The sequence below is a fragment of the Saccopteryx bilineata genome, chromosome 10, assembly GCF_036850765.1.
Source record: "Saccopteryx bilineata isolate mSacBil1 chromosome 10, mSacBil1_pri_phased_curated, whole genome shotgun sequence".
In the NCBI taxonomy this organism is placed as follows: Eukaryota; Metazoa; Chordata; class Mammalia; order Chiroptera; family Emballonuridae; genus Saccopteryx; species Saccopteryx bilineata.
The window spans coordinates 48549968-49655250 of NC_089499.1; the positions used below are offsets into that span (position 1 = coordinate 48549968).

The window sequence follows — 1105283 nt, forward strand, 5'->3', positions numbered from 1 at the left end:
TTTTTTTAACTTTTATTTATTCATTTTAGAAAGGGGAGAGAGAGAGAGAAGGAGAGAGGAGCAAAAAGCATCAACTCCCATATGTGCCTTGACCGGGCAAGCCCAGGGTTTTGAACCAGTGACCTCAGCATTCCAGGTGGATGCTTTATATTTCACTAAGTAATTCCCCTAACCATTAAGCATATAATGTATGTATAAAAAGTTAAAAAATCAGCCTGACCAGGCGGTGGTGCAATGGATAGAGCTTCGGACTGGGATGCAGAGGACCCAGGTTCGAGACTCTGAGGTCGCCAGCTTGAGCGCGGGCTCATCTGGTTTGAGCAAAAGCCCACCAGCTCGAACCCAAGGTCGCTGGCTCCAGCAAGGGGTTACTCGGTCTGCTGAAGGCCCGCGGTCAAGGCACATATGAGAAAGCAATCAATGAACAACTAAGGTGTTGCAACGTGCAATGGAAAACTAATGATTGATGCTTCTCATCTCTCTCCATTCCTGTCTGTCTGTCCCTGTCTATCCCTCTCTCTGACTCACTCTCTGTCTCTGTAAAAAAATAAATAAATAAAAATTTTTAAAAAAGTTAAAAAATCAAACAATTAGCAAACATGTTTTAAGTACCTAATACATGCAAGGCATTATGCTAGCCACTGGAGGATGAAAGAAATTCAGGATGAAGATAACCCAGTTCTGCCCTTAAGAAGACAACTCATAAACATGTGAACACATAGCCAGCAATAGCAGAGCAGTCTGTGAGTCATCAGAAAATGGAGCAGGCAGTGAGTGTTAAAGGAGTCAGAGGAGAAGGATCTTTGGTGTAGGAAAAGACTTCACAGCTGAGGGAGCACCCAGGCCTATAAAATGGGTGGAATTCAGATAACCAGAACAAGGTGGAGAAGGTGACCAAGACAGAGGCAATAGCAATCAAAGTCAGGGCAGCTGGACAGGATAAGTTATGAGAATGTATAGATCTACTCCTTGAAGGCAAAGTCCTTCCCTGTATTATGACTGTATTCCTTGAGCCTGGGAATAGTACCTGAATGTAGTATACACCTAAATATTTGTACCTGCAGCTCTGAGAAGCTTGTGTGTGTGTTTATGTGTTAGTATTTATCCAGCTTTCTTTGTAGCTGGCAAGCACCTTAGTGTGAGGAATTCTGTCTTCTGCTTCCCTCAGAATGATCTACAAAGCCTAATATAAACATCTAACACATAGTAAGTTGTCCCAATCTTGGGTGCTAGAATATTCCCAGAGAACTGCTTAGCTATAAATTCCTTCATTGATACAATGGAAGCCCATAAGACCATTAAAAATAATTTATCAAATATTCCATTAATGTATTGTTATTTTCTGGTAGGTCTTAATAAGAATATTACTCATGAAAAAACAGACTATTTTCTTATAATTGGGCATGGTGGTCATTAATCAGTTGTATATGATCAGAAAATTTTCATTAGTTGGCACAACTGTAAATCACATTCGCTTAAACCAGTATTTTACATGTTCCACTGAGTCCTTGCCAAGAAGTGTCTTTGTGGCATTCAGAGATACTTTATTATAAATGGGCTTGGGTTTTTAATGAGCTGTAATCTAAGTCCCTTATCCTTACCTGTGGATCTAGGTACCAGATACAGGGAGAATATAGCACTATTAGTCTATTAGTCTATTTTATGTCCTGTTTTTTCCCCGGAATTAAGGGAGAGCAGGACTTGGAAATGCTTTAAAATATAAAATCCTATTGCAGCTAGAACTTTTTTTTTTTTTTTTTTTTTTTTTGCCTGTTTCCCTCTGAGACCAAATCAGTCATTTCCCATCTCTAGGTGGAAGGCATTTCTCTCAGAGCAATGAGTGGAGGGGTCTCCCCCACCTCTTTTAATAATTCAGGGACCAACTAACTAATTCAGCTGTCAGAATCTCAGAAGTCTCTCCCAATTCTAGAAGCCCAGGACTCTTCGAGATCCTTTCTTGTGTAATCTTTATCTTCCCACTGAATTGTAAATACAAATAAACATCTGGCAACTGCAAATGAAAGTATCGTGTTAAAATCAAGAACCAATTTAAATGCTTTATTGCCTCTCTCATTTCTCCCTTCCCTTGAGCAACAATGCAGCAGAGAAAGCTTACAGGGAAGAAGACTGGATACAAGACTGAGGAGCGATTGAAGTGTTTTTTGCAGGCAGAGCTCAAATAAAGGGCTTAAGAAAATCGGGCACACGAAGCCACCTGGCAAAACACTTATTGACTAGGTGTCCTCCCAATCTAGGAAGTTTGTTAGAACAGGCCACTCTTGGCTCTTGCTCACTTCTCAGGATCAGGGACCCCATTCAGACCCACCAGCCCTAAAGATAAGTAGAAAAAGATTGGGATTCAGAAACTGTGGTTTTGAAGGCCTGGCTCTATCACTAACTGGCTTTGCAATTTTCAACAAATTCCTGAGTTCTCTGGGCCTCTTATGTAAATAGGAAGGGATAGGTCTGCCTTGGGCCTCTCATGAGAAATATGGGAACTCTTTGAAAGTGACAAAGCTTTATTATTTTTTCCTTTTATACACCTTGTTACTGGTCATGTGGAGAACCCAAATGAATGAAAAGTTTGCCATCTCCTTTCAGGTGGGCCTTCTTGACAACTGGCCCTGTGGATGTTTTCCTTCTCCACGTCTGTATGGAAGACAGCTATATCCTCAACCTGGAATTCTCCAAAGGTATTGGCTTCAGTTGAGCCAGGTTTCTTTATTTTTTTATTTTTTTTATTTTTTACTGAGACAGAGAGAGAGTCAGAGAGAGGGACAGACAGGGACAGACAGGAACAGAGAGATGAGAAGCATCAATCATTAGTTTTTCGTTCCGCATTGCAACACCTTAGTTGTTCATTGATTGCCGTCTCATATGTGCCTTGACCATGGGCCTTCAGCAGACCGAGTAACCCCTTGCTCGAGCCAGCGACCTTGGGTCCAAGCTGGTGAGCCTTGCTCAAACCAGATGAGCCCGCGCTCAAGCTGGCAACCTCAGGGGTCTCGAACCTGGGTCCTCCGCATCCCAGTCCGACGCTCCATCCACTGCGCCACCGCCTGGTCAGGGGCCAGGTTTCTATAATTAGAAGTCACACACATGTAAATTCAACTTCTACATCTGCCTCAGGGTAACTGAACAAATCACTTTCAGCCTCAGTTTCCTCATCTGTAAAAGAATGTTGATAAATATTATAACAACCTTAAAGGACTAGTTTGAGGACTAAATAAGATTAATTATATGAGTATATTTTATAAGCTGTAAAGCACTGTGCAAATGCTAGCTCTTTATATATTTTATAAGCTGTAAAGCACTGTGCAAATGCTAGCTCTTAATATATCTGATGCCAGGGGAATCACAGAACTCGCCAGTAGCACAACTAAAATACAAAAAAAAAAAAAGAGGCTTCTCTCACATATCTTTATCCCAATGTGACACATGCCAGAGAATTCATAGAAGGCACGAGGTCGACTCTCTACTGCTACTCCCAGGCTTAGTCATACCTGCTAAAATAAATGCAACATCCACTTCAACTAATGTCTTCTACCTTGCTGGATGACCTTGAACAAGACACTTATCTTCCCTCTCCAGGGTTCCATTTTCTAGCCTGGAAAATGAGGGAGAGGGAGCTGAGCTGGGTAATCCCCAAGGTCTAGTGTTGTGAGATTCTCTAGGCAGAGCCACATTGGGGAAATAAGCACCTGATGTTATCAGGCTGAACCAGGAAAGACAAGGGCTGAGTCTGGGGAGCAAACACTGTGTACTGACAGATGCTTTTAGAAGAGGAAAGAAAAGCAGGGGTGCTCAGAAGAAACACAGGTGACATGAATTCTAATTCTAAGTCAGCCCCTGACCTAAGGGAGTCCAAGATGATCCCCTTGCCAAGTCTCCATTTCTCTGACAGTATTGGGGACACATAAAAAACTGCAACTGATTAGATGCTGACTATAGGCCAGAAACTGCTCATGTGTTATCTTATATAATCTCCCATAAGGGAGGCATTAAATATCTCCTTTTTACCAATGAAGCAATTAGACTTCAGAGAGGATACACCAACTAGCAAGTAATCTTAGAACTAAAAAGTTACAGAGCTGGAAAGTCTTTGGTTGTCTGCAAAGCCCATGAGATTCCCTATTAGATTATACAGTAGGCCCCTTAGAAAGATGCCATCCATTAGCAACTTGCCTAATAAACACATTTATCAGAAACTGTAGAAGAAATAATATGCCCTCCTGGACTCTCCACAGTATCCCTGCCATCTCCCTTTGCCCAAAATCCCACAGACACAGGAGGTTTGGCACCCTGTATAAATATTCCTGCCCCGGGAACAACCTAGCCTCAAGCCAGAAAACGATAGCTGACGAGACACCTCTCCCTCCATACACCCAACTCCTACTCCCACCCAGCTTGGACCACAGCTTCCCACAGAGCAGCTCTGGCCTCTTCAGGATGCTCACGTATTGGCTGTTGCCATGGTGATAGAAGAATGTTTCTGTCATGCACACATAAACAGCACAGAGTGGGTTTCCTCCACCTGGGAAACTCAGAAGATTTCATTAGAGATTGTTTTCCAGCAGCGTCCAAACACTGCTTCACTGAAAAACAAAAAGCATTCCTTCTATTTAGCATTCAACCCAATCCAGGGACAGGGCTGAGCTTTCTGCACCAAGTTGGTGCAGAAGGCAACCTGCTCCCTCTACCTCTGGTACAGTTCCTCTTCAAGGAGGTGCCTCCCAGATGGTAGGAAGAGATATTTGCAAGATGCTAGTGAATGAACTGCTGTGTTTACAGAAAGAGTGGGCAGCCCCTGACTCCCCTGTCCTTCTCAACTACTCCCAGATTGTGGACCAATTAGATCTTTAGCATCAGACCAATATGGGTTAATCCTCTGCCTCAGCCACTTATTAGCAAGGCAATTTCATGCAATTTCTTTTATGAGACTCCGTTTACATATCTGTAAAGTAGGGTTAATCCTCCTTTTGCAGAATTGTTGAGAAAACTAAATGAGAACATGTATAAATAGTGCCCAGCAGTGTCTGGCACATGGTAGGTACATATTCATGATAGCAATCATTTTAAAGAAAAATATAATTAAACATATGTTCTGATTTGGAGACAAATACTTGAATCCCTGGGTTACCACATAATAGCTTAAGAGCTATGTAATATTCTGAAGTCAGTTTTATTTTGAGTCTCATTTTTTCATAGGTAAAGTGAAGAGGTCAGGATGAGATTAACAGGTTCCAGACCTATGAGATTCCATGTAAAGATTTTATTTTGACAACATAATTATAATATCTCTGTTGGGAATCTGAGGATTTGGGCTAAAAATAAAAAAGATATCCTATTTATTAGTGAAATAGCATATGGCATTAATGTCATTACTCCTTAATGTAAATAAATATCTATACATTGAGAAGTATCTTTTCCCAAACCCCACCCTTACCCCAACACCACATTATATGAATTCCTGCATAATTGTCCCCAGGGGAAGATTCCTTGGTGTTAGGGCCATCTCCGAGCAGATGGCCCCATTTCTTCTCTTGAAAATAGCCAGCTCCAGAGATGGGAGAAAAACAGAGTCATAGTTCAAGGTCAAATACTTGACTGTTGTTTTAAGGAGTGTGATTCAGCTTGAAAGCCCATTAGCACTCTCTCCATTCCCTCCTCTTCACCCTGCACATCTGTAGAACTCTGCCAGGGCTAGAGAACCTCCGGAGGGCTAAAGACATCTAGCTGGCTTGCCTGTCTTCTGTTCCTGATCACGAGTGAGTCAGTATTCTTAGTTCTTGGTTTTTATTTTCTCCCTCCCTACACTGACAGTGTCAAAAGAATGTCTTTTCTCATCTCCAAAATAGCATCTGGTCCATTTGAAGCAGGCTAACAGTAGGTTCTCTAGCAGCATCCTCATTTCTTGGAAGTTAGAAGGCATCCCCTATCCAATTATCTAAAAGTCCCCTTGTCAGATGATTCATCCAATCTCTCCATCATGAGCCAGTCCAGGGTACCTAAAGTCACCTTGAACAGATTGATAATAATGATTGCTTAACACATTGCCTTGAATTCTTACAACAACTCCACAAGATAGGGATCACACTTTCACTGAAACAAATGATGAAACAGAGAATCAAAGAGGGAAAGAGACTTCCCCAAGGTCACACAGTCAGTCATTAGAAGAGCTGAGATTCAAACTTTACTTCTCAATTTTAGGATGAAGAATTGAACCATCACTGGCCACTTGCTTTTCTACATGTCATAGTGAATACTTTGGAAAGTGCTGGGGCTCAGAGAGCATGGCAGCCAAGGGTTCCAGAAAATCAGCCCTGTGTCATCTTTCATATGCCTCCAAGCCCTTGCTCAAACTATTTCCTCTGCTTGAGATAACCCTTCCCCATGCTTTGCAGAACGATTCAGTAGAACAACCACAGGCTTTGTAGTTTAGATAGAACTGTTTTGGAATCCTGACTGTATGTACTGTTTGCAGCTTTATAATCTCAGACAACTTATCAAATCTCCATATGAGGTTTTCTTCCTCTGTAGAGTAGGGCTATCTACCTCATACCATTGTCATGAGGATTCAAGCTAAAAGAGTCTAACAGGTGCTAGTGATTATAACCAGTTTTCCTAAGGCAGCTCAGGCACCACTGCCTCCATGAAGCTGCCTCCCTGCTCATGCTCTAACATTCATCCAATTTTTCCTTTCTTCATTCATCAAATATTTAAAATAATAAATAACTCAATCATAGTACTTAACACGCAATGCTATGATTATTAGGTCATATTCTGTTTTCTTCATTAGACAGAATCTTTCTGAGGGCAGAGATTGTGATGGAATCATTTCTGAAGAATATTTAGTCCAGGGACTGGAAGGGGGTGGGGAGGGAGGGAGGGAATGAAAAAGGAAGGAAGGAAGGAAGGAAGGGAGGGAGGGAGGGAAGAAAGAAAAAGAAAAGAAGGCACAGACCTGCTTATAAAAACCTGATCCAAAAAAAATAACATATTTCTGTATCCAGGCAGAGAGGAAAAGCACTTGGTCCTTCCCCAGCCCCCTCTGCAAATGCCTCTTAATTCCCTTATTTATAGGAGCAAACAACAGCATGAGAATATCAATGATCTCCTGAAAAGGAAGCTTCAAATGAGCCCTGCACTGAGAGTGCAGACAGGCGAGTGGCGAATGATAAGACACAGCTGCTGCAGTAAGGAAAATTCCGTCCATGCAGCCGCTGGGCAGACAGCTGTCCTAGGCCTGGTAACAGAGTGCATGGGCTGTTGACCGAGCTCCACCCACCTCCACAACTGCTGCTACAGCCCAGGCAATAAGCGTCACAGGTGATGAAAACTCAGCAGCTATTAACTCAGCAGGGAAATAGGAGGCTCACCCAGGTAGAGGAGGCCTGATCCCCAGAGCTGTACAAAGCTAGAGCTTGGAGCCCTGAGCCTTGGGCAGAAGTACCAAGAAGAGACAAAAGATTTTTTTCCTCCCTGTTCCCCAGATAGTGCCCCTGCCCACCTCTGAATCATCTGAGGGATTTTTTGAAATTCCATTCTAAATCCACTATCTGTTCTCTACAGAGGGTAGCCAGACATTCATTATTCTCTATACTACCTTATAGTGCATCTTCTAGTGTTCCTTAACCTGCTCTGCAGCCATACTCAGCTTCTTTCTGGTCCCCAAACAAAGCATTCTTTGTCGTACCTCTGTGCCTTTGCTGATGTTCCTTCTTCTGAGAATGTACTCTGCCCATGCTTTGCTGTGTTGGGGTCAGTTTCCAAGTAGCAGAGTACAAATGGCTTGCTTAAGAGGTGACCCCAGGAAGCATCAGTGGGGAAGAGGATAAGTGATACTGGGGAGGCAAGGAAGCCAAGAAAAGGTGCATCAGTGAGTACATTACCACTTTGGGCTGGTGGGGTCAAATCCCACTAAGAAACATTAGTGGCTAGATATTGTGGAACACATCTTGAGAATGCTAACGAACATTGATGAATTTCAGCACCAGCCCACGATTCCAATTTTCTAGGAGAACACCTGATAGCCTATTGCATTTTGTAATTTAAGGAGAAAATAGTGTCATGTCTTTAGAAAGTATAATATTAAATGCTGCCTCAATTTCCTCAAAGTGATCAATTGTCAGGACACCAAAAATCAGCCTATATAAAGATCTCAGGCTGAAGCATCATAAGCTCTATGTTTTCATCCTCTGCCCTGGTGTGGACAGATAGCACACAGTGGATGAAAGGCATTGGATTCATACAGTGTTATAGTTGTTTATAACATCCATAACCTCATCGATCTGTCTTAGTATCCATGGCACCCATCATAGAGGAGCTTAGTTGTATGGACAGAGCATACTCTCTACCAGACACTCCGATGTCATCCCTGTCACAAGGGTCTTACCTGAAAGCTGGTGGCAGAAACTAGAACCCAAGTCAAGTCAGATGTGATATTTCCCAAGAGAGCCTACGGTAATTCTGCCAGAGTGGAGATTTAAAACTGTTGCCAAAACAACATCCAGTTAGGAAATATGAGGGAAAAGAAAAAAAATCTTTATAAAAGGAAAAAGATAGATTAGGCATTAGTAAACTTAACAAGATGTATGCAAATTTTACTTGAAAAAAATTAACTTACTAAGGGACACCAAATCAATAAAGGAAAAAACAATAATTCTTTAACAAAATAGGTAATAGATATGAAAGAACAAAAATATTAATGACTTCTAAACCTCATGCATCGTAAGATAATTGAGTGATGAGGAAATGCCCATATGCTCTTTTGTATTTCTAAATTTTGTACAATCTGCTTATAATACCTGTTTTTTTTCTTTTTTATTTTTTTTTAATTTTTTTAATTTTTTTTTTTTTGTGGAGGATGCGGGCATCTGGTTTTTAAAAAAATCCAAGCTTAAAAAAATTTTTTTAAATAATAATAAGACTCTGAGTACTAGCTGGAAGGACAACTGTGGGCATCAAAGGCATACATGGAGAACAAGTTATAAAGTTGGTAACTGAGGGAGTTAAAAACAGTGTGGGGAAGTATAGTGGGGTGATCAATCACATAAGCTTTAGTGTTCAAGTCCTGTGCTAGCTGTGTGACTTTGGTAATTGGTGTCATTCTATGACCCTCAATTTCCTCCTAGGAACAGTCACAGTCATTACCTCAGGGTGTTTTTGAAGTTCAAAGATGTGATGCACAAAAAATGCTTAGGACAATGCCTGGCATTGTAAATGCATGAAGGGCACCTTACATGAGCTTGGAAGAGAGTGGGCATGACTGCTTCATGGCTGTGCAGGATAGGTACAGAGTCCTAAACCTCTGACTTCCCCAATTTGACACCTTCCCCACCTTGACTCCCTGTGGGCAGTCATAAAGTCACTTCATCTAATCTCGGAAGATCCATAAGAAACAAATAACCCAAATCCTCTTTTGTAGTTATTCTTATTTCCCAATAAGGATGCCTCAAACTTCTGATAACCAAGTATTACAGATTTCTGTTGACCTGCTCAGTGCTTTCCATCCCTGAATTCTCCTGGAAATTTTTATTAAGGCTCCAAATACGCTAATCTATAAATGTGGTTTAATTCAGCTCATAGTTAGAGTTCAATATGTCCATCTTGCACTGTGCTGTAGCTGTTCTACCCCAGAACCTTTCAATAAGACCATCCCACTCACTCATCATATTCTTGCCAGACCTTAAAAGCAAGCTATAAATGATAGCTGATACCCTAGGCAATCCCACAAGGCTAGTCCATCCCCACTACTACCTGATCCCAGCCCACTCCAACCAATCTGTCTCCCAGGTCTGAACTACTGGCTTCATTCCCAGACATTGATCCCTGCTTCTGGCCTCTTCTAAATTTTTATATCTTGTCTCTCCTCTGGCCTTTGACTCCATGCCTCCTGTGTAATTTTTTATTTGCATAAGCATTAAAGTAGTTACGGGGTGTACCTTTGTTCCCCCATTAAAGGGGACTCAGATTAGGCTGGCCCCCAACAGAATTGGGAAGAACATACAAGTTGGTCTCTACTGCCTTTCCATTCCCATTTCAGGGCCCCCGGCCCTGAAAAAGATTTGACACTGTTCTTCCCCCCTGGGCATTATTCATAATGCTTTACTCTGTGTTGACAATTATCTGTACCCTTAAGACAGCACCTGATATGGTTTAAAAATGATTGCCCTGTCCCCTTTTGCCATGAATTTTCTAAGGAGTTCTGAAGACCTGCAATGCCTGCAAGACCCCGTGGAAAAGTTTTTATTGCATTATCTGTCTAGTTCCTCTTCCTTAATATTTTCTTGGCCACTTTTTTTCCACGCTCCATCCACATAGCTGCCATGTTTTCACACAAGTCACTCTCTTGACTACAGTTAATTGATTCAGTCAGACCAAGCCAATCACAATCTTTTCCTGGGAGTTTTTAAATTTTTTAACTAAAGAATAATTACTAGCCTTTATGGTGGTGGAAACTGTAAGGCAAAATGCAAGACTTGTTCAAAGCCCTTTTTACCACCTGTTCAAGTGTTCTGAAAAGCACATACCAAGGTGGATTAGACATGGAAGAGATTTCTTAGGGTAACACCTGTGAAAAAGGACAGAAGCAGGAGCAGGAGTGGCACAAGAGGAGCATCAGATTCAAATGAACATCTGACACCTGTGAAAGGAAAGAGGCTTGGTTAGGAAGAGTCTCTGACTTCAACATAATTCTAAGAATGTTTGGGCCAGGCCTATGGGAAGTCGTCAAGCTAAAGTTACCCATTAGAGGAATGGACCAGCATCAGACTCTCACCTGCTTAGTGTTGGATGGAAACAGTCTGGAAAAAGTGTGGCCTCAGCAAAATGCTACTGTGGGTCCAGGAGGGTACAGATAGGCCTTTCAGTAAACTCTGCTACCCACAGTAGGTTCTCTAGAAGGAATCTACATATTAGTCCAGTACTATGAAAAGCAGAAACTAAATAGACTTCAATGTGCAAGGATTTTATTAGGCAAATTACCAGTGAGAGAAAATGGAAAGGAAGCCAGGGAAGGCTGGGAGAATGACTGGCCTGCAATGCAAGTTTGACTGCAGGTGAAAGAGAGAGGAAGGTAGCATCCTAGACTACCATGCAGTTCAAGGAGGGGTTGGCAAGCTGTTGGGAAGTCCCCATGCCAAAATCAGTCATCCATAGGTTCTGGTCTTCATAACAAAGGCCTGCCTTAGTATTCCTGACACACTCAGTCCCTATCTGGGAGCAGCTCATGGAAAGTATAGCTTCAGGGCAAACACAGGTAATAAATTTCAGCAGCTGGAACTCTTGGTCAATGAAACTCTCTGCAGCTGCCGATCTCTCAGGCATATTTTCATGGCCACCTCAGGGAGATCTAAATGGTGCATTTACATAGCCTCCAACATCACCATACAAGAGAAAGATGGTTGGCAGTAAGAATGACATCAACATATGGAGAAAAAGGATACAGAGAGAATTCTGGCACCACAGCCCCTGATGTCTTCTGCGTAAAATCCAGATTTCCCTACCTTTTCATATAATTTGGCTGTTCAAACTTTTCTTGCTGTGCCAATAAATTTCCCTTTTGCTTACACTAGTTTGGCTTGGGTTTCTGTCAGATGCAACCAAAAGAATCCTAATTAATACAGACCTAAAGAAAAGAAATTTGAATGATGCAATTTTGGCATTGTGACTAGTAATTAGGGGAAATATTTTTGGTCAGGGAATTCAAATCAAGCCAACTTACAGGGTCTAGATACAAGGAATGCACTGACAAATAAGACTGATGTGGGTACTCCCTATAAAAATTGTCAATTTGAATGAACTTGGTGAATAAATGGCTTGCTTTGTTAAACTATAAATTATTTGAAGAGCAGAAATCATGTATTATATCTTTGATAGTTCCAGCATGTGTAGTGGTACTTACCACATAAGATTCAGTAAATAGTTGTTGGATGAATAAGACCATTTCTGTCCTCAATAAGCTCCGAGCCTAGTAGCAGAAACAGACATGTAAAAACCATGATACAGCCCTGGCTGGATAGCTCAGTTGGTTAGAGCATCAGCCCAAAGCACAGAGGTTGCTGGTTTGATCCCTGGACAGGGCACATACAAGAACAGATCTATATTCCTGTCTCTCTCTCTCTCCCCCTTTCTCTCTCACTAAAATCAATAAATAAAATACATAAAAAAATAAAAATAAATAAAAACCATAATACAGTAAGTGCTATAAATTATATGCAATGTGTTATGGAATCCAAAGCAAAAAGCATTCAGTTCTGCCTCAAGGGATCAAGAGATATTTCACAACTGACCTAGACTTTAAGGGGTAAATGAGACTACACCAACAAGAAAAGGACGAAAAGTCTGGCTAGGCAACAGGGAGAGCATCTACAAAGATACATAAAAGTATGAGGAAGCTTCAGAAAGAGCAAATAAAGTTTAACTAGACCATAAGCTCCTGTGTCTTATAAACTATGTCTTGTATTTGAGTGGGTATCTAACACTCAGCAATAGCCTGAGATATAGTAGGTGCTCAATGCATTTTTCGTTCTAGGTTTTTTTTTTTTTTCAGTTTTATTGCAATATAATTGACATTCAACATCAAGTAAGTTTAATATGTGCAATGTGTTGATATGATACATTTACATATTGCAAATGAGAGCTAACACCTGAATGATGGCACATGACTACTATTTCTTTATTGTGGTGAGTACAATAAGATCTCCTCTCTTAGCAGCTTTCAAGTAATAATGCAATATTATTAACTATAATCACTACCGTATACTGAACAATGCATTTTTTTGGTAAAATTTTAAAGTGGCTAAAGCATGGTTTTGTGTGAAGAGGGTAGAGAGTAATAGTGCTGAACAGACAAGTTGAAACCAGGTGGTAATAAAAAATACAAAAATAAAATAAATTAATAATATAATTATAATAATCTTATCATTTTAATTAATAATAGTATATAGTGACAATAGCAAACATAAATTATGTGCTTGATGCCTGCTGGAACTTTGCTGAAAACTTTACAGGCATTTTTTCATATAATTTTGTCAACAACCTTATGAAATAGGCACTATTATAATCCCTTTTTTTTATAAGCTGAAACTACTGATGCTCGGAAAGTATAGTGGCCTCACCAAGGTCAAACAGGAAGGATGGAACAGAGCTGGGATTCACATTCAGGTTTGGCTAATTCCAGAGACTGGGTGCCTCACCACAATACTGCCTCCTTTGCTAAAGAGGATTAACTTGATTCTGAGGTAGTTGAGCGCCATTGAAACCATGCTAAAATCTGTGTGATGCCCTCAAGTTACACTGCATCAGTGACCTCTGTCCCTATTTCTCTGGCATGCAGAGTCTAAGAAGTGGGCTAAGGTATCACCAGTGACATGAAAACATTGGATGGAAGAAGCCAACCCTACATTAGGAATGAGGTTGAGAGTATATGACAGGAAATGATCCTAAAAGTATTCTCAGTCCAAGTATTAAAGACTGTTGTATGCTTAGCACTTCCATTGCATCCTGTTGCCCACTCCTCCTATGTACGAGCCCACCATGCGCATGAGGATTCTGAAGCTCAGAGAAGTGTAGTGTCTTGCTTAAGGCTACTTAGCTAGTTGCCCACAACTAATCCAGAAGCATCAAATACTTCTTCCTTATAGACTATTAACCTATCCCAGAACTTTCGCTGCTTTACCCTTTCCCAGCCCCACCCCTTTATTTATAGCTAATATAAATTCTTTCAAAGCAACTTACTACATCTTTCTTATCCAAATTCATTGTGTAAAAGAGCCCCCTCAATGCCAGGATGGAGGATGTGTTTTTCTTCTCCATCTAGCCCTGCTGCTGGTGGTCTAGACTGCATGCCCTATGACCTGCTCCTTTTTCTGGCTAGCATATGGATCAATAAACCCTGTCTTTTAGAACAACTTTCAGGCTCAGAATGTTTTGTTTAACATGGTGTAAAGCTGGTGGCCAAGGCCAGGCAGGTTTGCATTGGATTCGGGTGAATGGTAGAAAAGTTGTGGAGCCAGAAAGGGTTGGGCCATTCCATTTAATAAAGTCTCACAATGGCGGACAAGCACACAGGCAGGGGAAAACCTCTTCTCTGGCACACAAACAGCAAGAATGGCCCCTCACAGTGGCAAGCAGGTAACAGTCATCCACAGTGACCCTGAGCACAAGCACCTATAGCCTTATATAAGCCATACACACGTGCACAGCCACACACTCAAGTGTCAATCAGGCAAAGTGCTTGCAGCTGGTAACCTTGTGAGCAAGCCTAACACAGCTGCCCCACACATGGGTATTTTTGACTCTTAAATTCATGTTTTTTTCACAGTAGAATGCTTTTCTACAGCTTTCATCTTAATCAACTCATTCTTCTTTCCCATCATGACGGTATAGCAACAGGAGGTAACTATCTACAAGGTTTGTGTCAAATCCTTGGTTTCACCTACTATGCAAATGTCTGTTAATGGTCAGGGCCCTGCCTGTTTTGTCAGGTTTTTCTCTTTTTCCAGCTGGTTGTTTGTTGTTGTTGTTTTGTGATAGAGACAGAGAGAGGGACAGATAGGAACAGACAAACCAGGAAGGAGAGAGATGAGGAGCATCAATTCTTTGTTGTGGCACCTAAGTTCCCATTGATTGCTTTCTCATATGTGCCTTGACTGCGGGGGGGGGGGGGTATAGCAGATCTAGTGACCCCTTGCTCAAGACAGCGACATTGGGCTCAAGCTGGTGAGCCTTGCTCAAACCAGATAAACCCACGCTCAAGCTGGCAACCTCAGGAACTCAAACCTGGGTCCTCCACGTCTCAGTCCAAGGCTCTATCCACTGTGCCACCGCCTGGTCAGGCTTTCCAGCTGTATTGATAGGGTTATCGCACAGATTGGTCTTTGCCAAGCTTAGACAAAATCTATGGTAAGCTGCCTTAAGAAGAATTTTACCCATTAGATTAATTGGGGAAATTCTCAAACATTAACTAACATCTTTTATTGAGGTTCCTTGGAGGAGGAATCACCATTTTCCCAATCTGTGTCACTGGTGAAAATCACTTGTTATCTGTTTTAAAATCTGAAGTTCTGTTTAAATATGCTTTGTGTGTGTGTATTTATTGATGGTAGTCTTTCTTACTGATATTAGGTGGTATCTCATAATTTTAATTTGCATTTCTCTAATAATTAGTGATGTTGAACATCTTTTCATATATCTATTGGCCTTCTGTATGTCATCTTTGGAGAAGATTTTCAGCCCATTTTTTAATTGGATTGTTTATTAATTTTTTCACTTTATAATTGATCTTTATTATGTTATTAAATTTATTGGGGTGACATTGGTAAATAAGATCACATAAGTTTCAGGTGTACATTTCTATGATACATGATCTGTATATTGCGTTGTATGCCCATCACCCACAGTCAGATCATCTTCCATCACCATATATATTTGGTCTCCTTAACCCTTTACTACCCTCCACCCTTTCCCTCTGGTAACTTCCATACTGTTGTTTGTATCTATGAGTTTCAGTTTTATATCCCACATATTAGTGAAATCATATGGTTCTTAGCTTTTTCTTACAGACTTATTTTACTTAGCATAATATTCTCAAGGACCATTCATGTTGTCGCAAATGGCAGTATTTCATCTTTTCTTATGGCTGAACAGTATTCCATTGTATATATGTACCACATTTTCTTTTTTTTATTTTTTTGTTTTTCTGAAGTTGGAAACGGGGAAGCAGTCAGACAGACTCCCACATGCGCCCGAGTAGGATCCACCCGGCATGCCCACCAGGGGGCGACGCTCTGCCCATCTGGGGCCTTGCTCTGTTGCAACCAGAGCCATTCTAGCGCCTGAGGCAGAGGCCATAGAGCCATCCTCTATGCCCGGGCCAATTTTGCTCCAGTGGAGCCTTGGCTGAGGGAGGGGAAGAGAGAGACAGAGAGGAGGGAGAGGGGGAGGGGTGGAGAAGCAGATGGGTGCTTCTCCTGTGTGCCCTGGCCAAGAATCGAACCCTGGACTCCTGCACGCCAGGCAGATGTTCTACCACTGAGCCAACTGGCCAGGGCCCACATTTTCTTTATGTAATCTTCTATTGACAGGCACAGGTTGTCTCCATGTCTTGACCACTAATCCAAGAAAATAATTATTTTTGTGGTTTGCTCCGAAATATGTTCTTTAAAGTTATGCTCTGATAAACTTGGATCTAACTAAAAGCTCTCTGGCTGAAAAAAAAAATTGGTAACAACTTTTAAACTAGCTGTCAGAAAATGTGGTAATTGGAGGAAAAATGAGTTTGAGGCATCAGTGTGATCACACCATTACGTAAAGTGTTTCTTTTTCCTTCTGCTTCACTCAGAGATGAGAAAGAACCCTTCTAGGAAAAGGTACATGACCAAGACTTTGCTGACTTAACAAAAAGCTGAGGACACCTGAGGCTGCTCCAGTAATGATCACTAACAGAAGAGGAATATGAGACAGAGAAAGCACTGGGAATTAGGAAGTCTCTGGAAGGATGTTTAGTGTCAACCTTGTTCAAAGCATATCTATTATGGATAAGCTCTAAAAGTATTTAACACTAGGAGAGATTCAGAACATTTAAAAAACATTACCTACCCAGCGTCTAAATCCTCAGTTCTAGCCCTTCCTGTCTTACCTCACCTGACAGCAACTTTGGTTAAAAGCTAAAACTGGGTGTAAGGGCGAGGCGATTTGCTTCAAGGTCAGAGAACAAGTAAGTGTCAAATTTGAGACTTTTTCTCCAAGGTCTTTGTAGCTATGCTCTACGTTTATGTCGTAGTTTTAGGTGATCTTAGAGAAATCAGGTCTGCTTAATGCTATATTTATCCGAACTCAAAACAAAAAATTATCCTTGGTTCTAAGAGTCTCCCTCCAGTCTAAATCAGTTTTTCAACAAAGTAATTAGACAGGAGATTTGTCATTCAGGTCCTCAGACTCCCCATTTTTCACCTTTTTCCTTATTCTTCTTACTCTTGCCCCAAGACCCATTTCAGTCTGCCCTGTTCTCCCTCTTGGTTCCCTCTCCTCAATTAAAACCCACTCTCAGGAAAGAGTGCACATAGCACATAGTAATGTTTAAGCAACTGTATTTTAATAAGGATGTAATAATGGCCTAAGTAAGAGGTGACTATTTAATGGTAGAGACCATCCAATGAAGGGAAAATATATCTTGGGGAAAACAAAGTTTTTCCAGCCATTTGAATAGTGTGGGACAGCTGTGTTAGGCTTACTCGCGTGTTTACCAGCTGCAAGCACTTTGCTTGATTAGTCCGCGAGCACGTGGCAGAGGCATGTAAGCATAGCCTATATAAGGCTACGGGTGCTTCCCCTGGCCTAGGATTCTCTGAGATTATTCTCCCACCACCACTATGAGGTGCGGTTTTCCCTGCTCCTTTGCCCTTACTGCAAATAGTAAATTTTCCTTTGTTTATTCGCTGTTTCCCTTTTGTTTATTTGCTCGCCTGTCCTTGCGAGCCTGTAATAAACGGGTATGGCCCGACGCTTTCTGGCTCTGCAGTTTCTCTACATTCTGCTTGAATTCAGTGGGAATCTACCTGGCCTCCAGCATTACAAATAGGGACCACTGTATTATATAAATAGGGGCCACCAGCATTACAAATAGGGACCACTGTAATGCTGGTGGCTGAGGCCAGGCAGGTTCCCATTGAATTCGGGCAGACCATAGAGAAACTGTGGAGCCAGAAAGTGTTGGACCATACCTGTTTATTGGAGGCTCGCAAGGACAGGCGAGCAAATAAACAACAAAAGGGAAAGAGCGAATAAACAAAGGAAAATCTGCTATTCACAGTAAGGGCAAGGGAGCAAGGAAAACCACACTTCACGATGGAGGGAGAGAGTTTTCTGGGAGAATTGCCAACCAGGGAAAGCACCTGCAGCCTTTTTTTTTTTTTTTACAGAGACAGAGAGAGAGAGTCAGAGAGAGGGAGAGATAGGGACAGACAGAAAGGGAGAGAGATGAGAAGCATCAATTCTTTATTGCAGCTCCTTAGTTGTTCAGTGATTGCTTTCTCATATGTGCCTTGACCCGGGGGGAGGGGGCACCACTACAGCCGAACCAGTGACCCCTTGTTCAAACCAAGGACCTTGGGCTCAAGCCAGCAACCCCATGCTCAAGCTGGTGAGCTCACATTCAAGCTGGCAACCTCAGGGATTCAAACCTGGGTGCTCCCGAGTCCCAAGCTGATGCTCTTATCCACTGCCCCACTGCCTGGTTAGGCTCCATCCCCTTTCTTTTAAAAAAATGTTTCCATTGATTTGAGAGAAAGGGACAGAGGGGTGGGAAGAAGGAGAGAGAGAGGCACCAATTCATTGTTCCACTAAGCTGTTCCACTTAGTTGTGCACTCATTGACTGCTTCTCTTATGTGCCCCGACCAGGGATCAAACCTGCAATCTTAGCATGCTCAGACAACGTTCTATCCACTTAGTCACCAGACTTACCCTCTTTTTAATGCACAAGTAAACAGTTTCTTTGTAAGAAATATAGACCACAAGAGGAAAAGAAAATCCCCCAAACTCTACCCAAACCCGAAACCTAGAATTCATCCTTGATTTCTCCACACATCAGAACAATCACCTAATCTTGTCAATTCTACCTCCTTAATAGCTGTGGAATCTGGTGTCTCTCCAACACACTGCCACTAACCTAAGCCACGCCCTCATCCTGTCTCACCTAGTGCTACTCTAAACATGATCCATGGACTAGCAGCATTGGTACCACCTGAGAACCTATTAGAAATGCAGAATTACAGGCCCCATCCCAGATCTAGTGAATTAGGATCTGCACTTTAACAAGATCCCTAGGTAACTCATAGGTACCTTTAAAGTTCAAAGAGCACTGCACTAGACTGGGTCAAGAATGGGACCAAATTCTGCATTTCTAACAAGCTCCCACGTGATGTCAGATGTGGCTTTTGCACAGACACACTTTGAGTGGCTTCTCATTTGTGTCCCTGCCCCCAGCCTGGCTTTCTTCCAATTCAATCTACAGATAGCCAACAAAATATATTTAATGATGTCACTTCCCTGCTCAAAACCCTTTAATGGTTCCTGGAATGGACACTTGTTTTATTAGTAGCAGTATAATAGCAATAGTTGTTGCTGCTGTTGATTTGGGTTTTCATTGGTTTAGAGGGGCTGTTTGTTGATCGCCTTCCTGATTTGGAAAATCCCCCACTCTTTAACTCTTGATGGAAGTCAGAGGTGATGTCCCCATGTAGAAACTGAAAAGCCCAGATACACTTTCTTTCTTTCTTTCTTTCTTTCTTTCTTTCTTTCTTTCTTTCTTTCTTTCTTTTTTTTAAGATTTTATTTATTGGCTTTAGAGAGGAGAGAGAGAGAGAGAGAAGGGTGGGGAGCAGAAGTATCAACTCATAGTAGTTGCTTCTTGTATGTGCCTTGACCTGGCAAGCCCAGGGTTTTGAACCAGCAACCTCCAGGTCAACTTTCCAGGTCAATGTTTTATCCACTGCACCATAGATCAGGCCAGACACACTTTCTGTCTCAGAAATTCTGGCAACCAGAAAACTGGACATATAGCCTAGGTATGGCCAAGCTGATGCTTCCTTGGGATTTAAAATCTAGAGTTGGTGGGGAAAAGAAACAAACAGAAGAACAGCTCCAACAGCTATTTTCTGTGGGTGGGAGTGGTAGAGGTGTCCAGGGCTGGAGCTATAGGCCATGTAAACTGGAATGTTCAGTATTCAGCAGTGAGAATGGCAGTGTTCCTAGAACTGTTGGGAAAGAGACACCTTCTGCTGGATATGAAAGTGTAAGACTCTATGCCTGGGATTTCCAACAGCCATCTTTATTATTTATTTATTTAAGATTTTAATTATTGGTTTTAGACAGGGTAGAGAAAGAGAGGTGGGAAGGGAGCAAGATGTATCAATTCATAGTTGCTCCACTTTAGTTATTCATTGATTGCTTGTCGTATGTGCCTTGACTAGGTGTATACCTTGACCAGGCAAGCCTAGGGTTTCGAACCAGTGACCTCAGCATTTGAGGTTGATGCTTTATCCACCTATCTTTATTTTGAGTGACCACCCCATCTCAAATCAAAATCCAAATTTCTGGGAGAATCTGAATGCACCTTGTTCAGTTGTACAGTCCTGAACCAATCAGTTAAAGTAGAGGGGGCTTTGATAATTTACATAAATTTCTTGGGTCTGTTTCTTCATCAGTAAAATGAGAGTAATAGCAATACCTACCTCTTAAGTTTATTGGGAAGACTAAATGAAATCATGCATGTAAAGTTTGAGCACAGTACTGGGTATGTAGTCAATACACAATAAATATAAGCCCTGAAATTCATTGGTAATGAAGAGGCTCCTGCTCTGTCCTTGGTTTCCTTAGATTCTGCATAAAGTCAGGGTGGTGTTGAGGCCTCAGGGGGCAATGGGAATATTAGCTGTGAATCAGAGAAGGATTTGAGGCAGGAAGCCAGACACAGATGATTACAGTGACACTTCCACCCAGGAGGCAGCCTCTGAGAGTGCTAAGAAAGAGAGAATGCTTGAAACTTGGCCAGAACACTCCTCCCTCCAGCTAAGAGAAAGCCAGTAAAGTAAACGCTTCTCCCCCAAACTATGCTGCCTTCAGAGAAATTCTGTCAGTTCACCTTATCATCTGGTTTTTCTCAGGCTTGTCTACACCAATAAGCAGAATGAAGAATTCAGGAAGATTCACAGTGGTAGTGCTTGAAGCATTCTCTTACTGAATCCTCACAACAACCCCATGAGATAGGCATTATTATTATCCCTTTTTCATAATGAGAACATTGAGGCTCAAAGGGGTTAAGTAGCTTGCTTTGTCAAGGTCTCAGAACAAGTGGCAGAGCTACTCTATGAACCCAGACCTGTTGGATCCCAGCTTCCTCTTTTCTTTTTTCTTATTTATTGATTTTAAAGAGAGAGAGAGAGAGAGAGAGAGAGAGAGAGAGAGAGAAACATTATTTGTTTTTACCACTTATTCATACATCATTGGTTGATCCTTGTATGTTTAACTGAGGATCGAAACCGCAATCTTGGTGTATCAGGACAATGCTCTAACCAACTAAGCTACCTGGCTAAGGCCAAGACCCTGTTTTCTGTTGGGCCATGCCTGATCCTACAGTCTCAAGATTTACTTATCAGTCTCACTGACTAAACAAAGTCTATTACTTTTGTGACCTTAGCCATTAGTATTGCTTCTTAAATAACTGACTTAGATTTGTGCCAGCCACATATAGCCTGATGGAGCAGAGGGTAATTGAAAGGGAACTGAACATAGGAGATAAATTCTGGAAAGTAGGCAGGGGCTAAATATTAGGAGTTGGCTATGGTCAGAGGGAGCTACTGATGCTTGAAGGAAAGTCATACTAAATGACAGCCCTCTGCCTTCTTATACTGCTATGGACTGGGTTGTGTTTCCTCCAAATTTATATGTTTAAGCCCTAACTTCCAATGTGATGGTATTTGGAGGTGAAGCCTTTGGGAGATAATTAGATTTGGGTGAAGTTATAAAGGTGGCACCCTCATGATGGGATTAGTGCCCTTTTAGAAAGAGTCACTAGCGAGCTTGCTATCTATATGCCATATAAGGACACAGTGAGAAAGCAGCCATCTACAAGCCAGGAAGAAAGTTCTTATTAGAAGCTAACCATTCGGGCACCCTGATCTGGGACTTCTAGCTTCCAAAACTGTGCAAATATAAATTTTGTTTAAGCAATCTAGTCTGTGACACTTTGTTATGACAGCCTGAACTGACTAAGATAGATTTTGACTTGAGATAAGTCAATATTTTTTTATACAGAAGTAGAGAGAGAGAGAGAGAGAGAGAGAGACAGAAGGATAGACAGACAGGAAGGGAGAGAGATGAGAAGCATCAATTCTTCATTGTGGCACTTTAGTTCACTGTTTTCTCATATGTGCCTTGACCAGGGGGCTACAGCAGAGCGAGTGACCCCTTGCTTAAGCTAGTGACTTTGGGCTCAAGTCAGTGATCATGGAGTCATGTCTATGATCCTACACTCAAACCAGCGACCCCACGCTCAAGCTGGTAAGCCTACTCTCAAGCCAGATGAGCCTGTGTTCAAGCCGATGACCTTGGGGTTTCAAACCTGGGTCCTCTGCATCCCAGTCCAATGCTCTATCCACTGTGCCACTGCCTGGTCAGGCAAGAGATAAATAAGTCAATTTTATGTGCCAGCTTGAGTGGGCCATGGGGTACCCAGATATTTGATTAAATATTATTTCTGGGTATGTCTGTGAGGACATTTCTGGATAAGATTTATATCTGAATGAGTAGACTGAGTAAAGATTGCCCTCCCCAATGTGGGTCTCATCCAATCCATTGAAGACCTTAATAGAATAAATGTTTGAGTAAAAGAACAAAATCTTTCTCTCTGTCTATCTTTGAAATGGGACTTTGGTCTTTTCCTGCCTTTATCCTTGAACATGGACTAGAACTTATACCCTCAGCTTCTTTGGTTCTTAGACTATAAGATTCAGTCAGATTGGAACTTTACCATCAGTTCTCCTGGGACTCTAGCTTGACAACTGCAAATCTTGAACTTCTAATCTCCAGAACTGTGAGAAATAAATTTATATTATGTCAGCTCCCCAGTCTGTAGTATTTTGTTATGGCAAAAGCTGATATGCATACCCAAGTCCAGACACGTACCTAAGCCACATACCCAAGCTAAGACATATACTCAAGCCCAGACACATACTGTAAAGCCAGTAGCCAGAGCCACCATCACAGCCACCTGGCCAATGCAGGTTCGCATATGATTTGGACAGACGGTAATGAAACAACGGAGCCAAGAACTGGTGGGCCATTAGCTTTAATCCTAGCTTGCACCCGGCGGGCAAGAAATACACACAGTGGGAAAACACTTCCCTTTCCATTCAGGGTTCCCAAAGCCACTGACTTATCCGAGTTTTCCTAGGATCAAAGGTTTGTACCTCATCAGCCTTATTCACCTCTGTTCCCTATCTCCTTCTCTCTGCACGAACTCTACACAAACTGGCTTCTCCTTCAGCGCTCCGCCATCTTGGCTGCTCCTCATCTCCTCCATGTGGCCTTTCTCTGCTCTCCTCTCTTATACTAATCTCAGGAACCGAGAGAGCAAGCTCCTGGTCTGCCCCACTTTATAATGTAGAAATCAAAACCTTTAGTCCAATATACAAACAAGAAAGTCTCTGATACAAAGTCACTTATCTGAGGCATAATGGGATTCCTCATGGGAGTGCACCATCCCACATCATGCAATCAGTCAAGGGTGTGGGGAAAAGCTTAGTCTTAAAACTAAGCCTTAGGCTATAACCACCCTTTCTGCTTACAACCTGTTTCCCCCCCCAATACAAACTGTAAACGAGCAAACATATATATTATATTTACAAACTTATTTGACCAACACCCAGTGAGTCCTAAATCCAATGACATGTGTCAGAGGTAATTGACCATAAAAATAAGGGTTTATTTCTGTATTCCCAATTTTGTTTTATTGATCTAAATGTCTATACTTATGGGAAATGTTTTTTTATTAAGATATATCTTACATACCATAGAATTTACTCTTTTAAAGTATGCAATACAATAGTTTTTACTATATTCAAAAAATTGTGAAACTATCACTATTATTGTTTTGGAACATTATTTATCATCAGTAAATCCTTTTTTGACCCTTTCTTTCCAGACAGTAGCTTTGGGTGATGGATGGGCTTTAGTTCATCATTTTGTTTTGCCCCTGTAGCTACTGTGACCACTTCATTCAGGTTTGTCTGGAACTTTCCTGGTTTTAAAACTGGAAGTCCCACATCTCAGAACACCCTTGTTTCTGGGCAAACTGAAACAGTTGTTTACCTTACCTGCAGGATACATTATCAATGCCCTGTTCATGTCCCTTACTACTAGGGAGTGTACCAGCTGCCTTCCCACTGCCAGTTCCTGCCTCTTTTTATCTAAAGCCTTTCTCCAAAGCCTTGGAAGCGTAATTTGTCCAGAACAGCAGAATAGAATTAAACCCTGCCCTACAGGAACAGCCTTGATGGTAATGAGAATACCAGTACCCCAGCTCTGTCACCTCTCAGGTAGGATAACTCTGAAGGCTGAGAGTTTTACACTGGCTGCCATGGTTTCCCCAGCAAGCTCCATTCACATACAATGATAGCTGGCTTGATAAGATGCCCCTTATTGCCTGCCTTCCCTTGCTTGTCTTCTCACTTCTCCATTGGAAATCTTTATCTCAGGATCTCCTTCTGGTCAAATCCAAACTAAGCCCCCATCCCAAATCTTTGAAATAGACAATTAATGCTTTCTAACATATAAAGTGTTATGTAAATGAAACTTCCTATTCATTCTTCCAACCAGATTACTGCTCATAATACCCCCCATGTAGAAATCCTGAAACTGCCACCATTTTGCTGAACAGATCTTGATACCCCATAACCCCCAATACACACTCCCTTAACCACAGCTTAACCTGCCTTCAGTCTTTTTTTTTTCCTTAAGTGAGAAGTTGGGGAGGCAGAGAGACAGAATCCTGCATGCGCCCAGACCTGGGATCCACTCAGCAAGCCCCCTACTGGGCAATGGATGCTCTGCCCATCTGGGGCCATTGCTCCATTGCGTAGCAACTGAGCTATTTTAGCTCCTGAGATGAGGCCACGGAGCCATACTCAATGCCCAGGGCCAACTTGCTCCAACCAAGCCATGGCTTCAGGAGTGGAAGAGAGAGATAGAAAGAGAGAAGAGGGAGGGAGAGAGTGAAAAAGCAGACGGTCACTTCTCCTGTGTGCCCTGACTGGGAATCAAACCCAGGACTTCTACGTACCAGGCTGACGTTCTGCCACTGAACCAACCAGCCAGGGCCCACTGTCAGTCTTTAAGCTTTTCCTTGGGACCAGGGAAGGTCTACTACAAAGCAAGAAACTTTCTGATCATTTCTGGCTGGGCTTCCTCTGATGCCACAGAAGCAGATCACACTTTTTATTTCTATTTATTGTCAATGTCAGGTCCTCTTGGCAGGTAGGATCATGCCCCTGCCTGTCAGTGGTGAGTGCTGTCTGAGGCCTCTGAGAAAAAGAGATTACAAACTAACTGCAGCATAAATGCAGAGCACAGAAAAGCAGAATTATGAATGCAAGAAGCTGGAGCAAAACATCCCCAGGGACAATGGGTTCTGTTTGGAGCTACACCAAGAAGGCCCTCCATTGCCTAAAATCTATTCCACAGACCAGACATGTACCTGAAATCCCACCATTGAAGAGTTGTGCCAGATTGTATTTTCCAAAGACAGCTACACCAATACATATTCATCCCACATGTTCTTTTTATATTACGACATTAGTATTCTTCCATTGAGAAGTAGGGTGCATGTTACCTCCCCTTGAAACTGAGTGGACTTTTGGTATATGGACAAAACATAGAGTTCAATGGAAAGAAACTTCACAGGGTGATCTGATCATAACTGGGCAGGCCATGGTGAGTAGTCATGCCTCAGGCCTTTATCTTCTTTAGTGAAAGGTTTCATTCCAGTCCTGTCCATTGTTCTTGTGCATCTAGGTTAAGACATCTTTGAAATGCCAGAGGTAATATTCCACAGAAGAGGTATTAACCCTCAAGAAAACACATAACCTTAACTATTCTGTTATCCAATCCCTGCCTTGCTTTCTCCCACCTCCATGTAATCTTCCTCAGGTTCCCTCCTTAATTTTAAATGCATAAAAGAAGCTGCAAACTGTTATTCTCTGGAGCATTTGAGATCATGTTTCCTAGCATATGTCATCAATTTGACTCAAATAAACTTTTGTAAAAATTTTTCTACTGGTTTGGACATTTCTTATTTCAACATGTACTCCTTCAACCAATGAGATGAGGCAGAAACAACACTGCACTGAATTCCGATTAGATCATACAAGTCAATATGAGTTCTGTCTGGCTCTCTCTTGGGATTCTTGTCCATGGAAGCCAGTTTCCATATTAAGAGGAAGTTCAGTCCTAGCCGGATAGCTCAGTTGGTTAGAGCATTAGCCTGTAGTCCAGAAGTTTCTATCTAGTTTGACCCCTCCCTGGTCAGGGCACATATTGAATGTATTATAGTTCTTCTCTCTCTCTCTCTCTCTCTCTCTCTCTCTCTCTCTCTTCCTTCCTCTCTTTCTAAAATCAATCAATAAAAAAATTTTTAAATAATAATTTTATTTTGAAAAAGGGGCCTGACCAGGTGGTGGCGCAGTGGATGGAGTGTTGGCCTGGGACACTGAGGACCCAGGTTCAAAACCCTGAGGCTGCTGGCTTGAGCATGGGGTCATCCTGCTTGAGCACACGGTTACCAGCTTGAACCTAAACATCACTGGCTTGAGGCCCAAGGTCACTGGTTTGAGCAAGGGGTCTCTGGCTAGCCCAGAGCACCCCAGTCAAGGCACATATGGGAAAACACTCTATGAGCAACTGAGGTGGTACAATTATGAGTTGATGCTTCTCATCTTTCACCCTTCCTGTCTGTTTGTTCCTGTCTCTCTCTCTCACTAAAAAAACAAGAAGGAAAAGAGAAAGTTCAGGCCAGTTGGAGAGGCTGCAAATGAGTGTTCCAGCTGACAGCCAACACCAACCAACATGTGTGAGTGAATGAGTTTTCAGATGATTTCTGCCTTTGAGTCTTGTAGCTGAGGATGAAGACACCATGAAACAGAGTCAAGACTCCCCTCTTTGCCCTGAGTTCATAACTCACATAAATTATGAGATAATAAATGATTACTGTTGCATCAAGCAACTAAGTTCTAGGCTTATTTGTTATGTAGCAATAGATTACAAATACAATAGTGAATTCCTTAGTTGCATTAGAGAGCATCCTCTCTAAATACAGACACACCCACCAGATGGGAAAACATATGAAGCTAGATAGTCATTCACACTTTAGCATGAATCATTCATACTTGGCACCATTTACCATCCCTTAGAAAAGAGATAAAATTAAAAGTCTCAGGAAATGATAGCTATAAAATATGTAGGAAACCGAAGAGAGTGAAATGGATATGGGGAATTTTGTAGAATATCTGGACTTAAAAGCCAGACAAGACTATCTTTTTCTGACATAATACCCTCTAATGTATTCAATAGGCTCTCCTACTTATTAGCTACATGACCTTGACACAGCCTCAGTTTCTTCATTTATAAAGCACTCATAATAAAACCATACTGCTCTCCCAAGGTTGCTAGGAAAAGCAAATAAGACAATTGTTGTGAAGGTAAATTGTTTATGTAACTTTAAAAAGGTATAGGATATGGCAGATCCAAGTAGGATTCAGTAGATCTGGATTCTAGTCCAGGATTTGACAGTAACTCACTTTGCAGCCCTTGGCACTTGCCTCCCCGTATAGCCCCCAGAAAGCTTATGCAAGTATAATACTCTCCTCTTGACCTAAGAATCCCTAATGCAAGAAGGTCTTCAGCCATCAGTGCCAGCAGAGGGTTTCAGAGTCTCCAAGTTATTGATGTGGTTATGACTCCGTGATGACAAAGCAAAATGCTTCACTTTGATATAGCTGTTACTGATTTTTTTTTTGTAACAGAGACAGAGAGAGAGAGAAAGAGAGACAAAGAGAGGGACAGAGAAGGATAGACAGGAAGGGAGAGATGAGAAGCACCTATTCTTCATTGCAGCTCTTTGTGGCAGCTCCTTAGTTGTTCATGGATTGCTTTCTCATATGTGCCTTCACGGGAGCAGGGGCTCAAGCCAGCAACCCTGCACTCAAGCCGGATGAACCCATGCTCAAGCTGATGAGCTCAGGGTTTTGAACCTGGGTCATCTGCATCCCAGTCTGATGCTCTATCCACTGTACCACCACCTGGTCAGGCTGTTACAGCTTCTTTGTGCTGCTCTTACTAATTCCACCTTTTTAGCTTCTATAAACCTGCTTCCACATTCCACATACCTTGTAACCCCGCCCAACCATGTGACCTTAAAACCCCAAAGACCCTGACATTTGAGACTCAGATGTCAGAGAATTAATTCCTCTGAGCCCACCACAATAATAAACTGGTTCTTCAACTCTCCAGGTATCGCTTGGCTTCTTGGACATTCCAGTCTGCTGCAACATTACCAATCCACGTAACAAGGAATGGTCAAGGTCAAACCAAGGTTAAAGCAGGGTCAAAGTAGCAAGGTGAGAACCAGTTATCTGATAAGATTAAGGGGCTGCTAAGTGAGTTCCATTGTCTAAATATACCTTTATAGCTATAAAACCAGGGGACCAACTCGCAATTGGTAATGGAACAATCCCGTGCCAGTATAATATTTAGAAGCTTATACTCTGGAACAAGAACACCTGTGTTCCCACATAACTCTCACACCAATTAGCTATGGCAGTTAGTTTCTATCCTTCAGTTTCTCATCTGTAAAAATGGATATTCACAGCAATTTTTTTGTGTGTTTGTGTGACAGAGACAGGAAGACAGAGAGAAGGACTGATAGGGACAGACAGAATAAGGAAGGAAGCCCCCCCTGAACCAAGAAGCTTCAAGGACATTTTATGTTTTAGGCAAAGTGTTCAGAGAGATTTTGTAAAGGACACCTTTATAATTGTTAAAATTGTTTGACTTGTACTGTTACTGTAATTTGTTTGTATAATGTGTAAGGTATTTTTCCCCGCCGAGAAGGAAGGAAGAGGGCCGGAGCCGCAAAGTGTGGAATAATAAACAGCTTTATTGAGTACAGAGCGCACACCCTGCCCGGCAAGGTTCCCTGGCCCCAAGGAAAGAAAGATGGAGAAAATACAGGTGCAAAATGGAGGCTAGGGAAGTTGCCCGGATTAAATCACGTGGGAGATATTTAAAGGGTCCCTCTTGGGAAGTGGAGCTACTATGACGTGGTAAAATTTCATTGGCTGGCAGATGATCGCTTCTTTCCAAATGGTTCCTGGGAAGCTTCCTTTGGTGGGCTTGATTGTGGGCGGTCCTAGCCAAAGTGGGCAGGTCTGAGTTCCTACGTCACCATCCCTCCATCCACCAACCTTACATTCTGACCTTTTGTGTTAAATAGAAAAAGGGGCGCCGTTTATTCGTCTGGCTACTTCCTGCTGAATAGGGGTGTCGTGGGGAGGGGGAGATCAGAAGGTGGTGGCTGTGACTGGAGAAACTTTGCAGATGTGGTCCTGTAAGGATTTAAAAAAAAGAGAGGAGTAATAGGGGAATTTGCAGGGTCCAGCCTTTTGGTGAGCTGGAGATGGATGGAGTCCAGTGGTTCTGACTGCCAGAGGTCCTATAAGGAGGCAAGCTTGAGGCAAAACTGCATGTCAGGAGTGGCGTAAAAACAGGAAAGGAAGAGGGTCCCATCCATTTCCATAACTGAAACCTGTGAGGGAACTAGAGGTCCAGAGTATGAAGGCAAAAACAGAGAAGGCAGCCCCCATGTCCACAAGAAATGAGGTGGACTGAGTTACCCACTTGTTGCACAACCCTGGGTTCTCCGAGTTCAGGTCGTGTCCTAGGAGTTCGAGTGATGCACCCACCTGGCTGGATTGGCCTTCCATTTGGGCGGCTTGTCCTCCACGTAGAGGCGCTGAGGACAAAACCTGTTGCCCAAAGGGGCAATCACTCCGCCAGTGACCGGGCTGCTTGCAGTCAGGGCAGGGCTCAGTGGGCAGCCACTGGCAAGGGCCCTGCCGGGACCAGTGGTCCTGCTTGCCACACTTAAAGCAAGCTGCTGGTGGCTCTGCTGGTCTCAGGGTTGCCACAAGAGTTTGGGTTTGGAGCGTTACCTTCTGCTGCATGGGGGCCTGGCGAACAGGGTTGTTTTTACTAGTTGGGACCGTTAAAAACTTTAAATGCTGTGTTCACAGGTTCCGGATAGGGGTTTGGGAATAAGAGGAGGGGGGGCTTGTGTGGAGCCCGGCATCCAGATTCCGCAGGAAAAACGCTGGAGCCAAAGGCAGGACAGGGCAGGAACTTCCTGTAAGAAAATTGGGGTTGGACGTCCTGAAAACCAGTGTAAGAGCCAATGCCAGGCTGAGAAAGGTCTGACGGAGGCGGGACTAGAGAACACAGTGAAGGAGGGGGGCCCTGGCCAGCAGGGGAGGAGAAAGAGAGATGGTAGTAGATGGCGAATAAGAAACAGGTTTTTGCAAAAGGAGGGGAGAGAGAGTTTGGAGTCCACGGAGAAGGAAAGATTAGGAATGGAGGTTTTAGGTGAGGTTTCTCTGGCCAGAAAAAGGCCTGCGCAGTGGAACAGGCAGCACAGAGATTAAGGACGGTTGCGCAAATAATTACAAGCCGTGAATGTAAGAGATCTCCAATCAGTTCCCAACTTTTTTGGCAATAGTTAAATTGGTGAGGGTGCTAACACCGAAAGTCCCTTCAGGAGGCTAATTGAGTGGGTTCTGTGGCCTGGCCACAGCGGAGAAGAAGAACAGTTTCTTCTTCCTTAGGGAGGGAAATTCCTGTGCCCCAACAGCCGCACTCAGTTCTTGGAGTGGTCAGACCTGAGCATTAGCGTCCTAAAAACTCAATGTCCAGCCACAGATGAAAGTGGATGTGCTTGGGGAGGTCTCCACAAGCATACAGTCACTCGGGACGGATGGATGGACGGACGGAAAAAACTTCCCTGATGTAGCTACGGTTTCAAACAGGGAGTCTCGGAGGAAAGAACTGAGAGGAAAGCTGGAGGCAGGGGACTTACTGCACCGTGTGCTGAAGTGGGTGGAAGGTCGGAGATCCTGGTTCTTTCTCCTGGTTCTTTCTCGGAGGGAAGGTGAAAGGAGCGGTCCTTGAGGACTTCTAACTCCTCCCGGGTTTCGGCACCAAAAATGTAAGGTATTTTTCCCCCGCTGAGAAGGAAGGAAGAGGGCCGGAGCCGCAAAGTGTGGAATAATAAACAGCTTTATTGAGTACAGAGCGTACACCCTGCCCGGCAAGGTTCCCTGGCCCCAAGGAAAGAAAGATGGAGAAAATACAGGTGCAAAATGGAGGCTAGGGAAGTTGCCCGGATTAAATCACGTGGGAGATATTTAAAGGGTCCCTCTTGGGAAGTGGAGCTACTATGACATGGTAAAATTTCACTGGCTGGCAGATGATCGCTTCTTTCCAAATGGTTCCTGGGAAGCTTCCTTTGGCGGGCTTGATTGTGGGCGGTCCTAGCCAAAGTGGGCAGGTCTGAGTTCCTACGTCACCATCCCTCCATCCACCGACCTTACATAATGTACTTTATTCCCTGCATTGGAATGCCTGTGGTGTAGATAGCAAGCAAGCAAAAGGGGTAGAATGGTGGCCAAATAAGTTTGTAAAATATGATTTTTTACTTGTGTGTGATTTACAAAGAGGGTTAGGCAACACCAGCTAAAAATGGTCAGTGAAGTTACAGATTGCCTGCCTGCTTGGGAAGGATTATTATTTTGCTAATGGAGAGGTTTTCATACTAGAAAGTTTGAAAGAAAGAAGGAAGGAGAAATCAGACCCTACCCCTCCTCCACTGAGGAGAAAGAGAAGCAAGAGGAATGCAGGGGGAAGGGAGCCCACAGGAGATTATCTGAATAACCCCTTCCTCTCTCCTTTTCTTAAAAAATTTTAAGACCTTAATGGGCGATTTCCAATGTTTATTCTCTGACTTCACCTAAACCTCCTCCCATCCTGAAGTCATGTGATTGACATGTGTACCTCTAGACAAAGGGATCATGAGACTCTTGCATGTAAAACTGTGTTACATAAAGGGTATATAAGATATAAAAAATCTAACTTTGAGGAGCACGTGTTTTACTTGCCTCTTTTGGGGTCACGCTGCTCCACCAGCTAAATAAATCCTACTTTCTTCATCAAGTTGTCTGGGTGTTTTGGTCCTCCTTTGATTCCTGCAATAAGACAGGAAGAGAGAGAGATGAGAAGCATCAGTTCTTTGTTGTAGCTCCTTAGTTATTCATTGATTATTTTTCATATGTGCCTTGACGGCAGGGGGGGCTACAGCAGAGCAAGTGACCCCTTGCTAAAGCCAGTGAACTTGGGCTCATGCCAGGACCTTGGGCTTTAAGCCAGCAAATTTGGGCTTAAGCCAGCAACCCTGTGCTCAATCTGATGAGCCCACTCTCAACCAGATGAGTCAACGCTCAAGCAGGCGACCTCGGGGTTTCGAACCTGGGTCCTCCACATCCCAGTCCCATGCTCTATCCACTGCACCACTGCCTGGTCAGGTTCATAGCACTCTCTTGATAAGGGTTATTGAGAAGATTATATAGTGTGTGCAGTAAGAATTTTTTCACATCTAGAAAGCTGTCCCATAGTGAGGCAATTCTGGATGGTGTTTCCCCAAATGAGGAAAATGATGATTATAGAGACAATTTTAGAAGATGAATTCACAGGTCCTTCCACCTAAAATAATATGTATCTCCTCTGGAAAAAAGAAAAGAAAAGAAAATCCCTTTTAATGAACTTTTGATCTTTCTGACTATACCAGGAAGAAAGTGTCAGCTTGATACCAGGAAATCGTTAACACTTCTCTCTAGCACATGCTAATTCACAAGCCTCCTCCCTCCTTTAACAATGCAAAGTTCAGGGCCTGGAGCTCAGACCATTCCCAGGCAACAGTGCCTAGCTACAATTTAATAACATTTGCTTTGTTATATTTTTTACATTACTCTCTTTTTATAGGAGTGATTTAAAGTTTTCTTTGAAAGTAAATACATTTTTAAGTAAATCTATTTTTTTTTTCTGAAGTTGGAAACGAGGAGGCAGTCAGACAGACTCCCACATGTGCCCGACCAGGATCCACCCGGCATGCCCACCAGGGGGTGATGCTCTGCCCATCTGGGGCATTGTTCTACTGCAACCAGGGCCATTCTAGCACCTGAGGCAGAGGCCATGGAGCCATCCTCAGTGCCCGGGCCAACTCTGCTCCAATGGAGCCTTGGCTGTGGGAGGGGAAGAGAGGGACAGAGAGAAAGGAGAGGGGGAGGGGTGGAGAAGCAGATGGGTGCTTCTCCTGTGTACCCTGGCTAGGGAATTGAACCTGGGACTCCTGCATGCCAGGCCGACGCTCTACCACTGAGCCAACCAACCAGGGCCTAAATCTATTTTTAAATATTAAATACATTATGATATAGATGGGTTTTGGAGATGGAAAAATCATGAATGTGTTACTTAAATGATTGAAGTTTGGAAAACATGGTATTAGATTGCAAAGGGAAGACATGGGTAATATCTCTAGGGAACTACATGGATCTAACTACTAAAATACATTTCCTGGTCCCAAATTGTGTCCTTATACAGTCCCCTGTTCTGTTTTCCAGAACTCCACAGACTCATGCTGCTCTCTGGTCATTTTAAATGCTGTCAGAATGTAAATTGGTACAAACCTTTGGTAACTTGGCAAACACATCCTCTATAAATTAGCAATTCCATTTTTAGGAATTTAATGAAATAATCATAGATATGCTCAAAGATAGATGGTGGAGAAAAATTGTGGTCACAGTATTTATGCTAGAAAAAAATGATAACCATCTAAAGGGCAAACAATAGGGGTCCATCTAGGGAAATTATAGTATATTCAAAAAAACAGTAATATTGCACTCTGTACCAAGTACTTTTCTAAGGACTTTAGATATATTAACTCATTTAATCTCCACAACAAATCTATGAAGTGGAAGCTATTATTATTGGCCATACTTTATAAGTAAAGAAACTAAAGCACAGAGAGGTTAAGATTAATTACCTTGTCCAAGCTCACCAAATAGGAAGTGGTAGAGTTGACATTTGGACCCCGGCCACCTAGATCCAGAGTCCATGTTCTTAACCACTATGCTGTCGTTCTCTCATTGAAGCTGATGTTATAGATGAACATTTATTGACATGGGAAAATATTCCCAATGTACTGGTAAGTGAAAAAGCAGGCAGGGGGAAAAAGTCTGTAAAAGCATATACCATAAATCCAAAGAGGTTATTTCTGGTTGGTGAGATTATATTACTTTTTTTTTTAATATATATTTTACAGGTTTTCTTTACTGAATACTTATCTTTACAATAGAAATAAAACTGATTAAAAGATGACTTTTCTCCTCAGTTCTCCCATTCCTTGCTGCTTATAAAGATAAAATAATCGATTCTTCATGATGACAGTAAAAATGATGATGATGATGGTAGCCAACATTTAATGAGCTCCATGCAACATAGCCACTCTGAACAACCCTAAGAAGTATGTAAGCTTTCTTGCCTGACCTGTGGTGGTGCAGTGCCTAAAGTGTCAACTTGGAACACTAAGGTCACCATTCTGAAACCCTGGGCATGCCTGGTCAAGGCACATATGGGAGTTGATATTTTCTGCTTTTCTCCCCCCCCCCCTCTCTCTCTCTCCTCTAAAATGAATAAATAGTCTTTTTTAAAAAAAGAAGTATGTAATCTTTGTTTTATAGAAGAGGAAATTAAGGTACTAAAAGGCTAATTAACTTGCCCCAAACCACCTGACTGGTGAATGGAACCAATACTGAAATCCAGGCAGTCTGGATTTCAGGATCTATTCATTTATTTTTAATTGCAGAGGGGAAATATAAAGAGTGTGACAAAGAAGACAAAGTAAAATCAGAACATTCAGAAAAAGACTACAAAAGCAACAGCAGCATTGTGATAACCTGAAAAGAATGTTAGCCTGAGAGGCCAGACATTCACGTTGTAGTCCCTGCTGTCCCCAGTTAGGTAGGTGACCTGAGATAAAATCCTTTTTTTCCCCCTCTGAGGTCAGCTTCCCCATCTGTAAAATGAAGGAATTAGACAAGATGATCTTTAAGATCTCTTGCAGCTCTGAGAGTCTACAATTACAGATGGCATCCCAATATGGGCCCAGAATCGTGCCCTCCCACTCAGCATGGACCATTCTCCCTCCTGCTTGCTCAAGGCTGTGTCTCTCCAGCTGACCTACTTTGTGTGTGTGTTGGGGTGGTTGGGAGGGGGAGATTGGGGAGAAATGGGCAGAGAAGAGAGTGAATGAATGAATAACCAAAGGTTTGCCCTCCTGAGAGAGACAGGCTCTTCTCCAGTGTGCTAATGGTTCAGACAATACCCAGCTCACCTGCTTGTGATGCCTCTCTTCCCTGCTCCGAAGAATGCAGGAGGCTTAAAATATCTGATGGGGTGGCAGTGCTGTTTTAATGAATTGCTTTTAGCTTTTAATTATTTTGGTGATTCACTCTGACTTTCCAAACATGCTTTGTTTAAGTCATTCTTGTGGGGATCTTCAGGATGATTTATTAAACAGAAAAGCAAGGTGCAAAACAGTGTGTATAGGGTGAGAGAAATAATTTAAATATACATTTATGTTTATTTGTGAAGAGAGAAAGAATGCATAACAGGTGGGGTGGGGGTGAGGCAGAAGCAGGAAGGAGATTTTATGCTTTTTGAATGTGCATGGGTTATTACCCAGGCAATTTTTTAAAAAAAGCCACAGAAGGCATTATTCTTCCATTTCAACACTGTTTAATTCTGACTGTTTAATTCTAAGATATTCCTGGCTGTATTAGTTTGCTAGGCGGCCACAACAAAGCACCACAGATTGGGTGCCTCAAATAACAGAAATTTATTTTCTGAAAATTCTGGAGGCTACAAGTTTAAGACAGAAGTGCCTGCAGGGTTTGTATCTTTTGAAGCTTCTCTATTTGGCTTGTAGATAGCTATCGTCCTTTACCAGGACTATCAGGAAAGAAGTGCTTGCTCTCTTTCACCAGGGTTGCTAAACTAGAATTGCTAGCAGCCATTTTGCCAGGGCAAGGAGAGAGCCCACCTGAGATCCTGGTTACATTGTTTGAGCTCCTGGATCCAGCGTTGGCTGAAGTGAACCTGGAACATCTTGCCTGTATGAACCAGTAAACTTTCCTTATTATTTCTTACTTTAGTTTAAGCTGGGTTTCTGTCACTGACCAACCAAATGGATAGCACATACAGGATTAGTTCTCAATACTTCTCTCCACTTGAAACTCTAATCCTTTCTTTGTAGGCCTAGAACTATTCACTGCTAGAAATTAATTCATCAAACAACTTGCATGAGTGTGGTCTCTTGGACTTTACAAACCCTTTCACAAATCTGAGAGTGTGTGTATAAAAATAGATATTGGAGAAGGGGAGGATAAAATAAGAGATGACTAATAACTATACTTGTTAGGTGTATCCAAATGTCTATTCTGGCCCAGCCAGGACATTTTATTACAAGGTAGCTGATACCGTGCTCTGAACCAGTGGTATCCTGGAGTTGGCTTGTGCCAGCTAACAAGATTTGTTAAACATTTGGAAATTTTGCAGCTTTTGTTAAACTGTTGGTATCTTGAAATTGGCCTTGGTGAGAGTATTTATTCCATGGATATCACCAAACTCCACAAATCAAGTTTTGGGGGATTTTCCCCTTGGAGAGTCAGTTTACCAGCAAACTATAGGCTCTGGCCTTGATTCAACAGTTTTCAAAATGACAAGAATGCTTGCTAAACAATAGCTACCAGTATCTCTATTCTACTTCATAGCACTTTCTCATCTTGTCCCTCTGGCAATACTATAAAGTAGAAATTATTTTTCACATTCTACAGGTGAGGAACCCAAGACCTGGACACTATACTCCTTGTGGTCAGGTGGCAGAGCTAAGAAATAAACTCAGGTCTTTGGACCCCATGCCTAATGCTGTTTCTCTGACACCCAGTGGTAGGTGACTCAAAACAGGGTATAAACAAGTAATTTGGTCACTGGGTATAAAAATGCTATTTCTAAAAACAAATCTTTTTAATAATGTCTTTCTGAACAAAGGTGGCCAATTAGCAAAGCATTTGCCTAGTGATTAGCAATAGATCTACATATCTGATCTGCTGAGAAACACAGCATTGCTTCTAATAAATTATATACTTCAAGTGTGTACAGAGTGTTTTGATTTACAAAGCCCTTTAAGATATGTTACCTCTGTAGATCAACTCTTTTAAAATGCTCAGAAACTTGGCTCCTATGTGGCAGACTGATTAACCCAAAACCCAGCACCAACATTCTTCTTCCTTAACTTCCCCTGCTAGAAAAGTCTGAAAAAAACTGAATATTTACTTTTTCAGTTTCCTTTAGAGACCTACAAACGTGTGATCTAGTTCTGGCTATTGAAACTTAATCAGAAGTCTGCTCTACTGATAAAAATGTATCGCCTTTACCTTCTTTATCCTGCTTTAAACAAGGCTATTTCCTGTTCCATCCCTGCTTCTCTAGTGCCTTCATGAACAAATGTATTGTCCTGGAATCCAAAGGAGTGGTATTTGGTTCTGTGCTACCTTCTGGTAGCACAGTTCATCTTATCTGGTTCCCATTATTGACTCTGACATCTGCTGCTAACGTCTGTGGTCTTGTCCTGGCTGTCAGTTTAGAAGTCTATGCAACTCCTGGTCTCCCTTGTCTTAATTTATTCTCAGCCCATTTGATATCCATCACAGGGATACATTGGGGAATTCTTAGATGCTTTTCCATATCTAAAAGAATGCTCTCTGCTCCACCCATGCAATGACTACTTCCCCCTCAAGCCTCAAGGTAACAAGTTTGACATGGAGCAACTTGAATGAATTTAATGTCACAGGAAGAGACCTCAAGTGCCTTCTGTTTTTGTAGTCACACTAAACCTATTTATGATTCCTAATATCCATTCCCAGTCTCAGTGGTGGGGCATAGCTCTGAGCCCCTTCTCAGTCTATGTAATATATCAATCCTGGTCTCATACCTTCAATGCTCCCTTTTCTCTCCAGATATTCCAACTCTAATTTCTTTTTTTACTTGCATTTTTCTTTCTTCTGGGTTTTTTTTATCTTCCAGACACTGTGTCCTGAGGCTTCCAGGTTTGCTCTTTTACATAAAAAGTCAGGCTATTGCAAATCTGTAGATAAACACTTCTTTTTCTGCTGTCGGTTTTCAAGTCACCTTAGGAGTAGCCTTGGCTTTTTTTTTTCTTTTTTTTTTTTCTCTCCCTTTTTTTTATTTTTCTGAAGTGAGAAGCGGGGGAGGGGGCAGAGAGACAGACTCCCGTATGTGCCCAACCAGGATCCACCCAGCATGCCCACTAGGGGGTGATGCTCTGCCCATCTGGGGCATTGCTCTGTTGCAACCAGAGCCATTCTAGTGCCTGAGGTGGTGGTCATGAAGCCATCCTCAGCGCCTGGGGCCAACTTTGCTCCAATGGAGTCTTGGCTGCAGGAGAGAAAGAAAGAGAGATAGAGAAAAAGGAGAGGAGGAAGGGTGGAGAAGCAGATGGGCACTTCTCCTGTGTGCCCTGACCAGGAATTGAACCCAGGAAATCCACACGCTGGGCTGATACTCTACCACTGACCCAACTGGCCAGGGCCTTGGCTTTTTGTTTTTCTACAGTATTTATTGTCCCTCATGAACAGTGCCTCGAAAATGCCCAAAAAGTGGGCATAGAACATAAAAGGTATAAGGTAGCAAGCTCTTAATAATTCAAAATATTCTTCTGCTATATAGGCCTTGGAAAATATCTGAAAAGATGCACACTGAGGTGTTACCAGTTACGATCTCTGGATGATAGAAGTGTATTATTATAATAATTATGTTGATAATTATAGAAAACCCAACTACCAATGGCTTAAAATAACAAGGGTTTACTCTTCTCACAAAATAAGAAGTCTGGAGGTAGGCAGCTGCTGGGATGGCTCAGTAAGGCAACATTGTCAGGGTCAGCCATCTGCACAGTTCCCTTGGCCTTTCCCTGTAGTCTCAAGATAGTTGCAACTCCACACTGCATCCCACATTCAAGGGACAAGAGATGGCATGAGCCCTACTTGCTCATTGGAAACAGAAAAGCAAAAGCCTTACACTTCCATCTCATTGGCTAGAATTGGGTCACATGGCCACTCCAGCTGCAAGGGAGGCTGGGAAAAGGAGAGGAAGGTGGAGGGGGAGAGAAAGGGGGAGGACAGAGAGGGGAAGAGAGGGAGTAGGCGGAGGGGGTGTGTGGGATGGGGAGGGTTAATTTTGGTTTAGCTAACCAATGGTGCCAACCACAAAAGATAGTTACATTCTTTTTGTTCTTGCTTCTCTTTGGCTTCTAATTTTTCCACTATTGACAAATATGGAGTTAATAACAAGTGCTGTATTTAATTAAATACAAATAAACCATGCTTAGAAATCAACTACACTGCCTCATTTGACCTTCCCAATGACTTGTCCCAGATAATCTTAACCTTGGTTTAAGAAAAAATAAAATTCAGACATAAATGTTTTTTTCTAGGAACACGTGGCAAATTATTGACAACACTGAATAAAGAATGCAGGTATCCAAATTCTCTGATTTTTCTACTCTACCAACTTGCTTTTAGAAATCAGGAAGCTTATAAATAAAACTTCATAGTTATGCTGGCAGAGAGGCTAGTGAAGGTTAGTTAAGCACAGGCATAATAGCCCTAATTCCCACATTTTGAGCAACATTGTGTTGACCCTTTAGGCCTATGTTGACTGTTCATACCTCTCTACGTTCTCCTGTCTCTTCTTTACTTTGCCCTCCCTCCTCACACTTTTTACCCAGCTTTCTCCACCTGCCACCCCCCACAAAGTGTCACTGAATAAAAAGAGCTCCAGCTTTACCTTCCACTACATCTGATTTCACCTGGGTAGACAGCTAGCTTTTGCTACCATACTATCCTTAGAAAGAAGAAAAGGACAATGAATGTTGTGCAGAAGTTAGCTGTCTCTATTACCCTCGTTTATGGAATTCCTTCTGATGAGGGTACTGTGCATGGTTGAGAAGGACTCTATGATGAACCACCTAGGCAGATGATAAGACACCCAAAAAGCATCGTCCAATAATTATGAATCCCTAACTCATCTCATCTCTCTCTTTTTATTCTTCTTCTCCTCCTCCTCCTCCTCCTCCTTCTTCTCCTTCTCCTTCTTCTTCTTCTCTTCTTTTTTTCCCCAGATTAATGGCAATCCTTTTCTTTTGCTGAATGGAGATGTAAGTTTGATGCCAGAGCTGTTTTTCTTGGACAACAGAAAGACTAAATACTGCCAAGAGGAGTCCTATTTATTTTCATTCTTAACACTCAACAACATTCAGCCTCTTGTCTAAATACCCTTTTAACAAATATTTGAACAATAATGGTTTAAATGGATGCCAAGTTATTAGCCCACTTGGGATAGCCATCACTTGTGCTCACCAGTATCTGATTCTTCTTTTCTATGAGCCCACAGGAGGAGTACACTACTGAGACCCCTTGCAACTATACAGGGCTATGTGCCTAGATCTGCTCAGCACACTAAAAGTAAAAGTGACATATGTCACTTCCAGGCCTAACCACTCAAGAGCAGATGTGAGTTCTTGTTGCTTCTCTCTTCCCCTTACTATGGTGAATGTAGAGGTCCTGTGTTGAGACAGTGGAGCCACAGAACTGAAGCTACCAAAATCACTAAGTGTCAACACATGCAGTACCCTGACCTGAGGGTTGGATAGGGTCTCAATAAACTGTGACTAATCAGGAAATAAATTTTTCCATATAGCTCAAAAGTAAAACAGCCCAAATATCCATCAACTGATAAATAGATAAATAAAATATGGTACATAATACAATGGAATATTATTCAGCAATAAAAAGGAAAGGTTTAATGACACATGATATAGCATGGACAAAACTTGACAACATTATGCTAAGCGGGAAAAAAAACATCAGACACAGAAAGCCCTATATTGTATGACTCCTTTTATATGAGATGTCCAGAGTAGGTAAATCCTCGGAGACAGAAAGTAGATTAGTGGTTTCCTAGGGCTGGATTGGGAGAAGGAATAGGGAGAGACTATTAATGGGTATATATTTTCTTTTTGAGGAGATAAAAATACTTTAAAATTAGTGGTGATGTTTGCACAGCTCTGTGAATATATATATTAAAAGCCACTTGCCCTGGCCGGTTGGCTCAGCGGTAGAGCGTCGGCCTAGCGTGCGGAGGACCCGGGTTCGATTCCCGGCCAGGGCACATAGGAGAAGCGCCCATTTGCTTCTCCACCCCTCCGCCGTGCTTTCCTCTCTGTCTCTCTTCCCCTCCCACAGCCAAGGCTCCATTGGAGCAAAGATGGCCCGGGCGCTGGGCATGGCTCTGTGGCCTCTGCCTCAGGCGCTAGAGTGGCTCTGGTCGCAATATGGCGACGCCCAGGATGGGCAGAGCATCGCCCCCTGGGGGGCAGAGCACCGCCCCTGGTGGGCGTGCCGGGTGGATCCCGGTCGGGCGCATGCGGGAGTCTGTCTGACTGTCTCTCCCTGTTTCCAGCTTCAGAAAAATTAAAAAAAAAAAAAAAAAAAAAGCCACTTGCTGTATCTAGTGAAATTATATAAATGCATGTTGAAATCCATTTTTATGTATGTATTTATTTAAATTTTTCCAAAGTGAGAAGCGGGGGGGGGGGGTTATGGCAGACAGACTCCCACATGCGCCCTACCAAGATTCACCCAGCATGCCCACAAGGGGGCAATGCTCGGCCCCTCTGGGGCGTTGCTCTGCTGCAACCTGAGCCATTTTAGTGCCTGAGGCAGGGGCCATGGAGCCATCCTCAGCACCTGGGCCAACTTTGCTCCAGTGGAGCCTTGGCTGCAGGAGGGGAGGAGAGAGATAGAGAGAAAGGAGAGGGTGAAGGGTGGAGAAGCAGATGGGCACTTCTCCTGTGTGCCCTGACCGGGAATCAAACCAGAGACTTCCACACTCTGGGCTGACATGCTAGCCCTGAGTCAACCAGCCAGGGGCAATACCCATCTTAACCAATAATGCCCTTGCTCCTAGATGCCAAACAAGCCAAAAGTGAATCTTTCCACAGTTTATAAAAAATAAAACAAAAATGAAAGCACCACTACTACAAAAAATACTGAATTGTACATTTAATTTAAATGGGTGAATTTTATGGCATGTAAGTTTTTGGGTTTTTTTTGTATTTTTCTGAAGTTGGAAATGGGGAGGCAGTCAGACTCCCACATGTGCCCAACCGGGATCCACCTGGCATGCCCACCAGGGGGCGATGCTCTGCCCATCTGGGGCGTTGCTCCGTTGTGACCAGATCCATTCTAGTGCCTGAGGCAGAGGCCATAGAGCCATCCTCAGCGCCCGGGCCAACTTTGCTCCAATGGAGCCTTGGCTGTGGGAGGGGAAGAGAGAGACAGAGAGGAAGGAGAGGGGGAGGGGTGGAGAAGCAGATGGGTGCTTCTCCTATGTGCCCTGGCCGGGAATCGAACCCAGGACTCCTGCATGCCAGGCCGACGCTCTACCACTGAGCCAACCGGCCAGGGCTATGGCATGTAAGTTTTATCTCAATATAGCTGTTTAAAAAGAAGAAATAGATTTTTATTAAATTCAACCACTGAGATTTCAGGGCTAATTTGTTACTATTAAAGCATAGTCTGGACTATTCTAGATAAAACACTGTCCAAGGTAACCATGCATCTATAGTTAACCTTGACTATAATAAAGTATGAATAAAGTACCATGGCTCAAATAACTTCACCAAAGGCCCTGGCTGGGTAGCTCAGTTGGTTAGAGTGTCATCCCAAAATGCCGAAGTTGCAGGTTTGATACCCAGTCGGGACACATACAAGAATCAACCAAATGCCCGACCAATGGTGGCACAGTGGATAGAGCATCGAAACCCCAAGGTCACCAGCTTGAGTGCCAGCTCATCCAGCTTGAGCATAGGCTCACTAGCTTGAGTGCAGGGTCTCTGGCTTGGCTGGAGCCCCCTGATTAAGGTATGTTTGAGAAACAATCAATGAACAACTAAAGTGCTACAACTATGAGTTGATGCTTCTCATCTCCCTCCCTTTCTCTCTCTCAAAAAAGAAAATCAACCAATGATGACATGAATAAGAGAAACAGCAAAGTCAACATTTCCCTCTCTCTTTCTCTTCCTCTCTCTTTGAAGATCAATAAATTAAAAAAAAATTTAAAAGTAACTCCAGCCAAGAAGTGGTTAAAAAAAAAAAAAGGAACATTTCAGCTCTGTATTGAATAGTTCTCTCCTCCCAAAATGGAAGGAAGGAAGGAAGGAAGGAAGGAAGGAAGGAAGGAAGGAAGGAAGGGAGGGAGGGAGGGAGGGAGGGAGGGAGGGAGGGAGGAAGGAAGGAAGGAAGGAAGGAAGGAAATTTAGAGTGTTAGATAGATCATGATTCACTTTTAATAAGACATGGACTCATTGAAGAAAGATACTGAGAAAACTGTATTTAGTTTGACATGACCAGAGTATGAGATATTTATTAAGATGGCAGTGATAAGACAACCAAGGGCCTTAAATTCCTAGCCAAGGTGTTGAGACTTGATCTAGTCATAGAAAGAGACATTTTGAGGGTTTTGCTGGTTTTTTTAAACAGTGGGTTGGAGTGAGAATATCTGTATTTCAGATCACTCTGGCACCAGGGCAGATACTGCATTCATGTGAGTAAAACCCTGGGTCAGAACTGAGTCTGTCAGTCCTACAGTCACATCCTGCTGTCAGGCCTTCACACATGCTGGTCTCTCTGCCTGCTACACTCTTCTCTCACCTCTTCACTCAGTAACTCTTATCATCCTTCAAGCTGCAACATCAAAGTGGCTTCCTTCAAGAAACCTGCCCTGGCTCCACAGACTAGGTTAGGTTCCCTTATTTTGTGCTTTTAGAGTAGTTGCCCTTCTGGCACTTGTCCCAATTGGAATTAATTAACCACTGTAGGATGACTTGTGTATTGTCTGTCTCCCTTACTGACCTCTATGCTACAGTGAGTCATGCTGGTCTTGTTTATAGCTGCATCCTCACTGCCTAGTATGGTGTCTTGCCCACAGTAGCTGCTCAATAAATATTTGTTGAGTCAACTTGGTGGGTGGGTTTGTAAATTGGTAAATGAATCTGGAATTCTATAGCTAACTTGAAGGTGAAATTTCTTCTGAAAGAAAAGAAAAGCTTGCACTGAAAATCCATAATAGCAGAGAATGAAGAGTTCAGGCTTTGGAGTCAGCCTGGCTTAGTCATGCCCCAGCCATGGGACCTAGAGTAAGTCTTCTCTGAAACTCAGTTTCTTTCTCTATAAAATGGAGAAAATAATATTTATCTCATTCAATCAAAGTGAACACAAAGCACCTGACATTGTAATCATCAATGTGTGACAGTAAAAATAATAATGAAAAGAGAGTTTTATTTTCTCATGTAATCCTAACAATAATTCTTTAATAATTATAACTCAGTGTTTTCCAAACTTGTCTGGTGATAAGAATGACCTGGGAGAACATGACATAAATACAGGTTCCTAAACTCTCATTCTGGACATTCTGATTCAGTGGGACTGGCCTGAGGCTTGAGGTCCAGGAGTTCTAGCAAGCTCCCAGGTAATATCAATGCAGCTGGTCCAAGGACCACACTGAGCACAGTGGGCTGGCCGGCCAAAGGTTAGCTCACTAGTCCTCAGCTGCACATGGATGTCAGCTAAAAAAGCTGATGCCTGGGTCCTGCCCCACAGATTCTGGTGCAATTACTGTATGGGGGGTGGGGTGGGGGGAAGAACTGGGCATTAGAATGTTTAAAACCTCCCCAGACAATTCACTGTATAGCAAGTTTTGAGAACCACTGGTGTAGGTAAAAGTCATATACAGTTGACCCTTGAACAATACTGGTTTGAACCACAAACCTGTCCACTTATACTTGTTTTCTTTTTTTAATAAATAAATATACAGTCAATAAATATACAGTCAGCCCTCCATATCCTGAAGTTCCCATCTATGCATTCAACCAACCATGGATCAAAAGCAGTATGTGGTTGGGAGTCTGTAGAAATGGAGGGTCAGTCACATGCATTGTTCTTCACCATCATATATAAAGGGACTTGAGCATCCACAGATTTTGGTATCCCCTGGAGGTCCTAGAACCAATGCCCTACAGATACCAAGGGACTGATAACTGTTAAATTTTGGAGGAGTCAAAACTTTTACACAGATTTTCAACTATGTGGCTGTCAGTAACCCTAACCCTAATCCCTACCTTGTTTAAGGGTCAACTATAGTTGGGATTGATAGAGCTAATAAATGGCCACGCCAGGGTGTGACCCCATAGCCAAGTATCTTGTGAGAAGAGCATACAAAATGCTAACTAATATTATTAATATTATCATTATTTGAGGTGGGGATTCCAGAAATAAGGCACAAAGAATAACATAAAACTGGGGTCAAAATCTGGAACTTGCAAGCGTGAATTGTCCGGTCCAACATTCTAAGCAGGGTGTAGTCTGAGAGAGCGCTCCCTGCTCTTTTTCTCCCAACTGTGGGCACACTGAAGCAGACAAACATGGGAGTGCATTACTTCCCTCTCTCCCTGGCACCCCTCCAAATGGCATGAGCAGCTGCTGAGGCCTGAACTCACCTCACACCCACGCTTACAGCTTTTTGGAGACAAAAGCCAGACTGCCAGGCCCGATCTGAGAGAGGCACAATTGGACAACCTTGAGAAAACTGTAGCAGCCCCTAACTCAATTTCTTACCAATTATCCAGGGGAAATGTCTCCAAAGGGATAGATGTTCATGGCCTGATTAACTAGAATGCCAGACCACCGGAGACAGACAAACATTCTAACCACAAAATTCATTTGGAAGACTCAAAGCAGAGAAGGGCTGTCAAAGAAGACTGGCTGTAATTTCAGAAGTCATGAGAGGCACCACTTGATATGAATAATAACAATAAAACCAATCATTCGGGGAGGACTAGCTGTGTGTCAGATTTTATGCTAAGTACTCTTTATGCATTGTCTCATTTAATCCTCACTCACCATCACCCTGTGAAGTAGGTACTCTTGACCCCACTGAATAGGTGAGGGGATTCAAGTTTATAAACCCCAAGGTCACACAGCTATTAAGTGGCGGTACTGGGTTTGAATCCCACTCTGGCCTTAACCAGTTTTCATTTTCCTTCTAACTCTGTGCAGCTGAGCCTCATAGATCACTGCCTACTTTGGCCTTTAAACAAAGAGAGAGATTCCTCCTCCGACTATGCAGTGTAATAATTATCCCTGCTGAGCCCAGCTGTTCCTCCATACCCATATTCATCTCTCCAAGGGCTGCTCTCCAGCAAGGAAAGGGACTGACTTTGAGATGGCTGCACAGTCCCAAAGAAACAAATGAATGTACTGAGCTTTGAAGGATGCCAGCTCCAGAGAAAGTGACATTATTCTGAGCAGCTTGTCTTTGGTTTTCCATCAGAGGTTTCTGCTGTTTTAATTTGCCCCAGGGATCTGGAAAGACAAGCCCTCTGTTCCAAAGGCTTCATGCAGAAACAACTATAGGTGTGGTCATTTAATTTCCTATCTTGAAAAAAAAAGATAGAGCAGGTGATATTTGAACCAGCTGGCAGACTTTTGTTCCAAAGAGCAGGATTGTTACTAGTTCTTATTTTGTCCCTCCACCGCAGGGTATCCATAGTTCTTTGTCCTCCACCAAGGTGATTCCCAGGATACAACATTCTCTACCTTCCCCAGCTGATCTCTGAAGCCTGAAAACCCTTTCACAGGGCAAAAGCTTTCCTTTCATAATTAGAGATGAGTTTAAAGGCAGATAGCCAGGAAAAAGGCAAGGTGAGGTCTTTCCAGCCAGCAGTGACCTAGAATCATCACAAATTCTGAGTCTGCCCTTTAGCGATTTATAACTAAGAATATCTTGACAAGGGTAACTGTAAGCAAAAAGGTGGGAGTAGTCCTCAGTTTTAGGTTTTTACCTAGCTAACAAATTAGCAAGCAGAGAAATGTAATTGCCTTTTTGTTTTTTTTTAACTTTGCAAGCAAATGAGGAAACCTCTTCCCTCAAATTCAGAGCTAGATATCAAGCTGGTGAATAACTGAACTGTATGGTGGATTTCAAGCTCTTTTATTGGCTCAGATTTATCTTCGTTTAGAAACTTTTTAGCTAGCAAGCATACAAGGAAATAGTTTGGGAGACCATTTTGATTTTTTTTTTCTTGTGGGAGAGACAGAGTCAGAGAGAGGGACAGATAGGAACAGACAGACGGGAAGGGAGAGAGATGAGAAACATCAGTTCTTCATTGCGGTTCCCTAGTTGTTCATTGATTGATTTCTCATATGTGCCTTGACTGAGGGGCTACAGCAGACCGAGTGACCCCCTGCCCGAACCAGCGACCTTGGGCTCAAGCTGGTGAGCCTTGCTCAAACCAGATGAGCTCGCGCTCAAGCTGGTTTACTCGGGGTCTCGAACCTGGGTCCTCCGCATCCCGGTCCGACGCTTTATCCACTGCGCCACCGCCTGGTCAGGCCATTTTGATTTTTTAATCATCTGACTACAAAACCCAGACATTAAGCTCTTCCCAGTTCTTCCTTGAGCTATGAAATGTAACCTTCGTTACCAGGCTTCTGTTGCAAATTGGTCACATAAAAGGAATAATAGCCAATTTTTAAAAAATGTTTACTGTATTGATTTTAGGGAGAGAGAAAGCAAGGGAGGGAGGAGGAGAGAGTCAGAAACATTGTCAATCTGCTCCTGTATGTGCCCCTACCGAGGATTGAACAAGCAACCCCTGTGCCTTGGGACAATACTCTAACCAACCAAGCAGGGCAATAATAGCCAATCTTTTTTTTTTGTAACAGAAGCAGAGACAGACAGACAGACAGGGACAGACAGATGGGAAAGGAAAGAGACAAGAAGCATTAACTCTTCATTGTGGCACCCCAGTTCCTCATTTGATTAATTTTTCATATGTGCCTTGACCAGGGGGCTACAGCAGACTGAGTGACCCCTTGCTCAAGCCAGTGACCTTGGCTTCAAGCTGGTAAGGCCTGCTCAAACCAGATGAGCCCACGCTCAAGCTGGTGACCTCAGAGTTTCAAACCTGGGTCCTCTGCATCCCAGTCTGACACTCTATCCACTGTGCCACCGCCTGGTCAAGCAATGATAGCAAATCTTGATAAGAGTGCTGTGGGGCAGCTGTGTTAGGCTTGCTCACTGGTTTACCAGCTGCAAGCCCTTTGCCTGATTAGTGTGTGAGCATGTGGCAGCACCACAAGTGTATGGCCTATATAAAGCTATAGGCTCTTGTGCTCAGGGGGATTGTGGATGTGCAGATTGCCTGCCCGCCACTGTGAGGGGCCACTTTGCTGTTTGTTTGCCTGAGAGGTGGTTTCCCCTGTCTGTGTGCTTGTTCACAGTTGTGAGGCTTTATTAAATGGAATGGCCCAACCCTTCTGGCTCCACAATTCTTCTACTGTCTGCCCAAATCCAACGTGAACCTGCCTGGCCTCAGCCACCGGCTTTACATCTGGCGTAGTGGGCAGGGTTCAAAGCAGATTGGTATGGAGCCACTGACATCCTTGAGGGGTGGAATAGAGGAGTGGCTGTTCCTGGTGGCTTGCCTGGTGGGACTGTGGGCTGGGTGTTTTTTACAATCCTGCAACAAGAAACCAAGAGTTCTGTGTGAGAAGCTGAGCGAGGTAAAAAACTCCAGGATGAGCTGCATACTGAGCACCAATGATGGTGTGAACTGAAGTGAGCACTGGAGAAGGAGGCCGACTGGTCCTCACGAGAGCTGCAGTGTGAGGTGCAGGCTGAGCGCCAACAGTGCCTGGAACTGGAGTGGTCTCTAGACAGAGAGTTATGGGTTCGTGAGGTGCAGTTTGCCCTGGAAGCTGAACATTGGCAGTGATGGCTGTTGGAGAAATAACAGTGGGTTCAGGAGCTTGAGAGTCATCTTCAGGCTGGGAGCTGGCAGCCACAGGAGCTGAAGGGGGTGTGGAAGATGGAGCTGCATTCCTGCCAGTGGAGTGGCTCTGAGTGGGTGGGAACAGGTGTTTCCAACTCCTCCTCTTCTGAGGGGGAGGCTCGGGCTGCAACTGCCATTTGCAGACTTGAAACCCGGCTAGTGGTTGCCAAGAAGGTAAAGACCCAGCAGCCAAGAGTCCCTCAGGGGCATCCACAGCCTCCTCTCCAGGTATTGGAGCACTCTGTGGTCCAGCCCTATACCCAGGCAGAGCTGATGGAGTTGGGGGTGAAATTCAGGCAGAAATCCACTGAGCCCCTGGCAGTCTACTTGGCGCAGCTGCGGGACATAGGAGTGAATGACATTATGGTCTCTGGAACAGAGATGGACCGTAAGGCTGTAAGGGCTGCTGCCCATGCTGCCCCTCCCCCCTCCCCCTGACTAACAGGAGAAATGGGCTGTGAAAGTTACCCAAACACAGATGTGGGTAGATTTGATTGCAGCTGAGGCAGATAGAAATTACATGGCAACCCTAATAAAGTCTTGTTAGAGTTTTGGCAGCAGCTTGAGCCAGAACAGAAGTTCCAGCCACTGAAAAAGCAAGAGCAGTGGGTGGCCTTGGCATCTGCCAGGAAAATGGCTGATGTTCAGGTTACAGGATCCCAAGACCCATTGTCCTAGTTTGAATAGAGGGAAGGGCGAGGGACCTGTTTGACAGGGACAGGTGGAGCCAGGGGCCCCATTTGAAATTGGCAATCCACTGGTTCCCCTTTAATGTACAGAAGGTATTGGAATTAGGAGATAATAGGTGGTTTGTGTTTTTGTTTTGTTTTTTGTTTTGTGTTTTTCACAGCAGCGGCAGCAGCTAAGAGAACTGTTCAGACAACACAGGCCTTGAATGTATTTGACCCCACCAGGCCCTGTGAGCTTGTTGAGGGGTTTGGATGGGGTCTGTGGCAATGGAAAGCACACTATGGAAAGGTGCTGAGGTCTGTTAATAAAAAGCTGTATGGCTAGTTGCCTGTAATGAACCTTTACCTTGGTGATTTGCACAGACAGCTGTGCTGTCTATTGTGAACTGACTCTTGGACTGTGACCAGAGGGGGGCACCAGCTCCCTTGATGGATGGACACATCAGTTGTGGATAGTACCATGAGAGACCCTGATGGAGGGGCATGGCACCTGTGGAGGCCCTACTACACTGGGAAGCTGCTCTCATCCAGTTGTAGAGGTGCACCAAGGACACTTTACAGTTTTAGCGGACACAGTCCTGGACTATACAGGCCCTCCTACCTACCATGGGGTAGGGAGTTAGAGGTGGGCCTCTACATGACACCCTGGGCAAAGTGCTCAGGGAGACATTGTGAAGGGCACCTTTGTAATTATTATATGACCTTTGCTGTTGCTGTAGTCTCTGTTTCCTGTCATGTAGATTGTGAAGCGAGCAAGCCTGAAGAGGTGGAATATGGGGCAGCTGTGTTAGGCTTGCTTGCTGGTTCACCAGCTGTAAGCCCTTTGCCTGATTAGTACGTGAGAATGTATGGCCTATATAAGGTTATGGATGCTTGCACTCAGGGGGATTGCAGATGTGCGGATTGCCTGCCCACCACTGTGAGGGGCCATTTTGCTCTGTTTGCTGGAGAAGAGGTTTTCCCCTTCCTGTGTGCTTGTCCGCCATTGTGAGACTTTATTAAACAGATGGTCCAATCCTTTCCGGCTCCACGGTTTTTCTATCATCTGCCCGAATCCAGTGTGAACCTGCCTGGCCTTGGCCACTGGCATTAAAAGTGCTTACTAATAGCCAGACACAGCTTTAAGAGTTTTATATGTATAACCTCATTTAATCCTTGTGACAGTTCTATGAAGCAGGTACTATTTTTATCTCCAATTTACCTATAAGAAACTGAGACAGAGACATTAGATAGCTTGTCCAAGGACATAGACAATAATAGGCCAAATCAGGATTTGAACCCAACCACTCTGATTCCAGAGCCCACAGACTTTTAAATTTTTAATCATTAACATTTTATAGAAGGAGAACATACATACAGGAAAATGCATAAGTCATAAGTGTATAGCTCAAAGAATTTTCACAAAGTGAACGTAACTCAGTCCTAATAAATTGGGTCAAGAAACAGAACATGACCAGACCCCAGAAGTGCCCTTCTGCTCAATTCTAGTCCCTACTTCTACCCCAGTGTTACCAAGTCGCCTAATTTCCTACTATCTAAGATCAATATCTACTTTTGAACTTTATATAAATCTAGTCATATAATATATAACCTTTTGTGTCTAGCTTCTTTTATTCCTCATGTTTGTTATTCATCCATGCAGTTGCCTCTCTATCCCATTCTGTCAGTCTGTCTATCCTTGAACCAATACCACCACACTGTCTTAATTATTATAGCTTAAATTACAACTTCCTATCTGATAGTAACAATACTACAGTAATTAGCACAGCCTTATTCTTTTTCGGGATTGCTTTGGTTCTTAAGTTTTTAAAAAACTTGTTAATCTCCATCAAAATACCTGTTGGGATTTTTTTTTAAATTAGGATTACACTAAAATTATAGGCAAATTTGCTGAGATTGTCATTTACAATTTTTAAGATAGATTTTTAAATTTGAAATCTATTAGCTTTCATTGTAAAGAAATGTATGTTTATATTTAAAAACTTAAAAATACAAATAAGTAAAAATAGAGAATTGTCATTTTTACAATAGGGAGTCTTTCAAATGAAATATCCTTCTATTTTTTGGATCTTCTTTATCCAAATATCCTTTTTTTTTGGATTTCTCTCAATAATGTTTTATAGGGTTGTTTTCTTAGGTGTTATTTTTGTTTGTTTGTTTGTTTTTTTCTTTTTCTTTTGTATTTTTCCGAAGCTGGAAACGGGGAGAGACAGTCAGACAGACTCCTCATGCGCCCGACCGGGATCCACCGGCACGCCCACCAGGGGCGATGCTCTGCCCCTCCGGGGCGTCGCTCTGTTGCGACCAGAGCCACTCTAGCGCCTGGGGCAGAGGCCAAGGAGCCATCCCCAGTGCCCGGGCTATCTTTGCTCCAATGGAGCCTCGGCTGCGGGAGGGGAAGAGAGAGACAGAGAGGAAGGAGAGGGGGAGGGGCGGAGAAGCAGATTGGCGCCTCTCCTGTGTGCCCTGGCCGGGAATCTAACCCGGGACTTCTGCACGCCAGGCCGACGCTCTACCACTGAGCCAACCGGCCAGGGCCTGTTTGTTTTTTAACAGAGACAGAGAAAGGGATAGATAGGGACAAACAGGAATGGAGAGAGATGAGAAGCATCAATCATCAGTTTTTCGTTGCAACACCTTAGTTGTTCATTGATTGCTTTCTCATATGTGCCTTTGACCATGGGCCTTCAGCAGACCGAGTAACCCCTTGCTCGAACCAGTGACCTTGGGTCAGAGCTGATGAGCTTTGCTCAAACAAGATGATCCTGTGCTCAAGCTGGCAACCTCGAGGTCTCGAACCTGGGTCCTCCACATCCCAGTCCGATGTTCTATCCACTGAGCCACCTCCTGGTCAGGCTGTTTTCACTGTCAGGTCTTATACACTGTTTATTCAATTTATCCCTAGATATTTGATGTCTTTTATGCCATTATATAGACATTTTTAAATTTAATTTTTGATTTATTTGTTATTTAGGAATAAAATGATTCTTGTATATTGACATTGCATTAAGTGACCTTGGTAAATTCACTTAATTTAATCATTTTGAGCTGGACCAGGTGGTGGTGCAGTGGATAGAGCATCGGCCTGGGATGCGGAGGATCCAGGTTCGAAACCCCGAAGTCACCAGCTTGAGCGCAGGCTCATCTGGTTTGAGCAATGCTCACTAGCTTGAGCCCAAGGTCACTGGCTTGAGCAAGGGGTCACTCAGTCTGCTGTAGCCCCCCCCCCCCAGTCAAGGCACATATGAGAAATCCATCAATGAACAACTAAGATGCCACAACAAAGAATTGATTCTTCTCATCTCTCTCTCTTCTTGTCTGTCTGTCCCTATCTGTCCCTCTCTCTGTCACAAAAAAATTTTAAAAAATTAAAAAAAATTTAATCATTTTGAGTAGATTTGTTTGGATTTTTTATACACACAGTCGTATCTATAAACGGTGACATTTTTTGCTTCCTTTCCAATAACTATACCTCTTATTAATCTTTCTTTCTTTGGCGCTCATTCTGAAAGCACTATGTTATAATCCAATTGCTATACAGAACACCAGAGCTATCTGTGTAAAATTTACTTCCCTCCCCAAATCTGACATTCCTGGGATCCCCCAACACAGTCTTTACTTGTGTTCATTCATTCATTGAATTACGAATGGTGTCTGCCCCAAAGAACAAAAACCTGACATTTGTGGCATAAACAAATAGGTTATTTTATTTTGTTTTGCCTGAGTCACCTAAAGATATTCTAAATAAATGGCTGGTGCAGCTCCAGTTGTCAAATCCATATTCAAGACAGAAAGTAAAGGGGCCAGGGCTCTCATGTTTGTACCCTGAATACTTTCCTGGAAGTCCCCAGAGTACATTTCCCTTAGCATGCATTGACCAGAACTAGATCATGTGGTCACTCCTAATTAACTTCAAGGGACCCTGGGAATAGAATTGTTATAATTGACTTATACCACATCCATAATCTGGGCCAGACACATTGTCTCTGAACAAAGTGGTATTTCCGTTAGCAAAGAAGAGGAAATAGTATTTGGGTAGGCAACTAGTAGTGTCTACTGCAACTCAAATAGACTTACCTCTACCACGAATGGCATCTGCGTGTGCTCTCTTACACCCACTGGGTGTGCCCTATGTCTCCTCTGGACAGCAATATCAGCTGAAGCCTTCAGGTGGTCAGGCGACCTGTGATATAGCGGTCAAGTGGAGTGAATGCCTCTCACTTCCTTTTGTGCTACCCTCTGTCAGAATTGTCACACAGTAGTGTCATTCACACTCAATATTTTAGAATTTTTAGTAAAACATATCACTGACAATCCTCTTCTTTGCAAGGACCTCAACACAAGTGCCTGGAACTGAGCCCAGAGCCAAGTGAGAACCACCACACTATGTCCACAGTCCCCTTTAAGGACCAGAATTTACTGCTGAGTCAAACTGATTATGCTGGGTGGCCCAGCAGAGGATAAGTTCTTTCCTGGGAGACACTGGTGTTCTGGTGAGCCAGATTCTGATCTGAATCCCCACTCACGCTCAGCTGAGACCCTGAATTCACACATTAAGTAAGCTAAAAACTAGGAAATCATTTTGGCTTAAACTTGGATGACAGCTGTTTTGATTTTTTTCTTTTCTTTTTTTAGCTAGCTGGCAAGTCAAGAAACTTGGGCTCTAGACCCAAATCCTGGCACTGATTGGCTAATTAATCTTAGGTAATTTTACTCCCCTTTTTGGGCTTTGGTTTTTCCAACTGAAAACAAAAGAGAGCTGGACCAGATGGCTTCTCATGTTCAACCCAGCTCAATTCTCTTTAGAGATCATCCCGTGAAAAGGGAATACCCCCATGGGCCCTCAGTATTTGTCAGCTTAGATTCTGAATGCCCTAGAAGGGGAGTGGGGTCCTAATATTATCTCCATACTAAAAATGAGGAAACTGTGACTCACAAAGTTAAGACAACTTGCCCAAGATGGAACAGCAGTGAGTCCGTATTTGAACATGTCTGTCTCACTCCACCCCAGGCTTTGGACCACTGTGTCATGCAGCCTCTACTAGTACTGGTCCCACATCCCTGAGAATGGAGCCTCTGAAACCACTGTGTAACACCTCAGCTACAAAGAAGGTAGTTTTCCTTCTTGTAGGAGATGGGCAAGCTCCCAGGTGAGAGGCAGGGCTGTCATCCACTTGCCCATCCTTTTTGTGCATTGTTTGCCCATATGATTTTAACTTTCTGCTAAGTCTTCAGCTTTTCTCTTCCATAGGCTTCTTATTTTATGATTTCAATATAAACAATTTACTGGAAATGTCATTCCCAAGACTGCTCATCCTGCTATAGAAATCAGATTGCCCAAATCTACAACTAAGCTGAATGGGGGGAAGTAAATGTACCATTATCTCTAAGAGTCCAGAACTGAGATAGCAGGCTGTCCACCACACCTGCCTCCTGTGTCATTTACTTCAGTGGTGCAACTCAGTCCTGTCACACAGGAGGCTGCACCCCCCCACACACGTGTGTGCATTCTCTTCCCATAATCTCCATAGGTTATATACATGCCAAAAATTCCACCTCAGAAATTTGGTGAGAACTTATGCTGTATTTGTTGAGCTGCCTCAGTTTCCCCCAAAGCAATCAACCTTTGGAAGGACAAAAGGCAAAAAAAAACCCAAAAACATATGGCAGTGTTCAGTTTATTGACCCATCTCTGAGGCAAAGGCAGCCAAGATTCCAAATTTCTGAACTCTCTACCAGTCACCTCTGCCTGTTTGTGAGAAAGATTTGCAGAAATCTAAGCAATACCCATTCCCTATTACTTTGTTGCTCCTAATAAGTGTGGTGGTCCATTGAGGAGCAAAAAGGGCTCCTTTGCCCTTTGCCTGAAGCTCTCAGTCAGTGCTTCTTAAGTCTCTTTGGTGAAGTACTATTTATTTTTCTAATCTGTCATTGATTGACAATTTTATAAAACATGATAAAATTACTAGAAAAAATAAGAAAAAGACATAATAATAATAATAATAAAAGCTTGAATGTTTTATTATTAGATTCAGTAAATTTGACTGAATCAATTAGATTAAATAGATTCAATAAAATTACTCTGTCAAATTGCTACACAAATTTCTAAACATTCAATTTCAATTTTAATTCTTATCTTGTTGTAGACCAGTTCATACAGCTTACAGAACAGCACTGGTCCATGGACCACAATTGAGTAGTACTTTGCCAGACCACAGAAGGGCAAATATGTAACAAATGCATCACCAGTTCCCTATAGCACAACCACAGCAGACATTGGTAATTGATCACAATAGTCATTTAAAAAAACTTTTTTTAAAATTTTATTTATTAAATTTATTGGGGTCACGCTGCTTAACAGCATTATATAAAATTCAGTATACTTGTACAACTTTATAATAAAACATCTATATACTCCATTGACAGCACTCAGTCTTGAATGTGCCCCCAGGTTCCTTTTCAGCACATTCATTCACTCCCAAATCACATTGAGGATGCAAGACAAAAGCTATTTGCTGTCCCTGGTTCCTTTCTTCCAGCCCCACATTCTGATCCTGGCTTTTTTGACTCTGTGTAGAGCTGCTCTGCTGAGCCTTCTGCTCCCCTCTCTCTTCCACTCTCTCCAACATAGATAGGTCTTCTCGGGGGCCAGAGCCTGCCTATCGGGGAGGCAGCCTCAGCATGGAATTCACCAGAGGGAAGAGAGAGAAGTGCAATCATGAAATTTTAAAGAAAGAAGAGACCAAGAGAGTTTTCTACCCTAGCCAGTTCTATTTATGATTTCTTTAAACCGCCACCCACAAGTGGCCTAATCATGTGCTTTGAATCTTTTACTAGAGTTACCATCTGTGTAACACCTGCAGTGTATCAGACCTTATTTTAGGTGATTATTTTTGCTATCTCAATTCATCATATAGCACCCTGATGATATGACCATTATTATATGACCATTTTAACAAAGGATGAAACTCAGAGAAAGGGACTAGTCCAGGTCATGCAGCTTTAAGTGATAGAGCTTCAAACTTGATTTATCTTCATCCAGACCCAGTTGTAGAGCTGGAGAAGACAAACGAGCTCCCTCTAAAGGTGACAATAAGTGTAATTCATGGTCTTCTCCAAATAGCATTACCAGGAAGGAGAGGCAGCATTTCTCCCTCCCCGCACCCCAGATGGCAGTGGAGGGCAGACCAAGGCTCAGCCCCTAAAATCAGCCTTTTATTTTAAACATCATTTATCAATATGTGTAGAGGAATTAGAATGACCACTCCCACAGTCTATGGGTGTTGATAGGGCAGTCAATTGAGTATTATTTGTTTGCTTCTCTGGGTCCTGGAATCTTGACATTTTAAAGGTGGGAGGCTATAGAATGTCCACCCAAAAATACTGATGGAATGAGTCAGAATTTTATCAAAACCATTGGCTGGAGAATTCACCCATCTGGCCTCAGCAATCTGGCCTCCTAGACAACTGCAGGAATAAAACCAAATAAGAAAATGAGAGTAACAATTGCTACTATTTATTGAGCTCCATATGTCGAGCACCATAATAAGCATATACATATATATATGTATGTATGTATGTAATGTATGTATATGTATTCCTATATAAACAGTCCTAAAATCCAAACAAGAGCCCTTTGCATTTCTTCAGTGAAGGAGAATTTTTCATACTTTATGAGAGTAATTTTTCACAGGACCCTAAAGTCATTTGGTACAGAGGCAGATGAGTACGGTAGGCAATGGAACTGAATCACAGCTGTATTTGATCCAAATGAAATAATGACTATAGAGTAATAAGATCAATTTCCTATGTGGCTCAGAAATTAGTTCTTAAGAATGTTAAAAAGGGGCCCTGGAAGATTTTGAATAGTGATAGGCCACCAAAAGGATATTTGTAGTCAAGTTGACATATTTTTCCCTTTGCCCCCCCCCAAAGGCATCTATTTGTTTTCTGATTTTGCAAAGGCCATCATTTATCTTTATTGTAGAGAGTAGAAAATACAAAAGGTCAAAAATGTATATTAGTCTGACCTCTGGTGGCGCAGTGGATAAAGTGTCAACCTGGAACTCTGAGGTCATCAGTTCAAAACCCTGGGCTTGCCCCGTCAAGGCACATATGAGAGTTGATGCTTCCTGTTCCTCCCCACTTCTCTCTCTCTCTCTCTCCTCTCTATAATAAATAAAATTTTAAAAACCATAAATTATTTGTAATTTTCTGTTATTGTTAGTTTTTAAAAATTTGTTGCCATTAAAATTATGATGCATTATTTTTATATTTATATATTTTTTGCACATCCTTTATTATTTCTCTAATATAAATTTCTAGAAGTAGAATTTCTGACAAAAAGTATGCATAGTAAAAATATTATATTGGGTTCTAGCCAGTTAGCTTAGTCAGTTAATCATCATGAAACACCACGGTTGCAGGTTCGATCCCCAGTCAAGACACATACAAAAGTGACCAATGAATGCACAACTAAATGGAACAAAAAATGAATACGTCTCTCTCTCTCTCTCTGTCTCTTTCCCTTCTTCTCTCTGCCTCTCTAAAATCAATAAGTAATAAAAAAGAACATTTTAAGATAAATAAAAATACTTAAAAATATTATTTTAAGGTGAATGTTTTGATTGTTAATAAGATATAACTTTTTATAGATTTGTTATTTGCATTTGTTCTTTTATCGATCGCCTACTCATGACTTTGGCTTATTTTTATACTTGTTTTTTATTATTTTTTCTTCTTTTTTTAAACAGTTTTTTTGTTTTTTACTTTTTATTCATTTTAGAGAGGAGAGAGAGTGAGAGACAGAGAGAGAGAGAGAGAGAGAGAGAGAGAGAGAGAGAGAGAACGTGGGAGGGGAGAGCAGGAAGCATCAACTCCCATATGTGCCTTGACCAGGCAAGTGCAGGGTTTCAAACCGGTGACCTCAGTGTTCCAGGTGGACGCTTTATCCACTGCACCACCATAGGTTAGGGCCCAGGGGTCTCAAATTCGGGCTGGCGGGCCGTATGTGGCCCGCCCACCAATTTTGTGCTGCCGCAGACTGGCCCGCAGACTAATCAAACTTCGTGGATTAGTCTGCGGGCCACACAAAATGTGACTTACTCTGCTTACCTTCGTATGTTATTTACCTTTCAATTTTTAATGATTTTTTAATTACAGTTTTTACTTTTATGTAGTCAGATATATAGATCTTTCCCCATATGTTGTTTGTCTTCGCTTGTGTACTTTAAAAAGCCTTTCCTACATAGAGATAATATTCACTAAGGCAACTGCTTTGCAGAGAGCAACATATTTTTGGATGTTTAAATACAGGTATATATTTTTAATGTCTTGTGCTTTATAGTCACACTTTTAATTTATTCATGCAATCATTTTTTCAACCAACATCTAATGAGTTCCTCTATTTGCTAGGCTCCCTGTCGGTCGTTGGGAGTGCAGTGATAAATATTTTAAGAGCTCAGAGATCACCCTGACTCCACTGTACTTTGGCCAAAGCCAAACTTGGAAATCCAGAAAGCAGCAAGAAGAGGAAAAAAATGGTGTTGCTTCCCTCTGTCTACTTTCCTTGACTTCAGACTCCCAACCATGTTGGCACTTTCAGGAGTTCTTGTCTAACACTTCCTTTCCTCTCACTCTTCACAGGGTCACCTCCAATGACTGTGGGAGTATGAGGACCCCCATATCACCCTTCTGATCATCAGAGCTATATATACTACCTTCATCTCCACTTGTGGATTTCACGGGAACCTCAAACTCAGCATATCTCAAATGGAGCTCATCACCATATTCATAAACCTCTTCTCCCTTATTCAGCTCAGAAAGTGGCCCCATTATCTACTCAAGGGTCAAGCTAGCAACCTACGGGTCACCCTTCATTCCTAGACTCTCTTTTTTCTCTGGCATCTAACCAATCACCACATTCTGATGTTATACATCCTCACACGTTTTATCTTCATTTCTCCTTCCCAAACCCACCTCACTCTGGGCCCTCTCATCTTGCACCTGGATTACTGCCTAAGCCTGCTAACTCAAGTCCACGATTCCCAGCTAGTCCTCTTCCAGCTCATCTTCCACACAGCACCCACTAGAGTGATCATTCTAAAGAGCAACTCTGACCATGTCCCGTCCCTCCTTCAGCTGGCTCTCACTGGACTCAGGAAGAAGTCTGGTGCTCCTTAGCCTGGCCTAAAATCCTCTGGCCTCTGTAAACGTTTCTAAACTCATCTGTCATATTCCTTGCCCATCCCTCCCTCCTCATTATTCCAACCACATAAACTGTTTGCAAATCCCTGAATCCAGTAAGTTTTCTCTTGCTTCCAGGGCTTTTCAAAAGCTGTTTTTCAAAAGCTATTTGGAACTTTTCCTCCGGCATATTCGCCTGGCTAACTCCCATTTATCCACAGAGCTCAGTGTAAATATCATTTCCTCCAGGAAGCCTTACTGAAACCCACTCGCATGTCCAATTATTTGATTAATTGTTTCTTCTCTCTGCTCCCACAGTCTCCCTTCTTACATATCTTAAGTACTGTACCTCAGTTGCCTGCTTACTTGTTGGCTTCCTCTTTAGACTGTGGCACAGCTGCCTGGGTTATACATTGCACAACTCACAAGAGAAATGATGTAAAGAGTGCCATCTGACGTTTTGCAGTATAAACCTTACACACCTGTATCTGGAAGCCTACCTGTAATTTCCTTGAGGAGCAGGACTTACCTTGTTCATTCTCATGTAACACGTGCTCAGAAAATAACTGTTGAATAGATGGATGGATAGATGGATAAAGAATGATTTGATGAATGAATAGATGGATACAAAACTTGCTCTGGGGTCTCCATGTCAGCTGGCCAATGAAGGTCCACACCCTTCATTATCCTTGTCATCTCCTGTCTGCACTGCTCATCTGTAACCAATTCATTATATCACCTGGCTTCTAAGCAAGTACCTTGTTTATAGGGGTTCATCTTTATATTGGTTAAAATCAAGATTTATTTCTTTTGTTGCTGCCCTAATTCCTAGGAGTCTCCTGGAGGTTTAATCAGGAATGACTGATGATCTAGGATTATATGGGTTTTCACTTCTGACATTATGATATTTGCCAAACTCTCTGCTGTGTTTCCTAGGGCATAGAAGAAGATTTGAAGAGAAAAACAACAGAAATCTTCCTTGTTTCCCTCCACACCCCCCCCCCATTGTTTAAAGAAAAATTGCCTTTGGAAAATTACAGTCCCCCACCCCCCACTAGCATCTTAAAAAAGAAAAGAGAGTTTATGAGAATTATAACCAAAGACTTAAGCCTAGGAAATGTTTGAAGATATACTATGCTGCTATGCCAGGTATATGTCAGACTCAACAGGCCAAATATCATATAATTCCATTTAATGGCATTCTTACAAAGGCACAACTGTAAGGTCTAAAAACAGATTAGTAGTTGCCAGGGGGTAAAGGATTGGTAAATTTGGGGGAGATGAGGGAAGAATAGAACTATTCTTTATCTTAATTGTATTAGTGATTACACAAAACTATATACATTTGTTAAAACTTGAGAACTGTACAATAAAAGGGTGAATTTTACTGTATGTAAATATACTTTAATTTTTAAAATTAAAAAAGTTGTACTATGCAGAAATCATTAACAATAATGTAAATGTGAAGAATGCAGAAGGTAATGTATGGTAAATTTAGTTCTTTTAGTTTCTATTCATTTTCTACTTTTGAAAATCCACTGAGAACATTATTGTTTTTTCTCACACTTTTGATTGTCCTTTCTTTAACCTTCCCTTTTCTCAAACTAAAACAAATTTGAGTTTGAAATTTGCTACTTCCCAGCAGATGAATCCTGGACAAATCACTCAAACTCACTGAGCTTTGGTTTCTGGGTTTTCTTGATCTGTAGACCAAGGAAAATCATATCCATCTCCCAGGAGCTTTCTACACGTGTTAAAAATATGTAAGTAAGGAAGGCACAGTGTACTGGGAAAACCTGTAGAGTAGGTAGAGTGCGCTTTTATTCATTCATGCATGCATTCTATCCATCCATGAATGCATGCATCATCTATTGATCATTTAGGGATTAAAATGGAAGAAACAGGAAATTCACTTTGTTAAATGTCTACTGGTACTGTAGCAAACATTTTCATTTAAAATTTCCTATTTAATACTTCAAAACCCACAAAGAAACTCAGATTCAGAAATATCAGGTTGCATAGCCAAGAAAAGAAATCAGTAAGATGCATCTTTTTCTGAGTCTACCCACTCCTTCCCCTGGTATCAGAAATTCTGTTTTTCAAGTGTTATTTCCTTTGGCCCTCTCAGCAATTCTATGAGGCACATAGTCTTAGACCCATTTTATAGTTGTAGAAACTTAGGGATTGTCTTTTGCCCAAGAACACATGAGCTAGTAATTTATTTCTACAGCTCCAGTCAAGCTCTTGTCACTGCTACCTAGGCCAGGTCAAATTGCTAAGATAGGCATGCACCATTCTTTGCCAAGTAAAGACTGGGCAGGTGTGTAATATAGTACATGGTCAGCACATACAGGAGGAGATGTTATAACTGCCCTGAGGGATAGGAAATGCCTAGGATTTAAAGTATCCTGGCAGGGGTCCTGGCTGATTGGCTCAGTGGTAGAGCATTGGCCTGGCGTGCAAGAGTCTCGGGTTCGATTCCCGGCCAGGGCACACAGGAGAAGCGCCCATCTGCTTCTCCCCCCTCCCCCCTCTCCTTCCTCTCTCTCTCTCTCTTCCCCTCCCGCAATCAAGACTCCATTGGAGCAAAGTTGGCCTGGGCACTGAGAATGGCTCCATGACCTCTGCCTCAGGCGCTAGAATGGCTCTGGCTGCAAGAGAGCAATGGCCCAGATGGGTGGAGCATCGCCCCCTGGTGGGCGTGCCGGGTGGATCCCGGTCGGGCACATGCGGGAGTCTGTCTGACTGCCTCCCTGTTTCCAACTTCAGAAAAATATAAATAAATAAATAAAGTATCTTGGCAGGTAAATAATCTTCATAGTATCTGGGCTGTTCTATTAGAGTGTGACCTTGAACCTGCTACTTCCATCTTCCATTAAATGAGGTTTATTACATATACCTATTGAAGTTGTGGTAGGGATTTATGAGATACATATGTAAAAGCACCAGGCACAAGAATGGTCCATAGTAGATGCTCAATGAAATGTAACCTTTTTCACTCTTCCTGGTCTCGGTACTTGCCCTCCCATGACTCAATCCACCTGTGAGCAGATGGTAATGATGATATTTATGGTTTATGTGCAATGGGGGGCTCAAACAGCAGCACTCATTGAGGTGATTGGAATGAAATGGCATCATCTTAGCACCTGCCTGTGTTCAGGTCAGAGGCTTGGGAGAAGAAATCTAAGGGACAAGTTTATGGAGTTACCTGTAATGTGGATTTGGGCACTCAGATCAAGGCCCAAACCCTCCATCTCAGAAGAATTTGGAATGTCCTTGGATGTGGAAGAAAGAGGAGTTGTTCATGTAGTTACCCTATACCCCAGACAAAGCAACTGGACAGGGACCAAGCCAAGCCCTGGGGCATAGGTGGGCGTTATTCCCACAAGACCCTGCCAGGTGCTATTGAAGGAGATCCTCACTCCTCACCAGCAAGAGGACAACAGAGCTCCTAAGACAGAGGTGAGAAATCCTCAGACACGGACTCATTCTCCAAATGCTGCTGTTGCTGGTAAGAGAGCATTCACGCAGTAGAAGCTGGGTGGGAGCAGTTGTTCTGTCACTGTTCATGCTGTCTTTTCAGGCCTTCATACACAAACACCCTGCCTTCTGATGTCCCCGATGTCCCCTCTGCCTCTCTTATTCTCCCCTCTAGTGTGAAGAATCACTCTGCAGTTTTGAGGTCAAGAGGACTTGAGTCCTCAAATTTATTTCCCAAATGCATTGAATATGCTCTGAGTTCTTTATTCCTTTAAAAATCTAGGCTTTGGGAACTCAAAAGCCAGAAGTAGCACCTTTTCCTCTGTCGATGCATTCCTTACTGACATAATTTGCCCCAGAATAATCTAGCCCAGTGATTTTCAAAGTGACTAGCAGCAACCACGTCACCTGAATACCTGTTACACAAGTGCAAACTCTCAAATGCCCCATCCCAGACCTACTGCATCAGAAACTCCAGGAGGGGGTTCAGCAACCTGTTTTACCTTGCCCTCTGGGTGATTCTGACACAAGGTTCAGTTTGAAAATTTGATTGGCTAAGGACTGAATGGTGAGGTGGGGTGGGTTGAGAAGGGTCAAGAAGAAATTGAAAATACTAAAGGGGCCTGATCAGGTGGTGTTTCAGTGGATAGAGTGTCAGCTTGGGACGCTGAGGACCCAGGTTTGAAACCCCAAGGTTGCCAGCTTGAGTGCAGGATCATCTGGCTTGAGAACAGGCTCACCAGCTTGAGCACAGGATTGCCAGCTTAAGCAAGGGATCACTGGCTCAGCTGGAGCCCCCTGGTAAAGGCACATATGAGAAAGCAATCAATGAACAACTAAGGTGCCGCAATGAAGAATTGATTCTTCTCATCACTCTCTCTTCCTGTCTGTCTGTCCCTTTCTGTCTCTCTCTCTCTAAAAAAATACTAAGGGTAACCAAAGCAGTTATTTTAAAAACACTCTTAAAATAATGATTAATAATTATAGCTATGTATATGCATTTGACTTTTTACTTTGTACCATATACTAAATGAAGCATTATTACCTGCATTGTTCACAACCACCTTGTGAGGTAAGCACTCATAATTTCCATTTCCCACATGAGGAAACTAAGGCTTGGAGAAAAAGTAGGAATTTGCCTTGGGTTATGCAGATAACAGTAGGGCCAAGATTGGGTTCACAAAAATCTGATTCAAGAGCTCCATTTTAGCATAACTTCTTAAAAATCAGGTTACAAAATAGTCAATAGTAAGGAAAGTTACATGACAGATAATTCATTTTCTTCCTGTTTTTCTGTATTTTGCACAGCTCTTCACAAACGTGTTGCTTTTTAATCAGAAAAATAAGTTGCTATTTAAAAAAACCAATCTGTACATTATGGTCTCATATTGGTATAAATAAAATCTATAAAACATATAATTATATATAAATGCACATACACATTTTGCATAAATATGTTAGATATACAGCAACAGTAGTTAATTATTCACAAGAGAAAAGGCTGGAAGTATCAGCATCAAAATGTTAGGTATGATTATTTCTGTGCAGCAGGCATCAAAACAGTTGTAATTTCCTTCTATTTGCTGCTCAGTGTTCTTGTATAATAAATACAAATTACTTTTGTAATCAGAAAAAAATATTTTAAAAATCCAAGGCTCTCTGACTCCTACACACAGGACTCTCTCATAGCAAACTGTCAGTGCCTTTTTTTAAAGCCCTTTTTATCCTGGCTTTTTCCAGTAAGCCAGTCTTGCTTTTCTGTCACATGTTGTGACTAAGCCCTCATCCCATTCCACATCATCCAAGAAGGAACCAAACCATCCAGTGAGGAGCCTCCTGCAAAGCTGCCAGATGATAGCTCTGATTCAGATTTTGCCTGCAATCGTGTTCTAAATACAGACTAGAAACAGTTTGCCATTCTCGAGATAATAGTTGAGCTCTAGCTAATTATGGCATGCTGCTCTCTGGATTCTTGACTATAAGTACATGTGAGGCAATGTCCCCTCTTGGCTTCTTAAAGGACTATGGAATCACACAGACCGAGGTTTAAATTCTGACTATTTTCATTTACCCACTCTATTAGCTTTGAGCAAAATAAAAATACTTAAATCCTCTGGACTTTAGTTTCCTTATCTCTAAAATTAGAGAAAGTAACGGATGCCTCTCTAGGTTGTTATGAGGAACCAACAAGAAAATACATGTAAAATTTCCCAAGTGCCTGGCATACAGTCACTTTGAATCATAATTTCCTTCTTTCTTAAAGAATCAGCTTGATTCTACTAGTTACTAACAGTGAGCTAATTAACTAGTCTTTTCCAACCTGTTTCCTTGTCTGTTGATGAAAATAATACTTCCTTTCATCTTTGCGCTGAAGTAGTGAACACAAAATGAGCTGCTCAGATGCCTCTTCAAGGATGCCCTAGCTGTCAGCTCCTGCAAGGCATGCCCTCACCCAAAGACTATTGCAACGGGAATCGAAGGGCGTGCCCATTTTAGCCCACTGCACATAGGTCTAATGGGGCTGGCCAAGGCTCTGTCATGTCTGCATCACAGTTCAACTTCTCTCCCTGCCCAATTCACCTTTCTCTCTCCCTTCCACAGCTAATGACCCCTAAGAAATATACTGCATGCCCAATCCCACCTCAGTGACTGCTACCTCAGATGGTTCCTAGAAGGGTAGGAAAAGCTATGGCCCATGCTAAGTGGAGTTGCAGTTGCCATGACTGACCATGGGAGAAAGTATCAAATGCTCAGGAAAGTGGATAGACTATGACAGACCAAAAGACCCACCAGGGATTATGTTCCATGGGAAGGCCCAGAGGCCACACTTTCTACCAAGACTGTAAAGAATAGGTTGGTAAGGACACTTAACATCACTGTAATGCTGGTGGTTGAGGCCAGGCTGGTTCATATTGAATTCGGGCAGGTGGTCAACAGCAGAGGAACTGTGGAGCTGGAAAGTGTAGGGCCATACCCATTTATTGGAGGCTCGCAGACAGGTGAGTGAATAAATAAAAAAGGGAAAGAGCTAATAAACAAAGGAAAACCTGCTTTTTTCAGTAAAGGGCAAAGGAGCAGGAAAACCATACCTCACAGTGGCAGGAGAGTGATCTGGGAGAATCACCCCTGAGGGAAAGCACCTGTAGCCTTACACAGACCACACACATGTGGCACTGCCCCATGCTCACGCACTAGTCAGGCAAAATACTTGCAGCCGCTAAACCAGCAAGCAAGCCTCACATGGCTATTTTCCCCACATTCCACCCCTTTAGGGTTGCTGTCTCATAATCTATGACAGGTATCTTCCACGATGGTCCCTGTGCGAGGAGTGAGGTACATTACTGTGGGGAGCCCTTCATAATGCTGTCTTCCTGAGCACTCAAGGGATAATACACTTCTATCTTAGGCATGCTGATTACCCAGGGAGTTAACTGGAGGTCCACCTCTATCCCCTTACCCCACAGTGCCAAGGCAACCCATTGTTGGTGGGGGGCCTGTACAGTCCAGGGTCATGTTCCTTGAAGCCATTGGCCTTTTACGAGGGCTGTTGGGGCAGACAGGAGCACGTTGCCCTGCCGTCCAATGCTCGGCTAGAATAAAGTGTCCTTGGTGCATATCTGCAACTGAATGGGAGCAGCGGCCCAGTGTAGGAGGGCCTCCACCAGAGCTGGGTGCCACTGTCAAGGTGTCTCATTCCAAACCAGGAGTACTATCCACAAGCAACGTGTCCATCCAGTAAGGGAGCTGATGCCCCCCTCCTGTCCTAGTAACCTGCGTTGAGTCCATTATACCATTCACTGATCCCACCAGCCTATGGGTGGTAGAGAACAGGGTACTTACAGTTCACCCTCAGGTCTTGAGCCCATTGTTTCACCATAGAACCAGTGGAATGGGTGCTGTTGTCACTTTCTAGGACCAATGGACACCCGTACACAGCACTCAGGTGGTCCAGAGCCTGTTATGACTGCCCTCAGGTCAGGGTTACAAGGGGGGAGAGCAGCAGATCGGTGGCAGTATCTACATAGGTAACTGCATACTGGTACCCGCTGACCCTGGTAAGGGTCTGATGATGTCTATCTGCCACTGTGTTAGTGGAACACGACCACTCTGGATCTGTTCAGGTGACACCAGTTGTCTCTGTGAGTGCTCCTTGGAACACTGCACACTGATCGCAAGCTGCAAGTACCTCTGCATAGGACACAGGCCAGTTCCACATCTTAACCATAACCCACAGTTTTTTGTTCCACAAAAAGCAGATGCCAGTGGAGCCACTTGCAGGCGCAGTCTCCAACCATCGTACCCTTGCCAAGATGTCTGCCTCATCATTCCCAGGATGGGCTCTTGGAGCATGCCCTATGATATAATATACTGTTACCTGCTTCTGGTGTCCTATTTCCCATTAAGTCCTGCCACATGGCCTGACCCCATAGCGGACGGTGCATTACCATCCACTGGTTAATATGCCAAGTAGCAATCCAAAGGGTCAGTCCACAATAGACAACCCAGCTGTCAGTACAGATCACCAGAAGTAAAGGTTCATTATGGGCAACTAGCCATACAGCTCTTAATTCTGCCCACTGGCTGCTTTGTCTTGTACCTGCGTCCATCCAAATAGACTCAGTGGCCGGATGGAAGGCTATGGCCATCCACTTGGCCGGTTGGTCCCTATTAGAACTATCAGTACACCAGACATCCTTAGGGATAGGCATCTGCCCCTCCTGGTAGAGACTTACTTCAGGTTCTGCCTCCTGAGTCCCCACTGTAACTGACTCTAAGGTCACAGAGGTGACTGGACCCAAGACTTCCTGCAGTTCTGCCCTCAACAGGCTGGTGTTAAGAGCACAGTGTTGTTGTAAGTATGCACCCCACTTGGCCAGGGTGAAGGTTTGGGCCGTACCACTACAAGATTTGGTTGCCCAATCTCTCACCCATCCTGAAACAGGGTATGTGGACTTGACCATACTGGAGTTGTGGTCGTAATACTCTCAGTGGCTAGAAGGGCAGCATACACAGCTGCCAACTGTTTCTCCACTAATGAGTAATGGACTTCAGCGCCTTTCCACAATTGGGACCAAACCCCAATAGGTTGCCATAGGCGCTCTGTCCATTGCCACAAGCCCCATCCAAACCCCTCAGAAGTTACATGAACATCAAGCTCACAGAGCCTGGCAGGATCAAACACATTGAAGTCCTGTGCTGTCTTGACAGCTCTCCTAGCTGCTGCAAATGCACATTGTGCCTGTTCAGTCCAATCCAAGTGAACCCCCTTATGAATAAGGGGCACAGTAACTGAGCCAAATGGGGTATGAAAGCTTGCCAATATCCCAACAGACCTAGGAATTCATGTAACTGCTTTACCATAATGGGTATGGGGAATGCTTGGATCTTATCTATAACTGCTTCAGGGATAACTTGTCTTACCTGACCAGACAACCTCCAAGAATCTAACAGATAATCCGGGTACTTGTAATTTGCCCTCATTGACTGCCCAGCCACACGCTTTCAAATGGGATAGCTGGGTAGGGACTGCTTGCTCCAATTCTGGAAGAGTCACTAGTTAGCATAATATCATCAATATAATGGTACATATGAACTGCCTCTGGTTGTTTCCATTTAGCCAGGTCAGCAGCCACCAGCCCATGACACAAGGTGTCCGGGACTATGCAAATAGTTCTGTGGCAATATTGTAAAGGTCCCTTGCCGCCCTTCTCAAGTGAAGGCAATTTGGTCTTTATTTGCTGCAGCTACATCAATAGAGGAAAAGGTGTAAGCCAAATCTGCTACAACATGGTATGTTCCCAACTCATGGCTTATTCGATCCATCAGGTTACCTATTGAGGAAACAGCTGCATGAAAAGGGGGAATAACTTTATGAAGTTCTCCGTAATCTACTGTCATTTGCCAAGTTCTGTCTAGTTTGTGCACAGGTCACACCAGGGAGTCGTGAGGGCTGTCCACCAGATAGATGATCCCCACCTTTTCTAGTTTAAGGATTGTGCCTGTGATTTCTTCATAACCGCCTGGCAGACAGAACTTCTTTGTGCTAGTCACACGACAGGGATCGGGTAATTGCAAGGGGGGTTGTGCTGCATGTCCCCACAATACTGCTTTCATGACCTGGACCTGCAGGCGGAACTCCCTGGCTGTAGTTTTATATTACAGTCCTTGTAAGACATCTACCCCCAAAATATATTCAGGAATAGGACATACATATACCTTGTATGGTTTAGGAGGCAGTCTTCCTATTCCCAGTGGAATAATTATTGGTTTCACTCAAACAGTTTGGCCCCCATTAAAGTCAATGGCCACTGGGGTCCCAACAAACCGCTCTGGGTTCCCATAGAGGAGGGAACATTTTCCACCTGTATCCACCAAGGCTAATACCCATGGTAATGAGAAGGGGACCATTGGATTGTCAGTTCCACGTGAGGCCTCTGCTCCCCACCTGTCCCTGTGAGATGGGTCCCTTGGCCTTCCCCCTATTCAAACTGGAACATTGCATCTTGGGGGTCCTCCTCTCCCTCGGCTGTCTTCATCATATAATCTTGTAACTATGCCACCTGTGCCCCAACTGTTTTATTGGTAACTGCTGGGGCCGTTCATCTCAGTGTCTGGAACCTCTGTTCTGGTTTAAGTTGCTGCCAAAGCTCTAAAAAAACTTTATTAGCTTTAAGAAGATGCTTCTTGAGAGACAAGATGGTGCTGGAGTAGGCGGACGTACCAGCATCTACCTCCCAGAACCAAAGTGGATTACAAACTAATTTTATGAACTATCATCTGGAAAAACCAACTTTGGACTAAACTAAAAGGACTCTTCAACCAAGGAACGCTGAAGAAGCCACACAGAGATTGGTAGGAAAAGCGGAAACGCGGAGAGGGCTGCCCAGCTCCTCAGAGCAAACGGCAGCAGGGAGAGACTCGCGTGGCGGGAAGTGAGTTTAGCAGAGGGGAAAGGGTCCTGAGCCCCAGGAACAAAGCCCCAGCCTGCAGCCCCAGAGCCCAGAAGAGGCGTAAGGACAGTATTTAGCTGGAAACAAGTCAGGATACTGTTTGTGAGAGAGTCTGATTTCTCAGACCCAGGATCCTTCTTAAAGGGACCACGCAGAACATCTCTCTCACAAACACTCACCCGGGGCTCCTGGGGATGGAGGGAGAGGGGAGAGAACCACAGTAACAGGAAGAGAGTGCAATCTAGGAGGCATAGGGAGAAACATTTTGGGAGATAGCCACCCTAACCCCTGGGACGAGTCACTCCCCAAAGCTGAAGTGAATATTTCCCCCGGAAACAGCAATACCAGCAAAGGGAAACAGGAGAGCAGCCAAACAAGCTCCCCCAAAGCATTCAGAGCAGAGTCGCATATAAGGAGGGAGCTTTCGGGTCTACAGTAGTGAGTCTTAGGGTCCGAGCTGCAACGCCCCCACCCACGCGGCTGAGGGCGCACCGGAGAGCGGGCGGCAGCAGGAGACAAAAGTGCGGTTCTGCTGGCAGGGGCGGAAGCCGGCTGGCCACCACAGGGCTCAGGTGTGAGCTCAATCTTGCCTGGCTGGGGAGAAGGGGGCGTGCAAAAGCGGTCAAGCTCAGCTGCCGGCAGCCTGTAATCCAGCCTCCGGGAGAAGGGTGGGAACCCCGGAAAGGGTAGAAACCAGCCCTGGAGCAAGGGCAGAGGAGCACAGCCTTGCCCCGCCCGTGCAACCCAGGCTTGCGGTCTGACTTGGTAGCCGGCTCCTCCCACGGGGGTCGAGCCAAAAGCCCAGGAGAGGCGGAGTTCCGCTACAGAGCTGAGCTTGGTCAAGCAGCCCTGCCTGGCGGTAGAGCCAAGGCTAGCAGCTGTTCCTTGAGTGGGATCATCCCGCAAAGGCAGGGTGAAAGCTTGGAAACAGGCGGAGACCCGCAGCTGAGCAAAGGTGCTCGCCAGTGCCCTCAGGACCGAGCATAACGTCACCCACGGGGGCGGGGCAAAGGCCAAGGCCACCAACCCTTGTGCACCCGAGCACGTGATCACAGCCACTCCCGTGAAGAGAAAATGCGGAGGCAGAGAACTACAGCACAAATAAACCAAGAGAAATCCCCAGAAAAGGACCTAAGTGAATCAGATATAACCAAATTACCAGATGCAGAGTTTAAAATAACGATTGTTAGGATGCTCAAAGATATTAGAACCACCATAGATGGCCATTACGAAAACCTAAATAAAGAGATAACAAATATAAAAAAGGACATTGAAATAATAAAAAAGAGGCCTGACCTGTGGTGGCACAGTGGATAAAGCGTCGACCTGGAAATGCTGAGGTCGCCGGTTCAAAACCCTGGGCTACCCTGGTCAAGACACATATGGGAGTTGATGCTTCCTGCTCCTCCCTCCTTCGCTCTCTCCCTCCCTCTCTCCTTTCTAAAATGAATAAAAAATAAAAAAAACAAAAACAAAAAAGAATAAGATAGAAATGACAAATACAATATCTGAAATAAAGAATACAATGGAAGGAATTAAAAGTAGGATGGATGAAGCAGAGAATCGAATCAGTGAGTTAGAGGACACAATAAATAAAGACATGGAAGCAGAGCAGAAAAAAGAAAAGAGACTCAAAAAGTCTGAGGAAACTCTAAGAGAGCTCTGTGGCAACATGAAGAGAAATAACATCCGCATTATAGGGGTTCCTGAAGAAGAAGAGAAAGAACAAGGGATAGAGACTTTGTTCAAATATATTATAGCAGAAAACTTCCCCCAATTAAGGCAGGAAAACATTTCACATGTTCAGGAAGCACAGAGAACTCCAATAAGGAGAAACCCAAAGAAACCAACACCAAGACATATCATAATTAAATTACCAAAGCTAAATGATAAAGAAAAAATATTAAAAGCTGCTAGAGAAAAAAAGACTATCACCTACAAAGGAGCCCCCATAAGGATGACTTCTGACTTCTCAACAGAAACACTTGAGGCCAGAAGGGAATGGCAAGAAATATTCAAAGTAATGCAGAACAAGAACCTACAACCAAGACTACTTTATCCAGCAAGGCTATCATTTAAAATTGAAGGAGAAATAAAAACCTTTACAGACAAAAAAAAACCTCAAGGATTTCACTGCAACCAAATCAAGGCTGCAAGAAATGCTAAGGGACCTGTTGTAAACAGATCAAAGGAAAAAAAAAGAATATAGCAAAAGAGAAAAACAGTTTTAAAGAAAAAAAATGGCAATAAACAATTACATATCAGTAATAACCTTAAATGTAAATGGATTAAATGATCTGATCAAGAGACATAGGGTAGCTGCGTGGATAAGAAAACAGAACCCATACATATGCTGTCTACAAGAGACACATCTTAAATCAAAAGATGCACACAGACTGAAGATAAAAGGATGGAAAAAAATATTTCACGCAAATGGAAATGAAAAAAAGCTGGGGTAGCAATACTTATATCAGACAAAATGGACTTTAGAACAAAGACCATAGTTAGAGATAAAGAAGGTCACTACATAATGATAAAGGGAGCAATCCAAAAGGAAAATATAACCATTATAAATATCTACGCACCTAATATAGGAGCACCTAAATAAATAAAGCAGACTTTGATAGACTTAAAGGGCGAGATCAACAGCAATACTATAATAGTAGGGGATTTCAATACCCCATTAACATCATTAGATAGATCCTCAAGAAAGAAAATTAACAAAGAAACAGCAGACTTAAAGGACATATTAGATCAACTTGATTTAATAGATATCTTCAGAACCTTTCACCCTAAAACAGCAGAATATACATTCTTTTCAAGCGCTCATGGTACATTCTCTAGAATAGACCACATGTTAGGGCACAAAAGCAGGCTCAACAAATTTAAGAAGATTGAAATCATATCGAGCACTTTCTCTGATCACAATGGCATTAAACTAGAAATCAACCACAATAGAAAAATTGAAAAACATTTAAACACTTGGAAACTAAATAGCACATTATTAAACAATGAATGGGTTAACATTGAGATCAAAGAAGAAATTAAAAAATTCCTAGAAACAAACGATAATGAGCATATATCAACTCAAAATTTATGGGACACAGCAAAAGCAGTCCTGAGAGGGAAGTTTATAGCATTACAGGCATACCTCAAGAAGCTAGAAAAAGCTCAAATAAACAACTTAACCCTGCATCTAAAAGAACTAGAAAAAGAAAGTAAAGCCCAGAGCTAGTAGAAGGAAGGAAATAATAAAGATCAGAGGAGAAATAAATGACATAGAAGCTAAAGAAATAATACAGAGGATCAATGAAACCAGGAGCTGGTTCTTTGAAAAGGTAAACAAGATCGATGAACCTTTAACAAGACTCACCAAGAAAAAAAGAGAGAGGACTCAAATAAATAAAATTAGAAACGAGAGTGGAGAAATAACTGACACAACAGAAATACAAAACATTGTAAGAAAATACTATGAAGAACTGTATGCCAGAAAACTAGACAACTTAGATGAAGTGGACAAATTCCTTGAATCATATAATTTTCCAAAAATCAATCTGGAAGAATCAGAAAACCTAAACAGACCAATTACAACAAATGAGATTGAAACAGCTATAAAAAAACTCCCAAAAAAGAAAAGTCCTGGGCCTGATGGCTTCACAAGTGAATTCTACCAAATATTCAAAGAAGAACTAACTCCTATCCTTCTCAAGCTATTTCAAAAAATTCAAGAGGAAGGAAGACTTCCAAACTCCTTTTATGAGGCGAGCATAATTCTGATTCCAAAACCAGGCAAAGACAACACAAAAAAAGAAAATTATAGGCCAATATCCCTGATGAACTTAGATGCAAAAATCCTCAATAAAATATTAGCAAATGGGATCCAGCAATATATGGAAAAAATCACACACCATGATCAAGTAGGATTTATTCTTGGGAGGCAAGGCTGGTACAATATTCGCAAATCAGTCAATGTGATTCATCACATAAACAAAAGAAAGGAGAAAAACCACATGATAACTTCAATAGATGCAGAAAAAGCATTTGATAAAGTCCAGCACCCATTCATGATCAAAACTCTCAGCAAAGTGGGAATACAGGGAACATACCTCAACATGATAAAAGCCATCTATGACAAACCCACAGCCAACATCATACTCAATGGGCAAAAATTAAAAGCAATCCCCTTAAGATCAGGAACAAGGCAGGGGTGCCCCCTTTCACCACTCTTATTCAACATAGTTCTGGAAGTCCTCGCTACAGCAATCAGACAAGAAAAAGAAATAAAAGGCATCCAAATTGGAAAAGAAGAAGTAAAACTATCATTATTTGCAGATGACATGATATTGTATATAGAAAACCCTAAAGTCTCAGTCAAAAAACTACTAGACCTGATAAATGAATTTGGCAAGGTGGCAGGATATAAAATCAATACTCAGAAATCAGAGGCATTTTTATACACTAATAATGAACTGTCAGAAAGAGAAATCAGGGAATCAATCCCCTTTATCATTGCAACCAAAAAAATAAAGTACCTAGGAATAAATCTAACCAAGGAGATTAAAGACTTGTACTCGGAAAATTATAAAATATTGATAAAAGAAATCAGGGAAGATACTAATAAGTGGAGGCATATACCGTGTTCATGGTTAGGAAGAATAAACATCATTAAAATGTCTATATTACCCAAAGCAATTTATAAATTCAATGCAATACCAATGAAAATACCAATGACTTACTTCAAAGACATAGAACACATATTCCAAAAATTTATATGGAACCAAAAAAGAACACGAATAGCCTCAGCAATCCTGAAAAGGAAGAAAAAAGCGGGAGGTATCACACTTCCAGATATCAAGTTATATTAAAAGGCCATTGTACTCAAAACAGCATGGTACTGGCATAAGAACAGGCACATAGATCAATGGAACAGAACAGAGAACTCAGAAATAAACCCACAGCTCTATGGACGACTGATATTTGACAAAGGAGGTAAGACAATACAATGGAGTAAAGATAGCCTCTTCAACAAATGGTGTTGGGAAAACTGGACAGCTACCTGCAAAAAAATGAAACTAGACCACCAACTTACACCATTCACAAAAATAAACTCAAAATGGATAAAAGACTTGAATGTAAGCCGTGAAACCATAAGCATCTTAGAAGAAAACATAGGCAGTAAGCTCTCTGACATCTCTCGCAGCAATATATTTGCTGATTTGTCTCCACAGGCAAGTGAAATAAAAGACAGGATAAACAAATGGGACTTTATCAAACTAAAAAGCTTCTGCACAGCTAAAGACAATAAGAACAGAATAAAAAGACAAACTACACAATGGGAGAATTTATTTGACATAGCGTCTGATAAGGGGTTAATAACCAAAATTTATAAAGAACTTGTAAAACTTAATACCAGGAAGACAGACAATCCAATCCAAAAATGGGCAAAAGAAATGAAGAGACACTTCTCCAAAGAGGACACACAGATGGCCAATAGACATATGAAAAAATGTTCAACATCACTAATGATTAGAGAAATGCAAATTAAAACCACAATGAGATATCACCTCACACCAGTCAGAATGGTGCTCATCAATAAAACAACACAGAATAAGTGCTGGCGAGGATGTGGAGAAAAGGGAACCCTCCTGCACTGCTGGTGGGAATGCAGACTGGTGCAGCCACTGTGGAAAACAGTATGGAGATTCTTCAAGAAATTAAAAATCGAACTGCCTTTTGACCCAGCTATACCACTGTTAGGAATATACCCCAAGAACACCATAGCACTGTTTGAAAAGAAGAAATGCACCCCCATGTTTATGGCAGCATTGTTCACAATAGCAAAGATTTGGAAACAGCCCAAGTGTCCATCAGAGGACGAGTGGATTAAAAAGTTTTGGTATATATATATACTATGGAATACTACTCAGCCATAAGAAATGATGACATAGGATCTTTTACAACAACATGGATGGGCCTTGATAACATTATACTGAGTGAAAGAAGTAAATCAGAAAAAACTAAGAACTATATGTTTCCATACATAGGTGGGACATAAAGATGAGACTCAGAGACATGAACAACAGTGTTGGGGTTACAGGGTGGGGGGAGGAGAGGGAGGGTGTTGGGGGAGGGGAGGGGCACAAAGATCATGGCTTTTCAGCATCTGCCATATTCCCCCCTTAATCTATAGACAGACAGCAAATATTTACATATGGTGTTCCCACTATAAAGACTGCTGTCTTAGGGACAAATGCTGATAAACTATTTCAGCAGTTCCTCCTTCTTCAAAGACTTGTATGTCAACATAGAGCTCCATGTTTCATAGGACATACTCAAGCTCACTCCATGCTCCCTGGAGCTTTAGCACAAGGGAATGCCCCCCCTCCTTTTTTTTTTTTTTATTATTTTTTCTTTTATTTATTTATTTTTTGTATATGGCTGAGGATGGAGATGGGGAGGCAGTCAGACAGACTCCTGCATGCGCCTGACTGGGATCCACCTGGCATGCCTACCGGGGGGAATGCTCTGCCCATCTGGGGTGTTGCTCTGTTACAACTGGAGCCATTCTGGCGACTGGGGCAGAGGCCATGGGGCCATCCTTAGTGCCCAGGGTGGCTATGCTCTGGTGGAGCCTTGGCAGAGGGTGGGAGAAGAGAGACGAAGAGGAAGGAGAGGGGGAGGGGTAGAGAGGTAGATGGGCGCTTCTCCTGTGTGCTCTGGCCAGGAATGAACCCAGGAATCCTGCACACCAGGCCAATGACTCTGACGAGTCTACCATATCATGCTTTTTACTTAAAAAAAAAATTACATTTCTTTTGAATGCTGATGAACAGGAGACACCAAATCTTTTTAAATACTACCTTCTTTATTAGATCTAGCTAATAACACTGTTCTGTCTTTTTTCCAAATAGCTCCAGATATATGGAAAAGATTTATATAGGCAGATGGGGATCCTCAAACCCCTCAGCGAGATCTTCTGAGAATGGCTTTTAAGATACCTAGAGGCAGAAAAAGCCCAATAGAGATCAGGGGAACTACCAGCTTTTAGGATACACCCTTAAAGGCTCCAACAGCCCAAAGGGGTCTCATAGGATGCCATCTGGGTCCTGCTTCAATAGTGGAAAGGAAGGTCATTGAGCTAAAGCCTGCCAGGCTTACACACTTCTGCTGTGAGGAAACAGGAACACTGGAAGGTGGGCTTCCCCCTCGCTCCTCTAAGGGAGGGTTCAGTCTCTTCCAGCCCTGCTCCAGCCACCTATGACCTAACCTTGCCCAGAAAGCTGGAGTTTGCCACTGAAGGCTGAAGGTGCCCAGGGCCGTCGGCCCCATCTACGACACTGTGGACGAGCCTAGGGTATTTCTTCCAAGAAGCAGGTAAACTGATCTCATTCACACAAGGGCCACTTAACTATATTTTGCCTGAATAGTCAGGTTTTTTATTCTTCCCTCAAAGATCTCTGTTGTGGGTGTTGATAGTCCTATTTTCTGCTGCTTTGCTTAATATATAGTGTTTCCTTTATCCCTCCTACCTCAATGCCCCACTCACATTTCAGGCTGGGACCTACTCCTAATTTAGAGCTCTCTTTCCTCCTTTTGCCAACTTGTATTATGAATTTACCTTTGCCACCCAGCTTAGTGTATCCCAAGGTTCTCTTTACCAGGCCACAGTCACAGAGCTCCAGGGAAAAGTAACCTGGTCTCAACTCTCCAGGCAGAGGAGAACAGAAGCTCCATATCCACACATGCTGCAGATGGCTTTTCCAGTCTACCTGAATCATTACCAGCTAGAAGCAGCGGTCACTGGGACCTGGACATGAGCTGCAAAGTATAGAATGGTGACAACTCCAGTGCCATGCGGACTTTTCCTGTGGGGAACTTTCCTGGACTCCTGCTCCCTGTGACAGCTCCTAACAGACTGAACTTTGGTTGGGTTACATTTTTCAGGGATTTGGCATGGTGATGGTGCCAACTTGGACTTGGGGAACATGTTAAGGTCACTACTCTTTTAGGGATTCTTGCTGTATTGGCCAAGAGTTTGCTTAAAGGCTTTTAATCACTGTAAAAAAAAAAATAGAGGACTGGATGAAGAAGATGGGGCACCTATACACCATGGTATACTATTTGGCTAGGAGAAATGGTGACATCGGATCACTTATAGCGGAATGGTGGAGTCTTGGTAGCATTGTGCGGGGTGAAATAAGCGAATCAGAAAAAAACAGGAACTGCAGGATTCCATACATTGGTGGGACATAAAGGTGAGACTAAGAGGCATGGACAGGAGTGTGGTGGCTACGGGGGGTGGGGGGAGGGAAGGAGGGAGAGGGGGAGGGAGAGGGGTACAGAGAGAACTGGATGGAGGGTGGCCGAGGATGATCTCTCTTCGGGTGATGGGTATGCAACAGAACTAAATGACAAGATGACCTGGAAATGTTTTCTTTGAATGTATGTACCCTGATTTATTGATGTCACCCCATTAAAATAAAAATTTATTTATAAAAAAAACAACAACACTTTATTAGGCTTGCCATCTAATTTCTCCCTATCTGCCCAGCCGCAATCGAATCTATCCACACCTGTATTCAGGTAACCTTTACAGGCTTGTTTCTCTTAGTGGGGGAGCAGCATGGGCAGCAGCCTTCACAGCTTTATGGTTTTGTGCTACCCCCAGTTTCTCCAAATCTACCATCTGTGTAACTGCATAGATGGGCTACCCCACACAGAGGCTCAAGATAGCCACTAGTGACCCAAAAAGGGCTGATGGGGCACTACAGAGAATAAGATCCCTCATCTCTGCCATAAATACTTCCTCATCTGGCCCATGGGACCTCAGGTTGAAAGCAGTATTCTTTTTTTTTTTTTTAATTTTTATTTATTTATTTATTTATTTTTTACAGAGACAGTGAGTGAATCAGAGAGAGGGATAGACAGGAACAGACAGACAGGAACGGAGAGAGATGAGAAGCATCAATCATTAGTTTTTCATTGCGTGTTGCAACACCTTAGTTGTTCATTGATTGCTTTCTCATATGTGCCTTGACCGCGGGCCTTCAGCAGACCGAGTAACCCCTTGCTTGAGCTAGCGACCTTGGGTCCAAGCTGGTGAGCTTTGCTCAAACCAGATGAGTCTGCACTCAAGCTGGCGACCTCGGGGTCTCGAACCTGGGTCCTTCCACATCCCAGTCCGACGCTCTATCCACTGCGCCACCTCCTGGTCAGGCGAAAGCAGTATTCTTCATACCTAGTTCCCAAAGGGCCTGGGACAGCTCACTATAGCACTGCCACCGACTCACTGCTCCCAGCAAGTCCCCAGCATTCTTCCCGACTGTACAAATGGCAGCCATCACCCATTCTAATAGGGTATGGTTTCCTGGGTTGTCATGGCAGTTCTGAAGACACTCAAGGAGGAGTGTGTGGTAATGGTGGCCAATTTCTCCATCTCCACTCTGGAGAGCTTGATGCCATCCACCCCTTTGTCCCACAACCACAACAAGCAGGCCACCAGGGGCTCAGTGGTTTTCTGTCTGAACTGTGCCCTCAACTCTATCAGCTCTGCCTGGGTGTAGGGCCAGACCAAAAAATGCTACACTACCTGCAGAGGGGGATGTGCCTGCCCCTGAGGGACTCTTGGCTGCTGGGTTTTTACCTTCTGGGTGACCACTGGCCAGGCTGAGTCTGACCACTTAGCCTGAACCTCCTCCTCAGAAGAGGAGGAGTTGGAAACTCCTGCTCCCACCGACTTAGAGCCACCCCATCGACATGGATGCTGCTCCTCTTCTGTGCCTGCTTTGGCTCCTGCAGCTGATGGCTCTCAGCATGAAGCTGAGACTCAGGCTCTTGAACTTACAGTTGTTTCTCCAACAACTGTCATTGCCAACGTTCAGCTTCAAGGGCAAACTGCAACTCGCAAACCCGTAGTTCCTTTTCCAGAGACTGTTTCAGTTCCAGGTGGCGCTGGTGCTCAGCCTGCAACTCACACTGCAGCTCTTGAACCCGATGGGCCTCCTTCTCCAGTGCTCATTCCAGTTCATGCTGTCGCTGATTCTCAGCCTATAGCCTGACCTGCAGTTCTCAAATCTGCAACTCTTTCTCCAGTGACCATTCCAGCTCATGCTGCTGTCAGCGTTAGGTCTGCAGCTCATCCTGGAGCTTCTGACCTCAGGCAGCCTCTCGCACAGTGCTCTTGGCTTCTTCTTACAGTGCTATTAAAAACACCCACTCCACAACCCTCGACAGGAGAGCCACCAGAAATAGCCACTCGTTTATCCCACCCTTCAAGGGTGTCAGCGGCTCCATACCAATCTTCTCTGAATCTTGCCCACTATGCCAGATGTAATGCCAATGGCTGAGGCCAGGCAGGTTCACCTTGGATTCGGGCAGACAGTAGAGGAACTGTGGAGCCAGAAAGCCTTGGGCTATTTCCATTTAATAGAGTCTCACAATAGCAGACAAGCAAACAGGCAGGGAAAACCAGTTCTCAGACAAACCGTAAAAATGGCCCCTCACAGTGGTGGGCAGGGAACTCGCCATCTGCAATCTCCCATCCCCCACTGAGCACAAGCACCCATAACCTTACATAGACCACACAAGTGCCAATCAAGCAAAGGTCTTGTGGCCAGTTAACCAGAGAGCAAACCTAAACAGCTATTTTCCCAACAAGGTGGAACTGTCCTTGCCTGAGACCTGTTAGCTCTTCCTTTTGTCCTTCCACACACCCTGCAACCTTTCCTCTTCTTATGCCTTTTCTCTTCAAACAGAGGACACTGTTCTCCCTTCTCTCGGTGCCTGACAATCACATGCACCTCATTCCTAATTCAGAAATCAGGGAATCATGCTTATCTCTTCTCTCCTTACCCCTCATGTACAAGCTATGCTAATTCAGCTTCTCCAGGAAGCAGACACCAGGAAGAAATTAACTGCAAGGATTTTATTAGGGGAAATGCCTGTGTGAGAGGAAACAGGGAGGGGGCTGTATGAGGCCGGGGCAGCCGTCAATCACAGGGCAAGTCTGACAGAACCTTGGGTGGAAGTGTCCTAGGCTGCCTTGCCTAAGGCATCCTTGTCTAAGGAAGGTTCAGCAGCCAACAGGGAGTCCTCAACTGACAGTCAGCCACTGGAGGAGTCCTGTGTCTCCCAGGAGCGGGCCTACCTCAGTTCCTTGCTACACAGTCATTGCTGGGAGAAGCCAATGGGGAGAGTGGCCTTGGCACCACTCAGTGATGGATTTCCTAGTGCAGCAGACGGGGCCTCTGGTCAGCTCTGCTCCCCGCAGCCGAAGGTCCACGAGGCACATTCTAATGGCTGCCACGGTGCAGCCCTTGGCTATGCAAATCTACTCCATGTAGATTTGGGGATCAGTGTATCCGTGTTTACCACCATCTAGTACTCAAAGTAATCAATTTCCTGAAATCTTATCTACCACATTCATTTTCAATTATATTTGACTGACATTAAGAGCTGACCAGGGAAGAATATTTATAATAAATGAAAAGAAACCATATCTAATTACATATATGTACAATAATGGCTTAACTTTGAAAAATAAGTAAATACCTGAAAATTTAATATCTTTGTATCTGAAATATACAAAAGCCTAAAGGCAAAGTCAATTCTCTACATAACTTCATCATTACAAAGTTAAGCCTTGAGTCAAAAAACCCAACTTTAAAAATATGGCCTTAGAAAGCACATACCTACACAGACACTAAGACCTGTACTGTCCTATGCCACATCATCATCATCCACTGCAGCATAGATGGCTTGATTTCTCCTCGTAATTTTCTTTCTTCGTTCAGGTTCATGTTCATCACTCTGCCTCTTCAATAGCCCTTTGGGTGAGTCCTTCCCATCTCCAGACTCCCCAGCCTCACCAGGTTTCTCCTCTCTGCTCACCGGGGAACCCAGTGTATCATCAGAAGACACAAACATGGAACCTGGCAAGATCCTGACATCAGAGAAGCTTGCAGAAAAGTCAGAAGCTTGATCAGAAGAAGGTTATATGGATGTTGTATTCATGTCACTATGTGTAGTTACAAAACTATCTTCCTCGCCTTGGCCGGTTGGCTCAGCGGTAGAGCGTCGGCCTAGCGTGCAGAGGACCCGGGTTCGATTCCCAGCCAGGGCACACAGAAGCGCCATTTGCTTCTCCACCCCTCCGCCGCGCCTTCCTCTCTGTCTCTCTCTTCCCCTCCCGCAGCTAAGGCTCCATTGGAGCAAAGATGGCCCGGGTGCTGGGGATGGCTCTGTGGCCTCTGCCTCAGGCGCTAGAGTGGCTCTGGTCGCAACATGGCGACGCCCAGGATGGGCAGAGCATCGCCCCCTGGTGGGCAGAGCGTCGCCCCATGGTGGGCGTGCCGGGTGGATCCCGGTCGGGCGCATGTGGGAGTCTGTCTGACTGTCTCTCCCTGTTTCCAGCTTCAGAAAAATGCAAAAACAAACAAACAAAAAAACTATCTTCCTCTTCCTCGTCTTCATCCAGCATTATTTCATCTGGATTCACAGAAGACAGGGCCGAAGTGTCTGTGTTATGGTCACTAGGATCTCCCCTGGAGTCATTACTATCCCCTTCATCCTGCTTTTCATATTCACCACACAAAGGATGCTCCTCCTTGGCCTTCTGAAGACTGACATTTATGTCTGTGATGCCAAGTGTGGCACAAAACTCAGTAGTCTGAGGATGGATCCTATGAACCAACTGCATTTGTGTCTGTGGCTTGCTTGGGTCACGTAACAAGTAGCCGTCATGCTAAAGTTCAATGGAACTTTGAGGTCCTGATTCAATTTTTCCAATACTTCATTCATAGCTTCTTCTGTTGTACTATAATTCCACCTATAAAAGTCCAAAGCGGCCCTGGCTGGTTGGCTCAGCGGTGGAGCGTCGGCCTGGCGTGTGGAAGTCCCGGGTTCGATTCCTGGCCAGGGCACACAGGAGAGGCGCCCATTTGCCTCTCCACCCCTCCCCCTCTCCTTCCTCTCTGTCTCTCTCTTCCCCTCCCACAGCGAGGCTCCATTGGAGCAAAGATGGCCCGGGTGCTGGGGATGGCTCTATGGCCTCTGCCTCAGGCGCTAGAGTGGCTCTGGATGCAATAGAGCTACACCTCAGAGGGGCAGAGCATCGCCCCCTGGTGGGCATGCTGGGTGGATCCCGGTGGGGCGCATGCGGGAGTCTGTCTGACTGCCTCCCCGTTTCCAGCTTTGGAAAAATGAAAAAGAAAAAAAAAAAAAGTCCAAAGCAATGATCTTTTATATTTTATTAGCCTCAGATAATAAACAATGAAATCTAACTTTGAACTCAGGAGCAAGGATAAAAAATCAAATCATATATCTAAATTACATCTAGTAAAATTATAGTTAACTTAGCAAAGGAACATATTGAAATAAAAACAACTCATAGAAAAAGCTATCCTTATACCATAAAGCAACTTTAAATTATTTTAATGTGTCAATCACATAATCTTCACCATAGTATAGTTTTGTACACACTTAATAACTTATAAAATTATTTGTGTTGGTGGTAAATTATTCATTTTATTGTAAACCTTGAATTGTTCTTACACTCAGTTAAAAGTTATTTCCTTAAAAAAAGTAACAAAAGGAAGGGAGGACAAAAACCTTTAGTGCATGGAGAGAGCAAGCCCTAAATAAGGTCAGACTTACCTTGTATGCAGGCCATTATTTTCAGGCATGTTCCATAGGCGCCCAGTCACATTAATAAGACTGTTCGTAGCCCTGAGAACAGTGGGCCATTCAATATCATACTCTAAGTAATCAGAAGCACTGGGGTCATGATCTATTTCTATTACCTACAGGAAGAATTGGGTAGCTTTAAGACATACATATCTATTTTTAATATTCTAAGGACTTCAACATAACAATGAAAGTTAAAAGGACTTTAATTTGGTAGCCTAAAATTATTAACATAATGTAAATATTTCCAAAGAATTCACAGAATACATATATTATAAAAAGCACAAATTAATAACTTAGGAAACATGCTTAAAATTTTTTTTCTTATCATTGGAAGAGTAAAACTATATTGGAAAGTTATTCCGTTTTCTTTTTACTTGAAGAAAGTCTCTGTGGTAAGCATTTGTCCAAGGCTAAAAATTTGGTTGTTTTGGCGGTCTCTCCTTTATCCTTGGTCTAAAAAATATGAACCATGATTTTAAAAAAAGTTAAGGCCCTGGCCAGTTGGCTCAGTGGTAGAGCATCAGTCTGGCATGTAAATATCCTGGGTTCAATGACCAGTCAGAGTGCACAGGAGAAGCAATCACCTGCTTCTACTTCTCCCCCTCATATCTCTCTCTCTCTCTCTCTCTCTCTCTCTCTCTCTCTCTCTCTCTGTCTCTTCCCCTTTCACAGCCATGGCTTGATTGATTCTAGCGTTTCGGCACCAAGGCAATGAGGATGGCTCTGTGGGGCCTCTGCCTCATATGCTAAAATAGCTTGGTTGTAAGCATGGCCCCAGATGGGGGGTGGCCAGATGGGTCCTGGTCAGGGCACATGTGGGAGTCTGTCTCACTATCTCACCTCCTCTCACTTGGAAAAAGGGGGAAAAAAGGAATGTTAATACATCACAGATAATTCATACATTGAAGAGGATGGAAATAATCTTTGTAACACAAAGTTGTGTGTCCAAGGAACAACTGTTACTCTTCCAAAGCAAGTCAGTTCTACACTCACTTGTGCAACAATGGCCGCTTAACCTTTCTGGGCTTCAATTTCCTTTAAAAAACTAACAATGATGATGATAATGTTAAATCAAAGCATTTAACACACATAAATCAAAGCATATAACAAAAGCATTAAAGATAACACAAGAGCTTAAAAGTAAATTGGCAGACCTAAAATTACACAACTTCTGTCTAATCAGGCAGTGGCGTAGTGGATAGAGCATTGGACTGGGATGCGGAGCACCCAGGTTTGAAACCCCAAGGTCGCCAGCTTGAATGCAGACTCACCAGCTTGAGGGTAGGATTATAGATATGACCCCATGGTCACTGGCTTGAGCCCAAAGGTTGCTGTCTTGAGCCCAAAGGTTGCTGGCTTGAGCAAGAGGTCATTTGCTCTGCTGTAGCCCCCCTGTCAAGGCACATATGAGAAAGCAATTGGTGAATAACTAAGGAGCTGCAACAAAGAATTGATGCTTATCTCTCTCCCTTCCTGTCTGCCTTTCCCTATCTGTCCCTCTCTCTGTCTCAAAATAAATAAATAAATAAATAAGAAATATTCTAAACCTGGATTATGTGATGATAGCACACAAAATAGAAATCACTGAATTATACACTTGGGTAAATTTTATGTAAATGATACACCAATAAAGCTATTTCTTTTGAAAAGAGAATTATGAAGAAATATGGGGGGATCACAAATACAAAGATCATGTTGGAAGCAATAAAAAAATGTACACATGTCCTAAATAATAAAAATTTAAAGTTTTGGATAGGCTATCAGGAACATTTTTTTATTTGTGACAGAGAGAGAGAGACAGAGAGAGGGACAGATAGAGACTGACAGACAGGAAGGGAGAGAGATGAGAAACATCAATTCTTTGTTGCAGCACCTTAGTTGTTCTCAATTGTTTTCTCATATGTGCCTTGACCAGGGGGCTACTGCAGAGCAAGTGACCCCTTGTTCAAGCCAGTGACCTTGGGCTCAAGCCAGTGACCATGGGGCCACATCTATGATCCCACACTCAAACTGGATGGGCCTGAGCTCAAGATGCTGACCTTGGGATGATGAACTGGGGTCCTCTGCATCCCAGTCCAATACTTTATCCACCGCCTGGTCAGGCTCAGGAACATTTTAAAATAAGGTTTCATGCACATATTCTGGTAACAGGAAGGAGAAGAAAAATATGAAACTGTCAGATCAGTTTAAATATTTTATTTGGAAAATATTTCTCTTGCATGGCCTATTTTAATTGAGAATAAAGTTATACAGTATATATATATTTTTTCTTCTTCTCTTAAATTTCATTTTTCTAAGTAAAAGTTGAATTAAAGGTATTCAAATTTTAGCCTGACCTGTGGTGGCGCAGTGGATAAAGCATCGACCTGGAATGCTGAGGTTGCTGGTTCAAAACCCTGGGCCTGCCTGGTTAAGGCACATATGGGAGTTGATGCGTCCTGCTCCTCCCCCCCTTCTCTCTCTCTCTCTCTTCTCTAAAATTAATAAAAAAAAAAAAAAAAAAAAAGATATTCAAATTTTATTTTAAAGGTAATATGCACCAGACTCAATATTCTGGTCATATCCTTAATTTAATAATTTTTTACTTTTAAATTTAAATCTTTATAGTAGATAAATGTATGTACAACAATATTAGGTATCTTTTTTTAGATTCTTGTTTATTCATTTTAGAGGGGGAAGCATCAACTTTCATGTGTGCCTTGACTAGGTGAGCCCAGGGTTTCAAACCGGCGACCTCAGCATTATTCCAAGTCAACACTTTAACCACTGTGCCATCGCTGGTCAGGCAACAACAATATACGGGTTTATTAGTGAAAAACCACTAATTAGTCAAACCAACAAAATAGTCTATATTACTCACAATGGTTTTAATTATTCTATGGAAAAAATTTTAAATGTTTTATTAAAATTTGAAAGGCTAAAAAGAGGGAATTCTTATATTAAACTAAAAACAAAAAATACCAAAAACCCACAGCCTGTCTAGGTAAAAATCTCATTCAACTTATTATACTTTATTTTAAAAAAGAGATAAGCACCAAAATATTTTAAAAATACTTATGTTCTAATTCTAAAAATATAAACTTAGTTCCCAAACCTTAAGTCTTCCAAATAACAGAATTCCTCAGTTAGAGGCTAAAAAAACTCCAGATATGTAAAATTTAAAATATTACAATAAATATTTATATTAAAATTTAAAATACCCATAAATTATAATTTTAATTATTCTCTGTGCATATTAAACAATGAGAGGAAGCAAACAACAGGTATTTCTCAACTAAAATTCATTTCCAGACAAAAATTAAGCTATGGCACAGAACACATTAAAACTTAGGTGAGGAAATGTTGTCACCAAGTCCCGATATAACGTTATTATCAGTGATCTGTGCTGACTACAACTGCTTTGGGTCAGTTCTCCCAGTAGGTTAGCTCTTAATAAAGACACCAGCCTAACTGACAGCAGACTATTCGGTTAAAGAATTGACATAATTCGAGATCCTGCTGAGGCTGGTGTGCGGCTCGGGTCTGTGCAGCGTCTCGGCCACGCAGGGCCCCGACTCGGTGACCTCGGGTGGTGCCCACCCCCACGGACTGGGCAGAGCTTCTAGCCCCTACGGTTCGGTTTTCCAGGGCCGCAGCTGCAGCTCAGGAGCCGTAGGCGCCTCACTTAGTCTTTTCGCGGGAGCATCGCCTGTGGACGCCGGGCCAGAGACCCGCCGATGGAGCTGGGCCTTCTCTCCAGCACCTTCGAGGCCCCGCGCCTCCGACACCTCGACAGTGGGCACGAGCAAAGCACTCGGCTCGGACGGAGGGGATGCTTCTCTCTTTGCGGTGGGAAATTCTGCAACAGCCGTGGAAGCGGCGCGTGGACCGAGGCTGGAAGTGCTGACTGGGCGTGGCTCCACTGATCCCGTGCACCGCTGGCTGCTGGCACTACGTCCCGCGGCCCCCTTTCCTGTGCTGTGAACCATCCTGGGAGGGAGAAAGGAAAGGATTGAGAGAGACAGAGAAACATCGATGTGTTCCTGTATGTGTCCTGACTGGGGTTCAAACCTGCAACCTTTGTACATGGGGACAACACTCTAACCAACTGAGGATGAATGATTCAAAAACTGATTTGGGAGACCTGAAGATGGCAGCGGAGTAGGTAGATGCACAGACTCCCAGCTCACACCACCGAACTGTGTTATAAACTAATTTATGAACAATCAGCATGAAGAACCAAATCTGGACTACAAGAACAGCTTGCAAAAACCAAGGAACAAAGAAGAAGCCACAACAAACCTGGTAGGGAGTGCCTGAATCTCCCCTGCTTACAGGAACAGAGGGGGTGGGGGTGAGGCTGGGCTCACACTCCAAGGAAAAGAGCAGTAAATACTGCTCACAACCACTTGCCTGGTGACCAGGGAACGATGTGTGTTGAAAGGGCCCGCTTGTCTTCCAAAAAGAAAGGAGAGAGAGAGAGACAGATGGTGACGGGGAGAGGAATGCAGGGGAAGACCTGAAAAGCTGACTCATTCAGTGCTGGAGGTGGCCATAACTGGGGGAGGGGCTGATCCTTCCACAAAGGAAAATATAATACAAAAGTACTTCCAGGTCACAGAGATACAGACATCCCTCCAGCTCCAATCAGCGCAACAAGACACAGCTGAAAATAAGAAGTGGGGAGGAGGGGAAGTAACTAAAGACTCCATGGAGATCTGAGATATACCTCCCTCTATTGAAGCTGAGAAAGCAACCCGCCCCCAGAGAGATTAACTGGCAGAAGAGGACTTCAGAGCCTCAGGTCACACCCACCACATTCCTGGATACAGTTTGAAATAAGCCCCCTGTTGAGATCAGTAAACAAGACAATCACCTGTTAAAAAAACAAACAAATCAAGTCTTCAAAGCAGCCCAAATCCGAAAGTGAATTACAAATAATAGCTGATGCCAACCCAAGAAGACCTAGAAACAACACAAATGAAAACTAGAGGCAGACAACACCAAGCCTAGACTCAACCAGCTCTACAAACAAAACACCCAAACACACAGACATAATGAGAAGACAAAGAAGTGCAATCCAAATGAAACCACAAGAGAAACCTTCAGGAGATGAACTGAGTGATATGGAAATAATCAAACTTCTGGATGCGGAGTTCAAAATAATGATTGTAAGGATGCTTAGGGATCTTAGAACAACAATGCATGGTCATCACGAACACCTAGAGAAATAACAGGTATAAAAAAGGATACTGAAATATTAAAAAAGAATCAGTTGGAGATGACAAATACAATATCAGAAATGAAGACCACAATGGAAGGAATTAAAAACAGGATGGATAGAAGTCTGAGGAAACTCTTAGAGAGCTCTGTGACAACATAAAGAGAAATAACATCCGCATTATAGGGGTTCCTGAAGAAGAAGAGAAAGAATAAGAGATAGAGACTTTGATCAATCATATCATAGCTGAAAAATTCCTTAAATTAATGCTGGAGAAACTCTCACAAGTTCAAGAAGCACAGAGAACCCCACTAAAGAGAAACCCAAAGAAACGTACACCAAGACACATCATAATTAAAATACCAAAGCTAAGTGATAAAGAGAAAATATTAAAAGCAGCTAGAGAGAAAAAGACTATCATCTATAAAGGAGCCCCCATAAGGATGACATCAGACTTTTCAACAGAAACACTTGAGGCCAGAAGGGAATGGCAAGAAATATTCAAAGTAATGCAGAACAAGAACATACAACCAAGACTACTTTATCCAACAAGGCTATCATTTAAAATTGAAGGAGAAATAAAAAGTTTCCCAGACAAAAAAAACTTGAGGAATTCATTACAACCAAACCAATGTTGCAGGAAATGTTAAGGGGCATGGTATAAACAGATCAATGTGGGAAAAGAATATAGCAAAAGAGGAATACAGCTTTAAAGAATAAAATTGCAATAAACAACTACATATCAATAATAACCTTAAATGTAAATGGATTAAATAGCTGCATGAATAAGAAAACAGGACCCGTACATATGCTCTCTACAAGAGACACACCTTAAAACAAAAGATGCACATAGACTGAAGGTAAAAGGATGGAAAAAAACATTTCATGCAAATGGAAATGAAAAAAAAGCTGGGGTAGCAATACTTATATCAAACAAAATGGACTTTAAAATAAAGGATATAGTAAGAGATAAAGAAGGCCACTACATAATGATAAAGGGAGCAATCCAACAGGAAGATATAAGATATAACTATTATAAATATCTACGCACCTAATATAGGAGCACCTAAATATATAAAGCAGACTTTGATGGATATAAAGGACAAGATCAACAGCAATACTATAATAGTAGGGGATTTTATTACCCACTAACATCACTAGATAGATCCTCAAGAAAGAAAATTAACAAAGAAACAGCAGACTTAAAGAACACACTAGATCAACTCAATTTAATAGATATTTTCAGAACCTTTCACCTAAAGCAGCAGAATATACATTCTTTTCAAGTGCTCATGGTACATTCTCTAGGATAAACCACATGTTAGGGCACAAAAGTGGTCTCAACAAATTTAAGAAGATTGAAATCATATCAAGCACTTTCTCTAATCACAATGGCATGAAACTAGAAATGAACCACAACAGAAAAGCTCAAAAATTCTCAAACACATGAAAACTAAATAGCATGTTGTTAAATAACGAATGGATTAAGAATGAGATCAAATAAGAAATAAAAAAATTCCTAGAAATGAATGATAATGAGCATACAACAACTTAAAATTTATGGGACACAGCAAAAGCAGTACTGAGAAGAAAGTTCATAGCACTATAGGCACACTGTAAGAAGCTAGAAAAAGGTCAAATAAACAACTTAACCCTGCATCTAAAAGAACTAGAAAAAAAACAGCAAGTAAAGCCCAAATATAGTAGAAGGAAGGAAATAATAAAGATCAGAGCAGAAATAAATGACATAGAGACTAAAGAAACAATACAGAGGATCAATGAAACTAGGATCTGGTTCTTTGATAAGGTAAACAAGATCGATGAACCTTTAACTAGACTCACCAAGAGAAAAAGAGAGAGGACTCAAATAAATAAAATTAGAAATGAGAGTAAAGAAATAACAACTGACACAACAGAAATACAAAATATTGTAAGAAAATACTATGAAGAACTGTATGCCAAAAAACTAGACAACTTAGATGAAATGGACAAATTCCTTAAAACATACAATCTTCCAAAAATCAATCTGGAAGAATCAGAAAACCTAAACAGACTGATTACACCAAATCAGATAGAAACAGTTATCAAAAAACTCCCAACAAAGAGAAGTCCTGGGCCAGATGGCTTCACAAGTGAATTCAACCAAATATTCAAAGAAGAACTTACTCTACCCTTCTCAAGCTTTTTCAAAAAATTCAAGAGGAAGGAAGACTTCTAAGCTTCTTTTATGAGGCGAGCATAATTCTGATTCCAAAACCAGGCAAAGACAACACAAAGAAAGAAAACTATAGGCCAATATCCCTAATGAATATAGATGCTAAAACCCTCAGCAAAATAATAGCAAACCAGATCCAACAATATATGGAAAAAATCATGATCAAGTGGGATTTATTCTGGGGAGGCAAGGCTGGTACAATATTCGCAAATCAATCAATGTGATTCATCACATAAACAAAAGGAAGGACAAAAACCACATGATAATTTCAATAGATGCAGAAAAAGCATTTGATAAAATCCAGCACCCATTCATGATCAAAACTCTCAACAAAGTGGGAATACAGGGAACATACCTCAACATGATAAAAGTCATCTATGACAAACCCACAGCCAACATCATACTCAATTGGCAAAAATTAAAAGCAATCCCCTTAAGATCAGGAACAAGGCAGGGGTGCCCCCTTTCACCACTCTTATTTAATATAGTCTTGGAAGTCTTAGCCACAGCAATCAGATAAGAAGAAGAAATAAAAGGCATTCAAGTTGGAAAAGAAGAAGTAAAGCTATCATTATTTGCAGATGATATGATATTGTATATAGAAAACCCTAAAGTCTCAGTCAAAAAACTACTGGACCTGATAAATGAATTCAGCAAAGTGGCAGGATATAAAATTAATACTCAGAAATCAGAGGCATTTTTATACGCCAACAATGAACAGTCAGAAAAAGAAATTAAGGAAACAATCCCCTTCACTATTACAACCAAAAAAATAAAGTACCTAGGAGTACATTTAACCAAGGAGACTAAAGACTTATATTCAGAAAATTATGAAACATTGATAAAAGAAATCAAGGAAGATACAAACAAGTGGAAGCATATACTGTGCTCATGGTTAGGAAGAATAAACATCATTAAAATGTCTATATTACCCACAGCAATTTATAAATTCAATGCAATACCAATTATAATACCAATGACATACTTTAAAGATATAGATCACATATTCCAAAAATTTATATGGAACCAAAAGAGAACATGAATAGCCTCAGCAATCTTAAAAAAGAAGAATAAAAGGGCAGGTATCACACTTCCTGATATCAAGCTATACTACAAGGCCATTGTACTCAAAACAGCCTGGTACTGGCATAAGAACAGGCACATAGATCAATGGAACAGAACTGAGAACCCAAAAATAAACCCACAGCTCTATGGACAACTGATATTTGACAAAGGAGGTAAGAGCATCAATGGAGTAAAGACAGTCTCTTCAACAAATGGTGTTGGACAAATTGGACAGCAACCTGCAAAAAAATGAAACTAGACCACCAACTTACACCATTCACAAAAAAAACCTCAAAATGGATAAAAGACTTAAATGTAAGGCGTGAAACCATAAGCATCTTAGAAGAAAACATAGACAGTAAGCTCTCTGACATCTCTCGCAAATGATATATTTGCTGATTTACCTCCATGGGCAAGTGAAATAAAAGATAAGATAAACAAATGGGACTATATCAAACTAAAAAGCTTTTGCACAGCCAAAGACAATAAGAACAGAATAAAAAGATAAACTACACAATGGGAGAACATATTTGACAATACATCTGATAAGGGGTTAATAACCAAAATTTATAAAGAATTTGTAAATCTTAACACCAGAAAGACAAACAATCCAATCAAAAAATGGGAAAAGAAATGAACAGACACTTCTCCAAAGATGGCCAATTGGCATATGAAAAAATGCTCAACATCACTAATGATTAGAGAAATGCAAATTAAAACCACAATGAGTTATCACCTCACACCAGTCAGAATGGCGCTCATCAACAAAACAACACAGATTAAGTGCTGGCAAGGATTTGGAGAAAAGGGAACCTTCCTGCACTCAAAAAATTGAAAATTGAACTGTCTTTTGACCCAGCTATCCCACTTTTAGGAATATACCCCAAGAACACCATAGACCTGATCCAAAAGGAGAAATGCATCCCCATGTTTATGGTAGCATTGTTCACAATAGCAAAGATCTGGAAACAGCCCAAGAGTCTGTCAGAGGATGAGTGGATTAAAAAACTTTGGTACATATATACTATGGAATACTACTCAGCCATAAGAAATGATGACATCGGATCATTTACAATAACATGGATGGACCTTGATAACATTATACAGGGTGAAATAAGTAAATCAGAAAAAACTAAGAACTACATGAACCCATACATAGATGGGACATAAAAATGAAACTCAGAGACATGGACAAGAATGTGATGGTAACAGGGGGTTGGGTGGAGGGGTGGGGAGGAGGCAAGGAAGGAGAAGGAGGGGTTAGGGGGAGGGGAGGGGCACAAAGAAAACCAGATAGAAGGTGAAGGAAGACAATTTGACTTTTGGTGAGGGGTATGCAGCATAAGCAAATGTCAAAATAATCTGGAGATGTTTTCTCTCAACATATATACCCTGATTTATCAATGTCACTGCATTAAAATTAATAAAAATAAGAATAAAAAAACAAAAAAAAAAGCCAAACAAACAAACAAAAAAAGAACTGACATAATTCACAAGCTACTGGTCTTTATTTTACCAAAGATGCTCCAATAAACTAAGTGGACATTATGAGGGTAATTAAATCTAGGAAAGTATAATCCTTTTTTTTTTTTTACAGAGACAGAGAAAGAGCCAGATAGGGACAAACAGACAGACAGGAAGGGAGAGAGATGATAAGCATCAATTCTTCGTTGCAGCTTCTTAGTTGTTCAGTGATTGCTTTCTCATATGTGCCTTGATGGGGTTGTGGACTACAGCAGTGGGCTACCCCTTGCTCAAGCCAGTGACCTTGGGTTTAAAGCCAGCTACCATGCGGTCAATGTCTATGATTCCACACTCAAGCCAGTGACCACGTGCACTCAAGCTGGTGAGCTCATGCTAAAGCCGGATGAGTCCACACTCAAGCCAGCGACCTCAGGGTTTCAAACCAGGGTCCTCCACATCCCAGTCCAATGCTCTATCCACTGCGTCACTGCCTGGTCAGGCAGAAAGTATAAATATAATCTATTAATTCAAAAAATGAAAAAAGTGGGAAGAAACAAAAATCTATCACCAATTTAGAATTACATATGGTAAGGCAATTTGAAGTAGACACTCAAAGCAAAACAATCTTCCTATTTTCCTAAGGTAAATATACACAAAGATATTGGAAATGGTGCCCCTGAAATTCAGAAATTTCTAATTACTTTTTATTTTGGCATTTGAATTTTGTGACATTTTGCAATGTATTATTCATAGTAATACTGTGAGTACTTTGTTAAACATGAAAACTGACTTAGAGGTATATGAAGGATCTATTTGAGGTTAAGAATTAATTTTGCTTCATAGTCAGTTAAAGTAAAGTGGCATTACAATGGCCATATTGTTATTAGTGTGGTTAGTATTTTAGTAGAAAGTTTTTTAAGACCACAATTTTAAATGTTTTGCATCATCTAAGACTCCATTTGATGACATAAACCAATGATTTTCAACCTTTTTCATCTCAAGGCACACATAAACTAATTACTAAAATCCTGTGGCACACTAAAATATGTATTTTTGCCAATTTGACCAAAAAATAGGTATAATTTTTATTCATTCACTCTGGACAGCTACTGCTGTGTTGGCTCTTGTCATTTTTTTATTCAACAATATGAGAGAAAAGAGGCCAGGTAATATATGTTTTAAAAATTCTTATGGCACATACATTGAAAATCACTGACATAAACCCATTAAAAAACAGATTAACAGAAATCCTACTTGTAGTAAACTAGCTAAAAATGTCTATTTCATTGAGTGATATCTGTAGTATTGCATTTTTATTATTTTTATTTCAATTAACTTCTTTGTAAAAACAAAGCCTACCTAACTTTCTAAGGAAAATGTATAAACACTACTAAAAAAAATAATTAAAACTAAAACAGGTAAAATCTTATTCTTATCCTGCATTTATTTGGAAAGTAATGGTAAAAATTTAGATCAATGTTTTCACAAGAGAGTTGGGGAAAAAAGCCAAGTATCAATAGATAGGAGACTAGAAAGCACTGTATTAGACTTCTCAAATGTTAGGCTAAGCAAATAGAACTATTTTTTCTAAAAGTTGTAGAATGCTATGATACCCATTACAACTATGTATATATATATTACATAAATACTGTTTTCAAATTCTTTAGTGGTCACAACTATTAGAGTCAAGCTGAGGACCTCAGGCTTTTATAACATGATGATTGAAAAGTTACCCCATTTGCCCTTCTAGGAATATTTAAAAAGGATCAGAATTAAAGTATTATAATGTATTCAGATAATGCACACACAAATTCCAGAAATACAAGTTCATTTCCCGCCTTCTATTAATTCCACAGCTACTATAAATTTCCAGGGGGTATATCTTATAACTAGAGGCTGCAAGAGATGCTCAGATCAGTACTCACGAGGTTTATGCTAGTCCATATTTCTACAGGAAGTGACCTGCGGATGGGGAGCATGAGACAACATGATCTCACTCTTTTCTCGGGAGAAATGTACAGTAAATGCCTAAAATAGACACAGGCTTTTCTGTATCATAACAAGCCATGACCTCACCAGAAACATGTGTACAAAATTAATCCTACTGGAAGGATTTGAGAAATATTTATGGTGAGATCTAACTTTTTTTTGAAGATTTTAAATTTTAAAAAAAGGGGAAAATATTAGAATGGGCCATAAATTAAAAAAAAATGAATCAAGTACTGAAAAATTCTGCCATCGGCAGTTTCAGAGTCCAATTACTTACTTAAAAGACCAATTCTGCCTTAAAGGAAAAAATACTAACCTTGTCAAAGGGAATCTAAGAAAATATTTGCAGGAAATCATCATATGCCATTTTGCTACCATTATCAAAATTGAAATCACAACAATTAGCCTATTTAGTAAATCTTAAAAAAAAAAACCCAAAACAATAAAAAACCCAGAATATTCAAGTAACTTCATCTTGTAGCTATATATAATTTTTTAAAATGAAATAAAGTTCAGTATAGGTTGCTACAGTAGTACCTTTGACTTTTTGCAGTATGGACAGTAATAGTGCGCATTCATTTTTATGGACTATTTTAGGTTATTTTGTATTTAATTTCTTTTGTTCTACAAAACAAAAGGCAGGGAGAATGTTTACCTACAAATATACAAATCATCTGTTCAACCATCAATCTGGCTAAATGAACTGTCATGAACAAATAAAGTATTCTAAAAAATATTTTATATTTGCAAGACAAAATCATTAAATTTTTACCCCCAAACTTAACCTTTTAATAATAAACTAAGTCAAACAGAAAAATTATCTTGAAAAATAACAGTGAATACTATAAGCAAATAAAAACATAATGTGTATGTCATAAATGTTAAACAATTATAAGTATTTTAAAAATCGGGGGAAAAAATCAAGCAGTAACTGTTTGAATATATATATAATACAAAAAAGTTAAGTCATTTCCTTTAAATCTGTAATGCTGTGTGCGTGTATATATATATATATATATATATATATATTTTTTTTTTTTTTTTTCTTCCAGATAAAAACTTTTAAAAATTAGGAATTATTTTAAACTGCCATCGGCAGTTTCAGAGTCCAAATACATGGCTGTATGAAGGTGTATAGATAGGGATATGCAAGTTCATTTATATAAAAACACAAAAATCCTCAACAGAACAAATATCCTCTTAGATGAGCTATGTTTCACTTAGTCTGACAAAGGTCAAAAGTAGGGGGTAAAAAGGCCAGGTAAAGCACAAAGTGTCAACATTACTTAATTTGATTAAACAGCCTCATAATTAAAAAATTTTTTTAAGTGCATGTAAATTTAGAGCTCAAATTTAGAGGTTCACAAATTTTTTTGTATTCCCTCGAAATACTAAAACAAATGAAAATAAGATCCACTTCAAACTGTTTTAAAAGGATTTAGTATCGCAACACGATAGTTTATATGGATAAAATGCAATTGAAAGAGAGGTTACTTGAAATAAAAATTATGTACAAGGTATATTATTAAAAGTCCTTAATGTCTGCTGCTTGATGTGGCAAAATATAGCAAGCAATATCAGACTACTTTTAGTGTGTTTGTTATATTAAAGTGACAAGGTTAGCATTTTTTTTTCTTTTTAAAAAATTTTTTACAGGGACAGAGAGAAAGTCAGAGAGAGGGACAGATAGGGCCAGACAGACAGGAACGGAGAGAAATGAGAAGCATCAATCATCAGTTTTTCGTTGCAACACCTTAGTTGTTCATTGATTGCTTTCTCATATGTGCCTTGACTGCGTGCCTTCAGCAGACCAAGTAACCCCTTGCTCGAGCCAGCGACCTTGGGTCCAAGCTGGTGAGCTTTTTGCTCAAGCCAGATGAGCCCGTGTTCAAGCTGGCGACCTCGGGGTCTCAAACCTGGGTCCTCCTCATCCCAGTCCGAGGCTCTATCCACTGCACCACTGCTTGGTCAGGCAGCATTTTTCTTAATTGCTAGTTAAAAAACAATTTTTCACATGACTGCCTCTAAGCACTTTGCACCCCAATTCATATTTATAAGACCTCTAAAAATGATCCTGAGGAGAAACCAGAGAGATCTAGATTATTTCAAGAATAAGGAGGCAAAAGGCTACCCCAATGAGTCTGCATAGGACCATTCAGTTTCTCCATTTAGTTATGTATTAAAACTGCAAAGCTAAATGTTAGTGCTCATAAACAGTGCAAGAAAGCTCTGAAAGCACAAGTCTTAGAAAAAATGTAACTGCAAATAAACTGAAGTATTTTCAAATTATATAGCAAGTGTATAGTGCAGTGATCTCTGAACAAGTACAAGATAATCAACTAACCAAAATTCAAATCGCTCAAGTTGGGAAATAGTAACAATGTTTAGACAAAAACAAAGCTAACACTGGTACACATTTGAAAAAAAAAGTGCAAAATAACAATTCTACTGAAATTCTTTGCAGTGATATAAATATAATAAATTCGGATATGTTAATAAAAAAATGTGCCAGAGAAAATTAAGATATTCTGAAACTCTCAATTTGTAATACTGAATATATAACAACTATTCTATCCTCCACTAAAAATGATTGCTCATCTGCTTTTTGATTTTAATTTTTGAAAAATAAAAAACAAAAAAAGATTAACATTTCTTTATAATTTTCTGAGGTCAAAAACCAAAAATGTGTAAATACTGGTAATCTAGAAATATATTCTTAATAGATCTTAAAGATCATATAGTTTGAAATTAGCTACTAACTTTTACTTTTTACCTTATACCTACTGAATATGCAAAGGGAAAACCGTATCTATTCACATTTAACATCTGTAAAAAGCACATTAAAAATAATTTTAGTTATAACTAAGATGACATTTAAGGTAATTCAAGATCCAAAACTATGTAGAGCAACCTACTTAGTCTAAGGATAAGGTAATGCAGGTTCACTTAAATAACGTGCCCAAAATCTCTCCACATTGGTAGAGAATTTTCTAATGAGAACTAAAGGTCATGGCTTTGTCTAACATGCATAGCAAAAAATGATTCCAGAACCAGAATGGTCAAACCAGTCTACCAGTTTATCTTTAAGGCAGGACAGAGAGCAGCCCAGGATTGGTTGTTACCATTCAGAATCATATATACTCAGTGATGAAAGAATTCCTGGAAACATTTCTATAGCAAGCATGTACAACACAGCCAGTGCCTAAATTTCAACACAAGTGCCATCCAGTGTGATTTACATAAAGTGCTAAACATATTTTTCAAAATACATACATTACAGAAACTGAGTTACCAGTAATACATCACTCACAAAAATTTCAGCATTTGAGCACAGGACAAAATGAATACTTTACCAAGAACTGCCAGCACATTTCAGACAGAAGCCAAAACATGCAGCAAAAAAGGAAAAGGCACTAACAGAAACTGAGGAGAGAAGAATAAATTACAGCTCCATAACTTACTGATTATAGCTAGATTCTTAAAACTGTTTAAAGTGATCACTAACCAGTAAACTACACAAGGCAATGTAAATATTGTTACTGCTTGCTATCACAAATTCCTAATTACAAAATGCCAGTTGGCAACAGCTCTTACATATACCTCCTGATCAAATTTATTGCATACTAGCAAGTGTAAAAATCATGTTTGTGGATGCCAATTAATAAAAAGCACATCGTCTTAACTTTACAATTTCAATATTAAGTCTCTAGGTTTCAGAAAGCTTTTTATTTTTTATTATATATTCATACCTGCCATTGCAGCTGAAATCATGTGTACCTGGGTAGAATCAGGGTCAAATATAACATTCAACTTTTCTTTGCAGTTTGAATAAGCAGCAAAATATATTGCTCTAAAATAAATATTTAAATTTTATCAATAAGCATGTTGCTAAATTCATAAGATTTAAATGACATGTAAACTAATCTTTATAATTTTAGAGTAGAGACATTTAAACACATAAACAAAGTCTTAGCTACATGCTCATGTAACATCAGGTTAATTTACAGTTTCCCATGAAGACCTACTGTATCTTTGTATTGACTCATTAAGAAAAAGACAAACTCAAATGTAAAGTTCCTTTAGGAGAGCCTGACCAGGCGATGGCGCAGTAGATAGAGCATCGGACTGGGATGCGGAGGACCCAGTTCGAGACCCCGAGGTCTCCAGCTTGAGCGCAGGCTCATCTAGTTTGAGCAAAGCTCACCAGCTTGGACCCAAGGTTGCTGGCTCAAGCAAGGGGTTACTCAGTCTGCTGCAGGCCCACGGTCAAGGCACATATGAGAAAGCAATCTATGAACAACTAAGATGTCGCAACGAAAAACTGATGATTGATGCTTCTCATCTCTCTCCGTTCCTGTCTGTCTGTCCCTATGTATCCCTCTCTCTGTCTCTCTCTGGAAGAAAAAAAAAAAAGTTCCTTTAGGAGACATCCCCCTCACACCCACCCCAACACTTTGAGATCAACTAATTATAACTGAAAACATTTGTGTAAAAATTTGAAAACACATGAATGAGGCTAGAAGGCTTATGTAACACTAAGACTAAATTAAGTACACTTGAATTAAGGAAATATGCTATGAGCACTTACAAATATATACATATATATTTTGGGGAGGTGGGTGTGGAGAGAAAGATTACAACTGACCCAACTGATCAAACTATATGTTAAACAATTTTGAGATACTGTGGTATAGTCTAATCTATACTATTTACAGATAAGTTCAACAATCCTTAGACACAATTTCAAATTAAATCAGCACTATTGGGTCAGATGATGTTTCCAACATTTGTGAACATTCCATTAAATTTGCAAATTTGACTTTTTGATTGTGACTTTACTCACCCCAACTACCTCCTCATTGCTTAGCTTTCTAGGCACTCAATTAGCTGCTTACTGTATCAAATATCCTGTTATCTCCCACAATCCTATCTGTCTAATGAGGGACAAAGTAGACAAACAAGTACACATGGGGAGTCTCACTGTTGTGTTTAAAATGTGCTTATTTTAAAAAAAGGAAGAAGCTAATAAATTTAAAATAAAACATTGTTTTACAAAAAAGGAAAAAAAAAACAGGATACATTTATTGATGCCAAATTGTGAAGAGGAATACACAGTGCATTCCCAGAAGTCAATAAGACAAAAGACATCCTAATAAGAAAACAAGCAAGGAATAAAATATGAAATTCACAAAAGAGAGAAATAGTTGCAAGAAGGGTGTGACTGCACCCAAAATTACACAAATATGTATTAAAACACGGAAACAGTAGACAACATTGGTAATACATGTATAAAAAGCAACACACTATTTGAGAATAAAAAGACTAAATGCCTTTTCAGAGGTAGATAAGTAATATTAATTTTAAATGTGTATATATCTTTTTATTCAGAAATTCTACTTTTAGGTAAATATCCTAAAAAATATGCTAATTTAAGTACTCAAAGATAAAGGTCCAGGGAAGTTCACAAAATCCTTGTTTTTAACAGCGAAAATCTGGAAATAAATCTAAAGGTTTAACAATAAAAAATGCTTACTAATGATGGGATAAGTCATACTGTGCAGTTTTAAAAAAATACACATTTTCATGGAAAAAGGCTTCAAATCACAAATTTGGCAAAATATTTTTAATGTGATTCAATTTATGTAAATGACAAGTCTACAGATTATACATTTAATGTACATGACAGAACAGAAAAATTAATAAAAGACTATACAGCAAACTGTTTATCAATAATGGTTTCATGTAAGAAGCGTGAACGTGCAGGAAAGTGCATGGGGTGAGAAAGGGGAGGTGTTGAAGGTGACATGCCACGCTTACACTCTACATTTTTTGTCTTTATAATAATAAAAAAAAATAATACATTTTTTATTATTTTGGATAATTTTTTTTATTTATTCATTTTTAGAGAGAGAGAAGAGAGAGAAGGGGGAAGGAGCAGGAAGCATCAACTCTCATGTGTGCCTTGACCAGGCAAGCCCAGGGTTTTGAACCGGCAACCTCAGCGTTCCAGGTCAATACTTTATCCACTGCGCCACCACAGGTCAGGTTTGGGTAATAGCCCATAAAAAGTTGAAAACCAATAAATAATGAGACATGGATCTGATACGCTGTTTGGACACAGAAGGCTGGGCATGGATTTTCACTCTGAATGTGAAATTTGCAGCGTCCTATCATGGAAGAAGTCAATCTAAGACAAAAATGTATTAGAGAAAAATGTCAAATTAATGTATTAAGGCCTTTTTGGTTTCTTTAATGAAACCATTCTGTTTAGCTTGTCCCCTAGACCAAAAAACAGGGTTAGTTTAGAGATTCAGGTGTTCCCCTTTCTTTCTGCTAGCTACTTGAGTTTGTTCTTTGCCTTTTAAACCTGGTGCAAAAATGACATCACAAAGATCTCACTAGGAGTTCCTTTGCACCTCCACATGGTACAACTTGCCCATCCTTTTGAGGCTTACTGACACCTGTTTGTTACACCAGTTCTTTATCCTAACCACCTTGACTTCAGCATCTCCCCTTAGTAAGCATGAAAAAAGAAATAACTGAGACAATTTTGCTTAAAATTTTTTTTTACCTGGAAGGAGCCACCCCCACTAAATGGGGCCTAATCCTCTAAACAAGGAACAAGAAGGCCCTTCTTTTTCCAAGATCACCCTGAAAAAGAAAGTATTATTTAGTAGGAATATCTTTCAAAGTCTGGTACTTTATTGTATAGCAAACTTACAGTCTAAATCCCATGATTGTACTATAACATATTATATGCCTCTGGTCAGTGTTCCTCCCTTAAGAATATCTGTGGGTTGTTTTCTTTTTACCTGACCAGTGGTGGTGCAGCAAATAGAATGTCAACCTGGGATGTTGAGGACCCAGGTTCAAGACACCAAGGTCACTGCCTTGAGCATGGGGTAGCTGGCTTGAGTGCAGGATCATCAACATGATTCCAAGGTTGCTGGCTTGAAGCCCAAAGTTGCTGGCTTGATCAAGGGGTCACTGAATCAGCTTGAGCATCCAACCCCAAGGTTTGTTAATTGAGAAGCAATCAGTGAACTACTAAAATGACAAAACTAGAAGTTGATGCTTATCTCTCTCCCTTCCTGTCTCTCTCTCTCAGCAAAAAAGCAAAGAATATCTGTTTTGTTGACACAACATAAGTTACAGAAGACTGATGATAGATTTACTAGTGATAATAAAAAGAACTTCATTTAGATTATTGCCTAAAAGTTTTAAAGATATAATATATTTTTCACATTTATTTTCATGTTGTTATGCTACTTCTATCTTCAAACTCCTCCATTTTACTATCTTTACCAGCAAATTCAATCTCCAATTAGAAATGTAGCTCCCACCTGGTATTTAAGGTCCTTTTCTCAATAATGGACAACCTCTGAGTAGGGCAGCATTATCCCATCCAACCATTCCAGTGAAATGCATGGCAGAATCTAACATAGTTCTGTATCAGGGCCTTGTCAGTCCTGGATGCATGGCAAAAAAAAGCTAGTTTTGAAAAAGCTAAATTAGACAGAGGCAGAGTTAACATCCTCAAGGGTACTAAATGTTTGGCCTGCTACCATTTCTCCTCTACTCATTTAACATTTACTATACAGAATACTTTACATTTACTATATTGAATGTAAGGACTCAGCAGAGAAAAAAGAAAAGAAAAGCTGAGGCCCCTGGTATTGAGAAATCTGCTGATTGTGGAAAAAAGAATTACAGTGAAACAAATAATTTAACAGACCATATTAATAAGCAAATACTATACAAGCTAGATACATATGCCCAGTAGGGAAAGGAACAGATGCATGTCTAAGTCAAGGAAGGCTTTCTGAGGGTGAGATCAGTTTTTGAGGTGAGAAGAAGCAGAGATGAGGAAGAGTGGGTATTTTAGTTTAGAGTTTACAGACTGGGCCAGCGGTTCCCAAACAACTATATGCTTAAGAATGATGTCTTGCCCTTGCCAGATGGCTCCATTGATTGGAGTATCGTCCCAATATGCAGAGATTTGCAGGTTTGGTCCCTAGTTAGGGCACATACAAGAACAAATCAATGTGTTTTTGTCTGTCTCCCTTCCTTTCTCTCGAAAATCAATAAAAAACAAACCACCACCACCACCACAACAACAAAATGAATGATGTCTTGAAAGGCAATTGTATATAATGGTTAATTAAGAATTTGAGTTATGGGGCAACACTTCTCAATATGAAGCCCAATTTTGGTAACTGAATAGCTGTGAAAACATAAAATAATAACTTTTCTCTTATCCTTATTTTCATCAGCAGTAAACAGAAAAAAACAGTACGCTCTTTTTCTGGGATACTGTGAGAAATAAATTAATTAATAATAAAAGAGCGCCTAGCTCACAGTAAGCACTTGTTTAAAATGCAGATTTCTCTGATCCCAACATAAAGGTATTTGGATTCAATAGGTATAAGAGAATACTCAACAATTTGCATTTTTGCCATGCATCCAGGACTGACAAGGCCGTGATACAGAACCAGTTTTGAAAAAGCTAGATTAGACAGAGGCAGAGTTAAGAACGACAAATTATAGAGCATATTTTGAAGATTCAGTGTTTGTTAGCTCTTTAACCCTTTCTATATCACAAGTACGCTTTAGAAATTAAGGAATGTACATTTAAGGGCAGTAGCAACAGCCACCATCACAGCTGCCTGGCCCATGCAGGTTCACATTTCATTCAGACAGATGGTAATGAAACAAGAGAACCAAGAACTGGTGGGCCATTATCTTTAATCCTAGCTTGCACTCGCTGGCAAGAAATACACACAGTGGGAAAACACTTCCCTTTCCGTTCAGGGCTCCCAAAGCCACTGACTTATCCGAGTTTCCTAGGATCAAAGGTTTCTAGCTCACCGGCCTTATTCACCTCTGTTCCCCATCTCCTTCTCTCTGCACAAACTGGCTTCTCCTTCAGCATTCCGCTATCTTGGCTGCTTATCCTCTCCTGCACGTGGCCTTTCTCTGCTCTCCTTTATAGTGTAGAAATCAAAACCTTTAGTCCAATATACAAACAAGGAAGTCTCTGATACAAAGTCACTTATCTGAGGCATAATGGGATTCCTCATGAGAGTGCACCAACCCACATCATGCAACAGTCAAGGGTGTGGAGAAAAGATTAGTCTTAAAACTAAGCCTCAGGCTATAACAACCCTGCCTGCTTACAGCCTGTCTCCCATATCCAATGCAAACTATAAGCAGAGCAAACATATATATCAATTTATAAACTTATTTGACCAACAGTACATGTCCTTTTAAAAAAAAACACATTTGCAAATACAATTTTGCATACAATTTCATCTAATTTAGAACTCGTGCAGCACATCTATGAGCCACGTAAGAAACTAAAAAGAGCCCAAGGAGATTCTTAAAGTTCCTGGTTAAGAAGCCAAGGAACACTTCATACTCAGTAGGATGGCTATACTATAACAGACAGACAAACAAGAGTTGACTGAGGATTTGCAGAAATTGGAAATCTCATTCATTAGCCTTGGGAATGCAAAATAATGTAGCCACTTTGGGCAACAGCTTTGTAGTCTCTCAAAACAGTTAAACAAAAAGTTCGCATACAACTCAGCAATTCCATTCCTAGTATATCCCCAAGAGAAATGAAAACCTATGTCCCTAGGTGGCATTATTCATACCCCAAAACTGGAAACAACCCAAATATCTACCTTGTTACAACATGGATGAGCCTTGAAAACTTACGTAAAGTGAAAGAAAACGGTCACAAAAATCTACATATTATATAATTTCTCTTATATAGGCAAATCTGCAGTGAAAAGAGTAGATTAGTAGTTGCCTAAGGCTGGGCAGAGTCTAAGAAGGAAGAGAGAAAATAAGGAGTGACTGATAATAGGTAAGGGTTTCTTTTTGTAGTGATAATGAAAATGTTCTAAATTTAGAACGTAGTGATGGTTACAACTGAGAATATACTAAGAAAAATTAAATTATACACTTTCTTTATTTATTTAAATTCAGTGAGAGGAGAGGAGGCAGAGACAGACTCCCGCATGCACCCCGACAGGGATCCACCAGGCAAGCCCACTAGGGGGCGCTGCTCGCTCAGCCCATCTGGGGCATTGCTCCATTGCTCAGCAACAAGTTCTTAGTGCCTAAGGCAGAGGCCATGGAGCTATAATCAGCACCCAAGGGCAATGTGCTCCTATCAAGCTTTGGATATAGGAGAGGGAGAGAGGGAAAGAGAGGAGAGAGAGAGAAATGAGAGGGGGAGGAGTGGAAAGCAGATGGGTGCTTCTCCTGTGTGTCCTGACCTGGAATTGAGCACGGGACTTCCACATGTTGGGCCAATGCTCTACCACTGAGCAAACCGGCCAGGGCCAAATTATACACTTTAAATGACTCAATTTTGAGGCATATGAATTATAGCTCAATAAAAATGGGGCAAGGGAGAGAGTAGCAGCAGTAGCCATGAAACAGAGTCTGTAAGAAGAGAACAATGGAAATGAGAGTGAAGACTGGAAAGTCACCTGTATACTAATGACAGGTGAGACATGTTAAACTGACTTATAAGGGCCTGTAAAAGTAAGAAAGTAAAACAGAGGCCAGAGGGTCCTACAGTTCCTTTGAGGAAAGTTAGAGAAGGCCAAGCCACTGAAAAATAGAACAAGAGAATGAAAAATAGATTATTGTTTCAAAGATCAAAGGGACTTTTAAGAAGAGGTAATTGGCAGTAATAAATGTCAAAATCACATTAAAATACTCTATCATTAACTGGATAGAAGTATTTGTATATAACTATGGCATTTTAATCCGAAATTGTTAACAATTAATTCTACCTATTCATGTACTTAGTTAAGTTAAAAAAAAAAAAAAGATAGATGAAATATTTTGATAGAGAAGGTAGACATACACTATGAGTTTATTTGCTACTACAAAATAAACACTACCATACTAAGTTCAAATAGATTATGTCCCCAGTGAGCTGATAAGGCAGACACACAGGCATTCAGTTACATACTGAAGTTTAAACATGTGGCCCAGGCCGGTTGGCTCAGCGGTAGAGTGTCGGCCTAGCGTGCAGAGGACCCGGGTTCGATTCCCGGCCAGGGCACACAGGAGAAGCGCCCATTTGCTTCTCCACCCCTCCGCTGCGCTTTCCCTCTCTGTCTCTCTCTTCCCCTCCTGTAGCCAAGGCTCCATTGGAGCAAAGATGGCCCGGGCGCTGGGGATGGCTCTGTGGCCTCTGCCCCAGGCGCTAGAGTGGCTCTGGTTGCAACATGGTGACGCCCAGGATGGGCAGAGCATCGCCCCCTGGTGGGCAGAGCGTCGCCCCTGGTGGGTGTGCCGGGTGGATCCCGGTCGGGCGCATGCGGGAGTCTGTCTGACTGTCTCTTCTTGTTTCCAGCTTCAGAAAAATGAAAAAAAAAAATTAAAAAATTAAATAAAAATAAAAAAAATAAAAAAATAAACATGTAAAACCTAATTTCAGTAGTTTTGAAATTTCAAATCAAATTTGTAACAAAATGAAGTATAGTTAAATGTAAAAACAAGTCTTTTTTAAAGAATAAATAAATGGATGACGTCAGAGTAATGGCGGAGTAGGAAGCGATACCGATAAATCTCCCCCAAAATTCAACAAGATCTCCAACCAGAAACAGAAAAACCTATACTTGGAGCCTCCAGATGCTTCGCAATACACCCGAAGGTATGGTTGAGTGAAAAATTGGCTAAATATATAACCAAACCCTGAAGGAAATAGGGAGTAAGAAATTCTCCGCCTTCCTTACTAACCTAAACAGGTCAGCTTTCTCTGGGAACTGTGAATATAGAAACTGAGGCGGGCAAAGGGGGTGAATAGATCCAGGCCGCGGCACAAACGGCCGAACCAGGCTGTGGCACGGAGATCCTAGCCGAGGAAAAACTGATCCTGTGGCAACCCAGGCAATACAAGCTAACACTTGTGCGAAACCCAAACAAAGAAAGACAAGCGGAACGGCCAATTTACCCGTTCTCCTGGTTGGTGCGCAGTTAGTGGGCAAGAGATTTCTTCCTAAGCCCTGGAAGTGGGTGTCCGTGTTACCCCACAGAGAGGCAGAGTCAGAGGCCTTTCTGTGGGCCGAAAGCAGAATCTCTGGGCAGCCCCAGCGCCCTGGGAAAGCCGCACACGGGAGGGAGCGAGAACTAATTCCAACGGTGGAAATTTTCCATGCTGGTGAGGGTTTCACTCAGAGGGAAACGCGGCCGGCCTCATATCCTGCTGTGCGCACGCAGATAGGAAGTGAGCGATTCCTCCGAGTGCCTCGGCAGTGCGCACCCGTGTTATCGCACAGAGGGGCAGAGTCAGGGGCCTTTGTGTGGGCAAAAGCGGAATCTCGGGCTGCCCCAGCGCCTTGCAAAAGCCGCGCACGGGGACGGAGCGAGACTCAATTCCAACACTGCAACTTTTCCCTGCGGATGGGGGTTTCACTCAGAGCGTGAGACTGCTGGCCGGATATCCTGGTCTGCGCACGCAGATAGTGAATGAGAGTTTCCTCCAAGCGCCCCGGAAGTGGGCGCCCACCTGTGTTACCGGACAGAGTGGAAGAGCCAGAGGTCTTTAAGTGGGCGGAAAGCCCGCCTGATTATGCTAGCAGCTCTGACTGACTGAGCCTTACCCAGAGCCCTGTGCTAAGTAGGAATAGAGTGGGGAGTTGCCAGCTCTTTGAGCCTCTTACTATCCAGGCAGAGGCAGCAGCAACCCCATAGCTGGATTATCAGGCTACTAATTGAGGAAGGAAAGACTAGGAGAAAGGCTCCAGGAACACGGACTCTCTCACTGGAGGAGCCTATAAATGCTAATGAGCCTCGACTGCCAACAAGACTAAAGCACAATACATGACATTGCCATAGAGACTTATCAATTGCAAACCTCTACCTGAGCGTGCCAAAGGGGCAGAACCTGGGGTACAGAGTCACCGACCAGGAAGAGGGAGAGAAAAGAAAAAGCAAGAAGATAACCTCTCAAAATCAAGAATAATCTGCAGACTTTATAACCTATCCCATTTTATTATATTTGTTCATTTGTTTCTCTTATCTTCATTCTTGATACTTTTTTTCCTCCTCCAATTTGGCCGATTAACTCTCTGCCAGTCTTACTCTCTCCTCTCCTTGAACTACACTACCCATAAGTGTTACATCTCCCATTATCTTTTTTCTCCTCTTCCTTTCTCTCTATGAGGGTTGCACTCCAAAACCCTTAACTCACTCTCTCTCTCTCTCTCTCTCTCCCCTTTCTTTTTTCTTCTTTTAGTGGTTCCCTCTTTTTTCTTTCTCTCTCTTTCTTTTCTCCCTCTATATTAGTTTATTCCTTTCTCCTTTACATCTCCTCTCATTCAAACCTCAATAACAAACAAATTCTCTTATCTGGGACTCAAACTTATGTTTGTGGCATTTTGGGGGGTTTTTACTTCACCTTTTTAACTCACTAGCAGTGCTCCCATCCCTGGCTCTCCATTTTATCTAGTTCTTGTTCCACTAAATACAATAGTAATTTTTTAATTTGTCCCCCCATTTTTCTGTTTTCCTCTCATTCCTCTCATCATAACTCTTAGACAACCAACACCTAAAAGCAAATCATTTTATTCTTGACACAAATTTTTTCCTAATTTGCTTTTTGTGGGTCCATACCCCCCCCTTTTTTTTTCTTTCTTTTTTTTCTTTTTTTTTTGCCCCTTTATTACTTTTCCCCAATTCAGGCCCTCCATCACAGGCATTGTTTGTTATAATTCACAGTTCACCACAAGATTTTCTCAAGAAAGAGGGGAGAGGAGAGGAGAGGAAAAAAGGAGGGGAGAATAATTTCCTTTTTTTAAAATTTTTATTTTATTTTATTTTTATTATTTTCATTATTAATTTTTTTTTAAAAAAAACAACTCTGATTTTTTATTTTTTTAACTTTTTATTCTTTATTAAATATCATTAATACTATCAACAAAACCACCCTCAGATGCCATTAAGGAAGAGAAAATCGAATATCATGGATACAAAAGAAAGAGAGGTAACACAGCTAGATGAGGAAAAATCTATGGAGAAAAAATTTAATATATTGGAAACCTTGGAGCTAAATGACAGAGAATTCAAGATAGAAATTCTAAAAATCCTCCGAGATATACAAGAAAACACAGAAAGGCAATTTAGGGAGCTCAGAAAACAACTCAATGAACACAAAGAATATATGTCCAAAGAAATTGAAACTATAAAAACAAATCAAACAGAGATGAAAAACTCAATTCACGAGCTGAAAAACGAAGTAACAAGCTTAGCTAATAGAACAGGCCAGATAGAAGAGAGGATTAGTGAAATAGAAGACAAGCAACTTGAGGCACAACAGAGAGAAGAAGAAAGAAACTCAAAAATTTAAAAAAATGAGATAGCCCAACAAGAATTATCTGACTTCATCAAAAAGAATAACATAAGAATAATAGGTATATCAGAGGGAGAAGACAGAGAAAATGGAATGGAGAACATACTCAAACAAATAATAGATGAGAACTTCCCAAGCCTGTGGAAAGAACTAAACCCTCAAATTCAAGAAGCAAACAGAACACCGAGATTTTTTAACCCCAACAAACCTACTCCAAGGCATATCATAATGAAATTGACACAAACCAACGGCAAAGAAAAAATTCTCAAGGCAGCCAGGGAAAAGAAGAATACAACATATAAAGGAAGGCCCATTAGATTATCATCAGATTTCTCAGCAGAAACTCTACAAGCTAGAAGAGAGTGGACCCCAATATTTAAAGTCCTGAAAGAGAGGAACTTTCAGCCACGAATACTATACCCATCAAAGCTATCCTTCAAATATGAAGGAGAAATAAAAACATTCACAGATACAGAAAAGATGAGGGAATTTATCATCAGAAAACCCCCACTCCAGGAATTACTAAAGGGGGTTCTCCAATCAGATACAAAGAACAAAAAAAAAAACAGAGCCACAAGTAAAAGCTCCAAGAAGAACACAATAAAACCAAATTTAAACTGTGACAAAAACAAAAAGAAAGAGGGGGAGAAGATGGAGATTAACAGTAGCAAAGGACGATGGAGTGCAAAAGTACTCACAAAATAGTTCGCTACAATGAACAGGGTAGGGACCCTTTTCATTACTCAAAGGTAACCACCATTGAAAAAACCACCACAGAAGTACATGAGATAAAAAAGATAGCAACAGAGGAAAGATGTATGGAATACAACCAAATAAAAACAAAAAATAGAAAAACGAAAGAGAAGGATCAAACAAGACACAAAACTAACAGAAAGCGAGATATAAAATGGCAATAGGGAACACACAAGTATCAATAATTACACTAAATGTAAACGAATTAAACTCACCAATAAAAAGACATAGAGTAGCAGAATGGATTAAAAAAGAAAATCCAACTATATGCTGCCTACAGGAAACTCATCTAAGTAACAAGGATAAAAACAAAATCAAAGTGAAAGGCTGGAAAACAATACTCCAAGCAAATAACATCCAAAAAAAAGCAGGTGTAGCAATACTCATATCGGATAATGCTGACTACAGGAAAGGAAAAGTACTCAGAGATAAAAATGGCCATTTCATAATGGCTAAGGGGACACTGAATCAAGAAGACATAACAATTCTTAATATATATGCACCAAACCGAGGAGCACCAAAATATATAAGACAGCTACTTATTGATCTTAAAACAAAAACTGACAAAAATACAATCATACTTGGAGACCTCAATACACCGCTGACGGCTCTAGATCGGTCATCCAAACAGAGAATCAACAAAGACATAGTGGCCTTAAACAAAACACTAGAGCACCTGGATATGATAGACATCTACAGGACATTCCATCCCAAAGTGACTGAGTATACATTTTTCTCCAGTGTACATGGATCATTCTCAAGAATTGATCATATGTTGGGCCACAAAAACAACATCAGCAAATTCAGAAAAATTGAAGTTGTACCAAGCATATTTTCTGATCATAAAGCCTTGAAACTAGAATTCAACTGCAAAAAAGAGGAAAAAATCCCACAAAAATGTGGAAACTAAACAACATACTTATAAAAAATGAATGGGTCAAAGAAGAAATAAGTGCAGAGATCAAAAGATATATACAGACTAATGAAAATGACAATACAACATATCAGAATCTATGGGATGCAGCAAAAGCAGTGATAAGAGGGAAGTTCATATCACTTCAGGCATATATGAACAAACAAGAGAGAGCCCAAGTGAACCACTTAACTTCACACCTTAAGGAACTAGAAAAAGAAGAACAAAGAAAACCCAAAACTAGCCGAAGAAAGGAGATAATAAAAATCAGAGCAGAAATAAATGAATTAGAGAACAGAAAAACTATAGAAAAAATTAATAGAACAAGGAGCTGGTTCTTTGAAAAGATCAACAAAATTGACAAACCCTTGGCAAGACTTACCAAGGAAAAAAGAGAAAGAACTCATATAAACAAAATCCAAAATGAAAGAGGAGAAATCACCATGGACACCGTAGATATACAAAGAATTATTGTAGAATACTATGAAAAACTTTATGCCACTAAATTCAACAACCTAGAAGAAATGGATAAATTCCTAAAAAATACAACCTTCCTAAACTGAGTCAAGAAGAAGCAGAAAGCCTAAACAGACCTATCAGTAGAGAAGAAATAGAAAAAACCATTAAAAACCTCCCCAAAAATAAAAGTCCAGGCCCTGATGGCTATACCAGCAAATTTTATCAAACATTCAAAGAAGACTTGGTTCCTATTCTACTCAAAGTCTTCCAAAAAATTGAAGAAGAAGCAATACTTCCAAACACATTTTATGAGGCCAACATAACCCTCATACCAAAACCAGGCAAGGATGGCACAAAGAAAGAAAACTACAGACCAATATCTCTAATGAATACAGATGCTAAAATACTAAACAAAATACTAGCAAATCAAATACAACAACATATTAAAAAAATAATACATCATGATCAAGTGGGATTTATCCCAGAATCTCAAGGATGGTTCAACATACGTAAAACGGTTAACGTAATACACCATATCAACAAAACAAAGAACAAAAACCACACGATCTTATCAATAGACGCAGAAAAGGCTTTCGATAAAATACAACACAATTTTATGTTTAAGACTCTCAACAAAATGGGTATAGAAGGAAAATATCTCAACATGATAAAGGCCATATATGATAAACCATCAGCTAACATCATATTAAATAGCACTAAACTGAAGGCTTTCCCCCTTAAATCAGGAACAAGACAGGGTTGTCCACTCTCTCCACTCTTATTTAATGTGGTACTAGAGGTTCTCGCCACAGCAGTCAGACAAGACAAAGAAATAAAAGGCATCCATATCGGAAAAGAAGAAGTAAAGGTATCACTTTTTGCAGATGATATGATCCTATACATCGAAAACCCCAAAGAATCCACAAAAAGACTACTAGAAACAATAAGCCAATACAGTAAGGTCGCAGGATACAAAATTAACATACAGAAGTCAATAGCCTTTCTATATGCCAACAATGAAACAATTGAGAACGAACTCAAAAGAATAATCCCCTTCACGATTGCAACAAAAAAAATAAAATACTTAGGAATAAACATAACAAAGAATGTAAAGGACTTATATAATGAAAACTATAAACCATTGTTAAGGGAAATTGAAAAAGATATAATGAGATGGAAGAATATACCTTGTTCTTGGCTAGGAAGAATAAATATAATCAAGATGGCTATATTACCCAAAGCAATATACAAATTTAATGCAATTCCCATCAAACTTCCAATGACGTTTTTTAAAGAAATAGAGCAAAAAATCATCAGATTTATATGGAACTATAAAAACCCCGAATAGCCAAAGCAATCCTAAAGAAAAAGAATGAAGCTGGGGGCATTACAATACCTGACTTCAAACTATATTATAGGGCCACGACAATCAAAACAGCATAGTATTGGCAGAAAAATAGACACTCAGACCAATGGAACAGAATAGAAAGTCCAGAAATAAAACCACATATATATAGTCAAATAATTTTTGATAAAGGGGCCAACAACACACAATGGAGAAAAGAAAGCCTCTTCAATAAATGGTGCTGGGAAAACTGGAAAGCCACATGCAAAAGAATGAAACTGGACTACAGTCTCTCCCCCTGTACAAAAATTAACTCAAAATGGATCAAAGATCTAAACATAAGACCTGAAACAATTAAGTACATAGAAGAAGACATAGGTACTCAACTCATGGACCTGGGTTTTAAAGAGCATTTTATGAATTTGACTCCACAGGCAAGAGAAGTGAAAGAAAAAATTAATGAAAGGGACTACATCAGACTAAGAAGTTTTTGCTCAGCAAGAGAAACTGATAACAAAATAAACAGAAAGCCAACTAAATGGGAAATGATATTTTCAAACAACAGCTCAGATAAGGGCCTAATATCCAAAATATACAAAGAACTCATAAAACTCAACAACAAACAAACAAACAATCCCATAAAAAAATGGGAAGAGGACATGAACAGACACTTCTCCCAGGAAGAAATACAAATGGCCAACAGATATATGAAAAGATGCTCAGCTTCTTTAGTTATTAGAGAAATGCAAATCAAAACTGCAATGAGATACCACCTCACACCTGTTCGATTAGCTATTATTAGCAAGACAGGTAATAGCAAATGTTGGAGAGGCTGTGGAGAAAAAGGAACCCTCATACACTGTTGGTGGGAATGTAAAGTAGTACAACCATTATGGAAGAAAGTATGGTGGTTCCTCAAAAAACTGAAAATAGAACTACCTTATGACCCAGCAATACCTCTACTGGGTATATACCCCCAAAACTCAGAAACATTGATACGTAAAGACACATGCAGCCCCATGTTTATTGCAGCATTGTTCACAGTGGCCAGGACATGGAAACAACCAAAAAGCCCGTCAATAGATGACTGGATAAAGAAGATGTGGCACATATACACTATGGAATACTACTCAGCCATAAGAAATGATGACATCGGAACATTTACAGCAAAATGGTGGGATCTTGATAACATGATACGAAGCGAAATAAGTAAATCAGAAAAAACCAGGAACTGCATTATTCCATACGTAGGTGGGACATAAAAGTGAAACTAAGAGACATTGATAAGAGTGTGGTGGTTACGGGGGGGAGGGGGGAATGGGAGAGGGAAAGGGGGAGGTGGAGGGGCACAAAGAAAACAAGATAGAAGGTGACAGAGGACAATCTGACTTTGGGTGATGGGTATGCAACATAATTGAACGACAAGATACCCTGGACTTGTTATCTTTGAATATATGTATCCTGATTTATTGATGTCACCCCATTAAAAAAAAATTATTTAATAAAAAAAAAAAACAAAAAATAAATAAATAAATAAATGTCAAATACTGAATCACATTTTAAAACCAGTAGTCAGCTTTAAATCTCAATTATTATTTAGGTTATATAAAAGTCACAAATTTCCATTAACTGGATGTACTTACTTAATTCAAAATAAAATATCTACAATAGTTTTAGAAAATATGTCAAGTGGATAAATGGAAAAATATTCCGAATACACATATGATTCAGAAATAATACATTTTATGTTATCCAACTAACGGTTCCTCTCCATCAGGGATGATCATTTTTACTGAACATAGTTCAGAGTAACACTGTCATTAAGTTTGTAAAACACCTTTAAAATATGATGGAATATAAATAAACAAATATATGAACATCATTAAGGTAAACAGACTGAAACAGATACTCATGAGTACTGTGCTCTCACTTCAGGCAATGGAGAGGTCCAGGAGACACAACCTGGTTGACACTGGCTCCAGCCATGGTGTTCAGCTGAACCTCAGAGATATAAAGCATTAGAAAAGACTGTAGCCGTGTTTCTTTTTTATTTTTTAAATTTTATTATTATTATTATTATTATTATTAAATTTAGTGCAGTGACATTGATAAATCAGGGTAAATATGTTGAGAGAAAACATCTCCAGATTATTCTGACATTTGATTATGCTGTAAACCCCTCACCCAAAGTCAAATTGTCTTCCGTCACCTTCTATCTGGTTTTCTTTGTGCCCCTTCCCTCCCTCCACCCCCTCTCTCTCCTTCCTCACCCCCCCAACACCTCTCCCTCACCCCCATTACCATCACATTCTTGTCCATGTCTCTGAGTCTCATTTTTATGTCCCATCTATATATGGATTCATATAGTTCTTAGTTTTTTCTGATTTACTTATTTCACTCCGTATAACGTTATCAAGGTTCATCCATGTTATTGTAAATGATCCGATGTCATAATTTCTTATGGCTGAGTAGTATTCTATAGTATATATGTACCAAAGCTTTTTAATCCACTCATCCTCTGACGGACACTTGGGCTGTTTCCAGTTCTTCGCTATTGTGAACAATGCTGCCACAAACATGGGGGTGCATTTCTCCTTTTGGAGCAGGTCTATGGTGTTCTTGGGGTATATTCCTAAAAGTAGGATAGCTGTGTCAAAAGGCAGTTCGATTTTCAATTTTTTGAGAAATCTCCATACCGTTTTCCACAGAGGCTGCACCAGTCTGCATTCCCACCAGCAGTGCAGGAGGGTTCCCTTTTTTCCACATCCTCACCAGCACTTATTCTGTGTTGTTTTGTTGATGAGCGCCATACTGGCTGGTGTGAGATGATATCTCATTGTGGTTTTAATTTGCATTTCTCTAATCATTAGTGATGTTGAGCATTTTTTCATATGCCTATTGACGATCTGTATGTCCTCTTTGGAGAAGAGTCTGTTCATTTTTTTTCCCCATTTTTTATTGGATTGTTTGTCTTCCTGGTGTTGAGATTTACAAGTTCTTTATAAATTTTGGTTATTAACCCCTTATCACATGTATTGTCAAATATGTTCTCCATTGTGTAATTTGTCTTTTTATTCTGTTCTTATTGTCTTTAGCTGTGCAAAAGCTATTCAGTTTGATATAGTCCCATTTGTTTATCCTGTCTTTTATTTCACTTTCCTGTGGAGATAAATCAGCAAATATATTGTTCCGAGAGATGTTGGAGAGCTTACTGCCTATGTTTTCTTCTAAGATGCTTATGGTTTCACACCTTACATTTAAGTCTTTTATCCATTTTGAGTTTATTTTTGTGAATGGTGTCAGTTGGTGGTCTAGTTTCATTTTTTTGCAGGTAGCTGTCCAATTTTCCCACACCATTTGTTGAAGAGGCTGTCTTTACTCCATTGATGCTCTTACCTCCTTTGTCAAATATAAGTTGCCCATAGAGCTGTGGGTTTATTTCTGGGTTCTCTGTTCTGTTTCATTTATCTATATGCCTGTTCTTATGCCAGTACCAAGCTGTTTTGAGTACAATGGCCTTGTAGTATAACTTGATATCAGGAAGTGTGATACCTCCCACTTTATTCTTCTTTTTCAAGATTGCAGAGGCTATTTGTGTTCTTTTTGGTTCCATATAAATATTTGGAATATGTGATCTATATCTTTGAAGTATGTCATTGGTATTTTAATCGGTATTGCATTGAATTTATGGATTGCTTTGGGTAATATAGACATTTTAATGATGTTTATTCTTCCTAACCGTGAACACGGTATATGCTTCCACTTGTTTGTATCTTCCATGATTTCTTTTATCAATGTTTTATAATTTTCCAAATACAAATCTTTAGTCTCCTAGGTTAAATTTACTCCTAGGTACTTTATTTTTTTGGTTGTAATAGTGAAGGGGATTGTTTCCTTAATTTCTCTTTCTGACTGTTCATTGTTGGCCTATAAAAATGCCTCTGATTTCTGAGTATTAATTTGATATCCTGCCACTTTGCTGAATTCATTTATCAGGTCTAGTAGTTTTTTGACTGAGACTAGGGTTTTCTCTACACAGTATCATATCATCTGCAAATAATGATACTTTTACTTCTTCTTTTCCAACTTGAATGCCTTTTATTTCTTCTTGTTGTCTGATTGCTGTGGCTAGGACTTTCAGGACTATGTTGAATAAGAGTGGTGAAAGGGGGCACCCCTGCCTTCTTTCTGATCTTAAGGGGATTGCTTTTAATTTTTGCCCATTGAGTATGATGTTGGCTGTGGGTTTGTCATAGATGGCTTTTATCATGTTGAGGTATGTTCCCTGTATTCCCACTTTGCTGAGAGTTTTGATCATGAACGAGTGCTTGATTTTATCAAATGCTTTTTCTGCATCTATTGAAATTATCATGTGGTTTTTGTCCTTCCTTTTGTTTATGTGATGAATCACATTGATTAATTTGTGAATATTGTACCAGCCTTGCCTTCCCAGAATAAATCCCACTTGATCATGGTGTATGATTTATTTTTTCATATATTGTTGGATCCAGTTTGCTAATATTTTGTTGAGGATTTTAGTATCTATATTCATCAGGAATATTGGCCTACAGTTTTCTTTCTTTGTGTTGTCTTTGCCTGGTTTTGAAATCAGAAGTATGCTCGCCTCATAAAAGGAGCTTGGAAGTCTTCCTTCCTCTTGAATTTTTTGAAATAGCTTGAGAAAGATAGGAGTTAGTTTTTCTTTGAATATTTGGTAGAATTCACTTGTGAAGCCATTAGGACCTGGACTTTTCTTTGTTGGGAGGTTTTTGATAACTGTTTTGATCTCATTTGGTGTAATCAGTCTGTTTCGGTTTTCTGATTCTTCCAGATTGATTTTTGGAAGACTGTATGTTTCAAGGAATTTGTCCATTTCATCTAGGTTGTCTGGTTTTTTGGCATACAGTTCTTTATAGTATTTTCTTACAATATTTTCTATTTGTTGTGTCAGTTGTTATTTCTCCACTCTCATTTCTAATTTTATTTATTTGAGTCCTCTCTCTTTTTTTCTTGGTGAGTCTAGTTAAAGGTTCATCGATCTTGTTTATCTTTTCAAAGAACCAGCTCCTGGTTTCATTGATCCTCTGTATTGTTTCTTTAGCCTCTATGTCATTTATTCTTGCTCTGATTTTTATTATTTCCTTCCTTCTACTACATTTGGGCTTTACTTGCTGTTCTTTTTCTAGTTCTTTTAGATGCAGGGTTGTTTATTTGACCTTTTTCTAGTTTCTTAAAGTGTGCCTGAAGTGCTATGAAATTCCCTCTCAGTACTGCTTTTGCTGTGTCACATAAATTTTGAGTTGTTGTATGCTCATTATCATTCATTTCTAGGAATTGTTTTATTTCTTATTTGATCTCATTCTTAATCCATTCATTATTTAACAACCTGCTATTTAGTTTTCATGTGTTTGAGAATTTTTGAGCTTTTCTGTTGTGGTTGATTTCTAGTTTCATGCCATTGTGATCAGAGAAAGTGCTCGATATGATTTCAATCTTCTTAAATTTGTTGAGACCACTTTTGTGTCCTAACATGTGGTTTATCCTAGAGAATGTACCATGAGCACTTGAAAAGAATGTATATTCTGCTGCTTTAGGTGAAAGGTTCTGAAGATATCTACTAAATTGAGTTGATCTAGTGTGTCCTTTAAGTCTGCTGTGTCTTTGTTAATTTTCTTTCTTGAGGATCTATCTAGTGATGTTAGGGGGGTAATAAAATCCCCTACTATTATAGTATTGCTGTTGATCTTGTCCTTTATATCCATCAAAGTCTACTTTATATATTTAGGTGCTCCTATATTAGGTGTGTAGATATTTATAATAGTTATATCTTATATCTTCCTGATGGATTACTCCCTTTATCATTATGTAGTGGCCTTCTTTATCTCTTACTATATCCTTTGTTTTAAAGTCCATTTTTCTGATATAAGTATTGCTACCCCAGCTTTTTTTTCATTTCCATTTGCATGAAATGGTTTTTTTCCATCCTTTTACCTTCAGTCTATGTGCATCTTTTGTTTTAAGGTGTGTCTCTTGTAGACAGCATATGTACGGGTCCTCTTTTCTTATCCATGCAGCTACCCTATGTCTTTTGATTGAATCATTTAATCCATTTACATTTAAGGTTATTATTGATATGTAGTTGTTTATTGCCATTTTATTCTTTAAAGCTGTATTCCTGTTTTGCTATATTCTTTTCCCACCTTGATCTGTTTATAATAGGCCCCTTAACATTTCCTGAAGCATTGGTTAGTTGTAATGAATTCCTTGAGGTTTTTTTTGTCTGGGAAGCTTTTTTTTCTCCTTCGATTTTAAATGATAGCCTTGCTGGATAAAGTAGTCTTGGTTGTAGGTTTTTGTTCTGGATTACTTTGAATATTTCTTGCCATTCCCTTCTGGCCTCAAGTGTTTCTGTTGAGAAGTCAGATGTCATTCTTATGGGGGCTCCTTTGTAGGTGATAACTTTTTTTTCTCTTGCAGCTTTTAATATTTTCTCTTTACCACTTAGCTTTCATATTTTAATTATGATGTGTCTTGGTGTACGTTTCTTTGGGTTTCTCTTTAATGGAGTTCTCTATGCTTCTTGAACTTGTGAGAGTTTCTCTGGCATTAATTTAAGGAATTTTTCAGCTATGATATGATTGAACAAAGTCTCTATCCCTTGTTCTTTTTCTTCTTTTTCAGAAACCCCTATAATGCAGATGTTATTTCTCTTCATGTTGTCACAGAGCTCTCTAAGAGTTTCCTCAGACTTTTTGAGTCTCTTTTCTTTTTTCTTCTTTGCTTTCTTGCCTTCATTCAAGTTGTTCTCCAACTCACTGATTTGATCCTCAGCTCTATCCATCTTGTTTTTAATTCCTTCCATTGTGGTCTTCATTTCTGATATTGTATTTGTCATCTCTGACTGATTCTTTTTTAATATTTCAATATCCTTTTTTATACTTGCTATTTCTTTATTTAGCTGTTTGTAATGATCATCCATTGTTTTTCTAAGATCCCTAAGCATACTTACAATCATTATTTTGAACTCCGCATCCGGAAGTTTGGTTATTTCCATATCACTCAGTTCATCTCCTGAAGGTTTCTCTTGTGGTTTCATTTGGATTGCACTTCTTTGTCTTCTCATTATGTCTGTGTTTGGGTGTTGTGTTTGTAGAGCTGGTTGAGTCTAGGCTTGGTGTTGTCTGCCTCCAGTTTTCACTTGTGTTGTTTCTAGGTCTTCTTGGGTTGGCATCAGCTATTATTTGTAATCCACTTTTGGATTTGGGTCACTTTGATGTCTTGATTTGTTTGTTTTCTTAACAGATGATAGTCTTGTTTACTGATCTCAGTAGGGGGCTTCCTTGAAATTGTATCCAGGAATGCGGTGGGTGTAACCTGAGACTCTGAAGGCCTCTTCTACCAATTAATCTCTCTGGAGGCAGGGTTTTTTCTCAGCTTCAGTAGGGGGAGATGTATCTCAGATCTCCATGGAGACCTGAGTTACTGCCTCTCCTCCCCACTTCTTATTTTCAGCTGTGTCTTGTTTGTGCTGATTGGAACTGGAGAGATATCTGGAGATCTGTAATCCGGAAGCAATTTAGTCTTTTGTTTTGTGGAAGGATCAGTCCCTCCCCCAGCTATGTCTGTCTCCAGCAATGGATGAGTCAACTTTTTAGGTGTTCTCCTGCATTCCTCTGCCCCTCACTGTTTGTCCCTCTCTCTCCCCTTTCCACTTGGAAGATAAGCTGGTCTTTTCAACACACCTCCCTCTCTGGTTGCCAGGCAAGTGGCTGTGAGCAGTATTTTCTTTTTTTTTCCTTGGAGTGAGAGCCCCTCTGGGCTCTCAGCCTCACCCACCCTCTGTTTCTGTAAGCAGGGGAGATTCAGGGGCTCCCTACCAGGTTTGTTGTGGCTTGTTTTTTGCTCCTTGGTTTTTGAGAGCTGTTCTTGTAGTCCAGAGTTGGTTTTTCATGCTAATTGTTCCTAAATTGATTTGTATTCCAGTTTGGTGGTGAGAGCTGGGAGTCTGTGCATCTGCCTATTCCGCTGCCATCTTCCTTTAGCTGGGTTTTTACAACTTCCTGTGGACATGTCAGAATAGCTCCCATGGTACCACCACATCTACAAAAGTGAAAAACAAAACAAAAATAAAATCCCTCACCTACTTAGTTCAGAGGTTAGTTACACATGCAGGCAACTGGGGCTTTGGCCAAGGAACTAAAATGTAACTTTTATTTTAGAATACTAAATACTATATTTTAAATATATTATTTATTTGACTGCAAACAGACACCTTTGATAACTAGAAAGAATTGAGCTTAACACACTGCTAGCATGGATCACAAGAATTCTCGTGTTTTCTGTTCTAAGGCTTGTGGCCAATCACGAGAATTCTTGGCTTGACATCTGCCAGCTTTGTATAGTTCCACTTTATATTACACAGTGTCTTACCAAGTGTCATTCTTTAAAAAGATATTACCTTGTAAGAACATGTAATAAACAAATAACTTCAAAGAGCAATGGGTATTTAATAAAGTGTGCCTTTAACATTTATGTAAAACATTTTTTTGTACTCATTCAATAGAAACTTATCTGGCTACTGGGTAAAGTTAGCAATAAAACTACTGGCCCCAAATGTAATAACTATCTCAAGAATTAGTCAAAGAAGGCAATGAAATATTCAAGAAATCCCTATCTTGTACCCTTCCTTATACAGTTACTAAAGGATGTGTTCCACAAGGGAGTAAACTAAAAAAAGAGGGAATATATCAAATTATTACACTGTACAATGAAGACTCACACAGTGTTATATGTCAATGATATTTAAAAAGGGGGGGACTGAATTCAGAAATGGAATAACACAGGAAAGGGTGGAGAGAGCCAAGATGACAGTGAAATGCCAAGAAAAATAAACAGGCCAGATAGGATTAGGATGAGAGTTCCAGGCCAGAGGAATAAAGGATCTCCAGGGGGAAAAAAAGGCTAACAGACATAGAGCTTTCACCATATGAAAACAAATATTCAAGTATAAGTACTCACATAACGAAGCAAACATTCTTAAATGTGTGGAAATAATTAACACCAGTATGCTGGGGGAAGATGAAGTTATTCAAAATGAAGTTGTCAATATACAACTTAGCTGTGCTATCAACAATATTTATATTGTCATAATAAGGTAAGCATGGACTACTGACTTAACAAAAAACTGATGTAAATATATATTGAGAGGAGAAAAAGAAGAGGAAACTAGGGAGTATCATACTACAACTAAATCCTCACCTATCAAGAAAGTAAGTATGAATTCCAAAGGAAACAGCTAAGACTTTCAGCAAGCTCCTACTAGGAAGGTGTGAGGGAGAACTGGGGAATGCTGGTTTTTATTATTTTTCAGCAGCATTTTTATTAACCCTTTGAATTTTTATTTTTAATTAATTTAAATAATTTTTATTGAATTTATTGAGGTACCACCAGTTAATAAAATTATATAGCTTTCAGCTTTTTCTGATACACATCATCTGTATATTGTGTGATCACCACCCCAAGCTTAATTAATTTATCAACATTTTAGCAGTAAGTGGTTTTCAAAAAAAGCAGGATTTTTTTTTTTTTTTTAACAGAGAGAGAGTCAGAGAGAGGGATAGATAGGGACAGACAGACAGGAATGGAGAGAGATGAGAAGCATCAATCATTAGTTTTTTGTTGCGACACCTTAGTTGTTCATTGATTGCTTTCTCATATGTGCCTTGACCGTGGGCCACAACAGACTGAGTAACCCCTTGCTCAAGCCAGTGCTTGATCCAAGCTGGTGAGCTTTTGCTCAAACCAGATGAGCCCATGCTCAAGCTGGTGATCTCAGGGTCTCGAACCTGGGTCCTCCTCATCCCAGGCCAATGCTCTATCCACTGCACTACCACCTGGTCAGGTCAACAGCAGGGATTTTTAAAATTATTATTATTAATTTTAATGGGGTGACATTGATAAATCAGGGTACATATGTTCAGAGAAAACATCTCCAAGTTATTTTGACATTTGATTATGCTGCAACAGCAGGGATTTTTAACTGGATAATGTAGTTGATGTTTCTGGGACTCAACGGATCCCATGTAAAAATGATGGAGGCCTGACCTGTGGTGGTACAGTGGATAAAGCGTTGACCTGGGAATGCTGAGGTCACTGGTTTAAAACCCTGGACTTGCCTGTTCAAAGCACATATGGGAGCTGATGCTTTCTGCTCCTACCCCTTCTCTCTCACTTTCTTCTCTCTCTAAAAAAACTAAATAACATTAAAAATATATATATATTAAAAAAGATGCAGATAGTGTGCAAGTGTCTGACTCTGCTCTGAAATAAATCTAGAATCTGGACCACTTTCACCATTCCCACCCTTGTCTAAGCCACTATGTCCTTACTATGATATTAAATTTACTACAGTAACAATGGTTAATTACATTATATAATTTTCAGTTGTATAAGACTATATATAATTCTAGTCTGTGAACTCTAACATGTGTAAGCCACTGTATCTTACTGAGCTTTCTGCAGTAACCTCCTAATTAGTGTTTTCCTTCTGCTACCCGTGTCCCAGCCCCTCTCATTTATCTTTGATACAGAAGTCAGTGGTATGTAAAACTTAAGTCAGATCAGTCTTGCTCAGAACTTTCCAGACTTCCTAGTCACTCATAATAAAATCCAAGTCCTCACAATGGCCTACAAAATTTTATACAATCTGCTCTTCACTGATCCCTGTGACCTTATCTCCTATATCCCACTTTCTTCTTACTGGCCTCTGCAACAACTAATTACAGTTGACCCTTTAATAATGTGGAGGTTAAAGGCACCAACTCTACCATCCCCATATAGCTTTTGACTCCCCAAACTTAACTACTACAATATATCAGAGTTTAACATACCAAGCATGGTCCTGCCTCAGAATGTTTATTCTTGCTGTTCCCTAGATCCATAATATTCTTGCGTGCAATATGGGAATGGGTTACTACCACACCTCCTTATCTTTGCCCAGTTGTCACTCTCAGCGATGCCCTCTCTGATTACTATATATAAAATCACCCCAACTCTTCCCACCTTCCTTGCACTATTCTTCTCCACAGCATATACTGCCACTTAACATACTAAATGTTTTACACACTTAATTCTTCTGTGTCCCCTTATGCTATAATGCAGTGTTTTTCAACTTCCAGTTTGCTAGAAATTTCACGTCAGTCCACAAATTAACCACCGATGTTGTAAGATTATAGACTCAATGATATTAGCCAAATTCACTTATGCTTTGTGTGACCTCTAGTTATCAGCCTGTGTCATCAATAGAAATACTATTGAGGTTGTCTTTGATATCTTTGGAACTTGTAAGGTTGTTCAAACAACCTTTTGCACTGTGCAGAGCAATTACAAATCATGCACCATAGACAAAAAGCATTTGGGCAAACTTATGTAGTATTCAGTTCATTGTACATGTGGAGTTTGGAAATCAAGCACCAGCTTGTACCCTGTTGCACTGTTATGCATGGTAACATACAACTTTATAAGTTGTGTGTTTCCATTCCTGACTAGCTAGGTCACTGGTCCCCAAGTGTAAAAAGGTTGAAAATCACTACTATAATGTAATCATCAAGAAGGCACCAATTTGGCCCTGGCCAGTTGGCTTAGTGGTAGAGAGTTGGCTGGTGTGTGGAGTCTGGGTTTGATTCCTGATCAGGGCACACAGGAGAAGCAACCATCTGCTTCTCCCTCCCATCTTTCTCTCCCTCTCTCTCTTCTTCTCCCGCAGTCACGGCTGAAATGGTTCAAGGAAAGTTGGCCCCAGGTGCTAAGGAGAGCTCCATGGCCTTGCCTCAGAAGCTGAACTAGCCTGGTTGCCAAGCAATAAAGCAGCAACCCAGACAGGCAGGGCATTGCCTGGTAGGGGGCTTACCAGGTGGGTCCCAGTCTGGGCTCATGCAGGAGTCTGTCTCTGCCTCCCCAGGGTCACACTTAATAAAAAAAAAGGGGGGGAGGGGTGGCACCAATTTCTATCCTTTACTATGAACTAGATCCTCTGAGAGTGCCCCTGACACAGCAAACACTCATGTGTTGAATAAATGAGTGAACACTCTATCATTTTATATCCTAGGATTTAAGAAGTAGGACATAGTGTATCCAGTCCACTTCCCCACAGGAAACTTTCTTAGCAATAAATACTGATTTAAATATTTTTTCTTATTTATATTCTTCATGACCATTAATTTGTATAGCCAACATAATGCTTTAAAGAATTAGCAAGATAGAAATGTAGAATGTACTGAGGCTGTGAAGAATCCAGGGTCAAGAAGGGGAGGAATTTGGAACCTATAAGGCCACATGGAAGACCACGCCATTTGCAACAATAAACACATTATGCTAAGTGAAATAAGCCAGACACTAAAAGACAAAAACACGCACGATCGCACTTTTCTTGAGAATACACAAAAAAGCTGAATAGATAGAAACTGAGAGTAGACAGGTGGTTACCTCAGGTGAGGAGGTGAAGAAAATGGGGAGGTGCTGGCCAAAAGGTACAAACTTGCAGTTATGTAAGATAAGGAAGTCTAAAGTTCTAATGTATAGCATAACGACTATAACTCATTATATAATTATGGAATACTGAAAATTTGCTAAAAGTAGATTTCAGGTACTCTCATCACAAAAATGTTAACTATGTGAGATAATATGCTATATAGTAATCACTCCACTATGTATATCTTCATGTTGTACACCTTCTATACATACAATTTTTAAAAAGATCAAGTGAAGAAGCTCCTATAATTATCTAAGTATGAGGTATTGAAGGCTAACAATCATCAGCTGCAACTGAGATAAAAAGATAGAGACTTTTTGATACCCAACTATCCTCAAGTCTCATTGGTTCTATCTTCAAAACCTCCTTTCACATTTCCCCTCACAGTCCTTACTGCAAGTGCCTTAAAGCAAGCCCTCATTTTACTGTTTGCCTTCTAACTGGCCCTGAGTCCCAGTGATGTGGCCAATGAATTCCAATCAGGTGTAAGGTGTCACCAATATAATTTGCTACTAATAAAGACTAAGATGGATGCTTTACTATTAAAGAAAAAGTTATAGTTAAAACTTGTTCACTCCTTTGCTTTAAATGCTTTGATTAGCAAAGAATTCCAAGGAGAGAATAGCCAAGAATGACGGAAAAGCATAGTAGCTCATTATCCTGTAACATCAAAATCTAGATGGGACAGTTTCTAAGGTTAAGGATCTAATAAAACTATTAAATGTCACCATACCCTCAGTATATCCAGGTTAGAGCACCTAACAATATATTCTTAGGGAGACTACTTGGGCCAATGGTCACTTTTAAGTTTCATAGACAAATGAGATACATTTTAAAGATATAGGAAGGTCAAGGTTACTTGGTGAGTCAGGTAATCATACAGTTATGCATTGATTTTAGAGAATATTTAAGAATTATTTAAAAATTCTGGCATGCCAGGTGTTCTAACTCCTTAAGGATCTATGATCCCTAGAGTAAAGCAGTGAGTAAAAGCTACTTAGAATGGAGACTTTTTTTTAAGCCAGGGGCAATGTAACCAAGAGACTGGTTTTAAGAAAAAATTCTGTGCAAATGCATCTTATTAGAAAGAAAAGGCCTCTGGAGGCCCCATGTGCTCTCCCCCAGCAAGCAACAGGAATAACAAGTTTGGAGGAGGTGGGGGTGAAGAGGACAGGAAAGAGGGAAGATAAACTGTTCACTAAGTATGAATAGCAGGCAGATCAGTTCCAGCCACACTGCCGCCAAGAGTCATCAGTCCCTAGGTCAGGTGCACAAACATGGGACTCCATCGGTTGGATAGCCTCAAGCTGCAAAACAACACTGAGTCTTCAGTTTTCCTGGCTTTAAGGGACTTTTACCAGCCACAACGGAGGAGGAACCCAAGGCACCCAGGATTCTGCTCAGGATGGGTCATGGAAAAGAATTGGGATTTTAAGACTGTGGTTGTTAGACACAGTTCCTTGGTTTTAACCTTCTGAGCATGCATAGAGCAGGACACTTGTCTTCAATATGCAAGGTAATTTATAAGTGGACAAAACCTATTCTGATCGGGTTCACAGTACTTCTGTGTGTACATGTGTATATATATGTATGTACATGTATGTAATAAGTACTCTGGAAATACATTTGTGTTAATTTTAAGCAAATAGATTTTGTCATACAACTGCAGTGTTAGCTTTGTGAACCAAAATGAATAGGTTAAAATATTTTGTCATTTTTTTGCCTGAGGGTAACACTCCATGGTAATTTTATAATTAGGGTATTAGTCAAATTAAGAACTAACACTAAAGGAAGAGATTCATTAAAATGTAGGCCAAGGAGTTTTTAATCTCAAAACATGTAACCTGTTTCTGAAATCCTATAAAAACCATTCAGGAAGTCTTACCAAAATTGTTTCTCTGGTAGTATATTTGTAGTTTCTCTGAAGCTTTAATGTTTAGGTAAAAAACAACAGAAGTTCTTGAAACGATGAATGAAGGACAAACTCTATATACTTGACAGACTAACTTTTGGAAAATCAGAGATACAAAAGTGATTGAAAATAACAGTACTGCCTGATCATGCTGTGGCACAGTAGATAGAGCCTTGGACTGGAATGCAGAGGACCCAGGTTCGAAACCCCAAGGTTGCTGGCTTGAGCACAAACTGACTCATCTGGCTTTAACACAGCTCACCGGCTTGAGCATTGGGTCACTGACTTGAGCATGGTATCACAGACATGATCCTATGGTCACTGGCTTGAGTTCAAGGTCACTGGCTTGAGCAAGGGGTCACTCGCTCTGCTGTAGCTGCCCAGTCAAGGCACATATGAGAAAGCAATCAATGAACAACTAAGGAGCCACAATGAAGAACTGATGCTTCTCATCTCTCTCCCTTCCTGTCTGTCTGTCCTTATTTGTCCCTCTCTCTATCACACACATACAAAAATGTATTTTGGGGAGTACAAGTAGTGTTTCTGATGCAGAAAAAAAAATTAACAGGCCAAACTTATTTGAATGATTATCAAAACATCAATAGCATTGGAAAAAAGGAAACTATTATCCAACAACTTAGAGAAACATGAAAACACAGAGGAAATCAAATCCTACAGCCAATATAGCTGCATGGTCTTCATTTTCAGAAAAATAAGATATCAGACTGAGGACTAAAATTCACTATACAAATAAAGTATGCCGATAAAATATGTGGATTTCCCCCACAAACTACAGCTTTGTTTCTTTGCTCTCCCTATGCAGTAAACCTCAAAATTCTATTTGTCATCCCTAATTTCTTTCCCACTCCAATCAGACCTTTACTCCCTGCTTTTCCTTGGAAACTGCTAATCAAGGTCAACAAAGGTCTCCAATTGTTAAATTTAACATCTCTCAGATCTCATCTTAATTGACATTAACACACTGACAGCTGATCAACTGCTCCTCCTCAATACTGTGTATTTCCTTAATTTGACTTTCAGAACACATTTGCTTGTTCACTCTTTCTAAGTCTACTTTGCAGGTTCCTCCTTTTTCCTGATCTCCTTTGTTGAAGTCTCTGAAGGCCAACCTTGAGACCTCTCCTCCATATTCACTCACTTAATGATCTCACCTAGGCTCGTGGCATCCTTTATATTCTGGTAACTGCTAGATGTACATACATCTCAAGTCCACACCTCTTTCTTGAATGCTAGACTAATATATTCAACCAACTACCTAAACAACTGGCTTCTTGATCTCTACTTCTCAAACTTCCCATGCCTAAAATGGAACCACTGATCTTCCTCTACCCCAACGCTGTTCCATCTGCAACCTTGCCCATCTTGTTAAAGCAATTCCCTCCTTCCAGGTGCCCCAACTAAAATCCTTGGAGTTATTCTTGACTCTGATTAACACTTTATATTCAATACATCAAAATGTGTTATGAACAACTGCTGTAACTCATTTAGACTACTGCAGTAGCCAAATCATCCCCCTACTTCTGCCCTTATCCTATGTATAGTTTTAAAAATGGGGTCACAGTTATCCTTTAAAACTCCTGGAACAATTCCTCCCATTTCAGGAAAAGCTAAAGTCCTCTTATGGACTAAGAACGCTCTAGTACTCTGTCTATATGCCTCATTACTGTGCTCCTAGCTAGGATCTTTCCACTGCCTGTTCCCTCTGCAGAGATAACTCTCTCTCATCTAGTTCTTTGCTCAAAAATCACCATTCTCAAGAAGACTCGTCACCATCACTGTACTGTATGTAGAAATATAATGCACTGAAATATGCACTATTCCTTTATCCTGCTCCATTTTTCATTTCCTCCATAGCAATGAACACCGAATTAATGATAATTCAATCCCTTCTTTCAGATTATTTTGTATATTCTTTAATGCTCCATTAAAACTGACAAGTGACAGGTCCTAAAAGTTTAGTTGCAATTGGAATCTGAACTACACCAAGAAACTTTTCACATTGTTACATTAAAACCACTGGTCTATCTTACATTCTGAATTTTTTACCCATGCACAACTCTGTAACATCATGAACCCTTCATCTGAACAATGTTGGTTCACTGGGTTATATAGGTCTTCCAAGTGATGATACATTTTATTATGCTATATAAAAATATTACACTTTCTATAAATTCAAAATTTCAAAAAATGGATTTTTGCTTGAAAACACAAATTTTATCATATGGCAAAAATGGCATCAGTTGTTTTCCTTGAAGCAACAGCCCCACTTTCTTCATTGTTTTTAAGAAAACGTCTGCCAAATAGTCAAGTCTAAATAGTCAATCAACTGTTCCTTCAAGAGAATAGTTCTCATAAAAAAAGAGGTTAGTTCAGTTTGAAACTGAAGTAACTACAGAACTATTTTGGTATGTAGAAGTAGTTTATTCATATTTCCAATTTTGTCATATAAAAATAAAGATGAGCACTCAAGATTTAATAAAATTAATTTTTCTGCTTTGAGAATATTCATGGCCCTGGCCAGTTGGCTCAGCGATGGAGAGTCAGCCAGGCATGTGAATGTCCAGGCTTCAAATACTGGCCAGGGCACACAGGAGATGCACCCTGTCTGCTTCTCCACCCCTCCCCTCTCACTTTTCTCCTTCCTCTTCCTCTCCCTCCCTCTCCCTCCTGCAGCCATGGCTCAACTGGAGCGAGTAGGCCCTGGGCACTGAGGATGGCTCCACAGCCTCAGCCTTAGATGCTAAGAGCTTGGTTGCTGAACAACGAAGCAATGCCTCAGATGGGCAGAGCATTGCCCCCTGGTGAGCTTACCTGGTGGATCCTGGTCGTGCACATGCAGGAGTCTGTCTCTGCCTCCCCTCCTCTCACTGAATAATTTAAAAAAAGGAACATTTGTAAGTGAAACTGGTTTTTTAAATTACAAGTGTTGGCCCTGGCCAGGTAGCTCAGCTGGATGGAGCATTGTCCCAATATGCCAAGGTTGAGGGTTTAATTTCCAGGTAGGGCTTATGCAGGAATCAATGAATGCATAGATGGTGTAGCAACAAATCAATGTTTCTCTCTCTCTCTCAAATTAATAAATTAAAAAGTAATAAATTGCAAGTGTCAACAACTACTAGCACAATTTGGTAACACTGCCTTGACGCATGCTAAGGCAGTAGCAGTGCTACGCATCACTACTTTTCAACAATCAGTACAAATGCCTACACAGTGAAAAAAACAAATGATGTCTTAGTATTTTCATGATAATAGCTTCAAACTCTTAGACCACTGAACAGGTCTTGGGAGTTCCCAGGGTTCCATGATTCACATGGCTGTAGGATACTAATACACTAACAGGAAAATAGTTATGAGAATATTCTATATCAGGATAAACAATGTTCCTTAGTCTTGTAACCTACTGCTAAGAATGAAAGAATGCAATTTTACAAAGAAAAGAAAAAAAGGAAAAGGTGGTGAAAATTAAGAAAATAAGGCTAATAAAAAAAGCAAAGTGAAAATAAATCACATTAATTATACTTTTAATATTCTACTTCTGCCCTAATTTTAAAAGCAGGTAATTTAACAAATTTCTGTGGAATCAACATATTTGACACCCAAGTGGGAGTTTCTTATTGAATACATATACGAATGAGCAAATGCATTAATCATTCTCTAACAACAGGTTTTTAAATAAGCTGAGATATTACTCATTACATGTATTATACTCAGTCAGAGAAGCGACAAAAAACCAAAATTCATCCACTTAACTGAAGGTTTAGTCAATCCCATTAGAGCCAATCTCTCTCAAACAGAAAAGCAAAAAGCAAAAAGACTCTTGGAGGAAATATGCAGCTGACAATACTAGACAATGTGTAGTCTATTTAAAAATATATTTCATATTGTTTATCAATTCATTTGCAGACATATGTTATTAAACTACAGCTACAATTAAACCTAACTGACATATTTTTACTAGCTTCTGTGACTTGCCTCCACAACTCAATTAACATAATCAATAACCTTACAAACTCTAAATATTAACTACAGCAAAACATAATGGGACCAAAGGGTGTCTTTAAAAAAAGCACGAGTTACACATGTGAATATGTCACTCAGACCCAAGGTCCAGTGTTAGTCTGTTTCAAATACATTGTGTCCATAAAGTCATGGTGCACTTTTGACCGGTCACAGGAAAGCAACAAAAGACAAGAGAAAGGTGAAGTCTGCACCAAATAAAAGGAAAACCCTCCCAGTTTCTTGAGGATGATGTGGCAGCATGTGCGCATGCACAGATGATGACATAACACCGTGTATAAAGCTGAGAAGACCACGGCCCTGCCTATCAAGATGTGAATGGTACAGAGGAAAGTTCAGTGAGTTCTGTGGCTCGCTAAATTTGAATCTGTGACCAAAGTGCAACGTGAATATCGGTGTGCTTATAATGAAGCGCCAGCCCATAGGAACAACATTACTCGGTGGGATAAGCAGTTGAAGGAAACCGGCAGTTTGGTGGAGAAACCCCGTCCTGGTAGGCCATCAGTCAGTGATGAGTCTGTAGACGCTATACGGGATAGCTACATAAAAAACCCTAAAAAATCTGTGTGAGCCCATATCGAGTTGCACTGAATAGAAATGAAACTGGGAGATTTTTCCATTTATTTGGTGCAGATTTCACATTTCTATCATCTTTTGTTACTTTACTGTACTTTCCGCTCAAAAGTGCACCATAAATTTATAGACACACTGTACATAGAAATCTGTGTGTTGGAAAAAGTGCAGTACATAAGTGAAGCACTATTAGGTTAAAAGAAGACTTTCTATAACCTAAGCTTTGAGGATCTCCCTGAGCAGGAAATACAGACTATGTAATCATGAAAGCCTGAAGATAATTTTCCAGTAAAAAATAACGTGCACATGAGCAAAGCTAACTCAGAACACTTGAAACTGGATTTAGCAAAAACCTGGATACAACGAACAGGTAAACCTGACATATAATAAAGCATTATCCATTGTCCTGGAAGAATAGAATATCTTCAGAAGTATGAACTGATCTTTGTACAAGTTCTTACAAAAAGTACAGTAACAGTTATTTGAAACCACACGGTTTCAAACAGTTTGAGAGTCTAAGCACAATTGGTGTATGCACATTACTGTGTAACAACACTGGGTACTATCACAACTCCTAATGAATATCAAAACATTGCCAAGCACTGCTTCTCCTGAAAAACAGACAGACAACTGGGTAACTCTATTAAATAGTACAGAAATTTTAACTACAAATTCCGGTGGTGTTTATAAAAAGTGGAAAGAAAGGGTTGATATCAAGGGTCACTTTTGAACGTTTGTATGCTGTGGTTCTTATAGGTAGTTCTAAAGTCTATAGAAGGCTTTAAAGATATTTTATGTTTGCTGTCTGCTTTAAAGAAGAAGGTACACTGATGAATTGTTTCTTCTAGTACTAATACAGATGCATGTCTTACCTGCAGTGTTTTTTTCCAAATGATGTTTCTTTACTAAGGAGCAAAATCTAGTATAGGTTTTACATTTCAATTGGATCCAAATGCGATCATGACACTACTTCTAATAGGACAGGAGCTGAACGTTTTGAATTGTGTCTGTAAACGTGAAAAAAACAATGTGATGAATATGGACAATGCATTTCAACAATTCATTATACATGTCACTGAACACATACTTGTTTACAGTGTAATATTTTTCAGGAAATTGCTGGGCTTCTGGCAAAGTATGTTTAGTAATGGACACAGTGAAAACGTAATGCTTTCCAAATGTCTGAAATGGAATTCCGACACTTCTGATAGGGAAAGAGAGAGAAAGGCTAACTAGTTCAAATTAATGTTAGAATATCTTCTGGAGCTCAGTATGATATACAGATTGATAGGAAGAGCAGAATAACAGAAAGTACAGAGAAACATTTCATTTCAGTTCCAGGATACTTCTGGGTTCATCTATATGAATTAGCTATCTGGTTTTTGTAAAGGTTGAAGATAACATGACAGAATATATACTGGTTGTTTAACAATGGCTCTTTGATTATGCACGTATCTGGAGCCAAGTACTCTGTGTAATGTAGAAAATAGCTCTAGTTTTAACTTTAGTGCCCTTGTATCGTTTCCTGTAATGTGCAGTTAAGATGACTTGCTAGATGATTGAAGTTATCTTTAAATTTGGGGTTAACAGCTGTTTTCCTCAGAATTTTGTGACTCTATTGACACAAGGAGGTTACTGTTTAACTTGAGGTATCTGATATTATATACAGTGTGTTCATAAAGTCATGGTGCACTTTGAGCGGTCACAGAAAAGCAACAAAAGATGATGGAAATGTGAAATATGCACCAAATAAAAGAAAAACTCTCCCAGCTTTATTCCTATTCAGTGCAGTTTGATGCGAGCTCACGCACAGATATTTTAGGGCTCCTTAGGTAGCTATCCCGTATAGCCTCTACAGACTCATCACTGACTGATGGCCTACCAGAACGGGGTTTCTACACCAAACTGCCGGTATCTTTCAACTGATTATCCCACCGAGTAATGTTATTCCTATGGGGTGGCACTTCGTTTTAAACACACAGATATTCACGTTGCACTTTGGTTACAGATTTGAATTTAGCGAGCCACAGAACACACTGAACTTTCCTCTGTACAGTCCACATCTTGACTGCAGGGCCGTGGGCTGCTTCGCTGTATACACGGTGTTATGTCATCATCTGTGCATGCGCAAATGCTGCCACATTACCCTATAGGAAATGGGAGGGTTTCCCTTTTATTTGGTGCAGATTTTACATCACATTTCTAACGTCTTTTGTTGCTTTCCTGTGACCGTTAAAAAGTACACCATGACTTTACGGACACACTGTATTCCTGATTTAATAACACAGCCACCAAGCTATTAGAAATCTCTCTTGAGATTCTGATAAACACATACTTGAACAAATGCTATTATAATAATCAGGAAAACAATCCAAAGGCTGCAGATTCAGACAATTTTTACCTATGATTAAATGTCATTGTGAAAGGTTAATTCTCTTAAAATATTGTTTTCATAATTTAATGCAAATGATATCTGTGTCTGCCTAGGCAAGCAGCTTTAAAATAGAAAGCTCTCTCTCCTTTTTTCTATCTAGCTATTCTTAAAGTAAAAAACTAAAATTTCTAACTCCTAATTTACTTGGTTTTATTAGGATTTTAAAAATTAGGATATCTGGCCTTGGCTAGTTGGCTCAGTGGTAGTGTCACATGGCGTGTGGCATTCTGGGGTTCGATTCCTGGCCAGGACACACAGGAGAAGTGCCCATTTGCTTCTGTACTGCTCCCCCTTTCATTCTATCCCCCTCCTCCTCCCTGCAGTCATAGCCCAAAAGTTTCCAGCAAGTTGGCCCCCCAGGCACTGAGGATGGCTCTATGTTCTCACCTCAGGTGCTAAAATAGTTCAGTAGCCAAGCAACTAAGCAATGGCCCAGATGAGCAGAGCATTGCCCTGTAGGTAGCTTGCCTGTGGATCCCGGTTGTGGAGCATGTACTTGTCTGTTTGCCTCCCTGCCTCTCACTTAAAAAAAAATTATGCAGTCTAGTTTTCTATGAAGAACATTATAAAATTGATTGTTTAAATAAGCCACTGTGGCCTGACCAGGCAGTGGCGCAGTGGATAGAGCATCAGACTGGGATGTGGAAGACCCAGGTTCAAGACTCCGAGGTCGTCAGCTTGAGTGCGGGCTCAACTGGTTTGAGCAAAGCTCACCAGCTTGGACCCAAGGTTGCTGGCTCGAGCAAGGGGTTACTTAGTCTGCTGAAGGCCCACGGTCAAGGCACATATGAGAAAGCAATCAATGAACGACTAAGGCATCACAATGAAAAACTAATGATTGATGCTTCTCATCTCTCTCCATTCCTGTCTGTCCCTATCTATCCCTCTATCTGACTCTTTCTCTGTAGCTGTAAAAATAAAAAAAAATAAGCCACTGTGAGTTGAGAATTGGAGATCTTCAGTTAAGAACAATGTCACCAAAACAACCCAATTGTATTTCTACAATGCTTAGCACAAAAACTTCCAGAATACTCTACAGAACTGATTTTATATAATATAGAGATGGAAGAATCATTAGAGATTATTTACTTCTCATTTTACATGTATGAAAAATTGTCAGACCTTGGCTAAGACAATTTCTCACACCTCAGTAGATTTTCAGTAATTTAAAGTGAATGAAACATGTTCATTCACTACAGAACTGATTTTATATAATATAGAGCTGGAAGAATCATTAGAGATTATTTACTTCTCATTTTACATGTATGAAAAATTGTCAGACCTTGGCTAAGACAATTTCTCACACCTCAGTAGATTTTCAGTAATTTAAAGTGAATGAAACATGTTCCTTATCCTTCCTAGTTCTAATGTTGCTCTCAAACAGATAAGCCAGGTTTTTATACTAAGTAACTTCTACAACCACATACTGTATAAGCGTAAAATCAAGATGAAATGCAAAGGAAAGAAATTTACAAGGCTCAGCACCTGTCCTGTGTCAGGCATACTGTGTCTACATACTAGTATCTCTTCTTTTTGTTTGTTTGTTTTTGTTTGGGTTTTTTTGTGACAGAGACAGAGAGAGATAGAGGGAGACAGAGGGAGGAACAGATAGACTGGAAGGGAGAGAGATAAGAAGCATCAATTCTTTGTTGTGGCATCTTAGTTTCTCAGTGATTGCTTTCTCATATGTGCCTTGATGGAAGGGAGGGGGCTACAGCAGACCAAGTGACTCCTTCCTTGAGCCAGTGATCTTGGGTTTAAGCTGGTGCGGCTTGCTCAAACCAGATGAGCCCGTGCTCAAACTGGCAACCTTGGGGTTTCGAACCTGGGTCCTCTGCATCCCAGTCCAACTCTCTATCCACTGCGTCACTGCCTGGTCAGGCTAGTATCTCATTTAATAGTCCAAATAACCTGCACAGGCTATTTCTTTCAGAAAAGAGAAACTCCCTACATTTATTTATGTTTAGATGCTGCAAAAACTCTCCACTCCTGTTTTTTAAAAGAAAAAGCTATCCAGATGGGCCTTTGTATGTATCAATTACAACAAAGTGACTTAAAACTTGATTATCCTGCCCTGGCCGGTTGGCTCAGAGGTAGAGCGTCGGCCTGGCGTGCGGGGGACCTGGGTTCAATTCCCAGCCAGGGCACATAGGAGAAGCGCCCATTTGCTTCTCCACCCCCTCCTCCTTCCTCTCTGTCTCTCTCTTCCCCTCCCGCAGCCAAGGCTCCATTGGAGCAAGGATGGCCCGGGCGCTGGGGATGGCTCCTTGGCCTCTGCCCCAGGCACTAGAGTGGCTCTGGTCGAGGCAGAGTGAAGCCCCGGAGGGGCAGAGCATCGCCCTCTGGTGGGCAGAGCGTCGCCCCTGGTGGGCGTGCCGGGTGGATCCCGGTCGGGCGCATGCGGGAGTCTGTCTGACTGTCTCTCCCCGTTTCCAGCTTCAGAAAAATACAAAAAAAAACCAAAACAAAAAAACCTTGATTATCCTAATCCAAACTGGGAAGTTACAGCAATCAAGCTAACATTTCAAATAAATATACACTACTTTTGTTTTTTTGACAGAGACAGAGAGAGGGACAGACAGACAGTAAGGGAGAGAGATGAGAAGCATCCATTCTTCATTACAGCACCTTAGTTGTTCATCTATTGCTTTCTCATATCTGCATTGACCAGGGGGCTATAGCAGAGCGAGTGAGCCCTTGCTCAAGCCAATGACCTTGGGCTCAAGTCAGCAACTTTGGGGCTCCAGCCAGTGACCCTGTGCTCAAGCAGGCGACCTTGGGTCCTCTGCATGCCAGATCAACGCTCTATCCACTGCGCCACCGCCTGGTCAGGCAAATGTACCATATTTTTAAGAAAACTTGATATATGACTCTCAAATGCAGAGTAACAGAATGCTAGGACCCAGAGAAGGGCCTTAGAGATCACAAAGTACAACTTTATTTTACAGATGAAGCAATAAAAATCAATATTTTCATTTTTCACTCAACATAGCAGTCAGAACTAGTGCAGTCTCCTTTCAGGGAATCCAATTATTTGGATAACAAGGCATCTTTACAACATCTATGTGGCTAAGTTTTTTAAAAAGGATTTAGCCTGACCTGTGGTGGCACAGTGGATAAAGCATCGACCTGGAAATGCTGAGGTCGCCGGTTCGAAACCCTGGGCTTACTTGGTCACGGCACATATAGGAGTTGATGCTTCCACCTCCTCCCCCCCTTCCCTCTCTCAGTCTCTCCCTCTTCTCTCTAAAATGAATTTTAAACAAAGGATTTAATTTGTTAAGATTATTGGTAAATGGGAGAAGACAAGATGGCAGAGTGGGCAGATGTACCAACTTCCACCTCCCAGAACCAAAGTGGATTACAAACTAATTTTAAGAACCATCATCTGGAAAAAACAACTTTGGACTAAACTAAGAGGACTCTTCAACCAAGGGACACTGAAGAAGGCACACTAAGACTGGTAGGAAAAGCAAAAACGTGGAGAGGGCTGCCCAGCTCTTTGGAGCGAACAGCAGAAGGGAGAGACTCGCATGGCGGGAAGTGAGTTTAGCAGAGAGGGGAGGGTCCTGAGTCCCAGGAACAAAGCCCCAGCCTGCAGCCCCAGAGCCTAGAAGAGGCATATGGACAGTATTTAGCTGGAAACAAGACAGGATACTGTTTGTGAGAAAAAGACTGATTTCTCAGACCCAGGATTCTTCTTAAAGGGACCGTGCAGAAAACCTCTCTCACAACCACTCACCCAGGGCACCGGGGGATGGAGAGAGTGGAGAGGACTGGAGTAGCAGGAAGAGAATGTAATCTAGGAGGCACAGGGAGAAACCTTTTGGGATACAGCCACCCTAACCCCTGGGACGAGTCACTCTCCAAATCTGAAGTGAATATTTCCCCTGGAGACAGCAAAACCAGGAAAGGGAAGCAGGCCACCAGCCAAACAAGCTCTCCCATGGCACTCAGAGCAGAGTCACTTAGAAGGAGGGAGCTTTTGGGACTACAAGTAGTGAGTGTTAGGGTCTGAGCTGCAGCGCCCCCACCCACATGGATGAGGGCTCGCCCAAGGGCGGGCGGAAGCAGGACACGGAAGCGCGGTTCTGTCAGCAAGGGTGGAAGCCAGCTGGCCACCACTGAGGCCCAGGTGTGAGCTCAGTCTTGCCCGGCTGGGGAGGAGGGGACATGTAAAAGTGGTCAAGCCCAGCTGCGGGCCACCTGCAATCTAGCCTGCAGGGGAAGGGTAGAAGCCCCAGAAGGGTCAGAAACCTGCCCTTAAGGAAGGGCACAAGAGCACAGCCTTGCCCCGCCCAAGGAACCGAGGCTTGTGTCCTGACTTGGGAGCCAGTTCCTCCCGCGGTGTGGAGCCAAAAGGCCAGAACAGGTGGAGTTCTGCTACTGAGCGTGGGCATGCAGTCCTGCCTGGCCTGTGGAGCCAAGGCTTGCAGCCATCCCATGAGTGGGCTCCTCCTGCAAGGGCAGGGCCAAAGCCCAGAATCCGGCGGAGACCCGCAGCTGAGCAAAAGTGCTCACACCTGCACTCAGGGCCGAGCATAATGCCACCCGTGGCAGCGGAGCGAAGGCCAAGGCCACTGACGCATGTACACCCGAGCACGTGATCACAGCCACTCCCATGAAGGAGAGGTGGAAACCACAGCAACATCCCCAGTGGGTAGGCAACGGCAATGCCCATACCCAAACGCCCTAGGCAGCAACAGCAAAGGGGGTGGCGGAACTGCAGAGAGACCACAACCAGGGAACACAGAGGACACACCCAGTGGAATCGAGTGGCCAAAACCTTCTTTTACACAGAAAAATGAGAAGGCAGAGAAATGTAACACAAATGAATCAAGAGAAATACCCAGAAAAGGACCTGAATGAGTCACATGAAACCAAATTACCAGATGCAGAGTTTAAAATAATGATTGTGGCATGACGTCAGAGTAATGGCGGGGTAGGAAGTGATACCGATAAATCTCCCCCAAAACTCAACAAGATCTTCAACCAGAAACAGAAAAACCTATACTTGGAGCCTCCAGATGCTTTGCAATACACTCAAAGGTATGGTCGAGTGAAAAATTGGCTAAATATATAACGAAATCCCGAAGGAAATAGGGAGTAAGAAATGCTCCGCCTTCCTCACTAACATAAACAGGGCGGCTTTCTCTGGTAACTGTGAATATAGAAACTGAGGCGGGCAAAGGGGGTGAATAGATCAGACCGCGGTACAAACGGCCGAACCAGGCTGTAGCACGGAGATCCTAGCCGAGGAAAAACTGATCCTGTGGCAACCCAGGCAATACAAGCTAACACTCGCGCCAAACCCAAACAAAGAAAGAGAAGCGGGGCAGCCATTTTACCCGATCTCCTGGTCGGTGCACAGTTAGTGGGCGAGAGATTTCTTCCTAAGCCCCAGAAGTGGGTGCCCATGTTACCCCACAGAGAGGCAGAGTCAGAGGCCTTTCTGTGGGCCGAAAGCAGAATCTCTGGGCAGCCCCAGCGCCCTGGGAAAGCCGTGCACGGGAGGGAGCGAGAACTAATTCCAACGGTGGAAATTTTCCGTGCTGGTGGGGGTTTAACTCAGAGGGAAACGCGGCCGGCCTCATATCCTGGTCTGCGTGCACAGACAGTGAATGAGAGATTCCCCTGAGTGCCTCGGCAGGGCGCGCCCGTGTTATCGCACAAAGGGGCAGAGTCAGGGGCCTTTGTGTGGGCCAAAGCGGAATCTCGGGCCGCCCCAGCGCCTTGCAAAAGCCGCACACGGGGACGGAGTGAGACTCAATTCCAACGCTGCAACTTTTCCATGCGGTTGGGGGTTTCACTCAGAGCGTGAGACTGCTGGCCGGATATCCTGGTCTGTGCACTCAGATAGTGAATGAGAGTTTCCTCCAAGCGCCCCGGAAGTGGGCGCCCGCCTGTGTTACCGGACAGAGTGGCAGAGCCAGAGGTCTTTGAGTGGGTGGAAAGCCCGCCTGATTATGCTAGCAGCTCTGACTGACTGAGCCTTACCCAGAGCCCTGTGCTGAGTGGAAATAGAGTGGGGAGTTGCCAGCTCTTTGAGCCTCTTACTATCCAGGCAGAGGCAGCAGCAACCCCATAGCTGGATTATCAGGCTACTAATTGAGGAAGGAAAGACTAGGAGAAAGGCTCCAGGAACACGGACTCTCTCACTGGAGGAGCCTATAAATGCTAATGAGCCTCACCTGCCAACGAGACTAAAGCACAATACATGACATTGCCATAGAGACTTATCAACTGCAAACCTCTACCTGAGCGTGCCAAAGGGGCAGAACCTGGGGTACAGAGTCACCGACCAGGAAGAGGGAGAGAAAAGAAAAAGCAAGAAGATAACCTCTCAAAATCAAGAATAATCTGCAGACTTTATAACCTATCCCATTTTATTATATTTGTTCGTTTGTTTCTCTTATCTTCATTCTTGATACTCTTTTTCCTCCTCCAATTTGGCAGATTAACTCTCTGCCAGTCTTACTCTCTCTTCTCCTTGAACTACACTACCCATAAGTGTTACATCTCCCATTATCTTTTCTCTCCTCTTCCTTTCTCTCTATGAGGGTTGCACTCCAAAACCCTTAACTCTCTCTCTCTCTCTCTCTCTCCTTTCCTTTTTCTTTTTTAGTGGTTCCCTCTTTTTTCTCTCTCTCTCTTTCTTTTCTCCCTCTATATTAGTTTATTCCTTTCTCCTTTACATCTCCTCTCATTCGAACCTCAATAACAAACAAATTCTCTTATCTGGGACTCAAACTTATGTTTGTGGCATTTTGGGGGGTTTTTACTTCACCTTTTTAACTCACTAGCAGTGCTCCCATCCCTGGCTCTCCATTTTATCTAGTTCTTGTTCCACTAAATACAATAGTAATTTCTTAATTTGTCCCATTTTTCTGTTTTCCTCTTATTCCTCTCATCATAACTCTTAGACAACCAACACCTAAAAGCAAATCATTTTATTCTTGACACAAATTTTTTCCTTATTTGCTTTTTGGGGGCCATACCCTCTTTTTTTTTCTTTTTTCTTTTTTTTTCTTTTTTTTTTTTGCCCCTTTATTACTTTTCCCCAATTCAGGCCCTCCATCACAGGCATTGTTTGTTATAATTCACAGTTCACCACAAGATTTTCTCAAGAAAGAGGGGAGAGGAGAGGAGAGGAAAAGGGGAGGGGGGAATAATTTCCTTTTTTTAAAATTTTTATTTTATTTTATTTTTCTTTATTTCATTATTAATTTTTTTTAAAAAAAACAACTCTGATTTTTTATTTTTTTTAACTTTTTATTCTTTATTAAATCTCATTAATACTATCAACAAAACCACCCTCAGATGCCATTAAGGAAGAGAAAATCGAATATCATGGATACAAAAGAAAGAGAGGTAACACAGCTAGATGAGGAAAAATCTATGGAGAAAAAATTTAATATATTGGAAACCTTGGAGCTAAATGACAGAGAATTCAAGATAGAAATCCTAAAAATCCTCCGAGATATACAAGAAAACACAGAAAGGCAATTTAGGGAGCTCAGAAAACAACTCAATGAACACAAAGAATATATGTCCAAGGAAATTGAAACTATAAAAATAAATCAAACAGAGATGAAAAACTCAATTCACGAGCTGAAAAACGAAGTAACAAGCTTAGCTAATGGAACAGGTCAGATAGAAGAGAGGATTAGTGAAATAGAAGACAAGCAACTTGAGGCACAACAGAGAGAAGAAGAAAGAGACTCAAAAATTTAAAAAATGAGATAGCCCTACAAGAATTATCTGACTCCATCAAAAGGAATAACATAAGAATAATAGGTATATCAGAGGGAGAAGAGAGAGAAAATGGAATGGAGAACATACTCAAACAAATAATAGATGAGAACTTCCCAAGCCTGTGGAAAGAACTAAACCCTCAAATTCAAGAAGCAAACAGAACTCTGAGTTTTCTTAACCCCAACAAACCTACTCCAAGGCATATTATAATGAAATTGACACAAACCAACAGCAAAGAAAAAATTCTCAAGGCAGCCAGGGAAAAGAAGAATACAACATATAAAGGAAGGCCCATTAGATTATCATCAGATTTCTCAGAAGAAACTCTACAAGCTAGAAGAGAGTGGACCCCAATATTTAAAGTCCTGAAAGAGAGGAACTTTCAGCCACGAATACTATACCCATCAAAGCTATCCTTCAAATATGAAGGAGAAATAAAAACATTCACAGATACAAAAAAGATGAGGGAATTTATCATCAGAAAACCCCCACTCCAGGAATTACTAAAGGGGGTTCTCCAATCAGATACAAAGAACAAAAAAAAACAGAGCCACAAGTAAAAGCTCCAAGAAGAACACAATAAAATCAAATTTAAACTGTGACAACAACAAAAAGAAAAAGGGGGAGAAGGTGGAGATTAACAGTAGCAAAGGACGATGGAGTGCAAAAGTACTCACAAAATAGTTCGCTACAATGAACAGAGTAGGGACCCTTTTCATTACTCAAAGGTAACCACCATTGAGAAAACCACCACAGAAGCACATGAGATAAAAAAGATAGCAACAGAGGAAAGATGTATGGAATACAACCAAATAAAAACAAAAGATAGAAAAACGAAAGAGAAGGATCAAACAAGACACAAAACTAACAGAAAGCAAGATATAAAATGGCAATAGGGAAGTCACAAATATCAATAATTACACTAAATGTAAATGGATTAAACTCACCAATAAAAAGGCACAGAGTAGCAGAATGGATTAAAAAAGAAAATCCAACTGTATGCTGCCTACAGGAAACTCATCTAAGTAACAAGGATAAAAACAAATTCAAAGTGAAAGGCTGGAAAACAATACTCCAAGCAAATAACATCCAAAAAAAAGCGGGTGTAGCAATACTCATATCGGATAATGCTGACTACAAGACAGGAAAAGTACTCAGAGACAAAAATGGCCATTTCATAATGGCTAAGGGGACACTGAATCAAGAATACATAACAATTTTTAATATATATGCACCAAACCAAGGAGCACCAAAATATATAAGACAGCTACTTATTGACCTTAAAACAAAAACTGACAAAAATACAATCATACTTGGAGACCTCAATACACCGCTGACGGCTCTAGAGCGGTCATCCAAAGAGAGAATCAACAAAGACATAGTGGCCTTAAACAAAACACTAGAACACCTGGATATGATAGACATCTACAGGACATTTCATTCCAAAGTGACTGAGTATACATTTTTCTCCAGTGTACATGGATCATTCTCAAGAATTGACCATATGTTGGGCCACAAAAACAACATCAGCAAATTCAGAAAAATTGAAGTTGTACCAAGCATATTTTCTGATCATAAAGCCTTGAAACTAGAATTCAACTGCAAAAAAGAGGAAAAAAAAATCCCACAAAAATGTGGAAACTAAACAACATACTTATAAAAAATGAATGGGTCAAAGAAGAAATAAGTGCAGAGATCAAAAGATATATACAGACTAATGAAAATGACAATACGACATATCAGAATCTATGGGATGCAGCAAAAGCAGTGATAAGAGGGAAGTTCATATCACTTCAGGCATATATGAACAAACAAGAGAGAGCCCAAGTGAACCACTTAACTTCCCACCTTAAGGAACTAGAAAAAGAAGAACAAAGACAACCCAAAAACAGCCGAAGAAAGGAGATAATAAAAATCAGAGCAGAAATAAATGAATTAGAGAACAGAAAAACTATAGGAAAAATTAATAGAACAAGGAGCTGGTTCTTTGAAAATTGACAAACCCTTGGCAAGACTTACCAAGGAAAAAAGAGAAAGAACTCATATAAACAAAATCCAAAATGAAAGAGGAGAAATCACCACAGTCACCTTATATATACAAAGAATTATTGTGGAATACTATGAAAAACTTGATGCCACTAAATTCAACAACCTAGAAGAAATGGATAAATTCCTAGAACAATATAACCTTCCTAGACTGAGTCAAGAAGAAGCAGAAAGCCTAAACAGACCTATCTATCAGTAGAGAAGAAATAGAAAAAACCATTAAAAACCTCCCCAAAAATAAAAGTCCAGGCTCTGACGGTTATACCACCGAATTTTATCAAACATTCAAAGAAGACTTGGTTGCTATTCTACTCAAAGTCTTCCAAAAAACTGAAGAAGAAGCAATACTTCCAAACACATTTTATGAGGCCAACATAACCCTCATACCAAAACCAGGCAAGGACTGCACAAAAAAAGAAAACTACAGACCAATATCTCTAATGAATACAGATGCTAAAATACTAAACAAAATACTAGCAAATCGAATACAACAACATATTAAAAAAATAATACATCATGATCAAGTGGGATTCATCCCAGAATCTCAAGGATGGTTCAACATACGTAAAAACGGTTAACGAAATACACCATATCAACAAAACAAAGAACAAAAACCACATGATCTTATCAATAGACGCAGAAAAGGCTTTCAATAAAATACAACACAATTTTATGTTTAAGACTCTCAACAAAATGGGTATAGAAGGAAAATATCTCAACATGATAAAGGCCATATATGATAAACCATCAGCTAACATCATATTAAATGGCACTAAACTGAAGGCTTTCCCCCTTAAATCGGGAATAAGACAGGGTTGTCCACTCTCTCCACTCTTATTTAATGTGGTACTAGAGGTTCTCGCCAGAGCAATCAGACAAGACAAAGAAATAAAAGGCATCCATCCATATCGGAAAAGAAGAAGTAAAGGTATCACTTTTTGCAGATGATATGATCTTATACATCAAAAACCCCAAAGAATCCACAAAAAGACTACTAGACACAAGAAGCCAATATAGTAAGGTCGCAGGATACAAAATTAACATACAAAAGTCAATAGCCTTTCTATATGCCAACAATGAAACAATTGAGAACGAACTCAAAAGAATAATCCCCTTCACGATTGCAACAAAAAAAATAAAATACTTAGGAATAAACATAACAAAGAATGTAAAGGACTTATATAATGAAAACTATAAACCATTGTTAAGGGAAATTGAAAAAGATATAATGAGATGGAAGAATATACCTTGTTCTTGGCTAGGAAGAATAAATATAATCAAGATGGCTATATTACCCAAAGCAATATACAAATTTAACGCAATTCCCATCAAACTTCCAATGACGTTTTTTAAAGAAATAGAGCAAAAAATCATCAGATTTATATGGAACTATAAAAACCCCGAATAGCCAAAGCAATCCTAAAGAAAAAGAATGAAGCTGGGGGCATTACAATACCTGACTTCAAACTATATTATAGGGCCACGACAATCAAAACAGCATAGTATTGGCAGAAAAATAGACACTCAGACCAATGGAACAGAATAGAAAGTCCAGAAATAAAACCACATATATATAGTCAAATAATTTTTGATAAAGGGGCCAACAACACACAATGGAGAAAAGAAAGCCTCTTCAATAAATGGTGTTGGGAAAACTGGAAAGCCACATGCAAAAGAATGAAACTGGACTACAGTCTCTCCCCCTGTACAATAATTAACTCAAAATGGATCAAAGATCTAAACATAAGACCTGAAACAATTAAGTACATAGAAGAAGAAATAGGTACTCAACACATGGACCTGGGTTTTAAAGAGCATTTTATGAATTTGACTCCACAGGCAAGAGAAGTGAAGGAAAAAATTAATGAATGGGACTACATCAGACTAAGAAGTTTTTGCTCAGCAAGAGAAACTGATAACAAAATAAACAGGAAGCCAACTAAATAGGAAATGATATTTTCAAACAACAGCTTAGATAAGGGCCTAATATCCAAAATATCCAAAGAACTCATAAAACGCAACAACAAACAAACAAACAATCCAATAAAAAAATGAGAAGAGGATATGAATAGACACTTCTCCCAGGAAGAAATACAAATGGCCAACAGATATATGAAAAGATGCTCATCTTCTTTAGCTATTAGAGAAATGCAAATCAAAACTGCAATGAGCGGCCCTGGCCGGTTGGCTCAGCGGTAGAGCGTCGGCCTAGCGTGCGGAGGACCCGGGTTCGATTCCCGGCCAGGGCACACAGGAGAAGCGCCCATTTGCTTCTCCACCCCTCCGCCGCGCTTTCCTCTCTGTCTCTCTCTTCCCCTCCCGCAGCCAAGGCTCCATTGGAGCAAAGATGGTCCCGGCGCTGGGGATGGCTCTGTGGCCTCTGCCTCAGGCACTAGAGTGGCTCTGGTCGCAACATGGCGATGCCCAGGATGGGCAGAGCATCGCCCCCTGGTGGGCAGAGCCTCGCCCCTGGTGGGCGTGCCGGGTGGATCCCGGTCGGGCGCATGCGGGAGTCTGTCTGACTGTCTCTCCCTGTTTCCAGCTTCAGAAAAATGAAAAAAAAAAAAAAAAAAAAAACTGCAATGAGATACCACCTCACACCTGTTCGATTAGCTATTATTAGCAATACAGGTAATAGCAAATGTTGGAGAGGCTGTGGAGAAAAAGGAACCCTCATCCACTGTTGGTGGGAATGTAAAGTAGTACAACCATTATGGAAGAATGTGGCCTCTGCCTCAGGCGCTAGAATGGCTCTGATTGTGACAGAGTGACGCCCCGGAGGGGTGAAGCATTGCCCCCTGGTGGGCATGCCGGGTGGATCCCAGTCGGGCGCATGCGGGAGTCTGTCTGACTATGTCTCCATTTCCAACCTCAGAAAAAAAAAAAAAGAAATGACAAATACAATATCAGAAATGAAGAACAAAATGGAAGGAATTAAAAGCAGGATGGATAAAGCTGAGTATCAAATCAGCGAGTTAGAGGACAAGATAAATGAAGGTATGGAAGCAGAGCAGGAAAAAGAAAAGAGACTCAAAAAGTCTGAGGAAACTCTAAGAGAGCTCTGTGACAACATGAAGAGAAATAACATCTGCATCATACGGGTTCCTGAAGAAGAAGAGAAAGAACAAGGGATAGAGACTTTATCAAGAACAAGGGATAGAGACATATCATAGCTGAAAACTTCCCTCAATTAAGGCAGGAAAACATCTCACAAGTTCAGGAAGCACAGAGAACTCCATTAAAGAGAAACCCAAAGAAATCTACACGAAGACACATCATAATTGAAATACCAGAGCTAGGTGATAAAAAGAAAATATTAAAATCTGCTAGAGAAAAAAAGACTATCACCTACAAAGGAGCTCCCATAGAAATGACTTCTGAATTCTTAACAGGAACACTTGAGGCCAGAAGGGAATGACAAGAAATATTCAAAGTAATCCAGAACAAGAGCCTACAACCAAGACTACTTTACCCAGCAAGGCTATCGTTAAAATTGAAGGAGAAATATAAAGCTTTCCAGACTTAAAAAAAACCTTAAGGAATTCACTACAACTAAACCAAGGCTGCAAGAAATGCTAAGGGGCCTATTGTGAACAGATCAAAGGAGAAAAAGAATATAGCAAAAGAGGAATACAGCTTTAAAGAATAAAATGGCAATAAACAATTACATATCAATAATAACCTTAAATGTAAATGGATTAAATGATCCAATCAAAAGACATAGGGTAGCTGCATGGATAAGGAAACAGGACCCATACATATGCTGTCTACAAAAGACACACTTTAGAACAAAAGACACACACAGACTGCAGATAAAAGGATGGAAAAAAATATTTCACGCAAATGGAAATGAAAAAAAAGCTGGGGTAGCAATACTTATATCAGACAAAATGGATTAAAACAAAGACTATGGTAAGAGATAAAGAAGGTCACTACATAATGAAAAAGGGAGCAATCCAAAAGGAAGATATAACCGTTATAAATATCTATGCACATAATATAGGAGCACCTAAATATATAAAGCAGACTTTGATGGATTTAAAAGGCGAGATCAACAGCAATACTATAATAGAAGGGAATTTCAATACCCTACTAACATCACTAGATAGATCCTCAAGAAAAAAAATTAACAAGGAAACAGCAGACTTAAAGGACATACTAGATCAACTCGATTTAATAGATATCTTCAGAACATTTCACCCTAAAACAGCAGAATATACATTCTTTTCAAATGCTCATGGTACATTCTCTAGGATAGACCACATGTTAGGGCACAAAAGCAGGCTCAACAAATTTAAGAAGATTGAAATCATATCGAGCACTTTCTCTGATCACAATGGCATGAAACTAGAAATCAACCACAACAGAAAAACTGAAAAATACTCAAACACTTGAAAACTACATAGCATGTTATTATATAATAAATGGGTTGAAATGAGATCAAAGAAAAATTTTAAAAATTCCTAGAAACAAACAATAATGAGCATAGATCAACTCAAAATTTATGGGACACAGCAAAAGCAGTCCTGAGAGGGAAGTTCATAGCATTACAGGCATACCTTAGGAAGCTAGAAAAAGCTCAAATAGGAGTGACGTCACGGAAATGGCGCCGTGAGCAGCGCGTCCGACAGCTCTCCCCTAAATCACAACAAATTTATCAACTAGAAACAGAAAAATTTATCCTCGGAGCATTCCGGAGTTCCACACAAACTGAAAGCAAAAGGACTGTTATCACTTGAATCTGAGAGACGAGGATGTGGAGGAATCTACCACAGGGACGTTCTTTCAAACCGCAAGGAAGTGCGCCTATGGTGAGTCAGTCCATATACTTGGGAACTGCGAGCCGCCACGAGCTGCCGCGCACGCAGCCGGTCCGGTTGAGCACCGCTGACGTTCCCAGCGGCCCGCACACTGCGAGTGGGGGTCGCCGGCCACCGGTGCCCGGAGCGCCCCATTCGCGCGTGTGCCTTGGGCATTCCACGTGCCCAGGGCGCCCTGCTGGCCCGCACACCCAGGGGGCTCCATTATCCTGCGCCTGGTGCGGTCCAGCCGCCAGCGGCAGGGCGAGCGGGAGAGGCTTGGGAGATTCTCTCCGTGGGCGGGGCACCTCACCCAGCCATTCAAGCTAACAATCAAGCGTTGGGGGAGGGGCGCGCGCAGGCAGCCTAAAATACCTTCGGAAGCACAGCTGCGACCCAATCACTGAAATTAGCTTAACCCATAAAATCTGCGCACCCTCGGTTCTAATTGATAAGATCTCTCTCAGTTCAGCGATCCAAGACAAGAGGCGTGATATTTTTTAGTGCCTCTCGCTAAAGGGGCGGGGGCAACTTCTGATTGATAGAGCCTCCATATTCAGGGATAAACGCTAACAAGAAGGACTTGGCAGATAATAAGGTCTATACTACACTAGTCGTAAGCAGAGACTAGTGCCTCTTCTTCCCTGCAAAAACAGGCTACAAAGTGTGGAAAGCCTGGGTTGAGAGGTCCAACTGAATGCTAGGCGCTGAACAGTCACCTTGACAACAATTGACTCCCACCCCCGCCTGATTACACTGGAGGCCCTGACTCTCAGAGCCTTTCCCAAAGCCTTGCACTGAGTGGGGATAGAGTGGGGATTTCCCAGCTCTTTGAGCCTCTTACTCCCCAGGCAGAAGCAGTTGCAGCCTTATAGCTGGATCACCAGGCTGCTAATTCAGAAAGGGGGGACTAGGAGAGAGAATCCAGGAAAGCAAACTCTCTCATCGTTGGACCCTGCAAACGCCAACAAGCCTTTACTTCCAGCAAGACTAAAGCCAATTATATGACATTGCCATAGAATCCCATCAACTGCAAATCCCTACCTAAGAGTGACACAGGGGCAGAGCCTGGGGTACAGAGTCACCGACCAGGAAGAGGGAGAGAAAAGAAAAAGGAAGAAGTTAACCTCTCAAAATCAAGAAAAACCCACAGACTTTACAACTTGATCCACTAATTTTTTTGTTGTTGTTGTTGTTTGTTTCTTCTATCTTTTTGCCTTTATTTCCTCCACCTCGGTCCTTCTATTCTCTGCCCATCTTATGCTTCCCCTTTCTTGAACTACACTACCCATGAGTGTTGCATTTTATTTTTCTTCTTCATCCTCACCCTCCTTTAAGGTAAACTCCAAAACACTTAACTCTCACTCTCTCCTCTTTTGTTTTTTTTTTTGTTTTTTTTTTTGTCTTGCTTTTTTTTTTCTCTTCCTATTTTATTTCTTCCTTCGTTTTTCTTTTATTTATTTTTTCCTTTCTATTCGTTTTTTCTTTTCTCATTTTACTTTCCTCCCATATAATCCTCAATCACGAACAAATTAGTTAATTTGAAACTCAAGGCTTTTTTTTGGCTTTATTTCTCTTTTTTGCTTTTGTTTTTATTTTTTTTCTTGTTTGTTTATTTTTGTGGCATTTTGGGTCCTCCCAACCCAAGGTCTCCATTGTATTTAGTCTTCGCTCCACTTAATACAACAGATTTTTACTTATTATTTTTATTTTTTCTTCTTTATTATTCTTTTTTGGTCCTTTTTTCTGGTTCCCTCTTATCCCTCTCATTATATCTCTTAGTTGACCATCACTTACAAGCAAATCATCTTATGCTTGTCTAAGATTTTCTTCCTTTTTTTTTTTTTTTTTTTTTTTTGCATTTAGTAGGTCCCTACTCCCTTTTTTTTGCCCCTTGAACTTTTCACCCCAAATCAGGCCCTCCATTATAGGCACGATATTTCCCTGAGGAGGGGAGAGGAGGGAAAGAGAAGAGAGAAAAAAAGGGGGAAATAATAAATTATTACTGTTTTTTTTTGTGGGGTGTTTTACCTTTTTTTTTTTTTTTTTTTTTTTTTTTTTTTTACTTTTTACTCTTTATTAATTCTAATTAGTGCTATCAATAAGACCACCCTCAGATGCCGATAAGAAAGAGGAAATAGAATATTATGGATACAAAAGAAAGAGAGGTAACACAAATAGATGTGGAAAAATCTATGGAGAAAAGACTTAACATATTGGAAGCCTTGGAGCTAAATGACAGAGAATTTAAAATAGAAATCTTAAAAATACTCAGAGATATACAAGAAAACACAGAAAGGCAATATAGGGAGATCAGAAAACAACTCAATGAACACAAAGAATATATTACCAAGGAAATTGAAACTATAAAAACAAATCAAACAGAAATGAAAAACTCAATTCACGAGCTGAAAAACGAGGTAACAAGCTTAGCTAACAGAACAGCCCAGATTGAAGATAGGATTAGTGAAATAGAAGACAAACAACTTGAGGCACAACAGAGAGAAGAAGAAAGAAAATGGAATGGAGAATATACTCAAACAAATAATAGACGAGAACTTCCCAAGCCTGTGGAAGGAACTAAAGCCTCAAATTCAAGAAGCAAACAGAACACCAAGTTTTCTTAACCCCAACAAACCCACTCCAAGGCACATCATAATAAAGATGACACAAACCAATGACAAAGAAAAAATTCTCAAGGCAGCCAGGGAAAAGAAGAGTACAACATATAAAGGAAGGCCTATTAGATTATCATCAGATTTCTCAGCAGAAACTCTACAAGCTAGAAGAGAGTGGACCCCAATATTTAAAGCCCTGAAAGAGAGGAACTTTCAGCCAAGAATACTATACCCATCAAAGCTATCCTTCAAGTATGAAGGAGATATAAAAACATTCACAAATACAGAAAAGATGAGAAAATTTATCAACAGAAAGCCCCCACTCCAGGAAATACTAAAGAAGGTTTTCCAGCCAGATTCAAAGAACAAAAGAAAACAACACCACAAGTAACAGCTCCACCAAGAACACAATAAAACCAAACTTAAACTGTGACAACAAAGGAAAAAAAGGGGGGAGAGGATGGAGATTAACAGTAGCAAAGGATGATGAAGTGCAGAAATACTTATAAGATAGGTTACTACAATGAATATGGTAGGTACCCTTTTCATTACTTAATGGTAACCGCCCTTAAAAAAACCACCACAAAAACACTTGACTTAAAAAAGGTAGCAACAGAGGAAAGAAGTATGGAACACAAACAAACAAAAACAAATGATAGAAAAACAAAAGAGAAGAATCAAACTAGATACAAAACTAACAGAAAGCAATTTATAAAATGGCAGTAGGGAACCCACAAGTGTCAATAATTACACTAAATGTAAATGGATTAAACTTACCAATAAAAAGACACAGAGTAGCAGAATGGATTAAAAAAGAAAATCCAACTATATGCTGCCTACAAGAAACACATCTAAGCAACAAGGATAAAAACAAATTCAAAGGGAAAGGCTGGAAAACAATACTCCAAGCAAACAACACCCAAAAAAAAGCAGGCGTAGCAATACTCATATCTAATAATGCTGACTACAAGACAGAAAAAGTACTCAGAGACAAAAATGGTCATTTCATAATGATTAAGGGGAAGTTGAATCAAGAAGACATAACAATCCTTAATATATATGCACCAAACCAAGGAGCACCAAAATATATAAGACAGCTACTTATTGACCTTAAAACAAAAACTAACAAAAATACAATCATACTTGGAGACCTCAATACACCGCTGATGGCTCTAGATCGGTCATCCAAACAGAGAATCAATAAAGATATAGTGGCCTTAAACGAAATACTAGAACACCTGGATATGATAGACATCTACAGGACACTTCATCCCAAAGCGACAGAGTATACATTTTTCTCTAGTGTACATGGAACATTTTCAAGAATTGACCATATGTTGGACCACAAAGACAATATCAGCAAATTTAGAAAAATTGAAATTGTACCAAGCATATTTTCTGATCATAAAGCCTTGAAACTAGAATTCAACTGCAAAAAAGAGGGGGAAAAACCCACAAAAATGTGGAAACTAAACAACATACTTCTAAAAAGGAATGGGTCAAAGAAGAAATAAGCGCAGAAATCAAAAGATATATACAGACAAATGAAAATGAAAATACGACATATCAGAATCTCTGGGATGCAGCAAAAGCAGTAATAAGAGGAAAGTTCATATCACTTTAGGCATATATGAACAAACAAGAGAGAGTCGAAGTAAACCACTTAACTTCACACCTTAAGGAACTAGAAAAAGAAGAACAAAGACAACCCAAAACCAGCCGAAGAAAGGAGATAATAAAAATCAGAGCAGAAATAAATGAAATAGAGAACAGAAAAACTATAGAAAAAATCAATAAAACAAGGAGCTGGTTCTTTGAAAAGATCAACAAAATTGACAAACCCTTGGCAAGACTCACGAAGGAAAAAAGACACAGGACTCAAATAAATAAAATCCAAAATGAAAGAGGAGAGATCACCACAGACATCATAGATATACAAAGAATTATTGTAGAATACTATGAAAAATTATATGCCACCAAATACAACAATCTAGAAGAAATGGATAAATTCCTAGAACAATACAACCTTCCTAGACTGAGTCATGAAGAAGCAGAAAGCCTAAACAGACCAATCAGCAGGGAGGAAATAGAAAAAACTATTAAAAATCTCCCCCAAAATAAAAGTCCAGGCCCAGACGGTTATACTAGTGAATTCTATCAAACATTCAAAGAAGACTTGGTTCCTATTCTACTCAAAGTCTTCCAAAAAATTGAAGAAGAAGCAATACTTCCAAACACATTTTATGAGGCCAACATAACCCTCATACCAAAACCTGGCAAGGATGGCACAAAGAAAGAAAACTACAGACCAATATCTCTAATGAATACAGATGCTAAAATACTAAACAAAATACTGGCAAACCGAATACAACAACATATTAAAAAAATAATACATCATGATCAAGTGGGATTCATCCCAGAATCTCAAGGATGGTTCAACATACGCAAAACGGTTAACGTAATACACCATATCAACAAAACAAAGAACAAAAACCACATGATCTTATCAATAGACGCAGAAAAGGCTTTCAATAAAATACAACACAATTTTATGTTTAAGACTCTCAACAAAATGGGTATAGAAGGAAAATATCTCAACATGATAAAGGCCATATATGATAAACCATCAGCCAACATCATATTAAACGGCATAAAACTGAGGACTTTCTACCTTAAATCAGGAACAAGACAGGGTTGTCCACTCTCTCCACTCTTATTCAACGTGGTGCTAGAAGTTCTGGCCAGAGCAATCAGACAAGACAAAGAAATAAAAGGCATCCATATCGGAAAAGAAGAAGTAAAGCTATCACTTTTTGCTGATGATATGATCCTATACATCGAAAACCCGAAGGACTCCACAAAAAGATTATTAGAAACAATAAACCAATACAGTAAGGTCGCAGGATACAAAATTAACATACAAAAGTCCATAGCCTTTCTATATGCCAACAATGAAATATTAGAAAACGAACTCAAAAAAATAATCCCCTTCACGATTGCAACAAAAAAAATAAAATACCTAGGAATAAACATAACAAAGAACGTAAAGGACCTATATAATGAAAATTACAAAGCATTGTTAAGGGAAATCGAAAAAGATACAATGAGATGGAAAAATATTCCTTGTTCTTGGATAGGAAGAATAAATATAATCAAAATGGCCATATTACCCAAAGCAATATACAAATTTAATGCAATTCCCATCAAAATCCCTATGAGATTTTTTAAAGAAATGGAACAAAAAATCATCAGATTTATATGGAACTATAAAAAACCCCGAATAGCCAAAACAATCCTAAGGAAAAAGAATGAAGCAGGGGGCATTACAATACCTGACTTTAAACTATATTATAGGGCCACGATAGTCAAAACAGCATGGTATTAGCAGAAAAATACACTCAGACCAATGGAACAGAATAGAAAGCCCAGAAATAAAACCACATATATATGGTCAAATAATCTTTGATAAAGGGGCCAACAACACACAATGGAGAAAAGAAAGCCTCTTCAACAAATGGTGTTGGGAAAACTGGAAAGCCACATGCAAAAGAATGAAACTCGACTACAGCCTGTCCCCGTGTACTAAAATTAATTCAAAATGGATCAAAGACCTAAATATAAGACCTGAAACAATAAAGTACATAGAAGAAGACATAGGTACTAAAATCATGGACCTGGGTTTTAAAGAACATTTTATGAACTTGACTCCAATGGCAAGAGAAGTGAAGGCAAAGATAAATGAATGGGACTACATCAGAATTAAAAGTTTTTGCTCAGCAAGAGAAACTGATATCAAAATAAACAGACAGCCAACTATATGGGAACTGATATTTTCAAACGACAGCTCAGATAAGGGCCTAATATCCAAAATTTACAAAGAACTCATAAAACTCAACAACAAACAAACAAACAATCCAATAAAAAAATGGGAAGAGGACATGAACAGACACTTCTCCCAGGAAGAGATACAAATGGCCAACAGATATATGAAAAGATGCTCAGCTTCATTAGTTATTAGAGAAATGCAAATCAAAACTACAATGAGATACCACCTCACTCCTGTTAGATTAGCTATTATCAACAAGACGGGTAATAGCAAATGTTGGAGAGGCTGTGGAGAAAAAGGAACCCTCATTCACTGTTGGTGGGAATGTAAAGTAGTACAACCATTATGGAGGAAAATATGGTGGTTCCTCAAAAAACTGCAAATAGAACTACCTTATGACCCAGCAATACCTCTACTGGGTATATACCCCAAAAACTCAGAAACATTGATACGTGAAGACACATGTAGCCCCATGTTCATTGCAGCACTGTTCACAGTGGCCAAGACATGGAAACAACCAAAAAGCCCTTCAATAGAAGACTGGATAAAGAAGATGTGGCACATATACACTATGGAATACTACTCAGCCATAAGAAATGATGACATCAGATCATTTACAGCAAAATGGTGGGATCTTGATAACATTATAAGGAGTGAAATAAGTAAATCAGAAAAAAACAAGAACTACATGATTCCATACATTGGTGGAACATAAAAATGAGACTAAGAGACATGGACAAGAGTGTGGTGGTTACCAAGGGTGGGAGTGGAGGGAGGACATGGGAGGGAGGGAGGGAGAGAGTTAGGGGGAGGGGGAGGGGCACAGAGAACTAGATAGAGGGTGACGGAGGACAATCTGACTTTGGGTGTGGGGTTTGCAACATAATTTGATGACAAAATAACCTAGACATGTTTTCTTTGAATATATGTACCCTGATTTATTAATGTCATCCCATTACCATTAATAAAAATTTATTAAAAAAAAAAGAAAAAAAAAAAGAAAAAGCTCAAATAAACAACTTAACCCTGCATCTAAAAGAACTAGAAAAAGAACAGCAAGTAAAGCCCAGAGCTAGTAGAAGAAAGGAAATAATAAAGATCAGAGCAGAAATAAATGACATAGAGGCTAAAGAAACAATACAGAGGATCAATGAAACCAGGAGCTGGTTCTTTGAAAAGGTAAACAAGATCGATGAACCTTTAACCAGATTCACCAAGAAAAAGAGAGAGAGGACTCAAATAAATAAAATTAGAAATGATAGTGGAGAAATAACTACTGACACAACAGAAATACAAAATATTGTAAGAAAATACTATGAAGAACTGTATGCCAAAAAACTAGACAACTTAGATGAAATAGACACATTCCTTGAAACATATAATCTTCCAAAAATTAATTTGGAAGAATCAGAAAACCTAAACAGACCAATTACAACAAATGAGATTGAAACAGCTATCAAAAAACTCCCAAAAAAGAAAAGTCCTGGGCCTGATGGCTTCACAAGTGAATTCTACCAAATATTCAAAGAACTAACTCTTATCCTTCTCAAGCTATTTCAAAAAATTCAAGAGGAAGGAAGACTTCCAAGCTCCTTTTATGAGGCGAGTATAATTCTGATTCCAAAACCAGGCAAAGACAACACAAAGAAAAAAATTATAGGCCAATATTCCTGATGAATTTAGATGCTAAAATCCTCAACAAAATATTAGCAAACCGGATCCAGCAATATATAAAAAAAATCATACACCATGATCAAGTGGGATTTATTCTTGGGAGGCAAGGCTGGTACAATATTTGCAAATCAATCAATGTGATTCATCACATAAACAAAAGGAAGGAGAAAAACCACATGATAATTTCAATAGATGCAGAAAAAGCACTTGATAAAATCCAGCACCCATTCATGATTAAAACTCTCAGCAAAGTGGGAATGAGGGAACATACCTCAACATGAGAAAGGCCATCTATGACAAACCCACAGCCAACATCATACTCAATGTGCAAAAATTAAAAGTAATCCCCTTAAGATCAGGAACAAGGCAGGGTGCCCCTTTCACCACTCTTATTCAACATAGTTCTGGAAGTTCTAGGCGCAGCAATCAGACAAGGAAAAGAAATAAAGGCATCCAAATTGGAAAAGAAGAAGTAAAACTATCATTATTTGCCCTGGCTGGTTGGCTCAGCGGTAGAGCGTCAGCCTGGAGTGCGGGGGGACCCGGGTTCAATTCCCAGCCAGGGCACATAGGAGAAGCGCCCATTTGCTTCTCCCCCTCGCCCCCCTCCTTCCTCTCTGTCTTTCTCTTCCCCTCCCGCAGCCGAGGCTCCATTGGAGCAAAGATGGCCCGGACGCTGGGGATGGCTCCTTGGCCTCTGCCCCAGGCGCTAGAGTGGCTCTGTTCGTGGCAGGGCGACGCCCCGGAGGGGCAGAGCATCGCCCCCTGGTGGGCAGAGCCGGGTGGATCCCGGTCGGGAGCGTGTGGGAGTCTGTCTGACTGTCTCTCCCCGTTTCCAGCTTCAGAAAAGAAGAAGAAGAAAAAAAAACTATCATTATTTGCAGATGATATGATATTGTATATAGAAAACCCTAAAATCTCAGTCAAAAAACTACTAGACCTGATAAATGAATTCAGCAAAGTGGCAGGATGTAACATTAATACTCAGAAATCAGAGGCATTTTTATACACTAACAATGAACTGTCAGAAAAAAATTAAGGAAGCAATCCCCTTTACCACTGCAGCCAAAAAATAAAATACCTAGGAATAAATTTTACCAGGGAGATGAAAGACTTGTACTTGGAAAATTATAAAACATTGATAAAAGAAATCAGGGAAGATACAAACAAGTGGAAGCATATACCATGCTCATGGTTAGGAAGAATAAACATCATTAAAATGTCTATATTATCCAAAGCGATTTATAAATTCAATGCAATACCAATTAAAATACCAATGACTTACTTCAAAGATATAGAACACATATTCCAAAAATTTATATGGAACCAAAAGAGAACACAAATAGCCTCAGCAATCTTGAAAAGGAAGAATAAAGTGGGAGGTATCACACTTCCAATATGAAGTCATACTACAAAGGCCATTGTACTCAAAACAGCCTGGTACTGGCATAAGAACAGGCATATAGATCAATGGAACAGAACTGAGAACCCAGAAATAAACCCACAGCTCTATGGGCAACTGATATTTGACAAAGGAGGAGAGCATACATTGGAGTAAAGACAGCCTCTTTAACAAATGGTGTTGGAAAAATTGGACAGCTACCTGCAAAACAATGAAACTAGACCACCAACTTACACCATGCACAAAAATAAACTCAAAATGGATAAAAGACTTAAATGTAAGGTGTGAAACCATAAGCATCTTAGAAGAAAACATAGGCAGTAAGCTCTCTAACATCTCTCACAGCAATATATGATATTTGGCGATTTATCTCCATGGGCAAGTGAAATAAAAGACAGGATAAACAAACAAATGGTACTATATCAAACTAAAAAGCTTCTGCACAGCTAAAGACAATAAGAACAGAATAAAAAGACAATGGGAGAACATATTTGACAATATGTCTGATAAGGAGTTAATAACCAAAATTTACAAAGAACTTGTAAAACTCAATACCAGGAAGACAAAGTATCCAATCAAAAAATGGGCAAAAGAAATGAATACACTTCTCCAAAGAGGACATACAAATGGCCAATAGGCATATGAAAAAAGCTCAACATCACTAATCATTAGAGAAATGCAAATTAAAACCAGAATGAGATATCACCTCACACCAGTCAGAATGGCGCTCATTAACAAAACAACACAATAAGTGCTGGCGAGGATGTGGAGAAAAGGGAACCCTCCTGCACTGCTGGTGGGAGTGCAGACTGGTGCAGCCACTGTGGAAAACAGTGTGGAGATTCCTCAAGGAATTAAAAATCGAACTGCCTTTGACCTAGCTATCCTACTTTTAGGAATATACCCCAAGAACACCATAGCACTGTTTGAAAAGAAGAAATGCACCCCCATGTTTATGGCAGCATTGTTCACAATAGCGAAGATCTGGAAACAGCCCAAGTGTCCGTCAGTGGACGAGTGTATTAAAAAGGTATGGTATATATATACTATGTGTAAGGTCGGTGGATGGGGGCATGGTGACGTAGGAACTAAGACCCGCCCACTTTGGCTAGGACCACCCACAATCAAGCCCGCCAAGGGAAGCTTCCCAGGAACCATTTAGAAAGAAGCAATCATCTGCCAGCCAGTGAAATTTCACCACGTCATAGTAGCTCCACCTCCCTAGAGGGACCCTTTAAATATCTGCCACTTGCAACTTTCCTAGCCTCCATTTTCTCCATCTTTCTTTCCTTGAGGCCAGGGAACCTTGCCGGGCGGGGTGTGCGCTCTGTACTCAATAAAGCCGTTTATTATTTCACACTTTGCGGCTCTGAGCCCTCTTCCTTCCTTCTCAGCGGGGAAAAATACCTTACACTATGGGAATACTACTCAGCCATAAGAAATGATGACATCAGATCATTTACCTTGATAACAGTATACTGAGTGAAAGAAGTAAATCAGAAAAAACTAAGAACTATATGATTCCATACAGAGGTGGGACATAAAAATGAGACTCTGAGACATGGACAAGAGTGTGGGGGTTACCATGTGGGGGGGAGGAGAGGGAGAGGCTTGGGGAGGGGAGGGGCACAAAGAAAACCAGTTAGAAGGTGAAGGAAGACAATTGGACTTTGGGTGATGGGAATGCAGCATAATCAAATGTTAAAATAACCTAGAGATATTTTCTCTGACCATATGTACCCTGATTTATCAATGTCACCCCATTAAAATTAAATTTAAAAAAAAGATTGGTAAATGAATCAGCAATGTGGAAAGCAAATTTTGCCTAAACTGAGTCTCATGGGTTTAAAAAGATATTTTTTTATGTCAGAACAGTGATTGGCTCATAATTGGTGTGCAGTAAATGTTTGTTGAATGAATATGCCAACCCAAGGAAAGTAATTCCATCATTAGCAAGATTCCATACATCCAACTGAAGTAAAGACATTGTAAACAGATTTAAAAACAAACTAAGGGGATAAGACTTTATATGGCCATATAGCAGAATAATGCCTCAGCATTATTCACTGTAGCCATTTTTGATAATTCTTTATGATCCTACAGATAGTTCCTTAACTTAAAATTGCTACGATTCTCCAAATAATTTGGCAGGAATAAACCTAAAAGGAGAGTAAACAAACTGGCTCAATATATCCGTTAACAGTCAGACTGTCAATCTATGACTTCAGGCTCAGTCTCATCTCATACACACTACCGCCAAAGCGTCTCATCTCGCCCTTCCCCTCAAACAAAGGAAAAGCAGCGGTGCAGCAGAGGGCAGGTTTGCAGGAAAAGGATCTGACCTCAGAGGCACTGCGGCTTTGCACCGCGTCTCCCAACCTGGAGAAGCTAGGGAAGGTAACTTTCCAAGAGCTAGAAACTTACAGCTGCCCCGCAGAGAGGATACCAAAGCCTACCTGGTGCCAGAAGCTCCCCCTTCCCCAGGACCCAACCCTGCAGAGTGGCCCGAAAATCCGCTGCTCGAGTCCGTGGTGGGGCCCGAGCGACTTGAGGAGCCCTCGTAGCCCCTACGGCCAGAAGGGAAGGAGGAGGAGGTCCCACCGCCCATCTTGTCCTGGGCCCCCGCCCCAACACTTTCCCAGCCAAGCAACCTACGGGAGAGCCGCAACCACCCTCCTCCCGCGGGCCCACCCGGACACTCGCTAGGCCACGGCGCGCGGCGTGGAAGCGCGCTAGCCCCAGGGACCCACGTTGACCCCAGCCCGGCCCGCCGCTCCCCAGGTCCGCAGATCGGGCCCCAGCCTCGCTCCGCCCCCGCAGGCCCAAAGCTTCACGTCCTTCCTCGGCTTCGTCCTCCCACCCTCCCCGCCTGGGCCGCTCTGCCTCATCCTGCGGACCCGGCGCCCTCCGCCCTCTCGCCCGACTCAGGCCACGGCCCTCGGCCTCTGCCCAGCCCCTCGGCCCCGACGAGCCCACGCGCCCCGCGTGGACCGTACCCCCCGGCAAACAGATGCACCAGCGTGTCCCTCTGGCTCATTCTCTCTCCCGCATGTCCTCCGGGCGCTGAGGCAGGACGCGGATCCGGCCGCCCGCGACGGCCCGGGCTTCCGTCCGAGACGAGCCGCACTGCGCCCCGAGGGCGGCGGAGAAGCTGCCAGAGACGCGGCTGCAGAGAGTCACGGGCGCGGCCGTGCCAGCAGCGTGGAGCCCCGAGGCCTCCGGCTCCCGCTCAGCGCTCACGACCCCAGCGGGAGAGCGGTGCCAAGGCGTTGGGAGGGGAGGCCGGGTAGGGGGGTGTGAATATTTAGACGACCCCCACCCTCTTTCCCCAATATAAACAGAAGCTCCTATTGGTTCGCCCTGCTTGACGTGATCGCTAAGGGGTTCCTCAATGAAAGGGGCCTGTAGGCAGGGCCAGAGCGAGTGCCCGAGGGTAGTAGGTCAGGATGCCGGCGCACCTGGTCCTTGGCCAGGACCGCTGCCCAGTATGCCGCTTGGGCCCAGGTGGGTGCCCAGATCCGGGGCCCAGGTGGGTGCCCAGATCCGGTGCCCAGACTTCGTGAGAAACCGCCTGGATTTTTGGTACGCCAGCTGAGTGGGGATGAGAGCCTGCCAAGTCTCTAAATTACATATTTTTTAAAGTTATATTCTAGAGCCGTTTTATGTTTACAACAAAATTGAGCTTTCCCAGTGATGTGTTTAATTACCTTTTTAAAAATTGAAATTATGACCCACAATTCTGCTTCTTGGTATCTGCCTCAGAGTAACAATACATGAAAAGACTCGTACAAGGATATGCATACAGGATCAGAAACAGCAGTACAGTGTTTACAAACAATGCTTGTAATAGTGGAAGATTGGCATCAATAGGCAAATGGAGAATTAATTAAATCATGAAACATTCCTATTGTGAATATTATACAATTATGATGGGGGTGAGGTAGAGCTGTGAGGGCAAAAAATCACCAAAGCCTACTAAGTAAAACAGGCCAAAAGAATTAAAACACAAATGTTTGTTTTAGAAGGAATAAAGACATCTACTCATTCTTCTAATGAGTAAATGTTTCATGTATGTGTATATGTGTGTATGCACAAATATGAAGGTTAAAGACTAAGAGAAAGAAAATGTTTTATTTTTCCAAAACAAAGCAATTACTAAATATTTAAAATGTTTGCTAACTAGTGATTATTACCAAGGTGCAGAATAGTACAGAGAATAATATAACACAATCTGCACTCATCACCCACACCGAATAAATTTTAACTTTTTTTTTGCCTCTGTTTGGTAACTTCCATTCCATTTAAAAACCCTTTATCACCCTTTCCTACTCACATTGATTATCCAGGGGTCACCTTTCTATACTTCCTGGGCTACTTTTTCCATGAAGGCCTCCCTGATTGCCTCAGCTTTCTATGCTTGTTACCTTTCCTAAATGCCTACAGATGTGCAGACTGCATGCCACTGGCAAGTGTTCATCCACTCCACAGTAAATGTTCATTTGTATAAAAGGCATGAGTATCCACCTCATAAGGTAGTTGTTAGGCCTAAATGTGTCAAAATACGTGAAGCTTCTCCAGAAGAGCTGTATATGGCCTACACAGAATAATTAGTAGTAGTATTTTACTGCCTTGTATTCTTATTTATTTATTTATTTATTTATTTATTTATTTTCATTTTTCTGAAGCTGGAAACAGGGAGAGACAGTCAGACAGACTCCCGCATGCGCCCGACCGGGATCCACCCGGCACGCCCACCAGGAGCGACACTCTGTCCACCAGGGGGCGATGCTCTGCCCATCCTGGGCATCGCCATGTTGCGACCAGAGCCACTCTAGCGCCTGAGGCAGAGGCCACAGAGCCATCCCCAGCACCCGGGCCATCTTTGCTCCGATGGAGCCTTGGCTGTGGGAGGGGAAGAGAGACAGAGAGGAAAGCGCGGCGGAGGGGTGGAGAAGCAAATGGGCGCTTCTCCTGTGTGCCCTGGCTGGGAATCAAACCCGGGTCCTCCGCACGCTAGGCCGACGCTCTACCGCTGAGCCAACCGGCCAGGGCCTGCCTTGTATTCTTAATAACAAAAATGGCAGCCTGACCAGGCGGTGGCACAGTGGATAGAGCGTCGGACTGGGATGTGGAAGACACAGGTTCGAGACCCCGAGGTTGCCAGCTTGAGCGCAGGCTCACCTGGTTTGAGCAAAGCTCACCAGCGTGGACCCAAGGTCACTGGCTTGAGCAAGGGCTTACTCGGTCTGCTGAAGGCCCACGGTCAAGGCTCATATGAGAAAGCAATCAATGAACAACTAAGGTGTCGCAAGAAAAACTGATGATTGATGCTTCTCATCTCCGTTGCTGTCTGTCTGTTTCTACCTATCCCCCTCTCTCTGACTCTCTCTATCTCTGTTAAAAAAAAAAAAAAAAAAAAAAAAAAAAGGGCCCTGGCCGGTTGGCTTAGAGGTAGAGCGTCGGCCTGGCGTGCAGGGGACCCAGGTTCGATTCCTGGCCAGGGCACATAGGAGAAGCGCCCATTTGCTTCTCCACCCCCGCTCCCTCCTTCCTCTCTGTCTCTCTCTTCCCCTCCCGCAGCCAAGGCTCCATTGGAGCAAAGATGGCCGGGGCACTGGGAATGGCTCCTTGGCCTCTGCCCCAGGCGCTAGAGTGGCTCTGGTCGTGGCAGAGCGACGCCCCGGAGGGCATGCCGGGTGGATCCCAGTCCGGCGCATGCGGGAGTCTGTCTGACTGTCTCTCCCTGTTTCCAGCTTCAGAAAAATACAAAAAAAAAAAAAAAAAAAAAAGGCAGCTGATATTTCTTGAGCATGTACCAATGAGCTAGGCTCTGACCTAAACACTAGCATTCTCCTATTAGATTCTCACAACTACTATTTGAGGTAAGTGATATTATACCCCCACTTTTTCATGAGGAGATTGAAGTATAAAAATAATTAACTGACTTGCCCAGTATATCCAGTTCATCCAGAAGGAGCTTGAATTTGAATCCAGTAGAATCCAGAGCTTTAGCTGGTGAAGTAATAGTTGCCCATTAGAGGGGGGAAATTTGAAAAACAAACCCCCCACCCAGAAAAGTAGAATTAAAACTTAGCACCCCAGCCCTATTTTCCCCAAACTGTTGCATTAACATTTGATGGGATATTTCTTTTTTATAGCAGCTTTATTGAGGTATCATTCACATGCCATAAAATTCACCTATTTAAAGTGTACAATTTAGTGGATTTTACTATATTCTTATGGTTGTACAGCCATCACCACAGCTTAATTCCAGAACATTTTTCTCACCAAAAAAGCAACTTCACTTCTTCACCATCCCCTGACACCACTAATCTACTCTTTATCTCTCTGCATTTGCATAATTTAGACTTTTCGTGTAGATGGAATCATACAATATGTGGCTTTTTTAAACTAAGCATAATGTTTCAAGGTTTATTCATGTTGTAGCATGTATCAGTACTTCATTCTGTTTTATGACTAAATCAGTTTTCATTAAGTATATACAGTGTGTCCATAAAGTCATGGTGCACTTTTGACCACAGGAAAGCAACAGAAGACAATAGAACTGTGAAATCTGCACCAAATAAAAGGAAAACACTCCCAGTTTCTGTAGGATGATGACATAACACCATGTATACAGCGGAGCAGCCCATGGCCATGCCAGTGGAGATATGGACGGTACAGAGGAAAATTCAGTGTGTTCTGTGGCTCGCTAAATTAGAATCCGTGACCAAAGTGCAACGTGAATATCGGCGCGTTTATAACAAAGCGCCACCACATAGGAATAACGTTACTCAGTGGGATAAGCAGTTGAAGGAAACCGGCAGTTTGATGGAGAAACCCCGTTCTGGTAGGCCATCAGTCAGTGACCAATCTGTAGAGGTTATATGGGATAGCTACCTAAGAAGCCCTAAAAAAAATTGTGCTTGAGCCCACATCGAACTGCACTGAATAGGTATGAAACTGGGAGAGTTTTCCTTTTATTTGGTGCAGATTTCACATTTCTATCGTCTTTTGTTGCTTTCCTGTGACCTGTCAAAAGTGCACCATGACTTTACAGACACATTGTAGATATGCCACATTTTATTTCTGAATTAATAGCCATTTGGATTGTTTTCACTTCTGGGCTATCATGAATCATGATGCCATGAACATTTGTATACAAGTTTTAGCCTAGACGTATGTTTTCAATTCTCTTGGGAATATACCAGGGTATGGAATAGCTGAATCATATAAATCTATGTTTAAACCTTTGAGTAATTGCCATACTGTTTTCCAAAGTGAGTGCACCATTTTAGATGTGTTTCTTTTAAGACAATAGCTTTATGGCCTGACCTGTGGTGGCACAGTGGATAAAGCGTCGACCTGGAATGCTGAGGTCGCCAGTTCAAAACCCTGCACTTGTCTGGTCAAGGCACATTTGGGAGTTGATGCTTCCTGCTCCTCCTCCCTTTTTCTCTCTCTCTAAAATGAATAAATAAAATAAAGTTAAAAAAATAACTTTAAAAAAAACAATAGCTTTAGCTCCATGTTTTTGACATAGTGAATGCCAAAGTTACTATATTTAATGAAGCTTCTGAAACTGTTAAGGAGGAAGCCAGACTTCTCATGTGCAGGACCAGTTATTCCCATAATGAGCAATAACAATTATAATATGACCATTTCCTTTTGAACCGCCTTCATATGCCATCGTGAAAGGAGCCTCTGTCCCAGGTGGAGTCATGAGGGCAGTTGCTCCCAAATGCCTGTTTGATGTCTCATTGAGCCATCACTCCCATCAGCTACTCTGTGTAATATCTTAGGTTTATGATGGTTTAAGGTTCATCTGATACACGGGTGACAAGCAGAACTAGCACTGGAAATAGATAATGAGTTTGTAGAAGTGGATTTCCCCCACAATGAATTAACATTTTGCTTGTAGGAAACACTATCTCTCAGGGACCAATTCATGAGTATGTCTTGGGAGGCTTGGGAAAAAAACCTACTAAACAACTTTTTCTACCCTCTAGGACAGAAGTATTAGAAGGGTGGGGAGACCTTGCAAAGAAATGCATAAATTTTGTTGAGGTAAAAGGGTAATACACGTTTTTATTTTATGTGGATAATGCCTGGGACCTCAGCAGTCTGTGGTAATACAGAAGTAGTACCCTCCTCCTATTCAAGGGCCCTGCCCAAAGTCCCTGATTTAAAATCCAATTTGTCTGTTGGCATTTGGTTCTTGGTTTTAACATTAATTCTATGTTTTTATTACAAAGTGATAAAGACAAACAAACCAATTCAAAAAAACAGGCAAAAGATTTGAACAGATATTTCTCCAAAGATTTACAAATGGCCAATAAGTACATTAGAAGATGTTCAACATCTCTAATCATTAGGGAAATGCAAATCAAAATCACATGACATACTACTTAACACAATTAGGGTGGCTATTATCAAAACAAAACAAAACAAAACCAGAAAATGGTGTTGGTCAGGATATGGAGAAATAGGAATCCTGTGCATCGCTGGTGGGAATGTAAAATGGTACAGCTGCAGTGAAAAATGAATGGCAATTTCTCAAAATCTTAAAACAGAATATGATACAGCAATTCCACATCTAGCTGTATAAGGAAAAGAATCAAAAGCAGACACTCAAATAGATACAATCACACCAATGTTCATTGTAGCACTATTCTAAATAGCCAATAGGTGGAAACAACCCACTGCCCATCCTCAGATGAATGGATAAACAAACCATGGTGTGAATATATATACAATGTTGTATATTTATTCAGCCTTAAAATGAAGGAAAATCTGACACATGCTGCAATATGGATGAACCTTGAAGACATTATGTGAAGTGAAATAAGTCATCACAAAAGGAGAAATATTGTATTATTTCAATTATATGAGATACTTAAAATAGTCTAATTCATAAAGAAATAAAATAAAATTGTGGTTGCCAGGGGCGGGGGTAAGTTGGAAGAGGAGAGTTAGCATTTAGTGGATATGAAGTTTCAGTTTGGGATGATGGAAATTTTCAGGAGATGGATGGTGGTGATGGTTGCACAACAATGTGAATGTACTTAATGCTATAGAATTGTACACTCAAAAATAGTTAAAATGGCAAGTTTTATGTAGTGGATATTTTAGCACAACACAAAAATAATGAAAGTTATGTGTGTGGTTGTCAAAAAGTATATATAGTACTAGAAAAAAGGAATATATTGTATTAGAAAAGTTATAATGAGAACTAAGAGACTCCCTACCCCATTGTTCCCTGTTTCCTCATTTTTGTTCCTAGGTGTAGCCATTCTCAACTTTTCACTTTTTCTCACTTTTCACCCTATTTCTCAGTAATAGCAGTTCATGTTGTTTTTCTTTTCTTTTGTGTGTGTGTGTGTGTGTGTGTGTGAGAGAGAGAGAGAGAGAGAGAGAGAGAGAGAGAGAGAGAGAGACAGGAAGGGAGAGAGATGAGAAGCATCAATTCTTCATTGTGGCTCCTTAGTTGTTCATTGATTGCTTTCTCATATGTGGCTTAATGGGGGGGGGGGTTCCGGCAGAGCAAGTGACCCCTTGCTCAAGCCAGCAACTTTGGGTCAAGCCAGTGACCTTTGAGCTCAAACTAGTGACCATGGAGTCATATCTACTATCCCATGTTCAAGCTGGTGACCCCACGCTTATGCTGGTGAGCCCGCACTCAAGCCAGCAACCTCGGGGTTTTGAACCTGGGTCCTCTGCATCCCAGTTCAATACTCTATCCAGTGTGCCACTGCCTTGTCAGGCCATGCTGTTTTTCTTGATTTATTAATTTCAGACATCATCTATTACACTTCTGGTTATAATAAATGCAGATTTGACTTAATTTTTTTAAATTTATTGATTTTAGAAAAAAGGGCAGGGACAGAGTGAGACACAGAAACAGAAACATCAATCTGTTTCTATATGTGCCCCAACTGGGTATAGAACCCACAACCCTTGCACATTGGGATGACATTCTAACCAACTGAACCCTCCAGCCAGGGCCAGATTGAGCTTTTTTACCTCATTACTCTATTCCCTATTTTTGCTGCTCCAACATCCCAGTAGTCATCACAAATTTTTAGTTAAATCGACAACTATTTAATCTTATTATGACTATGTAAATTTTGTCCCTTGAAAAGCCACGTTTTATACATATTTTTCTTGTACAAGTTTTTTACTTTTCTTAATTGAGAATTGCAGCTTTTTTCTTATTTGCTTAATTTTCTATACCTATCTTTAATTTTTTCCACATATTACATCATATCTAGCAATGACCTAAAAATATAATTTTATTAATGTTTAGCTATTCGTCTATCAATTCCATTTTCCCCTCCCTCTGGAGAGGTCCCTGCTGGATTCTTTCATCTTCCTGCTTCAACATGAAGTAGTTGTTTTCTTGGCCACACACTTGTCATTCTGGGGTTCACCTCTCTACTCGCTTTCTGGATCTCCTGTTTCTTCTTTTTGTTTGTTTGTTTGTTTGTTTTTGTTTTTCCTGCATCCTTCTGAAGTTGGAAACCGGGAAGCAGCCAGACAGACTCCCGCATGCGCCCGACCAGGATCCACCCGGGATGCCCACCAGGGGGCGATGCTCTGCCCATCCGGAGCATTGCTCTGCTGCAACCAGAGCCATTCTAGCGCCTGAGGCAGAGGCCACAGAGCCATCCTCAGCGCCCAGGCCAACCTCACTCCAATGGAGCCCCGGCTGCGGGAGGGGAAGAGAGAGACAGAGGGGAAGGAGAGGGGGAGGGGTAGAGAAGCAGATGGGCATTTCTCCTGTGTGCTCTGGCCTGGAATCAAACCCGGGACCCCTGCACACCAGGCCGATGCTTTACCACTGAGCCAACCGGCCAGGGCCTCTTCTGTTTTTATTTGCTACTTCATGTTGCTGTAGTGCATCCTTCAGCACCTGCCAAGGAAAAGTGCATATTATTGTTGTCATTATTAGATCTCACATGCTTTCCTTGTATCCTCACATTTGATAATTGGGCTAAGTATAGGATTCTGGATTGAAAAACATTTTCCCTCTGACTTTTGAAGCCAATGTCCTATGGTTTCTAGTTTCCAGAGATGATATTGAGAAATTTAAGTCTATTTTTACTTCTAGTCTTTATATATAACATGTTTACTGCTCTTTTAACCTTTTAGGGTCTTTCTTTAATCCCTGGTTGGAGAAATTTCATGACAAAGTGCCATGTTGGTGATGAGGTCTCTTTGTTGGGTGCTCAGTGGGCCTTTTCAGTCTGAAAATGAAAATCTAGGATATATCTTGGAGTGTTCTTTAATGGTTTCACGTGTGCTACTGTATTCCCCATGTGTAAGACGTACCCTTTTTTGAAAAATTTGGGGTCTAAAAACTGGGTGTGTCTTGTACAGTGGTTGTGGCATTTCAAAGCCATAGATGGAACTGAGGACAAGGCAATACATAAAGACAGTGATTCATCATCAGACACAGATGAGGAAAAGCTAATAGATGGGAGTTTTGACAGTGATGAGGAGTTGTATGAATTTTATGATGAATAAAACTTGAGTTCAATAACTTTATGTAATACATCTTTTCTTCAAATTTTGGGCCACAAAATTAAGGTGTGTATTATACATGGGAGCATCTTATACATGGAGAAATACAGTAATTTGGATCTTTGAGCATCCAAAGCCAAAAGTGCAGTTGATATTTTCTGTCCTCCATGGTACCTGGCAAGAAGTTAGCACTGGGTTAGCACCCACAGTCAGGGGCCAGTGGTTAAAAGGACAGGTTTCTGGTTTGGCAGCAATGTGATGAAAAGCAGCACTTGACAAATATTTGGTGGAGAAGAGAGTGATAACAGGTTCATTTCACAAGTGGCCGGGTCCTTTCAACCTGAGTGAGGAGAACCAGGTCAGCAGCTTTCCACCTTTTCCAGCCTCCACTCCAGGCCATGCCCTCAAAGACTGCTTAGTAGTCCAGTGAACCGATGGGGAATGGAAAACAGGACTGGGAGTCTCACTGTACTTGTGGTTAGGGTAAAAAATCAGCGCTGGAAGGGAAAGCCCCACACCCTTGTCAGAATTACCATGGAAAGCCCTTAAATCTCCCAGAAATACAGGATACTGAGAACTTTTTGTACTAAATGTTTCTCTTTGCTCCTCAGTTGATCCTTAAATGTCTTCCCCCAGGATGTCAGTGAAACTGTCTCCATCCAATTCCCTGGTCACAGTTAAACAATTTGTTTTTCTTTTGTCATTGTATGGCCAGTAGCCATGGCCATGGTCGCTGCCAGGCACGTGCAGGTTCCCATTAGATTCAGATGGTAAAGATACTGCGGAGCCAAAAACTGGTAGCCATTCCTTTATTCTAGCCTCGCACCCGGCAGGCAAATAAAAACCACCAAACAGGGCTTCAAAACTCACTCATTCAGAGCTCACAAAGCTACTGACACATTTGGGTTTTCCTAGAATCAAAAGCCCCCACCAGCTCAGTCACCTCTGGTTCTCCACCTGCACCCCTTCTCCCTTCTCATCTCTGTACAAAGTGGCTGCTTTCTCTTTCAGCACCCTGCCATCTTGACCATCGTCTTCCTCCTCCTCCTCCTCCTCCTCCTCCTCTTCTTCTTCTTCTTCTTCTTCTTCTTCCTTCTTCCTTCTTCTTTTCCCTCTTCCTCCTCCTCCTCCTTCTTCTTCTTCTCCTTCTCCTTCTCCTTCTCTTTCTCCTTCTCCTTCCTTCTTCCTTCTTCTTTCTTCCTTCTTCCTTCTTCCTTCTTCTTCCTTCCTTCTTCTTCTCCTTCCTTCTCCTTCTTCACAAACTTTTCTTAGTGCAACATTTTTTTTTCTTTTTCGCTCCCATATTTTTCAAAACCTCTCTACCCCACAAATTAACTGGCCATCCAGGGAGCACATAAGGCTTAAAAAATCCAGAATGACCTTCTTAATCTTCCTGATGTAGAAAACTAGAACTTTATTGAGGGGATTTACTCTGCCCTATACCTTGTAATTCTGTGGCTGCTGCAAGAGTGGGCCAGGAAGGTGGCCAATGTAGCTTAGCAATAACATACATCAACTCCAGTATCTAAAAGTCCTTTAAATTTAAGCTCATGTATTGTTAGTTCCATTTCAGGGTGTTCCTGACCTATTTTTTTTTTAATCCAATTGGCAAAATTAGAGGAGCCAAACCACCGATTTGCTTGGGGACCCTTTTGCAGAATGTGGCCTGAGAAGCAGAATTAGCATCCTTATACTATTCTTCTAACTGTCTGAATTAGCCGTGAGACACATTCTTTTTTTTTTTTTTTTTTGATTAATTTTGATGGGGTGACATTGATAAAATTGTCTTCTGTCACCTTCTAACTGGTTTTCTTTGTGCCCCTCCCCTCACCCAACTCCCTCCCTCTCCTCCCCCCCACCTTGTAACCTCAACACTATTGTCCATGTTTCTGAGTCTCATTTTTATGTCCCACCTATGTATGGAATCATATAGTTCTTAGTTCTTTCTAATTTACTTATTTCGCTCAGTATAATGTTATCAAGGCCCATCCATGTTGTTGTAAAAGATCCGATGTCATCATGTCTTATGGCTGAGTAGTATTCCATAGTATATATATACCAAAGCTTTTTAATCCACTTGTCCTCTGATGGACACTTGGGCTGTTTCCAGATCTTTGCTATTGTGAACAATGCTGCCATAAACATGGGGGTGCATTTCTCCTTTTGGAGCAGGTCTATGGTATTCTTGGGGTATATTCCTAACAGTAGTATAGCTGGGTCAAAAGGCAGTTCGATTTTTAATTTCTTGAGGAATCTACATACTGTTTTTCCACAGTGGCTGCACCAGTCTGCATTCCCACCAGCAGTGCAGGAGGGTTCCCTTTTCTCCACATCCTCGCCAGCACTTATTCTGTGTTGTTTTATTGATGAGCACCATTCTGACTGGTGTGAGGTGATATCTCATTGTGGTTTTAATTTGCATTTCTCTAATCATTAGTGATGTTGAGCATTTTTTCATATGCCTATTGGCCATCTGTGTGTCCTCTTTGAAGAAGTGTCTATTCATTTCTTTTGGCCATTTTTTGATTGGATAGCTTGTCTTCCTGGTATTTAGTTTTACAAGTTCTTTGTAAATTTTGGTTATTAACCCTTTATCAGACGCATTGTCAAATATATTCTCCCATTGTGTAGTTTGTCTTTTTATTCTGTTCTTATTGTCTTTAGCTGTGCAGAAGCTTTTTAGTTTGATAAAGTCCCATTTGTTTATCCTGTGTTTTATTTCACTTGCCTGTGGAGACAAATCAGCAAATATATTGCTGTGAGAGATGTCAGAGAGCTTACTACCTATGTTTTCTTTTAAGATACTTATGATTTTATGGCTTACATTTAAGTCTTTTATCCATTTTGAGTTTATTTTTGTGAATGGTGTCAGTTGGTAGTCTAGTTTCATTTTTTTGCAGGTAGCTGTCCAATTTTCCCAACACCATTTGTTGAAGAGGCTGTCTTTACTCCAATGTATGCTCTTATCTCCTTTGTCAAATATCAGTTGTCAATGAAAGTGTGGGTTTATTTCTGGGTTCTCAATTCTGTTCCATTGATCTATATGCCTGTTCTTATGCCAGTACCAGGCTGTTTTGAGTACAATGGCCTTTGTAGTATGACTTCATATCAGAAGTGTGATATCTCCCGCTTTATTCTTCCTTTTCAAGATTGCTGAGGCTATTTGTGTTCTCTTTTGGTTCCATATAAATTTTTGGAATATGTGTTCTATATCTTTGAAGTAAGTCATTGGTATTTTAATCGGTATTGCATTGAATTTATATATTGCTTTGGGTAATATAGACATTTTAATTATGTTTATTTTAATTAACCATGAGCACGGTATATGCCTCCACTTGTTCGTATCTTCCCTGATTTCTTTTATCAATGTTTTATAATTTTCCGAGTACAAGTCTTTAATCTCCCTGGTTAAATTTATTCCTAGGTACTTTATTTTTTTGGTTGCAATGGTAAAGGGGATTGATTCCTTGATTTCTCTTTCTGACAGTTCATTGTTAGTGTATAAAAATGCCTCTGATTTCTGAGTATTGATTTTATATCCTGCCACCTTGCCGAATTCATTCATCAGGTCTAGTAGTATTTTGACTGAGACTTTAGGGTTTTCTATATACAATATCATATCATCTGCAAATAATGATAGTTTTACTTCTTCTTTTCCAATTTGGATGCCTTTAATTTCTTTTCCTTGTGTGATTGCTGCGGCTAGAACTTCCAGAACTATGTTGAATAAGAGTGGTGAAAGGGGGCACCCCTGCCTTGTTCCTGATCTTAAGGGGATTGCTTTTAATTTTTGCCCATTGAGTATGATATTGGCTGTGGGTTTGTCATAGATGGCTTTTCTCATGTTGAGGTATGTTCCCTGTATTCCCACTTTGCTGAGAGTTTTAATCATGAATGGGTGCTGGATTTTATCAAATGCTTTTTCTGCATCTATTGACATTATCATGTGGTTTTTCTCTCTCTTTTTGTTTATGTGGTAAATCACATTGATTTGTGAATATTGTACCAGCCTTGCCTACCAAAAATAAATCCCACTTGATCATGGTGTATGATTTTTTTTTTCATATATTGCTGGATCCAGTTTGCTAATATTTTGTTGAGGATTTTAGCATCTAAATTCATCAGGGAGCCCTGGCCGGTTGGATCAGCGGTAGAGCGTCGGCCTAGTGTGCGGAGGACCTGGGTTCGATTCCCGGCCAGGGCACACAGGAGAAGCGCCCGTTTGCTTCTCCACCCCTCCGCCGCGCTTTCCTCTCTGTCTCTCTTTTCCCCTCCCGCAGCCAAGGCTCCATTGGAGCAAAGATGGCCCAGGCGCTGGGGATGGCTCTGTGGCCTCTGCCCCAGGCGCTAGAGTGGCTCTGGTCGCAACATGGCGACGCCCAGGATGGGCAGAACATCGCCCCCTGGTGGACAGAGCATCGCCCCTGGTGGGCGTGTCGGGTGGATCCTGGTCGGGCGCATGCGGGAGTCTGTCTGACTGTCTCTCCCCGTTTCCAGCTTCAGAAAAATGAAAAAAAAAAATTCATCAGGGATATTGGCCTATAATTTTCTTTTTTTGTGTTGTCTTTGCCTGGTTTTGGAATCAGAATTATGCTCGCCTCATAAAAGGAGCTTGGAAGTCTTTCTTCCTCTTGAATTTTTTGAAATAGCTTGAGAAGGATAGGATGCCGGGGTCCAGCCCCGGCGGTGATCCAGGGGTCCCACAGGAGGAGACGGCGTCGGCGAAAACGTAGTGAGAGAGCCGAATTCCTTTCTTTCTCTTTATTCTCCGGTTAGCATTTACTGCCAGGCATCTCTACCAAATGCTAGTATAGCTCCCTTTTTATACACACACACCGAGTTACAATCACATGGTGTTAATTATTACTTTTGTTTCACTTTGTTTTCATGTTTCCGGATAACAGTTAATTTACATCTATGAGTCACAAATCAGGTAGCAAATCATTCAAAATACAAGATAACTTGAATAGTGATAACAACATCAATAAAAGCTTTTAGAGTATTAGTTCTAAAGGTTAACTAACTTTTTAAGGGGCAGAGAGAGATTAGCAGACGACAACAATGGACCACCGCTTGCTCAGGTAAATGGCCTTGGGTTTATGCAGTGTCCTACTTTTTCTCAAGATTCTAAAAGGCTTGCCTGTAAAGAAATTAACATAACATCAAGAATAGCTTTCATCCAAAGATATGCAGAGTGCACTTGCAAGATAGCCCAACAGCAACACAAGACATTCCATGGATTTCCCTACATGTTTAAATCTCATGAAAACATCTCATTGAGAAAGCCTAGCAATTGCCTTTAGTCAAAAGACAATTCTCTTAGTAAAGCATTCTTATCTTGCTGACTAGCTCTCATCCTAGGCCACACAATGGGCCATTCTACTATACCTTACCTAAGATACTATTGTCTAATCAAATATTACTTATTTATTATATTTAAACACTAGTTAAGTTCTGACTCTATTCTTCTCAGAATATACCACTATTTGCAGGTCAAAGAAGAAAGGAATGTTTCTCTACTTATCACATGAAAAGGCTAGGGAGGAAAATGTTAAGTGAAGGCCTAAGGGTGCTCTGTGCACAGCCACTGCCTCCTAACCATTCACAAGTCACAATTTATTCTTTTTATCATGATTAAGAAGGAATTCTCCTACAAACTTAACCCTTTACGAGGGATATCATAGCCAGCCTCTTATGTCTATGAGCCCAGTTCAAGGGGCTTACAGGCTTTTCTGTGGAACTCACACCCTCTGTCTCATTTCCAAAGAAATCACTACGAATCTACAGGGAAAGCACGGTACTATTATCCCTGTGCTACAAATAATAGCACACACCCAGAAAAGGGGGGATATAAGGCCAGATTAATTCAAAAAGTCAAAGGGGGGAGTATCGTTGTGCCTATCCTTTGTGGTGACTTTGTCACCCCACAGCCATTGGTCTTCACTGCAGTGACTTTGTCACTCCGCAGCCATTGGTCTTCTCTGCTGTGACTTTGTCAATCAGCAGTTTTTGGTCTTCTTCTGCTGTGACCTTGTCAGCCAGCAGTTGTGGGTCTTCTCCTGCTGTGACCTTGTCAGCCAGCAGTTGTGGGTCTTCTCCTGCTGTGACCTTGTCAGCCAGCAGTTGTGGATCGGCTCCCGACAATAGGAATTAGTTCTTCTTTGAATATTTGGTAGAATTCACTTGTGAAGCCATCAGGCCCAGGACTTTTCTTTGTTGGGAGCTTTTTTATAGCTGTTTCAATCTCATTTGTTGTAATTGGTCTGTTTAGGTTTTCTGGTTCTTCCAGATTGATTTTTGGAAGATTATATGTTTCAAAAAATGTGTCCATTTCATCTAGGTTGTCTAGTTTTTTGGCATACAGTTCTTCATAGTATTTTCTTACAATATTTTGTATTTCTGTTGTGTCAGTTGTTATTTCTCCACTCACGTTTCTAATTTTATTTATTTGAGTCTTCTCTCTTTTTTTCTTGGTGAGTCTAGTTAAAGGTTCATCGATCTTGTTTACCTTTTCAAAGAACCAGCTCCTGGTTTCATTGATCCTCTGTATTGTTTCTTTAGCCTCTATGTCATTTATTTCTGCTCTGATCTTTATTATTTCCTTCCTTCTACTAGCTCTGGGCTTTACTTGCTGTTCTTTTTCTAGTTCTTTTAGATGCAGGGTTAAGTTGTTTATTTGAGCTTTTTCTAGCTTCTTGAGGTATGCCTGTAATGCTATAAACTTCCCTCTCAGTACTGCTTTTGCTGTGTCCCATAAATTTTGAGTTGATGTATGCTCATTATCATTTGTTTCTAGGAATTTTTAAATTTCTTCCTTGATCTCATTGTTTACCCATTCGTTATTTAATAACATGCTATTTAGTTTCCAAGTGTTTGAATGTTTTTCAGTTTTTCTGTTGTGGTTGATTTCTAGTTTTATGCCATTGTGATCAGAAAAAGTGCTCAATGTGATTTCAATCTTCTTAAATTTGTTGAGACCGCTTTTGTGCCCTAACATGTGGTCTATTCTAGAGAATATACCATGAGGGCTTGAAAAGAATGTATATTCTGCTATTTTAGGGTGAAATGTTCTGAAGATATCTATTAAATCGAGTTGATCTAGTATGTCCTTTAAGTCTGCTGTTTCTTTGTTAATTTTCTTTCTTGAGGATCTATCTAATGATGTTAATGGGGTATTGAAATCCCCTACTATTATAGTATTGCTTTTGATCTTGCCCTTTAAGTCCATCAAAGTCTGTTTTATATATTTAGGTGCTCCTATATTAGGTGCGTAGATATTTATAACGGTTATATCTTCCTTTTAGATTGCTCCCTTTATCATTATGTAGTGACCTTCTTTATCTCTAACTATGGTCTTTGTTTTAAAGTCCATTTTGTCTGATATAAGTATTACTACCCCAGCTTTTTTTTCATTTCCATTTGCGTGAAATATTTTTTCCATCCATTTATCTTCAGTCTGTGTGCATCTTGTGATTTAAGGTGTGTCTCTTGTAGACAGCATATGTATGGGTCCTGTTTTCTTATCCACGCAGCTACCCTATGTCTTTTGAACAGACCATTTAATCCATTTACATTTAAGGTTATTATTGATATGTAATTGTTTATTGCCATTTTATTCTTTTTTTTTTAAGGTATTATGCATCATTTTTTATTTAGAACCAGTTTTTTTTTTCATTCTTTTTTTTTCATTTTTTAATTTTTTATTTTTATTTATTCATTTTAGAGAGGAGAGAGAAAGAGAGATAGAGAGAGAGAGGAGAGAGAGATGAGAGGAGGAGCTGGAAGCATCAACTCCCATATGTGCCTTAACCAGGCAAGCCCAGGGTTTCGAACCGGCAACCTCAGCATTTCCAGGTCGACGCTTTATCCACTGCGCCACCACAGGTCAGGCCCATTTTATTCTTTAAAGCTGTATTTCTCTTTTGCTCTATTCTTTTTCTCCTTTGATCTGTTTACAACAGGTCCCTTAGCATTTCTTGCAGCCTTGGTTTGGTTGCAGTGAATTCCTTGAATTTTTTTTTTGTCTGTAAAGCTTTTTATTTCTCCTTCAATTTTAAATGATAGCCTTGCTGGATAAAGTAGTCTTGGTTGATGGCTCTTGTTCTGCATTACTCTGAATATTTCTTGCCATTCCCTTCTGGCCTCAAATGTTTCTGTTGAGAAGTCAGAAGTCATTCTTATGGGGGCTCCTTTGTAAATAATAGTCTTTTTTTCTCTAGCAGCTTTTAATATTTTCTCTTTATCACTTAGCTTTCGTATTTTAATTATGATGTGTCTTGGTGTTGATTTCTTTGCATTTCTCCTTAATGGAGTTCTCTGTGCTTCCTGAACATGTGAGATGTTTTCCTGCCTTAATTGAGGGAAGTTTTCAGCTATGATATGTTTGAATAAAGTCTCTATCCCTTGTTCTTTCTCTTCTTCTTCAGGAACCCCTATGATGCAGATGTTATTTCTCTTCATGTTGTCACAGAGCTCTCTTAGAGTTTCCTCAGACTTTTTGAGTCTCTTTTCTTTTTTCTGCTCTGCTTTCATGCCTTTATTTATCGTGTCCTCTAACTCGCTGATTTGAATCTCCGCTTCATCCATCCTGCTTTTAATTCCTCCCATTGTGTTCTTTATTTCAGATATTGTATTTGTCATTTCTGACTGATTCTTTATTATTTCAATGTCCTTTTTTATATTTGCTATCTCTTTATTTAGGTGTTCGTAATTACCATCTATTGTTGTTCTAATATCTTTGAGCATCCTAACAATCGTTATTTTAAACTCTGCATCTGGTAATTTGGTTATATCTGATTCATTTAGGTCCTTTTCTGGGGATTTCTCTTGGTTTATTTGTGTTGCATTTCTCTGCCTCTGCATTTTCTCTTCACGGGAGTAGCTGTGATCACATGCTCGGGTGCACAAGCCTTGGTGGCTTTGGCCTTTGCCCCGCCCCCATGTGTGACGTTATGCTCGGTCCTGAGGGCACTCGCGAGCACCTTTGCTCAGCTGCGGGTCTCTGCCTGTTTCTGGGCTTTCGCCCCACCATTGCAGGAGGAGCCCACTCATGGAACGGCTGCTAGCCTTGGCTCTACCGGCTGGGCAGGACTGCGTTCCCAAGCTCAGCTCAGTAGCGGAACTCCGCCTGTTCTGGACTTTTGGCTCCACCCCTGCGGGAGGAGCTGGCTCCCAAGTCAGGCCACAAGCCTCAGTTCCACCAGCGGGTCAGGGCTGTGCTCCTGCGCACTTGCTCAAGGGCTGGTCTTCACCCTTTCCAGGGTTCCCGCCCTTCTCCCACAGGCTGAATTACAGGCTGCTGGCAGCTGGGCTTGACTGCTTTTGCACGCCCCTCCTCCCCAGCCAGGCAAGACTGAGTTCGCACCTGAGCCCAGTGGTGGCCAGCCAGCTTCCGCCCCTGCCGACAGAACCGTGCTTCCGTCTTCTGCTGCCGCCCGCCCTCCGGGGAACCCTCAGCCGCGTGGGTGCAGGCACTGCGGCTCAGACCCTAACACTCACTACTTGTAGTTTCAACAGCTCCCTCCTTCTAAGTGACTCTGCTCTGAGTGCCATGGGAGAGCTTGTTTGGCTGGTGGCCTGCTTCCCTTTCCTGGTTTTGCTCTCTCCAGGGGAAATATTCACTTCAGATTTGGGGAGTGACTTGTCCCCGGGGTTAGGGTGGCTATCTCCCAAAATGTTTCTCCCTGTGCCTCCTAGATTACACTCTCTTCCTGCTACTCAGGTCCTCTTCTCTCTCCCCATTCTCTGGAGCCCTGGGTGAGTGGTTGTGAGAGAGGTTTTCTGCATGGTCCCTTTAAGAAGAATCCTGGGTCTGAGAAATCAGACTCTTTCTCACAAACAGTATCCTCACTTGTTTCCAGCTAAATACTGTCCTTACGCTCTTCTGGGCTCTGGGGCTGCAGGCTGGGGTTTTGTTCCTGGGGCTCAGGACCCTCCCCTCTCTGCAAAACTCACTTCCCACCACGCGAGTCTCTCCCGGCTGCCGTTCGCTCCGGGGAGCTGGGCAGCCCTCTCCGCATTTCCGCTTTTCCTACCAGTCTCGGTGTGGCTTCTTCAGTGTTCCTTGGTTGAAGAGTCCTCTTAGTTTAGTCCAAAGTTGTTTTTTCCAGATGATAGTTCTTAAAATTAGTTTGTAATCCACTTTGGTTATGGGAGGTAGATGTTGGTACATCTGCCTACTCCAGCGCCATCTTGTCTTCTCTCCTCTGGCAACATTATCATAACAATGGCCCTTTCCAAGCAGGAAGGTAATCACAGATCACATACCTGGGCAGCAGCCATTTTTAACAAAGTGAGCAAACATACAAATCACATTTTACAAACTTATTTGCCCAATATAAGTTATTTCCACCCCTTTTGTTCACTTTGCAATTCACAATCCACACCATAGGCATTCCTATGCAAGAAATTAGGCACATCACACAAACAAATTATAGCAACAGCACAAGTCATACAATTTCAGCAATTACAAAGGTGCCCTTCACCAGAGCTGTCCCCACTAATAGGGTCTCTCACATTGTCCAAAAGCCACAAGTCCATCCAACAAGGAGCCAATACCTCCTCTGGTTGCAGTCCAAGAGTCAGTCCACGCACATGGGGCTTCAGGCCTACCCCTTCATCCCTGCCATCCTGGCAGCTCTTAAGACACTGATCCAAGGAGGAGCACATGGCAACACAGCCAACATTTCCACCTCTGCTCTAGAGCCATCCACCCATATGTCCCACAATTGTAGCAAACCTACCATGGGCTAGAGGGCACTCCCCACCTCTGGGCCCCTACCCTCTGGAGTCTGCAGATGGCAACTTCAGTCAGATTCTCCTCATCCTCAGAAGAGGACCTGGAAATGCCTGTTCCTGCCAACCCAGAGCCACTCCTCTGGCACAGCTCCATCTCAGGCTCCTGCAGCTGCTGGCTCTCATCAACTTCCAGGGCAAATTGCAACTCATGAACTCATGCAGCCTCCTTCTCTAGTGCTTACTCCAGGTCCAGGATCTACATCTCTTTCTTCCATGGCCATTCCACCTCCTTCCACTGCTCGATTTGTAGGCCTTGAGCAGCCTCTTCCACAGCTCTCTCGGTTTCCTCACATAGGGCTGTAAATATCAGCCATCCCATGGTCCCCAGAAAAACAACCATGGGGAACCATAACAGCAACCAGTCCCCTACCCCACCCATCAAGGGTGGAGGCAGCTTCTACCAATCTGATCTGAATCCTGGCACAAACTACACCAAATGTATGGCCAGTAACTGTGGCCATGCAGGTGCCAGTTCACATTGAATTCAGGCAGACAGTCAAGAACTGCAGAGCCAAAAAATAGTGGACCATTCCTTTATTCTAGCCTCGCACCTGGCCAGCAAGTAAAACACACACAGAAGGAAAACATTTCCCTTTCCATTCAGGGCTCCCAAAGCCACTGACTCATCTGGGTTTTCCTAGAATCAAAGGCCCCCACCAGTCTTAATCACCTCCAGTTCCCCATCTGCACACCTTCTCCTTTCTCCTCTCTGCACAAACTGGGTTCTCCTTCAGTACCCTGCTATCTTGGCTCCCTCTTCCTCCTCCTCTTCTAAAAAACTACCTGGGCCCAGGCCCTGGCCGGTTGGCTCAGCGGTAGAGCGTCGGCCTAGCGTGCGGAGGACCCGGGTTCGATTCCCGGCCAGGGCACATAGGAGAAGCTCCCATTTGCTTCTCCACCCCTCCACCGCGCTTTCCTCTCTGTCTCTCTCTTCCCCTCCTGCAGCCAAGGCTCCATTGGAGCAAAGATGGCCCAGGCGCTGGGCATGGCTCTGTGGCCTCTGCCTCAGGCGCTGGAGTGGCTCTGGTCGCGATATGGCGACGCCCAGGATGGGCAGAGCATCGCCCCCTGGGGGGCAGAACACTGCCCCTGGTGGGCGTGCCGGGTGGATCCCGGTCGGGCGCATGCGGGAGTCTGTCTGGCTGTCTCTCCCTGTTTCCAGCTTCAGAAAAATACAAAAAAAAACCCCAAAAAATACAACAAAAAAAATCACATTTTACAAACTTATTTGCCCAACAGTCATTGACTGGGAAATACCTACAGTTGTTTCCATGGCTTTTTCATAATTTTGCTTCTGTCATATTTTTACTTCCAAACATGATGGGGGTAACAGGGCTCAGAAATATCATTAAGCGCCCTGGCCGGTTGGCTCAGAGGTAGAGCGTCGGCCTAGCGTGCGGAGGACCCGGGGTTCGATTCCCGGCCAGGGCACACAGGAGAAGCGCCCATTTGCTTCTCCTGTCGGGCGCATGCGGGAGTCTGTCTGACTCTCCCTGTTTCCAGCTTCAGAAAAATGAAAGAAAAAAAAAAAAAAAAAGAAATATCATTAAAACCAGGCAAAATATATAAACCTGTCACTTTAAAGACACTTGATAGGCCGTGAAAGACGATTCCTTAGAGATGGGAAACAAAGCCATAAATTGCCCCAGCTTAGCGCCTGGAGAGAGTTTCAGGCCACAGCACTGGAATGTGCAACGGGCAGAGCCTGGCAGACTCTCTGGGTTGAGGACACGCAGCTGAAAGTCCAGGGACCCAAGGCAGCTATGGTTTGTGGGTCAGAATGCCGGGAACCCTACATATCTACAGAGGGTCCTCCTTAAGTTTAGCATGAGAACTGATCATCAGTACTTGCACAGGAGGAAACTATCTGAGGAAAGTATGGGGGAGGGACTCCTCATAGAATTAGAGAGAACAGTACTTGGCATTCACATGAGGCCAGGAATATTCCCATCAGTCAGAATGGGAAATCTCACCAGTCATGGAGCATTGGGTACAGTATTCAGAAAGGCCTCACCAGTGGGGAACAATTAGCCCCAGACTAAACAGTGTTCTTGTCCTACCTAATACATCTTAAAAGTGGGATGTGTGGAATTAAATGATCCAGAAGAAAGGTAAAAAATATTTATAGGAATACAAAAATATCCAGTGCCCAACAAGGTAAAATTCACAGTGTCTGGCATCAGGCAAAGATTAACAGGCATTCAAAAGAGCAGGAAAATATGATCCAAAATAGGCTATTATAAGTTTCATATATATATTTGTTTTTTTACTTTTAGGGAGAGGGAGAGAGAAAAACATTGATTTATTGTTTCACTTATTTATACATTTATTGGTTACTTCTTGTATGTGCTCTGACTGGGAATTGAACCCATAACCTTGGTGTATAGGACAATGCTCCAAGTGAGCTACCGAGCTAGGGCAAACGAGGTAGAGTTGAATCATAAAAAATGCACAATCAAATAAAAGATAGGAGAAGGGCACAAAGAGCACATGGGACAAACAGAAAACAAATATTAAGATAATAGATTTAAACCTAATTATAGCAACAATCATATTACATATAAATGGCCCTAATTAAGAAGAGGAGATAGTCAAATTGGACAAAAAGCCAGATCCAACTTCCTATTGCTGAAATATTAAGACACAAATACATTGAAGTAAAGAGATGGAAAAAGATAGCCATGCTAACTTTAGTCAAAAGAAAGTTCATAGAACAAGTGGACAATCAGCAAGGATATACTGGCTTTGAACAACACTATCAACTAACTTGTCCTAATTGACATTTATAGAAAAATCCTCTCAGCAACAGCAGAACACACATTTTTATTTCGAGTGCATAAGGAACATTTAGCAGGTAGAAAAGATTCTGGGCCAACAGAATATATCTGAAAAAATTTCAGAGGGCTCATGCTATGTAAGTTATGTTCCCTGATCACAATGGAATTAAATTAGAAACCATAATTTCAGCTGACTACAGGATTGTTTCAAACTTTAGTGCATCCACTGCTCATATAATTTGAGTTCCTTAAATTGCTTGCATGATTCCACTCTTACATAGGTAAAGAAAGGATCTGTAGACAGAATGTAGTAAAACACTAGATGTGTATAGAATGGGTAGGTGATTGAAGAAGTAATAAGTTGGTAAAATTGTGGGTATGGATGAGAAAGTGCACCATTCATTCAAGTCCAAGAAATGTAACATTTATTACAATTATGCAACTAACTTTTATTCAACTGCTTTTTATCAATTAGGAATCTGACACATTGGTGGATGTTTTCATGTATATTATCTCATTCTGTTTTCACAACACAGCCATGAGGCTAGATTTTTTTCCCCTACTTATAATAGGGTTGAGAGGAATCTGACACATTGGTGGATGCTTTTACATATATTATCTCATTCTATTCTCACAACACAACTACGAGGTTGGATTTTTTTCCCCCTACTTATAACAAGGTTGAGGGAGAGAGACAGAGAGAGGATAAAGATAAAGAGAGAGGAGGTGGGAGGGAGGGAGAGACACCGAGAGAATGAGAGAAAAGGAAGTTCAGCTCCCTTCACTTGGCACTTCGTGGGGAAGCTCGTCTACCCCTTCCTCCCATCCTCTCACCCCTTTTTACAAGCATAGGTCGCTCTGTGCCAACTGAAATGCTAGTGTTGCCCACACTCACACAGTTGTTTCACTCCTCTGGGCTTTCAGACACGGCAGAGCACCTCCACCCCTCCTCTGTCCTCCCACAGCTCTGTGCTGGCCTCTCCAGACCACGCCGCGTTCACTCCCAGGATTCCTGCGTGCAGGAGGCCCATGCTTCCCCAGGTTAGACAAATCACTTTGCATTTGTCTTTGTAGCCTCTTGGGCACTTGGCATCATGGACATTCGATAAATATTTTCCATGTCTCTCCCAGTGCCAGGTTCTGTCCTAGCAGAGCAACAAGACAGACAAGAGCAACAAGAAAATCTGTACCACAGAAAATATAGTAGTCAACAAATAAAATAATGTCAGACTGTGAAACTGTTTTACTTCGAAGAAAAACAAACAATGGGGGGGATGTAGTTTAGACTGAGTGGTTATGAACATACTTTTTGGGGACATTTATATTCAGAGCTGAGAGTGACAGGAAACCAGCCATGTGGAGATGGGGGTCGTATTGGTTTGCTGGGACTGTGATAACAAAAATTCCACAGATTGGGTGGCTTAACCAACAGAAATTTATTTTCTCACAATCCTGGAATCTAGAAGGCCAAGATCAAGGTGATAGCAAGCGTGGTTTCTTCTGAGGCCTCTCTCCTTGGCTTGCAGATGGCTGCTTTCTCAGTGTCCTTACAGAGTCTGTGTGTGTGTCTGTGTCTTAATCTCCTTTTATAAAGATACCAGTCATACTAGATTAGTACCCATCCATATTACTTCCCTCTTACTTAAATTTCCTCTCTAAAGGCCCTATCTCTAAATACAGTCACATTCTGAGGTGCTGGAAGTTCGGGCTTCAACAGGGGAGGCACGATTCAGCCCCTAATGGGGAGGAGCCTTTCCAGGAACAGCAAGTGCAAAGGCTGTGAGTGAGTTTAACGGAAAAGGATGGCATGGTGATGAGACAGAGTTGGCCAGATGGCCAGGGGGCGTCTCCTGTCACACTTGTAGGTCATGGCAAGGATTTTAACCTAAGTGAGGTGGGTAGTCACTGGAAGGTTTTAAGCGTGATAATGTAAGACTCAGTTTCCAAATGCAAAAGACCACTCTGGTAATATATGGAAACTTGATGGAAGGGGGCAAGAAAGGAACCAGAAATCCATTAGGGGCTACTGCAGGTGGTGGCTTGGACAGCGTGTGTCGGGAGCCGATCCACAACTGCTGGCTGACAAGGTCACAGCAGAAGAAGACCCACAACTGCTGGCTGACAAGGTCACAGCAGAAGAAGACCAAAAACTGCTGATTGACAAAGTCACAGCAGAGAAGACCAATGGCTGCGGGGTGACAAAGTCACTGCAGTGAAGACCAATGGCTGTGGGGTGACAAAGTCACCACAAAGGATAGGCACAACGATACTCCCCCCTTTGACTTTTTAAATTAATCTGGCCTTATATCCCCCCTTTTCTGGGTGTGTGCTATTATTTGTGGCACAGGGATAATAATACCGTGCTTTCCCTGTAGATTCGTAGTGATTTCTTTGGAAATGAGACAGAGGGTGTGAATTCCACAGAAAAGTCTGTAAGCCCCTTGAACTGGGCTCATAGACATAAGAGGCTGGCTATGATATCCCTCGTAAAGGGTTAAGTCTGTAGGAGAATTTCTTCTTAATCATGTTAAAAAGAATAAATTGTGACTTAGGAGGCAGTGGCTGTGCACAGCACCCTTCGGACTTCACTTAACATTTTTTCCTCCTTAGCCTTTTCTTGTGATAAGTAGAGAAACCTTCCTTTCTTCCTGCTTATTTGATCTGCAAATAGTGGTATATTCTGAGAAGAATAGAGTCAGAACTTAACTAGTGTTTAAATAAAATGTAGGAAGTAATAACAGTTAATGTCTTGTGTTGCTGCTGAGTTATCTTGCAGGTGTATTCTGCATATCTTTGGGTGAAAGCTATCCTTAATGTTATGTTAATTTCTTTAGAGGCAAGCCTTTCAGAATCTTGTAGGACACTGCATAAACTCAAGGCCATTTACCTGAGCAAGCAGTGGTCCATTGTTAGTCGTCTGCTAAATCTCTCTCTGCCCCTTAACTCACAACAGACTAATACTTTAAAAGCTTTTACTGATGTTGTTATTCAAGTTATTTTGAATGATTTGCTACCTGATTTGTGACTCATAGATGTAAATTAACTGTTATCTGGAAACATGCAAACATAGTGAAACAAAAGCAATAATTAACACCATGTGATTGTAACTCGGGTGTGTGTGTATAAAAAGGGAGCTATACTAGCATTGAGCAGAGATGCCTGGCAGTAAATGCTAACCGGAGAATAAAGAGAAAGAAAAGAATTCGGCTCTCTCACTTCATTTTCGCCGACGCCGTCTCCTCCTGTGGGACCCCTGGATCCCCCCGCCAGGGCTGGACCGCGGCAAGCGTGCTCTCAGGGGAGTGATGAGGAGGTCAGGTGAGGGGAAGAGTAAATGGACGGGGAGGAGGAAGAAAGCATCTGGTACCTTTTTTTTTTTTTTTAATTTATAAATAAATTTTTATTTTAATGGGCTGACATCAATAAATCAGGGTACATACATTCAAAGAAAACATTTCCAGGTTATCTTGTCATTTAGTTCTGTTGCATACCCATCACCCGAAGAGAGATCATCCTCAGCCACCCTCCATCCAGTTCTCTCTGTACCCATCCCCCTCCTCCTCTCCCTCCTTCCCTCCCCCCACCCCCATAGCCACCACACTCCTATCCATGCCTCTTAGTCTCGATTTTATGTCCCACCAATGTATGGAATCCTGCAGTTCCTGTTTTTTTCTGATTCTCTTATTTCACCCTGCACAATGCTACCAAGACTCCACCATTCCTCTATAAGAGATCTGATGTCACCATTTCTCCTAGCTGAATAATATACCATGGTGTATATGTGCCCCATCTTCTTCATCCAGTTCTCTACTTTTTTACAGTGATTAAAAGCCTTTAAGCAAACTCTTGGCCAATACAGCAAGAATCCCTAAAAGAGTAGTGTCCTTAACATGTTCCCCAAGTCCAAGTTGGCCCCATCACCATGCCAAATCCCTGAAAAATGCAACCCAACCACAGTTCAGTCTGTTAGGAGCTGTCACAGGGAGCAGGAGTCCAGGAAATTTCCCCACAGGAAAAGTCTGCATGGCACTGGAATTGTTGTCACCATTCTATACTTTGCAGCTCATGTCCAAGTCCCAATGACCGCTGCTTCTAGCTGGTAATGATTCAGGTAGACTGGAAAAAGCCATTTGCAGCATGCGTGGATATGGAGCTTCTGTTCTCCTCTGCCTGGAGAGTTGAGACCAGGTTGCTTTTATCTGGAGCTCTGCGACTGTGGCCTGGTAAAGAGAACCTTGGGATACACTAAGCTGGGTGGCAAAGGTAAATTCATAATACAAGTTGGCAAAAAGAGGAAAGAGAGCTCTAAATTAGGAGTAGGTCCCAGCCTGAAATATGAGTGGGGCATTGAGGTAGGAGGGATAAAGGAAACACTATATATTAAGCAAAGCAGCAGAAAATAGGACTATCAACACCCACAACAGAGATCTTTGAGGGAAGAATAAAAAACCTGACTATTCAGGCAACACATAGTTAAGTGGCCCTTGTGCGAATGAGATCAGTTTACCTGCTTCTTTGAATAAATACCCTAGGCTCGTCCACATTGTCGTAGATGGGGCCGACGTCCCTGGGCACCTTCAGCCTTCAGTGGCAAACCCCAGCTTTCTGGGCAAGGTTAGGTCATAGGTGGCTGGAGCAGGGCTGGAAGAGACTGAACTCTCCCTTAGGGGAGTGAGGGGGAAGCCTACCTTCCAGTGTCCCTGTTTCCTCACAGCAGAGGCGTGTAAGCCTGGCAGGCTTTAGCTCAATGACCTTCCTTTCCACTATTGAAGCAGGACCCAGATGGCATCCTATGAGACCCCTTTGGGGCGTTGGAGCCTTTAAGGGTTTATCCTAAAAGCTGGTAGTTCCCCTGATCTCTATTGGGCTTTTTCTGCCTCTAGGTATCTTAAAAGCCATTCTCAGAAGATCTCGCTGAGGGGTTTCAGGATCCCCATCCACCTATATAAATCTTTTCCATATATCTGGAGCTATTTGGAAAAGAGACAGAACAGTGTTATTAGCTAGATCTAATAAAAAAGGTAGTAGTTCGCAGGCGAAAAAGATTTGGTGTCTCCTGTTCATCAGCATTCAAAAGAAATGTTTTTTGTTTTGTTTTTTAAGTAAAAAGCATGATATGGTAGACCTGTCAGAGTCATTGGCCTGGTGTGCAGGATTCCCGGGTTCAATTCCTGGCCAGAGCACACAGGAGAAGTGCCCATCTACCTCTCCACTCCTCCCCCTCTCCTTCCTCTTCGTCTCTCTCCACCCACCCGCAGCCAAGGCTCCACCAGAGCAAATCCACCCTGGGCACTAAGGATGGCCCCATGGCCTCCGCCCCAGTCGCCAGAATGGCTCCGGTTGCAACAGAGCAACATCCCAGATGGGCAGAGCATTCCCCCCAGTAGGCATGCCAGGTGGATCCCAGTCAGGCGCATGCAGGAGTCTGTCTGACTGCCTCCCCATCCCCATCCTCAGAAATATACAAAAAGTAAATAAATAAAAGAAAAATACTAAAAAAAAAAAAAGGGGGGGGCCTTCCCTTGTGCTAAAGCTCCAGGGAGCACGGAGTGAGCTTGAGTATGTCCTATGAAACATGGAGCTCTATGTTTACATATAAGTCTTTGAAGAAGGAGGAACTGCTGAAATAGTTTATCAGCATTTGTCCCTAAGACAGCAGTCTTTATAGTGGGAACACCATACGTAAATATTTGCTGTCTGTCTATAGATTGAGGGGGGAATATGGCAAATGCTGAAAAGCCATGATCTTTGTGCCCCTCCCCTCCCCCAACACCCTCCCTCTCCTCCCCCCACCCTGTAACCCCAACACTGTTGTTCATGTCTCTGAGTCTCATCTTTATGTCCCACCTATGTATGGAAACATATAGTTCTTAGTTTTTTCTGATTTACTTCTTTCACTCAATATAATGTTATCAAGGCCCATCCATGTTGTTGTAAAAGATCCTATGTCATCATTTCTTATGGCTGAGTAGTATTCCATAGTATATATATACCAAAGCTTTTTAATCCACTCGTCCTCTGACGGACACTTGGGCTGTTTCCAAATCTTTGCTATTGTGAACAATGCTGCCATAAACATGGGGGTGCATTTCTTCTTTTCAAACAGTGCTATGTTGTTCTTGGGGTATATTCCTAACAGTGGTATAGCTGGGTCAAAGGGCAGTTCGATTTTTAATTTCTTGAGGAATCTCCATACTGTTTTCCACAGTGGCTGCACCAGTCTGCATTCCCACCAGCAGTGCAGGAGGGTTCCCTTTTCTCCACATCCTCGCCAGCACTTATTCTGTGTTGTTTTATTGATGAGCGCCATTCTGACTGGTGTGAGGTGATATCTAATTGTGGTTTTAATTTCCATTTCTCTAATCATTAGTGATGTTGAGCATTTTTTTCATATGCCTATTGGCCATCTGTGTGTCCTCTTTGGAGAAGTGTCTATTCATTTCTTTTGCCCATTTTTGGATTGGATTGTTTGTCTTCCTGGTATTAAGTTTTACAAGTTCTTTATAAATTTTGGTTATTAACCCCTTATCAGATGCTATGTCAAATATATTCTCCCATTGTGTAGTTTGTCTTTTTATTCTGTTCTTATTGTCTTTAGCTGTGCAGAAGCTTTTTAGTTTGATAAAGTCCCATTTGTTTATCCGGTCTTTTATTTCACTTGCCTGTGGAGACAAATCAGCAAATATATTGCTGCGAGAGATGTCAGAGAGCTTACTGCCTATGTTTTCTTCTAAGATGCTTATGGTTTCACGGCTTACATTTAAGTCTTTTATCCATTTTGAGTTTATTTTTGTGAGTGGTGTAAGTTGGTGGTCTAGTTTCATTTTTTTGCAGGTAGCTGTCCAGTTTTCCCAACACCATTTGTTGAAGAGGCTGTCTTTACACCATTGTATTGTCTTACCTCCTTTGTCAAATATCAGTTGTCCATAGAGCTGTGGGTTTATTTCTGAGTTCTCTGTTCTGTTCCATTGATCTATGTGCCTGTTCTTATGCCAGTACCATGCTGTTTTGAGTACAATGGCCTTTTAATATAACTTGATATCTGGAAGTGTGATACCTCCCGCTTTTTTCTTCCTTTTCAGGATTGCTGAGGATATTTGTGTTCTTTTTTGGTTCCATATAAATTTTTGGAATATGTGTTCTATGTCTTTGAAGTAAGTCATTGGTATTTTAATTGGTATTGCATTGAATTTATAAATTGCTTTGGGTAATATAGACATTTTAATGATGTTTATTCTTCCTAACCATGAGCACGGTATATGCCTCCACTTATTCGTATCTTCCCTGATTTCTTTTATCAATGTTTTATAATTTTCCGAGTACAAGTCTTTAATCTCCTTGGTTAGATTTATTCCTAGGTACTTTATTTTTTTGGTTGCAATGGTAAAGGGGATTGATTCCCTGATTTCTCTTTCTAACAGTTCATTATTAGTGTATAAAAATGCCTCTGATTTCTGAGTATTGATTTTATATCCTGCCACCTTGCCAAATTCTTTGATCAGGTCTAGTAGTTTTTTGACTGAGAATTTAGGGTTTTCTATATACAATATCATGTCATCTGCAAATAATGATAGTTTTACTTCTTCTTTTCCAATTTGGATGCCTTTTATTTCTTTTTCTTGTCTGATTGCTGTGGCGAGGACTTCCAGAACTATGTTGAATAAGAGTGGTGAAAGGGGGCACCCCTGCCTTGTTCCTGATCTTAAGGGGATTGCTTTTAATTTTTGCCCATTGAGTATGATGTTGGCTGTGGGTTTGTCATAGATGGCCTTTATCATGTTGAGGTATGTTCCCTGTATTCCCACTTTGCTGAGAGTTTTGATCATGAATGGGTGCTGGACTTTATCAAATGCTTTTTCTGCATCTATTGAAATTATCATGTGGTTTTTCTCCTTTCTTTTGTTTATGTGATGAATCACATTGACTGATTTGCGAATATTGTACCAGCCTTGCCTCCCAAGAATAAATCCTACTTGATCATGGTGTATGATTTTTTCCATATATTGCTGGATCCGGTTTCCTAATATTTTATTGAGGATTTTTGCATCTAAGTTCATCAGGGATATTGGCCTATAATTTTCTTTTTTTGTGTTGTCTTTGCCTGGTTTTGGAATCAGAATTATGCTCGCCTCATAAAAGGAGTTTGGAAGTCTTCCTTCCTCTTGAATTTTTTGAAATAGCTTGAGAAGGATAGGAGTTAGTTCTTCTTTGAATATTTGGTAGAATTCACTTGTGAAGCCATCAGGCCCAGGACTTTTCTTTTTTGGGAGTTTTTTGATAGCTGTTTCAATCTCATTTGTTGTAATTGGTCTGTTTAGGTTTTCTGGTTCTTCCAGATTAATTTTTGGAAGATTATATGATTCAAGGAATTTGTCCATTTCATCTAGGTTGTCTAGTTTTTTGGCATACAGTTCTTCATAGTATTTTCTTACAATATTTTGTATTTCTGTTGTGTCAGTTCTTATTTCTCCACTCTCGTTTCTAATTTTATTTATTTGAGTCCTCTCTCTTTTTTTCTTGGTGAGTCTTGTTAAAGGTTCATCGATCTTGTTTACCTTTTCAAAGAACCAGCTCCTGGTTTCATTGATCCTCTGTATTGTTTCTTTAGCCTCTATGTCATTTATTTCTGCTCTGATCTTTATTATTTCCTTCCTTCTACTAGCTCTGGGCTTTACTTGCTGTTCTTTTTCTAGTTCTTTTAGATGCAGGGTTAAGTTGTTTATTTGAGCTTTTTCTAGCTTCTTGAGGTATGCCTGTAATGCTATAAACTTCCCTCTCAGGACTGCTTTTGCTGTGTCCCATAAATTTTGAGTTGATGTATGCTCATTATCGTTTGTTTCTAGGAATTTTTTAATTTCTTCTTTGATCTCAATGTTAACCCATTCATTGTTTAATAACGTGCTATTTAGTTTCCAAGTGTTTGAATGTTTTTCAATTTTTCTATTGTGGTTGATTTCTAGTTTGATGCCATTGTGATCAGAGAAAGTGCTCGATGATTTCAATCTTCTTAAATTTGTTGAGCCCGCTTTTGTGCCCTAACATGTGGTCTATTCTAGAGAATATACCATGAGCGCTTGAAAAGAATGTATATTCTGCTATTTTAGGGTGAAATGTTCTGAAGATATCTATTAAATCGAGTTGATCTAATATGTCCTTTAAGTCTGCTGTTTCTTTGTTAATTTTCTTTCTTGAGGATCTATCTAATGATGTTAATGGGGTATTGAAATCTCCTACTATTATAGTATTGCTGTTGATCTCGCCCTTTAAGTCTATCAAAGTCTGCTTTATATATTTAGGTGCTCCTATATTAGGTGCGTAGATATTATAATGGTTATATCTTCCTTTTGGATTGCTCCCTTTATCATTATGTAGTGACCTTCTTTATCTCTAACTATGGTCTTTGTTCTAAAGTCCATTTTGTCTGATATAGGTATTGCTACCCCAGCTTTTTTTTCATTTCCATTTGCGTGAAATATTTTTTTCCATCCTTTTATCTTCAGTCTGTGTGCATCTTTTGATTTAAGGTGTGTCTCTTGTAGACAGCATATGTATGGGTCCTGTTTTCTTATCCACGCAGCTACCCTATTTCTCTTGATTGGATCATTTAATCCATTAACATTTAAGGTTATTACTGATATGTAATTGTTTATTGCCATTTTTTTTTCTTTAAAACTGTTTTTCTCTTTTGCTATATATATTTTTTCCTTTGATCTGTTTACAACAGGTCCCTTAGCATTTCTTGCAGCCTTGGTTTGGTTGCAGTGAAATCCTTGAGTTTTTTTTTCTCTGTAAAGCTTTTTATTTCTCCTTCAATTTTAAATGATAGCCTTGCTGGATAAAGTAGTCTTGGTTGTAGGTTCTTGTTCTGCATTACTTTGAATATTTCTTGCCATTCCCTTCTGGCCTCAAGTGTTTCTGTTTGGAAGTCAGAAGTCATCCTTATGGGGGCTCCTTTGTAAGTGATAGTCTTTTTTTCTCTAGCAGCTTTTAATATTTTCTCTTTATCATTTAGCTTTGGTAATTTAATTATGATGTGTCTTGGTGTTGGTTTCTTTGGGTTTCTCCTTAATGGAGTTCTCTGTGCTTCCTGAACATGTGAAATGTTTTCCTGCCTTAATTGGGGGAAGTTTTCCTCTATAATATGTTTGAACAAAGTCTCTATCCCTTGTTCTTTCTCTTCTTCTTCAGGAACCCCTATGATGTGGATGTTATTTCTCTTCGTGTTGTCACAGAGCTCTCTTAGAGTTTCCTCAGATTTTTTGAGTCTCTTTTCTTTTTTCTGCTCTGTTTCCATGCCTTTATTTATTGTGTCCTCTAACTCACTGATTCGATTCTCCGCTTCATCCATCCTGCTTTTAATTCCTTCCATTGTATTCTTTATTTCAGATATTGTATTTGTCATTTCTGTCTGATTCTTTTTATTATTTCAATGTCCTTTTTTATATTTGTTATCTCTTTATTTAGGTTTTCATAATGGCCATCTATGGTGGTTCTAATATCTTTGAGCATCCTAACAATCGTTATTTTAAACTCTGCATCTGGTAATTTGATTATATCTGATTCACTTAGGTCCTTTTCTGGGGATTTCTCTTGGTTTATTTGTGCTGTAGTTCTCTGCCTCCGCATTTTCTCTTCACGGGAGTGGCTGTGATCATGTGCTCGGGTGCACAAGGTTTGGTGGCCTTGATCTTTGCCCCGCCCCCGTGGGTGACGTTATGCTCAGTCCTGAGGGCACTGGCGAGCACCTTTGCTCAGCTGCAGGTCTCTGCCTGTTTCCGAGCTTTTGCCCTGCCTTTGCAGGATGATCCCACTCAAGGGACAGCTGCTAGCCTTGGCTCTACCACCAGGAAAGGCTGCGTGCCCAAGCTCAGCTTCGTAGCGGAACTCCGCCTCTTCTGGGCTTTTGGCTCCACCCCCGCGGGAGGAGCCTGCTACCAAGTCAGACCGCAAGCCTGGGTTGCACAGGCGGGGCAGGGATGTGCTCCTCTGCCCTTGCTCCGGGGCTGGTTTCTACCCTTTCTGGCTGCCGGCAGCTGAGCTTGGCCGCTTTTGCATGCCCCCTTCTCCCTAGCCGGGCAAGATTGAGCTCACACCTGAGCCCAGTGGTGGCCAGCCGGCTTCCAACCCTGCCAGCAGAACCGCGCTTTTGTCTCCCGCTGCCGCCCCGCTCTCCGGTGTGCCCTCAGCCGTGTGTGGGTGGGGGCGTTGCAGCTCGGACCCTAAGACTCACTACTGTAGACTCGAAAGCTCCCTCCTTCTATGTGACTCTGCTCTGAATGCTGCGGGGGAGCTTGTTTGGCTGCTCTCCTGCTTCCCTTTGCTGGTATTGCTGTTTCCGGGGGAAATATTCACTTCAGCTTTGGGGAGTGACTCGTCCCAGGGGTTAGGGTGGCTATCTCCCAAAATGTTTCTCCCTATGCCTCCTAGATTGCACTCTCTTCCTGTTACTGTGGTTCTCTCCCCTCTCCCTCCGTCCCCAGGAGCCCCGGGTGAGTGTTTGTGAGAGAGATGTTCTGCGTGGTCCCTTTAAGAAGGATCCTGGGTCTGAGAAATCAGACTCTCTCACAAACAGTATCCTGACTTGTTTCCAGCTAAATACTGTCCTTACGCTTCTTCTGGGCTCTGGGGATGCAGGCTGGGGCTTTGTTCCTGGGGCTCAGGACCCTTTCCCCTCTGCTAAACTCACATCCCGCCACGCGAGTCTCTCCCTGCTGCCGTTCGCTCCGAGAAGCTGGGCAGCCCTCTCCGCGTTTCCGCGTTTCCGTTTTTCCTACCAGTCTCTGTGTGGCTTCTTCAGCGTTCCTGGGTTGAGGAGTCCTTTTAGTTTAGTCCAAAGTTGGTTTTTCCAGCTGATAGTTCATAAAATTAGTTTGTAATCCACTTTGGTTCTGGGAGGTAGATGCTGGTACGTCTGCCTACTCCAGCGCCATCTTGTCTCTCCCCCATCTGGTACCTTTTATAGAGTGTGATTTTAGCTGAGATTCTTCATCATTGACATGTGGAAGGTGCTAATTTAGGAACACTTTCCATGAATAGCACAGGGTCATTCTAATGAGTCTGGATGATTTGACCGGATAGTAAGACTCATTCATTGAGCCTCTACTATGTGACTCGTACTTGTTTTATATGCAGCTCCAGCTCATCCTCAGGACAATCCCCTGAGAGGGAACTGCCACCATCATGTAGAGATGAGCAACGGAGCCTCTAGTGAAACCACTGGTGAGCTTCAGAGCCAGAAATGCCTCTCTGCCCCCAGCCCCCCGACTGACACCCCTCAGTACCCTGCTTTTCTCTTGCCTTGGGCCTCCCGAGGCTCCCCATTCGGGGCTCACAAGAGGGCGGTGGCTCCTTCTCCCCCAAGCAGCGACCGCATCTCAGATCCGCCAACAGTGTGAGCCCCACACTGGAGACCGGAGGCTGCAGGCCTTTATTAATAAGATGGAGTTGCTAAAAGGGAGCATTTAATTGCATGTTAATTAAAACTTGTTCTCTGTGAAATGGTAATCACAAACTCTTGCGAGCACAGCGTCTGGGGAGCAGTGAGTAACTCGGGGTCACGGCCATCCTGAAAGTGCTGAAACTCACCCACCGGTTTCGCAGCTGAGTTCTGTCTCGCGGTCTCCACTGCGTCTCACCGGGGAGAAGCTCTGTGCCCGGGACTCTGCTCAACTCCGTCCTCCGGCCCTCCTGAGGAAAGCTGCAAGCTTATCTCTATGAACAGGAAAACAAAACATTCGAAGGGAAAGAAAGGGAAGGAGAAGGCCAGGGTGGGAAGCACGGCAGCTGGCAATGCTGAAAGCAGAAGCAGTCCAGGGGGAGGCGGCATGGGGAGGGGGCGGGGGTGGGGGCGGGAGAGAGGTCCAGCTGAAGACCTTCTTTCCTGCCCGGACCCCTGCACAGAGGAAAGGGAGCCTGACCTGAGCTGCCCACTGTGGGGACGGGGAGGCCACCCTCCAGCCCCAGGTGGTTTTCGGCTGGCCTGGAGGAATGTCAGCAATGAAACCATACAGAAGTGCTCTTCATTTTACTGGGGCCACAGTCCTCATTGCCACCCTCTCTTCAGAGAGCCCCCTGAACAGCTTTAAGAAATAGTCAACAAGGAGGAGAGAGTGGCCAGTGTGTGGGATAAGTGTCCAGTGATTTTCAGAGATGGCATAGCTTCTGTCCCAACGCATTGCATTTCTGTCTTAATAGGAGCAAAGGGCTGACGAGGGAAGCTATATCTGATCAGACAAAGACACGCTGGTGTAGGAGGGAAGTGGATCGCTGCCCTTAGGGAATGGCTGCTTTGAGGGAGTAGACAAGTATAAGGGGGTCCCAGACTAATGGCCTCTGTTCTCAGCAGAACCTCAAAATTACCTTTGGGGAAAATCTCAGCAATGTAGTTCACACAACCACTATTTTCAATGAACTCTAGAATATGGTGAACACATGCATGAAAATGACCAGGGTACCTTGTCATATAGAAGTGTTAGTAGTGTATAGGCAGCTCTCATTTTAAGTAAACAGTAGATACAGACTTTAAAAAACATTCTGTTTTATAGACCCAGATACATATTTCAAATTAGTGGGTGAAAATGAATTATTCAATACATCATGTTTGGATTACTACTAGATTGTTGCATTTGCAAAAAACAAACAAAACCTGGATTCCCAATGTCACTACAAATTCCAGATAGATCAAAGATTTAAATATAAAAAATTAAGACAAGATAAGAGAATGAGAATATAAGCCACAGAGTGGGAGAAAATATTTTCAAAAACACATGTCTTATAAAGAACTGTTTTCCAAATATAAAAAAAAAACTCTTAAAACTCAACAATAAGATAACAACCAAATAAAAACATGGACAAAAGACCTAAACAGACACTTCACCAAAGAAGATATAGAGATGGCAAGTAAACATATAAGATGTTCAGCATTATACGTGATCAGGGATATACAAATTAAAACAGAGAGCTACCATTACACACCTAGTAGAATGGCCAAAATCCCAAACACTGACACCACCCAATGCTGACGGGGATGTGGAGAAACAGGAACTCTTGTTCACCGCTGGTAGCAATACAGACACGTGGAGGACAGTTTGGCAGTTTTTTACAAAACCAAAATTTTCTTCCCATACAATTCAGTAATTGCACTCTTGGTATTTACCCAGAGAAGTTGAAAATGCATGTTCATACAAACACCAGCACACAATGTTTATAGCAGTTTTATTCACAATTGCCAAAACTTGGAAACATCCAAGATGTCCTTCAGTAGGTGAATACATAGATAAATTCTGTTACATCCAGACAATGGAATAGTATTTAGCACTAAAAGAAAATGAGCCTGACCAGACAGTGGTGCAGTAGATAGAGGTTTGAAACCTCCATGTCACCGGCTTGAGCATGGGCTCATCTGGTTTGAGCACAGCTCACCAGCTTGAACCCAAGGACACTGGCTTGAGCAAGGGGTCATTCAGTCTGCTGTAGCCCCCCCCATCAAGGCATATATGAGAAAACAATCAATGAAGGTGCCGCAGCGAAGAATTGATGCTTCTCGTCTCTCTCCCTTCCTGTCTGTCTGTTCCTATGTGTCCCTCTCTCTGTCTCTGTCACACACAAAAAAAAACAACCAAAAAAACCATCAAGGGTTCCATTGATTGCTTACAAGAGTCAATGGATCCTAAGTTAAAAAACTCTAAAATCAAGTTAACCAGGAAGCTTGGAATCTTAAGAAGAGACTGGGAAGTCAGCGATGGCCTGGAGAGTAGGCTGTGTCTCATTGGCTCCCTAGAAGCCAGCATGGGGTGCTCAGGTAATGTCTGGATGAATGAATACATGAATGAATGGCTAAAGACATGACTAGAGCTGATGTCTCCAAGTTCACGACGGAGTAGGACAGGCCAGTGTCATTAGGGAAGAACACCAGTGTAAGGTGACAACTTCACACAAGGGTGGGCAAAAGTAGGTGCACAGTTGTGAGTACACAAAACAGTTTATTCTTATCATTATTTTTTATTATTATTAACCTACTTATGCCCACCCCTGTATATAATCTCTTTCGTCCTTTCTCATGTTTGTCCTTCTGATGAGCACAGTTGACCTTGGTGAATGTAGCCAGAGAAGTCAAGCCTCCACCTGACGTCTGGCCCTGTTTGGGGGAGAGAATCCAGACACAGCCAAAAGGCAAACCTGGTTCTGCTCTAAGAATCCCATGCCCTCAGTTGCTCAGCCCCCCACGAGGACCCACCTTTCGAGTCTCCCCTATCACATGGCACTTGGCAGCCTGCCTGCACCTTCCTTTTCTTTCTGGCAATGTGCCCATCGTTGGTGCTGTGATCTCAGGCAGCAATCTGATAAATGAATTTACACCAGCCACAGTGTAACAACTCAGCTCTGTTACTCAAAGGGACGACTCTCTTAAGTGCTCATTTGAGGGCGGGGTGTCGGTGTGTGAATGGAGTTGCCTTGCTCAGGGTGGTGACATTCTCCCTGCCAGTGAGTATCACAGGAGATCTTGGCACACAGGTCCAGCTGTGGGTCCTGGCTCCCCCACTCACCAGCTGTGGGATCTCAGTCAGGTCATGTTAATTTCACTGAGCTTTAATTTCCTCTTCTCTAAAGTGGGGAGATGACTCTTCCAGCCCTCAGAGGTGGTTGGAAAGAACAGGTGAGTGTGTAAATGTAAAAGAAACTGTTGGACACTTGGAAAATATTGAATGAATATTATGCACAGACTAGTCTCGACAAGACTGGGGCAGGGGAAGGCAGGTAAAGGTTGGGGTGTTGTGGGAATGAATCCAAATAGTCCCACTGAAATCCTGGTATCCAAAGGCCAGGTTTGGAGATAAATTTCAGAAATGATTGAATTCTGTGGGATTCCCTACCCTCAAGCTTTGCCTCCATTGCCCCAAATGGGCTCCCAGGCTTGCCAATCACACACTGGAGGCCACTCAGAGAACCTCTTCAGGAATTCTTGAATGACTCCTCTAACCTGGGCACCACAAAAGCAGGAGTCCACGTGGCAGCAAAGGGCAAGAAGTGAGCGGTGTGACCGTGCTTTGTTTTTTTTCTTGTCTGAGAAGTGGCTGAGGAAAGCATCCAGCCTGTGTGTCTTGGACATTTGTGAAAGAGATTTGTGAATAAACAATGTCAGTCAGGTCACATCCAGTCAGCCCCGTGGGAGGTACAGCACAGCGCAGTTTGAGAGAGACCCTCGCTGACTTGCCTTAAAGATTAGGGACACAGTCTCATGCATTCCTGATAACTTGTTACATAGAGGCATCTTCTGAGGTGTGAAGCCCAGGGGGAGAAGCAAGGTGGGGTTCATTATCAGACATAGTGGGGTATTTAAGTGGAAATGTCCTTCCTTCAGGCAGCTGGTGATGCCACCAAAGGAGGAAGCTACTTGGAAACCACGCAGCCAGGAGGTGGTGGGTGAAGCTGTGGAAGTTGTCTGGCTCTTAGTGTGCTGAGTGAGAGGGGGACTCCTGCAACTACTGGTGTGTCAGGGTCAGAGAGGGGGAGCCATTGTCCTGGGTGCCGGAATTAAGGGGAGTACTGTCTGTAGATAATTTTACAATAGTAATAAATATTAACTACATGTCAGTGAGCTTTTTATCATGAATGATTGTAAACAATATCAGGGATAGAATTCTTCTTTCCACGGGGACAGTGGCTCCCTCCCCGTCCCTGGCATGTCACCACCTATGTTCCCGTGCATTTGTTCACGCCTTGCTTGGACAATGACTTCCTGACTGGTACACACTCTCCAAATGTGCTCTGACCAAGTGCCGGGCCTGTGTTTGCTGAGATGCTGACACAGAAGTACAACACGGTAACCTTAGTGACCAGGAAGACACGGGCTCCTAGAGATGGAAAGACATTCCTGCCTTTGGATCCAACACGCCTGAGGATTTCCCTAACAGGATCGTTACAGAAGCCAACAGGTTCCCTTTCATGCCTACTTTGATTTGGGTTTTTGTCACCTGCAACAGAAAGATTCCTGTTATAATATCACATTTATAGCTATAGGCACAGGAAACTCCAAAAACATTGTCTGTACACAAGGTGTTTTAATTTTCACCTAGTGACTGGGTGGGGTAGAGGCTTGGTTTCTAAGTTTTTCCTGGCTTTGGTGACCCTTGTCATCACTAGGCAAACAAACACAGTGGCAAATCAGAGATACCTTTCTGTACACACTAGAACTCAACAGGAAGTTGCTTGGACCCCATCCAAGGCAATTATTTACAGAAGTTCTCAAAGTACATGATTAGAGGGCCACAGTGCAGGGGCCCGCACCATGAGCGCAGCTCCTGAGTGTAACTCGAGAGAAGCGATTTTCAACCTTTTACATCTCATGGCACAATTATTGAAATTCTGCAACACACCAAAAAATATATTTTTTGCCAATCTGACAAAAAAAGTATAATTTTGATTTATTCACATCAGACAGCTACTGTTGTGTTGGTTATCACTTTTTTATTTGATAATCTACAGCAGTGTTTCCCAACCTTTTTTGTGCCATGCCCCACCTTAACCTTTCTAAAATTTTTATGTCACTCCCTATATAACATACATAATTTTTAACATTAAAAAATTGATTTGTTCACTTAATAAACATAAATGATAGATTCTAGGAAGAAATCACTATAAAATTGTTAACAAAAAACAGTAAGTAAAATTTCAAAATATATAATGAAAAACAGAAATTTAAATTCCAAATAATTTTAATACAGATTTTTCTATATTAATTTATTATTTTAATTTAGTGTGATCCTTGTGCTTGATGCTGGCTGCACAGAGATTTTATATTAGGTTCCAATTTGGTTAGCTTTAGTCTCAAGTCTCCACGTTGTGTTATATCCAGCCGATTTCTTTTTTTTACCAGTAAATCATTTACAGCACTAAATCCACATTCAGCTAAAAATGAAGATGGAAAAGGTAGCAATAGTTTTCTTGCACATTTGGTTGAATTTGGGTATTTGATTTCTGTTTCCTCACAAAGCCATGCCATTGCTCCTTTGATATTAAATAAAGCTTTAACTGATTCATCATTTTGCAATTCTGCGAGTTCTTCTTGATACTGCATATTTGATATATCAGACAAATCCACTAACATTGGCTGCATCACCCATGTTGGGAAATCAATTTGTTTTAAATCAGAAAATCTTTCTTTTAAATCAGCCGATAGAATATTCAAATGATTGACAATAACAAGTAAAGCGGTATCAGTTACTCCACATTTTTGGAGCCAATGAAACTGTTTAAAGTTTTTGTTGTTAATATGTTTCTGACATAACTTAATATTGGTAATGAAACCAAATATCTTTGCTTTTGCATCGACAAGAGTTTTATTTGTTCCTTGAAGTTGCTTATTTAATATATTTAGTTTTTCAAAGATATCGGCTAACTAACTCACAAATGCTTTACCATCTATTGTTAACAGATACTTCATTTCAGGTTTGTCGCTTAAAAAATCACTAAGAGTATCAAACAGTTCCATAAATCTTATCAAACAGTTTCCTTTAGATAGCCATCTTACTTCAGTATGAAGTAAAAGTCTCACATGGTCTTCATTTTGTTCTTCACAAAATAGCTTGAAAAGACGCTCACATTTGGCACTAGCTTTAGTATATGTGCTGCCGAAGCGAGCACTGGCACTAGCTTTAATAGCATTAACACACTTTATTACTGTATGTATACTTCATTCAGAACAGGCGAGATGTTTTTAGCTACCAAGTTTTCCCTATGAATAACACAATGCAAAAGAATCATTTCTGGATTCGCATCTTTCATCAATTTTAAGCAGCCATTTTTCTTGCCCATCATATTGGGAGCACCATCTGCAGCACAAGATGTTATATTTTTCATTGGTATATCATTGACAGCTAAGTAGTTTTTTAGCTTATTATATATATCTTTGGAGGTAGTGGTGCTTTCTAATCTTTTACAGAACTACATTTCTTCAGCAAAATGTCCTTTATCAATATATCTTATGTAAGTTATCAATACTGCCTCACTGACCCTCAAAGTTGATTCATCCATTTGCAAGGAGAATTTTCTTGTTTTCAGCTTTTCAATAAGTTGTTTTTCAATATCCTCACTCATTTCGTCTATTCTTCTGCTAACAGAATTGTTACTGAGTGGCATAGCTTTTACACCTTTGTCATCTTTTTCAAGAACCGTTTTAAGAAATGCTGATATTGACGGTTTTATTGAATTCTCTCCTATAGTGTGATTTTCTCCAGTTTTAGCGATGAATAAAGAAATTTGATAACTAGCCTCAAGACACGATTATTAGTTGAAGTATGAGCAGTAAATAGAGACTTTAATGTTGTTTTTTTTTCAAAATTTTTCTTTAAAGTTTTAAAGTAACTCAAATCTGAATTAATATGAGCACTATGTTTTGCCTTCAAATGCGCCTCAAGACGACCTCGTTTCATTGATTCGTTGGTCAAGCATTGCTGGCATAAAAGACAAAAAGGAATCCACTCATCGTGAACAGCGGGTATGAACCCAAATTTTAAATATTCCTCCGAATATTGACAAGTTTTTTTCTTGTTTGCACCACTCATTTTACTATGGGCTATAATAAAAATAAGATCAATTAAAAACTAATGTTAAAATATATTCAATGTGACATAGAGTAAACGTATACTAAAAATTCATATTTATTTAAATGTATATAACACATTTACTACACTACCACTGCAAATCAAAATGTATCTATATTTTTTCCACTTGACAAAATTTTCTGGAAAGTTATGCTTCTAAAATTAAAATTGTCGTGCATTCACTATTATAGCCCCAATAATATTTATAAAAGATTAGTGCTTTCTAGCCCCGATGCAAGAAGTACTTAATAAAGAGTTTAATATTGATAAAAATAAAATCAAATACTTACCAATTATATCTATACAATATATATATGTATATTTATTAAATCAACGAGCTTTTACAACAGTTTTGACTGACACTTATTTCAAATTAACACCAACTGAATGATGTGAAACACTACAGAAGTTGCGATGGGCCAATTAGGTGAGAATAACTGCGTTGTTTAGCGAGTTTTTAAAACGTCCAGGGTTCCCTGCGGCAGACGGCACGCTCCATGGTGAACCCAGGACGAAGTTTACTTGACGACGCCAATCACCCAGTTGATATTTTGGTCTCGTCAAACAAAATTATACTTAATAATTATTTACCACAATTATTTAAGAATTGCATTTTTTGTTAAATTTGGCACCAATATCTAGCATTGCATTTAAATGGCCCGGGGTGAAAGAGTTAAAGTCCTGTCGAGTCCATTTTCAAATTGCCCCCCTTAACTATCGAATTGCCCCCCTGTGGGGCGTGGGCCCCACATTGGGAAATACCGATCTACAGGAAAAGAGGTCAATGCCCTTGACTAAATGGTCAGGTATTTCATGTTTTAAAAGGTTTTGGGGCACACCAATTGAAAACTGATGCTAGAATATTATACAAAAAAGTCACTGAACTAGTTGAACCTGCATGTTGGGTAAAAAAAATAAATTCCATTGCATAAGCTTAGTATGAGGAGACCTGAATCAATAGCATTTTACATGAGGAAGCTTTGAAGATAAAACTTTTCAAGGCCCTGGCCGGTTGGCTCAGCGGTAGAGCATCGGCCTGGCGTGTGGGGGACCCCGGTTCGATTCTCGGCCAGGGCACATAGGAGAAGCGCCCATTTGCTTCTCCACCACCCCCCCTCCTTCCTCTTTGTCTCTCTCTTCCCCTCCCGCAGCCAAGGCTCCATTGGAGCAAAGATGGCCCGGGCGCTGGGGATGGCTCCTTGGCCTCTGCCCCAGGCACTAGAGTGGCTCTGGTCGCGACAGAGCGATGCCCCGGAGGGGCAGAGCATCGCCCCCAGTGGGCAGAGCGTCGCCCCCTGGTGGGCATGCCGGGTGGATCCTGGTCGGGCGCATGCGGGAGTCTGTCTGTCTCTCCCCATTTCCAGCTTCAGAAAAATACAAATAAATAAATAAATAAATAAAATAAAATAAAATAAAACTTTTCAAGAAGCAGAAACATGTTTTAGGGTTTTTAACTTATTCCAGGTCCAACACTAACCAGCAGTTGACACAGTGGGTGAAAAAGCTGACATTACAATTCCAGGCAGGTCCTCTCTCCTTAGTAAGCTGATGATTCCAGCACCTTTGAGCTTACAGGGTTCTTAAATGCCATGATATCTTTATTATTATTATTAAAGTGAGAGGCGGGGAGGCAGAGAGACAAACTCCTGCATATGCAACTGACTGAATCTACCCAGCAAGCCCCCCTATGGGGATGTGCTCTGCCCATCTGGGGCCTGTTGCTCTGTTGCTTAGCAACGAAGCTATTTTTGCACCAGAGGCAAGGCCATGGTGCCATCCTCAGTGCCCAGGCCTAACTTGCTAGAATGAGCCATGGCTGTGGGAAGGGGGAGAGAGAGAAAAAAGAGAAAAAGAGAAGGGGGAGGGGTGGAGAAGCAGATGGTCACTTCTCCTGTGTGCCCTGACCGGAATCAAACCTGGGACTTCTACATGCAGGGCTAATGCTCTACCACTGAGCCAACCCACCAGGGCCCCATGATATGTTAAAGTGAGAGATTTATTATTTTTTTTTTGTATTTTTCTGAAGTGAGAAGCAGGGAGTCAGAGAGACAGACTCCCACATACACCTGACCGGGATCCACCTGGCAAGCCCACTAGGTGGCGATGCTCTGCCCATCTGGGCCCTTGCTCTGTTGCAACCAAAGCCGTTCTAGCACCTGAGGCAGAGGCCATGGAGTCATCCTTAGCACGGCAGGGGTGGGGGGGGGCTTGCTCCAATGGAGCCTTGGCTGCAGGAGGGGAAGAGAGAGATAGAAAGCAAGGAGAGGGGGAAGGGTGGAGAAGCAGATGGGAGCTTCTTCTGTGTGCCCTCATCAGGAATCGAATCCAGGACATCCACATGCTGGGCTGACACTCTACCACTGAGCAAACCAGCCAGGACCTTAAAGTGGAAGATTTTTTTAACACCCAGTATGTACCCCAGTTGCTTGTTAATAGGCTGGATTGGATCCTGTAGCTATCCCTGAACTAATCACTGCCCACAGGCATAGAGGTATTGATTGACTTGTTTGGGTCTCTTTCCCACCCCACCCACCTAGTAGGAGGGGACATCCTCCCTGATTGACAGCCCCCATGTTATCTCATAAATTAGCAATAGGCAGTTCCAGAAAAACTGAAGGTGGGTTCCTAGGAGGTAATAAGTGTCCACAGGAGTTCTGTGAGTTTCAAAACTTTATTTACTTTCATATTGCTGCTCCCTTCTTTCCAGTCACTTTGTTTAAAGACCTATCAATTTGTCCCTGGCCAGGTAGGTCAGTTGGTTAGAGTGTCACCCATATACCCCAAGGTTGCAAGTTCGATTTCTTGCTGGGGCACATATAAAAATCAACCAATTAAATGCATAAATAAGCGGAAGAACAAATCAATGTTTCTCTCTCTCTCTCTCTCTCTCTCTCTCTCTCTCCATTCCTCTTTATCTCTAAAATCAATCAATAAAAATTTTTAAGAAAAATGATCTGTGAGTTGGGTAGAGTCTGTCATCAACTAGCTTGCCCCTCTCTATTCCCCTCGGCTGGAAACCTGCAAACTACATTTCCAGAATCTCTTTTCCGTGTCCTTCTGTTAGGCATTTCCAATAGGAGGCACTGGCCAGAGATTGGAAGGTGAGACAGAAGAAGAAACCATTTTCCCCTCCAGTTTCTGATCATGCTTCTGGAGTCATAGGGCAGAAGCTGTGGCCAGAAAAAGCAGGCTCCTGGGTACAGTGGCCTCAAAGGTGCAATGTTCCTGAGCTCTGGGTGACACCATCATTTTCTTGTTTACTTCTTCCAAGTTAGTAGTGGCTTGCTACAGTCACTAATCTTTTGGTAATTTCCCTTTTGCTCCTTCCAATGCCTTATAATCAATTCCTGGTATTAACCTTTTTTTTTTTTTTGACAGAGACAGAGAGAGAGTCAGAGAGAGGGACAGATAGGGATAGATAAGAAGTGAGAGAGATGAGAAGCATCAATTCTTCACTGAGGCACCTTAGCTGTTCATTGATTGCTTTCTCATATATGCCTTAATGGGGCAGCTACAGCAAAGCAAATGACCCTTTGCTCAAGCCAGCAACCTTGAGCTTCAAGCCAGTGACACTTGGGCTCAAGCCAGTGACCCTAGTTTCATGTCTATGATCCCATGTTCAAGCCAGTGACGCCATTCTAAAGCTGGATAAGCCCATGCTCAAGCTGGCAACTTTGGGGTTTCAAATGTGGGTCCTCTTTGTCCCAGTTTGATGCTCTATCCATTGCACCACTGCCTGCTCAGGCATTAACTTTTGTTTGTTTAAAGCAGGGGTAGTCAACCTTTTTATACCTACTGCCCACTTTTGTATCTCTGTTAGTAGTAAACTTTTCTAACCGCCCACCAGTTCCACAGTAATGGTGATTTATAAAGTAGAGAAGTAACTTTACTTTATAAAATTTATAAAGCAGAGTTACAGCAAGTTAAAGCATATAATAGTAATTACTTACCAAGTACTTTATGTCGGATTTTCGCTAAGTTTGGCAGAATAAATCTTTATAAAACAACTTACTATAGTTAAATATATCTTTTTATTTATACTTTGGTTGCTCCACTACTGCCCACCATGAAAGCTGGAACGCCCACTAGTGGGGGGTAGGGACTAGTTTGACTACCACTGGTTTAAAGTATTCAGAATAGCTCCAGAAAAACTTTCTGCATCAGAGCATGATGAGCTGCAATGGTTTCAGATGGCAGCTGGAAGCATGGTCATAATGACATTTTTAACTGTTTCACTTAACTGATTTAAAAAATTATACCTGTCCTGTGGTGGTGTAGTGGATAGAGCATCAACGTGGAATGCTGAGGTTGACGGTTTGAAACCCTGGCTTGCCTGGTCAAAGCACATGCAAGAAGTAAGCAATGAAAAACTAAAGTGAAGCAACTATGAGTTGATACTTTTTACTCCCCCACCCCTCCTCTCTGCAAAATCAATCAATAAATTTTTTTTAAAAAGTTAATGGTGAGGGAATAAAATAAGCAAACATTCTCATGAAAAAAAAACCCCCGATTGGTTTCTGTTTTCCTAATTGTACTAATATGGTTTTCATTTGGGGTCTCATTGTTTTTATTTTTTGAGAGGGAGAGAGAGAGGGGCATGCAGGGAGAGAGAGGGAGGAAAGAGAGCGAGAAATATTAACTTGTAGTTGCTTCACTTTAGTTATTGATTGCTTCTCTTATGTGCCTTGACTGGGCCAGTGACCCCTCCTTGCCCAAGCCAGCGACCTTGGGTTTGAGCTAGAAACCTTGGGCTTCAAGCCAGTGACCTTTGGGCTCATGCCAGCAACCATGGGTCATGTCTATGATCCCACGCTCAAGCTGGAGACCTCGGGGTTTCAAACCAGGGACCTCAAATTCCCAAGTCCACACTGTATCCACTGTGCCACCACCAGTCAGGCTAGTTTTCATTTATATTTTTATTTATTTACTTTTAATTGAATTTATTGGGGTGATACTGGTTAACAAAATTATACAGGTTTCAGGTGCATAATTCTATAGCACATCTCTGTACACGGTATTGTGTGTTCACCAAGTCTCTGTCCATCATCTTTTATTCCCCCCATACCTTCCTCTGCCTCCCACCCCACTGTTGTTTGCATCCATGAGTTTTTTCGCACACTCTCTCTTTCCCTCCACTTCCCTCAGTTTTCTTTTTGTTTTGTTATTAGAAATTCTTGTTTTATTAATTAAAATACTTGAAACTGTAACAAAACATAGTTAACAAAATTTAATTGGTAAATTTGTAAGTCTAATTGGCTTTATTAAGTGACTCATGAATTGTGCACCTAGAGGGGCACTCCCAGAGTTTGCACAAAACAGAAGGCTTTTTGAGGAAGCAGGATGGTGCAAGGGAGCTAGTAACAAAGGAAAAGAAAGGGTTTTTTTTAGAGGGGGTGGAGAAGAGTTTTTATCATGCAGATTGGATTGCCTCTTCTTTTTATTGTATGTGTGTGGCAAGGGTAGGGTGGGTGGATGAAGAGGGCCCATGTATCAGATTCCCTCACTGGTGTTGACCAGACGATTTCAGACTGTTTGATTAAGATTGTGTTTCTGGGAGAGGTTGAAACAGCAGTTAGGTCAGACATTAAATCTTGGTTCAAGCCTGACCAGGCGCAGAGGACCCAGATTCGAGACCTCGAGGTCACCAGCTTGAGCATGAGCTCATCTGGTTTGAGCAAAGCTCACCAGCTTGAGCCCAAGGTCGCTGGCTTGAGCAAGAGATCACTCACTCTGCTGCAGTCCCCCGGTCAAGGCACACACGGGAAAGCAATCAATGAACAACTAAGGTGCTGCAATGAAGAATTGATGCTTCTCATCTCTCTCCCTTCCTGTCTGTCTGTCCCTATCTATCCCTCTCTCTTACTCTTTCTGTCTCTGTCACAAAAAATAAAATAAAATAAAATAATCTTGGGTCAGGATTAAGGGCTTCAGCACAAGTGATGCCATGTTGGCCCAATGGCTTTCTCTTTAACAAAATATAACATAAAATGTATCATTAAAATTTTTTTAATTGCCCTAGCCAGGGAACAGATTGATGTTCTTATCTCTCTCTCTCTCAAAATTAATAAATAAAAATTTAAATGTAAATGACACTGTGCAACCATCACCACCATCCATATCCAAAACTTTTCCATTATCTCAAACTGAAACTCTGTATCCATTAAACACTAACTGCCCATTTGCCCCTTCACCCAGGCTCTAGCGATCACTATTTTATTTTTATTTTTTTATTATTATTTTTTTACAGAGGCAGAGATAGACAGGGACAGACAGACAGGAACGGAGAGAGATGAGAAGCATCAATCATCAGTTTCTCATTGCGCGTTGCGACTTCTTAGTTGTTCATTGATTGCTTTCTCACATGTGCCTTGACCGTGGGCCTTCAGCAGACTGAGTAACCCCCTGCTGGAGCCAGCAACCGTGGGTCCAAGCTGGTGAGCTCTTTGCTCAAGCCAGATGAGCCCACGCTCAAGCTGGTGACCTCGGGGTCTCGAACCTGGGTCCTTTCGTATCCCAGTCCAACGCTCTATCCACTGCGCCACCACCTGGTCAGGCGCAATCACTATTTTATTTCCTTTGCTAGGCACTTTTTTTTTTTTTTTTTTTTGTATTTTTCCGAAGCTGGAAATGGGGAGAGACAGTCAGACAGACTCCCACATGCGCCCGACCGGGATCCACCTGGCACGCCCACCAGGGGGCAATGCTCTGCCCCTCTGGGGCATCGCTCTGTTGCGACCAGAGCCACTCTAGCGCCTGGGGCAGAGGCCAAGGAGCCATCCCCAGCACCTGGGCCATCTTTGCTCCAATGGAGCCTTGCTGCAGGAGGGGAAGAGAGAGACAGAGAGGAAGGAGAGGGGGAGGGGTGGAGAAGCAGATGGGCGCTTCTCCTGTGTGCCCTGGCCGGGAATTGAACCCGGGACCCCTTGCACGCCAGGCCAATGCTCTACCACTGAGCCAACCGGCCAGGGCCAAGGCACTTTTTTTATTTAAGATTTTATTTATTCATTTTAGAGAAGAGCGAGAAGGGGAGATGGAACAGGAAGCATCAACTCCCATATGTGCCTTAACCAGGCAAGCCCAGGGTTTCGAACCAATGACCTCAGCATTTCAGGTCAATGCTTTACCCACTGTGCCACCACAGGTCAGGCTGCAGGGTACTTTATATATAAGGAATCATACAATTTTTGTCTTTCTGAGACAATCTTCTTTCAATTAGTATAATGTCTTTAAGATTCATTCATGTTGTAGCATGTGTCAAAAGGCTAAATAATATTTCATTGTTTGTACACATCAGATTTTGATTATTTACTCATCTGTTGATGAGTATTCTGTTTTGTGTTAGCTTGCTAGGACTGCCATAACAAAGTACCACAGATGGGGTGGCTTAGACAAGAGAAATTTATTTCCTCAAATTACTGGAGGCAAGAAGTTCAAGATCAAGGTGCCAACAGTACTGATTTCTTCTGGAGCCTCTTTCCTTGGCTTTTAGATGGCTATCTTTTCCTTTTCTCTTCATGTGGTCTGTCCTAATCAACTCTTTGTATAAGGACACCAGTCATATTGAATTAGGGCTGATACTAGTGACTTTATTTAACATTAATTACCTCTTAAATGCCCTATCTTTAAATACAGTCATATTATGAGGTACTGGTTCTTAAGACTTCAATATATGAATTGGAGAGTGGGTGGATACAATTCAGCCCATAACGCGTTGCTTCCACCTTTTGGTTATTCTGAATAATGCTACTATGGCCATGTATAGATATTTATTCAAGTCTCTGCTGTCAATTCTTTATTTATTTTTATTTTTTTGTGGAAGAGAGGGACAGACAGACAGGAAGGGAGAGAGATGAGAAGCATCAATTCTTCATTGCAGCACCTTAGTTGTTCACTGATTGCTTTCCCATATGTGCCTTGACCAGGAGGACTACAGCAGACTGAGTGGCCCCTTGCTCAAGCCAGCCACCTTGGGCTCAAGCTGGCATGTTGCTCAAACCAGATGAGCCCGTGCTCAAGCCAGTGAACTTGCTGTTTCAAACCTGGGTCCTCTGCATCCCAGTCCAATGCTCCATCCACTGCACCACCACCTGGTCAGGATCTGCTGTCAATTCTTTTGGGTATATATCCAGAAGTGGAATTGCTAGAGTATATGGTAAATCTATTTAATTTTTTGAGGAACTGCCATGCTGTTTTTCATGGCAGCTGTATCATTTTACATTCCTAACAGCAATGCACAGGGTTCCATTTTCTCCACAGTTTTGCCAACATTTGTTATTTTCTATTTGTTTATAGTAGCCATCCTTAGGGGTATAAAGTAGTTTTTCACTGTGGTTTTAATTTCCATTTCCCTAGTGATTAGTGATATCTTCTTTGGAGAAATGTCTATCAAGTACTTTGTGCGCTTTTAAACATTTTTATTTTTGGAAGACATTATATAAACACTATAGCAACAGTAATTGAACTTCCAATGAAATGAAGAAAATATTCACTAGATCTGAAATGACCACATCATGAGGCAAACATTTGGCACGATCTTTCAGATTCAGCTAAGCAAGGTGGCAAAGCAGGTGGGCTGGATATCCAATATTATTTGGGGTTTAATTTCTGGTTCCTCCACTTATAAACTATGTGATGATAGGTGAGTTTCTTAATCTCTCTTTTTCTTAGTTTCTTTACTTATAAAACAGGAATAGCCAACAGGGGATTACAAACAACAACTGATGCCAACCCAAGAAGACCTAGAAATAACACAACTGAAAATTGGAGGCAGACAACACCAACCCTCGACTTAGCCAGCTCTACAAACAACACACCCAAATGAGGAGGGTATACACAGACAAAATGGGAAGACAGAGAAGTGCAATCCAAATGAACCAACAAGAGAAACCTCCAGAAAATGAACTGAATGAGATGAAAAAACCAAACTATCAGATGCAGAGTTTAAAATAATGATTATTAGAATGCTGAAAGATCTTAGAACAACAATGAAAGAACACAATGAACACATAAATAAATAACAAGTATCAAAAAGAAAATTGAAATAATAAAGAATAAACAGTCAGAAATGACATGCAATATCAGAAATAAAAACTACACTAGAAGCAATTAAAAGCAGGCTGGATGAAGCAGAGAATTGAATCAGCGATTTAGAAGACAAGATAAACAAAAATACGGAAGCGGAACAGCAAAAAGAGTCTGAAAAAATCTGGGGAAACCCTAAGAGAGCTCTGTGGCAGCCTAAAGAGAAACAATATCTGCATCATAGGGATACCTGAAGAAGAAGAGAAAGAATAAAGGATAGAGACTTTGTTCAATGAAATCGTAACTGAAAACTTCCCTAAATTGATGCAGGAAAAAGTCATACAAATTCAAGAAGCACAGAGAACTCCATTAAAGAAAAACCCAAAAAAATCTAAACTAAGACACATATTAAAATACCAAAGCTAAGAGATAAAGAGAAAATATTAAAAGCTGCTAGAGAAAAAAAGGCTATCACCTACAAAGGAGCCTCCATAAGGATGACATCCAACTTCTCAACAGAAAAACTTGAGGCCAGAAGGGAATGGCAAGAAATATTCAAAGTAATGCAGAACAAGAGCCTACAACCAAAATTTCTTTATCCAGCAAGGCTATCATTTAAAATTGAAGGAGAAATAAAAAGCTTCCCAGACAAAAAAAAAAAAAAAAACTGAAGGAATTCATTACAACCAAACCAATGCTGCAAGAAATGTTAAGGTGCCTGTTGTAAACATCAAAGGGGAAAAAGAATATAGCAAAAGAAGAATACAACTTTAAAGAATAAAATGGCAATAAACAATTACATATCAATAATAACCTTAAATGTTAATGGATTAAATGATCCAATCAAAAGACATAGGGTAGCTGCATGGATAAGAAAACAGGACCCATACATATGCTATCTACAAGAGACACACCTCAATACAAAAGATACACGTAGACTGAAGGTAAAAGGATGGAAAAAATATTTCATGCAAATGGGAATGCAAAAAAGCTAGGGTAGCAATACTTTAACAGACAAAATGGACTTTAAAACAAGGGCTATAGGAAGGGATAAAGAGGTCACTACATACTGATAAAAGGAGCAATCCAACAGGAAGATATAACCATTATAAACATCTACACACCTAACATAGGAGCATCTAAATATATAAAGCAGACTTTGTTAGATATAAAGGGTGAGATCAACAGCAATACTGTGATAGTAGGGGATTTTATTACCCCACTAACATCACTAGATAGATCCTCAAGAAAGAAAATTAACAAGGAAACAGCAGACTTAAAGGACACACTAGATCAACTGAATTTAACAGATATATTAAGAACCTTTCACCCTAAAGCAGGAGAATATACATTCTTTTCAAGTGCTCATGGTATATTCTCTAGGATACACCACATGTTAGAGCACAAAAGTGGTCTCGACAAATTTAAGAAGATTGAAATCACATCGAGCACTTTCTCTGATCACAATGGGATGAAACTAGAAATCAACCACAACAGAAAAACTGAAAAATACTCAAACACATGGAAACTAAATAGCACGTTATTAAATAATGAATGGGTTAACAATGAGATCAAAGAAGAAATAAAAAAAAATTCCTAGAAATGAATGATAATGAGCATACAGCAAATCAAAATTTATTGGACATAGCAAAACCAGTACTAAGAGGGAAGTTTATAGCATTACAGGCATACCTTAAGAAGCTAGAAAAAGGCCCTGGCCAGTTGGCTCAGCGGTAGAGCATCGGCCTGGCCTGCGGGGGACCCAGGTTCGATTCACAGCCAGAGCACATAGGAGAAATGCCCATTTGCTTCTCCATCCCCCCTCCTTCCTCTCTGTCTCTCTCTTCCCCTCCCACAGCCAAGGCTCCATTAGAGCAAAGATGGCCCAGGTGCTGGGGATGGCTCTGGTAGTGGCAGAGCAATGCCCCGGAGGGGCAGAGCTTCGCCCCTGGTGGGCACAGCGTCGCCCCTGGTGGGCGTGCCGGGTGGATCCCGGTTGGGCGCATGCAAGAGTCTGTCTGACTGTCTCTCCTCGTTTCCAGCTTCAGAAAAAAATACAAAAAAAAGAAAAAGAAGCTAGAAAAAGCTCAAATAAACAACTTAACCCTGCATCTAAAAGAACTAAAAAAAGAACAGCAAGTAAAGCCCAGAGCTAGTAAAAGGAAGGAAATAATAAAGATCAGAGCAAAAATAAATGACATAGAGGCTAAAGAAACAATACAGAGGATCAATGAAACCAAGAGCTGGTTCTCTGAAAGGGTAAAAATGTTTGATGAACCTTTCACTAGCCTCACCAAGAAAAAAAGAGAGAGGACTCAAATAAATAAATTAAAAATGACAGTGGAGATATTACAACTGACACACAGAAATACAAAATATTGTAAGAAAATACTATGAAGAACTGTATGCCAAAAAATTAGACAACCTAGGTGAAATGGACAAATTCCTTGAAACATATAATCTTTCAAAAATCAATCTGGAATAATCAGAAAATCTGAACAGACTGATTACAACAAATGAGATAAAATCAGTTATCAAAAAACTCCCAACAAACAAAAGCCCTGGGCCAGATGGCTTCACAGGAGAATTCTACCAAATAGTCAAAGAAGAACTACCTCTTATCCTTCTCAAGCTATTTCAAAAAATTCAAGAGGAAGGAAGACTTCCAAGATCCTTTAATGAGGCGAGCATAATTCTGATTCCAAAACCAGGCAAAGACAACACAAAGAAAAAAAATTATAGGCCAATATTTCTGATGAATTTAGATGCTAAAATCCTCAACAAAATATTAGCAAACCAGATCCAGCAATACATGAAAAAAATAATACATCATGATCAAGTGGGATTTATTCTGGGGAGGCAAGGATGATACAATATTCATAAATCAATCAATATGATTCATCACATAAACAAAAAGAAGGAGAAAAACCACATGATAATTTCAATAGATGCAGAAAAAGCATTTGATAAAATCCAGCACCCACTTATGATCAAAACTCTTAGCAAAGTGGGAATACAGGGTTCATACCTCAACATGATAAAGGCCCTCTATGACAAACCCAAAGCCAACATCATGATTAACAGGCAAAAGTTAAAAGCAATCCCCTTAAGATCAGGAACAAGGCAGAGGTACCCCCTTTTACCACTCTTATTCAGCATAGTACTGGAAGTCCTAGCCACAGCAATCAGACAAGAAGAAGAAATAAAAGGCATCTAAATTGGAAAAGAAAAAGTAAAACTATCATTATTTGCAGATAATATGATACTGTATATGGAATACCCTAAAGTCTCAGTAAAAAAACTGCTAGACCTGATAAATGAATTCAGCAAGGTGTTAGGATATAAAATTAATACACAGAAATCAGAGGCATTTTTATACACCAACAATAAACCATCAGAAAGAGAAATTAAGGAAACAATCCCTTTTACTATTGCAACCAAAAAAATAAAGTTCCTAGGAGTAAATTTAACCAAGGAGATTCAAAACTTGTACCTGGAAAATTATAAAACATTGATAAAAGAAATCAGAGAAGATACAAACAAGTGGAAGCATATACCGTGTTTATGGATAGGAAGAATAAACATCATTAAAATGTCTATATTACCCAAAGCAATTTATAAATTCAATGCAGTATTTATTAAAATACCAATGACATACTTCAAAGATATAGAACACATATTCTAAAAATTTATATGGAACCAAAAAGAACTCAAATAGCCTCAGCAATCTTAAAAAAGAAGAATAAAGTGGGAGGTATCACACTTCCTGATATCAAGTTATACTACAAGGCCATTGTACTCAAAACAGCTTGGTACTGGCATAAGAACAGGCATATAGATAAATGAAACAGAATAGAAAACCCAGAAATAAACCCACAGCGTTATGGACGATTGATATTTGACAAAGGAGGTAAGAGCATACAGTGGAGTAAAGACAGTCTCTTTAACAAATGGTGTTGGGAAAATTGGATAGCTACCTGCAAAAAAATGAGACTAGGCCACCAACTTATACTATTCACAAAAATAAACTCAAAGTGGATAAAAGATTAAAATGTAAGCCATAAAACCATAAGCATCTTAGAAGAAAACATAGGAAGTAAGCTCACCGACATCTCTCGCAAATGATATATTTGCTGATTTATCTCCATGGGAAAGTGAAATAAAAGACAGGATAAACAAATGGGACTATATCAAACTAAAGAGCTTTTGCACAGCTAAAGACAATATGAACAGAATTAAAAGACAAACCACACAATGAGAGAACATATTCAACAATATGTCTGATAAGGGGTTAATAACCAAAATTTATGAAGAACTTGTAAAACTCAACACCAGGAAGACAAACAATCCAATCAAAAAATGGGCAAAAGAAATGAATAGACACTTCTCCAAAGAGGACATACAGATGGCCAATAGACAGATGAAAAAAATGTTCAACATCACTAATCATTAGAGAAACACAAATTAAAACCACAATGAGATACCACCTCACACCAGTCAGAATGGCACTCATTAACAAAACAACACATGATAAGTGCTGGTGAGGATGTGGAGAAAAGGGAACTCTCCTGCACTGCTGGTGGGAATGAAGACTGGTGCTGCCACTATGGAAAACAGTATGGAGATTCCTCAAAAACTTAAAAATGGAACTGCCTTCAGACCCAGCCATCCCACTTTTTGGAATGTGAAGTGTAGTCCTTCTAACTCACTGAAGTGGCAGGTGCTCTCAAACTGTATGTGCATTTTCATGGGCTAAACAAGCAGATCTTAGGTCTGATGGAAAAGAAATTCCCTGATTCTATCAGAGCAAATACAGTATGTAGATAAAGGCACCCCAAATTGGGCAAGATGAAGAAACACACCACACGTCAATATGGAAACATGCTAAAAAGAGCAGAGTCTGGGTGGTGGTGGAGTGGAACTGTTATTTATGATTCTTTCAGTACAACCAGACCTTGGTTTGTAAGTGATGTTCTCCTCTGAAAGAAATCAAGTCTGCTTATAGGAGTGGGTGATTCCAGGGCAGAGAAATTACAAAATAAGCCTGGATTGTCTTGTGCCAGGAAGCAGGAAGTGTTCAAAGAATCTGGAGTGTCAAAGGATGACATTGAAGGTTTTCTACTTGTCACAACTTAAACAATTCTGACATCAAAATTAATAATTAAGGTGACAGACTATAGCCTGTTGAATAAAGTAGGAATCAATTATTTCAGACCGATATAAGTAAATAAAAATAAATAAATAATAAATAAATGGAAAAAGGGAGAGCTCTTATTACACAAGAATGCTGTGTATGGGCGTAACAATTCTGCTACTATTCCCAGAGGTGGATTAAGGTTGGTTGAGGCTCTGGGCGCAGAAGAAAATATTGGGCCCCTTAAAAAAAAAGAGAGACAATCTTCCCCTCCCACAGCCAAGGCTCCATTGGAGCATGGTTGGCCTGGACGCTGAAAATGGCTCCATGGCCTCTGCCTCAGGCGCTAGAATGGCCCTGGTTGCAACAGAGCAATGCCCCAGATGGGCAGAGCATTGCCCCCTGGTGGGCATGCCAGGTGGATCCCAGTCGGGCACATGTGGGAGTCTGTCTGACTGCCTCCCCATTTCCAACTTCAGAAAAATACAAAAAAAAAAAAAAGACAAGAAAAATAAAAATACATGTTAACCATATTTTTAAATAAATAAAAAATATATGTACTATTAATGTTAAAATTGCACATATGAAACCAAACTTGGTGTCATTAGAAAAAAATGTAAAGTTGGGGTTTTGTGGGGCCCTTCAGAAGTTGGGGCCCAGGGCGCGTGCCCAGTGAGCCCGCTGTTAAATCCGCCTCTGCTGTTCCTCCAACATTTAAGTTCTTCTAGCTGGGCTGGTAATCAAATTAATACGGATTAACAAGAAAAGGCAGATTTTAATACGTGCACATGGAAAACCCACAGAAGCATGAGAATTGCATGGACAATGAGGTCCAGTTGGGTGTAAATGTCATTTTGGACAAAAGAGAAAGGAAGGAGGAGAGAAGGGGCCTGAGACTTCAAAGGAAGTAAGCAGTTTACAGGTAGTTGATGAGCCTGGAACATACATGGCACACAGGACACAGGAAATGATCTTGCTTCCATGGGACACAGGAAATGATCGAGCAACCAGGCCCCTGCCAGGACCCCTCTCATCTATCATGGTCAAATTAGGCGAAGGGGAATATCCTAAAATTTCCTCCCTGGAGCAGGCTTTTCCATCTGAATCTCTTAGGCATGTAAAGGAGGAGAGCCAAAGGTTCTTTCTTTCCAAGTCCTTTGTTTCCTAATAATCAATTAAAATCAAAATACCAAAAAGGCAGCTTTGGTATGGTAAAACTTCAGTCCCCCTCCAGCTGATTGATATAGAAACAAAGCTAGAGGTAGAAATCACCATTTGACCACTACAATAATTATCATCTTGTTGTGTTTCAAACAAGAATATTTTATGAATGCTAACACTACTGGGTAAAACTTTGAAGAGTAATAGGATACTTACATAGTCTCAATGAATCTATAATTTGAGACTACTTATATAGTCTTGAAGTATCTTTCCAAAAGGTACATGTGATAACGAAGATGATAGGATTTTACACTACAGATACCAGGCTGACACCACTTTATTTTTTAATGAGTTTATTGGGATGACATGGGTTCACAAAACCACACCGTTTGAAAGTACACAATTCAATCAAGTATCATCTGCCCACCACATCATGCACCCTCTATCCCTAGCAACATCCTTTTCTGTCCCTATTTTCTCTGCCTCTGCCTGTCTCACCCTATCCCCCACCCCTTTTCCCCCTGGCCATCAGCACACTGTTGCCTATGTCTGTATTTCCCCCTTTTTGACATGCACCCCTTTTTGAAAAATTTGAGGTCTAAAAACTGGATGTGTTTTATACAGTGGTTGTAGATATTTTTTCAAGATTTGTAGTAAATTTTATTTTATTTTTATTTTAGATTTTATTTATTTGTTTTTATTAGAGAGAGAAAGGAAAGAGATAGAACAGGGTGAGGAGCAGAAAACATCAACTCCCATATGTGCCTTGACCAGGCAAGCCTGGGGCTTCGAATCTGCGACCTCAGCATTCCAGGTCGATGCTTTATCCTCTGTACCACAACAGGTCAGGCTGTAGATTTTTTTTTTTAACTTGCATTTCCTACTTTTTTGCACGAAGGAGTAGTTGTATGAATTTTATGATGAATAAAACTTGAGTTCAATAACTATGTAGCCCTGGCTGGTTGGCTCAGTGGTAGAGCATTGGCCTGGTTTATGGAGGTCCCAGGTTCAATTCTCAATCAGGGCAAACAGGAGAAGTGCCCATCTGCTTCTCCATCCTTCCCCCTCTCCTTTCTCTCTGTCTCTCTCTTCCCCTCCCGCAGCCAAGGCTCCATTGGAGCAAAGTTGGCCCAGGTGCTGAGGATGGCTCCAGGGCCTCCACCTCAGGTGCTAGAATGGCTCCAACTGCAATGGAGCAACACCCCAGATGAGCAGAGCATCACCCTCTGGTGGGCATGCCAGGTGGATTCTGGTCAGATGCATGTGGGGGTCTGATTGCCTCCTCGTTTCTAACTTCAGAAAAATACACACACAAAACAATAACTATGTAATACATTTTTTTCCAAATTTTGGACCCCAAAATTAAGGTGCGTCTTATACATGGGAGCATTTTATACATAGAGAAATATGGTATATGTTTTTTGACTAATCCTTTCACCTTCTTTCATCTAGTTCCCTCACCCCACCTGACAGCTGTCAGTGTGTTCCCTGTGTTCATGCCTCTGTATCTGTTTTCTTCCGGTTTATTTTGTTCATTAGATTCCACATATGTATAAGTGCGATCATATTGTATTTGTCTTTTTCTGACTGGCCTAATTCACTGAGTGTAATAATACAGGTTCATCCATGCTGTCCCAAAAGAAAAGATTTCCTTCTTTCTTTATTTTTTTGTACTTTTCTGAAGTTAGAAGTGGAGAGGCAGTCAGACAGACTCCCACATCTGCCTGACTGGAATCCACCTGGCATGCCTACCAGGGGGCGATGCTTGGCCCTTTTGGGGCATTGTTCCTTTGCTGCCAGAGCCATTCTAGCACCTGAGGCGGAGGCCATGGAGCCATTCTCAGGGCCCAGGCCAACTTTTGCTTCAATGGAGCTTTGGCTGTGGGAAGGAAAGAGAGAGATACAGAGAAAGGAGAGAGGGAAGGGTGGAGAAGCAGATGGTCGCTTCTCCTGTGCGCCCTGATCCGGAATCGAACCCAGGACTTTCACACACCAGGCCGACACTCTACCGCTGTGCCAACTGGCCAGGGCCTTTACTTCTTTTCTATAGGCCGATACCACTTTGACAAAGTGATCAAAGGAAATCTCACCAGGAATGGACAAACCACACTATGTGCCTTCTGATCTAACATATATTACTTCAGTGGTATTTCTGCCAAAAATATATAACCTGAATCTTATCTTGAAAAACAGCACAAAATTGCCTGACCTGTGGTGGTACAGTGGATAAAGCATTGACCTGGAATACTGAGGTCACCGGTTCAAAACCCTGAGCTTGCCCGGTCATGGCACATATGGAAGTTGATGCTTCCTGCTCCTCCCCCCTTCTCTCTCTCTCTCTAAAGTGAATAAATAAATTCTTAAAAGTATATTTAAAAAAAAAAAGAAAAACAGCACAAAATTAAAATTAAGAAAGATTGTGAAAAATAGCTGGCCTGTCTTTTTAAAAGTATGATGGTTATGAACTATAAGGACAGACTGAGAAATATTAAAAATTAAAGGAGATTGAAGATGCATGATAACTGAATGCAATGTAGTGCTATAAGAGACATTATTAGGTCAACTGGAAAAATCTGGAAAAGTTCTGTAATTACAAAATATTGTATCAGTGTTAATTTTCTGATCTTAATAGTTTTACTCTGTTTATAGTAAGAAATGCAATTTTTAAGGAACACACTGAAATTGTACATATAAATATATTTCACATGTATAGTTCTCTGCCCATCTATGTATTTCAGGGGTTAGAAGCTAAAAGGAGCTACATTTCCTACATTCCCTTTCCCAGCTGAGGTCTGGATCAGGTTTTGCAAATAAGAAACAATTCTGTGAGATGTTAAACAAAAAATAAATAAAAAAAATAACATCTGAGGCTAAAAGAAATGGTTTAAAAGGCCATTGTTAATAGAATAAATAAATAGATAGATGCATACATACATACATAAAACTTCTTATTTCCCTTGAAATTTTAGGTCCTTCTCCCAACCAACAACCTTTGCTCTTTTCCAAAATAACATACATACACAGCAGTCTCTTCTGTTGGGTGGGACCCCAGCTGGCCCAAGCCCAGTAACAAGGCAGGTCTTCTGGTCATCAGGGCTCTGGGGCAGAATCACCAGTTCTAGTACTTGGGTTTTCGAAAGATCCAAAATAGTATCTTTCTATGTCCCAGGACCAAAGGGACATCTCTCAAATCAATATTATACAAATCACGAATCTGCAGGGAGGTAAAGGGGAGAAGAGAATACATCTGACAAGGGAAAATGCAAATGCAAGGGGGACATGGGGACAAAATGCAGATTGGGAAGAAAGTAGGGAGATGCTGCTGCTCCCACTTTCTCAGGCCTCCCTGTCTTAGGGAACCTGCGTCAGAGACATGGTGTCAAGTGATTTCCAACACTCTTCAAATCCACTGGCCAAATCAGGCACACTCCTTCGGATAATGGCAGCTTAGGTTGCTCTTGTCATTTAAATTTGTTTTAAATTAAAATTTCGGGGTGACTTTAGTTAATAAGGTTATATAGGTTTCAAGTGTCCAGATTTTTTTTTTCTTTTTGTATTTTTCTGAAGCTGGAAATGAGGAGAGACAGTCAGACAGACTCCCGCATGAGCCCGACCGGGATCCATCCAGCCCGCCCACCAGGGGCGACGCTCTGCCCACCAGGGGGCGATGCTCTGCCCCTCTGGGGCATTGCTCTGCCGCGACCAGAGCCAATCTAACGCCGGGGGCAGAGGCCAAGGAGCCATCCCCAGCGCCCGGGCCATCTTTGCTCCAATGGAGCCTTGGCTGTGGGAGGGGAAGAGAGAGACAGAGAGGAAGGGGGGGTGGGGGTGGAGAAGCAGATGGGCGCTTCTCCTATGTGCCCTGGCCGTGAATCGAACCCAGGTCCCCCGCATACCAGGCCGACGCTCTACCGCTGAGCCAACCGGCCAGGGCCTCAAGTGTCCAGATTTTTAACACTCCCTTTGATGGTGCTGGATGGAAGTCCAAAGCCATGACTTCTGAATCTGAGCTGAAAGCACCAGGGGTGCGTGCCCACTAGACCACTCCCCCGGGGCCTGGGACCCCGCCCGAAGGAGCACGAGGACAGCTGCAGAGCGCCAGGAGCCCATCAGCCTGGAAAGGGTCTGGGTGCGGCCAGCCAGCAGGACAGCTCCTCCCAGACTGCAGCCCACCCTTCAGGGCTCTCAGTGCCCCTGCTGACGACACCAGGCCCAGGCTATCCCCTTTGGTATAAGCATCCTACGTGCTTCTCCTGGGACACAAGGCTAACCAACGAAACCCACCCAGGGCCCAGGGCAGGGAGCACGCTCTGAGCTGCACCCCGGCCTGCTTTGGGCTGTTGCTGCTCTGTCACAACATGGGGAAAGGAGAAATATCTTTTTAATCATTGGATTCATTAGTTACAAACACACATGAGATGCATAATAAACCAAACACATTATATTGTAAAAATGGGGTGGCGGGGGCAATGTATGCTATTGAGAACCAAAGACTGCACACAACTTCTGAATTGAGAGCAACAGCATTGGTCATTCCAGGGTGCACCTTTTCTGATTGAGAGAGGAGAGAAAGGAGTGGGAAGTAACAACAGCTGTCAATGTTGGTGCCTAGGAAAGTGACAAGAATGTGGAAACTTCACTGACAGGGAGAGGAGGGTCTAGTCATGGGGAGGGGGCTGAGCGACTGAGTCCCCTAAACCTGGTGGCAGCTGGAGCCTGAGAGAGACATTCTTCATGATGAAGGGCGACCGTGAATATTTAGAACAAAGTATCTGAACACTCCCATTGTATGTTGTCAGTTACTCTGATGTTCTGTGTGATGTCAAAAAATACCTTGAACTTGGGGAGAGATCTGCCCTGCACGTGGCCTTGAGAGGGGTCTGCAGGGGTGAAGGAGGGGAGGTTCGCTGCGGGATGAACGGAGGCAGAGAGCGGAGCTGCAGGAAGGCGGATGCAGAGGCAGGAGAGGGGACGAGCCACCCACTGACTAATGGCTTGTATAATGACCAAAACGCCTTTCATTGTTAACATGGCCACAACAAGCATTTGAAAGTGGCCCTCTCTCCATGGTAAGGTCACTTTCAATATCCCACTAGGGCCAAGGTTTGACACTCTCTGGGCCGTCCCAAAGGACCCATCCCAAGCCCTTGGAGCTGGTTCTTTAAGGAATTTCAGGGCAACCTCTGAGAGTCCTCCACCAACCTGAAGCTTCCTTTCTATCCTGGCTGCCTTTTGTGGCCTGGCGGATGCTGCAAACACATTGACCCCTTCAGCAGACTCCTCTTGATCCTCCAGCTGCTCCAAGGCATGGCTGCCTGTTACCTGCTTTTGTGTTTCTGGAAGGCAATCAGAGGTAAAATACCATAAATGAATACTACGACCTTGTGTCAGGTATAGGCTCCAGTGTGGACACAGATAATATGGACAAGGGTCAAGCAGAAGAGGGAGGGTAACTGAAAAGAGGAGGGGAAGAAGAAAGAGATGGCCCGGGCTGACGTGGGCCACGGAAAAGAGCCTTTGAACATCCTGAAACTGTAGCTGTGCCTCTTACACCATGGCTGTGCCTCATACAACAACAGGCTTAGGAAGCTGTTCTTTTCTCTCTCTCTCTCTCTCTTTTTATTTATTTATTTATTTATTTATTTATTTATTTATTTATTTTACAGAGACAGAGAGAGAGTCAGAGAGAGAGATAGACAGGGACAGACAGATGGGAATGGAGATAGATGAGAAGCATCAATCCTCAGTTTTCCATTGCAATACCTTAGTTGTTCATTGATTGCTTTCTCATATGTGCCTTGACCGTGGGGCTACAGCAGACTGAGTAACCCCTTACTCAAGCCAGCGACCTTGGGTCCAAGCTGGTGAGCTTTTGCTCAAACCAGATGAACCCGCGCTCAAGCTGGCGACCTCGGGGTCTCGAACCTGGGTCTTCCTAATCCCAGTCCGATGCTCTATCCACTGCGCCATCACCTGGTCAGGCTGTTCTTCCTTCTTGACAGCTCTTTAGGTGGTACCTGAACTGCAAGACTGACATACAGACACATCCTCCTTCAGCATCTTCACCAAGACAAGAAGAAATATCATAAATACAAATCAGCACAAGAGGACTGCAGGTCAGACACACTTTCTGCAAAGTCTAAGCACTAAGGGAGCTGAGCAAGGACATACACTATCTATGGGCTCCTAGTGACATGGGAAACAAGGTATATGTCTAGACCCTAATAATGACCAAGAAAGCTGAGCTAGGATTCAAATGTCTGAAAGCATGAACAGATGTCGAGCTACAGAAGTCCTTGGCTCACTGATTTACTCATTCAGGAAATATTTAAGGGCCTTCTATGTACCTGGCACTGCTCCTCAACCCTCACTCATCATCTTGAAAGGAACCAAAACCCTTCATACAGCACAAGCAGGTAGATAGCAAGTGGCAGAGACTGAACCGGATCTGAGGACTCCTGACTCCCGGTTCCTAGATATTTCCACGCTTCCACCAACCATGCAGGCCGTCAGCACTTCTCAAAAGATCCAGATCTGGTGGGTTCGGATGGACTAGCAGGCTTGGGATATGCTGTGGACTAGACGAAGTTCTGCAGACTCCACTGATAGTGTGGACTTGTAGATTGCACAGACTGGGCTCACATCCCAGACCAGCCTCGGACTGACTTTGTGAAGACAGAGATGTATAAGTTTCACGTTCTCTAATTAAGCTTGAGGTAGAGAATGTAACTGAAGCCAAAAGCCATGGGCCTTTCTGCTAATAGTTTTGTAAGAAATCTTGAAAACTTTGGGAGTGGACTTAGTTGTTTTGAGAAGAAAACTGTTCAATTAGTCAGATAGAAAGTGACAAGTTCGATAGATGCATTGCATTTATTCCAATTTACCATAGCACTTAGCTTAAACTTCTGTGATGCCCTTTAAGTCAGTGAGCTGAAATTCTGTCTAAGCCTCTTTGCTGAAAAGGGCAAAGAACTTTCCAGTAAAATGAAAGGGCTGAGGTGGCCCAAACACCACTCAGGAGATGGGAGGCAGTCTGCTGGGTAAAGGGTCACTGCCACGTTCCCAGGCTGTCAGCCTCAATCAGCATTAGCTGGAAACCATACTTTTCACTATTCTTTTGTTACAAAAACCTATGTATGTTAGACTGTGTGTTACAGGCAACTAGATTTGTCAAAATATTCATTGTAGTTGAGCCTAGTGATAACTACAATGATCATTAACCAGGTGACCACCCTTGATCTGGCGCCTATGAACTCAAGAGCATAAAACACTCTGTGAATATTCTTAATATTTGGAAAATGGCTTAAGTCAGTTTTTTTTTGGGGGGGGGAATACTTTACAAACAAACAAGCAATAACTCCAGCACATTAACTTAAAAAAAACACAGAATCAATCTTCCATGACACTGGTTCTGTGATCCTGAACAAGTAACCTAAGGTCTCACAGGCTTAGTTTCACATCCATAACGATGTATGGAGTTATGCAGATGTCTACCCTTGTGGCTGGTGGGAGGGAATTCCTGCTCTGGCCCTCGGTTGGCCAAGCTCAAGGGAGACATGCTCTCAGGGTCTCCCTACACGTCCTTCACATCCTTACCTTACCGATCCTCCCCACAGAACTAGCCAAGCGGAGGGACTGCACATCCCCTGGGCAGCACATCCCCTGGGCCTGTTTCAGTGGCAGAGGGTCAGGAATGCTGACACCTTTTCTCTCTGCCTCTCCACTACAGGGACTGGGTATAGGAGCGGCAGGATTGTCCCTGCAGCGCCTGTTTAAGCCTGCTCAGGGTCCTCTTTGCTGACCCAGCACCATGCTAAATGTGGTCAGGATCTGAATTTGGGAAGCTGCAGAGGTCCCCACTTTGGCCCTGGGATTCAATCCAGCCCTGACAGGAAGTTTATGCCTGAGACATCACTGGGCCCTGGTGCCATTAACAGAGCAGGACTTTGATCTCAGCGTGTCTGGCCACTGTGTTTACACCTTACCAGTAAGAGCCTGGGAGAAGAAAGGTGGGAATGGGCTCCCCCCAACCACCAGCAGGTAAACAAGTCTATGAATTCACTCAAATGCTATCTTGCTCCTGACATCCCTGCCATTATAGCAGTGTATCAGATGTGAGGGAAGAAACATCGTCCCCAAATCACAGTTATGAGATGTCAGATCAGAAAACCCAAAGAAAGTCAAAGGGCATTTCATACCTAGAGAAATCTGGGCTGGAGAAGGGCTACCCATTTGAACTGTACCACTCACCTGTGTAAGCCACCCTCACTGAGCTCTGGTCACGGGTCTGGGCACTTGCATCCAGAACCACAGTGTCTAACTGGGCCAACTCATCCTCTGTCAGGGATGCACTGATGGAAAAGACTCCCGACGGCTGGGGAGGTGCACACTGTCTAGAATCTTCCCCCGAGTCTTCCTCAGAACTATCGGGGTACATTCTGATATGGAGGAGAAGAGAGAAAGAATGGAAAGGGAAACTTTAAAAGCCACACTTCAGTACTTGCAAGCACATCTGCTTTTCCCAGCGTTGACCCTGCTCCCTCCCTTGCTCCCAGGAAACGTCCAGAAGTCACCCTGGGGTGTTGGCCATGCCAGCTCATCCCTTTGGAGACGAGGACACAGCCTTCCCAACGTGGCAGCTGGGGCTTGGAAAAAAGATGAATGGGAGCAGTACAGGTTTGTCTTGCTGGGAGCAAAAGACCCCAGTCTCTTAGTGGGAGCTCTGGTGGGACCTGATCAAAGGCCCCTTTTATTCACGGCCTCTCATCTGTCTGTGCCCCACATCTGTCTGCAGAAGCCTGTGAGGAGAAGGAACAGGGCTGCTTGAGGCCTGGGGCCATGCCACAAACCAAATGGGAGTGGATGGTCTGGTGCTTACCTTAGCCCATGCCCTGGGGAAAAAGGTCTGGTGAAAGTTTCATTCACGGTAGAGGATGTGGAAGGGGTGGGCACCTGGGCTGGGCCAGGGCCATGGCTGCTGCAGCTCTCAGGAACTGGCATGGGTGGCTCTAGCTCTGCTGGCTTGATTGGCAAATCTATATGCAGGATCCCATCCTTTGACCAGACCATTACCGATTTTACACGAACATTTTCTGGGCGTTTCACTAGAAACATAGACATGAGGGCTGAGGTTCAGAGAAACCAATCTGGGCCATCAAGCCTGAGAGGACACAGAAAGAGGCTCTACATACTGGAAATGGACAAGTCACTCTGTTGCAATACACCATAATAACCAATTTAATGAGGTGTTCTATTGCTGCCCAAGTCAGAACTGGGACCCAAAGTTTTATCCGAGACCAGGAGAGTGGCTGGTGTTCTAGTCGTGCCCTCATACCAGGAGATGCATAGGAGGCAACAGGCCTAACTGAAGAGGAGCCCAGCATGTCTGCGGCTCACCGCCTCCCCAAACCAAACACTCGTGCCTCACACCCTATGGCCAGCCTTGCAGGAAGACCTTGCTGCCACCAGTGTCACCACAAGACCACACGGATCATCAGGATCCACACACGGCCTTCTCTTCCTGTGGCACAGAGCTAAAGGCAGGCAATTAGACACAGTCCCCATTTTACAAATTACATCAAGAACCTTTGAAGGGAGTCCTGGCCAGTGGCTCAGTGGATGGAGGGTCAGTCAGGTGTATAGACATCTTAAATTCAATTTTTGGTCAGAGCACACAGGAAAAGCAACCATCTGCTTCTCTCTCCTTCCTCTCCCCCTTCTCTCGCTCTTCCCCTCTCGCAGAGAGTGGCTTGATTGGTTCAAGCATCAGCCCCAGGCACTGAGGATACAGAGTAGCTCTGTTTGCCCGAGCGAGCCAGCCTCAGGTACTAAAGATAGTTCAGTACTCAAACATCAGCCACAAATGGGGTTATTGGGTGGATCCTGGTTGGGGCACATGCTGGAATCTATCTCATTATGTCCCCTACTCACAGCAAGAAAAAAACAAAACAAAACACAAACTTTTGGAAACTCAGAAATACTGACTCTTTTTCTCTCTGACTCTTCCCACTACAGTGACTGGGTTTGGGAGTGGCTGGATTGTCCCCACACCTGCCTGGTTAAGTCTGCTTAGGGTCTTCTTTGTTGACCCAGGCCCATGCACAAGTATGGTCAGTATCTGGACTTGGGAGGAGTCCCCAGGGTGGCCTCAGGATCCAATCTAGCCCACCCAAGAAGCTTATGCCTGAGGCATCACTGGGCCTTGTTTCCATTAACAGAACAATGGTTGGATCTCAGCGTGTCTGGCCACCATGTTTATTCCTGACCAGTAAAAACCTGGGAGAGGCAAGGTGGGAATGGGTTCCCCCCAACCTCCAGCAGGTAAACAAGTCTATACATTCATTCAAATGCTATCTTGTTTCAATATCTCTTCCATCTTAGCAAAGTATCTGATGGGAGGGGAGAAGCATTTTCCCAAGTTACCATGTGAGTTGTCAAATCAGAAAACCAAAGAAAGTCAAAGGGCATTTTCATACCTAGAGAAATCTGGGCTGGAGAAGGGCTACCACTTGTCCTGTACCACTCACCTCTGTAAGTCACACTTATTAAGCCCTGCTCACGGGTCTGGCAAGTCTCATCCAGAGGCACAGAGCCTATCAAGGCAAACTCTTCCTCTGTCAGGGGTGCACCCACGGAAGAGTCTTCTGACGGGTGGAAAGGTGCATACCGTCCAGAATCTTCCCCCGAGTCTTCCTCAGAACTATTGGCGTACATTCTGACATGGAGGAGAAAAGAGGAAGGATGAAAAGGGAAACTTAAAAGCCACACTTCAGTACTTGCAAGCACATTTCCTTTTCCCAGAGCTGGCCCTGCTCCCATCCCAGGGCCTAGGAGACACCTAGGAGTCACCCTAGAGTGGAGTAGCCATGCCAGCTCCTCCATTTAAAGATGAGGACACACTCCTCCCAGTGTGGCAACAGCAGCTCAGGGAAGAGGTGAGTCAGAGAAACTTAGGTTTGCCTTGCTGGGGGCAAAGGACCCCAGTTTCTCGTGGGAGCTTGGGTTGGACCAGATCTGAGGCCCCTCCTATTCATTGTTTATCATCTGTCCGTGCCAATCACCTGTCTGCAGAAGCCTGTGGGGTGAAGGAACAAGCTTGAGGTCTGGGCCACACCACAAACCAAATGGGAGTGGACAGTTTGGTGCTCACCTCAGCCCAGGCCCAGGGGAAAAAGGTCTGGTGAAAGCTTCATTCACGGTAGAGGATGTTGAAGGGGTGGGCACCTGGGCCGGGCCAGGGCTATGGCTGCTGCAGCTCTCCAGATCTGGCATGGGTGGCTCTGGCTCTGCTGGTTTGCTTGGCAATTCCACATGCCGGCTCCTGTTCTTTGACCGGACCATTATTGATTTTGCATGAATGTTTTCTGGGTGTTTCACTAGAAACATAGACATGAGGGCTGAGGTTCAGAGAAACCAATCTGGGCCATCAAGCCTGAGAGGACACAGAAAGAGGCTCTACACACTGGAAATGGACAAGTCACTCTGTTGCAATACACCGTAATAACCAATTTAATGAGGTGTTCCACTGCTGCCCAAGTCAGAACTGGGACCCAAAGTTTTATCCGAGACCAGGAGAGTGGCTGGTGTTCTAGTCGTGCCCTCATACCAGGAGATGCATAGGAGGCAACAGGCCTAACTGAAGAGGAGCCCAGCATGTCTGCGGCTCACCGCCTCCCCAAACCAAACACTCGTGCCTCACACCCTATGGCCAGCCTTGCAGGAAGACCTTGCTGCCACCAGTGTCACCACAAGACCACACGGATCATCAGGATCCACACACGGCCTTCTCTTCCTGTGGCACAGAGCTAAAGGCAGGCAATTAGACACAGTCCCCATTTTACAAATTACATCAAGAACCTTTGAAGGGATTCCCGGCCAGTGGCTCAGTGGATAGAGGGTCAGTTAGGTGTATATACATCTTAAATTCAATTTTTGGTCAGAGCACACAGGAAAAGCAACCATCTGCTTCTCTCTCCTTCCTCTCCCCCCTCTCTGGCTTTTCCCCTCTCGCAGAGAGTGGCTTGATTGGTTCAAGCATCAGCCCCAGGCACTGAGGATACAGTAGCTTGTCCAAGCCAGCCAGCCTCAGGTACTAAAGATAGCTCAGTACTCAAACATCAGTCACAAATGGGGTTATTGGGTGGATCCTGGTTGGGGCACATGCAGGAATCTATCTCATTATGTCCCCTACTCAGAGCGAAGGAAAAAAAACCCCAAAACACAAACCTTTGGAAACTCAAGAATGCTGACTCTTTTTCTCTCTGACTCTTCCCACTACAGTGACTGGGTTTGGGAGTGGCTGGATTGTCCCCACACCTGCCTGGTTAAGTCTGCTTAGGGTCTTCTTTGTTGACCCAGGCCCATGCACAAGTATGGTCAGTATCTGGACTTGGGAGGAGTCCCCAGGGTGGCCTCAGGATCCAATCTAGCCCACCCAAGAAGCTTATGCCTGAGGCATCACTGGGCCCTGTTTCCATTAACAGAACAATGTTGGATCTCAGTGTGTCTGGCCACCATGTTTATTCCTGACCAGCAAAAACCTGGGAGAGGCAAGGTGGGAATGGGTTTCCCCAAACATCCAGCAGGTAAATAAATCTATAAATTCACTCAAAAGTTATCTTATTATTGATATCTCCTCCATCCTAGCAAAGTATCTGATGGGAGGGGAGAAGCATTGTCTCCAAGTCACCATGTGAGTTGTCAAATCAGAAAACCAAAGAAAGTTAAACCTGCCAGGCTAGAGGGGACCTCACCTGTCACTACCGCGTGTGCCCTGTGTGGACTCCTATGAGGTACCTGACCTCTCCAGCCTGTTTTATTATCTGTGAAGTCACAATTAGGAGAAGGAAGTGTTGAGCTTAAAGGTCATTCTTGATGCTTAAATGAAGTAACCAGCCAAGATTCATTGGTGCCAGCACTTTAAATGGTCTCTGCTACTGGGTAAGCTCATCTGCCCACAACCCCAAGGACACTAGGCATATGTTCAGCCTGGATAGAGGCAGATAGTACCCTCATCACTTTTTGCCCCTCCAGCCCAAAGATTCCTTTCTCCTTAAAGGACCTGAATAATGAGACAAACAGCAGTTAGCCCAGGAGAATCTAAGAAGATCCTCATAGAAAAGAGGCTAGGGGCACCAGAGGCTGGCGGGCAGAAGAAACAGACCGGTATTTTCTAGAAGCCAATGACCTTGGCTTTTTAGATCTGAGTTTTGTTTTTTTTTAATATACTTTTTTTTTTTAAGGTTTTTTTAAATTTATTTATTCATTATAGAGAGGGCAGAGAGAGAGAGAGAAGGGGGGAGGAGCAGAGAGCATCAACTCCCATATGTGCCTTGACCAGGCAAGCCCAGGGTTTTGAACCGGCAACCTCAGCGTTTCCAGGTTGACACTTCATCCACTGCGCCACCACAGGTCAGTCCAACCTTGGCTTTTTAAAACTGGATGAAGGGCATATATATATATGCTTAATATATATATATATATTTTTCTTTTTTTTGTATTTTTCTGAAGCTGGAAACGGGGAGAGACAGACAGACTCCCGCATGCGCCCGACCAGGATCCACCTGGCACGCCCACCAGGGGGCGATGCTCTGCCCCTCTGGGGCGTCGCTCTGTTGCGACCAGAGCCACTCTAGTGCCTGGGGCAGAGGCCAAGGAGCCATCCTCAGCACCCGGGCCATCTTTGCTCCAATGGATCCTCGGCTGTGGGAGGGGAAGAGAGAGACAGAGAGGAAGGAGAGGGGGAGGGGTGGAGAAGCAAATGGGCGCTTCTCCTGTGTGCCCTGGCCGGGAATCGAACCCAGGACTTCTGCATGCCAGGCCGACGCTCTACCACTGAGCCAACCGGCCAGGGCCTAAGCATATATTTTAAGAAGACAGTGACCACAGTTTGTCTAAAATATTTTATAGTTTTACTTTGAAAGAATCTTAAATTAAAAATGGTGGTACAGTCCTAGATGGATAGCTCAATTGGTTAGAGCTTTGTCCAGAAGCACGGAGGTGTGCGGTTTGATCACTGGTCAGGGCACAGAGGAACAGATTGATGTTCTGCTCTCTTGCTCTCGCTCTCGCTCTCTCTCTTTCTCTCTCCCTTTTTTTCTCACCAGAGTCAATAAATACAAATTTTTTAAAAATTGGAGGTACAGACTTGAATGACATCATTCAAGAGTATTTCAGCAAAAAGACTACACACTGATATAACCTATCTTCCCAGGTACAGGATAGTTGAGAACCAACAGTGGTTTTCACATTGAGAAGAAAAGTAGTTTACACTACAATAGAAGTATTTTCTTTCTCAGGGAGAAGTCGCTGCTGCTTGGTAGACTTTCTCCATCTTCAGTGCCTGGGCCATCAGACCCCACAGAATCTACCCAGGAGGCAGGAGGCTTTGTGACAGGTGTCATTATGAGTGGTTCACCTTGCTGGCAGAAGTGGCCCACCCTTCAAGGGCCTATGAGGAAGTTCAAGACAGCCCACCAAGTTGTCCCGTCCCCTGCTCCTGTCAGTTTCATGTATACAACAAGCATTTCTACAAAACTCCAGCTTTGTGGCAGAACCCAGTCGTGATTCACAAATGAATTTAGTTTTCTGTTCCCATGCAGAAGCATATACCTTCATGGACCATTTTACCAAGTGATGATGTCCAAAAATATTTCCCCATGAGGGTGATGTCTGCAGAGCCTTCGTGTTCACAGACACAGACAAAAGGCCACTCATCAGCCACTTGCCTGAAAGACCAGCCTCCTCTAGATGGATTGTTCTCACTGGCTAGTCCTCAGCCCAGTGGGAGGAGTTAGGGACTGTGTGACCAAGACCACCCACCCTGTCTGCAGATGGGGGCGTGAAAGGCCACAGTGAGAGCACCTCACACTCCCCAGGCCTCCCTTCGAGTCCAGTTAGAAATCAGATTCCAGGAGACAATGCAGGAGCAGGCAGCCCTGGGCCCTAAGGAGTGCTGGGTGAATGGGGCCCCGCCCAGGCCCCCAGAGCTGTCACCGGCCAGGCCTCCGGACCCTTGTCCTGTAGTAAGAACGTCTTCCCTGGACTTTGCCTGCAGCCCCTCAGAGTGGAAACACCGTTGCTGCCTCCCTCTCAGCTGCAGCCCCGAGTGCAGGGGGAGGAACTAGAGGATTAACGTGTTTGTTTTTCGTTTCTCTCCTTACTAAGTATCCCCTTAACCTACAGAAATCAAGGCAGTAAGCTCCCAAAGTCACTGCTTTTATCAAAAATCCAAGGCTCCTCCCCCAGGAAGCCTAGTCTTGGGGGTGCGGTCCTTCCTGCTCCCGCTTGGGTGCCTCAGTCCAGAGCAGACCTAAGGAGGTGAGGGTAAGGGCCCAGCTGGGCCCAGCCCAGGTTCAGTTCCCCAGCTCTGGGGTGGGGCCCTGGGGGTGTCTGGAGGGACTAATGTTTACCTCCTGCTGCCCATGTCACAGGTCACTGTGACTGCAAGGACACTCCCTACCTGTGCTGGACCCGGCCTAATTCCTGACAATTTCCCAGGAGGCCTGGCTCACCTAGGTGTCCCCAGAACCAGATGCGCAGAGTTTCAAGAGGTACCTGCTCCACTTCTCAGCCTGGCCCCGTGTCGTTTCGCTCAACAGCCATCAAACGCCACCAACAACCATCAACAGCCCCAGGCAGTTCCCAGAATCCTCCAGGACAGTGGAACCAGGATTCTTTTTCAGCTTTGGAACCTGGCCTCCAACTGCCACTGAATACCATCAACCACCACCAACTGCTCCAGGCAGTTCCCAGAATCCTCCGGGACAGTGGAACCAGGATTCATTCCCAGCCTCAGAACCCTGGCATTCTTAGGGGCGGGAAAAGAGCCACATGGACACCTCAGTGATATCAACCTGCCAGTCTAGGGACAAAAAACCACTGAGAGCCAGAATCTAGTGGCCTAGGGTCTGCAAGAGTTCCCACTGCCAAACCAAAGTGCCACCCAAGTCTAAAGAGCTGTGGAGTCTCCCCAAGTCCCCTGGGACCAGATATTTGTAGGTATTATGGAGAGGAAAGAAGAAATGCCACTTTAATCCTCTAAGAAAATCCAGGTTCCATATGAGTGGCATCTAGGCCTTGATGAAAGGCTGCTGCCCTGAGCCCAGGGAGTCTGGAAGTGTTCTTATACACCCACTAACCCCACCACAAATACACACACATACACACACACACACACACACACACACACACACACTAAGCAGGGGCAGCTACATCCATCTGGTAAGATTGCTCAGCCCACCCGCCATTAACTAAAGGGACATTTCCATGCTGATCCTTTGGGTTAGTTGTCAGGCTGGGTCAGATGTCAATAACCCCAACATCACCACCCCTCAACCTGCTCGCTTATCCTGTGAAGCCCAGGACCAAAGAACTCTCTCTTCAGGCTTTCCTGAGACTCAAATTTCTGGGAATTTTTTAAGACCTTTCTCCCACCCCAGCCCCCATCTGCCAACCTCTGTATCTTGGTGCAGCCAAAGCAAAAGCCTGTGGGAACGTGACAGGTGTGTTCCTAATTTATTTTTTATTTTTATGTTTATTTTTATTTGTTTGTTTTAGCAGCAAGTAAAAAAATAATTTATTGGCCAAACAGGAAGAAAGTTAGAAGGAGGGGACTTTGGAGACAGATTCAGGGATTAGCCCGGGATCAGCTGCCACTGCCTATGGCTTCCCTAGTTGCAAGTCTTGTGGTGTCCCTTAGAGTTTAGGATAAAGAGAAGGGCAAGGAGAACGCACCTGGGGGTGGGGGGAGGAGTCGGAAGAGGGGGGAGGAAAGGCAGTGGCATGCTCCTGAAAGAGCGCAGGTGGTTTCCTTTTTTTTATATAACTGTTGTAGGCTGAATAGTGGTCTCACAAAGGTATTGGGTCCTAAGCCCTAGAACCTATGACTGTTACCTCATGGAAAGGGGTCTTTGTAGATGTGATTAAACTGAGGATCTTGAGATGGGGATTACCCTGGATTATGCTGATGGGTCCTAAATGTAATGACAGAGTCCTTTAGGTAGAGGGAAAGTTCACACACACACATAGGAAAAGGGGATATGAAGATGGAGGCCGAGGCTGGAGTATGGGCCTCTACAGGAAGGATTCTTTTAGAGCCTCCAATTCCGCCCCCCCTCCTCCCCTCAACTCCAAGGGAATGGAACATTGCCTGACATTAATCTCCACCCAGTGAAACTGATTTGGGACTTCTGCCCTCCATAACTGTGAGGGAATACATCTCTCTTAAGTCACCAATTTTTTTTTAACATTTTTATTTTATTTTTTTTTAATTCATTTTAGAGAGGAGAGGGAGAGACAGAGAGAGAGAGAGAGAGAGAGAGGAGAGAAAGAGAGAGAGAAGGGGGGAGGAGCTGGAAGCATCAACTCCCATATGTGCCTTGACCAGGCAAGCCCAGGGTTTCGAACCGGCGACCTCAGCATTTCCAGGTCAATGCTTTATCCACTGCGCCACCACAGGTCAGGCTTAAGTCACCAATTTTGTGGTACTGTATTTTCCCATGTATAAGATGCATCTTTTTTCTAAAAATTTGGGATCTAAAAACTGGGTGCGTCTTATACAGTGATTGTAGAGTTTTTACTTGCATGTCCCGCTTTTTTGCACTTATTGAGGAGTTGTATGAATTTTATGATGAATAAAACTTGAGTTTAATAACTTTATGTAATACTCTTTTTTTTTCTCAAATTTTAGGCCTCAAAATTAAGGTGCATCTTATACATGGGATCATCTTATACATGAAGAAATAGGGTATTTTGTTACACAGCCATAGGAAACTAATACAAGTACCTTCATAAATGGCCTCAATTTTGCCTCTTGACCTACAAACCTAACATACTGATTTTCTGGCCCTTTGCAGAAGAAAAGCTTTCTGACATTTACGATTAAAACTTAGATAGGGGCCCTGGCCGGTTGGCTCAGTGGTAGAGCGTTGGCCTGGCATGCAGAAGTCCCAGGTTCGATTCCGGCCAGGGCACCCAGGAGAAGCGCCCATCTGCTTCTCCACCCCTCCCCCTCTCCTTCCTCTCTGTCTCTCTTCTCCTCCCGCAGCCAAGGCTCCACTGGAGCAAAGATGGCCCAGGCTCTGGGGATGGCTCCTCGGCCTCTGCCCCAGGCGCTAGAGTGGCTCTGGTCGCAACAGAGTGACGCCCCGGAGGGGCAGAGCATCGCCCCCTGGTGGGCAAATCGTCGCCCCCCTGGTGGGCGTGCCGGGTGGATCCCGGTCGGGTGCATGCGGGAGTCTGTCTGACTGTCTCTCCCTGTTTCCAGCTTCAGAAAAATACAGAAGAAAAAAAAAAAACTTAGATAGGCCTTTATATGGCAAACAAATTATTTTGATGTTAATTTCTAGTTACCCTTTTAAAAATAATTTTTAAGAAAATTAACATATTCTCATTACTAAATTCACTCCTAATTCATACTAAAATAACTACTAGTACTATGTGTTATATAGTTTCTTCTTCAGGTCTTTTTCTTCCAAAAATATCAGGGAAGGGGGAATTGCATAGCTAAAATAATTGTAATTACATTATAGTGTAAGAGTATTTGATTTCATACTGTAGTCTTCATAAGACGGCACAGTTAAAACCTGCACAATGGAATTATTGAGTGGTTATACTATAAGTTTCTTAAACATTACCTGGTTGTGGGTAATGTTGTGGGTAAAAGAAACATTTAATTGAGAGATGATTTCCTTAGTATGCTATGTTCCTATGATGAAGATTACAAAATGACTGAGAGTTCCAGGAGCTTCTTGATCACATCTTCATATAACCTAATTTCATCAAGCAGTACTCTACCTGATCCTTTATAAAATTTCTGTAATTCTCAAGTTAAATATTTCCTAGTTTCCCTTTCAGGGGAAAAACAGTTTAATATGGATGGGTTTAAAACTGTCAGTGAAAAATAAGCAGTACATACACGTAGACAAGATATAGAAACCCACTGAGTTAAGAATAGTCTCACCCAGAAGGGTGGCTCAGTGAATAAAACATCAAGCTGGTATGCCAGAGGTCACAGTTTTGACCCCCTGTCAGGGCACGTATAAGAAGCAATCGATGAGCGTACAACTAAATAGAACAAATAAGTGAAATAATGATTTAATGTTTCTTTCTCTCTCTCTTTCCCTGTCTCTTTCTCTCCCTCATTCCTGTCTCACTATCTCTTTCTTTCAAATAAATTGAAAACAGTAAACTAGATATAGAAAGCTGGAAGCAAATGACAGCAAGCTAATGACAAATCTAACTTAAGTCTCTCCAGATTGCTTAAATCAGGGCTGAACACTATAAAAGGAAGGCCAGGCAAGAGTTAAAGGACCTGGGTTCTAGTCCCATTTCTGATACTGAGTCCTTAACCTCAATTTACTCATCTACAAAATGAGTGGGTTGGACTCGTTTTCTGTGGTCCCTCCCAACATGAGCATTCTAAGATTCTCTGAACACTTACTTGAGTATACCATGAAAACAATGGTGTGTCTTCAAACAGCCTTTTCATATCCAAAGGGAAGATGAAAATGTTGTCTATTGCTGAGAGGAGGGAAAAGGCTGGGTAGGTGGAGTTCGAGGGCAGCTGCGTGGAATTGCTGAGACCCTTCATGAAGAACACCACCGGCTGCTTTGCATAAACCTTGGCAGCTGACTCCACAGCGCAGGAGACCAGCGGGGTTGGCTCCATTCTCTCAGAGGTCTCTAGGAATACAATGCTGCGTCCCTGGCCCAGGAGGGCTTCAGGGTCCTGCTGAGACTTGTGGGGAGGCAGGCAGGAGAAGAGGCAGCTGGACTTCCAGGTGAGCTGGTAGAAGAAGCCATAGGAAAGCAGCAGGAGGAGCGACAGGAAGAGCTGGAGCTCCTTCAGCATGTCCACTTCTGTCCTGGCCTGCTCCTTTAAGTCAAAACAATTAAAGATTGCATCCACAAAATTGGATAACACACAAGATAGCACACAAGAATATTACATCTAAGCTTAGATTTTTGAAATCCCAAATAGAATATGATCAAATCAAGTCCTGCAATATTAAAATGCATTAACTAGGGTTTAATGGAAGAATTTAAGGGTGATTTAGAATAGGAAATGATTAATTCATTAACAGGAAAACTAATAATCACAAGCATAATCTTATAGATTAAAGAAAAAAGCTGTATGATCATTTTGGTGAACAGATGGCAAGAACGGATACCGTTTGATATCCATTCATAATTTTTTTAAAAATAATTTTATTTTTTTAATGGGGTGACGTCAATAAATCAGGATACATATATTCAAAGATAACAAGTCCAGGTTATCTTGTCATTCAATTATGTTGCATATCCATCACCCAAAGTCAGATTGTCCTCTGTCACCTTCTATCTAGTTTTCTTTGTGTCTCTCCCCCTCCCCCTTTCCCTCTCCCTTTCCCCCCTCCCCCCGTAACCACCACACTTTTATCAATGTCTCTTAGTTTCACTTTTATGTCCCACCTACGTATGGAATAATGCAGTTCCTGGTTTTTTCTGATTTACTTATTTCACTTCGTATCGTGTTATCAAGATCCCACCATTTTGCTGTAAATGATCCGATGTCATCATTTCTTATGGCTGAGTAGTATTCCATAGTGTATATGTGCCACATCTTCTTTATCCAGTCATCTATTGACGGGCTTTTTGGTTGTTTCCATGTCCTGGCCACTGTGAACAATGCTGTAATGAACATGGGGCTGCATGTGTCTTTATGTATCAATGTTTCTGAGTTTTGGGGGTATATACCCAGTAGAGGGATTGCTGGGTCATAAGGTAGTTCTATTTGCAGTTTTTTGAGGAACCACCATACTTTCTTCCATAATGGTTGTACTACTTTACATTCCCACCAACAGTGAATGAGGGTTCCTTTTACTCCACAGCCTCTCCAACATTTGCTATTACCTGTCTTGTTAATAATAGCTAATCTAACAGGTGTGAGGTGGTATCTCATTGCAGTTTTGATTTGTATTTCTCTAATAACTAAAGAAGATGAGCATCTTTTCATATATCTGTTGGCCATTTGTATTTCTTCCTGGGAGAATTGTCTGTTCATGTCCTCTTCCCATTTTTTTATGGGATTGTTTGTTTGTTTGTTGTTGAGTTTTATGAGTTCTTTGTATATTTTGGATATTAGGCCCTTATCTGAGCTGTTGTTTGAAAATATCATTTCCCATTTAGTTGGCTTTCTGTTTATTTTGTTATCAGTTTCTCTTGCTGAGCAAAAACTTTTTAGTCTGATGAAGTCCCATTCATTAATTTTTGCCTTCACTTCTCTTGCCTTTGGAGTCAAATTCATAAAATGCTCTTTAAAATCCAGGTCCATGAGTTGAGTACCTATGTCTTCTTCTATGTACTTAATTGTTTCAGGTCTTATGTTTAGATCTTTGATCCATTTTGAGTTAATTTTAGTACAGGAGGACAAACTGTAGTCCAGCTTCATTCTTTTGCATGTGGCTTTCCAGTTTTCCCAGCACCATTTATTGAAGAGGCTTTCTTTTCTCCATTGTGTGTTGTTGGCCCCTTTATCAAAAATTATTTGACTATATATATGTGGTTTTATTTCTGGACTTTCTATTCTGTTCCATTGGTCTGAGTGTCTATTTTTCTGCCAATACCATGCTGTTTTGATTGTCGTGGCCCTATAATATAGTTTGAAGTCAGGTATTGTAATGCTCCCAGCTTCATTCTTTTTCTTTAGGATTACTTTGGCTATTAGGGGTTTTTTATAGTTCCATATAAATCTGATGATTTTTTGCTCTATTTCTTTAAAAAATGTCATTGGAATTTTGATGGGAATTGCATTAAATTTGTATATTGCTTTGGGTAATATGGCCATCTTGATTATATTTATTCTTCCTAACCAAGAACAAGGTATATTCTTCCATCTCATTATATCTTTTTCAATTTCCCTTAACAATGGTTTATAGTTTTCATTATATAAGTCCTTTACATTATTTGTTATGTTTATTCCTAAGTATTTTGTTGTTGTTGTTGTTGCAATCGTGAAGGGGATTATTCTTTTGAGTTCGTTCTCAATTGTTTTGTTGTTGGCATATAAAAGGCTATTGACTTCTGTATGTTAATTTTGTATCCTGCTACCTTACTGTATTGGCTTATTGTGTCTAGTAGTCTTTTTGTGGATTCTTTGGGGTTTTCGATGTATAGGATCATATCATCTGCAAAAAGTGATACCTTTACTTCTTCTTTTCCGATATGGATGCCTTTTATTTCTTTGTCTTGTCTGATTGCTGTGTCAAGAACCTCTAGTACCACATTAAATAAGAGTGGAGAGAGTGGACAACCCTGTCTTGTTCCTGATTTAAGGGGGAAAGCCTTCAGTTTAGTGCCATTTAATATGATGTTAGCTGATGGTTTATCATATATGGCCTTTATCATGTTGAGATATTTTCCTTCTATACCCATTTTGTTGAGAGTCTTAAACATAAAATTGTGTTGTATTTTATCGAAAGCCTTTTCTGTGTCTATTGATAAGATCATGTGGTTTTTGTTGTTTGTTTTGTTGATATGGTGTATTACGTTAACCGTTTTACATATGTTGAACCATCCTTGAGATTCTGGGATGAATCCCACTTGATCATGATGTATTATTTTTTTAATATGTTGTATTCAATTTGCTAGTATTTTGTTTAGTATTTTAGCATCTGTATTCATTAGAGATATTGGTCTGTAGTTTTCTTTTTTTGTGCCATCCTTGCCTGGTTTTGGTATGAGGGTTATGTTGGCCTCATAAAATGTGTTTGGAAGTATTGCTTCTTCTTCAATTTTTTGGAAGACTTTCAGTAGAATAGGAACCAAGTTTTCTTTGAATGTTTGATAAAATTCGCTGCTATAGCCATCAGGGCCTGGACTTTTATTTTTGGGGAGGTTTTTAATGGTTTTTTCTATTTCTTCTCTACTAATAGGTCTGTTTAGGCTTTCTGCTTCTTCTTGACTCAGTCTAGGAAGGTTGTATTGTTCTAGGAATTTATCCATTTCTTCTAGGTTGCTGAATTTAGTGGCATAAAGTTTTTCATAGTATTCTACAATAATTCTTTGTATATCTACGATCTACGGTGTCTGTGGTGATTTCTCCTCTTTCATTTTGGATTTTGTTTATATGAGTTCTTTCTCTTTTTTCCTTGGTAAGTCTTGCCAAGGGTTTGTCAATTTTGTTGATCTTTTCAAAGAACCAGCTCCTTGTTCTATTAATTTTTTTCTATAGTTTTTCTGTTCTCTATTTCATTTATTTCTGCTCGGATTTTTATTATCTCCTTTCTTCGGCTGGTTTTGGGTTGTCTTTGTTCTTCTTTTTCTAGTTCCTTAAGGTGTGAAGTTAAGTGGTTCACTTGGGCTCTCTCTTGTTTGTTCATATATGCCTGAAGCGATATGAACTTCCCTCTTATCACTGCTTTTGCTGCATCCCATAGATTCTGATATGTTGTATTGTCATTTTCATTAGTCTGTATATATCTTTTGATCTCTGCACTTATTTCTTCTTTGACTCATCATTTTTTAAAAGTATGTTGTTTAGTTTCCACATTTTTGTGGGATTTTTTTTCTCTTTTTTGCAGTTGAATTCTAGTTTCAAGGCTTTATGATCAGAAAATATGCTTGGTACAACTTCGATTTTTCTGAATTTGTTGTTGTTGTTTTTGTGGCCCAACATATGGTCAATTCTTGAGACTGATCCATGTACACTGGAGAAAAAAGTATATTCAGTCACTTTGGGATGAAATGTCCTGTAGATGTCTATCATATCCTGGTGCTCTAGTGTTTTGTTTAAGGCCAATATATCTTTGTTGATTCTCTGTTTGGATGACCGATCTAGAGCCGTCAGCAGTGTATTGAGGTCTCCAAGTATGATTGTATTTTTGTCAGTTTTTGTTTTAAGATCAATAAGTAGCTGTCTTATATATTTTGGTGCTCTTTGGTTTGGTGCATATATATTAAGAATTGTTATGTCTTCTTGATTCAGTGTCCCCTTAGCCATTATGAAATGGCCATTTTTGTCTCTGAGTACTTTTCCTGTCTTGTAGCCAGCATTATCAGATATGAGTATTGCTACGCCTGCTTTTTTTTGGATGTTATTTGCTTGGAGTATTGTTTTCCAGCCTTTCACTTTGAATTTGTTTTTATCCTTGTTACTTAGATGAGTTTCCTGTAGGCAGCATACAATTGGATTTTCTTTTTTAATCCATTCTGCTACTCTATGACTTTTTATTGGTGAGTTTAATTCGTTTACATTTAGTGTAATTATTGACACTTGTGAGTTCCCTATTGCCATTTTATATATTGCTTTCTGTTAGTTTTGTGTCTTGTTTGATCCTTCTCTTTCGTTTTTCTATCTTTTGTTTTTATTTGGTTGTATTCCATACATCTTTCCTCTGTTGCTATCTTTTTTATCTCATGTGCTTCTGTGGTGGTTTTTTCAATGGTGGTTACCTTTAAGTAATGAAAAGGGTTCCTACCCTGTTCATTGTAGTGCACTATTTTGTGAGTACTCTTATACTCCATCATCCTTTGTTACTGTTACTGACCATTCTCTCCTCACCTTTCTTTTTGTTGATGTCACAGTTTAAATTTGATTTTATTGTGTTCTTCTTGGAGCTTTTACTTGTGGCTTTGTTTTTTTTGTTGTTGTTGTTCTTTGTATCTGATTGGAGAACCCCCTTTAGTAATTCCTGGAGTGGAGGTTTTCAGATGATAAATTCCTTCATCTTTTCTGTATCTGTGAATGTTTTTATTTCTCCTTCATATTTGAAGGATAGCTTTGATGGGTATAGTATTCATGGTTGAAAGTTCCTCTCTTTCAAAACTTTAAATATTGGGGACCACTCTCTTCTATGTTGTAGAGTTTCTGCTGAGAAATATGATGATAATCTAATGGGCCTTCCTTTATATGTTGTATTCTTCTTTTCCCTGGCTGCCTTGAGAATTTTTCCTTTGCCGTTGGTTTGTGCCAATTTCATTATGATGTGCCTTGGAGTAGGTTTCTTGGGGTTAAGAAAACTCGGAGTTCTGTTTGCTTCTTGAACTTGAGGCTTTAGTTCTTTCCACAGGCTTGGGAAGTTCTCATCTATTATTTGTTTGAGTATGTTCTCCATTCCATTTTCTCTCTCTTCTCCCTCTGATATACCTATTATTCTTATGTTATTATTTTTGATGGAGTCAGATAATTCTTGTAGAGCTATCTCATTTTTTTTAATTTTTGAGTCTCTTTCTTCTTCTCTCTGTTGTGCCTCAAGTTGCTTGTCTTCTATTTCACTAATCCTCTCTTCTATCTAGCCTGTTCTATTAGCTAAGCTTGTTACCTTGTTTTTCAGCTCGTGAATTGAGTTTTTCATCTCTGTTTGATTTGTTTTTATAGTTTTAATTTCCTTGGAAATATATTCTTTGTGTTCATTGAGTTGTTTTCTGAGCTCCCTAAATTGCCTTTCTGTGTTTTCTTGTATATCTTGGAGGATTTTTAGGATTTCTATCTTGAATTCTCTGTCATTTAGCTCCAAGGTTTCCAATATATTAAATTTTTTCTCCATAGATTTTTCCTCATCTAGCTGTGTTACCTCTCTTTCTTTTGTATCCATGATATTTGATTTTCTCTTCCTTAATGGCATCTGAGGGTGGTTTTGTTGATAGTATTAATGAGATTTAATAAAGAATAAAAAGTTAAAAAAAATAAAAAATCGAAAAGAGTTGTTTTTTTAAAAAAAAATTAATAATGAAATAAAGAAAAATAAAATAAAATAAAAATTTTAATAAAAAGGAAATTTCCCCCCCCCCCTCCTTTTTTCCTCTCCTCTCCTCTCCCTTCTTTCTTGAGAAAATCTTGTGGTGAACTGTGAATTATATTGTATTAAATAGAACAAACAATGCCTGTAATGGAGGGCCTGAATTGGGGAAAAGTAATAAAGGGGCAAAAAAAGAAAAAAGAAAAAAGAAGCGGGTATGGACCCACAAAAAGCAAATAAGGAAAAAATTTGGGTCAAGAATAAAATGATTTGCTTTTAGGTGTTGGTTGACTAAGAGTTATGATGAGAGGAATAAGAGGGAAACAGGAAAATGGGGGGACACATTAAAAAATTACTATTGTATTTAGTGAAACAAGAACTAGATAAAATGGAGAGCCATTTTAGGGATGGGAGCACTGCTAGTGAGTTAAAAAGGTGAAGTAGAAACCCCCCAAAATGCCACAAACATAAGTTTGAGCCCCAGATAAGATAATTTGTTCGTTATTGAGGTTTGATTGAGAGGAGACATAAAGGAGAAAGGAAGAAACTAATATAGTGGGAGAAAAGAGAGAGAGAGGAAAAAAAGAGGGAACCACTAAAAGAGAAAAAAGAAAAAAGAGGAGAGAGAGAGAGAGAGTTAAGGTTTTGGAGTGCAACTCTCATAGAGAGAAAGGAAGAGGAAAGAAAAGATAATGGGAGATGTAACACTTATGGGTAGTGTAGTTCAAGGAGAGGAGAAAGTAAGACTGGCAGAGAGTTAATCAACCAAATTGGAGGAGGAAAAAAAATAATATCAAGAATGAAGATAAGAGAAACAAACAAACAAATATAATAAAATGGAATAGGTTATAAAGTCTGTGGATTATTCTTGATTTTGAGAGGTTATCTTCTTGCTTTTTCTTTTCTCTCCCTCTTCCTGGTTGGTGACTCTGTACCCCGGGTTCTGCCCCTTTGGCACGCTCAGGTAGAGGTTTGCAGTTGATAAGTCTCTATGACGATGTCATGTATTGTGCTTTAGTCTTGTTGGCAGTCGAGGCTCATTAGCATTTATAGGCTCTGCCAGTGAGAGAGTCCGTGTTCCTGGGGCCTTTCTCCTAGTCTTTCCTTCCTCAATTAGTAGCCTGATAATCCAGCTATGGGGTTGCTGCTGCCTCTGCCTGGATAGTAAGAGGCTCAAAGAGCTGGCAACTCCCCACTCTATTCCCACTCAGCACAGGGCTCTGGGTAAGGCTCAGTCAGTCAGACCTGCTAGCATAATCAGGCGGGGCTTCTGCCCACTCAAAGACCTCTGGCTCTGCCACTCTGTCTGGTAACATGGGCGGGCGCCCACTCCCGGGGCGCTTGGAGGAAACTCTCACTCACTATCTGCACACACATACCAGGATATCAGGCCAGCAGTCTCACACTCTGAGTGAAACCCCCACCCGCATGGAAAAGTTCCAGCGTTGGAATTGGCTCTCGCTCCGTCCCCATGCACGGCTTTTTCAAGACGTTGGGGTGGCCTGAGATTTTGCTTTTGGCCCCTGACTCTGCCCCTCTGTGGGATAACACGGTGCACGCTGCCAAGGCACTCGGAGGAATCTCTCACTCACTATCTGCGCGCGCAGACCAGAATATCAGGCTGGCCGCCTCACCCTCTGATTGAAACCCCCACCCGCACAGAAAAGTTCCAGCGTTGGAATTAGTTCTCGCTCCCTCCCCATGCGCAGCTTTTTAAGGGCGCTGGGGCGGTCCGGAGATTCTGCTTTCGGCCCACACAAAGGCCTCTGATTCTGCCTCTCTGTGGGATAACACAGGCGCCCACTCCCGGGGCTTTGGAAGGAATCTCTCGCCCACTATCTCCACGCACCGACCAGGGGATCGGGGAAAATGGCTGCCCCACTTGTCTTTCTTTGCCTGGGTTTGGTGCGAGTGTTAGCTTGTATTGCCCAGGTTGCTACAGGAACAGTTTTTCCTTGGCTTGGATCTCCATGCCACAGCCTGGTTCGGCCATTTGTGCCACGGCATGGATCTATTCACCCCCTTTGCCCACCTTAGTTTCTATATTCTCAGTTCCCAGTGAAAGCCGCCCTGTTTAGGTTAGTGAGGAAGGCGGAGCATTTCTTACTCCCTATTTCCTTCGGGGTTTGATTATATATTTAGCCAATTTTTCGCTCGACCATACCTTCAGGTGTATTGCAAAACATCTGGAGGCTCCAAGGATAGGATTTTCTGTTTCTGGTTGAAGATCTTGTTGAGTTTTGGGGGAGATTTATTGGTACTGCTTCCTACCCCGCCATTACTCTGACGTCATCTCCCCCCATTCATAATTTTTTTAAAAACACAAGGAAACTTTCTTAAGCTGACAAACGATGTCTACCTGACCATACAGCAATCATCGTTCTTAATATGAAGCATTTAAAACATCCCCCTCAAGACTATCAATATAATATGGGCAAGTCTATCATCACTGTTACCATTCAACATTATTGTGCTAAGTCCAACCACGGCAATGAAATGAGGAAAGAATGTCTAATATGAACAGTAGGAAGGAACAGGCATAATCATCACTAGTTGTAGAAAATATCATTGCCCACCTAAAAATCCAAGATCACTTATTTTTTTTTCTTGTATTTTTCTGAAGCTGGAAAAGGGGAGAGACAGTCAGACAGACTCCCGCATGCGCCCAACCGGGATCCACCTGGCACGCCCACCAGGGGCGATGCTCTGCCCTCCGGGGCATCGCTCTGCCACGACCAGAGCCACTCTAGCGCCTAGGGCAGAGGCCAAGGAGCCATCCCCAGTGCCCGGGCCATCCTTGCTCCAATGGAGCCCCAGCTGTGGGAGGGGAAGAGAGAGACAGAGAAGAAGGGGAGGTGGAGAAGCAAATGGGCACTTCTCCTATGTGCCCTGGCCAGGAATCGAACCCGGGTTCCCCGCATGCCAGGCCGACGCTCTACCGCTGAGCCAACCGGCCAGGGCTAAAAATCCAAGATCACTTATTAAGAAACTAATACACCTAAAAAGAAAAATAACCAACAAATCAAACTGGCCAGAGTCAAGTAACTTAGCCAAGATCACACAGTTAGCAGAGCCATGACTCTAACTTGGGTACCTGTCACCTGTAGTAACTCCTTCTCCATAAACATTAGCTCTAACTTTAGCTAACTTCAGTAAAGCAGAGATCTCACTCTTTTAGTGGTCTATTTTTTGCATTTCATATGCACCTGTTAGAAAATACAAAATCAATAAATCAGAGTTTACCTTCTACCCTGAAAGTTGCAGTTAGCCAATATTTGAGGTCTTAGCAATTAGCACAAGCTTTTCCTGCTATACTTTGTGAAAAATCACCACCCAATCTCCCAGTTCAATAATTGGGGGAAGTAAATCATTGGCGGAAGATTAACACTAAACACAGGAAGTTCTCAGAAAGCTCCGCCCTTTGCTAAGTTCCCCCCAACACAGAGATTTGCGGACAACAAGGGGTTCACACAATTTTTAGGTGGCCCACACTCTAATCCTATTTGTGGATCTATCAGGAGGGTGATAGGGTGATGATTTCCCCTGGAGAAAACTGTGTGTAACCCTGGAGCCAAAGATAGTGCGCCTGAGCCATTCAGTTTTAATCAAACTCGTGAGCAGATACTCGGGAAAGTTTCATCACCAGGCAACCCTGTAATTCACTCCAAACTTTGCAAACACAAGGTTTTAGTAAAAGAAAAGAACTCACCCCAAATAAGCCAGTAGTCCAAGCTCCTGATGATTTGAAACAAGAATTGATTCTCTGATTTTAGTTATACTGAGTTCAAGAAGGGTCCTATGCCCCAGAGGTCCCCTTGTGAGGTATGGCTTCCTTCAAGTCTCACGAGGTCAGGTTTATTGCCCCTCACCGATGTTGCAATTCTCACCCCTCCAAAGATAGTGTCCTTCTTCTGAGATGTGTTCCCCAATGCTCCTGACACAAGTGTGTAGTAATCTTCTTTGAAGCCATCCTTACTCAGGGAGCCACCTGTCTTCAGTTCAGTGCCTTCTGAATCCCAAACACAAAGAGTAGGACCTGTTTGATCAAGAACCAAGGAGAAGGTATGATGGAAAGACCACTGAGCTTGGAGTCATGCCTGCACCCACCATAAGCCTGGGGACTGGGCACCAGGGCAAGTCCCCAAACTGCTCAGAGCCACAGCTCCCTTGTGCAGAGTGGGCAATAATGGGCCTCAGGCTCACAGTGAGGTGGATGGGCTCTGTAGACCAAAGCAGCAACTCTCACTTTTCACCAAGGAAAAGAGAGTAGAACACTATCGCTATTGATGGTATTTGGACTCCCTGATGACAGACATTAAGTTGTTGTTGTTGTTTTCAGATGATAGAAATGTAAAGAAGGAAACCCTCAGCCCTGCCTGAGCGTTGATGAGATGTGCACAGAAGCCAGCAGTCAGTCACTTGTACCTGGGCCTTTTTAGGATCACAGCCTGATGCCTTTCCCGTGTCTCTCTGAAGAGGCCTCCTGTCATCTGAGCCACTCTGCCAGGCACTACCCAGGGCCCCCAATTCCATCGCTGCAGCCTTCCCTCTGGTGTGGCCAGAACTGTCTCCTCTTCCTTCTGCACTCCTTTCTGCCTCATGCGGCCTGATCATACTCACCTTCTGCCTGTGCGGGCAGGTGCCCCAGCAGCAGCTCCTCACCTGGATTCCACAGATCCTTAGAGGCTCCAAGGATGGGCATGGGGAAACCCTGGGGCCACAGCTTGCATTAGTCCCTTTTCCCTGGGTGCCGTGTATGCACAGTTCCTACGTATTACCTGCCCAAAGGAACGTCCCTGCTCTTTGACCCTCCGTGACAGTAACTCTACTCAATTCCTCCAAATGTCTACACTGCACAATGGGAGGCTTCCTCCCACCAGCCAAGCAACCCCTAGACTCGGTGTCTGAGAAGAGATGTGCAAAGAGCTATTTATCTTCGAGCAGTGGGTGGGTCTGAACACGTGGGTGAAAGCCACACATGTATCTTGATACTGTCTACTTTCCTAGAAGTTGGTGCCTCCTGGAGAGGGTTCCTGCTTCCTGCATTACAATGTGAGCCACACTCGGTCCATACAGTGGTCTACAGAGCATGGGTAATTGTTACTGACTGATGAGACCTTAGGAAATGTGGACTGATGTAGCTTCAAATATACGGACAAGATGGTGGGAATAAACCTCTGGATCCAGTGTTGTTTTCGTTTTACATTCAGTATTGTTCTAGTATCCCTGTTATGTTGCAGTTCTGTTTTGGATGTTTGGTGCTTGTTTGAAGAAAAGGCAGCACAGGGAGGAAGACCACTGGCTGGGGCAGAGGCTTCCCCAGCTCTCGACCCACGGAGGCCCTCTGATCACCTCAGCTGGAATAACTCCATTGTTGGGCCACACTTCCTCCGCTGTGAAGGACTCACTGTGTAAGGAAGAAAAATTAAAGGATTTTCTAACAATAAATGTTTGTTGAACTGAATTACAAGTAAGAGGTGAAAAGCACACCTCTTAATTCTGTAGCTTCTTTGAACTCCGATTTATTGCAAGAAGGAAATGTTCAAGCCAACAATACTTGTCCTATTTACTTTGGAGCCCTTGGAACCACAGTTCCGGGTTTTCACATATCTGTTAAGTAAATGGGACTGATAATCATGTTAAAGCATTCAGCTATTAACAGTGCAAAACCAATACACAGTGATATCTTATCCGCATTGCCTGTTCCTCTTGGCACGGCTCTGGAGCTGGAGCCATGACATGAGACCTGGGTTTACATCAATGAACAGAGTCAGTTCTCTGCAGACTGAGACACAACCCATGGCCTAGCCCTTGGGAACTTATGTGAGAAAACTGAAGGACACTGACTAGTGACATTACCAACATTAAATTCTGAAAAGAAGTAATTTTTATACTGAAAATCAGTGAGTTTATGCCAGCATAAAATCCCTTTGTCCTGTGACTCTCTTAACCTGCTCCACATTTCTAAGAAAATGGTTCTAGCTTTGAATTTTTGGCAATGCTTTTTGCTGTCCACCAGCCTTAGCAGCCAAACACACTCCTGTTTACAGAACCTTGCAGAGCTATCAAGAACGTGATTCTGGGTTTGTTCTGGAAATTATTGTGCTCACACATGTCATCCCCCCCCCCACACACACACACCTTTTACATTTACTTGCAGATAAAAGGAGGGATGGAGATAAGGGAAGGGAGATAAGGGAAAATAATTGCTCCCAGTGAAGCAGTTGTGTCCTGGACACCATCCCCTTCAGGCTGAAGAGCAGGGTCTGCAAGAAGCCTACAGAACACAGAGGCTCCAGTCTAGAGGGGAGGGAGCTTTGCCTTCAAGTTCTGTGAGTCAGTGCTTAGTTTCTTCCTTTTTATAAGGAATTGGAAACATCTTAGAGCCTCCTGTGCCAGGTGAACACATGGCAGGGGAACTTTATACAGACTGAGTGGCCATGAAAGTGAGCTCTACTCAATATGGCTGAAAAACTGTAATGGACTGAATGCTGGTCTGTTTGTTTTTCAGTTACTAGTGCTGCTCCCCAAATATATGTGCATCTCTGACTCCTGGCTTATAGTAGATCACACTTCCTTTTCCACTTGTTTTGGGGCCATAGGATCAGTTTTAGCCAATGAGCTGTGAGCATAAAGAACCTGCATCACTGCTGGCTGAGTATTCCTGTCCTGGGAGATGCCCCCTTGAGGATCTGTTTTGGTAAGATGATCCACGAAGTTCGAGATGGTGGCCGCTCTGTCAACCCAGGTCCCTGAGGGACTGAATGTCTGTGTACCCTTCCCCCACACACACACCACACCACTACCACCAAAGTTCATATAAGAAAGCCCTCACCCCAATGTAATGGTATTTGGAGGTAGTCATTAGGCTTTTGGAGATCATTAGGTTTAGCCAAGGTCGTGAAGGTGATATTTTTACAAGAAAACAAAGATGAAGGGATCTCTCTCTCTCTTCACAAGCATTCACCAAGGAAAGGCCACGTGAGGACACAGTAGGAAGGCAGCTGTCTACAAACCAGGATGAGGGCTCTCTCCAGGAACCTAATCTTCACTTTGTTTTGAACTTCCCAATTCCAGAACTGTGAGCAATAAATGTCTACTGATTAAGCCATCTGTAAAGCCGTATCCACGGCCACCATCACAGCTGCCTGGCCCATGCAGGTTCGCATTAGATTCGGACAGACGGTAATGAAACAATGGAACCAAGAACTGGTGTGCTATCATCTTTAATCCTAGCTTGCACCCGGGCGGGTTCCAAAACACACACTGGGCTCCAAAACCCACTCACATTCAATGCTCACAAAGCTACTGACTTATCTGAGTTTCCTAGAATCAAAGGTTTCTAGCTCACCAGACTTATTGACCTCTGTTCCCCATCTCCTTCTTTCTCCCTGCACAAACTCTGCACAAACTGGCTTCTCACTCAGCACTCCACCATCTTGACTGCTTCTCCTGGCCTCCTCCACGTGGCCTTACTCTGCTGTCCTCTCTAATACTAATCTCAGGAATCTAGAGAGAAAGCAAGCTCCCAGTCTGCCCCGCTTTATAATATAGAAACCAAAACCTTTAATCCAATATACAAACAAGGAAGTCTCTGATACAAAGTCACTTATCTGAGACATAATGGGATCCCTCATGAAAGTGCACCACCCTACATCAAAAAGGGTGGGAAAGGCTTAGTCTTAAAACTAAGCCTTAGGCTATAAGAATCCTGCCTTCCCACAACTCGCCCCCAACACACATTAATATAATCACGCCCAACACCTGGGAGATGGGCTTCCACGTGGGCAGTGCCATCTTTAACAAAGTGAGCATAATATATTTTATCTGCCCAACACCATCTCTCTGAGGCCCTGATTAAGACAGAAGGCCCACAGTAAGTGTCTTCTCTTTCATCTTCTTCCATATGTTTTCATGAGAATCTGATTTTGCAATATGGATGAGACAGGAGCTGCTCTTATTTGCAGAATTGAGACCAGACCTCCAGTGCAGAACAGCCACTTCATCTGGAACAGAAACCTGTAACAGGTGTGTAACGCTGGTGGCTGAGGCCAGACAGGTTCACCTTGGATTCGGGCAGATGGTAGAGGAACTGTGCAGCCAAAAAACATTGGGCCATTTCTGTATAATAGAGCCTCACAACAGTGGGCAAGCAAACAGGCAGGGAAAACTGCTTTTCAGGCAAACAAACAGCAAAAATGGCCCCTCACAATGGTGGACAGACAACCCACCTTCTGAAATCTCCCATCTGCCATCTGCCACTGAGTGCAAGCACCCATAGCCTTCCATAAACCATACACACGTGGTGCTGCCATGTGCGTATTGTAAAGTACCGTACCTTAATCTACGGGTTACATAGAGACACCACGTCCAAATGAATTTTTTTAGGAGATTTATTAATAAGCTGGCTACATATGATGTACATGGGGTATAGCTGACCCAAATCATGCAGTCTTGAAAATAACTCTGAGGCTGGTTATATACCCTTGACCACATACAGGCTGGGAGGAGCATGACACAATCATTAACAAGCTTATAACATTTGTCTAGAGAATCTATAAAGACATTAAAACTTTCAAGGTAACACAATAGTGATGTCATTTTACATATCAAAGACATTCACAAATCTTTTAGTGTCTATCTCCCCTCCTTTGCCAAGAGGTATATGTTACTCTCAGGATTCCAGGAAGGGAGGGAGAGTTAAAATCAGTGTAGGGTATGTAAATATTGTCTCTTATTGAAAGGGAAAGGAAGTTCTCCAGTCATCCTTGTAAGTCAGGAAACTCCCATATCCTTCTCCCTCCATTCTCTAAAGAAAGGACGGGGCAAGAAGCCTTACTTTTTCCCCTAAAATATTAATATTAATTTTTGCAATTCTTTGGTACCTTACCACATGCTCACACACCAATCAAACAAAGGGCTTGCAGCTGGTAAACCAGCGAGCAAGCCTAACACAGCTGTTTTCTAAACATTCCGCCCCTTAAGGTTGCTCACTTCACAATCTACATGACACGTATCTTCTGTGATGGTTCCTGTGCGAGGAGTGAGGTATGTTACATAAATAGAAACAGTACAGACTATAGCAACAGAATTACAAAAGCACAAAGCTATACAATAATAACAGTAATTACAAAGGAGCCCTTCACAATGTCTCCCTGAGCACCCTGCCAAGAGAGTTCACTGGAGGCCCACCTCTACCTGCCCCCTACCCCATAGTAAATGAGAGGGCCTATATAGTCCAGGGCTATGTCCATTAAAGAAAGTGTCCTTGGTGAGTCTCTGCAACTGGGTGGGAGCAGCTTCCTGGTGCAGATGGGCCTCCACAGGTGCTCTGCCCCCCACAAGGTCTCTTATAGTACTGTCCACAAGCAGTGTGTCCATCCAGTAAGAGAGCTGGTGTACCCCTCTGGACACAGCTCAAGAGTCTATCATAGAGTTCAATGATCACTCCATAAATTGACAGCCCAGCTATCTGTGCAAATCACCCAAAGTGGAAGTCCATTACAGGCAACTAGGCACACAGCTCTTTACTAACAGATATAAGCACCTTTCCTCAAGTGCCCTGTCATCACAAGCCCCATCCAAACCCCTCAGCAAGCTTATAGGAATTGGCAGGGCCAATGCCACTTTGACAATTCTCTCAGCTGTTGTTGCTGCTGGTGCTAAAAAAGTACCTATTACCTTCTAATGCCAACACCTGCTACATATTAGAAAGGGATCAGTAGATTGCCAATTCCACATGAACTTTCTAGCCCCCACCCATCCCTATTGGACAGGTCCCTCGGCCTTCCCCTTATCAAACTTGGATAACAGGTCTTGGTGATCCACCTCTCCCTTAGCTGTCTCCATCAAGTAATCCTGCAACATGCAACCCAAACACCAGCTGTTTTTTGTTGGGGTTTTTTTGGTAGCTGCCAGGGCCACCTGCTTTCCCCACTTTTTCAGTGGCTGGAACTTCTGTTCTGACTCAAGCTACTGCCAAAGCTCTAACAGGACTTTATTAGACCTGCCATCTAATTTCTCTCCACATAAGGGCACAAAATAGCCTCTAGTGACCCAAAAAGGGTTGACAGGGCACTACAGAGAATAAGGTCCCTCATCCCTGCTGTAAACACTCCCTCATCTGGCCCACAGGAACTCAGGTTGAAAGCAGCAGTCTTCGTACCTGAAAGACAAAAACTGTGGACAGAACCAAAAACACGAGGCTAGTGTGTTCCAAACGGAAAGTTTATTTTAAAAATGCCTAGGTGCAGGCAGGCTGAGACCAGCAAAGGGTGTCAGCCCCGATGCAGGGATGGGCCAGGGTTTTTACAGGTTCATTAAAGGGCATTAGGCAAAGGCATCTGCAAGATCGCTTATTCTGTTTGTGGTTGGGAGTGGCGCCAGAGTTCCTCATAATTGTCTGCACCCTAATCCAATCATCCCTTATCAGCATCCAGCTACAAGGGAGGTCTGAGCCAGGGTACTGAGTAGACAAGTCCTTCTTCTTCCTTCAGGCCTGCATTGTTCTTAAGAAAGATGGTGGCCCAGTAGCCATTTTCCCTATCAATACTTAGTTCCCAAAGGACCTGGGACAGCTCACTATAGCACTGCCACTGGCTCACTGTCCCTGGCAAGTCTCCAGCATTCTGCCAGACCATACAAATGGCAGCCATCACCCATTCTAATAAGATATGGTTTCCTGGGTTGTCATCGCAGTTCTGAAGACACTCAAAGAGGAGTGTGTGGTAATGGCAGCCAATTTCTCCATCTCTATTCTGAAGAGCATGATGCCAGCCACCCCTATGTTCCACAACTGCAACAACCAGGCCACCAGGGCTCAGTGGGTTTCTGCCTGAATTGTGCCCCCAATTCCATCAGTTCTGACTGGGTGTAGGGCCAGATGACAGAGTGCTACACTACCTGTGGAGGGGGTCGTGTCTGTACCTGAGAAACTCTTGGCTGCTGGGTTTTTACCTTCTGGGCAACCACCGGCGAGGCTCTGAGTCTGCGGATGGCAGTTTCAGCCTGAACTGTGATAAGGTGCCAAGGAACTGTAAAACTTAGTATTAGCAATGCCTTTTTTTTTTTTTTTTCTGAAGCTGGAAATGGGGAGAGACGGTCAGACAGACTCCCACATGCGCCCGACCAGGATCCACCCGGCACACCCACCAGGGGCGACGCTCTGCCCCTCCGGGGCATCGCTCTGCCGCGACCAGAGCCACTCTAGCGCCTGGGGCAGAGGCCAAGGAGCCATCCCCAGCGCCCAGGCCATCCTTGCTCCAATGGAGCCTTGGCTGCGGGAGGGGAAGAGAGAGACAGAGAGGAAGGAGGAGGGGGTGGAGAAGCAAATGGGTGCTTCTCCTGTGTGCCCTGGCCGGGAATCGAACCCGGGTCCCCCGCACGCCAGGCCGACGCTCTACCGCTGAGCCAACCGGCCAGGGCAGCAATGCCATTTTAAAGAGAAAAAGTCAGGCTTCTTACGCTCTCCTTTCTGTAGAGAATGAAAAGAGAAGAATGCAGGAGCTTTCTGGCTTACAAGAACAACTGGGTCATCTAGTCATAGTTTAGCTAATTCCAAGAATTCTCTGAAAGGGTGCCTGGGGCCACTTGCCACACAGAGCAAAGAAGACAGAATTTATCTAAAAACCTTAGAAAACAATGTTTATGTACCTTAATCAAGAATTCCTATACTCACCCTAAAGTCATGAGAGTAACATATACCTCTAGACAAAGGGATCATGAGGTCCTTCTTACCCACTCCAACCTGTATGTGATTCTGTCTATAAAATCAGCTACAGAATTGTAGGGACTTTCTGCATGATTTGGGATTGTGCCCCATGTAGCTAGCCAGACAATTAATAAACTTAAAATTTCTTCTTATCCTGCCTTGGTGTCTCTATGTAATCTGCGGATTAAAGTACATTACTTTACAATAGAACCTCCACCTCAGAAGAGGAGGAGTTGGAAACGCCTGCTCCTGCCAACTCAGAGCCACTCCACCAGCACGGATGCTGCTCCTCTTCTGTGCCTGCTTTGGCTCCTGCAGCTGACAGATCTCAGCCTGAAGCTGAGAATCAAGCTCTTGAACCCACAGTTTTTTCTCCAAAAACTGTTGCTGCCTATGTTCAGCTTCCAGGGAAAATTGCAACTCGCAAACCCATAATTCCTTCTCCAGAGACCCTTCCAGTTCCAGGTGCTGTTGGTGTGCAGCCTACATCTCACTGTAGCTCTTGAGAGCAGCTGGCCTCCTTCTCCAGCGCTCACTCCAGTTCAAGCCATCACTGGTTCTCAGCCTGTAGCCTGACCTGTAGTTCTCAAATCTGCAACTCTTTCTCCAGTGACCATTCCAGCTCATGCTGCAGTCAGCGCTAGGTCAGCAGCTCATCCTGGAGCTTCTGACCTCGGGCAGTCTCTCGCACAGAGCTCTTGGTTTCTTCTTGCAGTGCTGTAAAAACACCCAGCCCACAGCCCCTGAAAGGACAGCCATGGGGAACCATATGCTGGAGAACAACAACCACTCCTCTAGCCCACCCTTCAAGGTATCAGAGGCTCCATACTGATCTGATCCGAATCCTGCCCAATACATCAGATGTAATCCTGGTGGTTGAGGCCAGGTAGGTTCACATTGAATTCAGGCAGATGGTAGAGAAACTGTGGAGCTGGAAAGTATAGGGCCACACCTGTTTATTGGAGGTTCACAAAGACAGGAGAGCTAATAAACAAAGGAAAACCTGCTTTTCACAGTGAAGGGCAAAAAAGCAGGAAAACAGCACCTTGTACTGGTGAGAGAGCAATCTGGGAGAATCACCCCCGAAGGAAAGCACCTGTAGCCTTACATAGACTATACACATGTGGCACTGTCATGTGCTCACGCACTACTCAGGCAAAATGTTTGCAGCCGCTAAACCAGTGAGCAAGCCTAACACAGCTGCTTTCCCCACAATCACCAAAAATTCAGTGATGGGTGGATTTTCTGTAATCCAGGACAGACAGTAGAAAAGGTAGGTAGTAACTAGGCTCACTGATAGCAGTAGAGATAATAGGACCCCCAAATAGAGGCCAGGTGATGGCACTTAATTGCCAAAAACCAGTGTTGCAACTATCATAGTGAACAATGGTCACAATTATCAAAGTGGCAGCCTAGGAGCCTGACCAACAGAGTTGGTTAATAGTGCACAATGTTCTAGGACAAAATAGATGGGCAGCTTGTATCTTCAGAGGAAACCAAGGAGGATGATCTGAAGGCTTAGGACAGTTGGCTCAAGAAATAGCTCAATCCCTTGCGCAGTTCCAAACCTGGCATAAAGATGCACATATAGATCAATGAGATAGAATTGACAGTACCGAAATAAACCCTTACAAGTAGGTTTTGTTTGTTTGCTTGTTTGTTTGTTTGCTTTTACAAGGATGCCAAGATAATTCAACAAAGAATGAACAGTTTTTTCAACAAATGGTGCTGAGACAACTGGATATCCACACATATAAAAATTAACTCAAAATGGATCAAAGATTTAAATATAGAAGCAAAAACTATAAAACTCTTAGTAGGAAATCTGGGATAAAAATTAAAATGCTGCCTGACCAGGCAGTGGCACAGAGGATAGAGTGTCAGACTGGGATGCAGAGGACATAGTTTCAAAAACTTGAGGTTGCCGCCTTGAGCACTGGCTCATCTGGCTTGAGCGTGGGCTCACCAGCTTGAGTGCAGGATCACTGGCTAGAATGTGGAATCATAGACATGAACCCATGGTCACCAGCTTGAGCCCAAAGGTCACTGGCTTGAAGCCCAAGGTCAACTGGTTTGAGCCCAAGGTCTCTGGCTTGAGCAAGGGGTCACTTGCTCTGCTGTAGCGCCCCCTCCACCAACGCACATATGAGAATGCAATCAAGGAGCAACTAATGTGCCACAATGAAGAATTGATGCTTCACAGCCTGACCAGGTGGTGGTGCAGTGGATGGAGCATCAGACTGGGATGTAGAAGACCCAGGTTCAAAATCCCGAGGTCACTGGCTTGAGTGCAGGCTCATCCAGCTTGAGCGGGGGCTCACCAGCTTGAGCATGGGGTCGCTAGCTTGAGCATGGGATCATAGACATGACCCCATGGTCACTGACTTGAGCAAGGGTTACTCGCTCTGCTGTAGCCCCACCCCCACCCTTAGTCAAGGCTCATATGAGAAAGCAACTAATGAAACTAAGGAGCCACAATGAAGAATTGATGCTTCTCATCTCTCTCCCTTCCTGCCTGTCTGTCCCTATCTGTCCCTCCTCTGTCTCTCTCTGTCTCTGCCACACACACATACACACACACACACACACACACACACACATGCTTTCCCATTAGGGAATGAAAATCAAAATCACAATCAGATAATACTTTATACCCACTAGGATGCTTATAATTAAAAAGATAGATAAGTATGGTAACATCTCAAAAAAAATTAAACATAGAACGCAAAAGTTGTTGTGTATGATCCAACAACTTCATTTCTGGGTATATGCCTGAAATAAGTGAAAGCAGGGACTCAAAGATATTTGTACAACCATGTTCATAGTAACATTACTCACAAGGGCCAAAACATGGAAGGAAACAATCCAAGTGTCCATCAATGAATGTATGAGTAAATACAACATGATGTATACAAACAGGAGAATATTACTCAGCCTTTAAAAAGAAGGAAATTCTGACACATGTTTCAACATGGATAAAACTTGAGGGCATTATGCTAAGCAAAAAAAGCCAGTCACAAAAAGATATTGATTCCACTTATATAAGGTACTTAGAGTAGTAAAATTCATAGAGACAGAAAGTATAATGGTGGTTTCCAGAGGATTGGGGGAAAGGGGTGTTATTTTTCATGGATACAGAGTTTGGGATGATAAAGATCTGGAAATGAATGGTAGTGCTGGTTGTTTAACAATGTGGAGGACCCACTTAATGCCACTGAATTGTACACTTAAAAATGGTTTAAATGGTAAATTTTATGTTATGCACATTTAGCACATAATTAAAAAAGAATATTTACATTTGCCTAAGCTTACAATCTTTTTCTTTTTAAGATAGCATGTGAATCATTATTGGTCAAAATACTACTTAAGTCATTGATACTAAATTTGGAGGCACTGAGAAGCCCATGTATCTCCTTGGACCTGTGCCTTCATCTTGAAAACAAAGCCAGTAGGACTATATCAGTTCTACTCCCAGCTTAGCATATCTGGACCCCTGTGGGCTCCAAATATAATAATAATAATAAAAATATCCTGTGGTTACTTATAATATCTCCAAATCAAACCTAATAAAATTATTATTTTATCTTCCAAAAGCCTTCCCAGAGCAATAAAAAAACAATATCAGGCTGCTCTCTTTCCTGCAGACCAGAATTATAGGACTTCAGGGTAGGCTTGCAAGTTATTAGTTATTATTTTTATAGAGAAGGGAGAAATGGATTCAAGCTCCTGTGTAACAGTGGCTGCTGTTGCAGGAGAGGGCACTCACCATGGAGACTAACTGGAAAGATGCTTCAGAGCCAGCAAAGGACACAGCACTTTGAGCACAGAGCACACAACCTACAGCTGGAGAAGAAAGAAAGGATGTCACACTTGAATAGACACAGGTACATGTGGTGGGCAAAAACATCATCACAGTTGAAGAAGTAATTCCTTCAGGTTCAATAACAACTGTAATTGGGCTCAGCAGTTGGGGAAGAAGAGGAGAAACGTGGCAACTAAGAAGAGCTGAAAGCCATTCCCAAAGTTAGTAATTCTCAAACTGTAGTATGCCTCAGAGTCACCTGGAGAGTTTGTTAAAGCTCAGAGTGTTGGGACCCATCCCCAATCCCAGAAAATATCCATCTAACAAGGTCCCAGCCAGTGCTGAAGCTGCTGGTTTGAAGACCACACTTGTGAAAACCACTGCCTACTATATTTACTAGGATAAGCTGTTATGCTACAGTAAATAAACCCCCAGATCTCAGTATCTTAACAGATAAAAATGTATTTCTTGGCCCTCACTGGTTGGCTCAGTGGATAGAGTGTCTGCCCAGCATGTGAATGTCCTGGGTTTGATCCCTGGTTAGGGCATACATAAGAAGAAACCATCTGCTTCTCTTCCTCTCCCTCTCCTCCTTCTCTCTCTCTACCCCTCTCACAGCCAATGGCTTGGATGGTCCAAGCATCTTCTCTGGGTGCTGAGGATAGCTCAGTTGGAGTGCATGAACCTCAGGCACGAAAAATAGCTTGGTATTTGAGCATTGGCCCCAGATGGGGTTGCTGGCTGGATCTCAGTGGGGCACATGTGGGAGTCTGCCTTACTATCTGCCCTCATCTCATCTCAAAAAATAAAGGCTAAACCATAGAGACAGAAATCATTTTAGTGACTTCCAGGAACTAGGTAGGAAATTAAATAGAAAGAAGTATGATGAAATAGAAAGATGTATGATAGAGAGTTTTGGAGTGATGAAAATATTCTGCATCTTGATTACAGCATGAAACTTCCTCTCTGATGAGAAGAGCTGTAGTCTCAAAGGTGTGAGGCAAATGTGTCTATTTTTCTTTTTTATAAAGAAAAATTTTAAGTTAATTAATTTATTTTTAGAGTGGGGGGAGGAGAGAGATGAGAAGCATCAACTCGTAGTTGCAGTACCTTAGTTGTTCACTGATTGCTTTCTCTTATGTGCCTTACCCAAGGGGTTTCAACTGAGCCAATGGCCTTTTGCTCAAGCTGGAGACCTTGGGCTCAAGCCAGTGACTTTGGGCTTCTAGACAGCCATGTTTGGGCTGTAGCCAGCAGCCTTGGGATCATGTTGATGGTCTTGAACTCAAGCCAGCAACCCTGTGCTCAAGCTGGTGAGCACATGTTCAAGACATGAGCCCACACTCTAGCTGGAAACCTCAGGATTTCAAACCAAGGCCTTCAGCATTGTCGATTGATGCTCAGTCCACTGCACCACCACTGGTCAAGCTATTTTTCTCTTTTTTGATTCCAGATGTAGGTATACCCATTAGAAGTGAGCAGCAGAACAACACAAATATATCCCCAGCTTTCTGACCAAGAACCAGGAAATATTTAAACCATTAAAAGATAAAGAAACTAGAAAAGAAATAGAAATAAATGTAGAAAATGACATATTATGTTCATGGATCATAAGGTCCCACATAGTAAAAAAGTAAATTTTTCCCATATTGATCTATAGATTTTAAGTAATTCCAGTAAAAATCTCAGTGGAACTTTTGCAAATATAAACACCTTATTCTAAAATTTAGGGAAAGGCAAAGTAAATAGAATACAAAACTATTTTTAAAAAGAAGAATAAAATTGAGGAAATCACACTATACAATTGTAAGACATTATAAATATCCATTAATCAAGATAATGTGGTACCAGAGGAGGAAGAGATGTACAGAACAATGTAACAGAATAAGGAATTCAGATATACACCCACATAAAATATAACCAATTGATTTTTCACAAAAATGCAAAGACAATTCAATGGGGAGATGACAATCTTTTTCAACAATTAATGCTGGGAAAACTATACATACACATGTGAGAAAATGGACTTTGACTTAAACTGCACAACTTATAGAGAAATTAATTGAAAAATGGATCATAATTATAAAACTTAAAATTATTAAATTCTAAGAAGGAAGTATAAGAGAAAAATCTTTGTGCTTTAGGGTAAGGCAATAAGTTATGAGATATGACACCAAAATCATAACGATTAAAAGAAAAGGTCATCCTCTGTTAATAAATTGGACTCAGTAAAAAATAAAATTTTCTACTTGTGACAGACATTTTCAAGAGTATGAAAAGATTATCTATAGAACAGGAGAAAGTATTTGCAAAGCACATATCTGACAAAAAACCTTGTATCCATAATATATAAAGAACTCTCAAGACTCAATCGCAAGAAAACAAACAACAAAAATAGGTAATTGATTTGAACAGACACTTCAACAAAGTGGATATACAGATGATGAATAAGTACACAAAAAGATATTTTGGGAGGAAGGGATTATTCTATACCCTGATTGTAGTTGCATTTACGTAAACCTATACATGTGTTAAAATTCACAAAACATCAACAAAAAGTAAAAAAATCATGGTAATTATAAAAAATAAAATTAAAAGAAAATAACTGCATAATAAGAGTACTGTCCTCATAGGGCTTTAGTGTTATATACATTGAAGTACTAGTAAAGAGGTGTTTGTGTTCCAGCTGTGGTATTTCTTCTTTAATCACTTCCATTTATGAAGAAGCCCAGATGATGCCCAAAATAGTAAGATGCCAGGTGAAAAGGTAAAATGTTCAGACCCTGGAGATACAGAAAGTTTCATTCTAAACAAGAAGATTGTTCCTAGAGTTTTGTCAATTTTGGGTCTAAACAAAGACATCCTCAGAGTCAAAAGCATAGTTATTCTTGGGTTTCTGCAACTACAAATTATAATGGTAATCCATGTGTCAGAAAGTGCCTCAATTTCTCTCTTAGTTTATTGGATCCCCTGGCGCCTTCAGGCAAAAGAAATCTATGTAATCAGTCTTAATTGGTTTGGGACACTGAACTGATTCTCTAACAGCGAAGGAGAACTTGACACCAATGTTTCCCAAATTGATTTCACAGAACATTAATCCCAGAAAATGTTGATAGAGGAGCAGGGAGAGAAAAATAAAACATAGTCTGGAAAATTGGAAAATGCTACATGTTCAATTTTCTCTTGGAGAGTCACAATGCATATTAATATACTAATGCTCTGAGAAATCCCACAACAAAGAAATCTGTTTGCCTCTTTTAACCTGATTTTCCAAACTTAGTTGAAAATGGACTTTTTATTTTCAAATAACTTCAAATAATAATTTAATAAAACCAACTTTGGGGACATGTTTCTTTACACCAAACCCAGACTGCAGACTTTGGTGGCTAGAGACAGACCTGGTATACAGCAATTAATACTTTAACCTCTACCTGGGCTTTTTGCCAACTCAGTTTATCCCAAAATCAGGGCCAGTTTTACAGAGAGATAAAGCAGACGTTTACTGACTTGCTTGAATTTCAGGAACAGCAGTAGGAGATGATGATGATGATGACGACGACGATGACGACAGCAAATGCATTCATGGTACTCAGTACATGTCAGGTATTTTTCCAAGCACCTTATGTATGTTAGCCAGCTTAGTTGTTGTGAATAAGCACTATTATTATCCCCATTTTACCCATATGGAAACTAAGGCATGCAGGTACTTGTTCAAGGTCACACAGATAATAAGTGGCTGAGCAAGGATTCAAACCAGGCAGTCTAGAGTTCACACTCAAGCATTATATTATACTGCCATTTAGATGAGATACCTGCTCTGTTTCCTGAAATACTACCATTATTCACCATTATTCACTCATTTCTTTGGTATTAAGAGTCTATGGTGCCTGACCTGTGGTGGCGCAGTGGGATAAAGCGTCGACCTGGAACACTGAGGTCGCCGGTTCGAAACCTTGGGCTTGCCTGGTCAAGGCACATATGGGAGTTGATGCTTCCTGCTCCTCCCCCTTCTCTCTCTCTCTCTGTCTCTCTCTCTCACTCCTCTCTCTCTCTAAAAAAAAAAATCAATAAATAAAATATTTAAAAAAAAAAAAAAAAAAGAGTCTATGGTCTTCCAGAATTCCACTGGAAATGAACAATTTGTGCTATTTTTACAGTACAAAAAGAAAAGAATTAGATTGGGAAAATATATTGACAGGGCTGTCATTGACAGGGAAAATAATTTTTTTCTATGTTTCAGTTTTTCCTTTTGTAAAATTAGAATAATATACATTAATTTCCCAGAATTTGTTTTAAGTTTAAATAAAATCATATCTGGAAAATGTTTTCTGTAAAATGCTAACTGTCATAATTATGCTTCTGGATTCCTTTTGTACATTGCCTCTTAAAAATTTAATAAGATGGAGAACATTTGTAAAGAGCTTACTCTGGGACAGGCACCATTCTATGTATTTTCTGGGTACTATTTTATTTACTGTCCCAGCAACCCCATAAGGTAGATATTATTACTATTATCATCCTACAAATGAGAAAAAAAGGCACAAAGAGCTTCAGTTGTTTTTCCCAAGTTCACACAGCTATTAACTCGTGGAGCCCAGATTCAAACTCAGGTGGTCCCTGAGAAACTAAAGATGTATTACAGATACTCTCCCTGACCTGCAGTTGTATAGTGGATAAAGCATCGACATGGAATGCTGAGGTCGCCGGTTCAAAACCCTGGGCTTATCTGGTCAAGGCACATATGGGAGTTGATGCTTCCTGCTCCTCCCCTCCTTCTCTCTCTTTCTCTAAAAATGAATAAATAAAATCTAAAATTTAAAAAAAAGATACTCTCAGTCTAGCCAACTTATGATACATCAATCAACTGAGAATGGACAGGTGCAACAGGTTGACCCTTCTCTGACGAGTTGGTGATCAAGACCCCTCTCTTTCACCTTCATCAGTAGATAGAGTGAACATGTGGTTAATTGTAAGAACTACAGAGCTTGAATTTTCTTCCCAAACATTTTCTGTCCTTTGCTTAACAGCTTATTAGAAGAAAAACCCAGGCATGAAAATGATACAGATTTTACAGAGCTTTTTAAAAAGTGGAATAAGTGAACATTCTCCTAGTAAAACCTAGTCTGACAAGGTAATTAAGAAATACAAAGCCCAGCCTGACCAGATGGTGGCACAGTGGATAGAGCATTGGACTGGGAAGCGGATAACCCAGGTTCGAGACCCCAAGATCGCCAGCTTGAGCACAGGCTCATCTGGTTTGAGCAAAGCTCACCAGCTTGAACCCAAGGTCTCTGGCCTGAGCAATGGGTTACTCAGTCTGCTGTAGCCCCACAGTCAAGGCACATATGACAAAGCAATCAATGAACAACTAAAGTGCCACAATGAAAAACTGATGATTGATGCTTCTCATCTCTCTCCATTCCTGTCTGTTTGTCCCTATCTATCCCTCTCTCTGGCTCTGTAAAAAAGAAAGAAAGAAAGAAAGAAAGAAAGAAAGAAAGAAAGAAAGAAAGAAAGAAAGAAAGAAATACAAAGCCCAAATACAGAGTGACAGAAGATGATTTGACTTTGGGTGACGGGTATACAACATAATTGACTGTCCAAATGATGTGGAGATGTTTTCTCTAAATCTATGTACTCTGGTTGACCAATGTCACCCTGTTAAATTTAATTGTTTAAATAAGAGAGGACTGGATGGCAACAAAATAGGCAGACATTCCAACTAGCACTTCCAAGGACCAAATTGGATTACAACTTAATTTAAGAACAATCATCTTGAAAAACCAACTTTGGACTGAACTAAGAGGAATCTATAACCAAGGATCACCAAAGAAGCCACACCGAGAATAGTAGGAAGGGCAGAGTTGCGGAAAGGGGTGCCCCTGCTCCCAGGAGTGAGAGCAGTGGCCCAGAGGGACTCTCATGGCAGGGTGGGTTCCCCTGAGAGGTGTGGGTGCTCAGCCCCAGGCCCAGAGCCCCAGCCTAGAGCCCCAGAGCCTAGATGTGGCACCCACACAGCATTTAACTGTGAAAAGAGCCAGGTTTCTGTCTGCAAGAGACTCAGCTCTTAGACACAGGCTCCATCTTAAAGGACCCATGCAGAAAATCTCATTCACAGCCACTTACCCAAGGCTCTGGTGCAGGAGAGCTGGGAGGACTGGAGTTGCGTGAGGAGAGTGTAAAGTTGGTGGCCCAGGGAGAGACACTGTAGGAGATGGCCACCGGAACCCCTATGCTGCACCAGAACCTCTGTGCTGAGTCATTCTCCAATACTGCAGTTGCCATCTTTCTTGGGCAGAGTGTCCCCTCTGTGTGGCACTAGCCTGCGGAAAAGCAACCGCTCTGCCCTTAGAAGTCTCTCCTCTCCAATCAGGGCAAAGTGTTGTTCTGAGAGACCAGGCAGCAGGAGACATGTCAGTGACTCAGCTTTCTGGTGTTGAGACTGGAGCTTTCCCCCACACGCTTGCTCCCAACTCTAAGACTGGTGCTTCCACCTCACAGGAGACTCAGTAGAAACTGTCTGGAGAAAGGACTGGAGTTGCGTGAGGAGAGTGTAAAGTTGGAGGCCAAGGGAGAGACACTGGCAGGGGGAAGGGTCAGCCACCAATAACCCTGTGCTGAGTCATTCTCTAATACTGCAGTCGCCATCTTTCTTGGGTGGAGCAGCCCCTTTGTATGGCATCAGCCTGGGGAAAAGCAACTGCTCCGCCCTTGGGAGTCTCTCCTGCTCCAGTCAGGGTGAAGGGTCGTTCTGAGCAGCCAGGAAGCAGAGGGTGCATCAGTGACTCAGTTTTCTGGTATTGAGGCCAGAGCTACCCCGCACCCCATGCTCCTGATAATTCCACCTAACAGGAGACTCAGTTGAAACTGTCTGGAGGGCAAGCAGACCACACCTCTGGGTCAGAGGCCACACCTACTGGATTCCTGGGGCCACACACCCTCCTTAGGTCTGTGAAAAAAGTCTGGACAGACTGACACCTGGGGCCAAGAGGCGGAGCCACACCCACCACCCTTCCTAATCCCTGAATTGCTGCAGGCTCTAAACTCTAGCAGAGGTTTATTCAGTGGCCAAGCCCAACAAGCAGCCAGCAGACAGAGGCTGCAGAAGAATGAACTCAGGGAACCTTGGACTTTTAAGTGGACTTTCCCCCAGGCCCAGAGTGGGTAAAAGCCAGCCTAGGTGCACAGCTGGTATTTCCAGAAGAGGCAGCCACAAACTCTGGATTGCTTGTAGCTCCAACAAGGTTGCTGAGGGCCAGTCATAGGCAGTGTATCCCACTGGTCTGCACTGGGTTCCTGCTTGGGAGGCCCAGGGTTGGCACATCCAGGGGCCAGCTGCGAAAAGCATCGGTTCAGGACCTAACAACCCTTGCTAGAGTGGTATCCTATAAAAGCTCCTCACACCTGGCCCAGCTGAGGCAAGTTACACTCTCTGTGATCAGCACTGGTGCAGCAGCTCATGTGCATTGGATAGGGTGGAGCTTCATAGTCAACTGGCCTGGGTGCTGAATATCATTTCCTGCTGAGCTAGACTTCAAAGGGGGAAGGGAGAGAGACTTGGAGCATGGACATCAAAGTGTGGGTCCTTGTGAGCCTATTGTTGGATCCAGTCAAGGGGCTTAGCCACTTCTTGAGGGCACAGACAGCCCCAGAAGAAGACTCTCTCAGTCTTCCTCCTTGAGACCAGGGTATCAACAGCTGTAAGAATTTCTGCAGAGGGGACTGTTGGCCCCACTCTATCTGAACCTGCTGCTCACCTTGTTGTGGAGAAATAAAATTTGAGTACCCAGCAGTGGCTGAGGGATTAGGCTCTGGAGTTGGGGCCACAATCCCTGTACTGAGTTACTGCCCAAGAAACCCCTGAAGTAGGGAGTCCCACTAACATTGTATTCCCAACATCAGCTGCCCTAACCCAATAACCTTGCAATCTGTAGTGGGGTTGGTGGGATGAGGATAGTCTGGGCCCACACTCCAGTCTTTCTACAGAAGATTCTGGGAAAACAGGGCAGCAGCAAGAGGAGGTGGAGCAGCTGAAAAGTGGAGACAAATCTTATAGAGCTTGGGGCATTTACAGAGCTGCTGTCAGCTTTAAGAAGGAGGAAGCTGATCCTTATACACAAGTTGGCCCCTCCCACACTACCCAGGCACAGAAAATGCAGACACAAACAGCAAAAAAGAGCAGTAGCTGCGGACAAGTAGCCCATAGTGGGTTCTAAACAACAGCTGACACCAATCTGAGAAGATCTAGAACCAACACAACTGGTACTTGGTGGCAGACAGTACCAACCCTAGACTCAGCTAGCTACATAAGCAGCACACCCAAAGGAGGAGTCTATACACAGATAAAATGGGTAGACAAAGAAATGCAACCCAAAGGAATCAACAAGAGAAATTCCCAGGAAAAGAACTAAATGAAATGGAAGTAACCAAACTACCAGATGCAAAGTTTAAAATAATGATTTTTAGGATGCTCAAGGATCTTAGAGCAACAATGGATGGGCATAATGAGCACCTACATAAAGAAATAACAAGCATCAAAAGGACACTGAAATCATAAAAAGGAACCAGTCAGAAATGACAAATACAATATCAGAGATAAAGACTGCACTAGAAGGAATTAAGAGCAGGCTGGAGGAAGCAGGGGACTGAATCAGCAATTTAGAAGACAAGATAAATATAAGGACAGCAGTTGAGCAGCAAAATGAAAAGAGGCTCAAAAAGACTGAGGAAACTCTAAGAGAGCTCTGTGACAACATAAAGAGAAACAACATCTGCATCATAGAGGTTCCTGAAGGAGATGAGAACAAACAAGGGATAGAGAACCTGATTGAAGAAATCATTGCTGAAAACTTCCCTAAATTGATGAAGGAAAAAGTCACACAACTTCAAGAAGCACAGCGAGTCCCATTAAAGAGGAAACCAAGGAGGCCTACACCTAAACACATCATAATTTAAATGCTAATATTAAGAGACAAAGGAAGAATACCTAAAGCTGCAAGAAAAAAGCAGTTAATTACCTACAGAGGAGCCCCCATAAGGATGACATCTAACTTCTCAACAGAAACACTTGAGGCCAGAGAGACTGGCAAGAAATATTCAAAGTGATGCAAAACAAGAACCTACAACCAAGAATACTTTATCCAACAAGGCTATCGTTTAAAACTGAAGGAGAAATAAAAGGTTTCCCAGACAAAAAAAGGACTCAGGAAATTCATTACAACCAAACCAGTACAGCAAGAAATGTTAAGGGGCCTGCTGTAAAAAGAGCAAAGGAAAAAATAAATAGAGAAAAAGAGGAATGTAAATTTAAAGAATAAAATGGCAATAAATAAGTACATGTCAATAATAACCTTAAATGTAAATGGATTAAATGCTCCAATCAAAAGACATAAGGTAGCTGCATGGATAAGAAAACAAGACAGGTACATATGCTGTCTACAAGAGATGCACCTCAGAAAAAAAAGATACACATAGACTGAAAGTGAAGGAATGGAATAAAGTATTTCACACAAATAAAAATGAAAAAAAAAAAAAGCTGGAGTAGCAATACTTATATCTGACAAAAAGGACTTTAAAATAAAGCCTATAGTAAGGGATAAAGAAGGTCACTACATAATGATAAAGGGAGCAATCCAATAGGAGAATATAACCATTGTAAATATTTATGCACCTAATATAGGAGCACCTAAATATATAAAGCAGATTTTGATGAACATAAAGGGAGAGATCAACAGCAATACTATAATAGTAGGGGATTTTAATACCCTACTAACATCAATGGATAGATTCTCCAGACAAAAATTTACAAAGACACAGCAGCCTTAAATGACACACTAGCCTGACCAGGCGGTGGCACAGTGGATAGAGCAGGAGTCGGGAATCTATGGCTCGTGAGCCAGATGTGGCTCTTTTGATGGCTTCATCTGGCTTCCAGACAAATCTTTAATTAAAAAAAAAATAATAATAATGCCTGACCTGTGGTGGCGCAGTGGATAAAGCGTCGACCTGGAAATGCTGAGGTCGCCAGTTCGAAACCGTGGGCTTGCCTGGTCAAGGCACATATGGGAGTTGATGCTTCCAGCTCCTCCCCCCTTCTCTCTCTCTCTCTCTCTCTCTCTCTCCTTTCTAAAATGAATAAATAAAATTAAAATAAAATTAAAAAAAATAATAATAATAATAATAATAATAACGTTAAAAATATAAAACAGGCCCTGGCCGGTTGGCTCAGAGGTAGAGCGTCGGCCTAGCGTGCGGAGGACCCGGGTTCGATTCCCGGCCAGGGCACACAGGAGAAGCGCCCATATGCTTCTCCACCCCTCCGCCGCGCTTTCCTCTCTGTCTCTCTCTTCCCCTCCTGCAGCCAAGGCTCCATTGGAGCAAAAATGGCCCGGGTGCTGGGCATGGCTCTGTGGCTTCTGCCTCAGGCGCTAGAGTGGCTCTGGTCACAACATGGCGACGCCCAGGATGGGCAGAGCATCGCCCCCTGGTGGGCAGAACGTCGTCCCTGGTGGGCGTGCCAGGTGGATCCCAGTCGGGCGCATGCGGGAGTCTGTCTGTCTCTCCCTGTTTCCAGCTTCAGAAAAATGAAAAAATAAAAAAATAAAACATTCTCATGTATTACAATTCATTCATTTCCTACCACTCATGTTCATGGTTGCTGGTGGCTGGAGCCAATCACAGCTGTCCTCCGGGACAACACCAAATTTTATTGGATAATGCGTAACATACATGGGTCATTGTGAGGTCAGGAAGTAAATTTCCCTCCTTTTAATCAAGTAGTCAGCTAGCTAATTGCAGAAACCCTTTCGACGAAGAAGATGGCTAAAAGAAAAAAAGATGAGGAGTATCGTACTTTTCAGCAGAAATAGACAGAGGAATTCACCTTTGTGGAGAGAACAGGTTCTGCAGTGTGTCTAATATGCAATGATAAAATTGCATCGATGAAACAGTCAAATATAAAACAGCACTTTGACACACACCATACTACATTTGCTTCGAAATATCCAGCAGGGGACAGCAGGAAGAAAGCATGTCAAGAGCTACTGTACAGAGTGCAAGCTAGTCAGCAGCAACTCCGTGTTTAAACCTAACAAGGTGACTGGAATTCAGCTAGCTTTGCTGGTGCTTTAGCAATTGTGAGAAACAGAAAGCCATTCACAGATGAGGAGTATGCCAAAACATTCATGCTTGATGTTGCCAATGAACTTTTTGACGACTTTTCAGATAAAGACAAGATAATAAAATGAATAAAAGACATGCCTCTGTTGGCAAGAACTGTTCCCAATCGTACCATCATGATGGCAAATCAAATTGAGACAACACAAGTGAAGGACATAAATGCAGCACCATTCTTTTCTCTCACTTTGGATGAGTCAACAGACATGAGCCATTTATCCCAGTTCAGCGTGATTGCAAGAAATGCTATCAGTGACACACTACATGAGGAAAGGAAAGTCTTGCTTTTTTGCCTATGAAAGAGACAACAAGAGGGGAGGATTTATTCAAGTCTTTCACTGAGTTTGCTAAAGAAAAGAATCTACTGATGTATAAACTTACAGTATTTCAGTGTGTACTAATGGTGCTCCGTGCATGGTGGGGAAAAACAGAGGATTTGTAGCACTTCTTCATGAACATGAAAAAGGACCCATCCTAAGTGTTCACCGCATCCTACATCAGGAGGCGCTTTGTGCTCAGATGTGTGGCGAGCAGCTTGGTGAGGTGATGTTGCTGGTCATTCGGGTGATCAATTTTATTGTCGCCTGAGCTTTAAATGATCGCCAGTTTAAAACACTGCTGGATGAAGTTGGAAATAATTATCCAGGTCTGTTTCTACACAGCAATGTGCATTGGTTGTCAAGAGGGAAGGTGCAGCCCTGGCCGGTTGGCTCAGCGGTAGAGCGTCGGCCTAGTGTGCGGAGGACCCGGGTTCGATTCCCGGCCAGGGCACACAGGAGAAGCGCCCATTTGCTTCTCCACCCCTCCGCCGCGCTTTCCTCTCTGTCTCTCTCTTCCTCTCCCGCAGCCGGAGCAAAGATGGCCCGGGCGCTGGGGATGGCTCTGTGGCCTCTGCCTCAGGCGCTAGAGTGGCTCTGGTCGCAACATGGCGACGCCCAGGATGGGCAGAGCGTCGCCCCCTGGTGGGCGTGCCGGGTGGATCCCAGTCGGGCGCATGCGGGAGTCTGTCTAACTGTCTCTCCCTGTTTCCAGCTTCAGAAAAAATGAAAAAAAAAAATTTTTTTTTTAAGAAAAAGAGGGAAGGTGCTCAGCCATTTCATGGCTTGTCTGAGGAAAATCTGGACTTTTCTTAAAATAAAAAACGTCGAGCATCCTGAGTTAGCTAACACTGAGTGGCTCCTGAAGTTCTACTATCTCATGGACATGACTGAACATCTGAACCAGCTCAATGTGAAAATGCAAGGCATTGGAAATACAGTCTTATCCCTTCAACAAGTAGTGTTTGCACTTGAAAACAAGCTGGAACTCTTCATCCACGACATTGAAACAGGTCGTTTCCTACACTTTGAAAAACTGGGAGAGTTTAAAGCTGTATACACAGCAAGTGATCCTGCTCAACATCTTGATCTCCAGCAGCTAGTGGGTTTCACATCTAATCTCTGGCAGTCATTCAAAGCGCGCTTTGGAGAATTTCATGAGTGCACTCATCTTTTTTAAGTTCATTACTCATCCACATGAGTATGCAGTGGACAGCATCGACCTGAGTTACATCCCCATTGTCTCCATCAGAGATTTTGAGCTACAAGCTGCTGACCTGAAGGCCTCAGACATGTGGGTGAATAAGTTCAAGTCACTGAATGAAGATTTGGAAAGACTTGCACGACAGCAAGCAGAGTTGGCGAGCAAACACAGGTGGGGAGAAATGAAAAATCTTCAACCTGCAAACCAGCTGATTGTCAAAACTTGGAACACGCTTCCCGTCACATACCACACACTGCAGCATGTGAATATTGATGTACTGACAATGTTTGCCTCTACATATGCACGTGAGCAGTCTTTCTCACATCTAAAGAACATTAAGACCAACTTACCATCACATTTAATGGATGGAAGTCTCAACACCTGCATGAAGTTTAACCTCACCATGTATCAACCAGACTACAAAGCCATCAGCAAAACCATGCAGCACCAGAAGTCACATTAATGGTAAGAAGTACTTTATTCATCATTGGTTAGCAACAGCATAACAACGTTATTAAAAACAATTCAGAGACTTATTTTACTTTAAAAGTGTTGGTCTTACATAAAATGCACACATTTACTTGTATTTAGTGTTAAACATATTGTATGGCTCTCACAGAATTACATTTTAAAATATATGGCATTCATGGCTCTCTCAGCCAAAAAGGTTCCCAAACCTTGGGATAGAGCGTCGGACTGGGATGCGGAGGAGCCAGGTTCAAGACCCCGAGATCACCAGCTTGAGCATGAGCTCATCTGGTTTGAGTAAAGCTCACCAGCTTTGACCCAAGGTCACCGGCTCGAGCAAGGGGTTACTCGATCTGATGAAGTCCCATGGTCAAGGCACTTATGAGAAAGGAATCAACGAACAACTAAGGTATCACAGCAAAAAACCGATAATTGATGCTTCTCATCCCTCTCCATTCCAGTCTGTCTGTCCCTATCTATCCCTCTCTCTGACTCTCTCTCTGTCTCTGTAAAAAAAAAAAAAAAAAAAAAAAAGACACACTAGATCAACTGGATTTAATTGACATCTTCAGAACCTTTCACCCCAAAGCAGCATAATATACATTCTTTTCAAGTGCTCATAGTACATTCTCTTGGATAGACCACATGTTGGGACGCAAAACAAGTCTTAATAAATTTAAAAAGTCTGAAATCATATCAAGCATCTTCTCTGATCACAATAGCATGAAACTAGAAATCAATTACAATAAAAAAGCAAAAATATTCACACACTTGTAGGCTAAGTAGCATGTTATTAAATAAAAAATGGGTTAATTACAAGATCAAGGTAGAAATCAAAAATTTCCTTGAAACAAATAAAAATGAACATACTGCAAATCAAAATTTATGGGACACAGCAAAAGCAATTTTGAGAGGGAATTTCATAACATTACAGGCATACCTTAAGAAGCAAGGTAAAGCTCAAATAACAACTTAACCCTGCATCTAAAAGGACTAGAAAAAGAACAACAAATAAAACCTAGAAGAAATCGAAGGAAGGAAATAATAAAGATCAGAGAGGAAATAAATGACATAGAGGCTAAAAAACAAAACAAAATGAACGATCAGTGAAACCAAGAGCTGGTTCTTTGAAAAGGTAAACAAGATTGATGAACCTTTAACCAGACTCATCAAGAAAAATGAGAGAGAACTCAAATAAATAGAATTAGAAATGAAAGTGGAGAAGTAACAACTGACACCGCAGAAATACAAAGGATTGTACAAAAATACTATGAAGATCTATATTCCAAAAAATTGGACAACCAAGCCCCTGGTCGGCAAACTGCAGCTCATGAGCCACATGCAGCTCTTTCACCCCTTGAGTGTGGCTCTTCCACAAAATACCACATGCGGGCGCTACCTCAATAAGGAATGTACCTACCTATTTTTAAGTTTAAAAATTTTGGCCCTCAAAAGAAATTTCAGTTGTACTGTTGATATTTGGCTTTGTTGACTAATGAGTTTGCTGACTACTGACCTAGGTGAAATGGGTAAATTCCTAGAAACAAAAAATCTTCCAAAACTCAATCTGGAAGAATCAGAAATCCTAAACAGACTGATTACAACAAAGGAAACAGTTATCAAAAACCTCCCAGCAAACAAAAGTCCTGGACTGGATGGCTTCACAGGCAAATTTTACCAAATATTCGAAAAAGAATTAACACCTATCCTTCTCAAGCTATTTCAAAAATAAAGAGGAAGGAAGACTTCCAAGCTCTTTTTTTAAGGCAAGCATTATCCTCATTCCAAAAGCAGGTAAAGATACTACAAAGAAAGAATAGTATAAATCAATATACCTGATGAACTTAGATGCTAAAATTCTCAACAAAATATTAGCAAACATTATCCAGCAATACATTAAAAAAAATCATACATCATGATCAAGTGGGATTTATTTCTGAGAGGCAAGGCTGGTACAATATTTGCAAATCAATAAATGTGATTCATCACATTAACAAAAGGAAAGATAAAAACCACATGATTATATCAATAGATGCAGAAAAAGCATTTGATAAAATCTAGCACCCTTTTTATGATCAAAACTCTCAGCAAAGTGGGAATACAGGGAACTTACCTCACTATGATAAAGGACATCTATGACAAACCCACAGCCAACATCATACTCAATGGCAAAAATTAAAAGCAATCCCCTTAAGATCAGGACAAGGCAGGGGTGACCCCTTTTACCACTCTTATTCAACATAGTTCTGGAAGTCCTAGCCACAGCAATCAGACAAAAAGAAGAAATAAAAGGCATCCAAATTGGAAAAGAAGATGTAAAACTATCATTATTTGCAGATGACATGATACTGTACATAGAAAACCTTAAAGTCTCAGTCAAAAAACTACTGGACCTGGCCCTGGCTGGTTGGCTCAGTGGTAGAGCATCAGCCTGGCGTGCGGGGGACCCGGGTTCGATTCCCAGCCAGGGCACATAGGAGAAGCGCCCATTTGCTTCTCCACACCCCCCCCTCCTCTCTGTCTCTCTCTTCCCCTCCCGCAGCCAAGGCTCCATTGGAGCAAAGATGGCCCGGGCGCTGGAGATGGCTCCTTGGCCTCTGCCCCAGGCACTAGAGTGGCTCTGGTCGTGGCAGAGCGACGCCCCAGAGGGGCAGAGCATCGCCCCCTGGTGGGCAGAGCGTCGCCCCTGGTGGGCAGAGCGTCGCCCCTGGTGGGCGTGCCGGGTGGATCCCGGTAGGGCGCATGCGGGAGTCTGTCTCCCCATTTCCAGCTTCAGAAAAATACAAAAAAAAAAAAAAAAAAAAAAAAAAAGGAAAATTAAAAAAACTACTGGACCTAATAAATAAATTCAGCAAGGTGGTAGGATATAAAATCAATATTCAGAAATCAGTTGCATTTTTATATATCAACAATAAACAGTTTGAAAGAGAAATTAAAAAACAGTCTACTTCATTAGTGCAACAACAACAAAAATAAAGTACCTAGGAGTACATTTAACCAAGGAGGTAAACACCTTGTACTTGGAAATTTATAAAACATTGATAAAAATAAGGAAGATACAAACAAGTGGAAGCATATACTGTGTTCATGGATAGGAAGAATAAACATCATTAAAATGTCTATATTACCCAAAGCAATCTATAAATTTAATGCAATTCCTATGAAAATATGGCATACTTCAAAGAGATAGAACAAATATTTCAAAACTTTATATGCAACCAAAAAAGAACATGAATAGCCACAGTAATCTTGAAAAGGAAGAATAAAGTGGGAGGTATCACACTTCCTGATATCAAGTTATACTAGAAGTTCATTGTAATCAAAACAGCATGGTACTGGCATTAGAACAGGCATACAGATCAATGGAACAGAATAGAGAACACAGAAATAAACCCACGTCTTTATGGTCAATTGATATTTGACAAAGGAAGTTAAGAGTATACAATGGAGTAAAGATAGCCTGTTTAATGAATGGTGTTGGGAAAATTGGACAGGTACATGCAAAAAACCTGAAAGTAGACCACCAACTTACACCATTCACAAAAATAAACGCAAAATGGATAAAAGATATAAATGTAAGTCACGAAACCATAAACATCTTGGAAGAAAACAGGCAGTAAACTCTCTGATATCTCTCTTAGCAATTTTTTGCTGATATTTCTCCAAGGGCAAGTGAAATAAAGGACAAAATAAAACAAATGGGACTATATCAAACTAAAAAGCTTTTGTACAGCAAAAGACACCATTAACAAGATAAAAAGACAACCCACACAATGGGAGAACATATTTGCCAATACATCTGATAAGGGGTTAATAACCAAAATTTATAAAGAACTTCTAAAACTCAACACCAGGAAGGTAAACAATCCAATTAAAAAAAGAGGCAAAAGAGGACATCTGTATGTCCAAAGACATACAGATAGCCAATAGGCATATGAAAAAATGTTCAACATCACTAATCATCAGAGTAATGTAAATTAAAACCACAATGAGATACCACCTCACATCTGTCAGAATGGTGCTCATTAACAAATCAACACACAATAAGTGCTGGTGAGGGGTGGGAATGCAGACTGGTGTAGCCACTGTGGAAAACAGTATGGTGTTTCCTCAAAATATTAAAAATGGAACAGCCTTTTGACTCAGCTATCCCACTATTAGGAATATATCCTAAGAATACCAAATCACTGATTCAAAAGAAAATATGCACCCCCATGTTTATTGCAGCATTGTTTTCAATAGCCAAGATCTGGAAACAGCCCAAGTGTCCATCAGTGGACAAATGGATTAAAAATCTGTGGTACATATACACAATGGAATACTACGCGGCCATGAAAAAGAAGGAAATCTTACCTTTTGCATTGGCATGGATGAACCTGGAGACTATTCTACTAAGTGAAATAAGCCAGGCAGAGAAAGACAAATATCATATGAGCTCACTTATATGTGGAATCCAAGGAACAAAGTGAACTGAGGAATGAAATAGAGGCAGAAGCAGGGTCACAGGTACCAGAGGGACAGCTGTCAGAGGGAAGAGGGATGCAGGGATGGGATCAGAGAAGGTGAAGGGATTAGTGAAATTATATATACATAACGTAGAGATACAGATAACAAGACAGCAAATCCCAGAAGAAAGGGGGGACAGAGTTAAGGGGAGGAGGGCAAAAGGGGTATAAATAGGGACATGGAGGTAGGGGTGAGGGTGTTATATTCAGTGGGACACTTGAATCTATGTTAACAAATTAAATTAAAATTAAAACAAATAGTTAGAGGCTTTGGGTAAGTTGATTAAACCCAGGACATTTAGGAGGGCAAAAATGACAATAATTATGTATGACAATGCCAAATACAAAATGATGTCATGTAATATGAATGTATAATTTTGTTAAAAAAATTAGTCAATTCATTTCAAAATTTTAATGTAAATCTCATTAAATATGGGCATAAATGGATTTATATTCATAATTTCAGTTTAACTTTTCAAGACAAATTCTAAATTAGTGGTTTGTTTTACTGTTTACTTTGTAAACATGTTGCAGTCTGTAGTGACTTCACTGTTTAAATTAAGTTTATTGGGGTGACATTGGTTAATAAATTTATACAGATTTCAAATGTAAAAAAAAAAAGAAAAGAAAAAGAAATACAAAGCCAAAAAGAAAAGAAAAGAAAAGAAATACAAAGCCAACAGCTGGATAAGTCAGAAAAATTAGGTCCCACATTCACTCAAGTGGTATTTGAAAATGGCTCTCTAATGTTTTTATTTCATTGGAATAAGAGTTCCAACAGAACCCTAAAGCAATTATATGGAATACTACGGCTTTTTAATAGCTTTTAACCTCTCAAGCCACAATAATTTAAAAGGGAGCAAATGAACTGCTTGGAGGAAGATTTCTTCTGGAGAATATAAATGTATTTTCTGATTCATTGCTTCTGCCTCTTTTTGGGAAGAGGCATATGTACACAGGAATGTGATGGAACTTTCCAGTTGGTGATTTTGCATTATCGAAGCAAGGTGTTTGTGAAAATGACTGGTAATTAGGTGTGAAAGCCTGTAAGACTGAAAAATGGAGAAGCACTGTAGAATCTTATATATATCAAGGGCTGAATTTGGTACACTCTTTTGGAGGGGATTTTAGCAATGTGTGTACACTTTGATCCAGCATTTTTACTTCTAGGAATCTACTTTATAGCAACTTGCACATGTACACAAAGATCTAAGTACAAGGATGTTTGTTTGCATGTGTGAAAAATGGAAATACTCTGTATCTATCAATATAAAAATATTTCAACAAATGATGGCATATCCATAGTTTAGAAATTTTTTTTGCTAATAAATAGAATGAGGTAGATCTATATATTCTGACACAGAAAAATATCCCGGATATGATAAGTAAAAAAAGCAAATTGTAAAATAGTATCTATCCTACAATTCTATTTTTCAATGTTTCTAATGTCAATATAGTCATAGAAAAATATCTGGAGGAATATGTACTAAAGTTTATCACTGGATATCTCTGGGGGATGGTATTCATATTTTTGTAATGTTTACATTTTTATGAGCATGAATTACTTTTGCAAAGAAAGTTGAATTATTACTTCAAGGGAGGAAAGTAAAATTATTACATGGCTAGTAGAGATTTATTCACTATCTCTGGATGTAACGTTTCAGTGTAATTCTGCAGTAAATGCATTTTAGGTTCTGGCAATCTGGCAAGGGAGGTATTTTAGTCAGAATGAACCAGAATGAATGTACTCACGTAGAGAGGCTGAGATACATTGTGTCTCCTTGCTGCCACCCGTATTCTGGTCTCAGTTGTCCCTTTAGCTACTGCTGCTGCTCTTCGACCTTGGCTGAGGGAGAAGCAGCTCATTTCCTACTTCTTTCTCTTGCCTCACAAGCCACCTATTTTAGAAATCACCAAAACAAGGTGGTAAATTGCTTGGTCTTTGGAGTTTGGGAGCCCTGGGTTCAAATCTCCTAACTGTGAATTTGGGGAATTAGCATCTCGTTTTGGGCCCTCTCTCTCTTCATTTGAAAAGTGATACTCTTAAAGAACCTGCCTGATTGGGTTTTTGGAATGATTAAAAAAAGTTAAGTATTGGAGGTGCTTAGGAATAGTAAATAAATAAACAAATGTCACTTATTGTCACTGCATTCTATTAATTCGTCTTTGGTGGATTCTCTCCCATCTAGCCTCTACCTGATAAACTCTTACTTATCCTTCCAAGCCTGGCTCAGATGCCATCACTGTGAAACCTCCTCTAGTTTCTCCTCACACACCCAGAACTGATTAATGCTTCCTTACCAGTAGTCCTGCAGGGTGCTAGGCACCCAACTTCATACTGTACCTTATATTCTGGGTTTGCTTGTCTGTCTCTTCCACAGACCCTGAGCTCCTGCAAAGCAGCCGTCCTGTTCTAGTCAATTCAACCATTCAACACTTATGTCAGTGCCAGGTCCAGGGTTTGACTTCAAATAACCATTTTTCAAATTGAATTAATCCCATCCCTGCCTTTATCACCCAGGCCTGACATCTTTAGTTCACTGTGAAACTATGGCAACAGCTTCCTAACTGGCCTTTTCTTTCCCCACTCCAGCCCAGGCTAACATTTGAGCCAAAAGAGTCCCTGATCAAAATATTTCAAGGAAAGAGTAGAATTTTAGGTGCGAAGCCAGATTTAAGTTTTAACTCCAGTTTTGCCACAGGCTGACTTGATTTTAAGCGCATTGCTTTTTCTCTCTGACTTCGCTTCTCGCTTCTTCATCCCTAAAATAGAGGCAATAACCTCTGCCTGCAGGACAGCAGAGGGGGCTCAGTGAAAAATTCATATGAAATGCATCAACATTACACAAATCTAGCTATTCCCACTTCTTTTATTTTTGAGGAAGAAGTGTCTTTAAAGTCTCTGTCCTGGAAGTCAAACTACCTCCCGTATAGCCCTGTGATCCTGAGCAAGTTCCTCTAGTTACAAATGAAGAGGTGAGCTCTCACCTGGGGTCCTGTTTATTCCCAGGAGACATTTAATGTGCTCTGTAGTGAGGCTAATTCCCAAGGCAAAGGTGCAGAAATTCTTCTCCAACCTTAAAATTAAATACAAATATCGGGAACATTGGTACTGTCCTTTACCATTTATGGAGCACTTTCATACCCATCATCTGACTTGGAAGGGGCTTTATTGGGAAGAAATCACAGAAAAATCTTAACAGTGATAATCCCTGCATGGTGAAATTGGGCATGATTTTAAATTTATTTGTGTTTTCCTAAACTTTGAAAATCTACAATTTATTAGCTGGACACAGATAACTGTTGCACAACACGGTAAAGGTACTAAATGCCACTGAATTGTACATAAACTGCACAATTTTGTTATGTGAGTTTCACCTCATTAAAAAATCTTCAGCAATACAAATGCACGAGTTTATATTCATTTATTAAAATGTGGTTTGAGGCGAGAACAAAAAAAAGATTCTCAAAGCTCAAAAGTAGTTCAATTAGGCAACATTTTCCCTCACCCATAGGTTCAAATCACAGTATGGCGGCCAGCCTGCAGTGAGCTCCTCCGACCATCAGGGGTCTCTGCAAAATCCTCGCGTCCTCACACACGGGCTAGAGCTTCTCTTGCGTCTTTGAAGCGCTTTTGCGTGGGAGAGGCGTGGCCGGCTGCTTGCCGGCACAATTGCCAACCTAGTCTATGCGGGTCTTTTCAGCTCCCGCTCCGGCATTCTCCCCTTAGGGCGGGTCCCAGTCTTTTATCTCCCCACCCTTAATCGCCTGCCCCAGTATTTATCTCTGCATCGGTGTCCTCTGTCTTGCCCTGCCAAGGGTCCTTGTCTCTGAGGCTCGGCTCCATGGCGCTGCAGACCTCGGGGGTGGCCCTCCGCAAGATCCTGTCTCACTTCCCCGAGGAGCTGAGCCTCGGTTTTGCCTATGGCTCCGGGGTGTACCGCCAGGCAGGGCCCAGTTCGAACCAGAAGGTGAGCCTGGACCGGGGCCAACCCCACCCCTAGAATCGGCCTGTTCGCACGAGTTTCCTTTTGCCTTTGGTCCCTCCAGAACCCTAGAGCCATCTGCTCTGCGCACTCCAAGTCTCAGCTAGCAAAGCACAAAGTATGAGCGTGTACTACGTGAGCAGAGTTTTTGGATAAGCAGGAGTCCACTTCGTCTAGAGCAGGAGGTGCAGTTATGCGGAGGGAAAAGTTGACACAGAAGCAAGATGGTAGAAGGAGAAAGAGATATTTGACAGATGCTAGTTCAGTGTTCTGGGATTTGGCTGAACATGGCGTTCTCTGAGAAGCTTTAAAAATACTGATGCCTGGTTTCCACCAGTGGAGATTCTGATTTAATTGGTCTGCGGGGAGGCGGGCTCAAGAATTTCAAAACTTTCGCAGGTGATTGTAATGCACAACGTAGCCTGAGAGTGTGTCTGTAGCTGTAGGGGAAAATACTTCCTGACTTCTGGTAGCTGATGGACTGATTGTAGGGCCAGGGCACCTGCAGAGAAGTTAACAAGAGCAAAAGTTAGTGGGTGACCAGTATATTTACCCATGCTCAGAACATTTAACAAGATGATTTAGGATTAGGCATTTTAACTCTTCAGAATTGGCTGAGCACAATGGCAGTTGAGGGTAAAGTTTTCCTTTTAATTGCAGGGGTTTTTTTCTGAAAATAAAGTTTGCTTCCAAAGTGGAGGAGACAAGATTCAGGCAGCAGAATAGTGAGAGGCAGATACTTTCCCATTTAAATGAATCTGTTAGTAACTCTTCTACCAGGGCTTTAGAGCTTTTGCTGAATTAATATAAAAGAAGCAAAAGTCAAAATAGAGCTGTGTGCAGCTTGGTTTCTGAACTGGATTTTTACTTGCTGTTGTTCATGCACAGCCTAACATCTCACTGTCATCTTTAATAAACTAAGGAAAAGTGTGCAAATTGCTGCAGGGCCTTCTGGATTTGGATACCTGGCCATCTGTACTGTTGCTGGGATATGCTGTTTCCTACCTACTCTAGTTTTTAAGTAATACTTTTTAAAAAACGGATTGCTTATGAGAAACTATAGATTATTGGTGTATAAATGCTAGGTTATTGTAGGCTAGTTGTTTTTCTAAATACATTAACATAATTATAAGTTTTTAAAAATATATATCCACCCCAAATCTTAAATATCTTATGGTTTGTGGATCACATTATGGGGAAGTCAGAGCAGGCCTAAGCATCCTGATTCTATAGCCACCTCTTCATTTTTTTCATGAAAATTTTCCTTTGTTTTTTTTTTTGTTTTTTTTTTACAGAGGCAGAGATAGACAGGGACAGACAGACAGGAACAGAGAGAGATGAGAAGCATCAATCATCAGTTTCTCGTTGCGCGTTGCGACTTCTTAGTTGTTCATTGATTGCTTTCTCACATGTGCCTTGACCGTGGGCCTTCAGCAGACCGAGTAACCCCTTGCTGGAGCCAGCGACCTTGGGTCCAAGCTGGCGAGCTCTTTGCTCAAGCCAGATGAGCCCGCGCGCGACCTCGGAGTCTCGAACCTGGGTACTTCCGCATCCCAGTCCGACGCTCTATCCACTGCGCCACCGCCTGGTCAGGCCTTTTTTTTTTTTTTTTTTTAATAAATTTTTATTAATGGTAATGGGATGACATTAATAAATCAGGGTACATATATTCAAAGAAAACATGTCTAGGTTATTTTGTCATCAAATTATGTTGCAAACCCCTCGCCCAAAGTCAGATTGTCCTCCGTCACCCTCTATCTAGTTTTCTCTGTGCCCCTCCCCCTCCCCCTAACTCTCTCCCTCCCTCCCTCCCATGTCCTCCCTCCCCCCCCACCCTTGGTAACCACCACACTCTTGTCCATGTCTCTTAGTCTCATTTTTATGTTCCACCAATGTATGGAATCATGTAGTTCTTGTTTTTTTCTGATTTACTTATTTCACTCCTTATAATGTTATCAAGATCCCACCATTTTGCTGTAAATGATCTGATGTCATCATTTCTTATGGCTGAGTAGTATTCCATAGTGTATATGTGCCACATCTTCTTTATCCAGTCTTCTATTGAAGGGCTTTTTGGTTGTTTCCATGTCTTGGCCACTGTGAACAGTGCTGCAATGAACATGGGGCTACATGTGTCTTCACGTATCAATGTTTCTGAGGTTTTGGGGTATATACCCAATAGAGGGATTGCTGGGTCATAAGGTAGTTCTATTTGCAGTTTTTTGAGGAACCACCATACTTTCCTCCATAATGGTTGTACTACTTTACAGTCCCACCAACAGTGAATGAGGGTTCCTTTTTCTCCACAGCCTCTCCAACATTTGCTATTACCCGTCTTGTTGATAATAGCTAATCTAACAGGAGTGAGGTGGTATCTCATTGTAGTTTTGATTTGCATTTCTCTAATAACTAATGAAGCTGAGCATCTTTTCATATATCTGTTGGCCATTTGTATCTCTTCCTGGGAGAAGTGTCTGTTCATGTCCTCTTCCCATTTTTTTATTGGATTGTTTGTTTGTTTGTTGTTGAGTTTTATGAGTTCTTTGTAAATTTTGGATATTAGGCCCTTATCTGAGCTGTCGTTTGAAAATATCAGTTCCCATATAGTTGGCTGTCTGTTTATTTTGATATCAGTTTCTCTTGCTGAGCAAAAACTTTTAATTCTGATGTAGTCCCATTCATTTATCTTTGCCTTCACTTCTCTTGCCATTGGAGTCAAGTTCATAAAATGTTCTTTAAAACCCAGGTCCATGATTTTAGTACCTATGTCTTCTTCTATGTACTTTATTGTTTCAGGTCTTATATTTAGGTCTTTGATCCATTTTGAATTAATTTTAGTACACGGGGACAGGCTGTAGTCGAGTTTCATTCTTTTGCATGTGGCTTTCCAGTTTTCCCAACACCATTTGTTGAAGAGGCTTTCTTTTCTCCATTGTGTGTTGTTGGCCCCTTTATCAAAGATTATTTGACCATATATATGTGGTTTTATTTCTGGGCTTTCTATTCTGTTCCATTGGTCTGAGTGTCTATTTTTTTGCCAATACCATGCTGTTTTGATTATTGTGGCCCTATAATATAGTTTAAAGTCAGGTATTGTAATGCCCCCAGCTTCGAAATTTTCCTTTGAACAGAGGTAGAAAAGTCCTTTTAAGAAAAGGTTCTTCCTTTCCTTTCCTCACCCTCATTTCCTGCAGGTTAACAGGTCTTATAGATTCCAACACCTAAGTCCCTGTCAGATTAGTCTCTATACCCTTCAGTGCATTAGTATTATTTATATTCTAACCTGGAATCTTGCATTTAGCCTCCTATGTGGTTTCCCAGCCTTTGTTCTCTCCTCTCTCTAGTGAGCTCTTCTCCAGAAAAATGTCTTAGCAGAACCTGCCCGACTCTCATATCCACAAGGTGTTTTCCTCCCACAGGACTCTCCTTCCCTGTGCTTCTCCTAACACTTCTACCAAGCCTGCTTAACTCTGTGCATTCTTCAAGACTCAGATTTTGTCAGTCTTAAAGAATGTAATTTTATAGGAAAATTTCTGCTTCCTGTTCTGACCCAATTTTGAGTGAAGTGAGTACATTTTACTTTCTTCTATCAAGTCAATTTACTAATAATTTGTTCATTTTTCCAAGTAGTCTTTAAGCTCTTTACCACTACCTTATCTATTAGAGCTCATTTAAATTCTCAGTGAGTAGCTGGTGAATGGATGAGAGTTAAAATAACATTTCCCTTTACATAATACTGTAGAGAGACCTGACCAGTTTGCTCAGTGGTAGAGCATCAACCTGGCGTGTGGAAGTCCTGGGTTTGATTCACAGCCAGGGCACACAGGAGAAGTGCCCATCTGCTTCTCCACCCCTCCCCCTGTTGCTTCTCTCAATCTCTCTCTCTCTCTCTCTCTCACTCTCGCTCTCGCTCTCGCTCTTGCTTTCTCTCTCTCTCTCTTCCTCTCCTGCAGTCATGGCCCAGTTGGAGCGAGTTGGCCCTGGGTGCTGAGGATGGCTCCATGGCCTCTGCCTCGGGCACTAAAAAAGAAATAGCTATGGTTACAAAGGAACAAGGACCCCAGATGGACAGAGCATTGCCCCCTAATGGGCTTGCCAGGTGGATCCTGGTTGGGGTGCATATAGGAATCTGTCTCTCTGTCTCCCCTCCTCTCACTAAAAAAAGAAAAAAAAAGGAATAGTGGTTTAGCACACAGAATTTGGAACCAGACTATTTCTGCCACTCACTAGCTATGTGTTCTTGAGCAAGGAATTTACTCTGTGCCCTGGTTTCCTTTCCTGTAAAACTGTGATAGTAACAGTGCCTACCCTGCAGGATTGTTTTGAGGATAAAATGAATTACTGTATATATAATATATAAAGTGTTTAGAAGAGTGTTGGCATGACAGTACATGTTAAATAAGCATTGTTATTATTATGTGTATTGATGAAAACAGAGCTTATATTGGTTTCAGAGACTTGCTTAAGTTTCTGACGAATTGCCTCAGCAATCTTAAAAAAGAAGAATAAAGTGGGAGGTATCACACTTCCTGATATCAAGTTATACTACAAGGCCATTGTACGCAAAACAGCCTGGTACTGGCATAAGAACGGGCATATAGATCAATGGAACAGAACTGAGAACCCAGAAATAAACCCACAGCTCTATGGACAATTGATATTTGACAAAGGAGGTAAGGAAATACAATGGAGTAAAGACAGCCTCTTTAACAAATGGTGTTGGGAAAATTGGACAGCTACCTGCAAAAAAATGAAACTAGACCACCAACTTACACCATTCACAAAAATAAACTCAAAATGGATAAAAGACTTAAATGTAAGCCATAAAACCATAAGCATATTAGAAGAAAACATAGGCAGTAAGCTCTCCGACATCTCTCGGAGCAATATATTTGCTGACTTATCTCCATGGGGAAGTGGAATAAAAGACAGGATAAACAAATGGGACTATATCAAACTAAAAAGCTTTTGCACAGCTAAAGACAATAAGAACAGAATAAAAAGACAAACTACACAGTGGGAGAACATATTTGACAATACATCTGATAAGGGGTTAATAACCAAAATTTATAAAGAACTTGTAAATCTCAACACCAGGAAGACAAACAATCCAATCAAAAAATGGACGAAAGAAATGAATAGACAATTCTCCAAAGAGGACATACAAATGGCCAATAGGCATATGAAAAAATGCTCAACATCACTAATCATTAGAGAAATGCAAATTAAAACCACAATGAGATTTCACCTCACACCAGTCAGAATGGCGCTCATCAACAAAACAACACATGATAGGTGCTGGCAAGGATGTGGAGAAAAGGGAACCCTCCTGCACTGCTGGTGGGAATGCAGACTGGTGCAGCCACTGTAGAAAACAGTATGGAGATTCCTCAAAAAATTAAAAATCGAACTGCCTTTTGACCCAGCTATCCCACTTTTAGGAATATACTCCAAGAACACCATATAACTGCTCCAAAAGGAGAAATGCACCTGCATGTTTGTGGCAGCATTGTTCACAATAGCGAAGATCTGGAAACAGCCCAAGTGTCCGTCAGAGGATGAGTGGATTAAAAAGCTTTGGTACATATATACTATGGAATACTACTCAGCCATAAGAAATGATGACATCGGATCATTTACAACAACATGGATGGACCTTGATAACATTATACAGAGTGAAATAAGTAAATCAGAAAAAACTAAGAACTATATGAATCCATACATAGATGGGACATAAAAATGAGACTCAGAGACATGGACAAGAATGTGATGGTAACGGGGGTGGGGGTGGGAGGGATGGGGTGAGGAAAGAGAGAGGGGGTGGAGGAGGGGAGGGGCACAAAGAAAACCAGATAGAAGGTGACGGAAGACAATTTGATTTTGGGTGAGGGATATACAGCATAATCAAATGTCAAAATAATCTGGAGATGTTTTCTCTCAACATATGTACCCTGATTTATCAATGTCACTGCATTAAATTTAATTAAAAAAAATAAAAGGAAACAAAAAAGTTTCTGATGACAACCCAGGTCTTTTATTAATCTTAATGACATAAAATTTTAGAGCTTGCCACTCCAAGTGTCTTTCTAGGAATTAAAACTAAAATCGTTCTCTTTTCTTCACCTCCCAGAATGTCATGCTGGACTTTGTGTTCACAGTAGATGATCCTGTTGCATGGCATTCAAAGAACCTGAAGAAAAATTGGGACCATTACTCTTTCCTAAAAGTTTTGGGGCCCAAGTATATCACCACTATCCAGAATAACTATGGTGCTGGAGTTTACTACAATCCATTGATCATGTGTGATGGTAAGGTAAGTGACTTTGGGCCTTTGTCTTAACTTGGGTTGTTATTAACCTTTTTATTAGAATACCAACAAAATATATATGTTGTTGCAGTCAGGAAATGTTCAATCTCTTGCTGGGTGAAGGTGGTCAAGTGTGACTGTATTTTATTTTATTTTGCCTTCAGCCAAGTGGTTCTCTATTTTAATGTGCATCAAAATCCCCTACTGTGCCTGTTAGACACACAGATAGCTGGGCCCCACCCCAAAGTTTCTGACTCAGTAGGTCTAGGGTTGGGTTTGAGGATTTGCTTTTTTTTGTAAATTGAAATATAATTGTCATATAACATTGTATTCATTTTTGGTTTACAACACTGATATATGTGTATTTTGAAAGGATCACCACAATAAGTTTAGTTAGTATCCATAACTACACATAGTTACAATTTATTTCTTGTAATGGGAACTTTTAAAATCTCTTTTGGCAATGAGGATTTGCATTTCTGACAAGCTTCCAAATGATACTGCGGCTGGTCTGGAAAACATGGTTTAAGAACCAATGGTTTAGTCAGTGGGAGGACTAGGCAGGCCCATTAAGAATCAGAGTGGAAATTATTCTGATTTTTACAGAGTGGCTGACACTCCCAGAAAGAATTTGGAAGTGAAGAGGATATCATAGGTAGTTGGGAGCATGCGCTGCCAAGTGGTAGGTACCTCTTGGTACCAGCAGGTGGGCGGAATTTGGTGAGTGGTTGTAGATCAGGTAAGATGCATGGATCCTGGCAGAGGGTTGTCTGACAGCAGGACCCCTGCTGAGCTGTCTTTCAGATGAAGGGGCCTCATCTGTAAGAGGGCTGCCAAGAACTAGTCAGGATCCCAGCCTAAGAAGACCAAGGGATACCGAATCAGATGCCTTCTAGAGATAAGCTGGCTAAAGATGACATATAGGTTTTACCAGCTGTGCCACCTCTGCTCAATGCTACTGATTATTTAGGACAGTCATACTTTGATGTGCAGACAATGCCCTGAGGATCTTGTTGAATGCAGATTCTGATTCAGTTGGTCTGAAATGGAGCCTGAGATTCTGAAATTTTTTTCAAGCTCTCAGGTAGATGCCGATGTTATTGGTCAGTTGACCACACTTTGAGGGCCAGGAAGTTGAGTACTGACTGAGAAGGATTTTGAAGACCTATCTGAACTTGGCAGGAATGAGTACTGTGATTGATTGGTGATGTCTGCATAACCTTTGGGGGAGATATATATATATATATATATATATATATATATTTTTTTTTTTTTTTTTTTTTTTTTTTTTGGTTGAGGTCCAATTGTGCTCCACCTGCACTTTGCAGATGAAAAAAACCAAGGTTCAGAGAGAGAAAATAACTTCCATAAGCTCATGCAGCTACTTAGTGACAGACCCTGACTTCCAGGCCAGTGGTATTTATTTCTATTACCTCCCAGCTTTTATGTGCCTGCAGCCAGAAGGCTTTCTAGCTTGAGGAGAGGGAAGGTTATTCCGCACAGCCTTCTATGTCCACTTCAGTCATGCCGAACATGTACCTTTGTTCTTCCTTCATAATTAATATTATGCTGAACCTATCTCTAATTAGTAGTTTCAAACAATATTAAAAGCTCCAGTAACCAAATGTTTGGGCATAATTATATGCCAAAGGGACTGTACTTTTAATTAAAATTCTTTAGCTACTTTTTAGATATTTGCAGCCTTGAGAAGGCTATTGGGATACTAAGTTTAGCAAAGTGAGGCCAGAGATATTTGTTGAAGCAAATTGGATTTTGTAACCTGTAACAATTACTATTCAGGGTTTGTATAAATTACCGTTGCATGAGCTTGACCATAAATCCATATGTTCTCCACTGATAAAGAGGTTTTATTTTAGATGTTACTTTGTAATTATAAAAAGTGTTTAGAATAGTACATAATGAAAGAAAAATTTACCATGTAAAGAATGTCAGTAAAAACTTTTAATTAAACAAAATTTCTTGTACTTTATGGTAAAATGAACACTGGAAGTCTAAACTAAAATTCATGGACCTAGTTTTGTCTCTGCTACTAATGGTGCCACCTTGGGTGTATCATTTATTCTCTGAGCCTCAGGTTTCTTATTTATCAAATGAGAAATGTAAAATATATTACTGCTTTTTAAACTGTCTATGCTGAAAGACCAATTTTTTATTTCCAATTCTTTGAGAACCAGTACTAAGTAGCCTGTAAGAGCCATTATACCTTTAACATCACAAGAGTCTGAGTTAAAATCATGGTTACTTCACCTCTTCTACCTGAGGGAACAAGTCAGTCTTGGAAACTTACCCTTTGAGAAAATTTTTGGTAGAGATGTGTGTCTTTACAAAGTAGGCATTCTGCGTTGGCTTTGGAAATCAAGGTACTACTATAGGAAGCAATCTCTTTATATTTTGCATTTGCGTAAGCAACGATACGGTATTTTGTTCCTTTTCATGCCTATTTCTTTTCATTTTCAGCTTATCAAATATGGGGTTATTAGCACTAGTAATTTGATTGAAGATCTCCTCAACTGGAATAATTTATACATTGCTGGACGACTCCAAAAACCGGTGAGTGTTTTATTGGCTACCACAGTTAGATATATCTCTCCTTTCTACTCCTGGCCTTACTTTTATCTTTGATTGCAGTGATATGGGACTCCTGGAAATAGAAATGAGTTTCAGACTCCTCTTTCTCCCTAAGAATTCATTACCAAACAATATCTAGATATTACCCACACTACTCCTGCCCTCTTTCTAAAGATCTTTCAGTTGTCTGGATGGATTAGGCTCAGAGTTAGTCCATTTGGGCAGAAGAGGATGGCATAATAAATTTCCAGTATCTTGATGGAGCCTCTATTTGCTTGACCCAGATAGCCTTCTCTTCTAGAATGTAAAGGCCAGAGGACATTGTCCACTGATGTGTCCCAGCAGTGCCTGGGGCAGTGCCTGGCACATAGTAAGCATTCAGCAAATATTTGTTGAATAAATGAATGAACTAGGTAGTCATGCTGAGGAATTCAGATTCCAATGGTGAGATCCTGTCGTAGCATTCTCCATTTGGGATACTGCTAGAGGAGACTGTAAGGGAGTAGGTATCTCCCTGGGATTTATAGAAACAGGAAACAAAACAGGAAAAAAGTGAAGAGGACTTGAACTTTTGACTTGTTTTTACAAATGTCATGTTTCTTCTTTTTTTGTGTGACATGGACAGAGAGAGAGAGACAGAGAGAGGGACAGATAGGGACTGACAGACAGGAAGGGAGAAAGATGAGAAGCATCAATTTTTCGTTGTGGCTCCTTAGTCTCCTTAGTTGTTCATTGATTGCTTTCTCATATGTGCCTTGAGGAGGGGCCTCCAGCAGAGTGAGTGACCCCTTGCTCAAGCCAGCAACCCCTGTCTCAAGCCAGCGACCCACGCTCAAACTTGTGAGCCCTTGCTCAAGCCAGATAAGCTGTGCTCAAGCCAGCAACCTCAGGGTTTCAAACCTTGGTTCTCTACCTCCCAGTCCAATGCTCTAACCACTGTGTCACCACCTGGTCAGGCTTATGTTTCTTCTTTTTTGCAGATTTATATTCTATTTTGTGAGAAAGGGTCTTTTCATAGTTTGAGAACTATGCAACATTGTCATAGTTGCTAATCTCTCAGCAAAGAAGATTTTTCTTAGTGCTGTCAGAGGGTGTGAGGCCCCCCAAAGAGAGTACATGATTGTTCTCAGATGTCTCCCATAGAGTGAATATGCTGCTCCTCCTTTTATCAGTTAGAGCAAAAATTAGAGAGAAAGATTTATACGATCTTAACTTACTTGATTGTGTCATAAAAATCTCTATACAGCCTGACCTGTGGTGGCACAGTGGATAAAGCGTCGACCTGGAAATGCTGAGGTCGCCGGTTCAAAACCCTGGGCTTGCCTGGTCAAGGCACATATGGGAGTTGATGCTTCCAGCTCCTCCCCCCTTCTCTCTCTCTGTCTCTCTCTCCTCTCTCTCTTTCTCTGTCTGTCTCTCTCCCTCTCTCCTCTCTAAAAATGAATAAATTTTTAAAAAATCTCTATACATATACATGGGTGGTCAAGATTCTCTTGCCTTGCATCTGGTCTTAAAGTGTCATGGTGTAGCTCATTATAATGTCCATAAACACTTGATAGGGACAATGGTTATGTGGATATACTCATATGTAAAAATTTGTCAAGCTTTATCTGTTAGATTTGTATACTCTATGTAATTTTTACTTCAGTAAAAACATTTTTATAGTTCAAAAACAATAGGCTTATCAAAATAATGTAATGTCTAGTTAGATGAATTTCTCATTTCTAGGCTGGATAATTAGAAAAGCTCATAATTCAGCAAATAAATGTAGTTGCAAATTTATAAACACTAATTTTCCAAGTTTTTCTTTTAATTTACAAAATATATGTAGCTTGACAGGAAAAGTGATGAATGTGGAATGAGAAGCTTTGGGTCTTACTCATTCCTGACACTTGTTAGCTATTTATGTGAAGTCAGGCAACGTGCTTTACCTTTCTGAACCTCCTGTAATTTTTCTGTAGAATGGGGACAACAATATTTGTCCTGCCTACTTTTTAAGAAGTTATTGAAAACTGGAAGCAGAATAGTAATGCTAGAAAGAAAACAGATGTTTTAGAATCAGACAGATCTGTGGTTTGTGCCCCAGCTCTGACAGTCCCAGCTATGTGACACTGTACCAGTGACTTAAGTCTCCCTGAGCCTTGGAACATCCTCATTTATAGATAAGGCTGATCATACTGACCTCAGATAACATTTAAGGAGTGCCTGGATCAAAAATGCCTTGCACTTAGTAGATGCTCAGGAAATAATCTTTCACTTTCCTTTGTCCTTGCCCATCTCAGAGTTATTCTGAGATAAAATGAGATATTGAATGTGAAAAGGTTGTGTTATTCCCTGTACTGTTTTATGTTTGGAATATTTCATTTTTTAAAAAAAAAAATAGGCTTTAGAAAAATGAAAATGCCATGAAATCCCAGAATAAAGTACTGGAAATGACCTCAGATTTCATCTAAATGTCATATATCTTGATAAAATAAAAACAGCAATTCAACACAGGTAGCAGCAGCTACACTTAAATCATGCAAAACAGCATTTCTCAGCTACCTTGGAGAATAAAATGTTATTGATAATAATGACTATTCCTCAGGCTTATTAAGCTTCTAGCACAAGAAAAACAGGATATCTTTTAAAAATCATTTGAAAGTGTTGACCATAGCACATGGTAAAAAAAAAAAAACCCAAAAGCATAAATGGGTAAATTAACTCATCTATTCCTGCTGTTAGTTTCCCTCTCTAGTGGAAATCAGTTAACCAGGCTCAAGATAACTATCTTTAGTAAACTATTTTTACCGGTAGGTGGCAGCAGATATTAAAAGAACAAATCCGATGGAAGAAAGAATAAAAGGAATAGTTGAATGGCTTAGGAAGGAATTGTGAGAATACGAGTGTGAATTCTTTGTTTTTATGTATTTTAAAAAAAGGAGTTGCATGAAATCATATTGCCTAAAACTCTAAAATTATCTTCCATATTACAACTAGAATAGAATATCTCAATCACTAGCAGTTTTGGAGTTTAAAATATACAGAGAGTAAGGGAAGTCTCTGTACTTTCCATTCAGTTTTGCTGTAAATCTAAAACTGCTCTAAATGTAAAGTTTTTTAATGAAAAGGAGAAATATAAAGGAATACCTTGCTTTAAAAGATAGACATTTTTGGGAAAAGTTGAGTAAGTTAAATTTTTGCTATATTATACTTCACCATTAACTTAATTCATAATTGAAGTGATAACTATTATTTTTAGTGCAGTCTTAAGTTTCGGAGTCATTTACCAAGTCATTTCCAAGTAAAAAACAATGAAATTTAAAATATTTAATAAAACATTTTGGCTAATCCTTTTTAAATCAGAAGACTCTCAAGTAATATTAATAGTCATTTCCCTAATTTATTTAACATAAGTTTAGTTTTTTGTATTTCAAATAAAGTGTGTAGATAATTTGCCTTAAATTTTTAAACTATTCACATTGATATACAGTACCTTGTTAAGAGGGTTTTATTTTTGTGTATTCATTGCAATATATTTTATGTGCTAGTAATATAGCTTTTAAAAAAATAACAGCTCCTTGAAATATAATTCAGATACCATACAATTCAGCCATTTAAAGTGTACAACTCAGCCCTGACCAAGTAGCATAGAGTGCCATCCCAAATATACCAAGGTTGCGGGTTCAATCACTGGTTAGGGCACAAACAAGAATCAATGAATGCATGCATAAATAAGTGGAATAACAAGTCAGTGTTTCTTTTTCTCTCTCTTCTCACTCCCCTTCTCTCTCTCACCTTTTCCTCTCTCTCTTTCTCCCCCTTCCTTCTTCTTATTCCCCTTCCTCCCTCTCTCTAAAATCAATCAATCAATAAAGTGTACAATTCAGTGGTTTTTAGTCTATTCACAGTTTTGCAACCATCATCATATTGTAGCTATTGATTTACTTTTGGTAGATAGAAAAATCACAGCTGTCGAAAAGATCCCTGAGGCCCTGGCCTTTTGTCTCAGCGGTAGAGCATTGGTCTGGTGTGTGGAAGTCCCAGGTTCGATTTCCGGCCAGGGCACATAGAAGAGGCGCCATCTGCTTCTCCATCCTTCCCTCCTTTTTCTCTACTCTCTCTTCCCCTCCCAGCCAAGGCTCCATTGGAGCAAAGTTGGCCCGGGTGCTGAGGACAGCTGCATGGCCTCTGCCTCAGGCACTAGAATGGCTCTGGTTGCAACAGAGCAACACTGTAGGTGAGCAGAGCATCACCCCCTAGAGGGCATGCCGGGTGGATCCCGGTCGGGTGCATGTGGGAGTCTGTCTGTCTGTCTGCCTGCCTCCCCGCTTCTCACATCAGAAAAATACAAAATATAAAATAAAAGATCCCTGACTAGACATGGAAAACCTGGCTTACTAGCTGGGCTCTTCCCAGCTCTGAGCAGATCTTGGGACCTCTAACCTTTGAAATGCAAAGATTGAGCTATTCATTTGCATATTTAAAAAACAACTAAGTTTCTTCTCTGTATATGCCAAAGGATTTTTTTTTTTGTATTTTTCTGAAGTGAGAAGCGGGAAGACAGAGAAACAGACTCCCCACATGTGCCCGATTGGGATCCACCCAGCATGCCCACTAGGAGGCGATGCTCTGTCCATCTGGGGCATTGTCGGTTGCAACTAGAGCCATTCCAGAGCCTAAGATGGAGGCTATGGAGCCATTCCCAGCGTCTGGGCCAACTTTGCTCCAACAGAGCCCTGGCTGCAGGAGGGGAAGAGAGAGAGAGAAAGGAGAGCAGGAAGGGTGGAGAAGCAGATGGGCGCCTCTTCTATATGCCCTGACCAGAAATCGAACCTGAGACATCTACATGCTGGGCTGATGCTCTACCACTGAGCCAGCTCGCCAGGGCCTTTGCCAAAGGAATTTTAATAAAAAACACTATACTCTTGTCTTGGCAGAGTCCATAGTCCAACAGGTAATTAGTAAGGTGTCATCCAGTTTGAATGTTCAGTGTGGTTTGGTTTTTGTCGTTTTTTTTTTGTTTGTTTGTTTTTGTCTTCTGATCTTCTGGCAATGACCATTTAGAAAAATTAGCCTTTTTAGCCATTTAGGATGGAAAACTTCCATTGATGGAAAGGGTCATTTGGTTCATGGTTGGGTATTTGACCATTAGATAGGGCTTTGTGAGTATAACTTCACTTTTTGTAATTCAAGTACTATCTCTGTGTGAACTATATTTTAGAGGAGACCACATATGACTTTTCTTTTTTCTATCTTGAAAGGTACTCACAAATCTCTCGAGTTGGGCTTTTGAAAATCCCTTCAAGTGTTGCCCCATCCTTTCTCCAGTAAAGATTTTTCTCCTTGGCAGTAGTGCTAATGCTATCTGGGCACTTCAGATCGGGGCATTTCCAGTAAGACACAAATAGCTATTCACAAATCTGAGGGCTTTCTTCTTTTCCCAGGCCTATCTGGCAGTGTCCCAAGAGTTCACTGGCTTTTCACTCTGAACATCAAATAACAGTGCTGCTGAGGCAAGTTCCTAGTTCACCTTACACTGGAGAACCAGATCAGCACAGTAGCAGAGTCTTCTGAATTGGCATTTTTCTTTGAGTAAGGATGTTTTTATTTACACTCTCTTAACCTTAACTGGCAAACAGACTGCTTTTTTATAATCTAAGTAGAACAATGTTCTTAGAGAATACGTGGTATCACATTGAGTAGGGAAATTTCCTCCAACTTACTCTCTTCTTTGCAACTTTGATTTGTTAACATCTCAAAATAGCTTCTGTCTTCGTGGAGTTTCTGTAAAAGCTAACCTCCCAAAAAAGAGAGAGGGGCCCTGGCCAGTTGGCTCAGTGGTAGAGCATCGGCCTGGCATGCGGGAGTCCCAGGTTCGATTCCTGGCCAGGGCACACAGGAGAGGCACCCATCTGCTTCTCCACCCCTCCCCCTCTCCTTCCTTTCTGTTTCTCTCTTCCCCTCCCACAGCCAAGGCTCCATTGGAGCAAAGTTGGCCCGAGTGCTGAGGATGGCTCTGTGGCCTCTGCCTCAGGCACTAGAATGGCTCTGGTTGCAACAGAGCGACGCCCCAGATGGGCAAAGCATCGCCCCCTGGTGGGCATGCCGGGTGGATCCCGGTCGGGCGAACGCGGGAGTCTGTTTGACTGCCTCCCTGTTTCCAACTTCAGAAAAATACAAAAAAAAAAAAAAAAAAAAAAAAAAAAGAGAGGGAGAAGAATTATTGAACAGGACCTGGTGAATGAGGAGAAATAATAAGAATTTGGAAGTAAGGTTTTACAGACTTTTAGAAAGAGCTCAGGGACCTAGATCTTCGTTCACTGTGCCACTGCTCTCATGCAGAAGTCTTTTAATAGGGAATCAGATTCCCCATGAGAACGATGAGGAGGTCACCTTCCTATATCCATGATTCTCTTATGATTCTATATGGAGTACAGAGTTTGGGATAATTATTCAAGAAATAAATATAGGGCTTATTAATAGAACCTTAAGATTTGTTTTAATCATCTCTCAAGAAAAAAAGTTAACCAGACAAGATCCCTAACTGAATGCATGAGAATAATTCAAAATAACTATATTTAGAGCTGAATTTGCCATGCATAAGGGTGTTACCCTGATTTTGCCATTAACTCATTATGCAGCCATGGGCAAGTCCTGCTACTGGGCTGCGCCTTGGTTTTACTCTCTGTAGATGACTGCAATATTACTAAACTCACCCAAGTGCTGAAAGGCTTCATTAAGGCTATTAAGTCCTTGTAATTACAAGGGAGGAGGTGGTAGTATTGGATAAAGTGGCTTACCTAATGTATGAGAGGTTTCTATGTTATAAATATTTTTTCAGGAAAAAAGTAGGGACAAAAAGTAAAAGATATAATTTAGGTTTTTTTGTTTTTTTTTGTTTTGTTTTTTTTTTATTTATTTTTTTATTTATTCATTTTTTTTTAGAGAGGAGAGGGAGAGACACAGAGAGAGAGAGAGAGAGAGAGAGGAGAGACAGAGAGAGAGAAGGGGGGGAGGAGCTGGAAGCATCAACTCCCATATGTGCCTTGACCAGGCAAGCCCAGGGTTTTTTGAACCGGCGACCTCAGCATTTCCAGGTCGATGCTTTATCCACTGCGCCACCACTGGTCAGGCCTAATTTAGGTTTTTAAGCCTAATTTATAAACTAATTATGTTTTATGGTATTGCTTTTTACAATTAATTTTTAAAAAGAAACTATACTTTGAGAGATGTATCCGTCTCTTGCTGTCTAATAAGATTTTAATTTGGAGTTTCTTATATGTATGTGTCTTTTATGTACCATCTAAATTTTGTCAGAAATTATCTCTGACAAAAGGTAATTTAAGCCTTGTTTTCTAGAACAGGAGGAAAATTTGGTGCCAGCACTAAATGGTTTAGAGATGGTAGATACATTTGAGATGTGTGGAGTTCTTATTAGGGACTTCTAGACCCTTTCCTTATTTAGCACATCAGTCAGAAGGAACATGATGGTTTTTAAAATTATGGCAGGAGTGTAAATAGGCACAACTACTCCAAGAGCAATTGAGCAGTTATACTTCCAAGTATATATACCGTAGAGCAGTGGTTCTCTTAATGTGGTTCTTAGACCAGCAGCACCAACAGTACGTGGAACTAGTTAGAAATGTACATTTTCAGGCCTCACCTAGGCTACTGAAACCCTGGAGGATGGGCCTAGTGATACGTGTTTGAACAAGCCCTTGGTGATTCTGATACTTGCTAAAGGTGAGAAACTCTGGCCCAGAGAAACTCTTGCAGTGTGCACTAAGAAACACATAAGGAAGCTCACTTCAGCTGAGGGCTCATATGTAATATCTCATTTAATCTTCCCAGCAACCGTATTAGCTTAATCCTGTATTAACCCCATTTTACTAAGGAATTATGGCCATAGTCACAGAGCTAGTAAGATTTGGAGCTGGGACTTGAATGAATTTTTTTAACTACAGTGCAGTCTTTAAAACCTAGAATCTCAGAACAGACTAGAGCAATTTATATTTTCATTAATTTGGGGAAAGTCAAAGCAGCTTCTGCTATGGATTCAGAAGAAAAAATTGTTTTTATTGATCAAGACATTCACTAGTATAGTAGGTCATTTACATTTATTATCTCATTCAATCTTTGTAATAGTTCTTTGATGCATGTCTGTTATCTTCATTTTATAGATGAGAAGTTAAGTAATTTCCCCAAATTTATACAGCTAGTAAATACCTAGACTTGAGCCCATCCCTGTGCCCCAAACCCATGTGTTTCTACTGCAGCTAATTTTCTTTTTCTTTGGTCAAGTTTAAAAACTTGACCATCAGTTAAAAAATAGAGCATGAGCTACTCAGGTTATGTATGGATAACAGAAGAGTTGAGTTCTAAAAAAGAAGTAAAATGCCTTTATCCACCATAAAATTAAGTGAAATAAGATTGTAAAATAAATATTAAATTTCCCAAAGGACATTTATTACATTTCTAAACCCATTTAAGAGAAGTATTTATTTATTTTTCTTCCTGTCATGATTTCTCTGATTTTGGCACAAAACAGGAGATTCTGGGATTGCTTATTAGAATAATAATTATTTTGTGTCAACTGGCCTAATATTCCAAGATCTTCAGGGCTAAGTTTGAGACAGTTCCATTGCATGTGTAATACCCTTAGCTTAAGCAGTACTTTTCTGGAATTTTTCTTCTGAATGTCCTGCTTTTTTCAGGTGAAAATCGTAGCACTGAATGAGAATATTACTCTTAGGTCAGCCCTAGATAAAAATCTGAAGAGTGCTGTGACTACTGCTTTCCTCATGCTTCCTGAAAGCTTTTCTGAAGAAGACCTTTTTATAGAGATTGCCGGACTCTCCTATTCAGGTTAGTAGGTTTGGTGCCCATGTTTTGTGCAAGAAGATTTGTTGTTTGAAGACCTTGTAAACACCCTACTGCTCTCTCTGCACTGGAGCTGCAGCAGCCTTAGTTCTGAATCCCATTACTTCCTGTGTAGGTTACTGCAAAACTCAGTAGTTCCAAAGTCTCTTCCTCTCCACATCTTTACCTAAATTACCCTAGGGTAATCTTTTTTTTGTTGCTATTCTTAATTTTTATTTTTAAACAATTTTAAACTTACAGAAAAGTTTCAGTGATGGCACAGAAAACCCATATGCTCTCTTCCCAGATTTACAAGTTTTAACATTTGTTTTATCATTCCCTCTGTATCGGTGGTTTTCAAACTTTAGTGTGCAATCTCCTGGAGGGCTTTTAAAATAGACTGCTGGGCCCACTCCCAGAGCTGATTTTAGCAGGTCTGGGGTAGGGCCCAAGAATTTGTATTTCTAGCAAGTTCCTAGGTAATGCTGATACTCTTTCAGGCATCCCACTCTGAGAGCCTCTGCTCTCCCTTCATGTGGAAATACACTGTATTAGGTTGGGTTTTTTCCTAAGTATTTGAGAGTAGATCATTTATTATGTTCCCCCCTTTTTTTGTGACAGAGACAGAGAGAGGGACAGATAGAGGGACAGATACAGACAGACAGGAAGGGAGAGAGATGAGAAGCATCAATTCTTCGTTGTGGCACCTTAGTTATTTGTTGATTGCTTTCTTATATGTTCCTTGACCTGGAGGCTACAGCAGAGTGAGTGACCCCTTACTCAAGCCAGCGACCATGGGGTCATGTCTGTGATCCCATGCTCAAGCCGGTGACCTCGCACTCAAGCTGGTGAGCCCGCGCTCAAGCTGGATGAGCCTGTGCTCAGCTGGATGAGCCTGTGCTCAAGCCAGTGACCTGTAGGGTTTCAAACCTGGGTCCTCCATGTCCCAGTCTGATGTTCTATCCACTGCGCCACCGCCTGGTCAGGCTATTATGTTCCCTTTAGGCCAGATACTTTAATATGTGTTTCCAAAGAACAGAGACACTTTCTTACATAACCAACAGTACAGTTTTCAAATTCAGGAAATTTTACACAGATTCGGTACTTTTATTAAATTGGCAATCCATAGTTCACATGTTGTCAGGTGTCCCAATAATTTTTATAGCATGTTTTCCTCTAGTACATGAGCGAGTCGGGGATCATATATTGTATGAGATGTCATGTCTCATATCTTTTAATCTGGAATACGTCCTCAGCCTTTCTTGGTCTTACATGACATTCACATTTTTGAAGTCTACACACTAGTGATGTTTGTGCCCTGGTAAACAGTGTTTTTCTCACTTCTAAACAATTTATGGGGAGACATTTGAAGATCATGCACATATCTTTCCTTATCAACCTTTTCCTCCTAGGTCACGCACCCATTGACGATTCTTGCTCAAACCCATCTCTTTACTGTGATGGTTACAAAATGGTAACCTTCCAACTTCACCTCTTCCTCCACATTAAGGAAAGCTTTCCCTTCTTCCCCATTTATTTTTCTACCTAAGGATTCACTTCCTTTCCCTTTCCCCTTAACCAGGGTGTTCCTCAGAGATGTCAGGGGCTCCTTCAGAGGGCAGGGGGGAGCTGAGAGGAGAGAGCCCTGACCCTCACCTTAGCTTCCACCAGTGGAGGGAGTGCCGCACTTGTCCTTCCAGGTACTAAGGAGCTGTATAAAACTGCATTTACGAAAAAGTCTTCTACTTAAAAAATAGTTTAAACACCACTATCTTAAGTAAATATCCTTTTTTCCAATTTTTAAATATGAGTCAAAAAACTTTATGCCCAAAATATTGCAAAAGCAGTTTGTTCATTTTCTAAATCCCTGTACAGATAAGATTTCATGGAAATGTAATGCTGAAAGAGACTTTAAAGGTCTTGTTCTTCAGTGTTTTTCCCAAAATGTGTCTAGCATGACCATACTATAGTTACAACACTGGGGAGAAAGGAAGTGAAATTACCTCCATCTTCAGTTGCTTGCACCTTGATGTGGCAGCATCCCTGCTCTTGAGATGAAAGTGGGGGAGGACAAAACATGGGGAAAGGGGTCACTTTGTTAGGGTAATTCTCTGGCCTTGCTCCCTGTGAAAAAGGTGGACCAGAAGCCTTTTATTTTCTGTGGAAGAAAATGCAGAACTATTCTCTGCTTTGCCCACACCACAACCATTCTTCCATATTTTTTCCCCACATCATCAACATCAGCATAGTGTTAGGCAGCTTCTAGGACTTTTCTATAAATTCTGAACATTAACAAAAAATGTTTATCAAATGAAATAACTGCTTTCCCCTATTAATAGACTTCAAGTTAGCATTCAGGATAATATCAACCTTTAGCAGATTTTTGCTTTGCAACCTGGCAGACTCATATTTTATACTCCTGGTTTCTCCTGTGCTCTGAGACATATCCAAGTTGTTTGGTAAATACTTGGTGACTCATAGCAGTATCATTCTCCATTTTGTTTTCTTTATAATATTTATTAAGATCTACTATATAGCAGCACTGTACAAGACACAAAAAGGTAGGTAGATAGGTAATTTATTCTACCATTGAATCCTCACACAATAGCCTATTTGTTTTAACAAATATTTATTCTTCCATGTGCCACATGCTGTGCTAGGCCCTAGGTATACTCTAGTTAGCATGACATGAGTGAAATACTTCATGGAGATTTTGTTCTTTTAGGGAGAGACTGACAATAAGCTATATGGTAACTTCAGATAGTGGTTAAATGCTCTGAGAAGTAAATAAATCAGGTTGAGGGTGGGTCCATATTCATAGTGGATAGTCAAGGAAGGCTTTTTGACAGTGTTGACATCTAAACTGAGATCTTAATAGTGATAAAGAGCAGCCCTGGGCTGTTGGGAGAGAGGCTGTCAGAGAAAGGGAGTTGCTTCCCAAGAGCCAGGTTTCAAATCTTGGTGTGTCAGACTCCAGTCATTCCCTTTCTCATCTAGTCTCCTCTTGTTTTCTTGCCTTTAAATTATTTATTGCTTAACCCAGATTTGGATCTGAGAATTTGGCCAAGTATCCTACATTACTCATTTCAGTGTGGTTGGCTTCTTCTTACTGCAAAACTTAGGCTACAATTCTTGGGAAATCCTCTCCAGAGGGAACTGGTTACAACTCTCTATAGTCGCTAGCTTATGAATGAAACTTTTTCCAAAGCCAGTTGTTTAGAACTGGGAACATACTTTCCCATTGAAACAACATTATGTATGATGGTTGTTCCTAAGCCAGGATACAGTATAATTAATGGCTACCTAGTCTATAATATACTGGAATTAGACTAGAATAGAAGGATCTAAACCCTGCAGGTAGACATCTTTCATAGGTATGAGACTTGCCCAGGTGATGTGGTGAAAGGTGAGCTTTTCCTCCTGCCTTTCCTAGGTTTCTGAGAATCCATTGTCGTTGAGTGGATCAGATTCTATCCCTTTGGCTAACCACCCAAACCTCCCAAACTCTCAGAATATTCTGAACTTTAAATTACCTACCAATCTCATTTTATTTACAATGTTGACACTTTCATATATTTCCAGTTCAGAGATTTTATGTTGTCCCTAACTTGTGAAGTTCACCATTTCTCCCTAGAAGGGGTAGAGGGGTGGGTGTGCAAGGGACAGAAAAAACAGTGGTTCTCCATGTGACTGGACAAGTTTCTGCCAGTAATTACTGGCAGAGGCAAGGTCTAGCAGTATTACTAGTTATATTAATAGCCCCGACATTTAATGTAGTATTTAAGTGTCACTTTGACTGCCCTGGGGTCAGTATGGTATTGTTGTAAATGATGGTGAGAAAGGAGTAGGTGGAAGATGAGAGCCTGAAAAATGGGGAGGAAAGTTTTCTAATCCTTCAATTATTCTTAGAATTCAGCATTTAAGAAAATAGAAAAGGAAAACCAAATAAGCTTTAAAATTCACCTTGAACTTTCTGTAAGTACAAACTATTAAAATGACTAATTGTAGGTAATGATCCTGGTTTAACATTTATCAAGTGAATCAGCATTTCATACCTTAAAAAATTTGACTATATAATTTTTGTTCTAAGGAACTTCACATCAATCAACATATGCAGTCATAGTGAGTCAGTGGTAGACTTACAAAGTAACACGTGTGAAAGAGGAAAGGGGGTTTGTGAAGGAACATGGCTTGTTTAACGAAGAAGGAGAAGATTGATGTGACTAAAGTACAAGGCTTGTGACAGGAGTAAATAGCATTTATTATTTTATGCCATAAATGACTCTCAATACCTTTTTTTTGAGAGAGAGAAAGAAAGAAAGGGAGAAAGATGAGAAGTATCAACTAGTTGCAGCACTTTAGTTGTTCATTGATTGCTTCCCATACGTACCTTGACAGGGAGTCAGTAGGCTCCAGCTGAGCCAGTGACCTTGTGCTTAAGGCCAGCGACCTTGGGCTTCAAACCAGTGACCATAGGATCATATCAATGATCCCATGCTCAAGCCAGCAATCTCACTCTCAAGCTGGCAACCTTGGGGTCTCGAACCTGGGACATCGGATCAGAGTCCCAGGTTGACATTCTATCCATTGCGCTACCACTGGTTAGGTGACTCCCAATACTTTTGATCTGGAAACTACCATAGTTTAATCCTCACAAAAACAACCCATTGATTTGGGAGCTGTATTATTGCCACATTTTACAGAAAACTAAGGCCCAGTTCTGTCCAGGGTTGGCAATCTGCTAAGTTAGTAGGTGTTGGAGCTGAAATTTAGCCAACCCTCTTAACCATTTATCTTCACTGCTTCTCTGGTATTTTGGAAGAAGAGGTTAGACCCAGGCCAGGTTGGGCAGGGCACTGAATACAAAGTGGAAAAAAAAAGGAATTTGACAATCTGTACACAACTAGGATCCATAGAAATTTTCAGGCATTGCAAGATAGTCTGGGCCCTGGCCAATGGCTCAGTGAATAGAACATCGGCCTGGTAATAGACATCCTGGGTTCAATTTCCAGTCAGGGCACACAGGTAAAACGACCATCTGCTTTTCCACCCCCTCCCCCTTTTCTCCCTCTTCCCTTCCTGCAGCCAGTGGCTCAGTTGGTTCAAGTATGGCCCCAGGTGCTGAGAATAGCTCTGAGCACATCAGCTTCAGGTACTCAAGCTTTGACCCCAGATGGGATTGCCAGGTGGATCCCAGTCAGGGTGCATGCGGGAGTCTGCCTTACTATTTCCCCTCCTCACCTAAAGAAAAAAATAAGGTAGTCTGAGATTTGTTATCATGAAAAGATCATTTTGCTAGCCCTGTGTAGGAGGCAGAGAAACAAAATCAGGGAAAAGTTTTATTCATTCAGCAAATAATTACAAGAGTCTTCTATGCCAAGCAGTCTTTTAAGTTCTGGGGACAAAGGAAGTAAATAAGGCAGGTATGATCCCAGCCCTCATGGGAGTTTCATTCCAGTTGAAAAGTAGGACAGCAAACAGTGGCAGCACTAGAATGGGAAGAAGGTGAATGTGGCCTCGGGGAAGACCTCTCTAGGAGATGACATTTGAACTAAGCACCAACATATGAGGACCGGTGAGCAGAGCCCAGATGAGAGCTGTCCTGGCAGAGAGGAGCCTGCTGGGGTATAGTTTGGACAATGTCTGTGTCTGGTCATCCTTGTATCCTCCGTCTCTGGAACAGTGTGGCTCATAGTAGGCAGCCTGTACGTATTTGTTGGCAGGAAGGGCAGGGTGAATGATGATGAGGGCTTAGACTAGAGCAGCGCCTCAGTGAGGTGAGCAGCTTTACATGATAATACTGTAATTAACTTGTAACTACTTGAATTAAGCATCCTGTTTTGAATTTTGGGTTTTTTTAAAACATGATATTAATTCATGGAAGGCAGCCTTAGTGAAATGTTTAAAGCTGGGGCTCTGGAGTCAGATGCCTGGCTTCAAATCTTAAATGTACCCTTAATTAACTTTCCATCTTTGGGCAAGTTTCTTACTTCCTTACGACTCAATTACTTCATCTCTAAAGAAGATGTTTATACAGGTTAAATTAAATCACATAAAGTGCTTAGCACAATGCCTGGCACATAGTAAATGCTCAATATTATTATTACTTTAGATATGTGTTTGAATTAACACAGCCATTTGATGTAATAGACAACAGAAAAGTAAATACTACATTCAGACTTCAATGTGAATACTAGCTTTGTAGATGTGCTTAACCTTTTTGAGCCCCATTTTCTTATTTGTAAAATGGAAATATCACATAAAAATGTTTTCAATGAGATTATATGTATGAAAGCCTCCAGCATCATACCTCACTGATAGTTGGTGCTCAGAAAATGATTGCTATAATTATTTATTGCTATTATGTTTTATTGATGGCTATATATAGGTTTTCCCAGGTTGAAATACCGTGTTTTGTTCAGTCGTACAGTGATTGAGGGACACTCAAGTCGGCTCTATTTATCATTGTTTTATTAATGACACTACTATGAATCACTTTGGACAACTTACTTTAGTAGGAGAAGGGGGCGCAGGGGGCACTGACTTCCTTGGACATGTTCTCCAAAGTGGAATTATGTAATTATAAGAATTACAGGGGAAAAAAATTACAGAACTTCTTACATGTTGATATATAATGTCTGTCAAAATTAGCAGAATATTGAGGTCAGGTGGATTTATTTGGCCCCTTACAGTTCTTAGGAATGAAAAACACCTTCAAGCACTCTTGTGTAAGAGAGAGAATGGGTTTCTTTCAATGTCAAATTGTCTGAACTTCTAGGAATAAGACAAAGCAGTGAAGAAGTTTAATTGCCAGTTGAGTGATTCTTGGAGAAAAAAATTAGAAGTGGGTGCCAGCGCTCTAAAGTGTGAGTAAACATCCTCATTTCTGGATCCTGGTAAAAGTTAGTACGGAAATTTTTTTCTGGAGTGAGAGCTATTAAGTTTTATTCCATGATAATCACACTATCTGAAACCTTGCAAGCAGTGCCATGTGATGCCTTGCATGTTGAGGATTAGGTATTTCAGTAATTTGGAAGCATATTTCTCTATGCTTGACCAGATAAGCTTTTGCTGAAGACTCAGTTGGAACTCTTTGCACTTGTCACTTGCTAATTTCTGAAAGTACAACACTCCTAAAAAAATATTATTTATTAGTAATATCTAACATTTATGGATTACTTACTGTTTGCCAGATATTGTTACTTTTTTAATTATATTTTTCAATTACAGATGACATTTAATGTTTTGTATTAGTTTCAGATGTACAGCATAGCATTAGACAATTATATAATTTATGAAGTGATCCTGCCAATAATTCTAGTACATACCTGTCAGGTATTGTTTAGATGTTTTTACATGCATTAACTCATTTAATCCCTGAAATTATGAACTATTATGTCTATTTTACATTTGAGGTGCTGAAGCCTAGAGGAGTTAAGTAGCTTATCCTGGGTCATGTATCTTGTAGGGGCCAAGCTAGGCTTTGAACACAGGTGGTCTGGTTCTAGAATCCTCACTCTTAACCCTTCACTGTTATGCAAAGGGTCTGTCATGGTGATTGTTATTCCTGGTTCACAGCTGGGACACTCTTCCCTCAGGGACCTATGTGGCTCATCTTCCACTCCTTCTCATCTTTTTTCTGCTTCTGTTTTCTTCACAGTACTTTCCACCACCTGAAATACTATTTATTTTATTTGTAGCTTTGTTTGTCTTTGGTCTATGTTCCACCACTGAATGGACAGGGCAGAAATTTTTGTCTTGTTTAGCTCATTCTATTCCAATGCTGACCTGATGCTCAGTAAATGACAAATGAATGGATGGATGGTTGAATGGTTCTGATATTGGTTCCTTCCTGAACCAATGTTATAAACTTGATTTCTCTTCATCTCTCCCCACACCCTTCCATTTTGTGTTCTGTAAAGTATGTAAAAGAAAAAGTAATTGAAATTTATATCACTAAGTATATCAACTATCTATTTTTATTTCATTCCCTTCCACATGTGAGTTAGTCTTCTGCAGCCATGGAGATACTTTTGAGGATGCATTTTAAATTGTGTAATAGACTGCTTCCTACAAATACTGCCTTGGTCATCTTTGAATAAATATACTGCTCCCAAAAATTCGGGGATATTTTATTGCTCTATATTCATTTTGAAATATCCCCTAATTTTTGTGAGCGGTATATTTTGTCCACATGTAAAAGAATGAGGTTGGATGTCTAACTTATACTATATACAAAATCAACTAATATTGTAGTGTGGATTTAATATAAAGGCTAAAACTATAGAAGTCTTTTAAAGAGTGATTTTTGGTTAGGCAGTAGTTTCTTAGATAATACACCAAAATCACAAGCAACAAAATAAAAAATAGATACATGGGACTATATAAAAATTAAAATTTTGTGCTACAAATTACACTGTCAAGAAAGTAAAAAGACTCCTGACCTTTGGTGGTGCAGTAGATAAAGCATCGACCTAGAATGCTAAGGTCGCCAGTTCAAAACCCTGAGCTTGCCTCGTCAAGGCACATATGAGAAACAACTACTACAAATTGATCTTTCCCGCTCCTCTCCCCTCTCTCTCTCCCCCCTCCTCTCACCTCTCTCTAAAATCAATAAAGAAAATCTTTTTTAAAAATACAAAAAGAAAAAAATAAAATAAAAAGCAACCAACAAAATGGGATAAAAGATTTACAAATCATGTATCTGTTCATAAGGGACTAGTATCCAGACTACATAAAATATTCTTAGGATGCAATAAAAAGGCAAATATCCCAATGTGGAAATAGGCAAATGAATTAATAGACATTTTTTTAAAAGAGTATACAAATAGCAAATAAGCATGCTCAACCTCATTAGTCATTAAGAAAATGTCAAAACCACAGAGACACCATTTCGCATACACTACAACAGCTATAATCAAAAAGATAGACAAGCCTGACCAGTGGTGGTGCTGTGGATGAAGCATCAACCTGTTTACCCTGAGGTTGCAGGTTCGAAACCCTAGGCTTGCCTGATCAAGGCTTATCTGGGAGTTGATGCTTCCTGCTCCTCTCCCCCTTCTTTCTCCCTCTCTCTCCTCTCTCTAAAATGAACAAATTAAGAAAAAAAGACAAGAGCAAGAGCAAGTATTGATGAGGATGTGAAGAAATTGAAACCCTGATACATTGCTGGTGGGATTATAAAATGGTACAGCTACTTTGGAAAACAGTTTGTCAGTTTCTCAAAATATTAAACAGAGTTATCCTATGACCCAGCAGTTCTACTCCTAGGTATCTGCCCTATAGAAATGAGAACATATATCCACACAAAAACTTGTACACAGCCTGACCTCTGGTGGCACAGTGGATAAAGCGTCAACCTGAATGCTGAGGTTGCCGGTTCAAAACCCTGGGCTTGCCTGTCAAGGCACATATGGGAGTTGATGCTTCCTGCTCCTTCCCTTGTTCTATCTCTTTCCTCTCTCTCTCTCCAATAAAAATGGGTAAAAAAAATCCTTAAAAAAATTTAAAAAAAACTTGTACACAAATGTTCATAGCAACATTATTTGTAATAAATAGCCTAAAACTGGAAACAACCCGAATGTTCATCAACTGAGGAATGGGTAAATCAAATGTGGCACATTTATCCAGTGGAATATTATTTAGCCATAAATGGGAATAAGTACCAATGGGTGCTACAACATGAACTTTGAAAGCAGATGCTAAGTCAGAAAAGACCATATGTTGTATAATTTCATTTATATAAAATGTCCAAAATCAACAAATCTATAGAGATGGAAAGTAGATTATCTTTGCCAAGGGCTGCGGGTGCAAGGGTGGAGGGAGATGGAGAGTGACTGATAATGGATACAGCATTTCCTTTAGGGAGGCCAAAAGTTTCTAAAATTAGATAGTTGCATAACTCTATAAATATGCTAAAAAAACATTGAATTGTATACTTTACATAAGTGAATTATATGGTATATAAATTATGCCTCCAAAAACTGTTAAAAATGAATATTATTTTGCCATATCAACCTTCAGTTTGGGCTACTGTTCTTAAACACATGTTTTTATGTCACTTGCTGCCTTAGGTAGGTATCTTTATATCTCCAATGTCTAGCACAGCTCCTTGTACTTTGTAGCCATCCAAATATTTTTTGAACTGAAATGACAGCAGTATTGCAGTTAGTCAAGAGGTGATAAAGTTAACCAGTCGTTATCTTCAAAGACTCAGCTTTCTCTACCCCCTGTCCTTTGCCCATCGTGTGTGTGTGTGTGTGTGTGTGTGTGTGTGTGTGTGTGTATGAGAGAGAGGGTGGGGGGAGAAGGATAACAATATATGCTTAACTATTTACAAAGCATTCTCAAATACATTAACTTGTTTAAATCTAAAAGCAATCTTGTAAGGTTAGTACAATTGTGATAGCCATTTTATAAAGAAGGAAACTAATTCAGAAAGTTCATCTCCAGTCACCACGGGACATTGTCAGACTTGAAAGCCTTTCCACTGTACTTCACAGCCCCTCACATCCCTACATCCATAATGTCCCTAACCACTGATGGCAGGCCAACTACTGATGGTTTATAAATCTCTGGGTTTGTCTCATTTCAGAGTCAAAGAGAAATAATCCTTTTGGTTACCCATTTTATTAGATTGGCTTGAGCAGTCAAGAGTTAAACCCATCAATAGAGTCATAAAATAAAAGTCAGCAGTTAGGCCCTGGCCAGTTGGCTCAGCGGTAGAGCGTCGGCCTGGTGTGCGGGGGACCCGGGTTCGATTCCTGGCCAGGGCACATAGGAGAAGCGCCCATTTGCTTCCCCACCTCCAACCCCCTCCTTCCTCTCTGTCTCTCTCTTCCCCTCCCGCAGCCGAGGCTCCATTGGAGCAAAGATGGCCCGGGCGCTGGGGATGGCTCCTTGGCCTCTGCCCCAGGCGCTAGAGTGGCTCTGGTCACGGCAGAGCGACGCTCCGGAGGGGCAGGGCAGAGCGTGGCCCCTGGTGGGCATGCCGGGTGGATCCCGGTGGGGCGCATGTGGGAGTCTGTCTGACCGTCTCTCCCCGTTTCCAGCTTCAGAAAAATACAAAAAAAAAAAAAAAGCAGTTAGTTTTACTCAATTTTTGTGTTTTGTTGCAAACATCTCTGGAGGTAAGAAAAATTTATTCTTATGATCAGATGCTGGTTCATGCTGTGTGTTCTGAAGAAATGGGTAATAATCCCATTTGCTTGCTGTTGCCTATGGCTGAGCTAGTCCTGCTGCACTGCAGTTGGAGAAATTCAGTTCAGCAGATATTGATGTGCCTCCCATGTGCCAGGCAGTGTGCAAGGAGCTGGGGAGCCAGAGATGAGTAAGCTCCTGTCCTTATTCTCAGAGGCTCCGGAGTATTTTCCAGGTTCTTTTGGGAGGATTTGGATTAGTTTGGTAAAATGCAATCTCTCTCTCTCAGAAAGTATAAGAATTTTTGTTTAGTGAATGTATAGAAGGAGAAGAAATGACACAAGTGTTTAGAACTCAACAGTGATCCAAACTGATCTTTCTCTTCAGAGTCAACCATGTTAGATTCAGTGTTTGATGACATTTCATCCCCTCACAGATCAATAGAATCCATTTATTGTCTCTAAATAAAAGCCTACAGGTTTACACACTTGAAATCCAGCTTCCTCTCCATTCACATTTGCCACATCATCACATCTCTGCGTCCTGTGAATTTATTTTAAAATGCTAGAATTAATATGCCAATATTACATAAGTGAGGGCATGGAGGAAAATTACAAAGTGGAGTAAACTAGTCACCTCAAATGTCACTTCCCTGATATTGAAAGGCAGCTGGATCCTGTACCTCACTCTTCTCATCTGTAAAATTGGGAATAATTAGACCAGGGGACCCCAAACTACGGCCCACAGGACGCATGTGGCCCCTGAGGCCATTTATCCGGCCCCCGTCACACTTCTGGAAGGGGCACCTCTTTCATTGGTGGTCAGTGAGAGGAGCATAGTTCTCATTGAAATACTGGTCAGTTTGTTGATTTAAATTTACTTGTTCTTTATTTTAAATATTGTATTTGTACCTGTTTTGGTTTTTTACTTTAAGATATGTGCAGTGTGCATAGGGATTTGTTCATAGTTTTTTTTATAGTTTGGCCCTCCAACGGTCTGAGGGACAGTGAACTGGCCCCCTGTGTAAAAAGTTGGGGGACCCCTGAATTAGACTAAACATGGTAGCAAATGTAAAACACACATACCCACAAAAATCCACAATAAATGTATATCTTGTTAGAGTAGAAATAACCATTTTTAATATAATCCTTTTGTCTTGTTTTTCCTGTTTTTTTACAAAGTTTTCTCAAACGTTTGTATTTTTTTTTCTTATATGATCATTTTCCATCTTGTGCTGTGTGAGTACTGCAACTTTTAATAGTTGTACACTGTTCCATGGTAGGGTATGGGTGTACCATCATAGTTCATCCACTCCCCTGTTGTTAAACAATTGGGTTGCTTCAATATTATAGATAGTACTTCAGTGAACAGTTGTATGTATGTAGTGTATTGACTTAGCTCCTTGGAAATCTTCAGCAGTTTACTACATCTCTGTCTTTGTTGCCTTGATGCTGAATGGGGTTGGAATAGTATCTCTTGAGGGGATAGCTGTGCAGATGAAATGAAGTAATGCAGCAAAGCAATGGGAACAGTGCCTGGCACTTAGCAGATGCTCAGTAAACTTTACCTCTTAACCTCTGTTTCAGTTTATTTCTTTAGGCTTGCTCTCCAAAGATGGATTTTAGCAATTTATGATGTCAACAGCAGTGATCTCAGGTTTTAACTCTTTAACTCTCTTTCCTTTTAAAATAATAGTGAGTGAGAAAAAAAAAACAAGTTCATTCATATTTGGGCAGCTTATTATGACTTATTCTGCTCACTGCCTTGAAGAGTCAGAACTCATATCACGAAAGTTGGGTTCCTGAGCTTTCTGTATGTTTTCCTGAGTTTGCAGTCCCCAGCTGCTTTCCACCAGGTTGTAGTAGCATAAGTGGGTTTTAAAAAACAGGCATAATTTATTCCTTAATGAAGTATGTGTACTTTTGGGTACCTTTTTAGTTTTTCTAAGACAAACTAACAGATTTTTTTTGCTCTAGGAAAATCTGTGGTGTCATGTAATGATTTTGATGATCCCTCCCTTCAGCCCCACCCTTTTTACCCCTAAAAAATAAATCGACGAGGGTAATCATTTGTCCTGATTTTCCCAGTTTGTTTGTACTTGTCCTGGTGGAATTATTCATAGTGCTCCCTTCACCCTCAAAAGTGACCTAGTTTGGAAAATAAATCAAATTGTCACCTTGTCCCTGGGATTCCTCAGTAGCTGGATTATTTGCCTATGCTACGTACTTGCTACTTTATTGCTGTCCTAGACAACTATCTGTCCAACAAAGGTTTTAGCCATTGCTCTTACCAAGCTTCACCTGGGAGGTCCTCACATGTGCCCAGCCTTGAATTTAAAAAAAAAATTTTAATTTATTGATTTCAGTGAGAAAGTAAGGGATTTTAGTAGAGAGAGGGAGGGACAGGAACACAGAGCCATTCCTACATGTCCCCTGACTAGGGAACAAAGCGGCAACCTCTGTGCTTTGGGACGATGCTCTAACCCAGTGGTCCCCAACCTTTTTTGGGCCACAGACTGGTTTAATGTCAGAAAATATTTTCACGGGCCTGCCTTTAGGGTGGGACAGATAAATGTATCACGTGACCGAGACAAGCGTCAAGTGAGTTGAGTGAGTCTTAGATGGATGTAACAGAGGGAATCTGGTAATTTTAAAAAAATAAAACATCGTTCAGACTTAAATATAAATAAAACAGAAATAATGTAAGTTATTTATTCTTTCTCTGCAGACCGGTACCAAATGCGGACCGAGGGTCGGGGACCACTGCTCTAACCAACTGAGCTATCCAGCCAGGGCACCTGCCTTGAATTAACATTAGTCCAATAGGCATTCACTCAAGTTTTCCCATTTTATTACCTTTCCCCCACTCCATATCCTACTAATAATTGTCAGTGGCATAGGAAGGAGAGGGCACTTCAAATTTGTTTCAAAAGTTGCTCTTTGTCCTTCAGAATTATTTATTTTGCAGCTTAATTCATTCCATAGGCAAATGTATCATTCTCATTTCTCTCCACTTAAAAATTTAAAAATTATGCCCTAACCAGATAGCTCAGTTGGTTAGTGCATTGCCCTGAAGCACAGAGGTTGCTGGTTCGATCCCTGGTCAGGGCACATACTGGGACAGATCAATGTTTCTGAATTTCTCTCTCCCTTCCTCTCTCCTAAAATCAATAAATAAAATTAAAAAAAAAAAATTTTAATTATATCTGCTTTCAAGTTCATCTTAAATGTAAACAAGATACTAGTACTTTTAACACTCTCTGCTTTTGCCTTTAGCAAATATAATCAGGTATTTATATTCATAAACCACCTCAAAAGCCCTCATGGAAACATGTCCATGCTGAGTAGTGACAGGGACACGTCTAAGGTGATACAGCCCCTGTCTCCATGCTTGTTCACAAGATGAAAGTTTGTAAGTACAGAAGCTTTGCATTGGAAAAACAAAAGCAGATTAGCCTCTCAATGATGATTACCTTTCGTACTTAGGTAACTATATTTTAATTGTTATAGAAGGCTTTATGATTTGAAATGCTTTCTTTTGTTCCCCAAGTAAGTGCCTTCATTCCTTGGGCGATGAGTTCATGGTTTTAAGGAGGAAAAGGAAATGTTTTGAACGAGGGATACTGCCATTTTGAACTAGTGCAGTATCAAAGTGGGGCTGTAGTCCATAAATCAGAATGTGGATTATCAATGGAAAATTTGTTTTTCCGTTTGTTTTAACCAGGCGACTTTCGGATGGCGGTTGGAGAGGATAAGGCAAAAGTGTTGAATATTGTAAAGCCCAACGTAGCCCACTTTCGTGAGCTGTATGGCAACATACTACAGGAGAATCCACAAGTGGTGTATAAAATCCAGCAAGGCAGACTGGAGGTAACTGTGGAAAATAAGTTCTACTGTTTCTAAAACAAGATCTATTTTAAGGGGGAAAGTAAGAGTTAGAGCAGTGTAACTAATGTGATAACGTATTTTTAAAAGTAAGCTTTGTATATAAACATGTTCTTCTGTATATTGGGAATAATGCTAAAAAAAGTAACAAAAGAGACTGGTAATAAGAGGCCACCTTTGGAGAAGGGCACCAGAGGCTGGCATGTGGAACAAGGCTTGTCTTCACCAAATATATCTCTTTTGCCATTTGAAATTCTTACTCTATATATTACCAGTCAAAAACAAGTGAAAATCAACTCTCAGATTACCTTTTTTTCTGTCTCTAATCCCATTTGCCTCCCCAGAGGTAAGCTTTCTAACAGTTTGGCATTTATTCTTCCAGATTATTTTGCATGAATTTTTGTATATATAAATATTTGTACCTTTACACATGTATGAAGCATTTTGGTGTTTTTTTTGTTTGGTTTTGTTTTACATAAATGGACTCATACATATTATTCTGAAACTTGTTTTTATCTGCCATGTATTACATATGTATATTATATCTTAAAACTGTTTAATACATTAAACAACACTTTCAAGATATTTTAAAATTAATATTAAGTATTTGAAAATAAATACTAAAAACTTTTCCTTTGAGAAAAATAATTTGGACTTGAGATTTTTTTAACATTATAGAAACCTCAGTTTTAAAAAATTTTTAGCATAAAGAACACATTATTTTACCTTTTATGCTTTTCTTCCAAATAATAGGGCCACTAAAATTATATTGAATAATAAAATTGCCTGACCTGTGGTAGTGCAGTGGAAAAAGCGTCAACCTGGAACACAAGATCCCTGGTTCAAAACCCTGACCTTGTCGGGTCAAGACACATATGGAAGTTGATGCTTCCTGTTCCTCCCCCCCTTCTCTCTCTTTCTCTCTGTCTCTTTTTCTTTCTCTCCCCTCTAAAATGAATAAATTTTAAAAATTTAAAAAGCCTGACCAGACGGTGGCACAATGGATAGAGGTCAGCCTGAGACACAGAGGACCCAGGTTTGAAACCCCAAGATCGCGGAATTGGGCACAGGCTCACCAGCTTGAGCACAGGGTCACAGGCTTGAGCATGGGATCATAGACATGACCCCATGGTTGCTAGCTTGAGCTCAAAGGCCGCTGGCTTGAAGCCCAAGGTTGCTGGCTTGAGCAAGAGGTCACTGGCTCAGCCAGAGCCCCCTGGTCAAGGCATGTATGAGAAGGCGATCAATGAACAACTAAGATGGCGACAACCAAGAGTTAATAATTCTCATCTCTCTCCCTTCCTGTCTGTCTGTCCCTATCTTTCCCTCTCTCTTTCTCTCTCTCTCTCTCACTAAAATAATAATAAAGTTAATGGAATTTTTAGAACTGAAAGGGGACTTTTAAAAATAAGAATTTTAAACATAAGGAAAGAATAAAATATTAAAAAATGCCCAGGCCCTGGCCGGTTGGCTCAGCGGTAGAATGTTGGCCCGGCTGTGTGGAAGTCCTGGGTTTGATTCCCATCCAGGGCACACAGGAGAAGCGCCCATCTGCTTCTCCACCCTTACCCCTCTCCTTTCTCTCTCTCTCTTCCCCTCCCGCAGCCAAGGCTCCATTGGAGCAAAGTTGGCCTGGGCTCTGAGGATGGCTCCATGGCCTCCGACTCAGGTGCTAGAATGGCTCCGATTGCAGCGGAGCAACACCTGAGAGGGGCTGAGCATTGCCACCTAATGGGCATGCCAGGTGGATCCCAGTCAGGCATGTGGGAGTCTGTCTGTCTGCTTATCCCCCTACCCCGCTTCTCACTTCAGAAAAATACAAAAAAAAAAATTTCCCAGAATACCCACCATTCCACTGAGCAGAGTTTGCCATGTTTGCTTCAGACTGAGATTTTTTGTTTTTAATTTACACTCTTCTCAAAGTAATGCACACACATGGTTTAAAAACCAAATGGTACCTCAAGGTTTACAACAGAAAGTTAGAGTTCCGTACTATATACCTCTACATCTCAGTGCTGCTCCCTAGGCACCTGCTTTTATCTCATTAGCTGATTCTTCTGATGGTTAACTCCATATTTCTTTTTGTTTTGCTTTGATTTAAGTAATGTTTTTGGAAGATTTTATTTACTCATTTTAGGGAGAGTAGAGAGTGAGAAAGCGGGTGGAGAAGCAGGAAGTACCAATTCTTAGTTGCTTTCCGTATGTGCTTTGACCAGGCAAGTCCGGACTTTGGAACTTGCGACCTCAGCATTGTAGGTTGACACTTTACTCACTGTACCACCACAGGTCAGGCTAACTGCCTATTTCTAAATAATGATTTTACTGTCATTTTTTAAATTTTATAATTTTGTACTTTATTTTTGTCACTGTGAAAGATGAGAATATTTTACTGTTTACACACACATACTTTCCCAACTCTCTCCCACTTGCTCCACAGTTATTTCATGATTTCTGGTTGGTTACTATTTAATATTCACTTTATTACGACAACTTACTTTTTCTCCATTGCTGAGATATACTACTATGAAATTTCCTTTCCTGTACAACTTTGTTTTTCTTGGAGTTAATAATTGTCTAATTTTTTTTCACTTGCTGGGTTTTATTCATACCTGTCGCTAGTTTAGCCTCATACTTTCTTACAGTTCTGTAAAACTTCTCCTGTTATAGACAAGCTCAGCAGGAATTTTCTGTTTCTTGTTTTTCTTGGGGACATTTTCATGGAGCCCTGTATTCCCACTTCCTTTCTGAGACTTTACTGCACAATTTACTGTTCTCTTGCGACTTCTTTTCATTGTCACCTTAGAATTTTTTTGCCTCTCTACTGTGCTAGTTTTTAATTCTGTAGATCTTTTATCTACTTCTTTCATGGTTACACTTTAAGTTTGATGAAGTATACCTTCCTAACGTAGGTTGTGAGGAAAGTAAATTTTTTAAGGCAATGCACATCTGAAAATCCTGCCCTTGCAGTGATTGAAAGTTTGGACTAACTATCAAGTTTTAGGTTGGAAATAATTTTCCCTAAGAATTTTATTTATTTATTTTTTTAATTAAAATTTATTTAGAAAATTAATAGGGTGACTGATCAATAAGAGTACATAGATTTCAGGTGAACATTTCTATAGCATTTGAACTGTTGATTATGTTGTATACCCATCACCCAAGTCAAATCATTTTCCATCACCTTATATTTATCCCTCTTTACATCTTTCCCTTACCCCTCCTTTCCTCCACCCTCCCCATTCACTCAAGTCCCCTTTCTCTTCCCCCACATTCCCTTTCCCCTGGTAACCATTTCACTTTTATCTATGTCCATAAGTCTCAGTTTTATATCCCACCTAAGTGCGAAATCATACAGTTCTTAGCTTTTTTTGTTTGGCTTTTTTTGTATTTTTCTAAAGTGAGAAGCAGGGAGGCAGACAGACTCTTGCATGCGTCCTACTGGGATCCACCCACGTGCCCACCAGGGGGCGATGCTCTGCCCATCTGGGGCATTGCTCCGCTGCAACCAGAATCATCCTCAGCACCTGAGGCGGAAGCCATGGAGCCATCCTCAGTGCCTTGTCTAACTTTGCTCCAGTGGAGCCTTGGCTGCAGGAGGGGAAGAGAGAGACAGAGAGAAAGGAGAGGGGGAAGGGTGGAGAAGCAGATGGGTGCTTCTCCTGTGGGCACTGACCGGGAATTGAACCTGGGACTTCCACATGCCGAGCCGATGCTCTACCACTGAGCCAACCGGCCAGGGCACACAGGAGTTTTTAGCTTTTTCTGATTTACTTAGTTCACTCAATATGTTCTCAAGGTCCATCTATGTTGTTGTAATGTCATGATGTCGTCATTTCTTATGGCTGAGTAGTAGTTCATTGTATATATGTACCACATCTTCTTTATCCAGTCCTCTATTAAGGGACACTTCAGTTGTTTTCATGTCTTGGCCACTGTGAATAATGCTGTGATGAACATGGGGGTGCATGTGTCTTTACGTACCTATGTTTTCGATTTTTTCAGGTAGATACCAGTAGAGGGATTGCTGGGTCATATATGGTAATTCTATTCTTAATGTTTTGAGGAACCACCATATTTTCTTCCATAGTGGTTGTACTAATTTGCATTCCCACTAGCAGTGAATGAGTGTTTCTTTTTCTCCACAGCCTCTCCAACACTTATTATCTATCTTGTTGATAATAGCCAATCTAACAGGTATGAGGTGGTATCTCATTGTAGTTTTGATCTGCATTTCTTAAGTAGCTAGTGAAGATGAGCATCTTTTCATGTACCTGTTGGCCATTTGTATGTCCTCTTGGGAGAAGTGTCTGTTCAGGTCCTCTCCCCCATTTAAGTCCATGAGCTTAGTACCTATGTTTTCTTCTATGTAATTTATTGTTTTAAATCTTATATTTAGGTCTTTGATCCATTTTGGATTAATTTTTGTGCAGGGAGACAAACTTTAATCAAGTTTCACTCTTTTGCGTGTGGTTTTCCAATTTTCCCAACACCATTTATTAAAGAGGCTTTCTTTTCTCCATTGTGTGTTTTTGGCTCCTTTGTTAAAGATAATTTGTCCATATATGTGTGGCCTTATTTCTGGGCTCTCAATTCTGTTTCATTGGTATGTATGTCTGTTTTTATGCCAATACCATGGTGTTTTGATTATTGTGGCTCTATAGTATAATTTTAAGTGAGGTAGTGTGATACCTCCGGCTTCATTCTTTTTTCTCAGGATTGCTTTGGCTGTTTGGGGTTTTTTATGGTTCCATACAAACCTGGTAATTTTTTGTTCTATTTTTTTAAAGAATGACAGTGGGATTTTGATGGGAATTGCATTCAATTTGTATATTGCTTTGGGTAATATGGCCATTTTAACTATGTTCATTCTTCCAATCCATGAACATGGAATATTTTTTTTGTTTCATTGTGTCTTTTTCAATTTCTTTCAATAATGTTTTGTAGTTTTTAGTATATAGCTCCTTTGCATCCTTTGTTACATTTATTTTTAGGTACTTTATTGTTTTTTGTTGTTGTAATTGTAAAAGAAATTTTTTTTAGTTCATTTTCTGAAGTTTCATTGTTGGTATATAGGAAAGCAGTAGACTTTTGTATATTGATTTTGTATCCTTTGACTTTATTATATTGGTTTATTGTTTCTAATAGTTTTTTGGTGGAGTCTATGGGGTTTTCTATGTGCAGAACCATGTCATCTGCAAAAAGTGATACCTGGCCCTGGCCGGTTGGCTCAGCGGTAGAGCGTCGGCCTGGCGTGCGGGGAACCCGGGTTCGATTCCCCGCCAGGGCACATAGGAGAAGCGCCCATTTGCTTCTCCACCCCCGCCCCCTCCTTCCTCTCTGTCTCTCTCTTCCCCTCCCGCAGCCAAGGCTCCACTGGAGCAAAGATGGCCCGGGCCCTGGGGATGGCTCCTTGGCCTCTGCCCCAGGCGCTAGAGTGGCTCTGGTCGCAGCAGAGCAACGCCCCGGAGAGGCAGAGCATCGCCCCCTGGTGGGCAGAGCGTCGCCCCTGGTGGGCGTGCCAGGTGGATCCTGGTCGGGCGCATGCGGGAGTCTATCTGACTGTCTCTCCCCATTTCCAGCTTAAGAAAAAAAAAATACAAAAAAAAAAAACAAAAAGTGATACCTTTACTTCTTCTTTCCTGATATGAATGCTTTTTATTTCTTTCTTTTGCCTGATTGCTCTGGCTACAACTTCCAGAACTATGTTGAATAGGGTGGAGACAGTGGGCAGCCTTGTTTTGTCCCTCATTTTAGAAAAAAAGCCTTCATTTTTTCACCATTTAAATTGATAATAGCTGTGATTTGTCATATATGGCCTTTATAATGTTGAGGTACTTTCCTTCTATTCCAATTTCATTGAGTGTTTTAAACATAAAGGATATTGTATCTTATTGAATGCCTTTTCTGCATCTATTGATAGGATCATATGGTTTTTATTCTTTGTTTTGTTGAGGTGGTATATTATGTTAGTCAATTTTCATACATTGAACCATCCTTGTGCTCCTGGAATAAATCCCACTTGATACAGCAATGTATTATTTTTTTAATGTGTTGTTGTATTAGGTTTGCTAGTATTTTGCATCTGTATTCATTAGAGATATTGGTCAGTAGTTTTCTTTTTTGTGTGTTGTCCTTGCCAGGTTTTGGTGTGAGGGTTATGTTGGCCTCATAAAATGTGTTAGGGAGTGTTGCTTCTTCTGTTTATTGGAAGGCTTTGAGAAGGACAGGTACCAAATCTTTTCTGAATGTTTAGAATTCACTAGTGTAGCCATCTGGTCCTGGACTTTTGTTTTGGGGAGGTTTTAGATAGTTGTTCCTATTTCCTCCCTGCTTATAGATCTATTTAGGTTTTCCACTTCTTCGTGGCTCAGTCTGGAAAGATTGTATAGTTCTAGAAATTTATCCATTTTCTCTAGGTTGTTGAATTTGGTGGCATGTAATTTTTCATAATATTCTATGATCTTTTGTATATTTATAATGTCTGTGGTAATTTCTCCTCTTTCATTTTGGATTTTATTTATATGAGTCCTTCCTCTTTTTTCCTTAGTGAGTCTAGCCAGTGGTTTGTCAATTTTATTGATCTTTTCAAAGAACCGGCTCTTTGATATATTAATTTTTTCTATAGTGTTTTTGTTCTCTATTTCATTTAGTTCTCTAATTTTTACTATTTCCTTTCTTCTGACTTTGGGTTGCCTTTATTCTTTTTCTAGTTCCTTTAAGGTGTGATGTTAGGTTGTTTACTTGGGATCTCTGTTGTTTCTCTTTTTTTTTTTCAGAGACAGAGAGAGAGTCAGAGAGAGGGATAGATAGGGACAGACAGACAGGAACGGAGAGAGATGAGAAGCATCAATCATTAGTTTTTCATTGTGACACCTTAGTTGTTCATTGATTACTTTCTCATATGTGCCTTGATTGTGGGGCTACAGCAGACCGAGTAACCCCTTGCTCAAGCCAGTGACCTTGGGTCCAAGCTGGTGAGCTTTTGCTCAAACCAGATGAGCCCGCACTCAAGCTGGCAACCTTGGGGTCTCGAACCTGGGTCTTCTACATCCTAATCTGACGCTCTATCCACTGCACCACTGCCTGATCAGGCTGTTGTTTCTTGATATAAGCCTGTATTGATATAAACTTCCTTCTTATTACTGCTTTTGCTGCATCCCAGAAATTTTGATATGTCGTGTTGTCATTTTCATTTGTCGGTATATCTCTTTTGATCTCTGCTTTTATTTCTTTTTTGACCCAGTCATTTTTTTAGAAGCATGTTGTTTAATTTCCACATTTTTTGTGGATTTCTTTTCTTCCTTTTTATAGTTGAATTCTAATTTCAAAGCCTATGAACTTGGTATAATTTCAATCTTCCTGAATTTGTTGATGTTAGTTTTGTGGCCCAATATACGATGTCGCGACCTGCACCACGAGTCTATTCCAGGGTCTCAAGCAGGAATGGTACAAAATTGAATGAAAAATAGACAAAGGCTTAAAGACATATATAAGATGGATTTCAGGAGGATGCCACAGCTCCTTGCCAGCAGTAACTCCTGCCCTGGCCAAGCTGCAAAAGCATGGCTGCCCCCAGAAAACATCCTTCTTTATTTACTGGATGAGGTGGACCATTAGCAAATCAATCACATTTCCAAGACAACACAAGAAACCACCAGGTACAGAAAAACCCCCACCATCTTAACTTTACACAAAGAAGTAACTAGCTTCCAGTCCTTCCGGGGAACATGGGCAGACAGGACAAGTGCTGAAGCACAGCCCTTTGCAACTTAATCAGGCAGGTGAGGTGGGGGGTTGGGTGGACTGTCAGCTTACAGTCAGCTCCCAGCACCTCTGTCCCCCAGACTCCAAATTGCAAAATACCCTGTTTATTTTTAGGTCCCTAACAATATGGTCTATCCTTGAGAATGTTCCATGAACACTAGAGAAGAGTGTATAATCTGACATTTTGGGATGAAATGTCCATTTAGTCCAGAGGGTCATTTAAGGCCTATATTTCTTTATTGATTTTCTGTTTGGATGATCTATCTAAAGCCATCAATGGTGTGTTGAAATCTCCAAGTATGATCTTGTTTTTGTCTGCTTCTCTGTTTAGATCAGTTAGTAGATGTCTTACAATTTGGGTGATGCCTGGTTTAGTGCATATATATTAGAAGTGTTATGTGTTCTTGATACAGTGTCCCCTTTATGAAATGGCCATCTTTGTCTCTAGTCACCTTTGTTGTCTTGAAGTCAGCATTGTCAGATATGGGTATGGCTACATCTGCTTTTCTTTGTATATTATTTGCTTAGAGAATCATTTTCCAGCTTTTCACTTTGAATCTACCAATTTTTTGCTCCATAAGATGCACCTGACCATAGGATGCAACTAGTGTTTTAAGGAGGAAAATAAGAAAAAAATATTCTAAACCAAATGGTGTGTTAAAATATTTAATAAAATATACCACAATAATATTTCAACAATGTAAACTCAACAACAGTATTAACAACCATTAGCACTGTTATTAACAAATGAGGAGAGACTTTAATATTCAAATACTCTTCTAGTTGTCCGGGAACCCCAGGAACTAATCATCGCTAGTGTCAGAATTTAAGAAGCTCAGTTGCTCACAATTACTGGTATCACTTTCTTCGCTATTTTCATATATGATACCATCTTCAGTGCCATCTAAGGCATTGCTAATGCCACATTTTTGAATTACCATTACCACGGTTTTATTCTTCACTGACTGCCATGATGTTTTCACCCATTCACAAACCTGAGTGATAGTGGGTCTCTTCATTCGTCCAGTTGGTGTCAGATCATGATTACCATCAGTCATCCATTTGTTCCACTCTTCTCGCATAAAGACTTTAAACGGTTTGCTAATGAAACATTGAGAGGTTGCACCTGGCTGGTAAGACCCCCAAGAATTACAGCTAGGTGAGTCTTTACTTCTTTAAAGATTTTTTTTTTTGTGGTTTCACTAATATGTGCTCTAAACTGGTCAAGCACTAACTAATAGGGCAGCAAGTGACATCAGCACTTCACACAGAGCCCAGCAGCTGCAGCGCAGTCTTCTACCACTGCAGCGCGCCTCTCACGTCTGCCTTCGATGATGCCAGAGGAATGCGCCCACACAACGTTGCTTGCCTTCCCTCCTGCGCTGCATGCAACTGTGGAAACCGGAACCAGGAGATCACTCAGCAGATGCCGGGGTTCGGCATGCTGCCGTGGTGGATATGATTACACTCCTACTGGCGCTCATTTTACATATGTTTACCAGCACAGTGCCCCGCAGCAGCTAAAAAAAATGAACATTTACTTCATAAGACACATGGGCATTTTCCCCTCCACCTTTGGGGGGAAAAAAGTGTGTCTTATGGAGCAAAAAATACAGTACTTCTGTCCTTGCAGTTTAGATGTGTCTCTTGAAGGCAGCATATGGTTGGGTTTTGCTTTTTGATCTAATCTGCTACTCTGTGCCTCTTTATTGGTGAGTTCAGTCCATTTATTTACATTTAGGGTAATTATTGATACTTGAGGATTTCCTATAGCCATTTTATGTGTTTTTTTTTTCTGATAGTTCTATGTCTTATTTGGTTCTTCTCTTTTTGTTTCTGTCAATTGTTTTTGTTTGGTGGTATTCCAATACTTCTTTCCCCTGTTACTTCTTTTTTAAGCTGTGTGTTTCAGTAGTGGCTATTTTGTGGGTGGTTACCATTAGGGTAAGAAAAAAATGTTCATATGTATAAGAGTCCTTTGTCATATGAGTGCTTCTGCACTTCATCCTCCTTTGCTACTGCAGATCTTTATCCTTCCCCTTTTATGTTATTTTTGTCACAGGTTATCCTTGTTTTTATTGCAACTTTGTTGGAACTTTTACTTGTACTTTTGATTTGTTTTGTTCCTTGTATCTGGTTGAATAACCCTCTTGAGTATTTCCTAATGTGGGGTTTTCTAGTGATAAATTCCCTCAGATTCTGTGTGTCTGTAAAAGTTTTTATTTCTCCTTCACATTTGATGGACATAGTATTCTTGGCTGGCAATTTCTTTCTTTTAGTACTTTGAATGTTTAGGCCCACTCTCTTCTGACTTGTAGAGATTCTGCTGAGAAATCTGATAACCTAAAGAGCTCTCCTTTATATGTATGTTTCTCTTTTCCCTAGCTACCTTGAGAATTCCTTGTTTGTCATTGATTTTTGACAATCTTATTACAGTGTGCCTTGGAGTAGGTCTGTTTGGGTTGAGGTAACTCGGCATTGTGTTTGCTTCTTGGGTTCGAGGCTCTAACTCTTTCCATAGGTTTGGGAAGTTCTCATCAATTATTTGTTTGAATAGGCTCTCCATTTCCTTTCCCTCTCTTCTTCTTCTGATATACCTATTATTCTTCTTTTTTCCTGTGGCAGAAACAGAGAGAGTCAGAGAGAAGGACAGACAGACAAGAAAGGAGACAGACAAAAAACATCAATTCTGCCTGACCAGGCGGTGGCGCAGTGGATAGAGTGTCGGACTGGGATGCGGAGGACCCAGGATTGAGACCCTGAGGTTGCCAGCTTGAGCGCATGGGCTCATCTGGCTTGAGCAAAGCTCACCAGCTTGGATCCAAAGTCGCTGGCGCGAGCACGGGGTCACTCAGTCTGCTGAAAGCCCATGGTCAAGGCACATATGAGAAGGCAATCAATGAACTAAGGTGTCGCAATGAAAAATTTATCCTTGATGCTTCTCATATCCCTCTGTTCCTGTATGTCTGTCCCTATCTATCCCTCTCTCTGACTCTCTGTCTCTTGAAAAAAAATTTTTTTTTTAAAAAGAAAGAAAAACATCAGTTCTTCGTTGTGGTTCCTTAGTTGTTCATTGATTACCTTCTCATATGTGCCTTGATGGGGGGGGATACAGCAGACAGAGTGACCCTGTGCTCGAGCATGCAACCTTGAGCTCAAGCTAGTGAGCCTTGCTCAAACCAGATGAGCCCACGCTCAAGCTGGCAACCTCAGGGTCTCGAACCTGGGTTCTTCACATCCCAGTCCTATATTCTATCCACTATGCCACTGCCTGGCCAGGCCCTATTATTCTTATATTGCTCTTTCTGATGGAGTCAGACAATTCTTGTAGAACTCTCTCAGTTTTTTTAGTGTATGAATCTCTCTCTTCTTCTCTCTGTAGAATCTCTAGTTGGCTCTCTTCAATGTCACTTATTCTTTCTTCTATCTGGCTTGTTCTTTTAGCTAAACTTGCTACCTCAGTCTTCAATTCACGTATTAAGTTCTTCATCTCTGTTTTTTTTAATGGGGTGACATTGATAAATCAGGGTACATATGTTCAGAGAAAACATCTCTAGGTTATTTTGACATTTGATTATGCTGCATTCCCATCACCCAAAGTCCAGTTGTCTTCCTTCACCTTCTAAATGGTTTTCTTTATGTCCCTCCCCTCCCCCAACCCCTTCCCTCTCCTCCCCCCCACCCTGTAACCCCCACACTCCTGTCCATGTCTCTGAGTCTCATTTTTATGTCCCACCTATGTATGGAATCATATAGTTCTTAGTTTTTTCTGATTTACTTATTTCGCTCAGTATAATGTTATCAAGGTCCATCCATGTTGTTGTAAATGATCTGATGTCATCATTTCTTATGGCTGAATAATATGCCATAGTATATATGTACCAAAGCTTTTTAATCCACTCATCCACTCACGGACACTTGGGCTGTTTCCAGATCTTCGCTATTGTGAACAACAAACATGGGGGTACATTTCTTCTTTTCAAACAGTGTTATGGTGATCTTGGGGTATATTCCTAAAAGCGGTATAGCTGAGTCAAAAGGCAGTTCGATTTTTAATTTTTTAAGGAATCTCCATATGGTTTTCCACATTGGCTGCACCAGTCTGCATTCCCACAAGCAGTGCAGGAGGGTTCCCTTTTCTCCACATCCTCGCCAGCATTTATCCTGTGTTGTTTTGTTGATGAGCGCCATTCTGACTGGTGTGAGGTGATATCTCATTGAGGTTTTAATTTGCATTTCTCTAATGATTAGTGATGTTGAGCATTTTTTCATATGCCTATTGGCCATTTGTATGTCCTCTTTGGAGAAGTGTCTATTCATTTCTTTCGCCCATTTTTTGATTGGATTGTTTGTCTTCCTGGTATTGAGTTTTACAAGTTCTTTGTAAATTTTGGTTATTAACCCCTTATCAGACATATTGTCAAATATATTCTCCCATTGTGTAGTTTGTCTTTTTATTCTGTTCTTATTGTCTTTAGCTGTGCAGAAGCTTTTTAGTTTGATATAGTCCCATTTGTTTGTTTATCCTGTCTTTTATTTCACTTGCCCATGGAGATAAATCGGCAAATATTGCTGTGAGAGATGTCGGAGAACTTACTGCCTATGATTTCTTCTAAGATGCTTATTGTTTTACGGCTTACATTTAAATCTTCTATCCATTTTGAGTTTATTTTTGTGAATGGTGTAAGTTGGTGGTCTAGTTTCATTGTTTTGCAGGTAGCTGTCCAGTTTTCCCAACACCACTTGTTGAAGAGGTGGTCTTTACTCCAATGTATGCTCTTACCTCCTTTGTCAAATATCAGTTGTCCATAAAAGTGTGGGTTTATTTCTGGGTTCTCAGTTCTGTTCCTTTGATCTATATGCCTGTTCTTATGCCAGTACCAGGCTGTTTTGAGTACAATGGCCTTGTAATATAACTTGATATCCAGAAGTGTGATACCTCTTACTTTATTCTTCCTTTTCAAGATTGCTGAGGCTATTCTGTTCTCTTTTGGTTCCATATGCATTTTTGGAATATGTGTTCTATATCTTTGAAGTAAGTCATTGGTATTTTAATCGGTATTGCATTGAATTTATAAATTGCTTTGGGTAATATAGACATTTTAATAATGTTTATTCTTCCTAACCATGAGAATAGTATAAGCTTCCACTTGTTTGTATCTTCCCTGATTTCTTTTATCAATGTTTTATAATTTTCCGAGTACAAATCTTTAATCTCCCTGGTTAAATTTATTCCTAGGAACTTTATTTTTTTGGTTACAGTGGTGAAGGGGATTGCTTTCTTAATTTCTCTTTCTGACAGTTCATTGTTAGTGTATAAAAATGCCTCTGATTTCTCAATATTAATTTTATATCCTGCCACCTTGCTGAATGCATTTATTACGTCCAGTAGTTTTTTGACTGATACTTTAGCGTTTTCTATATACAATATCATATCTGCAAATAATGATAGTTTTACTTCTTATTTGGATACCTTTTATTTCTTGTCTCATTGCTGTGGATAGGACTTCCAGAACTATGTTGAATAAGGGCGGTGAAAGGGGGCACCCCTGCCTTGTTCCTTATCTTAAGGGGATTGCTTTTAATTTTTGCCCATTGAGTATGATATTAGCTGTGGGTTTGTCATAGATGGCCTTTATCATGTTGAGGTATGTTCCCTGTATTCCCACTTTGCTGAGAATTTTGATCATGAATGGGTGCTGGATTTTATCAAATGCTTTTTCTGCATCTATTGAAATTATCATGTGGTTTTTCTCCTTCCTTTTGTTTATGTGATGAATCACATTGTTTGATTTGTGAATATATTACCAGCCTTGCCTCCCAAGAATAAATCCCACTTGATCATGGTGTATGATTTTTTTCATATATTGCTGGATCCGGTTTGCTAATATTTTGTTGAGGATTTTAGCATCTAAATTCATCAGGGATATTGGCCTATAATTTTCTTTCTTTGTGTTATCTTTGCCTGGTTTTGGAATCAGAATTATACTCGCCTCATAAAAGGAGCTTGGAAGTCTTTCTTCCTCTTGAATTTTTTTAAATAGCTTGAGAAGTATAGGAGTTAGTTTTTCTTTTAATATTTGGTAGAATTCACTTGTGAAGCCATCAGGCCCAGGACTTTTCTTTTTGGGGAGTTTTTCTCATTTGTTGTAATTGGTCTGCTCAGGTTTTCTGATTCTTCCAGATTAATTTTTGGAAGATTCCATGTTTCTAGGAATTTGTCCATTTCATCTAGGTTGTCTAGTTTTTTGGCAAACAGTTCTTCATAGTCTTTTCTTACAATATTTTGTATTTCTGTTGTGTCAGTTGTTATTTCTCATTTCTAATTTTATTTATTTGAGTCCTCTTTCTTTTTTCTTGGTGAGTCTGGTTAAAGGTTCATCCATCTTGTTTACCTTTTCGAAGAACCAGCTCCTGGTTTCATTGATCCTCTGTATTGTTTCTTTAGCCTCTATGTCATTTATTTCTGCTCTGATCTTTATTATTTCCTTTCTTCTACTACCTCTGGGCTTTACTTGTTCTTTTTCTAGTTATTTTAGATGCAGGGTCAAGTTGTTTATTTGAGCTTTTTCTAGCTTCTTGAGGTATGCCTGTAGTGCTATGAACTTCCCTCTCAGGGCTGCTTTTGCTGTGTCCCATAAATTTTGAGTTGATGTATCCTCGTTATCCTTCATTTCTAGGAATTTTTTTATTTCTTCTTTGACCTCATTGTTAACCCATTTGTTATTTAATAACATGCTATTTAGTTTCCAAGTATTTGAGTATTTTTCAGTGTTTCTGTTGTGGTTGATTTCTAGTTTCATGCTATTGAAATCAGAGAAAGTGCTCGATATGATTTCAATCTTCTTAGATTTGTTGAAACCGCTTTTGTGCCCTAACATGTGGTCTATCCTAGAGAATGTACCATGAGTACCTGAAAAGAATGTATATTTTGCTGTTTTAGGGTGAAAGGTTCTGAAGATATCTATTAAATCAAGTTGATCTAGTATGTCCTTTAAGTCTGCTGTTTCTTTGTTAATTTTCTTTCTTGAGGATCTATCTAGTGATGATAGTGGGGTATTGAAATTCCCTACTATTATAGTATTGCTGTTGATCTCACCCTTTAAATCCATCAAAGTCTGCTTTATATATATATTTATGTGCTCCTATATTAGGTGCGTAGATATTTATAACGGTTATATCTTCCTGTTGGATTGCTCCCTTTATCATTATGTAGTGGCCTTCTTTATCTCTTACCATAGCCTTTGTTTTAAAGTCCATTTTGTCTGATATAAGTATTGCTACCCCAGCTTTTTTTTCATTTCCATTTGCGTGAAATATTTTTTCCATCCTATCTTCAGTCTGTGTGCATCTTTTGTTTTACGGTGTGTCTCTTGTAGACAGCATATGTATGGGTCCTATTTTCTTATCCATGCAGCTACCCTTTGTCTTTTGATTGGATCATTTAACCCATTTACATTTAAGGTTATTATTTTTTTTTTTTTGTATTTTTCCGAAGCTGGAAACGGGGAGAGACAGTCAGACAGACTCCCGCATGCGCCCGACCAGGATCCACCCGGCACACCCACCAGGGGGCGACACTCTGCCCACCAGGGGGCGATGCTCTGCCCCTCCGGGGTGTCACTCTGTCGTGACCAGAGCCACTCTAGCGCCTGGGGCAGAGGCCGAGGAGCCATCCCCAGTGCCCGGGCCATCTTTGCTCCAATGGAGCCTTGGCTGTGGGAGGGGAAGAGAGAGACAGAGAGGGGGAGGGGTAGAGAGGGGGAGGGGTGGAGAAGCAGATGGGCGCTTCTCCTGTGTGCCCTGGCTGGGAATCGAACCCGGGACTTCTGCACGCCAGGCCGATGCTCTACCACTGAGCCAACCTGCCAGGGCCATTTAAGGTTATTATTGATTTGTACTTGTTTATTGCCATTTTATTCTGTAAAACTGTATTTCTCTTTTCCTATATATTCTTTTTCTCCTTTGATCTGTTTACAATAGGCCACTTAGCATTTCTTGCAGCCTTAGTTTGGTTGTAGTGAATTCCTTGAGGTTTTTTGGGGGTTTTTTTGTCTGGAAAGCTTTTTATTTCTCCTTCAATTTTAAACAATAGCCTTGCTGGATAAAGTAGTCTTTGTTGTAGGCTCTTGTACTGCATTACTTTGAATATTTCTTGCCATTCCCTTCTGGCCTCAAGCGTTTCTGTTGAGAAGTTGGAAGTCATCCTTATGGGGGCTCCTTTGTAGGTGATAGTCTTTTTTTCTCTAGCAGCTTTTAATATTTTCTCTTTATCACTTAGCTTTGGTATTTTAATTACGATGTGTCTTGGTGTTGATTTCTTTGGGTTTCTCCTTAATGGAGTTCTCTGTGCTTCCTGAACATGTGAGATGTTTTCCTGCCTTAATTGAGGGAAGTTTTAGCTATGATATGTCAAAGTCTCTATTCCTTGTTCTTTCTCTTCTTCAGGAACCCCTATAATGCAGATGTTATTTCTCTTTATGTTGTCACAGAGCTCTCTTAGAATTTCCTCAGACTTTTTGAATCTCTTTTCTTTTTTCTGCTCTGCTTCCATGCCTTTATTTATCTTGTCCTCTAACTTGCTGATTTGATTCTCCGCTTCATCCATCCTGCTTTTAATTCCTTCCATTGTGTTCTTCATTTCTGATATTGTATTTGTCATTTTTGACTGATTCTTTTTAATTATTTCAATGTCCTTTTTTATATTTGCTATCTCTTTATTTAGGTGTTCGTAATGACCATCTATTGTTCTAATATCTTTTTTTTTTTTTTTTTTTTGTATTTTTCTGAAGCTGGAAACGGGGAGAGACAGTCAGACAGACTCCCGCACGGCGCCCGACCGGGATCCACCCGGCACACCCACCAAGGGGCGATGCTCTGCCTCTCCGGGGCATCGCTCTGCTGTGACCAAAGCCACTCTAGCGCCTGGGGCAGAGGCCAAGGAGCCATCTCCAATGCCCAGGCCGTCTTTGCTGCAATGGAGCCTCACTGCAGGAGGGGAAGAGAGAGACAGAGAGGAAGGAGAGGGGGAGGGGTGGAGAAGCAGATGGGCGCCTCTCCTGTGTGCCCTGGCTGGGAATCGAACCTGGGACTTCTGCACGCCAGGCCGACACTCTACCACTGAGCCAACTGACCAGGGCCTGTTGTAATATCTTTGAGCATCCTGACAATCGTTATTTTAAACTGTACATCTGGTAATTTGGTTATATCTGACTCATTCAGGTCCTTTTCTGGGGATTTCTCTTGATTCATTTGTGTTGCATTTCTCTGCCTTCTCATTTTGTCTGTGTAAAAGAAGGTTTTGGCCACTGGAGTCCACTGGGTGTGGCCTCTGTGTTCCCTAGTTGTGGTCTGTCTGCAGGCCCGCCACTTCTCTGCTATTGCTGCCTAGGGCCTTTGGTTATGGGCGTTGCCAGTGCCTCCCCACTGGGGCTGTTGCTGTGGTTTCTGCCTCTCCTTCACAAGAGTGGCTGTTATCACGTGCTCGGGTGTACAAGCCTCAGTGGCTTTGACCTTCGCCCCGCCCCTGCGGGTGGCGTTATGCTCAGTCCTGAGGGCAGTGGCGAGCGCCTTTGCTCAGCTGCAGGTCTCTGCTTGATTCTGGGCTTTCACCCGCCCTTGCAGGAGGAGCACGCTCGTGGGACGGCTGTAAGCCTTGGCTCCACAGGCTGGGCAGGACTGCGTGTCCACACTCAGTAGCGGGACTCCACTTGTTCTGGGCTTTTGGCTCCACCCCCGCAGGAGGAGCCGGCTCCTAAGTCAGAACACAAACCTTGGTTCCGTGGGCGGGGCAAGGCTGTGCTTCTGCGCCCTTGCTCTAGGGCAGTTCTTCGCCCCTTCTGGGGCTCCTGCCCTTCCCCTGCAGGCTGAATTGCAGACGGTCAGCAGCTGGGCTTGACCACTTTTGCACATCTCCTCCCCAGCTGGGCAAGACTGAGTTCACACCTGGGCCTCAGTGGTGGCCAGGCGGCTCCCACCCTTGCCAATAGAACCGCAGTTCCGCGCCCTGCCGCCGCCCACCCTCAGGTGAGCCCTCAGCCATGTGGGTGGGGGCACTGCAGCTCAGACCCTAAGACTCACTACTGTAGTCCCGAAAGCTCCCTCCTTCTAAGCGACTCTGCTCTGAGTGCCGCGGGAGAGCTTGTTTGGCAAGTTTCCTGCTTTCCTTTGCTGGTATTGCTGTTTCCAGGGGAAATATTCACTTCAGATTTGGGGTGTGACTCGTCCCAGAGGTTAGGGTGGCTGTCTCGCTAAAGGTTTCTCCCTGTGCCTCCTAGATTACACTCTCTTCCTGCTACTCCGGTCCTCTCCTCTCTCCCCATCCCCCAGAGCCCCGGGTGAGTGTTTGTGAGAGAGGTTCTGCGTGGTCCCTTTAAGAAGAATCCTGGTTCTGAGAAATCAGTCTCTTTCTCACAAACAGTATCCTGTCTGTTTCCAGCTAAATACTGTCCATACGCCTCTTCTAGGCTCTGGGACTGCAGGCTGGGACTTTGTTCCTGGGACTCAGGACCCTCCCCTCTCTGCTAAACTCACTTCCCGCCACGCAATTCTCTCCCAGCTGCTGTTCGCTCCAGGGAGCTGGGCAGCCTTCTCTGCGTTTCTGCTTTTCCTACCAGTCTTAGTGTGCCTTCTTCAGTGTTCTTTGGTTGAAGAGTCCTCATAGTTTAGTCCAAAGTTGGTTTTACTAGATGATGGTTCTTAAAATTAGTTTGTAATCAGCCCTGGCCAGTTGGCTTAGTGGTAGAGCATCGGCCTGGCGTGCAGGAGTCCCGGGTTCAATTCCCGGCCCAGGCACACAGGAGAAGCGTCCATCTGCTTCTCCACCCCTCTCCCTCTCCTTCCTCTCTGTCTCCCTCTTCCCCTCCCGCAGCCAAGGCTCCATTGGAGCAAAATTGGCCCAGGCGCTGAGGATGGCTCCATGGCCTCTGCCTCAAGCGCTAGAATGGCTCTGGTTGCAACAGAGCGAGGCCCCAGATTGGCAGAGCATCGCCCCCTGGTGGGCATACCAGTGGATCTCAGTCGGGCGCATGTGGGAGTCTGTCTGACTGCCTCCCTATTTCCAACTTCAGAGAAATACAAAAAAAAAAGAAATTAGTTTGTAATCCACTTTGGTTCTGGAAAGTGGAAGTTGGTACATCCGCCTACTCCATCGCCATCTTGTCTCCCCTTCATCTCTGTTTTTAAAGTTTCAATTTCCTTGGTGAGGTATTCATTTTGTTCATTACTTTGTTTTCTGAGCTCATTAAGTTGCCTATTGGTGTCTTCTCGCATTTCATTGAGTATGTTCATAACTTTAAGTTTGAATTCTCTATTATTTAACTCCAAGGCTTCCATGTACTTGAGTTTTTTTTTCTGGAGATTTTTCATTTTCTTTCTGTAATACATTTCTATCTTGTGTAGCCATGGTATTTGATTTCTTCTTCCTTGATGGCATTTGAGAGTGGTATAGTTAAGAATCCTAACAAAAAAAAAACCCTGAAAACATTGAAATATTTTAAAAATACAACAATCAAAATTATGAAAATTTATAAAATTACAAGAACAACCATAGGAAAAAAGATCAAAAGCAAAGAAAAAAATAAAAACAAAATACCCACAAACAATAATGAAAATATATAAAATTTAAAAAACGAAATTCAAAAATGAAAGAGGAAAAGAAATAAGAAGGAAGAAAAGGAAAAAGGGGGGAAAAAGGAAAAATAAATTTTGGGTTTGAGAGGTTTTCTTCCAGTAGTTGTCGCTGTATTACAACTTTTAGTTCTATGAAATTCCTGGGCTGTTCGCTGAGATGTTGCTGTCACAATGATGTAGGCAGGCCACAGTTGGGTTGATGGGTGGAGCGTGTTGTGAGGGCTTTATGGCTCTAACAGTGGTAGTTTCAGGCTTCCAGGCACTCCTTCCTATGTCTCAACAGACCGGTGGACTGGACATGGAGCACCTCCTTTCTTCAGGGGAGAGAGTGGCTCTGGAGATCTAGCTGTGAGGTTTGTCCCTTCCACTCTCCGTATCGAGAGGTGAGGGAGGCAGAATCTGGAAGGCTGGGGGCTGCACTTTAGCTTTATCTGTCTGCTGAGTGCAGGCTGCAGGCAGACTTGGGAACACTGGCTGTGACCTTGTGCTCTGGCTGCTTTGGTTTACCTCCCCCTCTGCCCCTCTGTCTCACCACTCCTCTGGCAGAAGGAGACCCAGCCACTCCTAGTTCCCTTCTCCATACTCCTCAGACAAAATCCAGAGAGCCCAAGCATCTTTCATTCCCATAGTCCAGCAGAGAAAAAGAACCCAGTCACTCTGGGTTTGTTTCCTCTCCTCTCCAAAGCCCACTGTGAGTGCATTTTATCTTCCTCCCCCCTTTCACCCTATCCCACCTTTAATCCATTCAGTGTGTGAATCTTTTAGGCGCACCTCCAAGCCCAGCTGAGGTTCCTTCACTGCATTGTAGTTGTTCAATTTGTTGAAATTTCAAGGGGAGAGGTCAGGAGTATCTCTCACGCTGCCATTACTCTGATGTCATTCTCCCTAAAAATTTTAAATCATAGCTTCATTTCATCTAGTTTCTAGTGATTCATTAAAAAGTCTAATAACAAGGCCCTGGCTGGGTGGCTCAGTGGATAGAGTGTTATCCTGGCATTCCAAAGACATAGGTTCAATCCCTAGTCAGGGCACCTGTGAGAAGCAACCAGTGAGTGCACAACTAATTGGAACAACTAAGTGTAACAATGAGTATCTGATGCTTATTTTTTTCTACTTCTCTTTCTTATTCTCTCTCTCAATTCAATGGAAAATTTTTTTTAATGTCTAATGATATCAGATTTTCTATCTTTGGATGTGACCTTTTTCTCTCTCTCTCTCTCTCTCTCTCTCTCTGACATTGTTTAGGATCTTTTCCTTTTTCCAGTACCTTTATATTTCATGATTTGCCTTGTCTTTGTATATCTTTGTTTTTCATTTATTATTCTGGTATTTCATGAGCCTTTTCAGTCTGGAATTTACAACCTTCAATTCTAGGAGATTTTCTTTTATTATTTCTGTAATAATTTTTATTTATTCATTTTGGAGAGGGGAGAAAGAGAGAGAGAGTGAAGAGAGAGAAGGAGGGGAGGAGCAGGAAACATCAACTCCCATATGTTCCTTGACCAGGCAAGCCCAGGGATCTGAACTGGCAACCTCAGAGTTCCAGTTTGATGCTTTATCCACTGCACATACCACAGGTCAAGCTGTAATTATTTCTTCATATCCACTTTTTTAGTTTATTCTTTCTGAAATTCCTCTTAGTTCGTTATTGATCCGCCTGGTTCGATCTCTTTTTCTTCCCTTTCCTCTTGTTTCCTTAGGGTTTTTTTCTGCTTTCTAGAAGAATTTTTCAAATAGATCATCTAATACTTCTATTGATGTGTTAATTACCTCTGAATTTTCTTTATCGCATTCTTTTGTTTTGTAAATATCTTTCCTTATTTCTTTAATGATTTTTATTATAATTTTGGATTTTTTTTCTTGCTCTCTATATTGTGTCTTTTTCTTTTTGTTCCTTTTTCTGTTGACTCACATGTGTTAGTGAATTGGCCTTTTTCAAATGTTTGTATGTCCTTTGTGACCTGTTTTTAAAGAGCAATACACTTTTTAAAAGTACAGAGAGAAAGTTCTTTGTGATGTACCGTGGTACCTTGACACATGAGCACTTTAAATCACAAGCAATTTGAAAGACGAGCAGTCACTCATGGGATTTTTTGCTTTAAGTCACGAGCAGATATTTGAATCACAAGCTTCTGCCACCCTCCACTAGATGGTCTGTCGAATGTTCTGAAAGGGAGGAAGAAACAAACTTCCATGGAAAGGTTTTTGTTGAAACGGCCTCTGAGTGAAAACGAGGAAAGTGTGGTGAAAAAGCCAAAAGTCAGTGAAGAAAATGATGATTAAACAAAGTAAAAAATAGCAATTAAGTTTAGCAATAAAGTTATATATCATATAGTGTGTAAATTAAATTTTGCAATTAAATGCAGCGTTAAGTGTGTAGAGAGTAAGTTATGTTAATCGATAATGCACGAAATGAATACTACCTCTGCCAGTCTCCTACCCCTCCACCTGCATCTTTGCCTGACCTTAAAGGTAAATATACTTCATAAACTAGTTTATTTCTTTACATTCTCTCTTATTATGTACATATATGTATTATTTATATAGTACATTTTCTTATTTAAAAGCATATAAAATAAAATTTCGTGTGGTTTTGGGGGGCTGAAACAGATTAATTGCATTGCCATTAATTTGAATGGGGAAATTCAATTTGACACACAAGCAAATTGAGTCACAAGCTCAGCCTTGAAATGAATTAAACTCATGTGTCAAGGTACTACTGTATAGAGTTTTTTGGCTGGTGGGCTTCCCTATAGGGTTACGGGGCAAGTATTTGGCTGTTTTATTGGAGGATCCAAATTATCAGTATCTGTAGACTTCCTTTAGTGAGACATTATCTACTTTCTGATTAGGATAGCGGAGAATAATGTGCCTAGCTGCCAACTTTCTAGAGCCCAAGCAAGGGAAAAGGGCTGGAAATTTCCTTTAACTATGAAGATAAACTTTTCTAGTTTCCTCATTACAGCTTATATACAAGCCTGTATGATCTAGATTTTAATTGGTTTATCTTGGGGAAACTATTCCGCCTGCCCCCCCCCGGCCGTGAGAAGTGGGGAGGCAGGCAGACAGACTCCCGCATGCCCACTAGGGGGCGATTCTCTGCCCTTCTGGGGTGTTGCTCTGTTGCAACCAGAGCCATTCTAGTGCCTGAGACTGAGGCCATGGAGCCATCCTCAGCGCCCAGGCCTACTTTGCTCCAGTGGATCCTTGGCTGCAGGAGAGGAAGAAAGAGATAGAGAGAAAGGAGAGGGGGAAGGGTGGAGAAGCAGATGGGCGCTTCTCCTGTGTGCCGTGACCAGGAATCAAACCCGGGACTTCCACATGTCAGGCCGACATTCTACTGCTGAGCCACTGGCCAGGGCTATCTTGGGGAAACTTTCACAAGGATAAGATTAGTAGGCTGAGGCCCTGGCCAGTTGGCTCAGCGGTAGAGCGTCGGCCTGGCATGCGGGGGACTCGGGTTCGATTCCCGGCCAGGGCACATAGGAGAAGCGCCCATTTGCTTCTCCACTCCCCCCCCTTTCCTCTCTGTCTCTCTCTTTTTTCTTTTTGTATTTTTCTGAAGCTGGAAACGGGGAGAGACAGTCAGACCGACTCCCGCATGCGCCCGACCGGGATCCACCCGGCACGCCCACCAGGGGCGACGCTCTGCCCACCAGGGGGCGATGCTCTGCCCATCCTGGGCGTCGCTCTGCCGTGACCAGAGCCACTCCAGCGCCTGGGGCAGAGGCCAAGGAGCCATCCCCAGCGCCCCGGCCATCTTTGCTCCAATGGAGCCTTGGCTGCGGGAGGGGAAGAGAGACAGAGAGGAAAGCGCAGCGGAGGGGTGGAGAAGCAAATGGGCGCTTCTCCTGTGTGCCCTGGCCGGGAATCAAACCCGGGTCCTCCACATGCTAGGCCGACGCTCTACCACTGAGCCAACCGGCCAGGGCTTTTTTTTTTTAATTAAAAAAAAAAAGATTAGTAGGCTGAGCTATGTTCCAGCACTATATCTGGTCTTGAGGCTACAACTGATACCCATCTTCTCTCTCTGCAATTACCCATTCTAAGTTCCTCTCATTCTCATCTAGCACTTCTGCTTGTCTATATGAGGTGCCCCACACCCTCATCCTTAAGGAGTCTAAGACTCTGGTCATATGCCCATCTCAGGCTGTGACTACTGCACTTGTTTATTTACCATCAAAATTGGGCAAGGATTACTAAGGCATTTGTATCAGTAGCCCTTCCTCCTGATGATGATCAGGGTCAGTTCCTCCTGCCAGTATGGTATGACTCATTCCTTTGTCTGCTAGATTTTTTTTTTTTTTTGCAAGACAGAGAGAGGACAGATAAGGACAGACAGACAGGAAGGTAGAGAGATGAGAAGCATCAATTCTTCATTGTGGCACTTTAGTTCTTTGATTGCTTTCTCATGTGTGCCTTGACTGTGGGGCTACAGCAGAGCGAGTGACCCCTTGCTCAAGCCAGCAACCTTGGGCTCAAGCCAGTGACCTTGTTCTTCAAGCCAGCAACCTTTGGGCTCAGGCCAGCAACCATCGGGTAATGTCTATGTCCCATGCTCAAGCCAGCAACCCCGCACTCAAGCCGGCGACCTCAGGTTTCGAACCTGGATCCTCTGCCTCCCAGTCTGATGCTCTATGCCCTGCGCCACTGCCTGGTCAGGTTCTGCTGGACTTTTGACACAGGATTCTAAAGTAATTGGTGGCAGTCATAACTTTAAGTTTAATGGGATGCTTACTCTTTCCTCTGGGAGAAGCAGCCCTCCTCTGGGAACTATGGCCTCTAGACCTACAGTTCTAAAGTAGAAACGGAAAACACAGATTTCCCAGATGGGTCACTGGGAGTGATGGTAAGCAAGGCCACTTCTCCTTCCACCTCTTGGTTCCCAGGTCCAAGTATTCTACCAGTTGGGAACATAGCACTATAGAATGGTCATTAATGTGGGACATATGCTACACCCCTTTTCACAGAGTATCATCTCCAGACTGGTGCCTCAGCTGTTCTTTATTGCTATATCGTAGGGTTTTTCAACAGTGACACTATTGGTATTTTAGGGAGTGGGGCAGAAACTGCCCTCCTTGAGAACTATGCTCTGCGAGACTGGCAGCTTTGGTGCAGTATGTGGTAGGAACAGTGGAGCCATGGCCTTGTGCTCGTTGCTACACCCCTGCACCTGTTTTGCTCTAAAGTAGACTCCATAAGTGATATTACAGTACAACCATGTCAGAAAATGAGACAGTGGTATTGGATAGGTCCTATAGACAGGAAAGACAAACTCATGTTCAGCCTATGTGTCACTTCTAGACAAGATGAAATTGCTACCTGACCTGTGGTGGCACAGTGGATAAAACATCAATTTGGAACACTGGGGTCGCCAGTTTGAAACCCTGGGCTTGCCTGGTCAAGGCACATATGAGAGTTGATGCTTCCTTCTTTCTTTCTTTCTCTCTTTCTCCCCCTTTCTTCCCTCTCTTCACTCTCTCTAAAAATGAATAAATAAAATCTAAAAAAAAGGATGAAATTGCTGCCCCTTCCTAGGTAGAAGGAGTACAGTGTACTCAACTTACCACTAAGTGACTGGTTAGTCTCAAGAGATGGTCCTGTATCAGGATCTCGGTGTTAGGCTCTGTTGCTCTCAGGATAGCCTTTCAACAGCAGTATTAATTAAGTCAACCAGTATCATGAGTAGAAACCCATGATACTGGTCCTAAGGAGAGCCTCTATCCCTGCCACCATAGCTGCTACTTTTATGAACCCTGACAAGGCTGTTAAATGGACTGGCTGAATTATTCTTTTGATTGTTGTTGCTGCTCCTGTTGCTCTCTTGTAGATATTAACATACAATACAAAGATCTTCACATTTGTGCTAATTTTCATAGGTCCATCCACATGCCTCCTCCCCCAAATTATTTTTCTTCAGTCTTCCAATCTTTTAATTTTCATTTCCCTAACAAACCAAAAAAACATTCTTGACTCCCCATGAGTCTTTGCATAGTCTTATCTTGGGCCATTTTTTCCATGTGAAGTGGATGACCAGGTACACCACCTAAAGTATTCCTCCCTGAGTGAGGCGCTAATGCATGTTTCAGGTTTATATTTTATAAGCCAAATCGTCCATGAAACAAGCTTATTTTTTGTCTTCCTTCAAAGCCTGTCACAAGAGAGCCTTTATGTGGCCATATGCATGAACAAATGCAGAAGTAGAACAGTGAGCAATGATGCAATAGTGCATAGTGGATATTATAGGGGCCTAGGTTTCCTGCATATGCAGCTTACTTGTGCCATCTGGCCTTTTTTGTGTCTAATGCTAATGTACCTGTTCCATCTTGTAGTGGACTGCAGTTGAGTCTGCCTGACCTTGTGACTTGGTAAATCTGAGAGATTCCAGTTAATGACGGGCAATTCTTGATGCACAGTCATTTGAATTACCATGGTTAGAACCTCCATTTCTATCAGGCCTCCAATGTACCTGCCCCCTGTTCTCACCAGGTGACATTAGCAACATATTGTTGATGTAGTGGACCAACATGAAATTATACAGAATATCCAAATAGTCTGGTTCCCTTTGAAAATCTTGTGACAGAGGATGGGGGAGTTAACATAGCCCTGAAGCAAACCATAAGGTATGCTGTTATCTGTCCATATGAATTTGAGCTGCTTCTTCTGATCCTTTTTCCTAGTAGGAATAGAGAAGAATGCACTCGCCAGGTCTTTGGCTTCATCCAGATACTTGTAGATGTGTTGATCTGCTCTAGCAGGTTTACCACTCTGGCACAGTAGATGTAATTGGGGCTCTTCCTGGTCAAGTCCGTGGTAGTCTACTACAGTCTGCGGAGCCTCCTACAATCTACAGAATCCATTTGGATTTTGTAAGGGTCATCCTTAATGGAGTTAGCATAGGGACCATCAACCTTTGTATTAGTCAGGGTTCTCCAAAAAACAGAACCAATAGGAGACCCAGAGAAGAGCATGTGGTAGTCTTAAGTCTGAAGACAGTCTGAATACAGAATTCCTTCCTCTTCAGGTGACATTAGTCTTTTTTTCTTAAGGCCTTCAACTGACGAGATGAGGCTCACCCACATTATAGAGGATAATCTGCGTTACTTAAAGTCTACTGACTTAAATGTTAATCTATGAAATACTTTTACAGTAACATCTAGACTAATATTTAACCAACCTACTGGACACAGTAGCCTAGCCGAGTTAACACATTAAACATCACATTCCTGCATCTATTTTTTAGAGAAAGAAAGAGACCGGAAGGAAGGGGGGGAGGGGATGAGAATTATCAACTTGTAGTTGCTTCACTTTAGTTGTTCATTGATTATTTCTTGTATGTGCCTTGATGGGTGTGTGGGGAGGGGGTGCTCAAGCAGAGCCATGACTCCTTGCTCAAGCCAGTGATGTTGAGATCATGTCAGTGATCCTGCACTCAAGCCAGCGACCCTGCACTCAAGCTGATGAGTCCGCTCTCAAGCCAGCAACCTCAGGGTTTCAAACAAGGGACCTCAGTGTCCCAGGTTGACACTGTATCCACTGCACCATGACTGGTCAGGCTCACCCCTGCATCTTTTAGGTCTACAGGTGACACTAATCTCTCCATATATCTTGGGATGGTTTTACTTCTTTTTAAGTGAGGAAGGGGGATAATGAGGCAGACTCCACATGCACCTTGACCGAGATCCACCTGCCAACCCTATCTGGTGCTTGAGTACAGAGCTAATTTTAGCACCTGAGGTCGATGGGTTGATGCACTTGAACAAACCAAGCTATCCTCAGTTCCCGGGGCCATGCTCTGACCAATCGAGCCACTGGCTGCAGGAGGGGAACAGGGAGAGAAGGTGGAGAGGGAGGAGAAGAAAAGCAGATGGTCATTCCCCCTATGTGCCCTGATTGGGAATTGAACCTGGAACATCCATACACCAAGCCAATGCTCTACCCACCGAGCCATCAGCCAGGGCATGTTTTTACTTTTGAATAACTCTTTTGGCTAGAAGGTGAGAATGGCAGTTTCAGAGGCTTCCATTTGGCTTTCCACACTATAATAGCTGCAAAATGCTACCTTAGAGTGTACATTCTAGGACCAATGCTGGTACCAGTTGTGTAAGATCAGGATTGGGCAGATTTGAAACAAAGACCTCATCTGATCCTATGGTGACACTATGGAGCTAGATGGCCCTTTCTAGTTGTCCCAACACCAAGCAAAGAGACCAGGCTTTTATACTCTGCGTTTTCCAGTTATTGGATATAGGCAGCTTAGATTAGCTGAGGACAGTTCTGAGAGGGACTGAGAAAGTGCCAGCTGCCAGTGGAACAGTACTTTGGTCCTAAAGCCAGGATATGGGTGATGCCAAACAGCATGCACTATCATATAACCATAGCTGCTTTTTAAAAGTATCGGCTTTATTGAGATATAATACACATTCCATAAAATTCAGTGGTTTTTAGTATATTCACAGAGTTTTGCAGCCATCACCACAGTCTAATTTTAGAACATTCCCATCACTCCAAAAAGAAATCTCATTAGCAGTCCCTGGCTTCTCTTCCCACCAGGCAACTTTCTACTTTCTGCCTGTGTGGATTTGCCTGTTCTAGATACTTTGTGTAAATGCAATTTGTGAATTTTCCCCATATCTGCTTTTAAAATGCAATTTGACTCTCGTCATTTAACTAAATACTTCCACTCATGTCATTAAAACATGAAGAATTAAAGAGTAATGATAATTAGACAGAATATAACAATTTATTTGAACACCTAATATTTTGTCTTTAAACATGTTTCCAAGCAAAAAAACTAATGCTTTCTTTTCTGCAAGAGAAAGCAGTAGCAAATACTATTTTCTTTTTTTCCTTCTTCATCTTTTCTAAATAAGAGGAGGGGAGATAAGACTCCTGCAACTACCCTGACCAGGATCCACCCAACAACCCCCATCGGGGCCAATGTTCTGCCCATCTGGGGCCATGCTAGCAACCGAGCTATTTTTAGCACCTGAGGTGGAGGCTTGAGGGAGCCATCCCCAGTGCCCAGGGCCAATGCACTCAAACCAATTCAGCCATGCCTGCAGGAGGAGAAGAGGGAGAGAAGGGGGCAAGGGGTGGAGGAGCAAATGTGCCCTGACTAGGAATCGAACCTAGGATATATCCATACACTGGGCCATACACTAAGCCAACCGGCCAAGGCCAGCAAATTCTATTTTCTAATTCCTCATATTACACAAGCCATTTTGGCATCTCTAAAGTTCCTAGAAGTTTCATAAGTGAAGTCTTACAGAAATATATGATCTTTTTCATGAAATCAATACTTGGCTCCAAAATATGAGTCCATAAATGTCACTTCTAGCATATTTTACACTATTTTGGATAATTCTCTAGCCAGAGCTAAGTAGAGGTTGAATTCTGTAAATTTAGGACCATCTTAATGGTAAATATGAAATATTTAAGTTATAAAAAAACTTCAGTTTTATTGGAGTTTTTATAGCATTTTCTTTTTTGCATAGATTTTGTATATAAAACTAGAAAATCAAGATATTGGCATGTACTCAATAAATATTTGTTAAATAAAAAAGGTGGTAGAATGAGTGAATTTTAATTAAGAAAGTTGATTGTATCTGGAAAATCTGAATCTAAAATTTAGTACATCCATTTGTCTAATTGTTTTCTTACTGTTCTCTTAAAGTTAAAACCTAAACTTTTGTTTAAAAGAATACAAGAAAGATTTGTACTTGGAAAATAACATGATGAGCTACTAAGGGCAGTGTTACTGGTTCTCAACTTGGTAGGCAGGCAGTGTTCACACCATTTTGTAAAAATTTAGTTCCATGAAGTATTAGACTGGGAGTTAGGGAAGCTAGGTGGGGCCTTGTTCTGTAGCTAGCTTTTGATTCAAAGATTTCCAAGTAAAGTCTAACGCGTAGTTTTATATGTTTAATTTCTATATTTGCCTTTCTTTTTTTTACAGAGACAGAGCGAGAGTCAGAGAAGGATAGATAGGGACAGATAGTCAGGAATGCAGAGAGATGAGAAGCCTCAATCATCAGTTTTTCGTTGTGACACCTTAGTTGTTCATTGATTACTTTCTCATAGGTGCCTTGACTGTGGGGCTACAGCAGACCGAGTAACCCCTTGCTCAAGCCAGCAACCTTGGGTCTAAGCTGGTGAGCTTTGTTCAAACCAAATGAGCCCACGCTCAAGCTGGCGACCTCGGGGTCTCGGACCTGGGTCCTCCGTACCCCAGTTCGACGCTCTATCCACTGCGCCACTGCCTGGTCAGGCTTCTATATTTATCTTTCGATTTGATGAATATGTTAGGAACAGAATTCATTGGTGTAACCACCTGTTTAAGAAATAATGACAGCTAAGATTTATTCAACCAGTGGTTTTTTTTGAGTACCTACTATGTGTTAGGGGATTAAAAGTGAATATGATTAGCTTTTATTGTCACTTTATTCCTACAGTTCATGAAATACAACATGATATATAAAAGACCTTAAAGGCAGGAGACATAAATTTAGATGCCACTCTCTCTTACTGACTATATGATCCTGGCTATGTTACTCTGTCCTTGTGTTTAAAATGGAAGAAGTAATTTGAGTGCCTGGATTTGCTGGGGCCTCAATAACTGTTAGCTGCAGCCTTACTTCCTTTTACTGTTGGATTTAAGACAAATAGAAATTTTAAAACTGAGAGTCAGAAATCAATCGTTGGAAGAGGCATCTCTTCTTTTCTCATGCAAAAATGAAATATTATAGGTAATGAATTGGCTTTTTTGAAGGAACTTAAAATTCTGAACACTTATGCATTTAGTTTCAGAAAGGAGACTATCTCCTTAGCATGCTGTGTAGTCTAGCATATGGATTTATATATATTTGTGTAACTTTACAGAGAAGCCATGGTCTCTGAATATTTATACAATTCAAAGTACTTTCCATAGACATCATTTTTCTTCCCTCAGATAGATAAAAGCCCAGAAGGACAATTCACTCAGCTAATGGCATTGCCCAAAGTGTTACAGCAACAAATAAACCATATTATGGACCCTCCTGGAAAAAACAGAGATGTGGAAGAAACTTTATTACAACTTGCTCATGATCCCGACTGTGGAGAGGTGGTGCGACTAGGTATGTTTATGAATTTGACACTGAGGAACTGCTGGCCATGGGTAAAGGCAAACTTTGATTATGACTGTGACGTATTCTTTATTCTTGCTTACCTGGTGAGATCAAGAGATAGATTGCTTCTGGGAAGAAGAAAACACCAATAATCTGGGGCAATTTAAATTTTCATTTGTTTGAAGTAGTGTAGTATAAAACTATTTCTACTTTTAAATTCCTGGGTCCTAAATCACTGACAAAGGGGGCAAACAATGTTTCTTTGGTCTCAAGAGCATAACTTTTAGCAATTATTTTAAAGACAAGCCTGTGTTCTTCATGGTGGTCTGAGAAGGAAGGAGACTGGTGACATTTTTAATGCTTTTATAATATCAGGAACACACTTTCATCAGATAATATTAAAAACACAGCTTCATCAGCCAGCTCCTGTTCAGCGTGTCTCAGAGCCTGTGTGTTCAGCAGGTTCCCCCTCACACGCCTACGTTCTGCATGTTATCCCTAGGGCCTCCCTAATATTTACCAAAAAATCTGGCCCTTATCTTCAGAGATGCACTTTCCTTTGAGGTGTTAAAGGTAATTTATGAGATCATTCAGTAAAGAAATAATTTTGAAATTGAAAATAATTCCCTCCCTCAGATGAGTGCATTCTCCTATTTCACTGACTAAGTACTTAACTGAGCTTAGTTAAGTATTTAACCCTCCAAGGTACAAGCCACTGTGCTAGACATACACAGTGACAATATTGAACATTAGCTACAACTGGTGGGCCCACACACCCTCTCTCAGGGACCAGCCCCAAGTTGTCAGAGCATATGTTTAGGTCACCAGGTACCTATTCTGAAGAAAAACATGGAGGCATATCATTCATTCATCTATTTTTAACATGATTTTGGTCATTGTGTGATCTCTGCTGCCTTTCATAGGGCATGTGGGACTATACTGTTGATCCTTACTGAGGAGTCCTCTGTGTGTTTTCAGAATGAAAGTTTTATTTCTGAGAAGAAATATTTGTGGTTTTTGTTTGTTTCTTGTTTTGTTTTTAAGTGAGAAAGAGAAAAGGAGAGAGAGAGGAAGAGAGAGAGAGAGAAAGAGAAGCATCAACTCATTGTTCCACCTAGTTGTGCTGTTGATTTCTTCTCGTATGTGCCCTGACTGGGGCTTGACCTGCAGCCTCAGTTCTCCAGGATGATGCTCTATCTACTGCACCACCAACCAGGGCAAAACATTTGGTTTTTTTATTTTGTTTTTTTTTTTTTTATCTTTTTTGTATCTTGGAATTGAGGATCAGCGACCTTACTTAGATTTAAGTGATAAAAGCAACTTTGAAGGTTACCTAACCCACCCTGTTTTAAGGTGAGGAGGTGCCTAGGCCCAGCTGTAGTATATGACTGTGCTTATATAGCTGGTTGGTGACATGGCTGGCAACTCGAGTCTCCTGGCCCTCAGTCCTGATACCCTTTTCACTGTCATTCTGTGACATCAGGACAGAGATAGATTTGCTGGTTTTATTGAATAACTGAAAGAATGTTTAGTTTCAGGTTTTAAAAGTGTTGAGATGACTAACATCTGTTTTTTTTGGCATCCTTGTTGGTATTTTTTTTCACAGGGCTTTCAGCAATCGTGAGACCTTCTAGTCTGAGACAGAGCACCAAAGGCCTTTTCACTGCTGGTAAGAACTTAGAAAATCTACACTTAATGAAGCTGCTGGATTGAGTGGCCTCAGCACCCCTGGTTAAAATCTAAGGCTTTGTCTGTATCCTGTAGGTACTTGTGAAATGCTGAATTTTGACGTTCATAAACTGTAATAGTGCAATAATGACCAGACAGGCAGACAGCACTGTAATCCAGTCATCTAAAAAGGTCAAACCAGGCCCTGGCCAGCTGGCTCAGTGGTAGAGCATCGGCTCGGCGTGTAGAAGTCCCAGGTTCAATTCCCGGTCAGGGCACATAGGAGAAGCAACCACCTACTTTTCTACCCCTCCCCCTCTCGCCCTCTCTCTCTTCTCCTCTCCTCCTGCTGCCATGGCTTGATTACAGTGAGTTGGCCCCAGGTGCTGAGGACGGCTCCATGGCCTCACCTCAGATGCTAAAGAGTGGCTTCAGTTGCATCCCCAGATGGGCAGAGCATCGCCCCCTAGTGGGCTTGCCAGGCTTGCCGGGTGGATCTCTGTCGGGGCGCATGTAAGAATCTGTCTCTGCCTCCTCTCCTCTCACTAAAAAAAAGAAAAAGAAAAAAGATAATAGGAAAATAAAATAAAATTTTAAAAAGTCAAACCATATGAGGTATGGTTGGAAGGCTTTACTGCCCCTCTTAAGTTTTCTGAATAACTGCAGGTTTTTCCCTCACTTTTCTATTTATGGAGTTACACATGCATATTGTTGCAGAAACAGCAGTACCTTGTCCTCCTCCCCCACTTCCCCTCTCCAGAGACAACCACTTCCAACTCTCTTAGTGCGTTATTTTTGTCTTCACTGCCAATTCACTAAATAATAAGCTTATATTACTGCTTCTTTGCTTTTCCATTTTAGGCATTATCTGTTGACTTCTCACCGTGGTAGATTAGGATTCAGCTCCTCTACCCAACTTCACCACACACTCATGCCTCCCACCCCTCTGTCCTCCTACTACAGTCATGTGGTAGTTTCGGTAAAGTTGGTCTTCAGAGTCTACACCAGGGGTAGTCAACCTTTTTATACCTACTGCCCACTTTTGTATCTCTGTTAGTAGTAAAATTTTCTAACCGCCCACCAGTTCTACAGTAATGGTGATTTATAAAGTAGGGAAGTAACTTCACTTTGTAAAATTTATAAAGCAGAGTTACAGCAAGTTAAAGCATATGATAATAATTTCTTACCAAGTACTTTATGTTGGATTTTCGCTAAGTTTGGCACAACAAATCTTTATAAAACAACTTACTATAGTTAAATCTATCTTTTATTTATACTTTGGTTGCTCCGCTACTGCCCACCATAAAAGCTAGAACGTCCACTAGTGGGCGGTAGGAACCAGGTTGACTGCCACTGGTCTACACTATATGACTAGGTTATGAGATTCATAGGTGAGCCACATAACACACTTTTCCTTTTCTGCACAACCTTTTTAGCCCACAGAGATTGTTTCACCTGTCTCATGTGAGGGATACCCTCTTCCTGTATCTCATTCTTTTGTCATCATGGTGTACACCCTCATTTTGGTGAAGCACACCATCCAGTAATTTCCTAAGAAAGGGTGCATGGGAGGCAAATTTGGAGACCATGTATTTCTAAATGTATCTTTAGTCTAGCGTCCTATACATAATTGACGTAGGCTGCATGGAGATTGGAAATAATTTTCCTTTAGAATTTTAATGCCATTGCTTCAACTTTCTTCTCACTTCTTGGATTGTTGTCAAAGTAAGTCATTCTGATTACTGATCCTCTGTGTCTGTTCTTTTGTGAGGCCTTGTTGGGTCTTCATTTTCCTACAGGGTTCTGATGTGCTTTGATGTCTGTTTTATCTGTTACAATACTCATTGCTCTGTCAGTTTGGACACTCAGAATATATGAAAATTTTTATTTATTATTTTTTACTTTCTTTCCATCTGTTTTCTTTCTTCTTTAAACTCTTTTTATTCAAATATTGAACCTCTTAGACTAGTCATTTGGTTTTCTTTCTTTTCTCTCCTATGTTGATCTCTTTTACCTTTTTATCTTACATTCTGGGAGATTTTCTCAACTTTAGCTTTCAACCCTTCTATTGAGTATTTATTTTTTAGTGAGAGAGACAGAGAGAGAGAGAGAGAGAGAGGGAGGGAGAGAGAGATGGACAGACAGGGACAAATAGGAAGGGAAACAGATGAGGAGCATCAACTCATAGTTGCAACACCTTAGTTGTTCATTGATTGCTTCTCATATGGGAGGAGCTTCAAGCTGAGCCAGTGACCCTTTGCTCAAACCAGCAAACTTGAGCTTCAAGCCAGTGACCTTTGGGCTCAAGCCAGTGACCATGGGATCACATCCATGATCCCAGGCTCAAGCAGGCAAACCCACACTCAAGCTGATGAGCCTGCACTCTAGCTAGATGAGCCCATGCTCAAGCCGGTTACCTGGGGGATTCGAACCTGGGTCCTCTTATCAACTGCACCACTGCCTGATCAGGCAAGTATTTTTATTTCTGTTACTATATTTTTAATTTCTAGGAGCTCTTTTTAGTTTTTTGTTCTCTGAATATTTTATTTTCTGTTCTTGATTTATGGGCTTAAACATTTGAACATATTTTTGGATATAGCCAAATTGCCCTCCCAAGTAGTTACATCAGTTCCACTCGTAGTAAATGAGAGTTCCTGTTTCTCACCATTCTTTCCAGTGCTTGGTATTGTTAAAGGATGGATTTATATAGTTCAATCTTTCTTATGTAACCACCTACTGAACTTTGCTCATGTGCTAGCCATGTAGCATACAATACAAAATGAATACGAAACACCATCCTGCCTTCAAGAAGTTCGGAGTCTAAAAAATAAAAAAAAATTCATAGTCTAGAAAGGACAATAGGCACATAAATAGAAATTTGCAGTAGTAACAGTGCATAAATGGCTCAGAGGTAACACAAAGATGGGAGTGATCTTTCAGCCTGATTCTGATCCCTGGGTTAAGATTGCCAGGGAGCTGGCGTGGTCGTGCCTCTTAGTGTCTCACCCTAGCTGCCTGGATACACAGCTGAGTGTTTGGCCCAAGGACCCTATGTGGCCGTCCTGGATCTTTGGAAAGGTTCAGCCAAAGGGTCAAAAAAGGTTTAGTAGCATATGTATCCCTGAAGATATTTCTACCACTCAGGGGTACATAGCTTTGCATTTCCAGTTAAGATATTTATTTAATCTGTTTTTCTATTGGTTTATCCTGGCAAGGCTGAGATGAGGTGCTTGTTTGCTTGGGTGGTTCTGGCTATTAATCTGTGTTTTGCATGATTGCAGCTCCTTTTCTATAATCCTTCTTGGGCGAGGCTGAATGCTTTGGGGTTTTTTGGTTGGTTGGTTGGTTGGTTTCCTGTGCTATAAGAAATCACTACATTGATGATTTTGTTGTTGTGAGAATGGTAGTATGATGAGGGTTTTAAAAATTCTTTTTCTTGTAGAAATACATACTAAAATATTTACAGATGAAATGACAAGATGTCTGAGATCTGCTTCAAAATAAAACATGGTGGAGGGAAGTGGGAAGATGACAAGATTGGTCATGACTTGCATTGTTGAAGCTGCATGAAGATACATGGAGACATATTTTACTATTTTATAAATTTGAATGTTCTCTAATAAAAGGTTTTTAAAAACCATCATTTTTTGACATTTTAAGCTGAATGAACCTTTGGTCGTCTTTCCGCTCATTCTTCCCAGTGGCCAGCAGAGGGGGACAGTAGGTAACACGTCACAGAACACAGCCCAGATTTCCTTGTGGCCATGGAGTGAGTGCCCATTGCAGGTTCCCCTAAGTGCTTAGTGTGTGTTTCCCCTTACCTTCTAAAGATACCTCATTGGATTGAGGAAGTCCAGATTATCAGAATGTCTAACCTGACTAGGTTGCGGAAACTGTGGGAAGTGAGGAGTATCCCTTCAGATTCTGTAGGTTTACTTACCTTAGTTCTGATTTGTCTGGTTTATGATGGTTGTGAGCTGATGAGGCGGCCCATACCATGGGCAGAGGTTTGTGAACCCCCGAGACTAGGGTTCAAATTTCAACTTAACTACTGTGACTTAGGCAAATTACTTCATTTTTATGAGTTTTCATTTCATTTCATGCCTTACCAGGTTGTAAAAAATGCATTTTAAATATATAAAAGCATCTAGTACTGTGCCTAGTTTTTGTTTTCTTTTGGTATCATTAACTAAAAGTTTACTGACTTCAGCCCTAGCCAGTTGGCTCAGTGGTAGAGCGTCAGCCCCGTGTGTGGAAGTCTTGGGTTCGATTCCCGGTCAGGGCACACAGGAGAAGCATACATCTGCTTCTCCACCCTTCCCCCTCTCCTTCCTCTCTATCTCTCTCTTCCTATCCTGCAGCCAAGACTCCATTGGAGCAAAGTTGGCCTGGGCACTGAGGATGGCTCCATGGCCTCTGCCTCAGGCAGTAGAATGGCTCCGGCCACAACAGAGCAATGCCCCAGATGGGCAGAGCATTGCCCCCTGGTGGGCATGCCGGGTGGATCCCAGTCAGGCGCATGCAGGAGTCTGTCTGACTGCCTCCACACTTCTAACTTTGGAAAAATACCAAAAAAAAGTTTACTGACTTCTCTTTAGAACATGGCTCTTTGCACTATCATATTCAAATAGCATTAGTCTTAACCAGGTCTCCAGTTGGAGTAAACTAGCAATGACAGGAACTGAGAGACCAGTTTACCTGTTTCTTTTACTTCTAACTTCACAGCAAGCTTCAGAATTTCCACCCCCCTGCACTTTGTTCTTCGCAAGTCCTCATGATACGGTCATAGCTGTGTTGTTCTGCCTTGCTTTTGCTAGGGCCTTCTCCCCTAAATCTCCAAAGTTCTCTTGTTCAGCTTTTTAGACAATGGATGTATCATCTGCAGGGTGAGACAACCTCAAAGTATTTGGTTTTATTCCTTGTAACCATTATCACTGCTTCTTTGCAACCTCCTACTCATATGGGGGTAAAAAAAAAAGGTTCAAAAGCAAATACCTTTTATATTCAGTTCAGACAGGTAGCTAACCAAGGAGCTAAGCTTGGAGTTAGAAACTTTTGACTTGAAGTTATAGTGACTCATTTCTTGGCCCTGTGACCTTGGTATAATAATTAGCCGTCTGCCTTGAAATAGTGGGGCTACCAATAGTCAATTCACAAGGTGTTCTGAGAGGGTCCAATATGTTACCTAATGCCGAGTGGGTGCTTGGTGAACTCAGGTGAGTCTAGATTTCAGTTTCACCTAGAAATGATGAAAGCCAGGCATGTAACCAGTTTAGAGGATTGCCCTTCCTCATAACTGTGTGGAAAGCATGGCAGTGTGTTCCCATACCGTTGTCACACCCTGCGAGTTCCCTTGAAATTCCCTGACCATTAGGTATACCCAAAGAAGTGAGTACAGAAATGCTTCCAAAAACAAAAGCTATTTTTTCCCTTTAGCCTGAGATTTGATTATTTAAAAAACAATGTTAGCCCTGGCCGGTTGGCTCAGCGGTAGAGCGTCGGCCTAGCGTGCGGAGGACCCGGGTTCGATTCCCGGCCAGGGCACACAGGAGAAGCGCCCATTTGCTTCTCCACCCCTCCGCCGCACTTTCCTCTCTGTCTCTCTCTTCCCCTCCCGCAGCCAAGGCTCCATTGGAGCAAAGATGGCCCGGGCGCTGGGGATGGCTCTGTGGCCTCTGCCCCAGGCGCTAGAGTGGCTCTGGTCGCAACATGGCGACGCCCAGGATGGGCAGAGCATCGCCCCCTGGTGGGCAGAGCGTCGCCCCTGGTGGGTGTGCCGGGGTGGATCCCGGTCGGGCGCATGCGGGAGTCTGTCTGACTGTCTCTCCCTGTTTCCAGCTTCAGAAAAATGAAAAAAAAAAAAAAAAAAAAGAAAAGAAACAATGTTACTCTTATTGATCAATGTCACACCATTAAATTTAATTTTCTATATAAAAAAATTCTGTTGACTTCTCTTATACTGTGATGTTGGTAAAATAGCATAGTTTCCATCAGGGAACTGCATAGTTTCCACACAGCAGCTGGAGCCAGCCAGCTCAGGAGTAGCCTCCTAATACTTGCCTGGTCATTCTTTCTTAGTAGCAATAGATGACATCACATCTCAAACTGATAACAGAAGACCAGCTAACAAACTGTCATATTCTGAGAAGCAGCAGTCTTTTATGTTTCTAATCTGTTTGGAGAAAAGTAGAACTGTTTTGAGTATTCTGGTGTGGGAACTGGGAGAAAAATAGGGGTGAGGGTGTCAGTGATTAGACTGAGAAGTATGCAGGAGCCAAAAAAGGAAGCCCTTAAAAGCCATGAAATGGAATTCAGAGTTTCTTCTGAGGGGAGTAGGAAGCCACCAAAGGACTATAGAAAGACCACTACAGCTAGAAAACGAGAAAAGATTGAAGGGAGATAAAGCTATTGCTTGGGAAACTGGTTAGATATGGTTGCAGCCAGCCCAGTGAGGAATCGTGGCCTGAATCAGGTCATTGTAGTAGAGGCAGAGGGACATGTCAGCAATATTTATTTATTTATTTATTTATTTTTAGAGAGCAAGAGACAGGAACAGAGAAACAGGAAGGGAGAGAGATGAGAAGCATCAACTCATGGTAGCGGCACCTTAGCTGTTCATTGACTGCTTTCTCATATTTGTCTTGACCTGCGGGGCAGGGGCTTCAGCCAAGCCAGTGACCCCTTGCTCAAGCCAGCAAACTTGGGCTTCAAGCCAGTGACCTTTGGGCTCAAACCAGCAACCATTGGATCACGTCTATGATCCCATGCTCAAGCTGGCGATCCTGTGCTCAAGCCAGTGATCTCGAGTTTTCAAACCCTGGTCCTCAGTGTCCCAGGCCAACACTCTATCACTGAGCCATCGCTGGTCAGGCCAATGCCAGCAATATTTAGATAACAGATTTCCAGGTCTTGGTGATTGGAGGGATGTGGGAAGTGAAGGAGAGAGGAGTCACAGTTAACTCCCAGGTTTTTGGCTTGGGAAGCAATAGATTTCAGGAGGTGAGGAAGGTTGTGAGGGGATCATGAGTTTAATTTTGAAATCTTGCTTTCTCTTTCCCCACTTGACTTTCTAGTCAATCAGAATTAACTGTGGGGACAGATACCTATTTACTTCCCTAGCTTCAAAAGATTCAGCTGAGGCTGACCAGGCAGTGGCACAGTGGATAGAGCGTTGGACTGGGACACAGAGGACCCAGGTTCAAAACCCCAAGATCACCAGCTTGAGCATGGGCTCACCAACTTGTGCGCAGGGTTGCTGACTTGAGCGTGGGATCATACAGATGACCCCATGGTCACTGGCTTGAGCCCCAAGGTCACTGACTTAAAGCCTGACGTTGCTGACTTGAGCAAGGGGTCACTCGCTCTGCTGTAGCCCTCCGCCCCGCCCTGGGTCAAGGCACATATGAGAAACCAGTCAATGAACAACTAAGATGCTGCAACGTGAAGACTTGATGCTTCTCATCTCTCTCCCTTCCTGTCTGTCTGTCTGTCTGTCCCCTATCTGTCCCTCTTTCTGTCTCTCTCTCTGTCTCTATCACACACACAAAAGATTCAGCTGAATTAACAAGACAGGTTTAGTCTTGTTTCTAAGAAGATTCTGGCATGCCTCAGTTGATTCTTACCAGCCCTTTTCCTGGAGCACAATAGAATGGATCATTCATTGTTCTGTGCTTCTGTTGTCCTCCTTTCTTTTCTCTCTCTCTTTCTTTCTCTTTCTTTCTTTCTTTCTTTCTTTCTTTCTTTCTCTTTCTTTCTTTCATCTTTCCTTCCTCCCTTCCTCCCTCCCTCCCTCCTTTCCTTCCTTCTTTATTTCTTTATTTCTTCTTTTATATTTTTTAATTGATTGACTTTAGAGAGACAGAGAAGAAGGGGAGAGAGAGAGAGAAGTAAGCCTTCATTTGTTATTCCACTTAGTTGTGTATTCACTGGTCACTCTCCATATGTGCCCTGACCAGGGAACGAACCCACAACCTTGGTGTTTTGGGACAATGCTCTAACCAACTGAGCTAACTGGCCAAGGCTTCTGCTTCTGATTTCTTATAAATAAAACATTTCTTCCAGCCTGACGAGGTGGTGGCTCAGGGGATAGAGTGTCTACCTGGGACGCTGAGTACCCAGGTTCGAAGCCCTGAGGTTGCTGTCTTGAGTGCTGGCTCAGGCTCACCAGCTTGAGTGCGGGGTCGCTGGCTTGAGTGTGGGATCATAGACATGACCTCATGGTCACTGGCTTAAGCCAGTTTTTGGTACCTACATATTTATTGATTGATTTTTATTAAATTTATTGGGCTGACATTGGTTAATAGGATCATATAGGTTTCACATATACATTCCTATGACATACAATCTACATATTGCATTGTGTGCCCACCACCCAAAGCCAGACCATCTCTTATCACCATATATTTGGCCTCCTTTACTTTCAACTTTCCTCACCCTCTTCCCTCTGGTAACCACTATACTGCTGTCTGTGTCTGTGAATTTTAGTTTTATATCCCACATATGAGTGAAATCATATAGTTCTTAGATTTTCTTTTTGACTGGCTTACTTTGCTTAGCATACTATTTTCAGGGTTTATCTATGTTGTAAAAAGTGGCAGAATTTCATCATTTTATGGCTGAGTAGTATTCCATAGTATATGGTACCTACATATCATATTTAAATAAGAAGAACAAATAATAACAGTTAAGTTTTTTTCTGGTAATGTGTTTATCATTTAAACTTGAAAATTTTTTAAATAAGTTATACTTCGGCTTCAGAAGAGATTTTGCTTGTAGGAAAATCTATGGTTGGAAATTAATTGGAAGAATGTTGAGGGCTTACTGATTTTCTCTCCTAAAAATCTGAAATATAGAAATATGAAAAGGTAGAGACCCCTCGCAATGTCCTCATATTTCTGCCTCACATTGTTTTCTAGAGAATTTTGTCTGTCATAAGCCATCATTTTAAGGTCACATAGGCAATTCATAGTCTTACATTTGCAGTAACTTGGCTATAGGTCATGTAAAACAAGCTGGAAAACAACAGAAGAAAAACCTTTAAGAGCCATATATTGAAGTCAGTTTTTAAGTTCTTCCAAAACAAAATTCTGACTTTAGATACTAATCAGAATTCATAGTGACTAGCTTTAGGTAAATAAGGATCTGTCTAAAGAAGGCATATATAAAGAAATGTTGCATCGTTGTCCATTGAGGAAAGAGCAAAGACAATGATGATGGATCTTAGAGTGAAATTTCTCTCTTAGGAGGCTGTCTTCCCTCAAGACACTTTCTAAATGCATACATCTTAAATCACCATCCCTTTTTAAAGAAAAGAAGCAGAAACCAGAAGTAAGCTTAATGTAGGCCAAGTAGAATTCTATGGATTGTAAAGTCAGTGAGGGCAGAGACTATAACTGTTGCTCATACCAGTATCCCAACAACTCGCTCAGTGTCTTATATATATATATACAGGTGCTCAATAAGTACTAATTCACTGTATTTCAGTGACTGAATAAAGGAAAGATTCTAGGTCTTCTAGTAGTATGGAAAATCTCTATATATACAGAAAAGTGCACAAATCATAAATTTGGTGAATTTTCACAAAGTGAACACACTCATGAACTTGATACTTTTATCTTTTTCATTTGAGGCAATCTGGTAAGTGAATAGTGGTATCATACTGGAACTTTAATTTACTTTTTCCTGATGGCTAATAAAGTTGAGTATTAGTTTATATGCTTATTTGAATCTCCTCTTTTGTGAAGTGCCTATTCTTATCTTTTGCTCATTTTTCTGTTGAGTTGTCTGCCTTTTTTTTTTGCTGACTTCTCTGTATAATCTGGATCTAGATCTTTTGTATATATGTAATATATGTAAAGCCAAAATCTCCTGCTCTGCCCTGGCCGGGAAGCTCAGTTGGTTAGAGTGTTGTCCCGACATGCCAAGGTTGCGGGTTCAATCCCTGGCCAGGGCACACACAGGAATCAACCAGTGATGGCATGAATGAGTGGAACAACAAATTGATGGTTCTCATACTCTCTCCCTCTCTTTTCCTTTCTCTCTCTCTCTCCCCCACCCTCCCTCTCTTCCTTCCTCCTTTTCTCTCTTTCTAAAAATCAATACATTAAAAAAATGTCTCCCACTCTGAGGCCTATAGTTTCACTGTATTAATGGTGACTTTTGGTGGAAAAAGTTCTTAATTTTATTTAGTCCAGTTTATCCATTTTGTCCTTGATGGTTAGTGCTCTTTGTATCCTGTTTAGGAAAGCTAGCCTATTTCAGGTTTATGAAGTAAGTCCTCCACTTTTGTTGCTATTAGAATTTTGAGGCAGAAAGGACCTTTTATTCTGATCTGTTGTTCTGACTCTTTTTGCAAATCCTGGCTCCCTATGAAAATCTGGCTAAAACTGTAGGCCCTCTGCACAGAAGTGCACATGTATATACACAGCAGACTACAACAATTTTAGCGAGTTCACAGACTAACATTGAAGCCTACGCCTGGGCCTGTTTTTAGAGAACCCCTAACCTAGTCCAAGCCAGTCATTATGCAGAGGAGGAAATCAGGGCCAGAGAGGAGGAATTACACTTTAAATTTGTGGCCCAGTCGGGACTAGAATCCGGGTCTCTTGACTGCTATTGCAGTGCTTTTTGTAACAGTTCCCTGCTGCAGTCTTGCTGAGATTATCTCTCTGACAGAGCCATCGAAGGGAGAGACTGTTTCTAATTAAGGGAAGTTTCTATGGACTAGTTGCAACAACAACACAAAAGACTGCATGGTGTCTCAAATGTACTTTTATATATTTACCTTAAATTTAAGCTCCAAGGAGTCTGTAAATTTTTGAAGTTGAACTGGGACTTATCATAGTTGCTGTGTCTTCCTCTAGCTATGACTCAGTGCCCTGGGGTTGCTGTGTTGGATCTTGCCATGTGCAACTAACTACCTGTATTCGGCTTAGTGTCTTGATTGGGTTTGGCTGGAATTTTAAAAAGCACCTTACATAATAACTTTCCCGTCTCAGTGCTCAAGTGGGTGAGGTTTACCAGAGTGGTTGCTCTAGGGAGAAAATGAAAAGGGGTGGAGGCAAGGAAAGGTACTCTGAGCTTCTTGACAAGACTGTGTCAGTTTTCAAGTAGTCATTAGACAAGCCAGGCCAGAGTTTCTAGAAGTATTGCTAATGATTTTACTGGTACCCTGCCTTTTAACCTGCCACGGCCTGCAGTAACCTCTTAAAAGGTCCTAAGCAGACTAGGCAGCGTACAGTCACAGCCACATATTTTTAAGAGATCACTCAAACCTCAGTGCTAGGAGTCCACAGAACTAACCCTGTTACCTCATCAGCAGTGTTTACAAAGTATACTGCTAGTAGTGTGCATTTCATACAGCACAGACTAGAGTTTGTATCTCATGGTGAAAAAGACTGTTTGGATCTTTGGGCCACACCCTGAAACACAGACTAAATGATCTCATTCTCAACACAAAGGAAGTCGAGCCCATAATACTGTCTGCAAATAGGATCCTATTAGATCTGACAGACAAATAACATCTCATTTATTCTATCCTATTTTACTACATTCCCAGAAGCCCCCCAGAGAGCTCCTCCGGTTTCATCTGATACTTGTGATTAAGTACATAGAGAGTGCTTGAAGTTCAGATAGCTGAATGACGAGAATCTGTTCTGTCATTTCAGAAGCGTTTACCGAGTGCCTACTGTGTGCTAGGTTCTATGCTAGGCGATGGGTAGACAAGGATGAATAGCACAAGGTCCCTGTCTTCAAAGAACTCCCAGTCTGGGCAAAGAGACAGGCTGCTGAAGCTGTCCCTGACCACCGCACAGTGGGGGCTGCTGTGCTGTGTCAGCACAGATGGTATGGGTCTAGCAGGAGCAGGGTCTGGGTTGGCGTGGGGCATCAACGGACGCACTTCCAGAGAAGAAATCTGAAAGGGGATTTAATGTCTACTCAACAGAAAGTGATGGAAACAATACTCACTCTGGGTACATCAGCAACACATGCAGTGACACAAGCAGTGAGCTGGGGTTGGTTGGGATGCAGGCACCAGGAGTGAGAATGGAGCCGAAGATACTCACTTCCATACAGAGCTTGTCTTTGTTCTTCCTTCCTCCTCTTTTTTAAGAACTAGTAAGTTCAAAGGCTGCCAGTATGCTCGTATCTCAAAAAATTCACTTGCCCTAGAAATTCAGATACCTTTGACATCTATCTCCATTTAATAGACGCCTAAATCAAAACATTTTCCCCGCACACTGATCACAGTGACCTTTAGTAACCTGTGGCTCCCCAGCTCCTGGACACCTCAGTCAGCCCATCACAGCTCCTCTCCAAAAACAAGTCTCTGGGCCAAATATCACAGAACCTCTAGCTGATTATCTACTCAATAAGCCTCAATTTTCTCACTGTTTCTTCTTTTCCTTTCTAGGCATGAAGAAATCATTGATTTATAGTTCACGAAAACTGCATAAAATGTGGAAAGGATGGCTGAGGAAAACATTCTGATTTTGCTTGCTTTTATAATGTATAGATGAATAAAGTGTTCCTTTTTAACAAAACAGTGTTTGTCACTTTGACCCATTGCTTGAATTTGAAGATGCCTTGGTTTGCATAATATAGCAAGTCCTCAAATTGCACTGTTTCCTTCAATGTATGACATTGATGAGGGAAAAATATCGATTCCCAGCCAGAGCCACGTTCTGCGTGGAGTGTGCACGTTCTCCCATGTCTGTGTGGGTTTTCTCCAGGTACTCTGGCTTCTTCCCACATCCCAAGGATGTCCATGGGAAGTCCGTAGCTAGTCTAAATTGTCCCAGTCCGAGTGTGGGTGGGGTTGTGTGTTTGTGTGCGCACTCTGCGTTGGAAGGACATTCTGTCCACAGTGGGTTCCAGCCTGGCACCCAGAGCTGCCAGGACAGGTTCCTGCCACCGCCACCTTGAACTGAAATAAGTGGGTTGGAAAATAATTCTCTCACTTGTTTTTATCTTTCCTAAATGTATGTATAGCTCACATTTATTTCAGTATTTAATATTAGAAGAGTTTCAGTCTTTATTTAGAAGTTTGATGATATTTTTATGATCAGAAATAAGCCATAGGAACTTAATTCTTGTTTATCAATTAGCTTAGGATAATATTGGTTTGGGTTTACATTGTTTTGCTTAAAGTTGCAGTTTCTAGGAACCTTTTGATGCTGTTAAGCGAGGACTTACTGTACTTGATTTTTTAATGTTTTTAGATATTTATGCTGGGGAGGGGGACCAAATACCTTTGAAAACTTAGTATGAGAAGAGAAGAATTCTTTTTATTATTATTATTATTATTTAGAAAATTACATTTAACAGGAAAGAATTCTCTTTATACACAAAACCACCTGGGTCATGCTGCCGTAAGAGCTTTAGCTGTGGTCTGCATTTTTGGTGCATGAGTGTCAGAAACTGGAGGAATTATGTGTATGCTTATGGACACATAGCCCCGGGGTTGCAGGTGGGGAGAGCTTGACTCTCTGCCTAGTCTCCATCCTTGTTCACTTGTGTGTTTTTTTCAGTGAGAGCTCATAAGTATTGCATCAACACTTTCCTGGATCTAGGTTTTCTGAGTTCTTCTTTGTTCTCCAAGAAAATATGTGGCAGTGACTTTTGGAGGAAGAGCCTGCAACAGACCCCTTGCACAGCCTTCCCTGTTGTAACGGGGATGTTTGGGTACAGGAAACCCACTGCCAAGTGCCTTGAGCAACAAAAGACACATTAGTTCAAAGAACTGAAAAGCTCGAGGTGTGGTGGGCTTCAGTCATTTGGATTCAGCAGGTTAATAGAATCATCCAGGCCTCAGTTTCTCCATCTCTCCTCCCTCTGTCCTTGACTGTGTTGGCATCATATCAAGGCTGGCTTCCCTCTTAATTCTGAGACTGCTGGCAACAATTTGAAGGGCTACATGCTTTCCCATCCACATTTGGGGAAACAGAGGATTCCTTTAAGAAGCCCTCTGAGAAAGGCAGGAAAGCTTTCCAGTAGCCCCAGCAAGCCTCTGTCTGGTTTCCCGGGCCCTAATTGGATTACCTGCCCACCCACAAGCCTGGCTGAGAGATGGAACCAGGCTGATGAGCTTAAGCCTGAGGCACTTGCCCCATCCAAGAGTCAGCCACCCCTCCAGCCCGTGAGCTGCAGGGAAGGAGTGGACGCCTGGATGGAAACTGAGGGGGAGGCTACTGAGAGGCAGCCACCTTGTCCACCTTGATCATCACCTCAGTCGCTTCAGTCCAACCTCAGGTTTTGTCTTTCTTTTCTTCAAATTGTCTCTTCACCTCACACTGTGTCCACTGCGCAGTGCTCTGGTAGAGACCCTCCGGTACTTTTTTTTTTTTTTTTTTTGGATTTTTCTGAAGCTGGAAATGAGGAGGCAGTCAGACAGACTCCCGCATGCGCCCGACCGGGATACACCCGGCATGCCCACCAGGGGGCAATGCTCTGCCCATCCGGGGCGTCGCTCTGTTGTGACCAGAGCCAGTCTAGCGCCTGAGGCAGAGGCCATGGAGCCATCCCCAGTGCCCGGGCCATCTTTGCTCCAATGGAGCCTTGGCTGTGGGAGAGGATGAGAGAGACAGAGAGGAAGGAGAGGGGGAGGGGTGGAGAAGCAGATGGGCGCCTCTCCTGTGTGCCCTGGCCGGGAATCGAACCCGGGACTTCCGCACGCCAGGCCAACACTCTACCACTGAGCCAACCGGCCAGGGCCTACCCTCCGGTACTTTTATACATCTGAACAATAGCTTTGTACTTATTTCTTCTACCTTCGGGTTCAGCTCATTCAAACCCAGATTAGAAGCCTCATGGTATAGTGAAAAGAGCACAGGCTCAGGATATGACCAAATTGTGTTGAATCTCTGCTCCACTGCTGACTAGCTATTGACTTTGGGCAAGCTATTTAGCCTCTGAACAGCGTCACTGTGTAATGGCAATAATACTACAAATCTCTGGCTGTTGTAAAGATCCTGTGAGCTAAGTGTCCTGTGTGCTAGGACACTACCTAGTAGCATTCAGTAAATGATTATCACTGCTATCATTACTTTGTATTGTTTTTGTTATTATTTTCTTCTATAAGCCTTCATGTTTGTGTCAGGCATCTCCTCAAGAAGCTAAAATAATTCCCCATTACTTGCAGGATAAAATAAGTACTTCTTATTACCCTTAGTTCAGACTACTATAACAGGATATCACATACTGGGCTTATAAACAACAGAAATTTATTTCTGACCACTCTGGAGCCTAGAAGTCTGTGATTAGAGTGCTAGTATGGCTGAGTTCTGGTGAGAGCCCTCTTCTGGACTGCAGAGGGCTGTTTTCCCATATCCTCACACGGTGCAGGGGGCAGAGCCTCAGTTTCTGTCATAAGGTAGGTATGCCCATACCCATCTGGCAGGGCTGGTATTAGAATTACATAAGATAATGTATTAAAGCACCTAGTTTAGTCCTTGGCACATAATAATAGTTAATATTTCTACAAGTTGCTTTGCTGTTCAATTCAAATGGTAAGTTTGGAAAGCTAGAGATAATCCCACATGTATAACTCAGAATCTAGGCAAGAAAGCAGAAACCATCCTAAGTATAACAAATAGAATTTTTTTTTCTTAAAATGTAAAAAAGGGGGAGGGCGGAGTGGGAAGCATCAACTCGTAGTACATAATTGCTTCTCATATGTGCCTTAACCAGGCAAGCCTGGGGTTTCAAACTAGCAATCTCAGCATTTCAGGTCGATACTTTATCCACTGCACCACCACAGAAGGCACAAATAGAATTTAATAAAGCAAATTTATTACAAAGATGTTGGAAGAACTGGAAACAAAAGAACGGGTATGCTGGGGGAGGAAGATAGGATGACTTTTAGAGGTCAGGAAGTGGCTCACGTCCCTGGTCTGGAATCTCCAAGCAGATCTGCTTGCTGTGTTGCTGGAGATGCTGCCTGTTTTGGTTTCCAAATACATTCACAAATTCTTTGACTCTCCTCACATAGTAGGTGGAGTCTAATTCTCCTTCCTTGAATATAGGCCGGCCTTAGCGACCTGATTCTAATAGAATATATCAGCCAAGGTACCCTGTGACCTCTAAGATGAGGTCCTAAAAGATGACACAACTTCCACCTGGCTCTCTCAGAACTCACTCTTGGAACCCAGGCACCACGTTGTGAGGAAGCCCAGGATACATTGAGGAGACTAGTGTAAGTGTTCCAGCTGACAGCAAGCATCAACTGCCAGAGAAGTGAGTGAGCAAGCCTTTGTATTAATAGTAAGTCCAGCTCTAGTCACTGCCTGACTGCAGCCAAGTGTGGGACCCCACACTATAGCTGCCTAGCTGAGCCCAGTTCATTCCCAGAATTCTGAGGAAGAATAAGAAAATGATTATTTAAAAGTCTTTAAGTTTGGGGGAGACTTTCTGCAACATTATATAATTGGCCCTATGCTAAGGGAGCTGCCAGAGAGGTGCAACCACTGCCCAGATGCCACTGGGGGACCATGAATAGCTGCTGTTGCTGATGGGCTCAAACCCAGGAACTTCGTATTTCCCCTACACTCTGATCACCCACCACTGACTCCAACTTGCAGAGCTTATTACAAGGTCACCGGCAAGAAAGCCTGAAAAATGTAGTTGGCAGACACCTACTCCCAGCGTTGTAGAGTTGAGTGTAGAAGAATGAGTGTATAGCTGAGGCCCGCCAGACAAGTAACTGACATGTCTATTCCTTCAGTGACTGACTATTCATATACACCCTTCAATTCATACACAAGCTTCCAACAGTAATGGCAGCCTCCGGCTTCCACCTAACATGACTAGCCTTTGTACTGAAGAAAGTGCTCTTTTGTACAAATTTGTATAATGCTCATTTTCTGCTTCCTGGCAAAAAATGAACATTATATTAATTTCTGGGTGATGCTAATTCCTCTTGTATTCACAATCTCACCTGGCTATCATATAACCTAGAAACTAACCTGTAAAATTAACCACCACTCCATGTAGAAAATAATAGAATGAAGGAGGTTAAATTTATACGTGCTTGTCAGTGATACAGAGATACATAGAAGTAATAGCAAGTATTGACTGAACCCTTGTGCTCGCTTCGGCAGCACATATACTAAAATTGGAACGATACAGAGAAGATTAGCATGGCCCCTGCGCAAGGATGACACGCAAATTCGTGAAGCGTTCCATATTTTTTAATCTCATCAAGTGTAAAAAAAAAAAAAAAAAAAGTATTGACTGAACCCTTACAGTGTGTTAGGCACTGTCCTAAGGACTTTCTATACATTTATTCATTTAATCCTCACTATGGCTTTATGTAATAGGGATTCCTGTTCCCTATTTTATGCCTGAGGAGATGGAGACACAGGGAAGTAATACCTTGCATACAGTTTCACAGGTAGTAAATGACAGCCAGGATTCAAAACTGGGCTGTCAGTTTCCAGAGCCCTCCCTCTTAACCTCTTAGCTAAACCATCTTTTTCAATCACTTAACATTCACCCAGTGAAGCATTTGAATGGAGGGAGCAAGTGATGCCCAGCCTGTTACTTTAAGAACAAGTAAGTAAACCACAGGAGAAGGAAAAAATCCCCAGACATAGGGAAGTGTTTGTTCAAAAGCCCTGAATGATGATGTCACGGTATGTTTAGAGAACAAACATTAGCTCAAGATGAATAAAATGCCAGGCAGAAGTGAAGCTGGAGAAATTACTGAGGCCAGATAATGAAAGGTCTTATATGTTTGTTAGTGTATTAATAATTATATCCAGAGCAATGGGGTTGGAGAATAGAAAAATTGGATTTGTATTTTCTAAAAATCATTATGGCTGTAACATGGAGAATGAATTAGAAGGGGCAAGACAAAGATCACCCAACTGAGAGGTAATGGTTGTCCAGGGCAGAATTATTGAGAAGGGACTAAAGGGACAGATTCAAGTGATGTTTGAGAGGTAGACCCAGCACAACTTGACGGTTGCTTATGGAAAAGGTGATGCCAAGATCCTTGCCGGAGCAATTAGGAGAATGGTGTGCTATTTCCCAAGTTAGGGATTCAGGAGGAGCAGCAGATTCGGGGATGGCATGAGGATGATGATAAATTCAGGTCTGGGTTTGCTGAGTTTAGGATGTCTGTGGGAGATGTTCAATAGACGGTTGGCTACACAGGTCTGAGGCTGGGAATGTGACTGTGAGAGTTGACAGCAAATAGATGGTGGTTAAAGATACCATGGTAATCTTTATGGTAATCTAATGGATGATATTTCCCCAGGAAGTCTGTAGGGTATGAAGATAAGAGAGCCAAAGGTACAACAATGGGTAACACCAACATGAAAGGAACAGGCAAAGAAATTTGAGGAGTAATGGAAAAGTCAGAGGAAAACCAGGAGAACTGGGTGTCAAGTCATACAGGGGGTCATGAGGAAGCATTAAGTTATATTACCATTCCCCTGAATAATTAATTTTCCCTCCCTGCAGTGTCCTCTCCCATGGGAGGATTCATTCATTGTCTTCTCCCCACAAATATCAAGTTTGACCTTATGACTTGTTTTGGTCAATGCAGTAAAAGTGGGTGTGACATGGGTCCCTTCTGAGCAGAAATTTTAAGAGCCAACCCAGAGTTTAACATGTCTCATTTGTCCCTGGCCAATTTGTTCAGAGGTAGAGTGTCGGCTTGGCATGTGGAAGTCCCGGGTTTGATTCCTGGTCAGGGCACACAGGAGAAGTGACCATCTGCTTTTTCACCCCTCCCCCTCCCTCCCTCCCTCCCCCCCTTCTCTCCTGCAGCCATGGCTTGAATGGTTAGAGCAAGTTGGCCCCAGGCGCTGAGGATGGCTCCATGGCTTTGCCTCTGGCGCTAAAATAGCTTGGTTGCCGAGCAACAGAGCAGAGGTTCCAGATGGGCAGAGCATCAGCCCCAGATAGGAGTTGCCAAGTGGATCCTGGTAGGGGCACATGCAGGAGTCTATCTGCCTCCCTGCCTCTCCACTTAAAAAACAAACAACAACAAAAAACATGTCTCATTTCCCTCTGCCACAGGAATGGCAATATTCCAGTTAGAGGCTACTCCACCAGTCCGGGTCCCAGAATGAAGATCATCTGGAGCAGAACCACGATGCACACTTAGCATGAGTGGGAAACAATTTTTTATGGTTATAGCCTCTAAGATTTTGGAAACACTTGTTACTGCAGCATAACCTTGCCTATCCTGACTGATAAAGTGGGAAAGGTAAGATTCAGTTGTGAAAATCAAAAAGATTTCATGTGCCTGACCAGGCAGTGGCTCAGTAGATGGATCGTCAGACTGGGACATGGAGGACCAGGTTTGAAACTCCAAGGTTGTCGGATTGAGCGCAGGATCATAGACATGACCCCATGGTCACTGGCCACTGGCTTGAGCCTGAAGGTCACTGGCTTGAAGCCCAAGGTCACTGGCTTGAGCAAGGGGTTGCTTACTCTGCTGTAGCCCCCAGTCAGGGCACATATGAGAAAGCAATCAATGAACAACTAAGGTCTGCAACGAAAAATTGATGCTTCTCATCTCTTCCTTCCTGTCTGTCTCTATCTGTCCCTCTCTCTGTCTCTCTTTGTCACACACACAAAATAAGATTTCATGCTGCCAGTTGATTTTTGATATGATATATAAGGCATAAATGGGGGAAAGAACAATTTCTTCAACAAATGGTGATGGGACAATTGGATATTCACATCAAAAAAATGAAGTTGGCACCTCATCTCATATTACATATAAAAATCAGCTCAAATGGATCATAGCCTAAATGTAGCAGCTAAAGCTATACAACTCTTAGAAGAAAACACGATTAAATCTTTATAACCTTGGATCAGTCAGTGTCTTCTTGGACATAACACTAAAAGCACAAGCAACAAAAGAAAAAATAGATAAACTAAACATCATCAAAAAATAAAGTTTTGTATTTCAAAGGACACCATCAAGAAAGTATATATTCAAAGGCCCTAAAACACTAATTCTAAAGAATATATACACCCCCACATCTATTGCAGCATTATTTAAAATAGCCAAGATATGAAAGCAACCCAAGTGCCCATCAATAGACAAGTTAATAAAGAAGAGGTGGTGCATATATACAATGGGATATTACTCACCCATTAAAAGGAACGAAATTTTACCATTTGTGACATCAATTGACCTAGAGGGTATTATGCTAAATGAAATGTCAATCAGAAAAAGACCAATTGGCCCTGGCTGGTTGGCTCAGTGGTAGACCGTTGGCCTGGTGTGTGGAAGTCCCGAGTTCGATTCCTGGCCAGGGCACACAGGAGAAGCGCCCATCTGCTTCTGCATCCCTCCCCCTCTCCTTCCTCTCTGTCTCTCTCTTCCCCTCCCGCAGCTGAGGCTCCAATGGAGCAAAAGATGGCCCGGGCGCTGGAAATGGCTCCTTGGCCTCTGCCCCAGGTGCTAGAGTGGCTCTGGTCGCGACAGAGCGATGCCCCGGATGGGCAGAGCATCGCCCCCCGGTGGGTGTGCCGGGTGGATCCCGGTCGGTCGCATGCAGAGTCTGTCTGACTGCCTCCCCATTTCCAGCTTCAGAAAAATACAAAAAAAAAAAAAAAAAAAAGGAAAAAAAAAAGAAAAAGACCAATACCACATGATTTCACTTATACATGGAATCTAACGAACAATATAAACAGAAAAAAACTCATAGACACAGGGTGAACCAGTGGTTGCCTGAGGAAAGGAGTGTTGAGGGACCATGTGAAAAAGGTAAAGAGATTGAGAAGTACAAATTGGTAGTTACAAAATAGTGATGAGGGTATAAAGTACAGAATAGGAATAATACTGTAATAACTATGTATGGTGCCAGGTGGGTACTGGAAATATCAGAGGAACATTTGGTGGAGTATGTGAGAGTCTAACCACTATTGCTGTACACCTGAAACTAATACAAAATAATTTTGAATGTAAACTGTAGTTTTAAATTTTTTAAATAAAGTGAAAAGACAGCCCACAGAAAAATAGAAAACATTTGCAAGTCACATATTAGATAAAGCCCCCTTGTACCTAGGAAGTATAAGTAACTTTTAAGAATATATAAATGATGCCCTGGCTGGTTAGCTCAGTGGTAGAACATTGGTCCCAGCATGTGGAAGTCCCAGGTTCGATTCCCGGTCAGGGCATACAGGAGAAGTGACCGTCTGCATCTTCACCCCTCTCCCATCCTTTTCTCTTTCTCTCTCTCTCTCTCTTTTCTCCTCCTGCAGCCATGGCTCAATTGGTTCAAGCACATTGGCCCCAGATGCTGAGGATGTCTTCATGGAGCCTCCACATCAAGCACTAAAAATAGCTTGGTTGTGAGAATAGCCCGAGATGGGCAGAGCATCACCTGGTAGAGGGCTTGCCACGTAGATCCCAGTTGGGGAGCATGTGGGAATTTGTTTCTCTATATCCCCTCCTCTCACTGAGAAAAAGAAAAAAAAAAAAATATATATATATATATATATTCAATATATATGACTATTACAATTCAATAATAAAAAAACAGACAAACATTTTAAAATGAGAAAAAGATTTGAAGATACGTTTCTCCAAAGAAGATATACAAGCCTGACCAGGCTGTGGCGCAGTAGATAGAGTGTCTGACTGGGATGCGGAGGACCCAGGTTTGAAACCCCAAGGTTGCCCGCTTGAGTGTAGGCTCACCAGATTGAGCGCAGAGTCGCTGGCTTGAGCGTAGGATCATAGACATGACTCCATGATTGCTGGCTTGAGCCCAAGGTCGCTGGCTTGACCAAGGGGTCACTCATTCTGCTGTAACACACTGGTCAAGGCACATATGAGAAAGCAATCAATGAACAAGCAATTAACGAACAACTAAGATGCCGCAACGAAGAATTGATGTTTCTCATCTCTCTCCCTTCCTGTTTGTCTGTCCCTATCTGTCCCTCTCTCTGTCTCTCTCTCTCTGTCTCTGTCAAAAAAAAGAAGATATACAAATGACCAATAAGCATATGAAAAGATGCTCAGCCACATTAGTCATCATGAAAATGCAAATTAAACCATGAGATATCCTCTTTATATCCACTATGTGGATAAAATCCTAAACACCAAAAATAGCAATAGCAAGTGTTGGTGAATATGTGGAGAAACTGGAACCCTCGCTGCTTGTGAAAATGTAATATCTGCAGCAGGTGTGAAAAAGTCTAGCAGCCCCTCAAATGGTTAAACATATTGTTACCATATGATCCAACAATTCTACTCAGCTGTATAGCCCAGAGAGATGAAAACACATGCCCACACAAAAATTTGTACATGGATATTCATAGCATCTTTATCCACAATAGCCAAGAAGTGAAAACAACCCAGTGCCCCTCACTAATGAATGGATAAACATGGGTATATCTCATACCATGGAATATCATCCAGCAACAAAAAAAGAGTGAAGTTCTGATGCATGCTACAAAATAGTTGAACCTTGAAAATATTATGATAAGTGAAAGAAGTCACACACAAAACAATGATAAATTGTATCATTCAATTTATATTAAATGCCAAGAATAGACAAAGGGCCCGACCAAGTGGTGGTGCAGTGGATAAAGCGTCAGACTGGAATGTGGAGGACACAGGTTCGAGACCCCGAGGTCACCAGCTTGAGTGCGGGCTCATCCGGTTTGAGCAAAGCTCACCAGCTTGGACCCAAGGTCGCTGGCTCAAGCAAGGGTTCACTCAGGGTGCTGTAGCCCCTCGGTCAAGGCACATATGAGAAATCAATCAATGAACAACTAAGGAACCACAATGAAGAATTGATGTTTCTCATCTCCCTCACTTCCTGTCTGTCTGTCCCTTTCTCTGACTCCCTCTCTGTCTCTGCCCCCCACACACACACACACAAAAAAAAATAGACAAAGGTACAAAGACCGAAAGTAAGTAAGCAGTTGTTTACCTAGCATTGGAGGTGGGCAACGGGGGGCTTAGAAGTGACAATTAAGGATTCAGGTTTCTTTTCAGGTTATCAAAAAATGTTCTAAAATTGATTGTGATTATAATTGCACAGCTCTGTGAATATACTAAAAACCATTTAATTATTATACTGTTAAGCCTAATCCGGAGGGACCCAAAACATGGAAGACACGAACAAAGTCTGTCGATTACACATCAAAGCTTTATTGTCTTAGCTTGGCCAAGCAGCGGCAACTCCGACAGAAATCTGAGGGAGAGCTCGACGGCCCTTTGTTCTACCTAGTTTTTATAGTTTTGTAAGTGGGAAGTACAGAAGTAAAAAATTGCAATTAGGAGCCCTTTACCACTATTGGTTATAGTCATATGTCCTTTAACATGATAGGACCATGTTCAATTTGCAAGCCATACATCATTTTGGAGAAAACAAAATTTACAAGCCAACACAATGGTAGAAAGATGTCTCTTTACATATTAAAAGGCATTCCTATATTATCTAGTGTTCATCTGTTATCTCTCTGTCTAGAATCACACGTGTTAATCACACACATTTACATAGGAGAGGTAGTTTCTGTGGGGACAACAGCCTGCAAATGGCTCATTGCTATAAGTAAAGGTTTATTTTGGCTTTTCTCTCCCTGTACCTGGCTAGCCATTCACCTCTTTCCCCACAGGGTTGGTAGAATGTCTGGGGATCCATGTTTTCCTCCCCTTTGCATTTACTATACAATGCCAAGGGCCATCCCGGTTTTATGCCAATCACACAGTACAGAGACTATTTCTCACTATTTCTTTGCATACCTTAACCCAAATTAATAAAATGTGCTTCAAGCCTCTTGAAATATGAATATTGATTCTGTAGCTTTTGGTACTTTACAACACCTGCGGGTGAGGTGGAGCAGTGGCTCCTCAATACTTAAATTCAATGGTTTAAGTACATTGAATGGTAGGTTGCTTGGAATGTGAATTATTTCTCAAATAAAGCTGTTAAAAATGAAAGAAAGGAAGTTTCATTGAAGTGAAGGCACTTGAGATGTCCTCAAAAATGGTAGAAGTTGAGAAAGCGAAGAAAGAACAAGTGAGAGAGGTTATAAAGGTGGAAAAGTAAGGAATAAGGGAACAGGGAATATGCCTTTTTTCCTTTGCCTGAGAATTTAGGGGTTTGTTTTAGGGTCTCAAACCAAAGCTGTCTCTCATTTCTAAGCTAAGCTAGATTTTAGATCACAGAGACAGATCAAAGAGTGTCATACTCCCTTTGTTTTCTCTCAATTGTTGTGCCAAAAAATACCCGGATATTAGCTACCTTGCTTGCAGCCCTGCACTGGAACGCAGTGTAACTCAGAGCCGGTGTTGCTCTCAGAGAGGTTGCTGGGACCTCCAGGTTGAATATCTACAGCCCTCACCACATGAGGAAGAAGGGAGGAAATGATGGGCCCATAGTGACAACCAATCTTATCTCATTGGTATATTGAGTGACAAGTTTCTCACCATTGTTTTATAGAAATTGGAGAAGCAAACATTATTCCTCAAACTGGAAGGACTTTGAAGAGAAAATTTGCAGTGATTATATATTTTTCTTCTTTGCTGCCAGTATGTAGCCAGTCATGTGACAAGAGGCTCACAGACTTTCTTGTCCTTGTTCAAGTATGACAGACAGAATTCTCAGTCTGTTGATAGAGCGACTTGCCTTGAGGACAAATGTAACACTGGGGACAGAAGCCTTAGGAAGTTTCCCTGGAAAACACACTCTGCAGGAGGTGTATCAGAGCATAACCTCAAGAACAACATCTGTAAGAAAGTGAGTGCTGGGCCTTGGCCGGTTGGCTCAGTGGTAGAGCATTGGCCTGGCGTGCAGGAGTCCCGGGTTTGAGTCCCAGGTTCAGTTCCCGGCCAGGGCACACAGGAGAAGCGCCCATCTGCTTCTCCACCCCTCCCCCTCTCCTTCCTCTCTGTCTCTCTCTTCCCCTCCCGCAGCCGAGGCTCCATTGGAGCAGGGTTGGCCCGGGCGCTGAGGATGGCTCCATGGCCTCTGCCTCAGGAGCTAGAATGGCTCTGGTCACAACAGAGCGATGCCCCAGATGGGCAGAGCATCGCCCCCCGGTGGGCATGCTGGGTGGATCCCAGTCGGGCGCATGCAGGAGTCTGTCTGACTGCCTCCCCATTTCCAACTTCAGAAAAATACAAAAAATAAAAAATAAAGAAAAAGAAAGTGAGTGCTGGAGGATCAGGCAAAGGGAGAAATTGGGCTGGGATGCAGGTACAGCAAAGACCACAGCTGTTCATCCAGGGAAGCTCTGGAGCTGGGTGGCCTTGTAGTGGTCCCAATTGAGGGAAGGCAGACAGTCAGATGACTTCCTTTGGCAGTGGCAAGTCCCACAGATAGACTCAGTTGTGAGCCATTTGCCATCAACAGTCCTGGCAGCTGGAGGAATGTTTGCTCCAATTCTGGAGGGAAATCTGGGTAGTGCTAATTGTGAACTTTGTCAGCTATAAAACCTCAGAGCCCCTGTAATGTAGGACAAATGTTCAAATATTAAACATTATATGTTAACACTTTTCTTTAGCAATTCTCTAAAGGTCTGACTGATCTGTGCTGCCCAATATGGTGGCTACTAGACACATGTGGCCATGGAGCCCTTGAAATATGACTGATCCAAATTGAGGTGATGTAAGTATAGAATACACAACAGATTTCAAAGACTTAGTATAAAAAATTTAATATAGAATGTTTCCTTAATAATTTTTAATATTGCCTTGGCTGGGTAACTCAAGTGGTTAAAGCATTATCTGGATACGCCAAGGTTGCAAGTTGGATCCCAGGCCAGGGCACATACAAGAATCAACCAATGGGCCCTGGCCAGTGGGCTCAGCAGTAGAGCGTCAGCCAGCGTGTGGAAGTACTGAGTTTAATTCCTGGTCAGGGCACACAAGAGAAGTGACCATCTGCTTCTTCACCCCTTCCCCTCCCATTCTCTCTCTCTCTCTCTCTCTTTCCTCTCTCTCTCTCCCCCTCCTGCAGGTTTGGGCAGGTTTGAGCAACTTGGTCCCAGGCACTGAGGATGGCTCTGTGGCCTCACCTCAGGCTCTCAAATAGCTTGGTTGCCAAGCAATGGAGCAGCGGCCCCAGATGGGCTTGCTGGGTGGGTCCCATTTGAGATGCATGCAGGAGTCTGTCCTTACCTCCTCACCTCTCAATAATAATAATAATAAAAATCAACCAATGAATGCATAAATAAATGGAAAAACAAATCGCTCTTTTTCTCTCTCTCTCTTCTTTCCTCTCTTAAAATCAATAAATATTTAATATTGATTGTATATTAAAATAACATTTAGATACATTGACTAAATATATTATTAAACTTAATATTAATACCAATCTCACCTGTTCTTTTTTACTCTTAAAATATGTATATAGGCCCTGGCCGGTTGGCTCAGCGGTAGAGCGTCGGCCTGGCGTGCAGGGGACCCGGGTTCGATTCCCGGCCAGGGCACATAGGAGAAGCGCCCATTTGCTTCTCCACCCCCTCCCTTCCTCTCTGTCTCTCTCTCCCCTCCCGCAGCCAAGGCTCCATTGGAGCAAAGATGGCCCGGGCGCTGGGGATGGCTCCTTGACCTCTGCCCCAGGCACTGGGGTGGCTCTGGTCGCGGCAGAGCGACGCCCCAGAGGGGCAGAGCATCGCCCCCTGGTGGGCAGAGCGTCGCCCCTGGTGGGCATGCCGGGTGGATCCCGGTCGGGAGCATGCGGGAGTCTGTCTGACTGTCTCTCCCCGTTTCCAGCTTCAGAAAAAAAATATATATATATATATGTATATGTATATGTATATGTATATGTATATGTATATGTATATGTATATATTGATTTTAGAGTGAGAGGAAGGGAGGGAAACAGGAACATCAATCTGTTCCTGACCAGGGATTGAATCCACAATCTTTGCATACCAGAAAGATGCTCAACTAACCAAACTATCCAGCCAGGACTTTCCCTTTTTACTTTTTTTAAAATGTGCTGCTAACCAATTTAAACTCCACTGGGCAGCGTTGTCATAGACCTTTCCAGACAGTCTATATGCTGGTTTCTTTCTGAAGTAGGAAGGAGGTGTTTTTCTGTTCATTTAGTAACTGGTAAGAACTATATTTCTTTTTTTTTTATTTTAATTTTAATTTTTATTTATTCATTTTAGAGAGGAGAGACAGAGAGAGACAGAGAGGAGGAGCTGAAGCATCAACTCCCATATGTGCCTTGACCAGACAAGCCCTGGGTTTCGAACCAGTGACCTCAGCATTTCCAGGTCGACGCTTTATCCACTGCACCACCACAGGTCAGGCCAGAACTATATTTCTTCTAGTCAACCATGCCTTGCCCACAGTAAGCTCTCACAAAAGTTTTTTAAGGAAAATGATGAAGCAAGAACATCCCAATTTTGTTTTACTTCCCTCTTTTTGATGCTGCTATGCTATTATGTTGATCAGATTCTTAGCTTCATCACAGATGGGCAAGAAGAAAGATTGACGGTGTTTCAAAAAAGGGTAGCTTATTAAGATGTTGTGATGTCATTCAAAAAGCAGTTGGCAAAGATTACACCATAATAATGGCTGCTATTTCAGTCTTAACAGCTGTAAACATGTCTCTGTATGCTTTTTCACAGGCAATATCTAATTTAATCCTCATGACAGTACTGTGAGATGTGTGTGTGTGTATTTGTGTGTGTGTGTGTGTGAGAGAGAGAGAGAGTGAGAGAGAGAGAGAGAGAAGAGAGGAGATAGAGAGATAGACTCCTGCATGCACCATGACTGAGATCCACCCAGCAACCCTGTCTGGGGCCAATGCTTGAATCAATCAAGCAATTTTTAGCACCTGAGGTTGATGTGCTGGGACCAGTGGAACCATCCTCAGTACCCAGGCCGACACTGAACCAATTGAGTCACTGGCTGCAGAAAGGGAAAGAGGGAGAGAAGAGGGAGAGGGAGGGGGTGAGAAGCAGATGGTCACTTCTCTTATGTGCCCTGACCAAAACTTGAACCTGGGACATCCATACATCAGGCCAATGCTCTACCACTGAGCCAACTGACCAGGAAAAGATGTATATTTTTATTATCCTCATTTTACAAGTCAGGAGGAAACTGTTGTCTCTCCAAATGCTTACATTACCTGAGCAGCACTATGGGATTTGAAGTTTTGCCCCTGTTCCTTAGCCAATTACATATTTACTATATTGAAAAACTGATTGAAAGCAAATAAGTAGGGTTCCAATCTACATCTTAGTTTAAAAACCTTCATTGAACTTTTTAATAAAAGTTAAATTTTTCTTTTGTAAGTACACTCTAGTTATTTAATAAAACTTTATTATGCATCTTTCTTAACATAAAAATAATTTTAAGGTTTCCTTTTGGGGAAAGACCAAATGTAACAAATAATTTGATTTTCAAGTTCTAGAGTTGTTCCAGAATATAAAGCTAATTGTACAGATGTTGATTTTTTTAAATTGAGGTCAAATTGACATACAACATTATATGCAACATGATTCAGTATTTGTATATATCGAAAAGTTAGCACAGTAACTTTAGTTAACATTAGTCACTGTATATAGTTACAAAAATTTTTTCTTGTGATAAGAACTATTTTTTTTTTAACAAGGGAGAGTGAGGGAGATGGACAAATGGACAGACAGGAAGGGAGAGAAATGAGAAGCATCAACTCAGTGTGGCACCTTAGTTGTTCATTGATGGCTTTCTTGTATATACCTTGACTGGGGGGCTCCAGCTAAACCAGTGACCCCTTGCTCAAGCCAGCGAACTTGGGCTCAAACCAGCAATCTATGGGCTCAAGCCAGCGACCACAAGGTCACATCTATGATCCCACGGATGAGAACTTTTTTTTTTTTTTTCATTTTTCTGAAGCTGGAAACAGGGAGAGACAGTCAGACAGACTCCCGCATGCGCCCGACCGGGATCCACCCGGCACGCCCACCAGGGGGCAACGCTCTGCCCACCAGGGGGCGATGCTCTGCCCATCCTGGGCGTCGCCATGTTGCGACCAGAGCCACTCTAGCGCCTGGGGCAGAGGCCAAGGAGCCATCCCCAGCGCCCGGGCCATCTTTGCTCCAATGGAGCCTTGGCTGCGGGAGGGGAAGAGAGAGACAGAGAGGAAGGTGCGGCGGAGGGGTGGAGAAGCAAATGGGCGCTTCTCCTGTGTGTCCTGGCCGGGAATCGAACCCGGGTCCTCCGCACGCTAGGCCAACGCTCTACCGCTGAGCCAACCGGCCAGGGCGAGAACTTTTAAAATTTATTCTTGCCTGACCAGGTGGTGGTATACTGGATAGAGTGTCAAGTTGGAACCCTGAGGACCCAGGTTTGAAACCCCAAGGTTGCTGGCTTGAGCATGGGATCCTGGAAATGGTCCCATGGTCACTGACTTGAGCCCAAAGGTCACTGGCTTGAAGCCCAAGGTCACTGGCTTGAGCCCAAGGTTGCTGGCTTGAGCAAGGGGTCACTGGCTTGGCTGGAGACCCCCAGTCAAGGTACATATGAAAAACAATCAATGAATAACTAAAGTGCTGCAACTACAAACTGATGCTTCTCCTCTCTCTCCCTTCCTGTCTGTCTGTCTCTCTCTCAAAAAAAAAAAATTTTACTGTTGTTGAAACTTTCAAATATGCAATACAATATTATTAACCATAGTTGCCGTTCTGTATATTACATTCCTATGAGTTATGTACTTTTTAACTGGAAGTTTGTACCTTTGACTCCCTTGCCCATTTTGCTCCCTGCAACTCCCTTCCTCTGGCAACTGCCAATCTGTTCTCTGTATCTATGAGCTTGGCTTTGTTTTTGTTTTTGTTTGAGATTCCACATATAACTGAGATCATATGGTATTTGTCTTTCTTTGTGTGATTTACTTTACTTAACATAATGCCCTCAAGGTCCATTTGTGTTGTCTCAAATAGCAAGATTTTGTTCTTTTTTGTTGAACAATGTTCATACATATATGTTCCATTCATCTGCCCATCTGTCGACAAGCACTTAGGTTGTTTCATATCTTGGTTATTGCATTGAACAAGGGGGTGCAGATACCTTTTTGAGTTAGTGTTTTTGTTTTCTTCAGATAAATACCTAGAAGTGGCATTGCTAAATCATATAGTAGTTATATTTTTAATTTTTTGAGGAAACTCCATACTGCTTTCTATAGTGGCTGAACCAATTTACATTTCCATCAACAGTGCACAAGGGTTCTCTTTTCTATACATCCTCATCAACACTTGCTATTACTTGTCTTTTTGATAACAGTCATTCTAACAAGTGTGAAATGATATCTCCCTGTGGTTTTGATATGCATTCCCTGATCATTAGAGATGTTGAGCATCTTTTCACATACATGTGGCCATCTGTGTCTCTTCTTTGGAAAAATGTATATTCAAATTTTATGCTCATTCTTTAATTGGACAGTTTGGGATTTTTTATTTGTTTGGCTGGTTGGTTTTGGAGTTTGGGGTGTTTTTTGTTTGTTTGTTTTTGCTATCAAGTTGTATGAGTTCTTTATATAGTTTGGATATTAGCCCCTTATCAGATATATGATTTACAAGTATTTCCTCCCCTTCAGTAGGTTGCCTTTTCATTTTATTGATAGTTTCTTTTGCTGTGTAGAAGGTTTTATGTTTGATGTAGTCCCATTTGTTTAATTTTGCACTTGCTGCTTTTGTTTTTGGTGTCAAATCCAAAAACTCATTGCCAAGACTGATGTCAGAATCTATTGCCTATGCTTTCTTCTGTTTTATGGTTTAAAGTCTTACATTCAAGACTTTAATTCATTTTGAGTTTATTTTTGTGTGCAGTGTAGAATCGGGCTCCAGTTTCCTTCTTTTGCCTGTTGTTGTTTTCCAGCACCAGTTATTGAAGAGGCTGTTTCCCATTGTATATTCTTAGCTCCTTTGTCATAAATTAATTGACCATTTATGCCTGGGTTTATTTATGGGCTCTCTATTTTGTTTCATTGGTCTGTGTGTCTGTTTTTATGCCAGGATCACTGTTGTTTTGTTTTGTTTTGCAACAGAGACAGAGAGAGAGGCAGAGGGGGACAGATAGGGACAAGCAGACAGGAAGGGAGAGAGATAAGAAGCATCAAGTCTTCATTGCAGCAACTTGGTTGTTCATTGATTGCTTTCTCATATGTGCCTTGACCAGGTGGCTCCAGCAGATTCAGTGACCCCTTGCTCAAGCTAGTGACCTTGGGCTCAAGTCAGCAACCTTGGGCTTCAAGCCAGCAACCTTTGGGCTCAACCATGGGGTCATGTCTATGATCCTACACTCAAGCCAGCAACCCCGTGCTCAAGCTAGTGAGCCCTTGCTCAAGCTGGATGAGCTCAAGCTCAAGTCAGCGACCTTGAGGTTTTGAACCTGGGTCCTCCATGTTTCAGTCCAATACTCTATCCACTGCACCATCACCTGGTCAGGCTCCAGTATCATTGTTATGATTTTATTTAACCAGAAAAACAAACACATGTTTTCCATATATTTTTATTTAAGACAAAAATACAGATATTTTTCCAATTAGAGACTGAGAATTTTTTTTTTTTTCTTTTTCATTTTTCTGAAGCTGGAAACGGGGAGAGACAGTCAGACAGACTCCCGCATGCGCCCGACCGGGATCCACCCGGCACGCCCACCAGGGGCGACGCTCTGCCCACCAGGGGGCGATGCTCTGCCCATCCTGGGTGTCGCCATGTTGCAACCAGAGCCACTCTAGCGCCTGGGGCAGAGGCCACAGAGCCATCCCCAGCGCCCGGGCCTTCTTTGCTCCAATGGAGCCTCGGCTGCGGGAGGGGAAGAGAGAGACAGAGAGGAAAGCGCGGTGGAGGGGTGGAGAAACAAATGGGCGCTTCTCCTGTGTGCCCTGGCCGGGAATCGAACCCGGGTCCTCCGCACGCTAGGCCGACGCTCTACCGCTGAGCCAACCGGCCAGGGCGAGACTGAGAATTTTAGAAATGTTCAATTTGTTTATACTCTTGAAATGCATTGATTTTAAAAACATGCACTAAGCATGTTGTTTCCATCAGGCTGATATGTGAACTATGTACTTGTTTTACATATCATTACATGTGTGTGTATATATAAATCATTATGTGGCTAACATTCTTCTCAATTTCTCCTCCCTTTTAATTCACAAGACATAAGAGAAAGCACCCCCACTTTCCAGTTCCCAGTTCCTAAATAATATTTCCACATAGTATTAACCTACCTAAAGGAAATACATATACCTATTCTTTCTGTGCTTATTATTAGAAAAACTTGTCAACTGAGAAAGTTTAATGGGAAAGGTATGGTCTCTGGGATAATCATACCTGTGTTCAAATCCCAGCCCTACTGTGTATCAGCTGAATGGCCTTGGGAGATCATTTATCCTCTAAGAAGTTGGTTTTCCTCTCCTGAAAAATGAGGATAAATTCTACCTTGCAAGGGTTGACATGAGGCTCAAATTAAATGGCTACTGTAGTATTTTATCCATTGTAAAACTTACATATACTATCCTCTCTGATGAATTCCAGTGATGAAGAGGCAGCGTGCGTAATGGAAAGAGTTCTGAATTTGAAGACCAGAGAGGAGTGACATTGCCAGGTTCCTTCGGCCTCCCTTTGAGCACTTTACCTAAGTTGTATACTTTTCCTTACACTTGCCAGGTAGGTATTAATTTTCCAATTTTGTACTCTGCTCTTCTCACTATTCCTTGCAGATTTAAATCCAAGTACAGTATTCATTATCCAAATTACTATGTGATCTTGGGGACATTTATTCTAATAGTTTTCTTATTTGTAAAACTGCAGGAGTATTAATCCTGACTTCACTAGTACTTTTTGGAGATTCCCAACCCCTTTTTATAGCCAGATTAGCTTTAAATAAAAAGGTAAAAGCTCAAAGGGTTAGTTCTAGGGTCCAGCTCACACTAGTTCAGTGAATAATCATGGCATCAGATCTGAATTTAGTTACTTCCCCCAGCACACTGTGGCATGACTTTATTTTAAAACTTTATTTAAAAGAGACACACATCTCTTAAAATTCGTACCAGTTTATATACTAAATATGTGGCTATAAACTAGCCTGTGGTGGTGCAGTGGATAAAGCATTGACCTGGAACACTGAGGTCACTAATTCCCCCAGGCTTGCCTGGTCAAGGCACATATGGGAGTTGATGCTTCCTGCTCCTCCCCTCTTCTTTCTCTCTCCCTCTCTTCCCTCTCTCTCCTCTCTAAAATGAATAAATAAAATCTTGAAAAAAAAATAAAGATGTGACTACAGAATAGCCAGGTCCTGGCCACCTTAATGAAATTGTAATGCTGTCCTGAAAAACACAGTTGAAGAGTGAATTGTTCACATGGACATGGCCAATCTCCAGGATAGTGGCAGGGAATGTGACAGAAAGGAAGATGGTGAGCAGGTCTCCAAAGCACACAGTGAATGTCGGGGTGTCAGCTGGAAATAGTAATAAAAAAAGTATTCTAGCTCATGGCCTGGACCTCAAAGAAAAAGAAGTTAACTTAGGGGCAGTCTTGGGAGTCAGGAGATTGCAGGCTCTACTCATGGGTCTGCAGCATGTGATTACTTCGTGGAAAGCGCTCCCTCTTCTGCCCATGGTGCAGTTAGTTGATCTTGTGCTAGCCTGGCCATCTAGCAATAGCCACACTGAACTCAATTACTGCTTTTGCTAGCAGGTAGAGGGGCTGCCTATGACAATGTGGTTCAATGGAAAGCTTTCCAGGTGCGCATATAAAGGGAAGAACATCTTCTGACTCCAGGGGAGAGAAGAAAACCACCCCCAGGGTTATGGCATCTAAGGTAGTGAGAGAACTCTCCTTTGCTCTGTTTTGTCCAGGAAGTTTTCCTGTGTATAAAGTATGCATTCATAGAGTGGGAGAACAAGGTTGTTCAAATGTGTTTTAGATGGCAGAGCACCTGGAAGTCAGCTGCCTGTGCAGAAGATGATGAAACACTGCCATTTCTATTTCTCATTATAGGAACCATGATTTCGCTCAGAATATTGATGGATTTAGCATCTGGATTGGGCTAGAAACACCTGCTTAATTAATTGTGCATGCTGTTATAAATGACAAAATCATAGCCATGAGCATACTGGCTGTGGAGAAAACAAGCTGTTGAGCTACTCATGTTCCAGCATCCAAGTGTCCCCATGACATTCATTTCCATTATCCTTTTGCCAATAGGTTTCAATGTTCTGCTAGTACTTAATAGTCATCAAATAAAAATGTTGGGAGAGCCTACCCAGGCGGTGGCACAATGGATAGAGTGTTGGACGAGGTCTCAGAGGAGCCAGATTCGAAATCCCAAGGTCACCGGCTTGAGTACGGGCTCACCCAGCTTAAGCATGGGATCATAGACATGACCCCATGATTGCTGGATTGAAAGCCAAGGTCGCTGGCTTGAGTCCAAGATCGCTAGCTCAAGCAAGGTGTCACTTACTCTGCTTTAGCCCCCCAGTCAAGGGACATATGAGAAAGCAATCAATGAACAACTAAGGTGCTGCAACGAAGAATTTATGCTTCTCATCTCTCTCCCTTCCTGTCTGTCTGTCCCTATTTGTCCCTCTCTCTCTGTCAAAAAAAATGTTGAGAGAAAAACTTAAAATTGACAAATTACTATTTATTAGCTTTTTATAAAAGTAAATTAAAAAAATAATATTTGGGGGACTTTGGAGTCAGAGGACCTGGGTTGAAATCAAGAATATTAGCTGTGTGACACTGGGCAAGTTACTAAATCTCTTGGAACCTGTTTCCTCTTCTTAACATGGAGATAATACCTTCCTGGCAGGATTATTCTCAAGATTACCATTAATATATGTAACGCTACTGGCACAGTGCCTGGCACATAGTGGGAGGCTTTACTAAAAGACAGGTATGGTCATATTATTGGCATCAGCACACTTCATCCAGCTCCTGAAACAACAGTGTTCCATGAAGAGGGGGAGACTGAGCTGGAAAAGGCCTAGATGCGATTAAGTTGTATTCCCCCATTCAAAGGGTGAGGCAATGGAGACTCAGAGGAAGGCCCAAACTACACAGTTTGCTGAAAGCCAGGAGCAGAAGCTTAACACCAGCTTCCCTACCATGTTGTGCTGTGCTGTTCTCTTCTGCAAACCCAGAGCCTTTCTAAAGTGCCCCATGCTGTCCCTGGAGGCCACAGGCTATTGCGTGTCTTCTCTTTTGGTAGCCAGCCAAGGGGAGAGAATGTGCAATGACTCACCAGGTGAGCAGGTCCCCAACCCCTAGTTACTGTTCCTGTTAAAGAAAACATGCCCCTCCCAACTGTGCCCACACATTAGTTTCCTGTTAGGTTTATTCCTCCTACTATGGCTTTGCTCTGTTTGGAGAATTTATCAAGGAGGGTGCTTGCAGCTGCTCAAGGCCACAGCTTGAGATGCTGATATTGTGGCCACTTGGAACAGAAGGACCCGAGTGCTCAGCCTGGCCTGGGCTGCAGAGTGGGGAAGCCAGCTGCCCACCTCCAGGCTCCTTAGAACACGTTTGGGTGGAGAGAGGGGACTGGGAGTGGAGGCAGACATGTCAGCACCTGTCTGGGAGTCTCCAGAAAGACAGAGGGACACACACCTGGAACAAGGGGAGGCAGAAGCAACACAAAGAAACCCAGGTACACTTCAGAGACAGTGCATAGATTTCACAAGTTTGAAGACCTCTTTTTTGTTTAAAACACTGCCCAATGCTTCAAAAGATGTTGGTTGGTCCCCCATATGACTGTGTCCATTCTGGGCATGCGCTGTTCACATCCTCCACTTTCCTCCTGTTCCTGGGCTCAGCTGGGGTGGCTGGCCCACCAATCACATTTGGGAATTTATATTAGGTCACCAGCAGCCAATCAGAGCAGCTGATTGGTCTGAAATAACTAGTGTTACTACCTGAATTGACATAATCCTAGCCAAGAGCAAAGAAATTTGGCAGTTTTCATCAGCTGGAAGAGAGCCTTTTAAACAGCTTTTTGAAAGCCCTCATATTTTTATAGAGCCACTCATAAACCTTCTGTGTCTCCACCCCACGCTGACTGAAATGCCGACTGAACACAGAAGATGAAAGCCGGTTTGCAAAACCTGTAGCAGACACCGAAAGGGAGTCCATGTGGCCCAAGAGACCAAGAAGGGCACCTGCTCCTAACTTTCCAGTCCTGGCTCTAGTCCAGGACTACCTGCGCATCCTAATTCTTGGTTTTAGAAAGTACCTTGAACAAATTCTTCTTCACTTAAATTAACTGGAATCAAGCCTTCCTGTCTCAGGCCAAATGATCTTTACCAAGACTTCTGCCTTGTTATCTAGGCTTCTACTTGCCTTGGCTGTGGGTTTCTTGCCAGGACTGTCACTAGTTTAGGCTCCACAGCTTCACGTTGCTGTCACAGGGCTTGCATGTGGCCTGAATGAGTTCTGTGCTTTAGGGTCGATAGGGAGTTCTCCCTTAGCTTGTAGGAAACACAGGCCTGGGGATAAGGAACACAGTTCCACTTTCCAGCCCAGGCCATGTTGAGGACCAGACTCTTCCTGAAGGCTAAAGATACCCTCTTCCAAAAGTAAAAAATAAAAATCATCCCTGGCCGGTTGGCTCGGTGGTAGAGCGTCGGCCTGGCGTGCGGAAGTCCCGGGTTCGATTCCCGGCCAGGGCACACAGGAGAGGCGCCCATCTGCTTCTCCACCCCTCCCCCTCTCCTTCCTCTCTGTCTCTCTCTTCCCCTCCCGCAACCAAGGCTCCATTGGAGCAAAAGATGGCCCGGGCGCTGGGAATGGCTCCTTGGCCTCTGCCCCAGGCGGTAGAGTGGCTCTGGTCACGACAGAGTGACGCCCCGGATGGGCAGAGCATCGCCCCTGGTGGACATGCCGGGTGGATCCCAGTTGGGCGCATGCGGGAGTCTGTCTGACTGCCTCCCCGTTTCCAGCTTCAGAAAGATACAAAAAAAAATCTACACTGTGGGTAGAAGCTCCTTAGTGTGGCTCTACACACAGCCTGGCCCACACCCCCTTCCATCCCTACTTTGCACCCTCCAGCTCAGCTCACACTGTGCCCTAGAGTGCCCTTCTGCTTTCTCCCTCTGTCAAACGTCTAAACAATCTTCAACATCAAAGTCAAACATCACCTCCCCTATACACCCTTCCTACATGCCCAGCAGAATTAATTCCTCCTTCCTCTGTGCTCCCATACCTCTTTAGACAAACAACTGCCCTTGTATTGACCCTATGGGAGTGCAATGATGTGTTAATATGTTTGTATTCCCTACTATTGAGTCAGCTACTAGAGATCAAGGACCATGTCTCACTGCCTTTCTGCCCCTGCCAGGAATGTAGATAGATCATATGGATGGTAAGTTAAGTCAGAAAAAGACTTTTATGAAAGTGCCTGGAAACCTATATGCCACCTCCCATGATTGACTGCTTGGTTTCTTCTCTCTGTACTTCTGGTAACTAGAATATCAGAGGTGCTCAGAAGATGTCTAATGAGTGAGTATGTAAATAAATAAATAAATATATATATATATATATACACACACACACACACACACACACACACACATATATTTTTTCTAACATCAAAATGCAGTAAACACATTGCTACATACAATTTATCATCAAGTACATTCAAAACTTTTAAAAATATCCTGTCAGGATAACTTGGTTGGTTAGAGCATCATCCAAGGTTGCGGGTTTGATCCCTAGTCAGGGCACATACAAGAACAGATCAATGTTCTTGTCTCTCTCTCTCTCTCCCTTCCTCTCTCTCTAAAATCAATAAGTAAATTTAAAAAAAGAAACTTTTAAAAATAACTTACTTCCATCCAAAGAAGATACACAAATGGCCAATAAGCCCATAAAATGATATTCAATATCACTAGCCTTTAGGGAAATGCAAATCAAAACCGCGAGTTACCACTTCATACCCACTAGGATGGCTATAATAAAAAAAGACAGAAAACAGCCTGACCAGCGGTAGTGCAGTAGATAGAGCGTCAATCCAGAACACTGAGATCCACGGTTGGAAACCCTGAGGTCACTGGCTGGAGTGTGGACTTGTCAGCTTGAGCGCAATCTTACCAGCTGTAGCTCAAGGTCACTGGCTTGAGCATGGAATTATCGACATGGTCTCATGGTCATTTGTTTGAGCCCAAGAATCACTGGATTGAAGCCCAAGGTCACTGACTTGAGCCCAGGGTCAGTGGCTTGAGCAAGAGGTCACTAGCTCTGCTTGAAACCTCCCCCCCAATCAAGGCATATATGAGAAGCAGTAAATAAACAACTAAAGTGAAGCAATTAGGAGTTGATGCTTCTCATCTCTCTCCTCCTTCTCTCTCTCCCTTCCTGTCTCTGTCTCTGTGTCTCTCTCTCTCTAAAATTAACTTAAAAAAAAAGATAGGCACCATGTTGATGAGGATGAGGAGTAATTGGAACCCCTTTACACTGCTGTTGGGAATGCAACATGATGCAGGTACTGTAGAAAACAGTTTGATAGTCCCATAAAGTTACCCTATGGCCAAGCAATTCTACTCCTAAGTATACATACATTAGAAGTAAAATGAAAACATATGTCTGTACAAACACTATGTATAGCAATATTCATAGCAACATTATTTATAATAGCAAAATAGTAGAAATAACATAAATATCTATTGACTGATAAATGGATAAATAAAATATAATATATTCCATACAATGAAATATTGCCTGACTAGGTGGTGGTGCAATGGATAGAGCATTGGACTGTGACGCAGAGGACCCAGGTTCAAAACCCCGAAGTCGCTGGCCTGAGCGCGGGCTCATCTGTCTTGAGCATGGGCTCACTAGCTTGAGCAAGGGGTTGCTGACTTGAGCATGGAATCGTAGACATGACCCCATGGCCGCTGACTTGAAACCCAAGGTCACTGGCTTGAGCCCAAGGTTACTGGCTTGAGCAAGGGGTCATTCACTCTGCTATAGCCCCCCCCCCCATCAAGGCACATATGAGGAGCAATCACTGAACAACTAAGGAGCTGCAACAAAGAATTGATGCTTCTCATCTCTCTCTCTTCCTGTCTGTCTGTCCCTGTCTGTCCCTCTCTCTGACTCTCTCTCTGTCTCTGTAAAATATATATATATATTTAAAAACACACACACACACACACACACACACATATATATATACATATATATATATATACACAAATACTCACACACATATATTATTCAGCCTTAAAAAGGAATGTAATTCTGCCTGACCAGGCAGTGGCACAGTGGATAGAGCATCGGACTGGGATGCGGAGGACCCAGGTTCAAAACCCCGAGGTTGCTGACTTGAGCATGGGATCATAGACATGACTCCATGGTCTCTGGCTTGAGCCCAAATGTTGCTGGCTTGAGCAAGGGGTCACTTGATATGCTGTAGCCCCTCGTCAAGGCACATATGAGAAAACAATCAATGAACAACTAAGGAGACTAAGGAGCCACAACAAAGAATTGATACTTCTCATCTCTCTCCCTTCCTGCCTGTCTGTCCCTATCTGTTCCTCTCTCTCTCTCTCTCTGTCTCTGTCACACACACAAAAAAAACGAATGTAATTCTGATTCATGCTATAAGATGGATGAACTTTGAAAACACTATGCTTAGTCAAAGAAGCCAATCACTAAAGGCCATATTAGTATGATTATATTTTTATGAAATGTCCAGAATAAGCAAATCATAGAGACAGAAAGTAGAATAGTGGTGGTCTATTTTTAAACCTCCATACTTTTTTTTGAAACACTTATAATCCACATATCATAAAATTAACCCATTTTAAGTTTACAGTACAAAGGACTTCACTGAGGGGAGGGAGAACACAGAATACTGTTTACAGAGATGTGTTGTAGAATTGGACACCTGAAATCTGTATAATTATGTTAACCAGTGTCACTCTAATAAAAAATAAACTAAATAAAGTCTACAATTCAATGACTTTAATATATTCACAGAGTTGTACAATTGCCACTACCTAATTCCAGAACATTTTATCACCACCACAAAAGAAACCCCTACCCATTAGCAGTTACTGCTCATTTCTTTCCCCACCTCTAGCCCAAGGTCGCTGGCTTGAGCAAGGGGTCCCTGGCTCAGCTTGAGGCCCCTGGTCAAGGCACACATGAGAAGCAATCAATGAACAACTAAAGTGCCGCAACTACAAATTGATGTTTCTCATCTCTCTCCCTTCCTGTCTCTCTGTATCCTCCCTCCTCTCTCTCTCTCTTTTTTTCTCTCTCTCTAAAAAAAGATTAATTTAAAAACATACTCTACCTCTAGCCTGACCTGTGGTGGCATGTGAATCAAGCATCGACCTAGAATGCTAAGGTTGCTGGTTCAAAACCCTGGGCTTGACTGGTCAAGGCACAATGGGAGTTGATGCTTTACAATAAAAACATACTCTACCTCTTTCCTATTTCTTGCCCCCCAAAATAAGAATTTCCCAGAGCAGCAGGTCCATGTTCTTTAAACACTGTTGTTATTTGACACCATCTTTCACTTGTTAGAAACCACAGGCCTAGCTTATAGACTCTATGAATTTTCAAAAGCTGACCAAAGTGTTGGCTGTACCAAAAATATTTACTGATTCCAAAAAGTGAAAAGAAAACCATAAATTCATTAACAAATACTTAAATAAATATACAAAATATGATCTTATATCAAATAATCAGCTGCAGATCAAATTCTATATTTCTCTCTGCATGTGTATTATACATACTTAATATATATTTAATGTGGGATATCATGAGGATTCAAACCAGAAGTGACCTGGTTTTGAATCCTGTATTTACCTCTTTTAGCTCTGTGGCATTGGATAAATTTCTTTACTTCTTTCAGTCTCAATTTCACTATCTGTAGAAAGACAATTGTAGAATCTACTCCATAGAATTGTTGTGAAGGTTAAAATTACAGGAATAGCTAATTCATGTATAAGGCTCAATAGAATACTGGCCCCATAATAAGGACTCAATGAGTGGTAGTTATTATGCTGATGATAATACCAAGGATAGCGATTTATATACTGCTGACCCTGACGTATGTTTGCAGGTGACTGGGATTGGTGGTAAAAACCTTGAGCCCAGTAGGCCCTTGAATCCACTTGATAATGAGTTTGTCCTTAACCTGAGCCAGAGAAAAGGCTTCTATTGTTAGTTCTGCTAAAGAAACAATCAGAGGAGAACATAGGTCTGGTTACATTGGAGGCTCTATTATTTTAAATGAAAGCTACAAAAGCAGTGTGTATAAACCACAGGAGGGATGAACCCAGCTAAGGTTTGCAACCTGAGGTCAACTATTGGTTGGCTGAGTCACAAAGCTTTTCATACAAATCGTGATCCTACAATAACTGTATTTTCCTTGCTAAAACTTGGCATGCTTGTTCTTAAAAAAAGCTGCTTTTTAAGGTGTGTGTGAATTTGGTTATGCATTTTCTCACTCATCTTTATTTTTTAAAAAGTAAGATTATGATATGTGACTTTGAAAACTCAGCACACACCTGAGCATTAAGGTTGTGTAACCGTGGAGATAACTGTTTGAAACAGCTCTGTAAACATGTGTTCGGGCCTGAGCACTGCAGTTCCAGTCCTCAGGCACACAGAGCTGGACCTATAAAATGTAAAAAACAACAACAAAAATAGAGATCCGTAATAAACAAAAAACAGTGATCCTGTGAATGTTTTAATATTGAAACAAAATTAATTATGAAGATCATTTCCATGTGTCTGGCACTTAAAAAATATTGTTTTTGTTTTTATCTTGTAACAGAGAGATACAGAGAGAGGGACAGATAGACCAGAAGGGAGAGAGATGAGAATTAATCACATCAATTCTCTGCTGTGGCATCCTAGTTTCTCATTGATTGCTTTCTCATATGTACCCTGACGGGGGGGGGGGGGATTACAGCAGAGCGAGTAAGCCCCTGCTCAAGCCAGAGACCCTGGGCTCAAGCTGGTGAGCCTTGCTCAAACCAGATGAGCCCGCACCCAAATCAGCGACCTTGGGGCCTCAAACCTGGGTCCTCCGCATTCCAGTCCAACGCTCTGTCCACTGCACCACTGCCTGGTCAGGCAAATATTATATTGTTTTGTTTTGTTTTTAAAGTAGTTTAACAATAGAAATAGTGCTGATATACTAGGCAATACAAAGATTAGAAATGGAAAAACCTGGGTTTTGGTACAGGTCATGCAACTTACCTATTATATGATGTTAGCCAAGTCACTTAATCTCTGTGTTTTTTTTCCTGATTTCTAAAAAATGAAAAACAAAAACTACCTCATTAGTTTAGTATGAAATTAAATAAGAGGAAGTGAATTTTATTCCAATAGAAGGCAACATTATAGAAAATTATAGATAATATCCTAGTTGTGGATTATTTAAAGATAACCCAGGATGTCACAGAATTGTATTATTTCTAGATGTGTTTGTTTTTCATATTTTAGGCCAAAATTAGAATAGGAAGTAAAAATTCCAGAACAGTAGAAGGAGACCACTAATTTATTAATGCCTCTGTGTTTTGTCTTCTGAGGGTTTTAGGGCCTTCCATTGGTAAAAGAGAAATGTATGGCTACACTGGGAGGGCAGATGCTGGACAATTAATAGTGAGTGCTTAAAGTGCTGGGTAAGGAGGTTCCTGCGGCAGGAGAGAGAGTTCGCTGACTGACTGTGGAATTTGTCATGGGCAAAGGAAAGGGAGGATAGGTAAGAATTAGGTGTTCACTGTTCACTGATCTTACATTTCTAAAAAGAGGGACACTGTGTTAGCTTGGGGGTGGGGTAGGATTATGATAATCTAGAAAACAGCAACAGAAGTCTAAGGTTAAGTCACTCAAAAAACATGAACTAACTGAGCACCTATTTTTTTTGGTGCCAGACCTTGTACTAGGCACTGCTGATGCAGTGATGAATGAGGCTGTATTCCTTGATATTCTAAATAAGAATCAGTAGACTAAGGTTCAAATTCTGCCTCGACAACTTGACTGATGACTGGGCAAGGAGTGGAGTCAGCAGTGTAATCACTTAAATACCATGTAACAAGAGGGCCAACAGAGGTATGTGCAGAGGATCTGGGAGCCTTCCTGTCAAGATGGTATCATAAGGTCATACTTTCAGATATATATACATATCTCTGGGGAGAAAACATGAAACACATACTTGAGTAGACCCTGGGTGGAGAAGCAGGTGGAGGTGACCAAGAATTGGGCTTTTATCTAGTTACAGGAATGGCAGGGGCACCAAGCACTATGAGAGGCCAGACTCAGGCCCTCTGCTTGGAATCAGGGGTTGGGGATGGGTGTTTTCTTTGTTCACACATATGCACATGCACAAGCAACAAGCATGTACATGCACACATATATGTTCCACCTCTGAAAAGAAGCTAAGAAATCTGCAACTGTCAGCTATTTAGACCCATGGTTTATGAAGGTATGCTCCCTGGGAGATGGAGAAGCCAAGACCTGGGCAAGCCTTTTCAGTGACTTGGTGCCTGGATTTCCATTTCCCTGTATGGGTGGAGAGCTCAATATTGGATGAGTGCCCAAGGCACCAACATAATACTTAATTCTGGACTGGGGTCTGAAGGACAAGTTGGAGGCAACTAGAAACTGCCGGACAAGGAAGAAGGAATTCAGCAGAGAGACTGGGATGGTCAGAGGGGAAAAGTGCAAACCAGAATCCCAAAGTCTGTAAGGAAAATGATAAAACACAGAGCCAAACAAAATCAATAATTACGTCATGAATTCATCCCTGATAAAATGAAGGAAAAAAAAACAACCAGAAGCTGACTTTAAGATGATTAAGTTTACAATTCTCTTAGGGATAGAGGGAGCACAGTGGATAAAGCGTCAACCTGTAATGCTGAGGTCACCGGTTCAAAACCCTGGGCTTGCCTGGTCAAGGCACATACAGGAGTTGATGCTTCCTGCTCTTCCCCCTCTCTCTCAGTCTCCCCTCTCTAAAAATGAATAAATAAAATTAAAAAACAAAAAGGATAGAGGGGGAAATAGCATATATTTTTATATAGCAATTATTTCTCAGTGAAACTGGAAAAATAATAAAATAAAAATGGGAAGAAATGAAAAAGAAACAAATACTTGCCTGACCAGGCAGTGGTACAGTGGACAGAGCATCAGACTGGGATGCAGAAGACCCAGATTCAAACTCCTGAGGTCACCAGCTTGAGCACGGGATCAGAGACATGACCCTATGGTCACTGGCTTGAGCCCAAAGGTCACTGGCTTGAAACCCAAGGTCACTGGCTTGAGCAAGGGGTCACTTGCTTTGCTGGGGCTCCCTGGTCAAGGCACATATGAGAAAGCAGTCAATGAACAACTAAGGTGCCGCAACAAAGAACTGATGCTTCTCATCTCTCTACCTTTCTATCTGTCTGTCTCTATATGTCCCTTTCTCTGTCTCTCTTGCTAAAAAAAAAAAAAAAAAAAGCAAATGCGTGACATGAAAAAGTAAAATCATTGACAACAAAGTGTTAAGAAAGGGAAGGAAAGAAAGCTTCTAATTCATTTGGTGGTTAAACTCAGGAGAACCCACTGAGTTGCTTTTAGGATTATAGGAGTGCTACCAGGAACTCTCTAGCATTGTCTTGGAATATATACTCACTAGCTGTTGGGTTAATGCCTAAAATGGCAGTAGGCTGGCTTCCTGGCTTTGGGGAGAGGAGTAGACAATTGCTTGCATTATAGGGAAGAAAACAAGCTTTTTGTTCAATAATAAAGGTATACTGTTTCTTTACATTGAAGAGCTTCCAGAGAGGGCAGCAACTTGTCCATCCAGAATGACTACAATTGTGTGTTCTGGAAATATTATTATTAGATCCCTTGTCACTTTGTGGTTTTTCTACTAAGGAATGCTTTCTTAAACCTGATTTATAGAATTCGGTTTTTGTCTAGATGCTTAAACCTGGAAGGTAGAGGAGCTGGGGTAGGGTGGGAAGAATGAATACCGCATTACCCCATGTATAAGACGCACCCCTTTTCAAAAAAATTAGGGTCTAAAAATTGGATGTGTCTTATACAGTGATTATTTTTTTACTTGCATTTCCTGCTTTTTTGTGCTTGTTTTTGTGCTCAGTGTTGAAGACAGTGATTCATTATCAGACACAGATGAGGATGAGCTAATGGATGGGAGTTTTGACAGTGATGAGGAGTTGTATGAATTTTATGAAGAATAAAACTTGATTTTAATAACTTTATGTAATATATTTTTTTTTCCAAATTTTGGGCCAAAATTAAGGTGCATCTTATACTTGGGAAATACGGTAATTATTGACCAACACACTTACACTTGTTTCCCATACACTTTCTCAGTAATCCACATACCAACTCTGACAGTCAGGTATTTTTATCCTCATGTTACAATAATGAAATTGAGGCTCCAAAGTGTAAAGTAGTTCAATCAGATTTTCCCAGGAAGTAGTGATATAGGAACCTGAACCCATGTCTGCCTGTTCCAATGCTCCTTCCACTATACGACTTCAAAATGGAGACTGTGTCACATTTAGGTTTGTATTCCCAGTGCCTAGTACAGTGCTGAGCACATGAAAAATGCCTAATAAGTGTTTGCCAAAAGAATGGAAGCCCCATTGGTCAACCTATATGCTCCTAAACAGGTGATCACTCCTTTCCCCTTACTACTGCAGTAAGTAATATTGAGCACATGCAGGTGAATATTTTGATGATTTTTTTTTAGAAAGAGAGATGGGGAGGACATACAGGGACAGAAAGGCAGGAAGGGAGAGAGATGAAAAGCATCAATTTGTTGTTGCCACAGTTTAGTTGTTCATTTGATTGCTTTCCTGTATGTGTCTTGACTGGGGGCTCCAGCTGAGCCAGTAACCCCTTGCTCCAGCCAGCAACCTTAGGCTTCAAGCCAGCACCCTTTGGGCTAAAGCCAGCATCCATGGGGGGTCATGTCTATGATCCCACGCTCAAGCCAGCGACACCACAATCAATCCAGATGAGCTTGTGCTCAAACCAGCAACCTCGGGGTTTTGAATCTTTGTCCTCAGCATTTCAGGCCAATACTCTATCCACTGTGTCACCACCTGGTCAGGCCCTTGATTATTTTTTTATTTTATTTTTATTTTTTACAGAGACAGAGAGAGAGAAAGTCAGAGAGAGGGATAGATAGGGATAGACAGACAGGAACAGAGAGAGATGAGAAGCATCAATCATCAGTTTTTTGTTGCGACACCTTAGTTGTTCATTGATTGCTTTCTCATATGTGCCTTGACCACGGGCCTTCAGCAGACTGAGTAACCCCTTGCTTGAGCCAGCGACCTTGGGTCCAAGCTGGTGAGCTTTTGCTCAAGCCAGATGAGCCTGCGCTCAAGCTGGCGACCTTGGGGTCTCGAACCTGGGTCTTCTGCATCCCAGTCCAATGCTCTATCCACTGTGCCACCACCTGGTCAGGCTTGATTAATATTTTTTATGAAGGCCCTGGCCAGTTGGCTCAGTGGTAGAGCGTTGGCCTGGTGTGTGGAAGTCCCGGGTTCGATTCCCGGCCGGGCACACAGGAGAGGCGCCCATCTGCTTCTCCACCCCTCCCCGTCACCTTCCTCTCTGTCTCTCTCTTCCCCTCATGCAGCCGAGGATCCATTGGAGCAAAAGATGGCCCGGGCACTGGGGATAGCTCTGTGGCCTCTGCCCCAGGCGCTAGAGTGGCTCTGGTCGCAACAGAGCGACGCCCCTTGGTGGGCGTGCCGGGTGGATCCCGGTCGGGCGCATGCGGGAGACTTGTCTGACTGCCTCCCCATTTCCAGCTTCAGAAAAAAAAAAAAAATTTATGAGAAAGATGAAATATAATTGCTTTCCCAACATTATGCCCTTCAATCTTATCAAATCTTGTTAAGTCTTGATTTTAAATGTCTCTCAAACCCATTTACTTGTCTTCATCCTCACCATCCCAATTCTAGTCCAAGACACCTTTATTTTTTATCTCCACAGTTATGGTAGCCTCTTGCCTGGTCTGCCCATTTCTCCTTTTGCCTTCTTTCCATTCATTTCCACACTGCATCCAGGATGGTCCATTGCATCCCCCACAATGTAGCCAGGATGGTCCACCCATCCCCCACACTGTAGCCAGGATGGTCCACCCGTCCCCCACACTGTAGCCAGCATGGTCCACCCATCCCCCACACTGCAGCCAGGATGGCCCACCCATCCCCCACACTGGAGCCAGGATGATCCATCCATTCTCCACACTGCAAATACAATCATGTCACTTCCTGCTGAAAATCCTTGAATATTTCCATTGCCTTTAAAAAATAAAAAGCCATGCTTGACCTGTGGTGGCGCAGTGGGATAAAGCGTCGACCTGGAACACTGAGGTCGCCGGTTCGAAACCTTGGGCTTGCCTGGTCAAGGCACATATGGGAGTTGATGCTTCCTGCTCCTCCCCCTTCTCTCTCTCTCTGTCTCTCTCTCTCACTCCTCTCTCTCTAAAAAAAAAATCAATAAATAAAATATTTTAAAAAATTAAAAAAATTTAAAAATAAATAAAAATAAATAAAAAGCCCTGATACCCCCCCTACACATCCTAACTTGGCCTATAGAGTCCTGTGTGATCTGCCTGACTGAGCTGTCTTGCCTCTCCTTATAGTGCTCTCCCTGTTGCTCTCTGGTTTTTACATAACTGGATTTGTCTCAAGTCTTTGGACTTTATTGTCTTCTGCCTTCATAATGCTGTGCTTTCCTTCTTTTATCTGCCTCACCCCTACTTTACCTCTGGGCCCAGTCAGACATTAATTCTGCAGGGATGCATCCTTTGCTCTCCTGAGACTGAGTTGGGACCTCTATGTGTGCTCCCATGGCTGTTTGTATACCTCCTTTAAAAACTAATAGAGTTCAAGAAACTTCTGCACAGAAAAGAAACTGTCAACAAAACAAATAGGCAACCAACTAAGTGGGAGATGATATTTTTAAACAACAGCTCAGATAAGGGACTAATATCCAAAATATATAAAGAACTCACAAAACTCAGCAACAAACAAACAATCCAATAAAAAAGTGAGAAAAGAACATGAACAGACACTTCTCCCAAGAAGAAATACAAAATGACCAGCAGATATATGAAAAAATGCTCATCATCACTAGCTATTAGAGAAATGCAAATCAAAACTACAATGAGATACCACCTCACACCTGTTAGATTGGCTATTATCAACAAGACAGGTAATAACAAGTGCTGGAGGAGCTGTGGAGAAAAAGGAACCCTTATTTACTGTTGGTGGGAATGTAAATTAGTGCAACCATTATGGAAGAAGGTATGGTGGTTCCTCAAAAAATTAAGATCAGAACTACCATATGATCTAGCAATCCCTCTACTAGGTATATACCCACAAAATTTGAAAACATGGGTAAGTATAGACACATGCACCCTCATGTTCATTGCAGCATTGTTCATAGTGGCCAAGATATGGAAACAGCCAAAATGCCCTTCAATAGATGTCTGGATAAAGAAGATATGGTACATATATACAATTTAATACTACTCAGCCATAAGAAATCATGACATAGGATCATTTACGACAACATGGATGGACCTTGATAACAATATACTGAGTGAAATAAGTACATCAGAAAAAGCTAAGAACTGTATGATTCCATACATAGGTGGGACACAAAATTGAGACTCATGAACATAGTCTTACCAGGTTACCAGGGGGAAAAGAAGGGTGGAGAGTGAACGGGATGGGGGGAAGGGGAGGGGCTTAAAGAGAAACAAAATATAGGGTGACAGAAGATGATTTGACATTGGGTGATGGGTATACAGCATAATCGACTGTCCAAATGATGTGGAGATGTTTTCTCTAAATCTATGTACTGTGATTGACCAATATCATCCTGATAAATTTAATTGTCTAAATAAAAAAAAAACTAATGAGTTCTAATTGTTTCTTTTTCTTTCTTTCTTTTTTTTGTATTTTTCTGAAATGGGAGGCAGTCAGACAGACTCCCGCATGCGCCCGACCGGGATCCACCTGGCACGCCCACCAGGGGACGATGCTCTGCCCATCTGGGGTGTTGCTCTGCTGCAACCAGAGCCATTCTAGCGCCTGAGGCAGAGGCCACAGAGCCATCCTCAGGGCCTGAGCCAACTTTGCTCCAATGGAGCCTCGGCTGCGGGAGGGGAAGAGAGAGACAGAGAGGAAAGAGAGGGGGAGGAGTGGAGAAGCAGATGGGTGCTTCTCCTGTGTGCCCTGGCCAGGAATCGAACCCGGGACTCCTGCATGCCAGACCGACGCTCTACCACTGAGCCAACCAGCCAGGGCCTTCTAATTGTTTCTTAAATGTCCCCCTTTGCCATCTAGACTTAATTCCTAACCCACTAGGCCCATGTTATTCTTATTCACCAACATATCTTTTTTTTTTTTTTTTTCCATTTTTCTGAAGCTGGAAACAGGGAGAGACAGTCAGACAGACTCCCGCATGCGCCCGACCGGGATCCACCCAGCACGCCCACCATGGGGCGACGCTCTGCCCACCAGGGGGCGATGCTCTGCCCATCCTGGGCGTCGCCATGTTGCGACCAGAGCCACTCTAGTGCCTGAGGCAGAGGCCACAGAGCCATCCCCAGCGCCCGGGCCATCTTTGCTCCAATGGAGCCTCGGCTGCGGGAGGGGAAGAGAGAGACAGAGAGGAAGGTGCGGCGGAGGGGTGGAGAAGCAAATGGGCGCTTCTCCTGTGTGCCCTGGCCAGGAATAGAACCCGGGTTCACCAACATATCTTGAGCACCTACTCAGTGAACAGACATATAAGAGACTCTCAATGAATATATATTGACTGCATGAGTGATTTTCACACCGCACTTAAGGGATGACATGCCCATTGATTGATGGGAAGTGACACAGAATTGCTTCTAAATCTTGAATCAGAGCAAAGATTAAACAACCCTGTGATTTACTTTAGAGTGACTGTTAGATGGGGAGCTCCTAATGGTCTGAAGAATAAGTTAAAAAGCATTGTCATTTTGCTGTCTGTGGCTGGCAGTTAATCAAGCCCCAGTGGGGCCTGATTCCCATGCGGGGAATAAACAAGGTGACATCATGGTCACACACTCCTGAGGGATTGTGCAAGTTATGGGCTCTGTTTGCTGGTTGGAAGAGTCTATCTTTGCTCTCTTGGGCTGCTAATCATCTGTGTAAGGCTGATGATTATATAGGTCTCCAGGGATGAGTGGCAAACTTCAGAGTCCCAGTTCCCTCACCCTCCATGTGACCCTCAGGATTTAGCTTGCCCTTCTGAGGTGATAGCCTGCACTGCACACCCAGAGTCCCAGGAGAACAGTGCTTTGGCTCACTGCTTTTCAAACCCTGAGTACACTCAAACTCTTCTCTCACTTTAATTTCAACATAATAGCAAACATCCCTCTAGCACATCAAGGTTTCTAAAACTTTCCTACTTATTCTCTTTTGCTTTTGATCATGCATCTTATGCTCGTTGAAGAAAGAAGACAGATTGATGACTGCAATGTTTCACAACATATTATATATACAAACAGACTCAGCTTTTAGTGATCTGGGCAAGTTATTTAGCCTCTTTATACTTCAGTTCTCTGTAAAATGGGCTAATAGTAGTGTCTACTTCATAGGATATTTGCAGAGGTTAATTAATACATGTACAGATTATAATAGTTCCCAGCAAATAGGTAATCGCTAAGTGTTAACTATTTCTATTACTATTACTGTTATGTTGTATTTTTCATGAGAGGAAATGTGGTCTATTCAAAAAGACATAGGTTTGCCTGACCTGTGATGGCTCAGTGGATAAAGTATCAATCTGGAAAGCTGAGGTCGCCAGTTCAAAACCCTGGGCTTACCTGGTCAAGGCACATATGGGAGTTGATGCTTCCTGCTCCTCCCCCTTTGTGTCTCTCTTCTCTCTCTGTCTCTCTCTGTCTCTTCTCTCAAATGAATAAATAAAATCTTTAAAAAAAAAGACATAGGTTTTGGAATCAAGAAGACTGGATTTCTTTCCTTTTTTTTTCTCTTTCTCTCTCTTTTTTTCTTTCTTTATTTTCCTTCCTTCCTTCCCTCCCTCCCTGCCTCCCTCCTTCCTTCCTTCTTTCCTTCCTTCATTTTTTTATTCAGAGAGAGACACACACAGAGAGACAGAGAGGGAGAAAGAGAGCAAGACAGACGCAAACAGGGAGAGAGATGAGAAGCACGAACTCATAGTTGTGGCACCTTAGTTTTTCATTGATTGCTTTCTCATATAAGCCTTGACCAGGTGGCTCCAGCTGAGCCAGTGACCCCTTGCTCAAGCCAATGACATTGGACTCAAGCCAGCAACCTTGGGCTTCAAGCCTGTGACCATGGGATCATGTCTATGATCCCATGCTCAAGCCATCGATTCTGCACTCAAGCTGGTAACCTTGCACTCAAGCTGGTGATCTTGGGGTTTCGAATCCGAGTCCTCAGTGCCCCAGGTTGATGCTCTATCCACTGCACCACTGCCTGGTCAGGCTTTTTTAAAAGTTTTATTTATTTATTTTTATTGATTTGAGAGAGAGAGAAAGCAGAGATGAGAAGCATCAACTCATAGTTGCTTCACTTTAGTTGTTCATTGATTGTATCTCATACACGCCTTGATCTGGGGGCTCAAGACAAGCCAGTGACCCCTTAATAAAACCAGCCCCCTTGGGCTTGAGCTAGAGACCTTGGGGTTCAAGCCAGCGAACTTGGGATCATGTTGATGACTTTGCATTCAAGCCAGAGACCCTGTGCTCAAGCTGATGAACCCGCTTAAGCCAGCAACCTTGGAGTTTCAAATTGGGAACCTCAGCATTTCAGGTCAATGCTCTATCCACTAAGCAACCATCAGTCATGTTGGAAGACTGGATTTCTGTCTGACTTTATCGATTACTGGCTGTGTGACTTCAGGAAAGTTACTTAATTTCTCAAAACCTTGATTTGTACATATATAGGATAGTGATTAATTCATTGTGAATATTAACCAAGAGACTACCTGGAGAGTACCTAGTAAAGGCCAGGCACAGAGTAGACACCCAGTAAATAATAGCTACTATTATTCTACATGGAAAATGCATCACTTCTCATTTATTATGTATTGTCCTGGCTAAATCACCAAGCTATTTAGCCAGGACAATACATAATAAATGAGAATTGTCCTGGCTAAATAGCTTGGTTGGTTGGAGCGTCATCCCAAAGCACAGAGGTTGCCTGTACAATCCCCAGTCAGGGCACATACAGGAGCAGATATTACTTTTTCTCTCCTGCTCTCTTCCTTTCTCTCTCTAAAACTAATAAAATAAACATTTATAAATAAATAAATAAGAATTGCACTCAAGTTAACCAGGAAAAGGAGGTTAAGGAAGAAGAGAAAGGAAATGCTAACAGATACTGTTGGTTGCATCCCACGAACAGTAGCTGTTTAATGACTACAATTAGAACAACACCTACTGAGTATCTCAAGGTCAAGAAAGAGAGCTAACATTTATTGAGTACCTAATATGTGCCAGACACTTTAAATAAGCCCATTTAATCCCCAGAAAACCTTCAAGAAATAACTGACTGGAACAGCAAGTTGATACTTCTCTCTCTCTCTCTAATCAATGAAAAAATAAAAATAAACCAAACACTGTAAGACAAGTAATATGTGATTCTATTATATTACATCATATGAGTAATCTAAAATAGTAAAACTCATAGAAGGAGAGAATAGAATGGTGGTTGCCAGGGGCTGGGGGAGGGAGGGCAGAGAATTGGGGAGGTGATGGTCAAAGGTCCAAAGTTTCAATTATGCAAAATGAGTAACTTCTGGAGATTTACTACACAACAAGCATAGTGCCTATAGCTAACTATATTGTGTGCATACTTAAAATTTTCTAAGAGGGTAGATCTTATGCAATAGGGAGTTTCAGCGATCTAAGGACGGAACACCCAAGCTAGATACTCCCTAGGGTTGAGCTGGTCAGTTCAAAGCAAGGAAGAAGCTGCTCAGGAGGAAATGTCCTTGTTGCCATCCAGGATCTACCCCCATTTTCTACCACACTGCCCTGATAGTCCTGTGGGGATTTGTTCTCTCTCATTCTCAGCCATGTGGTTTGTGAGGACTGCTCCACCAAAGCTGGAGCTTACTGGTCTTGGTGATATGCTTGCCTTCCACAGCATTCTGCTCAGGACTGTGCACAGCCAAGCACCTCCAAGAAGATGCTTGCTCAGGCTTCTGAGTGACGTCTCTTCTAGACATACCTGGAAAAAACATTTTCTCTCCCTCTGTATGTTGTGGTGTAAGAGTATACCGCCTGGACCTGTGGTTGCCATATTGCTACTGCAAAAGCAGAGCATGGAGCCTACAGATAAACCAGGTCCCATGGGAGGGAGAGCTGAGGGAGAGAGCAAGTGAGAACTCAGTGACAGGTAGATCCTTGGGATTAAGCCTTGTCTGAGCAAATTCCCTCTGGACACTTCAGTTTTATGAGTAAATCAGTTTCTTTGATGGATGAAAGAGTCCTGACTGATACAACTAGTATGTCAAACTGTGCATCTGGTGAGTTGAGAATGAACAGGGCTTTTTTGAGAGTGAACCAAACCTTCAATAGATTTGATTGAACTAGGATGTGAATCTAAGGCACAAGTCTCTGTCACCAGACTGAGGTAAGCAATCAGAACATTTCACAAATTAGTCAATATTTTCAGAGGGTTAGAACATGGGCATAAGAGGGTCCAAAGCCTAAAGTGGGATTAATTCTGCAAAATATATCTGACATTTAATCATCGCTGAGATTAGAGGTGCTGACCCCCACCAGTCAAAATCTCTTGTACAATTTTTTACTCCACCAAAACTTAATTAACTACAGCAGTTGTCCCTCAGTATCCACAGGGGATTGGTTTCAGGAACTCTCACAGACACCAAAATCTGCAGATGCACAAGTCCCTCATATAAAATGGAGTAAACCAATGCATGCAGTTGGCCCTCTACATCTGCAGTCTCCCAACCACGGATCAAATACAGTACAGGTATTTGCTGTATTTCCCTGTGTATAAGACACACCTTTTTCCGAAAGTTTGAGGTCTAAAAACTGGGTGCATCTTATACAGTAGTTGTGGAGTTCTTTTACTTGCATTTCCTGCTTTTTCCATAGCTTGTTTTTGCATCCATTGTTGAAGACCATGATTCGTCATCAGACACAGATGAGGACAAGCTAATGGATGGGAGTTTTGACAGTGATGAGGAGTTGTATGAATTTTATGATGAATAACACTTGAGTTCAACTTTATGTAATACATTTTTTTTTTCAAATTTCAGGCCCCAAAATTAAGGTGCATCTTACACATGGCAGCATCTTATACATGGGGGAAATACGGTATTGAAAAATATCCATGTGTAAGTGGGCCAGTTCAAACACATGTTGTTCAAAGGTCAAATACAGATGTTCTACAACTGCCTCAATACAGAGAAATCTTTTTAGAAATAGACCCTCCATGAAGCCTTATGTTCACCTGGGCACACACCATGTTAAGATGTTCCAGTATCTAATATGATCACAGTAGTCTTAATAATTAAAGATAATTCTTGCCATCTTTAGAAAGCAACATGGGAACAACTAGATCTAACAGATCTCAAGCTACTGTGGGTATGAATGAATGCTCCCTTTTGCTTCATATCTGATCGGTGCACATCTGTTTTAGATTGTACATTGTGTGTGTATTTATGCTTTGATTCCTGGTAATGTCTCTCTTCTGGAATTGATTTGCATTGAACACAACTGTAAATAAAAAGCAAGAGGTTTCCGAAAGAGAAGAAGAAGAAAAAAAAAGAGGTTTCTGAAAGAGAAAAGAATCTGCCAGCAGACCCTAATGAAGTATAGTAACAATGGGCTGGCTGCCCTATGTCTTACCTATGTAGGTCGGAGTTGTCCAGAATTCAGAGACGCTCCTGGGGAAACAAACCCTAATCATTATAAAACAAAACAAAAACAAAAAAAAACAGGCTCTAGTGGACCCAAGGCCTATGAATATAGGATTACAATTTCTAGGTTTGTAATCAAAAGACTTCAGAGACAGATTTAGATTCAAGTTCTAGTTCCACCACTTACACTGTGACAAGAAAGTTATTTAACAAATCTCAGCCTCTTTGCTCAACTGTAAACATGAATGCAGTAAAATCTATTTCCTAGGATGGTGAAGGTCAGACGATAATATCTATATGGCTATGCCAAGCAGAACTCCCTCACTGCGGTAGTAAAATGATTGCCGCAGGTTCAAACCTCAGGCTTTCCAGATGGCCTTTCTGATAGCTCTCACAGAAGAGAAAGCTCTCAAGAATGCCATTTTCTGTTTCTTTTCTTTTTTTTTCTCTATCATCTACTACTACATGTTAATGTACAAAAACCAAAAAACATTAACAGGAGACATTATAATTTCTTTGAGGCTGAAAAATGGGATTCTAGTGTTTGAAATGTAAATACTGAGTAGACACATCCCATCTGTGTCCCACTAACATTTTTTTAACTTTACTGAAGTGTAATTTAGGTCTATTCTAAGTGTAGAGCTCAAGGACTTTTGACAAATGTATATGTCTGTGTGACTACAAATCAAGATATAAGTAATACCCACCACTCCAGACAGCTCCCTCAGGCCGCTTTGCAGTCTGTCCTCCTAAGTTCCATCCCAGGTAACCTAGCAACGAAGACTGGATTTGTCTTTTCTAGAATTTCATATAGATGAAATCATATAACATACAGTCTTTTGTATCTGTTTTTTCCTCAGCATATTGTTTTTGAGATTTATCCATGTCATTGCATTTATCAGTAGTTCATTCCTTTTATTGCTGAGTAATGTACTGTATGACTATACCACAATTTATTTATTTACCTGTTGACGGACATTTATCTTGTTTATAGTTTTAGATTATTATAAATAAAGCTGCTCTGACATTTGTTTGCAAATCTTTTTGTAACATTTCATTGCTGTTGGGTATATATCTAGCTGTAGAATTGCAGTCACATAAGTGTATGTTTAATTTTTGTTAACTTTTTATTTTTTTAATGTATTTCAGTGAGAGGAGGGGAGGCAGAGAGATAGACTCCCGCATGCGTCCCGACAGGGATCCACATGGTAAGCTTACTAGGGGGCAATGCTCTACCCATCTGAGGCCTTTGCTCTGTTGCTCAGCAATGGAGCCAAATTTTTTAGCGCCTGAGGTGGAGGCCAGGGAGCCTGAGTCCAACTCTCTAGAACCAATTGAGCCATGGCTGTGGGAGGGGAAGAGAGAGAAAAAGAAGGGGAGGGGTAGAGAAGCAGATGGTCACTTTTCCTGTGTGCTCTGACTGGGAATTGAACCTGGGACATCCACATGCTGGCCAATGCTCTACTACTGAGCCAACTGGCCAGGGCCTTAATTTTTTTAATATTTATCAAAAGCACCTAACAGTTTCTGTTATGAGAGTTCCAATTGTTTCACATCTTTACTAACACTTAATGTTGTTTTAGTCATTTTAATGGATATAAAGTGGCAACTTATTGCAGTTTACTACTTATTATTTTAAAATTTGCAGTAAAGCCTGACCAGGCGATGGCGCAGTGGATAGAGCGTTTGACTGGGATGCGGAAGACCCCGGTTCGAGACCCCGAGGTCACCAGCTTGAGCGCGGGCTCATCTGGTTTGAGCAAAAAGCCCATCAGCATGAACCCAAGGTCGCTGGCTCCAGCAAGGGGTTACTCAGTCTACTGAAGGCCCGCGGTCAAGGCACATATGAGAAAGCAATCAATGAACAACTAAGGTGTTGCAACGCGCAATGAAAAACTAATGATTGATGCTTCTCATCTCTCTGCGTTCCTGTCTGTCTGTCCCTGTCCTTCTCTGACTCACTCTCTGTCTCTGTAAAAAAATAAAAATAAAAAAAGAAGAATTTTAAAATTTGCTGTAAAATGTACATTACCTAAAATTTATCATCTTAATGGTCTGACCACGTGGTGGTGCAGTGGATAGAGTGTCGGACTGGGATGCGGGGGACCCAGGTTTGAAACCCCGAGGGAGATGGCTTGAGGGAGCTGGCTTGAGCATGGGCCCACCAGCTTGAGTGCAGGGTTGCTGTCTTGAGCATGGGCCCACCAGCTTGAGTGCAGGGTTGCTGGCTTGAGCAAGCGATCATAGACATGACCCCATAGTCACTGGCTTGAACCCAAGGTCGCTGGCTTCAACAAGGGGTCACTCGCTCTGCTGTAGCCCACCCCTCCTCCACCCCACCCACATCAAAGCACATATGAAAAAGCAGTCAATGAACAACTAAGGTGCTGTAACAAAGAATCTCATCTCATCTCTCTCTCTTTCTCTCTGTCTGTCCCTATTTGTCCCTCTGTCTCTGTCATACACACACAAAATTATCATCTTAACCATTGCTGAATATAAAATTTAGTAGCATTGTTAAGTACATTTACATATTGTTTTACCATCACCACCATCCATCCACAGAACTCTTTTTCATCTTGCAAAACAAAATGTACCTATTAAATACTAACTCCGTATTCCCTTCTCCCCCAGCCTCTGCCAATCACCATTCTACTTTGTTTCTATGAATCTGACTTCTCTAGGTGCCTCATATAAGTGCATTTATGCAGTATTTGTCTTTTTGTAACTGGCTCATTTCACTTAGCATAATGTCCTCAAGGCTCATCCATGTAGTAGCACATGTCAGATTTTCTCCTTTTTTAAGGCTTAATAATGTTCCATTGTATATGTATATACTATATTTTGTTTTTCCATTCATCCATCAGTGGACACTTGGGTTGCTTCTACCTTTTGCCTGTTGCAAATAATGCTGCTATGAACATGGTTGTACAAATATCTGTTTTAACCCCTGCTTTCAGTTCTTTTGGGTATATACCCAGAAATGAGATTGCTTAATTATATGGTTGTTCTATATTTAATTTTTTGAGGACTCACCATACTGTTTTCCATAGCAGCTATATATCATTTTACATTCCCAACAACAATGCACAAGGATTTTAATCTCTCCATATCCTCACCAACACTTTATGTTTTCTGGTTTCTTGATAGAAGCCATCCTAATGGATGTGAGGTGGTAGCTCACTATGGTTTTTATTTGTATTTTCTTAATTAAATATATATATATTGATTGATTGATTTTAGAGAAAGAGGAAGAGAGAGAGAAAGAAACATTGATTTGTTGTTCCGCTTATTTATGAATTCATTGGTTGTTTCTTGCATGTGCCCTAAGGATCAAACCTGCAACCCAGTTGGTGCATCGGGATGACACTCTAACCAACTGAGCTACCTAGCCAGGGCCTATGTTTCCTTAATAATTAGTGAAGTTGAGCATCTTTTCTTGTGGTTATTGGTAATTTGTATATCTTCTCTGGAGAATATCTATTTAAGTCCTTTGCCCACTTTTTCGCTGAGATTTTTGTTTGTTGTTGATGTCACTAAGTTTTAAACTATCCTTTTTTTAGTAGTGTGATTCCATCTTATAGATAAGGAAACTTTAGGTATGATTATAATAGTACTGATCACAAGCATTGTTCTTGTCTCACCAAAGATAAAGATAAGCAGTTATTGAATATTAATTTAGCATATACTAAGGACAGTAGCAGTATGACTAGGGAAATGGGATTTATAGTTCCTACAGGGAGATAAGTAAATAGGCACTATTCCCTTTATGACATATGCCATAAAATGGAAGCACATGATGCTAGTCTTTGTATTTGGGAAAGTGAGTAATTTCAGATAGCTGGAGTAATGAGTATAAGAAATGGCTAGAAATGAGGCTGAAGAAAGAGAATGATTAGAGTTTTAAGTTGCAAATTTAATCCATTCAAGCTTATGTAAGCAGAAAATAAATTTTTAAAAGATACAAGCCCTGACCGGATAGCTCGTTTGGTTGGAGCATCATCCAGAAGCACAGAGGTTGTTGGTTTGATCCCCTGTCAGGGCACTTATAGCAACAGCTAGATCTTCCTGCCTTTCTGTCTCTCTCTCCCTGCCTCCCTCTATTTTTTTATTTTTTTATTTTTATTTTTTTACAGAGACAGAGAGTCAGAGAGAGGGACAGACAGGGACAGATAGGAAGGGAGAGAGATGAGAAGCATCAATTCTTCGTTGCAGCACCTTAGTTGTTCATTGATTGTGTTCTCATAGGTGTCTTCACCAGGGGACTACAGCAAAGCGAATGACCTCTTGCTCAAGCCAGTGACCCTGGACTCAAGCCAGTTACCATGTGGTCATGTCTATGATCCCATGCTCAAGCCAGTGACCCCAGACTCAAGCTAGTGAGCCTGTGGTTAAGCTGGCGACCTCAGGGTTTCGAACCCGGATCCTCTGCATCCCAGTCCAATGCTCTATCCACTGTACCACCGCCTAGTCAGAACTCCTGCTTCCCTCTTAAAAAAAAAAAAGAAAAGAACAAAGAAAAAAAGAAGAATATTATGTAGTCCATATCTCCAAGAGGGTCAAAGAGTGGGGCCACAAGATCAGAAATAATGCCCAAACCATCCCACAGGACTTTGAGCAAATACCCCATTGCCACCAACGTTTCAACCATACCCTATTGCCGGTATGGTCACTAGAACTCACTAGTGACACCCAAGCCTCCATTACTGCTGCCCCCCAGCAAAGCTGCTTTTTTCTGCTCTCATTCTTGTCTTAAAATGGATTTTCTGGAGAGCCTTCTTTCTCACACAGCTCACTCCCAAACACAGTCTTGCATAGTTGTATCTGATAGGCAGGACTCCTGAGGGAGGGAACTCCCTAATAATAGAAAGGATTCCAAAAGTAGGGGGAATATTTACACAAAAACTTGTATAAGAATGCTCAGCTTTAGCTGGTAGCTCAGTCACAGTGTCATCCTGACACACCAAAGTTGCAGGTTCGATCCCCAGTCAGGACACATATAGGAAGTGAACAATGAATGCACACCAAGTGAAACAACAAATGAATGCTTCTCTCTCTCTCTCTGCTCCCTTTCTTTCTCTGTCTAAAATCAATTAATCAAAATTTTTTTCTTAATGTTCATAGCAGCTTTATTTGTAATAATCCAAAACTGAAAGTAGTCCAGATATTCTTCAACAGGCAAATGGTCCATCTGTACCATGAAGTATTACTCAGCAATAAAAAGTGAAATATTTATACACACAATAACTTGGGTGGATCTCCAGGGAATTATGACAAGTGAAATAAGCCAATCCCCAAAGATTTCATACTATGTTATCTCATCTGTATAACATTTTGAAATGACAAAATTTTAGAAACGAAGAACAAACTGGTGGTTGCCAAAGTTCAGGGTTGGGAAGGAGGTGAGTGTGGTTATAAAAACAGATTTAATGGTCTATATCAGGAGTCCCCAAACTACAGCCCACGGGCCGCATGCGGCCCCCTGAGGCCATTTACCCGGCCCCCACCGCACTTCCGGAAGGGGCACCTCTTTCATTGGTGGTCAGTAAGAGGAGCACATTGACCATCTCATTAGCCAAAAGCAGGCCCATAGTTTCCATTGAAATATTGGTCAGTTTGTTGATTTAAATTTACTTGTTCTTTATTTTAAATATTGTATTTGTTCCCGTTTTGTTTTTTTACTTTAAAATAAGATATGTGCAGTGTGCATAGGGATTTGTTCATAGTATTTTTATAGTCTGGCCCTCCAATGGTCTGAGGGACAGTGAACTGGCCCCCTGTGTTTGGGGACCCCTGGTCTATATCTTGACTGTGGAGGTCAATACATGGACCTATACACACCATAAGATGGTATAGAACTATATACACATGCACATATATGCATAAATGAGTACAAATAAAACTGTAACTCTGAATAAGACTGGTGGATTGTATCAATATCAATATACTGGTTCTGATATTGTACTATAGTTTTTAATATATTAGCATTGGAGGAAACTGGGCAGAGGGTACATAGGATCCCTTTTTACTATTTATTACAATGATGTATGAATCTACAATTATCACTATAAAAAATTAAAAAACAATGGAAACCAGAAAACACCAGGGATTTGGAACTTTAAGAGCTGTGGGGAACTATAGAGGGATTTTAAGCAGAAGTGACACATGTCTTCACTTAGCACCTATTTTCTGTCCAATGGTAGGATAATATTATCCTGGTTTAAGTTACAACTGTGACATTTAATTTAAAATAAAATTCAAAATATCTCTGTGTTTTTATAACCTGGTGTGGTTTCCCAGAGTTTCCAGGAAGGAAATTTTAGGCCCAATATATGAGCTCTGATTCCTTCTGCAGCAGAAATAATAAAGATTTGTTCTTTCATTTCTTCCACATGTATTTTTTTGTGTGTGTGACAGAGACAGAGAGAGGGACAGATAGGGACAGACAGACAGTAAGGAAGAGAGATGAGAAACATTAATTCTTCATTGTGGCTCCTTAGTCTCCTTAGTCATTCACTGATTGCTTTCTCATATGTGCCTTGACCTGGGGGGCTCCAGCAGAGCAAGTGACCCCTTGCTCAAGCCAGCGACCTTGGGCTCAAGCCAGAGACCATGGGCTTCAAGCCAGCAAACTTTGGGCTCCAGCCAGTGATCATGGGGTCATGTCTATGATCCCATGCTCAAACCAGCAACCCCATGCTCAAGCTGGTAAACCCCCTCTCAAGCCAAATGAGCCCGCGCTCAAGCCGGCAACCTTGGGGTTTCAAATCTGTGTCTTCCGTGTCCTAGTTTGACGCTCCATCCACTGCACCACTGCCTGGTCAGGCTTTCCACATGTATTTATTAAGCATTTGCTATGGGTCAGGCACCATACCAGGCAGTATAGATTCTACAATGAATGAGACAGTCCTGCCTTTGAGAAACTGCATTGTTAGATCCTGGGGGTGGGAGGAACAACAATGGTTTCAGTTACAATGGGATCTATTTTAGTATCATGTAACCTGAAGACTGAGGACAAAAGTCCAGAGTTGGTGCAGTAGCCTTACAATGTCACCAATGTCCAAGGCTCCTACTATCTTTTTGCTCCTTACTACATGTCTCCTATCATCAAGCTTACCTCTTTGTTGCAAGGTGGGCATTGCAGCTCAGTTGGAATAAGAAGAGAAGAAGGAAGAGCAGCAGGGAACCTGCTAGCTGAATCAGCAAGATCCCCAAACCCCCATTAGAGAACTCTCCAGGGGGGTGCATTCATCAGCTTCCGTTTGCATCTCTTTGACCACTCCAGTCTGCAAGGGAGCTGGGAAATTGGGATTTTCTTGTTGGGACAAAAAGAGAATGAATAATGATTGGTGACTAGCAGTCTCAAACACAGGGATCTTATAATCTAGATGGTGTGGTAAGCACGTAACTAGTGACAATGCAGCAAGGTAACTACCTGTGTGTGTAACGAAGTATGACATGCAGAGACGCAAATCCGACCTTGACACAATTAGGAAAGGTTTCACAGAGGAAGAGACATTTTGAAGAAATGCCCCTTCATGGCACAACTGCACAACATGTACCATTGAGTTCAAGGGCTTGTCATGTTTAAGACAGAGTCAAGTCTAATGATGTTTGTGGGGCCTAGGTGTTTTTAGGAGTGTCAGGAGAAGAGCCTAGAAAAGTAGACTTGGACCAGAACAGGAAGAGCCTTGAATGCTGTGCTAAAGAATTTGGACATGGTCCTATAAAGCAGTAGTTTCTCAGACTTTTGTATGTGTCAGGATCATCTGTGAAGCCTATCAAAATGCAGATTATGCCCTTTTCTGCTAGTTTCTGATTGAGGATGTCTGGGTTGGGACCTGAGAATTTGCTTGTGCCTTGCTAACAAGTCCCTGCTGATCAGGGGACCCCATTTGGAAAACTACAGATGTAAGGAATAGGAGCTGGACAGAAGTTTTCAAGTAGAATAAAGTGTTTAAAAAAAAAAAAAAAAAAGAATCGTTAATGGAATCAACCTTGGGACTGAGTGATCTCTTGCAGAGAGTAAATCCCTCAGAAATAGCAGCTCCCACCTGACTAGTTTGTGGCATAGTGGATAGAGTATCAGACTGGGATGTGGAGGACCTAGGTTCAAAACTCCGAGGTCGCCAGCTTGAGCATGGGCTCATCTGGTTTGAGCAAGGTTCACCAGCTTGAGCCCAAGGTCACTGGCTTGAGCAAAAGGTCACTTGCTCTGCTGCAGCCCCCTGGTCAAGGCACATATGAAAAAGCAATCCATGAACAGCTAAGGTGCCGCAACGAAGAATTGATGCTTCTCATTTCTCTTTCTTCCTGTCTGTCTATCCCTATTTGTTCCTCTCTCTGTCTCTGTCAAAAAAAAAGAAAGAAAGAAAAAGAAATAGCAGCTCCCTATGAGCACAATATCAAAAGGTAGGCAGCTGCCCCCAGAGACATCACAATACTCAGCACAGATAGTATATATTAAAAGCAAAGGGCTAGGTATTGAGAGGATCTGGGTTTCAGTTTTGTCTTTATAACCAACTAACTGATTATATGAACTGGGACATATTTGTTAACCAATTTGTATGTCAATTAGGACATCAGTTAGCAATATTTAGTACTACTTAATAGCTACACAATCATCTTGTTTAATACAACTGTCTTACAGGTAAGAAAATTAAGACTTGGGGAGATTAAATAACTTACTCAAGATCCAAAAACTATTCAAGGAGGGGGTTAGGATTCAAAACCAATATTCTTTTTTATAACTCCAAAGATTATGCCCCTATTTCATCATGATTTCTGAAACTAGGGTTTTACAAATCTATCTTTTGGAATTTATAAGGTTTCTATAAGAATTTTTAAATTGTAGTATTATTAATGTTCATCTTTTAAAAATTCATTTAAGCAAATGTTGGGTATTTAGACCACACTTCTAGCTGAATTCAGACCTTACATTTGCATTGATGTTTATGATGACATTGGAGCCAAAGAGAAGGATTTTAATCATCCCAGCCCAACAACAAAAGAACATCAGTAGTCTTCATTTATGAATGATGTGCCCATGCAAAGTAAAGAGCAAATGACCTCAAGACAAGCTGTATGAATGGAAGGTCCATTATGGTTTTAATGGAGAAAAGAGGTAGAAGAGTTAAGTCATTAAGTGGTCCTTGGTAATTAAGAAACAAACATATACACATATGTCAGTCAGTTCCATATTCACATTTCTAGGAGCGATTTAGTCTCAAGAACATCTGTTATATTAAGTTAATGTTGTTAATTTCAACATTGCTGATTTTGTGGCATTGCTTGTTTTAGGCTACAAATGTGTTTGTGTTTTATAGTTATTTAAAAGCTACACGCCTCTAAGGAGTTTAGACCTAGTTTTATGGTGTAATGATTTAAGTTATAAGAGAAAAAAATAATGTAAGACAACTCTGGGAGTCTAAGGGAATTTTTGTTCATGAATGGAGTTCTGCAGATCACTTAAGATTAAACCAGACTTCTGGGTTATAGTCAACAGAAATGGTCTCTGATTAATAAACATAGAAACGGAGTTTATTAGATGGGTATTGGGTAGCTGAAGAACAGAGGAGCAGGTTAGAGAACCAGACTCAGGAAGTGATCAGGTGCTAGAGAGGGTCGGCCAGGGCTGCCCCCAGAGCTGTCTGTGGTGGAAGAAGCTCTGACTCTCCCACACTGGGTTCACTGCTTAGGTCCAGGCACGGCCAGTACAGGACTCTTGCTGCCGCCACCACCAAACTTTCAGATCCCTCTCTCAAGAATGAAGATCGCAGGCAGGAACATCCAGTTGGCAGAGCCTCAGTCATTTGCCTACCTACTGGTTGCCACAGAGGGGCCATGTGTCTTCTTTTGACTTCTGTAGACCGAGCCAATGGAGAATTTCCCCAAAATAGGAAAGACCTCTAGACGCTGGGGAGCCAAAACCCAGATGATGTCCACTATACACACTCCCCTATAAAAGAGAGAAAACAGAACAATTCCAGGGATGTCAGCATTAAATAAAACAACCTCATGAGCACCAACCATAAAGCCCTGTCCACATGTTTATGGTTATTGATGAGCAATGTTTAATGAAGTCCTGCTGTGATCAATCAAGATCAGTGGTAACAGGACCAGTTTTCACCGCTGGTATTTTTGTTTCATGATCCTCAAGTGGACTGATTAAGAGGGAACCATGCAAGGTAATTTAATAAAGAAACCATGTCTTCCTTGAAAAAAAAAATTTTTTTTTTTATTTAAACCAGCATCTTTGGATGTTTATAAAAACAAGCTAATAAAAGGCCTCTGGCTCAGTTTTTGGAGTTGAAATTCCGAAAACATAGTTTTTATCATAGCAGGATTTTTATGTTCCCATCCTCCTGGGCTAATCACACAACTGATTTTGCTCTGAGCAGGAGGGATGGGAATTGCTTGTCCAGGTCTCTAATGGCACTTGCTAAAAATGCTTCCCTGCCTTGCTTCACATGTGGCTGCAATTAACTGTGAAGAAAACCTGCTGTCCAAGGGAAAATTGTACATTTTGTGCTCCATATTATGAAACTGCTACCCTTTCCTATTTTGGCTGCAAGTCCTCCACTTTAAAGGTGTCTCATTTTTGGAACTGCACAGGAAGTTCTTGATTGTTCATTGCTTTCTTTGCAAAGTTTTTGTACCTGGAAGTAAGTTAAGTTTTTTTTCTTCTTTCTTTTCCAGTCACATGAAGGAGTTGAGGGAAAACGCCTATTTTGGCTACCATGTGATTTGCCCATCTCCCCTCATCCTCTACCTTGCTTCCCCATTTCCACCCCACCTCACACACGTTGGTCTCCTGGCTGGTTTTAGAACATGCCAGGTTCTTGTCTGCCTCTGGGCCTTTGCACTGACTTGGCACATTCTTCCCCCATATAGACACATGATTTGATCCCTCAACTTCTTTTCAGTTTCTGCTCAAATATTCCTTATTATAGAAGTCTTTCTGCTGCTAGTAATTCCAGCCCCCAACTTCCCTTGTATTTTCTCATTCATTGTGCTCTATTGTTCTCCAGGAAACCTGACACACTGTAAACTTATTTCTTTATTTGTTGATTATGTATCCTCACCTATTAGAATGTAATCTTCATGAGACAGAGACTATGTGTTCTTCCTTGCTAATCACACTTGTCCAACACACAGTAGACACTCAGTAAACTACCGTATTTCCCCATGTATAAGACACACATTAATTTTGGGGACAGAAATTTGAAAAAAAAATGTATTACATAAAGTTATTAAACTCAAGTTTTATTCATCATAAAATTCATACAACTCCTCATCACTGTTAAAATTCCATTTCATTAGCTTGTCCTTATCTGTGTCTGATGACAAATTACTGTCTTCAGCAATGAACGCAAAAAGAAGTGTGAAAAAGCAGTAAATGCAAGTAAAAAAAACTACAAAACTGTGTAAGGCGCACACAGTTTTTAGACCAAAAATTTTTTGGAAAAAATGTGCATCTCATACATGGGGAAATACGGTATGTGTTGAATGAGCGAATGCATGTTCTAGTAACAGTTATCATTTTATGAGTGCTACAATGAGGCCCAAGTGCTTTAAGAAGCATGTATACCTTCTTCATGCTCTCTTTCTCCATTTGTTTGCTGAGTGAAGAGGATCCTGCAAACGATTCTGGGCTCTAGGGGTTGGCAGGGCCACAGGATGGAAGGATACTGGGTCCTTGAGTCACCACTTGTAGGAGAGCCACTTGCTCTTTTAGAATACCTGTTTGCCAAAACAACACATAATAAGTGCTGACGAGGGTGCAGAGAAAAGGGAACCCTCCTGCACTGCTGGTGGGAATGCAGACTGGTGCAGCCGCTGTGGAAAACAGTATGGAGATTCCTCAAAAAAATTAAAAATCAAACTGCCTTTTGACCCAGCTATCCCACTTTTAGGATTATATCCTAAGAATACCAAATCACTGATTCAAAAGAAGAAATGCACCCTCATGTTTATTGCAGCATTGTTTACAATAGCCAAGATCTGGAAACAGCCCAAGTGTCCATCAGTGGACAAGTGGATTAAAAAGCTTTGGTACATATATACACAATGGAATACTACGCAGCCATGAAAAAGAAGGAAAGCTTACCTTTTGCTACAACATAGGTGGACCTGGAGACTATTATGCTAAGTGAAATAAGCCAGGCAGAGAAAGAAAAATATCATATGACCTCACTCATTTGAGGAATCTAATGAACAATGTGAACTAAGAAACAGAATAGAGGCAGAGAAGGGATCAAAGGGACCAGAGGGAAAGCGGACAGAGGGAAAGGGGATGAGAGGATGGGATCAGAGAAGGGAAAGAGATTAGTGAAATTATACATAACACAGTGTTATAGAGAGGACAGCAGATCCTGGAGAGAAGGGGGGAAGGCATTGGGGGGAGGAGGCAAGGGGGGTGTCGAGGGGAACATGGGGGTGGGGGGGAGATATATTCAGTGGGACACTTGAATCTATGTAAACACAAATTAATATCAATAAAAAGTTTTTTTTAAAAAAGAATACTTGTTTGCACTTTATGTGAAAAATCACCAAGTTTTCTGGGTTATCTGTTATACTAGCTCATGTTACCTTAACTAGTATATCTATCTCCAAAATATCTCAAATCTCTCTACTTGTTTTCATTCATCTCTTATTCTATTTTAAACCAGTATCTTCTCTCATCGAAAAGATTGTAAAAGTCTAATTTATCTTGCTTCTGCTATAGACTGAATGCCTGTGTCCCTTGAAAATTCACATATTGAAACCTAATTCTCAATGTGATAGTATTTGGAAATGGGGCCTTTGGGAAGTGATTAGGTCATGAGAGCAGACCCCTTATAAATGAGATTAGTGCTCTTAGAAGAGACCTCAGAGAGCTCTTTTTCCTCTTCTACCACATGAGAATCTAAGAACCAAGAAGCCAGTCCTCACCAGATATGAATATACTTTTTAAAGTAGTTTTAAAAACCCTGAATATTTTTTTTAAATTCAAGTAGGGTTTTTTCCTTTCAGTTTTATTGAGCTATAATTAACATCCAGCACTGTTTAAGTTTAACGTGTACAGCATAATGGTTGGAATTACATATATTGTGAAATGATAAGTTTAGTTAATACCCATTATCTCGTATAGATAAAAAAAGAAAAACTTCTTTCCTTGTGATGAAACTCTTAGGATTTCTTTTTGTAACATTTTTCATAAATATCATTAGCAGTATTAGCTAAAGTCAACATGTTGTCCATTATATCCTTAGTAGTCATTTATCTGGACATTTGTACCTTTTGGCCATGTTCACCCAATGCCCTCTTCTCTCACACTCCACCTCTGGTAGCCACAAATATGAGCTCTTTTTCTATAAGTTTACCTTCTTTTTTTCTATTTTAGATTCCACATAAAAATTAGATTTTACAATATGTGTCTTTTTAAGTACACATTTGTTTTATAAACATGTTTCTAAGTGGAAATCATCTGTCTGGGGCTATTGCTCAAATAATCTGAGCTACCCTTAGTGCCTGAGACCCATACTCAGACCAACTGAACTATCCTCAGCATTCTGGCGCACACTTAAACCAATCGAGTTACTGGCTGCGGGACTGGAAGAGGGTGAGAAGAGGGAGAGGGAGGGGAAGAGAAGCAGATGGTCGCTTCTCTTGTGTAACCTGACTGAAAATCGAACTGGGATATCCATATGCTGGGCCGACACTATCCAGTGAGCCACCAGCCAAGGCTGAGACACTATCCAAGTTTGTGCCCAGTGTCATGCAGCCAGAAAATGGTAGAACCAAGTTTGGAACTCTGGTCTGTCTGATTCTGAAGTCTCATTAATTTTCATGTGCCAGGCCCTGGCCGGTTGGCTCAGTGGTAGAGCGTCAGCCTGGCGTGCAGAAGTCCTGGGTTCGATTCTGGCCAGGGCACACAGGAGAAGCACCCATCTGCTTCTCTACTCCCTCCCCCTCTCCTTCCTCTCTGTCTCTCTCTTCCCCTACTGCAGCCAAGGCTCCATTGGAGCAAAGATGGCCCGGGCGCTGGGGATGGCTCTATGGCCTCTGCCCCAGGCGCTAGAGCGGCTCTGGTCGCGACAGAGCGACGCCCCAGATGGGCAGAGCATCACCCCCTGGGGGGCGTGCCGGGTGGATCTCGGTCGGGCGCATGTGGGAGTCTGTCTGACTGCCTCCCCGTTTCCAGCTTCAGAAAAATACAAAAAAAAAAAATTCATATGCCAGGAGTTTTCTCCCTTCTTTGACAAACAATGTAAAAAATGATATTAGAATTCCAGTAAATTTAAATACCACATGGTATGCCACAGGGTTGGAAAACCGAGAGGAGATACTGTCTTTCAGAATTGAAGTGTTGGTCTACGAGAGTAAATTCAATGATTTATTTAAAGATTATCAAAGGGCTCTTTTGTGGGTGAACTTAGTGGTAGTTTTAAGAGACTGTTGAATGAGGAGTCAGTCCACCTGATTTGAACCTTGGGTTTGCACTACGCAAGTAGTTGCACTAAGGCAAATGTTCTACCCTCTGAGAGTCCTCACTTTCTCATCTGTAGAATGGAGTCATCAATGTCATCCTTGCAGGATCACACTGCATTAAATGAAAATTAATGTGCTCAGCACATTAATGAAACACTGTGCTCAGCACAGTGCCTTGCCCATAGTTGGCACCCAGTGATGTTGATCTCCTTCCTTCCTTGTTTACTTTCTTCCTGCCTATATATAGCACATGCTTGTAAGAGCTGAATGTAAAAGAAGAAATTGGAGTCAAGAAAGACATGGCACTCTTGGTTTGAAGAATTTCTCTCTGAGGTATTGCTTTTTGAATTCACATTCAGAAGGAAAACACATGTCCACATTTGTTAAGTTCACCAACTCAAACCATTCTGTCTGAGAGTTAGCCAGTTAACTGCGGCCAAATTCTGGCTGGCCTTGAATCCAGCATCTACAATATTCTTTTCTGTGGAAAATTGCTCTTATTATCTTCCGCCCCAACCCGCTGAAATTTGTCTCAGAGAAAGAATATATTTCCAAGCTGAATTGTTCTTGTAGTATTTAAAGGAAGATTCCTTGTGTGAGGACAAATCCAATCTTTGTGTCAGTGTTACATATCACTCAGAGATCTGAGGTCTGAGTAACTGTTCCGGCCACAAATCTGGTCTTGCTTATGAGACTCATTCAGAGCTACACTGCAGAAAGAGCTGATGTTCAGGAAAATGCTCACCACTGACTCCTTGACAGGTTTCAAATGATACCTCCCTAAACCTTGGAACATAGCCCTCAAGCAAAACTCTTCATCAAATTCCACAAGTGGCTGGTTTAGGTTACTATCACTCACAATGGCCCCATCACTGGACTCTGTCCAGCTGGGTGAAGGGTAAAATCCATTTTGGGTCATGATAGAGGTGAGGAGGCTCATTCTTGGACCCTGAGACAGTTGCAAGGAACGGAAGGAAGGGGATTGATTGAGAGCCTGTATATGCTTTCCTATACATCTGCCTAGAAATTTTGCAAATGTTATAACCATTCATAGCTCTATTATTTACCATGTTCTGATCCTGTGACCATATATCTGAAATCTGAGCAGTAGAGGACTTGGCAAGCCAGATCTGGGGTTTGAATTCTGACCATAGTACTGGAACGATCAGTCAGTGAGGGCAGTGTTTATTCAGTGCTGTATCCCCGGTGCCTAGAATGGTGCCTTGCACACAGTACGACCTCAATACTTATTTGTTAAGATGAATTACAAATTGGGTTTCTTATTTAGCCTCTTTAAATCTTCTGTTTCCTCAACAATAAAAGTAGGAAAATAAAACCTACATCATAGGATTTTTAAATTATATATATTTTTTTACTTTGAGAGAATTGTAGATTCACATGCGATTGTAAGAAATAATACAGCCTGACCTGTGGTGGCGCAGTGGATAAAGCGTCGACCTGGAAATGCTGAGGTTGCCGGTTTGAAACCCTGGGCTTGCCTGGTCAAGGCACATATGGGAGTTGATGCTTCCTGCTCCTCCCCCCTTCTCTCTCTCTGTCTCTCTCTCGTCTCTCTCCTCTCTAAAAATGAATAAATAAATAAAAAAAAAAAAGAAATAATACAGAGAGGTCCTATGTGGCCAGTTCCTGCAGTGGTAACATCTTACAGATCTAAGCACAACAGCACAACCAGGATATTGACATTGATCAATTTATTGATCTTATAGGATTTCCCTTCTAGGATTTTTATGTGAACTACATACAATTATACAGTCATAATGCTGAGCACAATACATGCATATTGTAAATATTTAATAATGGTAACTAATATCCTTTCAGGAACCAATATGGTATATAGATCAGTACTTCTCGAAGAGTAATATGAAAACGAATCGCCTGGGGAGCTTGCTGAAATGCAGATTCTGATGGAGTAGGAATGGGTGGGGCCTGAGAGTCTGCATTACTAGCAAGCTCAAAGGAGATGCCTGAGGGTAAGTGATAGGCTACGCAGTGGACTCCAGAATCAGACTGCCAGGGTGTAATTTCAGTTGCCCCCTTATTATCTTTAAGAACTTGCACAACAGACTGACCAGGCAGTGGTGCAGTGGATAAAGCGTCAAACTGGGATGCGGAGGACCCAGGTTTGAGACCTTGAGGTCGCCAGCTTGAGCGCGGGCTCATCTGGCTTGAACAAAAAGCTCACCAGCTTGGACCCAAGGTCGCTGGCTCAAGCAAGGGGTTACTCGGTCTGCTGAAGGCCCGCGGTCAAGGCACATATGAGAAAGCAATGAACAACTAAGGTGTCCCAACGAAAAACTGATGATTGATGCTTCTCATCTCTCCATTCCTGTCTGTCTATCCCTCTCTCTGACTCTCTCTCTGTCCCTGAAAAAAGAAAAAAAAAAAAAAGAACTTCCACAACTTATTTAACATTTCTATGCTTCCTATTTATTTGCTAAATGGGGATATTTATAGTCCCTACCTTATAGGGCTCTTGTAAGGCTTAAGTTTGTCTTAAAGTACTTAGAATAGAGCCAGGATCATAGTAAGTATGCTCATTAAATATTAGGTATAGCCTGACCAGGCGGTGGCGCAGTGGATAGAGCGTCGGACTGGGATGCGGAAGTACCCAGGTTCGAGACCCCAGAGGTCGCGCGCGGGCTCATCTGGCTTGAGCAAAGAGCTCGCCAGCTTGGACCCAAGGTCGCTGGCTCCAGCAGGGGGTTACTCGGTCTGCTGAAGGCCCGCGGTCAAGGCACGTGTGAGAAAGCAATCAATGAACAACTAAGAAGTCGCAACGCGCAACGAGAAACTGATGATTGATGCTTCTCATCTCTCTCTGTCCCTGTCTATCTCTGCCTCTGTAAAAAAAAAAAAAGTTAGGTATAATTATTTTAGGTCCTATCTTATTTTGTATTGTCTCACTGAAATAAGATTGTTTGAGTTTTCTAGTGGTTACTTTGGTCTTCAAAAAAATAGAAATTTACCTATTCTCACTGTATGAGAAAAAAGTTATTGCTAGAAAGGATTTTTAGAACTCCTCTAGATCAAAAATAGCAAACATCTGGTTCATCAGTTTCTATACCCTGCTACAGCAGATATTATTAACCAACCTCTTCTTTTTTTATTTTTTTTATTTTAAGTGAGAGGAGGGGATATAGACAGACTTCCTCACACGCTCCAAATGGAATCCACCCAGCACCCTGTTTGGGGCCAATGTTTGACTCAACCGAACTATCCTCAGAGCCTACGGCCCTTGCTCAAACCAATTGAGCCACTGGCTATGAGAGAAGAAGAGAGAGAGAGAAGGGGGAGAGGGAGGGGAAGAGAAACAGATGGTTGCTTCTCAAGTGTGCCCTGACTGGGAATGGAACCCAGGATGTCCACACACCAGGCTGACACTCTATCTACTGAACCAAATGACCAGGACCAACTAATCAATCTTGATGCTCTTTTTAAAATTCTTTTATTTTTTATTGAACCTCAACTATGGTTTTAGAGTCCTTCTTTATTTATTTATTTATTTATTTTTCCATTTTTCTGAAGCTGGAAACGGGGAGAGACAGTCAGACAGACTCCCGCATGCGCCCGACCGGGATCCACCCGGCACGCCCACCAGGGGCGACGCTCTGCCCACCAGGGGGCGATGCTCTGCCCATCCTGGGCGTCGTCATGTTGCGACCAGAGCCACTCTAGCGCCTGAGGTAGAGGCCACAGAGCCATCCCCAGCGCCCGGGCCATCTTTGCTCCAATGGAGCCTTGGCTGCGGGAGGGGAAGAGAGAGACAGAGAGGAAAGCGCGGCGGAGGGGTGGAGAAGCAAATGGGCGCTTCTCCTGTGTGCCCTGGCCGGGAATCGAACCCGGGTCCTCCGCACGCTAGGCCGACGCTCTACCGCTGAGCCAACCGGCCAGGGCTCAGAGTCCTTCTTAAGAGAAGCTCCAGGCAGAGCTGATGTTCAATATGAAACTTGTTTGCCAAACCTAATCTGGTCTAAGCTCCTCACAGATGTGGAGACTTAGACCCAGAGGTGTAAAATTACTTTCATAGGCTCACACTGTCACCTATAGACTGAGTCTGAACTAGAACCCACATCTTCTGTGCTCTTTGTGGAACAAGTTGGAGGGAAGAGAAGAGAGTCATATGAACATATTATAAGCAAAGGGACATTGGGTAGAAAAAGCATTCTTCACAGACAGGTTAGTGCACTGACAACAATAAGAGTCTACTATGTGCACTATGCACATTTCAGATTGGCAGCTGTTGGTATTTCCCTCATTTACCCCTTGAAAGTATGACATAGGAAGACAAATTGAAAAAATAAACTACTATTGGGAATTTGGTATGGATTTTTTTTTTTTTTACAATACTCACTAATTGGGGATCCTTAAAAATCATAAGGGGTGATTTGAAAGGCAATGATCTTATTCTAACTTAAACTCCTTAGAGACTTTCAGCATGTTGCATTAATCACATCAATCTTGCTGCTGTCCCACCCCCACCTGCTGGCAGCTATGTTATATACCCTGTAATTCTGCCTCTCTCTTTTTCCTCTCATTTCTCATCACTGGACCATGGCTGACTTCACAAAGCCTCGTGGACACATGACTTCAAGGCAGATCAGATTGCAGCCATTTCTATGAATTAGTCAAAGAGAATACTCAGATTCTCTTTTTGAGCATTTTGAACTATAAAAGTATGAAAGGAATCAGTTACCAGCAGGGGCAAAAACCAAAAGGGATAGTAGGGACAGTAATAAGGGAGCCAAAGCAACAAGGAAGCTCCTTGGTAGAGAGAGGAGGAAGAATTAAATGGAGAGAAGGCACAGACAAACAGAGAAGACTGGCCAATGACTTTGTAGCCCATAGAAGAGGCAGAATAACGATCCACAGAGCATGCTTCTGTCCTCAGCACATTCTTTTCCTTTTAATTTTTTGATATTTTCATGTGAAATAATTTAAACATATGCAAAGGTAGACAGAATAGTGTAATGAAGCCCCCTCCCCACCACCACTCAGCTTCATTCATGATCAATTCAGGGCCAATTTAGTTTATCTTCCTAGATTATTTTTATTATTTTAAATAAACTTCTGGTGCAACTATAAAATTCTTGGTGTGAAAGGTCACCAGCTTGAGTATGGGCTCATCTGGCTTGAGCATGGGCTCACCAGCTTGACTGTGGGGTTGCTACCTTGAGCATGGGATCATAAACATGATCTCATAGTCGCTGGCTTGAAGCCCAAGGTTGCTGGCTTGAGCAAGGGGCTACTGGCTCAGCTGAAGCCCCCTGGTCAAGGCATATATGAGAAAGCAATCAGTGAACAACTAAAGTGCCACAACAACAAGTTAATGCTTCTCATCTCTCTCTCTTCCTGCCTGTCTGTCTTTATTTATTCCTCTCTTTCTGGGGAAAAAAAAAACAAAACACCTCTTTGATATGAAACACATTCTTATCAGTGGTCAAGTGGTCAATGTATAGTCTGCCTTTTTTTTTTTTTTTTTTACAGAGACAGAGAGAGTCAGAGAGAGGGATAGATAGGGAAAGACAGACAGGAACAGAGAGAGATGAGAAGCATCAATCCTCAGTTTTTCGTTGCAGCACCTTAGTTGTTCATTGATTGCTTCTCATATGTGCCTTGACCGTGGGGCTACAGCAGACTGAGTAACCCCTTGCTCAAGCCAGCAACCTTGGGTCCAAGCTGGTGAACTTTGCTCAAACTAGATGAGCCCGCGCTCAAGCTGGCAACCTCAGGGTCTCGAACCTGGTTTATCCTCATCCCAGTCTGACGCTCTATCCACTGTGCCACTGCCTGGTCAGGTTATAGTCTGCCTTTTTATTTGTACTTACTTAAGTAGTATTTTTGTTCTTAGAAATTTTCCCAGTTTCCCCCTTCAGCTCCTTATATATTTTTGTGGCAAAATATACATAAAATTTACTTTTAACCATTTTAAGTGTATAATTCAGTGGCATTCACATTGCTGTGCAAATATAACTTAAGTAGATATTTTTAATAGTGAACTTGCAAAGCCACTACCCCAAAACTAAGACCTTGACAATAACCTACACCTAACCAAATGGTTCCATTCCATCCATCCCTTGCAGTCCCTATCCCTAGGTAACCCTCATTCTAAATCTTCCTATCATCATTCCCTTACTTCCTTTTTATATAGTTTTATTGCAAGTGTATGTACTCTTACAGTTATTTTTCATTTTTTTTTAACATTACCAATAGTATAGTATGCTGTATGCAGTTTTTTGGAACTTACCTCCCCACCCTCTTTTTTCTTCTTTTCCAAGTGAGAGGAGGACAGACAGCAAGACAGACTCCCAGATGCACCCTGACCGGGATCCACCCAGCAACCCGTCTGGAGCTGAATGCTCTGCCCACCTGGGGCCATGCTCACAACCAAGTTATTTTTAGCGCCTGAGGCATAAGCACCATGGAGCCATTCTCAGGGCCCAGGCCAATGCTCTTGAACCAACCCAGCCATGGCTATGAGAGGAGAACCGAGAGAGAAAAAGAGAAGAGGGAGAGGGCGAGGTGGAGAAGCAGATGGTCACTTCTCCTGTGTGCCCTGACCAAGTATTGAACACAGGACACCCACACACCGGGCCAACACTCTACCTCTGAGCTAACCGACCAGGGCCTTGGAACTTACTTTTCTTTCACCTAATATTGTCAAGATTCATTCATATTGTTGTTGCAGGTCACTGTACATAATTTGTTTAGGTGGCTAATACTCCATTGTATAAATAGGCTATGTATTGGACACATTCTAGTTCCAGTCCACATTTTGACAGCATAGCCCCCTTTTTAATTTTAATTTTTAAATTTTATTTATTTTTCATATATTAATTTTTTAGAAAGAGAGAAGAGACAGAGATACACAGAGAGAGGAACAATTACTTGTTTCACTTATTCACGTTGTAATTGGTTGATTCTTGTATGTGCCCTGACCAGGGAACCAACACACAACCCTGGCATATTGAGATGACACTCCAACCAAGTGAGCTCTGGGCCAGGGCTCAACACGCTCCCTTTTTCTTATATCAAACTGAGTGTGTTTCTTCTGAACAACTAAAACAGCCAGACTAAAACAATAACGCCTAGAAGTTGCCAGAGCGAAGTCACACTAATGCTGATGTAAGGGAAGCAGTGAGATTAATCCTTGGAAAGGTCGAAGACTGGTCACATCCATGAGAAAAGGGTCTCTGTCCTCATGATTTATCTGCAGAGTAGGGTTTGCTCTAAGCTGTGATGGAAATTAAAGAGGAAGCTTTTGGACCTCTACACTGACCCAGAAATGGAAATCATTTAGCAGCATACAGATGGCAGAGTTGTCATGAAGATCAAATGAGATAATGATATGTGGGAACACTTTGTAAACCCCAGAGCCTTTTTATAAGTGTGCAGTTATAGTGTTGTTGCTATCATTATTCATTTGCATTGTCTGGGCAAATCATTTTCCTATGCCTCCATGGTTAAGGTGGGTGCCTGCTTATAAAGGTGTCCCGACAGGAATGGATTTAAGGCAGGAAGAGAGAAGGAAGGAGATGTGAATATTTATCCACTATTCAGCCTAGTGTTTAGTCCCTGCAATGGCTCTTCAAAGTAAGAATTATCTCTGCTTTATGGATGAGAAAACAGGGTTTGATAACAAGCCCAAAGTCCTCTAATAGAGGTGGAGTTGGATTCAAATTCAGATCTGTCCGACTCTGAAGCCCCTTCTCCTACCCACCCCCTTTTCTTTTCTTTTTTTAAATTTTTTCTTTTTTAAATATTTTTCTGAAGTTGGAAACAGGGAGGCAGTCAGACAGATTCCTGTATGCACCCGACCGGGATCCACCCAGCTCGCCCACCAGGGTGCGATACTCTGCCCATCTGGGGCATTGCTCTGTTGCAACCAGAGCCATTCTAGCGCCTGAGGCGGAGGCCACAGAGCCATCCTCAGCGCCCGGGCCAACTTTGCTCCAATGGAGCCTTGGCTGTGGGAGGGGAAGTGAGAGACAGAGAGGAAGGAGAGGGTACCCACCCCCTTTTCTAAGTCAGTCTGTTTTTGTATTTAAAACTTTTTAGAGAGAGAGAGAGAGGATAGGAGAGAGGGGGGAGAGAGAGAAAAAGAGAGATAGAGAAAGAAAACATTGATTTGTTTCTCCGCTTATTTATGCATTCATTGGTTGATTCTTGTATGTGCCCTGACAGGGGATCGAACTGCAACCTTGGCATGTCAGGATGATGCTCTAACCAATTGAGCTACCAGGCCAGGGCTGAGGGCCCTTTTTTCTTTTCTTTCTTCTTTTTTTAAAAAAACCTTGCTGAAATCTACCCAAGCAGTCCTCCCTCTTTCCTCATTCACTGTCCTAATATGGCAGGAAGAAAACCTCCTCTTTATGATCTTTCTCAGGGCTTTCCCCCAATCTGAGACTATTGGTGAACTAAAATGGAGTCTCAGTAAAAATATCTTCAGGAAGACTGGGAGCCTCCTGGCTTTAATCTGTGAATTTTAACCTGGGAACAGGCATCCAGGGACAGCTATGCTTGGGTAGACTTGTCACTGTATTGCCCCATCTGCAGTGGCCCTGTGTGGAGTGGAGGAGAGCAGATTTCACAAGGGGCCATCAGACCTGGGCTCTGATTCAGGTGATGCCTCTACATGTTTTAGGTAAACCATCTAGTCTCTTGTGAAATGGAACTGTGAATAATGCCCAATGGAGGCTAAGATCAAAGTTAATGCACTGTGATTTTATATGTTGGAATGAGGTAGTAGATGGGAAAACAATGTGGAAACTGCAAAACATTTCCCCCCAGCATTAAAGTAAGCTGGTCTTTGTTTTTTGGTTATCATTCCCTCTCTGCAGAGCCCTTTCCGGGAGAAAGGCCTATAGCTGAGCCCCGGATAATGACTGAGGTTTGAGAACAGCTAGAAGGCGAACAACATGAAACTATCTAAAGCAAACCAGAGGAAGTCCTGTCTCTGACTATTTATTTTATGAAAGCCGCTGGATATGTTAAGCAAATGTTTTCTTAATTGTGGCAGTATGAGAAAACAATGGGGCAAGGGCTGCCGGAGACGGGGGAGTATCAGGCTGTATCTCCCCACTCCCAGCCCCCATCACTAAGTCTCCAGAGAATGACAGGAAAAAATTAAAGACAGGCCTTTTCTTTTCGTGGTCACATGCCTACACTGCTGCTGTAACAAGAACCTGCACCAATTAGAAATGTTTCACCTCCTCCCCATGGCTCCTCCCCCGGCACATTTCAGAGGCGACTGGGTTGTGGACTCCAGGAGTTTGCCAAATACAGCAAACATTGGTGTGTGAGCGGCTGGAGGGGGACTCTTTCCCCTGCGATCTTCGTTCCTTCCTCCTCTGCCCCCTCCGTCCCACACTGTTGATTTTCTAGGCTTTCCTTCTCTGGACGAGGGAGGGGGAGGAAAAGACGCTGCGGAGCGGTGTGTGTGTGCGCGTGTGTGTGTGAAAAGTGGAGTGGTGGAGTGTAAAATGCTGTAATGGGAGGAAACCGAGCCGCTTCTGAGTGTCCTGGACTGCAGCGGCCGTTCTGATCCCAGTGGCACCTGAGCACACACCTCCACAAGCAGGTGCGACCTGTACCCTCAGGTACGTGTGGTCGCCGGGCTGTCTGGGCAGTGTGGCTGGGGTGTGTGTGGGTAATGAGAGGGTGCGGTGATGCTCCAGGTTGGCGCCCGGTGGAGCCTGGAGCCCGAGGAGGCGGGAGGCCCCGCAAGCGCCGCGGTCAGGCGGGTGAGCCGGTGTTCACACCGAGCCCTGGGCGCCAGAGGGCTTCTACGCTCTTCCTGGCGCTTCCTTGGCAGGTCTGTGCGGAAGGTCGGGACGGTGGGGTCCGAAGCCGAGGGCAACGACGGTGCTGCAGGTCTGGTTCCAACACGCTGGCATTTGGCTATAGCTGTGGCGGTTGGTGCAATGGGTACCGAGCGTGGCTCGCCGGTGAACGTCGGTGTCACGTGTGCTGTGTCCACGGGTGTGAGAGCCAACTGGTGCGTGTGAGGAACGTGCCTGGCCCACAGCAGCAGGCACCTAGGAGCGCACGCAATGCTCGCTCGTGTTTGTGCGTGTGCACTCAGGGTGTGTTCCCACTGCCGGGGCCTTCAGGGTATGATGTGATGTGAGGGAGACGCAGGCTCCACGCGCCCTCTGGGACTGGAGCCTTTTCCCGGGGGCCCAGCGCGGCTCCAGCCCCTTCGCGGCCGGTCGCTCTCGTAGCGCGACTTCACCCGCCGGGTAGGGGAGAGCCACCGCCGGGAGCGCGGCGGGCGGGGGAAGGGAGACGAGCCTCTCCCGGCGCGCTTTGCCCGAGTCCCGCCTCTCCGCGGGCTCACCTGGGCTCGGCCCCACCTGCTCGGCGGGCGGGGCGTGTCCGGGGGCGTGTCCTGGGGCGCCCGGCCGAGCCCCGCGGAGCCGCGGAGAGAGCGGGCGGCGCCTCATTCCAGGGATTCCTCGGGCTCCCGCGCTCGCGTCCGCCGCTGAGCTGCTCGGCGCGCGCCGTCCGCGTGCGGGTGTGGGTGTGGGTGTGCGGGAGCGCGGGCGCAAGCGCGGCTGTGCGTCGGCGCGCCCTCGCAGTGCGCCCCGCGCGCTCGGCGGCACCGCCCCCGCCCTCACGGGTCCCGGCTGGCCCGAGGCGGGCGCGCTCCGAGCTGCACCACGGTGAGTGCGGGGGAACCGGGCCGGCGTGCCGGCGGGACCCAGGCTGGGCGAGGAATGGCCTGCGGGGGAACTCAGGGTTGGGCTAGTCTGAACGGGACCGAGAGCGTCCTCCTAGAAGGAGAAGGCGGCTTGTTCTTGGGGGAAAACTTGAGGGTCCTAGTGGGAACCGAAGTGCCTGGGCTCTCGGAGGGAGCGGTCCAGCTCCGGGACGGGTCCCGAGTGGAAGGCGTCCTGGGAGTGGGAGGCGCGGGGCCAGGAAGGGGGCCCGGCATCCCCTTTGGTCTTGGCCAGAGGCAAAGGAGGTCTGTGGGGCAGGACTGCGGGAAGGGGCTGAGGATGGGCACTGGGACCGGCCTCTCCCCCCTCCGTGTACTTCCTGCCCCCTCCTCAGAGCCCACCGCGCTCTCCGTCTGCCCCGAGTGCAGGCCTCGCCGAAAAGCAGAGGTCTCTTTTTTGTGTGTGTTGCTTAAAGTCTCCTTTGATTCATTACACTGAGGCATTTAAATGGCTTAGGTTAGAATGACAGTACTTGCTATTAACTTCGTTTTATGCGCTTTATTGGCATGTGTTCGTCTCCTTAAGCTAGATGATTAAAAAATCGGTTTCACTTTGATCATTGGTGCTGTGTTTGCTAGTTGTATTTCCTTCTCTGGTTAATAAGAACCAGCAGCCTGCGGGACGGGGGCTGAGACCACTCTTCTAGTTTTTATCAGCAGCTGGTTGCCCCCTCTATTTTTAGGGACTACCTCCTGGTTTGTAGATTTTTGACTTTCTTTTTCTAAACCTAAGCCTACCTTGATGAAATGAAGGCAAGCATTTGTTTTCTCGGAACACGCAAAGACAAAAACATTAAACGTTAATTTATTTATTAGTATTTAAATGTCAGTTTGCATACCATGTTAGCATACCATACTTTAACTCTTTGCTCTAGTCTCAGAGTCCACAGACTTGTAATGTTCATTGTTTCCTGCTTGTAGCTAATGAAGTCCTCGCAGGACTGTGAGGGGTTTAGCTTGGTTAGTTTAAAGAGAAGTTTGGGGTCAGCAGCCCTAAGGCTGTATTTATCATCTCTAAATCTCAATGCTCTAATTTTAAATAATGGGTTTATATATACTTTACTGGCAAGTTTTTTGTCTCATACGGTTGTGTGTGTGTGTGTGTGTGTGTGTGTGTGTGTGTTTCTGTGCGTTTCCTGTTACATCTGGCTGAAAAGTCCTCTCCCCCATAGAAGAAATGGCATAAACCCCTCAATTTTTTTGTTTAATTTTGGGAAAATTTTAATCCCAGACTGATTTCCCACTGTTTTTTTCACACTTCTGGGCAGCCTGCCTTTGCTTTCCAGTTGGAAGGGAATGCAAACTAATTTTTATGTTGACCAAAACACAATACAATTAAGAAAAATAATCCTGCTATAAATAGCCGTAGACTACATTCCAAAACTGTGTGTTGTTGTAAAAACAGCTCTGGCTCATTTCTGGAGACTTGAGTTCAAGTTCTGTCTTTGTCCTCTAGTAAGTTTGTGACCAGGAAAAGTTACTCCTATAACCTTTGTGTTTTATTTTCCTCTGTAACGGGGTGATAATATCTGTTAAAATACATTACAGACTGTCAGAAATTACAGGGAATAATATGCTTTGAAAAGTATTAGGGTTACATAATTTATAAAAGACTTGAAGATTTGAGAGAGCTTCATCAACACAGTCGTTGCCACTTCCCACAACTGATTTAGGACTAGGACTTTAAGATTTTAACACTTCTTAAACAGACATAGTAATTATGAAACTAAAACTTTCACTTTTAAATGTTCTGTTTGATAAGAGTTCTGTAATGGGAAATTCCTTGTATCTCCTTACGGAGTCAGCCTTGTTACCAACCTCTGGTGGTTGCTAAAACAAACCCAAAGGATGATTTTACTTTGTGTCTTTTCAGGTATCTCTCCTGCATAGTTTTGCTGTGCAACTTTTAGTTTGCTTTAGTCAAATAATAAGTAAATTAATCATAATAAAAGTTATTTGCAACTTTGAATATGACTTAATAAGAGTTGTAAGTTTAGGAGGTAAAAATCATATACGGGGTTGGCAAAAGTAGATTTACGTTGTGAGTATTCAAAATAACTTTTTCATGTTATTTTTTAAATTCTTTTTATTTTATTTTTTTGACAGAGACAGAGAAAGTCAGAGAGAAGTATAGATAGAGACAGACAGACAGGAAGGGAGAGAGATGAGAAGCATCAATTTTTCATTGTGGCACTTTAGTTGTTCATTGATTGATTTCTCATCTGTGCCTTGACCTGGGGGGCTACAGCAGACCAAGTAACCCCTTGCTCAAGCTAGTGACCTTGGGCTTAAGCTGATGAGCCTTGCTCAAACCAGATGAGCCCAAGCTCAAGTTGGAGACCTGGGATTTCAAACCTGGGTCCTCCACATCCCAGTCCGAAGCTCTATCCACTGCATCACTGCCTGGTCAGGCTTGTTATTTATTTATTTATTAATTATCATATTGTTTATTATTATTGTTAACCTACTTTTGTCCACCCCTGTACATTGGCAGAATTACAATGTAACAAAAATTCTGACACTGGTAATTTTAACATATCAAGTTGTCTGGTTATGCCTGTGTTAGATAAGCTGTTACAGCTATGAGAACCTGGTGACAGAAAGTTTGGTAAGTTTGTGCAAGATATGTGAACTAAGACTCATTTGTGATTTTTTTTTTTAGGGAGCTTATCTAAAATGGCCAAATCTAGATGTGGGAGGTTAATGGAAGAGACGAGTGCTGCCAGTCTGTAGTCATTTAGGATCCGTCCACATTAAAGCAATAACAATTTAGCAAATGGCCTGCCAAATCTTGATAGTATGAATTGCCAGGTAGGCAAGAGAGCAGTTTGTATGCAGGAGGCACTGACACCAGAAAAATTCTTTCTACTTGGAATACAGTATAATAGATTTGTTGCTAAGGAGAAAAATCTTGTATCTAATGCCTCAGGTGTGATAAACAGATATAGTTGCAAAGGAGGAAAATCTTGTATCTTATGCCTCAGATATGATAAAACAGATACAGCTGGCCCTCAGTATTCTCTCTCTCTTTTTTTTTTGTAGACTCCTTATGTAAGAATTTATCTACTTAAATTTTTTTGTGATTCCTAAGTCAGTATTTGCAGCACTTTTGCAATCATTTATGCACATGCTCAGAATGGTAGAAAATTTGAATCTCTGAAGTGCATGTTCCTAGCCGAGTTTGAACAAAGCAGTACTCTGCCTCCTTGTTTCAACTCTCATACTGTAAACAAGTATGCTATTGCAGTCTATTGAATGCCATGTTTTTCTCATTTGGGGGCTTTTTTGTTGGTGGTTTTGCGTTTAAAATGGCCCGTAAGCATAATACTCAAGTGTTGTCAAGTGTTCCTAAGAGCAAAAAGCCTGTGCTGTACCTTACATAAAAAATAAGTGCATTAGATAAGCTTTGTCCTGGCATGAGTTATACAGTGCTGTTGGCCAGGAGTTCAATGTTAATGAATCAACAACAGATATCAACTAAGGTGTCTTTAAATAGAAATACTCATAAAACAAGGTTATGTATTGATCAGTTGGCAAAATGTTGTAACCAGAGGCTTGCAGTAACCTAACCCAGTCTTTTCCCTAGGAGTAATGGTTCAGTATTTGCCAGTTAAGTGTTAGCAGCGACTTTGTAGAACATAACTACTGCGAATAATGAGAATTGACTGTATTTACTGATGTGGATAACTAGAGTGCTTCCTAATTATATAATATGTCATGGATTAGAAAACTTTAGGTACTTAATAGACAGTGAATTGAGATTTTGTAGCCGTGGAGAGTTAGAGCTGGGGTATTATGGGAAGTTTGCTAACTTGGACTGTGATGCAAATTAATGTGTCTCGTCTTGGGGGTAATAAGTCCCTGAGAGGACAAGGAACCTTAGTACTTGTGAGAGGAAAGTCCTAAGTATCTAAATAAAATAAATAGCGAGAACAAGCATATCCAGTGTAAACTAAAAAATATAAAGTTTCTCTTAGGCCTTATGTGGTTGCTACATAAGGCTGAGGTCTTAAAAATGAGAGATTCACAATAGCCTAGATATGAGATAGAAAAGGAGAGTTAATTTCTTTCTTTTTTTTAAAGCAAGAGGAAGAGAGATAGACTCCCACATGTGCCCCTACTGGGATTCACCTGGCAACCTCTGTCTGGGGCGGATGCTTGAATCAATCAAGCTATCCTTAGTGCTGAGGCCGACACTCGAGCCACTGGCTGTGGAAAGGGAAGAAGAGGGAGAGAAGGGGGAGAGGGAGGTGGAAAGAAGCAGATGGTTGCTTCTCATGTGTACTCTGACTGGGGAATGAACCCAAGATGTACACAGGCCTGAGCCCGTGCTCTATCCACTGCGCCAACCAGCCAGGGGGATAGTTCATTTCTATTTGACAACAAACAGTGTTGCAAAATGGTGGGAACTGGTAGTCTGCTCAGGAAGTCCAGACGCGAATTTTATTTTTCCTCCTTGGACACATTGTCAATGCGAGCCCACCACACATTACTTTCTAGGAAACAGTGTAGGTAGATGGGTGAACCGCAGCCAGCAGAAAGAATTTAACACCAGCATTGGGTAAGCCTCACATAAAGGTCATGAATTATGCTGTAACTTAAGTTTGGTTTTGCAGATTTAAGCCTGTATAGATAGATGGCCCTCAACTGACCCATGGTCAGCTTTCACATAGTCTGTGCATTGGCACAGTTGACACTGATACCAAACTGTATTTAAGGATTTTAGTTATTGCATGGAGGCACTCACTGTCTGGCAGCTCCTGTGGCCAACGTCCAAATGACTAAAATACACAACCCTACCACCTTTCGTTGTCCTTTTCCCTCTAGCCCTGGGGCTGAGGAAGTCCATAGAGTCAAGTCTGGGGCCATTTTAGCATCAGAACACCTAAAGTGGTTGATTCATCATTCATTCAAGGGTTTCTATCCAGAGTCGTACCCTTATCCAACCCAAGCTAACTGGCCCCTTAGCCTCTTGATGTGATCAGGGGTGGAGATGAGCAAAGGCAGAGAGCTGTGTTGATGTCAGGCTACAGAGGTTATCCTGTTGCTCAGTGGTCCCCAACCCCTGGGCCGCGGACCAGTACTGGTCCGTGGGCCATTTGGTACTGGTCTGCAGAGAAAGAGTAAATAATTTACATTGTTTCTGTTTTATTTATATTTAAGTCTGAACGGTGTTTTATTTTTAAAAAATGACCAGATTCCCTCTGTTACGTCCATCTAAGACTCACTCTTGACGTTTGTCTCATAAGTTCGACAATTATATTTAAAAATATCACAGTTTTTACGCCGGTTGCATCATTTTATTTTGTGCATTTATCCGTCCCACCCTAAAGGCTGGTCTGTGAAAATATTTTCTGACATTAAACCAGTCCTTGGCCCAAAAAAGGTTGGGGACCACTGCTGTTGCTGATAATGTAATGTGTCCCACTTTGGAAGAGAAGAGATTTTTTGGCTGCCCAGACCTGCCTCCTGCAGAGGTTTCACAGGAGGGGCATTAAACCCTCTTATGGGATGGGTACACACCTATATTAATTGGCCCAGTTGATTCGTTTCTAAGATGATGGAAGGACTGCCAACAAAGCTGGCTTTTAGTGGGGGTTTTACATTTGTGGTTAACAGGCACCTGAAAGAAACCTAACTAGATACTTTACACATGTATTTTTAATTATTTGAAAATAAGCTTAAATCATATGGGCCTATTTAGATTTTAGACATTTCGGCTTCAAATGAATTTTCAGGATTGTGTATGTGTAAAAGTAAGAAATTAGATGTGAGCAGAATCTGGCCAGGGCCTTCCGACATTGTACCTGGTATAGTGCTTTAATTATGGCAGTATGAGCCAGTTGTTCATGCCTGGGACATGCCTAGATACGGACAGCTGTGTTAGCAAGGGATCCATCTCTTTATGTTCTATTTTTGGTAGTATGACTGTGGAAAGAGTATTTTGAATAAATACTCGACCAAAAAATATATTTCATATAGATTTGGTCTTCATCCCGTGTTCGTGACTCAGCTCCCCAAACCCCTTGGAATTTCCTGAGTGTTCAGAGTGATAAAGGTGTCTTTTGTTATGTGAAAAAAGTGATTTGTTTATGCACCTGAGGATGGGGCTGGTTGCCAGGAGAACCAGCCATGTGATTAGAAGGTTGGAACTTTCATCCGCCCCTGCCTCTAGGGAGAGGAGAGGGGATGGAGGTTGATTCAGTAGACTGTGGCCAATGATCCAACCAATTATGTCTATATGATGAAGTCTCCGTAAAAACCCTCCAGGAGAACGGGATTCAGGGAGCTTCTGGGTTGGTGAACACTAAGGGGTTCAGGAGAGAGTGGTGTGCCCGGAGAGGGCGTGGGAGCACCCTGCCCCTTTCCCACATACGTTGTCCCGTGTATCTCTTTCTTTCATCTAGCTGTTCCTTTTACAGTAACCCAGTGATCTAGTAAGTAACATGTCTTTCTGAGTTCTGTGAGCCACTCAAGCAAATTAATTGAACCCAAGTAGGGGGTTCTGAGAACCTGTTATTTATCGCCCGGTCTGTAAGAAGCAAAAGTGACAACCTGGGCTTGTGACTGGTGTCTGAAGCGGAGGACAGTCTTGTGGGACTAAGTAGCTAACTTGTGGGATCTGATTCTGTGTCCTGGTAGATAGTATCAGAGTTAAGTTGCATTCTTGGACACCCTGCTGGATAACCTTAACAGTTACCTACTGCAGGTTAACAGGTTTCCTTGAACATGGCTAAGTAGCAGCAATCCTTCTTAATACTGAGCCTGTTCTTGGAGCCTGTCATCCTTAGAGCTAATGTTTAATTGCAGTGTGGCGGCAGCCCCAGGAATCTGATGGCTTTGCAGTCTGTGTTATTTGCACCACTCTCACTATCAACTGACTTGGTGTAAGCATCTTCTTACCTGTCTTGGTTACTCTTCATGTGACTCCATGCCTGTCTCTGTTCAAAGAAAGTAAAATAAGGCATGATTTTTACATGCCTGAGTGAGAGGCCTTGCTTCCCTTTGCTTACTTATAAACTAGAAACTAGCAGGTTATTGCCTGATATATGTAGAAGAAAGAGCACAGTATTGCTTTGGTTGTCAAAGGGAAGGTTGTTTTTGTTGTTGTCCTAATAACTTCATTGCTGTGCTTTTCTACAAAAGGACTTTGTGAAAATCAGCTTAAGAATAATAAAAATAGCCTTCGATGGTGAGTCAAAGGACTTGGGTTCTAGTTTTAGCTTCTTCAGAAGTTCCTTATATTCTTGGTACCTTGGTGTGTGTGTTTGTATTTTTCCAAAGCTGGAAACGGGGAGGCAGTCAGACAGACTACCGCATGCGCCCGACCGAGATCCACCCGGCATGCCCACCAGGGGGCGACGCTCTGCCCATCTGCCGCAATCAGAGCCATTCTAGCGCCTGAGGCAGAGGCCACAGAGCCATCCTCAGCACCCGGGCAAACTTTGCTCCAGTGGAGCCTCAGCTGCGGGAGGGGAAGAGAGAGACAGAGAGGAAGGAGAGGGGAAGGGGTGGAGAAGCAGATGGGCGCCCCTCCTGTGTGCCCTGGCCGGGAATTGAACCCGGGACTCCTGCATGCCAGGCCAACGCTCTACCACTGAGCCAACCGGCCAGGGCCGGTACCTTGGTTTTTCATCTTTCATCTGTAGAATAATAATAATTGTTTTTGGTCAACATACAGTGAGAATTCAGTGAGATAATTTATGTGAATGTGTTTTTGAAAAGTATGTGCTGTATAGCTATAAGGTGGTGGTAGTGGTAGAATGAGAACATATATTTCTTACTTGAGTTTACAAGGCATTTTTAGTTACGTTTAATCCACATGTCAAGCTTGTGAACTGTGAAATAGACAATGTTACTATGATTTTCTTTAAGTGAGGAAACTTGAGCCTAGCTAAAGAGGCTCAATGACTGGTCCATACATTTACGATTCTGCATTTAGAGCAAAGCCTAGAACAAAATGGGCTTTCAGCGATTCATCGTTGATTGAATGATGGTATTTTTTTATTTTTATTTTTTGACAGAGACAGAGAGAGACAGAGGGACAGACAGGAAGGGAGATGAGAAGCATCAGTTCTTCGTTGCGGCACCTTAGTTGTTCATTGATTGCTTTCTCATATTTGCCTAGACCATGGGGGAGGGGGCTACAGCTGAGCAGGTGACCCCTTGTTCAAGCCAGCAACCTTGGGCTTTAAGCCAGCGACCTTTTGGGCTTAAGTCAGCGACCATGGGGTCTTGTCTATAACTCCACACTCAAGCTGGTGAGCCTGCGTTCAAGCTGGTGACCTTGAGGTTTTGAACCTGGGTCCTCCGTGTCCCAGTTCGACGCTCTATCCACTGTGCCACCGCCTGGTCAGGTGAATAAGTGACAGTATTAAACTAGGGCTCAAAGTTTGGTGAAGTCCTGACTCACCTGATTTAACAGATGGGCAAGTGTGAGAAGAAAAAAAATACCATACACAAATGAGAGCTATTTTAACAGGAAGAACAGAGAGGGTGGTCTGAGAATAGGATGTTAACAGGAGGAATGTGTGTTGCAGGAAGTTAGTGGGGCAGCAATTAGGACACATTGTGGGAAGAAACAGATAGGAGGATGTTAATACATGTCTACACAATGTGCCTGAAGCTGTGCTTCCATGTGGCCACCATAATCTGGTGAAGATGGGTCTCAAATTTTATTTCACTTACTCCTCTCCCTGGGGTGGACTGTTAGTCTAATTGGCCACAGTGTGGTCACATTCTGTGTAAATTGCTTCAGGGCAGCAAGTTTCCTTTTCCTTTTCTGTATCATCTATATATGTAATATTTAATAGAGGAAATACCCAGTGAAATCCTCTGAATTCTTGCCAGTTAAAAGGGCCATACACCCTGTGCCATGGTTTGCTAGTTCATACTTGTAGGCTTGGCCTGTGTTTGTACTTTGTTAGTAAGGTCATGTTGGATTAGCTAGGAGGTGGTCCTGAGGAGGGGATAGAGTGATGGAACAGGGCCAGTAGGTATTAGGGATACTGAAGAGTGTGCAGCTGGAAGTTGGAGATGGCATCAGTTGTTCAGGAGCATGATGTCTTCCTGTTTCTGGCTTTTGACCAACTGACAGTGTGGCAGGAATATCAAGAGGTCTGAATGTGTTTCTCCTTGTCCCCACTGGTTTCCACCTCCTGTTCCTTACTCTCAGACTCTCATAGCTATACTGTATTTAGCCACTATCACTGGAAGAACCATGAAGTGAGGCAAGCCTGGTGCTGTAACTGTCACCTTGGAAATCTCCTTGGAACACTTCCATAACGTATCTTGAAATCCCTTTCCCTTGCCTGAAAAAATAACCCAAATACACTCCTTGTCCTCTTGTTGATCAAAATGAGACCGATCTTTGTGGAAGGCCAAAATAATGGCTTTCAAATTCATAGCTGAGCTTGTCATTATTACTGAGTACCCCTAAATTTTAGTAGCTTTAGAATTGATACCTATTGTTCTCTAGTTCTCAACCTTAAACTATTTAGCAGAGCATATTAAAGATAAGGGAGTCTGAGGAAAGGAATGTAGGCTGGCAGAGAAAATATATATGACTATTGCTTGAAAAAGAAATAACAAAACAAAATGTATGTTCTAGTCATCATGACTCATGTTCATGTTAACAACAACCATGAAGGTGAATGGGGAGAGCAAAACTGGGTTTCAGTACAGAACACCTCTACAAATGCATTTTGTCTTTTTCCAGAAGCATGTCTTTCTCACTTTAATGTTATTGTGTCCCAAGTGTTAGCATTTCAAATGATTGTATTTTTTCTTAGGCCATGCAGGTTCTCATTGGATTCGGGCAGATGGTAAAGGAACTATGGAGCCAGAAAATGGTGGGCCATTCCGTTTATTAAAGTCTCGCAATGGCGGACAAGCAAGCAGGCAGTGAAAACCGATTCTCTCTATCTCTAGATTGACTAGCAAAACAGACCTGGGGGCTGGGGGGAACCCCTCCTCCCACAAACAGTAGCAAAAATGGCCCCTCCCAATGGCGGCTGGCAATCCGCAATCTACAATCTGCCACCCTGAGGGCAAGCACCTGCAGCCTTACATAGACTGTACACACGTGGTGCTGCCCCGTGCTCCTGCACCAATCAGGCAAAGTACAAGCTAGCCAGCCAGCCTAACATACTTGTTTGCCCAACACTGGGCTTGCCCAGTCAAGGCACATATGAGAAGCAACTACTGCGAGTTGATGCTTCCTGCTCCTCCCCTCTCCATCTGTTTCTCCTCTCTCTAAAATCAATAAAGAAAATATAAAAAAAGAAAAAAGCCCATTCACTTTTCATAACATCCTATAATGGAGGTAATATTAACATCCCCATTTAACAGATGAGAAAACATACAGAGCTAAAGTCTCTTCACAGGCTCACATAAACAGAGGCTGAGATGATTTCAATTTAGATAAGCATCCAAAGATCATCCTCTTAAACAGCGGTGATGCTAATTTGCTTCTCAATGTAGTGTGACCCTCCATCAAAAACTGTAACCATAGTTTTTTCCCTGCCACATTACTAATATGTTTTATTGGGTTAGTTGGGCTGTGATATTGTATAAGACATAAAATTCAGAAGGCTTAAAAAATTACTATTACCTTTCACCTTTATTTGCTTAGGTCTTTTGTGGCTAGATAATGCCTCATCTCTTGTCTTTATCTCCCACCTGTTTTAATGTGTTATTACCAGCCCTATTGTCCTTATCTCACACCTGGTTCCCACGGAAGCCTCCTCTTAACTGATCTGTCTCTAGTGACTCCTCACTTCACTCCAAGTCAACCCATCCTCCCCAGAACTGCTAAACTAAAAGATCATTTACATCAGCGGTTCTCAACCTGTGGGTCGGGACCCCTGTGTTTTGGTCGTTCAACCCCCGGCCGGGGTCGCGACCCACCGGTTGAGAACCGCTGATTTACATTATATTACCAGCCTGCTCAAGGACTGATAATGACTGCCTGTTGCCTACTACATTAAATGTGAACTGGTCTGGATATCCTTCGGCTCTTTCTTTTTTCTTTTTCTTTTTTTAAAGATTTTATTTATTGATTTTAGATAGGAGAGAGAGGGGGGGGGAGTGGGAAGCATCAACTCATAGGTGCTTTGCTTTAGTTGTTCATTGATTGCTTCTCATATGTGCCTTGACTGGGCGAGCCCGGGGTTTGAACCAGCGACCTCAGCACTTCAGGTTGAGTGCTCTATTGACTGCACCACCATCCATCATGTATTGGCTCTTAAAGCCACATCATACTCCCTCAAACTTAGCTTCTTCTGCTTCTTAACAAGGATTCTCGGGTTTTTTTTTTTTTTTTTTAAATGTTTTAAAGACTTGATTCATTTTAGAGAGAGAGGGAGAGAGAAGGAGAGAGGAGCAGGAAGCATCAACCCTCATATGTGCCTTTGACCAGGCAAACCTAGGGTTTTGAACTGGTGACCTCAGCATTCCAGGTCAATGCTTTATCCACTGCACGTACCACAGGTCAGGCAAGAATTTTAGTTTTAACCTGCTGGTCTGTCTCCCTTGTCCTACCTTTTCATTCTTGCTTCTGCCTTTCCCCAAGCTGTTGATCCTGGGTGTAGACTAACTTGCACCCAGGAAATAGTCAAATGATGTGATCCACAGGTAAGTATGAGATGTCAGAGAGGACAGTGACTGTCCACGGGAGAGAAACTGGGAAAGGTAACCTTTGATGTGGGTTTTTGAAATAAACACGCACACACACGTATGCACACACACACACACACACACACACACACATATATACACCCACCCAAGAATAGGTGTTCATAAGATAGCTACTTAACTGACACTGATCTCTCTTATATACATTTTAGTTGTTAATTTTATTTAGTCTTTTATTATGCTCTTTTACATTTGTCTATTATCCTATTCCACCTACTTTAGGGTTACAAACGAGATCATCATGCCTTACAAGCAGGGATCATATCTTCTATTCTCTTCAACCTCTCCCGAGTACTTTGCTGAACTTAGAATAATTGCACAATAAAAATTCGTTGGTTTCATTATTAAGGTTGCAGCAGATGGCAGTTGCCTTGTAGTTGAACCTTAAACACCTAATTTCTTATCTACCTACTTTGAACGTAAGTTGCTTAGGGATTTAGATTTCATAGTATCTGAATAAACTTAAATATCTAATCTTCTGCAGTGCTAGAATTCTGGGTCTAATTTATGTAATTTGATGTTTTTATACTTTGATATTTTACTTCTAGCCATGGCCGGTTGGTTCAGTGGTAGAACCTTGGCCTGGTGTTTAGATGTTCCGGGTTTGTTTCTGGTCAGGGCACACATGAGAAGTGACTATCTGCTTCTCCACCCCACCCCCTCCTGCAGCCAGGTTCAATTGGCTCGAGCTGTGAGCCGTTAGAGTGAGTTGGCCTAGGTCGTTAAGGGTGGCTCCTTGACCTCGGCCTCATGCAAGAACTTGCTGGGCAACGTTCAACGCCCCAGATGGGCAGAGCATCACTCCCTAGTGGGCTTGCAAGGTGGATCCCCGTTGGAGCCCACGGGGGAGTCTATCTCTGCCTCCCCTCCTCTCCCTAAAAAAAAAAAAAAAAAAAAAAAAAAAAGATATTTTGCTTCTATGCCTAACACTTCTGTGCATAGTTAAGGTATATGTTAATGTGTATCTATTTGGGTTTAGAATTTTGAAAGCATTGTTCTTCAACTTAAGGGGAAATTAAGGAATTGGTGTCAAAATACTGCATTAAGGAGTAGAATGCCTATCAGTGTTTACTTAATCAAAACAAAAGACTTTGAAGCACAAATCTTGCCTGACTAGGAAACTGGTTTATGTGAGGAGAATAACTGAGTTCTTAGGAAACCTTTTCCTATCTGTCTGTTCCAAATCTTTGTTTTCTCTACCTTTGAACGAGTTAACAAATCCTTATTCATTGGAGATGATCCTTCCTATTTACACAGATTAGGACTGTGTCATTCGTTTTTCTTTCTTACACCTCTGATTTTACTCATCCTCACTTGTCTCTGAAAAAAGAAGAAATTGAATCTGTTTGGTTTAAGACCACTGCCCTTCCAGTGCACTCAGTCTTCTTCATCGACTCTCCTCTGACATCTTAAGACTTTCCATGCTGTCTGTTCTTTGGTGTCATCCCTACTGCTCCTATGGTAATGCCCCGTTATCTTCTGAATGTGCATAAATGTATCTTTCAAATTGCCCACCCAGCTTTTCGCTTCCTATTCTGTAGAATGGCTCTACTCTCTTCTACACAGCGGCGGTACCAGAATAATTAGCATACGATGCACAGATGACCGAGTTATTTTTCTGCTCTGAGTATTCAGTGGCTCCTCAGTGCATACAAAATCAAGCCCAAATCCTGTCAAGGCTCTCAGTCCCTCCACAATATGGTTCTGTCCTTGTCTTTTACTATCCCCATTTTACTTTTCTAGTCCATTTGGGCAACTTGCTATTACGTACATGGATTTTGCTTATGTTCTTTCCTTCTGGAGTGTTTCTATATTTGATCCTCAGAGGCGCAGCTCAAATTCTGTTTCTCCACAAAGCCCTTCAGAATTCATCTGTATTTCTCTGGATCTTAGTCTAGAGCGCTGTTTGATACTGAGCACATCGTGCCTTAATTCATTATTTCCCTAACTGCTCCCTAAGAGATGTTTCAAGTCAAAAGAAGGGCCAGTGAGGGTTGAGAAATTTTGAATACATAGACTTGTCATTCCCTTGGCCCCTTTGTAAGGCACAGCAAGCAAGCAGCATATCAAAAGCAAAGGAAGGAAAATAAGTGGCTTAATTTGGCTTATTTCAATGTTTCCAAAATTTAGTTATCACAGAAAACTTTTTCCTTATAAAATATGAAGATCCAATGCAAAACGCTTTGGAAAAATACTGCCTTAAACCAGATTTCTTATAGGTAGGTATGTCAGCTGTGCAGATTGAAAACTGTTTGAAAGGCACCCATTGGGCTATGTTCATTTTTCCGACCTTAGCTAGCACCTAGTAGATATTTAATATTTACTGAATGAAATCACATTGCAAGATTAAGAATTGATGTTTCCCTTGGCTGGGTGATTCAGTGGATAAAGCGTCATCCCTGCGCACCGAGGTCACAGGTTCGATCTCTTGTCTGGGCACGTAGCAGCAATTAGTACATAACTAAGTGGAACAATGAATTGATGCTTTCTCTCTCTCTCTCCCCCCCTCTTTCTCCTCTCTCTCCCTCCTTCTCCTTCTTTCTCTCCCTTTCTCGCCTTCTCTCTCCCCCTGACCACCTTCCCCCTCTTCCTTCCTCCCCCCCTCAAATCAATGGAAAATTTTTTTAAAAAAGGAAAAAAAAATGTTTCTTTGGATGAGTAAAGTATGAATATTATAAAGAAAAGCTGGTTTGCTCAGTAAATGTAGAAGAATGCTGACCAAATGCTGAGCATCTTTAAAGGGATGCAGTTAAGGTATTTTTTTCTTATTTGTTGAACTACCGGGGTGTGTCTGTTTTCCCAGTGATGGTGTGTGAGCTCAGGTGTGCGTGCTTGCGTGTTTAATCTAGAGAAGAAAACTGGGCAAAGTAGACTGGTTCTTAGGTTTTCCACTATCTTTAAATCTTTGGGTGCTTTTGTTTTTGTAAGTATGCTGTCATTTAAGAAAACAAAAAGAAAAGTTTAGGCTTATTTTAAAATACCATGCAAGATACGTTGGTGATAGGTAGTGGTGATAATATGTACACTATAAAACATGACATTTTGCCTGACCAGGCGGTGGCGCAGTGGATAGAGTGTCGGACTGGGATGCAGAGGACCCAGGTTCGAGACCCCGAGGTCCCTGGCTTGAGCACGGGCTCATCTGGTTTGAGGAAAGCTCACCAGCTTGGACGTAAGGTCGCTGGCTTGAGCAAAGGGTTACTCGGTCTGCTGAAGGCCCACGGTCAAGGCACATATGAGAAAGCCATCAATGAACAACTAAGGTGTCGCAAGGAAAAACTGATGATTGATGCTTCTCATCTCTCTCCGTTCCTGTCTGTCTGTCCCTATCTATCCCTCTCTCTGACTTTCTCTGTCTCTGTAAAAAAAACAAACAACCCCCCCAAAACATGACATTTTAAAATAAGGCTCTTAAAATTGGACTTAAAATGCTATTTAACTCACTGATGGAATCCACACACAACTTTTCATGAGTATGCTGCATACATTAAACTATGTGGTCATGCAGAGTTTCTCTCAGCTAGAGGGAGTGAAAGAACAGAATGGTTCAATCTTAGTAATTTTTGTTAGAACTAATAAACCAGCAACCACTACCACCACAACAAAAATCAGACTGGTAGTAATGCTGTGTTCATAGAGCTGTCTTTGTTCTGAAAACTGTTTTTTACTGGATATGTCTGTGCAGGCATGTTATTATGCACACACATAAACATTTGTAAGTACAAGTAACATGGGCATGAGTATTCACAATATCACTTTTAATTCAGACAAGGTTTAGCTTAGTAGACTGAATGGAATTTAACCTTTTTCTCTGTGTGAACCTAGTCTGTTTAAGTGTCTTACCAGGATGGGAAGAATTTCACCTTCAGTAGAGTGATTATGATTAGCATTTGTGGGGGAATCATTTCAGTTCTTAATGACCAGAATTCTAAAAGGCTCTTTCAAATTCTGTTTAAATTATTTCTTTCTTTTGATTTCTTTTTAGGCTCCAACCAGGAATGGAGACACCGTTGGATGTTTTGTCAAGGGCAGCATCTCTGGTGCATGCTGATGATGAAAAACGTAAGTGAGGCATCTATTTTCCATGCTTTTGCTTTTTACTATGCCCTCTAGTCTTTTGCACTCTCATAAAATTACGTGTTTCTCTACCTGGCTTTGTGGCTATATGCTGTTAATTTTGGTTGTTTTCTTTGGAGATAATAGCTTGGCATTTAAAATTTTATTTTCAAGTGCTACAACATGTAAGTCTTTTAAATGTTATCTTTGACAGTAACTCCAGGAAGTTGTTTCCTTCCTCGCTTCCACCAGTGGAGCTGGAATGGATATAACTCTTTACCTGTTTAGAGGTTTAGATGATGTGTGTTGGTTCACAGACTAATTGGCCATCAGAGAAAAGAGATGGAAAGTAATCCTCCAAGCTCATTCCTGTCATTGGAAGTGTGTGGTACATATAATAATGAAAAACAGTTGTGAAAATTTCTTTCACATCGCAGAGAGAGAGCAAATATTTGAGGAAAAAACATTCATTAATGTGGTGGGGGAGGGGTAAAGGGAGAATGAACATTGACATTGCAAGATTATTCTACAATATGTTAACGTGATTTTCTTGCTTATCCTAAGGTATATTTATTTATTTATTTTTTTGTAGTTTTCTGAAGTTGGAAACGAGGCAGACAGACTCCCGCATGCGCCCTACTGGGATCCACCCGGCATGCCCACTGGGGGGGCGATGCTCTGCCGATCTGGGGCATTGCTCTGTTGCGACCAGAGCCATCCTAGTGCCTGAGGCAGAGGCCACAGAGCCATCCTCAGCGCCCGGGCCAAACTTTGCTCCAATGGAGCCTCAGCTGCGGGCGGGGAAGAGAGAAACAGAGAGGAAGGAGAGGGGGAGGGGTGGAGAAGCAGATGAGCGCTTCTCCTGTGTGCCCTGGCCAGGAATTGAACCCGGGACTCCTGCACGCCAGGCCCGATGCTCTACCACTGAGCCAACCAGCCAGGGCCTCCTAAGGTATATTTATTTTTAAATGTTCTGTTCAAAGTTAAAATTGTAGTTCTGGTCCATTGGTTCAGTGGTAGAGCGTCGGCCCGGAGTTTGGATATCCCAGGTTCGATTCTGAGTCCGTGTACAGGAGAAGCACCTGTCTGCTTCTCCACCTCTCCCCTCTCATTTCTCTCTCTCTCTCCTCCTCCTCCTCCTCCTCCTCCTCCTCCTCCTCCTCCTCCCCTGCAGCCATGGCTAGATTGGAGCAAGTTGGCCCTGAGCACTGAGGATGGCTTCATGGCCTCTGCCTCAGACACTAAAAAATGACTTTGGTTGCAATGGGGCAAGGGCCCCAGATGGGCAGAGCATCACCCCCTGCTGGGCTTGCCTGGTAGATCCCAGTCAGGGCACATGTGGGAGTCTGTCTCTGCCTCTCCTCCTCTCACTAAATTAAAAAAATAGTTAAAGTTGTTCATTGAACAATATTTGCAAGAATAACTGTTTTATATGGGAACAGAACAAGGTTGAGTATTCTTTTCCTAAGCATTAAAATACTGATAAGAATATATATATATATATTATTTGAGCATTTATACATTAGAAGTTCTGAAAGATGAACTACTTTCCAATTTAGTTGTTAATGAATTGGCAGCTGGACGTACGTGTCCTTAAAAACGTAAGGTCTGCCTTTTTACTAGCTGTTAAGACTTTTACTTTGCTAAACCTCAATTTTCTCATCAGTAACATGAAATAATATCTACTTGAAAAGTATTTGTGAGGATTAAATGGGCTATAGATAGTGTAGATAGTGTCTACTTTAGCTCTCAACCCCTAAGGATTGGGGACTGCCTTGGTCTCCTCTCTTGATACCTTGTTGGTTCTTTGATCGGATTTACCCTTTTACTCCAGCCATGCGATATCATCAGTGTCTACATCTTCCTACCCTACCCCCACTGCCCTTCAGATTTACCTTAGACTGGTGATTGGAGGAGATAGCCATTAAGGTCCCCCCCCCCCCCCCCCCCCGTTGCCTCTTATGTAATTTACATTTATTTAGCTTTTGATTGTTGGGAGAATATAACTACAGTGGTGAGGCATGATTATTCCTTCCTAAGGAAGCTGAAGTTGAGGAATGTGAAGTGTCATTACTAAGCACACTGAGCTAGGGAGGGGCAGCTCAGGTTGTAGGCTTTTATCTAAACAACAAAAAACTCCTTTATGCCTCTAAGATTGCAATAAGTGTTGCTGACTTGAATAGCTAGTTGCAAACTTTGTTAAACATTATAGTCAATTTAGAAATTTTTAATGAGACTGTATTTTGAATTTGTTTTATAATGCCCATGTTTAGTTAGGATTATTCAAAGAAAATACTGTTTATACAAATGAAAAATAGAAAGAATGACGTCAGGGTGGCCTTTTGTGCCCTGAGTGTAGAGAGTAAGCTTCTTTTTTTCTGCTACCTTCTCAGGTTCTCTCCTGGAGCCCCGCTTCAGGCTCACTCTGTTCAGGCTGGAGGCTGTGTAGTTTCTGGTTCAGTCAGCAACAATCGAATGTTTATGTGTAAGGGGTGTGTATGTGGATGGACAGGGGCAGTCCCTGCCTTCATGGAGCTTATGAACTTACTGTGTATAGATTATTTTGGCTGTAAAATGTATAGAAGGGGAGACTTGAGTATGCATGGTGACGTAGATGCAGGGCCTCCTTGGAGCCCACAGTTTGGGAGAGTTGTTTTTATAGAACAGAATGATACTGCCAAGGGAAAGAGGAATTCCTGCTTTCCTCCTGTGTTGAACACAGCCATTCGAGTTGTGCAGAGTAAGGATATACAGTTGGCTCTGTATCTGCTGGTGCTGCACCTGCAGATACTCCCAACCATAGGTGGAAAATATTTGGGGAAAAAAATGTTCATAGTTACTAGACCTATGATGGTTGGGTCTCTACTGAACATGTACAGGTTTTTTTTTCTTGTCATCATTTTCTAAACAATGCAGTATAACAACTATTTACATAGCATTAAGCAATCTAGAGGTGTTTTAAAGTATATGGCAGGAAGTGCAGAGATTATATGCAAATATTGTTCCATTTTATAGAAGGGACTTAGCATATTCAAATTTGGGTATACGTGGGGGTCCTGGAACCAGTCCCCTGTGGGTACTGAGGGACAACTATGTACATATAATAGGCTAGAATGACCATAGAGTAGACTTTATTCTGGAATAGTCTTCTCTGACTCTGGTGATTCCATTGGGTTAGGAATAGGCTGTCTTAATCCTTGAATCCTTTTGTAATGGTTTCAGTTTATTGAGATCATTTTTTTACATCTAAAGAAGAGGGAAAATGTCCAAAGGTGTCTATGCTCATTGTTAACATGTAGGCAACTTTTAAAACTTATTCATTTTAGAGGGGTGTGTGTGTGTGTGGAGAGAGAGAGAGAGAGAGAGAGAGAGAGAGAGAGAAGGAAGGGGGGAGGAGCAGGAAGCATCAACTCCCATTGTGCCTTGACCAGGCAAACCCAGGGTTTCTGTTAATCCTAATCCGGAGGGACCTGAAACATTGAAGACATGAACAAAGTCCGTCGATTACACATCAAAGCTTTATTGTCTAGCTTGGCCAAGCGGCGGCAACTCCGTCTGAGGGAGAGCGCGCTGGCCCTTTGTTTTACCTAGTTTTTATAGTTTTGTAAGTGGGAAGTACAGAAGCAAAAATTGTAATTAGGAGTCCTTTACCACTATTGGTTATAGTCATACATATGTCCTTTAACATGATAGGACCATGTTCAATTTGCAAGCCATACACCATTTTGGAGAAAACAAAATTTACAAATCAATACAATGGTAGAAAGATGTCTCTTTACATATTAAAAGGCATTCCAATATTTTCTAGTGTTCATCTGTTATCTCTCTGTCTAGAGTCACACGTGTTAACCACATACATTTACATGGGAGAGGTAGTTTCTATGGGGACCAATGCCCACAAATGGCTCATTGCTATAAGTAAAGGTTTATTTTGGCTTTTCTCTTCCTGCACCTGGCTAGCCATTCACCCCTTTCCCCAAAGGTGTGGGGGAATGTCTGGGAATCCGTGTCTTCCTCCCCTTTGCATTTACAATACAGTGCCAAGGGCCATCCCGGTTTTATGCTAATCACACAGTACAGAGACTATTTCTCACAATTTCTCTGCACACCTTAACTCAAATTAATAAAATGTTCTTCAAGCCTCCCAAAATAGTAATATTAATTCTGTAGCTTTTGGTACTTTACAACACCTGCGGGTGAAGTGGCGTTAGTGGCTACTCAGTTTCAAACTGGTGACCTCAGCATTCCAGGTTGACACTTTATCCACTGTGCCACCACAGGTCAGGCTTAAAACTTTTTTGAGAAACTTTTTAAACTTTTACTGTGGAGCTGTGTGTACTACTCGTAAGAGAGCAAAGCTCAAAAACCAGGCATTCGTTGTATTTTCTATTACCTAGTAATGCAAGTATTTGAAAACTCATGTAATTTATAGGCAAAGTTGAGCATTAAGTTCAGTCTTTCAAGTACATTTCTTAAGACCTATTTGGGCTTGTTCAACCTGATTCAGCTTTCTCTGCCATAGATTGTCTCTTTTTAGCTTTTGTTATAAATTGCTCTTACACTTAACATTCTCAACACTTTTAAAAAAGTCTTGTGTGTGTAATCTGATTTGGGTGTCTGATTCCAAACAGAAAAATGTTCTACTACTTGAGATCAGTTTCCCAACTCATGTAGGTGACCTAAATGATTCTCTTTTCTTTTGCTCATGGAGAACCAAAAACTTAGGCATTTTTGAAGATGTTATTGTTTTAGCATTTTGAAGGGAACAGTACCTAATAGGACTTGAGGATATAATACCTGATAGCCTTACGGCTTCATTATGTCTACTAGTGGAGAACAAAAGAAATATCTCAATAGTACACTGTAGAGCTGAAGTCAATAGTGAAATGGTGGTTTTGTAGTAACACAATAGTTGCTTATCTGGATGGCCTAGAAGGAATAAATTTACTTAAAATAATCATTCCACTGCTCATGAGACATTGATTTAATCAGCATCCAGGGTAATCCTGGAAGGTACTTAATGAAAATACAGCGTGAGGTTTCCAGTTTTCCTTGTGCTTGAGGAATCTCTCCTTTCAGTGATCATTAATGCTGGTGCTGGAAGGACCCCAGCCTTTTCCCCAAGTCCTTTTTTAAAAAAAAATTTTCCATTGACTTAGAGAAAGAAAGAGAGAGGGAAAGAGAGAGAGAGAGAAACATCAACTCACTGTTCCACTTAGTTGTTGTATTTAGTTATGCACTCATTGGATTTTTCTCTTTTGTGCCCTGACTGGGATTTGAATCCATAACCTTGGCATGCTGGGATGATGGTTTATCCACTGAGCCACTGGGCCAAGGCCTCCAATTCTATTTTTTAGCAGTCAAAATGGAACCAAAATTGAGGACAGGACACCTATGCACTGATGTTTAAAACCACACCTTATCCCTCTTTTATGACCCTTCATTTTATTGTGATATTTATAATTCTTTTTGTACAGATTTTGTTCTTGTGTCTTCTAAGATCCTTTTGTATCTGTTGATTTCCTCATTTAGATCAGAATAATTTTAAGAGAGTACCATAGTAAGAAAATTTCTCTCAGAAATGTTGCCTAGCCTGACCAGATGGTGGCACAGTGGATAGTGTTGGATTTAGAGTGTTGGACTGGGAGGTAGAGGACCCAGGTTCGAAACCCCGAGATCCCCAGCTTGAACGCGGGCTCACCAGCTTAAGTGGGGGGTTGTTGGCTTGAGCATGGAATCATAGACATGACCTCAAGGTCACTGGCTTGAGCCCAAGGTCGCTGGCTTGAGCAAGGAGTCACTCAGTCTGCTGTAGCCACCTGGTCAAGGCACATATGAGATTGCAATCAGTGGACAACTAAGGTGCCACAATGAATAATTGATGCTTCTCATCTCTCTCCCTTCCTGTTTGTCCCTCTCTCTGACTCTCGCTCTGTCTCTGTCACAAAAAAATAAAAGTAAAAAAAATGTTGCCTGTATGTTAATAATTGTAGACATCTTTGACTTTTCCTCTTGTTTTTGCAGATTTTGGTGGAGGGGATAGTATTTTTGATCTGATCTAATGATATACATATGATCAGAAAAAGCTGGATAAAGTTAGTGTGAGTGACATAGAGGGAACATAAGAGAAGGCAGACTTTGCAGGTGGTGCTGTTGCATTTGTTCCTAGAAATTCACTAATTCCTCATTTGGTGAAGATGTTTGAAGATGACTAATTGATGAAACAAATTACCATATTCCTTTGGAGTAAAGCATTCCTAGGAGTGTGAACTTTTACAATCATGGAGACTGATGCCCAGATGTGTGGAATATTTTCCTGTCCTATCCAATTAATTGTTACATAATGATCAGTTGTACTCACATACCGTTTTCTCAGTTCGATTTCTTTCCTCCAAGATCATGATGACTTTGTCAGCACAGCGTCAATAAACTAAACTAGTTGCTAGGTGCCCAGTGTATGATGATTTAGTCAGCACTTTCCTTTGAGTGGAGCCTGATTTTTTTTTTCTCTTTCTCTCCTTTCCTCTTTCTCTTGCCTTTCCTCTTGACATCTGATATAGTGGCTTTCAAACATTTTTGACGATGGCATGGAGTAAAAAAGGATTTACCGGTATATTGTGATCTTGTACTCTCAGGTAGTGACATGACATAAAAATGCTCCATGAGACAGTACTTACACTGACTTTGCCCAGTTTTATTCTTCTTGCATTCTACTTTACTTAAATAAAAGTTAGACCATGACTCATTAAATTGATTTTAGGATCCATTAATGATTTGAGACCAGCTGAAAAACATGATTTGGTCTTTGTTGGATAAACTTATTTCTGGCTCCTCCCTTTTATGTACTGGAAAGATTTGACTAACACGTGGGCCAGTGCGCAAGGGTATCAGACATGCTGGAATCATCAGTGACTGGACAGGAATGATGTCATTATATTGTTCTCTTTTGAGAGCACTAGTGGACTTGGCACAGCAATTGTAAGCATACATGACTATTCATTACAGGCAGCTCCTTTCTATTCTAAGCCTGTTGTTCCTGATTTCTAGAGTCAGTGCTTCGGAAAATGGTCGCTCCCCTTTGGTTGAACCTATTTAGCTCCCTCTTGTTCCCTAAAGACTGCTCCACTGAGATGGCCTGGTAGTTGCTGATTGAGAGGACACCGATTTGATCCTTTGTAGACAAATTTGATGGCTTTGGTCACTGCATTTGTTTTTTATCCTTTATATCCTGAACAGCTGAGAGAGGGGTACTATGCATTTCCACTACAATAGCCTCTCACTGTAGCAGCAAGTCTCAAAGAGAGGAAGAAGGGATATTTTTAATGCTCGGGAAGGCATTTCCAGTAATTCTGATGCTGAGTCCCTTTTCTGGTTTAATAGTCTTTCTGGAGGCGTCCTGGATCTGTATCTTTAACCCTTTGAGTAGTATGAACGTTCATGTACGTCCTCATGCCTCCTGACCATCCAGAGTACAATTGTAACAAAAATTTTTATTTTAAAAATGTGTAAGGCAACATTAAAAAAGGCAAATGTATGTTCTTCTTGTTCCCATCAAACAAACATGATTTTAAGTTAATAAAACTGTGACTGGAACTAATTTCACTTTTTGAAAAAGACTCACTCCTGGGGGTCAGCGAGCATGAAAAAAACTCACTACTCAAAGAGTTTAGAAGGGTGTAGATCCTTCTAGGTATGAGGTGCAATAATTCTTTGGCTATTATGTCTTATAACCAGATTCACCAATTTACATTATGTCTCATTTCCTTTATCATATTCTCACCCTTTCTCTAGATAGAAAATACAGACATACCAGGTCCTCAAATAATTTTGTTTTGTTTAGCATTTTGTTATAATGTTGATGAGATGTCTAGGAATTTAACTCTTATTTATATCAATTAGCTTGTGTAAAATTGATTGTTATATATTGTTTCACTTAAAGTCACAGAACCTATTGAATGTTAAGTGAGGACTTACTATGTGTACACACACACACACACACATACACACACACGTGTTCTTTTTTCTGAAACATTTGAGAGTAAATGGGAGATAAACCTCTTTACTTCTAAATATACTTAAATTTGTATTTCCTAGAAGTGAGAATGTTCTCTTAAATAACCGCAATACGGTTATCTTCATTAAAATGTTACATATATATAAGGATAAAACTAGGCATAAAACACTTATGCTTATCGTTCTTTTACAATTTCATAATCGGAATATGAATTTATAATTTAATATAGACAATAAAAGCCATGATACAATAAATGACAATCTGCTACAACTATATCCTGCTCCACTAGTGTGTAGCACCCACTGTCACTGGGCTATGTTTGACTCTTTAATGTCATTGTGCCTGCACTGCCATGTGTCCTTTGACACAATTTCCCCACCACTTCTGCTTTGTGAAGTCTTATAAAATATTTATTGTACCGATTCTGGTGATATAAATTGGCTTTCTCTTAGTGCGAATGCCACAATTTCATATTGGGTTTATTTCTGTCCTTTTCTCATCAGACCAGGAGAAAAATGCAAACAGTCACTGAAATCATGTGCCAATGTTTGGTTATATACTAGGTGTGTGACTCAGAATATGCTTATGCCAGATTTTTTATAAGATTCTCATTGAAATAACAATACAAGTAAAAATCCCTCACAGATCCCGAGAATTTGTCTGTGAGTCTCAATTTAAGGATTAGTATTATCTCATTTAGTTCTTACAGTAAGTAAGCTTTATTCAGTAGGTACTATAATTAGTCCCCATTTAGAGATAAGGAAGCTAAGGCTCACAGAGTTTAAATAATTTGCTTAAGGATATCCTGACTTTGAAGTCTATGCTCTTAGTTTCTCTACTACATGCCTTCTCAGAGAGCATTTGAAGGCTTGACTACTGATTAAAAAAATGCACACAAAAGAAAATAAAACTTATACTACCTCCATTGATAAGTCAGTAAAGAGGTTTTCATTTGGAAAAGGTTTTCTAGACAGTGAAATAGCATTTTCAAAGTATCAAGTAGCTATCTGTAATCAGCCAAACATTTAGGGTGAGCAACAGCACATATTCAGGAACTGCCATGACTCTGCCTCCCATGTCTGTTGATGGCTCACACACACACTGCTACAGACCTCTTTGTATTGAGCTTTTGTTTCCAGTAAGTACCTCAGTTAACTCAAGGAGAGAATCTCGCTCAGATGACAGGCAGCTTCATAACGTAACGAATCTCTCATTGTCAAAGTGTTCAAGTAGAGCACTGTCCAGAGGCATTGTAGTGGGAATTTATGCGAGTGACTGGATTTGATGACCTAGGACTCTGTGAATCTATATTAGACCCTAGACGTGTTCAAGCCAAGGATCCTGTTCCATATTGTTTTGTATTCCAAGTATGTACCATTTGGTGAATATGATCAGCATTTAATAAATAATACCTGTGGGTAATAAAGTAACCACTGGAGTGAAAGACTCGTCTCTAAGGAATAGTTTATTTAGCACTAGCAATAATTACTCAGTATAATTATCACTGTTTTACTGATAAGGTACAAATTCAAAGGAGTACTGTATTCCATTTGATAACCTTCATAGTTTGCAAAACACTTTATTTGGTAGTTATAACAAGAAAATTTGCAGTAGGATGAGTAGGGGAAGGTATCAGAAAAAAATAAGCTCTGGGAAGTCGAATTCCTAATTCAAGGTTAAACTGTTTAAAAAAAAAAAGTCTGAGGTGCCCCCTGCCCTTTACAGCAGTGGTCCCCAACCCCCAGGCCGTGGACCGGTACCAGTCCATGGGCCATTTGGTACTGGTCCTCAGAGAAAGAATAAATAACTTACATTATTTCCGTTTTATTTATATTTAAGTCTGAACGATGTTTTATTTTTAAAAAATGACCGGATTTCCTCTGTTACATCCATCTAAGACTCACTCTTGACGCTTGTCTCGGTCACGTGATACATTTATCTGTCCCACCCTAAAGGCCGGTCCGTGAAAATATTTTCTGACATTAAACCGGTCCATGGCCCAGAAAAGGTTGAGGACCACTGCTTTACGATGTCCTCATGTGCAGTCACGTGCTACGATCATCAAAATAGCAATTGATAAATGAGTGTCAGCTGATTTCCTCCAAGGTAGAAAATCAGAAGGTCTTAGGGAGTTACCTTCTCTGACTCCATTTTGTGTTTTCAGAATAAGTAAGTACTGAATATACTGCCCTTTCTAAAGGTTGGAGTCACTAACAATAAGTTTTGGGTTTTCAGTTATTTCCTTTTGTGAACAATGATATTGAAAATATCTCTTAGTAGTTTATTTTCCTTTTAAAAAGCTTCATAAAACATAAGGTTGGGATAGTATTATTTGCTTATTTAAGACACTGTAGGTATGGTCAGTTACTTTAAAGTTTACCTGTCAGGGTAGGCACCTGGCATTTAATAAGATGGGTTATCCTCCCGAGACAGCTACTACAAATGTCTGTGCTACTTTTATAGTTTTATATCAGATCAAATTAGCATAGTAAATGTTAGAAATGGGACTCCACTGGCAAAACTAATGGCTTGTTAATTAACATAATGAATGTTGAAAATAGATTTTTTTTCACCAAACAGCTTTTTAGACATTTGAGGATGATTTATTATCTTTCCTTTAAATGAATATTACTCCGTCTTTAGAAATCCATGCTTTCCTTTCATACACGTAAAAATGCTATGAGTTGGCCCTGGCCAGTTGGATCAGTGGTAGAGCGTCGGCCTGGCGTGTAGGAGTCCCAGGTTCGATTCCTGGCCAGGGCACACAGGAGAGGTGCCCATCTGCTTCTCCATCCCTCCCCCTCTCCTTCCTCTCTGTCTCTCTCTAACCCCTCCCGCAGCCGAGGCTCCATTGGAGCAAAGATGGCCCAGGTGCTGAAGATGGCTCTGTGGCCTCTGCCTCAGGCACTAGAATGGCTCTGGATGCAACAGAGCGACGCCCCAGAGGGGCAGAGCATCGCCCCCTGGTGGGCATGCTGGGTGGATCCCAGTCGGGCGCATGCGGGAGTCTGTCTGACTGCCTCCCCATTTCCAGCTTTGGAAAAATGCAAAAAAAAAAAAAAAATGCTAGGAGTTATTTTAATGTCCTTTGCAATTCAGTTTTAATATATCAGAGTCAAGAATCCTTGTATGAAGTTCGGTACAGTGATATCTCTGTTTTCCTTGATAATCTGGCTGAAAACAATAGGTGAAATACAAAACCAACCAAAACCGAGGCAATTATTTCCATATGATTCAATGTAAATCCAATTAATTTGTTCTAGACACTCCAAAATACATACCAAAAACAAATTTTATAGAGACTAAATGTAGTGTTTAATACTAAAAACAACAAGAAATTAATATAAAATGAATATAAAAGACTAATATTAAGAATAAATGGACATTTAACATGGCATTTACCTTTCTGAAGACTCTTGGCATATGGAAGACAGCGAGGAGGAGAGAGAGAGGTGCAGATATTAATGTTTGGACGAGGAATCCCACTCCCTAAGGAACTTAAGCATCAAGGCACTATGTGAGGGTCACTTCCCTTCTTGGTCTTTTGGCACTAGGGCCAACTTCAGAGTCAGTGGACCCATGTCGTACAAGAAAGCTGCCCAACGAGGTCTGTTTCTGCCTCCTGTTTAAGATTTGCCTGAAATGGGGCAAGACATTACTGTATCATTAAACAAGTTGCAGACACAGTCTGCAGCAGCTTAGTCTGGGTGATTTTTCTCCACAAACCCCTGTACCTTACTCCACATGGAGAAGATGTCCTTAATCTCTGAAGAAGGCACATTCTCCCATCTCTTCCTCCTCATCTGAAGCAGCTTCTTCATCTGCCGTCTGCTGAGCTTCTAGGTGAAGGTCTTGCAGCTCTTCAGTGGTGAGTTCTTCACTGTGGTCATCCACCAACTCTTTCACATCCTCACCACTCACCTCCAGACCCATGGACTTCCTCAGATCAACAGTTGACTGCACTACATGTGTAGGGTCATCAGGGAAGGCTCAAACCCTTCAAAATCTCTCTCATGCACACATCCTGGCCATAATTTCTTCCAGGCAGAGTTCATCATCCTGGATGTCACTTCCTGCCAAGCCTTATCTTTGAGGCTAATGCAGTTGAGAATGTTGAAATGTTTTTTCCAGAACTCTCTTAAGGACAATTCTGTATCTGATGTCACCTCAAAGCACCTTTGAAACATTGCTTTTGTGTGCAGTTTCTTGAAAATTGAAATGACATTCTGGTCCATGAGCTGGATGAGTGGTGTGGTATTAGGGGGCAAGTACTTCACTGTAATAAAACTGAATTCCTCCAACAATGTATCTTCCAAACCTAGAGGATGTGCAGGAACATTGTCCATTACCAGGAGGCACTTAAGGGGCAACTGATTATCCTGGAAGTACTTTTTCACACTCGGGCCAAACACTTCATTCATCCACTCAATGAAAATTGGTCTTGTGACCCATGCTTTCTTGTTTGCCCTCCACATCACACACAATTTACTTTTAATCACATTGTTTCTGCTAAACACTCTAGGAGTTTCTGAATGGTACACCCATAAGAGCTTCACTTTACAAACACATTAGCATTACCACACAACAAAATAGCCTATCTTTCATAGGTTTATGTCCTGGCAGTGCCTTTTCCTCCTGTGCCAGTTTCATCACAGTTGAAGACTTGGGGGATGATTCCTTCAGCCTCTACGTAATCTTTGAATTCAGACACAAATTTTTCGGCCCCAGACTTGTCTAATTCGCACCTTTGCCGTGCCTAGTAACACTGTGTATGCCAGTGCGCTTCTTGAATTTTTCAAACCAGCCTCTGCTGGCCTTAAAATCACTAAGTACATAGCACTTGCCCCAGGCATTTTCTTTTTCTTTTCTTTTTTTTTTTTAAATAAATTTTTATTAATGGTAATGGGATGACATTAATAAATCAGGGTACATATATTCAAAGAAAACATGTCTAGGTTATTTTGTCATTAATTATGTTGCATACCCCTCGCCCAAAGTCAGATTGTCCTCCGCCACCCTCTATCTAGTTCTCTGTGCCCCTCCCCCTCCCCCTAACTCTCTCCCTCCCTCCCTCCCATGTCCTCCCTCCCCCTACTCCTGGTAACCACCACACTCTTGTCCATGCCTCTTAGTCTCGTTTTTATGTTCCACCAATGTATGGAATCATGTAGTTCTTGTTTTTTTCTGATTTACTTATTTCACTCCTTATAATGTTATCAAGATCCCACCATTTTGTTGTAAATGATCTGATGTCATCATTTCTTATGGCTGAGTAGTATTCCATAGTGTATATGTGCCACATCTTCTTTATCCAGTCTTCTATTGAAGGGCTTTTTGGTTGTTTCCATGTCTTGGCCACTGTGAACAGTGCTGCAATGAACATGGGGCTACATGTGTCTTCACGTATCAATGTTTCTGAGGTTTTGGGGTATATACCCAGTAGAGGGATTGCTGGGTCATAAGGTAGTTCTATTTGCAGTTTTTTGAGGAACCACCATACTTTCTGCCATAATGGTTGTACTACTTTACAGTCCCACCAACAGTGAATGAGGGTTCCTTTTTCTCCACAGCCTCTCCAACATTTGCTATTACCCGTCTTGTTGATAATAGCTAATCTAACATGGGTGAGGTGGTATCTCATTGTAGTTTTGATTTGCATTTCTCTAATAACTAATGAAGCTGAGCATCTTTTCATATATCTGTTGGCTATTTGTATCTCTTCCTGGGAGAAGTGTCTGTTCATGTCCTCTTCCCATTTTTTTATTGGATTGTTTGTTTGTTTGTTGTTGAGTTTTATGAGTTCTTTGTAAATTTTGGATATTAGGCCCTTATCTGAGCTGTTGTTTGAAAATATCATTTCCCATTTAGTTGGCTGTCTGTTTATTTTGATATCAGTTTCTCTTGCTGAGCAAAAACTTTTTATTCTGATGTAGTCCCATTCATTTATCTTTGCCTTCACTTCTCTTGCCATTGGAGTCAAGTTCATAAAATGTTCTTTAAAACCCAGGTCCATGATTTTAGTACCTATGTCTTCTTCTATGTACTTTATTGTTTCAGGTCTTATATTTAGGTCTTTGATCCATTTTGAATTAATTTTAGTACACGGGGACAGGCTGTAGTCGAGTTTCATTCTTTTGCATGTGGCTTTCCAGTTTTCCCAACACCATTTGTTGAAGAGGCTTTCTTTTCTCCATTGTGTGTTGTTGGCCCCTTTATCAAAGATTATTTGACCATATATATGTGGTTTTATTTCTGGGCTTTCTATTCTGTTCCATTGGTCTGAGTGTCTATTTTTCTGCCAATACCATGCTGTTTTGATTATCGTGGCCCTATAATATAGTTTAAAGTCAGGTATTGTAATGCCCCCAGCTTCATTCTTTTTCCTTAGGATTGTTTTGGCTATTCGGGGTTTTTTATAGTTCCATATAAATCTGATGATTTTTTGTTCCATTTCTTTAAAAAATCTCATAGGGATTTTGATGGGAATTGCATTAAATTTGTATATTGCTTTGGGTAATATGGCCATTTTAATTATATTTATTCTTCCTATCCAAGAACAAGGAATATTTTTCCATCTCATTGTATCTTTTTCGATTTTCCTTAACAATGCTTTGTAATTTTCATTATATAGGTCCTTTATATTCTTTGTTATGTTTATTCCTAGGTATTTTATTTTTTTTGTTGCAATCGTGAAGGGGATTATTTTTTTTGAGTTTGTTTTCTAATATTTCATTGTTGGCATATAGAAAGGCTATGGACTTTTGTATGTTAATTTTGTATCCTGCGACCTTACTGTATTGGTTTATTGTTTCTAGTAGTCTTTTTGTGCAGTCCTTTGGGATTTCGATGTATAGGATCATATCATCAGCAAAAAGTGATACCTTTACTTCTTCTTTTCCGATATGGATGCCTTTTATTTCTTTGTCTTGTCTGATTGCTCTGGCCAGAACTTCTAGCACCACGTTGAATAAGAGTGGAGAGAGTGGACAACCCTGTCTTGTTCCTGATTTAAGGTAGAAAGTCCTCAGTTTTATGCCGTTTAATAGGATGTTGGCTGATGGTTTATCATATATGGACTTTATCATGTTGAGATATTTTCCTTCTATACCCATTTTGTTGAGAGTCTTAAACATAAAATTGTGCTGTATTTTATCAAAAGCCTTTTCTGCATCTATTGATAAGATCATGTGGTTTTTGTTCTTTGTTTTGTTGATATGGTGTATTACGTTAACCGTTTTGCGTATGTTGAACCATCCTTGAGATTCTGGGATGAATCCCACTTGATCATGATGTATTATTTTTTTAATATGTTGTTGTATTCAGTTTGCCAATATTTTGTTTAGTATTTTAGCATCTGTATTCATTAGAGATATTGGTCTGTAGTTTTCTTTCTTTGTGCCATCCTTGCCAGGTTTTGGTATGAGGGTTATGTTGGCCTCATAAAATGTGTTTGGAAGTATTGCTTCTTCTTCAATTTTTTGGAAGACTTTGAGTAGAATAGGAACCAAGTCTTCTTTGAATGTTTGATAGAATTCACTAGTATAACCGTCTGGGCCTGGACTTTTATTTTTGGGGAGGTTTTTAATAGTTTTTTCTATTTCCTCCCTGCTGATTGGTCTGTTTAGGCTTTCTGCTTCTTCATGACTCAGTCTAGGAAGGTTGTATTGTTCTAGGAATTTATCCATTTCTTCTAGATTGTTGTATTTGGTGGCATATAATTTTTCATAGTATTCTACAATAATTCTTTGTATATCTATGATGTCTGTGGTGATCTCTCCTCTTTCATTTTGGATTTTATTTATTTGAGTACTGTGCCTTTTTTCCTTGGTGAGTCTTGCCAAGGGTTTGTCAATTTTGTTGATCTTTTCAAAGAACCAGCTCCTTGTTTTATTAATTTTTTCTATAGTTTTTCTGTTCTCTATTTCATTTATTTCTGCTCTGATTTTTATTATCTCCTTTCTTCGGCTGGTTTTGGGTTGTCTTTGTTCTTCTTTTTCTAGTTTCTTAAGGTGTGAAGTTAAGTGGTTTACTTCGGCTCTCTCTTGTTTGTTCATATAGGCCTGAAGTGATATGAACTTTCCTCTTATTACTGCTTTTGCTGCATCCCAGAGATTCTGATATGTCTTATTTTTATTTTCATTTGTCTGTATATATCTTTTGATCTCTGCGCTTATTTCTTCTTTGACCCATTCATTTTTTAGAAGTATGTTGTTTAGTTTCCACATTTTTGTGGGGTTTTCCCCCTCTTTTTTGCAGTTGAATTCTAGTTTCAAGGCTTTATGATCAGAAAATATGCTTGGTACAATTTCAATTTTTCTAAATTTGCTGATATTGTCTTTGTGGCCCAACATATGGTCAATTCTTGAGAATGTTCCATGTGCACTAGAGAAAAATGTATACTCTGTCGCTTTGGGATGAAGTGTCCTGTAGATGTCTATCATATCCAGGTGTTCTAGTATTTCGTTTAAGGCCACTATATCTTTATTGATTCTCTGTTTGGATGACCAATCTAGAGCCGTCAGCGGTGTATTGAGGTCTCCAAGTATGATTCTATTTTTGTTAGTTTTTGTTTTAAGGTCAGTAAGTAGCTGTCTTATATATTTTGGTGCTCCTTGGTTTGGTGCATATATATTTAGGATTGTTATGTCTTCTTGATTCAACTTCCCCTTAATCATTATGAAATGACCATTTTTGTCTCTGAGTACTTTTTCTGTCTTGTAGTCAGCATTAGATATGAGTATTGCTACACCTGCTTTTTTTTGGGTGTTGTTTGCTTGGAGTATTGTTTTCCAGCCTTTGACTTTGAATTTGTTTTTATCCTTGTTGCTTAGATGTGTTTCTTGTAGGCAGCATATAGTTGGATTTTCTTTTTTAATCCATTCTGCTACTCTGTGTCTTTTTATTGGTAAGTTTAATCCATTTACATTTAGTGTAATTATTGACACTTGTGGCTTCCCTACTGTCCCCAGGCATTTTCTTAATGAGATCGGCACACAACAGTCTGGCCTTTTCAGATATGATGGCCTCCGAAACAGAATCGTCATCTAACTGTTTTTGATTGATCCAAATTAATAATAACTGTTCAACATCTTCAATTGTTTGCGATCTCTGTTTCGTTAGCACATTCACGCCTTTTGCTACATTAGCCTTCTTTATTGCTTCCTTTTTCGCCACAGTGGAACTTACCATGGATGGTGACTTCCTGTACATATGGCTGATTTCAGCCATCTTGAAGCCACTCTCGTATTTTTCAATGATTTCCTTCTTCAACTCGATCGTGTTCCTGACCTTCTTCTTCAGAGGGCTACTGGCTCTGGAAACTTCCTTTGCTCCCATGATGGAGCTAAAAAGAGAGGGTTAACTTAGTAGCAAGGGAAACACTTAACAGAGACAATGAGATAGAGCACATGTGATTTTATCTTATGTGCATTAGGTACATTTTGAAACTGAAAAACCGCAAAATAAACACATTACACCGAACGCTGTATACGCAGTAATCACTTACATGTAATTGTAGTATTACATATAGTATTATCACTCGCAATCAATAAAAAAAGTGCAAAAACACTGGAAAGCAATGGAATTGTTTGGCTAGACGCACAGGGTGATGCTCACACAACAAGAAACAATGCCACACTGAGCAGGAGAATGCATGGGTTGCCCTTTGTTTTTGCAAAATTAGCAGCAAGGTCACGTGGGCACGCCAATGAAATTCAAGGCAACCAATGAAAACTGAGACATTTTTCGTGGGGGGGGAAAATCGACGAAAACCGAAACCGACAATAACCACAGCCAACGAAAACCGAGGCATTACTTCCTTTTTTTTCATTTGACACGTCTTTGTGATATTCCCTTTGCCTCCCAGCATGTTCCTTCCCAGTCTCTCTTCCCCTCTCTGCACCTTAAAAATCACTGCCCTAATTAGTATGTTGTCCAGATATTCTCAGTACAAGCTACCATTCTTTGTTGAATATGTCTAAACTCATGGGAAGTCGCTGTCTTCTCCACACACCTGGCTCATCAGTGTCCCTCCTGTAAGATGGTACATTCAGATCTAAACGCTGGTTTCTGTATGTGATCTAATTTAGTATAGTGTTCCTAGGGCTGCCACCGACTTAGATTTTGTCCTAGAGTTCCTGACAGTGAAGGGGGTAAGGGCAGACTGGTGACAAGTGCATGAAGCAGCCAAATGTAAGACTGTAGGTGCAGTGGGAACCCTGCGGAGCAGAGGGCCTCTTCTCCTCTACAAGGGCGGCCACCACCCGGCTCTGGCCATTGTGTCAGAGCTGGCTCATGAGGGCTGACCCTGCGGGTCTCTTCCCAGCTCTGGACTTGACATTGGAACTTGAAATTGGTCATTGCGGGAGTGTTTATAACATGGCACAAGCTACAAATTAGGACTTTTTTGTTTTATTCTTCCAAAAGAGCCAGTTGTTACCATTTACTGGCATATTTTGCTTTCTTGCACTTCACTTCATTGTGTCTTGCAAAGTGAAGGCAAGACCTTCCGGCAGCAAAATGATAAATCATTTTGTTTTCTGTTTTTTTTTTTTTTAATTATTTATTGATTGAGCGAGAGAGGAAGGGAGAGAGACAGAGACAGGAGGGAACATGGATCTGCTCCTGTGTGTGCCTTGACCTGAGATCAAACCTGCGACCTCTGCGCTTTGGGACAGTGCTCTGAGCTGTCCAGCCAGGGCTAAAGTGCTCTATTGAACCTGCAGTATCTCTGAGGTGTGCCTGCCCCATGTCACTGGCTCCAGCTGACGGCTTTTACATGGGAATGTGGGGCTGGATTTGTCAAATATTCTTGAGTGTTCATACAAATTGAAACCTGACTTTTCATGTAAAATTTCTAGATTTTAAAATTTTCATATGAGTCAAACAGTAGTTCCCTTGCCAAGATTGGAGCTTATAGGTATTATTTAGTATGTGTTTTCTGGTATAGTCTCAGTACTTCTACTATTAATATAACCTAAAATAACAGTAGATTTTTTTAAAGCAACTTACATCAGCTTCTCTCCACATCCCCATTATAGTTGTGAATTACTAGAGCAATTTTTTAAGTGATGAAAAGGGTGATATTTAGCATTAAACCATCTCCTAGTACCTATAAATGTCTTAACCCTTTGAGTAGTGTTTATTTTTCATATTTGCTGACCCCTGGGAGTGAGTTTTTGTTTTCAAAAAATGAAATTAGTTCCAGTTCCAGTTTTATTAACTTAAAATCATGTTTGATAACAATTTATGGAAACAAGAAGAACATATATACATTTGCTTTTTTTTTTTTTTTTTTTGTATTTTTCTGAAGTTGGAAATGGGGAGGCAGTCAGACTCTCACATGCACCCGACCATGATCCACCCGGCATGCCCACCAGGGGGCGACACTCTGCCCATCCAGGGCATCACCCTGTTGCAACCAGAGCCATTCTAGCGCCTGAGGCAGAGGCCACAGAGCCATCCTCAGTGCCCGGGCCAACTTTGCTCCAATGGAGCCTTGGCTGCGGGAGGGGAAGAGAGAGACAGAGAGGAAGGAGAGGGGGAGGGGTGGAGAAGCAGGCGAGCGCTTCTCCTGTGTGCCCTGGCCGGGAATCAAACCCGGGACTCCTGCACGCCAGGCCGACGCTCTACCACTGAGCCAACCGGCCAGGGCACATTTGCTTTTTTTTAATGTTGCCTTACACATTTTTAAAATAAAAATTTTTGTACAAAACATACTCTGGATGGTCAGGCACGAGGATGTACATGAACGTTTGTTACTACTCAAAAGGTTAATGTGGAAATAATATGGATATGTGTACTTTTTTCCCCCATTCAGATTTTCTGTTAAAACAGCGGTCCCCAAACATTTTACACAAGGGGCCAGTTCACTGTCCCTCAGACGGTTGGAGGGCCGCCACATACAGTGCTCCTCTCACTGACCACCAATGAAAGAGGTGCCCCTTCTGGAAGTGCGGCGGGGGGCCGGATGAATGGCCTCAGGGGACCACATGCAGCCCACGGGCCGTAGTTTGGGGATGCCTGTGAAGGCCACATATTTTCCTTATCTTCTTTTTTGCTTTCTTAAGGATTTATGTTACACACCCATGAAGTACTTGTTGATTTGGCATTTGGTGGGGATAACATTTGTGCAAGCAAACATTTGGGGTTTACACTTTTAGAGAAATTGACTCTAGTTTGAAAAATCAAATTTGTTACTTCCTAGTGGCTTTAGACTTATTGTAACTGCCTTTTTATTGGATCCCACTCTTGATTTCTTGTAAATGAAATGAATACATATTCCTGTTAGAAACCTGGAAAAATTACCATCTCTTTCTCTAGAATTGTCTTTCTCATCAAACTCTACATATATATGTGCTTTTTTTCTTAAGGAAAATATTGATTATAAGTCATTGTTTTCATGGAATTTAACCTTGTTTAATTGCACTTTAGTCTTTTTTTTTTTCAGGGACAGAGAGAGAGTCAGAGAGAGGGATAGATAGGGACAGACAAACAGGAACGGAGAGAGATGGGAAGCATCAATTATCAGTTTTTCATTGCGACACCTTAGTTGTTCATTGATTGCTTTCTCTTATGTGCCTTGACCACAAGCCTTCAGCAGAACGAGTAACCCCTTGCTCAAGTCAGCGACCTTGGGTCCAAGCTGGTGAACTTTGCTGAAACCAGATGAGCCCGCGTTCAAGCTGGCGACCTTGGAGTCTCGAACCTGAGTCCTTCTCATCCCAGTCTGATGCTCTATCCAACTGCACCACTGCCTGGTCAGGCAGTCTTTTTTTTTTTTTTTTTTTGTGGCAGAGACAGGGTCAGCGGGACAGACAGACAGGAAGGAACAGAGAGAAATGAGAAACATCAATTCTTCGTTGCGGTTCCTTAGTTGTTCATTGATTGATTTCTCATACGTGCCTTGACCGAGGGGCTACAGCAGACCGAGTGACCCCTTGCTCGAGCCAGCGACCTTGGGCTCAAGCTGGTAAGCTTTGCTCAAACCAGAAGAGCTTGCGCTCAAGATGCCGACCTCAGGGTCTTGAACCTGGGTCCTCTGCGTCCCAATCCAACGCTCTATCCACTGCGCCACCGCCTGGTCAGGCGCACTTCACTCATTTTTTAAAGAAACTAGCCAAGGGAGAGATCTGTTTTTGTTCACTAGTAATCAAGGAATGAGAAAAATGAATTTTCATTTTTAGCAAAGTGCTAGTTTAGAGTACATTGAATAAAGCAGTTTAAATTAGAAAGGAATATTTTATTTAGAATTCAGGAGGACTATTTTTGGATTAAAGTGGCAGCCTGAACAAGTTCTTCTAGCTTCCCACTTACCAAAAATCCTTTAAAATAACAAAACATAGACATTAGAAAAATTTGTAAAACTGCTGGAAAACTAGAAAAGGTGCCTATCATCTGTAGTCCAAAAATTAGGAAGAATTTCTGGAAAACTGAAAACAGATGGGATTAGATCGACAAAAGAAAAATAAAAAAAAACAAAAAAAGCATAACTCAGAACACAGGTGCAAAAGAGTACAGAATTAAAAGCAGGAGCTTGCAGTGATTAACAACTACCAACAGGACAGGGCCCTGGAGCAAAGTTCAGGAAATTGAAGTATTCCATTTATAACAATGACCCCCTGGCTAAGAACTAAGATCTCTGCTCTCAAGAAAGTGAACATCTGTCTTGGAAGCATTCATCATGGGGGTTTAGGGATCTGAGAGAGCAGACATGTAGAGTTCAAGATCACCATGGTTACCCCCAACATCAAAGGTTCTAGGGAAAGTGGTAGACAACATCTTCTCAAGTCCTTTGCCATTACAGGAAAGACTTGATTTTGGGAAGTTTGTATTTTTCTTCCATCCTGCCTTTCTACTTGCTCCCCACTCATATACCCTAAATTGAAGCCCATCACTGGACACCTCCTATATACTCTTACAGATAGCCTGTATTTGACACTCCCCAAGGAGAATCTTAATAGTAGAGAGGAAGCATGTATTAGTTGCCCTTGTTGACTGACCCATTCTTTTATTCTTTTTTTTTTTTTTTACAGAAACAGAGAGAGAGTCAGAGAGAGAGACAGACAGGGAGAGACAGATGGGAATGGAGAGACGAGAAGCATCAATCATTAGTTTTTTGTTGCACATTGTGACACCCTAGTTCATTGATCACTCTCTCACATGTGCCCTGACCGCGGGCCTTCAGCAGACCGAGTAACCCCTTGCTTGAGCCAGTGACCTTGGTTCCAAGCTAGTGAGCTTTTGCTCAAACCAGATGAGCCTGCGCTCAAGCTGGCGACCCCGGGGTCTTGAACCTGGGCCCTCGGCATCCCAGTCCGATGCTCCATTTATTGCGCCACCGCCTAGTTAGGCCAGTCTTTTATTCTTAAGTGTGCATAAATGTCAAAGGGTTGTCAGACCATTGAAGCAAACAGGATGAAAGAAAAGACCCAGAGTAAGCAGACTTTGGGAAATACAGAAGCTAAAAACATGTTAGCTGTTTTCTTCTAAGAGATTTGAGATAGTGAATATATTAAATAAATGTAGCCTGCTATGAAAAAAGAATATTTAAACAACAAACTGCATGAAAGTTTAAAATATGATCATTGAACTTCAAAGATTAAGTAGGTTGGCTTGAAAATTGACTGGATGTGATTAAAGAAAAATTGAGTGATGTGGAAGAAAGGCAACAATGTTTTGTACATACACTGAGAAATTAAGAGGTAAATACAGACCAACTCCAGAATCTTAAATTTCCATCATCAGATAGAGGTTCTTGTGAGATGAGGGCAAAGAAGAGTTATTAATGAATTTTGTGTATAGGAATGATTTGTTTGTTGTTATTTGAAAATCAGTCATCCTTATAGAGATTTTTATATTTCAGGAAGAACTTAGATAAACTAAATTAAGATCAATGAACAATAAAATAAAATATGTGAATGTCTATAGCTCCTGGGCTCTTGTAACAAAGAGCCCTACTAAAAAAAATTTGATCTAGACTGGTTCTAATACAGTTCTTCCCCTAGTGAAGGCAGGGAGGGGATTTAAAAGATTTCATTCATTCAGAAGGTATTATTCAGGGCCAGATTTGTATAGAGAGTTTTGCTAAGCTTTGAATAGGACATATTGAAATGTATAGGACATAATTCTTACTTAATATCTAGCAAGAGGTAGGCTTTAATAAGCAATTGTATTAGTTTTCAATTGCTGCTGTAACAATTACCATAAACAGTGGCTCCAAAACAATACCTGTTTATTTTATTGTTCCAGCTATCTTTTGTGTGTGTGTGTGTGTGTATGTGTGTGCGCGCATGTGTGTGTGTGTGTGTGTGACAGAGAGAGAGAGAGGGACAAACGGACAAACAGGAAGGGAGAGAGATGAGATGAGAAACATCAGTTCAGTTCTTCATTGCAATACCTTTGTTGTCCATTGATTGCTTTCTCATATGTACCTTGACCAGGGGGTTATAGCAGAGCGAGTGATCCCTTGCTCAAACCAGTGACCTTGGGTTCAAGCTGGTGAGCTGTGCTGAACCAGATGAGCCTGCGCTCAAGCTGGTGACCTCGGGGTCTCAAACCTGGGTCCTGTGCATACCAGTCCAGTGTTCTATCCACTGCGCCACCACCTGGTCAGGCACACTTTTTTTTTAAGTGAGGTGAGGGACCAAGAGGGACAGACAGACAGACAGGAAGGGAGAGAGATGAGAAGCATCAACTCATAGTTGTGGCACCTTAGTTGTTCATTGATTGCTTTCTCATACGTGCCTTGGTGGGTGGAGGGCTCCAGCCAAGCCAGTGACCCCTTGCTTAAGCTAGTGACCTTGGGCTCAAGCCAGTGACCATGGGGTCATGTTTCTGATCCTTTGCTCAAGTTGGTGAGGCCATGCTCAAGCCAGTGACTCGGGGTTTTGAACCTGGGTCCTCAGCGTCCCAGACGATGCTCTATGCACTGTGCCACCAGCTGATCAGGCAGCACATTTTCTATGGGTGAGTAAATTATATATCATGGAGAGGTGGTTAAGGATCGAAAAAAAACATTTGTTTTTCTATCTAATTTGTATATTGCTGGTTAGTCTTGGCTATTTTTTAATTTCAGAATTTACACAACCGTAGTCCTGTGCATGATGATTCTCAACCTTCTAAACTGTAGCTGTAGAGAGTGGGATGGGATCTCTCTGTAGTAAGAAAGAAAGTAGATACTTTAAAAAATTAGGTTTGTTTGTAAGTGAAGTAATATTGATGGGCTATTCTGCTTCCTTGTAAGGGCAGTGAGCTTCTGAAATTATTATTTTTTTTACAGAGAGAGAGAGAGTCAGAGAAAGAAACAGATAGGGATAGACAAGAAGGGAGAGAGATGAGAAGCATCAGTTCTTTGTTGCAGCAACTTAGTTGTTCATTGATTGCGTTCTTGTATGTTCCTTGACCAGGGGGCTACAGCAGAGTGACCTTTGCTTAAGCCAACGACCTTTGGGCTTGAGCCAGCGACCTTGGGGTTTCGATCCTGGATCCTCCGTGTTCCAGTCCAATGCTCTATCCACTGCACCACCACGTGGTCAGGCAAGCTCCTGAATATTTTTACAACAGAATATTGTGAAGTGCCAAAGGCTGGTTTTGGCATTTGATGTTATCCTACTGAAATAATTGATACACAAGCAATTTATGTAATTTATAGTGGATGCTGCTCCTCCCAGATTCCATCTGCTACTGGTCATGTTTCAGCCAGTGGTTCCCAGCTGTTTGTTATCCCTCAGTTGAAGGGAGTCTGGTCTTTTAGGGTCACATCCCTTTCTGGGTGCAGTCTGCCTTCAATGACTGACAGATGAAGCGGGTATAAAAGTCCAGCCGACTGTTTTGCCCTGACTCTGAAGGGGTTGGCTGAAGCCCTGTTATGACATCATAGCCTAACTTCTCTATCTGCTCCTGTCTCCTTGTCTCCTATAGGGATGATCCCCTACACACTTCCTGTACACTGTCTCCATCTCAGGGAACCCAGTTTGCATAAAACCTTTACTTCCTTTTGAGGATTACTGGGATGGATAGGAACTTGATTATTCTCTTGTTCGATCTTTCCTGAAATGCAGGGTTGTCCTTATTACTTCATTATACTGTCAATCGTTAAACACTTTGAGGAGTTAGAACAGTTTTATTATTAAGTAGAAATCTGTAGCCATGTGACTTTCTCTCCTGGACACTTCTATTTCCAGTTACTTAGAACCTCTCTTCCAATCCTTGGAATTGTTACTGTTTCCATCCTTGGGATATTTGAAGGAAGTTATATTTCCCCTACTAAAGTGCCTCCTTTTTTCACCTATTTATTATATGATGTGTGGTTTTTTCAACCAGCTTTATTAAGGTATAATTGACAAATAATTGTATATATTTAAAGTGTACAATATTGTGTTTTGATATATATGTACATTGTCAAACAATAACCACAATCCAATAATACCCATCACCTCACATATTTTTGGGGCTGAGAGAATACTGAAGATCTACTTTCTTAACAAATTTCAAGTATATAATACAGTAAGTATTATTAACTGTTGTCATCATGCTGTACATTAAATCCCCAGAACTTACTCATATACTAACAAAATTTTTGCCTTTGGACTAATATCTCCCCCTTTCTCTCTTCCCAGCCTCTGGCAACCACTTTTCTATTTTCTGTTTCTAGGATTCTGCCCTGTGTGTGTGTGTGTGTGTGTGTGTGTGAGTGTGACAGACACGGAGAGAGTGGCAGTTAGGGACAGACAGGCAGAAAGGGAGAGAGATAAGAAGCATCAATTCTTCATTGCGGCTCCTTAGTTGTTCATTGATTGCTTTCTCATATGTGCCTTGACCAGCAGACTACAGCAGAGCAAGTGATCCCTTGCTCAAGCCAGTGACCTTGGGCTTCAAGCCAGTGACCTCTGAGCTAGTGACCATGGGATCATGTCTGTGAACCCTTGTTCAAACCGGTGACCTCGGGGTTTTGAATCTGGGTCCTCTGCATCCCAGTCCAGTGCTCTAGCGAGTTTGCCTTTTTTTGATTCCACATAGATACAAGTGAAATCATGCACTATTTGTCTTTGAGCACAATGTCCTACAGATTAATTCATGTTGTTGCAAATGGTAGGATTTCTTTCCTTTATGGATACTCTACTATTTCATTGTGTGTGTGTGTGTATACACATCTTATTTTACCCATTCATCTGTTGACAAACACATAGGTTGTTTTCATATGCAATAAACATGGAATTTTTTTTATCATATAAAGTATTTTTATCATATAAAGTTGAATTTTCAGTTAAATAACTGTTTGATAAGTGGAATTAATAGCTTACTATTTTCTATTTGTTGTTTCACATGTTAGTTTATTACTTCCAAGTAGGTGAAAGTTATTATGGGTGGGATTCTATAGTCTTAGTTTTTCACAGTGCATAACACAGTCATACCAGGTGTTTAGTTTTGGTTGAGAAAAAAATTTTTTAGAAGGGGAGGTTTGTGCTGGTGGTTCGGTGGATCAGGGCACATACCAGAAGCAACCAATAAGTGCATAACTAAACGAAACAATGAATTGAGGTTTCTTTCTTCTTTTCTCCCCTCCTCCCCTTCTCTTCCTCTCTCTCTCTCTCTCTCTCTCTCTCTCTCTCTCTCAAATCAATTAAAAAAAGAATTTTAGAAGGGGAGCTAATTCTGGGGGGAAGATGACAAAAGTTGACTAATATCAAATTAGGTTGTCACTTCTAAACATATGAATTTGGAATTTATTCCATAAAGAATTCTCATAGAGGTAGGAGACAGGTAGGAGCGCCGTCCCCCACAGCCCAAGTGGGACTTGGTGCCGTCCCCCACAGCGCTACCCAGCTAAGCCTGAGCAAGCAAGCGAGCAGTGCTAGTTCCTCTGCCATGGGGGCTGGGGGTGGGGAGAATGTGGGGCATTAGGGGGTCCGAGGCTTGCTGAGGACAGTGCTGGCACTGCCAAGTGAGAGGCTTTGAGTGCTCAAGAATCTACTGAAAAACCTCCAGCGAAGTAGAATCTGTAGACCTTCCAAACTGCCACCTGAATAAATGCATCCAAGCTGGTGCTGAAGATACTGACATACTTCCCAGTGGTCTGGCTTTCTTTAGTATGGGTCTAAAATGTCCAAGACTCCACAGTGTCACACCAGATATTCCTGGAGGAATACTACTGATGAATCTAAAAGAGGGAAATCCAAGGCTTTGGAATTAAGAATCAGCCATGGGTTTAATTTGGCTTTGTTTAACCCACATGGTATCAGCACTTTCATAGACACAGTTTATCTCTTTGTTGTAAACAACCCAGAATTCAAGAATACAGTGGAAAAATTTAAATTTGAAGAAGATAATAATCTTTTGCTTCTTCAAACAGTTGAATATAAGCTTCATCCAAGTGTGAATGTTATCATAGCTGTTGGACCTCCACATTTCTCTGACAGTGGTGACCACTTTTTCTGATCCTTTCTTAAAGTAGTTGGAAACATACTTGAACTCACACTGGACAAATGTTGCTTATACAGTCCAAATGATGATAAAGTGGTAGCAGAAAGATTTGATTCAGCAAACGGGATCAGTATTTCACCTGATAAAAAGTACATCTGTTGGTTCTTGAAATTCATGTTTTGGAAAAACATCCTAATATGAATTTAACTTAACAAAAAGTACTTAAGTTGGTTGCACTGGTGGATAATTTATCACTCTTTCCTCGGAGGAAATATCAGTAAGCTGTCATCCAAATGGCCAGGAGCTCTTCGTTTATGAGCAGGACAGTTCTCCCTCATCAGAGGTTCTCTGCATCCAGAATATTCTATCAGAGAAGCTTGCAGTGACTACGGTTTATGCCAACAGTGGGTCTGTTCTCCAGGGAATCTGAATGTATGACAGAAAGCTGTTCAGAAGCACTTTGTACCTCAGAGCCCTGAATTGTATGTTCAGTATACAAGTGTGCTAACTTCTCTTAACAATTGATTTTCTGTGAATTGCTGTTTCTGAGGGAATTTAACCAGCAAAGTTGAGCCAGAAATGGATGGCTCATACAGTTCATTTTATTTCAGGAAGGAAAGGCCCCTTCAGTTCTTATAGGCTTTTAATGTAAAAGGAAAAAGAATAGTTTTTAAAATGCTAAATAAAGAAAAGAAAGCTGCTTTTGGTAACCCTATTTCCGTAAAATGTGAGTGGCCTCTGTTCCAGTAGTGTGACTGCTGTGACTGTTCAGAAGTACTGATAGATAACATGTTTGGCTGCTCTGTACTTACTTACATCATTGTTTACTGTGGAGGAGTTGGAGTTATGTTAAAGACGAACTGAAATTTCCCCCCGCCCCCTCCAGAACAAAACAAAACAAAACAAAACAAACCCTCTCTGACTGTGGGAATGGGTTATCTGTGACAGAGTGCAGACCCTAGCAGGTGAGAACAAGGCAGGGTACTGAGCCTTGGAAGGGAATGGAGGGGAGGGCTGCTCCCATTCCCTGAGTACTACTCTGAGGTGAGCATTTTCACAATTAGTCTCCGGAGTAATACTACCCTTCAATTTATTTGTTCTACAAACATTTATTGAATGCCGGTGACATGTTCGCCGCCATGCTGAGATGTAGAAACTGTTATCTCCATTTGCAGAGATTGGGACTCTGCCTGTTATCTCACAGCAGTTTGGTGGCAGAGACGGATGGGAAATCAGCCTTGCCTGACCTCACTGTGCATATAGCCTTTGCACTGTGCTGTTGCAGTGTAGGAGAACATTACTTTGACTATCTGTAGTCAGTCATGAAAGTTTCATTTAGAATTTTGTTAAGGAACTTGACATAAATGCTGCACATGAAGAGAAAAAGTGGCTAAATGATATCTACTAGAACAAGCCTGTAGTGTCTTCCCACTCACTGTCTTCCCCACTGCTCTTCTGGAACCAGTCTTGGTGTGTTATGGGGCTCTACGTTTTGGTGTAGTCTGCCTTGCATCAGGCTTGTTATCTCTGTGTCAGTCTGTCGTCTCTCCCACCCGTTGAGATCTCCCAGAGTATCTGTGTGTAGTCCTTTAAACAAAATAATGTTTTAATTTTAAGTGGAATATTATTATTTCTCTTAGTAGGTGTGAATTTGGTAGTGTTTTGGGATATTTGATTATTGTACAGCTGTGAAAACTAACACATGGTTGTTATAGGGATACTTAAAAATAAGATGGCTTTCCTTTTTTTTTAAAAAAAAAAAAAGAATTTTATTTTCTTTCTTTTTAAAATTTAGTTGATTTTGGAGAGAGAGGAATAGGGAGAGAAAGAGAACTCCTGGCTGGGGATGGAACTGGGAATCTCTACATATTTAGACAACTCTCTAACCAACTGAAACTGTTTGGCCAGCGCAAAAATGACTTTTTTTATGGTTTTATTTATTGATCTTAGAGAAAGGCAGGAGAGGAGTGGGAAGCATCAACTTGTAGTTGCTTCTTCTTTTTTTTTTTTTTTTTAACATTTTATTTTGTTTTTATTTTATTTATTCATTTTAGAGAGGAGAGAGAGAGAGAGAGACAGGGGGGAGGAGCTGGAGGCATCAACTCCCATATGTGCCTTGACCAGGCAAGCCCAGGGTTTCGAACCGGCGACCTCAGCATTTCCAGGTCGACGCCTTAATCCACTGCGCCACCACAGGTCAGGCTGTAGTTGCTTCTTGTATGTGCCTTGACTGGGCAAACTCAGGATTTTGAACCGGAAACCTCAGCGTTCCAGGTCAACGCCTAATCCACTGTGTCACCCCAGGCCAGGCAAAGATGGCTTTTCATAGGAATATTCCTTTGCTATGCTTTAAAAATGAATATAGTTAAAAATTAGTTTTATGAAATATTTTCAGCATAAACAAATAGGGAGACCGTTATAAGGGCTCTTATACCTTTCAATTGGATTAGGATAATATGTTGAGGGTCCAAGCTAAACAAAAGCCAGTTTAAAAGAAAAGAAGCATTGTGACTTGGAACAGCATTCCTGCTGAAAGGTAATTAGTATGTAGGTCAGAATTAGTGCTGTTACCTCTGGAGTGACAAATACCATGATACTAAGAATTTAGTTATGGGTCGGAGACATTTTATTTGGTGTGAATCTTTAGGGATTCTATTCTGAGAACTGAGATCTGAAAACAATGGTTTCCACTGAAGCTAGCTCATGGAATTAGTAATTTAAATTGTAAAACAATAAGGCTACAACATTAAATGAAATTTTAAAAATAATTACCTGTGTGTTCTCTTTTCCTTTTTGTTCACATGTTCTATTCATTGTAGCACTTTTAAAAATGTGCCATCTGCTTTCAAAAAAATTTCACAAGCCATACTCATACTCACTGATGGGAATACAAATTAGCAGACTGTTCATACTTATTAATTTACTAGTTCCTAGGAGTTTATCGTAAGAATGTAATCTGAGATTTGCACAGTGATGCTTATTGTGGCATTGTAAAATATTGAAAACATCCTAAATATTTAACAATAAAACTACACTTATGGTATGACACAAGTTCTGTCAAAAATGTGTATGAGTTATATAGGAGAAAATGTATCCATGTTAGCTGTGGGTTTTTTCTTAGTGGCAGGATTATGAGTGATTTTTATTTGATACCTTTTCTTTTGAAAAAAATTTAATGAATTGGTTAAATATAAATTATCAAATGCTTAAATTTACAGGGCTCTTTTTTCCCCCCAGTACTTTGTTTATTGATTTTACAGAGACAGGAGAGAGAAGGGAGCATGGAATGGGAAGTATTATCAGCTCATAGTTGCTTCATGTTGTTCATTGCTTGCTTAGTGTATGTGCCTTGAACAGGGAAGCCCAGGGTTTCGAACTGGCAACCCTGGCATTCCAGGCCGAAGGTTTATCCACTGTGTCACCACAGACCAGGCTCTAATTTCACAGGGTTCTTATGGAGTTATAACACAATTTACTTATAGTAAAATTACCCCTTTTATTACCTGGGGAGTTTATGCTACGAGTTGATGCTTCCCGCTCCTATAGTTATTTAGATAGTGACTGTTTTCTTGTCTTACAGCATTTTCTTTTTAGTTCTTTCCTATTTCTAGGAAGAGAATTACTGGGTAAAACAATATAATTTCTTAAGTTTTTTTTAATATAGCTTTTTAAAAGGTTTGTACCAACTTACTATTATACAAAATAGTTAACGTTTAGATCTGTTTCACCTGTAATAGATACTGGCCTTTTTTTTTCTCCAAGTTTTCTTTTTTCTGATTCAATAGATGAAATATACAATATGATACTTCAGTTCCATATTTTTGTACTTCTTTATTAACTGAGAAGTGTTTTTAAAATATTTAATTTTTAAAAAATTTATTGATTTTAGAGAGGGGGGAGAGAAGGATTGAGAGAAAGAGAGAGAAGGGAGAACATCGATCTGTTCCTGTATGTGCCCCGACCAGGGATTGAACCGGCAACCTCTGTGCTTAGGGATGATGCTCTAACCCAGCGGTTCTCAACCTGTGGGTCGCGACCCAAGCTTTAGGCGACCCCTGTGTTTTGGTGGTTTGACCCCTGCTGGGGTCGCGACCCACAGGTTGAGAACCGCTGCTCTAACCAATCGAGATATCCAGTCAGGGCTTTAAATTATTTTTTAATTGCACAAATCCCTGGGGGTTTTGAACTGCTCATAGTCTCTGGTTTGTCTACATGGTTGTACACTGGGTCCAGGACACACATGAAAGTCATTCTGGGCCCTTCTTCACTTTCTCTGTGGATTCCTTCACCTTTTTCTATGTCCTTTATCTCCTGTGTTTCTCTGCCCAGATTTACTCTTATTTTCAAAGATCTTATCTTAACACATACCTTGTGGAAGGTAAGTGTTTTGAGATATTGTAGAAAACACCTTTATTTTACATTCTCACTTGATTGACAGTTCTGGGTATAGGATTCTCAGTTGGAAATTTCCCTTCAGAACTTTGGACACAAGCCTCATTGCCTTTTGGCATTGTCTTACTGTTGAAATCTGAAGGTATTCTGATTTTTTATGTGTTAATGTGACTTTTTTTTCCTCTCTGGAAACTTTTGGAATCATCTTTTTCTTCCCAGTGTTCTGAAATTTCGCAGTGCTGTGACTTGTGGTTTTTTGTGATCCTTTTAATTGGAGACTCTGTAAGCTCCTTCTGTTTGGAAACTCATTCCTGGGAAAATTTCTTAAATAATTTCATTAGTCATTTTTCTTTGTTTTTTTTATTCTCTCTTTCTAGTGATTTTATTTTTTAGATGTTGGACCTCCTGGACTGGTCTTAATTATTTCACCCTTCTCTGTTTTTTTCTTTTTTTCCCTTACTGACTTTCTGTTCTCCTTCCAGGAAGATTTTTCTCACAGCTTTCTTTTCCAATCCTATTAATTATTTTTAAAACTTCAGCTATCAGATAGATTTTGATTTTTCTAGAACTTTATAAAAATTTATACCCTTTCATAGATGCTATCTTTCTCTGAGGCAATTGATATACAATTATTTTATTTTATTATTATTATTTTTTGTATTTTTCTGAAGCTGGAAACAGGGAGAGACAGTCACACAGACTCCTGCATGCGCCCGACCGGGATCCACCTGGCACGCCCACCAGGGGGCAATGCTCTGCCCACCAGGGGGCGATGCTCTGCCCCTCCGGGGCGTCACTCTGCCGCGACCAGAGCCACTCTAGCGCCTGGGGTAGAGGCCAAGGAGCCATCCCCAGCGCCCGGGCCATCTTTGCTCCAATGGAGCCTTGGCTGCGGGAGGGGAAGAGAGAGACAGAGAGGAAGGAGGATGGGGGTGGAGAAGCAGATGGGCGCTTCTCCTATGTGCCCTGGCCGGGAATCGAACCCGGGTCCCCTGTACGCCAGGCCGACGCTCTACCACTGAGCCAACCGGCCAGGGCCTGATATACAATATTTTTAAATTACTCTTGCATAATCTTTGTGTCCTTGTATTGATTTTTTGGTTTGATGTTGTCTCTTCCATTTTAGTAACTGTCCCCAAATATCTACTTATCTGCACATGGTTAGTGTCAGTGCAGAAATTACTGACTTTAATAAATAGAGGAAGGGGCCTGACCAGGCAATGGCACAGTGGATAGAGCATCAGACTGGTATGCAGAGGACCCAGGCTTGAAATCCCAAGGTTGCCAGCTTGAGCGTGGGTTCATACAGCTTGAATGCAGGCTTGCCAGCTTGAGCATGGGGTTGCTGGCTTGAGTGTGGGATCATAGTCATGACTCCATGGTTGCTGGCTTGAGCCCAAGGTCTCTGACTTGAGTAAGGGGACACTCATTTTCCTGACACCCCTTGGTCAAGATACATAAGAGAAAGCAATCAGTGAACAACTAAGGTGCCGCAATGAAGAATTGATGCTTCTCATCTCTCTCCCTTCCTGTCTGTCTGTGCCTATCTCTGTCTCTCTCTCTCTCTCTCACATACACACACACACACACACACACACACATGAAAAAGAGCCTGACCAGATGGTGGAGTGTTGGACTAGGATGCAGAAGACTCACATTCAATGTAAAGTAGTACAACCATTATGGAAGAAAGTATGGTGGTTCCTCAAAAAACTGAAAATAGAACTACCTTATGACCCAGCAATTCCTCTACTAGGTATATATCCCCAAAACTCAGAAACATTGATACGTAAAGACACATGCAGCCCCATGTTTATTGCAGCATTGTTCCCAGTGGCTAGGACATGGAAACAACCAAAAAGCCCATCAATAGATGACTGGATAAAGAAGATGTGGCACATATACACTATGGAATACTACTCAGCCATAAGAAATGATGACATCGGAACATTTACAGCAAAATGGTGGGATCTTGATAACATGATACGAAGCGAAATAAGTAAATCAGAAAAAAACAGGAACTGTATAATTCCATACGTAGGTGGGACATAATAGTGAAACTAAGAGACATTGATAAGAGTGTGGTGGTTACGGGGGGGAGGGGAAATGGGAGAGGGAAAGGGGGAGTGGGAGGGGCACAGAGAGAACAAGATAGAGGGTGACGGAGGACAATCTGACTTTGGGTGGTGGGTATGCAACATAATTGAACGACAAGATAACCTGGACTTGTTATCTTTGAATATATGTATCCTGATTTATTGATGTCACCCCATTAAAAAAATAAAATTATAAAATAAAAAAAAAATAAATAAAAAAAAGAAGCCAAAAAAAAAAAAAAAAAAAGACTCACATTCAAAACCCCGAGGTCACTGGCTTGAGTGCAGGCTCATTTGTCTTGAGCGTGGGCTCACCAGCTTGAGTATGGGATCATAGACATGACCCCATGGTTGCTGGTTTGAGCCCAAAGGTCGCTGGCTTGAGCAGGGGGTTACTTGCTTTGCTGCAGCCCCCCACTTCCTGTCAAGGCACATATAAGAAATCAATCAGTGAACAACTAAAGAGCCGCAACGAAGAATTGATAATTGATGCTTCTCATCTCTCTCCTTCCTGTCTGTCTATCCCTGTCTGTCCCTCTGTCTGTCTCTCTGTCACCAAAAAAAAAAGGAAAGGCACTTGTATTCTGAACCACACTGTAGGGTGATGTTTAAGAGTTCAGTCTGCCAGCATTCTGGGAGCCAACAGGGTGAGGGTTATATATATAATTAATCTGCCATCTTAACATGGGTAAGTTCTTAAAGTAGCACAAAATTGTGAAGTTTAATACTCAACCCCATTGTTTGTTATTCCCTTACCCTGCATTTGAAAAAAAAAAAAAAAAGCTTTACTGAGATACTGAGATTGACATACCATACAACCAATTTGAAGTGTATAGTTTAATAGTGGTTAGATTGATCCCAGAGTAGTATCTTTGAAGTTTGTGTAACCTGAATTTTTTCCTTTTATTAAAATATATTTGCCTGACCTGTAGTGGTACAGTAGTAGATAAAACATCAACCTGGGACACTGAGGTTGAGGTTGCCATTTGGAAACCCTGGGCTTGCCTGGTCAAGGCACATATGGGAGTTGATGCTTCCTGCTCCCTCCCCCTTCTCTCTGTCTTCTTTAAAATGAATAAATAAAAATATAAAAAATAAAAAAATATATATTTATAACTGTGTAAGTTTAAGGTGTACAACATATAGATTTGATACATTTATATATTGTAATATGAATGTCATTGTTAGCACTTAATTTTTTGTGGTGGAAATAATTTAGATTTAGTCTCTTAGCAAGCTTGATAATTATAATATAATGTTGTCTATATTCACTATGTTGTACATTAGATCTCTAGGAATTGTTTATTCAGTAATTGCAAATTATTCCAAATTGCAAATGATTCCAACAACACCCCCCCCCCCCCCCCCCCCCCCCCCCCCCCCGCTCCTGGTAACCTGATTTTCCTCTCTATTTTTATGAGTTTGGCTTTTTTAGATTCTACATATAAATGAAACTTGCATTTCTTAGATTCCACATGTAAGTGAAACCTACATTTCTTAGATTGCACATTTAGGTGAAACCTACCTTTCTTTTTACAGCACTTGTTACTTCCTGATATTACATTATATGCAGTGGTCTCTTGTCTATTGCAGGGATTAGGTTCCAGAACCTCCCCAGCATAGGCGGAAATCCACGAAGTAGCGACCTTATATTTATTTTATTATTTATATATATTTTAAGGCTTTATAAACCCTCCCTAACCTTTCCCACACTCTTATAAACACTTTCTATGCTTATTTTACTGCAAAAATAATTAAAATAATAAATACATAAAAATAGCTATATACTGCAAAATCCTGTGATATAGTGAAAAATTCACGATACAAAATTAGATATATACAATTTAAAAATCCGCGCTACAGTGAGACCACGAAAAGTGAACTGCGATACGGCGAGGGTTGAATGTATTTGTGCATCAGCTCTCTCCCTCCCTGGAATGTAAGCTCTGTGAAGGCTGGGATATTGTCTTGTTCACTGCTGATGCTACATCATCTGGAACAGTGCCTGGTCTGAGATAGGCTTCCAACCAGTATGTGTTTAACAAATTCCAAGTTTTATTTGGAATGCTTATTTGGACTTCCTTCCCTTTTCAAACCTCTCTTTTACGGTCACTATTTGTACACCATTGCAAGGCTGCTTGTTAAAGTAGAAAAACATTGAGCTAATGATGGAGTTTGGACTAAATATATAATGTTTCATAGACCCACCCTTTAGCCCTTGCTCTGGCAATAACTGTTTGTATTTCCCCATGTGTAAGATGGTTCCATGTATAAGACGCACCTTAATTTCGGGGCCTGAAATTTGAAAAAAAAAACAAAAAACAAGCATGAAAAAGCAGGAAATTCAAGTAAAAAAAAAAAACTATAACCACCATATAAGATGCACCCAGTTTTTAGACTCCAAATTTTTCAAAAAAGGGTATGTCTTATACATGAGGAAATAACGGTAACCTTTTCATATTAATTCTTTTTTAGTGTTACTAATATCTTCCCTGACTGCTTCTTTTTTTTTAAAAATGAGAGGTGGGGAGGCAGAGACGACTCCTGCACGCGCCCTGACCAGGATCCACCTGGCAGCTCCCTACTGGGTGATGCTCTGCCCATCCAAACTAAGCTATTTTAGCGCCCGAGGCAAGGCCTTGGTGCCATTCTCAGCGCCCGGGGCCAACTTGCTAGAATTATTTGAGCCATGGCTGTGGGAGGTGGAGAGAGAGAGGGAGAGATTAAGAGAGAGATTAAGAGAAGGGGGTGCGGTAGAGAAGCAGATAGTTGCTTCTCCTGTGTGCACTGACTGGGAGTCAAACCCAGGAGTTCCATATGCCGGGTGATGCTCTACTGTTGAGCCCCTGCCTGCTTTAAATGAGGTTCCTGTAAGATGATCTTATGAAAGTATTTTTAAAAGTATACAGTGCTGTTGGAGAGCAGGGTATTTAAAACCTAGGACCAAATTTGTTAGCTTATTTTCAAGCCCTTAGCTTTTGAAAGTTGGCATTATTAATGATAATAGAACTAGCCTTGAAGGCATTTAGAATAAGTAATGTATGCATTCAGTTTATGAGTAACAGTTGAGTCTCTTCTCGAGTGCAATTTTTGGAATAGGGCTGGTGATGGAGGGAATGTTGTGGTTAGGAGAGTGATAATACAATATTTGTAGAAAATATTCTGTTCATTTTTCCCTCCCCAAAAGTGGAGGGAAAAAATGCCCGTGCGTCTTATGGAGCAAAAACTACAGTATTTTATTAAATATTTTAACATATCATTTGGTTCAGAATATTTTCTTATTTTCCTCCTTAAAACCTTAGGTATGTCTTACTGTCAGGTGCGTCTTATGGAGCAAGAAATATGGTAGTTAACTAGTGAAAACTAGCTAAAGAAACAGCACCATTATTTTTTTGGATAGCAGCTGCAGTAGTATTTTTTTCATCCCTAGGTTCGAGTGGATAAAAAAAAAATGGGTCTGCCTAACCAGGCAGTGGTGCAGTGAATAGAGTGTTGGACTGGGACATGGAGGACCTAGATTCGAAACCCCGAGGTCACCGGCTTGAGCGCGGGCTCATCCAGCTTGAGCACAAGGTCACTGGCTTGAGCATGGGAACCCATGCTTGAACCCAAAGGTCGCTGGCTTGAAGCCCAAGGTCTCTGACTTGAGCAAGGGGTCTCTAGTTCAGCTGAAGACCCCTGGTCAAGGCACATTTGAGAAAGCTATCAGTGAACAACTAAGTTGCCGCAATGAAGAATTGATGTTTCTCATCTCTCTCCCTTCCTGTCTGTCTGTCTTTCTGTCTCTCTCCTTCTCCCCCTCCCCACTTCCCTCCCCTTTCTCTCTCTGTCTCTCCGCTGGAAAAAAAGATGGTGTATAGGTAAATAGGATTTCAAGCTTCTTTCTTACCAAACTAATAATTATTTGGAATTGAACTTACTATTCAGTTATACTTACTGATAAGTATTTGTCAGGAAGTGAAGAATCAAGAACCTAAAGTCATGAGTTGGCCTGTGGCTTGTTGTTGTTTTTTCAGGCCTCTGAAGCTAGAGGAGTCAGTTGCTAATGACTAAAACAGATTCATTTTATCCATCACAACATTTTCTCATCTCCCCCAAGTTTTTTTCTTTTTCCCTTGGTCAAACCTTCAGTCATGGCATATTATCTGTCATTGATCCGTGCAAAGCCCAGCACTCATGTGTTTGTTTATCTTCATTCTCCATCCTATTCCCATGAGCAGCCATCCCAGTGTGCTTCATGTATAGTTCTGTGTGCTGCAACTTTTTTTTATTTTTCTCCCCTTTCTCTTTTGAGTTATTTATGAACTGATAATGTGTTGAGCACCTGCTCTGTGCCTGGCACTTTTCTAGGCACTGGGACACAGCAGTGAGTGGTTACAGGCACCTTACTCTCACGGAATTACAGGCAACTTTCATCTCTCTTCAATCTGAGAGATGCCTTTTAATAGCCTTCAATATAAAGTAAAAGTATATAATAAAATCCATATCTTGGCTAAAGTTCAGTTGTCTTTGTTACTATTTTAAAGAGTTGCATACTCAGCTCTGGCCAGGTGGTTCAGTGGATAAAGCGTTGTCTGATACCCCAAGGTCACAGGTTTGATCTTCTGTCAGGGCACCTGCAAGAAGCAACCAATGAGTACACAACTTAATGGAACAACTAAGTGGAACAACGAGGTCACACTTCTCTCTCTCTTTCTCCCCCTTCCTCTCTTATATTTCTTTCAAATAAATGGGGGAAAAGGCTGCATACTCTGTAAGTTTTTCTGAGAAATTAAACTTTAATTCTTTTACTTATGTACAGTCCTTCATTGATTTTCTTTTGCCCTGATTGGGTCAATGGTACTCAATAAAAAAGAATTTCTTTCCTTTACTTACTATACCCTGTTTCCCTGAAAATAAGACAGTGTCTTATACAGTGTGTCTGTAAAGTTATGGTGCACTTTTGACTGGTCACAGGAAAGCAACAAAAGTCGATAGAAATGTGAAATCTGCACCAAATAAAAGGAAAACTCTCCCAGTTTCATACCTATTCAGTGCAGCTCGATGTGGGCTCACGCACAGATTTTTTTAGGGCTCCTTAGGTAGCTATTCCGTATAGCCTCTGTAGACTCGTCACTGACTGATGGCCTACCAGAACGAGGTTTCTCCACCAAACTGCTGGTTTCCTTCAACTGCTTATTCCACCGAGTAATGTTATTCCTATGTGGTGGCGCTTCGTTATAAACGCGCCGATATTCACGTTGCACTTTGGTCACGAATTCGAGTTTAGCGAGCCACAGAACACACTGAACTTTCCTCTGTACCATCCACATCTCGACTGGCATGGCTGTGGGATGCTCCGCTGTATACACGGTGTTACGTCATCATCTGCGCATGCGCACATGCTGCCACATCATCCTACAGAAACTGGGAGGGTTTTCCTTTTATTTGGTGTAGATTTCACATTTCTATCGTCTTTTGTTGCTTTCCTGTGACCGGTCAAAAGTGCACCATGACTTTACGGACACACTGTATTAATTTTTGCTCCTAAAGACGTGCTAGGTCTTATTTTCAGGGAATGTCTTATTTTGGGGGAAACAGGGTAGTAGAGATTTGCTGTGAAACCTGGCCTGGTAAAATAGATATGGAAGAATTTGGTGTTTTTTTGTTTTTTTCTTTATAGAGACAGAGAGAGTCAGAGAGAGGGATAGACAGGGACAGACAGACAGAAACAGAGAGATGAGAAGCATCAATCATTAGTTTTTCGTTGAGCATTGCAACACCTTAGTTGTTCATTGATTGCTTTCTCATATGTGCCTTGACCGCGGGCCTTCAGCAGATTGAGTAACCCCTTGCTCAAGCCAGTGACCTTGGGTCCAAGCTGGTGAGCTTTACTCAAACCAGATGAGCCCACACTCAAGCTGGCGACTTCGGGGTCTCGAACTTGGGTCTTCTGCATCCCAGCCCGACGCTCTATCCACTGCGCCACTGCCTGGTCAGGCGAATTTGGTGTTTTAAATTCAGTTGTATGAATAACTGTTCTAAGAATTCAGTGTGATGCCTGCCCTTTCTTTTTCAATTAAGATAAAGAGTGCAGCATTCTCTTTTTTCCTTTTATAGATGTTTTTAGTGGTAACTTCTTTGGTAAATGTTTATAAACAGAGGGCTTTTATTTCTCATAATTGTCTGCCTCTGCTTATCTGTGGATTTTTAAATGCACAACGGAGGCCAGGAGACTAGTTTCAATAGCAGTGTAGCTTTGAGTAAGTCACTTACCCTGTAAAACTAAGGGGCTGGAGAGAGCTCTTTGAAAGGCTCTTGCTGTGCTAAGAATTTTAGCAAAGTCACAGTAAGAGAATAATGATAGAGTATAGGCTGCATATGTCATTATCTTGCGGACGTTTGACAGGTGATGTTTGTGCGAGTTTTGACTTGGAAGCCTGTGTCTATGCTGTAAGATTCCTGGGGAACTGTGAAGAATTTGCCAGGGACATTGCTCCAGGGATAGTGAATGAGAATAAAGATATTTTTAAACATAAGAAAATAATAGGTTAGCACAATTTACAACAGAAAGAAGAAAAAGCACTAAATGGAAGCATATGCTTTCTTCTTGAGCTATTTTAATACTGCGACTACAGTCTTGGAAAATCAAGTTACTGCCTAAGTGATATCTTTGCATCCTGAATTTGTTTGAGGTTGACCTTCTGTACTTCAGTTCTAGTTTGGTAGTTAAATAGCCTATATTTTTGCTTTGCAAAAAGGACCCATAACTGCCCTCTCTATGGGATGATGATTTGAAGTAACTTACAAACTTTCAGAAATTCGATAAGTTCTTTCTGGTTTCCTAATTCTGTAACTCTGCTGCATGATACATACTCTGTACCTTTGGGAATCTTAAAGAATTTAGAGAAATAGGGAGAGGTGGGTAAAAGGGTACAAACTTTTAGCTATAAGATAAATAATTATAGGAATTCAAGTATAGTATGGTGATTACAGTTGATAAGACTATATTGTGTAATTGAAATTTGCTAAGAGAGTAGAACTTAAGTATTCTCACACACAAAAAAATTAAAAAAATGAAAAGAAAGAAAAGGAAATGTATAAGGTGGTAGATGTGTTAATTAGTTGAATAATTAGATGGGGGATAATCCTTTCACAATGTATACAAATATAAAATCACCACCATGTACACTTTAAATACCTTACAATTTTATGTCAATATACCTAAGTAAAACTGATATTAAAAAATATTAAAGACTTTAAAAAACTTACCTGCCCTGGCTGGTTGCCTCAGTGGTAGAGCATTGGCTTGGCGTGTGGATGTCCTGGGTTTGATTCCCAGTCAGGGCACACAGGAGAAGGGCACACATCTGCTTCACCACCCCTGCCCCTGCCCCTTCTCTTCTCTGTCTGTCTCTCTGTCTTCCTCTCCTGTAGCCATGGCTTGATTGATTTGAGTGCATAGGCCCTGGGCCCTGAGGATGGCTACGTGGAGCCTCTGCCTCAGGTGCTAAAAATAGCTCAGTTGTGAGCATGGCCCCCAATGGGTAGAGCATCAGCCCAAGATGGGGGTTGCCAGGAGGATCCTGGTCCTGGCTCAAGTGGGAGTCTTGTCTCTCTGTCTCCCCTCTTTTCAGTTGGAAAAAAGAAGAGAAAGAGAAAAAATAAAAACTTACCAAGAAAAATGTATTTCTCTGCTATGTAGGAGATAAGCAAACGGCAAAAGGGATTTCATCTCCTGGCAAGCAAGTAGAGATTTGGCAGTTTTGTGATACAATTTAATGACAGGGTAGAGCAGGAAGTGAAAATTGAAACGAGGGTTAGGTTATGAATATAATAATCAGGTTGGTGGATACCAAAACCTTTGCTATAATTTTAGGCAAATATCCTATATATATATATATATTTTTTTTTTTTTAAAGCTAAGCAGTTTGAAAGCCTTTTTTTAATAAGAGGCATGAGCCTTGGATCCTGGGCTTTGAGCCAGGGTCTGGCTTCATGAAATTTTCTCAGTTGAAGTTAAAAAAAAAAAAAGTAAAATTTTAGATAAAATATTCTCAGAATGAGACCATTTAGGTAACCTATGTTACATAGAATATATTCTCTACCTCTTTGCTACTCCAATGTGGTCCCTCGCTATCACCTGGGAGCTTGTTAGAGACACAGTCATAGTCCTAACAGCAGAACTGCTGATTGAGAAGCTGCATGGTGACCACATCAGTGAGTGTCCTGTGCACTCTAAAATTTGAGAAACATAGCTCTACACCATGGTAAAAATGTTCTCATTATTTTCACACTGTCCTTCTTTTTTGGGGCCAGGGAGAAGGAGAGGAGACAAACTGGTCATTTTTTTTTCCAGCTTGAGGTATAATTGACAAATAAAATGTATATATTTAAAGTGTGCAATGTGCTGAGCTGATATGCTTATGCATTGTGAAGTGATTAACAATTAAAGTTAATTAATGCATCCATCACCCACATAATTACCATTTCTATTTAAGAGAGTGAAAGACAAAGGGAGAGAGGGGGGTGGAGCAGGGGTCCCCAAACATTTTACACAGGGGGCCAGTTCACTGCCCCTCAGACTGTTAGAGGGCCGCCACCTACAGTGCACCTCTCACTGACCACCAATGAAAGAGGTGCCCCTTCCAGAAGTGCGGCCGGGGCCATATAAATGGCCTTCAGGGGGCCGCATGGGGCCTGCGGGCTGTGGTTTGGGGATGCCTGGGGTGGAGAAATGAGAAGCATCAGCATGTAGTTGCTTCACTTTTAGATGTTTGTTTGCTTATTTGTTTACTCAAAAGATTTTATTTATTGATTTTACAGATGGGGAGTAGGAACAAGAAGAATCAACTCGTAGTTGCTTCATTTTAGTTGTTCATTGAATGCTTGTCATATGTGCTTTGACCTGGCAAGCCCAGGTTTTGAACCTGTGACCTTACCTCCGCATTCTAGGTCAACATTCTATCCACTGCACCCCCGCAGGCCAGGCACTTTTAGTTGTTATCGATTGTTTCTCATACATTCCTGGCAGGGGGCAGCTCCAGCTGTACCAGTGTTTCCTTGCTCAAGCCAGAGACCTTGGGATCTTGTCCGTGATCCTGCACCATAGCCAGTGACCTCAGGGTTTCTAACCGTGGCCCTCAGCATCCTGGGCCATTGCTCATTGCACTGCACTGCCACATAGTTACCATTCCTAAAAAATTATCACATTTAAAAAATTGACATGGCAAAATGGTATTTTCTTTTTTGTATGTTTATCTAAATGCCTTGTTACTTGATGAAAACCATTTGTACTTGAGACCAGATTATAATAATCTTCTTAAGGGTGAAGACTGCTGCTGCTGCCTGTTTGTTCTGCCCCCTCAGCGGAGTGTCCTTCACAGGTACTGAGTAATGTTGGTGGAGGACACTGCCCTGCTCGCCATCACTGGGCTCCAAAGACAATGTGGGAAGTCAACATAGAAGTTTTTATTTGTATTTATTTTTTCTAAAAATGAAATTGAGCTTTACTAATACTTATTACTTATATTTATATAGACTTTAAAAGTAAACATGTATATATTTGGGGTATGAATGTTGAAATTCTTAATGATGGGTTGGTTACTTGACAAAATCAAGTCCAAGTAGTAACCATGTGCATATATCCTTCAATGGCTCATGAAATTCAGATAAATTAGCTGGTGCTCTATCTCCCAAGTTGAAGATACTTGAAAATGATAGCATTTTTATTAGTAAGGAACCGGAGTTTTCCTACTTTACATATGAAATAATGGAGGCCCAGACAGAAGAAATATGTATATTCCTAAAGTCCTGATTACTTGGGACTGGGTCAAAGGTTTTCCAACTTTTTTCCATTTTATTCCTTTTGCTTCTGAATGTCTTCCAAGGAACCAAGTTTCACTGGGGTGCCCAAGATGCCCAAGGGTATGGGTTGAAGGAAGAAGGATGATAGGAATGGGTTCTCCTAGTCTGTCTTTAATATGAATATTTTTGCTTTTATCTGTTTTAGAAACAAAGAGGCTCCCAATTTGTTCCATAATTCATTCCTGAAACTATGTGGTTTTCTTAAGCCTGCTGAAAGAGGGATTGCATTTTGTTTTAAAGAAGTATGCCAGAATTTATACATTCACAAGAATGTTATTGTAACCATTACTCTAGAATAATAATATTATAGTGATACTGTCACTATTCAAGACATTTTTGGCATTGCCTTCAGGAAGAATTTATAAAATGCACCAAAATAATCAGTTTTATGAATATTCAAGCTTTGGAATAGCAGTTGTATTACCCATTTTAATCACCGCTTCTATTCTCACCACTTATATTTAAATGATTAGGTGTTTTATAAAGTTCTAATTATACTTCCAAAGGATAATTTTATAATTTAGAAAGAATGCTGTTAAGAAAAATGTCATAGACTTTAGAGAAAAGTGTAAAGATTTCCAAAGACTTTTGAACAAAGACAGTATTCTGTCTCTGAGTTGCGTTTTGAAAAGCACTTAATTAAATACCTGTTTATTCTAAGCCATGTGCCCAGGCTACAAAGGTGAATAATATATTGTCCTGCCCTTGAGGTACATACCAATCTGTGGCAGAGAAACAGGCACTTAAATACAAACAGCAATTTAGGGACACAACTTTAACTATGTTAGAGTATAAGAGGAAGCCCAGAGAAAGGAGGGATTATTTCAGCCTGGTTGGTATTGAGCCAGGGACAGGGTGGAAGTGGCTTTATTAATGATGTTTGAGTTGAAAGAAGTTTTTATAGGTGTGGAAAAAATTCTTAGGCAAAGGAAACTGTTTTGAAGCCAGTAATGTGCATGGACATACTTGGAGAAGGGTAAGATAGTGTGACTAGAACACAGATGATGGAGTAGTTGGAGGGAATTGAGTTCTGAGGGCAGTTTCTCCATTGAAGGGAAGCTCTAGGAGAGCGTGGACTTCGGCTCCTCCTCTGTCTGCAAAAGTGCCTGACATATAGCAGGTGGTCAACACATGTTTATTGATTTAATGGGAAGACTGTTGCAATTAAATTATGAAGTTTCTTCACCCTTTGCTAAGGTATTTGGACTTTGTTTTGTGGCCATTGAAGGTTTTTCATGAGAGAGATGATATATCAAGGTATCTTTTCTTTTCTTTTCTTTTCTTTTCTTTTCTTTTCTTTTCTTTTCTTTTCTTTTCTTTTCTTTCTTTCTCTTTCTTTCTTTCTTTCTTTCTTTCTTTCTTCTTTCTTTCTTTTGATTTTACTCATTTTAGAGAGGGGAGAGAGACAGAAGGGGGGCAGGAGCAGGAAGCATCAATTCCCATATGTGCCTTGACCAGGCAAGCCCAGGGTTTCGAATCAGCGACCTTAGCATTCCAGGTTGACACTTTATCCACCGTGCCACCACAGGTCAGGCAAGGTATGTTTTCAGAATGTCACTCTGGGATCCTGACCAGGCAGTGATGCAGTGGATAGAGCTTTGGCCTGGGATGCTGAGGATCCAGGGTCAAAACCTTGAGGTCGCTGGTTTGAGTGTGGGCTCACCAGCTTGAGTGTGGGATCATAGACATGACCCCATGGTCGCTGACTTGAGCAAGGGATCACCGGCTCAGCCGGACCCTCTCAGTCAAGGCATATATGAGAAAGCAATCAATGAACAACTAAGGTGCAGCAACTATGAGTTGATGCTGCTCATCTCTCTGCCTTCCTGTCTGTCCCCCTCTCTCTCTAAAACACACAAAAAAACAAAATGTCACTCTGAGGAAGAGATGTCTTCCTTTAATGTTTACCTGAAGATCTGATTCTGTAGGTCTGGGAGAGGGCCCATTAATTTGCATTTCTTACAAGCTCCCTTGTTTTGCTGATCCTGAAAGTAGCCTTACTGTGAGTAGCAGAGTGAGACTGAATTGGATCATTTCACTACGGAAGTTTTCCAGAAACAATAGTAATTAGCAGGGTGCATTTAGAAATGGTGCTATTCTAAAAGGCTGTATTTGGGATTTAGAAGATTAGAGTAGAGCTGTTTTGATGATTAAAATTCTGTCTCTATTGTTCACCCTCCTCCTTTTTTCTTTTTTGGCTTATATCTTAAGGAAATGGGTTGCTTCCTGTAGCTTAAAGATAGGAATTTGAGACCCTCATGAAATAAGTCAGAAAGGTTCCCTGTTTGTAAAGAACCTTTGTTAATTGCATAATAAAGAAAATGCAACCCAAGTGGTAATAATATTTAGAGATTTTGAAAGGAAGCACCTTTTGAATATTTTAAAAATTATTTGATTGGCCCCTTTCCATTGTCTTTTACATTGGCTTGTGATAGAACAAATATTGTGGCCTCTGTGCAAGGGCTGGTCTACATAGAAGTTATATAAAGTGAATCAAATAGGTTCTAAGTGTGTGTATGTGTAATCATGATGATAAAGCAGTCAGATTAATGGGAAATAGAGTATATCATAGTATGTGTGTGTGTATACTGTGTATATATGAATAAGTAGATATATAGAGTATATATAGATAAGTAATTAGGATATATGTAGTATAGATATAAATATAGCACTAGAATGTGTTACTTTTTACCTTTACAGCACGTGAAAAGTGACGTATGCCATAAAAACAAGACAGATAACAGGTAAATTCAGAAGGAAAGATGAGAAAAGAATATCAGAAACACACTAATCTGATTTCGCTTCATATTAGCTGTCAGATACAACCCAAGCTATAAAATCTGTCACTCAAAGTCACTGAAATTCAGTCTAGGACTTGGTGAATTTGAGAGGTTGTAGAATGTTAAGTAGAAGTGTAAGGATGCCATTTGAAATGGCAAACTGTGGTCCAAAGAGAGTCAGACTAGAGATCTAAATTTGTGTACTGTTTACTTTGAAGGGACTGTTGGTTGTGGTTTTTGGTCCCCAGTCAAGGCACATATGGGAAGCAATCAATGAATGCACAACTAAGTGGGGCAGCAAATGAGTGCTTCCCTGTGTCTCCCTCTCCCTTTCTTTCCCTTCCTCTCCTTTCCTTTCTCTGTCTCTCTAAAGCAGGGGTCCCCAAATTATGGCCCGCGGGCTGCATGTGGCCCCCTGAGGCCATTTATTCGGCCCCCGCTGCACTTCGGGAAGGGGCACCTCTTTCATTGGTGGTCAGTGAGAGGAGCAGAAGATGCATCTGCATCCTGTGCTCCTGGAGTACTGTATGTGCCGCAAAGCACTGCGTTGCTCAGGTACAGTACTATTTACGGTGATGTGGGACGCACATGTCACGGCTCCGGAAGCATGTCATATCACTTGTTATACGGCTAGCAGTGACAAATAATGGAACCGGACATTGACCATCTCATTAGCCAAAAGCAGGCCCATAGTTCCCATTGAACTTTCTCATATATGAGCTTCCTCATATATGCCTTGGTCAGTTTGTTGATTTAAATTTCCTTGTTCTTTATTTTAAATATTGTATTTGTTCTCGTTTTGTTTTTTTAATTTAAAATAAGATATGTGCAGTGTGCATAGGGATTTGTTCATAGTTTTTTTTATAGTCTGTCCCTCCAATGGTCTGAGGGACAGTGAACTGGCCCCGTGTAAAAAGTTTGGGGACCCCTGCTCTAAAGCAATCGAAGGAAAGGAAGGAGGGAGGGAGGGAGGAAGGAAGGAAGGAAGGAGAGAAGAAGGGAAGAAAGAAAGGAAGGGAAGAAGGGAAGGGAAGAAGGGAAGGGAAGGACTGTTGCTTGAAGTGCTAAAATTGCCAAGTGTAAGACTATAGAGACAGAAGAAAAGATAGATGAGGACAGATCTTTGGGAAAGATCAGCCTCAAGATGTATTGACTGAGAAACTGAGTCAGAGAAGGGTTCAGGGGGCAGAAGTACCGGGAGTGCACCGCCGCTGTGGAGGGAGAGGAGTGTCATCCTGGAGGGCCAGTTAGCGGTCAGGTACAGATCGGGTAAGAGTGAGAAGTCAAGACTGTGTTACTCAGTCTTGACCTGTGGTGGCGCAGTAGGATAAAGCATTGACCTGGAACGCTGAGGTTGACTGTTCGGTACCCTGGGCTTGCCTGGTCAAGGCACAGATGGGAGTTGATGCTTCCTGCTCCTCCCCTTTCTCTTTCTCTCTCTCTCTTTCTCTCCTCTCTGAAAATTGAATAAATAAAATCTTTAAAAAAAAGAAAAAAAAGACTGTGTTACTCTGTCTCACTATCTCCCCTCCTTTCATTTAAAAAGGAAGAAAAAAAAGAAAAGAATGTATTACTAATGATTTGTAAAATCAGTAAGTTACTCATAAATATATAAGAATCTACAAAGCATAGTGTAAAATAAGTACAACTGTAGTAGCATTAATATTTTGTAAGTGGCAAACTATTGCAATGAATTTCTAAGTGTGCTGTTTTCTGGAGCCTTAAAAGACTATAGGTTCATAGATTCCTATAGATGCCATTTATAGCTTGCGAGGTCTCTGGCTCTGGATTTTAAACCTGTTTTCAGTGTGGGCAGTAGTCATGCCTTGGGTGGGGCAAAAGTAGGTTTACAGTTGTGAGTATGTGAAACAGTTTATTCTTTTTTTAATACATAGGCATTTTTTTTTTTTTATTGAGAGGCAGGGAGCAGAGAGACAGATTCCCGCATGCGCCCTAACCGGATCCACCCAGTAAGCCCACTAGGGGGTGATGCTCTGCCCATCTTGGGCTGTTGCTTGGCAACTGAGCTATTTTAGCACCTGAGGTGAGGCCATGGGACCATCCTCAGCACCCAGCCAGTTTGCTCAAACCAATTGAGCCATGGCTGCAGGAGGGGAAGAGAGAGAGTGAGTGAGAGAGAGAGAGAGGAGAGAGAGAGGAGAGAGAGAAAGAAAAGAGGGGAGGGGAGGGGTGAAGAAAGCAGCTGATTGCTTTTCCTGTTTTCCCTGACTGGGAATCAAACTAGGGACTTCCACACTCTTGGCTGATGCTCTACCACTGAGCCAATCAGCCAAGGCTGGCAATTTTTATTTTTATTAATTAATTTTAGACAGAGAAAGGCAGGAGGGGGGGGGGAGAGAAGCAGTCATTTGTTGTTCCACTTAGTTGTACACTCTGGTTACTTCCCATATGTGCCCTGACTGGGGATTGAACCCACAACCTTGGTGTTTCAGGGCAACACTCTAACTGACCAAGCTACTCAGCCAGGGCTGCAGAGTTTATTCTTGTATTATTATTTATTAATTATTATTTTCCATACAAACAACAGTAAACCAACTTTTGTCCTCGGGTTATGACAGTCTTGACATATGACGTTTCAAATTTACGATGCTCCTATAAAAACAAAAAATTGAGATGTGAGTGTTTTGGCTTACATTGTTAGCATCATATTTACGGACTACATCGTACTTACAGACTAGCCTGGAACAATTCTTTTTTTTTTTTTTAATATTAATATTTTTTATTAAATTTAATGCAGTGACATTGATAAATCAGGGTACATATGTTGAGAGAAAATATCTCTAGATTATTTTGACATTTGATTGTGCTGTATACCCCTCCCGCAAAGTTAAATTGTCTTCTGTCACCTTCTATCTGGTTTTCTTTGTGCCCCTCCCCTCCCCTAACCCCTCTCTCCTTCTTCACCCCCTCCCCCCTCCCCCAACCCCCCCGCCCCTGTTGCCATCACATTCTTGTTCATGTCTCTGAGTCTCATTTTTATGTCCCTTCTATGTATGGATTCATCTCAGTTTTTTTTCTGATTTACTTATTTCACTCCGTATAATGTTATCAAGGTCCATCCATGTTATTGTAAATGATCTGATGTCATCATTTCTTATGGCTGAGTAGTATTCCATAGTATATATGTACCAAAGTTTTTTAATCCACTCGTCCTCTGACGGACACTTGGGCTGTTTCCAGATCTTCGCTATTGTGAACAATGCTGCCACAAACATGCGGGTGCATTTCTCCTTTTCGAGCCGTTCTATGGTGTCCTTGGGGTATATTCCTAAAAGTGGGATAGCTGGGTCAAAAGGCGGTTCGATTTTCAGTTTTTTGAGGAATCTCCATACTGTTTTCCACAGTGGCTGCACCAGTCTGCATTCCCACCAGCAGTGCAGGAGGGTCCCCTTTTCTCCACATCCTCGCCAGCACTTATTCTGTGTTGTTTTGTTGATAAGCGCCATTCTGACTGGTGTAAGGTGATATCTCATTGTGGTTTTAATTTGCATTTCTCTAATGATTAGTGATGTTGAGCATTTTTTCATATGCCTATTGGCCATCTGTATGTCCTCTTTGGAGAAGTGTCTATTCATCTCTTTTGCCCATTTTTGGATTGGGTTGTTTGTCTTCCTGGTGTTGAGTTTTACAAGTTCTTTATAAATTTTGGTTATTAACCCCTTATCAGGCCTGACCTGTGGTAGCGCAGTGGATAAAGCATCGACCTGGAAATGCTGAGGTCGCTGGTTCAAAACCCTGGGCTTGCCTGGTCAAGGCACATATGGGAGTTGATGCTTCCAGCTCCTCCCCCTGTCTCTGTCTCTTTCTGTCCCTCTCTGTCTCCTCTCTAAAATGAATAAATTAAAAAAAAAAAAAAAAACCCTTATCAGACGTATTGTCAAATATGTTCTCCCATTGTGTAGTTTGTCTTTTTATTCTGTTCTTGTTGTCTTTAGCTGTGCAAAAGCTTTTTAGTTTGATATAGTCCCATTTGTTTATCCTGTCTTTTATTTCACTTCCCCGTGGATATAAATCAGCAAATATATTGCTCCGAGAGATGTCAGAGAGCTTACTGCCTATGTTTTCTTCTAAGATGCTTATGGTTTCACGGCCTACATTCAAGTCTTTTATCCATTTTGAGTTTATTTTTGTGAGTGGTGTAAGCTGGTGATCTAGTTTCATTTTTTTGCAGGTAGCTGTCCAATTTTCCCAACACCATTTGTTAAAGAGGCTGTCTTTACTCCATTGTATTTCCTTACCTTCTTTGTCAAATATCAGTTGTCCATAGAACTGTGGGTTTATTTCTGGGTTCTCTGTTCTATTCCATTGATCTATATGCCTGTTCTTATGCCAGTACCAGGCTGTTTTGAGTACAATGGCCTTGTAGTATAACTTGATATCAGGAAGTGTGATACCTCCCACTTTATTCTTCTTTTTTAAGATTGCTGAGGCTATTCGTGTCCTTTTTTGGTTCCATATAAATTTTTGGAATATGTGTTCTATATCTTTGAAGTATGTCATTGGTATTTTAATTGGTATTGCATTGAATTTATAAATTGCTTTGGGTAATATAGACATTTTAATGATGTTTATTCTTCCTAACCATGAGCACGGTATATGCTTCCACTTGTTAGTATCTTCCTTGATTTCTTTTATCAATGTTTTGTAATTTTCCGAGTACAAGTCTTTAGTCTCCTTGGTTAAGTTTACTCCTAGGTACTTTATTTTTTTGGTTGTAATTGTGAAGGGGATTGTTTCCTTAATTTCTCTTTCTGACTGTTCATTGTTGGTGTATAAAAATGCTTCTGATTTCTGAGTATTGATTTTATATCCTGCCACTTTGCTGAATTTATTTATCAGGTCCAGTAGTTTTTTGACTGAGACTTTAGGGTTTTCTATATACAATATCATATCATCTGCAAATAATGATAGTTTTACTTCTTCTTTTCCAATTTGGATGCCTTTAATTTCTTTTCCTTGTGTGATTGCTGCGGCTAGAACTTCCAGAACTATGTTGAATAAGAGTGGTGAAAGGGGGCACACCTGCCTTGTTCCTGATCTTAAGGGTATTGCTTTTAATTTTTGTCCATTGAGTATGATGTTGGCTGTGGGTTTCTTATAGATGGCTTTTATCATGTTGAGGTATGTTCCCTGTATTCCCACTTTGCTGAGAGTTTTGATCATGAATGGGTGCTGGATTTTATCAAATGCTTTTTCTGCATCTATTGAAATTATCATATGGTTTTTCTCCTTCTTTTTGTTTATGTGATGAATCACATTGATTGATTTACGAATATTGTACCAGCCTTGCCTCCCCAGAATAAATCCCACTTGATCATGGTGTATGATTTTTTCCATATATTGTTGGATCCGGTTTGCTAATATTTTGTTGAGGATTTTAGCATCTATATTCATCAGAGATATTGGCCTATAATTTTCTTTCTTTGTGTGGTCTTTGCCTGGTTTTGGAATCAGAATTATGCTCGCCTCATAAAAGGAGTTTGGAAGTCTTCCTTCCTCTTGAATTTTTTGAAATAGTTTGAGAAGGATAGGAGTTAGTTCTTCTTTGAATATTTGGTAGAATTCCGTTGTGAAGCCATCGGGCCCCGGACTTTTCTTTGTTGGGAGTTTTTTGATAACTGTTTCGATCTCCTTTGGTGTAATTGGTCTGTTTAAGTTTTCTGATTCTTCCAGATTGATTTTTGGAAGATTGTACGTTTCAAGGAATTTGTCCATTTCATCTAGGTTGTCTAGTTTTTTGGCATACAGTTCTTCATAGTATTTTCTTACAATATTTTGTATTTCTGTTGTGTCAGTTGTTATTTCTCCACTCTCGTTTCTAATTTTATTTATTTGAGTCCTCTCTCTCTTTTTCTTGGTGAGTCTACTTAAAGGTGCATCAATCTTGTTTACCTTTTCAAAGAACCAGCTCCTAGTTTCATTGATCCTCTGTATTGTTTCTTTAGCCTCTATGTCATTTATTTCTGCTCTGATCTTTATTATTTCCTTCCTTCTACTACATTTGGGCTTTACTTGCTGTTCTTTTTCTAATTCTTTTAGATGCAGGGTTAAGTTGTTTATTTGAGCTTTTTCTAGCTTCTGAAAGTGTGCCTGTAGTGCTATGAACTTCCCTCTCAGCACTGCTTTCGCTGTGTCCCATAAATTTTGAGTTGTTGTATGCTCATTGTCATTCGTTTCTAGGAATTTCTTTATTTCTTCTTTGATCTCATTCTTAATCCATTCATTATTTAACACCCTGCTATTTAGTTTCCATGTGTTTGAGAATTTTTGAGCTTTTCTGCTGTGATTCATTTCTAGTTTCATGCCGTTGTGATCGGAGAAAGTGCTTGATATGATTTCAGTCTTCTTAAATTTGTTGAGAGCACTTTTGTGCCCTAACATGTGGTCTATCCTAGAGAATGTACCATGAGCACTTGAAAAGAATGTATATTCTGCTGCTTTAGGGTGAAAGGTTCTGAAGATATCTATTAAATCGAGTTGATCTAGTGTTTCCAATAAGTCTGCTGTTTCTTTGTTAATTTTCTTTCTTGAGGATCTATCTAGTGATGTTAGTGGGGTATTGAAATCCCCTACTATTATAGTATTGCTGTTGATCTCGCCCTTTAAATCCATCAAAATCTGTTTTATATATTTGGGTGCTCCTATATTAGGTGCATAGATATTTATAATAGTTATATCTTCCTGTTGGATTACTCCCTTTATCATTATGTAGTGGCCTTCTTTATCTCTTACTATATCCTTTGTTTTAAAGTCCAATTTGTCTGATATAAGTATTGCTACCCCAGCTTTTTTTCATTTCCGTTTGCATGAAACATTTTTTTCCATCCTTTTACCTTCAATCTGTGTGTGTCTTTTGTTCTAAGGTGTGTCTCTTGTAGACAACATATGTATGGGTCCTGTTTTCTTATCCACGCAGCTACCCTATGTCTTTTGATTGGATCATTTAATCCATTTACATTTAAGGTTATTATTGATATGTAGTTGTTTATTGCCATTTTCTTCTTTAAAGGTGTATTCCTTTTTCTTTTTTTTTTTTCTGTATTCTTTTCCCACTTTATCTGTTTACACCAGGCCCCTTAATATTTCCTGCAGCATTGGTTTGGTTGTAATGAATTCCTTGAGTTGTTTTTTGTCTGGGAAGCTTTTTATTTCTCCTTCAATTTTAAATGATAGCCTTGCTGGATAAAGTAGTCTTGGTTGTAGGTTCTTGTTCTGCATTACTTTGAATATTTCTTGCCATTCCCTTCTGGCCTCAAGTGTTTCTGTTGAGAAGTCAGATGTCATCCTTATGGGGGCTCCTTTGTAGGTGATAACTTTTTTTTCTCTTGCAGCTTTTAATATTTTCTCTTTATCGCTTAGCTTTGGTATTTTAATTATGATGTGTCTTGGTGTAGGTTTCTTTGGGTTTCTCTTTAATGGAGTCCTCTGTGCTTCTTGGGTTTGTGAGAGTTTCTCTTGCATTAATTTAGGGAAGTTTTCAGCTATGATATGATTGAACAAAGTCTCTATCCCTTGTTCTTTTTCTTCTTCTTCAGGAACCCCTATGATGCGGATGTTATTTCTCTTCATGTTGTCACAGAGCTCTCTAAGAGTTTCCTCTGACTTTTTGAGTCTTTTTTCTCTTTTCTTCTCTGCTTTCATGCCTTCATTCCAGTTGTCTTCTAACTCGCTGATTCGATCCTCTGCTCTATCTATCCTGTTTTTAATTCCTTCCATTGTGGTCTTTATTTCTGATATTGTATTTGTCGTCTCCAACTGATTCTTTTTTATACTTGCTATTTCTTTATTTAGGTTTTCAAACTCCCCCTCCATTGTTGTTCTAAGATCCCTAAGCATCCTTACAATCATTATTTTGAACTCTGCATCTGGAAGTTTGATTATTTCCATATCACTCAGTTCTTCTCTCGAAAGTGTCTCTTGTGGTTTCATTTGGATTGCACTCCTTTGTTTTCTCATCTTCTTCTTTTTTTATTTTTTTATTTGTAGAGTTGATTGAGTCTAGGCTTGGTGTTGTCTGCCTCCAGTTTTCAGTTGTGTTATTTTTAGGTCTTCGTGGGTTGGTATCAGCTATTATTTGTAATCCACTTTCGGATTTGGGCAGCTTTGAAGTCTTGATTTGTTTGTTTTCTTAACAGGTGATAGTCTTGTTAACTGATCTCAGCAGGGGGCTTCCTTGAAACTGTATCCAGGAATGCTGTGGGTGTAACCTGAGACGCTGAAGGTCTCTTCCTCCAACTAATCTCACTGGGGGCAGGGTTTTTTCTCTCAGCTTCAGTAGGGGGAGGTGTATCTCAGATCTCCATGGAGACCTGAGTTACTGCCCCTCCTCCCCACTTCTTGTTTTCAGCTATGTCTTGTTGTGCTGATTGGAGCTGGATAGATGTCCGGAGATCTCTGATCCGGAAGCACTTCAGCTCTGTTTTGTGAAAGGTTCAGTCCCTCCCCCAGCTATGGCCGCCTCCAGCACGAATGAGTCAGCTTTTTTATTTTGTTTCTTGCATACCTTAGCCCCTCACAGTCTGTCCCTCTCCCTGTCTTTTCCACTTGGGAGATAAGCTGATCTTTTCAACCCACCTTGCTCCCTGGTCGCCAGGTAAGTGGCTGTGAGCAGTAGTTTCTGCTCTTTTTCCTCTGTGAAATCCTCTCTGGGCTCTCAGCCTCACCCCCCTCCTTCCCTTCCTGTAAGCAGAGGAGATTCAGGCACTCCTTACCAGGATTATTGTGGCTTCCTCTTTGCTCCTTGGTTTTTGAGAGCTGTTCTTGCAGTTCAGTGTTGGTTTTTCATGCTGATTTTTTCTAAATTGATTTGTGTTCCAGTTTGGTGTTGAGAGCTGGGTGTCTGTGCATCCGCCTACTCCGCTGCCATCTTCTCTCTCTCCTAGCCTGGAACAATTCTTGAAGAAGGTAGAGAGGCCTGCATCAGATCCTGTCCCCTCTATATCAGCTGCTGCTTCTGATGAAGCACCTGTAGTACAGGTAGAATCACCTCCAGCATCTCCTGCATGTTCCTTAGGCAATCCTGACTCACCTGACCCAGTATCTCCAACACCTGATGCAGGTTCTCCTGCCTCTCCAGCTCCCTCCTCCCAGTAAGTCACTCTCTCCCACCTTGCAATGCCCCTTCCAGTGTGCAAGCCAACCACAGGAATAAAGGTAAGGAATTTTTTTTACACAGTGTACAGTACAATATGTTAATGTCGTTTTCCTTTCTCTGTGGCTTTGTTGTGTTTTTATGTCCTAGATTATAATTTTACAACTGTGTTAGGATAGGTAAGTGACTCAGCTTTCACTAAAATTTGGGTTATGTCACTGTTGTAGGAATGGAACTGAGTTGTAACTCGAGGATCCCCTGTACATCTAAAAAAATCTTGTATGGAAGCCAAAAAGTTTAGGATCATTCTTGACTGCTTCTTTCGTATCTCATGAACTGTCTACCAGCAAGTATGTTAGATCTGCCTTCACGTATATTCTAAACCTGACCACTTTTCAACATCACCACTGCTACACCCTAGCCCATCGACTCTTATCTCTTCCCTGCGTTATTGCAGAAGCTTCCCAGTTGCTGTCACTACTTCTTTGTCCCCTTTTAGTCTTTTCTCAACCCTGTGCTAGAGTGATCCTTTAAAAATGTAAATCAGATTATGTCAGTCTTATGTTCAAAAACTTTCCAGTGGCTTTCCATCTCATGCAGAGATGAGAGCTGATATTCCTATATAACTGCTAAGGCAAGGTGGCCTAATCACTGTTCCTGGAAAGCATGCCCCACACCCCCCGCCTCAGGGCCTTTGCACTTGCTGCTTCCTCAGCATAGAGTGAACTTCCTTCAGATATCATCATGGGTGGTTTTGTTGCTTCTTTCACATCTTCACTTAAATGCACCTTCTCAGAGCAGCCTTCCTTGTCTCCTGCCTTAGCCTTCCCATCTATGACTTGACTGCCTTTTTTATGCTTTATTTTTTATTTCATTTATCTCTCACAAACACTAGAATGTACAATCCATGAGAGCAGGGATTTTTGTCTTGTTTTGTTCACTATAGAATCTCCAGTGCTTAGAACATTGCCTGACACGTGGTAGGTGATGAATAAATATGTGCTGGATGAAGGAATACCATCTCATCCTTCCCCTAACTGCTGGTGTTCTGGTGTAGACTTTGTTAGACACTTACATGCATGGACATGACTTGGCTTTCTTTACAGGAGAGGATCCTTAGTTCCTCCTTCCTCCACAGCTGCTCAGCCAGCTCTCTGCCCACTTAGAAGTTACTCATCCTCCAGGTTGTGGGCTGGCAGCAGGGTATAAATTGGCTTTGGCAAAGCTAATAGGTACACGTAGGCATGTTGGGATTTGAATATGGTAGAATTTTTCAAGTAAATGAAGACATTCAAATTGCTTTCATTTGAGTAAGCAATGTTTGGAACTTTTCTTTGAAATTAATTGAATTTACTAAAGAATTAACTAATGACATTAAAGAAAATCTCCAAGTTACCTTAAAATCTCATAAAGTTGCTACATACATATGGCCTGAAAGGGATGTAGGAAGAGGCTACCTTGTTTTGAGAAAAAGAGAATGAGAACAGACTTTGCCTAACTGTGAGTGATGTAACTTTTGTTATAGTATTTGGGGTTAGTTTTATTTTCTGAGAGAATTCTGTGGATTGCAGCGATCTGGGGCTGGTAGAAACAGAACCGTGTGAATGCACATTTTGGACCAGTCTCAAGGATTCATGTTTCTTCTTCGCCATTTATTTCTGGTGAGATGTTTAGTTCCAGAACTTATTCTCTTTGAGGAAATTATTCCCAATAATAACCTTTGACAAGTCTCTGTCTTCAAAGTTTAGATGAGTGTTGGGAAGCATTTCACTTCTGGAACACATTAGGTGATTTTACAGATGATATTATGATACTGTGTGTGTGTGTGTGTGTGTGTGTGTGTGTGTGTACTGAGATTTTAATACAATAAACTGGGGGAGGGGGGGAGGGACTGGGGCATGATGCAGGGCATAGATGGTGGTATGCTGAGTTGTACACTTGAAAACTGTGTAGTTTGGCAAATCATGTCAGCCCAATAAAGTAAAAAATGAACAAACAAACAAAACACTTCTGTTAGTCCTGAGTGAGAACCATCAGAGGAAGCTGGGCTTACCCTATTATAGTTCTGGTTCTGTATGTGCTTTGCTCTGAGTGTTTATTAAAACATTTGTTCTGTGATGGTCTTCCAACTAATTGAAAATTAATTATTTATAAATGGTAACTTGCAGTTAAGCAGAGCATTTAATTAATACTCTTTCTCCAAAACTTTAAATAAATAGGAGTTTACTACAATTGCTTCTTATATTAAAACCACCTTGTATATTTATGACTGTGTCATTGAGTATATATTTAGGTAATTTAAATTGACAAGAAATTAAAATGTTTATCTTGATGAGATAGTACTAATTTTTAAGGAGTCTGTTTCTAAGCATGATTCTTCTATAGTTTTACTTGACAAAATTCCACAAGCAAATAGAATCTCAATTATCAGATAGATAATTTACTCTGTGGGTTCTGATGCATAAGATTTCTCTGTTCAGACAGGTCCTACCAGTTCTAATTTTTCTCAAACACATTTAGAAACTTACCTAGTAAATATGTAGTATCTAGTGCTCTGTGTGTGTGTTTTTAAACTGTGATTGTTGGTTTTGTTTTTGCTTTATGTTGGTTGCTTCTGGGAGCAAGGAATAAGAAGTCTAAGGGAGAAAACTAGTGAGGCATAATCTAAAAAGGAAGAAAAAGAAGAGAGGAAAGAATCATATAAAAGTATCAGGTCATAGGAAACAATCAGCCCGTTCTATTGTCCAGTTCTCTTCTGAATTCAAAAGGACTGTAGCACAGTTTTGCTCCATCTTCTTTGTCTTATACATGAGAGTGAGTGCTGAGCTTCAGGAAGAGGAGGTATCTGCCCGGGACCCCACAGTGAGCTGCAGGTAGATTTGCACCTGGAACCTGTGTCTCCAGATTCCTAGTTGGGTTTTCTTTTCAGTGCCTCACTATGTGAAAGTAGTAAATTGGACTCTATAGTTTTCCTGCCTTCTAGGAATTGGTCTGTGTCTAGCTACTGTCCTTTATGGAGCTGTTTGGATGGAATTTATACCTAAAATGAAATAGAAAAAGAAATGGTAACTGTGTTCTCTTACATTAGTGTTCAGTATTAAGAAAGTAAATCCATCAGTTTGCTAATCTCAGAAACAATGATAGGTAAAGAGATAGTGTGTCATACCAGAGCCGTCCAAATTCTTCAACGTATGTAACAACAGAATTTTTAAAATCAAGTCTTGCTAATGTAATTTTGGAATCTGAGAATTGATGTAGAGGACTCAGTTGTGACTCTCACTGCCCTGCCGCCTTCTTTCCCAGCTTTTCAAACTTACTCTGTATCCTGGATTTTTAAAAGTTGTTTTTATTGTATCACTCTTCCTTTTTTCAAAAAAGAAACTGTGGGAACTCCTTACTGGTGTATACTACTGTACAGAGTCAAGTCTGAATTCTGTGTGGTTTATTCCTATCATCATCCTCTGGCCGCCTTTGTCTTTACAGTTATATTTTCTACTTGCCATCCCTCCCCCCAGACCCACTGTTTCCGTGACCTCCTGGCTCCTGTCATTTTGATAGCCTGTACATCTCCTTTCCCCTGTTGTGTTGCTTACTCAGCTTATACTTGTCCCCTTTTAAAAACCTCCTAATTACTTAGGGTAATCCTAATCTTCTCTTTTGTATTTCCAAGATAATTATCTTTCTTTACCAGTTTTTATTATAAAAGGTGTTAAAAGAAAGAAAGAAAGAAAATTTAGTCCGTGAAGTAAAACCTTCTCATCTCAAGTTCCTAGTTTTTCTGAGGTCACTACTGTTAAGTTTCTTTTGGAGCCTTCTTAAGCTTTTCAAGGCATGGTCACAGAATGGCTGTCTTATCTCCAGGCATCACATTGCATTCAAGACAGTAAGTCAGCAAAGGGAGGAAAAAAAGTGTCATTAACCATATCTGATCATTTTATTAAGGAAAGCAAAAGCTTTCTCAGAAAGCCAAGGAAGACTTCTGTTTCCGTCTCATTGGTCAGGTCTGTCTTAATGGCTACCTCCAATTTGAAGAAACTCTGGAATAGGGAGTATTTTGTTTTCTCAGTCTCTCTAGAGGAGATGATAAGGGAGAGGGGAGTTGGGGAGTGTGTTTTGAGTGAGCCATTCATTTGTGTCTACCTCACACAGAAAGTCTTATTTTCATATTGGATTTTGATCAGTTAATTTTATAGCAAGCCACTTCACTGCATTCTCCCATTGTTTTGAATACTTTTTTCAGTTGTGTCTCTTTGTCTTCCTAGTGTGTTATTTTAAAATTGTGGAAAGTTTCCTTTTTCTCAATTGCAATAATGGCAAACTCAATTAAAATGATTTTAAAAATAAAAGGAATTGATTAATCCACATAGCTGAACAGTTTGAAAGTAAGGTGGGCTTTTCAGGTACAGTTTGATTCAAAGGATCCTGCTTTTTTTGGGCTCTGGCTTCATTTTACTGTGATTTTCTTGGTATATGGTTTTGTCCTTGGGCTGACCTTTGGGTAGTAACAGGATGGCTTTACCATATTAGCCAGAGAAGAATGTCTCTTCTGATAGCTCTCTTGGGCTTCTTTCCAGAAAGAACAGCAAACATCTGTCAGTGAGGGGAGTGCTCATCCTTGTACCAACTGCCGTGATTTCCTGAAGCCTGTCCTTTCCTGAACGTGGCTAGCTATTGTTCCATCTCTGCTTGTCTTATTTCTTCTTTGAGCTCTTATTTCAGCAAGGCTATACCCTTTTTAAAAAATCTCAGAAATATTGGTTCATCAGTTTAAAATTCTGTGTAGCAAAAAAAAAAAATCTGTGTAGCATAATTTCTCTGGTGTGTTTTCTTTAACTGCTTGCTGTTTATAATGTTCCTTTCTTTTATTGTGTACTTTGTGTGCATCAATTGGTGATGGTTCCTGTCTTCCTGTCTCATTAAATGGGGATTGTTCTTGCCAGGGTAGCAGTGTGCTGAATGATTGTGATTGGGGAGTGCTTGGCCAGCCTGTTGGGAGGTAAAAGCAGCTTGAATTGCAGTCTGTTGCCTCTTACAAGCACACCGTCCTGAGGGTATTTCTCATTTCCAGTATAGCAGGAATTTTGACTATTGATGAAGCCAATAGTCTTCCCAGGTCCTTCTCAGTGTTTGATTAGATCAGGGGTCCCCAAACTACCCGCATGCGGCCCCCTGAGGCCATTTATTCGGCCCCCGCTGCTTCGGGAAGGGGCACCTCTTTCATTGGTGTTCAATGAGAGGAGCAGAAGATGCATCCACATCCTGTGCTCCTGGAGTACTGTATGCGCCGCAAAGCGCTGTGTTGCTCAGTTAGTACTATTACCGGTGATGCGGGACACACGTGTCACAGCTCCGGAAGCGTGTCATATCACTTGTTACAGCTAGCAGTGACAAATATGGAACCGGACATTGACCATCTCATTAGCCAAAAGCAGGCCCATAGTTCCCATTGAACTTTCTCATATATGAGCTTTCTCATATATGCCTTGGTCAGTTTGTTAATTTAAATTTACTTGTTCTTTATTTTAAATATTGTATTTGTTGTTGTTTTGTTTTTTTAATTTAAAATAAGATATGTGCAGTGTGCATAGGGATTTGTTCATAGTTTTTTTTATAGTCTGTCCCTCCAATGGTCTGAGGGACAGTGAACTGGCCCCCTGTGTAAAAAGTTTGGGGCCCCCTGGATTAGATAAACAAGCAGGGAATGTGTATCCATTTCTGTGAAGGCTTTTGTGGATGATCATCTTGCCTTTGAGTCCTGTGGCTACCTTGATGAACCTGAAATGTGCAACTGACTGTTTTTGTTGCTCTTTGGTATTCTGTGTTTTTCTCAATGTTGGAAGGAAGCTAAGCTGAAAGTAAAAGTTCATTTAATATAAAGCTTAAAGTCTTCTCTTGGGATTCCAAAGTTATTTAATTTTTAGAATTTAAATGATTTCTCAATGGTATTTCATATACTCAAGTCCCCAAAGAGAGAGGTGTGTGTGTGTGTTTGTGTGTATATATTTTAAGCTTATAACATTAATCATACCAAAAAAAAAAAAAAATCCCGCTGGAATAGACACATATGCTGAAATGTGCAAAGTAAAACTCAAAATTTGATATTGGAATACCTCACAATTTGAAGAACAGCATACTTTACAATATAAAGGAAAATGTTTTAATAGTAATAGAAATCCAATAGGAAGAAAGAGACCTTGGTATTTTTTGGGTGTGCTAATAAGCATTTCGAGTAAATTAAAGCCTTGGACTTCAAGGAGCACTTGGTCTATAGGGGAGATAAAGCCACCTTTAATTGTAACAGGCTTTATTAAACACCATGATAAAAGTGGTGGCATCCAGTCTTCTAAGGGTGGTGTCATTATCCCCATTTTTCAAAGGTGGAAAACAGATCAGAGGAATTAAGTAATATGCCTAAACTTGCATAGCTGGTTTGTGACAGAACCCAGATTGGAACCTGCCTCTGACTTACTCCTGGCCTCCAGGATTGGATATTTTAAATATTTTTATGTTTTAAGTTACTTTTGTCCTGAGTAATCCTTAAGGTTCACTTTATATGCCTATAAAATATTAATGAGTGATATCAAATATTTTATTTTGTGTCTAATGAAATACTCTGTTTGGAATGCCTTCAATATCCCTTAACCCTGCTTTGAAATTCTGTTCATTTAAGGGCTCAGACAAATGCCAGTTGTTTTTTTTTATGAAGTCCACACCTAAGTCCCTTTAGAAAATAGGATTTCTCCCTCCTCTGCCTTCTGTAGTTGTCTCACCTTACCCATTGCGGAGATGTTCCCAGACCCCCAGGTAGATGCCTGATACTGTGGATAGTTCTGAACCCTGTATACTATGTTTTTTCCTATACATGCATATAATAAAGTTTACCTATGATAAATTTTAATGTATAAATTAGACATAGTAAGAGATTAACAATAACCAAGAGTAATAGAAAAGTAATAATAATGCTCTGTATTAAAAGTTAGTGAATGGAGGCTCTCACTCTTTCTTGTTAACTGATTTGATAAGCAAGACAGCTACTAAGTTACTAACTGAGTGACTAACAGGTGAAGAGACTCAGACAAAGGGATGATTCATGTTTGGCGTGGGACAGAGCAGGAAGGACGGTTTGAGATTTTATCGCACCTCAGAATGGTGCACAACTTAAAAGTTACGAATTGTTCATTTCTGGAATTTTCCATTTAATATTCTTGGGCTGCAGTTGACTGTAGGTAACTGAAACAACAGAAAGCGAAAGCGCAGATAAAGGGGGGCTACTGTATTGTTTGTTTGCAGTTTTTGCTGACTATGCTCAATTATACGCCCTTCAAGGATAGGGACCATATCTAACTCACCTTTTTGTGTGTGTGACAGAGATAGAGAGAGACAGAGAGAGGGACAGATAGGGACAGACAGGCAGGAAGGGAGAAAGATGAGAAGCATTAATTCTTTGTTGTGGCTTCTTAGTTGTTCTTTGATTACTTTCTCATATGTGCCTTGACCGGGGGCCACAGCAGAGTGAGTGACCCCTTGCTCAAGCCAGCAACCTTGGGCTCAAGCCAGAGATCTTGGGCTCAAGCCAGCGATCTTGGGCTTCAAGCCAGTGACCTTTGGGCTCAGGCCAGCTACCATAGGGTCAAGTTTTTGATCCCATACTCAAGCCAGCAACCCTGTGCTCGAGCCAGCGACCTCGGGGTTTTAAACCTGTGTCCTCTGAGTCCTAGTCTGATGCTCTGTCCTCTGTGCAACCGCCTGGTCAGGCTTTAACTCATCTTTAGTTGCTTTACTTTTAGGCCAGTGAAGTAGTGCTTGTGTTAGCATGGCACTCTGTCCATACTGTTTATTGGATACCTTGCTTGTCATATGTCTGGGGTTCCGAAGACGAGTAAACTGTACATGCAGACAAGAAAATTGTATCTGGGTTTGGTTTATTTCCAGATATTTACCTTTGTCATGCCCCTGGGCTGGATGACTTTTTACCTGGCTTATTGGTAGGGGCCAGGAGGTGTGCATGGGGAGTGGGGAGTATTGTCGATGTCTCGGCTTCTGGGGTTCCTCAGCATTCAGGTGTCAAAAAAAATTCTAGGTGCTATACTTTATATGCTGTTTTCTATCAATAGCCAAATAACACTTTTCAGCCCTTCAAAATATTTTTGTATTCATGTACCAAGTGCACATAGTAGGCATTTAAACCATTTATGAGTACAGATTGTTCAAGTTATTTGGATGTTTTTCATTTGTTGTTAACTGTGCATTTATGAGTGAAAATTGAGGAGGTGATGTTCCTCTTTTGTGAGAAATAGTGGGCCACATGCCAGATGAATAAGAGGAAGGAAAGATCTAGAAAGAATTCATGTATTTTTTTTTTCTCTGTGGCCTTCCCAGTGTATTAAAATCGGCAGCTGGTTCTTTAAATCAGTGTTTTTACACCAGTGTGCTGTGAGACATGGTCAGGTGTGCCGTGGGGAAATTAAACATGGGTCCCCAAACTATGGCCCGCGTGCTGGATATGGCCCACGGAGGCTATTTATCCGGCCTGCCACCAGCCGCCTCCATCTGAACATAAACATTCCCCTCACAATCCCTCCAACTATCAACGACAGGAAGAGTGGAGGCACAGGGAACGCACACTGACCAATCGCCTTCTAGGATTCATCCCAACCACTAGCGATGCACCAATAGTAGGCCGCCTCTCATCCACACCCAGGAAGTCCCCGCTCGGGCTGCCGCGCACTTGTCATTGTGTAGCCGCAGCGAGTAGTTGAAGCTGCTACTCCTCCCCATGGTCCCGATTTCTAATCCTGATCAAGACTGGAGGTAAATATTGCCACCACTAGATGAAGCCTCAGCTTCAGCTGGTTATGTCTATCCTGATGATGTATATAGATATTTGACCTTTTTCTTTTTAAAAGAGGCCCCCGCGGAGGGTGATATACAATGCATCACAATGTTATCTAACTTTAAAGCTAAAGTTTGCTGATCTTCCTTTGGACAGTGTTTGGTTATCTGTTGCCAAGGAGTTCCCCATTCTGGCCAACAAAGCTATTTTGACATTGCACCCATTTTCAACCACATATCTATGTGAGCTGAGCCTCTCAAGCTTGACTGCGATAAAAACTAAAAACAGAGAGAGACTGAGAACTGTTGAGGAAGAGCTTCGTATGTGTCTTTCTACCATTCCTGCCAGGATATCCCTTTTGTGTTCATCGAAACAGGCCCAGGTTTCACACTAAGTGAGTATAAATACATTTAGAAACTATATTATTAAGTATATGTATAAGTGTCGTTTTGGTAGGTGGTGTGCCCAGGACTTTGTAAATGTAAAAAATGTGCCACGGCTCAAAAAAGGTTGAAAATCACTGCTTTAAATAATCATGATTATTAGAATAGCAAACACGTTGTGGTGCTCTTTCAGAAGCTGATTGGAAAGTTTGCTTAAATAAGAGGCTGTGAGCATCTGTTTTGTGTGTCAACCTTCCGGAGGGAAATGCATTGCACCTTTCTGTGGTGATTCCAGGCCAAACTACAAGTGTTTCAGCCTGTGCTTTAAGCACTTGTACCTGTAGAGTATCTATAAATAAACTATGGCCATTTGGTTATTGCAGCCGAGAGTAGACCCCAGTAAGCGGGCAGGTGCAGTGCTATTTTTCTCATGTTTCTATCGCTCCCTCTAGGGAAGAGGGAGCAGGAAGTATCGTTTATTTAGGTGGGGTGTAAATTGGCATTACTGCAACCAGGATCATAATTATCTTCTTGGCAGCCTGTATCATAGGGCTGTTCGCGCAGATATCCTGTGGCAGTAATCTTGGGAGTAATCGAATTTCAAAGTACAGTGATAACCATTCAAGAATAATAGGATTATACCTGAAACTTTTATGGGTGAAGTGGTTAGACTCCTTTAACCTTTGAGTAACCAGTTTCACCTAGAACTTGAAGCAACCAGTCATTTTAGGGTTAGTTTTACTTTTATTGGAGAGAAAATCCAGAGCTCTGTAGGTAGCAGCCAGCTTGCCTTAGTGTTCTCCCCAAAGGAATGTAGAACTTTTAGTTATGTTAAGGCCTCTCACTGTTATTTTTACTATTGTTAATTCAAACCATCAGGAAAATGAGCAAAACAATATTGTCCATGTCTATTGTTATGAGAAACATGTCTCTCTCTAGCTCTTTTTTTTTTTTTTGTCCTGGGAGGTACAGCTCTAACTCCCCACATTCCTTCACTAGGAAAAACCAAAGAAAAACTACTGCAAACCCAGCAGAAACAGCTCTCCTTAAATAATAATTACCACCATTTATTATGTAAAATAGGAAATTCTATCTTGAGTTTGCAAATGAAAGTGGCAGTCTATGGTTGGGTAGAGGTGAGGGGCAAAAGTGAAGGGGGGAATTATCCATAACCCTAGAAATTTTAGGGCTGCTTCAGATACCCGAGGTTGAAGATAGAGCACATGCTGTTTACCGAAGTAGACATGTGGTGGACTAGAGAGAAGAAATGAGGTTTGGGGAAATATGGGAGTAAATGTGGTACATTTTGTGTGAAGTCAACAGAGCAAATCCACTCCAGTATTAGACCCCTGAATTTAATACAGTCTTCACAATATGCTTTTGTTTAAATTACAGTATAAGCAAGTAGTTAATGTGATTTTTGAATGTTTGACAACTTTTAGGGTAAGGATGCTAAATTTAATTCTGTATGCATTATAGTCATTTTTAAAGTTAAAAAAAAAAAGGTGTGTGTGGTTGTCTTCACAGATCCACAGATGTCTTTAGTTACTTTCCCTTCTTAGAATGGACAGATGAGGGATGTGGCAATGGCATTCCTGGACTCTTCTTTTAGAAATTCACATACCATCTTATTAAGCATAAGGAAACTGCCAATTGCCCTAATGACAGCCGTTGTTCCCACCTTTTTTTTTTTTTAATGGAATACAACTTCTTTTTATTTATTTACTTATTCATTTTGGAGAGGGGAGAGAGAGAGAGAAAGAAAGAGAGAAAGAGAAGAGGGGACACAGGAAGCATCAACTCCCATATGTACCTTGCCCAGGCAAACACAAGATTTCAACCCCGCAACCTCAGCATTCCAGGTCGATGCTTTATCCACTGTGCCACTACAGGTCAGGCCAGTTCCCCCCCCGTTTTTGGACAGAGACAGAGAGAGGGACAGATAGGGGCAGACAAGCAGGAAGGTAGAGAGATGAGAAGCATCAAGTCTTCTTTGTGGTACCTTAGTTGTTCATTGATTGCTTCCTCATATGTGCCTTGACTGGGGGGGGGGGCTGTAGCAGAGCGAGTGACCCCTTGCTCAAGCCAGTGACCTTGAGCTTCAAGCCAGCGACCTTTATGCTCAAGCCATTGACCTTGGGCTTCAAGCCAGTGACCTTTGGGCTTGAGCTAGTGACCATGGGGTCATATCTATGATCCCATGCTCAAGCTAGCAACCCTGCACTCAAGCTGGTGACCCACGCTCAAGCTGGTGACCTTGGGGTTTTGAATCTGGGTCCTCGGAATCCTAGTATGACGCTATATCCACTGCACCACTACCTAATCAGGCCAGTTCCCACTTTTTTATAGATGTTGTTCGTTTAAAGATTTTTGAGTGGGAGAGAGGGGGCAGGGTAGTCCTATTATCTGAACCAACCTCTAGTTTCTCATGGAATATTGGGAAAGCCCATCATCTTTGGGAAGAAGGGCTTTAATAATTACCTATATTTGTATGTACTTTGTAGTTTATGGAACACTACAATAGCTATTGTCTCACTGATTCCTGGACAGTTCTGTGATGGGCAAGTGAGGTTTTGCCATACCCCTGTGCACATAAGTAAATCAAGGCTGGGACAGGTGGAATTCCTTGATCAGGACCATATGGAATATGGGTCAGAACTGGACAGGAACCAGACTTTTCTGACTCCATATCTAGTGTTTTATTTATTTATTTATTCCTAGAAAGCCACTTTAAGCTTACAGATAACTCGACACATGGAATATGGATCAGAGCTGGATAGGAACCAGACTTTTCTGACTTCATAACTAGTGTTTTAGTATCTTTCTATTTATCTATCTATCTATCTATCTATCTATTACTAAAAAGCCACTTTGAGCTTACAGATAACTTGAAAAGTAGGCTTGTCATTTTCTCAGCTTCCGAACCTACCTTCTCTCTCTTCCTTTGCTGTCCCACTTCTGGCTTCACTGGTAGATGCCATGTTCCTCTACAGTCCTTTCTTCTTGGTTTTTAATTTGATTCTCTCATTATGGCTAGGGTTTATTGTTCCTGGGGTCACAGTAATCAGCTCTTCTCTGGGAGATTGGAATGTCATTCGTCCTCTAAGGCTGGCTGGAAATCTATTTCTTCTGCAGAGCTCGCCAAGCTGTCTATGTCAGCATCCTCTTCCAACTGCTCTAGACTTGTTCCGGAATTCAGGACATCTGACCTCTTGTTGCTTTCCTCCATTCCCACTGTAGATTCTAGAGTTCTTCCTTCTCATTTATTCTTTCAACAAATCTTTGAGCTACTAGGTGCCAGGCATTGTGTTAAGAGCTGGGAAAACAGCCTTGCTTGTGGTGATGTGGTGGATGAAGTGTTGACCTGGAACACTGAGGTCGCCGGTTCAAAACCCTGGGCTTGCCTGGTCAGTTCACATATGGGAGTTGATGCTTCCAGCTCCTCCCCCCTTCTCTCTCTCTCTCTCTCTCTCTCTCTCTTCTCTCTCTCTCTCTTTCCTCTAAAATGAATAAATAAAATCTTTAAAAAAAGCTGGGAGACAATCAGGAAAACTGGAAGGGAGATGGACATTAATCAGAGGAGCACACACTCGTGGCATTACAACTGCCTAAGTCCTCTGAAGGAAGGTTCATGGTGCTGTGAGTATCACTAAAAATTTACCACCAGCTTTAACTGGACACACACTGTGGAAATCCTACCCTGCTCCTCCAGTAAATGCTATGTCTCATTTCTAGAATCCTTCACATCCCTACCCACATGGGGATAAACAGGAAATCCTGGTTTGTACATTTCTGGTTTTATAATACAGATAAGGTTTGGCAATTTTGGGAGTTTAAGAAGAGAGGCTGAGAATGGGGCAGTTCATTTGCCCTTTCTCTGTAAAGAAAGACTGGAATTGCCTGACCTGAGGTGGCGCAGTGGATAAAGCGTCGACCTGGAAATGCTGAGGTCGCCGGTTCGAAACCCTGGGCTTGCCTGGTCAAGGCACATATGGGAGTTGATGCTTCCAGCTCCTCCCCCCTTCTTTCTCTCTGTCTCTCCTCTCTCCCTGTCTCTCCTTCTCCTCTCTAAAATGAATAAATAAATAAAAAAATTAAAAAAATATCCTTAAAAAAAAAAAAAGAAAGACTGGAATTATGTAAATTAAAATAATTTGCTTCACAGTTTTACTTCCCAGTGGGAAGTGAAGCTGTTTCTTAGGTTGGTTCACGTCGCCCCCTAGTCCTGTCCGGGAGTAATTCAGTGGGGTGCCCTTTCACAATGGGAGGTGTGGAAAGCAGAGTGCCCTACTAAATTCAGTTCAGAACCCGTCCCTGTGGCAGTGGTTCTGAAATTACATGGGGAGCTATTTTCAAATTGTACTTCTGAATGTAGCTTTATCATGAATGTAAACTCAAAATATATCTTTCTGAACCCCATTGGGCCCCACCCCAGATATACTAAATACCATAAATCTCCAGATATGGGGCCTGGATGGCCATGGCTTTCAAAGCCTCCTGGGTCACTCTTAATTTCATGGCCAGGGTTGATAACTGCTCTTTTAGTGGATGAATATCTGGTGGCCCTCTAACTGTAATGTCCTTACAAACAGAGGCATCAGAGAAACATCTGAAGGATGACTGATAAGGCTATGTTGGCAAATCCATCCTTGGAAAAATGGAACTGTTGTGAAAAGAATTTGATGTTATTGATCATTATTTGATTTAATCAAACACTTGCCACAAAAAAAATTTATTCTGTTTTATACTGTTAAATATAGTTGGCTTGGTGAAAAAATAACCTCTGAACCATCTGCCTGTTTTATGATACTTGTCTTCCATTATTGGGTTTTTAGGTCAGTAATTAATCTAGGAAACTTGAAATGCCTATTCTTTCAGGCTTTGGGACTTATGCACAGAAAAATAGGACGTGAATCTAACTTCTGGGATCAAAGAGATCCCAGGGTGGTGGGGAAGATGGATTTGTTTAAAAATTTTAAGGTAAATTTCTTACTGGTGCATGTTAATCTTAAAATTACAAATGATCCGTTTTTCATACCGAGTTTTTATTCAGTTGTTTTTTACAAATCTAATGTAAAACTTGCTCTTTGCATATTAACAATCACTGTGAACTTAAAAAAGCCCTCTTTTATTTTTACCTGAACAGGCAGTGGCACAGTGGATGGAGTGTTGGCCTGGGACACCAGGGACCCAGATTGAAAACCCCGAGGTTGCTGGCTTGAGCATGGGCTCATCTGGCTTGAACATTGGGTTGCTGGCTTGAGCAAGGAGCCACTGGCTCAGCTGGAACTCCCCAGTGTGGGCACATATGAGAGAGTAATCAATGAACAACTAAGGTGCCACGACTACCAATTGCTGCCTCTCATCTCTCTCTGTCCCTGTCTCTTTCTCTCTCTCTCAACAAAGCAAAACAAAACTCTTATTTTTAGTTAAAAGTGAGACCCTGGATAGAGTGAAACATCCCAGCTTCACTACTCTTTGTGTGAGTTTGGACAAGCTACTTAGCCTGATAATCTGTTTCCTCATCTATAAAGCAGTGATCGTACCTGATTGCTTTGTTGTGGGGATTTAAAAAGAAACAAGGTATGTGAAAGAACCTGGCTCTGTCCTGTGTTCTGTGCCTGACATATAGTAAGTGTCCTTTGTCTTTCTATCTCTTCCACTTTAGGAAGAAAATAACATTTTGAGATGATAAAAATGAATTGACCCAGTGAGCTGTACCAGCCACTCATTATATGGCTAAGGAAAAATTTCTAATAGTGGTTTGCTTTGATCAGGGTTTCTTGACAGTGGCGTTATTGCCATTTTAGTCCAGGTAAGTCTTTGTTGTGGGGTGCTGTTCTGTGTGTTGTAGCACGTTTGGCAGCATTCTTTTCACCTACTACCTGCTGCCAGTAGCAGCCCCAAGTCGTGACAACCAGGCATTTCCAAATGTCCCCCTGTGGGAGGAAGCAAAATTGGTCTGGTTGAGAGGAAGTAACCTAGACCCCTTCCCTCTGTTCTGGAGGGTGAATCATATCCCTTTGCCTCTTACGAGCATTTACAAGTTTGTTTGTTTGTTTTTGTGACAGAGAGAGAGAGAGAAACAGACAGGGAAAACCAGACAGGAAGGGAGAGAGATAAAAAGCATCAGTTATTTGTCACGGCACCTTAGTTGTTCATTGATTGCTTTCTCATATGTGCCTTGACTGGGGGCTACAGCAGAGCAAGTGACCCCTTGCTCGAGCCAGAGACCTTGGGCTTCAAACCAGCAACCTTTGGGCTTGAGCCAGATAGGGTCATGTCTATGATCCCACACTCAAGCCAGCCAACCCACACTTAAGCTGGTGAGCCTACACTCAAGCTGGATGAGTCCACACTCAAGTGGGTGACCTCGGGGTTTCTAACCTAGGTCCTCTGTGTCCCAGTCCGATGCTCTATCCACTGCACCACTGCCTGGTTAAGCTGAGCAGTTATGAGTTTTTACTGTTTGTCAGAGAGTGCTGAGTACAAACACAATGTGTCTATTCTATATTTACCAGAGTAGTGGGAATGACAAAGATAGAAAAGAGTTGGCAAGGACATGAAGCAACCTGAAATCCCATACACTACTGGCAGGAGTATAAATTGGTACAACTGTTTTGGAAAATTCTTTGGCAATATCTACTTAAGCTGAACATGTTCTTTACTCTATGACCAAACATATTTACTCCTAAGTATGTATTCAACAGAAATGCAGTCATGTGCTCACCAAAGACATGTACTAAAATATTGTGGTAACAGTATTTATAATCACCCCCAAATAGAAACTACCTAAATGCTCATAAGGAACAGAATGAAGTATGCTCCATAAGAGCAATGGATTACTATATAGCAATGAAAATGATTTATTTAAGCTGTACAGAAAAATAAGGATAACACTCACAATGTTGAGTGTAAAGAATCCAGTTACATCAGAATGCATGGCATATCGTTCTATTTATATAAAGTAGTAAACCAATCTATGCTCTTAAACCTTAGATAGTAGTTACCTTCTGAGGAAGTTACTAGAAGGGATCACAAGACAAGGGAGGCATTAAAATTCTCTCTGTTAAAATAATAGATGTGTTGTCTGTTTTCTGTACTAGATCCTAACTGGGTGAAAGGGTCATTCAGGAGGTAGAAAAATGCTGCATAATAAAGTACTGTAAAGGCATATCGATCTGTTAATTGAAAATTGGGTCAAACATTAGGACTATCAGTAATCTTAGCCCTTCAAATGTTAAATATTTATGACTTTTCCTCTATTGGCATTCTTCTTCTGTTTTTACTATGGAAGTTATTTCTAGCCAACCTTGCCAGGAATACATCTGTGGATAATTATAGTTTGTGAGAATGTGAATATCCCAATAACATTTTATTTGTGAGGGTTCTTTGAATGGGATTACTGAGTCTGAGTTGGTTTTAGTGATGAAGACCACTAAAATAATTTTTGTTTACAAGAAAACAATTATTTTGTAAGGTACTGCTAACCCACACAAGTTATAATGTTTTGTAAGAGATTTCTTCTTCCGCCTGACCAGGTGGTGGCGCAGTGGCTAGCGTTGGATTGGGTCGCAGTGGACCCAGGTTCGAAACCCCAAGGTCACCGGCTTGAGCATGGGCTCATCTGGTTTGAGCATAGCTCATGAGCTTGAACCCGAGGTCGCTGGCTTGAGCAAGGGGTCACTTGGTCTGCCATAGCCCCCCAGTCAAGGCACATATGAGAAAATAATCAATGAACAACTAAGGTGCCACAATGAAGAATTGATGCTTCTCATCTCTCTCCCTTCCTGTCTGTCTCTATCTGTCTCTGTCTCTCTCTCTCACACACACACACAATTTCCTTCTTTCTTGGAAATGTTAATTAAATTCTCTACGCAGTACTGATTTATTTAAAACATGGGTTCCCATATGCACTTTAAAATATTGTTTATATCTTAAACTCATGTTAATAAAGCAGATTTTCTATTCAGTCATTTGATATCAATTGAATTGGTTTTGTTAGTATATTATTTTAATTTTTGCAAAGTTTAGTGAAGGTTCAGCTGTTTGTTAAAAGCTACTTGCTGTGACATTTTTTATGTGTGACAGAGAGACAGAGGGACAGATAGAGACAGACAGACCGGAAGGGAGAGAGATGAGAAGCATCGATTCTTTGTTGCAGCTCCTTAGTTGTTCATTGATTGCTTTCTCATATGTGCCTTGACTGGGGGCTATAACAGAGTGAGTGACCCCTTGCTCAAGCCAGTAACCTTGGTCTTCAAACCAGCGACCTTTGGGCTCAAGCTAGTGAACATGGGGTCATGTCTCTGATCCCACACTCAAGCTGGGTGAACCTGCGCTCAAGCCGGCGACCTCGGGGTTTTGAACCTGGGTCCTCTGCTTTTCAAGCCTACTCTCTGTCCACTGTACCACCATCTGCTCAGGCTTGTTATGACTTTTATTAAGAAAAATAAGAGGTGAACAAACATACAGTGACAGAAAATGATTTGATTGTGGGTAATGGGCATACAACTCGATCAAGAGACCCTATGTACTCTTGTTGATGAATGTCATCCCATTAAACTTAATTTCAAAAAAATAAGAGGCCATTATTATGTTTGAAATTTATTGTGCATCAGGTCAGAATGGCTCAAATATGTAGTGTAGTTTGCTTTCTCAAAATTGTCTTTGCAATTTAAAAATCACCCCTAGGGGGTACTGTTGTATTGAAAGTTTAAATCTTTAATTTGATGAATCATTTTAAGTGTTCTTAAGAAAAATACATATATTGTACTAAAATCCTACAATATTACCGTAAATGATCTCGTAACTACTTAATCAAAGTTGAGAGTGTTTTAACTATTTTATAAATAATAAAAGTCAATACATAGCTTAAGGGTATTTGCTTTTGTGAAATTGTGAGAAAATACTGTATATTTTTCATTGTCATTTCAGTGTGAATAACTTCAAGTTAGAGAAATAAGCAGTACTTCATGATGTATTTAGGAATCCTTTCCTTGAAAGACAATGTATTAACATAGGTTACTTAATAGATATTCAGGTTCACATCATTGATGCTTGAGTTTAGTTTTGGTGTCCTCTGTAGTTCAACAGCTATGTTGTTGAAGACCTTGTTGTGCAAAGTAGTCCTTGTAATTTGGTGGGAAGCGATACATAATCATCTTGTTCTCTGCCTTTCTTTAGAATTAAGGGCCGTATAAACCTAAAATACAGTGGAATGGAGAAATTAATCCTAGCTAATGGGGTTTGTGAAGAAGGTAGGATTTTATCTGGGCTTTTAGGTGGAAACCACAGAACTTTGCATTCTAAGCAATACGGGGTGGGTCAGAAGAAGGTTTACAATGGTTCCTGTGAAAAACAGTACAATAATTAATTGATAACGATAGAAGAATAAACTTTTGTGTACTCACAACTGTAAACCTACTTTTGACCCACCCTGTATGTATGTATGTATGTGTGTGTGTGTGTGTGTGTGTATATATATATATATGTATTTTTTCTTGACAGAGAGACAGAGAGAGGGATAGATAGGGACAGACAGACAGGAATGGAGATGAGAAGCATCAATTCTTTGTTGCAGCACCTTAGTTGTTCATTGATTGCTTTCTCATATGTGCCTTGACCAGGGATCTATAGCAGATCAAGTGACCCCTTACTCAAGCCAGCAACCTTGGGCTTCCAGCAACCCTATGCTCAAGCTGGTGAGCTCATGCTCAAGCCAGAGACCTTGGGGTTTTAATCTGGGGTTCTCCGCATCCTAGTCCTTATTCTCTATCCACTGCAGCACTACCTGATCAGACTGCCCCACCCTGTATTTAAAAGAAAAGGAAGTTTGGTTTCTTTTTTGACAGAGACAGTGAGGGGGACAGATTGGCACAGAGATGAGAAGTGTCATTTTTTTTGCTGCGGCACCTTAGTTGTTCACTGATTGCTTTCTCAAATGTGCCTTGATGCGCGGTGGGGGGGGCGCACAGTAGAGCTGATGACCCCTTGCTCAAGCCAGCGACCTTGGGCTTCAAGCCAGTGACCCTACACTCAAGCCGGAGACCTTGGGGTTTCTAACTGGGGTCCGCTGCATTTCACTCTGAGGCTCTGTCCATTGTGCCACCGCTTGGTCAGGTGGAAGTTTGGTTTCTTAAGTCTTCCTTCTTATTACTGAATACTTGGTTTCAACCCTTTTCTGTGCTTTCCTTTTCACAACCTTGTCTTAATAATTAAGATATTAGATAAAAAAGATAAGAGCCTTGACCAATTAAGTGTTTCACAAGCATCATCATCATCATCGTTGTTATAACTGTTACATTTTATATTATACTGAGGAATGTACCTGTAATGACTGGATATTAGAGATGCGTTTACACGTGATGTTTTTTTATACATTTAACTTATTTAACTGAAAGTTTATTTATTTTTTAATTATTATTATTATTATTTTTTAATATATTCTGAAGCTGGAAACGGGGAGAGACAGACTCCCGCATGCGCCCTACCGGGATCCACCCGGCACGCCTACCAGGGGGGCGACGATTTGCCCACCAGGGGGCGATGCTCTGCCCCTCCGGGGCGTCACTCTGTTGCGACCAGAGCCACTCTAGCGCCTGGGGCAGAGGCCAAGGAGCCATCCCCAGCGCCCGGACCATCTTTGCTCCAATGGAGCCTTGGCTGCAGGAGGGGAAGAGAGAGACAGAGAGGAAGGAGGGGGGGGGTGGAGAAGCAAATGGGTGCTTCTCCTATGTGCCCTGGCCGGGAATCGAACCCGGGTCCCCTGCACGCCAGGCCGACACTCTACCGCTGAGCCAACTGGCCAGGGCCTAACTGAAAGTTTAGATCAAGGTATAGTCAAAGTTATTTTCTTCCTTTGGTAAGGTTTGTTTTGATTATTATTCACATATACGGTTAAAGTGTTTTTAAAAAAATATGAATGTGTGGTAAGGAGGAAAAAAGGACTAAAATAAAAGCATTAGCTAAATATCTAGGTTTATATTTCCCAGAGTCTTTGAAGAAGAGATTACTGTTAGTGTTAAACTAAAGTATTCTCTTTTCTGCAAGCACTCCAATGAAAGCATTTTATTGATTTACTTATTAAAATTAAAATAAAATATTTATTTAGAAATTAAATTTAATGGTTACATTGATCAATAAGAGCATTTTATTTTTTAAAAAGGAGCAAGTGTTTTTGATCATTTGGTTTTTATTAAGCACCTTACAGTTTTGGTGATTCTGTTCTAAACTGATAGTCAACCCTAGCAAATAGAACAATTTAACTTTGTAATGATTCTGGGCTCTCTTCATCACCATTGTGTCATCATTGTTCCATAAGGTGCTAAGATGCTGTCATAATAAACATTTACAGAGTGCTGAGTGTGCTTGGGAGGCTTTATACCAAGAACTGAAGCTTACCTTCCCTCCAGAAGCTTATGGTACAATTTGGGGAATTGATACTAATATAGGAAATAATTAGTAAACACAGAAGAAAAAAATATGTGCATACATGTTATTTGCTCTCCAAGTTTTAAGTATAGAGTTTCTCCCTGTAGATTGTTGTTTAGGACAGATACCTCAGCATAAAAATTTTTGAATTTTTTAAAGGTCTAGATCAGTGGTAGTCAACCTGGCCCCTACCGCCCACTAGTGGGCATTCCAGCTTTCATGGTGGGCGGTAGCAGAACAACCAAAGTATAAATAAAAAAATAGATTTAACTATAGTAAGTTTTATAAATATTTATTGCCAAACAGCAAAAATCTGACATAAAGTACTTGGTAAGTAATTATTATTATATGCTTTAAGTTGCTATAACTCTGCTTTATAAATTTTATAAAGTAAAGTTACTTTCCTACTTTATAAATCACCATTACTGTGGAATCGTTGGGCATTTAGAAAATTTTACTACTAACAGATACAAAAGTGGGCGGTAGGTATAAAAAGGTTGACTACCCCTGGTCTAGATAAATGTTTGGAATTAAGATAAAGTTGTTATGCCCCCTGGTGGGCGTACCGGGTGGATCCCAGTCGGGCGCATGCGGGAGTCTGTCTGCCTCCCTGTTTCCAGCTTCAGAAAAATACAAAAAAACCCACAAAACAAAAAACATAAAGTTGTTTAATCTAAGTCAAAAGGATGCATCGTGGTGTTTAAAAATAAGATATAGCCTGACCAAGCGGTGGCACAGTGGATAGAGCATCGGACTGGGATGCGGAGGACCCAGGTTCGAGACCCCAAGGTTGCCAGCTTGAGCGCAGGCTCATCTGGTTTGAGCAAAGCTCACCAGCTTGGACCCAAGGTCACTGGCTTGAGCAAGGGGTTACTTGATCTGCTGTAGCCCCACGGTCAAGGCACATATGAGAAAGCAATCAACAACTAAGGTGTCGCAACGAAAAACTAATGATGGATGCTTCTCATCTCTCTCCATTCCTGTCTGTTCCTATCTATCTCTCTCTCTGTCTCTAAAAAAAAAGAAAAAAAAAGATATATATGATCCATTACTTATATGTGTATGTATGTATACTCATATAAGCAATAAGCAAAGTTGGTATAGAGTATACATCTTTTATTTTTATTGTTTTCAGTTAACCTATGTAATACTATTATAGAGTACATAATATATCATTTCTTTATGCCATTATATGTTTTCGAAGGAATTATATTGGCTGCATAATATCCTGTCATTGATATATCTTAGTTTCACTGCACTCCCTTATTTTTGAAATTTTAGATTTTTTAAAAATTTTATTTATTGACTTTATGGTGGAGGGGAGCGAGAAGTATCAACTCATAGTTACTTCACTTTAGTTGTTCATTGATTGCTTGAATATTCCTTCACCAGACAAGCCCAGGGTTTTAAACTGACGACCTTAGCATTCCAGGTTGATGCTTTATTGTGAAGGCAAGCACTAAAGGAAAGGCAAGAACTTTTTGGTTTTTAAGTCTTCATGATTATAAATAGAAGGATATGAAGCATCTTTATGTAACTCTTTGACCAAATCTTATTTTCATTAAATAGAATTCTAGATATAGAGTCTAGTATAAAGAAAAAGATGCAAAACATTTTCTTTTTTTTTTTTTAATAAATTTTTATTAATGGTAATGGGATGACATTAATAAATCAGGGTACATATATTCAAAGAAAACATGTCTAGGTTATTTTGTCATCAAATTATGTTGCAAACCCCTCGCCCAAAGTCAGATTGTCCTCCGTCACCCTCTATCTAGTTCTCTGTGCCCCTCCCCCTCCCCCTAACTCTCTCCCTCCCTCCCTCCCATGTCCTCCCTCCCTCCCCACCCTTGGTAACCACCACACTCTTGTCCATGTCTCTTAGTCTCATTTTTATGTTCCACCAATGTATGGAATCATGTAGTTCTTGTTTTTTTCTGATTTGCTTATTTCACTCCTTATAATGTTATCAAGATCCCACCATTTTGCTGTAAATGATCTGATGTCATCATTTCTTATGGCTGAGTAGTATTCCATAGTGTATATGTGCCACATCTTCTTTATCCAGTCTTCTATTGAAGGGCTTTTTGGTTGTTTCCATGTCTTGGCCACTGTGAACAGTGCTGCAATGTACATGGGGGCTACATGTGTCTTCACGTATCAATGTTTCTGAGGTTTTGGGGTATATACCCAGTAGAGGGATTGCTGGGTCATAAGGTAGTTCTATTTGCAGTTTTTTGAGGAACCACCATACTTTCCTCCATAATGGTTGTACTACTTTACAGTCCCACCAACAGTGAATGAGGGTTCCTTTTTCTCCACAGCCTCTCCAACATTTGCTATTACCCGTCTTGTTGATAATAGCTAATCTAACAGGAGTGAGGTGGTATCTCATTGTAGTGCAAAACATTTTCAACACTGCAAATAGCCTAATGGGATACCACACTGCTTTGTAGAAATGCATTATCTTTTTACACTTCACTAACAACAAAGTGTATGGAGTTCACAAACTCCAATGGCATCTTGCCTTACCACCTTAAATAAGATTAAAAAAGTGCTCTTGTTTTGTTAATATAGCAGATGGAAAATCACTTAATTAAAATATTTTACTTATTAATGAGGTTGAATAGTTTTTCCAACAATGTATTGGCCATTCATTTCTTTCTCGTGTTCATTCATTTGGAAAATATTTATATTGTTTCTTTCTATTTTACAATGTTCTTTAGATACCAAGAACATTTATCCATTATAATATATGTTACAAATATATTCTCCTGTTTTGTGCTTTTTACAAAGTAAAAAAGCTTGCCTCTCTAATTGGTTTTGATGTTTTTAGTTGTACAAAAATATGAAACGTGTATTCATTCAAATTGTTCAATTATTTTCTGTGACTCCTTTAAGTTTTTTTTTTTTAGGCTTAGAAAAATGCTTCCCTATTCTACATTAGATAGTCTGAATACATTCTTATGGTTTTCAAAGTTTTTACAGTAAAAACTTCACTTTATGATGGTAACTGTTTAATGCTACTTCTTTTGTATCCAGTTTCACCCTATAATGTTCTTTGCTTTATGTTTTAAATACCTGGTAATTCAGATCTTTTCATTCTTTAAAAAGCAGGTCTTTAACCTGACTTTTTACAGATAAAATTTAGCACCATCCTTCCAACTTATTTAAAAGCAACCCTGTTAGTACTTTAATTATGACTGTATTAGCCTATGAGTGAGCTTGGGAAGTATTGCCAATTTCCAGTATTAGGATTTTTAAAATGAATATGTTGATTGTAACCTTGTGAGCAATCAGAATCTAGATAAGTATTTCTCACATGTGAGAACTAGTGGTCTGCAAAAAATGTTGACTGAATTCAGTTTGAGAAATGTTGTGTTAGATGATCCAGTGTGTGCTGGGAGTAGGGGAAGGGTTAGGGGAATGGAGAATCTGCCTTTGAGAAATTTTAATCTTACAGATTTCATTCAACAAGTATGATGGGCTACTGTGTGCCAGGCTTACGACAGACTGACCTTGCGAGAAGCATAGATAGCCCTTGCTCCGAAAGCCTAGACTTGGTTAGGATAGAAGCATGTACATGAAACGAAGAAAGAACAGAGCATGAGTGAGGAGGTGGAAGAAGAGGGGTCCCACAGGACAAGAGAGGTGTGTGCCCAGTCTTGAGGGAAGAATAGGTGTTTACCAGGTAGACAGGTTGGAGTAGTCTTTTACAAAAGAGAGAACATGTACAGAGTGAAATAATGTGGTTTTAAAGAGTAACTGTATAGTTCAGTGTGCTTGAAGCATAAGATGTAATATGTGAGCCCTGGCTGGTTGGCTCAGCGGTAGAGCGTCGGCCTGGCGTGCAGGGGACCCGGGTTCGATTCCCGGCCAGGGCACATAGGAGAAGCACCCATTTGCTTCTCCACCCCAATCCCCTCCTTCCTCTCTGTCTCTCTCTTCCCCTCCCGCAGCCAAGGCTCCATTGGAGCAAAGATGGTCCGGGCGCTGGGGATGGCTCCTTGGCCTCTGCCCCAGGTGCTAGAGTGGCTCTGGTCCCGGCAAAGCATCGCCCCCTGGTGGGCAGAGCGTCGCCCCAGGTGGGTGTGCTGGGTGGATCCCGGTGGAGCGCATGCGGGAGTCTGTCTGTCTCTCCATGTTTCCAGCTTCAGAAAAATACAAAAAAAAAAAAAAAGTAATATATGAGGAGCCAGGGTAGACCTGGTGCAGAGTTCAAAGGGTGTTTACTGTATTGTGCAATCCAGCCCTTGTAGCTAGCTGGCCTCCAGCACAGGTCTTTTCAGACTGTCTGGGTGGATGACCAGGTTCCCTTGACCCTGCTTCACTGCAGATTGATACTTTGTAAAATGCAACAAAACCCACTAAGTAGAAGTATGAAAAAAAATACAACTCTTAATTTTTCTTTTTGTGACAGAGACAGAGAGAGAAACAAAGAGAGGGACAGATAGAGACAGAGAGATGAGAAGCATCAGTCTTTTGTTGCAGCTCCTTAGTTGTTCATTGATTGCTTTCTCGTATGTGCCTTAATGGGGGGGGGGGCTGCAGCAGAGCCAGTGACCCCTTGCTCAAGCCAGTGACCTTGAGCTGAAGCCAGTGACCTTGGGCTTCAAACCAGCGACCATGGGGTCATGTCTATGATCCCATGCTCAAGCCAGCAACCCTGTGCTCAAACTGGTGACCTTATCCCAGTTCGACGTTCTATCCATTGCACCACCGCCTGGTTAGCCACAACTCTTAATTTTTAAGAATTAATATTTAGGAGACAAAATTACTCTGTCAGATTGCTTTAAAAGTTTTGAAATGTTTGCTTTGTTTCCATAGCTTTCTCTTGTGTGTAATGAGAACCAGTTCTTGAACCCCTCTGTGGACCACACTCAAGTAGCACCACAGTGGGAAAGATGTGGCTGGGGGATGGGAATTTCACCACAGATCATTCCAACAAGTCCAGGTACACCTGTGGGACTGTGTCCCTATAGATGAAAGCCCCTCAGAGGCTGAGAACCATATTGCAAATGATGCTGAGTCATGAAAGGGAAGTTACTAATATCTTTACAATAGTATTATTTGAGTCTGGTTAAATCACAACATTTTAAAAAGAAAACTTTCCTTCTCAAAATAAGTGCATAATGAAGAATTTCAAGGCAAGTAAATTTTTCTCTCCCAGGTGAGAGCAATGGTTCTCAACCTTGGTGACATATTAGAAATCACCTGGGACCCTTTCAGAAAGATCCTGGCGCTGGTCCCCTTTCAGATTAGTTTGCGATGTAATCTCAGCATCAGGATTTTTAGCAGCTGTGCATGGGTTCCAATGTGCAGCCAGCTCTCTCTCATATAGGGGATATGCTAATGATGCTAATGTTTTCTGATTGAGAACTTATGTCAAAGAACATAGCACACTGATTGTATTCCAAAGCTATTAGTTGCATTTGAATCTGGTACTTAAAGATAGTAAGACTGTTATATAATTGCAATAATCTTGTGTATACTATTCAATAGATACTAGAAGAGTTTCCTTCCAACTCTCTTGCCAAATACTATTAAGTCTTTTAATTACAATTGATTGTATATATCTTTCAATATAACTTATTTATTAAATAGCATTAGTAAATATGTAACCCAGCACTAATATCCTAATAATAAAAGCTTGTGAAATTTTGTGAATTTTTTCTCTGTTGCCTACTTCACCAGCTGCTATGCCAGTGACTACTGTTGCAGAAGTGAGCACTACAATATTTGAGTGCATATTAATCTCCAGATAAGATTTGATTAGAACAACTTGCCTCTAGTGGGCCTGTTACCCCAAATGAAACTACTGCTGAATTTTTAACATATAATCTTTGAAATTTTATATTCAAATCTTATTTTAGAGCATTAAAACTTCAGGTCCTGGGCCCTGGCCGGTTTGCTCAGTGGTAGGGCATCGGCCTAGCATGCGGAGGACCCGGGTTCGATTCCCGGCCAGGGCACACAGGAGAGGAGCCCATTTGCTTCTCCACCCCTCCGCTGCGCTTTCCTCTCTGTCTCTCTCTTCCCCTCCCGCAGCCAAGGCTCCATTGGAGCAAAGATGGCCCGGGCGCTGGGGATGGCTCTGTGGCCTCTGCCCCGGGCGCTAGAGTGGCTCTGGTCGCAACATGGTGGCGCCCAGGATGGGCAGAGCATCGCCCCCTGGTGGGCAGAGCCTCGCCCCTGGTGGGCGTGCCGGGTGGATCCCGGTCGGGCGCATGCGGGAGTCTGTCTGACTGTCTCTCCCTGTTTCCAGCTTCAGAAAAAAAAAACAAAAAAACAACTTAAGGTCCTGGTCTACAATATAACATAATACCTCTTGATATTTTCTAACTCTCTAAATAGCATACAATAATGTCAGTATGGAAACACTTCCTATGGTGAATAGTTTATTTATAGTGCCAAAACTTGACCACAGTCTGCAAAGATAAAAACTCCCTGCCTGTTTTGCTAGTATGTTCTTCATGTGCTGAAGACTGTGAACATTCAATGATTCATTCAGTGCTCTTAGATATTGGAGCACAGTGTCTGCTAGATATTGGAGATACAAATTTAAAGCCCCAAGGCCAGTCCTTCCAGTAAGGTACAACATGACAGCATGCTATTAGCTTGTAACACACAGATGAAACAGCTTTCCTCCTCTCTTTCCCTATCCCTCACCCACATTGCCATTTTTGAGAACATTATAATGTTAGGGGAAGAAAACACTCTAAAAGTAGTTTTCCCAACTCTTTTGGGGAATCATGGGCTAGTCGATTAATCCCTCTTAGCCTCAGTTTCCTCTACTGTAAAAGTTGATACTCTCCCTGCCCTGTCCATATGTGTTCTGAGGATTATGAGAGAAATTAATTACATGTAACATTAACATCACAAATTTAAATATGCAGATAATATGTGAATGGACATTATAAAACAACTTTACAGAGAAAGAAGCAAAAATCTTACAAAATATATGTGGTATATGTACCACAGCAAAAACACATTGGGTTTTGAAACCCAAAAGAGAAGTTACACTAGAGTTAAATTCCGTGGAAGTTTGCTTCCATGATGGACTTCTTTTAACTTTTAACTCAGCTCCTGAAAAAGAAACTTCCTGGGTTTTCTTTTTCCTCCTACAGTTTTGCAGTGGCAGGGCTGCTTCCTGTCAAGAGCAGCTCTGCGGAGGCCCCTCTGTACAGACTCTCCACCTCCTCTTTCTCTTTCTTTCAAACACTTAATACATTTAGAGGCTGATCTTGTGCAGAAAATATCCCTGACATTTGCAGAACCCCGGGGATTCAGTGCGCATGCCCAGCGCGCGCTCCCGCTGGGAAGAGGAAGCTCGTTTACATACGAGTCATACCACGCATAGCCAGCATGTCAGCGCAGTGAACTTGCAGCGGGCTGCGAGGAACGCCAGCGGGGCTTTGTCCTAGGAAATGTGCTTCGTGCTTTTCTTCCTCACTCCTTTTTTATTTCGAAGAAAGACTTGTAAAGACTTCTGAAACGATTTCTAAATGCTCAATTGAGGATACAAAACATATACCATCTACAACTAAACCCTTGAAGGGTTTTGTGTGAGTTCAGTTTTTTGCGTGTGCTTTTTTTTTTTTTTTAAACTTTACACACTTTGTTTTGATCGTTTGAGGCCGGGCCTCCGTCTTTGTGAAGTTTAAGAGAAAAGCCAGGAGCTACTCAGCAATAATTGATTTTTGAAACGTACTCTTTTGGGGGCGAAAGCAAAGAGCTGGTTTTCTGTGCTAGCCCGATAAATGCTATTTATGAAGATGGACCTGTTGAACTACCAGTACTTGGACAAGATGAACAACAATATCGGCATTCTGTGCTATGAAGGTAGAGGTTCTGTTCTAGAAATTGCTGTCCTATTGCTTTTATTAAGGCCACCCCTCCTGTAGGGTTCTGAATGCCTTCTGGGCTTTTTGTTCTCTTTTGGGGGACTTTAGGGGCGCTCTGAAAGGCGAGCTGTTATTCTGTACTGTTTTCAGTGTTTGTATCTTAGCCTTCAGAGGTTCAGTGGTAGGGTGGGGGGAGGTGAAATAGAAACTGTTTAAAGTTAGTTTTATGCTAGCAACATACTATTCAGATTTTTAACTTTAAAATGCAATTCTTTTTTATTTTTGTTGGTGGTGTTTTCTTTAGGGGAAGAATTTCTAGGACCTGGTTAAAACTTAAATGTGTCGGGGTTTTTTTTGTTTTTTGTTTTTGTTTTGCATTATTTATTTTAAACACACCATCTACAGTATTTGTGTTGTAATACAGTATTACAACAGCGCTTTGGGTTTTCATGTAGAGGGGAGCAGAAAGTTACAGTGAGTTTTTGTTTTGGGGACCGATTGTTCCAAACAATGAAGTATTTTTCTGTTCAGTTTGGGGGACTGGAAGGGCACCCATGTCATAGAGCACAGACTGGCTCTTTGTCTGATTTCCCATTTCCTGTACAGCTCCGAGAGAGTTCTGACATTGAAGGATGTTCCTTCCACACTCTGGTCCCTTGTGGAAGTGATTGCACAACACCACGCCAACCAGAAAGCTTAAAAAAAAAAAAAAAAAAAGCTGAATTCTTATTGTTTATTACCACTTATTAAATCATGAGGTGTTTTCCTAATACGTTGTAGTATTTCATGCTGTGCTTGTGGGGAGTAAAAAGAGAGAAAACGTGATTTCTTAATCTGTTGGAGCATTATCTACGTGCGATTTGAAAAAGTGGTAATGGCCTGGGTTTGAGTGGCCGGAGAGGCACCTCAGGGGGGAATTCAGCTTGGCAGGGGGAGTGTTTTTGTTGTAACAACATACAAATCTAGGAGACATCTCCTTTCTTATTCAGCAGGAGCAGTTTCCATGTTTTCTCTCATAGCGAATTGAATATTTCTCTTGAAAAAGAAAACATTGAAGAAAGTTGGGAGGATGAGCCGACCCACTTGTATTTTTCATGTAAAAATCTCAGGCCTATTGCCTCATCAGTTGAAAATTTATACTTTCCCCTTCAAGGGGAAAAAAAAATCTCATTCATGCTTTTTTTTTTTTTTGAACTCTATGGATAAGAGTTTCATACTAAAGTTTTTTACTTAAAAAAAATTTTTCCCCCCCACTACTTTTTCCACTAATGAGAATTTTGGTGTATTACTTTCTTTGAATCTGCTGCTGTAATTACCAGCTTGCTTCTGGGGTCACCCATTTAAAGGCAGATTTCTTCAGAATAGTCTAAAGTAAAATAAACAGCAAGTGACTGGGCTTGTTTCCTGTGAAATTAACTTTAACTGCAGTTAGTTTTTAAACTTCTTTTTAGTGAACAAGAAATTAAAACTTTTAAGGCAGTTTCTGTTTGTCGTTGAGTAATGTGATATTTTCAAAACAAAATAAAATGATCAGTGTAAGAAAGGAATATACAGATTGTTAGGAAATCAATACCACATTTATTTTTTATGTCGTCAGTGGGTGGTGTTGGAGAAAAGCTTATGGAAAGCTTCTGGTTGATTTGTTGTTCTGTAGTATATAAAATACATGAGTCTTCTAGCCTCCCTCCTTACTTAGGGGGAAGAAACTTTGATTTTGAAAGTCAAGTAGATATGTGAGATGATACACTATATAGTCTGTTTGGTTTAAACATCTGCTGCTATGTCTCTTATTATGAAAGTTAATATTATTTTAACACCAAAGTAAATACACAGGATATGAAGAAAAGCACAGCAAAATCTGAGGGGTGTTTATAGTGGGTTGTTTATGTCCTAGTGATTTTCTCATTATAAACACTGCACACATCTGCTCTGAGTTCAAAAGGGTGTTTTGAAGATGGGCATGAATTTTAGATGGAAAATTTTTGTACAAAAAGTTGAAATAGTTATTGCTCATTTAAATCGAACACTTTAAGAATATTTGTATTAAACATATCTGCTCACCGGCATTCCAGGGAAGTTATTTGGAAAATGGAATGTACAGTTGGTAGGCAGTATTTGATTTCACTTGGGGCACAGGCAGGTCTCGCGGCTCTTAAGAACAAGGGACACATGTTTTGAATTTTTAGTTTTAAAAATTAAGATGTTGATGGCTGTTCTTATTCTCTAGGTTAGTTATACCATATGCCTTAGTTGTATTACACACAGCTGTACTCCACAAAGTAAATTGTGTGTCTGCCGCATCTTTCTTCAACCTCTCTAGCAACTGATGCACAAATGGGTCTTGACCCAGTTACCTAGCAGCATCCAACAACTTCCTAAAACCCCACATTGAGAACGGATTCTGCATGGCTTAGATGCGGACTCTCTGCTTGGTGACTGCTCTCTGGTGCCTAACTTGCACTGTAGTCCTCTAGAAGCGTCATTGAAAAGAGAATTTTTAAAAAAATCACAAATAGTATGTGTGCGGTGGGGGGCCCATTGGGTTTGGAGAAGATTAGCAAAGGGCAGAAAGAATCTAAGTCTGATTAAGTTCTGGAAACCAATTTTCTTTGTTGGTGATGAGCAAATTAGCAGAACTCTGTGTTAATGTGTCTGTTTGAAAAACTCATGGCTTTATTTCTGCAGTCCTCAGCCGTTAACCAGTTCATTTATCACCTCACTGAATGTTCAGATTATACCCATTTGAATCCGTTTTGCCTCCATCTTCTTGAAAAGGTTCCAGTCAGACTCCAGTCTTCCTTTTTTCCCTCTGAGCTCTCCCGAGAATACTCCACGAAGAGATTGAACACCTTTTGAAGGCAGGGCATTCACTGCCTTGGTCACTGCAGTATCACTTAGTCCTGGCATGGTGCCTGATATGGCTTTCAGCAAGTGGTTGACTCAAAAGATCAACAAAATCTATCCAGTAGTGGTTGGTAGTAGCTACTGTATAATTCAGCACAGGGTTATAGACCATCTTGCATTCTCTAATTGTCTAATTATTTGCAAAGCTGTACAGAGCCTTGACATCACCTGATAACATTTGTCTTGTTTTCGCCAAGAAAAAGGATTCCCAGTGAGTTAAATTGCCTGTTCAAGTTTATTCAAAAAGTTTGTAACAGAACTGAATTGCAGTGAGAACCCAGTGAGTAGTTTTGACTGTTCCATGATTCTTCTATATACCCTACTGCCTCTCCAAAATTATTTAATGTTTTGTCTCCTTATTAGCTCCTTGATGTTAGAGACCACGTCTGTCCCCAGGACCTTCACAGTCCCAGCACAAGGACATTTTGGATTACAGTACACAGTTGACCCTGTTCTGGACTCTTCATTGCTAGTCCGGGTTTCCAGGCTGTTGGGATGTTCAGGAAAGATGGCAGTAAGAACACCAGGTGGCTAGCCTCAGTGTTATTTGCTGTCCGTGCTGCACTGAAACTTATGTTTGCTTTACTTTTTTTCTGATTGTGCAGAGGAGACGGTCCTGTGTAGTGCTAGTTCAAAAAGAGTGTTTCCCCAAGGGGCCAGGGAGCTGGTTAGACCATGGATTTTTCTCAAGATGGCTGACGGTTATATTTACATAATTACTTGGTGCTGAAAACTTAGGTCCTAATAAATGTGCTCATGGTTGGCTGTGGCTTTAAACTGCTGTTAGTGATACTTTAATTATGGGTTAAGAGCCGTTAGTGTGTAATTTGGTAGAAGAATTCTCCCCTTTTAATTTAATAGTGTGATTTATATTGGGAGAAAGTAAAAATAAATCACATGTTATGATCATCTGAAAGCTTAAGAAAAAAGTATTTTAAGTTCCTCGCATTTTAGAGCTGCTCATTGTTTTAGCATATAATTATCACTTATTTCATCACAGGCTACATTTAAATTAATTTTCTGGAATTGAAAAGTAGACACTCCCAAGAGTTGTTGAATTGAGACTCTCCTAGGGGTGTGAGCAAAGCTGGGTGACGGTTTTGTTTTCTGCCAGTCAAACCACCAGCAGTTTAATGGCGTCCTGGTTTCATTGTTTGTCTCCTGAGCTCAGAGGCATCAGGAAACTTAGGTGCATTGGGTACTGCGAAGGTGAAAAGGCCACTAGAGCAGAGCCATTTTGTGCCAGGCTCTGGTCCCCAGCCCTGCATAGCAAGTGACCAGCTCTTGATCTATTCCAAGGTAGAACCATCTGCAACTATTTTGCTGTGGAAATTTATTTTACTTTAGCTTTTTGTTTGTAGGAGAGAGGAGAGAGAGAGAGGGAGAAGGGGGTGGGTAGAGAGGGAGACAGACTAGGGAGGAGCCTGATTTATAAAACAGGCCCAGGTGAGCCCAAGATATCTTCTGAGAGAGAGCTGGCCAGTTTGTATTTCTTCTAATTACAGTTTGTGAAGGGAAGTTGTGATTGTACCCTCCTTCCTTCCAGCTCCCCACCCTTGTTTCTCTATCTTCTTCTGGAAGGATTATTTTACTTGGCTGTTTATCTTCTGGAGTCTGCACATGGCTTTGTTTGGGAAGGCAGATTTCTCTTCCTTCCTTCCTTTTTCCCTTCCCTATTGTCTGCAGGGCCTTCTTCTCCTAGGGAGCTTAAACTTGTTGCTGTGAAGATTAAAAAAAAAAAAAGTGCCATAAGATAAAAAGAAATTCCTTCCGGGGCTGTGAGGATGTTGCAGAAAACTGGGTTTTGTCATGGAGAAATTAGATCCAGATTTAGCACTTCTGCATGTACACAAATATATAAAACTGGTCTTACTAGGGATTGTTTCTAGCTATGTCTGTTTTATGTCTATAGATGTTAACATTTAGTCAGTGACTGTTTATATTTCTGTGGTATCTATGTATTACATATTGAGTTCTTTGGAACTATTTTCTACTCTTGCTCAGCAACCTCAATTTGTCCTACAAAATAGTGTCTCTTCCTCTTATTTTTTAATGAATTCATGTATCAGCGACCCCCCCACACACACACACACACAGACACAGACACATACACACTTCAGCCATGGACACTTAATTTTAAAAATAGACTATGTAAATGATTTTACTTTCTCCATTTATTCTTTCATTCTCATTTTCTTCCTTCCTGAATATTGCATGTTCTAAGTTCTAAGGAATTATTCCTATCAGTTTCCTTTATCTTGCCTTTCTGCATATAAAAAAAATAATTCTGTAGATTGTTTTAATTTCAGAGTACTGTATACAGGGTATGTTTTAATCCTAACTAGTGAATCCCTACTCATTGAAAGAATGTTTATTTACCCTAAATAAAATAGGAAATACATCCTTAAAGCTCTCCTTCAGTTGTTGCTATTTATATTATCTTTCCGAACTCTTAACATTTCACCCATTTGTTTGCAAAGAAGTCTGGAAGACATAATAAACTGAAATATATTTGGTAAATGAGCAGCAGAAACTTTACTGTCCTTTTGTCTCCCAATATCCATTCTCTTCAACATTTATGGAATGTCTACACTCTGCTGAGAAACGTGTTAGGTCTTGGGGTTGGTCTTTGTCACTGCCTGCTTGTCTTTCTCAGCAGTTTCTAATGTGAAATAGACTGTGTATACATAAGTGTTCACAAAACGTGTAGTTAAAAACCATATTTCCCCATGTATAAGACACACCTTCATTTTGAGGCCTGAAATTTGAAAAAAAAAGTATTACATAAAGTTATTGAACTCAAGTTTTATTCATTATAAAATTCATACAACTCTTCATTACTGTCAAAACTCCCATCCATTAGCTTATCCTCATCTGTGTCTGATGACGAATCACTCTCTCAATAATAAGTGCAAGAACAAGCATGAAAAAGTGGGAAATGCAAGTAAAAAAACTACAACCACTATATAAGACGCACCCAATTTTTAGACCTCAAATTTTTAGGAAGACTGTGCATCTTATACATAGGGAATCGGTAAGCCCTGTGATCATCACCAGGTCAAGAAATGGTGAATTGCCTTCTACAAGTGTTACCTCCCAATCACAATTTCTCCCAACTCTACGAGGTCATCACAATTATAATTTGCTTTTTAAAATACCTTTACTATTTACAGATGCAGTTCTAAACAAATTAGCTTAATATTAATAGTTTTTGTTTGTTTGTTTTTGGGTGTGTTTTTTTTTGCCTTATACAATTGGAATTATCCTGTAAATCTTGGGTTGTGTCTTTGTTTATGAGGTCTTTTAAAACAGTGGACAGGCTGTCTTCCATGCGATGCCAGCTTACTTTAGAGGCTGGGGAATCTTGGCTGTGGGAATTCATTTGGATGTCCCAGGCTTCTACCTTCTGCTGCATTGTTTATTAAATAGCACTGGTGACACTTTGGTTTGAACTTTTTTTTCATTCTGTATTTTGTTCATGGTTTTCACCACCTGTTAACATCCTCCACCATACATGTTGTAATGGACAATTATGTATTAGAAAACTTCTGCAGTTTTGAAGAGTGTAAAGTTGGGGGACACTTCTGGAGATACATAGCTTATTAATTAGTATCTGAAAAGCAACTTTAGTTCTGCCATTAATAAGCAATTTGCTTAAAGGCTGAGACTTGTTACAAGTCAGCTTTGTTGCAGTGCCAGGTTTCTTTGGATGTTAATCCAGGGACTTTTCGATACAGAGAAAAAGCTTAAATTGTTCCAGTATTGAAACAATACTCTACATTGTATAGAGATGGCTGTTATAAAGCAACAAAGATCTGAAACAATAGTCTGCCTTATGCACCTCTAAAATTATGAATGAATAATGAATCATCCATATGTATTGCTTTTGATTTTTATTTTATATCTGTTTTGTATGAAAATAGTTGCCTGCTAATTCTTGGCTACTGATTTGATTTTTTTTATTATGATTTGATTTTAATAGAGTGAATTCCAGAATTTCATGGTTTGATGCAGATGCACTCTGCCAAGCAATTTAGCAAAGTGGTTTACACTACCCCAAATCCAGCTGGATGGAGTCCGCTTCTTCCCCGATAACAGTTGAGTGCAAATTTCTGGATGTTCCCCCCTTCGAAAACAAACACATCTTCCATTATGTGGCAGCACTGTTAAAGTGACAAGGGATTATTTTTAAATTTTATTTTGATGTCATCAGCTTTTTTCCTGTATCCATTTTCTCCCAATCTTACTATGTATGTCCTTTTCAACTATTGTTTTTCTGATGAGTAACTGATAAACTATTGGCTGACCCCACAGAGAACCCTGGTTTTATTTCCCTGCTGAAAAACTATGACCTCTTTGCCAATGCTTAAAATCACCCACGAGAGTGATTTGGTAGCTTTTTAAAAGGAATATGTAATAGCAGCTGTATCAGGTTTTAAGTTCTATTGAGTAGAGGGTAAAGGGGATGGAAAATAGTAGTCATTCTTGGTATAAAACCTATGTAAAGTTTTCTAGCACCACTCTGCTGAATTCACAATTGGGAACAATTGCCACTAGTTTCTGGAGACTAGGATGGGAGTCCTTTTTCTGTTAAAGGCTTTATACCAGTAAGAGATGGCTGATATTGGTAGGGGAAGAAGTGGCAAGAAGTGAGTTCCAGAACTAATAGTAGACATCAAACATTGCTCTTGGTTTCCAGTAATAAATACAACATGAGAAATAAAACCACATAGAATAAACACATACACACACACACGCACACACACACACTGTACTTGTCTGAGAGAAAGAGAGAGAGAGAGGGAAATATATATAGAGAGAGACTTCTTATAGAGCTAGAAGAATTCTCATACTTCATTTATGGAGAAAGTAGAGGAACCACTACCAGCAAAGTCTTCTGAATCACCTGCATCTCTCTGTCCCTTAGGCTCAGTGAAAAGCTAGTTTTTCTCTTAGTTGTCACAAGTCCCAACCCTTCTGGCCTTGGGGATTTATCAGTGACCTGTTTCTCTTCTAGTTTCCTCCTCTTTTTCCCCTGGGTTTTTATCTTCATCTTGTGCTCATGCAGAAGTCCCTCCCAACTTTAGAACAAAATCAAACCCAACCCCAATCTCTGTATTCACTTTCAGCTCTTAGACTCTTCCTTGCCATCCAAGTTATGTACTTCCCTTCTGCCCACTCTGTTCTTGATCCACTGTCAGCTGATTTCTGCTCCCACAACTCCATTGAAATTGTTCTGGACAAGGTTACTAAATGATATCCTAGTGCAAGTTGAGTGGACACTTTTTAGTCCTCATCTTGGTTCATCTCTGTGCCATTCTCTGTGGTGATTCCTTCCAAATTCTTAAAATTCTTACATTCCTTGGCTCAAATACTTACCAAGTACTCACGCCACGGGGTAGGAGATCCTGGTGAGCAACATTGACAGGACTTTGATGGAGCACTTGGTGGTCGGTAGGAGGGCATAAAAGAGTGAGGCAGGCTGACTGACATTAAAAGCAAACAACCTATGGTTGCAGTTTAATAAATTGAAAGGGAATAAGGAGAGGATGTGAATCTGTTGCTATAATTTAGGCAACAGAGAGAATGGTTACCCAGATTATGGGGGTAGTTGTGTTGTCGGACAGGAATGGATAGATCTAAGAGATATTTGGAGAGAAGGTTGACAGGACATGTAGCAGGGGGTGAGGGAGAAGCTTAGAAGGTGTTGACAGTGGCTCCCAGATTACCAGCTTATCCGAAGTGAATGGATGGTGTTCCCATTGACAGAGAGAGGACACACAGAAAGAAGACCAGGTTCTGGGGTGAGATAATGAGTTTCGTTTTGGATTATGTTGAGTTTGAAGGATCTTTGAGATTTCAGAGAAGAGATAAATTTTAGAAAGTTGTGTGTATGAGTCTGGATCTCAGAGGAGAGATCGCTGTTGCAGATACTAGTTTGGGATAGAGGAAAAAATGAAGCTTTGGGCAAGAATGGTCACCTAGAAACAAACATTGCTATAGAATGAGAAGTTGAAGAGGTCATAGCAACTCTTAGGTCTTAATTAACTTTCTTCTTTGTTACTATATTAACCGTATAACTGACCATAACTGCCTCTCGTCTTGTTCCCTTTTAGACATTCATCCATAATACATATTACCAGAGTATTATTCCCTGTTTACCTCTCCAGCCTTCTCTCCTACCATCCCCCTACCCACATCCTTATCTTCCAACATTCCTTCACCCACAGCCTGTAGTCCAGACATATCAAACCACTTCCTTTGAGTGAGCCAGTCAGTGCCTCTTTCTGAAATCCCACTGCTCTTTCTCTTGGCTCACTTTCATCCCTCAAGTGCAGACACTTCTGTAAAGTGACCCTCCTGCCCTTACCTTCTTGGCATGATTAGGTGTTGTGTTTGTGGTTTCATGGTGTGCCACGTCAGATAATTTATCTCCCTGCGTTACGTACACATCTGTCTACCTTGCTCTGGGAGGGCTAGGACTTGGTCTTCTCTTTATTCTTAGTGCTAAGCACCATGTTGCCTGCAAATGTCTGAATCTACTCTAGTGTCTTTTCATTAAAGATAAAGAAACATTGAAATTGTGTGATTAATCCAGGGATACTCAGTTAGTTGTAACACAGGTGAGTCTGGCAACTGTTAGAATGTTGTTCTTAGAGGAAGGAAAGATAGCTGGCAAAGAAGTGATATAAACAAGAGGGAAGAAAGAAAAGAAAACCTTTTAATCTCAATTCCATAGAGAAACATTTGAAGTGGGCTGGTTGGTTGGAAAACTCGTTTCCTAGTTACTTGACTTTAGCTGGTCTATTATGTGAACTAATCATTTATAGGAAAATATTAATACCTATTATTTGCTATGCACTGTTTTACGGGCTGGAGATACAGCTGTTAACCAAACAGATAGCAAGACCCCTGACTTTTTGAAGCTTACATTCTAGCAGGGGAGACAGACAACAGGTAATAAATAAAGGAGATAATAACTGATTATGAAAACTGTTGTTACTACATGTAGATGTCTGTTAGCGAATTTACTGTTTAGAATAGTTGATTCTATACTTAAAAATTATTGCTTTTATCTTAAAACTTTAGGATATAGATTTGAGTGAATGATTTAAAGTCTCACTTGTGATGACTTTAAAAGTATATTAAGGAAACTTTTATGTATAAGTGTGGAATCTTGTACTTGGTTATGTAACTATGGTCAGAGAGTCTAGATGTCTACTCCATTATACCTTTGTGTTATATTGGGAACTAGAGTTTATTACACTGTATCAACTTTAAAAGAAAGTCAAATGGTCATTTGGGTTCATTAGGAATAAAATATATTTAGAATAAAAATTTAATGAATTTAAAAAAGGGGTCATAAAATCAATAGCTAAATTGGTATGTTCTTTTTTTTTCTTTTTGGATGTTTTTGAAGTTATAAGCGGGGAGGCAGTCAGACAGACTACTGCATGCACCTGACCGGGATCCACCCGGCATGCCCACCAGGGCGCGATGCTCTGCCCATCTGGGGCATTGCTCCCTTGTGGTCAGAGCAATTCTAGCACCTGAGGTGGAAGCCATGGAGCCATCCTCAGCGCCCAGGCAAACTTTGCTCCAATGGAGCCTTGGCTGCAGGAAGTGAAGAGAGATAAGAGAGAAAAGAGAGTGGGAAGGGTGGAGAAGCAGACAGGCTCTTCTCCTGTGTGCCCTGACCAGCAAACGAACCAAGTACTTCCACATGCTGGGTCAACGCTCTACCACTGAGCCAACTGGCCAGGGCCTGGTATGTTCTTCTTAAACTACTCTGGTCAGACCTTAAAAAATATTTCCCTGCATAGGTTAGATCCCACAGCACCCCAGGGGCATTTTTTTGTGAGCTCTTATTTTGTGATAATAGAGCATTTGATGAGGGTGACAAAAATGACCTTAATGTGGAAGCATGGACTGATGTGTTCCACATGTTGGGTCTCCCTTTTTTTTTCCTTTCTTTTATTTTTATTGAAGTATTGTTAATTATGGCAAAATCTTAAGGTCATGGCTTCAGGATTTTTTTTGTATGTTTTTACCTTTTGGAACCACCACCCAGATCAAGATACAGAATGTTTCCACCACCCTAGAAAGTTCCTTCATGTTTCCTTGCTAATCAATACACACCCTCCCCCAAGATGAACACTGTTTTGATTTCTACAGTTATAGATTAGCTTTGTCTGTTCCTTAGCTTCATACAAATAGAATAATTTGATGCCAGCTTTTCCTGGCCAGCCTATTGTTGAAATTCATCTGTGTTGTTTCAGGGATTGCTAGTTTGTATTGCTGGGTGTAGTCTACTGTGGGAGTATGTCACACTTTGCTTATTATCTGTTATGTAAAATTTCCCTGAACTAGAGACTTTAGAAAAAGGCTGACGACTCAATCATTTTATCAGGAATTCATTATGGTAATTTACATACAGGCTTGTCTTGGGCAGTGGTGGCAAGATGACAGGGGTGTCCTCTGCACTGCAATGGCATGGCGGTTGCCAAGGGGTTAGAGAGGACAGGGCAGGATGGAGTGGGGACTGGGCCATCACATGCCCAGGTAAGGGGAGTGTTTGCTTGCAAACCAGCACCCCGTGGGGTCTCTAAGAGGATTTTGGAAAGCAGTCTCTGTTCTGGCTAGGATCTAGCTCAGTGGGAGTCAACCTGGCCCCTACCCCCCACTAGTGGGTGTTCCAGCTTTCATGGTGGGTGGTAGTGGAGCAACCAAAGTATAAATAAAAAGATAGATTTAACTATAATAAGTTATTTTATAAAGATTTATTCTGCCAAACTTAGCAAAAATCCAACATAAAGTGCTTGGTAAATAATTATTATATGCTTTAACTTGCTGTAACTCTGCTTTATAAATTTTATAAAGTAAAGTTACTTCCCTACTTTATAAATCACCATTACTGTGGAACTGGTGGGTGGTTAGAAAATTTTACTACTAACAGAGGAACGGAAGTGGGCAGTAGGTATAAAAAGGTTGACTACCCCTGCTCTAGCTAGCTGGTGGGTCCATCAGTAGTCAGACAGCGGTCATGTCATGGAATAGTCTCTCCTTCACACTACTCTAATGTTCATGGAAATTTACATTGTTTCCAGTTTTTTACTATTATGAATAATTTTGCTCAAAGCATTTTTTTTGGTAAAAGATACATAACAAAATTTTTTATTTTAACTATTTTTGTGATACAAGTACTTTTTTTAGTGTGGTATAACAGTACCGTTAAGTGGTATTAAGTACATTCATTTTGTGGTGTGATCTCTGAACATTATTATACAAGCCTTTTTCTGGACATGTGCACTCGTTTCTCTTGAATAAATATCCATGGAATTGCTGGGTCATTGGGTATGTTTTAACTTTTTTTTAGAAATTGCTTAACTGTTTTCCAGAGTGGTGGTACCACCTTTTTTTCCTCCACTAGCAGTGTATAAGGGCTCCAGGGACTCTTGCATCCTCACTAGTACTTGATACTGGTGGTCTTTTAAGGGGTTTATGCACAGTCTTAAGATGTTCTTTATTGTTAATTTATAATTCATTACTTATTGGAATACCTATTGTGACACTTCTGATGGGTACTATGTGAAAAAAAGGACGTATTCTGTACTTTTGATAAGTTTATCTAAGTTAGAGGCTGGAATATATGTTTCCTATCCAATTTTCAGGGCAGAGTTAGTGATTTTGGTATTGTCAAAGAAGGGGTTGTTTTTCCAAATGGGTAAACTGAAGCCATGGAAACCAGCAGGCAGCCAGACTGGGGGATGTGAACAAACACCAGCGTGGCACAGAGGACTCTTTTGGAAACTTTCCTCTAGTGTAGTGTTGCTTTGCTTTATTTCTTATTTGGGAATGATTCATCCAACCACTGGCCTGTTAAAATAACGCTCGGGACTGAGCTCTTAGCTGCAGTTTGTCTGCCGTCCTCTCATTCGGTTCTTTTAATTTGCCTCCCACTTTGAATGCCCTTCTAGCTCCTTTCCAGCGACATGAATTCTATATATTCTTCAGGGTGGAGCTTAACTTCCCTTATAAAAGTTAACTTGAAACTTTTTATAGGCAGGAGTTATACTGTAGTCTTTTAAATCCTCAAGATGCCTTGTCCTCTTCCAATGCCTTAATGATATTTAAATCCTCTCAAAATTCTGTGGAGTTTGTAGTCTATAATTATCATTTGGCAGTTATATCTTCTTTTTATTTTTATAATCTTTAAAGTGTGACACTGAAAAAAACATATAATAAGTTATACATCTAAGTAAGTAAGGTGTTCAAGCTTGTCTTCAAAATTTACGTTGGAAAATTACACATTAAACCCTATGCTGTGATGATCTCATTCTCAGAAGATTGTTGGGCTTTTTTTTAGAAGTTGCTTTCAAGGTCTGAGATACATTCTTTTGAATATTTTAAAGGGTGGCCAATAACTAAACACACACACACACACACCCCACCTGTTTTTGCCAGGCACAATTCTATATAAATATGCCTATAAAATTCCTATGCCATTCTAAAGCCAGTTCCACAAGTGGAGTTAGAAAATATATCTTTTTTTTTCCCCCTGTATTTTTCTGAAGCCGGAAATGGGGAGAGACAGACAGACTCCTGCATGCGCCCGACCGGCACGCCCACCAGGGGGCGATGCTTTGCCCCTCCGGGGCGGTGCTCTGTTTCAACCAGAGCCACTCTAGCGCCTGGGGCAGAGGCCGAGGAGCCATCCCCAGCGCCCGGGCCATCTTTGCTCCAGTGGAGCCTCGGCTGTAGGAAGGGAAGAGAGAGACAGAGAGGAAGGAGAGGGGGAGGGGTGGAGAAGCAGATGGGCGCTTCTCCTGTGTGCCCTGGCCGGGAATCGAACCCGGGACTTCTGCATGCCAGGCCGACGCTCTACCACTGAGCCAACCGGCCAGGGCCAGACAATGTCTTTTTAATTAGCGAAGGCCTGACCAAGCGGTGGTGCAGTGGATGGAGTGCCGAACTGGGACACAGGACCCAGATTCAGAGCCTGCTTTAGTGCGAGCTCATCCGGCTTGAGCACAGGCTCACCAGCTTGAGCGCAGGGTCACTGGCTTGAGCATGGGGTCATATGAGAAAGCGATCAATGAACAATAAAGGAGACCAAGTTGCTACAACGAAGAATTGATGCTTTTCGTCTCTCTCCCTTCCTGCCTGTCTGTCTCTCTCTCTGTCTCTGCCAAAAAAAAAAAAATTATTTTTTGGAATAAGGAAGTTCAAGTTATTCTAGAATATCTACTTTGAAAATGACACCACTTATTTGCATGTTTATTGAAAGATAAAAGTTTGTTTATGGCTACATATACACACACACACCGTGTGCATAAATATATATTATCTCGTTATGCATATGTATATGAAATCTCTACATCTGAAGTGTATGTTTCTTGACAGCAAGGAGTCTACCATCTTTTAAATGGTACCCCTCTGCCAGTGGCATATGTCATTGCTTGTGACTATGATAGGCACTAAGTAAATGTGTGATTTGAGATCATGGAGCCTTATTTTAGAGGGCTGAGATAATTTGGGTGTTATACTAGGTAGACTGACAAGCTCTGGCTTTGTCTTGTTTTGGTTCAGCTTTGCTCACTCATTTATATGTTGCACAGAGCATTGGCTGTTGGTGAAATTCTAGCAACCTGCTCTTCACCTCACTTTAGGGAAGATGTGAATGCAACCTCACATCTTGTCTGTGACTTTTTTTTTGTAGAATGAATCCCCTCTTCCCATAACTACTACAATGGTGTTTAGGATACAGTTCAGGGAAGAATATTCATGGCACTTGAAAATACTTATTACTGCCTTTAAAGGTTATGAAAACTCCAGCTGTGCTTGTCTCCCGTGTCATGAGAAAATAAAAACACAAAAAACTTCAAGTTCCTGACCTTCCCAGGGCTTATGTTTTAAGTAATGAGGGGAGTCAGGGAACCCCTGGTGATGTGAAGGAGAGGAGAGCACTGGGGCACACACACACCCAGACGGGAACTCATGCTGTTTTGACTTTGTGTGTGTGTGTATGTGTGTGTGTGTGTGTTGTACAGTTTATTTCTTTGTGTTCAGAAGAATTTCCCCTCCCTGTTTGATTCATTGTACCATGGTTACCACTGCAGCTATGACAGTTGCTTCTCTGATTCTTGTAATGCCCAGGGCTTGCTAAGGATCTTGGAAAGATAAAGAACTGCCATATTTTCTCTCTTCAATGTTGACTCTGTTTCTGCTGTAGGTATTAAAGATTTTATTTACTGATTTTAGAAAGAGGATGGGGGGTAGGAAGCATCAACTTGTAGTAGTTGCTTCTTTTAAGTACCTTGACTGGGCAAGCCTGGGGTTTTGAACTGGTGACCTCAGCATTCTAGGTCAGCACTTTATCTACTACTGTGCCACCACAGGTCAGGCTGCTGTAGGTTTTTAAAGATGATAGTTTTTAAAAAACAAGTTGTATTTTTAAAACAGCTTCACTGAGATGTAATTGATATACCGAAAAATTTACTCTTTTCAAGTGTACGATTCAGTAGTTTTATATATTCACTGAGTTTGCAGCCATCACCATGATCTAAGTTTAGAACATTTTCCTCATCCTCAGAAGAAATCTTGTACCCATTAGCAGTCTCTCTCCATTGCCTTCTCTCTCCTCCTCTGCTGCTAGTCACCTAATCTACTCTCTGTCTCTCTAGGTCTGCTTGTTCTGGATACTTCATATAAGTGGAATCATGCAATACACGGTCTTTTGTTACTGGCTTCTTTCACTTAGTATCATGAAAGGTTCATGTATATTGCATCGTGTTATCAGTGCTTAATTCCTTTTTAGTGCTGAGTAATATAATAGTCCCTTGTATGGACATACCACATTTTATTTAACTCAAAAGATAAATATATATTAAAGAATCAGTAATAGCTCCTGGATCAAGGTAGGGCCTTCTTCACTCTTTTTCAGCTATGGAAACAAAACAAAACAAAACAGGAGGAAAACTTGCCATCTGATTTGCACTTGAATCCCAGCAGAATGTCATGTTCTGAAACCTATGATATATATAACCTCTCCAGAGCAATAGCATGGTTTTTAGTTTTAATATCTGAGTTATAATTTCTACTCACAGTAGACTGGCAATCTCTGGCTTGGCTTTTACTCTGTTCAGCTTTGCTCACGCGTTTATATGATTTATATGTTACACCAGCAGTGACTATTTGTGAAATTGGTAGTCTCCTTGCTTTCAAGAAATCGACACTTTAGTCTGACCAGTGGTGGTGCAGTGGATAGAACATTGGCCTGGGAGGCTGAAGACCCAGGTTCAAAACCCTGAGGTTGCAAGTTTGAGTGCAGGCTCACAGCTTGAGCTCCAGGTTGCCACCTTGAGCATGGGATCATAGACTTGACCCCATGGTCACTGGCTTGAGTCCAAAGGTTGCTGGCTTGAAGCGTAAGGTCATTGGCTTGAGCCCAAAGGTTGCTGGCTTGAAGCCTAAGGTCACTGGCTTGAGCAGTGGGTCACTGGCTCAGCTAGAACCTGCTGATCAAGGCACATATGAGAAAGCAATCAATGAACAGCAGCTAAGGTGCCACAACTACGAGTTGATACTGCGTATCTCTCTCTTCCTGTTTGTCTGTCCTATCTGTCTGCCTGTCTCTCTATTTCTCTCTCTCAAAAAAAAAACCTTGGCTGGTTGGCGTAGTGGTAGAGCGTTGGCCTGGTGTTTGGGTGTCCTGGGATCGATTCCTGGTCAGGGCACACAGAAGTAGTCACCATCTGCTTTTGTACCCCTCCTCTTCTCTTCTCTTCTCTCTCTCTCTCTCTCTCTCTCTTTTCTCTTCCTACAGCCATTACTTGCTTGGAGCAAGTTGGCCTCAGGTGCTGAGGGTAGCTTCATGGCCTTACCTCAGGCACTAAAAAAAATTGGCTCGGTTGCTAAGCAACAAAGAAATGGCCTCAGATGGGCAGAGCATCGCCCCCTAGTGGGCTTGTTGGGTGGATCCCGATCTGGGTGCACGCAGGAGTCTGGTGCTCTGCCTCCCTGCTTCTCACTTAAGAAAAATAATTTTAGCCTGACCAAGTGGTGCCACAGTGGATAGAGCGTTGGACTGGTATGCGGAGGACCCAGGTTCGAAACCCAAAGGTCGCCAGTTTGAGCACAGGCTCACCAGCTTGAGTGAGGGGTTGCTGGCTTGGCTGTGGGATCATAGACATGACTCCATGGTCGCTGGCTTGAGCCCAAAGGTCACTGGCTTAGAAAGGGGTCACTCTGTTATAGCCCCCAGTCAGGGCACATATGAAAAAGCAATCACTAAAGAACTAAGTTGCCACAATGAAGAACTGATGCTTCTCATCTCTCTCCTTCCTGTCTGTCTGTCCCTATCTGTTCCTCTCTCTCTGTTTCCATCAAAATAAAATAAAATAAAATAAAATAGAAAAAGAATAAAAAAGATCTATACTTTAGATATGGCAATTTTATGTATATATATTTATATATCCAATTTCATTGTCATACATATACACATACATATGCATAAATATATATATATGCATATGTATGTGTATATATATAGCAGTGAAATTAGAGTTTTAATTTAGCTCTGATTTTACATGGGTGTTTATCCACCTATTAATATATATCTGTATTAGAAAATTTACATTATATATAAATTATGTATGTTTAGAATAGGTATCTAGATAAATAGGTAGGTATAAATAAGTAAGTAAACAAATAAATAAAAACTCTGGCACTTTCAAACCTGTACTTTCGAAGCCTTTAGAAGCAACTATCGTTCAACCTAAATCATAGTGGATTTTAAACTATGTACTAGTGGTTTATGGTCTTGGTCTCCGTTGTCATGGGTCAAATAAGACTGACTGTCAAATGCTGGCCATCCTACTTGGGATACAGCCTCACAGGATTTAGAGGAAATGTGCTGCCATGGGTGAATCAGCTGATGCAAATGGCAACATCTTGCTCTCCCCAGTGCTCCTTCTATCATGAAGTAGCATTTGACAAACAATCTGCTACAGAAGAAAAAGCCTCTGGCTCCTTTGAATTCTTAGAAACCTTTATAAGTTAGCATGTGATTCTTTCTAAATTATTTTATTTCTTATTTTGATTTTATTTCATGTTTCAAAAATATTTACAGAATGAAATGAGCGGTTTTAACAGGTAGATCCACCAAAGAGCGTTTTGATCTCTGACACCAGTTTATCTCCTTCCTCAGTATAAGGCCAGTGGCCGTCACCATATAGGTTCACATTGGATTCAGGCAGGTGGTAAAGGAACTGTGGAGCTATAGGATGGTGGGCTGTTCTGTTTATTAAAGTCTTGTGACGGAGGATGAGCAAGCAGACAAGGAAAACTCCCCCCCCCCAACCCCCTAGACTCCCAAACAGACGGGGGTGGGAGTGGGACCCCTTCCCCAGCAAACAATAGCAAAAAATGGCCCCTCTGAAGCAGGCAGGAAATCCGCAATTTGCAGCCTGCAGCCTTACATAAACTATACACACATGACACTGCCCCCGTGCTCATGCACCAATCAGGCAAAATACAAGCAAGCAAGCCTAACACACTTGTTTACCCAACACTCAGTTTACCTCCATAGCACCTCAGAGTGATCATGGTGACTTTGTGGCTGGGCCTGAGTTTTCTGCAGAGCAACTTGAGACTAGTTTTTGCAGTGAAAGTAGAATCTCTTTGCTTCCTTTCCTGCCTCTCTTATTTTTTCTAGACTGAGAAATTTAAGAATTGGTGGTCATGGACTCTGTCTGCAAGGTTCTTACTGAGTATCTTGTGGACCTGATTCAAAGCTTTTGAGGGGATGAGTTGATTTGTTTCACAAAGACACATAGGAAGTTTATGGCAGTATATGCATTATAGGGAATATAAGGTAGCAGGTAGTATGCCCATTTTCCCTCCCTCCCTCCCTCCTTTTCCATCTTCCTTTCCCTTCCTCCCTCCTTCCTCCTCCCCCCCCCCCTCTCTCAAGAGAGAGCGGAGAAGCATCAACTCATCGTTGTGACTCTTTAGTTGTTCATTTATTGCTTTCTCATATGTGCCTTGATGGGGAGGCTCCAGCCGAGCCAGTGACCCCTGGCTCAACCCAGTGACCTTGGGCTTCAAGCCAGCAACCTTTGGGCTCAAGCCGGGGACTATGGGATCATGTTGATGATCCCATGCTGAAGCTGGTGAGCCTGCACTCAGCTGATGACCACTTGATTTTGAACCTGGGGCCTCAGGGTTCCAGGTTGATGCTCTGTCCACTGTGCTACCACTGGTCAGTGGTATGCTTATTTTCTATAGGGGAGACTGAGGCAACTGTGGGGGTTGCTTAACTAAGGTTCTGACCTCTAAGAGATGAATATTTTTTTAAAAATAGAGAAATATATCATTGTTTGAAAACAGGCACTTTTTAGTTATTTTACAGGTTACTGTTGGCTATGGGTAACCAGGATGCCTACTTCTAACTCTGAACCTGGTTCTTCAGGCATTTCTTGACTTGAGCATTGAGTTCTCCCTTCCACTCTATCACTGCCAAGATACCACGCAGGTAGCTGGAGATGTTTGACTGATTATTGTATGATGAGTTTTGAAATTGGAAGAGGCACACAGGCTAGTATGCATAAATCCTTCTGGGGAGCATGCTAAAATCACAGATTTTTAGGGTCCCTTGGACAGCTTTTTCATTAGAACTGTGGTCAAGTCTAGGAATATACATTTTAAATATACATCTCAGGTGATGCGCCCGGGGACCACGCTTTGAAAAGGATTTCACTAAGTAGTGAATAGGAGCAAATGAGAAACAATAAGGAAAATTTCCACAGATTGATGAAAATATCCTTCTTTAAATAGGAGTTCAGTAGAACATGGTCAGACTTAACCAAAAGTTAACATATTCCCAGATTTTCATGTGAAGTCAGTTTCACCTGGATAGTCATGGAAATAATCAGATCAGCAACTTACAGAAAATCCTGAGATAAAGAATATAATTTTTCTTTAGTATACAACACCCATTTTTAACTCTGTACTAAAATAAGATCTTTTGCTGCTTTTACACCAGAGATTATTTCTTCTTTTTCTCCTAGCACATTTATAATGCCTTGACATCATCCCAATAGATGATCTGCTGTCTTAGTTAAATAACTTGAGTATGTGTGGAAAGCTAGGATATGTATGAGTTGATGTCACTTTCTCCATCTGGGATTATCACCTCTGTGCTTTGAGCCACCTTTGCAATCTATGATAGGTCTAATGTGAGAATCTTCAATGAACCTTTGTCAAGAAAGTTTGAAACATTAGTCATTTGAGATATTGAAATATTGTTTCGAGTGCTTAAGTAAGTGGGTCTTCCCAAACCTGAACAGCCCTGAATGAGTAAGAAAGAAAATGCAAGAAGGGTCTTTCAGGCCTCAGTTTTCAGTTCAACAGATGGAAGCCTCTCAATTACATAAGCTCACATCTGTCTCTCTGATTTGACTGGGCTTGTGTCATATTGTGCAGTGGAATCACTGATCTGTAATCCCTAGAAAGCATGGCTGATGTGAAATTGACAAAGAGGCTAGATCCTAAAGGTTATTGGCACAGAGAGAATAAGGAGCCTGGAGAATTAATCGTGAAATACAAATGTCGGTGCTTGCAAACCAGTCATCCATTTAATATGCTAGAAGTTAATATAGTAGACCCCAAATTAAAATGTTTAAGTTTTGCTTTATTTCATTAGTCTAATTCCCATTGACCATGTGTCAAAACTGAACAATTTAGGAACATTCTAATGTGGGAGCAGTTTTAACAGTCATTGTCAGCATAGTTTTAAAGAAGGGGTCAGGAACTTATGGCTCACAAGCAGATGTGGCTCTTTTGATGGCTGCATCTGGCTCGCAGACAAATCTTTAATGAAAAAAATAATAACGTTAAAAATATAAAACATTCTCATGCATTACAATCCATTCATTTCCTACCGCTCATGTTCATGGTTGCGGGTGGCTGGAGCCAATCACAGCTGTCCTCCGGGACAACAACAAATTTTTATTGGATAAATGCGTAAGGTACACGGGTCGTTGTATGGCTCTCACGGAATTACATTTTAAAATATGTGGTGTTCGTGGCTCTCTCAGCCAAAAAGTTTCCCAACCCCTGTTTTAAAGGAAATAGTTTGGCAAAACATGTAGATTTTGCAATCTATTTCTAGTGTGTCATTGTCTTTCCTTATGGATCTCAATAAAGCTATTGTAACATTTGGAGATTTGAAGTAGGGAATATTGTTACTATAACTTCATTCATTTAATTCTTTGCAAAGTAGTATGTGGATCCGTTTGCTTACATGAACATATTTTGAACAAGTATTATTAGCTCTATTGTGAATCTTACTGATGGCGGCACCCATAAGGCATTCATTGAATATTTGAGTACTGGCTTTCTGTCCAGTGCAAGGGAGCATTCACTGCTGAACACAATACAGCTTTTCTCAAGAAGCTGACCATCTGGTATTGTGCTTTCTTTCTTTCTTTCTTTTTTTTTTTTGTTAGATTTTATTTACTCATTTTAGAGAGGAGAGGGAGAAAGAGAGAGAGGGAAGAGGGGGGAGGAGCAGGAAGCCTCAACTCCCATATGTGCCTTGACCAGGTAAGCCCAGGGTATCCACTCACCACCACAGGTCAGGCTGTGCTTTCTTTATATACTGCTCACAAAAATTAGGGGATATTTCAAAATGACTATGAAGTGATAAATTATCCCCTAATTTTTGTGAGCAGAATTGTTATTAGTAAGTATCTTATAAGCAACAGATTGGCACCATGAATGTTGTGAATTAAAATAATCTTTACAGAGAATAAAGAGTGTGTGTGTGTGTGTGTGTGTGTGTGTGTGTGTAGTGAGGAGAGGAGGGGATGGAATTCTAGGTGAAGGCAGTCAACAGGGCAAATACTTAATGATGGCCAAGTATACATGAGTATTTTACTTTCCAGCTTCAATGTTGTTATTGGCTCACTAGAGCCTGCAGAAGAAAGTCCAAGCTCTTTCTTTAGCATGGCCAAGTAGAAGAGGCTGTCCAGAATTTCCATACTGGAGAGCTGTAGTGGTGGCAGTCTGACTGGAAGCGGGAGGACGCGTGGACTTGTCTTCAGCTTGTCTGCCTAGCAGTCTGAGGTTAACTTATAATGAGCATGAATACTGATTTGAGGGGATCTTGAAGGAGCTGAAGCCTAACCTGTCCCCCAGCTCTACTGTTAACAGGGTCTTCTTTCATCTGCCCTTGCCACTTACGCTCTTCCTCCTCTGGCCTGTAAACTGCAGTGACTCAGTGCTGCAGGATTTGTTCTCTGGTGGACTCCTGCTCATCCTTCGAGACTCAGCTGGAGCACAGTCTGCTCCATTACGCCCCTCTGAATCTCGTTGACCTTGGGCAGAAAGTGCTAAGCCCCTTTTGGCTTGTGTTTCCCTCTCCGTAAAATGAGACTTCATAGGTAATTAAGAGGGTGAAACCAATTCATATATGTAGAGCTTTTTGGAAAGTGTTCTGGCACCAAGTTTATGTTCCTAAGTGTTACCTATTGTTGGGCAAATAAGTTTGTAAAATCTGTATTTTCTGGTTTTGCTCACTTTTATTATTAAAAATGGCGCTGCCCATGTGAATTGCCAACGTCCAGGTGATACAGCTAATTACCTTCATGCTTGGGTAGGGCTTGGTTATGCTAATGTGTGCTGGAGGAGGGTTTTTGTGCCGAAAAGTTTTAAAAGGAGGAGCTAGGAGGCCATTTTGGGAGAGAGACCACGTTGTTGCAGGGGAGAGGCCACGTGGTTGCAGCAGAGAGACCACGTGGTTGCAGGAGAGAGACCACGTGGTTGCAGGGGAGAGGCCACGTGGTTGCAGGAGAGAGACCACGTTGTTGCAGGGGAGAGGCCACGTGGTTGTAGAGGAGGCAGGGAGCAAGATGGGGGGGAGCTGAAGGGGAACGGAAGTGGGCCTTTGATTCTAGAAAAACTCAGATGTGTCAGTAGCTTTGTGAGCGCTGAATGAGTGGGTTTTGGAGCCCAGTGTATTTGTGTTTACTTGCTTGCAGAGTGCAAGATAGAATAAAGGATGGCCCACCAGTTCTTGGCTCCGTTGTTTCGTTACCGTCTGTCCGAAACAAATATGAACCTGCACAGGCCAGGCAGCTGCTGGCCATACACCTATCATCCTGATTATTAATTTCAGGCAGAGAGGGCGGCCCCCTCCTCTTTGCTTCCTCTGTACTTCCATTACTAACAGTAAATTACAGGAGGGGGGGGGAAACCCCTGTAAATTCCCTGGAAAGTCTCCAGTTTGGTCAAAACTATTTAGGTACAGTTGTTCCATTTGCTAATGGGGTGGGGTGGGAAGTGCACATGCACATGTATATCCCTTGTTATAGTCCTCCCATGGAATCTATTTGAGGGAGGAGATCGGATTGAATGAATGACTTAAGGGCCCCTTATAATGTAAAATCTTTACTGCCTAAAGGGGCTTCTGTTTGTAGGAGTGTGGATGGGAGGGTGGGGTGCAGGGGAATGGCAGGGTGGGGTGAGGAGACTTGTGGAATAATAATAAAGGACTTGGTTTCCTGCTTTCTCCTTATGTCCAATCAGCTCTACTCTTCCCAAAGCCTCAAGTAAATCTGAGGGTCCCTCTGCCTCAGCACACTAAGTATCCTCCATTAAACTGCTGGGGAATAAGACTTATGGCTGCATCTCCAGGCTTTCTCAAAATTAAGATGGAATTCATTACACACCTCTGGGCATAAGGAAAAGCTCTGTTTACATATCATTGTACAGTGTTTCATGATGCCAACTTCCTCAGCAGTCCTTGAACCTTATTTAATTTTTCCACTTACATGTTTATTAAGTGTGGGGATGACATATCCCACACGTTCTAGTTTGGAGTTGCTCACACCTTCACAGTTTAGGAGGAGAATGTTTGAATTTGGGTTCATCCTTGTGTTTCTGTTTTGCACAGAGAACATACACGTGAGCGGCTCTAGGAAGGCTATCTAAAGCCTACTGCCCCTCAGAGCCAGGACTTGCTGTTAGCTCACCCCAGCTCTGCTCTGCCTTTGAAGTGGAGGGCAGACCTTTCATCTGCAATCATTTTCACTTAATGACAGCCTGGCCTTTGATCAGCTCAATTTTCCTCTTTTTTTTTTTGGCTTCATAATGAGTCACTTGGAGGTAAGGAGAGTCCTGAAGTGGCCCGTAAACAGCCCCAACTTTTATGAGCACAATGGTTGTTTGACCTTCATATCTTAAGTAAACACACTGGAGGGAGTCAGCCCTTCCTGGGGCTCATTGATAAAATTTGCTCACTGGATAATGTAAACTTGAAAAGCAGGTGGGGATGGACAGGACTGAGAGAAGTAGAAATAAAATGGAAGCAACCTACCTTTCCCCCAATATTTTAAATGGTTTAAATACGATTTGGGGGGGAACCCCCTTTCACACTGGGATATGAAACTTCTCAGCATCATAGGGATGTGTTGTGTTTTGGAAACACCAAATTCTACTGCTAGTGGAATGTTTATTTTCAGATGAAATTTTATGACTTTTTAGTTTATTATCCAACAGTCTCTTTTCTTGGAACTTGGTAAGGATACAAAAAGTTCTCCTTGACTGGATAGAATTTTTGCACAAGAATCTTAAGATTTCCAATTACTATTAAACTCTGGGGAACAAATCTGCCGTAGCTCCTTGAAAAAGCAACTCACAGAATGACCTATTCTCTGGTTATGCTGCACACCACTGTGCCATTTTTCTTAATATGAAAGAAATATTTTGGTATTAAATACCCTTACCCATATATGAAATTAGCTGTTTGCCTCTTTAGTACATCTCCAGTAAATGTGTTAATATTCTTTCAAGCTAGTCAGTATGTTTTTTTTACTTCATTTCCCCTAGTCTCTTAGTTATAGGTTGGAGATTGCCAACATCTTTTAATAGCAGCTTTTGCAAACAACAATTATTGAATAAAATATGTTCATTTTTTGGACTCCAAAATGGGTATATTGCATACTGTGAAAAAACCAGCATAACTGTATATTACTTTAGCTTAACTACAATTTAATGAAGGATGTCATGTTATAACATAGTATAGATTTTGAGTCTTTTATTTTTTTAATATTTTTTTAATTTTAGAGAGAGAGAAATATCAGTTTGTTACGCCACATATTTATGCATTCATTGGTTGATTCTTGTGTGCCCTGACTGGCGTTCAAACCTGCAACCTTGGATGTATCGAGACAATGCTCTAACCCAGTGGTCCCCAACCTTTTCTGGGCCACAGACCGGTTTAATGTCAGAAAATATTTTCACAGACCGGCCTTTAGGGTGGGACGGATAAATGTATCACGTGACCGAGACAAGCGTCAAGAGTGAGTCTTAGACGGATGTAACAGAGGGAATCTGGTCATTTTTAAAAAATAAAACATCATTCAGACTTAAATATAAATAAAACGGAAATAATGTAAGTTATTTATTCCTTCTCTGCGGACCGGTACCAAATGGCCCACGGACCGGTACTGGTCTGTGGCCCGGGGGTTGGGGCCACTGCTCTAGACAACTGAACTACCGGGCCAGGGCCTAAGTCCGAGTCTGTTTTAATTTACTGTTCAGAATATTTCTTGTATAAGCACGCATGATTGTTTGAGGTGTTTGATATTTGTTCTTCACAGCTCAGATATTATGCAAGAAGAATCTATTGAATAAATGTTGATTAATCATAGATCATTGAAAATCCTTAGCACAACCCATGCCATTAAAACAATAAACCTCTGTATTATTTTATTTAAAGAAAATGAGTTGTGGTGTACTGACATTTTTTTCTAACAATAAAAATAATCTTACTAGAATATTAAAAATATCAAAACTGACAGTAATAAATTTGAATGTAAAAGGTTAATTAGACTTTGTTAGATCAACCTGTAGAACTTAAAATATGGAGCTATCCTGTTAATCTTTATTTTCCTAGTTACATATTGATAAGCTAGAAACAAAGTATATCTAACTGGCCTTTTCAATTTGTATAGTTTCTCAATTTATAAAGAAGAAAAAGTCAGCCAAGTATCGAGAGAGTTACTAGGAAGACGAGGATGGCCTGTTTTGAAAAGGTCAGGTGACTGTACTTGCTGAAACATGTTTCCAGTTCTCTGATCTTCCTTAAAATGTCTCTGGGACTCGCCTCTTCTCTGCCTTTACAGATTTGAACATTGTTGAACCTCAGCTCCCTTACACAGTCATCACTGCCCTGTCCCCTGCTCCAGCGTGTTCATCCAAGAAGTCCTCCAGCATAGTGTCCTTAGACCACCTTTCTCTGCAGCTTTACTTTAGTTGTGTCAACACTTATAATGGCTCCCTATCAGTCGCCTACACAAGTCTAAATAGTTCTGCCCGAGTTCAAAGCTCTTTATTATCTGACTCATCTATCTATTGATTCTCTTTACTACTAGAAGAAATGGGCCCTTTGTTCCAGTTAGATTGATCTTGCACACACATGCTGTCATTCTTGCTCTGTTTATTCAGACAGTTGTCCCCACCTCGAATGCCCATATCAGCCATTTCCAAATGTCCAAATCCTATCTATTTTTCAAATTCCACTCCTGACTTATCAGAGCTGGAATTGGTGTCTTCCCCATACAAAGATTCCCACAGCTGCTTTTTTTAAAAATGTAATGAGTTTATTTTTATCTTGAAATTAATATTTGAACACTTGTCTTCATTTTAATTCCTAATGTAGTTATTATTGATAGATACAACCTATATAAGCAAAAGTTCTTTATGGTCCTCAATGATTTTTTTATTGTTAACAGCTTTGATAAGATGTGATTCACACATCATACAATTCACCCGTTTAAAGAGCATCTCTTTTAATTTGGAATTTATCATGTTTTTATTTATAGTTATTTATCTCCATGACTTATTACTACCACTAGAGACCAGGTCTTAAATGTCTTTTTTGTTTTCCTTAGTTCCTGGCATTTTTCTACAAACATACCAGGCACTAAAATGCTTTTGACTGAACCACATCCCCTCATTTCTTCTGCTAGTTTTAAGCCTCCTATCTTTTTCACATGGGGCTGTATTCAACAATTAGCAATTAGGTTTTAAAATAAAGGGTCTGTGTGTCAGTTTCTAGGATGATTTGGCAGGGTTACAAGTTTTGCTTACCTATCCTTTTAGGATGAGGACCATCTCAACAGAGCTTGGGTGGCAGCTTTCAGCAAAGAAAAACAAGGCTTGTCCCTGGAACCTGGCTCCATGAAGTGGCCTGTTGGCTTACTAGCTTTGTCAAAATGTTTGCAAGTAGTGCTATAGCTAGATGACACGATTAAGAGCCACAGTGATGATGCAGACAGTAAGGCTTATAAATATTTTAAGGTAGTGAAGACCAAGGAATGCTGACTTGCCAAGGAAAAATTTGATGAAGAAGGTAAGACTTACACTATAGCCCAGAGCTGAAAGGGAGGGGATGTTTTGGATAGATGGGAGGGGAGATGGAAGAGCATTCCCAGCATGAGCTGTGGAATCTGGGGGAGTGTGAAGACCAGAAAGATAGGTGTAGGCTGAAGGGATGGGCTGTGCAGGTCTAAACTTACCTAGTTGAGGAGTTTTAGATTTATTCAGCAATCCAATCCATCAGTGACTTTAATCTCGCCTGGTGGGAGGCTGGGTGACCATGTTGGAAAGACTGTTCAAGGTGAGAAGGAAGAATTGAAAGGATAGTCAGTTAGTATCAATAGTTTTTGTTTGCCCAAACCATACAAGTCACTTATTCAACAAATATTTATTGAGGACCTGTTATATTTCAGGAAGAGTATGAGCCAGACCCTGATCACATTGGGTATTTCTTATATTTTGCTCTTATTGCCTTTTACATAAAATGTTGTTTTCCACCTGACTGGTGGTGGCGCAGTGAGTAGACTGTCGACCTGGGACGCTAAGGTCCCAGGTTCGAAATACTGAGGTCGCTGGCTTGAACCTAAGGTCACTGGCTCTGCTTGAGCTCCCTGGTCAAGGCACATATGAGAAGCAATCAGTGAACAACTAAGGTGCTGCAACTACGAGTTGATGCTTCTCATCTCTTGCCCTGTCTCTTTCTCAAAAAAAAAAAGTTGTGTCCCAAATCATACATATGTTACTTTGTAATTAAGGGTGCCATGTTTTATTCTGCTTAGCTCTAGTCTCTTGCATAGCAAATAAAAGATGCTTAATAAATAAGCAAGAGATTGACTGATAGTGACAAGGTGCATAACCTCATACTATTACTATGAAAGGGAAAAGGTTACTTTTTTATGCTAAGGAAATCTGTGGGCTCCATTTTAACCAGGTGATTGAGCTTAGTTTTACCAGCGGTGGGATGTGGTACCTTCTGATGCGATGCACTGACGTGTGCACAGTATTACCTGTGTAGTCTTGCCAGAAACATTCAACTTGAATCTAATCATGAGGATTGATCAGACCACCAAAAATTATAGGACAGCTCATTGGTAGAATATTTTAAAATGTCATTGTCTGGTATACTAAGTTTCTTTAAGTAAAAGAAAATTAAAGAGACATGACAACTACATTGAGTAGTGTGTGATTCTTCATTGGATCTTAGATTCCCACCAAATCATGCCCTCCCCAAAAGAAATAGTTCCATTGGGGAAATTTAAATATGGCTTGGATGTTAGTAACAGTGTATCAACTTTAATTTTCTGGGTGTGAAAATGATATTGTGGCTATAAAGGAGAATAGCTTGCTCTTAGAAGACTCTTGTTAAAGTAGTTTGGGATGAAATATAGTATCTAAGGTTACTTTAAAAAATTGTAGCACTTAGCCCTGGCTGAATAGCTTGGTTGGTTAGAGCATTGTCCCAAAGCCCAGAGGTTGTTGGTTTCATTCCTGGTCAGGGCACATACAGGAACAGTTTAATGTTCCTGTGTCTGTCTGTCTCTCTCCCCTTCCCGTCTCTCACAAAAATCAATAAATAAAAAGAATAATAAATTATAGCAATTATAGCCAAAAAGCATACAGGGTGGGTCAAAAGTAGGTTTACAGTTGTGAGTATGTGAAACACAGAGTTATTCTTGTATTATTATTTATTATTGTATTCTTTTCCATGCAAACAGCTGTAAATCTACTTTTGCCCCACCCTGTATGTGTTGTAGATAAACTGACAAACTGAATGAATCAAAGTGAAGGAAGGGACTAGGCTGTTCATTGTTTGTTCATTTAGCTTTTCAGTTGCTTAAATTTTTTTTGAAATAAAGTTGGATAAAATAAAATTATTTACTTAGGTACTTAGTTTTTTTAGTGCTGAAGTTTACAAAATTTTTGCATCACTTGTTTTATCAGTCTTCATGGTTATAAGGCACTTGAATTATGTGCATGCCTACCTGAGTTCTTAATGCTGCTTCCACTCTCTCAGAATGGTGAAGTCTTTGAACTTTGTGTCCTATGTTAGTCCTTGGAAAATTCACTCTGGATCTTCTGAAACCATGTTTAGCAATGATAAGTAATACAGCGAGTTAATGTGTCTTTGAGGGACAGCAGAACGGCTTTCTGAGATACCCGACTTAAAATATTTGTGACGTCTCTGTTACCTGCCCATTCCTGCTGCTGGGTTTGGAGCTGATAATGAGATTTCATTTGAAATATGTAGGCTCGGACATGGCCTTCAGCAGTCCCTATGCAGGTTTGAATTGGATCCCGGAAACCAGGATCTGAGCTAGAATATATTGCAGAGAACAAGATCACCTATTTTTCTTTTGAGAAACCATAGCAAACATGTTTGTATTGCTCAGGAATCTAGGTTTTGAGTGAGAGGTGGTCAGTATTAGAATGTCACTAGGACTGTGCCTTGCAGCTCAGCAGTAACATGACGCCTTTGGGTTAGGGTTTGAAAGTTGGGATGAGTACGAACTGGCCAGGAGGATTTTGGAATGCATGCTAGTAGGGAGCAAGGTGAATGGAAACAAGGAAATGAGTCAAGAGTGTGTGTCTGTGGAGGTGGGGCTTACCGAGCACTGGGCACTGTGCCAAGTTTCTTGTTTAATCCTCAAACTAGCTCAGGGCCTCTGTGTGAGTTTTTACATGTGTGGAAACAGTCCTAGGAAGTCAGGTAGCGTCTCTGAGATCACCCCGCTGGCTCTTGGTGGAGCGGATTTGGAATGCTCGCTGACCCATGCTCCTTGGCAGTATATATCCTGACCTTTTAGACTAGTTGGTGGAAACTGTATATGTGCTAAGTTTATGAGAGAGGAACTCTCCTGAATAGTGGGAGTGATGTTGGGAGAAGTTCCCTTTGCCCCTGTCATTTTATCCTCTAAATGGGAATCTTATCAGCTGATAGAATTCAACAACTAGTATAATAAAAAATGAACTTTGTATGAGTTTTCATTGATTCTCATAAATACCTCGCAAGGTGGATGAAGAAATAGAGGGCCAAGAGAATTGAAGAGACTGCTAAGATTATATATACCCTTTTGTGATTGCAAAGCCCACTCCATGCACAGTTTCTCTGTATCGGGCTAGTGTGGTCAGGGATTCAGAAGTGAGAGGGATTGCTGTGAATAGGCAGACTGAGGTAAGTCCATTCTAGAGGTTCATGATATAGGACAGGGGTCCCCAAACTGCGGCCCCCTGAGGCCATTTATCCGGACCCTGCCACACTTCTGGAAGGGGCACCTCTTTCATTGGTGGTCAGTGAGAGGAGCACATTGATCATCTCATTAGCCAAAAGCAGGCCCATAGTTCCCATTGAAATACTGGTCAGTTTGTTGATTTAAATTCACTTGTTATTTATTTATTTATTTATTTATTTTTGTTCTTTATTTTAAATATTGTATTTGTTCCATTTTGTTTTGTTTTTTTACTTTAAAATAAGATATGTGCAGTGTGCATAGGGATTTGTTCATAGTTTTTTTTATAGTCTGGCCCTCCAATGGTCTGAGGACAGTGAACTGGCCCCCTGTGTAAAAAGTTTGGGGACCCCTGCAATAGGAGGAAGGAAAGTTTAATTTTCCAGTCTCTCCTTCCATTTCCACAATTGTCCTCCATTGGTCAATGACAGATTCTAAGACTGCTGTCCTAGGGTCCCTGGTCTCATCATACCCTTCAGAACTGCCTTAATTAAAGAATGTATTGAAGGTACAGATACTAGTATGTTATCTTAGATATTTAACCTGATGCTTGCCAAAGAGCTTAAAGAGAATTTGGGTATTTTTACTCAGGTTTTGAAGAGGTGATACTGTTTCCCCCAAGCTTAGTTCCTCTGCTTCATGGCAACTGGAATCAGGAGAGGTGGCTCCACTGTTGAAGAGGTTAGATCAAGCATCATTTAGTGATTTCTTCTAAACATGTATAATAAACTCTAAACAGAGAGGAAATTGAACCTTTAGCAAAGTATTGCCTGATTCCAATACCATCTGCAAACACCGTGCTTTCATAATTCGCTTCCTTCTCATTAACTGTAACATGTTACAAAAGTAGATTTGCAAAATGTAGTGAAGCATTTCTGACAAGTTTAAATTGTCTTTTCCATTAAGGAGGGTTGTACAGCACTTGGCATTAAAGGTTCTTGAACTGCTGTTACCTTCTTGGGGTTCACAGATCATGGATCAGTGAGTGCTGAGGCCTCCAACAGGGACATGTGAGGACATGAGCTACATTTTACTGATAGTTTTTCCGCCTTCACCAGTACAGCAAAAGCAGGGCTGTCCTCTGAGACTCAGCATCCCAGATTTACTTGGAATCCTTTGCAGCCTCTGTCACAGCCAGAGTCTGGGGTTGGAGGACCAAGAATAGAAGTGGGTGTGGTCATTGGCCTGGCTCAGGAAACTGAGGGCACAGACAGGTGTTTGCTCTTTTTGAATCCCAGTTATGACCTATGAAGCCGACGCACAGTCTGACATTGAGATCTGATCTTCAGCCTAATTATGTCACTGTTAGGCACCTGAATTTTTCTCTATGTTGTGTATAGGAGGACATTAATTTGAGTCCTCTTTGTGATAATTTCACTTGAATTAGCATTATATAATCTTATGAAGAGACAGTTCAGTTATAAAGTGAATTCAATAGGGTAAAGGAGATTTTAGGGACTAATTTTTTTTTTTTTTTGTATTTTTCTGAAGTTGGAAACGAGGAGGCAGTTAGATAGACTCCTGCATGTGCCTGACCTGGATTCACTCGGCACGCCCACCAGGGAGTGATGCTCTGCCCATCTGGGGGGTTGCTCTGTTGCAACCAGAGCCATTCTAGCGCTGGAGGCAGTGGCCACAGAGCCATCCTAAGCGCCCGGGCCAACTTTGCTCCAATGGAGCCTTGGCTGCAGGAGGGGAAGAGAGAGACAGAGAGGAAGGAGAGGGGGAAGGGTGGAGAAGCAGATGAGCGCTTCTCCTGTGTGCCCTGGCTGGGAATCGAACCCGGGCCGACGCTCTACCACTAAGCCAGGCCGACGCTCTACCACTAAGCCAACTGGCCAGGGCCTCGGACTAATTTTTAAAACCCTGAACACAACAAAAGTAGGTAATATGGAACTTGCTAATCAAATGAATAGCAATGTATAGATGTCAGTGTAACACTTTTAAATTTACTTTAACGTATTTTTAGTTAGTGCTTTTTGATACTCAGATTTTTTTTTAACCCTTTCCCCTCTTGCCCCTGTAGAATTACAGATATTTAAAATCATTAGGGATTGTGGACATTATCTATCCTTGGGCATGTCTGGGAGCGGTTGCCACAATCTGAGTGAGACTTCTACCTGGTTCCTGGGCCCCACCGCCTTCCCTCGTGCATTCCGGAATGAGCCCTGGTCCCTCCTGTGCTTGCTTTTGCCCTGAGGCACAGCATGAGTGCCAGCCCACTGGTCTCTCCTTGGTGGGTTCTAATCCACAAGTGGTCTCTGTGCGTGAGATCCCTTCCATCGTGACCCAGGCCCACTATGTTAGGTTAGTCATGGTAGACCCAGTGGTGGAAGCTTTTTGGTCCCAAGTAAAGAGCTTTATCCTTTGACTCAGACTAGGTTTCAGTCCTGTCTTCACCCCCCCCCCCCTTCCTCATGTTAGTGTGGCTGCCCTCATAAAGTACTGGGACAGCAGCTTAAACAATAGACATTCATTCTCACAGTTCTGGAGGCTGGACCTCCGAGATGAAGGTGTCTGCAGGGTTGGTTTTTCTGAGGCCCCTCTTTGGCTTGTAGTTGACTGTCCTAGTGTTCACATGGTTTGTCTTTTTGTTTGTCTGTGTCCTAATAGTATACTTTACTTATTGAGACACTAGTCATATTGTACTAGGGCCCATCCTGATGGCCCCATTTAACCTTAATCATCTCTTTAGAGACCTATTTCCAAATATTCTGAGATACTGGGGTTGGGACTACAACATGGCTTTTGGGGGTCACAGTTCCATTCATAACAATCCCTTTTCTACCCTCACTCTTCCTCCCTCTCTTCCTCTTCCTTTTCTCTTCCCTTCTACTCTCTCTCCTCCTCCTCTCCTTCCTCCTTACTTCCCTCTTTCCCCATCTCCGTTCCCGCCCATCTCCTCTTTTTCCTTCAAATGTCTTCCCCTCACTTCTTGCCTTGCCCTGTGAAAGCATTCTGCACTGCTAGAAAGAAGACAGTAACTGGAAAACCGAAGTGCCACTTTTCTCCTTCCAGCTCTTCTATTAATCAGCTTTGCTACCTTAAGCAATTCATTAATTCTTGAAATGTTAGTTTCCTTAGCTGCTGCCAGATACGTTATTCTTCCTCTTTTCCCTTATAGGACTATATTAAGGAAAAACTAGAACAATAGTAGCTCATAAATATTTTTTATTGACTTATCTGAGAGAGAGAAGCACTCATTTGTTGTTCCACTCAGTTATGCATTTCATTGTTTGCCTCCGTATGTGCCCTGACTGGGGATCAAACCCTCAACCTTGGTGTTTCAGGATAATGCTCTAATCAGTAAAGCTAACGGGTTAGAGTCTAGCTCATATACATATTTAAATGCTTTTAACAGGTGGATTTAACGGGTGCACCAGGTGTGTGCCCTGGTTCCCAACTTCTGAAGGGCCCCGCAAAACCCCAACTTTCCACTTTTTTCTAATGTGAGGGGCCTAATATTTTCTTCTGCACCTGGGGCCTCAATCGACCTTAATCCACCGCTGGCTTTTAAAATAAAATATTTTAATATAAGATACAGGAAAGCTCTGACAAGGATGTAATTGTTTTGGGATTATTTGGATTACTTGAAATTCTAATTAAAATGATACGTTTCAACCCTATAAGTTTTTTTTAAATTTATTTATTCATTTTTTTTTTAAAGAAGAGAGGGAGACAGAGAGAGAGAGAGAGGAGAGACAGAGAGAGAGAGAAGGGGGGGAGGAGCTGGAAGCATCAACTCCCATATGTGCCTTGACCAGGCAAGCCCAGGGTTTCAAACCGGCGACTTCAGCATTTCCAGGCCGATGCTTTATCCACTGCGCCGCCACAGGTCAGGCTCAACCCTATAAGTTTTACTGTGTTGGTGTTATCCTTAATTATATTATTAGCAGTCAACAATACAGGATTGTGGGGGTTTTTCTCAACAACCTCATTGTTGCTCTAAAGGAAACAAGATCTGATCTGCTCAAACCAAGCTCAGACAGGGGTCTGGACTTGGCATAGCCTCCCCCTGCCTGGCTGACTGGATAGGAGTGACTTCTAGCTGATGTTTGGCCCTCAGATGTGGGATTGGGCTTTGCAGGTGTAGAGCCGTGAGCCTGGGGCTGCCTGAGAGGGACAGAGGAATGGGGATGGGAAAGGGGACTGGGTCCCCGAGTTGTGGGTGGTGTGCAGTCTCTGTACTGCTGGCAGACACTACGTCACATCTTTCACCCCCACTGGCTCGCCCAGGTTTCTTCATGTTGCCTAACAGCTCTCCTTGTAAAAAAAAAAAAAAAAAAAAAAAAAAAAAGTAAGAAAGAAAAATGTTAACCAGAATGGGGATAGCCGTAAGTTGAACTATTCGAGACGTTGACTTCACTGTATTCTCCCCAGCTGCTAGTCCATGAAACAAAGAAGTATTATTTGAAAGAAAATGAATAAGCCCTGGCTGCCTGGGCTTCTGCCTTGCACGGTCATGAGTTTGTGAGATGTGAGATGGGTCCTGAAACGTTCTAGTTGTTTTACCAGGGGTGCTGTCTTGCCAGTGGGGTGACGTCAGCCTGCCTGCCCGTGGGCTGTGGTCAGACAGGAGACATCCGCGTAGCTGAGCGGCTGGGTTGGAGGACTGCGCTGTGGTTTTACTTCTTTGATTTAGGCTCAGACACGATAAAAGGGGTGAGGAGGGGAGGGGAACACAAAGTCTTGGACACAGCAAAGATTTAAATTGTAGCAGCAAATTCTCTGTTGGCTAAAGCATAGAGAGTTTTGTGAAAAACCTATCCTTAAAAGTTCTAACAGGATTCTTTTTAGTTCAGTTGTACCCTCCCCTTTTCTGTGAACTCAGAGACATTGGCATTTCAGCCTTGTGCTGTTTGACTAACCTTCATAAAACGACAATAAATGCCATTACTGCGATTGATTTCTCTTGAGTCATGCTATATTCTTAACTGCAGTCACAGATCCCTGTCTGGCAGTAGGCCCAGAGCTGGTGCACAGGCGCCGTGAGGAGAGGCAAGAGGTGCAGGTTCTCCTGCTTCTGGTTCCCCTGGACTCCATTCATCTCACTGAAACTAACTCAGCGCCTCATCTCCATGGTGAACACCTTGGCCTCAGTCGTTCAGTTGTATGAAAGTCAAATCTGCATTTTTGTGGACCAGATTATATTCGTCTTTGGTTTCAGTTGGCTTTCTGCAACTTTCTTGTTGTATTTCAATGCATGAACGAAGCTGGAACACTGAGAATTAGAAGTGTACCTGATTTTTTAATTACATCTTCTTTAATGATGAGGTATAAATAATTAGTTAAGAATACTTAATCGAATCATTTTTCCCCCTACTATATAAAATGTGTCCTGTAAAAATTTAATATTTCTCAGTCAGCAATTAAAATAAGACTTAACTTTGGAAGATATACATTATGTAGAATGTAGACTTTTAGAGCCAAAGTTAGGCCTTTAAAGTGATCAAATTGGATCACTTAATTTTACAAATGAAAGAACTGAGGCTGACCAGGTAAGTGCTGTTTGAAGACTTTCTAGTTAGATTCCATTTTACATCCGGTCTAGAAGATACACGTCCCACTAAGACACAATCCTGCCTATTAAAATATGCCAATTGGATCGAAGACAAATTTCTGCCTTAGCTATATTAAAATGTAGGAAATTAATCTTACAGTCATTGAAAAATGGTAATAACAGGGTTCTGAAACCAGGATACAAATTCCTGGGTCTCTTCCATTTTCTTCATTCTGATTTTGAAAGAATTTTCTTGTAATATTTTACCAAAATCCTTAGATAGCACATCTCATAAAGCTTAAGTGATTTTCTTTTTTGTTTGTGTATGTGTGTTTTAAGCAAAAGAGACAGAGAGGGGGACAGACAGGGACAGAGAGACAGGAAGGGAGATGAGAAAGATCAATTCTTTATTGCGGCACCTTAGTTGTTCATTGATTGCTTTCTCACATGTGCCTTGACTGGGAGGCTACAGCAGAGTGAGTGACCCCTTGCTTAAGCCAGTGACCTTGGGCTCAAGCCAGCAACCCTGCGCTTAAGCCGGTGAGCCCACATTCAAGCTGGCGACCTCCAGATTTTGAACCTTGGTCTTCTGCAGGGGTCCCCAAACTTTTTACACAGGGGGCCAGTTCGCTGTTACTCAGACCGTTGGAGGGCTGGACTATAAAAAAAAACTATGAACAAATCCCTATGCACACTGCACATATCTTATTTTAAAGTAAAAAAACAAAATGGGAACAAATACAGTATTTCAAATAAAGAACAAGTAAATTTAAATCAACAAACTGACCAGTATTTCAATGGGGACTATGCTCCTCTCACTGACCACCAATGAAAGAGGTGCCCCTTCCAGAAGTGCGGTGGGGGCCGGATAAATGGCCTTAGGGGGCCGCAGTTTGGGGACCCTGATCTTCTGTGTCCCAGACTGATGCTGTATCCAATGCGCCACCACCTGGTTAGGCTGTGTTAAGTTTTTAAAATTGAAATTAATATATGTTGATTCTTGTGAAATCTTGGCCTAAAATCTTTGCTCATCTCTAACTGGGAGAAATAGTTGAGCAATATTTGTGGGCCATATATTAGAACTGCCACCGTGACTAAAACAGCAGTTAAGTAATTTTTGTACCTATCAGTCGTTTTTCTTCAGTACCTAGATTAAGAGGCCAGAAACATTTTAAAATTTAAACTTTTTTGTCATAACTGTAAATTTTTCAAAAAGTGAAATTGACAATTGTATTAAGCCACCTCGAGAGACTTAAAATCCTCAGTTACTCAGACAGCTGAAATCTCCTTTTTCTTGTTTATTCTTGAAAAAGAAAGATAATCGTTTCCCCCTTTTTCAAGTGCCAAACCATTTTGAAATTTAGAATACACATTAGTACAAAAGAAAAAATGTCTTTCACTCCCCAAGATAAATGCCTTTGGTGTGTCTTTTCCTCCTCTGCTGCTGTCAGTGTCTCTGTAAATGTTGATGACATTTGTTTTTCTGCCAGTACTCCGCACAGCCTTCACCATATAACAACAGGCACTCAGACTCGGTCTGATTGGAAGCTGGGTTGGAGCTTATCTGACTGTAACGTAGTAAAGAGATAAAGCTGTGATAACAAAAGGTTTCTTTTTATTTTAGGGAAAATTAATGGATGCTTGTCCTTACGTTACAGTTAAGTGTGAAAACCCTGACAGAAAAGGATCTAATAATACCTGGAGTCCTCTGTCATCTACTTATAACTGCATTCTTATTTGACAGGCAGGAGGGCAGCTTTGTTGAGATGTAGTTCATATACCATACAATTGATCCATTTAACATATACAGTCCAGTTGTTTTTAGAATATTCACAGAGTTGCACACCCTTCACCAGAATCAATTTTAGAACATTTTTGTCATCCCCCAAAGAAACCCTGTACTCAGTAGCAATTTCTCCTCCCTCCAGGCCTCTAGCCATCACTAATCTATTTTTTATCTGTTTAGATTTGCTTCTTCTAGGCGTTTCATCTTAGTGGAGTCAGATGTATATGGGCTTTTGTGTCTGGCCTCCCTCACATAGCATGCTGTTTTCTAGGCTCATCCACATAGTAGCATGAATCAGTGCTTCATTCCTTTTTATGGATAAATAGTATTCTATCATATGGATATACCACATCTTTTGGTATACATTCTTCAGTTGATGGATGTTTGGTTTTTTGGCTATTATGAATAGTGCTGCTATGAACACTCATTTGTAGGTTTTTTGGTGGAAATATGGTTTCATTTCATTTCTCTTGGGTATATACTTAGGAGTGGAATTGCTGGGTTATATGATAACTCTGTGTTTAACCTTTGAAGAACTAACAGACTGTGTTCCCCAATAACTGCACCATATTACCTTTGTACTAGCAGTGTATGAGGGTTCCAACTTCTTCACATCCTCATCAGCATTTGATCTTATTTGTCTTTTGCTTATAGCTGTCCTGGTGGGTGTGGCGTGGTAACTTGCTGTGATTTTGCTTTTGACTTCCCTGATGGCTAATGATGTTTGATGTCTTTCCATGTGCTTGGTGGCCACTTGTATATCTTCTTTGGAGAAATGTCTATTCAGATCCTTTTCTATTGGTTATCATTTTATTGTTGAGTTGTAAGAGTCTTTATTTAAATATATTCTTAAATAGTTATTTTAAAGTTCCTTATTCTATGACATCTTTGATCTTTAGCATACCATAAAACTCTAACTTGGGCACCTCGTTGCCCTGCATCATTTATTCAGTCAGTCAGTATTTATTGACCATCTATATGTGGAGGCTATTGTGCTCTCCACTCTCAAGTATATAAAATGAATAAAATGTTTGCTGCTTCAAGGGGCACAAAACAAATCAGGAATGAGATACCATAGTGATGTATTTCTTTGTGTGTTCAGAAGAAAGAAGAGATGACTTTCTGATTGACAAATCAAGGAAAACAAACAGAAAGAGGTAGCATTTTAAGTGGCCTTTGCACAATGCATAGGATTTTAGTACAAGAAGATTGGTTGAAGAACCTGGGTAAAGATCTTGAGTTTAGACAGCATGTTCTCTGTGGAATGGTGACTAGTCTAGTTGAACTTTTGTGGCTGAAATTTACAGAGCTTGAAAGAGGAATACTAGGAACAAAAACCAGAAAGGTAGCTGGGACCACATGTTGGTTTTTTTATTTTTATTTTTTATTTACTTTTATTTTTTGTATTTTTCTGAAGCTGGAAATGGGGAGAGACAGACAGACTCCCGCATGTGCCCGACCGGGATCCACCTGGCACGCCCACCAGGGGCGATGCTCTGCCCCTCCGGGGCGTCACTCTGTAGTGACCAGAGCCACTCTAGTGCCTGGGGCAGAGGCCAAGGAGCCATCCCCAGCGCCCGGGCCCTCTTTGCTCCAATGGAGCCTCGGCTGTGGGAGGGGAAGAGAGAGACAGAGAGGAAGGAGAGGGGGAGGGGTGGAGAAGCAGATGGGCGCTTCTCCTGTGTGCCCTGGCTGGGAATCGAACCCGGGACCTCTGCACGCTAGGCTGACGCTCTACCACTGAGCCAAATGGCCAGGGCCCACATGTTGGTTTTGAATGCAGAAGCAGTCTGGATAGTATTTCATCAGTGACTGGTGAGCCCCTGGTCATGTGGGGTTAGGATGGGTTGATGTGTTCAGAAGGGTGCCGTGATCCAGGCTGAGTTACAGAAACATGTACGCTGACTGGGGTTTGGGGAGATTGAAAGCAACACTGCTGTGTTTCTGTCTTGAAGATCGACATGTACGTTAGAGTAGAAGACAGGAAGGCCTGTAGTTTAGAGATGCCTGTGAAATTGTTTAATCTCATGATACTAAAATTTATTTTATCATAGATTCACTTTTTTATATATGTATATATGTGTTTATATATGTATATATATGTAAGGGAAACAAAATTTGAGGTCCATACTTTGTACAAAATTTTGAGGTACATAATTAAATATTATACAAGTAATGACTTTCTAGTAACTGTTGGTTGTTTGGTTACTTGGTCACTTGTAGGATTGTGGATCATAGAATTGGATCACTCATTTTAATGGCTTAAGACAGTGGTAATCAACCTGGTCCCTACCGCCCAATAGTGGGTGTTCCAGCTTTCATGGTGGGCGGCAGCAGAGCAACCAAAGTATAAATAAATAGATAGATTTAACTATAGTAAGTTGTTTTATAAGGATTTATTTTGCCAAACTTGGCGAAAATCCAACATAAAGTACTTGGTAAGTAATTATTATTATATGCTTTAACTTGTTGTAACTCTGCTTTATAAATTTTATAAAGTTACTTCCCTACTTTATAAGTCACCATTACTGTGGAACCGGTGGGCGGTTAGAAAATTTTATTACTGTTAGATACAAAAGTGGGCGGTAGGTTTAAAAAGGTTGACTACCCCTGGCTTAAGGCATGCTTGATACTAGCTAGTCAATACACTCGTTGTATGGAGGCATTAGAGGGAAGTGGGCGCCCATACTCGCCTGGTCCTAAATAAAGGGAGAATGTCCTGACTCTCAGACCAAATATTTGCCTTGATTTTACCAAAATAATTTTAACCTCCTTTTGCTGCACACACGATAACAACAACAAAGCCTGTTCTACTACAGTACAAAGTGTTGGGCTATGGTCCTCAAGGCTCAGAGATGGAGGCGGGCATGTGGGAGACCAGACCTATGTCTGCCCTCTGTGAATTCTTTTCCTTCTCCCCATAGTTTCTTTGATCGCAGCCTTGCGTGGGGAGGATGAGGCATTAGTCAGATAGGCAGGGGCTATGGGTTCTTGCCTACAGTTAGCCTGTTAACTGACCCTGAGTAGGTCTCTCCACATTTGGGGCACAGTTTACGCATTCCTTCAACCTTTAGAAGTAATGATCTAATTCTGTGATCCACAGTCCTATAATTTGACCAAGCAAGCAACTGACATTTACTAAAAAAATGATTACTTGTGTGATTTTGAACTAGGGCAGCAAAACCAAAAGGACATGCGAGGGGATCCGTGTGCACACGGCCCTTTCTGGCACCAACGACATGTGTGCCCCATCATCTCTGTGGGGTGTAAGAGATATGGCACAGTCCCTATGGGAGAAGGACCACCTGTGGTCCCCTGTGGGTCCATTACCTCCCACCTTAGAAATATAGTGTTTTCAGAGCATTCCTGTGGACTTTCTTCTGTGTCAGACACCAGCACTTCACTCTTAATTATAAGCAGTGCATCCTTTCGAGGAACTTATAATGTAAAACAAGTACAAGAACTTACACTGGTTGAAAATTGGAGAGTGGAACGGAGTGTTGTTCTCACCCTGAGTTTTGCTTTTTGTGTAACGGTGTGTGCTGTGTGATGAGTGACGCTTCCTTTTTTGGAGTGATTTTCATTTGTTGCTGTGGTGGTGGTTTTCCATAGTAACTGCTGTTGCTACACATCTGGCATCTGATGAAATGACCCCCAGATCCCAGGGGTCTGCATAGAGCCCGAGTACTCCTCATCCCTTCGTCCTGCCAAAGATGTGGAGAAACACTGGGTAGAGGGCGTGGTGGCTCTGCTGTGTTGATGACGTTGAATTCGCAATGGCTGAGTTCCTGGAGGTATTATCAGGGCTCCTCCCCTCCCTGCGGAGGGGGTTAGTTAAGAAATGGGCATATTTGGAAAGAATATTTCTAATTTATCAAGGCATAAATATTAGTGATACTTTGTTTGTTTAAACCAAAAGTTAGTAAATTGGAAAGAGAGGTCAACCAGAATCCTGCAGAATTTTTTAATGTAACAGGCCAGCATAGGTCCTGTTTTTTAGGTATTTCATTTAAAATGGAAAGTTCCAGTTTGCATTGGGGCCAAAATCCCAAAAACAAATACTGACTGGATCATGTGTATCATGGGGTCACTGTATATTTGCTAGTTTATATCTTAGTGACTAAATTGGCAAAATTTTTATTTTTCCTGGTAAACATTCAGAAGGTTTTTTCCTCCTTTCCCTCACAAAATCATATTTGTCATATGTGTATGAAGCAAACGACTGTTAAAACTGTCCACACATCTGTGATGATATGAAAATTAGTGGTGGCAAACAAAGGTTTCCTTTCTTAGGTGCCACAAGGTCTCAGATGAGGTTGACTTTATCCTAACATCACTCTCAAGTTGTGACCAACTGGAAACAGAATTGGTCAGGCCTTAGAGACCAATATGAATAGCACAACAAAAAGATTATTTGTGAAGAATTTAGGTCTCCCTGCCCCCATATGACTTAGAAAGCTTAACATTTCCTCTTAAAGTAATTACTACTTTTGTTTATAAACTTAGAAGATATACAACCTTTATTATAAGCATGTAAAGGGTTATACTTATTTTAATTAATAATGAGGCACAAAGTTATCGCCTAGCCTCGAGCCTTTTTATAACAGGAATGAAAAACATCAACATGTAAAGTCAGATCAAAACGTAAACTATAATTTGAGTGAATATCTTTGCAAAATATTTTTGAGAACTGCACCTTGTGGATTAAGTTTCTTATAAATTATATGCAAAGACTGCTGATAATCATAATATTTTTAATATGCCATTTTTAGTGTACTCTTAGTAAAATGTTTATGTCTCATTAAACAATGCATTTTTTATTTATTTTAAATTTTTGGGAAAATATGTGATCATTAACCCATACATTTTCCTCATTCTTAAAAAAAAAATAACACCAAAACTATAATAGAAATGTAATGAGCAAGAAAAGTGAGTGTGGCCTGGTGCTCTCATGAAGCCTGGGTTAGGTCATTCTCTTATAGGTATGAAGTTGACCCAGAAATCAAAAGTTGTTTCATGTTTTAAATTAACCTTTGAGATGGTTTATGGTCAATATTTTTTCCCCCTCTGTTACTTTATTGCACCTTTCAATTTTAAACTCTACCCTGAAGAGTTATTGAAAAAATGGTAATTATGTGAGGTGATGGAGGTGTTAGCTAACTCTGTGGTGGTAAATGGTTTGCAATGTATGAGTCAAATCGACACATTGTACACCTTAAGCTTACATAATGTTATATGTCAGTTATATCTCAATAAAGCTGGGGTAAAAAAAGAGTTATTATGTTAGAAAACCACATTTATGTAAAATGTCTCATGCTTGGCAGCTATCCTTATGCTCAGACCACGTTCTGAGAATGGCAGGCTGTGTCATGTTGCCAGAAACTTTCCACTAGGAGTAGTTTTGCACGGGGCCAGGCGGGCGGGGAGCCGGGGACTGAGGTAGGGACATTTCTCCAGCTTGGTGACTACGTAATTTCTCTTGCATAGGTGAAGCTGCTCTCAGGGGCGAGCCCAGGATGCAGACCATCCCGGTGGCATCTGCCCTCACCAGTCACCGCACGGGCCCCCCACCCATCAGCCCCAGCAAGAGGAAGTTCAGCATGGAGCAAGGGGACGACGACCTGGACTGTGAAAATGACCATGCTTCCAAGATAAGTCGCATCTTCAACCCCCATCTGTAAGTTCCCTTGTTCTGATTTCGGCTGTGCCTGCAATGCCGGAGCGTATTTCTCTTGCAACTGTGTGTCGACAGAGAAGTGAGAGAATGAATAGCGTTCCTCTGCCAGGAGGGGCTGTTAAACAGATTTTAATCTCGAGAGAGATGTCTTCTTTCCTTCTGGCTTATGTGTCTTGACCATTAGAGTATTTTCCCCGCAGATGTTAACAGAACTTGTTGCTTCTTGGGGTGGTTGTCTAAAACCATTGCCTTTTCTTGCCTGTGCTACTGACCGTCGTTAAGAGAGTGAGTCTTTAGTGAATGTCTTTATGTGCCAGGGACACGGAAGGAAAGCACCTGAGCGGACTTCTGTAAAATGTTTTATGTACTTAGGAGTCTAGAATTGAATGTATTAAGAAGTATTAATTCTCACCAAAGTGGGAAAGATGGCTTTTTGTGATTGTGATAAGGTGCTGTTGATCTCATCTGATGTATGAACCTGTTGTAGACGTTAGTCTTGGGTCCAGGAGAGCTGGGTGCTAGTCCTAGATCTGCCACCAACACTACAATCACGACATGTGTTGCTACAGCTCTCTGGGCCTCAGTTTCCTTATTTGTGTAATAAAGTGGTTAAAATGAAAGCTCTTTGAACCTGTACCACATTTACCACGTTTATGTTTGGAAAACAGTTTGCATTTCTGCACAGTATATTCCGGCTTCTCCTTTGCATTCTCCTCTAACACGCACATGCCTCAGAAAGAGAGCAGGATGCTCTCTCACGTGCTGCCTGGGGAGTCTGCCTTGGCAGTTGGATAGCCAGGCGATACATCAGAGTCGGAGGTCTTGGCAGAGGCCGGGAAGTGGCTCTGGAAGGAGCTTCTCTGTGTATCCAGGTAAAAAGGTTCTACTGCTCTCCCCCTTCCCACACATGAGTTAATGTTTTGCGATTATTAAAGATGAACAGGTTCCCTGGTTTTGATCTCTTGAGGACGCTGCTGTTTCTGGCAAGAACATGAAGCTCAGAGAGTTCCCATCTCCTCATTGGAGGAGGAGACCTTGCGCAGTTAGGTGGCCGATAACGCCAGCAGCCCTCTGCTGCCTCAGCGCCAGCAGTCCTCGGCATTCCACACATTCCAGCCGCTTGGACTGTTGTGTGCAGTCATAAGACCCACTGACAGAGGTATTTATCCTCCAGTAAATCACCATAGTGTTAGAGGCTGAGCCTGCAGTCTGGAGCCCTGGAATTTGCTACAATCAGGAAGGAATCCAGCAACAAGGCTGCAAAACAATAAGCTTTTGCAAACGGGTTGGTTTATAATCTAGATCCTGGGTGCTCAATTATATGGAGTTTATTCTTTTGTTACTAGGAATTTCTTCTCTCACATGTCCTCCTCTTCAAACTGTGAGGGGAGTTTGGAAGTAATGAGGAGGAGACAAGCCCTAAAATAGTATGATTTGGAACCACACATGCCTTAGTTTAAATCCTAATCTGACACTTAACAGTTATAAGGCCTTGGACAATCACTTAATATATCTGGGCCCAGTGTCCTTCTTTGTAAAATTACAATGCTAAAAGTTCATGTATAGAACTACTGTGAGCATTAGAGTGAAAATTTTCAAAGAGTTTAGCATAATATAATACTCAGTTGATAAACTATTACTTTTTTTTATTAATAAGTCCATTATTCAGATACTGGTACTGATGATAGAGAATAAGAATACTAGTATGTTGAATTTCTTGTTTGAGAGTGCTGCGTTTTAGTAAGAAATTCTGGGTTCAAAACCCAGCCATACCTTTCAGTGGGAGTCATCCTAGTTCCTTCCTCACAGGATGAGTGTGAGTGCTTTGTGCAGTGCCTGGCACTCAGCTTTAGTCAGTATCGGTATTATTAGAATGTTAAAGCATTTAGAAAATAATGTAATTCCTTGGGTGGTTATAATATGGCCTTGAAATACAGGTCTCTGATGATACTATAAGTGAACTGTAAATAATAACAACAGGATTGCTAGATTTCACGTGCAACTCGCAGTTGACATCATTGTACCAAGTCTTAGGAAAATAGAAACAGCAGCCACCCCCATGGGCCAGACTCCCTGGACCAAAGAAGGAAATGCGATCACCATGTGGTCAGTTCCTTCTGGTGTTACTTGTTCAGCATATAATAATTATTCATTTCGGTAACATCACCATTATTTTCTACTTGCACTTTCTAGGAGCCAAATGACAGATTTCACAGGCAAATTGAAAAGATGTTGCAGCTCTTACTCATGTTGTATAATACTTACGAAGTACTGTTGTTTGATTTAATGAAGTGTTTACTAGTTGAGGGAAATCATGCTTCCTCCTTTTTATTTACCATGTCTAGGATGTTTTCAATAATAAAATACATATTTGTATTTATTTGGAAAAGAATGGTGTATTATATTTGTTTAAGGATATTACAAAATGATTTTTGTTATTTTCTTAGAACATGTTAATGTCAGAGTGTATTTTTGTTATCACTAAAGAAATCACAATAATTCTGGAGGAAGGAGTGTTGTTTAAAAAAAAAAACACAGTTTGACAGCTAACTAAGAGGATCTTAAAGATGTATGCTTTGGCTACATTTCATTATAACCATCACACTGAGATATTTTCCAGTAGAGAAATGGAGTGAGTGAGTAGCTGTGAGCTAAAATAGGAAGCTGCAGAGAGTATGACTAAATTTCATCTGATTTGACTTGGGGAAGAGGAGAGAGAGAAGAGAGGTTTTCTTAGTGATTCCTCCAGAACTTGGATATTGAGAATTTCTGGGCTCTGGTTTCAGCCCTTTATTAACCTGGGTCACTGAACTCTTTATTAATTTTCTAGTTATTCTGGTGACCATGAGAAATATATTTTGGGTTTTTTTTTGTTTGTTTCCTAAGAAAAGTTTTAAGAACATGAATGTGTTTTTTGGAAATTGAAAAGTACCCTGTTGTTACTTAGAAGTGGATTAAGGTCTGAGGCAGGAGGTTGGTAGGGTGGGGTGGGTAGAGCTGGGTTTCCTCTCATGGGAATATCAATAAGTAATTTTTTCTATGACCTCTCTATTCAAGTATGGTTTAATAAGGAAGGGCTCTCCCTTTTCTCCTGTCTATGATTTATACGGACTACTCAGGGATTCCTATTTTTATTCTGAGTTAATAGCTGTCCCTGATTTGGCAAATAAGAATCCCTTCATTTGGCTCTTGTGTGCTTGTTATGTGCTTCCATTCAATTTTCTTTTAGTACTTTCTTATTTTCTGGCAAACAAGATGCTCATCTACCTGCCTCAGCCATGGAATGAGCCATTTCTCCAGGGTACCCCTGCTTTCTTTTACTGGGGAAAAAGTATTTAGAAACCAAGATCTGGGTACTAGGTGTTACTGCAGGGTCATTGCCTCTAGATTTGAGCTAATAAGTAGGCACTATCTATGTGTGGAAATTTACATTTAAAATGAAATAAAGTAAAAAATTCAGTTCCTCAGTTGCCCTAGCTGCATTCCAGTTCAGTAGCCAGGTGTGGCTAGTGGGTACCATAGTGGACAGTACATAATATATAGGACGCCTCTGCTGTCTCAGAAAGTTCTGCCGAACAGCACTGTTTCTAGACCTTTTCGAGGTAGAAAATGATGAGTTCATATCAGTACTCCACCTCTAATCCAACTTCACGAGTTCTTCCTCATCCTCCCCATTCCGTATTTGTATCCCCGGTTCCCAACAGCATCAACACATTTCCTTGTTGCCCAGTCCTACAGAACACGTGTCATAGTCGCAGAATTGCTATGGTCATACCTCTTTGAAAAACAAACCTACTGAAAAGAGTTCAGGATATGATATGTTGGCCGTTCTTTTTTTTTCCCTGTGCCAGGGAGTGATTAGTCAAAGTAGTAACTTCAAAAGTTACTTTTCCTCTGCACTTTTCAGTGTTGTTATGTTCATTAACATATATGGGTTCATTAATTTGTTTCCATTTAGTTGTAGATGTTTTTCATCCTAATTTTTATTTCATTTCATCCTTATTTTTTTTATTTCATCTTTTGAATATGTAAAACATTTAACATGCTTCTGAGTCAAAACTATGTTTTGCAGTATATGTAAATCATGCTGTATACCCTTAAACTTACACAGTCCTGTCAATTATAGCTCGGTATACCTGAAAGAAAACAAAGTCAAACTATATTAAAATGTACTTAGAAAAGTATTATTCCCTTCCCTGCCTCTCACTTCTTTCGTTCCCTGACCTTGTTGGGGATTATCCTTCTTGTGTTTCTTTTTGTTAAAGTTAGCAGGTACAGACGTGGCTTCTCATTTCCCTTCTTCCTTACACGTAAGGTAGCATACTTTATGTACTTATTTGAGCTTTGCTCTTCTCATTCACCAATATAGTGTGGAAATCTTTTCCTTCCTTGTTCACAGCTGCATGGCACTCCACTACATGCATGTACTAAAAAGTTCACTAAGCCAGTCCCCCTTTTTGGACCTTTAGGTAATTTCCAATATTTTGTAATACACTGATGTTGCAGTGGATAATCTAGTGCACTTGTAATATCTTGTGTTTTTGTCATACAATAAAAACTCTTGAAGGCTAACAATGTAGCATAACAGCATTGCTAAATACATACTGGGTTTGAGACTTTTTTGAGGGTGCTTCGCTAGTAGAACCTAATGAGAAGTTCGGTGCTGAAGAGTAACAGTCCAAGATGACTTTTGGAGGCCCTGGCCAGTTGGCTCAGCAGTAGAGTGACCACCTGGCGTGTAGAAGTCCCGGATTCGATTTCCGGTTAGGGCACACAGGAGAAGCACCTATCTGCTTCTCCACCTTTCCCTCTCTCCTTTCTCTCTGTCTCTCTCTTCCCCTCCCGCAGCCAAGGCTCCATTGGAGCAAAGTTGGCCCGGGCGCCGAGGATGGCTGCATGGCCTCTGCCTCAGGCACTAGAATAGCTTCGGTCCCATTGAAACAACGGCCCAGATGGACAGAGCATCACCCCCTGGTGGGTGGACATGCCGGGTAGATCCTGGTCGGGCGCATGCAGGAGTCTGTCTGTCTGCCTTCCTGCTTCTCACTTCAGAAAAATCCAAAAAAAAGCATAACAAGATGACTTTTGGAAATGAAGCAGTTTTCAATTTGGTGTGTGCTTACGGGTTTAGTAGGGCTGGGCAAGTGAGCTCTTCACTGTTACCTGTGAAAGGATGTGAATATATGCTGAGTGCCTAAATGTACTGGGACTATGCCGAACACTTTAAATATGTTATCTCATTTAACCTTCACAATAAAGGTGTCCCTTTCCGATGGCTGTGTGTGTGTGTGTGTGTGTGTAAAGCTCTGTTTAAAGAAGTAAAAACTGGGAAGATAGTATGTCCAAAGTGGTGGAGCTGGGATTAACCCCACTGTCTGTGGCACCAAACTCAATGATCATTTGATGATGCCACAGCTATATCTTAACCTGAGACAGGATTGCATGCACTTAAAGTTGGGCATCATATAGTTAGCATGCCACTTGACCAGTTGAGTGCCCCACCCATGGCAGGTGCAAATAATTTCTGTGTTGAATTGAATTGTACCCACTATCCAGAGAATGTGCTCATTGAGCTCATTCTCCATTTGGAGAAGGCATCCTCTTTTTGATCAGTGGTGTATATTTGCAGAGTAGTTGCCTCTGGCCTCAGAGCAGAGTATAACCCATACACTTACCCTGGGATCAAAGCCGTGGTCACTAGCCTTGTGCTGTGACTAGTGGCTGACTGAAGAAGGGCCTAGAGCAGCGGTTCTCAACCTGTGGGTCGTGACCCTGGCGGGTCGAACGACCAAAACACAGGGGTTGCCTAAAGCCATCGGAAATACATACGGGTTTTGTTTATTTTTTCACAGTGGAGTTGATTGTGTCTATAGTTTGTAGTATCCCTGATAGTAATATTTGATAATAACACAATGCAATATTGTCACACTCCCTTTGGTGAGTCTGTTTCTTGTATCTCTTTAATACCTTTGGTTTGGATGTATATAGACAGGTTTACCAAGAGACAGCTTATTCCACAAACTCCATGAAAGTGGAGGAAGCACTTCCTCATTTTAAATTGAAACTAGACCCAGAGGAAATAGAGAAGATAGCATTATTTTAGTAGTGAAGATGGCATTATTTTAGTACCTTGACCCTACTGGGGCTCTGTATTGTAAATAGTACTACATCTTTGTAGACAGAGCTCTGCTACTTTTATGTTCATGTATACACACCCCTAGAGTGGGTGAATTTTACATCACTGAGAATGATGATGGGTAAGAATTTCCAGCATCCAGAGAATCATGGCAGCCATTGTGTCAAAACTCAACTAATAACAGTGACTATTTATTGAGAATCTTATGTACGAAGCCCTCTGCAAGTGCTTCATGAGCATGATCTCATTGCATCCTCACAACTCTTTGATGTGAATACTATTATCTCTCTTTTACAGATGCCAAAACTGAGTCTCAGAGTGGTTCTGCAACTTGTTCATGGTCGCATAGCTAGCTAGTAGGTATTGGAGCCACGAATCAAAACCCAGGCTATCTGTTCCTAGAGCCAATGCTCTTATTAAGCATGTTACATTTATATCAATAGCGTATGTACCCAGGTGCTATGAATTGATTGATATAGGTCCTTATGCCTTACAGTTTTGGATAATCTGCTGTGTAAGCCACTCTCAAAACACAGTTAACAGGTAGATGGTTTGGAGATGAAAGGTGGAGACTGTGTAGATGGTTTGGAGATGAAAGGTGGAGACTGTGCATTTTAGCATTCAGTAACAGGATGGAAGGGCATAAGGTGATGGTCGTAAGTAATTAAGAATGCTGTGCAGGTGAAACCTCCCAGGGCGCAGAGATGGTGAAAGAAAGAGCTGTTGTTCAGCTTCCCCTGAAGAGGCATGAAACGGTGTCTCTGTGCAGGCGAGAACCCTGCAAGAACAAGCGGGGTTTCCTTAGGCTCAGTCAAGTGCTTAAATTGTTAGTTCTTGTTGAAAATATCTGACTCGATTTTAAATTAGTGGCACAGTAGTAACATTAGTCTAAAATATTCATACTGGAGTGTTTTAAACTTTGCTGAAATGTATGAAGACATATCCCCCCCTCCCCCAACAGATTCATAAATCAAACACTTTTGAAATAGAATCCCTCAGACTGTGTGCTCTCTCTCTTTCCCCCACATCCTTCTTGGCATCATCCAAAAATGTGGGAAATTTTAGCCCTGAAATTCTCTAGTCTTCTGTACTTTCACACACAATCTTATAAGTATTCCCATAAGTGTTCTGGAATATTTTAAGAGGGTACTTTAGAGCCTTAATTTTAGTTCTCCTAAATAACTAATTCATAAACTGAGATATTGTTGAATGGGGATTAAAAAAATAATAATCCCCAAAATGTATACAAGTATGTTGTGTTAACCTTAAAATATAATAAATGAGAGGAGCCTGGGTCTTTCATAAATGTTTCACATCAGGGAGGTGTCATCTAAGAACTGCTTCATGTGGGATTGACTCTGCCCCTAACGCTTTAGTTCTTGCTGTGGGTCAGCCTGAGCAGGATGGAAATTAGGCTGGTTTTTCATGGCCGCTCCCATGTGGCATTCTAGGCACCTCTGTATGTGTGACATGCAAGTGTTTTGTTAGTGAAGTGTGGTACCTTTAAATAAAGGTCACAGACCTTACCTATGTCGTGTGGGTTTCTTGTTTGTCAGGCTAGAGGCATTTTCTCATTTTCACAGTTCAGGCGAAAACAAAGACCTCCTTATCTGAGGAGGGAGCTGTGCTCTTGAGAGCTGACATCAGCCTTTTCCCAGCAGGCATCTCTTCTGCCTTAAGAGTCTTTGCTGAGAGTTGGAAAGGCAGATAACCATCCTGCTACTGACATTTTTCTGGCCAAATAGCTGAGCAAAAAAATGCCAAGGGTGCCAGGGGTCAAAGAAGATGAACAAAAGAGATTGTCATCGTTTGTCCATTCTTGTCCCCATTGAGGACCTTAGTGGTGCTCATTTGTGTCAGGAAGGTTATAAAAATGGGATGAGAACTTTGAAAAAGGAGGACTTTTCTTTTGGAGAGGAATTAACACTTGGAATATATCAGAGTTTTCATTAGCCTGTGAAAAGTCACTTTTTTAAAACAACCCGTTAAAATCGAAGAAAGGGGTGTTTTTGGATTTAAGGGTTAAGTCAGAGGCACTTGTTCAAAAGTTGAGGAAGCAGAATGGCACAGGCTTTGCCTGGGCCCCCCTTGGGCCCCCTTCCCGCCCTGATTCTCTGAGGACGTCAGCTCTTTTCAGAGCACTGTTTTCATGAAGATGCTTCTTTGCTGCGAGTACAAATGGCAGCTATTTTTACACATAGTCAGAGGATTAATCTTGATGTTGCTTTATGACCACACGGACCTCTTCTTATTGCAGTACAAAGCCAGTCTGTCCTGACAGTCGGCAGCGTGCTGTCACTTCAGTAGATTTGACTGAGAACCAGACAGGGGAATGCTGAGAAATGTCTCCGTGTGAGTGTTGGTGGTTCTTTTATTTTCCTCTTGAATCTTGCTTATAAATCAATCATCTGCCTGTGCTATTTGCAGCTGGAACAGAGTGAGGTGGTTTACAAGCCCTGTGTTCTATGTCTGTGTTGTTTTTATTTAATAAATGCCAATACTTGGTCTCTATCTTCTTTGCTAAATCTTTGGGTACACACAAACACACACACACACACACACACACACACACACACACTCATTTTCTCTGTCTCTCTTCATTTTTAAATTTCTTCACAGATTGTCTCTACAGCATAATTAGAGAACTTAATGTTGCAGTAATAATGTTCTGGGTCTGGCAGTAGCTAGAAACCTTGCCAAACATGGGATCTGAATTCTGGATCCAAGCCCTAATAGCCCCAACAGAGGCGAAATAATGTTCTACGGAAGAGAAAGAAACAAAGTTCCCCACCATACTCTCTAACTTATCTTACCTTTTGCCTTCCCTTCCATGAAGAGACATAAGACTTCTAACGAATATTACCCGTATACAAACCAGCTCCAGGAAATGGGTCAAAGCCAAGTGGAAGAAACAAACCAACTCTTTAGGTTGGGTCCCTGGAGAAGCAAGTTCGGAGAGCTGAAACCTCTTTGCTTCCCTAAACCTGCTTCTGCCCTGGAACCAGCCCATCAGAGATTGGCTGTGGCGTTGTCTAGCCCTCAGCAGTGACTTACTTCCTTGTTGGCACATGACTACTGAGTGACACCCATTGGGGATTCAAAGCACCCTTGCCCCGAGACTGTGTCAGAACACACTTGCCTCAAGATGTCTGAGGGAAAAAGAATGTTCTCTGGCCAAAGCTGGAGAAGGACCCAACCTTCTGGGTCTACTCGTGTGCAGTAGCACGTTTCATACTTGAGACGTCCGATGGGCAGAATCATTGGTTAACCCAGGGTTTCTCCAGCGTCACTGGCCGTGGGATCCTTTATCCCTTGTTCATGAGACCTAGTAGGAATACTCCAGGGAGCACACTTGCCTGACAAAAGTAAACATTTTCTTTGGTTTCAAATCCTGTTACAAATGTTCAGACTCACAAAGCTTGCTGCTGCGTAGCTGAACTGTTGTAATGAAATTGTTGTATAATTTCTTCACTTGATCCTAGCCAAAAGGCTGAGAAACGATGGTATAATTTCTTTATTTGGGATTATTGGGTGCCATCTTTCATACCCAAGGCTTTCAGGGAAAGTCATCCAGGCGGGAGAAATTGAGGAAGCCGGGGACCGTCTTTCCTTGACCTATGTCCTCATCTTCCATCTCTACCTCTCTCCTTCCCTCTGAGCTGTTTCTAGAGAGCAGATTACCTCCATTTCTGTACCCACTGTCCAGTTCAGTGCTGTGATCCTACCAAAAATTTTAATGGGACTTCTCTCCTTCAATCACCTGTGACCGCTGACCACCAGATCCGGGGGAAACCTGAAGTTCCGTACCCTGTGTGACTTCCTCTTCCTGTCTCTTCCCTCTTGGGTTCCATGGCCCCTTAGCTTCCTTTGGTTCCCCTCCTACTTCTGTGGCCACACCACTCTGATTGTCCAAAGGCACATGATAATTGCCATTCTCCAGAGCTCTGACCTCACTGTACAGAGCCTTCCAGTGCAGTGACATACTAACTCATGGCTTGAATGACCACTCCAAGTGGATGATCCCCAAATCTTGGTGTCCAGTCGAGATCTAACCTTCACACGCGTAGAGCTCTGCTTTGTAGGTATTGTCTGCAGACCTCCAGTTCAGTTCTGCTTCGCTGGAATAGATTATAGTCGCTCCTTCCCTCTTCCTGCACTTTCCAAAGGCTGTCTCCCATCTGCATGGTGCGACAGCTGTCCTTTCACTCTCTTCTTCCACCTCGTCTCCAGGTCTAATTCATTGCCACACCGTGTGGAATCAGTCAGCTAAGTGTTCTCCACATAGGACCTGGCCTAGGCCATAGTTGGGACCCTCATTTCCACAGCTGCATCCTCCATAGGGAGAGAAAGGGACAGGCAGGCAGAGAGAGGGAAAGGGAAAAGAGTGAGAAGTATCAGCTCATACTTGCTTTATTTTAGTTGTTCATTGATTGCTTCTCATATGAACCTTGACGGGAAGTGGCGGGAAGGCTGGAGCCGAGCCAGCAACCTTGAGTTCATGTTGATGAACCTGTGCTCAAGCCAGCAACCCTGTGCTCAAGCAGCCACCTCAGGATTTTGAACCAGGGACCTCAGTGTTCCAGGTCATCGCTCCGTCTACTGTGCCATGACTGGTCAGGCTCCATACTAGTTTTGGCACTTCAGTGTCAAATGTTTTTCTAAAGTCTTACTCTCTGCTTGGGATTTTCCTGTGGTGCCCCATCAGCTCCAGGAAACACCAGGCAGACCCTTGTCTGTAGGAGCTTCTGACCTCAGTGAGCTCCACCTTGCTTGATGTAAGCCTGTGTGCCCACACTCTTGTCCCCACACACATCCCTTGCCTCTTTCTCTTGACAAATGGTGATTCCTTCTGCTTCTAAATGAACATTTCTGTGCATAAAATGATGACACTTTGGTGTAACTCTCTGCCCATCTGTCTGTCCCGTTTCCCAGACTGCAAGTTCCTCCAGGCCATGAACTGAGTCTTATACTTGTCCCACTAACACCCAGCACAGTGCCTGCCACCTTCTAGATGCTAAGTAAATGCTTGAATGAAAAGTGAATCAGGCCTAACCAGGCGGTGGCGCAGTGGATAGAGTGTCGGACTGGGATGTGGAGGTCCCAGGTTTGAAACCTGGAGGTCGCCAGCTTGAGCTCAAGGTCTCAGGCTTGAGTAACGAGTCACTTGCTCTGCTGTAGCCCCCGCCCCCGGGTCAAGGCACATATGAGAAAGCAATCAACCAACAACTAAGCTGCTGCAATGAAGAATTGATGTTTCTCATCTCTCTCCCTTCCTGTCTATCTGTCCCTATCGATCTTTCTCTGTCTTTGTCACAACATAAATAAAATTTAAAAAAAAGAAAAATAAAAATGAATCAGTGTGAGAGCATTGTAGAAACACTCTTCTCTTTGGGAAAGAGTATAAGAATTTCTTTCAAATAAATATGTAATAAACCCTGAGTGGTACCACTTGTACTTCTATTTTTTCCTTGTAGCCTTGATGTTTAGTTCAGGGAACATTCTAGAACAGAGTTTCACCACCACAACCTCCACTACCCCCCCCCCCCCCCAAGAGAACAGTGCAAACCCCTGGTACCTGGGCAAATGCAGTTTACAATCTGAGTCACTAGCCCAGCTGTGATGCTTATTTTGGACCAAACGATCCTATCCCAAAGTTCACTCAGTAATAAGCGTTCAGAGGTTGTTTTTCTTTTGTATGAATGAATGAATGGGGTTTTTCCACTCCTCTGTTTGTATTTCTTCTTATGCATCTTGCTCTATCTCAGTGTGAACATAGGTAAGTTTATGGAAATGAGAAGTTCCCTTCTGTTTAGTGCTCCTCACAGGTCAGAAAGATAGACAGACATTCCTTCTGGTGGAAATCCACCCAAAGAATAAATCTGTTCATGCTACAAAAGCAAACAGATCTCTGCCCAAGTGTTTACTACTTCTGGTGTTTTTCAAATATCCCTAAAAAATTCTCAAAGCCAAAGTGTTTTTCAACTATTTTCCAATAGAGTCATTGTGTTTATTTGTGTGTGATAACTTTGGGCTTGCATTGCTAATAGCCCTGGTTCCTCTATATTGGTCATGACACTGCATCATTTTGTGTTAGGCTATTAGCTTTAGAGCAAGTCATTTTAAGTGACTGAAACCTCAGTCAACTGGTACTTTATTATTATTATTACTATTATTATTATTTATTGCTTTTACAGAGAGAGGAAGGGGGGGAAGAGAAAAGCATTCATTTGTTGTTCCACTAAGTTGTGCCTTATTATGCATTCATTGGTTCCTTCCTGTATGTTCCCTGTGTTCCCTGACTGGGGATCAAACCTGCAACCTTGGTGTTTTGGGAGATGCGCTGACTGACTGGGCTAACTGGCTAGAGCCAACAGGTGTCTCCTCAGAGCAGGCATGGCCAACATACGGCCCGCAGGCTGGATCCGGCCGGCATAATGTGTTTAAATTTTTAATATTCTCCGCTACTTTAAAATCTCAGCTACTCAGAAGCGGAAGCATCTTTGATTATTGGAAATAGAGATATTTAAGAAGATAGTGATGCGCGGAAAAGAATTCCGCGTTTGACTAATCTAGAGTTAACTTCCAATAATTGGTCGAATGGATTCGCAATACTTCTTTATTTTTTAAAAAAATTCTATTATAAAGATTTACAACTTTTGTACTCGTCTGTACTCGATAGGAACTGTTTGATGTTTAGCGGCAATGTGAAACCCACATTATTTTAGGCGGAGTTTGCCAGTGTGCTCCCAAGGTCAAACAATTCGTTATTTTTGTGGTCAAGTGTGCTGAGTCAAGTGGCATGTAGCATAGACAGTAGCTGCAGTTGTTAACTGAAAATGCATCCAGGCTGTTTGTAAAATGAAATAATTGTTTTATTTGCGATACAACTCCTTCAAGCTCATTCTATTAATTAAATATTGTTTTGATTGATTGCGATAGTTTACATATTTATACGGTATGTAATTATATTTTTATTAAAATAATATTGTATATTTAAACTTTTTTCACTCACATTTATTCATTAAAAATTACATAATAAAATTTTGTTTACTTAAATCATTTTTGTATTTAACATTTTTTAATTTTAATATTTTGTCCAGCCCGTGAAAAAAGTTTTCTTTCTAATCTGGCCCGGGGGGCAGAAACTGTTGGTCACACCTGCCTTAGAGCCTATTTGGAGGACATGGCAAAGTTAGTTGGTAGGTCATGGCTCTGGCTCCTTTCTGATTACAATATACAGTTGAAGTTCTTAAGGTTGCCCTTCAAGAACTTCAGGAATCTGTCTTAAACTCCCTTCCCCAGTGTTATTTCTCACTAGATGGTCTTTTTAGAGTATTGATCATCTAAAGCAGCGGTTCTCAACCTGTGGGTTTGACCCCCACCGGGGTTGCAACCCACAGGTTGAGAACCACTGATCTAAAGACTCCTTACCCAGGGTTACATTTAAAAATAGTTTATTTAAATTTCTACTAAGACACATCTTTTGGCAAGCTGCAGAGTGTGAGAACCAACTCTTTCACAATTCAAGGTGAATTGTCTGATCTCCCTCTTGACTTTCAATTTGATGCTGGTATTTGAAACCAACATTGTCATTACCCATGGCATCTTACTGTGTGTATGGCATGCCTTTCTCCATCACACAGTTCTTCCTCACATCCTTCTGTGAGCTCTTCTGAAGATTCTTCAGTATCTCTCAACATCCGGCATTGCCTATACTTTAAGTGAGATCATTCTAAGCATTTCATCCAAATTTGGTGATAATCTGACACAACATCCTTCTCTCCTTCCACTGCCCTCCCAACTTTTTTTTTTTTTTGTATTTTTCTGAAGTGAGAAATGGGGAGTGGCAGACAGACTCATGCATGTATCCGACCAGGATCCACCCGGCATGCCCACTAGGGGGTGATGCACGGCCCCTCTGAGGGGTTGCTGCAGTGCAATCAGAGCCATTCTAGTGCCTGAGGTGGAAGCCATGGAGCCATCCTCAGCGCCCAGGCCAACTTAGCTCCAGTGGAGCCTTGGCTGCGGGAGGGGAAAAGAGAGAGAGAGAGAAAGGAGAGAGAGAAAGGTGGAGAAGCAGATAGGTGCTTCTCCTGTGTGCCCTGGCCGGGAATTGAACCCGGGACTTCCACACGCCGGGCTGATGCTCTACCACTGAGCCAACTGGCCAGGGTTCCAACTTTTTATTTTGGAATAAATTCGTATCTACAGAAACATTGAACTAGTATAATGAGCACCTGTATATCCTTTACTAGACTCACCTGTTAATTTTTTTTGCCATTTTTGCTTCCTGTTTCTTGTATGTGTGTTGTAGACGACAGGATCTAATACTATATACTCTATTCACATTCAGTAATGCCCTTTATAGATGCTGTCCTTTAAATTCAGGATTCAATTACAAATCACACATTGCATTGGGTTGTTGTATCTTTTAGAAATCTTTAATCTAGAGTAGTTATTCCCATTTTGTGGGAGTAGGTGATGGTGGCATTTGGTGGGTAAGCAGAATGGGGACCCAGAAAGGGACTCCCCTGGAGTGTTAGCATCTTGTGAGCTCTCCCTTTGGAAAGCCAGTTGGACCCGTCGTGGGAGATTGCCTGTCAGCTCTGGGAGGCATGACGTTGTGTATGATAAATAAACGAGGTATTCAGGATATGTGTGTGATTCTTGTGTGGTAGAAAGCGTGAGTTCAGAAACAGGAACAGGGAAAGGGAGAGAAGTCATGCTGGAAAAGGAGGCAAAGGGTTTGGAAGACAAAATGGCTGAGATCTAGGGAACGAATTAAAATTTTCCTGCCTGTACTAAGATAACTTTTAAGACATCTTTTCATAAATTTTTATTACTGCCCCAAAGGCTCATTTCTGTTTCTAGCCAACCATTCTAACAATTTTACCTTTTTACTTAGTAATTGAATTTATTGGGATGATATTGGTTTGCCAAACCACACAGGTTTCAAGTGTATAACTCAATAAAACACCACCTACAGCCGCTGCATTGCGTGCTCTCCGCCCCAAGCAGTCTCCTTCTGTGCCCATCCCCCACCTCCACCTAGCCCTCACCCCCCTTTCCCTCCCTGGCTCTCTCCACACTGTTGTCTCTGTGTTACATATATATGTTTTTGGCTAATCCTTTCACTTTCTTTTTTTTAAATTTTTTGACAGAGACAGAGAGGGAGTCAGAGAGAAGGACAAATAGATACAGACAGGAAGGGAGAGAGATGAGAAGCATCAATTCGTTGCAGCACCTTTGTTGTTCATTGATTGCTTTCTCATATGTGCCTTGACCGGGAGAAGGGAGGCTACAGCAGAGCTAGTGACCCCTTGCTCAAGCCAGCGAACATGGAGTTGTGTCTGCTTCCACGCTCAAGCCAGCGCCCCTGTGCTCAAGCTGGTGAGCCCGTGCTCAAGCCAGCAACCTCGCAGTTTTGAACCTGGATCCTCCACGTCCCAGCCCGACGCTCTATCCACTGTGCTACCGCCTGCTCAGGCTCCTTTCACTTTCTTGCATCCAGTCTCCTCACCCTCTCCCCTTTCAAAGCTGTCAGTGGGTTCCCTGTATCCCTGCCTCCTAACAGTTTTTTTTTTTTTAAAGACTGGTTACTTTCACTTATTTTTGGCCAAATGGAGCATTCCCTTATTTTCTCCTTGAATCCACAATCCCTAGTAAATTGTGTTCTTGTAAGGTCCCATTTCTTACTTAGAAATAATTCATTTTAAGCTCAAGTGAAGTCTGTGAAAACTGGTGGCATCTCTGTGTGTGTGTGTGTCTTCTAATTTTTATCAGCACATGTAATAGTTAATAAAAACAATCTCAGAATTGTTAAGACTTGACATTAGTAACTTCTTAAGGGCACTGTGTCTGGAGACAAGTATACGGTTGATCATTAAATGACAGGGGTTTGAACTGTGCGGGCCCACTTAAACACTTTTTTTTCCCAATAAATATATTGAGAAATTTTTTAGAGGTTTGTGGCAATTTGGAAAAACTCGCAGACGCACCACATAGCCTAGAAATGTTGAAAAACTTTAAAAGGTGTGTCATGAATGCATAAACTATATGTACGTATTTTCTCTACTTTATGATTTTCTTTGTAACATTTTTTCCCCTCTAGCTCACTTTAAGAGTACATACAGTACTCTAGATCAATGCTCCTAAACTGCATCTTATGCAAGGGTCAACTGTATAGGACCTGGAAAGTGACCTTGGTGCTCATGGTCATTGAGTGGTAACAGTTGGAGCGCTTGGGGGTGTCTCCTAGCTGAGCATCTTGCCCCGGTGCTGGCCGGCCTGGGAGAGGGCTGGTGGCTCTGGAGCAGGAGCAGGCCTGGCGACCTTTCCCAGGACCGGGGAGCTCTTCCCACCTCCTGTTTGTTGCTGAGATCCTCAGGGCCACCTCCTTTGTTTTCCTTCTCCAGGATTGTTCAACTCATCCTTTTTTCTCTAAATTAGCTAGCCTTGTTTTATGTTGCTTGTAACCAGAACGTGTTAACAAGTGCAGATATTTGGGTTGTTTGCCATGTTTTGCTGTAATTTGCAGAACTTCGAGGACCATCACTGCATTTCCATCCTTGTTCATATTTCATTTTCCCATTTTTCTAGAAGTGGAATTTCTGGGGCAGAGGGCACCCATTTCTGCTTTCGCTGGTGTACTCTGCCAACGTGGTATCTAGTATGTTTACTTATGTGCATTCCCGCTGGCAACAGTCCACATGTGCCTGCCGCCCGCATCATCGTAAAGGAGACTGTTCCCATGCACTTAATCTTGCGCGCTTCAGTGGGGAAGAATCACTGTGTGATAACTTGCCTTTTCTTTTTTTCTTTCTGTTAGTAGGGAACTTGAATGATCTTTTCACATGCTTATTGGACATTTTGGGTTTCTTTTTTTGTGACTTTATATCTTTTTAAAAATAACAATTCAGGTGTTCCTCTTCTTCCTGTTAAGATGTTACTGCTCTTCACATGAAGGATCTTCTGTTAGGTGTGTTAGGGCAATAACCAGTGTCCTCATTTGTTATTTGGGGTTTCAAGTTGACTGTGTTTTTGAAATACAGATTTAAAAAAATTTGGGGTAGGGGAAGTGGTTTAATCATTAAATCTTTTCTTTAAAGGAAAAGTTTCTGAAGTGTTCTAGAAGGGGCTGATGTGTTGGCTGGTACCTTGTTACATGTGTCTAGGCTGTGTGTTGATGGTAGGATGATTGCATATGCTTAATACATACATGTTAGTTGTGGAATGAATAAAACGCATGGTCCATATCTTCATTAGTTCATTTATCTAACATTTCCCAAATGCTTACTTTGTTGGTGGCATTGGGGGATGTGGATGTGTATAAAACATCAGCCCTAGTTAGGAGTGGGAACTTGGCTGTGCCTGAGAAAGTTTCAGGGGTGGTGATTTGCGGGCAGAGTGAGGGGTTGCCTTGGCCCTCAGAGGGCTGTGGCCACAGTCCCCGTGAGAACAGGGTCACTGTCATCTCCATGGCAAAAGTGGATTGCAGCCGGCATTTCCTGCCTTGTCTGCCTTTTCTCCCCCATCCCTCTCAGAGACATTGTTTTTTCACCGTCACACTGAGCAATGTGAGTGGTCAGAAAGATTTTGGTATTTAAGTCTTGTTGGGTACCATAAGCAAGCTCTGAAATCAAAAGTTTAAATTCTGTTTTTATTGAACCATTTTACCAGATGTTTCCTGTGGTTTGACAGATGTACCTTTTACTCGAAAGTTACACTCCTGAGATTTTGACTGTTATGGACACTGTTGCTATAGACAGTGATTCTGTGAGGGCAGGATTTGGACAACTTCTGCATCATTTTGGGTTTGAAAATGTGTTTTTCCCCAGAACAGAAATGCTTGTCTTTATAAACCTGCTTTTATCTTCTCGGTTACAATTCTCATAATCTCTATTTTATAAAGAATGTAACTGGTTGGTCAGAGTTTATTTCAGTCAACACCACTGTGCCTCAGTGGATATTACTTTCTGAGAGGAGCTGGACTCAGGTACATAAAAGTTTTGTTTGCAAAACTCAACAGGGTCCAAAAGAACTCAGGTAGCAGGCAGGCGAAACTTTAAATTGGACTGAAAATCTAACTGCAACTCCACTTCTCTGGGCTTGTGGACGCTGGGGAACAGTTAAGAAAGCTGCAGGCTTGGCATTCCTCTGCATCCACCTACAGCCCATCAGGACAAACCGAGGTTGCTGCGGTACCTTGCCTTCCCCGAGCCTGCAGTCAGCATTTTCTGCAGCCCAAGAGTCCAGAGAGAAAGGAGCCTCTCATCCTGGATTCTGCTGGTGGGAGGAAGGCAGAAGGAAGTTGCTTCCTACAAAACACAAGCGAGGCTGTAGTTGTGGCTGCAGCGGAGGAATAGTGGGGATTTTTGACATTCCTGCTCTGAGGAGCCAGCTGCAGGGTGCTGCGGCTGCTGCATTGTTCCGGCAGAGCTGGCCCCTTCTCCAGCAGCCATCCTCGCCTGTGTTTTGTTTAGCTTTATTCTGGAGTTCTATAAAAGCCTTATGTTATGGAAGATGGAGAAACAAAGAAAGAGGAAATCACATACTGTAATTCTGACAGCAGACCTATTTTCTCACAAAATGGAACTGTAATGATGCATATAACGTTTTGGCAAGACACCCTCTGTAAATAAACCCTCCCAGGAGTTGCTAACCTATCCCAGGACCCATAGGAAACTTTGCCTGCAGCGTGGGGGCCGGCAGGCCCCTTACCTTGTAAGTCTCCTTTCGGCCAGGGACTTTTATTCTGACAGGCATTCCGCCTCTCCAGTTTTGTGCCTGGGACTGCTTGCCAAGTTTGTGAGGCCCAAGGCTTTCTTGTGGGAGGACGCTGGGCTGTCTTCATGCTCTTTGGCAATGATTAAAGTGAGGTTAGTACCAAAAACCCTTTCATTTTATTCCCTTATCCTTGTTTTTTCAAACCAGATGGCAACCCTGTATTTTCAGCTGTAATTAATTTAAACTGTGAGGCAGCAAGTGCTGGGAGAGGTAGAGTTGATCTTGCTCAGAGGGGACAGCAGTGATTTCCCCTCTCATCCCTCATCCCTCGCTGAGTGGCACCTTGTCCCGATCAGATCCATGTCATGTACAGTTTCTTCTAAGAGGGGACTGCGAGGAGAGAGAGGGCACGATAATGGGGCTGCAGCGCTGGGCGCCGAGTACACGTGGGAGCTGGGAGGGTTCATGCACACTGGCGATTGTTTCCTTAATGGGTTGGAAGTGACCATGTTTCAGGTGCTGGCTGACATGGCACTGCCAGGCGGGACTATCATGTGACCACCTCTGGACAATGGGGCATAGTTTGAGTAGCTGCTGGTTTGGGGAGTACAGGGTGCTTTTTCTTCCCACTGAGTTCAGCTGCCAGGATCGCCTCCAAAAGAGAGTATGTTTTAAGTTTAACGTTATTCTTAAAGAAAATTACAAGGGAAATAAAAGCACTTGGCCACATTTGAAGTCTGGAGGTTTTGACCTCAGCTATTTTGACCACTTCCCTCCATGGAAATTTTACTTGAGTCCCTTCTCCAAGAGTTGTTTTGGTGTAGAGTATCCATTAGACATCAAGAGACCCCTCACATTTAATATAAAGTGAATGCTTTTGTTTAATCTCTCTGTAACTTGTAAAGTGACTCCACAGAGCGGTCACTCCTCCCACCCTTTCCTCCCCTCTTTGCTCTGAAATGAAGCTGAAGGTAAAATGGAGAGCCAAATGACGGGGCTGCAAGAGGCCTCACCTGCCTGCACAGGTCGGTGCAACAGGGTTTTAGTTTCCTCGTTTGAGAAACACATTTTCTGGGCAGTACAGAGGAGTTGCAGATTGAAGATCTGTTAACGATAATATATGTGCAAAGCACTTTATAAAACTGTACGCTAATGTTATACAAATGGTAGTTATTAGCATTAGCCATCCTTGGATGACTTGAAGTAATTTTTAAAGGCCCATAGTGAGAAATGAGAACCGCAAATATGTAGCTTGAGAGTCTCCACCATGCTCACTGTTGATTGCGACGTCATTGACCATGTGCCTGCATTTGCTGAATTTAGCGAACTGGGTGATGGATGTTCTTCACTTATTTAACTTTTTATGTCAAATGTTTACATTATTCATGAGCATTCCTCTCATGAACCACTTGGACTGTGTTTACTAGGACTTGCATTTTTTTTTGTTGTTGTGGGTCAGACCTGTGCTTTTGGAAACCTTTTATTTTTCTCTAATTGAGAGGGACAAATGTAGTGAAAAATGCATCCTGTAGTTTCAGCCTGCTTTACTAGCAATGATTTGTCAAAACTTCTATGCTCTAAACATTAAACAAAGCATTACCAGATGATCTAGCAAATCCGTGTAAGGACAGAGACCCCCCCCCCCGAAGAATTGGAAGCAGGGACTCGATGAGGTATTTGTACACCCATGTTCACAACAGCATTATTCACAAAGAGAAAGGGTGGAAACGACCCAAATGTCCATCACTGCATTTAGATAAACAAAATGTAGTCTGTACGTGCAGTGTATTGTTATTCAGCCTTTAAAAAAGGAACAAAATTCTGACCCGTGCTATAGCACAGATGTACCCTGAGGACATTGTGCTAAGCAAAATGTGTAGTCACAGAAGCACTAAATAGTCCATGATTGTACTTTGTGAGGAGTCAAATTCACAAAGAGAAAGTGGATTGGTGGTTGTTAGGGGGTGGGGGAGGGGAATGGGGTTAGTGTGTAGTGGGTATGGCGTTTCAGCTGGGAGAGATGAGAAGTTCGGAGGTGGATGGTGGTAACCGTTGCACACCAGTTTGTGCTTAATGCCACTGAACTGTATATTTAAAAATGACTAAAATGGTGAATTTTATGTGTATTTTACCACCATAAAAAGTAAATTAAAATATATTCTAAAGACCAATGATTAACTGTATTTAGTTCAGCGGGGTAAACAATAACGAGTCTATTACCCGAAAGAATTGAAAGTAGAGTTAAGTCTTTGTACTCCCGATGCTGCTGGGATGAGAGACGAATGAGGAGGGAGTAAGCAGTTTGGACAGAAGTTCAGCTCTCTGAGGATATAATGTTTGGTGCCCAATAATAGTTGCAGTTTGGTGACTTCTGAGTGTTAATTTTAATTTAAAGGGTAGTTAGGATTCACCGTTACCGTTTGGTTTTGGAAGCCTTTGCTCATGAAAAGGAGAGTGTATGTCCTTTGGGGTGTTGGGTGATGGTAGTCCTGGGTTGCCTAAGGCCATTTTTAGAATCTTAAATTCAACAGTTTGTGGCAGGTCGGGGGCCATTTCACTGTGGAATGGAACCATCAGACCCCCCTAGGTTCCTCTTCTCCCTTCTTTTCAGGGTGCCAGGTTTTGGATTAAGTGTGATTATAATAGTGAGGGGACTACTTACATATTAGAGATGCTACAGTGAAGCTAACCAGACAGCTCAGGAAAGTCAGTCTGAATTCTGTGAAGTGTTTGAAAATGAGAATAGTTATAAAGAAATGGATTTTTTAACTCAGAGAAAAACAAAATAGGCCATCAGATGTATATATATTTTAGGTCCCTTTGGGAACTTTAAGAATAAAGATTGAGGCCCTGGCTGGGTAGCTTAGTTGGTTGAAGCGCTGTCCCAACATGCCGAGGTTGTGGGCTCGATCCCCAGTTAGGGCACATCTCCAAGAGTCAACTGAGCGCAGGAATAAGTGGACAAGTCAGTGTTTCTTCTTTGTCTCTGTTTCTCTTTTTTTCTCTCTCTCTAAAAATCAAGTAACACAAATTTAAAAAATAATATTGATCAGTTATTTGTCTATCAGTTGTCAGTGTGTTAGAAGCCCTTTTAAGCACCTGAGGGCCCTTGACATGATCTTTCAGTCATTCAGATCAGTTCCTATCATGGAATCCAACTAAAGTACAGATCACCTAGGCATCCTTCCCTTTAGTTTTTAGAAGATGGAGTTCAGCCCAGAGGCCGCCTGGATGCTCAGAGGGAGTTAGTGTACTACATAATTAGCGCTCAGATGGAAGGTCCTTTAATAATGATTTTACAATTAGTAATTATAATAATTTATCTAATATTAACAGTGATGACTGTTTTAAAACTACTTGGTAGATGCCTTGATATTTTTTATTAGATGACTTTAATCCCTTAGTATACTCAATACTTAATATTCAAACTTTTTAGTATAGTTAAATTTGACTCAGTAATTTAATTTTGCCTGCCAAGTTTCCGATGACAGTCAGGGTAGGTGGGTAGGTTTAAAAGGAAAACTGGCTTTCTAATTTGTTTAGTGCTGAGTAAATGTACTGAATTAAGAGTTTATCCTCTCATATCAACCAGTCCACATAATAATTTGGAACCGGTTACTGCCACTGGGAGGGCTTGCCACCTGGGAGGGCTGCTTGCTCTCAGGCCAGGAACGCGAGGGTGTGTGGGTTGTGCCCGGGTGCCTGCGGGGCTGGGGGGTTGCACCAAACCAAACAGCACAGGGGGAACGATCGTGCGTCTCTGGCATGCATGCATGTGTGTGATGCAGGTATACGTAGTAACTCATTTATATCTCTAGCCAGCATGGGCCCACAAATATAACTGATTTTAATAGACTGAGTATATGGATTTTAGGCGGCCACACTTGCTCTGTGACAGGACTGCAGAAGTAACCATTGGCATCTTGAGTACTGCTGTTGGAAGTGAGTTCCACTTAATAGACCTTATGCCCTGATTTTTGTTTCAGAAATAAGCTACCATAAATTAAAGGGAATTATCATTTATTATGTGCTCTGTTCTTTAGATTATATCAGGAGTAGTGTGTCTAGTTCTGGGCCCCTTGGAGAGAATGTTAATTTGAAGACCACCCAGAGGTGGTTGACAGGACAGGGTTCTGATATTAGAGTCATTTGGAGGGATTCTTGTTTGCCGAAGAGAATTCTGGGCATGGCAGGGCTGACGTAGAAGTAGTCTAGTAGTTGGACGAAGAAATAGATTTTTTTCCGAAGGGCTGACCTTTGACCCAAGAATCCTACTGGATAGCAGATTTCATTCATTATGAGGAAGAACCTTTTGTTGAAACTTTTCTTGTGTGTGTGTGTGTGTGAGAGAGAGAGAGAGAGAGAGAGAGACAGATAGGAACAGACAGGAAGGGAGAGAGATGAGAAGCATCAATTTGTCATTGCGGTGCGGCTCCTCAGTCTCCTTAGTTGTTCATTGATTGCTTTCTCATATGTGCCTTGACCGTGGGAGGGGAGGGCTGCAGCAAAGCGAGTGACCCCTTGCTCAAGCCAGCGACCATGGGGTCATGTCCATGATCCTGTGCTCAAGCTGGTGAGCCCGTGCTCAAGCTGGATGAACCTGTGCTCAAGCTGGCGACCTCGGGATTTTGAACCTGGGTCCTCTGCATCCCAGTCCGACTCTATCCACTTTGCCACTGCCTGGTCAGGCTGTTGAAGCTTTTTAATAGCTCAGTGAATTGGCTGCTTAGAGAGGAAGAAGTGCCTTTGTGTGCGGATCCCTGCATCCCACAGCCTATCCTTTACTCCATCCATTTCACCATGATGCTTTTTCCCTGTGAGGAGGACAAAACATCCCACCTGGACAGTTTTGTAATATTTTCCAGCAGTTTTGTTGCAAAATGTGGAGTCAAAGCTAAGAGTGAGCCTACAAAAGAACTTGAATGGAATTATGAAAGTTGTTACCAAACCAGAAGAAGGAAAGTGGAAATGATGGTTGAAGGAGTTTTCAAACCCTTGCTTTCTGGAGGGTTTGTGATGGCTGGGGTTGTGTCTCTGGTCACCCCTGAGCCAGGTGTTGCTCTGGAGCGTCATGGGTTTCTCTGTCTTATTCAAACCAGCTGGTGCTGGTATTTCCTAAAAGTCGCTTTTTTTGGGGGGGGGTTCATGCATAAATTATTGTGTGCCAGGCACAGTGGTGGGTCATGACTCCATGCACTGTGCAGAGTGTCCCTTTCCTAGTTTGCTTCTCTCCGGGCCTGTCTGGAAGGAGCTGGTCTTCTGAGTCTCGGATTGGTGGATAGGTAAGAAGGGAAATGATTCCATCCTGTGCCTTCCTGAGCCACAGGCCCCACACTTTCCTTTACTGACACAAAGAAGCCTTGGCCAGTGGATCTCAGAATCAGATTGAGATTGCTGGTGCAGACACTGTCCATTTAAAAGCCAGCTATGGATGGTCTCATTGGGCAAATCCCTTTGCTTCTGTCCTTTCTCTAGGCTTCCCCTTGGCTGTCTCAAGTGGTCCTTAAAGGAGAGCCATGCAGAATGTCACCATGTTGGATGTGTCTCTTGCCCAGCTAGGTAGATCTTCTCTGCTAGGATGTTGCCCACCTCACACAGTGTAGCTGAGTTACAGAAGGAAGACATAATGTTTTCCATCCCTTCTCTGATGCAAGGCTCTGTTTAATGCCAAAAATATGATGGTGGTTATATAGTTGTTTCAGCATTCATTGAGAGAACACATAATGACAAAAATGACTACAAATTTAGTAGCAGTAGGAATTTTAAATTAATTTATATTTTATGAGTCTCAGCAACATTTCCATTCATGTGAAAACTCTGAGTGGTCACATGTGGGCCCTGTGAACTGTCTCTGAGCAGTGCTTGGTATGCACACGGGTGCCGCCCGTTTGCAGCAAGGCCCCGGGCCCCGCCCATGGCGGCGGGAGACCCACTACTCTGGTGCTAACCCACCACTACAGTTGCTAACATGGGGGGTGGATGAGATGCTTTACCAGTCGTGTACTCAGGGTCAACCTCTTTTCTCAAACTTGAGATTTTCCTCTTGTCTCAGCTAATGATGGAAAACATGTGCAGACTGCTGTAATTAAAGAAAAGTGGTACCTTATTTACATAGAGTCCAGCAGTTCAGAAATGTGTCTCCCAGCAACGTGTAAGAGCTCTGCCCTGCTGGCCAGCACCGTGGGCGAGCCTTGCTTCTGTGCAGGCAGCAGGTCTTGAAAGCCCTTCCTTTCCCAAGCAAATCAGGTCCCTGGGTGCCGGAATTGGAGAGGGGAAACTTTGCCATGGGAGACCCTGCACTCAGGGCCTGTGTACCCTTGCTTTTCACTCGTCATTCTAGCAAACCTAGCTGCTGGCTTGGCCCACCGTGAGAGCAGGGAGGGGAAGGGGCACCGGCAGTGGCAGACACACTTATCCCGGGAATGACCCTCCGTGAGCCGGGGAGGAAACCGGAACTCAGGAAGGAGCTGGCCCAGGAGCACGAGGAGTTGAGCACTCTGAGGGGACTGCATACGTCTGAAAAGAATATTTGTCATAAAGACCCTGAGTCACCAAGACGGGAAAGAATAAATTGTAGGTGTTCCAGACAGGTTGCTAACTGGAATCGTTTAGTGTTTTATCTCTTGAGTCTCGTATTTGGGTTATGTAGAAGCTTTACTGAACTGACCACCCTGTGGCCCCAGACGACAGGTCAGGTTTCCCGGTGTCCCCGGCCCCTCATGCAGCAGTAACCGTGCTGGAGGAAAGGGGAGACCCACTTCCCCCCAGAGCGGCTTCCAGTCTCACGGAGAGAGGAGGACAGGAGTGGCAAGAAGCCTTCACACGGAGCGGAACGCCAGTGAGGCTGAGCTGCGGCGGGAGGGGCTGGAGGGGCTGGAGGGGCTGGGGGGGCGGGAGGGGCTGGGGGGCTGGGGGGCTGGGGGGGCGGGAGGGACTGGAGGGAAGGCAGGGGCGTCGTGGAGGATGGAGGATACATGAGAGGCTTTGACTGGAGACCTTGATTCAGTTACAGAGAATAGTCCAAATCCATTACATGTTTCCTCTTACACTGTCCAGTGTTGTTGATTTGCCCTCTGGCACCACAGAAACGTGCTATTTCTGAAGCCCTCACAGGCAATGTTGGCAGAAGAGGAAGGACTCAGCCTGCCCCACCACCTACCATGTGACTCTGGGCTGCGTGTCTGAGTCTAAACTCCACGTCCCTCCATGTCCCAGGGGAACCGGGGCTTCCAAGGGTTGGCGTAAGCACTGACCGAGAGAGGAGGGCGGTCCTCTCAGGTGGCCTGTCATCTCTGGGTGTTTGTAATCGACAGGCCTGTCAATGCAGCAATACTACGCTGGTTGATCCAGTCATTCATCCTTCCAGCATGTTCCGGGGCCAGCAGGTTTTGGATGATAACTTGGCTGACACGCTGCTTCCCTCTTGTATGTTGGGGCAGGTGGGGATGCTTTTTCCTGGCTTCTGAATTGTACTTGGAGGAGAAGGTGGGGGGCAGCCGACACTCCCGTCTTCTCACTGGCAGGCCTGGCCTCACACGTACTGGTCCCGACTCCTGTTGTCCTCTCCTGGTGCTTAAGTCAGTGCGCCTCATAAAGACAGGGCATGCATGACAGGGACACCTGAGGTCCAGTGGGTCTTAGGGACCTCTTTGAAAATGTCCAGAGGAAGCTCTAAAAATGTTGGTGACGGGGGCAGGATTAGTACAGATATAGCTGAAAAAACATGGGTGTAGAGAATATCTAAAAATGTATAAAACAGTGGGGTAAAAAAAAGGCCATGGAAACGAGATTAGTTTGCTAGAGCTGCCATGATAACGTACCACAGTGTGGGCAGCTTTAACGACAGAAGACAGAACCGTATTTTCTCAGGTCTGCAGGCTGAGAGTCCTAGAGCAAGGTGTCAGCAGGGCTGGTTTCCCCCGAGGGATGTGAGGGAGACTCTGTTCCAGGCCTTTCTCTCTTCTGGTGGCCTCAGGCATTTCTTGGCTCAAAGATGGCATTTTCCTGATGTCTTCACATCATTTCTCCTCTTTGCCTGCCTGTCACTTTGTCAAAATTTCTGCTTTTTCTAAGGACACCAAACATACTGGATGAGGGCCTACTCTAGTGACCTCATCTTAACTTGATTATCTGCCAGGACTCTATTTCCAAATAAGATCACATTTGCAGGCAGGGGGTTAGGACTACAACATCTTTGAGGGGACATAGTTCAACCCATAACAAATTAAAAGCAATTCAAAGAAGCAAGTGGAATGGCCAGTATGAACTGATCCTCAGTGAGGCCGGTGGCTTCTAGAGAGCTACCTGAGAGACTCTCAGAAACCCCACACCCAGGCCCAGGGAGATGTGCAGGGATAGAAACACTGTGGGGCCATTTATAATCAGGAGAAACCAGAGATGGTCCAGATACCTGTCAGTAGAGGAATGGATAAATTATTTGTGGTATAGTCATGGAGGAATACTGTGCAAAATGAGGGATATACTAGATCATGGGCAGAGTCCCAAAACCGGCTGAGGGAAAATAGCATGGTTGTAAGACAGTACGCACAGTGCGATACCGTGGTGTACATTTAATACGTGCTATGTAGTATTTACAGATGTGGATGGGAAGACTCTCCCCAGATACGGAACAGCTGGCACGTCTGGGGATGGGAGTGCGGGCCTGGGGAGGGTGGGAAGAAGGGGCTGCAGCTGTGGCTGCCCTGTTGCTGCTTTGATCACTGCCTGTATTTCCTTTAGAAGGAAAGAAACGGTCTAACGCAGATGCTATAGAGCAGTGGTCCCCAACCTTTTTTGGGCCACAGACCGGTTTAATGTCAGAAAATATTTTCACGGACCAGCCTTTAGGGTGGGACGGATAAATATATCACGTGCCCGAGACAAGCGTCAAGAGTGAGTTTTAGATGGATGTAACAGAGGGAATCTGGTCATTTTTAAAAAATAAAACATCATTCAGACTTAAATATAAATAAAACGGAAATAATGTAAGTTATTTATTCTTTCTCTGCGGACAGGTACCAAATGGCCCACGGACCCGTACCGGTCCGCGGCCTGGGGTTGGGAACCACTGCTGTAGATGGTTTCATTTGTCAGCTCTGGGTAGTAGGAGATAGGTCTTTGTAGTCTTCTCAGCCTCTTTCTTGAGAGGGAAGGTGAAAAAGAAAGGCTTTGGAACCAAGTATAAAGTAGAACCCTTGTATATCAGGTAAGTTACTCGGTTGACTCATCTGTAACTCGGGGGCGATGATGACATTCTGCAGCATTGTGGGTTTTAAGGTAATGAGGTCTAGCATGTGATGTGGCGTGCATGATAGTAAAGACAAAGTAAATTTTTGTGAGCAATATAATTTGCTCCCAGGGATTCTCCAACTTTTAATATGCATTGTTTTTGGACACTACTTTCTAAGGGCAATATTGCAATGGTATTTTCTCACTGCAGGTCACAAGTCAGTGTTTGAGCAAATGAGGTGTTCCTTAGTTCTTTGTAGTTGATTTTTGAAATCTGAACTAGCAGAAAGGGGGATGCTCCCTTGGTTGGGAGTTAATGGGAAATGTGCCAGGGGTGGATAGCTGTGGCAACAGTGTAATTAGCCAATTGCTGTGTCCTTCACACTCTGGTTGGGTTCCTTTGAAGTGGGCCTTTGATGGTGGTAGGGCTGTGCCTTTTCTTGATTACTTGGGAAGTTAAGTGATGATAGATGTCTTATGCAACAGTCTTCTCTTGCCTTTAATGGAAAGGCAGTCTCCACCCCTTTTCCCTGCTGTTCAGGACGTGCTTTGTCACTAAAGCAGAGGACCCCTAGGTTGGCTTCTTGTCTTGGGGACACCCTGGATGCCAATGTTTCCCAGCTTTCTCCTGCCCATGACACACAGCATGCCGTTTTTCACCATGGAGGGTGTCTGCCTTACCTTTAAGCACTCCTGCATGCAAACATCCTCTGTGTCACAGCCCTGGTGGGGTTGTCACCACCCCCTCCATGTCTGAAATTGGTACCAAGGAGTGATGAGACTGGACGAGGGTGACGTGGAGACATACCCAAGCACCTTCTTGCTTGGCTGGGAAGCTCACAAGAGGAAAGAAGGGGGCGATGCATGTACCCTGGCAAGTGTGTGGGGTTTGGACGAGCTAGGGATCGTTTAGAAGCTAGGGGACATTTAGGGAGACAGAGCTTGAGAGAAGGTAGTTAGAGGAAGCAACATCTCACTACCACCGATACCCAGTGTTTAATAGTTCCGTAGTCCACTTATTAAGTGCAGCTGTTAACACATCCACTGGGTGCTCAGTTTTGTGCCCAGCACTGGTGAGGGGGCAGAACTTGCAGACCTGGGCACTGCAGAGGGTCTGGTCCAGCTGGGGAGGCTGGATGTGCCCCAGGGTCAGATGCAGCTGGCTGATTAAGACAGTAAGGTAGACAACTCTCTGAGTGTGCCTTGGGGGTATCATCCTGCAGTTTGGAAGGGGTGGTCAGGGAAGGCCTCTTGGAAGCTTGGATGGTGAAGAGCTGTTGTAGTGACTGGGGTGAGAACAGCTGAATGGCAGGGTGTGTCTGGGTCACACCCTGACAACTGTCTCAATCTTAGCCTAAGATCTTTTCACTTTGGTCTCTTCTGTAAACCCGGGGTGGTGCCACCTACCAGTCCACGTCATAAACCTGAGGACTCAATAATGGGCATGGGGGGATGCCTTTTGTTAATTTTAAAAATTACTATTTTTAATTGTAGTATGGTATGTATGATACTTTAGCCATTTTTAGCCTCAGTTCGGTGGCATTAAGTACATTTTCTGAGGAAGCTTTTAAAAATTAAAGATGCTTTAACACAGGGATAGTCAACCTTTTTATACCCACTGCCGACTTTTGTATCTCTGTTAGTAGTAAAATTTTCTAACCGCCCACCAGTTCCACAGTTAATGGTGATTTATAAAGAAGGGAAGTAACTTTACTTTATAAAATTTATAAAGCAGAGTTAGTTAAAGCATATAATAATAATTACTTATCAAGTACTTTATGTCAAATTTTCGCTAAATTTGGCAGAATCAATCTTTATAAAATAACTTACTATAGTTAAATCTTTTTATTTATACTTTGGTTGCTCCGCTACCGCCCACCATGAAAGCTGGAATGCCCACTAGTGGGCGGTAGGGACCAGGTTGACCACCACTGCTTTAACAACTTTGTTACTGTTCGTGTTGGACTGTGAGGGTCTGCTCCTCTCCTGTAGGTTCCTAGAGGGCAAATACTGGGGTCAGGAATGAAATGGAAGAAGGGAGGGGACCTGAGCTGGAGGGAGGACTGTCTTGGCTGCGACAGTCAAGCGCCCCTGCCCCCCTCTGGCCTCACTACTGCTCCCAGAACTTGAGTTCACTCTTGCCAGGTGTGGTCTGGTGTCCAGCAGGACTGCTGCCACCGCAGGCATGTTCTGTGCGTCCGGGAGTGGGAGTGGGAAGGATGCAGGGCTGGACTGGTCCTTGCTTCACACCTGGGCCGAGGGACCTGCCCAGAGACTGTGCCAGGTGCCTGCTGCATGGGGCTCTCCAGGATCCCAGGATCTCAGAGTATTTCCTTGAGAGCACCAACTAAAATGTCTCACACCCGACCCCTCCCATCGTACAGAGTCAGACTCCCATTGGCTCAGTTGATAGCAGCCCTCAGTGGTGGGATTCAGTGAAGGCCTGAGCATGCCAGGCTGGCACACCTGCCTTGGTTTGCTCTCGGCTCACAGCCCCTGCTGTTTGAGGGTGGGAAATGCCATTTTAATGAGGAGCCAGTGGATGCAGTGCACTCTTTTCATGGGATGGGGTCTTTCTGTGTCACTGCTTAGAATCTTGTTGACTTTCCCCGGACAGCAGACACCGGCTTCTCAGCTCGGAGAGGGTGGAGTCGGAGTAGTGGCAGTGCGGCCTCCGTTCCCTGGGACACGTGGCCATGGAGTGGAATGTGTCTTTCCTCTTACCACCTTTTACTTTTCTCCCCTTTTCCACTTCTCTCCTGAAGCAGCTGCCACTGAAACACCCTCGCCAGGATGAGTGTGAGTTTCCGGTGGGGCCGGGGTGCCCTGGAGCCACTGTGCCGTCGGCGGTCCTTGTGCCCGTCAGGCCCTCACAGAGCCACGGCTGTGTGCGCGCGGAGGCCGCTCCGGCCCCCCAGGCAGGAGGCCCCCCAGGCAGGAAGCGTGTGGTTTGGGTCCGCTTGCTGAGAGCACGTGGTGCTCCGGGAAGCGGCGGAGCCCAGGGTATGATTCACTCGGAGGGACGTGGAAAACAATGTCTGTCTTTAAGCTCCAGGAACTAGGAAAATGAGCTGGAAATGTGAGTAATGTGTAATTTTACTAAAATTAACCGGCGAGTTCTTCAGATGTTTTCTTTCGGGTTTTTCAGCGCCTTCGTCTGCTCGGTGGTGCCCCGCTGCGTCATGGTTTGGGTTGGCGGCCTCTGGTTTGCGTGCCCCAGAGCCCCTTCTCCCACGCCCCGGCTGGTGTGGGTGCACAGTGGTCTCCAGAAGCACAGGTGGCAGCTGTGAGTGTGGCACCACCCGCCAGCTGTGTGCCCGGACAGCTACCTGCCGTCCTTGGGCATCTCTTCCCCCCGCAACATGTCACTGACCCCTGGGTCTCAGGGCTGGCCTCGGAGCTTCAGCCGAGTTCAAACACGACTCCGTTTGCCAACATTCAGGTGTCACATGGACATCAGTGCAAGGGATCGGGGCTGCGCATATGTACTGGCTGGCGACCTGGACGTTGGATAGGGACAGATCTGCCTGAGCGTTAGGCTGCTGGTCTGGTCGGGAATGGGGTTGGGGTGGACGTGATGCCTCTTCATCCCTGGACTCTGGCCTCGTGCCAGCTTCTCTGGCCCACCCTAACCTCACCTGGACCCACGAGAAGGCAGAGGTGTGTCTTACTTTCTGTAACTTACAAAACAGAGGCTCAGTTCACACTGGTTGAATATAATGGAGTCGTAGTCTTATTCCGAGTTTGCCGCATTCATTAAATGGCCTTCAGAAACCTCATTTTTAGGGGGAGGAGATTGTGTCAGGGAAACAATTTACTTATCTTGTCAAACATTAAATTTTATTTTATCCAAATTTAGAAGGAAACTTTTATTTTTCAATTACAGTTGACATTATTTTATAATAGTTTCAGGTGTACAGCATAGTGGTGACACAGTTACGTAACTTAAGAAGTATGCGCACGGATGAAATCACAGATGGTGGCGGGGTGGGTTCTCTGAAAGGTTTGCATGGCACTGTGGGGTTCAGAGCAAGCACCTGGCGCTGTAGATGCAGTGGGCTGCGCACGCGTGTGCCTGGGGACGGAGATAGATGACAGGTAGGACACACACACACAGTATATACAGATACACAGTCAGAGGCAGGCAGTGGTGTGTCTTATTTGAAGAATGGCAGGCAAATTGTTCTGGCTGCCGAGCACGACACATGTGGGCATGAAACCCAGACAAGGATGAAAACATGGTCAGGACCAGAGTGGGAAGAGCTTAGGAGGCCACTGAAGACAGTGCTGGGCTGCTGAAAATTGTAACTATGGGCTTGATATGTTCGGATCTGCTTTATGAAAAGATCGTGCTGAAATGCATACAAATAAACCAGCGAATCTGAATAAGGTTTGGCGGGCTGTCTCAGTGTCAGTTGCCTGTTGTGATATCATGCTGTAGTTTTATAAGATGTCATCACCGTTGGGGGAACGTGGTAAAGGGTACAGGTGAATCCACATTTTAAAAAGGCATGCCTGTCGCTCTCACACACGTGTGTATATAAAACACTAGATCATTTTATTGCACTCAGCCACTTGAGGTGGCAGCAGGCAGTGCTGCTGCTTTCTCTGGGGTTCCTTCTTAGCTCAGGGGCCCAGGCTTCTCTGCTATGAAGTAGTCTGTCTGCAGAGGCAAGAGGATGAGGACCTGCTAACTCTGAGGATAATTTGCATTTCTTAAAGAAAGTCATTGAGATCATGATCTACCACATTTTTAGTTAAGACTTGCTCTTTATGAAGAAAAGATTGCTCTGGCAGCAGCAGAACATGTTATGTTTAAGGAGCTGAGACTCTCGAAGCAAAAAGAATAAACAGGTGAGGCCCGGGCCGGTTGGCTCAGTGGTAGAGCTTCGGCCCGGCATATGGAAGTCCTGGGTTTGATTCCCGGCCAGGGCACACAGGAGAAGCACCCATCTGCTTCTTCACCCCTCCCTTTCTCCTTTCTCTCTGTTTCTCTCTTCCCCTCCCACAGCCAAGGCTCCATTGGAGTAAGTTGGCCCGGGCGCTGAGGATGGCCCCATGGTCTCTGCCTCAGGCGCTAGAATGGCTCTGGGGGCAATGGAACAATGCCCCAGATGGGCAGAGCATCACCCCCTGGTGGGTGGGCAGGCCGGGTGGATCCTGGTTGGGTGCATGCAGGAGTTTGTCTGCCTCCCCGCTTCTAACTTTGGAAAAATACAAAAAAAAAAAAAAAAAGAATAAATAGGTGAGAAGGAAGGACCTGGGCTGAGCCCAGAACAGCGTTTGTGGTTTTCTGTTGGCCCTGCCTTGTAATTACCTGGGCTGTGTAATTCTCTAACAGATACAACATAGGCTTTGCCTTAGATCAGATCTATCAGATTTGGGAAGGGCGTTTACCATCCTGTGTCTTACACAGCACCTGCCACGTGCTCAGCATACAACCGAGGTTTCTGGGAGCACCAGTTGATGGACTTCACTAAAGCAGATTACCCTTGCTGGTGTATTCTGGTCTTAGGAGCTGCATGTGGGCTCTGAGTTGTCCCGACAAGCCTGTACTGCACACACCATGAGCCAGAGCAAACACCACTGCTTCTTGGCCAGTGACCTGTCTGCTCTGAGTCTCGGTCCTGTCATCTGGAAAGGGGGTGATTACGGCATCTCCTTAGTGCTGTTCAGAAGGTCAAATGAACTATTAACACCTGTGGAGCAGGACCTGGCACATAGAAGCATTTTGGTAACTTTGAGTTATCGTCATTATCTACATCTTGATAAATGTGGCAGATCCTTGTCAAACGAAGCTGGCCTTGAGCACCTAGGTTAGTTCTTTAGGCTCTGAGCAAGTGCAGTTTACTGTAGAAGAACTCGGGTAGGCACACAACCTGTATGGACAGGCAGCTGAGCGGACCCTGATGAGGGAGCTCCCTCCTGGCACCGCGGGCCTTTGCAGTCACCCCATCCCGGCTTAGCGCCCTGGTTCAGCTTACTGGTTGGTGAGCTATTTGACCTAAACCTCAGAAAAGGATGATGATGATATATTTATTCACAGCAAGGTGAAGAATTAAGTAATCTGTGTGAAGTGCTTGGCCCATGGCCAGGAATGACGCAGGCATTCCCATCTGAGTGACTCCTTTTTTTCAGGAATAAGACCGCCAATGGAGACTGCCGGAAAGACCCCCGGGAGCGGAGCCGCAGCCCCATCGAGCGGGCTGTGGCCCCCACCATGAGCCTGCACGGCAACCACCTGTACGCATCCCTCCCCAGCCTCAGCATGGAGCAACCCCTTGCACTGACCAAAAACAGCATGGACGCCAGCAGGCCGGCGGGCATCGCGCCCACGCTGACCCCGGTGGAGCGGCAGCAGGTATGTCTGTCCTGTAGGGTGTGGGCTCAGGGCGTGAGGGCTGGGTGGACAGCACCAGCAGAGGCCGTGAGGGAAGTGGTGAGAGAGGGTGGAGGAGTCCATCTTCAGCCTCGGCTCTGCACTTGGGACAAGGGAGTGGCAGCAGCGACAGCAGGAGGGATCCTTTCACTAACTACCACCTCACATTTGAGTGGCTGCGTAGACTTGCTGGGCCTTACCTCGTAGGGCTGACTGCGTGCACAGGGGGTTTAATGTCTTTGCCAAAGGATTGGTCTAGTTTACGTTTTCAGCAGTCTTCCTTGGTGGTTCTGTTTCTGTTAGGATCAATGTAATAATCCTAACTATTAATCATTCGTTTCCATTGTAAGGACACACAGTTCAAAGTTAAATGTCAAGTTGCTTTGCCTTGGACTGAAATCCATGAAGTCAGTGGTCACAATGGTTATTAGCTCATGCTGGTCAGAAACCTGTGATTGGCAGATAGTTTTTTCTACAAGGAAAATAAGAAAATTATGTTACTTAATAAATACAGTGTGCTTGGTAGGGAAAAAAATTTTTTAACTGGGACTCCTGAGGAAAATACATACTAAAAGGAGGCAGTTAGCATTGAGGTTTGGAATCACTGTGTGAGTCCATGACTTTTCTCTCTGAACCTCTGGGGTCTGTGATGTAATAGGTCCTCAGTGTTTGCTAAGTGTGACTGACAGCAAGCAAAGGGTGTGCTGTGCAGCAGGAGGCCAGGCCGCAGCCTCCAGCTTCCGATGCATCACCCCAGTACACTGCTGACACTCATCTCACTCCCCAGGGCCGCTTCTGAGCGGCTGTGCCTGGTCCAGCTGTGCTCCAGCCCAGCAGCACTGCCTGGTGCCTCTCTGGTCTGGTCAGTAATGACTGCTTGTGGGCAGGCCCGAGCGTTGAGACAGGTTGTAAGGTACCTGTGGTTCCCAGTAAGGCTGATAAGCAGTTGTGCTTCCCACCTCGGAGCCCAACACTATGGTCCCGTGTGTTTTATTCATTCAATAAAACGGGTAGACATCAATGTTGAAGGGAATGTACTGGAAGCCAGTCAGGCAAGACATGTTTTAGTCTGGAAGAGATGGATCGTCAAATAACTAAACTATGGTATTGTAACTATTGTATTGATAAACAGCCACTTATTCTGATAAGAACAGAGGTCCATTATCACTGCCCTTCACGTACTGAACAAAGCATTACTGGGGCTGACCGTGCCCCGAGTAATCTGCAGAGCCGCAGACACAGAGGTGTGTGCAGGACACACCGGCCCGAAGGAGCTCACTGCAGTCAGGAAGTGTTTGGCTCTCGAGGGCGACGGGGGCCACAGTGGGGGTGATTTGAGCACCAAAGGAATTTATTTCTAGGATCCAGGGAATTCAGCCCTTTGGCTGCTGCTGCTGTTGGTATGGGAGTTCCTCAGGGGGGGGGGGCGGGGGACTCCCCTCGGAGGCTCATCTCTGAGCCCGTGGTGGCCGGGGCAGGAATCCCTGGAGCCTCCGGGAAAACAGGGTGGGCCCTTGGTAGGTCCTCCCTACCCTTTAGCTTCTCTGAAGGCTTTTGAGAATCTTCTGGTTGGTTCTTACAGTTGCTTTGTGAAAAGTGTACTTCTGGGTCGAGTAACCTATTGTCCTTAGCATGGTCTCCCCAACCCTGTCCTAAAGTGTGCCTAGCCGTGGGGTTGGTGAGAGCAGGTTTTCCAGGAGTGAGAACCTTGAATTCCCACCTGTGTTCTTATGGGATTCCTGGCCAGTGGCCATTGAACAAGCCAAGTTTTCCTGGGATGGGTACAGTGGCTCCGGCTTCCCCAAGGTGTCCACCGACTTAAGCTTTAATTTAAGGTTGGGGTAGGTGGTAAAGAGGTTATCAGCCTGTCTTTTCACCTTGACTTTTGGTCAACTTGTATTTCTCTCACCATAGTGACTGTTCCATGAACTTTTTTCTGTATCATTGCATGGCCTGGACAGTCCATTATAACCTGAGCTTCTGCTCGGACATTCAGTGAGTTCCTCCCAGGTGCTCTGCTGAGAACACAGAGATGAGTGCTCAGAAGCGTCCACCCATATCTGGGAGTTCTGTCTCATTTGCGAGCAGTCAGGATGGCTGTGGTGGGAAGTGTGCATGTCACCGCTGCTAAGCAAGGGAAATGAGGGTGGGGAGGGGGCTTCCTGGAGCAGCAGCAGGGCCCTGTGCAGGGCAGCCTTCTTTCGTGTGTTGGAAAATGTGACTCAGAACTCTGGGAACTGGGACTGGAAAGTTCCCAGAGAGGCATGTCTGGGGGGGCTGCAGAGAGTGTGTCACCCCACTTTATGTTTTGGTAATGCTAGCTCTGAAGATATGCAGTGTTCTAAAGTAAGATACAAAAGATATGGGGGTGGCCTCAAGGGCAGCAGCAAATAAGAAGAGACAGGAGATTAAGTAGTAAAACTCGAGGGACCTGGAACATCGGACTGTTCTTGTAAGGACATTCTTCCGCTAGGGCAGTCCAGAGTGGGCGGGACAGGGCTGAATGGAGCTGAGTGATCAATTCTCACTGTGGCTCTGCTGCTCATTTGTTGTGTTACCTCTAGCAGGTTACCCATTTCTAGTTTTTCCCCATCTGGAAAATGATGGTGTTGGGAGAGCGGTGTTGGGCCATGTGGGCTCACAAGCACCCAACCTGGGAGTGTGAGGTGTTTTAGGTAGGTGCATGGTGCCAAAGCCGAGCTTGCACTCAGCCAGGGTCTAGGTGAAATACTGGAAGAGGAAGGTGGTTTGTATGCCCTGGGAGAGCTCAGCCAGCCACCCTGTAGCCTAGGTTGGGGGCGGGGGTATGCCCAGGCAGTGACCATTTGCACGTCTGTGCTTCAGGTCAGGCTGGAGGTGCCCCAGATGATGATCCAACACCAGGGGTGCAGTGGAAATCTCTTCATAGCACCCTCACACATTGGTTGTCCTGCCCTGCTCCCCACCCCTCCCCGCTAGGAGAAGCCACATTCTCTCCTGGAATGGCCTTTGTCGCCTTTGGACAGCACTGACATACAGGCTGGATGTCGCCTTGATTCTTTGGTCTAAGCTTCCTTAAATCCATTGTATGTCAACTGTATTGCTTCATCTTCAGAGACCCTCCCCCAACACATCGCCCCTTTCTGACATTTTCTTTGGTCAGGGCTCTGGTTGCGGGAACAGAAACCAATCCGAGCTGCTTTAAGCACAAAAGGAAGGGGGTTTATTGGGAGTGTCATGGGCACAGCCAGGCAGAGGAAGGAAGGGCTGGTCCTTGCTTGGGAGAGCAGGAGAGGACACAAGACTCTCCTTCCTCCTGTGGCTCTGTGCCTGTCTAGGTCTCTGCATCCTCTCCTCTGCTTGGAAATGCACATGGCCAGCCCAGTGTGGCTGTCCCGCAGCTCCTGAGATCAGCTTGAGTCTCTTAAGAGATTCAGGCTTAATACGTGGCTCCAAGCCTGGATTAGAATTCCAACCTGGCCAAGGGGCAAGGTCACTTATGAACGTGGCTGCCTTAGCCTTACCTTGTGGATGGAGTGTTCCCAGGGGAGGGGAAGAGGGGCGATCAAGGCCTCAGGGACTAAATAGATCCTTTGAGAGGTGGACTCGAAGCCACAGGCAGTCTGAGCAGCACATGAGCAGGGCTCCTACAGGCAACCAGTGGCAGGCTTCCACCCTCATCCCAGGGGTTGGCTCCTCCAGCCTCTTGGCAGGTACTGTTCTTACTGTTTCACACGCAAACAGTGGAAGCTTGGCATAGTACAGGCCCTTGCCTGATAAGTGGCACTCACCCAGGTCTGCTGGGTCCCAAATCCATGTTTTCACCTCTGTGTCACTTTTGCCCACACTGTCTTTGGTGGCTCCACCCATCTTAAAAGCTCAAAACTCAGGTGTTGTATTTATCAAGGGAAGGGGGGGAGATAGATGAGGCCAAGAGGTGGGGGTGGGTGGGAACTGTAGACAGGCAGGCACAGGAAAGGGGTCCAAGGAAAAGCACGAAATTTCTAAATCCTTTCGTTCCTGGGTAGACCCTGCTGATCTGTGTGCGGCTCGGGAGTCACTACTTTGTGCATATTCCCCCACCTGTCATTTTCACTCATTTCCCATCATGGGTAGGCTGGGTGGACAAGCCTGATTCCCCTGTTTGTTTTTTAGATTTTATTTATTCATTTTAGAGGGAGAGGGAGGGAGAGAGAAGGGGGGAGAAGCAGGAAGCATCAACTCCCATCTTCTATGTGCCTTGACCAGGCAAGCCCAGGGTTTTGAACAGGCGACCTCAGCGTTCCAGGTCGACATTTTATCCACTGCGCCACCACAGGTCAGGCCCCCAGTTCCCCTCTGTTGATGCTGCGTTCATCATTGGGCCCTTTGGGGTGACCCTTCAACCAGTTAGTTCACTTACTGTTTGGAACTCGGTGCACATTCTCAACTGTCTTGTCTTTCGGGCTGGCACGAGACACCTTTCCTGGCTGGAACCTGAGGAAGCTCAGTGTGGTTCAGATATTCTGCCCAGGGTCTGCCCCACGGTCTGGGGATCCAGAAACTCACTCCAAAGTGGGTGTGGTCTAGAGGAGGAGGCAGGTGCTAGTATCTGAGGGGTACACCTGGAAGGGCTGCTTTACTTGCTGAATTGGGGGGTAGGTAGGGGGTCATAAAACACTCATAGAGATGGCATTCAAACGGTCCTAAAGGACAAGTAGAATTTTCCAGGCAGACTGTGGTGGTTGTGGGAAAGGAGAGCGTCAGCAGAGCGGATTGGGTGCGGGATGGGACACACGTGATTCGTATACTCAGATGTACCTGCATCTCCATTATTTGTGTGGTTGTAATAAAACCCAACTGGAGCTGCTTGGCCTAAGCAGAAACTGTATGAAGGGCAGTCAGAGAACCCCTGGGGTGCAGTGGCACATGCAGAGAAGGCAGGACCTGCACTCCAGGGACTTGAGCGTGGGTATCTCAGCTGCAGGCGCAGTGGTGGTTCCTCACACACCGCTGGTGGCTTCCTCCAGGTTCGCTGCTGACCTTGAGCACCGACTGCAGTTTGGAAGTAGGAGGCTACAGATGGGCTGGGCTCTGATTCGCTTTCAGTCAGCAGGGGCCCCAGGACAGGCTCACAGAAGGGTGGTGGAGGGTGCTAGAGAGGGCCCCCCATGGAGGAGCTGGGGTCCAACAGACGGGATCCGGGCGCTGAGGTGGTGGGTGGCACTTGGCTCTCCAGGCAGGACAAGTGACTGGCTGTGGTGTGGGAGGGGTGTGCCCTTCCTCAGCTGTGGGGACCAGGGCCACCTGCTCGGGAAGCAGAACTGCCCATCTTCCCAAGCCCGAGCTGATGTCAGACCCCTTCTCTCCCCAGAACCGGCCTTCAGTGATCACCTGTGCCTCTGCCAGCGCCCGCAACTGCAACCTCTCCCACTGCCCCATCGCACACAGTGGCTGCGTGGCCGGGCCAACCAGCTACCGGAGGGCCCCGAGCTGTGAGTGTCCCTGTGGGGTGGCGGGCTCGGGCTTCCCCAGTCAACATCGCTTCCAGTGGGGTTGGCTTCCTTCCATCTCATGCTATAGATGGGAACAAACCTCTAGCTCCTGGAGCTTATTTCTAATTGAGATGGAAAAAGTAGGATTTTTGAAGCACATGCACTCCTAGCTTTGAGTGTGGCTTGGGTGGGAAGGGGGTAAGACACACATTGCCCTGACTTTCAGGATCTCTTTTTCCAGTTGGGATAAAAATAGGTTCTACCATCAGGTAAAGCCCCATTATCTCTCTGAACTTGTAGTTAGCCCAGGGCGGCAGCCATGTCAGCAGTTACAGGTTCAGAGACACGTGCCCACGTACCCAGCTAAGCTGGTGGAGATGGGCCCTCTGTCTCCAGATCCAGGTCTGACCTCTGTCCTGCCCCCCACAGCCACCACCACCTGTGACCCCGTGGTGGAGGAGCATTTCCGCAGGAGCTTGGGCAAGAACTACAAGGAGCCTGAGCCGGCACCGAACTCCGTGTCCATCACAGGCTCTGTGGACGACCACTTTGCCAAAGCTCTGGGAGACACGTGGCTTCAGATCAAAGCGGCCAAGGACGGCGCGTCCAGCAGCCCGGAGTCGGCCTCACGCAGGGGCCAGCCCGCCAGCCCCTCTGCCCACATGGTCAGCCACAGTCACTCACCCTCCGTGGTCTCCTGAAGGGAGTGCCGCCCTCGAGCACGACGTCGATCTGCATGGTTTGCCTGAGCTTTGAACAGTCAGTGCTTAAAAAACAGGAAAAAAAAATCTTGGGAGTGGGGTGGGGGGAAGGGAAGGGATGGTTTATTCGCAAAACCATGTCATTGGGGTTTTTGTTTTTTGTGCTTGCTTGGTATTCGTATGCCAGGGCCCTCAAACGTGATAGCAGGAATGGCATGTGGAACATCTGTCTCATGTAGCATCCTAACTTCCTGCCTCAGTTACCAAAGAAACCTCTGATGCAGGTCTGCTGCCCTGACAGGGCTGGGACTCCATGGCGTGCACTTTCTCAGTCACAAGCCATGACATTGGTGACCCAAACACTTTGTGCTTTTCCATTTGCTTCTCGAGACCAGGGTGTGTGCAGCTTAGCTTCCGTGGCTTGTTCAGTCCAGCCCGCATGTGTGTGCTTGTGTGTGTGCGTCTACTTGAAGAGAACAGAGGACTGTTGTGTCTGATTTGCACTATTGGAGGAGGACTAGAGTTGCCTGCTTGACAACTTTATGTGAGATGCTAGTACTCTGAGGGCAAACTGCTGAAAAACAAAGGGTTTAAGGATGACGTTTCTGATCATTTGTGTGTTTTTGTTGTTTTTTAAATTTAGACAGAACAGCTTTGGAAGGGGAAGTCTCATACCGGTTATAGGTCTTTCTCTCTAGATTTCAGGTGCTTGCAACTGGACTGCAGACTCCACCAATCACGGGCATTTTACTTTTTCTAAACACTGCAGTTTGTTAGATTAGAGCTGAGGTTGGAGGTTCATAGTGCTTTAAACGTGATGCATGTTTTAAGGGAGAAAAATAGCTGGTTTCTATTAATTGTATAGACAGTAAACACAAAACTTAATACTTACTAGCTTCTGTTCAGAATTAGTTTATTTTTGTCAGTTACAGTCCTAGATATACTTACTGCTGGTACAGTTGTACTCTAAGATTTGTATTTGATATTCATGTTACTCCCAACTAATGTGGGGCCAGGCGGCCCCGGAGACGGGCAGCTGAGTCAGTCAGCATGGTGTAGGATGTTGGGGTTTTTGCTGCAGGCTGACAGCATTGTTTATTTTTTGCATCCCTGTCTGCTTATGACTAGCTCCCAGGGGAGTTGGATTTGTGTCTTCCTACTTCCCTCCATGCAGAAACTGCTCTCTTTAACTCTCTTGGCTAAACAGCAGATTACTGACAATCTGTGATATGCTATTTTGTATGCTTCCTCGTACGCTGGGGCCAAGGCAGTATACATTCCTCTGACTTTATACAGTTATTACTGCATTTATTATTGTTTGCTATAGTAATAGCTACTAACTAGAGATTAGTTGAAGAAAGCATGACACACAGCTGTGGATGTTCAACAGCTGCTCCTCCTCTTGGTAAATGCGCGGGTCTGTCCCCCTGCCCCTCCACCAGGCTACATTCCAGCCTCGCTCGCCAGAGGTCCTCGGAGGTCACCTGGCCAGGTGACAACTGGTGCGACCACCACACCTGCAAGGCATGTGGACTCACAAGAGCCCTCGAGGCTGGTTTATGGTCTGAGAAAAATATAGATTGGCTGGTTCATTTTGAAAATTGTCACCAGGTGAAAGGTTGGAGGATTGGCTCTGGATGTGGTCACAGGGTGGCTGCAGGTCTTTGAAAAGGCAGAAGAAAAGCCCTCTCCTCTAGCCCCGCACACATTTCACTCCCACTCAACTGGGCTTCCAGGCTTTCGCATTTGGGCCCCTGTGTTTCTGTAGGAGAAATTGTTGAGAACACTTTTTTTATATAGGTAACTTTAAGACCATCATTACGCTGTGCGTAAAGAATGTACAGAGAAATTTGTAGGTATTTTTTGAAGAACAATTAATTTGTTAATGATATGTAGCTATTTAATTTTTCCCTTTCCTATTGTAATCATTCATATTTTTTTGTTTGGAAAAAAAAAGTTGATCTTTTTTTTGTCGTAGATTTGTCTGTAAAAGTGCAGGAACACAGTTATTCTATGAGAACACTGCATCTGCCTTAATAGCCACTAGTTTGTTACTGCTACAGGCTACTGAGCATCGCCACAGGAAAGCAACCCGCTGCCGGCGGGCTCTGTGAAGAACGCCTCTCAGCGGCTCTGTCAGTGAACGGGCGTCGCTGTGGGCGGGGACAGGTGCTGATGGCCAGGTCCCTTGTGCACTGACCTATCTGGGATAGGCAGTACCCTAGAGGGGCCACAGGCAGACAGGGAAGCAGGAAACCAAACATTTCACTGGGAAAGGACACACTCCCTGGCCTCAGGAGGAGCACAGTGAGGTTCTTCACAGAGCCATGCCATCCGCAGTGCGTTCTGACAGTTCTCTCCGTGTTTGTAAATCTGTAATATACCATTCTCTGTGGCCTGTTTTTTCCTGGAAGAAGAAAAAGAAGAAAAAAAAGGTTTGGCAGGCCATCTTTTTTTTTTTTTGTACTTAAAAGTAGCCTTAAGAACAATAATAAAGTGCTCTTAAACCACGGACTGTTTGCGTGGGTCCTGGAGTGACAGCATTGGGCCTTTGCTGTGAGGCTGGAGCAGGTGGGGGTGCTGAGCAGCCCTGCACCTGTCTACACAGTGTCTCTGGGCCCCACGTAGGCTGGGACACTGTCTTTTAAACTCCCTCTTGAGAAGCATCATTTAAAACCTAACCTACAGCAGTCCTGCTCTAGTGAGTGGCAGCTCCTGGCTCCATTTTGACTCTGGTTACAGGTCTGAGTCTAATGAGGACACCCAAGGATAGAAAGTATGTATGGGAAGGGCACGTCCTCCCTCCTGGGCTTCCACACCCACCTCTGTGAGTGTCACAGATGTGCAGACTCAGGATAAAATCAGTCTCAGCCTAAGTGACACATGGCAGAGCCCATGTGAACTGTTCCCACCCCCTGGCCACAGACTGGCAGACACACAGCCACCCCACACTGGTGTCTGGTGAGGAGGGCTGGGCCAGGCGGTAGGTGGGCAGGGGTGGGTTTGCAGCACAGCCCCACAATGTCTCGAGGAGGAGCTGGTTTGCCCCTTTCCCATTTAGTCTGTTAGGTGACTCCTCTTGCCATTCCCACCCTTGCGGGCCCAGGTGAAAAGGATCCTGGGGCGCTTGACCATCCAACACTGACAACAAGAAAACTGCTCATGGAGAGAACTACATCCCAGGTTAATGGCAATGTCAAAGCCAAGGTTATTATTTAGCTCAGAACTGGTAGGATCATGAATCATGAGAAATGGAGAACAGAAGCTCCTGGGCAGAAAAAGGCAGGCCCTGGTCCTCAAGATGCGGAGTGGAAGGAGCCGTAAAGGTTGGAGGGACGCAGGGCCCAGAGTCACCAGTCTTAAAGCGGCAGTCCTGCTCTGACACAGAGCTCCCCAGTAGGCAGCCGGGAGAAGTTGCCATGCGAGGGTGGGTTGTGTCAGACGGTCTCGTCGTCACTCATGTCCCAGATCTGTGTGGAGAAGGGGAGACATTCAGCAGAGTGTTCAGTGGCTCGGTGCTGCTCACTGAAGTCACAGCTGTGCAGTGTGTCAACAAACAAAAGGAACAATGGCTCCCATTTGCAGGCGACATGCTTTGTGCCCCAACTCCCTTGTCATTAAGAAAGCAACACCTCCATTTCTTGTATAAAGACACCAAGTCTCAGAAGTGAAGTCACTTGGCCAAGAGAACTCTGGTAAGTGAGCCAACCAGTAGCAGAGCCAGGGAGAGAGCTGGGGTTTGGCCTCAGGGAGTGCGAACGCCTCCGCAGCTCTCCAGCGTCCACTAGAGCTGCCATCCCTGACCCAGCCCAACCCCGCTCACTCTTGTTCCTGTGGCCCTGACCGTGGCCCCAGATCAGCTTGTCTCTAATGACCTTCTTGTTGTTGTCCACCCACTCTCTGGGAGTAAGCTCCCTGAGAGCAGGGATCGAGTCGTGCACTTGCTGCCTGTTCACATGCTTCCCGTCTCCGCAGGCTCCCACCCCAGGGGGTCTGCTCCATCGTCCTTGTGAACTGTGGTCCAGGTGCCCGCTGGACTCAAACCCACAGCACCAGAAAGAGCTGGCTGCCCCTCGAGAGTAAGCCTACTCCCCTCCAGCCCCAGCAGGCGCCTAGGGCAGCATGGTGGGGATAGCCAGATCCTGCCTCTGTCCCTCAGTGTGTGTCCTTGGACATCCTGGGGCTTCTGGGACTGACCTGGCGTGGGGGTAGATGTGAGTATGGGGAAAATAGGATCTCCAACAGAAACAAGAAAAAGTAGGGGGAGGCCTGGCCAGTGCTCTTCTCTGGCCAGCACAGAGCCCCCCCCAGGCTCCTTGTACCCTGGGCTCCCTGGGGGGGCTGGTCCCTGAACTTACGCCTTCAGAATTCCTAGAACTGGTTGCAAAAGGCCACCTCGACGCTAGCTGAGCCGAGAGAAGGAACATCATGTTTACATGAGGCTGGCCTGGGGAGACAGGGAGGCCTGGCCAAGGTAAATATCAACACCAGCTTGGCTTTCAAAGTCTAGGATGTGAAAAATAAATAGAGAAGGAAATTTCCTCTCTCTGGAGGACCTAGCAGCCCAGGCCGAGGGTGGTGGGTCTGCCTCTTACACCCCTCCACGTTACATCCTTCTTCCTGTCCGAGGACACTGGGATGGGACTGCAATGCCAATGTTCAGATGCCTGCAGGAGCCAGCACCGGGGTGTGGAGGAGCCAGGTCTGGGGTCCCGCAAGGTGAAGGTGGCTTGGCAGGCCTTGCCCGTCTCTTGGCCCAGCTTATCCTCAGCAGGTCTTGAAGGCACCTGGGCCTGCCCCCTGGGGTCGGAATCAGTGGTAGGGGGCAGAGTGGCTACGTTTGGAACAAGCTGCAGTCAGGAGCCCCTGGACCTTATGATCCTCCCGTTCTGACCATCTGACCAGACAGATAAGCCACCAGTGGGTTCACCAGTTGAATTCATTCACTCTTTCACCTGCCATTCAATAAACACAAGTTCATTGGAGCCTCTCCCTGTAACACGAGCTGTGCAGACCTGACTCAGTAGTCCTTCACTCCTCGTCAGTCTGTGAGGTGCACATGGAAACAAACCCAGAGAGCTACAGCAGCCGGCATACAGCAAGTAAGGTGCAGAGCTGGGGCACAGGGGAGTAAGAACGTTCTATGAACAAAAAGGGCTGCTGGGCTGCCTGCAGGCTGGGAAAGGCTGCATGGAGGAGAGGACCCTGACCCTCTATGACCTCCTGTCCGGCCACCTGGGAAGCCACTGGCCAGGGCTGGGCAGAGTCCATGTCAGTGAACAATTTTCTTCATATGTGGGCAGATGAAGCTATTCATTGGACTTGGGGCCCAGGGCAGGGCTGTACAGAAAAGCAGAAGCTGCCATTTGTTTTATTGGATCTCAGCTCTGGGGTGGGGTCCTTAGCACCCACACCTGCTTCTGCAAACAGCAGGGGGAAGAGTGAGCTGGCCTGGGTATGGGAGGCCCAGGTTGTGCAGGGGATCAAGTAAGGCACCCAAAGGGCTTATTATGATGGGACTCCACAGAAGGGGTCGGGGGTGCATTTTACATAATTGCTCAGGGATCTTCCAGAATAAGTTCCCTGGGTCCAAGATAGGTTTCTCCAGTCCTTTTCCTATTGGCTGGGCTCAGGAATGCAGCAACAGTCTTTGATTTTAAACTTTCAGGAACTTCAGCCTGAACAAATACTGTATGATCTCACATGTGGAATCTAAAAAAGCCAAACTCAGAACCAGAGAGTAGGTGGGTGGGGTTGGCAGGGCTGTTGGAAATGAGGAGACGTTGGTCAAAGGGCACAAATTTTCAGTCACAAGAAAGATAAGTTGTGAGTTTGTAATGTACAGCATGAGGGTTATAGTTAATACTGTATTATATACTTTTTGTTAAAAGAATACATCTTTAAGTGTTCTCACAACACACACGAGAAACTAGGTAGACAACTTACTGAATGGGAATATACTCTAGTGACATAGCTGATAAGGGACTAATATCTAAAATATATAAGAAACTCATACAACTCAGTAACAATAACAAAAAAGAGATCTGATCAGAAAATGGGCAGAGGACATGAAAAAACGTTTCTCCAAAGAATACATAGAGATGGCCAACAGAGATATGAAAAGATGGTCAACATTACTAATCATTAGGGAAATGAAAATCAAAACCACAACGAGATACTACTTTACAACTGTCAGAATGGCTGTTACTAAAAAGTCAAATAATGTGTTCATGTGGATGTGGAGAAAAGGGAGCCTGTGTGCACTATTGGTGGGACTGAAAATTGAAGCAACCACTATGGAAAACAGTATGGAGAGTCCTCAAAAAACTAAAAAAAGATGTATCATATGATTTAGCAATTCCACTTCTGGGTATTTATCCAAAGAAAAAAACAACACTAATTCAAAAAGATACATGTGGCCTGACTTGTGGCGGTGCAATGGATAAAACATCAACCTGGAATGCTGAAGTCACCGGTTCAAATCCCTGGACTTGCCTGGTGAAGGCACATATGGGAGTTGATGCTTCCTGTTCCTCCCCCCCTTCTCTCTTCCTCTCCCTCCTACCCCTCTCTAAAGTGAATAAATATAAATACATAAAAAACGATACATGCATCCCTAAGTTCACTGAAGCATTATTTGCAATAGCCAAGATATGAAAGCAACCTAGGTGTCCATCGATAGATGAATGGGTAAAGAAAATACGAGATTTATATTTATAATGGAATATTTCACAGTAATAAAATAAATTCTTGCCATTTGTAAAATTATGGATGGATCTAGAGGGTATTGTAAGTGAAGTAAGTCAGAAGGACAAATACCATATGGTTTCACTTACACAGGAAATCCAGAAAGAAATAAAACAAATGCAGAGACCAAAGGAAAGTGTCAGGTGGGGGAGGTGAGAGGATAGGAGACAAAAGTGAAGGGAATGATATTAATATTGTGATAAGATGTATGATGACAGATGATTGCTAGAATCAGTGGGTTGACCACATATAGAAATGCCAAATCACTATATTGTATACCTGAAACTAATATAACATAATGTTATACACCAAATAAAATTAAAAACTTTAAAAAAGTAACCAAGGTAAGGGATGTGTTAAGTTGGTTGTGGTAAGCATTTTACAATGTATATATATGAAATCATCATGCTGTTCAACCTAAATATATAAAGTTGATATCCATTATTCCTCAATACAGTTGATAGAAAAAAGAAACTGGAGCCTCATCTCCTCCTATGGACTCTCAGAGGGGACTGAGATCTGTCTGCTCCCTAAGGGGTCCTGGTGGAGAAGGGGTCCAGTGAGGGTCCTCTTAATGAATGAAGCTTCTGTTAAATTGGCAAGGTTTTTTTTTTAATGTTCACAGTGCTGAAAAGAGTATGGTGAAACACTTCCAGGAGGAGTATAAGTTGGTAATAGTTTTAAACGATTTGGGAATATGTAATGCAAACTTTTAAAATGTTCATACCTTAAGGAAAAGAGTTTTGCAAATGATATATATGCAGGTGTACCTAGAAAGCCCAAGAAAATAAATACCAAGATACAGACTATGAAGAGCATGCAAGTGAGGTAAGATAAAACACAAAGAACCCATTCATTATAAGAGCAATGAAAAATAAACTAGGGAATAGACCCCACATGAAGTGTACATCTACATGGAAAAACGAACTTAAAAAGAGTCCTGCAACAGCCTCACAGAGACTGAGGGAAAGTGAACAAACAGGTGCCCTGTTTATGCAGAAGAAGATTCAACACCAATCAAGATGTCAACCTTTCCTGAGTTAGTAAGTATATAAATTTAAGACAAGCTCAATTTAAAAATCAGGTATCTTTTCTGGAGCTAGCTAGACAGGCTGGTTCCAAAGTTTATATGGAACAAAAATAAGACTATCTCGGAAAACTTTGAAAAGAAGAGCAAGGAGGTTCCGCCATAACTAAGAGGGCTGTGTCAGTATGTGCAGGGAGATGGGCCAGCGGAACAAAAGGAGTCCAGAAACAACAGAATAGAATGTCCACGTCATACGGAAATTTAGTATTTTAGTGATAAAGGTCTGGGGAATGTGACCTCAAATCATTAGGAAAAAATGGGCTTTCTGATAGCTAAGATGGGGACAACTGGATAGTCATTTGCAAAGTGAAAAAACTTGATACCATGCTTTACGCTGAACATCCGAACACTCCAAACGCAATAGAAACCTAGATGTAAAAAAGTGAAACCATACAATACTAGATGCAAACATAGGCTTTATCAGCTGGGAGTGGGAAGCCTGTGACCTAAAGTCTATAAGCAGTAAAAACAGATGCGCCGAACTACGTAAAAATGTGTGCAATTCTGCATGGAGAAAACACCATAAGCAAAGGCAAACAGACAAATACACTGGGAGAAAACACTACACATACCATAAAAGGCTCATCTCCCTAATATACAAATAGCTCTTAATCAAGATAAGAGCAATAAACTGATTTTTAAAAAGCAAGCCAAAGACATCAACATTTCACAGAAGAATACAGGCAGATGAATCTTAAGAAAAGATGCTTCACCTTAGGCGGAATAAGAAATGTTAAAGTTTCTTACGGCACAAAAAATACTAACCAGAAAAACTGATTGGGACTTTGCAAAAATCAATACTTCTGGCCTCTGAAAGATAACACTATGAAAATGAAAATGCAAGCAGACTAGGAGAAACTAGACTGTATACAAAAAAGGAACTATCTAGAATATACAACAAAACAGTTCAATAATAGACAACCTGATATTTTTTAAAATGCAAAATATCTGAACAGACACTTAGCAAAAGAGGAACTACAATGGCCAATAAGAACCTAAAAAGATGTTCAGCATCCTTTGTCCTCAGGAAATGCAAATCTAAGCTACAAAGAGACAACACATTCCACCTTCTAGAATGGCTAAAATGAAAAAGGCTGGAAACACACTGTTAGTGGGAATGTCAACTGGCATAACCACTTGGGAGAAAGTTCTGATGACTTAAGTTAAACATCCATGTATCATATGACCCAGCCAGGCCACTCCTACTTACCCCAAAGGAAAAGACAGGTCCGCAAGATGACTGGTGCAAGAATGATCATAGCAGCTTTATTAATAATAGGCACAAACTAGAATCAATTCAAATGTCCATCAACAGGCAGAAAAATTGTGGGATATCCATACAATGGATACTCCTTACTATAGGAACAAACCACTAATGCATGCAGCAACATGCACTCATTTCAGAATCTTATGCTGAGTCAGAGAAGCCCTGATCTATGGTGACAAAGTAGATCTTTTGTTACAACTCGCTGAACTATACATTTTATTTGTTTTTTAAATGTTAATTGTATTCTAGAGAGAGAGAGAAAGGAAGAGAGGGAAGAGAGACAAAAACATCAATTTGCTCCTGTATGTGCCCTGACTGGGGATCGAACTGGCAACCTCTGGGCATTGGGACTGTGCTCTAACCAACTGAGCTATCCAGCCAGAACTGTACATTTTAAATGGGTGCATTTTGCTGTATGTAAATTATACCTTAATAAAGTTGATTTTTCAAAAAGCTATGCAGAGAGAATGTTTTCTTACCTATCAGACTGGCAAATATCCTAACAATTGGCAATACTTTCTATTTATGAACCTGTGTGCAAACAGTGCTCTTTATGATGCTGTTGGGACATAAATGGTATATACCACCTACAAAGGAAAATTTTGCTACACCCAAGACAATTACTTATGTCTCAACTGTTGACTTAGCAAACTCACTTTCTGGAGTTTCTCTAAAGATACACCTCCACAAATACAAAAGGACATCATTAATTGCTGCATGGTTTGCTACAGGAAGAGTGTGAACAGCCCAAGCTGGAACCTGCCAATGAAACCATTCACTGCACAGCTGCACCATTGAGCGCTGGGGCCCCAGAACAGTGGGAAAGAGCTCAATGAACTGATATGAGGCAATTTCCAAGATTTACTTAGTGAAAAAAAAGAAAAATGCAGAGTATCTAGGGCATGCCACCTGTTGTGTGAGAAGAGAAAATAATATTTTAAAGTTCTTTTTAACTTTTGCAAAAATAAACAAAGGCATGGTAAAACAAACTGATGTAAATGACTACCTGCAGGGAGTGGGTGGGATGGACTTGAGACTGCTCTGAGCATACCTTCTAACTTGAGCATCCAGGAAGTATTTTATATATTTAAAAATTAAAGCCTGATCAGGCAGTGGCACTGTGGATAGAGTGTTGGACTGGGATGCAGAGGACCCAAGTTCTAGACCCCGAGGTCGCCAGTTTGAATGCAGGCTCATCTGGTTTGAGCAAAAGCTCACCAGCTTGGACCCAAGGTCGCTGGCTTGAGCAAGGGGTTACTCGGTCTGCTGAAGGTCCACAGTCAAGGCTCATATGAGAAAGCAATCAATGGACAACTAAGCTATCTCACAACGAAAAACTGATGATTGATGCTTCTCATCTCTCTCCGTTCCTGTCTGTCTCTCTCCGTTTTTGTCTGTCTGTCCCTCTCTATCCCTCTCTCTGACTCTGTCTGTCCCTGTAAAAAAAAATTAAAAATAAATAAAAATAAAAATGTTTTTGTGTGTTTTAAGGATACATGTAAGAAGAAAAAGTGAAGACAACTCGGAGAGAAAATATTTGTAAATCATATATCTAATAAGGGACTTGTATCTAGACCATTTACAAGTCAGGAATAAAAAGCAAATAACCCAATTAAAAATGGGCAGAGGAACTGAACAGATGTTTCTCCCTGAAAGACATAAAAACACCTAAGAAGCATGAAGACATAAACATGGATACTTGAACGCCATTAGGGCATCAGGAAAGTGCAAGTCAAAAACACAAGGAGATACCACTTTGTACTCATTTACGATGGTTTAAATAAAAAAGTCAGATAACAAGTGTTAGTGATGATCTGGGGAAACTGGAACCCTCTGTGCTGCTATAAATGGTGCAGCCACTTTGGAAACAGCAGCTCCACTCCAGGGTGTATGCCCAAGAGAAATGAAAACCTACGTCCACGTGTAAGAACTTGTACAGGAACGTTCATACCAGTATTTGTAATAATCAAAAAGTGCAAACAACCTAAATGTCCACCAGCAGGTTAATGGAAAATGCATCTGTCCATAGGGTAGACTATTATTTGGCCAAACTCCTGCCTGCACTGTCTTCTCTGGAGCCTGAGGATGTTGCTGTGACCACCCTCATTTTATAAAGCAGTCCACTCAAGCTCAGAGGAAATTACGTAACCACCAAGGAGACCTTAAGGAGCTGGTGAGGGGTAGAGGGGAGGCTTTTTCTACTTTATCTCACCACTTCCTTCTTGTTAAACAGAATTTCCTTTTAAAAAACAGTAAAGGACAGTTTGAAGTCTGCTTCCTGAACTGACACTATGATGATGCTGACACACAATGAGTGGCCCCAGGCCAATGGCACACACAGGAACCACGCAAACCCAGGGCAGGCGAAAGGCCAGACCAACCTCTGACATGTCCTTGGCTCCTGGGTCCCTACCTCTGTCCCCAGACCCCGTTCAAGGGGGTGATCCTGAGCCCCTGCCCAGAGGCTTGGGCTGGGGGCTCAGGTCAGCAGTAGGCCGTGCTGCTCTGGGCCTGCTGGGGGGCCAGGCCCTCACAATCAGGGCCTGAACCAACCCTGGCCTTGCAGCAGTGACTGGGCCCACAACTCTAGACCAGGGCTTTCTAACCATCGGAGCTCATCACCGGGCCAGGGAGAGCATGCGGCCGACTGCACACCCCAGAGGCACTCCTCTGCTGAGGAGACCAGTGCATTGGAGTGCAGCCTTTTGTCATCCAGTTTCAAACTTGTGTCCCATTTCTGGACCGCACTACCCGGAGCATGCATGGACTAAGGTTTTTCTTTTATAAACACTGGAATTATCCTGTGAATGGTACAGTTATATTTGTGTGTATTAAGTGTTCATTTGTTAACTGTAAGCATTTCAAATTACTGCAGTTTTTGAAACCCAGATTCGACATTTCTCTATTTTTTAATAAGAAAAAGTGGGAATACCTAGACCTCTGCTGCTCGCCACACCTCCTTGCTGGGTCCTCACAGGCCCGAGTCCCTCTGCTGGGCGGAGACACCACTGGGAGCCCCAGGAGGCAGGCAGGGCTGCTCCCGGGCACTGTGCATGCTCCGAGTGCCCACCATGGAACAGGATCTGTCCTCAGCTATCGCTGGCCCCTCGCTGCGGACCCTCAGTCTCCACAGCGCTCTGGTGCTGGTAGTCCCGCTCACTCACACAGCATCAGGCTGGTTTTTCTCAGATAATCCCATAGCGTTGTGCTCGGTTTTACAGCTTTCAAAAGGCTCTCCAGGCACACGGGGAGAGCACAATCGATAGTCATTTCTTGGCCATGCCCTGGCTCTGTCGACCACTCCGAACTCCCCTCCCAGACTCGCGCTCACCAGCCTCCAGCGGCCCAAGGTAGCGCACAAGCTCTCCCCTTCCTCAGGTGTGGGAAACCCCTCCCCAGGACTCCACACCATAGCTGACAGTGCAAAGCTCTAGGTGTCTTTCTGATCACCCCTCTAAAACAGCCTCCCCCCTCACTCTCTGGCTCAAACAACCCATTTGGTTCCTCCAGAGAACCCGATGTAATTTGTCTCCACATTTATGTGTATCTGCCTGACTTCCCATGGGACCATGAGCCAAAAGGCAGGGCCTGGTCTGATGGTTCACCATGGTGCCCCCAACCCTGGACCAATACATAGCTTTTGAAGAAACAGTGATTCGGAACTATCTGCTCTGGGCACAATTCCCCAGTGGAGAAAAGGGGAATTTCTGGTGTGAATGTAATAGCCAAGAATCAAACAGTAAAAAAAGGGTCCCTCAGTATAGCTGGTTTCTGGGGTCTCTGGCAAGTCACGCCTTTGGCCTCTAAGCCCCAAAGGAACCTGGAACAGGGCTGTGGACATCTCCTGGTGGGGGTCCATGGGACAAGGGAGCAGCAGGACCACATTCTAAACAAGGCCTTGGCTCCAGACCGTGATACCTTATTCTCTTTCCTGGGATCTACCAGCCAGGAAATGAGGTCTCAAATGAGGCCACAGGAATGCAGAGTGGTGGACAGTTTTTGCTTCTGGACCCCAACAGGAGGCCCCAGAGGAGGACTGGTGCTGGTCAGAAAGGAGGTGCTATACTTAGCGGCTATTGGACTCTGTAGAGTGTGGCCTTGCAGGCTAACCTGGAACCATGCTGGACCCAGGTCTACCCATGCAGCATGTGCCTTTGGGAGAGAGGGGCAGGGGAGGTACCACTGGGTAACGACCCAGGTTCTGACTTCCCAGTTTTCCACCTGGAGGTCCTGTCCCACTATGGACACCGGAACCAACTCAGAAGTAACCCAGCTCTCTGCATGGCAAGTCCAGAATCCAGGGGGACAGTGGCAGGACAGTCCCCCAGTGTCCAGGGAATCCAGAAGTTTCAAGATCCTTCTGCCCTCAGCCAAAGCTGCTGGTATGACCGGAAGATGACCACAGGGGACAGACAAGAGAAGAGGGTAGAGTTTGCACAAGGAAGGCCAGAACAGATGGTGAGGGCTCCCTGGGGGACTGACAACCCAGGCCCCTCAGGGGACACCCGAGTGTCCTTGCTGTCTGTGCCTGGCAGCCAGGATCCCAGCTCCCATTACATCCACAAGCTGTTCACCCCCCTCCAGTGGAGACGAATGGTTCCTCTCCCCCTTCCCATGCTCAGGGTCTGCACTCCCCCATCACCACCACTCCAGTACTTCCCCTTTGAAAGATGCCCACCTGCCTTTCTGCCCTGTGCCCAAACACTCACTACCTCCTCTAGTCTGACCTCTGCTGGGCAGCAGATTTGGGCTGTGGAATTAAGGACTAACCCCTCTTCTTAGGGAACCCCAGCCTCAAAATCAGCCTTCAAACACCAGACAACTATGGGCTCAGGGAGGGAGAGAGGAAGCGGTTAGTAAGAACATCTGGGATAACTTCCTGATCTAGAGGCTATTGGAGAACTTATTACCAGTCTTTTCCAGCCCTACCCCCAAAGGTGCCAACCAAGGGCCCTGCATGCACTTCTCCATGACCCCACTGCTCCAGGGGTTTCAGGAACAGGTTAACATTTTATTAGAAAGAAACAGCTGTGGCCGAAGCAGACAGTAAGACGCAAATACAATAATAACATACAAAGCACATTGGGCTGCCAATGGTGAGAGGAGAGAAGGGAGAAAGGAAATGCTTTATGTTGCTGGCAGGATGGGGAGCCTCTACCCCTGTGGTGGGGTGCAGAGGAGCCTCTGTCTGCCTGCAGCCTGCACAGCTGATCAAAGCCTCATTGAGGGAGGAGGCAGGGCCTGGGCCTATGCACACATGCGGCTTGCATGCCATCTTCGGGAGGCCTCTGCCCCCCAATTCTCCCTGCTTCCCCTACAAAGATGCTCTGGGCTGCAATTGATAAAGAGTGAGGTCTGAAAAAAAATGGCCTCATGATTCAGAGCTGAGATCCAGAGAGATGGACAGGCCAGCACACTCAGAGAAGTGCTGGCTGGTGCTTGGCAGTCCCTAAACTCACTACTCTGGGCATTAAGAGCTCAGCTAACTCTTGAAACACAAAGAGACAGGGCCAGGATGTCTTGGAAGGGGGTGCCCAGGCAGTCTCATCTTAAAGGAAGCCCAGGAGGGAAGCAGTGGAGGGCAGGCTGCTGAGAGCAGCTACTAGGCTGGGAAGAGGAAGGAGGGAGAACAAGGTGGTCCTGGGGAAGTGCGCACTCAGGCGACATCACTCAGTGGCGCCATGACAGTCCATTTGCCAAAGGACTCCTGGCTTCCCGCTTCTCACCAGAGGCTGAATGGGCCTCTAAGGCTAGGGAGGGGAGACACAGGAAGTGGGGAGAATGCTTTTACCATGGGGGACAGGAGGATCAAGCTGTCCCCTGGGCCAGAAGAAACTGCCGTCAGGGCTGGAATCCTGGTCCCCCTTCCACCGGGGAGACGGTGGGAGAGACTGGCCCTTGAAGAGGACAAGTATCAGGCAGGCATTAAGCATGTTTTCAAGCAAGTTTTAATGATGTGAGAAAATGATCAGGAATTGTTAAGTGAAAAGAGGAAATAAAATTATGATCAGTTTGACCTCAATCACATATGTACATGGTAAAAAAACCCAAAAAAACAATAAAAAGCAAACCAGAACCTCCCAGTGGTGTAATTATGGGTATAAATTTTATTCTTTATCTTAGATGCTCATAGAACTTTAAAGATCAGAAAAATACAATGTAAAGAGTGGGCATACTGAATGAAGCCCCCCAGGGGCCCTCCAGGAGAGAGCACTGGCTACAGGGAGTGCTCCACCCAGCCACAGTCACAGAGACTCAGTACCTGTTGGCTTTTTTTTTTATTGAATTTATTGGGGTGACACTGGTTAACATAATTATACAGGTTTCAGGTGCCCAATTCTACAGTCCATCTCTGTATACCGCCGCATTGTGTTCATCGCACAGCCTGTTGGTTTCTTTGGTTTTTCCCTCCAAGGAAGTTCTGGGAAGCAAAATAAGAAGCCTGCTCCCGGGGAAACTGCCGTTTTAACCACAGACTCCTCGGTGAGGTTTCAGTGGGAGACCCTGGAGTTCCCAGCCCACAGCACAGGCTGCCCAACCTTGCCCCATTCCATTCGTCCTGGAAATGGCCTCAGGGTTCTGCTATATTTAGCACCTTCCCTCTAGCCATGTCCTAAATGAGCACCAATATCTAAGAGCTCTAACGTGTTAATGGCCAAAGACAAGGGTGGCCAATGCTTTGGGGGGGGGGTCACTTCAAGGACTGGTGAGAGCCCGTTTATCTGGGTCTCAAGCCCTCATCACCTAATGACATTCGAAGGTAGGAGGGCTCAAAATAGCAGCAGCAGAGAAAGACTTAACAACAGGGCGTGCCTTGTGCGCTTCAGCTTCCTCCTTAGTTTGGGGACTAGAGGATTTATTTTGGGGACCGAATGAAGGAATAAAGGAAAGGGACGTGTGGGAGAAGGACGGCTGGGCCCCAGGCTTGTTTGCTTTTTTCCAAGCTTCAAAACACATTTTTCAAATTAGGTGGTAAGAATACAGGGCAATTTCTGTGGCACCAACATACTTTCTTTCAAGATATGATTTATATGTTTGGCCCACATTTTAAATGAAATGGTTATTGAGATAAATGGCCATGCTGGAGGCTGCAAAAATGGTTTCCATTATGTAGTTCTTTTCAGTTCTTTAAAAAACTTTCTGAAAAGTGCCCTTTAAAAAGGCAGACACTTTGCATTTTTGTTCTTTATCTCAAAAAGTTTTGGGGGTCAACACTTGAGAAAGGAGAAGGGAGAAAGCCTGAATGCTCTAGAGCAGTGGTCCCCAACCTTTTTTGGGCCACGGACTGGTTTAATGTCAGAAAATATTTTCATAGACCGGCCTTTAGGGTGGGACGGATAAATGTATCACGTGACCGAGACAAGCGTCAACAGTGAGTCTTAGACGGATATAACAGAGGGAATCTGGTCATTTTTTAAAAATAAAACATCGTTCAGACTTAAATATAAATAAAACGGAAATAATGTAAGTTATTTATTCTTTCTCTGCGGACCGGTACCAAATGGCCCACGGACTGGTACTGATCTAATGGCCCGGGGGTTGGGGACCACTGCTCTAGAGTGAGGTGGATGTAGGTAAAACATACACGGACTTGACTTGGTAAGAGGCAACTCCAAAACTTGAACTAGTGCAAATGTCGCTGACCTCGGGTGTCAGGTGAGGGTCTGATTCAGTCTGAGGCAGGCACACTGCCCAGGGCCCTGCCTCTGGCCTTGACCAGCAGAGACCCTGGGATGGGACAGCTTCTGACCCCGGATCCTGTATAAAGCTACGAGAACCAGGCAGTGTGGCAATGAGATAAGAATAGGAAAGAGCAGAGAGGCAGAAATAGACCCACACATATACAGGTCAACTGACAGTGGTGCCAAGAGAAGTGAGTGGGGAAGTCTTTCTGCTGATGGTGCTGAAACAATGACATACCCACAGGGGAGAAGAACGAGCCTTACCCTCTCCTTACCAGAAATTAACTTGAAATGAATCATGGGCATATATGTAAAAGCTAAAAGTATAAAACTTCTAGAAAAGAACATAAAGCCTGACCTGTGGTGGCGCAGTGGACAGTGTCACCCTAGAACGCTGAGATCTGAAACCCTGGGCTTGCCCGTTTAGGGTATATTGGAGAAGCAATCAATAAACAACTAAAGTGAAGCAGCTACAAGCTTGTTGCCCCCCCCCCTCCTGCCTCCCTCCTCTCTCTGAAGTCAATCAATAAAAAATCATTATAAAAGAACATACAAATTTTAATGCATTTTTGGGATAGGAAAAAAATTGTAGGGTCATATAGACCATAAAATAAATTTAGTAACATGAATGCCAACAAAATTCAAAATTTCCTTTCTCTTAATGACACATTAAGCAAATGAAAAGGCAAGCCAAAGATATGGAGGAAATATATGCAGTACCTATAACTGAGAAGTGATATATGTCCAGAAAAGACAAAAACTCATCTAACTCAAGAAAAAGATAACCCAATGAAAACATGTGCAAAAGATCTGAAAGAAAAGTCATACAAGAAGATGTACAAGTGGAAATAAATACATGAAAAAGATGTTCAGCATCCACCGTCATCAGAAACCAGAATTAAAACCACAAGTACCACCACACCCCTCCCTGAATGGCTAAGATTAAAACTGCAGCTCCAAGTGTTGGCTAGGACGTAGAGCAACCAGAACTCTCATATATTGCTGGTGGGAATAGCAAATGGTACAGCCACTTTGAAATAGTTTCTTTAAAAATTAAACATATCTCATGTGATAATCCAGCAATTCTAGTCCTAGATAATCGCTCAAGAGAAATGAAAACAAATCTCCTAAGACTTATACACAAGCACACATTGGAGCTTTATTTATAACAGCTCCAAACTGGAAACAACTCAAACACTCATCAAAAGATGAGTAAATAAACAATGATGGTCTATTCATAGAATGGGGTACTTATTCAACAATAGAAAGAAACACATGCGCCTGGCCAGGCAGTGGCGCAGTGGATAGAGTGTCAGACTGGGACCCGGAGGACCCAGGTTCGAAACCTTGAGGTCGCCCGCTTGAGCGTAGGTTTATCTGGTCTGAGCAAGGCTCCCCAGCTTGAGCCCAAGGTCGCTCGCTGGCTTGAGCAAGAGCTCACTCGCTCTCCTGTAGACCCCCACTCAAGGCACACATGAGAAAGCAATTTATGAACAACTAAAGTGCCGCAATGAAGAATTGATGCTTCTCATCTCTCCCTCTTCCTGTCTGTCTTTCCATCCCTATCTGTCCCTCTCTCTGTCTCTGTTACAAAAAAAAAAAAAAAGAAAGGGACACATGCAACAACATGAATAAATCTCAAAAATATGCTGGGCAAAAGAAGCCAGACACAAGAGTTCTTAATATATGATCCCCAATAAACAATCCTAAAATTTGTATGGAACCATAAAAGACCCTAAATAGCCAAATCAATTATGAGAAAGAAGAACAGAGCTGAAGTCTTCACATATTTCTTGATTTCAAATTATACAAAACTACAGTATTTAAAACAGCATGGTACTAACATAAAAATAGGCACACAGACCAATGGAACAGAACAAGATCCCAGAAATAAACCCCCACATTTTTGGTTAACTAATCTTTGACAAGGGACTCAAGAACATTTAACTGGGAAAGGGTAGTTTCATATGCAGAAAAATAAAATCGGACGCCACCCCCATCTTACACTATTCACAAAAATTAACTCAAAATGGATTAAAAACATAAACCCAAGATGTGATACTATAAGACTCCTACAGGAAAACACAGAAAATAAGCTCCTTAACATTGATCTTGGCAATGGTTTTTTTAGATATATTAATTTAAAAGTATAAGCAACAAAGAAGTTAACAAATGAGATGATATCAAACTAAAAAGCTTCTGCACAGCAAAAAAACAAACCTACAAAGTAAAAAGGCAACCTATAGAATGGGAGAAAATATCTGCAAACTATATATCTGATAAGGAGCTATTATCCAAAATATGATATATAAAGAATTCATGACTCAATAACAAAAATATAAACAATCTGATTTTAAAAATGGGCAGAGGATCAGAATAGACAGTTTTCCAAAGAAGACATTCAACAGGTACATGAAAAGGTGCTCAACATGACTACACACAAGGGAAATGCAAAGCAAACTGGAATGGGACACCTCACATTTATTAGAATGGCTATTACCAAAACAACAAGAAATAAAAGTGTTGGGGAAGATGTGGAGAAAAGGGCATCTTTATGCACTGTTGGAAATGTAAATTGGTGCAGCCACTATGGAAAACAAGGGAGAGTCCTCAAAAAATTAAAAATAGAACCACCATATGATCCAGCAATTCCACTCCTGGATCTTGAGGCAAAGGAAATGAAAACAGGCTATCGAAGAGCTATGCACACTCTGATGTTTGCTGCAGCATTATTCACAATAGCCAAGACATGGAAACAGCCTAAGTTTCCATCAAAGGATGAATGGATAAAAAAGATGTGATATAAATCTGTATCTCTGCCTCTCTACCTATCTACTCAATCTATCATCTCTCTCTCTTATATATATCTATAGATATATATAATGGGATAATATTCAACCTAAGAAAGAAGAAAAGTCCTGCTATTTGTGACATGAATGGACCTTGAGAGCATTACTATTACTGTACGCTACGTGAGGTAAGTCAGATAGAGAAAACCATACCGTATGATCTCACTAATAAGTGGAATCTAAAAAAGCTGAGTTTAAAAACAGAGAGTAGAATGGTGGTTGTCAGTGGATAGGGGTGGAGAAATTGGGGAAATGTTGATCAAGGGTTAAAGTTGTAACCAGTAGATAAGTAAATCCTGGGGATGTAATGCGCAGCCTAGTGGTTATAGACAAGACTGTATTATAAACTCTAACGCTGCTAAGAGACTAGATCTTAATTGTTCCCACCACAAAAAAAAGGAAAGATAATTGTGATATGATGGGTGATGGTGGTGTTAGCTAACACTATGGTGGTAATCATTTTGCAATATATAAATGTATCAAATCAGCACACTGTACACCTTAAACTTACACAATGTTATATGTTGGCCCTGGCCGGCTGGCTCAGTAGTAGAGCGTCGGCCGGTGTATGGATGTCCCAGATTCGATTCCCAGTCAGGGCACACATCTGCTTATCTACTCCTCCCCCTCCTCCTTCTCTCTCTCTTTCTCTCTCTCTCTTTCCCTCTCTCTCACTCTCTCTCTCCCCTTCGCAGTGATGGCTTGATTTGTTCAAGAGAGTTGGCCTCGGGTGCTAAGGATGGATGGCTCTGTGGCCTCCGCCTCAGGCTCTAAAATAATGGCTCCATTGCAGAGCAATGGAACAATGGCCCCCCGATGGGCAGAGTACTGCCCCCTAGTGGGCTTGCCAGGTGGATCCTGGTCTGGGCACAGGAGTCTGTCTCTCTGCCTCCCCTCCTCTCACTTAAAAAAATAAAAAGTACAATGTTATATGTCAACTATATCTCAATAAAACTAAATTTAAAAAAATAAAATGAAAAAAATATGATTTCAGCCTGATCTGTGCTGGCGCAGTGGATAAAGCGTAGATCTGGAATGCTGAGTGAGGTCTCTAGTTTAAAACCCCGGGCACATATGGAGTTGATGCTTCCTGCTCCTCCTCTGCTTCTTTCTCTTTCTCTTCCCCTCTCTCTCTTTCTCTCTCTCTCTCTCTCCTCCTCCTCCTCCTTTCTAAAATGAATAAATAATCTTAAAAAAAAAAGAAAAAATATTATTTCATTTATGTGGAGCCCTACAGGATACAAATGAAATCCGTAAGGAAAGAAAGCAGACCCTGGTTGCCTGGGGCTGGTCAGTGGTGGATTTGTCTGAGAAGGGACCCCCAAAATCTTTACCTTTGGGGTGATGTAAGTAGTCCCTATTTTGATTGTCATGGTGGTTACACAGGTGTGTAAGTTTGTCAAAATTCATAGAAAAGTATACTTTTACATACATTTTTATTGTATGTAAATAATACCTCAAGAACTTGTTTTTGAAGAATTCAGCAAAAAAATAAATAAAAAGCCCTGGCAGGTTGGCTCAGTGGTAGATCGTCAGCCTGGCATATGGAAGTCCTGGGTTCGATTCCTGGCCAGGGCATATAGGAGAAGCGCCCATCTGCTTCTCCACTTCTCCCCCTCTCCTTTCTCTCTGTCTCTCTCTTCCCCTCCCGCAGCCAAGGTTCCACTGGAGCAAAGTTGGCCCGGGCGCTGAGGATGGCTCTGTGGCTTCTGCCTCAGGCGCTAGAATAACTCTGGTCGCAACAGAGCAATGCCCCAGATGGGCAGAGCATCACCCCCTAGTGGGCTTGCCGGGTGGATCCGGGTTGGGCACATGCAGGAGTCTGTCTCTCTGCCTCCCCATTTCCAACTTCAGAAAAATACAAATAATAAAAGAAAAAAATTCAGCAAAAAAAAAGAAATTAGCTAAAAAGGGGGGAGTTCAGAGAATATAAATACAGATTTATAATAATTGCCAAAATATATAAAAGGAATATTGTATCCTTTACAACATAGACAAGAAAGCAGAGGGGGCAACCCTGAAGTGGGCCCCATTCCACCCTCCCTAAGCACCCAAACTGTTTCCCAGCCTTTTACCCGGAAGTCTTAGGTCTGTAAGCAGAACAGTAATTACAGTCTAGTATCTCCTTGCTTCCTCAACTAGATGACATGCTTTCTCTTCTCCCGGACAGGATTCCCCCTGCAGTCACCAAACACAGCACATGGTTCAAGCCCAGGAGTTCCAGGCTCTGCTTCTGAAGCCAGACTTCCTGGATTGCACTCTGCTCTGCCACTGACTAGCTGTGTGACCTTGAGCACTTTACTTAATCTCTCTAAGCCTCTGTTTTCTCATCTGAAAAACAAAGACAAAAATGGCATCTCCCTCATAGGGTTGCTGTGACAATGAAATGAGTTAAGAGATACAAAGTGCTCAGAATAGTGCCTGACAGGATAAACATGTGAGTATGTGCTGTTAGTAACTTGTTTAAAATTATAGAGAACACAACCTTACAATCTGGAAGAGAAAAAAAAATCTCTATTTACATCATTAACATTTTTTGGTAAGCTCTTGGAAGTTGTGGGTAATCAATCTCATCTAATGGCCTAATTAAAGGTTTTCATGCTAAAAATAACATGGAGCTGTTTCTTGCCCTCTGCTGTCTGTCCTGGAAGAGGACATCTCAGATGTTACTCCTTTCTTTACTCAGTCACAAGAACTATTAAAGCCCTGGCCAGTAAGCTCTATGTGTTAGAGAGTCATCCTGAAACACCAAGGTTGTGGGTTTGATCCCTAGTCAGGGCACATATGGGAAGTGACCAAGGAATGCACAACTAAGTGGAACAACAAATTAATGCTCACTCATCTCTGTCTTTTTCTTTTCGACTCTCTCTAAAATCAATGAAAAAAAAGAAAAAAATTATTAAGTGTAGATTCTGTGTCACAATCAAATATGACTCTCTACCATACTGTGGGATCTTTAAACTCATGGCTCAGAGAGGGCAGACAACTCAGGCTCACATAGCTAATAATAAACAGCAGAGCCTAGCCTCAAATCCAGGTCTGTCTGGTTCCATGCCCCATGTTCTCTTCTCCACTGAGGCGTCTAGGTCCATTTTGAGGCTCCAAGTGGGTGTCTTGCCAAGAGAACTATCCCCTGAAGGGAACTGCCTGTGCTGGCCTCAGAAAGGCCTCTCAGAGCAGCTGACAGGTCACTGCTGAGAGGGCAGCACCACCCAGCCCGTGTCCGGGCTCTCCATGACCTCTAACCCTAACATAACCCCACACTCTGTATGACAACAGATCTCTAGAAATTCCAGATTGATGCCAGGCTCCCATGACACACAGAGACATCACGCCGCCCCGTGCTCCGTGCTTCTAGCTCGGTGGACAATAAAGGCTATCTGACTGAAATCACACAGATGGCTGCTGGCCCTCCCTCCACCCATCCTGGGCCCCTGCCATGTTCATGGCCACAGCTCAGCTTAGTGGCACTGGGTATGAAGAAAGCAGCACTGCACTTGGGGTTCAGATCTCAGCTCTGCCACTTGCTAGCTCTGTGATTTTAGGCAAGATTACTTAATTTGTTTGCTACTCAGTTTCTACCATCAGCCTCACAAAGGTCATCAAGGGTAAATAAAATGATTGGAAAGCATTCACCCAGAATCTGGCATGAAGCTGGCCCTTAGGAAATATTAAATCTGAGTCCAACTGTGCTGAGGCCACAGGAGCAAGAAGTGGGTGGGGAGTAAAAAACTCTCTTGGCTATTGACTAAGGACGTCATGTGGGACACTGGTTTGTTTTATAACCTCACTGCTACATGCAGATCTTTGCGGTAACATGGGGCCTGACACTGGGAGATCAGGACGAAAAATGAAGCTCTTTATGGAAGAGTGTCCATCCACTCAACAAACATTTCTGGAGCACCTACTGCGAGCCAGGCCCTATGCTAGACTCAGGTGTTTAGCAGTGATCAGGACAGATAAGGCCCGACTTCTGGGAGGTCCCCACTGTATGAAGCTCACATTCTAGTGAAGGCAACACATAATCAGATCTAAGAAAATAGCTCCTAGAATCTAAGTACCATGAAGGAAAATAAACATGGAGAGGTGGAATAACAGGAACACTTACTTTTTAGACAGGGATTTTGAGTAAGGCCTCTCAGAGGTGACATTTAAGCTGAGATTCAAAAGATGGGACAGAGCCAGCCCATCAAAGAGCAGAGGCTCTCAGTGGAGGGGATAGCAGGTGCAAAGATCTGAAGGCAGGAAAGGGCGTGGCATGCTCCAGGGGTTGTGGGATCAGCAAAAATTCTTTTAAAAGGACTGATGCGTTTCACTATGAGAGCAGAGCATGTGGTTGGGGTGGGAAAAGCCCAAGGCAGAGGGATGGGATGTCTGAGATCAGAGGGGCCATGGTGAGGAGTCTGGGTTTATTCTAAGCCATTGAACTTAAGCAGGAAGCGACTTGATCATGGACAGTGCCAGGAGAAACGGAGAGCAGTGTACATATTGGAAGAATACTTTGGAGGGAGAATCAGCAAGCTGTTCATAAATATCTAAAATCAGAATCTTAAAGTATCAGATATGCAAATAATCTTACACACATCAGATTCACCTCCCATTGCTACAGAAGGGAAACCAGGACCAGAGAGGGGACATGGTTTAAGCAAAGTCACAGGCAGAGCTGGGCCTAGAATCCTAGGCTACCAGGGTGGTCTTCAGCTGTGGCTTGGTCCATGCCAGGGGAAACAGAGGTGAGAGGGTCCATTCACCACTGACTTTGCTCACACAAACATTTACTCTGAAAACAAGGGCAGGGACCTCCATGGAACACAAACATCCTCCCTAGGTATGTGTGAAACTCTGTACTTTTCTTGGGAAACAGAAGTTTTGGCATTCTTCCTCTGCAGTCCTGGAGAAGGTCCTGGGAAGGCACAGACCCATCCTGAAATCCAGGCTACGTCACAAGACAAAACTAAAGGCAGAGTCAGTGATGATTATCAATCCTGATGGAACAAGATGCTGGTAAGGTGGAGCCTGCCCCCCTCCACTGCCTGCTGTCTCCTGGCCACTGATGGCATGTTCCCCTGAGCCCACACTGGTAGTGGGGGTGAGTAAACCAGCACCAGTATTTACAAGGAGATGGCTATACTCAGGAACAGCAGTCCTTACAGACATTTCTTTCTCACTACCTAATTTGTCCTTAACAAGCTATTTTGAATCCACCAGAATCAGTTTTACCCCCAGCCCTGCTCCCCTGGCCCCTGGGGGCAGTGCTTCCAGACTTCTTCCAGCAGGGCGCCAGCCCTGACAGGCCCAGAGGAGTCAGGGACTGGCCTGGTGGCCCCGACCCACTGACCCACTCAGTGGACGAAGTCCTGAGGCCCTTCCCTCCTGAACCTCTGCCAGGCCCAATGGTTATTCAGCAGGGGGCTCTGTCCCTCCCATATAAAACTGCCTTCTCCCTGCTGAGGATGTTAAGCTTCAGGGCTCATATTTTTTTTGTGGAATCAGCAAAAATTCTTTAAAAAGGACTGATGTATCTTGCTATGAGAATGAAGGTGCCAGGCTCTCAGAAGCCCAGGGCCCAGGGTGGTTCTGGAGTGTTCTTAAAGGCTCTTGGGAAGGTGGGATAGGGACTAGCTCAACACTCTCCCAGTGAGCCTCACCCTAGCCCCAGCATCTGTGCCCAGGAGCCTGGACCTACAAATTGGTAAACAGTGGGCAAGCCCTTCTCAGAGGGATGGGCCCAGGGGAGTGGCCTGCACTAGAGGGGGCAGAGGGTTGGGCACTCAGCCAAGGTTCTGCACAGGATGGTCTGGATCTAGGCCCTGAGGGTAGAACTTTCCAGAAGGAATGCTAGCATGGCCTTGAGTGAGGTCCCCAATTAAAGAATCCTGTAAAAAAATCAGCCTTTCAGAGAATGCTTCCTAGAGGAGCTGATCCACAAATGAATGAGGGTGTGGACAGGTAGCACAGCTGGAGCAATTCAGGGGAGCAAAGGCATTGGGGCAAAGAGGACAGGATGAGGGTGAAGACCAGCTGGTGTGCAGGCTTCAATCGTAAGTCAAAACAAGAAAGAGGGAAGGTCTCTGGAGGAGGGCTGAGGCTGGGAGAAGCCTCTGGGCTGCTGGTCAAGTTAAGGCTGCTGAGGTGAGCTGCCCTTCCATGGGGTGGGAGGGACACTCAGAGTGTCCCATGGCGGCCAGGGACATACTGACTGAGGCTCTGTCCCCAAGTGGGCAGCAGGCCCAGGAGACTGAGTCAGGAGAGAGTAGCTGCCCATGGGGGGGCGGGGTTTAAAGGACACCTGCGTTTGAGAGATGATGAGCCACTGGACATGGCTGAGCCTCTCAGGGTTCGACTACACGGTCTGCTAAAAGTGAGCCTGTGGCAGCTGCTTAAAGGACAGCAACTCAACTTGAGGGACAGTCATTCAGGAAGGGCTCTGCTGCCTTCCAGCTGCCTGGGCTTTGGGGAGATGCCTTCTCCTCCATGAGAGAATCTAACCCATGAGGAAACACAGGGCCTGCCTGTGAGCAGAGATGGGAGGACAGACAGTGAGGGCCTCGGTTCCAAAACAAACAGTGTGCACTGAGGCAACACCAACCATGCCTTTCTTTACCTTGGCAGTCTCATGCCCACATCTAAATATAGATGCCTGTGCAGAGTGGGCACTTGCTTGCTGCCACAGAATCGGCACAGTCCAACTTACAGCAGAAAGGCACAGTGTTAAGACTCTAGAAGCTTTTCACTATGTGTTGCTGAAATCTCAAGTTCCTTTCTTGTTCAGATTGAATGAACATCCTGCACTGCAGGTGGAGATGAGGGACGGCCTGGCAAAGGTGCACAGCCCTGCCAAATGAACAGATCTGCAGCTTTTCAGTCGGGAGAGAAGGCACAGTCCCAACCTGACGCTTTCCTCTGGTCAGTACTTTTCCAGCCCAGACAGCTGTAATTCTTGACTTTTCTTTTGTGGCTGCACATTTCTGATGGTGGGAAACCTGGGCCTCATGATGTGCTCCAAGATTTTTAATTGGCTATCACTTGAAAGAACTTAATTTTTTTTTTGACAGAGTCAGAGAGAGGGATAGATAGGGACAGACAGGAAAGGAGAGAGATGAGAAGCATCAATTCTTCATTGTGGCACTTTAATTGTTCATTGATTGCTTTCTTATATGTGCCTTGACCGGGGGGGCTACAGCAGAGCGAGTGACCCCTTGCTTGAGCCAGTGACCTTGGGCTTCAAGCCAGAGACCTTGGGCTCAAGCTGGTGACCTTGGGGGTTTCAAACCTGGGTCCTCCACGTCCCAGTCCGATGCTCTATCTGCTGCGCCACTGCCTGGTCAGGCAAAAGAACTTAAGATTTTAAGAACAAAAAAGAAAGAGTAGTTGGTTCTCTTAATAAATATATAGCTTTAAATCTGTTGAATTTTCTGCTTTCTAATTTTCTTTTTTCATTTTTTTTCTTTCTTGGTTCATTGATAAAAAAACAGGCTCTAAGTTCAGAAAGCTAAATTTTGGTTAAGAGAGAAGAAAGAAAAAAATGTGTCTTCAAAAAATAACATCTTTAAAGACTCGGCTCCGTGTATTCCCTCCCATCTTTTCTATCTCAGAAAGTAGTTTTTAATGACAGTTTTTAGTCATTTCAGAAGAGTTTTTCTGTTTCAGTGTGTTTATGCGATGGCTGATTTTACAGAATGGGGGCTTTTCTCAGTGGTCCCACACTACTCTGAGAGAAGGAAAACGAAAGTTCATGTTGGGAACAACATTAAACCCAAGCAGAAGAAAAACAGAAAGGAAGCTAATGTATGGGCCTAACTCTTTAAAATCACACTTAAAAATCACTTTATCTGTCTTAATAAATTATTGCAAGCTGGACTGGGAAAAAAATCACTCCAGAGGAGGTTTACAATATAAATAACCACTAAGAGATCATTTTCTTTGTTTTTGTTGGCACGGGTCTTGCTGAGTTTAAATGAGCAACGCAGAGCGATGATGAAAGGAGCGGGAGAGGAGGGCTAGGGGATAAACAGCTCAGCGTGGCCGTCAGTGATTGAGACACTCCCCGCCCAACGTGCCTCCGGGGCCCTAAGGCGGCACAGTGTGTGTGGTGGTGGGGCAAGGGGTGGGGAGGTGGGGCTGGTCGTGGCTGCCCTCTGACCCACAGGAGGCAGCTGTTCTAGGTCATGGACTCCAGAGTAAAGTGCACTGCTTTCTGCTCTGTCCTTCCTTTTCAGGCTGGTGCCTGCTCTTCTCCCCACCCCTCTGGTAAACCTTCCTGGTTAGCATTCTGGTGCCCAGTGTGCCTGTGAGTCACTGCTACCACTGAGAACCAGGGGGTGATATACATACAAATGAACAAACCTCAGAGTCTCCACCAAAGCCTTCTTACTCTGTTAACAAAATAGCTCATTTTTCTGCCTGCTGACTGCCTGTCAGGCGCCGTGGTAAACACAACTCATACATATGTTATCTAGCTCCATCCTCACCCCACAGGGAGATGGCGTTCTCATTAACTCTGGGAGAAAAGCCTGTGTTCTGAACCACTGACTTCAGCTCTGGCCTCCTCTCTCGGGGCCCTGCACACTGCGTTGCTGGTTTAGTCACTGCAGATGAGCACTCCTTAAGACCAGTGTCTGCAGCATCTCACACAGTGCTTAGTACCAATAAATGCTCAATAAATCATGCATGAATCAATAAATCATGCTCAAAAAATGCTTGTTGAATGAGGGAATAAAAAGAAATAAAAAGTCCACCCTCAGCAGCAATTCACACTGTAAATTCTTTTCTTAAATTTTGCATCTCAAGCCCTGGCCGGTTGGCTCAGCGGTAGAGCGTCGGCCTAGCGTGCGGAGGACCCAGGTTCGATTCCCGGCCAGGGCACACAGGAGAAGCGCCCACTTGCTTCTCCACCCCTCCGCCGCGCTTTCCTCTCTGTCTCTCTCTTCCCCTCCCGCAGCTAAGGCTCCATTGGAGCAGAGATGGCCCGGGCGCTGGGGATGGCTCTGTGGCCTCTGCCTCAGGCGCTAGAGTGGCTCTGGTCGCAATATGGCGACGCCCAGGATGGGCAGAGCATCGCCCCCTGGTGGGCAGAGCGTCGCCCCTGGTGGGCGTGCCGGGTGGATCCCGGTCGGGCGCATGCGGGAGTCTGTCTGACTGTCTCTCCCCGTTTCCAGCTTCAGAAAAATGAAAAAAAAAAAAAAAAAAAAAAAAAGGAAAAAAAAAAATTTTGCATCTCAAGCACCCTGAGGAAGGACCCTCCCTCCTGCAGTGCGAGCAGGCCCTCATAGCACCTAGCAAGGAGACTTAGTGACGGATCGGTCTGTCCGTATAACATACAATCTTTTCATTTCCCTGCCTTTTAAAAAATTTTTTTAAATTTATTGATTTGAGAGAGAAAGGAAGGGAGGGAGAGGGTGGGAGGGAGGGATGGAGAGGGAAGGAGGGAGGGAAGGAGAAGGAGGAAGTCAGAAAGAAGCATTAGTTTGTTTTTCCAATTATTTATGCATTTATTGGTTGATTCTTGTGTGTGCCCTGACCAGGGATTGAACCCACAACATTGGCATATTGGGATGACACTTTAATCAACTGAGCTACCTGGCCAGGGCAGTTAACTAAGTCTTAACAAGTAATCATTGATTCTGGGGAAGATTAAATAATTAAATTTGGTAATTACATTTGAAAGCAACAAAGTGTTCAGAACAGTGTTTAGCACATAGTAGGCACTCAATAAATGTTAGCTGCTGCTATTATTATTAGATCATTTTCCGCTATTTAAGAAACTTTGAAACATTATGTTGTGAGAGTGAAGTTTAGTGAGAGCCAACACACATACCTGAGTACCACCTGATTGTTCCTTGGGCTTAAGGACATTTACAAGTGGGTGAATGCTGTTAGTGCCACCCAGCCAAGGCTGAGTGCCAGGAGGTGGCTATGCTGTGAAGAAGGGGCTTGACCTCCTAGGCAGGTTGCACCCCAGCCTGTTCATGCACAGGCTGGGAGGTAAGGGTGAAGCAGGAAGTGGGAGTGAGGCACCCTCATGTTCTTAGGCCCCTCCACCTCTCCAGCTAGCAGGATGGGAGTCCCAGGCGCCTGTGCTCACACTGTTTTTTGCCCCTGACTGCCTACCCCTGCACTGGCTGTGTACCTTCCACAGCAACGCCTGCCCTTCAGTGCCTGGCCAGGTCACACCAGGTTTCAGTCTCGACTCTGTAAACTATTAGCTGAGAGCACTGGGCAGAGGGAGAGGGAGCAAGCCTGACTAACTCCACAGTCCTGTAGTGAGGGGACACTCACAGGGACCAGGGGGAAGAAGGCATTCTTCATTTTATTTATTTATTTATTTATTTATTTATTTACTTTTTTGTATTTTTCTGAAGTTGGAAATGGGGAAGCAGTCAGACAGACTCCTGCATGCGCCCGACCGGGATCCACCCGGCATGCCCACCAGGGGGCGATGCTCTGCCCATCTGGGGCATCGCTCTGTTGCAACCAGAGCCATTCTAGCGCCTTAACCAGAGGCCACAGAGCCATCCTCAGTGCCCGGGCCAACTTTGCTCCAATGGAGCCTTGGCTGCGGGAGGGGAAGAGAAAGACAGAGAGGAAGGAGAGGGGGAGGGGTGGAGAAGCAGATGGGTGCTTCTCCTGTGTGCCCTGGCCGGGAATTGAACCCGCAACTCCTGCACACCAGGCCGACACTCTACCACTGAGCCAATTGGCCAGGCTGGCATTCCTCATTTTAAAGAGTAAAACAAATGGGAAGACTTATTCATTATTGGAAGAATTGGAGAGACAAAGATCGGGCTATATGGGGGTCACTGATGGGGATGTGGGTTGGGAGGGCAGTGGTGATCTCAGCGGAGATGGGAACATTTCATGACGAGGTCTGGGTTGGGTGCCGGTTGGAAGAGTTGGAATTTTTCTTCCATTTCTGTTTTCAACAAAAGCAAATCATTACTTTATAATTCAGCTTCCAAGTTTCTCACAAAACTGATGAAAGGAGGTCTGGAAGCGACTTCTGGGCCAAGACACAGCTCAGGTCATTATGGCTCTTTAAATTCAAAAGGTTGCACTTCCTAAAAAAGTTTATCTTAGAGTGTTCGGCACATCGACTGGCAACACGTTCCACAGAAGGAAGTCTGCAGACGCATACCCAGTACTTTTTCTGCTGAGAACATGCTGCTGCTTGCAAGGCCTCCCAGCCCTGTGAGCGGCTCTGACAAACGAATTAATTGTTCAAAGCAGACAGTTTGTTTAGTCATGTCTGCTGAGGTGGGAAGGGTATTACAACACATCTGTGCCGGCTCCTCCTGCATGGGGCAGCCAGTCCTTAGGCCTCCCTCTGAGCCAACAACCTCCATCCAGAGTGAGAGGCATTGCCACAAAAGCCAATGGCACACCTGCCCCACCTCTTTCAAATTAAAAAGGAGACAATGTGAGAAAGGTCTACGGGCTGTTCCTTTCTCATCAGGGGAGGATGAAAAAGCTCAGTCATCGTAATGGAAAGAACAGGCAAGCCGGGTGCCTGAGTTGACTGAATGTCACAGAGAGATTTAAGCCCCAGCACCCTAGGGTGACAATCTAGACTCCTTGCCCAGGTGGCCCCAAATATGACCCTTAGGCTTTTAATTCCTAGTCCTTCCTTCCATCCCTCCAAATGCCCTCTTGTCCAGTTACACTGGATCTTTCCCACTGTCACCAAGATGTACCATTCCCTGTTTTCAACAATCCCTCCCTCCCTCCCTTCCTTCCTTTCTCTCTCCCTCCCTCCCTCCCTCCCTCCCTTTTTTTTATTCAGTGAGAGGACGGGAGGCAGAGAGACACACTCCTGAATGTGCCCTGACTGAGATCCACCCAGCAAGCCCACTAGGGGACGATGCTCTGACCAGCTGGGGTGTTGCTCCATTGCTCAGCAACTGAGCTCTTCTTAGTGCCTGAGGCAGGGGCCATGGAGCCATCCTCAGAGCCTGGGGCCAACTCACTCCAATCAAGCCATGGCTGCAGTAGGAGGAGAAGGAGGGAGAGAGGAAGAGAGATAGAGAAGAAGAGGGGGGAAGTGTGGAGAAGCAGATGGGCACTTCTCCTGTGTGCCCTGACTGGGAATTGAACCTGGGTCATCCACATGCTGGGCCAATGCCCTACCACTCAGCCAATGGGCCAGAGCCAATAATTACTTTTCAAACTAGAAAAGTAAGCAGAAACTTCCATTATTAACGTATCCCTTTTCTTTGCTATACATATACCCAAGGTCCCCCAAATGATAAGGTGCCAGAAAGCCGACAGCTGAGGTACAAATGACTACATGGGTGATCTTGGAGCAAAAGGCAAAGTGGATCTGCTGCTCTCTGCAGGTGGACAGTGTCAGAGTTCAGTGGAATTGCAGGACTCCCAGCTGGCTTCTGCTGGGATTAATTGCTCAGTATGGGAAAAACACACATTTGGAATATTCTGTGAGTAGCAATAATCAGTTTTTCCGATCCCTGAGTCTCATAGTCAACTATCACAATAGCATTTTAGATCTTCAAAATAATCTTGTGAGAGAGGCAGAATCTCTATTTTATATATCAGGGAATAAAGACTACAAAATTTCTCAGTACCTGGTCTTTTGATTCAAAAATGGCTGTAACTAGATATCATACTGGTTGCATAAAAGATGTTCAATCCATTAACAAGTGGGTATCTATCAAATATGGGGACCAGTTGTAAAAAAAAGGCCACAAGTTACTGACTGTTAACTTCCTGTGAGTAAAGTCAATCACTCAGGGAAAAGGGAAGGGATACTTTGTTTCTGAACCTTAAAAAAACATGCCACTGTAAGATTTGAATAAGTGCCCCTAAATTCCATCCTAAATCTTGAAGCAGCGGGGGACAATACAGATGTATGGGTTTTTGTTTCTGTGTTGTTTTAAACATCTGCCCACTAATGAAGAGTTGTGTTCTTAATGATCTGTAAAGTACAACACATCACCTGGAAGATGACAGGATAATGGGGGATCAATTACAGACTCAGAATTCACGGTATTTATTAGTAGCATTAAAAACAGACTGTGCACTCTTTAGTAGAATTCTTCTGCTTTTCTGAGAACATGTAGCAATGGCCACCATTTTATACAACACTGTTCTATTTCTGTAATATGCCCCAGTTGGAGGGAAAGCCCACACCCCACTGGCAGCACTCCCACGCAGGTTTCCGGGAGGGGGGCAGCAGTGGAGCTGCCAGCCCCGCCAGCCCCGTAGGTAGTTGCCAGGAGGCACCACCCTTCATCTTACATGTTTCAGATTCAGCTTAACTCATCCAGTTAACCCAGGGGAACCAGTCAACCTGGGCAGCTGCCAGGTAGACAGTCACAGTAAGGGCACCCAGAAGAGGGGAGAGCTTTGGGGTTCTTTTTGGTGGAGACACTCATGTGAGAAAAAGAATGTTTCAAACTGCTTTTGAACTGAGACTTTTAAAAATTGTTTTGTCTGTTTTGGCCTGGAGCTGCATACTTAAAATGATAAAAGCAGTTCTTTCAACTCAACTTTAAATCATAGAGTTCCCACAGCTAGTGTCAACATGCAGAGCCCCTTCGGCTGTAGAAAAGGAAGGGGTGGGGGGCTGGGGCACGAAGTGCTGCAGTTAGCACCAGACAAGTGGAAACACGAGGTTTTGTGTCCAGCTGAGGCCCCTTTCTCTGTCCCTTGTCAAGGGTTTGGTTGATCCCCCCCTCCCTTTTCCAGTTTTCCCATGTTAGCTGGATTCAGCCATAGTTGTTTTGGCTGCAATCAGAGATCAAGTGTGGTGTAATTATTCTAACATCACAAGGTGCAATTTTGTTTCCAGATCCGACATTTTAAAACCTTTGTTACTTGCTTAGTGCCAATATCACCAGAGCACTTCCTTCAGAGTCTGTGAAAGGAAATCAGTACCAGGGCGACACCAACACCGTAAATCAGATTTCACTGAAACCCGGCTCTCCCAAAGGCAAATCAACAGTTAGGGCTCCCCGAGGAATGGCAGGGCAGATTTTCCCATTAATCTACATCAAACACTGGGAGTACTTCACCTCTGCCTAAAGGTATACTGGGACCAGTCACACATATGGTCAAAATTAAAAAGCATCCTCCCCATTCCTCTTCTCTAGGCTTAGAGACAGGCTAGGTGACTATGCCTCATATGCAATGGGTCACCAGGAAAGTAAAATAATCTTTGTCTAAGAATTTTATCAAAGTCATTTTAACAGAATTGAACATCTCCCCACTATCACCACCACCCTGGCCCCAAGAATGAGGAAGGAAAGGTACTAATTTTAGTTCATCAGCCAAACATTTATAAAATCATCGTCAAGACTTCTGTTTGATCCTTTCAACTTGGGGATGTTCTCAGGAATGGCCCAAGTTGGGCATTCTAAGCACCCAACAAAGCATTTCCTATACAAAACAAACTCATATCAGCATTTACAAGGGACTTTACAAAGTGTGACCACACGCTTTCATCAGCCCCTCTGAAAAGCCCTGTGAGGTATTCCACTGTAGAGGTGAGGAAATGAGGCTGTGGGAGGAATAGTGAGCTGTTGGAGGTCACACAACTGGTGGGTGGCCTGTTGACATATTACCTCTCCTTTGTTTGATTCTAGATGCAGAGCTGTCTAATAATTTGTGAATAAGAGCCTTCAAACACTGAATCAAAACAGTGTGGGTATTCACAGTCTGCCTACATCTCCTGACAGCCCCGCCCCTGACACTGCCATGCTTACATGCAGGCTCATCAGACTTGGAGTAGAGGACACACAGTGAGTGGTCCATAGTCATCTAGTTGAAGATTGTGGTTTGTTTGAATTCATTATTCAGTCACACAGAATTGCCCAGTAAACAGTTGTAAAATTGGATGCATCATTTTGATAGAATTTAGTCTAAATTTCATTAATAGTCATGTCTGTTGCCTTGAGGCCTGACTACTTCTGTTCCAAGCCCCTCCCATCCCTGTGCTCACAGAGCCAACCTGCAGAGCTGTGAACTCCATGAGGTTCATTCACTTGTTTGATTGGTTAATAAGTCCTGAGCTTATTTAGAAATTCCCAGTATCTTCTAGCACAGAATCATCTTCTAAATTACTGTAAACCCACCTTTAGTTAAAAAGGGAGTAAAGACAAAAGGGTGGAAAGTTCCAAAATCACACAACTCTTTGGTTTTAGGATGTTAGAATTCCCTGACATGCCACCAAAGAGATGTGCCCATCACTGGTGTGGCTTAACCCTTTTGACAGGAACATTTTCAGTAGAAGATAACTAGATGGAAGGAAATGAATGAGCATAAAAATCTCCTCCCAAGAATAACCTTGTACTGCTGGGTTAAAGGGCTTGGATTCTGAGGATAGACAGATCTGAGATGGAGTCTTAGCTTAGACACTTATTAGCTAATGGCCTGGGGACAAGTCACGTAAGCTTTTTGTCCCTTTCTATAAAACGAGAATAATAATAGTAGTTATCTTATGGAGTAGTACTGAAGACCAATGACATAAAGAGTTAATACCCACTTTGTTATTGTTTAGGCACTCAGACAGTTACCCACTTTGTTACTGTTGTCAGTAGAAGCAATCTAGAGTCACTAAATGGAAAATTCCTCATAAAGCTTCCTGAGATGGCCATGCAAAGTTGACCCCCCTGGCAGGCATGGCAGCATATTAGAAAGACACCATCTGGGTACAGAGTCTTGCATCAGAGGGGCATCGATGTCCTTCAGTCAGCTTGTTTCTTCCTGCTACCCTGCCATCTGTGTGCCTTCCCCCAATCTAGACTTTCCACCTATTCTCCACCACCACCACATATCTGTAATCTCTGAGCGTATGCTTCACTACCTTTGTGATGCTTCTCTTAGCCACCCACTTCCAGGAAAGTCCCAGCCAAACTCTGATTTCCCTTAGTACTTTATCAGTGTCTAGTGTGTACAGCCAGTGTTTTCGTCTATCTAGTTGTTTCATGTGTTACTGGCCTTCCCAGTTCATTATTATTCATTGCCATGAACTTAATGCACAGTGGTTTCCAGACCTTAAATGTGTTACACCTATCATCCCATGATCTATGATCTGCTGGGACCATCCCCCCAAGACCTCTGTTAGACATATTACCATCATCCTGTTACAGAGGAGGCAACTGCAAACCCAACAGTCTACAGCTGTCCGCTCTGCTGTTCCTCTCCAATCCCCAGAGGAACAACAGCCCCTCTCCCCTTAGGCTAACATGGCCGCCTTAAGTGCTAGAAAACGCTTGCTTGCTTGCAGAAAGCTGACCCTCTAGAAAGAACTAAAGCAACTGTGCCTAATTCTCAGGGGTGAATGAAGGGAAGATGTGAGGTAGAGGAGGGTGAGGGCTCCTACTAAATGCTGACTTTCTAAAGAGGGGGGGGGACACACATCCCAAACACACTATTTGTTACTGACAAGCGAGGTCCTGATCCACAGAGTGCTTTCTGTAACCACGTGTGTCACATCATTGCAACTGCTGCTGCAAGGGCAACCTCAGAAACAGAGTCTGTGTGCGAGGTCCTGCTTTACTGCTTATTCCTTGTTTTGGGGCCATATCCTTCCCTTGTTTGTGAGCTCTTCCAGGGCATGCTTATTTCCCCAGCCTGGTACAGTGCCTGTTATAGCAGCCACTGTAAGTAGCCATATGGGCTACTCTTGAAAAGGCACGCACTGCCAAGCTGAAAGCCAAAACTTGTGTAGGGAGTATATCTCTTTAATCTTTAAAATGTCCTGATCATCTCCATTTGTTTACTGAATGAATAAAAAAAGGAGTGGTGTTTCAGACATGCTAGTTCTCTAATATTGGTGGAGAAGGGATTTCAACCCAAGGTCCTCCAACCACAGTAGAGCAGCATGCTGAGCAGAGGAGCATGTAGTGGGGTCTGCCTGAAGTGGGTTCAAAGCCCACTTCCGCCCAAAGCTGGGTAGCCATGAATAAGTTTACTAAATTCACTGAGACTCAGTTCCCTTATCCCACATGATTTTTATGAAAATTAAGTGAGTTTCTGTGCAAAAGTGTCAAGCATATAGCTAATATTTGAGTTATCTGACAGGCTCCCTCCTTCCCTTATTCACTGTAAGACCAGCACAGCCTAAAGCTGTATGAATGTGGCCCCAAAGCTATTTCCATTTAAAAATGACAAAAAAAAAGAAAAAAGAAAAAACTGTGTCATCTAAATATGAGAGGGGAAGGAGAAAGTGAAGATAATTGGGGTGAAATAAAAAAATATTTAAGGTAGTATAAAAACTCCTCTCACCAACTGAATTAAATGACGACAGAAAGTAGTATCATGAGTGAGAACATGAGACAGCTTGTACCCATTGTATCTGTCTGTACTGAGAAGAGGGTTGACTGCGACTGTTCCTCAAGTCTGTTCTAAGAGTAGCATCAGGACAAAGACTGAGCAAGATTCACTATCCACAAATATTCCCCCAAGGAAGCACAGGGGTTAACATAATTACCTCTATGTACTTCTTTGTCATAAAATGGGGATTATAATTGTACCCAGTTTCCTTATATGACACAAGACATCTGCTAGTTTTTTGTAGTATTAGGAACAGGACATTCATTGCTGAAAAAAATGGAACCAACTCCCTTTCAAGATAAAGTCAGAGTTTCAGAGGCTAAGGTATTTTCAAATGATAACAGTTCCCTGGTCAGGGGATTTATACTCTGGGAAATCTGGCAAGTTGGAGTTTAAAAATTAAAATTTTGGATAAAAGGCCCTGGCCAGTTGGCTCAGTGGTAGAGCGTCGGCCTAGCGTGCGGAGGACCCGGGTTCGATTCCCGGCCAGGGCACACAGGAGAGGCGCCCATTTGCTTCTCCACCCCTCTGCCGCGCTTTCCTCTCTGTCTCTCTCTTCCCCTCCCACAGCCAAGGCTCCATTGGAGCAAGGATGGCCCGGGCGCTGGGGATGGCTCTGTGGCCTCTGCCTCAGGCGCTAGAGTGGCTCTGGTCGCAACATGGCGATGCCCAGGATGGGCAGAGCATCGCCCCCTGGTGGGCGTGCCGGGTGGATCCCGGTTGGGCGCATGCAGGAGTCTGTCTGACTGTCTCTCCCTGTTTCCAGCTTCGGAAAAATAAAAAATAAAAAAAATTTTTTTGGATAAAAAAGTGTTTGAGGCTCAAAAAGAGATGGTGCTGTACTCTGTTTACTCACGTAGGTAGAGGGTGTTTATTTTTTATCTTGATAAAAAATTTTATTAGGCTAGTATTTCAGAGCTGGAAGGGAACTTTAAGATCAATAGGTCTTGGCCCTTACTGGTTGGCTTAGCGGTAGAGCATCAGCTCAGCATGTGGAAGTCCCGGGTTCAATTCCCCATCAGGCAACACAGGAAAAGCAACCATCTGCTTCTCCACCCCCTCTTCTTCCCCCCCCCCCCTCTCTTTCCCTCCTGTAGCTGTGGCTTGAATAGTTTGAGCAAGTTGGCCCTGGGCACTGAGGATGGCTCCTTGTGGGCAAATAAGTTTGTAAAATTTGTGTTATTTGGGTTTGCTCACTTTTATTGTTAAAAATGGCCACTGCCCACGTGACTGGCACTGCCTAGGTGAGGCTGCTGATTACCTTCCTGCTTGGGAAGGGGGCTGTTATGCTAATGTGTGCTGGAGGAGGGGTTTTATGCCAAAAGGTTTTAAGAAGAAAGAAGAAGAAGAGGAGGCCATGTTTTTGCAGAGTGAGAGCAGGGAGGAAGAGTGCTGGAGAGAAAGAAGCCAAGATGGAGGGGAAAGAGAGAGAAGTCAGTTTGTGCAGAGAGTAAGAAATCATGTTGGCACATGGGGAACCAGAGGTGACTAAAGACTGGTGGGGGCCTTTGATTCTAGGAAAAACCGGAAAAGATTCTCCTGGTTGTGGAACTGGAGAATGTGTGAGTAGGTTTTGGTGCCCCATGTGTTTGTTTTTACTCGCTGGTCAGTTGCAAGGCTAGAATAAAGGAATGGCCCACCAGTTTTTGGCTCCGCTGTTTCTCTACCGTCTGTCTGAATCTAATGGGAACCTGCACGTGAATGGCGGTGATGGCTGCGGCTACTGTCTACCTCCATGGCCTTGCCTCAGGCACTAAAATAGCTTGGTTGCTGAGCTACAGAGCAGTGGCCCCAAATGGGCAGTGCATGGGCTTGTTGGGTGGATCCTGGTTGGGGCGCCTCTCACTTTCTCACTTAAAAAAAATAAAAAATAAGATCAATAATAGGTCTTTTTCCTTCATTTACCAGATGAGAAAATTGAGTAAGATTAAGGTTGCTTCTATTGTTTATCTTATCATTTAAGACCAATACTTTAAAAAATAATTGTTAAAACTCAAAACAAGCTATTCTCTTTTAATTAACTACATTGGCTTTGAGGCTCATATCAAGCTTTTCTCCACGCTTCAGCAAGTCCCCAACTGTCAGTTTGGGTATGGGCCACTTTGGGAATGCAGAAGCTGTCAAATGTTTATTCTAGAATCTAACAATTCCCAGATGTCCATCTATATACCAGGTTCTGGCCAAAGTCAGTGTATCAAAGAAAAGAGCAGTAACAGTGATTTGCAACAAGATCGTTCCTGCCAGGGTTTTCAATGTGAAGTGTTAACCTTGGCATTCAGTGCTTTCACAGCATAGTTTAATCAACCTTTCTAGCTTTATTCCTATCCTCCTCTTCCAGCTCCTCATCCTCTTTGTGAAAGCCCCCATCTCCGCCAGCTATCTGAACCAGAACCAGAACCCAAAGAGCCTCATAGTCTCCTTCCTCTCCCTCACTCACCATCAAACCAATCACAGAGGCCTGTAGAGTCTATCTTCTCAATTCATCTACTTCTTTCTATCCTGCTCTTAGCCAAGCCACTGTCATCCTTGTGTCAGCCAATCATCTGTAATTTGTCCTCTGCCCTGTTGTCATCTTTCTGAAGCAGGAATCTGATCACATCACCCTGCTCAAAACCCTTTGCTCCTCTCATGGCTCTCAACACAAAGTCTTGATGTCCTTGTGTGGCTGACCAAGCCTTGCCTGACCAGCCCATTTGTGCCTCAGACTTCTGCCCCAGCCCCTCCCAGCTCTGTGAACTGCTCTCAAATCACATGGTTTCTATTCCTCTCTCTTATCCCTAGACCTTTCCATGTGCAGTTTCTGTGGCCTGGAATGCTCTCCTCACTATCTTCCTTTTGCTCTTTCTAGGCATACCTTAGCATTTTCCTCTAGAAAGCCACTAGTGGAGTTACCGAGGACCACTTCCACAGGGTATAGAGGGAGAATCTGCACTTCCTCCTTCTCCCGCCTATGCTGCGTGACATTCGTAAGGACTGGGAATAGTCTTTTTCTTCCCCATGAACCCTCTGTGCTCTACCTACTTGACCCTCCCTCCGTTCAGGCCCTGGAAACCACTGATCTTTTACTGCCTCCACTGTTTTCATTGTCTAGATTGTCATGTAGTTAGAATCGTGTAGTAAGTAGCCTCTTCAGACTAGCTTCTTTCACTTATTAATATGCAGTTACGTTTAGTCTGTCTTTTCATGCTTTGATAACTCATTTCTTTTTAGCACCGAATAATATTCCACTGTCTGGATGTATCACAGTTTGTTTATCCATTCACTCCTTAAAGGACAACTTGGTGCTTCCAAGTTTTGGCAATTATGAGTAAATATCTGTGTGTAGGTTCTAGTGTGGGTGTAAGTTTTCAACTCATATGGGTAAACACCAAGGACCATGGCTGCTGGGTGGGTGATAAGAGGGTGTTTAGTTTTATATGGGACCGCTAAGCTGTCTTCCAAAGTGTAACATTTTGCATTCCCACCAGCAGTAAATGAGAGTTCCTGTTGCTCACATCCTCACCAGCATTTGGTGTTGTCAGTGTTTTGGGCCTTGGGCCTTCCTAATAGGTGTGTAGTGGTATCTCATTGCTGCTTTATTTTGCAATCTTTTAATATGCTTGTTTGCCATCTGTACAAATCTCAGGTGAGATGAGGGTGTAGGTGGGCACTATCTCAGCGTCCCCAGAACCTAACACGGTAGTTAGTGCAGAGTTGGTACTCAACAAACATCAGTTTAGGAATTATGTCCTATGTTAAAAAAAAAACAAAAGGGAATGTGAGCTGTTCTCAAAACGTACCTCCTGCTCCAGGCTTTTTTTCTGGCCATGCCACACTCTCACTACAGTGCCATCCAGCTAGAGGTGGGATTCAGCCAGTTCACACTGGTTCGGCAGAACAGACACCTAATTTTTTGTTGAGTTTGGTGAACTGGTTGTTAAAATGGCACTTGTAATCAGGGTTCTCTCTAAGATGGGCACCTGGGCAGCCATCCAATGTGGAAATCACAAATTTACATTCCTTACTACTTTTTAACGTTCATCTGTGCAACAGTGTATTCTAAGGGCCTGTAGTAATGTTCATTCCATCCAAAGGTGAAAAAAATTGCAAGTGAAGACACCAATCAAGAAGCAATATGGAAATACTTTAAATAACAATTTTATTGTTTTTTGTCAGGTATTATTTAATATTTTTTCATTAATGTTTTAAAACTCATAATATAATTTGGCTTTGTGTACCTCTTTTATTAAGTATTAAATGCATGAAATAATTAATTACCTTTGGATATATATATTTTTATACTTCAAACGATCATTAGGGCAGAGAACTGGTTCTTAAATCATTTGAATCCCACTACTGCATCCAATGGTCAGGCTGGTGCAGGGTTCCCGTGGCCAGCAGGGGCTTTACGTCCCCACAACATTCTTTTATTCTCTGTGGCACAGACCAGTTACGCAAGCATTTACTATCTTACCTCCCATTTGAGGGGGAAGGACTTATACACTTAAAAAATTATTTAAAAAATTTACATATGGTGAAAAACTGATATTTGGTGAGCAATTTTATGAGTTTTAACAGACATATGTCTCATATGTCTGTATAACCACCACCACCACAATCTCACTCACTTTCAATTTCTGAACTGCTCCTAGGACAATGTTTTGTCGTTAGACAGTTAAGACATGGTAAGTGCCATTGCATCATTTCTCATTTAAGCCATGAGCACTCTGAAATGTGGCAGTTTTATCATGTGTCCTTTTCTTTAATTAAGACTAAAATTCAATTTCTATTAAATGGTCTCAAGAATGAAGCATTTCAATACCTTGACCGGGTACACTTTGCTGTTCCTCTTATTCGTAACATTCTCTCTTCTCACTATTCTATTCATATATACCAATGCCCAGATCAGATTCTCCATGAAGTCTTCTCCAAAGCCCCCATTAGCCCTAGCCCTCTGTTAATTCTCTTCAGTGATGCACTTAGTCCTATATTGATTGCCACATATACACACAATAATTAGTCACAATCTCTGTCCTGTCTTTTCCACAGGATCATGGCTATACACAGGAACCAAGCCTTTTATTTCTAATTCTCCTTGTGGCTATTCATGTGCTATGCCGGGGCAGGATTAGCTCATATCTGCCCAAAGGCTCTTAAAAACAGAACAGTTCTAAATGCTCTACTCAGCCCACTGTCAACACAGAAACAGAAATGCAGTGAGCACTGTCAAGACCTTAGTCATCCTGATAGCTAGTGACTTATACAAGACAGTCATGGTTGAGTTGGCTAATGTAGAGTCAGTGCATCAGGGCAGTTCAGCATGGGTTACAAGAGTGGGTGTGTTTCCTGGAAGAGGCAGCCACATCTCATGTCTCTTTTTCCAAGTAAGAAAATCACTGAGTCCTTTTGCTTAAGGGAATAAACCCTGAGCACAGGAAACTGCTTGTTGATTTGAAAATAAAAGGCAAACCAGGTATCCCAAGGAAAAGAACTAATGCACATCTTCAGAGGTAATACTACTTCTCTTACAAATCTGGAAATTGGAAGGAAGATACTCTGCTTAATAGATGAGAGCATGGGCCCTAAAGTCACCTTAGCCAGACTGAAATTTGACTATCATTTTCCTTAGGTGTGTGATCTTGACCAATAACTTTATCTTTTTGAGTCTCCCTTTCCTTTCTATAAAATAGGCATACTATTGTAATATTTTAAAAGAGTAGTTGTCAGGATTGAAAGAGATAGTTCCTAGAAGAACTAAACACAGTACCTTGGGGCATGCAGCTTCCTAAAAAACAGTAGCTACTACTTTCATTCTTGCTGTTGTTACGGTCTCTACCTTTCATAAAGCATTTCCAGTATTAATACATTATTTCATTTGTTCTTCAGTTATTAAAGAGATGGAATGTTCATCCCATGCACAGGCAGAACCAAAGTTCAGAGCATGGATGGATAGCATTGTGACCTGATTTTGTGGTGCCCTTGGCTACACCTCAGCACCAGACTCTGAGGCCCTTGACCCTGGGTAGAACTCAGAGGTTGAAAACAGTCTCTTTTATTTCTTGCACTTGGCCCAGGAAGTGAGAAAGGGCTTTAGAACTGAGAGCTGGCTAGGGGCGGGGGGTAGGTAGGGGAAGCTTCAAGAGGGAAGCCAGTTGTAAAGTTAAGGAGACATTCAAGGCCACTGGTGAAGGCACAGATGTGGGTAAATGATCCAGGGCAACTAAGACTCCAAATGGCACGTCTCCAACCAATTTAACATTTACACGTTAAGCTATCAATCAATTCTACCACCAACTCTGGAAGTTTGACTGCCAAGAATAGCATGGTCAAAAACACAAAGTGAAAAAGGAGCAGAATCAACTTTTGTTTCATGGTGAGAATGTGCAGTTTTCAGCATGAAAACCTGGGAAAAGGATGCAAATAAAGGGCTATGCTCCAAGGCAAGCTTTTCCTGGCGGACACATACTTACTGTGGTGGATGTGGGTGGGGGACAGAGGGTGGGAGGAGAGGGCATCACACAAGGAGAGGAAGGAGCCCAGGACCCCGGCGCCAAGGCCTGACCAGGCACCCCAGTGTCTGTTCAACTTGGAACGGGTGTGTTAGGTGTCTACTTTCTCTCTTCCCTCTTTCTGATCATTAATTAATTAATTGAAGGCTGGGCACAAGTAGGGTTGGGATTAGGGAGAAAGAGTAGCGACCTCAAACAAGGCAATGAACTATGGTTAGGGTTCATCAGCCATAACTCTACTTAGGATTTTTTTTTTAAACTTAGGGCAGGGGAAAACCTACACAAACAAGAAGTAATATTGTAAAATATACATTCTGGTATGAATGTAGGGAATTGTTCTGCTTGAGAGTTGGTAGATATCTATTTCAGACAGGGCAGCCGGTCCCAGAGATCCTGTGGACTGATGGGCGGGGTAGGTGCCATTCTTGGGCCAGATGAAAGAAAGATGATCCTTAAAGGGCTGAAGATATATGATTTCAGACAACTCTGTGTCAGGCACATACCTTCCTTCCCATTTCTGCAGACACCAGCTGGCTGGGGGAGGGGAAAGACAGGCAAGAAGAATGAAGAGAGGATCCCCCCATTGGTGGAGGAAAACAGGGGAAGCCAGAGGGAGGAAATCATTCTGGGTTCAAAGAAATCAACTTAGAAAGCTTTCCTTATAAAAATAGCCATTGGCAAATCCTAGCCTATTTATATCACCTGTCCAAGATCACTATCAGGATCCTGGGCTGAATTCACAGGACCCAGTAAATAGTCACTATAAGTATGGGCCCTGGCTGCTGGGGAGATATTTCAAACACTATTGATAACAACTGAGTCAGGGAAAATCTGAGTGCTGGCACCAAACGGTACACTTGCAAGTGGATCTCACTTTACAGAAATAGATAGGTTCCTGAAAAGTTGGCTCTAAAATGAATTCAATTAACCGAGTCATATTTTCCTAGTGAATCACATTATAAAACTAAAGATGGATTGGGGGAGGGGTGGCCAAAAACACAAACAAAACAAAATAATGGTGACCCTGATTAAATGAAAACCACCCTTCATTCAGCAAACTTTGAAATGGCACTTACTTAAAAGGCTGTTATAATGCTTATAAAATAGAAATGATCTGCCAGCAAACATATGTCTAGCGCCTGTGAAGTACAAGGAATTGCACCAGGCTTTGTGGGGGCACGAAGATTCCAGTGCCAACCCTTTGGGAGCTCACAATCTAGGACACTGAATATTGATAAGAAAAACATACACTTGGATGGAGACAAGGTGATGGGGGAAGGGAGGGGCACAAGAGATCATCTGGCCCTTTAAGTGCTATTTGGCCTTGGAACAGCTCTGTCTCCCTCCATCCAGCAGAAGCCAACCAAGTTCACCTCTAAGTGAGCCTTTTCAAACCCTCTGTTTAAAGGCTAAAAGCTGCTGGCCATGTGGTGCTGTGTCATAATTGCTATTTATTTAACTAACTTAAAAAAATGAAAAAATAATCTTATGACTTGGGAGCTTTAATAAAATAAAGAATTAAGGTACTTATAGCTCTCTGAAAAGTTAAAGGCCTGTGCAACCCAAGGGGGCGTTACTTTAAACTTTAAAGGGCATTTGTTCAAGGGATCTGTATGTTGGGGAAAAAGCCTGCTTCCTGCTACTTTATGCTGTCTTGAACATAGAATACTGGCCATTGGTGACAGGAGCAGGACCTAATTTGTTACTAGTTTTGTAAGTACAGATCATAGCATACTGAGTTTGCTTTAAACAAGGAATAAACAGACTTCTGACAAGGAAAATAGCCTCTCTATGTTAATAACAATGTTGCCAGTGACTGCAGGCATATCCACAGAATTTGAGAATATTTGTGTGTGTGTGTGTGTGTGTGTGTGTGTGTGTGTGTGTGTGACAGAGACAGAGAGGGGCAGATAGGGACTGAGACAGGAAGGGAGGGAGATGAGAAGCATCAATTCTTCATTGCAGCTCCTTAGTTGTTCATTGATTGCTTTCTCATGTGCCTTGACTGATTGGGGGGGGGGGCTACAGCAGAGCGAGTGACCTCTTGCTCAATCCAGCAACCTTTGGGCTCAAGCCAGAGACCATCGGGTCATGTCTATGATCCCACATTCAAGCCAGTGACCCTGCACTCAAGCCAGATGAGCTTGCGCTCAAGCTGATGACCTTAGGGTTTTGAACCTGGGTCCTCCGCATCCCAGTCAGACACTCCATCCACTGCGCCACCACCTGGTCAGGTGAATTGGGGAATATTAACTCAAAAACATTTTATATCCCTTAGACACTGTTTGGTATCTCAGGCACTGGTAACACTATGGTGGCCTGTCCACAGGTAGTAAGAGTGAAATTCTTCCTGGCATTAAAAAATTGTATTTTGAGAGACAGACAGATAGTAGGGAGAGAGATGAGAAGCATCAATTTTTTGTTGTGGCACCTTAGTTGTTCATTGATTGCTTTCTCATATGTGCCTTGATTGGGGGGGGGGGGGGGGCTCCAGCAGAGTGAGCAACCCCTTGCTCAAGCCAGTGACCTTGTTCTTCAACCCAGCAACCATGCAGTCATGTCTATGATCCCATGCTCAAGCTGGCGACCCTGTGCTGGTAAGCCCATGCTCAAGATGACAACCTCAGGGTTTTTGAACCTGGGTCCTCAGCATTCCAGGCTGACGCTCTAGCCATTGTGCCACTGCCTGGTCAGGTTCTTTCTGGCATTTTTATTTTTATTTTTAAAATTTTTATTTATTTTAGAGAGGGAAGAGAAAGTAGGGAGAGAGAGAGAGAGAGAGAGAGAGAGAGAGAGAAGGGGGGGGAGCAGGAAGCATCAACTCTAATATAGGCCTTGACCAGGACAGCCTGGGGTTTTGAAACGGCGACCTCAGTATTCCAGGTTGACTCTTTATCCACTGTGCCACCACAAGTTAGGCACTTTCCTGACATTTTTTACTTAAACTTGTGACTTCAAGTCTAAGTGTACAAAATCTGAGACTAATAAGCACTATTTTGAATAAACCTTTTAGAACTCCTCCCAGTTTTTTACTACAACATGTAGACCTGCCCTGCAGACTACATTTTCCAGATTGCCTTATACTACAGGTGGCCATGTGACTGAATGCTGGCCAACGGGGTGTGAGCAACTCCCAGGTCATGTCCTTTAAAAGGGAAATCATTTGCCCCTACTTCTTCTGTTTTCTCCTTTCTACATTCTGGAGTGTGGACATGGCATTGTCCAGCCAGTTTTTACAACATCCAGCAGGGCTTCTTAACACTGGAGTCCACAGTTCCCCTGGGGTTCATAAATTAAAATTGTTGGTCTGTAAACTTGAGTGGGAAAAACACCTATACAACGTTATTTTCACTATCCTCTCTTTTATCTATTTGAAACTTAGCATTTCCTTCCATTTTCTAGGAAACAAACCACAGTATTGTAAGCAGTATCTATGACTCTGTTGCCAACTGGAATTACAAATATTTTCATGTCATATTATACTTGTGTATTATCTTGCCACTAGATCATTATTTGATGTATTAATAGAGTGTGTATTGCTATATCATGAATTTGTTTCTTTTTAAAATAGTTTGACAATTGTATTTTGAAATAATTTACTTTCTAATTCTATATATTTTAACCATTTAACACTATTACTTTGTGAAATGGTATATATTGTATTTCTCCATGTATTAGACACACCTTTTCTCAAAGAATTTGGGGTCTAAAAACTGGGTGCATCTTATACAGTGGTTGTAGATTTTTTTACTTGCATTTCCCACTGTTTTGCACTTGTTTTTGCACTCATTTTTGAAGACAGTGATTCATTATCAGACACAGATGAGGACAAGCTAATGGATGGGAGTTTTGACAGTGATTAGGAGTTGAATGAATTTATGATGAATAAAACTTGAGTTCAATAACTTCATGTAATACATTTCTTTTTCCAAATTTCGGGCCCCAAAATTAAGGAGCATCTTATACATGGGGAAATGCGGTGGGCTTTGTCATACTGCCAAAGGGATTCATGGCACAATAAAACATTATGAAGCCTTACCTAGGGAATAATAGAGCAATAATATTTAAAGAAGTCAGACCCATGGATGACCTTGTAGAGCAGAGCCACCCTTCAAGTTCTGGACCTCCTCTAGATCAGGACTGCCCCACAGAACTTTTTGTGTGATGTCCTGTATGTGCTGTTCAATACAATAGCATCTAGTCAATGAAGTGGCTACTTGAAATGTGGTCAGTGCAACTGAGAAACAGAATTTTAAATTTTATTTGAATTTAATTGATTTAAATGTAAATAGCCACATGTACCTAGTGGCTACCATATTGGATAACAGTTCTAGACTGTGTAACTTGAGAAATAAATTTCTATCTTATTTGAATGCCGTATTTTTCAGTCTATTTGTTATAGTAACCTTAAGTTATACCTTAATTAATACACTACCCTACCTGGAGTCAATAATAAATATACAGAGAAAGAAGGCACATCTGTTGAGACAACAGATAAAGAAATTTACTAGTTGAAATGAAGATTTGTAATAGAAGCTTTCTATTTACAAAGCATTCCCATATACATTATTTTGTCTGATAACTATAATCACCCTGTAATTACTATTATGCCTATCTTAACTCTGAAAGCGGTTAGGTGACTTAGTTGAAGTCACAAAGATAGTAGAGCCAGGAGTCTACTCCAGATCTTACAACCACACAAGTGCTTCCCAGCATTTTGAATACCTCCAATGGCAGTCAGTAATGGAAGGTGACCTCGAGCAAAAGATCTACAACTAGCACTTAACCACCTGACCACTTGCCCAGAAGTCCATTTGCCTCTATGGCACAAAGGTCTGCTAAGTCCTTTTTTTTTTGGCCCTAGGTTCTTTAGGATGCTGCAGGTATCTGAATTTTCCAAATTTTTGGCAAAATGCTCATTTCCTTTGGAAGCTACTGTCTTGCAAGAACTCTTAAGGGCTGGGACTAATAGTTAAAAGACTTCTGAAGTCCAGATAAAGACTTGGAAATGACACTGCCTTTTCAGCAAACTTTACTGCAAAGATAATTTCAATGACAGCTCATTTTACTCTCCTTGAAATTAGTACAAAAATATTATTTTAGAACAATAATCAAATATAGTAACAGGTTATCATTTCATCATTAACAGAACAACCATGCCTTAAATTCTAAACAAATACAGACACCAAAGAGAAGAAAACCAGGATATAGGTGTGACTGTATCCCACATCTTAAGTTTCCTTCAGAGGTCAGGCTACACCCACCCTATGTATTGCCATCTTGGCTCTCTGTCCCTGCTAGCACACACCTCTAGAACTTAGCTTACAGAGCAACCACTCATCCCCCAAAACCTCGGTGCCCATTCTCATTATCACTTATTCCACTTTGTTTTGTTCTTTTTAAGTTTTCATTAGATTCTAATTTACATATGAGAACAGTAATGAAAAATTCCAAGGTTTATTATGAAAAACAGCACATTTCTACCTCCCACTCCCTGTAGTGAGTTATTTGATATTATTCAAGTTACCTCTATATGTTAAAATAATATATCTATATTGTTACCTCTTGATTTTTAAGCATTATATACCTATTTCCTGTTTTGGTAAATTATGATTTAATTCTTTTTCTCTGCTAAACGTCCCCTCATCCTTGTGACCACAAAATCTCCCATCCTTTCAACATAATTACATTATAAGTTTTATTCAATCAATGCCCAGTGTTCACATTATTATGACTAATTGCTATCTCTAGGTAAGCACTGTAAAATATTAAAATTACTTTTTCTTTCTTCTATAACAATGATTTTCAACCTTTTTCATATCATGGCACACATAAACTAATTACAAAAATTCTGTGGCACACCAAAAAAATGTGTTTTTTGCCAGTCTGACAAAAAAAATAGGTATAACCTTGATTCATTCACACCAAATGGCTATTGCTATGTTGGCTGTTCTTTTCTTTGACAATTTAAGGAAAAAGAGGTCAGTACCCCTGACTAAATAGATATTGCATATTTTAAAAATTCTTGGTTGAAAATCTCTGTTCTACAACAATTGCTTTCCCTGGAGTTACTAACTGTCCTTTTGTCTGTTTGTTTTATTTTGTTCCTAAATACTTATGGATAATTTAATCCCAACCTTTCTGCAAATTGTCTAAATCTCCTAAATATATGTTCAAATACATATTTAAGCATTTTTATTTTCTTAACAAATTCCATGCTGGGGCCCTCAATCTGCTCTGGTCTGTTCTAGTTTCCCTTAGTGCTTCAGGCACAACTGTTACCCTACTTCCCTTCGCCATTATTTTTTTTTTTTTTTTTTTTGGATTTTTCTGAAGCTGGAAATGGGGAGAGACAGTCAGACAGACTCCCGCATGCGCCCGACCGGGATCCACCCGGCACGCCCACAAGGGGCAATGCTCTGCCCACCAGGGGGCAATGCTCTGCTCCTCCGGGGCCTCGCTCTGCCACGACCAGAGCCACTCTAGCACCTGGGGCAGAGGCCAAGGAGCCATCCCCAGTGCCCGGGCCATCTTTGCTCCAATGGAGCCTTGGCTGCGGGAGGGGAAGAGAGAGACAGAGAGGAAGGAGGGGTGGGGGTGGAGAAGCAAATGGGTGCTTCTCCTATGTGCCCTGGCCGGGAATCGAACCCGGGTCCGCCGCACGCCAGGCCAATGCTCTACCGCTGAGCCAACCGGCCAGGGCCCCTTCGCCATTATTAAAGATTCCTTTAACTCTCTCCTGTGTGTCATCTCCCATTTCCTATAATTTCCCATTTCCTATAATCCATGTCTTCCCCTTTCTTGGTGTACTCTTTTGCTTTTTTGGAATTCATCCTTCAGTGGGTTCCCAAAAAGGGTGAATAAAAGATAAAATTTATGAGATCATTTGTGTACCTGAAAGTATCTTTTTTTTTTTATTCATTTTAGAGGAGAGAGAGAGAGAGAGAGAGAGAGAGAGAGAGAGAGAGAGAGAGAGAAAGGGGGGAGGAGCAGGAAGCATCAACTCCCACATGTGCCTTGACCAGGCAGGCCCAGGGTTTTGAACCGGTGACCTCAGCATTCCAGGTCGACGCTTTATCCACTGCGCCACCACAGGTCAGGCCTGAAAGTATCTTTACTCTAACTTCAAACTCAATTAACAGTTTGGCTGGATATAGAATTATAGGTTAGAAATCATTTTCCTTTATGGTTTGAAAGCATTGTTTCATTGACTTCTGGCTTCCAGTGTAGTTACTGAGAAGTCAAAAACCACTATGATTTTTTATTCTTTGTATATAACCTATTTTTTCCTTTCTTTAAGCTGTAGTTCTTTTCTGACCCCACTGTCCTATAGTTTCACTGTGATGGGCCTTGCCTGGTGTTAGCCTATTGCCATTCATTGTTTTGAGCAGTCAGTAGACCCTTCTAATCTAGAAACCTGTGTCTTCTGATTTTGAGAAACTGTCTTTATTACTTACTTTTTTTTCTGGTCTGTTTTTCCTCCTACAACCTCTATATCTGGTTGTTGGCACTCCTTTCCCCTCCACTAATTTGCTTATCTTTTCTCCCCTATTTTCCATTTCTTTGGCCTTTTGCATTTGTTTCTGAAAGTTACCCTGAATTTAATTGTCTAATCCTTCTATCTATACCATTAAAACTTTTCAGTATCTGAGAGCTTTTTTAAAATTACCTGAATATCTCTTTTTTATAGCCTCTTTCTATCTCACTGAGAACATAAATGGTAATGAATTATTTGGATTATCTAAATTTTTTATTTCTTGGCATAGTCTGTTTCCCTCAAATGTGCTTTAGTCTCTGTCTTTTAAGTGAGATGCCTGATAATTCTTGGCTTCATCTCCTATTTAAGGAGGTACTCAAGGGCTGTTTGAAGTCTATTGCGAACTTCACCTTGGGTTAGCTTGCTGAGGTACCATGTCACAGAGCTCCTGACATCTTCTTTGGGGTTGGTCAGATTCCCTGGAGAAGGATCATCCACTCTCCTGTCTGGAAGGTATTTAAGCTTGATGATCTGTGTTATGGGAGCCCAGTGTGGGGAGAAGGTCTGGTCTCTTTATATTTGATATGTAAACATTCTTTTAATCCCATGTTTTCAGTGCTATACATTCTACTTTCAACTCTGGCTAATGTGTCCTGGTCCAGAAATCCTGTTTACTCTGACCAGAAAGTAAACTTTCAGTTTCCTAACTGGAACAGAGGAGGCAGTTGGCCTATTGTGCAAAGCTAGGGTGGGGAGCTGGGGATCTAATGCTTTTTGAGATGAACTTTCAACCAACTCTCCTGTTTTAAGTCTCATATTTACCTCCCACTTTTAGATTGATCTACTTTGCCAATTCCCAAGCCTTTAGGTAGAAAACACTGGCTTTCTCTACTGGCAGGCTTAGAATTTAACTTTCTTATCTTCCATCTGTTTTAGTCCATTCCAGATGCTATCTCAAAAATACCACAGACTGAGTAGTTTAAAGCAAAACTTGACTTCTCACAGTTCTGGATGCTGGGAAGTCCATGATTAAGGCACCAGAAGACTGGGTATCTGGTGACAGCCTGCTTCCTAGTCACAGATGGCCATCTTCTAGTCAGAGGTGGATTTAATGATGGGCACAACAGGCATGTACCCTGGGCCCTGACTTCTGAAGAGCTCCGCAAAACCCCAACTTTACACTTTTTTCTATAGGAAGGGGCCCAATATTTTCTTCTGCGCCCAGGGCCTCAACCGACCTTTATCCACCTCTGCTTCTAGTGCCTTTGCATGGCAGAAGGGACAAAGGAGTTAGTTCTCTGGGGTCTGATTTATAAGAGCACTCATGCTCATGACCTAATCTCCCCCCAAAGGCCCCACCTCTGAATACCATCACATTGGGGATTAGGTTTCAACATATGAATTGGGGGAGGAGGCACAAACGTTCAGTCTACAGCACCATCTTTCCAGATTTTTTTTGTTGCTGTTGTTTGCTCTCCTATTCTTATTGTCTGGGTTTTTTTTTTTTTTAATCCCTTTACTGTTAGTTTAAGACATTACAAGAGGGATCAAAATAAATGAACATGCTTGATCACCATTGTTTAACATATTCACATGGTTCAATTTTCAGAAGGAAAAAAGAGTATATAATGAAGTATTCCTCCCATCCAGAACCACCTGCCACCCAAGAGCCCTCCCAGGAAAGACTGAGTGTCAGCAAGGCCACAGGAGGGTGTGGCTTGCCTCTTCAGCTTTCCAGAGCGTGGTCTGCCTAGGCACTGTGGGCTGGAAAATCAGTGCAGCAGGGGCCAGTTACTAAGAGCTTCTCTAAGATAAGCCTTTCTTATCCCCAAGAAATTTCAGCTTCAATAGCTCTGAGGTTAAGTCCTGAGTTTATTTGGAAAAGAAAAAAAATTCCCAGGTACTTTTATACACCACTCTCCAAATTAGAAAGCCTGAAGTAAACCAATGTACCATCTCTGAGATAAATACCCACTTTTATGAATCACAAACTCCTAAAACAGAAAGAACCCTAACTATTCGTTTGGGATGTTGCTCAGTGAAGGATGCAGAGGGAATAAGAAGAGAAAAGGTTCTAACCCGCACTGATGTGTATTGTGGGCACAAGGGACAAGAACAGGATGTTTGTTGGGGTATTATTTCTATCAAAAGCTTGGAAAGACAACCTCAATGTCTTACAGCAGAATAGTTGGATTTTAAAATACGTATATAATAAAATACTGTGCTGTGGTGAAAATGGCTCAACAGGATGGAGGTGCATGCTGCAGCACAGATAAATCTCAAAAATACACTCTTGAGTTTTAAAAAAAAAGCAAGTTGTGGAAGGTTATATACAACTTGACACTATTTATTTAAAGTTTTAAACTATGGAAAGCAAGATGAGACACTGGTTAATAGTCAAGCGCGCAAGAGATCCCAGTTTTGAGTCCCTGGGGCTTCTTAGGCTGCTGCAGTGCCATGGGAAGAATCCTGGGGAGGTGGCTGAGGCGACATATGCTGATGAGCTGTGCCATTTAGCCAAGTCAGTGGACCTCTCCTAGCCTCGGTGTTTTCTTTCTAAAGTTGGAGATCTGGATCCCTCAGGTAAGTCCTTTCCAGCTCTGAAATCATCAGCACCACAAGCCATATCCGAAAGACTATCAGTTCCGGTTCTCATCACAGAGACAAACCTCAAGGATCGGGTGTCTCTTGCCCTGAATTCCAACTGTGACACTGGGGAGCCTCACTGGTGTCAGCGTAAATAAGTTATTTAAGAGTATACTACAGAAGTGCTCTCCCACATGTCTGAGTCACAGTGAAAACAGGAAGCCCACACCTATTTCTTCTGCGGAGCATCCCATGTGCCCACCACCTTCCACCAGCTGTAAAAACGCCTTCATTAAATCCCCACAGAGCCAGGGCCAAAGGGCTGCTCCATGCGGGTGGGCAGGATGCTGGCAGGAAGCACACAGGCTGCTCACCCACAGGAAGATCAACAGCAGAAAGGGGAAAGTCTGAGGAAGAAACCATGGAAGAAATCTGCCCTGAGAGAAGGCACTTCCTACATAGTCTCCTCGTCTCCAGGCATTCTAATTTCTTTTATCCACTGATGGTACAACAATAAGACTGAGCACAGGACAGAGAGCTTAAAGTTAAAAGAAAACAAAACAACCCAATAGCAAGCTTTTAAAACAGAATATGTAAGCATGTAATACAAGATTCAATAGCTAAGTCTCCTGGTCCTGTCCCCAGCCAACTAGTCCCCCTCCTCAGGGTATATACTTTAGTAGTTGCCACTGAGATGCCTGTAGAGATAGTTAATGCACGGACAAGCAGATAAACATATAAACACACTCACACACAAACACAATTAGGAAAACAATATAAATGTTCTGTACCTTATCTTTTTTTTTTTTTTTTTGGTGGTAATATTTGTTCTTTTCCTTTTGAAAAACTTCAGACTTAGAAAAAACTCAAATAAGTACCTCTATACAATTCACATAAATATATTAATGCTTTCCCACATTTCTCTCTCAATATGTTTTTTTCCTCATGAACCACTGGAAAGCATACTGCAGACATCAATGACACATTCTCTATATTTATTATTAGCATTAGCATGTATCCCCTAGGAATAAGGACATTCTCCTATACATTCACACTAATATTATCACACATGCAAATTAACATTAATTCAATAGTATCATCTAATATGGAGACCATATTCAAATTTCCGCCACTGTCTCAAAAACGAACCTTGCTTTTTAGAGGAGATTCGGCACATTAAGGGCGGTATGGCCATAGACAAACCTTAAACTTAGCATTATATCCTAGAAATTTTTCTAAACCATTCAATAGGAACTCCTCAACCTATTTGATAACTAAAGATAATGAGAGCTAATATCTATTCAGTGCTTACTATGTGTCAGGCACTTTTCTCAGATTTTTCTTCTGCCATCCCTGGGTTAATTTTCCTGTTCTTTTTATATCTTTGTAAGTTTGATGCGTAATTTCTTTTATTCATTTTTTGTTATTCACATAAGAATTTATGTTGGGCAAATAAGTTTGTAAAATGTGCTTTTTAAGTTTGCTCTCTTATATTTTGCATTGGTCTGGGCACCACCATGTGTATGTAGTCTGTGGAAGGCTGCGGTGCTTGCCCTCAGGGTGGCAGATTGCAAACTGTGGATTACCTTCCTGTTTGGGATGGGTCATTGTATTGCTAATGTTTGCTAGAGAAAGGGTCCCCTCCCCCCAGCCTGTATTTTGCAGGAAGATTAGAGGGAGTACAGAGGTGGAACTGGAGCTGAGGGGCTCTGGGAGATCCACTGAGGCTGGTGGGGGCCTTTGATTCTAGGAGGAACCAGAGAAGATTTTGCGGGTTGTGGAACTGGAAAATGCATCAGGGCTTTGGGAGCTCTGAATGGGGGGAAGTGATCTTCCCTGCCTGTTTGCTCGTCTGCGGGTACGAGACTTTAATAAATGGAATGGCCCACCATTTTTTGGCTCCACTGTTTCTTTACTGTCTGCCTGAATTCAATGAGAACCTGCAAGACCACAAAGGCAGCGGCCACTGGCCCTACAATTTAGGTTGGTGAATTTTCCTAAGCACTACCTTGGGTGTATCAAAGAAATTTATATGTAGAATTTTTGTATCATTTTCTAGATAGTCTATGATTTTTTTAAGGTTTTTATTCATTTTTAGAAAGAGAAGAGAGAGAGCAAGACAGGGAGAGAGACAGAGAGAAGGTGGGAGGAGCAGGAAGCATCAACTTCCATATGTGCCTTGAACAGGCAAGCCCTGGGTTTTGAACTGGTAACCTCAGCATTCCCAGGTCAACAATTTATCCACTGCACCACCACAGATCAGGCAATAGTCTATAATTTTGATTTTGATTTCCTCATTGACTCAAGAAGAGTCATCACATTTCTCAGTGGTGTTTTATTTCCAGGTTTAAATTTGTATTTTCCAGTTATATTACATAGGGAACAGATCCTTTTTTTGTGTTATTTCAACTTTTTTGGTATGGACTGCAGTTTTCTCAGTGTCCTTATACCATATGTTCAATTTTTGTGGCAATTAAAAAGAGGGTAGTTCATTGATTAATCTAACTTATTAAGGAAACAGCAATTCTTTGTCTCTACTTCTTTCCTCTAAACCAAATTCATCATGTTGAAATTCAAATATTTTAATAGTTTGGGCATGGAGGTTTGAGACATTTTATCTTCACCATTGTCCTGCAATTGTGTTTATACTGGTCTTATATGGCATGTCATTGGTAAAGAATCTCAGCAATGGAACAGAATTTATAGAGCACCTAAACCAACCTCTGCTCATTATAGGAACTTCCCCTACAGCACCCCCAGAAGATGTTCAACTGGATTTAATTTGAATTACTGCTGTGCCAGGGAACTCAGCATATTGCTCGAGTTGCAGTATTGGTGGCCTCTATCAGAGGTCAAGAATTAAGATCCTCATAAAATACTTATTGGCTACCTACTATAAGGACTGCATTACCGGGCCCTGGCCAGGTAGCTCAGTTGGTTAGAGCATCATTCTGATACTCCAAGGTTGCAGGTTCAATCCTTAGTCAGGGCACATACAATCAACCAATGAATGCATAAATAAGTGGAAAAACAAATTGATTTTTTCCCCCTCTCTTTCTTTCCTCCTTCTTTTTGCTCTAAGGTCAGTAAGTTACCAAACGCACTTTGGGGAACATGCAAGAGAAGTATGATATTACACTTGTGCTCTAGAACTGTGGTTCCTAAACTGTGTGCCTCGGCACCTCAGGACACTGATGCTCCATGAGATATTTCAAGTTTTTGAGGAAAACGACATGATCAACAATCTGTCAAGCACTACACAAACTACCAGATCAAGGTAGTTTACAGTTTCAACATTAGCTTGTGCTATACTCCTTTTTGATAATCTCCTATCTTTGTAAAACTGGGTTTTTGGCAGTCATTATCAACACAGAATGGGAAAGAAGTGTGGCAGGTTCCCATCTGATTCCAAGGTTTGGGAAACTGTGCAGTGCCCAACAGGAGCACACATCCCATGAGTAAATAACTGTGGGTACTTTCAAAATAAGACAGTGATATTTTCTTTCAATTTATGTGCTGTATTTTTTTTCTCTCAAATAGATACTTAATTGTTAGGATATTAGAAATTAAGTTCCTTGGTTCTAACTACTTAATAAATTAAACTGCTATGTATTTTTTTTGGACTAAGGGGCTCTGTGGACAACTCTTAAGACTCCAAGAGCACCAAGATCTGAAACAGTTTGAGAACTTCTCTAGGCGCTCACAGCTGAGTTTCAGAGACCAGAGTCATAACAGTGATGCAATCGAGATGCGAACAGTAAGCTTACACTCTCACTGAATCAGCAGACATTTCAGGAATACAGGGAGCACAGTCTGGGACGGATTCAAATGAGTGTGACTAGTGTGGCCACGGTGGGGTGGGAAGAGCTGACCACAGACAGTTGAAAAGGCCTTTCTCTAAAAGCAAAGAGAATTGGGAATGAGGACATTGGTCTGGCTGGGGGGTTGGAGAAACAGCTGAGGAGTCAGGAGCTTTAATCTGGGGAAAGTAGGGGAGGTATTAGGTTACAGGAGCAATACCAGTTAAAACCAGTGTTTTAGGGAGATTAATCCTAGTAGGGGTAGTGGATGGACTGGAGGGGTGAGAAGGTGGGAAATTACATGAGCTGAAAAAGCAATGCATCTACATAATAGAAGCCTGATATAATAGAGAGTAGGTGTTAGCCTTCTCCCTTAGCAGCTTCACTACACAGGGTCCACACTGTAAAATTCCCCAAACTATAACCCTGGTAATATGAATCATAGCCCTTACTATGTGCTTGGAAAGCTGCTGTTTTTGGATTCTCTCTAACTGGAGCACACTGGAATCAAGTTTTTAGAAATTCTGCTTGGAGACCAAAGCCTTGCCCCTATGCAAGTATACAGAAGAATGGTTAAGCATGGACTAGGAGAAAAAATACTTAATTGGGAGTCAGAAGACTTAAAGTTGAATCTCAATTTGACCACAAACTCACCAAAGAGTGGTCCTAGGCCTCAGCTTCATCACTCTGAAAATGAGGGCTCTACAAGTAAAAGGAGAAGAAACACTAAATGCCAAAGAAGGCTCATGTCTACCTGAGGCACCAGGTCCAATCTTTTTGTGTAGTGCTAAGTAGAGCCAAAAGTGTGGTTTTAATATTTCATTTCAATTTGCATCAAGCATTTATGTTAACAAAGGGCTCTATATTATTAAAAGATCATAATCTGGGCTCCTGTAAACTATTATTACTATAATAGCAGTGAATGTATACAACAGACCAGAATATTGGCAGAGACTTCTGGGAAACAAAAATCAGCCTTATATACCAAAGTTGTCCCATGATTATGGCTCACAGACAACATTTAAAATAATAATTAAGCCACTGATCTGCTTTGTGTCTACAGGGAACAATCAAGCTCTGTACAACCTGCATTAAGACAGAGAAGGAGTAGCCAGATCTGATGGGGAGAAGACTATGGAAAATCAGGGGAAATCAGGCGGCAGAATAACAGATTTAGAACTTGAAATAATTGTGAACACAAGAAAGACCCAATAAAGGCTGCATCAGAAAGTCCTATAGCTTTTTGTTTATTTTATTTTAATTTAAGCAATAAAGCTTTATGTTTCCTTTCTAGCTTCAGAAGAAAATATTAGCCCATAAAGCACTCCTGATTCTTTACTCAAACTGGATACAAGATCAAATAAGACAGTATTGGGGTCCTGTAAGGTGATGGGATTAGTAAATGTCAGCCATGAATCACAGAATAGGTCTCTGGCTTTTTAAATGGCCTCCAGGTAGTGCAGTCTTTGAGAATCCAGAAATGTCTTTTTAGAGGCACTGGTCTAGTGAGAGCATGGAGCTCCAGCCTCAAACAGCTCACAGAGGAGACCAGGATAAACACGGCCATCGTCAGCATCTACATGCAGGTCTGTGTCATAGCTTTTCCTAGGGTAGGGGGTGTGCGTGTTTTACTGTGGGGTAAGGGAAGGGATGGAAAGGGAGGGGGAAGAAAAAAAATTCTCTCATCCCTGGGAAACTAGCAAAATTACTTCCCTCCATGAGTTTGTGCAAATGAAATCTCCATCTCCCACCCCTGTTTACAGGTCAGCGAACCCATTCATGGATTAGGAAGTGACCACAAGCATTAGTGTGAAAAGAGGGGCGTGGCAGTGGAAACAGTTGGAGAGAATGCGGTATCCTGTTTAACTTGGCCTTGCTAATGCCAAACCCTTTCTCTGTGAATGCTTCTTTAGTTAAAGAGCGATAAAGTCTTCTGTCCAATGGCCTTGCCTCTCATAAAATGGGATATTCACCACACTTACAAAACCATTCTCACTGCCTCAACCTCTCCTGCATTAATCTCCTCATCTGCGAGACAGGCATATAAGTCTGAACATATTTACATCGTAGGGCTGTTGTGTGCAAAAATGCCTGGAAATAAGTGTGGTGTACTTGCAAAGGTAATACAATATAGTGTAAGTCTTTACAGTGCAAATGATCCATGTTACCACCACCATATACTTTGTATCTATTGGCCATTGAGTTAAAAGAAAATAAAGGGTGAATGTGAGAAGTTAAATAAAACTAGATAAAGTGTGCTGGTGACCAGAACTAAGGAAGACCCCTCTAGAGCCACATTTATGAACAATGGTAAAGCATAAACTTGGTATTCATAGCTATTAGACTAATGGACACCAGCAATGACTACCTGAAGCTTCAGAGAGCTTAGCGAGTTACAAACAAAATCTCAAATATGGCTGCAGGTAAATAAATAAGCCTAATTCTTCATGTCCTAACATGTTCTCTGCCCCCCCCCCCCCCCCCAGTCCTTAGGAATTGCCTGCAGCCCTTCTGTCGCAGAAATAGCTATTGAGATGTTTGGTCTGCGTATTCCCACTCTTTATAGACAATTAGAACAGGAGCTGCTGACACCACCAAGGCTGTGAGTCGGGGGTCTTTCTTACTCTGCTTCTTGATATGAGACCACATAAGAGTAAGGGTGTTCAAGGACTTCAGTGCCCCGTCTCTCTTTAGGATTATGTACTTTATCCCTCCCGCAATAAAATCCATCAAGAACGCATGACTACCTGTAGCAATAAGCCCAAATCTCCATTTCCTGCTCAGTATTTTCCATTCTATTACCCTACCTTATCTATCCAAATGTCTCTCTCATTACTTCCCAACCTCCCATTTCACCCCCATGCATGCCTACCTTCAAGCCTTCAATCATCTTGTGCTCCTTAATTCTGTCTACACTACAAGATCCATGACAAGCCGTGCCTCCTTTCCCAAGCATTCTAGCCCACGGCCATCTTATTACAACTCATCAGATCTTGCACTGTGTGCTTTGGCTATGTGTACACATAGGCACCCAGACAATATCCGAGTTGGATGAGGCCTTAAAGAGCATGTGTTCTAAACATCTACATGGTGCACAAATCCCTTCCACAGTGCCTTTGACAACTGGCCTCTGGGGGTCTCTTCAGTTGGCATGAGGAGTGACATGAGTTACGTCCTCCATAAGTGGCACATCTGTGCCTCATCACAGGGCTCCCTATTCCATTCCGGATCAATATCTTCAAGTGTAGGAAAAGGTCTTTGTCAACCTGAACTAGAGATCCTTTTCTGTAACTTCTCCCTAGTGCCAGCTTGGCCTTTACACGCCTCACACAGGCCAGCACTACAGGTGTTTGAGGATGGAACACAGGCACCCTTTTGTTTTCTTTTCTTTCACCTAACTACTTATTCTTTGTTTGAGAATGTTCCTGGTATCATGGTTTCTGGTCCTGGTTCTCGACGTCCTTTAGCATCTTTAAGTTTAGTCATGTGGAGTCAGTACTCCAGGCATTGGTCTGGCTATTTAATTTCTAGAAATGTACTTTCAAAAGTGCAGAAGCTATGTGATTATGCCCCTTCACACCACTGCCTCATTCATATTGTGCTTGTGAGTGTCGAAACTCTCATTTCACAGGTGCTATTTATTACATGTACCCCATCCTATACCCATGGGAAATTTTTTAAAAGATCTAAGAAGGACTTACATTTGTGCTTGTTGTATTTCATGCCTTATGCCTTATACCTGTCACGATCTCTTTAGCTCTCTTCCCGTCTTAGCATCATCCATGAATTTGCTAGACATGCCAGATTAGTCATCTCAATCATGGATAAAAATGCTGAAAAAGTCAGTATTGAGGACTTAATCTTTTTGGCCTATCACCTTCCCTTCAGGTTCCAAACTGTGCCTTGTGCAATACTATACATATAACAAATTCTTGTATATAATTGTTGAATTCTACCAAATTCCACCCAATATTAAAAAAAAACAAACCCATTTACAACAATATGAATGGACCTTGAGAATATTATACTGAGTGAAATAAGTAAATTAGAAAAAACTAAGAACTGCATGATTTCACACATAGGTGGGACATAAAACTGAGACTTATGGACATAGATAAAAGTGAAGTGGTTACCCGGGTGGGGGGGATGTGTGTGGGGGAAATGGAGTAAAGAGGGACAAATATACAGTGACAGAAAATGATTTAACTTTGAGTGATGAGTACACAACATAATCAATAGTTCAAATGCTATAGAGATGTGTACCTGAAACCTATGTGCCCTTATTGACCAATGTCACCCTGTTAAATTTAATTTTTTTAAATAAAATTAAAAAACATGTATTATATTTTCATGGTCTTATGGAATCTATCTAATTCTTTCTTCCTGGGTTCTTCTCTCTTTCTAAGCCTCCTCTATAGTCCTCAGAACTCTGGGAACACGATGTAGCCTGCAAAGCCCAAGGAATAAACATTATGTCAATAAAATGTTCTTTAAATCCTTTTGTAGCATCTATCCTGACTGTCTGCAAGGTCAGTTTGTAGAAAACCCATTGCATTAAAGAAGATAACATCTGTGAATCCTCTGATTTCCTGTTTGGCTTTAAAGTCAATATAATAATAGCTTCTTGTAGATATTTTTACTGTAGGATAAACAGACTAAGCTCCACTTTTAAATACAAGGAATTGAGTACGGCAGTACATGCCAAAATGGGGGCTTCTGTGTACCTCCTGTAAAATAATCTTCCCATTGTGTTCCTTACGTAGAACAGTTCAAGATGGTTAACATTAACACGTTGAAAGGGGAATGTGATGGTGATAATCCTCTTTAAATGCAATCCCCTTACCCAAGATAACTCAATCATACTCAGGGGAAAGAAAAATCCTACTTTGACAGAAAATGCAAGTAGGAATTTGTGCATAATGAGAGCTCAGTGGCTATCTGTTGATTCTAAGAACTAAACACTTGGTCAGCTTAGAAAACACTGTATCATGAGGTTTGGGGACCAGTAAAATAGGACTAAGGTCCTGGGGTATATATGTTTCTCTTCTCTGCCAGATTGTGGGATCAGGCATGACTGCTCAGAAAGGATGGGGATGCCACCCACCCTCCCCATGACCTGCTTGGTAGATGAGGCAGGAGGACCAAGAGTGTATTAGAATGTGTATGGGAGGGAAGGGTCGAAAAAGCATTTCTAAAATTACCATTACTTTGGGGAGGGGGGTTGGTCACAATAGGCAATAAATAATTTGAAATTCTTAAATGATATTAAGTAGGAGACGGATGAGTATAGATGAAAAAAAGTTGAGAACCCCCACTAATCTAGGTTGATAGAGGTCAGAATAGTGGTGATCTACCTTTGGGATTATGGGTGTTAGAGGGGTCAAAGGAGGCTTTAGAAAATGTTCTAAATCTTGATCTGGGTGGTATTTATATAGATGTATAGATAATAAAAAAATCATTGAGGCCCTGGCCAGTTGGCTCAGCGGTAGAGCGTCAGCCTGGCGTGCGGGGGACCCGGGTTCGATTCCCGGCCAGGGCACATAGGAGAAGCGCCCATTTGCTTCTCCACCCCCCCCCTTCCTCTCTGTCTCTCTCTTCCCTTCCCCTCCCGCAGCCAAGGCTCCATTGGAGCAAAGATGGCCCGGGCGCTGGGGATGGCTCCTTGGCCTCTGCCCCAGGCGCTAGAGTGGCTCTGGTCGCGGCAGAGCGACGCCCCGGAGGGGCAGAGCATCGCCCCCTGGTGGGCAGAGCGTCACCCCTGGTGGGCGTGTTGGGTGGATCCCGGTTGGGCGCATGCGGGAGTCTGTCTGACTGTCTCTCCCTGTTTCCAGCTTCAGAAAAATACAAAAAAAAAAAAAAATCATTGAGATGTACACTGAAGATTTGTGCACTTGATTGTATATAAATTATATAACCCTCAATTAAAAGATTAAAAATAATAAAAGGATTGAGAACCATTGGCTTAATAACCTGGGACTTAGCTGTCCCTTGTAATCCATGGTGCTGGTATGGAGGGGGTGGTCAGCAATTTATTACTGGGATGTTTACAAGATACAAAAGGACGTTATTAACTTGGGGAGGCTAATAAATTATACCATCAATCAAAGTACTGTCATCTGTCAACAAACTGAATTCTAGCTCTTGGTAAGGCCTGATGTGGGGCCAGGTTGTCCCCTGCAGCCAGGAGCAGCAGCATGGATCCAAAAGAAGGAAGGGTGACAGTTGTGGGACAGCTTTTCTGACCTCAAGAAGAAGGCCCTCTGGGGCCAAGCTACCCACCAAAGAGACACGGGTCTGCTGGCTTTAAACTAAGGAATGAAAGGTCCAAGGAGTGAGGCAGTGAGACCCTGGGGTCTTAGAAGAGCAAGAGGCCCAAACTCTACCAGACACTGAGCACTGCTGTTTCCACAGCTGCTGCTGGCACTGGGCCAGGGGCTCTGGGGCAGGCCATTTCCCCCTCACACATCAATATATTTCTATCATGAGCTCTCCAGTTCAAAGGCAGGCAGAGCGGGAGAAGAGAGGCTAGAGAGAGAGAGAGAGGAGAGGGGCCTTGGTATCAGGAGAGGGAAAACAGGATTTTCAGGAGGTGGCTGCCTTGCTCCCACACATGTAGAATGAAGGGAGAGCCCATCTCAGACACCCACTGCATTACAGTTCTGTGACTGTCACAGTGACCTCAAGGGAAGGAAGATGGCACAGATTTACCTACTATGTCCCCAGCATAGCACTAAGCGTTCTCAATAATGACTGTCTTTTTGGTCCTGACAACCCTGCAGAGGCAGGCCTCTTGACTATCATTTTGCAGATAAAGACACTGCAGCCCATAAAGATGGCATGATTGGCCTACAGTCAGTCCACTGGCCAAAGGCCAGGACTTTCTCCATTGTACCAAGGCTCAAGACAAGATCTGAATCTCTTCTTAAAGCTCAACAAAGCTCTCTTTTGGGGCACTGCAGTATGGACCCAAGTCTATGGCCTAACTCAGGAATGTATTATGCAATTCATTGGTGGAGATTCTGTTTTTACTTCTGTTATGAGGATAATTATTCATTAACTTAAATAAGACTTCATACCGTATTCTGATGTTAGGAGAAATTAGTCAAATAATAACCTTAATATTTGCTTTGTGAAATGCAAAGAATGTAGAATTCTAGGTTTTTGTGGTAAGTCACATACACTTACATTTTGCTTTGATATACATGTGGAACATATATCTCATAACAAATAAATAACTAACTGACTAAAAAGAGTATAATAAACCAAATTTTGTGGCAAAATATATATAACAAAATCTACCATTTAAAAAAATTTTAAGCATACAGTTCAACAGCATCAAGTACATTCACACTGTTGTGCAACCATGCGATCATCCATCTCCAGAACTTTTCATCCCCAAACTGAAACTCTGTATCATCAAACACTAACTCCCCTATCTGTTCTCAAGACTAATGGCTTGCACAGTACTCTGCATAGGGCAGATGGTTAGGAAATGCTTCTTAAAAAAAGTGAGCTTTATATTCATAGAAAAAGACTATTATATAAATAAAAAAAGATTAAAGGGAGTTTATTTTTCCATAACTAAAGACTAATAGCATCCTTTGCCAAGAAGAATTAAGAGTAATTTATGATTTGTTTACCCTTCTGGCATCAGCTCTAATCATCTGTTGTGACCAAGACCTCTTGTTCTCTTAAGATGCATTAACAGGTGGTGGTGAAGTCTAAAGCTGGGAGTGAAAAGGAAGAGACTCCCGGCCAGCCAGAACTGGAGGCTAGTTGTTGAGCTGTCACCCAGTGGACAGGGACTCCGTGCTCTCCTAGGAAGCCTTCCTTGACAGGTTTGTGTGGCTTGGCAATGACCTTGTGGTGGAAATTCACGGAGGAGCCTGAATTTCAAGTTCTGGTGAGCAAAGCTTTCAGAGGTCTCCTGTGCACAGAAGCAGCCTAGAGAGAAGGCAAAAGCCTCCCTAGTACCCTCTGGGTGAAAGTGGGGAAGTAGGTAAACAAGGAATACAAGGCTTTTTATTGCTTCCAGGGCACTGTGGAAGCATGGAACGCCTGAACCAATGGCCTCGTTTACTTTAGAATTTTCTGATCTAAATTAATGGCCCACAGCCCTACATGGAAAGGTTAGGAGGAAGGCTATTTGGTAGAGGGAAGTTTTCTGGGTTCAAAACACACACACGTGCGCACACACACATACACACACAAAAACAAACAAACAAACAAAAAACAACTGACCACGGGGCCAGGAATGTACACAGTAATGGCCACTGGAACACCAGTTGGCTCCCCTTGACTTTCTTTGGCTAAAGAAAAAAAAAAAACTGTCCACTATGACAACGCTGCTGTCCATGGTTTTTGACTCATCTGATAATTGTTCAATAGCTTTTCCTTCCTTCCTGGAGAACATGCCCAACTCAGTGTTCCATACTCAAAACCCAAGGCTGGGGAGGTGATTCTGTGTGGTGGACTTCGGACTAGTTGAGGGATGCTTGATTCCAAAAGAGGGGACGATAAATAGCTAAGTTTTGGAAGTAACTTTATGATATTTGGATTTTGTGCTGGCACCAGGCTCTGGATTTTAAGCTCTTTGCTGTCATATGGTGTGCACCCTTTCCAAGAAAAACTCTAAAATGAAAATACTTTATTGTCACAACCTTTGACTTCTTGACAGTCACACAAATACTGTAATCTCTTACAAAATTTAATTTAATTTAAACTCAGTTTGCCTAAAGAAAAATTTAGTTTTGAATCTGCCTATTTCACTTCTTAAATAGCACCAGTCTTCTCTGTGGTGTCACTGTTTTGTTAGCTACAAGCCAAACTGTTATTTCACACATGTGAAAAGAAAATTGGCATAAAAATCCATATGAACTAACATACTGGCAAAGGCGATGCAGGAGCTTGCCACTGAGAAGATTAGATTCCCAAGGACCTTCTCTAGAGTGTTCACTATCTACATACTAAAAAAGTACGTATGTGTAAATATACACGCACATGTTCGATTTGAAGAAGTCGATTCCCGCCCGAGTTCAGGTAGTATTCAATTGTTTAAGTTACCCTGAGCTTAAATATCTGTTGTACAAATAAATATGTAACACAAAAATAAATGGGCACTGATTAATAAGAAAATAGGAAGCTGAGAATTACTTTATTTTTATTCAAGTTTGAGCTTGTACATTTCAATTGTCTTCTTTATTTGCTTAATAAATAGGATGATTCATACTTTCCCCATAAGTAAGACCGATGAGATCATAGTCAATGTATGTGGGGGAATGGAAGGGGAGTTTTTCTTTTAAATATAAAATTTTTCTTTTTCTTATTAGGAAGGGAGGGAGGGAGAGAATAAGAGGGAGGAAAACATCAATATGTTGTTCCATTTATTTATACATTCATTGGTTGATTCTTGTATATATGTGTCCCGATTAGGGATAAAACCCATGACCTTGGTATATTGGGATGATGCTCTAACTGAGCTATAAAGCCAGGGCCAGTTTTTCAATTGTTTTTCTCTACTTTTAAGGCTTTTTGCTATCAAGTCTGCTATTTTGTAGACTGTTTTGCCTTTGCACTCACAGATTCAAATATGGAACTAAACCAAGAGAGAAATGGAGAATTTTATTTGCCAGAACTATGGTAAGTGGTTTAATACTCTGAGGTAGTAGTTGGACACTGTGCTCCCTGAACCCTGAATCCCTAGTCCTTGGTGATAACGCAGCTGTGGCAGCTGTGCTGCCATAGCAGGCATCTGTAATTTGTGCCTGTCTCATCTGTCCAGGACCCTGCCTTTAGATCACACTAACGGGTTTTTTGAAATCAAGAATGACAATAGGTGGGGTCTGGCAATCACTTGAAACTCAGACACTTTTATAATTCAGTGTGTGTGTGTGTGTGTGTGTGTGTGTGTGTGTGTGTGACAGAGACAGAGAGAAGGACAGACAGGGACAGATAGGAAGGAGGAGAGATGAGAAGCATCAATTCTTCATTGCAGCACCTTCACTGTTCATAGATTGCTTTCTCATAAGTGCCTTGACCGGGGGCTACAGCAGAGCATGTGAACCCTTGCTCAAGCCAGGGACCTTGGGCTCAAGCCAGTGATCTTTGGGCTTAAGTCAGTGACCACAGGGTCATGTCTATGATCCCATGCTTAAGCCGGGTGAGCCCAAGCTCAAGCCGGCGACCTTGGGGTTTCGAACTTGGGTTCTCTACATCCCAGTACGATGCTCTATCCACTGCGCCACCACCTGGGCAAGGTATAATTCAGTCTTACAAAAGAAAGATAGAGATCCACTTTGATAAAACATATAAAAATAAAAATATTTTTAAAAGTTGGATACTTAAAATTTCTGTGTTCATTTTCTAAAATAATCAATGTCTCTAACAGAATTGTCAATCACAGGATTCCATCTTCTCTACCCCATCACCAGGTATAACATGTGATCCAGGCTTAGCCAATAATACAGTGCTATGTTCTTGGCAATAGTAATTAGTTCAGGGAGTGGGTATATTACTCAAGTAGGGCCAATCCGAGTCCTTCCCTAAGACAGATTTATGAAAGATGGAAGATATATCCTGCTTTCCACTGGAGTTGCACGGCTGAGAAGACGAGACTCTGGAGCTACTAATGGCCACGTTTCCTGCTACAGAGGAGACTGGAAGCCTAACTCTTGGAATGAAGCCAAGCATGGGCAGGCTCAGCTGAGAGACAGACAGAAAGTGAGTCTTGGAGGGACTGAGTCCCAGTTCATAACCCTGTACCCTGGTTCCTGCAGCTCTTCCTTTAATTCTGTAAGCATTTCCAGCAACATTCCAGCCACAAAAGCAAAAAAATTTCCCTCTTGGGGGAGGAAAGATTTGTAAGAATCAGGTCTTTGTCACTTACAACTGAAAGTTGTGAATAATGCAGCAGCCCATCTTAACTTGAGAATCATATTGTTACTAACTTCTTTAGTGATTAATGGCTTTCCAGGTGCATGTTAATTAATGTCACATATATTTTATAGTAACTTTTTGTTAGTGGCATCTCATCTCAATTTATATGTAAAGAAAGAAATGCTGAAATCAATAAATCAGAGTGGGAGAAAACATTACTGTGCTTATGTTAAGACAAGCAGAACACTATACAGTTCTACCCATTTCACACTTCTTAGCACAGAGAGAAACGTAACATTCACCACTGAAGGTAGCAGCAGATTCAGGGGTTTGTAGCACAAAAATTCTTAACCATATCTTATTTTATCACTATTGTTCATCCACCTTATGGGACAAAAGAGGCCAAGAACCAGACTGGAGAAAAATAAAAGAAAAGCTTCATTCATAGAACTGCCGATTCTTCCTGTCCATATGTTTAGGTCCTATTTCTTCCCCTACCCCAGAGCTGAACAGCTCAGAGATGCAGGCAGGTACAAACATGCACCCTTTTAATTACACCACCAAAGTTGCTGCAATAACCGATTGCCAGTTAAATAATTATAATCAAGTGCCCATTGTGCGTAACAATCATTTAATGACTGCCATCCGAAAACACTATAATAAAGAGAGCTTTAATGAAGAAAACTGGAAAGGGGCCAAAGTTTTATGGCGGTTTGCTTAAAGGGAAAGAGAGCCATAATCTGTATTTAAGATTAAAAGAAGCCTTTAATCCAGATGCTCAACATTAAATAAGGGAGTGGAGTCGTGTTTTGATCAAAAGTTACTGCATGCATAAAAGAAAGTAATGTAAATGTTCTCTTAGCAAAAAGCTCCAGTAAATTGTATTAAGTAAGTGTTTGTAACCATTTGCTTTTGAAAAACATGAAAAAGAAGAAAAACATCTGATTTTCATTTGGACAAGAATACTCAGCTAAAATAATAAAAGGGAATAGAATTTTATTTAATTTGTATAGTATCATTGAAAATAGATGAGTTTCCATTCAATTTACCTGGTACCAGTAATAATTCCTCTATACTGACCCTATTTATTTTTGCCCTCACTTTACTAAGTCAGGCTTATATCTTCCAGAGGTATAATTATATTCTCACACAAAGTCTTAATTGAAATGGTTTTGATGAGCTCAGCTCTAGCAAACAGTAGTTCTCATCTGAGGGGGAAAAAAAAGACCAAAATAAGAACCTCACCACATAAAAATCAGATTAGCTGGCAGCTACTGCCACTGCTGGTGCATGGAGTATTTGGCTAAGAAATCAAGGCTGCAATTCCTAGAATTGCAGCCATTTTCTATGAACTGACATGTAGCCTGGCCAACCATAAACACCAGCACCTCTGGGCTCTGCTGGAGTGAACACTGAGAGAAAACTAAAAACAACACAGTCCTCTCAAGGAAGAACAAGGAGAAAAGCAAAAATGAAACCAAAAGTGGTTCCTAAATGAGACCAGATTTAGGTCCTCATACTTCCAGGGACACAGAAGCAGGCCCCGCCCCTGACGACGGGAGCAGGAACTGTGCAGTGTGGTGTCTGTGCACACTTGGGAAGTCAGGATGATGTCCTGGGCCAGTGAACAGATCTGAGTGTCTGAGGGAAACAAAGCACACCTGGGGGTCATTTTTTTTTTACTTAATATGAACATTTAGGGTACAACAAACTGCCCCAGGTCTGTTGAGATGCCCCAGAATGCCCAGTCCTGATTGTTAGTGTGTGTACATATGTAAGTGCAACAGAGCCGATAGAGATTAACTGGGTTAAAAAAAATACCCATCTAGCCTATCTACAGTACAGGACACAGACAAAATGGGCCAGGACAGGTTTTCTAAGACCACTTTAACTTAAAACTAACCTAGGGGATGGCATAGGAATTTAATTATGACATCAGGGTTATTTCTGACGATCTAAGTTAAGGGTATCAACAAATTTACCTCCAGGAAGCTCCTGTTTTTAGATTGTGTTAGAGGTCCAGTATATCGAATCACCTCCTGGTCTGTAAATTGCTGGGGATAACAGCATCAGTATCCGTTTTATTAAAGTCTCTCTGCAGCATTCACCCCAGTGGTTTGTACACAGTGCAGGCTGCCCTTTGATGTGTATTCCTACCCTGCTCTTCACCAGTCAGTAGGACCAGCTCTTCTCCTTTGCATCTCACACTCACTGCTAAACTCCAGTGGCCTTCCATGTGCTTCCTGGAGTTTCCCCTTCTAGGAGTTGGGCACCTGAAATATGCCCTACCTGTTCTCTTTCCTCAGTAACTAGCATGATCAATACTTATGCTTTCTCCTGTTTCCTCTTTTGCAAAAGCTAACGTCAATAATAAACCCAGCTTATAAGGTGTGAGAGAGTGTGAGTGCTAGTGTGAGTGTGAATGTGTGTGTGCTTGATGAGAAATGCATATAAAGCCACATCCCCGGCACTGGTCAAGTATTCAATAAGTGGGAACTATTAACACACATCACTGCCTTTAGGAGAAAATCTAATTTCAAATCTGTTTGGCCAGGTATATGAAAATGCCAATAATTATAACAATATAACTTATCTTGCTCAACTACTCACCTTAAACACACTTGTTTCTACCTTTCTATACCCCAATCCTTTCCCTACATAGCCGCCAACACTTTAAGAAAATATGAATCACTCCCTATCACTCTCCTGTTTAAAATACAACACAAGCTGCTCCCATGGCTAGGAGAGCCCACACCACTTGCTCCCTGCCTGTGTCTCCAACCTCATTTCTTAGACTTCCTAGCACTCTCTTCTGAACTCACCATGCTTTAAGCACACTGGCCATATTTCCCCCATTTCTTAAACTAAACAAGCTTGTTCTCAACTTAAGTCTTTGCATAGGATGTTCCTTCTGACTACAGGCTCTTTCCCCTAAACCTCAGATGTCTGACTCCCTTCTTTGTATTCAGGTCTCAATTCAAAAGCCACCTTCAATGAACTGCCAGTCTAACTTGTCTAAGTCCCGACCTCTATTCTCTGCTCCTCCACACCCCATACCCATTCATTCTATCCCAACATCCTGTTTCATTTTCATCTTTGGGCTCATCACTAGCTGAAAGTGTCTTTTATTTATTTATTTTTTGCTTGTTTATGAAACTAAAATGTAATAAGCTCCATGGAAACAAAGACCTTGCTTTCTTTTGACTACCACTGTATCTCCAGCACTTAGAAGGGCACTGGATACATATATCCAGAGAGCCTTGCACATGGCTGCCACTTACTGGGAATTCTGTAAGCCTTAGCTGATTTGAACTGTACTGAATTAACCAAGTGGCATATATCCAGGGTACAGATAAAAATCTTCCCTTAGCCACCATCTTGTCAGATCAGATGTGCCATGAAGAGCTCATAACTGTGACCTATGCTTACCAAGGAGTATGTGGGATGTACAAGACAGAGAGTATGAGGGTGAATGTATGTAAAGATAGGGCTCAGCAGTGTTTCTGAGTTCAACAGAAGCGTGAGAAGACACAAATGTCTAAATTTACAGCACACAGTAAACAAAACAGTGTATTAGCATACAGCAAAATGGGTCAGGGTTACATTTAAAATAAACTCTTAATATTTATATATATTCCCAGTCAGGTTCGGATAGAAGTGGAGTGGGATTTGGAGGCAGCATTCACCATTTTCTGCACTTGAAAATCATCATAAACTATAAGATCTCAAAGAGCACTTAGAAACAAACCTATCTTGCTTTTTTGCAACAGGTTTGCCACCAGAACACAGGTGTCATGAAAACCACCACTAAATCAAAGCCAAAATGGGAAAGGAAAAGGCTCATATTTAACAATGTCATCACTGGACACACAGATTCCAGCTCATCTACCACCACTGGCCATCTCATCTACAAATGTGGTGGGAGCGACAAAAGGACCATCGAGAAATTTGAGAAGGGGGCTGCTGAGATGGGGAGGGGCTCCGTCAAGCACACTGGGTGTTGGATAAACTGAAAGCTGGACGTGGGTGTGGTATCACCACTGATACCTCCCTGTGGAAACTTGAGACAGCAAGCATTATGTGACCATCACCCCAGGACACAGAGACTGTATCAAAAACAGGACTACAGGCACAGTTCAGGCTGACTGTGCTGCTTTGACTGTTGCTGCTGGTGTTGGCAACTTTGAAGCAGGTGTCTCTGAGAATGAGAAGACCCTTGAGCACGCCCCTCTGGCTTACACTGGATGTGAAACAACTGATTGCTGGTGTTAGCAAAACAGATTCCAGTGAGCCACCCTACAGCCAGAGGAGATATGAGGAAATCGTTAAAGAAGTCAGCACGTGCATTAAGAAAATGGGCTACAACCCTGACACAGTAGCATGTGTAGCAGTTTCTGGTTGGAATGGTGACAACATGCCGGAGCCGAGTGCTAACACACCTGGTTCAAGAGACAGAGAGTTCACTGTAAAAATGGCAGTGCCAGCGGAACCACGCTGCTTGAAGCTGGATTGCATCCTGCCACCAGCATCTGTCCCTCCAGGATGTCTACAAAATCGGTGGTACTGGTAGTGTGCCTGTGGGTCGAGTTGGAGACAGGTGTTCTCAAACCCGGAATGTCAGTCACCTTTGATCTGGTCAGTGTTACAAGTGAAGTAACATCTGTTGAAGTGCACCATGAAGCTTTGAGTGAAACTCTGGGAACAGTGTGGACTTCAATGCTAAGAACGTGTCTGTCAAAGATGTTTGTGGGGCAGTGTGGCTAGTGACAGCAAAAATGACCCCTCAATGGAAGCAGATAACTTCACAGCTCAGATGATTATCCTGAACCATCCAGACCAAATCATTGCTGGTTGTGCACCTGTGCTGGATTGTCACACTGCTCAAACTGTCTGCACATTTGCTAAGCTGAAGGAGAGGATTAATCATTGTTCTGGGGAAAAGCTAGAAGATGGCTTAAAGTTTTTAAAATCTGGTGATGCTGCCATTGTCGATAAGGTTCCTGGCAAGCCCTCATATGTGTCGAGAGCTTCTCTGATTGTCTTCCTCAGGGCTGTTTTGCTGTTCGTGACACGAGACAGACAGTTGCTGTGGGTGTCATCAAAGCAGCAGACAAGAAGGCAGTTGGAGCTGGCAAAATCACCAAGTCTGCCCAGAAAGCTCAAAAGGAATGAATATTATTCCCAACCCAATGTCTGCCACCCCAGTCATAATCAGTGTTGGAACAACTGTCTCAGGATTGTTTGTCTCAATTGGCCATTTAAGTTTAATAGCAAAAAAAACCAAAAAACAAACAGTTAAATGGCAATGCATCGTAAAACCTTCAGAAGGAAAGCACAATGTTTGTGGACCATTGGGGTTTTTTTGTGTGTGTGTGTGGCAGTTTTTAAGTTACTAGTTTTAAAATCAGTCCTTTTTTTTTTTTTTGATATTTTTCTGAAGTTGGAAATGGGGAGGCAGTCAGACAGACTCCCGCATGCGCCTGACCGGGATCCACCTGGCACGCTCACCAGGGGGCGATGCTCTGCCCATCTGGGGCCTAGCTCTGTTGCAACCAGAGCCATTCTAGCGCCTGAGGCAGAGGCCACAGAGCTATCCTCAGCACCCAGGCCAACTTTGCTCCAATGGAGCCTTGACTGCAGGAGGGGAAGAGAGAGACAGAGAGGAAGGAGAGGGGGAGGGGTGGAGAAGCAGATGGACGCTTCTCCTGTGTGCCCTGGCCGGAAATCGAACCCGGGACTCCTGCACACCAGGCCGACGCTCTACCACTGAACCAGCCAGCCAGGGCCAAAATCAGTACTTTTTTAATGAAAACAACTTGACCAAAAATCTGTCACAGAATTTTGACCCCATTAAAACAAAGCTTAATGAGAGAAAAAAAAAAAGAAATGAAAATAGATGAACCACATAGACAACAGGTTGGTAATAGCAAAAGAGAAAGGAGGGATGGAGGGAGGGGAAGGAGGGCAAAGTTAACAAAAATGGAAGAGAAGAGAGACTTTGTTTGGGGTGGGGGTTACATGATGCAGTGTGTAGATGATGTCATATTCAGTTGTACACTTGAAACCTGTATGGTTTGGTAAACCGTGTCGTCCCAATAAATTAGGAATAAATTTCAAAAGAAAGAAGAAAAGAAACGACCCTATCTTATATTCACTCTCATTGTCTTATCCCTTTGACCTCAGGTCAGAAATTGGATCTCATGCTTTGCCAGGATCTAAGTTCTTACACTAATTAATGGGGTAAGGGATTTGAGATTTAGCACACTCAGAATTGAATCCTATGTCTTCCATCAGTTCAAGATATTTGGTGAATAATTTATCTTCTCTTAGCCTTAATTTCCACATCTTTTAAGTGGATGACACTCATCCCACAAAGGAATGGTATGAGAAATAAATGTGATGATTTACATAAAAGGCCTTTTGATACATTTAACAGGAAATAGGCACTCAACAAATTACAGTTTCCTTCCTGGCTAGGTGGCAGGAGCTAAAAAAATACTCGCTAGGTGATGGTCAAACGGGGTAGAAAGCATGCCAGGAAACAACATAATGAAGACTGGCAGGGAAAATTCAAACTATCAATTGGAAAGAATAAAACAAGGCCTAAAGTGCAACAATGTTTTCTTATTACTCTCCATATAAGAAAAAGCTGCAAACACTGACATTTTATGGCTTGATTATAGTGACAAGTGTCAGAGCTGAATATCAGGAAGTTGCTGAATATCAGAAATCACTGGTTAGTTGCAAAAGGAAAGGAAAGGGAAAGTATGTTCCTGAGAACAGTATTTGCTTTAAATCTGCATGATATCAGAGATCTCATGGTAGGATTCCAATAGGGGAAAGAAAAAAAAAAACATGGGAATTTAAGTATCCCTTGCTCTCATCAAATATTGAAAGTCATCAGGAAAAATTGTTGTGTTCAAATCACTCTGTTTTGTGTTCCAAGGCTCCAACCCAAACACTGGGACTGCTAGACCATTCACAAGGGCTAGTGTGAAAAGTATATCAAAGAAAGCAGTGAACTGACTATTTTCAACAAACCTGGTGATATGGCTATGACTCCATGATGACAAAGCAAAATGCTTCACCTAAATATGGCTGTTACTGCTTCTTTGTTCTGCTTTATTAATCCCTCCTTTTTAGCTTCTATAAACCTGCTCCTGCACCTCACATTACCTTGTATCCTTGCCCAACCATGTGACCTTAAAACCCCAAAGACCCTGCCATTCAGGGCTCAGACTTTGGAAAATTAATCTCCTCTGAGCCTGCTGGCGTAATAAACCTGTTCTCCAACTTTCCAAGTGTCTTTTGGCTTTCTGCATTCTATTCTGCCACAACACTGGGGGTCAGATACATACTTACAAGAAAAGGACAAGATAAGCCACCTGCTTGGGGTCTAACACCAACCCCTAGGAAATGAGAGAAACAGTGGCAACAGAAAAGAAAGGAAAGGTAACCATAGTGGACATCTGTCACTGTTTGCTCAGACTGTAGAATCGTTATCCTTATAAAAACCACACCAGTTTTCTAATTTTTTAATCAATTTATCTTAGATTCTTAGGTCATGTGATTTAGGTGGCCTGTTTACCTCATTGCCACTGGAGGTGGGTACATATCCAAGATCTGACCAATCAGAGTTACCCCTGTGCCCCACCATGATTGGGTCACATTACTGACCAGTAATGCAGGGCATTTGTTAACACCATTGGGAACAAGGCTCTCTTTCTATGGGAGTTGCTAAGTCTGGGGATATAAGCCTAGAATTACCAGTGCCATTTTGCTATCATGAGGCCACAGACTACCTAAGAATGAAGAAATGCAGAGAAAAGTCAGGCAAGAAAAGGCGAGAGGGTCACTATTGACATTTTTTGAACACTTGGATCTAGTGATGCCTAAGGCTAGAACTATCCATGAATTTTTCAGTTCTTTGAACAAATAAATCCCTGTGTTTGCTTAAATCTCTGAGTTAATGTCTAACTTCCAACCAAAAGAGTTTGATTAATACAGTAAGTAATCTTGTAGAGATTAATCCTAAAGGAGTCTAAGAAGAAAGTCCATGAAGTATATTTCTAAGTTCTCTCTCAAAAAAAAAGTTAGATTATGTGAGATACTAGGGAACCACCTGCATTTCTCACACTAGCAATACCATCTGATCTAAATTTATATTTATATATGTATATACATTTTATACTTAACAAAAATGTATATTCTGTTGAGTATAAATGAGACAACTGCACAGCATTATGAAGTTAATGTAGAGAGAAGACCTATTTATTGTATTATGTCCCTGATCTTTCATCTTCACCTCCCCACCAAAGAGTCAAACATTCATTCATTCATTCAAAAATGTTCTCAATAAGTGCCAAATAAATGCCAGGTATTATGCTAGGTACTGAGGATACAAAGATGATTAAGACATTACTTTCAAGGAGCTAACAAATAATCATGATTCAGCATGATAAGCATTAGAAGGGATGCAGGAGAATCTCAGAAAGGATGAAGCCTTGAAGGATGAGGTTGCATTTGCCAGGCAGAGAGAACAAGTGCAAAGGAACGAGCAGGAAATGTGAGAAGTCCAGGGTGGCTAGGGCTGATACACTTGAGAGGCAGCTGAAACATCTGTCTGGGAGTGCCATGCTGAGGAGCTGATCTTATCCTGAACACAGCTGAGCCTTTGGAAGTCCCTGAGTCACATGCTCAGATTTGTGTGTCAGAAAGGGAAGCATCGTGGCTATTGTGGGGGGTGGATGGACTGGAGGGACAGAGGCTGAAGGCAGGACTGAGGCCTGTGATCATCAATGGGAAATGGTTATAGGGAGTTTGATAGAGAAAAGTCAGACCAGATTAGGAGGCAAATGTCTTTAATTCTAATATGAAAAGCACTTCTAACCTTATGCAGATGACTTAAGAATTCCAGTCAAGAAGATTATCTGCATCCTAAAGGACAAAGACTGAATAAGAGTAATATAGGAAGAGGAGAATAAATGCCTGTGCTTCCTCAGACTCTGGGCAGTAGCTCCTCCATCCAAAATTCTCTCCCCAAACTAAGTCCCATTTACCCTTATGGCTTGGCTTTAGGGAAGGCCTCTGCTCCATATTGGCTGGTGGCCCCCTTTGATACTCCTACACTTCTTTGGCATCCTATATTTGTTTTTATTTATTTATTTATTTTTTCTGTATTTTTCTGAAGCCGGAAACGGGGAGAGACAGACTCCCGCATGCGCCCGACCGGGATCCACCCGGCACGCCCACCAGGGGGCGATGCTCTGCCCACCAGGGGGTGATACTCTGCCCCTCCAGGGCGTCGCTCTGTTGCAACCAGAGCCACTCCAGCGCCTGGGGCAGAGGCCGAGGAGCCATCCCCAGTGCCCGGGCCATCTTTGCTCCAGTGGAGCCTCGGCTGCGGGAGGGGAAGAGAGAGACAGAGAGGAAGGAAAGGGGGAGGGGTGGAGAAGCAGATGGGCGCTTCCCCTGTGTGCCCTGGCCGGGAATCGAACCCGGGACTTCTGCACGCTAGGCCGACGCTCTACCACTGAGCCAACCGGCCAGGGCTGTATTTGTTTTTAGACCTGATCACTTACTACACTTTCTGCACTTCAATTTGCTCACCTATAAAATAGGAATAGTAACATTTACCTTAGGATAAGAGTAAAACAAATTTCATAGAGCACTGTGCACAGAGCCTGGCACGTGATGAACACTCAATAATAGGAGCTGCCATCCATACCCCTGAAGATGAAGTGAGTTTCACTACTAAGAAACGAAGACACACTCATACCAGGGCCCCTTTTGCACTTGTCAGGGTTTTCCGGGTCTTATAGTTAATTGGATTTTGTTGTAAGAGCAAGGCAGAAGCCATTTAACTGAGTCATTAAAGAACATGGACTAACACAAGTGTACTATTTCTGAGGGTCTATAAGAAATCCAGTCAAGCTAGAGTGAATGGCACTGGACAAGGAGAGGCTTGTTAATGTTCCTGGATGCAGAAACACAACTATAATACTTCACCTGTTAGGTGACAAGGTCAAATGTATCATCAATCTTTTTCTAAGAGTATGGGAATGGCTGGGGAATGTTCTGTGACTGAAGAAAGAAACTCAGTGGGCTCAAAGTTAGGCTCCTGGGTGATAATGGTTTTATTTTATTCTTAAAACCAAATCTATGGAGGTATCTTATTTACAGAATTTCCTACTACTACTGCCTTCAACCAAGCCCTGTGCTGACAAGTCAGGACCTGGTTACCAGTGGGCAAATGAGAAAACTCAGTAAGAGATGAGAAAGCTATAATGCAAAAACCCAATAAGATTCCATCCTAACCCACCCACATAGAGCTTTGAGTGCCAGAGGGGCACAGCTGTAGAGTTTGTAAACACTATAGGTCCACTTAAGGGCAGTGGTTTCAAACCTACTTTAGATGAAAGATGATATCTTTTGAGAATTTAATGACACCAAGCCTCTCCCCAAACACATACTGTTACATGCAACATTTTGTATACAACCCGAGTGGTCAGGAATCATCCCCATCCTACTACCCAGGCCCATTCTGGTCTACAGGAATTCAAAAGAACAGTTTACAGGGCTTGAGAGAACAGTTAGGAGAATCAAGACTTCCTCCTCTCAAGGCTCAATTTTCTCCATGACACAGTTCATTGCCTTGAGTGCTACCACTTTGGACTAACGACTAATGTGAAACTCAGAGCCCAAACACTTATCAGTCTGCAGTGCTCAACTCTGAGTGGCTGTGGAAAACCCTGGAATCTTAGTGATTTCCAAGGTTAGATAAGTAAGCAGAAGTCCAAGAAGATGCTCAAGGAGAATGAGGCAAGAGGGGGCCAGACATGGTCCAGGCCTCTGAGAAAGCCACCAGCTGCCCCCCCCCCAAGGAGAAGGGGAGCCTCTTCTCTCCTGCTCCACTCAGTTCTTCCATTCTCATTTTTCACTTATGCAGAGACTGCAGATTCCTTGCATGATCTGTACCAAATCCAAATGGTTAAAAATAATTTGCTAAATACCTTCCTAGATAAATTGAAATCCAAGACCTTTTTGAGCCTTGTCCAGCAATCCCTCAAAGGGTAAGCTAGGCTGAAAGTCACGCACTTTCTTAGCTGAATCCCTGAGTCAGACTTCTGCTTGTCAATCTTCTGATGTCACAAGTCAAACTGTGCCATAGAAGACTGAATAAGCATCTTAGGAAATAGAAACTCAACTGTAAGAACAACAGGTATTTCCAAAGGCAAAACATGTCTGCCCAGTTTCTAACTCAGCTACTGTATATAAATTTAGCCATGGCACTGGCAGGGGAATTTTTAAAAATAGAAGTCAAGGGTGAAGAGAATAAATAACAACAATGTATGAGTCACTATCTTAGGCAAGACAAAAAAATGGTAAATATGACATAAAATCTTTACCTTTATGGGGATTAAATTTGTGGGGGGCTGGAGTAGGAGACAAAAATATACACAACTAATTTCAGACAGTGATAAGTGCCATAAAGAAAATAAAAGAAGGTAGATAAAGAAATAAAGAATGGCTGAGGTACTATTTTTATATTCATTTTACATATGAGGAAACTGAGGTTAACAGAAGTCTGGTGAGTTTGTTCAAGGTTACACAGCTCTACACAGCTAGTAAGCAGTGAGTTTATTAAACTCATGTCTATCTGAGTCTAAAGTTGTTCCTAACCTCTACCCCATGCTATCTATTCAGTTTCCAGAGAAATCAGAATCTGGAGAATAGGAAAGGCGAGAGATCATCATTATTTTTTAAAGTTTCTCCCTTTGGGACTTCAGCAAAATTCTGTAATCTATGGACTCAAATGACTGTTATAGGCTGCCATTCTGATGCGAATGCAACGAACATTTGAAATTCTGTACATGATACTTAACACAGTTTAAGCCTGAACACCACCCTTTGAGATGGGTGTGACTGCCCCTATATTTCATAAAAGGACACTAAGGCTCACAGAGTTTAAGTAACCTGTTGAAAATCAGAGCTTATAAATGCAAAAGGTGCAATCCAGGCCTCCTGCCTCCAAGTGCATTGCCTTTTCCATTACACCATGCTGCTGCTTTCCAGAAGACTCCCCCAAGGAGCTCCGTTTTTCTCCCACTGGGAGACAAGGCAGTAACTTGGCAGTGCAGACAGAAAGGAGTGACTGTTTTGCTTTTCTGCCAAGCAAGTATTCGTGCCCTTTGCAATATGACTTGGGCACAATACCCAACTGATTTTTAGCTTAAACATTCTAGAATTTGCTGAAGAATTTTCTCACCTTCTCCATAAGGGGTCCAAAATCAAGAGGGGAAAAACATATTTATGCCTCATTCAGAATTCAAAAAGTAATAAATCCTTCACAGCCCTGGCAAGTTTCTCTAATCCACTGTAATCATGTTTCCTTGTATAACAAGTCTTGTGATGTCTGCAGCAGCGTCTCACTATAGTAACAGCAGCCTGAGAGCTGGAGTTCTCCTTCTCATGCCTGGGGATTATTCCATTTTCCACATTAGGGATAAGCCACAGACTTTAGATTCTAAAATGGAGCCAGAAACACTGACTAGAATCCAGATGCCCTAAATATAATTAGAACTCAATTTTACTGCCCTCTGTGAAACACACAAATAAAAAGAATGTATCAACTTCTAGAATGCTGGTCCAGAATAGCACCAAAATGGGTTGGTTCCATTGCATTGAGAGATCTTAAAGCTACCTGGAGCCCTTCCAATTATCTCCTTTGCTCTATGTCCCTGGCTTTTTATTCTTACAAAAGCCAAACATGCTACCAGGGAAAGAGGACGTCTATAGGCTCATCCTAATAAACTAGGTTTTCACATAACTCTAGAACTTTCTGGACGTGTCTTTTTACATTAAAAAAAATATTTAGTTTTTCAGGATTTGATTGGATAAATGATTTTTCTCTATAGTCAGACAATCACTTCTCTAATTGTTAATAAAAAAAATTATTAAATCCTTTAATGGAAACATCCTAATTTTATACCACATAACATAAGTCTAGTATATTTTTATATATGTATGTATGTGTGTGTGTGTGTGTGTGTGTGTGTGTATAATGGTAATAATGATGGAAGATGTCACATTTATTGAATGGCTTATCATGTGCCAGTAAGTGCTTTAAATACATTATCTTTTTTTTTTTTTTTTTTTTTTTTTTTACAGAGGCAGAGATAGACAGGGACAGACAGACAGGAACGGAGAGAGATGAGAAGCATCAATCATCAGTTTCTCGTTGCGCATTGCGACTTCTTAGTTGTTCATTGATTGCTTTCTCACATGTGCCTTGACCGTGGGCCTTCAGCAGACCGAGTAACCCCCTGCTGGAGCCAGCAACCTTGGGTCCAAGCTGGTGAGCTCTTTGCTCAAGCCAGATGAGCCCGCGCTCAAGCTGGCGACCTCGGGGTCTCAAACCTGGGTCCTTCCGCATCCCAGTCCGACGCTCTATCCACTGCGCCACCACCTGGTCAGGCTACATTATCTTTTTTATTTTTATTTTTGTGAGAGGAGGGAAGGCAGAGACAGACTCCCGCATGCGTCCCAAACGGGATCCACCTGCCAAGCCCACTAGGGGGCAATGATCTGCCCATCTAGGGCCCTTGCTCTGTTACAACAAGAGCCATTTTTTAGCGCCTGAGGCGGAGGCCACAGAGCCATCCTCAGCACACGGGCCAACTCACTCTAATCGAGCCTTGGCTGCAGGAGGGAGGAGAAGAGAGGTATTTCCATGACAGATAAAGAGAGAAAGAGAGAGAGAGAGAGAGAGAGAGAGAAGCAAGAGGGGGAGGGGTGGAGAAGCAGATGGGCGTGTCTCCTGTGTGCCCTGACCGGGAATCGAACCTGGTACATCCACATACTAGGCTGATGCTCTACCACTGAGCCAACCAGCCAGGGCCTAAATACATTATCTTATTTAATCCTAACAGTTTCTCAACAAAGGGGCTAACTCTTATGATGATCTTCAACTTGACCAAGGCTACATAGCTAGCAAGCAGCTGGAATTTGAATATAGGGCATTGGACCCCAGAACCCATTCTGGAGTAAATGGTGAAAGCCTTTTCCCACTATAAACAGCCATTGCTTCTAGCAATTTGCTGTCATCAAATCTCTCTGAATTAAATTGATTCATAGGAATAACTTTCTTTTTGCATTGGATTTTCATTTGAAGGCTATTTAATTAAATGGTATAATTACAACAGGCGCATCTGGCATTTTCCAGGTCTGGCAAGAAACACAAAAGACTCTTGGAGAGTGTATGCCTTAACTGGTAGGAGCAGAAATATACAGGTGTCCTAGTAACCAGCCTACTAGCTGGGAGCATCTAGCCTGCCACGGATACTAGATCATGCTTTAACAAGGCAGTGCAGAGTTAATTAATTGAAAGAGTCAATTAGGGAAAAATTGGTTAGGAAAACTTTACTGACTATGAATATAAAGATATATATATATATATATATATATATATATATATATATATATATATATATATATATATAATTGAGAGGAGAAAAAGCACATGACTCCTGCATGTGCCCTGAGCAGAATCCACCTGGCAAGCCTCCTATGGGGTGATGCTCTGCCCACCTGGGGACGTTGCTCCATTGCTTGGCAACTGAGCTATTTTTAGTGCCTGAGGCAGAGGCCACAGAGCCATCATCGGTACCTGGGGCCAATTTGCTCAAACCAATCAAACCATGGCTGTGGGAAGGGAAGAGGGAGGGAGGGAGAGAGAGAAAGAGAGAAGGAAAGGAAAGGTGGAGGGGTAGAGAACCAGATGGTTGCTTCTCCTGTGTACCCTCACTGGGAATGGAACTTAGGACATCCACATGCTGGGCCAATGCTCTACCACTGAGCCAACTGACCAGGGCCATAAATAATTTTTAAAAGCATATTATGTCTATTGTTTTTCAATTTGCTCTTATCATTTAAATTACTTAATCCTTCCTCTCCTGATGGACTCTCAGGTTTGTAAGACACCTTCGGCTGGGTATGCCCAGCACCCTCTTGTCTTCTAGTTATGGCAAACAGCTTTTGATGGAAACTTCTTCTTCCCCCTACGTCAACCATGTTCCTTTATAAACCCTGCCTCTCTTGCTCAATTTGACCAGCCCCAAAATGAGCAACAGACCCAAGCTGGGCCCTGAGTTTTGAATCTGGGATGTGAGGAAGTGGGCTGTCCATGCCAGGTGACGGAAACTCTGAATTTGCAGTCTCTGGAGCCACTGGTAGCCATACTTCCTGTCATGGGGAAGAAGCCTGTCTGTAGGAAGAAGACTTGTTTCCGTTCCTCCTAAACTGCAGCTTTTCCTAAAGTTCCCTTGATCGCCCTTTCTTTCAATTGTGCTCAATGCTTCACTATTTTTATTTGCCTACGATAATTCAGGTTGGATTTATGTCACTGAATATTGGAAATGGTACCAAAAGTAGTTAAAAATGATCAAGTCTAAATGTAAAAAAGAAAAAAGAAATGTGGTAGGAGGGGAAGCCATAAGAAATACCCCATTCAGGGTGGAAAATTCCCAATTGCTGTTACAAGGTAGTAAACAACTGGTTTAACAAATCTGAAGGTTTAGGAGACCCAGAAAACTATCAAATTTTTGGAAAGCACCATCTACTTCTTGCAACATTCTGTAAAGGACAAGAAAGAGAGGCTTCAGTGCAGCTGGCCCATCTGGAAACAGATAAGGAATATCAGAACTGACATATAACACCTTAAAGGGAGGCCTCTTCTGCTTTTGATCACCAATCTGAACCCTTTGCAATGGCAAAGGATGAATTTCCTGTTGCAAGCTGAAATCAGTGGTAATTAGGGAAATGGCAGGAGTCTGGTAAATGGGTAGAAACATATGAGAGGAGCCAAGGCCATGAACAATGATGAAAGGGAAAGCCCAGAACTCAGATGCAGACTGAGGGCAGAAGAATTTTCCAGGGCCCCAGCAGAAGTTCTTAAATTGAGTTCCAGGAGAAGCAGAGGCTCTTGAAACAGCTCTTAGAGGCTCCAACCTCCAGTTAGAAACAGAAGCCTTGAGGGCTAAGGACGTTTCGCTACACCTTTTCAATTGCAGCTGTCCCTCAGATTCAGCGTCCACATCTTTAGATGATCTCCAAAGTATCCTCTTGGCTTTAATGATTTGTTTTTAGGCGATTAAATATAGTATAAAGCCTTATTATTTTCTTAAAACCACTGAGAACTCTTCTCATTCTGAGCATCAAGTTTAAGAGCAAATGTGGGTGGGTGAGAGATTAAGCATTTGCTTGTCTTTGTGATCTCCGACCAAAAATTCAGTTTCCTCACCTGCAAATGGGGATTTGGGATGTCTGTCTTCACGAGACAGAAGTGAAGAGTGAGAGCCTATTGACTTCTTTTAGAAGAAAAGATGCTGTTAGGAAATCCTAAACAGAATTAGGGCAAAGCTCTCTCTGAATATAAAGGTTAGCTCCAAAATGACTTATTTTAAAGGTCCAGTGATCCTAATGCCATTTCTGACCCCAATCACTGCTCCCTGCAATTTTCACATTTGTAAGGAACATGTTTCCAAGTGGACACAGAACTGGTCTTGGAGAAAATGCCAGTGCTGGCTCCTCTGGCAGTTCTGATTTCCCAGTTAGCATCCTATTCCACCTGCCAGTGTGGACTCCTATGTCCCTGGCTTCATCTTACTCAGTGGTCTTACCCATAGCTAGACTTGTAAAATATTGACCCATTGTGATAGATTACTTTCATTCTCTCTTCCTGGGTGTGTAACTGCAACGAGGCTCAAAAGAGATGAGTTACTAATGGTGGCACTATATGTACGTATTCTGGCTATGACAGTTAAAAATACTGGGAATGGTTATCATGCCAGGTGGCTGTAAAAATACACTCCCAACAGGCTGCGCACCTGGCTCAAATTACGCTTGGACTGTTTGGCACCTTTGTGGCAAAGCCTGTCGGCCCTTCCCGGGCACAGGCAGTGCCTCTTTCCCCAGTGTTCCCTCATAGCACTTGACAAGGATAACTATCTCACCATATAGAAAACATTTGTTAACATTTACATGTTTCTGGCAGGCAGGAATAAAATTTTTGTAGACAGGGACTTTGACTTGTTCATCTTTTTATTGTGTCTTCTACAAAACAAGAACACAATGCATTTGTGAAATAATGAATTTGTAAATCACTACATTCTATTCTCCTCTTGAAAAGAAAATAATTTCAGAAGCCACGTAGTTTAGCCGGACACCCTGATCTTGAAGTAGACCATGGCTAGCAAAGACATGTACTTGTGCACAATGTATGATACTCTCATGCCAATACTGAAATACAGAAAAGAATGCTCATATAAAGCCTACACTATTCGTTGAAAATTCAAGATGCCAAGTTATAACAATGTGAAAAGAACCAGTTAAATCAGTGAGCAGACAGACAACTGATCCACGTAGTTGTAGAGCACTGCAGCTGCCTCCTTTTAAACTGTTATGAAAGCTTTAAATGAGACATTCTGTCCTGAGATGGCTCAGCGATGAACTGTGTAACTGGTGGTTAAGTTAAATCTCTGCATGATTTCAGATATGTGAGAGGCAGTGTGGTGCAGTGGTTAAGATCACAGCCCTCAGAGTATTATTCCTAACTCACAGGGCTGTTTTAAGAATTTAGTATATGTAAGGTGATTAGAACCATGTTTGGCACATAAGCACTATAAAAATATAAGCATCAGCTACTATTATTGTATGTGGCCTGGCTAAAGTCTACCAAACAACTAGTAAAATAGCCATCATCCATTAAATAAAGTTTGGCCTGTGCAGGCACTCTCCTTTTGCAATTCAGTGGTTTCATTATTAACTGATGGCTATTGCCTCGATAAGAGGCCATTAGAACAGGCCTGGCAGGGTGACAAATTGTGCCTGCATTTTACTTTTTCTCAAAGCCAATTACTCTAGCTGTTATCAGACAAGGAGAACTAGGTAGCCCATTACCTTCCTCTTTGATTTGGAGTTACATTTCATGATCAACTTTGGAAACTTTATTTAGCTGAAGTTTCCTGAAATAATGACTTAAAAAAAAAAAGAACTTGGCTCTTGTCCTTTTATTCCCATTCCAAATGTTTTTAGGCTTAATTATTTCTATGGTTTTGAGAGTTTAACTATCTTAAATCTTTTTTTTTTTAATCAGGAAGAATGTACATAAACTTAAAAACAGGTATTTGTCAGATTCTTGGTGCTGAATGTCAGCCAACTTTTGTGTCTGAGATGATATGTTATATTTTTATGAATCACACGTACCATAATCATCTTGGAATACAGGACAAATCTCATGTAACATTCTTCAGAGATATTAAAAAAGGCTTTCATTATGCTGACATTTTGCTGTAGTGATCATTGTTAAAAATGTCATTCCCACTTCTTTACCCTAGGATCATTGCTCCTAGGACAGCAAGTAAAGCTGAAATCAGAGAGGGCTGATGACAGACAGATTATCTTGTTGAAATCCATTCTTTTTTTTCATCCTCTGTCCTGATTCATAGAATCAAAGAGCTCATTGACTTCAATTCCCTGATTTTATAGAGGGCACTCAGACCCAGAGTAAAGAAGCGACTAGCTTAAGGTCACATAGTTTGCTCATAGTTGAGCTGTAAGTAAAACCCAAACCTGACTCCCAGGCCCATGTTTTTTCTAAAATGCCAAGATGCTATTCTAGACCACTGAAACAGATGATGAGGAAGTTTGTTTTGAGTAGCCAATTTAAATTGAAACTCTTGAAATGTATTATTTGTTGTAGCAAAATGGAAAGCTATTTTTGAAAACATCAAGGCATTAGCTTCATAAAAATCAAAGTCCTCTGGGAAATATTTCTGCTGCAAAAATTTGTTTATTGTTAAGGCATTTAACATGTGTCATTTACTTAGAATCAGGGACCAATTCCCAAACTAGAAAATTAAATCACTCATTCAACCAGTGTATACTTACTGGTTAATTACTACTACACGACAGGCTGTGTGCTAGGTCCTGAGGATATGCTATCTAAGACTATCCTTGTCATCAAGGAGCTTAAAGTCTAAGGCAGTGGTCCCCAACCTTTTTTGGGCCACGGACTGGTTAAATGTCAGAAAATATTTTCACAGACCAGCCTTTAGGGTGGGATGGATAGATGTATCACATGACCGAGACAAGCGTCAAGAGTGAGTCTTAGATGGATATAACAGAGGGAATCTGGTCATTTTTTAAAAATAAAACATCGTTCAGACTTAAATATAAATAAAACGGAAATAATGTAAGTTATTTATTCTTTCTCTGCGGACCGGTACCAAATGGCCCACGGACCGGTACCGGTCTGCAGCCCGGGGGGTTGGGGACTACTGGTCTAAGGCAAAATATCTAACACATGTGCTATCCTTATTCCATTAGGTGTTCAAGACAGACACCACTAATTCATTATATGACCATCTTTCCTGCTGAACCTGAAACTGGCTTCAAAAATCCTTCTAAACACAATCCTCCAAGTAGCCATGAGCAATTAATAAGAGGGACACATGAACTGCCATCACTGGTCTAGTATAGTTACTATGTGCCTATTAAATGCTATGAAATTTCAAGTCCTTATTGTATGTACTAGAATCCTGATTTTCCTGCACTCAAAAAAGAATATAAATTTTTTCACTCATTTAGCATTAGTTAAACTGAGTGAGGAACAATTCTCCTAGGTACTGGGAGAACCCTTGATAATGGTTCATAAAAGACCAATTATGCCCAATAAGAGAGCCAGTCCTCTTTCACTCAAAATTTCCATTTCAGATTGGGCAGCACAGCCCTCTATCTTATGTCTGTCATCACCCACAGTTGCCATCTGCTGCTAGAGAATCAAACAGAGTTGCTGCACCCTCACTTCAAAGCAGCTGCTTATCATACTCAGTGATTTACCAGCTGAGAAAAGAGCCAGTTACCGACAATGCTGCCTAGTACAGCTCTTCCTGCTGGTAAGAGTTTGGAAAAAAAATACTCTGACCTCACCTCAAGGTGGACTGAAAGACAGCTGCAAGGGCCTCCATTTTATAAGGCTAGTATCTTTCCTCTCGTTTGTGTAAGCTGCTTTCTTAGGGTTTGATCAAGGGAGAAAATCAAGAAGATGTCATTCACTTTTAATGACTTTTACCATATCTTTAAACATTTTAATTATTGGTGACAAATAAGTAAAGACCCTGGGAAGCTCCTCCTTGTAGAGGTGCCTTATTACCCAACAAGTGACTTTCTCAGCCTTGTGGAACAGTGTGTGCCATTGTCGGGAAGGGGACATGTCAGAAGCTGCCTTTTCTTTGTGCTCCAAAATACGTCTCCTTTAGAAGGTTCAGACCTGTGGGGTGTTCTACACCACTTACCAGTATTTGCAAATCGGGTCACCTCCAATGCCTGAGGCTCAGAGGGGCCAAATATGTTTAGAAAGGAGTACAGATGTAGCACAAACAGCAAAAAATGACATAAGTTAGGAAAAGAACTTCACAGGTCTCTACTTCTTTCCATTACATTTTCATATCCAAACAGTGATTATGTTTTTTTGCTAGACAGACATAGTGGTAATTACTGGATGAATCAGGAAGAGAAATAAGACTCATTTCTCTGCTCTAAAAGTAGTAGTGATAAGCTAACTAACAATGGGATTTAAATACAATAATATATAATGTTGCCAAAAGAAGGGTACAAAACATAATTACCATATGACCCAGCAATTCTACTCCTAGACATACACCCAAAAGAATTTAAAATGTATGTACACACAACAACTTATACATCAGGGGTCGGGAACTTTTTTGGCTGAGACAGCCACAAACACCACATATTTTAAAATGTAATTCCATGAGAGCCATACAACGACCTGTGTATGTTACGCATTATCCAATAAAAATTTGGTGTTGTCCTGAAGGACAGCTGTGATTGGCTCCAGCCACCTGCAACCATGAACATGAGCGGTAGGAAATGAATGGATTGTAATACATGAGAATGTTTTATATTTTTATCGTTATTTTTTTTTTATTAAAGATTTGTCTGTGAGCCAGATGCAGCCATCAAAAGAGCCACATCTGGCTCGCAAGCCATAGGTTCCCGACCCCTGTTATACATGGATGTTCAGAGAAACATTGTTTATGATAGTAAAAAAGTGGAAACAACCCAAATGTCCAACTGATGAATGGATCAAAAAATTGTTTGAAATTCGCCTTAAAAAGGAATGAAGTTCTTGAAAATAATATGCTAAGTGTCAATGGCCAGTCACAAAAGACCACATATTGTAGGATTCCATTTATGTGAATCCAGAACAGACAAATTTATGGAGACAGAAGGTAGACTGGTTATTGCCTAGGTCTGGGGGTGTGGCCAGGTGGGTGGTAGAGTTTGAGGAAATGAGGTCTGACTTCCAAAGAGCACAGGGTTTCTTTCTGGGGTGACAAATATTCTAAAGAGATCATAGTGATGGTTTCTACTCTGTGAATACATTTAAAAACATTGAATTGTATATTTAAAAAGGTTATATTGTAGGGTATATGAATTATATTTCACTAATTTATTGTTACAAAATAAGAATGCTGTCTTAGTGGCTTAATGTAGGGATAAAGACTTTCTGGCTTGGTCTGACCAGGTGGTGGAGCAGTGGTTAGAGCGTCGGCCTGGGACGCAGAGATCCCAGGTTCAAATCCCAAAGTTGCTGGCTTGAGCATGGGCTCACCAGCTTGAGTGTGAGGTTGCTGGCTTGAGTATGGGATCATAGACATGACCCCATGGTCTCTGGCATGAGGAAGGGGTCACTGGCTTGGCTGGAGCCCCCCAGTCAAAGCACATATGAGAAGCAATCAATAAACAACTAAGGGCCTGACCAGGCAATGGCGCAGTGGATAGAGCATCAGACTGGGATGTGGAAGGACTCAGGTTCGAGACCCTGAGGTCGCCAGCTTGAGCATGGACTCATCTGGTTTGAGCAAAAGCTCACTAGCTTGGACCCAAGGTCGCTGGCTCTAGCAAGGGGTTACTCGGTCTGCTGAAGGCCCGCGGTCAAGGCACATATGAGAAAACAATCAATGAACTAAGGTGTCCCAACGCGCAACGAAAAACTAATGATTGATGCTTCTCATCTCTCTGTTCCGGCCTGTCTATCCCTCTCTCTGTCTCTGTAAAAAAAAAAAAAAAAGAAGTAAGGAAGATATAAAAAAAAACAAAAACTAAGGTGCCAAAACAAAGAAATGATTCTCATCTCTCTCCCCTCCTGTCTGTCCCTCTCTGTCCCTCGCTCTCTCTCTCTTGCTAAAAAACAAATAAACAAAAATGCTTCTGGCTTGGATGTTTTGAAGAAGTATCATAACGACAGGTAAGTATTTGAGTTAAGTTGTGAGGAGAAATCCTTAACTGGAACTAAGGGAGATGCATAAGGACACAGTATGAATCAAAGGACAGAGATGCTCCGGTCGTGTGAGTAAACCAGCTTGGTTAAGGTGGAAGCCTTCAATAGGGACCTAAGGAGATGAGGCTGAAAGTAGAGTTGGGCCTGCTTGGGCTAAACATGAGGGGCTGAAGATTGCTCCCAGTGAGGGCACCATCAATTTAGCCTTCAGAGTGCTGATGGTTTCCAAGACAACAAGGAACAGGTTGACAGACTCAGCCTCTCTCACAACTATTAGGAGAAATGGAGGAAGAAACTGTGGGGAAACATTCATACCTCTTCAAAATTGTATGTTGGAGGTCAGAATATGCTTCAGACATTCTACTCTGAAGGAGGGGATGGTGAAGAGTCAATGAGGGACACAAAGGGGCAGAAGAGAAACACTTGCATGTCCAGGAGCCATCTGCCAGAACTGACTACTCTGGAACACGCTATTTCAGAACTGTCATCATCATGGTTTAGCACAGGTGAGTCTTACTGGGTGAAGAGAAAAAACAAGTTCTGTGAGAAATTTTAGAACCTTTTTATTCAAGTGAAGTTCCACTTCAAATCAATGACATTTCCTGAAAAGGCTCCAAAAATCAACAGGGTATTCCGAGTACCTTCTGTTTCCAGGCCCAGTAAATTCTAGTTCCTCTTGTGTTAAAGAACACTTATAGACACTTCACTTTATATAATGTATGACTCTATATAGTCTTTTTTTAAATTTAGCTACTTAATTAGAATTTATATGTAAATAAGTATACACAAAAGAAAGAAAGCTGACCGTTATAAATCAGTCTTTACAAGTAAGTCAAATATAATTCTGCATGTTATGCTCTATTGTTTTGATAACTTCAAAACAAACACCTGAGGAGATATAGCTTCTTGGAGGCATGGTCTGAGTCTTATGCATGTTTGTCTTCTCTGAAGTGGTGCTATCCTACAGAACTTTTGCAGTGAGAGAAATGTTCTCTGTCTGCGCTGTCCAGTATGGTAGCCACTTGCCACATGTGGCCATTGAGCACTGGAAATGTGGGTGGTGTGATTTAGGAACTGAAGTTTTTATTTTATTGAATTTTCACTAATTTAAATTTAAATTTAAAGAGCTATATGAGGCCACTGGTTGCTGTATTATTAAATAGGACAGCCCTTTAGGATCTAGACCAGGGGTCCCCAAACTACGGCCCGCAGGCCGCATGCGGCCCCCTGAGGCCATTTATCAGGCCCCCGCTGCACTTCTGGAAGAGGTACCACCATCTCATTAGCCAAAAGCAGGCCCATAGTTCCCATTGAAATACTGATCAGTTTGTTGACTTAAATTTACTTGTTCTTTATTTTAAATATTGTATTTGTTTCCATTTTGTTTTTTTACTTTAAAAGATATTTGCAGTGTACATAGGGATTTGTTCATAGTTTTTTTTATAGTCCGGCCCTCCAACGGTCTGAGGAACAGTGAACTGGCCCCCTGTGTAAAAAGTTTGGGGACCCCTGATCTAGACAATATAGGCATACCTCGGAGACATTGTGGGTTTGGTTCCAGACCACCCAATAAAGTGAGTATCACATTAAAGCAAGTTTTAATCCTTTTGCTGGCGGAGTCTCTTGCCATCAGTTTGTAAAAAACTACAACATCTGTGAAACAATAAAGTGAAGTATGCTTATATCTTGGTTCCTCGTGTCAATAAACATCTGGTCAACTGAATGAGAATTTATGTAATAAATACATACTGAGCTTTCTCTATTCACCAGGTACTCTGCTCGATGTTGTGTACAAGTGAAACACTGCCCTGAATGAGTTAGAACTCCTGGTACAAAGGACAGAAAACTCAACCCTGGTTTACTGAAGCCACTAGGAAACTTGTTGGTTCACATGCCTAGAAATACAAGGACAACGGTGCCTTCAGGGCAGGTTGGCTCAGGGCTTAAAGGCGAATACCATGTTTGTCTTTGTTTTTGCTCAGCGCAGGTAGACCCAGCTCTCTTCCATATGTGGTCTCCATGCTTAAACTGGCTCTCCACTCACATCACTAGAAGGCTGCCTCAGCCCAGAGCTCATGCTGGCAAAGCCAAACCCTGATCCAGGCCTTCTAGCCAAAGTCTCATTGAATCTCATCGGTTATAGACTGATTTCTGAACCAATCATTATGGCCAGGGAAATATGCTGTGCTGTCTTGGGCCTTGGTCACACACTCCAACCCTGAGCCAAAAACAGAGTTAACTCCACCAGAAAAGCAAATAGGATGAGCATGAGGTCCTGGATGGTTTCTCAGTAAAATCATGATATTCACTAGGGAAGGGAAGATTTTGCTAGTCAGCGAACACATAGATATATCCATTGTAGTCTCTTCTTAAGGAGCTCAGTGTTTCTTGGAAAATCTTAAATAAAAATGCTTATCATATCTGCTGGTCAGATAGTAAAAAAAAACACTGTCGAAAAGGAATAGTTAATTTGGCAAGACCAGGTAGAAAGGACAGTAACATTTATTTACACAGCATTTCCTCTGATGTTGTCTAGTTTTTCATAGATAATTCTCATAAAACCCTTCTAAAGAATGTTACATCTATAAAATCTAGAAACTTTTAGGATGGGGCCACCTTCCTTGCCTGCCTTAGTTTTGTACTCCAGATGTCTCCTGTGCAAGCCCTCTGCCCTTCCCCCCACCAACCGAGCAAACAGAGTGTGCTTAGACCTTAGAAGTCCTGACACGTGTGGAAGCAGGCAGAGCAGACACAGCATGGCCCACCCAGGGAAGGGACACACAATTGCCAATTCATACAATGCAATGTGAATTGTCTATTTTCATGAGGTTACTCCAAGAGACATTATTTGTGGGTAGGGTGACTCATGAGAGAGCCAAATGAATTCACCCCACATAGAAGACAAAGAGCTTGGAACATCACTAAAGTGAGAAAAATTAGCCAAAGCAGCTGCAGCACTTTAGGGTCTTTTAAATAGCCTCCTTCTGCCTACTTCTCCACCCTTTTCTAGCTGTTCTTTCTCACTCATTAAATACTAAGGTTTTGTTTTTGTTGGCTCAAAGGGCCAGCCAAGGCTGGAAAATATTCTTTTTAATAGGCATATCTTTTTATCTCTCTGAGTTTTCTGGTATTATCTTTTGTGAAGATGATTCTGGATTACTCTGAAACTTCTTGGCTTGTTTTTAGGTGGAAAAAAGTTATTAAAGCTTGTAGACAGAACTTTGACACTTCAAGGACATTTGGTGCTCAGGCCACATGGCAAGAAGGCCCATGACTGTCTGTTCTCTCCTGGGAATCCAGTGAACTCAGCCCTGTCAATCAAAATGACCACTCCTTTTACTGTACAAGGGATCTTACATTTTCAGAGTGGCTCTCTTTCAGCATAGTGAATAGAGCTGTAGATACTCCATGCTTGGTAAAAGGAAGAGTTATTTACTTTCACTATCTTATCTGGCTCTTAACAGATTGGTCAGTTTTGCAGCAAGTAGGCCTGTTTCCCCCTGGACTGGCACTATGTTTGCTGGAGCCCCGGAGACTACACTTCCAGCAGACAAGAACTTGTTCTCCCTTAGATTGGTAACTGGCACACAGCCACTTAATGAATGTTGATGAATTGTGGAATACTGTTGGTAACTTGGAGATGTTATTGTGCATAAAAAAATACTAAAGAAAATGGGGCCCTGGCCGGTTGGCTCAGCGGTAGAGCATCGGCCTAGCGTGCGGAGGACCCGGGTTCGATTCCGGCCAGGGCACACAGGAGAAGCGCCCATTTGCTTCTCCACCCCTCCGCCGCGCTTTCCCTCTCTGTCTCTCTCTTCCCCTCCCGCAGCCGAGGCTCCGTTGGAGCAGAGATGGCCCGGGTGCTGGGGATGGCTCTGTGGCCTCTGCCCCAGGCGCTAGAGTGGCTCTGGTCGCAACATGGCGACGCCCAGGATGGGCAGAGCATCGCCCCCTGGTGGGCAGAGCATCGCCCCTGGTGGGCGTGTCGGGTGGATCCCGGTCGGGCGCATGCGGGAGTCTGTCTGGCTGTCTCTCCCTGTTTCCAGCTTCAGAAAAATGAAAAAAAAAAAAAAAAGAAAAGAAAAAAAAAAAAAGAAAATGGGTCTGAACACTAAGACCTGCAATATTTGTGTTCCAGAAAAGTGTTCGCCCCCTTCCACTTTATTCTGTAAACCTCAGTGCCCCACTCCTAACAAATTCTCAACCCTAAAGTGACTCAACTTTTAAAATGGTCTTTACCACAGGTCTCAAGCCTATGTAAACTAGTTAACTGGTTCTCCATTCCTCAGGGGCTAACTTCAAGGGACGCTAATAAATCAGATTAGCATGAATTATCTGCTATTCAGAATGCCCTAGTCTTTTCCCTACCATATTGTTTGCTCAATGTCTAGTGGCCCTTTTTATGAGTTTCACCTCATATATTTTAAAAATAAATTTATTGAGATATAAATCACATACCATACAATTCTACCCATTTAAAGGGTATATATTTCAGTGGTTTTTAGTATATTCAGGGTTGTACAACCATCACTACTATATAATTTCAGAACATTTCATCATGCCATTAGCAGTCACTCCCTATTTTCCCAACTCTCCTGCCCCCTACCCCCATCCGGCTCCTGAAAACCACTAATCTACTTTATAACTCTATAGATTTGCCTATTCTAAATATTTCATTTAAATGAAACCTCACTCATAAAAACACTCCCAAATATTTATTGTCTTTTTTGTGTATGTCAGTTCTCTTGCCAGGTGCGAAATCAAAGACTTGAGTAAAATCTAGCGCCTGTCACCCAGTTACTTACAGTCCAATAATAAACATTTGCTAAGTGCAGAACACCTAGAGCACAACAGCCACATTTATATTTGCTGGCAGAGCCCTTTGTACCAGCGGGATAGTCAGACCAGGAGGCCCATCATCTCCGTATGGGTTTAACTCTATTGGGTAGATGTTACCCAGTGTTCCATGTCATATGCTGATCAGGCCTACAAATGTCTACTTTACTCCTATTTGATCAAGCACGTGTACCTGATCTCTCCTTTTCAAAAGGCACCCTTCCTGATAAAGAAAGACTCAGAAGTTTTAGTTTGTTTTTAAATGCACCCAATTTGTCTTTTTCTATTAGGATCAAAGGGATATTTTCCCTGGGTTTCCAATAATGTATTTGAGATCGTATGTCTGCTAATGACTGTACTGAGGGTTCTGCATATCTTGAAAATAAGGTTACCCTTGGAGAATGGAATTAGTGAGAACTGACATGCCCTTGGATGACATCAGCCATGTGTGAAATTTAGTCATCTGGAGAGACTGTGGAAAAACAGTTGAGGAGATTGGGAATTTCCATCTTTAATCAAAATGACAAAGGAGTGATCTCAGGAGAGATATTTTAATTAAGAAAGCTAAAACCTACATAATTCTAGAAGATTGTTCATAGATGGTAGCAGGGCGCATATGGAGTTTGGAAGGAGGGAGCCCAAAATTTATGCAAGAATTTGTTGTCTTTTCCATTGTCCAGAAATTAGCAAGAGGATCTCACTGGAAACCAGATCGCTTCAATATCTGAAGTGTCATAGCTCCGTGAGGTGATTAGTATGGAGTGTGATAGATTCAACAATTAAATGGCTTAATCTATGTATCTCAATCTCTTATGATTTTGGCTATTCCAGAGTTAGCCCCTGAGAGCCGTTATGCTAACTGCATTTCTCAGCCAGAGAAGTAGGATCCGCGAATCATTATGATCTACCAAAGCAAAAATCTGGAGAACAGAGGTTTGAGGAATGTAAAAACCGTGATCTTTGAAATGTTATTCAGAAGAGGAATTCAACTAGCTATAAGCAGGCACAACTAATGTGTAAGACAGGCACTACAAAATAGTAGTTAAAAACACATGCTCTAGAACCAAACTATTTGGCTCCAATACTTATCAGCCTTGCGACCTTGGGCAACTTAGCCTCCAGGTGCCTGAATTTCCTCATCTGTGAAAGAAAGTGGCTGTGAAGATTAAATGAGATAATGCAAATAACTACTTAGTATGACATCTGGAACATAGCAAGCTCTCAGAAGTTGGCCATCACACCATCTTTGTCCAAAAAAGGACAGACCACCTTGTGAGATGGAGAGCCCCCCACTAGAATTCAAACCAAGGCAAAAAAGTATTAATTGAGAGCCTGAAGTATCAAATATAACCTTGATGTTGTTGAATTTATTTACTTCAACTCCATGACTACCAATTAGCTACCATGGCCCTTAAACTTTTATATCAATTCAAAAGAAAAATGCAGTCTCAGTAGCTGACATGTTTTTCTGGCAAACTGCTCTTTTTCCCCCCATTCAACAAATGTATACTTTTCTGAGTACTTATTATGTGAACAGTGCCTGTTAGTCAATGAGAATACAAATGGGGAAAGGTGTCCTTGCACCTCAAGAATCTGAACATCTAATTAAGAAAACGGGATTAGAGAACCACACAGTGATACATTCATATGTGTTGGATTCAGGCCAGCCATCCATTTGGTACTTGACTTTTTATTACAGAAACAAAACCAAGAGAAGGGTCAGGGAAACTACTTTGTTCTAAGGAACATGAGAAGCTTGTTACGATACTGAATTAAAATCAGTTGCACTCTCTGTCCCTAAATCTCTCAATTTCAATCTCTCTTTCCATTCTTTTCAAGGTATAGCAAAGTGGTATGATGGCTCACATTAATTTCAGTATGAAATTCTCAGGCTCATATGTTGACCTGCCCATGACAGCAGTTGGTGGAGGTTGACAAGCAGCATCCATGTTGCAAGTTCACAAAGGACTCCTTCCCAGGACACTGAAGGTTGCCCATTATTTGTTTGTAACTACTGCTTTAATGCCCCTCTCCCTCTTGTTGTAAGTTTCATGGGAACAGGGGTAGGCAAGGAAAGTGAGCTTTCTTCATCATGTGGCACAAGCAGGCTCTCAAATACTTATTGACTGAGGCAGGTTTGTCCTATGGTTATTAGAATTAGCTTCTGTAAGAAAACCATTGATCCCCTTCTCTTAAAGCAGCCTCTTAGTGATGGTTTCTTTTAAACAACGTTCTAACCACAGTTCCCACTTCTTTTAGTTTCCATGGGATCTGGTTGCCACATTTTAAAGTATATTACTCTCCTGTAAAATGTCAGGTAGGGGAGATAGACCCCCACACTCAGAGTCTGCTTTGCATTTTGTAGACAAATATTCAGACCAGGGAACACCAGGAGGCTCCATTCATGTTGGACCAAGTCACTAGTTTACTGATTACTCTGTTGCCTCAAGAAATTCATAGCACCTTTGGGCAAGGGAACAACAGTGTGGTGTTTATTGAAATCTACATCTGGTAGCAATTTGTTCAACAGCAACCAGCTTTCCTCCTCTCCTTTTCTTCAGTTAAATAATCCACAGGGGCCCATAATACCCCACAACTGTTCATTTGTTTGAGGTCTGTTTTGTGTAGTTTATGTTCCTAATTACAGATCTTGGTTTATCAACAAGTTTCAGCATATCAAGTAATTTTATAGACTGCAGAGGAGACTGAAGGCATGTGTCCTAAGGCAGTGACACCGTGACTGACCATCATCATCTGGGCTGAAAGATAAAGGCTCACACTGGCCCCCTGTCCCTAGCTCCCCAGTCCTGTGCAGCAGAGGAAGTGAGGGCACTTGCTTCCCCACCCTAAGAGTTGTGGCCTCACAATAATGTGGGAGCTTGGAAGAAGAAACAGCTGAGTATTTTTTTTAAGTGAGAGAGACAGACAGAAAGTGAGAAAGATGAGAAACTTCAACTCGTAGTTGCAGCACCTCAGTTGTTCATTGATTGCTTTCTCCTATGTGCCTTGACCCAGGGGCTTCAGCTGAGCCAGTGACATTGGGCTTCAAGCTGAGACCTTTGGGCTCAAGCCAGCAACCATGGGGTCATGTCTATGACTCTGTGCTCAAGCTGGTGAGTAAGCATGACTGAAGCTGGATGAGCTAGCACTCAAGCTGGCAACCTCAGGGTTTGAAACCTGGGTCCTCAGCATCCCACGTGTATCATGTGGAGAAGGGGAGAAGCCCTATGTTTTACTCTTGGAGAAAACTCTTTTGGCGGGGGGAGTAGACTGAGCAGTTGGTTTGCTAAAGAACTCGTAAAGAGTTCTTTTAGGGTACCTGTGGTTAGGTGAGAAGATGGGGTAAATCCAGAAAGTAAATTAAGCTTGAGGGCAAATCTGGAGACTATAATTTCAAGGTTTGTACTAAAGTCCTTAATTTGAAATTGCTCGCAGAAAAGAACTGTTTATGAGATACAAGAACAGACACAGAAGTAGAATTAAGAGTAGAATGGGCTTAGGATGGACTTCTATATATGTGTCCAGTACCCATCCACCCATATTACCCCTCCTCTTTTGGAGTAAACTGTACCTCTCTCACCCCAACCATGTGGTTCTGAGGGAGGCTGCCAATCACCACACCCTGCCTGTGGTCCAAGCTGGCCAGCCACAGTAGCTCATCCCTGGCTACTACAAGTGGTCCAGAGAAGGCATGTGACTCAGACCTGGTCAATCACACTTTGTGTCTGGGGTTTTCCTTTTGGAGCCACTGGGGAAGATGCTCTTAAAGGAAGAATGAGACTGTGGAACCAACCGAGGCCAGTTTTTTTTTGTTTGTTTGTTTGTTTTTGCTACATGGGGGGGGGCTGTTTGCAGTGAGAGAGAATGCTATTAACAAAGAGAAAACAGAGATGAGTAATGAAGACAAGGATGGTCATGACATCAAACATACCCCTCAACCTAGAATTCTCAGAGCCAGGATCCCATGGCCTGTTACAAATCCTTTGTTTATGCTAAAACCAGTTTGAACTTTTGTTTTTTGCTATCATAACCAGGGTCTAGATATCTACAAATGGCTTTTTACTGAAAATGATTACTATGATGGTCAACTGAGTTAATGCAAGTAAAGCCACTCTGAAAAATAGACGCCACACAACTGTCAGATATTGATCACATGTTGAGTGGCAAAATACTAGAAAATTTTGTTGACCCAATGTCAGGATTTAGAGACTTTTGAAAATACACAGAGACAGACTTAATGGTATAATGCCCTCTCATGGTACCTTTCCCTAGCCCCAATAACCACCTAACCATGGCCCAGTCCAGGAGAGCAGTGGTTCTGGCTAATTCTTTCTGGAGCACAGACTGTGCCATGGTCCCAGGCCTAAGCCACCTCTTTTCCAACTGCAATTACAAGTAGGGACTTTGGCAATGGGACAGATCTTACAGTGGGAAGTCCAATGTCAGAAATTCATGAACTCAGCCTTCTCTGACTTGTGCTGGACCCTGACCTGACATGTGCCTCATTCTTTCTAAGGATCATTTATGATTTCTTAATATTGTCATTGGATATATATTTTGTTATGACAGGTGTCAATGAAAGAAATCCACATTAGTGTTGAAAGTAAATTGATTTAAAAAAACCCCTTTTTTTAAGAGAGAGGAGGGAGATAGAGAGACAGGCTCCTACATGCACCCCGACAAGGATCCACCTGGCAACCCACATCTGGGGCTGATGCTTAAATCAATCGAGCTATCCTCAGTGCCTGAGGCTGATGCTTGGACAAACTGAACTATAATATCTTCAGTGCCTAGGGCTGATGCTCAAACTAATTGAGCCACTGGCTGCAAGAGGAGAAGAGGGAGAGAAGGGCAAGAGGGAGGAAAAGAGAAGCAGATGGTTGTTTCTCATGTGTGCTATGACTGGGGATCAAACCTGGGACATTCTCACACAGGGAAAGCACCCAGATAAAATTCCAATGGGCAGCCAGGTTGAAGAGCCTCTGTTCTAACCTGGCCAATATCTTTATTTAGCAAATGAGGACACTGAGGACTAGAGATATAGACAAGACTCTGACTAAGTCGAACAGCTCCTCTGGGATTATAATACAAGTCAATGGATTCCATTGTATTTTTCAAGTAAATAATTAAGTTATCCTATTGTGTTTTCTTTTAAAAAGGGCTATATAAGCAGAACATATAGGAATTTTTAGAGTTGAAGTAGCGAAATAAACTATCAGGGAAGAGGAATCCAAATAAATAATAAACATAAGCTGTTTAACATCACAGATAATCAGGAAAATGCAAATTAATAGCATAATACACCCAACAGACCTTCGACCTTCTGAATTTTAAAGTTTAAAATTAATTAAATTTTCTCCCTAGGAGAGGTAATAATGGAATAAAGGTTGAAAAACATTGACCTACAGAAATGTTGCAGTTACCCCAGGATATATAACTACACACACACACACACACACACACACACACACACACTCCAATCCAGACTCTTAATCATAATCCCAAACTGTAAGAGATACAAATATCAAAATACAGTAGAATGAATACATTGTGGAATACTATACAGCAATGAAAAGAAACAAATTTCAGATGCAAACAATAACATAGGCAACTTTCACAATGTTGAGGAAAAAGGAGCAAGACACAAAAGATTACATAGGACACAATTCTATTTATAAAAGTTCCAAGTCAGACAAACTGAATTATATTGTTTAGGAATCCATAAGCAGATGAAAGCTATAAGACAAGGTAGGGAAATAACTATTACAAGAGTTGGTAGGGCAGTTATTTCTAGGACTATGATCAGAAAGTCAACCATGAGAGAAGTAGAAGACAATGTTATATTTTTCCCCCTGGGTGCTTATATGATAATTATTCTTTAGATTGTACTTAATATTTTGTTTTTTAATGCATGTGTTATAGCTCATTTGGAAACATTAAGATATAAAAGAAAAAAGCAGGGGGGAAATTTTCTTGGTCTTTACCATTTTTAGTTTCCTAAAGTATTGTTTGGATCAAGATATTTCTGTGCTCACAAGTAATAATTAAAACTGCTCCAAATGTGCATGGTGCTTTCATACTTTAATTTACAGAATCTCATCTGCACCTCAGCATCAGTAGGAAGGAGTGTCAGAAACCAGTCCTCAAAGGAGGTAACTGCTTGAGTTGGAAGGACCAGCAGAAATACCGGGCAGATCCTGTGGGGAAGGAAACAGAGCTTGAGCAGCAAAAGGCTCAGCTGAACAAAGTCTGGAGGTGGGAGAGGATGCAGCAACAGACAGAAGAATGCATAGCCTACTGAACAGAACATGGGAACAAAGTAGAGAAAAAGCTGCATTCAGATGTCCTTCTGGGTAGTTAATTTCAGAACAGATATGAATATCTTTTTGAAAATCACAATTTAATAAAAAAGTTGAGATTATTTCACATTAGGAAGTTTTACTGATTTACTTGAAAGTTATTGTGCATTCTCGTACCTTGACTGGTATCAAACAGGTTTTTTACAGGTTCTTCTACGACAAAACCACCTGTTGCTAATCTCTTTTACACTGAAATAATATCCATTTAATGTGTATTACCATTTTAACGGTTAATGATTTTTGAAGGTTTAATTTAAGACATTTATATTAAAAGACAATTGTATATCAAGAAAAATTATTTTAAAAAATTTATGGCAGTTTTCCACTTGGTTCATTTATATTTAGCTTATATGAACAACTATATCCCCCCATGTATAAGACACACCTTTTTTAAAAAAATTTGGGGTCTAAAAACTGGGTACATCTTATACAGTGGTTGTAGATTTTTTTTACTTGCATTTCCCGCTTTTTCACACTTGTTTTTGCATTCATTGTTGAAGACAGTGATTTGTCATCAGACACAGATGAGGACAAGCTAATGGATGGGAGTTTTTACAGTGATGAGGAGTTGTATGAATTTTATGATAAATAAAATTTAAGTTCAATAACTTTATGTAATACATTTTTTTCAAAATTCGGGCCCCCCCAATGACGTCGGAGAAATGGCGCCGTGCAGGGTGCTCCCGGTATCTCCCCCTGAAATTTCAACAAATTCAACAACTAGAGACAGAAAAACAATCTCAGGAGAATCTGAAATACACATACCAAACAAAGGTACAATTGAGCAAAAAGGTGGCTGAATATATAATCGACTCTGAAGGAAATAAGACGGAGAGTGGAGTATTCTGCTTTCCTCATTGACCTGAGGAAGGGCTGCTTTCACTTGGAACCGAGAGGAAAGGAGGGCTGGGGCGAGGGAATGAGCGGGTAGAGGGCAGATGTTCAAGCTGAGGAGAGAGTGTGCCTGCGGCTCAGCCTGAGATCGCGGACGCGGATCTAGCAGAGGTGGCTGAGCGGGTTGCCTGCAGAGGCCAGCACCAGAGCAGCTTTGGGCTTTGTCCACTCCTGGTCTAAGATTGTGGGTGGTGTGTGAGTGGCTCCACCTGGCACCTCTGGTGTGGGTGCATGCATTCGCGGATAAAAGGGCTGGGCTGGAGATGGTCAACAGTGGACTTCTGTGTGGGCTGTAGCCAGAGTTTCTGTGTGGTCTCGGCTCCCCGACCAACAGCGTAGGCAGGGTTACCTAGGCCTGGACCTGTCTGGGCGGGGCACCTCCGCCAGCCGATAGAGGTTACAAAGCACATTCTCGCGGAGTAGACCTCAGAGAGTACTGTGGAAGTGGTGGGGGCTGTGAGCTGAGAGGGGCACACAAGCAGCTTGCTGTGGGCTACCAAACTGCACAAAGGAGAAGCCTATGGAGATCAGACCCGGGTAACACTGAGGCAAACTAGACATACCCGGGAACACTTAGAAAGGAGCCTAGTGCTGACCTGTGGTGGTGCAGTGGATAAAGCGTCAACCTGGAAATGCTGAGGTCGCCGGTTCGAAACCCTGGGCTTGCCTGGTCAAGGCACATATGGGAGTTGATGCTTCCAGCTCTTCCCCCCTTCTCTCTCTCCATCTCTCCTCTCTCTCTCTCTCTGTCTCTCCCTCTCCTCTCTAAAATGAATAAAAATAAATAAATAAAAGAAAGGAGTCTAACCCGCAGTCGGCTCACTGCCTTGTCTGCTTACGCTGGCAGCTCTGGTTGACAGAGCCTTACCCAGGACTGTGCTTTGAGCGAACCTGGAGGAGGGACTTGGCAGTTCTTAGGGCCTCTTGCTCTATAGGCAGTGGCTGGCGCAACTTCCCACCAGCCAATATAGGTTAAAAGTGCACTCCACAAGCAGACCCAGAGAGCACTGCAGAAGTTGGTGGGCTAGGCTGTGGGCTTCCCAAACAGGACACAAGGGGGAAGCCTGTGGAGAGCAGACCCGCAGAGTGCTGAGGCAAACTAGACATACCCGAGGACCCTTAGAAAGGAGCCTGACCAGAAGTCAGCTCACTGCCCTGCCTGCTTATGCTGGCGGCTCTGGTTGACAAAGCCTTACCCTGTGCTTTGAGCGGACCTGGAGCAGGGACCTGGCAGCTTTTAGGGCCTCTTGCTCTGCAGGCAGTGGCTGGGGCAACTTTCCACCAGCCGATACAGAATACAAAGTGCATTCCCATGGAGCAGACCTCAGAGAGCACTGAGGAAGTGGTGCAGGCTAGGCTGCGGTCTTCCCAAACAAGGCACAAGGGAAAAAAGCCTGGGGAGAGTAGACCTCCGAAGCGCTGAGGCATACTAGACATGCCCAGAGGCTCTTAGAAAGACACCTGAAAAGCAATCGGCTCCCAGCCCTGCCTGCTTTTGCTGGTGGCTCTGGCTGGCAAAGCCTTACCCAGAACTGTCCTTGAGCAGGGCTGGGGGGGGGGGACCTGGAAGCTCTTAGAGCCTCTTGCTCTGCAAGCAGTGGCTGGGGCAACATCACAGCTGGGTCCCCAGGCTACTGGCTCAGGAGGGAGAGTCATGGGGAGATGCACCAGGAAGACTGACTCTCCCATTGTGGGAGCCTGCAAACCCTAACAAGCCTTGCCTACCAATGGGATTGAGGCCTAGTTTATATCATCGCTATAGCAACACATCAATTGCAAATCTCTATACTCTTTTTTTTTTTTTTCTTCACTTTTCTGAAGCTGGAAACAGGGAGAGACAGTCAGACAGACTCCCGCATGCGCCCGACCGGGATCCACCCAGCACGCCCACCAGGGGCGACGCTCTGCCCACCAGGGGGCGATGCTCTGCCCATCCTGGGCGTCGCCATGTTGTGACCAGAGCCACTCTAGCGCCTGAGGAAGAGGCCACAGAGCCATCCCCAGCGCCCGGGCCATCTTTGCTCCAATGGAGCCTTGGCTGCGGGAGGGGAAGAGAGAGACAGAGAGGAAAGCGCGGCGGAGGGGTGGAGAAGCAAATGGGCACTTCTCCTGTGTGCCCTGGCCGGGAATCGAACCCGGGTCCTCCGCACGCTAGGCCAACGCTCTACCGCTGAGCCAACCGGCCAGGGCAAATCTCTATACTCAAGAGTGCCACAGGGGCAAAACCTGGGGTACAGCACCGCTGGCCAAAAAGAAAAGAAAAAAGAAAAAGATAACCTCTCAAAACCAGGAAAAAATCAATTTTTTATAACTTTTTTCCAATTTTTCTTGTAGTTTTTATCTTTTTTTTTTCCACCTTGGTCATTTTATCCTCTTTCCGTTTTATTCTTTCCTTTTCATTTTGAACTTCATTACCCATAGATGTTACATTTTTCTATTCTTGTTTTTTTTTCTATGAGGGTTACATTCCAAAAACCTTACCTATTTTTTTTTCTTCTTTTCTCTTTCACTTTTTCTCTCACTTGATCATCATTCACAAACAAATTATTTTATTCTGGATTCAAATTTTTTCTTTGTGACATTTTGTGTGCTTTTTACTTCTTCTTTTTTTTTATCTCTCTGTCATTTCCCCCCAACTCTGGCTCTCCATTCTATGTCGTTTCTGTTCCACTTAGCACAATAAAATTTTCATTTTTCACTGTATTTTTTTTCAGTTTTTTTCCTTTTTTATTTCTTTTTTTCTCTTCACTTTTCTCTCATTCAATCATCATTTAAAAACAAATTATTTTATTCTGGATTCAGATTTTTTTCTTTGTGGCATTTTGTGTATTTTTACTTCATTTTTTAAATCTCTTTGTCATTTCCCCCCAATTCAGGCTCTCCATTCTATGTAGTTTTTGTTCCACTTAGCACAATAAAATTTTCATTTTTTCACTGTATTTTCTCAATTTTTTTAATCATCTCTTATTAATTATCCTCTCTTATCATCTGTTATTGTTATTAACAATACCACTCTCAAATGCCATTAAGGAAAAAGAAAAGAAATGTCATGGATGCAAAAGACAGAGATGTAGCTCAGATAGATGAGGAAAAATCTATAGAAAAAATTTTCAATTGCTTGGAAACCTTGGAGTTAAATGACAGAGAATTTAAAATTGAAGTCTTAAAAATACTCAGGGAAATACAAGAAAGCACAGAAAGGCAATTTAGGGAGCTCAAAAAACAATTCAATGAACAAAAATAATACATCACCAAGGAAATTGAAACTATGAAAATGAATCAAACAGAGATGAAAAACTCAATTCATGAACTGAAAATCGAGGTAACAAGCTTAGCTAACAGAACAGGCCAGATAGAGGAGAGAATTAGTGACATAGAAGACTGGCAACTAGAGACACTACAGAGAGAAGAGGAGAGAGACTCACAAATTAAAAAAAACAAGAAAGCCCTACAGGAATTGTCTGACTCCATCAGAAAGAGCAACATAAGAATAATGGGATAGAGTGGAGAACATATTCAAACAAATAATAGACAAAAACTTCCCAAGCCTGTGGAAAGAATTAGAGCCTCAAACTCAAGAAGCAAACAGAACACCAAGTTATCTTAACCATAACAAACCTACTCCAAGGCACATCATAATGAAACTGTCACAAACCAATGACAAAATTCGGACCCCAAATTAAGGCATGTCTTATACATGAGAGTATCTTATACATGAGGAAATACGGTAATGTTTATATTAAACTTTTATACATTTAAAGATTTCAAAGAACACTATAACACCAACATTATGGATAGGTATTATCCCATTTTATAGATGAAGCCCAGGCAAGAGGAAGTGATGTAAGCAGGACCAGGAGCAAATCCCTACTCTTCAGAACCCAAATCCTATGCTCCTTCCATGAGAATAGGCCCATGATGCTAAGGGCTGAAGGGAGCTGCCTTAATATTATTTCAGCCTAGCTTTTATGGTATTGAAAAATAAAGTCTTATTTCTACAGGTCATTGCTGAAAGAAAGAGAAAGGGGAAGAAGGGAACAGAGTACAAATAAAACAATCAGTATTTTGGTATAGAAACTTGAAATAGTTATCTAAAGAGCTGATACTGAATTGGTGCTTTCAAACATCAATTCAATGATGAGCTTAAGCTAGATAAAGAATAATATAAATATTATATGAGTGTATCTTTTAGGAAAATAAAATATTTTTTAAAGTCTTTTAAAAGCCAAGTTTCTTTTGTTTTAATAATATGTTAATGAGATTTATGGGTGGCTTCTTCCAAAGAAGATTAAGGCAAGATAAATTCAAAGGCCTACATTTAGTAGCAAAATTAAAAACAAACTCACAGCAATTTACTATATTTATAATTAGGGACTCAATAATTTTGTTCTGCAATAATAAAATATAAATACTTCTACTTCGGCACTGAGTATTTTTTTCACCAGACAGCTAAATAAAGGCAAGTGAAGGCAAGCCCTCAATTTCCCTTTATAATTTAGAGAAAAGTAAAGGCCAGAAGAAAGAAGTTATCTCTTACCTGCTCTTTTTCCCATAGGTAAGTCTGGAGATAGAATCATGACTGAGTAAAAAACTCATTCCCACATATTTTATTAGAAGCCAACCTGTTCTTTTATTTATTTATTTTTTTGTGACAGAGACAGAGAGAGAGACAGAGAGAGGGACAGACAGGGACAGATTTGACCGAGTGGCTACAGCAGACCAATTGACCCCTTGCTCAAGTCAGTGACCTTGGGCTCAAGCCAGTGACTTTGGGCTTCAAGCCAGCAACCATGGGGTCATGTCTATGATCCCACGCTCAAGTCAGTACCCCCCCCTGCTCAAGCCAGTGCCCCCCCCCCCAAGCCGGATAAGCCTGTGCTCAAGCCGGCGACCTCCGGGTTTCGAACCTGGGTCCTCTGTGTCCCAGTCCAACGTGCCACCACCTAGTCAGGCGAAGTCAAACTATTCTTAAGCAGTAAGAAAGCACGGTGATGCTGACTTCCCAGGCCCCAGAATGGTGCAGTGGAATAAACCATGCTATCCAAGAATGCAGATAGAGACTAAAAGCAAAAAGACTTTGTTAAACTGTTCATTTGAAAGTAGAGGTACTCTTTATACAGCAGAACATATCCCAGGCTTATGAAGTAATCCTCAAGATGTAGATGAACACTGAGCATAGCTAAGTTTAACAATGTCCAGTTAACTAAGTAAATCAAATTACTTCTCTGAACCTTGAAAGCCTTATCCATAAAATAGGGTAGTGCCACCCCATAAGATTGTTGTGAACATCGAAAGGCTACATACAAAAGTTCCATGAAAATTACAGAAAATGTAATCAATATTGGTTGCTATGTTCCTCATGGTACTTTTTATCAGAGATCTTAGATGCTTTCATGCCATGGGCAATTTTAGAATTCCTCTCCTTCTCTCCTACACTTGGAGTTCCAATCTTGGAGGCCCAGTTCAAAATCCAACTCTTTGTCAAGAGCCCTCTCTCTGAATATGATGCTCCTAAAATCCTGCAGGACTCACCGTACCATGTGTTCCACTCTACACATACCCATTGCCCTGTAGTCCCAGTTGCTTTTCTGTCCTACACCCCTGACTATGCCGTATCTGTCCCCTGAAGGCCTGGCCTGTACCTCTTTGAGTCCCCACACCACCATGAACCTGGTCAGAGGTCAGTAAGTATTTATTCACTTATGGAAGCTATGTTAAACCTGAACAATATTTAAGTTAAAAAAATATACACCTTAGAATATTTCATATTCCTTTCCCTCCTTGCTCTCCCACAGCTAATTGAGAAGCAAGATGAAGCAACACTAAGATTTCAGAACCAAGAAATCAATTTAATTATACAGTATCAAAACATGGACAAACCCCAAATTCAACACATGGCAGCTGTTATGTTTGCAAATGAGAAGGGTCAGCTGTAAAAATATGGCCCCTAGAACAATGGTCACAGGGCAAACTGCAAGAACACCTCCCTGGTGCCCTCTGACTGCTGATGCAGTCGGGAAATCAGGGCCCTGGCTCTCCCCCTTTCTAATCCTCACTTTCTCTCTCACAGGACTATATCTGGAAAAACTCCTCCTATTCAACAAAAGGCACTATTTTATCTTATTGTTTTTCTAATTTGAAAGCATACATAACTGCCAATCAGAACTTCTGACTGGGTGGAGCTAACCAGTATTCCATTTCATTTGAAACAACAGAATTTGGAAAACAAACAAACAAAAATACCCAAACTGACGGTTTAGTTGGTTAATGTAATCTCACGTCATAAATGTTTTGTTTCTGTTAGACTTTTCAAAATATAGAAATAGCCTGTACAGTCCCATTCCTACCTCCTCAAAAGCCTTTGGCACAGGGATCCCCTGGCGAGGGTGGGCAGGGACCAGCTTAGGCTTGGATGGCTATGAGAACTTCCTCAATCAGACCAGGATGCCCAGGTAAGACCTAAAGACAGCCTCACCTGGAAGAGACCTGCCTATAACAGTAGGACCTCTGGGGTCAGCTACCTAATATGATAAGTAAGTCTCCCTATTTAGAGATGAGGGCATCAAGAGTGTAACAAGTATGGTCAAGTTTATATAGCAAGTGACTGTTGCTTGTTTTTTTGTTTTGTTTTGTGACAGAGAGAGAGAGAGAAAGGGACAGATAGAGACAGACAGACAGACAGGAAGGGAGAGAGATGAGAAGCATCAATTCTTTGTTGCGGCACCTTAGTTCCTTGTTTTCTCATATGTGCCTTGACTGGGGGCTACAGCAGACAGAGTGACCCCTTGCTCAAGCCAGCAACTTTGCGTTCAAGCTGGTGAGCTGTGCTCAAACCAGATGAGCCTGCACTCAAGCCGGGGACCTCAGTGTTTTGAACCTGGGTCCTCTGTGTCCCAGACTGATGCTCTATCCACTGTGCCACTGCCTGGTCAGGCTGATGCTTAATTGTTAAAAAAAAAAAACTCACAAAACTTGATAGGTATAAAGTTGCCAACTCAAGGAAAAAGCAAACAATGGTTTTAATGCTGCCTTTAAAATCCTGTGGACTATTGGGAAAATTTGAATGTGTACTAGATTTTAGGTGGTATTGTGGAATTGTTTGTTGTTCTGTGACAATGGTATTGTTTACACAGAAGAATGTATTCTTGGCATATATATAATAAAAAGTTAGGGTTGAGGTGCCATTGTAACGTGGAATTGTTTTCAAATGGTTCAGGAAAAGAGAAAATGTGTGAGTGTGAATGTGATGTGGTGTATGTGTACATATATTCCGTGTATGTGTGTATGTGTCTATGTGTGTGTGTGAGTGAGAGAGAGAGAGAGAGATAAAATAGGTGTGACAAAATGTTAACAGTTGAATCTAGATGGAAGGTACATGAAGAATTTATTGTACTTTTTAAACTTTTCTGTATGTTCAAGAATTTTCAAAATAAAGTGTCTGGGGAAAAATAAAATCCTGTGATAAAGAGGGAATATTTTATAATTTAGATACAGGTTGGGATTTGAATCTTTGAAACACCTGCTTCAACTTATAATAATAGATACCAAAACAGTCTCATCTTCCCTAGTCATTCCATCAGAGATCTCCATGGCTGGAGCTGACAGTTTTATTTTCTTGCTTCTTCCAGAAAGCCCACCAGGGCTTTGGTCATTTGGCCAGTGGGCCCCTTCCCTATTCTCCTTCCTCCCTCAGCACTCCCAGTGCCAACTGCCTATCCATAGTACAAGCAAGGGTTAAATAATGAGCAGAGGCTAAGGCTGTGAACATGGAGGCACAACAAAAAGGGAAGAAATCACTGTCACATCTACACAAAGTTCATTCCTACAAATAGTAAGTTAACATGCTCTGACAACCTGTCACAGACAGAAAATCATCACTGCCTGTAGAGAGCCAGAGAGAGACCAGGAGAGGAGGAAGCAGAGTCCCAACTGTACACTTCGGGCTGTATGCTTTCTTTTTTTTTTTTTAACATCTTTATTGAAATATAATTCACATACCTTACAATTTACCCATTTAAAGTACAGGGGTTCCTTGGGTTATAGGAGTCCCGACATACAATGTTTTGAGTTTATGAGGCTCACTCCCATAAAAACTTTAAAAAATTGAGATGTGAGTGTTTCGGCTTATGCCGTTAGTGTCATACTTATAGACCACGTGGGTGAACTAGTTTGGTTGCATGTGGCAGAAGAATATGCAGTAACACAGATTATTTAAGTGAGGAAGTTGGCATCCCCCAGTATGCTTACCTATGCCAACTGGGACTGTTAAAAGCGCAAGTGTTCTCTTTGTGGGTGTGTTTCAACTTATACCAAAATTTGGGTTACAACACTGTCATAGAAACAAAACTGTATTGTAACCTGAGAACCCCTGTATATATAATTCAATGATTTTAGTACATTTACAGTTGAACAACCATTACCACAATTCAATATCAGAACATTTCATCACCCCAAAAAGAAAGCCTTATCCATAAGCAGTCACTCCTCATTTTCTACCAAGCTCTCACCCCCTCACCCTGGCAATCACTAATCTGTTTTCTGACTCTATGGATTTTTAAAGTCTGGACATTTCTTATATATGAAATCTTACAATATGTGGCCTTTTGTGACTGGCTTCTTTCACGTAGCAAGGTTCATTCACACGGCAGCATGTATCAGTGGTTCTTTCATTTCTATTGCCAAATAATATTCCACTATTTTCTAATAGTTAATCCATTCACCAGTTGATGGACATCTGGTTGTTGCTACTTTTTGGCTATTATGAATAAACAATGCTGTTATAAACATGGTATACAAGTTTTTGTATAAACTTGTGTTTTCATTTCTCTTGGTTATACACCTGGGAGTAGAATTTCTGAGTCATATGGCAACTCTGTGTTCAGTTTTTTAAGGAACTGTCAGACTGTTTTCCAAAGTGACTGTGTCATTTTACATTCCCATTAACAGTATATGAGGATTCCAATTTCTCTGTATCCTTGTCAACAGTTATTGTATTGATGGATATAAGGTGGTACTTCATAGTAGTTTTGATTTGCATTTCTCTGATGGCTAATAACATTGAGCATCTTTTCATGTACTTATTAGACAGTTGTATAACTTAAGAGAGATGTCTGTTTGAATAGATTGTCCATTTTTAAATTGGGTTACTGTTTTTTTTCCTATTGTTGAGTTGCAAGAATTCCTGATATATTGTGGATACCAGTTCCTTATCAAATATATGATTTGCAAAAAAAATTATTTGAAAGACAGTTTTTGATGTAGTTCAATTTGCCTTTTCTTTTGCAAGGTGATCTCTTATTTAATGCTCACTGTAATTGTAAGAAGTAGAAATTATTGATCCCATTCTATAAATGGAAGAAAATCAAGCTCAATAAAATTAAGGAAATGGCCTGACCTGTGGTGGCGCAGTGGATAAAGCGTCGACCTGGAAATGCTGAGGTCGCCCGTTCAAAACCCTGGGCTTGCCTGGTCAAGGCACATATGGGAGTTGATGCTTCCTGCTCCTCTCCCCTTCTCTCTCTCTGTCTCTCTCTCCTCTCTTTCCCTCTCTGTCTCTCTCTCCTCTCTAAAAATAAATAAATAAAATTAAAAAAAAAAACTAAAAAAAAAATTTAAGGAAATGACCCAAGGTTTCATACAGGGCCACTGCACATGGTTCTGTCCTGCACAAACTATACATTTGAGTACTGCGGTCTCGGCCATTTGTTGAAGTGGGGATATGAATTCAGGTCTTCTGATTAGGCCAGAGTTCAGGCTACTCAGTCACTCTGTTATAGTGTCATATGGCTGATTTTTAAAGAAATTCTTCATATACTATATATTCAACATTCTAGGATATTGCCATTACTTAAAGCAAGGGGGCTTTGGAGTTCATCTTTGGAACTGGTACCAAGAAGTCGTGAGTGGCACGTTTTATGAACATACTCAATTACGTTGAGGGGAGGCTTGAGTTTATAAAGAAGCCAAAAGTCCTGGGTGCCAAGTCTGGAGAATGAAGTCAGTTGGCTGGATTAAACCATTTTGGATATATATACACTTTACACACACCAACTAATACACCATGTTGAGAAATGTTCTTTTAAGGCTCAGAGTATGTAGTTCTAAATCTCAAAAGGATGTGACCAAAAATATTTTTAGCAATAGCTAAATGAGAGATACCAGAGAATATTTATAAAATGAATAAAAATTACTCTGATACACTTAAAATATTTTTGATATAAGAACTGAAATATTAACTTACATGCATAAGCACGTTAATCAGCCTCGGTGTCAGAATGACCTACAGCAAGTGGATACAATAAAGCTGAAATGTGTCAGACTTTCCTTTTCAACATTATAATTAATAATGAAAAACTACTACATCTCAACAAAATCCAATTGTAAAAATTTAAATACATGCCATAAGCTTTTAGCAACTAAAACATAAGATTTTCTCTTTTTATTTATTTTATTTTATTATTTTTTTTCTTTTTTTTTTTTTTTTAGAGAGGAGAGGGAGAGACAGAGAGAGAGAGAGAGAGACAGACAGACAGAGAGAAGGGGGGAGGAGCTGGAAGCATCAACTCCCATATGTGCCTTGACCAGGCAAGCCCAGGGTTTTGAACCGGTGACCTCAGCATTTCCAGGTCGACGCTTTATCCACTGCACCACCACAGGTCAGGCCAAGATTTTCTCTTTTTAAAATAATAAACTATGGCCCTGGCCGGTTGGTTCAGCGGTAGAGTGTCGGCCTGGCGTGCGGGGGACCCGGGTTCGATTCCCGGCCAGGGCACATAGGAGAAGCACCCATTTGCTTCTCCACCCCCGCCCCCCCCCCTTTCTCTCTGTCTCTCTCTTCCCCTCCCGCAGCCAAGGCTCCATTGGAGCAAAGATGGCCCGGGCGCTGGGGATGGCTCCTTGGCCTCTGCCCCAGGCGCTAGAGTGGCTCTGGCAGAGCATCGCCCCCTGGTGGGCAGAGCGTCGCCCTTGGTGGGCGTGCCGGGTGGATCCCGGTCAGGGGCATGCGGGAGTCTGTCTGACTGTCTCTCCCCGTTTCCAGCTTCAGAAAAATAATAATAAAAAAATAATAATAGTAAACTATGGCCCTGGCCAGATAGCTGAGTTGATTAGAGATCATTGTTTCGAAATGCAGAGGTTGCCAGTTTGATACCTGGTCAGAGCACATACAGGAGCGGGTCAATGTTCCTGTCTATCTCTCTCTTCCTTTCTCTCTCAGCAATAAAATACACATTTAAAATTTTTTTAAAAAAAATTATCTATCTTTTTACTTATTTATTTATTTTAGCAAGTGAGAGAGAGAGACAGGGAGAGGGACAAATAGAGACGAACAGACAGGAAGGGAGAGATAAGAAGCATCAATTCTTTGCTGCAGCACCTTAGTTGTTCACTGATTGCTTTCTCATATGTGCCTTGACTGGGAGGCTACAGCTGAGCCAGTGACCCCTTGCTCAAGCCAGTGACCTTGGGCTTCAAGCCAGCAACCTTTGAGCTTAAGCCAGTGATCATGGGGGTCATGTCTATGATTCCATGCTCAAGCTGGCAACCCTGTGCTCAAGCTGGTGAGCCTGCATAGCCATCTTTTTACTTTTCATACTGGGTATTATTTGAATCAAAACCACTGAATTATTGGAGCTAAAAAGGAATTCATATATGGTTCAGTCCCCTTATTATAAATGGGGAAACTGAGACACAAAATGTTTAAGTTATTCACCCAAGTACTCATGAGAACACTAGCAGGATAAGAACTAAAATTTAAGGAGGATGCAGTTCCCATGTTCTATTTCTTTTATTTTTCTAAAATTTATTTACTGATTTTAGAGAGAGAAAGGGAGAAAGACAAAAACATTGATCTATTCCTGAATATGCTCTGACTGGGAATCAAACCGGCAACCTCTGTGCATTGGGATGAGGCTCTAATGAACCAAGCTCTCCGGCCAGGGCCCCATGTGCTATTTCTTAACAGTAGCTGTTTTACGCTGCTTTTAGCATTTATGATTTTCCCCTTCTCTCTCTCATAGACCTCCAAGACTCTTTAAGGGTAGAGAACTCTACTGAGACTTCATTGTCTATCCTCCAATTGGATCCTTCCCTAATACCAATTTATCTCCACATCTCAAATCCATATAGATAATTCTGACAGCAAATAAAAAGGACTCATTTTATAAAGTTATAAAAGGCTATAGCCAAGCCTTATTTTAAAAACAAGTCTCTAGTTTCCAATCTAAGAATAAAATGGCTTTCTGCCTGCTGTTTCTGCCTTTCCCCCCTCACTTAGAGGAGAAGGCCAAGGCTTTGTCTTGATGGATTGCTTCATAAGGAAAAAGCAAGGGAGGATACAATCTGAGGATGGGCCAGTGTAAGTGGATGTGGGCTAGCAGAAGGCTCTGGGAAAAGAGAACTGGATTCATGAAGCAGGCTAGGTCAGTCCCTGGAGCAATTCCTCTCTATTGGAAACAGGTCTAAGTGCTGACACGGGGTTTCCCACAGCTCCTACTGGCCTCCAAAGACTATTTGTCATTGAAAGCTCTTGATGAAGCTGTACATAAATATCTGACTGTTGTTAAATACAAAACAAAACAAAACAAATAATCTACAGGAACCAAATCAAAAGCAGCTATGAGTGAGAGAGGCCAAAACTCAGTGTAAGTGCAAAAGGCCCAGCAGAAACATTTGTTAATTGCACTATTTATTTTGCTGAATAGTAAACTGTCATGCCAATGAAGTCATATCACATGACTATAATGTTTTTCTTATGACTTTCCTGCTATGAGAGAAATGGGCCCTTTATTTCTAGAATTCTGAATTCTGTAGTAGATGAGTTAGAATCTGAGTTTTAATTCAGAATCAACCCATCAGCTCAGCCCTGTTCATTTCTGCCAGCCTGTTTATGATTTTACATCCTATGTTGATGTTGGCACTAAACTTCCTTTTTAAATGATCATTCATTAGTTCCTAATTCCACAATTATGTTAAAAGAGTACTGTAACTAAATCCTGACAATATAACTGTAAGATACAACATCAAATATTGATAATATAGTCCAAGGCAAGAGAAGGGAACACAGCCTAAAATTAATCCTGAAATCATGGAACTTGCAAACTGTCAATAAGAATGAAGTATTTCAGGGAAGCTGGGTTATGAGATTTTAGAATTTAAATCTCTCAAAAACCAAGGTAGCTCATTTTAATAATTCTCTTATCTATCAGTCTTTTCTCTCTACTTAGAGCTTAAAAATTATTTGGCATTTCCCACAGCACAACTTTGAACCCACAGTAGGAATGAAATCAGTACCTGTGAACTGATAGTTGATGATAAATAATCCTAAAAAGACCTTTCTAATGCATTATCTCTGTGGCCCTTTCTATGAAAATAAATGGATCGTAGTCTCTAGTAGGATCAGCTATGCATTCCTCCATAAAGAAGCTATATTTTGGGAGCTAGATCACAGGTATAAAAGGATATGGGAAAGCTTAATGACATCAAAAAATTATTTTCCTTTAGTTAAAAAAGGAATTGTCTTGTCACATATAGATGAACCTTGAAAACATCATGCTAAAGACACCAGATACAGAAGGCCACATATTGTGAGACCCCATTTACATGACATGTCCAGAATATGGAAAGTAGAGTAGTGGTTGCCAGACCTAAAAGGATGAGGGTATGAGCAATGACTGTTTAATGGGCACAGAGTTACTTTTGGGTATGATGAAAATGTTCTAAACTTAGTAGTAATAGTAGCACAACTCTGTGAATATACTAAAAACCCCCACTGAATTGTACAATTTAAATGGGTAAATTTCATAGTATGTGAATTACTATATTACCTCATGTATAAGATGCACCTTAATTTTAGGGCCTGAAAGTTGAAAAAAATGTATTATATATAGTTATTGAACTCAAGTTTTATTCATCATAAAATTCATACAACTCCTCCTCTCTTACCCCAGTCATGGTGACGGGTTTGGTCTGAGAGGCCAGGAAGCAGAGGGGTGTGTCAGAGACTCAGTTTTCTGGTGTTGAGACCAGAGCTTCCCCCAACACACACATACTCTCCAGAGTCTACAACTGGTGCTTCCACCTCAGGGGAGACTCAGCTGAAACTGAATGAAGAGGGGGCAGATCACATACCTGGGTCACAGAGGCTATACCCACCGGACTCCTGGGGTCACACCTTACTAAGGTATGTGAAAAAAGTCTGGACAGACTGACACCTGGGGTGAGGGGCGGAGCCATACCCACCACTCTTCCTAATCCCTGAAATTCTGCAGGATCTAGACCAGAAGTCAGGAATCTTTTTGGCTGAGAGAGCCATGAATGCCACATATTTTAAAATGTAATTCTGTAAGCGCCATACAGTATGTTTAACACAAGTAAATGTGTGCATTTTATATAAGACCAACACTTTTAAAGTACAATAAGTCTCTGAATTCTTTTTAATAACGTTAACCAATGATGAATAAAGTACTTCTTACCATTAATGCGACTTCTGGTGCTGCATGGTTTTGCTGATGGCTTTGTAGTCTGGTTGATACGTGGTGAGGTTAAGCTTCATGCAGGCGTTGAGACTTCCATCCGTTAAACGTGATCGCAGGTTGGTCTTAACGTTCTTTAGATGTGAGAAAGACTGCTCACATGCATACGTAGAGCCAAACATTGTCAGTACAGCAATACTCACACGCTGCAGTGTGTGGTATGTGACGGGAAGCACATCCAAGTTTTGAAAATAAGCTGGTATGCAGGTTGAAGTTTTTTCATTTCTCCCCACTTCTGTTTGCTCGCCAACTCTGCTTGCTGTCGTGCAAGTCTTTCCAAATCTTCATTCAGTGACTTGAACTTATTCACCCACATGTCTGAGGTCTTCAGATCAGCAGCTTGTAGCTCAAAATCTCTGACGGAGACATCGGGGATGTAACTCAGGTCGGTGTTGTCCACTGCACACTCGTGTGGATGAGTGATGAACTTAAAAAGACAAGTGCACTCATGAAATTTTCCAAAGCGCACTTTGAATGGCTGCAGGAGATTAGATGTGAAGTCTGCCTGCTGCTGGAGATCAAGATGTTGAGCAGGGTCACTTGCTGTGCATGCATCTTTAAACTCTCCCAGTTTTTCAAAGGGTAGTAAATGACCTGTTTCAACGTCCGCGATGAAGAGTTCCAGCTTGTTTTCAAATGCAAACACTGCCTGTTGAAGGGATAAGACTGTATTTCCAATGCCTTGCATTTTCACATTGAGCTGGTTCAGATGTTCAGTCATGTCCATGAGACAGTAGAACTTCAGGAACCACTCAGTGTTAGCTAACTCAGGATGTTTGATGTTTTTCATTTCAAGAAAAGTCCAGATTTCACTCAGACAAGCTGCGAAATGGCTGAGCACCTTCCCTCTTGACAACCAATGCACATTGCTGTGCAGAACCAGACCAGGATAATTATTCCCAACTTCATCCAGCAGTGTTTTAAACTGGCGATCATTTAAAGCTCAGGCAACAATAAAGTTGACCACCTGAATGACCAGCGACATTACCTCACCAAGCTGCTCGCCACACATCTGAGCACAAAGTGCCTCCTGATGTAGGATGCAGTGAAAACTTAGGATGGGTCTCTTTTCATGTTCACGAGGAAGCGCTATGAATTCTCTGTGTTTCCCCACCATGCACGGAGCACCATCAGTACACACCGAAATAAGTTTATCCATTGGTAGATTATTTTCTTTAGCGAACTCAGTGAAAGACTTGAATATATCCTCCCCTCTTGTTTTCTCTTTTACAGGCAAAACAGCAAGACTTCCCTCACGTAGCATGTCACCGACAACATACCTTGCAATCACGCTGAACTGGGATAAATGGTTTACGTCTGTTGACTCATCCAAAGCGAGAGAAAAGAATGGTGCTGCATTTATGTCCTTCACTTGTGTTGTCTCAATTTGATTTGCCATCATGATGGTACGATCGTGAACAGTTCTTGCCAACAAAAACATGTCTTTTATTCATTTGATTATCTTGTCTTTATCAAAAAAGTCATCAAAAAGTTCACTGGCAACATCAAGCATGAATGTTTTGGCATACTCCCCATCTGTGAATGGCTTTCCATTTCTCACAATTGCTAAAGCACCAACAAAGCTAGCTGAATTCCAGTCACTTTGTTGGATCTAAACACAGAGTTACTGCTGACTAGCTTGCACTCTGCACAGTAGCTCTTGACATGCTTTCTTCCTGCTGTCCCCCGCTGGATATTTTGATGCAAATGTAGTATGGCGTGTGTCGAAGTGCTGCTTTATATTTGACCGTTTCAGCAATGCAATTTTATCATTGCATATTAGACACACTGCAGAACCTGCTCTCTCCACAAAGGCGAATTCCTCTGTCCATTCCTGCTGAAAAGTACGATACTCCTTATCTTTTTTCTTTTTAGCCATCTTCCTCATCAAAAGGGTTTCTACAATTAGCTAGCTGACTACTTGAATAAAAGGAGAAAGTTTACTCCTGACCTCACAATGACCTGTGTACATTACGCATTATCCAATAAAAATTTGGTGTTGTCCTGGAGGACAGCTGTGATTGGCTCCAGCCACCCGCAACCATGAACATGAGCGGTAAGAAATGAATGGATTGTAATATGTGAGAATGTTTTATATTTTTAACATTATTTTTTTTTTTTATTAAAGATTTGTCTGTGAGTCAGATGCAGTTATCAAAAGAGCCACATCTGGCGCGTGAGCCATACGTTCCTGACCCCCGATCTAGACTCTAGCAGAGGTTTTTTCAGTGGCTGAGCCCAATAAGCAGCCAGCAGACAGAGATTGCAGGAGATCGGACTTAGGGAATCTTGGGCCTTTGAGCACACCTCCTAGGCCAGGCATGGCCAACAGTTTTTGCCCCCAGGACAGATTAGAAAGAAAACTTTTTTCATGGGCTGATGAAATATTAAAATTAAAAAATGTTAACTACAAAAATGATTTGTTTAAATAAACAAAATTTTATTATGTAATTTGTTTATGAATAAATATAAGAGTGAAAAAATTTTAATATACAGTATTATTTTAATAAAAATATAATTACATACCGTATAAATATGCAAACTGTATCACAATCAATCAAAATAATATTTAATTAATAGAATGAGCTTGAAGGGGTTATATTCCAAATAAAATAATTATTTTGTTTTACAAACAGCCTGGACACGTTTTCAGTTATCAACTGCAGCTATTGTCTATGCTACAGTGCCACTTGATTCAGCACACTTGACCACAAAAATAATGAATTGTTTGACCTTGGTGTGCACTGGCAAACTCCGCCTAAAAGAATGTGGGTTTCGCCCTGGCCGGTTGGCTCAGCGGTAGAGCGTCGGCCTAGCGTGCGGAGGACCCGGGTTCGATTCCCGGCCAGGGCACACAGGAGAAGCGCCCATTTGCTTCTCCACCCCTCCGCCGCGCTTTCCTCTCTGTCTCTCTCTTCCCCTCCCGCAGCCAAGGCTCCATTGGAGCAAAGATGGCCCGGGCGCTGGGGATGGCTCTGTGGCCTCTGCCCCAGGCGCTAGAGTGGCTCTGGTCGCAACATGGCGACGCCCAGGATGGGCAGATTATCGCCCCCTGGTGGGCAGAGCGTCGCCCCTGGTGGGCGTGCCAGGTGGATCCCGGTCGGGTGCATGCGGGAGTCTGTCTGACTGTCTCTCCCCGTTTCCAGCTTCAGAAAAATGAAAAAAAAAAAAAAAAAAAAAAAAAAAGAATGTGGGTTTCATATCGCCGCTATACGTCAAACAGTTCATATCAAGTACCGATGAATACAAAAGTTGTAAATCTTTATAATGGAATTTTTTTAAAAAATAAAGAAGTATTGCGAATCCATTTGACCAATTATCGGAAGTTAACCCTAGATTAGTCACACGCGGAATTCTTTCCCACGTATCACTATCTTCTTAAATATCTCAATTTCCAATAATCAAAGACGCTTCCTCTCCTGAGTAGATGAGATTTTAAAGTAGCGGAGAATATTAAAAATTTAATCGCTGGCTGCATAAACTCATTATGCGGGTCGGATCCAGCCCACAGGCTGTATGTTGGCCATGCCTGTCCTAGACCCAGTGTGGATAAAAGCCAGCCTAAGAGTGCAGCTTGGTATTTCCATGTACACCTGGACTGAGCAAAGGCAGCCACAAACTCTGAATTGCTTATAGCTCTAAGAAGATTGCTGAGGGCCATTCATGGGCAGTGTATCCCACTGGTCTGTGCTGGGTTTCTGCTAGGGAAGCTCAGGTCTGGTACAACCAGGGGCTAGCTGTGGAAAGTATCAGTTCATGACCTAACAACCCTTGCTAGAGTGGTATCCTAAGGAAAACTTCCTCACACCTGGCCCAGCTGAGATGAGTTCCACTCTCTGTGATCAGCACTAGCACAGCGGCTCATGTGCATTGAATAGGGTGGAGTTTCACAGTCAGCCAGCTGGGGCACTGGATATTCTGTCCTTCTAGGCTAGATTCCACAGGGGAAAGGGAGAGAAGCTTGGAGCACAGACATTTAACATGTTGGACCCTGTGAGTCTCTTGTTGGATCTGGTTGAGGGGCTTAGCCACTTTTGGGAGGGGTACAGTCAGCCCCAGGAGAGGACTCTCTCAGTCTTCCTCTCTAAGACCAAGGTCTCACCAGATAAAAGAACTTCTGCAGAGGGGAATGTTGGCCACACTTGGAAAGAACCTGCTGCTCACCTTGCTAGGGAGAAATAAAATTTGAGTATACAGCAGTGGCTGAGGGATCAAGCTCTGAAGTAGGGGCCACATTCCCCATACTGAGCTCCTGATCAAGAGACCCCTGAAGTATGGGGTCCCACAAACGTTGTATTCACAACCTCAGCTGCCCTAATCCACCATGCGTGCAACCTGTAGAGGGGTTGGTTGGGTGAAGCCAATCTGAGCCCACACTACAGTCTTACTACAGAAGACTCTGTGGAAAGATCAGGCGGCTGCAAGAGGAGGAGGAGCCAGCTGAAAGTGGAGACAAATCTTACAGAACTTGGGGCTTTTACAGAGCTGTTGTCATTTCTAAGCATGAGGAAGCTGATCCTTATACACAGGTTGATCCCTCCCACAGTACCCAAGCACAGAAAACGTAGACACAAACAGCAAAAAGAGCAGTAGCTGCAGATTGGTAGCCCACAATAGGTTACAAACAACAGCTGACGCCAACCCAAGAATATCTAGAGCCAACACTACTGGTAGTGGGTGGCAGACAGCACCAACCCTAGAATCAACTACTTACACAAGCAGCACACCCAAAGCTGGAGTGTAGCAGGCATCAGACACTGCGGAGAATAAATATGTCCAAAAGGACAGACATTGCACAGTGTGTAATACGCATGATCAAGGTTGACCCTTACAGCCAGCAAACCTGAAGGGATAACCATACCCACAAAAGGACAAACTGCATCTAATACTCATATACAACAAAAGGGAAAATAGTACCCTCAAGAAGCATTCCTAGAACAAGAAAAACAAGTGGCCTGGAAGACAGTACCACTAAGCCCATCTTCTTCATAAAGACACCACAAAAATGTCAAAGTCAGATAGTGCTACCTAATACACAGAAAAAAATGGGTAGACAGAGAACTGCAACCCAAATAAAACAACAAGAGAAATCCCCAGAAAAAGAACTGAATGAAATGGAAGTAACCAAACTACCAGATGCAGTTTAAAACAATGATTTTTAGGATGCTCAAGGATCTTAGAGCAACAATAGATGGACATAATGAGCACCTAAATAAAAAGATAATAAGCATCAAAAAGGACACTGAAATCATAAAAAAGAACCAGTCAGAAAAGACAAATACAATATCAGAAATGAAGATTGAAGTAGAAGGAATTAATAAGCTGGATGAAGAGGATAGAATCAGTGATTTAGAGGACAAGATTAACGAAAGCATGGAAGCAGAGCAGCAAAAAGAAAAGAGGCTCAAAAAGTCTGAGGAAACTCTAAAAGAGCTCTGTGACAACATGAAGAGAAACAACATCTGCATCATAGGGGTTCCTGAAGGAGAGAACAAACAAGGGATAGAAAATTTGTTTGAAGAAATCATAGCTGAAAGTTTCCCTAAATTGATGAAGGAAAAAGTCACACAAGTTCAAGAAGCACAGAGAGTCCCATTAAAGAGGAACATAAGGAGGCCTACACCAAGATATGTCATAATTAAAGTGCCAAAGGTAAGAGACAAAGAAAGAATACTAAAAGCTGCAAGAGAAAAGCAGTTAATTAACTACAGAGGAGCCCCCAAAAGGATGACATCCAACTTCTCAACAGAAATACAGTTAAGGCCAGAAGGGATTGGCAGAAAATATTCAAAATGATGTAAAGCAAGAACCTACAACCAAGACTTCTTTATCCAGCAAGGCTATCATTTAAAATTGAAGGAGAACGCAACAGAATTAAATGACAAGATAACCTGGACATGTTTTCTTTGAATATATGTACCCTGATTTATTGATGTCACCCCATTAAAATAAAAATTTATTTATAAAAATAAAAAAAACCCTGAAGAACTATAAAGCTTCCCAGACAAGAAAACCTCAAAGAATTTATTACAACCAAACCAATACTGCAAGAAATGTTAAGGGGTCTGCTATAAAAAGAGCAAAGGAAAAAAAAATCGAGAAAAAGAGGATTGTCGACTTAAAGAATAAAATGGCAATAAACAACTACACATCAATAGTAACCTTAAATGTAAATGGATTAAATGCTCCAATCAAAAGACATAGGGTAGCTGCATGGATAAGAAAACAGAACCCATACATATGCTGTCTATAAGAGACCCACCTCAGAAAAAAAGATACCCATAGACTGAAAGTGAAGGGATGGAAAAAAGTATTTCATGCAAATGGAAATGAAAAAAGAGCTGGGGTAGCAATACTTACATCTGACAAAATAGACTTTAAAACAAAGGCTATAGTAAGGGATAGCGAAAGTCACTACATAATGATAAAGGGAGCAATCCAACAGGACGATGTAACCATAGTAAATATCCATGCGCCTTATATAGGAACACTTAAATATATAAAGCAGATTTTGATGACCATAAAGGGCGAGATCAACAGTAATACTATAATAGTAGGGGATTTCAATACCCCACTAACATCAATGGATAGATCCTCCAGAAAAAAAAAATTAACAAAGAAATATTAGCCTTAAATCACACACTAGATCAATGGATTTAATAGATATCTTCAGAACCTTTCAAACCAAAGCAGAATATACATTCTTTTCAAGTGCTCATGTACATTCTCTAGGATAGACTACATGTTAGGACACAAAACGAGTCTCAATAAATTTAAGAAAATTGAAATCATATTAAGCATCTTCTCTGATCACAATGGCATGAAACTAGAAATCAATTACAATAGAAAAACTAAAAAACAGGTGAACACTTGGAGGTTAAATAGCATGTTATTAAATAACAAATGGGTTAACAACGAGATCAAGGAAGAAATAAAAAATTTCCTTGAAACAAATGAAAATGAACATAAAACAACTAAAAATTTATGAGATGCAGTAAAAGCATGATAAAGGCCATCTATGACAAACCACAGCCAACATCATACTCAATGAGCAAAAATTAAAAGCAATCCCCTTAAGATCAGGAACAAGGCAAGGATGCCCTCTTTCACCACTCTTATTCAACATAGTTCTGGAAGTTCTAGCTACAGCGGTAAGACAAGAAGAAGAAATAAAAGGAATCTAAATTGGAAAAGAAGAAGTAAAACTATCAATATTTGCTGATGACGTGATACTGTACATAGAAAACCCTGAGAGGGAAGTTCATAGCATTACAGCGATAGCTGAAGAAGAAAAAGCTCAAGTAAATAACATAACCCTGCATCTAAGAGAACTAGGAAAAGAAGAACAAATAAAGCCCAGAAAAAGTAGAAGAAAGGAAATAATAAAGACCAGAGTGGAAATAAATGACATAGAGGCTAAAAAGCAATACAGAAGATCAATGAAACCAAGAGCTGGTTCTTTGAAAAGGTAAACAAGATTGATGAACCTATAATCAGACTCATAAAGAAACAAAGAGAGAAGACTCAAATAAATAAAATTGGAAATGAAAGTGTAAAGGTAACAACTGACACTGCAGAAATACATAGGATTGTAAGAAAATATTATAAAGATATGTATGCCAAAAAATTGGAGAACCTAGGCGAGATGGATAAATTACTAGAAACATATAATCTTCCAAAACTCAATCTAGAAGAATCAGAAAACCTAAACAGAGCAATTACAACAAATGAAATTGACACAGTAATCAAAAAACTCCCAGTAAACAGAAGTCCTGAACCAGATGGCTTCACAATGAATTTTATCAAATATTCAAAGAATAAACATCTATCCTTCTCAAGCTATTTGAAAAAATTCAAAAGGAGGAAAAACTTCCAAGCTCCTTTTACTAGGCAAGCATAATCCTCATTCCAAAACTAGATAAAGACACTACAAAGAAAGAAAACTATTGGCCAATATCCCTGATGAACTTAGAGATGCTAAAATTCTCAACAAAATATTAGCAAGCCGGATCCAGCAATACATGAAAAAAAATTATACATCACGATCAAATGGGATTTATTCTAGGGAGGCAAGGCTAGTACAATATTTGCAAATCAATCAATGTGATTCATCACATAAACAAAAGGAAGGATAAAAACCACATGATAGTATCAATAGATGCAGAAAAAGCATTTGATAAAATCCAGCACCCATTTATGATCAAAACCCTCATCAGAGTGAGAATACAGAGAACATACCTCAACATGATAAAGGCCATCTATGACAAACCACAGCCAACATCATACTCAATGAGCAAAAATTAAAAGCAATCCCCTTAAGATCAGGAACAAGGCAAGGATGCCCTCTTTCACCATTCTTATTCAACATAGTTCTGGAAGTTCTAGCTATAGCAATAAGTCAAGAAGAAGAAATAAAAGGAATCTAAATTGGAAAAGAAGAAGTAAAACTATCAATATTTGCTGATGACGTGATACTGTACATAGAAAACCCTAAAGCTTGACCAGGCGGTGGCGCAATGGATAGAGCATCGGACTGGGATGTGGAGGACCCAGGTTCGAGACCCCGAGGTGGTCAGCTTGAGCACGGGCTCATCTGGTTTGAGCAAAGCTCACCAGCTTGGACCCAAGGTCGCTGGCTTCAGCAAGGGGTTACTCCATCTGCTGAAGGCCCATGGTCAAGGCACATATGAGAAAGCAATCAATGAACAACTAAGGTGTTGCAACAAAATACTGATGATTGATGCTTCTCATCTCTCTCCATTCCTGTCTGTCTGTCGCCATCTATCCCTCTCTCTGACTCTCTCTCTGTATCTGTAAAAAAAAAAAGAAAAAGAAAAAAAAGAAAACCCTACAGTCTCAGTAAAAAACCTACTAGACCTGATAAATGAATTCAGCAAGGTGGCAGGATATAAAATTAATATTCAGAAATCAGTGGTATTTTTATATGCCAACAATAACTGTCTGAAAGAGAAATTAAAAAAACAATCCCCTTTACTATTACAAAAAATAAAAAATAAAGTACTTAGAAGTAAATTTAACCAAGGAGGTAAAATACTTGTACTCAGAAAATTATGAAACATTGATAAAAGAAATCAAGGAAGACACAAACAAGTGGATACCACATTCATGGATAGGAAGAATAAACATCATTAAAATGTCTATATTACCCAAAGCAATCTATAAATTCAATGCAATTCCTATTGAAATACCAATGGCATACTTCAAAGATATAGAACAAATATTCCAAAAATCTATTATCGGGCTGGGAACCTATGGCTCGCAAGCCAGATGTGGCTCTTTTAATGGCTGCATCTGGCTTGTAGAAAAATCTCTAATAAAAATAATAATAACGTTAAAAATATAAAACATTCTCATGTATTACAATCCATTCATTTCCTACCGCTCATGTTCATGGTTGCGGATGGCTGGAGCCAATCACAGCTGTCTTCTGGGACAACACCAAATTTTTATTGGATAATGCATAATGTAAACGAGTCGTTGTATGTCTCTCACAGAATTACATTTTAAAATATGTGGCATTCATGGCTCTTTCAGCCAAAAAAGTTCCCGACCCCTGATCTATCTGGAACCAACTAGAACACGAATAGCCTCAGCAATCTTGAAAAAGAAGAATAAAGTGGGAAGTACCACACTTCCTTATATAAGTTATACTACAAGGCCATTGTACTCAAAACAGCTTGGTACTGGCATAAGAACAGGCATACAAATCAATGGAACAGAACAGAAAACCCAGAAATAAACCCACACCTTTATGGTCAATTGATATTTGACAAAGGAAGTAAGAGCATATGATGGAGTAAAGACAGTCTCTTTAATAAACGGTGTTGGGAAAATTGGACAGGTATGTGCAAAAAATGAAACCAGACCACCAACTTATACCATTCACAAAAATAAACTCAATATGGATAAAAGATTTAAATGTAAGTTGTGAACCATAATCATCTTGGAAGAAAACATAGGCAGTAAACTCTCTGATATCTCTCGTAGCAATATTTTTGCTGATTTATCTTCATGGGCAAGTGAAATAAAGGACAGGATGAACAAATGGTACTATATTAAACTAAAAAGCTTTTACACAGCAAAAGACACCATGAACAAAATAAAAAGACAACCCACACAATGGGAGAACATATTCGCCAATATGTCTGATAAGGGGTTAATAACTAAAATTTATACAGAACTTCTAAAACTCAACACCAGGAAGGTAAACAATCCAATTAAAATATGGGTAAAAGAACTGAATAGACACTTCTCCAAAGAGGACAAATGGCCAATAGGCATATGAAAAAATGTTCAATGTCACTAATCATCAGAGAAATGCAAATTAAAACCACAATGAGATACCACCTCACACCTGTCAGAATGGCACTCAATAACAAAACAACACAAATAAGTTCTGGCGAGGGTGTGGAGAAAAGGCAACCCTCCTGCACTGCTGGTGGGAATGCACACTTGTGCAGTCACTGTGGAGAACTGTATGGCATTTTCCTCAAAAAATTAAAAATGGAACTGCCTTTTGACCCCACTATCCCACTTTTAGGAATATATCCTAAGAATACCAAATCGCTGATTCAAAAGAAGATATGCACCCCCATGGTTATTGCAGCATTGTTTACAATAGCCAAGATCTGGAAACAGCCTAAGTGTCTGTCAATGGACGAATGGATTAAAAAGCTGTGGTACATATACATAATGGAATACTACATGGCCATGAGAAAGAAGGAAATCTTACCTTTTGTGACAGCATGGATGGACCTGGAAACTATTATGCTAAGTGAAATAAGCCAGGCAGAGGAAGAAAAATATCATATAGTCTCACTTACATGTGGAATCTCATGAACAAAGTGAACAGAGGAATGGAATAGAGGCAGAGACGGGATCACAGGAATCAGAGGGATAGCAATCAGACGAAAGGGGGATGAGGGGATGGGTTTAATGAAATTTATATACATAACACAGAGATATAGATAACAGAACAGAAAATCCTAGAGGGAAGGAGGGAGGGAGTAGGGGGGGAGGCAAAGGGGGTATAAAAAGGGACACAGGGATGGGGGGTGAGGGTAGATTCAGTGGGACACTTGAATCCATGTAAACACAATAAATTAAAATTAATAAAAAGAAAAAATGCATACTACTCCTCATCTGCACGAAAAAGTAGAAAATGCAAGTAAAATATCTACAAGTACTGTATAAAATGTATCCAGTTTTAGACTCCAAATTTTTCTTAAAAGGGTGAATCTTATACATGGGGAAATACAGTATAACTCAATAAAGTTATTATAAAAAAACAAAAACAAAACCTTATCTGACTTCAGGTAACTTTGGGTCCAGATACATGCTCATGATTCTGAGTAACACACTAAAGACTCAGCCTCTGAAACTTTTATTCAGCCTAGAATGCTCTCCCCACCTTCCCTAACCTTTCTCTGCCCAAATCCAACTTTCATTTTTAAAGATTGCCTACTTATCCTTTAAAACTAACTGGTGATAAATGTTAACTACACTTATTGTGGTGACCATTCTGCAACATGTACGAATAGCAAATCATTACACTGAACACCTGAAACAAATATAATGTTATATGTCAATTATACCTTAATTAAAATAATTAATTAATTTAACAAACCTAACTGGAATATTTCTTCCTTTTGTGTGAAGCTTTTCTTAACATCCTTACTCCCCCAGCAGAAGTAAGTGCTTTCTCAGCACTTCATATACAAATGACTAAAACATTTTCAATTGTATTAGAGTGCCCTATATATGGTCTGTTCTCACACTAGACCATGAGCTCATCTCATTAACTTTTGTATTTAGTCACTAGCACAGTGCCTTACTATCAAATTTTCAAAAGATGCCCAGTAATTCTTTAAAAACAAACAAACAGTAGAGTGATGTCAGAGAAATGGCGCCGTAAGGAGTGATACTGATAAATCTCCCCAAAATTTCAACAAGTTCTTCAACCAGAGAGAGAAAAATCTATCCTTGGAACGTCTATAAGTACCACACTGAACATGAAGGTATGATCAAGCAAAAAATTGACTATAAATATATAATCAACCCCGAAGGAAATAGGACGGAGAGAGGAACACTCCGCCTTCCTCACTAACCTAAACAAGGGCTGCTTTCACTAAGAACTGAGAGTGTAGGAACTAAGGCAAGCAAAGGGTCGGTGAATAGAGCCAGGCTGCGGCACAAACGTCCAAGCCAAGGAAAAACTGTGCTTGTGGCAACTAGAAAACACAAGCTAATGCTCGTGTCAAACACAGACAAAGAAAGGCAAGTGCAACAGCCGTTAGTCCCGATATCCTGGTCGGTGAGCGCAGACAGAGTGAGAGAGGTTCCCCCTAGTGCCCCAGGAGTGGGCACCTGTGTTCCCGGACAGAGGGGCAGAGTCAGAGGCCTTTGTGTGGGCTGTAATCAGAGTCTCGGTGCCGCCCCTGCACCCTGAAGAGCGGCACGTGGGGAGTGTGTGAAAGCGAAATTCCCTATGCTTGAACTTCTCCGGGCGGGCAGGGTGCCTCACCCAGGACAAGTGGCGACCGCCCCGATACTCAGGTCGGCGAGTGTGAATAGTGTGTGAGAGGTTCCTCCTAACGCCTCAGGAGTGGGCGCCCGTGTTCCTGGACAGAGGAGCAGAGTCAGAGGCCTTTGCGTGGGCTGTGACCGGAGTCTCGGTGCCGCCCCTGCACCCTGAAGAGAGGCGTGTGGGGAGTGCGTGAACACAGAATTCCCTACGCTCGAACTTCTCCGGGTGGGCAGGGCGCCTCACCTGGGGCGAGAGGCAGCTGCCCTGATATCCTGGTCATGAGCGTGGATAGTGGGCAAGAGGTTCCTCCTAGTGCCCCGGGAGTGGGCACCCGTGTTCCCGGACAGAGGGGCAGAGTCAGAGGCCTTTGTGTGGGCTGTGACCGGAGTCTCGGTGTCACCCCTGTGCCCTGAAGAGCAGCGCATGGGAAGTGCGCAAAAGTGAAATTCCCTACGCTCGAACTTCTCCGGGCGGGTGGGGCGCCTCACCCAGCCATACAAGCTAACAGACCCTGGAAGGATTAGCTTAACCCACAGTCTGCTCACCTCCCAACTGACCTATGCAAACCTAACTGACAAGATCTCTCTCAGTTCAGCGATCTAAGACAAGAGGCATGATATTTTTTAGTGCCTCTTGCTATGCTATGCACGTAGGGGTGGGGGCAACTTCTGATTGGCAGAGCTTACATACTCAGGGATATATGTTAAAAAGAGGATTTGGCATCTTATAAGTCCTCCTGCTTTGCAAACAGCGACTACAGCATCTTTTACCCAGCCAAAACAGGTTACAAAGTGCCAAAAGCCCGGGGAAAGTGGTCCCACAGAGCGCTGAGGCATTCTGGACATGCCTAGAGGCACATAGAAAGGCACTTTGAAAACAATTGGCTCCCAGCGCCGCCTGATTATGCTAGTGGCTCTGATTGAGCCTTACCCAGAGCCCTGCACTGAGTGGGGATAGAGTGGGGACTCGCCAGCTCTTTGAGCCTCTTACTCTCCAGGCAGAGGCAGCAGCAATCCCATAGCTGGATCATCAGGCTGCTAATTCAGGAAGGAAAGACAAGGAGAGAGGCTCCGGGAAAATGGACTCTCTCATTGTCAGAGCCTGCAAATGCTAATCAGCCTCGACTGCCAATGAGACTGAAGCCTAATATATGACATTGTCACAGAGACTTATCAACTGCAAACCTCTACCTAAGCGTGCCACAGGGGCAGAACCTGGGGTACAGGGTCACTGACCAGGAAGAGGGAGAGAAAAGAAAAAGCAAGAAGATAACCTCTCAAAATCAAGAAAAATCCACAGACTTTATATAACCCTTTCCATTTTATTTTATTTGTTCGTTTGTTCCTTTCATCTTCTTGTCTTGATTATTTTCTTCTTCTTCCACTTTGGTCGTTTAATTCTCTGCTGGTCTTACTCTTTCCTCTTCTTGAACTATACTACCCATAAGTGTTACATCTCCCATTTTCTTTCCTTTCTTCTTCCTCTCTATGAGGGCTGCACTCCAAAACCCTTAACTATCTCTCTCTCTCTCTCTCTCTCTCTGTTCTTTTTTCTTCTTTTCATTATTTCCTCTTTCTTTTTTTCTCCCTCTATATTAGTTTCTTCTTTTCTCCTTTTACTTTTTCTCTCATTCAATCCTCAATCACGAACAAATTATTTTATTTGGGACTCAAATTTTTTTTTGTGGCACTTTGGGTGTTTTTTACTTCGCTCTTTTAACTCATTAGCAGTGCTCCCAATGCAGGCTCTCCATTTTATCTAGTTTTTACTCCACTAAATACAATAGTAATTTTAAATTTTTTTCCCCTTTTTCTTGTTTCCCTCTTATCCCTCTCATTATATCTCTTAGTCAACTATCACTTAAAAGCAAATCATAAAAAACAAGAAAATCATTTTATTCTTGACCCAAACTTTTTCCTTTTTTGCATTTTGTAGGTCTATACCCCCTTCTTTTGCTCCTTTATCACTTCTCCCCAACTCAGGCCCTCCATTATAGGTAGTTTTTGTTCTATTTAGCACAATATAATTCACAGGTCATCACAATTTTTTCTCAAGAAGGAGGGGAAAGGAGAAGAGAGGGAAAAAAAGGGAAATAATAATTTTTTTTATCCTTTATTAATTCTCATTAGTACTATCAACAAAACCACCCCCAGATGCCATTAAGGAAGAAAAAAAACGAATATCATGGATACAAAAGACAGAGAGGTAGCACAGATAGATGAGGAAAAATATATGGAGAAAAAATTTAATATATTGAAAACCTTGGAGCTAACTGACAGAGAATTTAAAATAGAAATCCTAAAAATACTCAGAGATATACAAGAAAACACAGACAGGCCATTTAGGGAGCTCAGAAAACAACTCAGCGAACACAAAGAATATATTACCAAGGAAATTGAAACTATAAAAACAAATCAAACAGATGAAAAACTCAATTCATGAACTGAAAAACGAGATAACAAGCTTACCTAATAGAACAGGCCAGATAGAAGGTAGGATTAGTGAAATAGAAGACAAGCAACTTGAGGCACAACAGAGAGAAGAAGAGACTCAAAAATTTAAAAAAATGAGAAAGCCCTACAGGAATTGTCTGATTCCATCAAAAAGACTAACATAAGAATAATAGGTATAACAGAGGGAGAAGCGAGAGAAAATGGAATGGAGAACATATTCAAACAAATAATAGATGAGAACTTCCCAAGCAAGTGGAAAGAACTAAAGCCTCAAATTCAAGAAGCAAACAGAACACCGAGTTTTCTTAACCCCAACAAACCTACTCCAAGGCACATCATAATGAAATTGGCACAAACCAACGGCAAAGAAAAAATTCTCAAGGCAGCCAGGGAAAAGAAGAATACAACATATAAAGGAAGGTCTATTAGATTATTATCGGATTTCTCAACAGAAACTCTACAACATAGAAGAGAGTGGACTCCAATATTTAAAGTCCTGAAAGAGAGGAACTTTCAGCCAAGAATACTATACCCATCAAAGCTATCTTTCAAATACAAAGGAGAAATAAAAACATTCACAGATACAGAAAAGATGAGGGAATTTATCATTCGAAAACCCCCACTCCAGGAAATACTAAAGGGGGTTTTCCAACCAGATACAAAGAACAAAACAAAACCACAAGTAAAAGCTCCACCAAGAACACAACAAAACCAAATTTAAGCTGTGACAACAACAAAAATACAGGGGAGGGGGGAGGATGTAGGTTAACAGTAGCAAAGGACGATGGAGTACAGAAGTACTCACAAGATAGTGTACTACAGTGGAACAGGGTAGGAACCCTTTTCATTACTTAATGGTAACCACCTTTGAAAAAACACCACAGAAGCACATGACTTAAAAAAGATAGTAACAGAGGAAAGAAGAATGGAATACAACCAAACAAAAACAAAGGATAGAAAAACAAAAGAGAAGAATCAAACAAGATATAAAACTAACAGAAAGCAATTTATAAAATGGCAATAGGGAACCCACAAGTGTCAATAATTACACTAAATGTAAATGGATTAAACTCACCAATAAAAAGACACAAAGTAGTAGAATGAATTAAAAAAGAACATCCAACAGTATGCTGCCTACAAGAAACACATCTAAGCAACAAGGATAAAAACAAATTCAAAGTGAAAGGCTGGAAAACAATACTCCAAGCAAATAACATCCAAAAAAAAGCAGGTGTAGCAATACTCATATCTGATAATGCTGACTACAAGACAGCAAAAGTACTCAGAGACAAAAATGGTCATTTCATAATGATTAAGGGGACACTGAATCAAGAAAACATAACAATCCTTAATAAATATGCACCAAACCAAGGAGCACCAAAATATATAAGACTTATTGACCTAAAAACAAAAACTGACAAAAATACAATCATACTTGGAGACCTCCATACACCGCTGACAGCTCTAGATCGGTCATCCAAACAGAGAATCAATAAAGATATATTGGCCTTAAACGAAACACTAGAGCACCTGGATATGATAGACATCTATAGGACACTTCATCCCAAAGCGACAGAGTATACATTTTTCTCTAGTGTACATGGAACATTCTCAAGAATTGACCATATGTTGGGCCACAAAGATAACATCAGCAAATTCAAAAAATTGAAATTGTACCAAGCATATTTTCTGATCATAAAGCCTTGAAACTAGAATTCAACTGCAAAAAAGAGGAAAAAAATCCCACAAAAATGTGGAAACTAAACAACATACTTTTAAAAAATGAATGGGTCAAAGAAGAAATAAGTGCACAGATCAAAAGATATATACAGACAAATGAAAATGATAATACGACATATCAGAATCTATGGGATGCAGCAAAAGCGGTGATAAGAGGGAAGTTCATATCACTTCAGGCATATATGAACAAACAAGAGAGAGCCCAAGTGAACCACTTAACTTCACACCTTAAGGAACTAGAAAAAGAAGAACAAAGACAACCCAAAACCAGCCGAAGAAAGGAGATAATAAAAATCAGAGCAGAAATAAATGAAATAGAGAACAGAAAAACTATAGAATTAATAGAACAAGGAGCTGGTTCTTTGAAAAGATCAACAAAATTGACAAACCCTTGGCAAGACTCACCAAAGAAAAAAGAGAAAGAACTCATATAAACAAAATCCAAAATGAAAGAGGAGAAATCACCACAGATATCATAGATATACAAAGAATTATTGGAGAATACTACGAAAAACAATTTGCCACTAAATTCAATAATCTAGAAGAAATGGATAAATTCCTAGAACAATATAACTTTCCTAGACTGAATCATGAAGAAGCAGAAAGCCTAAACAGACAAATTAGCAGGGAAGAAATAGAAAAAACTATTAAAAACCTCCCCCAAAATAAAAGTTCAGGCCCAGACGGTTATACTAGTGAATTCTATCAAACATTCAAAGAAGACTTGGTTCCTATTCTACTGAAAGTCTTCCAAAAAATTGAAGAAGAAGCAATACTTCCAAACACATTTTATGAGGCTAATATAACCCTCATACTGAAACCTGGCAAGGATGGAACAAAAAAAGAAAACTATGGACCAATATCTCTAATGAATACAGATGCTAAAATACTAGCAAATCGAATACAACAACATATTAAAAAAATAATACATCATAATCAAGTGGGATTCATCCCAGAATCTCAAGGATGGTTCCACATATGTAAAACGGTTAATATAATACACCATATCAACAAAACAAAGAACAAAAACCACATGATTTTATCAATAGATGCAGAAAAGGCATTTGATAAAATACAACACAACTTTATGTTTAAGACACTCAACAAAATGGGTCTAGAAGGAAAATATCTCAACATGATCAAGGCCATATATGATAAACCATCAGCTAACATCATATTAAATGGCACAAAACTGAAGGCTTTCCCCCTTAAATCAGGAACAAGACAGGGTTTTCCACTCTCTCCACTCTTATTCAATGTGGTATTAGAGGTTCCAGCCAGAAAAATCAGACAATATAAAAAAATAAAAGGCATTCATATTGGAAAAGAAGAAGTAAAGGTATCACTTTTTGCAGATGATATAATCCTATACATCGAAAAACCCAAAGAATCTACAAAAAGACTACTAGAAACAATAAGCCAATATACTAAGGTCGCAGGATTCAAAATTAATATACAAAAGTCCATAGCCTTTCTATATGCCAACAATGAAACATTAGAGAACGAACTAAAAAAATAATCCCCTTCATGATTGCAACAAAAAAATAAAATACCTAAGAACATAACAAACAATGTAAAGGATCTATATAATGAAAACTACAAAGCATTGTTAAGGGAAATCAAAAAAGATACAATGAGATGGAAAAATATTCCTTGTTCTTGGATAGGAAGAATAAATATAATCAAAATGGCCATATTACCCAAAGCAATATACAAATTTAATGCAGTTCCCATCAAAATTCCAATGACATTTTTAAAAGAAATGGAACAAAAAATCATCAGATTTATATGGAACTATAAAAAACCCCAAATAGCCAAAGCAATCCTAAGGAAAAAGAATGAAGCTGGGGCATTACAATACCTGACTTCAAACTATATTATAGGGCCACGACAATCAACACAGCATGGTACTGGCAGAAAAATAGACACTCAGACCAATGGAACAGAATAGAAAGTCCAGAAATAAAGTCCACATATATATGGTCAAATAATTTTTGATAAAGTGGCCAACAACACACAATGGAGAAAAGAAAGCCTCTTCAATAAATGGTGCTGGGAAAACTGGAAAGCTACATGCAAAAGAATGAATCTCGACTACAGTTTGTCCCCTTGTACTAAAATTAATTCAAACTGGATCAAAGACCTAAATATAAGACCTGAAACAATAAAGTACATTTTATGAATTTGACTCCAAAGGCAAGGGAAAAGAAGGCAAAGATAAATGAATGGGACTATATCAGACTAAGAAGTTTTTGCTCAGCAAGAGAAACTGACAACAAAATAAGTAAACAGCCAACTAAATGGGAGGTGATATTTTCAAACAACAGCTCAGATAAGAGCCTAATATCCAAAATATACAAAGAACTCATAAAACTCAACAACAAACAAACAAACAATCCAATAAAAAAATGGGAAGAGGACATGAATGGACACTTCTCCCAGGAAGAAATACAAATGGCCAACAGATATATGAAAGGATGCTCATCTTCATTAGTTATTAGAGAAATGCAAATCAAAACTGCAATGAGATACCACCTCACCCCTGTTAGATTAGCTACTATTAACAAGACAGGTAATAACAAATGTTGGAGAGGCTGTGGAGAAAAAGGAACCCTCATTCACTGTTGGTGGGAATGTAAAGTAGTACAACCATTATGGAAGAAAGTATGGTGGTTCCTTAAAAAACTGCAAATAGAACTACCTTATGACCCAGCAATCCCTCTACTGGGTATATACCCCCAAAACTCAGAGACATTGATACGTAAAGACACATGCAGCCCCATGTTCATTGCATTGTTCACAGTGGCCAAGACATGGAAACAACCAAAAAGCCCTTCAATAGGCGACTGGATAAAGAAGATGTGGCACATACACACTATGGAATACTACTCAGCCATAAGAAATTATTCCATACGTAGGTGGGACAAAAAAACGAGACTAAGAGACATGGACAAGAGTGTGGTGGTTATGGGGGGGAGAGGGAGAAAGAGAGGAAAGCGGAGGGGGAGGGGTACAATGAAAACTAGATAGAAGGTGACGGAGGACAATCTGACTTTGGGTGATGGGTATGCAACATAATTGAATGACAAGATAACCTGGACATGTTTTCATTGAACATATGTACCCTGATTTATTGATGTCACTTCATTAAAATTAATAAAAATAAAAAAACACCAAAAAACCCAGTATCTGTATAAATACATTATTTTATAAACAATGTATAAAATGATACTATCACATATAAGTATCTGGTTGACTCTTGTAATTTCAATGTTGATGCATCAAAACAGCCTAAGATGAGAATTGGGCATTTTTCATTGCATTGCTAAAGTAGGTAAGTAAGGATCTTTCTATATAGGATATAAAATTTTGTATTTTTATTGCTGAACATTTACAAATGCACTGTAAATTAAATATGTAAATCAAAACACTACCTTTATACAATATGTGTATACTTTTTTCTTTCCCTTTTTGGTCATAGAACTTTATTTGTAAATCAATTTTAAGTATCCAAGGATTAAGGTTCAAAAACCAAAAACAAATAGAACACTAACAGCTACAGTTTTCTATGTGTTGCTTATTCTAGTTGCCAAAGAAGGATGCCACCAGATGTTAGAGGGGTCTCTCGACCAGAGACAAGGCAAAGGGCCTTGTGGCTTGTTGCTAGTTGTCTTGTGGAAACCCATCTGTGGTTTTCCCATTTAACGGGCCTTTTGTCTTACCTATCAAAACATCCCTTTTCCTAGAGGAAAAAAAAAAGACTAGCAATAAATACTTATGTATAGTGTATTATCTACTATCTTTTCCTATCATCCAAGGAAGTCTTAGCAAATGTAAACGTGAACTATATCTATTGGAGTAAGTAGAACCTGTAGTGGTGACTCAATGATTATGGAATGGCGAATAATTTATAATCCACCTCCAGGATCCCTCTCCCACCTCAGAAACTTAAGACATGGATTAAGCCCCACCAGTTACGATACAGTCTAGTGACTAATTCAAACAGGGCTAAGCAGGAGAGCTAACCCGTAAGGCTTATGACATAAGCACTCAGGCACCATCAAGCCTTCATCTGGGCCAACCTAAATTACCTAGTTACCTAAACACACTTGATCCCACAGCCTAGCTCTGGAAAAAAATCAGGAAAAGAGAGAGAGAGGTTGAGACCAGAATCTGTATCACAACACTGCATGCCACTCCTTTGGGTACTTATTCCTAGCCAGCACTTGGGAAAGACTTGATTTTTCAGCTTTCTTCACTTTTCCTTGATCCTCTACTTTGTGTGTGTGTGTGTGTGTGTGTGTGTGTGTGTGTGTGAGAGAGAGAGAGAGAGAGAGAGAGAGAGAGAGAGAGAGATAGGAACAGACAGACAGGAAGGAAGAGAGATGAGAAACAGCAATTCTTCCTTGCGGCACCTTAGTTGTTTATTGATTGCTTTTTCATACGTGCCTTGACCGGGGGGCTACAGCAGACCGAGTGACCCCTTGCTCGATCCTGCGACCTTGGGCTCCAGCTGGTGAGCTTTGCTCACACTAGATGAGCCCGCGCTCAAGCTGGCAACCTCAGGGTTTCGAACCTGGGTCCTCCGTGTCCCAGTCTGACGCTGTATCCATTGCGCCACTGCCTGGTCAGGCTGATCCTCTACTTTTATAATGGCTGCTTGAATAGCCTCTTGGTCATCCAGGAACTGGTGAGGCTCTACAGCACGCAGATTCTCATCCAGTTCCAGGAGAATGGGAATGCCAGTAGGAAGAGTAATATTGATAATGTCTTCATCTGAGATACCTTCAAGATGTTTGAGGTGTTCCCTAATGCTTTTTTTAATTTTTTTAAATTAATTTTTAGAGAGCAGAGAGAGAGAGAGAGAGAGAGAGAGAGAAAGAGAAGGGGGAGGGAGGAGCAGGAAGCATCAACCCCCATATATGCCTTGACCAGGCAAGCCCAGGGTTTTGAACCGGCAACCTCAGCGTTCCAGGTCGACGCTTTATCCACTGCACCACCACAGGTCAGGCCCCTAATGCTATTTCTGTGAGCAGAGATCAGAATGGTTTTGCTGCTTAGCACTTCAAGAGCAATCCTTTCATTCCAAACAGACAGGAGTCTCTCCAGAACAACCTTCAAACTTTCAGAGCATGGCAGATCCAGAGGTATGGTGCACACTTTATACCTCCAGTCATTGTAGATTTCATGATAGTAAGGGTGAGACTCCTTGATGGGTAGTGGAGTCTCACTGTAGCTTCTTCTCCAGAGCCTCACCTGCTCTTTGCCATAATTCAAATCCATTTTCTCCCTATCGAGACCGATCAAGGCTCCATAGTGACATTCATTCAGATGCCAGGAGCTTTCCACAGGAATCTACTCCTGCCCCAGTTCTTCCAGGATCAGCTAGGCTGGGTGGATGGACCGACTGAGGACGGATGTGAATACAAGGTCAAACTCAAAGTTGAGTGCTTTCAGTTGCTTCCCACAGTTCCATACTTCCTCCAGCCCATAACTGTTAAGTTGCAGATCCACCCAGCTACAAAAACTATTCTCTTTGTTCCAAGCACCCTCTCCATGTCTTCACATAATCAATTTGTACTTGGACATACTTATGGCCGAGCTTCCCTTTTGCCTTTAGATAGGCCAATGTTTAATGACAGAAATACATCTGCAAAGAGACCACCAACTGCACCTGCTCCCCAGACTGCAGAGCAGGCAGCGCCATGTAGGACTCATCATGATCAATGGCATCAACGCTCTTTTCTAGCCTGGGAGTCAGACGGGCTACGTATACTTTTTGACATACATATTTACTTATTTACATGCACACACACATTTTTAACAGTAATGTAAATTAACGTAGGTTGGATAATGATTTTTATTGTTATGAGGACTTCTGGTGTGCATTATCATAAAACACAGTCCTATTTGGAGTTTTTAAGAAAAGTAATTATCTTTTCTTAAGATGGGGACTGCAAATACCAATACCTATAAGGATCATTAACTGAAAAGCATAATCTAAATGGAGAACATCAGCAAAAGAATACCTTTGGGAACAGAATAGAGCCCAGAAATAAACCCATCCCTCATGGTCAATTAATGACAAAGGAAGGAAGAACATACAATGGAGTAAAGACAGTCTATTCAATAAATGGTGTTATGAAAATTGAACAGAAGATATGCAAAAAGATGAAACTAGACCACCTTCTTACACCTTATATGAGAATAAACTCAAAATGGATTAAAGACTTAAATATACAGTCCAAGAACATAAAACTCCTAAAGAAAACATCTAGAGATATACTATAGGCAGTACAATCTCTGACATTTTTCTTAGCAATATTTTTAAAAATATATATCCCCAGGTAAGGAAAACAAAACAAAAAAATTAAAAATGAGACTACATCAAACTAGAAAAGACAACCTATTGAATGGGAGAAGATATTTGCCAATGAGATATCTAATAAGGAGTTGATATCCGAAATTTATAAAGAACTGATACCACCCAACACCAAAAGGAAACCCAAACAATCAAAATAAAAAATGGGCAGAGGACCTGAATAGACACTTTTTCAAAGAGAAATATAGACGGCCAGTAGATATGTGAAAAGATACTCAACATCACTAATCATCAAGGAAACACAAATTAAAACTACAACAAGACATTGCCTCACACCTTTCAGAATGGTTGTTATCAACAATCAACAAATGTGTTGGTGAAGACGTGGAGAAAAAAGAACACTCATGATCTCTTGTTGGGACTGCACATTGATACAACTGCTGTATAAAAAAATATGAAGGGCCTGACCGGGTGGTGGCGCAGTGGATAGAGCATCGGACTGGGATGCGGAAGACCCAGGTTCGAGACCCCGAGGTCACCAGCTTGAGCGTGGGCTCATCTGGTTTGAGCAAAAGCCCACTAGTGTGAACCCAAGGTCGCTGGCTCCAGCAAGGGGTCACTTGGTCTGCTGAAGGCCCACGGTCAAGGCACATATGAGAAAGCAATCAATGAACAACTAAGGTGTTGCAAAGCGCAATGAAAAACTAATGATTGATGCTTCTCATCTCTCTCCGTTTCTGTCTGTCTGTCCCTGTCTGTCCCTCTCTCTGACTCACTTTCTGTCTCTGTAAAAAAAAAAAAAAAGAAGGTTCTTCAAAAATGATGAACCTAGTGGGTATTGTGCTAAGTGAAACAAGTCAGACAGAGAAAGACAAATACTGTATGATTTCACTTAAATGTGAAAACTAAAGAACAAAATAAAACAGAAACAGACTCACAGATGCAGAGAACAAACTGAAGGTTGACAGATGGAGGGGGTTGGAGGACTGGGTGAAAAAGGTAAAAGGATAAAGAAGCACAAATTGGTAGTTCCAAAACAGTCATGGGGTTTGTAAAGTACAGCATACAGTATATAATTGATAATAACATAATTACTATGTATGGTGCTGGATGGGTACTAAATTACCAGGAGGATCAGTTCATAAATTATACAATTGTCTAACCACCGTGCTATACACCTGAAACTAATATAAAATAATGTGAATTCCAACTGAAATTTAAAAATAAAAATATAAATAATATGTAAATTTAAAAAGGAAGGAAGGATACCCTTGGGCAAAAAACTAACAGCAGTGTTTGTCTCCACAAAAGAAACTGGGTGGTAAGGGAAAGGTGTAGAAGAATATTTTTTACACCTTAGTATTTCATATCAAGCATATTATTTATCTACATAATGTGCTTCTTGGCTCTAGACAAAGCATCACTATTTAGAAATGCAGGCCTGGTGCTGCCTGGTCTGATTTTTCAAAGAAGTTATAAATGGGAAAATTCTGATTTTTATGTAAAAATCATAATTTTTAAAATGTTGGTTTTATTCAGAATTTAAGACATAGGGCAGGCTAAACAAAACACACCTGCAAGCCATATCTGGTTCATAGGCCAACCAGTTCACCATCTGTAATCAAAAATTTGATGTGTGGCTTACGATTCCAAAACTATAAATATAATTTAATGGAATAAAACTTCAAAAAGAAAACTCAGACTTGTGGATGAAACTATGCTCCCTTCTGCCCCACCATCTCTTTAGTCACTATTTCTCTCTTAAATTTCCAGGGTCTTTTAAAAGGCTATTAATGTTTGACCAACTAAAATGCAAAACAAGCCAGGTTTAATCAAGAAATGGGCCTATGATTCTAAACATCTGCTCTGTTTTAAAGAGTGAAATATGGGGTCAATTTCAGTTTCAATTCTTCTAGCCTCTAAAGAAAAGTATGTGAATTATTTCTAACTGGGTGGAAAAATTCCCCCAACTAACTAGTCAAATGATTGTATGGTTGAAAAGACCTGTGAGTTACATTGCCCTTATCAGGCAATAACTGCTGCTCAAAAGACAAAAAGGTGGCTATGATCAACATAAAGTTCTAAACCCTGTCTTGAACCCAGTCAAAGTTCTGGGGGAAATCTGAAAGTCCTGCAGAGATGCCATTTATCTTCTGAAACTGAGACTCTATATGGGTATAACTACTGGTCTCAGTGGAAGACTGTATCCGTTGAATGCCCAGGATACAAAAGCCAAAGCAAGTTAAAGAAAAAAGTTTCAGTTCTAAGTCTAGCCCTAGAGATGCACTATCTTGCTTCTCTGGTGTGCTTAACATTCTCACCCCAATCTGCTGAAAGCTTCAAAGGATTTGACTCTGGTATTTCTACATAGTTTTCCTATACTCAGTGCTAGCTCCAATCTTCCAAACAGTAGCCTTTTCATCACCAGCTGGCCCAGTATTGGGCCTGACCATCTACTCTTGACCACTGGGGACCCCCTCCCCCACAATGGTGAAAATATTCAACCCTAGGAGGGGTGAGGGTGGGAAGCTAATCGTGAATTGGCCTACAGGACTAATGGAAACTTTGAAGGACACAGGCACTCAAAGGTTTCTTTATGTAGTTTGTGGAAACGCTGTGATGGGCCACATTTTTCCTTAGAGCTTTTTCACCCAGGTAATTGAGAAGACGCTGATTTAATCTCATTCAATCAGTTTGAGGAACTGTACATTTTGCCAGGTAATATGACACAAATAGCTTCACACCATACACAGCATACAATTTTCTGAGAACAGTGAGCATTTGGGAAAACAAACTACAATAGTAACTATTTTTTAATCCCAGTCTTTAAAAAAAACATGATTGTAGTGACCCAGGATATTAAGATCTGCAAAATACTCAAATTAACAAGCTAAACATAACTCTCTTAGGTTGTAACTAAGGAAGCCATTACATGGTGGGGTTCAATGGCCTAAGAAGACTGATCAAATAGTGATATAAAATCCAGGCATGTTTTCTTTGAAGAACAGTGCCAGAGTCCAATGTCTTCCCTGATTTGTATTTTAATGTATAGACATTAGGGGAAACTCTCCAATGACCACAGACAAAGCTATTTTTCAGTAAGAAACAGAGGTGCTTGGAAATCAATAACCTGTACTGCCTTTATCAGCAAGTTTTTGCATTTGACACCTGCATACAACAACCTGCACACATCATCCAACAATTGCAGGTGGTTTGTTCTAAGGGAAAAAATCAAAACTGCTTCCTTCCTTTTCTGTAAATCTGAATATCAAAAAGATTTCAAACACATCAGTTCTCAGTACATAAAGCTTCTTTTATTCTTACCTCAGCAGCTTGGGTCTCTTGATGCAGCAATGTAAGACCAGTCAAGTCTTCTAAGAAGGAATGTGAAGAATTAAATACCTTCTTTAGGAAATTAAATCCTTCTCGTTCATATTGATCAAGAACCTGTAAAACATTTATATTTTTTAAAACAAGGCTGTAGGTTTTAAATATATCTTAAAAGATTTTCACTTCTAATAAGTACCTGTCAAAAATTAAACAAAAACCAGTATTAAATATGGAGATAATCAATCTGTCAGACAAAAACGTGGGAGGGTTTAGTATTTATCAGTTTTTTCTTTCTTAGAAAGAATGACAACTTTATCTTCCAATTTAGATGACCATTTTTTTCTCAAATAAGTTACATGCAAATTCATTAAAAATTCTAGAAGAGTTGGGGTTACTGATTTTAAAGTTCACTAGTTAGAAAAAAAATAAGTCAAGAAAAAAGCCAAGAAAATTTTTTACAAAGATAAAGGGAAAAGAAGGGACAGAAGGATGGTGAGACTGGCTAGCCAAATGTATTTGAAAAAATAATTTAAAAATGTTAACTAAATTTCACCAGGCATGACACAGAAGAGGAGACCCAAACGACCAATAAACTTATGAAAAGTTGTTCAGCATTACAAGTGATAAGGGCCTGACCAGGCGGTAGTGCAATGGATAGAGCATTGGCCTTGGATGCTAAGGACCCAGGTCCAAAACTCCGAGGTCCCCAGCTTTAGCGTAGGTTCACCAGCTTGAGCATGTGATCACAGACATGACCCCATGGTTGCTGGCTTGAGCCTAAATGTCACTGGATTGAAGACCAAGGTCGCTGGCTTGAGCAACGGATCATTGGCTCAGCTGGAGCCCCCCAGTCAAGGCACATATGAGAAAGCAATCAATGAACAATTAAGGCACTACAACTATGAGTTGATGTTTCTCATCTCTCTCCCTTCCTGTCTGTCTCTATCTCTCTCTTGCTAAAACAACAACAAAACAAGTGACCAGTAAAGTAACTAAAACTGCAATGAAATACTGCTTGATACCTATCAGTATGGCTAAAATGAAAAAAAAACAACAGAAAATACCAAGTACTGACAAGGATGTGCAGAACAACCACCATTCTCATAGAAGTACAAAATGGGCAACCACTTTCAAAGTTTATCACTTACATGTCCTATGATCAAGCAATTCTACAGCTGGATACATATCCAACAAAAAATGTATATATATGTGCATCAGAAGACCCAAACAAAACTGTCCACAGCAGCACTAATCCTGATAGTCTCCAAGTAGAAACTACACAAGTATACCTCAATAGTAGAATGAATGAACAAACTGTGGTTTATTCATGTAGTGGAATAAAATATAGCATTAAAATATAATTACATGCAACAATATGGAGAATTCTCACAAACATAATGTTAAAGAAAAGGGAAGCAGGTACGTACTGTATGATTACATTTGTATAAAGTTTAAAAAACAAGCAAGAAGAAATCTATGGTGTTAGAAATCGGGAAAGAAGTTAACCATGGAGGGGTTGTAATTGAAAGGGGGCACAAGAGAGGGTCTGGGGTGCTGGTAATATCTGCTTTTTTATCTGGGTGCTAGTAACAAAGATGTACTTTGTGAGAAACCACCAAGCACATTTTTGTATATATGTTGTCCTTCTATAAAAAGATCAAAAATAAAAAGCCAATAGTTTTGACAGAACAATATAAGAACACATGAGTACTTTGAAGCAATCAAAAAGATGACTACCACATATTTAAGAATTCATTAATCATAGGAACTGTGAATTGCAGAAAGCAAACAGTAAACAGAATGCCTCAGAAATTCTCAAAATACAGAAGAAATAGATGAATGTTTCAAAAAGACAGAAGACATAGAAGATGAATTCAAGAATCATTTACACATAAATAACAAGGTTGCTAAAGCAGTAACACAAAAAATAGAGAAAAAAACAATTTTTCCATGCAGAAATGAAAATGGTGAACTCTTCTATCTAGCAAGTCTAATTCATACTGTCCAAAAACTTTTTTTCAAATGTCCCTTATTTTTGAGTGTTGAGGAATCATAATTTTTTTTGAAATTTTTTTTGGTTTTTTTTCCAAATGAAAGGAAGGAAGATAGACAGACTCTCACATACACCCCGACTGGGATCCACCTGGCAATCCCCATCTGAGGCCGATGCTCTGCCCATTCCAGGCCATGCTAACAACCTAGCTATTTTTAGTCCCTGAGGCAGAGGTTCCAGGGAACCATCCTCAGTGCCCGGGGCCATGCGCTCAAAACCACTGCAGGAGAGGAAGAGAGAGAAAGCAAGACAGAAAGAGAAGGGGAGGGGTGGAGAAGCAGATGGTCACTTCTGTGTGCCCTTACCAGGAATCGAACCTGAAACATACACATGCCAGTGCCAATGCTCTACCACTGAACCAACTGGCCAGGACTGGGAATGATGATTTTTCAATATTCTTTAGGCCCTGGCCAGTTAGCTTAGTTGGTTAAGAGCATCATCCTGAAACAACAAGGTTGAGGGTTCGATCTCCAGGTAGGGAACACACAGGAAGCAACCAAAAACTTCACAACTGAGTGGAACAACAAATGTTCCCCCCACCCACCTCTCTAAAACTCAATAAAAGTTAAGCTCTGGCGTGTGGAGGTTGCCGGTTCAATTCTCCAGTCAGGGCACGTACAGGAGCAGCTCGATGTTCCCAGCTCGTTTTCTCCCTGCCTCTTTCTCTCTCAAAACAAACAAAATAAAAACAAAAAACTTGAGTATTCAGTTATCTTTCACTTTACAAAGTAAACATTTTAAAGAAAATCTGATAAGAATGTTGACTCCTTTTGTTTGTTTGTAAGAGAGAGAGAGCGAGGCAGGGAGAGAGAGACAGGAACGTCGAGGAGCTCCTCTATGTACCCTGACCAGGTAATCAAACTGGCAACCTCCGCGCTCTGGGACAACACTCCAACCAACAGAGCTATCCGGTTAGGACTTAATTTTTTAAATTTATTGATTGATTCTTAATGAGACAGAGAGAGGAAAGGAGAGGCAGGGAGGGTGAAGGGAAGCATTCATTTGTTGTTCCCCTCAGTAGTGTACTCACTGGCAGCATGCCCACACTATTCCTGCTCCTGTCCTATTCCATGAGCACAAAGACTAATATGTAAGAATATTCACCGTAACACAGTTTGAAGCAACAAAAGATTAGAAACAACTACCTTTTAATAGAGAATTGATTAACAAAATTACGGTATATTTATTATCAAGGACATAATCTGGATCCGTTAAAAGAATGAGGCAGTTCTAGATATTGAATGTAAACAATAACTGAAAAAAAAAAAGATCATGGTCTCCCCCACCCTCTATATAAGCATAGTATTTATATAAATTGATTTCCAAGACATAGAGATATATTAAAAAGCAATGCCCAGACCATGTATCTAGTATTAATGTTTTAAAAATAAAAGTAGAGGAGGAGAGAGGAAGATAAGGAAATGTACATATGCATATGCTTGTTTATGAATATATCATCTCTGGAAAAATATATACATACACACAACTGGCATCAAATAGCTGACTCTGTATACTCTTTTATACTACTTGAATTTTAAAAACCATGTGCCTGTAGTACTTATTTAAATAACATTAAAATCTTAGTTTATTCCCATTGCCCCACCCCACCTCAGTGCTGGAGAAAAGTCTCAGAAAAGGAAGAACTCTATAGTCCTGACAAAGAAGTTGGATCTAGAAGGGAGGGGCATTCCTCTCTCGGCCACAGAAAGCACAGCAACTGTAGTGACGATAATTTAGGAGAGTAGGAAACTGGGCTAAGGAGCTCTGGGGTATGAACAGCAGGCAAAAAGGTCATATGATGCCAAAGAGAGAGATGGAGCGGGCTGTGGAGAGATGGGGTGGGGCCATGGGATAGCTGTGTGGGGAAAGTGAGAAAGGAAGCTTATCAGCATCACAATCAAGGCTGAGCAACTGAGCCGCCACCCCCCCACCCCCCCACCCCCCCCACCCCACCCCCCCGCCCAACAGAAAACAAGCTTTCAAAGAAAGGTGGTTAAGAACTCATCTGAGCTTGGGGACTCACAGGATAAGGGTAAAAAGAACAAGGGTCAAATAAATTGAGGGGTTGGTTATTAGCAAGAAGGGACCCAAGGTTGGTAAGAAAAGACTTGCAGGATGGAGGGAACAGATAGACTGGGATCCTGAAGGGCTGGAAGAGCAGGGGTGAGTGACCATCATGTCTCACAGAATATAGAAAATAGCCTTTGGCTGATTAACCACAGTAAATTATTTTGAAAACCTACTGCCTGGATAAAAAAGGTACTTAATAACTGAATCCCGTAGTAATAATATTTCTTACAAACCAGATTATTATAGTGGGAGAAATGTGCATGGAAATTAAATGACCTTTTCTAGAATGAGAAATGCTATGAGTTTAATGGAACTTATTTCTGAGTGAACCATTAAGTTTACGAAATAAGACACTTTGTGCCAGGCTTCCAGTAAGGTAAAAGAAAAAATGAGCTTAAAAAATGGACAAAGGCCCTGGTGGGTTGGCTTAGTGGTAAAGCATCGGCCTGGCATGTGGATGTCCTAGGTTCAATTCCCAGTCAGGGCACACAGGAGAAGCACCCATCTGCTTCTCTACCCCCCCTCTCACTTTTTTCTCTCTCTCTCCCCCCACCTTCTGTAGCCATGGCTCGATCAGAAAGTGTTGGCCCAGGGTGCTGACAATGGCTCCATGGCTTCTGCCTCAGGTGCTAAAAAGAGCTCTGTTGCTGAGCAATGTAGCAACACCCCAGATGGGCAGAGCACCATCCCCTAGTGGGCTTGCTTGATGGATCCCAGTCAGGGCACATGCAGTTGTCTGTCTCTGCCTCCCCTCCTCTCACTGAATAAAAAAAGAAAACTGGACAAAAACTTTGAAAAAAAATTAATAATTCCAGAGACAACAGTTTGTTAGATTCCATTAAACTCAGTTTGCAAGCCTATGTTTCCACAGATTAATCTGTGCTGCTACAAATCTGGACAGCGGAAAAACTAACAGAAGGACAGAATGAGTAAAGGCCTTCCCCATAATCAGGATATACAGAAAGTTTAATGCAGAAACATTATTAATAGCTCTGGCTTGAAATGTGGAAAACTTAATCTTCTAGGTCTAGGGGCATATTTAATCATGCAAGGGTTTTCCAGTGTTCCTTTATGTGCTGGGAAGTTAATCTGTGTTACAAGTACAAGTAGCTTATAAAAGGTACCAGAATTTTTCCCCCCAACAAACAGCTTAACTGTCTTAAAAGGGGAAAACGTGTGTTTTATATTATCCAAAAACAAAAACCAAGATACTATCACAAGAAATTTGAGCGTTGCAACAACCTGTCAATCTACATAAAATGTACTACACCTCTTAAGTGAATTACATGATACAAGGTCTTTTTTTTTTTCTTGTTTTTTTTTTATAAATTTTTATTAATGTTAATGGGATGACATTAATAAATCAGGGTACATATATTCAAAGAAAACATGTCTAGGTTATTTTGTCATTAAATTATGTTGCATGCCCCTCGCCCATAGTCAGATTGTCCTCCGTCACCTTCTATCTAGTTCTCTGTGCCCCTCCCCCTCCCCCTAACTCTCTCCCTCCCTCCCTCCTCTGTCCTCTCTCCCCCCACACCTGGTAACCACCACACTCTTGTCCATGTCTCTTAGTCTCGTTTTTATGTTCCACCAATGTATGGAATCATGTAGTTCTTGTTTTTTTCTGATTTACTTATTTCACTCCGTATAATGTTATCAAGGTCCGCATGGTATTGGCAGAAAAATAGACACTCAGACCAATGGAACAGAATAGAAAGCCCAGAAATAAAACCACATATATATAGTCAAATAATCTTTGATAAAGGGGCCAACAACACACAATGGAGAAAAGAAAGCCTCTTCAACAAATGGTGTTGGGAAAACTGGAAAGCCACATGCAAAAGAATGAAACTCGACTACAGCCTGTCCCCGTGTACTAAAATTAATTCAAAATGGATCAAAGACCTAAATATAAGACCTGAAACAATAAAATACATAGAAGAAGACATAGGTACTAAAATCATGGACCTGGGTTTTAAAGAACATTTTATGAACTTGACTCCAAAGGCAAGGGAAAAGAAGGCAAAGATAAATGAATGGGACTACATCAGAATAAAAAGTTTTTGCTCAGCAAGAGAAACTGATATCAAAATAAACAGACAGCCAACTAAATGGGAAATGTTATTTTCAAACAACAGCTCAGATAAGGGCCTAATATCCAAAATTTACAAAGAACTCATAAAACTCAACAACAAACAAACAATCCAATAAAAAAATGGGAAGAGGACATGAACAGACACTTCTCCCAGGAAGAGATACAAATGGCCAACAGATATATGAAAAGATGCTCAGCTTCATTAGTTATTAGAGAAATGCAAATCAAAACTACAATGAGATACCACCTCACCCCTGTTAGATTAGCTATTATCAACAAGACGGGTAATAGCAAATGTTGGAGAGGCTGCGGAGAAAAGGGAACTCTCACCCACTGTTGGTGGGACTGTAAAGTAGTACAACCATTATGGAGGAAAGTATGGTAGTTCCTCAAAAAACTGAAAATAGAACTACCTTATGACCCAGCAATCCCTCTACTGGGTATATACCCCAAAACCTCAGAAACATTGATACGTAAAGACACATGTAGCCCCATGTTCATTGCAGCACTGTTCACAGTGGCTAAGACATGGAAACAACCAAAAAGCCCTTCAATAGAAGACTGGATAAAGAAGATGTGGCACATATACACTATGGAATACTACTCAGCCATAAGAAATGATGACATCAGATCATTTACAGCAAAATGATACAAGGTCTTGAGAAGTATATACTGTACATTATATTCTGGTAGGGTATAAGTATTCCAAAGGTTCTAGGAGAGTTTGCTAAGTAGAGAAATAATAATAATCCTTTTAGTATAAAAATATAGATCCTTTCCTTATGGACATAATTTTCCTTACTGTTTTATAAGGCTAGGTTATTGTTGTTCCTAATATGTATGAGTGCATAGCCCTAGACAAAGGTGGTAGTATCTCTTCTTAAAACACAATTTAAGAAATATCACGTCTCTTGCTAAGATTCTCTGGTGACCTTTTTAAAAATTAAAGTATAGTTGACCTATACTATTAGTTTTAGGTGTACAACTTAGTGATTTGACATTTATATACCTTACAATGTGATCACCATACTAAGTTGACTATCTCTCACCATGAAAAGGTAGTAAAATATTATTAACTAGATTTCCTGTGCTGTGTATTACATCCCTGAGACTTATTTTATAACTATAAGTTTGTACTTCTTATTTCCTTTCACCTTTTTCACCCATCCTCCCACACTCCTCCCTCTGGGAGCCTCACTTTGTTCTCTTTATCTAAGAGTGTGATTCTGCTTTGTTGTTGTTGTTGTTTTAGATTTCATATATAAATGAAAGCATACAGTATGTGTCTTTCTCTCTCTGCCTTATTTCACTTGGCATAATAGCCACTAGGTTCATCCATGTTGTCATAAATGGCAAGATTTCATTTTTTTTCATTGCTGGATAATGTTCCATTACACACATACATATCACATGTATATTCCTTCATCTATTGATAAACACCTAGATTGCCTTGATATCTTGGCTACTGTAAGTAATGTTGCTATAAACATAGGAATGCACATATATTTTCAAATTAGTATTTTTGGGGGGGTTTTGGCTAAATGTCCAGAAAAGGAATTATTGTGTCCTATAGTAGTTCTATTTAAAAATTTTTGAGAAACCATATACTTTCCAAAGAGGTTGAACCATTTTACATTTGCACCAATAGAGCGCAAGGGTTCCCATTTCTCCACATCCTTGCAAACACTTGCTGTATGTTTTACTCCATAAGATGCACCTGACCTTTATAAGACACACCTAAACTTTTAAGGAGGAAAATAAGAAAAAAAATATTCTGAACCAAATGGTATGTTAAAATATTTAATAAAATACCTTATTTTTCGCTCCATAAGATGCATGGACATTTTCCCCTCCACTTTTAGGGGGTAAAGTTCATCTTATGGAATGAAAAATACAGTACTTGTTGACTTCTTGATGACAGCCATTCTGACAAGTGTGAGGTGATATCTCAATTGTGGTTTTTACTTGCATTTCTCTCCCGATTAGTGATTTTGAGCATCTTATATACCCATCTTCTCTGGCAAAATATTAATTCAGGTTATCTGCCCATTTTTTAATGGAATGTTTTGTTTTATGTTTATTAGTATGAGTTCTTTATATATTTTGGATAATAACCCCTTACTGGATATATAATTTGCAAATACCTTCTATTATTCAGTTGGATGTCTTTTTGTTATTGATGGCTTTCTTTGCTGTGCAAAAGCTTTTCAGTTTGATGTGGTATCTTTTATTTTTTATTTTATTGCCCTTGCTTAGGAGATATATCCAAAAAAAATATTGCTAAGACCAATGTCAGAGTTTTAATGCCTTTTTGTTGTTGCTGTTCTAGAATTTTATGGTTTCAGGTCTTACATTTAAGTCTTTAATTCATTTTAAGTTTATTTTTCTATTGGTGTAAGAAAGTGGTCCAGTTTCAACTTTGCATGTTATCTGTCCAGTTTTCCCAACACCATTTACTGAAGAGACTATCCCCATTTGTATACTGCCTCCCTTGTTGTTGATTAATTGACCATACAAGCAAAGGTTTATTTCTGGGCTCTTTTCTGTTCCATTCATCTGTGTGTCTGTTTTTGTGTCAAACACATAATGTTTTGATTATTGTAGTTTTGTAATATAGTTTAAAATCTTAGTATAGTTTAAAATCAGGGAGCATGATACCTCCAACTTTGTTCTTCTGCCTTCAGATTCCTTTGACTATCCAAGGTCTTTTGTGGTTACATATTATTTTAGAATTATTTGTTCTAGCTTTGTGAAAAATATCATTGATATTTTGATAGAGATTACATTACATCGGTTGATTGCTTTGGGTAGTAAGAATATTTTAACTACATTAATCCTTCCAATCCATGAGCATGGTACATCCTTCCATTTACTTGCATCACCTTCAATTTCTTTCATCAGTGTCTTTTAGTTTCCAGAGTATAGGCATTTCACCTCCTTGGTTAAGTTTATTCCTAGGTATTTTATACTTTTGATGCAATTGTAAATGGGGTTGGTTTCTTTATTCCTCTTTCTGATAGCTCATTATTAGTGTATAGAAATGCAACTGATTTTTGAATATTAATTTTGTATCTTGTAACTTTATTGAATTCATGTATTAGTTTTAATTTTTTTTTTTTTGGTGGAGTCTTTTGGACTTCTCTGCATAGTATCACGCCTCCTGCAGATAATGACAGTTTTAACTACTTGCTTTCTAACTTTGATGCCTTTTTTTCTTTTTCTTTTCTTTTTTTGTCTGATTGTTATGTCCAGGACTCCAAATACTAATATTTTTAAGTTATTGCAATTAAATAAATGTAGTGAAAGTGAGCATCTCAGTTTGATCCTGACCTTAGAGGGAAAGCTTTCAGCTTTTTACCACTGAGTATAATGTTAGCTGTGGGTTTGTCATATATGGCCTTTATTATATTGAGGTATGTTCTCCTACACCCACTTGAGAGTGCTTACCATAAACGAATGTTGACTTCCATCAAATGCTTTTTCAGCATCTATTGATATGATCACATGATTTTTATCTTTGGTTTTGTTACTGTGTTTGTTGATGGATTTGTGGTTGTTTAACCATTCTTGCTTCCCTGGAATAAATCCCACTTGATCATGGTATATGATCCTTTTAATGTATTGAGAAATTTAGTTTGCTGTTATTTTGTGTGAGAATTTTTGTATCTAGGTTCATCAGGGATAGTGGCCTATAATTTTCTTTCTTCCTCTTTCTCTTTTGGTAGTGGCTTTGGTTTTAACATCAGGGTAATACTGCCTTCATAAAGTGAGTTTGGAAGTATTACTTCATCTTCAATGTTTTAGAAATAGTTTGAGAAGGATAAGTTCTAACTGTTCTTTTTAAATGCTTGGTAGAATTCACCTGTGAAACTGTCTGGTTCTGGACTTCTGTTTACTGGGAGTTTTCTGATTACTGATTTAATTTTGTTACTAGTAACTGGTCTGTTCAGATTTTATGTTTCTCTCTGATTCATTCTTGGAACAATTCAGTAATTGTTCATAGTATTTTTTACTTTTGGTAGTAAAATTATTAATAGAATATTTTATTTTTATTTCCAATATTACTAGAAAGCACTTCCATTATATGTCACCATTTACCTTGACTCTTTTCTTGAAATTCTGGCCTTTATGCTCCAACAGAACATAATAAGACTAAGGATTGGCCATATTCTTTTGTAATTGCTTATTTATATGCTGTCTCTCATACAAGTCCATAAACTTTTGGTGCCAAGTTATATCTAATTTAACTTTTTTTTGGATGAAGTTTTACTGACAATTACATACTTTATAATGTGTTCCCTGATATTTCCAGTATCTACCTGGCACCAATACATAGTTATTACAATATTATGTATGACTATCTTTTCTATGCTGTACTTTACATCCCCATGACTATTTTGTAACTACCAATCTGTACTTCTTAATCCCTTCACCTTTTTTACCCAGTCCCCCAAACCCTTCCCCTCTGGCAACCATCAATCTGAATCTGTATGTATGGGTCTATTTCTATTTGATTTTGTTTGTTTAGATATTCTTCTTTAGATTCCACATATAAGTGAAATCATGTGGTATTTGTCTTTCTCTGACTGACTTATTTCACTTAGCATACTACTCTCTGGGTACATCCACATTATTGCAAATGATAAGATTTCATTCTTTATACCTGCAGAGTAATATTCCATTGTATATATGTATCACATCTTCTTTATCCGCTATTCATTTAATTGTTTTATTTTGTATTTCTGTGGGGTCAGTTGTAATTTCTTTCATTTCTGATTTTATTTGGACCCTCTCTCTGTTTTTCTTGATAAATCTGGCTAAAGATTTATCAATTTTGTTTGTATAAAAAAGTAAACAAAGATAAATAAATAACCACCTCTCACTTTCATTGATACTTTATATTTTATTTTTATTCTGTATTTCACTTATTTCTGCTCTGATCTTTATTATTTTCTTCTACTTTCTTTGGGTGTTCTTTTTCTAGTTCCTCTAGGTGTAAAGTTAGATAATTTATTTGGGGCATTTCTTGTTTCTTGAGGTTGTCCTGTATCACTATGAACTTTTCTCTTAGAACTGCTTTTCCTGCATCTCATAGATTTTGGAGTTGTATATCCATTGCTATTTGTCTCAAGATATTTTTTTTATTTCTGCTGTAATTTCTTCTTTGACCCATTAATTGTGATGTTTAGTTTCCATGTGTTTGTGTGTTTTCCAGTTTTCTTCTTCTAACTCATTTCTAGATTCATAGTATGTGGTCAGAAAAGATACTTGATATGATTTCAATCTTCTTAAATTTATTGAGACTTACTTTGTGGCCTAAAATGTGATCTATCCTGGAAGATATTCCATGTGCACTAGAAAAGAATTTTATTTCTTATATATGTAGTTTTTGAATGAAATGTTTATAAATATCTATTAAGTTCATCTGCTCTAATGTGCTCTATAATGTCATTGTTTCCTTATTGATTTTCTGTCTGGATGATGTCTAAGTGGGGTATTAAAACCTCTACTGGTGCCCTGGCCGGTTGGCTCAGCGGTAGAGCGTCGGCCTGGCATGCAGGGGACCCGGGTTCGATTCCCGGCCAGGGCACATAGAAGCACCCATTTGCTTCTCCACCCCCACCTCCTTCCTCTCTGTCTCTCTCTTCCCCTCCCGCAGCCAAGGCTCCATTGGAGCAAAGATGGCCCGGGCGCTGGGGATGGCTCCTTGGCCTCTGCCCCAGGCGCTAGAGTGGCTCTGGTCGCGGCAGAGCATCGCCCCCTGGTGGGCAGAGCTTCGCCCCTGGTGGGCATGCCGGGTGGATCCCGGTCGAGCGCATGCGAGAGTCTGTCTGACTGTCTCTACCCGTTTCCAGCTTCCGAAAAAAACAACAACAAATAAATAAATAAATAAATAAATAAAACCTCTACTGGTATTGCATTACTTTCATTTTCTCCCTTTATATTTGTTGATATTTGCCATATATATATATATATATATATATATATATATTTAGGTGCTCCCATGTTGGGTGTATAAATATTCACAAATATTATATTCTGTTCTTGGATTTATCATATATAACGCTCTTCCTTGTCTCTTCCTAAAGTCTTTAAGTTTATTTTGTCTAAGTATTGCTTCTTTTCTTTGTATCTATTTGCATGAAATATCTTTTTCTATCCCTTCATTTTCAGTCTCTGTGTGTCTTTTTTTTTTTTTTTTTTTTTTTTTTGTATTTTTCTGAAGTTGGAAACGGGGAGGCAGTCAGACAGACTCCTGCATGTGCCCAACCGGGATCCACCCGGCACGCCTACCAGGGGGCGATGCTCTGCCCATCTGGGGCCTCGCTCTGTTGCAACCAGAGCCATTCTAGTGCCTGAGGCAGAGGCCATAGAGCCATCCTCAGTGCCCAGGCCAACTTTGCTCCAATGGAGCCCTGGCTGCGGGAGGGGAAGAGAGAGACAGAGAGGAAGGAGAAGGGGAGGGGTGGAGAAGCAGATAGGTACTTCTCCTGTGTGCCCTGGCCGGGAATCTAACCCAGGACTCCTGCACGCCAGGCCGACACTCTACCACTGAGCCAACCAGCCAGGGCCTGTGTGTCTTTTGATCTAAGTTAGTCTCTTCCAGGCAGAATATAGGTGGGTCTTTTTTTTTTTAAGCCAGTCACCTTCCCTATATATCTTTTGATTTGTTGCATTTAGTCCGTTTACTTTTAAAGTAATTACTAATAAATAGTTACTTGTTTTAATTTTGGTGGTTGTTCTTTGTAGTTCTCTGTTCCTTTATTCTCTTGATCTCTACCCTATGGTTTTCTTTAGTGTTTTGTTTGAGTTCTTTTCTCTTTCTTTTTTGGGTGTTTTTGTACATTTTTAGTTTGTGGTTACCATGAGGGTGTGTGTGTGTGTGTGTGTGTGGTAGTCTATTTTAAGCTGATAAAATTTAAGTTCAAATGCATTCTAGCAGCACTACATATTTACTACCTCCTCTATATATTTTGTTTTTAGCATCATATTTTGTGTAGCCTGTATTTACTATAGTTATATTTACTTTTTGTTCCTTTTGTCTTTTGACCTTTTTACTAGTTTTTTAAGTGGCTGATTCACTGCTTTTACTATATATTTGCCTTTACTCATGAAATCTTTTCTTTCATATATATTTTTTATTTCTTGTTATGGCCTTTTTTTCCTGTTTAAAAATTGTTTAAAATTCCTTGTAATGCTGGTTTAGTGGTGATGAACTCCTTTAGTTTTTACTTGTCTGTAAAATTCTTTATTTTTCCTTCAATTCTGAATGATAACCTTGCTGGCTAGAGTATTCTGGATTGTAATTTCCTTCTTTTCAGCACTTTAAATTTATACTCTCACTCCCTTCAGCCCTGAAAAATACCTGCTGAGAAATCATCTGATAGCTTTATGAAGATTTCACTTACAGATGAGTAGTTGTTTTCAAAATTCTTTAACATTTTTAGTTTTAATGACAATATTTCTTGATGTGGGTCTCTTTGGGCTCTTCTTGTTTGGAAATCTCTGCTTCCTGGACACAGATGTCTATTTGCTTCCCCAGGTTAGGAAAAGTTTTCAGCCATTATTTTTTCAAATAAGTTTTATGTCCCTCTCTCTTTTTCTTCTGGGATCCCTATAACGCAAATATTAGCGTGCTTGATGTTGTTGCAGAGGTCCCTTAAACCATCCTCATTTTTAAAACCTCTTTTTCCTTCTTGCTGTTTCAATTGGGTGATTTACACTGTTCTAATCTCCAGATTGTTGATCTGTTCTGTAGATTCTGCTCTGTGGTTAATTCCCTCTACTGTATTTTTCATTTCAGTTATACTTCAGCTTTTATTGGTTACTTATTTATTTTTATTAAGTGAGAGGCAGGGAGGCAGAGACAGACTCCCCGAATGTGCCCCAAATGGGATCCACCTGGCAAGTCCCCTACCAGGCGATGCTCTGCCCATCTGCGCCTGTTACATTGCTTGTCAACCGAGCTATTTTAGCACCTAAGGCAAGGCCATCGAGCCATCCTCAGCACCCAGGGCCAACTTAGCTTGAACCATTCGAGCCATGGCTGCGAGAAGGGAAGAGAGAGAAAGAGATGGGGAGGGCAGGTGGTCACTTCTCCTATGTGCCCTGACCGGGAATCCAACCTGGGACTTCCACACTCCAGGCTGACGCTCTACCGCTGAGCCAACCAGCCAGGATCTTATTAGTTATTTTTTCTAACTCTCTACTGAAGTTCTCACTGAGTTATTCTATTCTTCTCTTAAGTTTAGTAAGCATCTTTTTGATTATTACTTTGAGTTCTTTATCAGGTAAATTATTCATCTCCTTATCATTAGAGTACATTATTTCTTATTCCTTCATTTGAAACATATTTCTCTGCCTTCTCATTTTGTTTGACTTTCTGTTTGCTTCTATAGATAGATGAAACAGCTACCTCTCTCGATTTTGAAGGAGAGGTCTTGTGTAGGAGCAACCTCTGTGTAGAATGTATGTGCCAGGTGATTCTGGCAGTCTGGTTTGAGCTGAAGTGGGTGTATGTGGTGCCTGGCTTGATGGATCTGCAGCAGGTACTGAGATGGCCTTGGGTGTATGCCTCCAGGGGAACCCTGGGTGACTGACTGACGAGGGCTATAATGGGTGTTCACCAAGGTGGCCGAGGAACATTTTGGTAGCCTTGCAAGACAACCAGAGTGCATAGACCAAGCTCTTGACCATGCTACCTAGGTGGAGGAAAAAGTAAGCAATGGCACTTGCTGGCATCTTATGATTCTGGTTTAGTGGTGATGAACTCCTTTAGTTTTTGCTGGAGAGTTCCCACAGTTTTTCATTTGTTTAGCAGATGCTTTGGTGTTAGTAAATATATAGTTTCCATGTATAGTATAAATGTATGTTAAAATGCTATTTTTTTGCTGTGCCCCAGAGCAGGCAAGTTTGCTGGAGTGGGCCTCTCAGTAAGCTCCATACTGTAGGTCACACTACTGGGTAGAGTTCTTGTGATTAGTGTACATCTGTCTCTCCTACCCCTTTTTATGTAGATCTTTTCTCTCTCTCTTTGTAAAAAAGCTGTTCAGTCAGGCATCAGTTGTGCTTCAGGAAGACATGCTCTATATAGGTGTATATTCAGTGTGTCTATGGGATGAAAAGAGTTTGGGATCTTTCTACATCTCCATCTTAGGCCCCTTCCTTTGGTGACTCTTTACTAGATTAAACCCAAATTCTCCTGCCAGGCATTTAAGTCATTCAATAACCCTCTACATTTGTATGGCTGTCTGGAGAATGATTTTAACAGTGTCTAAGATCTTCTAACAACATTATGCAATGATTTTCATTTCATGAGAAGAAACAATTCATAATTTACAAATCTTGTCTATTACTGTTAAACAGGACACCAGGAACTGTATACCCTATCTAAAAAAATAGCATATATATATACATATATATATATATATGTATATATATATATATATATTTATTTTATTTTTTTTTACAGAGACAGAGAGAGAGTCAGAGAGAGGGATAGATAGGGACAAACAGGAACGAAGAGAGATGAGAAGTATCAATCATCAGTTTTTCATTGTGACATCTTAGTTGTTCACTGATTGCTCTCTCATATGTGCCTTAACTATGGGCCTTCAGCAGACTGAGTAACCCCTTGCTCAAGCCAACGACCTTGGGTCCAAGCTAGTGAGCTTTGCTCAAACCAGATAAGCCCACGCTCAAGCTGGGGTCCTCGGGGTCTTGAACCTGGGTGCTCCGCATCCCAGTCTGACGCTCTATCCACTGCGCCACCGCCTGGTCAGGTGCTTATATATATATTTTTGTGTGTGTGACAGCGACAGAGAGGGACAGACAGACAGAAAGGGAGAGAGATGAGAAGCATCAATTCTTCATTGCGGCACCTTATTTATTCATTGAATGCTTTCTCACATGTGCCTTGATGGGGGGTGGACTACAGCAGACCAAGTGACCCCTTGCTCAAGCCAGCGACCTTGGGCTCAAGCTGGTGACCTTGGGGTTTTGAACCTGGGTCCCCCACATCCTAGTCTGAAGCTCTATCCACTGTGTCACCACCCTGTCAGGGTAGCTTGTGTATTTTCAAAGAAAGGGAACAAGTAGTGTCTGCAAAACTTTTATTTAAAGTCTCTGTTGTTCAGAAATTATACTACTTGTTCTTCATAATTTAAAAATACATGTGTGTCCTGATTTCTAAGAAACCTAGGTAAATCTTTTCCAATGTCTCAGATAGGGTAATAAAAGAATATGGAAGTCACCAGGATCCTTAATTCCCATCCTACAAGAATTTATAAAGGAAGGTCAAAACACTCTACACTTAGGGACAGTTACCCAGTTGTTCGCAGAGGCTTTGCTCCAAGTTGGAGTCAGTTCTGTTTTCCAGAACTGTTGCTAAGTGAGCCATTCAGGGCAGAGAAACCCCGCTTCAGATAATGAATGGGAAGCACTGCCAATAAACCCGGAAACCCTTGATCAGTTTCTGTCTCTTGGTGTCCTGGGATTTCTATCATAATAAAAGATCATCAAAGAAGAATAAAGCCCAAATCTTGGCAGCCCTTATACCACCTTCACTGCTCCCAGCTCTCCACAGAACCATAAGCTTGTAAAAGTTTCAGCTCCTTTCTCTTTCCTTCTTGCTGCTGCCCTCTTGAAATGATCTTCCGTCTCCTATATTAAATAAAATTTTTTACTTCCATCAAAGTTCAGCTGAAGTTATCAACTCCTGCAGGAAGTCTTCCTTCTCTATATAGTCTTTTCTTCCCCCACTCTCCAAGATACATTAAATTGCCAAAGGGATTGGAGGAAATGCTCTGACTCACTATCCCTGGTAATCAGGAGTTGATGGCATTTTCAAATATCAACCAGATGTTCCATAACTTCGTTTCTCTTACTATATATGCCAGTGATATAAAGCAGATAATGGATGAGAAAACAGCTTCATATGGAAACATGAAACTATTATCCTAACTACATCTGTTGCTGTAAACTTGCTCTATTGGACACAAGCAAGATTTATAAGGCCAAACTTTTTTTTTTTAAAGAACAAATCTGAGTTCAAGATATGTAATGAGTTCAAGATAGGTAAAGTATGTCAAAACTATAATATTAATCAGGATAATTACCGACATGTCAAAAATACAGAACAGATAAGTCTCTTATTCTTTCCCTAAAGTCACATCATTCTTAGGCATCCAAATGCAAAATGGGCACAATGGTAATTTAGAGAATGTGGGTGATTTCAAGTTAAAATATCAACTAACTTTATAATTAAGATAATTGATAATAGAATAAAAGTTCCAATATTTTAGTATTTTAATTGAACTTCTTAGGAAGCAACATATAACTATACTAAAAAGAACCTAATAATATTACATCTTGGTATCTTCACATACCAGAGTCAGCGTTGTATTGAAACCAACTGGGTAGAAGAAGTGAAAATGAGAATTGGGGGTCAATTGAGTAATTTGGCAACACTGGGAAAACTTTTGGCAAAACAGAAAAACACTGTCTTTTTGAGTCTGCTTGCCTATTTCTAACTCCATGCTTATCTCGTCACTTACTGAGATACAAAAATGATTTTATGACTTCAGTCAATGACAAGGATGTTTACAAAGGTTAACTGAAATGCAATGCATTTATTACCTTTTCTTTGTACTTACTACTTTTAAAAAAAGATATTTTTTAAATAGACCTTTAGAGAAAGAAGAAAGGAGAGACATACAGAGAAAGAGAAAGAGAAAGAGAGAGACAGAGACAGACATTGATTTGTTGTTCTATTCATTTATGCATTCATTGGTTGACACTTACATGTGTCCTGACTGGGGATTGAACCTGAAATCCTGGTGCATCCGGACAATGCTCCAATTAACTAAACTACCCAGCCAGGGCTGCACTTATTACTTTTAAAACAAAATTTTTATAATCAAATAGGGTTTGATAGTCATAAAAAATACATGAGAAAACACATATGCCTTCCAGAGCAACCTGAAAAGCAATTAACACAAGAACACAGTTAAAACTAGCCTGGCAGCCAGCAGAGGGAACAGATTGGAGCTTAAAAAGAGCTCCAACCCCATTTTCAGAAAATTGTCACCTGTTTGGAAGGAAGACCCCACTTGCATGTTGTCTTTATTTGACCTGACTTAGAACTAAGTGTGAAAGCCTTTACCCTGGGACCAGTGTTGAAAAATATCAGGGGAAATCATTTATCATCATGATCTCCTGAGGTGGTAGATAACAGCTGGAGTAACAATAAGCTAACCTAAAAGCTTTAAATGAAAACCTAGGAAATACCATATTCTTAGGAATGTCGAAGACCATGCATAGGCATAGAGCTAGATGCATGTCCCAAGTTGTGCATATACTCAGTAAAGATCTGAGAAGGTGCTAAGCTCTCATCTCTAGCTATATTTGAGGATCTGTGCAAACAGAAAATGAAAGATAAGTCAGAATTCTTAACTGCCTATTGGTACCAATATGTACACAGAGCCTCTCAGAAAAGACTGGAGATCTTATTGCTTCCAAACATTTAAGGAAATCCTGTCCAACTATTAGATGACTACTAAGATAACCAAGCAAAATCTTCATGGCCAGTCAGGACAAAGAAAATAAAATTAATGCGATTAGTTCAGATAGGTCTCTAAATAGCAAAAATAACAATAGTAAAGAGTGACAGGCCTGACCAGGTGGTGGCACAATGGACAGAGCATTGGATTAGGACGGGGAGGACCCAGGTTTGAAACCCTGAGGTTGCCGGCTTGAGCACAGGCTCATTTGATTTGAGCAAGGCTCACCAGCTTGAGCCCAAGGTCTCTAGCTTGAGCAAGTGATCACTCGCTCTGCTGTAGCCCTCAGGTCAAGGCACCTGTTTGGAAGAAATCAATCAATGAACATATAAGAAATCAATCAAAAACTAAGGTGCCACAATGAAAAATTGATGCTTCTCATCTCTCTCCCTTCTTGTCTGTTCCTCTCTCTGTCTCTGTGTCTCTATCACACACACACACACACACACACAGACTGACAGTAAACAGGGGAGGGAAAAAAATATGATTTCCAGAGATGCCACACTATATTATTTAAAATGTCTAGTTTTCCACAAACATTACCAGGTATGCAAAGAAACAGGAAAGTATGTCCCATATACAGAAAACAAAAACAGTTGACAGATGCTGTCCCTGAGGAACTTACTAGACAAAGACTTTGAAACAGCTATTTTGAGCATGTTAAAAAAATACTATAAGAAACCATGTATAAGTAACTAAAAGAAAGTATGAGAATGATGTCTCACTAAAATAGAGAATATCAATAAAGAGATAGAAATTCCTAAAAAGAACCAAAAAGAAATTCTGGAGTAGAAAAGTACAACTGAAAAATTCACTAAAAATACTCAATAGCAGATTTGAGAAGGTTGAAGAAAGTATCAGTGAACTTTAAAACAGGTCAATTGAGTTGATCCTGTCTGAAAACCAGAAAGAAAAATTTTAAAAATGAACAATAATGGATAGAGCTTCATATACCTATGAGACACCATTAAGCATTCCAGTATATGCATAATGGAAGTTCCAGAAAGAAAAGAAAAGGATAGGGAGCATATTTGAGAACATATGGGTAGAAAACTTCTCAAATTTTATGAAAAATATTAGTCTGCATATCCAAAAAACTCAATAGCCTACTTCTCATCATAAACCATATGGGCTAAAATAGCAGGATTAAATATTCAAAGCTCTGAGAAAAAAAAAAAGACTGTCAACCTTCAAAAATGAAAGAGAAATTAACACATTCCCAGATAAACACAAAACTGAAAGAATTCATTAATAGTAAGCCTGCTCTATAAGAAACACTAAGGGAGTAGTTTAGGCTGAAACGAAAGGACACGAGACTATAACAAATCCACATGAAGAAATAAAGAGCACATGTAAAGGCAACTACATAGATAAATATAAAAGCCAGAATAAATATATATTTTTTGTAATGATTTTTTTCTCCTATAAGATTTAAAGCAGAAATGCACAGAGGAATAATTATTATAAATCTGCACTAATTTTCATATAATTAGAAAGATATACTTGTGTGACAGTAAGTGTAAAGGAAGGGGAGGGAAGCAGAGGTACAAGGAGTAAAGTTTTTGCATACCACTGAGTATGCAAAATAAATGTTAAAGTTAATGTTAAAACAAACTACATTTTGCTATGTTAAGATTTTAATTGTAATCCCCCCGGGCAGTCACTGAGAAAATATATATGTAAAAGAAAATACATGGGAATTAAAAATCTTACATTAGGGAATATCTAACACAAAAGAATGTGGTAAAAGAGCAATACAGAAAGAAAAAAAGACATAAAATATATAAAAAACAAACAGCAACATGGCAGTAAATCCTATCTTATCAGTAATTACATCAAATGTAAATGAATTAAGACTCCAACAAAAAGGCAGACATAGTAAAATGCATTAAAAAATGATTCAACTATATGCTATCTAGAAGAGATTAATTTTATATTCCAAGATACAAATATGTTGAAAGTAAAAGAATAGAAAAAGATATTCCATGCTGTTTCAATTATGGAAGATATATTCTGGAGCTCTATTGTATAACATGGTGATGACAGTTAACAATACAATATTGTATAACTGGAAATATGCCAATAGAATATATCTTAAACTTCTCACCACACACACACACACACACACACACACACACACACACACACACAAGTGGTAACCATGTAGAGGTGATAGATTAGCTTGACTGCTGTAGTCATTTTAGAGTATATACTCATATCAAAACATCAAGTTGTAGCCTGACCAGGCGGTGGCACAGTGGATAGAGTGTTGGACTGGGACGCAGAGGACCCAGGTTCGAAACCCTAAGGTCGCTGGCTTGAACAGAGGCTTACCAGCTCCAGTGCCGGATCACAGACATGACCCAATGGTTGTTGGCTTGAGCCCAAGGTCACTGGCTTGAGCAAGCGGTCACTTTCTCTGCTGTAGCCCCTGGTCAAGGCACATATAAGAAAGCAATCAGTGAATAACTAAGGTGCTGCAATGAAGAAATGATGTTTCTCGTCTCTCTCCCTTCACATCTGTCTGTCCCTCTCTGACTCTTACTTTGTCTCTGTCAAAAAAAAAAAAAAAAAAAACCAAACACATCAATTTGCATACCTTAAGAACTTAAAATTTTTAAATGTCAATGGTCTCTCAATAAAACTATATTTGAGGCCCTGGCCGGTTGGCTCAGTGGTAGAGCGTCGGCCTGGCGTGCAAAAGTCTTGGGTTTGATTCCTGGCCGGGGCACACAGGAGAAGTGCCCATCTGCTTCTCCACCCCTCCCCCTCTCCTTCCTCTCTGTCTCTCTCTTCCCCTTCTGCAGCCAAGGCTCCATTGGAGCAAAGATGGCCCGGGCACTGGGGATGGCTCCATGGCCTCTGCCTCAGGCGCTAGAGTGGCTCTGGTCGCAACAAAGCGACGCCCGGGATGGGCAGAGCATCGCCCCCTGGTGGGCGTGCCGGGTGGATCCCCGTCTGGTGCATGCGGGAGTCTGTCTGACTGCCTCCCCGTTTCCAGCTTCAGAAAAATACAAAAAAAAAAAAGAAAACTATATTTGAAAAAGGAGAGATTCTATGCAAACAGCAACCAAACAGGAGTTAGCTGGAGAGGCTATACTAATTATCAGACAACACAGAGACAAAGAAGGACATTAAATAATGAGGAAAAGGTAAATCTATCAAAAATATAATAATTATTATAGGTATGTATAAGTACCTAGCAAAACCAAAAATACATGAAGTGAAATGACAGAATTGAGAGCAAAAATATAATAAAACGGTAACAGAGAATTTAATACTGCATTTTAATAATAATTATAACTAGACAGAAAATCAGCAATGAAATAGAAGACCTTAATAACAACTAAATTTATTTGACATCTATAAACATCCATATCCAGTAACAGAATACACATTCTTTTCAAATACACATGAAACATTCTCCAAGGTTACACCATGTGCTAGACCAAAAAAAAGTGAAATCATCCACTATATGTTCTCTGACCACAATGGAATCAAATTAGATGTCAATAATACAAAGAAATCTGGAAAACTCACAAATATGTGGATATTAAACAAACACTCCTAAAAGCAGTGGATCAAAGAAGAAAACACAAGGGAAATTAGAAAATACTTTGAGATGAATAAAAATAAAAATAAAAAAAAACAACACAGGCCCTGGCCGGTTGGCTCAGCGGTAGAGCGTCGGCCTAGCGTGCGGAGGACCCGGGTTCGATTCCCAGCCAGGGCACATAGGAGAAGCGCCCATTTGCTTCTCCACCCCTCCGCCGCGCTTCCTCTCTGTCTCTCTCTTCCCCTCCCGCAGCCAAGGCTCCATTGGAGCAAAGATAGCCCGGGCGCTGGGCATGGCTATGTGGCCTCTGCCTCAGGCGCTAGAATGGCTCTGGTCGCAATATGGTGACGCCCAGGATGGGCAGAGCATCGCCCCCTGGGGGGCAGAGCACCGCCCCTGGTGGGCGTGCCGGGTGGATCCCGGTCGGGCGCATGCGGGAGTCTGTCTGACTGTCTCTCCCTGTTTCCAGCTTCAGAAAAATGAAAAACAAAACAAAACAAAAAAAAAACAAAACAACAACACAACATACCAAAACTTATGAGATGCAATGAACACAGCACTTAGAGGGAAATTTATAGCTATAAATTCCCATAATAAAGAAGAATGATTTCAAATCAATAACCTAACTTTCCATCCTAAGAAAAACACAAAACAAAAAGTAAACTAAATACAAAGCAAGCAGAAGGAAGGAAATACAAAAAGTAAGCAAAAATAAAATTTTGGTTCTTTGAAAAGATCAACAAATTTGACAAGCCCTTTATCTAGACATACCAAAAATAAAAGAGAGAAGAATCAAATTACTAATAAAAGGAATGAGAGAGGAGACATTACAATTAATCTTGCAGAAATAAAAATAATTACAAAATTATAAACAACTTAATGCTAATAAATTAGATAACCTAGAAATGAACAAAGTACTGATATTGGCTCAAAAAGAAATAGAAAATCTGAATAGACTTATGAAAAATAGATTGAGTCAGTAATCAAAAAACTTCCCAATGCCCTGGCCAGGTAGCTCAGTTGGTTAGAGAGTTGTCCCAATATGCTAAGGTTGCAGGTTCAATCTCTGGTCAGGGAACATACAAGAATCAACCAATGAATGCATAAGTAAGTGGAACAACATTCTCTCTTCCTTTCAAATCAATTAAAAAACAAAATCTTCCCATGAAATTAAGCCCAGAACCAGAAGCCTTTTTGGCAAACTCTACCAAACATTTTTTAAAAATTAACTGATTTTTCATAAACTCTCCCCAAAAAACTGAAAAGGAGGAAAAAAATCTCAATTCATTCTATAGACCAGTATTATGCTGATACTAGAACCAGAAAAGATCACATAAATACAGACCAATGACCCTTATAAATATATATGCAAAAATATTCAATAAAATGCTAGCAAACTGAATCCAGCAAAAATAAGGATTATATATCATGACACAGTGGGAATTATCTCTGGAAAGCAAAGTTGGTTCAACATATGAAAATAAATCAATACACTATACACTATGTTAACAGAATAAGGGATAAAAACCACATGATCATCTTAATAGACAGAAAAAGCATTTAACAAAATCTAACAACCTTTCATGATAATAAATATTTAACAAACTAGGAATAAAGACAATTTCCTCAACTTGCTAGAGGGCATCAATAAGCATATTTATAAGCAATATTATACTAAATGGTAAAAGCTTTCTCACTAATATCAGGAACAAGACAAGGATGCCTGCCTGCTTTTGCCACTTCTATTCAACATTGTATTGAAGGTTCTTATCAGAACAACAGACAAGAAAAAAAAAAAAGGCATCTATCTAGATTGAATCTGGATTTGGTAAGGAAAAAGTAAAACTATCTCTATTGCAGATGACATGATCTTATATATAGAAAAGCCTAAGGAATTTAGCACAAAAAAGCTCTTAGAACAAACAAAAAATCTGCAGAATACAAGTGCCATACACAAAAATCAATTGTATTTTTATACACTAGCAATGAACCATTCCAAAAAGAAACTAAGAAAACTCCATTTACAATAGCATCAAAAGAATAAAATACTTATGAATAAATATAACAAAATAAGTGCCATACATGTACACTGAAAATCACAAAACATCAACAACAAAAAAAGCTCACAAAATAAATACAACAAAGGTAAATTCATGGATTACAGGACTCAATATTAGTAAGATGGCAATCCTTCCCAAATTGATCTAATATTTAATGCAATCCCAGCTGGCAATTAGTGGAGGGGTTCAGACAGATATTAAGCTGGTCCTAAATTTCATATGGAAATGTAAAGGACCTAAAATAGCCAAAATAATCTTGATAAAGAACAAAGTTGGAGATCTCACATTTCATGATTTCAAACCTTACTACAAAGATACAATAATCAATATAAATGCTACTAGTATAAGGGTAGACATACAGATCAAGAAGATAGAAATGAGAGTCTAAAAATAAACCCTTACATTTTTTACTAGAGTGACAAGATAATACAATGAGGGAAGAATAATCTTTCAACAAATAGTGCCAGAACAACTAAATATCTACACATGAAAGAATAAAGTTGAACCCTTACCATATACCATATACAAAAATTAACTGAAAATAAATTTTATATCTAAATAAAGGAGCTAAAACAATTACACTCTTAAAAGAAATCATAGTAAATCTCTGACTTTGAGTTGGACAAGTTTCTTAGATATGATAATAAAACCATAGATAACCAAAATAAATAAGTTAGGACTTTATCAATATTAAAAACTATTGAGCTTCAAAGGATATATCAAGAATGTGAAAAGACAAACTACAGAGTAGGAGAAAATATTAGCAGATTATGCATTTGATAAAGGTGTTGTATCCAGAATACATATATATATAAATGCTTACTACTAATCAATAAAAAGACAAACAGCCTGACCAGGCAGTAGTGCAGTGGATGGAGTGAAAACTGGGATGCAGAGGACCCAGGTTCGAAAGCCCAAGGTTGACCTGTGGTGGCGCAGTGGATAAAGCGTCGACCTGGAAATGCTGAGGTCGCCGGTTCAAAACCCTGGGCTTGCCTGGTCAAGGCACATATGGGAGTTGATGCTTCCAGCTCCTCCCCCCTTCTCTCTCTCTGTCTCTCTTCTCTCTCTCTCTCTCTCTCTCTCTGTCTCTCCCTCTCCTCTCTAAAATGAATAAATAAAAAAAAAATAATAAAATAAAAGTAGTATTTGAAAGATTATTAAAAAAAAAAAAAAAAAAGAAAGCCCAAGGTTGCTGGCTTAAGACCAAGGTCGCTGGTTTGAGCAAGGGGTCACTCACTCTGCTGTAGCCCCCCCCCCCCCGTCAAGGCACATATGAGAAAGCAGTCAATGAATAACTAAGGTGCCGCAATGAAGAACTGATGTTTCTCATCTCTCTCCTTTCCTGTCTGTCCCTAATTGTCCCTCTCTCTATCTCTGTCTGTTACCCCCCCCCAAAAAAAGAACAGCCCAATTTAAAAATGAGCAAAGGAATTAAATAGGCATTTCTCCAAAAATAGATATACAAATGACCAACGAACACGTAAAAAAGCACTCATCTTTAGGGAAATACAAATGAAAAACAGTGATATACCACTTCACATTCAGTAATATGGATATAATTTTTAAAAAGAGACAATAACAAGTATGTGGAGCAGTAGATAGAAAATCAAAGCCCTCCTACACTGCTGATGGGAATTTAAAATGGTGGAACTCTTACGGAAAACAGTTTGGCAGTTTCACAAAATGTTAAACATAGAGTCACCAGGTGAACCAATAATTGTACTCCTAGGTATGTACCCAGAAGTGAAAACATGTTTACACAAAACCATGTACAGAAATGTTTATAGCAACATTATTCATAATAGTCAAAAACTGGAAAAACCCCCACAAATATCTGTCAGTTGATGAATGGATAAAATAATGTGGTATAGTGGAATATTACTCAGCCATAAAAAGCAGTGAAGTGCTGATGCATGCTACAGTGGGTGAATCTTGAAAGCATTCTGAGAAGTGAAAGAAGCCATTCATGAAAGGCCACATATGATTCCATTTATATGAAATATCCATTTACATAAAATGTTCCATATAGATAGAGAGTAGATTAGTGGTTGCCAGGGGCTGAGGGAAGGCTGTGAATGGGGAGTGACTACTAATGGGTACGGGGTTTGTTTAGAGGTTTCTAAAAACACTCTGGAATTAGACAGTGTGATGGCTGCACAAACTTTTAAATAAATATACTAAAAAACCCATAAATTATGCACTTTAAAATGGTGAATTTTATGGTTATGTAAATTATATCTTGGTTTTAAAAGAAACACACAATGAACTTTTAGTAGGAGAATACAATGTAGATTGTCTGTAAAGCAGCCTGAGTAATTAAAAACAGTATCTGAATGAATGGACAGATGGACATACTTAACCCCACCCCTATTAAAACCCTGTGGACTGCTAGGGAATGTTTCTTCGATAATGTGTCATTTCCAATTAGAGTTGTTTGGACTGAAGTAAGTACCCAGTCTAGTTTATCATCTTAAAATATCAACAATACTTCTGAAGATCATTGGAAAGATAAATATATACAGTGAGGAAAAAGGGAAAGAAGAAAAGGGCAGTTCTCTTTAGGTGTTTCCACAACCTTCAAGTTTTGGGGAGTGGTACAGGATTAAAGGAAACTAGCGTAGATACTTTGTAGAAAAACTAACATGTCCTCCTCCTCTCAAAAAAGAAGAAAGAAAAGCTAACCTGTCTACCACAAGCAACTTAATCTAAATCTATAAAATAGCTCTTTTTATTTTGATCATAAAAGCAAAATAAGGTTTTCTCAATTTTACTTTATATCTGGTTAAAAAACTCAAACTTGTTAATGAGCAGGCGATTATAATGATCAAAATACTTACAAATGGATACTCTGTCCAATTAATCTAACTTTTTAGACTTATGCTATTGTAGGTCACATATTTGAAGGGTGCTTATTTTAATATCAATAGAATTCAACAAGGAGGTAAACTGGGAAAAGCACGAACAAAAAGCTGCTTCAAGGAAAATTACAGCCCAATTCAAATATTTATAGAAAGCCTGCTATAGGTTACTTCAGGAAATTCAGTATATTTCTACATAACGGAAACCATCCTTTTTTCCATCTCAATTTTTTATTGTGGTGAAATATACATAACCAAATTTACTATCTTAATCATTTTTAAGTGTATAATTCAGTGGCATTAAGTACATTCACATTGCTGTGCAACCATCACCACCATTCATCTCCAGAACTCTTTTCATCGTCCTCAATTGAAACTATATACTCATTAAAAATAACTCATTCCTTCCTCCGTCCCTCACCCCAGCCACTGGCAACCACCATTCTACTTTCTGCCTCTGTGAATCTGACTACTCTAAGTATCTTATTTAAATGGAGTCACACAGTATTTGTGATTGGTTCATTTCACTTAGCATAATACTCTCAAGGTTCATCCATATTGTAGCATGTGTCAGAATTTCCTTCTTTTTGAAGGCTAAATAATATTCCATTGTATAGACTATGTTTTGTTTATCCAGGCATCTGTCTATGGACAGATGCAACTTGGGTTGTTTCCATGTTTTAACTACTGTATTTGAATAATGCTGCAATGTATGGGGGGGGGGGCCATCTTTTGTCAAGAAGATGACCAAATATTCACTGTAATGCACAAATCATGGAGAACTATTTCTGAACTTTATATTCATTCTTTGGTCTCAGGATTGCTTATTCACTAATGTTTGTTGGTTTGTTTTTCATTTTCTTTGCCATTTCTTTAGTATTCTCATTAATTTGTAATATCAAGTCGAGAAAAACCAAGTCATACTACCTTACATTAAGTATTAACAATAACGTGTAAAAGGAAAATTCCTCTCACCAATTAAATGCACGTAACTCAGAGAGAGAGAAAAAATCCCCCAAAACATTAAGTTAAAAGTTTACACTAGGTACAAGTTGTATTTCTAAAATGACCTCCTTTCATCCTTCATTATCTAAACAGAAGGAATCAGACAAGAACTATCTCTTCTTTTCCATATTCTCATGTGAACACAAGCTGAAATGCCTACCATCCTATAAAATATAATCTCTTGATTACCTCTTACTATCTTCCCACTAATACTTTGAATATCCTTGAAAAAGATATCTATTTCATCGTATGAGTAGATAAGAAAGGCAAAAGAGGATATAATTGCATCTGCTGTATACAAATCTCACTTTCAAATGGAATTTTTAGGGAAGCAACATTTCTTTCTTGGTCATCTTCTTAAGTCAAATCGTATTTTTTACTGACTATAACAAACTGAAGATACACTCTGAAGGATCATTTAGAAGATTCCAAGACTTTAAAATTACACACTTGAAACTTTAATATAACAAAATACAACTTCTAAAGTAATTTCTCTAAATAAATCACAAAGCACAAAAGCTACAGAGCAGCGGTTCTCAAACTGAAGCATGTATCAGAATGCCACAGAGGGCTGGTTAAAACTCAGAGAACTTAGCACCACCCTCAGGGTTTCTGATTATTGGGTGTAAGGCAGAGTCTAAGAATTGCATTTGTAGTAAGTTCCCAGATGACACTGGTGTTGAGGATCCTAGGACTGCACTTTCAAATGGCTGTTATGTCTAAACAGGAGCACTTTCTCTCAAGACTCAACCCATGCAAGAAGCCTGTGTGTTCCCTTTAAATTAACTTTGAAACTCATTTTTAGTTGTTACTCCTAAAAGAAATTACTTTGGGCAATATTACTGTTTATGTAGCAGTTTTAGTCAATCCTTTTATTCAACTCTTTATGGTAAAAAGTTTTCAGTTCCCCTGCAAGAGAGCCAGGTCTCAAATTCTTACCCAGAGTGACTTTTGTAATGTGTGAATTTTGGTTCAGCGAGTTTCTTTTAATTTTGGAACTGAGAATTATAAAAGCACATATTTGGCAGGCAAGCTCCATTGAGAAAAATTAGGAACTTGATTACATTGAATTATTTTATACATTATTCTCTACTTCCATCTGCATAGCTCTTGAGGTCACTGCCATCAACTAGCAGCCTTTAGCTGGAAATAGTCCAGATACAGGTTTGATTTGATTCATATGGTATTTCAGGGGAAAATATGCTTGAATCAACACTTAAAAATCAGATACTTTCACTAAAATTCAGATTTTCACCTACTCTTTAAAAAAGAAATCAGAGGATCTGGCAAAATTATTCCCAAATTTCTATACATCAAGGATCAGCCAAAGTTGGATTGCAGCCGATCTTCAGTGAATTGAGCTCTAGCTGGCCACAGCTCCCACTCACTTTTTGTTGTCTTCAACTTAGTCCTCTCTGATCATTTATAAGCCTAGCATTTTGTGTATATGGGTGCCCAACATAAGGGGGAATAGATAGTAGAGTCTCTTTTTTTTTTTTTTTTTTTTTTGAGAGAGGTAGGGAGAGAATGACAGGGAGACAAACATTGAGCTGTTCTTGTATGTGGCCTGACTGGGGATCAAATCAGCAAACTGCACTTTGGGATGATGCTCCAACCAACTGAGCAATCCAGCTAGGGCTTAATTTCTTATTTACAGAGAGGAAGGAAGAGAGGGAAGAGGGAGAAGAGAAGCATTCATCTGTTGTTCCACTCAGCTGTGCATTCACTGGTTGCTTTCCATGTCTGCTCTGTTGTCATTTCAGGGCAGGACCTGAACTAACTGGCCAGGACCAATAGTCTCAATTTCAAAAAGAACATATACACTGGCTTAAATTAGGTGTGGTGCAGGTAAGTTTCAATGGATTCAGTCTCTCATGGTCTAAAGAGGTTAAGTTATGTAATCTACCAGTAGGTCGCCTCTGCTCTTTGGAAATTCTTGTGTAGGAAACCTTCAAACTAGGACAAGCAAGCTCTGAAAAGCTGTGTCAAGTTGAGACCCTGTCTGCAAAAAGAATAGTGTAAAGGATGAGCGTGCCCACAAAAACCTGCATACATCACGCCTATTTGTCATAACACAAACAAGTAAATTTAATATACAGTTAAAAATAGTGTAGCATGAACGAACCTCTGTATAACTCCCACTTAGTCAAGAACATCAGCACATCAGAAGTTCCCATAAAACTACTTCCCTATCACCAGACCCTACTTGCCTCTCTGAGATCCTCACTTGTGTGGTAATTACCTCCTTACTCTTTATAATTTTCCACTTAAATCTGCTTCCCCAACAGTACCACTTAGTCCTTCCTGTTTCTGTTTTTTTTTTGTTTTTTGTTTTTGTTTTTGTTTTTTTGTATTTTTCTGAAGCTGGAAATGGGGAGAGACAGTCAGACAGACTCCCGCATGCGCCCGACCAGGATCCACCCGGCACGCCCACCAGGGGCGAAGCTCTGCCCACCAGGGGGCGATGCTCTGCCCCTCCGGGGCATCGCTCTGCCGCGACCAGAGCCACTCTAGCGCCTGGGTCAGAGGCCAAGGAGCCATCCCCAGCGCCCAGGCCATCTTTGCTCCAATGGAGCCTTGGCTGCAGGAGTCCTTCCTGTTTCTGAATGCTGAATTGAGACATTCATTCTTTCCTACCTGACTTGTAAAAACTCAATACTATGCTTTAAGATACCTGTTAATTGTGTTCTATTTTTCCTCTTGATTAGCCTCACCAGAAGTTTATCAATTTTATAAGGCTTCCAAGAGCCAACCTTTGGCTTTCTGATCTTCTTTTTGCTCTTTAGTACTTTATGCCTTCTACTTGTCTGTTTTTATTGTGCTGCCTTTTCTTCTTGAGATACACATTAATTCATTAATTATGGTCCTTTTCTCTTTTTAAGACTATCCACTTTATCTATTCAGCACTTTTTGTGTGTCCTATACAAGCATACCACGTTTTATTGTGCTTCACTTTACTGCACTTCACTGATACTGCATTTTCTTACAAAGTGAAGGTTTCTGGCAACCCTGTATTGAGCAAGCTGTCAGCATTATTTTTCCAACAGGCTCAGATGATGAAGGCAGTTTTTCAGCAACAAAATATTTTTAAATTAAGGTATGTGTCCTGGTTTTTGGGACATAATCCTTATTGCACACTTAATAGACCCCAGTCTAGTGTAAGCATAATTTTTATATATACTGGGAAACCAAAAACTTTGTGTGACTCGCTTTATAGAGATACTTGCTTTATTGGTGGTGGTCTGGAACCAAACCCACAATACCCCGTATGCCTGTAAACTTTTTATCAAATATTTTTTTATCATTCACTTAAAATATTTCTTAAATTCCATTATATCTTCTTTAATCATGAGTTACTTAGGGGTATATTTTTGAATTTCCAAACATATGTGGCGGTTTTCTAGTTGTTTGTTTATTACTGATTTCTAGCAAAATCACATTAGAATCAGAGCACACATTCTGTATAGTTTTAATCTTTGAAATTTGTTGACTTGCTTAATGATTAGTCTAGGTAGTTCCTGTAAAATCTCACGTGTGCATGAAAAGAATGTGTACTTAATAGTGCAGTGTGTTCACTAGAATATATTTATTAACCATGTTAATCAAATTTCAATAACCCTTAATAATTTTTTTTGTTTACTTCGGAGAAATAATAGAATATATATTGGTCTCTGTCCCCTTCTCCCCATTCCTGGCATAGATATCCTAAAAAGCCCTTGTAATTTCCTAAGTAAGAACACTAGGAGCATCTGTTATTCTAACATTTGGTTTTTGATCCCAGTTTGTAACACAGGGCTTCTGAAAACCTTGTAATTTCCTGAGTGACAGGAGTGTCATTTGTTCTACTGAGGCAACTCTGGGCAGGCTCCTGGATATGGATGGGCTGGCCAACAAAAAGATCAAGTCATGATTAGAAGCCAGTCTCATGAGGAGGGCTGAAAATGGAGTGAATGATCACTCATGCCTACATGACGAAGCCTCCATAAAAACCTCCAAAGCACAAGGTTTAAAGAGTTTCTTAGTCTGACCTGTGGTTGCACAGTGGATAAAGCATTGACCTGGAATGCTGAGGTCGCTGGTTTGAAGTTCCGGGCTTGCCCGGTCAAGGCATATACAAGAAGCAATCAATGAACAACTAAGGTAAGGCAACTATGAGTTGATGCTTCTTGTTCCCCCCACCTTTCTCCTCTCTCTGTAAAATCAATTTAAAAAATAAACAGCTTTTTGGTTGGTAAACACATGGAGATTCGAAGAGTAGCACAGTTTGGAGAAGGCATGGAAACTCCACTCTTACTCCATACCATGTTCTATGCATCTTTTCCATCTGGCCGTTCCTTAGTTATATCTTTTTATAATAAACTGGTCATCTAGTAAGTACAATGTTTCTCTGAGTTCTTGAGCCATTCTAGCAAATTAAGCACACCTAAGTATGAAGGGGGTCTTGGGAACCTCTGATTTATAGCCACTTGGTCAGAAGCACAGGTGATAACCGGGGCTTGTGACTTGCATCTGTGTATGGTGGGGCAATCTTATAAAACTGAGTCCTTACATATGAGATCTAATGGTATCTCTGGGTAGACAGTGACAAATTTGAATTAAAGTGTAGGACACACAGCTGGTGTCACAGAGAATTGCTTGAGTGGAAAAAAGGCCCAAACATTTGGTGACTAGAAGTGAAACGTTTTGTGTGAGTAGTAAAGGCGACTCACAGGAAATAACAGTATTTCCCTAAACAGGAAGGAAAAAAACAGTTCCCTTCCCACCCACCCACCCATTACAGCTTCTTTCATCAATTACTGAGAAAGATTTGTTAAAAATTTTCCACTGTGATTATGGGTTGTCTAGTTCTCCTAGTCAGTCTATAAAATTTTGTTTATATATTTTGTAATCATGTTATTAAGTACATACAAATTTAGAATTCTATCTTTCTGAAAATTAAAACCTATCATTAAAACCTAATAGTAAGCCATGGCCTTTTGGCTCAGTGGTAGAGCATCTGCCTAGTATGTGAAAGTCCCAAGTTCAATTCCCAGTCAGGGCACACCAGAGAGGCGACCATCTGCTTCTCCACCCTTCCCCCTCCTCTTTCTTTCTCTCTCTCTCTCTCTCTGTAGTTTCCTTCCACACCCATGACTTGATTGATTTGAGCAAGTAGGCCCCAGGCACTGAGGATGGCTCTGTCAAGCCTCTACCTCAGGCACTAAAAATAGGTAGGTTGTGAGCTTAGCCCAAGATGGGCAGGCAGTGCCTCAGATGGGGTTGCCAGGTGGATACTGAATGGGGTGCATTCAGGAGTCTATCTCCTCTACTCTCATTTAAAGAAAAAACAAAACTGAATCATAAAACTTTCCCACTAATTCACATTTCATAGACACTGTAATAAACAGCTGCTGAATTTGTTCATTGCTAAATTTTTAGTATACTGTGCTGTGCCTAAAGCAATTCTAAGTCTTTGGAAGAACACCTAGAGATCATTACCAGGTCCCAATTTACTAATTTGGATCATCAGCTTATTGTAATAGCATATAGCTCAGTAACAGCCAGGTGGGAGGGATGCATAAGGCAAGGTATGGGGTGAGGGTGCAGAACTTCCATGCTTCTGCAGGGGTGCAACTCTCTCTGAATTTCCATGTGTTTGCTAACCCAGAAGCTCTCATCTTTTTATTTTCATTCATTCTGTATCCTTATACCTAAGATACACTGTTTGCATAATGCATATAATTTTAAAAATCTAGTCTGACAATCTTTGTTTTTCAATTACAACCTTTTGTCAATTTATGCTTAATGTATTACTGATGGGTTTAAGTCTACCATGATTATTTATGTTCCATATCTGTTTTACACATCCTGTGTTCCTTTTTATCTTCCTTTAACCCTTTGAGTAGCACAAACAAACGTTCATGTACGTCCTCACTCAAAGGGTTAACAAAAAACTCACTACTCAAAGGGTTAAACTGTTTTCTCATTAGATTTTCCCCATTATGAGTTAGAAGTTATAAAATCTTTCTATCTGTGTAATGTTTAGTCTATTAATTATAATTTATATCTTTGACTTACCATGGTCAAATGTTAATTGACACCTTTACCCTTTTCCAAGACAACGTAAGAACCTTAGAAGAAAGTCCATTTATCTCTTCCCAACTGTTATGTTATTTTTGTCCCATATTTTAAATATTTGTTTCAAAAAGTCCACATTGTACTGTCTCATACAGTTAATGTTCACTTAAGAGTCACCCACATATTTCTTTCTTTCTTTGCTTTTCATTTTTTTTGACACTGTAACTGAAAAGTATTTGTAGTCTATAAGAACAGGTTGAGCCTGACCTGTGGTGGCGCAGTGGATAAAGCGTCGACCTGGAAATGCTGAGGTCGCTGGTTCGAAACTCTGGGCTTGCCTGGTCAAGGCACATATGGGAGTTGATGCTTCCTGCTCCTCCCCCCCTTCTCTCTCTATCTCTCTCCTCTCTCTCTCTCTCTCTCTCTCCCTCTCTCCTTTCTAAAATGAAAAAAAAAAAAAGAACAGGTTGAATGAATAACTTGCCTGCTTGCTAATAAATGTTCACTGGTGTAGTAAAATTTGGTCTGAAACTTGACTTTATTATTACAGACCAAATGGTAGCATGATAGCTTGTAATCACTGGAAGCTACGAATTTCTACCAAAAAGATCAGCACGTTTGCAAGCAATGAAACTGGCTGAGTACAGTTTGCAACAATTGTGGTGCAACAAATGAAGCCTATCTGGATGATAACCTTAAAGCAGCAATATCATACTGATGATGTACAAACTTGCCATCCTGGATCCTCCAAGAAAAGACTATTTCTTTTTAGTGAGAAACCCACAGGAAGCTATGAAGACAGTCTTGGGGAGTGGGTTTTGCTGGGCCTGGGAGCCTGCCAAAAAATAACATCATTTTGTTTCTTGGCCCTGGAAGACAATGATACCCCCTTTAAAAAATTTTTTTAACCCAGTGATTTTTCCCAAAAGCACCTGGACTCTGTACTCAACTCAAACTAATGCCATTTAAACAATATCTATATTCAAAGGAATAGATAGATGGGAGGCAACTATTCTACTTCCTCAAGTAAATGCAAAACAGAAGCATTCGCATTTTCAAAACAGTAGTCTCGAATTATTAGCAGCTACATGTCACTTCCCTCCAAATGTTTTAAAAAATATGTAAGCTGAAATATTTAATGGGAACATGATCTCTGTTGTCATAAACAATTTCTTGAAGAAAACTCTGAAACTCTTATCTCTCACCCTGCATCGTACTGAGGGGCACCAAGAAGTTGCTCTAGCCCACATTTTTCCTGATAACGCAGCCTGAAACTGTGACAATAGAAATATGTTCTTGTAGGTGCCAGGATTCCCCTTTAAAAGGACAAATCCCACCAAGAACATTAACCAATTGGTTCACCCATGGGCTTACCCAACCTCAAATTGCTAAAAATTTAAAGTGGAATCTTTTTTCCTTCCAAAGGAGTACAATGGAATTCTGAAGTGTGAATTAATCCTGTCACATCACTGTCTGAGAGATGTTTAATATGGTAAGTGAACTAAGAGTGGGAAATCCTGAACTTCCATGTCATTTCTCTGAGCCTAATGATCTCTTTACCTGATAGACTGGTAAGCCTAAATAGGACACTGAAAACATCCATAAAATCATGCTAAAGGAAGGAATCCTGCAGCGCTTAAAAAGATTAGGCCAAGGCAGCTGGTGCTTTCCTGCTCTTGTTCCACTGGCCTCCAGCCCATTTATAGCAACAGCAAGAAAAAGCAAGGCTAGAGAAAGGCTTCTGAGAAGCAGAGTGGGACAGAGACAAGAGTGGCTGCACTGACAGGACATAAACCTGGTGTTGTCACAGACCTGCATCCTGGGTCTCTTACATCCCTGCCTCTGAGAGCACAGAGCAATTCAGAAATCAGAGGGAACACAGCCAAGAGATCGTTCCAAAAGTTTATGTCAGCTCATCTCTCAAGTTGTAGGCCTGACTGACATTGGTCACAGATACTTCAGGAAATAAGAGAATTCACCCCCTTCCCAAGTGCACACTCCTGGGAACATTAAACCTGAGCTTCATTTTGGTTAATAATGAACCCCCTACATGAAAAGCCTACTTGAAAAGAAAAGGAAAAAGTAAAGAAAAAGACAAAGAATCTAGTAATCTGCAGATGAATATCTGCTCATGTCTTGGGGCCATGACCTTTTTAAAAGAACTGCTCATCTCTTTTTTATTCCCTTCCCTTTTTGTCAACTTCTAAAGATGGAAAGGTTTTATGACTATAAATTACAAAGTGAGTGCATTTATGAAAGGAAATGGGGATGGCACCTGATCTCTACTTATACAAAGAGCAATCAAAAAGATTTACGAAGTGCCAACTACATGACTCTAGGCATTGACATTCTCTCTCATTTAATCTTCATTGCCACTAAGTGATATTTTAACTATTTTCCACTGGAGGAAACTGAATCTCAGAAAGTTTGATACTTGTCACGGGTCACACAGTGAGTAGACGGCGTTCTCTCAAAAGCCAGTGTTCATTTCTATGGTATGGACCATATCCAATTGTTCTGTTATCCCTCAGCCAGCTCTTAGTCAAAAGGTCAGTGTACTTGGAGTTTCCTTGAAATGGCACTCTCATTTAGTCAGAACCCCAAACGATTTGAAGCTCTTGTAGTTCTTTTAAAAAATTTTTTTTTCTTGCAAACTACTCTTTACTTTTATTCACAACACACAGCTTCAAGTTTAGGCTTTTTCCAAAAAGTCAAACCTACTCTCAAAGGTCAAAAATTCACCACTGCTGAGTCTATAGAAAGGAAAATATTGTGAGATCTGAAGCAATTTCCCAAGAACTTGTGCTGAGCTAGCACAGCAGAACTGAACACGCACAGTGCCTCCCCAGGGAACACTGTGAAAGGGCCCATTTCTTGGGACTTGCAGTCCCTGTGTAGCGAGTGTAATAAGAAGTCTGTCTCATTTTTTCAGGTATAAATGCCTATTGGAATATTCTCAATAATAGGAAGCAGTGAATGATTAGGCAAAAAATAGCTGATGTGCAATAAAAGTGTTACTCCTCCAGTACAACCATGTGATGTGGTATGTTTTTGTTTCTTATGTATTTTATTCTACTAGCAGTCATTTTGTATTCATTTAGTTTTTAAAATCCGCTTGCATTGTGAGTGAAGACAAGTCTATCAGGTCAAATAGAACTAACACAAGATCTGAATATGGGCATAGTAGCAACCTTATGAATGGTTTTCAGTCAAGCTTTTTTCTTTAACAAAGAATAACACTGAGCTCATGTCCCACATTTGGGATATGTAAGAGGTATTAGTGCAATGATTCATCACTGCTACTTGCCTCAATCCCTACTTTTGTTACTACCTCTCTTGAAGGTCCTTCATGAAAGAGTTGACATAAAAGGAAAGAGATATGTGAAGTACAACTGAGAACTGGGAGAAACCCATATTTTATCTTCCGCCTTTACAAATAATACAAAAATACACTTTTACATGGATTTACGTCTCGTGTTGGAGTGCTGCTAAAGATCTTAAAAATATCTTAATGCCCCAGTGAATCCAGAGTCAACTACAAAGCCAACTAAGCCATCTAGACCTATGATGACAGGTAGGTTCTGACTACAAGCCTTGTGTCTATTCAACATACCCTTCAAAGCAGTCCTCATGGGAGAATGGGCAATTATCCCAACGATGTTGCCATTCCTCAAGACATTGTTGGACATACAATTATACAGTGTCAAGATAGTTCCTCTAGTTTACAAAACTTGCTATCTGTTCTCCTATGACTATCCATATTTAGCACACTTACAGCCATTTTAAGACCACAGAGGAGATATTTTCCAATTTTAGTCTGATGGCTATAAACTCAAGATATTAAAAAAGAAACATTTCTTCTCATTAAGAAAGAACCTTTAACAAACTTTCATGATGAAAAGACTTAAAACTGGGAAGGGCAGACATTCTAGAATTTATCACTATCACCACATAAAATGTTATATAAACAAGTTATAAGGACAATAACTTTAGGAATAGGATGTTCTCAAAGAGTTCTTTCACATTGTCTCTGGCAAAAAAAAAAAAAGAAAACTGGTTACAAGTACTTTTAGAAATACCTGGATAGGGTACTGGAAGGCCCTTTAGAAAAAAATAACATGGTGAGACACTTAAAAACCCTGTAGGAGAACAAGCAAAACCCTTCAGAGAACTCATTACCAGAATGTGTTCTTTCATAAAAAGCTAAATCATCTTTAATGAATCCCAAAGGCTCCCTATTTTAATATCGTCTCTGGAAATGATCTTCCACACTTAAATAACATCATCGAAAGCATCAACTAAAGCAACTGAGATAGTAAAAGCTGGAAAGAAGCTCAGATGAATAAATATTCAGAACACTGAAATGTAGCATTCAATGATAGCTACTATTTATAGGTTAATGATTAATCATACTTCTGTACTAGTAGGCAAAATGTGTTCTGCTACTGAGTCTTATCTACCTACCATATTGTGAGTGAGTTCCTGGAGGGCAGAGGCTATCTGCCTTTTTTCTCCTCCTGTTGTGCCATTCATTTATTTACTAAATCATTCATTCATTTTTCTCACCATTCAAATCATATTTAATCAGTTCCTACTACTTGCTTGGAATAAGTTACCTCTTCTAAGTTAGAAACTTTGCTTGAGTAAAGATGTTTAAATAATCTGGTATGCTTGAACTGAAATATGCCATGAAATAGGAGCTCTAACATCTGTTAAATTGGACTGCTATGACAATAGTCATTAAAATAAACTCTTGCCTGATCAAGCAGTGGCGCAGTGGATAGAGTGTTGGCCTGGGACGCAGAGGACTTAGGTTCGAAACCTCGAGGTTGTTGGCTTGAGCTCAGGCTCACCAGCTTGAGTGTGGGATCACAGACGTGACCCCATGGTCACTGGCTTGAGCCCAAAGTTGCTGGCTTGAAGCCCAAATTCGCTCGTTTGAGCAAGGGGTCACTGGCTTGGCTAGTGCCTCCCAGTTAAGGCACATATGAGAAAGCAATCTATGAACAACTAAGGTGCTACAACAAAGAACTGATGCTTCTCATCTTTCTCCCTTCCCATCTGTCTGTCCCTATCTCTGTCTCTTGCTAAAATAAACTCTTATAACTATGTATTTGAGTGTTTTAAGCATTCAATTTAAATAGTCACTTTTTTTATATAACCCATGTATGTACAAGCATGTACATCCATAAAAAGTTTCCCAATTCTAACTGATGGCTTCCTTATATATATAAAAAAAGCCAGCAGTTACTACTAGGTTCCTTCCCCCCTACTTTCAAAGGTATTAATGGTGGAGGGAGACAGGAAGAAGATGGATGTATTACATAAATAAAAATGAAAGAAGACACATGAACAGACAACAGTTAGAGCTCTTTGCCCATCATGAGTCAAATCAATGTACCACCAGAGGAGGAAGAACTAACTCTTAGAACGCTGAGCAAAGTCAATCTCTTTCCCTGTCCTTTAGTGAGATACAGTTGAGCTTTTAAAAAATAGAATAGCTGATTAAGAAATTCTATAATCTCAGGGTCATGAAACAAAACCTAGTGGCATATAAATCAGTTCCTGCATCTCCTTTTACTATAGCTGAGAAAAATGAGACACCCCCCCCAAGAGAGCTGGCAACATTTCAAAAACATACAGCAAGGTCATGGTGGGGGTGGGACTGGGGCTGAGGCTGGCACTGGGTTGGCTATAACACTCAACCCCAGTGTCTCATCCAGAAGAGCTTAGAACTGGTACCAAGGAAAAATTCATAGAGCAAGGGTACTCCATTAGGATCTACAGGCATGTTTCAGGGACTTCATTTCAGACTTCACTGAAATTGTCTGCAAACTGTGTTTGGCTTTGATTATTTCAAGGGAGCAGGATCTACTGCTTTTGACAGTCTAAAGGTTCATGACTCAAGAAATTTAAGAACCATAATTTCAAGGGATGGGCTTGGGGGGGGGGGAAGGCTAAAAGTGAATGAATTAATTCCAAACTAAAAGGTATCCCCATATTTTCAATAACCTAAAGATTATGCATGGGCCAGGCAGCCAATGGAACCATGTAAGGAGTATGCAGTTCTAAACAACTTCATTGATGGTAAAAGGGATCCTATAAGAAAAAAAAAAGTGTTTAGGGAAGCTGGTGAGTCTTTGTGACAGCAAGTGACAGAGAAAGGAGTAGCAGTTCAAGCTTTAACTACTGATTGGATGGTCTCAGAAGACCACAGGTCAGAAGTAATAAGCAAAACTGAATTTCCTGGAATCACGGAAAAGGTTTCAGCAGTAGTTGTCATGAACTATGACGGAAGGTCTCTGCAGCCTCTCAAAGCCTTGACCTTCAATAAGGACTCTCAATTGTACCTTTTTGTGAATAAACAGTGAGCCCAAAAAGGGTTCCAAAGACCCCAGGAGACAAAATGTGGTCACAGGGGTCTTTGTTTTCTTCTAATTTCTGATGTCAACACCAGTCCCAAGAGTGGGCAAAGGCCTTGGTACTTGGTCACAGGGAACTGGAGACACGTCAGCCATTGCAATTTCCCTGGGAAACAGAAAATATTTTCCCCACTCTATGGATGAGGAAATTGAAGCAAAGGGAGAAATGTCCAAGGTTTTTCAAGGAGGTGAAGAGCCAAGAGCTCTGAGGTTAGAGCTTGTAACTAAATACTCCACACTGGCTCTGGCTGGATATTCCATCTCCTTTTGGGAACCAAGCAGTTCTGGAGACTGGAGAAACACTAGTTGCTAAGGACAAGATGTGGAATACAGTTTACACCACACAACCATACATATGGAATCCATCACACATTAAAACAGAAGACTCAAAGCCTCAGTGGATAAATGAGATAGGAAAAGGGAACCCGGGGGTTACTCATCATTTTCCAAATTGGAGATTTATATCCCTTTTGGAAAGGAGAAGGAAAACCTGTCTACAGTCCAGTTTTGAGTAATATTTGCCACTGAGAAGCTGTATGCAAAAATTCCTGGCACAAGCTTTGGAGAGCTCTTCTGATTGGGCTCTGGCCAGTACTTGTAAATGATTGAGATTTAAAACCCTATCATATCAGAGAAGAAGGGAGTATCCCTGATGCAGCACCATAAATCCCCTCTCTAAAGTTAACTTCAAATTTATAATAGGAATGTTCAGAAATAAAAATTATCTATATGTACCTATATACATATAGATTTTTTTCTAAGTCAAGAAGGACTAATAGTCATCCGATTGATTAGAATATGGTTATCTTTTTTTACCCTTAAATATATTTTCTGATTTAAAAGTCATTAAAATGGATTGTTATAAAATAAAGAATAAAATAAAATTAAGAAAAAAAAATAGAAGCTGGTGACTTTGAGTGTCAATAGAGAGCCAGAGCTTATCTCATTCCACTGACTCATTTAACAAAAGAAGAAATGGAGGCAAACAGAAGGGGGAGCACCTTCCTTGTGGTCACTCAGCTGGCCTGCAAGGGAGTAGAGCCAGGACTCTGGAAATCCCCAGACTGACTTTCTGGCCTCCACACCACCCTGTTACAGCTGCTGGAGTCCTTAGGCTAGGAAACCCCCTAAGGTGAGAAAGAGTTTTATATGGAATTATAAAATTCAAAACAGCAGCCTCAAGTGTTAGACAAAGTACACCAGATTCCAACTCAAGAATATAGCTGACATTGAAATGGCACTCACAAAGACAAGAATTTGTAGGTAACTGGGTGTCTCAGGCTCTGTCACAACTGCTGCACTGAACTACTTCATAAATGTGTCATGTTTTCTTGCCTTTTCTATTACACATGCAATTACCCTGCCTAGAATGCCTTCCTCCTGTCCTCTCCCATTTGCTTCTAGAAATTCCTACTCATCCTTTCACATCAACTCAGAAGTCACTCTTACAAGGCCTGCCCAGGTCTTTCCCATTTATAATATTGGCACTAGTATATCATAACACAAGGAGGTACCTTTACTGCAGAGCATATCACAACATAAGGGAAATAACCACTGGTTTATATGTCTGTCTCCCCCACAGGATAGTATTCCTTAAGGGCAGTGGCTATTTTAATCATCTTTGTATCTTTGGTACCCAGCAGGGACTCAAATGTCAGTTGAATAAAATGAATGCCTATTAACAGACATACAGTAAGACTTTAACCTTTCCTTGCAAATCTACCATTTGCCTTTCTATCTTCTAAATGGTACATTTACAGAACACTTAGGCCACAGGTTGCTTTGGGACAGTTTTTTCTTAAAGTTTAAATAGCTGAGTTTAATATTAGTATTTTATGCTTTTTAATTTACAAAGAAATATGACAGAAGAAAGGTAGGATTATTTAATATTGAAAGACAAATGAATAGGCTGTCTTTCAATTTACAAAGGCAAAAAGAAAGTACAATTTACCAAATGATGATTCCGGCTAACATGTGGGAGACTGCAACCTGGCAAAGCCCTCACAGTTTAAGGCTTAGCCAAAGGCTAAATTCTTTCCCACACCTCCATATTCACTGTGAAGCTATTTGTACTGGTCCCATCCCACCACTTCACTTGCTTAAGCTGCTAGAGGCAATTTACATGCCCTTCCTCTCACTCTTTGTTTGTTCTGATGTTGGTTGATTTCAGTTATGCAGGGTGCAGGGTTTTCTACACTTGGGAGAATTCTTGGTTTGCGTTGGAAATGTGACTTTGTATCAGAGACTTCCTTATATGCATATGGCTCTGCACTATATATATAATAAAGCAGACCTGGGGCTTTGCTTCAGCTCTTGCAAGCTAAAGGCTGCAAAGAGACCTCCCGATCCCATCCTTTTTCTCTCTGAGTTTATTTCTTCATTCCACACCGTTCTCACTCAGGACCTGGATAATTACTAGCTGCACTGGTCCGCAGCACTAACATATATGATTCTTACACCACCCTCTCTCTACCAGTCCTCAAGACACACAAAACACAGATGCACACAAAAAGTTAAGTCACTTGGGGAAGTTTAATCATAACCCATCAACAGAAAAGCCCATTTCATAGTAAACACCAGAATGACTATATTATTAGGGTCGCCAATTGCTAATCAAAATCTCAAGATCAAGTTTCTGGGCACATCTTGCTACATCTGTGCAGCAGACAGTTCCCAGATGGTATGAAAACCAAGTTTAGGGCCTGCTTCTTCATAACAGGCTGTTCTTGCAATATCACAAAAGTTGTGTGTGAAAGAACTGTGCAACAAGAGCAAGAATACTCTGCACCCTGTCTCTTCATGCACAGATCTGCTCCTGGCTACAGATCTGAGAAGGTTCTAGTCAGCTTCTGGGTTCTAGAAACAAGGTTGCATAAAACACCAGAAGGTGCTTAGCTTTCTCCTTATAAAGAAAGATAATGGTCATAATATTCAACACACTGCCCCCTCCCCCAAGACTGAATGGGAAGAGGCACAAGGGAACTTTCTGGGGTAATGGAAATGTTCTAGGTCTTGATTGAAATGTAGGTTACATGAGTGTTAATACATTTGAGAAATCTTACAGAATTTTCTTAAGATTCATATATTTCACTGTGTATAAACTTGACCTTGTAAAAAAGAATCATGTACAACTAGACTCCAGTCAGTAGGTTTACTTTCTGCAGTATAATGGGCTAGCAAGTTTGAAACTACTCTCTGTGTAATCTAGACTTGAGCAAATAAGTAAATATATCCAGGGTAATGAGAGCCAGGTTTCTCACCGTTGGAGAAGTTAGTTACAAATATAAAAAATGGGAAATTAACATCACCAAAGGGGTTAAAATATATCATACGCCTCCTGACAGATGCATCATCACTCCTCTGGTATTCCTGCCAAAAATTCAGAACCTGAACCTAATCATAAGGAAACATTAGGCAAATCCAAACAGAGGCAAATTCTACAAAATAACTGGCAAAATATTAGAATATTGAAGTTAACAAAGACAAAGAAAGGCAAAGGAAACCAGAGACATGACAATTAAATTCATTGTTTGATGATGAATTGTATCCCTTCTGGTAGGAAAAAACCTATAATGGGCAGACTATGGATTAGATAACAGTATTGTATAAACACTGAATTGCCTGAATTTGATAAATATATTATGTTTAGTAAGAGAATATCTTAGTTCTTGTTCTTAGGAAATACACTGAAGTGTTTAGTTGTAAATGACCACAACTTCTCCAACATACTCTCAAAGTTTTTTGTGGCTTTTTTTTATCAGAGCCAATGATGATAATATGATTTAGATCAGTGGTAATCAATCTGGTCCGTACCGCCCACTAGTGGGCGTTCCAGCTTTCATGGTGGGCGGTAGCAGAGCAACCAAAGTATAAATAAAAAGATAGATTTAACTATAGTAAGTTGTTTTATAAAGATTTATTCTGCCAAACCTAGCAAAAATCCAATGTAAAGTACTTGGTAAGTAATTATTATTGTATGCTTTAACTTGCTGTAACTCTGCTTTATAAATTTTATAAAGTAAAGTTACTTCCCTACTTTATAAATCACCATTACTGTGGAACCAGTGGGCGGTTAGAAAATTTTACTACTAACAGAAATACAAAAGTACGTAGTAGGTATAAAAAGGTTGACTACGCCTGATTTATATAATTGCTCTCAAAGTTTTAAGAAAAAGAGAAAGGGGAGTAAAGGAGCAAGGAAGGAAGAGAGCCTGCAGGCACAAATGGGGCAAAATATAAACGATTGGTGAACAACTGGGTCAAGAGTATACAGAAATTCCTTGTACTATTCTTACAATTTAAAATTATATCAAAATAGAAAATTATCCCCCCAAAATACCCTAACTCCCCACAAAATATTTAGGTGAAAGTCTAATAACAACTATCTAACTCCATGTATTATGAGAAATTCTTTCAAGAATATTGGTTTCAAAATGATACTTTTCCCTCTGGTAGTAATTCCACAAAACTCTAGTTGGCTCTAAATTTCTTTTGAGAACTAAAAAACAACTCATGTACCTTCCAATAGGGTTTTGTTTTTTGTTTTGAAATCCCAGTGGTAGATGGTACTATCATTTTAGAAAGTCTTGCAAGAGATTCAACAAATTAGAATGAAAATAACTCCTCACCATTCCCCTCCCTCCAGATTCTTCAATAGCATTTCTGTAAGATAGGACAATTCCCCTGGCTATATGCCAAGCTAATATCAAACAGGATAAGAATGACTTAAATGTAGATGATTCAGCCTTCCCTGCTATTAAAGCGAAGAACTGTATTCTTCCCCATCTCAGGCCTTATAAAAGATCTATATATTTTATACACATATCATATGAATAAGAACATTACTACTCAGCTGAGTGTATTCTACCTCCTCAATCTTTTTGTCTGTGTTTGTAGTTAAATCAAGACAAGTAGGCCTCAGTTCTAGGGAAAAAAAATACTGAAAACTACCAAAGGAAAAAATTACTTCATAGATGTCAAAGGAGAATTTTTCAAAAGTCATTTTTAGCCCCAAAGAATCTTTTTGAAACAATAACAACTATGATATGACTCAGTATAAAAAATATTATGTTAAGTATGCATTAAGAAAAATTCACATGCACAGAAATGAAAATGTAATTGGATTTGTCATTTCAAAGTATTAATGTTGGTTTTGCAGATAATAGGGAATGACATTCTCCTAAGCGAATAAAGAAGTTAAGCCAAGTAAGTAAATGCTGTGTTTCTACTGTAAGGAAATACGTGTACCAATGAAGCAACCTTTCCAGCACAAAAGAAATTTAATACCCTGACCACATGAAAAGTGATCGCTATGGGAATAGCACAGCTGTTAAAATCCAAGTCAGTTTGTATTAAATCATCTAGCATGTTTATGTAAAGCAGGACTCTCAGAATGACCACCAAGAGCAAATAATTTTGCTAACAAAAAAGCAATGCCTATATTTCAATGTAATGCTTATATTAAGTGTGAAACTAAAATGCAAAGCTATCCTCTCAAAAAATATAAGGAACTTCAGTTAGCTGATATGCTTGTGATTCTTTTATAAACAATTTCTCAAAGACTAATTTAATTAGAACTAGAACAAGAAAGAATGAGTGCTTGCATTTCACTTAAGAGAGCCCAATATCTTTACTGTATTGTCTAGCCTGGTCTACATAAAACCACAAATTGATACTTGTGCCAAATGATTTTAATATGAAAATTAATACTACTCCCAACTTATTTTGAGACCAATTATCTCAGCCATTCAAAGAAAAAATAAAGCCCTCCACTAAAAAGCATATAATCCTGAAACTTGCATTTCGGAAGACAGAAGTGCACATATATATCCTTGAGGCCTTGACTTGAGCAGATATAAGATACCTTAACGCTTTGAGTAGTACAAATGTTCATGTACATATCCTCACTAAAAGGGTTAACAAAAAACTCACTACTGAAAGGGTTAAAGAAAATACAGAAAGAATGTGCTTATGACTAACTACTGACAAATGGTAGGCTTTAAATCTCAACACAGATACTTGATAAAGTAGAAGCTTAGTTTACTTTTGAAGAAAAAAAGAAGTTCCTCTAAATTTTTAGCACCTAAAATTAACCAAATTTATCAACACTGTTGTCTGAGTTACCGTATTTCCCCATGTTTAAGACATCTTTTCGAAAAATTTGGGGTCTAAAAACTGGGTGTGTCTTATACAGTGGTTGTAGTTTTTTAACTTGCATTTCCTGCTTTTTCTGCACTTGTTTGGTGCTCATTATCGAAGACAGTGATTCTTCATCAGACACAGATGAAGATGGAAGTTTTGACAGTGATGAGGAGTTGTATGAATTTTATGATGAATAAAACTTGAGTTCAATAACTATGTAATACAGTATGTTGGGCAGATAAAATATATTATGCTCACTTTGTTAAAGATGGCGCTGCCCACGTGGAAGCCCATTGCCCAGGTGATATTAATGTGTGTTGGGGGCGGGCTGTGGGCAGGCAGGATCCTTGTAGCCTGGGGCTTGGTTTTAAGACTAAGCCTTCCCACCCTCTCTGATGTAGGGTGGTGCACTCTCATGAGGAATCCCATTATGCCTCAGGTAAGTCACTTTGTATCAGAGACTTCTTTATTTGGATTAAAGGTTTTGATTTCTACACTATAAAATGGGGGCAGACCTGGAGCTTACTCTTTCGGTTCCTGAGATTAGCATTAGAGGAGAGAGCAGAGAAAGGAGAGCAGAGAAAGGCCACGTGGAGGAGACCTGGAGAAGCAGCCAAGATGGTGGAGTGCTGAGTGAGGAGCCAATTTGTGCAGAGTTTGTGCAGGGAGAAGGAAGGAAATGGGGAACAGAGGTAAATAAGACTGGTGAGCTAGAAACCTTTGATTCTAGGAAACTCAGATAAGTCAGTAGCTTTGTGAGCACTGAATGAGTGGGATTTGGAGCCCAGTGTGTGTTTTACTTGCCCGCCGGGTGCAAGCTAGGATTAAAGATGTTGGCTCACCAGTTCTTGGCTCCGTTGTTTCATTACCGTCTGTTGAATCCAATGTGAACCTGCATGCGCCAGGCGGCTGTGATGGTGGCCCTGACTACTAGCTTTACACATTTTGAAATTTTGGGGCCCCAGAATTAAGGTGTGTCTTATACAGGGCAGTGTCTTATAATGGGAAATACAGTAACTTTTTAGAGAAACTTGTCAAGATTGTGCATCTCATAAGATACTATCTAAGTGAAGTTTTCAAAGAAAGCTTGTCAACTCAGAGTGGAGAGAATTTCTCTAGAATTTAATCCCTTCCATACTGCCAAATGTAATTACATAGCAAAGAAATCTCAAATTATAATTGAGAGGCCAGAGTATAGGATTAATGACCTCAACACTATTTTGTATAATACTGGAACTTTTTATCAAAAACCATGAGTTTTAAAAGCTCAGGTTAAATCAGTGGGTGTTAGAGGAGTTTAAAGATACATCCAAAGGAAATTAGCTATTAACATACAGCATACATGTAAAAATATACTGCTCAAAAAATTAGGGGATATTTCAACGCTTCATATTCATTTTTGAAATATTCCCTAATTTTTGTGAGCAGTGTAACTCAAACAGTCTCAAAGCCTGTTAAAAAATGAGAGGTCATCACTGTAGTTCAGAGACTTATCAGCCATTTCCCATTACAATGGAGGCCATACCAGCTCTATTTTTAGAGCCTCTGGAAAGATCAAAGCTGGACAGACGTTTTTATTGGCTCCCCCCTCCAGGCCTCTAATCTCTATTTAGTTTTCTTTGTCATTATAGGCTCTCCAAAAGACATCCCACCAGGACTGCCTGGTATCCCCCATCCTCTAGGTGACACTTAAAAATTGCTCTATGATGGTCCATGGGAGGGAAGAACCCTCTGGGAGGAACCAAGGCCAGTAAAATTCAAGTTCAAGCCAAAATTACCAGATGCAAGTATTGATACAAACTAAAATATTTAATTCAGTCTCTCTCTCTGTACACTATAATCAAACTGTTTCAGGCTGGTTACTCTGTGGGTTTTTTAGACCCCATCTCTCCCCCCAAAAGCCCTTAGCTGGTTTTAATTACTCTCACTGGTAAGGCTGATAGGTTTATTTTAAAAGACAAGTCCTTTAAATGCAGAATAACTTACTTTGGAAGAACAAGCTGTACATTTGTCAAATGCCAGGCTGACAGGAAGAACATTATCAAACCGTGACAGAAATCCTCGGATCTAAAAACAAACACAACAAAGTTATTCATATCAAGCTCAGAATGACCACACCTGTAAAAGATGTGTAGTTTCAGACAAGACACTGGAAACAATATGAGGGTCTTGACACAGATTACTAGCAAAAGTAAAGTTAAGCATGAAATATTTTCCCTTGTCCTATAATCAGTAAGGAAGAACTACATAAGGTCCTTTACCCCATTAGGAACCAGGGCATATGAGCCTTTCACATATTTGATATATAAAAACATAATTGACTTCAAAATACAAAAAGAAAGTTGTAAAATCTAAAGTATCATTTTAATAAATGTCTTTAAAAAATATAACAGGTCGCCTGACCAGGCAGTGGTGCAGTGGATACAGCGTCGGACTGGGATGCGGAGTACCCAGGTTCGAAACTCTGAGGTCGCCAGCTTGAGCGTGGGGCTCATCTGGTTGAGCAAAAAAGAGCTCACCAGCTTGGACCCAAGGTTGCTGGCTCAAGCAAGGGGTTACTCGGCTTGCTGAAGGCCCGCGGTCGAGGCACATATGAGAAAGCAATCGATGAACAACTAAGGTGTCACAGTGAAAAACTGATGGTTGATGCTTCTCATCTCTCTCCGTTCCTGTCTGTATCCCTAACTATCCCTCTCTCTGACTCTGTCCCTGTAAAAAAACAAAGAAACAAAAAAAACAGGTCTAGTTTATTATGACAACTTTCATATAAATATGAGGTAAACATGTATTTCTATGATGTGATATTGGGTGGGATCCCACAAGGTAAGAAGAACTAGGGACTACAGAGGCAAACACAATCCTAAATATATGTCCAATTATTTGCTTGACTTAGAACAGGTAGGGATAAAATACAAAACATCACCAAATTTATGGGGAAATAGCGCCACCTTGAGCATAAACTTCTAGACTACAACTGATTTCTATTTACTGAGATTCAGCTACAACCAGGTTTCACAAACTATGGTTTAGTTATTTATTCAGAACATTATACCTCTAGAACTATACTTACACAAAAAGGAGTTTTAAACTGTTACATATATCATTAAAATATTACGACTAAAATATGAATGGCAAACTCTGCAGGACTCAACATTTATAACTCAGACAACACATCTCATGAGTTAATTCATTTGATCTTCCATTGATAAAATTCAAGGTCAGAAAGGTGAAGCAACTTTTTTTTTTTTTTTACTCATTTTTAGAGAGGAGAGAGAGACAGGAGAAAGAGACAGAGAGAGAGAAGGGGGGAGGAGCTGGAAGCATCAACTCCCATATGTGCCTTGACCAGGCAAGCCCACGGTTTCGAACCGGCGACCTCAGCATTTCCAGGTCGACGCTTTATCCACTGCGCCACCACAGGTCAGGCCAAGGTGAAGCAACTTATATCAGGAAAACAAAGTGACAGAGCTAAGACTCAAGAGTAGCCCTCCTAGAAAGGGTTGGGGAGTATGGCAGATGAGCAAAGGTGGGGAAAATGAGGACAGAAAGAGACTTTGCTTGGGGCAATGGACAGATGAGGGAGGGTACAGATGATGTTTTGTTGGGTTGTACATTTGAAATCTGTATCATTTTGTGAACCAATGTCACCCAATAAATTCAATTAAAAAACAAATGTAGCCTTCCTGACTCTAAACGTAGTCAGGCCCTGGGCTAGACCCCCTTTCTCCTTGTTTCTATCCCTCCCTGCCTTCTTCCCTTTCTCTCAGGCTATCAAAGCATTTCTTTTCAATATTAGGTCTCAGCACAAGTTTAACAGTCTCATTGAGCAAAAGAACCAATCTACACAGCAGCATTGCCTTTAGCAACACTCCCCACAAAACAAAACAAAGCCTGACAAACTCTTTAAAGAAACAGGCTTCCTTCTGAGTTTGGATAATTCCATCTGTATACCCACACTACAGGTAACAGTCTAACTGCATGTGCATACTACAAAATCTAAAGCCATCTTTTAAACGTCTTTATCAATATAATCCAAGATCAAAAGTGTTTGGTCGAAATAATAGGATATTTTAGATAACCTCATTTAGAACCTCTGAAACGTGATCATCTTTTAGTTCCCTACATCTCAGGAAATGTAGCAACCACTTAAGAATGAAGTACTTGAGGCACAATCACGTTCTAAAGTTTGCTATTCATGTCATTAAAACAGAAGACATTAAACTGACAGAGAAGACATTAATGACAAGAAACAAATGGGAATGTTGAGAACCTCATCAGATCTGGAAGTTATAGGCTGGAAAGAATTTTCATTTAATATATATAAAATTTACCTAGAAAAAATTTCTCAGTAGCATATTTTTGATTAAAATGATCATTGATATCACCTATCTTAATGCCTCCATATACAAGTATGCTTCATTAAAAGATTTCTTCCTTTTTTATGTAGCCAATATTAAGCTTTCTTTATGTTGTACAAAAAATACTGGTAATTTTCCATGCTAAACTGTCTTATGATTGGAGGTAGGGAGGGAAAGCTGAAGGGAAGGGAGACAGAAGATCCAGTTAGGAACAAAAGGAAAAGAGAAAAAGAAGAGGAAGGAAGGACAGAGAGGAAATAAAAACAAAAATAGAGGTGGTGAGCAATATAAGAAAAAAGAGCTGAAGTAAATGGGTTGGCCAAGCAAGGGCCCACACACTATTGTTCAGCAACCTAGACAGCTCTTTACTAGGAAGCTGTGATTCATTTTCCCAGAAAATATGTGTGTGGCCTTTCAAATTCACCAACTTGGTATCAGAAGGCCCAGAACTTCATCAAAGTAATTCCAGTTTTAGGTAATTTAAGAGAGGAAAGCCTTCTTGTCTAGCATGTGGTGGTGCAGTGGCTAAAGCGTCAACCCGGAATGCTGAGGTTGCCAGTTTGAAACCCTCGGCTTGCCTGGTCAAGGCACAAACAGTAAGCAATAAACAAATAAAGCAGGGGTCGGGAACCTATCTCGCAAGCCAGATGTGGTTCTTTTGATGACTGTATCTGGTTTCCAGACAAATATTTAATTAAAAAAAAAAGTTAAAATATATATATATAAAACATTCTCATGTATTACAATCCATTCATTTCCTACAGCTCATGTTCATGGTTGCGGGTGGCTGGAGTCAATCACAGCTGTCCTCTGGGACAACACCAAATTTTTACTGTATGCCTAATGTACACGGGTCATTGTGAGGTCAGGAAGTAAACTTCTCTCCTTTTAATCAAGTAGTCAGCTAGCTAATTGTAGAAACCCTTTTGACAAAGATGGCTAAAAGAAAAAAAGATGAGTATCGTACTTTTCAGCAGGAATGGGCAGAGGTTTTCGCCTTTGTGGAGAGAGCAGGTTCTGCAGTGTGTCTAATATACAATGATAAAATTGCATTGCTGAAACGGTCAAATATAAAGCAGCACTTCAACACATGCCATACTACATTTGCATCAAAATATCCAGCAGGGGACAGCAGGAAGAAAGCATGTCAAGAGCTACTGTGCAGAGTGCAAGCTAGTCAGCAGCAACTCCGTGTTTGGACCCAACAAGGTCACTGGAATTCAGCTAGCTTTGCTGGTGCTTTAGCAATTGTGAGAAATGGAAAGCCATTCACAGATGGGGAGTATGCTAAAACATTCATGCTTGATGTTGCCAATGAACTTTTTGATGACTTTTCAGGATAAAGACAAGATAATCAAACGAATAAAAGACATGTTTCTGTCAGCAAGAACTGTTCACGATCATACCATCATGATGGCAAATCAAATTGAGGCAACACAAGTGAAGGACATAAATGCAGCACCATTCTTTTCTCTCGCTTTGGATGAGTCAACAGACATAAGCCATTTATCCCAGTTCAGCATGATTACAAGGTATGCTGTTGGTGACATGCATGATTACAAGGTATGCTTTTGGTGACATGCTACGTGAGGAAAGTCTTGCTGTTTTGCCTGTGAAAGAGACAACAAGAGGGGAGGATATATTCAAGTCTTTCACTGAGTTCGCTAAAGAAAAAAAATCTACCAATGGATAAACTTATTTCGGTGTGTACTGATGGCGCTTCATGCATGGGGGGGAAAACAAAGGATTCGTAGTGCTTCTTCGTGAACAGGAAAAGAGACCCATCCTAAGTTTTCATTGCATCCTACATCAATCAGGAGGCGCTTTGTGCTCAGATGTGTGGCGAGCAGCTTGGTGAGGTGATGTCGCTGGTCATTCGGGTGGTCAAGTTTATCGTTGCCCAAGCTTCAAATGATCGCCAGTTTAAAACACTGCTGGATGAAGTTGGGAATAATTATCCTGGTCTGCTTCTGCACAGCAATGTGCGTTGGTTGTCAAGAGGGAAGGTGCTCAGCTGTTTCGTAGCTTGTCTGAGTGAAATCTGGACTTTTCTTAAAATGAAAAACGTCAAACATCCTGAGTTAGCTAACACTGAGTGGTTCCTGAAGTTCTACTGTCTCGTGAACATGACTGAACATCTGAACCAGCTCAATGTGAAAATGCAAGGCTTTGGAAATACAGTCTTATCCCTTCAACAAGCAGTGTTTGCATTTGAAAACAAGCTGGAACTCTTCATCGCGGACGTTGAAACAGGTCGTTTACTACACTTTGAAAAACTGGGAGAGTTTAAAGATGCATGCACAGCAAGTGACCCTGCTCAACATCTTGATCTCCAGCAGCTAGTGGGCTTCACATCTAATCTCCTGCAGTCATTCAAACACACTTTGGAGAATTTTGTGAGCACACTCGTCTTTTTAAGTTCATCAGCCATCCGCACAAATGTGTAGTAGACAGCCCCAACCTGAGTTACATCCCCGGTGTCTCCGTCAGAGATTTTGAGCTACAAGCTGCTGACCTGAAGGCCTCAGACATGTGGGTGAATAAGTTCAAGTCACTGAATAAAGATTTGGAAAGACTTGCACGACAGCAAGCAGAGTTTGCGAGCAAACACAAGTGGGGAGAAATGAAAAAGCTCCAACCCGTGAACCAGCTGATTGTCAAAACTTGGAATGCGCTTCCCATCACATACCACACACTGCAGCGTGTGAGTATTGCTGTACTGACGATGTTTGGCTCTACGTATGCATGTGAGCAGTCTTTCTCACATCTAAAGAATGTTAAGACCAACCTATGATCACATTTAATGGATGAAAGTCTCAACGCCTGCATGAAGCTTAACCTCACCACGTATCAACCAGACTACAAAGCCATCAGCAAAACCATGCAGCACCAGAAGTCGCATTAATGGTAATAAGTACTTTATTCATCTTTGGTTAGCAACAGCATAACAATGTTATTAAAAAGAATTCAGAGATGTATTGTACTTTAAAAGTGTTGGTCTTGCCCTGGTCGGTTGGCTCAGCGGTAGAGCGTCGGCCTAGCGTGCGGAGGACCCGGGTTCGATTCCCGGCCAGGGCACACAGGAGAAGCGCCCATTTGCTTCTCCACCCCTCCGCCGCGCTTTCCCTCTCTGTCTCTCTCTTCCCCTCCCGCAGCCAAGCAAGGCTCCATTGGAGCAAAGATGGCCCGGGCGCTGGGGATGGCTCTGTGGCCTCTGCCCCAGGCGCTAGAGTGGCTCTGGTCGCAACATGGCGACGCCCAGGATGGGCAGAGCATCGCCCCCTGGTGGGCAGAGCGTCGCCCCTGGTGGGCGTGCTGGGTGGATCCCGGTCGGGCGCATGCGGGAGTCTGTCTGACTGTCTCTCCCTGTTTCCAGCTTCAGAAAAAAAAATGAAAAAAAATAAAAGTGTTGGTCTTAAAAAAAAAGTGTTGGTCTTACATAAAATGCACACATTTACTTGTATTTAGTGTTAAACATATTGTATGGCTCTCACGGAATTACATTTTAAAATATGTGGCGTTCATGGCTCTCTCAGCCAAAAAGGTTCCCGACCCCTGAACTAAAGTTGAAGCAACTATGAGTTGATACTTCTCACTCCATGGCCCCTCTCTCTCCTCTCTCTGTAAAATCAATAAATAAAATCTTTAAAATAAGGGGGTCATATTTAAAAACAAACAAACAAACAAAAAACAAGAAAGCCTGACTAAGTGCATAGTTGATAGAGTATTGACCTGGGACACTGAGGACCCAGGTTTGAAACCTAAATGTTGCCAGCTTGGGTGCAGGCTCACCAGCTTGAGCATGGGAATACCGGCTTAAATGTGGGGTCATAGACATGACCCCATCCATGGTCACTGGCTTGAGGAAAGGGTCACTGGCTCAGCTGGAGCTCCCCAGTCAAGACACATATGAGAAGCAATCAATGAACAATTAAAGTGCCGCAACTATGAGTTGATGCTTCTCATCTCTCTCCCTTCCTGTTTCTCTGTCTCGCTCTCATAAATAAAAAATAAAAAAGGAGGAAAGCCTTCTTCTCAGACAAATGGTAACAGATTCCTAATGGGTTATCTTTACAGGTGAGCTCTCTCCCTTCCATTTAATCCATTCTATGCTGTTGATTAATTTTCTGAGGATACAGCTCTGAGGTATGTCATATTTAACCAACTTCCAAGAGCTGAATACCGCAGAGAATTCTTTATGTTGGCCTTTAAAGGTTCCCACTAATCTGGGCCCAACCTGCCCTTCTGATTATGTCTTGGATTAAATCTTTTCAAAAGCCCCATACAAATGCTAAACTGAAATATAACTTCCTGTCCAAAGACATTTCCATATTTCACACCTTGTCTCATGCTGAATTCTGGTACTCAGAACTCTTTCTTTTGGAAATAGCTCCAAATCTTCATCTTCCTTAAAAGCCACTCAACTCAAACACACTTTTTTCACAAACCTTCAATCTACCAAGCACCCAATTTAGAAACAACATCTCTTATTACCATGAAATTCTTTTTGGTATCTATCATCAAAATACCTTGTGTAATAATTATTTTTTAAAAGTATGTTTACTGAGATATAATTCATGTAATATAAAATTCACTTTTTAGCCTGACCAGGCGGTGGCGCAGTGGATAGAGCGTCAGACTGGGATGCGGAGGACCCAGGTTCGAGACCCCGAGGTCGCCAGCTTGAGCGCGGGCTCATCTGCTTTGAGCAAAGCTCACCAGCTTGAACCCAAGGTCCCTGGCTCCAGCAAGGGGTTACTCGGTCTGCTGAAGGCCCACAGTCAAGGCACGTATGAGAAAGCAATCAATGAGCAACTAAGGTGTCAAAACGAAAAACTGATGATTGATGCTTCTCATCTCTCTTCGTTCCTGTCTGTCCCTCTCTCTGACTCTCTCTCTCTCTCTCCTTGTAAAAAATAAATAAATAAATAAATAATTTTTTAAAGCATATAATTCAGTGTCTTTTTAGTATATTCACGAAGTTGTATAACTATCACCAATATCTAATTTCAGAAAGAAACCTAGAACTCATAAGCAATTAGTCCCCATTCTCTACTTTCCTCAGTCCTTGCCAACCACTAATCTACTTTCTGTGTCTATTGATTTGCCTATTTTGTTTATTTCCTATAAAGCAGGCGTCCCCAAACTACGGCCCGCGGGCTGCAATGCGGCCCCCTGAGGCCATTTATCCAGCCCCCACTGCACTTCTGGAAGGGGCACCTCTTTCATTGGTGGTCAGTGAGAGGACCACTGTATTTGGCAGCCCTCCAATGGTCTGAGGGACAGTGAACTGGCCCCCTGTGTAAAGAGTTTGGAGACCCCTGCTATAAATGGAATCATGCAAGGTTGTCTTCTTTCACTAAGCATATTTTTACCCATACTATGCCACATATCTGTACTTCATTCCTTTTTATGGCCAAATAATATTCCATTGTATAAATATACCACATTTTGTTTTCATCTATCAGCTGATGGACATTTCTTTCCAAAAAGTGGAATTAATGAGTCAGATGGTAATTATTGCTTAATATAATGAGGAACTGCTATACTGTTTTCCAAAGTGACTGTACCATATTACATTCCTGCCAGCAAAATATGAGGTTTCCAGTCTCTTCACATTCTTGTCAATACTTACTAGTATCTTTTTTTTTTTTATTGTAGCCATTCTAATGAGTGTGAACTGATATCTCACTGTGGGTTTGATTTGCATTTCTCTAGTAATAATTTTGAGCATTTTCCCATGTGCTTCTTGACCATCTGCATATCTTCTTTGGAGAACTGTCTATTCAAATTCTTTGTCAAATTTTAAATGTTTTTCTTTTTATTGTTAAAGATTCTTTTTTTTTAAATTATTTATTTATTCATTTTAGAGGAGAGAGAGAGAGGTTGAGAGAGAGAGAGAGAGAGAGAGAGAGAGAGAAGGGGGGAGGAGCAGGAAGCTTCAACTCCCATATGTGCCTTGACCGGGCAAGCCCAGGGTTTTGAACTGGCAACCTCAGCATTCCAGGTCAACGCTTTATCCACTGCGCCACCACAGGTCAGGCTAAAGATTCTTTATATATTTTGAATACAATTTTCTTTTCAGATATGTGATTCGCAAATATTTTCTCCCATTCTGTATGCTGTCTTTTCACTTTCTTGATGGTGTTCTTTGAAGCACAAAATTTTTTTTTATTTTCATGAAGTCTAATTTTCTTTTCCTTTGGTTGCTTGGTTGGTTAGTGTCATATATAAATATATATAAATAAACATTTTCTAACCCAAGGTCAAGAAGATTACTTATGCTTTTTTCAAGTCTTATAATTTTAGCTCTTACATTTAGGTCTATCTTCCATTTTGAGTTGATTTATTGTATATGGTGTTAAGGTAAAGGTCCAAATTCATTATTTTGTATGTGGAAATCCAGTTGTCCCAACACTTTGTTGGAAAGACTATATTCTTCCCCTTACCCTTTGAACTATAATCAAATGACCACAAATGTAAGGGTTCATTTCTGGACTCTCAATTCTATTTCGTTTATCCATCTATCCATCCTATGACTGTCTTGATTAACTGTAGCTTTACAGTAAGTCTTGAAACTAGGAAGCCTAAGTCTCCTAGCTTTGTTCTTCTTTTTTAAGCATATTTTGGCTATTCTGGGTCTTTTACCTTTCCATATAAATTTCAGGATCAACTAGTGTTCTACAGTGATTTTTAAAATTATTTCTCTCTCTTGCTTTTAGAGGACAAGACACAGATTGAACTACTTGTATTTGCCCACAGCACAGTGATTTGCTCATGAAAGGTACTCAGTATTATTCACTATGAAATGAATGATAAAAACACAAACACCATAAAGCCTACCAAAGGATTTGTATCTAAACTATACAAAGAAATCATGTCCCAAGTAACCCACAAGAAAAACTCCAGCTTTCCACCATTCAGGCAATGTGAAAGAAAACCTTCCCCCACGACAATGCTTTAAATCCCTAGTATTACTAATGCACAGAGCTCCCGCAACATGATCTACATACCCTCTATCTTATAAGAAATGCATAAAAGTTAAAGAACAGAGGTTGCTACTTAAATTTTTAGCACCTTCCTTAGAGATCCAGAGAAATCTCAACTCCCTTTCCACAAGCAAAATGCTAATAAATATATTCACACCAATTTAGAGAGGCCAGGTCTCAATGCACAATCATAGAAGTTATAAGGATCTGTCCCTTGCTTGGGTGGAGAAAACTTCACCCTCATCTTCCTATTTATAAGTGTGCAAAATGTGTAAAACAAAATGCTCATTCAGTATTATTCTAAACTTGCCTGATCAGAAGAATCCCCTGGAACTTGAAGGAAAGGTCTGGGGTGAGGCCTGAGAATCTGCATGTTCCAAAGAAGTCCCAGATCATTCTTATCTGGCAAGCTTGTGAAACAAGATGCTCTCAGCTACCAAGCTTACTTACACTTTCTTGTGGTTTACCCTGTACCAACTTAACATCACCTGTTAGTTGTCAGGAAACAGAGGGAAGTAGTTAGCAAGATTCTTCTTTCCACGTTTTATAAGAATAACAGTACCTTTATACCCACCTAATTCGGCCAACATCTAAATTAATATTTAAATGAAAAAGTTTTAGAAAATATCAAAGTTATTTCTCCATTCACATAGGAACTAAGGCCTCTTGACACTGCTTTAGGTAAATTCTCTAACTTCTGGGATAGCACACAGCTTACTCTAAACTCCTATTCTATTGCTAATATTTGCTGTCAATCTTTCCTTACAGGAATGTAGCTATTAAACTGCTATTTAAAAATTTTAACTCTACCAATAATAAAACTAATAAACATATCACAGAAAACAAAAAAAGCAAACAAAAAAACCCCTCATACTCTCATAGCATATTTACTCCCATTTTTCTTTTTTCTTAAATAAAATATTTAACTTCCCTTTAAATAGCCTCCTCTGAATACTGGTTTCTCAATCTCCCTACTTCCTAGTGGGGGAAAAGCTGCCAGGTTCACTGTAAAGCCGGTGGCCAAGGCCAGACAGGTTCACACCTTATTTGGGCAGACCGCAGAAAAACTGCAGAGCTGGAAAGGGTTAGGGCCATCCCGTTTAATCAAGTCTCACAATGGTAGACAAGCACATAGGCAGGGGAAAACCTCTTCTCAGGCAAATAAACAGCAAAATGGCACCTCACAGTGGCGAGCAGGCAATCATTCCGCCATTTCTAATCTCTCTCGAGTGCAAGCATCAATAGCCTTATATAGGCTATGCACTCGTGCCTCTGCCATGTGCTTTCGCACTAATCAGGCAAAGGGCTTGCAGCCGGTAAACAAGCAAGCAAGCCTAACGTAGTTGTTTCCCCACATTTGGGACGAGGGACAAAGGAACTTTTGGGGGTGATTGCAAATGTTCTAGATCGTCTGTGGTGGTAGTAACTATATATGAATGTATACACTAGTCAAAACTCATTAAAAAGCACACTTTAAATGGGTGCATTTTATTGTATATAAATTATACCTCAAAAAAGGTGATGTAAAAATATAATTTAAAATCTTGATTAACATTTCCAGAACAGTGCCAAAAGGCACAAAGTGGAAGTTTAAGTCCCAACTGCCTCAATTCCTCTTCCCTGAAATAATCAGCAAAATCAGTTTCAGGTATAGCCTTCTAGAAAAAATAATTATGTCTAAACTGGCTCTACAATATGTGAATCTTTGATACTAAATAAATACTTAAAAACCCACCTGGAAATGACAGAATTTAGAAGAAATAGAATTAGTTGTGGTTTCCTGGTTCCCTTACCTCTCATTGCTCCAGGTCCCATAATGGACCAAAGCAGCTTGAGTTGAAATCCCCACTGTCAGACATCCATGAGGCACTTAGTGATATCTGTGTTTGGATAACAGGGCCTTATACAACAGGACATGCTCTCCTCACCAGGAGGAGTAAAAACATGGCAGAAAAGAAAAAGCATTAGAGCAAGGCCTTTAAATGCTGTTTTGGCTGGTCTGTGGATGGGGGTGGTCAGGCCTGAGTTCAACAGGCACATCTGTGTGCATATTATTAGCACCCAAAGGGTCAAAGGCAGGAACACCTGCTTGGGACAAGGTGTCATGGGCCCTTTTGGGAACAGAACTAGTGTTGGTGGGAGCATACAAGTCAGAAGGCATGTTCAAAGAGCAGGATCTGGTGTTGGTGTGACCTCGATGAATTACATACTTTGTCCCACAGGATGCCACCAAGAAACCATTTTTATAGACTGAAGCTGTGGTTCTCAAATGCCTAATGTCCCTGTGGAGGTTGTCACTTCATGGATCTGGGCTGGGAAATGTGTATTCTAAAATGGCTCCCGAGATGATTCAGATACATAGCCAGGTGTGGGGTCCCTGGGTCAGGTTGTCTTCCACTTAAAGCCTAAAGAGTTTTTAATTCTGTACTCAGAGCCACTCAAACCACCTCCAGTCTATTCTCCGTGCAGAACCTCAACATAATCATGGCTTAGCTTATGATTCCTCAATGGCTTTCTGTTGCCCCTGGATCCAAACCATTAAAATGGCCTGTAAGACCCTGCCTGCCTCTCCACCTCACCCGTTGTGCTCCCCTGTGAGAGCCCAGCTATGAGCTGGAGCCCTGGGCACCTGCGCAGTAGCTATGACAAAGGAGTGGGAGCGCATGCGCTGTTGCTCCCACAGTTATGTAACCTGCTGCCTTATCTATAGTTTATTACTGCAGAAGGGGGGTCGCACATGCATGAATTCTACACGGTATAAAAAAACTGGCCTTGGGAAATAAAGTGCACGGTGCTTCTGTAACTCTCTCCCCCATGCTAACTCCTTGTGCATTCTTTTCCCTTGGCACCACCTCACCTCCCAAGGGACCTCTCGACACCAACATCCCCCAACTCTCTCTTACAGATACCCTGGCCACCTTCCGAGCTTCAAACTCACTGAGCACCCTTCTCAGCCATCTTCTTCACCTCTTCTGGCCTCCCTAAAAGTGCATATTCTTCTTCCTTTTCCCTTCCACATAAACAACTGCTCCCTCCTAACCTTGATGGGAAGGCTTACCCTGGAATAATGTGGAAAATGATGCCCTGGCCTGGGGGGAAGGAGGAGAGCACTGACACTTATTAAGTGCCATCCTGTGTCTAGTGCTCTCGTGTTTTCATACACTCATCTCAGTTTGGCCTCACTGCCATCCTGTGACCTTCTCCCACGTTCCAGATAAAGAAATCAAGGCTCAGGAAGGTGGCATGGCTTGGCCAAGGATCCACAACTATCAAGTAGCAAAACAAGGAAAGTTAGTTCTGTTCTTTCTGGCTCCAAAGTCTGAGGGAAGAAAGCAAGAAGGTAAAAAGAAAGAAGAAAAGAAAGTGAAGACCATTAGAGCATCGTCCTGATGCACCAAGGTTGTGGGTTTGATCCCTGGTCAGGGCACATACAAGAATCAACCAATGAATGCATAAATAAGTGGAACAACAAATTGATGTTTCACTCTGTGTGTCTTTCTCCCTTCCTCTCTCTCTCTCTAAATAATAAAAAAAATGAATAAATGAATGAATGAAACAGAATGCCTGAGGAATTCAGAAAACATCCCCCCCCAAACCAAAAATTCAGCATCTAGGTGGCTGCTATCAGGGCTTGGATAGATTAAATTGTCTTTAGTTGTTATGGCCAGCTGGCTACAAAATTATGGATCAGGAATAGAAAGGGTTCCTTCCATTCTAGTGTTCACACCTCATCTGAGTAAAAACTACTTGAGCTCCAAGCCTTCCTCACCTGGGTGGGAACTGAAGCTCCAAGGCCCAAAAACAAACAGCCATTCTGAGAAGGCACAGTTGCAACCATTAACTAACACTGCTGCTTTAATTCACACCAGTTTCCAGCAGGCCTGGCAATATTTCTAGAGCTTGGAGTTTGCATAAATAAAAACTGACTCCAAACTCCATATCCCTCTTGGATGTTGAATAGATTCTTAATCAAATTCAATGCCAAAACAGAAAGTTTAGCAATTGCAAAACCCCATGCACCACAGTGGTCTTTGTTTCAAACAGCTTCAGCTATCAACGCAGACCCACCTCTCATTATCGAACTGGAGTCACCATAGGGCAGAAGTAAACTGGGAATGAGCCAGTGTCATCATTAGAAAATTCTGCACAACAGGGCTAATCGTTCCAACCATTCCCTACTCACTCACTACTTCCCAAGTTCTATGAGATTCTTTGTAACTTAGTTTTTAGGAAAGTAGATAAGCTCCCACTTTACCATGTTAATTAAAAGTACAAGAGAAAGATAAAACCACTATTTACAAGTGTCTCTTACCTGCTCAGAACTGTGCTAATGCTTAGTAAATGTCATATAATTTAATCTGTAGATGAATTCCAAGAGTTTATTTTATTATTATCCCCATTTTACTGATATAAAATATGAAGTTCAGAGAGGTCACACAGAGACAAGTGGCAAGAGCTGTTTCAAATCCTTCTGTAAAATGAGCTTAAAGAATAAATGGAGGAAAAAAAAAAGAATAAATGGAGGAAAGTGGAATGAAGAGGGAAAGCTGGGATTCCAATCAGATCTGTACGGTCACATGTGTAGCCCGCAGGCTGCTTGCACATCAGACAGCCTCATCAGGGAGCAGAACTGGTGGGGCACAAGTAACATCCTCCCACTGATCAAGTTATACTCAAGTCCTCTTGGGACAAGAGGAGCTGAGACACTTTTGAACTCTGGCACTACCTGTATCTTATCCTGTCCTATGTGTATGAAGGAAAGGAAATCACTCTCTCTTCTAGAGCCTTGCACAGGAAGCACGGACACTGTCAGGTCCTGTATCCAGATCCTCTGACTATTCAGGTGCCGCCCCACTGGAACCGATGTCATAACATCCAAACGGGTACATCTAACACCTTAGATGACTCCAAAAGCAAATACTGGGTGATCCTGTCCAATTACTTAATTCTCTGAACTGAATGGTGCTTGTTTGGGAATCATTTGTAAAGGAATGATTGAATAGAGGGAGGGAGGATGAGTGCGTTACAAACCACAACAGCTGATATGGTGGAACAGCAGACATTTTGACTGTCCCTTTTTCTTGCCATTTCCATTGTCATCAATCTGAGGGGTACAGAACCAGAGAAGGAAGGAGATTTCTCTCCTGGGCAAATCTCAGGGAATATGTTCTTAATGCTTATCTACTTATTCTCTTTCTCAGAAGTCAATCTGTCCATAACCCCAGACACACACTGAGATAAGTATTTCTGAGCAAAGTAAAGAGATCTTATTAAAAGATAAAGGCCTGAGGATTTGTGGGGCATAGCCTGTACAGAGAGGCCAGATAAATAGCAGTCCAAGGCCTGGCCAGAGAGACCCAGCTCTATGTCAGCACTTGCCTCCTTAGAGAGTTCCCAGGCCAGGTTCCAACCAGGGTCCTGTCCTAGTTTGGGCTTTGTTCTACTTTTCTGAAAGTGACTAAAAGCAAGAATTCAAGACCCTGAGAGAACCATGGGGCTGGCAAGTCCAAACCCTAAGGAAAAGCATACTCATTCAGGGTCTTTATTCATCAGTGCTTGAGAACCAAGAGAACATTCACCCAAAGACAAAAGACATGAACTGTCTGGTCTACCAATGGGATAAATCAGGACTGCTATATTAATGACTGTGGCGTTTGAATGACTGTTGTATTGGCACCTTGTTTTTCATTCTTTAAGGGATGTCCAGCTAAATGGCCAGCAGCTTTGTAGGTGGATAATAAATTCAGAATCTCTCACCAGCCTACAAATCAACTTCTAGGAGTTATCAGGAGTGGTTTGTATATTTTGTAGCTCCTGAACTATGCCTCTTACCAAAGAACTAGGAAAAAGGGTCAGGCCTCACAGTACTAAGCCACCAACCCAGGAGACAGGAAAAGACAACCTTTTTTCATTCTTTTTGAAATAAACTATCCTATTTGGTAAGAAACAGAGGGAATAGTAGTATGCTACAATCTACAATGAAAAAGTTCTCTCTACAAAAGAATTCAGACTCCAAACATTATAGAGTATATGATTTCGTTTACAAAAGTCCAAAATTAGAGGAAAGTCTCCCATGGTGTTATGAATCAAGAGATGCTTGCCTCTGTGTAGGAAGGAAACCATAATAATTAGGAGGAACACAAGAGAGGCTTTGGGGATACATGATAACATCTTATTTTATTTTTTAAAGATTTTACTTAATTTTTCAGAGAGGAGAGAGAGAGAGAAAGAGAGAAAGGGAGAGAAGGAGGGAGGAGCAGGAAGCATCAACTCCCATATGTGCCTTGACCAGGCAAGCCAGGGTTTCGAACCGGTGACCTCAGTGTTCCAGGTCGACGCTTTATCCACTGCGCCACCACAGGTCAGGCCTAACATTTTATTTTGATCTGACTGCTGGGTGCATAAGAGTGTTCATTTTGTTATAATTTACTTTGTATACTTAAGGATTTGTGTGATTCTCTACACAATATTGATTTTGTACATCAATAAAATCATGAGAAATTTAAAAATCATTGTCTTTTTAGACACCAAGTGGGTTATACTTGCTGCTGCCTGCTTACAGAATCCCATCCACGTGTCCTGTTCCAGAGACTTTAAAAAAAAAAGAACAAACCCATAAGCCTGTTTTCTCACCTTCAAATGTTTTTTTCTGGGTTTTCAAATTCAAGAAGAGAGTTTTTTGTTTGTTTGTTTGTTTTCCAGGCTGAATATCACTGAATTTCAGGGCCTAATCAAGCCTTTTCCTGCACTTGGCCAATCTCTGTATATAGGTCAAATTCTGCCTGTGGTCCCACAGCAAGATCAACAAAGTAATCCTTCAACCTCCTAGGTCAGAGGTGGAGGAGAGCACAGATACAGGGAGCGCAGGTTACTTAGGCAACTTTCCCCACATTACACAATGAGTTGGTGGTGGGGGGGGGGGTCCTGTAATTCTCGGTCCAAGGACTATCACTTTCCTACTACAGCTCATTCCACCGGGGCCAATTATAAACACTCTCCTTTGGGGAACTGAGGAAAACGAGCCCAGGGGATATCACTGGTCATTCTTTGTATACAAAGCACACAAAGGAGTTGACGAGTTCCTCTCCAACAGGAAACCATTAGTCTCGGAGAGCCAGGAAGAGGAGGAGGGAAGTGCTGAGTCTGCAATAAGGCATTGCAACACAGCCCAGTGTTTTTGTGGAAACAATGTTCTCCTAATCAAAACATAGTTGCATAAATGGACTCACTCCACTTAAAAAAAAAAGAAGAAATTTAAAGCCTATAAATAGGGACCACACAAGCCTGATTAATAATTTTAAAGTTCTTTCTCCACTTTCTTTTTAGAAAGTAGCTAAAAATAAAAGGCTTGAAACTTTTAATAATGTAAGCAAGTAATCACACACACTGGACTTCCCCATATATGGCTGCGTTATTCTTCAGCCTTTGAAAAGGCCAAATGAAGAGATGGCCAACAACCAAAATAATCCTTCAGACATTTGAAAACAGGGAGAAAGAACTAGAAGAGCTGATGAATGACAAACAATTGCAAGGCTCAATGGGGGTAAATAACACTAAGAAGGATTAGTTGCCATAGTACTGTAAAAACATCAGCACATGCATTTTGACACTTTATAAAAAAGAGACTGTTTTACCCTCTGGCCTCAGCACTGAGAAAACTACAACTGCAGTAATTTAACATAAAGGACTTAAAGAAGAAAACCAGTGCAGGGGCATGACTGAAAACTTAATTAATTAAGGCTCTTCTCAGTATGAAATCTGTAATGGAGATGAGGGCACATCTCAAGGTCAGAAGAAAGGAAAGGAGACATGAAAAAGAGAAGAGGATGGGGAAGTGAATGAGATAGGGTACCGTGAATAGCAGAAGTCAGCTCTGGAGGACAGCTTCCTTATGATGGAGGGTTATTATCATGTCTGTTGGGTCCTACTTGAAATCTTTTTGTAGAAAAGATTAACACATTCATGTCAAATAAATTCCACCTTTGTGAGGCAGGCTGGAAAGGTCACATTGCACAGCATTTTATGGTTTACAAACCCTCATGAGGCATAATCCAGGACAAGATAAAGCACATGCTTTTACTGATAGGGAAACTGAGGCTCTAAGGGACCTAACACAGGTCTATGGAGGGTGACTTAGTGCAAGAGGCTGCAGGAGTGATTCAAAGCTAACTCTTCCAACATGCAGGCCAAGACTCTTTCCACTCACAAAATCTCAGAAACAGCACTGGTCAGAAAGCCAAGTTTAGGTCTGGATTGCAGCTAAACCACTATCTCACTGAGTGACTGTGAACAAGTAATATCTCCTCTTCTGATTCTCATCTTTAACTGGAAAATTGATAGGGCTGTCCTAGATGACAAGAGGCGGGTGGAGGGGAGGCAGAGAAAGATAGATATGGACTGAGTGGGTCACTCTGCTCCCTGCATTCAAGTGTGAGTCTGTCCTAGCAAATTCCCAGACAGGACTCTTGTGTACTATCACCATTTCATGCATGGAGACAGCCTGCCTGTTATAGACATGCATGCATGAAACCTAGAGAAACGATTTCCAAATTTAAGGTGAGAAAACTTCATTTCTCCAAACACAGTATAAGAGAATTACTGAAGAGGTAAGATGAATTCTAAATTTTCATTCCACTAGTTTTTTCTTTTTAGCTCTCAATGGAATGGGCCTTCCTTAGGAGATGTCAGATTCTTTTCCTGAAAAGACACCCCACTTTTTGGTTTTCCTAAGCATTCCTATAAAGGCTTTGCATTTGGCTAGGGAGTCAATAATAATAACAAACAATAGAAACAAAAATAGAAGGCATATTTATTGAGGGGCTGTGATGGGCACTCACTGTTGCTCAGCTGTTTCTATATACTATCCCTTATCTCTGCAATGAATTCTTTATTATCATCTCCATTTTATAGGTAAGAATACTAATTAAGGCTCACAGAAGTTTAGTGACTTGACCAAGGAAGGCCATCTTAATAAATGCAGGGCTGGGATTTAAACCTCTGTCTGGTTAATTCCAAACCCCATTCTTTCTTTTCCTCCTCCATTATGAGACCTCTAGTCAACATGCTAAATGGATCAAAGACTCTACTTGTTCATGATTTCTTTTCCTCACCATCCTGCAGAATGAGATACCTTCCTAGTGGTCATAAAACACTCCCACTGAAATTCCAGGGAGGCTGCAGGGTATGTAGAGTGAAGAAGAGGTGGGAAGGGCTAATGGTATGTAAAGTAACCCCAAAGTTTTCCCCCTGCACTACTGGGATCAGGTCCAGAACTGTGATTTCATTTCCAAATCACTAACCTGGTGGGGCACAAGCCCAAGCGAGGTCGGAGGCTCATTCATGCGGTCATCACTGCTGCTGGCAATGGCATAGCCCCTGAGAAAAGAAAATAATTAGACTAGCTCATTTAGTAAAAGTTCATGTTTAACACATGTAAGGCAGTCCATGTAAGATTTATAAAGATAACCAAAATGCCTCTTGCTAGGCAGCATATAAGCGATTTCCCTCGCAGGGGAGGCAGAAGAGTACTAAAAAATGCTTGAGTTTTGGAAGTAGAATAACCAGAGCTTGTCAGCATAGACAAGTTACTTAACTTCTCTGTGTTTCAGGTCCATCATCTATAAAATAGGAATGATATGGTTGTAAGAAATAAACGAGGAGTAAGCTAGGTAAATTGCCAAACACAATGTTTAGTACGGGAACTCACTTGTTCTGCGGTGGTCTTGTAAAAAAACACCACAGCATGTTCTCATATTGGAATTTGAAATGGAAAACTTTCCAACCATAACTTCTTGAGGTGATGTCAATGTTACCAAAATGAAGGAAGGAAAAGAAGAGTGAGAATACACTCCTTCCTGAACAATGGGTGGTGGTTGCTTATGGCATAGAAGACAAGTGACACAGAACCTAGTTTCAGCCTACAACCAGTGAAAGCATGGCAGACAGAGGGATCAGTGTCAGGAAATCATAGAATCAACTCCCACGATTTTCTCCCAGATACTTCCTGTCAGGAGAAACTTAGATCGCGGATAGCTGAGGAAAATGAGAGATGAATGGAAGACAAGATAAGCTGCTTATTTTCATTTAATTCTGGAGTAGCTTTATTAGTTAGAGATGATTCCAAAAGAGGCCATCTTTTTTCACCTGTGTAGAAAAACTAAGTCACACAATAAATGGGATATTCATGTTAATTTCAGAGAATTGAAAGATAAATCTTTTGACAATCCAATTCTCTCCTGCCTGTACTACGAACAGAGTGATTAAAAACAAAGTTTGGAGTCAAATTGGCTGAGATAAGGCTCAGCTTTACCATTTAACAGTTATAAGAATTTCATCAACTTATTCTATGTCTCAAGTTCCCCATGAAAACTGGGACTAATATTAGTCCTTTCTTAATAGGTATAAGGATTAAATAAATTAACATTTGTAAAGTGCTTACAACAGAGCCTAGTGCCAAGTAGGTACTATGTAAGTGTTAGAAAAATAAAATAAGTTATAGTGTATTTATCACAGAGTTTTAAGTATTTGACTTCAGTCTGTCTTCACTATCTGATATTTGACAGCATAGTCTTGGGCAGATATTGAGAGAATCTTAAAGTATCTTATCTTTTTTATTTTTATTTTCTGTTTCTTGTTTCCTTTTCTCTTTCTTTTTTAAATTATTGAGTCTATTTTACAAATCAATTTAATTTTTGTTTCACTTCTATTTGTTATATGATGTATTAGTTCTATTGTAAGTCATAAAGATATTCTTCTAGGTCCTGGCCAGTGGCTCAGTGAATACATCAGCCTGGCATACGGATGTCCTACGTTGGATTCCCAGTCAGGGCACATAGGAGAAGTAGACCATCTGCTTCTTCCCCCTTCCCTGTCCCCCTTCTCTCCCTCTTTCTCTCCCACAGGCAGTGGCTCAACTGGTTTAAGCATGGCCCAGGGCACTGAGGATAGCTCAGACGGTCCAAGCACATCAGCCTCAGGCGTTTAAAAATAGCTTGGTTGATTTGAGCATAGGCCACAGATGGGCTTGCTGGGTGAACCCTGTTTGGGGAGCATACAGGAGTCTGCCTCACTATCTCCTCTCCTCTCACCTAAATAAAAATAAATAAAATTAAAAAGTGTGTGTATGTGTGTGTGTGTGTGTGTGTGTGTGTGTGTGTATATATATATATATATATATATTCCCCTGCTTTGAGAAAGCAGGGATCCAGATCACAACTGTGCTAATTTTTGTATTTTTAATATAACATATATACAACATGTTAAATATACAGACTAAACGGCCCAGGGTCAAATTGAAACAAAGAATACCAGCACACTCATTTCTTTCTTCTCGTATGCAAACTGACTATACTGTAAGTGCTCAAGACATTAAAAGAGATTTTTTTTAATTGGTATTTTTAAAAATGGTATTGGTAAACCAACCCTTGAGAACAAACAGAAAATATAGACAAAGTATAAAAATCTTTGAAAGCATCAGAGAGCTACAAAGGCAGGGAAGAATTGCAGAGCCAATTAGAGAAATGCAAATCAAAACTGCAATGAGATACCACCTCACACCTGTTCGATTAGCTATTATTAGCAAGACAGGTAATAGCAAATGTTGGAGAGGCTGTGGAGAAAAAGGAACCCTCATACACTGTTGGTGGGAATGTAAAGTAGTACAACCATTATGGAAGAAAGTATGGTGGTTCCTCAAAAAACTGAAAATAGAACTACCTTATGACCCAGCAATCCCTCTACTAGGTATATACCCCAAAAACTCAGAAACATTGATACGTAAAGACACATGCAGCCCCATGTTTATTGCACCATTGTTCACAGTGGCCAGGACATGGAAACAACCAAAAATCCCATCAATAGATGACTGGATAAAGAAGATGTGGCACATATACACTATGGAATACTACTCAGCCATAAGAAATGATGACATCGGAACATTTACAGCAAAATGGTGGGATCTTGATAATATGATACGAAGCGAAATAAGTAAATCAGAAAAAACCAGGAACTGCATTATTCCATACGTAGGTGGGACATAAAAGTGAAACTAGGAGTAACGTCATGGAAATGGCGCCGTGAGCAGCGCGTCCGACAGATCTCCCCAAAATCTCAACAAATTTATCAACTAGAAACAGAAAAATTTATCCTCGGAGCATTCTGGAGTTCCACACACACACTGAAAGCAAAAGGACTGTTGCCGAGGAGGGAGTACACCTGTGGTGAGTCAACCCACATGTGCAGCTGCCCGCCCAGGGACGGCAGCCTGGGCACTGGAAACCGCGCGCCTGCCTCCTCGCCCCCCCCCCCCCCCCCCCCCGTGCCGGGGTCCGGAGAGTCCCCGACCACTGGCGTAATGAGAAACCGCGCGCGTGCCCCCCCCCCATGCCGCAGTCCCCGGCCACTGGCGTGCGGAGAAACCCCGCGCGCGCCCCGTGCAGCGGCCCAGAGAGTCCTCGGCCACTGGCGTGCGGAGAAACCGCACGCGCGTGCCCCGAGCCGTGGGTGGTCCGGGAGGGGCGCCGAGGCTATCTTTCCTAGTCAGGAGATTCTCTCCATGGGCGGGGCACCTCACCCAGCCATTCAAGCTAACAATCAAGCGTTGGGGGGAGGGGCGCGCAGGCAGCCTGAAATACTTTCTGGAGCACAGCTGCAGATCCAATCACTGAAATTAGCTTAACCCACAAAATCTACGCACCCACGGGGCTCTAATTGATAAGATCTCTCCCAGTTCAGCTATCCAAGACAAGAGGCGTGATATTTTTCAGTGCCTTTCGCTAAAGGGGCGGGGGCAACTTCTGATTGACAGAGCCTCCATATTCAGGGATATACCTAACAAGAGGGACTTGGCAGATATTAAGATCCATAAAGCAAACAGCGACTAGTGCTTCTTCTTCCCAGCCAAAACAGGCTACCAAGTGTGGAAAGCCTGGGTTGAGTGGTCCAACTAAATGATAGGCGCTGAACAGTCACCTTGACAACAATTGACTCCCAGCCCCACCTGATTACGCTGGAGGCTCTGACTGCCAGAGCCTTACCCAGAGCCTTGCGCTGAGTGAGGATAGAGTGGGGATTTCCTAGCTCTTTGAGTCTCTTACTCCCCAGACAGAAGCAGTGGCAGCCTCATAGCTGGATCACCAGGCTGCTAATTCAGGAAGGGGAGACTAGGAAAGAGACTCCAGGAAAGCAAACTCTCTCATTGTTGGACCCTGCAAACGCCAACAAGCCTTGACTACCAGCGAGACTAAAGCCAATTATATGACATTGCCATAGAATCCCATCAACTGCAAATTCCTACCTAAGAGTGACACAGGGGCAGAACCTGGGGTACAGAGTCACCGACCAGGAAGAGGGAGAGAAAAGAAAAAAGGAAGAAGTTAACCTCTCAAAATCAAGAAAAATCCACAGACTTTATAACTTGTTCCACTAATTCTTTGTTGTTGTTTCTTTCTTCTATCTTATTGCCTTTATTATTATTTCTATTTCTTCCACCTCGGTCCTTTTACTCTCTGCCCATCTTATGCTACCCTTTTCTTGAGCTACACTACCCATGAGTGTTACATTTTATTTCTTTTTTTCATCCTAACTCTCCTTTAGGGTTACACTCCAAAACCCTTAACTCTCACTCTCTCCCCTTTTGTTTTTTTTTTTCCTTTCCTTTTTTTCTTCCTTCGTTTCTCTCTTATTCTTATTTTTTCCTTTCTATTCATTTCTTCTTTTCTCCTTTTATTTTTCCTCCCATTTAAGCCTCAATCACGAACAAATTATCTAATTTGGAACTCAAGTTTTTGTGGGGTTTTTTTTGTTCTTTTTTTCTTCTGCTTTTGTTCATGGTTTTCCTTTATTTGTTTGTTTTTGTGGCATTTTGGGCAATTTTTACATTGCTTTTTAACTCACTAGCATTCCTCCCAACCCAAAGTCTCCATTGTATTTAGTCTTCGCTCCACTTAATACAACAGATTTTTACTTATTATTTTTATTTTTATTTTTTTCTTCTTTAATTATTGTTTTTTCTCTCCTTTTTTCTGTTTCCCTCTTATCCCTCTCATTATATCTCTTAGTCGACCATCACTTACAAGCAAATCATTTTATGCTTGTCTAAGATTTTCTCCCTTCTTTTTTTTTTTTTGTATTTAGTAGGTCCCTACTCCCTTTTTTGCCCCTTGAACTCTTCACCCCAAATCAGGCCCTCCATTATAGGCAGTTTTTGTTCCATTTAGCATAATATAATTCACAGGTCATCACGATATTTCCCTAAGGAGGTGAGAGGAGGGGAAGAGAAGAAAGAAAAAAGGGGGAAATAATAAATTATTACTTATTTCTTGTGGAGTGTTTTCCTTTTTTCTTTTCCTTTTTATTTTTTATTAATTCTAATTAACACTATCATCAAGACTACCTTCAGATGCCAATAAGAAAAAGGATACAAAAGACAGAGAGGTAACACAAATAGATGTGGAAAAATCTATGGAGAAAAGATTTAACATATTGGAAGCCTTGGAGCCAAATGACAGAGAATTTAAAATAGAAATCTTAAAAATACTCAGAGATATACAAGAAAACACAGAAAGGCAATTTAGGGAAATCAGAAAACAACTCAACGATCACAAAGAATATATTACCAAGGAAATTGAAACTATAAAAACAAATCAAACAGAAATGAAAAACTCAATTCAAGAGCTGAAAAATGAGGTAACAAGCTTAGCTAATAGAACAGCCCAGATAGAAGACAGTATCAGTGAAATAGAAGACAAGCAACTTGAGGCACAACAGAGAGAAGAAGAAAGAGACTCAAAAATAATAAAAAACGAGAAAGCCCTACAGGAATTGTCTGACTCCATCAGAAAGAATAACATAAGAATAATAGGTATATCAGAGGGAGAAGAGAAAGAAAATGGAATGGAGAATATACTCAAACAAATAATAGATGAGAACTTCCCAAGCCTGTGGAAAGAACTAAAGCCTCAAATTCAAGAAGCAAACAGAACACCGAGTTTTCTTAACCACAACAAACCCACTCCAAGGCACATCATAATGAAGATGACACAAACCAATGACAAAGAAAAAATTCTCAAGGCAGCCAGGGAAAAGAAGAATACAACATATAAAGGAAGGCCTATTAGATTATCATCAGATTTCTCAGCAGAAACTCTACAAGCTAGAAGAGAGTGGACCCCAATATTTAAAGCCCTGAAAGAGAGGAACTTTCAGCCAAGAATACTATACCCATCAAAGCTATCCTTCAAGTACGAAGGAGATATAAAAATATTCACAAATACAGAAAAGATAAGAGAATTTATCATCAGAAAGCCCCCACTCCAGGAAATACTAAAGGGGGTTTTCCAACCAGATTCAAAGAACAAAAGAAAACATAACCACAAGTAACAGCTCTACCAAGAAAACAATAAAACCAAACTTAAACTGTGACAACAAAAGAAAAAAAAAGGGGAGAAAGGATGAAGATTAACAGTAGCAAAGGACGATGAAGCGCAGAAATACTCACAAGAAAGGGTACTACAATGAATATGGTAGGTACCCTTTTCATTACTTAATGGTAACCACCCTTGAAAAAACCACCACAAAAACACTTGACTTAAAAAAGGTAGCAACAGAGGAAAGAAGTATGGAATACAAACAAACAAAAACAAACGATAGAAAAACAAAAGAGAAGAATCAAACAAGATACAAAACTAACAGAAAGCAATTTATAAAATGGCAATAGGGAACCCACAAGTGTCAATAATTACACTAAATGTAAATGGATTAAACTTACCAATAAAAAGACACAGAGTAGCAGAATGGATTAAAAAAGAAAATCCAACTATATGCTGCCTACAAGAAACTCATCTAAGCAACAAGGATAAAAACAAATTCAAAGTGAAAGGCTGGAAAACAATACTCCAAGCAAACAACACCCCAAAAAAAGCAGGTGTAGCAATACTCATATCTAATAATGCTGACTACAAGACAGAAAAAGTACTCAGAGACAAAAATGGTCATTTCATAATGATTAAGGGGACACTGAATCAAGAAGACATAACAATCCTTAATATATATGCACCAAACCAAGGAGCACCAAAATATATAAGACAGCTACTTATTGACCTTAAAACAAAAACTGACAAAAATACAATCATACTTGGAGACCTCAATACACCGCTGACGGCTCTAGATTGGTCATCCAAACAGAGAATCAATAAAGATATAGTGGCCTTAAATGAAATACTAGAACACCTGGATATGATAGACATCTACAGGACACTTCATCCCAAAGCGACAGAGTATACATTTTTCTCTAGTGTACATGGAATATTCTCAAGAATTGACCATATGTTGGGCCACAAAGACAATATCAGCAAATTTAGAAAAATTGAAATTGTGCCAAGCATATTCTCTGATCATAAAGCCTTGAAACTAGAATTCAACTGCAAAAAAGAGGGGGAAAACCCCACAAAATTGTGGAAACTAAACAACATACTTCTAAAAAATGAATGGGTCAAAGAAGAAATAAGCGCAGAGATCAAAAGATATATACAGACAAATGAAAATGAAAATACGACATATCAGAATCTCTGGGATGCAGCAAAAGCAGTAATAAGAGGAAAGTTCATATCACTTCAGGCATATATGAACAAACAAGAGAGAGTTGAAGTAAACCACTTAACTTCACACCTTAAGGAACTAGAAAAAGAAGAACAAAGACAACCCAAAACCAGCCGAAAAAAGGAGATAATAAAAATCAGAGCAGAAATAAATGAAATAGAGAACAGAAAAACTATAGAAAAAATCAATAAAACAAGGAGCTGGTTCTTTGAAAAGATCAACAAAATTGACAAACCCTTGGCAAGACTCACCAAGGAAAAAAGACACAGGACTCAAATAAATAAAATCCAAAATGAAAGAGGAGAGATCACCACAGATATCATAGATATACAAAGAATTATTGTAGAATACTATGAAAAACTATATGCCTCCAAATACAACAATCTAGAAGAAATGGATAAATTCCTAGAACGATACAACCTTCCTAAACTGAGTCATGAAGAAGCAGAAAGCCTAAAGAGACCAATCAGCAGGGAGGAAATAGAAAAAACTATTAAAAACCTCCCCCAAAATAAAAGTCCAGGCCCAGATGGTTATACTAGTGAATTCTATCAAACATTCAAAGAAGACTTGGTTCCTATTCTACTCAAAGTCTTCCAAAAAACTGAAGAAGAAGCAATACTTCCAAACACATTTTATGAGGCCAACATAACCCTCATACCAAAACCTGGCAAGGATGGCACAAAAAAAGAAAACTACAGACCAATATCTCTAATGAATACAGATGCTAAAATACTAAACAAAATACTGGCAAATTGAATACAACAACATATTAAAAAAATAATACATCATGATCAAGTGGGATTCATCCCAGAATCTCAAGGATGGTTCAACATACGTAAAACAGTTAATGTAATACACCATATCAACAAAACAAAGAACAAAAACCACATGATCTTATCAATAGATGCAGAAAAGGCTTTCGATAAAATACAACACAATTTTATGTTTAAGACTCTCAACAAAATGGGTATAGAAGGAAAGTATCTCAACATAATAAAGGCCATATATGATAAACCATCAGCCAACATCATATTAAATGGTGTAAAACTGAGGACTTTCCACCTTAAATCAGGAACACGACAGGGGTGTCCACTCTCTCCACTCTTATTTAACGTGGTGCTAGAAGTTCTGGCCAGAACAATCAGACAAGACAAAGAAATAAAAGGCATCCATATCGGAAAAGAAGAAGTAAAGGTATCACTTTTTGCTGATGATATGATCCTATACATCGAAAACCCAAAGGACTCCACAAAAAGATTACTAGAAACAATAAACCAATACAGTAAGGTCGCAGGATACAAAATTAACATACAAAAGTCCATAGCCTTTCTATATGCCAACAATGAAATATTAGAAAACGAACTCAAAAAAATAATCCCCTTCACGATTGCAACAAAAAAAATAAAATACCTAGGAATAAACATAACAAAGAATGTAAAGGACCTATATAAAGAAAACTACAAGGCATTGCTAAGAGAAATAGAAAAAGACACAATGAGATGGAAAAATATTCCTTGTTCTTGGATAGGAAGAATAAATATAATTTAAATGGCCATATTACCCAAAGTAATATATAAATTTAATACAATTCCCATCAAAATTCCTATGACATTTTTTAAAGAAATGGAACAAAAAATCGTAAGATTTATATGGAACTATAAAAAACCCCGAATAGCCAAAGCAATCCTAAGGAAAAAGAATGAAGCTGGGGGCATTACAATACCTGACTTTAAACTATATTATAGGGCCACAATAATCAAAACTGCATGGTATTGGCAGAAAAATAGACACTCAGACCAATGGAACAGAATAGAAAGCCCAGAAATAAAACCACATATATATGGTCAAATAATCTTTGATAAAGGGGCCAACAACACAAAATGGAGAAAAGAAAGCTTCTTCAACAAATGGTGTTGGGAAAACTGGAAAGCCACATGCAAAAGAATGAAACTCGACTACAGCCTGTCCCCGTGTACTAAAATTAATTCAAAATGGATCAAAGACCTAAATATAAGATCTGAAACAATAAAGTACATAGAAGAAGACATAGGTACTAAACTCATGGATCTGGGTTTTAAAGAACATTTTATGAACTTGACTCCAATGGCAAGAGAAGTGAAGGCAAAGATAAATGAATGGGACTACATCAGAATAAAAAGTTTTTGCTCAGCAAGAGAAACTGATATCAAAATAAACAGACAGCCAACTAAATGGGAACTGATATTTTCAAACGACAGCTCAGATAAGGGCCTAATATCCAAAATTTACAAAGAACTCATAAAACTCAACAACAAACAAACAAACAATCCAATAAAAAAATGGAAAGAGGACATGAACAGACACTTCTCCCAGGAAGAAATACAAATGGCCAACAGATATATGAAAAGATGCTCAGCTTCATTAGTTATTAGAGAAATGCAAATCAAAACTACAATGAGATACCACCTCACCCCTGTTAGATTAGCTATTATCAACAAGACGGGTAATAACAAATGTTGGAGAGGCTGTGGAGAAAAAGGAACCCTCATACACTCTTGGTGGGAATGTAAAGTAGTACAACCACTATGGAGGAAAGTATGGTGGTTCCTCAAAAAACTGCAAATAGAACTACCTTATGACCCAGCAATCCCTCTACTGGGTATATACCCCAAAACCTCAGAATCATTGATACGTAAAGACACATGTAGCCCCATGTTCATAGCAGCACTGTTCACAGTGGCCAAGACATGGAAACAACCAAAAAGCCCTTCAATAGAAGATTGGATAAAGAAGATGTGGCACATATACACTATGGAATACTACTCAGCCATAAGAAATGATGACATTAGATCATTTATAGCAAAATGGTGAGATCTTGATAACATTATACGGAGTGAAATAAGTAAATCAGAAAAAAACAAGAACTACATGATTCCATACATTGGTGGAACATAAAAACGAGACTAAGAGACATGGACAAGAGTGTGGTGGTTACCAGGGGTGGGGGGAGGGAGGACGCAGGAGGGAGGGAGGGAGAGATTTAGGGGGAGGGGGAGGGGCACAGAGAAAACTAGATAGAGGGTAATGGAGGACAATCTGACTCTGGGCGAGGGGTATGCAACATAATTTAATGACAAGATAACCTAGACATGTTTTCTTTGAATATATGTACCCTGAATTATTAATGTCATCCCATTAACATTAATAAAAATTTATAAAATAAATAAATAAAATAAAAGTGAAACTAAGAGACATTGATAAGAGTGTGGTGGTAACGGTGGGGAGGGGGGAATGGGAGAGGGAAAGGGGGAGGGGGAGGGGCACAAAGAAAACAAAATAGAAGGTGACAGAGGACAATCTGACTTTGGGTGATGGGTATGCAACATAATTGAACGACAAGATAACCTGGACTTGTTATCTTTGAATATATGTATCCTGATTTATTGATGTCACCCCATTAAAAAAATAAATTAAAAAAAAAAAAAAAAAAGAATTGCAGAGCCAAGATCCGTGAGAGGCAAGAATCCCAATAGAGGTAAACTAGGTATTTGTAAGAGAAGCTTTCTTCCATAAAGTGACTGCCAACCTCCAAAAGCAGTAGATACAGGATCAGAAGCTGAACAGTGATACTGACAGACTCGCAGGGCGGGGGGAAACTAAGATTTGAAGTCCGCCAAGGAGGAGGAACCATGGAAAATATCCCAGGGTTTGAGCTGGGGCTACATCCTCAGAGCAAAGGTGAACCAGAAATCTTAACTGTATTTAGGTATTCTAGGACTGAAAGTCTACTTGGCCTAGAAGTTTTTCAGAAGAAATATAAATTACATATTCTATAATTTTTCACATCCAGAATTCAATAAAAAATAACCACCCAAATTCAAGGAACTGGAGAAATGTAAATGCTAATTGGGCTTGTGATATTAAGAAATTGCCTTTAATTTTTTCACATGTAAAAATAGTAGACATACATACTGAAAAGATATATATTTCTTTTTTTTTTTTCTTTTTTTTTTTTTTTGCATTTTTCTGAAGCTGGAAACAGGGAGAGACAGTCAGACAGACTCCCGCATGCGCCCGACCGGGATCCACCCGGCACGCCCACCAGGGGCGATGCTCTGCCCACCAGGGGGCGATGCTCTGCCCATCCTGGGCGTCGCCATGCTGCGACCAGAGCCACTCTAGCGCCTGAGGCAGAGGCCACAGAGCCATCCCCAGCGCCCGGGCCATCTTTGCTCCAATGGAGCCTTGGCTGCGGGAGGGGAAGAGAGAGACAGAGAGGAAAGCACGGTGGAGGGGTGGAGAAGCAAATGGGCGCTTCTCCTATGTGCCCTGGCCGGGAATCGAACCCGGGTCCTCCGCACGCTAGGCCGACGCTCTACCGCTGAGCCAACCAGCCAGGGCTGAAAAGATATATATTTCTGAGTGAAATGCTGTCTTGGATTTGCTTTAAAATAAGCCAGTGAGAGGAGGAAAAAACAGGGATAGCAGTACAGGTAAATAATGACTGGCCATATGTTGATCATTGTTGAAGCTAGGTGGTGTATACAAGGTGGTTTGTTATTTTATGTATATATCTTCTTTCATGTGTTTGAATTTTCCATAATAAAAAGGTTATGTTTAAAAATAGAAACACTAAAACACCAGATTTATAAGAAGACAATGCATGACCAAAAGCTAAAAAAACAACAGACTACAGGAAAAGTCCCATAGGAGATTCAGATAAGAGAGATATCTGATAAGAACTTAAAAGAAAAACATGGTTAAATGTTATCAAGGAATGAAAAAGACCAAAATCACAATTTTAGCAGAGAAAATATGTAAAATAAGATAAAATGGGAATTCTAGAACTAAAACATTTAATAATGAAATTTAAAACCCAGTGGATGTTTTTTTTTTAATCACATATTAGAAACAAAAAAAGAATTAGTATATTGGAAGATAAGCCAAACTGAAGCAAGGGAAGACAAAGTGATGAAAAAAAAAAACAGAAAAGAGCATAGGTTGATTCTGACATGCAACTAGAGACTCAAAAGGAAAAAAGCAGAGAGAAGGGGTAGAAGAGCATTTTAACAGATAATGGTGGGGGAAGGGAGTCAAGAGGGACAAATATACGGTGACGGAAAATGATGTGACTTTAGGTGATGGGGTACACAACATAATCAACAGTTCAAATGCTATAGAAATGTTTACTGAAAACCTATATCTCTTATCAACCCATGTCACTCCTTTAAATGTAATTTTAAAAAAAATGATAATGGCTGAGGATTTTCCACAACAGATGAAAAACAGCAAGACATGGATTCAAGAAGCAGTAGAAAACACAATTAGAATAAATACAATAGGTATATCATAATCCAGCTTCTGAAATTCAATAACATAAGAAAATCTTAAAAGCAACTAGGGGGAAGGGAAGAGGAAGAAAAACTGTATCAAAAGAGCAACAATGAGATAAACACCTAATTCCCCAACAAAGATAAAGGCAGTCAGAGACAATAGGACTATACTTTCAATGTGCTGAGAATTACACCCAATCTAGAATTCCATACATAGCAAAAATAGATTTCAAACTTGAAGATAAAATAAAAACATTTTCAGAAAAACAAACACAAGTATCTTTGTCACTAGCAATTCTAAAGGAAATAATAAATTTTCCTTTGGGCAGAAGGAAAATGCCTTTGCCCGGAAGCTTGAAGATAAAGCAAGAAATTAAAAGTAACATAAAGGAAGAAGTTAGTAAAACTAAATGGATACCTATTTATATAACAATAATAATATCTTCTGGGGCTTAAAATACATACAGCATTTTAAAAAATGAGTGTGCAGACACTGCTGGTTCCCTACCCAACATCCATTCTCCACTTCTATCAGATCACAGTTTTATTCAGAGAGGCAGTGTGCCCAGCCAAAGCAGCTACATTTGTCAGTCTTCCTTGCAGTTAAGAGTGAAAGGTCGTGCGACACAGGAAGTTAGAATCAATGGGTAAGTCTTCCAGGAAAGCTCTTTAAAAGATGGGCAAGCCTCAGCTGAGCATAACTTTTATCTTTTGTTCATTCCTTTCTTCTTAACTGTAACACAGAAGCAATATTGGAGGTAGGAATCTTTCGACCACAAGGTGACTAGTATAAGGAAGAAAGCTAAGAGTGGCTGAGTGAATGACAACAAGGAACTCAAGTTCCTGATGGCACAGTGGAGCCTTTGTACCAGTCCTGGACTGACTGCTTCTGAGATTCTTGCTGCGTAAGAAAAATAAAGCCGCTTGGCTAAGTCTCTGAAGATGGAGCTCCGTAACCTATGGTCAAATATAATTTCTATCATATGTGATTCGGGTGTTGCCTTATACATGTTCAGGGCTAAGGAGATAAAACTTACTAACAGAATAAAAGTATGAAGGTCCTAAGACCCCTATCAAAGTTTTTATTCTTCTGTATCATCAGTCACCAAATTGAACTGGGAGAATTAAATTCCAAAAGGATGCACAGATGTAGCCCCAAAGATTGCATGACAAGTTCTTCCAGGCCAAAGAATCAGACTGAGATTTTTAGGGGTTTTTTTTGTTTGTTTTTTTGTTTTTTTGTGTTTTTTTTTTTTTTGAGGACAGAAAAAGCAACAAATTCTAAGAGTCAGACTGAGGAAAGGTCAAAGAAGAAACAAAAGCTTTCTTTGTTTAAATACTCATCTTTAAACAGCAAACTCACCCTTCTGGATGCTGCAAAACAGAAACCATCAATTCCACTGCCAGGGCTCCTGCAATCATGGCCAGTCCGGGACGACTCACAGTGCACTGCTGGTCCAAGGTCCGGTCTCTGGTTGACTACAGAGACACAATCATGGACATGTGCTCAAATGTCTATTCCCCTCAACTGTCTGAAGCATGAAACTCTGAAAAGCTATACAACATAACCAAATGCTCACTGTTGGCAAAGAACACTCAGCCCAGTGGTGGGATTCAGCCAGTTCTCACTGGTTTGGCAGAACTGATACATAATTTATTGTTGAGTTCGGTGAACCAGTTGTTAAATGGCACTTGTAATCAGGGTTCTCTCTAAAGTGGGTGCCTGGGTAGCTGCCCATTGTGGAAATAACCAATTTACATTCCTCACTCTTTTTTAATGTTCATTTGTGTAATAGAGTATTGTAAGCAAACATAGTAATGTTCATTTCGTCCACAGGTGAAAAAATTTGACAGAACTATGCTTGTAATATTTATTCATTTCATGAAACTCATTATATCTTTGATGAAATACTTCATTTTAATTCCCTCATGTTTGTTACTTTAGTAAACAAACATATAACATAAAGAGAAAAAGTGCCAAACAACCAGGGGGTGACAAGCTGTCATTTGTCAGCTTTGTGTTATACCTCAAATTCCTCCGAGATATTATTTATGACTGTGCTGGTGGTTTTCCCCAAACAGTGAAACCAATAGGAATCTATGACACAATGAACCAACAGACATACAGATTTTTATTTATTTTTATTTTTTTATTAAGTGATAGGCAGGGAGGCAGACAGACTTCCTCATGCACCTGAACTGGGATCCACTAGCAAGAAGCCCCCTATAGGGCGATGCTCTGCCCATACAGTGCCACTGCGCTGTTGCTCAGCAACCAAGGTATTTTAGTGCCTGAGGCAAGGCCATGGAACCATCCTCAGCACCCAGGGCCAATTTGCTCGAACCTTTCGAGCCATGGCTGTGGGAGAGGAAGAGGGAGAGAGAGAAGGAGAGAGAGAGAGAGAGAGAGAGAGAGAGAGAGAGAGAGAGAGAGAAGGGGGAGGAGTGGAGAAGCAGATGGTTGCTTCTCCTGTGTGCCCTGACCGGGAACTTCCACATGTTAGGCTGATGCTCTACCGCTGGTCAGGGCCTAGAAATATAGATTTAAAGGGTTATCTTATCAGCCATTTCAGAAGCCGTGGAAGTATTAAATGCATGAAATAATAAACTACCTTTCAGCATATCGTTCTTTATACTTTTATTAGTCAGTAAGGCATAATACTTTAATTATTTGAATTCCACCACTCAATCAGCCTCAAATAATATCATTTTGTGCAAGTATCAAGAAAAAAGATATACAATTTAGGTAACTAAACGAGGTAATGTGCTAGAAAGGATTAGCAGTTATAAACAAATTAAAGATTCAGGGCTTAGCTGTCTCATATATGGAATTGCATCATGTGCCCTTTTAACTGATTCAGTTCAACTCTCCTGTGCTTGGTAGTTGAGAGACAGAGACACAGAGAGGAATAAGCATTTGATTAACACAAATGATTCATACCAATTGAGCTAAAGCTGCAGAGTGCCTGTGGGACAGGAGCAATAATTTGCTATTCCTGCAGGCCTCAGCTCCTATGAACCTCTCACGGGGGGCATCTTGTCATGCTGAGTGTGAGCTTAGGGCTTAAATACAAGAATTTTTGTTAGAATTTGATTCCAAAAATAGTTCAACCAAAGAAATTCTAATAATCCAACTCTGGGCAAATTAAAAGGGCTTATTAGGGATAATTTTGACTGAAATTTTTACCTTATGAACATATGTGACTTTACTGCAACTGACCCTTAATTCTCTTAGTTTTTAATAATGAAATAACAGGACCAGCAAGGTATTATAACACCATGATGGAGATGATAAAGCCATCCTTTTTTGCTTAAGAGAATATTTATCTTCTTTTCTTTATACTGGGAGGTAAAAAAAGCCAGTCATAAAGGAAATGTTTTAAAGGAAGTGAGAAATGGAGGGGACAATACAGAAAACACCTCTGTTTTGTTTCACCATAAGTGATTATCTGTTCTGATAAAAGACCATTCCTATAGCCTATTTCTGGCATGGTGGCATTAACACTATAAAACTTTACATCTGAACAGTGCAGTGTCATCCACCTTGCACTGGGCGTAGTCATGGAAAGTATTCTTCCTTTCCCTACTGGGATTAGCAGATAAAATATAAGTTAAATTTGAATTTTAAATAAACAATGAATACCTTTTCAGTCTGAGCAGATCTCAAATAATGCATGGATCATACTTACACAAAAATATTATTCATTATTTACCTATACTTCAAAGTTAACAGGGAATACTGTATATTACTTGCTAAATCTGACCAGCTTATGGACCTTAGTTCTATTCTGTAAAAGCACAGTTACCCTAAGAGACTTATCTGGAATTACCCCATGAGTCAGTGTCCAAGCCCAGACTGGAATCTGGGTCTTACTCCTCATTTAATGCTACCTTCAATAAGATGCACACAGGAGACTGCTGAGCACTGCCAGGGGCTGGTCCATCCTGCAGTTTCCTTGCTGACTTCTTCACAAAAGTTGTCTGACATTGCATTTTTATTGGTGAACAAGGAACAGCTGCACACAGTTGATAATGCCAGTCAAGGCTCAATGCCAACCCCAAAACTGAAAAATTCTTCTTTTTATTAAAAGACAATATTTAAACACTCCTAAAGGAAAGAGCTGAGTCTCTCTGCCCTAGTGGGCAAGACAGCTGTAGGAAATATTTGGAACCACAAAGAAATTCACTTACATCTCCTGGGGCCACTACATCGTTGCAGAAATAACAGCCAAGTTTGTATCCTGGGATGTTGGCAAAAAGTGACGAGCCCAGATCAGCAGATGCCACAGGATGGTTGGGACACAAGTCCCCAGCCCCATGATGCTTAGGTTTCTTCAGTCCATGCCTCATGACGACAAATGTGTCGAAGCCCAAGGCAGCATTGATGACTAGCTGTGGGTTTCAAGGAATAAAAGACTAGAATTAAAAGATGCTTATATTTAAAAAAAAAATAAAGAGAGACACATACATTTTAAGTCATGGCTAATTTCATATTTGGTCAACTTTTAAAATTTATTTTATAAGTATTTGCATATGAGTATAATTTGGCTTATTAAGCATATGGCTTATTAAGTGCAAAAAAATTGACAAGTGATTAACATAAATTATCTCTTTTAGTTTCATTTAAAACTCCCAGCAGCCCTGGCCAGGTAGCTCCGTTGGTTAGAGCATCATCCTGATCCACCAAGGTTACAGGTTTGATCTCCGGTCAGGGCACAAAGAAGAATCAATCAGAGAATGCATAAATAAGTGGATAAACAAATCATGTCAGTCTCTCTCTCTAAAAATCAATTAGTTAAGAAAATTTAAAAAGAATCAACCAGTGAATGCATAAATAAGTAGAACAAAAAATCAATCTTTCTCTCTTCCCCTCTTAAATCAATAAATACAAAAATTAAAAAAAATAAAACTCCCAGCAAACACTTCCTATTTAAAGATAAGATTATTGAATATTGAAAATAAGAGAGGTTACTTCTGTAGCTTGTCAAAGTCACTTACCTGATAAGAAGTAGATGTATAAAACCACATTTTGATATTTCTCAAACCTATTCTTTCCACTATAATCTATGGTCTGTCATGTCTACACAAATTTTTCCCATAACAGCTTTACTGGGATAATACACATACCATACATTTCACCCTTCAGATAAAATTTTCAAGAACAATTTTTTGTGTTTTTTTTTTTAACTTCTCTTAGTTGTAATTTAGCTTATCCCAAACTTCTGGTTATATAGAATGCTAAAAGAAAAGCAAAACCAAACCACTCATAATATTACAGCGCAAACAATTGCTATTAATAATTTGGAGGAGATGACGGCAGAGTAATGGCGGGGTAGGAAGCGCTACCGATAAATCTCCCCCAAAACTCAACAAGATCTTCAACCAGAAACAGAAAAACCTATACTTGGAGCTTCCAGATGCTTCGCAATACACCCAAAGGTATGATTGAGTGAAAAATTGGCTAAATATATAACCAAACCCCGAAGGAAATAGGGAGTAAGAAATGCTCCGCCTTCCTCACTAACCTAAACAGGGCGGCTTTCTCTGGTAACTGTGAATATAGAAACTGAGGCAGGCAAAGGGGGTGAATAGATCCAGGCCGCCGCGGCACAAACGGCCGAACCAGGCTGTGGCACGAAGATCCAAGCCGAGGAAAATCTGATCCTGTGGCAACCCGGGCAATACAAGCTAACACTCGCGCCAAACCCAAACAAAGAAAGACAAGCGGAGCGGCCATTTTACCCGGTCTCCTGGTCGGTGCGCAGTTAGTGGGCGAGAATTTCTTCCTAGGCCCAGAGAGTGGGTGCCCGTGTTGCCCCATGGAGAGGCAGGGTCAGAGGCCTTTCTGTGGGCCGAGGGCAGAGTCTCTGGGCAGCCCCAGCGCCCTGGGAAAGCCACGCACGGGAGGGAGTGAGAACTAATTCCAACGGTGGAGATTTTCCGTGCTGGAGAGTGTTTCACTCAGAGGGAAACGCGGCCGGCCTCATATCCTGGTTTGCACGCGCAGATAAGGAGTGAGCAATTCCTCCGAGTGCCTCGGCAGTGCGCGCCCGTGTTATCGCACAGAGGGGCAGAGTCAGGGGCCTTTGTGTGGGCCAAAGCAGAATCTCGGGCCGCCCCAGTGCCTTGCAAAAGCCGCGCACAGGGACAGAGCGAGACTCAATTCCAACGCTGCAACTTTTCCATGCGGTTGGGGGTTTCACTCAGAGCGTGAGACTGCTGGCCGGATATCCTGGTCGCAGACAGTGAGTGAGAGTTTCCTCCAAGCGCCCCGGAAGTGGGCGCCCGCTTGTGTTACCGGACAGAGTGGCAGAGCCAGAGGTCTTTGAGTGGGCGGAAAGCCCGCCTGATTATGCTAGCAGCTCTGACTGACTGAGCCTTACCCAGAGCCCTGTGCTGAGTGGAAATAGAGTGGGGAGTTGCCAGCTCTTTGAGCCTCTTACTATCCAGGCAGAGGCAGCAGCAACCCCATAGCTGGATTATCAGGCTACTAATTGAGGAAGGAAAGACTAGGAGAAAGGCTCCAGGAACACGGACTCTCTCACTGTTGGAGCCTATAAATGCTAATGAGCTTCGACTGCCAATGAGACTAAAGCACAATACATGACATTGCCATAGAGACTTATCAACTGCAAACCTCTACCTGAGCGTGCCAAAGGGGCAGAACCCGGGGTACAGAGTCACCGACCAGGAAGAGGGAGAGAAAAGAAAAAGCAAGAAGATAACCTCTCAAAATCAAGAATAATCTGCAGACTTTATAACCTATCCCATTTTATTATATTTGTTCATTTGTTTCTCTTATCTTCATTCTTGGTACTTTTTTTTCCTCCTCCAATTTGGCCGATTAACTCTCTACCGGTCTTACTCTCTCCTCTCCTTGAACTACACTACCCATAAGTGTTACATCTCCCATTATCTTTTCTCTTCTCTTCCTTTCTCTCTATGAGGGTTGCACTCCAAAACCCTTAACTCTCTCTCTCTCTCTCTCCTTTCTTTTTCCTTCTTTTAGTGGTTCCCTCTTTTTTTCTCTTTCTTTTCTCCCTCTATATTAGTTTCTTCCTTTCTCCTTTACATCTCCTCTCATTCAAACCTCAAAAACAAACAAATTATCTTATCTGGGACTCAAACCTATGTTTGTGGCATTTGGGGGGGTTTTTACTTCACCTTTTTAACTCACTAGCAGTGCTCCCATCCCTGGCTCTCCATATTATCTAGTTCTTGTTCCACTAAATACAATAGTAATTTTTTAATTTTACCCCCCATTTTTCCGTTTTCCTCTTATTCCTCTCATCATAACTCTTAGACAACCAACACCTAAAAGCAAATCATTTTATTCTTGACCCAAATTTTTTCTTTATTTGCTTTTTGTGGGTCCATACGCTCTTTTTTTTTCTTTTTTCTTTTTTTTTTTTCTTTTTTGCCCCTTTATTACTTTTCCCCAATTCAGGCCCTCCATCACAGGCATTGTTTGTTATAATTCACAGTCCACCACAAGATTTTCTCAAGAAAGAGGGGAGGAGAGGAGAGGAAAAAAGGAGGGGGGGAATAATTTCCTTTTTTTTTAATTTTTATTTTATTTTATTTTTCTTTATTTCATTATTAATTTTTTTTAAAAAAACAACTCTTCGATTTTTTATTTATTTTATTTTTTTTAACTTTTTATTCTTTATTAAATCTCATTAATACTATCAACAAAACCACCCTCAGATGCCATTAAGGAAGAGAAAATCGAATATCATGGATACAAAAGAAAGAGAGGTAACACAGCTAGATGAGGAAAAATCTATGGAGAAAAAATTTAATATATTGGAAACCTTGGAGCCAAATGACAGAGAATTCAAGATAGAAATCCTAAAAATCCTCCAAGATATACAAGAAAACACAGAAAGGCAATTTAGGGAGCTCAGAAAACAACTCAATGAACACAAAGAATATATGTCCAAGGAAATTGAAACTATAAAAACAAATCAAACAGAGATGAAAAACTCAATTCACGAGCTGAAAAACGAAGTAACAAGCTTAGCTAATAGAACAGGTCAGATAGAAGAGAGGATTAGTGAAATAGAAGACAAGCAACTTGAGGCACAACAGAGAGAAGAAGAAAGAGACTCAAAAATTAAAAAAAAAAATGAGATAGCCCTACAAGAATTATCTGACTCCATCAAAAAGAATAACATAAGAATAATAGGTATATCAGAGGGAGAAGAGAGAGAAAATAGAATGGAGAACATACTCAAACAAATAATAGATGAGAACTTCCCAAGCCTGTGGAAAGAACTAAAGCCTCAAGTTCAAGAAGCAAACAGAACTCCAAGTTTTCTTAACCCCAACAAACCTACTCCAAGGCATATCATAATGAAATTGACACAAACCAACAGCAAAGAAAAAATTCTCAAGGCAGCCAGGGAAAAGAAGAATACAACATATAAAGGAAGGCACATTAGATTATCATCAGATTTCTCAGCAGAAACTCTACAAGCTAGAAGAGAGTGGACCCCAATATTTAAAGCCCTGAAAGAGAGGAACTTTCAGCCATGAATACTATACCCATCAAAGCTATCCTTCAAATACGAAGGAGAAATAAAAACATTCACAGATACAGAAAAGATGAGGGAATTTATCATCAGAAAACCCCCACTCCTGGAATTATTAAAGGGGGTTCTCCAATCAGATACAAAGAACAAAAAAAAAACAGAGCCACAAGTAAAAGCTCCAAGAAGAACACAATAAAACCAAATTTAAACTGTGACAACAACAAAAAGAAAGAGGGGGAGAAGATGGAGATTAACAGTAGCAAAGGACGATGGAGTGCAAAAGTACTCACAAAATAGTTCGCTACAATGAACAGGGTAGGGACCCTTTTCATTACTTAAAGGTAACCACCATTGAAAAAACCACCACAGAAGCACATGAGATAAAAAAGATAGCAACAGAGAAAAGGTGTATGGAATACAACCAAATAAAAACAAAAGATAGAAAAACGAAAGAGAAGGATCAAACAAGACACAAATCTAACAGAAAGCAAGATATAAAATGGCAATAGGGAACTCACAAGTATCAATAATTACACTAAATGTAAACGGATTAAACTCACCAATAAAAAGGCACAGAGTAGCAGAATGGATTAAAAAAGAAAATCCAACTGTATGCTGCCTACAGGAAACTCATCTAAGTAACAAGGATAAAAACAAATTCAAAGTGAAAGGCTGGAAAACAATACTCCAAGCAAATAACATCCAAAAAAAAAGCAGGTGTAGCAATACTCATATCGGCTAATGCTGACTACAAGACAGGAAAAGTACTCAGAGACAAAAATGGCCATTTCATAATGGCTAAGGGGACACTGAATCAAGAAGACATAACAATTCTTAATATATATGCACCAAACCAAGGAGCACCAAAATATATAAGACAGCTACTTATTGACCTTAAAACAAAAACTGACAAAAATACAATCATACTTGGAGACCTCAATACACCGCTGACGGCTCCAGATCGGTCATCCAAACAGAGAATCAACAAAGACATAGTGGCCTTAAACAAAACACTAGAGCACCTGGATATGATAGACATCTACAGGACATTTCATCCCAAAGTGACTGAGTATATATTTTTCTCCAGTGTACATGGATCATTCTCAAGAACTGACCATATGTTGGGCCACAAAAACAACATCAGCAAATTCAGAAAAATCGAAGTTGTACCAAGCATATTTTCTGATCATAAAGCCTTGAAACTAGAATTCAACTGCAAAAAAGAGGAAAAAAATCCCACAAAAATGTGGAAACTAAACAACATACTTTTAAAAAATGAATGGGTCAAAGAAGAAATAAGTGCAGAGATCAAAAGATATATACAGACTAATGAAAATGACAATACGACATATCAGAATCTATGGGATGCAGCAAAAGCAGTGATAAGAGGGAAGTTCATATCGCTTCAGGCATATATGAACAAACAAGAGAGAGCCCAAGTGAACCACTTAACTTCACACCTTAAGGAACTAGAAAAAGAAGAACAAAGACAACCCAAAGCCAGCCGAAGAAAGGAGATAATAAAAATCAGAGCAGAAATAAATGAATTAGAGAACAGAAAAACTATAGAAAAAATTAATAGAACAAGGAGCTGGTTCTTTGAAAAGATCAACAAAATTGACAAACACTTGGCAAGACTTACCAAGGAAAAAAGAGAAAGAACTCATATAAACACAATCCAAAATGAAAGAGGAGAAATCACCACGGACACCGTAGATATACAAAGAATTATTGTAGAATACTATGAAAAACTATATGCCACTAAATTCAACAACCTAGAAGAAATGGATAAATTCCTAGAAAAATACAACCTTCCTAGACTGAGTCAAGAAGAAGCAGAAAGCCTAAACAGACCTATCAGTAGAGAAGAAATAGAAAAAACCATTAAAAACCTCCCCAAAAATAAAAGTCCAGGCCCTGATGGCTATACCAGCGAATTTTATCAAACATTCAAAGAAGACTTGGTTCCTATTCTACTCAAAGTCTTCCAAAAAATTGAAGAAGAAGCAATACTTCCAAACACATTTTATGAGGCCAACATAACTCTCATACCAAAACCAGGCAAGGATGGCACAAAAAAAGAAAACTACAGACCAATATCTCTAATGAATACAGATGCTAAAATACTAAACAAAATACTAGCAAATCGAATACAACAACATATTAAAAAAATAATACATCATGATCAAGTGGGATTCATCCCAGAATCTCAAGGATGGTTCAACATATGTAAAACGGTTAATATAATACACCATATCAACAAAACAAAGAACAAAAACCACATGATCTTATCAATAGATGCAGAAAAGGCTTTCGATAAAATACAACACAATTTTATGTTTAAGACTCTCAACAAAATGGGTATAGAAGGAAAATATCTGAACATGATAAAGGCCATATATGATAAACCATCAGCTAACATCATATTAAATGGCACTAAACTGAAGGCTTTCCCCCTTAAATCAGGAACAAGACAGGGTTGTCCACTCTCTCCACTCTTATTTAATGTGGTACTAGAGGTTCTAGCCAGAGCAATCAGACAAGACAAAGAAATAAAAGGCATCCATATCGGAAAAGAAGAAGTAAAGGTATCACTTTTTGCAGATGATATGATCCTATACATCGAAAACCCCAAAGAATCCACAAAAAGACTACTAGAAACAATAAGCCAATACAGTAAGGTCGCAGGATACAAAATTAACATACAGAAGTCAACAGCCTTTCTATATGCCAACAATGAAACAACTGAGAAGGAACTCAAAAGAATAATCCCCTTCACGATTGCAACAAAAAAAATAAAATACTTAGGAATAAACAGAACAAAGAATGTAAAGGACTTATATAATGAAAACTATAAACCATTGTTAAGGGAAATCGAAAAAGATATAATGAGATGGAAGAATATACCTTGTTCTTGGCTAGGAAGAATAAATATAATCAAGATGGCTATATTACCCAAAGCAATATACAAATTTAATGCAATTCCCATCAAACTTCCAATGACATTTTTTAAAGAAATAGAGCAAAAAATCATCAGATTTATATGGAACTATAAAAAACCCCAAATAGCCAAAGCAATCCTAAAGAAAAAGAATGAAGCTGGGGGCATAACAATACCTGACTTCAAACTATATTATAGGGCCACGACAATCAAAACAGCATGGTATTGGCAGAAAAATAGACACTCAGACCAATGGAACAGAATAGAAAGTCCAGAAATAAAACCACATATATATAGTCAAATAATTTTTGATAAAGGGGCCAACAACACACAATGGAGAAAAGAAAGCCTCTTCAATAAATGGTGCTGGGAAAACTGGAAAGCCACATGCAAAAGAATGAAACTGGACTACAGTCTCTCCCCCTGTACAAAAATTAACTCAAAATGGATCAAAGATCTAAACATAAGACCTGAAACAATTAAGTACATAGAAGAAGACATAGGTACTCAACTCATGGACCTGGGTTTTAAAGAGCATTTTATGAATTTGACTCCAATGGCAAGAGAAGTGAAGGCAAAAATTAATGAATGGGACTACATCAGACTAAGAAGTTTTTGCTCAGCAAGAGAAACTGATAACAAAATAAACAGAAAGCCAACTAAATGGGAAATGATATTTTCAAACAACAGCTCAGATAAGGGCCTAATATCCAAAATATACAAAGAACTCATAAAACTCAACAACAAACAAACAAACAATCCAATAAAAAAATGGGAAGAGGATATGAATAGACACTTCTCCCAGGAAGAAATACAAATGGCCAACAGATATATGAAAAGATGCTCATCTTCTTTAGCTATTAGAGAAATGCAAATCAAAACGGCAATGAGATACCACCTCACACCTGTTCGATTAGCTGTTATTAGCAAGTCAGGTAATAGCAAATGTTGGAGAGGCTGTGGAGAAAAAGGAACCCTCATACACTGTTGGTGGGAATGTAAAGTAGTACAACCATTATGGAAGAAAGTATGGTGGTTCCTCAAAAAACTGAAAATAGAACTACCTTATGACCCAGCAATCCCTCTACTGGGTATATATCCCCAAAACTCAGAAACATTGATACGTAAAGACACATGCAGCCCCATGTTTATTGCAGCATTGTTCACAGTGGCCAGGACATGGAAACAACCAAAAAGCCCATCAATAGATGACTGGATAAAGAAGATGTGGCACATATACACTATGGAATACTACTCAGCCATAAGAAATGATGACATCGGAACATTTACAGCAAAATGGTGGGATCTTGATAACATGATACGAAGCGAAATAAGTAAATCAGAAAAAAACAGGAACTGTATTATTCCATACGTAGGTGGGACATAATAGTGAAACTAAGAGACATTGATAAGAGTGTGGTGGTTACGGGGGGGAGGGGGGAATGGGAGAGGGATAGGGGGTGGGGAGGGGCACAAAGAAAACAAGATAGAAGGTGACAGAGGACAATCTGACTTTGGGTGGTGGGTATGCAACATAATTGAACGACAAGATAACCTGGACTTGTTATCTTTGAATATATGTATCCTGATTTATTGATGTCACCCCATTAAAAAATAAAATTAAAAAAATAATAATAATTTGGAGTATTTCTTCCTATTATTTTTTCCTTTTACCTCCCATTCCCTTCCCCTCACGGACCCTTCTTCTTGCTTCCTCCCATCTTGATAAACAGATATGGATGTTTATACATATAAATATAATTGCTATAAAATATATAGTTTTATTTTACTTATTTAACATAATGTGGTATTTTCCATGTTATTAAAATTCATTGAAAACATAACCATGAATGGCTGCATCTCATGTATGTACCATGCATGAACCATCTCATGTATATACCATGATTTATATATTTAATCATTAATACTATTGGCCCTTGAAGTTGTCACTGACCCAACAGCAATGAGTAAGATAAAGTCTTTGCCCTCTTGTATCTCCTATTATAGTATAGAGTACCTGAAAAGGCTGTGAAAATTAAACAGTAAAGGATAACTTTTATGTTGGATGTGGTTGTGAAGCAGATAATCTGCAGTGGAAGCCCTTTTGCACCATGTCCCTAGGGGACATGAAGCACACGTCTTTTCTGGAGGGAGGGCAGATTGGGAACACTTTTCCCTCTACGGTGATGGTGCATTAAATCACATCCAGAGACAAACCCCCCCAAGATCCACACACACTACCTTTCTCTTGCTTGCAGCAATGACAGCAGGAAGCCACCGGCTCTCCCTGGTGTCCATCAACAGAAAGACAACATCATGGCTTTCGATGAGCTGCTCCAGTTGCTCCACATCCCGGCGGGCTTGCTCCTGGGTGACGCTGGAGAAGTTCACCGGATGTCCAGGCATGGGGATGCTCATGTTGAACCCTCTTGCATTCTAGGGAAACAGCCAGTTAGATAGCTGTCTGAAGCAGAGCTATCGATGATATCTTAGAGCCCATGTCTCCTCAGTTACAACATGTATATATGGTTACTTGCAACCAGAAATTTCTCTGTGCATAATTATGCTGCTATTTCCTTTTGCTACCTGTGCCCTCCAGCTCCTTTACCTCTGTGTTCTAGACCTCCCTGGCCTGTCACCCGAGGGTCCCTAAGTCTGGATAAAGCAGCAAACAGAGAAATATAGATACTAGTTTCAAAAGGGATGGGGGGGTACCTCCTGCCTGAGGCAAGAACCCTGGAGAAAACTGTTATCTTTAGCTCTTTTGTATGTATCTTGGCCAAGAAACGTCATGAAAATGCCCTCTCTGCCTGCATAATCCCCTCTGTCCCGCTGAGCTGCCTCTCCCCACCTGTCCCCAACTTGCCCTCTCCTCCACTTCCTTAGTGTGTAACACCACTAAAGGGTATATTAGAACAAAAATTATTTGATTTCATAAATTCACAGAAGATTAGAATGACTGCTAGTATTGCATTAATCTTCTTAGGGTTATACATAGTAAAAAAACAAAAACAAAAAAATCCTCAAAACCAAAAACTACTTGCTAACTCTCAGCCAAAAATCTACTTGGGAGTGTGTAGATATTTGTTTGAAAGGTGGGAGGTGATGGTGGGGATGGGTTATAACACGGTGGTAATGAAGTGAAGCCACATTCTCTATCCAAAAGTAGGAGCTGCCTGCCAGACCTGGGTTTTCTTCAAGTTTGGGGACTCAGTACTTTCCACAGGGGCTTTAGAACAGCTCTATAAAATTTACCATTTGTCCCCTGCCGGCCCCTGAGTATTATGGCAGATTAATAATGAGTCACAATGGATGCCAATGAAATTAGGGACATTAACATTCCACAGAAAGTGTTCAAGAATCACAAACTGCACCCTTAATCCCCTGCACAGAGCTGGCCACAGGGAAGTGTGGGAAAACATCGGCTTTTTCATTCCTTTGCCAAAACCCCTCACCTATTGGAAAAATAGCTCAGGGGGGCAGGGCAAGTAGGTCCTGCTGCAAAGGAAAATCTATTTTGTATAGTCTAGCTAGTTTCTCCTAATCTTAAACTTTAAATCTAATCTCTGGAATTCAAGAAAGGGCCAATAGTGACAACAGCAACAATTTTTAAAAGAATGAAAAAAAAAGTTGCAAGCAAAGCAGGAAAGGATTCCAGGCAGAAAAGACTTCAGAAAGAATAAAGGTTTGAAACAAGTCTGTTTTAACAAGAGAACATCACAGAGACAACTATCAGGACCTCATTTGTTAATTCATTAAGTATGGTGCATCTACCATGTACCAAGTACTATAATAACCAAGAAAAACAACAACCACAGTAACAACAACAACGACCACTTACTGTCTTAAGACAAATGACAAAGCATTTTAAATAGTGGTAACTTAATCCAAACAGGTATTATTTGGGTATTTCAATGACAGCAAGATTAAATAAAGCACACAATACCAATTCTGACCTATTAAATAACACAGATTCTCATCCATATCCACTTTGCTAACCTAAACAGTTTTCTGCTTGCTAAAATTTCAGCCAATAAGTCTTTGCAGGATTGGCCCTTGGCCCACCATTGGTTTACACACCTGAGGCTGGACTTAGCAAGTTTCAACATCGTAGGTTTCAATGTTGGTTAGACACTAAAACCACCCAGATTCCAGAGAGTTTTAAAACCTCCTTACGGCCCTGGCTGGTTGGCTCAGCGGTAGAGCGTCGGCCTAGCGTGCGGAGGACCCGGGGTTCGATTCCCGGCCAGGGCACACAGGAGAAGTGCCCATTTGCTTCTCCACCCCTCTGCCGCGCTTTCCTTCTCTGTCTCTCTCTTCCCCTCCCGCAGCCAAGGCTCCATTGGAGCAAAGATGGCCCCGGCACTGGGGATGGCTCTGTGGCCTCTGCCCCAGGCGCTAGAGTGGCTCTGGTCGCAACATGGCGACGCTCAGGATGGGCAGAGCATCGCCCCCTGGTGGGCAGAGCGTCGCCCCTGGTGGGCATGCCGGGTGTATCCCGGTCGGGGGCATGCGGGAGTCTGTCTGACTGTCTCTCCCTGTTTCCAGCTTCAGAAAAAATGGAGAAAAAAAAAAAGAAAAAAGAGAAAAAAAACCTCCTTACATTAGGACTCTTTTCCCTAAACCACTGATATTGGAATCTCTGAGAGATCCCAGGCACTAAGGTTTTCCAAAACTCCCCAGATGATTCGACTGTGTAGCTGGGGAAAGTTATAATTTACAGAAAGGGTGAAATGCACAGATCTCAAGCTCAGTGTGTTCTAACAAACTGCAGGTTAACCACTGAAATGCACCTGGCAAGATATAGAACATTTCTATTACCCCAGAACACACTCCTGTGCCCCTTCCCGGTCAATCCCCACGACACCCCCACACCACTAGGAAAACCACTGTTCTTACATTTTTTTAAATTTATTTTTTATTCAATAATTACAGTTAATATACAATATTACACTAGTTTCAGGTGTATCGAAGTGGTCAACCTGGTAAGTCTAGTACCCATCTGGCACCAACACAGTTATCACAATATTGTTGACTATATTCCCTATGCTGTACTTTACATCCCCATGACTATTTATAACTGACAACTTGTACTTCTTAATCCTTTCACTTTTTTCACCCATTCCCCCCAACCCCTCTCCTATCTGGTGACCATCAGTTTGTTCTGACTCTATGTGTTTGTTTCTTTTTATTTGTTCATTTATTTTGTATTTTAGATTCCACATATAAGTGAAATCATATGTCTTTTTCTTGTACTTGTCTTTTTCTTTCTGACTTATTTCATTTAGAATAATACCCTCTAGGTCTATCCATGTTTTCATAAATAGCAAGATTTAATTCCTTTATATGGCCGAGTAATACTCTCTATTGTATACTGTATATGTACCGCATCTCCTTTAAACATTTATCCATCAATGGGCAACTTAGGTTGTTCCGGTATCTTGGCTATAGTAAATTATGCTGCAGTGATTATAGGGGTGCATCACTCTGACTTTTTAAACCATAGATTCGTTTTGCTAATCTAGAACCTCATATAAATGGTATCCTACAGTATATCTTGTTTGTGTTTGGGTTCTTTTACTCAGTATAATGCTTTTGAGGTTCATCCTAATTGTTAAGTATCAACAGTAAATTTCTTTTTGTTGTATGAATATACTTCAATTTGTTTATTCACCTTCTTATTGACAACTATGGTCAATTTGTATTTGACAAAAGAGGCAAGACTGTATAATGGGGCAAAGATAGTCTATTTAATAAGTGGTGTTGGGAAAATTGAACAGCTATATGCAAAAAAAGAGAAACTAGATTAACTTTTTATACCATACACAAGAATAAACTCAAGATGGATTAAAGATTTAAATGTTAAACTCAAAACCAGAAAAATCCTAGAAAAAAACATAAGCAGTAAAATCTTAGACATTTTTCATAGCAATATTTTTTTTCTGATATATCTCCTCAGGCAAGGGAAACAAAAGAAAAAATAAGCCAACGGGACTACATCAAACTAAAAGTTTTTTGCACAGCAAAGGCAACCATTAACAAAAGGAAAAGATAATCCACTAAATGGGAGAACATAGTCACCAATGATACATCTGATAAGGAGTTAATATCCAAAATATATAAACAACTTACAAAACTTAACACCAAAAAAATCCCCCAAGCAATCCAATTTAAAAAATGGGCAAATGACCTAAATAGACACTTCTCCAAAGAGTACATACAGATGACAATATAAATGTGAAAAGATGGTCAGTGTCACTAATCATCAGAGAAATGCAAATTAAAACCATAATGAGGGAACACCACACCTGTCAGAATGATTATTATCAATAAATCAACAAACAAGTGTTGGTGAAGATGTGGAGAAAAGATGTGTGTGCTATTGGTGGGAATGTTAATTGGTGCAGCCACTATAGAAAGCAGTATGAAGTTACCTCAAAAAATTAAAAATGGTACTGCCTTATGACCCAGTGATTTCACTTCTCAAAATATATCTGAAGAAACCCAAAACACTAATTCAAAAGAATATATGTACCCCTATGTTCACTGCAACATTATTTACCGTAGTCAAGATTTGGAAGCAGTCCAAGTGCCCATCAGTAGATGAGTGGATAAAAAAGCTGTGAACAAAGGGGGTGAACATTGCACTATACTACTCAACCATAAAAAAGAAGGACCTCTTAACCTTTTGTGACAGCATGGATGGACCTTGCGATTATTATGCTAGTAAAATAAGCCAGTCAGAGAATGACAAATACCATATGATTTCACTTATATGTGGAATCTATTGAACAAAATAAACTAACAAACAAAATGGAAACAAACTCCTAGATACAGAGAACAGACTGATAGGCACAAAGGACATGTCAGAGGGAAGGAGGTAGGGAGACAGGGTAAAAAAGTGAAGGGATCAAGCAAAAAAACCAAAAATCCCTCATAGATAATAGTATGGTAATTACCAGAGGGAAAGGGGATGGAGGGAGGAAAGAAAAGGTAAAGGGATAGATATATGGTGATGGGAGGAGACGACTTGAGGTGGTGAACACACAATACAATATGGAGGCCCTGGTCGGTTGGCTCAATGGTAGAGCGTCGGCTTGGTGTGCAGGGGTCCCGGGTTCGATTCCTGGCCAGGGCACACAGGAGAAGCGCCCATCTGCTTCTCCACCCCTCCCCCTCTCCTTCCTCTCTGTCTCTCTCTTCCCCTCCCGCAGCCGAGGCTCCATTGGAGCAAAGATGGCCCGGGCGCTGGGGATGGCTCTGTGGCCTCTGCCCCAGGCGCTGGAGTGGCTCTGGTTGCAACATAGCGATGCCCCGGAGGGGCAGAGCATCGCCCCCTGGTGAGCAGAGCGTCGCCCCCTGGTGGGCATGTCAGGTGGATCCCGGTCGGGCACATGCGGGAGTCTGTCTGACTGTCTCTCCCCGTTTCCAGCTTCAGAAAAATTAAAAAAAAAAAAGAAATAGAACAATACAATATGGAGATGATGTGTTCTAGAACTGTATCCCTGAAACCTATATAATTGTTTTATTTTTTTAAAAAGAATGTAATTTATTGTACACCTAGTTCGATAACATCTTCAGGTAACCTGAGGACGAGGCCTACTTGGTGGCAGTGTCATGTGCTGTGATTCACCTGGCTCTTAAGCTGATGAATCTGCAGCAGCAATCCTTAACACAGAATCCGCAACACAACAGCTCGTCCTCAACAGATTTATATTTTTTGTGTAGCTTTTGTGCCATGTTTTATATGCATGTGGCACTGAGAGGTCTATACAAATCCCTAAGTCAAAGTGGCTGCCTTATTCAGAAAATGTCTTCCTCCATCTAACATTACAGTGAGCATCTCTTATGCCAAAGACATAGAAAAGAGCCCCTGAGCTTCCTTTTTTACCTTCCTTTGGTGCCGTTCTAAGACAATAAATCAGAATGAGACAGAAAATACATACAATAAAGCCATTGCTACCATACTAACAGCTATTGCCACGATGAGTTTGTTATAGCCTTACCCTGGGACTTCTTTTCTGAGCTCACCTGACTTCTGCTCTTTCTGTTCATCCTGGGCTTCTGTTCTCTCATCTATGAGTCTTAGTTTTATATACTATATATGAATGAAATAATATAGTTTTTAGCTTCTTCTGACTTATTTCGCTTAGCATAATATTCTCAAGGTCCATCCATGTTGTTGCAAATGTCAATATTTCATCTTATGGCCAAGTAGTATTCCATTGCATATATGTACCACATCTTCTTTATCCAACCCTGTATCGAAAGAGATACTTTCGTTGTCTCCATGTCTTGGCCACCATGAATAATACTACAAAGAACATGGGGGTGCATATGTCTTTGAGAACAAATGTTTTCAAGTCTATCAAGTAGATACATAGTAGAGGGATTGTTGGGTCATATGGCAACTCTATTCTTAATTTTTGAGGAACCACCAGGCTGTTTTACATAGTGGCTGTACCAGTTTATATTCCCACCAGCACTGAATGAGGGTTCCTTTTTCTCCACAACCTCTCCAGCACTTACTACCTATTTTGGTAATAATAGCCAATTTAACAGATATGAGGTGGTATCTCACTATAGTTTTAATTTGCATTTTTCTAATAGCTAGCGAAGTTGAGCATTTTTCATATAAATATATGTTGGCAATTCATATATCTTCATGAGAGAGGTGTCTGTTCAGGTCCTCTACCCATTTTTTAATTCAATTGTTTGTGTTTGGTATTGAGCTTTGTGATTCTTTACATATTTTGGATATTAACACCATGTCAAAGCTGTTGTTTGCAAATACCATCTCCCATTTGGTTGGCTGCCTTTTTGTTTTTGTTGGCTTCTTTTTGCTGTGCAGAAGCTTTTTATTAATAGTTTGATATAGTCCTGTTCCTTTATTGTTGCCTTTACTTCCATTGCCTTTGGGGTCAAATTCATAAAATGTTCTCTATGGCGAAGGACCATAAGTTTAGTATCTGTTTTCTTCTATGTAATTTATTGCTTTAGATCTTATATTTAGGTCTTTGGTCCATTTTGTATTAATTTTTGTGCATGGGGACAAACTGTGTTCAATCAAGTTTTATTCTTTTGCATATGGTTTTCAATTTTCCCAGAACCATTTATTAAAGAGGGTTTCATTTCTCCATTTGGTGTTTTTAGTTCCTTTGTCAAAAATTATTTACCCATATACATGTGATTTTATTTCTGGATTCTGTTTCATTGGTCTGTGTGCCTGTTTTCCTGCCAATAACATGCTGTTTTGATCATTGTAACTCTGTAGTATAATTTAAAGTCAGGTAATGTGATACCTCTGGCTTTTTCCTCAGGATTGCTTTGGCTATTCAAGGTCTTTTGTGGTTCCATAAAATCTTATGATTTTTTGTTCTATTTCTTTAAAAAATGACATTGGAGTTTTAATAAGGACTGTATTAAATCTCTATATTGCGTTGAGTAATATGGCCATTTTACCTGTGCTGATTCTCCCAATTCATAAACATGAAATATCTTTCTACTTCATTGTGTCTTTTTCAGTCTCTTTCAATGTTTTGTACTTTTCAGTATATAGGTCCCCACATCCTTTGTTAAGTTTATTCCTAAAAATTTTATTCTATTTGTTGCCATTGTAAAATGACTTTTCCCATTTGTTTTCTGAAGTTTCATTGTTAGTACATAGGAAAGAAATAGATTTTTGTATATTAATTTTGTATCCTGCAACTTTACTGTGTTCATTGTTTCTAATAGTTTTTTGGTGGAGTCTTGGGGTTGTCTATATACAGAATCATGTCATTTGCAACAAGTGACACTTCTATTTCTTCTTTCCCAATTTGTATGCCTTCTATTTCTTTCTCTTGCCTGATTGCTCTGGCTAGAACTTTCAGAACTATGTTAAATAAGAGTGGTGAGAGTTGGTATCCAGTTACCTAGCTGGGTACACAGTGTGTGCGCAATCAGTACTGTTGAATTAATCCCAGAGAATGATATTTCTCAAAGACACTGGTCAAATGAACAAAAACTATCAAAGTTATTTTTAAAGCAAAGATTTATAAAATGAATGAATAATGAGTGACTAAACAGACACTTTGAGAAAGTAGGCCTTTTTTTTTTTTTTTAGCTAGGGCTGAGAGCCTCTTGGGGCACTTTAAGTATAAGTAGGTGCGTTGTAGACACCTAATCTAACCTGTCAGATAAATTGATTGAGCATGCAAGATGCAGAACCTCTTTTGCAAAATGACTTAAAAGAAACTGACAAGATTTTGAATAAAATGAGCTGAATAACTTATCTATTATTATGTGGTGTTTTTAAAGTAAATGATCCAACTCAAAAATATGAAGCAGCTTGAATAAAAAGCTAAACAGTTAGTCCAATCTTTCTTCTGCAAAGACTTTCATGCAATTTAATTAAAAAATTTCTTCTAAGTAACTATCTCTGTATTCTGACGATGAAGGCAAAATAATGTCCTATATCTGCCACCATAAATCCCTTTGGAACAAGGTGATATATAAAAATTAGATTCACCCAGAATTCCTCAACTTAAAAGTCAGATAATGCTTTGTAACTTACACAATATGCTATCATACATTTTCCATTTTATTTTTACAATAATATATGAGGTTTTGGTCCTGGCCAGTGACTCAGTGGATAGGGGGTTGGCTTGGCATATGGACATCCGGATTCAATTCCCTCTTCAGAACACACAGGAGAAGTGACCACCTGCTTCTCCCTCCTCTCCCTCTCCCCCTTCTCTTTCTCATCTTCTCCCTCAGCCAGTGGCTCAATTGGTTCAAGTATGGCCCCAGGTGCTAAGTATAGCTTAGTTGGTCCAAGCATGTCAGCCTGAAGTGCTAAAAACAGGTTGGTACTCAAGCATTAGCCCCACACAGGGTTGCCAGGTGGATCCCGGTCAGGGCGAATGCAGGAGTCTGACTCACTATCTCCCCTCCTCTCACCTAAAATAATAACAACAACAACAACAAATGAAGTTTTGTTGTGCTTTAATCCCCATCTCTGAGATGAGTAAACAGAGGCTCGGCCACAGGATGAGGGCCTGGTAGTGACAGATGTCTGTCTTTCACCAGTACCAAAAGGCCTCATTCTTTAAGACTTAAACATTATAGACATGAGACAACCTTTGACATTCCCAAACAGCATCAACATACCACTCCGGGGAATATTCTCTGGAGCCGGTCTGCTGCAGCCAGGGCCTTGGGCTTGCCACCAGTTAGGCAATCTTCAAATTCATAGAGAGGCTGCCTCACAGGATTGGAGTAGGAGATCTTGGCATTGTCCACAAATGTGATGTGTCTGACGCCCCACCCCTGCATGGAAACAGGATATCACTGTGTGTTTCAGGTGAAACCATTAACAGGGTGTCTGTTTTGAAATTCCTAAAAGGAGTTTGCTTTGGGGCAGTTTGGGAACCTCAAATACAGGGAACTTCAGAAATTAAATTATGCAAATTTAATTTTTTTTTTTTTTTTTCCATTTTTCTGAAGCTGGAAACAGGGAGAGACAGACAGACTCCCGCATGCGCCCGACTGGGATCCACCTGGCACGCCCACCAGGGGCGACGCTCTGCCCACCAGGGGGCGATGCTCTGCCCATCCTGGGCGTCGCCATGTTGCGACCAGAGCCACTCTAGCGCCTGAGGCAGAGGCCACAGAGCCATCCCCAGCGCCCGGGCCATCTTTTGCTCCAATGGAGCCTTGGCTGTGGGAGGGGAAGAGAGAGACAGAGAGGAAAGCACGGCGGAGGGGTGGAGAAGCAAATGGGCGCTTCTCCTGTGTGCCCTGGCCGGGAATCAAACCCCGGGTCCTCCGCACGCTAGGCCGACGCTCTACCGCTGAGCCAACCAGCCAGGGTAATTTTGTTTTTGATAGCATATCAACTTCCTTATAAAGACAAAATAATTATGTACCCAATGTCTCGTTCCCTGTAGTAATGAGATAAAGAAATGTCAGAGTGGCTCTAACATTATCAATACTTTTGACAGTGACACCCAAAAAAAAAAAAAGCCATTGGAGGGGAGTTTCATAAAAATTGTCCATGTTGCTATCTTAAAAGAATTACCATTAGCCCCCAATGTCCTTGTTTTCCCTTAAGGGATAATTAAGTATAAGAAATAGCTCATCTTTTTTGTGTGTGACAGAGACAGAGAGAGAGACAGACAGACAGGAAGGGCGAGAGATGAGAAGCATCAATTCTTCATTGCAGCACCTCAGTTGTTCATTGATTGCTTTCTCATATGTGCCTTAATGGGGGGGGGGGCTACAGTAGAGCGAGTAACCCCTTGCTCAAACCAGATGAGCCCGTGCTCAAGCCAGCAACCTTGGGGTTTCGAACCTGGTTCCCCAGCATCCTGGTCTGATGCTCTATCCACTGCACCACCACCTGGTCCAGTAATAGCTCATCTTAAAACTCATTTAAAGCCTAAATTAACTCCTAGGAAAAATGACTTACAAGTCATTTCCCACTAACACTGTGGAAGATTTTGTATTTCTACAAGAGGCAAAAGCCTTAACAATTTGGAATGTTGGAAATAATTCTCAGAAATAGTTGTCACACACTTCAATTATATTTCCTATAAAGTCTTATAGAACCACACAACTTTAAAGTTGAATAAGATTTCAAAAATCCTTGTTCAATTACTTTGTTTTACAAATATGGAAACTAAAGCCCATAAAAGATAAATGACTCACCTAAGGTCATAGATCCAGTTAATGGTGAGGAAGAGATGATATCCCCAGAGTTGCAATCAAATGAATATGGTTGCTTTTGGGGGGTGAAGTGGGGTGTGTGTATTTCAGTAGATCATAAATAAGCATAATGATCTAAGAGAAGCTCTGCCATGGTTAGCTATAAAGCTAAGATTCTGCTCTCTCTCATTTCAATATCCTTCTACTAGGGACTTGGAAACTCAGCCTGATGATTCTAGGGGGATAATAAATGAAGACCCAACATTTGTTTTTAGGGTTGAAAAAGACAGGCCAGAATCCATCCTTTCAAAGCATAGTGTAGATCGGCTGTTTGCTTTGATGCCCATAGGTAACTTTTTTGTCTACTCACCCAGCTAAGTAATCTACTATGGACAGGGAATAAAGATATGTTACATCCAAAAGTAAGTTGTACTTAGTTTGGGGATATTTATTTCTGACGTATTTTTGCATTCCTCACAACAATGCTGAGTGGATAGCAAAGAAGGCAGTCTGGGCACATGCTGGCCAGTAGGAAGAAAGCTAGATAAATTACAAACATGCCATAGGTGTATCGCATGCAGGTAGGCTTCCACACTTAATTAAGACTTTCTGGAATGCTACACATTTTAAATGGCTAATCTGCAAAAAATTAAAGAAAATTCAATACTCAATGCTGGTGAGGATGTGAAGTAAAAAACCTGTTTTACTGGTTGAGAATTTACTGTGTAATTTTTCTGGAAAGCAACATGGCAATGTTTCTAAAGTCTTTAAAATATTCACATCCAGCCCTGGCTGGTTGGCTCAGTGTTAGCGTGTTGGCACGGCATGTGGAAGTCCCAGGTTCAATTCCTGGCCAGGGCACACAGGAGAAGCAACCATCTGTTTCTTCACCCTTCCCCTTCTCCTTTCTCTCTATCTCTCTCTTCCCCTCCTGCAGCCAAGGCTCCACTGGAGCAAAGCTGGCCCAGGCACTGAGGATAGCTCCATGGCCTCTGCCTCAGGTGCCAGAATGGCTCCGTGGCAGCAGAGCAATGCCCCAGGGGGGCTGAGGCCAAGCATCGCCCCTGGTGGGCATGCCAGGTGGATCCCAGCCGGGTACATGCATGAGTCTGTCTGCTCCCCCCAATCCCCCCTCTCCTGCCTCTCACTTCAGAAAAATACAAAAAAAAAATGTTCACATCCTTTTGATCTATTTCCAGCAATCTACTCTAGAAAATGATCTGAAATACTAACAAAGATATATTCACAAAGATGCTCTTTGCAACATATTTTGTAGGTACATAAACATTTGTAAAAATTTACACTTATGCAAAGGATTGGAATCAATGTTAATGCCTAACATCAGGGGAATGTCTCAGTAAATTGTGTTTCATCATACAAGAAAGCATATTCTAAAACTACTAAAAAGCCCTAATAGACATCATTTTTAATGATATAGGAAAGTGTTTACAATGTTAATTGATAAAAGCAAGAGACATTACTATATATCATATAATGTTTTAAAAAATATATTAACAAACACTGAAAGGAAATAAGTGAAAAGGTGGTAGGAAAATGGATACTATTACTGTTTAAAACTTTTACACAAGAGTGCTGTAAACCATAAAGGAAAAGACTAACATAATCACAAAAGAATGTTAAAAATTTATTTCATATGGTTAAACATACTTTTAACAAGTTGAGAAAAATATTGCGTATAATAGAAAAACAGTTAATATCCATAATAAAAAGAATTCCAAATCACTAAAAGAAACATAACCCAAAGGATATGAATAGAAAAAATAAACTTCACAAAAGAAATAAAATTTAAGAGTCACCTTCACTAAATAAAGAAATACAAATAAAAAGCTAGGTTCCTCACATGTTTTGAGGAGGATAGACTAGTACAATATTTTTGGAAGATAATTTAGTTTGGGAAGAAATATTTACCATTGTAATTTTACTTCTACACTTTCTCCAAAAGAAATAATTCTATGAATATATAAAGATGTAAGTGTAAAAATGTTCACGTCATCAACACCTCTACAAGAAAAATATGCTGACACTGAAGAATTAAACTGAGGACAGTCATATAACAAAATACTACATATACATAATATGAAATACACCGAGAGACACAATTATTTTTATATTGAATTTAAAATAACCTGTTATAGGCCCTGGCTGGTTAGCTTAGTCGGTTAGAGCATCTTCCTGAAATTACAAGAGTGCGGGTTCAATTCCTAGTCAGGGCACACACGGGAAGTAATTAATGAATGCACGACTGAATAGAAAAACAAATGAATGCTTCCCTTCCCCCTTGCCCCTCTCTCTCTCTTCCTCTGTCTCTCTAAAAAAGTCAATCAGGCCCTGGCCGGTTGGCTCAGCGGTAGAGCGTCGGCCTGGCGTGCGGGGGACCTGGGTTCGATTCTCGGCCAGGGCACATAGGAGAAGCGTCCATTTGCTTCTCCATCCCCCCCGCCTCCTTCCTTTCTGTCTCTCTCTTCCCCTCCCACAGCCAAGGCTCCATTGGAGCAAAAGATGGCCCGGGCACTGGGGATGGCTCCTTGGCCTCTGCCCCAGGCGCTAGAGTGGCTCTGGTCACGGCAGAGCGACCCCCCGGAGGGGCAGAGCATCGCCCCCTGGTGGGCAGAGCATCGCCCCTGGTGGGCGTGCCAGGTGGATCCCGGTCAGGCGCATGCGGGAGTCTGTCTGACTGTCTCTCCCCGTTTCTGGCTTCAGAAAAATACCAAAAAAAAAAAAAAGTCAATCAATCAATAAAAAATTAAGCCCTGGCCAGATAGCTGGTTGGTTGGAGCATTGTCTGAAAGTTTAAGACATGGTCGATTTAATTTCTGGACAGGGCACATACAGGAACTACTCGATGTTCCTGTCTCTCTATCTCTCCTTGCCTCTCTTTCAAACCCCCCCCCCCCAAATCAAAACAAAACAAAATAAAAATCCCTGTTATAGACAGTATGCTATAATCCAATTTTCATACATATAATAACAGCAAAGATGACAAATATCTATTTGTATATGCCTATGAAAACTTCAGGGAAAGATATACTGCATATTAACCTATCGAGTCTACTTAATTCTGGGAAATATGACTTGAGATGGGGGTGGAGAAAGACTTTGTGCTTCTACCTTATAATAAAAGCATGTATTCCTTTTATAATTAAAATATATACTGAGAAAAGAAAAAAAGGAAAGGAAAGAGGAGGGAAAATGGGAGGGGGGAAGAGAGGAGAAAGGGCATCTGAGACCTGGAAGGCAATCAGAGTAAAATGGGAAGAGAAGCCATAGCTTCAAAGGTACCATTAGACCCTCACAAACTTTTTTTTTTTTTCAGAGACAGAGAGAGAGTCAGAGAGAGAGGGATAGACAGGGACAGACAGATAGGAAACGAAGAGAGATGACAACCATCAATCACTAGTTTTTCATTGCAACACCTTAGTTGTTCATTGATTACTTTCTCATCTGTGCCTTGACCGTGGGGCTACAGCAGACCAAGTAACCCCTTGCTCAAGCCAGCGACCTTGAGTCCAAGCTGGTGAGCTTTTGCTCAAACCAGATGAGCCCACACTCAAGCTCAAGCTGGCGATCTCGGGGTCTTGAACCTGGGTCCTCCACATCCCAGTCCGATGCTCTATCCACTGTGCCACCGCCTGGTCAGGCAGGCCCTCACAAACTTACCATCAGTGTCCTAGCTACATTACAACCCAAGGTGCCGGCTCCAAGTAGCAGACATTTAGCAGACACAACTTTGTCTAGGTCCAAAGTAGGCACCAATCTCCAACACATCAATTTGAGGTTTAGATCCACTGATGACTCAGCTAACCTAGAAAATGAGAAAACTGTTTATTTATTCAGTCAGTCACTCAATTATACCTCAATCTTATCCTTTTCAGATAGAAAGCAGCCGTAGGGGAAAAAAGGAAACAAATACCAAGGAAATTAGAATCAAAGGAAAAATAAGATGACTCTTGAAGGTAAGTGGGGAGAACAGTTACTGAACAGAATGAATGCCACTGACCTCTGCAATTGTTAATGATAGGCCACATATTTGATACTTAGCTGCTAGCAGCCAAGATAAAAAGGGAAGTATGACTAGTACTAAGAGTCATTGTGTCCATAAATAAAAACACACTAGCTACCACCTGCTTAAGAGGAAAGTTTTTCCTAATACTGAAAACCAAGAAATTTCTTCCACGTCCCCTCAATAAAGGGTTCACTTACACTCTTTCTTAAATATAATATTGGTTTCCATTAAATATTTCTTAAAATATCCTTCAGTGTAGGCTACTAGGACAAAATTAAAGGCCAATGAATAAAGGACTAAAACATGGTACAGGTCTGAGTGTCTGTGCCTGAAGCAAGAACAAAATTTAGAATGTCTATGAACAGACGAACCATGTGCCCTTCAGGATATCCCTCCTTAACCTTAATTCCCACAATCCAAACTTAAAACTAAGAGTTAGGCAGCAAAGAATGCAATAACACTCATTGTTAAATGTGAGTGGCACCCCTTGGACTGACTGTGCAATGCCCTTGGCCTCACAGAACCTAGCGTGCAAAAACTCCACTGGAAAAAACATCTTCCAAAATATACCTTTTAGGGTCCATGCATTCACTGAGGTTCACCATCCTCGGTCCCATGCCTCCTTTTTGGTTCTTTTCCCATCCAACTGCTTTGGGACAATCTTAAAGCAAAACAATTAAGTTTAATGAAGAAGGGAAGAATAAAAACAAATAAATCAAGCAGCAAGATGGCCCATACATCAATAAGCTTCCAGCACACTGGTTTCTCAAAGAGGTCCTTGGGCCTGAAGTTACATCTGCTCGCCTCAGTTGCCTCCCCATCTTCCATGGTTACTAGGAGTCTTGTTTAGAGGCCAGTAGACCCATGCATAGTCTTCCTGTAGAGGGACTTCTGAAATAGCCCTCAACTGTATACCATGTTGCTTTGATTTCTGCAGCTACTGGAAGTTGCTCAAATAAACACAATCATGTTTGGGATTGGTATAACCCTGTCACAGGTTCCCTATCTAAGGAAACAGGCTGCTGTAATGGCAGCACAACTTCTGATGAAGTTCCCATTGGGATATGAACAGTACGTCCCTTCTGTTTCTCATTTTCATCCTGTCCCTCTGTTCAGCTCCTTCATTGAGTACCTACCTGTGGAGGGCTGTCCTTCTGTTAAGCTGCCCTCTTCTTTAAGCTTACTCTTATCCATTCAGACTCTTCCCTCCCTGACTTATCTCTTAATCTCTGCAACTCCAATTCTAGCAGTTCTCAATGTATGCCCTATGATGCTCTGAGAAGATAAGGATCCATGGCTAACAGACATGGGAAATACCTCTAAATTTTGAGAGGCCTACAGTAAAGGAACTATGTTATTTGATTCGGCTTTGTGTTTTCCAAATTTACATGGCTCTCAGTATCTCCCTCCCTCGCTGGTAACACATTCAGGGAAATGCAGCTCTCTTTGTTGCAAAATCCTCAAAAACTTCAGTTGCTTTGTAGAATACTCCTGCTACCTTCTCACCTTAATGGAAACCTGGCTTTCTTGGGGAAACCTACTGATGAGGTCCAGTCACTCGCTTACACTCCCCACACCTCAGGACCTTTCTCATTGAATCCCTGAAATTCATAATAAAGTCTCAATTCCTTCACAGGGAATTCACCTGCCCTTCCAGCATCCCCTCCAATGTCTGCCTTACCTAAGTCTCTAAAGAAACAGAAACTCCCTGACTTTTACTAAGATATAAAGGACTATTGGGAGAAATTTTGTTTCTAAATCGTACACTGATATTCTTAGGCCTTTCTTCCACTTTTAGATTTTCTGTCTTCACCTCTATTTTCCTTTCCTTGGGAACCTTTTAGCTTTTGACCTTTCTTTTTTAAATAAAACTATTGCTTAATATAATTATGGAACCTAGAAGGTGCTGATTTCATTTACACGATCTTTTCTTTGTGAAATGAAAGGATGAGATAGGATGACCAATGGAAAACCTTGGGACCAATTATCCTGGAAAGCTACTTGGAATGGCTGGGAGCAACGTCATGAAAAATTAAAACAGATACAATAAATTTAAGTTCTTAAAGAGGTTAAGACTTCAATTTTTTTTCTGGGATAAAGAGTTCAGACTTGTTTTAAATCATATTATTTACTATTCTTACATTAAATAAAAAATGCTTTCCTAATACACAGGACATGAAACATGACAAGAACAGTTTAATACTGTAATTCATTAACTCCAGTCTAAGCTTCTTTTGTTATAGATCAAAAAGTCATAAGACAAAAACAAAATATCATTTCAAATCAAAACATCTCAGTACTCAAAATGCTACAGCCATTTCTAAGAAAATTAGATGTACTTTAAACTTATTAATAAAATACTATATATGACTATATTTAATCTGTCACATCTGCCTCCATATAAACTACATTTATAAGTCATACTGCAAATTAACGAGAAATATTTTTTAGGGTTAACTTGGGACCTATTTTCCTACAGCTGGGCAACCAGGAGGAGCACATCCAGGACAGGAATTAAAACAAGGGCTCCCCCATCTCAGCAGTGTCTGAAGCCTCCTTCAGCCCGTTACCAGGTTACTCTTTGTACCAGCAATGGAGGGCGGGCTTGTGATGGATACCACTGTTATTGCAACTATGGGATGTCTTAAAAATACTACAAAGTACTGCTGTTCTAATACCTTCAGTTGTTCTATGATATAATTATTTTTTAAGAATAATTCTTTATAAAGATTTTTTTATTATAAAGTTTAATTTACAACTAAGAGGGGAACCATTAATTTGCATGAAAAAAATAAAGAAAATAGCCTTTCCTAAATTAAATAATCCATACTCAACATCAAGCATAAAAAAAGATGTCTTGAGACATTACTAGATGATAGAGAATCTCTTTTTCAAATGGAAAGGTACAGTGTTTTCTGGGTTTGCCAGCTTCGTCAAGCATAAGCAATACGGGGAGTAGGGAGTAAGAGTAATTTGGTGACTTTATCTTAAAAATGGAAAAGAAAGTGCCTCCCCCAAGGGTGGTTGGCAGGATTAAGTGAATGAAGTATAGAAGACACGTGGTGGCCTGCCAGGCGCAGACCAAGCCTGCATCACTTGTGAGTTACCTAATTCCCCCAGAAATAGCCTTAAGTTGTGGCTTCATATAAGGTACAGTATAATATATAACAAGGTACAGTATGTTAGCAAACATTACATGGAAGTATTTTAGAATGTGCCAGAAGAGGGTGCTAAATCAAACGCAAGTATCCAAAGATGCAGAGAGGCAATGGATTTCTTACGGCTCTAAAATAACAAACAGCTTCCTCGATTGCCTGACCAAGCACTTCTCTGTCAATCTTTCTGAGAAGTCTAGTTAAGACGTTTATCAGTGCTGCAGCAAAGAATCACCGATAAAATGTCATCAGAGCCAATCCTGGATCCTTTTAACTTCTGCACTCCAGAGATGCCATCTCAGACTAAATATTAACACATCACTCCCTTGACCCAACACTCAAACAGTTTAAGGCACATGACTTGTGGATTAAAAAAAGGAAGGTGCCTTGAAACTATGTGGCATATGGTGAGGAGCATATCAAACAATGTATGTGAAAGTACTTTGGAAAGTATGTGAGTCACAAAAATCTGAAGGATCATTTTGGAGAGTATTGGGATAAATCAGCATTTATGAAGCAACTATAATGCCAGACCTCGTGTTGTCTTTCACACAGAACAGATTCCTCATAAGCAATACTTGTGGTGGGAACTAACTAGTATTACCTTTATTTTACTCAGACTTCATTATGTGTTCTGTGACATGTATATAAACATAAATGTATGCACACACACATATCTGTATTAAGTATCTGTGAGCATAAGTTCCCTAATTTTTGAAAGGGGGATAATAGCTGATGCCTACCACACAGCACCAAATGAAGAACATTAAATGTGGAAAGAGACATGGCACTTTAGCTAACTGATGTATTGTATGGAGACTACAATAACACATAATTGTAAGTTTGTAACAAATAAATATGTCAGTACATTAATGCTTTATTCTTCCTTTAAGAAGGGTCAGGAATAACAATTGTGTCTTAAACAAACAAACCAAAAAACCACTAGTGGGGAAAAATATTCTTAAGATTGAAAAACCTGCCTGGAGAAAATTTCCTGGGAACAATCTTGGCCTTTGCTGCTGTTAGACTAGCAGACCTGCCCTCTGTTCAAAGGAAGTCATCACACTGGCAAAGAGGTAGAAATTGTACTTTTCCTTCTACTGCTGGGTTGTTGTTTATTTTAGGTCCCCCCCCCCCCCCCCCGTTGGTTTGAGACATGGGGGAAAGGCAGAGAGAGAGAGAGAGAGAGAAAGAGAAGCATCATCTTGGTGTTGCACTTAACTGGGTATTCATTGGTTGCTTCTTGTATGTGTCCTGACTAGGGATAGAACCTGTGACCTTAGCATGCCGGGATGATGCTCTCAACACTGAGCACCTGGTCATGGCCCTGATTAAGTTTCTGATAGATGATAATGATAATTACTGTATAGGCATTTTCAGAGACCAGAAAATTACCTGGGCTAAAAGCCATTTCTGGAAGCTTTACTTCAAAGATGATGCTGTGGGTGATGTCTCTAACCCCCTGCATGGTGCGGTCCCGGAAACAGAGGACTTCAACAGACTGGAAACTACTACTCCTGGTGTCAGTTCCCATTGTTGTTGTTGTTGTTTTTAAGGAAGGAAAAGAAAGCTCATGTAAGAACTTCAGCAAACTCAGTTGGAGAGAATTCAATTCATTACATTTATGCTTCCCTGACATTGTTGGGGAATGGCCTTAATGTCTGAGAGATTCTGAACACATTACATGTATACTTCCTTTGTCTGTGTTCAGAGGCTGAAGGCTGAATAGGCTGTGATTTCTCCCTAAGTGTATTTTATATAACAATCACACTGCACATAAATCCAGAAGACAAATCTCACAAGACATTAAAAAGAATGGCTAAGGCATGCATGTGTTCTTGTGGTCACCTTTTTTTCCATCTGAACTTCTATGAAACCACTCCTCAGTAAGTAGTTAGGAAGCCGGCACACAAATTTTAAATAAAAAGGAAATTTTCTCATGGCTTCTCTCAGTTATTAACCATCCCTTCAAAAGTAACTACTATTCTAACTTCTAAGCCTATAATACAGCTTTTGCCTGTTTTGATCTTCGCATAGATGGAATTATATATATATATATATATATATATATATATATATATATATATCCTCCCCCCCTTTACCAGAGAGGGTGTGGGGAAGGGAGAGAGATGAGAAGTATCAACTCATAGTTGAGGCACTTTAGTTGTTCAATAATTGCTTTCATAAATGCCTTGACCAGGGAGCTCCAGCTGAGGCAGTGACCCCTTGTTCAAGCCAGTGACCTTGGGCTCAAGCCAGTGACCATGGGATCATTTCAGTGATCCCACACTCAAGCTGGTGACCCTGTACTCAAGCTGATAAGCCTGTGCTCAAGCCAGATGAGCCCGCGCTCAAGCTGGCGACCTCGGGGTTTCCAACCTGGGGCCTCAGCATCCTAGTTCGATGCTCTATCCACTGTGCTACCAGCAGTCAAGTTAGAGTATATATTCTTTATATCCAGCTGATTTCACTCAACATTGTATTTTTTAAACTCATCTACATTGATACAAGTAGTTCACTCATATTCACAACATAGCATTCCATTGCAATGAATATACAACTTATTTCATCTCATTGTTGAGTGACATCTGGATTATTCCTAGTTTGGGATTAAGAATAATGCTGCTATCAATATTCTTGCATACGTGCTCTGTTTGCATATGTTATATATACCTAAGAGTGAAACTGCTGAGTTATAGATACTTTTAATTTTGATAGATATTGCCAATTTTCCAGGAGTTTTTGAGAGTTCCAATCACTCCACATCTTTGGTAGCACTTGGTATTGTCATTTATTAAGTCATGCTGGTGGGTATGTAGCAGTATCTCATTATTATATCTTATTTATATTAATGAGTAGTATCTCATTTTATTTCTTTGATGACCAATGATGTTGAACTTTTTATTTTTGTGACAGAGACAGAGAGGGACAGAGAGAGGAACAGACAGACAGGAAGGGAGAGAGATGAGAAGCATCAATTCTTCATTGTGGCAGCTTAGTTGTTCATTGGTTGCTTTCTCATATGTGCCTTGACCAGGGGGCTACAGCAGACTGAGTGACCCCTTGCTCAAACCAGGGGCCTTGGGCTCAAGCTAGTGAGCCTTGCTCAAACCAGTTGAGCCTGCGCTCAAACTGGCGACCTCGGGGTTTTGAACCTGGTCCCAGTTGTATGCTCTACCCATTGCGCCACTGCCTGGTCAGGTGACATTGAGCATCTTTTCCTATATTCGCCTCCTAGATACCCTCTGTTTATATTATTTTAGGGTTAGGAAAAAGGAGGTTAGAAGCAACAGGATAATCCTATCTGAAAGCAAGTCAGACAGTTGAAGGGAAGGCTGAAGAATTTCAGGGTCAGGACTCTGGCTACTTGCCCTGCCATATTATAAAATATCTTTAGTACAGTATGGTCTCAGTCTGCAGCTCCCTAACAGACCTGTGTAGGGGCTCACCCCTAATGGAAATTGGATTTTGACTGATTTGACTTATCACCTGGTTTCTGTGCCAGAAATGAAAAAATGCAGATATAGGCAGACACGTTGTCAAAAACATAGACACACACATACACACAACAAATACCATACCATCTGTGAGCTGCTAGGACCAAAAAATTCCTCAAAGGCCATCCTGGGTATTGGGCTAAGTTACAGGGATCATATACGCCAATTGTTATCTGTGAACAGAAAGACTTTCTGAGTTAGTCAAGTATCATGTCAGATTCACAATACAGACATGGCTAAGACTTCCTCTTCCCTTTTTATGTTGTTCTGCAAAAGCAGTAACAATTAGATACTTGGTTCAGGGCTAAAGGGAAAAAAAGAAAGCAAAATGATGTATGTATACACAACAGAACTCCCTGATGGCAGAAGCTATCAAATTCTCTATACCCCTATACCTTGCACTGGACCTGGCAAAGAATAGGAATTAGATACATTAAAAATAAGAAAAAATAAGAAAGATTGAAAGAATAACAGGGAGGGAGAGAAGGAGGGAGGGAGGAAGAGAAGGAAAGAGGGAGGAAAACAAGGAAGAAGGGAGAGAAAGAGGGAGGGAAACAAGGAGGGAGGGAGAGAAGGGGGACTGTCAACTGTCAGGGCTCACACAGAGAATATCCTCTTTTAAAGAGACATAATTTGTGAAAATTACTAATTTTTATATGATGGTAATATCAAAGGGCCACTACCAATGTCAGTCTATAGTCAAATAAAATTTAAAAGCCCAATGCCCTTGATTGCTGACATATATTTCCTCCCAATCCTTCCCATTTCAACTCCCACAACTCTGACCTGTCTGGAAAACTTGACTCAACTTCAAATATCATTTCTTCAGTGATGTCTGCCCTTGACTGAAGTAGTCACTCTGTTCTCTATGCTTTCACAGTATTTTGTACATTATACATAACCTTTTTCACTTTTTCTGTCTCCTTTCTCTCAGAAGACAGTGAGCACTGAGCACCTAGCTACTGATTTCTAAATATCATTCTCCGATAAAAGAAATCAAGGCTCCTTGGACACATGGCTAATTCTAAGGCTGAGACAAGAAAATATATGATGAACCTGGAGCATCTTGTATATAGGAAAGTAAGGAAGTGCTCAATAAACAAGAAGATGGGAGATGTCAAGGGGACACTGAAGCCCACTGAAAGGGCTTTCAGTGGCCAATGTTGGACCAATATGGGCAACAAAATAAATAACATAGTATGGGCCCTGACTGGTTGGCTCAGTGGTAGAGTGTTGACCCAGCATGTGGATATCCTGGGTTCGATTCCTGGTCAGGGAACCCAGAAAAAGCAACCATCTGCTTCTCCACCCTCCCCCTTCTCTTTCTCTCTCTCTTCCCCTCCCACAGTCATGGTTCAATCGATTCAAGGGAGTTGGCCCTGGGCACTGAGGATGGCTCCATAGCCTCTGCCTCAGGTGCTACAAATAGCTCGGTTGCTGAGCAATGGAGCAATGCCCCAAATGTGCAGAGCAGTGCCCCATAGGAGGCTTGCCAAGCGGGTCTCGGTCAGGGTGCACATGGGAGTCTGTCTCTCTGCCTCCCCTCCTCTCAATAATAATAATAATAAAGTAGTATGGGATTGTAACCCATAATATAAAATAAGTGAGTCCATTCTGATATGAATAAATGATGAGATATATAAATATATAAAGATAAAAGGACAAGTTTTCATTACAGAAGATTTCCAAACAATAGATGTAGAAACTACTCCCTCCAGGAATAGAACTTAATCCTTCTCCTCATTGAGAGTGGCTGGAGTTACTGAATTACATCCAAAGAAAAGACAGTAACTTTGCAGTGGAGAATCCTGGAAAATAACTACATTAACCAAGTGATCAAGTTTAACATCACCAGGGATGTTATGTGGATACCAGGTACCCCCTGATGACATGAAAAGGGTAATTTGCCTCAGTGGTATTCTTTACAAAAACCCATAACCCCAGTCTAATCATAAAATAAATCAATCAAATAAACAAACATTAGATAAACCCAAATTATGAGGCAGTCTACCAAAACAACTGACTAGTATTCCTCAAAACTATCAAGGTAATAAAAAACAAAGGAAGTCTGAGAAACTGTTACAGACGAGAGGAGACTAAGGAGACCTAACAATAAAATGCAAGGTAGTCTCCTGGATGGGATCCTGGAACACAGAGGCTGTTACTGGAAGAGCTCGCGAAATCTGAATAAGTATAGAGAGTTTAGTTAATAGTAATGTATTAATGTTGGTTCCTCAGTTTTGGTAAAGGTACTATGGTAATATTAGGGAAAAAAACTAAAAACAGAGTGAAGATTTATGGGAAATTTCTATACTACCTTTACAACTTTTCTGTAAATCTAAAATTATTCCAAAATAAAAAGTTTATTAAAAAAGAAAACAGGCCCTGGCCGGTTGGCTCAGTGGTAGAGCGTCGGCCTGGCGTGCGGGGGACCCGGGTTCGATTCCCGGCCAGGGCACATAGGAGAAGCGCCCATTTGCTTCTCCACCCCCCCTTCCTTCCTCTCTGTCTCTCTCTTCCCCTCCCGCAGCCAAGGCTCCATTGGAGCAAAGATGGCCCGGGCGCTAGGGATGGCTCCTTGGCTTCTGCCCTCGCCTGGGGCAGAAGCCAAGGAGCCATCCCTAGCGCTAGAGTGGCTCTGGTCGCGGCAGAGCTACGCCCCAGAGGGGCAGAGCATCGCCCCCTGGTGGGCAGAGCGTCACCCCCTGGTGGACGTGCCGGGTGGATCCCGGTCAGGCGCATGCGGGAGTCTGTCTGACTGTCTCTCCTGTTTCCAGCTTCAGAAAACTACAAAAAAAAAAACAAGACAATGAGCATCTAGAGAAGGTTACTTTTTCATCTCTCGATGATCAGTTCATAGATACATAGATGCTTAGTGAATGCTTGGGGATTTTTTTGTTTTTTTTTTCTTGTTTTGTTTTTGTGACAGAAACAGCGAGTTAGCGAGAGGAACAGACAGACAGGAAGTGAGAGAGTTGAGAAGCATAAATTCTTTGTTGCGAAACCATAGTTGTTCATGGATTGCTTTCTCATATGTGCCTTGACCAGGGTCTACAGCAGACCAAGTGACCCCTTGCTCAAGCCAGCGACATTGGGCTCAAGATGCAGATGAGCCCACGGTCAAGCTAGCGACCTTGGGGTTTTGAACCTGGGTCCTCCGTGTCCCAGTCTGACGCTCTATCCACTGCGCCACCACCTGGTCAGGCAGTGAATGCGTGTTGAATGATGAAAAATGATAAACAGATGAAGGGATGAATGGCTGGTTGGATGAATGGCTACTTGGATGAACGGCTGGTTGGATGAACAGTTGGTTGGATGGGTGATTGGTTAGATGGCTGGCTGGCCAGATGAATGGTTGGCTGGATGGATGGGAGGCAAGATGGATGGCGAAATAATAAATGGCTGATGGATGGAAGAATGAAAGGAGGAAGGAAAAATGGCTGGCAAAGAACCATAAATTAACCCATAAGTGTCCTTTATAGGTATATCTGTGGATTAAGTAAAAACATGGCAAAGGACAAATATATGGTGACGGGATGATTTGGCTCTGGGTGATGGGTACACAACACAATCAACAGTTCAAATGCTACAGAGATGTTCACCTGAAATCTATGTACTGTATACTTTTTTTTTTTTTTTTAAAGAGGAGAGAGAGAGGGAGAGAGAGAGACAGAGAGAAGGGGGAGGAGCTGGAAGCATCAACTCCCATATGTGCCTTGACCAGGCAAGCCCAGGGTTTCAAACCGGCGACCTCAGCATTTCCAGGTCGACGCTTTATCCACTGCGCCACCACAGGTCAGGCGTACTGTATACTCTTATCGATCAATGTTGCCCCATTAAATTTAATTTCTATATTAAAAAAAATAAAAATAAATACATGGCAGATAAACCTTTTTTGTTTGTGTGGGGTTTTTTTGACAGAGACACGCAAGAGTGAGATAGATAGGGACAGACAGACAGGAAGAGAGAGAGAGATATGAGAAGCATCGATTCTTTGTTGCAGCAGTTTAGTTGTTCATTGATTGCTTTCTCATATGTGCCTTGACTGGGGGACTACAGCAGAGCAAGTGACCCGAAGCTCAAGCCAGCAACTTTGGGCTCAAGCTAGCAACCTTGGGCTTCAAGCCAGTGACTTTCAGGCTCAAGCCAGTGACCCATGGAGTCATGTCTATGATCCCATGCTCAAGCCGGTGAGCCCGCACTCAAGCTGGTAAACCCGTGCTCAAGCTGGATGAGCCCATGCTCAAGCTGGCGACCTCAGGAGTTTCCAACCTGGGTCCTCTGCGTCCCAATCAAACACTCTATCCACTATGCCACTGCCTGGTCAAGCAAAACATAGCAGATAAACTTTAATTACTCTAGATCCAGTTAGTTCTATAAGAATGGGATCAGGCCAAACATTTCCATTTATTTACCACAGTTCTGAGTATAATGTCAGCCACAAAGAAGGAGCTTAACTAGTATTCGGATGAAACAAAGACAAAAAGACAGAAAATAAGGGAGGGTGGGAGGGACGGAGGGAGGGAGGGAGGGAGACAGGCTAAAACACCACCATCCAGAGAGAAACACTATTAACACCTTTATGTCCTTACATAAATATATTTTTATTATTACAACTTTTAAACAATAGTGGAATCATGCTATAAATACTGTTTTATATTTCGTATTCTATTGTGAACTCTCTTTCATGCTAATGTCATTTGACAACCAGTCAGTAGTGGCTGAATGGCATTCCATTGTATTGATGAACCACAACTTTTTGTTACCTGTTAAAGGACAATTGAATAGTTTTCATCTGTGCTCAATACATCTCTGAAAACATCTTACTATTGTCTTATCAGATAATTACTGTATTATATCAAAGATATTATTTTAAAACATTTGCTGCCTTATCCACTATAAATTTTCTTATTCCCAAGATTGAAGCTTTTTGTCTAGATGCTTTTTCATATATAAAATGCAAACAGATTTATAGTTAATGCAATATAAACAGATTCATATATGACCATCCCTTCAAAAAACATAGGATACCTTTATTTGAGATTTCCTTTTCCATGAGGAGATAAAAACATCAAAAGTAGAACTTGCCTAGACTATTCTGAATACTGCTCCTAACTCAATGAGTGGCCTAGGGAAAATCAGTCCCCTCCTCCAGGCCTCAGTATTGTTCATCTGCATCATGGGAAATATAATATCCACGTCACAGAGTTGTGGTGAGAATTAAATGAAATGGTACTGAACAAAAAAGCCCTGAACATATGTATTGTTACTAACATCATTAGTAGTGACTCTGAATCTCCAGTGGTGAGACTAGATCTGTAGCTGTATAAAATGCCTGAGTAATTCCGATGTAGTTGGTCTAGTCCTCAAACTTGAATTTGGGAACCATTAGAGAAGGTGATCTTGTAGACAATAAATAAATAAATAATCTGTGGGGCTATTTTTCACTACCTTGAAAATTCTGGGCTGATTCTGTCTCCCCATGCTCTTTAAAATGTTGGTCTTTGCACCAGCAGCATCAGCATTACCTGGGGGCTTATCCAAAATGCAAAATCTCAGGCTCCTGTCCCCAGCTCTACTGAATCTGAGTCTGCATTAGGTCAGTGCTGCAATTCCACTCTCCAACCCTCTCTAGCCCTGGTTCTCACATTTGAGTGTGTGTGGGTATTACCTGAGAAGCTTTCAAAAATCCTGCTGAATGAGTCCCATCTCCAAAGATTACATCAATCTGGGGTGCGGCTTGAGCACTGGTTGTTTTAAAAGCTCCCCAGGTAATTCTAATGTGCAGGCAGGTTGCAAATCACTGCTTGAGAGCCTGCAGCAGTTTCTCAGAGTGTAGTCCACCACAGATCACCTGCATTAGAATTGCCTGGGCAGCTGTTTGAACTTGCACCACACTGACCCAATCCTAGACCTCCCTAAGTATCGATACCTGCATGTTCAGTGAACTCCCCATGTGAATCTTATAATAGGTACAGTATCATTTCAATATTAGCAACCTAGAGACTAAGAAGAAAACAAGAGCTTGCATAAAGTAGGGTTCATCGTGCCTGACCAGTGGTGGTGTAGTAGATAAAGTGTCGACCCAAAACACTGAAGTCGCTGGTTCAAAACCCTGAAGTCACTGGCTCTGAGCATGGGCTAACTAAAGTGAAGGCAATGAGTTGATGCTTCTCACTCTCTCTCTCCCTTCCTGTCTCTCTGTCTCTCTCCCTTTTAAAAATATGGCTCATTGAACCCTGTATTTTTCCTTATGGTGACTATCTGTTGAACCTCTGTATCTTCATGATGCAAAGAACCCATAGATTATAAAACGCACTTTCAAATTGGATAGAAAGGGAAACATTACCACATTAAATATATTGTACACAATAACTATAAGAAATTCCTGACTTTAGGCCCTGGTCAGTTGGCTCAGTGGACAGAGTGTCACTCGGTGTATGGATGTCCTGGGTCTGATTCCCGGCCAGTGCACACAAAAGAAGCTACCATCTGCTTCTCTCCCCCATCCTCCCCCCTTTCTTCCCCTTTCCCCTTCCACAGCCAGTGGCTTCTCGACTGGTTCAAGCGTGGCCCCAGGCACTAAGGCTAGTTCAGTTGGTCCCGGAGCATCAGCCTCAGGCATTAAGAATAGCTTGGTTGATTCGGGTATTGGCCCCAGATGGGGATTGCTGGGTGGATCCCGGTTGAGATGCATGAGGGAGTCTGTCTCCCTATCTCCCCTCCTCTTAAAAAAAAAATTCCTGACTTTAGAAAAATTATAAATAAAAAAGCACTTGAGAACGGAGAAAATACAGGATGCATTTCATGTTTCTATTGCTGTTCTACAAACTCTGTGAGGACAGAAACAATGTCTATCATATCTATCTTTCCATCCCTAGAACATGGCAGAGTCTTGGTGTTCAGCAAATAGATTTTAAAAAATGACACAATTGGTCAATTTCTCCAGGCCTCAATAAAAGAAAGGCTCTCACCCACCCCCATTTTCAGCAGGAATTCTGGGAGGCAGCTAGAGAGGAAAAGGTGATGTCTGACCAACAGAGACCTGAAGCTTACATATAAAACCATGATGTAGCATCTTGGCTGTTTCATTTTCCTTTCTCATAATTGTCGGGTGACATTTTAGCACTGTGATTCTCCTGGCTGAGAATGTGATTGTTTGGTCTAAAAGGGGATTCCTAAGAGAAGCAAGAGAATTCTGATAATTCTCCAGCCTACAGCTCCCTCTGAATGAAGAAATCGTCTTCCTGAAGTTCTTATGGTCCAGTTGGCCACTGATACACCTTTTTTTTTGTTTCTCTGTCAGTTGTGACAGACGGCATCTGCTGGATAAACTACGTTTATTAAGTAATCATCACTTCAATTTTTTTCAAAACTCATCAAAGGCATTTACAAATCTGTTACCCAGCAAGAAAAGGGGACAAATCAGCATTCTACTTCTCTAACATTTGAAACTAACAGGTTAGAGAAGAAATGACCTGATACAGTGAACAAAAAAGCACTGGCTAGAGCAGCATGTATTCTAATCCTGCAGCTAACAGATTTAGACCTTGGGGAAGTTCTTTCCTCACCTGTAAAATGAAGGGGTTGAACCATTTTATCTCAAAGTAGCTCCAGAATTAGAGAACTTCATAGAGCATTAAAGAAAAAAAAAGCCCTACACAGATTACAAAACAGAAAAGATTATATTAAGGTTCAATTTTATGGGGTATCTAAAGGCCACTCAATTTTCATTTAGGAAGAACCTAGACAGCATCAATCCAGAAAATGTCATTCATATTGAGATTCCAAATTTCAATTTTCAAATGTGACTCCATAAACCTGGGCTCTTATCAAATGCCCTAAGTCACTTACTCTCATGCAACCCTTGCCAACTTATTTAACCTCTTTTTTTTTTTTTTTAAGTGAGAGAAGAAGAGATAGAGAGACAGACTCTCACATGCACCCTGACCCAGGATCCACCTAGCAACATCCATCTGGAGCTGATGCTTGAATCAATTGAGAAATTTTTTTAGCACCTGAGGCTGATTGATGCTCAGACCAGCCAAGCCATCATCAGCCTCTGGGGCCAATGCTCGAATCAATAGAAGCACTGGCTGCAAGAGGAGAAGGAGATGGAGGGGAAGAGAAGCAGATGGTCACTTTTTCTGTGTGTCCTGACTGGGGATCGAACCCAGGACATCCATTAGCCGGGCCGAAACCCTATCCACTGAGCTAGCCAGCCAGGGCCTTACTTAACCTCTTTATGCCTTAGTTTTCTCATCCAAAGGATAACTCTTACCTGCTCTTAGCACAGACAGAAGGCAAGTACTCAACAAATAGTAACTACAACACAATATAAATAAACTCTGTTGTAGTAACTTCAATGACCTATTTGTTCATTTCAATCTATCACTATTACATAGTTATCAATCTTCAGTTTCAAAGTTATCTTTTTTAACTGGTAGAAAAAGTGGACAAAGTATCAAATATTCTCCGGATCTAGGTTTATCATCTGCAGATGAAGAGTGAGACTAAGTGGTACTTAAATTATATAAATTAGAATGTTATATTACATGCTGCAAGTATTGAATAGATGCCTAATTTTAAGAATGAGCATATTCTGACACTGAACACAAAAACAATGAAATAACAACGTTATAAGAAAAAGAGTAATCTTTTTTTTTTGAGCAGAAAAGACCAGGAATAAGTTCTTAGAACAACATGACCTAAGATGAGCAACAGAGCAAGAATAAACTGCTAAAAAGAAATTTATCACCCATAAAGGGAGGTCAGTGTGAAAATGCTTTGAAGTGACTCTCTTACACACGTGAGGCAGACATGAGTACAAAAAGCAAGCATCTGGATAGAAAAATGACAGAATCCACTTGACACTAGGCTGAATATCATTTAATATTCCTTTGAGCCCTGGCCGGTTGGCTCAGTGGTAGAGCGTCGGCCTGGCATGCGGAGGACCCGGGTTCGATTCCCGGCCAGTGCACACAGGAGAAGCGCCCATTTGCTTCTCCACCCCCCCTCCTTCCTCTCTGTCTCTCTCTTCCCCTCTCGCAGCCAAGGCTCCATTGGAGCAAAGATGGCCCGGGCGCTGGGGATGGCTCCTTGGCCTCTGCCCCAGGCACTAGAGTGGCTCTGGTCACGGCAGAGCGACGCCCCAGAGGGGCAGAGCATCGCCCCCTGGTGGGCGTGCCGGGTGGATCCTGGTCGGGCGCATGAGGGAGTCTGACTGTCTCTCCCCGTTTCCAGCTTCAGAAAAATACACACACACACACAAAAATATTCCTTTGATTATTCAAAAGTGACTCCAAAATCTTTAAGTGCTTTAGGAACTAAATCAGGAATCTCAGTCATTGTAGAAATTTGTTGGTACAATGCTGCGTGAGTCAACTTAACTATTTGGGTACTAAATAAAAATTGTTTTAAATGGCTATCAGAAATAATCACTGACTAGAAGTTCTGGGTTCTAGAACTGGCTCTGCTGAAAATTGTATGAATATGAACAAATTACTTCCTTTTATAATACAAATTATCAGAAAGAAGCAAAATGTAACTGGAAAAAATCTTTAAAAGGTTTATAAAATAAATATTTCTTTCTACTTGGCTGAGAGCATAAATTCATTGAAGTGGTCCAGTCATGATCTGGCCACGGTCCACCTAGCAATTTGCTGGAAAAGTACAACATAAATAAGGGAAAGGGGAAATCATCAATTTGAATGTCTTGAGAAATTTCCCACTGATCCCATAAAAAATGTTTATTTGACAAATGGCTATTACCCAAACATATAATATAAAAAGAAATGCACAAATGAGATTGCATGTTTTAAAAGAAAAAGAATTCAAATCTCTAATGCCCAGTGATGTCACAGATGGCTGCCAAGATGTGAAGATCACTAAATGAAGAGACCACTAAAAGACCATATCAATGCTATTGTTCTTGTCTAAAGATTCTATAGCCTGATAATTAAAGGTTAATGTTTTAGAAATTACATAACATTTCCCAAACATCCAATCTTCAGTAACTGCTTTGAAGAAGGTAGGAGACTCAAGCTTTCCAAAAAGATTGGCAATGAGATAGTGAATGGGCTGTTTTTAAAATAATCACAACTATTTGTGGTAGCAATACAGTGCTACCACTACTGATAAGAGGAATCAACACTCTTTGAGGGAAATAAGAACTTAATGCTTCTTTTCAACTGATCAAAAGTATAAAATGTACATAACATTAAATGCTGGTAAAAGGGCACACTGTTGGCAGGAGAGAACACTGGCAGTTTGGGGCAGTGGTTACTATAAGCAGTGGTGTGCTAGAGCTGGCTCAAACAGGCTTGGGAGAGCCAACTGCTTTCTCTTCCCATCTCTGCATCATGTGACTTCACAATGGTGGCTTGCAATTGGCTCTGATGGGAGTACTGACACCATGAAAACAAGCAAACACTACAAAATCAGAGTCTCTCAATCCCAAGAGCCAAATCTCAAACATTTACCAGCACATCATTGATTATAAGCTTTAAAATGTTCAAACCCTTCAATCCAGTAATTCTACATATAGAAATCTTTCAATGGAAATAATTCAAAATGGGAAGGAAGAAAGGAATTTTGTGCACAAAGCAGCTCCCCCTAAATGTAAAAAATTTGAGGCCCTGGCCGGTGGCTTAGTGGATAGAGTATCAGCCCAGCATATGGATGTCCCGGGTTTGAAGCCTGCTCAAGGCACACAGGAGAAGCAACTATCTGATTCTCTGCCCCTCCATCTTTCCCTTCTCTCCCTCTTCCCCTCCCGTAGCTCAACTGGTTTGAATGTGGCCCCAGATGCTTAAGGATAGATCGATTGGTCCAAGTATGTCAGCCTCAGGTGCTAAAAAGAGCTCAGTACTCGAGTATTGGCCACAGGCAGGGTTGTCAGGTAGATACCAGTTGGGGTACATGCAGGAGTGTGCCTCACTATCTCCCCTCCTCTCACTAAAAAAAGAAAAATTTGGTAAATTATCAAATATATCTATTTTAAAGGATGTTGACAGAGTATGATACTATTATGCTAAAAAGCCACAATAAAACAGAATATAGTAAAGTCTTCCTCTTTAAAAAAGAGGAAAGCGGCCCTGGCCAGTTTGCTCAATGGATAGAGCCTGATGTATAGACTTTCTGGGTTTCATACCGTCAGGGCACACATGAGAAGCAACCATCTGCCTCTTTTCCAAATATTTAATAAATGTTATCAAATATGGTTCGTCTGTACCCTCTTCTCTCACTCTTCCCCTCCTGCAGCCAGTTGCTCTACTGGTTCAAGTATTGGCTTCACGCACTGAGGATAGCTTGGTTGATTCGAGCTTCAGCCCCAGATGGGGGTCGCTGGGTAGATCCTGGATCGGGCACATGCAGGAATCTGTCTTACTATCTTCCCTCCTCTCACTTAAAAATAATAAAAATTGGCCCTGGCCGGTTGGCTCAGTGGTAGAGCGTCTGCCTGGCGTGCAGGAGTCCCGGGTTTGATTCCTGGCCAAGGCACACAGGAGAAGCGCCCATCTGCTTCTCCACCCCTCCCCCTCTCATTCCTGTCTCTCTCTTCCCCTCCTGCAGCCAAGGCTCCATTGGAGCAAAGATGGCCCGGGTGCTGAGGATGGCTCTGTGGCCTCTGCCTCAGGCACTGAAATGGCTCTGGATGCAGCAGAGCGATGCCCCAGAGGGGCAGAGCATCGCCCTCTGGTGGGCATGCCGGGTGGATCCTGGGCGCATGCGGGAGTCTGTCTGACTGCCTCCCATTTCCAGCTTCGGAAAAATGCAAAAAAAAAAATAAATAAATAAATAAAATAATAAATAAAAATTAAAAAATAATGAATGGAACCATGCCTAGCACAGTTCCTTTATCTGCCAGTATTTTCAAAATGGGTACACAGTATTGTCCAAAATACAGAGGATGGGCTATATGTGAGCCCTAAATCTTTTAGTGGGTCACAAACTAGCATTTTTCGAAAAGATAAAACAGAGTAGGATAGAAAATAAGCACCTAGTAAAGTATTATTTAAAGTTTTGTTTCAGCTTTATATGTACATATATACATAAAGACACACTTAAATATTATTATTGAGGCATAATGTCACAGGTATTTTTAACTATCAGTAACAGGCAAAGAAGTATGACATTAAGTAATCATCTAAACAACCATAAGTCAACCAAGAAATGAGAGAAAACCAATCAAAGATGCATTTGCCATTGAGCTTTAATTTAAAGAAAGCACTGAATTGGTAAAATCTTCCTGGATTGCCTAGAGACTTCTGAACTGATAACCCTGCAAATCTCAGGAGGCACTTCTCCTGCAGGAAAGCTACTCCCAATTTCTTCAGGTATTACTGAAATCCAAAAAGGCAAGAAGTTTGCCTTTCTTTGGTCAAGGCAAAGCCGGCTGCATAACTCAGGACCTCAAAATTCAATTTTTGTAAAACAGCTGGAGACTGAGGTTAGTCCAAAGAAAAGAATTTTCCTTTGAAAATAAAAATTGACAAACTTATTCTAAAAAAACATAGTTATAACATGAGTAAAACTAAGGTGACCAATTGTCCTCCTTTAGGGAGGACAGTCCTTTTTTTAAAGTTCCGTTCTCCCTCAGAAAGTGTCCTAACACATCCTCCTTTTTGATATTGGAAGACTAATCTGTAAATGTCCATATTCAATCGATGCAGAGTCGATCCATTGTGTGTGATGTGACGTATTTTATCTAAATGAGTACTTTTTTTCTTACATTATTAAAAATTAATAGGCATGTAAGCATAATTACAAAATAAAATATCACAAATGTTTTTATTATGCATTTATCATATTATAGTGTATTATTGTTGCAATAAATAAAATGTCTCTTTTATTTATGGTATTTTCTTCAATTTATTTTTGTCCTTTTCATTGTAAAAACGTTGGTCACTTTAGTAAAACTTAAGAAAGGTTAATTATATCCACCATTTCTTAATTCTCAAAACCATCTGGGGGGGAGAGGGGGAGAGGGGAGGGGCACAAAGAATACCAGATAGAAGGTGACGGAAGACAATTTGACTTTGGGTGATGGGTATGCAACATAATCAAATGTCAAAATAACCTGGAGACGTTTTCTCTGAACATATGTACCCTGGTTTATCAATGTCACCACATTAAAATTAATAATTAAAAAATTTTTTTTTCTTTAAAAAAAAACCATCTTGGAAAAAGAGGGTGTTATTGCTGTACTCTTGTATACAAGGAAGGAACTAAGACTCAGAGGGCTTGGCTCATGAAGTTGCAGTTGGGATCCAAAATCTGGCCCTCCTATCACAACATGCTGTGAGCAAGGAATGGGTTTCAATCTCCTATCTGCACTTCCCTTCCACTCATCTGTAAAATGGGAATACTACTCACTTTGCAGGGTGTTGGAGGATTATGGATAGCATGTATGAGTAACCAGCTCTGTGCTGGGTACACAGTCAGAACGTAGAACATGGTAGCTGCAGCTGTTGCTGGCTAAATGGACAGTGTGCCCTCTTCAGGGACAGGTACCACTCTCTCTCAGCCAGCCAAGGCTCTGGACATGAGCAAGAAGTATCCGGCTTAAGCAGAGATGGGCCATCACCCTCCTTATCTCAGCAATTCAAATAGGGTCTCCCCAGGCGGACTAATTAATACCTGTCCTTCCCTTTATCTTCCTCTGAGCCAGGAACCCAAATAAGACCCATGAATGGATTTCAATGTTCTGTGGATCTCTGACATTAATACTAGAACTGTGTGTAGATTTGCACTTTTCTGGGATGAGGATCCATTGCTTCTACCAAATTCTCAAAGAGGTTATGCACCACCACCCTTGCCCCAAATTAAGAGCTAGTGCTCTAAATTACCCACTGCAAATCACACATTCATTCATATTCTATCTCTAGTCAGAACACTGAGACTCATATTAGACATAAACTGTAGGTGCTCTGACATTTTGGGAAAGCCTTCATAAGCTACATGACCTTAATCAGATAGCAAAATACTCATATTAAAAAGCAAAATACTCATATTAAAGAGAACACTATAATAAGCCATACTAAGAGCAACCTATACTTACTAAAGGCCTACTGTGTGTCAGGCACTGACGCAGGTGCTTCACATATGTGAGCTCCAATCCTCACAACTCATGCATGCATGCATCCATTCTTCCACTGTATTTTACATGCCAGGCAAGATACTATAGGATGCAGATGGAATGGTGAAAAATCAAGATAGGATACCGGCCCTCAAGGAACTTACACACATACGAGAGCAAAAGACAGTAATCAAAGATACCCAAGAAAACTAAATATTACAAAGAAAAGCTACACAGTGTTATGAGAGCCCATTACAGGTGGAAAACCATTACATAGGTCAGATAGGGTTTCCTTGAGGAATCATGATTAAGTTTAAATCTTAAGAAAGAGTTAACACTTCACTGCACAAATGGGAGGGATGGAAGTGGGGATGGAACAGGCAGACAAGAAAGGAGAGAGAAGGGCTTTCCAGGCAAAAGGCACGCACAGAAGCCCTGTGGCAGGAGGGTTCCCAGCAGCACCTCTGAAGTGTGGCAAGGTGCAAAGCAAGAGGGAATATGGACTCACTAGTCCTGGATCTGCACAGGGGTCAGGCCATGGAAAGTCTTGTGTGCCACAATAAGGAATTTGGTTTTCATTCTTAGAGCTCAGGTAAGAAGATGTAACTATGTTTTGAGAGTGACATGATCTGATTTGCTTTTCAAAGGATTGCCTTGGATAATATGGGGATTAAATAGAGGTCAGAGCAGACACGAAGAAATGGTTAGGAAGCTACTGTAGTAAAGCAAATGAAAGATCACAGAAGCTTAGATTGGCGTGGTGGCAGAAGAAATACAAAGGCAGCAGACTGAGAGAAGTTTAGGACAGGAAATCCACAGGATATGGGGGTGGTCAAGGACAGGATATGGGGGTGTCTGGCAGGCTGCCCAGATTTCTGGCTCTCATCACTAGATGGAAGGTGGAATCACTGCAAGACAGGGATGCCCAGAAGAGGGCCAGATATGAGATGAAGATCATCAGTTCAGCCTGAAGATACTGAATTTGAGGGGCTGGAGAAAGGCAGTAGGATAACATGGTCTGCGTCCAGAGGAAGTGGTCATAGGCATCATGAACACAATGAGATTACCTCGGAAAGAAAAGTGACTGAAAAGGAAGACACTTGGAGAGATGCCAACCTTTCTCCACCACCTTACATGTGAGGACACCACTGCTCACAGAGGAATACTGACTTTCCCAGGGGTTTCAAAGTGCCGGTAAGTCCCTGAGTCTTTTTTATGTCCCACCTATGTATGGAATCATACAGTTCTTAGTTTTTTTCTGATTTACTTATTTCACTCAGTATAATGTTATCAAGGTCCATCCATGTTGCTGTAAAGCAGAGGTCCCCAAACTTTTTACACAGGGGGCCAGTTCACTGTCCCTCAGACCGTTGGAGGGCCGGACTATAAAAAAAATTATGAACAAATCCCTATGCACACTGCACATATCTTACTTTAAAGTAAAAAAACAAAACGGGAACAAATACAATATTTAAAATAAAAAACAAGTAAATTTAAATCAAGAAACTGACCAGTATTTCAATGGGAACTATGAGCCTGCTTTTGGCTAATGAGATGGTCAATGTGCTCCTTTCATTGACCACCAATGAAAGAGGTGCCCCTTCCAGAAGTGCAGCGGGGGCCGGATAAATGGCCTCAGGGGGCCGCATGTGGCCCGGGGGCCGTAGTTTGGGGACCCCTGTTGTAAAGGATCCGATGTCAGAATTTCTTATGGCTGAGTAGTATTCCATAGTATATATGTGTCACATCTTCTTTATCCAATTATCTATTGAAGGGCTTTTTGGTTGTTTCCATGTCTTGGCCACTGTGAATAATGCTGCAATGAACATGGGGCTGCATGTGTCTTTACGTACCAGTGTTTTTGAGTTTTGGGGTATATACCCAGTAGAGGGATTGCTGGGTCATATGGTAGTTCTATTTTTAATTTTTTGAGGAACCACCATACTTTCTTCCATAATGGTTATACTACTTTACATTCCCACCAACAGTGACTGAGGGTTCCTTTTGCTCCACAGCCTCTCCAACACTTATTACCTGTCTTGTTGATAATAGCTAACCTAACAGGTGTGAGGTGGTATTTCATTGTAGTTTGATTTGCATTTCTCTAATAGCTAATGAAGATAAACATCTTTTCATATATCTGTTGGCCATTTGTATTTCTTCCTGGGAGAAGAGTTCCAGTCCTCTTCCCATTTTTTTTATTGGATTGTTTGCTTGTTTGTTGTTGAGTTTTATGAGTTCTTTGTCTATTTTGGATATTAGGCCCTTATCTGTGCTGTTATTTGAAAATATCATCTTCCATTTAGTTGGCTGTCTGTTTTGTTGTCAGTTTCTCTTGCTGTGCAAAAGCTTCTTAGTCTGATGTGGTCCCATTCATTTATCTTTGCCTTCACTTCCCTTGCCTTTGGAGTCAAATTGAAAAAAAGACTCAGGGACATGGACAAGAGTGTGGTGGTTATTAGGGGGAGGGAGGGAAAGAGAAGAAAATGGGGGGAGGGGAGAGGCACAAAGAAAACCAGATAGAAGGTGACAGAAGACAATTTAACTTTGGGTAATGGGTATACAACGTAATCAATTGTCAAAATAACCTGAAGATGTTTTCTCTGAATCTATGTAACTTAACTAATCAATGTCACCCATTAAAATTAATAATAAAGGGGGGGGGGAAAGTGCTGGTAAGAGCAGGAGGCAGAGAAAGGAGTAAAACACAAAGCCAGACCATAACCACAGGAGTTCACAGTGAAAAGAATGCCTATTTTTTTGAAGAACAGGGCAAAGCTTCAAGAACACTTCATGATGGCCCTGGCTGGGTGGCTCAGTGGTAGAGCATCGGCCTGGCGTGCAGAAGTCCTGGGTTCGATTCCCGGCCAGGGCACACAGGAGAAGCGCCCATCTGCTTCTCCACCCCTCCCCCTCTCCTTCCTCTCTGTCTCTCTCTTCCCCTCCCGCAGCGAGGCTCCATTGGAGCAGGGATGGCCCGGGCGCTGGGGATGGCTCCTTGGCCTCTGCCCCAGGTGCTAGAGTGGCTCTGGTCGTGGCAGAGCGACCCCCCCAGAGGGGCAGAGCATCGCCCCCTGGTGGGCAGAGCGTCGCCCCCTGGTGGGCGTGCTTGGTGGATCCCGGTCGGGTGCATGCGGGAGTCTGTCTGACTGTCTCTCCCCGTTTCCAGCTTCGGAAAAATACAAAAAAAAAAAAAAAGAACACTTCATGAATCAGGAACACTGAAGAGAAAGTGCAATTACATGAAAGAGTGAATTAGATTAATGCAATAAAAGGAACAACTTCAAGTGAAGTGATATTTAGATTTCACAGAAACCTTTCCCTGAAGCATTTTGTGACTAGACTAGTTCAAAATGGTCTCTCTCTCCTCTCAACATTCACACATCAAGTGCCCATTAAGTGTCCAATACTCCACTGAATGTTGAGGACACAGTGTAGGGTAGGACATAACCGTGGTGCTAAAAGTTCACAGGCTGGTCAGGGAGAGGGGACAGGCAGATAGATAAGCAAACCAACAATGACATTAGAGCTCAGTCAGTGCTAGGAGAGAGGCTGCTACCTGAACACAGAAGAGGGCTATCAAATAGTGATGAACCAGAAAAAGGGTGAGGTCCTAGCCAGGTGAAAGAAGGAAGACAGAGAGAGAGAGGCATGTCTGAAGGCAGAGGTAAGAGAAGTATGGGGCATTTGGAAGGCATAGCTGTAGCCAGATCATAGCGTGCATCTTGAGGGAATTTTGGGAGATGAAGCGAGAGTGATGGGCAGGAACTGGTTTGAAGAGGCCCTGAAGGCCAAGCTAACTATATCCTGAAATCAAAAGGAACTATAGAATGGTTCTAAGTACAAGAGTGACATGATCAAATTTACATATTAGAAAATGCATTTGGGCAGCACATGGGGGATGGATGGGACATTCAGGACCACAGACGGGGAAGTCAGTCAAGAGGCCATGAAATTCCTGAGGCCACCATCTGCACAGTTTTGGTGAACCTTTCTAGAACAAGATGGGGCATAGGTAAGGAATCAAAGAACCATCTGTATCATTTCATTGGCACTTCTCTTCTACCACCTGAATTTCTAATTAACTTACCACAAGTCAATGTCTCATCTCCCTAGAAGACCTCAGGTTCTGTGAGAACATATATGCTGAGCAATTCTAGGCTTTCCTACGTGCAACCCTAACCCAGAGAAGGGCTCTATGCCTGCACTTGACAGGTCACCGGTCTCAGGGCCAGAGCACTGGTAAACTACCCAGAGCACTTCAAAGGACACCCCAGAGATTTGTTCAGTCTTTGGAAAGATACTGCCCTTGAAGAAGAAAGGAAGTGGATGCATATTAAGCACCTGCTATATGTGGGGCATTCTATTCACATTATCATGTCTAATCTTCACAAAACCTGTAGGAGGTAGTCTTACCACTTTTTAACAGATTGACTAAAGTAAAGAAAGATCATGCCAATTCCCCAAAGTCATCAAGCTACTAAGTGGCAATGTTGGGTGTCAAATCCAGATCTATTTGATTCCAAAGGTAAAGCTCTGCCCTAGTAGAGAGAGAATGGAATAGGAAAAAGCATAAGAGCTTGGAATCAGACCATTTGGCCGTGTGCCTTTGATCCTCACTTTCATTAAATAGAAAATGCAGATACTAATAACGCCTATTTCACAAAGTTATTACAAAATTAAGTGTGTTAAAGCCCCTTTTAAACTGTAAAGTGCTATGCAAATTATTATTTTGGTAGAGATGCACTTTAAGGGAGGACCTCTTATTTACTACACACAGCCTGAACTACAGTTGCATTTAAACACAGGCTATCTAATCGTGTCTGCTATCACAACAGGACTTCACTCTAGACTGGACTTTGAATTATTAATGGTTGGTTTCACTGCTACTAATTTAGCTACAGTTCTGTGAAATTGCCTGGGGGAAAAGAAAAGAATTTTAATAAAACTTTAATCATAAGCCATCAATTTAAAAAGGGCTTCCTCTGAAAAAGAGTATACTTTAAAAAAAGGTATCTTAAGTTCAAGCTAAGGAATAATCAGGCTGTCAGAGGTCTCTCTTCTCTCAGTTCTGATAGGTCTATGTGGCTATTGAAATTACCCAGTTGATTTCAAATTAATAAAACTAATCAGTTTTTAGTTTTTAATTTACAATCTCTTGTATGGCTAAGACAACTTACTATGTATCTCATCACTTCTAAAGGACACTTACAGTATTCTTTCATTCATTCAAAAAATTATTGAGTGCCTAAGATACCAGACACATACACTATGTAGACACGGTCCCTGCCATCTAGGAGCTTACAGACTAATACGGCACAAAAGTACTGTACAAGGGAGCTGCGCAGAAAAGGAGAGTCAGGGAGTAAGTGCCATGAGGTCAGAAAGGGAGAGGGCATTACACATGTCCCCACCATGAGAAGGCTTCACAGTGGAGATAGGATTTCAATAAAAAGAGAGCTTTTCTTAGGATTTTCACAGATAGGATATGTTTTAGGAAGATGATACAACACAAGGGGAAAAAGTTCTAGGTGTATTTGCTTAGGGGAGCCGTGGTTTAAGAGGAAAAAGGTGGAAGATGAGGCAGAAAGGTAGCTTGGAGCCAGAAGGAAGACACTGTTAACCTTGATCAGTGAGTGACATAGCAAAGTGAGCAGTTTAGGGAAGGCTCCTCTTTATTAGTGGTGTGCACGAGGGAAGCGGGAAGATTCTACCTGTCCAGAAGTGTGATAATCAGGGCCTGAACTACAGTGGTAGCTCTGGGAATAAATTAAAACATACATACAAAATATAATGGGAAGGAAAACTGAAATAACTTCATCACTAATGGGAAACAAGGAATGCAAAATTACTCTGAGGTGCAACAGAGCTACAAAAATCTAAAGCAGGAGCTGATCTGGGAATTGCACATGTGGGAGAGGGTGAAGGTAATGAAATGTTATGAAATATTCTTTACAAGGTTAAAGAAATATAAATGAGTTTGAATTTTGCAGTGGTCTCTCATAACATGAACAGATTTTTTTTACTGAATAAATAAAATGATATTCAAAGTTTCTCTGACCTTTGTCCTTTGATCTTGGAAGAAACTACCATAGTGTTTAAGCAAGGAAACCAACACCGTGTTCTCATCATACTTGATTAAAAAATAAGGTAGCGCTGGGACTCCTTCAGCTTGACAAAGCTCATCATATGCGCACTCAAGAGCGCGAACCTGAAAATAGAAAACATAAGTTATTATTCAGACTATTACATATATGGTTCTGAGCTAAAAATTAAAATAAAAGGTAATTTCAAGCCAAAAGACTGGAAATGACTGATCACATCACTGTCACTCTTTTGCAGCAAATGAACATAAAAGTGCCCCAAACAATATCATTTCACTTTTACATAACATCTTTCATGTGCATGGTAGTGTGTCTTAAGAGCACAAAAGGACATTTTATGGTACAGCATGTTGGTTCTTTAAGATGTTTAAGATGTGCCCTGGCCGGTTGGCTCAGCGGTAGAGAGTGGGCCTGGCGTGCGGGGGACCCGGGTTCAATTCCCGGCCAGGGCACATAGGAGAGGCGCCCATTTGCTTCTTCACCCCCCCCCCTTCCTCTCTGTCTCTCTCTTCCCCTCTCGCAGCCAGGGCTCCATTGGAGCAAAGATGGCCCGGGCGCTGGGGATGGCTCCTTGGCCTCTGCCCCAGGCGCTGGAGTGGCTCTGGTCACGGCAGAGCGACCCCGGAGGGGCAGAGCATCGCCCCCGGGTGGGCAGAGTGTCGCCCCTGGTGGGCGTGCCAGGTGGATCCCGATCGGGCGCATGCGGGAGTCTGTCTGACTGTCTCTCCCCGTTTCCAGCTTCAGAAAAATACAAAAAAAAAAAAAAAGATGTGAACCACAAAGGCTGAAAGAGGTATCCAACATTATTTCTCTTCTGAGATAGCCAAGCATGAATCTACCACTGATGAATTTTTACTCTGAATCTTTCCATAATCTTTAACAGCTTTATTGAGACATATTCACTTACCAAACAGCTGACCCATTTACAGCACACAATTCAAAGCTGTTTTTAAAACGTTCACAGGATTATACAAGCATAACCACAATGACTAGAAAACACTTTTGTCCCCCCAAAAGAAACCTCACACCCATCAGTAGTCAATCCCCAGGCATGATCTTTTCCCCCAACTTCTATTTCTCCTTGGGAGATTAATTCCACACAAATCACATTCTTTTATTTTTCTTAGTAAACAAACATTATTTTTTAATCAGTAAGGGCTGCTCTCTAGCTTCAGAATTCAGAGTTTTAGCAACTGACATTCTTCATGAACTCAAATCATCTTGCCACTCAATTTTTGCCTCAACAACAGAATTCTTTGGTGGAGGGTCTGTGTTCTACCAGCCTGTATGTTTTTATTGTTCTTCTTAGGACCATCTCTAACGAACTTGTGATCCTTCTTAAACTGCAAAGACTAGCTCTCCATGTACCCATTCCTGATTCAGAACTTCTGCAACTTGGCATGAGGGAAGGAAAATACCTTCTATTTGGTTTCAAAGACTCTCATCCCAAAGTATATTGCATGATGATCCCCCCATTGAAAATGAAGGCCACATTTTAGCAAATTCTTACAGTCCTTTTTAAATGTTCCTATAATTCCTCCCTACCAGCTTAGAATTTTATCAACTGCCACTGAAAACCTAGAAAATTATTGCTCACTACTTCTTCAAAATGATTTTACAAACATTTTGTCAATAAGTCTTCCTAGTACCATCTTTGGAAGATTCCATAGTGACTATCTCTTCATTCAATCAACTGCCAATTTGTCTTTAGAATGTACAAGATAAACTAAGCTTGCACAGTAAACCCAACTGTACCTGCATTTTGCCTTATTTATTGATACCTGTTTTGGTGAAAACCTTTGATCTAAGCCCACTGGCCCCTGAATGAGAGGTGTACTCTCTGGAAGGCAGAGAGCAGGGAAGCAAAACCAATAGTAGAAGTGGTACTTCTTCAGATCCTAGAAGAAAGAATATAACACAGGATATCAGAACAGCACCAATGACTAAATCGAAATGTATCATTAATATAACTTCTCATAGCTATGTAAGACAGAAAAACATGCACACAAGATATGACCAGCTTGTTAGAAATTCTTGTGTCCAACATACTCATAATACTGAATTTCTGTCATTAACTCAAAACACTCCCACACAAACCACACACTGCTATATCACAATAAACATAGTATGTTTTTTTGGCTATGTACTAACAGGAAGTGTTCAGTAAGTAATTGACATCATTGTCATTATTTTTTAATACACAAAACCAGGCTGGAAAGTAAATATTATCATCCCATTTTATAGAAAGAAAACTAAAGCTTACATAAGGGGTAAGAATTGGAACAAAACAGAGATAGTACATGGCAGAAAGATCTAAACTCTGCTTCCAAAACTTAAACTTTCATTCATGATACCAAACACATTCAATGTTCCATCTGTGCCGGCACAACCTGCAAACAATTACCATTCTCTTAATAATCAAATAATGTAATCATGTCATTAAAGCTTTACTGTTCATACTGATATATGTTGAAATATAATATTGTTTTCAGAAATGCCTTACAGTGAAATTCAAGTTAATGACTATGAAGCACTCACTATGTACAAGGCAAAACATTAGAGACTCCCAGTCCCAGCCCTTGGGCAGCTCACTTTCTGCATGAAACAGAGATCAAGTGAGTACTATATGTGTCACAGTAAAGGTTCTATGAACTCAGGAGCTGCATTATAAGAGATTATATCTTTAGAGGTGAGTCTGACTGTTCCCCCACCGGTGTAAGCGATGAAGGAGAAAGAACTCTGAAGCTGTCCTAGATACTGTTCTCACTCAGGTTGAATGCTCTTGCCTCTCAATTCTTATAGCATTTGTGTTCCAAATCACTCATGTTTAGGAGCCCATAGTTATGGTTATATAAAAGCTCACCTGCACCGGGAAAAGCGGCCTGGGGTGAGGGTGATGTGTGCTGTGCCATGGCGTCGCGTGGATGGCGTGTGTGGGCCGAGTGTGTGAGTGGACACGTAAATGTGATCGTGCGTAGGGAGTGCAAGGTGAATGCGTGCCCCCCCGCGCCCCTCCCCCGTCTACACATTGATCTTATTTGATCGGGTTGTGACCCCAGCCGCACCGGGCGGACCAGAGATGAAAAGCTCCCCTCCTGCGAAGCCTCCTCCTCGGGGCGCTGTACAGCGAGGCCCGTTGGTGGCGGAAAAAAACAAACAAACAAACAAAAAACTCACCTGCCAATCTGTTACCACTGACCACAATGATGTTTATTTGGTTAACTGATATTTCTTTTTGAATCTTGCTAAAATAAAAAATGAATGGTTGTGCCAAAGTTTTTTTATTGAGATATAGTTCACACACCATAAAATTCACAATGCTCAATTATATAATTGAGTGTTTTATTTAGTACACTGACAAGGTTATACCACCACCACCACTAATCCTAGAACAGTTTCATCACTGACATCCACACCCCCCCCAAAGAAAACATTAGCACAGAGATTTTCAATTGGTGTGGCACTAGAATTTTTAAAACATGTAATACCTGTTATGACGCAGCAATTTTACTTCCGAGAATTTATACAAAAAAAACTCGAAACACTAATTCAAAAGAATATATGCACCCCTATATTCACTGCAGTGTTATTTAAAGTAGCCAAGAATTGGAAGCAGCCTACATGCCCATCAGAAGATGAGTGGATAAAAAAGTTGTGGTACATTTTACAATGGACTACTATGTAGCCATAAAAAAGAAAGAAATCTTACCTTTAGTAACAACATGGATGGACCTGGAGAGCATTATGCTAACTGAAAAAAGCCAGTCAGAGAAAGACAAGTACCATATGATTTCACTCATATGTGGACATAACAAACAAAATGAACTAAGGAGCAAAATGAAGACAGACTCACACACAGAGAGCAGGCTGACAGCTATTGTAGAAGGGGGTGGCGGCTGGTGAGGGCAGTGAAGGGATTGAGCAAAAAAGGATCAAAAAAAAAAAAGAAGAAGAAGAAAGAGAAAAACTCATGGACACAGACAATAGTGTGGGATTATTGCTGGGGTAGGTGGAGGAAAATACAGGGAAGCTCTGGTCACAACATAGTTTTGTTCCTACAACAGTGACATAACCTGAATTTTGATGTAAGTTGGAACACACCCTAGCCTAAGTCACTTATCCTAACACGGTTATAAAATCATAATCTAGAACATAAAAACACAATTAAGCCACAGAAAAAGGAAAGGGACATGAATGAATATACTGTACTGCAGTGGTCCCCAACGTTTTTTGGGCCACGGACCAGTTTAATGTCAGAAAATATTTTCATGGACCAGTCTTCAGGGTGGGACGGGTAAATGTATCACGTGACCGAGACAAGCATCAAGAGTGAGTTTTAGATGGATATAACAGAGGGAATCTGGTCATTTTTTAAAAATACAACATCGTTCAGACTTAAATATAAATAAAACGTAAATAATGTAAGTTATTTATTCTTTCTCTGCGGATCAGTACCAAATGGCCCACGGACCAGTACCAGTCCGCAGCCCAGGGGTTGGGGACCACTGCTGTACTCTAGTTAACAGAAAAAATGACAAAGCAACACAAATGGAACACTTGCACTTTTAACAGTCCAAAATGGCATAGGTAAGTGTACTGGGAATGCCAACTTCCTCACTCATATGCTGCGTTTCTGCGCATTCTTCCGCCACACACAACTAAACTAGTTTGCCCACTTAGTCTGTAAGTACAACACTAACAGCGTAAACCAAAACACTCATATCTCAAATTTTTTAAGTTTGTATGGGAGCAAGCATCATAAACTTGAAGTGTCGTATGCCAAGACTCTCGTAACCCAAGGACGCCCTGTATAGGGGGATAAATAGTGATAAACTATGACTTGACTTAGGAGAGGGTGAACACAAAATACAATGTACAAAGATATGTTGTAGAATTTGGCACCTGAAATCTGTATAACTATGCTAACCAGTGTCACCCCAATAAATTCAATTAAAAACCAAACATGTGCCCTGGCTGGTTGGCTCAGTGGTAGAGCGTCGGCCTGGCGTGCAGGAGTCCCGGGTTCGATTCCCAGCCAGGGCACACAGGAGAAGCGCCCATCTGCTTCTCCACCCCTCCCCCTTTCCTTCCTCTCTGTCTCTCTCTTCCCCTCCCGCAGCCAAGGCTCCATTGGAGCAAAGTTTCCCGGGCGCGGAGGATGGCTCTATGGCCTCTGCCTCAGGCGCTAGAATGGCTCTGGATGCAACAGAACAACGCCCCAGATGGACAGAGCATCACCCCCTGGTGGGCATGCTGGGTAGATCCTGGTCGGGCGCATGCGGGAGTCTGTCTGACTGCCTCCCCGTTTCCAACTTCAGAAAAATACAAAATAAATAAATAAATAAATAAAATAAAAGAAGCTCTAAGATTTAAAAAAAAAACCAAACATTCAATACCTGACTATTTAGTATGGGGCACTGCTCTTATCCCTTAGATTTTCAAATAAAAAATGCCAACACAACAAAAGCCATCCAATGTAAATGAATCAAAATCATACCTATTTTTTCGTTAGATTGGCAAAAAGTATATTTTTTGGTGTGTGGCAGAATTTTAGTAATTTGTTTATTGTGCCATGAGATGAAAAGGTTGAAAATCACTGCATTAGCATAAAATCACCATTCTCCCCATCCCCTGGAAACCACTAATTTATTTTATCTCTATGGATTTGCCTTTTCTGAACTTTTCATATATATTAAATCATACTAGATGACATTTTAAAATATAAACATATATAAACATGTGTTCAGATGAGAAAGTTTAGTTATCAAGTTTCCACACTCCTTAATTCTGCCACTAATTGATCAACTAGGAATAAATTCTCCTTCAACAGCAGCAAAACAAACTACAAAACTGAAATTAATGAAGTGTCTGTTCCTTTAAGTTCTAAAACAGAAGGAAAAGAAGCAAAAACATCTCCAGAGATTATTCTCTCTTTTTTGTACTTAAATGATTTGTCACACTCATCTTTAGCAGAAGGTTAAACAATTCAAGAGGAACGACTTCATAGTTTCTAAGAAGCTTTATCAGGTCATCCTCAGAAATCCAAACACATAAATTTTTTAGGATTCTTTTCAGGATACAAAAGGCCTCAATTCAAATTAAACATAAAGCCCTTTTTACCTGAAGATTTTAAAATACAGAAACTTAATTTTTTGAAAGGCAGGCTGAGACTACTCAGTGAAAGGGCAATAGGCCAACACACATACTGACTCTGGAAAATGCTTTAAAACTTTAAGTAACAGTTAATGTTATTTTTTCTTTTTAAGCACAAATTGGCAGTTAGATTCTACTAACTAGAATTCTTTTTTTTTTTTTTTTTTTGCTATTCAGTAAAAAGAGGGGAGGCAGAAACAGACTCCCATATGCGCCCCAACCAGGATCCACCGGGCAAGCCCACAGGGGGTGGGGGATGCTCTGCCCACCTGGGGCATTGCGCTGTTGCTCAGCAACCAAGCTCTTTTAGCATCTGAGGTGGAAGCCATGGAGCCATCCTCAGTGCCCAGGGCCAACTCACTCCAATCAAGTCATGGCTGCAGAAGGGGAAGAGAGAAAGAGAGAAGCAAAAGGGGGAGGGGTGGAGAAGTAGATGGTCGCTTCTCCTGTTGCCTGACTGGGAACTGAACCCAGGACATCCACATGCTGGGCCAACGCTCTACCACTGAGACAACTGGCCAGGGCAACTAGAATTCTTTTTTTTTTCTTTCTAGAATTCTTAATATAGAAAATGTATTGATGTTAAAGTAACAAAACTAGCCTGACCAGGCAGTGGCGCAGTGGATAGAGCATCAAACTGGGATGCTGAGGACCCAGGTTGGAAACTTCGAGGTTGCCAGCTTGAGCACAGGCTCAGACATGACTCCATGATCGCTGGCTTGAGCCCAAAGGTCACTAGCTTAAAGCCCAAAAGTCGCTGGCTTGAAGCCCAAGGTCACTGGCTTGAGTCCAAGGTCACTGCTGGAGGCTCCCCCACCCCCGTCGGCAGGGCACATATGAGAAAGCAATCAATAAACAACTAAGATGCTGCAACGAAGAACTGATGATCCTCATCTCTCTCCCTTCCAGCCTGTCACCCCCTTTCTTTTGTGCGCACACTAAAAAAAAATAACAAAACTAGAAATCTTCAACTGACACTACTTATATATATATATGTATTTTAGTAGCAAGCTTATAAAGTTAATTTTACAGGCAAATTATTAATGGCAAATTGCACCTAGTAATCCCACAAAGAATTAAAAATTTCCTGCCCCCCCACTATTACACAAAAAGCAGTATAACTTGTTAGAAAATTTGCTCCTTTTAGATAGCCACCCTTTGGTATGGCCTCTAGTTTGATTCTTATCATTCTCTCAGAGAAAATTGGAGGATTAATTTGTAGGGATGAAAAAAAAACCAAGACCTCTAACATAACAAAATAAATAAATAAAAATGAAAGAAAATTGTGGGAAAGAGGATTAATATCCAAAGCTGATGAAGCTGTGGTGAAATAACACACTTTATATCAACCTCAATATGTTTATATGCTCCCTGCAAAGAACTTATTCCAAAGAAATAAAATGAACTGGGGGGAAATATCAGTATGGCCAGCATATTCACTGCAGAATTATTATTTAACAGTAAGTACTGGAAAAAACCAGCTATACAAGAGTCTATACAATATACACTTGACAGAATATTTAGTCATGCTTCATTATAGAAGAAAAATTAGTTCAACGTGTAAATATATACAGATGTACACACATATCAAACAGCATTTTATTGAGCTTTGCTTTATTGTGCTTCACAGATGCTGTGTTTTCTTTTTACAAATTGAAGGCAAGACCCTCTACTAGCAAAAAGATTAGAACTTGCTTTATTGCAGTACTCACTTTATTGTAGTGGTCTCAAACCAAACCTGCAATATTTCCAAGGTATGCCTGTGCATATATATGTATATATACACATAAGTGTGTGTGTGTGGGGGGGGTATCTCTACAATCAACCCTTACCACTTTTGCCATCACCAAGACCAGGTTCTTTCCCTTACTTCCCTAGGCAGCAGATGTTACCCTAATGTGATTTCTTTTCCTTTTCAAAGCAGTCCTCAATGTTCACTTAAATTAGATCTCACTTATATAATAACATTTTTCTTTCTTAAAAAAACACAATTGCATGAACAAGCATTTTAGTGTCCAAAGCTGCTCACGGATGGCCAGGGTCCCTGAGATATTAACTTTCCCTTATGTCAATGAAACCAGCAACGGAGCTCTGCAGGACTATATTTAACAAAGACGCTAGCAATAACAAACCATTACTCCCTGAATCTGACTCTCATGTCCTCAATGACAAGAGTTTTATGACTGCTATATACACCATGCAGTTATTATCAATAGTATGACAATACCAATATGATCAGTAAGAATGAATTAATTTTACATTGGTAATAAGGGCCAGCACTACGGGGACATTAACCAAATGAACGTTTCTTTAACAGCCATGACTTGAATGACATAAGGTAAAAGCTTCAGAGAGAGAAGAGTAGACTGTTCTATTGGCACACTAGGCTCAGGCAGGGCATTTGAGCAATCAAGGTTTGACCCAGAGTCCATTTACTTACGGCAAATGTCAAAAGAAGAAATTTGTTGAGGAGGACAGGGTTTTCAAGAGCAGCTCCTGATTTTATAGCTTCCCATATCTGCCAGAAGAAAAAGAAGTGTCAAGGCAGGTTATCAGGCACCTCTGAGATGCTCACTCTCAACTGAAGCACAGAGCTATACAGCACCAAAATCTTCTTTCCTACAGGCCAGCATCACTCATCCCAGGCAACGGAGTGGGTCATTCCCTCTCTCTGCCTCTTCCCACTCCTCTCCACCAGACACACTCTCATAACAGGCTGAAGAAAAGGACAGAACCAGAGGCATCCTCTCAGTGGGTCTCAACATCAAAGGAGGCAACCAGGCCAATTCATGCCTTCGTTATTTCTTTCAGCAAATGTTTACTTCTTTCCTAATATAGACCAGGCACATCAGGGTTACAAAAATAAAAAAAAACAGTCCCTACCCTCAAGAAGCTTATAGTCTAGTGAGAGATAGAGGCATAAATGTCCAAGTATACCAGGCAGGATGTGCTATAACAGAAGGATATAGAATTCTTGGTAGGAACATCAAACTGAGCTGGGAGCTGGGAGGGAAAAAAGCCAAGGAGGGCTTCTGAGAGGCAGTGATTTGAACTACATAAAGGGGATTTCTTAGTCTTATTTGGGATCATCTCACCCTGAGATGCAAAGGCAAGAGAACAAAGTTCAAACTTAGAATACTCAGCAAGTACTGTGACTAGAAGCAGAAGCTGGTACTGATGTGCAGCTGCTGGTCACAAGATGTCTTAGAAGCTAAGATTAGTTGCTAAACATTGTGTCACTAAGCAAGACAAACACAATAAGAACCATTCCCCACATACGGGTGAAAGAGGGAAATAAGCAAAGAGAAGTTCCTGCTATTGAAATAATAACCGTGGAGAAGCTGGATCACTGGAGAGCAGGCCCCAGCTTCTGATAAGCTGAGGCAGGGAGACTGGGACAAGGCTGAATCCCCGGAAAGGAGTAAGAATTCCTGTGGGGAGGAGCCTGCTTTTTCCATGATGGATTCAGACCTGACAGCCTTTTAAATATGCAGCCAAAGAAGGAGCCCAGGAGCAGTCATGTAGGCCAAGGAGAACCACCACCATCACCTGACTCACGAGGTGCATCACTGTGAGGAACGTAAGGGACACCCACTTCAAAACCAACGTGGGAAACTTCCTTCTCCAACTATGGCTCCCACATGAATAAGACTCCTTTGTTTTTTAAGACTAGTGTGAAGACCACTCGATTAAATGGGTTAGTGGGGATTGGAATAAACTGTCCCCCCATTTCAATTGCTCACACTAACTGAAATGGGAAGTAAAGGAAAGACATTCCAGACAGAGAACAACGTGCCCTGAAGAAAGGAAGACAACAAACAGTAGGTGCAGGGAGGTATGAGAAGTGATTTACTGTGGCCAGGTAAGAGAAGGCAAGGTCAAGAGTGACAGCACAGAAAGGCCACAGTGGCCAGGCCATGATGGGCCTTGTAAATCAGACTGAGTAGTTTAGATTTAGCCCTGAGGACACTGGAGAGACTACACAATCATCTCTGATGGCACTACTGTGCTTAGGACTGGAAAGCCTCTTCCAGGGGCACAAAGAACAGAGAACCTACATGTATAGAGACATAGAAACAGAATGCTCAGACAGAGGTCAAGCTGTTGCAAGATGTTAGAATTGGAGAACATCAGCAAAACTTTTCATACACTGCCCGTATTCCAGCAGAAACCCAGGGTAGTCTCAGTGCCTTTTCCCTGACCTTCCCACCAATGCAGAAGCCAACTATCTTTGAGTACCAACTGTACACTAGCCCAGGCATGGCCAACAGTTTTTGCCCCTGGGCCAGATTAGAAAGAAGACTTTTTTCACGGGCTGGACAAAATATTAAAATTAAAAAATGTTAAATACAAAAACGATTCATTTAAGTAAACAAAATTTTATTATGTAATTTGTTTATGAATAAATGTGAGTGAAAAAATTTTAATGTACAATATTTTAATAAAAATATACTTTAATAAAAATATAATTACATACCGTATAAATATCCAAACTGTATTGCAATCAATCGAAACAATATTTAATTAATAGAATGAGCTTGAAGGGGTTATATCACAAATAAAACAATTATTTCGTTTTACAAACATCCAGACACGTTTTCAGTTATCAACTGCAGCTATTGTCTATGCTACAATGCCACTTGATTCAGCACACTTGACCACAAAAATAACGAATTGTTTGACCCTGGGTGTGCACTGGCAAACTCTGCCTAAAAGAATTTGGTTTCACATCGCCGTTAAACATCAAACAGTTCGTATTGAGTACAGACGAGTACAAAAGTTGTACTCTTTATAATGGAATTTTTTAAAAAAATAAAGAAGTATCGTGAATCCATTCGAACAATTATTGGAAGTTAACCCTAGATTAGTCACATGTGCAATTCCACATATCACTATCTTCTTAAATATCTCAATTTCCAATAATCAAAGATGGTTCTGCTTCTGAGTAGCTGAGATTTTAAAGTAGTGGAGAATATTAAAAATTTAATCGCGGGCTGCATAAACTCATTACGTGGGCCAAATCCGGCCTGTGGGCCGTATGTTGGCCATGCTTGCACTAGTCTCTAGGACAGGTCCCTGCACCTGATCAGAAACACCATGCCTGTGGCACCATGGAAAATACAACAAATAGGCCCTGGTCAGTTTGCTCTGTGGTAGAGCATCAGCCTAGTATGTAGAAGTCCCAGGTTCGATTTCCAATCAGGGCACACAGGAGAAGCGACCATCTGCTTCTCCATTCCTCCTCTCTACTCCTCACTCTCTCTCTTCCCCTCCCACAGCCATGGTGTGAGCAAGTTGGCCCCAGGAGCTGGGGCCATGGCTTAGCCTCTGGTGCTAAAAATAGCTCAGTTGCTAAGCAGCAGAGCCACAGCCCCAGATGGGCAGAGCACTGACCAGTAGGGGGCTTTCTGGGTGGATCCCAGTTGGGGCACATGCAGGAGTCTATTTCTGCCTCCCCGCTTCTCACTTAATAATAATAAAATAAAGAAGAAGAAAATACAACAAATACATCATGTTTTCCCAGCTAACCTCATTTGCTGCTTGTTCCAAAAGTAGCTTCTTATCTGCAGCCTTGAAAGCCTCAAGTGTGTTGGTGTTATATAGTGTCCCAACTGCCGGGCAGCTATGGGCTGGGGTGGGAGCACTCCTGGATACAAGAAAAACATGGTTAAGCAGGCACAGCTAGGACTCAGAGCCAGGGAGTAAGAAACAAACAAGCACAACAGTGAGAGAGGACAGTGCTCTGAAGGGGCAAATAGAAGATTGATTGAGCATTTCTTTGGAAAAAGATGAGTATCATTACCTTAAAAATAAAAACAGGTACTGTATCTCCCCATAGCCACTCTATTCCCCTTACCCTAATCTCTTGGCATGATATTCTTTCCCTGACCCCCAAAATATAAATTCTCTATTTTTTATTCCTTCCCATCTTTAACCTGAAAAGGAAATATTATTTATCAAGCTTCTACTGTGCCAAGAACTGTACAAGGTTTGAATTCTCATGACAGATTGTTCTCCCATTTAAAGGTTTAAGTAACTTGCCTAAAGACATGTAAGAATAGTCAGAGATGGAATCTAAGGTCAGAACTGTTTAGCGCCAAGGTGCTGTGCTGCCCATTCCTCACTCAGGCCCTCCCAGGTTTCAGGGCCTGGTTCCAAACTCTCCATTTACAGGAAGCCATCTCCCATTGTTTGTGGTAACGGTTTATACATAAAACAGAGCATAAGTATTTGTAAGGCCAGTAGCCGCAGCCACCATCCCAGCTTCTTGGCCCATGTAGGTTCACATTCAATTCAGACAGATCATAAGGAATCAACTGAGCCGAGAACTGGTGGACCATTTTCCTTTATTCTAGACTCATACCAGCCAATAAATAAAAAACAAACACACCGGGCGCCAACACCCACTCACATGTTCCTCCGGTTCCACAACCAGGATAATCTTTCCGGTTTTCCTAGAATCAAAGGCCCCGCCAGCCTTATTCACCTCTATTCTCCATCTCCTTCTCCTACAAAAACTGGCTTCTCCTTCAGCGTTCCGCCATTTTGGCTGCCTCTTCCACGTGGCCTCCTTGCCCTGCTACAACATGGGCTCCTCCTCCCTACCACAGCGCTGTCTCCTCTCCCAAAATGGCCTCCTAGCTCCTCCTTTTAAAACTTTTTGGGCGAAAGCCCCTCCTCCAGCACACATTAGCATAACCAAGCCCCTACCCAAGCAAGAAGGTAATCAGCTGCCGTTTGTGAGCAACGGCCATCTTTAACAATAAGAGGGAGAAAAAAAAAGAAAATACAGATTTTACAATTCATTCGCCCAACAGTATTTTAGAGTGTTTTCAAGACAGTCACATCGACTGTCCAACAACTGAGCCCAGCCCAAACAGGCTCTTCACAGAGCTGGTGGTTGTCTGAGTCACAAGGCAAAATGTGTTACACCTGGGCTACCTGCCAATCCATCGTGCCACATGTGTATGGTACAATGCCCCAGAATGCTTCATATTCTTCAGAGTGATCAAAGTCAGGAGAGGGAAAGATGATTCTGAACATAAACTCAGATGTGGAGATATCTAGTCTCTTCTCTAAAATGATTAACTTGTATTTCAGTGGTTACAGATGCTAAATGAAAACATTCATCTCATCAGCAGCCTAATATTGTTGTCACTTAACCACTACTGCAGAAGGAATGCATTTTTATTTACTGCACCGATGATAGCTGTGTTTAAAAGACCAGTGTCTTCTATGCAGACTTCATTTGAAGCCCGCATAAAATTGGGTTCAGGGGGGCTACAAGAATAAGTCTAAGCCTAGAACAGTGTGAAGGGGTACAATGAGTGGCAAAGATTCTGCCAAATACTGTCTGTAAGAAGGACAGAGAATAAGATCTAATTTAGATACAAGCACAAAAGGAGGAAGGTGCCCTCCTCCTTAAATGTCCAAAAGCAAGGCTTTGGTACGGCTTTCACACACCCAGGTAAAGAATTGATCTCATAAATGCCTGAGCCCAAACCCATTATCTCTGAAAAGTTGGCCTTCACTTCACTTCAGTCTCTCAGGGATTACTCAGAAAGCTACCAAGATAGGGAGACTATTTTGCACCTGTTATTTACACATGGCCAAAGGCAGACATGTGGCCAGAGCCTCCAGAACACACAGGAAATGGAGGTGGCCTGGATGGAATAAATCCCCCAGGAGGGCAGAGGTCGCTTTTCACACCTGCAGGAATCTTACTCCACAGCTCTGCATGGCCACAGGGAACCTGGGAAGTCATACTTAGTCTGGGAGCATGCTGAATTATCTCCTGCTTTCCATAATAACCTGAGTTCCTGATTATAGCATCCTCTAACAGAGTTTACTGGTGTCTTTCCATCAACCACACTCTGTCCCATTTTGACAGCCAGGCACTTAGACGGCTTGTAATTGAGTGCAACAATTATTTGAGCAACTAGCACATGTTAGATCTGTGTTAGGTACTAGCAAGACAGCAGAGAATAAGAGACAGCCTGTCCCTCACACAGGTAATTTTGCCTATGAGTCTTATTTCCTTAGCTACTTTTTGAGTTATTTGATGGCAAGCGTTATGCCTTATTTTTCTCTAACTGAGTCCAACTTGAGGCTTAGAAAAGGAAAATATTTCTTATGACTAAAAAAGAGAAATATTCCTCAAGGGAAAGAGGCCTAGGGAAAAAAAAACAACTTTTTTAAAAAACCAGTTTAATGTTTATACAGAAATTGTCCACCAAATATATTCTCTTCTTAAACAGAAACAGAATACACCCAAGATGCTGGTGGCCGGGCAGCACACTCCCCAGGCTTCCTCGCCAGGTAGTGGAGGCGCTGCGCTCTCCCCAGCAGAACCTGAGTAGGATGATGCATGTCCCTGCCCAGCTAGAACCTTTAAGAGACTGGGTATGCTTCTTCTATCTGTTGTCACCTTGGCTCTCTTTCCCTTTCTATCTATTCTTACCCAAAAGTGACAATTCAGTAAGCAGCATGCAAAGGCAAGCCCCTGGGATAATGAAGCCATAAGAGGGAAGAAGACTGAACCACTGCCCTGGACTATGAGGAGGGCAAGAAATGAACTTCCTCTGTATCTGAATCATTCCATTTTGGCGTCTGGTTCAGCAGTACCCTACCCTAAGGCAGCACCCTCCAATGCAAGACAGTGGGTGCCTGATATAATACTACTTGATTGATCATTCACCTAATACAAAGGAGAGAACAGAATCCTGTGTTGCTACCTTCTGGGAGAGAGCCATGAGGCTTCCAGGGACTCAGAGTAAAAGGGATTTCTGGTGCTATGCAAAGTTGGGACATTCATGGCATCTATAAGTGATAACTTGGACTGTCAGCTCTTCAACTGTATCTTATTCCTCTCAGCATGCTCAGTGCCTAGCATGTTATACTATCAAGAAACAGAGGGAATAATAAGTATTTCTGAAATAACTGTTACCTCTCCATATTTATTACAGCACAGAGCACACTATAATGCAAATATTTGTCTTCTGCCTCTATCCAGGGCCCCTGCAGAGCTCCATGTTTCATAAGTCTAGGTATTCCTAATACCTACACATACTGCATATAAGCATTCAGTGTTTGATGAATAAATTTGTAAAGATTTTCCTACAAACCCATGCAGAATTACAGTAATAAAAATAAAGTACAATGATAATGAAAATAATTTGGATGTAAAGAACTCATTTCTTCTGAGGAGCTCCAAGGACAGTTAAACTTCCTGTCTTAGCCTGTTTGGGCTGCTATAACAAAATACCACAGACTGGGTAGCTTATAAACAACAGAAGTACATTTCTCATAGTTCTGGAGGATAGAAGCCCAAGATCAAGATGCCAGAGTGTTTGTTTTCCTGTGAAGGCTGCTCACTTCTTGCTATGTCTTCACATGGCAGAAGGAGCAAGCTAGCTCTCCAGGGCCTCTTTAATAAGGATACTAATCCCACTGGGAGAGCTCTGCCCTCATGATATAATCACCTTCTGAAGGCCCTACCACCTAAAACTGTGACCCTGGGATTGGGTTCTCAACATATGAATGGGGGGGGGGGTACACAAACATTCAGACCATAGCACCAACAATCCTAAGAAAGAGGAACTCAGAAAATCACAAAATTTTAATACTTGAAGCAACATTAGAAGCTGAGAGTTAAAGATGAGGAAACTGAAGCTAAAATACTAAAAGGACTTATTCCAGGTAGCTTGATTAATCAGCAGTAGATATATACGAGGTCTTAAAACTTCAAGTCCAGGGGGCTATTTTCACAACACTAGGGACCATGTTTTTACTCTTGCCCATCTCCCCCAGTGCGTACCAGGAAGCCTCACATACTGTGAGTATTCAGTAGCTAAATGAAAAAATATGACCAGAAAGCCAAATAATCTGTGTGAAAGTCATAACTGTAGGATCACAGATTTTTCTTACCTTCTTTAACTAAAATTTCTGGATCATTAAAGTTTAAGATGGTTGGATTTTGTAATAAGATCAAACCTAACGTAACTTCTTTGAACTGCTTTTTTCTATAACTATTCCAAAAAGAAAAACTATTAATATCTTTAAAAAATATAACCTTCAGTCTAGTACCAGAATAAAGATAGGAGTGAGATTGTGATGAATGTTAGGCTCTCCAGATTATATTAAAACTGCAATGCTGATTCTCTGGCTGGCTAGCTTGGTTGGTTAGAGCATCATTCCAATATGGTATGGTTGTGGGTTTGATTCCCAATTGGGGCACATACGAGAATCAACCAATGGATATGTTAATGGGTAGAACAGCAGGCCGATGTTTCTTTCTCTCTCATCCCTTCCTTTCTCTCTAGATGGGAAGGGAGAGAGATGAGAAACATCAATTCTTCATTGCAGCATCTTAGTTGTTCATTGATTGCTTTCTCATATGTGCCTTGACCAGGGGGCTACAGCAGAGTGAGTGACCAGTGAACTTGGGCTCAAGCCAGCAACCTTGGGCTCAAAACAGCAACCATGGGGTCATGTCTGATCCCACACTCAAGCCAGCAACCCCTCGCTCAAGCTGGTGAGCCCGTGCTCAAGCCAGATAAACTCGCGCTCAAGCAGGCGACCTTGGGGTCTCGAACCTGGGTCCTCCACATCCCAGTCCTACACTCTATCCACTGCGCCACCGCCTGGTCAGGCAACACATACCTTTTAAAGATATAAAGACTAACACTGTTTTGCATCTATGTTATGGAGTTTAATTTTGGAATTTGACTGAGATAAAGAAATAAAATGTGTTGACTTCTGGAGAGATTAAATAAAAACTCTAGGGATACTTTATTTAAAATACTCTAACCTTTGACTACTTCCAATTTAAAAACCCAGGGAGTCCTTAAAAAGAAAGTCCTCTTTGCCTTCCCAAATCCCTCATCTTGACATTGTTAAGGTACAAAAAAGCAGAAGAAATTGACCTTACTGAAGCCTTTAAGTCTTCAATTCTCATTGCTTTATAGGCCCCCAACAAGGATCGTGTTCCATCCACCCTTTCATGTAGAATTCAGTTTGAAAAACTGAGTGGTCAAAGACCAAGAAAAACCTAATCAACAAATCTAATGACTCTTGCATGGAACTCTGACCTTTCTGCTTCTGACACTGAAGAGCATCTTTTTCTTCCTGAAAACACTTCCTTCTTCGGTTTCTGTCACTCTTTTCTGGTTCTTCCTCCTCTCTGACAACTCCCATCTCCTTTGCTAGTTCAGCACCTTCTTGCCTCCCTGATCAGGTATGATCACTGTTCTGGCCCTTTGTTCTTTTTACACTACAGTCTCTTTCTCTCTTACAGCCTCGAAACCTTTTCTTCATGGAAGACTCTACCAAATCGAACTGGACCCAGTCTCCTTGACTCAAAATCAACATGTTTGAAAACAAACTTACCTCCTCCTAAAATTTTAGCCCCCTCTGGTTTCTCTATTTTGGTAGAAGAAAACAAAATGCCCCCAGCTACTCAGACTGCAACCTCAGAAATACATTTTACCTTTCTCTCATGCATGCTTCCTAAATTAGGCCACATTTTATCTTTTGACTCACAGTTCTCTCATCTGAAACAGAGAGAAATTACACCTGGCAGGTATAAAAGGATTATATATGTGAAAATGCCTAGCTAATTAAGTCAACAAATGCCTCTCTTCTCTCCAAAAACTCCCCATGGCCTCTAACCAGATAAAAAACTCTTTGAGGGCATATGTCATATTTCTATGTATAGCCCTATAATGCCCTGCACAGTAGATTCTATACCATAGTCTAATAAACATTCATTGATGCCCATGGATAAGCAACTGAAGGAATAAGTCAAAAGGTACAAATAAAGAACCACAAAATATTAACTACAATCAAAATCAGGAGGGATGTTATCCAAGTCTCAATAAATCTCAATGGTACTTGGCACCAAACAGGCTCTGATAAACACTTACTTAAAAAATAAATCAGATACTCCTAAGCATCTAGCACTTATCTCTGAGTTATGGGAGGTAAAGAGGAGCTAGCCTTGCTCACCCAGAGACTCCCTAGTTTCCCTGTGGTTTACCTATAAGGAAGGTTAAGAATGTTAATTCCTTGAAAAAAGCAACATTCTTCACCACAGATTTTTTTTTAGGTGAGAGGAGTGATAGCGAGGCAGACTCCCACATGCACCCCAATCGGGATCCACCCAGCAACCCCATCTGTGACTGATGCTCAAGTACTGAACTATTTTTAGTGCCTGAGCCTGACGTACTCTGACCTACCAAGCTATCCTCAGTGCCCAGGCCATGCTTAAACCAATCAAGCCACTGGCTTTAAGAGGAGAAGAGGGAAAGATAAGGGGGAAGAAGCAGATGGTCACTTCTCCTGTGTGCCCTGACAGGGAATTGAACCCAAGACATCCATACGCTGGGTCAACACTATATCCACTGAGCCACAGGCCAGGGCCTTTACCAGAGATTTTGAACAAAAAATACTCACATGTCAAAAGCACTGAACTCCAATGTTAAGCGAGCAGGCAGCCCAGCAGAATCACCTGCACAAAAGCATCATCACATTTTCAATCATGAGTCAGTAGTGGCAGGATTCATAATGCAAACATTTATGAATAATTTTGTTCTCTTTGTGAGCCCAAAGTACCCCATCCAATTCTTGGTTATCGAAATTAAACAAGGACTTAGCATAAAATGACAGAGGCCTTCTGAATTTGAGAAATTTGCCAAGAATATGGAAAATAAATTTATTGGAAAGAAATATTTCCAATCTTTTCCCCCAGCAATACTCAGTAATCAGTATTAATTCTTTAGATTAATAAATAAGGTTTTGCTTTCCCTTTCTTTTCCCTACAACAGGGAAAAAGTGAAAATAAAGTCAGGGAGTAAAATAGAAACTGGTGAAGGCCATTAATTGTAAAAGATAAGGGTGTCCCTTGTTAAAGGAAGGCTAACCCTATACTGGAAGGCAGAGAAGATTACAGAGGATGATGGAAGATGGAGTTTAATACTGCCTACCATTGTAGTAATAACCCTTGATGTCTTTGGGAGCTTCATCCAGCCGATACTCATTCAGTTTCTTCTGGGTCAACTCATGCCAAAATCCAACATCCAAGGCACTATTAAATGGGGCAAATTGCAATTTGAAGAGTCCTGGATCCCCTGTAGCTGCCGCCATTGTTTGTTGCCTAGCAAAAAAATAAATAAAAAAATAGAACACAACAAAATAGCACAAAACATGGTAAGAATGAACATTTGTAATAATGCTTAAAGCAAAAAATAAAAGGAAGTAAAAATGTTTTTATACTGCTCACAAAAATTAGGGGATATTTCAAAATGAAGCAATAAAATACCCCCTAATTTTTGTGGGCAGTATATTTTCTGATAACACAATTTTATATATAGAAAATCCTAGACTCAGCCAAACAAAAACTAATCAATGAATTCAACAAAGTTGCATAACACAAAATTGACATGTAAAAATCAGTCATATTTCTATATACTAACAATGAATTTTCTGAAAAATAAAAAAAACCGATCACATTTACATTAGCATCAAAGGCAATACTTAAATTTAACTAAGGAAGTGAAATATCTCTACTGAAAACTATAATACATTAATAAAAGAAATAGAGGCCCTGGCCGGTTGGCTCAGCGGTAGAGCGTCGGCCTGGCGTGCGGAAGACCCGGGTTCGATTGCCGGCCAGGGCACACAGGAGAAGCGCCCATTTGCTTCTCCACCCCTCCGCCGCGCTTTCCTCTCTGTCTCTCTCTTCCCCTCCCGCAGCCAAGGCTCCATTGGAGCAAAGATGGCCCGGGCCTCTGCCTCAGGCGCTAGAGTGGCTCTGGTCGCAACATGGCGACGCCCAGGATGGGCAGAGCATCGCCCCCTGGTGGGCAGAGCGTCGCCCCTGGTGGGCGTGCCGGGTGGATCCCGGTCGGGCACATGCGGGAGTCTGTCTGTCTCTCCCTGTTTCCAGCTTCAGAAAAAATGAAAAAAAGAAAAAAAAAAATTAAAAAAGAAAATAAAAGAAATAGAAGAAGACACAAATGGAAAGGTATCTTGGGTTCATGGATAGGAAAAATACTGTTAAAACATTAATACTACCAAAAGGCATTTATAGATTGAATGCAATCCCTATCAAGATTCCAATTGCATTTTTTACAGAGATAGAAAAAACTCTCCTAAAATTTATATGGAAGCACAGATAGCCACCCCCACCCACAAATACTGAGAAAAAAGAACAAAGCAGGAGACACCACATTTCCTGATTTTAAGCTATACTACAAAGTCAACGTCATCAAAACAGTATGGTACTAGCATAAAAACAGACAAACAGACCAATGGAATAGAATTGAGAGCCCAGAAATAAATCCCAGCATATACAGTCAATTACTATTTGACAAGGGAGCCAAGAATACTCAATGGAGAAAAGACAGTCTTTTCAATAAATGGTGCTGGGATAATTGAATATTCACATTTAGAAGAATAAAATTGGACACATATCTTACACCAGTCACAATGAACTCAAAATGGATTAAGGACTTAAATGTAAGACCTGAAGACCTGAAACTCCTAGAATAAAATATAAGAATAAAGATCCTAGGCCTAACCTTTCGTGGCACAGTGGATAATGCGTCGACCCGCAATGCTGAGGTTGCCAGTTCAAAACCCTGGGCTTGCCCAGTCAAGGCATATATGGGAAGCAACTACTATGAGTTGATGCTTCCTGTTTCTCCCTCCTCCCTATCTAAAAATCAATGAAAATTTTAAAAAAAGATCCTTGACATGGGTCTTTTTTAATAATTTTATTTTTTTAATGGGGCGACATCAATAAATCAGGATACATATGACATGGGTCTTCATAATGATATTTTGGATATGACATCTAAAACACAAGCAAAAATAAAATATAAATAAACAAGTGGGACTACATCAAACTTCTGCACAGCCAAAGAAACCATAACCTACGGAATGGGGAGGAAAATTTGCAAACCATGTATCTGACTAGGGGTTAATATCTAAAATATATAAAGAACTCATACAATACAATAGCAAAAGAAGGAATGAACAAAGGCCCTGAATAGACATTTCTCCAAAGAAGACATGTAAAAGACCAATAGGTACATGGAAAAATGTACATGGAAAAGTGTTCAATATCACTAGTCATTAGGGAAATGCAAATTAAAACTGCAATGATATACCACCTCAAGGCTGTTAAAATGGTCATCACCAAATACAAGAAATAGCAAATGCTGCTGTGAGTGTGGAAAAAAAGGGAACCCTTGTGTATTGTTGGTGGGACTGTAAATTGATTGATACAGCCACTATAGAAAAGAGGATCCTCAAAAATTAAAAAGAGAACTACCATATGATCCAGCAATTCCAGTTCAGGAATATATCCCTAAGGAGATGAAAACACTAACCTGAAAAGATAGCTGCACCCCCATGTTGATAGCAACATTATTTACAATACCCAAGACATGGAAGCAACCGCAGTGTTCACTGATGGGTAGACAGATAAAGAATCTGTGGTACATACATACAATGGAATGTTATTCAGACAGAAAAGAGGTAAGGAAATACTATCATTTGCAATAACATGGATGGATCCTGAAGGCATGTTGCTAAGTGAAATAAGACAGAGAAAGGCAAATATTGTATGATCTCACTTAAATGTGGATTCTAAATAAAAATGAAAAATATCCAAGCTCATGGAAAAAGAGATCAGACTTGTTACCAGAGGTGAAATGTGGGGGGAGGGGCAGTTGGAGGAAGGTCAAAAGGTACAAACTATAGTTATAAGATAAATAAGCATAAGGGATGTGATGTACAACATAACTATAGCTAATAATACTGTATGACAGTATTAAGAGGTTCAATCCCAAGAATTCTCATCATACAATTTTTCTTCCTTTTTTTATTCCTTTATTTTTTGTATCTATATGTTAAGATGGAAGTTAGTGGCACTTATTGTGGTAACCATTTCACCATGCTGTCATGCTGTATCCTTACACATATACAAGAATATATGTCAATTATTTCTCAATAAAACTGGGGAGAAAAAAAACAAAAAGTATGAGAGGTATTTGGGCTACCTGAAGACACAACTTTGGAAATCAACCTGAGTAATCTGCCTGGTTGTCAAGTTTAGCTTCCATGTGACACACTGATTTTTCTCAGTAACCCTTCCTGGCCTTAATTTTTGTGCATCTTCCTTTCTTGTTAAAGTCACTCTGAATGATGCATTAGTGTTACTCTTTCTACCACATAGTAATAGTCACAGCAGTTTTTGCCATTCTGTATAGTTCTAGAGAAGTTTACAAGCACAAAAACCAAGAGTCCAGCTAGTGAGAAACAAAATGCAAACTGACAGAATGCTGGAGAACAGTGCTTGAGCACCCCAGCTAAGGAGAATGAAGACATTACTGCCACCTAACTTCACTATCTGGATTTCTCTGAAACATCATCCTTTGTCCTTTAAATACATTTTAAAAATTGCACCTTACTAGACAATTTTCTTTAATATTTCATCTTCTTCCTTAAATGTGACCCTCCTGACAATCAAGCGGGTATGCACTGTAACTTCCCATGTTCTCTGCACACTCCCATGGGTTCAGGTACCCAGTCTAAAAATCACAACATTAAAGAAACCTGGCAGTTCCAAAAAGTGCGGGTTGGTAAGTTATCTTCACTTTCCATCCTGTCCAAATGCCTGTAACCAGATTCATATTTCTGCAGCAAAATGTATAAACAGTCACACTAGATGGGATAAATAAATAAAAAAGACAGTTCACATCCACTCAGAGAGGTTTTGCCCAAGTTTTGTGCCAAGGTTATTAAATAGCTTTCATTTTCCCAAACTTGTTGGATTTTATAATTAGAGATAAGGAGCTGTGGATTGATAGTATCTATATGGAAAAATGTAAGGTTGGTATTACATAAATGTGCTAAAAGTCAAGGACTGTGGTCCCGAGCAGGGAAAAGGCTCCTGTGAGAGAGTTGGGTGCTGAGTTATGTTGAAAAGAACGGGTATGGAGGGGGAAGAGGGGCAGAGGGCTGAAGGAGCAACAGCAATGGGGGAACTGCTATGGTAGAAACAGGGAAGCATGAGCTTAGCTCTTCTTAGCAGGGGGCTGGTACTGTGCAACAGCAACGCACACACAAAGCTAAGGGGTTACACAGTGAATACAGATGGGGGAGGCTTCCAAAGCGAGGCTGAAGAATTCTGGAGTGGGAAGCAATGGCAGTTTGGAACAGGAAATAAGACAGAATTCTGCAGTGGCAAAATAACTCTGAAGGAGGCAGATAAGGAAAAGCAATGAAAAGACTAAGAATTTATGAAGACCCGGATTATAGCAGAGGATGCCAACTGAAAATGAGACACTCAGTGAAGATATTTTCAGAAAGAAGGTGATCACACTTGGTATCTTGGTGGATTCAAGGAATGAAGGAGGGAAAAGCCCCTAGTGTGTCAAGCCATGACTGGCTAGGAGAATGGCAGCTCCACAAAGAGCTGCAGATGGGTAATAATAAATTGAAGACATTTTCAACAAGGACAACGGCAAGACAAGGTGAAGCTGCTCCAAGAAAATGGGCTGGCCTGAGAAAGTGGACTCAGAGAGCCTTCAGAGGCATTTACCCTGGGATAACAGTGAACACCGAGATAAGAGAATGATCAATTCTTAGAAGTTACTCAGAGAAAAGTCACAGCTCAGCAGAGTTCCAGAGCAGTGATGTCCAACCTTTTTCATCTCATGGCACACATAAACTAATTACTAAAATTCTGTGGCATACCAAAAATACATTTTTTGCTGATTCAACCAAAAAAAATAGGTGTGTTTGACTAATTCACACTGGATAGCTATCGTTGTGTTGGCTGTTGTCATTATTTTCCATTTGACAATCTAAGCGAAAAGAAGTCAGTATCCCTGACTAAAAAGTCAGGCACTGCTTGTTTTAAAAATTCTTGCGGCACACTGGTTAAATATGGCTGTCTTTGATAATGCCCACAATTAGCGGGTAAACCAAGCAACACAAAGGACAGTGCAAAGCACTAACTGGTACACCAGGATGATATTACTATCCACTGACCCAAAGTAATAAAAAAATGTGTGAAGAGAATAATGACAAACATTAGCAAAGAGCACTAAAAGTAAAAAAAATAATAATAATAATAACTGAGGCCTGACCAATGCCAATGGATTTTAATTTTTAAAAGGAGCTCTGTGGTGGCTTTCTAAAGTGGAATTTGAAGGTAGATGTGAAAAACAGAACAAGATATAAGGGTAGAATCAGCATGGGCAAGTAACCAACTGTGTCCTGCCCCGTAAATTCCGGGGGGCTGGTTAAGTTTGCTACTGGATTCTTAATGGGTGGTTGTTTTTCAACAGGCATTTAAAAATATGCTTTGGCAACTATCCAATTAAGAATTAATAAAAATTTCACAATGGGGATTAGACAAACTTAGAAAAACAAACAGAAAACAAGAAGTAGAAATGATAGTAATTAAATATCTTGCCATATAATCAATGAACTTAGTTGATCACAAAGGACAGTGCATCACTATCCTTAAAGCTCTCTGCTGCCTTAGTCTGGACTGAAGCATTGTGCACCAGACAATGCCTGACCAAGCATTCCCAAACTTTTACCACCTTGAAGCCTTATTATTTAAAAATGAAGATACCTGGGCTCCACTGCTGGAGAGGAGAAAGGAGAGCAAGAGTGAAAAATGACATGTGTCCCAGATGATTGAATCAAGTCTGATAACTATCTTTGACCTTTAAGCCATTGACATTCTTAACTTCTGGAGATCCTACCTCTAAACCATAATAAACATACATATTTTAAAGCTCAGTGGTAGAGCATCGGCCAGAGCGTCTCCTGTGTGCCCTGGCCGGGAATCAACCCATATTAAATATCTTCTGGCTTTTGTTTGAAAGGACTTGTATAACTTGGCACTCTCAGAATGTTCATCCTTTTTTCAGGTCTCTCTTATCTTCATAGGCCCCTGAAAAATTGCCACTGGGGAACAATTTTTTTTTCATTTTCTGTTGCATGAGGTTTTAGAACTGTTTCTATATATTTCTGCATCGCTGATTCCAAATCTGAAATCCGCTTTTTGGTGCATGCTCTAGTTTTTATGCAATTTTAATTTCTTTTTGTTACAGTTAATGGCATGCATTCATTGGTTTTAAATTGGAGTTAAAGGGCAATGACTCTTGGATTGAACATAACCACAAGGCAGTTAATGTTTTACAAACATCACTTTTAAATAATTGTAGTGGTTTTTTTTGTTTTGTTTTTTGTATTTTTATAAAGCTGGAAACGGGGAGAGACAGTCAGATAGACTCCAGCATGTGACCGACCGGGATCCACCCGGCACGCCCACCAGGGGGCTACGCTCTGCCCACCAGGGGGCGATGCTCTGCCCCTCCGGGGCGTCGCTCTGTTGTGACCAGAGCCACTCTAGCGCCTGGGGCAGAGGCCAAGGAGCCATCCCCAGCGCCTGGGCCATCTTTGCTCCAATGGAGCCTCGGCTGCGGGAGGGGAAGAGAGAGACTGAGAGGAAGGAGAGGGAGAGGGGTGGAGAAGCAGATGGGCACTTCTCCTGTGTGCCCTGGCCAGGAATCGAACCCGGGACTTCTGCACGCCAGGCCGACGCTCTACTACTGAGCCAACCGACCAGGGCCTGTAGTTGTTTTTAAATGTAAAAAATTATTATCTGATAAAAACACCCTCTTATTTTGTTTTAAGATTGAATCATGGCCCTGGCCAGTTGGCTCAGTGGTAGAGCGTCGGCCTGGCGTGCAGAAGTCCCGGGTTCGATTCCCGGCCAGGGCACACAGGAGAAGTGCCCATCTGCTTCTCCACCCCTCTCCCTCTCCTTCCTCTCAGTCTCTCTTCCCCTCCCGCAGCCGAGGCTCCATTGGAGCAAAGATGGCCTGGGCACTGGGGATGGCTCCGTGGCCTCTGCCTCAAGCGCTAGAATGGCTCTGGATGCAACAGAGTGACGCCCCAGATGGGCAGAACATCGCCCCCTGGTGGGCGTGCCGGGTGGATCCCGGTTGGGCGCATGCTAGAGTCTGTCTGACTGCCTCCCCGTTTCCAGCTTCGGAAAAATAAAAAATAAAAAAAATTTAGGCCCTGCCAGTTGGCTCAGCGGTAGAGTGTCGGCCTGGCGTGCGGGGGACCCGGGTTCGATTCCCGGCCAGGGCACATAGGAGAAGTGCCCATTTGCTTCTCCACCCCCACCCCCTCCTTCCTCTCTGTCTCTGTCTTCCCCTCCCACAGCCAAGGCTCCATTGGAGCAAAGATGGCCCGGGCGCTGGGGATGGCTCCTTGGCCTCTGCCCCAGGCGCTAGAGTGGCTCTGGTCGCGGCAGAGCGACGCCCCGGAGGGGCAGAGCATCGCCCCCTGGTGGGCAGAGCGTGGCCCCTGGTGGGCGTGCCAGGTGGATCCCGGTCGGGTGCATGCGGGAGTCTGTCTGACTGTCTCTCCCCGTTTCCAGCTTCAGAAAAATACAAAAAAATAAAAAATAAAAATAAAAAATAAAATAAAATAAAAAGATTGAATCATGGCTTCTTCGAGTAGGCGTAAATGTAAGAATAGTTCTGACACCTTCTGTTATATATGTGGCTGTTACACAATTCAACATCAAAGGCACAATATTTCATCATTTGTGACACATGCATATATTGCCTATTTTCAAGTTCCCCTTGGTGATCAAGATAAGAATTGGGTTCCTCACATTGTGTGTCATAATTGTGAGGAAATGCTTCGTGACTGGACAAAAGGAAAACGCAAAGGAATGCCTTTTGGTATTCCCATGGTTTGGCGTGAACCTAAGGACCACAGCAGTGACTGTTATTTCTGTCTGATCCATACAAAGGGCATTGGCAAGAAAAAATGGAATATGATCGCATATCCTAATATTCCTTCAGCAATACAACCTATCCCACACTCTGAGACACTCCCGGTTCCAGTTTTCAATGGTTTTACTTCTTCTAAGGACGAAGAAAGTCAACATGGTGATCAAGTGTATTTTGATAAGATGCATGAGGAAATGGTTGTAGAATCTGAAGGGTCTTCTGATACCAAGCAGTCATTAACCCCTCAGCAGTTTAGCCAACCCAAATTGAATGACTTAGTAAGAATGATATAAAAATTGTCCTTGACTTTCTGAAGTATGAGGAGCATAACTGATCATTTGTGTGGATCTTAAAATAGTAAATTTCCTGCTAGGACAACAGAGAAGTTTCACGAAGTATCCTTGCTTTCTGTGTTTGTGGGACAGCCGAGCTCAGGAGAAACACTGGACACAGAAGGAGTGGACGAAACGTGAAGCTCTGGAAGTAAGGATGCAAAATATTGTGACTGAACCTGTCGTTAATCGAGACAGGATCATTTTTCCCCACTTCACATCAAACTTGGCTTAATGAAGCAGTTTGTTCAGGCTTTGGATAGAGAAAGTGAATGCTTTCAACATATTATTTCTGCTTTTCCTGCCTTGTCTTTCGAGAAGATAAAAGCAGGTGTATTAGATAAACCTCAAATTCGAACCCTCATATATGACGAAGAATTTGCCAGGAAGAGAAAGCAGCATGGCAGTCTTTTGTGGCAGTTACAAAAAACTTCCTTGGCAACAAAAAAGCAGAAAACTATGAACTTCTGGTTTATAGGATGTTGTTGACTTTCCACGACATTGGATGTAACATGAGCGTTAAGATTCACTTCCTGAACAGTCACCTTGATAAGTTTCCTGAAAATCTTGGAGCTGTTAGAGATGAGCAGACTTCTGCTGGAGCATCAAACGAGATTGTCCTGAACAAGTACACAAACACAAGAGCTACAAACGCAAATTTTTGCTGAATAAAATTTAAATAAGTTTTGCGCAAATTTTATGATTAAAATAAGTGTTTTAATATGTTCTATTTCGAAATTGTAGACAAATTCTGATGCAATCATATCTTTTAGTGTATTAGTGTATTTACTGCATTATATAAATTATTATATTTTCATAAAGATGATGCCCAGGAAGACATTCTACTTCATTATGTTAAACTAAATGTTAAAAATTTTACAATAAGATGAAAACCTAAAATCTTGAATTGCAAAATAACTGTAGCTTACAGAGAAAAACTAATGTCAGATTTGAGATCAGCACACTCGAATTAGGTAAGAACTAGTATTTTTGTGGATGCAACAAAAATTTTGTTTCCCAGTGTTGTGGATCCTTTGTCTGCAGTTTTAGTGCCCAGCAGAGAAACAGACCCTCAAGCAGGTGACCTGGGGCCCACTCTTTGAGAACTGCTGGTATAGAACACCCTACCAGACTACTAATGGGTTTCCTGGGCCTCCAATCACTCTTTTCTTCTCTTCTCCACAAGGCAACTAACATTTCCTTTCTACTGTTGCTTTTTAAAGTTTCTATGCTCATTCTTGTCTTTAGTCTATAAACTTTTCCAAAAACAAAATTTCTCATTTTTTATGTCAATATCCATTATATGCCAATGAATCCCAGGACTGTATGTCTAGTGCTAACCTCCAAACATATATTTAAGTATCTTTGAAAGCCAGGACTTGGCCTGACCTGTGATGGCACAGTGAATAAAGCATCACCTGGAAAGCTGAGGTTGCTGATTTAAAACCCTGGGTTTGCCTGGTCAAGGCGTATACAAGAAGCAACTACGAGTTGAAGCTTCCTGCTCCTCTCCCCACCTTTCTCTCTCTCTCCCCTCTAAAATGAGTAAGTAAAATCTTAAAAAAAAAAAAAAAGCGAGGACTTGGATTTCTCACAGACATCTCAAAATTAACAGATCCCCTTTCTCAGCAGGGATATGTTCCAAGATGTCCAGTGGATGCCTGAAACTGCAGACATTACCAAACCCTACATATACTATGTTTTTTTCCTATACAGTCATACCTTTTCGCCTAAAGAAAGCACTTTATGGCTCTCCTTGGTATATTTAGCTACTCTTTATGCTTTGGGACCATTGTTAAATACAAATAAGGGCTACTTAAACACAAGCCCTGTGATACTAAGACTGTCAATATGATAACTAAGATAGATACTAAGTGACTATTGGGCAGGTAGCATATACAGTGTGAATCCACTGGACAAAAGGGTGATTTATGCCCCAGGTGGGATGGCACAAGATTTTATCATGCTACTCAGAATGGTGTACAAATTAAAGCTTACAGATTATTTACATTTAATATTTCAGACCAAGGTTGACGTAGGTAACAAACTGTAAAACCATGTCTAAGGCAGAACCACTATAATTGCAGCAGTAGTAACCTGTTCTAACTGAATGTTTACTCTGTGCCAAGCACTACATAAACATTTTATATATTATGTATGACAATCCCAAAGTTGTTTATAAGCCTACTTTACAGAAAAGAAAACTGAAGAAGTGAGAGGTTAAGTAACTTGCCCAAAGTCACACAAGAAGTGGAAGAGCTGAGTTTATAACTTAGGTCTAGTAGCTTCAAAGCCCTGACTTTCATCACTATACTATTCCTCCTTTAAGGAAGAAGCATTGACCTCCCTCCCCCCCCCCAAAAAAAACCCTTTATATTGCCCCAGTCCAACATAACGCTAAAAAAATAACCAATTATTTTGAAAAACATTTACATACTAACTTCTACAACCTAGTCAAAAGAAAAAGATAGTGGTCAGAGCAATCACCCAATATGGAAGAAACTCCACATAGTAGCAAACAGTGGTACAAATGGATTTCATCTGAAATCCCCTGTGGTGGGTCATCAGGCCCCTATACACTTTAGTCACCCACAACTTATTCTTAAATGCCAAACAGCAACCTGTTACATCATCATTTTGATGACCCACTGAGGTCAACAAGATGAAGTTTTACCAGTGCCAGAGACAAAAGAGAAAACTCTGTTTCATATAGCATTTCAGCAGCTAGGAAAAAGTGACTCAGGATGACCACTTTGAAGATAAAAGGCAGGCATATCAAGAAAGTAATTGCACAAGAAGCACATCCTTCAAACATTTCCTGACTTACTTGGTCTTTGAGAAATTCCAGACAGAACCCAAGAGCCTATTTCACATAAGGAAACGGTTGGTGTTCAGCTGCTATACAGTTCTTGACAGGCTAAGAAAACAGGAAGGTCTTAAGCAACTGAAGCAACATGTGATTAGGAATCTGCTGGAAACATTTAAATAAGATACTCAAGTATGAATGTATCACTTAGTAACCTATACATCTATGTCACACTACCATCATCTTCCCTAAACTGGAGAAGAATAAAGAAGTAATGATCAGAGGGAATTCTGGAGGAAGTGGGAAGTGAGTCCCTGATGCAAAGTTATTTATGTATAACTAACCTAGGTCCAAATATTACCTGCTTTCTAAAAATTAAGGTTTGCCTATATAACTCTAGATAGTGTAGGCAAGACTTCTGGCCTCTACTTAGCTTAGAAAGCTAAAAGATTACTTCTATCAACCTTCAACATTACATACTGACATAGTCAAGGAAAGAAGCTAACAGGCATCATCATAAGTATGGCTCAATTTTATTTCAAACTGTTTCTGCCATATTCAGGATGTGAAACTCAAGAGTTACACAAGATGGAATTGTGTCACGTCCAATGAAAGAGGACAGGCTTTGATGAGGATTCAACACTAATGAGTAAGAATCCCAGAAGTATAAGAAAGCCAGCAGTCACCAAAACATCTAGTCAAGATTAAACTAAAAAAGCAAGTGGGTGGTTAAGCAATACAGACCCTCTGGGGCTGTTTACCACTCATACTTGGTGCAAATTTAAGGCTTTTATGAAAATAAAACTAAGTTGTGCTAAGCAATTTAAAAGTAGGAGGTAAAAAACACATCATTGAATTTAAACATTTCTGTCCATAGGGTGGTGAACACACAATACAATATACAGATGATGTGCTGTAGAATTGTACACCTTAAACCTGTATAATTTTGTTAACCAGTGTCATCCCATTAAACTCAATTAAAAATAAAAGTATAGAGTGTAATAAAAAATTTTTAATTCAAGTTTCTATCCAAATGGACATAAACCTTGCATTTGTGCTGTTCTTTAATGTCAAATCTCCACAGGAAATGTATGTTAGTGGTTATTCCTAAGAAAGAAGCTATGGGGTGCCCTGGCTGGTTGGCTCAGTGGTAGAGTGTCGGCCTGGCGTGCAGGAGTCCTGGGTTCGATTCCTGGTCAGGGCACACAGGAGAAGTGCACATCTCCTTCTCCACCCCTCCCCCTCTCCTTCCTCTCTGTCTCTCTCTTCCCCTCTTGCAGCCAAGGCTCCATTGGAGCAAGGTTGGCCCGGGCGCTGAGGATGGCTCGTGGCTTCTGCCTCAGGCCTAGAATGGCTCTGGTTGCAACAGAGCGATGCCCCAGATGGGCAGAGCATCGCCCCCTAGTGAGCATGCCGGGTGGATCCCGATCAGGCGCATGCAGAAGTCTGTCTGACTGCCTCCCTGTTTCCAACTTCAGAAAAGTAAAAAAATAAAAAAAATAAAAAAATAAAGAAGCTATGGGGTTAGGAGACAGGAGTGTGGAGAGACTGTTTAACTGTATGACCCTTTTGCCCTTTTAATTTAGTGTATGTAGGATAATAATTCAGAAATAAGTGATATCATTAAAGAAAAAAGTCTGAACCCAATGTCACAAAGACAAGGATTGAGAGAGAGAGAAGACTGCCAGCCTCTGCTTTAGTGCCAAGAAATAACACCTGGGAGATTCTTGATGAAAAAACCATGTCTTATTCATCTTTTTCAGCACTTAGTACAATGACTAGAACATATTAGCTCAGTGAATGTTGACATGAAATAATCTCTCTCTTCCCCCTAAAAGGATCAAAGGAAAGATGCTATAGTAAAACAAATTTCAGCAGAGCTCAAAAATTACTATATCCCTGAACTGTCCAAATAGGAAATAGATTGATTAGAGAGATAATTAATATTCCATTGGTGGAAGTGTTCTGGTATATATAAGATACTAATTATTTGGCAAGTAATACTGCAGAAAGGATGACTGTACCAGGCAGTCAGGCAAGATTGGGGGTTGGCAGGCCCTTCTTGAAAAGGGCCAGATAGTAAGTATTGTAGGCATTACAGGCTAAAACAGTTTCTGTCATATTTTCCTCTTTTTTTACAACTCTTGAAAAAAGTAAAAAAAAAAAACATTCTTAGCTAACAGACTGCTTAAAAGAGAAAAGGACCCAGACAGGATCTGACTTGCAAGCTGTAGTTTGCTGACTCCTGGACTAAAGGATCTTCCAAACTTGTTATTTTTTTATTCTTTGAAGGTGACAATAATATATTTTGTTTTTAGGGAGACTGACATTTTGGGCAAAAATTTTTTAGAGCATAGTAGAGATCTGCAAGGATTGCTGAGGGGAAGCAAATTGTAAGACCAGATTCCAAGGCCACATTTGCTATTCTACAATATGGACCTTGTAATGCTGCAAGAACATGTTTATCTGGCAAATGCAGTCTACACAGAACACTCCCACATATATGCCAGCATCATTATGCCAAGATGAAGCTCATTTGACACTTATTGAAGTTCATAACATGCAGGGAAGACTGCATCAGTCGTATCTCACATTCTAAAGAGGCATGTTACCACACCTCTGTTGGTTTCCTTCATTACTTTCTCTTGGATTTCTGTGACTGCCGTCCAACTTCTCTAGTGCCACCCTGGTGACGCTACCACTCCCCACTTCTGCCTTGATGCTGAAGAAACATTGAGCTACTTGGTGCTCCTCTAACACACTTGCTGTCCTGCCTCCACAACCGTGAACAAACAGCCCCCTCTGTGTAAAAAGCACCACAGCCCCTAACTGGGACTTTTTATTTTATTTTATTAGTATTATTTTATTTTATTTATATTTGGTGAGAGGCAGGGAAGCAAGGAGTCAGAGAGACAGGCTACCGCATGCTTCCTGACCAGGATCCACCCAACAAACCCCCTACAGGATGATGCTCTACCCATTTGGGGCAGCTGCTCCATTGCTTGGCAACCAAGCTATCTCAGTGCCTGAGGTGAGGCCATGGAGCCATTATCAGCACCAGGGACCAACAGGGACCAACTCACTCCAATCAACCCATGGCTGCAGGAGGGGAGAGAGAGAAAGAGAGAGAGAGAGAGAGAGAGAGAGAGAGAGAGAGAGAGAGAGAGGAAAGAAGAGAAGAGGTAGGGGAAGGGGAAGGGGAGCATTGGAGAGGCAGGTGTTGCTTTTCCTGTGTGCCCTGACCAGGAATCCAACCCAGGACTTCCACACTACCTGAGCCCACTGGCCAGGGCCCTGTGTGGTACTTTTAAAAATCCAGATCAGAGGTTATCTGTAATAGAGAGCCTTCCCAGAGCTGCCCCTCACTCTCTACTCCTCTCACGCTCCTCCCGTAGCTACAGTAAATCACTTCTGTCTCTAAGCTACCCCTACATTTAGTAGTGTTGTTCAACTCCTTGCTTATCTGTCAGCCTCCATTCCACCTGCCTGATTGTAAGATCTACAAAAACAGATTCTGGCTCATATTCCTCTCGATATACCTTAGTCCCTTGCAGAATGGCTCTCATATGTTACTAAGATGAATTCTAGAAACCCAAAGAAACAAGAGAAAGGAAATAACTCAGGCTTCAATGATTGAGAGGACAAACTCCAGGCTTATTACCACGGAATATGGAAATTGGAGTAAGAAGTCAAGAACATATGGAGATATGCTATATGACTTGGAACCTCTCTAAACTTATTATTTATTGTTTTTTTAAGGACTAGATCTTAAAGGACAGGAAATATGAATGTACATGTCAATTTAAATTAAAACTTAACCAAATACAAAAAGTAGTAAAGAATAAATATATCTTCCTGAAAGTTGAAAGCCTACATTCACAAAGTATCTCTCCACAAATAAAAAGGGTGGGGGGTATTAATTACAAAGGAAAGACAAAGTGACTCTTTAGTGACAATATCTGGCAGACAGTATCTTACAGAAGAGATCCAAGTTAACAACAACAATAATGAGACAAATGAACACTGTGTGCTGGATGCACTGAAAAGAACATATCTATGGCATTCAGCTGAAAATACATGACCTGGGTCTAATCAGGAGGAATTATCAGATAAACCCAAACTGAAAAACATTCTACAAAATGACTGGGACTGGCTGGCTTATATTCTTTAAAAGTGTCAAGGTCTTGCCTGACCAAGTGGTAATGCAAGGGATAGAGCATTGGCCTGGCACAGAGAGGACCCAGGTTCGAAACCCCAAGGTTGCCAGCTTGAGCGTGGGCTCATCCAGCTAGAGCACAGGTTCACCAGCTTGAGCGTGGGGTCACTGGCTTAAGCGTGGGGTCATACATATGACCCTATGATCACTGGCTTGAGCCCAAAGGTCACTGGCTTGAAGCCCAAGGTCGCTGACTTGAGCCCAAGGTCGCTGGCTTCAGCAAGGGGTCACTTGCTTTGCTGGAGACCCCCGGTTAAGTCAAATATAAAAAAGCAATCAATGAACAACTAAAGTGCTGCAACAAAGAATTGATGCTTCTCATCTATCTCCCTTCCTGTCTCTGTCTGTCTGTCTGTCTCTCTCTCTCTCTCGCTAACAACCAACAACAAAAAAGTGTCAAGGTCTTAAAAGTCAAGGGAAAACTAAAGAACTATTCCAGAGGGAAAGATCAGAAAAACATGATGATTGGGGCAATGCCTGAATCCTGGATTGATGGTCTACTATAAAGAATACTATTGGATATACAGAAGATATTGCGTATATGGAAGGTCTTTGTCGTATTCTTGTAAAGTTTCTGTAAGTTTAAACTTACAGAAGTAAGTAAAATATTAAGACAATTTTAGTACCTGCACACACCCAGCCTATGCTATGTTCAATGGACAAAACCAATCAACGTGACATAAGTTAGAATAGTAATTACAAGGTGGAGTGGGTCTATTGACTGGAAAGGGGCAAGAGGAAGCCTCCTGGGGAGCTAGAAATATTCTATATACCCTGAGCTGGGTGGTGGTTACAAGGCATATTTATATGTAAAAATCCATAAGCTATATATTTACAATGAGTGCACTCTACCGTATGTATGTTATACCTGAACAAAGAACCTTTCTGTATGCATCCAACAGTTAACAGATGACTCATGAAACCTAGCTTTGGTAAGAAGAAATTCATTGCTCTAAACAAGGAGTCTAAATGAAATATATTTTTCTAGCATTTAGTTATTAAAGATGCTGAAGATAGAAGTATTTTGGCTTTGCTGCTTATAAAATTAATTGGAGCAGAAGTGCTTCTTAGAGTGAGTCTGCCCAACTGTTCTCTCTTCACAGGGGACCAATAGGATTGGACACAGCAAATGTACAAGTTTAAGCCAGTGTACAAGTTTTGAAATGAAGAAGTATAACTGGTAGAAAATAAACAGCATTCAGAGAGATTAAAAAAAAACCCAAACAAACCTGTCTTTAGGGAAACTAGACCCTTGGAGGGATGGCAGAAAAACAGACCAGCTTGCCTATACTAAAAAATCTCTCACTGTAATTTTTATGTATTGTGGATTTTTGTTTGTTTGCTTGGAGAAGGCAGGGGAGTTCTGAATGGTTCAGAGAAAGAATGCTAAAAGCTAAGGCAGTTGGGAGCCTGGTTTTCAGTCACACAAACCTGATTCTGAGTTCCAGCTCCATCTCTCACTGGCTGAATAGCCTAACAGGTAACTGAATTCCCTATGCCTTGGTTTCCTCATCTGTAAAACAAAGAAAATTACACCCAACCCAGGAAGTTGTTGGGAGGACTAAATGAGAACGTGTGTGATGTGCCTGTTATGGTGCCTGGCACACAGCCAGCAGTCAATAATAGTAGCTACTATTAGTTTTTCTTGTCACCCCCACCCCCCCCACACACAACAGTGTCTGACTAATGTGGTTGCCCTCCCTACACTCACTATGAAAACTTTCTCTGCCTCAAAACACACTTCATTTAAGTTTCACCTCCCTTCACTGTAGTTGCAGAAGTGGTTTAATTAAAATGAAACGATGGTCTCCTACTATAAGTCGTCAAAGTGAAGTCCAGGGGACAAATTCTAAGGGGTTAGGAGCACTCTATGTTCAATTTCTCTGAGGCCATGTGGGGCCACTGACTTAGCATAAATGCCAGAATAACTGTAATTTGGCCCTGAAGTAACTTCTCTGAGCCAAAAGGAGCACATAGAGCAGGCTCCTGTTCTTATTTTCCCAGCTGTGGGGTTCTAGCCGTCATTAAAATGAGCACCAAACCACATGATCAAGTCCTACTGACAAACAGAATATGTTCCTAGCTGCTGATGAGTAACAAGGAGGTGAAGATGGCCAGAAGTGGGGAGCGGGTTCCTCTGGCATATAGAGCCAATGCACATTCTGTCAGCTAATGATGCTTCTGCAACTTCATAAATTTTGGAAGTAATTTGCAAGGCTGCTAAAGAGGGACATTTAAAAAGCCTTCCCTTCCCAATAGAGGGGGTAGTATCAAACTTAGAAGGTTAGGCTGTACTGGAAGGTGAAAACTCAGGACCCCTATAGGGGTACCAGCTGGGTACAGAAGCCTCAATTCATTTTAAAAAATTGCACTGGAGTCAAGATGTCCCTGAGCCAAACTGATGTCTCCACAAGACACTAAGTCACCCAAAAAGGCTTTTTTTGTGACTGTGCTGTTAGGTGGCAACAGCTGGTCACATAAACAGGCAGGATAACTGCTATTACAGAGGAGTTGTTCCCTCACCTCCATGTGAGCCACCTACCCCTACAGAATCAACATTTCTTTCTTCAGAAAGTCAGTCACTTCCATAGTCTTTAAACTGCAACCTGCATTCTCAACTGGTTACTTTCCAGTTGTTTTTCTTTTCTTTTCTTCTTTTTTCTTTTCCTTCCCCTTCCCTTTTCCTTTCCTTTTATTGTAACAACCCAAACCTTCACACATAACCTGTTATCCAGCCTCATTTTTTTGAGATTGGACACACTAGATACCAGCATTGTGGGTATGGTATGCCTATGAGGGAGCGAGAGGGAAAGCTGCAAAAATCTGGAGAAAAGGAGAGAGAAAGAGACAAAAGGAGGATGCTAGGAAACAGTATTGTCTCTTTTTGAGTCTTTTTGTTACTTCCAGCAATAAACAGTGTCACGTTGGTCCATTCTGTACATGAGCGACAACCACCTGGCTTCACCTGAATTGCTGCGGAGCCCTAATGTCAACCAGCAACTAAAATCTGTCACAGTTTCCTAAAAGCTGGTTAAATAATGAAGGCTTGCTTCTGAACAACAGCCTCTGTGGTTTTCATTTCTGGGGACCTTTAAGAAGACCTGGAAAATGCAAGAAATGCTAAAAAAAATTGTGACACCCAACATTGATTTCAAATTTCCACTATATTTGATTTCCAAAGATGAGAATAAGGATGGATTCTGTATCCCACTGAACAGAGATTTTGCTTCAGAAAAGATGTCATATGAGCCATTCTAGTCCACATGGCACCTTTGTAAAATAAGAAAATTGTACTCCTTTAAGACATTTTACTTCCTTTTCTTAGAAAATTGTTGTAATGCATCAAATAGGTTAGCTCAAGGCATTTACACTTGTCTGCCAAAAATTGTCATTATAAAAATATATCCATGATGAGTATTATCTAAACAGAACACCCCTCAGATGTGACCTCGTGCAGTACACAATCTGTACAACTATATGTAGCAGTCCTGAGTAATCACAAGAGGCCACTATGGTTTCTTTAAGAACAATGCATTACAGAGCAACTGCATTTCTGTCTTAATCACAGAACCATAAACAGGATATAGGATATCTGGACCTCACCAAGATCTCTGACAAGATTGCTCCAGATACCCAAGTAGACAAGATGAAGATATAGGAATTAAAAACTATTGATAACATAACTACAGGAATTAAGAACTGGTAAAATAACCTTACTCAAAGACTGTTGGTGAAGGAATAAACTGATGTTAATAAAAAAGGAGCCCTGGCCAGTTGTCTCAGTGGTAGATCGTTGGCCCGGGGTGTGGAAGCTCTGGGTTCAATTTCTGGCCAGGGCACATAGGAGAGGTGCTCATCTGCTTCTCCACCCTTCCCCCCTCTCCTTTCTCTCTGTCTCTCTTCCCCTCCCACAGCCAAGGCTCCAATGGAGCAGAGTTGGCCCGGGGGCTGAGGATGGCTCCATGGCCTCTGCCTCAGACACTGGAATGGCTCCAGTTGCAATGGAGCAACACCCCAGATGGGCAGAGCATTGCCCCCTAGTGGGTGGATCCCTGCTGGGCACATGCGGGAGTCTGTCTGTCTGCCTCCCCACTTCTCACTTCAGAAAAACCGAAAAAATAAAAAAGAAAGGAGCTAACAGTGTTAAGTCTTTGGCTCAATTTTTGGTCCTGTTCAATTTATTTTTACAGTAGTCCCGCCTCATCCACTGTTTCACTTTCCAGTTTCAGTTAACCATGGTCAACCACAGTACAAAAATATTAATTTTAAAATTCCAGAACAATTTATAAGTTTTAAACTATGCATGGTTCTGAGTATCCTGATGAATTCTTGCACTATACAGCTCCATCCTGCCATGGTTGTTAATCAACCCTTTGTCCACCATATCCACACTGTATATACCACCTGCCTGTCAGTCAAAAACAAAACAAAACAAAAAAATCCTTCAATTATTAGGGATTCTCAACTATTGATACCATCTGCTCTTGGCATCCAATCATCAACATTGTCATGGCTCAATGATCCAGGATTAACTGAATGATCTTCCTTCTGATGTCTAGTCAGAAGGTCAAGAGTAGCCTAGTATTAGCTTACATCCCAATGTCTGCATCATTCACCTCACCTCATAGACATTTTTATCATCTCATATATTCGTAAGGGTGAGTACAATACAATAAGATATTTTGACAGAGTCCACATTCATGTAACTTATATTACTGTGTATTGTTATAATTATTCCATTTTACTATTTATTGTTGTTAATCTCTTACTGTGCTTCATTTACAAATTAAACTTTATCAAAGGTATGTTATGTATAGGAAAAAACATAAATAGAGTTCAATATTAACTAGTTTTAGGCATCCACTAGGGGTTTAGGAACATATCCCCCATAGATAAGGAGAGACTACTGTATTTTATTTGTCTATATTAATGAATATTCATCAATATTTACTAAGTATTTCACATGTGCTGAACCTTTCAGGGGCTTACAGCAGTGAAACAGACACATAAATCTATTCAATAAGGTATTGCTATTACATTTTATCATGACTTGGATAATAGTATGTTTGCTTACCATCTCTGCACATGACATGAAGCAGGAAGGAATAGGCAATAGGATGGATAACAAAAATTCTGAACAAAAAAGATTCTGACTGTATGGAATGACAGGCCTATTATAGCAAGATTAGAAATTTCAGAGGTAAACATAGGGTCACAAATATCAGTCCAAAAAACACTCATAATTGGACAATGCAGTCTGACACACTGGATCTAACAGTTCTGAGAGTTAGACAGTCAAGGAGTGACAGTGTGCAATTTGTGGGTAAAACCAGTACAGTACAGTGTGGTATCTGTACAGGCTATTATGGGAGGCGGAAAGAGTGATATCTAAAACAGACTGAAGAAACACGATTTGTATTTTAGCAAAGATCTGTATTTTTTATAGAATTTATTGGGGTGATATTGGTTAATAAAATTAGACAGTTTTCAGGTGTACAATTCTGTAATACATCATAGATCTGTAGTTTAGAAAACACACAAACACCAGTGAGGGCCAGACTGCTAAGGCAGGGTGCCAGCTTGGAGGCTGTGCAGGAATATAGGCAGGAAATGATAAGAGCCTGATTGAAGGCAGTGTAGGAAAGAAATGGAGAATGCATGTCAAGAGAGATCAAGGAAGTAGAATCAGACTGCCTGGGCTGGGAAGGATGGTATGAGGGGGAAAAGTCCATGATGACTCCCAGGATTCTGCTTCCCCCCCCCCCCACAGAGAGAGAGTCAGAGAGAATAGATAGGGCCAGGGTTCTATTTTGAATGACTACATGGAAGGAGAATGAGATTAAAGAATAGAGAAAGCGGCCCTGGCCGGTTGGCTCAGCGGAGGAGCGTCGGCCTGGCGTGTGGGGGACCCAGGTTCGATTCCCGGCCAGGGCACATAGGAGAAGCACCCATTTGCTTCTCTACTCCCACCCCCTCCTTCCTCTCTGTCTCTCTCTTCCCCTCCCGCAGCCAAGGCTCCATTGGAGCAAAGATGGCCCGGGCGCTGGGGATGGCTCCTTGGCCTCTGCCCCAGGCGCTAGAGTGGCTCTGGTCGCGGCAGAGCGACACCCCCCCCCCCGAGGGGCAGAGCATCGCCCCCTGGTGGGCAGAGCGTAGCCCCTGGTGGGCGTGCCAGGTGGATCCCGGTCAGGCGCATGCGGGAGTCTGTCTGACTGTCTCTCCCCGTTTCCAGCTTCAGAAAAAAAAAAAAAAAAAAAAAAGAAAGAATGGAGAAAGCCTGACCTGTGGTGGCACAGTGGATAAAGCATCAACCTCGAACACTGAGGTTGTGGATTTGAAACTCCAGGCTTGCCTGGTCAAGGCACATGTGGGAGTTGATGTTTCCTGCTCCTCCCCCACTTCTCTCTCTCTCTCTCCTAAAATAAATAAATAAAACCTTTAAAAAAATAAAAAAGAATGGAGAAACAGGTCCTGGCCTATTGGCTCACTGGTAGAGTGTTGGCCTGGCATGTGAATGTCCTGAGTTCAATTACCAATCAGGGCATACACAAGTGACCATCTGCTTCTCCACCCCTCTCCCTCCTCCCTTCTCGCTCTCTCTCTCTCTTCCCCTCCCACAGCCATGGCTCAATTGGTTCAAGTGCATTGGCCTTGGGAGCTGAAGATGGCTCTGTGGAGCCTCTGCCTCAGGCATTAAAAATAGCTCAGTTGCGAAAATGGCCCCACAAAAGCAAAGAATTAGTCCAGACAGGCGTTGCCAGGTGGATCCCGGTTGGGACACATGCAGGAGTCTGTCTCTCTATCTTCTCTCCTCTCACTTGGAAAAAGAAAATTTAAAAAATGAAGAATGAAGAAAGAATCATAGCTTTGGTGGTATGATGAGCTTTGTTTTGAACTTGTTGCATTTGAAGTCTGGTGGTACTCAGGAGAGATCCAGGTTCAAGATACAGAGCAGGGTAATTGGCACATAAATGAGAGTGGAAGCTGTGGATGAAAAGAGTAGAGAGGCAAAACCTTGGAGAAAACTAGCATTTCAGGGACAAAAGGAGGAAAGGAACCCACAATGGAATCTGAGGGGGAAATGGCCAGAGAGATACTACAAAGCATGAGTGGCTTTGACACATGAAGGAATACCAGCAATATTAGATGTACTGAGAATTCAAAAGATAAGGAAGGAAAAGTGTTCAGGAGTTCAGGCAACATCAAGGTCTGATGACTGGGAAGAGTCAAAGACAAGGATAGAAGGCTGGGAGAGGAATGAAAATGTGCAAGACAAGGAGGAGATGGGCACAAGAGCTGCTCATGCACACACAAGAAGCACTGAGCAATGCTAAGAACTGAAAGTGTGGCAGTGTCAAGGGCATGATGTGTGTGTCTGCAATAAAGCCAGGCCGGGCTTTAGGTTACCTCAAGAAAAGTAAAGTTCTGCTCTGCATGATCAGACTCCTAAAGGAAAGAGGACTTCCTTTCTATACCACACAAAGAGACTGTCAAACAGGTACAAGTTCAAAGGAGGGTAATCAGAATGAAGGTGTGAGGAAATGCCAAAGGTGATCATTCTGGGGCTGGAGTGAGACCAAGTGAAAAGGTGGATACCCAGTCTGGCAAGACCATGGAGATGCATATTGTCTACTTGGTAACAAAGCAGCATCTATTTCTTCTCCGTTGAATCACAAATAGGTCTTATTTACACTGAGAAAAGTGATCGTAACTGGGTAATAGAGAGGAGGAGGGCATTTGTGAACTTCACTCTTCAATGGAAAAAATCAGAGGACAGAAGCCACCTGAGAGAAGGTCAGGAATAACCAAACATGAATGCTAATCAAAGAACTGTTATTACCATAGAGAGGATTCAGTCTCCTCAGCCCAATATCTTGAATCCTATCTCCTTCCTCTCCCTTATATGGTCAATACTCAGTTACCAGCCCAGCAAATCCCATTTTCATTATCTTTCAAACCCCTCCCCATCTCCACAGTCACAGCAGCCTTGATTCAGACCTCCTTTGTCACCTACATCACAACAGTCCCCTGACTGGTCTTTCTGCTAGTCCTACCCTGTTCAGTGTAATTACCAGTGCTGCTTGGTTGATTTAAAATAGATGAGAGCTTGTCACATCCTGTTTAAAATCCTTCATTGCCCCACTCTCCACCACCACACTTTCAAAATAAAGTCCAAACTTCTCAATACAGCAAGATTACCAGCTACAGTTTACTACCTCCCGGTGCCAAGTGGGTAACAAATATCATCTCATTTCCCTCTGACAGCAACACTGAGAGAACTTATATTTTCTCTTTTTCTAGATGAGGAAACTGAAACTTACAGAGTGACTTGCCCAAAGGTCACAAGACTACTTCAGTGGCAGAGCTAGAATTGGTACATAAATATTTTAGATTCCAAATTCTGTGTTCTTAACATGCAATTGCCCACAAGATCCTTTGTGATCTGCCCCCTGCTTACCTTTTCAGTCACTCTTACCATACAACTCCACACTCCAACTCGGGTTAACTACCTGGTCTTTCATTGCCTGCCATAGCTCTTTGCTCACACCACTCCCAATGTCTGCAATACCTCCCCACCTCTCACCCCTCTTCACCTAATCCTGCTCATCCTTTAGGACTTGGATAAAGCAACACTTCATCACAGATGTCTTCTCTGATGCCTAAGCTTGACTTATGTTCATTCTAAGTCCTCCTCTACCAAACTCGACAATAGCTTCATATAATAATGCTATCTCCTTAAATTAAAAAAAAATTAATTCCTTGAGGACAGAGATGTGTATCTAACTCATTTTAGTAGTTCCAGCTTGCAGAGCAGTGCTAAGGACATAGCAGAAGCTCAATACTTACGCTTATTCTCTATTTTGAGAGGCTGGCTGGGAACAGAAAAAGAATCCTGTGGTTGAATGAGAGCCCTATACTCAACTTCTTAAAGGGTTCCAAAATTATGTCACGTGAGAGGCAGGGAGGAGTTTGCCAAGAAAAATGGAGTGGTAAGGAGAGATGTTCTAGAAGCAGCAGAATCAAAGGTGAGACACAGCCTGTACGCAGTTTAATAAGACTAGAGCAAAGAGTTGGGAGATGGGGAAACAATTAGGCAAGATAAGTCTTCACAAGTGTGGCTTTTCCTTCAACTGGGTGTTAACTCAAACATCACCTCCTCAGAGAAAATCTTCCTTGCTCCCTCCCAGTTCCTATCCATCCCATTACTGTTTCTTTTTTTACAGCATCTATCAGGATCTGAAACACCTACTACTCATTAAAAGTACTGTATTATTGACTACTACCACAACTGCTGCCACCATGATCAAAAAGAAGACTCCACGAAACAGGGATTTTTGTATTTTACCGCTATATCACCAATGCTTACAATAATCCCTAACACATAACAAATTATCAATTGTGGAGTTTACCGTGTGTGTGTGTGGGGGGGGGGGGTTAATAAGCTTAGCCTGGAGAAGAAAGGGGGAAAGAGGAAGACAAACTAGCAGCTTTCAAAGATGTGTGACCATAAAGTGGAAGTGGGATCCTTAAGAACCTGAAGGAGGAATAATGAGCTGAAATTACTGGGTAAATGCTTTTTAGCTCAACTTTTGCCAGAGCTGGGAGAGGACCAGATAGGAGTAGACAGAAATAGTAAGCTTCTGTCACTTAAGAAATTTCATCAGTGAGGTGTCAGAGAAGAAATCCAAGTATTCAGTGGGAAAGGGAATCTGGGATCCAAGAGACCCAAACTGGCAGCCAGTGATAAGCCTAGTTTTCGTTGCAAAGTTTTAAGTTTTTTTTAAATTGTCTAATTTTTAAAAAACCGTAGTAGTCGCCAGGGTTTAAAACTCAAAAGATTGCCGCGCGCGCGCGCGCGCACACACACACACACACACTCACACTGGAGTTTTAGTTTCATTTCTCCAACATACTATATGTTAGTACTGTGCTAATAAAATTCAACTCAGCAAAAATAAAAGTTTGACTATTTATGACGTAGAAATTGTCTTCCACCCACATTTACCCTAGCTGACTAAGCATTAAAGTTTGCACCCTTCGACTAAACCGAGGTATCAAGAACCCTTACGAAATTTAACGGCCTCCCTTCACAAAAGGTTATTATCACTCCTGTTGTACAGATGAGGGAAGAAGGCTCAGAAAGGGGACTGACGTGCCAGTCACACAGCAAATTCGGGGAAAGCTGGGATGAGCACCCTGGCGTCCTAGCTCCCGCGTTCCAACACCGGGCATTCTGAGAACCGCCTTTCGTAAGGCAGAAGGGGGATCAGGAAATTATAAGGAGCTTCTTCTAGTCAGAAGACCCCGGGCTGAACTAATCGGAGGGGACGTAATTGTAGAAGGAGGGCGAGAGCGAGAGTCAGTTTCTCCTTGGGGGATGGAGGATCCCAAGACACTCTGTGACCTTCGTCCTCACCGACGAGCTCGCCCCTTTCCTTCAAGCCTCCTAACACAACCTCGCAGGACCCCTCCACTCCCTCACCAGCGCGGCGCACTTACCGCCACTCAACTTCCGGCAACTATAGCGTCGTCCGCAGAGCGCGCCGCGATGACGCAAATGACCCCGCCCCGGCCTGCTTAGGGTTAGTGGTGCGCGTGCGCATACGAAGCCGCGGGCCGGCCTGGTAAAGGAGCCCCTAGCACCGTGCTGAATGGGAGGAACTTGAGGTGTGGGGAAGGCGGGGCTTCAGGGAGGAGGCGAGGCTCCCTGGTGAAAGGTGATATATTTTGTTTTTTTGAGAGACTTTACCTTATCATATGTGTGTATGTGTATATGCCCCTCAGGCTTTTAAAAAAGTATTCCACGTGGCGCTAGCCGGGTGGTTCAGTGGCTAGAGCGTCGTTCTGCGGAGGTTCGCCGGTTCCATCTGTCAGGGCAGTGCCAGAAGCAATCAATTAGTGCACAATTAAATTAAACAACTAAGTGGAACGAGTTGATGCTTCTCTCTCTCTGTTTCTCTCCCTCCCCCCCCCCCCTCTCTCAAATCAATGGGGAAAAAAAAGTTTTTTAAGTGCTCTATGTTCTCTCTTGTTTTCAGAGGATGACAAATTATTGTCATTTCCATTTTCTGGGAGAGGCCTATTACTAAACAGGTGTGGAGAGACAGAAGATGAGAATTTTAATAGGTAAAGGTCAATGAAATTCAACAGTGACCAACCTGCTCTTTCTAAACCAGGAATTATTCTCATAGCTTTCCTCTGCCAATGGGATCATTATTCATCTAAATTATTTATTGAGTATATTCTGTGTGCCAAGCAGTGGACAGATATTGAAAATACAATAGTGAGTATAAACCTAATCTGATATATCAGGCCACTCACTAAATGACTCAGATGTAGCTCTATAGACTCATAATAACAAGAGTAATGACAACTATTTATTGATTATCTGTCATGTTTGCAGGTGTTCTGCTCATTTTTTTCATCTGCAATATTCTCACACTTATCCTGCTTGTTTAACCCCTTCTCTCTCTTCAAAATCCAATTGAAATATGAATGGATCTTAGACAAAATGTTGATGGAAAAGAGAACATATTATATGATTCTACTATGTAAAGTTCTAAAATCAAGAAAACTAATCTATAGTAGTAGAAGTCAGATCAGTGGTTACCTGGGGCATAAAGGAGACATTGCCTGCAAAAGGGCCTGAGCAACTTTCTGGGGTAATAGAAATGCTCTATCTTGACTGAAACGAGGATGGCATGGGTATATGCATTTGTCAGAACTCATTGAACTCTCCATTTAAAACGGGTGAACTTTATATATTTAGTATAATAAATTTGATTAAAAGAAGAAACAGTAAAGGTGTCACCTCCTATATGAAGCCAGACCTGACACCCACCACCTCTAGGCTTCACTCTATTAAGCATATATGAGAATAGGTTAAACTTAGTTCTTTATAAGCTTGTTTCCCTGCTGGACTTTGAGATCCATGTAATTAACACTTTGGAGTTTCTGCCTAGCTCACAGTATTTCCCACTTCTCTGGGAATTGCTGGTCCTCCAGCCATGTTTCTTACCACATGTGCTCCCTGCCCCCACCACCACCACTTCCCTTCAAAGTTGATTGAAGCTGAGGTGAACATGGGATTTTTTTTTTTTTTCTTTGACAGAGAGAGTCAGAGAGAGGGACAGACAGACAGGAAGGGAGAGAGATGAGAAGCATCAATTCTTCATTGTGGCCTCTTAGTTGTTCGTAGATTGCTTGTTCATTAATTACTTTCTTATATGTGCCCTAACACGGGGGCTACAGCAGAGTGAGTGACCCCTTGCTCAAGCCAGCAACATTGGTCTCAAGCCAGCGACCATAGGATCACATCTATGATCCCACACACAAGCCAGTGACCCCGCACTCAAGCTAGTGAGCCCGCGCTCAAGCCGGTGACCTTCAGGCTTCAAACATGGCTCATCCACCTCCCAGGCCGATGCTCTATCCACTGCAGCACCGCCTGGTCAGGCAGTGGGATTATTCTTTACCTTGAGCTTTGGACTTCTAAACTGATGGTCACAGACATTAGGAATAAGAGTAAGTCATATAGGTCAATGGTAGTATTCTATAGGAAACTTCTTCTACTGTTGAGAGGTTCTTGTGGCTGACTTGGTTAAAGTCCTTCCTGAGGCAAGGTCATCCAAAATGTTACTGGATTCCACAAAACACCTCAGTAGACATTCTCAAAACTGATTTCTGTCACTTGCAACCCTAAAGTAGCTCCATATGGTTGAAATCAAGTCTGCCTTGTTCTCCTCAGTCTCCTAATTCCTGACCCAAGGACTTGCCCAAGAAGTGTTCAGGAAGTATTTGTTAAATTAACAGATGATGTCTGGACAACTCAAATGGAAAGTCACTCAAGTCACAAATGCGGCTTTCTTGTTAGCAGGGTGTTAGGGTGAGGCTCAGAGGAGACCTGTCCTGATGCCCAGGATGGCGGAAGACAGACCTTTGAGGCACCAATATGGTGGAGCTTCAAGAAAGATTCAAACCAGGAAGCCATAAATGCAGAGAATGTTCTCAGATACAGCAGGGCAACAAGACTGTGATGTTTATTCAAGTGATTGTCAATCTACTTCACTCTTCTCTTGCAGCTCAGTTGAGGAGAACATGCAGTCCCACAATGGGACCATATGCCACACAACCTAGGCTTTGAAATCACAAGAAATTGTGGAGCAACACGTTAACAAGTTGGATCTTAACAGTATTGTTTCTTTACAGCACTTAGAATGCATCACAGCCAGAACATTGGAAAGTTTTTGCCTTGTGTTAAGACTATTAAGTCTACCTTCTGGAAGGCCAAACTTCAAAAGAGAGACCATCAATTTTCTGCAAGCCAAATGATCAATTCACCAAATAGCTAATCTGCAAACTCATGGACTTTTCTAAACCAACACTTTGCTAATGCTACAAACTTCTAAAGTTTATAGCAATTTCTATTGGATGGAATGGCTTTACAAACTTTTAAAGACTTATATGATATGGTAGTTGACTGGTTTTCATGTGTCTTCAGAGAAGCAGTTGAAGGAGTTTTCTATTTATCAAAAGCTAAGGATAGTGTGTTCTTTCTTTGAATAAATTTAACTTATGACTACATCAATGAAGAGTATATTCTTGAATGTAGTTTTTCTTGAGTGTATTAATATTATGCTACCTGGTTTACACTTTCTGTCCTCTACTCCACTTCTTCTTTTCTGTATCCCTTCCCATTTCTCAGTTTCTCCCTTTGTGTCCCCCAATGTTCTCTCTGCCTCTTAATCTCCTCCATCTGTCCCCTAATCTCTCCCCACTCTGTCCTTCTGCACATCCATCTCTCCTTTTTGCTCTTTTCTCTCTTGGTGTTCCTCATCTCTTCCCCTTAGTATGTCCTTTCTAACCCTCTGTCTGTCCTGCCTCCTCTAGTTTCCTCTAATTTCTACACCTCACGTTCCCCTTCTCTTTCTCTTAGTCTCCTCACCTCTATTTCTCCTCTTTATGCAACTCTTTCTGTCCCTGCAGTAACAGAGTGCTGAAGACAAAGCATATTGAATATTTCTCAATTGTGGCTATGAAGGAAAATGAGAATCAGTAACTATACCTTCACAACAATTGTAGAAAGTGTCCTTGAAAGACTCATCCAATATGCATTGTTGTAAACCTTGTAAATAGTTTTTTAAAAAGCTAGTGTTTGGTAAGTTTGGCAAATTGGCCATTTGAGGAATGGTGTTAAGTTGATCAGCATTAAGCCCATAAAAAGAAACCCAAAGGAGCTTCTGAATCTGCACATTCTTATCTACAATCAAGGTCTCTATAATGGACTTCTCCTAGAAGGTATTAATTTTAATATTTAAGGCAGAAAACCTTGTTTCAGCTGGGTTTTGTGCAAGCCATTGGCCACTGATTCTTTGCTGAATGAGCAAGAGCTGTTATCACATATGATATTAGTCCTTTTATAATTTGAAAAATTAATTCAATCATTTAGATAGGAGTAGGAATAGAAAGTTGATTCTGGCCCTGGCTGGTTGGCTCAGCGGTAGAGCGTCGGCCTAGCGTGCGGAGGACCCGGGTTCGATTCCCGGCCAGGGCACATAGGAGAAGCGCCCATTTGCTTCTCCACCCCTCCGCCGCGCCTTCCTCTCTGTCTCTCTCTTCCCCTCCCGCAGCCAAGGCTCCATTGGAGCAAAGATGGCCCGGGCGCTGGGGATGGCTCTGTGGCCTCTGCCCCAGGCGCTAGAGTGGCTCTGGTCGCAACATGGCGACGCCCAGGATGGGCAGAGCATCGCCCCCTGGTGGGCAGAGCGTCGCCCCCTGGTGGGCGTGCCGGGTGGATCCCGGTCGGGCGCATGCGGGAGTCTGTCTGACTGTCTCTCCCTGTTTCCAGCTTCAGAAAAATGCAAAAAAAAAAAAAGAAAGTTGATTCTGTGGAAAGGAAGCACATTCCAGAATCAGACCTTACCGCTGATCCTTAACCTCTCTGAGCTTCAGTTTGCCCATTTGTGAAAACACGAAAATCTCTCTCATGATATTGCTATAAGGTTAAATTAGCCTGACCAGGCAGTGGTGTAGTGGATAGAGCATCGGCCTAGGATGCTGAGGACCCAGGTTCAAAACTCCAAGGTCACTGACTTGAGTGTGAGCTCAACAGCTTGAACACGGGATCACTGGCTTGAGCGTGGGATCATAAACATGACCCCATTGTTACTGACTTGAGCTCAAAGCCACTCACTGGCTTGAGGCCCAAGGTCGCTGGCTTGAGGCCAAGTCACTGGCTTGAGCAAGGGGCCACTGGCTCAGCTGGAGCCCCCTGGTCAAGGCACATATGGGAAAACAATCAATGAACAATTAAGGTGCCACAACTATTAATTGATGCTTCTCATCTCTCTCCTTCCCGTCTGTCCCTGTCTGTTCCTCTCTCTCTCTCTCTCTCTCTTTCTCATGAAATAAATAAATAAATAAATAAAAGGTTAAATTAGATAACGGTGGTAAAGCATGAAGCCTGGCACACAATATATGCTCAGTATGTTTGAAAACTACCTATGAGTCCCCTCTGTGTACCAGCCACTATATACAATAATGCTAATGCATGGATCTTGTTCTTTATGCTCTGACGATTTATATTGATCATTTCTTGTTCTTGTCAAACTCAAATCCAGGTCTCTTTGATCAAGTTAGAGTTCATAACCACTTCACTTTATTAGTTGCCTTAATCATTCATCAACATAAATAATGAGCACTTAGCCATTTGTTTGTGTAGAGTGCTGTTTTTAGGTGTTCCTTGGTCCTGAGGTATCCCAGGGAGGAATGCTTTCCCTGGCCTTCTGAGAAATGGCTTCTGACCCAGAAACAGACCAGCTGCAGTTTCTAAAACCAGGATAAATATCTCCTTAGCTCCCACAGTTTTGAGCAAGAGCTTTTGGGGATGCAAAGCAGAGTGAAGCTAGTTGTAGCAAGTAAGTCCTTTTTTAAAGACATTTATAAATGTGATCAAAAACCAAAGAGAAATCCTATATCAGCTCTTATAACATTTGACAGTACTTTCAATGCATCTTCTCTGTCCAAGGGACTCAGAATGGTAAAATTAAATAAGTCAAAATCATAATAGTATGGTTGTGAATATCATATTTTATTTTTAAAATATTTTTGTATTTATTTTTTTTAGGTGAGAGGAGGGGAGTAGTGAAGCAGACTCCTGCATGCACCCCGACCAGGCTCTACCTGGCAACTCCATCTGGAACCAATGCTTGAGTACTGAGCTATTTTTAGTGCATGAGGTTGATGAGCCCCAATGGAGCTATCCTCAGCACCTAGGGCCATACTTGAACCAGTCGAGCCACAGGCTGCGGGAGGAGAAGAGGGAGAGAAGAGGGAGATGGAGGGGGGTGGGGTGAAGCAGATGATCGCATCTCCTGCATGCCCTGACCAGGAATCAAATACGGGTCGTCCATATGCTGGGCCGACGCTCTATCCACTGAGCCACCGGCCAGGGCCATAAATATCATATTTTATGTGGATAAAAAGTCTCTCATTTTAACAGATCATGCAAACAGGAACACAAGACACAAAATAGCAATTTGTATTGGCACTCCAATTGCTACATATATTACAGTTTAGCATCAAGTTTTAAAATATAAATCACCACCAGATTGCAACATAAACAAGTAAAACTGTATGTCTTCATGCATTTGCTAGTTTTTAAGTGAAAAATGTGACTTGAAAGGAACATGACCACTTCTGGAGAACTCACAAATAAATAGTACATTGTCCCTTCAGAGTATCACTTTCAATATTCTGCAGACATATTCTATGTCAGCTATTGCTGCTCACAACATATTCTTTTGAGAATTGCTACCACTCTTAGGAATATTGTATGTGTTTCTGTGTACTTAACAGGACAAATTTTTGTTTTTTGGAGAAAATGTGTTACAGTGATCTGGAACCCCACAGGGTTTTCATTCTAGCTTTTTCACCTGCGTGATCTCGGGCACCTCATCTCACCTTGCTGCACCTCCATTTGTGTCTCTTGTTATATCACCCTCCTATTGCAGGATATCATGGGGCTTAAATGAGATAAACCTGGCACAGCTCTAGGAAATATGGCTTTCTTCTCCCATCCCTTTTTTTTCTTTTTAATATTTAATGTAAAACCATTTTACAAGGACCTTTTCACTTTCTTTCGAGGGCAGCTTTTATCCTTTTTTCAATAGCTAAAAGGAATTTCAGATTGAAAATGTTGGGTGTGCAAGATGCATACTTTCCTATCAATTCTGAGATATGTGTGAGTGAGAAATAATAAAGCAGAATTTCCAAGGCGGTTCAGACATTGGTTCTGGAGAAAGCTGTACAAGTAGCTCAGAAGGGAGGTGTTCTGAGAAGTAGCAGTCACAGTGGAATAGCTGTTATGCCTCTCAAGGCAACCCCTGGAAGGGGATAACATCTATCTGCATTTGTAAGTTCTCTGCACAGTCACAAGGCCCCAATCTAGAAAGGCTCTAGAGTTCTGTCTAATTCTCCATTGGAACTCTACCCATATGTCCTTTCAATTACCAATTAGTTTAAGTCTGGAAGCTTGAATCACACTGAGAATCTAGGGCTCCCCATTTCAGCAGAAGCGCTCACCAAAAATCGATTATCTTGGAAATAATCTGCTTTGTACTCAGTACATTCTCTGCTGACCCGTGCCATCTGCAGTTCTTCCAGTGGAGCCTAAGCACTTTCCAAATGACCCAGCCCCACAGGCCATGCTTTTGACTCCACAAAACCCTGGTACCTGGCGACTCACAGGTTTTCATCCTTCATTTTCTCCAGGGACATTCTAAGTATCACTTTGTTGTATTTCCCTGTAGCTTCCCTTAGGAGCGTATGTGCAGAATTTTCTTGAATGTCTTCTTGAAGTTCTCGTTGCACAAAGGGTAGATGAGGGGGTTCAGTGTGGAGTTGATGTATCCCAGCCAGATGGTGAACATGTGCACATGTTCATTGCAACAGCTTCTGCAGAAGGCAATGACCATGAAGAAGATGAAGTAAGGAATCCAGCAAATGATGAAGGCTGCCATGATAAAACCCAATTGTTTGGCAGCTTTCCGTTCTCGGTTCATGTGCAACCCAGACACATACTGTCTTGAATGTGAGCGGAGCCTCTTCCAAGTGAACTTGATATAATGGAGGCCTGTGCTAGACCCTTTTCTTTGCTTGCCTTTGTCCAATGCTGACTCTGTGGGGGTGTCTGAGTCTGTTGGAGAGAAGGACTGGCTATCACCGAAGGTCTGATCCTCTGACATCTCAATGACTCCTTGCATGGTCAGGCCCTGCTCATCCATCTCAAGTTGCCTCTGGCTTTCGTTCATGGCTGTGTAGTCCCTGCTGCTCCCCTCTGCCTCAGTCTTTGTGTGCACAATATTAAGTGGGGAGCACTGAAGTTGGTCTATTCCTTCATCCTGCTCTTGGCTGCAGGCACTTGGGGATTTCATCTCCTTTGGGTCTTGGGATGGTGGCTTCAAGACAGGTCCACCACCAGCAACTTTTGGTTTCCTTTTCAGAACCTCCCAGGGAGACTCTTTCCCTAGTCTCTTGGCCCCTACCTTGGGGTTCTCTGGCTTTAGCTTAATTTCAGAGAAGGAAGGGAGGGATCCATTGATGAGCTCCCGGTGCTGACAGTGCTGCCGTACAGCTTTGTAGATTCTGGCATAGAACCAGAGCATGAGCAAGGTGGGCAGGTAGAAGTTGATGATGGCGGTCATGATCTTGAACCAGGTGACTTTGTAAAAGCCTGTCTCACACTTGTCCTCCTGGTGCTCTGAATTCTGCCAGCCCAGAATGGGAATAACCCAGAGGAAGGAGAGAAACCAGGCCCCCAATATGGTGGCCAATGCTCTGGTTTTGGTGCGATATCTCAGGTATCTGAGGGGCTGCTGGACAGAACGATAGCGATCAATGCACAAGATAAAGACGCTAAAAATGGATGCTGTGCTGGCCACATAGTCCATGGAAAGCCAAAAAAGGCAGAGATGCCAGCCCAGGGACCACTTGGACTTGAGGAGGTAGAGGATGTTCATGGGCATAACAACAGCTCCCACAATCAGGTCTGCTACTGAGAGGCTAACAATGTACAGGTTCCCCACAGTGTGTAGCTTCCGCTCTCTCCGCACAGCATACAGGACCAGCAGGTTGAGCCCCACTGTGACTAAGGAGATGGTGCTCAGGACCACCACCAGGGGCATCTGTTGGGAGCTGGCCATGGTGGTCTTGTTCCCTTCACACATTGTGTCTTCTAAGACGCTGGAAGAATTGGAAAGGGTCATTGGCACAAGGGCCACCTCCAGCTATAGCTCACTCCCTGGGAGGAAAGACACAAGGATTAAGGTTAGATAGAGTCTTGGTGATCAATAGTCATTTAGTACCATCCCATAGATCAAACTGGGTTGTATGCTGTCAGGGGCAGTAGACACTGCTGGTTACCTACAGGCTGTATCCCCTTCTTAGTTATTTATTTCTTCTTTTATTTATTGACTACTGAATGCCTGGCATTGTTCTAAATGTTGGAAATATAGCAATGAATAAAACAAAAATTCTAGTGAGGGAGTGGGGCAAATACAAGGTGAAGTTTATATAAGTCCTGTGTTACTTATGCTCTGGGAAGGTGGGATACATCATGATTGGTCTAAGATGAATATGGTGGTCTGGTTCCTCATTGCCAGTGGCTTGTCAGGGAATGGGCAGGAGACAATTGTGGCCAAGGAAGTAGATGGGAAAGTCTCTTAACAGAGGTGGGGTTCTGGAAAGTGCTTCCTCTCTGACAAATCACCATACAAGGAAAAGTGTTTCCTACTTGCTACCTTCTTTCTAACAGGAAGTGATGCTTAGGGCTATGAAGGTCATCTTGGGGTCATCAGGGAAATGCCAAGAAAACCACTGAGATGCCAATCCAGAGGGTCCTGTTATCACTGAGTTGCTGAACAAAACCTAGAATCTTTTTCCTCTACACTGATTATTATGGGAAATAATTAAATATTTTCTTTACTTATGCTACTATCCCAGGAGTCTTTACTTGCAGCTAATACACCCCTAACACATATGGGGGAGGTTACAAGGGTACACAAAGTGTGAAATAAATTGAGCCCATCTCAATAGACAAAATGGTTCTCAAATGGGAGAGGGTTTTTTATTTAAGAAAGCATATTATTTACTTTTATATTTGAAAGAAATTTTATCATCTAAAACTATGCATTGTTAGTGAGTCTACACTGAAAACATATTGTACCACAGAGGTGATTTTCAGCTGGGGTGGAAAGTAGAAGTAGATGTTAAATTTTCCAGATTTTTATATTCATCCAAAAAGTGTTATGTGTTAAAAGAAAACTGAGAAACATTAACAGAGATTATAAATATCTCTCAATCATTTAGAAAAAAATAGTTTTACATTAAGGCAAAGCCAGATAAATTCCTGAGTATAAGGCCAATTTGATACACATATATTTTTTAAGATAAAATAAATCCAGACCCCAAGGTATTTGGTCCTTGTGGAAGGAAGCTGTTGAGTTACTTTGTTGGAAAAACAACACCTGGGTGGCACTTATTTTGCCCCAGCTCTGCCACTAATTTCCTGAGTGATGTCTCAGCCTGCTTTGTCTCATTGGTCAAATGTGGAAAATGGGATAAGTGATCGCTAAAGGCTTTTCCAGGTCTCCTTTTTACAGTCTCGCTTTAGGTATTTTTCCATATTCTTCTCAAGCTCTGAACGGGCCAGTCAGAGCAACCCTCCTACATCTCCGTGTATGTCTCCTCTGACTTCTTCAACAGCATCACCTTCTCCCGCCTGACCCAGTCCTACCTTCTGCTCTGTTACTCTATGCTCAGAGGCCTTATGCACTCACCCCCATCTAGCCGAGCCATCACCTCTGTGCAAACAGCTCCGAGATCTACAGTTTCAGCCTATAGACTTCTTTATTCCTACATTCAATGCCCAACTGATATATTGGAGCTTCTCTTTTAGCCTGACCAAGCCAAAACTTTTGGAATTGTCACCTAAGGAAGGAGGAAAGGCTAAGGCAGGGGTCCCCAAACTATGGCCCGTGGGCCACATGCGGCCCCCTGAGGCCATTTATCTGGCCCCTGCCACACTTCTGGAAGGGGCACCTCTTTCATTGGTGGTCAGTGAGAGGAGCATAGTTCCCATTGAAATACTGGTCAGTTTGTTGATTTAAATTTACTTGTTCTTTATTTTAAATATTGTATTTGTTCCCGTTTTGTTTTTTTTACTCTAAAATAAGATATGTGCAGTGTGCATAGGGATTTGTTCATAGTTTTTTTTTATAGTCTGGCCCTCCAATGGTCTGAGGGACAGTGGACTGGCCCCCTGTGTAAAAAGTTTGGGGACCCCTGGGCTAAGGCAATATCATTTCAGGAATTTTATTTTTAATTGTTTTGATTGGAAGGAAGTAGAAAGCGGTTCACTAAAACACTGCCATAGCTTGGCATTTCCAAGGCAGCTGTGATGTTCCCCTCCTACAGAAGTGATTCATCGCTCTCTCTTTTTCTCTTGCCTTGAGGAAATTCCTTTCTTTCTCATTTCTCTCATTTCTCATTTCTTTCTTTGGCTCATTGCACACAGAGGGGAATCAGTATTTTTTTCCATTGTGCATAAACTATTATTCCATAATTATATTTGACAGAAAATGATTTGTTTTTATGTAAAAATCTACTATATATTTTTCCTTTTGGATTAAAAAAGAAAGGGTGTTATAATGGAATTAAGATCACTGAACTAAAAATTAGTGTAGTATATTAAGTGTTTGATTTTGAGTGAAATCTACTGATGTCTGCATCTTACTTTGAAATGAATAAAAAAATAAGTTGGGTGAATGACTGATTAAAAGAATGGATGAACAAACAGAAATGCTAAGCAAAATTTTAATGTACAGCCTGGGCAGTAAGCATATGGGTGTTCTCTGTATAAAACTTTCAACTTCCCTAGTTCATTGATAATTTTCATAATAAAGAGTTGAAAAAATTAATACAGCCATTTATCTTTTTTTTTTTTTTTTTTTGTATTTTTCTGAAGTTGGAAATGGGAGGCAGTCAGACAGACTCCCGCATGCGCCCGACCGGGATCCACCCGGCATGCCCACCAGGGGGTAATGCTCTGCCCATCCTGGGCATCGCTCTGTTGTAACCAGAGCCATTCTAGCACCTGAGGCAGAGGCCATAGAGCCATCCTTAGCGCCTGGGCCAACTTTGCTCCAATGGAGCCTTGGCTGCAGGAGGGGAAGAGAGAGACAGAGAGGAAGGAGAGGGGGAGGGGTGGAGAAGCAGATGGGCGCTTCTCCTGTGTGCCCTGGCCAGGAATCAAACGTGGGACTCCTGCACACCAGGCTGACGCTCTACCACTGAGCCAATCGGCCAGGGCAATACAGCCATTTATCTTAATGAATAATAGAGTTTATCTTCTTCACCTGTCACTGTAAGCTTGACTCTGTATCACATTTCTCCTTCATAGATTGGACATGTTATTTTGCACAAACTTAAATGCAAGATCAATAAATATTTGTCAAATGAATACATAGTGAGTGAGAGGCAGGATGGTCTGAAATATCTCAGCTCAGAATTCATTCAGTCAATGGATATTTACTGGTAAAACTTCTTTTCAGCTCAGAGATCTGTTTCAGGAACAAGCAAATCCACTTTTGTCCTAAACCATGGGATTCCAAAGGAGGGTTCCTGGAAAGGCAACTGCTGCACCCACGCTGCAAACAAATGACACTTGGAGGCTACCTGCATGGGGCCTCAGGAGGAGGAGGAGGAGTGCTGAGGGAACATGGGGCCCCAGCACTGATCCTAAACAAAGTGAGCCCCACAGGGTGGGCAGCCAAGAGGACAACCAGAGTGGCCACGTCAGGACCCACTGAATAATTTGTGGGGCCCAATGCCAGTTAAAAATGAAAATATTATTAAGAAGTTCAAGATGGAGATAGTAGAACATTAAACCAAACTTGGGATCCTGAGCTCAGGGCCTATATGTTGCCCTGGTCACAGGCCCAGTAAGGCGTTCTGTTCCGAGTCTCTCTGCCTCTCACCCAGTCCTTGACAGACGCTTCTCAGTGAGATAATGAACAGTATGGCACTCTGGCAGAGTGCGGGAGGTATTGGGGACACAGATCCTCATTTCAACTCATGCTGCACAGGAGGCCATGCAGCCTGGACCCCACTGAGTTCTGAAAGCAAGCCTTCAGATGGTGCTGGCTGGAGAGAGGGTGTGCTCTGAGGAGAGAAAGCAGAAGCTAGAGGAGGCACTTGAGACAGGGCATTTCAGGTTCTTTATAACGTCGTGTCAACAGAGAAGCAGGGGACAGAAGGAGAGCACTCTCCCCTCCCACTCATGCTCTGCCTCTTGGTGGGTGGGTGGAGCATGTGCAATCAGCAAGGTCTCCAATTTCCTCAGCTGTCACCTAGGGAAAATATTATGGCCTCCCTCCCTAAGCTGTCATGGATCAGTGGAAACAGTGGGGTGGGAAAGTTTTTCTGACCCTTAGGTGACTTTGACTTGGGGACAAGCAGAAATGGACCCTTTTACTCTCTGTGTACAAGCAAGGCAATTGGTCCACTCCCAAACCATTAGTTACAGTGGAATTACAAGCAACAGTGTAATCCAATCAGATATATGTGCCCACTGATAAACAAAAGTAGTCAGCATTCCTTTCCCACCCTGGGAACACTGACTGGGACAGCTTTGACAGTAAGAAGTCAAGCCCTGGGCTTTTCATATATTGGTTATAAAATTCCCTACAAGCCCATAGGGAGGTTTTCTGATGATCCACAAGGTAGAGTGGAGGGAACAGTCAGCTCAAGTTCAGAGGGGTCATACAGCTAAGAAGCAGCTGGTAAAGCCAAGACTCAAACCTTGGTCTATCAAACTCAGAGTTTCTCAACCTTCATTCCACTGACATTTTGAACTAGATAATTATTTTTTGTGAAGGGCTGTCATGTGCATTGGTTGGATGTTCAGCAGCATCCTTAGTCTCTATTTACTAGATGCCAGTAGCACCTCTCCCCCATTTCCACTCATAACAACCAAAAACATCTCTAGACATTGGCAGATATCCACTGGGGGCAAAATGATCCTTCATTGGGATAACTGATCTAACTGAAGAATATGCATGCCAAACTGCCAAATAACACAGTTTTAATAAAAGACTTTCTAAAAATAAATATTACCTACCAATGCAATGAATTGCCTTGAGAGATAGTAAGCTGTTCATGATGGAAAGTATGCAAGAAGAAGTGGCCTGTATCTGATTCCAAAATACTATTTTCTCAAAGGTAATTACTTTCTTAAGTGAAACTTGCAGATGCTGGCTTTAGATAAAAGAGACTAATGGGTAAGGATCTCTGTAGACAGTCAGAAAGGAGAGGCAAGAGGAATTGAAAGGTTTGGAGAGATGTTTCCAGTAGCTTCATCCCTTCCACTTTACCTCCCATTTCATCAATGCTGGTTCACAGATGGCTTGGAACTTATTTGGGTGGTAGAATAAGGCAGCAGTTAAGAATCCAGTTGCTTTATAAACCAGTAAACCTCTGCTCTGATACTCTTTTTGCCCCAATTAACTGGTCAAGATATTTCACTTCACAAAGACTCAGTTTTCCTCACCTCTAAAATGGGGATAAAGCAAACAGTGCCTGACATACAAGAAGTGCTCAATTAATAGCAACTTGTGTTTTCTTCCATTTCTTGGTGAGTGACCCAGGGATCTCACAGCCAGCCCAGTCTGGCTCAGTGGAATCATCCTGTACCTTTCCCTGTTTTTCACTATGGCAGAAAATGCTGATAGTTTTCTAGTATCAGTTCTCCTCAACTCAGGAGTATACTTCTACTTTTAGTTGAGTACAGTGTACATGGCTGTCTACAATAGACACTACATCTCCCAGGCTCCTTTGGAGCAGATTACCATATGACTAAGTTACAAAGAAATGGAAATAAAAATGTAGTTTGCAACTGTCTGAAAGCAGCCTTAAAGGGAGGATATGTTCTTTTCTTTCCTTCTTTCTTTCAGCTAGCTGGAATGTTGACAGGATGAATAGAGCTTAAGCAGCCATCTTGGGACCGTAAGGAAAAGCCACAAGATGAGAAATGTAAAGTTGTAATTTGGGAAAAGTTGAGGTTTCTGATGATAATGGGGCTGTCTTACCAGCCAGGACTCTCCACTTCTGGGTTAGCTTGGGTTTTTTATCACACACAAACAGAGTCCTATTTGATACACTGCCCCTGACTTTAAGAACTTTGTCAATTAGCATGAAAAGAAAGACATATTAAACAGGATCAAAAATTAAATTAAAAATTCTAGAATTCAACTGGGAGAAGTGTGATGACTGAGGTAAGATCAAAGCAGATGGCAGGACAGAGGAGAAAGAAACAGCTTCTCCAAAGGTAGAATATTGATATCAAGAAGAACATCAGGAAAAAAAAAAAGAAGGAACCAGAGAAGGAGTGATGTGTGAACTGGGCTTTGAAGGATGAGTAGAAGTTTACCAGGAGGAAGGAAGAAAAACTTAAGGATGAGTAAAAGAAAGAATAAAAGTACAGAGCTGAGTTCAATGAATTAGAAGGGAATCATAAGTGGAGCACAGAATGATGAATCTGGAATGATATGTTGGGGTCAGGTGTAAGAAAGCTCTTTGATACCTCTATGCCTTTGCCTGTGCTGTTTCCCCAGCCTGGAGCACCCTTTTGCCTTGAAGCTCTTCATTGCTCCTCTTTTTCTGTCTACCCACAGCACTTCTAACTCTATATCACCTATCTTAGCCAATTCTTTCTAATTAAATAGGGAGCATCTCTAAGGCATAGAGTGTGTCCACTACAGGGAAGACTTCAAAGCAGCTCTACTAGGTAAGGAGACCACAACTGGAAGAAGCCTACAAGTCATACAGAGAGAAAAATGTGAAGGCAGAGAAGCATAAGTCATATGCTTCAACAAGATAAATCCTCAGAAAAAGTCCTGGATGAATCAGAAGTAATCAAATTACTGGATGCAGAGTATAAAATAATGATTGTTAGGATGCTTAAAGATCTCAAAGCTACAATGGATGAACTTAATGAACACCTCAATAAAGAAACTGTAAGCATCAAAAAGGACACGGAAATCATAAAGAAGAACCAGACAGAAATGACAAACACAATAGCAAAAATGAAGACTACATTAGAAGGAATGAAAAGCAGGCTGGATGAAGCAGAGGATCGAATCAGTGACTTAGAGGACAACATAAGCAAAAGCACAGAAACAGAAAAGCAAAAAGAAAAGAAGATTAAAAAGTCTGAGGAAACTCTAAAAGAGCTCTGTGACAACATGAAGAGAAACAATATCCTCATAATAGGGGTTCCTGAAGGAGAAAGAGAAAGAACAAGTACTAGAGAAGCTCTCTGAAGAAATTTTAGCTGAAAATTTCCCTAAATTGATGCAGGAAAGAGTCACACAAGTTCAAGAAGCAGAGAGAGCCCCATTAAAAAGGACCCAAAGAGACCCACACCAAGACATATCATAATCAAAATACCAAAGCTAAGAGATAAAGAAAAAATATTAAAAGCTGTAAGAGAAAAACAGTCAATCACCTACAAAGGAATACCTATAAGGATGACCTCCAACTTCTCAACAGAAACACTTAAGGCCAGAAGGGATTGGCAAGAAATATTCAAAGTAATGCACAACAAGAACCTACAACCAAGACTTCTTTATTCAGGAAGATTACCGTTTAAAATTGAAGGAGAAATAAAAACGCTTCCCAGACAAAAAAAAACTCCAGGAATTTATCACAACCAAACCAATGCTGCAAGAAATGTTAAGGGGCCTGCTGTAGACAGAACCAAGTGGGAAAAAAATATATAAATATACTAAACGAGGAATATAGATTTAAAGAAAAAAAATGGCAGTAAACAACTACATATCAATAATAACCTTAAATGTAAATGGATTAAATGTCCAATCAAAAGATATAGGGTAGCTGAATAGATAAGAAAACAGAACTCGTACATATGCTGTCTACAGGAGACCCACCTCAAAAAAAAGGATAAACATAGACTGAAAATAAAAGGATGGAAAAAAATATTTCATGCAAATGGAAATGAGTAAAAGCTGGGGTAGCAATAATTATATCTGACAAAATAAACTTTAAAACAAAGACTCTAGTAAGAAATAAAGAAGGTCACTATATAATGATAAAGGGGGCAATCCAACAGGAAGACATAATCATTATAAATATCTATGCACCTAATATAGGAGCACCTAAATATATAAACAGATTTTGATGAACATAAAGGGAGAGATCAACAGCAAGAATATAACAGTAGGGGATTTCAATACCCCACTAACATCTATGGATAGATCCTCAAGAAAGAAATTTAACAAAGAAACTGCAGAATTAAGGGACACACAAGATCAACCGGATTTAATAGATATCTTCAGAACCTTTCACCCTAAAGCAGCAGAATATACATTCTTTTCAAGTGTGCATGGTACATACTCTAGAGTAGACCACATATTAAGGCATAAAATGAGTCTCAACAATTTTAAGAAGATTGAAAGCATATTAAGCATCTTCTCTGATCACAATGGCATGAAACTAGAAATCAACTACAATAGAAAAACTGAGAAACACTCAAACACTTGGAAACTAAACAGCATGTTATTAAATAACAAATGGATCAACAATAAGATCAAGGAAGAAATAAAATTTTTTTTGCAACAAATGAAAATGAGCATACAACAACTCAAAATCAGTGGGACACAGCAAAAGCAGTCCTGAGAGGGAAGTTCATAGCATTACAGGCAAACCTTAAGAAGCTAGAAAAAGCTCAAATAAACAACTTAATCTTGCAACTAAAAGAACTAGAAAAAGAACAGCAAATAAAGCCTAGAGGAAGTAGAAAGAAGGAAATAATAAAGATTAGAGCGGAAATAAATGACATAGAGACTAAAAAAACAATTCAGAGGATCAATGAAACCAAGAGCTGGTTCTTTGAAAAAGTAAACAAGATCAATGAACCCTTAGCCAAGCTCACCAAAAAAAAAAAAAAAAAAAAAAAGAGAAAGGACTCAAATAAATAAAATTAGAAATGATGGTGGAGAAGTAACAACAGACACAGCAGAAATACAAAGGATTGTAAGAAAATACTATGAAGAACTGTATGCCAAAAAAATTAGACAATCTAGGTGAAATGGACAAATTCCGTGAAAAATATAATCTTTCAAAAATCAATCTGGAAGAATCAGAAAACCTAAGTAGACCAATTACAACAAATGAGATTGAAACAGTTATCAAAAAACTCCCAACAAACAAAAGCCGTGGGCCAGATGGCTTCACAGGCGAATTCTACCAAACATTCAAAGAAGAACTAACTCCTATACTTCTCAAGCTATTTCAAAAAATTCAAGAGGAGGGAAAACTTCCAAGTTCCTTTTAGAAGCGAGCATAATTCTGATTCCAAAACCAGGCAAAAACAACACAAAGAAATAAAACTATGGGCCAATATCCTTAATGAATTTAGATGCTAAAATTCTCAACAAAATATTCTGGGAAGACAAGGTTGGTACAATATTCACAAATCAATCAATGTGATTCATCACATAAACAAAAGGAAGGACAAATAACACATGATAATATCAATAGATGCAGAAAAAGCATTCAATAAAATCCAGCACCCATTTATGATCAAAACTCTCAGCAAAGTGGGAATACAGGGAACATACCTCAACATGATAAAGGTAGTCTATGACAGGCCCACAGCCAACATCATACTTACTGAGCAAAAGTTAAAAGCAATCCCCTTAAGATCAGGAACAAGGTAGGGGTGCCCCCTTTCACCACTCTTATTCAATATAATTCTGGAAGTCCTAGCCACAGCAATCAGACAAGAATAAGAAATAAAAGGCATCCAAACTGGAAAAGAAGAAGTAAAACTATCATTATTTGCTGATGATATAATACTGTGCATAGAAAACCCTAAAGCTGCAGTAAAAAAACTACTGGATCTGATAAAGGAATTCAGCAAGGTGGCAGGATATAAAATTAATACTCAGAAATCAGAGGCATTTTTATACACCAACAATAATCTGTCTGAAAGAGAAATTAAGAAAAACAATCTCCTTCACTATTGCAACAACAACATCAAAAAAATACCTAGGAGTAAATTTAACCAACGAGGTTAAAGACTTGTACTTGGAAAATTATAAAACATTGATAAAAGAAATTAAGAAAGATACAAACAAGTGGAATCATATACCGTGTTCATGGCTAGGAAGAATAAACATTATTAAAATGTCCATATTACCCAAAGTAATTTATAAATTCAATGCAATTTCTATTAAAATACCAAGGACATACTTAAAAGATATAGAACAAATATTCCAAAAATTCATATGGAACCAAAAAAGAACACGAATAGCCTCAGCAATTTTGAAAAAGAAGAATAAAGTGGGTGGTATCACACTTCTGGACATCAAGTTATACTACAAGGCCATTGTACTCAAAACAGCTTGGTACTGGCATAAGAACAGGCATATAGATCAATGGAATAGAACAGAGAACTCAGAAATAAACCCACACCTTTATGAAAAATTGATATTTGACAAGGGTGGTAATAGCATACAATGGAGTAAAGACAGTCTCTTTAAACAAATGATGTTGGGAAAATTGGACAGCTACCTGCAAAAAAATGAAACTAGAACACCAACTTACACCAATCACGAAAATAACTCAAAATAGATAAAAGACTTAAATGTATGTCATGAAACCATAAGCATCCTAGAGGAAAACATAGGCGATAAGCTCTCCGACATCTCCCGCAACAATATATTTGCTGATTTGTCTCCATGCCCAAGGGAAGTAAAGGACAGGATAAACAATGGGACTATATCAAACTAAAAAGCTTTTGCACAGCTAAAGACAACATGAACAAAATAAAAAGGCAAACAACACAATGGGAGAACATATTTGACAATATGTTTGATAAGGGGTTAATAACCAAAATTTATAAAGAACTTGTAAAACTCAACACCAGGAAGATAAACAATCCAATAAAAAAATGGACAAAAGAAATGAATGGACACTTCTCTAAAGACATACAGATGGCCAATAGGCATATGAAAAAATGTTCAACATCACTAATCATTAGAGAAATGGAAATTAAAACCACCACAATGATATATCACCTCACACCAGTCAGAATGACGCTCATCAACAAAACAACACAGAATAAGTGCTTCTGAGGATGTGGAGAAAAGGAACCCTCCTGCACTGCTGGTAGGAATGCAGACTGGTGCAGCCACTGTGGAAAATAGTATGGAGATTTCTCAAAAAATTAAAAATCGAACTGCCTTTTGACCCAGCCATCCCACTTTTAGGAATATATCCCAAGAACACCACATCAATGATTCAAAAGAAGAAATGCACCCCCATGTTTATGGCAGCATTGTTCACAATAGCCAAGATCTGGAAACAGCCCAAGTGTCCATCAGTGGACAAGTAGATTAAAAAGCAGTGGTACATATACAAAATGGAATACTATGGGGCCATGAAAAAGAAGGAAATATTACTGTTTTCGACAACATGGATGGAACTGGAAACTATTATGTTAAGTAAAATAAGTCAGGCAGAGAAAGAAAAATATCATATGACCTCACTCATCTGAGGAATCCAACAAACAACATGAACTGAGGAGCGGAATAGAGATGGAGGCGGGATCAAAGGATCCAGAAGGAAAGAGGACAAACTAAAAGGGGATGATAGGGCAATAGGATGGGAGGAGAACAGAAAAGCAAATCCTGGAGGGAAGTGGGGAGGGCGTTATGGGGAGGGGGACAGGGGAATGTACTGGGAGACATGGGGTGGGGAGGGGAGGATGTATTCGGGGAGACACTAGAATCTCTGTAAACACAATAAATTAATGATGAATAAATATATAAATACATACATACATACATAACGAAGACACAGGGAGAAGGACCTAAGTGCAGAGGTGTGGGCATGTTTTGTACAAGGATGTTTAAATGAACAAAACATATGACATAAGATTTATTCTATTGATGAATATTGGCACTTTTCAGCTAACTTTCCTATTTTCTTTCTGGAAACTTGATTGTTGTAGATATTTCTTTCATGGTAACCCAAAAGGGGAATAAGGATTTATGCATAAAGATGTTCATTGCCATATTATTTATGATAGGAAATAACATAACATTTGAAAATGAAATATATTATGGGATAGCTACCAAATAGAATATCATGCAATCATTGATAATCACATCTGTAGAGGCCCAGTAATGATACTTGAAAATGTTTATGATGAGATTAAATTTACAACAGACATTGCTTGTACAGGATGATGTCAATTCTATTAACTAGCAGGGTTAGAGCAAGGGTGAATCCCTGTTATATTGTGTTAACACTAAACAGCGGATGATATTTATTATGTTCGGTATTTCCCAAGATTTCAACAATGAGAACATCTTGGTTTTATAGTAGGGAAAATAAGAACTAACTGCACTAATTTTTTTTATTATTAATTTTATTTATTTATTTATTTTTTAATTTTATTTTTAAATTATATATATATATATTTTTTTTTTTTTTTTTGTATTTTTCTGAAGCTGGAAACGGGGAGAGACAGTCAGACAGACTCCTGCATGTGCCCGACCGGGATCTACCCGGCACGCCCACCAGGGGGCGACGCTCTGCCCACCAGGGGGCGATGCTCTGCCCCTCCGGGGCGTCACTCTGCTGCGACCAGAGCCACTCCAGCGCCTGGGGCAGAGGCCAAGGAGCCATCCCCAGCGCCCGGGCCATCTTTGCTCCAATGGAGCCTCGGCTGCGGGAGGGGAAGAGAGAGACAGAAAGGAAGGAGGGGTGGGGGTGGAGAAGCAGATGGGCGCTTCTCCTATGTGCCCTGGCCGGGAGTCGAACCTGGGACTTCTGCATGCCAGGCCGACGCTCTACCGCTGAGCCAACTGGCCAGGGCTTTATTATTAATTTTAATTTATTCTGTTTACATGGATTCAAGTGTCCCACCGAATACAACTCCCTCACCCCCATCCCTGTGCCCCCCCAAATCCCTCTTGCCTCCTTCCCCTCAACACCCTCCCCCTTCCCTCTAGGATTTGCCATCTTGCTATCTATATCTCTGTATTATGTATATATAATTTCATGAATCTCTTTACCTTCTCTGATCCCATCCCCTCATCCCCTCTCCATCCAACGTCTGCCCCTCTGGTCCCTGTGATCTCTCCTTTGCCTCTATTTTGTTCTGTAGTCCACATTGTTCATTATATTCTACATATAAGTGAGACCATATGATATTTGTCTTTCTCTGCCTGACTTATTTCACTTAGCAAATAGTCTCCAGATCCATCCATGCCATCGCAAAAGGTAAGATTTCCTTCTTTTTTTATGGCCACATAGTACTAATTTTTAAAAACAACAACAAAAAATAGGTTTATTCTATTGGAAAAATCTTTTAAAAAGAAATACCTTCCACATACTTAGTATATATTTTGTGGGGTTTTTTTTTTTTTTTTTGTATTTTTCTGAAGCTGGAAACGGGGAGAGACAGTCAGACAGACTCCCGCATGCGCCCGACTGGGATCCACTGGCACGCCCACCAGGGGGCGATGCTCTGCCCCTCCGGGGCGTCGCTCTGTTGCCACCAGAGCCACTCCAGCGCCTGGGGCAGAGGCCAAGAAGCCATCCCCAGCACCCGGGCCATCTTTGCTCCAATGGAGCCTCGGCTGCGGGAGGGGAAGAGAGAGACAGAGAGGAAGGAGAGGGGGAGGGGTGGAGAAGCAGATGGGCGCTTCTCCTGTGTGCCTTGGCTGGGAATTGAACCCAGGACTTCTGCACGCCAGGCCGATGCTCTACCACTGAGCCAACCTGCCAGGGCTATTTTGTTTGTTTTTAAAGAAAAGTGAGTTTGGAATTCCTTTCTTGGTATATTCTAAACTGCCTCGTCCTCTACTTCCCATTCCAAATGGCTCTACCCTCTGCCCCATTTGCATTGATTGCTTATTCTGGTCAAGTAAGTCAGAATATTAATATTTCTTTGCTCTAATTCTGAGGAAAAGATATTATGCATGAGAGTGCCCCAAACAGTGCATATTCTCATTGATTCTGATCAGAGCATGATATCCATAAAACACCCAGGATTACCAATGTCACTGGCTGTGGTGCAGAGAGCAGACTGCAAATAGCAAAATCCCATTATGAGCCCAGTGCTTCAGGATTTGGACTCAGAATCTAGGGCAGTGCTGGGTTAAGGGTTATCCTCTGGATAAGATGCAAGAGGCATACGACCTTGTGGGCAGGCATTGGCCCCAGTGGGCTTTTCAGGGGCTGTAGGCACACATTCAAATGTCTACAGCCTCAAGGAGAAAACCTACTACAGGGTTTCCTCCCTGATGCTGTAGTTGAGCAAGAGGGCGTGATGGGGTCTGGGGAGACCTGGAGAGTAGAATCTGTCTGAAGAGTACAGCTGCCACTCAGATACCACCAACTGCTACAAGCCCAGATCTGCCTATTTTTAGAATGAAGCATAAAAGCTGGATTTTCACATGAAATCTTTTAGTTTTTAAATGTTGAAATGTATTCCATTGTTTCATTTGTTTTCATAAAAACTTAAATACAGACCAAGAAAGAACAATTTTGGGAATATGACCTGTGAACCCCGAGCTGCAAATGTCAAGCTAGTTTATCGGAGATCCAGAATGCTGAATGTGATATAATGACTCTGGAGTAGACACCTTTTGGGGTACCTGCTCAGCTCACAACAAGCTTCCTTCTCTGAGAACCAACAACCACCCAGGTGAGCCCTGGCAGCCACAGTTATACCATATAACCCCAACTCCCAGGCACATGTGATCAGATCAAAGGTTGTCACCTGACCCAAAATGGGCCAATCAGTCCAATTCTCTTTTCTGGAAAACTGGAGTTGCCACTGGTGCAGTTAAGACAGTCTGTTGCTCTTGTGAACTGAAGGGATGGGGAAGTGGGGCTGAAGCTGCCACAGGGGAGGCGTTGCTCATCTCTCAGCATGAAGGGAGGGAGGGATGGAAGAAGGCAGCAGACAAATGCAGTGACTGTGCTGGAACACTGAGATCTACATGCACAAAGATGCGTTTAAACCTTTACCTCGCACCATACACAAAAATTAACTCAAAATTGATGACAGTCCTAAATATAAGAGCTAAACTGGAGTGTAGAAAAGAAAGGCTTGTAATATAAATAATTTTTGGCAAATTTACTTTCTCTAAAAACAAAGAGACTTTTAGGAGAACTTACTTTTTCTAAAAGTAAGTTACTCCTTATTGGCCTTGAGGCTGGTTTCCCAGACTGTGGCCTTGGGGGCTAGCTTTGGGAAGTAGCAGGTGTTCTCAGAATGTTTCTCCCTGAATTAACCCTATAAATAAACATTGTATAAAACCTTGTTTCACTGCTTTGTTTTACTGTTTACTGTTCTCCCCTCCCCATTCCTCAATTAGTATGTAATTCTCCCTATAAAATCTAACCCCAAACTGTGTTCAGGGCCGCATTGATTTGAATGACTTAGGTTTCCATGTGGTCCGCGTAGTGGCAAATTAAAGACTCCTAATTTCTTAATTTGGCTAATTGATTGATTGTGTGGCAAACTATCTTATCACACTGTTCCGATACAACAAAAGCTCTTAAACTCTTAGGAGAAATCATAGGAGAAGAGCTTTGTGATCTTTTTTTTTTTTTTCTTTCATAGAGAGAGAGGGATAGACAGGGACAGACAGACAAGAACGGAGGGAGATGAGAAGCATCAATCATTAGTTTTTCATTGCACGTTGCAACACCTTAGTTGTTCATTGATTGCTTTCCTATATGTGCCTTGACCGCGGGCCTTCAGCAGACCGAGTAACCCCTTGCTGGAGCCAGCAACCTTGGGTTCAAGCTGGTGGGCTTTTAGCTCAAACCAGATGAGCCCGCGCTCAATCTGGTGACCTCAAGGTCTCGAACCTGGGTCTTCTGCATCCCAGTCTAATGCTCTATCCACTGTGCCACCGCCTGGTCAGGCAAGCTTTGTGATCTTGAGCTAGTCAAAGATTTATTAGATATGACACCAAAGGCACAATAATTAAAGAAAACTGTTGCTAAATTGGACTTCATCAAAATTAAAATGTTTGTGCTTCAAAAGGCACCACTAAAAAAGGAGAAAGTTATAGAAAGGCTGAAAATATCTGTTTATCATATATCTGAGATGTCCAGATTATATAAAGAACTCTTCTAGCTCAATAATAAGAAGAGAAATAATCCAATTTTAAAATGGACTCCAGACCCTAGACCGTGGCTTAGTGGATAGAGCCATCAGCCTGGCATATGGATGTACAAGGTTTGATTCCCAGTCAGGGCACACAGAGCGACCATCTGCTTTCCCCCTTTCTCTTCCTCTTCCCCTCCTGCAGCCACTGGCTTGATTGAGCATGGCCATGGGTGATGAGGATGGCTCAGTTGGTTCCAGCATGTCAGCCACCAGCTAAAAATAGCTTGGTACTTGAGCATCAGCCCAAGATGGGGTTTCCAGGAGGATCCCAGTTGGGGTACATGTGGGAGTCTGCCTCACTATCTTTCCTCCTCTCTCCTAAAATAACAACAACAATAACAACAGTAATAATACATGGACACCATATTTGAACAGACATTTCAAAGAAGATACAGGAGTGGCTCATAAGCTCATGAAAAGATGCTTAACATCATTATTTACCAGGGAAATGCAAATCATACCCACTAGGATGGTTATAATTTTAAAAGACAGACAATAGTGTTAAAGAGGATGTGGAGAAATTAGAACCCTCATATACTGCTGGTGGAAATGTAAAATGATACAGGCACTGTGGAAAAGTATGGCAGTTCCTTAAACATAGTTAGCATATGACACAGTAATTTCATACCTACATATATACCCAAAAGAACTGAAAACATATTTTCACACAAAAACTTGTATGTAAATGTTCATAGCATTATTCATACCAAGCTACAATATGGAAACAACCCAAATGTTCATCAGTTAGTAAGTGGATATCAATATATGTTATATCCATGCAATGAAAGATTATTTGTCAAAAAAAGGAACAAAATACTGATGCATGCTGTAACATGAATGAATTCCAAAAACATCATGCTAAGCGAAATAAGCCAGACACAAAAGGCAACACATCACATGATTCCATTTATAAGAAATGTTGCCCTGGCCGGTTAGTTCAGTGGCAAAGCGTCGGCCTGGCGTGCAGGAGTCCTGGGTTCGATTCCCGGCCAGGGCACACAGGAGAGGCGCCCATCTGCTTCTCCACCCCTCCCTTTCTCCTTCCTCTCTGTCTCTCTCTTCCCCTCCCGCAGCCAAGGCTCCATTGGAGCACAAGATGGCCCGGGCGCTGAGGATGGCTCTGTGGCCTCTGCCTCCAGCGCTAGAATGGCTCTGATTGCAGCAGAGCAACGCCCCAGATGGGCAGAGCATTGCCCCCTGGTGGGCAAGCCGGGTGGATCCCAGTCGGGCGCATGAGGGAGTCTGTCTGACTGCCTCCCCGTTTCCAACTTCAGAAAAATGCAACCCCCCCCCAAAAAAAAGAAATGTCCATTAAGACAAAAAGTAGATCAGTGGTTGCCTGGGATAAAGAATGGGAAGGGGTCTTGGGACTGATGGCAATATTCTAAAATTGGATTCTGGCAATCATTGTACAACTCTGTAAATTTAATAACAATATAGTTGAATTGTATGATTCACTTAAAATGGGTGAATTTCATGATATGTAAATTATACCTTAATAAAGTTGTTTTGAAAGATAATTCAGTGGACCCCAAAAAGAGGATGCCTGAATTTCCATATCTCTGTTTTTAACATCTGTTTATGTATATCAGTTGCTTCCCAAAATACTTAGCCAGGCTTTGTTGTTTTTTTAAAAGAAATAAAGAAATATTGGGCAAATATGGATGAAACTAACGGTGGGACCTAAAGAACCACTCCAGTTGAGCCATAAATTTGACTCTAAGTTTCCCAAAAGGCAGAGCAAAGAGGGAAGGAAAGAGGATTAAATACAAGATTCTAGTGCTATTTAAATGAAAGTAAACTGATGGCTTAGCAGAAGGACAACCTTAGCTGACACTAAGTTTGTTTGTTTGTTTGTTTTTTGTATTTTTCTGAAGTTGGAAACGGGGAGGCAGTCAGACAGACTCCCGCATGCGCCCGACCGGGATCCACCCAGCATGCCCACCAGGGGGCGATGCTCTGCCCATCTGGGCCATTGCTCCGTTGCAACCATGGCCATTCTAGTGCCTGAGGCAGAGGCCATGGAGCCATCCTCAGTGCACGGGCCAACTTTGCACCAATGGAGCCTTGGCTGTGGGAGCAGAAGAGAGAGACAGAGAGGAAGGAGAGGGGGAGGGGTGGAGAAGCAGATGGGCGCTTCTCCTGTGTGCCCTGGCCAGGAATCGAACCCGGGACTCCTGCACGCCAGGCCGACGCTCTACCACTGAGCCAACCGGCCAGGGCCGACACTAAGTTTTTGATTACATGCATCTTGTGGTTTCATGTAAAGAGGGCACAATGACTTCTAACTTATTCATCAAGGATGGAAGTGTGAAAATGGGTTCCCTACATCAACTCTTTTCTCCTGGACCTCTAATGAGCTCTCATTGTATAATGTGGCTTAAGCGTTTGGGAGGTAGAGTTTGTTTTCTGCTCTTCCCCCATCCATGGTGTGACAGACTGGGATTTTTAAAATTAGGAACAGGAAAAGGAAGCTGAAGGATAATTGTAACTAAATGGCAAACAAAACAAGTATATAAAGCCCAGCTCTGTTATCTTTTACCATCTGACCTTAAAAAGCAATGAATAAAAAGAAAGCAATATTTTAAAGGCTTTCTACATACCAGCAATGGGCTGGGAGGTTTTCCGTGTTGATTCATTTAATCCTCACAGTGCCAGTGACTTCACAATAAAGGAATTACTTTTGTCCCCATTTTAAAGATGTGGAAACAGGGGCTTTGGAGTTTATATATAGGCTTTGGTGCCCTGACCTAAGATCCAAGAGAGAAGATCAAGATTTATTTAAAGGCCCAGTGACACCACCTTCTAAGACATTTAAATGGGTTTCAGGTCCCCAGCCTCTGCCCTTCTTCACTCACCCTCCTTGTCACTGTAAGAAAGTGAGGGACATCAATTACGCTTTAACAAAGATTTCATGGAATTGGAAATATGAATATCCATACTAACATTAGATAAGAACACGATGAAAACAACACCAGGCCCAAAACACACACATATTATTTCAGGACACAATGGATAATTTTTCCTTTTTGTTCCAAGACCCTGGAGTTATTAAGCCTTGAGGAAGGCACTTTTGAAGACCAGTTTATCTAGACTGCTCTCTTCCTGAGAAAGAAAAAAAAAGTTAGCTGTGATACTGAAGTAATAAAAGAGCAGGCAGAAGAGAAAGGAGAGGCAGATGTGATGTTCTCAAGAGAAACCTCCTTGGTAATTAGAAGCTTCTTTAAGGCCTCTGTCCCTTTCACTCAAATGACTCCGTGCCTGACTGTGCAGTAGCCAAACGGCTCACCTGGGGCTCCTCAGCGCCACCTGCTGGTAAAGCCCTCTTGCTGGTTCTGGGGCCAGGCTTGTCTCTACACAAGAGTATGCATGTAACAAGAGCACAGCTGAGTGTAAATCAGTCTGGCTGCCAGTTCCATTCTGATATTCATTCATTGATTCATCATTCACTCATCCATCCACCCATTTATCCATTCATTCTCCCTTACTTCCATTCATCCAAAAGATCTTTATTAAAAGATCAGGTACAGATGGTATGATAGCTAAAGAACAGACACAAGCCTTGCCTTCCTGGAACTTACAGCCTATACTGGTGGTTCTCAACCTTGGCTTCCTGGCAGTCTTTTAAAATATAAAGAGACATTTGCTTCAGAGAGGAGGCAGTAAAGGTTCTTTTCCCTATTATTTTGCTAAGTACAAATAAAAACCCTGGAAATTATATTGAAAAGAAACATAAGATGACTCTGAAAGATGGACAGGCAAAGGCAGCCCAGATAGGAAACTGGGGACCCAAAGAATGACATAGTAGTTAATTTTCTCGGGTTTTATGTGGCCACATATATCTGAGATCCTTAGCTAGAGAAGTTGGCTATTCAGAAAAGCTGTGCCCAATTACAGACAAAATAAAAGCACCCCACCAAAAGCCTGCTGTGTCTATCCAAAGGACCAAGAAAGGGGCAGCCTAGCAAAAAAGAAAACTTCTAGGCAATAGGTTATCTACTTCAGCCAAACACCATAGAAAACACTGGAGCCCCATTCCCTACCCAGCCAGCAAAGGCCAAGTGGGGAGCTAAGATCCACCCTTGTCAGGCTGCAACCAAGTGCCCAACATCCCTGCTGGGATGGTGTTCTGGGACTTTTGTCCCCACTAGGTGGAGACCAGCACTGTCTCCCAGCCCCCACAGTGTCAGTGGAGGACACATGGGGAGCAGTAAAGAGGCACATCTGACAGCCAGGGATTATTCCTGGAAGCCTAGTGAGGAGCAAGAACAGCCCCCCACATCAGCAATAAACACTATTCTCCCTTCAGGTGTCACAGAAGCCAAGCAGGGAACCTGGACTTCTACTCCCACCTTAAAGTAATGAGGCAGTGCACCCTCTCTCCACTGCCATCTGCATCCTCTGCCACATCCACTATCACATACAGCCAGATAAAACAGAAGACTTAAATATGCTCCAGAGTCTTGTAACATAATACCTAACATGTCTGCATTTCAATTGTGGGAAGATTTCATATAAAATTTAAAAAAAACAATCAATCAGATACCAATGCCAAGATTATAGAGAAGATAGGATTATCTGGAAAACATTTTAAGATAATCATCATAAAAATGCTTCAATGTGCAAATGTGAACATACTTGAAACAAATGGAAAAATAGAAAGTCTCAGCTAAGAAACAGAAGATGAAAAAAAGAACCAAGTGGAAATTTTAGAACTGAAAAATCTAATAACTGAAATAAAAACTCAGTGGTTGGGTATAACAGCAGGATTTAGAGAACAGAGGAAAGAATCAGTGAACTGGAAGAAAGAACAATAGAAATTAGACATAACAATAGAAATTACCCAATCTGAACATCAGAGGGAAAACAGACTGGAAAAAAAAAATGAACTGAGTCCCAAGGACCTGTGGGACTATAACAAAATATCTAACATTCATGTAATCATCTTGGAAGGAGATGAGAAAAGGAGTGGGGATGAAAACGTGCATGAAAAAATAAGGGCTGAAAATCTCCTAAATTTGTAAGAGACATAAATCTATAGAATCAAGAAGCTGAGTGAACCTCAAACCCCTCCCAACCCACATCAAGACACACAATAATTAAACTTCTGAAAACTAAAGGCAAGGAAAAAATCTTGAAAGCAGCCAAAGAAAAAAAATACCTTTCCATGATAAAAATGGCAACAGATTTCTCATCAGAAAATATAGAGATGAGAAGGAAGTGACACGATCTTTTTCATCTGCTGAAAGAAAGAATTGTCAACCCAGAATCTTATACTCAGTGAGAATACCCTTAAAGAATGAAATAAAAACATTCCCAGAGGAATAACTTGTACAGACTCAGCATGCTGAAAACTATAAAATGCTGATGAAAGAAGTAAAAGATCTAAATAAATAGAGATACATGGTGTTCACAGACCAGGAGACTCAGCATAGAAAAATGTCAATTCTCCCTAAATTGATGTACAGATTTCATAAAATTCCTATCTAAATCTCAGCAAAATCTCTTGTAGATATGGACAAGACTATTATAAAATTTATATGAAAAAGCAAAGAAACTAGAATAGCTAAAATAATTTTGAAAAAGAATAATAAAATGAGAAAAATCAGTTTACCAAATTTCAAGACATACAGCTACAGGAATCGAGACTGTGGTATTGGTAGGGGGGTAGACACAGACCAATAGAACAGAACAAAGATGCAAGAAATAGACTCACATAAATATGCTCAAGAGATTTTTGACCAAGGTGCAAAATCAATTTAACTGAGGAAAGGGCCCTTTCAAAAAAATGGTACTAGAACAGCTGGGCATCCATAGACAAAAAACTGAACCTCAGTCAAAACCTCATTAAAATGGTAACACAAAAATGGTTCATAGACTTACACATAACACCATAAAAACTTTAGAAAAATACATTAGAGAAAACTTCAGGGTCTAAGATTAGGCAAAAAGTTCTTATACTTGACATCAAAAGCATGGCCCATAAAAAGAAATACTGATAAAATGGATCTATCCTTCAGTTATTTACTTATCTCCATTATAATCTTCACTAGGTCTACATGTCTCTTATACCATCATACACTTCATATATTTTTAAATGGGTCCACTTATTTTTAGCTTAAGTTTACTTCACTACAACATATGAAAAACCAGTCATCTATTTTTTTTGGTCATACATAGAAGGTTCCATTAAAATAAATAGGATGACAATAAAACAATGTGACTAAGTTTTAGCCAGACATTTTGAGGAAGGCTCTTCTTTCTTTAAAAGAAAGATACGCAAGAGTAAGAGAGGTGTTCGAGACCTACCAGCACCAAATTGATACTCTCCTGGAGATAATCTGAAGGACTGAAAACCAGTGGGAGCCAATATTAATTAATGCCACATTTGTATACCATTTAGACCATTTCAGGTACCACCTAAAAGGTGGTAAACACTGTTTTAAATATCATCATACATACAATTAATTTTCTCCTAAATGCCTTTAAGAAAAAGTTCAAATTTCTTAAGCTGTTGGCATGACATTGCCTTCATATCTGATCCCTTTATTCCAGTACAAATGAAGTTACTGTTCCCAAACCCCTCAGGTTCTTTTAGCCTTTGTAGGTCTGCACATGTTATTCCCGAAGGAAGAGGATGTGCCTTGAGGGTTGGGACCTCATTTTTGGTTATTATTGTGTCTGCTTCTGGGCCAACTTTGGAGACTGCCTAGAAAAAGTAGGAGAGAAGGGTTAAAAAAGAAAGAGGGTATGGAAAGATTGATAATGAAGATCAGAAGAAAAGAGGAAGACAGAAAGGAAGGAAGAAAGCAAAAAAGGAAGAAGAAAGGAAGAAAGGAAAGAATGAATGAATGCAGGAAGGAATAGAGAAAGATATTAATAAACTTCTATTCATCCTACAAAACCCATCTTAAAAGTTCCTTCCTCTCTGAAGCTTTCCTGTATCTTTTAGTCACGTATAAGCATTCCTTCCTCTGTTTTCCTGCAAATTGCTTCTATATCTCTATTAAATCATTTAATGCTATGTATTTTACTGAATGAATGAATAAATTGGGTATACATGGATTGATCCTTATACAGGCAGGGGCAATATGATATTCACCTATAATTCTCAAGCTTGGCTGCTCATTGGAATCACATAGGGAGCATTTAAAAAATACTAATTTTCAACTTATTCTGTAACCTTATTTTCTGATAAAACACTTTCCCTAAATAGACATAATTCTGATTTAATTGGTCTGGAGTGTGATATGGGTCTCAAGATTTTTAAAAACTCTCCAGATGCAGCCAACATTGTGAATGACTGTCCTAACCCAAGCTGAATGAGTGAATGGATAAATTCTGCCTTTAACACATCATAGTCCTGCCTGACCAGGCCATGGTGCAATGGATAGAGAGTTGGCCTGGGACACTGAAGACCCAGGTTTGAAAACCCAAGATCACCGGCTTGAGTGTGAGGTCGCCGGCTTGAGTGTGAGATCATAGATGTGATCCCACAGTTGCTGGCTTGAGCCCAAAGGTTGCTGGCTTGAACCCAAGGTTGCTGGCTTGAGCAAGAGGTCACTAACTTGGCTGGAGACCCCAGTCAAGGCACATATGAGAAAGCAATCAATGAAGAACTAAGGTGCCACAACTATGAGTTGATGCTTCTCATCTCTCTTCCTTCCTGTGTGTTTCTGTGTGTGTGTGTCTCGCAAAACAAAACAAAACAAAACCAAAAAACCCACATCATAGTCCTGACCCAACAAGACCATTTTAAGGGTTTCATGTTATGCTAATTCATTAATATATTCAGGAACTTTTTTTTTTTTTTTTTTTTTTTTCATTTTTCTGAAGCTGGAAACAGGGAGAGACAGTCAGACAGACTCCCGCATGCGCCCGACCGGGATTCACCCGGCACGCCCACCAGGGGCGAGGCTCTGCCCACCAGGGGGCAATGCTCTGCCCATCCTGGGCGTCGCCATGTTGCGACCAGAGCCACTCTAGCGCCTGGGGCAGAGGCCACAGAGCCATCCCCAGCGCCCGGGCCATCTTTGCTCCAATGGAGCCTTGGCTGCGGGAGGGGAAGAGAGAGACAGAGAGGAAGGCGCGGCGGAGGGGTGGAGAAGCAAATGTGCGCTTCTCCTGTGTGCCCTGGCCGGGAATCGAACCCGGGTCCTCCGCACGCTAGGCCGACGCTCAACCGCTGAGCCAACCGGCCAGGGCTTCAGGAACTATTAATTAAGCAATAGTGTGGTACCAGATGGTATGCTAGGCCAAACAGCTGGAGATGAAAACATGATTAAGACTCCCACTTCTCCCCCTTGTACCCTGTGTGTTATGGAGAGCTGGGGCTGTGTTTCTCTTCATTCAAGAACTTTCTGTCCTGCTGGTTAATTGGCCAGTCCCAACTGCAATCATCTGCCTAGTGACTGACTGCAATTCTGATTTTGGGTTGCTTCCTTTGGCAACTATAAGGACAGACTCTATTCACTCCAGAGAAAGAATGTTCCTGGAGGTATGTGTGGGTCTAAGAGACCAAAAGGAACATGGTCCTGCCTAGACCTCTTCAAGCACTGAAGAAGTGAAAGGTGAGTCTGGCAGTTGGCAGACCAAAGTCCCAGGAGGCTCAAATGAGCTTCCTTCTGGGTGTGACTTACAGTACACAAAGAAAACCAAAGGCCTTCGGACATGATTATGATCTTAATCACCCCAGGAGTAAAGGGAGTTTTCTTCCCAGCTGCTGCACCCCACATGTAGGCCTGCTTTAAGATTTTGTACTATAGATGACTGATGAGCAGAGATAATGATCATTTGTGCCAACATTGCTCTGGTTCAGACTTTGATAACATTTCCTCTCAAATGTCACAATGGCTTCCTAGTTGGTCTTCCTGATCCTGGTCTTGATCCTTTCAAGCCATCCTACACACAGAAGACAAAACCACAAATCCAATCACCTCTGTTCCCTATTCAGACTCTTTAATGTCTTGCCACTGTTGTCAGGATAATAGGACACAAAGGATAGGCCCCCAGGGTGTAATACAAGTGTAGTCTGTGTCCAGTCTACCCATAGAGTTACAGCCAAAAGAAATTGAGGTCCGACACCCAGGAAGAAAAAAGATAGAAAATAAACATTTAATGAAGACTCTTAAAAAGGCAAGAGATATCCTAAAGAAAGTCTGTCTCATCTATCACTCCTGTGTGAGCTGCTCCCTTTAAAATCTCCCTGCCCCTCTCGAAAACTTCAGTTTGCACAAGCTTCTGCTTTATCCCCTCTCTTTTTCTCTACCCCACTTTATTCTTGATCTGTTGGAGGGCACCATGCACTTCTAATAAACCCACTTAGCAAAAATTAAAAAAACAATGAATAAATAAAAAAAAAAACCCACTTAGCTTCCCTGGGGCCTTCTCTTTATTTGTTACTCCATTCAGCACAACAGAAGCCCAAGAAGCAGCATTCAAAAACAGGCTCAACTCTGGAAACTGACCCTGTCGCACAAGAGCCTTTTCCATCTCTTCTCAATTTACCCCATAATCTCATCTTCTGATAAACCACTTTCCCATTCAATTAATCCTTTACAATCTAGCTTTGATGTCACTTCCTTTAAGGCTTTTCTCAGTTCCACCAGACAGGGTTAATTTGCTTCCTTCTTTAGCATTTTTCCTGAACTTTGCACAGACCGCTATTACAACCCTTGTCAAACTGGGTTGTAATTCCTTAATTACTGATCAGACTATTTCATTAGACTGCGGGTGCCAAACATATGTCTGAGTCATTGCTGTGTCCTCAGCCCCCGGAACCAGGGAGGGGCTCAACAGTTACTGGATGCCCCAGAAATACGCCCCAGCTGCAAGTGCTGCAGAAAAGCATTTACCGGTGCTTGCCCTGTCTGCTTGTTAGGTGAGGATGACCCAGAGCACCTGTCACATCAGAGCTCAAGAGATCTGCCCTGGCACTCACTAGGTTTGTCCTTCCTCATTTGGCTGGCCCGACCTCTCTCTGGCTTCAACCAGGGCTGGTTCTCACCTAGCCAAAAGGAAAAGGAGCTAAAAGTAGCTCAGCAATTAGGCACAAAAATGAAAGAAAGACATCCAGACTTTAAAGCAAGAGCAAAATGACATTACAGTGTTTGGAGATGATATGATCTTGTATATAGAAAATCCTGAGGGATGTATTAATAGAAGAAAATTATTATAGCTAATAAAGGAGTTTAGGGACCCCAGGTCTTCAGTTTGGCATTGGAGAAGCCCCAGTGTCACCGGACCCACATTTTCTATGGCATTACCCAGTATGCCTTCCTTTCCATTATTCTTAGCACCAGTAGGATCAAAATCCTGTTCAGCGCTGTCCACGCTCCGCTTTCTGCACTGTGCTGGGCAGTGACTTGGTCTGCAATGCTTCTTTCCTGGTAGTGTCTTATCTCTAAAATCTAGACATAAGAGTTACATTTACTGAGGCTAACAGCTGAACTGCGTCATCTCATTTAATCCTCACAGCAACCCCCTGAGGTAGAAGCTATTATCATCCACATTTTTCAGATGAGACTGTCTCCAATCCCTTGCCCAAGTTAACATGATTATACGACCCAGCTGGGCTTTGAAACAAGGGCTGCCTGACTCCAGTTTCCAAATTCCTAACCTAAAAGTTGGGAAGATAAGAGCAACCCAATTCCAATGCCACCTCTCCTGGTTAGATGTGTCTCTACTCTCCCCACCCCCAACTCCAAGGCTGGCCAAGTTATCAGTCTCTCCTTATGGTGTTCAGCATTGCCTTTGCACCGTGGTTATTTGTGTAGAGCTTTTCTCTCCCTTGTTAGGTAGAAAGTTCTTTAGAAACAGAGCCATGTCTTAATCAACTTTGTAGCCTCACAGCATTTTGAGGGGTCTAACATGAAAGGGTTAGTCAATTGAAAGAAATCCCTTTAGAGGGACTCTTCCTGGGAATTCAGGGTAAGTTGAACAGCAGCGTCTTCTAGTAGGTGCCAGTGCATTGACTGATTGTTATACGTGAAGTTAAATTTTCTTATGAACTCATATCCTCATTTTTGGATATTCAGGGAGCAGGGACTTTGGGCATTTTGTCTGACTTGATTTCTCCTGGTCTGCTCTGTTAAGGAATCAGGGATTGGCTAACTGTCTCTTTCATGCTTCTGAGAAGCAGGATTCTGAATGAAACCCCACTTGTAACAAACAGGGGTTTAATAGGTTGGTAATTCCTCCTCCCCTGAGGTTGCTGTAATTATCCTCCACTTGTCTGTTACGTTCACGCAGCCTGAGCCTAAAGGTAGAAGGGGGCTAACAAGGATGACAGCCCAAGATTAGAAGGGTAAAAACAGCATTATTTCCCCGGTACTGGATGACAGAAAACAATGACTGTGTCTGTCGTCTGTCTGGGGCACATTTACCTGCTGATGCACACAGGAAGCTGGCAAGTCCATGCCTCTCCTCGCCTGCTGTTTCCTGGGTGACTGGAGATGCTGCACACCGTCAGCGGAGGAAATAGCATGGAGGCTCAGGCCTGAGCACCACTGGTTCCAGGGAGTAGCCTACTGCTCCCAGTCAGCATTCTTACAAGGCACAGGGGTTATCAGGAAAATTAGGAGGGATTAGTCCACAGAGAAGAGAATTTACGAAGATCACAAAGCAAATCAGAGTCAGTGGTGACAATGGCACTCAGGGCTTCTTATATCTGGGTCCACTTCTTTCCACAACCTACATTTATAGCACTTAGTTGGGACCAGGTGTGGTGCTAGGGGAGTATGTGTATTGTCTTATGAAATTGCCACCCTGATGCTATAAGTTAATTGAAATTATAATTTCTTTTCCAGATGAGGAAACCGAGGCTTAGAGGGGTTAGTAATTTACCAAAGACCACAGAGCTAACAGTAGGTAGAACTTGAATTTTTATCTAGGTCTGTCTGGCTCCTCTCTCTGTAACCAACACCTTCACTTGTCTTTTTAAAACTGGGCTTTTTTTTGGGGGGGGGGTGTTGTTCAATAAAACATAAACACAGAAAACCATGCAAATCTAATGTATAAATTAATGGATTATTATAAGGCAAACAGCAGCCAGGTCAAGAAAGAAAACCTTGTCCCCAACTCTAGAAGCCCGAGCATGTGTCCCCTCCCTCTCACATGCCCCACCAGTCGCCACTATCATGACTCCTAAGGAATCACTTCCTGTGTTTCTTTAAATTGTTTTATTACTCAGATGTGCAACCCTCGACACAATGTTCTGGCCTGTTAGAAAATTTTGGTGTTGTCTTTGAAATCTCTTTTAATTTATAGGTTCCTCCATCCACCCCTTTTATTTTCATACACTGGTTTGCTGGAAGAACCTGGGAGTTTGTAGTGCCTTCCAAAGACTGATGCCGATAACCCTACCTACCCTCAGGACTCAATTGAATATACTCCTCTATCTTCTGTTCATCTTGCAAACTGCGACTGGTTCCAGATTCAGATTTGATTCCTCAGTAAGACTACTGGTGAGGTTTGGCTTCTTGAAGAGGTATAGAATGTCTGGTTGTCAAATTGTTAAATAATTTTAACAGCTACTAATATTTAATGCCTATAGCTCCTCCTATGTTTTCTTTTTAATTTTTTTAAATTGTGGTAAAATACATATAACATAGAATTTACCACCTTAACCATTTTTAAATGTACTGTTCACTATATTGATATTGTTATACTACTAATCTCCAGAACTCTTTTCACCTTGCAAAACTGAAACTCTATATCCATTAAACAATAACTCCCACTCCCCCTCCCCCCAGCCCCTGGCAATCCCCATTGTACTTTCTGTTTCTATGGATTTGACTCCACTAGGCCCTTCATATAAGTGGAAACATGCAATAGTTGTCCTTTTGTGACTGTTTTATTTCACTTCACATAATATCTTCCAGATTCATCCATGTTAGCCCTGCTGGGAAGCCCCATTGGTTAGCGTTGTCCCTGGTTAGAGCATTGTCCCCCTGCACCAAAGTTGTGGTTTGGTCCCAGGTCAGGACACATACAAGAAGCAACCAATGAATGCACAACTAAGTGGAACAACAAATGAATGTTTCCCTCAATCTCTTCCTCTCTCTCTCTCTCAAATCAATAAATAAAAATAGAAAAAAAAGACTTAATCCATGATGAAGCATGTGTGAGGATGAATAATATGCCATTGCATTTACAGGCCACATTTTGTTTATTCATTTGTCAATGGACACCTGGGTTGTTTCCACCCTTTGGCATTTGTAAACAACGCCGCTGTTCACATAGGTGTACAAGTATGTCTTCAAGACCCTGCTTTCAATTGTTTCATATGTATATACCCAGAAGTGACATTGTTGGGTCATAAGGTAATTCCACATTTAAGTTTTTGAGGAACTACTATACTGTTTTCCACAGTGTCTTCGGAAACGGTACATTGTCATCCTCCGTTCCCGTTCATTGTCCATCTCCACTCCTCACCACCCTGGGGTGTTCAGAGCTCTCAACTACTCATATCAGGAACTGAAAGGCAATGTTCACATAATAGATCCAAACTGGAAACTACATAAAAGTCCAGCAACAAGGGATCAGTTAAATGGTAGCTCCATATCATTGAATTCCATGTATCTATTCATAATGTTGTTGGGAGAGGGTATTTGATGATGACATGAAAGGATGACTCTAATATTTCCTTAAATCAAGAAAAAAGAGCTACAACATAGAATATGGAGTGTAAATCCTCCTCTTCCCTCCCCCCCCGCCAAAATACAACTATGTATTTGTAGGAGAAGCTCTCTTAATCAATCCACTAAGTGATTCTCTGGATTAACTAAAATCATCACCCTCCCTCATAAAATACAGTGATTTGTCACCTCTAGTTTTTGCACCTTCTGCTCCCAACTATTGAGTTGTATCTAAGAGACACAGTTTCAAAACTTGTATATTCCAGTTATTTTTATTATATATCAATTTATGAGTTTTATTATATATCATACATCATAAGACTGTGAAACATGAATGCAATAAGAATATTCCTATGAGAACAAAGTTGAATGCTTGGGACAATGCATTAAACAAGTGTCAAATGGGAAGTAGATGAGACACTTGTAAAATCTGGGGACACCACCTTCGTGAGGGGAGCTTCTCTGAGATATCACCATGGCACATCAATTCCTGCCCCCTTGACTGTCCCAAATGTTCACCTCTCTCGGTGCTGAGTTACCAGGCACATCACATTCACCAACTATGCAGAGTCAAGAAACTTTTATTCTGTTGCAAACCCTCTGGTCAGTGTATTACAGGTATATTGAGAGCTCACACCTACAGTGGCAAGTATGTGACATTTGACCTACTATTCTCCCCTCCTAAACCCATGGCAGACATCACTAATCAATTACTGGATTCCTTCCTGCTGAGTGTGCCCTGTAGTCTCAGAAACCCTCTCTGGGGAGTCACAACACATCAATTGAAGTTGGCATTTTGAGATGAAACCTAGGCTGTCTCCCCCATCTCCCTTAAGTGACAGAACTTTTTTATTTTAATTGGGTAGAAAATTAAATATATATAAAGTGGCTAAAGTCCTGGCCATTGGGCCCTTGGCCTTAATATTCTGTCTTGTACATAGTAAGTGCTCAGTATTCACAGAATGAATGAATGAATGAATGAACAAACGAACAACAAATATATGTCCTCCTGCTTTCCAAAGTTAACCTTCAGTCTTTCTCCTCACACCACCCTTACACCTGTGCTGTGAATTTCTTCCCAGTCTTCAAGACAGCAGGATGCCATAGCACCCAGAAATCCCACCACTACAAATGGGTTTCTTTTGGATATAATACTCCATTCAGGGTTATTTGCAAATGACTGCCAGATTGAAATAACAAACACCTAATAAATTCTGCCTACCTCAAGAAGGCAGACAAGTCAACAAATGCTCAGGGATTGCTTTACTAACTGCAAAGCATTCTGCCCCAAGAAGGGTATAGGGTGTGAATCAGACTTTCTTTTTGTTCTAATGTTGCACAATTTCTTGGAAAACACTGGTTGGTTCCTCTTCTTCTAGGAAGAAAACAAAGAAAAAAGAAGCTTCCATCTCCTTATTCTGCTTTCCCTTCCTCCTGCTTTTGAAGTCCCTGGAGTTCAGGAAGCACACTTCACCAATTGCTGAACTTCCTCCCTTCTGCTCCTTTGTTCACCTTGTTTCTATTTCCGGTACCACCATTCTACAAACTCAGGACTGGCCTGCTGAGATCCTTCCCAACCCAGAGTCCCAGCTCAAATGCCACTCCTATTGAGAAGCCTTTCCTAATTCCAACCACCTGGGCAGCACCTCTGCCATCTCTCAACATGACAGCCCTTTGTAAACCTCTTCCATTTCCTTTGCCACATTTTGTCTTGTTCTGATGGTCTAAGTAATAATAGATTAAAATTACTCATCATTTATGAATAACTTTGAGCATGTTGGTCACCATGCAAAGAACTTACATGTATTGTTTCATTTAACATACAAACCAATATAACTATATCCATTTTATAGACTTGGAAAATGAAGCTTAGAGATGCTACGGAGATCAAGGTCCACATTAAGGGTCTAACTATGTACCAGACATATTCTAGACGTTGGGAAATTAGCAGTAACCAAGTAAGACAAAGTTTCCATCCATAAGGAGCTATCGTTCTAGTGGGGAGAAACAAATCATAAAAATATACAAGTAAATGAGTTCTATGTCATGCTCTGAGAAAGAAAGGGTTAATGATGGCTGGGATGGATATACCATTTTATAAAGGATGGTCAAGGCAATGTGGTGACATTTGAGCAGAGACCTAAAGGGAGTGTGGGAATGAGGTGAGATTTGGGCGAAAGAGCATCACAGGAGGATGAAACAGACTGTTAAAAGGCCCTGGGGTGGACACATCATTGACATATTTGAACAGCAAAGAGGTTAGTGTGGATGCAGATGAGTGAGAGGGAGATGAAGTTAGAATGGTAACAGGGATTAGATAACATAGTGTCTTGCAAATGGCATAGGAACTTTGAATGGCTCCCAGAACCCATGCTCTTAATTACTATGCTATACTACTGATTGATAGATGAATGAAAGTCAAAAAATACTTGGGAACATTTTCTCATTAAAAGCAGCAGGATGGCAGCCAGTCTGAAAACAATCCATGAGAGGGCAAGATCTGAGCTAACAAGGATGGCTAATTATTAAGGAATGGGGGCATGAGCATCCGCTCCATTGTCAGGAGTCTCTGTGGTCCCACAGCACAGGACTGGGTAGGTTTCTGGGACAAACTCAGTGGGTCCTCTTACTGAACCTGGCAAAGAGGAAATTTCCCAGTCCATTCCCTGGGGAGGTCTCAGTCCCTCCATGAAATATGTTCTTTGCTCACAAGAGGCAGCAAGCAAAAGGCGACTTTTGCAATGATTCACCAAAGAGAGATGAAAATTGTGTCCAGGTTGGAAAAAAATGCATTTGAAAGTGACACATGTGCCTCCAGAATACAGATATAAAGCTTTTTCTTTTTCCTTCTTGTTTGAAGTATGGCAGAGCCCTCTCTCTCTCTCTCTCTCTCTCTTTCTCTCTCTCTCTCTCTCTCTCTCTCTCTCTCTCTCACACACACACACACACACACACACACACACACACACACACACGACCTCACAGCACAGCTGACACCAACTGCTGAAATCCCGCCTCTCCTCCTGCCACAGTTCTCTCAGAGGCAAAAATGCAAACCTGGGGATGTGGCCAGCTCCCATTTAACCTGATTTGGAAGTGCCATCTGGTAGCAGGACAGTGAGCACGTGCCCTGATGTTCCTGGAACAATCATGACTGCAATTATTCTTCTAGTCAATGCCCCACCAAGCAGCTATTTCCCAACTTTGGGATGCATATGAACCACAAAAGAGCTTGTTAAAATGCATTTTCCAGGGAACTGGACTCAAGAGGTCTGAGCTGAGGCCTGGAAACTGCGCTTTCAATAGAGTCCCAGGTGATTCTGATGTCGGTGGTCTGAAAAACATGACACCAAACCATAGGGACCTCCCCAAGAGCCCCATGTTTCTGCATCTAGGCTTACATGATAAAGTGCTCCCAAATCCTTCCCCAGACTATGAGAAGCATGTTTTGGCTCCTGGCAGGGCTGGGACCTCTCCTGAGCAAAACAGAGCACAGGAGAATCTTGAAGTCCCAGTCCTTGCCAATATTCATTGGAATCCTCTGTTTATCACCCTGATTTGAACTACGAGCATTGGCCAGGGTTTGCTCTCTGGGTCATACCTAGGAGGACCCACGCCCTGGGGTTTGCAGCTGCCCTGGGATGGTATCTGCCTGGGGTGCAGCCATAACTGGAGAGAGTGCCCGACTTTGCTTCAGGCTCTGATAGTGACAGGCAACAAAAGGCCTAATTGTGACTATGAAATACTGTTTCATTTCTCAATTTGTCAAATTTACACGTTGATACTACTCCATTTCCCCCAAAATAAGACCTAGTGCATTTTTTTTTCAAGCTTAGAAATATAAGGCCTCCCCTGAAAATAAGACCTAGCACATCTTTAGGAGCAAAAATTGATACAAAACACTGTCTTATTTTCGGGGAAACATGGTAGGTACTCCTACAGCAGTTGGAAAAGAAAGAGCTCAGTTTCTATGATTATAAGGCACTAGACTGGGGAGCTGTACCCCCTTCCTCATGACTTACGACTTTGGGTTGAGGCCCCTATTAGCTGCTTGAGTTGGGCACCAAAACTGTTAATGAAAATCTTCACTTTGTTCAGATCTCTGCTCAGAGGCCGCCTTCATAGTCCAGTCTAAATAATTCTCCTCCCCAAGTCCTCCCTCTTGTTATCTCTAGCCCTAAGCCTACTTTACTTTATGTTTCCTCTCAGTCTGCTTTACTCTATTTTTCTTCATAGCACCCAGCACTACTTGAATAATGAAATAGATTTATTTGCCTGCTACTCTTTTACCTTAAATACCCTTACAAATAGATTCTTTGGGAGCTCGCAGCTTGTTTTGTTCACTGCTGGATTTTGATGCTGGGCACAGAATAGATAGTCAATCAATATTTGCTGAAAGAATGAATGTCGCTATGCTCTGAGGGTTTCTGGAGCCATCTCTAACTGTCATACTCTATGCTTTGGATTCACAGGTCTTTGGAGACTAAATGATCATACCAAAAATAACAGCAGCTCTTTTTATTTAGTAATTACTACATACTGGGTGTATACACTACTCCATTTTATCCTCAAGGCTGTTATGCAAGGTAGGCATTATTCACCCCATTGAAGAGATGGGAAGAGCAAAGCCAAAGCCACCTAGCTGGTAAAGGGCAGAGGTGAGATTCAAACTCAAGTCATCTAATGCTAAGGTCGTCTTTCTAAACCTTAGCAGCTGGACTTGATGGTATTTGTTTAGTGTCGACAATGGAATAGGATCCAGAGGTGAGCAAGACCAGGCTATACCCTCCATAAGTTCATGGACCATGAACTGGTCATGAAGCAGAGTGAAAGTGAGCAGAGAATTATAGTTATCCTTCAACCTGAGCTCTGTCTTCTATTAGCTGAGCCTCAGGTTCACCTCTGTAAAATGGCTCTAGTAATTCTTACCTTGTAGGGATGTTGTGGTTCAGTGATACAGTATATAAGGAAGGCTTACCTAAGCACAGAGCCTGACACATAATAAACACTCAATTAGCAACTGGGCATATTGGCTACCATTGGAGAGACAAGACCCATAACCAAAGCAACGATCCAGCCCACTGGTTCCCAGATTTGTCTTCATGGTAGATATCATGAACTAAATTCTTGTGTCCTCCCAATTCATTTGTTAAAGCCCTAAGCCACAATGTGATGCTATTCAGAGATGAGGCTTTGGGGAGGTAATTAGGTTTAGATGAGGTCATGAGTTTGGAGTTCCCATGGAACTGGTGCCCTTATAGAAGAGGAAGAGACGACAGAGCTTCCTCTCTTCAGCACGTGAAGATACAGTGAGAAGGTGGCTGTCTGCAAGTCAGGAGGAGAAACCTTACCAAGAATCTGACCAAACCAACACCCAGAACTTGGACTTCCCAACCTCCAGAACGGTGAGAAAGAAAAGTCTTGTTTAAGCCACGCAGTTTATGGTGTTTTATTGTAGCAGCTGAAGCTGACTAAGATGGCAAACGAGTCCATAAATCATAAGGCTGATGGCAAACACTGTGAACTAGTGATACATTTATTTGTTTATTTATTTATTTATTATTATTATTTTTTGTATTTTTGTGAAGCTGGAAACGGGGAGAGACAGTCAGACATACTCCCGCATGCGCCCGACAGGGATCCACCCGGCACGCCCACCAGGGGGCGACGCTCTGCCCACCAGGGGGCAATGCTCTGCCCCTCCGGGCGTTGCTCTGTTGCGACCAGAGCCACTCTAGCGCCTGGGGCAGAGGCCAAGGAGCCATCCCCAGCGCCCAGGCCATCTTTGCTCCAATGGAGCCTCGCTGCGGAAGGGGAAGAGAGAGACAGAGAGGAAGGAGAGGGGGAGGGGGAGGGGTGGAGAAGCGGATGGGCGCTTCTCCTGTGTGCCCTGGCCGGCGGGAATCGAACCCCGGACTTCCACACGCCAGGCCGACGCTCTACCACTGAGCCAACCGGCCAGAGCCACTAGTGATACATTTAATTCCATTGTATGAACCAGAAAAATTTTATTATCAGATCAGATGTGCGAAGGAAAGAGTTAAGAATATCTAAGCAATTAAAAATTACCATCACAAACCAATTATTTCCAAATCTCTCTGTTAATAAGTATTTCCTAATTGAAGGAGTGCAGTTCAGTGATTTTTATTCAAAGTCTTTAAAATGTACATATCCTTTGGCTCAGCAATTGTACTTCTGAGAATCCTTCACCACACAGAGTACAAAAATGTTCACCATTGTGTTCTTTATATTATTTAGAAAATTAGAAATAATATGGAATTGGTTATATATTGGCATATAAGAATACTGAAATAATATGCAGCTATTAATATGATGTGGCTTTCTCTATTGAGAAAGGAAGGTACATGATTGTCAAATTAAGAAGGTAATGAAACAGTATGTATCTGATTATTTAAACTTGTATGGGTGTGTGTGTGCTTGGAGAGAAGTTCCCTGAAATGTGCACAGTTGGTTTTATCTTAGTAGAAGTAATTCAAGTATTTTTTACCCAAAACTTTTGATTTAATAAATAGTATTGCATTAAGATAAAGCTTAAAAAGTGAGTCATTCCAAATTGGTGCAGCCACTATGAAAAACAGTGTGAAAGTTCCTCAAAAAAGTAAAAATAGAATTAACTTATGACTCAGCAATTCCACTTCTGGAAATATATCCAAAGACATCCAAAACATAATTCAAAAAGATTTATGCATCCCTATTATTTTGCAGTGCTATTTAAAATAGCCAAGACATGGAAGCAACCTAAGTGTCCATCAACAGACAGTTGGATAAAGAAGATGTGTTATGGCCCTGGCCGGGTGGCTTGATGCATAAAGCATCAATACGGCATGCCAGAGGTTGTGGTTTTGATCCCTGATCAGGCATGTATAAGAAGCAATCAATAAGTACCCAACTAAATGGAACAACTCAGTGAAACAACAAATTCATGCTTCTTTATCTCTCTCTCTTTTTCTCTCTCACTTTCCTGTCTCCCTCTCTTCCTCTCTCTCAAATCAATGAGGAAAAAAGATGTGGTACATATATATTTATACAATGAAGTGTTACTTGGTAATAAAAAGAATTAAATCTTACCATTTGTGACATGATTAGACCTAGAGGGGTCAGACAAAGACAAATATCATATGATTTCATTTATATGTGGAATCTAAAGAACAAGTAAACAAACAAAACAAAAATAGACTCATGGATACAGAGAACAAACTGGTGGTTGCCAGATAGAAAGCGGGTGAGGGGCTGGGTGGAAAAAGTGAAGAGATTAAGAAGTTACAACATAGTCACAGGGATGTAAAATACAGCATAGAAAATAGAGTCAATAATGTTGTAATAACTATGTATGGTGCAGGTGGGTACTAGAATTATCATAGGAATCACTTTATAAATTATGTAATTGTCTAACCACTATGCTGCATAGCTGAAACAGATGTAAAGTAATATTAAATGTCAACTACAATTGAAAAATAAAAAACAAGTATAAAAAAAGAACAGTCCTAACTACAATATCTTAACTTCATAATATGTGTCTAATTAAAAAATATATATATATTTGGTCATCTTTGAAAAAAAAGTGAGTCAATTTAAAACTTATTTAAAGAAAAGTGTTAAAGAAATAATAGAACAGATAGTCAAAGGATATGACAAGATTATGAAGGAGAGTGTGTAAATTTGAGAAACAAAGTTTTAAATTCCTCTTCATCCTGCTCACCACAATGTAGAAAGACTATCTTCTCTCACTTTCAAATGATAAACTTTTGAATGAGAAAACCACCTCCTTTTCTAAATCTATTGACCCAGTTTTTTGTGGTCTACACCTACCTCTTCTGAGAGCTATCAGGGCACAGGCCAGACAGACCCCAATGGACAATGTGGATGGCCACTCCTATTTTTTGCATCTTTTAGTGGTTCCCTATGCCCCCTGAGTGAGGGGGAGCTGTGGTCCTGGTTAAGGGTTCACTTTGTAGAGACTGTGCTGTTTCTTGGGCATCTTCTCATAAAACCACCCTAGGAGAGAGGCCTTTTGATTATCTCTTCATTTAATACATGAAGAAGCCAAGGCTCAGAGAAGTAAAGGGTTTTGTCCAGGGTCACAAAGCAAGTGAGTGAAAAAACTCAGAAACTAGTCCAGTTCTGTTTGATTCTTAAACCCACCACTTTAAATCTCTACTAATTCTGATTTAGCCTTTGAGGTTCAGCATAATCTGTCTTCTACCTACCTTTCCTGCCTCCTTTCCCCACTGCTGCTCCCTGACCACCATTAACCTCTGGTCCCTAAACTTCAATACTTTATGTCTCACACCTCTGTGCCACTGCACCTGCTGTTCCCTCCTCTAGGCATACCCTTTCCATTGCAAACCCCTAGAGACTTCCATCCATACTTCAACTCTCATGCCAAGTGTCCCTGTTCTGTGCTCTCTTCCTTTCTTGGCTCATCCTGAGAAAGACAAAGGTCTTCCTCATGGTCCCACATACCCCACTCCCCTGGGTTCCCTTCACTGCAGCCCTTCCGCCCTGCTCTGCATTGTCTGAATCCTTTGTTGTTCCTTCCTATAGGTCTGTATTCCTCTCGAAGAGAGAGAAATGGTCTCTCTGCTCCAGGAGCTGGGCATAGGACCGGGCACATAGCAAGCACTTGAAAATTGTAGTACAGTTTAACCAGAGAATTTACAAATGAGGTTAGGAGCCAGAGAGACAGGGAATTCCAGTTCCATCCGGTACCAGCTGTGTGACCCTGGGCAAGTCGTTCTACCTCTCAGACTCTCAGTGTATGCATCTTGTAAATTGTAATAATGAAATAATAATAAGAGGTGAAGAGCTTGACACAATGAACACTCCACAAATATTAACTATAATAATAATATGTTGCTTGAATAATTTATTTATCAGTGAATCTGTTCAAAACTGGAGCAGGAGTGGGGTGGGGGGAGAGGGGCCAGGTACCAGAAGGGAGTCCAGGTCAGCAGGCTAATTTGGGAATCCAAAGATGAGAAAACATCCAACTGATTGGTGGCAATCCATGCAGGTGCTCAGCTGTTAGGTGTGCCCAGCTTCACAGCCAGACCAACCACAGGGGCAGAGCAACCAGGACCTGGGAAAAGTCCATTCTCAGACAGCAGGCTTCTGACAGCAGCAAAAAGAAATCTGTGAACCTGGAGTTTGGGGGGCAGACTCTTATCAATGCGGTATGTGAGAAACTGGCAGAGCTAATGAAAATGTCCATCATTCATATGCCAGGTGCTTGCCAAGTGCTTTACACACATTATCTCATTTCATCCTCACAGCAACCTTTTCAGGCGATGCTATTAGGATCCCATTTCACAGTGTAGGAAATTGAGGCTGAGAGAGGTTCAGAAACGTGTCCAAAGACACACAGTGGTGAGCAGTGGGTCCAGGATTTGAACCCAGGCAGACTGATTCCATATCAAGGGGTCAGGTCAGTGCAGAGCCTGCAGGTGAAGGTCAAGACAACCTGGAAGGAAGGGAGGTGGGAGGGACCCAGGACGGGGTGATCCCCACATCAGGGATCATGTAATCTGAGTAGTTTCTGCACAGTATACACTACCTGGGTTGAGAAGAAATGGTCCCTGGAGCCCAGCCCAATGCAGCTGGGCAGCGGCAGCGCATGCACCTCCCATGCCCTCAGACCTACCTACTGAGCAGAGAGGTGCTGATGAGAGTCCCATGACACTGGTGAAACTGCCTCCAAATTGCCTTCTCCATTAACTGTACACATTTTCATCTTAATTAGACTTAATAGAATACAATTACCAGACTGAAAGTTTCTCTTTCAGATTCCAAGCAAGAATGCCACAGAGACAGGCCAGAAGCCAAAAATGTGGGGCTGAGGAGAGGCTGGCGAGGCTCTCCCTGCAGGGAATATTGTCTGGAAAAGGAGGGTAGAGGCACTAGGCTACTGGACGGTGGCTGGGGCGTCCAGGCTCCTGAGACGAAGGGATGAGAGGGACCTGGGCTTGAGATCAGGTGTGGGTGGAAAGCCTGGCCCCACCCTCTGTGCAGTGGTGTGACCTGCAGTTATTGCCCTCTCTGAGCCTCAGTTTTATCATGTGTAAAATGGGATGATATAAACATTTACCATTGGGTGTATGGTAAATCACAGGCATGATAGCACCTGGCACAGAGCCTGGTATGTAGTTTGTTCTCTTTATGCCCTTTCTTTATGAGTGCAAGTCCCAGGAGGAGCAGCTGATCCCACCTACCCCTCCAGTGATTCAGTGAGTGCCACCTTCTAGCATCTCACACTCCACGCTCTAGTCATACAGACCTCTGAGTCCTCGGAAAGTTCTAAGCGCCTTCCTGTCCCAAGGGCTTTGCAAGTGCTGTCTCCTCTGCTTGGAATACCTGGTCCCTGTCTCTGCCTGGTTAGCACCTACTCAGGCTTCCATTCTCATCGTCTCCTCCAGAAAGCCTTCCCTAGCCTGACTAAACTCTCCTAACACCATTTATCTGTGGGATTATTTAATTAAGGTCCTCCTCTCCTCCATTAGATAGCAAGTTTCATGAGTGTAGGTAACACTTCCATTTTGTTCTCTGTTATCTCTCCAGCTCCAGGCTCAGGGTTTTTCACAAAGTAGCTCTTTCTTTGATTCATGTTTGTTTAATGGATGGATGTGCACATCTGGCTGGGCCTCAGTGATCGCATCTGTCCAGTGGGAATCAGAATCCCACACTATGGTATGTAAAATATTAAAAAATTCTTGGCACACAGTATGTCCTCAAAGGACCACTTCTCCATTCCCTCTCTTCTTTTGATTAAGGAGGAGCCTGCAGCAGTATAGCTAGCTCAAAGAGCAGCTTGGCTGCAGGGTGGAGTCAGGTGTGTGTGGGGGGCTTGGGGGGGAGCCCAGAAGCTGACACCACAAAGGGTCAGGATGCTAAAAGCCAGAAGGAACCTTAGAAATTATCTAGTTAATTGGTTCCGAAATAAAGGCTCCTTTTAATCCTTCCTGCCATGAAATAACTTCATCTACCACAAAACGACCTTTGTCAGGGAAGAATCCCCTTTTGCAGCTTTGACTTACCCATCCTGTTCTGTCCCCGCCCAGTGTGAGGGGAGTCCTGTGGAGACACCATGCTGAGACATTTCCAGCCATTTCCTTTAACTTCCTGAAATGTTAACAACAGCCTCCAAGGCCTGGGGCCCTGGCCGGTTGGCTCAGTGGTGGAGCGTTGGCCTGGTGTGCAGAAGCCCCGGGTTCGATTCCCGGCCAGGGCACACAGGAGAGGCGCCCATCCGCTTCTTCACCCCTCCCCCTCTCCTTCCTCTCTCTCTCTCTTCCCCTCCTGCGAGGCTCCATTGGAGCAAAGGTGGCCCGGGCGCTGGGGATGGCTCCTTGGCCTCTGCCCCAGGCGCTGGGGTGGCTCTGGTCGCGATACAGCGAAGCCCCGGAGGGGCAGAGCATCGCCCCCTGGTAGGCAGAGCGTCGCCCCCTGGTGGGCGTGCCGGGTGGATCCCGGTCGGGCGCATGCGGGAGTCTGTCTGCCTGTCTCTCCCCGTTTCCAGCTTCAGAAAAATACACACACACACACACACACACACACACACACACACACACACACACACACAGAGCTGCTGTGGGACCACACAAAGAGGAAAGGCCTCTGCTTTATCTTCCCAACCTACACATGCTTTCTCTGGGGAACTCAGCAGGCACTTGACAAGACCAGGACAGGGGAGCTTTCTGCCTGGTGGTTCCCCCAGGGAAGGGGCAGGGACAGCTTTGGCGACACCTTCAACTTACAGATGGCCTTTTTTTCACAGAGTCCGAGGTTGTGTGGAGTTTTCAGCCAGTTTCTTGGAAGCCCATGTGTGACGTTAAGTTTTTATGAAATTTTGTAGAGCTCTCCTGCCCTCACCCCCACTTTTATGGCATACCCCAAAGGATCCTGTACTTGGCTGCCTCCTCTGGGGTCCTCTGCACAAGTCTTTCTCTGCCCCTTGCTTCTCCCCAGCCCACCACCTCAGTCCCATCACTTGCTTTGTTCTAACTGCACTATTACTCCCTATGCTATAATAATTTGTCACACCTCAGGAGTCCTCTTTACCTTCCTCTGAGCACCTGGTGAACTCATATACAGGCCGTAGGGCCTTCCCCTTTGTTCCCAGGTGACACAAGTCCCTCTCCAGGAGTCACCAGGGCTTGCCTCTCGAACTGGAGGTGATTGGTTTACATGCACATCTGCTTCCCCTTCTGCACCGAAGCTTCCTCTGTGAAAGACAGTATCTTCTGTTTCCACAAGTTTGGGTTTAGATAGGACTGGAAGGCAGGGAGGGGCCTCTGGATACCTGATGGGCCCCCTGAAGCATTCGAGGGCAGGTACATCTTTCTCGGGAGGGGCCATCAAAGAGGTCTGTTCCTTCCTTAAAGGTAAAGAACCTCCACCTTAGGCCCTGAGCATCTCGATGGAAGGAAATGTGTGTAATTCTTTTCTATAGTATTGCACAGTCCTGTGCCTAGCATCTCTTAATATAAAAGGAGGTTTTTCTGAGCTGGAGATCTAGTTCAATCTTCCCATTTCACAGATGAAGGAGCTGAGCCCCAGGGAGTTGATTTTACTCATCTGTTAACCAGGTGGAATGCTTAGGGGAAATACTTTCTCTCTTATGAGTTAGGAAGTAGTGATATTAAAATTAAATTACTCATCCTTCAACTTATTCCCCTATCATTTTTCAAACACCTACTGTAAGGGCAGGGGCTGCCGCCGTAGCAGTCATTCACATGCAGGTTCACATTATATTCAGGCAGATGGTAAAGAAACAGTGGAGCCAAAGAATGGTGGGCCATTCCTTTATTCAAGTCTCACACTGGCCAACGAGCATCACACACAGGGAAAACATTTCCCTTTTACTCAGGGCTCCCAAAGCCACTGACACATTCTCTGGTTCCACAACCAGGAGAATCTTCTCCAGTTTCTCCTAGAATCAAAGGCCCCACCAGTCTCAGCAGAGCTTACAAAGCCCCTCACCTCTGGTTCCCTATCTGCACACTTTCTTCTTTCTGCACAAACTGGCTTCTTCAGTACTCTGCATTCTCTTTCTCACACTCTGCAAATCATAGCTTCTTTCTCTGCTTCTCCTCCTTCTTCTCCTTCTCTCTTTTTCCTTTTTAAAACTTTCTGGTGCAAAAAGCTCTCCTCTAACAAACATTAGCAAGACAATGGCCCTTCCCAAGCAGGAAGATAATTTGCAATTTCACAGACATATACCTGGCATTGCCCAGCACCATTTTCTAACAATAAAAGTGAGCAAACTCAAAAAACACAAATTTTACAAAATTATTTGCCCAACACCTACTATGTGTATCTATACCTACTATGTGCAAGGTACAGTCATGTGGATACAGAAATGACTGACACTCAGGCCCTGCTCTCGAAGAGCTCAAAGCAGCAGGGAGAGAAGATACATGCATGACCATCGAGACACACATGTTGAGGAATCCAGAGGAGGAAGGGGGCCCACAAGGAAGGCTCTGTGGAGCAGTAATAGCCAAGCTGGGCACAAAGGATGTCCCAGGCCCATCAACACCAGAGCTTGGTGGAGCCCACATCGTTACCCTATTCTCCACTTGGCCTCAGACTATACTATCTCTCCATGGCACAGTGTAATTGGTAGGAAAATTTAGGCTAAAAGTAACAGAAAACCCAGCTCACTTGTCTTAAGTAATAAAAATGTATCCTTCCTGTAATAATAAGTCCCAAGTTAGGGCACCTCAAGGACATCTGCAAGAGCTCCAGTCCTTTCCATCTCTTGGCTCTGCCATTCTCAGTGTCTGTCAAGAGTGTCCTCAAGCCAGATCACCTCCTGTTCAAAAGGTGACTGCCACGGGCCCAGAGGTCACACTTGGACACAATGTGTGATTCTTTCCTAAGATCAAGGAGAACTTTTCTAGAAACACCTGGATCCCAGCCCCACCAATCTTCCTCAGGTCTCATGCTCATTATTGAATGAATCTCCAGCAGTAGGGTTAAAGTTCCTAGGATTGGCTGAGCTAAGAACAGGTCATGTTCCCTGAGGGGTAGTTACTCAAACAAAAGGAGGGTCATGTGAACCAGGGAGCGCCTGCCCATCACGACTATTACACATATCAACCAAAATGGCTATTTCTCAGGTTCCTTATCTGGGGAACATCTGAAATGGGACCAACAGTGGTGGTCAACTGTGCATCTCTTCAGCTATACACTCTCCTAGATCCATAACAACATGTGACAAATATGCCCAGGTCCCTATTATGTGCCAGGTTCTGTGTGAGGTGCTGGGAGAACTTCAATGGACCAGACAGACACAGTCCTCTACCTAGGAGGGGAACAGACAGGTAAATAGGCAATTACGACCTCGTGTGATGAATGCTACAGCAGGGGCACAGGGAAGCTGGGATGCCAGGGAGATGGTTCACCCTGCCCAAGACGGGAAGGATATGTTCAAGAAGGCTTCCCAGAGGTGATGCTGTTCAAACCATGACCTGGAGGAAGAGTGGGAGTTATCCATGCAGGGAGAAAATGCAGGCAGAGGGAACAGCATGTGCAAAGGACCTGTGTTGAATGAGAACAAGTGTCTCCTGGGATTGGCAGTATGCTTCATGGTTACACGCAAGACCTGAGTCAAAGAGATTTGCGTTCGAATCCTGGAGTCATCATTAATAGGGAGCGTAACTATAGGCAAGCTGCTTAACCCTCCAGTGCCTGTACTGTTTCACCTATAAAATAGGGATAATAATACATATCTCACAAGGTGGATGTTAGGCTCAAATAAGATCCTATCTATAAAGTTCTCACCATAGTGTAAATGCTCAATCATTGCAATCCTCTCATCATGAAGATTGGACCCTACAATGAAGAGATGCACCGGGGGAGATGGACGGGGGCTGAATTGCCTTCTCCCCGTAGTTCTCTGAGGCAGGCAGGCTGGGCTTGCACCACCCAGTACGTGGCCACCAGCTACATGTGACTAGTGAGTGCTTGAATATGGTGGGTCCGAACTGAGATATGTTGTATGTGTAAAATACATACTAGAGTTTGAAGACTTTGTTCTCTCCCCACAATGTAAAACATTTCGTTCATATTTTTTTATGTTGACTACATGTTGAAATGATAGTATTTTGGAAATATCAAGTTAGACAAAATATATTATTGAAATTAACCACCCTTGTTTCTTTTTTATTTTTAAAAATGTGGCTCTTAGGATATTTACAATTACATTTGTGTCTTACATATATTTCTATTGGAAAGTGTTGGGCTAGGCATATCATCCCAATATAAATGCAAAGAAATAGAAACACAATCCCATTCAATGACTGCCATGGGGACCAGGGACACAGGCACCATCGCTCATTCCACTCACGTGCCTCTCTGCACAAGCCTCAGACTGCTGGGAACTCACTTAGCATCACTAATGAGATGAAGGTGGCACTCCCCACCGCCAGCTGCTCTCTTGTTTTTTAAGCTGTAGTTTGTCCTTGGATGGGCCTATTTTCTCTCAGGCCCCCAGCTTCTTCTTTGCTTAGTGAGCCCCATATCTTGGAACTCTTGACAAATGGTACTCTTAATGTAAATTAGGAAGGGAGGGCAGAGGTGTAGAAATTGTTGATGACTATTTGAACTGAGCCCTGAAGTACTGACTCTGCCGCCAGCCTCAGGGTCTGGATGCGACTGCATCTGCCAGGTCCAACCAGACCACAAATGCTTGAGAGCCCTAAACAAACAAGAAGGGACCTACCCTTCCAGGGCACAGTGTCCAAGACTCGTTGATGGCTACTATAGTGTCACCATCGTCTGATTGGGGACATCTACAGCTGGGAGTCTCAGATGCCTGGGACTCAGCCGATCAGAGCTACCTCAGTAATTGTGGTACACACCTTTGGTGTCCAGCCCATAACTCCTTGGTCCACTTCTTGGTCTGTCCAGATTGGTGGATACTCCAACGGGGTCTCTCCACACAAGAATGTTCTCTCTGTACTTGCCCATGCAGGGCGGGTGGAAAGTGTGGAGAGTTAACCCCCAAGGAGCGATGCTCAAACAGCCTCACAGACATAGCCTTCCGGGCCTCAGTGAGTCCCCAGGAGGGCCAAGGCACCTTCCAGCAGCACTAGTCTGTGCATCAATACCTTGCATTAGTTCCACTCCTTTCCCTGGCTCACTTACCCCTCCCACCTGGGATCATCTCCCTAATAAACTCAGACTTTGCCTCAAAGTCTGCTCTGGGGTGAAAGCAAAGTCATCATCTTTCTCCCCCAGATGACTTCTTGTCCCAGGGATAGCACTGTCCTCTCAAGTGCTGTGGCCTCTAGAAAACTGGGAGTCAGCTTTGATTTTTACTTCCATCTCACCTCCCACACTCCAACCATCTTAAAGTGATGCCTATTTTACCTCCTGAATGCTTCTCAATTCCATTTTTCTAAATCATTTTGCCACCACTCTGGTCCAGGCCACCATCATCTGTGGTGTGACCAGCCACTCCGGCCTTCTGTCCCTGCCTCAACTTTTGATTAACTGTAAAATCTGCTGAGATCTGCCCAGCCCAGGCCCACATATCCAAATGCCTCCAGGCAGTGTGTCTTGGAGGTACACATCTCAAATGTGGCATTTCCAAGCCTCCTCCTGGGGTACCTAAGGCCTTGACTCGGTTCCCCACCTTATGAGCCACATGCCTGTAAACATGAAGTCATCCAGCAAATTTTCTTTCCTCATCATCTCATTTCTGACTTGGAAATTGCTTACATGCGAACCCTCTCCTTTCATCCTCATGTCACTATTCTTCAGGTGGCCAGTGTCTCTTGGCAGGAATATTAAGATTCTCTCTCCTGCCCTGGCCGGTTGGCTCAGTGGTAGAGCGTCGGCCTGGCGTGCGGGGGACCCGGGTTCGATTCCTGGCCAGGGCACATAGGAGAAGCGCCCATTTGCTTCTCCAGCCCCCACCCCCTCCTTCCTCTCTGTCTCTCTCTTCCCCTCCCGCAGCCAAGGCTCCATTGGAGCAAAAGATGGCCGGGGTGCTGGGGATGGCTCCTTGGCCTCTGCCCCAGGCGCTAGAGTGGCTCTGGTCGCAGCAGAGCGACGCCCCAGAGGGGCAGAGCATCGCCCCCTGGTGGGTAGAGCGTCACCCCTGGTGGGCGTGCCGGGTGGATCCCTGTTGGGCGCATGTGGGAGTCTGTCTGACTGTCTCTCTCCGTTTCCAGCTTCAGAAAAATACAAAAAAAAAAAAAAAAAAAAAAAAAGATTCTCTCTCCTTTCTTTTTTCATTTTTCCGAAGTGAGAAGCAAGGGGCGGCAGACAACTTTGCTGTCGGAGGTGCCTTGGCTGTCAGAGGGGAAGAGAGAGACAGAGAGGAAGGAGGGGGAAGGGTGGAGAAGTAGATAGGTGCTTCCCCTGTGTGCCCTGGCCGGCAATCGAACCCGGGACTTCCACACGCCAGGCTGACGCTCTACCACTGAGCCAACTGGCCAGGGCCAAACCTCTCTCTTAATTGGTCTGCCTGCCTCTAATCTTGCCCTCTCAGATCTTTTGTCTATGTTGTTATTAGGAGGATTTTCCTAAGATTCCAATCAGATCATGACACCAATCTATTTAACTCTTCACTGGCTCCCCATGTCCACCAGAATGACTCCATCTTCGACATTAAAGACCTCTTACAGTTTGGCCTCAAACAACCTCAACCCCCGCCTTCCCCACCCAAATCCATGTTGTAGGCTCCCAAATCATTTGTACTCTTTCCTGCTTTGGGCTCCACAACTGTTAGAGGTGGGCCCAGGGCTGGGGGTCTGCCCAAGGCTGGGGGTCTCCCTCATCAGCTCAGTCAGTTATTTTGACAGTAAGTCCCCACTCTCCTCTTCTCCATCCTAAAGAATTGCATCACCATCCACCTTCATGTACAGCCTAGAAGCCAGGCCAAATCAAATGCCCAGTACCCAGTGGCAATTATTATAACAATAAGAGATGAGCCTCTCAGTCATTTGTATGCTCTTGGCATCTGGTTTCTTCATTAAATAGAATCCCAGCATCATGGCTCTGACAAAATGGGAATTAGATCCGATGGAGAGGATGTCTAAAGACGGGGATTTGGAAAGTGAGGGTGGGGACTGGAAGTTGGTCTGGATGCGACCTTATGGGGGAGGCAATGAGCAAGCATGGTGGGTGTGGGTGGTGGAGGGGTGTGCAAGTACTAGAAGTATGAAGATGCAGAGGACCAACTGCAGCTCTTAGGACCTCACAGCTTTGCAGAAGGCAGGGCTCAGGGTCTCCGTGTCCCCCTGTGCTACAGGAGGCAGAGGCTACAGGTGGTGAAGGGGGTAGATGACTGAGTGTGCTGGTGTTGAGGAGTAGGTGAGGGACCAGCGGGAAGCTGGCTAGCCAAGGCTTCAGCTGGATAGTGGGATAAATAAATCTGAGACACAAGAAGAGTCAAAAGTAGCATCCCCATTTTCCAGGCGAAGAAATAAGACTGGAGTTGAAATCACCAGCTAAAAGGCAGAGTGGGGGCATTCCAGTCATGACCTGCCAAATGTGGTCTTCCCTCCCTAGTTCCTAAGAGCTAACACTGTAATGTTGGAAATAGTGTGCAAACGGGAGGGAAATCTCCAATGAGCGGTTTTTTCCTCTGAATTAATTTTGTGGGTGTATGTTTTGACCCCCAACATAACCACGTACTGTTACACTTTTAAGAATGATCTTCAAAAAGCACATGCACAGTGATATCCAGCAATTACAATTGTGAAATCGTATATTCTAGAAACGATGAATAAATTAGGTTGCATTTCTTACATTTTAACTGAATCCATTGAGTGACTGCTATAAACATTCAAACCAGCAATGAGGTTTTATTTTCAGACTAATGTATATTTTGCAGACAATATTTTTTTTTTCAAAACTAAGTAATTTATAGAGTATTCTATAACATGAAAGATTTTTTATGAACCCTTTTCTGGGGAATAATTTTAGGAGAAAATAAATCTTTGCCTGTCAAGGCCAGGCCATGTACCAGACACCGAGATTAATGAGTTCCCAAAGCAGCTGGTTCCCAGCCTTCAGGAAGCTTACAGTCTAGAAACGATGTCCAACACTAAAAACACCAGTTATAAATGGAGAGAAATCAAAAGATGCTATAGGCACATAAAACGGTGTGCTAACCCAGTGCTTCTCAAACTTTAATACGCACACGAGTCACTTGTTAACAGATTTACGCACACGAGTCACTTGTTAACAGATTCCAAATGAGTAGGAATGGGATTGGGTCTGGGACTCTGCATTTTTAACAAGATCCCAGGTGAGGCCAGTGCTGCTTGTCCATGGACCACACAGTTTGAGTAGCTGAATGGCAACTTGTGACTTGGAATATAGACACAAAATGATTTGGAATATCATACACAAGGTCAAACATTTGCACCTGTGTTGAAGCACAGGTGCTCTGAAAGGCTCTGAGAAATGACTCAATTAAGGATTAATGTTGCTGTTATTGAGGAGTACCTACTATGCGCTAAGAGATGAAATAGACATTTCCTCATCCTGAGGGAGTGAGCCATTGAATGGGGAAAGACAATGTCAACTAAATAAAACAAATGAAGCCACTTTAAAATGGAGCTAGAGCTGCCACACCAGAGAAATGTCTTGTGTTTCAAATCTTTGGAATGGTAAAACAGGGCAAGATAATCCTGGACTGGGACTAAAGCAAGCATGCGCTCCAAAGAAGTGTATGAAGATAGCAAGAAAGCAGATAATAGAACTACCGGACTGATGATAACCAGACTAAAAATTAAACACTTTGTTTAGAATTAACATCACTCTGTTGTCCTATCTGCATCAGCAGAGATGCCTTCCTTTTATTGGTGTAAGTGCTCCCCTTCCCTTTGTCTTTTAATTAGAACACTATTTGGGCTTCTGCCTGAATCCATGCTTCCTGAATAGCTTTTCTTATTGATATCAAATAAATGCTTGTTGCCTTTCACTTTGAAAAGCCTTTTATTTTTAAGTTCCCTACAAGTAAAAATCAAAGAATCAGTCTGACCAGGCGGTGGCACAGTGGATAGAGCATTGAACTGGGATGCAGAGGACCCAGGTTCAAAACCCCGAGGTCGCTGGCTTGAGCACAGGCTCATCAGCTTGAGCACGGGTCACTGGCTTGAAGCCCAAGGTCACTCGCTTGAGCCCAAGGTCACTGGCTTGAGCAAGGGGTCACTCACTTTGCTGTAGTCCCCCAGTTATGGCACATATGAGAAAGCAATCAATGAACAACTAAGGAGCTGCAATGAAGAACTGATGCTTCTGATCTCTCTCCCTTCTTGTCTGCCTGTCCCTATCTGTTCATTTCTCTGACTCTCTCTCTGTCAAAAAAAAAAAATTGAAGAATCATAATACAGACAAACATAAACTTGTATCTGTGACAAATGTTATGAGGGTCTAACAGGGAGCTGTGACCTAGTCAAGGGGGTTGGCGTGGGGGGAGTAGTACTCCAGGAGCAGCCAGACCATGCAGGACCTCATGAAGAGTTTGCCTCAGCCCTGGCCGGTTGGCTCAGCGGTAGAGCGTCGGCCTGGCGTGCGGGGGACCCGGGTTTGATTCCCGGCCAGGGCACATAGGAGAAGCGCCCATCTGCTTCTCCACCCCCCCTCTTTCCTCTCTGTCTCTCTCTTCCCCTCCCGCAGCCAAGGCTCCATTGGAGCAAAGATGGCCCGGGCGCTGGGGATGGCTCCTTGGCCTCTGCCCCAGGCGCTAGACGCCCTGGAGGGGCAGAGCATCGCCCCCTGGTGGGCAGAGCTCCGCCCCTGGTGGGCGTGCCGGGTGGATCCCGGTCGGGCGCATGCGGGAGTCTGTCTGTCTCTCCCGTTTCCAGCTTCAGAAAAATGCAAAAAAAAAAAAAAAAAAAAAGAGTTTGCCTTCAACCTAAGAGTGTGAGGGGCCACTAAAGAGTTTTTAAGGCAGAGAAAGAAAATCATAAGATTTGCATCTTTGAAAAGATCACTCTGGCTGCAGGGAGGAGAACAGACTGGAGGGGCTAGAGTATAGAGTCCCTTAACTGGGAGTGTGAGTTTAGAGTACTAGAGACATAATTTCAGACTCTCTCTAGGTGGCGTAAATCTCTGAAGCTGTGGACGGCCACTTTCTGCTCGAAGGATGCTGGAAGCAGAGACAGTCTGCTAAGAACAGAAAGTGAATCAGACACAGAGGAAGTAAGTGGATGAGAGAGGGCTCGCAGGGGTGGAGGTGGGGGAAGGAGTGAGGCGGAAGTGGGGGTACTCGGCTGCATTTCGGTCCCTGGTTCCATCCCTTCGTGAGGCTTCACTCCTGTCCTGCCTTGATTTCTTTGGGATGCCTCTGTTTCCTTATAGGAATTCCTTGGTTGAGGTGGTTTCTGTCCCTTACAACCCAGAGAGTCGTAGAGAACCCAGCAGCGCACCTGAACTGAGGCTTTCCAAAGTGCCAGGTCACTGCAAAGGCAAGCAGCAGCGTCCCAAGATTAGAGTCTTCAGATTCCCTATAATTCAATCCAACGCCATCAGAAAGTTGCTTGGTCCCGACAAACACACATAGATTCCTGAGCTCCTGCAGGGCCACAGTAGGTCATTTCCAGCCACTGCCCTGAGGTGGAAGAAATTTCTAGGCAACCCAAGAGCAGGCAGGTGTCAGGGTGGAGGTGGTGTCAAGGAACCACAGGACAGAAAATGCCTAAATATGGTCCCAGTGGGAAATACGAATTGGCTTTGAAGGTTAGGACTGTCATTCAGAGTTGTTTATGGTTCCCCTCACGATGGAGGTTTGGGTTTGATTTACAAAGGACTGAGAACAATCTGAATCTTTTCAAATGGAAAACAACCTTGCAGAAAGCTGAGTGTTCCAAGGAACCACTTGCTACAGTGTTTTGCTGTTTTTTGATTACAGGCAAGAACAGGATTCAGGATCAAAAAGATTTCTCTTAAAAAGAAAATGTCTTGAAAGAATGTCAAAGTGATCTCTCAAAAGTTTTGGATGCATGCGTGTTGTTGATCAGAAAATCCATTCGTCTGCCGCTAAAAGGGGTATGGTTCTCCCCTGGTGAGGATGTCTTGCGGATTTTGCAGGGAGTGGAGGGGCATCTCAAGGTGTGGTGTGCATATCAATGTTGGTAAGCCTTCTTCTTTTCCTTTTGTCTCAACAAGAAAATTTGTTTTAAGGCTTATGCATATATTTTAAGGCATATTAGAAAAAAAGCACATCAAACCCATAATTTCATGGCTAGTATTGCTCAGGATAAGGCTTAAATTAACAAGTAAATTGACTTAGAAAATTACTAAGTACATAGTATTACAGTTGGTTTACAAGTAAGGCAAAGTTGTGGAATTTTCAGAACTGTTGAGATGAAAGGTAGGTGGGTTTATGGCATAGAATCTGGCACTGAGTAGGAGTCCCAGTGTGACAGCCTCCATTCAGCAGGTGCCTACGCCATCTCTAATCTTTACAAATAAGCAGGGTAGGAATGATCATTCCTGTCTAACAGTTGAAAAATCTGAGGCTGGGAGAAATGAAGACACTGCCAAATGCACACATACCACTAGAAAGTGCTAAAGTCGGGACTTTAACATTGATCTGTATGCCTTCAGTTCCCAGATTTGCTAACTCCTCTGTACCACCCTTAACAACAAGTCATTCTCTCTCACCCCCAGGAAAAACAAGTGTCCTTCATACAAACGCCTGATAAAGACCCCAGACTGAGGTATGGCCCATTTTATTCCAATGCACACATGTATGCTGCCCATCTGTTTGTATCTGTGCTTAGACAACCCAGAACCAAACCAATAAACTTCAAGACTAGCTCTTCCTTCCACGTGGCTGGCCACCACCCTGTCCACAGATGGCCTGTGGTGAGCAGCCTGGTGTGGCTTGGCCTTGGGGTAGCATGTGACGGCCAGGGCTCTTCTTATTATTGGAGCGGTAAGAGCTGAGGCCCAAGTATGGACCAGGGAAGAGGACCTACAGGTCTAGTTTGGTCATGCTCAGGGTCCAGGTGGGTTTCTGGAGCCACAGTTACAGAGTGACACTCTGCTCAGTGTCCTCTGGGCTATTACAGTCTTTCTTGGGACCTGCAGGGCAGGACTGGACGTTCCTGGGCCCCTGGCTAACAAGTCCCCTGGATAATGCCCTTCTACTAACATCCCTGATAGTATTCCAAAGGCTCCTTCTACTGCACTAGAAAGGCTCCTGGCTTCCTCCCTATCGCATAGTCATTCTAGAGGCACATGCTTCCCACCCAACTCTTCTCTAATTACCTGGATTTTCACTATTGTCACTTCCTTAGTGGTCTTTTTTTTTTTTTTTTTACAAAAAAGTGTTTATTTTAAAATTATTAGCATAATATCATTCCATAGTTAATATCTGTTGCTGCAAAACAAATGTTTTTTGGGTCCCGTGAGAACTACCCAACTATTATGCAAGTGTCTCATTAGAGTACTGGCTTATGTGCTTATGTCAACTGAGCAATAACTATGTCACAAGAACTATTCTAAGAGCTTTGTATGTATTAGTTCACTTAATTATTCTTGAACCAGGTACTATTATCTTCCCAATTTTACAGATGAAGAAACTAAGTCACAGAAAAGTTGAATAGATGGATTATGAATACAGAGTTATGCCATGAACCACTGGGCTGGTCCACAATATTACTTGAGCGTATCTCCTGAATACAGAAAGGTGACACGTTAGTCTGAGAATAAGGAAATCTGGGTTGCAGCTGCACATGAGCTGTGTGACCTTGGACAAACCACCCCACTTGACTGAGAACTTCCTGGCATCTGTACGATGGGACCAGAGCTGTTTAGCTCACCCAGAAGGTTTCTGTGAAGGTCAGAAAAGATAACAACAAGTCATTCTGTCTCACCCCCAGGAAAAACAAGTGTTCTTCATACAAACACCTGATAAAGACCCCAGACTGAGGTATGGCCCATTTTATTCCAATGCACACATGTATGCTGCCCATCTGTTTGTATCTGTGCTTAGACAGAAAAAGACTTGGTTTTGTCTAATGCTACTCCTGCCTTCAGGAGGTATTTAGGATCTTAGAGAACAGACAAACCAGACACACATTTTCTCTGCAGACTTCTGCAAATACTTGGATAAAGTGTTTGAGGCATAGCCGAGAGGGCTGCCAGGAACACAGTGTGTGATCTGAAATAGACCTCTTGTTTCTGGGCTTCATCCTTTTCAACCTTAAAATGAGGGCATTTCACAGGAGGTCCCTTCTCATTCTTATGTTTTATGGTGTTGACCATGTTTCTGAGCTAAACTATTTGTAAAACAGCAGACAGATTACATTGGGGATTCTTCTTGCTGGGAGGAGCAAATAGTAGTGATGTGTTCCCACATACAAAATCAAGTAATGGTCAAAACTATGTTTAAAGTGGCACTTTTGTCTTTCTGTAACATAAGCATTCTAATTTGGGGTTGTGAGCCTGATGTTCCTTTTCAGCCTAAACTAGCCTCCCAGCCTCCAACATTCACCTTGCAGAATACATTTTCATGTTTAAGCTCCCCTGAACTTGAAACTAGTTTAGGGAAAAAACACTGGCCTTAAAGACAGACCTGAGGATTAACCCCGATTCTACAATTTACTCACTGTGTGATATGAGGCGAGACTCTCTGAACTTCTGCTTCTTGTCTGGAAAATGGAGATAATAATTGCTCCTTCAAGGGTTGTCTCTTGGGATTAAATGGGATCCAGCAAGTAAAGTGGGCACATAATAAGCATTCAATAAATGGCAGCTGTTGTGATTGAGGTTAGGGATTATATTAGTCAGCATAGGCTACTAAACTATGCTGTAGAAACAAATTAACCCCCAACTCTCAGATGTATAACAAAGCAAAGGTTAATCTCTCACTTGTGCTAAGAGGCCAGTGCACGTCAGTGAGGAGTTCTGCTCCACATAGTCACTCAGAGGACCAGGATGAAAAGGCTTCATCATCTGAAACACTGTTGATTAACACCACAAGGGGAGAGCATGCTGGTGGGTCTCAAATGGCCAATTAAGTGCTCTAGACTTGACATGTTTGAACTAGCTACTGGCTCTGACAGCCTGCAATGGGCTGGGAAATGTAGAGGAGCAAATAGAATATTAGACGAGCTTTACTTTTCATGCAATAGGGAGCAAAATTTTGCTCACATTTGATTCCCTCACAGTGTTTAGCAGCATGCCAGGATTATTAGAGAAACTAAGACACAAGTCCAAAAGAACTCTTCCCTGATGATATAATAATTTTCTAACCAAAATGGTTCTCTCATTCTTTTATTTTTTTTTTACCTTAATCAGCTGTTTTTCTCATTCTGCTGTTTATCATTGAAACAACTATTTCAGAAGTTTTGTAGACAACATTAGTTTTGGGGAAGTTTTTAGGCCATGAGTTCATACCTGGGAGAGGAAGAAAGAGAAAGGATGGGACAGCCAAAGAAGATGGCAAGATGTTTGTATCTCTTACAATACTTCCAGCCCTTCTTGAGTTCCTTCTCTTGGACTCTTGAGTCTCCTGGGGGTGGGTAAGTAGTTCATGGCTATGGAAATTGATGTAGGAAGGCTATATATATGGCTTCCCCTGGACCCAAGAGAAGTCAAGGGTAGATCAGTGTTCCTTCTATACTTTTACCTTCTTTAAAAACCCTGGCACTCTGCAAAGTCCTTCTTGCCCAGCATTCTTAGAAACTATTGTGGGTCATGGTACGTCCAACACATCTATCCAAAGGAATTTTCCTGTGAGCTGCTGCCGATTCCTCCCCTTACACTGGCTAGAGAAGGGGGCTCAGGAAAGATTTTTTTCCCACAAGAAGGAACTGCTTGACACTGTGTTCCCTTCTGGGCTCACTGATGTGTGCTGGTCTTAGCCTTGCCACCATATCACTAGGTGAACTTGGACAACATACCGCTCTTCTATGGTTATTCCTTTATTGCCTGTAAGGTCATTGAACAAACATGCAGTACCCCTGAGAAAAAGACTGGGAATGTGCAGATGAATAAACTGAGAGCCTGACTTCTAAGCAGTGGAGTAGGATGAGCAGGGGCACTGAGGAGACATGGTGCATGCATGCTGCAAACAAATGGGATGGCTGCCTCTCAGCTTTGGCTAAGTTTGCCACGTGGGAACATGTGCCCAGTATTGACAAATCTCTCTCTCTCTCTTTCTCTCTCTCTCTCTTTTAAGAGAAGCAGGGAATACAAAATATTTTTGTGAAATTTGAGCAGGTCAACCAAATCAAATTCATCTGTTCTCTGGCTTACATCCATGGCCCACCCATTTGCAACTCCTAATGGACATCAATAATAAGACTTTATAAGACTCTAAAATTGCACAATCTTATGTGATCTGATGTTTTTTCATATGATTAGGCTTTTTAAAAAGCATGCATTGTTTTACTCTAATAAGAAAGATATAGCTATGGAAAATAGAAAAAAGTATAAAAAGAAAATTAAAATATTCTAAATTATTCTTAATGCTGTCCCCAAAGTTAACAATTTTGATGTATATTTTGGTATATTTCCTTCCAGTCTGTTCTCCATGTGTAAATTATATAAATAAAATTATATGTATGTATGTATTATGTTTATACATGTGTGTATATATGAATATGTAACATTGTATACATAACACATGTTAATAGAAACTTCTTCTAAAATCAGAATGACACTATTTTGAGTTTGGTTTTGTGTCATCTGCTTTTCACTGAACATGACAATGTAAGTATTTCCCCATGTATAAGATGCACCATTTTTTGAAATATTTGGGGTCTAAAAACTGGGTGCATCTTATACGGTGGTTGTAGAATTTTTTTCTTGCATTTCCCACTTTATTGATAGGATGAGGAGTTGTATGAATTTTATGATGAATGAAACTTAAGTTAAATAACTTTATGTAATACATTTCTTTTTCAAATTTCAGGCCACAAAATTAAGGAGTGTCTTTTACATGGGGAAATACGGTACAGGGTAGGGCAAAGGTATGTTTACAGTTGTAAGTATGCAAAACAGAGTTTATTATTGTATTATTATTTATTAATTATTGTATTGTTTTTCATATGAACAACTGTAAACCTTCTTTTGCTCAACCCTGTATTCTTCAAAAACATGACTTTTAATAGCTAGATAAAAATTCCATCATACTGATTTACCATATATTTAACCTTTAACTTATTGTTGAATGTTCAAGGGCATTTCCAATTTTTCAATGTATAAATAGAATTGCAATGCACATCCTTATACATACTGTAAGTCTTTGTACACATATCTGATTATTTCTTTAGGATAAATTCTTACAGGTGGCATTACAGGGTCAAAAGGTATGAATATTTTTAAGACTGTTTATACATACAACTAATTGTTCCTTATAAAAGCCACATTATTTTGTGCTTTTACCCTTACCAACATTGGATAGTGTCCTTTTTATAAACTATTAATTTGATAAAGTTATACAAATGATATTTCATGATTATACTAATTTTATTTTATTTATTAATTAAGTTTGATATTTTCTCAAATGAGTTCTGGCCATTTATATCTCTTTTCTGATTTGTCTTAAACAACACTCCTCTAATGAACCATTTTCTATATTATATACAGGAAAACTTTGCATCACATTTTTATAACAGAAAAAATGAGATAAAATCTAATGTCCAACAATGGGGAAATATTAAGCTAAGTAGGCACAAGAAATTGATGGAATGGTTACTATAATTTGAGGATACAGAGACTTTAACAACACGGAAAAACACATATAGCATGTTAAATGAAAGAGAACAGATAAACTTATGCTTTGTTTACATGTTTACAACTACAGAAAAATATCAATCATAGTAGGAGTTGCGTTTGAGGGTTGGGATTTCTGAAGATATTATTTTCCATTTTTCTAATTTTTTAAAAAATTCTATTACATAACTTTATAGTTAAAAGAAAAAGTGCGGCCCTGGCCGGTTGGCTCAGCGGTGGAGCGTCGGCCTGGCGTGCGGGGAACCCGGGTTCGATTCCCAGCCAGGGCACATAGGAGAGGCACCCATTTGCTTCTCCACCCCCCCCCCCTTCCTCTCTGTCTCTCTCTTCCCCTCCCGCAGCCAGGGCTGCATTGGAGCAAAGATGGCCCGGGCGCTGGGGATGGCTCCTTGGCCTCTGCCCCGGCGCTAGAGGGCTCTGGTCTCGGCAGAGCCACGCCCCGGAGGGGCAGAGCATTGCCCCTGGTGGGCGTGCCGGGTGGATCCCGGTCGGGCGCATGCGGGAGTCTGTCTGGCTGTCTCTCCCCGTTTCCAGCTTCAGAAAAATACAAAAAAAAAAAAAAAAAAAAAGAAAGAAAAAGAAAAAGTGCTTTAAAGACACAGTTGACTTTCCAAATAGGCAATTCCAGTTTCTTAGGATCCCCCTGTATCCTTTTGAAAACATCTGTGTTTGTGTCAAAGGAGATTAAAAACTTTTAATTTAGTTAAATAATTCTATTGGCAACTTAATCAGGAGAGGAAAGGATATTTTTGTTGTTAGTGGCAAACAGCACTTGCAATGATGGCCCTGAAGTTGGGTTATATTCCAGGTCTTTGGGTCCTCTTTATCCTCACCCTACCCCGAGGTTTGGAAAAAAATCAGGCCTGAAATTGCATAACCCTGAGGTCCAATGGAAGAAACACTGCATAATCCTGAGGGGCCTCCAGTAGACTGGAGAGGGGAGAAGATGAGGCAGCTCCTGTTAGAACAAGCAGGAAGCCTTCCAAACCTATCGGGTCAGGAATGACCCAATATTAGATTGGCATGGGTCCATTGAACAGATCACAAAATCGAGGCCCAGAGACAGAAAATTTCAGTCACTTGGACAAGCCAGTGGGGTGCCCATAAAACCCTTAAATAACAATGACATTAGTATTATTACTAGTTTAGTAGAGCATCAGACACCTTTCAAAGCATGTTCTTTTTTGACTGTTGCATTGAATCCTGACAAGGGCCCAGAGAGGAAGGCGGTGCTAGAATTGAGATTCCAGTTTAGCAAAAGGGAAACTGGTTCAGTGAAGTGGAAGGGAACTGATATATTAAGCACCTCCTATGTGCCAGATATTTTTGCACTGTTTTGTTCTTTTACTAATTTGAATATGTAAATACATTTATACACAGGATTAGGAACAAACCAATAAAGAAAATAGAGTAAAACTCAGCCATAAGAAATGATGACATCAGATCATTTACAGCAAAATGGTGAGATCTTGATAACATTATAAGGAGTGAAATAAGTAAATCAGAAAAAAACAAGAACTACATGATTCCATACATTGGTGGAACATAAAAATGAGACTAAGAGACATGGACAAGAGTGTGGTGGTTACCAGGGGTGGGGGGAGGGAGGACATGGGAGGGAGGGAGGGAGAGAGTTAGGGGGAGGGGGAGGGGCACAGAGAACTAGATAGAGGGTGGCGGAGGACAATCTGACTTTGGGCGAGGGGTATGCAACATAATTTAATGACAAAATAACCTGGACATGTTTTCTTTGAATATATGTACCCTGATTTATTAATGTCATCCCATTACCATTAATAAAAATTTATTAAAAAAAATACACAGAAAAAAAAAATAATAATCACCTTAACTAATTCAAAGAGTACAGCAAAGACATCCAGAGCTCTTTATAAGAAATTAAAATAGTATACTGTCATCACCGACCCTGGACCCTCCACTCATGGGGCAAGGGACAGGCTCCTGCGTCCTCAGATCAGAATCTAAGCAGAATGAACCTTGGCACAGACTGTACGAGTCAATCAGCATTCCCAGGAGGCCCATCAAGGTTAAAGAAGAAATGAGACTTCTCCCTGCCTACCTCTTGACTCAAGATAGTGTTGTAATGTATTTCATAAACTTATTTTCTAAGATTAAAAAAAAAAAAAAAGAAAATAGAGTAAAAAACCAAGTTCTGTTCCCCAGCCACTCAGATCTTATTCCCAGAAGCATCTGTTACTAGTGTCCTGTGCATCCATTGAGGGCCAGGCTATGCACATACAAGCATATAGTCCATATGAGCCCTTTGCTTTTCCCTCCCTCCCTTCCTGTTCCTCTCCTTCTCTTCCTCCCTGTCTTCCTTCCTCCTTTTTCTTTGTCTCTCCTTCCCCACTTTTTTTCTTTTTCCCTCCCTTCCTCCTTCCTCCCTGACGTTCTTCCTTTTAAACAAATGGTCCTTGGAAAACATTCTATATCAGTTCATATGACTTGGCTTCATTCTTTTTTCAGTGTTGCATAATAAGTCATATGTGGATATACAATCGTTTATTTAACAGGTACCCGATAGATGGGTATTTATAGTTTTTTCCAAGTTTTTACTACTTTGGACATGTGCAAGTCTGTTGGTAGGGTGGACTTCTAGAAGTGGAATTGCTGGCTCAGAGGTTTGTGCATTTAAAATGTTGTAAGATTCATCCTAGCCAGGTAGCTCAGTTGGTTAGCATGTTGTCCCACTATGCCAAGGTTATGCAGTTCGATCCCTGGTCAAGGCACATACGAGAATGCATAAATAAGTGAAACAACAAATCAATGTTGACATTTCTCTCTCTCTCTCTCCCTTCCTCTCTTTCTAAAATCAATAAATAAAAAACAATTGAAACAATTTTGTAAGATCCATAGAGGCTGTATTTTTATACAGCATTGGCAATTTATGAGGGTGTTTGTTTCTGCACAATCTTGATAACAGGATGTCTAGTCTAACTTTTGGATCTTCTAATCTGATACATTATAATGGTTTCTCTCTGTAGTTTAATTCACACTTCTTACAATAAGGGAGGTTGAGCATATTTCACACATTTAAATGTCATTTGTATTTCCTTTTCTGTTTATCTTTTTTTGGGAACATTTTCCCCTCTATGCAGTTGATCTTCTCTTTATTGATTGGGAGGTTTACTTATATATGAAGGAAACTAGCTCATGTCTGAAATGTATGTTTGTAACTATTTTTTCCAGGTGACTGATTTGTCTTTTGACTTTGCTTCATCGTATTGTGATGAAGCCATTTAAAATTTTTAGGTGCGGCCTGACCTGTGGTGGTGCAGTGGATAAAGCGTCGACCTGGAAATGCTGAGGTCACCGGTTCGAAACCCTGGACTTGCCTGGTCAAGGCACATATGGGAGTTGATGCTTCCAGCTCTTCCCCCTTCTCTCTCTCTGTCTCTCTCTCCTCTCTCTCCCTCTCTGTCTCTCTCTCCTCTCTAAAAAAATGAATAAATAAATAAAATATCTGTTAAAAAAATCTCTAAAAAAAAATTTTTTTAGGTGCTAGAATGTATCAAAATTTTTTGGTGTATTTTTGATTGTATATTATATTGAAAAAGGCCTTTTCTACTCTGAGATTATTTTTTAAAATATTTTCTTTGAGTAGTTAAATTTTATCTTTTTTTAATTAAGATTTTGATTCATCTGGAATTAATTCTGGTGAAAGAAGGGAGTTGCAACCCAACTTAATATTTTCCAGGTGGTTTTCCAATTGTTCCAACACCATTTATTGAGTAATCTCTCTTTTCTCCAGTGATTTTCAGTGCTAGCTTTCATACATATCAAATGTTCATATGTATTTGCATCAGTTTCTGGACACTCTTCTGTTCTGTGTGTCTGTCTGCCTATCCGTTCTGGAGTCAAGCACTCTCACACATATCACATTAACCTAAAGCACACTGTGGCTCGGGGGAGGCTCAAACCAGGTCTCCCAGCCTGTGTTACTCTACCTCCAATAACTGGGTGGTAATGGTCTCTGACTCAGAGAGGGAATCAGAGAGGGCCAGAGATAGGCAGGGAGAGAGACAGCCTGGGCACAGAATGCAGCCTTTCCTTCCTCTTCATTCACTGAGAGGCAGCGAGTAGCATCAGCCAGCTCTTCGCAGGGCCCCAGCTTTCTCAAGAGTGAAGTAGTAAGCCCCTGGGCAAGTTAGCTCACCTCTTGGAGCCTCAGTTTTCCCCATCTACAAAATGATAATAATAATAATACCTACATCATTTTTCCAGGACTCAATCATTTGATACTGGACAATGGTAAAAGCTGCAGTTACAATGACTGAGAACACTGCCATTAGAACAGAGCCGTTCTTCATTTTTCTGAGGCAAGAAAATGACCATCACTTTGGCTAAAAAAAATCTAGCAGGGGCCAACCTGTGCAGCTTGCTGATTTCTCTCTTGTGCTTGGAATCATGGGGTGGGCAGGAGAAGCCTTTGTTTGGGGTCTACCCTGTGCCTTGTATGGTGTTTAGTAGCATTTCTGGACTCTAGATGCCAGTAGCACCCCTTCCCCCTAAATTGTGATAACCAAAGTTGCCTCCAGACATGGTTAAATGGCCTTCAGGCAAACCACCCTGGGCTGAGAACCAGCGCTTTCGAATCTGAGCTGCCCTGCCCAAGAGACTCCCTCTACCCACCAATCCCCGGTCCTGCCTAGTGAGAAAGTAGATTTGCCTGACTTCTAGAAGGAGAGGCCCAAGGGATCTTTGTTCCCAAACTGAGAAAAGTTTAGGCTGGGATTGGTCTTGGAGGTGGTTAAACTTCTAGCCTTCTCAGGTCACTGCTTCAAAAAGGTGGGACTGAGCTGGGCCTGGACTGCATTCAAATCCTATCATTTAGAAGGTGATGAAAACATCGTAAGTGAAGGGTAGGAATGCATTTTCCTTTTCCCTCAGCTTTTTCCTCTGTGGTTATTAGAAAGTTTATAATATAATTTTAATAAGTATCAAAAAAAAAAGAAAATTAAAAAAAAGCCTCAGCGAGATGGCTCAGTTGGTTGAAGCATCATCCTGATGTGCAGAGGTTGCCAGATTCAATCCCTGGTCAGGGCACATACAGAAACAGTCGATGTTCCTGTCCCTTTCTCCTTTCCCTTCTCCTTAAAATCAATAAAATAAACATTTAAAAAAAGAAAGAGAGGAAAGTGCTTTCGTGGTGTGACCCAGGAGATGGAGTATGTCAGGAGGCAAGATGTGGCAGCAAAGAGAGGATAGGCATTAGGGTTCATAAGTCCGGGATTGAATCCTGATGCTGTCACTATTTCCCTTCTCTGAGTATCAGTTTCTACATCTGTGAAATAGGCAAGTGTGAACATCTATGACTTACAGAAGTTGGGAGAACTGAACAAGATTATGTTCATGAAAGCATTTCAGATAATGCTTGCCACACATGAGGTACAGGCTAGCCCTAATCCCTCCCTCACCTCCATTTTGCAGATAAAAGCACTGAGGCAACCTGACCAGAAGGTGGCACAGTGAATAGAGTGTCGGCCTGGGATGCTGAGGACCCAGGTTCAAAACCTTGAGGTCACCAGCTTGAGGGCAGACTCACCAGCTTGAGTGTGGGGTCTCTGGCTTGAGCACGGGATCATAGATATGACCCCATGGCTGCTGGCTTGAGCTCAAAGGTTGCTGGTTTAAAACCCAAGGTTGCTGGCTTGAGTAAGAGGTCACTGGCTTGGCTGGAACCTACCGTTTAAGGCACATGTGAGGAAGTAAGCAATGAACAACTAAGGTGCTGCAATGAAGAATTAATGCTTCTCATCTCTCTCTCTCTTCCTGTCTGTCTGTTCCTCTCTCTTACTTCCCCTCTCTCAATCTCTTTCTCTCTCACTCTTGCTAAAAAAAATTAAAAGAAAGAGAAAATACTGAGGCACAAGGTAAGGAAGTGATCTGTCCAAGGCTGGGCTTCATTCCAGATCTGCTCTAAACCATTTTTGAAGCTCAGAGAAGAAAGTAACTTTCCCTCTCTGGCTTGAGTTGCTTCATTTGTGAAATGAACAGATAGAGGGACAGAATAAACAGTATTTCTGTGACTTAAACAGATGTTCTATTACTGCTAACAGTTAACAGTGTCCCAGTAAATGTCAGGCATTGTACATACTTTGTGTCTAAGGAACATAGTAAGTTACAGATGAGAGAATTGAGGCCTCATATATCTGATAAGGTACTAATATTCAGAAAATATATAGAATTCTTATAAATTAAGAATAAAAAGACAAATAACCCAATTAAAAATGAGCAAAGACTCTGATTGGACATTTCTCTGAAGAAGATAATATGGTCAATAGTATATGAAAAGATGCTCAACATCATTAGCCATCAGGGAAATGCAAATCATAACCACAGTGAGTTACTACTTTATACCCACTATCCAGGCTAAAGTAAAAAAGACAATGAAAAGTGTTGACAAGGATGTGGAGAAACTGGAACCCTCATACACACTGATGAGACTGGAAAATGGTACATCCTCTTCGGAAAACAAGCAATTCCTCAAAAAGTTAAACATGCAGTTATCATATGACACAGAAATTCCACTCCTAAGCATATATATTCCTGAGAGAAGTGAAAATGTATGTCTACACAAAAACTTGTTTACAGCAGCATTATTTATAATAGCCAAAAAGTCAAGACAACCAAATGTTCATCCACTAATAAATGGATAAAGAAAATATGGTCAATTCATACCATGGAATATTATTTAGCTTTAAAAAGTAGTGAAGTCCTGATTTATGCTTATAGCATGAATAAACCTTGAAAATATTATGTTAAATGAAAGAAGCCAGACACCACCAAAGACTACATATTGTATGCATCCACTTATATGAAATGTCCATACTAGACAAATCCATAGAGACAGAAAAGAGGTAGGGGCTTTCATTTCCGGTTGATATGAAATGTTCTAAAATTACATTGTGATGATGGTTGCACACATCTGTGAACATACTAAAAATCACTGAATCCTGTACTTTATATGGATTAATTGTATGGCATATGAATTATAGCTTAATAAGAGAAGAAAGAAAGAAATAAAGGAAGAAAGAGAGAAAAAGAAAGAAAAGAGAAGAAAGAAATCAAGGCCTAAGGAGGCAAAAGACTTATTGAAGGACAATGAGCAAGTTTGGAAGTCAGGACTCCCACTTCCCAGGCCAATGTCCTTCTGACTGACTTTCTGAAAAGAGGGATCATTAAAGGAAGGGTGGGCCTACTACAGGTCACATGCCAGGAACTTTTTCCTTTCAACTGATTTTAGAGAGAGGAGAGAGAGAGAAAAGAGGGAGGAGGAGTGGAAAAATCAACTTGTAGTAGTTGCTTCCTGTATGTGCCTTGACTGGGCAAGCCTGGGGTTTCAGTCTGGTGACCTCAGTATTTCAGGTTGATGCTTTATCCACTGTGCCACCACAGGTCAGGCATGCCAGGTATGTTGCCTGCATTATTTTATTTAATCCTGCCAACAACCCTAGGAAGTGTGTGCTACTAACCCAAAATTACAGATGAGAATACTGAGGTTCAGAAATGTGAAGTGATCTGCCCAAGTCGCTATCTTAATTCAGGTTCCTCTGACGCCAAACCAGAAACAAGGATTCATGAGCAAGAGATGCATTCAGGAAGTGGTCCAAGGAGAAAGCAGAAAGGAGTGGGCAGGGAACGAATCCTGCCTCTCACTCCAGTGGAGCTCTGAAGTTCAAGTTGGCCCAGCCAAGGCAAGGGCAATGGACTTTCATACTTCAACACCCAACAGTGTTTGGTCAAGGACCAAGGGGATGGGGATGGGAGGTGTCAATTCTCGGGCAAGTCTGGATCTCTGTATTTGTGGAGAAAATGGCTCATAGCCCAGCAGCAGCCCTCCACAGATGAGTCACAGTGCATGCTTTTGGAGGCAAAAGCACAGCGAGGTTGGAGGAAGGTCACTTGGAAACTGTAAAGGAGATGTGGGCAGAACACCCACACTGCCTGCTCTAGGCACCTACCTAGGAAATAGGGGACCTGGGATATGAAACCATGTTTGTCCCCAAAGCCCATGGCCTCCTTACAGTCTTCAAGAGGGATGTGCCCAGATACTGGGCTGGAGAGAGACACACAACCCTGGGTCCCAAGGGAGACAGAAGAGGAACAAAGTATGTGTGAGGTAAAGGACTGGGTGCTGAGGGGCAATGACAGAGTCAGGCAAGCAGGACCCCCTTCCTCCTTGGCCTGGATCTAAATGCAACCTAACTACCTCTTCTCTGCTGCTGAAAGCTCTAGTATGGGGGTGGACAGACCCAGATAACAAAATGTGGAAATTGAGATGATTGCTAGGGTGCAGATGTGTTTGAAAGAAACCCCATGGAGGGAATTCTTAGATAAACTTCTTCAAAGGGAGAGGCTGGTTTATGGCAGGAACATGCTGAATTCTGTCTCTGTGCCAACTGAGAAGCTGCTGTGCTTTGAGAGAAGCTGTAAACAGCTGGGAATCCCAGGTGATTGTGACCTGCTCCGCTTAGTCACCCAGCACGAAGAATCTGCTCTGTGAGCAACTTAGCAAGCAACGTGAATTGATTCAATCAGATCAGTCATTCAGTTAGCACTTATTAATGCCTGTAATGCATCTGGCTGTCACTATGTTAAACATTCTAGCTGGAGAGAAGGGGCTGGGGGATTTTAAAATGGAATTAGACAAGGTCTCTGTTCTCAAGAAGCTCATCATCCAGTAGGAGAGACAGATACAGGAATCACAACACAAGGCAATACACGTGTCATGGTGAGAGTTATGAACACAAGCCCAGAGCCCAGAGGAGGGAATACTCCCTTATCCTGGAGGAGCTGGGGAAGACTTATAAATGAGGTGATGTTTTTGATGCAATTTTGTGTGTGTGTGTGTGTGTGTGTGACAGAGACAGAGAGACAGAGAGAGGGACAGATAGGGACAGACAGACAGGAAGGGAGAGAGATGAGAAGCATCAATTTTTTGTTGCAACATTTTAGTTGTTCATTGATTGCTTTCTCATATGTGCCTTGACCAGGGGCTCCAGCTAAGCCAGTGATCCCTTGCTCAAGCCAATGACCTTGGGCTCAAGGCAGCAACCTTAAGCTTCAAGCCAGTGATCATAGACATGACCCCACACTCAAGCCAGAGACCCCGTGCTCAAGCCGGCGAGGTTGGGGTTTCAAACCTGGGTCCTCTGCATCCCAGTTCAATGTTTTATACACTGTGTCACCACCTGGTCAGGCTTGATGGGATTTTTTTGAAATGAGTAGTTCACTAGAAAAGAATGAGGGAGGTGCCATTTCAAAGTTACTTGGCTAATGAGTAGTAGGACAAGGGTTATACTTGAATTCAAATTGTGCTCTTGACACTACATAACACTATCTTAAGACTTCCCTTCCATAAATTCCTTTAATTTATGACTTTAATTTTGAGAGTAGAAAACCATATTCTTTGGAGACAGTCCTATCTGAATCCTCCTTCACCACTCATTTACAGTATGACGTTGGGCCCAACTGAGAGTAAATACTCAATATTCATTAATTTCTCTTCCACCTTGCCTGCTTAGCTACAGGTTTACCAGCCTGGCCAGTCCTGGAGCTAACCCAAGACATTGGGTACCTTCAGGCTTATAAGTAGGTGACTCCTGGAACTATAGCCAGAAGCCTGGAATTCACTGTGTGTGTTAGAGGGGTGGGAATTGTGGGTGCCCATGTGCCTCTCAAAACCTCAGACCCCACCCTACTATTTAGCCTAAAAGAGTGGTTTTCATTGGGGATAGTAATGGGGGTGGTGGGGTACCACCTTCTTTTGAGCATCTGGAAGTGGACAGGGCGTTTTGAGTTATCACAATGATTTGGAGGACGCAACCGGCATTCAGTGGACTGTAGCCAGTGGAGTTTCTCAGAATGAGCACCACCCTTTGTCCTGCCCACCTTTCAAATACTCCCTGGAGTATATGTAGGTGGAAAAGCTGTATATAATTATCTAAATCTAGATCCCTACTTCCACTTACATGTAAACACAAAAACTTACTGTGCAGTTTTATTCTGCTCAGATTTGTCTAAAATTCCTCTGATTGTGTACCTTGCAGGAAGGTGATACCAGCATACCTCAGAGACATTGCAGGGTTAGTTCCAAACCATCGCAATAAAGAGAGTCATAATATGTTTGCTGGTGGAGGACATTGCTTTTGATTTGTACAAAAAAAAAAAAAAAAAGCCGATGTCTGTGAAGTGCAATGAAGCAAAATGCAATAAAACAAGGTGTACCTGTACCTAGTTTTGTTTGCAGCTTGACCACGGCTAAATCACCTAGTGGGGTTTGAGCTGCCAGTTTGACTCGTCTGTATCCATCTACATTCGTAGCTGTGTATTTGCCTGATTCTAGTGTGGCCGCCGGCAACTGTCTGCTTCAAGAAATCTGCGAGTGTGGGCATGTCCAAGAACTTATCCAGTGAAATATGTATAAAATTTAAAAAAATAAATAAAGACAAATAATTATTTATAAAAAAGGAATATATATTATTATTTTATTATAAATGGTTTTCCTTTTATTTCTTCTTTTCCATATGATTAATGTGTTATTATGGTTATTACTATTTTTAGTATTTGTAGGTAGATGATGTGATTTGCATTTCAGGATGGTAAGGAGGGTATCACCAACTATTTGTTATGGAAGGGGCATTAGGGTCCAAAGGGTTCAGACTCACCGGCCTAGTTCATACAACTGAGATCTAACCTATTTTCTAAATTGCCCAAATTTAATAGATGATCTCATTGGCCTCGTATGACCCACAGAGAGTTCTAAATTTTATTCTTAGCCAGTTCTAAGTTGCTGCTTCAAAGTTAGCTGCTGCTTGAGTCTCTAGCAAATCACACAGGTTATAAACTCTGAGTCCTTAAGCCACTGCCTGATTTGCAGGAGGAAGTATATGGCCTCTGAGGACTGATGTGGTTGACCAAACCAGGCCCACTGGCCGGACCCAGGCCTTACCTTTCTCACTTGGCCTTGATGTCAGCCTCTGCACTAATGTCTCCAGACCCTATTGCCACTTCCTCACTGCTGGCAGAAATGTCCTCCATCAAGCAACATTCAACTTGCCACTCCCCTCAGAATTCTTCAATGGCTCCTGAGTGCTCCTGGCAGATGTTCAAATCGCTCGGACTGATTTCTGTGCTTCTTGGAAGTGGGGGAGATTCTGCAGTCAGTTTCCATTCTCGAGAGAACGTGCAGATGAGAAAATGGGGGCTTGCTAAGCAAGTGACACACACAGCATCTGGGTGCCCTGTCCTTGAAGATAAAGCATCTCAAAGAAGGAACCACATAGCATCTGCCAAATTCCTTGCTCAAATATCTCTTCTTTGGAGACTATTTATAGCAAGAACCAGAGAAAAGCTTTCCCCTTACCAAATAAGTAAGAGTTGTGTTTAGATATCCCACACGATCCTGCCTCAGATGAAGCAAGAGGCCCCAGGGAGGAGATGAAAGGGGATTAGATATCTTTCCTTTTACAGGTGTCCTAGAGTTGGGGCAATACTGATCCAGTCCTCCGTTAAGACTAATGACACATGCCTATTCAGGGTCCTGGACTGCTTGAGTAGCAAAAAGCCTCCCTTTGCCAGGAGGCTGGAAGCAGAGTAGGTGATGTCTGAATGCTTTTTGGCACTGCGTACACCTCATTCTGTAGTGTGCATACACGTCTCCTTGTGAAAATGCCGATTCTGATTTTGCAAGTCTGGAAAAGTGTGGAACCTGAGATTCTGCATTTCCAATAAGCTCCTAAGAGATATTGATGCTGCTGGTCCTAGAACCACCTCACAAGGAGTAAGTTTCCAGACAATAAATGGGTAGTTAAAACCCTTCTATTCCCCCTGGTCTCCTGACAAACCAAAAACTTTCATTCACTGAGAAGGTTGCAGGTTAGGCCAAAACAGGGAGGCTGCTTATCTTAGGTGTGTCCATCTCCCACCATATCCCGCCCTCAAGCTTTACTTCACATTCTGGCATTACCTAACTCCTTACAGTTTCCTGCACATAACATGCTATTCTGACTGCTGTTTTGCTTTGCTCAGGTTGTACTTTGTCTGGAAAGCCCATCTCACCTTATTTTGCTGAATTAAGTCCTACTCATCTTTCAAAACTCTGCTGGCACAACCTCAGGCTGAGATAACTGTCCCCTCCCCAATGCCAACCCCAGCTTTTGCACATACTTAACCCTGTGAACATCTAGACCAGGGTAGTCAACCTTTTTATACCTACCGCCCACTTTTGTATCTCTGTTAGCAGTAAAATTTTCTAACCGCCCACCAGTTCCACAGTAATGGTGATTTATAAAGTAGGGAAGTAACTTTACTTTATAAAATTTATAAAGTAGAGTTACAGCAAGTTAAAACATATAATAATAATTACTTACCAAGTACTTTATGTCGGATTTTCGCTAAGTTTGGCAGAATAAATCTTTATAAAATAACTTACTATAGTTAAATCTATCTTTTTACTTATACTTTGGTTGCTCCATTACTGCCCACCATGAAAGCTGGAATGCCCACTAGTGGGCGGTAGGGATCAGGTTGACTACCACTGATCTAGATGATAACACATATCTTATTGTGTTATATATGTTACTGTATGATACAATAAGATATGTGTTATGGTCTGCCTTTCCTGCCACATTGTAAGTTCAAAAGTGTGAATCATACCTTGTTCCCCTTTGACTTTCCAGTGCCTAGCACACAGCCTGGCACATAGTAGATGCATGATAAATATTTGACAAACAGATCCATAGCTGGCAACATCTCCTCCAAAGAAAGAGTTTAGCAGGTTCTTTACATCTCAAGAGAAATGATTTAATCTTATTTTTTTTTATCTTTTTTTTTTTTCTTTTTCTGAAGCTGGAAACGGGGAGAGACAGCCAGACAGACTCCCGCATGCGCCCGACTGGGATCCACCCAGTACGCCCACCAGGGGCGAAGCTCTGCCCACCAGGGGGCGATGCTCTGCCATGACCAGAGCCACTCTAGCGCCTGGGGCAGAGGCCAAGGAGCCATCCCCAGAGCCCGGGCTATCTTTGCTTCAATGGAGCCTTGGCTGTGGGAGGGGAAGAGAGAGACAGAGAGGAAGGAGGGGAGAGGGGTGGAGAAGCAAATGGGCGCTTCTCCTATGTGCTCTGGCCGGGAATCGAACCCAGGTCCCCCGCATGCCAGGCCAACGCTCTATCGCTGAGCCAACCGGCCAGGGCCAATTTAATCTTATAAACAAAGTGTGCGTTGTGGGGATGTGTGTGTGTGTTGCGTGTTTCTGCTTCCTTCTTTGTTCCAGGATTTTAAGTAAGGTGGGCAGTGATAACAGTAAAGCAGTCTGCAGGGGCTTTACCTGGGTTAACTCATTGAATCCTATGATGCCAGTCTGCCCTGAACAGATAAGAAAACTGAGACTCATGGGCCACTGAGCAGTCACATAGTGTATAAGTGGCAGAGTGAGTGGGGATTCTAACACAACTCTGTATGACTCCAAGTCCAGGGTTCTTCTTCTGAGTCCCTCTCGAAAGCTGCAAAGCTTGAAGCCTACATTTTAAATAGAAGAGGGGGAGGCCCAGCAATATTGACATGCTGGGGGAACAGGGGGCAGTAAGAGTTGTAGGATGGAGTCCCGAGGGCTAGGTGTACAGAAGGGGGAAGGGACCCTTTTCTAGAAACGAAGTGTCAAAAGGAATCAATTATTGAAGAACACCTGGATAAGGGGCTAGGTCCCCAAATGGAGCTGTTCTTGCCTGCAAGACAGTGAGCAACTCATTATGATATTGATTCAGAGAAACAGTCAGAAGGGTCATCAGCTTTAACTAGTCAGAGATGGGGTGGAAAGGTTATTTCAGAGGGAAAGACAATGTATTGCCTCTTGAAGAGTGTAGAAGGAACAGCGGACAGATGGACAAGCAATTCCAGAATGAGTCACATCCTGGCTCCACCCCCCCCCCCAAGCTTCCAGTGTCTGGGAGGTAGCTGCCAGTAGCTCATCAGGTGGTGCCCTGTGTCTGCACTCCCCACAGGAGCAAAGCCTCCAGTTGAGCCCCGCCAGCTGTTGTCTCCTCCACCACCACCTCACTTCCTGCCACCATTCTGTTCCTCTGGGCCATCGCTGCTGTAATGAGCCAGCTGAGGTGGGCCACAGGGTCAGCAAAGGTGACACCCTCTCCCCCATACTTCCTCTGGGCCACTTCTATTCCCCCATCTCTTGGTTTCCATGACAGCGTCTGGCAATGAGGCATCTACTGTAAAATGCTGGCAGAGATGTCAGGCAGAAGCCACACAGACACAGGTCTGGGGAGAGGAAAGGGAGCTTTCTCATCTGTTGAGTGTCTGCTCTGCATGGGTCCTGCCCAATATTTCACATCTCAACAGGTGAGGAACCTATTTTAATGAATCAGGAGACTGAGGCACAGAGGGGAAGGGACCTGTCCAGGGTCATACAGTCAGTGGCAAATCCAGGATTCAGACTTGTTTTCCGTGGGCCCTGAAACTAGGCCTTTGGTCATTATACTACCTTGCTTCTTAGCCAGGGTTCAATTGTTCAGGCCCAAGCTCTGCCCCTTGCCATGGGCCCTTGGGTGAATTCCTTCACCTCTCTGAGGTCCTGCAGAATAAGGTTGGTGTGACCCATTGCTCTGAGGGCTGTGAGGCTTGCAATCAGCTTGGAAAAGCCTCACACTCCTGGTTGAAGTTCAGTAAAAAAGTCTGTTCTATTTCCTATTGGAAAGACCCCAATCACAGGGCTCCTGGATGAAGCAGAGCCAAGACTGCCCAAATCCCTGGGAGAAGTCTGACCTAGAGCACTTCCTCGCATGCTACTCCCACCCCCACTGTTACTAACAATAACATCTCTTAATTGCTGGGCATCCACTTTGTTCCAGGAGCCCTGCTATGGCCCTGCATGCTCACAATGACACTTGGAGGGAGACATGGCTATTATCTTCTTGTTAAAGATCAGGTAACCTACCAGTAGCACCCAGGATAAGTACCTCAGGAACAGAAGGGAAGCAGAGCTTACATCTACCTGGGAGACTGGGGGAAAGTGTATTAGAGAGACATCTGTGATGATGCTCAGTTCATCTGCAAAACAGATCAGAAAGCTGACCACTTCTCATCACCTCCACGTCATACCAGGATAGTCTGAGGGTGGGGGGAAAGCGGAGCAAGGGTGAAAAGCATTCAGGGCCAGCACGCAGAGAGCCTATGAACAAAACTCTGGATGAGTCTAGGATTGATGGGTAAGCCTCGGAAAGAGAAGGTCTGCCTGAAGCTAGCGGTGGTGTCCACGGAGGTTAGGAGCCTGGGTTCTAGAGCCAGCTCTGCCATCACAGTAAGTGTGACCCTGGATAAGTCACCATTCCTCTGTTGGCCCCACATTCCTCCTCCAAAGGAGACATCTGCCTCCATCATCTCCCAAGGTTTCTTTCAGCTCTAACTTCCTCTAAACAAATGTGGGGAAGAACATGAGGCTGGGAGTCAGACCTGGCTTAAATCCCAGTTCCCCCACATTTTAGTGTGTGACCCTATACTCCTCATCTCAAAGTCGGGAGAACAGTCCCAACCTCCCAAGGCAGTTTAGAGGTCCCAGTGAGATAAGAAACAGAACGCGCCCAGAAAGCACTACTCTGTGCAATGTCTGACACAGTAGATGTTGAATATGTGCCCTTGTAGCATTGCCTTGTGTTAGGTGATGCCTAGAAGGTGTATGAGGGCAACATTGTAAACCAATAAGCAAAGAAGTTGAGATCCACTTCCAACTGCACTGCTTTCAAAGTAACATTTAGTTTGTGTATAGACACACAACTCTGTGTCTGGGATAAAAGGGAGTAAAATGCATTCATCAGGAAATGCTTGGTTTTCCTTAGTGATCAAGGGCACAGGGAAAGTCCTTGGTGTCCAGAACTAACTAGCATAGTATGCTTGCCATCACGGAAGTTGGTGCAGATGGGGCAGCCTGGCCCCATGTCAGCTCCAAATCTGGGTGTCCACATCCCTGTAACTCACTCAAGCTTTTTTGCTTCAATCTGCATAGCCAAACGCTCACCTGAATTATCTTCCCTGCATGTCTGTGTGTTTTTTTCTGCTTCTAACAGAGAGAAAACAGCAAAATCTCTGGGTATCAGTGAGCACTCAACATAAAGAACTCAAAGCTTAGTTTTGTGATTTATTCCTGCTATCTAGCTGGAATTCAGGAAAAAGAATATGGCATTTAGCACCTAGAAAGATCAATTTTTTGTATTTATAGAAGAAGGGAATGAATGGACAAATGCAATCTGAGGTACAAATGCAAAATGAAGAACTAGAAGGCTTACCTGATCCTGAGTCATTTCCAAAAATGTTTCAGGCAATTGGCATCACACTTTACAGGGTTTCATAGCCCAGGGTAAGGGGTCAGAGCATCTCAGTTTAAACTCTAACTTGGCTAAACTAGCTGTATGATCTTGGGCTAGTCACCTAGACTCTGAGCTTTCCTTACTTAGCACCATGCTTCCATCTGAGAATATCACGTCCTGCTTAGTTGTTACTTATCCAGCATCTACCTTCTCCACCACCCTGTAACAGCATGGCTATGTCTGTCTGTCTCCGCCAGCGTCCCCAGCATGAACATGAACATGAACATGAACAGACTCCAACTGCAGCTTTGCCTTTCTGCGCTTCTGCTGCTGGCCTGGGCGCTGCCTGTTTGGGTTTAGCAAGGATTCTATCTGGCCCCAAGAACTTAAGTGAGAACTTCTGCTGGCCACTGGTCAAAAGACCAATGTCAATATCTGACCCAGGAATGAACTGCAAGGCTGTTCCTGTTTTTAGCTTGATTCAAGAACTCCATAAAGGAAGTAGAGTAAAGCGAATGGATTCGACTGAGTGAGGAAGTTGTACATCCTGAACTCCCACAAAAACTGCAGTGACTTCTACTAAGATCCAAACATCAGAATGTACAACACAATCTGTCTGTAGCCCTGTATATTGGAAGAAAGCAATGTGGGGGAGGAAAAAGTTTATCTTCAAGGGCAAGAAAAATTTTAGGAAAAGGAAAAAAAAAACGTCATAAATGTTTATCTCTTGAGGAGTTTGCAGTCTAGTGATAGAAAAGGATTGGTGAAACTTTGCTCCAATGGAGCCTTGGCTGCGGGAGAGGAGGAGAGAGACAGAGGGGAAGGAGAAGGGGAGGAGTGGAGAAGCAGATGGGCGCTTCTCCTGTGTGCCTGGCTGGGAAGTGAACCCGGGACTCCTGCACGCCAGGCCGACACTCTACCACTGAGCCAACCGGCCAGGGCCTAGGAATGCCATTGTTGATCAAACTACCCAAAAGAAAATTATTTGGAGCAACCATGGCAGATCGAGCAATTCAGTCTCATACTATTCATCACCAGAACGCTGCAGCCCTGTGTAAACAGTTTCAACTTTCTCGAGAAGCAGCACCGCAGATTGGTAAATCCTGTCCAAGGGGTCCTATACTACAATCTGCCCCTTCATTTGGAGTTAACCCTCAAGGCCCCATACCAGGACAACTTTGGCAAATGGATGTTACTCATATACCTTCATTTGGCAAACAGTCCTATATCAACGTTACAGTGGATACATATTCTGGATTTATAGTAACCTCTGTCAGAACAGGAGAGGCTGCTAAGCATGTTATAGCTCATTGTCTGTATGCACTGTTCTATTATTGGATTTCCTAAACTGGTTAAACTGAAAATGCTCCTGCATATGGAGCAAAAGCATTTACTGTATTTTGTCATTCTTACAATCTTTAAAGTCAAGGTATTATTAAAGTGTACCCAGCAAATATTTTAAGGTCAATTAAAAAAATTTTAAAGGGGGGAGTCATATCCTGGAATTCCTACAGGTCTACCATATCATGCTTTTTACTTTAAAAAAAATTTAAATTTCTTTTGAATGCTGATGAACAGGAGATGCCAAATCTTTTTCTCATGCAAACTACTACCTTCTTTATTTGATTCAGCTAATAACACTGTTTTGTCTTTTTCCAAATAGCTCCAGATATATGGAAAAGATTTATATAGGCAGATGGGGATCCTCAAACCCCTCAGCGAGATCTTCTGAGCATGGCCTTTAAGATACCAAGAGGCAGAAAAAGCCCAATAGAGATAAGGGGAACTACCAGCTTTTAGGATACACCCTTAAAGGCTCCAACGCCCCAAAGGGGTCTCATAGGATGCCATCTGGGTCCTGCTTCAATAGTGGAAAGGAAGGTCATTGAGCTAAAGCTTGCCAGACTTACATGCCTTTGCTGTGAGGAAACAGGGACACTGGAAGGTAGGCTTCTCCCTCACTACTCTAAGGGAGGGTTCAGTCTCTTCCAGCCCTGCTCCAGCCACCTATGACCTAACCTTGCCCAGAAAGCTGGGGTTTGCCACTGAAGGCTGAAGGTGCCCAGGGCCGTCGGCCCCATCTACGACACTGTGGACGAGCCTAGGGTATTTCTTCCAAGAAGCAGGTAAATTGATCTCATTTGCACAAGGGCCTCTTAACTATGTCTTGCCTGAATAGTCAGGTTTTTTTATTCTTCCCTCAAAGATCTCTGTTGTGGGTGTTGATAGTCCTATTTTCTGCTGCTTTGTTTAATATATAGCAGGGGTCCCCAAACTTTTTACACAGGGGGCCAGTTCACTGTCCCTCAGACTGTTGGAGGGCCAGACTATAAAAAAAAAAGAACAAATCCCTGTGCACATTGCACATATCTTATTTTAAAGTAAAAAACAAAACGGGAACAAATACAATATTTAAAATAAAGAACGAGTAAATTTAAATCAACAAACTGACCAGTATTTCAATGGGAACTATGCTCCTCTCACTGACCACCAATGAAAGAGGTGCCCCTTCTGGAAGTGCGGTGGGGGCCGGATAAATGGCCTCAGGGGGCCGCATGCGGCCCACGGGCCGTAGTTTGGGGACCCCTGATATATAGTGTTTCCTTTATTCCTCCTACCTCAATGCCCCACTCCTATTTCAGTCTGGGACCTACTCCTAATTTAGAGCTCTCTTTCCCCCTTTTGCCAACTTATATTATGAATCTACCTTTGCCACCCAGCTTAGTGTATCCCAAGGTTCTCTTTACCAAGCCACAGTCACAGAGCTCCAGGGAAAAGCAACCTGGTCTCATCTCTCCAGGCAGAGTCTCCATCTCTACACATGCTGCAGATGGCTTTTCCAGCCTACCTGAATCATTACTAGCTAGAAGCAGCGGTCATTGGGACTTGGATGTGAGCTGCAAAGTATACAATTGTGACAACAATTCCAGTGCCATGCGGACTTTTCCTGGATGTGGACTTTTCCTGGACTCCTGCTCCTTGTGACAGCTCATAACAAACTGAACTGGGGTTGGGTTACATTTTTCATGGATTTGGCATGGTGTTGGGGCCAACTTGGACTTGGTGAACATGTTAAGGACACTACTCTTTTATGGATTCTTGCTGTATTGGCCAAGAGTTTGCTTAAAGGCTTTAATCGGGAGTGACGTCACGGAAATGGCGCCGTGAGAAGCGCGTCCGACAGCTCTCCCCTAAATCACAACAAATTTATCAACTAGAAACAGAAAAATTTATCCTCGGAGCATTCCGGAGTTCCACACAAACTGAAAGCAAAAGGACTGTTATCACTTGAATCTGAGAGACGAGGGTGTGGAGGAAGCTACCGCAGCGACGCTCATTCAAGCCGCCAGGGAGTGCGCCCGCGGTGAGTCAGCCCATATACTTGGGAACCGCAAGCCGCCGCGAGCGGCCGACCGCGAGCCGCCGCGAGCCCGCGAGCCGCCGCGAACCCCCACGAACCGCCACCCCCGCGAACCGCCACCGCGAGCTGCCGCGAGCCCCCGCGAACCGCCACCGCGAGCGGCCGCCACGAGCCGCTGCGCGCGCCCGGTCCGGTTGAGCACTGCTGACGTTCCCAGCGGCCCGCACACTGCGAGTGGGGGTTGCCGGCCACCGATGCCCTGAGCGCCCCATTCGCGCGCGTGCCTTGGGCATTCCACGGGCCCAGGGCGCCCTACTGGCCCGCACACCCAGGGGGCTCCATTATCCTGCGCCTGGTGCGGTCCAGCCGCCAGCGGCGGGGCGAGCGGGAGAGGCTTGGGAGATTCTCTCCGTGGGCGGGGCACCTCACCCAGCCATTCAAGCTAACAATCAAGCGTTGGGGGAGGGGTGCGCGCAGGCAGCCTAAAATACCTTCGGAAACACAGCTGCGACCCAATCACCGAAATTAGCTTAACCCATAAAATCTGCGCACCCTCGGTTCTAATTGATAAGATCTCTCTCAGTTCAGCGATCCAAGACAAGAGGCGTGATATTTTTTAGTGCCTCTCGCTAAAGGGGCGGGGGCAACTTCTGATTGATAGAGCCTCCATATTCAGGGATAAACGCTAACAAGAAGGACTTGGCAGATAATAAGGTCTACACTACACTAGTCGTAAGCAGAGACTAGTGCCTCTTCTTCCCTGCAAAAACAGGCTACAAAGTGTGGAAAGCCTGGGTTGAGAGGTCCAACTAAATGATAGGCGCTGAACAGTCACCTTGACAACAATTGACTCCCACCCCCGCCTGATTACACTGGAGGCCCTGACTCTCAGAGCCTTTCCCAAAGCCTTGCACTGAGTGGGGATAGAGTGGGGATTTCCCAGCTCTTTGAGCCTCTTACTCCCCAGGCAGAAGCAGTTGCAGCCTTATAGCTGGATCACCAGGCTGCTAATTCAGAAAGGGGGGACTAGGAGAGAGAATCCAGGAAAGCAAACTCTCTCATCGTTGGACCCTGCAAACGCCAACAAGCCTTTACTTCCAGCAAGACTAAAGCCAATTATATGACATTGCCATAGAATCCCATCAACTGCAAATCCGTAACTAAGAGTGACACAGGGGCAGAGCCTGGGGTACAGAGTCACCGACTAGGAAGAGGGAGAGAAAATAAAAAGGAAGAAGTTAACCTCTCAAAATCAAGAAAAACCCACAGACTTTACAACTTGATCGACTAATTTTTTTTTTGTTGTTGTTGTTGTTGCTTGTTTCTTCTATCTTTTTGCCTTTATTTCCTCCACCTCGGTCCTTCTATTCTCTGCCCATCTTATGCTTCCCCTTTCTTGAACTACACTACCCATGAGTGTTGCATTTTATTTTTCTTCTTCATCCTCACCCTCCTTTAAGGTTATACTCCAAAACACTTAACTCTCACTCTCTCCTCTTTTGTTGTTTTTTTTTGTCTTGCTTTATTTTGTTTTTTCTCCTCCTATTTTATTTCTTCCTTCGTTTTTCTCTTTTTCTTATTTTTTCCTTTCTATTCGTTTTTTCTTTTCTCATTTTACTTTCCTCCCATATAATCCTCAATCACGAACAAATTAGTTAATTTGGGACTCAAGGCTTTTTTTTGGTTTTATTTCTCTTTTTTGCTTTTGTTTTTATTTATTTTTTCTCTTGTTTGTTTATTTTTGTGGCATTTTGGGTCCTCCCAACCCAAGGTCTCCATTGTATTTAGTCTTCGCTCCACTTAATACAACAGATTTTTACTTATTATTTTTATTTTTTCTTCTTTATTATTCTTTTTTGGTCCTTTTTTCTGATTCCCTCTTATCCCTCTCATTATATCTCTTAGTTTACCATCACTTACAAGCAAATCATCTTATGCTTGTCTAAGATTTTCTTCCTTTTTTTTTTTGCATTTAGTAGGTCCCTACTCCCTTTTTTTGCCCCTTGAACTCTTCACCCCAAATCAGGCCCTCCATTATAGGCACGATATTTCCCTGAAGAGGGGAGAGGAGGGAAAGAGAAGAGAGAAAAAAGGGGGAAATAATAAATTATTACTGTTTTTTTTTTGTGGGGTGTTTTACCCTTTTTTTTTTTTTTTTTTTTACTCTATTAATTCTAATTAGTGCTATCAATAAGACCACCCTCAGATGCCGATAAGAAAGAGGAAATTGAATATTATGGATACAAAAGAAAGAGAGGTAACACAAATAGATGTGGAAAAATCTATGGAGAAAAGACTTAACATATTGGAAGCCTTGGAGCTAAATGACAGAGAATTTAAAATAGAAATCTTAAAAATACTCAGAGATATACAAGAAAACACAGAAAGGCAATATAGGGAGATCAGAAAACAACTCAATGAACACAAAGAATATATTACCAAGGAAATTGAAACTATAAAAACAAATCAAACAGAAATGAAAAACTCAATTCACGAGCTGAAAAACGAGGTAACAAGCTTAGCTAACAGAACAGCCCAGATTGAAGATAGGATTAGTGAAATAGAAGACAAACAACTTGAGGCACAACAGAGAGAAGAAGAAAGAGACTCAAAAATAATAAAAAATGAGAAAGCCCTACAGGAATTGTCTGACTCCATCAGAAAGAATAACATAAGAATAATAGGTATATCAGAGGGAGAAGAGAAAGAAAATGGAATGGAGAATATACTCAAACAAATAATAGACGAGAACTTCCCAAGCCTGTGGAAGGAACTAAAGCCTCAAATTCAAGAAGCAAACAGAACACCAAGTTTTCTTAACCCCAACAAACCCACTCCAAGGCACATCATAATAAAGATGACACAAACCAATGACAAAGAAAAAATTCTCAAGGCAGCCAGGGAAAAGAAGAGTACAACATATAAAGGAAGGCCTATTAGATTATCATCTGATTTCTCAGCAGAAACTCTACAAGCTAGAAGAGAGTGGACCCCAATATTTAAAGCCCTGAAAGAGAGGAACTTTCAGCCAAGAATACTATACCCATCAAAGCTATCCTTCAAGTATGAAGGAGATATAAAAACATTCACAAATACAGAAAAGATGAGAGAATTTATCAACAGAAAGCCCCCACTCCAGGAAATACTAAGGGGGGTTTTCCAACCAGATTCAAAGAACAAAAGAAAACAACACCACAAGTAACAGCTCCACCAAGAACACAATAAAACCAAACTTAAACTGTGACAACAAAGGAAAAAAAGGGGGGAGAGGATGGAGATTAACAGTAGCAAAGGATGATGAAGTGCAGAAATACTTATAAGATAGGGTACTACAATGAATATGGTAGGTACCCTGTTCATTACTTAATGGTAACCACCCTTAAAAAAACCACCACAAAAACACTTGACTTAAAAAAGGTAGCAACAGAGGAAAGAAGTATGGAACACAAACAAACAAAAACAAATGATAGAAAAACAAAAGAGAAGAATCAAACTAGATACAAAACTAACAGAAAGCAATTTATAAAATGGCAGTAGGGAACCCACAAGTGTCAATAATTACACTAAATGTAAATGGATTAAACTTACCAATAAAAAGACACAGAGTAGCAGAATGGATTAAAAAAGAAAATCCAACTATATGCTGCCTACAAGAAACACATCTAAGCAACAAGGATAAAAACAAATTCAAAGTGAAAGGCTGGAAAACAATACTCCAAGCAAACAACACCCAAAAAAAAGCAGGTGTAGCAATACTCATATCTAATAATGCTGACTACAAGACAGAAAAAGTACTCAGAGACAAAAATGGTCATTTCATAATGATTAAGGGGAAGTTGAATCAAGAAGACATAACAATCCTTAATATATATGCACCAAACCAAGGAGCACCAAAATATATAAGACAGCTACTTATTGACCTTAAAACAAAAACTAACAAAAATACAATCATACTTGGAGACCTCAATACACCGCTGACGGCTCTAGATCGGTCATCCAAACAGAGAATCAATAAAGATATAGTGGCCTTAAACGAAATACTACAACACCTGGATATGATAGACATCTACAGGACACTTCATCCCAAAGCGACAGAGTATACATTTTTCTCTAGTGTACATGGAACATTCTCAAGAATTGACCATATGTTGGGCCACAAAGACAATATCAGCAAATTTAGAAAAATTGAAATTGTACCAAGCATATTTTCTGATCATAAAGCCTTGAAACTAGAATTCAACTGCAAAAAAGAGGGGGAAAACCCCACAAAAATGTGGAAACTAAACAACATACTTCTAAAAAATGAATGGGTCAAAGAAGAAATAAGTGCAGAAATCAAAAGATATATACAGACAAATGAAAATGAAAATACGACATATCAGAATCTCTGGGATGCAGCAAAAGCAGTAATAAGAGGAAAGTTCATATCACTTCAGGCCTATATGAACAAACAAGAGAGAGCCGAAGTAAACCACTTAACTTCACACCTTAAGGAACTAGAAAAAGAAGAACAAAGACAACCCAAAACCAGCGGAAGAAAGGAGATAATAAAAATCAGAGCAGAAATAAATGAAATAGAGAACAGAAAAACTATAGAAAAAATCAATAAAACAAGGAGCTGGTTCTTTGAAAAGATCAACAAAATTGACAAACCCTTGGCAAGACTCACCAAGGAAAAAAGACACAGGACTCAAATAAATAAAATCCAAAATGAAAGAGGAGAGATCACCACAGACATCATAGAAATACAAAGAATTATTGTAGAATACTATGAAAAATTATATGCCACCAAATACAACAACCTAGAAGAAATGGATAAATTCCTAGAACAATACAACCTTCCTAGACTGAGTCATGAAGAAGCAGAAAGCCTAAACAGACCAATCAGCAGGGAGGAAATAGAAAAAACTATTAAAAATCTCCCCAAAAATAAAAGTCCAGGCCCAGACGGTTATACTAGTGAATTCTATCAAACATTCAAAGAAGACTTGGTTCCTATTCTACTCAAAGTCTTCCAAAAAATTGAAGAAGAAGCAATACTTCCAAACACATTTTATGAGGCCAACATAACCCTCATACCAAAACCTGGCAAGGATGGCACAAAGAAAGAAAACTACAGACCAATATCTCTAATGAATACAGATGCTAAAATACTAAACAAAATACTGGCAAACCGAATACAACAACATATTAAAAAAATAATACATCATGATCAAGTGGGATTCATCCCAGAATCTCAAGGATGGTTCAACATACGCAAAACGGTTAACGTAATACACCATATCAACAAAACAAAGAACAAAAACCACATGATCTTATCAATAGATGCAGAAAAGGCTTTTGATAAAATACAACACAATTTTATGTTTAAGACTCTCAACAAAATGGGTATAGAAGGAAAATATCTCAACATGATAAAGGCCATATATGATAAACCATCAGCCAACATCCTATTAAACAGCATAAAACTGAGGACTTTCTACCTTAAATCAGGAACAAGACAGGGTTGTCCACTCTCTCCACTCTTATTCAACGTGGTGCTAGAAGTTCTGGCCAGAGCAATCAGACAAGACAAAGAAATAAAAGGCATCCATATCGGAAAAGAAGAAGTAAAGCTATCACTTTTTGCTGATGATATGATCCTATACATCGAAAACCCGAAGGACTCCACAAAAAGATTATTAGAAACAATAAACCAATACAGTAAGGTCGCAGGATACAAAATTAACATACAAAAGTCCATAGCCTTTCTATATGCCAACAATGAAATATTAGAAAACGAACTCAAAAAAATAATCCCCTTCACGATTGCAACAAAAAAAATAAAATACCTAGGAATAAACATAACAAAGAACGTAAAGGACCTATATAATGAAAATTACAAAGCATTGTTAAGGGAAATTGAAAAAGATACAATGAGATGGAAAAATATTCCTTGTTCTTGGATAGGAAGAATAAATATAATCAAAATGGCCATATTACCCAAAGCAATATACAAATTTAATGCAATTCCCATCAAAATCCCTATGAGATTTTTTAAAGAAATGGAACAAAAAATCATCAGATTTATATGGAACTATAAAAAACCCCGAATAGCCAAAACAATCCTAAGGAAAAAGAATGAAGCTGGGGGCATTACAATACCTGACTTTAAACTATATTATAGGGCCACGATAATCAAAACAGCATGGTATTGGCAGAAAAATAGACACTCAGACCAATGGAACAGAATAGAAAGCCCAGAAATAAAACCACATATATATGGTCAAATAATCTTTGATAAAGGGGCCAACAACACACAATGGAGAAAAGAAAGCCTCTTCAACAAATGGTGTTGGGAAAACTGGAAAGCCACATGCAAAAGAATGAAACTCGACTACAGCCTGTCCCCGTGTACTAAAATTAATTCAAAATGGATCAAAGACCTAAATATAAGACCTGAAACAATAAAGTACATAGAAGAAGACATAGGTACTAAAATCATGGACCTGGGTTTTAAAGAACATTTTATGAACTTGACTCCAATGGCAAGAGAAGTGAAGGCAAAGATAAATGAATGGGACTACATCAGAATTAAAAGTTTTTGCTCAGCAAGAGAAACTGATATCAAAATAAACAGACAGCCAACTATATGGGAACTGATATTTTCAAACGACAGCTCAGATAAGGGCCTAATATCCAAAATTTACAAAGAACTCATAAAACTCAACAACAAACAAACAAGCAATCCAATAAAAAAATGGGAAGAGGACATGAACAGACACTTCTCCCAGGAAGAGATACAAATGGCCAACAGATATATGAAAAGATGCTCAGCTTCATTAGTTATTAGAGAAATGCAAATCAAAACTACAATGAGATACCACCTCACCCCTGTTAGATTAGCTATTATCAACAAGACGGGTAATAGCAAATGTTGGAGAGGCTGTGGAGAAAAAGGAACCCTCATTCACTGTTGGTGGGACTGTAAAGTAGTACAACCATTATGGAGGAAAGTATGGTGGTTCCTCAAAAAACTGCAAATAGAACTACCTTATGACCCAGCAATCCCTCTACTGGGTATATACCCCAAAACCTCAGAAACATTGATACGTGAAGACACATGTAGCCCCATGTTCATTGCAGCACTGTTCACAGTGGCCAAGACATGGAAACAACCAAAAAGCCCTTCAATAGAAGACTGGATAAAGAAGATGTGGCACATATACACTATGGAATACTACTCAGCCATAAGAAATGATGACATCAGATCATTTACAGCAAAATGGTGGGATCTTGATAACATTATAAGGAGTGAAATAAGTAAATCAGAAAAAAACAAGAACTACATGATTCCATACATTGGTGGAACATAAAAATGAGACTAAGAGACATGGACAAGAGTGTGGTGGTTACCAAGGGTGGGGGGGGGAGGGAGGACATGGGAGGGAGGGAGGGAGAGAGTTAGGGGGAGGGGGAGGGGCACAGAGAACTAGATAGAGGGTGACGGAGGACAATCTGACTTTGGGCAAGGGGTTTGCAACATAATTTGATGACAAAATAACCTAGACATGTTTTCTTTGAATATATGTACCCTGATTTATTAATGTCATCCCATTACCATTAATAAAAATTTATTAAAAAAAAAAAAAAAAGGCTTTAATCACTATAAAAAAAATAGAAGACTGGATAAAGAAGATGTGGCACATATAAACCATGGTATACTATTCAGCCATAAGAAATGATGACATCGGATCACTTACAACAAAATGGTGGGATCTTGATAACATTATACGGAGTGAAATAAGTAAATCAGAAAAAAACAAGAACTGCAGGATTCCACACATTGGTGGGACATAAAAATGAGACTAAGAGACATGGACAAGAGTGTGGTGGTTACGGGGGGTGGGGGGAGGAAGGAGGGAGAGGAGGAGGGGCACAAAGAAAACTAGATAGAAGGTGACGGAGGACAATCTGACTTTGGGTGATGGGTATGTATGCAACAGAATTGAATGACAAGATAACCTGGGCCCTGGCCGGTTGGCTCAGCGGTAGAGCGTCGGCCTGGCGTGTGGGGGACCCGGGTTCGATTCCTGGCCAGGGCACATAGGAGAAGTGCCCATTTGCTTCTCCACCCCCACCCCCTCCTTCCTCTCTGTCTCTCTCTTCCCCTCCTGCAGCCAAGGCTCCATTGGAGCAAAGATGGCCCAGGCGCTGGGGATGGCTCCTTGGCCTCTGCCCCAGGTGCTAGAGTGGCTCTGGTCGCGGCAGAGCGATGCCCTGGAGGGGCAGAGCATCCCCCCTGGTGGGCAGAGCGTCGCCCCTGGTGGGCGTGCCGGGTGTATCCTGGTTGGGCGCATGCGGGAGTCTGTCTGACTGTCTCTCCCTGTTTCCAGCTTCAGAAAAATACAAAAAAAAAAAAAAAAAAAAAAAAAAGATAACCTGGACATGTTTTCTTTGAATATATGTACCCTGATTTATTGATGTCACCCCATTAAAATAAAAATTTATTTATATAAAAAAAGGATTGGTGAAGCAGGTGTTTATTTTACATTATGATGAGTACCTGGTGTCAGAGAAGCACCTAAGCCAGTCTGGGAGAGGGTATAAATGAAAGAAGGGGATGATACCTCCCACTACATCCCCTTCCTTTCCATGTCCACTCCTATGAAATCTCCCTTCCTTTTCTTTACACAGAACATTGGTTATGCCGCTTACCCAACATGCCCACCATGATTACTATCCATTACCCTCCTTGATCACACTCTGTGAATTTTTTTTAACAGACAAGAGAGAGAGAGAAGAGTGAAAGAGAGAGAGAGAGAGCAAGAGAGAGAGAGAGATAGGAAGGGAGACAGATGAGAAGCATCAACTCATAGTTGCAGCACCTTAGTTGTTCATTGATTGCTTTGTCCGGGGGATGGATGGGGATGGGCTCAAGCCAGTGACCATGGGGTCATGTTTATGATCCCACGCTCAAGCTGACGACTCCGCACTCAAGCTGGTGTCCTCGGGGTTTCAAAACTGGGTCCTCAGTGTCCCAGATTGACACTCCTTCCACTGAGCCACCACTGATCAAGCTATTTTGTGTTTATTTTTGTATATGGTGTAAGAAAATGGTCTAGTTCCACTTTTTTTCTTTTTCATCTATCCAGTTTTCCCAAAACCAGTTATTGAAGAGCTATCTTTACCCCTCTTCTTGTCTATCTAGTCATAGATTAATTGATCACATAGGTGTGGGTTGATTTCTGGGCTCTCTATCCTGTCCTTTGAGCTACATGTCTATTTCTGCACCAGTACCATACTGTTTTGATTAGTATAACTTTGTAGTGTATTTTGAAGTCAGGGGACGTGAAATCTCCCACTTTGTTCTTTTTCAATATTGCTTTGGCTATTCGGAGTCTTTTATGGCTTCATACAAATTATAGTTAGTTGTTCTAGTTCTGAGAAGAATGCCATTGATATTTTAAGAAGGAAAACATTGGATCTGTAGATTGGTCTGGACAGTAAGGATATTTTAACAATATTAACCCTTTCTTTTTCTTTCTTTCTTTCTTTCTTTCTTTCTTTATTTATTTATTTATTTTTTATGAATTAAATAATTTAATCCACATTATCAACATTGATGTCCTGGTTAAATAATTTCAAATGAAAATGACTTACATTATCTTAAGATCCATTTAATATGACTAACAAAATTAAATGTTTTAGGTAAGAAAGGTAAAAGCATGTAATGTAAGATATCGTTAAAGTCAGAGAATAAAGGAATGACAAAAACTTCACCTTTAAACTGTCAAAAGTATGTTTGTACAGATTTACAATAAATGCTCAAAGGAAAACAAACATTTTAAGGTCTTACTGAGTAAATATGGATTTTCTTACATCTCTGACATCATCGAAGACAAGATGAAAACTATCACTTAAAAATCTTATTTCTGAACTTATTTTCAAAGCAAAGTATGTATTCTGCAAACTTTGTATTTAAAAGTTGGGCAACTTAAACAGCTACTATGTGAATGGGCTGGGATAAACGGATCCGAATGGAGTGAAGCCTCTAACGCAGGGCACAGGGGGTCAAGGACCTGCGATTTGTAGCCATCATAGAAGGAGGTGGCGCCGGTCAGCACCACGCCCTTGAACACATCCGTTAGCCTGCCGGCGTCCGCACCGAGGTTCCAGCAGCGACTCGCACCCCCGCGGAACGCCACCTTGGGCTCCATGGGCCCCCAGCTCCTCCGGGACTCGGTACTGTCCCTGGGGCACGGGGGTAAGGGAGGACGTCGAGGCCCTCCTCAGCCCGCACCCCCCCACCCGCCGCCCCGGGCGCTGCCTGGAGCGAGTCTGTGGGTGGGGGGGGGTCGGAGGAGGGCAATATTAACCCTTTCAATTCATGAGCAAGGTTTGTTCTTCCATTTAGCTGTGTCCTTTTCAATTCCTTTCTTCAATATCTTATAATTTTCAAAGTAAAGGTCTTTTACCTCCTTGGTTAAATTTATTCCAAGGTAGTTTATTCTTTTTGAAGCAATTGTAAATGGGATTGTTTTTATATTTTCTTTTTCTGATAATTTGTTATTAGTATATAGAAATGCAACAGATTTCTGTATATTAATTTTATATCCTGCAACTTTGCTGAATTAATTTATTAGTTCTAATAGTTTTTTGGTGGAGGCTTTAGGGTTTTCCATACATAGTATTATGTCATCTGCCATACTCTATGGCTTTTTCACAAAACAACACTTGACCAGACCACTTGCTCTTCCTGGAACATGTGCCTTTGCTCATGCTGTTCCCTCCCCCCTCCCCCCCACACCTGGAATCCTTCCTCCATACCCATTGAAATCTTATGTTTCAAAATCCTGCTCATACTCATTCATCCATTCAACAAATATTTCCTGAGTATTTACTATGTCTCCAGCACTATGATGGGTACCAAGAATGCAATGGAGAAGACACAGCCCATGTCCTCAAGCTGCTTACAGCCATGCTCACAATAAGGAATAACACATGTGTGGTAGATGTAAGTTCAGAGAGTGCTATTAGTCCAGTGGAGGGTCCTAACCCAGCCTTGATGGGGTATGTTCAGGGAAGGCTTCCTGGAAGAGGAGATTTCTAATCTGAGTCCTAAAGGATGAAGTGCAAGGGGAGAGAGGTGTATATAAATGTATGTGAACATACTTATATATCAATATGGCCATAGAAGTCAAGTATTGGGTTAAGTACTTCAGATGTATTAATACCTTTATAGTCATTACTACCCTATGGGACTGAGTACTGTTATCATTCCTGTTATTCAGATATCCTTATCCAAATTGGAAGTTAAGAACTTGCTTCTGGTCACACAGCTACTAAGTGGCAGAGCTGGGGTTCAAATTCAGGTTGGGGCCAGAGCCTATGCTTTTGACCACTACACTTGGACATCTTATGCTGTCAGTGTCTGCCACTTCCTCTTTTCACTTAACAATACATTTATCATAGACACCTTCCCAGGCGGTTCAACTCAGGCTTCTTTCTTTCAATTTAATGGCTGCAGAGGATGTCACTGGATTTGCGAGGAGTGAAGTGACATTATCAGATTCATCCCTGGGAAAGAGCCCTCTGGGTACAGCATGGGGCCACCGGGGAGCAGGAAGCTATGTTAGGAGTTCTATGGAGAGAGGACAAGGCCCAAGCTCAAGCTGGGATAAAAAGGATGCAGAGGGGGGCTGGACAGCAGGAACATGATAGGACAGTGGGTATATAGCAACTGCCACCTCTCAGGGAAGAAGGAGTTGGGGGAGGGAGTGTCTTTGGATTCTCTTTCTTACAAGTCTTACAGAGCCAAGCATCTTTTCCTTTTAGCCCCCTACCTTAGCTCTGCATGCATTGATTCTCGCTAAGCACGCTCTAGCTAGCACTTCCAATTAAGAGTGAGTGATCATCAGTTTCAGTTCCCCTGAGATGTGCAGATGTGGTGCCTGTGGAATTTTTTTTTCCATTGATTTGAGAGAGAGAGAGAGAGAGAGAGAGAAAGGAAGGGCAAGGTGGTATGCAGAGAGACAAGCATCAACTTGTTGTTTCACATAGCTGTTCCATTTAGTTGTGCACTCGTTGACTGCCTCTCGTATGTGTCCTGACCCGAGATTGAACCCATGACCTGGGACACACCAGGATGACACTTTACCCACTGAGCCACCTGTCCAGGCTGGAATCCTTAAAAAAAATTTTTTTTTAATTTATTGTTTTCAGGGAGAGAGGAAGATGGAGAGAGAGAGAAAGAGAGAGGAACATCAGTCTGTTCCTGTTTGTGCCTGACTGGGAATTGAACCAGTAACCTCTGCACTTTGGGATGACACGCTAACCAACCGAGCTATCTGGTCAGGGCTAGAATTCTTAATTCTTTGATTAATTGTTGCCCAGGAGGGCCACATCTATTCTACCCAAAGTACAAAAAATAAAACAAAAATCCTCATAAGTTACCTAACAGCAGTACTATAATAGAGTACTCTCGTAATGGCCCATCGAACCTCACCACACTTAACCACCTGTCAGTCCTAATGCACCTACTCCAAAACAGTCTCAATCTGTCCATGTCTCTCCATTGTCACTGTCCCCTGGTCCAAGCAATCATCTCTCGTCTGGACAACTGTAATATTTTCCTGATAGGTCTCTGCAGTTTCATTCTAGCATATGCTGGTCAACATCTCTAGGCTCAGTTTTCTTATCTGTAAAATAGGCATACTAATATTTCACAGGGCTATAGAGAAGACTGGGCAACATAATGAATGGAAAGCCCTGGCCAGAAGTGCTTTCTCAGTTGGTGACACTTTCCTTCCTCTGTCAGCTGGATGGGAGGAATCAGAAAGGTCAGGGACTCTCATATTCTGCTGGTACAAATAATAACTAGGCATTAGAGGCCTCTGGATCTTCCTGCTTCTCTTGAGATGACCGCCACCCCCTTCTGACAGGGCTTCTTGCCCTATTTTCTTCCTCATGTTTCCTTCCATGCAGTGGAAGTTCTACTACCTTCATACCCGGCCTCACTCCCTTCCTCACATGTTCCTCCCCGAGCTCTGTGCATGCTGCCACATATTTATGGGTGAGTTTGAGAGGTGAAATAGGTAAGTAAACTTAGGTTCTTCTCTGCTTCTCTTAAGAGCCAGCCAGCCTGCTTGCAGGGAGCATACATCTGGGACGGTCGTACCTATCGGGAATAAAAAGGGGACCCTCTGCAGGGCCCCAATGCTGTCTGCACTGCACCAGGCAGGGACGCCCAACCACCCTGGCTTTCAGCATTAGCCAGTCTGCGTGCTCCAATGCCAGTGTAGTAACAGTGACATTTGTTCTCCAGCTGCCCTGCTTTTCGTCTTAATTCTCAGTTGGTCCAGAACTCAGACTGGGCAAAAGAGTGCTATTTATTAACTTATCCCACCTCCCAACAGGACTAAGCAACGGGAGGAAGCCCTCTCTTGTATTTCTACTCGTTAATAAGGCGTCTCAGGGACTCAGTCAGGCCTGATGCTGGGTGTTGTGAGAATCAATAAATAAATGACTAACAAATATTTATTGAGCTCCTGATACAGTTGTGAGAAGAGTTCGTCTTTGCTCAGTGTTTCTTACTCCTTTCAAAATGTCTATAAGCACTTTCAGGTGTGTGAATGCTACAATGTGGCAGGACATTCACCATCTTGGTGGTCTTCATCACCATTTGCATGATCCCGGCAGAAACACCCTTGTCTTTAAGGATCTGATTGTGATCTCACTTTCTTCACCCAATAAAATTTTATTGAACATTTACCAGAAACCAGGTGCTAATTGATGAAGGCACTGCAAGTATAGTAGTAAACCAGGCAGATGATGTCCCTACACTCCTGGAGCTGGCAATCTGATGGGGACTATGAAGAAAATCAACAGAGAGAGACTGCATTGGTGTGAGGGTAAAACTGAGGTGGTTGGGGAAGGCCTCTTCAAGGAGGGGATAGCTGAGTCCTCGGTAATGAGAAAGCATTAGTCATTGCAAGATCTGGGGGAAGAGGTTCTCAATAATGCTATGAGATGAGTATTAGTATTATTTCCCTTTTACAGATCAGTAAACTGAGGCAAGGGGGGTTAAAATGCTTTCTCTGAGATCAAAAAGGTAATTATTGAAGGCATCAGGATATGAGTCCAGGTCCAGACCTTGAAACATCAGCTATTGCCACCAAACCTACTTGCCTCTAGGTTCCAGCACTTCTAAAAGAATCTTACTTAGAGAACTTCAGCAAAGCAGCACTAGCTGCCCTGAAGGAGCTTTCCAGTCTAAGTCGAGAGAAAACTTCTTTATACAGAAAACACTAACCACAGGTGAGAAATTGATATGTAGAATTAATACAATTTCAAATTCTAAAAACCCAAAGGAATTTGTTTGGAACATGACAAAATGACTCATAATTTCTTGAGGGGAAAATCCATATAATATCTTTGTTTATGAGTTGGTTTATTTTAGAGATTTTCAACCTTTTCCGTCTCATGGCACATATAAACTAATTACCAACATTCTGCAGCGCACCAAGAAATATATTTTTTGCTGATCTGACAGAAAGTTAGGTATAATTTTGATCCATTCACACCAGATGGCTATTGTTGTGTTGACTGTTGTCATTTTTTTATTTGACAGTTTAAGAGAAAAGAGGTCAGGGCCCCAGACTAAATAGTCAGATATTACATGTTTTAAAAATTATTGCAGCACACTGGTTGAAAATCACTGGTTTATTTAATAAACACAACAGGCTTGACTGTAAATGCTTTCCAAATGTTAATATTTTGGAACTTCATGACTCATTTAATACTCATAACAATCCTGTCTGTTAATACAGTCACTAATCCCACTTTACAGTTAAAGGAATCAAGGCAGACATAGGTTGGATGACCTACCCTGAACACATTCTGGAGAATGTGGGAGCCAGATTGCAACTGACATCACCTGGCCTTGGAACCTTTGCTTATAACCGTAAACTGAATTTGTGTGTATCATTTACATAACTGAATTTATATCTACAATTGCATTTTGTCTCTTTGTCTCTCTCTGCCTTGCAAGATCTTGTTTTCTGGAGCTTGTGGTGGTCTGGTTTAAATTCAGAATTCATGGTTTCCCTTCAATTTGCTCTGGGGAGCCTTTGGGAGGGGCTTTGAAGAGCTAGATTGTCATTCGCCAAGGAAGCTGACACTGGGATCGATCAGAAGCCCATCTGGGGCCTATCAGGCTCAACCTGCCATTCAGGCAGTTAGAGGCTGTGGACAGAGGAGAGAAAATGAGGCTTTCATTAGGGGCCAGGATCAACAAACAGTCCCATCGACAGATGCTTCAGACCACATAGACGGTCTGGAGATGGAACAGTGTGTCACAGGGGCTCGGGCTCAGGGACAGCAGGTAGAGTTATTGAATGATGATTCCCTCCAGGAACAGAGAAGAGTCAGTTAGTAAATAAATGAAGAATAAACCAAGAGAATATTGCCTGGAAAGTTTGAAATAAAAAAACCCCAAAAACAAAAAAGAAGGGAAAGCAGATTCCTTTGCTAGCTATGAAAACATATAGCCTACAGATAATCATCAAAGCAGCATGGCACAGAGCTCCACTCCTCTCCTGGCTTGTTGGTGTTTACTGTTTCCTGGCATTACCCTGTCTGATGGTCATCCACTAGAATCAGCAGAAAATTTAACACCACAATAGACAGCTTGGAAAGAGACCAGCTACTAATGACAGGGTTTCCAGGTTACATACCCTGAGACCCAAGATAGAAAACCATGTGAATGGTGTCCCTCTGGAGCTGTGCAATGCCACAGCTCTGCCTCGGAAGATAGGGAGTAAGTTAGTGTCTGATACAGGCAGCACAGGTGAGAAAAGGAGGATCAGTAAACAGGATGGGGACAACTGGTTAGCTGTGTGAATAAAAAAATTAAGTTCGACCTTTATCTTATCCCCACACCCAAACAGGTTAGAAAGTGATAATTTAGTGTGAAATAAGAAGCCATTAAAACAATGACAACTAGAAACCTTCTTTTCCTAATCTGAATAATGGGGGTAATAGTAACTACCACATAGCATTGTTAAGGAGATTAAGAGAGAAGATACAAATTAGCACAATGCCTAGTACTTTTAAGTAAATGAGGATTGAGGGGAGATTTGGCTGAGAAACTTCCTCAAATCTAGCAACCCTGGGGGACAAGGGGAGTCAGCAGGAGGAGTGTAACTCCAGTTTATAACCTGGGGATTCCAGGCAAACTGATACACGGAGAGGAAGGTCTCTCTTACCAAATGGAAGAAGAGTGGTCCATGGAGTCAGGGCCCTCCACCTGTGGGCACCAGGGTAAAATAATTCACAGCAAGTACACTGTCTGAAGCTGCAGCAATTTTAGAAGCAGGAGGACACTCAAGTGGAACTCACAGGCATCAGACTTTCACCCTGGGCTGATCCCTTCCTTCCTGATCGTTGGTTGGAAGAACCCTACCCAGTGCTCAAGGCTCGGCTCTTCCGCAGCACTTGGGACAGCCAAAGCCACAGTCCCTGTCCACTTCTGCCTGAGGCAGCCTAGCCTCTCATTGTTGGAAAGTTCCTCCTTAGACTGAGCTGAAACTGGTGGTCCCCACAGCCCCCACTTTAGCTTCCACCCATTGGGGCCTCAGTGGTGAGTTCTACCAAACACTCAGCAAGAACAAACCCAGTTTGCACAATCTTTTCTAGAAAATCAAAGAAGTGGGAATACTGCCCACTTTGTTACATGAGGCCAGCATAATCTTGATACCAAAGTCTGAGTAAGCACCAGAAAGAAATATTGTCAGTGGATCTCATTCATGAACTTATAATGTTAAAATTCTAAACCTAAAGGTGAGCAGAAATAATCCAGCAATAAAGGTGCTATAGGACAACATGAGTTGGGGTTATTTTAGAAAAACAGAAATCAATGTAGTTCACCATGTTAAAAGATTGACAAAGAAAAATCATATGACCATCTGAGCAGATGCAGAGAAAACATCTGTTAAAAACTCTACTTCCATTTATGATTAAAAAGAAAAGAAACAGTTAGCAAACTGAGAATAGAAAGAAATTTCTTTAATCTGATGAAGATTACCTACCAAAACCCTAAAATAAACATTATACTGTACTTGGTTATCAAATGTAGACAGCTTCTTAAGAGCTTCAAAAATCAAGATGCCCACTATTCCCTCTGTAATTCATTCTTTTTTTTAAGAGAGGAAGGGAGATAGAGAGACAGACTCCTGCATGAGCCCCAACTGGGATCCACCTGGCAACCCCGTCTGGGGTTAATGGTCGAATCAACCAAGCTATCCTCAATACCCAAGGCTGATGCTCAGACCAACCAAGCTATCCTCAGCACTCGGTGCTGACGCTCAAACTAAACAAGCCATTGGCTGTGACAGAGGAAGAAAGAGAGAAGGGAGAGAGGGAGGGAAAGAGAAGCAGATGGCCTCTTCTCATGTGTGTACTGACTGGGAATTGAACCTAGGATGTCTGCACACTGGGCCAATGCTCTGTCTGCTGAGTCAACTGCTGGGGCCCTAATTCATTATTGTACTAAGGTCTTAACCAGAGCAGTAAGGCGGGGGTGGGGGTGGGAGGGGGAGAAAAAGAAAAAAAAGGAAAAAAGAATTGGAAAGAAGGAAACAAAACTATTATTTTCACCTCTAATTGTATACATAGTATTTCCAAAATAATCTATAAATACATTTTTTTAAATAGTATGAGTTTAGCAAGATTTCTGGATACAAAATCAATATGCAAAATGGAGACATATTTTTCCAAAAAGTAACCAAAAGAGCATTAAGTTTAATATATATATTATTTATAATTACATGCAAAATATCAAATAACTAGCAACATATCTAAGATGTGCAAGACTACCAAGGGAAAATTAGGAAACCGTACCATGAGAAGTTAAAGATATCTTAACTAATGATGATACCCATGTTCATGGAAGACTAAACTCTACACTTTACACTCTCTGCGGGGCAGTAGAGAGCTCAGCAAAAACAGCTGTAGATTAGAGCACCCTGGTTTATATTCCTCCTCCTGGTGTTTGTAAAATATGTGGTACTGGGCATTCTACCAATGCTCCTGAACCTCAGTTTCCTCACCTATAAAACAGGAATAGCCATATCTGTTTAGTTGTTAGAAGTCAGTGGATGTGAAAGTCCTTTGTAGAGTGCTATATACATGTAGGGATTCTTCTGACTAGCATTATTGCCTGTTGTGGTCTGAGGGTGGGGAAAAAGTTTTCTCTCCCAGATTAGGCCAGCTGTGTCCTTGTTTCTGCTCAACAATTTGTCAACAAGGGCAGTGCTGAGTGCTTATTCTGTGCATAACATTTCCTCATTCAGTTCTCACAACAACCTACAAGTCAGGTGTGTTGTTAGCCCCATTTTACAAATGACAAAGCTGAGGCTCAATTAAGCAACTTGTTATTCATATATTCATTCGTTTATTCAGCATTCATGGAGCCCCTTCTATGTGCTAGGAGCCTTGAATGCACTGGTGAGGAAGATGGACATGCTCTATTAGAGTTGTGAGTCTAGTTAAGAAAAAAGCCACAAGTCATACCACAAATAAGCGGGCAGAACTAAGATTCAAACTCAGGCCTGTTGGACACCAGAATCCATACTTTTAAGCACTCCCTGGAGGTGGCTTCCTCGAGCTCCTCTGCTCCATCCTCTCGGTTGTGATGTAATGCTTTCTAACATTCACTCTGCTGGCAGCATCAAGTTTCACTGGGCTCTGCCATCCAAGCTGCTGCACAAATGGAGAGCTATCAGCTTTGATTCTGGCCCATGTGATTCTCGTGCATGATCACTGGAGAATTACAGCAGGGAAAATGAAGACAGAACAGAGGAGAGGCATCCTGGCCTCTCCTCCCACAGCATCAGTGGCATTGTTCCCAATGAGTATATGCCTGAGTCCTTTGCTACCATTAATGACAGAAGTGAGTCACTTATAAATAAGATACAGGAGCTTTATTATAATTATATCCCACAATTCAGAAATGCTCAGTGTCACTGTAAAAGGGAGGGCAGCAGGTGACCGGGGCTTGAATGATCCTCTGCCAGGTACATCTTTTATATAAAATGTCTTGGATCAGGAGCAATTACTGCTAGTGCCCAGCCTGGATACTAATGAAAATTACTTACAATTGCATGTAATTCTTTGCCATTTATACTATCTGCTTTTTCCTTTCTTTTCTCTGCTTTTCCAGCTTAAGAAACAGACACTGGAAAATATGGATAACAGCCATTTTGCAGATGGGGAAACTGATGCTCAAGGTCACTGATTTCAAAGACCAAGGCTGAGGTTCTAATCCTTCAGGGGAAAGGATTTCATAACTCTGAATGTGTCCACCTGACCTGGAAGGTACACAAAATATCCCAAATCAGTAGGACAATCTGAAAGGCAGCTGGGGTGGTGTGTTCCATTGAAAACTTTGCCTTGGACCCTGGCCAGTTGGCTCAGTGGTAGAGTGTCGGCCTGGAGTGCAGGAGTCCTGGGTTCGATTCCCGGCCAGGGCACACAGGAGAAGCGTCCATCTGCTTCTCCACCCCTTTCCCTCTCCTTCCTCTCTGTCTCTTTCTTCCCCTCCCGCAGCCAAGGCTCCACTGGAGCAAAGTTTGCCCGGGCGCTGAAGATGGCTCTGTGGCCTCTGCCTCAGGCGCTGGAATGGCTCTGATTGCAACAGAACGATGCCCCAGATGGGCAGAGCATCGCCCCCTGGTGGGCATGCTAGGTGGATCCTGGTCGGGCGCATGCGGGAGTCTGTCTGACTGCCTCCCGTTTTCAGCTTCGGAAAAATACAAAAAAAATAATAATAATAAAAAACATTAAAAAAAAGAAAACTGCCTTGGTGAAGACAGGACAGCTATAGCTAGACTTTATAAAATGAACTTCAAACCTACCCTCTGACATTCCACAACCAACAAGAGGCCTATTTCCTGCCCACAAAAGCCAAGACACTGTCCCAAATCCATTCAGCTCAGAACGAAGCCAGAGCATGAAGTTCAAGCTACAGCATGAAGGAGTGAGGTTGGCCATCACAGTGATAATTGTGGTAAAGCCCAGTGTTTGCTGAGTACCTAGTAGAGCTCCAGAAGCTCAAAAAAGTGCACAGAGACTTCAGGTTTTAGGCTAGTTAAAGCTTAAGATTGCACTAAGACTTCTGGGACACATTTATATCCAACACTAGATCTATTCCCACTTTATGGATGAGAAAGCAAGAGGCTTGCAGAGGTGGGGCAGCTTGAAGGTGGCAGAGCCAAGATAAAAGCTAGTCTGTTTGACCGTTATAGTAACACTAATGACAACTAACATTTAAATAGCACTTTTATATATTACATGGCACCATTCAGGTGCTTTATGCATATGAACACAATTCTCTCACCAACCCAATGAGGAAGGTGTTATGAACATGCCTATTCTAAAAATGAGGAATTGAGGAACAGAGGGGTACCACAACTTGCCCAATGCCACAGAACTCCTAAGTGACAGCACTAGGATTTGAGCCAGCTCCAGAATCCACAGTTTTGATTTCTTTGTTATAGAAAGCCATACCACTTTCCATCAGGTACTCTTTGATTGTAAACAGGGAAGTACAAACAGGGAAGGAAGTCTTGAGAGAGTCCAAGGAGAGGAAGTTCTTCCTACCTCAGACACTCAACTGAGAACCAAGAAGGACCACTCCTAGCACAGAACTGCCAAAACTCCTCTGGTCTATAGGGTCCTTGGCAGGCAGCTCCAGCCTCCACCCAGCTCCGAAATCATGGACTGGCAGTACTGAGCCATTTCCCACCTTGGAAGGATTCTCTGTCACACTTGAAAATGGTACAGGCTTCCCTACAGACTCTTCTTCCACCGAGAAAACACATTTTGAGACAGCCAGTAGCATCACGCTGCCTTGAGCTGGTGTATCATGCAAGCCCTAAGACATTAGGGTTTTTATATGGGGTTGTTAGGTATTCCAACGAGTGATCACAGAAGTAGGCCATCTGCAGGAGAGAAAGGAAAGCCGGTGCAAGGGCATCAGAGACTCTGTTGCCTGACATCTCTCTAGTCTTCACCTTTGCTGCTGACGGCCACAAGCAACAGGGACCTAAGGTCCCATCTGCAGCTTGAGTTTCACTGATAATCTGGAAGGAGTAAGACCCGAGTTCAAATCCTAACTCTGCCATGGACCAGCTGGGCAACCTCACGCAAGTTACTTAACTTCTCTGAGCCTCATAGATTATCTGTTCAATGGGTCTAGGAATACAGGGGGTCCTCGAGATGACACAGTTTTGTTCCTACAACAATGATGTAACCCGAATTTTGGCGTAAGTCAAAACACACCCTAGCCTAAGCCACTTACCTATCCTACCTAACACAGTTGTAAAATCATAATCTAGAACATAAAAACCCAACTAATTACAGAAAAAGGAAAAGGACAAAATATACTGTACTGCACACTGTATTGCGTATTCTTTCATCATATGCAACCAAAATATGTAGTTTGCCTATGTAGTTCGTGAGTATGACACTAATGACATAAGCTGAAACACGTCTCAATTTTTTTAAGTTTTTATGGGAGCAAGCATTGTAAACTCGAAACATTGTATGTCGAGACTGTCACAACATGAGGACCCCCTGTAATAGTGCCTACCTTGCAAGGTTGCTGTGAACTAAATGGGATTTAGCAATACTCTGATCATGCCACCCTCCCTCCCTCTTCCAGTCTCCGCTGGTTCTTGGTTGCTTCCAGGATAACATCCAAGACTGGAGCATTTGAACTCTTCCTAATCAGACCCCTACTTCCCTTTCTTTCCTTCACTCTCTGGAGATGCACTCACGGAATTAGTTCCCCAAGCACATTCCCGCTAGGGGACTTCCTCACATAATACTTCCTGCGTGGTCACCTTTTGTCCGGCTCCAGGTCTGAGGTGGGAGCCCCCTGCTGGAAGACAGCGACGCTGCCTGGAGCATCTCGGCACTGCCAGCTCCCAGACAGTGCGGACTCTTCTGAGTCTCAGGAATTCGGGTGAGGTCTTCCTCTTGGGGTGAGGTGAGGTGGGGTGGAAAGACAAAGGGGCTAATCACCCAGAGAGGGAAAGTGTCTTCCATGAAGAAGTGCTGTGCTCCATTCAGCACCTTCTCACTTCCATGGCTCTTTCCAGAAGAATGGAGAGCAACTTCCAGAATTTAGTATCTTCTGACCTATGCCCTGAAGGACCAGCAGCCCCCTTGCGCTTCTACCACAAGAGTTCACTCCTTGGCAGTGATAGCCTCCTATTTTTCCAAAGGGTCCTCGTGCAGTACGTCTGCAGCGCCTAGGCTTGCAGCCGGGTTGCAGGAGGCGTTGGGTGGTGGTCTTGAAGTTTCCCACACCCGACCCCGGGTAACGCTGACCTTGGGGCTCGCCAGCATGCGGTGAAGTAGTTTGGGTCAGGAGACTTAGGCTCAAAACCCTTGCTCTCTCCTTGACTCGCTGGTGCTCCTGGGCACAACTTTCCCTCTCTGAACCTCAGTTTCCTCCTCTGTAAAATGAGTATGATAACACCTGACCACAAGCAGAAGGGACCGAAGGTCCCATCAAATGACATAAAGAATCTAAAGAGATCATGGATGCCCAGCGCCTGGCATAGACAACGTACTCACGGACGGGCTGGGGCTACGGTAGGAATCAAACTCTGAGCCCAGCCCCGGGCAGCTCTGGGAGAAATGGAGACTCGCCTTGTCCGCATGGGAGTCCGGAGGCAGCCGCGCGGGGCGCGTCCCCTGGCCAACCGCGGGGAGCCACAGGTGTCTGTGTCTGTGCGTCCGGGCGCTAAGGCCAAAACTGAGTATCTGGGAGGGTGCCATGCAGCCTGCCGCGCTACGGGACCCTACTCAAGCCACCTACATCCCGAGGTCTCCCCTGGCACGTCCACCTGACACCAGCCGGTTCCAGGGTCTCTGTCAGGTTCCTCGGGGATGCCCAGACCAAAGCCTGGACAGCGCACAGCCTGGCCCGGCCGCTGCGGCCCCACTCTCGCCCCTGCCCGCTCCCTGCCCGCGCCGCACTCGGACTCACCGGCACTGGCTCCAGGGAAAGTTTAGTGGTGCGGGGTCGCGGCGGCCTGGCTGCTCTGCGCTCGTTGGCTACCGCGGGGATCGCGGCTAGTTCGCCGCTGGAGCTGAGAGAGGCGGGGCGCCGGGGGAGGAGCCTCGCGGGAGGGGGCCGGCGGAGAGGGACGGAGGGCGGGAGCGAGGCAGAGACCTGGGCCACCGGGGCCTGCAGCGCCTCCGCTTCCCGCTTGGGGCTTCCAGAGCTGTCCCCACGCTGGGAGGGGGCGCCAGAGGGCCCTTCGGTCTCGGACACCATATCCTACAGCCCGCCCCGGGGTCGGAGCTGCTCCCACTGAGCACCCCAGCCCCGGGCTCTGCGCGGTGGGGCGGCTCCTTGGGTTTGCAGCGAGAGGAGAGAGAAGGGTCAGAACCTTGGTGAGAGCTGAGGGCAGGCAGATAGACAGAAATATATAAATCAAGATAAAGAAGCAGAGATAGAAATAGTCTGAAAAGAGATGATGTTGGACAAAGTCAACCACAGACCGACTAATAGGCAAACACAGATAGTGATACCCCATCTCCCGCTATCTTCGCTAGAGAAGCCAAAAAAGCCAGCCAGCCAGAGAAAGATTAAGATCGGCAGATAGGGACTCCCACACCCCCTCATCTGTTTCTCTTTAGCCTAGCCCCTCCACATGAGCTCAAGTTTCAAATCATGACTGTTTCGGTTAATACCTGGTGCCAGACTGAGCAGAAAGTGGGGTGGTGCGGATTGCAAGGGTGAAGGTGGGATGTAGTTCCGATACAGGATTCACAAGCCTCTGCCTCTGACCTCTGACCTCTGACTCTGGGAGCTTGAGAGTTTGTGCACACTGTCTTTATTTCCCAAACTGGGGACAGAGGCAGAGTTTTCTTCTCTCCTCAGTGTCAGGACAACTCCATTTGAATTCCTTAAACAGTTATTTGGATCTTATCTCAACACTTCAAAAGAGAGACCCAAGTACAGAGGGAGAGGAGAGTGTTTGCGAAGGAGGGAACTGGGGTGGGGGTGTGCTGGGGCATGGATTTGGGGCCTCCTGGGAGTATTTTAACCTCCTCTGAGTAGAGGGTGATTCCACTCAGTGAGTCACATAGAGCTAAAGCCCAGCTTCACAGCTGTGTATGACCCGTGGGTCCTCTTCCTGGCCTGTGTTCACATGTCTAAAATGAAGGTTAATAAAAACATTCTCATTGTGCCAGTGCATTCTTCTCAGTGCTACAGATGCTTACTCATTTAATCCTCACAACAGCCAGAATAAGAAGGAACTATTAGTATCCCTGTTTTACAGAGGAGAAAACTGGTGTACAGAGAGGTTAAGTAACTTGCTGAAGGTCACACAGCTAGTATATAGGAGAACTGGGAATCTACCCTATGCAGCCTGGCTACAGGGTACAGGCCATTATTATTGTGCTCTAATTTTCATGTCAATGGGGCTTCTGGAAAGTTTCATTAGATCATTTATGTAAGGGACTTAGCAAGTGCGCCATTAATGGTAGCTCACGGACTACTGAGCCTGTCTGCAAGGTGGGAATTAAAGGGGTGATGATGATGCCCAGAGATAAGAGATTTTGGTTCTGTTCTTGGTACCAGCTCTGACCTTTATAAGTCAGAGTGGTAAAGGAGTCCCCATTTGTTCTTCTGACCAGCCCCCTATACATTAGTGTAAGCTAACAACCAGGACTCACTGTGAATCCACAGTAAGTCCCCTCCTATTCCCTGGTGATTCTCCAGGGCCTCCGTATTTTACACTACCCCAGAATAATACACCTTTTGGAATTGAGTTAATAGTGGAGTAGCAACTATTATAAACTCTAAGGGAAATGCATTTCTGCTCCCTACAGCTGTGGGGCTGACATAACTGAGGGGAGGAGGGTGTAAAGGCCTTGGAAATGGTTTGTTCAATTCCATCTCCTCTCTGTCCTTTCTGCGAGTCAGCAAAGGCTTGATTATTTGGAATTCCTCTCCAAAGTTTCACTTCCTGGGCTGTTTTTAGGCCTGCTAAGCCCACAGTGATCAGCATTTTTAGAAATGTCAGCATCTTAGAAATAGCATGTCAGATATTCTTTGAAGCCCCTGGTAACCAGGATACCCTGGTGTGTTTTGTTGTGGCATTGGGGACTGATGTAGCATGAGATAACTCAAGCCATATCCTGGGTGTGGGGGGTGGAGACGGAATAGACGGAATTACTAACAATATGCAGGCAGCAGATGAACGATAATAGCTAGCCCTTATGTCATACTTAGCATGGGCCCAACTCTGTTCTGAGATTATATAATCTACTACATCTACTCCTCCTAATAATTCTGTAAGGTAGGTACTGTTATCATCCTATTTTTCAGATGGGAAAACTGAGGCACAAATTAATGAAGAGACTTGTTCAGAATATACAGTTAGTAAGCCATTCTAAGATCAGATAGGAAGCAACTGAACCAGGTCCGGAAACTGAATCAGTCTGGCTCCTCAAGCCTGTTCTGTGCTTTGTGGAAGAAAGATAGAAAAGGCAAATCACCTGAACTCCTGAGTAGAGATTAGAGGTACAGATGAAAAAGAGGTAGATTACAAATATCTGCTCTGCCACTTGTTAGCTCTATGCTTACTTTGCTTTCACTGAGCTTCAATTTCTTCATCAGTAAAATGAGAATAATAATACCTATGTCATATCCAGGATTTTAGTGATGAGTCTTTTAGTTGTAGGTAATATAAACTCAGTTATAACCAGCTTCAGCCAAATAAAGTTCTGAACTGAAAAGTTTAAGAGGTAGTTTTGGATTCAAACAGTCCATGCCAGAAGCTCAAAGGCACTTGTCATGAATCTGTCTCCTGTCTCTTGACTCTTTTTCCCTTGGTGTCAGTTTTATTAGCAGGATGGGTCTTTTCAGAAGAAAACAGAAATAGTCAATTAAGCATCCTTAAGTCAAAGAGATAATTTCTTTCCCAATACTCTCAACAAAAATCTCAGGATTGACTCCCACTGGCCTGGCTTGGGTCACATGTTCAACTCTGAAACAGTTTCTCTGATTGGCCAAGCCTGAGTCACATGCCTATGGTTATATTCAGCCCCTATGTAACAGGGACTAGGAGTGGATGAAGGATGGTTCCTTAAAAGAAAATCAGGGTGCTATTAGCAGAATAATGAGACATTGGTGCTGGACAGGCACAGATGTCCAATTCTTCATGGACCTGTTGTTAGGATTAAACATATTTGTATGTGTAAAGTGCTCAGCTCTAGTGGTTATTGAGACCCCTTCCTCTTTCCCTTTCCCATGGGAAACAGGATTCAGGGCTCACCAAATCCAGGCCAAATGCTTCCTTGTTCACATGGGGAAACTAAGAAGATACAGAAAGGGGAAGGGACTTGCCAGTAGTGACCCAATTAACCAGCCAAAGAACCAAGCTGATTAGTCATAGAACCTACATATTCTGACCTGAAACAAATCCCAGTTAAAATTTTAGCTGAGAAATTTTAGATCTCCCACAAACCATGGGAACTTTCTTTGCAATTGCACAGGGGAAACTGGAAAATCACAAAGCACTTAAGACCCAGAGAAAGTAAATGCCACTTATGTTGGACTCCCAAATTGTGCAACAAGCTCTGGACTGGTAGATTTGAAAAGAGCATCCAATTCAGCTCCCCACCCATCACATTATGAATTCAGCCATTTCCTCTGGGGACTCTGCACTCTGGGTGCTAAGATCCAAGTGGTCATTTTTCATTTAGCTGCCTAAAGTAGACAAGCTGGCCCTTCCCTTGTTTTATTTCCTGCTCAGTTTGTGAAAGCACATGTGTATCCTTCAGGGCCAACGTGGGCCAAGTAGCAAGCATATTATTTAGAGTTATTGAAATTGACCCTTTCAACTTGGCTTTGAGTCCACTCAAAGCTTCTGGCCTTGGACAGTTAGTCTGACTTCTTCACTCTAAATTTATTTAGTCTGGCATACTGTAAAGCCTGTCTATTTAAAGGAAGGTGAGCAAGAATCACAGATGTCAAGCTGAAACGACAAGTCCTACTTCTTCCATCCCTCCTTAGTAAAGCACATAGGTTTGGTGTACACATTGCTGGAGAACGTGTAAATTGATATAGCCTTCCTAGAAAGAAATTTGGATTCAGACGTTGAGAATTTTAAAAATGTTTACTCTTTTATTCCATACTCTATTTTTCTTGAGAAACAAGATATACATAAAGATGTTCATTGCAGGATTGTATATAATAATGAAAGATCGAAAATAGCCCTGATGTCTAACTATAGAGGATTGGTTAAATAAATTGTGGTACAGCAATAGAATGGACTATTATACAACTGTTAAGACCATATTAGAGAATATGGAATTATGTGAAAATAGTTATGGTATAAATAAGTTAAAAGGGCAAGTCATAAAAGGCAAGGTGTGCATAAACTCAGTTTGTAAAACTATATACATATTTGTGTATAAAAAAGTTTAAAGTAGTTGTAGCAGGGATAAGTGGGAAGGAGAGGAAAATTTGTGAGTGTTTTTGGTTTTTACTTATCTATATTTTCTAACATTTGTTTAGTAAATTTGTATTACTTTGATAATTAGGGGAAGAGCCCAATAATTGTTGTAAAAGTATTTGTGTTTGGATTCCTTTTAGAAAAGCACTTTTAGTTATTAAAAGATCACAACCAAAAGTGAGATGAAATTGACATCCCTCTCTCTCTGGCTGGGAGGTGTGGAGAAGAATGGGGAGGGCAAGGCTAAAAGCAGCAGCAATAGCAGCAAAGCAGTGCAGTATAGGAGGGAGGCACCAGAAGGCTGTATGCATTTGCTGTGTGGCCCTAGGCAGGTCACTCAGCAGCTCTGGGCCTCAGTTATCACATCCATAAAATGAAGTGTTTGGTTACATTATTTCTGGAGTTCTTTCCAAGGCCAAATTTCAATGTATGCAAAAGTTCTGTGAGATTCAATGAATATTCATATATGCTCTGGGAGAACATGTAATGGCCCAGAAATGTGTTCAGCATTAATGATTTTTGTCTCTTCAGCCCTCTAAGATTGCTGAAAATCATGCTTAGCTTCTCTATTTCTTAGCATCTGCTTTCCTTTTAGCCTCTCAGTCTATCTAACTCCATCTCGCTAGGGATTCATGTGGAAAAGCACATGAAATGCTGGGCCCACCTCAGTGTGTTCCTTTTCACTCTGGGATTTTGATCTTTCAAGTCCTGGCTTCCTGGATAGTTCTTTGATGCCTTCTAACAGATTTTTATTTTTTTTCTTCAAATGATTTATTTAGATTTTGTAGTTGTTTATTGAGAGGTTTGATCTCCACAAGCTAGTTTCTCATAGGCAAAGCAGAAGTCCCTTCACATGTTGTTAATTAAAAATGGTTGGCTATAGAATGTATGTGCACTGTGATTTTATCTATATGCTGGGAATGTTCTATATTTTGATCTTTGGGATGATAATACAAACATATAGAGAGGTAAAAAATGTTAATATTTTTGCATTTTTCTGTATGTAAATTATACCTCAATTTTTTTATTTTAAAATATCAGTTTTCTTAAGAAACAGAGAAGCTAACATTTCAAAAATAATATCCTACACTTAGTACTTTGAAAAGGTAAGCATAATACACTTGGTGAGAGCCCAGGAGAGTCATCAACAACACTGTGTGAGGGGTGGGGTGGGAATGGAAGGGTCCCCAAGGAAGGCTTCCTGGAGGAAATGAACATTTTTTTTTTCTGGCTCAACTAAACTTTAGAGGACTTGAGCTGAAGAGCAAGTGAAGATGAAGGTTAAGCGCATTCCAGGCACAGGGCACAGTATACAAAGGCACTGGGTGAATCCCAAAAGAATTTGTATTCTTCACCTACTAATATTGTGAGAGAGAAAAAATGATTATTGATGTGTTAAACCACGAAATGTCAGGGTGATTTGTTACACAGCAATAGATAACTAATGCATCACTTTAATCTTCATTACTGGCATTTATTGAGAGCTTACTATATATTTTCTTCATTTAACCCTCCCAATAATGTTATGAAGTAGGTACTCTTATTATTCCCATTTTACAGACAGGAAACTGAGGTTTAGAACAGTGAAACCTCTCCCTACAGAGTCCCTGAACTTAGAAACTTTCTGTTTAGACCTGAGAATCAAATACTCAGATATCTATGACTCAAGGCAAAATATGGTTTTAGGATCCCAAGAGGGAGAGAAGCATTTTGAATTCTGGCTTCTGGGAGTTGGGCCTCATTGGTTGAGAGAACACTCTAAAAGTAGTAGACACATCCCTGGCCCTTGAGCACCTGCCTAGGGGAGATGCTTATGAATAGTGTGTGGAAACACACATCCATACAGGAATGATGAGAAATAGTAAGCCTTCATAAAGGTTTGGCACTTTGTACTCACAAAGATTTATATATCCATAATTTTGTGGAATCTCACCTGCCAGGTAAGCATGGTTTTATTAGCTAAATGTTATGTTATCCCCTCTGCCCCAATTTCAAAATGATGATATTTGGAGGTGGAGCCTTTGGAAGTTAATTAGGGTTAAATGAGGTTGAGATGTCATGATGGGATTAGAGAATAGGCTATGTGAAGACACAGTAAAGAGGATGCCGTCTACAAGCCAGGAAGACTTCTCACTAGACCCCAATTGTGCTGGTACCTGGTCTTGGACTTCCTGCCTCCAGAACTGCAAGAACATAAGTGTCTGTTGTTTAAGCCACCCAGCCTGCAATATTTTGTGGCTGCCTGAGTGACTGAGACAGAGGGCAATGTATTATGTTTCTCCATGTTTAAGACGCTACCATGTATAAGACACACCTTAATTTGGGGGCCCGAAATTTGAAAAAAAAAATGTATTACATAAAGTTGTTGAACTCGTTTTATTCATCATAAAATTAATACAACTCCTCATCACTGTCAAAACTCCTATCCTTGTCCTCATCTGTGTCTGATGATGAATCACTGTCTTCATATATTGCCTCGTCCTCAGTTCCATTTATAGCATAAAGCAGAAAATGCAAGTATAAAAATCTACAACCACTGTATACGATGCACTCAGTTTTTAGACCCCAAATTTTTTGAAAAAGATGCATCTTATTATACATGGGGAAATATGGTACATTTTACAGATAGGGACACTGAGGCCCAGAGAAGTTATACGATTCTCAGAGTCACACAGTTTTTAAGTGGCAGAGCCCAGGTTAAAATGGGGCAGTTGAGTGTTTTTATAAGTGCAAAGGGTTGATGTGAAGTCAGTGGGGTTCATCTAAGGGAGGCTCTGCAAAGAAGTGAGCAGGGAGCAGGGTTTTGAAATAGGGAGGTGGCTCGGTCTGAAGCTGGGGCATAGGAGAGCCTGAGGGGGCAGGCAGGGTGAGTCCCCAGTAGGCTCCGGGGGTGTGTGAAGGTTGAAACAGTGTGTAGATGAGGTGGAAAGAATGAGCAAGTCTGGGTGTGTCCAAGAGCTTGGCTTAAGGAATTTAAGTATTCAGTGAAACTGCAGCTGGAGGGTGCACAGCCTGAAAAACCTTGGAACTGGAGCCAAAGTCAACCACCATGCCTGAAGTGGGAAGAAGGGCTTGTTTTACTTCTTGGGTGGTTTTAGTATATTCACAATTTTGTGCAGCCTTCACCACTATCCATTTCCAGAACATTTTCACACCCCCAAAAATAACTCCATATCTTTCAATTCCCCTCCTTCTCCATTGTTTGGCAACCATTAATCTACTTTCTGTCTCCATAGATTTCCCTATTCTGCACTTTAATAGAAATGGAATTAATGCTATGATATGTTGCCTAATGTGACTGTCTTCTTTCACTTAGCATAATGTTTTCAAAGCTTATCAATGTTTTAACAATTATATCAGTACTTCCCTCATTTTTATAGCAGTATAACATTCCATTGCATGGATATTCCACATTTTGTGTATTCATTCATTAGTTGGTGGACACTTGAGTTGTTGCCTCTTTTTGCTGCTATGAACATTCTTGTACAAGTTTTTGTGTTAACATATATGTTTTTTATTATCTTAGATACAGACCTTGAAATTGTGAAGTTATGTGATAATTCTATGTTTAACTTCTTGAGCAATCATCAAACTGCTTTCCAGAGCAGCGGCACCATATTACATTCCCATCAGTAATGTTTGAGGATCCCAAAGTCTCCACATCCTTGCCTACACTTGTCTTACTCCTCGCCCCTTTTTTATAGCCAACTTAATGGGTGTAAAATGATATCTCCTTGTGGTTTGATTTGCATTTACCTTATGATTAATAATGCTGAGTATCTTTTGATGCGCTTATTGGTCATTTATTTATCTTCTTTGGAAAAATGTTTATTCAGATCCTTTACCCAATTTTTAGTTGAGTTGTTTAATTTTCAGTGTTGATTTGTAAGAATTCTTTATATATTCTAGATTCTAGACCCATAACAGATATGTGATTTATAAAATTTCCTCTCATTCTCTAGGGGATCACCTTTTTCTAATTCACACCAGAGTGCCTTTGGGATTAGTAGTGACCTTAACCCTGGTACCAGGACACTAGATATTCTCCTACTCTGAAAACTAAAAATCTCTCAGAAGTCTCACCCACGAGAACATGTTAGCACTTCAGTCCCTTCACATTGGGTCCACCACATCCAGGCACTTGGAACATAAATCTGAAGGTAACATGGCCCCTTCCCTCCCTTCTCCCACCTTCATGAACAGTATCTACAATCATCCAGACTCTCAAGCCAAAATGTCAGGCACAGCCTTGGCTCTTCCCCCCTCACATCACCTTCCCATCAGCCACCACAGCCCATCACCTCTGTATTCTCTCTTCCTCCCCACACTCCAGTCTAGGCTGTGATTATCTGAATGATTATTTTTTCTTCTTTTCCAAGTAAGATAAGGGGAGATAGACAGACATACTTTCGCATGCACCCCAACCAAGATCCACCCAGCAACCTCCATCTGGGGCCAGTGCTCTGCCCACTTGGGGCCATTTTTAGTGCCTGAGGTGGAGGCTCCATGGAGCCATCCTCAGGACCTGGGGCCAATGCACTTAAACCAATCAAGCCAGGGCTGTGGAAGGGGAAGAGAGAAAAAAAAAAAAAGAGAAGGAAGAGGGGTGGTAGTGGAGAAGCAGATGGTCACTTCTCCTGCGTGGCCTGACCAGGAATCAAACCCAGGACATCCACATGCCAGGCCAACGCTTTACCACTGAACCAACCAGTCAGGGCCTGAATGATTTCTATAGCTTCATAACTTTCTGCAGACCTCATGACTTGCTTCTTTCAGTCCAGTTTGCCCCCCATCATCTGCACATGAGCACAGTAATTTCTCTTAAGTAAAAGTCCCATCATGGGGCTAAACATCTTAATGTCTACAGACCACTCTCTTCATCCTCCCTCCTGAAGTGACTTAGCCAGACAACTTTCTCCCAATTTCCCAAATCACCTGCCTCCACACTGTGCAGAAATCATTTACTCTGAAATAAAGGATAGTAAAGAAATGGCAGAAGAGACTTCCAAAATAGTTTACTGGTTGGGCAGCAAGTGATTAGGGAGGAGCTCAGAGATAGTGAGGGGAAGGGGGAAGGATGCCAGTGAGGGGGAAGAACCTCACTCACACGTCTGCAGGGACACGCTTAGACATGCAGGCCTGCCTGTTACTCATGTGAGTCACTGAGCATCTTCTGGGTGCGCGAGAGCCAAAGTCAGCCTTACGCATCGGGCGGCACAATCTGCTGGCCCACTGGGATCTTCTCAGACTCCTCAAATCCAAGCACTGCAAACACAGGTAGAACATCTGTGGCCCACCCCTTCATTCTTTTGCCTCTAAAAACCTCATTCTTCCCACCTCAACCAGGGAAATAATGAAAAAAAAAGAAAAAGAAAAAGAAATAGAAATGGGAATAATGACACCAATAGGTTGTCATAGGCTCAAAGCATATCTATGCTTGGGGAGAACATGTAGACTCAAGTGTTAACTTTTATAACAAATGAGGAAACTGAAGCCCAAACAGATGAATCGGTAGTTTCCAACCTTGACTGTGTTTTAGGATTACTAGAGCAGTTTGTTGAAACTAAGGATTCCTAGATCCTACTGCCAGTTTGGGGTAGGAGCCCTGTCTGCTAAATTTTTTTTTTTTGTATTTTTCTGAAGCTGGAAATGGGGAGAGACAGTCAGACAGACTCCCGCATGCGCCCGACCGGGATCCACCCGGCACGCCCACCAGGGGCGACGCTCTGCCCACCAGGGAGCGATGCTCTGCCCATCCTGGGCGTCGCTCTGCTGCGACCAGAGCCACTCTAGCGCCTGGGGCAGAGGCCAAGGAGCCATCCCCAGCGCCCGGGCCATCTTTGCTCCAATGGAGCCTTGGCTGCGGGAGGGGAAGAGAGAGACAGAGAGGAAGGAGGGGGTGGGGGTGGAGAAGCAAAATGGGCGCTTCTCCTATGTGCCCTGGCCGGGAATCGAACCCGGGTCCCCCAGCACGCCAGGCCGATGCTCTACCGCTGAGCCAACCAGCCAGGGCCATGCTAAATTTTTTAACAGGTGATTCTCTTGGGAAGCAGGGCAGCAGCTGACACACAGAAAGGTGTGGGAAAGCCAGGGGTCCCTTGTCCTGATGGGGTCCGGTTCTCTTCCCAGAAGCCCTAGCTGCGCCTCTTAGGAGGCTCACTGTGTGTGATCCGCCTGCCTTGCCTGGAAGCCAGAGCTGGCTGTCTGCTGCCATGCTGCTGGAACATTTCTCTGGACTTGGCTGTTAAGGATGTTCTTCTGGGAGAGAAGTTTCCTGAGGCAGAGTTCCTCTGAGGAGCTAACAACCTGGAAGGGGAGGTTTGGGGGAGTGAGGGAGGAGTGGGGAAGGGGCAGGAAGTTCCACTCTAGGGTGAATAGAACTGAAACCAAATTAAAAATTAGACTGTCGGGGGCAGGGTGGGGGTGGAGGTGGAGGGGGTGGTGCAGGAGCTTCAGCTGTCTTCCTGGTGCCTATCTCGCGCTCCGGGCACCCTTCTGGATCCCTGCCCACCCTTCCCGTCTTGTTACAGGAGCTGAGATTCATCTACACTTAAGTGCAGTTGCCTAATAACATCAATCTCAAACACGATCATATTTCCTTCTTACATTTCTCCAGTCTCTCTCTTTCATTCCTCTCTCCCTCCCCTTCCATGGTCTATTTTCCAAAGTTGTCCCTAGTCTTGAGATTTTAATCTGAGCTGCATTTCCTCAGGATTTTATTTCTTCACTTATTAGTTATGTTTTCCACACTTGCTTGGCCCAGCCACGCCTCGGTCATGTCCCACTCTCAGCCGACTCTGCCTCTGCTCCCACACAGCTGCTACAGAACGTGGCTACGGAAAAGCCCAGAACCAGCTCAACTCTGCTCACTTTAAAATTCATGACCTTGAATGTTAAGAGAGCCCTCAGTGCTGCCTGGCAATTAGGCTCTACCTTTCTATTCATTGGTGCTCCAGCTCTGCACCAATGTGACTGTTTCACTCCTCTGCTATCTTAAACCCTTAATGGCCCTTCCCTGGTCCTCACTCTCTCTTCTACCAAGCACTGACCTTCCCACCAGCATATCCACCCACATTTTCAGCCTCCTACCTGTTGTCAGGTGAGCCGACTTGCGCTTGTGCATCTATATTGTGCACTGGACCCCATCCGCCTCATCTCTCCAAGGACGTCTCCAGCAATCCTCCCTCTTTCTCCACAGCATCCTTTGTAGCTTCTTCTGGATCATTCTCATCAGCATACACACATGCTGTGATTTCCCTCTTCTTTAAGACAACAACAAAAAGTTTCTTGACCCTTCTCTCCCTGCAGCTTCCACTTCATGTCTCCCTCTTTTGGATAGTTGTAGCTGTGTAACAATCCACCCCCAAACCTACTGGCTTTCAGATAATAATCATTTTATTATCTCTTCCATTCTGTGGGTTGACAGAGCTCCACCGAGTAATTTTGCTGTTTCATGTGGTATCAGCTGGGGCCGTAGCCTTCTGGGGCTTCACTGGGTTAGGCTGGCACAGGGTGGGTGGCTGGCACTGGCTGTTGGCTGGAGTGTGGTTGGGCTGTTGAGCAGAGGACCTCTATATGGCTTGGGCTTCTTATAGCGTGATGGCTGGGTTCTCAAAGTGCTAAAGTTGCTAAGCGTTCTTATGCCTTAGGTCTGGAACTGGCACAGTGTAGCTTCTGCCACATCCTAGGTTAAAGGTAGCCATAGGAATAGCCTAGATTCAAGGGAAGGGGCTACACAAGGACCTGAATACCAAGAGACAAGATGGTTGGGGGCCACGAGGCAGTAAACTTTCATACTCCTCACTGCCGCAAAACTCCTGAAAAAAAACCCTAGATATTCTCAGTCTTTCCAATTCATCCTCCCCATTTTTCTTTTTATTTTCCTTTAAAAAAGAAACTTTTTAATTAAATTTATTAAGGTGGCACTGGTTAATAAAACTATACAGATTTCAGGTGTACAATTTTATAGTCTGTCATCTGTGAATTGTATTGTGAGTTCCCAAGCAGACGTTCACTCCCACTACTCCGTGGATGCCCCTTATGTCAAGGTCACCAATGGCCTCTTCATGGCAGAATCGATGGTAAGTTCTCAGGCCTGATCTCTTATGTGGCTTGGCACGTTGATGGCTCCCTTCTTCACTAGCAGTTCCCTACCCTGTTGCTTTCTCCTTCTCATTCCCCCTCACTGGTTCTCTTCTCTTCCCAGCCCCTTCATGCTGGGCGGCCTTGATCTTTTTCTTTTCCCCATTCGTTTCACCTACTCTCATTGCTTTAAATACCATTCATATGTAAGTGACTCCACAATTATAGTTCTGGCCTAGACCTCTCCTGACTAATATTCTACTGCTTACTTGACATCTCCCCTGGGTATCAAATGCATGTCCAAAACTAAACTCCTGATTGCTCCCCTCCCAAAATCTTTTTTTTTTTTTTTTTGTATTTTTCCGAAGTTGGAAACGGGGAGGCAGTCAGACAGACTCCCGCATGTGCCTGACCAGGATCCACCCGGTATGCTCACCAGGGGGCAATGCTCTGCCCATCCTGGGGGAGTCGCTCTGCCGCAATCAGAGCCATTCTAGCGCCTGAGGCAGAGGCCACAGAGCCATCCTCAGTGCCTGGGCCAACTTTGCTCCAATGGAGCCTTGGCTGCGGGAGGGGAAGAGAGAGACAGAGAGGAAGGAGAGGGGGAGGGGTGGAGAAGCAGATGGGTGCTTCTCCTGTGTGCCCTGGCCGGGAATCGAACCTGGGACTCCTGCATGCCAGGCCGATGCTCTACCACTGAGGCAACCGGCCAGGGCCCCAAAATCTTTATCTGACTAGCTTTCCTCATTTAGGTTGATAACAACTCCTTTCCTGCAGTTACTCAGGCCAAAGTCCCAGCATCAAACTTGTTTCCTCTCTTTCTCTCATACCTCATATACAAACTGCCATGAAGTCCTGTTCCATCTCCCTTCAGAATACGTCCAGACTTTGAGCAGCTCTCATCACTGCAACTGCTGCACCCTTGGTTTGAACCACCATCTCCTTTTAGTTGGATGACTTCTCATTGCTCTTTCTACTTCTCCCCTAACTTCCTACAGTCAGATCATGACCCTCCTCTGCTTATGACCATGGTTCCCATTTTGCTCAGCATAGAAACCAAAATCTTCACCATAATCTGCAAGGCCCTGTGTGACCTGGCCACCCTGTGACCTTTGACTGTATTTTCTCTTCCCTTCACACTCTGCTTCAGATGCTTGGCCTCTAACATTATCCTTCAAATACAGAAGGCATGCTCTCACCCAAAACTTTGTACAGTCCCCTTCCTCCACCTGGATGCTCTCTCCCTAGATCCCTGCAGCGCTCCCTCCCTCACCTCCTTCAAGTCTTTACTTAGAGGTTACTTTCTCTATGAGGCCTTCCCTAATCTTCCATTTAGAATTGCATCCCACCCCCTCTGACTTTTCTAATCTCTCTTTTCCTGCTCTCGGCTTTTATCAGTAGCTCTTAACCTTCTAACATACTCCGTAATTTACTCATTTATCATGTTGTTTATTTCTGTCTCAAATGTACTGCTAAATGTACTACTGCTAAAATGTAAGGTGTACAAGGGAAAGAATCTTTGTCTCTTGTTCATGAACATATTCTAATGCCTAGCACAGAACTAGATATAGAAAGGGGGCTAAATTTTTATTATTTAATTTTACTATAAGTATCTCAAATCCTTTTAATATCTCAAATTCTTTGTGACACAAGGCAAGGTCTAGACAAATTTGTTCTTGCATTCACTTCTTCATTCAACCATCCATCCATCCATCCATCTATCCATTCATCCATCCATCCATTCATCCATCTATCCATCTACCCATCCATCCAATTGACTGCCCATCTATTCATCCATATCCATTTATCTGCTTATTGCTATCTATTAATGTCTGTCTGTTCATCTATCCCTTTATCCCACCCAAATATATACAAACAATTTTTCAACAAACATTTTTGAGTTATCTACAAGCACTGTGCTGGGCTCTATAGTTAAGTTCATACAATAAGAGTCTGCCCCCTGAAGTGGTTGTAATTGAATAAATAACTGTTACGGGATGTTTGTACAAGGAAAAAAACACTTAAAAATCAAGAAACAGGGCCTCAAGTCTTAAGGTGGAGAACAGCACCATAAGTGAGAGTGGTGAGTTGGTGCAGTGGAGGTGGGCTGTGGGAGAGAGAGGGAAGTTGCTCTTGGTGCTTTCCTCCTCTGACTCTGCTGCAGGTTGCCTTTGCCCAGCACCAGGCACAGAAGCAGGACTTCTAGGTTCTGGTTTCCTCTAGGTCCCGGAGCCCCCGTTTTCTCATCTACAGAATGAAACAGTATTGCTCACCTGATAGAATTAGCTAAAACATGTGGAAAAATCTCGTATCAGGTTCTTAACTCTGAGTGCATTCTTTGATCCCCTGGGACGCTGACACCCAGGCTCCCCCTCCAAACAATGAAGTCTGAATTTCTTGGGGTGTGGCCTGGGCATCAGTATTTTAATTATTCAGTGGGGAATGGACATTGTTGTTTTTAAGAAGTTTCTCCAGGATTCTAATATGCAGCCAGACTTGTATACCACTGGGGCGAGAGCAGTTTAATCAATGTCTTTATCTATTTAATTGATCTTGAGTATTAAAGCTGAAGAAAAGCAGATTTAATTAGAGGAGGCGAGACATTTGTGAAGATGCTAACGACAACATCTGGACGTTTTCAAGAGCTTCACAAGTTGTTTCTTGTTATCTTACTTTTGACTTGTTTTTTATTTAGCTTATGTTGCAGGCAAAATTCATGTTTATAAGGCTAAGTTTTGAAGAAGGGCATTAAAGGAAGTAAGAGTTGGAAAGAAACTCTCAAAGGGTGAGATCCAGACAGAAAGGTACATGGGAAGAGGGAGAGGGACTGAAAGTAGTTTCCTGAGCTAATTGGGCAAGAGTCAGTGGAGAAATGGTGAGGAAACATCTGTGAAAGTACAAAAGAACTGGCCAGAGATAGTATTCCCCAGCTGCTGACTGAGCAATGGAAGATTCAGCTGGTCAGGGACTTCCTCCTTCTGGAGTGCAGGGGGATGTCTTCCTGGGAATAAGAGATTTGGACTCAGGTTCTCACCTCGTGGTCTTGTCGTGATGGTCTTATTCAGGTCCTCTGAGAAGCAGATCCCCAAGTCAATAGATATGCAAGAGGTTTATTGAGGAAGCTCTTTGTCAGAAATGAAGGAGAGAAGGAGCAGAAGCAGACAGGAGAGCCTCAGGTCACAGTGCGGGTCTGACACCTGCGAAAGCAGAGGGAAGGAGAGGCTTGGGTGGCAGGAGCCTCAGCCTGCGGTACTGTATTGAGAAAGCCTTGGACGGCTGATGGGGAACCCCAGAGCAAAGACTAGCTTTTTGGAGGAGTTCCCTTTGGGAAGGAAGGCCCAGCTCTGGCACACACACACACCCCTCCCCCTGCCACATACACTGTGTCTGGGAGCATCCTGGGACAGTAGCTGGAGGCTGTCAGCCAAACACACTCTACCCAGGAGGGAATCTGACAGGGGCAGCTCCACGGCCGTCACAGATGCTTTTTAAAAAAGGAAATATCCACTTATTCAACCAATGTTTACTGAGCTTGTGTTAAACATAAAATTCTGTGGATTTCACAATTTTAGACATTGTGAATGTAACATGAACAAGACAGACATATTTCTCTAAACCTGTAACTTTTAAAGAGTGAAAGTTTGCTATTAATAATTATGCCTGGACAACTGGTATAAACTGGGACTCTCCTGGGCAAACTGGGATTTACGGTGGTCCTGAAGAAGAGAAGGATGGTCTAATCCCAGGGAGGGAAGACTTCCTTGAGAAAGGGATGTCGGGGCTGGGATCTGAAAGATGTGTGAGAGCTGCTCCTTTGCTCAGGCCTCTGTTATATGTTTTTAGCCCTCTGAGAAGCTGTCACCACAAGGCTTGGTTGGTCATTTGATGGTTGATTTCTCACTGTCTAAAGGACTCTCATATCGGGGATTTCACTGCTGTCTGAAAGAACCCTGCCTGGGATTCCGTGGATGGCACTAAAATGCAAAGGCCAGGCCCCTGGAGAGAGTCTGTCATGGCTTTCCCTCTGCCTTTGATTATGTCATTATGGACAGAAAATAAGGGAGTCTGATCACATCTATACCCATTAAACACAAACTCCCCATTTCTCCTCCCCCAGCCCCTGGCAACCACTGTCCTACTTTCTGTCTCTATGAATTTAACAGCTCTTTTTTCTGCTACCGTATCTCTAGTGCTTATAACAGGGCGTGGCATATAGTAGTTCTCACAAAATTATCTGTAGTGACTGCTATTCCCTTTAACTTTTCACGAAAAGTAAAAATATTTTTATGTGGTGGTGTCAGGAGGTCTTAGTGAGTTTCCTGAGGGTTTCTCTTAACTTTACTCTGCAGCCATAAGGCTCTGAGAATAGGAACCAAGCCCATTTTATTTTCTTTACCTACAGTACCTAGTGTGGTATGTGCTCTTGGTGCCCCTCCCAGGCTACCCAAGAAGTGCCCTTGGCCAACTGGAAGCCCCCTTGCAGGAGAAGTTCGGCCTTCCCCACCCAGGACAGCCTGTGGCCAGTGACTGACATGGGTACAAAATTCTGCTCCCTTGCCTCAAGGTGGGACCAATGCAGTGGTGCACCCCTGCAGCACCAGCCTCCCATAGGGTTCACATCCTCACTGAGTTCTCAATCCACATTCATCCTGACTCCAGCTCCTCTTCTGGGAGCCTGCCGGGTCACCTGTGCACCCTGCATGCCTGGTATACTGTCCAGCACACAGCAGGTGCCTCATAGATATTTTTGAGTGAATAAGGCAGTATGAAGTGGTTTTGTGGCTCTGCCACCCACCAGCTGTATAATCTTGGCCAAATCAGTCCTAATCCTGAGGTTTAGGTTCCCAAAAAGCCAGGTAAGGGTAATCCTGTTAACCATATTAGTCTTGTTCACTAGTTAGCAGCCTTTAGAATCCACCAGGCGGAGTGTGAGGAACGGTCACATCCCTTATTTCCCTAAAATTTTCTGACAACTTCGAGAGGTAGATGCAGCCAAGTCCCTCACTCTGCCCTGCTCCCACCTTTCACTCCTCTCTGCATGTTGAAGCTTGTCTGGTCAGATTACTTGTTAGCTCCTGGCGGGGTGGCTTTCTGTTTCATGGCCTCTTCCTCCAGGGAATAGGGCTCAGAAGCTCTCTGTGAATGCTCTTTGCTTGATTGAAAGTGTTTGGAGAAATAGGAGGGACTTGGGAAAAGATAAAGATTAAAATGAATCATTAGGTATTAACACCACCCGCCATCAGGGCAGAGGCCAGACTGGCTTCTTTTGAGTCTGCTGGGCTGGGGTTAATTAGCTTTTGAATTTCTTAGCTGTGGGGGTTGGGGGGCTCTGTTTAATCGTCTGCCACCTGGCCTTGGCTCAGCCCTGGTGGGAAAGAGACCTCTGGAAGCACGAGCTGAGGGGAGACCAGTTTTGGAGAGGGAGAGCCCCTCGGAGGTTAAACCATGCCTCAGCACCCAGACTGCCCAGCTGCTCGGCCCATTTGAGAAAACTGAGGCCTGCAGAGAGAGGTTGGAACTGAACCTCAGCATACAACAGAGCCCCAGTGAGAGCTCAGGTTTCCCGTGGTGTGGTTTGGGGCCTTGTCCATTTTAGAATCCCATCTATTCAACAAACACTTCCATAGCCCCTCCTCAGGCGGGGGCACTGGGACTTCATGGATGACTAAGCCAGAGCTTAGTCATTCTCCCCTCCTGATGCTTACGCTGGAGCGGAGACTGCCACCAATCAACACTTGAACAAGCAAATACATTGATAATGGCTAACGGTGAAAAGGGCTATAATAAAGACAAGTGTGAACAGGACTACCATGAATCACCTTATTCAGAGACATCTGGGAAGACCTCTCTGAAGAGCTGACTTAATTTTCCTAAGATAACAAGAAGTTTTTCTTTATAGAATGGCAGCTAATAAATAAAGTTGAAAGAATAGCATGAAAATATAATTTTGCAACCTCCAACAGATTATTGGATCCAGTCTTTGAGCATCAGTGGCTGCAAACATCACAAAAAGTAGGGCTAGCCTCTGGATGGAGGAACATTACATTGCCCTGACACAGCCAGAATATTGTGCCTAAATCCAATCAAATCCCTCGCCCAGCTCTTTCCAATGAAATGCACACATGTGCAAGTCATACATGTTTAAATTTTCTAAAAAGCTCATTGGAAAAAATAAACAGATGAAATTAATTTTAATAATGTATTTTATTTAACCTCCATATATCTAAAGTATCACTTCAACATATAATCAATATAAAAATGATCAATAAAATATTTTCCATTCTTTTTGCTTTGTACTTAGCCTCTGAGCTCTGGAGAGTATTTGACATGGACAGTGCGTCTCAGCTGGGATAAGCCTCACTTCAGTGGTCAGGAGCCACAGGAGGCTGGCGGCTACTGTCCCGGGCAGGACAGCTCTAGTGCAACAGCCTGTTTCCAGGAAATTCAGGGACAGAGGAGCATGTGAAACCGCACTGCACTGATGTAATCAGAAAAATCCAGAAAGGATGATTTTTCTGGAAAACTATAGAAAAAGCAGCCCAACTTTTTTCTTTTTCTTTTTTTTAAGAAATACATGGTAAACCCAAAAAATAATAAAAAGGAAATAATAATAATGTCTTCAGAGGCATCCAGTCACAATGTGAGACCCTTGTGTGATTCCAGTTCAAATAATCTGTAAAAATATTTTACAGTGTTTATGAAATAATTGGAAATTTGAACACTGGATATTTGGTGCTATTACAGAGTTATTTGTTCTAGGTGTGATAATGGACTTGTGGGGTTTTTTATTTAAAGAGTCATTATCTTTTAGAGAGACATACTAAAATATTGATGATGGCACATTGAGATAATATGAAGTCTGGAGTTTACTTCAGAGTGACCTGGGAGTGGGGAGAGTCTTGGGGGTAGGGGTAAAATCAAACAAGATTGATAATGAGTGATGCTGGGTGATGGATACAGGGGTTTTATGATACTACTTTGTCTACTTTTGTATACTTATAAAATTTTTTCATAGTAAAACTTTCATTAATGAAATTGAGATAATATTGGAAAGAGAAAGGAAAGGGAAAGTGGAGGCCACAAAACAACAGATTCTCTGAGAGAAGAAATGTTTGCCACTTCATCAGTATTTCATAACGTCTCACACAGACATGATAGATGGTAGGTCTTTATTATAGTTTCACCTGTTTTTTGCAGTTATTTTTGTCCTTAGGGCTCTTGGGGTATCTCCTATCAGGGATGTCAGTCAAATTACTCTGCTTTTAAGAAATAATTTTTTGCTGTGTAATTATACCACCAACTTTTTTGAAGTTTATTTGTATAATTTTATCTTCTACTTTTATGATTTTTAAAGACCTTAATTTTGTTTCATAATCGTGTGAAAATTTTAATGTTTCAAGTCAAATCTATGAAACAAGGCATAAAAGAGCTTAACTTAAATCTCTGACAATTTCCTTTTGAGGATTTAGCACCAGCCACAGTAAGTGGGAGTGAAGTCAGGCCCAGGCCTCCCCCCATTTTTAGCTGAAGGATTGACCCTTGACACCTCAACTAGCCCATTGATCACACTTCTTTGCAATTTAAAACACAAACAGTAGGACAAAGAGATGGAAATGGTTGGATTTTACTCACCAGGTGGTGGCATCCTGACCAGGCTGCCCTGCTCTGCTCCCAGTCCTGAGGTCCTGGCATCCCTGTCCTCTGACATTGCCTTGGTTCCTACCTCAGTCCCAGCCAGGTCTTCTAGCCTCCATTGGGTTCTCAGCCCTTGATATACATCCACTAAATTCCCTTTGACTTAACTCAAATGGCCTGATCCGTTTCTGTTGTTTGTGTGCTAAGAACCCTAATTTAAGCACAAGACTTTGGCAACAAATTGCATAATTAATTACTTAATTCAAATCCTGGTAAGACAAACCGAGTGCTGTGAGGGCCCAGAACCATCCTGGGGACTCAGTGAGCTCAGAAAAGACCCTGAATCAGACTGAGCTTGGAGACTCGGCTGGACAATTCATATTCCTGAGGACCTCCTACCTGGTGGTTTTAGCCTGTCCTTAGGATGGTGCTCCCTGAACACTTCACTCCCACCTCTCCCCAGCTTCCATATCACCATGTATTACATCTCCGTGCAAGAGATTATGATCTTTACCACAGTTCAGCTTTGCCAGCTATGCAGACGACAGACCTTTGAGGTTTAGTTCATCTCTGCTATATTAAGTCCTCCTGACTCTACTCCTAGGCAAGCAGATTGAAATACCTAGAGGGGCCAGGCCAAGTACAGGACAATATGGAGCAGCAGAGACTGAGGAGATCTTGAGGGGTTTTGTTACTAAGTTCTAGTGATTGTTACTGTAAGGTATTTTTCCCCGCCGAGAAGGAAGGAACGGGGCTCGGAGCCACAAAGTGTGGAATAATAAACGGCTTTATTGAGTACAGAGCGTGCATCCCACCCGGCAAGGTTCCCTGACCCCGAGGTAAGATGGAGGCCAGGGAAGTTGCATGGATTAAACCACGTGGGAGATATTTAAAGGGGTCCCTCTAGGGAAGTCGAGCTAACATGACGTGGTGAAATCCCACTGGCTGGTAGACGGTCGCTTTTTTCCAAACGGTTCCTGTGAAGCCTCTTTTGGCATGCTTGGTTGTGGGCGGTCCTAGCCAAAGTTCACAGGTCTGAGTTCCCGAAGTGACCATCCCCCATTATCCACCGACCTTACAGTTACCATGTAAGAATGGAAACTCAGAATCATTATATCACATGGTTTTTCACGAGAACTTGAAAATTAGAAATTTTATGTAAAATGTCCTTATTTAAATATTTTTAAAAATATTCTGAAGGTCAAATAAAATATATCTATGGAACAAATTCCATATTCATCAGTTTGATGCCACTGTTTAAAACCTCTGGACTACTACCTACATCATGTACTTCCCTCTCTATATGGTCATCGCCTGCCTGTCTGTCTCTCCTATAAGACCCTAAGGTTTGAGAGAGCTGGAATTATAATTCTCTTGTTTACAGCTGAATCCCACATGCCTAGATCAGTTTCTGGTGTGCAGTTAATCTCAATGTATGTGTTAATGGCTAGATAGATGAATGGATAAAGATGGATGGGGAGATCAATGGAAAGATGGGTGGGTGGATGGATAAATGGGTGGATGGAAAAATGGATGGGTGGATGAGGAGATCACACAATTCATGGAGGAAGATAATGTGTAGATATGAATCAGTACCACACTAGGAAGAGAGGAGAGGGGAAAGAGAAGTGACTTAGTTTCTTTGCTTGGATGGTTATACCTCGCTCTCATATTGGGTTCCCTGGGAGTCAGACCGATCTCTTTGTGAGTTGCCAGGTTCTGTTCTTGGAACAGTGCTTCCAGAGCACTCACTCCACCCAGGGTGAGAGACTTGAACACCTTGGTCTGCAAAACTTACTGCCTTTGGTTACTTAGAGTTAAGGGTCTGAGGGTTGTGACTCCTATGCTTTCCCTCTCTGCCTGGTCTCTGAGCACCTTTGTACTCCCAGCCTGCAAAAAAGCAGCCTGCCTGGCCCTCCTCCAGTCTCAGCCCCAAGCATGGAATTTACTGCTGCTGGGCCAGGATGGGGCAGGGAGGTGGGTCTTCCTTTGGTCTTCCTGTCTTTGCTTCCTGCTGGCCTACTTTGAGGATCCTTGCTCCCCTGCTCCACCGCCTACTTACCTGTGAGGACACAAAAAGGCTCATCAGTTGCTATAACAACACCCACTACCTTTCTCTGCACTTAGCTGGGCTGTTTATTCCCTCTCAGATAAATGGATCTGCCTGCAGAGTGACTGGTTCCCCTTGAACTGGCAGGCCACTGACCCAATCCTTGACCTCAGAGGTGAATTTGAGCAATTATTATTATCACCATTAGTAGTGGTATTGCTGTTGTTGTTGCTTTAAGCTGCCATTTATTGAGCGCTCACTGCGTGCCTTATTCTGAGCTTTTACAAGCATTATCTCATTTAATCCTCACAGTGACAATATGAGAAAAAATATTGCTCCTAATTTATGGCTCAAGAAAAAGCTGGTATTACCTCGTTTATAAGAGTAGGGACCCTGGAACCAAACTGCCCAGGTTTCTATACTGACTGCCAGATGCTAGCTGTGTGGGCAAGTTACTTAGCTTTTTTGTGCCTCAGTTTCCTGATATGTAAAATGGAGATAATGATAAGGCTTTGAATAGTGCCTGTCATGTAACAAGTGCTTGTTCTGGTTACCTCAGAAGCAGATAACGAGACAAGAATAATAGCAGAAGTGGTTTGTTTGGGACAGATCTGATATAGGGAGAAAGGAGTGTGCATCATAAAAAAAGAAAGCTATGGACCAATATGCCTTGCGAATATGGATGCAAAATCCTCAATAAAACACCAGTAAACCAAATTCAGCAACCTATAGAAAAGATTATACCCTACGACAAACTGTAGTTTATTGCAGGAATCCAAAATTAATTCAACATCCAAAAAATGAATCAATTGTATCAATAGAACAAACAACAATAATTACACGATCATCTCAATGGATGCAGAAAGAACACTGAATTAAACCCAAAATCTTTCCATGATAAAAAATAGTTAACATACTAGAAATAGAAATGAACACGCCCAGCCTAACAAAGGGCATCTATGGAAAAGCACAGCTCTCAGCTTATTGCTAAAAACTGAAAGATTTCTCCCCAAGATCATGAACAAGACAAGGGTGTCTGTTCTCATCTCTTCTATTCAATATTGTGCTACAGGTTTTAGCCAGGAAAATTGGGCAAGAAAAATAAATAAAATGCCTCTAGATTGGAAAGAAAGAAACTGTCTCTATTTGCAAAAAGCATAATTGTGTATGTGGAAAATCTTAAGGAAACGCACCAAAAAGAGAAAAAGAGAGTAGTAGGAAGAGAAGGAAAGAGGGAGGAATAAAAGAAAGAAGGAAGGAAGGAACTAATTAACTAACTAACTAACTAACTAAATAAATAAATAAAATTTAAAAAGAAAGGAAGGATGGAAGGAGAGAAGGAAGGAGAACAGGAAGGAAGGAAGGAAGGAAGGAAGGAAGGAAGGAAGGAAGGAAGGAAGGGAGGGAGGGAGGGAGGGAGGGAGGGAGGGAGGGAGGGAGGAAGGAAGAAAGGAAGGAAGGAAAGAAGACATTTTATAACTAAAAATTGAGTTCAGGAAGGTTGCATGGCACAAGGTTAATATACAAAAAGTAAACTATATTTTTGTGTACTAGCAATCAATAATCCAAAAGTGAAATTAAGAAAAACAATTCCATTGACAATGAAAAGATTAAAATCAGAGATGGATTAAGGTCGGTTGAGGCCCTGGGCACAGAAGAAAATATTGGGCCCCTTAAAAAAAAAGATAGAGACAGGGAAAATAAAAATACATGTTAACCATATTTTTAAATAAATAAAAAATACTATGTTCTATTAATATTAAAATTGCACATATGAAACCAAACTTGGTGTCATTAGAAAAAATGTAAAATTGGGGTTTTGCGGGGCCCTTCAGAAGTCAGGGCCCAGGGAACATGCCTGGTGTGCCCACCGTTAAATCCGCCTCTGATTAAAATAGTTAAGGAGTACATTTTTTAGAAGACATAAAATATTTTTACACTGGAAATTACAAACCATCATTGAAAGCAACTAAAGGAGCCCTAAATATCCTAACCTGTAGTGGCACAATGGATAAAGCATTGACCTGGAATGCTGAGGTTGCCAGTTCAAAACCCTGGGCTTGCCTGGTCAAAGCACATATGGAAAGCAACTATTAAGAGTTGATGTTTCTTGCTCCTCCCCACTGCTCTCTCTCTCTCTCTCTCTCTCTCCCCTAAAATAAATAAATAAATAATTAAAAAATTCTTAAATAAATAGAAAAACGAAAAACATTTGTGTTCATGGATTGGAAGATAGTATTTTTAAGATGTCAATACTGCCCAAATTAATCAACAGATTTAATGCATTCCTTATCAAAATTATAGTTGCCTCTTTTTTCATTTTGCAGAAGTTGACAAACTGATCCTAAAATTCATATGGAAATGTAAAAGACCCAGAACAGTCTAAATAATCTTTAAAATATATAACACAGTGTATAACCTCCCAATATCTTTTTTTCCTTTTTTTCTTTTTTATTTATTTTATTATTTTATTTTTAATCTTATTTTTATTAATTTTAATGCAGTGACATTGATAAATCAGGGTACATATGTTCTGAGAAAACATCTCCAGATTATTTTGACCTTTGATTATGCTGCATACCCCTCACCCAAAGTCAAATTGTCTTCTGTCACCTTCTATCTGGTTTTCTTTGTGCCCCTCCCCTCTCCCTCCCCCCTCCCTCTCCTTCCTCGCCTCCTCCCCACCCCTCCACCCCACTCCCTGTTACCATGTACATACCTCCCAATTTACTTTAAACTTACAGTAATGAAGACTGTGGTACTGACATAAGGATAGATGTGTACATCTGGAATAGAACTGAGAGTGCCAAAACAAACCCCTGTATTTATGATCAGCTGATTTCTGACACGATGCCAAGACAATTAAATGGGAATTATCTTCTCAGCAAAAGGTACCAGGAGAACTGCATATCTACATGCACAAGAATGATCCTACTTCATACTGCATATAAAAATTAAGGAAAAATGAGCCATAGACCTAAATGTAAGAGCTAAAACTATAAAACCCTTAGAGGAATTATAGGTGTTAATTTTAGTGTCCTTGGATTAGACAACAGTTTTTTTTTTTAGATGTGACATGAAAAGCAGGAACAACAAAAGAAAAAAATAAATAAATTGGATTTATCAAAATTAAACACTGTGTACTTCAGAGGACTCCATCAAGGAAGTGAAAAGACAATCCACAGAATGGGGGAAAATTTGTGAATCATATATCTGATATGGATGTAGTATTCAGAATACACAAAGAACTCTTACAACCCAACACACACACAAAAAGACAAATTATCCTATTTAAAAAGGGACAAAAGATTTGAAGAGATATTTCTCCAAAGAAGATGTACCAATGACCAATAAGCACATGAAAAGATGCTCAACATTTAGGAAATGCAAATCAAACCACAATGAGATACCACTTCACCTTTACTATGATGACTACAATAAAAGAGAAAAAAACCCAGAAATAACAAGTGTTGGCAAGGAGACGGAGAACCTGAAACCCTTATGCACTGCTAGTAGGAATGTAAATGGTGCAGCTGATACAGAAAACAGGTTGGCAGTTCTTCCAAAGGGTAAACATGGAGTAACCATATGACCCAAGGATTCCCTTCCTCAGTATATGCCCAAGAAAACTGAAAACATATATTCTTACAAACGCTTATAAGCAAATAGTCATAGCATGGATATTCTTGTGAATATGAATATTAATTTCAAAGAATAAAAACAACCCACATGTCCAACAGCTGATAAATGGATAAACAGAATGTGGTATATTATACAATGGAATATTACTCAGCCATAAAAGTGAATGAAATACGTCTGTATGCTCAATATAAATGAAGCTTGAAAACATCATGCCCAATGGAAAAGGCTACATATTGTATGATTCCAAATAAATAAAATATCCTGAATAGGCAAATTCATAGAGTCAGAAAGTAGATTAATGGTTACTAGGTTTTGAGAGAGGGGAATTGGGAGTGACTGCTAGTGGGTATAGGTTTCCTTTGGATAATGAAAATGTTCTGGAATTACATAGTGGAAGTGGTGTATAGCCTTGTGACTATTTTAAATCATTGAAGTGTACACTTTAAATGTTATATAGTTTAATAAAATAATTTTAAAAGATACATATAGGCCCTGGCTGGTTGGCTCAGCGGTAGAGCATCGGCCTGGCATGCGGGGGACCCGGGTTTGATTCCCGGCCAGGGCACGTAGGAGAAGCGCCCAACTGCTTCTCCACCCCCCCCTTCCTCTCTGTCTCTCTCTTCCCCTCTCGCAACCAAGGCTCCATTGGAGCAAAGATGGCTTGGGCGCTGGGGATGGCTCCTTGGCCTCTGCCCCAGGCGCTAGAGTGGCTCTGGTCGCGGCAGAGCGACACCCCAGAGGGGCAGAGCATCACCCCCTGGTGGGCAGAGCATCGCCCCTGGTGGGCGTGCCGGGTGGATCCTGGTCAGGCGCATGTGGGAGTCTGTCTGACTGTCTCTCCCCGTTTCCAGCTTCAAAAAAATACAAAAAAAAAAAAAAAAAAAAAAAAGATACATATATAGCATTTATACTAGGAGGTTTTTAGCTGTAGGCAATAGAAACAAAACTACCACTAATTTGATCAACAAGAAAGTCTATTGGCTCATGAAACTCAGAGTCTAGAGCAGGAGTCAGGAACCTATGGCTCGTGAGCCAGATGCGGCTCTTTTGATGGCTGCATGTGGCTCGCAGACAAATCTTTAATTAAAAAAAATAACTTGAAAAATATAAAACATTCTCATGTATTACAATCCATTCATTTCCTACCGCTCATGTTCATGGCTGCGGGTGGCTAGAGCCAATCACAGCTGTCCTCCAGGACAACACCAAATTTTTATTGGATAATGTGTAATGTACACGGGTCATTGTATAGCTCTTACGGAATTACATTTTAAAATATGTGGCGTTCATGGCTCTCTCAGCCAAAAAGTTTCCCAACTGCTGGTCTAGAGGTAGAAAGGGCCTTCAGGATCAATTGATTTGGAAACTGAACGTTGATGTCAAATATCCAGATTTTAGGAATCTCTCTGGGACCTGGCCAGTTGGCTCAGTGGTAGTACCCATCCGGCATGTGGAAGTCCCTGGATCAATTTCTGGTCAGGGCTCACTGGAGAGGTGACCATCTGCTTCTCTCTCTCCTTCCATCTCCCCCATCTCTCTCTCTCTCTCTCTATCTCTTCACCTCCCGCAGCCATGGCTCAAATGATTGGAGCAAGGTTGGCCCCAAGTGCTGAGGATGGCTCCATGGCCTCGCCTCAGGTGCTAAAATAGCTTGGTTGCTGAGCAGTTGAGCAGTGGCCCAGACAGACAGAGCATTACCTGATAGTGCACTTGCCAGGTGTATCCCGGTCGGGGCACATGCAAGAGTCTGTCTCTGCCTCCCCTCCTCTTACTATATATATATATATATATATACACACACACACACACACACACACACATACACACACACACATATATTATATATATAAAATCTGTCTGCCCTTTATATATATATAAAATCTGTCTGCTCTGTCGTCTTCAGTGTCAGATTTTCTTCAGGCTGGTAGGAAGATATCTCATTGGCTCTGGGCATCTTCTCTGGACAAAGCAATGTCCCAAGGCAGAAAAGAAAGCTCATCTTGCTACTAGTTTCTCTTAAGAAAGAGGAAACTTTTCCCCAAAGTCTCCAGCAGACGTACCCTCATAACTCATGGCCAGATTGGCTCACATGTCCACCCTAAGGTACTCACTGCAAACAGGACTAGAATTCCTTTCAGACCACTGAGGCCCCACTGGATCTTGGGGCATTGTCAACTTTTTCAGCAGCAATTGGCTGGGTAGTTAAGGAGTGATATGGACCATAGTAAGAATTAGGAGGAAGGAGGAAATGGATCCTAGATAGGAGCCAATAGTTTAATTAAGTTATCTCAATAGAAGATGATTGATGCAATTTTTATACATTTTATTATCTCATGTCGATATACATTTAATCAATGAGCTTGCAAGAAGTGCATGAACAATGTGAAATTCCGTGTTCTCCCTGGAAATTTAAGATGCCATAATACCAACCAAGGATGCATCATGACTTCCACTCTCACTGCCAGAAACTGAGATGTTCCACCCTTCACTAACTGGACATCCCCTACCAAGCGACATTCACTACAAGGTAAGGAGAAACCCAGCTCAGACTGGGTTATATGTACCTCAGCAGCACAAACAAGTTGATTGCTATCTATTTTACAATAGATACTTACTGGTGAAAAACTGAGCTTTCCCCCCAAGATTATGAGCAGGACAAAGGTGTCTGCTCTCATCTCTTCTATTCAATATTGTGCTATAGGTTCTAGCCAGGAAAACCAGGCAAGACAAAGAAATAAAAAACCTCTAGATTAGAAAGAAAACTGTCTTAAAAAGAATGTAAACTGGTAAAAAAAAAAAAAAAAAGAAAGAAAACTGTCTCTAGGAAAGGATGATTTGTGTAATTATTCTCTCCTATTTATAAATGTAAAAATAGTTAATGAGAAATAAAAATAAATAATAAAACCATTTATTTTTAAGTGGGCAAAGGACTCCAACAAACATTTCACAGAATGATATATACCAATGGCCAATGAACACATGAAAAAGTGTTTGGCTTAATAAGTCATCCGGGAAATGGCATTTCTGAAGTAAGAAGCATTGAAAGCCAAATGTTTATGAAGAAATAAAGCAGCACAAAATGTCAAGCATTGCCAGTGGAGAGTATAAAATGGTATACCCACTTTGGGAAACAGTTTGTTAGTTCTTATAAAATTAAACAACTCTTACCTCGTGACCCACTGGTCCCAGTCCTAAGTTATTAATTCACAAGAAACAAAAACACTTATCCACAGAAACACTTGTTTAAGAATGTTCATAGCAGCTTTATTCATAAGAGCCAAAAAGTGGAAACCACCTAAATGTGCAACAGGAGAATGGATAAACAAATTGTAGCATATTCATCTAACCGAATACCACCAGTAATAGAAAAGCAGGAAAATGAGCTTTATTGCTACCTGCCCAATGTGGATGTTTCACAGACCCCTCCAAAAGTACATACTGTATGATTCCGTTTATATGAAGTTTAAGAACAGGTACATCTAATTCACGGTGATAGAAATCAGGACAGGGATAGCCTACGGGAGTTAATTGGAAGGGAACACAAGAGAACCTTCTGGGGTGATGGAAATGTTATATAATACGCTGAGAACTGTGCTGATTACACGGGTGCATACATTAATCAAAATCCATTTATTGATGTACAGGGTATGGTGTTTCAATTTAACTTTAATTAAAATAAATGAAAAAGTTATGAGGCAGAAGTGGTGAGCAGAAGGTGTCTGGAGCCAAACCAGAAGAGGCAGGAATTTGGAGCTAAAGAGCTTGCTTCTGATGTCCTGGGGCACTGGTTATAGAGAGGGTGTGTTTGCGTGGGGGTGTTTGGCTCAATCTTTGACTTGTATTCCGGGACATTGTCTGTCTCCATTACCCTGGTATGCAGCTTTAGTGGCTGAGTCAGCTTGGCTCCTAGCATCCGGGCTTTGCCACCTGCTCCATCATCCTTCCTGGAACACGTTGGAGACTTTGTCCCCTAGGGGAGGCTCAGCCAGAGGCACAGCAATCCCTGGACTTCCCCATCTCTAGTCCTGGGGGGACCAGAAGTAAGGAAGAGCCGCCCTCTACACCTCTTGCTTTCCTGAGTAGAGCAGCATTGAGGCTTCTGAGAAATCTTGTCTCAACTGTCAGCTGCCTGCCCAGCTCCACTCCAGGATTTTCACTACTCTGCACGGATGATGACTCAGTGCGGGGGAGGAGGCAACAGTAGCCTCGCTCTGCTCAGGGAGGCCCGGGCTGTAGCTGGGGGAGGGAAACTACCCATCTTTGTGGGTACCTGGGGTTTTCACTCCTGACCTGTCATTCCGTTCAAGAAGAATGAAGAAATAGAAAGGGTTTGACGTTTGTGGACAGACCAAGTTGGGGAGCATCCTATTTAACCTCAGTTTCCTGTTCTCTAAAATGGGGTGGGGGTTTCTCAGGGTTTTAGGTGCATGTGATTTTTTGAGGGACTGCACTTAGGAAGAACTTGTAAGAGGTGAGCAGATTAGGAAGGGGCAGGAGGAGGATCCGAGGGGGAAAGTGACTCCAGGTAAGGTCCAGTGTTGGCCTGATCCACTGGGGTCTGTGGAAGTGATCACACCACAAAATTGTTACTTGCCCCAGATGAAATGGGAGGGCCAGTCTTTTGCACCCCCCATGTCAGCACTGACTGTGGGCTGTTCTTGGAGGGATGTAACCAATAGGTGAGGCTCCAGAGGGCAATTCTCTGGGGAAGGGGGTACTGAGAACTCTTAGCAACCAACACTTACTTGCATGACTGGAGGGCGAGCATGCTGGCCTGATTAGGGAGACCTGACTGGGACCCCAAAAGTCACTCTTAAAGGAATAAAATATCCATCACACAGGACTTTTGTGAGTTCCCACAGTAGGCAGTGAAAAATAATTACATCTTAGTTGAATGAGAAAGGAAATCTAAAACCATAAATGTGTGTTTTCAACATTTTTAGGGACCCAGGCAAGGTGGGAATCCAAAGTCTATGTATCTAAGCCATAGCAATATCAAAAATACCTAACAGCCAGTGGCTGGCAAGGCAGCTGGAGCCTGGAGGTTCCCTGGATTGTAGGAAAGCTTCCGCTTACTGAGGAAAGTGACTAGGGTAGTGGTGGGGGACCCTTTAGGGACTTGGGGCAGTGTCTACCTACCATCCGGTCTTATCAACTTGCCACATCAGATGCTCATGCACAACTAGCTGAGGCAGGTGAGCCTCCAGTCATGTCCCTACTCCTTCCCTTGACATTTCTCTATTATATACTTCTGACAACTTGAGAATTGGCCATGGGGTGTCACCTGCTCCATCCAATCCAGCTTTCCATGGGGCTTTCAGAAACAGTGAGTTGGAAATGTATTGGGATGTCCACATTTCCTCTATAAGTTACTGAACTTCGTGGGAGGAAAGAACACTGACTTTGGAGACAGACCTGGGTTTGAGTCCAACTTTTCCATTGGTTGCTGTTTGCTCTTGAGCAAGTTGCCTTACCTCTCTGAGCCTCAGCTTCCCCTCTGTAAAATAAAAAATAGATAAATTAATGTCCCTGCTCAGAGTAATGATTGGGAGGATTAAGAGTCTCATCATGTGATGTGATTAGCACATAGCAGGCTCTTGATAAATGTTTGCTCTTTGCCTGTTTTGTCTTCTGCAACGATGTTGTATTTCTGGTCCTGTCATCCCTAGAGGAGTAGCATTTTTTTTTTTTTTGTATTTTTCTGAAGCTAGATGAGTAGCATTTTTAGGTTTACCACTCACACTGGAGAGCCTGGCTCATCCTGCTCATTTTCCCTACTGAATCACTTGATCCTCTGGGAAGGGACTGTCGTCCTGTCAGTTTCAGGCCCCGATTCCAGGAACTCCCTCCACAAAGACGCAATTATTTCCTCTCTGATGTTTCTTACACTTGCAGAAGTCTCATCTCTTTTACGAGCACCCTCTTTGTCCATTCATCTGGCCAGCTGCCCTTTCCTTGGAAACATGGTTTGGCTGGAGTGGAGCCTTTATCAGTAAGCTGTGTCTTTTGTTTGGAGTCCTGATATGACGGGGAGAAGTCCTACGTGCAATCTGCCATCACAGATGAGGACTTTAGAGAGGCTGATGGTCAGTGCCTGAGTGCCTGTTTCTTCCCTTTATTAGAGGTTCCCTGTAGGCGAGGAAAGACTTCTTCCCTGGTCATAAATGTCAGGGCAGGATATCAGCCTGACCTAGAGGTCCAGGGAGGTAGCTAATAACAGAAAGATTCTGGGGGTTCAGAGAAAGTGTGTGGGGGGGGTGAGAAAGAGATTTAGTTTAAGAAATTGGCTCACATGATTTTGGAGGCTTGATAAATTCCAAGTCTGCAAAGTGAGCCGGCAGGCTGGAGGCCCAGGGAAAAGTCACAGTTTGAATCCAAACTGTCTGCTGGCAGAATTCTTTCTTACTCAGAAGTCAATCTTTATTCTACTAAAGTCTTCAACTGATTGGATGAGGCCCACCCCAATTACAGAGGGCAATCTACTGTACTCAAAGTCCACCAATTTAATGTTAATCTCATCCAAAAAAACACTTTCACAGAAACATCCAGAATAATGTTTGACCAAATATCTAGGAATTGGTCCAGCCAAGTTGACATGTAAAATAACTATAGGTAGGCAACAATTTGCTCGACAACATAAAGGCATACAAAAAGTTACATTATCAGCCCTAGCTGGTTGGCTCAGTGGATAGAGCGTTGGCCTGGCATATGGTCATCCCAGGTCCGATTCCCAGGCCGGGCACACAGAGAAGTAACCATCTGCTTCTCCTGCCTCCCTCTCCCCCTTCTCTCCCTCTTTCCCTCCTGCAGCCAGTGACTCTATTGGTTTGAGTGTCAGCCCCGGGTGCTGAGGATAGCTCAGTTGGTCCCAGGGCATCAGCCTCAGGTGCTAAAAATAGCTCAGTTGATTCGAATATCAGCTCCAGCCGGGGTTTTCCAGGTAGATATTAGTCGGGCACATGCAGGAGTCTGTCTCTCTATCTCTCCTTATCTCACTTAAAAAAAAAGTCACATTATCTTATTTGTCTCAATCACTTAAGAAAGTCCCTCTATCCACATTTGACAGATTGGTGAGCAGTTCAGTCTCAGGTATGTTTTGGGGGCACTCCTTTTTAGTCTCAAACAAGAATCAAGGATGGGGACTTTCTGTGACAAAAGGGAAAATGGATGGGGCCTATCCACCTGTCCATTCACCATATGTCACATATAGGCTCTGGTGGCCATTTCTCCTTCTGCTCCCCAAGGCAGCTGTTTGGCCTTCTTCTCTGTGCTCCATCAACCCGCTGACTCCAAGTTTCTCCTCACCACCAGCCACATACCTGGCACTATGCTGCTCTTCCTTGCTTGCAAAATCAACACTGAGAAAGCCTCCATTTCCTTCCCAGCCCCTTTGTCCTCAGTCAAATCTCTGCTTCTACCCTCGATTCCCTCCATGGCCCTCCCTTGCTATCTGAAGACTGAGGCAGGAGAATTCTTCCATAGGCCTGGAAAGTTCTGTTTGAGGATCTGAAACACAAAAGCTCTTGAAGGAATCAGAAGCCATGCTCAAAATCATAAAAAGATTTGGGGGAGAGAGGAGAAATTGATAAACACCTGTTATTTTTCTTAGTCTTCTTCTGGAGTGAGAGTCAGAAATGAGTCCCTCAATAAGTGACATTGCCACATGCATATTAAACAGAGAGACCCACTTATGCAAAGACCTTGGGGCAGAAGATGAGCAGCAAAGAGGCAGTGGTGGGCATAGAGAGAATGAGGGGAGAGGGGCGAGAGATGAGGTTGGGACAGTAGGCAGGGGCAAGACCACAGTGGAACCTTGAGTCAGAGCAAGAAATTTGAAGTATATCCTGAGGATGTGATTGAGGAGGGAGGGTAGGGTAGACTGGTGGGGACACGTAGAATACTTTTGAGTGGGAATCAACACAATCACATTTGTGTTTCGGAAAGCTCCTTTTAGTGACTGGGCAGAAAGTGTCCTTAAGGGGTGTTATGGGCTGACTCATATCCTTGTAAAATTTATATGCTGAAGTCTTAATTTCAATACCTCAGAATGTTACTATATTTGATGATAGGGCCTTTAAAGAAGTAATGAAGTTAAGGCTATGGCCAGATAGCTCAGTTGGTTAGAGCATCATCTCAATATGTCAGGGTTGTGGGTTTGATCCCTGGTCAGGAAATTTACAAGAATCTAACAATAAATGCAGAAATAGCCTGACTTGTGGTGGTGCAGTGGATAAAGCATTGACCTGGAATGCTTAGATTGCAGGTTCAAAACCCTGGGTTTGCCCGGTCAAGGCACATACGACAAACAATTGATGAACAACTAAAGTAAAGCAACTATGAATGCAGAACTAAGTGAAACAACAATCAATGTTTCTCTCTTCCCCTCTCTCAAATCAATAAATTAAAAAGAATTTAAATGAGCTAATGAAGATAAAATAAGGTCATATGGGTGGGTGGGACCCTTATCCAACATGTCTGGTGTCCTTATAAGAAGAGGAAATTAGGACATAGACATACACAGAGGAAACATCATGGGAAGAGACACAGGGAGAAGGTGGCCATCTACAAGCCAAGGAGAAAAGCCTCAAAAGAAATGAATTCTACTGACAACTTGATCTTGGACTTTCAACCTGTAGAGCTATAAGGAAAATACATTCTGTTGGCCCTGGCCGGTTGGCTTAGTGGTAGAGCATCGACCTGGTGTGTGGAAGTCCCAGGTTCAATTCCTGGTCAGGGCACACAGGAGAAGTGACTGTTTGCTTCTTCACCACCCCTCTCTTTCCTCTCCCATAGATGTGGCTTGATAGGCTCAAGTGAGTTGGCCCCAGGCACTGAGGATGGCTCCATGGCCTCATCTTAGGTGCTGAAATAGCTCAGTTGCTGAGCAACAGAGCAGCGGCCACAAATGGGCAGAGCATCACCCTGTAAGCAGCTTGCTAGGTGGATCCCAGTTGGGCACATGCAGGAGTCTGTCTCTGCTTCCCTGCCTCCTGTCTCTCCCTTAATAAAAAAAAAATACATTCTGTTGTTGCAGCTGCCCAGTCCATAGTACCATAGTATTATACTTTGTATGGCAACCTGAACAGATTTACACAATGGGGCCAAGTGGCTGCTAGCATGTTGCTGAGGCAGCTGCTGTGGTTTCTCAGGGGAGAACTAACAGTGAAACCAGGAAGGGGCTTGGTCTGGGGGTGATGGGCAGATGGCCCCCAGAGGTGCTCAGAAGGCCTGGGCTGGATAGGCCTGACACCAGACAGGTCAACTTCTGTTGCAGACGTTAGCTATACCAAGAAGGGCAGGGCTTGGTGGTAATATCACCACATCTGGAAAACAGCTCCCAGGCCACGTTCCTGCATGTTTCCATGCCATGTGCCACTGATTTGGCTCCCCTGAGCGTTAAACAGATTTCCTCGAACTTGAAGCTTTCTTTTCTCTCAACTCTTAAACAATGTGGCATTTTCCAAAGCTCAGTCACACCAAGAACGGTTCTTATCAAGAAGGATCAGATCATTTTTCTTCCTTTAGAGCATGATCACACCCAGGGGCATACTTTCAATTGTTTTGTGCTAACTTGGCATTTGGGCACTTCTAGTGATTTTTATTGTGTATAGTTCTAGAAGCAAAACACATACATAATTATTTTTATGTGTGTAAATGTTTATATTTCAGGATTTATGTAATTATATATTAATAGTATTTTATTGGGTTTTAATTAAATTACAGCAAAATTTATAAATCTTAGGTGTACACCTTGATGCATTTTCCCTCTGTTTATACTAGTAAAACTTCCACCCATATCAAGGTGTAGAACACTTCTGGTTCCCTATAAAGTTCCCTGTGCTCCTCTATAGTGAATCACCACCCCCACCCTCCAAAGCAACTATGATCTGACTTTTATCACCATTTGAAATTTTGCCTGTTTTTGAACTCTGTATAATGTATGCACAGTCGATAGACTTTTGTGTCTAGTCTCTTTCATTTCATATAATATTTTTGAGATATATCCATGTTATTATACTCATCTGTAGTCATTTTTCTTACTGCTGAATAATATTTTCATTATATCACTATACTTCAATTTATTTATTCAATCTCCAGTTGATGGACAACGTATTTTAAGCAAAAGACATAGGTCATATTGAATTTCAATGAAAAGAATGTTAGGGCTAAATGAAGGGAAGCTTAGAGAAATTATCTATTTTGACTTTCTTATTTTGTCCACAAAGCCCAGAGAAGAAAAGTGACTAGCCCAAGGTCCCACAGCTTTTTCAGGGCAGAACTGAGATCCAAACCAGGTCTTCGACTTCTCTGGTCAGTTGAAGCTCTTCTTTATTCCTCCCCATATCTCATCATACCTCTTAAACAAATGTGAAAAAAATTAATCAATTACTTCCTAAAAGGATATATCTTTTAAGCATGTAAGTGGCAGAGAAGTGACAATTTGGTCTGGAGTGTGTGGGAGACCACTTTCTCCCTATAAAGTTTGACATTTTCTTCGGCAAGAGCTGTAAGCCTTTCAAGCCTCTGACACCTGGCTTTCTCTACTGGCTTTGCTCTCTGCAGGGTCCTATCTTAGAAAAAGAGGCCATGAAAGGGCAAGACTTGTGTGGTCTGGAGAGCACAGGGCTGGGCTATTGTTGCCTTGGTGTGGAGTCTTAGCTGAACTCTGAGCCTGGGGAGGGCCAAGAAGCAAGAAATAAGAAAGAGAAAGGTCCCAAGTAGGTAACTCTGATGCTTTCTTTAGCTTTTCAGGTTCCTCATGAATAAGACCTCAAGATTTGGGGTTGGACAGAATAAGTGCTTCTGAGGATGTGGAGAAAAGGGAACCCTCCTGCACTGCTGGTGGGAATGCAGACTGGTGCAGCCACTGTGGAAAACAGTATGGAGATTCCTCAAAAAATTAAAAATCAAACTGCCTTTTGACCCAGCTATACCACTGTTAGGAATATACCCCAAGAACACCATAGCACTGTATGAAAAGAAGAAATGCACCCCCATGTTTATGGCAGCATTGTTCACAATAGCGAAGATCTGGAAACAGCCCAAGTGTCCGTCAGAGGATGAGTGGATTAAAAAGCTTTGGTACATATATACTATGGAATACTGCTCAGCCATAAGAAATGATGACATCGGATCATTTACAACAACTTGGATGGACCTTGATAACATTATACTGAGTGAAATAAGTAAATCAGAAAAAACTAAGAACTATATGATTCCATACATAGGTGGGACATAAAAATGAGACTCAGAGACATGGACAAGAGTGTGGTGGTTACGGGAGGGGGGGAGAGGTAGGGGGTTGGGGGAGGGGAGGGGCACAAAGAAAACCAGTTAGAAGGTGACAGAAGACAATTGGACTTTGGGTGATGGGAATGCAAGATAAATCAAATGTCAAAATAACCTGGAGATGTTTTCTCTGAACATATGTACTCTGATTTATCAATGTCACCCCATTAAAATTAATAATACAATAAAAATTCTTAAAAAAAAAGATTTGGGGTTGGATACCCTGGGTTGGGATCCCTGCTCAACTAGCTGTGTGGCCTTGGGTTAGTCATTTTACCTCTCTGAGCCTCACTTTCTTCACCTGCAAAATGGGGAGAGTTATTTCTATTGGGAAGACCATGAGGATCCAATAAAATGGGACAAAAATGATAGGTCAAGTTAAATTTCTTTGTTCTTTCTTTAGTTGATGGATGAGAAGTCTCCAGGTCACACCAACTAATTGAGCCACTAAGTTACTGACCACCCATCTACACTCCCCTTTCTAGACCCAGAGCAAGCTAGGATACCCCCTTGGGCATCTACACAGTTCACATCCACCCAGCTCTAGGCCAAGCAGACAGCCCCACACTCATGAGGGAAGAACATGGCTCTTCTTCTCCTGGGAAGCAAGAAATCTGACTCTGGGACTTCTCTGGGGTTTGGGAGCTGCTTGCTATGTGACTTGAGCAAGTTTCTTCTGCTTTAACTGTAAAATGGGATTAAGTAATCTCCCCTTACTGCAAGATTATCATGCGGACTAAGTGGAGTAATGGCTGCAAAACTCTTAACACAGGCAAGTTAAATACAATGGGTAAAAGAATGGGGGATTCAGGTTGGGTTTGAATCCACTGTCTACAACCTCCTAGCTGTGTAACCTTGGCAAACTTGTAAAAATGGGGATATGACTAGAACACACCTTCAGGAATGGTTGTGTAGCGGTAACAAGGTAAAAAAATAAAACGATTTGAAGCCGACCAAAGGCTTGAATGGTAGGACACAGACATCATCTGAGCAAGATGACAATGGTTAAGGATTCACTATTTCTTAATCACCTTGTTGACCAATTATAGCAACATAATTAAGCTTTAATTATTTATTTAACTGGCAATATAACTGAATTCTATGTTACTGTGCTGTCTCTTTTTATTTATAAAATTATTATTTTTCTAGACGGGGGCAATGTGGTCATTGGAAAGAATGTGGACTTTGGGTTCAGACTGAGTGTTGAATCCTGAGTCCAGTTGTGTGAACCTGGGCAAGTCACTTCCCTCTCCGGACCTCATTTCCCTCCTCTAGAAATGGGGGTGAATATGCCACCTTTGCTGGGTTCCCCTGAGGGTGAGTTGACACACTAGGGACCAACATCTGGCCCACTTAGCCCTGGAGCAGCCTCCTGTAGATGAGGGTTTCCTGGCTTGTCTTTGTGTTCCAGTTACCATGGTAGTAAACAAAAGTTTGGCTCAAGGACATTAAGATGACTCCCTGCTATTAAGGGAAATATTAGTGTTGGTTTATTGTTCTGCGGCATCCACGCCTGCATTCTGCAAGTGGACATAAGGTGAAGGCACAGCCCTGCGTTCCAGGAAACAATTAGGACTCCTGGCTCCTTTACTTTCCTCTGGCCATCCAAAACAAGGCTAAGGAGGCCTGCTCCAGAGACAGACAAGCATCTGGGCTTTGATGTCAGTCAGACCTGGACTTGAATCTGTTTTGTTCATTTTAAATTGCATTCTCTTGGGCAAGTGACTTTATTGGTTCCTCTCTGAAATAGGAATAACAATGGTCCTTACCTCCTAAGGTGACCTGAGCATCTTGCTTGTATGTAGTAATATCTTCTACTATTATTGTTAAAGGTCAGCTTGTATGTAGTAATATCTTCTACTATTGTTGTTAAAGATCAAGGTGGGCCTGGCATATAGTTTACTGTCCAAATAGTGAACACTACAGTGTGAGCAGAGCCAGGCTTTCCTGTTCCTGGCTCTCTGTAGGACACAGGTTAATGCATGTACATTTGACAATGTTGACCAAGTGCTTAGTATATAGTATATGCTCAATAAATGTTAATTCCTGCTCCACCAAACTCTCATAGGCAGGTCCTAGAAGGACCTGGAACTTCTGTGGATATCACAACCAACATTTTCTTCTGTCTAGCTCATTGCAATGTTCAAAGGGTTCAAGGTTTCCTTTAGCTCCACGACAACCCCTGGGCCTTGTTTCCATGCTGGGGAAGAAACTCAACACGAGACTCTGGATGGCTTCATCAACAGAGCACAACTAGTATGTGACAGCAACTGTGCTCATTTCTTCTACTTTCTGTTCATCATCACTCTTTCAACAATTGCTTATTGAGCACCTACTATGTGTTCTGGGCCTAAAATGGTTTGTAAGACAGAATTATGTTGGGTTTTAGAATTTATAGTCTAGCTGGGAGAGGGACATGAATATATAACAACACAAGTTTCTTAATCCAAGGGTGGTAACTGTTATAAATGGGAAATGTGGGGAGTAGCCAGAGTGTATAGGGGTGATCCAGTCAGGGAAGGCCTTCACGTGGGGGGTCTCAGCCTGAGTCCCATGAGAGCAGAGTCTGAGACATGGGTTTGGGTGCAAGGAGTGTATTTGGGAGGAGACCCTGGGGAGAAGCAAGGCGGGAGAAGGGAGATAAGATGTGGCCGTAGGAAAGCCAATATGAAGGTGTGTTATCAAGGTCATTACTGTAGACAACTTGGCCAGCTTCTGAGACCATCTGAGGAGGAAGCAGAGGGCTTCCTGGCAGGGTTCCCCCAAAGAAAGGAGAGAGTATTTTCTATGCAGCTTGAAGGGCCCTGGGGGAGTATGCCAGGTAGTGGGGCAGCTCCATATTCACCAGCCTGTTGGAAGCATGGCTCATCTGTCACAGCCTTAGGTTCTCAGCATTTCTGCTGGCCCTTCTGAGTCCTGGAGTAGAAGTATTTTCTGAATACATCTCTCCACAGCCTGGTCCTTCTGGACACTCACCCAAAGCTGCAATGCCCAAAACGTCCAACCAGAGCACTTTCTCCACTAAATAGGTGGGCACAGGGTGTATTGGTGAGAAGTAGATTTGTTCCCTTCTTTTTCTCTCTGGACTTTCTGTCTTCTGAAAAAGCTTTGGAAAGTAGAAAATTCCCAGACAAGCTACAGAGGACAGAGAGCGGCCTGTGCCTGGAGTTTGGTGGTCACAGAACCCAAAGAAGGTGAATCTCAGGCACAGACATCTTTAATGGATTCAGGAAGCCAGAGGCATTCTCCAACCTTGCCCAGCTCTCCCCTAGCCACCATTTGCTAGTAGAATAGCTTCTGGCCAGGCGCCAGGTGTGGGGATGGAGGCAAAGTGCCTTCCGGGAGGTGGCAGAAATGCATCTTGGCCCTTCCTAATTGAAAGGGGGACATGGAAGGAGGGAACGGTGGTCTGGAGGGACGTCAAAGCAATGGCCTGGGAGTTATGATACCTGATTCTAGGCTCACTAACTCCTCAGGATATTATTGCAAAAAGACATAAGCTAATCTGAAATGCATAAATGAAGTTCTTTATGGTGAATGATGGCAGTGGCTAACAATTAAGACTGAGTGAGGATTTGCGCTTCCCCACAGTCTTGCCACCAGGTTATAATGAAAGCGAGTCATGGGCAGAATTCTGCCTCCACATTGCATATGTTAAAGCACTATTATGAGCAAGCAGGCCCCAAACAGTTTATGCAACATATTATTAAATTCAGTAAATTCGAGGCAGACGTAAGAATATTCCAGAGCCATATTCTGTGACTGCTGAAGTCCATGTTAGGAACCAGAACCATGCACACTGATGGTTGGATGTAGATCCGTGGGACCAGCCCAGAGTGCCGTGCTGGGGGCTTCCTGAATTCTGTTGTCTTGTACACTCCAGGGGAGGGAGCATCTCTAAAATGTCTCAGCTGTGCTATATGTTCTGAATGCCATCAAGTTCATCAACAGCTACTTCTTTCTAGAGTCATTAAGCCGGCTAGCAAGGCACTGATTTCACCTCTGAAACCTATTAATTTTTAACAGTCACTATGTTAATCAGCCAAGCCTCTAGTTGATCAAAACTAAGGGTGAACGAAGCTTTTGTCCTAGTGGCTTCTGGAGCAAGAGAGCCTTTCTTGAGAGTATGCCAGTAGCTACTCTTGAATTGAATTTCAGATTAGACAACTGATAATTCCTCTGGAGCTGCAGCCTGAACATAAACACATATTCGTATGACATTATCTTCTTTGAACTATTTCAGACTTGACTTCAGATGTCTTGGGGGTAACCTTCCAACAATCAACTCCCCACCAGTTCTCAGTGTCCCTATCTCTAAAGCCCCTGTGCTCCAGGCCCTTGGTGTGGGCTCCTGCTCTGGGAGCCATATCTTAAGGGAGGCTATTTCAGGCACCCTGTGGACAAGGTTAGTCATTTTCCAATGCCCCCCCCTTTTTGGATATAGCTGATATATAATGTTATATTAGTTTTGGATGTACAACATACTGATTAAATATTTGTATATACTGTGCAATAAACATAACAATAAATCTAATTAAAAACTGTCAAAATTATTTTTTCTTGTGATGAGAACTTTTAAGATTTATTCTCTTAGCAACTTTCAAATATATGATACAGTATTGTTAACTGTAGTCACCATGCTGTACATTACATCCCCAGGACTTATTTATTTTATAACTGGAAATTTATAGTTTCTGACCCCCTTGACCCATTTCTCCCACCCTCTGGCAACCAATAATCTGTTTTCTGTATCTATGAGCTTTTTCTGTCAATGTTGTTGCTTTTTTAAAGTTGATTTTGAGAGAGAGAGAAAGAGAGAGAGAGATAAACATTGACTTGTTTTTCCACTTATTTATTCATTCATTGGTTGATTCTTGTATGTGCCCTGGTTGGAGATCAAACCCACAACCTTGTTGTAATGAGACAATAGTTCAACCAGCCAGGGCATTTTTTTTTTAATATTCACATATAATTGAGATAATATAGTATTTTTCTCTCTCCATCTGACTTATTTCACTTAGCATAGTGCCATCAAGTTTCATCCATATTGTTGCAAATGACAAGATTTCCTTCATTTTTATGGCTGAATAATACTCCCTGAAATATCTGTATATACAGAAATGATGTCAGAGTAATGGCAGCATGAGAGATACTCCTGATCTCTCCCCTTTAAATTTCAACAAATTGAACAGCTATAATGCAGTGAAGAAAGCCTAGCTGGGCTCATTTGTGTGCCTGAAAGATCCACACACTGAATGCACTAAAGGTGGGACAGGAGTAAAAAGGGGGGCAGAAGATAAAATGCAATCATGATCATGTTCTGGAGAGAGGAGAAGCTCAGAGTGACTGGGCCTTCTTCTACCAGAAAGAGCAGAGAGATTGGAGCAAATTTAGTGTGATACTGAACCACAGTGGAAGAGGGTGGTCACTGCCAGTGTTCCCATGGTCTGCCTTCAGCCTGCACTCAGACAGAAACACAAAAATACAAAGTGCAGTCCCCCAGCCTCCCAAATACTGCCTCTCTCTCCTTGCAGGTACAGAGAGTAGCAGCAACATAACCCACAGTTGAAGAACAGAGGTGCTCTGTGTCTAGTCCCTTGCTCTGTTGGGATGCAGGGAGGAGTACTCAGACGCCTGAGGCTACCGTTGAAAAATCCATAAAGCCCTCACAAGTCTCACCCATCTTCACAACTACAGCCCTAGCTCCACCTTTGTGACAGCAGCTTCTCAGCAGAGTTCAACTTGGGGTTTTACAGAGCTAAAACTTGTAATCCAGTGCCACCTACTGGAAAAAAAATAGAAAAACTCTTGGAAATGTTTTCTTCTAATTTTTTGTTGTTCTTTAGTTTTGTTGTTGTTGTCTTATTTGTTTTTGTTTTTGCACTTTACTTATTTAATTTTTTCTTTTTCTTTTCCTTAATTTAATTTTTTGGCCCTGGCCATTTGGCTCAGTGGTAGAGCGTCAGCCTGGCATGCAGGAGTCCCGGGTTCGATTGCTGGCCAGGGCACACAGGAGAAGTGCCCATCTGCTTCTCCACCCCTCTCCTCCTCTCTGTCTCTCTCTTCCCCTCCCGCAGCCAAGGCTCCATTGGAGCAAAGTTTGCCCGGGTGCTGAGGATGGCTCTGTGGCCTCTGCCTCAGGCACTAGAATGGCTCTGATTGTGGCAGAGAGACGCCTCAATATGGGCAGAGCATCGCCCCCTGGTGGGCGTGCCAGGTGGATCCCGGTCAGGCGCATGCGGGAGTCTGTCTGACTGCCTCCCTGTTTCCAACTTCGGAAAAATAAAAAATAAAAAAAATTAATTTTTTGTTTTGTTGTTGTAGTTGTTGTTTTGCAATTTTTTTTGATTTCTTAACAATACCATTCTCAAGTGCCCTCAAAGCAGAAAACAGGAATACCATGACTACCCAAGAAAGAGATGCAGTTCAAAAAGAAAGTGAAAAATCTTCAGAAAGTAATTTCAATTGTATGGAAACCATGGAGTTACACAATAGAGAATTCAAAATTGAAGCTCTGAAAATACTCAGCAAGATTTGAGAAAACACAAATAGGCAACTGAATGAACTCAGAAAACAAAGCAAATATCTCATCAAGGAGATTGAAATTTTAAAAGTAGAGATGAAGAACTCAATATATAAATTGAAAAATGAAGAAGCAAGTTTAGCTAATAGAACAGACCAGATAGAGGAGAGAATTCATCATATTAAAGACAAGCAACTAGAGATGACAGAGAGGGAAGAAGAGAGAGATTCAAGAATTTTTAAAAATGAGCTCCAGAGAATTGTCTGACTCCATCAGAAAGAGCAGTATAAGAATAATGGGTATTTCAGAAGAAGGGAGGGAGAAAGGAATGGAGAGCCTATTCGAGCAAATAATTGATGAGAACTTCTCAAGCCTATGAAAAGAGTTAGGTCCTCGAGTCCAAGAAGCAAACAGAATGCCAAGTTACCTCAATCCAAACAGGCTTTCTCAAGGGCACATTGTAATAAAAATGTCAAAATATAAATGACAAAGAAAGAAGCCTCAAGGCAATTAAGAAAAAGAAAAACATAACATATAAAGGAAAAGAAGAATACAACATAACATATAAAGGAAGGCCCATTAAGTTATCATCAGACTTCTCAGAAGAAACTCTACAAGCCAGAAGAGAGTGGACTCAAACTTTCAAAGTACTGAAAGTGAAAAATTACTAGCCAAAGATATTACATCCATCAAAGCTGTCCTTCAAATATTAAGGAGAAATAAAAACTTTTGCAGACATACGGAAGCTGAGGAAGTTTATCACCAGAAAAACCCCACTGCAGGAAATACTCAGGGAATTTGACCAGATGCAAAGAACAAAACAAATCAAAACTGTAATTAAAAGCTCCAACAAGGTTACAATAAAAACAAGGAAAATTTGTGACAACAAAACATAAAAGAAGTGAAGATAAAGGTCAGAAGTAGTAAAAGAAGATGGAATGCAGAAGCACTCACAAGACAAAGGACTCATATATGTATGAAACATTTTTTTTCTCAATATCTTACAGTAATCACCTATTTAAAAACCAAAACTGATATACATAGCTTAAGAAAAGGAAATAGAGGAAAGAAACATGGAATACCACCAAATAAAAACAACTGACAGAAACACAAACGAAAAGAACCAAAGGAGACACAGAGCTACCAGAAAACAAAACAAACATACAATGGCTATAGGAAATCCTCATGAGTCAATAATTACCCTAAATGTAAATGAACCTAACTCACCAATAAATACTATGAAATATTATATGCCACCAAATTCAACAATCTAGAAGAAATGGATACATTCCTAGAACTATACAATCTTTCTAACCTGAGTCATGAAGAAGTGAAAAACCTAAATAGACCTATAAGCAGAGAGGAAATAGAAACAACTATCAAAAACCTCCCCCAAAATAAAAGTCCAGGACCAGATGGCTACACTAGTGAATTCTATCAAACATTCAAAAAAGATTTGGTACCTATCCTTCTTAAATTTTTCCAAAAAAATGGAAGAAAAAGCAATATTCTCTAACACAATTTATGAGGCCAATATAATGCTGATACCAGAACCTGACAAGGACAATATAAAAAAAGAAAACTACAGACCAATATCTCTAATGAATACAAATCCAAAAATCCTAAACAAAATACTAGCAAATTGAATACAACAATACATTAAAAAATAATACATCACAATCAAGTGGAATTCATTCAGGAGTACAAGGATGGTTCAACATACCTATATCAATCAACATAATACATAACATCAATAAAACAAATAACAAAAATCATATGATCTTCTCAATAGATACAGAAAAAGCATTTGATAAGATACAACATCCATTTATGTTTAAAACGCTAAATAACATGGGTATAGAAGGAAAGTACCTCATCAAATAAAGGCTATATAGGACAAACCTTCAGCCAATATTATACTAATGATAAAAAAATGAAAGCTTTTCCTCTAAAATCAGGAGCAAGACAAGGTTGACCACTCTCTCCACTCTTATTGAACATAGCACTGGAAGTCTTAGCCAGAGTGATCAGGTAAAAAAAAGAAATAAGAGGCATCCATACTGGGAAAGAAGTAAAGGTATCACTTTTTTTTTTTTTTGTATTTTTCTGAAGCTGGGAACGGGGAGAGACAGTCAGACAGACTCCCGCATGCACCCGACTGGATCCACCCGGCACGCCCACCAGGGGGCGATGCTCTGCCCACCAGGGGGCGACGCTCTGCCCCTCCAGGGCGGCGCTCTGTTGCGACCAGAGCCACTCTAGTGCCTGGGGCAGAGGCCAAGGAGCCATCCCCAGCGCCTGGGCCATCTTTGCTCCAATGGAGCCTCGCTGCGGGAGGGGAAGAGAGAGACAGAGAGGAAAGAGAGGGGGAGGGATGGAGAAGCAGTTGGGCGCTTCTCCTGTGTGCCCTCGCCGGGAATCGAACCCGGGACTTCTGCACGCCAGGCCGATGCTCTACCACTGAGCCAACCGGCCAGGGCTTAAAGGTATCACTTTTTTTTTTTTTTATTAAATAATTTTATTTTTTTAATGGGGTGACATCAATAAATCAGGATACATATATTCAAAGATAACAAGACCAGGGTATCTTGTCGTTCAATTATGATGCATACCCGTCACCCAAAGTCAGATTGTCCTCCGTCACCTTCTATCTTGTTTTCTTTGTGCCCCTCCCCACCCCCTATCCCTCTCCCATTCCCCCCTCCCCCCCGTAACCACCACACTCTTATCAATGTCTCTTAGTTTCACTTTTATGTCCCATCTACGTATGGAATAATGCAGTTCCTGTTTTTTTCTGATTTACTTATTTCGCTTCGTATCATGTTATCTAGATCCCACCATTTTGCTGTAAATGTTCCGATGTCATCATTTCTTATGGCTGAGTAGTATTCCATAATGTATATGTGCCACATCTTCTTTATCCAGTCATCTATTGACGGGCTTTTTGGTTGTTTCCATGTCCTGGCCACTGTGAACAATGCTGCAATAAACATGGGGCTGCATGTGTCTTTACGTATCAATGTTTCTGAGTTTTTGGGGTATATACCCAGTAGAGGGATTGCTGGGTCATAAGGTAGTTCTATTTTCAGTTTTTTGAGGAACCACCATACTTTCTTCCATAATGGTTGTACTACTTTACATTCCCACCAACAGTGTATGAGGGTTCCTTTTTCTCCACAGCCTCTCCAACATTTGCTATTACCTGTCTTGCTAATAATAGCTAATCGAACAGGTGTGAGGTGGTATCTCATTGCTGTTTTGATTTGCATTTCTCTAATAGCTAAAGAAGATGAGCATTTTTCATATATCTGTTGGCCATTTGTATTTCTTCCTGGGAGAAGTGTCTGTTCATATCCTCTTCCCATTTTTTTATGGGATTGTTTGTTTGTTTGTTGTTGAGTTTTATGAGTTCTTTGTATATTTTGGATATTAGGCCCTTATCTGAGCTGTTGTTTGAAAATATCATTTCCCATTTAGTTGGCTTTCTGTTTATTTTGTTATCAGTTTCTCTTGCTGAGCAAAAACTTCTTAGTCTGATGTAGTCCCATTCATTAATTTTTGCCTTCACTTCTCTTGCCATTGGAGTCAAATTCATAAAATGCTCTTTAAAACCCAGGTCCATGAGTTGAGTACCTATGTCTTCTTCTATGTACTTAATTGTTTCAGGTCTTATGTTTAGATCTTTGATCCATTTTGAGTTAATTTTAGTACAGGGGGACAAACTGTAGTCCAGTTTCATTCTTTTGCATGTGGCTTTCCAGTTTTCCCAGCACCATTTATTGAAGAGGCTTTCTTTTCTCCATTGTGTGTTGTTGGCCCCTTTATCAAAAATTATTTGACTATATATATGTGGTTTTATTTCTGGACTTTCTATTCTGTTCCATTGGTCTGAGTGTCTATTTTTCTGCCAATACCATGCTGTTTTGATTGTCGTGGCCCTATAATAGAGTTTGAAGTCAGGTATTGTAATGCCCCCAGCTTCATTCTTTTTCTTTAGGATTGCTTTGGCTATTCGGGGTTTTTTATAGTTCCATATAAATCTGATGATTTTTTGCTCTATTTCTTTAAAAAACGTCATTGGAAGTTTGATGGGAATTGCATTGAATTTGTATATTGCTTTGGGTAATATAGCCATCTTGATTATATTTATTCTTCCTAGCCAAGAACAAGGTATATTCTTCCATCTCATATCTTTTTCAATTTCCCTTAACAATGGTTTATAGTTTTCATTATATAAGTCCTTTACATTCTTTGTTATGTTTATTCCTAAGTATTTTATTTTTTTTGTTGCAATCGTGAAGGGGATTATTCTTTTGAGTTCCTTCTCAGTTGTTTCATTGTTGGCATATAGAAAGGCTATTGACTTCTGAATGTTAATTTTGTATCCTGTGACCTTACTGTATTGGCTTATTGTTTCTAGTAGTCTTTTTGTGGATTCTTTGGGGTTTTCGATGTATAGGATCATATCATCTGCAAAAAGTGATACCTTTACTTCTTCTTTTCCGATATGGATGCCTTTTATTTCTTTGTCTTGTCTGATTGCTGTGGCGAGAACCTCTAGTACCACATTAAATAAGAGTGGAGAGAGTGGACAACCCTGTCTTGTTCCTGATTTAAGGGGGAAAGCCTTCAGTTTAGTGCCATTTAATATGATGTTAGCTGATGGTTTATCATATATGGCCTTTATCATGTTGAGATATTTTCCTTCTATACCCATTTTGTTGAGAGTCTTAAACATAAAATTGTGTTGTATTTTATCGAAAGCCTTTTCTGCATCTATTGATAAGATCATGTGGTTTTTGTTCTTTGTTTTGTTGATATGGTGTATTACGTTAACCGTTTTACGTATGTTGAACCATCCTTGAGATTCTGGGATGAATCCCACTTGATCATGATGTATTATTTTTTTAATATGTTGTTGTATTCGATTTGCTAGTATTTTGTTTAATATTTTAGCATCTGTATTCATTAGAGATATTGGTCTGTAGTTTTCTTTTTTTGTGCCATCCTTGCCTGGTTTTGGTATGAGGGTTATGTTGGCCTCATAAAATGTGTTTGGAAGTATTGCTTCTTCTTCAATTTTTTGGAAGACTTTGAGTAGAATAGGAACCAAGTCTTCTTTGAATGTTTGATAAAATTCGCTGGTATAGCCGTCAGGGCCTGGACTTTTATTTTTGGGGAGGTTTTTAATGGTTTTTTCTATTTCTTCTCTACTGATAGGTCTGTTTAGGCTTTCTGCTTCTTCTTGACTCAGTCTAGGAAGGTTGTATTGTTCTAGGAATTTATCCATTTCTTCTAGGTTGTTGAATTTAGTGGCATAAAGTTTTTCATAGTATTCTACAATAATTCTTTGTATATCTACGGTGTCCGTGGTGATTTCTCCTCTCTCATTTTGGATTTTGTTTATATGAGTTCTTTCTTTTTTTTCCTTGGTAAGTCTTGCCAAGGGTTTGTCAATTTTATTGATCTTTTCAAAGAACCAGCTCCTTGTTCTATTAATTTTTTCTATAGTTTTTCTGTTCTCTAATTCATTTATTTCTGCTCTGATTTTTATTATCTCCTTTCTTCGGCTGGTTTTGGGTTGTCTTTGTTCTTCTTTTTCTAGTTCCTTAAGGTGGGAAGTTAAGTGGTTCACTTGGGCTCTCTCTTGTTTGTTCATATATGCCTGAAGTGATATGAACTTCCCTCTTATCACTGCTTTTGCTGCATCCCATAGATTCTGATATGTTGTATTGTCATTTTCATTAGTCTGTATAAATCTTTTGATCTCTGCACTTATTTCTTCTTTGACCCATTCATTTTTTAAAAGTATGTTGTTTAGTTTCCACATTTTTGTGGGATTTTTTTCCTCTTTTTTGCAGTTGAATTCTAGTTTCAAGGCTTTATGATCAGAAAATATGCTTGGTACAACTTCAATTTTTCTGAATTTGCTGATGTTGTTCTTGTGGCCCAACATATGGTCAATTCTTGAGAATGATCCATGTACACTGGAGAAAAATGTATACTCAGTCACTTTGGGATGAAATGTCCTGTAGATGTCTATCATATCCAGGTGCTCTAGTGTTTTGTTTAAGGCCACTATGTCTTTGTTGATTCTCTGTTTGGATGACCGATCTAGAGCTGTCAGCGGTGTATTGAGGTCTCCAAGTATGATTGTATTTTTGTCAGTTTTTGTTTTAAGGTCAATAAGTAGCTGTCTTATATATTTTGGTGCTCCTTGGTTTGGTGCATATATATTAAGAATTGTTATGTCTTCTTGATTCAGTGTCCCCTTAGCCATTATGAAATGGCCATTTTTATCTCTGAGTACTTTTCCTGTCTTGTAGTCAGCATTATCCGATATGAGTATTGCTACTCCTGCTTTTTTTTGGATGTTATTTGCTTGGAGTATTGTTTTCCAGCCTTTCACTTTGAATTTGTTTTTATCCTTGTTACTTAGATGAGTTTCCTGTAGGCAGCATATAGTTGGATTTTCTTTTTTAATCCATTCTGCTACTCTGTGCCTTTTTATTGGTGAGTTTAATCCATTTACATTTAGTGTAATTATTGATACTTGTGAGTTCCCTATTGCCATTTTATATCTTGCTTTCTGTTAGTTTTGTGTCTTGTTTGATCCTTCTCTTTCGTTTTTCTATCTTTTGTTTTTATTTGGTTGTATTCCATACATCTTTCCTCTGTTGCTATCTTTTTTATCTCATGTGCTTCTGTGGTGGTTTTTTCAATGGTGGTTACCTTTGAGTAATGAAAAGGGTCCCTACCCTGTTCATTGTAGCAAACTATTTTGTGAGTACTTTTGCACTCCATCGTCCTTTGCTACTGTTAATCTCCATCTTCTCCCCCTCTTTCTTTTTGTTGTTGTCACAGTTTAAATTTGGTTTTATTGTGTTCTTCTTGGAGCTTTTACTTGTGGCTCTGTTTTTTTTTTTGTTCTTTGTATCTGATTGGAGAACCCCCTTTAGTAATTCCTGGAGTGGGGGTTTTCTGATGATAAATTCCCTCATCTTTTCTGTATCTGTGAATGTTTTTATTTCTCCTTCATATTTGAAGGATAGCTTTGATGGGTATAGTATTCGTGGCTGAAAGTTTCTCTCTTTCAGGACTTTAAATATTGGGGTCCACTCTCTTCTAGCTTGTAGAGTTTCTGCTGAGAAATCTGATGATAATCTAATGTGCCTTCCTTTATATGTTGTATTCTTCTTTTCCCTGGCTGCCTTGAGAATTTTTTCTTTGCTGTTGGTTTGTGTCAATTTCATTATGATATGCCTTGGAGTAGGTTTGTTGGGGTTAAGAAAACTCGGTGTTCTGTTTGCTTCTTGAATTTTTGGCTTTAGTTCTTTCCACAGGCTTGGGAAGTTCTCATCTATTATTTGAGTATGTTCTCCATTCCATTTTCTCTCTCTTCTCCCTCTGATATACCTATTATTCTTATGTTATTCTTTTTGATGGAGTCAGATAATTCTTGTAGGACTATCTCATTTTTTTAAATTTTTGAGTCTCTTTCTTCTTCTCTCTGTTGTGCCTCAAGTTGCTTGTCTTCTATTTCACTAATCCTCTCTTCTATCTGACCTGTTCTATTAGCTAAGCTTGTTACTTCGTTTTTCAGCTCGTGAATTGAGTTTTTCATCTCTGTTTGATTTGTTTTTATAGTTTCAATTTCTTTGGACATATATTCTTTGTGTTCATTGAGTTGTTTTCTGAGCTCCCTAAATTGCCTTTCTGTGTTTTCTTGTATATCTCGGAGGATTTTTAGGATTTCTATCTTGAATTCTCTGTCATTTAGCTCCAAGGTTTCCAATATATTAAATTTTTTCTCCATAGATTTTTCCTCATCTAGCTGTGTTACCTCTCTTTCTTTTGTATCCATGATATTCGATTTTCTCTTCCTTAATGACATCTGAGGGTGGTTTTGTTGATAGTATTAATGAGATTTAATAAAGAATAAAAACTTAAAAAAAATAAAAAATCAAAAAGAGTTGTTTTTTTTTAAAAAAATTAATAATGAAATAAAGAAAAATAAAATAATAATTTTTTAAAAAAGGAAATTATTCCCCCCCTCCTTTTTTCCTCTCCTCTCCCCTTTTTCTTGAGAAAATCTTGTGGTGAACTGTGAATTATAATAAACAATGCCTGTGATGGAGGTCCTGAATTGGGGAAAAGTAATAAAGGGGCAAAAAAAAAAAAAAGAAAAAAAAAAAGGGGGCGGTATGGACCCACAAAAAGCAAATAAGGAAAAAAATTGGGTCAAGAATAAAATGATTTGCTTTTAGGTGTTGGTGTTGTCTAAGAGTTATGATGAGAGGAATAAGAGAACAGAAAAATTGGGGGACAAATTAAAAAAATACTATTGTATTTAGTGGAACAAGAACTAGATAAAATGGAGAGCCAGGGATGGGAGCACTGCTAGTGAGTTAAAAAGGTGAAGTAAAAAACCCCCAAAATGCCACAAACATAAGTTTGAGTCCCAGATAAGATAATTTGTTTGTTATTGAGGTTTGAATGAGAGGAGATGTAAAGGAGAAAGGAAGAAACTAATATAGAGGGAGAAAAGAAAGAGAGAGAGAGAAAAAAAGAGGGAACCAGTAAAAGAAGAAAAAAGAAAGGAGAGAGAGAGAGTTAAGGGTTTTGGAGTGCAACCCTCATAGAGAGAAAAGAAGAGGAGAAAAAAGATAATGGGAGATGTAACACTTATGGGTAGTGTAGTTCAAGGAGAGGAGAGAGTAAGACCGGCAGAGAGTTAATCAGCCAAATTGGAGGAGGAAAAAAAGTATCAAGAATGAAGATAAGAGAAACAAACGAACAAATATAATAAAATGGGATAGGTTATAAAGTCTGCAGATTATTCTTGATTTTGAGAGGTTATCTTCTTGCTTTTTCTTTTCTCTCCCTCTTCCTGGTCGGTGACTCTGTACCCCAGGTACTGCCCCTTTGGCACGCTCAGGTAGAGATTTGCAGTTGATAAGTCTCTATGGCAATGTCATGTATTGTGCTTTAGTCTCGTTGGGAGTCAAGGCTCATTAGCTTTCATAGGCTCCGACAGTGAGAGAGTCCGTTTTCCTGGAGCCTTTCTCCTAGTCTTTCCTTCCTCAATTAGTAGCCTGATAATCCAGCTATGGGGTTGTTGCTGCCTCTGCCTGGATAGTAAGAGGTTCAAAGAGCTGGCAACTCCCCACTCTATTTCCACTCAGCACAGGGCTCTGGGTAAGGCTCAGTCAGTCAGAGCTGCTAGCATAATCAGGCGGGCTTTCGGACCACTCAAAGACCTCTGGCTCTGCCACTCTGTCCGGTAACACAGGCGGGCACCCACTTCCGGGGTGCTTGGAGGAAACTCTCATTCACTATCTGCGCGCGCAGACCAGGATATCTGGCCAGTAGTCTCACGCTCTGAGTGAAACCCCCAACCGCATGGAAATTTGCAGCGCTGGAATTCGCTCTCGCTCTGTCCCCGTGCGCGGCTTTTGCAAGGCGCTGGGGCGGCCCGAGATTCCGCTTTTGCCCACACAAAGGCCCCTGACACTGCCCCCTGTGCGATAACACAGGCGCGCCCTGCCGAGGCACTCGGAGGAATCGCTCACTACCAATCTGCGCGCGCACACCAGGATATGAGGCCGGCCGCGTTTCCCTGAGTGAAACCCTCACCAGCACGGAAAATTTCCACCGTTGGAATTAGTTCTCGCTCCCACCCGTGCACGGCTTTCCCAGGGCACTGGGGCTGCCCAGAGATTCTGCTTTCGGCCCACAGAAAGGCCTCTGACCCTGCCTCTCTGTGGGGCAACACGGACACCCACTTCTGGGGCTTAGGAAGAGATCTCTCGCCCACTAACTGTGCACCAACCAGGAGAACGGGTAAAATGGCTGCCCCGCTTGTCTTTCTTTGTTTGGGTTTGGCGCGAGTGTTAGCTTGTATTGCCTGGCTTGCCACAGGAACAGTTTTTCCTCCGCTAGGATCTCCGTGCCACAGCCTGGTTCGGCCTTTTGTGCGCGGCCTGGATGTATTCACCCCCTTTGCCTGCCTCAGTTTCTATATTCACAGTTACCAGAGAAAGCCGCCCTGTTTAGGTTAGTGAGGAAGGCGGAGCATTTCTTACTCCCTATTTCCTTCAGGATTTGGTTATATATTTAGCCAATTTTTCACTCGACCATACCTTCGGGTGTATTGTGAAGCATCTGGAGGCTCCAAGTATAGGTTTTTCTGTTTCTGGTTGAAGATCTTGTTGAGTTTTGGGGGAGATTTATCGGTATCGCTTCCTACTCCGCCATTACTCTGACGTCATCTCTCAAAAGGTATCACTTTTTGCAGATGATATAATCTTGTATATAGAAAACCCCAAAGACTCCACCAAAAATAAAAAAAACTATTAGAAACAATAAATAAATACAGTAAAGTCATAGAATACAAAATCAATATATGAAATTCTACTGCTTTCCTATACACCAACAATGAAAAATATTTCTTTTACAATTGCAACAAAAATAATAAATACCTAAGAATAAACTTAACAAAGGATGAAAAGGACTTACATACTGAAAACTACAAAAATAAAATAAATTGAAAAAGACATGAAATGAAAAAATATTCCATGTTCATGGATTGGAAAAATCAACATAATTAAAATGGCCATATGACCCAAAGCAATATAAAAATTTAATGCAATCTTCATTAAAATCCCAATGTTATTATTATTTTTTTGACAGCGACAGAAAGAGTCAGAGAGAAGGACAGATAAGGACAGACAGACAGGAAGGGACAAAAATGAGAAACATCAATGCTTTGTTGGAGCACCTTAGTTGTTCATTGATTGTTTTCTCATATGAGCCTTGACCGGGCAAAGCGAGTGACCCTGCCGGAGTCCCGCTCCAGTTGGTCCAGGGCTCCCCAAAGGAATGGACAGCGTCGGTGAGAAATGAGTAAGAGAGCCAAACTCTTCAGTTCATCTGCCAGGCATCTCTGCCAATAGCTAGTATAGCTTTATTTTTATTTAAAAAAAAAATTTTTTTTTTCTGAAGTTGGAAACGGGGAGGCAGTCAGACAGACTCCCACATGCGCCCTACCGGGATCCACCTGGCATGCCCACCAGGGGGCGATGCTCTGCCCATCTGGGGCATTGCTCTGTTGCAACCAGGGCCATTCTAGCGCCTGAGGCAGAGGCCATGGAGCCATCCTCAGTGCCCGGGCCAACTTTGCTCCAATGGAGCCTTGGGTGCAGGAGGGGAAGAGAGAGAGAGGAAGGAGAGGGGGAGGGGTGGATAAGCAGATGAGCTCTTCTCTTGTGTGCCCTGGCTGGGAATCGAACCCGGGAGTCCTGCACGACAGGCCGATGCTCTACCACTGAGCCAACCGGCCAGGGTTAGCTTTATTTTTACGCACTAAGTTATAATCACATGATATGTAGAATACATTGATTAATAGTTATTTTGCTTTAATATGGATAAATATTCCAGGAAGAGGTTAGTACATTTCTTTAAGCTATAAATCAGGTGGTAAGCCATTCTAAGTACACAATACCTTGAGCAGCAACAATATTGGCGTCAGCCTTATGCAGGCTGCTAAAGGGTCACTATTGACTAATAACTCTGCTTTACTTAAGGGCCTCTTGTTTAGTAAAATTATGTTTACCTATTATTTTCCTCTACTTGTTAAGCTCTAACAGTATTTTTCTCAGAATGTTCCACTACCTGAAAGTCAGGTATGTAAGAACAACGGAAAGTTTTTCTATTCTTCTATAGTATGAAAAGGTTAGGGGGTTTAAGCAAAGGTTAAGTAAAGGCTGAAAGGTGCTTTTGTGTTTAGCCTGTTTTCCACCTATTCATAGTCAGTAATGTATAAGTCAAAACCTATTTTCTCATAATATGATTTTTAGGAGTGAGTTTTCCTATAGACCTAGCCCCTTTCGGGGGATATCACAGCCAGCCTCCTATGTCTATGGGCTTAGGCAAGGGGATTATATTCTTTAGCCGGGGTTTCTTCAGGGAACTCCTGAGGGGAACAGCTTTGATAGTGAAAAATACAATTGCAATTGCCTTGATAATTGCTTCTAGCTTTTGTTTTTGGAGTTGATGGCAAATTGTCTTAAAGGGAGGCCTGAGTGGTCTGAGGGATATCTGTGTGGTTACTTTTGGAGTAATTCTGGAGAGACATATTCACAGACTGGTTGACCTCAGGGTCTCGAGTAGCCTGGGAAATTACAGTATTGTTGTAATCATACTGTGGACCCGTCCCAATAGTGAATGCACATAACCCTAATAAGGAAAGAGTTGCCAAAGGAAATGCCCATATACGACCCAAAACACATATGCGGCCCTGGCCGGTTGGTTCAGTGGTAGAGCGTCAGCCTGGCATGCGGAAGTCCCAGGTTTGATTCCCAGCCAGGGCACACAGGAGAAGCACCCATCTGCTTCTCCACCCCTCCCCCTCTCCTTCCTCTCTGTCTCTCTCTTCCCCTCCCGCACCCAAGGCTCCATTGGAGCAAAGATGGCCCGGGCACTGGGGATGGCTCCATGGCCTCTGCCTCAGGAGCTAGAGTGGCTCTGGTCATAACAGAGCGACGCCCCGATGGGCAGAGCATCGCCCCCTGGTGGGCGTGCCGGGTGGATCCCGGTCGGGTGCATGTGGGAGTCTGTCTGACTGCCTCCCAGTTTCCAGCTTCAGAAAAACTACAAACAACAACAACAACAACAACAACAAAAACCCCACATATGCTGTGCAAATGCTTCTTTTTTGCTGCGACTGTGTCAGACAGCAAGACTAAATCAGCTCCCGACATGACCCCTTGCTGAAGCCAGCGATCTTTGGGCTCAAGCCAGCGACCATGGGTCATATTTACAATCCCACACTCAATCAAGCCAGCGACCCTGTGCTCAAGATGGTGAGCCTGTGCTCAAGCTAGAGAACTTGGGGTTTTGAACCTGGGTTCTCCATGTCCCACTTCAAAGCTCTATTCACTGAGCCACCGCCTGAACAGGCCCAATGTTATTTTTTAAAGAAATAGAACAAAAATCACCAGATTTGTATGGAATCATAAAAGACCCCAAATAGCCAAAGGAATTCTGAGAAAAAAGAATGAAGCCACACTACCTGACTTCAAATGATACTATAGAGCCATGATAATCAAAACAGCATGGCATTTTCAGAAAAACAGGTATACAGACTAATGGAACAGAATTGATAGCCCAGAAATAAAGCCACGCATATATGGACAAATAATCTTCAATGAAGGTGCTAAAAACACACAATGTAAAGAAGAAAGCCTCTTCAATAAATGTTGCTGGGAAAAATGGAAAGCCACATTCAAAAGAATGAAAGTTGACTACAGTTTGTCCCCCTGCACAAAAATTAGTTCAAAATGGGTCAAAGACCTAAATATAAAATCTGAAACAAAATTTACATAGAAGAAAACATAGATACTAAACTTATGGACCTTGGCCATAAAGAACATTTTGTAAATTTGACCCCAACAGCAAGGGAAGTAAAGGCAACAATAAATTAATGGGACTATATCAAACTAAAAAGCTTCTGCACACACAAAAAAAACACCTTCTGCACAGCAAAAGAAACTGACAACAAAACAAAAAGGCAGCCATCAAAATGGGAGTTGATATTCACAAACAATAGCTCCGATAAGGGGTTAATATGCAAAATATACAAAGAACTCATAAAGCTCAGCAACAAACAAGCAAACAATCCAATTAAAAAATGGGGAAAGGACCTGAACAGACACTTCTCCTAAGAGGTCATACAAATGGCCAACAGATATGTGAAAAGATACACATCATGGCTAGCTGTTAGAGAAATGCAAATCAAAACTACAATGAGATACCACCTCACACCTATTAGATTGGCTATTATCAACGAGACAGGTAATAGCAAGTGTCGGAGAGGCTGTGAAGAAAAATGAACCCTCATTCACTGCTGGTGAAAATGTAAACTGGTACAGCCATTATGGAAGAAAGTATGGTGCTTCCTCAAAAAATTAAAAATAGAGTTACCATATGGCTCAGCAATCCTACTGATTATCTACCCCCAAAACTTGAAAATATTGATACGTAAAGACACATTCACCCCCATGTTCATCGCAGCATTACTCACAGTGGCCAAGACATGAAAACAACAAAAGTGACCCTTGATAGAGGACTGGGTAAAGAAGAAGTGATACATATAAACAATGGAATATTACTTAGCCATGAGAAATGATGATCTAGATATTTCCATTTATGACAACATGGATGGAACTTGAGAACATTATACTGAGTGAAATAAGTAAATCAGAAAAAGCTGAGAACTTTATGACTTCAAACATAGGTGGGATATAAAACTGAGACTCATGGACACAGATAAAAGTGAAATGGTTACCTAGAGGAGGGATGGAGGAAGGAGAGTAAAGAGGGACAAATATACGGTGAAAGAAAATGATTTGACTTTGGACGAAGGGCACACAATGCAATCAACAGTTTGAATGGTAGAGATGTTCACCTGAAATCTAAGTACTAATTGATCAATTTCACCCCATTAAATTTCATTTCAAAATAAAAATTACAAAAAAATATGTATATATAAATCACCTTTTCTTCATCCATTCATCCATTGGTGGACACTTAGAGTTGTTTCCATGTCTTGGCTATTGCAAATAATGCTGCTATGAACATGGGTGTGTAGATATCTTTTTGAGTTAGTGTTTTCCTTTCTCTAGGATAAATACCCAGAAGTAAAATTGCTGGATCACCTGGTGGTTCTATTTTTAATTTTTGAGACCCCTCCATGCTGTTTTCCATAGTGGCTGCACCAATTTACATTCCTATCAACAATGTACAAGGGCCCCCTTTTCTCCACATCCTCACCAACACTTTTTTTTCTTTTCATTTTGATAATGGCAATTTTAAGAGGTGTGAGATGGTATCTCATTATGGTTTTGATTTGCATTGTCCTCATAATTAATGATATTGAGCACCTTTTCATATATCTGTTGGCCATCTGTATGCCTTCTTTGGGAAAATATCTATTTGAATCCTCTACTCATTTTTATGTTGGCTCATTTGTTAGTACCTTTCATTCTGGCAAAGGCAGGTCTGCCTCCCAGGTGGACCTCTCTTTGTCAAGAGGTTGCGGTTGCTCATCCTGAGGCCACTATCTCAGTATGCTTATCTTTAGGAAAATGTGTTTGTTTGCTCTGGTGGAACCAGGCTACATCTCCAAACACTCTTTTCTTCAACTGATTATTTATTTGTTCATTAACAATTTTGGGGGGCTGTTTTCCACATGCCAATGACTGTGCTTATGTTAATTCTTTCTCCTCTGCTAGCACATGAGCTGTATCCTCTGTGCCTAGCATAGCATAGCATTGGCACTCACGAGATATATTTAAAATGAGTGCATAAACGAAGTGCAGGAGAGGAGAAAGTCATCGGGGCTGCGGAGTAATGGAGCAGATGAGTACCTGCAAGGTTTTTGCTCATCTCACAGCAATGCCAGCCCTGACCCTCCCTGAGTTTTTCTTGGCCCCATCCATCTTAATGGTTCTCTCAGGTGGGTGTTAAGCCTTGAGAGGGAGGCTGAATTAAGTGTGAAGCCTCCTGAGTGCCTTGGTAGAGCTGTGCCAATGAGATGATTTGCCAGAGCAGACAGAGCTGCACTGAAAGCAGAAACAATGGTGCTGTTTGGCAAAGATGGGCCAGTGCTAGGAAGTGCCTCTGAGTGGTCCTGGGGTTTCTGAAGGGTGGGATCAGATTTGTGACTTAGAGGTCACTTGCCTCCCAAGGACAGAGCTGTGATCCTCCCTTCCCCTACCTTGGAGATCCTCCCTTCCCCTGTTCTGGGTGCATTCAAGAGTGTGGATATGCAGGTGTGCACGCACGTGCACGCATGTATAGGTTTTTTGTACTGGTGTGTATCAGGGATGGGTCACGTTTTTTTGAGGGGCATTAAAACTTATACATTTTGGAGGACCCTCTTTAAGACAAAAATTTCAAAATGATTGATACAAATTTAGGTACTCATGTGACTATGCATTTAGAATGTAAAAAAAATCACAATGTTACAAATTTTAAAAAACTAATACCAGAAACATCGCAAAAGCTATAAAAATTGCCCATATATTTATTAACTCCCTGATAGCATTTGAAATGCATTTCCTAATTATTTTTTTTCTCTATATTCTTTGATAGTCTCTTATTATGTGCATGATTTTGATGACATTTTCTATAGATAGAAAAGAAAGCTAAGTTAGTTTTTCATCTGGCATGCTTGATTGAAACTTGTTTTTGTTAAAAGTTAGGATGCATAAAACATGTGAATTCAAGCACATATTTTCTGCTGAGCATGGCTTTGGCTTTGGGCCCTACAGACACAGGAATTCTGATTAACTTTCTTTTGTATGTTTTATAATCACAAAAGAAGAAAAAATATATAATTATTGTTCTTGAAATTATGTATGTTGCATTATTGGGCATATGCTGCATTAATCAAGCATATGCCCAAATGAAAAAAATAAAGTTTTTTTTTTAAATAAAGTTTTGATTAGGTGTCCATGAGCTCTAAGTCCAATTATAGTACAACATATCCAATGATTAGAAGAATTTACCATTCCCATATCCAACTAATTTCTGGCTTTGTACATTTTTAATCTTGTTTCTCTTCTATTACCTCCACATTTCTGGCACACTGGGCACCAGAGCACACACTGGTTTCACTTCTTCATGTCATATACCTGGAAGCCATTGCTATGCCAATATTGAGAATAGTAAACTGTCAATGAAAGAGACAATGGACCACATGCATATACCTCATTGCTCCCAAACTAAATGTATCCCAACTCAACTTCCCCCAAATGCTACTTGTCATGAGGGTAAGTGCGAACAAGGAAAATCAGAGCTAGCAGTCTTAACCAATTCTAGTTAAAATATATTACTTGCCCCTAAGTGTCCATCAGATGATGAATGGATAAAGAAAAATGTGGCAATTCCATGCTAAGGGATATTATTCGGTCATAAAAAGAATGAAATAAGGATACATACTGCAACATGGATGAAACTTGAAAACATTATGCTGAGTGAAAGGAGACAGACACACAAATGGCCATATACTATAGTGTTCCATGTATATGAAATATCCAGAATAGGTAAATCCACAGAGAAGGAAAGATTAGTGGTTGCCAGAGGCTGGAGGGAGTGGAAGGGAAGCGACAGTTAGTGGTTATGGGGTTTCTTTTTGGAGTGATGAAAAAGTTCTGGAATAACTTCTGGATAGTGGTGATGTACAACTGTGAATATGCTAAAAACACTGAATTGTATGCTTTGAGTGAATCAGTCTTGTGGTATGTGAATTCTCTCTCGAACTGTTATTAAAATAAGAATATTATATTTGCAAACTTTACAAAACCACATGATCAGGTGAATACATTTTCAGGATCTCCTCCCAGGACCATTAAAAGGCCAATGCACATCACAATAAATTCCCCATTGGTGTATATGTGTATCAGCTATCTATTGGTATAGTAATGCTCTGTAAAAAATACCCACAGAACTTCAGTAGAATATAGCCATAAATGTGTATTGGGCTCATAAACGAACTGGATTCTTCCAGGCAGATATTCTGGTTGTAGCTTGTCTCTCATTGTGATGGTTTGCCCTGGGTTGTCTGATCTAGGATGGCTCCAGCTGGCACAGATGGGGTGAATTGATTCTGTACCACATGTCTCATTCTCTAACGCTGTAGGCATGTTTTCACAGTAAAGGAAATGATTAAGAGAGAGTAGCAGAACAACACAACCACTTCTACAGGCTGTACTAATGTTGTGTCTGCTAATATTTCATGACCAGAGCAAGTCCCAGTGCCAAACCCAGATTCAATAAGTAAGAAACCAGCCTGACCTGTGGTGGCGCAGTGGATAAAGCCTTGACCTGGAAATGCTGAGGTCGCCGGTTCAAAACCCTGGGCTTGCCTGGTCAAGGCACATATGGGAGTTGATTCTTCCAGCTCCTACCCCCCCCTCTCTGTCTCTCCCTCTCCTCTCTAAAATGAATAAATAAAATTAAAAAAAAAAAAATAAGTAAGAAACCAGACATCCCCTCTTAGAGAGAAACTGCAAAGTCCCATGTCAGAAGAAGTGGAAACATGGAGAGATGATGGCTCAGGACTGCTAAGGCAATCAATTCCATGTCTGTTTTTATGTATGTACAGGTGTGTGTTTGCTTATGTCTGCTGTTGGATGTGCATTTGTATGGAACATAAGTGTG

General features: G+C 41.6%; 4 protein-coding genes, 2 non-coding genes and 3 pseudogenes across 16 annotated transcripts; 5 read left to right on the top strand and 4 right to left on the bottom strand.

Annotated features, from left to right (window-relative positions):
* Positions 1–81711: 81711 nt before the first annotated feature.
* Positions 81712–85748, bottom strand: LOC136314011 (lariat debranching enzyme-like; annotated as a pseudogene).
* Positions 85749–281625: 195877 nt separating this feature from the next.
* TAMM41 (TAM41 mitochondrial translocator assembly and maintenance homolog) lies at positions 281626–359425 on the top strand. 5 transcript variants are annotated; one of them, XM_066244735.1, is made up of 8 exons: positions 281626–281949; positions 288095–288277; positions 290750–290842; positions 299557–299707; positions 314564–314709; positions 345071–345236; positions 346834–346896; positions 359308–359425. In XM_066244735.1, the coding sequence occupies exons 1-8, from the start codon at positions 281824–281826 to the stop codon at positions 359382–359384; spliced, it is 1005 nt and encodes a 334-aa protein (XP_066100832.1). In that variant the 5' UTR covers positions 281626–281823; the 3' UTR covers positions 359385–359425. The 5 variants fall into 5 exon arrangements, with proteins under 5 accessions (XP_066100832.1, XP_066100834.1, XP_066100836.1 ...); XM_066244737.1 differs by lacking the exon at positions 359308–359425 and adding an exon at positions 350338–350470; XM_066244740.1 differs by having other exon boundaries at positions 281835–281949; positions 288123–288277.
* Positions 359426–363975: 4550 nt separating this feature from the next.
* On the top strand, positions 363976–364082 carry LOC136314787 (U6 spliceosomal RNA). The gene has a single exon (XR_010727369.1). It is a non-coding gene; the product is annotated as a U6 spliceosomal RNA (small nuclear RNA).
* A 61421-nt stretch (positions 364083–425503) lies between these two features.
* Positions 425504–611771, top strand: VGLL4 (vestigial like family member 4). Of its 5 annotated transcripts, none has more exons than XM_066245028.1 (6): positions 425504–425812; positions 442613–442689; positions 570127–570316; positions 604545–604767; positions 610118–610238; positions 610668–611771. In XM_066245028.1, the coding sequence occupies exons 2-6, from the start codon at positions 442626–442628 to the stop codon at positions 610937–610939; spliced, it is 870 nt and encodes a 289-aa protein (XP_066101125.1). In that variant the 5' UTR covers positions 425504–425812; positions 442613–442625; the 3' UTR covers positions 610940–611771. The 5 variants fall into 5 exon arrangements, with proteins under 5 accessions (XP_066101125.1, XP_066101124.1, XP_066101122.1 ...); XM_066245027.1 differs by lacking the exon at positions 425504–425812 and adding an exon at positions 426659–426877; XM_066245025.1 differs by lacking the exon at positions 425504–425812 and adding an exon at positions 441365–441381.
* On the top strand, positions 468754–470549 carry LOC136314547 (serum paraoxonase/arylesterase 2 pseudogene; annotated as a pseudogene).
* Positions 611772–614123: 2352 nt separating the features above from the next.
* ATG7 (autophagy related 7) lies at positions 614124–934565 on the bottom strand. 3 transcript variants are annotated; one of them, XM_066245020.1, is made up of 19 exons: positions 930251–930269; positions 908761–908930; positions 908231–908285; positions 901307–901424; positions 898218–898295; positions 891406–891522; positions 889582–889731; positions 869525–869613; positions 867339–867460; positions 863359–863449; positions 862443–862587; positions 857229–857387; positions 848319–848513; positions 838794–838994; positions 835966–836081; positions 821991–822066; positions 803331–803411; positions 754456–754578; positions 614124–614409 (listed from the first exon to the last, which is right to left on the bottom strand). In XM_066245020.1, exons 2-19 carry the CDS (start codon positions 908918–908920, stop codon positions 614377–614379), a joined length of 2109 nt encoding a protein of 702 aa, XP_066101117.1. In that variant the 5' UTR covers positions 908921–908930; positions 930251–930269; the 3' UTR covers positions 614124–614376. The 3 variants fall into 3 exon arrangements, with proteins under 3 accessions (XP_066101117.1, XP_066101118.1, XP_066101116.1); XM_066245021.1 differs by lacking the exons at positions 614124–614409; positions 930251–930269 and adding exons at positions 668866–668913; positions 934469–934565; XM_066245019.1 differs by lacking the exon at positions 614124–614409 and adding an exon at positions 668866–668913.
* Positions 748988–750398, bottom strand: LOC136314548 (bisphosphoglycerate mutase pseudogene; annotated as a pseudogene).
* LOC136314869 (small Cajal body-specific RNA 2) lies at positions 892486–892710 on the top strand. Its single transcript, XR_010727440.1, has one exon. It is a non-coding gene; the product is annotated as a small Cajal body-specific RNA 2 (non-coding RNA).
* A 5580-nt stretch (positions 934566–940145) lies between the features above and the next one.
* HRH1 (histamine receptor H1) lies at positions 940146–1043435 on the bottom strand. The gene is made up of 2 exons (XM_066245024.1): positions 1043352–1043435; positions 940146–943268 (listed from the first exon to the last, which is right to left on the bottom strand). Exon 2 carries the CDS (start codon positions 943231–943233, stop codon positions 941785–941787), a length of 1449 nt encoding a protein of 482 aa, XP_066101121.1. The 5' UTR covers positions 943234–943268; positions 1043352–1043435; the 3' UTR covers positions 940146–941784.
* Positions 1043436–1105283: the final 61848 nt, after the last annotated feature.

Coding starts and splice junctions, on each gene's coding strand:
- TAMM41 (XM_066244735.1), top strand. CDS start 281,824: ATGGCGCTGCAGACCTCGGGGGTGGCCCTCCGCAAGATCCTGTCTCAC. Junction 281,950..288,094: donor GGCCCAGTTCGAACCAGAAG/GTGAGCCTGGAC, acceptor TTCACCTCCCAG/AATGTCATGCTGGACTTTGT. Junction 299,708..314,563: donor TGCCGGACTCTCCTATTCAG/GTTAGTAGGTTT, acceptor TGTTTTAACCAG/GCGACTTTCGGATGGCGGTT.
- VGLL4 (XM_066245025.1), top strand. Junction 442,690..570,126: donor GCATGCTGATGATGAAAAAC/GTAAGTGAGGCA, acceptor TCTCTTGCATAG/GTGAAGCTGCTCTCAGGGGC. Junction 570,317..604,544: donor CGCATCTTCAACCCCCATCT/GTAAGTTCCCTT, acceptor CCTTTTTTTCAG/GAATAAGACCGCCAATGGAG.
- ATG7 (XM_066245021.1), bottom strand. CDS start 908,920: ATGGCGGCAGCTACAGGGGATCCAGGACTCTTCAAATTGCAATTTGCC. Junction 901,425..908,230: donor GAGTTCAGTGCTTTTGACAT/GTGAGTATTTTT, acceptor TCTTGTATCCAG/GAGTGCTCCCACCCCAGCCC. Junction 803,412..821,990: donor TTGGGCTTGTGCCCCACCAG/GTTAGTGATTTG, acceptor GTTTGTTTTTAG/ATCCGAGGATTTCTGTCACG.
- HRH1 (XM_066245024.1), bottom strand. CDS start 943,233: ATGACCCTTTCCAATTCTTCCAGCGTCTTAGAAGACACAATGTGTGAA.